At 39.8% G+C, this 1,153,433-nt stretch overlaps 1 non-coding gene across 1 annotated transcript; it reads right to left on the bottom strand.

Annotated features, from left to right (window-relative positions):
- Positions 1-537,680: 537,680 nt before the first annotated feature.
- Positions 537,681-537,835, bottom strand: LOC143432148 (5.8S ribosomal RNA). The gene has a single exon (XR_013102902.1). It is a non-coding gene; the product is annotated as a 5.8S ribosomal RNA (ribosomal RNA).
- Positions 537,836-1,153,433: the final 615,598 nt, after the last annotated feature.

Genomic DNA, 1,153,433 nt, shown 5'->3' with positions numbered 1-1,153,433 from the left:
TCGCATTTACAATCATTTGAAGTGTATGCGAGGTATACATAACACTGCACAATGAATATTACATCTTATCATGATACATAGAAATGAGATGCGATATGGCGATTTAAGAAGCATTAGAAATCTATTGCTTCGATACGAAGACATCTGCCAACGCTATTTCCTAGCAATGAAGTGTCGCATTTAAATTCGTTTGAAGTGTATGCGAGGTATACAAGACACTTCGCAATGAATATTAAATCTTATCATGAAACATAGAAATGAGATGCAATATCGCGTTTTGAGAGGCATTAGAACTCTAATGCTACGGTACGTAGACATCTGCAAACGCTGTTTCCTAGCAAGGAAGTGTCGCATTTACATTGATTTGAAGTGTATGCGTGGTATACATGACACTTCGCGATGAATATTACATCTTATCATGATACATAGAAATGAGATGCGATATCGCGAATTAAGAAGCATTAGAACTCTATTGCTTCGATACGTAGAAATCTGCAGTCGCCATTGCCTAGCAAGGAAGTGTCGCATTAACATTCATTTGAAGTGTAAGCAAGGTATACATGACACTTCGCAATGAATATTATATCTTATCATGAAACATAGATATGAGATGCGATATCCCCATTTAAGAAGCATTAGAGCTCTATTGCTTCGATAAGTAGACATCCGGAAAAAGCTATTTCCTTGCAAGGAAGTGTCGCATTTATATGCTTTTGAATTGAATACGAGGAACAGATGGCACTACGCAATGGTTATTATATCTTATCATGAACATACAAAGGAGATGCGATATCGCTTTTGAAGAAGCAATAGAAATCAATTGCTACGGTACGTACACATCTGCAAACGCTATTTCCTCGCAAAGAAGTGTCGCATTTACATTCTGTTGATGTGAATACGAGGTATACATGACACTTCGCAATGAATATTATATCTTAGTAAGAAAGGTAGATATGAAAAGCGATATCGCGTTTTAAGGAGCATTAGAAATCTATTGCTACGATACGTAGACATCTGCAAATGCTACTACCTAGCAAGGAAGTGTCGCATTTTCATGCTTTTGAAGTAAATACGAGGAATACATGATACTTCGCAATGATTATTATATCTTATCATGAAACATAAAAATGAGATGCGATATCGCGTTTTAAGAAGCATTAGAACCCTATTGCTACGATACGTAGACATCTGCAAACGCTACTTCCTAGCAAAGAAGTGTCGCATTTTGATTCTTTTGAAGTGAATACGAGGGATACATAGCACTCCCCAATCAATATTATATCTTATCATGTAACATACAAATGAGATGCGATATCGCGTTTTAGGAAGCATTAGTACCCTATTGCTACTATACGTAGATATCTGGAAACGCTACTTCCTAGCAAGGAAGTGTCGTATTTACATTGTTTTGAAGTGAATGCGAGGTATACAAGACACTTCGCAATGAATATTATATCTTATCATGAAACATAGAAATGAGATGCGATGTCGGGTTTTAAGAAGCATTAGAACTCTATTGCTACGATACGTAGACATCTGCAGACGCTATTTTCTAGCAAGGAAGTGTCGCATTTACATTCTTTTGAAGTGAAGACGAGATATACATAACACTGCACAATAAATATTATATCTTATCATGAAACATAGAAATGAGATGCAATATCGCGATTTTAGGAGCATTAGAAACCTATTGTTTCGATACGTAGACGTCTGGAAACGCTATTTCCTAGCAAGGAAGTGTCGCATTTACATTGTTTTGAAGTGAATACGAGGTATACATGGCACTTCGCAATGAATATTGTATCTTATCATGAAGCATAGAAATGTCATGCGATATCGCGATTTAAGAAGCAGTAGATCTCTATTGCTTCGATACGTGGACATCGGCCAACGCTATTTCCAAAGCAAGGAAGTGACGCATTTACATTCATTTGAAGTGTAGACGAGATATACATAACACTGCACAATGAATATTATAACTTATCATGAGACATAGAAATGAGATGCGATATCGCGATTTATGAAACATTAGAAATTTACTGCTACGATACCTAGTCATCGGCAAACGCTATTTCCTAGCAAGGAAGTGTCGCATTTACATTCTTTTGAATGGAATGCGTGGTATACATGACATTTCGCAATGAATATTATATCTTATCATGAAACATAGAAATGAGATTCGATATCGCGTTTTAAGAAGCATTGGAAGTCTATTGCTACGATACGTAGACATCTGCAAACGTTTTTTCCTAGCAAGGAAGTGTCGCATTTACATTCATTTGAAGTGAGTACGAGGTATACATGACACTTCACAATGAATATTATACCTGATCACGAAACATAGAAATGAGGTGCGATATCGCGATTTAAGAAGCGTTAGAACACTATTGCTTTGATACGTATACATCTGCAAACGCTATTTCCTAGCAAGGAAGTGTCGCATACACATTCGTTTGAAGTAAATACGAGGTATACATGACACTTCGCAATGAATATTATATCTTATCATGAAACATAGAAATGTGGTGCGATATCGCGCTTTAAGAAACATTAGAACACTAGTGCCTCGATACGTAGACATCTGCAAACGCTAGTTCCTAGCAGGGAAGAGTTGCATTTACATTCATTTGGTGTGTAGACGAGATATACATAGCACTGCACAAGGAATATTATATCTTATCATGAAACGTAGAGGTGAGTTACTATATCGCGATTTAAGAAGCATTAGAACTCTGTTGCTTCGATACGTAGACATCTGCCATCGCTATATCCTAGCAAGGAAGTGTCGCATTTACAATCATTTGAAGTGAATGCGAGGTATACATAACACTCCACAATGAATATTATATATTATCATGAAACATAGAAATGCGATGCGAAATGGCGATATAAGAAGCATTAGAACTCTATTGGTTCGATACGTAGACATCTGCCAACGCTATTTCCTAGGAAGGAAGTGTCGCATTTACATTCGTTTGAAGTGTATGCGAGGTATACAAGACACTTCCCAATGAATATTATATCTTATCATGAAACATAGAAATAAGTCGCGATATGGCGATATAAGTAGCATTAGAACTGTATTGGTTCGATACGTAGATATCTGCCATCGCTAATTCCTAGGCAGTAAGTGTCGCATTTACATTCGTTTGAAGTGTATGCGAGGTATGCATGACACTTCGCAATGAATATTATATCTTATCATGAAACATAGAAATGAGTTGCGATATCGCGTTTTAAGAAGCATTAGAAAACTATTTCTTCAACACGTAGACATCTGCAATCACTATTTCCTAGCAAGGAAGTGTCGCATTCACATTCTTTTGAAGTGAATACGAGGTATACATGACACTTCGCAATGAATATTATATCTTATCATGAAACATAGAAATGAGATGCGACATCTCATTTTAAGAAGCAATAGAACACAATTGCTTCGATACGTAGACATCTGCAAACGTAATTTCCTAGAAAGGAAGTGCCGCATTTACATTCATTTGAAGTGTACACGAGGTATACATAACACTCCATAATGAATATTAAATCTTATCACGAAACATAGAAATGAGATGCGATATCGCGTTTTAAGAAGCATCAGAACCCTATTGCTACGATACGTAGACACCTGCCGACGCTATTTCCTATCAAGGAACCGTCGCATTTACATTCTTATCAAGTGAATACGAGCTATACGTGACACTTCGCAATGAATATTATATCTTATCATGAAACATAGAAATGCGATTCGACATCGCGTTCTAAGAAGCATTAGAACTCATTTGCCTCGATACGTAGACATCTGCAAACGTTTTTTCCTAGCAAGGAAGTGTCGCATTTACATTCATTTGAAGTGAGTACGAGGTATACGTGACACTTCGCAATGAATATTAAATATTATCACGGATCATAGAAATGCGATGCGATGTCGCGTTGTAAGAAGCATTGAAACTCTATTGCTTCGATACGTAGACATCTGGAAACGCTATATCCTAGCAAGGAAGTGTCGCATTTACATTCTTCTGAGGAGGATACGAGGTATACATAACACTTCGCAATGAATATTATATCTTATCATGAGACATAGAAATGAGATGCGATATCGCGTTTTAAGAAGCATTAAAACACTATTGCTTCGATACGAAGACATCTGGAAACGCTGTATCCTCGCAAGGAAGTGTCGCATTTACATTCTTTTGAGGTGAATACGAGGTATACATATCACACCAGAATGAATATTGTATCTCATCCTGAAACATACAAATGAGATGCGACATTGCGATATAAGAAGCATTAGAACTCAATTGCTACGGTACGTAGACATCTGCAAACGCTATTTCCTAGCAAGGAAGTGTCGCATTTACATTCTTCTGAAGTGAGTACGATGCATACATAACACTCCACAATGAATATTATATCTTATCACGAAACATAGAAATGAGGTGCGATCTCGCGATTTAAGAAGCATTAGAACACTATTGCTTCGATACGTAGACATCTGGAAACGCTATTTCCTAGAAAGGATGTGTCGCTTTTACATTCATTTGAAGCGTAGATAAGGAATACATAACACTTCGCAATGAACATTATATCTTATCGTGTGACATAGAAATGAGATGCGATATCCCGTTTTAAGAAGCATTAGAACTCTATTGCTTCGATACCTAGACATCTGGAAACGCTACTTCCTAGCAAGGAAGTTTCGTATTTACATTCTTTTGATGTGAAAACGATGTATACATGACACTTCGCCATGAATATTATATCTTATCGTGAAACATAGAAATGAGATACGATTTCTAGTTTCAAGAAGCATTAGAACTCTATTGCTTCGTTACGTAGATATCTGCAAACTCTATTTCCCAGCATGGAAGTGTCGCATTTACATTCGTTTCAAGTGTATGCGAGGTATACGTGATACTTTGCAATGTATATTATATCTTATCATGAATCATAGGAATGAGATGCGATATCGCGTTTTGAGAATCATTAGAACTCTATTGCTTCGATACATAGATATCTGGAAACGCTACTTCCTAGCATGGAAGTGTCGCATTTACATTCTTTTAAGGTGGAAACGAGGTATTGTCACGTCCCAGAGTGCCGATGCACTCGATACGTTAAAACGAGTTTAAGCCGGTTCCCGAAATCAACGCGAATTGCGCGGAGCTGGGTTCGTTGGCGGTTAGGACGCGGTTTACCGAATAAAACGTACAGCACTTACCTTTTTCGATGCATAGAATTCCTATTTGCTTTCCCATTCCAGGTATCGTGGACGTCGTGGGTCGGAGACCGGGATCGCAGCGGCGTACGGCTGGAACGGCGGAACGGTTATCGGAACAAGGCGCCACGCAGGTTGATCCTGGCTGGTGCGTATCGTCGCTGAAATTTGTCGGTCCTTTGCTCGTACGGGACGTACGGCGGCGAAAACCTCCTTGACGGGAACGGAAGCTGCTCGATGGTGATCCGGATACGGGTACTCGTGTGTACCTCCCACGTATTCTCGAATAAGACGTCGAATATATTCTTTCCGTCCCGCGCGTCGTGCACGCTTTCTCGGAGGCTCAAAGTTCATCGAGAGTATTTGCGCTTTGACGGAGTACTGCTCGGCTAAGCGTTGGTTCGCTCTAGCTTGCAGGGATCCGCGTGGGCGCAAGATACTCGGTTACGGTAGCAGTGAAGTAAGAGCGGCTAAGCGTTGGTTCGCTCTAACCGTCCAGCTTCAAGACTATCGCAGACGAATTCGGAACTAGTAAGATATTCGCAAGCGTACCCACGAATTAGAATTGGGAATTGTGATTGAATATTGAATAAAGAGGAGTTGGATCTGGGAAAAGCTAATGTATATTCTATAATTTCACTACCCTAATACACTTCGACTAATTCTAAGATATTGAATAAGATTACAATAAGAGATTGAAATAGAACTAAGTTTACGTTAAGGACTCCGCTAAGGGAGATGCGATAAAAAGAGAAGCATTAGAGCTGAGAGCTCGTTGCTTGGGAGCCAAGTGCTCGATTCGGAGGCGAGATAGGAACTGACTCCGGATCAGCGCGTCCGCGACCTCCTCGGGTCGCGAGGCGCGCGAGTCGCTGGGCCCCGGAGTGGGGACGGCGCGTGGCGGAAGAGCGGGGAGGCCGCTCGTGGAGGGGACGACCGCGTTACGCGGTGAGCCGCGCGCGTCGGCCGCGCGCTCGAGCGTGAACGCGTCTTAATTCTAGCGCACTTATATTATGTACATTTCCTTAATTCTATGTGTTTGTGGTGTGTGTATGTACATGAATGTGTCGTGTGCTTATACTTAAGACCGCATGTACGCGAACAGGGAATATGGGTGCGTAATTGCGGGTGATTCCAGGAAGTAGTTGTCGTATCGCGCCTCTGGAGATGACGTGGGTGGAGACGTCCTTGTGGGGGTGGAAGGTGGTACGCCTGACGTTACAGTATACATAGCACTCCACAATAAATAATATATCTTAACATGAAACATAGAAATGAGATGCGATATCGCGTTTTAAGAAGCATTAGAACACTATTGCTTCGATACGTAGACATCTGGAAACGCTATTTCCTAGAAAGGAAGTGTCGCATTTACATTCATTTGAAGCGTAGATAAGGAATACATAACACTTCGCAATGAATATTATATCTTATCGTGTGACAGAGAAATGAGATGCGATATCCCGTTTTAAGAAGCATTATAACTCTATTGCTTCGAACTCTATTCGCTAGACATCTGGAAACGCTACTTCCTAGGAAGGAAGTGTCGTATATACATTCTTTTGATGACAATTCGAGGAATACACGGCACGTCATAATGAATATTATATCTTATCATAAAACATAGAAATGAGGAGCGATATCTCGTTCTAAGAAGCATTAGAGCTCTATTGCTTCGACACGTAGATTTCTGCCATCGCTATTCCCTAGGAAGGAACTCTCGCATTTACATTCTGTTGATGTGAATACGAGGTATACATGACACTTCGCAATGAATATTATATCTTATCGTGAAACATAGAAATGAGATTCGATTTCTAGTTTCAAGAAGCATTAGAAATCTATTGCTTCGATACGTAGACATCTGCAAACGCTACATCCTAGCAAGGAAGTGTAGCATTTACATTCTTTTGAAGTGAATACGAAGTATACATGACACTCCGCAATGAATATTATATCTTATCATAAAACATAGAAATGAGATGCGCTATTGCGTTCTAAGAGGGATTAGAACTCTAATGCTTCGATACGTAGACATCTGCCAACGCTATTTCCTAGTGTGACATCAGGCGTAGCGCCTGCCACCCATTACATACGTCAGCAACCTCGGAACCTCCAGCATCGACCCCTGGACAGAGGCAACCTGCAATACTCGCCTGAAGTATCGGCAACCAGCAGAGTTCGCGCGCGCACGACCGCACGCACTCAGTCGTACCTGCAAGGAACGCTGTCTCGCTCGCACCTACGAGCAACCCTATCGCCCTCTCATCAGGAATTCCGCCCAACAGAGAGAAGAAGCCGCAGTCCGTCGCTGCAATGGGGTCTTTTCCAGTTCAGGGAATCTACGTTGCCTGAACCTACATACTATTTCTAGAATAAGCCTATAATACTCATAGATATAAGTACTCGACACGAATTGTAACACACCACAACACACATGTAATTCTAAGTCCTCATTCTTAAGATTAGACGCTAGATGCGCCCAGGCTATCGGCACGAGCCGCTAGCCCCACCACGAGCCGCGAGTCCCCACTCGCTGGACCGCGCACACCCTACCACGAGCGCCTGCGACCGTAGCGCCCCGCGAACCGAGGAGGTCCCAGACGCGCCTCGAGAGACACATTCGAGTCCTCGGGCTTCTAGAGTTAACATCGATCTTCCATCTCAAGCCGCCTCAATGTGGGGTCTAGGCTACGCGTTGCTATTTCCATTTAATTAGTTCTAACTTAGAATAATTTCACTTTTGTACACTGTAACTTAGAATATATTTTACTTTAGTTACTAAATCCAATCTACAAGTTCTTTTACCAGTTCTACTAGTTCCTATTCCAATAATTACTATATCTAAACATAATATACTAGTTCTTACGTTAAAACATTATTCTTAAACTACAAATTCTACGACGTGTTCCTTCCAACAATTGGGTTGCGTTTGTTCACCTTGAAGGAGTATAGAACTCAGCATTGCGACGTTGCAATAGAGCGGACTGCGGCTTATCCTTCTGAACATTGCCTGAAAGTACAGAAAAACTGGGTGAATGAAACGTGGATCCGGTTCGCGAAGAACACGACGCGCGGGTCGTAAGAATTTTATTCGTTCACTTGCTCGTGAATACCTGGGAGATACACCCCGAGTCCTCGTACCGCAGCAACCTGTCGTCATCGTTCCGGTTCAGTCACAGTTTTCCGAAATGCCGATCAACGCCGATTCGCCTGCCTCTGCAGCCAACGTCTCTGCAATATCCACAGTCTCCGCTGAATCTACTCTGCATCCAGACCGCTGTTTCCCGTTTTGCTGGAAGTTAATCAAAGTCACCGTCAACATCAACCGACCGATCGCTCTATCGATACCTACCAACGACCCTCGACGCACATTGTACATGCATATCGAGACTGAAGCCAGCGAAAGGTAAGGCTTTTCCATCATATCGCGAGTGTTTTTACCGCGTCGCGTAAGCCAAAAATATCGGGCCCGGTCGTAACGCGTTCCCGCGTACCGAAATCCGTATAAATAGGCTCGTGTCGTGAAGCCTCCGGATAAACGAAAAATTCTTTCGCCGAACGTGACACTAGCAAGGAAGTGTCGCATTTACATTCTTTTGAAGTGAATACGAGGTATACATAACACTTCACAATGAATATTATATCTTACCATGAATTATAGGAATGAGGAGCGATATCGCTATTTAAGAAGCATTAGAACTTTATTGCTACGATACCTAGACACCTGCAAACGCTATTTCCTAGAAGGAAGTGTCGCATTTACATTCCTTTTAAGTGTAGACGAGATATACATAACCAATCGCAAAGAATATTATATCATATCATGAATCATAGAAATGAGATGCGATATCTCGTTTTAAGAAGCATTAGAACACTGTTGCTTCGATACGTAGACATCTGCCATCGCTATATCCTAGCAAGGAAGTGTCGCATTTACATTCTCTTGAAGGGAATCCGAAGTATACATGACACTCCGCAATGAATATTATATCTTATCATAAAACATAGAAATGAGATGCGATATCTCGTTTTAAGAAGCATTAGAACTCTGTTGCTTCGATACGTAGACATCTGCAGACGCTATTTCCTAGCAAGGAAGTGTCGCGTTTACATTCTTTTGAAGTGAATACGAGGTATACATAGCACTTCACAATGAATATTATATCTTAGCATGAAGCATATAAATGGGGAGCGATTTCGCGTTTTAAGAAGCATTAGAACTCTATTGCTTCGTTACGTAGACAACTGCCACCGCTATTTCCTAGCAAGGAAGTGTCGCATTTACATTCTTTTGAAGTGAATACGGGGTATGCATAACACTGAACAATGAATATTATACCTTATCATGAAACATAGAAATGAGATGCGATATGGCGATTTAAGAAGCATTAGAACCCTAATGCTTCAATACGTAGACATCTGCAAACGCCATTTCCAAGCAAGGAAGTGTCGCATTTACATTCTTTTGAGTGAGTACGAAGTATACATGACGCTCCGCAATGAATATTATATCTTATCATAAAACATAGAAATGAGATGCGATATCTAATTTTAAGAAGCATTAGAACTCTGTTGCTTCGATCCGTAGACATCTCCCATTGCTATTTCCTAGCGAGGAAGTGTCTCATTTACATTATTTTGAAGTGAATTCGATGTATACGAACCAGTCCACAATGAATATTATATATTATCATGAAGGATAGAAATGAGATGCGATATCGCGATTTAAGAAGCATTAGAACTCTAATGCTTCGATACGTAGATATCTGCAAATGCAATTCCGAGCAAGGAACTGTCGCATTTCCATTCGTTTGAAGTGTATGCGAGGTATACAAGACACTTCGCAATGAATATTATATCTTATCATAAAACATAGGATTGAGATGCGAAATCTCGTTATAAGAAGCATTAGAACTATATTGCTTCGATACGCAGACATCTGCAGACGCTATTCCCTAGCAAGGAACTGTCGCATTTACATTCTTTTGAAGTGAATACGTGGTATCCATGACACTTCGCAATTAATATTATATCTTATCATGAAACATAGAAATGAGATGCGATATGGCGATTTAAGAAGCATTAGAACCCTAATGCTTCAATACGTAGACATCTGCAAACGCCATTTCCAAGCAAGGAAGTGTCGCATTTACATTCTTTTGAGTGAGTACGAAGTATACATGACGCTCCGCAGTGAATATTATATCTTATCATAAAACATAGAAATGAGATGCGATATCTAGTTTTAAGAAGCATTAGAACTCTGTTGCTTCGATCCGTAGACATCTCCCATTGCTATTTCCTAGCAGGGAAGTGTCGCATATACATTCATTTGAAGTGTATGCGAGGTATAAGTGACAAATCGCAATGAATAATATATCTTATCATGAAAGATAGAAATGAGATGGGATATCGCGTTTTATGAATCATAAGAACTCTATTGCTACGATACGTAGACATCTGCAAACGCTATTTTCTAGCAAGGAAGTGTCGCAATTTTATTCTTTTGAAGTGAATACGAGGTATGCATGACAATTCGCAATGAATATTATATCTTGTCATGAAACATAGAAATGAGATGCGATATCGCGTTTTAAGAAGCATTAGAACCCTATTGCTTCGATACGTAGACATCTGCAAGCGCTATTTCCTAGCAGAGAAGTGTCGCATTTGCATTCTTTCGAAGTGAATACGAGGTATACATGAACCTTCGCAGTGAATATTATATCTAATCATGAGACATAGAAATGACATGCGATATCTCGTTTTAAGAAGCATTATATCTCTATTGCTTCGATACGTAGACATCTGCAAACAATATTTCCTAGCAAGGAAGTGTCGCATTTACATTCTTTTGATGTGAATACGAGGTATACATGACACTTCGCAATGAATATTATACCTTATCATGAAACATAGAAATGAGATGCGATAACGTTACTTAAGAAGCAGTAGATCTATACAGCTTCGATACGTAGACATCTGCCAACGCTATTTCCTAGCAAGGGAGTGTCGTATTTACATTCATTTGAAGTGTATGCGACGTATACAAGACACTTCGCAATGAATATTATATCTTATCATGAAACATAGAAATGAGATGCGATATCGCGTTTTGAGAAGCATTAGAACCCTAATGCTACGATACGTAGGCATCTGCAACCGCTATTTCCTAGCAAGGAAGTGTCGCATTTACATTCATTTGAAGTGTATGCGACGTATACAAGACACTTCGCAATGAATATTATATCTTATCATGAATCATAGAAATGTGATGCGATATCGCGTTTTAAGAAGCATTAGAACTCGATTGCTTCGATACGTAGACATCTGCAAGCGCTATTTCCTAGCAATGAAGTGCCGCATTTACAATCTTTTGAAGTGTATACGAGGTATACATAACACTTCGCAATGAATATTATATCTTATCGTGAAGCATAGAAATGAGAAGCGATATCGCGTTTTAAGTAGCATTAGAACTCTATTGCTTCGATACGTAGACATCTGCAAACGCTATTTCCTAGCAAGGAACTGCAGCATTTACGTTCATTTGAAGTGTATGCGAGGTACAAGTGACACTTCGCAATGAATATTATATCTTATCATGGAACATAGAAATGAGATGCGATATCGCGTTTTGAGAAGCAATAGAACACCATTGCTACGATACGTAGACTTCTGCAAACGCTATTTCCTAGCAAGGAAGCGTCGAATTTACATTCTTTTGAAGTGAATACGAGGTATACATGACACTTCGCAAAGAATATTTTATCTTATCATGAAACTTAGGAATGAGATGCGATATCGCGTTTTAAGAAGCATTAGAACTCTATTGCTACGATACGTAGACATCTGCAAACGCTATTTCCTAGCAACGAAGTGTCGCATTTACATTCCTTTGAAGTGAATACGAGGTATACATGACACTTCGCAAAGAATATTAGAGCTTATCATGAAACAAAGTAATGCGATGCGATATCGCGTTTTAAGAAGCATTAGAATTCTTTTGCTACGACACGTAGACATCTGTAAACGCTATTTCCTAGCAATGAAGTGTCGCATTTACATTCTTTTGAAGTGAAAACGAGGTATACATGACACTCCGCAATGAATATTATATCTTATCGTAAAACATAGGAGTGAGATAGAATATCTCGTTTTAAGAGGCATTAGTACTCTGTTGCGTCCATACGTAGACATCTGCCATTGCTATATCCTAGCAAGGAAGTGTTGCATTTACATTCATCTGAAGTGAATACGAGATGTACATAACACTCCACAATGAATATTATATCTTATCATGAACCAGAAATGAGGAGCGATATCGCGTTTTAAGAAGCTTTAGAACTCTACTGCTTCGATACGGAGACATCTGCAAACGCTATTTCCTAGCAAGGAAGTGCTGCATTTACATTCATTTGAAGTGTGGACGAGGAATACATAACACTTCGCAGTGAATATTATATCTTATCATGAAGCGTTGAAATGAGATGCTATATCTCGTTTTAAGAAGCATTACAAGTCTATTGCTTCGATACGTAGATATCTGCAAACTCTATTTCCTAGCAAGGAAGTGTCGCATTTACATTCATTTGATGTGTATGCGAGGTACACATGACACTTCGCAATGAATATTATATCTTATCATGAAACATAGAAATGAGATGCGATATCGCGTTTTGAGAAGCATTAGAACAACATTGCTACGATACGTAGACATCTGCAAACGCTATTTCCTAGCAACGAAGTGTCGCATTTACATTCCTTTGAAGTGAATACAAGGTATACATGACACTTCGCAAAGAATATTATAGCTTATGACGAAACATAGAAATGAAACGCGATATCGCGATTTAAGAAGCATTAGATCTCTATTGTTACGATACGGAGACATCTGCAAACGCAATTTCTTAGCAAGGAAGTGTCACATTTACATTCTTTTGAAGTGAATACGAGGTATGCATGACACTTCGCAATGAATATTATATCTTATCTTGAAACATAGAAATGAGATGCGATATCGCGTTTTGGGAAGCATTAGAACACCATTGCTACAATACGTAGGCTTCTGCAAACGCTATTTCCTAGGAAGGAAGCGTCGAATTTACATACTTTTGAAGTGAATACGAGGTATACATGACACTTCGCAATGAATATTATATCTTATCATGAAACATAGGAAAGGGATGCGATATCGCGTTTTAAGAAGCGTTAGAACTCTATTGCTACGATACGTAGACATCTGGAAACGGTACTTCCTAGCAAGGAAGTGTCGCATTTACATTCATCTGAAGTGAATACGAGATATACATAACGCTCCACAATGAATATTATATCTTATCATGAACCAGAAATGGAATGCGATATCGTGTTTTGAGAAGCATTAGAAATCTATTGCTACGATACGTAGACATCTGTAAACGCTACTTCCTAGCAAGGAAGTGTCGCATTTATATTCATTTCAAGTGTATGAGTGGTATACATGACACTTCGCAATGAATATTATATCTTATCATGAAACATAGAAATGAGATGCGATATCTCGTTTTAAGAAGCATTAGAAATCTATTTCTTCGATAAGTAGACCTCTACAGACGCTATTTGCAAGTCCGGAAGTGTCGCATTTACATTCATTTGAAGTGAATACGAGGCATACATGACACTTCTCGATGAACATTATATCTTGTCATAGAATATAGAAATGAGAAGCGATATCTTGTTTTAAGAAGCATTAGAACTCTATTGCTTCGATACGTAGACATCTGCCAACGCTATTTCCTAGCAAGGAAGTGCCGCACTTACATTCTTTTGAAGTATAGACGAGATATACACAACACTTCGCATTGTATATTATATTTTTTCATGAAATATAGAAATGAGATGCGATAACTCGTTTTAAGAAACAAAAGAAAGCTATTGCTTCGATACGTAGATATCTGCAAACGCTATTTCCTATCAAGGAACTGTCGCATTTGTATCCATTTAAAGTGTATGCGAGGTATACATGACACTCCATAATGAATATTATATCTTATCATGAAACATAGAAATGAGATGCGATATCGCAATTACAGAAGCGTTAGAACTCTATTGCTTCGATACGTAGACATCTGGAAACGCTATTACCTAGAAAGTAAGTGTCGCATTTACAGTCTTTTGAAGTTAATACGAGGTATACATGACACTTCGCAATGAACATTATATCTTATCATGAAACATAGAAATGGGATGCGATATCGCATTTTAAGAAGCATTAGAACTCCATTTCTTCTATATGCAGACATCTGCAAACTCTATATCCTATCAAGCAAGTGTCGCATTTACATTCATTTGAAGTGTATGCGAGGTATACATGACACTTTGCAATGAATATCATATCTTATAGTGAAACATAGAAATGAGATGCTATATCGCGTTTTAAGAAGCATTAGAACTCCATTGCTTCGATACGTAGACAACTGCAAACGCTACTTCCTAGCAAGGTAGTGTTGCACTTACATTCATTTGAAGAGTATACGAGGCACACGTAATACTTCGCAATGAGTATTATATCTTATCATGAAACATAGAAATGAGATGCGATATCGCGTTTCAAGAAGCATTAGAACTCTATTTCTTCGATGCGTAGACATCTGGAAACGCTATTTCCTAGCAGGGAACTGTGGCATTTACATTCATTTGAAGTGTAGACGAGGTATGCATAACACTTCGAAATGAGTATTATATCTTATCATGAAACATGGAAATGAGATGCGATATCTCGTTTTATGAATCATTAGAACGCTATTGCTTCGATACGTAGACATCTGCAAGTGCCACTTCCTAGAGTCGAAGTGTCGCATTTACATTCTTTTGAAGTGAATACGATGTATACATGACACTTCGCAATGAATATTCTATCTTACCATGAAACATAGAAATGTGATGCGATATCTCGTTTTAAGAAGCGTTAGAACTCTTTTGCTTCGATACGTAGACATCTGCAAACGCTATTTCCTAGCAAGGAAGTGTCGCATTTACATTAATTTGAAGTGTATGCGAGATACACATGACACATCGCAATGAATATTATGTCTTATCATGAAACATGGAAATGAGATGCGATGTCGCGATTTAAGATGCATGAGAACTCTATTGCTTCGATACGTAGACATCTGCAAACGATACTTCCTAGCAAGGAAGTGTCGCACTTACATTCTTTTGGAGTGAATACGAAGTATACATGACACATCGCAATGAATATTATATCTTATCATGAAACATAGAAATGAGATGCGATATTTGGTTTAAGAAGCATTAGAACTCTACTGCTTCGATACGTAGACATCTGCCAACGCTATTTCCTAGCAAGGAAGTGTCCCACTTACATTCATTTGAAGTGAATACGAAGTATACATGACACTCCGCAATGAATATTATATCTTATCATGAAACATAGACGTGAGATGCGATATCGCGATTTAAGATGCATGGGAACTCTATTGCTTCGATACGTAGACATCTGCCATCGCTATTTGCTAGGAAGGAAGTGTCGCATTTACATTCTTTTGAAGTGTATGCGAGCTATACATGACAATTCGTAATGAATATTATATCTTATAATGAAACATAGAAGTGTGATGCGATATCGCGTCTTAAGAAGCATTAGAACTCCATTCCTACGATACTTAGACATCTGCAAACGATATTTCTTAGCATGGGAGTGTCGCATTTACGTTCATTTGAATTGTATGCGAGATATACATAACACTCCACAATGAATATTATATCTTATCATGAAACGTGGAAGTGAGATGCAATATCGCGATTTTAGAAGCATTAGAACTCTATTGCTTCGATACATAGACATCTGCAAGCGCTATATCCTGGCAATGAAGTGTCGCAATTACATCCTTTTGAAGTGAATACGAAGTATGCTTGACACTCCGCAATGAATATTGTATCTCATCATGAAACATACAAGTGAGATGCGATATCGCGATTTTAGAAACATTAGAACTCTATTGCTACGATACGTAGATATCTGCAGATGCTATTTCCTAGGAAGGAAGTGTCGCATTTATATTCTTTCGAAGTGAATACGAGGTATATATAACACTGCACAATGAATATTATATCTTATAATGAAACATAGAAATGAGATGCGATATGACGATTTAAGAAGCATTAGAACTCTATTGCTACGATACGTAGACATCTGCAGACGCTATTTCCTAGAAAGGAAGTGTCGCATTTACATTCATTTGAAGTGTATGCGAGGTACACATGACACTTCGCAATGAATATTGTATCTCATAATGAAACATTGAAATGAGATGCGATATCGCGTTTTAAGAAGCATTAGAACTCTATTGCTACGATACGTAGTCATCTGCAGACTCTATTTCCCAGCAAGGAAGTGTCGCATTTACATTCTTTTGAAGTGAGTACGAGGTATACATAACACTCCACAATGAATATTATATCTTATCATGAAACATAGAAATGAGATGCGATATAGCGAATTAAGAAGTATTAGAACTCTATTGCTTCGATACGTAGACATCTGCAAACGCCACTTCCTTGCAAGGAAGTGTCGCATTTATAATCATTTGATGTGTATGCGAGGTATACATAACAGTCCACAATGAAAATTATATCTTATCATGAAACATAGAATTGAGATGAGATATCGCGTTTTGAGAGGCATTAAAACTCTCTTGCTACGATGCGTAAACATCTGCAAACGTTGTTTCCTAGCAAGGAAGTGTCGCTTTCACATTCTTTTGAAGTGAATACGAGGTATACATAACACTACACAATGAACATTATACCTTATCATGAAACATAGAAATGGGATGCGATATCGCGTTTTAAGAAGCATTAGAACTCTATTGCTACGATACGTAGACATCTGCAAACGCTATTTCCCAGCAAGGAAGTGTCGCCTTTACTTTCATTTGAGGTGAATACGAGGTATACATAACACTCCACAATGAAAATTATATCTTATCGTGAAACATAGAAATGAGGAGCGGTATCGCGTTTTAAGAAACATTAGAACACATTTGCTACGATACGTAGACATCTGCGAACGCTATTACCTAGCAAGGAAGTGTCGCATTTACATTCTTTTGAAGTGTAGGTGAGATATACATAACACTGCACAATGAATATTATATCTTATCATGAAACGTGGAAGTGAGATGCAATATCGCGATTTTAGAAGCATTAGAACTCTATTGCTTCGATACATACACATCTGCAAGCGCTATATCCTGGCAATGAAGTGTCGCAATTACATCCTTTGGAAGTGAATACGAAGTATACATGACACTCCGCAATGATTATTGTATCTCATCATGAAACATACAAGTGAGATGCGATATCGCGATTTAAGATGCATTGGAACTCTATTGCTTCGATACGTAGACATCTGCAAACGCTACCTCCTAGCAAGGAAGTGTCGCATTTACATTCGTTTGAAGTGAATACGAAATATATATGACACTCCGCAATGAATATTGTATCTTATGATAAAACATAGACATGAGATGCGATATCGCGTTCTAAGAAGGATTAGAACTCTAATGCTACGATACGTAGACATCTGCCATCGCTATTTCCAAGCAAGGAAGTGTCGCATTTACATTCTTTTGAAGTGAATACGAGGTATACATAACACTGTACAATGAATATTCTATCTTATCATGAAACATAGGAATGAGATGCGATATCGCGATCTAAGAAGCATTAGAACACTATTGCTTCAATACGTTGACATCTGCAAACGCTATTTCCCAGGAAGGAAGTGCGGCATTTACATTCTTTTGAAGTGAATACGAGGTATACATGACACCTCGTAATGAACATTATATCTTATCATGAAACATAGAAATGAACTGCGATATCTCGTTTCACGAAGCATTGGAACTCTATTGCTTCGATACGTAGATATCAGCAAACGCTATTTCCTAGCAAGGAAGTGTTGCATCTACATTCATTTGATGCGTGGACGAGGAATACATAACACTTCGCAATGAATATTATATCTTATCATGAAACATCGAAATGTGATGCGATATCGCGTTTTTAGAAGCATTGGAACTCTATTGCTGCGATACGTACACATCTGCAAACGCTATGTCCTACCAAGGAAGTGTCGCATTTACATTAATTTGAAGTGTGTAGGAGGTATACATGACACTCCACAATGAATATTATATCTTATCATGAAAGGTAGAAATGTAATGCGATATCGCGTTTTAAGAATCATTAGAACTCTATTGCTACGGATACGTAGACATCTGCAAACGCTATTTCCTAGCAAGGAAGTGTCGCATTTACATTCATATGAAGTGAATACGAGGTATACATGACACTCCGCAATGAATATTATATCTTATCGTAAAACATAGGAGTGAGATGCAATATCTCGTTTTAGGAGGCATTAGTACTCTGTTGCGTCCATACGTAGACATCTGCCATTGCTATATCCTAGCAAGGAAGTGTTGCATTTACATTCATCTGAAGTGAATACGAGATATACATAACACTCCACAATGTATATCATATCTTATCATGAACCAGAAATGAGGAGCGATATCGCGTTTTAAGAAGCTTTAGAACTCTACTGCTTCGATACGGAGACATCTCCAAACGCTATTTCCTAGCAAGGAAGTGCTGCATTTACATTCATTTGAAGTGTGGACGAGGAATACATAACACTTCACAGTGAATATTATATCTTATCATGAAACGTTGAAATGAGATGCTATATCTCGTTTTAAGAAGCATTACAACTCTACTGCTTCGATACGTAGATATCTGCAAACTCTATTTCCTAGCAAGGAAGTGTTGCATTTACATTCATTTGATGTGTATGCGAGGTACACATGACACTTCGCAATGAATATTATATCTTATCATGGAACATAGAAATGAGATGCGATATCGCGTTTTGAGAAGCAATAGAACACCATTGCTACGATACGTAGACTTCTGCAAACGCTATTTCCTAGCAAGGAAGCGTCGAATTTACATTCTTTTGAAGTGAATACGAGGTATACATGACACTTCGCAAAGAATATTTTATCTTATCATGAAACTTAGGAATGAGATGCGATATCGCGTTTTAAGAAGCATTAGAACTCTATTGCTACGATACGTAGACATCTGCAAACGCTATTTCCTAGCAACGAAGTGTCGCATTTACATTCCTTTGAAGTGAATACGAGGTATACATGACACTTCGCAAAGAATATTAGAGCTTATCATGAAACAAAGTAATGCGATGCGATATCGCGTTTTAAGAAGCATTAGAATTCTATTGCTACGACACGTAGACATCTGTAAACGCTATTTCCTAGCAATGAAGTGTCGCATTTACATTCTTTTGAAGTGAAAACGAGGTATACATGACACTCCGCAATGAATATTATATCTTATCGTAAAACATAGGAGTGAGATAGAATATCTCGTTTTAAGAGGCATTAGTACTCTGTTGCGTCCATACGTAGACATCTGCCATTGCTATATCCTAGCAAGGAAGTGTTGTATTTACATTCATCTGAAGTGAATACGAGATATACATAACACTCCACAATGAATATTATATCTTATCATGAACCAGAAATGAGGAGCGATATCGCGTTATAAGAAGCTTTAGAACTCTACTGCTTCGATACGGAGACATCTGCAAACGCTATTTCCTAGCAAGGAAGTGCTGCATTTACATTCATTTGAAGTGTGGACGAGGAATACATAACACTTCGCAGTGAATATTATATCTTATCATGAAGCGTTGAAATGAGATGCTATATCTCGTTTTAAGAAGCATTACAACTCTATTGCTTCGATACGTAGATATCTGCAAACTCTATTTCCTAGCAAGGAAGTGTCGCATTTACATTCATTTGATGTGTATGCGAGGTACACATGACACTTCGCAATGAATATTATATCTTATCATGAAACATAGAAATGAGATGCGATATCGCGTTTTGAGAAGCATTAGAACAACATTGCTGCGATACGTAGACATCTGGAAACGGTACTTCCTAGCAAGGAAGTGTCGCATTTACATTCTTTGTAAGTGTTAACGAGATAAACATATCCCTCCTCAGTGAATATTATAACTTATCGTGAAACAAAGGAATGCGATGCGATATCACGTTTTGAGAAGCAGTAGAACTCCAATGCTACGATACGCAGACATCTGCAAACGCTATTCCCTAGCAAGGAAGTGTCTCATTTACATTCTTTTGAAGTGAATTCGTGGTATACATGACACTGCACAATGAATATTATATCTTATAATGAAACATAGAAATGAGATGCGATATGACGATTTAAGAAGCATTAGAACTCTATTGCTACGATACGTAGACATCTGCAGACGCTATTTCCTAGAAAGGAAGTGTCGCATTTACATTCATTTGAAGTGTATGCGAGGTACACATGACACTTCGCAATGAATATTGTATCTCATAATGAAACATTGAAATGAGATGCGATATCGCGTTTTAAGAAGCATTAGAACTCTATTGCTACGATACGTAGTCATCTGCAGACTCTATTTCCCAGCAAGGAAGTGTCGCATTTACATTCTTTTGAAGTGAGTACGAGGTATACATAACACTCCACAATGAATATTATATCTTATCATGAAACATAGAAATGAGATGCGATATAGCGAATTAAGAAGTATTAGAACTCTATTGCTTCGATACGTAGACATCTGCAAACGCCACTTCCTTGCAAGGAAGTGTCGCATTTATAATCATTTGATGTGTATGCGAGGTATACATAACAGTCCACAATGAAAATTATATCTTATCATGAAACATAGAATTGAGATGAGATATCGCGTTTTGAGAGGCATTAAAACTCTCTTGCTACGATGCGTAAACATCTGCAAACGTTGTTTCCTAGCAAGGAAGTGTCGCTTTCACATTCTTTTGAAGTGAATACGAGGTATACATAACACTCCACAATGAACATTATACCTTATCATGAAACATAGAAATGGGATGCGATATCGCGTTTTAAGAAGCATTAGAACTCTATTGCTACGATACGTAGACATCTGCAAACGCTATTTCCCAGCAAGGAAGTGTCGCCTTTACTTTCATTTGAGGTGAATACGAGGTATACATAACACTCCACAATGAAAATTATATCTTATCGTGAAACATAGAAATGAGGAGCGGTATCGCGTTTTAAGAAACATTAGAACACATTTGCTACGATACGTAGACATCTGCGAACGCTATTACCTAGCAAGGAAGTGTCGCATTTACATTCTTTTGAAGTGTAGGTGAGATATACATAACACTGCACAATGAATATTATATCTTATCATGAAACGTGGAAGTGAGATGCAATATCGCGATTTTAGAAGCATTAGAACTCTATTGCTTCGATACATACACATCTGCAAGCGCTATATCCTGGCAATGAAGTGTCGCAATTACATCCTTTTGAAGTGAATACGAAGTATACATGACACTCCGCAATGATTATTGTATCTCATCATGAAACATACAAGTGAGATGCGATATCGCGATTTAAGATGCATTGGAACTCTATTGCTTCGATACGTAGACATCTGCAAACGCTACCTCCTAGCAAGGAAGTGTCGCATTTACATTCGTTTGAAGTGAATACGAAATATATATGACACTCCGCAATGAATATTGTATCTTATGATAAAACATAGACATGAGATGCGATATCGCGTTCTAAGAAGGATTAGAACTCTAATGCTACGATACGTAGACATCTGCCATCGCTATTTCCAAGCAAGGAAGTGTCGCATTTACATTCTTTTGAAGTGAATACGAGGTATACATAACACTGTACAATGAATATTCTATCTTATCATGAAACATAGGAATGAGATGCGATATCGCGATCTAAGAAGCATTAGAACACTATTGCTTCAATACGTTGACATCTGCAAACGCTATTTCCCAGGAAGGAAGTGCGGCATTTACATTCTTTTGAAGTGAATACGAGGTATACATGACACCTCGTAATGAACATTATATCTTATCATGAAACATAGAAATGAACTGCGATATCTCGTTTCACGAAGCATTGGAACTCTATTGCTTCGATACGTAGATATCAGCAAACGCTATTTCCTAGCAAGGAAGTGTTGCATCTACATTCATTTGATGCGTGGACGAGGAATACATAACACTTCGCAATGAATATTATATCTTATCATGAAACATCGAAATGTGATGCGATATCGCGTTTTTAGAAGCATTGGAACTCTATTGCTGCGATACGTACACATCTGCAAACGCTATGTCCTACCAAGGAAGTGTCGCATTTACATTAATTTGAAGTGTGTAGGAGGTATACATGACACTCCACAATGAATATTATATCTTATCATGAAAGGTAGAAATGTAATGCGATATCGCGTTTTAAGAATCATTAGAACTCTATTGCTACGGATACGTAGACATCTGCAAACGCTATTTCCTAGCAAGGAAGTGTCGCATTTACATTCATATGAAGTGAATACGAGGTATACATGACACTCCGCAATGAATATTATATCTTATCGTAAAACATAGGAGTGAGATGCAATATCTCGTTTTAGGAGGCATTAGTACTCTGTTGCGTCCATACGTAGACATCTGCCATTGCTATATCCTAGCAAGGAAGTGTTGCATTTACATTCATCTGAAGTGAATACGAGATATACATAACACTCCACAATGTATATCATATCTTATCATGAACCAGAAATGAGGAGCGATATCGCGTTTTAAGAAGCTTTAGAACTCTACTGCTTCGATACGGAGACATCTCCAAACGCTATTTCCTAGCAAGGAAGTGCTGCATTTACATTCATTTGAAGTGTGGACGAGGAATACATAACACTTCACAGTGAATATTATATCTTATCATGAAACGTTGAAATGAGATGCTATATCTCGTTTTAAGAAGCATTACAACTCTACTGCTTCGATACGTAGATATCTGCAAACTCTATTTCCTAGCAAGGAAGTGTTGCATTTACATTCATTTGATGTGTATGCGAGGTACACATGACACTTCGCAATGAATATTATATCTTATCATGGAACATAGAAATGAGATGCGATATCGCGTTTTGAGAAGCAATAGAACACCATTGCTACGATACGTAGACTTCTGCAAACGCTATTTCCTAGCAAGGAAGCGTCGAATTTACATTCTTTTGAAGTGAATACGAGGTATACATGACACTTCGCAAAGAATATTTTATCTTATCATGAAACTTAGGAATGAGATGCGATATCGCGTTTTAAGAAGCATTAGAACTCTATTGCTACGATACGTAGACATCTGCAAACGCTATTTCCTAGCAACGAAGTGTCGCATTTACATTCCTTTGAAGTGAATACGAGGTATACATGACACTTCGCAAAGAATATTAGAGCTTATCATGAAACAAAGTAATGCGATGCGATATCGCGTTTTAAGAAGCATTAGAATTCTATTGCTACGACACGTAGACATCTGTAAACGCTATTTCCTAGCAATGAAGTGTCGCATTTACATTCTTTTGAAGTGAAAACGAGGTATACATGACACTCCGCAATGAATATTATATCTTATCGTAAAACATAGGAGTGAGATAGAATATCTCGTTTTAAGAGGCATTAGTACTCTGTTGCGTCCATACGTAGACATCTGCCATTGCTATATCCTAGCAAGGAAGTGTTGTATTTACATTCATCTGAAGTGAATACGAGATATACATAACACTCCACAATGAATATTATATCTTATCATGAACCAGAAATGAGGAGCGATATCGCGTTATAAGAAGCTTTAGAACTCTACTGCTTCGATACGGAGACATCTGCAAACGCTATTTCCTAGCAAGGAAGTGCTGCATTTACATTCATTTGAAGTGTGGACGAGGAATACATAACACTTCGCAGTGAATATTATATCTTATCATGAAGCGTTGAAATGAGATGCTATATCTCGTTTTAAGAAGCATTACAACTCTATTGCTTCGATACGTAGATATCTGCAAACTCTATTTCCTAGCAAGGAAGTGTCGCATTTACATTCATTTGATGTGTATGCGAGGTACACATGACACTTCGCAATGAATATTATATCTTATCATGAAACATAGAAATGAGATGCGATATCGCGTTTTGAGAAGCATTAGAACAACATTGCTACGATACGTAGACATCTGGAAACGGTACTTCCTAGCAAGGAAGTGTCGCATTTACATTCTTTGTAAGTGTTAACGAGATAAACATATCCCTCCTCAGTGAATATTATAACTTATCGTGAAACAAAGGAATGCGATGCGATATCACGTTTTGAGAAGCAGTAGAACTCCAATGCTACGATACGCAGACATCTGCAAACGCTATTCCCTAGCAAGGAAGTGTCTCATTTACATTCTTTTGAAGTGAATTCGTGGTATACATGACACTGCACAATGAATATTATATCTTATAATGAAACATAGAAATGAGATGCGATATGACGATTTAAGAAGCATTAGAACTCTATTGCTACGATACGTAGACATCTGCAGACGCTATTTCCTAGAAAGGAAGTGTCGCATTTACATTCATTTGAAGTGTATGCGAGGTACACATGACACTTCGCAATGAATATTGTATCTCATAATGAAACATTGAAATGAGATGCGATATCGCGTTTTAAGAAGCATTAGAACTCTATTGCTACGATACGTAGTCATCTGCAGACTCTATTTCCCAGCAAGGAAGTGTCGCATTTACATTCTTTTGAAGTGAGTACGAGGTATACATAACACTCCACAATGAATATTATATCTTATCATGAAACATAGAAATGAGATGCGATATAGCGAATTAAGAAGTATTAGAACTCTATTGCTTCGATACGTAGACATCTGCAAACGCCACTTCCTTGCAAGGAAGTGTCGCATTTATAATCATTTGATGTGTATGCGAGGTATACATAACAGTCCACAATGAAAATTATATCTTATCATGAAACATAGAATTGAGATGAGATATCGCGTTTTGAGAGGCATTAAAACTCTCTTGCTACGATGCGTAAACATCTGCAAACGTTGTTTCCTAGCAAGGAAGTGTCGCTTTCACATTCTTTTGAAGTGAATACGAGGTATACATAACACTCCACAATGAACATTATACCTTATCATGAAACATAGAAATGGGATGCGATATCGCGTTTTAAGAAGCATTAGAACTCTATTGCTACGATACGTAGACATCTGCAAACGCTATTTCCCAGCAAGGAAGTGTCGCCTTTACTTTCATTTGAGGTGAATACGAGGTATACATAACACTCCACAATGAAAATTATATCTTATCGTGAAACATAGAAATGAGGAGCGGTATCGCGTTTTAAGAAACATTAGAACACATTTGCTACGATACGTAGACATCTGCGAACGCTATTACCTAGCAAGGAAGTGTCGCATTTACATTCTTTTGAAGTGTAGGTGAGATATACATAACACTGCACAATGAATATTATATCTTATCATGAAACGTGGAAGTGAGATGCAATATCGCGATTTTAGAAGCATTAGAACTCTATTGCTTCGATACATACACATCTGCAAGCGCTATATCCTGGCAATGAAGTGTCGCAATTACATCCTTTTGAAGTGAATACGAAGTATACATGACACTCCGCAATGATTATTGTATCTCATCATGAAACATACAAGTGAGATGCGATATCGCGATTTAAGATGCATTGGAACTCTATTGCTTCGATACGTAGACATCTGCAAACGCTACCTCCTAGCAAGGAAGTGTCGCATTTACATTCGTTTGAAGTGAATACGAAATATATATGACACTCCGCAATGAATATTGTATCTTATGATAAAACATAGACATGAGATGCGATATCGCGTTCTAAGAAGGATTAGAACTCTAATGCTACGATACGTAGACATCTGCCATCGCTATTTCCAAGCAAGGAAGTGTCGCATTTACATTCTTTTGAAGTGAATACGAGGTATACATAACACTGTACAATGAATATTCTATCTTATCATGAAACATAGGAATGAGATGCGATATCGCGATCTAAGAAGCATTAGAACACTATTGCTTCAATACGTTGACATCTGCAAACGCTATTTCCCAGGAAGGAAGTGCGGCATTTACATTCTTTTGAAGTGAATACGAGGTATACATGACACCTCGTAATGAACATTATATCTTATCATGAAACATAGAAATGAACTGCGATATCTCGTTTCACGAAGCATTGGAACTCTATTGCTTCGATACGTAGATATCAGCAAACGCTATTTCCTAGCAAGGAAGTGTTGCATCTACATTCATTTGATGCGTGGACGAGGAATACATAACACTTCGCAATGAATATTATATCTTATCATGAAACATCGAAATGTGATGCGATATCGCGTTTTTAGAAGCATTGGAACTCTATTGCTGCGATACGTACACATCTGCAAACGCTATGTCCTACCAAGGAAGTGTCGCATTTACATTAATTTGAAGTGTGTAGGAGGTATACATGACACTCCACAATGAATATTATATCTTATCATGAAAGGTAGAAATGTAATGCGATATCGCGTTTTAAGAATCATTAGAACTCTATTGCTACGGATACGTAGACATCTGCAAACGCTATTTCCTAGCAAGGAAGTGTCGCATTTACATTCATATGAAGTGAATACGAGGTATACATGACACTCCGCAATGAATATTATATCTTATCGTAAAACATAGGAGTGAGATGCAATATCTCGTTTTAGGAGGCATTAGTACTCTGTTGCGTCCATACGTAGACATCTGCCATTGCTATATCCTAGCAAGGAAGTGTTGCATTTACATTCATCTGAAGTGAATACGAGATATACATAACACTCCACAATGTATATCATATCTTATCATGAACCAGAAATGAGGAGCGATATCGCGTTTTAAGAAGCTTTAGAACTCTACTGCTTCGATACGGAGACATCTCCAAACGCTATTTCCTAGCAAGGAAGTGCTGCATTTACATTCATTTGAAGTGTGGACGAGGAATACATAACACTTCACAGTGAATATTATATCTTATCATGAAACGTTGAAATGAGATGCTATATCTCGTTTTAAGAAGCATTACAACTCTACTGCTTCGATACGTAGATATCTGCAAACTCTATTTCCTAGCAAGGAAGTGTTGCATTTACATTCATTTGATGTGTATGCGAGGTACACATGACACTTCGCAATGAATATTATATCTTATCATGGAACATAGAAATGAGATGCGATATCGCGTTTTGAGAAGCAATAGAACACCATTGCTACGATACGTAGACATCTGGAAACGGTACTTCCTAGCAAGGAAGTGTCGCATTTACATTCTTTGTAAGTGTTAACGAGATAAACATATCCCTCCTCAGTGAATATTATAACTTATCGTGAAACAAAGGAATGCGATGCGATATCACGTTTTGAGAAGCAGTAGAACTCCAATGCTACGATACGCAGACATCTGCAAACGCTATTCCCTAGCAAGGAAGTGTCTCATTTACATTCTTTTGAAGTGAATTCGTGGTATACATGACACTCCGCAATGAATATTTAATCTTATCATGAAACATAGAAATGAGATGCGATATCGCGATTTATAAGGCATTAGAACTCTATTGCTTCGATACGTAGACTTCTGCAAACGCTATGTCCTAGCAAGGAAGTGTCGCATTTACATTCATCTGAAGTGAATACGAGATATACATAACGCTCCACAATGAATATTATATCTTATCATGAACCAGAAATGAAATGCGATATCGTGTTATGAGAAGCATTAGAAATCTATTGCTACGATACGTAGACATCTGTAAACGCTACTTCCTAGCAAGGAAGTGTCGCATTTATATTCATTTCAAGTGTATGAGTGGTATACATGACACTTCGCAATGAATATTATATCTTATCATGAAACATAGAAATGAGATGCGATATCTCGTTTTAAGAAGCATTAGAACTCTATTGCTTCGATAAGTAGACCTCTACAGGCGCTATTTGCAAGTCCGGAAGTGTCGCATTTACATTCATTTGAAGTGAATACGAGGCATACATGACAATTCTCGATGAACATTATATCTTGTCATAAAATATAGAAATGAGAAGCGATATCTTGTTTTAAGAAGCATTAGAACTCTATTGCTTCGATACGTAGACATCTGCCAACGCTATTTCCTTGCAAGGAAGTGCCGCACTTACATTCTTTTGAAGTATAGACGAGATATACACAACACTTCGCATTGTATATTATATTTTTTCATGAAATATAGAAATGAGATGCTATAACTCGTTTTAAGAAACAAAAGAAATCCATTGCTTCGATACGTGGATATCTGCAAACGCTATTTCCTATCAAGGAACTGTCGCATTTGTATCCATTTAAAGTGTATGCGAGGTATACATGACACTCCACAATGAATATTATATCTTATCATGAAACATAGAAATGGGATGCGATATCGCGTTTTAAGAAGCATTAGAACTCCATTTCTTCTATATGCAGACATCTGCAAACTCTATATCCTATCAAGCAAGTGTCGCATTTACATTCATTTGAAGTGTATGCGAGGTATACATGACACTTTGCAATGGATATCATATCTTATAGTGAAACATAGAAATGAGATGCTATATCGCGTTTTAAGAAGCATTAGAACTCCATTGCTTCGATACGTAGACAACTGCAAACGCTACTTCCTAGCAAGGTAGTGTTGCACTTACATTCATTTGAAGAGTATACGAGGCACACGTAATACTTCGCAATGAGTATTATATCTTATCATGAAACATAGAAATGAGATGCGATATCGCGTTTCAAGAAGCATTAGAACTCTATTTCTTCGATGCGTAGACATCTGGAAACGCTATTTCCTAGCAGGGAACTGTGGCATTTACATTCATTTGAAGTGTAGACGAGGTATGCATAACACTTCGAAATGAGTATTATATCTTATCATGAAACATGGAAATGAGATGCGATATCTCGTTTTATGAATCATTAGAACGCTATTGCCTCGATACGTAGACATCTGCAAGTGCCACTTCCTAGAGTCGAAGTGTCGCATTTACATTCTTTTGAAGTGAATACGATGTATACATGACACTTCGCAATGAATATTCTATCTTACCATGAAACATAGAAATGTGATGCGATATCTCGTTTTAAGAAGCGTTAGAACTCTTTTGCTTCGATACGTAGACATCTGCAAACGCTATTTCCTAGCAAGGAAGTGTCGCATTTACATTAATTTGAAGTTGGGACGAGGAATACATAACACTTCGCAAATCATATTACATCTTACCATGAAACATAGAAATGAGATGCGATATCGCGTTTTAAGAAGAATTAGAACACTATTGCTACGATAGGTAGACATCTGCAGACGCTATTTCCTAGCAAGGAAGTGTCGCATTTACATTCATTTGAAGTGTAGACGAGGAATACATAACACTTCGCAAATCATATTATATCTTACCATAAAACATAGAAATGAGATGCGATATCGCGTTTTAAGAAGCATCAGAAATCCATTGCTACGATACGTAGACATCTGCAAACGCTATTTCCTTGCAAGGAAGTGTCGCATTTACATTCATTTGAAGTGTAGACGAGGAATACATAACACTTCGCAAATCATATTATATCTTACCATAAAACATAGAAATGAGATGCGATATCGCGTTTTAAGAAGCATCAGAAATCCATTGCTACGATACGTAGACATCTGCAAGCGCTATTTCCTTGCAAGGAAGTGTCGCATTTACATTCATTTGAAGTGTAGACGAGGAATACATAACACTTCGCAAATCATATTATACCTTACCATGAAACATAGAAATGAGATGCGATATCGCGTTTTAAGAAGAATTAGAACACTATTGCTACGATAGGTAGACATTTGCAAACGCTATTTCCTGGCAAGGAAGTGTCGCATTTACATTCATTTGAAGTCTAGACGAGGAATACATAATAATTCGCAATGAATATTATATCTTATCATGAAACATAGATATGAGATGCAATATCTCGTTTTAAGAAGCATTTGAACTCTATTGCTTCGATACGTAGACATCTGCAAACGCTATTTCCTTGCAAGAAAGTGTCGCATTTACATTCATTTGAAGTGTAGACGAGGAATACATAACACTTCGCAAATCATATTATATCTTACCATAAAACATAGAAATGAGATGCGATATCGCGTTTTAAGAAGCATCAGAAACCCATTGCTACGATACGTAGACATCTGCAAACGCTATTTCCTTGCAAGGAAGTGTCGCATTTACATTCATTTGAAGTGTAGACGAGGAATACATAACACTTCGCAAATCATATTATATCTTACCATGAATCATAGAAATGAGATGCGATATCGCGTTTTAAGTATCATAAGAACTCTATTGTTACGATACGTAGACATCTGCAAACGCTATTTCCTTGCAAGGAAGTGTCGCATTTACATTCATTTGAAGTGTAGACGAGGAATACATAACACTTCGCAAATCATATTATACCTTACCATGAAACATAGAAATGAGATGCGATATCGCGTTTTAAGAAGAATTAGAACACTATTGCTACGATAGGTAGACATTTGCAAACGCTATTTCCTTGCAAGGAAGTGTCGCATTTACATTCATTTGAACCGTAGACGAGGAAAAGCATAACACTTCGCAATGAATATTATATCTTATCATGAAACATAAATATGAGATGCAATATCTCGTTTTAAGAAGCATTTGAACTCTATTGCTTCGATACGTAGACATCTGCAAACGCTATTTCCTTGCAAGGAAGTGTCGCATTCACATTCATTTGAAGTGTAGACGAGGTATACATAACACTTCGCAAATCATGTTATATCTTACCATGAAACATAGAAATGAGATGCGATATCGCGTTGTAAGAAGCATTAGAACTCTATTGCTTCGATACGTAGACATCTGCAAACGCTATTTCCTTGCAAGGAAGTGCCGCATTTACATTCACTTGAAGTGTAGGCGAGGAATACATAACACTTCGCAATGAATATTATATCTTATCATGAAACATAGATATGAGATGCAGTATCTCGTTTTAAGAAGCATTTGAACTCTATTGCTTCGATACGTAGACATCTGCAGACGCTATTTCCTAGCAAGGAACTGTCGCATTTACATTCATTTGATGTGTAGACGAGGAATACATGACACTTCGCAAATCATATTACATCTTACCATGAAACATAGAAATGAGATGCGTTATCGCGTTTGAAGAAGCATTAGAACTCTATTGCTACGATACCTAGACATCTGCAGACGCTATTTCCTAGCAAGGAAGTGTCGCATTTACTTTCATTTGAATCGTAGACGAGGAATGCATAACACTTCGCAAATCATATTATACCTTACCATGAAACATAGAAATGAGATGCGATATCGCGTTTTAAGAAGAATTAGAACACTATTGCTACGATAGGTAGACATCTGCAGACGCTATTTCCTAGCAAGGAAGTGTCGCATTTACATTCATTTGAAGTGTAGACGAGGAATACATAACACTTCGCAAATCATATTACATCTTACCATAAAACATAGAAATGAGATGCGATATCGCGTTTTAAGAAGCATCAGAAATCCATTGCTACGATACGTAGACATCTGCAAACGCTATTTCCTTGCAAGGAAGTGTCGCATTTACATTCATTTGAAGTGTAGACGAGAAATACATAACACTTCGCAAATCATATTATATCTTACCATAAGACATAGAAATGAGATGCGATATCGCGTTTTAAGAAGCATCAGAAATCCATTGCTACGATACGTAGACATCTGCAAGCGCTATTTCCTTGCAAGGAAGTGTCGCATTTACATTCATTTGAAGTGTAGACGAGGAATACATAACACTTCGCAAATCATATTATACCTTACTACGATAGGTAGACATTTGAAAACTATTGCTACGATAGGTAGACATTTGAAAACGCTATTTCCTTGCAAGGAAGTGTCGCATTTACATTCATTTGAACCGTAGACGAGAAAAAGCATAACACTTCGCAATGAATATTATATCTTATCATGAAACATAGATATGAGATGCAATATCTCGTTTTAAGAAGCATTTGAACTCTATTGCTTCGATACGTAGACATATGCAAACGCTATTTCCTTGCAAGGAAGTGTCGCATTCACATTCATTTGAAGTGTAGACGAGGTATACATAACACTTCGCAAATCATGTTATATCTTACCATGAAACATAGAAATGAGATGCGATATCGCGTTGTAAGAAGCATTAGAACTCTATTGCTTCGATACGTAGACATCTGCAAACGCTATTTCCTTGCAAGGAAGTGTCGCATTTACATTCACTTGAAGTGTAGGCGAGGAATACATAACACTTCGCAAATCATATTATACCTTACCATGAAACATAGAAATGAGATGCGATATCGCGTTTTAAGAAGAATTAGAACACTATTGCTACGATAGGTAGACATTTGCAAACGCTATTTCCTTGCAAGGAAGTATCGCATTCACATTCATTTGAAGTGTAGACGAGGAATACATGACACTTCGCAAATCATGTTATATCTTACCATGAAACATAGAAATGAGATGCGATATCGCGTTTTAGGAAGCATTAGAAAGCTATTGCTACGTTACGTAGACATCTGCAAACGCTATTTCCTAGCGAGGAAGTATCGCATTCACATTCATTTGAAGTGTAGACGAGGAATACATAACACTTCGCAAATCATATTATATCTTACCATGAATCATAGAAATGAGATGCGATATCGCGTTTTAAGTATCATAAGAACTCTATTGTTACGATACGTAGACATCTGCAAACGCTATTTCCTTGGAAGGAGGTGTCGCATTTACGTTCATTTGAATCGTAGACGAGGAATGCATAACACTTCGCAAATCATATTATATCTTACCATGAAACATAGAAATGAGATGCGATATCGCGTTTTAAGAAGCATTTGAACTCTATTGCTTCGATACGTAGACATCTGCAAACGCTATTTCCTTGCAAGGAAGTGTCGCATTTACATACTGTTGAAGTGTAGACGAGGAATACATAACACTTCGCAAATCATATTATATCTTACCATGAAATATAGAAAGGAGATGCGATATCGCGTTTTAAGAAGCATTAGAACTCTATTGCTACGATACGTAGACATCTGCAAACGCTATTTCCTAGCGAGCGAGTGTCGCATTTACATTCATTTGAATCGTAGACGAGGAATGCATAACACTTCGCAATGAATATTATATCTTATCATGAAACATAGATATGAGATGCAATATCTCGTTTTAAGAAGCATTTGAACTCTATTGCTACGATACGTAGACATCTGCAAACGCTATTTCCTTGCAAGGAAGTGTCGCATTTACATTCATTTGAAGTGTAGACGGGGAATACGTGATACTTCGCAAATCATATTATATCTTACCATGAAACATAGAAATGAGATGCGATATCGCGATTTAAGAAGCTTTAGAACACTATTGCTTCGATACGTAGACATCTGCAAACGCTATTTCCTTGCAAGGAAGTGTCGCATTTACATTCATTTGAATCGTAGACGAGGAATGCATAACACTTCGCAATGAATATTATATCTTATCATGAAACATAGATATGAGATGCAATATCTCGTTTTAAGAAGCATTTGAACTCTATTGCTTCGATACGTAGACATCTGCAAACGCTATTTCCCTGCAAGGAAGTGTCGCATTTACATTCATTTGAGGTGTAGACGAGGAATACATAACACTTCGCAAATCATATTATATCTTACCATGAAACATAGAAATGAGGTGCGATATCGCGTTTTAAGAAGCATTAGAAATCTATTGCTACGATACGTAGACATCCGCAAACGCTATTTCCTTGCAAGGAAGTGTCGCATTTACTTTCATTTGAATCGTAGACGAGGAATGCATAACACTTCGCAATTTATATTATATCTTATCATGAAACGTAGATATGAGATGCAATATCTCGTTTTAAGAAGCATTTGAACTCTATTGCTTCGATACGTAGACATCTGCAAACGCTATTTCCCTGCAAGGAAGTGTCGCATTTACATTCATTTGAAGTGTAGACGGGGAATACGTGATACTTCGCAAATCATATTATATCTTACCATGAAACATAGAAATGAGATGCGATATCGCGTTTTAAGAAGCATTAGAAATCTATTGCTACGATACGTAGACATCTGCAAACGCTATTTCCTTGCAAGGAAGTGTCGCATTTACATTCATTTGAATCTTAGTCGAGGAATGCATAACACTTCGCTATGAATATTATATCTTATCATAAAACATAGATATGAGATGCAGTATCTCGTTTTAAGAAGCATTTAAACTCTATTGCTTCGATACGTAGACATCTGCAGACGCTATTTCCTAGCAAGGAAGTGTCGCATTTACATTCATTTGATGTGTAGACGAGGAATACATGACACTTCGCAAATCATATTACATCTTACCATGAAACATAGAAATGAGGTGCGATATCGCGTTTTAAGAAGCATTAGAACTCTATTGCTACGATACCTAGACATCTGCAGACTCTATTTCCTAGCAAGGAAGTGTCGCATTTACTTTCATTTGAATCGTAGACGAGGAATGCATAACACTTCGCAAATCATATTATACCTTACCATGAAACATAGAAATGAGATGCGATATCGCGTTTTAAGAAGCATCAGAAATCCATTGCTACGATACGTAGACATCTGCAAGCGCTATTTCCTTGCAAGGAAGTGTCGCATTTACATTCATTTGAAGTGTAGACGAGGAATACATAACACTTCGCAAATCATATTATACCTTACCATGAAACATAGAAATGAGATGCGATATCGCGTTTTAAGAAGAATTAGAACACTATTGCTACGATAGGTAGACATTTGAAAACGCTATTTCCTTGCAAGGAAGTGTCGCATTTACATTCATTTGAACCGTAGACGAGGAAAAGCATAACACTTCGCAATGAATATTATATTTTATCATGAAACATAGATATGAGATGCAATATCTCGTTTTAAGAAGCATTTGAACTCTATTGCTTCGATACGTAGACATATGCAAACGCTATTTCCTTGCAAGGAAGTGTCGCATTCACATTCATTTGAAGTGTAGACGAGGTATACATAACACTTCGCAAATCATGTTATATCTTACCATGAAACATAGAAATGAGATGCGATATCGCGTTGTAAGAAGCATTAGAACTCTATTGCTTCGATACTTAGACATCTGCAAACGATATTTCTTAGCATGGGAGTGTCGCATTTACGTTCATTTGAATTGTATGCGAGATATACATAACACTCCACAATGAATATTATATCTTATCATGAAACGTGGAAGTGAGATGCAATATCGCGATTTTAGAAGCATTAGAACTCTATTGCTTCGATACATAGACATCTGCAAGCGCTATATCCTGGCAATGAAGTGTCGCAATTACATCCTTTTGAAGTGAATACGAAGTATACTTGACACTCCGCAATGAATATTGTATCTCATCATGAAACATACCAGTGAGATGCGATATCGCGATTTTAGAAACATTAGAACTCTATTGCTACGATACGTAGATATCTGCAGATGCTATTTCCTAGGAAGGAAGTGTCGCATTTATATTCTTTCGAAGTGAATACGAGGTATATATAACACTGCACAATGAATATTATATCTTATCATGAAACATAGAAATGAGATGCGATATGACGATTTAAGAAGCATTAGAACTCTATTGCTACGATACGTAGACATCTGCAGACGCTATTTCCTAGAAAGGAAGTGTCGCATTTACATTCATTTGAAGTGTATGCGAGGTACACATGACACTTCGCAATGAATATTGTATCTCATAATGAAACATTGAATTGAGATGCGATATCGCGTTTTAAGAAGCATTAGAACTCTTTTGCTACGATACGTAGTCATCTGCAGACTCTATTTCCCAGCAAGGAAGTGTCGCATTTACATTCTTTTGAAGTGAGTACGAGGTATACATAACACTCCACAATGAATATTATATCTTATCATGAAACATAGAAATGAGATGCGATATAGCGAATTAAGAAGTATTAGAACTCTATTGCTTCGATACGTAGACATCTGCAAACGCCACTTCCTTGCAAGGAAGTGTCGCATTTATAATCATTTGATGTGTATGCGAGGTATACATAACAGTCCACAATGAAAATTATATCTTATCATGAAACATAGAATTGAGATGAGATATCGCGTTTTGAGAGGCATTAAAACTCTCTTGCTACGATGCGTAAACATCTGCAAACGTTATTTCCTAGCAAGGAAGTGTCGCTTTCACATTCTTTTGAAGTGAATACGAGGTATACATAACACTCCACAATGAACATTATACCTTATCATGAAACATAGAAATGGGATGCGATATCGCGTTTTAAGAAGCATTAGAACTCTATTGCTACGATACGTAGACATCTGCAAACGCTATTTCCCAGCAAGGAAGTGTCGCCTTTACTTTCATTTGAGGTGTAGACGAGATATACATAACACTGCACAGTGAATATTATATCTTATTATGAAGCGTAGAAGTGAGGTCCGATATGACGATTTATGAAGCATTAGAACTCTATTGCTACGATACGTAGGCATCTGCAGACGCTATTTCCTAGAAAGTAAGTGTCGCATTTACATTCATTTGAAGTGAATGCGAGGTATACATGACACTTCGCAATGACTATTATATCTTATCATGAAACATAGAAATGGGATGCGATATCGCGTTTTATGAAGCGGTAGAACTCTATTGCTACGATACGTAGACATCTGCAAACGCTATTTCCTAGGAAGGAAGTGTCTCATTTACATTCATTTGAAGTGTATGCGAAGTGTAAGGGACACTTCGCAATGAATATACCTTATCACGAAATATAGAAATTAGATGCGATATCGCGATTTTGGAAGCTTTAGAACTCTAATGCTTCGATACGTTGTCACGTCACGAGGGTGGAAAATTTTCGCTTTACTCGGACACTACACGCAGCCAGTTCGCGGAAACGGCTCGCTTAATTGCGACTAATGCCGCGTTCCTTCCGTGGGACAACGAACGCTTTTACGAACACGCTAACGCGGTAAATGTGGAAAAATCCTACCTTTGCCGTCTTGATAGCGAACAAATCAATATTCATTCCTGAGATATCTCTGCTTCCGTGGATCGTAGTCTGGTATCGATGCTGCGTAAGGACTGCGAGGCTGCATGTCCAAGGGATGAGCGCCCAGGGTTGCGGGGATTCAGCAATGTTCGGCTTCCTTGGATCGGATAAGGTTGTCGGCGTGGAACGTTGAGAAGTCACGAGGACGGTGGCGGATGCACAGATCGACGGTAAGGCTTTGGTGCCCACGTATTCACGTACGAGACGGCGTAGGAAGTTCTTCCTTCCCGCACGTCTTCGAGCCTTTCGCTTCGAATTACTGCACATTCGCATCTAACTTCAGCAGACTAGATACGACTCGGGTAAGCGGCGGTCCGCTCTAGCCTGTCGGTCCAGAGAGTGAAATGTCGACGTTATCTGCACGCAGTCTCACGTACGGGTCAGCGAAGCTAAGCGGCGGTCCGCTCTAACCAGCTGATTACGAATGATCGACTAACGATTGGTTTGAATGTAGAATGTCCACGCGTTGGCTCGTGGAAGAACTCGTAGGATAAGAATGAAGTTAATGGAAATTATCAATAACTGAACTAGTAGTTAGGTGGTAAAATCAAAGTATATTCTAAGTTAATCCTAAGCTAACACTGTACTTTCCCTAAGACTAAGTTAAAAGTAGACATAATTGTTTAGGATTGGAATTAGAACTAGACTCGATGATTGGAATTGAACTTGAATTTAGAATAGAATTACGAACACCTCTGACTAAGGTGGATAATAGCCCGTAGGCATTAGAGCTCTCTAATGATCAGCTTGGAACGCAGCTCGGAGAAAACTGCCTTTCGGATCGCGGGTCCGCGCCCTCCTTAGGTCGCGTGGCGCCCGAGTCGCTGGACCCCGGAGTGGGGTAGCCGCTCGGTCCGCGCAGTGGGGCGGCCGGTCGGAGTGGGGCGCGGCTCGCGTTACGCGTGAGCCGCGCGCGTCGGACACCCGCCAGAGCGTACCTCAACTTATAATTATGGATATTTATATTGATCTTGGAACCGATGTGTGTGTTGTTTGCGTATGTACAATGTATGTGTCGAGTACTTAGATCTAGAGTACGATTTTCGAATATATACTTTGGAAATAGGAATAACGCTGTAATGGTGTAGGTGATTCGCTGTTGTGCCCAGTGGTCCAGTCGTCTGGTTGGATGCTGCACCTTTCCTGGCTTTGGAAATGCTGCACGTTGTCACACGGTCGATCGGTCGAACTCCTAGGTCTTCGTACCTTGATAGCAGCCATGGCTCGGCGGACGAGGTGTATGTTTGGTTGTGGTGGCGCATGTCCCGTGTGCTTAGGTGCTGCTGACGGTGAGTACGTCGCTGCCGGATGCTGTGGGAGGCGCTGGGGGATGGAAGGCAGTACGCGAGACGTTACAACGTAGACATCTGGAAAGCTATTTCCTAGCAAGGAAGTGTCGCATTGACATTCTTTTGAGGTGAATACGAAGTAGACATAACACTCTACAATGAATATTATATCTTATCACGAAACATGGAAATGAGACGCGATATCGCGATTTAAGATGCATTAGAACACTATTGCTTCGATATGTAGACATCTGGAAACGCTATTTAATAGCAAGGAAGTGTCGCACTTACATTCTTTTGACGCGAATGCGGGGTATACGTAACACTACACAATGAATATTATACCTTATCACGAAACATAGAAATGGGATGCGATATCGCGTTTTGAGAAGCGTTAGAACTCTATTGCTGCGATACGTAGACACCTGCAAACGCTATTTCCTAGGAAGGAAGTGTCGCATTTACATTCATCTGAAGTGAATACGAGGTATGCATAACACTCCACAATGAATATTATATCTTATCATGAAACATAGAAATGAGATGCGATATCGCGTTTTGAGAAGCATTAGAACACCACTGCTACGATACGTAGACTTCTGCGAACGCTATTTCCTAGCATTGAAGTGTCGCATTTAAACTCGTTTGAAGTGTATGCGAGGTATACAAGACACTTCGCAATGAATATTATATCTTATCGTGAAACATAGAAATGAGATGCGATATCGCGTTTGGAGAAGCATTAGAACTCTATTGCTTCGATACGTAGACATCTGCAAACGCTACTTCCTAGCAAGGAAGTGTCGCATTTACATTCTTTTGAAGTGAATACGATGTATACATGACACTCCGCAATGAATATTATATCTTATCGTAAAACATAGGAGTGAGATGCAATATCTCGTTTTAAGAAGCATTAGTACTCTGTTGCGTCCATACGTAGACATCTGCCATTGCTATATCCTAGCAAGGAAGTGTTGCATTTACATTCATCTGAAGTGAATACGAGATATACATAACACTCCACAATGAATATTATATCTTATCATGAACCAGAAATGAGGAGCGATATCGCGTTTTAAGAAGCTTTAGAACTCTACTGCTTCGATACGGAGACATCTGCAAACGCTATTTCCTAGCAAGGAAGAGCTGCATTTACATTCATTTGAAGTGTGGACGAGGAATACATAACACTTCGCAGTGAATATTATATCTTATCATGACACGTTGAAATGAGATGCTATATCTCGTTTTAAAAAGCATTACAACTCTATTGCTTCGATACGTAGATATCTGCAAACTCTATTTCCTAGCAAGGAAGTGTCGCATTTACATTCATTTGATGTGTATCCGAGGTACACATGACACTTCGCAATGAATATTATATGGTATCATGAAACATAGAAATGAGATGCGATATCGCGTTTTGAGAAGCATTAGAACACCATTGCTACGATACGTAGACTTCTGCAAACGCTATTTCCTAGCAAGGAAGCGTCGAATTTACATTCTTTTGAAGTGAATACGAGGTATACATGACACTTCGCAAAGAATATTACATCTTATCATGAAACTTAGGAATGAGATGCGATATCGCGTTTTAAGAAGCATTAGAACTCTATTGCTACGATACGTAGACATCTGCAAACGCTATTTCCTAGCAACGATGTGTCGCATTTACATTCCTTTGAAGTGAATACAAGGTATACATGACACTTCGCAAAGAATATTATAGCTTATCATGAAACAAAGGAATGCGATGCGATATCGCGTTTTAAGAAGCATTAGAATTCTATTGCTACGACACGGAGACATCTGCAAACGCTATTTCCTAGCAAGGAAGTGCTGCATTTACATTCATTTGAAGTGTAGACGAGGAATACATAACACTTCGTAAGTATATTATATCTTATCATGAGGCACAGAAATGAGATGCGATATCGCGATTTATAAGGCATTAGAACTCTATTGCTTCGATACGTAGACTTCTGCAAACGCTACATCCTGGCAAGGAAGTGTCGCATTTACATTCATCTGAAGTATATACGAGATATACATAACACTCCACAATGAATATTATATCTTATCATGAACCAGAAATGAGGAGCGATATCGCGTTTTAAGAAGCTTTAGAACTCTATTGCTACGATACGTAGATATCTGGAAACGCTATTTCCTAGCAAGGAAGTGACGCAATTGCATTCATTTGAAGTGTGTGCGAGGTATACATGACACTTCGCAATGAATATTATATCTTATCATGAAACATAGAAATGAGATGCGATATCGCGTTTTAGGAAGTATTAGAACTCTATTACTTCGATACGTAGACATCTGCAAACGCTACTTCCTAGCGAGGAAGTCTCGCATTTACATTCTTTTGAAGTGAATACGAGGTACACATATCACTCCAGAATGAATATTATACCTTATCATGAAACATAGAAATTTGATGCGATAACCCGTTCTAAGAAGCATTAGAACTCTATTACTTCGATACGTAGACTTCTGCAAACGCTATTTAATAGCAAGGAAGTGTCGCACTTACATCCCATTGAAGTGAATGCGAGCTATACATAACACTGCACTATGAATATTATATCTTAGCAAGAAACATAGAAATGAGATGCGATATTGCGAATTAAGAAGCATTAGAACTCTATTGCCTCGATACGTAGACATCAGGAAACGATATTTCCTAGAAAGGAAGTGTCGCATTTACATTCATTTGAAGTGTAGACGAGGAATACATAACACTTCGCAATGAATATTATATCTTATGATGAAACGTAGAAATGAGATGCGATATCGCGGTTTGAGAAGCACTAGAGCTCTATTTCTACGATACGTAGACATCTGGAAACGTAGTTTGCTAGAAAGTAAGTGTCGCATTTATATTCATTTGAAGTGTAGACAAGATATACATATCCCTCCTCAACGAATATTGTATCTTATGATGAAACATAGAAATGAGATGCGATATCGCGCTTTAAGAAGCATTAGAACTCTATTGCTACAATACGTAGACATCTGCAAACGCTATTTCCTAGCATTGAAGTGTCGTATTTACATTCTTTTGATGTGAATACGAGGTATACATAACACTCCAAAATGAATTTTATATCTTATCATGAAACATAGAAATGAGATGCGATATCGTGTTTTGAGAAGCATTAGAAATCTATTGCTACGATACGTAGACATCTGGAAACGCTATTACCTAGAAAGCAAGTGTCGCATTCACATTCTTTTGAAGTGAATACGAAGTATACATGACAATCCGCAATGAATATTATATCTTATCCTAAAACATAGAAATGAGATGCGATATCTCGTTTTAAGAAATATTAGAACTCTATTGCTACGATACGTAGATATCTGCAAACGCTATTTCCTAGGAAGGAAGTGTCGCATTTACACTCCTTTGACGTGAATACGAGGTGTACATGGCACTTCGCAATGATTATTGTATCTCATCATGAAACATACAAGTGAGATGCGATATCGCGATTTAAGATGCATTGGAACTCTATTGCTTCGATACGTAGACATCTGCAAACGCTACCTCCTAGCAAGGAAGTGTCGCATTTACATTCGTTTGAAGTGAATACGAAATATATATGACACTCCGCAATGAATATTGTATCTTATGATAAAACATAGAAATGAGATGCGATATCGCGTTCTAAGAAGGATTAGAACTCTAATGCTACGATACGTAGACATCTGCCATCGCTATTTCCAAGCAAGGAAGTGTCGCATTTACATTCATTTGAAGTGTAGACGAGATATACATAACACTGCACAGTGAATATTATATCTTATTATGAAGCGTAGAAGTGAGGTCCGATATGACGATTTATGAAGCATTAGAACTCTATTGCTACGATACGTAGGCATCTGCAGACGCTATTTCCTAGAAAGTAAGTGTCGCATTTACATTCATTTGAAGTGAATGCGAGGTATACATGACACTTCGCAATGACTATTATATCTTATCATGAAACATAGAAATGGGATGCGATATCGCGTTTTATGAAGCGGTAGAACTCTATTGCTACGATACGTAGACATCTGCAAACGCTATTTCCTAGGAAGGAAGTGTCTCATTTACATTCATTTGAAGTGTATGCGAAGTGTAAGGGACACTTCGCAATGAATATACCTTATCACGAAATATAGAAATTAGATGCGATATCGCGATTTTGGAAGCTTTAGAACTCTAATGCTTCGATACGTTGTCACGTCACGAGGGTGGAAAATTTCCGCTTTACTCGGACACTACACGCAGCCAGTTCGCGGAAACGGCTCGCTTAATTGCGACTAATGCCGCGTTCCTTCCGTGGGACAACGAACGCTTTTACGAACACGCTAACGCGGTAAATGTGGAAAAATCCTACCTTTGCCGTCTTGATAGCGAACAAATCAATATTCATTCCTGAGATATCTCTGCTTCCGTGGATCGTAGTCTGGTATCGATGCTGCGTAAGGACTGCGAGGCTGCATGTCCAAGGGATGAGCGCCCAGGGTTGCGGGGTTTCAGCAATGTTCGGCTTCCTTGGATCGGATAAGGTTGTCGGCGTGGAACGTTGAGAAGTCACGAGGACGGTGGCGGATGCACAGATCGACGGTAAGGCTTTGGTGCCCACGTATTCACGTACGAGACGGCGTAGGAAGTTCTTCCTTCCCGCACGTCTTCGAGCCTTTCGCTTCGAATTACTGCACATTCGCATCTAACTTCAGCAGACTAGATACGACTCGGGTAAGCGGCGGTCCGCTCTAGCCTGTCGGTCCAGAGAGTGAAATGTCGACGTTATCTGCACGCAGTCTCACGTACGGGTCAGCGAAGCTAAGCGGCGGTCCGCTCTAACCAGCTGATTACGAATGATCGACTAACGATTGGTTTGAATGTAGAATGTCCACGCGTTGGCTCGTGGAAGAACTCGTAGGATAAGAATGAAGTTAATGGAAATTATCAATAACTGAACTAGTAGTTAGGTGGTAAAATCAAAGTATATTCTAAGTTAATCCTAAGCTAACACTGTACTTTCCCTAAGACTAAGTTAAAAGTAGACATAATTGTTTAGGATTGGAATTAGAACTAGACTCGATGATTGGAATTGAACTTGAATTTAGAATAGAATTACGAACACCTCTGACTAAGGTGGATAATAGCCCGTAGGCATTAGAGCTCTCTAATGATCAGCTTGGAACGCAGCTCGGAGAAAACTGCCTTTCGGATCGCGGGTCCGCGCCCTCCTTAGGTCGCGTGGCGCCCGAGTCGCTGGACCCCGGAGTGGGGTAGCCGCTCGGTCCGCGCAGTGGGGCGGCCGGTCGGAGTGGGGCGCGGCTCGCGTTACGCGTGAGCCGCGCGCGTCGGACACCCGCCAGAGCGTACCTCAACTTATAATTATGGATATTTATATTGATCTTGGAACCGATGTGTGTGTTGTTTGCGTATGTACAATGTATGTGTCGAGTACTTAGATCTAGAGTACGATTTTCGAATATATACTTTGGAAATAGGAATAACGCTGTAATGGTGTAGGTGATTCGCTGTTGTGCCCAGTGGTCCAGTCGTCTGGTTGGATGCTGCACCTTTCCTGGCTTTGGAAATGCTGCACGTTGTCACACGGTCGATCGGTCGAACTCCTAGGTCTTCGTACCTTGATAGCAGCCATGGCTCGGCGGACGAGGTGTATGTTTGGTTGTGGTGGCGCATGTCCCGTGTGCTTAGGTGCTGCTGACGGTGAGTACGTCGCTGCCGGATGCTGTGGGAGGCGCTGGGGGATGGAAGGCAGTACGCGAGACGTTACAACGTAGACATCTGGAAAGCTATTTCCTAGCAAGGAAGTGTCGCATTGACATTCTTTTGAGGTGAATACGAAGTAGACATAACACTCCACAATGAATATTATATCTTATCACGAAACATGGAAATGAGACGCGATATCGCGATTTAAGATGCATTAGAACACTATTGCTTCGATATGTAGACATCTGGAAACGCTATTTAATAGCAAGGAAGTGTCGCACTTACATTCTTTTGACGCGAATGCGGGGTATACGTAACACTACACAATGAATATTATACCTTATCACGAAACATAGAAATGGGATGCGATATCGCGTTTTGAGAAGCGTTAGAACTCTATTGCTGCGATACGTAGACACCTGCAAACGCTATTTCCTAGGAAGGAAGTGTCGCATTTACATTCATCTGAAGTGAATACGAGGTATGCATAACACTCCACAATGAATATTATATCTTATCATGAAACATAGAAATGAGATGCGATATCGCGTTTTGAGAAGCATTAGAACACCACTGCTACGATACGTAGACTTCTGCGAACGCTATTTCCTAGCATTGAAGTGTCGCATTTAAACTCGTTTGAAGTGTATGCGAGGTATACAAGACACTTCGCAATGAATATTATATCTTATCGTGAAACATAGAAATGAGATGCGATATCGCGTTTGGAGAAGCATTAGAACTCTATTGCTTCGATACGTAGACATCTGCAAACGCTACTTCCTAGCAAGGAAGTGTCGCATTTACATTCTTTTGAAGTGAATACGATGTATACATGACACTCCGCAATGAATATTATATCTTATCGTAAAACATAGGAGTGAGATGCAATATCTCGTTTTAAGAAGCATTAGTACTCTGTTGCGTCCATACGTAGACATCTGCCATTGCTATATCCTAGCAAGGAAGTGTTGCATTTACATTCATCTGAAGTGAATACGAGATATACATAACACTCCACAATGAATATTATATCTTATCATGAACCAGAAATGAGGAGCGATATCGCGTTTTAAGAAGCTTTAGAACTCTACTGCTTCGATACGGAGACATCTGCAAACGCTATTTCCTAGCAAGGAAGAGCTGCATTTACATTCATTTGAAGTGTGGACGAGGAATACATAACACTTCGCAGTGAATATTATATCTTATCATGACACGTTGAAATGAGATGCTATATCTCGTTTTAAAAAGCATTACAACTCTATTGCTTCGATACGTAGATATCTGCAAACTCTATTTCCTAGCAAGGAAGTGTCGCATTTACATTCATTTGATGTGTATCCGAGGTACACATGACACTTCGCAATGAATATTATATGGTATCATGAAACATAGAAATGAGATGCGATATCGCGTTTTGAGAAGCATTAGAACACCATTGCTACGATACGTAGACTTCTGCAAACGCTATTTCCTAGCAAGGAAGCGTCGAATTTACATTCTTTTGAAGTGAATACGAGGTATACATGACACTTCGCAAAGAATATTATATCTTATCATGAAACTTAGGAATGAGATGCGATATCGCGTTTTAAGAAGCATTAGAACTCTATTGCTACGATACGTAGACATCTGCAAACTCTATTTCCTAGCAACGATGTGTCGCATTTACATTCCTTTGAAGTGAATACAAGGTATACATGACACTTCGCAAAGAATATTATAGCTTATCATGAAACAAAGGAATGCGATGCGATATCGCGTTTTAAGAAGCATTAGAATTCTATTGCTACGACACGGAGACATCTGCAAACGCTATTTCCTAGCAAGGAAGTGACGCAATTACATTCATTTGAAGTGTGTGCGAGGTATACATGACACTTCGCAATGAATATTATATCTTATCATGAAACATAGAAATGAGATGCGATATCGCGTTTTAGGAAGTATTAGAACTCTATTACTTCGATACGTAGACATCTGCAAACGCTACTTCCTAGCGAGGAAGTCTCGCATTTACATTCTTTTGAAGTGAATACGAGGTACACATATCACTCCAGAATGAATATTATACCTTATCATGAAACATAGAAATTTGATGCGATAACCCGTTCTAAGAAGCATTAGAACTCTATTACTTCGATACGTAGACTTCTGCAAACGCTATTTAATAGCAAGGAAGTGTCGCACTTACATCCCATTGAAGTGAATGCGAGCTATACATAACACTGCACTATGAATATTATATCTTAGCAAGAAACATAGAAATGAGATGCGATATTGCGAATTAAGAAGCATTAGAACTCTATTGCCTCGATACGTAGACATCAGGAAACGATATTTCCTAGAAAGGAAGTGTCGCATTTACATTCATTTGAAGTGTAGACGAGGAATACATAACACTTCGCAATGAATATTATATCTTATGATGAAACGTAGAAATGAGATGCGATATCGCGGTTTGAGAAGCACTAGAGCTCTATTTCTACGATACGTAGACATCTGGAAACGTAGTTTGCTAGAAAGTAAGTGTCGCATTTATATTCATTTGAAGTGTAGACAAGATATACATATCCCTCCTCAACGAATATTGTATCTTATGATGAAACATAGAAATGAGATGCGATATCGCGCTTTAAGAAGCATTAGAACTCTATTGCTACAATACGTAGACATCTGCAAACGCTATTTCCTAGCATTGAAGTGTCGTATTTACATTCTTTTGATGTGAATACGAGGTATACATAACACTCCAAAATGAATTTTATATCTTATCATGAAACATAGAAATGAGATGCGATATCGTGTTTTGAGAAGCATTAGAAATCTATTGCTACGATACGTAGACATCTGGAAACGCTATTACCTAGAAAGCAAGTGTCGCATTCACATTCTTTTGAAGTGAATACGAAGTATACATGACAATCCGCAATGAATATTATATCTTATCCTAAAACATAGAAATGAGATGCGATATCTCGTTTTAAGAAATATTAGAACTCTATTGCTACGATACGTAGATATCTGCAAACGCTATTTCCTAGGAAGGAAGTGTCGCATTTACACTCCTTTGACGTGAATACGAGGTGTACATGGCACTTCGCAATGAATATTATATCTTCTCATGAAACATAGAAATGAGTCGCGATATCGTGTTTTAGGAAGAGTTAGAACTCTATTGCTACGATACGTAGTCATCTGCAAACAGTACTTCCTAGCAAGGAAGTTTCGCATTTACATTCTATTGATGTGAACACGAGGTATACATAACACTCCACAATGAATATTATATCTTATCATTAAACATAGAAATGAGATGCTGTATCCCGCTTTAAGATGCATCAGAATTCTATTGCTACGATACGTAGACATCTGCAAACGCTATTTCCTAGCAAGGAAGTGTCGCATTTATATTCCTTTGACGTTAATACGAGGTGTCCATGACACTCCGGAATGAATATTATATCTTCTCATGAAACATAGAAATGAGTCCCGATATCTTGTTTTAGGAAGCGTTAGAACACTATTGCTACGATACGTAGAAATCTGCAAACGCTATTTCCTAGCAAGGAAGTGTCGCATTTACTTTCATTTGAGGTTAATACGAGGTATACATAACACTCCACAATGAAAACTATATCTTATCGTGAAACATAGAAATGAGGAGCGGTATCGCGTTTTAAGAAGCATTAGAACACTTTTGCTACGATACGTAGACATCTGCGAACGCTATTCCCTAGCAAGGAAGTGTCGCATTTACATTCTTTTGAAGTGAATGCGAGGTATACATATCATTCCACAATGAATATTATATCTTATCATGAAACATAGAAATGTGATGCGATTTGGCGATTTAAGAAGCATTAGAACTCTATTGCTTCGATACGTAGACATCTGGAAACGCTAATTCCTAGCATGGAAGTCTGGCACATTCATTCAATTGAAGTGTACACGAGGTATGCGTAACACTTCGCAATGAGTATCATATCACATCATGAAACATAGAAATGAGATGTGATATCACGTTTTAAGAAGCATCAGAACTCTATTACTACGATACGTAGACATCTGCAAACGCTATTTCCTAGGAAGAATGTGTCGCATTTACATTCTTTGGAAGTGAATACGAAGTATGCATGACACTCCGCAATGAATATTATATCTTACCATAAAACGTAGAAGTGAGATGCTATATCGCGTCTTAAGAAGCATTAGAACCCTATTGCTTCGATACGCAGACATCTGCAAACGCTATTTCCTAGCAAGGAAGTGTCGCATTTACATTCCTTTGACGTGAATACGAGGTGTACATGACACTTCGCAATGAAAATTGTATCTTCTCGTGAAACATAGAAATGAGTCGCGATATCTTGTTTTAGGAAGCTTTAGAACTCTATAGCTACGATACGTAGAGTTCTGCAAACGCTATTTCCAAGGAAGGAAGTGTTGCATTTACATTCTTTTGAAGTGAGGACGAGGTATACATGACACGTCGCAATGAATATTATACCATATCATGAAACATAGAAATGTGTTGCGATACAGCGTTATGAGAAGCACTTGAACTCTAATTCTACGTTTCGATGACATCTGCAAACGCTATTTCCTAGCAAGGAAGTGTCGCTTTTACATTCATTTGAAGTGTATGCGAGGTATACATGACACTTCGCAATGAATACTATATCTTATCATGAAACATAGAAATGAGATGCGATATGCGTTTTAAGAAGAATTAGAACTCTATTACTACGATACGTAGATATCTGCAGACGCTATTTCCTAGGAAGGAAGTGTCGTATTTACATTCTTTTGAAGTGAATACGAGGCATACGTGACACTTCGCAATGAATACTATAGCTTATCATGGAACATAGAAATGAGATGCGACATAGCGTTTTATGAAGCATTAGAACTAAATTGCTACGATACGTAGACATCTGCAAACGCTACTTCCTAGCAAGGAAGTGTCGCACTTACATTCTTTTGAAGTGAATACGAGGCATACGTGACACTCCACAATGAATATTATATCTTGTCATGAAACATAGAAATGTGATGCGATATCGCGTTTTAAGAAGCATTAGAACTCTACTTCTTCGATACGTAGACATCTGGAAACGCTATTTCCTAGAAAGGATATGTCGCATTTACATTCATTTGATTTGCATGCGAGGTATACACAACACTCCACAATGAATATTATATCTTATGATGAAACACAGGAACGAGATGCGATATCGCGATTTAAGAAGTATTAGAATTCTATTGCTACGATACGTAGACATCTGCAATCGCTATCTAATAGCAAGGAAGTGTTGCACTTACATTCTTTTGAAGTGAATACGAGGGATACATAACACTGCACAGTGAATATTATATCATATTATGAGACATAGAAATGAGATGCGATATCGCTTTCTAAGAAGCGTTAGAACGCTATTGCTACGATACGTAGACATCTGCAAACGCTATTTCCTAGCATGGAAGTGTCGCATTTACATTCTTTCGAAGTGAATACGAGGTATACATAACACTGCACAGTGAATATTATATCTTATTATGAGACATAGAAATTAGATGCGTTTCGCGATTTAAGAAGCATTGGAACTCAGTTGCTTCGATACGTAGACATCTGCAAACGCTACTGCCAATCAAGGAAGTGCAGCATTTACATTCATTTGAAGTGAATACGAGGTATTCATGACACTTCGCAATGAATATTATATCTTATCATGAAACATAGAAATGAGATGCGGTATCGCGTTCCAAGAAGCATTAGAACCCTATTGCTCCGATAAGTAGACATCTGCAAACGCTACTTCCTAGCAATGAAGTGCCGCATTTACATTCTCTTGAAGTGAATACGTGGTATACATGACACTTCGCAATGAATATTATATCTTATCATGAAACATAGAAATGAGATGCGATATCGCGAATTAAGAATCGTTAGAACTCTATTGCTACGATACGTAGACGTTTGCAAACGCTATTTCCTAGCAAGGAAGTGTCGCATTTACATTCACTTGAAGTGTAGACGAGGTATACATGACACTTGGCAATGAATATTATATCCTATCATGAAACATAGAAATGAGATACGATATCGCGTTTTAAGAAGCATTAAAACTCTATTGCTTCGATACGTAGACATCTGGAAACGCTATTTCTAAGCAAGGAAGTGTCGCCTTTACATTCTTATTAAGTGTAGACGAGATATACATAATCATTCGCAATGAATATTATATCTTATCATGAAACATAGAAATGAGATGCGATATCGCGATTTAAGCAGCATTAGAACTCTATTGCCTCGATACGTACACGTCTGCCATCGCTATTTCCTAGCAAGGAAGTGTCGCATTTACATTCATTTGAAGTGTATGCGAGGTATACATAACACTCCACATTGAATGTTATATCTTATCATGAAACATAGAAATGAGATGCGATATCGCGATTTAAAAGGCATTAGAAATCTATTGCTACTATACGTAGACATCTGCAAACGCTATTTCCTAGCAAGGAAGTGTCGCATTTACTTTCTTCTGAAGTATACATGTCACTTCGCATTGAATATTATATCTTATCATGAAACATAGATATGAGATGTGATATCGCGATTTAAGGTGGATTAGAAGACTATTGCATCGATACGAAGACATCTGCAAACGCTACTTCCTAAGAAGGATGTGTCGCATTTACATTCTTCTGAAGTGAATACGAGGAATACATAACAATTCGCAATGAATATTATATCTTATCATGAAACATAGAAATGAGATGCGATATCGCGAATTAAGAATCGTTAGAACTCTATTGCTATGATACGTAGACGTTTGCAAACACTATTTAATAGCAAGGAAGTGTCGCATTTACATTCATTTGGAGTGTAGGCGAGATATACATAACACTGCACAATGAATATTATATCTTATCATGAAACGTAGAAATGAGATGCGATATTGCGTTTTAAGAAGCGTTAGAAATCTATTGCTTCGAAAAGTAGACATCTGGAAACGTAATTTCCTAGAAACGAAGAGTCGCATTTACATTCTTTTGAAGTGAATACGAGGTATACATAACACTCCACAATGAATATTATATCTTATCTTGAAACGTAGAAATGAGATGCGATATCGCGTTTTAAGAAGAATTAGAACTCTATTGCTTCGGTACGTAGACATCTGGAAACGCTATTTCCTAGCAACGAAGTCTTGCATTTACATTCTTTTGAAGTGTAGACAAGGAATACATAACACATCGCAACGAATATTATATCTTATCATCAAACATAGAAATGAGATGCGATATCGCGATAGAAGTAGCATTAGAACTCTAATGCTTCGATACGTAGACATCTGCAGACGGTTCTTCCTAGCAAGGAATTGTCGCATTTACATTAGTTTGAAGTGAATACGAGGTATACGTGACACTTCGGAATGAATATTATATCTTAACATGAAACATAGAAATGAGATGCGATATCGCAATTTAAGAAGCATTAGAAATCTATTGCTTCGATACGTAGACAACTGCAAACGCTAGTTCCTTGCAAGGGAGTGTCGCATTTACAGTCATTTGAAGTGTGGACGAGGAAAACATAACACTTCGCAATGAGTATTATATCTTATCATGAAACATAGAAATGAGATGCGATATCGCGTTTTGAGAAGCACTAGAACTCTATTGCTTCGATATGTAGATACCTGCAAACGCTATTTCCTAGCATGCAAGTGTCGCATTTACATTCATTTGAAGTGTAGACGAGATATACATAACACTGCACAATGAAAATTATATCTTATCATGAGACATAGAAATGAGTTGCGATATCGCGATTTAAGGAGCATTAGAAATGTATTGCTACAATACGTGGACATCTGCCAACGCTATTTCCTAGCAAGGACGTGTCGCATTTACATTCATTCGAAGTGTAGACGAGGAATACATAACACTTCGCAATGAATATTATATCTTATCATGAGACATAGAAGTGGTGTGCTATATCGCGTTTTAAGATGCATTAGAACTCTATCGCTTCGATACGTAGACATCTGCAAAACGCTACTTCCTAGCAAGGAAGTGTCGCATTTACATTGTTCTGATGCGAATACATGGTATACATAACACTCCACAATGAATAGTATATCTTATCATGAGACATAGGAATGAGATGCGATATCGTGTTTTAAGATGCATTAGAACTCTATTGCTTCGATACGCAGACATCTGCAAACGCTACTCCGTAGCAAGGAAGTGTCAAGCATTTACATTCTTTTGAAGTGAATACGTGGTATGCATGACACTCCGCAATGAATATTACATCTTATCATGAAACATAGAAACGAGATGCGATATCGCGTTTCAAGAGGCATTAGAACTCTATTGCTTCGATACGCAGACATCTGCAAACGCTACTCCGTAGCAAGGAAGTGTCAAGCATTTACATTCTTTTGAAGTGAATACGAGGTATACATAACACTTCGCATTGAATATTGTATCATACCATGAAACATAGAAATGAGATGCGATATCGCGTTTTAAGAAGCACTAGAACACTATTGCTTCGATACGTAGACATCTGGAAGCGCACTTCCTAGCAAGGACGTGTGACATTTACATTCGTTTGAAGTGTTGACGAGGTATACATAACACTTCGCAATGAATATTATATCTTATCATGCAACATATACCTGAGATGCGATATCGTTTTTTAAGAAGCATTACTACTATATTGCTTCGATACGTAGACATCTAGAAACGCTATTTCCTAGCAAGGAAGTGTCGCATTTACATTCTTTTGAAGTGAAAGCAGGTATACATAATACTACACAATGAATATTATATCTTATCATGAGACATAGATATGAGATGCGATATCGCGTTTTAAGATGCATTATAAAACGCTTGCTACGGTACGTAGACATCTGCAAACGCTATTTCCTAAGAAGGAAGTGTCGCATTTATATTCTTTTGAAGTGAATGCGAGGTATACATAACATTGCACAATGAATATTATATATTATCATGAAACATAGAAATGAGATGCGATATCTCGTTTTAAGAAGCATTATAAAACGCTTGCTACGGTACGTAGACATCTGCAAACGCTATTTCCTAAGAAGGAAGTGCCGCATTTACATTCGTTTGAAGTGAATACGAGGAATACGTGAAACTTCACAATGAATATTATATCTTATCATGAAACATAAAAATGGGATGCGATATCGCGTTTTAAGAAGCATTAGAACTCTGTTGCTACGATACGTAGATACCTGCAAACGCTATTTCCTGGCAAGGAAGTGTCGCATTTACATTTTTTTGAGGTGAATACTAGGTATACATAACACACCACAATGAATGTCATAGCTCATCATGAAACATAGAAATGAGGATCGATATCGCGTTTTAAGAAGCACTAGAACCCTATTGCTTCGATACGTAGGCATTTGCAAACGCTATTTCCTAGCAAGGAAGTGTCGCATTTACATTCATTTGAAGTGCATTCGAGGTATAAGTGACACTTCGCAATGAATATATCTTATCATGTAACATAGAAATGAGATGCGATATCGCGTTTTAAGAAGTATTAGAACTCTATTGCCTCGATAGATAGACATCTGCAAACGCAATTTCCTAGCAAGGAAGTGTCGCATTTATATACGTTTGAAGTGAAAATGAGGTACACATGGCACTTCGCAATTAATATTATATCCTATCATGAAACATAGAAATGAGATGCGATATCGCTTTTTAAGAAGCATTAGAACTCTATTGCTACGATACGTAGATATCTGCAGACGCAATTTCCTAGCAAGGAAGTGTCGTATTTACATTCTTTTGACGTCAATACGAGGTATACATAACACTCCACAATAAATATTATATCTTATCATGAAACATAGAAATGAGATGCGATATTGTGATTTAAGAAGCATTAGAACCCTATTGCTCGATACGTTGACATCTGCAAGCGCTACTACCTAGCATGGAAGAGTCGCATTTACATTTTTTTGAAAGGAATACTAGGTGCACATGACACTTGGCAATGAATATTATATCTTATAATGAAACATAGAAATGTGCTGCTATATCGCGATTTAAGAAGCATTAGAACTCTATTGCTTCGATACGTAGGCATCTGCAAACGCTACTTCCTAGCAAGGAAGCATCGCATTTATATTCTTTTGAAGTGTATGCGAGATATACAAGACACTACGCAATGAATATTATATCTTACCATGAAACATAGAAATGAGATGCGATATGGCGATTTAAGAAGCATAAGAACCCTATTGCTTCGATACGTAGACATCTCCATCGCTATTTCCTAGCAAGGAAGTGTCGCATTTACATTCATTTGAAGTGTATTTGAGGTATACATGTCACTACGCAATGAATATTGTATAATATCATGAAATATAGAAATGAGATGCGATATCGCGTTATAAGAGGCATTGGAACTCTAATGCTACGGTACGTAGACATCTGCACACGCTATTTCCTAGCAAGGATGTGTCGCATTTACATTCATTTGAAGTGTATGCGAGGAATACATGACACTTCGCAATGAATGTTATATCTTATTATGAAACATAGAAATGAGATGCGATATCGCGTTTTAAGAAGCATTAGAATTCTACGGCTTCGATACGTATACATCTGCAAACGCTATATCCTAGCAAGCAAGTGTCACATTTACATTCTTTTGAAGTGAATACGAGTTAAACATGACACTTCGCATTGAATATTATACCTTATCACGAAACATAGAAATGAGATGCGATATCGCGACTTAAGAGGCATTAGAAATCCATTGCTTCGATACGGAGATATCTGAAAACGCTATTCCCTAGCAAGGAAGCTTCGCCTTTACATTCTTATGAAGTGAATACGAGGTAAGCATAACACTCCACAATGAATATTATATCTTATCATGGAACATAGAAATGAGATGCGATATCGCGACTCAAGGAGCATCAGAACTCTATAGCTACGATACGTAGACATCTGCAATGGGTATTTCCTAGCAACGAAGTGTCGCCTTTACATTCCTCTGAAGAGAATACGAGGAACACATGACACTTCGCACTGATTATTATATCTTATCATGAAACATAGAAATTTGATGCCATATCGCGTTTTAAGAAGCATTAGAACTCTATTACTGCGGTACATAGACATCTGCAAACGCTATTTAATAGGAAGGAAGAGTCGCATTTACATTCTTTTGATGTAAGAACGAGGATATACATGACACTTCGCAATGAATATTATACCTTATCATGGAACATGGAAATGAGATGCGATATCGCGTTTTAAGAAGCAGTAGAACTCTATTGCTATGATACGTGGACATCTCCAAACGCTACTTCCTAGCAATAAAGTGTCGCATTTACATTCTTTTGAAGTGAATACGAGTTATACATGACACTTCGCATTGAATATTATACCTTATCATGGAACATAGAAATGAAATTCGATATCGCTATATAAGAAGCATTGGAACGCTATTGCTACGATACGTAGACATCTGCAGACGCTATTTCCTAGCTAGGAAGTGTCGCATTTACATGCATGTGAAGTGTATGCGAGATATACATAATACTTCGCAATGAATATTACATCTAATCATGAAACATAGAAGTTTGATACGATGTCGCGTTTTAAGAAGAATTAGAACTCTATTACTGCGGTACGTAGACATCTGCAAACGCTATTTCCTAGCATGGAAGTGTCGCATTTACATTCATTTGAAGTGAATGCAAGGTATACATGTCACTCCACAATGAATATTATATCTTATCATGAAACATAGAAATGAGATGCGATATCGCGTTTTAAGAAGCATTAGAACTCTATTACTGCGGTAAGTAGACATCTGCAAACGCTATTTCCTAGCATGTAAGTGTCGCATTTACATTCATTTGAGGTGAATGCAAGGTATACATATCACTCCACAATGAATATTATATCTTATCATGAAACATAGGAATGAGATGCGATTTCGCGATTTATGACGCATTAGAACTCTATTGCTACGATACGTAAACATCTGCAACCGCTACTTCCTAGCAAGGAAGTGTCGCATTTACATTCTTTTGAAGTGAATACGATGTATACATAACACTCCACAATGAATATTATATCTTATCATGAAACACAGAAACGAGATCCGATATGACTGTTTAAGAAGATTTAGAATTCTATAGCTTCGATACGTAGACATCTGCGAACGCTATTTCCGTGCAAGGAAGTGTCGCATTTACTTTCTTTTATGTTGTATGCGAGATATATGTGACATTTCGCAATGAATATTATATCTTATCATGAAACATAGACATGAGATGCGATATCGCGATATAAAAAGCATTAGAACTCTATTGCCTCGATACGTAGACATCTGCAAACGCTATTACCTAGCATGGAAGTGTCGGATTTACATTCATTTTAAGTGAATATGAGGTGTACATGACACTTCGCAATGAATATTGTACCCTATCACGAAACACAGAAATAAAATGCGATATCGGGATTTAAGAAGCGTTAGAACTCAACAGCTTCGAAGTGGAGACATCTGCAAACGCTATTTAATAGGAAGGAAGAGTCGCATTTACATTCTTTTGATGTAAGAACGAGGTATACATGACACTTCGCAATGAATATTATACCTTATCATGGAACATGGAAATGAGATGCGATATGGCGATTTAAAAAGCATTAGAACCCTATTGCTTCGATACGTAGAAATCTGCCATCGCTATATCCTAGTAAGGACGTGTCGCATTTACATTCTTTTGAAGTGAATACGAGGAATACATGACACTGCGCAATGAATATTGTACCTCATCACGAAACATAGAAATGAGATGCGATATCGCGTTCTAAGAAGCAATAGAACTCTATTGCTTCGATACCTAGACATCTGGAAACGCTATATCCTTGCAAGGAAGTGCCGCATTTACATTCGTCTGAAGTGTAGACGAGGTACACATAACACTTCGCAATGAATGTTATATCCTATCATGAAACATAGAAATGAGATGCGATATCGCGTTTTAAGAAGCGTTAGAACTCTATTGCTACGATACGTAGACATCTGCAAACGCTACTTCCTAGTAAGAAAGTGTCGCATTTACATTCATTTGAAGTGTATGCGAGGTATACATGACACTTCGCAATGTATATTATATCTTATCATGGAACATAGAAATGAGATGCGATATCGCGTTTCAAGAAGCTTTAGAACTCTATTGCTTCGATACGTAGACATCTGCAAACACTACTTTCCAGCAAGGTAGTGTCGCATTTACATTCTTTTGATGTGAATTCGAGGATCACATGACACTTCGCAATGAATATTATATCTTATCACGAAACGTAGAAATGAGATGCGATATCTTGTTTTAAGAAGATTTAGAACTCTAGTGCTTCAATACGTAGATATCTTCGAACGCTATTTCCTAGCAAGGAAGTGTTGCATTTACATTCTTTTGAAGTGAATACGAGGTATACATGACACTTCGCAATAAGTATTATATCTTATCATGAAACATAGAGATGAGATGCGATATCTCGTTTTAAGAATCATTAGAACACAATTGCTTCGATACGTAGACATCTGCAAACTCTATTTCCTAGCAATAAAGTGTCGTATTTACATTCATTTGAAGTGTATGCGAGGAATAAGTAACATTTCGCTATGAATTTTATATCTCATCATGAAACATAGAAATGGGATGCGATATCGCGTTTTAAGAAGCATTAGAACTCTTGCTTCGGAATATAGACATCTGCAAACGCTATTTCCTAGCATGCAAGTGTCGCATTTACATTCATTTGAAGTGAATTCGAGGTATACATGACACTTCGCAATGAATATTATATCTTATCGTGAAGCAAATAAATGAGATGCGACATCTCGTTTTAAGAAGCATTAGAACTCTATTGCTTCGATACGGAGATATCTGCAAACGCTATTTCCTGGCAAGGAAGTGTCGCATTTACATACTTATGAAGTGAATACGAGGTATACATGTAACTTCGCAATGAATATGTAGCGGCTAGCATCGAGGTATAATAGAAGACCTTTTTCGCTACAAGCAGCTAGCACGATTTATGGTATGCGCATAAATAAGTTACTTTTGAGAAGACGTCCTTAACGAACTTTCTCCACATGTTAGTTGTAAATCTTAGTCGACGACCTCAGTAACACACGCGGACTCCATAAACCGAGGGTTTCCAGAAAGGGTCTAGGCCTACGGTCAAGAGGCTACAGCCTTGACGTGAGAAGAACCAGACCCAGCGGAAACCCCGCTACATTGCCAAATGTTAAAATAACAAAATGCCCCCACTATACCTGCTGCCGCCCTTCCAAGCAAACGCGCTAAGGGCGCAAGAAGAGGCGGCACCTAGATAAACAAATACATGATTGGCTAAGGTCGAAGCACCGACTTAGCCAATCATGCAACGGAAAGTATATGTACAAACGCGGCTGCACACAAGAGAACCAAAAAAGACACAGTTGATCTCGAGAACTTGCCGAGTGCAGTCGCTCCAGAATAAAGAGAAAAGTGAACAACCTACGACTTAGTCAGATCATTCTAATAACGAACCCTCCTCCACAATTGGTGACCGCCCGACGTGATCCTAAGTTCGTATAAGTTCACAAAGACAAGAAGCCAACACAGAACGAGATGGCTACAGCACGCAATATCACCGCCGCAGCAACCGTACAGCAGGTAACCAGCGTGATACCGAGCAATAGTACCGAGCTTTTATTAAAGCGTTTAGAAAGCTTGCAACTCAAAATATCGTAGCTACGGAAATCTCACTCCCAAACGCGTCCAGACGCGAGATTCAGCCGCCGTCGTTCGGGTTCGAGGAGTGCTACCCGCAATAAGACACCAGCCAAACACAAACATTGCTGGTACCATTGGAAGTTCGGAGCCTCGTCCACTCGATGCCGTTCGCCGTGTAGTTTCCATTCGGGAAACGAGGAGGGACATCACTGAACGCGGCAACCAGTGAAGGTCCAGCGACTAGCCGCTTGTTCGTCACCGATCGGGTAACGAACGAAGAATACCTGATCGATACCGGTTCGGACCTCTGCGTATATCCTCGCACGCGCATCAAAGGCCGAATCCAAATGACGAAATACCAATTATGTGCGGTTAACAACACCGTAATAAATACCTACGGTGACAGGACGGTCAACCTGAACCTGGGACTCCGACGAGCATTTCCGTGGAGGTTCATCATCGCGGACGTCTCCAGGCCTATCATCGGTGCCGACTTCCTGAGCCACTACGGGCTACTGGTGGACCTACGTAACAAACGATTGCTGGACCAGACGACGTTGCTTACTACCAAGGGACGAATCACCAACGACGCAACACCATCGGTGAAGACAATCAGCGGCAACTCCCCGTACGATCAGCTGCTCGCCGAATTTCCAAGCGTCACACGTCCTACAGCGGCCACGCGTAAGTGCAAACACGACGTAGTGCACCATATACATACTACCGCCGGGCCGCCGACTTACGCGAAACCGCGCCGTCTTTCCCCGGAAATGTATAAGCTCGCGCGGACGGAATTCGAAGACTTGATGAGCCGAGGTCTCATCAGGCCTTCGAAAAGCCAATGGGCCTCAGCCTTACATATGGTCCAGAAAAAGGACAATGGCTGGAGACCCTGCGGTGATTATAGAGCGTAAAACGCACGAACGATACCTGATCGGTACCCAATACCGCACATAGAGGATTTTTTGCGGGTGTTGTTCGGGAAGACGATCTTCTCGACCATAGATTTGGTACGCGCGTACCACCAAATCCCAGTGCACCCGAACGACATCCCGAAAACCGCGATCACAACGCCATTCGGGTTATACGAGTACGTCGCGATGCCATTCGGCCTGCGAAATGCCGCGCAAACATTTCAGCGATTTATCGATACCGTTCTGCGAGGTCTCGACTTTTGTTACGCATACCTAGACGATATACTAGTCGCGTCTAGGGACGAGACTGAACATAAGGAGCACCTCCGAGAACTCTTCGCGCGATTAGAAAAATACGGGATCGTAGTAAATGCGTCAAAATGCGTATTCGCTGTACCAGAAGTAAAATTTTTAGGGTACACGGTAAACGAACGCGGCACGAAGCCGCTACCTGATAAAGTGCGCGCGATATTAGAATTCCCGAAACCAAAGACGGTAGAACAGCTTCGTAGATTCCTCGGCATGATTAATTTCTACCGCAGGTTCATACCTGACGCCGCGAATTTGCAAGCGCCGATTAATAACCTTCTAAAAGGGAAGCCGAAGAAAAACGCGACACTTCTTTGGTCATCCGAGGCCGAAGAAGCTCTTCATAAATTAAAAAACGCGTTAGCAAACGCCACATTATTAGCTCACCCGACGAGCTCGGCACGACTCGCGATTGTCGTAGATGCATCCGATTTCGCGCTTGGAGCAACGCTGCAGCAGCGAGTAGGCGAATCGTGGGAACCGCTAGCGTTCCATACGAAAACACTCTCGTCCGCACAGAAAAAGTACAGCGCTTACGACCGAGAATTGCTCGCGATATACTCAGCAATTAAACAATTTAGACACGCTGTAGAAGGTCGCTCATTCGTTGTTTACACCGACCACAAACCGTTAGTATACGCGTTTAGCCAAAAACCTGAAAAGTGTACGCCACTACAGTTTAGATATCTCGATTTTATCAGCCAATTCACGACCGACATTAGGCATATCAGCGGGAAGTATAACGAAGTCGCGGACGCATTATCACGCGTAGAAGCGATCACGCCCGCGATACGATACGAGGACCTGGCGAAGTCACAAGAAAACGCCGACGAAATACAGCACTTTTCGACCGCGTCAAACACAGCGCTACGACTAAAAAAAATAAAATTCGCGAACGAGGATATAGACATATACTGCGACATTGCTACCGACCGAGCTAAGCCGTTCGTAACTAAACCGTTCAGACGGCAGGTTTTCGAATCGATCCACGGGCTTTCGCACCCCGGAATAAAGGCTACGATAAAACTAGTCAAGGATAGATACGTTTGGCCATCCATCGCGAAAGATTGTCGCGAGTGGGCGCGATCCTGCCTAAAGTGCCAACGCACAAAAGTAACTAGGCACGTCTCATCGCCAATCGGTAGATTTGCGCCACCTTCCGCTAGATTCGAGCATATCCATATCGATCTAGTAGGCCCACTACCTACATCGCGAGGCAACAGATACTGCCTCACCTGCGTCGATCGTTTCACTCGATGGCCCGAAGCATTCGCCATCGAGAACATCGAAGCAGAGACAGTCGCGAGAGCATTCGTCGCGGGGTGGGTCGCGCGTTTTGGGACGCCGTTAAGAATAACTACGGATCGCGGTAGACAATTCGAATCGCAGCTATTCCATCGTCTAAACGCGATATTAGGGACCGAGCACATAAGAACAACCGCGTATCATCCCGCTGCAAACGGCCTGGTGGAACGCCTCCACAGGCAATTAAAAGCAGCGTTAAAGTGTCACGACGACGAGACCTGGGCCGACGCGTTACCAGTAGTCTTGCTAGGCATTCGAGCAGCGTACCGCGAAGACTTAGAGGCATCGGTCGCAGAATTAGTATACGGCGAGAACCTCCGCTTGCCGTCCGAGTTTTTCGCTGCAACGACCGGAAACGTGGTAGAGCCAGCCGAAGCAATCGAACAGTTACGGGCTCATTTTAGAAAGATTCGCCCAGTTGAAGCCTCGAGACACGGCGAAAAGAAAGTTTTTACATTTAAGGATCTAAAAACAGCTTCACACGTCTTCGTACGCGTCGACTCGGTCAAGAGACCATTGCAAAGTCCGTACGAAGGCCCATTCGAAGTAATAGCTAGAAACGATAAAACATTTACAGTAAGGATACGCGAAAAAAATATTACGGTCTCGATAGATAGGTTAAAACCAGCGTATATGTTAGACGATAAGGAAAATACGTCACTACCGAGTAAGGCACCTATTGCAAAGAAGCAAAACGAGCCAAGCAGTGAACCAGTGGTAACTCGCGCAGGTAGACGCGTACGCTTCCCAGACCGCTTACAAGTCTCGGCAGCGAATAGTAGGGTTAGAATAAGATAGCTAATAAGATAGTAGTAAGATGTGTACAGTATAGGTAAGATAGTAATAAGACAATGTACCTTCTTAATGTAAATAGATAGCTAGATAAGTTAGAAGTAAGAGCCCTACATATCGTTACACTGGAAGGGGGGTGATGTAGCGGCTAGCATCGAGGTATAATAGAAGACCTTTTTCGCTACAAGCAGCTAGCACGATTTATGGTATGCGCACAAATAAGTTACTTTTGAGAAGACGTCCTTAACGAACTTTCTCCACATGTTAGTTGTAAATCTTAGTCGACGACCTCAGTAACACACGCGGACTCCATAAACCGAGGGTTTCCAGAAAGGGTCTAGGCCTACGGTCAAGAGGCTACAGCCTTGACGTGAGAAGAACCAGACCCAGCGGAAACCCCGCTACATTGCCAAATGTTAAAATAACAAAATGCCCCCACTATACCTGCTGCCGCCCTTCCAAGCAAACGCGCTAAGGGCGCAAGAAGAGGCGGCACCTAGATAAACAAATACATGATTGGCTAAGGTCGAAGCACCGACTTAGCCAATCATGCAACGGAAAGTATTTGTACAAACGCGGCTGCACACAAGAGAACCAAAAAAGACACAGTTGATCTCGAGAACTTGCCGAGTGCAGTCGCTCCAGAATAAAGAGAAAAGTGAACAACCTACGACTTAGTCAGATCATTCTAATAACGAACCCTCCTCCACAAATATTATATCTTATCATGAAACATAGAAATGAGATGCGATACCGCGTTTTAAGAAGCATTAGAACTCTATTGCTTCGATACGTAGACTTCTGCAAACGCTATTTCCTAGCAAGGAAGTGTCGCATGTACATTCATTTGAAGTGAATACGAGGTATACATGACACTTCGCAATGAATATTATATCTTATCATAAGACATAGAAATGAGATGCGATATCTCGTTTTGAGAAGCATTAGAACTCTATTGCTACGATGCGTAGACATCTGCAAACGCTATTTCCTTGCAAGGAAGAGTCGCATTTACGTTCATGTGAAGTGTGCACGAGGAATACATGACACTTCGCAATGAATATATCTTATCATGAAACATAGAAATGAATTGCGATATCGCGCTTTAAGATGCTAGAGAATTCTATTGCTTCGATACGTAGACATCTGGAAACGTAATTTCCTAGAAAGGAAGTGTCGCATTTACATTCAATTGAAGCGCAGACGAGGAACACATGACACTTCGCAATGAATATTATATCTTATCATAAGACATAGAAATGTGATGCGATATCACGTTTTAAGGTGCACTAGAACTCTATTGCTTCGATACGTAGACATCTGCAACGCTATTTCGCAGCAAGGAACTGTCGCATTTACACTCATTTGAAGTGTATGCGAGGTATACATGACAATTCGCAATGTATATTATATCTTATCATGAAACATAGAATTGAGATGCGATATCGCTTGTTAAGAAGCATTAGAACTCTATTGATACGATACGTAGATATCTGCGGACGCTATTTCCTAGCAAGGAAGTGTTGCACTTACATTCTTTTGGAGTGAATACGAGGTATACATAACACTCCACAAAGAATATTATATATTATCATGAAACATAAAAATGAGATGCGATATGGCGATTTAAGAAGCATTAGAACCCTATTGCTTCGACACGTAGACATCAGCTATCGCTATATCCTAGGAAGGAAGTGTCGTATTTACATTCATTTGAAGTGTATGTGAGGTATACATGTCACTTCGCAATGAATATTATATCTTATCATGAAATATAGAAATAAGATACGATATCGCGATTTAAGAGGCACTAGAACCCTATTGCTACAATACGTAGATATTTACAGACGCTATTTCCTGGCAAGGAAGTGTCGCATTTACATTCAGTTGAAGTGTATGCGAGGTATACATAACACTGCACAATGAATATTATATCAAATCATGAAACACAGAAATGAGATGCGATATCTCGTTTTAAGAAGCATTAGAACTTTATTGTTTCGATACGTAAACATCTGGAAACTCTATTCCCTGGAAATTAAGTGTTGCATTTACATTCATTTGAAGTGTAAACGAAGAATACATAACACTTCGCAATGAATATTATATCTTATCATGAGACATAGGAATGAGATGCGATATCGCGTTTTAAGATGCATTAGAACTATATTGCTTCGATACGTAGTCATCTGCAAACGCTATTTCCTAGCAAGTAAGTGTCGCATATACATTCATTTGAAGCGTATGCGAGGTATAAGTGACACTTCGCAATGAATATTATATCTCATCACGAAACTTAGAAATGAGATGCGATTTCGCGTTTCTAAGAGCATTAGAACTCTATTGCTTCGATACGTAGACATCTGGAAACGTAATTTCCTAGAAAGGAAGTGTCGCACTTACATTCAATTGAAGTGCAGACGAGGAACACATAACACTTCGCAATGAATATTATATCTTATCATAAGACATAGAAATGAGATGCGATATCTCGTTTTGAGAAGCATTAGAACTCTATTGCTACGATGCGTAGACATCTGCAAACGCTATTTCCTTGCAAGGAAGTGTCGCATTTACGTTCATGTGAAGTGTGCACGAGGAATACATGACACTTCGCAATGAATATATCTTATCATGAAACATAGAAATGAATTGCGATATCGCACTTTAAGATGCTAGAGAATCCTATTGCTTCGATACGTAGACATCTGGAAACGTAATTTCCTAGAAAGGAAGTGTCGCATTTACATTCAATTGAAGCGCAGACGAGGAACACATGACACTTCGCAATGAATATTATATCTTATCATAAGACATAGAAATGTGATGCGATATCACGTTTCAAGGTGCACTAGAACTCTATTGCTTCGATACGTAGACATCTGCAACGCTATTTCGCAGCAAGGAACTGTCGCATTTACACTCATTTGAAGTGTATGCGAGGTATACATGACAATTCGCAATGTATATTATATCTTAACATGAAACATAGTAATGAGATGCGTTATCTCACTATAAGATGCATTAGAAATCTATTGCTTCGATACGTAGACATCTGGAAACGCTATTTCCTTGCAAGGAAGTGTGCCATTTACACTCTCTTGAAGTGTAGACGAGGTATACATAACACTCCACAATGAACATTATAACTTATCACGAGACATAGAAATAAGATGCGATATCGCGATTTAAGAAGCATTGGAACTCTATTGCTACGATGCGTAGACAACTGAAAACGGTACTTCCTAGCAAGGAAGTATCGCACTTACATTCATTTGATGTGTATAAGAGGAAAACATAACACTTCGTAATGAATATCGTATCTTATCATGAAACATAGAAATGAGATGCGATATCCCGATTTAACAAGCGTTAGAAATCTATTGCTACGATACATAGACATCTGCAAACGCTATATCCTAGCAAGGAAGTGCCGCATTTGCATTCTTTTGACGTGAATACCAAGTATCCATGACACTTCGCAATGAATATTGTACCTTATCGTGAAACACAGAAATTAGATGCGATATCGCGTTTTAAGAAGCATTAGAACTCTATTGCTTCGATATGTAGACATCTGCAAACGCCAATTCCTCGCAAGGAAATACCGCATTTACATTCTTTTGAAGCGTATGCGAGAATACATAACACTTCGCAATGAATATTATATCTTATCATGAGACATAGAAACGAGATGCGATATCGCGTTTTAAGACGCATTAGAACTCTATTGCTTCGATACGTAAACATCTGGAAACGCTATTTCCTAGAAAGGAAGTGTCGCATTTACATTCATTTGAAGTGTAGACGAGGAATACATAACACTTCGCAATGAATATTATATCTTATCATGAGACATAGGAATGAGATGCGATATCGCGTTTTAAGATGCATTAGAACTATATTGCTTCGATACGTAGTCATCTGCAAACGCTATTTCCTAGCAAGTAAGTGTCGCATATACATTCATTTGAAGCGTATGCGAGGTATAAGTGACACTTCGCAATGAATATTATATCTCATCACGAAACTTAGAAATGAGATGCGATTTCGCGTTTCTAAGAGCATTAGAACTCTATTGCTTCGATACGTAGACATCTGGAAACGTAATTTCCTAGAAAGGAAGTGTCGCACTTACATTCAATTGAAGTGCAGACGAGGAACACATAACACTTCGCAATGAATATTATATCTTATCATAAGACATAGAAATGAGATGCGATATCTCGTTTTGAGAAGCATTAGAACTCTATTGCTACGATGCGTAGACATCTGCAAACACTATTTCCTAGCAAGGAAGTGTCGCATTTACGTTCATGTGAAGTGTGCACGAGGAATACATGACACTTCGCAATGAATATATCTTATCATGAAACATAGAAATGAATTGCGATATCGCGCTTTAAGATGCTAGAGAATTCTATTGCTTCGATACGTAGACATCTGGAAACGTAATTTCCTAGAAAGGAAGTGTCGCATTTACATTCAATTGAAGCGCAGACGAGGAACACATGACACTTCGCAATGAATATTATATCTTATCATAAGACATAGAAATGTGATGCGATATCACGTTTTAAGGTGCACTAGAACTCTATTGCTTCGATACGTAGACATCTGCAACGCTATTTCGCAGCAAGGAACTGTCGCATTTACACTCATTTGAAGTGTATGCGAGGTATACATGACAATTCGCAATGTATATTATATCTTAACATGAAACATAGTAATGAGATGCGTTATCTCACTATAAGATGCATTAGAAATCTATTGCTTCGATACGTAGACATCTGGAAACGCTATTTCCTTGCAAGGAAGTGTGCCATTTACACTCTTTTGAAGTGTAGACGAGGTATACATAACACTCCACAATGAACATTATAACTTATCACGAGACATAGAAATAAGATGCGATATCGCGATTTAAGAAGCATTGGAACTCTATTGCTACGATGCGTAGACAACTGAAAACGGTACTTCCTAGCAAGGAAGTATCGCACTTACATTCATTTGATGTGTATAAGAGGAAAACATAACACTTCGTAATGAATATCGTATCTTATCATGAAACATAGAAATGAGATGCGATATCCCGATTTAAGAAGCGTTAGAAATCTATTGCTACGATACATAGACATCTGCAAACGCTATATCCTAGCAAGGAAGTGCCGCATTTGCATTCTTTTGAGGTGAATACCAAGTATCCATGACACTTCGCAATGAATATTGTACCTTATCGTGAAACACAGAAATTAGATGCGATATCGCGTTTTAAGAAGCATTAGAACTCTATTGCTTCGATATGTAGACATCTGCAAACGCCAATTCCTCGCAAGGAAATACCGCATTTACATTCTTTTGAAGTGAATACGAGGTATACACGGAACATCGCAATGAATATTATATCTTATCATGAAACATAGAAATGATATGCGATATCGCGTTTTTAGAAGCTGTAGAACTCTATTGCTACGATACGTAGACATCTGCAAACGCTATTTCCTAGCAAGGAAGTGTCGCATTTACATTCCTTTGAAGTGAATACGAGGTATACATGACTCTTCGCAATGAATATTATACCTTATCATGAAACATAGAAATGAGATGCGATATCGCGTTTTAAGAAGCGGTAGGGCTCGATTGCTACGAAACGTAGACTTCTGCAAAGTCTGTTTAATAGGATGGAACTGACGCACTTACATTCTTTTGAGGTGAGTACGGGGTATACATAACACACCACAATGAATATTATATCTTATCGTGAAACATAGAAATGTGATGCGATATCGCGGTTTAAGAAGCAATAGAACCCTATTGCTACGATACGTAGACATCTGCAAACGCTATATCCTAGCAAGGAAGTGTCGCATTTACATTTATTTGAAGCGAATACTATGTATACATGACACTTCGCAATGAATATTATATCTTATCATGAAACAAAGGAATGAGATGCGATACCCCGTTTTAAGAAGCATTAGAACTCTATTGCCACGATATGTAGGCTTCTGCAAACTCTATTTCCTAGCACTGAAGGGCCGCATTTACATTCTTTTGAAGTGAATACGAGGTATACATGACACTTCGCAATGAATATTATATCTTATCGTGAAACAGAAATGTGGAGCGATATCGCGTTTTACGAAGCATTCGAACTCTATTGCTACGATACGTAGACATCTGCAAACGCTACTTCCTAGCAAGAAAGTGTCGCATTTACATTCATTTGATGTGTATGCGAGGTATACATGACACTTCGCAATGAATATCATATCTTATCATGAAACATAGAAATGAGATGCGATATTTGGTATAAGAAGCATTAGAACTCTACTAATTCGATACGTAGACGTCTGCCAACGCTATTTCCTGGCAAGGAAGTGTCGCATTTACATTCATCTGAAGTGTAAACGAGGTATACGTGACACTTGGCAATGAATATTATTTCTTATCATGAAACATAGAAATGAGATGCGATATCGCGTTTGGGGAAGCATTAAAAATCTAATGCCACGATACGTAGACATCTGCAAACGCTATTTCCTAGCAAGGAAGTGTCGCATTTACATTCTTTTGAAGTGAATACGAGGTATTTATAATACTTCGCAATGAATATTATATCATATCATGAAGCATAGAAATGAGATGCAATATCGCAATTTAAGAAGCATTAGAACTCTACTGCTTCGATACGTAGACGTCTGCAAACGCTACTTCCTAGCTAGGGAGTGTCGTATTTACATTCTCTTGAAATGAATACGAGGTAAACATAACACTGCACAATGGTTATTTTATCTTATCGTGAAACATAGAAATGAGATGCGATATCGCGTTTGGAGAAGCATTAGACCTCTAATGCCACGATACGTAGACATCGGCAAACGCTACTTCCTAGCAAGGAAGTGTCGCATTTGCATTCTTTTGAAGTGAATGCGAGGTATACATGACACTTCGCTATGAATATTATATCTTATCATGAAACATTGAAATGAGATGCGATATCGCGATTTAAAAAGGATTAGAACCTTATTGCTACGATACATAGACATCTGCAAACGCTATTTCATGGCAAGGAAGTGTCGCATTTACATTCTTTTGAAGTGTATACGATGTATACATAACACTTCGCAATGAATATTATATCTTATCGTGAAGCATAGAAATGAGATGCGATATCGCGTTTGGAGAAGCATTAGAACTCTAATGCTACGATACGTAGACATCTGCAAACGCTATTTCCTAGCAAGGAGGTGTCGCATTTACATTCATTTGATGTGTATGCGAGATATACATGACACTACGCAATGAATATTATATCTTATCATGAAACATAGAAATGAAATGCGATATCGTGTCTTGAGAAGCATTAGAAATCTATGGCTTCGATACGTAGACATCTGCAAACGCTACTTCCTAGCAAGGAAGTGTCGTAATTACATTCTATTGAAAGGAATACAAGGTATACATGAGACTTCGCAATGAATATTATATCTTATCATGAAACATAGAAATGAGATGCGATATCGCTATTTAAGGAACATTAGGACTCTAGTTCCTCGATACGTAGATATCTGCAGACGCTACTTCCTAGCAAGGAAGTATCGGATTTACATTCTTTTGAAGTGAATACGAGGTATACATTACACTCCGCAATGAATATTATATCTTATAATGAAACATAGAAATGAGGTGCGATACCGCGTTTTAAGAAGAATTAGAAATCTATTTCTACGATACGTAGACATCTGCAGACGCTATTTCCTAGCAAGGAAGTGTCGCAAATACATTCTTTTGAAGTGTAGACGAGGTATACATAACACTGCGCAATGAATATTATATCTCATCACGAAACATAGAAATGTGATGCGATATCGCCTTTTTAGGAACATTAGAACACTATCGCTACGATACGTAGACATCTGCAAACGCTATTTCCAAGCAAGGAAGTGTCGCATTTACATTATTTTGAAGTGCATACGAGGTATACATAACACAGCATAAGGAATATTATATCTTATCATGAAACATAGAAATGAGATGCGATATCTCGTTTTGGAAAGCTTTAGAACTCTATTGCTAGGATGCGTAGACATCTGCAAACGCGGATTCCAAGCAAGGAAGTGTCGCATTTACATTCTTTTGAAGTGAATACGACGTATACATAACACTGCACAATGAATACATCTTATCATGAAACATAGAAACGAGAAGCGATATCGCGATTTAAGAAGCATTAGAACTCTATTGCTTCGATACGTAGACATCTACAAACACTACTTCCTAGCAAGGAAGTGTCGCATTTACATTCTTTTGAAGTGAATACGAGTTATACATGGCACTTCGCATTGAATATTATACCTTATCATGAAACATGGAAATGAGATGCGATGCGATATCATCATTTAAGACGTAGACATCTGCAGGCGCTATTTCCTAGCAAGGAAGTGTCGCACTTACATTCTTTTGAAGTGAATACGAGGTTAACATAACACTCTACAATGGTTATTATATCTTATCATGAAACATTGAAATGAGATGCGATATCGCGTTCTAAGAAGCGTTAGAATTCTATTGCTTCGGTACGTAGACATCTGCAAACGCTATTTCGTAGCAAGGAAGTGTCGCATTTACATTCTTTTGAAGCGAATGCGAGGAATACATAGCACTCCACAATGAATATTATATCTTATAACGAAACATAGAAATGAGATGCGATATCGCGTTTTAAGAAGCGTTAGAATTCTATTGCTACGATACGTAGACATCTGCAGTCGCTATTTCCTAGCAAGGAAGTGTCGCATTTACATTCTTTTGAAGTGAATACGAGTTATACATGGCACTTCGCATTGAATATTATACCTTATCATGAAACATGGAAATGAGATGCGATATCGCGATTTAAGAAGCATTAGAACTCTATTGCTTCGATACGTAGACATCTACAAACACTACTTCCTAGCAAGGAAGTGTCGCATTTACATTCTTTTGAAGTGAATACGAGTTATACATGGCACTTCGCATTGAATATTATACCTTATCATGAAACATGGAAATGAGATGCGATGCGATATCATCATTTAAGACGTAGACATCTGCAGACGCTATTTCCTAGCAAGGAAGTGTCGCACTTACATTCTTTTGAAGTGAATACGAGGTTAACATAACACTCCACAATGAATATTATATCTTATCATGAAACATTGAAATGAGATGCGATATCGCGTTCTAAGAAGCGTTAGAATTCTATTGCTTCGGTACGTAGACATCTGCAAACGCTATTTCCAAGCAAGGAAGTGTCGCATTTACATTATTTTGAAGTGCATACGAGGTATACATATCACAGCATAATGAATATTATATCTTATCATGAAACATAGAAATGAGGTGCGATATCTCGCTTTGGGAAGCTTTAGAACTCTATTGTTAGGATGCGTCGACATCTGCAAACGCTATTTCCAAGCAAGGAAGTGTCGCATTTACATTATTTTGAAGTGCATACGAGGTATACATAACACAGCATAATGAATATTATATCTTATAACGAAACATAGAAATGAGATGCGATGTCGCGTTTTAAGAAGCATTAGATATCTGTTGCTTCGATACGTAGACATCTGCAAACGCTGTTTCCTAGCAAGGAAGTGTCGCATTTACATTCATTTGATGTGTACGCGAGGTATATGTGACACTTCGCAATTAATATTATATCGTATCATGAAACACAGAAATGAGATGCGATTTCGCGTTTTAAGTATTATTAGATTTCTATTGCTACGATACGCAGACACCTGCAAACGCTATTTCGAAGCAAGAAAGTGTCGCATTTACATTCTTTTGAAGTGAATACGAGGTATACATAACACAGCACAATGAATATTATATCTTATCATGGAACATAGGAATGAAATTCGATATCGCTATTTAAGAAGCATTAGAACACTATTGCTTCGATACGTAGACACCTGTAAACGCTACTTCTTCGCTAGGAAGTGTCGTATTTACATTCTCTTGATGTGAATACGAGGTATACATGACACTTAAGCAATGAATATTATATCTCATCATGAAACATAGAAGTGAGATGCGATATCCCGTTTAGGAACCGTTAGAAATCTATTGCTACGATACGTACACATCTGCAAACGCTATTTCCTAGGAAGGAAGTGTCGTATTTACATCCTTTTGAAAAGAATACGAGGTATACATGAGCCTCCGCAATGAATATTATACCTTATCATTAAACATAGAAATGAGATGCGATATGGCGATTTAAGAAGCATTAGAATTCTATTGCTACGAAACGTAGATATCTGCAGACGCTATTTCCTAGCAAGGAAGTGTCGCATTTACATTCTTTTGAAGTGAATACGAGGTATACATGACAATTCGCAATGAATATTATATCTTATCATGAAACATGGAAATGGGATGCGATATCGCGTTATAAGAAGCATTAGAACTCTATTGCTTCGATACGTAGACATCTGGAAACGCTACTTCCTAGCATGGAAGTATCGCATTTACATTCATTTGAAGGTTAAACGAGGAATACATAACACTTCGGAATGAATATTATATATTTTCATGAAACATGGAAGTGAGATGCGATGTCGCATTTTTTGAAACATTAGAACTCTTTCGCTTCGATACGTAGACATCTGCAAACGCTATTTCCTAGGAAGGAAGTGTCGCATTTACATTCATTTGAAGTAAATACGAGGTATACATGACACTTCGCAATGAATATTATGTCTTATCAAGAAACATAGGAATGATATGCGATATCGCGTTTTGGGAAGCAGAGCACTCTATTGCTTCGGTACGTAGATATCTGCAAACGTTATTTCCTACCAAGGAAGTGTCGCATTTACATTCATTTGGTGTGAATACGAGGTATACATGACACTTCGCATTGAATATTACATCTTATCATGAAACATAGAAATGAGATGCGATATCGAGTTTGAAGAAGCATTAGAACCCTATTGCTTCGATGCGTAGGCATCTGGAAACGCTATTTCCTAGCAAGGAAGTGTCGCATTTACATTCATTCGAAGTGAATACGAGGTATACATGACACTTCGCAATGAATATTATATCTTATCATGAAACATAGAAATGAGATGCTATATCTCGTTTTAAGAAGCATTAGAACTATATTGCTTCGATACGTAGACATCTGCAAACGCTATATCCTAGGGAGGAAGTGTCGCATTTGCATTCATTTGAAGTGTATGCGAGGAATACATGACAATTTGCGATGTATATTATGTCTTATCATGAAATATACAAATGAGATGCGATATCGCGTTTTGAGAAGCATTAGAGCTCTATTGCTATGATACGTAGACATCTGCAGACGCTATTTCCTAGAAAGGAAGTGTCGCATTTACATTCTTTTGAAGTGAATACGAGGTATACATGACACTTCGCAATGAAGATTATATCCTGTCATGAAACATAGAAATGGGATGCGTCTCTCGCTTGAAGAAGCATTAGAAATCTATTGCTTCGATACGTTGACATCTGCAAACGCAATTTCCTAGCAAGGCAGTGTCGCACTTACATTCATTTGAAGTGTATGCGAGGTATACATGACACTTCGCAATGAATATTATATCTTATCATGAAACATAGAAATGAAATGCGATATCGCGATTTATGAACCATTAGGACTCTATTGCATTTATACGTAGACATCTGCAAACGCTATTTCCAAGCATGGAAGTATCGCATTTACATTCATTTGAAGTGTATGCGAGGTATAGGTGACACTTCGCAACGAATATTATATCTTATCATGAAACATAGAAATGAGATGCGATATCGCGTTGAATAATGTAATAGAACTCTATTGCATCGAACAGTATACATCTTATAATGCTATTCCTTTTTAAGGGAGAGTAGTGCTCACATTCTTTTGAAGTGTAGAAGAGATAAACTAAACGCTTTGAGTTAAATATTACATCTTACATTAAACACTGAATTGAGATGCAACATCGCGATTCAATCTCTGTTTCGCTCTGGCATCGCTGTTTCAATCTCACCGACAAGCACTACTGTCTCACTCACACTAATGAGTATATCTGCCTCGCTCGCACCAAAGACGAACACCCTTGTCTACCTCGCACGGGTGATTTCGTCTTGCTGAAAGGGACAGTCGAAGCCCATAACCTCAATGGGAACTATTCCAATTCAGGGAGACGACTTTAACAGAACCTGTGTTCTACTTTTGTGCGTATATATATATATATATATATATATATATATATATATATATATATATATATATATATATATATATATATATATATATATATATATATATACTATATCCGGACTAATGTATTCCTGCATATAAGAATTCATATATCGAAGTTACACACGTTAAGAATGCAAGACACGAACAACACACACGTAATTGTAAGTTCATGCTATACTACTTCATTATACTATTTCATAAGTTAAACGCGAAAGACGCGCCCCTAGTCCCACCGGGAGACGCGAGTCCCCACTCGCTGGGCCTCATGCTCCTCGCAACGATCCCTTAATCCCCCACTCGCTGGACCACATGCTTTCATGATTTTTCTAGTAAATATTTCAAATTGGTATAAATATTAATACATATTTTATATTTTAGTTAATTCAAAATACAATATCCCTTCAAGATACTCCATTACATCTAAAATCCTATCTAATTTCATATCATTTCATAATGTTTTAATTAAATATTTGAAATTGGTTTATATAATTACACTTATCATATATTTTAGTTACTTAAAAATAGATCATTCAATTCGCTTTTTCTCCATCGAGGCTTGCAAATCCCTCTTCGTTATTCTTATAATTCATACTTTAGAAGGTATGTAGTACGTATTGATTGTCCGACGCTGAAAATACCTCAAACACTTCTGCTTTTCGCAGCTTAGCGTACATGCAATCTCCTATCAACATTGTGTCTATATTTTATTTGCTTCGGTTCTTATACTGTGTATAGTCTTCTTTAGGATTCGTCGCGATTAGATCGTTTCTTAGAGCCATTTTGATGATCTTTTCCACTCTATGGTTGTTCTTCTTACCATCCCAGATTACCGATTTTTCGATCCTGCTTCGCTGCAGATGATACATTTCGGTTTATTCGCGATGTAACCGATCATCGTATAGATAGGGGATCCGCATCTTCTGCAGATTCCCTTATTATCTTTGAATTCTTCGCAATTTCTGCCGATATGTCACAGTTTATGGTATTTGAAGCATCTCTCTATTTTCGGTAGTACTTTGTAGGGACATGGTGTTAATGCTATTCTGAGTCGTTTGACCTTCTCCAGCTCTTTACTGTATTCCTGTACAAATTCAACTAACGCGACTCCGTTCCTCTCCACGTCTGCTTTAACAACTTGACCATTCTTTCGATTATTTTCAGTCTTCATTTTATGTACTCCTTCATTTCTTCTCTAGTCACCTAACGGGTATATGTCCCTTAGTTGGAGCATGATACTCGCACTCGTATGTGATTCTTCGAATTCTTTTTCCAGAGTTCCTTTCTTCTCCTTTATTTTGTTCTCTATACCTGTTTTCTTGTTAAGTTCCAGGATTATATCTCCCGCTCTCGATTTTCTTGCGTCATCTTTTCCTATTTCTCTCGTTTCTTCTGCTTTTCCTCATCCCATTGTTTGTCCCCGAATGCTTACTGCTTCTCTAATTGTTTCATTTTTTTCTGTACCGTTCGCAACTAGTTCGATCTCAGTTTTTTTTTATATGCCTGATGTTTCCCATTAATGATTTCTAATATGTCATTAACTTCGTCGTATCCTCGCTCATAGTATCTATCATTACGTCTGATGTGTGGCTGCCTATTCTTCTATTTGATAGTGAGGACGTTATTCTCATCAGTAGCTTTTCCATTATCCTGGTCTTTCTTTTTGGTTCCCTTACATCGGCTTTCTTTTTCTCCTTTATATATGCATTTCGTATCCATTTCTATTTTCCTATCCTTTTGTGTTATTGACTGGGGGCTACGAACCGCCTGCTCAATCTTTAATCTTCTGCCTTTACCCGATGGGGCTGATTCCATATCCCGAGCCAGCCTCACCTTTCAGCAGTATATGCACAGCAGCCTCACTCACTTCGGCAGTGGGGACTCGGGGGTAGGGGGGGCTGCAGGCCCTCCACCATCCTACTGCCTGCCCTGATACGGGCGAGGGACTCCCAGGACCACTTGAACTACAACTAGCATCTATCTTATACTATAACCGATTCGTAGTTATGCGTTTTCCATTAAGCTGGCCGGAATCAGTGATATTGATTCGTCCAGTCTAAAGTATTATTTTCTTTTTAAGTTTCTCGATTTTCTTATTTTCTCTCACGATATCGTCTATTTCGTTGTACCTTGCCCGGACGGTATGGTATATAATCTGTTGTTCGATATTTGTAGGATTTCCTCTTAATAAATGCAATGCTTCCACAGATTTTCTTTTCCTTTCTCTTTAGTTACGTTGTTGTTATTTTATCCTCTCGATCATCCACATTTCCTCTCTGCACCATCGCGGAACCGGCGTTATACGATTACATCATGATGGCGCCCCGGTCTCGCTACCTCGAGATCGAATGTTCTCCCTTGCATCCGTTGATTTGTATATGTGACATATTGGAGAATATTTCCTCTTATCCTTTGTATTTTTCGAATTACGTTTTAATTACATATATATTAGATATGCGTCAAAATATCGGACTTCCGTACGATTTTTTAGTAAAGTCTTATTCCTTTCCGACTGTTCGTTTTCATTTCACGATAGGCGCTCCTGTATTCGATGCAGACCCGCTCCGATTGAACCAGCCGATTATTATATTATATTACGTGAATAAACGTTCAATCGGAGCAGATTCCTGCCACACCGTAACTGTGGAAGGCTTACTGCATAGCCTCATCCCTGTGAAAGTTGCGGAAGTTGCTTCCGCCCCGAGATGGAAGTGTGCTTATGTTAGATTTAGTTAGGTTACGCTAGGTTATGTTAGGTTGGGTTATGTTTGGGAATGTTTGTAGGTTGCTCAGTTATGTTGGGTTAGATTTAAAAAAGCGTAGGTTTGATTTGTTTATGTTTACGAAAGGTAATGCTAGATTGTGTTAGGTTGGGTTAGATTTGAGCGAAGGCAGGTTAAGTCAGATTAGGTGTAACTGAGATTAGGTTGGTTTGAATTAAGTTTGGTGCATGTTAGATTATGTTAAGCCAAGTAAGAGATGGATTACCGATAGCTTGACAATGCCATTCGTCGATAGTTCTTGAATTCCTGGCTATTGGCAATACCAGCCGTCATTATGTCATAATTTATCGACCACAGGCATCATCTACTGTCGTTATATCGTAAGCTACCGACCGCAGCCAACACCAGTCGTTCATAAGTCTTGAGTTACCTACTATTGGCTGCACCAGCTGTATGTGAAAGCATGCGCTATCGGTTGTTGGTAACACCAGTCGTATATAATTTATGGATTATTAAGCACAAGCAGCACTACCCGTCGGTCGATTGTGAATAACCGACCACCAGCAGCACCATCCATCGGTAACTTATAAGTTATTCTTAATGGGAACATTCAACCGTAGGCATGTATTGACTCGTTTCGCCATGTCTTCAATCTGTGCTGAAACAGAATTGCGAACAGCTTGAGCAGTTTTCACAGAGATGACTCCACCGGTCTGACAACAACGAACGCCACATATAGGTTCTCACAAAACCATTTGCCACACAACTCAGTGCTGAAAGGGTTAATGCTGTTAGCGCTATTTCTTTAACCAGGCATAGAATCCATTGGTATGAAAAATTATGATCTTGTGAATAATATTAAGGTATGCTTACCATATTCAATGAAAGGCACAGATCCTCATATAGTAAATATCAGCCCATCACTAAGTGTAAAAATTAAACGAATATGGTTTCAAACTCGTGTCGATTATATAATATCCAAGTTTGGAATGTTAATGTGTGCTCTTGGAAGGACCGATGAATGATGGTATTGCTGTGAATGCACTCTTGTCAAAGACTGCAGTAACTTATATATATTTCTAATTTCATTTTTAAGAAAAATAATTCTCTCAATTTAAGATTGCCTTACGCACGTGTTGTTTCAGGTATACGCATGGCTGCGATAGAGATGTTAGTTGGTTCAGAATCACAAAATTATAGTGGGAAGCTGGAAATAATGGGTGATGCAATGTACGCATTTATTTTGCAAAGACAGTAAATCTGTTACTAATCAGTCTTTAATCGATGAGGCAATATTAAAAAACTGAAGGGATGTCTGATTTTACCCACTCTGCGGGTAATACAGGTGTGAATAATTAACTAAAGGTTTACAATTAATACATGAATGTATAATTTATATTTTAGTAAACAAATCAATTTATTTTACAGAATAAAAATATTATTGATAAGATAAATTGTTGCCAGATTCTTTCCTAGAGGAGAATTTGGAACATATAGATTTGGATAATTATGTATAACAATTGAAAAGAACGAACAAATTATACAGATAAGTCAGAGGAAAAGATCATGCAAATATTAATTGTCATCTAAACTAATTTAAACAGCCAGTTCGTTAACAAAACTGTAAGCTCAAATACTATATTGTTCATTATGTTAAAAAAAAATGTATTAGACCTCGTACATTACAGCACATCATAGATCAGTCTGATTAATTGCCCAAGCAACCATAATTCAAGAGTTAATTAACATCATATTTGCAAAAATTTACAATATGAAAATTTCGTAAATTTTAATAGTGACGAAGCTGGTACACGGTTTTTGGATCTTAAAAATGGTAAAAACCTAGTCAAACACTAGGTACAACATTAACAATGGATTCTCAAAATTTTCTCGCAATGCTTTCTCATAAAAGAAATATATTTCTTATGTTCAAATTAATTAGAAATGCAAAATAATTTTACTAATAACATAATATTATATATCTTTCGGAGAATTAAAACTTGCATCGACAATGGGAAAGTTGAAAATTAGCGGTGATCTACGAAATGCAATGAAATTAGAGAAATTAATGGTCAATTTAAAGTCGAAACTTACTTTGAAAAATGAAATACCGTCTTCTTAGAAAGAACCGACATATTAACTATGTAAGGAAAAATTATTCCTACTTCTAAAAATTTTGTTACTTTTTGTAAAATTTTAATATGATAATATAAAATATTAAAAATATTGAAAAAACTAAAGTAAAATATATTTTTATATATTATTGTAATATATTTTGTAACGCTAAATGATAAAAATTAAATACATTACGTTTGAATATATTTATTTATTATATTATTATTATGTTATTTATTATATTATGTTACTCACATTTAATATTTTCTTTGGAAACAATGAGCAAAGATATAATGTACTTTCTTATTACAGTCCTAGCTGCTTCACAAGTTCTGAAAATGACAAAATAGACCAACGCCAGCAAAAAGTATAATGTTTCATAATTATTTTATAGTTGAAAGATTATCAAGCTTTATGCCTGGATGGATGCTTATATATATACCTCTCAAAATGAAATGAGATCGCAAAGTGATATCTACACACCTGTGTGCTGCAATTTTGACACATTAAAATTTCTGATAAAAGCATATAAATGTTTATAATCTAATTATCAATTACAAACGGAATTCTACAATTTATCCACGTAATAGTCCTTTCTTTTTGTACGCATCCTCCAATACATACACAATATCTTTAGAAGTACCACCTAATAGGTTTCATAGTTTCGATTCTAGTAAATAGAGTAAAATGGCATAAGAATTTCTGCTGAATATCAAGGGGATGTGAAGCTACTATTGTACTGCATACAGAATTTTTCACTGGAATAATTATTCTTCCAATGTGTCAACTCCAGATTTGTTTGAATTGTTCTGGTTTAGAAAACTAAAACTGAATGACATATCCCTTTACACTGCACGGCGGTAACCACAAAACTTAACAGATCCAAGGTTCCTTTATCTCAGACTAAGGCCTGCTTTCTTTGTGCCCAATCTTCTTTACATTGCGTTACATTCTTAAGACTGTTCGTAAGTTACAAAGAACAGAAACGCTACATGGATTATAAAAGTGTAATATTTCAATTCATATAATCGTCAACATTTTAAATCCGTTTACGTTGCTTTGCTTGTTGTATACGTTTATCAGCTGGCGCTGAACCAACTGCTACTGCCACCATCCCTTTCTAAAACTTGGAAAATCCACCAGATCTAATGAAACCTTGCTTAGATTGCAAATGTGTTTTCCACATTATTCACAGTAATAGTTTCTTGCTACTGGATAGCGTTCCCAAATCTCTACGTATCGAAGCAATAGAGTTCTAATGCTTCATTAAACGCCATATCGCATTTCATATCAACAGATCGAAGTGTGTTAATAGATTTTAATGCTATATACATCTCATTATACTTATCTGCATCTACACTTCAGTAGAATGCCATTTTTAAATTTCCATGCATGTGGACAGTGTTTCCAGATGCCAACGTGACGAAGCAATAGACTTCTAATACTTCATTCATCACGAAAATGGAAATAGAATAAAATAAGGACTCCACTATGTTAGATGTGAATGAGTTGGATGCACTGAGCTGGGAGCTCGTATACCTGAGGTACAACTGTTCTGTTCGTGTCGGAGATCGAAACTCCTTAGAGTCAATTGCTCTGTTCGAATCGGTGAATGAGACTGAGACTGGATCGGCGCGTCCGCAACCTCCTCGGGTCGCGCGGCACACGAGTCGCTGGGCCCCAGAGTGGGGATAGCGTGTGGACCGATGAGCGGAGTACGGATACGTAACCATTGGAGATTCGAGTCCGTAGCCGTCATAGATCTCTTCGCCCTCGCAACGTGCGATGGAATCCTCCCTCTGGTGTATGTGGCGTCGCCACCTCGTTCTGTGGCAGCGAGTAGGTGGGTTGCCCGCATACAGTGGATCCGGATGCTGTAGGAGATGCAGATGCCGATCTGGGGACGCCAAGGACGGTGGTAAGCGTCTGGGCATAGCAGGCGGTACGTCTGACGCCACAGTTCACATTCTCTTGCTTTTGCAGTGTTGAAGATATAAACATAAAGCATTGCATTGAATTTTCCATCTTATCATGAAACATTGAAATAAAATGCGACATCGCGTCGATGGAAGTATTAGAACTAGTAGTGTAACACCTCTGCATTGACACGCAGAAATTATGGGGCGCCATCTCTTTGCATGGGACTGTATAATACATATTCTTTTGAACGGTAAAAGCAGATAAGCATAAGCTACAGATAGAAAATTGCATCTTACTTTTTTTGATACGTTGAAGTGAGATGCGATCGTGGAATATTCTGGATTGCGAGCGAGACCGAGAGTGCGGAATAGATGAGGTTTTCATATGAATATTTTAAAACGATGAAGCAGTTGTTCATTAGCATTCTTTCGAGTTATATCACCGTTGAGAAGAACTATATAATGATTTACAAAACCTTGTAGTTGTCTATAGTTAATAAGTTTTCTACAGTTTTTGGGCTCAGGAGTGGTAATTATCAAGAAGACATTCAAGAATTAAATTGGATACGTTCTAAAGATTGGAATATTATCGAGTATTTGAAAACAGAACGTTGGAGAAAGTTACTTGACGGTCTAGAACGTTCGAGAAGTTATTCATGCGACCCGAGTGCAGTTTTGAGAGATATTGCGAGGATGAAAAATAAACTTTCATGTAGAGACAATTCGAGTTTATACGCAAGTGTCGAGTATAAATTTTCACCATCAAAGGTTAGAGTAAAATCACAGTTACTGCGCTAAAAAAGATATTAATGGAACATAAACTATCAACTGCTAGTTCGAAAGCTAAATTAATTGGATATTGACTAGATTATTGATTAGATGGATATTGACGCAGACGGAACGAGGATAGATGGCAAGCAGAAAGAAGTTCGTGAAGATAATGAAGGGTAGTGTGCTAATATATCATCAAACGTGCAGTCAGCAATGAATCTACAGCAACGAGAAACTGATTTTTTTTTAAGGAAAAAGAATTAGCAGAAGGTGAGCTGGCCATGCTGCGTCTTGAGTTAGATGCAATACGAAGGACAATTCATTTAATTACAGGTTGAGCAAAATTTGGAAAATGAGCAACGACGATCGACGCGTAATTTTGGAAGCGTACAATATGATGTCGTTAGTGGCGGTGACAATCTCTTGGCATTGAATAATGGCAATGAATGCAATGTTTTATCTCAATTCTGTTAGCCGCGAACGAATATTTCGGCAGTTGCAAATTTAATTTTTAAATTTGTTGGAAAATCTTGTGATAGTGAAATTTGGAAGAAGTAGATCAAATTATTGAAGACGATATATAAATTGGAAGATGACGTTGCATAATTACCTATGGGTTTGCGACTGAAGGGAAAAGCACTTCAATCGTTTCATTCTAAACGAGGATATATAACTATGCCATTCAACCGACTGCTGGAACAATTAAGAGTTACGTTTTATCATCCACAAAGCAAAATTGAAATAAGGAAGAAATTTGAAGTATGATTATAGAAGAGGAACCAGACATTTCATGAATATTTGCACGAGAAGATCATTCTCGGAAATCGAGTACCAACTAACGACGATGAAATACTTGAATATCTGATTGACGGCATCCCCGATTAAATGCTCCGGAACCAGGCGCGTATTCAACAGTTTACAACAACCGATCAACTTTCGAAAGCGTTTGAAAACGTAATTCTTCGAGATCAAGGTTTATCGAGTGTGCTAATGTCAACAAAATCTGAGAAGTGTGAAGACAGTTTCGTTAGAAATGAACGAAAAGAGGTAGTCAGTGTTGGTAAGATGAAGGCGTTCACCGGTAATATTGTACGATGTTATATTTGTGGTGGGCACGATCATATTAGCGTGAATTGTCCAACGAATGATCGCGGTGTAAAATGTTTTATATGTCAAGAACCTGGACATATTGCGTCGAAATGTCCCAAGAAATTTAAAACGAGTGAAGAGAGTTGCGCGACATTAGGTGTATCGTACCGAAAGTATCTCAAAAATGATTTACTTAACGGATACGAGATCGAAGCATTAATGGATTCAGGAAGTGATTTTAGTTTAATTCACACCGACGAGTTTATTAAGTTCGGTTCTCCGCAATTACGACACGATGAATTACATTTCGATGGTATAGGTTCAAAGAATGATACAACATTTGGTGAATTTCGAGCAGAAATTACCGCAGATGGGCACTCATATCCGATTTGTATACATGTAATCTCTCATACTATTGTTCGACACAAGTTGCTGATAGCAACGAATTTCTTAAATGTAACTGATGTTAGCACTAGAGGTTGTAAAGTAAACTTTCGTCCATTACCGAAAGTAACGCGCGAAATTGTTGAAAGAGAAAATATTGTACCGGAAATATTTAAAATAGATGTAACGAGTGACGTGTTAGATGTAAATCAAGTTGGTGTGTCTCATGTATTAGTTCCTAATTAGCGAGTGGCGATAGAATATCTTGTTAGCAATTACAAGTCGAGTAAAACCTTTGAACCTTAAATTGCAATGAAATTAATATTGAAAGGCGAAGAGTCTGTATATCAATCGGCGAGACGATTGCTATCGCCGCAAAAAAGAGATTGTTAATGTGTAGATAGAACAGAGGATTGCGACAAATTAATATCGACAAATTAATAAGAAGATTATTAAATATAGATATCCGTTACAACTGATTGAAGATCAATTAGATCTGTTACAAGTCGCGTGCATTTTCAATACTCTTGACTTGAAAAACGGTTTCTTTCACGTGCGACAGGATAAATCAAGTCGAAAATATACAGCAATTGTTGTACCAGATGGTCATTATGAATTCTTACGAGTCCCTTTTGGTTTATGTAATTCTCCAGCAGTTTTTCAAAGATTTATAAATACCATATTTAGAGATCTTATTCGTGAGGAAATTGTTTTAGCATACATGAATGATTTGATTGTTTCATCAAATGATACTGAACGTGGGATCAAATTCTTGAAAGGGTTTTAATTGTAGCGTGCGGAGCCGGTTTAATATTCAGTTGAGAAGAAAGTTGTTTCGGGTAAACTTCTGTCGAGTTCCTCGGGCATATAATAAACAATGGTTGTTTTCGCCCCTCACTGAAACTGATGCAGTCAGACGATTTATAGAGTCGAAAAATGTTAAACACGTACAAAGTTTACTTGGACTCATCGGGTATTTTCGTAAATTTATCCGTGAATACCCTGTAATTGCGCGACCTTTGCCTAACCTTCTGCAAGCGAATGCTAAATTCTGCTCTGGAGCGACTTAAATGGAAGCATTCATACGACTTATACCTTTATTGAGTGAGAAACCAATGTTGAATTTGGTTCAAGTAGAAGTAGAGATGGAGTTGCATACAGATGCTTCTGCGTTAGGGTACGGAGCGATTTTATTTCAAAGAAATAACGAAGATAAATCTTTTCACCCTGTATATTATTTTCTAGTGGTAAGACAACTCCTACTGCATCTAAATACAGTAGCTATGAGTTCGAAGTTTCAGCAATGGTAAAAGCGTTGAAGAAATTAGGACTTCATTTATTAGGAATTTCGTTTGTTATTGTTTTTGATTGCCGAGCTATTACTCTTACAATAAATAAGAAAGATCTTTGTTCATCCAGAGAAGCACATGATTCAGGTTGATGCGCTTAGTAGAAAACCTCCTCCTACGAATTTCTTAATCGATGAATCTGATGCAAGTCTTACGGATCGTTTGCGGGAGGCACAGAAAAAAGATGAGACTGTAATGAAACTTCGAGATTTAGTACTTCAAAACAAGACGAATGATTATGTTCTGCGGGAAAATTTACTGTACAGAGAGTCTGCAGGTGGTATTCAACTAGTAGCACCATGTCGGATGCAGATATAAGAAATAGGGCGAGCTCATGAGTGAACATTTTTCTGTGGTCAAGACTGAAGCTATCGTACGTAAAGATTATTGGATTCCAAATCTTCGGCAGCAAATTGAAAAGGTGGTAAGAAAATGTGTTGCATGCATTTTAACCGAAAGATGCAGGGGTCGCAGGAGTATCATTTAAATCCGATTGAAAATGGGAGTATTCCTTTTGATACATTTCATATCGATCATCTTAGACCGTTACCATCAACAAATAAATCGTATCAGTACATATTTGAAGTGGTAAATGCTTTTACAAAATTTATGTGACTTTATGCTACAAAATCTACTACTACAGATGAAGTTTTGACACGCTTGAAGAAGCAAGCGACTGTTTTCTGTAATCTGCGTCGAATAATTTCTGATAGGGGAACGGCTTTCACAGCAAAGGATTTCAAGCAATATTCTCGAGAAGAAAATATAGAACATGATTCAACTACAACTGGAAATCCTAGAGCTAATGGTCAAGTTGAACGTCGTAATAGAACATTCATACTGTTGTCAGCAAAATTAGCTACACCTAAGCACTGTGAATGATGTAAGTATTTAGAAGTAGATCAACAATGTTTGAAATCAACAATACATCGAAGTATTGGTACGTCACCGTTTCATCTTCTCTTTGGGACACATGCTCGACTTAAAGGTTATCTTGACATCCGAGACATACTTGAAAAGGAATGGATCGCACCTTTTCAAGATAAACGGGATGAAGTACGACTTCAAGCAAGTAAAAATATATCCAGGATCCAATAAGAGAATAGGCGAACTTTTAACAAAAGTAGACGAAAAGCTAGAATTTATCGTGAAGGAGATCTAGTAGGAATTAAACGTATGCAACAGAGTCCTGGTCTAAATATACCTCATAAATATTTTGAACCGTATGATGTTGCACGAGTTTTACGCAATCAACGATTTGTAGTTTGAAAGGTATGGCAAGGAGAAGGACCCCTATAAACATCGACGTCAGCAGATTCTATGAAATTGTGGATCGAAGAAATCTATGATATTTATCTGAAATCGAAGACGACATGAATGAAGACATTCGGAACGATTATTCATGCAGGACGGCCGAGTGAAGAATAACGAAATTCTCTTAATTTAAAAGCTAATCAATAATTCAAGTTTTAAATATTAGGTGCGTGGAATATTAAAGAATGTGAGCGAGAGCGAATGTGCGGAATAAATGATATTTCGTGTGTATGTTTTAAAACGATGAAGCAGTTGTTTATTAGCAATCCTTGGAGTAATATATCAGTTGAAAGGAACTATTTAATGATTTACAAAACCTTGTAATTGTCTTTAATTAATGAGTTTCCTACAATATGCATAGGAGATTACAGGTTACTTAATTCGATACGTACAAATAAAATGCACAGTCGCATTGCATGGAGCATTAGAACTCCATTGTTTTTACAAGTAAACACTGTGAAACGCCACCCTGTTGCATGGAAATGTAGAATTCACAACCTTCTGAAGTGTAGAAGCAGATAAGCATAGTGCTATGCATGAAAGATTACACCAACCTTACTTTGATACGTTGAAATGAGATGCGCTAATGCATTGCATGGTGCACTCCAGATCTACTTCTTTGACACGCAGACACTATGAAGCGCCATCCTGCTGGATGGAAATGTAGCATTCACAATCTGCTGATGTGTTGAAGCAGATGAACATAATGCTATTCATAGAAGATTACAGCTAACATACTTTGAAACGCTAAACAAGATAAGCCATTGCAATGCATGCATCATTAGTACAGTAGTACTGACGCGCAGACAATGTGAAGCACCATCCCGTTGCATAAAACTATAGAACTCACATTATTGAAGATTGTAGAAGCAGATAAGTACATTGAAACGTTGATATGAGATGCGACATCGCATTGCATGGAGCATTAAGACTCTCCTCATTTGACACGCAGACACTGTGAAGCGCCATTCCGTTGCATCGAATCGTAGAATTCACTTTCTTTTAAAGTGTAAAAGCAGATGAGCATAATTCTATGCATGGAGGATTGCAGTTTACTTTGATTGAAACGTTGGAATGAGATTTGCCCCAGTATTGAATGGGGTATTAGAACTTCGTTGCTTTGACACGTAGACATTATGAAGCTCCTTCCTGTTGCATGGAACTGTAGAACTTACACTCTTTTAGAGTAGAAGCAGCCGGCATAATGCCATGCATAGTAGATTACAGATTACTTACTTCTATACGTTGAAATGAGATGCGCTATCGCATGGCATGGGGCATTAAAACCCTACTTCTTTGATACGCAGACACTATGCAGACGGACCCCGTTGCATTGAACTATAGAATTCACATTCTTGTGAAGTGTACACGCAGACAAGTATAATGCTATTCACAGAAGGTTACAGCTTACAAGGTTTGTAATGTTGAAACGGAATGGCCCATTGCATGGCATGTAGCATTAGAGCTCTATTGTTACGACACGCAGACAATGCGATGCGTAATCCTGTTTCAAGAAACTGCAGAATTCACATATCTTTGAAGTGTAAAAGCTGACAAGCGTAATCCTATGCATAGAATGTTTCAGCTTACTTACTTGGAAACATTGATGTGAGATTCGCCACTGCATGTCATGGAGCATTAGGATCCTGTTGTTCCAACAGGCAGACTGTACGAAGGGCTATCTTGTTGCATGGACATATAGAATTAACGTTCTTTTGAAGTGTAGTGGCAGATAATTATAATGCTATACATAACAGCTTACTGCTGTTGCATTATTTCAAATGTCAACGGAGAAACAAAAATGAATCTTGAGTTAGGAAATAGAATCCAGTATATAAACTGTGAAATAGTTCTGTCGGTTCGAGTAGAGTTCACGACTGTTTATACCTAGTGGCCTGAAAGGAAAACACGTGCAGACTTTGCGTCGTCTATTTCTTTAGGAGGGAGAATGCTATATTTCCTATGCGGTGTTCTCACAATTATTAGAGCGTTTAAAACGTAAAGACGTACCTTCAAACCTTAAGAATAAAGTTACAGACTATAAAGAACTTTGGACAGCTTTTCATTTATATTTACCTATAATTCAATAGGTTATGGGCACAGTTTACGTATTTTAATAGTATTGACACTTTAGTAGATATTCTTTTTAGTGATAACTTTTGTGTACGTGATTATGTGATTATAAGTGTAATATCAGAAGTATATATAAGTGTTTAAACTATTAAAGGAACATTGTTAGCGAATATAAACCTTTCCTTATGAAAAAAAAGAGAAATATGGAAAGTACGAAAACCAAGAGGAACATTAAACAATTTGATGGTGATCGCTACAGTATGTTGCAATTAAGAATTGGTGCACTGTTAAGCGAATTGGATAATTATTGATGAACCCATTCCAGTAAAAATAACTGAAAATTGGAGGAGAGCAGAGAGGATGCTGAATATTTAGCAGATTCCATTTTGAGCTTCGCAAATAATGCGAAAACTGCTGCTGAAGTTTTGCAGAAATTGGATGGCATATATGAAAGGGATAATTTAGCAACGCAATTGGCTGTTAGAAAAAAACTATTAAGTTTAAAACTACAGGGAGAGCAGCCCTTGATCAAACATTTTACACCACTCAACGACATAATCACGGAACTTTTAGTAGCGTATGTAAAATTAGAAGAAACGGATAAAGCTTTTCATTTACTACTAATCCTTCCAACGTGCTATGGCGAGTAATTACGGCAATAGAACATTTCCCGAGGACAATCTAACATTAGCATTTGTAGAAACTGGTTTATTGGTCCATGAAGTAAAATTACGAACAGGCTGCTCGACAAGCGCGAAAGTATTACATACTGAGAAGATACATACAGATAGAGATAATTTAAATGGCCAAAGAAACGATAAATATAAAATGCCATGATAGTGGGCGAAAGGGCATAAAATAAAAGAATGTTGCTATTATAAAAGAACGGTCCAGCACGCGGAAAAGAAAAAGGTGATCGCCCAAGCAGCTCAAGTAACAGAAGAATTGGATATTGCAAAGATTTGGTCATCCTCGTTTGCCTTTAAGACGGGGTACAATGAAAATGGGGAAGACGATAAAAACAAATTAAAGTTTCTGTTGGATTCCGGAGCGTTGGATCACATTGTCAAATGTGATAATGTCTTTTCGACATTCGAGAGTCTACCCTTGAAGATTTCGGTGGCAGAAAGGTGCTGTCCGATAGAGGGATGCAAGAAGCAGGAATGGACATCGTATTTGTAACAGATGGAAACAGTCAGATGAAAACTGGTCAGAAAATAATCAAAGGTAAGGAATAAAATAGCTTATCTATTACTGATTTTCAAATGAAAAATGGTGAGAAGTTGATTAATCACCAGATTCATAGTGCAATAAATAATGACTATGAACTGTCGCATCAGCATTTGGGCCACATTGGAAGATCAAAATTCGTAGAATTGAAGAATAAAAAAAATGATCAATGATGTAAATCATATTGAAATGATAGTGCCGAATGATAATTTATGTGAGGCTTGCATTAAAGGTAAGCAAGCACGGTTATCATTCGAAAAGGTAAAGAATATGGAGCATGTAAAGCGACCATTGTTTATTATTTTGTGGCGGCACTCGCCACTAGAGGGACAGTACCGTTTACACTTTCCTGCAAGTACTCGATGACCCATCCTTTCCAATATATAGAAGTTCTGAACTGTCCCTAATATCCCAGCGTCTAAGGAAGGGCCTGCTAGGTAGCCTTACTGATGAGTCCACTAGCAGGCCCGGGATGAAACGTTCTTCCCCTCTCTTTTCCTTCCTGCTTTCTTCCTCCATCTTTACAGCAAACCGAAGCAGCTCAGCTGCTTCAATTTATTCAGATGTATCTTGTTTTATTATTCTTACAACTATTAACGGAAAGAATTATTTTCTCCTGTTTGTGGACGAATATACACTTTACCGTGTAGCATACCTGATTACATATAAATCAGCAGTATTTTCTGCACTTAAAGATTTTGCAACTGGATGCGAGGCTCATTTTAATTTAAAAGTTGTTTAGTTGTATAGCGATAATGGCAGAGAATATCTGTCAAATGAGATGAAAGGTTATTGTGTAGAAAAGGGTACTAGTTACCATCTAACAGTTCCGCGAACTCCCAAATTGGTGTTTCTGAGAGAATGGTCAGAAGCGTTACAGAAAAGGTACGCACGATGATAAGTGGTGCCAGTTTAAATAAACTGTTTCGGGTGGAAGGAGCTTCAACTGTGACGTATTTAATAAACTTAAGCCCGACAAAGGCTTTAAAGTAAAGTAAAACGCCATTTGAAATGTGGCTTGATAAAAAGCCTAAAGTAAAGTATTTACGAATTTTCGGTTCCACAGCTTATATTCATGATAAGACTCTAAAAACCATGTTTGATGAAAAATCTTGAAAAAGCAATAGAAATCATGGCCAATAGATAATATTATGCCTAATGATTGTGATTTCTACTGTTTCATGCAACGGGATGGCGCTGTACAGAGTCTGCTTGTGAAAAGGGAAGAGGTCTAGTACTTCATGCAATTCAGAGGCGCATCTCATTGCAAATTTTCAAATTAAGTGAGCTAAAACTTCTAAACAAAGCAATATGCTTATTTGCTTCTACATTTCCAAAGATTGTGAATTATACATTTCCATGGAATGGAATAGCGCTTCATAGTGTCTGCGTGTCAAAGCGGTAGAGTTCTAAAGTACCATGCAATGCGACAGCGCATCCCATTTAAACGTTTCAAAGTAAGTAAGCTGCAATCTTCAATTAATAACATTATGCTTATCGGCATCTACACTTCCTATAAATATGAATTCCACAGTTCCGTGCAACGGGATGGCGCTTCAGTGTGTCTGCGTGTCAAAGCAATGGAGTTGCAGTGCTCCATGTAATGCGAATGGCTCTTGTCATTTCAAAGTTTCAAAGTTTCAAAGTAAGGATCCTGTATGTGAGTTCTACAGTTTCATGCAAGAGGAAGTGACTTCATAATGTCTACGTGTCAAAGCAATGGAGGTTTAATGTTCCATGCATTGCTATGCGGCATATCATTGCAACGTTTCAAATTAAGTACGCTGAAATATGCTAAGCATAGCATTATGCATATCTTCTTCTACATTTCCGTAGAAAGTGAATGTTACATCTCCATGCAAAGAGGTAGCGGCTCGTAGTGCCTGCGTGTGAATGGAATGGAGTTCTAATGCTCCATGCAATGCAATTGTGCATGTCATTTCATGATTTCAAATTATGTAAGCTGTAATCCTCCATGCATAGAATTATGCTTATCTGCTTCTACAGTTCAAAAGAATTTGAATTCTACAGTTCCATGCAACAAGAAGGTAGATCACAGTGTCTGCGTGTCGAAGCATTAGAGTTTACTACTCCACACAATGCGATAGCACTTTTCATTTCAACGTTACAAAGTAAGTGAGCTGTAATCTTCTACGCATAGCATTATGTTTATTTGCATCTACACCTCAGAAGAATCTGAATTCTACAGACATATGCATCGGGACGGCGTTTCATAGTGTCTTCGTGTAAAAACAATGGAGTTCCAATACTGTATGCGGTGCGGTGCAGTATCTCATTTCAACGTTCGAAAGCAAGAATGTTGTAATGTTCTATGTATCGCATTACCCTTACCTATTTCTACACTTCAAACGAATGTAAATTCGACTGATCCTTGCACCGGGCTGGGGATTCTTATTGTCTGCTTGTCAAAGCTGTTGTGATATAATTCTCCGCATTGTAAACAAACTTTCAATACTTAAAACATAACAAATCAATATTATAAACTTAACATAATTATTTAATCTTTTTATGTAATTTTTCAATACATGTTGGGTAGAGTTTCGGTTGGTCTTTACATCGGTTACAACAGGTTTTTACTTTTATCGCCTTATTTGCGGCATACTGCCTACCATTTATTCTAGACATCCGTTTATAATATTCTTTACATCCCTGTCTCGTTTTTCTCGCACGTCCTTGGAACCACCGCAGAAAATGTGTACGTTTCTTAGGCACTGCTTAAGTTTCAGATGACGTTTGTTCACCGTGATGATCCACTGTATTGAAGAGATAATCGATAACTTTTTCGCGGAAGTTTAATATTTTCATACCTTTAGTACTCCATTTTCTATATATATAACAGGCATTGACGAGAGAAGCCCCGCATACTAATTCGATAACTATTTTTCTATACCACTTTACTGTTCTGCGTAATCAACTGTGATAAGAAGACATCTGGTCAGATGATCAAACCCCTTCTTAGCTTTGTTATAAAGGAACACAATGTCCGGCTTTAACTTATTGTTACTACCCTGGACAGTAACACATTTGTGGTTTTCAGAAGTGGCTAGTATGCATACCGGCCTCTTATCCGTCCACTTTAAAAATTTAAAGCCGCTCCGATTTTGAAAATACATAAAGCCACACCGTTGCTGTTTTCGTATGGCATGCAGCTGGGGAAATTTTTTATTAATTTTTACTGTACCACAAATAAATGTTCCCTTTTGCAGAAGTTCCTCGGCCAATGGGACACTATTGTCAAAACTATCTGCGTATAATATGCGGCTTCCAAATAATAATTCAACTTCCAACGTCATAACAACAGCATGCGCATGTGCTTTAACTATTATGGTTGCATTTTTTCCGACGAAAATAAGAATGTTGTGACTGTATCCTTCCGGAAGGCACAGTTTACAAAGTCTTATACCATATTTATGCCGCTTTCCTGGGATATATTGGCAAGAACTGAGGCGTCCTCGACACGAAACCATGGTTTCGTCGATTACAATATTTTTACAAGTCTTAACAGTAATTTTGAAAGTGTCGACAATTTCGTTAACAATATTTCTAAGTTTATTTAAACGGTCCTCAGTCCAAGCCGTGAAAATGTAGGATAAGTGTAAATATCTATGTATCGATGTAAACCGGTCGCGCTTTTCATATCCACGCTTGTATACATATCCTTTTTTTGAGTTCAATATAATCTAATTTCTAGCAGTGGCGCTACAACCAATATAAGCAGGACACCAATAAAAATGTTCACTTCGTTTTCTGTCATTGGCTGCCAGGCCAGTTGGTGTCTAGAAGAAAAGAAAATTTTTAATTGTAGAAGCAAATAAGCATAATGCTATACATAGAGAATTACAAATTACTTACTCAGAACGTTGAAATGAGATGCGCCATCGCATTGCATGGAGCATTAGGACTCTACTGTATCGACACCGAGACACTGTGGAACGCTATCCAGTTGCTTGGAACTGTAGAATTCACATTTTTTAGAAATGTAGAAATAGATAAACAAAATGCTATGTATGGAGGATTGCAACTTACTTACTTTGAAACGTTGAAATGAGATGCGCGACACCATTGAATGGAGCATTAGAACTCCGTTGCTTTGACTGGCAGACATTATGAAACTCGTCCCTGTTGCTTAGAACTGTAGGATTCACTTTCTGTTGTAGTGCAAAAGCAGATGAGCACAATGCTATTCATAGAAGATTACAGCTCACTAACTTCGAATCGTTGAGATGAGGTGGGCCATTGGAATGCATGGTGTTTTTTAGAACACCATTGATTTGCCACGCAGACACTATGAAGCGCAATCCAGGTGCAAGGAGCTCTAGCATTTACTTTCTCTTGAAATGTAGAAGCAGATAAGCATAATGCCATGCATCGAAGTATACCGCTTAGTTACCTCGAAGCGATGAAATGCTATGTGCCATCGCATTAGTACTCTTCCGCTTTGACACGCAGACACTATGAAGCTCCATTCCATTGCATGGAACTGTACAATTCACATTCTTTTGAAGACCTGAAGCTGTTAACACATTGACAGCCGTCCCCGCGATAACGCAGGTTTTTGAGTATGTCACTTGAGCGCCGGCCCCGTGAAAACGCGGGTTTCTGAGTCTGACGCTTGTGCGCTGATCCCACTATGATGTGCAATTTTTTTACAGGTTTGAGTATCTTGTACATCGATTTATATGTACTTGCCATGGTTATGCCGATCTTCATTTCTTATGCCCAAGACATAAAACTTATGCGATAGTTTGGAAACAATCAAAGCAAGAATTATTCTAGAACATTGCATTTCATCTTCCGTTTCGTAGGCTTACGCTTCTAGTTTACCAGTATAACAAGGTTTATTATTTTGTAACTTTTTACCCACATAATATGAGTGATACTATTGATGAGTATATTGCTGGCTCTCTATCGGATTATTCGGTACATTCAGAAGATTTTGATATAAAAGTCGAGGACTGTTATATTGATGTGGGTCCAAGAATAAGATCAACAGCCATTCCACTACAGCATTCAAGTGATTCCGATGATTCCAGTCATTGTGTAATGTTCACAGGATTGTATAGTTACAGCGAAGAATGGTCAGATGTCGATAAAATTCCTACCACATCAGATTTTACAGGTGAGCCAAGTCCAAAAATTTTCCCTATTGATAAGAAAAGCGTAAAAGGAATCTATTCTAATGTTGCATGCAACTGGATGGCGCTTCATAGTATTTGCGTTTCAAAGCAATGGAGCTTTATTCATTTCTGTGACGATTGTCATTTTAACGTTTCAATGGAAGTAGGTTCAAATTTCCTACGCATCGCATAAAACATATCTGCTTGTACGCTTTAAATGATAGTGAATCCTCCTGCTGAATGTAAAGAGCTCTCGTTTCATAGTGTCTGCGTTTCAAAGCAATAGGGGTCTAATGCTTTATATATCGCAATGGTCGCGTTTAACTTCAGCGTTTCGAAGTGAGTAGGGTACAATCTTCTAAGCATTCCAATATGCTTAACTCCGTTTACAATTCTAAAGGATGTGGCGTCTACAGGTCCACGCAGTGAGTAGGCGCTTCATTGTGCCTACGTGTTAGAGTAATAGAGTTATAATGCTCCATGCAATGCGATGGCGTTTCTCAGTTCAGCGTTTCAATGTATGTTAGTTTTTAGTTTCTATACATATCAATTTTGCTTACTAGGTACTTCATAACAATGTATGCAATTCCTACAGATCCATGTAACTGTTGACTCTTCTAACTGTCAAATTGACATAGTAATTGACTTCCAATGGTCCATACAGCTTTTTAGTTCTACGTTTCAAAGTAAGCGAGTTGTAGGTATCTACACAACGCAATTACGTTTACCTGGTACTACGTTACAAAATGTGTAATATCTACAGTTCCGTATAACTATTCTGCACTTCTAAGTATCAGCTTGTCAAAGTAATTGACTTTCAATGCAATGCGATGGCGCTTCTTAGTTCTACAATTCAATGTTCTTTATCTGAACGTGTCTGTAGAAATAGCACTTCATGATATTCTAAGTGCATGTTTCAAGTTATTATATATGTTTACTCTTATCGTGTATTTCAGTTGATTGTCAATAGATTACCATTACTAAATACCCTATTACATCCAAAATCCTAATTAATTTTACATTATTTTATGATTTTCTAATAATAAATATTCCATATTAGTATATATATTTATTCTTATCATATATTTTAATTGATTGCTAATAGAATACCCTCTCTAAATAGTCCATTACATCTAAAATTCCATCTAATTTCGTACTATTTCATGATATTTTAAATAAATATTTCAAATTGGTACAAATATTTGCAGACATTTATTTTAATTGTAAAAAGGATTTCCCCTCGAAACGTTAAATTACAACTAAAATTGTGCCTCATTATATATAATTTCATGACGCTTTAAATAATTATTTCAAATTATTATATATGCTTCAACTTAACATATGTTTTAGTTAATCCTAAATAGAATATCCTCTAAATACTCCATTGTATCTAAAATCTTATCTAATTTTGTATTATTTCTTTACATTTTAAATATATATTTCAAATTAGTACATATATTTACACTTATCATATATGATAGTCGATTCTAAATAAAATATCCCCACTAAATATTCCATTAGATCTGCATTCCTACCTAATACTATATAATTTTACTATGTTTGAAGTAAATATTTCAAACCAATGTATATGCTTACACTTACCATGTATTTTAGTTAAATTCAAAGAGAATATCCCCTCTAAATACTCTAATGCATCCATATTCCTATGTAATTTTATATCATTTTATGATGTGTTAAATAAGTATTTCAAATTAGTATATATGTTCACATTTATCATAAATTTTATTTAAGTGTATATATAATATCCCCTCTAAATGCTCCATTACACCTAAAGTCCTATCTAGTTTTGTATCATTCCATACTGTTTTAATTAGTTACATCAAATTGGTACATATACTTACACTTATCATATATTTTATATATCATATATTACATTTAAAATCTCATCTAATTTTATATCATTTCGTGATGTTCTAACCCTTTCACTACGGACACCAACTATAGCCGGCGGCCGCGCGAAGTGCTGTGCGTACTGATGCCGGCTATAGTCGATGTTCGCCAGACCTGCTGTGCGTACGGGTGCCAACTATAGTCGGTGCCGCGTGATCACCTACGCTGACTCCGTTGCTAAAACAGAATCTACCGTATCGGTAGAATATCTTTTGAATCTAGTGGCTCGTACTGTACTAAAGCCTGCCAAACACATATTCGACATACGAAGTATTTGCAAGGCACAAAACTATAATAAAAAACAGGGATTATAATATAAGATCTTACTTGAACTAATATAAGTCGGACAACATGTAAGTTGAATAGATTATTGTCGACTTTTACAGTTGAGGTAAATTCTAAGGTTATAAATGATTATCTAAAAATTTTAGTTTTATGTTTGCGTAAAATTTGTTTTTTAATTTTTAATTGCACCCTCCTTACAATTTCTGGATGGAGTTCAAAAGGAATTCAATTCTTGATTGGATTAACTGATTACGAAAATGATACCGTGAGTGAAAACGAAGATCATTTCGCTGAGCACAAAAAAAGAAAGTATATATGTAGTACCTCAGACTCAGAAGTAGAGAACAATGAGCGAGAAAATAAGGACCATTGTGATTCCTGGACGCCAAACACATTCATCCCTAAGTTACATCCATTTACCCCAGAAAATACAGGAATTATACCAAACATTAACAGATCAGAAAAAGCAATTGATTACTTTGAACTCTTTGCTTCAGACGAGTTCGAGCAATTTATTTTAAATGAAACAAATGCCTATTGGAAAAAAATAACAATAATATGAAAGATGGTGAAGCGACAATGCTGTCCGAAATTTACTGCTTTTTTGCTGTGTCATTTCTAATGACACGCAACAAGAAGTTGTCCTTAAAGGAATACTGGAGGGTAAACAAATTCCTGCGTAGTGACATTTTTGCTGAGATTATGCATAGAGACAGCTATTTTAAATCGTTATCGTTGCTACATTTCAGTCAAGATATCACATATACCAATGATAAATTATATATAATAAGGAACGTGATTGATATGTTCCAGAAAATTTCTGCCATTCATTCTATCATTACCAAAAATTATGCATCGATGAGAGTATACATCTATATAAAGGGCGGCTTTCATTCGAACAATACATTCCTTCGAAAAGAAGTAGATTTGGGATAAAATCATGTATTCTTTGTGATTGTCGAACTGGTTCTGTACAAGAACTTATTGTTTACGCTGGGTCGTCGACTATAATCAACAGCCAAAATAAGAAAATTAGAAAATCGAGAACGATAGCAGAAGCCCTAATGGCGCCCTATCTAGGAAAGGGACATACAGTTTACCTAGATAATTGGTATTCAAGTCCAGCTTTGTTTAATTTACTATATAATAATCATACAAATGCGTGAGAGACCGTAGCAAAAAAGCGACAAGGAATACCATAGATTACTGATACACTGAGAAAAGGAGGGGCATCTTCCTGGCCAACTAAAAATTTATTAGTTGTGAAATGGCTGGATAAAAAAGAAATATATATGCTATCCACTATGATACTATATTTATATATTTATATATTTATATATTTTTTATGTCCACTATACTTCAGAGTCTGCAACGGTTGTTAGGCATGGAGGAAACAAAATTATTCAAAAACGCCTATGCGTCATTAACTGTAATACTTGCATGGGTTGTGTCGACAAAGCCGACATAGTGATAATCACTATAAATTCGACACGGAAATCACTAAAATGGTAACGTAAATATTTTTTCATTTGCTGAACATATGAGTATGGAATGCATATTGTGTTTACAAGGATAACACAAGAAAACCGAAATCTATGGCTAAATTTCACTTAAATTTAATCCGAAAAATGCTGAAAAATTATCATATGAATATTTCTTAATATCATCAGAGAGACAACAACAATCCATTACGGCCAACAGAACGGCATTTTCCTTCACTGTATGAACCACGAAGAAAAAACTGAAATAGAAGATGCATCGTCTTTACGACAAACAAGAGACGCGTGTCTCGATATGAATGTAAATATCGTAATGTTGGACTCTGCGTGGAACCTTGCTTTAGAATTTACTATACTGTGTTGCATTACTAAGAATTAACGTATAATTTGATATCTCACTAACTCAAATGTATTTTTATTTATAATAACAGTAAAATTTTTTAATATGTATATTTCTGAATACTCAAAATATACTCATTTTTATATTTTTCATATAATATGACGAAACAGTTGTTACATAACTCTCAAAAAAGTATATACACAAGAGAATTCCAAGGTGCCAATGAAAGACGTAAGTGCAAACATCGAAACCTACAGATGCGTAATATGCACACTGCACGGCGCGGTGCCCCGTTCAGTGGCGCTACTCGCGCGGAAAGGACTGCCGTAGCGAAAGGTATAAGTAAACATTTCAGGTTAGTGTATATATTTAAACACATCAAGAACTTTCTATAAACGTAAATAAAATATCCCCTCCAAATACTACAATACATCTAACACCCTACCTACCTAATTATATATCGTTTCATGATATTTTACACAAACATTTCAATTTGGTATATATATTTACACATATAATATATCTCAGCTATTTGGGAATAGAATATTCCCACTAAATACATTACATCACCCAAAATTCTATCTAATTTTGTACCATTTTATGACGTTTTAAATAAAGATTTTTAATCAGTATATATACTTAAAATATTAATATATTATAGCTAATTCTAAATACTACCGCCCCTATAAATGCTCCATTAGCTTCAATCTTCTATGCAATGCATTATGCTCATCTGCTTTTACAATTCAAATGAATGTGAATTCTACAGAGCCATGCAACGGGATGACGCTTCATAGTACCTGCGTCTCGAGGCAGTAGAGTTCTAATGCTCCATGCTATGCGGTGGCAGATCTCATTTCAACGTTCGATTAGCTTTTTTATAGACTCTGATACGTTGAAATGAGATGCGCCATATCGTTGCATGGAGCTGTAAATTTCACATTACTTTAAAGCAGAAACAGATAAGCATTTAGCTATGCATAGCAGTCTACAGATTACATCCCTTGAAACGTTCAAGTGAGATGCGCCATCGCAATGAATGGAGCATTAAAACTCCATTGCGTCGACAAGCAGACACTATGACGGGTCATACTGTTGCATGGAAATGCAGAATTTGCATTCTTGTGAAGTGTAGATGCAGATAAGCATAACGCGTTGCATTGAATATTACAACTTATCATGAAACATTGTAATGAGATGCCACATCGCGTTCAATGATGTATTAGAACTCTATTGCGTCGACACGTAGACATTTATAAACACAAATCCTTTTTAAGGAAGCGTAGGATTCACATTCTTTTGAAGTGTAGGAGCAGATAAGCATAATGCGATGCATAGAGCATTACAACCTAGTTACTTACTTTGAACTGTTGAAATGAATTGTAATATTACGACGCCTGAAGAATGCCTTATGATTACTAGCTTCAAAGAATGTGAATAACTTCACTTCAAAATAAATCACTCATAAAATGAATAAATCGCTTCAAAAAAATATGAATAATGCTCTTTCTTGCAAACGAATCGCGTTTCTTGATATCTACGTGTAGAAGCAATAGAGTACTAATACTTCATTCAACGGAATGTCGCATCTCATTTCAGACATTCATAATATCATGTAATATTCAATGCAAAGAGTTATGCTTTTCAGCTTCTACACTTCAAAAGAATGTAAATCCTGCACTTCTTTGCGAAGATATAGCGTTTCTATATGCGTGTGGGTCCAAGCAATAGATTTTTAATAGTTCATTCAACGCGATGTCGTATTTCACTTCGATGTTTCATGATAAGATGTAATATTCAATGCAACGCGTTATGTTTATCTGCCTCTACATTTCAAAAGAATGTGAATCCTACAGTTCGTTCCAACGGAATAGCGATTCTAGATATCTACGTATCGAAGCAATATAGTTCTATTACTAAATAAAACGCAATATGGCATCTCATTTCTTTGTTACACGCTAAGATGTAATATTCCATGCAACGTGTTAAGTTTATTCCGTCTACACGTCGAGAGAATGTAAATCCCACACTTACTTGCTAAGGGATAGCGTTCCTAGATGTCTACGCTTCTTAACTCATTGAGTTCTAATGCTTCCTGCATCGCGATATTCCATTTCATTTCACCCGTTGAAAGTTAGTAAGTATGTCGTAATGCTCTATGCATCGCGTCATGCTTATCTGCTTCTCCTCTTCTGAAGAATTTGAATCCCACACTTCCTTACAACGAGATAGTGTTTCCAGATTTCTAAGTGTTGAAGCATTTAATTTTGTGATGCTTCATGCATCGCGATATCGGATTTTATTTCAATATTTCAATCGGAGTAAGTTGTAATTTTTAATGCATAGCATTATTCTTATCTGATTCAAGACTTCAGAGGAATGTGAATTCTACAGTACCACGTATCGGGATGGGGCTTCGTAGTGCCTAAGTGTCAATGCAACGGAGTTCTAATACTCCATTCAATGCCATGGCACATCTCATTTCAACATTCCAAAATAAGTGAGCTGTAATCTTGTATGCATGGCACTATGCTTCTCTGCTACTACACATTATAAGATTGTGAACTATACGCTTTCTTGCAACAGGTTGGCGTTTCACAGTATCTGCCTGTCAAAATAATAGAGTTCTAATTCTCCATGCAATGCGATGACGCATTTCATTTGTTCGTATCGAATTAAGTAAGCTGTAATCTCCTATGCATAATGTAGGAAACTTATTAATGAAAGAGAATTACCAGATTTTGTAAATCATTAGATAGTTCCTTTCAACATATTACTCCAAGGACTGCTAATAAACAACTGCTGTCGCATTCTAGAATATTCCACGCACATAACATTTGAAACTTGAATGATTGATTAGCTTTTACATTAAGATAATTTCGTTATCCTTCACTCGGTCGTCCTGCATGAATATTTGCCCTGAATGTCTTCATTCATGTCGTCTTCGATTTCAAATAAATCAACATTGATTTCGTCGATCCACAATTTCATAGAATCTGCTGACATAGATGTTTGTAAGGGTCCTTCTCCTTCCCCTACCATTCGAACTACAAATCGTTGATTGCGCAAAACTCGTATAACTTCACACGGTCCAAAATATTTATGAGCTATATTTAGACCAGGACTCTGTTGCATACGTTTAATTGCTACTAGATCTCCTTCACGATAAATTCTAACTTTTCGTCTACTCTTGTTAAAAGTTTGCTTATTCTCTTGTCGGATCCGGGATATATTTTTGCTTGCTGGAAGTCGTACTTCATCTCGTTTATCATGAAAAGATGCGAGCCATTGCTTTTCAAGTATGTCTCAGATGTCAAGATAACCTTTAAGTCGTGGATGTGTCCCAAAGAGAAGATGTAACGGTGACGTGCCAATGCTTCGATGTATTGCTGATTTCAAACAATGTTGAACTACTTCCATATACTTATACCATTCACAGGACTTAGGTGTAGCTAATTTTGCTGACAATAGTATGAATGTTCTATTAAGTCGTTCAATTTGACCATTATCTTTAGGAATTTCTGTTGTAGTTGAAACATGTTCTATATTTTCTCCCTGACAATATTGCTTGAAATCATTTGCTGTGAAAGCCGTTCCCCTATCAGAAATTATTCGATGCAGATTACAGAAAATAGTCGCTTGCTTCTTCAGGCGTGTCAAAACTTCATCTGTAGTAGTAGATTTTGTAGCATAAAGCCATGTAAATTTTGTAAAAGCATTTACCACTACAAATATGTACTGATACGTTTTATTTGTTGATGGCAACGGTCTAAGATGATCGATATGAAATGTATCAAAAGGAATACTCCCATTTTCAATCGGATTTAAATGGCACTCCTGCGTCCCCTGCATCTTTTCGGCTAAGATGCATGCAACACAATTCCTTACCACCTTTTCAACTTGCTGCCGAAGATTTGGAATCCAATAATCTTTACGTTCGATAGCCTCTGTCTTGCCCACAGAAAAGTATCCACACTCATAAGCTCGCCTTATTTCTTGCTCTGTACAGAAAATTCCCCCGTAGAACATAATCATCCTTCTTGTTTTGAAGTACCAAATCTCGAAGTTTCATAACAGTCTGATCATCTTCCTGTGCTTTCCGCAAACGTGCTGTAAGGCTTGCATCAGATTCATCGATTAAGAAAATCGCAGGAGGTGCATTTCTACTAAGCGCAGCAACATGTATCATGTTCTTCTCTGGACGATGCTATATCCGGTAATCAAATTCTTCTAGGGATAATATCCATCACGCAACTCACAAACAAAGATCTTTCTTATTCGTTGTAAGAGTAAAATCTCGACAATAAGTAACAATAACAAACGAAATTCCTAATAAATAAACTCCTAATTTCTTCAAAGCTTTTACTATTCCTAAAACCTCAAACTCATAGCTACTGCATTTAGATTCAAGAGAAGCTGTCTTACCACTAAAAAATAATATTCATGGTGAAAAGGTTGATCTTTGTTATTTGTTTGAAATAAAATTGCTCCGTACCCTAACGCAGAAGCATCTGTATGCAACTCCGTCTGTACTTCTACTTGATACAAATTCACTATTCGGTTCTCACTCAGAAAAAGTTTAAGTCGTATGAATGCTTCCATTTCAGTCACTCTAAAACAAAATTTAGCATTCGCTCGCAGAAGATTAGACAAATGTCGCGCAATTACAGGGTATTCATGTATAAATTTACGAAAATTCTCGATTAGTCTAAGAAAACTTTGTATGTGTTTAACATTGGAAATCATCGGATTGCATCAGTTTTAGTGAGGGGCGAACATAACCATTGTTATATATATAACCATACATGCCCGAGAAATTTGTCTGAAGTTTGCACAAAACAACACTTTTCCCAACTGAATATTAAACCGGCTCCGCTCGCTATAATTCAAACTCTTTCAAGATTTTTGATCCTACTTTTAATATCATTTGATGAAATAATCGAATCATCTATGTATGCTAAATCTATTCTCTCTCGAATAAGATCTCTAAATATGGTATTTATAAAACTTTGAAAAACTGCTGGTGAATTACATAGACCAAAAGGGACTCGTAAGAATTCATAATGACCATCTGATACAATAAATGCTGTATACTTTTGACCTGACTTATCCTGTCACACGTGAAAGAAACCGTTTCTCAAGTCAAGAGTAATAAAATTGCGCGCGCATTGTAACAAATCTAATTGATCTTTGATCAATTGTAACGGATATCTATCTTTAATAATTTTCTTATTAATTTGTCGATTATCCACACATAATCCAAACGAATCATTCTTCTTCCGAACGAGAAAAACCGGACTCGCATAATCAGAAGTAGACAACTGAGCGACTCCAGCCACAATCCACTGTTCTATCTGCGCATTAACAATCACTTTTAGCAACGCTGACAATTATCTCGCCAATTGATATACAGACTCTTCGCCTTTCAATATTAATTTCATTGCAATTTCACGTTCAAAGGTTTTACTCGGCTTGTAATTACTAACAAGATTTTCTATCGTCACTCGCTAATTAGGATCTAATACACGAGACACATCAACTTGATTTACTTCTAACACTCGTTACATCTATTTAAAATATTTCCGGTACAATATTTTCTCTTTCAACAATTTCGCGCGTTACTTTCGATAATGGACGAATGATTACCATCTCTAATGCTGACATCGGTTACATTTAAGAAATTCGTTCCTATTAACAGCTTGTGTCGAACAATGGTATCAGAGATTACTTGTATACAAATCAGATGTGAGTGCCCATCTACGGTAATTTCTGCTTGAAACTCACCTAATGTTGTATTATTCTTTGAACCTTCGAAATGTAATTCATTGCGTCGTAATTGCGGAGAACCAAGCTTAATGTACTCGTCTGTGCGAATTAAACTAAAATCACTTCCTGAATCCATTAATGCTTTGATCTAGCATCCGTTAAGTAAAACATTTTTGAGATACTTTCGGTACGATACTCCTAATGTCGCGCAGCTCTCTTCACTAGCTTTAAATTTCTTGGAACGTATCGACGCAATATGTCCACGTTCTTGACATATAAAGCATTTTACACCGCGATCTTTCGTTGGATTTCACGCTAATATGATCATGCTCACCACAATTATAACATGGTACAATATTACCGATAAATTCTTTTATCTCACCCACATTGACCATCTCTTTTCGTTCATTTCTAACGAAACTGTCTTTACACATCTCAAACTTTGTTGATCTCTGCACACTCGACATACCTCGATCTCGAAGAATTACCTTTTCAAACGCTTTCGAAAGTTGATTGGTTGTTGTAAACTGTAGAATAAGCGCGTGGTTCCGGAGCATTTCATCGGGAATGCTGTCAATCAGATATTCAAGTATTTCATCGTCGTTGATTGGTACTCGATTTCCAAGAATGTTCTTCTCGTGCAAATATTCATGAAATGTCTCGTTCCTGTTCCATAACCGCTCTTCAAATTTCTTCTTTATTTCAATTTCGCTTTGTGGATGATAAAACACAACTCATAATTCTTCCAGCAGTTGGTTGAATGCCATAGTTATATATTCTGGTTTAGAAAGAAATCATTCAAGTGCTTTTCCCTTCAGTAGCATACCGATAAGTATTCGTGCAACGTCATCTTCCAATTTATATGTCGTCTTGAATAATTTGATCTGCTTCTCCCAAATTTTATAATCACCAGATTTGCTTTAGACTATTAAGAAATTGTCACCGCTACTAATAACATCAAATAGTTCGCCTTCAAAATTACGCGTCGATCTTCGTTGCTCATTTTCCGAAATTTACTCAACCTGTAATTTCTGTCGCACCGCATCTAACTCAAGGCGCAACACGGCTAACTCACGTTCTGCTAATACTTTTTCTTTTAAGAAAAGATCAATTTCAGATTGCTGTAGATTCATTGATGACTGCATGTTTGGTGATACACCAGCACACGACTCTTCATTATCTTCATGAACTTCACGTTCCGTCTGAGTCAACTTCCATCAACACGAGAAATTAATTCAGCTTTCGAACCAGCAGTAAGTAGTTTATGCTCTATTAATATCTCTCTTAGCGCTGTAACTGTAATTGTGAAAATTATCACTCGACAATTGCGTTTAAACTCGAATTATCTCCACACGAAAAATTAATTTTCGTTCTCGCACTATCTCTCAAAACTACATTCGCGTCGCTTGAGTATCTTCTCGAACGTTCTAGACCGTCAAGGAATTATCTTGAACGTTCTGTCTTCAAATATTCGATAATACATCAATCTTTAGAACGTATCCGATTTAATTCTTGAATATCTTCTTGATAATTACTACGCCCGAAACCCCAAAATTGTAGGAAACTTATTAATAAAAGACAATTATAAAATTTTTTATATCATTAAATAGTTCTTTTCAACTGAGATATTACTCCAAAGGCTGCTAATGAACAACTGCTGCATTATTTTAAAACATTCACACGAAAAACTCATTTGCTTTGCACATTCGCTCTCACTCGCATTCTAGAATACTCCACGTACATAACATTGACATTAAACCTGAGTTATTGATTAACTTTTAAATTAAGATTATTTCATTATCCTTCAATAACATTATGCTTGCCTGCTACTACACATTAAAGGAATGTAAACTCTGCAGTTCCTTGAAATGGGATGGTTCTTCACAGTATCTGCGTGTGAAAACCATGAAGTTTTAATGCTCCACGCAACGCGATAATACATCTCATTTCAACGTTTCAAAGTATGTAACCTGTAATCTTCTAAGCATATCATTATGCTCATCTGCTCATACACTTCTAACGAATGTGAATGCTATAGTTCCATGCATCGGGTTGCGGCATTATAGTGTTCACGTATTATAGCAGCAGAGTTCTACTGCTGCATGCAATGCGATGGCGCATCACATTTCATCATTTCGATGTAAGATGTAACTTTCTATGCTCAGGATTATGTTTGTCTGCTTCTACGCTTCAAAAGAATGTAAATTCCACAGTTTCTTGCAAGGAGATGATACTTCATAGTGTCTGTGCGTCAATGCAGTAGATTTCTAATGCTACATGCAATGCGATGGCGCATCTCATTTCAACGCTTCGATGTAATTAAGTTGTACTCCTCTATACGTAGCGTTACGCCTAGCTATCAATCAATGTGTGTCAATCAATCAACATTCAGTTGCCCATGAATCATGTCAGTGATCAAGCCAACGCTCCAGGACAAATTCAGATTCTCAGCAGCAACAAGTCGGACATACCAGGGGATCCAGACATCATGGCAGACCTTAACATACCTGTTATCTTCACATTGAAAAGGTAGACTCGTTTATTCGTCCATTCCTTTCTTATCCATGTTCCACGATGACAACCCGATCGCTCGAATAAGCTCAGTCCATTTCTCATGAAATTATTCTCAGTTCACTGCGGCGTAAACGTGGTACCACATTCGGTCTATTCACTACCTTCACGCGACTTCTTAACACATGCAAAACATCAGAACAACCGGATATACGTTTACTACAAACCCATCTTTACGCGTTAACTGAAACGTGGAAACGATTCGATGGCATCCAATTTGACCTCGAAGAATAAGACGAAACCGAAACGTCACGTCTTTACAAAATTCAGAACGACTACTTCTCTATCATAACTCGCGCCGATTCGATATCATAACTCGACGCGATTGAGTTATTGAAAGGTAAATACGACTGTATAAGTCGGGCTGCCTCTAAATATTGTGATGCAATCTGGAATATTCTTAAACCGCCAAGGAACATTGTAGAAACACTAGGCAATATCGTCGACAACGTCAACCAACTACTTCGCGCATTGAAAAATTCCAAGGAAAATATCTCGCAATTGAACACTTCTGCTTTCCATCTTTCGAGCAAAGATAAATGCTAATACGTTATTCCAATGGGAACTCATAGTAAAGACAACAAGGTGCCGCCTTACACGGATCTTCTAGAGTTTTTGGAGAAACTGGCCAACTGTGTACCAGAGATGAACGCAAGAGCAAGCTCAACCGCAATTCGGGTCGACGGGAGACTATCGGACCATTCACGTTCCACGAATCAACGTACTACGAGAAATCAGATGACATTCTGATGACGATTACACCGAAAGCGGAACAAGCAGGACAACCATAAGAACTCAAGAGTGTTCAGTATGCCACGGAGGGCACCGCATCTAGACATGTGAAGATTTTCTCTAAGTCTCAACTTATCAAAGTAATTGACATGTAATGCTCCATGCAACATTTCCTTTCAACGATACAAAGCAAGTAAGTTGTAATGTTCCATGCATAGCATAATGCTTATCCACTTCTGCACTTCAGCAGAATATGAATTCCACAATTCCTTGCTAGGGGATTGCGCTGCACAGTGTCTAGTTGTCAAGGCAATAAAGTTCTGTGGCTACTTGCAATGCGTTGGCGCATCTCCTTTTTACGTTTTAATGCATGTAAGCTGTAACGTTCTATACATTGCGTTATGCTTATCTGCCTCTGGACTTCAAAGTGATGTGAATTCTATAGTTCCTTGTAGCGTGATGGCTTCTCGTTTCAACGTAAGTAAGTAGTAATATAGCTTGTCAATGTAATTAACATCCAATGTTCTATGCAACGCGATGGAAATTCTTAGTTCTACGTATCAAAGTAAGTAAGTTGTAAGGTTCTACACAACACAATCGTGCTTATTAGTTTCTACACTACTATGTATGTTATTTCTATAGTTCCATGTTACTGTATAGAGCTTCATAGTGTCCACTTCTCAAAGTAATTGAGTTCCAAACGTCCATGCAACGCGATAGTGTTTCTCAGTTCTACAATTAATTGTCTCTGTTGAAATCACACTTCATGATATTCAAAGTAAAAATTTCAAATTAGCATATATATTCACACTCATCATATACTTTAGTCAATAGTAAATAGGTAATCCGCCCTCCAATTGCTCCACTACAATTAAATTCCATATAATTTTGTATCATTTCATGATGTTTTAAATAAACATTTCTAGTTAGTATATATACTTACACTCTCCATATATTATAGCTAAATCTAAGCAGAATAGACATTGTAAAAACTCCAGTAGCTGTAATCTTCTATGCACTGATTCATTCTTATCTGCTTCTACACATTAAACGAATCTGAGCTTCACAGTTCCTTCCAACTGGATTACGCATCATTATGCCTACGTGTCAAAGCAATAGAGTTCTAAAACTCCATTCAGTGCGGTGACACATCTCATTATAATGTTATAAAGTTAGTAAGTTCTAATGTTCTATACAATGCATTGATTTCATCTCCCTCTATACATCAAAAGTATATGAAGAACATAGTTACTTGCAACGGGATAGCGCATCATAGCGTCTGCGTGTAAAAGCAATAAATATCTAATGCTCCTTGCAATGCGGAAGCGCATCCCGTTGCAACGGTTCGAAGAAAGTAAGTTGTAATCTTCTACTCGCAGAAGTATTATTTTCTGCTTCTATACTTCAAAAGAATGTGAATTCTTCAGTTCCATGCAAAAGAATGGCACTTCGTAGTATCTACCTTTCAGAGCAATAACGTTTTCTCTCTCGTTTCACGGAACTGTATAATTCACATTCCTTTGGATTGTAGAAGCAAATAAGCATAATATGATGGATAGAATGTTACTGCTTACTTACTTTGTAACGTTGAAATGAGATGCGCCATGGCAATGCATGGAGCATAGGAACTCTATTGCTCTGAAACGTAGACACTATGAAGGGCCATTTCATTGGAGGGAATTGTAGCATTCACATTATTCTGAAATGTAGAAGCAGGTAAGCATAATGCGATGCCTAGAACATTATATACTTGCTTTGAAGCCTGAAACTGAGAAGCACCATCTTGTAACACAGAATATTTTTTTATTGCTTACTCCATCTTGTTGCAAGGAATCTTCAAAGCTACTCACACTGACATGTAGACACTCAGATGCGACATCCCTTTTCGTGGAACTTTGGGAATCACTTTGAAACGCAGGACTGTGAAGCTGCATCGCGTTGTATGAAGATATGGGAAGTGCTTACTATGAAACGTAGAAATAAGAAGCGAAATCATGTTGCATAGAACTTTGCATCTTACGTACTCTGGAACGTATAAACTGATAGGGACAATCACTTTACATAGATATATAGAACACACATAGTTTTAAGCGTTGAACTTAGAATTTGAGAACTTCCTTTGAAACGTTGATAGTGAGGAGCTCCATCGGCTTTCGTAGAACTTCAGAACTTACTTGCTATGTAACGTAGACAGATAAGGGTCATCGCGTTGCTTAAAACTTTAGAACTTGCTTACTTCAACAAAGATTTCTATTGGCTTCGTCCGTTCTTTTAGAAGAGTTCTTAATAAACCACTTACTTTTCACGTTTGCAATATTTTTATATGTATGCGAGGTGTAATCGTTTAAGTTCTAAGATGATTATTTAGTGTTGATTATTATTTAGTAACTCGGTTATAAACGTATCTGCATGAGACTTAATCAATATGTTCATAAGCCTGAAATTTATGCAGTTATTTGTTAGTCACTTAGTCTGATCATTTGAAAATGATTGACTTTCATCAATTTTCTCAAAAATTGAAATACTGTCCAACTGCTTGTATTAAAGACTATAATTAAAGTTTTGAAAATATTTTACCTTTTAATGATGTATCACGTCTCGGGTCGCGGAAAATTAACCGTATGCCGGAGCAGCACGCCGTCTCGAACGGTTCGGCTCGCACATTTGGGTCGAAGACGGGGTTCTTTTTGGATCGCGGAACACTGCGTGAAAGTCACGGACGCGAGTATATAAAAAAGGGAACTTACCTTTCGAAGTCTTAGAAACCGCTAATTCCTAACTTCGTTCCAGGTATCGTCGTCGGCAAGGATCGTCCTCTGGTATGGTCCCTCTGTACGGCTGACCTCTGGTGCGGATCGGCGACGGAGGCGCCGATGCGGAATGGCTCTCCGGTCGGCAGACAGCAGGAGATGAGACAGTGCAGTGGTGGACGATGGAGTAGCTGCTTGTACCCACGTATTCGCGCACTAGAGAACGCAGGAAGTTCTTCCTTCCCACGCGTCGAGTTCGTTTATTCGTAGTGGAACAGCGCATTCAAATCGGATTCCAAAACCGCCGCTTTGGTTTGCCGATCCAGAGATATGGAAAACGATGGATATCTTCTCCTTAGTCTAACTGTGGCTCAATGCCGCTAAGCGGAGGGCCACTCTGACTGGTCGGTAACCAAGCGTAACTAAAGTTCAGAACTCCTTGAATGATTCTGGAAGAAGCGTGAAGTCGTGGAAGACTTCGTACCATAATGAATCTAATTCTTATAAATAATTTTTTATCGTAGTGAACTATATAATTGCAATTAGAATTCTTTATGAAATAATAATAACAGAGAGGTATGTATCCATTCTTGTAATTTTGAAAAGAGTATTATATCTTACTATTTAAAATGAAATATTGAGATTTGTTTACAATCTAATGGAATTTAATTACCTTTTGATTCAATTTCACAGTGATAATCTTCCATAGTCCAACAATTTTGTGAGCTGTCCTCAGGAATCCGCAGCTCAGTACTTATAAAATGGACGACACAAAGAACAGCCTAGCCAAACGTAATCGAACCGATTTTTCAATACTAATCTTATCATGTTTAACTTATTCTGCAAACTATTAAAATGCCCTTCGGAAAGTGTTTATTCACAGTGAAGTAAACGGTAAACGTTACGCCTTCCACCACTGTTTACAATACGTATGTTGCATTTACTATAAAAACTGTAAGTATTATCACCTTTGTTTACTTTTTGTAACCTTCAATGACTTCATGTTACAGGTTGTTGAACTCGTTTCAAAATGCTCTATCGTATTACGGAAAAAAGAACACACCAATTCATTTTATAAAATGAAGGTAACCTTCAAATGTCCAACATACCTCCACTTACAAAAAAACTATTTTCATCAACGATGGGACCTTTGTCCTGTGCAATTTTATATCAGCAAAAATTTCTATGAAACTTATAGTTTCGAGGATATCTGAGGTGCTAATTATTACTGCCCCACACTGTATATTGTTATGGATGTGTCCAACAAGACAACGATGAACAAAGTTAAATTTAATATTACGATTTTTATATTCCTTATAATATATTTGTTTTTCTGTAATTTAGCCAAAAAACAGTGTTCACGATGTCGGCAGATGAATGAATTTGCCTTAGAATTACAAGAGCCGACAATATCAAAAGTAGAATATTTATTTTCTCCGCTCAACGATTCACTGGAAACGTTAAGTAAAGTGCGTGCCTTTCAAAAGAGTCAGATGCAAATTACGAACCTAAACAACCAGCGATTGGCACGCCAATGACAACGGATGAATATTTTATTTTATAAATAATATTTTTAGTTTATGACGGGTTGAAAGAAATATATATGACTCTCTCAATAACTATTAATATAGGAAAACAACTCTCAAAATGTCTATCAATACTCATATGTTGAACATCTACTGACATTTAACGGTTTTAACTTGTATGAAAGCACAGGTTCTCCGTTACCAAATATGACGTAACGTCATTGCAGAGAAGATTCATGAATTGAGCGATGACACGCGTGTCATGATGGTTCTGGTGCTACGCGACTCATACGGCGTTTTACGCTTGTTTAGGAGGTACTGGTAACACGTTCTGGCATTTTAGCTAACGAATCCGGTCACAGATGGCTACGGATCAGCTGACACTCCACGGAAGTGGCGATATAGTGCCGGTATGGTGTCGCCACCATCATGCCGTTTGTTATCTGGGATGCTTTCTAGAGCAATATTCGGATTTGAATTTGAACACATAGCTACTTGATCGCGAATTTGTATGTACATAATAATACATGACTGCATAAAAACAATATCATATACTTTTATAATCAATGCGGTATAAGAATATAAAACGAAGAACTATCCACTCTCATCGGGAGTAAAAACAAAGTCTGGAAAGCAAGGTTAGTTGTAAAATATAATCAAGCAGTTAATATATCTAATCACAGTACATAATAAATCACTGAAAGTATAATGATATGAATAGTAAGAAAAACATATTCATTTGTTAGATGCTTATAAATTGAAATTTAAAAGTCCAAGTTACATTTAATACACTATTGCTTAACATTGTGATTTAATGTTGTTTCAAATAGGCGTGGAGAACTAGCTGGTACTTCTGTCAATGTAATTTCATTTCTGCTGGATACAGTAAAAACACATTTGCAATCTAAGCAAGGTTTCACTAGATCTGGTGGATTTTCGAAATTTTAGAAATAAATGATGGCAGTAGTAGTTGGTTCAGCGCCAGGTGATAAACATATACAACAAGAAAAGCAATGTAAACGGATTTAAAATGTTCAAGATTATTTAAATTAAACTATTACACTTTTATAATGCATGTAGCGCTTCGGTTCTTTGTAACGTACAAAGAGTCTTAAGAATGTAACGCAATGTAAAGGAGTTTGGAAACAAAGAAAGCAGGCCTTAATCTCAGAAAAAGGGACCTTGGATCTGTTGTGTATCGTGGTTTCCGGCGTGCTGTGTTGAGGGATATGTCATTCGGATTTAATTATCTAAACGAGAACAATTCAAATAAATTTGGAGTCGACATATTGGAAGAAAAATTCTTCCAGTGAAAAATGCTGTATGCTGTGCAACAGCAGCTTCACATCCCCTTGATATTCTACAAAAAATTTTATGCCATTTTACTCGATTTACTAGAATCGAAACTATGAAACCTACTATGTGGTATTTCTGCAACTGCTACCACACACACCTGCGCGCGCGCACACACACAAACGCACACGCACATACGAAATCCACCAAGCTTAAAGATACTGTGTATGTATTGGAGGATGCGTACAAAAAGAAAGGACTATTACATGGATAAACTGTAGAATTCCATTTGTAATTGATAATTTGGTTATAATCATTTATATGCTTTTATCAGAAATTTGAATAAGTCAAAATTGTAGCACGCAGGTGTGTGAATATCACTTTGCAATCTCATTTCATTCTGGTAGTTATACTTATATATAAGCATCCATCCAGGCATAAAGCTTGATAATCTTTCAACTACAAAATAATGATGAAACATTAAACTTTTTGCTGATTTTGGTCTATTTTATCATTTTCGGAACTTGTGAAGCAGCCAGAACTATAATAACAAAGTACTTTATATCTTTGCTCATTGTTTCCAAAGAAAATATTAAATGTGAGTAACATAATATAATAAATAACATAATAATAATATAATAAATAAATATATTCAAACGTAATTTATTTAATTTTTATCATTTAGCGTTACAAAATATATTACAATAATATATAAAAATATATTTTACTTTAGTTTTTTCAATATTTTTAATATTTTATATTATCATATTAAAATTTTACAAAAAGTAACAAAATTTTTAGAAGTAGGAATAATTTTTCCTTAATTAGTTAATATGTTGGTTCTTTTTAAGAAGACGGTATTTAATTTTTCAAAGTAAGTTTCGACTTAAAATTGACCATTAGTTTCTCTAATTTCATTGCTTTTCGTAGAACACCGCAAATTTTCAGCTTTCCCATTACAGCTTTGTCCATGCAAGTTTTAATTCTCTGAAAGATATATATTATTATGTTATTAGTAAAATTATTTTGCATTTCTAATTAATTGAAACGTAAAAAATGTATTTTTTTTATGAGAAAGCATTGCGAGAAAATTTTGGGATTCTATTACTAATGTTGTACCTAGTGGTTGACTAGGTTGTCCTCTCGCTGCCGCACCTCTTTACTATTTTTAAGATTCAAAAACCGTGTACCAACTTTGTCACCTTTAAAATTTACGAAATTTACATATTGTGAATTTTGCAAAAGTGATGTTAATTAACTCTTGAATTATGGTTGCTTGGGCGATTAATCAGACTGGTCTATGAGAAGCTGTAATGTACGAGGACTAATAAATTTTCTTTTACCATAATGAACAATACAGTATTTGAGCTTACACTTTTGTTAACAAACTATCTGTTCAAATTAGCTTGGATGACAATTAATATTTGCATGATCTTTTCCTCTGATTTATCTGTATAATTTGTTCGTTCTTTTCAATTGTCATATATAATTATTCAAATCTATATGTTCCAAATTCTTCTCTAGGAAGGAATCAGGCAACAAGTTATCTTATCAATAATATTTATAATCTGTAAAATAAATTGATATGTTTACTAAAATATAAATTATACATTCATATATTAATTGAAACCTTTAGTTAATTATTCACACCTGGATTATACGCATAATGGGTAAAATCAGACTTTCCTTCAGTTTTTTTAATATTGCCTCATCGATTAAAGACTGATTAGTAACAGATTTACTGTCTTTGCAAAATAAAAGCGTACATTGCATCACACATTATTTCCAGCTTCCCACTATAATTTTGTTATTCTGAACCAACGAACATCTCTATTGCAGCCATATGTATACCTGAAACAACGCGTGCGTAAGGCAATCTCAAATTGAGAGAATTATTTTTCTTAACAATGAAATTAGAAATATATATAAGTTACTGCAGTCTTTGACAAGAGTGCATTCACAGCAATGCCATCATTCATCGGTCCTTCCAAGAGCACACATTAACATTCCAAACTTGGATATTATATAATCGACACGAGTTTGAAACCATATTCGTTTAATTTTTACACTTAGTGATGGGCTGATATTTACTATATGAGGATCTGTGCCTTTCATTGAATATGGTAAGCATACCTTAATATTATTCACAAGATCATAATTTTTCATACCAATGGATTCTATGCCTGGTTAAAGAAATAGCGCTAACAGCATTAACCCTTTCAGCACTGAGTTGTGTGGCAAATGGTTTTGTGAGAACCTATATGTGGCGTTCGTTGTTGTCAGACCGGTGGAGTCATCTCTGTGAAAACTGCTCAAGCTGTTCGCAATTCTGTTTCAGCACAGATTGAAGAGATGGCGAAACGAGTCAATACATGCCTACGGTTGAATGTTCCCATTAAGAATAACTTATAAGTTACCGATGGATGGTGCTGCTGGTGGTCGGTTACTCACAATCGACCGACGGGTAGTGCTGCTTGTGCTTAATGATCCATAAATTGTCGACGACTGGTGTTATCAACAGCCGATAGCGCATGCTTACACATATAGCTGGTGCAACCAATAGTAGGTAACTCAAGACTTATCAAAGATTGGTGTTGCCTGCGGTCGGAAACTTACGATATATCGATAGTAGGTAATGACTGCGGTCGATAACTTATGATATAATAAGGGCTGGTATTGCCAATAGTCGGGAATTCAAGAACTATCGAACAATGGCATTGCCAGCTATTGGTATTCCATCTCTTACTTGGCTTAACTTAATCTAACTTCCTCTAAACTTAATTTAAACCAAGCTAACCTCAGTTACACCTAATGTGACTTACCCTGCCTGCACTCAAATCTAACTCAACCTAACACAATCTAACATTACCTTCCTTGAACATAAACAAATCGAACCTACACTTTCTTAAATCTAACCCAACATAATCGAGCAACCTACAAACATTCCCAAACATATTTCAACCTAACCTAACCTAGCGTAACCTAACTAATTCTAACACAATCACAGTTCCATCTCGGGACGGAAGCAGCCTCCGCAACATTCCCAGGGAAGAGGCTATGCAGTAAGACTTCCGCAGTTACGGAGTGGTAGATCCGCTCCGATTGAACGTTTATTCACGTAATATAATATAATAATCTGCGGGTTCAATCGGAGTGGGTCCGCATTGAATACAGGAACGTCTTCGGCTAAATGAAAAAAAACAGTCCGAAAAGAATAAAACTTTTCTAACAAATCGTACGGAAATCAGACATTTCGACGCATATCCAATATACACCTAACCAAAACGTAATTCGAAAAATACAAAGAATAAGCGGAAATATTCTCCAATATGTGACATATACAAATCAGACAAGTAATCGTACAACGCCGGGTCCGGGATGGTGCAGAGAGGAAATGTGGAGGACAGAGAACATAAAATAACAACAACGTAACTAAAGAGAAAGAAAAAGAAGATCTGTGGAAACATTGCATTTACTAAGAGGAAATCCTACAAATATCAAACAACAGATTATATACCATACCGTCCGGGCAAGGTACAACGAAATAGACGATATCGTGGGAGATAATAAAAATATCGAGAAACTTAAAAGGAAAATAGTACTTTAGACTGAACGAATCAATATCATCGATTCCGGCAAGCTTAATGGAAAACGCGACTTCGAATCGGTTAGAGTATAAGATAGATGCTGGTCGCGGTTCAAGTGGCTCTGCGTTCCTTGCCCGCATCAGTGCAGGCAGTAGGATGGTGTGGGGGGGGCCTCCCCTAACCCCACCACCGGCATGAGCGAGGCTGCTGTGCATATGCTGCTGAAAGGTGCTGCTGGTTCGCGAAAATATAAAGGAGAAAAAGAAAGCCTCGGAAGACACAGGCACGAAAGGAAAATCATCAGGAGCCGAAGTAAGGGAACCAAAAAGAAAGGGCAGGATAATGGAAATGCTACCGATAAGAATTACATCCTTACTTTGAAATAGAAGAATAGGCAACCACACATCAGACGTAATGATAGATATTATGAGCGAGGATACGACGAAGGTAATGACATATTAGAAAACGTTAATGGGAAGCATCAGGTATATAAAAAAAACTGAGATCGAACACTTGATCGAACTAGTGGCGAACGGTACAGGGAAAATTGAAGCAATTAAAGGAGCGGTAAGCATTCAAGGACAAACAACGGGATGAGGAAAGCAGGAGAAACGACAGAAATATGAAAAGATGATGCAAGAAAATCGAGAGCGGAATATATAATCCTATAATTTAACAAGAAAACAGGTATAGAGAACATAATAAAGGAGATAAAAGGAACTCTAGAAGAAGAATTCGAAGAAAAACGTACGAGTGGGAGTATAATGCTCCAACTAAGGGACATATACCCGTTAGGTGACCAGAGAAGAAATTAATGATTACATAAGACGAACATTGAAAATAATCGAAGGAAAGGATAGCGGTATAAACGTCAAGTTGTTAAAACAAACGTAGAGAGTCAATCGAGTCGCGTTAGCTGAATTTGGACAGGAATATAGTAAAGAGCTGGAAAAGGTCAAACGACTCAGAATACCATTAACACCTTGTCTCTGCAAAGTGATACCGAGAATAGAGAGATACTTCAAATGCCATAAACTGGGACATATCGGCAGAAATTCCGAAGAAGTCAAAGATAATAAGGGAATCTGCAGAAGATGCGCATCTCAGATTTATACGATGATCGGTTGCATCGCGAATAAACCGAAATGTATCATCTGCAGCGAGGCAGGAAGAAGGAATCCGTACATCAGACACGTTACCGGAGTTTTAACTGTCCGGCCTACAGAAAGGCGTTGATAGAGAAGAACGAGAAACGAATATGGAATTGAAAGTCCTACAAATCTATCTGAACAGATGCCGAATCTCGCGAAATATCATGCAGCAAATGCGAATGATTCAAGAGACAGACGTGGTAATAATATTGGAAGCACACAAGATGGAAGAATACTGACTGCGTGACGAGAACGGTGACGCTGCGATATGGATAACCGGTGTTAATCGAAAATGTTTCACATATGGCACCACATATTCCTCGACCGGAATCGTTCATGCAATGGTCGAAGGAACAAAAGCTATAAGCTGCTACTTCTCGCTTAACAGGAACGGAAAGAAATCGAAGAATATATAAACAAAGCTGAGGATAACGTAGAAAAGGGAGAGAAAGCAAGCAGAATAATAATCGAGGGTGACCTGAACGAAAAATCGGTAATCTGGGGTAGTAAGACGAGCAATCATAGAGAGGAAAAGATCATCAAAATGGCTCTAAGAAACGATCTAATCGCGACCAATCCGAAAGAAGGCTATACATACTTTAAGAACCAAAACAAATAAAAAATAGACATAATGTTGATAGGAGGTTGCATATACGCTAAGTTGAGTATAGCAGAAGTGTTTGAGATATTTGCAGCGTTGGACCATCAATACGTACTACATAACTTCTAAAGTACGAATTACAAGAATAACGAAGAGGGATTTGTAAGCCTCGATGGAAAGAAAGCGAACTCGAACGATGCAAATAAATGATCGACTTATATAATATATAGATATTTATTTTTATCTAGAAGAGATGATCTAGTTCTACGTAATTAAAATATATGATAAGTGTAACTATATAAACCATTTTCAAATATTTAATTAAAACATCATGAAATGATATGAAATTAGATAGGGTTTCAGATGTAATGGAGTATCATAAGGAGATATTGTATTTAGAAATAACTAAAATATAAAATATGTATTAATATTTATACTAATTTGAAATATTTACTTGAAAAATCATCAAAGCATATGGTCCAGCGAGTGGGGGATTAACGGATCGTTGCGAGGAGCATGCGGCTTAATGTGTGTAACTTGGATTTATGAATTCTCATATACAGCAATACATTAGTCCGGATATAGTACATATATGTATGTAAGAGGCTTAAAAGTAGAATACAGGTTCTGGTAAAGTCGGATCACTGAATTGCAGGAGTCCCCATTGTGGTGATGGGCTGTTCGTTAACAAAACTGTAAGCTCAAATATTATCTATTGTTCATTATGTTAAAAGAAATTTATTGGTTTTCGCACATTACAGCACGTCATAGATCAGTCTAATTTATTGCCCAAACAACCATAATTCAGAAGTTAATTAATATTACATTTGCAAAAATTTACAATATGTAAATTTCGTAAATTTTAAAGGTGACGAAGCCGGTACACGGTTCTTGGATCTTAAAAATGGTAAAAAGGTGCGGCAGGAAGAGGAGAACCTAGTCAACCACTAGGTACAACATTAACAATGGATTTTCCAAATTTTTCCGCAATGCTTTCTCATGAAAGAAATATATTTTTTACGTTCAAATTAATTAGAAATGAAAAATAAGTTTACTAGGAATATAATATTATATATCTTTCGGAGAATTAATACTTGCATCGGCAAAGTTGTGATGGAAAAGTTGAAAATTAGCGGCGATCTACGGAAAGCAATGAAATAAGAGATATTAATGGCCAATTTAAAGTCGAAACTTACTTTGAAAAATTGAATACCGTCTTCTTAAAAGAAACCGACACATTAACTAATTAAGGAAAAATCATTCCTACTTATAAAAATTTTGTTATTTTTTGTAAAGGTTTAATATGATAATATAAAATATTTTAAATATTAAAAAAACTAAACTAAAATATATTTTTATATATTTTTCTAATATATTTCGTAACGTTAAATGATAAAAACTAAACAAATTACGTTTGAAAATATTTAATTACGTAGATTGATCTTTACTCATACATTTATAATAAAATGAACATAGTTATTCATATTTTTTTTTTTCAAACAATGAGCAAAGATATAAAGTACTTTGTTATTATAGTTCTAGATACTTCACAAGTTCCGAAAATGATGAAATAGACCAATACCTGGAAAAAGTCTAATGTTTTATAATTATTTTCTAGTTGATAGATTATCAAGCTTTATGCCTGAATGGATGCTTATATATAAGTATAACTGCCAAAATAAAATGAGATCGCAAAGTGATATATACACACCTGCGTGCTGCAATTTTGGTGTATTTAAATATCCGATAAAAGCATATAAATGTTTCTAATCTAATTATCAAATACAAATGGAATTCTACAATTTATCCATGTAATAGTCTTTCCTTATTGTACGCATCCTCCAATACATACACAGTATCTTTAATCTTGATGGATTTCGTATGGTCGCGTGTGTGTGTGCGCGCGCCCGCGCGCGTTTCTGTATGAGCGCGCGCACGTGTGTATATGGTAGCAGTTGCAGAAATATCACATAATATGTTTCATTGCTTCCATTTTTGTAAATCGAGTAAAATAGCATAAGATTTTCTGTAGAATATTAAGGAGATGTGAAGCTGCTCTTGCACTGCATACAGTATCTTTCACTGGAAGAATTTTTCTTCCAATGTGTCGACTCCAGATTTATTTGAATTGTTCTCGTTTAGAAATTTAAAACCGAATGACATATCCCTTAACACAGCACGCCGGTAACCACGATACACAACAGATCCAATGTTCCTTTATCTGAGATTAAGGCCTGCTTTCTTTGTTTCCAAACTTCTTTACATTGCGTTACATTCTTAAGACTCTTTGTAAGTTACAAAGAACAGGAACGCTACATGGATTATAAAAGTGTAACAGTCTAATTTATATAATCTTGAACATTTTAAATCCGTTTACGTTGATTTGCTTGTTGTATATGTTTATCACCTGGCGCTGAACCAACTACTACTGCCATCATTTATTTCTAAAATTTCGAAAATCCACCAGATCTAACGAAACCTTGCTTAGATTGCAAATAAGTTTTTACTGTATCCAGCCGAAATGAAATTACATTGGCAGAAGTACCAGCTAGTTCTCCAAGCCTATTTGAAACAACATTAAACCACCTTGTTAAACAATAATATATTAAATGTGAATTGGACTTTTAAATTTGAATTTATAAACAGCTAACAAATAAATATGTTTTTCTTACTATTCATATCATTATACTTTCAGTGATTTATTATGTGCTGTGATTTGATATATTAACTGCTTGATTATATTCTACAACGAACCTTGCATACCAAACACTGCTTTTACTCCTTATAAGAGTGGATAATCCTTCGTTTTATATTCTTATATCGCATTGGTTATAAAAGTATATAATATTGTATTTATGCAGTCACGTATAATTATGTACATACAAATTCGCGATTAAGTAGCTATATGTTGAAATTCAATTCCGAATAATGCTCTAAAAAGCATCCCAGATAACAAAGAACAAGATGGCGGCGACACCATACCGGCACTATATTGCCACTTCCGAGGAGTGTCAGCTGATCCGTAGCCATCTATGGCCGGATTCGTTAGCTAAAATGTCAGATTTTACCAGCACTTTCTAAACAAGCATAACACGCTGCGTGAATCACGCAGCACCAGCACTATCGTGACACGCGTGTCATCGCTCCATTCACGAATCTTTTCAGCAATGACGTAGGGTCACATTTGGTAATGGGGAACCTCTGCTTTCATACAAATTAGAACCGTTAGATGTCAGTAGATGTACAACATATGAGTATTGATATATATTTTGATAGTCGTTGTTGTATATGTACAGTTATTGAGGGAGTCGTATATATTTCTTTCAACCCGTCATAAACTAAAAATATAATTTATAAGAACAATATTACTTACAAAATACAAATTCATGCTGTTACGTCCCTAACTTCGCCTTGTGTAATTTCAAGGAAGTGTGGCATTTACATTCTTTTGAAGTATAAGCGGAATATACATAACGCATTTTATTGAATGTTATAACTTATCATGAGACACAGAAATGAGAAGAGATATCGCGTTTTTTGAAGAATTAGGAATCTATTGCTTCTCTACGTAGACACCTAGAAGCGCTATTTCATTGCAAGGAAGAGTGGGCTTTACATTCCTTTGACGTGTTTACGAGATACACATAACGAGCTGCATTGATATTACATCTTATCATGAGACACAAAAATGAAATGCGATATTGCGCTTTACGAAGCATTAGAACTCTGCAGCTTCGATACGTAGACATCTAGAAACGTTGTTCTGTAGCATAGAAGTGTGGGATTTACAATCTTTTGAACTGTAGACGAGATATACACAACGAGTTGCATTGAATATTACACATTATCATGAGACATACGAATGAGATGCGACAACGCGTTTTCTGAAGCATTAGGACTCTATAGCTTCGATACGTAGACATATAGAAACGCTATTCTGTAGCAAGGAAGAGTTGCATTATATTCTTTTGAAGTATCGATGGGATATACATAACGCGCTGCATTGAGTATTACATCTTATCATGAGACATTGAAATGAGATGCAACATCGCGTTTTATAAAGGGATAGAACTCTATTGCATCGATACGCATACATCGAGAAACGCTATTACGTCGCAAGGAAGTGTGGGATGTACATTCTTTTGGCTTGCTGACGAGATATACATAACGCGTTGCATTGTGTATTACATCTTATCGTGAGGCATAGAAATGAGATGCGATATCGCGTTCTATGAAGCAATAAAACTCTATTGCTTCGATTCATAGACATCTAGAAACGCCATTCTTTGCAAGAATGAGTGGGATTTACAATCTCTTGACGTTTTGGCAAGATGTACATAACGCGCTGCATTGATATTACATCTTATCGTGAAACATAGGAATGAGATGCCATATCGCGTTCTATAAAGTGCTAGAACTCTATTGCTTCGATACGAAGACATCTAGAAACGCTATTCTGTCATAAGAATGTGTGGGATTTATATTCTCTTGATGCCTTGACGAGGTATACATAACACGCTGCATTGATATGACATCTTATCATGAGACACAAAAATGAAATGCGACATTGCGCTTTACGAAGCATTAAAACTCTGCAGCTTCGATACGTAGACATCTAGAAACGTTCTTCTGTAGCATAGAAGTGTGGGATTTACAATCTTTTGAACTGTAGACGAGATATACACAACGAGTTGCATTGAATATTACACATTATCATGAGACATACGAATGAGATGCGACAACGCGTTTTCTGAAGCATTAGAACTCTATAGCTTCGATACGTAGACATATAGAAACGCTATTCTGTAGCAAGGAAGAGTTGCATTATATTCTTTTGAAGTATCGATGGGATATACATAACGCGCTGCATTGAGTATTACATCTTATCATGAGACATTGAAATGAGATGCAACATCGCGTTTTATAAAGGGATAGAACTCTATTGCATCGATACGCATACATCGAGAAACGCTATTACGTCGCAAGGAAGTGTGGGATGTACATTCTTTTGGCTTGCTGACGAGATATACATAACGCGTTGCATTGTGTATTACATCTTATCGTGAGGCATAGAAATGAGATGCGATATCGCGTTCTATAAAGTGCTAGAACTCTATTGCTTCGATACGAAGACATCTAGAAACGCTGTTCTGTCATAAGAATGTGTGGGATTTATATTCTCTTGATGCCTTGACGAGGTATACATAACACGCTGCATTGATATGACATCTTATCATGAGACACAAAAATGAAATGCGATATTGCGCTTTACGAAGCATTAAAACTCTGCAGCTTCGATACGTAGACATCTAGAAACGTTGTTCTGTAGCATAGAAGTGTGGGATTTACAATCTTTTGAACTGTAGACGAGATATACACAACGAGTTGCATTGAATATTACACATTATCATGAGACATACGAATGAGATGCGACAACGCGTTTTCTGAAGCATTAGAACTCTATAGCTTCGATACGTAGACATATAGAAACGCTATTCTGTAGCAAGGAAGAGTTGCATTATATTCTTTTGAAGTATCGATGGGATATACATAACGCGCTGCATTGAGTATTACATCTTATCATGAGACATTGAAATGAGATGCAACATCGCGTTTTATAAAGGGATAGAACTCTATTGCATCGATACGCATACATCGAGAAACGCTATTACGTCGCAAGGAAGTGTGGGATGTACATTCTTTTGGCTTGCTGACGAGATATACATAACGCGTTGCATTGTGTATTACATCTTATCGTGAGGCATAGAAATGAGATGCGATATCGCGTTCTATAAAGCAATAAAACTCTATTGCTTCGATTCATAGACATCTAGAAACGCCATTCTTTGCAAGAATGAGTGGGATTTACAATCTCTTGACGTGATGGCAAGATGTACATAACGCGCTGCATTGATATTACATCTTATCGTGAAACATAGGAATGAGATGCCATATCGCGTTCTATAAAGTGCTAGAACTCTATTGCTTCGATACGAAGACATCTAGAAACGCTATTCTGTCATAAGAATGTGTGGGATTTATATTCTCTTGATGCCTTGACGAGGTATACATAACACGCTGCATTGATATGACATCTTATCATGAGACATTGATGTGTGGTGCGATATCACGTTTTATGAGGCATTAGATCACTATTGCTTCGAAACGTAGACATATGGAAACGCTATTCCCTAACATGGAAGAGTGGCATTTACATTCTCTTGAAGTATTGACGAGACATACATAACGCGTTGCAATGATTTACATCTTGTCATGAAGCATAGGACTGAGATGCGATATCGCATTCTACGAAGATTTAGAACTGTACTGTTTTGTTGCATAATCATGTAGAAAAGCTATTCCGTAGCATGGAAGTGTGGCATTTACATTATATTGAAGTGTAGATGAGGTATACATAACGCGTAGCTTTGAATATTACATCTTATCATGAAACATAAAAATGAGATGCGATATAGCGTTCTATGAAGCACTAGAACTCTTTCGCTTCGATGCATAGACATCTAGAAACGCTATTCCCTCGCACGGAAGGGAAGGATTTGCATTCCCTTGAAGAATTGTCGCAATATACATAACTCGTTGCATTGAATTACATCATATCATGATACATAGAAATGAAATACGATATCGCGTATTATGAGGCACTAGAACTCTATTGCTTCGATATGTAGACATCTAGAAACGCTGTTGCATAGCAACGAAGTGTGGGCCTTACATTCCTCTGATGTGTTTCCGAGATATACATAACGCGTTGCATTGATTTTCATGTTATCATGAACCATAGAAATGGGACGCGATTTCGCGTTTTACGAAGAATTGGAACTCTACTGCTTATAATTCGCTGACATCTAGAAGCGCTATTCTGTAGAATGGTAATATGACATTTACTTTCTTTTGAAGTGTGGACGAGATACCCATAACGCGATGCTTTGATATTACATCTTATCATGAGTCATAGAAATGAGACGCGATATCCCGTTTTATGATGCATTAGAACTCTATTGCTTCGATGCGTAGTCATCTAGAAGCGCCATTCCGTTGCAAGGAAGTGTGGTACTTACATTCTTTTGAAGTGTAGACGAGATATACATTACGCTTTGCATTGAATATTACATCTTATCGTCAGACCTAGGAATGAAATGCAATATCGCGCTCTATGAAGTATTAGAAATCGATTCCTTCGATACGCAGACGTCTAGAAACTCTATTCCGCAGCAGGGAAGTGTGGTATTTACTTTCTTTAGAAGTGTTGACGAGATATACATAACGCGTTGCATTGAATGATACGTCTTATTATGAGAAATTTAAATGGCCCACAGGCCTTAGATTCTTTTGGAGTGTTGACGAGATGTACATGACGCGTTGCATTGAATTACATCTTATTATGTTACATAGAAATGAGATGCAATATCGCCTTCTATGAAGAATTATAACTCTAATGATTCGATCCGCGGACATCTAGAAACGCTATACCGTTGGAAGGATGTGTGGGATTTACATTCTTTTAACGTGGTGGCGAGATATAGTTAACGCGTTGCCATTAACTACATCTTATCATGAAACATAGAAGTGACATGCTATGTCGTGTTTTACGAAGCATTAGAACACCTTTGCTTCGACATGTAAACATCTAGAAGCGCTATTCCGTAGCATGGAAGTGTGGGATTTATATTCTTTTGAAGTGTAGACGAGATATACAAAACGCTTTGCATTGAAGATTACATCTTACCATGAGATATAGAATTAACAAGCGATATAGCTTTCTATGAGGCATTAGAACTCCATTGCTCCGATATGTAAACATCTAGAAACGCTGTTCCGTAGTAAGGAAGTGTGGCATTTACATTCTATTGAACTGTATACGTTGCAGAGCCAGAGGATGACGTGTCTGCAACCAACAAAACCATGCGAAGCTGCACGAGGACCACCAACCGGAAAATGCATGACTGCAACGGAAATTCGAAAAGCTCGTACCAAGTTTCACGGTCTTAGTCATCAACAGTCGCACAACGGAGCTGATGGCCACCGCGATCGTCCGCGGTAGCGATCGCGACCAGAAGCCAATCGAGTGTAGAACGTTGAGCGTCACCTGTTCGAGTGCAAACTTCATTACAGACGACCTGGCAATGAAGCTTGGACTTCCCACGAAAAATAACAAGACAGCTATCGAAGCGTTGAACCAATTACACGAGTTCGCGAATAAATTGCCTCAACGACGATCAAATCGCGGTTATTAGACTTCGCGCGGAAGCTCACATTCTTTACGATACCGCGAATCGCTGGACCGATACCGGAAGAGCAAATCGATCAGGCGAAGACTCCGATTCCGGCAAACGTAAAACTAGCAGATCCACAATTTCATCGACCGGCAAATGTGGATATGTTAATCGGCACCGGTCCCGCTTTATCGTCCCTTAGCATCGGCCAGTACAAACTTTCTCCTCGCAACGATCCTAAATTATTTCTCCAAAAGACGCAATTTGGATGGATCATCGGGGGGAGCGTCTCCACATCGGCGTCGTGGAGAAAACATCAAACATTCGTTACAACCCTGAATTTCGAACTTCAAAAATTCTGGGAGCTAGAAGAGGATCCACACGTACAATACCTATTTTCCGCGGATCAGGAATGCGAGCAGCATTTTCACGACCACGTTAAATGGACACGAACCGGTCGTTACATTGTCGCACTGCCGTTCAATGAAAAGAAGATGCAGTTAGGCGAAACTCGGTCGCGCGCCTTCAGCCGTCTTCTTTCGCTCGAACGAAAATTCATGAAAGATCCAGAGCTGAAACGAGAATACTCTGCCGTCATCGAGGAGTATCTCGAGATGGGACACATGAGCCAGGTAGAACCACGCGATTCGGATGGCTTCTACCACACCCACCATGCCGTCATCAAACTGTCCAGCTCAACAACGAAGGTTCGTGTCGTCTTCGATGGATCTGCAAGATTGAGCAGTGGACTGTCATTGAACGGCACGCTTTTGGCAGGACCAATGATACAGGACGACATATTCGCTCTTCTCATAAGGTTCCGTCAACACACCTATGTCTTAACCGAAGACATCGGGAAGATGTATCGGTATTTCCTCGTAAAATCGGAAGACCGCCGATACCAGCCGATATTATGGCAAGGTAACAACGGAAAGGTGAAAACGTACGAGCTGAACACGGTCACGTTCGGACTACCTTCAGCCCCTTTCTTCGCCATCAGGTGCATTCATCAGCTAGCGGACGACGAAAAAGTGAATGCTCCTTTCGCATCGACCGTACTCCAGCGAGATCTATACGTCGACAGCACAGATAATTACGAAGACGCTAGACAACTACGGGACCAGGTAATCAAGCTACTTAACCGCGGCAGCATCCACATTCAACAATGGGTCTCGAACGAAACGAAACTTTTAGCAGGACGGCGAAATTTCCGGAAAGCGAAATTCACCCAAAGTATTTTGGAGACGCCACCATGAAAACTCTCGGCGTCTCGTGGCACGCGCAGAACAACCGAATCATCTATTCCGTGGATCCAAACATCGATACGAGGATCACCAAACGCACGATCTTATCCACCATAGCAAAAATATTCGACCCGTTAGGTTTACTGGCGCCAGTAATAATAACGGGAAAAATATTTATGCAACACCTATGGAAACTACAATTGGTCTGGGACGAATCGCTACCAACAATCCTTCATACAGAATGGTCCACGTACGTGAAGGAATTCCAGTTACATAACGAAACATTCTTCGAGTGACACGTATGCCAATAGAAGGTGCGAGGAGTGGAATTACACGGTTTCTGCGACGCGAGCGAACGAGCATACGGAGCGTGCGTGTATGTACGGTCAGTCCACAATCGCGGACGAATTAAAACGGGACTATTATGCGCGAAATTTCGGTTCGCACTAGTAAAAGTTGTCAGCCTCGCACGTCTCGAACTTTGCGGGGCGGTGCTACTGACGTCATTATTTTCTAACGTCCGAGATAGTAATGCACGCCGATTCGACTCGATTAACTTCTGGACGGATTCCACGATAGTTTTAAATTGGCTGCAACGCGAACCAGCCACGCTAAGGACATTCGTGGCAAATAGAGTGGCCGAAATTCAAGCGAAGACCGATAGCGGCACGTCAGGTCAAACGACAATCCAGCGGACCTCATATAGAGAGGACAAATACTGGCGGAATTCTTGAAGCCCTCCATCTGGCGTCATGGACCATCGTGGTTTGCCGACGATAACAGGGATTGGCCGAAATCTACGTTCAACCTCGTTTCGGAAATACCCGATATTCGTGCCCATACATGCTTGGCAACGACCATCCGTAGCAACGAAATTCTCGGCCGCTATTCAGACATCGCGAAATTGAGGAGGATCGTCGCGTATTGCCTCCGATTTCGCAAGAATCATTGTAACGCAGGACCTCTAACCGTACGAGAGGTCCACGACGCTAATGATCGGATCTTGAAGCTCGTGCAGGCCTCCGCGTTCGAAAAAGAGATCCGAAATTTGAAGAACGGTACAGAGCTGCATCCAAAGAGTAACCGGCTCTCGCTGTAGCCATTCTTACACGAAACGGGAATTCTACGGGTAGGCGGTCGACTACAAAACGCAAACATTCCCTTCGGACAGAAACATCCGAATCTGCTTCCGAAATAACATCACATCACCGATCTGATCATTCGTCACACGCATTTAGATGGACATCATTCGGTTATCAATACCACGCTGGCGACACTAAAGCAGAGGTGTTGGCCCATTGATGGTAAAAAGTCCATCAGGTGCTTCCGCGTAAAACCACCGGCCGTGAATTACGTAATGGGCACTCTACCTGCGGCACGCGAATCCGAATGCCAACCCTTTTATAACTGCAGAACAGATTATTGCGGTCCTTTTTATATCAAGGAAAAACGTTTCCGACATTGTGCGCGAGTAAAAATCTATGTAGCAGTGTTTGAGTGCTTTGCAACGAGAGCGGTCCATCTTGAGGTCGTCGGTGACATGACTACCGTAGCGATCATCGCGGCATTGAAACGCTTCATCGGTCGTAGGAGCATCTGTCGGAACATTCATTCCGACAACGGGACAAAATTTCGTTGGAGTGAATAACGAATTAAGCGCACTGTACCAAAAACTGCAAACGGACGATAAGGTAACACACTTCCTCACGGGCAAGGAAATATCGTGGCATTTCATGCCAGCTCTTTCTCCCAATTTCGGCGGCCTTGGGGAGGCAGCTGTCAAATCCTTCAAACACCACGTCAAACGAGTCGTAGAGGAAGAACTGTTTACGTTCGTACAGTTCAACACGTTCGCGATCGAAATCGAAGCGATCCTAAACTCCTGCCCGCTTACTTCATTATCATCCGATCCTAATGGTCCATCAGCTCTAACTCCGGCCCACTTCCTGATCGGCACGTCGTTAACGAGTTTGCCCGAGACTGATTTCAGCGATACTCCTCGTCACCGATTGTCACACTGGCCACACATCCAGAACGTTCAGCAGGACTATCCACCATCTGAACGAGCAAAAAAAATGGACAAAGGGCTACCACGAGATCAAGAAAGGATCCCTCGTAGTCTTAAGGGATGACTACCTTCCGCCTTTGCAGTGGCACCGCGGTCGAAACGAAGAGGTGCACCCAGGTCCAGATAAGATCATCCGCGCGGTCACCGTACGGACCAGCCACGAGGTCTACAAACGCAACGTCAAGCAGCTAGCGAAGTTGCCCACATCCGAGGCGACAGTGTGAACCATCGACGTCGCGGCGATATTCAGATCAATCCGATCTAGATTGATCGACACCGTCTTTCAACCGGGGGAACGTGGTTCGACCGACTGAACCAATAAAACGTGGGATCTCCGAAGACTTCATTTATTACACGTTTGTGACGAAAAGGCTATTTTTGAGAATAAGACGTTTTAAGTAATTTCGTAAATATATATATTACTGCGATATGTAGACATCTAGAAACGCTATTCCCTAGACACGAAGTGTGAGATTCACATTCTTGCGAAGTGTAGGCGAGATATACATAACACGTTGCATTGAATATTACATCTTACCATGAGACATAGAAATGAGATACCATATCGTGTTTTATGAAGAAATAGAACTGTATTGCTCCGATACGTAGACATATCGGAACGCTATTCCGTTGCAAGAAAGTGTGGCATTTACATTCTTTTGTTGTGTAGACGAGATATACATAATGCGTTGCCATGATTTTACATCTTATCATGAAGCACAGAAATGATGCGATACACATCTAGAAACGCTGCCCCGATGCAAGAAAGTGTGGGCTTTACATTCTTTTGAAATGCTTACGAGAAATACATAACGCGACGTATTGATATTACATGTTATCATGAAACATAGAAATGGGATGCGATATCGCGATTTAAGTAACATTAGAACTCTATTGCTTCAACACGTAGACGTCCAGGAACGCTATTCTGTATCAAGGAAGTATGGCATTTACAGTCCTTTGAAGTGTAGACGAGGTACACATGACACTTCGCAATGAATATTATATCTTATCATGAAGCATAGAAATGAGATGTGATATCGCGTTTTAAGAAGCATTTGAACTCTGTTACTTCGATACGTAGACATCTGGAAACGCTATTGCCTAGCGAGAAAGTGTGGCATTTACATTCTTTTGAAGTGTAGACGAGGTACACATAACACTTCGCAATGAATATTATACCTTATCTTGAAACATAGAAATGACATGCGATATCGCGCCTTCAGAAGCTTTAGAACTCCATTGCTTCGATACGTAGACATCTGGAAACGCTATTGCCTAGCGAGGAAGTGTGGCATTTACATTCTTTTGAAGTGCAGACGAGGTACACATAACACTTCGCAATGAATATTATTTCTTATAATGTAACATAGAAATGAGATGCGATATCGCGTGTTACGAAGCATTAGAACTCTATTGCTTCGATTGTTGTACATCTGGAAACGCATTTCCTAGCAAGGATGTGTGGCATTTACATTCTTTTGAAATGCAGACGAGGTATACGTAACACTTCGCAATGAATATTGTATCTCATCATGAAACTTAGAAGTGAGATGCAATATCGTGTTTTATGAAGCATTAGAATTCCATTGCTCGATACGTAGACATCTGGAAACGCTATTACCTAGCAAGGAAGTGTAGCATTTACATTCTTTTGGAATGTAGACGAGGTATACATAACACTTAGCAATCAATATTATAACCTATCATGAAACATAGAATTGAGATGCGATATTGCGTTTTAAGAGGCATTAGAACACTATTTCTTCGATACACAGATATCTGGAGACGCTATTTCCTAGCATGGAAGTGTCGCATTTACATTCTTTTCACGTGTAGACGACGTGTACATAACACTTCGCAATGATTATAATATATTAACATGAGACATAGAAATGGGATGCGATGTCGCATTTTAAGAAGCATTAGAACTCTATTACTTCGATACGTAGACATCTTGAAACGCTATTTCCTAGAAAGGAAGTGTGACACTTACGTTCTTTTGAAGTGTAGGCGAGGCATACATAACACTCAGCAATCAATATTATAACCTATCATGAAACATAGAAGTGAGATGCGATATCGTGTTTGAAGAGGCATTAGAACTCTATTTCTTCGACACATAGATATCTGGAAACGCTGTTTCGTAGCAGGGAAGTGTGCGATTTACATTCTTCTGAAATGTAGACGAGGTATACATAACACTTCGCAGTGAATATTATATTTTACCATAAAATATAGAAATAAGATGCGATATCGCGTTCTAAGAAGTATTGGAGCTCTACTGCTTCGATACGTAGACATCTGCAAACGCTTTCTCCTAGAAAGGAAGTATGGCAATTACATTCTGTTGAAATGTCGACGAGGTATACATAACACTTCACAATGAATATTATTTCTTATCATGAATCATACAAATGAGATTGCGATATCGCGTGTTAAGAAGCATTAGAAATCTTTTGCTTCGATACGTAGACATCTGGAAACGCTATTTCCTAGAAAGGAAAAGCGGCACTTACATTCTTTAGAAGTGTAGACGCGGTATACATAACACTTCGCAATGAATATTATACCTTATCATGAAACATACAGATGAGATGCGATATCGCGTTTTAAGAAGCATTAGAACGCTATTGCTTCGAATCGTAGACATCTGCAAACGCTATTTCCTTGCAAGGAGGTGTGGCATTTACATTCTTTTGAAGTGTAGACGAGGTATACATAACACTTCGCAATGATATTATATCTTATCATGGAACATAGAACTGAGATACGATAGGAAGTAACGTTTCCAGATGTCTAAGTGTCGAAGCAATAGAGTTCTAATGCTTCTAAAAACGCGATATCGCATTTCATTTCGAAGGTTCATGATAAGATATAATATTCATTGCGAAGTGTTATGTATACCTCATCTACACTTCATAAGAATGTATACGTATCGAAGCAATAGTATTCTGATGCTTCTTAAAACGCGATATCGCATCTCAGATCTATGTTTCATGATAAGATATAATATTCATTGCGAAGTGTTATATATTCCTCGTTTTCACTTCCAAAGAATGTAAGTGCCGCACTTACTTGCTTGTAAATGCATTTACAGATGCCTACGTATCGAAGCAATATAGTTCTAATGCTTCTTAGTACGCGATATAGTATCTAATTTCTATGTTCCATGATAAGATATAATATTCATTGCGAATTGTTTTTTATACCTCGTCTACACTTCAAAAGAATATAAATGCCATACAGCCTTGCTAAGAAATGCGTTTCCAGTTGTCTACCTATCGAAGCAATAGAGTTCTGATGCTTCCTAAAACGCGATATCGCATCACAATTCCATGTTTCATGACAAGATACAACATTCATTGCGAAGTGTTATGTATGCCTCGTCTACACTTCAAAAGAATGTAAATGCGACACTTCCTTGCTAGGAAATAGCGTTTCAAAATGTCTACGTATTGAAGCGATAGTGTGCTGATGCTTCTTAAAACGGGATATCGCATCTCAGTTCTATGTTTCATCATAAGATATAATATTCATTGCGAAGTGTTATGTGTACCTCGTCTACAGTTCAAAAGAATCTAAATTCCACACTTCCTTGCTGGGAAATGTGTTTCGAGATGTCTACGTATCGAAGCAATGCATTTCTAATGCTTCTTATATCGCGATATCGAATCTCAGTATTATGTTTCATGATAAGATACAACTTTCATTGCGAAGTGTTATGTATACCTCGTCTATACTTCAAAAGAATGTAAATGTCACGCTTCCTTGCTAGGAAATAGCATTTCCATATGTCTACATATCGAAGCAATAGTGTTCTAATGCTTCTTAAAACGCGACATCACATCCTATTTCTATGTTACATGACAAGATATAATATTCATTGCGAAGTTTTATGTATACCACGTCCACACTTCAAAAGAATGTAAATACCACACATCCTTTCTAGGAAATGCGTTTCCAGATGTCTACATATCGAAGCAATATAGTTCTAATGCTTCTTGAATCGCGATATCGCATCTCATATCTATGCTTCATGATAACACATAATATTCATTGCGAAGTGTTATGTAAACCTCGTATACACTTAAAAATAATGTAAATGCCACACATCCTTTCTAGGGAATGCGTTTCCAGATGTCTACGTATCGAAGCAATAGAGCTCTAACGCTTCTTTAAACGAGATATCGCATCACAATTCCATGTTTCATGACAAGATACAATATACATTGCGAAGTGTTATGTATGCCTCATCTACACTTCAAAAGAATGTAAATGTCACAATTCCTTGCTAGGAAATAGCTCTACCAGATATCTACGTATCGAAGCAATAGAGTTCTACTGCTTCTTAAAACGCGATATCGCATCTCATTTCTATGTTCCATGATAAGATATCATATTCATTGCGAAGTGTTATGTATAACTCGTCTATGCTCTAAAACAATGTAAGTACCACACTTGTTTGCTAGGAAGTAGCGTTTCCAGATGTCTATGAATCGAAGTAATATGGTTCTAATGCTTCTCAAAACGCGATATCGCACCTCAATACTATGATTCATGATAAGATATATGATATTCATTGGGAAGTGTTATGTATACCTCGTCTACACTTCAAAAGATTGTAAATGCGACACTTCCTTGCTAGGAAATAGCATTTCCAAATGTCTACGTATCGAATCTATAGATTTCTAATGCATCTTAAAACACGATATCGCATCTCATTTCTATCTTTCATGACAAGATATAATATCCATTGCGAAGTGTTGTGTATACCTCGTCAAGACTTCAAATGAATGAAAATGGGACATTGCCTTGCTAGGAAATAGCGTTTGCAGATGTCTACGTATCGAAGCAATAGCGTTTTAATGCTTCTTAAAACGCGATATTACATTTCATATGTATGTTTCATGATAAGACATAATATTCATTGCGAAGTGTTATGTATACCTCGTCTACACTTCAAGAGAATGTAAACGCCACACATCTCTGCTTGGAAATATCGTTTCCGGAAGTCTACGTATCGCAGCAATACAGTTCTAATACTTCTTAAGACGAGATATCTCTTCTCATTTCTATGTTTCATGACAAGACATAATATTCATTACGAAGTGTTATGTAAACCTCGTCTACACTTCAATTGAATGTAAATGCGTCCCTTCCTTGCTTGGAAATAGCGTTTCCAGATTGCTACGTATCGAAGCAATAGAGTTCTAGTGCTTTGTAAGACGCGATATCTCATCTCTTTTCTATGTTTCACGATAAGATATAATATTCATTGCGATGTGATATGTATATCTCGTCTAAACTTCAAATGAATGTAAATGCCACTCTTTCTTGTTAGGAAATAGCGTTTCCAGATGTCTACGTATCGAAGCAATAGACTTCTAATGCTTCTTAAAACGCCATATCGCATCTCTTGTCTATGTTTCATGATAGGATATAATATTCATTGCAAAGTGCTATGTATTCTTCGTCTACACTTCATAAGTATGTAAACGCCACACTTCCTTGCTAGGAAATAGCGTTTCCAGATGTCTATGTATCGAAGCTATAGTGTTCTGGTGCTTCTTAAAACACGATATCGCATCTCATGTCTATGTTACATGATCAGATGTGATCTCAATGCAACGCGTTATGTATATCTCGTCTACACTTCAAATGAAAGTGGATGCATTACTTCCTTGCTACGGAACAGTGTTTCTAGATGTCTACGAATCGAGGCAAAGGAGTTCTAATGCTTCATAGAACGCGATATAGCATTTCACATCAAGAGTTCAAAGTATGTATGTAGATTTTAATGATCTATAAATCAGACTATTCTTATCTGCTTCTACACTGCAAAACAATGTGATGCTACACTTCCTCGCAAGAGAATAGCGTTTCTAGATGTCAATGTGTAAAAACAACAGGGTTCTGTTACCTGATTCCGTGCGATGTCGCATCTCATTTCGTTGTTCTGCGTTAAGATATAGTATTCAATGCAACGCGCTTTGTGTATCTGCATACAAAAAGAATATAAATCCCACACTTTCTTCCAACGGGATAGCGTTTCTAGGTATCTATGCGTAGAAGCAATAGAGTTCTCTTACTGCATTCAATTCGATTTCGCTACTCATTTCAATGCCGCATGATATGATGTAATATTCATTGTATCGCGTTATGTTTATCTGCTTCTGCACATCAATTGAATGTGAACTCTACACTTCCTTGCCGGCGATAGCGTTTCTAGATGTCCAGGTGCCGAAGCATTTAATTTCTCATGCTTCATGCTTCGCAATATCGCATTTCATATCAACAGTTCGAAGTATGTCTGTAGAATTTAATGCACTATATATATATCATTATGCTCATCTGCTTCTGCGCCCCAAAAGTGTGGTTTCCACATTTCCTGACAAAAGGATAGCGATTCTAATTGTAAATGTGTCGAAGCAATAGAGTTCTAATACATCATTTATCGCGATCTCGCATCACATTTCAATGTGTATTGTAAGATGTAATATTCAATGCAGCGCGTTACGTTTAACTCTTCAACACTTCTAGCGAATGTGAACCCTACACTCCCTTGCAGGGGGATAGCGTTTTTAGATATCTACTTGTCGAAGCAATAAAGTTCTATTACTTTATTCAGATCGATGTCGCATCTCGTTTCAATGCCGCATGTTGAGATGTAATATTCAATGAAACGCGTTACGTTTATCTGCTTCTACACGTCAACATTATAAAGATCCTACAATATCTTGCCAGGTGGTAGCGTTTCTAGATGTGCACGTATTGAAGCAATAGATTTCTAATGCTATATAAAACGCGATATCGCATTTGATATCAACAGTTCGAAGTATGTAAGTAGATAAAAATGCTCTACACATCTCGTTATGCTTGTCTGCATATACACGTCAAAAGACTGTGATTTCTACACTTCCTTGCAAGGGAATTGCGTTCTTAGATGTCTACTTTTCGAAGCAATAGAGTACTATTGCTTCATTCAACGCGATGTCGCAAGTCATTTCAATGATTCATGGTAAATTGCAATGTTCTATGCAATATGTTACATTTGTCTGCATCTAGACCTTAGAAGGATGTGAATCCTATACTAACTTGCAACAGAATATCGTTTCCAGATCTCTACGTGTCCAAGCAAGACATTTCTAATACTTCATGCAGCGCGATGTCGCATCTCATTTCAACGTTTCAAAGCAAAGAATCTGTAATCATATATCCATAACATTATGCTTAACTGTTAGATGTCTTCAATAGAATGTGAACTATATAATTCCATGCAACGGCATGGCGCTCCGTAGTGTCTGTCTGTTAAAGCAATCGAGCTCGAATTCTCCATGCAATCCGCTGGCGCATCTAATTTTATCGTTTCAAAGTAAGAATGTTGTAATCTCTTATGCATAGCTCTATGCTTATCTGCTTTAAAACTTCATAAGAATGTAAATTCTACAGCTCCATGCAACAGGATTGCCCTTCGTAGTGTCTACATGTCGAGACAATAGAGTATTAATGCATCATACAATGCCATGACTCATCTCATTTCAACGTTTCGAATTAAGTAAGCAGTAATCTTCTATGAAAAGCATTATAATTATCTGCTTCTACTCTACAAAAGAATGTGAATTCTATAGATCCAAGCAACAGGAGGGCAGGCCCTTCACCATCCTACTGCCTGCCCTGATGCGGGCAAAGGATTTCCAGGGTCACTCAAACCGCGACCAACATCTATCTTATACTCTAACCGATTCATCGTTATGCGTTTTCCATTAAGTTTGCCGTGATCAGCGATATTGATGCGCTCAATCTAAATTATTATTTTCTTTTTAAGTTTCTCGATTTTTTTAGTTTCTCTCACGATATCGTCTATTTCGTTGTACCTTACAGTATGGTATATAATCTGTTGTTTGATATTTCTAGGATTTCCTCTTAATAAATGCAATGCTTCCACATATTTTCTTTCTCTTTCTCTTTAGTTACATTGTTGTTATTTTATGCTTTTCACCCTCCACATTCCCTCTCTACACCATCTCGGAACAGACAATACGATTACTGCAGGATGACGCCCCGGTCTCGTTACACCGAGATCAAGTGTTCCCTCTTGCATCCGTTGATTTATATATGTTATATATTGGAGAATATTTCTTCCTATCCTTTGTATTTTTCGAATGAAATTACATTGACAGAAGTACGAGCTAGTTCTGCACGCCTATTTGAAACAACATTAAATCACCTTGTTAAACAATAATATATTAAATGTGACTTGGACTTTTAAATTTGAATTTATAATCATCTAACAGGTAAATATGTTTTTCTTACTATTCATATCATTATACATTCAGTGATTTATTGTGTGCTGTGATATGATATATTAACTGCTTGATTATATTTTGCAATGAACTTTGCGTACCAAACATTGTTTTCACTCCTGATGGGAGTGGATAGTTCTTCGTTTTATATTCTTATATCGCATTGATTATAAAAGTATATGATATCCTTTTTATGCAGTCATGTATAATTATGTACATACAAATTCGCGATTAAGTAGCTATGTGTTCAAATTCAATTCCGAATAATGCACTAAAAAGCATCCCAGATAACAAACGGCAAGATGGTAGCGACACCATGCCGGCACTATATTGCCACTTCCGAGGAGTGTCAACTGATTCGTAGTCATCTGTGACCGGATTCGTTAACTAAAATGCCAGAACGTGTTACCAGCACGTTCTAGACAAGCGAATCGCGCAGCACCAGCACCATGGTGACACGCGTACCATCGCACCATTCATGAATCTCCTCAGCAATGACGCAGGTTCACATTTGGCAATGGGGAACCTGTGCTTTCATACAAATTAGAACCGTTAGATGTCAGTAGATGTTCAGCATATGAGTATTGATAGACATTTTGATGGTCGTTTTCCTATATTTATAGTTATTGAGCGAGTCGTGTATATTTCTTTCAATCCATCATAGACTAAAAATATTATTTATAAAAAAAATATTACTTATAAAATAAAAATTCATGCTGTTGCGTGCCTAACTTCGCCTTGTGTAATTTTTGAAATAACATGTTCTCATCGTATTTAATGTAACCCTCAATTGCATGAATTTGTAACAATAAATTGAAGAAAATATATATAAAATAAGTGTATATATTTTTATGACAAAGTAATTATCGACTTTATGGAAAAAATCGCCCTATCGAGTTAGTTTATAGAAAATAATAAAATCGAGTTCTTATATCTTTGTTTTGTGCCGGTGTATCTATTTTGGAATCAAAATAAATAAATGTCCCAGTTTAGTCATTTTTCATATTTGCTTATAATTTTTATGGAAACAGCTTCCCCATTAGTAAATGTCAGCCTACGCTACGAAATATGAAAATCTTTTACTATTCTTCGACCCCTTTACATGTTAAATGCATGATTAGTTCTGCAAGACAAAAAGCCTGAATTAGTGAGATATCTAGGAACATAAGTAATTTGTAAGTAACACATCTTTTCTCTTTGAAATATTTGCCTTTGCATAGAATAGAACGTATAGATATAATTGCCTGTTTTGTACCCATTTCGGTCCAATTCTATTATAGCCTTTGAGCAGAAGTAATATTAATTATACTTGATTTTTGCAATAGTTCTTTGATTAACAGATTTTATTAACCTAGAATCATCATTTGACGGATGTATCAATCTACTTTGTAGCTCCATCAGTTTCTTTTTCTGCTCGCTACTTTCCATTTTCAGTTCCGTATACTTACCCTTTATCACCATCATATATGTTGCGTAAAATTACAATAACTTTTTGTCCTCAAATTTTGCGGATATTTCAATTAAATTTCCTTTGATTAAATAAACGGAAATTAAAAAACAGTGGCACGTACCATTTCTTGGAAACGTTGTATCGTAATTTGCATCTGACTGTTTTGAAAGGCACGCACTTTACTTAACGTTTGCAATTCGGTTAGCGAAGTAAAGAAATATTCTACTTTCGAAATTGTTGGCTCTTGTAATTCTAAGGCAAATATATTCATCTGTCGACATCGTGAACATTGTTTTTTGGCAAAATTCCAGAAAAACGAATATACTATAAGTAAAATAATAAACATCATAATATTAAATTTAACTCTGTTCATCGTTGCCTTGTTGGACACATCCATAACAATATACAGGGTGGGGCAGTAATAATTAGCACCTCAGATATCCACGAAACTATAAGTTTCATAGAAGTTTTTGCTAATATAAAATTGCATAGTACAAAGGGCCCATCCGTTGATGAAAATAGTTTTTTTGTAAGTGGAGTTATGTTGTACATATGAAGGTTACCTTCATTTTTTAAAATGAATTGGTATGTCCATTCTTCCGTAATACGATAGAGCATTTTAAAGCAAGTTTAACGATCTGTAACAAGAAGGCATTGAAGGTTACAAAAAATAAAGAAAGGCGATAATACTCACGGTTTTGATAGTAAATGAAACATACGTATTGTAAACAGTAGTGGAAGGCGTAATACTTACCGTTTACTTCACTGTGAATAAACACTTTTCGAAGGGCATTTCAATAGTTTGCAGCATAAGTTAAACATGATAAGATTAGTATTGAAATATCGGTTCGAATACGTTTGGTTAGGCTGTTCTTTGTGTCGTCCATTTTATAAGTACTGAGCTGCGGATTCCTGAGGACAGCTAACAAAATTGTTGAAATATGGGGGATTGTCATTGTGAACTTAAATCAAAAGTTAATTAAATTGCATTATATTGTAAACAAATCTTAATGTTTCATTTTAAATAGTAAGATTAAATACTCTTTACCAAACTATAAGAATGGATACATACCTCCCTGTTATTATTATTTCATAAAGAATTCTAATTGCAATTATATACTTCACTACGATAAAAAATATTTCTTAGGAAATTCTAAATATTAAATTAGAGAACGAAGCAAAACATTTTCAATAATTACGAATATGAAAAATACTTGAACATTCCAATAGAAAGATGTCTAAACAGGAGTTAGAAAAGTCAAACATTCAATTTCATCTATAAGAGGTAAAATGTTTTGAAAGCTTTAATTACAGTCTTTAATGCAAGCAAATGGGCAGTATTTCAATTTTTAAGAAAATTGATGAAAGTCAACCATTTTGAAGTGGTCAGAATCTTTGTCGTTTGAGCAATAAGTGAATAACAAATAACTGCATAAATTCCAGGCTTAAAAACTTATGGATTAAATCCTATGCAGACTCGTTTATGAGCGAGTTACTAAATAATAATCCACACTAAGTAATCATTTTAAAACTTAAACGATTACGTCTCGCGAACTTTCAAAGATATCAGAAGCGTGAAAAGTATGTGGTATATCAAAAACTCTTCTAAAAGAACGGACGAAGCCAATAGAAATCTTTGTTGAAGTAAGCAAGTTCTAAAGTTCTAAGCAACGCGATGGCCCTTATCTGCCTATGTTTCATAGCAAGTAAGTTCTGAATTTCTATGAAATCCGATGGAATTCCTCACTACTAACGTTTCAAAGTAAGTTCTCAAACTCTCAGTTCTACGTTTAAAACTATGTGTGTTCTATATATCTATGTAAAGTGATGGTTCCTATTAGTTGTGACGGAAACCTATATATAGTAAGTCAGGGAAGCTCGAAGGGGTTATTATCTAAATGCTTTAAGGTATAAAACGTACTTTTATACCTCACGTACAACTTTTCTTGGGCGCCAGCTGTTCAGAAAGTAGCAAAGGGATAGACTACACGACCCCGGGAATAGTGGGGCGGAACAACCCTTGAAATTTCGAAATGCTCCTCCTCTCAACTACGCCTAGCCAAGTACACACACTCAGGTCGCGAGATACTGAAGTCACGGCATGTTTATTTATGGTCTCGACGTGGGTTTAACTAACAAGGGATACGGGAAACTACGCAACACGCCGCGAATTACCGGGTATCATAACTCGCTTCACGATATAAGATACAATATACAATATGCGACAAAAGAAATGGGACGCTTTAGCGAATAGGCTCTCACGTTCTCTTCTTTAGGTTCCATGAATTCGCTGGTGGTCCTCGGGTCTCCTGGATCCTCCTCGGGGCTCCTTGGTGGAGTGGGCTGTAGGCTTCGGTATTGTTCGGGTCCATCGATCAGTGGATTTCGGCGATTTCCTCTTCTCGCCCCCTTTGGTGTCCCTGAGGGGATCCTCCTGATCATTTAAATTGCGTAGCGCCTCGCGCGCCGCGCTCCCATGGCCCACCCGCAGGGCCGCTGGACTTTTGACTTCTCTTTAGGGGGTTAAGGATGGTTGAGGACCTTCTCACATACCAGAGCATTATGAAGCACAGAAGCAGATAAGCATAATGCGATGCATAGAGCTTTACAACCTTCTAACATACTTTGAACTGTTTATATGAAATGCGATATTGCGGTGCATGAAGCATGAGAAATTAAATGCTTCGGCACCAGGACAACTAGAAACGCTATCCCCGGGCAAGAAAGTGTAGGGTTCACACTCAATTCATGTGCAGAAGCAGATAAACATAACGCAATGCTATGAACATTACATCTTACCATGAAATATAGAAGTAAGATGCGCAGCCGCGTTTTACGAAGCATTAGAATTCTATTGCTTCTAAACCTTCAGATATAGAAACGATATTCCGTAGCAAGGAAGTGATGCATTTACACTAATTTGAAGTGTAGAGGAGATATACATAACGCGTTGCATTGAAATTACATCTTATCATGTGACATAGAACTGATATGCGATATCGCGTATTATAAAGAGTTAGAAATCTATTGCTTCGATGCGTAGACACCTAGAAACACTATTCCGTCGCAAGGAAGTGTGGCATTTGCAATCTATTCAAGTGTAGACGAGGTATACATGACACTTCGCAATGAATATTATATCTTATCATGAAATATAGAAATGAGATGCGATATCGCGTTTTGAGAAGCATTAGAAGTCTATTGCTACGATACGTTGACATCTGCAAACGCTATTTCCTAGCAAGGAAGTGTCGCACTTACATTCACTTGAAGTGTATGCGAGTTATACATAACACTTCTCATGAAGTGAATATTATATCTTATCATGAAACATAGATATGTGATGCGATATCGCGATATAAGATGCATTAGAACTCTATTGCTTCGATACGTAGACATCTGCAAACGCTATTTCCTATTAAGGTAGTGTCGCCTTGACATTCATTTGAAGTGTATGCGAGGTGTACATGACACTTCGCAATGAATATTACATCTTATCATGAAACATAGAAATGAGATGCGATATCGCATTTTAAGAAGCATTAGAACTTTATTGCTTCGATACGTAGACATCTGGAAACGTAATTTCCTAGAAAGGAAGTGTCGCATTTACATTCTTTTAAAGTGTAGACGAGGAATATATAACACTTCGCAATGAATATTACAGCTTATCATCAAACATGCAAATGAGATGAGATATCGCGTTTTAGGAAGCATTACAACTCTATTGCTTCGATACGTAGACATCTGGAAACGTAATTTCCTAGGAAGGAAGTGTCGCATTTACATTCATTTGAAGTGAATACGAGGTATACATGAAACTTCGCAATGAATATTATATCTTATCATGAAACATAGAGACGATCATGCGATATCTCGTTCTAAGATGCATTAGAACTATATTGCATCGATACGTAGACATCTGCAAACGCTATTTCCTAGAAAGGAAGTGTCGCATTTACATTCTTGTGAAGTGAATACGAGGTATACATGACACTTCGCAATGAATATTGTATCTTATCATGAAACATAGAAATGAGATGCGATATCGCGGTTTAAGAAGCATTGGAACTCTATTGCTTCGATACGTAGACATCTGGAAACGTAATTTCCTAGAAAGGAAGTGTCGCATTTACATTCATTTGAAGTGAATACGAGGTATACATGACACTTCGCAATGAATATTATATCTTATCATGAAACATAGAAATGAGACGCGATATCGCGGTTTAAGAAGCATTAGATCTCTCTTGCTACGATACGTAGTCATCTGCAAACGCGATTTCCTAGCAAGGAAGAATCGCATTTACATTCTTTTGAAGTGTATATGAGGTAATCAAGATACTTCGCAATGAATATTAAATCTTATCATGAAACATAGGAATGAGATGCGATATCGCGTTTTAGGAAGCATTCGAACTCTATTGCTACGATACGTAGACAGCTGCAAACGCTATTTCCTAGACAGGAAGTGTCGCATTTACATTCTTGTGAAGTGAATACGAGGTATACATGACACTTCGCAATGAATATTGTATCTTATCATGAAACATAGAAATGAGATGCGATATCGCGTTTTAAGAAGCACTAGAACTCTATTGCTACGATACGCAGATATCTGCAAACGCTATTTCCTAGAACGGAAGTGTCGCATTTACATTCACTTGAAGTGAATACGAGGTAATCATGACACTTCGCAATGAATATTATATCTTGTCATGAAACATAGTAATGAGATGCGATATCGCGTTTTAAGAAGCATTCGAACTCCACTGCTACGATACGTAGACATCTGCAAACGCTATTTCCTAGCAAGGGAGTGTCGCATTTACATTCATTTCAAGCGTATGCAAGGTATACATGACACTTCGCAATGAATATTATATCTTACCATGAAACATAGAAATGAGATGCGATATCGAGTTTTAAGAAGCATACGAACACTATTGCTACGATACGTAGACATCTGCAAACGCTATTTCCTAGCAAGGAAGTGTCGCATTTACATTCATTTGAAGTGAATACGAGGTATACATGGCACTTCGCAATGAATATTATATCTTGTCATGAAACATAGGAATGAGATGCGATATCGCGTTTTAAGAAGCATTCGAACTCTACTGCTACGATACGTAGACATCTGCAAACGCTATTTCCTAGCAAGGAAGTGTCGCATTTACATTCATTTGAAGTGAATACGAGGTAATCATGACACTTCGCAATGAATATTATATCTTGTCATGAAACATAGAAATAAGATGCGATATCGCGTTTTAAGAAGCATACGAACCCTATTGCTACGATACGCAGAAATCTGCAAACGCTATTTCCTAGCAAGGAAGTGTCGCATTTACATTCATTTGAAGTGAATACGAGGTAATCATGATACTTCGCATTGAATATTACATCTTATCATGAAACATAGGAATGAGATGCGATATCGCGTTTTAAGAAGCATTGGAACTCTACTGCTACGATACGTAGACATCTGCAAACGCTATTTCCTAGCAAGGGAGAGTCGCATTTACATTCATTTCAAGCGTATGCAAGGTATACATGACACTTCGCAATGAATATTATATCTTACCATGAAACATAGAAATGAGATGCGATATCGAGTTTTAAGAAGCATTCGAACTCTATTGCTACGATACGCATATATCTGCAAACGCTATTTCCTAGCAAGGAAGTGTCGCATTTATATTCATTTGAAGTGAATACGAGGTAATCATGATACTTCGCATTGAATATTACATCTTATCATGAAACATAGGAATGAGATGCGATATCGCGTTTTAAGAAGCATTCAAACTCTACTGCTGCGATACGTAGACATCTGCAAACGCTATTTCCTAGCACGGAAGTGTCGCATTTACATTCATTTGAAGTGAATACGAGGTAATCATGACACTTCGCAATGAATATTATATCTTGTCATGAAACATAGAAATAAGATGCGATATCGCGTTTTAAGAAGCATTCGAACTCTATTGCTACGATACGTAGACAACTGCAAACGCTATTTCCTAGCAAGGAAGTGTCGCATTTACATTCATTTGAAGTGAATACGAGGTATACATGACACTTCGCAATGAATATTATATCTTGTCATGAAACATAGAAATAAGATGCGATATCGCGTTTTAAGAAGCATTCGAACTCTATTGCTACGATACGTAGACAACTGCAAACGCTGTTTCCTAGAAAGGAAGTGTCTCATTTACATTCATTTCAAGCGTATGCAAGGTAAACATGACACTTCGCATTGAATATTACATCTTATCATGAAACATAGGAATGAGATGCGATATCGCGTTTTAAGAAGCATTCGAACTCTACTGCTACGATACGTAGACATCTGCAAACGCTATTTCCTAGCAAGGAAGTGTCTCATTTACATTCATTTCAAGCGTATGCAAGGTATACATGACACTTCGCATTGAATATTACATCTTATCATGAAACATAGGAATGAGATGCGATATCGCGTTTTAAGAAGCATTCGAACTCTACTGCTACGATACGTAGACATCTGCAAACGCTATTTCCTAGCAAGGAAGTGTCGCATTTACATTCATTTGAAGTGAATACGAGGTAATCATGATACTTCGCATTGAATATTACATCTTATCATGAAACATAGGAATGAGATGCGATATCGTGTTTTAAGAAGCAATCGAACTCTACTGCTACGATACGTAGACAACTGCAAACGCTATTTCCTAGCAAGGAAGTGTCGCATTTACATTCATTTGAAGTGAATACGAGGTATACATGACACTTCGCAATGAATATTATATCTTGTCATGAAACATAGAAATAAGATGCGATATCGCGTTTTAAGAAGCATTCGAACTCTATTGCTACGATACGTAGACAACTGCAAACGCTATTTCCTAGAAAGGAAGTGTCTCATTTACATTCATTTCAAGCGTATGCAAGGTATACATGACACTTCGCATTGAATATTACATCTTATCATGAAACATAGGAATGAGATGCGATATCGCGTTTTAAGAAGCATTCGAACTCTACTGCTACGATACGTAGACATCTGCAAACGCTATTTCCTAGCAAGGAAGTGTCGCATTTACATTCATTTGAAGTGAATACGAGGTAATCATGATACTTCGCATTGAAATATTACATCTTATCATGAAACATAGGAATGAGATGCGATATCGTGTTTTAAGAAGCAATCGAACTCTACTGCTACGATACGTAGACATCTGCAAATCGCTATTTCCCAGCAAGGGAGAGTCGCATTTACATTCATTTCAAGCGTATGCAAGGTATACATGACACTTCACAGTGAATAATATATCTTACCATAAAACAGAAATGAGATGCGATATCGAGTTTTAGAAGCACTCGAACTCTATTGCTACGACACGTAGACATCTGCAAACGCTATTTCCTATGCAAGGGAGAGTCGCATTTACATTCATTTCAAGCGTATCCAAGGTATACATGACACTTCGCAATGAATATTATATCTTACCATGAAACATAGAAATCAGATGCCATATCGAGTTTTAAGAAGCATTCGAAAACTATTGCTACGATACGTAGACATCTGCAAACGCTATTTCCTAGCAAGGAAGTGTCGCATATACATTCATTTGAAGTGAATACGAGGTATACATGACACTTCGCAATGAATACTATATCTTGTCATGAAACATAGAAATAAGATGCCATATCGCGTTTTAAGAAGCATTCGAACTCTATTGCTTCGATACGTAGACATCTGCAAACGCTATTTCCCAGCAAGGAAGTGTCGCATTTACATTCATTTGGAGTGAATACGAGGTATACATGACACTTCGCAATGAATATTACATCTTATCATGAAACATAGTAATGTGATGCGATATCGCGTTTTAAGAAGCATTAGAACTCTAATGCTACGATACGTAGACATCCGCAAACGCTATTTCCTAGCAAGGAAGAGTCGCATTTACATTCTTTTCAAGTGGCAACGAGGTGTACACAACACTTCGCAATGAATATTATATCTTATCATGAAACATAGATATGAGATGCGATATCGCGTTTTAAGAAGCGTTGGAACTCCATTGCTGCGATACGTAGACATCTGCAAACGCTACTTCCCAGCAAGGAAGTGTCGCATTTACATTCCTTTGAAGTGAATACGAGGTATACATTACACTCCACAATGAATACTATACCTTATCACGAAACAGAATTGAGATGCGATGTCGCGATTTAAGAAGCATATGAACTCTATTGCTACGATACGTAGACATCTGAAAACGCTATTTCCTAGCAAGGAAGTGTCGCATTTACATTCATTTGAAGTGAATACGAGGTATACATGACACTTCGCAATGAATATTATATCTTATCATGAAACATAGAAATGATATGCGATATCGCGTTTTAAGAAGCATTCGAACTCTATTGCTTCGATAGGTAGACATCTGGAAACGTAATTTCCTATAAAGGAAGTGTCGCATTTACATTCTTTTAAGGTGAATACGGTGTAGACATATCGCTCCATAATGAATATTATATTTTATCACGAAGCATAGAAATTAGATGCGATATCGCGTTTTAAGAAAAACCAAGACTCTATTACTTCAATGCGTAGACATCTGGAAACGCTATTTCCTAGAAAGGAAGTGTCGTAAATACGTTCATTTGAAGTGAATACGAGGTATACGTAACACTTCGCAATGAATATTATATCTTATCATAAAACATAGAAATGAGATGCTATCTCGCGTTTTAAGAAGCATTAGAACTCCATTGCTACGTTACGTAGACATCTGCAGACGCCATTTCCTGGCATGGAAGTGCCGCATTTGCAATCTTTTGATGTAAATGCGATGTATACAAAAAGACCACAATGAATATTATATCTGATCATGAAACATAGAAATGAGATGCGATATGGCGATTTAGGAAGCACTAGAACTCTATTGCTTCGATACGTAGACATCTGCAAACGCTTCTTCCCAGCAAGGAAGTGTCGCATTTACATTCTTTTGAAGTGAATACGAGGTGTACATGACAATTCGCAATGAATTTTACATCCTATCATGAAACATAGAAATGAGATGCGATATCGCGATATGAGAAGCATTAGAACTCTAATGATACGAATCGTAGACATCTGCAAACGCTATTTCCTAGCAAGGAAGTGTAGCATTTACATTCATTTGAAGTGTATGCGAGGTATACAAGACACTTCGCAATGAATATTACATCGTATCATGAAATATACAAATGAGATTCGATATCGCGTTTTGAGAAGCATTAGGACTCTAATGCTACGATACGTAGACATCCGCAAACGCTATTTCCTAGCAAGGAAGAGTCGCATTTACATTCTTTTCAAGTGGCAACGAGGTGTACACAACACTTCGCAATGAATATTATACCTTATCATGAAACATAGATATGAGATGCGATATCGCGTTTTAAGAAGCGTTAGAGCTCCATTGCTGCGATACGTAGACATCTGCAAACGCTACTTCCCAGCAAGGAAGTGTCGCATTTACATTCCTTTGAAGTGAATACGAGGTATACATTACACTCCACAATGAATACTATACCTTATCACGAAACATAGAATTGAGATGCGATGTCGCGATTTAAGAAGCATATGAACTCTATTGCTACGATACGTAGACATCTGCAAACGCTATTTCCTAGCAAGGAAGTGTCGCATTTACATTCATTTGAAGTGAATACGAGGTACACATGACACTTCGCAATGAATATTATATCTTATCATGAAACATAGAAATGAGATGCGATATCGCGTTTTAAGAAGCATTCGAACTCTATTGCTTCGATAGGTAGACATCTGGAAACGTAACTTCCTATAAAGGAAGTGTCGCATTTACATTCTTTGAGGTGAATACGATGTAGACATATCGCTCCATAATGAATATTATATTTTATCACGAAGCATAGAAATTAGATGCGACATCGCGTTTTAAGAAGCACCAGAACTCTATTACTTCGATGCGTAGACATCTGGAAACGCTATTTCCTAGAAAGGAAGTGTCGTAAATACGTTCATTTGAAGTGAATACGAGGTATACGTAACACTTCGCAATGAATATTATATCTTATCATAAAACATAGAAATGAGATGCTATCTCGCGTTTTAAGAAGCATTAGAACTCCATTGCTACGTTACGTAGACATCTGCAGACGCCATTTCCTGGCATGGAAGTGCCGCATTTGCAATCTTTTGATGTAAATGCGATGTATACAAAAAGACCACAATGAATATTATATCTGATCCATGAAACATAGAAATGAGATGCGATATGGCGATTTAGGAAGCACTAGAACTCTATTGCTTCGATACGTAGACATCTGCAAACGCTTCTTCCCAGCAAGGAAGTGTCGCATTTACATTCTTTTGAAGTGAATACGAGGTGTACATGACAATTCGCAATGAATTTTACATCCTATCATGAAACATAGAAATGAGATGCGATATCGCGATATGAGAAGCATTAGAACTCTAATGATACGAATCGTAGACATCTGCAAACGCTATTTCCTAGCAAGGAAGTGTAGCATTTACATTCATTTGAAGTGTATGCGAGGTATACAAGACACTTCGCAATGAATATTACATCGTATCATGAAATATACAAATGAGATTCGATATCGCGTTTTGAGAAGCATTAGGACTCTAATGCTACGATACGTAGACATCCGCAAACGCTATTTCCTAGCAAGGAAGAGTCGCATTTACATTCTTTTCAAGTGGCAACGAGGTGTACACAACACTTCGCAATGAATATTATACCTTATCATGAAACATAGATATGAGATGCGATATCGCGTTTTAAGAAGCGTTAGAGCTCCATTGCTGCGATACGTAGACATCTGCAAACGCTACTTCCCAGCAAGGAAGTGTCGCATTTACATTCCTTTGAAGTGAATACGAGGTATACATTACACTCACAATGAATACTATACCTTATCACGAAACATAGAATTGAGATGCGATGTCGCGATTTAAGAAGCATATGAACTCTATTGCTACGATACGTAGACATCTGCAAACGCTATTTCCTAGCAAGGAAGTGTCGCATTTACATTCATTTGAAGTGAATACGAGGTACACATGACACTTCGCAATGAATATTATATCTTATCATGAAACATAGAAATGAGATGCGATATCGCGTTTTAAGAAGCATTCGAACTCTATTGCTTCGATAGGTAGACATCTGGAAACGTAACTTCCTATAAAGGAAGTGTCGCATTTACATTCTTTTGAGGTGAATACGATGTAGACATATCGCTCCATAATGAATATTATATTTTATCACGAAGCATAGAAATTAGATGCGACATCGCGTTTTAAGAAGCACCAGAACTCTATTACTTCGATGCGTAGACATCTGGAAACGCTATTTCCTAGAAAGGAAGTGTCGTAAATACATTCATTTGAAGTGAATACGAGGTGTACGTAACCCTTCGCAATGAATATTATATCTTATCATAAAACATAGAAATGAGATGCTATCTCGCGTTTTAAGAAGAATTAGAACTCTATTTCTACGATACGTAGACATCTGCAGACGCTATTTCGTAGCAAGGAAGTTCCGCATTTACATTCTTTTGCAGTGAACATGAGGTATACATGCCACTTCGCAATGAATATTATATCTTATCATGAGACATAGAAATGAGATGCGATATCGCGTTTTAAGAAGCATTAGAATTCTATTGCTTCGATACGTAGACATCTCGAAACGTAATTTCCTAGAAAGGTAGTGTCGCATTTACATTCATTTGAAGTGTATGCGAGGTATACAAGACACTTCGCATTGAATATTATATCTTATCATGAAACATAGAAATGAGATGCGATATCGCATTTTGAGAAGCATTAGAACTCTAATGCTACGATACGTAGACATCTGCAAACGCTATTTCCTAGAAAGGGAGAGTCGCATTTATATTCATTTGAAGCGTATGCAAGGTATACATGACACTTCACAATGAATATTATATCTTACCATGAAACATAGAAATGAGATGCGATATCGAGTTTTAAGAAGCATTTGAACTCTATTGCTACGATACGTAGACATCTGCAAACGCTATTTCCTAGCAAGGAAGTGTCGCATTTACATTCATTTGAGGTGAATACGAGGTATACATGACACTTCGCAATGAATATTATATCTTGTCATGAAACATAGAAATAAGATGCGATAGCGCGTTTTAAGAAGCATTCGAACTCTATTGCTACGATAAGTAGACATCTGCAAACGCTATTTCCTTGCAAGGACGTGTCGCATTTACTTTCTTTTGAAGTGAATACGAGGTATACATGACACTTCGCAATGAATATTATATCTTATCATGAAACAAACAAATGAGATGCGATATCGCGACTTAAGGAGCATTAAAACTCTATTGCATGGATACGTGGACATCTGCAAACGCTATTTCCTAGCATGGAAGTGTCACATTTTCATTCTTATGAAGAGAATACGAGGTTTACATTACACTTCGCAATGAATATTACATCATCATGAAACATAGAAGTGAGGTGCGGTATTGCGTTTTAAGAAGCACTTGAACTCTATTGCTACGATAAGTAGAGATCTGCAAAAGCTATTTACTAGCAAGGAAGTGTCGCATTTACATTCTTTTGAATTGAATACGAGGTATACATGATACTTCGCAATGAATATTATATCTTATCATGAAACAAACAAATGAGATGCGATATCGCGATTTAAGGAGCATTAAAACTGTATTGCTTCGATACGTGGACATCTGCAAACGCTCTTTTCTAGCAAGGGAGTGTCGCATTTACATTCTTTTGAAGTGAACACGAGTTTATAATAACACTCCACAATGAATATTATATCTTATCATGAAACATAGAAATGTGATGCGATATCGCGATTTTGGAGGCATTAGAAATATATTGCTTCGATACGTAGACATCTACAAACGCTATTTCCTAGCAAGAAAGAGTCGCATTTACATTCATTTGAAGTGTATGCGAGGGATACATGACACTTCGCAATGAATATTATATCTTATCATAAATAATAGAAATGAGATGCGATATCTCGTTTTAAGAAGCATTAGAACTCTGTTTCTTCGATACGTAGACATCTGCAGACGCTATTTCCTAGCAAGGAAGTGTCGCATTTACATTCTTTTGAGGTGAACACGAGGTATACATAACACTCCACAATGAATATTATATCTTATCATGAAACATAGAAATGAGATGCGATATCGCGTTTTAAGAAGCATTACAACTCTATTGCTACGATACGTAGACATCTGCAAACGCTATTTCCTAGCAAGGAAGTGTTGCATTTACATTCTTTTGAAGTTAATACGAGGTATACTTGACACTTCGCAATGGATATTATATCTTATCATGAAACATAGAAATGAGATGCGATATGGCGATTGAAGAAGCATTAGAACTCTATTGCTTCGATACGTAGACATCTGCAAACGCCACTTCCTAGCAAGGAAGTGTCGCATTTATATTCATTTGAATTATATGCGAGGCATACATGACAATCCACAATGAATATTATATCTTATCATGAAACATAGAAATGAGATGCGATATCGCGATTTATGAAGCATTAGAACTCTATTGCTTCGATACGTAGACATCTGCAAACGCTATTTCCTAGCAAGGAAGTGTCGCATTTACAGTCTTTTGATGTGAATGCGTGGTATACATGACACTTCGCAATGAATATTACATCTTAATATGAAACATGGAAATGTGATGCGATATCGCGTCTTATGAAGCATTAGAAATCTATTGCTTCGATCCGTAGACATCTGCGAACGCTATTTAATAGCAAGGAAGTATCGCATTTACATTCTTTTGAAGTGAATACGAGGTATACATGACAATCCACAGTGAATATTATTTCTTATCATGAAACATAGAAATGGGATGCGATATTGCGATTTAAGAAGCATTAGAACTGTATTGCTTCGATACGTAGAGATCTGGAAACACCATTTCCTAGAAAGGAGGTGTAGCATTTACATTCATTTGAAGTGAATGCGTGGTATACATGACACTTCGCAATGAATATTATATCTTAATATGAAACATAGAAATGAGATGCGATATCGCGTTTTAAGAAGCATCAGAAATCTATTGCTACGTTACGTAGATATTTCCAGACGATATTTCCTAACAAGGAAGTGTCGCATTTACATTCTTTTGTAGTGAATTCGAGGTATACATAACACTCCACAACGAATATTATATCTTATCATGAAAGATAGAAATGAGATGCGATATCGTGATTTTAAAAGCATTAGAAATCTATTGCTACGGTACGTAGACACCTGCAAACGCTATTTAATAGCAAGGAAGCGTCGCACTTTCATTCTTTTGAAGTGAATACGTGGTATACATGACACTTCGCAATGAATATTATATCTTGCCAGGAAACATAGGAATGAGATGCAATATCGCGATTTAAGAAGTATTAGAACTCTATTGCTTCGATACGCAGACGTGTGCAAACGCTATTTCGTAACAAGCAAGTGTCGCATTTACATTCTTTTGAAGTGTATGGGAGGTATACAAGACACTTCGCAATGAATATTATATCTTATCATGAAACATAGAAATGAGATGCGATATGGCGATTGAAGAAGCATTAGAACTCTATTGCTTCGATACGTAGACATCTGCAAACGCCACTTCCTAGCAAGGAAGTGTCTTATTTACATTCTTTTGAAGTGAATACGGGGTGTACATAACACTGCACAATGAATATTATATCTTAACATGAAACATAGAAATGGGATGCGATATGACGATTTAAGAAGCATTAGAACACATTTGCTTCGATACGTAGACATCTGCAAACGCTATTTCCTAGCAAGGAAGTGTCGCATTTACATTCTATTGAAGTGAATACGAGGTATACATAACACTGCATGATGAATATTATATCTTGTCAGAAAACATAGAAATGAGATGCGATGTCTCGTTTTAAGGAGCATTAGTACTCTGTTGCTTCGATACGTAGACATCTGCAAACGCTATTTCCTAGCAAGGAAGTGTCGCATTTACATTCTATTGAAGTGAATACGAGGTATACATAACACTGCATGATGAATATTATATCTTGTCAGAAAACATAGAAATGAGATGCGATGTCTCGTTTTAAGGAGCATTAGTACTCTGTTGCTTCGATACGTAGGCATCTGCAAACGCTAATTCCTAGCAAGGAAGTGTCGCATTTACATTCTATTGAAGTGAATACGAAGTATACATGTCACTCCGCAATGAATATTATATCTCATCATAAAACATAGATATGAGGTGCGATATCTCGTTTTCAGAAGCATTGGAATTCTGTTGCTTTGATACGTAGCATCTGCCATCGCTATATCCTAGCAAGGAAGTGTCGCATTTACATTCATTTGAAGTGTTGACAAGATATACATAACACTGCACAATGAATATTATATCTTATCATAAAACGTAGAAGTTAGGTGCGATATCGCGATTTAAGAAGCATTAGAAAACTATTGCTTCGATACATAGACATCTGCAAACGCTACTTCCTAGCAAGGAAGTGTCGCATTTACATTCTTTTGAAGTGAATACGAAGTATACATGACACTCCGCAATGAATATTATATCTTATCATAAAACATAGAAATAAGATGCGATATCGCGTTCTAAGAAGGATTAGAAATCTAATGCTACGATACGTAGACATCTGAACACGGTATTTCCTAGCAAGGAAGTGTCGCTTTTACATTCTATTGAAGTGAATACGCGGTATACATAACACTGCACAATGAATGTCGCGATATCCCGTTTTAAGTAGCTTTAGAACTCTATTGCTACGATACGTATTTATCTGCAGACGGTATTTCCTAGCAAGGAAGTGTCGCATTTACATTCGTTTGTAGTGAACACGAAGTATACATAACACTCCACAATGAATATTATATCTTATCATGAAACATAGAAATGAGATGCGATATCGCGTTTTACGAAACGTTAGAATCCTACTGCTTCGATACGTAGACATCTGCCAACGCTATTTCCTAGCAATGAAGTGTCGCCTTTTAATCCGGTTGAAGTGTATGCGTGGTATACAAGACACTTCGCAATGAATATCATATCATACATTATATATGTATTATATTGCTTCGATACGTAGACATCTGCAAACGCTATTTCCAAGCAAGGAAGTGTCGCATTTACATTCATTTGGAGTGTATGCGAGGTATACATGACACTTCGCAATGAATATTATATCATATAATGAGACATAGAAATGAGATGCGATATCGCGTTTTAAGAAGCATTATAACTCTATTGCTTCGAAACGCAGACATCTGCAAACGCTAATTCCTAGCAAGGAAGTGTCGCATTTACAATCTTTTGAAGTGAATACGAGGTATACATAACACTCCACAATGAATATTATATCTTATCATGAAGCATATGAATGTGGAGCGATTTCTCGTTTTAAGAAGCATTAGAACCCTATTGCTACGATACGTAGACATCTGCAAACGCTAACTCCTAGCAAGGAAGTGTCGCATTTACATTATTTTGATGTGAATACGGGGTATACATATCCCTGCACAATGAATATTATATCTCATCATGAAACATAGAAATGAGATGCGATATGACGATTTAAGAGGCATTAGAACTCTATTGCAACGATATGTAGATATCAGCAATTCCTAGCAAGGAAGTGTCGCATTTACATTAATTTGAAGTGTATGCGAGGTGTACAAGAAATTTTATAATGTATATTACATCATATCATGAAACATAGAATTGAGATGCGATATCGCGTTTTGAGAAGCATTAGAACTCCCTTTCTACGGTACGTAGACATCTGCAAACGCTATTACCAAGCAAGGAAGTGTCGTATTTACATTATTTTGATGTGAATACGGGGTATACATAACCCTGCACAATGAATATTATATCTCATCATGAAACATAGAAATGAGATACGATATGACGATTTAAGAAGCATTAGAACTCTATTGCAACGATACATAGATATCAGCAGACGCTATTTCCTAGCAAGGATGTGTCGCATTTACATTCTTTTACAGTGAATACGAGGTATACATAACACTCCACAATGAATATTATACCTTATCAAGAAACATAGAAATGAGGTACTATATCGCGAACAAAAAAGCATTAGAATTCTGTTGCTTCGACACGTAGACATATGCAAACGCTATTTAATATCAGGGAAGTGTTGCACTTACATTCTTTTGAAGTGATTACGAGGTATACATAACACTCCACAATGTATATTATATCTCATCATGAAACATAGAAATGAGAAGCATATCGCGATTTGAAAAGCTTTAGAACTCTATTGCTTCGATACGTAGACATCTGCAAGCGCTATTTCCTTTCAAGGAAGTGTCTCATTTACATTCATTTGAAGTGTATGCGAGGTATACATGACACTTCGCAATGAATATTACATCTTATCATGTAACATAGAAATGAGATGCGATATCGCGTTTTGAGAAGCATTAGAACACTAATGCTACGATACGTAGACATCTACAAAGGCTATTTTCTAGCAAGGAAGTATCGCTTTTACATTCCTTTGATGTGAATACGATGTATACATAACAATCCACAGTGAATACTATATCTTATCATGAAACATAGAAATGAGGTGCGATATGGCGATTTACGAAGCATTAGAACTCTATTGCTTCGATACGTAGATATCTGCAAACGCCACTTCCTAGCAAGGTAGTGTCGCATTTATATTCATTTGAATTATATGCGAGGCATACATGACAATCCGCAATGAATATTATATCTTATCCTAAAACATAGAAATGAGATGCGATATCTCGTTTTAAGAAACATTAGAACTCTATGGCTACGATACGTTGATATCTGCAAACGCTATTTAATATCAAGGAAGTGTTGCACTTACATTCTTTTGAAGTAATTACGAGGTATACATAACTCTCCACAATGTATATTATATCTTATCATAAAACGTAGAAGTTAGGTGCGATATCGCGATTTAAGAAGCATTAGAAAACTATTGCTTCGATACATAGACATCTGCAAACGCTACTTCCTAGCAAGGAAGTGTCGCATTTACATTCTTTTGAAATGAATACGAGGTACACATAACACTCCACAATGAATATTATACCTTACCACCAAACATAGAAATGAAATGCGATATCGCGATTTAAGAAGCATTAGCACTCTATTGCTTCGATACGTAGACATCTGCAAACGCTACTTCCTAGGAAGGAAGTGTCGCAGTTACATTCTTTTGAAGTGAAAACGAGGTATATATAATACTCCACAATGAATATTATATCTTATCATGAAACATAGAAATAAAGGGCGATTTCGCGTTTAAGAAGCATTGGAACCATATTGCTTCGATACGTAGACATCTGCAAACGCTATTTCCTTGCAAGGAAGTGTCGCATTTTATTCAATTGTAGTGAATACGAGGAATACATAACACTTCGTAATGAATACTATATCTTATCATGAAACTTAGAAATGAGATGCTATATCGCGTTCTAAGAAGCATTAGAACTCTATTGCATCGATGCGTAGACATCTGGAACCGCTATATCCTAACAAGGAAGTGGCGCATTTACATTCCTTTGAAGTGAATACGAAGTATACATAACACAACACAATGAATATTATATCTCATCATGAGACATAGAAATGGGATGCGATATCGCGATTTAAAAAACATTAGAACTCTATTGCTGCGATACGTAGACATCTGCAAACGCTACTTCCTAGCAAGGAAGTGTCGCACATACATTCATTTGAAGTGTAGACGAGGAATACATAACACTTCGTAATGAATATTATATCCTATCGTGAAACATAGAAATGAGATGCGATATCGCGTTTTAAGAAGCATTAGAATTCTATTGCTACGATACGCAGATATCTGGAAATGCTATTTCCTAGCAAGGCAGTGTCGCAGTTTCATTCTTTTAAAGTCAAAACGAGGTATACATAACACTCCACAATGAATATTATGTCTTATCATGAACATAGAAATGAGACGCGATATCGCGAAGTAAAAAGCACTAGAAATCTGTTGCTTCGATACGGAGCCATCGGCAAACGCAATTTCCTAGCAAGGAAGTGTCGCATTTATATTCTTTTGAAGTGAATACGAGGTATACATGACACTTTGCAATGAATATTATATCTTGCCATGGAACATAGGAATGAGATGCGATATCGCGTTTTAAGAAGCGTTCGAACTCTACCTTTACGATACGTAGACATCTGCAAACGCTATTTCCTAGCAAGGAAGTGTCGCATTTACATTCATTTGAAGTGAATACGAGGTAGTCATGACACTTCGCAATGAATATTATATCTTGTCATGAAACAGAGAAATATGTTGCGATATAGCGTTTTAAGAATAATTCGAACTCTATTGCTACGATACGTAGATATCTGCAAACGCTATTTCCTAGCAAAGAAGTGTCGCATTTACATTCATTTGAAGGGAATACGAGGTAATCATGACACTTCGCAACGAATATTATATCTTGTCATGAAACATAGTAATGAGATGCGATATCGCGTTTTAAGAAGCATTCGAACTCTACTGCTACGATACGTAGACATCTGCAAACGCTATTTCCTAGCAAGGGGGAGTCGCATTTACATTCATTTCAAGCGTATGCAAGGTATACATGACACTTCGCAATGAATATTGTATCTTATCATGAAACATAGGAATGAGATGCGATATCGCGTTTTAAGAAGCATTCGAACTCTACTGCTACAATGCGTAGACATCTGCAAACGCTATTTCCTAGCAAGGGAGAGTCGCATTTACATTCATTTGAAGTGAATACAAGGTATACATGACACTTCGCAATGTATATTATATCTTATCATGAAATATAGAAATGAGATGCGATATCGCGCTTTAAGAACCATTAGAACTCTATTGCTACGATACGTAGTCACCTGCAAACGCTATTTCCTAGCAAGGAAGTATCGCATTTACATTCATTTGAAGTGAATACGAGGTATACATGACACTTCGCATTGAATATTGTATCTTATCATGAAACATTGGAATGAGATGCGATATCGCGTTTTAAGAAGCTTTAGAACACTATTGCTTCGATACGTAGACATCTGGAAACGTAATTTCCTAGAAAGGAAGTGTCGCATTTACATTCATTTGAAGTGAATACGAGGTATACATGACACTTCGCAATGAATATTATATCTTATCATGAAACATAAAAATGACTTGCGATATCCAGTTTTAAGAAGCATTAGAACTCTATTGCATCGATACTTATACATCTGCAAACGCTATTTCCTAGCAAGGAAGTGTAGCATTTACATTCTTTTGAAGTGTAGACGTGGAGTACATAACACTTCGCAATGAATATTACATCTTATCATGAAACACAGAAATGAGACGCGACATCGCGTTTTAAGAAGCACTAGAACTCTACTGCTACGATACGCAGACATCTGCAAACGCTATTTCCTAGAACGGAAGTGTCGCAATTACATTCAATTGAAGCGTGGACGAGGTATACAATACCTCTCGCAATGAATATTATATCTTATCATGAAACATAGAAATGGGATGCGATATCGCGTTCTAAGAAACAATAGAATTCCATTGCATCGATACGTAGACATCTGCAAACGCTATTTCCTAGCAAGGAAGTGTCGCATTTACATTCGTTTGAAGTGAAAACGAGGTATACATGACACTTCGCAATGAATAATGTATCTTATCATGAAACATAGAAATGAGATGTTATATCTCGTTTTAAGAAGCATTAGAAATCTCTTGCTACGATACGTAGTCATCTGCAAACGCTATTTCCTAGCAAGGAAGTATCGCATTTACATTCTTTTGAAGTGAATACGAGGTATACATGACACTTCGCAATGAATATTGAATCTTATCATGAAACATAGAAATGAGATGCGATGTCGCGTTTTAAAAAGCAATAGAACTCAATTACTACGATACGTAGACACTTGCAAACGCTATTCCCTAGCAAGGAAGTGTCACATTTACATTCATTTGAAGTGAATACGAGGTAATCATGACACTTAGCAATGAGTATTATATCTTGTCATGAAACATAGAAATGAGATGCGATATCGCGTTTTAAGAAGCATTCGATCTCTATTGCTACGATACGCAGATATCTGCAAACACTATTTCCTAGCAAGGAAGTGTAGCATTTACATCCATTGGAAGTGTAGGAGCGGAATACATTACACTTCGCAATGTATATTATATCTTATCATGAAACATAGAAATGAGATGCGAAATCGCGTTTTAAGAAACAATAGAACTCTGTTGCATCGATACGTAGACAACTGCAAACGCTATTTCCTAGCGAGGAAGTGTCGCATTTACATTCTTGTGAAGTGAATACGAGGAATACATAACACTTCGCAATGAATATTACATCTTATCATGAAACATAGAAATGAGATGAGATATCGCGTTTTAAGAAGCATTCGAACACTATTGCTACGATACCTAGTCATCTGCAAACGCTATTTCCTAGCAAGGAAGTGTCGCATGTACATTCATTTGTAGTGAATACGAGGAATACATGACACTTCGCAATGAATATTATATCTTATCATGAAACGTAGAAATGAGATGCGATATCGCGTTTTCGAAACAATAGAACTCTATTGCATCGATACGTAGACATCTGTAAACGCTATTTCCGAGCAAGGAAGTGTCGCATTTACATTCTTTTGAAGTGAGTGCGAGGTAATAATGATACTTCGCAATGAATATTATATCTTATCATGAAACATAGTAATGAGATGCGATATCGCGTTTTAAGAAGCATTCGATCTCTATTGCTACGATTCGCAGATATCTGCAAACACTATTTCCTAGCAAGGAAGTGTAGCATTTACATCCATTGGAAGTGTAGGAGCGGAATACATGACACTTCGCAACGAATATTATATCTTGTCATGAAACATAGTAATGAGATGCGATATCGCGTTTTAAGAAGCATTCGAACTCTACTGCTACGATACGTAGACATCTGCAAACGCTATTTCCTAGCAAGGGGGAGTCGCATTTACATTCATTTCAAGCGTATGCAAGGTATACATGACACTTCGCAATGATTATTATATCTAATCATGAAACATAGAAATAAGATGCCATATCTCGTTCTAATAAGCATTGGAACTCTATTGTTTTGATACGTAGACATCTGGAAACGCCATTTCCTAGCAAGGAAGTGTCGCATTTCCATTCTCGTGAAGTGAGTAGGAGGTATACATGACACTTCGCATTGAATATTACATCTTATCATGAAACATTGGAATGAGATGCGATATCGCGTTTTAAGAAGCTTTAGAACACTATTGCTTCGATACGTAGACATCTGGAAACGTAATTCCCTAGAAAGGAAGTGTCGCATTTACATTCATTTGAAGTGAATACGAGGTATAAATGACACTTCGCAATGAATATTATATCTTATCATGAAACACAGAAATGAGACGCGATATCGCGTTTTAAGAAGCACTAGAACTCTATTGCATCGATACGTAGACATCTGCAAACGCTATTTCCTAGCAAGGAAGTGTCGCATATACATTCATTTGAAGTGAATACGAAGTATACATGACACTTCGCAATGAATATTATATCTAATCATGAAACATAGATATAAGTTGCCATATCTCGTTCTAATAAGCATTGGAACTCTATTGTTTTGATACGGAGACATCTGGAAAAGCCATTTCCTAGCAAGGAAGTGTCGCATTTCCATTCCTGTGAAGTGAATACGAGGAATACATAACACTTCGCAATGAATATTACATCTTATCATGAAACATAGAAATGAGATGAGATATAGCGTTTTAAGAAGCACAAGAATTCTATTGCTCCGATACGCAGACATCTGCAAACGCTATTTCCTAGAACGGAAGTGTCGCAATTACATTCATTTGAAGCGTGGACGAGGAATACATAACATTTCGCAATGAATATTATATCTTATCCTGAAACACAGAAATGAGATGCGATATCGCGTTTTAGAAGCATTGGAACTCTATTGCAACGATACGTAGACATCTGCAAACACTATTTGCTAGCAAGAAAGTGTAGCCTTTACATCCATTGGAAGTGCAGACGCGGAATACATTACACTTCGCAATGAATATTATATCTTATCATGAAACATAGAAATGACATGCGAAATCGCGTTTTAAGAAACAATAGAACTCTGTTTCATCGATACGTAGACAACTGCAAACGCTATTTCCTAGAAAGGAAGTGTCGCATTTACATTCATTTGAAGTGAATACGAGGTAATCATGACACTTCGCAATGAGTATTATATCTTGTCATGAAACATAGAAATAAGATGCGATATCGCGTTTTAAGAAGCATTCGAAATCTATTGCTACGATACGTAGACAACTGCAAACGCTATTTCCTAACAAGGAAGTGTCGCATTTACATTCATTTGAAGTGAATACGAGGTAATCATGACACTTCGCAATGAATATTATATCTTACCATGAAACATAGAAATGAGATGCGATATCGCGTTTTAAGAAGCATTCGAACTCTATTGCTACGATACGCAGATATCTGCAAACGCTATTTCCTAGCAAGGAAGTGTCGCATTTACATTCATTTGAAGTGAATACGAGGTAATCATGATACTTCGCATTGAATATTACATCTTATCATGAAACATAGGAATGAGATGCGATATCGCGTTTTAAGAAGCATTCGAACTCTACTGCTACGATACGTAGACATCTGCAAACGCTATTTCCTAGCAAGGAAGTGTGGCATTTACATCCATTGGAAGTGTAGACGCGGAATACATTACACTTCGCAATGAATATTATATCTTATCATGAAACATAGAAATGAGATGCGATATCGCGTTTTAAGAAACAATGGAATTCTATTGCATCGATACGTAGACATCTGCAAACGCTATTTCCTAGCAAGGAAGTGTCGCATTTACATTCATTTGAAGTGAATACGAGGTAATCATGACACTTAGCAATGAGTATTATATCTTGTCATGAAACATAGAAATGAGATGCGATATCGCGTTTTAAGAAGCATTCGATCTCTATTGCTACGATACGCAGATATCTGCAAACACTATTTCCTATCAAGGAAGTGTAGCATTTACATCCATTGGAAGTGTAGGAGCGGAATACATTACACTTCGCAATGTATATTATATCTTATCATGAAACATAGAAATGAGATGCGTAATCGCGTTTTAAGAAACAATAGAACTCTGTTGCATCGATACGTAGACAACTGCAAACGCTATTTCCTAGCGAGGAAGTGTCGCATTTACATTCTTGTGAAGTGAATACGAGGAATACATAACACTTCGCAATGAATATTACATCTTATCATGAAACATAGAAATGAGATGAGATATCGCGTTTTAAGAAGCATTCGAACACTATTGCTACGATACCTAGTCATCTGCAAACGCTATTTCCTAGCAAGGAAGTGTCGCATGTACATTCATTTGTAGTGAATACGAGGAATACATGACACTTCGCAATGAATATTATATCTTATCATGAAACGTAGAAATGAGATGCGATATCGCGTTTTCGAATCAATAGAACTCTATTGCATCGATACGTAGACATCTGCAAACGCTATTTCAAAGCAAGGAAGTGTCGCATTTACATTCTCGTGAAGTGAATACGAGGTATACAAGACACTTCGCATTGAATATTACATCTTATCATGAAACATATATATGAGATGCGATATTGCTTTCTAAGTAGCATTAGAACTCTATTGCTTCGATACGTAGACATCTGGAGACGTAATTTCCTAGCAAGGAAGTGTCGCATTTACATTCATTTGAAGCGTGGACGAGGAATACATAACCTTTCGCAATGAATATTATATCTTATCCTGAAACACAGAAATGAGATGCGATATCGCGTTTTAAGAAGCATTGGAACTCTATTGCAACGATACGTAGACATCTGCAAACACTATTTCCTAGCAAGGAAGTGTAGCATTTACATCCATTGGAAGTGTAGGAGCGGAATACATTACACTTCGCAATGTATATTATATCTTATCATGAAACATAGAAATGAGATGCGAAATCGCGTTTTAAGAAACAATAGAACTCTGTTGCATCGATACGTAGACAACTGCAAACGCTATTTCCCAGCAAGGAAGTATCGCATTTACATTCTTTTGAAGTGAATACGAGGTAATCATGATAATTCGCAATGAATATTATATCTTATCATGAAACATAGGAATGAGATGCTATATCGCGTTTTAAGAAGAATTCGAAATCCATTGCTACGATACGTAGACAACTGCAAACGCTATTTCCTAGAAAGGAAGTGTCGTATTTACATTCATTTGAAGTGTATACTATGTATACATGACACTTCGCAATGAATATTATATCTTATCATGAAACATAGAAATGAGATGCGATATCGCGTTTTAAGAAACAATGGAACTCTATTGCATCGATACGTAGACATCTGCAAACGTTATTTCCTAGCAAGGAGGTGTCGCATTTACATTCTTGTGAAGTGAATACGACGTATACATAACACTTCGCAATGAATATTACATCTTATCATGAAACATAGAAATGTGATGCGATATCGCGTTTTAAGAAACAATAGAACTCTATTGCATCGATACGTAGACATCTGCAAACGCTATTTCCTAGCAAGGGAGAGTCGCATTTACATTCATTTGAAGTGAATACGAGGTATACATGACACTTCGCAATGTATATTATATCTTATCATGAAATATAGAAATGAGATGCGATATCGCGCTTTAAGAACCATTAGAACTCTATTGCTACGATACGTAGTCACCTGCAAACGCTATTTCCTAGCAAGGAAGTATCGCATTTACATTCATTTGAAGTGAATACGAGGTATACATGACACTTCGCATTGAATATTGTATCTTATCATGAAACATAGGAATTATATGCGATATCGCGGTTTAAGAAGCATTAGAACTCTATTGCTTCGATACGTAGACATCTGGGAACGATATTTCCTAGAAAGGAAGTGTCGCATTTACATTCATTAGAAGTGAATACGAGGTATACATGACACTTCGCAATGAATATTATATCTTATCATGAAACATACAAATGAGAAGCGATATCGCGATTTAAGGAACATTGGAACTCAATTGCTACGATACGTAGTCACCTGCAAACGCTATTTCCTAGAAAGGAAGTGTAGCAGTTACATTCATTTGAAGTGAATACGTGGTATACATGACACTTCGCAATGAATATTATATCTTATCATGAAACATAGGAATGAGATGCGATATCGCGTTTTACGAAGCATTTGAACGTTACTGCTACGAAACGTAGACACCTGGAAACGTAATTTCCTAGCAAGGAAGTGACGCATTTACATTCATTTGAAGTGAATACGAGGTATACATGACACTTCGCAATGAATATTATATCTTATCATGAAACATAGAAATGAGATGCGATATCGCGTTTTAAGAAGCATTAGAACTCTTTTGCTTCGATACGTAGACATCTGGAAACGTAATTTCCTAGAAAGGAAGTGTCGCATTTACATTCATTTGAAGTGAATACGAGGTATAAATGACACTTCGCAATGATTATTATATCTAATCATGAAACATAGAAATAAGATGCCATATCTCGTTCTAATAAGCATTGGAACTCTATTGTTTTGATACGTAGACATCTGGAAACGCCATTTCCTAGCAAGGAAGTGTCGCATTTCCATTCTCGTGAAGTGAATACGAGGTATACATGACACTTCGCATTGAATATTACATCTTATCATGAAACATTGGAATGAGATGCGATATCGCGTTTTAAGAAGCTTTAGAACACTATTGCTTCGATACGTAGACATCTGGAAACGTAATTTCCTAGAAAGGAAGTGTCGCATTTACATACATTTGAAGTGAATACGAGGTATACATGACACTTCGCAATGAATATTATATCTTATCATGAAACATAAAAATGACTTGCGATATCTCGTTTTAAGAAGCATTAGAACTCTATTGCATCGATACTTAGACATCTGCAAACGCTATTTCCTAGCAAGGAAGTGTAGCATTTACATTCATTTGAAGTGTAGACGTGGAGTACATAACACTTCGCAATGAATATTACATCTTATCATGAAACACAGAAATGAGACGCGACATCGCGTTTTAAGAAGCACTAGAACTCTACTGCTACGATACGCAGACATCTGCAAACGCTATTTCCTAGAACGGAAGTGTCGCAATTACATTCAATTGAAGCGTGGACGAGGTATACAATACCTCTCGCAATGAATATTATATCTTATCATGAAACATAGAAATGAGATGCGATATCGCGTTCTAAGAAACAATAGAATTCCATTGCATCGATACGTAGACATCTGCAAACGCTATTTCCTAGCAAGGAAGTGTCGCATTTACATTCGTTTGAAGTGAAAACGAGGTATACATGACACTTCGCAATGAATAATGTATCTTATCATGAAACATAGAAATGAGATCTTATATCTCGTTTTAAGAAGCATTAGAAATCTCTTGCTACGATACGTAGTCATCTGCAAACGCTATTTCCTAGCAAGGAAGTATCGCATTTACATTCTTTTGAAGTGAATACGAGGTATACATGACACTTCGCAATGAATATTGTATCTTATCATGAAACATAGAAATGAGATGCGATGTCGCGTTTTAAGAAGCATTAGAACTCAATTACTACGATACGTAGACACTTGCAAACGCTATTCCCTAGCAAGGAAGTGTCGCATGTACATTCATTTGAAGTGAATTCGAGGAATACATGACACTTCGCAATGAATATTATATCTTATCATGGAACGTAGAAATGAGATGCAATATCGCGTTTTAAGAAGCATTAGAACTCAATTACTACGATACGTAGACATCTGCAAAACTATTTCCTAGCAAGGTAGTGTCGCATGTACATTCATTTGAAGTGAATACGGGGAATACATGACACTTCGCAATGAATATTATATCTTATCATGGAACGTAGAAATGAGATGCAATATCGCGTTTTAAGAAGCATTAGACCTCAATTGCTATGATACGTTGACATCTGCAAACGCTATTTCCGAGCAAGGAAGTGTCGCATTTACATTCTTTTGAAGTGAGTGCGAGGTAATAATGATACTTCGCAATGAATATTATATCTTATCATGAAACATAGTAATGAGATGCGATATCGCGTTTTAAGAAACAATAAAATTCCATTGCATCGATACGTGGACAACTGCAAACGCTATTTCCTAGAAAGGAAGTGTCGCATTTACATTCATTTGTAGTGAATACGATGTATACATGACACTTCGCAATGAATATTATATCATATCATGGAACATAGGAATGAGATACGATAACGCGTTTTAAGAAGCATTCGAACTCTATTGCTACGATACGTAGACATCTGCAAACGCTATTTCCTAGCAAGGAAGTGACGCATTTACATTCATTTGAAGTGAATGCGAGGTATACATGACACTTCGCAATGATTATTATATCTAATCATGAAACATAGAAATAAGATGCCATATCTCGTTCTAATAAGCATTGGAACTCTATTGTTTTGATACGTAGACATCTGGAAACGCCATTTCCTAGCAAGGAAGTGTCGCATTTCCATTCTCGTGAAGTGAGTAGGAGGTATACATGACACTTCGCATTGAATATTACATCTTATCATGAAACATTAGAATGAGATGCGATATCGCGTTTTAAGAAGCTTTAGAACACTATTGCTTCGATACGTAGACATCTGGAAACGTAATTTCCTAGAAAGGAAGTGTCGCATTTACATTCATTTGAAGTGAATACGAGGTATAAATGACACTTCGCAATGAATATTATATCTTATCATGAAACATGGAAGTGAAATGCGATATCGCGTTTAAGAAGCATTAGAACTCTATTGCTTCGATACGTAGACATATGGAAATGCTATTACCTAGCAAGGAAGTATCGCATTTACATCCTTTTGAAGTGTAGACGTGGAGTACATAACACTTCGCAATGAATATTATATCTTATCATGAAACACAGAAATGAGACGCGATATCGCGTTTTAAGAAGCACTAGAACTCTATTGCATCGATACGTAGACATCTGCAAACGCTATTTCCTAGCAAGGAAGTGTCGCATATACATTCATTTGAAGTGAATACGAGGTATACATGACACTTCGCAATGAATATTATATCTAATCATGAAACATAGATATAAGTTGCCATATCTCGTTCTAATAAGCATTGGAACTCTATTGTTTTGATACGGAGACATCTGGAAAAGCCATTTCCTAGCAAGGAAGTGTCGCATTTCCATTCCTGTGAAGTGAATACGAGGAATACATAACACTTCGCAATGAATATTACATCTTATCATGAAACATAGAAATGAGATGAGATATAGCGTTTTAAGAAGCACAAGAATTCTATTGCTCCGATACGCAGACATCTGCAAACGCTATTTCCTAGAACGGAAGTGTCGCAATTACATTCATTTGAAGCGTGGACGAGGAATACATAACATTTCGCAATGAATATTATATCTTATCTTGTAACATAGAAATGAGATGCGATATCGCGTTTTAAGAAGCATTCGAACTCTATTGCTACGATAAGTAGACATCCGCAAACGCTATTTCCTAGAAGGGAAGTGTCGCATTTCCATTCTCGTGCAGTGAATACGAGGTATACATGACACTTCGCATTGAATATTACGTCCTATCGTGAAACATAGAAATGAGATGCGATATTGCGTTTTAAGTAGCATTAGAACTCTATTGCTTCGTACGTAGACATCTGGAGACGTAATTTCTAAGCAAGGAAGTGTCGCATTTACATTCATTTGAAGCGTGGACGAGGAATACATAACCTTTCGCAATGAATATTATATCTTATCCTGAAACACAGAAATGAGATGCGATATCGCGTTTTAGAAGCATTGGAACTCTATTGCAACGATACGTAGACATCTGCAAGCACTATTTGCTAGCAAGAAAGTGTAGCCTTTACATCCATTGGAAGTGCAGACGCGGAATACATTACACTTCGCAATGAATATTATATCTTATCATGAAACATAGAAATGACATGCGAAATCGCATTTTAAGAAACAATAGAACTCTGTTTCATCGATACGTAGACAACTGCAAACGCTATTTCCTAGAAAGGAAGTGTCGCATTTACATTCATTTGAAGTGAATACGAGGTAATCATGACACTTCGCAATGAGTATTATATCTTGTCATGAAACATAGAAATAAGATGCGATATCGCGTTTTAAGAAGCATTCGAAATCTATTGCTACGATACGTAGACAACTGCAAACGCTACTTCCTAACAAGGAAGTGTCGCATTTACATTCATTTGAAGTGAATACGAGGTAATCATGACACTTCGCAATGAATATTATATCTTACCATGAAACATAGAAATGAGATGCGATATCGCGTTTTAAGAAGCATTCGATCTCTATTGCTACGATACGCAGATATCTGCAAACACTATTTCCTAGCAAGGAAGTGTAGCATTTACATCCATTGGAAGTGTAGGAGCGGAATACATTACACTTCGCAATGTATATTATATCTTATCATGAAACATAGAAATGAGATGCGAAATCGCGTTTTAAGAAACAATAGAACTCTGTTGCATCGATACGTAGACAACTGCAAACGCTATTTCCTAGCGAGGAAGTGTCGCATTTACATTCTTGTGAAGTGAATACGAGGAATACATAACACTTCGCAATGAATATTACATCTTATCATGAAACATAGAAATGAGATGAGATATCGCGTTTTAAGAAGCATTCGAACACTATTGCTACGATACCTAGTCATCTGCAAACGCTATTTCCTAGCAAAGAAGTGTCGCATGTACATTCATTTGTAGTGAATACGAGGAATACATGACACTTCGCAATGAATATTATATCTTATCATGAAACGTAGAAATGAGATGCGATATCGCGTTTTCGAAACAATAGAACTCTATTGCATCGATACGTAGACATCTGCAAACGCTATTTCCTAGCAAGGAAGTGTCGCATTTACATTCTCGTGAAGTGAATACGAGGAATACATAACACTTCGCAATGAATATTACATCTTATCATGAAACATAGAAATGAAATGAGATATCGCGTTTTAAGAAGCACAAGAATTCTATTGCTCCGGTACGCAGACATCTGCAAACGCTATTTCCTAGAACGGAAGTGTCGCAATTACATTCATTTGAAGCGTGGACGAGGAATACATAACATTTCGCAATGAATATTATATGTTATCTTGTAACATAGAAATGAGATGCGATATCGCGTTTTAAGAAGCATTCGAACTCTATTGCTACGATAAGCAGACATCCGCAAACGCTATTTCCTAGAAAGGAAGTGTCGCATTTCCATTCTCGTGAAGTGAATACGAGGTATACATGACACTTCGCATTGAATATTATATCTTATCATGAAACATAGAAATGAGATGCGATATCGCGTTTTAAGAAACAATGGAACACTATTGCTTCGATACGTAGACATATGGAAATGCTATTACCTAGCAAGGAAGTATCGCATTTACATTCTTTTGAAGTGTAGACGTGGAGTACATAACACTTCGCAATGAATATTACATCTTATCATGAAACACAGAAATGAGACTCGATATCGCGTTTTAAGAAGCATTAGAACTCTATTGCATCGATACGCAGACATCTGCAAACGCTATTTCCTAGCAAGGAAGTGTCGCATTTACATTCATTTGAAGTGAATACGAGGTATACATGACACTTCGCAATGAATATTATATCTAATCATGAAACATAGAAATAAGTTGCCATATCTCGTTCTAATAAGCATTGGAACTCTATTGTTTTGATACGTAGACATCTGGAAAAGCCATTTCCTAGCAAGGAAGTGTCGCATTTCCATTCTCGTGAAGTGAATACGAGGTATACATGACACTTCGCATTGAATATTATATCTTATCATGAATCATAGGAATGAGATGCGATATCGCGTTTTAAGAAGCATTCAAAATCCATTGCTACGATACGTGTACAACTGCAAACGTTATTTCCTAGAAAGGAAGTGTCGCATTTACATTCATTTGAAGTGAATACGAGATATACATGACACTTCGCAATGAATATTATATCTTATCATGGAACATAGGAATGAGGTACTATATCGCGTTTTAAGAAGCATTCGAACTCTATTGCATCGATACGTAGACATATGGAAATGCTATTACCTAGCAAGGAAGTGTCGCATTTACATTCTTTTGAAGTGTAGACGAGGAATACATAACACTTCGCAATGAATATTACATCTTATCATGAAACACAGAAATGAGACGCGATTTCGCGTTTTAAGAAGCACTAGAACTCTTTTGCTACGATACGCAGACATCTGCAAACGCTATTTCCTAGAACGGAAGTGTCGCGTTTACATTCATTTGAAGCGTGGACGAGGAATACAATACCTTTCGCAATGAATACTATATCTTATCATGAAACATAGAAATGAGATGCGATATCGCGTTTTGAGAAGCATTAGAACTCTATTGCTACGATACGTAGACATCTGCAAACGCTGTTACCTAGCAAGGAAGTGTCGCATTTACATTCTCTTGAAGTGAATACGAGGTATACATGACACTTCGCAATGAATATTACATCTTATCATGAAACATAGAAGTGAAATGCGATATCGCGTTTTAAGAAACAATGGAACTCTATTGCATCGATACGTAGACATCTGCAAACGTTATTTCCTAGCAAGGAAGTGTCACATTTACATTCATTTGAAGTGAATACGAGGAATACATGACACTTCGCAATGAATATTATATCTTATCATGGAACGTAGAAATGAGATGTAATATCGCGTTTTAAGAAGCATTAGACCTCAATTGCTACGATACGTAGACATCTGCAAACGCTATTTCCTTGCAAGGAAGTGTAGCATTTACATTCATTGGATGTGTAGACGAGGAATACATTACACGTCGCAATGAATATTATATCATATCATGAAACATAGGAATGAGATGCGATATCGCGTTTTAAGAAGCATTCGAAATCCATTGCTACGATACGTATACATCTGCAAACGCTATTTCCTAGCAAGGAAGTGTCGCATATACATTCATTTGAAGTGAATACGAGGTATACATGACACTTCGCAATGAATATTATATCTAATCATGAAACATAGATATAAGTTGCCATATCTCGTTCTAATAAGCATTGGAACTCTATTGTTTTGATACGGAGACATCTGGAAAAGCCATTTCCTAGCAAGGAAGTGTCGCATTTCCATTCCTGTGAAGTGAATACGAGGAATACATAACACTTCGCAATGAATATTACATCTTATCATGAAACATAGAAATGAGATGAGATATAGCGTTTTAAGAAGCACAAGAATTCTATTGCTCCGATACGCAGACATCTGCAAACGCTATTTCCTAGAACGGAAGTGTCGCAATTACATTCATTTGAAGCGTGGACGAGGAATACATAACATTTCGCAATGAATATTATATCTTATCTTGTAACATAGAAATGAGATGCGATATCGCGTTTTAAGAAGCATTCGAACTCTATTGCTACGATAAGTAGACATCCGCAAACGCTATTTCCTAGAAGGGAAGTGTCGCATTTCCATTCTCGTGCAGTGAATACGAGGTATACATGACACTTCGCATTGAATATTACGTCCTATCGTGAAACATAGAAATGAGATGCGATATTGCGTTTTAAGTAGCATTAGAACTCTATTGCTTCGTACGTAGACATCTGGAGACGTAATTTCTAAGCAAGGAAGTGTCGCATTTACATTCACTTGAAGCGTGGACGAGGAATACATAACCTTTCGCAATGAATATTATATCTTATCCTGAAACACAGAAATGAGATGCGATATCGCGTTTTAGAAGCATTGGAACTCTATTGCAACGATACGTAGACATCTGCAAACACTATTTGCTAGCAAGAAAGTGTAGCCTTTACATCCATTGGAAGTGCAGACGCGGAATACATTACACTTCGCAATGAATATTATATCTTATCATGAAACATAGAAATGACATGCGAAATCGCGTTTTAAGAAACAATAGAACTCTGTTGCATCGATACGTAGACAACTGCAAACGCTATTTCCTAGCGAGGATGTGTCGCATTTACATTCTTGTGAAGTGAATACGAGGAATACATAACACTTCGCAATGAATATTATATCTTATCATGAAACATAGAAATGAGATGAGATATCGCGTTTTAAGAAGCATTCGAACACTATTGCTACGATACCTAGTCATCTGCAAACGCTATTTCCTAGCAAAGAAGTGTCGCATGTACATTCATTTGTAGTGAATACGAGGAATACATGACACTTCGCAATGAATATTATATCTTATCATGAAACGTAGAAATGAGATGCGATATCGCGTTTTCGAAACAATAGAACTCTATTGCATCGATACGTAGACATCTGCAAACGCTATTTCCTAGCAAGGAAGTGTCGCATTTACATTCTCGTGAAGTGAATACGAGGTATACAAGACACTTCGCATTGAATATTACATCTTATCATGAAACATATATATGAGATGCGATATTGCGTTCTAAGTAGCATTAGAACTCTATTGCTTCGATACGTAGACATCTGGAGACGTAATTTCCTAGCAAGGAAGTGTCGCATTTACATTCATTTGAAGCGTGGACGAGGAATACATAACCTTTCGCAATGAATATTATATCTTATCCTGAAACACAGAAATGAGATGCGATATCGCGTTTTAAGAAGCATTGGAACTCTATTGCAACGATACGTAGACATCTGCAAACACTATTTCCTAGCAAGCAAGTGTAGCATTTACATCCATTGGAAGTGTAGGAGCGGAATACATTACACTTCGCAATGTATATTATATCGTATCATGAAACATAGAAATGAGATGCGAAATCGCGTTTTAAGAAACAATAGAACTCTGTTGCATCGATACGTAGACAACTGCAAACGCTATTTCCTAGCAAGGAAGTATCGCATTTACATTCTTTTGAAGTGAATACGAGGTAATCATGATAATTCGCAATGAATATTATATCTTATCATGAAACATAGGAATGAGATGCGATATCGCGTTTTAAGAAGCATTCAAAATCCATTGCTACGATACGTGTACAACTGCAAACGTTATTTCCTAGAAAGGAAGTGTCGCATTTACATTCATTTGAAGTGAATACGAGATATACATGACACTTCACAATGAATATTATATCTTATCATGGAACATAGGAATGAGGTACTATATCGCGTTTTAAGAAGCATTCGAACTCTATTGCATCGGTACGTAGACATCTGCAAACGTTATTTCCTAGCAAGGAGGTGTCGCATTTACAATCTTGTGAAGTGAATACGAGGTATACATAACACTTCGCAATGAATATTACATCTTATCATGAAACATAGAAATGTGATGCGATATCGCGTTTTAAGAAACAATGGAACTCTATTGCATCAATACGTAGACATCTGCAAACTTTATTTCCTAGCAAGGAGGTGTCGCATTTACATTCTTGTGAAGTGAATACGAGGTATACATAACACTTCGCAATGAATATTACATCTTATCATGAAACATAGAAATGAGATGCGATATCGCGTTTTACGAAACAATAGAACTCTATTGCATCGATACGTAGACATCTGCAAACGCTATTTCCTAGCAAGGAAGTGTCGCATTTACATGCATTTGAAGTGAATACGAGGTATACATGACACTTCGCAATGAATATTATATCTAATCATGAAACATAGAAATAAGATGCCATATACGTTCTAATAAGCATTGGAACTCTATTGTTTTGATACGTAGACATCTGGAAAAGCCATTTCCTAGCAAGGAAGTGTCGCATTTCCATTCTTGTGAAGTTAATACGAGGAATACATAACACTTCGCAATGAATATTACATCTTATCATGAAACATAGAAATGAAATGAGATATCGCGTTTTAAGAAGCACAAGAATTCTATTGCTCCGGTACGCAGACATCTGCAAACGCTATTTCCTAGAACGGAAGTGTCGCAATTACATTCATTTGAAGCGTGGACGAGGAATACATAACATTTCGCAATGAATATTATATGTTATCTTGTAACATAGAAATGAGATGCGATATCGCGTTTTAAGAAGCATTCGAACTCTATTTCTACGATAAGTAGACATCCGCAAACGCTATTTCCTAGAAAGGAAGTGTCGCATTTCCATTCTCGTGAAGTGAATACGAGGTATACATGACACTTCGCATTGAATATTATATCTTATCATGAAACATAGAAATGAGATGCGATATCGCGTTTTAAGAAACAATGGAACACTATTGCTTCGATACGTAGACATATGGAAATGCTATTACCTAGCAAGGAAGTATCGCATTTACATTCTTTTGAAGTGTAGACGTGGAGTACATAACACTTCGCAATGAATATTACATCTTATCATGAAACACAGAAATGAGACTCGATATCGCGTTTTAAGAAGCATTAGAACTCTATTGCATCGATACGCAGACATCTGCAAACGCTATTTCCTAGCAAGGAAGTGTCGCATTTACATTCATTTGAAGTGAATACGAGGTATACATGACACTTCGCAATGAATATTATATCTAATCATGAAACATAGAAATAAGTTGCCATATCTCGTTCTAATAAGCATTGGAACTCTATTGTTTTGATACGTAGACATCTGGAAAAGCCATTTCCTAGCAAGGAAGTGTCGCATTTCCATTCTCGTGAAGTGAATACGAGGTATACATGACACTTCGCATTGAATATTATATCTTATCATGAATCATAGGAATGAGATGCGATATCGCGTTTTAAGAAGCATTCAAAATCCATTGCTACGATACGTGTACAACTGCAAACGTTATTTCCTAGAAAGGAAGTGTCGCATTTACATTCATTTGAAGTGAATACGAGATATACATGACACTTCGCAATGAATATTATATCTTATCATGGAACATAGGAATGAGGTACTATATCGCGTTTTAAGAAGCATTCGAACTCTATTGCATCGATACGTAGACATATGGAAATGCTATTACCTAGCAAGGAAGTGTCGCATTTACATTCTTTTGAAGTGTAGACGAGGAATACATAACACTTCGCAATGAATATTACATCTTATCATGAAACACAGAAATGAGACGCGATTTCGCGTTTTAAGAAGCACTAGAACTCTTTTGCTACGATACGCAGACATCTGCAAACGCTATTTCCTAGAACGGAAGTGTCGCGTTTACATTCATTTGAAGCGTGGACGAGGAATACAATACCTTTCGCAATGAATACTATATCTTATCATGAAACATAGAAATGAGATGCGATATCGCGTTTTGAGAAGCATTAGAACTCTATTGCTACGATACGTAGACATCTGCAAACGCTGTTACCTAGCAAGGAAGTGTCGCATTTACATTCTCTTGAAGTGAATACGAGGTATACATGACACTTCGCAATGAATATTACATCTTATCATGAAACATAGAAGTGAAATGCGATATCGCGTTTTAAGAAACAATGGAACTCTATTGCATCGATACGTAGACATCTGCAAACGTTATTTCCTAGCAAGGAAGTGTCACATTTACATTCATTTGAAGTGAATACGAGGAATACATGACACTTCGCAATGAATATTATATCTTATCATGGAACGTAGAAATGAGATGTAATATCGCGTTTTAAGAAGCATTAGACCTCAATTGCTACGATACGTAGACATCTGCAAACGCTATTTCCTTGCAAGGAAGTGTAGCATTTACATTCATTGGATGTGTAGACGAGGAATACATTACACGTCGCAATGAATATTATATCATATCATGAAACATAGGAATGAGATGCGATATCGCGTTTTAAGAAGCATTCGAAATCCATTGCTACGATACGTAGACAACTGCAAACGCTATTTCCTAGAAAGGAAGTGTCGCGTTTACATTCATTTGAAGTGAAAACGATGTATACATGACACTTCGCAATGAATATTATATCTTATCATGAAACATAGAAGTGAGATGCGAAATCGCGTTTTAAGAAACAATAGAACTCTATTGCATCGATACGTAGACAACTGCAAACGCTATTTCCTAGAAAGGAAGTGTCGCATTTACATTCATTTCAAGTGAATACGAGGAATACATGACACTTCGCAATGAATATTATATCTTATCATGAAACATAGAAATGAGATGCGATATCGCGTTTTAAGAAGCATTCGAAATCCATTGCTACGATACGTAGACAACTGCAAACGCTATTTCCTAGCAAGGAAGTATCGCATTTAGATTCTTTTGAAGTGAATACGAGGTAATCATAGTACTTCGCAATGAATATTATATCTTATCATGAAACATAGGAATGAGATGCGATATCGCGTTTTAACAAGCATTCGAACTCCATTGCAACGATACGTAGACAACTGCAAATGCTATTTCCTAGAAAAGAAGTGTCGCATTTACATTCACTTGAAGTCAATACGAGGTATACATGACACTTCGCAATGAATATAATATCTCATCATGAAATATAGAAATGAGATGCGATATCGCGTTTTAAGAAGCATTAGAACTCTATTGCTACGATACGTAGACATCTGCAAACGCTATTTCCTAGCAAGGAAGTATCGCATTTACATTCTTTTGAAGTGAGGACGAGGTAATCATGATACTTCGCAATGAATATTATATCTTATCATGAAACATAGAAATGAGATGCGATATCGCGTTTTACGATGCATTAGAAGTCTATTGCTTCGATACGTTGACATCTGGAAACGTAATTTCCTAGAGAGGAAGTGTCGCGATTACATTCATTTGAAGTGAACACGAGGAATACATGACACTTCGCAATGAATATTATATCTTATCATGAAACGTAGAAATGAGATGCGATTTGTCGTTTTGAGAAGCTTTCGAACTCTAATGCTACGATACGTAGACATCTGGAAACGCAATTTCCTGGAAAGGAAGTGTCGCATTTACATTCATTTGAAGTGAATACGAGGTATACATGACACTTCGCATTGAATATTTAATCTTATCGTGAAACATAGGAATGATGCGATATCGCGTTTTAAGAAGCATTCGAACTCTCTTGCTACGATACGTAGACATCTGGAAACGTAATTTCCTAGAAAGGAAGTGTCGCATTTACATTCATTTGAAGTGAATACGAGGTAAACATGACACTTCGCAATGAATATTATATCTTAACATGAAACATAGAAATAAGATGCGATATCGCGTTTTAAGAAGCATTCGAACTCTATTGCTACGATACGCATATTTCTGCAAACGCTATTTCCTAGCAAGGAAGTGTCGCATTTACATTCATTTGAAGTGAATACGAGGTAATCATGACACTTCGCAATGAATATTATATCTTGTCATGAAACATAGTAATGAGGTGCGATATCGCGTTTTAAGAAGCATTCGAACTCTACTGCTACGATACGTAGACATCTGCAAACGCTATTTCCTAGCAAGGAAGTGTCGCATTTACATTCATTTGAAGTGAATACGAGGTAATCATGACACTTCGCAATGAGTATTATATCTTGTCATGAAACATAGAAATAAGATGCGATATCGCGTTTTAAGAAGCATTCGAAATCTATTGCTACGATACGTAGACAACTGCAAACGCTATTTCCTAACAAGGAAGTGTCGCATTTACATTCATTTGAAGTGAATACGAGGTAATCATGACACTTCGCAATGAATATTATATCTTACCATGAAACGTAGAAATGAGATGCGATATCGCGTTTTAAGAAGCATTGGAACTCTATTGCTACGATACGCAGATATGTGCAAACGCTATTTCCTAGCAAGGAAATGTCGCATTTACATTCATTTGAAGTGAATACGAGGTAATCATGACACTTCGCAATGAATATTATATCTTGTCATGAAACATAGAAATAAGATGCGATATCGCGTTCTAAAAAGCATTCGAACTCTATTGCTACGATACGCAGATATCTGCAAACGCTATTTCCTAGCAAGGAAGTGTCGCATTTACATTCATTTGAAGTGAATACGAGGTAATCATGATACTTCGCATTGAATATTACATCTTATCATGAAACATAGGAATGAGATGCGATATCGCGTTTTAAGAAGCATTCTAACTCTACTGCTACGATACGTAGACATCTGCAAACGCTATTTCCTAGCAAGGAAGTGTCGCATTTACATTCTTTTGATGTGAGTACGAGATAATCATGATACTTCGCATTGAATATTACATCTTATCATGAAACATAGGAATGAGATGCGATATCGCGTTTTAAGAAGCATTCGAACTCTACTGCTACGACACGTAGACATCTGCAAACGCTATTTCCTAGCAAGGGAGAGTCGCATTTACATTCATTTCAAGCGTATGCAAGGTATACATGACACTTCGCAATGAATATTATATCTTACCATGAAACATAGAAATGAGATGCGATATCGAGTTTTAAGAAGCATTCGAACACTATTGCTACGATACGTAGACATCTGCAAACGCTATTTCCTAGCAAGGAAGTGTCGCATTTACATTCATTTGAAGTGAATACGAGGTAATCATGACACTTCGCAATGAATATTATATCTTGTCATGAAACATAGAAATAAGATGCGATATCGCGTTTTAAAAAGCATTCGAACTCTATTGCTACGATACGCAGATATCTGCAAACGCTATTTCCTAGCAAGGAAGTGTCGCATTTACATTCATTTGAAGTGAATACGAGGTAATCATGATACTTCGCATTGAATATTACATCTTATCATGAAACATAGGAATGAGATGCGATATCGCGTTTTAAGAAGCATTCGAACTCTACTGCTACGATACGTAGACATCTGCAAACGCTATTTCCTAGCAAGGAAGTGTCGCATTTACATTCTTTTGATGTGAGTACGAGATAATCATGATACTTCGCATTGAATATTACATCCTATCATGAAACATAGGAATGAGATGCGGTATCGCGTTTTAAGAAGCATTCGAACTCTATTGCTACGATACGTAGATAACTGCAAACACTATTTCCTAGAAAGGAAGTGTCGCATTTACATTTATTTGAAGTGAATACGAGGTAATCATGACACTTCGCAATGAATATTATATCTTGTCCTGTAACATAGTAATGAGGTGCGATATCGCGTTTTAAGAAGCATTCGAACTCTATTGCAACGATACGTAGTAATCTGCCAACGCTATTTCCTAGCAAGGGAGTGTGGCATTTACATCCATTGGAAGTGTAGACGCGGAATACATTACACTTCGCAATGAATATTATATCTTATCATGAAACATAGAAATGAGATGCGATATCGCGTTTTAAGAAACAATGGAATTCTATTGCATCGATACGTAGACATCTGCAAACGCTATTTCCTAGCAAGGAAGTGTCGCATTTACATTCATTTGAAGTGAATACGAGGTAATCATGACACTTCGCAATGAGTATTATATCTTGTCATGAAACATAGAAATAAGATGCGATATCGCGTTTTAAGAAGCATTCGAAATCTATTGCTACGATACGTAGACAACTGCAAACGCTATTTCCTAACAAGGAAGTGTCGCATTTACATTCATTTGAAGTGAATACGAGGTAATCATGACACTTCGCAATGAATATTATATCTTACCATGAAACATAGAAATGAGATGCGATATCGCGTTTTAAGAAGCATTCGTACTCTATTGCTACGATACGCAGATATCTGCAAACGCTATTTCCTAGCAAGGAAGTGTCGCATTTACATTCATTTGAAGTGCATACGAGGTATTCATGATACTTCGCATTGAATATTACATCTTATCATGAAACATAGGAATGAGATGCGATATCGCGTTTTAAGAAGCATTCGAACTCTACTGCTACGATACGTAGACATCTGCAAACGCTATTTCCTAGCAAGGAAGTGTGGCATTTACATCCATTGGAAGTGTAGACGCGGAATACATTACACTTCGCAATGAATATTATATCTTATCATGAAACATAGAAATGAGATGCGATATCGCGTTTTAAGAAACAATGGAATTCTGTTGCATCGATACGTAGACATCTGCAAACGCTATTTCCTAGCAAGGAAGTGTCGCATTTACATTCATTTGAAGTGAATACGAGGTAATCATGACACTTCGTAATGAGTATTATATCTTTTCATGAAACATAGAAATAAGATGCGATATCGCGTTTTAAGAAGCATTCGAAATCTATTGCTACGATACGTAGACAACTGCAAACGCTACTTCCTAACAAGGAAGTGTCGCATTTAAATTCATTTGAAGTGAATACGAGGTAATCATGACACTTCGCAATGAATATTATATCTTGTGATGAAACATAGAAATAAGATGCGATATCGCGTTTTAAAAAGCATTCGAACTCTATTGCTACGATACGCAGATATCTGCAAACGCTATTTCCTAGCAAGGAAGTGTCGCATTTACATTCATTTGAAGTGAATACGAGGTAATCATGATACTTCGCATTGAATATTACATCTTATCATGAAACATAGGAATGAGATGCGATATCGCGTTTTAAGAAGCATTCGAACTCTACTGCTACGATACGCAGACATCTGCAAACGCTATTTCCTAGAAAGGGAGAGTCGCATTTACATTCATTTCTAGCGTATGCAAGGTATACATTACACTTCACAATGAATATTATATCTTACCATGAAACATAGAAATGAGATGCGATATCGAGTTTTAGGAAGCATTCGAACACAATTGCTACGATACGTAGACATCTGCAAGCGCTATTTCCTAGCAAGGAAGTGTCGCATTTACATTCATTTGAAGTGAGTACGAGGTATACATGACACTTCGCAATGAATATTATATCTTGTCATGAAACATAGAAATAAGATGCGATATCGCGTTTTAAGAAGCATTCGAACTCTATTGCTACGATACGCAGAAAACTGCAAACGCTATTTCCTAGCAAGGGGGAGTCGCATTTACATTCATTTCAAGCGTATGCAAGGTATACATGACACTTCGCAATGAATATTATATCTTACCATGAAACATAGAAATGAGATGCGATATCGAGTTTTAAGAAGCATTCGAACTCTATTGCTACGATACGTAGACATCTGCAAACGCTATTTCCTAACAAGGAAGTGTCGCATTTACATTCATTTGAAGTGAATACGAGGTATACATGACACTTCGCAATGAATATTATATCTTGTCATGAAACATAGAAATAAAATGCGATATCGCGTTTTGAGAAGCATTCGAACTCTATTGCTACGATACGTAGATATCTGCAAACGCTATTTCCTAGCAAGGAAGTGTGGCGTCTACATTCTGTTGATGTGTAGACGAGGTATACGTAACACTTCGCAAGGAATATTATATATTATCATGAAACATAGAACTGAGTTGCGATATCGCGTTTTATGAAGCATTAGAACTGTATTGCTTCGATACGTAGACATCTTGAAACGCTATTTCCTAGAAAGGAAGTGTCGTATTTACAATCTTTTGAAGTGAATACGATGTATACATAACACTCCACAATGAATATTATATCTTATCATGAATCAAAGAAATGAGACGCTATGTGGCGATTTAAGAAGCATTAGAACTCTCTCGCTTCGATACGTAGACATCTGCAAACGCTACTTCCTAGCAAGGAGGCGTCGCATTTACATTCTTTTGCAGTGAATACGAGGTATAACACTGCACGATGAACATTATATCTTATCATGAAACATAGAAATGAGATGCGACATCGCGATTTAAGGTGCATTAGAACCCTATTGCTTCGATACGAAGACATCTGGAAACGTATTTCCTAGCAAGGAAGTGTCGCATTTACATTCTTTTGAAGTGAATACGAGGTATACATGACACTTCGCAATGAATATTATATATTGTCATGAAAAATAGAAATGAGATGCGGTATCCCGTTTAAAGAGGCATTAGAACTCCATTGCTTCGATACGTAGACATCTGGAAGCGCTATTTCCTAGAAAGGAAGTGTCGCATTTACATTCATTTGAAGTGTAGAGGCGGAATACATAACACTTCGCAGTGAATATTATATCTTATCTTGAGAGACATAGAAATGAGATGCGATATCGCGTTTTGAGAAGCATTAGAACTCAAATGCTACGATCCGTAGACGTCTGGAAACGCTATTTCCTAGCATGGAAGTATCACATTTACATTCTTTTGAGGTGAATACGAGGTATACATAACACTCCACAATGAATATTATATCTTATCATGAAACATAGAAATGAGATGCGAAATCCCGTTTTGGGAAGCTTTAGAACTCTATTGCTAGGATGCGTAGACATACGCAAACGCTATTTCCAAGCAAGGAAGTGTCGCATTTTCATTATTTTGAAGTGCATACGAGGTATACATAACACAGCATAATGAATATTATATCTTATCATGAAAAATAGAAATGAGATGCGATATCTCGTTTTGGGAAGCTTTAGAACTCTATTGCTAGGATGCGTAAACATCTGCAAACGCTATTTCCTAGCAAGGAAGTGTCGCATTTACATTCATTTGAGTTGAATACGAGGTATACATAACACTGCACAGTGAAAATTATATCTTATCATAAAACATAGAAATGAGATGCGATATGGCGATTTAAGAAGTATTAGAACTCTATTGCTTCGATACGTAGGCGTCTGCAAACGCCACTTCCTTGCAAGGAAGTGTCGCATTTACATTCTTTTGAAGTGAATACGAGGTATACATAACAATCCGCAATGAATATTATAACCTATCATGAAACATAGAAATGAGATGCTATATCGGGATTTAAGAAGCATATAACTCTATTTCTTCGATACGTAGACATCTGGAAACGCCATTTCCTAGCAAGGAAGTGTCGCATTTACACTCATTTGAAGTGTATGCGAGGAATACATGACACTTTGCAATGTATATTATGTCTTATCATGAAACATACAAATGAGATGCGATATCGCGTTTTGAGAAGCATTAGAACTCTATTGCTATGATACGTAGACATCTGCAGACGCTATTTGCTAGCAAGGTAGTGTCGCATTACATTCTTTTGAAGTGAATACGAGGTATACATGACACTTCGCAATGAGTATTATACCTTATCATCAAACATAGAAATGAGATGCGATATCGCGTTTTGAGAAGCATTAGAACTCTATTGCTACGATACGTAGACAACTGCAAACGCTATTCAATAGCGTCGAAGTGTCGCATTTACGTTCTTTTGATGCGAATACGAGGTGTACATGACACTTCGCAATGAATATTATATCTTATCATGAAACATAGAAATGAGATGCGCCATCTCGTTTTAGGAAGCGTTAGAACTCTATTGTTTCGACACGCAGACATCTGGAAACTTTATCTCCAGGCAAGGAAGTGTCGCATTTACATTGATTTGAAGTGTATGCAAGGTATAAGTGACACTTCGCAATGAATATTATATCCTAACATGAAACATAGCAATGAGATGCGATATCGCGTTTTAAGAAGCATTAGAAATCTATTTCTACGGCACGTAGGCATCTGCAAACGCTATTTCCTAGCAAGGAAGTATCGCATTTACATTCTCTTGAAGTGAATACGAGGTATACATAACACTCCGCAATGAATATTATAACCTATCATGAAACATAGAAATGAGATGCTATATCGGGTTTTAAGAAGCATATAACTCTACTTCTTCGATGCGTATACATCTGCAAACGCTATTTCCTAGCAAGGAAGTGTCGCATTTACACTCATTTGAAGTGTATGCGAGGAATACATGACACTTTGCAATGTATATTATGTCTTATCGTGAAACATACAAATGAGATGCGATATCGCGTTTTGAGAAGCAGTAGAACTCTATTGCTATGATACGTAGACATCTGCAGACGCTATGTTCTAGTAAGGAAGTGTCGCATTTACATTCTTTTGATGTGAATGCGTGGAATACATGACACTTCGCAATGAATATTATATCTTATCATGACACATAGAAATGAGATGCGATATCGCGTTTTGAGAAGCATTAGAACTCTAATGCTACGATACGTAGACATCTGCCAAAGCTATTTCCTAGCAAGCAAGTATCGCATTTACATTGATTTGAAGTGTACGCGAGGTATACATGACACTCCGCAATGAATATTATACCTTATCATGAGACATAGCAATGAGATGCGATATCGCGTTTTAAGAAGCATTAGAACTCTTCTTCATCGATACGTAGACATCTGCAATCGCTACTTCCTAGCAAGGATGTGTCGCATTTACATTCTTTTGAAGTGTAGACGAGGTATTCACAACACCTCGCAATGAATATCTTATCCGATCATGGAACATAGAATTGAGTTGCGACATCGCGTTTTAAGAAGTATTAAAATTCTATTGCTTCGATACGTAGACATCCGGAAACGCTATTTCCTAGAAAGGAAGTGTCGCATTTACATTCATTTGAGGTATAGACGAGATATACATAACACTGCACAATGAATATTATATCTTACCATGAAACATAGAACTGAGCTGCGATATCGCGTTTTGAGAAGCATTAGAACTCTAATGCTTCGAGACGTAGACATCTGCGAACGCTATTTCCTAGCAAGGAAGTGTCGCATTTACATTCTTTTGATGTGAATACGAGGTATACGTGAAACCTCGTAATGAATGTTATATCTTATCATGAAGCATAAAAATGAGATGCGATATCTCGTTCTAAGAAGCATTAGAACTCTATTGCATAGGTACGTAGACATCTGGAAAAGCTATTTCCAAGCAAGGATGTGTCGCATTTACATTGTTTTAAAGTAAATACGAGGTATACATGACACTTCGCAATGAATATTATATCTTATTATGTGACATAGAAATGAGATGCGATATCGCGATATAAGAAGCATTAGAACTCCATTGCTCCGATACGTAGACATCTGCAAACGCTACTTCCCATCAAGGAAGTGTCGCAATTACTATCTTTTGAAGTGAATACGAGGTATACATGATACTTCGCAATGAATATTATATCTTATCATGAAGCATAGAAATTAGATGCGATACCGCGATTTAAGAAGCATTAGAACTCTTTTGCTTCGATACGTAGACATCTGCAAACGCTATATCCTAGCAATGAAGTATCGCATTTACAATCTTTTGAAGTGCATACGAGGTATGCATAACACTTCGCAATGAATATTATATCTTATCGTGAAGCATAGAAATGAGATGGGATATCACGTTTTAAGAAGCATTAGCACTCTATTGCTACGATACGTAGACATCTGGAGACGCTATTTCGTAGAAAGGAAGTGTCGCATTTACACTCATTTGAAGTGTAGATGGGGAATACATAACACTTCGCAATGAATATTATATCTTATCATGAAACATAGAAATGAGATGCCGTATCCCGTTTTAAGAAGCATTAGAATTCTATTGCTTCGATACGTAGACATCTGCTAACGCTATTTGCTAGCAAGGTAGTGTCGCATTACATTCTTTTGAAGTGAATACGAGGTATACATGACACTTCGCAATGAATATTATATCTTGTCATGAAACATAGAAATAAAATGCGATATCGCGTTTTGAGAAGCATTCGAACTCTATTGCTACGATACGTAGATATCTGCAAACGCTATTTCCTAGCAAGGAAGTGTGGCGTCTACATTCTGTTGATGTGTAGACGAGGTATACGTAACACTTCGCAAGGAATATTATATATTATCATGAAACATAGAACTGAGTTGCGATATCGCGTTTTATGAAGCATTAGAACTGTATTGCTTCGATACGTAGACATCTTGAAACGCTATTTCCTAGAAAGGAAGTGTCGTATTTACAATCTTTTGAAGTGAATACGATGTATACATAACACTCCACAATGAATATTATATCTTATCATGAATCAAAGAAATGAGACGCTATGTGGCGATTTAAGAAGCATTAGAACTCTCTCGCTTCGATACGTAGACATCTGCAAACGCTACTTCCTAGCAAGGAGGCGTCGCATTTACATTCTTTTGCAGTGAATACGAGGTATAACACTGCACGATGAACATTATATCTTATCATGAAACATAGAAATGAGATGCGACATCGCGATTTAAGGTGCATTAGAACCCTATTGCTTCGATACGAAGACATCTGGAAACGTATTTCCTAGCAAGGAAGTGTCGCATTTACATTCTTTTGAAGTGAATACGAGGTATACATGACACTTCGCAATGAATATTATATATTGTCATGAAAAATAGAAATGAGATGCGGTATCCCGTTTAAAGAGGCATTAGAAATCCATTGCTTCGATACGTAGACATCTGGAAGCGCTATTTCCTAGAAAGGAAGTGTCGCATTTACATTCATTTGAAGTGTAGAGGAGGAATACATAACACTTCGCAGTGAATATTATATCTTATCTTGAGAGACATAGAAATGAGATGCGATATCGCGTTTTAAGAAGCATTAGAAATCTATTTCTACGGCACGTAGGCATCTGCAAACGCTATTTCCTAGCAAGGAAGTATCGCATTTACATTCTCTTGAAGTGAATACGAGGTATACATAACACTCCGCAATGAATATTATAACCTATCATGAAACATAGAAATGAGATGCTATATCGGGATTTAAGAAGCATATAACTCTACTTCTTCGATGCGTATACATCTGCAAACGCTATTTCCTAGCAAGGAAGTGTCGCATTTACACTCATTTGAAGTGTATGCGAGGAATACATGACACTTTGCAATGTATATTATGTCTTATCGTGAAACATACAAATGAGATGCGATATCGCGTTTTGAGAAGCAGTAGAACTCTATTGCTATGATACGTAGACATCTGCAGACGCTATGTTCTAGTAAGGAAGTGTCGCATTTACATTCTTTTGATGTGAATGCGTGGTATACATGACACTTCGCAATGAATATTATATCTTATCATGACACATAGAAATGAGATGCGATATCGCGTTTTGAGAAGCATTAGAACTCTAATGCTACGATACGTAGACATCTGCCAAAGCTATTTCCTAGCAAGCAAGTATCGCATTTACATTGATTTGAAGTGTACGCGAGGTATACATGACACTTCGCAATGAATATTATACCTTATCATGAGACATAGCAATGAGATGCGATATCGCGTTTTAAGAAGCATTAGAACTCTTCTTCATCGATACGTAGACATCTGCAATCGCTACTTCCTAGCAAGGATGTGTCGCATTTACATTCTTTTGAAGTGTAGACGAGGTATTCACAACACCTCGCAATGAATATCTTATCTGATCATGGAACATAGAATTGAGTTGCGACATCGCGTTTTAAGAAGTATTAAAATTCTATTGCTTCGACACGTAGACATCCGGAAACGCTATTTCCTAGAAAGGAAGTGTCGCATTTACATTCATTTGAGGTATAGACGAGATATACATAACACTGCACAATGAATATTATATCTTACCATGAAACATAGAACTGAGCTGCGATATCGCGTTTTGAGAAGCATTAGAACTCTAATGCTTCGAGACGTAGACATCTGCGAACGCTATTTCCTAGCAAGGAAGTGTCGCATTTACATTCTTTTGATGTGAATACGAGGTATACGTGAAACCTCGTAATGAATGTTATATCTTATCATGAAGCATAAAAATGAGATGCGATATCTCGTTCTAAGAAGCATTAGAACTCTATTGCATAGGTACGTAGACATCTGGAAAAGCTATTTCCAAGCAAGGATGTGTCGCATTTACATTCTTTTAAAGTAAATACGAGGTATACATGACACTTCGCAATGAATATTATATCTTATTATGTGACATAGAAATGAGATGCGATATCGCGATATAAGAAGCATTAGAACTCCATTGCTTCGATACGTAGACATCTGCAAACGCTACTTCCCATCAAGGAAGTGTCGCAATTACTATCTTTTGAAGTGAATACGAGGTATACATGATACTTCGCAATGAATATTATATCTTATCATGAAGCATAGAAATTAGATGCGATACCGCGATTTAAGAAGCATTAGAACTCTTTTGCTTCGATACGTAGACATCTGCAAACGCTATATCCTAGCAATGAAGTATCGCATTTACAATCTTTTGAAGTGCATACGAGGTATGCATAACACTTCGCAATGAATATTATATCTTATCGTGAAGCATAGAAATGAGATGCGATATCACGTTTTAAGAAGCATTAGCACTCTATTGCTACGATACGTAGACATCTGGAGACGCTATTTCGTAGAAAGGAAGTGTCGCATTTACACTCATTTGAAGTGTAGATGGGGAATACATAACACTTCGCAATGAATATTATATCTTATCATGAAACATAGAAATGAGATGCCGTATCCCGTTTTAAGAAGCATTAGAATTCTATTGCTTCGATACGTAGACATCTGCTAACGCTATTTGCTAGCAAGGTAGTGTCGCATTACATTCTTTTGAAGTGAATACGAGGTATACATGACACTTCGCAATGAATATTATATCTTGTCATGAAACATAGAAATAAAATGCGATATCGCGTTTTGAGAAGCATTCGAACTCTATTGCTACGATACGTAGATATCTGCAAACGCTATTTCCTAGCAAGGAAGTGTGGCGTCTACATTCTGTTGATGTGTAGACGAGGTATACGTAACACTTCGCAAGGAATATTATATATTATCATGAAACATAGAACTGAGTTGCGATATCGCGTTTTATGAAGCATTAGAACTGTATTGCTTCGATACGTAGACATCTTGAAACGCTATTTCCTAGAAAGGAAGTGTCGTATTTACAATCTTTTGAAGTGAATACGATGTATACATAACACTCCACAATGAATATTATATCTTATCATGAATCAAAGAAATGAGACGCTATGTGGCGATTTAAGAAGCATTACAACTCTCTCGCTTCGATACGTAGACATCTGCAAACGCTACTTCCTAGCAAGGAGGCGTCGCATTTACATTCTTTTGCAGTGAATACGAGGTATAACACTGCACGATGAACATTATATCTTATCATGAAACATAGAAATGAGATGCGACATCGCGATTTAAGGTGCATTAGAACCCTATTGCTTCGATACGAAGACATCTGGAAACGTATTTCCTAGAAAGGAAGTGTCGCATTTACATTCATTTCAAGCGTATGCAAGGTATACATGACACTTCACAATGAATATTATATCTTACCATGAAACATAGAAATGAGATACGATATCGAGTTTTAAGAAGCATTCGAACACTATTGCTACGATACGTAGACATCTGCAAACGCTATTTCCTATCAAGGGAGAGTCGCATTTACATTCATTTCAAGCGTATGCAAGGTATACATGTCACTTCACAATGAATATTATATCTTGTCATGAAACATAGAAATGAGATGCGATATCGGGTTTTGAGAAGCATTCGAACTCTAATGCTGCGATACGTAGACATCTACAAACGCTATTTCCTAGCAAGGGAGAGTCGCATTTACATTCATTTGAGGTGAATACGAGGTAATCATGACACTTCGCAATGAATATTATATCTTGTCATGAAACATAGAAATGTGATGCGATATCGCGTTTTAAGAAGCATTAGAAATCTATTGCTTCGATACGTAGACATCTGCAAACGCTATTTCCTAGCAAGGAAGTGTCGCATGTACATTCATTTGTAGTGAATACGAGGTATACATGACACTTCGCAATGAATATTACATCTTATCATGAAACATAGAAATGTGATGCGATATCGCGTTTTAAGAAGCATTAGAACTCTATTGCTTCGATACGTAGACATCTGGAAACGTAATTTCCTAGAAAGCAAGTGTCGCATTTACATTCATTTGAAGTGAATACGAGGTATACATGACACTTCGCATTGAATATTGTATCTTATCATGAAACATAGAAATGTGATGCGATATCGCGTTTTAAGAAGCATTCGAACTCTATTGCTACGATACGTAGACAACTGCAAACGCTATTTCCTAGAAAGGAAGTGTCGCATTTACCTTCATTTGAAGCGTGGACGAGGAATACATAACCTTTCGCAATGAATATTATATCTTATCCTGAAACACAGAAATGAGATGCGATATCGCGTTTTAAGAAGCATTGGAACTCTATTGCAACCATACGTAGACATCTGCAAACGCTATTACCTAGCAAGGAAGTGCCGCATTTACATTCTTTTGAAGTGAATACGAGGTATACATGACACTTCGCGATGAATATTACATCTTATCATGAAACATGGAAATGAGGTACGATATCGCGTTTTATGAAGCATTCGAACTCTATTGCTACGATACGTAGACATCTGCAAACGCTATTTCCTAGCAAGAAAGTGTCGCATTTACATCCATTGGAAGTGTAGACGCGGAATACATTACACTTCGCAATGAATATTATATCTTATCATGAAACATAGAAGTGGAATGCGATATCGCGTTTTAAGAAACAATGGAACTCTATTGCATCAATACGTAGACATCTGCAAACGTTATTTCCTAGCAAGGAAGTGTCGCATTTACAATCTTGTGAAGTGAATACGAGGTATACATGACACTTCGCAATGATTATTATATCTTATCATGAAAGATGTAAATGAGATGCGATATCGCGTTTTGAGAAGCATTAGAACTCTATTTCTTCGATACGAAGACATCTGCAAACTCTATTTAACAGCAAAGAAGGTATCGCATTTACAATCATTTCAAGCATATGCGAGGTATACAAGATATTTCGCAATGAATATTACATCTTATCATGAAACATAGAAGTGAAATGCGATATCGCGTTTAAGAAGCATTAGAACTCTATTGCTTCGATACGCAGACATCTGGAAATGCTATTACCTGGCAAGGAAGTGTCGCATTTACATTCATTGGAAGTGAATACGCGGTAATCATGATACTTTGCATTGAATATTACATCTTATCATGAAACATAGGAATGAGATGCGATATCGCGTTTTACGAAACAATAGAACTCTATTGCTTCGATACGTAGACATCTGGAGACGTAATTTCCTAGAAAGGTAGTGTCGCAGTTACATTCATTTGAAGTGAATACGAGGTATACATGACACTTCGCAATGAATATTACATCTTATCATGAAACATAGAAATGTGATGCGATATCGCGTTTTGAGAAGCATTAGAACTCTATTGCTTCAATACGTAGACATCTGGAGACGTAATTTCCTAGAAAGGTAGTGTCGCATTTACATTCATTTGAAGTGAATACGAGGTACTCATGACACTTCGCAATGAATATTATATCTTATCATGAAACATAGAAATGAGGTACGATATCGCGTTTTAGAAGCATTAGAACTCTATTGCTTCGATACGTAGACATATGGAGACGTAATTTCCTAGAAAGGTAATGTCGCATTTACATTCATTTGAAGTGAATACGAGGTATACATGACACTTCGCAATGAATATTACATCTTATCATGAAACATAGAAATGAGATGCGATATCGCGTTTTAAGAAGCATTAGAAATCTATTGCTGCGATACGTAGACATCTGGAAACGTAATTTCCTAGAAAGGAAGTGTCGCAATTACATTCATTTGAAGCGTGGACGGGGAATACATGACACTTCGCAATGATTATTATATCTTATCATGAAAGATGGAAATGAGATGCGATACCGCGTTTTGAGAAGCATTAGAACTCTATTGCTTCGATACGAAGACATCTGCAAACTCTATTTAACAGCAAAGAAGGTATCGCATTTACATTCATTTCAAGCATATGCGAGGTATACAAGATATTTCACAATGAATATTATATCTTATCATGAAACATAGAAGTGAAATGCGATATCGCGTTTTAAGAAACAATGGAACTCTATTGGATCAATACGTAGACATCTGCAAACGTTATTTCCTAGCAAGGAAGTGTCGCATTTACATTCTTGTGAAGTGAATACTAGGTATACATGACACTTCGCAATGATTATTATATCTTATCATGAAAGATGGAAATGAGATGCGATACCGCGTTTTGAGTAGCATTAGAACTCTATTGCTTCGATACGAAGACATCTGCAAACTCTATTTAACAGCAAAGAAGGTATCGCATTTACATTCATTTCAAGCATATGCGAGGTATACAAGATATTTCGCAATGAATATTATATCTTATCATGAAACACAGAAGTGAAATGCGACATCGCGTTTTAAGAAACAATGGAACTCTATTGCATCAATACGTAGACATCTGCAAACGTTATTTCCTAGCAAGGAAGTGTCGTATTTACATTCTTGTGAAGTGAATACTAGGTATACATGACACTTCGCATTGATTATTATATCTTATCATGAAAGATGGAAATGAGATGCGATATCGCGTTTTGAGAAGCATTAGAACTCTATTGCCTCGATACGAAGACATCTGCAAACTCTATTTAACAGCAAAGAAGGTATCGCATTTACATTCATTTCAAGCATATGCGAGGTATACAAGATATTTCGCAATGAATATTACATCTTATCATGAAACATAGAAGTGAAATGCGATATCGCGTTTAAGAAGCATTAGAACTCTATTGCTTCGATACGCAGACATCTGGAAATGCTATTACCTGGCAAGGAAGTGTCGCATTTACATTCATTGGAAGTGAATACGCGGTAATCATGATACTTTGCATTGAATATTACATCTTATCATGAAACATAGGAATGAGATGGGATATCGCGTTTTACGAAACAATAGAACTCTATTGCATCGATACGTAGACATCTGCAAACGCTATTTCCTAGCAAGGAAGTATCGCATTTACATTCTTTTGAAGTGAATACGAGGAATACATGGCACTTCGCAATGAATATTATATCTTATCATGAAACATAGAAGTGAAATGCGACATCGCGTTTAAGAAGCATTAGAAATCTCTTGCTACAATACGTAGTCATCTGCAAACCCTATTTCCTAGCAAGGAAGTATCGCATTTACATTCTTTTGAAGTGAATACGAGGTATACATGACACTTCGCAATGATTATTATATCTTATCGTGAAAGATGTAAATGAGATGCGATATCGCGTTTTGAGAAGCATTAGAACTCTATTGCTTCGATACGAAGACATCTGCAAACTCTATTTAACAGCTAAGAAGGTATCGCATTTACAATCATTTCAAGCATATGCGAGGTATACAAGATATTTCGCAATGAATATTACATCTTATCATGAAACATAGAAATGAAATGCGATATCGCGTTTAAGAAGCATTAGAACTCTATTGCTTCGATATGCAAACATCTGGAAATGCTATTACCTGGCAAGGAAGTGTCGCATTTACATTCATTGGAAGTGAATACGCGGTAATCATGATACTTCGCATTGAATATTACATCTTAGCATGAAACATAGGAATTAGATGCGATATCGCGTTGTACGAAACAATAGAACTCTACTGCATCGATACGTAGACATCTGCAAACGCTATTTCCTAGCAAGGAAGTGTCGCATTTACATTCTTTTGAAGTGAATACGAGGTATACATGTCACTTCGCAATGAATATTACATCTTATCATGAAACATAGAAATGAGATGCGATATCGTGTTTTAAGAAACACTAGAACTCTATTGCTTCGATACGTAGACATCTGGAGACGTAATTTCCTAGAAAGGTAGTGTCGCATTTACATTCATTTGAAGTGAATACGAGGTATACATGACACTTCGCAATGAATATTACATCTTATCATGAAACATAGAAATGAGATGCGATATCGCGTTTTGAGAAGCATTAGAACCCTATTGCTTCGATACGTAGACATCTGGAAACGTAATTTCCTAGAAAGGAAGTGTCGCAATTACATTCATTTGAAGCGTGGACGAGGAATACATGACACTTCGCAATGATTATTATATCTTATCATGAAAGATGGAAATGAGATGCGATACCGCGTTTTGAGAAGCATTAGAACTCTATTGCTTCGATACGAAGACATCTGCAAACTCTATTTAACAGCAAAGAAGGTATCGCATTTACATTCATTTCAAGCATATGCGAGGTATACAAGATATTTCGCAATGAATATTATATCTTATCATGAAACATAGAAATGAGATGCGAAATCGCGTTTTAAGAAACAATAGAACTCTATTGCATCGATACGTAGACATCTGCAAACGCTATTTTCTAGCAAGGAAGTGTCGCATGTACATTCATTTGTAGTGAATACGAGGAATACATGACACTTCGCAATGAATATTATATCTTATCATGAAACGTAGAAATGAGATGCGATATCGCGTTTTACGAAACAATAGAACTCTATTGCTACGATACGTAGACATCTGCAAACGCTATTTCCTAGCAAGGAAGTGTAGCATTTACATCCATTGGAAGTGTAGACGCGGAATACATTACACTTCGCAATGAATATTATACCTTATCATGAAACATAGAAATGAGATGCGATATCGCGTTTTAAGAAACAATAGAATTCCATTGCTACGATACGCAGACATCTGGAAACGTAATTTCCTAGAAAGGAAGTGTCGCATTTACATTCATTTCAAGTGAATACGAGTTAATCATGACACTTCGCAATGAATATTATATCTTGTCATGAAACATAGAAATAAGATGCGATATCGCGTTTTAAGACGCATTCGAACTCTATTGCTACGATACGTAGACATCTGCAAACGCTATTTCCTAGCAAGGAAGTGTCGCATTTACATTCATTTGAAGTGAATACGAGGTAATCATGACACTTCGCAATGAATATTATATCTTGTCATGAAACATAGTAATGAGGTGCGATATCGCGTTTTAAGAAGCATTCGAACTCTACTGCTACGATACGTAGACATCTGCAAATGCTATTTCCTAGAAAGGGAGAGTCGCATTTACATTCATTTCAAGCGTATGCAAGGTATACATGACACTTCACAATGAATATTATATCTTACCATGAAACATAGAAATGAGATGCGATATCGAGTTTTAAGAAGCATTCGAACTCTATCGCTACGATACGTAGACATCTGCATGCGCTATTTCCTAGCAAGGAAGTGTCGCATTTACATTCATTTGAAGTGAATACGAGGTATACATGACACTTCGCAATGAATATTATATCTTGTCATGAAACATAGGAATGAGATGCGATATCGCGTTTTAAGAAGCATTCGAACTCTACTGCTACGATACGTAGACATCTGCAAACGCTATTTCCTAGCAAGGAAGTGTCGCATTTACATTCATTTCAAGCGTATGCAAGGTATACATGACACTTCACAATGAATATTATATCTTACCATGAAACATAGAAATGAGATGCGATATCGTGTTTTAAGAAGCATTCGAACTCTGTCGCTACGATACGTAGACATCTGCAAACGCTATTTCCTAGCAAGGAAGTGTCGCATTTACATTCATTCGAAGTGAATACGAGGTATACATGACACTTCGCAATGAATATTATATCTTGTCATGAAACATAGAAATAAGATGCGATATCGCGTTTTAAGAAGCATTCGAACTCTATTGCCACGATACGCAGATATCTGCAAACGCTATTTCCTAGCAAGGAAGTGTCGCACTTACATTCATTGGAAGTGAATACGAGGTAATCATGATACTTCGCATTGAATATTATATCTTATCATGAAACATAGGAATGAGATGCGATATCGCGTTTTAAGAAGCATTCGATCTCTACTCCTACGATACGCTGACATCTGCAAACGCTATTTCCTAGCAAGGGAGAGTCGCATTTACATTCATTTCAAGCGTATGCAAGGTATACATGACACTTCACAATGAATATTATATCTTACCATGAAGCATAGAAATGAGATGCGATATCGAGTTTTAAGAAGCATTCGAACTCTATTGCTACGATACGTAGACATCTGCAAACGCTATTTCCTAGCAAGGAAGTGTCGCATTTACATTCATTCGAAGTGAATACGAGGTATACATGACACTTCGCAATGAATATTATATCTTGTCATGAAACATAGAAATAAGATGCGATATCGCGTTTTAATAAGCATTCGAACTCTATTGCTACGATACGCAGATATCTGCAAACGCTATTTCCTAGCAAGGAAGTGTCGCATTTACATTCATTTGAAGCGAGTACGAGGTAATCATGACACTTCGCAATGAATATTATATCCTGTCATGAAACATAGTAATGAGATGCGATATCGCGTTTTAAGAAGCATTCAAACTCTATCGCTACGATACGTAGACATCTGCATGCGCTATTTCCTAGCAAGGAAGTGTCGCATTTACATTCATTTGAAGTGAATACGAGGTAATCATGACACTTCGCAATGAATATTATATCTTGTCATGAAACATAGAAATAAGATGCGATATCGCGTTTTAAGAAGCATTCGAACTCTATTGCTACGATACGCAGATATCTGCAAACGCTATTTCCTAGCAAGGAAGTGTCGCACTTACATTCATTTGAAGTGAATACGAGGTAATCATGATACTTCGCCTTGAATATTACGTCTTATCATGAAACATAGGAATGAGATGCGATATCGCGTTTTAAGAAGCATTCGAGCTCTACTACTACGATACGTAGACATCTGCAAACGCTATTTCCTAGCAAGGGAGAGTCGCATTTACATTCATTTCAAGCGTATGCAAGGTATACATGACACTTCGCAATGAATATTATATCTTACCATGAAACATAGAAATGAGATGCGATATCGAGTTTTAAGAAGCATTCGAACTCTACTGCTACGATACGTAGACATCTGCAAACGCTATTTCCTAGCAAGGAAGTGTCGCATTTACATTCATTTGAAGTGAATACGAGGTAATCATGACACTTCGCAATGAATATTATATCTTGTCATGAAACAGTAATGAGATGCGATATCGCGTTTTAAGAAGCATTCGAACTCTACTGCTACGATACGTAGACATCTGCAAACGCTATTTCCTAGAAAGGGAGAGTCGCATTTACATTCATTTCAAGCGTATGCAAGGTATACATGACACTTCACAATGAATATTATATCTTACCATGAAACATAGAAATGAGAATCGATATCGAGTTTTAAGAAGCATTCGGAACACTATTGCTACGATACGTAGACATCTGCAAGCGCTATTTCCTAGCAAGGAAGTGTCGCATTTACATTCATTTGAAGTGAATACGATGTATACATGACACTTCGCAATGAATATTATATCTTGTCATGAAACATAGAAATAAGATGCGATATCGCGTTTTAAGAAGCATTCGAACTCTATTGCTACGATACGCAGATATCTGCAAACGCTATTTCCATGCAAGGAAGTGTCGCATTTACATTCATTTGAAGTGAATACGAGGTAATCATGACACTTCGCAATGAATATTATATCTTGTCATGAAACATAGTAATGAGGTGCGATATCGCGTTTTAAGAAGCATTCGAACTCAACTGCTACGATACGTAGACATCTGCAAACGCTATTTCCTAGAAAGGGAGAGTCGCATTTACATTCATTTCAAGCGTATGCAAGGTATACATGACACTTCACAATGAATATTATATCTTACCATGAAACATAGAAATGAGATGCGATATCGAGTTTTAAGAAGCATTGGAACTCTACAGCTACGATAAGTAGATATCTGCAAACGCTATTTCCTAGCAAGGTGGAGTCGCATTTACATTCATTTGAAGTGAATACGATGTATACATGACACTTCGCAATGAATATTATATCTTGTCATGAAACATGGGAATGAGATGCGATATCGCGTTTTAAGAAGCATTGGAAATCTACAGCTACGATAAGTAGATATCTGCAAACGCTATTTCCTAACAAGGAAGTATCGCATATACGTTAATTTGAAGTGAATACGAGGTATACATGACACTTCGCATTGAATATTGTATCTTATCATGAAACATAAAAATGAGATGCGATATCTCGTTTTAAGAAGCATCAGAACTCACTTGCTACGATACGTAGTCATCTGCAAACGCTATTTCCTAGCAAGGAAGTATCGCATTTACATTCTTTTGAAGTGAGGACGAGGTAATCGTGACACTTCGCAATGAATATTATATCTTATCATGAAACATAGAAATGAGATGCGATATCGCGTTTTAAGAAGCATTCGAAAACAATTGCTACGATACGTAGACATCTGCAAACGCTATTTCCTAGCAAGGAAGTATCGCATTTTCATTCTTTTGAAGTGAATACGAGGTAATCATGATACTTCGCAATGAATATTATATCTTATCATGAAGCATAGAAATGAGATGCGATATCGCGTTTTAAGAAGCATTCGAACTCTATTGCTACGATACGTAGACATCTGGAAACGTAATTTCCTAGAAAGGAAGTGTTGCATTTACATTCATTTGAAGTGAATACGAGGTATACATGGCACTACGCAATGAATATTATATCTTATCTTGAAACATAGAAATAAGATGCCATATCTCGTTTTAATAAGCATTGGAACTCTATTGTTTTGATACGTAGAAATATGGAAACGCCATTTCCTAGCAAGGAAGTGTCGCATTTACATTCATTTGAAGTGAATACGAGGTATACATGACACTTCGCAATGAATATTGTATCTTATCTTGACACATAGAAATGAGATGCGATATCGCGTCTAAACAAGCATTCGATCTCTATTCCTACGATACGTAAACATCTGCAAACGCTATTTCCTAGCAAGGAAGTGTCGCATTTACATTCAGTTGAAGTGAATACGTGGTATACATGATACTTCGCAATGAATATTATATCTTATCATGAAACATAGAAATGTGATGCGATATCGCGTTTTAAGAAGCATTCGAACTCTATTGCTACGATACGTAGACATCTGCAAACGCAATTTCCTAGCAAGGAAGTACCGCATTTACGTTCTTTTGAAGTGCATACGAGGTAATCATGATTCTTCGCAATGAATATTATATCTTATCATGAAACATAGAAATGAGATGCGATATCGCATTTTAAGAAGCATTAGAACTCTATTGCTTCGATACGTAGACATCTGGAAACGTAATTTCCTAGAAAGGAAGTGTCGCATTTACATTCATTTGAAGTGAATACGAGGTATACATGACACTTCGCAATGAATATTATATCCTATCATGAAACATAAAAATGAGATGCGATATCTCGTTTTAAGAAGCATTAGAACTCTCTTGCTACGATTCGTAGCCATCTACAAACGCTATTTCCTAGCAGGGAAGTGTCGCATTTACATTCATTTGGATTGAATACGAGGTATACATGACACTTCGCAATGAATATTATATCTTATCATGAAACATAGAAATAGGATGCCATATCTCGTTTTAATAAGCATTGGAACTCTATTGTTTTGATACGTAGAAATCTGGAAACGCCATTTCCTAGCAAGGAAGTGTCGCATTTCCATTCTGGTGATGTGAATACGAGGTATACATGATACATCGCAATGAATATTATATCTTATCATGAAACATAGAAATGAGATGCGATATCGCGTTTTAAGAAGCATTCGAACTCTATTGCTACGATACGTAGACATCTGCAAACGCTATTTCCCAGGAAGGAAGTATCGCATTTACATTCATTTGAAGTGAATACGAGGTATACATGACACTTCGCAATGAATATTATATCTTATCATGAAACATAGAAATGAGATACGATATCGCGTTTTAAGAAGCATTCGAACTCCATTGCTACGATACGTAGACATCTGCAAACGCTATTTCCTAGAAAGGAAGTATCGCATTTACATTCATTTGAAGTGAATACGAGGTATACATGACACTTCGCAATGAATATTATGTCTTATCATGAAACATAGAAATGATATGCGATATCTCGTTTTAAGAAGCATTAGAACTCTCTTGTTACGATACGTAGTCATCTGCAAACGCTATTTCCTAGCAAGAAAGTGTCGCATTTACATTCATTTGAAGTGAATACGAGGTATACATGACACTTCGCAATGAACATTGTATCTTATCATGAAACATAGAAATGAGATGCGATATATCGTTTTAAGAGGCATTAGAACTCTCTTGCTACGAGATACGTAGTCATCTGCAAACGCTATTTCCTAGGAAGGATGAATCGCATTTACACTCTATTGAAGTGAATACGAGGTAATCGTGATACTTGCAATAAATATTACATCTTATCATGAAACGTAGGAATGAGATGCGATATCGCGTTTTAAGGAGCATTCGAACTCTATTGCTACGATACGTAGACAACTGCAAAAGCTAATTCCTAGAAAGGAAGTGTCGCATTTACATTCATTTGAAGTGAATACGAGGAATACATGATACTTCGCAATGAATATTATATCTTATCATGAAACATAGAAATGAGATGCGATATTGCGTTTTAAGAAGCATTGGAACTCTATTGTTTTGATACGCAGACATCTGGAAACGCCATTTCCTAGCAAGGAAGTGTCGCATTTCCATTCTTATGAAGTGAATACGAGGTATGCGTGACACTTCGCAATGAATATTATATCTTATCATGAAACATAGAAATGTGATGCGATATCGCGTTTTAAGGAGCACTAGAACTCTATTGATACGATAAGTAGACATCCGCAAACGCTATTTCCTAGAAAGGAAGAATCGCATTTACACTCTATTGAAGTGAATACGAGGTATACATGACACTTCGCAATGAATATTATATCTTATCATGAAACATAGAAATGAGATACGATATCGCGTTTTAAGTAGCATTCGAACTCTATTGCTACGATACGTAGACATCTGGAACCGTAATTTCCTAGAAAGGAAGTGTTGCATTTACATTCATTTGAAGTGAATACGAGGTATACATGACACTTCGCAATGAATATTATATCTTATCATGAAACATAGAAATAAGATGCCATATCTCGTTTTAATAAGCATTGGAACTCTCTTGTTACGATACGTAGTCATCTGCAAACGCTATTTCCTAGGAAGAAAGTGTCGCATTTACATTCATTTGAAGTGAATGCGAGGTATACATGACACTTCGCAATGAACATTGTATCTTATCATGAAACATAGAAATGAGATGCGATATCTCGTTTTAAGAGGCATTTGAACTCTCTTGCTACGAGATACATAGTCATCTGCAAACGCCATTTCCTAGGAAGGAAGAATCGCATTTACACTCTATTGAAGTGAATACGAGGTAATCGTGATACTTGCAATAAATATTACATCTTATCATGAAACGTAGGAATGAGATGCGATATCGCGATTTAAGGAGCATTCGAACTCTATTGCTACGATACGTAGACAACTGCAAAAGCTATTTCCTAGAAAGGAAGTGTCGCATTTACATTCATTTGAAGTGAATACGAGGTATACATGTACTTCGCAATGAATATTATATCTTATCATGAAACATAGATATGAGATGCGATATTGAGTTTTAAGAAGCATTGGAACCCTATTGTTTTGATACGCAGACATCTGGAAACGCCATTTCCTAGCAAGGAAGTGTCGCATTTCCATTCTTATGAAGTGAATACGAGGTATGCATGACACTTCGCAATGAATATTATATCTTATCATGAAACATAGAAATGTGATGCGATATCGCGTTTTAAGGAGCACTAGAACTCTATTGATACGATAAGTAGACATCCGCAAACGCTATTTCCCTGAAAGGAAGTGTCGCATTTACATTCATTTGAAGTGAATACGAGGTATACATGACACTTCGCAATGAATATTATATCTTATCATGAAACATAGAAATGAGATACGATATCGCGTTTTGAGAAGCATTCGAACTCTATTGCTACGATACGTAGACAACTGCAAAAGCTATTTCCTAGAAAGGAAGTGTCGCATTTACATTCATTTGAAGTGAATACGAGGTATACATGATACTTCGCAATGAATATTATATCTTATCATGAAACATAGAAATGAGATGCGATATTGCGTTTTAAGGAGCACTAGAACTCTATTGATACGATAAGTAGACATCCGCAAACGCTATTTCCTAGAAAGGAAGTGTCGCACTTACATTCATTTGAAGTGAATACGAGGTATACATGACACTTCGCAATGAATATTATATCTTATCATGAAACATAGAAATGAGATACGATATCGCGTTTTGAGAAGCATTCGAACTCTATTGCTACGATACGTAGACAACTGCGAACGCTATTTCCTAGAAAGGACGTCTCGCATTTACATTCATTTAAAGTGAATACGAGATATACATGACACTTCGCAATGAATATTATATCTTATCATGAAACATAGAAATGTGATGCGATATCGCGTTTTAGGAAACAATAGAACTCTACTGCATCGATACGTAGACATCTGCAAACGCTATTTCCTAGCAAGGAAGTGTCGCGTTTACATTCTTTTGAAGTGAGTACGAGGTAATCATGATACTTCGCAATGAATATTATATCCTATCATGAAGCATAGAAATGAGATGCGATATCGCGTTTTAAGAAGCATTCGAACTCTATTGCTACGATACGTAGACATCTGGAAACGTAATTTCCTAGAAAGGAAGTGTTGCACTTACATTCATTTGAAGTGAATACGAGGTATACATGGCACTTCGCAATGAATATTATATCTTATCATGAAACATAGAAATAAGATGCCATATCTCGTTTTAATAAGCATTGGAATTCTATTGTTTTGATACGTAGAAATATGGAAACGCCATTTCCTAGCAAGGAAGTGTCGCATTTACATTCATTTGAAGTGAATACGAGGCATACATGACACTTCGCAATGAATATTGTATCTTATCTTGACACATAGAAATGAGATGCGATATCGCGTCTAAACAAGCATTCAATCTCTATTCCTACGATACGTAAACATCTGCAAACGCTATTTCCTAGCAAGGAAGTGTCGCATTTACATTCAGTTGAAGTGAATACGAGGTATACGTGATACTTCGCAATGAATATTATATCTTATCATGAAACATAGAAATGAGATACGATATCGCGTTTTGAGAAGAATTCGAACTCTATTGCTACGATACGTAGACAACTGCGAACGCTATTTCCTAGAAAGGACGTCTCGCATTTACATTCATTTGAAGTGAATACGAGATATACATGTCACTTCGCAATGAATATTATATCTTATCATGAAACATAGAAATGTGATGCGATATCGCGTTTTAGGAAACAATAGAACTCTATTGCATCGATACGTAGACATCTGCAAACGCTATTTCCTAGCAAGGAAGTGTCGCGTTTACATTCTTTTGAAGTGAGTACGAGGTAATCATGATACTTCGCAATGAATATTATATCTTATCATGAAGCATAGAAATGAGATGCGATATCGCGTTTTAAGAAGCATTCGAACTCTATTGCTACGATACGTAGACATCTGGAAACGTAATTTCCTAGAAAGGAAGTGTTGCACTTACATTCATTTGAAGTGAATACGAGGTATACATGGCACTTCGCAATGAATATTATATCTTATCATGAAGCATAGAAATAAGATGCCATATCTCGTTTTAATAAGCATTGGAATTCTATTGTTTTGATACGTAGAAATATGGAAACGCCATTTCCTAGCAAGGAAGTGTCGCATTTACATTCATTTGAAGTGAATACGAGGCATACATGACACTTCGCAATGAATATTGTATCTTATCTTGACACATAGAAATGAGATGCGATATCGCGTCTAAACAAGCACTCGATCTCTATTCCTACGATACGTAAACATCTGCAAACGCTATTTCCTAGCAAGGAAGTGTCGCATTTACATTCAGTTGAAGTGAATACGAGGTATACATGATACTTCGCAATGAATATTATATCTTATCATGAAACATAGAAATGTGATGCGATATCGCGTTTTAAGATGCATTCGAACTCTATTGCTACGATACGCAGACATCTGCAAACGCCATTTCCTAGCAAGGAAGTGTCGCATTTCCATTCTGGTGATGTGAGTACGAGGTATACATGATACATCGCAATGAATATTATATCTTATCATGAAACATAGGAATGAGATGCGATATCGCGTTTTACGAAACAATAGAACTCTCTTGCTACGAGATACGTAGTCATCTGCAAACGCTATATCCTAGGAAGGAAGAATCGCATTTACACTCTATTGAAGTGAATACGAGGTAATCGTGATACTTGCAATAAATATTACATCTTATCATGAAACGTATGAATGAGATGCGATATCGCGTTTTAAGGAGCATTTGAACTCTATTGTTACGATACGTAGACAACTGCAAACGCTATTTCCTCGAAAGGAAGTGTCGCATTTACATTCATTTGAAGTGAATACGAGGTACACATGACACTTCGCAATGAATATTATATCTTATCATGAAACATAGAAATGAGATACGATATCGCGTTTTAAGAAGCATTCGAACTCTATTGCTACGATACGTAGACATCTGCAAACGCTATTTCCTAGAAAGGAAGTATCGCATTTACATTCATTTGAAGTGAATACGAGGTATACATGACACTTCGCAATGAATATTATATCTTATCATGAAACATAGTAATCAGATGCGATATCGCATTTTAAGAAGCATTCGAAATCCATTGCTACGATACGTAGACATCTGCAAACGCCATTTCCTACAAAGGAAGTGTCGCATTTACATTCATTTGAAGTGAATACGAGGTATACATGACACATCGCAATGAATATTATGTCTTATCATGAAACATAGAAATGATATGCGATATTGCGTTTTAAGAAGCATTGGAACCCTATTGTTTTGATACGCAGACATCTGGAAACGCCATTTCCTAGCAAGGAAGTGTCGCATTTACATTCAGTTGAAGTGAATACGAGATATACATGATACTTCGCAATGAATATTATATCCTATCATGAAACATAGAAATGTGATGCGATATCGCGTTTTAAGGAGCATTCGAACTCTATTGTTACGATACGTAGACAACTGCGAACGCTATTTCCTAGAAAGGAAGTGTCGCATTTACATTCATTTGAAGTGAATACGAGGTATACATGACACTTCGCAATGAACATTGTATCTTATCATGAAACATAGAAATGAGATGCGATATCTCGTTTTAAGAGGCATTAGAACTCTCTTGCTACGAGATACATAGTCATCTTTAAACGATATTTCCTAGGAAGGAAGAATCGCATTTACACTCTATTGAAGTGAATACGAGGTAATCGTGATACTTGCAATAAATATTACATGTTATCATGAAACGTAGGAATGAGATGCGATATCGCGTTTTAAGGAGCATTCGAACTCTATTGCTACGATACGTAGACAACTGCAAAAGCTATTTCCTAGAAAGGAAGTGTCGCATTTACATTCATTTGAAGTGAATACGAGGTATACATGATACTTCGCAATGAATATTATATCTTATCATGAAACATAGAAATGAGATGCGATGTTGCGTTTTAAGAAGCATTGGAACTCTATTGTTTTGATACGCAGACATCTGGAAACGCCATTTCCTAGCAAGGAAGTGTCGCAGTTCCATTCTTATGAAGTGAATACGAGGTATGCATGACACATCGCAATGAATATTATATCTTATCATGAAACATAGAAATGTGATGCGATATCGCGTTTTAAGGAGCACTAGAACTCTATTGATACGATAAGTAGACATCCGCAAACGCTATTTCCTAGAAAGGAAGTGTCGCATTTACATTCATTTGAAGTGAATACGAGGTATACATGACACTTCGCAATGAATATTATATCTTATCATGAAACATAGAAATGAGATACGATATCGCGTTTTGAGAAGCATTCGAACTCTATTGCTACGATACGTAGACAACTGCAAAAGCTATTTCCTAGAAAGGAAGTGTCGCATTTACATTCATTTGAAGTGAATACGAGGTATACATGACACTTCGCAATGAATATTATATCTTATCATGAAACATAGAAATAAGATGCCATATCTCGTTTTAATAAGCATTGGAACTCTATTGTTTTGATACGTAGAAATATGGAAACGCCATTTCCTAGCATGGAAGTGTCGCATTTCCATTCTCGTGTAGTGAATACGAGGTATACATGATACTTCGCAATGAATATTATATCTTATCATGAAACATAGAAATGAGATGCGATATCGCGTTTTAAGAAGCATTCGAACTCTATTGCTACGATACGTAGACATCTGCAAACGCTATTTCCCAGGAAGGAAGTATCGCATTTACATTCATTTGAAGTGAATACGAGGTATACATGACACTTCGCAATGAATATTATATCTTATCATGAAACATAGAAATGAGATACGATATCGCGTTTTAAGAAGCATTCGAACTCTATTGCTACGATACGTAGACATCTGCAAACGCTATTTCCTAGAAAGGAAGTATCGCATTTACATTCATTTGAAGTGAATACGAGGTATACATGACACTTCGCAATGAATATTATATCTTATCATGAAACATAGTAATCAGATGCGATATCGCGTTTTAAGAAGCATTCGAAATCCATTGCTACGATACGTAGACAACTGCAAACGCCATTTCCTACAAAGGAAGTGTCGCATTTACATTCATTTGATGTGAATACGAGGTATACATGACACTTCGCAATGAATATTATGTCTTATCATGAAACATAGAAATGATATGCGATATCTCGTTTTAAGAAGCATTAGAACTCTCTTGTTACGATACGTAGTCATCTGCAAACGCTATTTCCTAGCAAGAAAGTGTCGCATTTACATTCATTTGAAGTGAATGCGAGGTATACATGACACTTCGCAATGAACATTGTATCTTATCATGAAACATAGAAATGAGATGCGATATCTCGTTTTAAGAGGCATTAGAACTCTCTTGCTACGAGATACATAGTCATCTGCAAACGCTATTTCCTAGGAAGGAAGAATCGCATTTACACTCTATTGAAGTGAATACGAGGTAATCGTGATACTTGCAATAAATATTACATCTTATCATGAAACGTAGGAATGAGATGCGATATCGCGTTTTAAGGAGCATTCGAACTCTATTGCTACGATACGTAGACAACTGCAAAAGCTATTTCCTAGAAAGGAAGTGTCGCATTTACATTCATTTGAAGTGAATACGAGGTATACATGATACTTCGCAATGAATATTATATCTTATCATGACACATAGAAATGAGATGTGATATTGCGTTTTAAGAAGCATTGGAACTCTATTGTTTGATACGCAGACATCTGGAAACGCCATTTCCTAGCAAGGAAGTGTCGCAGTTCCATTCTTATGAAGTGAATACGAGGTATGCATGACACTTCGCAATGAATATTATATCTTATCATGAAACATAGAAATGTGATGCGATATCGCGTTTTAAGGAGCACTAGAACTCTATTGATACGATAAGTAGACATCCGCAAACGCTATTTCCTAGAAAGGAAGTGTCGCATTTATATTCATTTGAAGTGAATACGAGGTATACATGACACTTCGCAATGAATATTACATCTTATCATGAAACATACGAATGAGATGCGATATCGCGTTTTAAGAAGCATTCGAAATCCATTGCTACGATACGTAGACAACTGCAAACGCCATTTCCAGCAAAGGAAGTGTCGCATTTACATTCATTTGAAGTGAATACGAGGTGTCACGTCCGGCGAAATAACTTTTCGTTTATCCGGAGGCTTCACGACACTAGCCTATTTGTTCGAAATTCGGTCCGCGGAAACGCGTTACGACCGGGTTCGACTATTTCAGCTAACGCGACACGGACAAAACACTCGCGATTTGCGGATATTAGGAGTTGGAAATATTACATTTGCTGATTCCGTTCTCGATACGTTGGTAAAATTCTCGCCGTGGATCGTTGATTGGTATCGACGTAGGTGCTGGCCTGTTGATTGAGGTTGATAATTCAATGAGCTTCCAGCGAAGCGTGAAGCGGCGACTCGGATGCGAAGCGGATTCGGTAGAGACTGTAGATATCGCAGCAACCTCGGCTGCGGAAACAGGAGACTCGGCGTTGCTGGAGACTTCGGAGAGATGCTGCTGAACAGGTGCGGAGACAGGTTGCTGGTACACGGTGATCCGGGATACGTTACCCACGTATCCACGCACAAGTGAGCGAAGGAAATTCTTCCTACCCGCGCGTCGTGTTCTTCGCGAACCGGAATCACGTCCCATTCACCCAGAGTTTTCTGTACTAACAGACAATGCTCGGAAGGATAAGCGGCGGTCCGGTCTATCGCAACTCTGCAAAGCTGAGTTCTATACTCCTTCGAGGTAATGGGAAGCTACCCAGTTTTATGGAAGAGACACGTGGAAGAATTCGATGTTACTGTTTGTATTAAGCGCGAGAAGTGGTATTTAGATTTAGTAGATATAGGAATTAGTAGATATGGTATTAAACTCAAAAACTGGATGTAGTAAAATAAATGGAATATATTCTAAGTTAAAATTATACAAAGTTGAAATTATTCTAAGTTAGAACTAAGGAAATAGAAATACTAGCGCGTAGCCCAGACTCCATATTGAGGCGGCTAATGGCTCGAGTATAAGAAATGGTACTGGAGGATTCGACTCCTCGGACTGGAATCTCGAAGTAGACTGACTCTCCGGAGTCGCGTCTCGGACCTCCTTGGTTCGCGAGGCGCTTCGGTCGCGGGCGCTCGTAGTGGGGAGCGCGTGGTCCAGCGAGTGGGGACTCGCGGCTCGTGGTGGGGCTAGCTGCGCGTGTCGTTGGCGCAGGCGCGTCTTAATATATAATCATATACCTACGGACTTAGAATTACGTGTGTGTTGTGGTGTTACAATATGTGTCATGAGTACTTAGATCTAAGATTATAATACATGTACATAGATGTAATATATGAGTTAAAAATAGTATACAGATTCTGGCAATGTTGGTTCCCTAAACTGGAACAGTCCCCATTCCGGTGCCGGGCTGCGACTTCTTCCCTCTGGACGGAGTCCTCGATGCGAGGGTGGCGGGGATGTTCGTAGGTGCGAGAGAGAAAGAGGTGTTCGTACGTACGTGTGAGCGCGTGCACCTGTGCTCGCGCGAACGCTGCTGGTTGCTGAATCTGCAGGCGTGTACGGCAGGTTGCCTGTGTGCAGGGGTTGATGCTGGAGGCGGCGAGGAGGCTGATGGGTGGTAGGCGCTACGCCTGACGTTACAGAGGTATACATGACACTTCGCAATGAATATTATATCTTATCATGAAACATAGAAATGAGATACGATATCGCGTTTTAAGAAGCATTAGAACTACATTGCTACGATACGTAGATATCTGGAAACGCTAGATCCTAGCAAGGAAGGGTCGCATTTATATTCATTTGAAGTGTATGCGAGGTATAAGTGGCACTTCGCAACGAATATTATATCTTATCATGAATCTTAGAAATGAGATGCGATATCGCTTTCTAAGAAGCATTAGAACTCTATTGCTTCGATACGTAGACATCTGGAAACGCTACTTAATAGCAAGAACGTGTGACATTTACATTCTTTTGAAGTGTAGACGAGGTATACATAACACTTCATAATGAATATTATTTCTTATCATGAAACATAGAAACGAGATGCGATTGCGCCTTTTAAGGAGCATTATAACTCCACTGCTTCGATGCGAATACATATGGAAACATTATTTCCTAGCAAGAAAGTGTGGCATTAACATTCGTTTGAAGTCTAGACGAGGTATACATAACACTGCGCAATGAAAATTGTACCTTATCATGAAACATGGAAACGAGATGCGATATCGCGTTTTAAGAAGCATTGGAACTCTATTGCTTCGAATCGTAGACACCTAGAAACGCTATTCCGTAGCAAGAGAGTGTCGCATTTACAATCCTTTAAAGTGCTAACGAGATATACATAACGCGTCACATTGATAGTCCACCTTATCGTGAATCATAGAAATGAGATGTGATATCGTGATTTATAAAGAATTAGAACAGTATTGCGTCGATACGCAGACATCTAGAAACGTTATTCCGTAGCAAGGAAGTTTGGCATTTACATTCTTTTGAAATGTTGACGACTTATGCATAACGCGATTCATTGAATTACATCTTCTTATGCAACATAGAAATGAGATGCATTATCGCGTTTTAAGAAGCATTGGAGCCCTACTGATTCGATACGTAGGGATCTAGAAACACTATTCCGTAGCAATATAGCTGTTTGTCACGATAGGATGTAAATCAAAGCAACCCATAACGTCTATCTCGCCAATACCTCAAGAGAATGCTTATCACACACATACTTGCGACGGAATAGCGTTTCTAGATGTCTAAGTATCGCAGCGATGAAGTTCTAACGCTTCATAAAAGGCGTTATAGCATCTCACTTCTATGTTTCACGATAAGATATAATATTCATTGTATAGTGTTATGTATACCTCGTATTCACATCAAAGGAAAGTAAGTGCGACAGTTTCATCCCAGGAAATAGCTTGTGCAGATGTCTACTTATCGCAGCCATGGAGTTCTAATGCTTCTCAAAACGCGATACCGCATCTAATTTCTTTGTTTCATGATAAGATATAATATTCATTGCGAAGTGTCATGTATACCTCGTATTCACTTCGAATGAATGTAAATGCGACACTTCCTTACTAGGAAATAGCGCTTCCAGATGTCTACGTATCGTAGCAATAGAGTTCTAATGCCTCTTAAAACGCGATATCGCTCCCCATTTCAATGTTTTATGATAAGATATAATATTCATTGTGGAGTGTTATGTATTCTTCGTATTCACCTCAAAAGAATGTAAGTGCGACACTTCCTTGGTAGGAAATGCGTTTCCAGACTTCTACGTATCGAAGCAATAGAGTTATAATGCTTCTTAAAACGAGATGTCGCATCTCATTTCTATGTTTCACGATAGGATATAATATTCACTGCGAAGTGTCATGTACACCTCGTATTCACTCCAAAATAATGTAAATGACACACTACCTTGCTAGGAAATAGCGTTTTCAGATGTCTAAGTCTCGATGCAATATAGTTCTAATGTTTCTTAAAACGCGATATCGCTTCACATTCCTATGTTTCATGATAAGAAATAGTATTCGTTCCGAAGTGTTATGTGTATCTCGACTACACTTCAAAAGAATGTAAATGCCACACTTCCATGCTAGGAAATATCGTTTTCAGATCTCTACGTATCGAAGCAATAGAGTTCTAGTGCTTCTTAGAACGCGATATCGCATCTCATATCGATTCTTCATGAAAAGATACAATATTCATTGCGAAGTGTAATGAGTACCTCGTACACACATCAAAAGAATGTAAATGCCACACTTCCTTGCTAGGAAATAGCGTTTCCAGTTGCCTACGTATCGAAACAATTGAACTCTAATCCTTCTTAAATCGCGATATCGCATCTCATTTCTGTCTCATGATAAGATATAATATTCATTGCGAACTGTTATGTATACCTCGTCTACACTATAAAAGAATATAAATGCCACACATCCTTGCATGGAAATACGTTTCCGGATGTCTACGTATCGAAGCAATAGGATTCTAATGCTTCTTAAGACGCGATATTGCATCTCATTTCTATGTTTCATGATAAGATATAATATTCATTGCAAAGTGTTATGTATACCTTGTATGCACTTCAAAACAATGTAAATGCCGCAATTCCTTGCTTGGAAATAGCGTTTCCAGATGTCTACGTATCGACGCAATAGAGTTCTAATGCTTCTTAAAACGCGATATCGCTTCCCATTTCTGTGTTTCATGATAAGTTATTATATTCATGGCGAAGTGTCATGTATACCTCGTCTACACTTCAAAAGAATGTGAATGCCACACTTCCTTGCGAAGAATTGCGTTTCCGGACTTCTACGTATCGAAGCAATAGAGTTATAATGCATCTTAGAACGCTATAACGCACCTTAGCTCTATGTTTCATGATGAGATATACTATTCATTGCGAACCGTTATGTATACGTCGTCTAGACTTCAAAACAATGTAGATGCCACACATCCTTGCTAGGAAATAGCGTTTCCAGATGTGTACGTATCGAAGCAGTAGAGTACTAATGTATCTTAAATCGCGATATCGCATCTCATTTCTATGTTTCATGTGTGACGTCAGGCGTACCGCCTGCCACCCATCAACCTCCTCGCACCCCCCAGCATCAACCCCTGGACGCATGCAACCAGCCAAACTCGTCTGCAGAACCAGCAACTGGAAGTGTTCGCGCGCGCATACCTGCACGCGCTCACCAAGTTCCGCTGCCTCACTCGCACCGCCGAGTATACCTGTCTCGCCCGCACCAAGGGCAGGCAGCCCTATCCCCCTCGCACCGAGGATTCCGTCCTGCAGGAAGACGTAGCCCATCACCTGAATAGGGCCTATTCCAATTCCGGGAACAGGATCTGCTAGAACCTGTATACTACTTCTAAGCTAGTACATACATACTATATCATGACGCATATATCTTTATATAAGAATTCCTAGATCAAGGTTATACACGACACGAATGTAAGACACAAACAACACACACATAATTCTAAGTCCATATTGTATTAGCTCATAAGTCAAACGCGTAAGATGCGTCCGGCCAGCGACATGCGCCGCTAGCCCCACCACGAGCCGCGAGTCCCCACTCGCTGGACCGCGCGCTCCCCGCCACGAGACGCGAGTCCCCCACTCGCGGGACCGCGATCTCCCTACCACCAGCGTCCGCGACTATAGCGCCTCGCGAACCGAGGAGGTCCGAGACGCCTCTCCAGAGCGACACTCTGACTCGAGATCTCCTACCGATTAGTCGAAACCTCTAGTTCTAGATCATTAGCCGCCTCAATGTGGGGTTCAGGCATCGCGTTTCTACTTCCATTTTGACTTAGTCTTAGTCTTAGAATAATTCCAGTTCTTGTATACTTTAAACTTAGAATATATTTTATTTTACTGTTACTACATCCAAGTATAAGTTCTTTTACCAAGTCTACTATTTCCATATCCATTAATTTTATCAAGTGTTTATAATACCAGTTCTACTTTTAACATTACATTTAACTACGAATTCCTCCACGGGTTCTTCCATACAACTGGGGTTGCACTTCATCACCTTGAAGGAGTATAGAAATCGGCTTTGTGACGTTGAGGTAGAGCGGACCGCCGCTTATCCTTCAGATCTTAGTCGAAAGTACAGAAAAACCTGGTGAATGAATCGTGCTTCCGGTTTGCGAAGAACGCGACGTGCGGGTAGGAAGAATTTCTTACGATCACTTGTGCGTGAATATTTGGAGGACGTTCCGAGAGTCCTCGTATACCAGCGACCTGCCTTCGCACCAGCCCAGCCGCCGCTTTCCGAAGCGACCGTCGACGCTTCCGATCCAGGCACCACGACGCATCACGCCGATTCTGCCACATTCGCAGCTGAAGCTGCTATTATCACCGCTGGTTCCTCTGCATCACCGCTGAATTCCGACTGCCGTCCTCCTCTTCGCTGGCGACTGATCGAGATTTCCGTATCAGCCAACCGACCGAGCTCCGCTACGATCCCAGCGAACGATCCCCGACGCCGTTTCTACGTACAGATCGAGAGAGAAGTCATCGAAAGGTAGGGTCATTCCCTTATTATCGCGAGTGTTTTCGCTAGTCTCGCGTCAGCCGAAATTATCGGACCCGGTCTTAACGCGTTTCCGCGGACCGAATTACCGAAAATAGGCTCGAGTCGTAAAGCCTCCGGGGCAACGGAAAATAGTTTCGCCGGACGTGACACATGATAAGGTATAATATTCATTGCGAAGTGTCATGTATACCTCGATTTCAATACAAGAGAGTGTAAATGCGAAACTTCCTTGCTGCGAAATAACGTTTGCAGATGTCTACGAATCGTAGCAATAGAGTTCTAATGTTTCTTAAAACGCGATATCGCATCTCATTTCTATGTTTCATGATAGGATATAATATTCATTGCGAAGTGTCATGTATGCCTCGTATTCAACTCAAAAGAATGTAAATGCGACACTTCCTTGCTAGGAAATAGCGTTTGCAGATATCTATGTATCGTAGCAATAGAGTTCTAATGATTCTTAAAACGCGATATCGCATCTAATTTCTATGCTTCATGATGAAACATAATATTCATTGCGGAGTGTCATGTATACCTCGTATTCACTTCAAAAGAATGTAAATGCGAAACTTCCTTGCTAGAAAATAGCGCTTGCAGATGTCTACGCATCGAAGCAATAGAGTTCTAACGCTTCTTAAAACGCGGTGTCGCATTTAATTTCTATGTTTCATGATAAAACATAATATTCATTGCGAAGTGTTATGTATACCTCGTATTCACATCAAGAGAATGTAAATGCGGCACTTCCTTCCTAGGAAATAGCGTTTGCTGATGTCTAAGTATCGTAGCTGTGGAGTTCTAATGCGTCTCAAAACGCGATATTGCGTCCCATTTCTATGTTTCATGACGAGATATAATATTCATTGCGAAGTGTCATGTATACCTCGTATTCACTTCAAAAGAATGTAAATGCGACACTTCCTTGCTAGAAAATAGCGCTTGCAGATGTCTAAGTATCGCAGCAGTGGAGTTCTAATGCTCCTCAAAACGCGATACCACATCTCATTTCTATGTTTCATGATAAGATACAATATTCATTGCGAAGTGTCATGTATACCTAGTATTCACTTCAAAAGAATGTAAATGCGACACATCCTTGCTAGCAAATAGCGTTTGCAGATGTCTACGTATCGTAGCAATAGAGTTCTGATGCTTCTTATATCGCGATATAGCATCTCATTTATATGTTTCAGGATAAGATATAATATTCATTGCGAAGTGTCATGTATACCTCGTATTCATTTCAAAAGAATGTAAATGCGACACTTCCTTGCTAGGAAATAGCGTTTGCAGATGTCTACGTATCGAAGCAATAGAGTTCTAATGCTTCTTAAAACGCGATATCGCATCTCACACCTATGTTTCATGATAAGAAATAATATTCATTGCGAAGTGTCATGTATACCTCGTATTCACTTCAAAAGAATGTAAATGCGACTCTTCCTTGCTAGGAAATCCGCTTCCAGATGTCTACGTACCGCAGCATGATAGTACTACTGCTTCTTAAAACGCGATATCGCATCTCACTACTATGTTTCATGACAAGATATAATATTCATTGTGAAGTGTCATGTATACCTGGTATTCACTTCAAAAGAATGTAAATGCGACACTTCCTTGCGAGGAAGTAGCGTTTGCAGATGTCTACGTATCGTAGCAATAGAGTTCTAATGCTTCTTAAATCGCGATATCGCATCTCATTTCTATGTTTCGTGATAAGATATAATATTCATTGCGAAGTGTCATGTATACCTCGTATTCACTTCAAAAGAATGTAAGTGCGACACTTCCTTGCTAGCAAATAGCGTTTGCAGATGTCTACGTATCGTAGCAATAGGGTTCTAATGCTTCTTAAATCGCGATATCGCATCTCATTTCTATGTTTCTTGATAAGATATAATATTCATTGCGAAGTGTTGTGTATACCTCGTCTACACTTCCAAAGAATGTAAGTGCCACACTTCCTTGCTAGGAAATGCATTTCCAGGTGTCTACATATCAAAGCAATAGAGTTCTAATGCTTCTTAAAACGCGATATTGCATCTCATTTCTATGATTCATGATAAGATATAATATTCATCGCGAAGTGTTATGTATACCTCGTCTACACTTCAATAGAATGTAAATGCCACACTACCTTGCTAGGAAATAGCGTTTCCAGATGTCTACGTATCGAAGCAATGGATTTCTAATGCTTCTTAAAACGCGATATCGCATCTCATTTCTATGTTTCATGATAAGGTATAATATTCATAGCGAAGTGATATGTATAGCTCGTCTACTCTTCAAGTGAATGTAAGCGCCACACTCCATTGCAAAGGGATAGCGTTTTTAGATGTCTACTTTTCGAAGCAATAGAGTTCTAATGCTTCGATGCGTGTCAGTAGATTTTCTACTGACTTCAGAAGTATGTAAATTCTACTCTTCAGAAGTATGTAAATTCTACAGTTCCGTGCAACAAGGAGTGGCTACAAAGAGTCAACGGGTTAAACCGTTGGAGTTCTAATGCTCCATGCAATATGATGGCGCATCTCACTCCAGGGTTCCAAATTAAATAAGTTGTATTCTTTTATGCATAGAGTTATGGCTGGCTGCTTCTACGATCTGAAAGAATGTGAATTCTACTGTTCTATGTAACCTAAAGGCGCTTTATAGTGTCTGCTCTTCGGAGCTGTAGATTTTTAATGCTTCATGCAATGCAATGGTACAACTCATTTCAGCGTTTCAATGTAAGTAAGATGGAATCCTCTATGCATGGCACTATGCTGATCTGATATTATACTTCGTTAGCATGTGTAGTCCACAGTGCCATGCAACAGTATTGCGCTTTAATGGGGCTGTGTGTCAATGCAATAGAGTTCCAATGCTGCATGCAATGCAATGACGCAAACACTTTCAGCGTTTCATAGTAAGTAAGCTGTACTCTTCTGTACGTACCATTATGCCTATGTGATTCTGCATTTCAAGAGAATGTGGACTCGACTTATCCATGCAACATGATGACGCTTCATATTTTGTGTGTGCCAAGGAAATGCAGTTTTATTGCTGCATGCAATGCGATTGCACATCTTACTTCAACGTTTCAAATTAAGAATGCTGTAATCTTCTATGCATAGCGCTATGCGTAACTGCTTCTACACTTTAGAAGATCGTGATTTCTAAAGTTCCATGCAACGGGATGGCACTTGATTGTGTTTGCGTGTCAAGGCAATGGAGTTCCATTTAAGCAAACAATAAGTATCTCATTTCAACGTTTCAAAGTAGGTAAGCTGCAATCTTCTATGCATAACAATATTCTCATCTGTTTGTACATTTCCAAAGATTGTGAAATCTGCAGTTCCATGCAAAGGGTTGGCACTTCATAGTATCTACGTCACAGAGCAAGAACGTCCTCTCACCCGTTGTAAGGAACTGTGTAATTTACATTCCTTTGAACTGTAGAAGCAGATTAGCATAATACGATGCATAGAATGTTTCTGCTTACTCACTTTTTAACGTTGAAATGAGACGCGCCATTGCGTTGCACGGTGCATTGGAACTCTATTGCTCTGAAGCGTAGACACTATTAAGGGCCATTCCGTTGAAGGGACTGTAGCATTCACATCATTTCGAAGTGTAGAAGCAGTTAAGCATAATGCGATGCAAAGAACATTACATCATACTCGTTTTGAATCATGAAACTGAGGAACTACATCTTGTTGCACAGAATTACTTTGAAACGTAGGACTGTGAAGGTGCATCGCAATGCATAGAGATTTAGAAAGTGCTCAGTATGAAATGTAGAAATGAGAAGCGCCATCATGTTGCATAGAACTTTGCATCTTACGTACTCTGAATTGTATATACTGTTAGGGACCATCACTTTACATAAATATATGGAACACTCATAGCTTTAGACGTCGAACTGAGAATTTTAGTACTTCCTTTGAAACGTTAATAGTGAGGAGCTCCATCGGACTTTCATAGAAATTCAGGACTTACTTGCTAACTGCAACGTAGGCAGATAAGCGTCATCGCGTTGCTTAGAACTTTAGAACTTGCTTACTTCAACAAAGATTTCTATTGGCTTCGTCCGTTCTTTTAGAAGAGTTATTGATAAACCACATACTTTTCACGCTTGTGATATCCTTGAAAGTATGCGAGATGTAATCGTTTAAGTTCTAAAACGATTACTTAATGTGGATTATTATTTAGTAACTCGCTGATAAACGAGTCTGCATAGGATTTAATTCATAAGTTTTTAAGCTTGGAATTCATGCAGTTATTTGTTATTCACTTATTGCTCAAACGACAAAGATTCTGACCACTTCAAAATGGTTGACTTTCATCAATTTTCTTAAAAATTGAAATATTGCCCAACTGCTTGCATTAAAGACTGTAATTAAAGATTTCAAAACATTTTACCTTTTATAGATGAATTCTGGAATTGAAATTGAATGTTTGACTTTTCTAACTCCTGTTTAGACATCTTTCTATTGGAATGTTCAGGTATTTTTCATATTTGTAATTATTAAAAATGTTTTACTTAATTCTTTAATTTAATATATAGAATTTCCTGAGAAATATTTTCTATTGTAATGAACTATATAATTGCAATTATAATTCTTTATGAAATAATAATAACAGAGAGGTATGTATCCATTCCTGTAGTTTTGTAATGAGTATTTAATCTTACTATCTAAAATGAAACATTGAGATCTGTTTACAATCTAATGGAATTTAATTACCTTTTGATTTAAATTCACAATAATAATCTTCCATAGTTCAACAATTTTGTGAGCTGTCCTCAGGAATCCGCAGCTCAGAACTTATAAAATGGACGACACAAAGAACACCCTAACCAAACTTATTCGAACCGATTTTTCAATATTAATCTTATCATGTTTAACTTATGCTGCAAACTATTGAATTGCCCTTCGAAAAGTGTTTATTCACAGTGAAGTAAACGGTAAGTATTACGCCTTCCATCACTGTTTACAATACGTATGTTTCATTTACTATCAAAACCGTGAGTATTATCGCCTTTCTTTACTTTTTATAATCTTCAATGGCTTCATGTTGCAGATCATTGAACTTGTTTTAAAATGCTCTATGGTATTACAGAAGAATGGACATACCAATTCATTTTAAAAAATGAAGGTAACTTTCATATGTCCAACATACCTCCACTTACAAAAAAACTATTTTCATCAACGGATAGGCCCTTTGTACTATGCAGTTTTATATTAGCAAAAACTACTATGAAACTTATAGTTTCGTGGCTATCTGAGGTGCTAATTATTACTGCTCCACCCTGTATATTGTTATGGATGTGTCCAACAAGGCAACGATGAACAGAGTTAAATTTAATATTATGATGTTTATTATTTTACTTATAGTATATTTGTTTTTCTAGAATGTTGCCAAAAAACAATGTTCACGATGTCGACAGATGAATATATTTGCCTTAGAATTACAAGAGCCAACAATTTCGAAAGTAGAATATTTCTTTACTTCGCTAACCGAATCATTGCAAACGTTAAGTAAAGTGCGTGCCTTTCAAAACAGTCAAATGCAAATTACGATACAACGTTTCCAAGAAATGGTACGTGCCACTGTTTTTTAATTTCCGTTTATTTAATCAAAAGCAAAATTTGAGGACAAAAAGTTATTGTAATCTTACGCAACATATATGATGGTGATAAAGGATAAGTATACAGAACTGAAAATGGAAAGTAGCGAGCAAAAAAAGAAACTGATGGAGCTACAAAGTAGATTGATACATCCCTCAAATGATGATTCTAGGTTAATAAAATCTGTTAATCAAAGAACTATTGCAAAAATCAAGTATAATCAATATTACTTCTGCTCAAAAGCTATAATAGAATTGGACCGAAATGGGTACAAAACAGGCAATTATATCTATACGTTCTATTCTATGCAAAGGCAAATATTTCAAAGAGATAAGATGTGTTACTTACAAATTACTTATGTTCCCAGATATCTCACTAATTCAGGCTTCTTGTCTTGCAGAACTAATCATTCCTTTAACATGGAAAGGAGTCGAAGAATAGTAAAAGATTTTTATATTTTATAGCCTCACTCGATACGTCAATTGGATCACGTAAAATATCGGACATTAATTGCATCTACATCATCAGACCTTAAATATATAATTGCAACAACATATTTAATAGTGTTTTAATAACATCCTTCTAATTGTTTATATCTATGCCTAATAAATATATATTAATCGAATAAGTTGCTTTACCAAAGAATAAAAGAATCTGAGGCTTACAAATCGGAGCATTACATAACAAACGTGCATCACATATATAATATTACATGTAACAAAAGATGGAGACCAAAAAGATCGTACATAAGTTGAATCCACAATGCGGTCATAGAGATACAGAAACAGCAAAAATTCCAAACAATAATTCCAAAAATTCAAAAAGGGGGGAGTGAAAATCCATCTCCTTGGTGATGATAAGGAACAAGTCTGCCTCATCCACTACAATATCCCAAACAGCCAGCGATTGGCACGCCAATGACAACGGATGGAACGAATTCCGTGGCAGAACTGTGCTAAGCCAGTGCTCCTACTCAGCTTTTGAAATGTCATACTGATAGTGCTAGGGCGGCATTCGTATCACGGCACTATTAAAGCACGGAGATATAGCACACGGGCTACACGGCCGTGGCAATGACACTATCAGCTCACCATAGTTACACGCGTGGTTGTGGCGTAGGCTGACATTTACTAATGGGGAAGCTGTTTCCATAAAAATTATAAGCAAGTATGAAAAATGACTAAACTGCGCAATTTATTTATTTTGATTCCAAAATAGATACACCGGCACAAAACAAAGATATAAGAACTCGATTTTATTATTTTCCATAAACTAGCTCGATAGGGCGATTTTTTCCATAAAGTCGATAATTACTTTGTCATAAAAATATATACACTTATTTTACATATATTTTCTTCAATTTATCGTTACAAATTCATGCAATTGAGGGTTACATTAAATACGATGAGAGCATGTTATTTCAAAAATTACACAAGGCGAAGTTAGAGACGCAACAGCATGAATTTTTATTTTATAAGTAATATTTTTTTTATAAATAATATTTTTAATCCATGATGGAGTGAAAGAAATATATACGACTCGGTCAATAACTATAAATATAGGAAAACGACTATCAAAATGTCTATCAATACTCATATGCTGAACATCTACTGACATCTAACGGTTTTAATTTGTATGAAAGCACAGGTTCCCCATTGCAAAATGTGATCCTGCGTCATTGCTGAGGAGATTCATGAATGGAGCGATGATACGCGTGCCACCATGGTGCTGGTGCTGCGCGATTCGCTTGTCTAGAACGTGCTGGTAACACGTTCTGGCATTTTAGTTAACGAATCCGGTCACAGATGACTACGAATCAGTTGACACTCCTCGGAAGTGGCAATATAATGCCGGCATGGTGTCGCTACCATCTTGCCGTTTGTTATCTGGGATGCTTTTTAGTGCATTATTCGGAATTGAATTGGAACACATAGCTACTTAATCGCGAATTTGTATGCACATAATTATACATGACTGCATAAAAAGGATATCATATACTTTTATAATCAATGCGATATAAGAATATAAAACGAAGAACTATCCACTCCCATCAAGAGTAAAAACAATGTTTGGTACGCAAAGTTCATTGTAAAATATAATCAAGCAGTTACTATATCAAATCACAGCACACAATAAATCACTGAATGTATAATGATATGAATAGTAAGAAAAACATATTTATTTGTTAGATGTTTATAAATTCAAATTTAAAAGTCCAAGTCACATTTAATATATTATTGTTTAACAAGGTGATTTAATGATGTTTCAAATAGGCGTGCAGAACTAGCTCGTACTTCTGTCAATGTAATTTCATTCGAAGAATACAAAGAATAAGAGGAAATATTCTCCAATACATAACATATGTAAATCAACGGATGCAAGAGAGAACACTCGATCTCGGTGTAACGAGACCGGGCGCCATCATGAAGTAATCGTATAACGCCTGTTCCGAGATGGTGTAGAGAGGGAATGTGGAGGGTGAATAGCATAAAATAACAACAATGTAACTAAAGAGAAAGAGAAAGAAAATATGTGGACGCATTGCATTTATTAAGAGGAAATCCTACAAATATCAAACAACAGATTATATACCATACTGTAAGGGTAAGGTACAACGAAATAGACGATATCGTGAGAGAAACTAAAAAAATCGAGAAACTTAAAAAGAAAATAATAATTTAAATTGAGCGAATCAATATCACTGATCCCGGCAAGCTTAATGGAAAACGCATGACGATGAATCGGATAGAGTGTAAGATAGATGCTGGTCGCGGTTCGAGTGGCCCTGGGAATACTTTGCCCGCATCAGGGCAGCCAGTAGAATGGTGGAGGGCCTGTCCTCCTGTTGCTTGGATCTATAGAATTCACATTCTTTTGTAGAGTAGAAGCAGATAATTATAATAATTTTATGTTCTTTTCTTTGAAACGTTGAAATGAGATGCGACATCGCGCTGTATGAAGTATTAGAAATATGTTGCTTGGACACGTAGAGATCTGGAAACTGTGCAAGTAACTATAGGATTCACATCCTTCTAAAGTCTAAATGCAGACAAATGTAACATATTGCATAGAACATTGCAATTTACCATGAATCATTGAAATGAGTTGCGACATCGCGTTAAATGAAGCAATAGAACTCTATCGCTTCATTACGTAGACATCTGGAAACGCTATTCCCTAACAAGGAAGTGTCGCATTTACATTCACTTGAAGTGACGAAGTATGCATAACACATCGCAATGAATGTTATAACTTATCGTGAAACATAGAAATAAGATGTGATATCGCGTTTTAAGAAGCATTAGAAATCCATTGCTTCGGAACGTAGACATCTGCAAACGCTATTTCCCAGCAAGTAAGTGTCGCATTTACATTCACTGGTAGCGTAGACGAGGTATACATAACACTTCGCAGTGAATATTATATATTATCATGAAACAGAGATGAGATGAGATATCGCGTTTTAAGTAGTATTAGAACTCTATTGCTTCGATACGTAGACATCTGGAAACGCTACTTTCTAGCAAGGATGTGTGGCATTTACATTGATTTGAAGTGTATACGAGGTATGCGTAACACTTCGCATTGAGTATTATTCTTATCGTGAAACATAGAAATGAGATGCGATATCGCGTTCCAAGAAGCATTAGAACTCTATTGCTTCGATGCGTAGACATCTGCAAACGCTATTTCCTAGCGAGGAAGTGTCGCATTTACATTCTTTTGAAGTGAATACGAGGTATACATGACACTTCGCAATGAATATTGTATCTTATCGCGTGACATAGAAATGAGATGCGATATCGTGTTTTAAGAAGAATTAGGACCCTGTTGCCTCGATGCGGAGACATCTGCAAACGCTATTTCCTATCATGGAAGTGTCGCATTTACATTCTTTTGAGCGGAATACGGGGTATACGTAACTCTCCACAATGAATATTATATCTTATTACGAAACACAGAAATGAGATGCGATATTGCGTTTTAAGAAGCACTGGAACAATATTGCTTCGATATGTAGACATCTGGAAACGTAATTTACTAGAAAGGAAGTGTCGGATTTACATTCATTTGAAGTGTAGACGAGGAAAACATAACACTTCGCAATGAACATTATATCTTATCATGAGACATAGCAATGACATGCGATATCGCGTTTTAAGAAGCATTAGAAGTCTACTTCGTCGATACGTAGACATCTGCAAACGGTACTTCCCAGCAAGGAAGTGTCGCATTTACATTCTTTTGAAGTGAATACGAGGTATACATGACACGTCGCAATGAATATTATATCTTATCATGAAACATAGAAGCGAGATGCGCTATCGCGTTTTAAGAAGCATTAGAACTGTATTGCTTCGATACGTAGAGATCTGCAAACGCTATTTCCTAGGAAGGAAGTGTCGCATTTACATTCTTCTGAAGTGAATACAAGGTATACATGGCTCTTCGCAATGAACATTATATCTTATCATGAAACATACAAATGAGATGCGATATCGCGTTTTAGGAAGCATTGAACTCAATTGCTACGATACGTAGAGATCTGCAAACGCTATTTCCTAGGAAGGAAGTGTCGCATTTACATTCTTTTGAAGTGAATACGAGGTATACATGGCTCTTCACAATGAACATTATATCTTATCATGAAACATAGAAATGAGATGCGATATCGCGTTTTAAGAAGCATTGAACTCAATTGCTACGATACGTAGAGATCTGCAGACGCTAAGTCCTAGCAAGGAAGTGTCGGATTTACATTCTTTTGAAGTGAATACAAGGTACATATGACACTTCGCATTGAATATTATATCTTATCATGAAACATAGAAATGAAATGCGATATCGCTTTTGAAGAAGCGTTAGAACTCTATTGCTTCCATACGTAGAGATCTGCAAACGCTATTTCCTAGCAAGGAAGTGTCGCATTTACATTCTTTTGAAGTGAATACGAGGTATACATAACACGTCGCAATGAATATTATATCTTATCATGAAACATAGAAATGAAATGCGATATCGCATTTTTAGAAGCATTAGAACTCCATTGCTACGATACGTAGACATCTCCAAACGCTATTTCCTAGCAAGGAAGTGTCGCATTTACATTCTTTTGAAGTGAATACGAGGAATACATGACACTTCGCAATGAATATTATATCTTATCATGAAACATAGAAATGAAATGCGGTATCGCAATATAAGAAGCATTAGAACTCAATTGCTTCGATGCGTAGACATCTGTAAACGCTATTTCCTAGGAAGGAGGTGTCGCATTTACATTCTTTTGAGCGGAATACGGGGTATACGTAACACTCCACAATGAATATTATATCTTATCATGGGACTTAGAAATGAGATGCGATATCGCGGTTTAAAAGGCATTAGAATTCTATTGCTACGATACGTAGACATCTGCAAATGCTGTTTAATAGCAAGGAAGTGTCGCATTTACATTCCTTTGTAGTGAGTATGAGGTATACATAACAATCCACAATGAATATTATATCTTATCACGAAACATAGAAATGAGATGCGATATCGCGATTTAAGTAGCATTAGAACTCTATTGCTATGATACGTAGACATCTGCAAACTCCATTTCCTAGGAAGGAAGTTTCGCATTTACATTCTTTTGAAGTGAATACGAGGTATACATGACACTTCGCAATGAATATTGTATCTTATCGCGTGACATAGAAATGAGATGCGATATCGTGTTTTAAGAAGAATTAGGACCCTGTTGCCTCGATGCGGAGACATCTGCAAACGCTATTTCCTATCATGGAAGTGTCGCATTTACATTCTTTTGAGCGGAATACGGGGTATACGTAACTCTCCACAATGAATATTATATCTTATTACGAAACACAGAAATGAGATGCGATATTGCGTTTTAAGAAGCACTGGAACTATATTGCTTCGATATGTAGACATCTGGAAACGTAATTTACTAGAAAGGAAGTGTCGGATTTACATTCATTTGAAGTGTAGACGAGGAAAACATAACACTTCGCAATGAACATTATATCTTATCATGAGACATAGCAATGACATGCGATATTGCGTTTTAAGAAGCATTAGAAGTCTACTTCGTCGATACGTAGACATCTGCAAACGGTACTTCCCAGCAAGGAAGTGTCGCATTTACATTCTTTTGAAGTGAATACGAGGTATACATGACACGTCGCAATGAATATTATATCTTATCATGAAACATAGAAGTGAGATGCGCTATCGCGTTTTAAGAAGCATTAGAACTGTATTGCTTCGATACGTAGAGATCTGCAAACGCTATTTCCTAGGAAGGAAGTGTCGCAATTACATTCTTCTGAAGTGAATACAAGGTATACATGGCTCTTCGCAATGAACATTATATCTTATCATGAAATATAGAAATGAGATGCGATATCGCGTTTTAGGAAGCATTGAACTCAATTGCTACGATACGTAGAGATCTGCAAACGCTATTTCCTAGGAAGGAAGTGTCGCATTTACATTCTTTTGAAGTGAATACGAGGTATACATGGCTCTTCACAATGAACATTATATCTTATCATGAAACATAGAAATGAGATGCGATATCGCGTTTTAAGAAGCATTGAACTCAATTGCTACGATACGTAGAGATCTGCAGACGCTAAGTCCTAGCAAGGAAGTGTCGGATTTACATTCTTTTGAAGTGAATACAAGGTACATATGACACTTCGCATTGAATATTATATCTTATCATGAAACATAGAAATGAAATGCGATATCGCTTTTGAAGAAGCGTTAGAACTCTATTGCTTCCATACGTAGAGATCTGCAAACGCTATTTCCTAGCAAGGAAGTGTCGCATTTACATTCTTTTGAAGTGAATGCGAGGTATACATGACACGTCGCAATGAATATTATATCTTATCATGAAACATAGAAATGAAATGCGATATCGCATTTTTAGAAGCATTAGAACTCCATTGCTACGATACGTAGACATCTCCAAACGCTATTTCCTAGCAAGGAAGTGTCGCATTTACATTCTTTTGAAGTGAATACGAGGAATACATGACACTTCGCAATGAATATTATATCTTATCATGAAACATAGAAATGAAATGCGGTATCGCAATATAAGAAGCATTAGAACTCAATTGCTTCGATGCGTAGACATCTGTAAACGCTATTTCCTAGGAAGGAGGTGTCGCATTTACATTCTTTTGAGCGGAATACGGGGTATACGTAACACTCCACAATGAATATTATATCTTATCATGGGACTTAGAAATGAGATGCGATATCGCGGTTTAAAAGGCATTAGAATTCTATTGCTACGATACGTAGACATCTGCAAATGCTGTTTAATAGCAAGGAAGTGTCGCATTTACATTCCTTTGTAGTGAGTATGAGGTATACATAACAATCCACAATGAATATTATATCTTATCACGAAACATAGAAATGAGATGCGATATCGCGATTTAAGTAGCATTAGAACTCTATTGCTATGATACGTAGACATCTGCAAACTCCATTTCCTAGGAAGGAAGTTTCGCATTTACATTCTTTTGAAGTGAATACGAGGTATACATGACACTTCGCAATGAATATTGTATCTTATCGCGTGACATAGAAATGAGATGCGATATCGTGTTTTAAGAAGAATTAGGACCCTGTTGCCTCGATGCGGAGACATCTGCAAACGCTATTTCCTATCATGGAAGTGTCGCATTTACATTCTTTTGAGCGGAATACGGGGTATACGTAACTCTCCACAATGAATATTATATCTTATTACGAAACACAGAAATGAGATGCGATATTGCGTTTTAAGAAGCACTGGAACTATATTGCTTCGATATGTAGACATCTGGAAACGTAATTTACTAGAAAGGAAGTGTCGGATTTACATTCATTTGAAGTGTAGACGAGGAAAACATAACACTTCGCAATGAACATTATATCTTATCATGAGACATAGCAATGACATGCGATATTGCGTTTTAAGAAGCATTAGAAGTCTACTTCGTCGATACGTAGACATCTGCAAACGGTACTTCCCAGCAAGGAAGTGTCGCATTTACATTCTTTTGAAGTGAATACGAGGTATACATGACACGTCGCAATGAATATTATATCTTATCATGAAACATAGAAGTGAGATGCGCTATCGCGTTTTAAGAAGCATTAGAACTGTATTGCTTCGATACGTAGAGATCTGCAAACGCTATTTCCTAGGAAGGAAGTGTCGCATTTACATTCTTCTGAAGTGAATACAAGGTATACATGGCTCTTCGCAATGAACATTATATCTTATCATGAAATATAGAAATGAGATGCGATATCGCGTTTTAGGAAGCATTGAACTCAATTGCTACGATACGTAGAGATCTGCAAACGCTATTTCCTAGGAAGGAAGTGTCGCATTTACATTCTTTTGAAGTGAATACGAGGTATACATGGCTCTTCACAATGAACATTATATCTTATCATGAAACATAGAAATGAGATGCGATATCGCGTTTTAAGAAGCATTGAACTCAATTGCTACGATACGTAGAGATCTGCAGACGCTAAGTCCTAGCAAGGAAGTGTCGGATTTACATTCTTTTGAAGTGAATACAAGGTACATATGACACTTCGCATTGAATATTATATCTTATCATGAAACATAGAAATGAAATGCGATATCGCTTTTGAAGAAGCGTTAGAACTCTATTGCTTCCATACGTAGAGATCTGCAAACGCTATTTCCTAGCAAGGAAGTGTCGCATTTACATTCTTTTGAAGTGAATGCGAGGTATACATGACACGTCGCAATGAATATTATATCTTATCATGAAACATAGAAATGAAATGCGATATCGCATTTTTAGAAGCATTAGAACTCCATTGCTACGATACGTAGACATCTCCAAACGCTATTTCCTAGCAAGGAAGTGTCGCATTTACATTCTTTTGAAGTGAATACGAGGAATACATGACACTTCGCAATGAATATTATATCTTATCATGAAACATAGAAATGAAATGCGGTATCGCAATATAAGAAGCATTAGAACTCAATTGCTTCGATGCGTAGACATCTGTAAACGCTATTTCCTAGGAAGGAGGTGTCGCATTTACATTCTTTTGAGCGGAATACGGGGTATACGTAACACTCCACAATGAATATTATATCTTATCATGGGACTTAGAAATGAGATGCGATATCGCGGTTTAAAAGGCATTAGAATTCTATTGCTACGATACGTAGACATCTGCAAATGCTGTTTAATAGCAAGGAAGTGTCGCATTTACATTCCTTTGTAGTGAGTATGAGGTATACATAACAATCCACAATGAATATTATATCTTATCACGAAACATAGAAATGAGATGCGATATCGCGATTTAAGTAGCATTAGAACTCTATTGCTATGATACGTAGACATCTGCAAACTCCATTTCCTAGGATGGAAGTTTCGCATTTGAATTCACTTGAAGTGTAGAGGATGTATACATAACACTTCGCAATGAATATTACAACTTATCATGAAACATAGAAATGAGATGCGATATCGCGTTTTAAGAAGCATTGGAACTCTATTGTAACGATACGTAGACATCTGCAAACGCTATTTCCTAGCAAGGTAGTGTGGCACTTACATTCCTTTGAAGGGTAGACGAGGTATACATAACACCTTGCAATGAATATTACATCTGATCATGAAACATAGATATGAAATGCGATATCGCCTTTTATGAAGCAATAGAACTCTATTGCCTCGATACGTAGAGATTTCGAAACGCGATTCCTTAGGAAGTATTTGGGGCCTTTACATTCCTTCGAAGCGTCGGTGAGATATATATAACGCGTTGCATTTAATATTACATGTTATCATGAGACATAGAAATGGGATGCTTTATCTCGTTTTATGAAGCTTAAGAATGCTATTCCTTCGATCCGTAGATATCTAGAAATTCTATCCCGTAGCAAGGATATGTGGGATTTACATTCCTTCGATGTGTTGACGAGATCCATACAAGGCGATGCATTGAATATTTCATCCTATCATGAGACACAGTAATGAGAACCGATATCGCGATTTATGAAGAATTAGATGTCTATTGCTTCGATACGTCGAGATCCAGAAACGCTAATCCGTTGGAAGGATGTGTGGGATTTATATTTTTGTAATGTGGTGACGAGTTATAATTAACGCGTTGCCTTGAATTACGTCTTATCATGAAACATAGAAGTGACATGCTATATCGTGTTTTACGAAGCATTAGAACACCTTTGCTTCGACATGTAAACATCTAGAAACGCTATTCCGTAGCATATAATTGTGAGATTTATATTCTTTTGAAGTGTAGACGAGATGTACAAAACGCGTTGCATTGGAGATTACATCTTATCATAAGATATAGAATTGATAAGCAATATCGCTTTCTATGAAGCATTTGAACTCCATTGCTCCGATATGTAGACATCTAGAAACGCTATTCCGTAGTAAGGAAGTGTGGCATTTACATTCTATTGAACTGTATACGTTACAGAGCCAGAGGATGACGTGTCTGCAACCAACAACACAATGCGAAGCTGCACGAGGACCACCAACCGGAAAATGCATGGCTGCAACAGAAGGTCGAAAAGCTCGTACCATGGTTCATGGTCGTAGTCATCAACAGTCGCACAACGGATGGCCACCGCGATCGTCCGCGATATCGATCGCGACCAGAAGCCAATCGAGTGTAGAACGTTGAGCGTCACCTGTTCGAGTGCAAACTTCATTACAGACGACCTGGCAATGATGCTTGGACTTCCCACGAAAAATAACACGACAGCCAACCAAGCATTGAACCAAATACACGAGTTCGCGAATAAATTGCCTCAACGACGATCAAATCGCGGTTATTGGGCTTCGCGCGGAAGCTCACATTCTTTACGATACCGCGAATCGCTGGACCGATACCGGAAGAGCAAATCGATCGTGCGCAGATTCCGATTCCGGCAAACGTAAAACTAGCAGATCCAGAATTTCATCGACCAGCAAATGTGGTTATGTTAATCGGCACCGGTCCCTCCTTATCGTCCCTTAGCATCGGCCAGTACAAACTTTCTCCTCACAACGATCCTGAATTAATCCACCAAACGACACAATTTGAATGGATTATTGGGGGGAGCGTCTCCACATCGGCGTCGTGGAGGAAACATCAAACGTTCGTTATAACCCTGAATTTCGAACTTCAAAAATTCTGGGAGTTAGAAGAGGGTTCACACGTACGACACCTATTTTCCGCGGAGCAGGAATGCGAGCAGCATTTTCATGACCACGTTAAACGGACACGAACCGGTCGTTACATTGTTGCACTGTCGTTCAATGAAAAGAAGATGCAGTTAGGCGAAACTCGGTCGCGCGCCTTCAACCGTCTTCTTTCGCTCGAACGAAAATTCATGAAAGATCCAGAGCTGAAACGAGAATATTCCGCCGTCATCGAGGAGTATCTCGAGATGGGACACATGAGCCAGGTAGAACCACGCGATTCGGATGTCTTCTAACACACCCACCACGTCGTCATCAAACTGTCCAGCTCAACAACGAAGGTTCGTGTCGTCCTCGATGGATCTGCAAGATCGAGCAGTGGACTGTCATTGAACGACACGCTTTTGGCAGGACCAACGATACAGGACGACATATTCGCTCTTCTCATAAGGTTCCGTCAACACACCTATGTCTTAACCAGAGACATCGAGAAGATGTATCGGCAGTTCCTCGTAAGACCGGAAGACCGTCGATACCAGCCGATATTATGACGAGATAACAACAGAAAGGTGAAAGCGTACGAGCTGAATACAGTCACGTTCGGACTATCTTTAGCACCTTTCCCCGCCATCAGGTGTATTCATCAGCTAGCGGACGACGAAAAGGCGAATGCTCCTTTCGCATCGACCGTGCTCCAGGGAGATCTATACGTCGACGATTTCCTAACTGGCACAGATAATTACGAAGACGCTAGACATTTACGGGACCAGGTAATCAAGCTACTTAACCGCAGCAGCCTCCACATTCAACAATGGGTCTCGAACGAACCGAAACTTTTAGCAGGACTTCCGGAAGGCGAAATTCACCCAAAATATTTTGGAGAAGCCACCATGAAAACTCTCGGCGACCGAATCATCTATTTCGTGGATCCAAACATCGATACGAGGATCACCAAACGCACGATCTTATCCACCATAGCAAAAATATTCGACCCGTTAGGTTTACTGGCGCCAGTAATAATAATGGCAAAAATATTTATGCAACACCTTTGGAAACTGCAATTGGCCTGAGACGAATCGCTACCAACAATTCTCCATACAGAATGGTCCACGTACGTGAAGGAATTGCAGTTACATAACGAAAGTGTCATTCTTCGAGTGACACGTATGCCAATCGAAGGTGCGAAGAGTGGAATTACACAGGTTCTGCGACGCGAGCGAACGAGCATACGGATCGTGCATGTAAGTACGGTCAGTCGACAATCGCGAACAAATTAAAACGAGACTATTATGCACGAAATTTCGGTTCGTACTAGTAGAAGTTGTCAGCCTCGCACGTCTCGAACTTTGCGGTGCGGTGCTACTGACGTCATTATTTTCTAACGCCCGAGATAGTAATGCACGCCGATTCGACTGGATTAACTTCTGGACGGATTCCACGATAGTTTTAAATTGGCTGCAACGCGAACCAGCCACGCTAAGAACATTCGTGGCAAATAGAGTGGCCGAAATCCAAGCGAAGACCGATAGCGGCACGTCAGGTCAAACGACAATCCAGCGGACTTCATATAGAGAGGACAAACACCGGCGGAATTCTTGAAGCCCTCCATCTGGCGTCATGGACCATCGTGGTTTGCCGACAATAACAGGGATTAGCCGAAATATACGTTCAACCTTATTTCGGAAATACCCGATATTCGTGCCAATACATGCTTGGCAACGACCATCCGTAGCAACGAAATTCTCGGCCGCTCTTCAGACATGGCGAAATTAAGGACGATCGTCGCGTATTGTCTCCGATTTCGCAAAAATCATTGTAACGCAGGACTTCTAACCGTACGAGAGGTCCACGACGCTAATGATCGGATCTTGAGGCTCGTGCAGGCCTCCGTGTTCGAAAAGGAGATCCGAAATTTGAAGAACGGTACAGAGCTGCATCCAAAGAGTAACGGGATCTCGCTGCAGCCATTCTTAGACGAAACGGGAATTCTACGGGTAGGCGGTCGACTACAAAACGCAAACATTCCCTTCGGACAGAAACATCCGATCCTGCCTCCAAGATCGCATCACATCACCGATCTGATCATTCGTCACACGCATTTAAAGGGACATCATTCGGGTATCAATACCACGCTGCCGACACTAAGGCAGAGGTATTGGCCCATTGATGGTAAGAAGTGCATCAGGTGCTTCCGCGTAAAACCACCGGCCGTGAATTACGTAATGGGCACTCTACCCGCGGCACGCGTATCCGAATGCCGATCTTTTTATAATTGCGGAACAGATTATTGCGGTCCTTTCTATATCAAGGAAAAACGCGAGTAAAAATCTATGTAGCCGTGTTTGTGTGCTTTGCAACGAGAGCGGTCCATCTTGAGGTCGTCAGTGACATGACTACCGAAGCGTTCATCGCGGCATTGAAACGCTCCATTGGTCGTAGGAGCATCTGTCGGTACATTTATTCCGACAACGGGACAAAATTTCGTTGGAGTGAATAACGAATTAAGCGCACTGTACCAAAAACTGCAAACGGACGATAAGGTAAGACACTTCCTCACGGGCAAGGAAATATCGTGGCATTTCATGGCATTTCACCAGCTCTTTCTCCAAATTTCGGCAGCCTTTGGGAGGCAGCTGTCAAATCGTTCAAACACCACGTCAAACGAGACGTCGGGGAAGAACTGTTTACGTTCGAACAGTTCAACACGTTCGCGATCGAAATCGAAGCGATCCTAAACTCCCGCCCGCTTACTCCATTATCATCCGATCCTAATGGTCCATCGGCCCTAACTCCGGCCCACTTCCTGATCGGCACGTCCTTAACGAGTTTCCCCGAGACTGATTTCAGCGATATTCCTCGTAACCGATTCTCACACTGGCAACACATCCAGAACGTCCAGCAGGACTTTTGAACCAGGTGGCACAAGGAGTATATCGACCGTCTGAACGAGCGAAAAAAATGGACCAAGGGCTACCACGAGATCAAGAAAGGATCCCTCGTAGTCTTAAGGGATGACTACCTCCCGCCTTTGCAGTGGCACCGTGGTCGGGTCGAAGAGGTGCACCCAGGTCCAGACAAGATCATCAGAGCGGTTACCGTACGGACCAGCCAGGGGGTCGACAAACGCAACGTCAAGCAGCTAGCGGAGCTGCCCACATTCGAGGCGACAGTGTGAACCATCGACGTCGCGGAGATATTCAGATCAATCCGATCTAGATTGATCGACACGGTCACTCCACGGGGGGAACATGTTCCGACCGACGGAACAAATAAAACGTGGGGTCTTCGAAGACTTCATTTATTATACGTTTGTGACGAAAAGGCTATTTTTGAGAATAAGACGATTTAAGTAATTTCGTAAATATATCTATTGCTGCGATATGTAGACATCTAGAAACGCTATTCCCTAGACACGAAGTGTGGGACTCACATTCTTTCGAAGTGTAGGCGAGATATACATAACGCGTTGCATTGAATATTACATCTTACCATGAGACCTAGAAACGAGATGCCATATCGTGTTTTATGAAGAATTAGAACTGTATTGCTCCGATACGTAGGCATATCGGAACGCTATTCCGTCGCAAGGAAGTGTGGGACTTACATTCGTTTGAAGTGTTGTCGGGAAATACATAAAGCATTGCATAGAATTTCATCTTATCATGAAACATAGAAATGGGATGTGATATCGCGTTTTATGTTGCATTGGAAATCTATTGCTCCGATACGTAGACATTTAGAAACGCGATTCCGTCGCAAGGAAGTGCTGTATTTAGATCCCTTTGAAGTGTACACGAGATGTACATAACGCGTTGCATTGAGTACTACACCTTATCATGAGACATTGATAAGAGATGTGATGTCGCGTTTTATGAAGCATTAGAATTCTATTGCTTCGATAGGCAAACATCAAGAGACGATATTCCGTAGCAAGGAAGTGTTGGATTTGCATTCATTTGAAGTGCTGACGAGATATACTTAGCACGAGGCATTGAATTACATCTTATCGTGACACATAGAAACGAGATACGATATCGCGTTTTATGAAGCATTAGAAGTCAATTGCTTCTATGCGTAGACATCTGTAAACGCTATTACATTGCAAGGATGTTTGGGATTTACATTCATTAGAAGTGTTGAAGAGATATACATGACGCGTTGCATTGAATTACATCTTATTATGTAACATAAAAATAAGATGCGATATCGCGTTTTATGAAGAATTAGAACTCTATTGCTTAGAAACGTAGACATCTAGAATCGCTATCCGGTAGCAAGGAATTGTGGGATTTACATTGTATTGAATTGTAAAGGAGATATACATAATCCGTAGAATGCTACGGTTATTCAATGGAATACGACATTCTATCATGAGACATAGAAATAAGATGTGATATCGTGTTTTACGAAGCATTAGAAGGTTATTGTTTCGAAGCGTATACATATAGAAACGCTATCTCGTAGCAAGGAAATGTGGGATCTACATTTCTTCGAAGTTTTGACGAGATAAACGAAACGCATTGCATTGATATTACGTCTTATCATGGAACATAGAAATGAGATGCTATATCGCGTTTTATGAAGCATTAGAACTCTATTGCTTCAACACGAAGACATCTAGAAGCGCTATTCCGTGTCAAGGAAGTGTGGGCTTTACATTCATTTGTAGTACTGACGAGATATACATATCGCGTTGCAATGATATTACATCTTACCATGAGACATAGAAATGAGATGCGATATCGCGTTTTATGAAGCATTAGAAATCTATTGCTTCGAAATGTAGACATCTAGAAGTGCTATTCCGAAACAAGGCAGTGTGGGATTTACATTCTTTTGAAGTGTAGACGAGATATACATAACGTGTTGCATTGAATTACATCTTATCATGAGACACAAGATGGACGAATACTGACTGCAAGACAAGAACGGTGACGCTGCAATATGGATAACCGGCGTTAATCGAAAATCTTTCACATATGGCACCTCATACCCCTCGACTGGAATCGTTCATGCAATGGTCGAAGGATCAAAAGCTATAAGCAGCCACTTCTCGCCGAACAGGAACGGAAAGAAATCGAAGAATATATAAACTAAATTGAGGTTAACATGGAAAAGGCAGAAAAAGCAAACAGAATAATGATCGCAGGTGACCTGAACGAAACATCGGTAATCTGAAGTAGTAAGAAGAACAACCACGGAGAGGAAAATATCATCAAACTGGCTCTAAGAAACAATCTAATAGCGATGAATCCGAAAGAAGACTATACATACTTTAAGAACCGAAGCAAATCAAAAATAGACATAATGTTGATAGGAGGTTGCATATATGCTAAGTTGCGTAAAGCAGAAGAGTTTGAGATATTTTCAGCGTCGGACTGTCAATACGTAATATATACCTTCCAAAGTACGAATTACAAGAATAACGAAGAGGGATTTGCAAGCCTCGATGGAAAGAAAGCGAACTGGGGCGATACAAGTAAATGATCGACTTATACAAAATATATATATAAGCGATCGCGTTTCATATTGTCTGCGTACCAAAGCATTACAATTCTCATGCATCATAGATCGTGATAGCGCATTTCAATTCAACGTTTCAAAATAGGTAAGATGTAATATTCTATGCAATGCGTTACGTTTATCTGCTTCCACGCTTCAAAGGAATGTGAATTCTAAAGTTGCTTTCAATAGGTTAGCATTCCTAGATGTCTTCGTGTCGACGAAATAGAGATCTAATGCTTCATTCAACGCGACGTCGCAAATCATTTCAATGGTTTATGGTAAATTACAATGTTCTATGCAATATGTTATATTCATCTGCATCTAGACTTTAGGAGAATGTGAATCCTACACTTGCTTGCAACAGAATATCGTTTCCAGATCTTTACGTGCCCAAGAAACACATTTCTCATACTTCATGCAGCGCGATGTCCCATCCCATTTCAACGTTCCGAATTAAGTAAACTGTAATGTTCTATATATAGCATTACAATTATCTGCTTCTACATTTGAAAAGAATGTGATTCTATGGTTGTCCGTGTTGGATTATTTCACACGTCAACGGTGCAACAAAAGTGAATCTTGTGTTCGGAAATATAATCCAGTATATAAACTGTGGAATAGTTTTATCAGTTCGAGTAAGGTTCCCGAATGTTTATACCTAGAGGCCTGAAAGAATAACACGTGCAGACTTTGCGTCGTCAATTCTCTTTTGGTGGGGAGGATCCTAAATTTCCTATGCGAAATCCGCAAAATTAGTAGAGCTTTCAAAGCGTACGGACGTGCCTTCGAACTTTAGGTATAATGTTAAAGACTATAAAGAACTCTGGGCAGCTTTTCATTTATTATTACTACCAATAATTCAATATTAATGAACGTTTATTCTACCGACCCATGCAACGGACTGGCGCTTCATAGTGTCTGCGTGTCAAAGCATTGGAGTTCTATTGCTCCATCCAGTGCGATTGCGCAACTCATTCCAACGTTTCAAAGTATGCTGTAATCTTCTATGCATAGTATTATGTTTATCAGCTTTGGCGTTTTAAAAGGATGTGAATTCAACGCTACACGCAACAGAATGGCGCTTCATAGTATCTGCGTGTCAAAGCAGTAGAGTTCTAATGCTCCATGCAATGCGATGGCGCACCGAGTTTCAACGTATCAAAGTATACAAGCTGTAACCTTTCATGCATAGTATAATGCTTACCTGCTTCTACACCTAAAAAGAATGTGAATTCTACATATCCATGCAATGGGTATTCGCATGATAGTGTCTGTGTGTAAAAGCAGTGGAGTCCTAATGCTCTGTGTCATGCGCTAACGCATCATATTTCAACGTATCGAAGTAAGTAAGCTGTAGTTTCTATGCTCAGCATTATTCTTGGCTGCTTCTACACTTCGAAAGGACGCGAACAGTAGTAACTACTAACGTAGTAACGTGGTGGAATGATATTATAAGTTGGGGACGTGGTTAGGCACTCTCTCCGGTTACACATCCGAACCATGTTTTTTGAAGATTTAAATCTGTAGAAACGTTAGGGCGACTCAAGCGCCGAGGAGCAGGTCGACTGGCGCTGGACGATAAAAAGTTGCATCGGCTAGTTGTAGATTTCTCGGAATCTCGATAGCCGAATGATTAATGAGTTTATCGGGAATGAATGATGGGATATTTGCGACTGTAAGAAAGGTCAGATCTCGTTCATAATCTCTGACCCTTGCTTTAAAGGTTGCCGTGGTGGAGTGTTTTGCTATTGTGTACATTGTGTTTAGAACAGCGGTGGGTACGGAGCAGCGTTTTCTTGGAATGCCGAGATTCGCGTAATTAAAAGGTGAATTTGTGTGGTTACGAGTAATTCATTCGTGACTGAATAGACGACAAACACGTTTTGATGTCCCCCTCACTTCCGTGCCTCAACATCCTGAAGTCATTCGGACATTGAAGATTCTTCGTTCGTTATCGGTTCTTGTTATTCGTGTGGAGTGATGGTTGGCGGTTTAAAAGTAGTCTGTTTCCAGGTGCTTTGCGTTTGGTGAAGTATTGTGTGGTATTGCTTGTTACGTATGCGACAGGGACCCCTGTGGTACAGGCTATATTTGTGTCCCTTGCGCAAGCAATTTACGCATAGTGAAGTCTTTTCGACAGCTGCCTTGCGGTCCAGGACTGAGAGCCCGTGAAATTCTTCACATGCCCAGATGCTGATTCCTCCTTGCCATACTGAACACTTTTGGGTTCCTATGATTGTCCTGTTTGTCCAGCTTTCGGTTTAATCGCCATTACAATGTCCTTGTGACAAGAACACCTGGTTTCGCGTAGTACGTTGATTCGTGGAGCGTGAATGGTCCGATGGTTTTCCGTTGACTCGACTTGCGGTTGAACTTGCTTTTGCGTTCATCTCTAGTACACAGTTGGCTCGTTTCTCCAGAAACTCTAAAGGATCCATGTAAGGCGGCACCTTGTTGTCCTTTACCGTGAGTTTCCATTGGAACAATGTATTAGCATTTATCTTTGTTCGTATGATAGAAAGTAGAAGTGTTCCATTGCGAGATATTTTTTTGCGGAATTTTTTAGTGCGCGAAGTTGTTGGTTGATGGTGTCGACGATATTGCCTAATGTTTCTGCAGTGTCTCTTGGCAGTTTTGGGATGTGTTAGATTGTACCACAATATTTAAAGGCAGGCCGTTTTATACATTCGAATTTACCTTTCAATAACTCAATCGCGTCGGTGTAATTTGCATAGGTTGTGCTAACTATTCGATGCACACAGCGGCCGTTCCAGTTAATGTCGGCGGCAGGTATTGCAATTTTTGAACTGCAGTTAGGTTGTCCTTGCAATCGATGATCGATGAGAATACAACATATAATGATACTCAATTTTCGTATGTTCCATCGAATGTTGGAAGTTGCATTTCTGGTAATTTAATGGCATATGGGATGGTTGAGAAAGTGGCCGATGATTCGAACGTGTTTCGTCTCGTCTTCGGAAGTCTTCTCTTGATTAAGGATTCGGCACGAGTTATGCTAGAGAAGTAGTTGTTTTGAATTTTGTAGCGACGTGACGTTTCTCTTTCGTGTAATTCTTCGAAGTCAAATTGGATGTCAACGAATCTCTTCCATGTTTCAGTTAACGCGTAAAGGTGGGTTTTTGGTAAACGTATGTCCGGTTGTTCTGATCCTTTTGCATGTGTTTAGAAGTCGCAGTAGTGGAAGTGAAGGCAGTGGTGTGACCAAATATGATACCGGATTTACGCAGCAGGGAACTGAGAATAATTTCATAAGGATTGGACTGAGCTTGTTCGAGCGATCGTTTGTTGGGATCTGCCATTATGTCTGGATCCGCTGGGATGTCTGACTTGTTGCTGCTGAGAATCTCAATTTGTCCTGGAGCATTGGCCTGATCACAGGCTTGATTCTTCGGTCGCTGAGTGTTGATTGAATGACACTGCAGTTCAGGCACTCACATCACTGATTTTAACTGTTCGTTTTTATAACTCGCGGTCTGCTGGATTTTGAATCAGGCTCGAATGATCAAAATGCACGCGTTACGACGAGGCTCATTTTCGGTTGATAAACCAATGAAGGGCGTAAATTTTCGTCAAGAACCTTTTCGTCGCCGTTACAACGTGCACTCTAACACATGTTAGAGTAATAGGGAAGGAGGTAGATACAATTTGAATGGACGATTCCTTAACAAACAATTATATTTAAATGAAAATGCATTAACAAATATTTAGTGTTGTTCATGTTCTCTGACGTGTCTGAATCTGAATTCCTACTAAGTTCATCAGCCATGAAGTCCGACTCATTTAATGTGAATTCGTGTCGAGGAGTGATCAAGGGTGTCGCAATTTGATGAGACGTTATTGGTGGAAAAACTGTAAATTTGCTTCTTTCTAGGGAACTGGGAGGAGAGAAGAAGGCGCGAAGAGTGGGACCATGGTTTGTAGATCAGTTGCAACTGATGTGAGGAGCAGGAAATAAAACAATAAAACGGCCAGCTACATGGTATACACAATTTGAAGATTCACTACGAAGACTTGATTTTGAAATTTGTGATGAGACGACATCTTGTTGCTTTACAAGTTTATTTCTGCTGTGTTTAATAGGGATTTTGCAGGATTTGTGAAATGAGGGGTTTGGTAGCCAGATGTATCGTTGAGTGAATTATGACGAGTGTCCGAACAAGGATGAATGGCTTAAATATTATAGCATGAACCGCATGTTTGTCGCAAGACATAATGCATGCAACATTACGATACTACTGCTTTGACATGCAGATACTACGTATTGCCATTCGGTTGCATGAAATTGTAGAATTCGCATTATTTTGAAGTGTAGAAACAGATAAGCAATATGTTATGCAAGGAAGATTACAGCTTACTTACCCTCAAACGTTGAAGCGGTATGCTCCATCGTCTTGCATTGAGAATTAGACTACTATTGTTTTAACACGCAGATACTACGGAGCGTCATCCCCTTGCATGGAACTGTAGAATTCACAGACCTTTAAAGTGTAAAAGCTGATAAGCATGCTGCTATGCATAGAGGAATACTGGTTCCTTACTTCGGAACGTTAATATAAGATGCGTCATCGCACTGCATGTAGCATTAGATCTTTACTGTTTTTAGTCCTGGACAATATAAAATCCTATCCCGTTGCAAATAACTGTAAAATTCACATTATTTTGCAGTCTAGATAAGGATAATGCGATTCATAGAACACTACAACTTACTTGCTTTAGAACGTCGAAAAACGTTTGGTCCTGAATTGCATATGACATTAGAATTATATTGCTTGGACGCGTAGACACTACGTAGCGCTATTCTGTTCCATGGAAATGTATAATTCACAATCGCTGGAAATGTAGAAGCAGATAAGCATAATGCTTTGCTTAGAAGTTTTAACTTACTTACTCTGAAAATTTGGAGTGAGATGCGCCTTTGAATTTCATGGAGTATTAGACCTCTTCTGTTTTGACAAGCAGACTCTGTGCAGCGCAAACCCGTTGTTTGCAGCCATGATTTCTATTGCCCTTCCAAGATTTTTTATCAAACAAGGTCTCTCAGGTCTTATCATGAATATAAGCTGTGAAACCGAAAATTCGTAAATACTTTATTTGTGGCTTATTATCAAGCATCATTTCAAATGGCGTTTTACTTTGTTTTAAAACCTTTGTTGGGCTTAAGTTTATTAAATACGTCGCAGCTAAAGCTGCTTCCCCCCAAAACACTTTATTTAAACTAGTACCACTTATCATCGTGCGTGTCTTTTCTGTTATGGTTCTGACCATTCTCTCAGAAACACCAATTGGGGGGTTCGTGGAACTGTTAGATGGTAACTAGTACCTTTTTCTACATAATAATCTTTCGTCTCACTTGACAGATATTTTCTGCCATTATCGCTACACAAGTGAACAATTCTTAAATTAAAATGAGCCCCGATTTTAGTTACAAAATCTTTAAATGCAGAAAATATTTCTGATTTATATGTAATCAGATATGTTACACGGTAAAGTGTATATTTGTCCACAAACAGGAGAAAATAATTCTTTCTGTTAATAGTTGAAGGAATAATAAAACCACATACATCTGAATAAATAATAAACAATTTCTGCAAAATTTCAGCAGCAGTCTTCGCATTATTTGCGAAGCTCAAAAAGCTCCTCCAATTTTCAGTTATTTTTTATTTTTGCTGGAATGGGGTCATCAATAATTATCCAATTCGCTTAACAGTGCACAAATTCTCAATTGTCACATACTGTAGCGATGACCATCAAATTGTTTAATGTTCCTCCTGGTTTTTAATTTAGTTTAATCACTTATTTATACTTCTGATATTACACTTATAATCACATAATCAGATACACGAAAGTTATCACTAAAGAGAATATCTACTAAAATGTTAATACTATTAAAATACGTAAACTGGGTCCATAACCTATTGAATTATGGGTAAATATAAATGAAATGCTGTCAAAAGTTCTTTATAGTCTGTAACATTATTCTTAAGGTTTGAAGGTACATCTTTACGTTTTAAAAAAGCTCTAATAATTGTGAGGACTCCGCATAGGAAACATAGGGTCCTCCTTCTTAAAGAAATAGACGACGCAAACTCTGAACGTGTTCTCTTTTCAGGCCACTAGGTATAAACAGTCATGTACCCTACTCAAACCGACAGAACTATTTCACAGTTTATATACTGGATTCTATTTCCTAACTCAAGATTCATTTTTGTTTCTCCGTTGACATGTGAAATAATCAAACAGCAGTATGCTGTTATGCATAACATCATGTTTATCAGCTTCTACGCTCCAGAAGAATGTGAATTCTACAGTTTCAAGCAACGGGATGGCGCTTCACAGTGTCTGCGTGTCAAATGAGGAGAGTCCTAATGCTCCATGCAATGCGATGGCACCTCTCATATCAAAGTCTCAAAGTAAGTAAGGTGTAATCGTGTATGCGTAGCATTATGCTTATCTGCTTTTACATTCCATAATAATGTGAGTTCTACAGTTTCATGTAACGGGATGGTGCTTCATAATGTCTGCGCGTCAATACTACTGTACTAATGTTCCATGCATTGCGATGGCTAATATCGTTTCAACGTTTCAATGTATGTCATTTTGTAATCTTTTATGCATGGCGTTATACATATCTGCTTCTAAAATTTTAGAGAATGTGAACTCTACGGCTCCATGCGACTCGATGGCGCACCATACTGTCAGCGTTTCAGAACAGTAGAGTTCGAATGCTCCATGCAATGCCATGTCGCATCATATTTCAACGATTCAAAGTGAGTAAGCTGCAATCTTCTATGAATAGCATTATGCTCATCTGCTTGTATACCTCAAAAGAATGTGAATCCGGCAGTTCCGTGCACGGTATGATACTCCGTACTGTCTGCTTGTCAAAAGCAATGGAGTACTAAGGCTCCATACAATGCGATGGCGCATCTCATTTCAACGTTTCGAAGAACGTAAGCTAGAATCTTCTATGCATAGCATTATGCTTATTTGCTGAAGCTCTTGAAAAGAATGTGAATTATACAGTTTCATGCAACAGGATGGCGGTTTAAAGTGCCTGTGTGTCAAAGGAATGGTGTTCTCTTTCTCCATGCAATGCGATGGTGCAAACCATTTCAACGACTCAAAGTAAGTTAGATATAACTTCGTACGCTTTGCGTTTCGTTGATCTGTTTCTACACTTCAAAAGAATGCAAATTCTACAGATAACTGCATCGGGGTGGCGTTTCATGGTGTCTATGTGTATAAGCAATAGAGTTCTAATGCTACATGCTGTGTGGCGGAGTGTCTCATTTCAACGTTCGAAAGCAAGAATGTTGTAATGTCCTATGTATCGCATTATCCTTAAGTACTTCTTCACTTCAAACGAATGTAAATTCGAATGTTCCTTGCACCGGGCTGGGGTTTCATATTGTCTGCTTGTCAAAGCTGTAGTGATCTAATGCGCCACGCAATACGATGGTAAATCTAATTTCTACGTTTAGCACGTGGACGCCAGCGTGCATCACAGGTGGGTCACACGTGTCTATTTCGTGAGCCGGTGTGCATCACGATGAGTCGAACTTATATTTCACATAGTAGATAGTACCAAATAGGTTTATTTTTCAATTCCCAGCATTGTAAACAGACATTACAATTAATATTAATTATATAATTAATAGGAAATATTAATATTAAATTTAAAAAATAATATTAAATATTAATATTATATATAATTAATATTTAAAACATGACAAATCAATATTATAAACCTAACATAATTACTTAATTTTTATATGTAATTTTTGAAAACATGTTGGGTATAGTTCCGGTTGGCCCTTACATCGGCTACAACAGGTTTTTTCTTTTCTCGCCTTATTCGCGGCATACTGCCTACCATTTATCCTAGACATACGTTTATGACATTCTTTACATAGCTGTCTCGTATTTCTCGCGCGTCCCTGGAACGACCGCAGAAAATGTGTAAGTTTCTTAGGCACTGCTTCAGTTTCAGATGACGTATGTTCACCATGATGATCCACTGTACTGAGGAAATAGTCAATAATTTTTTTGCGGAGGTTTAATATTTTCATAACAATGATACTCCATTTTATATGTATATAAGAGGCATTGCCGAGAAAAGTCCCGCATACCAGTTCGATAAATATTGTTCTATACCATTTTACTGTTCCGCGTAATCAACTGTAATAAGAAGACATCTGATCAGATGGTCAATTCCCTTCTTAGCTTTGTTATAAAGGAACACTGTTTCCGGCTTTAACTTATTATTACTACACTGGACAATAACACATTTGTGGTTTTTAGAAGTGGCAAGAATGCATACCGGCCTCTTATCCGTCCACTTTAAAAATTTAAAGCCGCTCTGATTTTGAAAATACATAAAGCCACCCCGTTGCATTTTCCGTTTGGCCTGCAGCGGAAGAAATTTTGTATTAATTTTTACTGTACCATAAATAATTGTTATTTTTTGCAGAAGTTTCTCGGCTAAAGAGACACAAGTATATAAGCTATTTGCGTATAATACGCGACTTTCAAATAATAATTCACCCTCCAGCGTTATAACTACAGCATGCGCATGCGATTTCGCTATTCTGGTTGCATTGTTTCCGGCGTAAATAAGAATGTTATGTGTGTATCCTTCCAGAAGGCACAGTTTGTAAAGTTTTATACCATATTTATGCCGCTTTTCTGGGAAATATTGGCAAAAACTGTGGCGTCCTCGCCATGAAACCATGATTTCGTCGATTACAATATTTTTACCGGGCTTAACACGTTGAGTGCTACGTCACTTTCCGTTGACTTTCCGAGTGAACTTTCCGTTCAGGCGGCATCAGTCCCCAGGGACTGACAATCGACTTTTCGTTTGGACAACGTGGATTCTAGAGACTGACAGCGAACTTCTTGTTTTATCGTAAAGTTTGATTGTAAAGGGTTAAACTATTAATGACAATTAAAAAATTGATACTAATATTTAATGAAGTCTATTAAAACTTTTTAAGCAGAGATGTGGCTGTGATTTGCACATATTACACTATGTAGTAACTTTCTTCGTTATTTTCCTCGCTAACTGGCGTCCGAACATTTTTGTGTTTGTGTTGTAGCATTCAACATAATGTTCTCGTACTTCATGCGCTTTTCCTTCCTTCTTATGAAATTTGTGAATTCGTCTACTTGTATCGACCCTAATTGGGGTTTCTTCATGTAAATGTCGTGTGAGAGTATTTACCAATTGGTTTCGGAATGTTGTAATTGACATCTTTCTTCCTGTTACATTTTGGAACATATGTAACGCATTCACGACGGCAATATTCAAAAGAAGGTCGAATGCCAGTTTTCTATACCATTTTAATGACCTTCTAAGTGGACTACTGTAAGCACCCGCTTGATCAAACAGATCAATCGCTGTTTTACCTTTATTATAATTAATAATAATTTTTGGTTTGCAGGATACCCCTGCTCTTGTTATTACGAATTTCATTTCGTCAGAATCCTTGATCGAAAGAACTAAAACATCCCTTTTGCCTTTCCATTTCATGATTGTAATCCCTCTACTGTTTTCTTGAGCAATGACTCCTCCGCGTCGCAGTTTGGCTGTCACAACTTTACTTGGATTGCCTCTTCGATTTGGTTGAAAAGTACCAACCAAATGCGTATTTTTTGTTATGAGTTTGTTTGCTAAATCCACACTCGTATAATAATTATCCGTGTATAAAGTATAGCCTTTGTGAAACACATTTTCACATAAATTCATGACAACATTTGTGGGTGCTGTATTTTTTTTATCCAATGATTGGCCGGTGTAAATGCAGAGATTACATGTGTAATGATTATCACAGTACAATTTAAGTATTTTTATCCCATATCTATGCTTTTTTGGTTTCACGTACTGTCTAAATATGATCCGTCCACGGAATGGTATTACCGTCTCGTCAATGCATAATACTTCAACGGGATCATAATATTTTTTTAAATTTATATTTAATTCTTTTATTAAAAATTCAACCTTTGAGAGACGGTTGGAAGCATCCACTTTTGTATTGTCGGCAAAATGCAACATTCTCAACCGAATTTGAAATATGTCTCTACTCATAATTTTCCGCGGGAATGTTTGAATAAACAATGGATCCTTAGACCAATACAGATGCAAAGATGGGAGCTTTACCTATCTCACCCATAAAACCACTCCAAAAAACCTCTTTATTTCATCCTTACCTGTTGGCACCTATTTTTCAACACGTTTGGAAGCGATTGTTCTTTGTGTCGCATAAATATTTGTTCGTTCGCTTATATGTTGAAATAGTTTATACGTCACATAAAGGCCGTAAAAATCTTCCACTGTGCTGCAATTTTGCATTTTTTCATGAGCGAGTTTGGCACCATGGGGACTTGAAAAAGGTATAATGTTTGGCTGGTTGCCTCGCGGATCAAACCAATCATTTGGATCACATGTTTCAGTATTCCTTAGTGAACTACTAGATGAACTGTCACTATCTGAAAATGGTAGTGGTATTACACGCTGACATTTGCGTGGTACAAATAGCTCACTCGACGAGACACTATTTGTTCGTCCTCTCAACATTTTTAGTTGATGGATACCAAAACTTTTTCAAAATAGTCACTATAAAACTGAATTCTCTCTGCTGCAATAGGTCTTTATTCTCCCGTGGCTTTTTTTCAGAATGACTCTCCCCTTGTATTTGGTCTTTCGCCTCTCTGGCATTCCGCATCCCATTATGTTATGCTTATACATTGTAAAAAAAATGCATTGCTTATATCATTTCGACAGGCCAAACGAAACAGATACAGTGTATCAAAGTTATCGTTCGTTTATACCCATCAGTCAAGTGTTCGGCTTCAAGTGCTCACGCGCTGTCGCTTGAGCGAGAAGTATAGCAAGATCGGCGTAGCACTCAACGCGTTAACAGTATTTTCGAAAGTGTAGACAATTGCGTTCACAATAATTCTAAGTTTATACTAACGGTCGTCAGTTCTAGCCGTGGAAATGATGGTGAAATGAAAATATTTAAGTATCGATATAAACCGAGAGTTCTAATGCTTCATGCAACGCGAGAGCCCACCTCATTTCAGCGTTTCAAGGTAAGTTATTTGTAATGTTCTATGCATTGCATTATACTTAACTGCTACTAAGTGTAACGTCGTGCGTAGCGCCTGCCACTCATTCCACACATGAGCCTTTTCGCACTTCGGTCATCAATCCCTGGGCTCAGACAACCTGCCGCGCTCGCCTACAGCACCGGCAACCGGCAGCTTTTAGGCACGCACACCTGCACGCGCTCACACGCACCAAGCACTGTTGTGTTACTCGAACCGACCGGTATACATGGCTCGTTCACACCAGGCATTGCTGTTTCAATCTCACCGATGAGCACTACTGTCTCACTACCTCTAACGAGTGTATATATGCCTATAAAAGACGAACAAGTAACTCGCACAAGTAACTTCGTTCTACTAAAAGGCGGAGTCGCAGCCCATCACCTCAATGGGGACTCATCCAATTCAGGGAGCCGACTTTACCAGAACCTGTATTCTACTTTTAAACGTCTTACATGCATATATATACTACATCCGGACTAATGTATTGCTGCATATAAGAATTTATAAATCAATGTTACACACGTTAAGAATGCAAGACACGAACAGCACACACGTAATTGTAAGTTCATGCTATACTACTTTATTATACTATTTTATAAGTTAAACGCGAAAGACGCGCCGATAGTCCCACCACGAGACGCGAGTTCCCACTCGCTGGACCGCATGCACCTCGCAACGATCCGTTAATCTCCCACACGCTGGACCACATGCTTTCATGCTTTTCAAGTAAATATTTCAAATTCGTATAAATATTAATACATATTCTATATTTTAGTTAATTCTAAATATAATATCTCCTTAAGATACTCCATTACATCTAAAATCCTATCTAATTTCATATCATTTCATGATGTTTTAATTAAATATTTGAAATTGGTTTATACAATTACACTTATCATATATTTTAGTTACTTGAAAATAGATAATCCCCTCTAAATAAAAATAAATATCTATATATTATATAAGTCGATCATATATTTTCTTGGCCTTAGTTCGCTTTCTTTCCATCGAGGCTTGCAAATCCCTCTTCGTTATTCTTGTAATTCGTACTTTGGAAGGTATATATTACGTATTGACAGTCCGACGCTGAAAATATCTCAATCTCTTCTACTTTACGCAACGTTCAGGTCACCCGCGATTATTATTCTGTTTGATTTCTCTCCCTTTTCTATGTTATCCTCAGTTTGGTTTATATATTCTTCGATTTGTTTCCGTTCCTGTTCGGCGAGAAGTGGCTGCTTATAGCTTTTGTTCCTTCGACCATTGCATGAACGATTCCAGTCGAGGAGTATGAGGTGCCATATGTGAAAGATTTTCGATTAACGCCGGTTATCCATATCGCAGCGTCACCGTTCTTGTCTTGCAGTCAGTATTCGTCCATCTTGTGTGCTTCCAATATTATTACCAGGTCTGTCCCTTGAATCATTCGCATTTGCTGCATATCTCGCGTCGTTTGGCATCTGTTCAGATCGTTTTGTAGGACTTTCAGTTCCATATTCGTTTCTCGTTCTTTTCTATCAACGCTTTTCTGTAGGCCGGAGTTCCAATGCAGCACAAAACGCGATGTCGCATCTCATTGCTTATGTATATCTCGTCAACACTTCAAAAGAATGAAAAGCCCACACTTCCTTGCTACAGAATATTGTTTCTAGATATCTACTTATCGAAGTAATAGTGGTCTAACGCTTCATATAACGCGATGCCGCATCTCATTTCTGTGTCTCATGATAAGATGTAATTACGTATATCCCGTCAGCACTTCACAAGAATGTTATTCCCATACTTCCTTGCCACGCGATAGCGTATCTAAATGTCTACGCATCGAAGCAATAGAGATCTAATTTTCCATAGAAAGCAATATTGCACCTCATTTCTATGTTCCATGATAAAATGCCATATCAATGCAACGCGTTATGCATATCTCGTAAGCACCGCAAAAGAATGTAAAGCCCACACTTCCTTGCAACGGATCAGCGTTTCTAGATGTCTACATATCGAAGAAATGGAGTTCTATTAATTCGTAAAACGCGATATCGCATTTCATTTCTATGTTTCATGATAAGATATAATATTCATTGCGAAGTGTCATGTATACCTCGTATTCACTTCAAAGGAATGTAAACGCGACACTTCCTTGCAAGGAAATAGCGTTTGCAGATGTCTACTTTTCGAAGCAATAGTGTTCTAATGCTTCTTAAATCGCGATATCGCACCTCATTTCTATGTTTCGTGATAATGTATAATATTCATTGTGCTGTGTTATGTATAACTCGTATTCACTTCAAAAGAATATAAACGCGAAACTTCCTTGCTAGGACATAACGTTCCCAGATATCTACGTATCGTAGCAGTAGAGTTCTAACGCTTTTCAAAACGCGATATCGCTTCTCGGTTCTATGTTGCATGATAAAATATAATATTCATTGCTAAGTGTTATGTGTACCTCGGCCGACACTTCAAAGGAATGTAAATGCGACACTTCTGTGATAGGAAATGCGTTTCCAGATGACTACGTATCAATTACAATAGAATTCTAATGCTTCTTAGAACGGGTTGTCGCATCTCATTTCTGTGTTTCATGATAAGTTATAAAATTCATTGCGAAGTGTTTCACATACCCCGTCTACACTTCAAAAGAATCTAAATGCCATACTTCATTGCTAGGAAATGCGTTTCTAGATGTCAACCTTTCGAAGCAGTAGAGTTCTAATGCTTCTTGAAACGCGATATCGAATCGCAGTTCTATGTTTCATGATAAGATATAATATTCATTGCGAAGTGTTATATATACCTCGCATACACTTTAAAAGAATGTAAATTCCACACTTCCTTGCTAGAAAATAGCGTTTCTAAATGTCTAATTATCGAAGCAATAGAACTCTAAAGCTTCTTAAAACGCGATGTCGCATCACAATTCTATGTTTCATGACATGATATATTATTCTTTGCGATGCGTTATGTATACCTCGTCTGCACATCAAAAGAATGTAAATGCCACATTTCGTTGCTAGGATATAGCGTTTGCAGATGTCTACGTATCGAAGCAATAGAGTTGTAATGCTTCTTAAAACGCGATATCGCATTTCAATTCTATGTTTCACGATAAGATATGATATTCATTGCGAAGTGTTATGTATACCTCGTCTACACTTCTAAAGAATGTACATGCCAAACTTCCCTACAAGGAAATGCGTTTCCAGATGTCTACGTATCGAAGGAATGAAGTTCTCATGCTTCAAAAAACGCGATATAGCTTCTCATTTGTGTGTTTCATGATAAGATATAATATTCATTGCAAAGTGTTAAGTATATCTTGTCTACAATTCAAAAGAATGTGAGTGCCACACTTCCCTGCTAGGAAATAGCGTTTCCAGATGTCTACGTAACGAAGCAATAGAGCTCTAATGCGTCTTAAAACGCGATATCGAATCACATTCCTATGTTTCATGATAAGAAATAATATTCATTGGGAAATGTTACGCATAACTCGACTACACTTCAAAAGAATGTAAATTCCACACTCCCTTCCTAGGATATAGCGTTTCCAGATGTCTGCGTATCGAAGCAATAGAGTTCCAATGCTACTCAAAACACGATATCGCATCTCTTTTCTATGCTTCATGATAAAATACAATATTCATTGCGAAGTGTTATGTGTACCTCGCCTACACTTCAAAGGAATGTAAATGTCGCACTTCCTTGTTAGGAAAAGCGATTCCAGATGTCCACGTATCGAAGCAATAGAATGCTAATGCTTCTTAAAACGCGACATCGCATCTCATATCTATGTTTCATGTTAGGATATAATATCAATCGCGAAGTGTAATGTATACCTCGCATACACTTCAAATGAATGTAAATGCGACACTTTCTTGCTAGGAAATATCGTTTCCAGATATGTACGTATCGTGGCAATAGAGTGCTAATGCTTATTAAAACGCGATATCGCATCTCATTTCTATGATTCATGATCAGATATAATATTCATTGTTCAGTGTTATGTATACCTCGCATACACTTCAAATGAAATTAAATGCGACACTTCCTTGCTAGTAAATAGCGTTTGCAGATGTCTACTTTCCGAAGCAATAGAGTTCTAATGCTACTTAAAACGTGATATCCCATCTCATTTCTATGATTTACGATTAGATATAATATTCATTGCGAAATGTTATGTATTCCTCGTCTACACTTCAAATGAATGTAAATGCGGCACTTCCTTGCTAGGAAATAGCGTTGGCAGATGTCTACGTATCGAAGCAATAGAGTTCTAATGCTTCTTAAAATGTGATATCGCATCTCATTTATATGTTTCATGATAACATATAATATTCATTGGCAAGTGTTTTGTATACCTCGTCTGCAGTTCAAAAGAATGTAAATGCCACACTTCCTTGCGAGGAAATACCGTTTTCCAGATGTCAACGTGTCGGAGTAATAGAGTTGTAATGCTTCATATAACGCTATATCGCATCTCATTTCTATGTTTCATGATATGATATAATTCTCATTGCGAAGTGTTATGTATACCTCGTCTACACATCAAAAGAATGTAAATATCGCACTTCATTGCTAGGAAATAGCGTTACCAGGTGTCTGCTAATCGAAGCAATAGAGTTGTAATGCTTCTTAGAACGCGATATCGCATCTCAGTTCTATGTTTCATGATAAGATATAATATTTATTGCGAAGTGTTAAGAATACCTCATCTGCACTTCAAAGTGTTGTAAATGCCACTCTTCCTTGTATACCTCGTCTGCACTTCAACTGATTGTAAATGCCACACTTCCTTGCTAGGAATTGCGTTTCGTGATGTCTACGTATCGAAGCAATAGAGTTCTAATGCGTCTTAAAACGCGATATCGCATCTCATTCCTGTGTTTCATGGTAAGATGTAATATTAATTGCGAAGTGCTACGTATACCTCGTCTGCAGTTCAAAAGAATGTAAATGCCACACTTCTTTGCTAGGAAATGTGCTTCCAGATATCTACGTATCGAAGCAATATAGTTCTAATGCTTCTTGAAACGCGATATCGCATGTCATTTCTATGTTGCATGATAAGATATAATATTCATTGCGAAGTGTTGTGCATACCTCGTCTACACTTCAAAAGAATGTAAATGCCACACTTCCTTGCTAGGAAATAGCGTTTTCTGATGTCTACGTATCGAAGCAATATAGTTCTAGTGCCTCTTAATACGCCATATTGCATTTCATTTCTGTGTTTCATGATAAGATATTATATAATATTTATTGTGAAGTGTTATGTATTCTTCGTCTACACTTCAAATGAATGTAAATGCTACACTTCCTTTCTCGGAAATAGCGTTTGCAGATGTCTACGTATCGAAGCAATAGAGTTCTAATGCTTCTTAAAACGCGATATCGCATCTCATTTCTATGTGTCTCGATAAGATGTAATATTCAATACAACGCGTTATGTATATCTCGTCTACACATCAAAAGAATACAAATCCCACACTTCCTTGTATTTACACAAGGCGAAGTTAGGGACGTAACAGCATGAATTTGTATTTTGTAAGTAATATTGTTCTTATAAATTATATTTGTAGTTTATGACGGGTTGAAAGAAATATATACGACTCTCTCGATAACTGTACATATACTACAACGACTATCAGAATATATATCAATACTCATATGTTGTACATCTACTGACATCTAACGGTTCTAATTTGTATGAAAGCAGAGGTTCCCCATTACCAAATGTGACCCTACGTCATTGCTGAAAAGATTCGTGAATGGAGCGATGACACGCGTGTCACGATAGTGCTGGTGCTGCGTGATTCACGCAGCGTGTTATGCTTGTTTAGAAAGTGCTGGTAACACGTTCTGACATTTTAGCTAACGAATCCGGCCATAGATGGCTACGGATCAGCTGACACTCCTCGGAAGTGGCAATATAGTGCCGGTATGGTGTCGCCGCCATCTTGTCCTTTGTTATCTGGGATGCTTTTTAGAGCATTATTCGGAATTGAATTTCAACATATAGCTACTTAGTCGCGAATTTGTATGTACATAATTATACGTGACTGCATAAATACAATATTATATACTTTTATAACCAATGCGATATAAGAATATAAAACGAAGGATTATCCACTCTTATAAGGAGTAAAAGCAATGTTTGGTATGCAAGGTTCGTTGTAAAATATAATCAAGCAGTTAATGTATCAAATCACAGCACATAATAAATCACTGAAAGTATAATGATATGAATAGTAAGAAAAACATATTTATTTGTTAGCTGTTTATAAATTCAAATTTAAAAGTCCAATTCACATTTAATATATTATTGTTTAACCAGGTGGTTTAATGTTGTTTCAAATAGGCTTGGAAAACTAGCTGGTACTTCTGCCAATGTAATTTCATTTCTGCTGGATACAGTAAAAACATATTTGCAATCTGAGCAAGGTTTCGTTAGATCTGGTGGATTTTCGAAATTTTAGAAACAAATGATGGCAGTAGTAGTTGGTTCAGCGCCAGGTGATAAACATGTACAACAAGCAAATCAACGTAAACGGATTTAAAATGTTCAAGATTATATAAATTAGACTGTTACACTTTTATAATCCATGTAGCGTTCCTGTTCTTTGTAACTTACAAGGAGTCTTAAGAATGTAACGCAATGTAAAGAAGTTTGGAAACAAAGAAAGCAGGCCTTAATCTCAGATAAAGGAACATTGGATCTGTTGTGTATCGTGGTTACCGGCGTGCTGTGTTAAGGGATATGTCATTCGGTTTTAAATTTCTAAACGAGAACAATTCAAATAAATCTGGAGTCGACACATTGGAAGAAAAATTCTTCCAGTGAAAGATACTGTATGCAGTGCAAGAGCAGCTTCACATCTCCTTAATATTCTACAGAAAATCTTATGCTATTTTACTCGATTTACAAGAATCGAAACAATGAAACATATTATGTGATATTTCTGCAACTGCTACCATATCCACACGTGCGCGCGCTCATACGGAAACGCGACCATACGAAATCCATCAAGATTAAAGATACTGTGTATGTATTGGAGGATGCGTACAATAAGAAAGGACTATTACATGGATAAATTGTAGAATTCCATTTGTATTTGATAATTAGATTAGAAACATTTATATGCTTTTATCGGAAATTTAAATACACCAAAATTGCAGCACGCAGGTGTGTATATATCACTTTGCGATCTCATTTTATTTTGGCAGTTATACTTATATATAAGCATCCATTCAGGCATAAAGCTTGATAATCTATCAACTAGAAAATAATTATAAAACATTAGACTTTTTCCAGGTATTGGTCTATTTTATCGTTTTCGGAACTTGTGAAGTATCTAGAACTATAACAACAAAGTACTTTATATCTTTGCTCATTGTTTGAAAAAAAAAAATATGAATAACTATGTTCATTTTATTATAAATGTATGAGTAAAGATCAATCTACGTAATTAAATATTTTCAAACGTAATTTGTTTAATTTTTATCATTTAATGTTACGAAATATATTAGAAAAATATATAAAAATATATTTTACTTTAGTTTTTTTAATATTTAAAATATTTTATATTATCATATTAAACCTTTACAAAAAATAACAAAATTTTTATAAGTAGGAATGATTTTTCCTTAATTAGTTAATGTGTCGGTTTCTTTTAAGAAGACGGTATTCAATTTTTCAAAGTAAGTTTCGACTTTAAATTGACCATTAATATCTCTTATTTCATTGCTTCTCGTAGATCGCCGCTAATTTTCAACTTCTCCATCACAACTTTGCCGATGCAAGTATTAATTCTCCGAAAGATATATAATATTACATTCCTAGTAAACTTATTTTGCATGTCTAATTAATTTGAACGTAAAAGATATTATTATAATTTTGTACCTAGTGGTTGACTAGGTTCTCCTCTTCCTGCCGCACCTTTTTACCATTTTTAAGATCCAAGAACCGTGTACCGGCTTCGTCACCTTTAAAATTTACGAAATTTACATATTGTAAATTTTTGCAAATGTAATATTAATTAACTTCTGAATTATGGTTGCTTGGGCAATAAATTAGACTGATCTATGACGTGCTGTAATGTACGAAGACTAATAAATTTCTTTTAACATAATGAACAATAGATAATATTTGAGCTTACAGTTTTGTTAACGAACAGCCCATCACCTCAATGGGGACTCCTCCAATTCAGGGATCCGACTTTACCAGAACCTGTATTCTACTTTTAAGCCTTTTACATACATATATGTACTATATCCGGACTAATGTATTGCTGCATATGAGAATTCATAAATCCAAGTTACACACATTAAGCCGCATGCTCCTCGCAACGATCCGTTAATTTTTAGGGATGATTCTCGATGATGGACAGAGAATGATGCTCGATCGTGGAGAGATAGAATGATACGAGAGAAGAGAGACGATCGTATGGTATCTTGATGAGAGGCAACGACGACTGGCGCGTTTTGCAATTCCATTAATTACCAGAACAATGACATCGAGTCGATTACAGCGCGCGCTATCAATGCACGGGCGTAACGCGATACTTGGCCGTTACTTCACTTCCGGTTGCACAATTCGAGGACGACGCGTCGCTTCCTGCCGGCAGGAAATTGCGTTCAGCCTCGAGCAGCCTCTTGAACGAGTTTCTCTCTCGTATGAAATCTTAAATGGAATTCCAACTGCGAGGGTGGTCTCCTGTGACCGTAAGCAAACGCGAGCTTGTCGTTACCACCCCTGCGAATGCACGGAAACCACGCGTCAGAAACCGAAAAGCTAATCGACGTGAATTCTGGGTGCAAACCAGAACGAACGTGGAACAGGGTCCTTGCGGTCGGTCGAAGACACCGGATCCCGGATTGTACGCGACCGGTGAACGCGATCCGTCCCCGGAAGACAATAATTCATCGTCATTGAAAGGGTTCCGGTGCGCCCGCATGTGTTGGCCATCGGTCTATCGATTGTCAGCGGCTGGCTCACGCACCGCTGGCGGATACATCATAATTTGCCGGCGAATGTTTACCAATGCTTTGGGAAACGCGCGGTTTTCGCACGTGACGAGGCCCAGATGCTCCTCCGTCGAGGAAAAGGAGTGGCTGCGGACTGTCATTAGCCGACGGACAACGGGCACCCCGCGGAGGGCCTGGACGCGACCCTGCGTTCTCTGCGAACCCGTGCACGGGTGCATCCTGGTGTCCATTGACTTGGACGACGATAGTTTCTGTTTCGTGAATGAAACGAACGAATCGTTCGACGAATTCTCCCGCGATAATGTAATTTACATGGTGCAGAAGGAGTAGTTTGGTAGTTCGATCGGAGGTTCGTCGAGGGTGGTCAGCGGTGGAAGAAGCAGTTTAAGGACAATTCACGCGTGTGTTTACGCGTTCTTGCCTGTAATTGATTTATGTTCTACGATTGCAAACGATTAGATGTCCTGTCAGATGAATAGGAGGTTGATAGATGTTGATGAATGACGGATCACGGATCTTTTCTCAATGAATGCCTCGTGTTGAACGACGATGCGTTTGTTGATACGTAAAAGGGGTAATTTTCGGTTTCGTCGGTTTGTTTTTCACCTACCGAGTTACCGCGGAGGATCGCTCAAATTGGTATCGGACAGGCGTGATGGGCTCTGAATAGGAGTGTTGAGAATAATTAGAGCTCTTTCCCAGTCGTGGCGCAGGCCGATTCCTATAACCATTAGAGCTACGTGAAAGGGTTGTAAAATCGTGCGGTGTAGCAACGATAATCGTCCACGGATACGGCCCGCGTTAATTGACTCAAACGTTCGTCGTTTCACCCCCCACGGCGCGGGTTGAACGAAACGAACCCTTGAATTGTCCTGTGGGATCCCTCGCAATTAATAACGCGACTGAAACGACGAAGAGCAATCGAATCCCCACTTTACAACCGACCTATAATCTAACCACTGAACCTCCCGTTCTCCAAAAGAAAACTTCCGTCTTATCCACTTCAACCTCTCGTCAAGTCGCTGCCGCTTACCTTGCTGGTTGCTCTTCCTGGTGGTCTTCTTCTCCTTCATCCACGGGTACTCTGGCACGTTGACGGACGGATCTGCGACCCCGTGAGGGTCCATCATCGCGTGGTAGCCAGGATGGTGGGAACCAGGGCTGATGGATCCTCCGGTTCCCGGGGAATGCTGGAGGGCAGCGTCGCCTGCTAGTTGCGGCAACGCGGTCATGAACTCCGCCATGGAGGGCTGGCTGTTGATGAAGCCGGTCTCCGCGGAGCCGCATGTTGGGTCCATGGCTGGATGACGGGTCCCGTGCGGGGGCAGCCCGGCCGGGGCAACTGCCCCCGCGGCCACCGTGGCCAGCCAGAAGCCACCCCTTCCGTCGTTCGCCAGGACGGGTGTCGTCGGCCTCGTCTTCACGCTCGCGACCTCCTTGCCCGCGTGGACCAACGCCTCGAGGTGCCTTCCGGCTAGCTGCGACGGGGCTTCGCGGTTTTCTACCTGGTGCGACAGAGGTTGTTGCTTGCCGCGCATGGGACGATGAACGCCCTCGTTCTCGTCGCTCGTTCACGGTTGAGTCACGATCTGGTTGCGCGTGTCGTAGGTGGTAGTCAGAGTTTGGAAGCCAGCGTCATCGAGAGGGGGGTGTAGAACGCGAGAAGCAGATCTCACAGAAATTGAAAAGGATCGCGTGTCGCACCGCGTGTCGGGTGCGCACCGCGAGTCATAGTCGCGGGGTCACTCTCGAGGGAAAACGGTAGTAGCAGCAGCGGTGCACCAGCGACCGACAGCTGGACCCACTTGAGCGTATTCACCGGGTCATCTCTACGCAGTTCACTGGAGCGAAGCACGAGCGCGCACAGAAAAACACAGAGGCCCAGGGGCTACCACCGTACCACAGACGAGTCCCGCGGCCGGGCCACAACGCGGAAGCACTTTCACAGAGATCGGTGGATCGATGGACGGTCGCGCGAGATCGGCACGAGAGAGTGGCGCGCACCGGGATCGCGTACGCCGCGGCTACCAGGAGCGTTCCGATCGGCCGGAACCCAGGCAGGCAGGCTGGCTAGGCAGGCGAGCCAGCGATCGCGATGTACACTTGCCGAGTGATGTGGCAGAGGAGGAGGAGAAAGAGATGGAGGTGGAGGTGGTACGAGAAGGGCGACGTCGGAGAGGCGAGCTAACTGGGAAGAGAAACAGAGACAAGAAGAGCGAGAGAGAAAGAGAGAGACAGAGAGAGAGAGAGAGAGAGAGAGAGAGAGAGAGATAGAAAAAGACGGCGATGTGGGAAAGGGGACGAGGATCCAGCTCGATGGTGGCGGAAGCACTGGGTGCACCACGGCCGAGGGAAGGAGAAGGGGACGAGGAGGAGGAAGAGGAGGAAGAGGAGGTCGGCAGAAGACGAAGAAGAGAGAGACTCTCGAGCGGTGACTTCCACTCGAGCACTCCGGCACCCTGACGAATTCCACGCCGCGGTCTTTTTCGCTTCTCCAGTGTTCCCGGTGGCGTGTCTCTGTTGTTACTGCTATCTCGTTTCCTCCGTGGCGGTAGTGGGGCCCCGGCCCCGGCGGCGGCGTCGGGGTTCGCGTCACTCCGCGCTTCGGCGTCGCGGTTGCCTCTCGCCCTCTCCCTCTCTCTCTCTCTCTTCCTCTTCCTCGATGTGCGTGCCACTGGGAGAGTCACGTGACCAGCCGCTAGTAGAACGAGTCGACCAATGGGGCGGCGGTATCGCGGCGGCCGAGGCACAGCCCTCCGGCGTCGTAGGCGGGCTGGACGTTTCGCGTCCGTCTGAGGGCACGGTGAACCGGCAGGGTACGAAGCTGCGAGGACGAGCGGACCCGTCCGCTCTGCGCTCTCTGCTGGGCCGCGACGCGGCGCGCCACCAGTGCGCCCAGCAGACTCTCTCCTCCTGTACGGCTCGCCCCACGAGCACGAGGCCGACTTGGGCGGTCATGGATTCCGGCGCAACTGTGGGCGGGACGCGCGAGCGCGCCGCTTCCGACGACACGCCACGTGGAGGGGAAGTTCTCACGTGCTCGGCCACGCGGTTCCACTTCCCGCGGGAGGAACGCTCCCAGAGAAGGTAAAGATCTCTCGTTCTTGGATGGATGGGCATGGATGGTTCGATTGTGGTTGGTGAAGGGTTTCACTTGGACATTTTGTTCTGCTCTTCCTTCGGTGCTTTATCGTTCGCTTGGTGAAAACGAAGGGAAATCGCGATTCTCTTATGGGAGACAGATCTCGTTGTATCGTATTCTGTTTGTCGAGTTGTAAATTTTACGGGGGTAGTAAATACTGCAGCGGGTTCGGGGATGAAACATTGGATGCGAGGTAGTCGCAACGGTTTCCGGGTGCTGGATGCGCCGGCTGGTGTTACGACGACTTGCCATGGGGCAGTTTTGATGACAGATTACCCTGATCCGCTTTGTGGAGAAGCTCTCATTTAGACAGCCGGTTTGATCGAAAACTTTCCGACCGCTTTTACCACCGGGCAAAAAATTCGCATCGCTACCCTCCTTTTGCGCGGTACACCCTGAAACATAGACGAATCGCGTGCGTGTTCCTCTTTTCTTCTTTTGATGTATTTAAGATGCAGTAGAACAGTGAGCTTTTCGCTGGGCAGGTTCGATACGTATTGCACATCATTCAGGGGTGAGAACGGGATCTTTTGTTGCAGGAAATCGATAGAAAAAAAAACTGATGGATGGACAGTTGCATGGGGAATGAAATTTCGTTTTGGTTCGGTCTTGTGAAATCAATTTTCATCGTACGTTATTAATATATTTCATATCCGAGCAAGCGAGTGAAAAAATCCTTCTCAGTGTAGACACGCGATTCCGTGCACTATCGACTCGTAGCGTAGAGTTAGAATCGAAAATTTTCGAGAGGACAAATACGATAGAAAGAGAGAGACAGATTGAGAGAGAGAGAGAGAGAGAGAGAGAGAGAGGGATGGGAAGGGCGACAGGCGAGTGGCAAACGCGAACGAGGGCGCGGATGGCTCCGAGTGGAGAACGGGTGCGAGAGAGCGCGAGAGGGAGGAGGCGAGCTACCGCCACATCTGCCGCCAGATTTAACTATACATTACAGACACATGATATGTCAAAGTCCTATACTTCATATCGACTCCGCTATTTATTAAAAATTTCATCGCGCGCGCGCCACCGTGCCGCCCCGCTTCAACCCCCTTCTTTCAGCCGCGCCGCGGAGGAACATAGGAAAGATGCTCGAAATATACGAACGAAAAGTTTCTCGACGGAGGAATATGGCTGGAGATGCAAAGGGGTGGTGGATACTCGAGTCCTCTCGAGGACTCCGCAGATTTTTCTTCTTTCGATCGATAGAATTGGAATTTCCATTCTCCGCGTTGCTTTGGATGAATTGTTTCTAAGAGTGGAATGAAGTGAACGAGGTAACTTTGTCGCTGTGATTCTAATTATTAGATTAGAAACTGGAGTCAATAACTTCTTCGCAATACACTTTCTTCCTTAAGCTTGCAAGCAGACTTTTTCGTCTCTCGAATATAAGCTTCTCGAGCAATAAAAAATAACCACGAATATTGTTCATTGCTCTCGCGTTCTTCCTCAGAGGTTTCATCGACATCGTCCCGGTTCTTCTTCTCGGATCGAGGAAATTCCCCGTCCTTTTTTGCGGCAGCGCCGCGTGCTCGAATCCACGAACGTTCACGCTTATCTTATCTCGGGCAAGCTTAATACTAGAAAAATGGGAGATTCCAGCCGAGGCCCCTTTTTACGATACTGGAATTTCTGTATGTCAGTTCTCTCCGTTTCCTCCGGCTGCCACCGATTGCGAAATGAAGTTTTATATTAAGCTTCGACTTTCTTCCCTCTCTTTCTTCCACCCCTCGCCACCGCTTCTGCTCGTCCACCCCGTTTTCTCAGCTCCGCGCGAACTCCGTCCCACCGTCCCTCGCTTTCTTTTTCTCGACGCCTTCCACCTCGCCTCTCGCACCCCCTTATATATTTACGTACCGATAGATCGTTATGTCGGCGTTTGCATATTTATTGACATCGCCACCCCTTCCACGAAGATGCGGCTAATATATAGGCTACCGAGCGCCACGAAGAAAGTCGCGTATACTCCGTCTTAGCACCCTCTTTCAATATGCTTTTAGGTCGCCAGATCCTCGACAGATTTCGTCTTCGTTTCGTTCATCTTGCGATTAATACTCACGCAAGGTTACAAATTTTGTCTACTGCAAAGGGTTGAATGGTCGAAAATCGGTAATCAATTATCTACGATGTCTTTACGAGCCATCGCAACCGGAAACGGGAACGTCTTACCCGAGAGCATGGTCCCAGAAAGCAGCACACCCTACGTTGGTCGCATCCGCCATTAAAAATAAACCGTCTCTCGTCGCCATTTTAGCATGGGGCTCGATCTGTCAATCACCGGACCACCGAAACGAGCCCTCCCCGCAAGGGTGGCTTTTGTCCTTCGTTCACGAAACACGACTCCCTGCAGACCCTTCGAATTTTTTCCTTCCTCTCGTCCGAAGCGAAGGCGAACTCGTTAGAGACTCCAAATAAAGTCACTCCTTTCCCACCCTCTCGAGCGATGCTCGCACTTTACACAGTTCGACGATTATTATCGAAACAGAACGATCTTCTCGACAGTCGTACACGTTGCGTTACACATTTTTCTGTCGCTACACGGAGTTTCTGAAGCGCGCGAGACGCAAATTCCCTCGAGAGGGTACGCGGCAGACAGCAGCAGGCGTCAGGTCACGCGAAATCTCCTCGAAGGGTGGCGGCGAGTGGAAACTGCGGCGAAACTCGGCCAGAAACGTCTCGGCTGTGCCCGTATCAGCCCCGGGCCGGATATAAGCAAATTAAACATGCATAATTAAAACGAAATAGCGACGTTCCTTCCGTCGCGCGGCGGCACGGCACGGAGGACCTAAGGCGAGGTTGGTCCTCGTAGCAACATCTGGCCGCTATGAAGTATAAAGAGGCATGCGATATCATCCGCAGTGAATGCTTAATTAAAACCTCAGACTCCGGTGCCGGAGCTTCCCCCTAGTCGCTCGCTAATCGCAAGAACTGCCACTCCCGTTCAACCAGGGGCCCTGCTCTGTCTTTCTGCACCGACCGTCCTCGTTCATCCGCCACGCGGCTTCCTCTCCGTCCCGCCGCACCCTCCGTCGATTCGGTGCACGCGCTTAGAAAATATTTTAGACGATGTTTTGTCCTGCGAACGACTTGTCTCGATAGAAATCGCGCGTCTGGAAGTACTGTTTTAACTATTTAAACGTATTGGTATTGGTTCCTAGACGGGTATCCTTGTTAATTGTTTCTACCAACCTCTGAAACGAGAACGAACGATTCACAGTACTAATAAGATGGTGGATCTTCATATAAGTTTATTTTTTCTTAAGCTCATCCGTTCATTTGATTTTAATTCCACGAGAATTCAACTTATTTCGTAGTCTCGTACACATTTTCAAGCGCGCTAGATCAATGACGGATCCATCGACGGATCCAGCGAGTGTTATCGTTCCTCGTTCCGTGGGATCCCTCTCAGGGGTGGCTGCTAGAAAAGAGAGGGATCTCCCCGCGAGAACGCCGCCCTGGAACAAATCTACCCGGGAGGTATACAGGGCAGGTCTAGGGTCCGACACTTGGCGCAAATTGCCCCAGTAAGTGTAGTGCATTAATCTTTGGTTTGGTTTGCTCTCGGCCACCGCGTGCGTTGCACAAATTACCTCTTTAACGAAAGGTTACCTATTCCTCTGGCCCGGAGGATCGACCACAGGAGGAAAGATCGAGTGGCCCCCAGGGGGCGGCGGGGTGGGCGCGGGCGAGCCTCACGGTGGATAAGGCCACGTCCGTTGCCTTTCCCCGCTCCGTGACGTCCACGAGGCGGTCCGAGTGACAAATAGATGTACGCGGCGACCGCACGATTTACTCCTTGCGAAGGGATAAAAGCTTCCTGACAAAATCCTGCTGTGACAGCGGATCCAGCCGTTACGGCCGTGTTGCTTCTCTCCCGCGACTAATCGTCCCACAAAAAAACCCTGCGACTCGAACTCCCACCCGGGGCTAAAAACCACTATGACTTTCCGCCGTGAGTTTTAACCGGCGATGCTGTCCCTTTTTGCGGGTGCGCGCGAACGGAACGCCGTCGAGAGTTTCATTGTTTCGTGGAACGAAACATTTTTCTACCAGCTACCCATTTTAATAAAGTTCCGACGCGGTCGAGATTATGAGCTTTGATCTGAAATTTTTGCGTGCAAGACGAAGCCGGTTCGACGAAGTAACAACGATGGCACGGCGCGACCGCTCGATTAACGGGAACGTTTTCCATTTTCTAAATAAGTCTCACAGGGCTGGTTCGTGCGGGGCGATAAGTTCGAGACGGCTCTCTCTCTCTCTCTCTCTCTCTCTCTTCCTCTCTTTCTCTCTCTCTCGAGCTAGCACGGAGCTGCGGCGAAGGACCGGGTGCCTTCTTCCGGCACTCAAGCCGGCTGTATCTCGCCCGGCTCACCCTTCCACGCGGCCCCACTCTCATTATTCCAAGGAAATTAAATATGTCACCTGATTCTTAAAGTTAATTGAACTTCGGCCGCGTCTCGAATCGGCTCGGCCGACTTCTAATTCATTAGGATAATGTATTTGGGGCCCGCGTTTTGGCCGATCCGCCCACACTTCCGTAAGGGATGTATAGTTAAACGTAACCGGAGGATCTGCTGCGAAAGTAGCGTGCTTGCTCGAGTCTTAAAAATCGTGGTAGTAGCTTAGAATTATTCATAAACGATGCTTCTGATAATGTAATACATAAGAGCAGCGCAGAGAAGAAACTTTCATCCCCTAATTTTGATAAATGGAGCGTTTGGAATCGAGTGAATGTAAAAGCAAAATTGTCAAATTCTCTTACGAACTCAGCAACGTAGAATCGTGCAGAAAAAACACGAACAACCTTCGAAGCTATCCAGTGGCCAAACGTTGGAACGATACTCTGCTCCACCGTCCATATCGCGACTAGACTACCTACGAATCTATTCTGCCGCTGCGCCAAAAAAGAAGGAAAAAGAAAAAAAGGGAGGAAACCATCCAAACGAGCAAAAGAAGAGTGGCAGAGAACGAGCTCGATCGAAATAAATCCGAGGCACGTATCGTTGAACCCGCGGAGCGTCTGTATTTTAAAACAACCAAAAGAGGAGAGCGCGGTCGCGGGACTCGGGGTCCATTTAAATCTGTTGAATGGCTCGAAGGAGCAGAACAACGTTCTCTTTCAGCGCGGGGATCCGGCAACAAAGGCGGAGGTTTTACTTTTAAATTTAGTACACGCCCGGATTTCCATCCCCCGCCTACCCTCCTCGTTCTGTTTCCTCGCGACTGGTCGGTAAGTAAAATAGGGATTTAGACGCTGCTCGGGTTTATTGCTCGAGTCTGGTCTCCGGTGGTTACGATAAATCACCGTTCGGTAAATCGCCCGCAATGATCCGGACGTGAATCAGGATCAGCCTGGCGAGTGTTTCTAACCGGCAGATTAACGAATTAAGGAGGCGCCAAAGGGGTTCTCGACGCGATACCCTCTTACTTCTTTCTCTCATAATAATTAAAAATTCTCGCGATAAAAAGAAAACGATTGAAAGAAAAGACGTGAACGCGATGATGAAGCAAGTGGGTGAATATTAAGACTAAATATCGAAAGAACCATAACAACTCGAAGGTTTGTCACTCCGTGGAAACGTAGCTCCAGCTGGAACGATCCGTTTATGATTATAAATGTACATCCGACGCGGTGACCGGCGCGCGAGGAATTATTCAAAATTACCGGGGCCAGGCGAGAGTCGGAAGCGGCAATTTGGCCGCGTAGAAGCGCGCCAGGGTGTGCAGAGCGCGCGGCCCGCGCTGCTTTCCTCGCCCCCGTCCTCGCTCCTCAGCGGCAACAAAAGACCGGTTAATTATGATTCTTTTATGATTCGATTTAACCGATCCCCAGAGCCGCGGCTGGGATATCGCGCGCACAATGTACGCCCGGGGAATTAACGGACTATTAGCCCCGGAACAATGCCGCCTTTTTCTTCGCCCGGCCGTGCGGCCGTCTTTCGACGACAATGGGATCGATGTAACGCCCGCGGCACGCTGGAAAACCGGCGCGATTGTAGCGAACGGACTTTAACCGGCTAATTTGCCGGCTTGCTATCGTCCGTTTCGCCAATGGAACCGCGTAGAGGAGGAAAAAACGTAACTGCGAGCAGGGCTTCCCGTCGAGGGTCGCCGCGGGGATGATCGGGGCCGTAGATTGTTTTAAGGCGCTCCCGCGAAAGGGTTGTAATGAATTGAAATGGACGAGGGTGTATAATATTCCGCAGATTTCCGACGCTGCTTTTTACTCGACTACTTTGCGTCGATAAGGAGAGGAAAATGGTAGCTAAATGGAATTGCTTGCTGACCTATCTCGAGAAATTTTTTTATTTTGTATATACAGATACATGGTCCATATGAAATGTTACTTATAGGGATTGAATTGATTATTTTTTGTTAAAGAAATCAAGTTCAGTTAACTGGTTAACTAGTAATTATAGCTATGCCACTTTCAACGGTCTGCGGCGAATCACGAAACGACCATTCTCTGGTCGTGGAAACATACCCGTAAAAGGACATGCATGCTCGTAAAATGTCCGTTTCCTCCAAGAGCGGACCGCGCGAAATTAATCTCAGGAACGAGAACGGGGTCTCGAGCGTGCTCTCGGGAGAAGAGACGCGGAAGCCGCGAGTGTAGCCCGGGCAAAAAGCCGACCTCTGACCGCGAAGCACCTGCCGGAGCCATAAAGGGCAATAATATTTTTATAATTGAAATTAATTGCAAGTTGACCGCGCGCTGCCATGCGACCCGCGATAAAACCAGAATCCCGGGACAACTGGTCCCCTGAACCAACGCTAGAATCTTAAAATCCCCCGCGAATGCTCGCACTCTTCTTGGTAGCTTCTGTCGATCTCGTCTAATAATTTAAACAAATCGATCAACGAACGCTATCTCTATTGTTTACAGTTGGACGAACGACGCAGGACACAAAACGCTAGCTCATCAACCGAGGCCAGCTCGACGAGGCTCGATCCTCCACCTTCCATCGCTAACCAATGATCCAACGATATTACATCACGAAGGAAAAAAGCGGCGAGGGGAATGCCGTACCACCGGGATGGTGAAACAATTCACCGTGGGCCCTCCCACGTCCAGCGAGGAGGAATCATCATCTACGCGGAGCGGTCCAAGGAGCGTAGGTAAGAGGCGAGCGACAACACGCGAAGGAGAGGCTCGCACCCAATCATCAAAGTCGCATTTTCAGTGTAATGGGTGTGTTTAGCCGGTGGTGTACGGCTTGGAAAGGGACGATGGTAGAGGAACGATCGAGTCCGGGATATATACACGGTGCTTGCGAGTCTCGATCGTGATCGGGGCCTCAGCGCCACCAATAATCATCCGGTACGGCCGCAATTACGGGCCCGGGGCGTCCAATCGTACGGCTCTCTTCCACCACGACAACGTCGCTACCTCCGTCTTTGTCCCGCCGTTTTGGTCTTCCTCGTTTCGCGGCCACTCTATTATTAGGCTGTATTATCGTAATGCGGCGACCGTCATGTCCGGGGTCCAGCGAAATGGCCGCCGTAATAGGGACAGACGCCAGATATCCGCCGCGTTTTCCTCGCAGCGTCCTCCTCGCGCGATCAACGTGGGATCGGGAGGTGTTTCGTTGAAGTTTCTTGAGAAGAAAACTTCGTTCAGTCTCTTGGTGGTTCGCTCGCTCGACGAGAGGTTGGTTCGATAGATTTCTTCGAATGACTATTACGCTACGTTCGCCAGTGATTCAAGGCCGATACGAATAACGCTGAACGAGGAGGACTCGATTTTCGACGTTAACTTTAAGATTCCCATGATCGAATACCATAAGCTGGGTGCCATAAAAAACGAACACCAGTCTGCGTTCGACGGTGGCATCTAGATCTCCCAATAAATGGTCGCGAAGAAGTTGAAAGGGACTCCGCGCGGGATCCTTCCGCGCTTTTCAATATGGAATCGCGCGATAAACGCTCCCCAGGCAAACACGGGAGACGTATCTACGCCGGTAGATAGGGGGAAGTTTATAACTTGGCTACGAGCAACAGCGAAACAAATCGCGCGACTGGATCTCGCGAGACATCCGGTTTCCTTGGTCGACACCCTCTCCTGCTCCCTTTTGATGCTCGTCAAACGGTAGGCCATTGAATTTATGCGTTCTAGAAAGGTGGCCCGCCATATTTTTACATTCGAACGCGAAGAAAATGCTATTCGTTAGTAATACAAGATTCGCAGTGCTTCGAAATTCTGTCTGTCGCTCGTCGAAAGGTTAAATAAGGGAGAAAAAGTGGAAGGACAAGCTGAGAATCGAGGGGGTGGCCACCCGTCTGTCACGCGGTGGTAGCGCAGAGAAGCGAACGCCTGGGCAGAGGAACGTGGCCCCTCGGCGAAAGCGTGGGTGGGTTCGGGGGGTGAGTATCGAGGGCGCTAATGTTCCTCGGGCAGGAAACGCCGTCTCCATCCTGCACCCTCTATCTCTCCGCTCGCTCGCTTATTTTTATTCGTCTTTATCTGAGACTTGAGTCGGTTCCTCTCCATTTCCTCTCGAGGAGTTCTTCCTCCTCCTCTGCGCCTCTTCTTCGCCTTCCCTCCGCCGCCCTCCATCATCCCCCCAGCCGGCTGCTCTTTCTGCGCGCCGCTTCTCCGGTTGTCCCCTCCGGGTACCGATGCGGTGACAACAACATGCAAACATTCTGGTATTTGCAATTCGAATGCCGCGAAACGGGGACGGGAAACCGCCGCGGAGAAGCCTCCAGCCGGTCCTCCACGCCCGCGAGAACCCGTACCTCCACCCACCCCCTCGGAGGCGCGCCATCCGAGCTATTCTATTAGCCCGCCAGGAGAGATAACTTCCACTTTGCCCGTGCGAGAGCTCTCCTCGCGAGAAACGTATCGTTTCTCAACGGCCATGCCCGTCAGCGATCTCTCTGTTATCGTCCTCGTTGCTTCAGGTTTGCTGGATTTCGTCCTCTCCTTCTTCGGATGGTCGCCCTTTATATTCCAACTTTTGTTGTTCGACTTGGTATCGTACGTGTAAAGCCGGGACGGACATCAGCATTACGTTTAATGAAAGAATGTAGATGGTTCGAGAGAGTTCGAAATTTTTTTTCAACCCTTCAGACTCGTCGCCGTTGGTACGAGTTAAGTGCGCGCCGGGATCGTGATGATACGTGCTCCCGGCCGGTTTATAACCTGGTGATTATACAATCAAGGGGCAGATGCGCGCATTAAAAATTCGCAGTCGTTCAGCGACCAAAATCGTGATTATAACGTCGATACGAGAATAGCCTTTGGCCAGAAAAATGAAGACAACTGCCCTGATGGGAATCGTCCGTTGTAGAACCGCGTCGAGAGCATCCCAAACCTGCGCGAATCGACTGGTTCAACTTAGGTTCTTGTGATGAGCGGTTTCGAGCAGATGCTGGTCTCACGATCGAGATCTGAAACCAGTGTAGCATCTTTCGTTTTCGTGTATCGATAGAATTATTCGTAATACACAACAATTTCCTAAATAAAAATTGTGCAGGACGTTCGTTTAAATATTTGTCTACGCTGCACGTGGTATTAAGGGAATCGAGTAAATTCGAGGATGAAAGGCTAGATATACGATCGATATAAAGTCGAGCTGTCAACGGTGGTTCGCTGGTTATCTCGAATCGCGAGCCAGTCGCGCCCCTGATATCTCCCTTTCGGGATCACGCGTGTAACGCACACATCGCGTCGTCGGGGTGGTTCGTTGGTCGCTATATAATTACGCGGCTATCGTCCCGAGGCCGTCATCGAGGACCAACCAACGCGCACTCGATCACGAGATAGCGATAATAACAAGGTCCGCGGAGCAACGTTCCTGCCGTTCAACGAACGACGAGGGGGATGTCTTTGAGTCGCTCGACCTCGATCGAATGAAACTTGAAAAAACTGCTTTTCTTCGAAAGGGGTTGGCCACGACGAACTACCTCGTCGAAGCAGAGGAGCAATTCCAGCAACGGATAAGTAGAAAACCGTGTTACCCTTAAAGCATCCAGCGAATTGACCAAAAATTCGATAATCGCCAACTTGGCGGGTAAATTGATCGGGCCACCCCCCGCGTGGGTTCGTGCGGGGCGGTCGAGGGCGCGAAACTTTTTACCCCCGTTTCGAAGTTGAAACAAAGAGCACTCGCGTGACCAGAAGGCGTGCCACGTGATACGCTAGGCGAATCGCCGGGGCGACCAATCGGCTTCCAGAGGCAACCCCGATACGAACCGTACACCTCGTCCAGGTTTGATGTTTCCAGTCACGTGACCCACGACTCGATATCAATTCGTGACGCTAAGTGCGCGTTCGCGTGCACGCGCTTCCTTTCTCGCGGTGGAGCTTTAAGGACACCGCTTCCGACTCGCCTTTCCACTCCTTTCTGCCACCCTGCCCCGCATCACCTTCGCCCGCGTCGAGATCCTCGAACACGTCGCCCGCCGTGGCGTTAACGATCGCGCCTAATCGCGGAAACCGACGAATTCCCGTCTGATTTTACCTGGATAGCGAAATGGGTGTCACCCTGGTCCCCCCACGTTTTTTTTAATGTCGTTCGTTTTCGTCGATGCTTTCAATTTGATACGAGCGAGATAGTTGCGACGGTTCGCACGATGATGATCGTTAATTCGATTTGGAATTAATAACATTTCGGTTGGTTGTTTAGGTGGATTGAAAATGCTCGGTTCGTTGAAGGGAAATTAAAAAATTTTCGTTAAATTCGAGCATCGAATCTATTCTACGCCTCGTCGAGGACAAAACGAGCCATCGACGGTGCGTTATTCGCGGGGCGCAGCGTTCCGAAAAACCAGCACCGACGGAGAGTTTCCACGTTTTTATCGCGCGACGGGATATCGATTCGTACGCGTTTCTTTCACCGCGCCGGGCCGCTGTCCGTTTCCCGTGGACAATCGCGATCGGGTCGCGAGATAAATCGCGCATGATCATCTATAAGAGGTTACGCTTTCGATAGTGTCAACAGGAACAAGTTGTTAGCAGTTAGTAGTTGTGGGCAGACATCGCGCCGTCAGGCCCACCCCGGGATTCCGGAGCGTTCGTGATGGATGATCGCAGATATGCTGAAAAATGGTGATGGATGAAATCTCGCCGGCTATAAACATTGACGGAATCTGTTACGCGGATTGTAATATGTTATCCCGCTGGGCGTCTTAATAAAACGGACGTTTCGCGGCCGGTCCGCCCGCCTGATTCTGTCTTGTGCCCGCTGCGGACGATTCATTTAAAACCGATTTGTTAACGTTTCTTCCTCTCCCTCCGTGTGTTTGTCTTCGGCGCGCGAATCGTTATAATCGGTGGGCTTTGAATCTCGATCGCGCACGCATCGCGATGGACGAACCGGGGGATGCAGCGGGTCAGAGATCCACGTACAGGATCCACGTCGGATGACTGATGTCGAGAAAGAGTTTCACCTCGAAAGCTCGTAACCCTCCTCGACCTTTCTTCCAGGTTTCGCAAGCTCCTCCGTGCTCGTCGCGTTTCATAAATCATCGAAATGGCGTTCAAAGCGTAAAATTAAATCGCAACGAGATCTCCGCGCCGGCCGTCGAGCAACGAGCGTACGATTCTTCAAAGGCCTAAGCAGACGTCCGATAGGTGGTAAAGGCAACCCGTACCCAGGTGAATCCGTAGAATCACGGCGTTCACCTCTGACGTTCGCTCACGCATCCTGGTCATCATCGGCCGCCATTTCTCTCCCACCGATCAAAGGTTGCGCATCGCCATCAGCGTGCTCGGTATCAACATTCCACGCTCGGGAAAATCTATCCGGCGTTCTACCCACCGCGAGGTGGAATCGACGAGTTAATGGCGATAACGCCGCGGCCCGGTGCGTACCCGCTCTCGGTTGGTTAACGAGACGTGGCGCGAGAAGCGAGGCGAGGCGGTGGAATTCGCGTAGCGGACGCGGCGGAGAAGAAGAAGAGGTTCCCCGTTCCGCGTGCACCGGGCAAAAAATCGGGCAAGGGCGGACGAGATTTGATTCCCGGTGACGTATTAAATGTGTGGTAGCAGCCAGTGGTGTCAAGGGGGATTGCTTTAATCAGTAGATTAATTCGTCATGGCCTCCGCCGCGTAGCAACGTCCTTTGTCGGGCCGCTGGTAAAATATGAGCCAACGTACATAATCAACTATTTGTGGTAATGAATATTATGCGGCCGGCGCGCGTGTCATTAATAACGTCCGTGGCCGTGCCGCGTAATCTCCTTTTCTTTTCTTTCTTTTTTTTCCCTTCCATTCGTGGCCGAGCGTGCATTATGCGCGCGAGATACGTCTAAGCGCGACGAAACCTTAGAAAAAACAGGGAAGCGCGCTTTGCATGCGCGCTCGAGCTCGCCTCCGATAAGCTGCCACCTGAATTGATACGATTCTCTGTTCAGCATTTCTCCTCCGTATGCGAAACGTAGAGCTCGCGACAAATACCGAGCGCCCTCTCGTCCTGGCCGACCCTTGTCACGGGTTATCATAGCGACGATCATCGTCCGAACGCCTCGCGCAACGGTCGTCGTGACCGAGAAATACGGGACGCTGGGAGTCCAGTGGCCAGTTTCACTGGTATCTCATCGCGAAGAAGACCCGTGCTCTCTTTCCTGCCACGAAACTCTCACCTACCGGCTTAACCCTCCTGGACAACTCCCCGCGGCGAAAAGACAAATGAGCCTGAGGTGAGAACTTGCCCGATAAATACCAAAGGCGACACACTGTTTGACCAGGGAGCGTTACAGCCTGGACCCTGGCAAGAAATACTGCGTACTGGCCCCCTACCCTCGTTCCTAACCCCTTCGTTCCACATTCTACACGGCCCGTGACCGTTTCCGCCTCCCTCACCCGCCGCTACCGCTACCCTCCGATGCGGCTGTTCACCGAATTCTTGCTGCAGGATTTGTTGCATCGCGGAATCTTTTATTTTCGAATTTAAAAAGTGACTGCGTTAATTACAAGTATCGAGGAGCTGTACAGCTCGTTCCTGCTTCAGCTGGGCAAGTATTTTTCAATCGTATCGTACGCGTAGACAGAAAGAAGATTCATTCACCCTCACCCTGTGCGTACAGCGCGCGCCATCATAGAATTTCTTTTCTTCCAGGGCGAACCGTGTCCGGGGGCCGCATTAATTTCATGTACTTAACGGGAATGAGTTAAATGTCCATCCGGAAGGGTTCCCCGGGTGCCATTTGTGGGATGAGAAGAGCGAGGAGAAGTTTGCCTCCTTTGTTCCTCCTTCCGCCTTGCTCGAGGGTCAATTTGAAAGCTATCTAAATTGATATACTCCGAGAGACAAGACACGAGATTTCGTTTCTGCGATGGTTTTGTTAATTTTTCTGCGTGCTTTTTTTCTGTTTGAGACATATATATCTCGCGACAAGCCTGGAATGTCGAGGGAGAAAAATGAAGGAACGGTTTCAGGGTCGTCGAGGCCGACAAAAAGCCGTGTTTTTCCGAGAGCGAAAAACTATTTTGTACTTTTAGCCGAGCCACTGACGGCGCATCATTTTTCAACGGCGCTCTGTCAGACGATTGGAAAGGGAGAGGAGGACTGTCAGTGGTCGGCGGCCATGTCAAACGTCGACGCAACCTCGGCCTTGCTCCCTCGTCCTCCTTTTTATCCCGTTCTTTATTCAATTTTTGACCCTATCCAAAATATTCCGTACTCGTAAACAAGGTTCCAAACTGACTGGACATCGACACCGATATCAAACGCAAATTCTACTCCAAACTCATCCTACGTGTCCATTAGACCACGAAGTTAGCTTCTCTACTTATAAAATTTTTCTATCCGCAGAATCCCTGGCAGTTTTCGCGTGCGAACGCACGTCAATACCCAATTCGAACCACTGTCTCTCGGTCCATCGTCCCGAGAGAGGGCAGGCTCGCAAGAAGCCGCGTAGAATGGGCATCGACGCCCGCGGCGGCGACTCCTGGGTGATGGATGGGCTTCTGCTCGAGCAGTTTCGTCTATACGTGCCACGTACCGTTTCCCCAATTAAACAATTGCATTCACATCCATCCATCCGTCGCGTCGCCTCGTCTGGTCCGTGAGATCGTGGTCGAACGGGACCCTGGTGTTCTCCTCCCTCGTCCGTTTGTCGCTCGCCCCCTGCCACCTCGTTCTCCCTGTCCCGTTTCCGTGTCCCTTGCCCTCTTTTCTTTTTTCCTTCTCCGCCCAGCGTCCACTCTGTCCGCGGAAAATCCCGGCCGCGGGCCTGGCTTACAATTAAATCGCACGTTGTAATGCTACGTGACGCGAACGATCGCCTCGTAATTTCTACTTGCCGACGACGCCTCGATTTCATGCAAATCCAGCGACAGCCATTGCTTATGAGCGTGTTGGAATGTCGGTCAACGATCGCGGGGAATTTTTAACGATGCGTGTGATTTAGAGCTAGCGGAGGTTTTTTGTCGTTCCTCTTGGAAACGATTCTCTTTTTTCTTTTTAGATGTAATTGCAATTTCTTTTAATTCAATAGTATAGCTACCAAAGTAGTTCCACGACTTGAATTGCTATTAGTTGTACCTGCAACATGCGAGAGATCTCAGCTGCAACGCTTCAACCCCGAAAAGGAACATCGTTATCCAATTTTAATAGCCAGGCTATTATCTCCGAAATAAATTCGGACGTAAATCTCAGCCGCGCACGTAACGGGGGAATCATGGATTCCCGTCGAATATAGGCGGATTTGATCGCGATCGGGGCTCGAAATATCGTGGAAGCCTCGGGATCGGACGGCCGGCTCCGCGAAGGTGGCGAAGGGAAAGGAAAACGGGATAGTAGAAAGGGAGGAAAAGTGCGCTGGCGGGGTTTGGTACGTAGGGCACGTCCGTGGGACCGCGGCCAATGTATGCTGCCCGCATAAACTAACAGCCGCATCGGATTTTACATAAAATTCCGGCGGCCGCTGCGATTTCAGGCGATGGACGGGAGGGAGACGTGACACGGGGGCCGGTCGGCAGTCATCGGTTACAACGGAACCGGTAGCACGGAGCCGGCTTGAATTATGATTACGGATTACGCGTCGTTGCTCTTTCCCGTTCGTCCCCTCGTTCCATCGTTGTTGCCCCGTGCTCTTTTTTTCATCCGCGCGCCTCTGCTTCCTCCTTTTTCGGGGATCTTGCCGCAATTGCTCTGTTACGTGATTGAAGATTTGACGCACGCTGCGAATTTATATAAGCGAGATCGGCATACATCGTTCCCTCTGCGAGCAATTACTGTATCGATTACCGCGTACGCGAGCGTGTACACGCGAGTCGTCGCGACGGATGGAACGCATACGAAGCTGCCGCTAATTTCTAAATCGCTGGAGCTCGATGAGTGAAGAGGACGCGAGGGTAGAGGGTGTCGCGTGGAATTCGTTGGAGCGTTCGAACGAGGACGGGATCGGATCGTGGCGGCGTCTCGCGCAATCTTCCACCTGGAATCTTCCGGGCTTTCGTCGGTGGAAAAAGCAAAGAGAAGAACCAGAAAGAGCTCGCCGATGCGAGGAAGATAGAGGTATCCGCTCGTGCGACGAGAGGTATACAGGTTGTAGCGTGGTACCGGTTACACGCGGACCGGCTGTAATAATAGGGCGAGAGAGCCGGAGGGTGAGCAGCTCGGACTTGACTAATGAGGCGGCGCGTCCTCGACGTTATTAGATCGCCGAAAGAGTTTTTGAGGATGCCCCGGCTACGGCCAGGGACGAATCCACCGCGAAGGATGGGTAATGATACGGCTGGACCCCGTTTCTTATTTGTCAAACGTCAGCGGCAAAAGACGTTGCCCAGTTGTTTTCGGGGGCCAGAAGGAACTCTCTCTCTCTCTCTCTCTCTCTCTCTCTCTCTCTCTCTCTCTTCTTGGAATGATAATCTACTTGCAAATGCGACCAAACTCTCTTTTCGCCCCACCCCAGGCGTCACGCTCGAACGCGGTGTTTGTTCTGGGGTGCTCTTGTAACGGAATTTCCAAGGTTGAAACCGCTGCTCCGCGTTACGTAATTATCAATAATCACTGAGGGGACCGGAGGAGACGGGCGGTAGCTGATGGAAAATGGAGGGGTACAGGCCGCCGTTTTCTTTCGCGCGGCGATTTTCCATCGCGCATGGGTTTCCTATTGAAATCGCGGCCGACTGGTAATTGCGCGTGGCCAGGAAGCGAGCGATTTCCCGCGACTACGCGACCACGCTCGACACCGTCGCGATTGGGAAACTTCGATTGCGGAACGCTGGCGACGTTTACGCGGTTAATTGGAAAGTCACCGGCGACGGTAGGACGAACGGCGGGGATAAGTGAGCGTTGTAAATGCGAATGGGTAATGCTCGCTGATTATCGATTTCACGCGGCTCTAGCTGGAAAAGTTACTGGAAACGGATTTCATTCGATACCTGGTTCGTGCGAACCGGCCTCTTGCGATCTCTATGGAAATCTTTTAACGTGTACAGGGTTATACGCGCGTAAATTACTGTTTCGTATACTTTTCGATAGATTCGTATACATTTTTAATATATTTTGAACAGATAGTTACTAGTGAAAGGTTGAACTACACATTTTTCAAGGTAGTTAGGGAGAAACAATTCAGGTAGTACGTGGAAGAAAATTTCGTTCCGTCAAGCGATCAATTCTCAGCCAGCTAAATTAAGGTTAACTCTACTTTCGTGTAATAGAAGAGCAGAGCGGTGAAAAATCGTCTGGGTATATCTGCGCGTGTAAGACAGCGTGTTTCGCAGTCGGTCAGTCGTTCGTGCAGTCGTTTTCCATCAGATAGCCGCGCGGCCGGCTTGTCCGTTCAGGAACTGGAGGCGAGAACGCGGAGGGATCGCGGAAAATAGGCGGGCAGAACGCGCGTCGCGTCGCGTCGCTGCGTACTGCAACGCTAATTAACGTTCTAATTGTATCCTTCATGTATGAACAGCGGCCGTTCCACTCGGGGATGCACGTTAACAAACCTAATTTCCGCCTAAAATCCATTTAATGGAACGCGAGACCGCGGTTCTTATCTGCTAACACGCCGCTGAACATGCGTGCACCGGCGTTCACCGCTTTGTTATTTCGCCCAGAAAGCCGCTGCTGTTGCGGAAAGGGCCGATTTCTCTTTCGCGGCCGGCCATCGCGCTTCGGAACTCCGGCTAAATTGCTTCCACGGCCTTATCTTCGTCTGTGCCACCGAGCTTTTCACCCCCTCCCCTTTTCTTGTCACTCCAAAGCGTTGCATCCCCTTTTCACCCTTCAACCGATTTCCAGTCGGTTCCTAGTTACCTCTAGTCGTTCTATTCATTTTTTTCAAATCCACCAGTAACTCAGTTCACACCAGAAGAATTCGTACACCGATGAATACAATTTTCCTGTCTTATCATGGAACAATTTAGAAACTTTCACCACCTCGAGTCCTCCGTGAGTTCGTTCCGTTACTGAAAATCAGCGGCGATTCTCCGCGAAAGATCGTAATCGCACGAGGCATCGCCAACAGGACCGTGGAATCGAGGACGAAACAGGAAACGAGGGGGGAGATATTAAACGCGGACGTCGAAGGACTCCAGAGGGAGGCGAAGGAATCCGGGACGCGCGGGGGGGGGGGGGGGGGGGGGGACCAGGTTGAAGTCGTAAGAAAAAAGAGCGGAGCGAGTCCGAAGGGGCAGCAGCCGTGGCAGGGCCGCTTTCGCCTCGGCGAATGAAATTGCCCGGGCAATCGGTGGTTGCTTATTAGCGTTTGACGTTCGATTAGTCAAGTGCGCCGGGTAAGATCCGCCGTTCGAACGTTCCGTGGCTCCTCTCATCGCCGATCCCCGTGGGTCCCCGTGGGTCCCGGGCCCTCTTCGAACGCCGGGCCAACAAGCCGCGCGTCCGCACGATTCCACGCGGAGCAACAGGCACGTAGCATCATCATTCTTCTGCGGCTCGGAAGAAGAGACCGGGACGCGAGGAGCCAGGCGCTGCTCCGTTCCTCGCCGCGGTTCTACACTCGCGCGCGGAGCACACCTTGTAATTACGTTAACCGTACTACTGCCAGCCGGTAATAGCACGAATTAGTTGCACTTCAATGTTTCCCCCGATGCGTTCGAACGCGCTCCCATCCCCGTGGCCGCGCCTGGTTCCCCTCGAGACTCTCTCCGACTTTTTTCTACCCCCTCGAGCTGACATCGGAGATTAGGAGCGCTTCTTGCGTCCGCAGGTAGACACCGTTCCCTTTTTCTTCCCGTTCGAGGGAACGTTCGCGGCAGTGTCGCGCTCGGGTTGCCGCCGCGAATTTTGCGGTTGCCTCTCGCGAGGGGATGCTCTCGAGGAGGGGTGGCAGCAGTCGTGCTCGATGGCTGATAAAATCTAAACGATCTCGAGAAAAATGCTTCGAACGTCGCGCTGCTGGTATTTCGGTATTTCGTTCGGGGACTATCCGGAGTGGAGATTCCGGGGGGGAAAAGTAGGCGATCGTAATTTATAACGTTCGTCGCGAAGAAAAAGCCCGGCTAGGCAGAGGGTACAACGCGTTATTAATACGTTTTAAAGAAATGTCCGCGATTAATTTGCGAAACGAGTCGCTATTGAAGTTCTTGCCCGCGGGCTCATTAATCTTATCCAACGGCCGGTCCAAGGGCGAAGGGTGGGGCGGCCGCGGAGGGGGAGGAAAAAATTATTTTGTAGAATGTTCGGTGTAATAACAGGGAATCCTGTCGCCGGCACGCCTAGCGGGGAGGAAGAACACCGTCCTACTATTAATTCATGTCTCAAGTTTTCAAGTAAGAAATTAATGTCTCCATACGTGATTTCGTGGCTCCGCGTAGCCGGTGCTCCCGTCCCTCTCCTCGGTACGCCCTCTCCGCGAAAACTTCGCCGACCCTCCCCTGGCCCCCCTGAAACGAAATTAATAAACCGGGATTGCGTTACCGCCCGGAGACTTCTTGCGGGCTGAGAGCTTTCTTGCCGGTTCGATCCTCGAACCGTCGTGGCTCGGTGACGCTTGATGGCCCAGTGAACGTAATTTCTCTGCCGATGCTCCTCTCTCTCTCTCTCTCTCTCTCTCTCTCTCTCTCTCACCGCATCTGCGCCTCTTTTCCCCTTCGTTCCGCGTTCAATTATATTTTTTCGACCGTGTTTCCTCTCCTCTTCGTCCGCGTCGCGTCTTCTCCTTCTCGTCCGTTTTATTACACCGCGCTTCTTAATACCGCGCTGGGAATAATCGAATAAAATACCGTAGACATCCCGGTAACATGATTAATACGTGATACGAACATTTCTCTGGCTATAAATTTTTATCCAAGACAGATCGTTTTACTACAAATACGCGTAGGACAGCGCCAGTCGGGACTGGTTCTCTCTCCTGTTAAACCAGAAGCCCACCGTAGTATCAACATCGATTTCTTCCCACTTAAGAAACGGACGACCCACGAGCATCATTAATCACGCTTCGTTGTCTCCTCAAAGACGGCTCTCCATTGTCAATCGTATTTATTCCGTTCCACGCGGCTAAGCGGCGCGGTAGGTAGGCGGCGGATGGCGGTGGCCCCGCGTAGGTGGTTCGCAGGTGGAGGAACACCGCGGAGTACTCACGGGGACGCGAGGTCACGCGTAACGGAGAGGAGGTTTAATTCCACGGCAGGTCGCGTCGCGGCCGTTACGGGCTTATGCACGGTCCGCTCGGGCTGGTATTCTTTTTGAAAAAGCGAACGCCAGATAATGGAACGTAATGTAGTGTGAGCAGCCAGCTCCGCTACCTCGCTTCGGCTTCTAGTCGCGAGACGCAGCACTGTGTGTCCTTCAAATCGTCCGCCGTTTAATTGTGTCCTCGAGGAACACGTTGCGCAGGCATTATCGAGCGATTCGTTTCGATTTATTCGGTCCTCCGTTAACCGGTATCAAGTGATCGTTACGGAGTTTCGATTTTTCGATGTATTTTCTTAATGCATCCCTCGTGAAACGAAATCGCGTCTGCCCTCGGAATTCCGTCGTAGTCAAATTATTTCTTGTCAAGTTTAATTCCATCGAGCATCGCGGAACCGGTTCTTTTAGCCGGGTAATTGCAAAAAATCCCCCAGGTTCTTCGCCGTCCACCCGGTAGGAGAGTATCACGTGTGGGGTACCTTAATGATGCACCCGGTCGGATCTCACGAAAAGTCCACTCTCATCGTGCATGGTGACCAGCCATTGACCGACGTTTCTTGCCTGGCGCAAAGTAGACGAACGTACCGCGAGTACCCACGACCCTCCGATGTCTCGAACGTCTCCTCGATGAATTTCTAACCGATCGAGAACACTTTCGAATCGTTCGAAGAATCATCCGATCTTGAACATCGACGCGAGAGATAGAGAAGTAAACGCTGGAACAAAGACGGTTCTAAGCCAGTGGTAGTATTTCTCGCGGGACGAAGACACGGGCGGGCACCGAATCAAAATCGTAATTTTAATGAAACCGCTAGGCGAGCCCCGAAAATAATGGTCAACATTTCCTGCTCGTATTATTTTCCCGCGGCGGGGCACGGGGATTTACGAGAAGCGAATGGAAGCAGAAAATTAACGATTCCGTGGGGAGGGTGGCCCGGGTGGTGGAAGTTTTTCTTAGTATTTTAATATAAATGCGACTCTGAGCGGCGGCCGACTTGGCCTCGCGCGGGGTGGGCCCGGTTGTTTGCGGCAGTTTGTGCCAAGCTAAATGAAGAATGAAGCTGAAATTATTTGGTGGAAAACAGTGAAACAGGATGTGGAAACGACACCGCGTAGATTTACAGGGGCTGCTGCACGCGTCGCGCCAAACCAGGGATGCTGGGGGGCGCTGGACTACAGGGCGCTGGAACATTTTTAAACGCGTCTCCTCCCTCCTCGTCGGCAATTATAATTCTTCGCGGGCCACTGATAGATTCATGGGACTACCGCTAATTTCGAGCTTCCTCCGTGTGAGCTCGTCTTCGATCGGATTTCTGTTCACCGTGTTCTTCGTACGTCTTTGCAAGATCTATTATCCTTCGAATAGTTTAATCTAAATCGTTTGAAACTTTTAAGCAATCACTATTTATTCATCCCCAATATCTTTAAAGATAGCCCATAACCTCCCCATGGCATCTTCCACAGATATACTTCATTTGACCGAAACTCGAACGCGGTATTCGTTATCAGCGGCGATGAAAAGAATCGACGAGCCCGTTCGGGACCGTCCCCTTTCTCTTTGCTTCATATTCGCGCCGGAAGTGCTCGCCTCCACCCTCGACGGCGAGGGAGGAAGATTCCGTTACCCCCACGGTGGATCTGTGGCTTTTTACGGGGAACCAATAATGAACTTTTTTTTCCTCTCCTCCGATATAAAAGTTGATTTGTAACGACCTCTCTGTCTCGCACCCCGGAGGTCTCCGTCGATCCCACCCTTAAAGGCGGTGAGAAGCCTCTCATTCTCGGTCGCTGATATCACTCGCGGCATTGCTCATTACTCACGCCGTCTTATCATCCTTACCACCCCCGCCTCTATCGAAGCACCGTTGCCTCGGCTTTCGCTACACCCTTGCCTCGTTCGCCACCCCCTCGTGTCTCTTTGGTTCTTCCCTTTTTTTCGATCCTGGGGAAGCTCGCTTCGAATGCCAATAGAAGGGGAGTTTGAATTTGTTTTGATTGGGTTTCGTAATTGATGCGATATTTTTTCTTTATTTCCATAAGGTGAAAGAAATGGTCGAATTATAATAAGTTAAGTATTCTATGGTAATTCAAACGGACCTTGTTCACTTCGTCCGGAATCTACTCTTCGTTACCAGATTTCGTTAAGGTTTAATCGAGCCTCTCTCGCTCTCCATTCTGAATCGGTCGATAGATCAATCGACGGTGTTGGTCGAGCATTACCCGCTCTCTCGCTCGCTCCCCTTTCAACGCTGTCAGCCCTATCGGTGGCGCGCCGCGCTATAAATTTACCGTGGCCTTGATAGGAAAGTGGAGCGCACGTTCCCGCGATTATCTGCCCTGTCGAATGCTCGTCCTGCCACAACAAATTCTTTACACCTCTTCTTGCACAGGTTTCTTTCTTTTCCTTCAGAGATAGACGTTTTTCCGCGTTACCAGTGGATAGCACCTCGAGAAGTACTTTAGAGAGCAAAGTGTTTTCAAATATCCCTCCTCTCGCGTCGACTAAGCGTCCACGATCCGAGCCTGAGACAACAAGGGGTTACTTTTACCCGGCAGATTACCGTCGTTCGATTCACCATCGTCTGAAAGGCTGGTAATTCCCAGCTTTCCCATCGCTATCGGACTCGAGGGCGGTCGAGATATCAACCAATAAGTATTGACCCGGTCGAGGAGGGTGGCACCGGGGGGTGAGTCGCGCGCTGAATGTTTCTTATCAGTAAATTAGCAACGTAGCCGGCGTTGGTCGCTGACAACGCCTCCGTCGATGCTGATGAGGGAGAGCACGGCAGGAAGTGACAGGTATCAATCACCTGCGCATCCACCGCGATGCCGCGGATGAGTTTCTGATAGAGCAACTGCGCCCACCCTTTCCCCCTCGCCTCCAACCGCCGTTGCTCGATAAGCGCAATGAAGTAATTCCGAGGGGCCGATATCGGTTTCGTGGTTCGTGGCTGCTCGCCGGGGAATATTGCACTCTCGATTTTCTTCGACTTCGTTATCTCGCTCCTCGGGACGCGCTCAACGGGGAAGTCGGGGCTTCCTCCTGCGATAGATTGGACGAACTGAGTGTGATGGTGCAGAGTTTCCGAATTAAGACAGAATTTCTGCCTTCTTTAGAATATCCAAATAAATTTTCAAGAATTTTTTCGCTATTTACAAATAATGTACAAAGTGTACGAGTGTATTGGCGAGAAAACGAATGGAGTAACTGCGAATCAGCCCCTTACCTATTACTCTCAATCCAGGTTACAGCTCGAACGGTGGTAGAAAAATCAGGTCATATCGCGGATGGTCCGTGCGTCACACGTCACCGATGTCAGGCTCCATAGAATTCGGCTCCGCAGATAATCCGAAAGAAGACGTAAAGGGATGGCTTTCCGGGGCGCATCAGAGACTCGGCTGGTGAAAACGGATACGCGACGGAAGAGACAGGGGGAGGTTGGGCACCCGCTCGCCTAGCACACTCCCGTGAACAGTTCATTTATTATGCGGTTAGTTATCGGGCCTTTTCGTCTGATTTCCCTGCCAACAATGCGCCGTCACCGTCGCAGACAGGTCCTGGCGGTTCTTAGACTCCGGGCACCGTTCTCTTTCCCCGCACCCGCGACGTTTTCTCATCCGCCACTCTAAGTGACGCTCACTGACGACACACCATACGTCACACCCGCCTCCACCCTCTCTTTCGTCCCCCTTTTCCACGCGCCCATTTACCTTAACCCCTTTCCCGCGCGTCGCCCTCACCTTTTCCCTTTTTTTCCCTCCTCCTTTCCTTTTTTTCACGCCACGTTCCTCCGAGGCGTCTCCCGCCGGTTTCTTTCCTACGGTTTCTTCCTCGTCTTCTTGCCGATTCGCGCACGCTACGATGGCTCCCGGCAGCCAAGTTCGACGCAGTTGCCGAACCGAGAGCTCCGTCGCGTTTGACTTACGATCGACCCGCTGGGTCGTATATTTCACCAGGCTACCAATCGCTGGGAATCGGGCGATCCTGGATGATGCACCCTACGCTTCTCAGAGTCTGGATGATACCTCAGTCGACTTTCGAGGCCATCTCGTACGCCTCGAAGACTACTTACAAAACGTGTGTTTCGTATATTCTTAGGACACGTTCGTGGGATCTGAAACATCCCACCAAACGTCTCGAGAATCTCGATAAGACACCCTCGCGGTATCCGATACCCACAGTAACGTGCGCGTAACCAAGTTGTCTCATCCCAGAACCTAATCCCAGCTAAACTTACCAGCAATTCACGTCATCCGCGTCGCCAAACGCGATTCCCCTAAGCCGCGCTGTCTAAACTCCACGGCGAGTCCACCCACGCCACCCTCTATTCCGTTACAAGCATCCTCTGTCGTCCCCGTCGTAAGTACAGTCTCATTACGAACAACGTTATTAATCTAGCGAAATCGGAGAAATCACAACACGGTTATCAACGCTCAAGCCTCGACGATGGATATGTAGGTTACCAGCGAGGGACGGACAATGGCGAGCGCGGGGATGATCCGCGACAGACCGAGGGAGAAAGAGATAGAGAGAGGGAGGGAAAAATGGAAGGAGACGGGAACAGAGAGCGATCTTCGTAGGTGGGCGAACGCGTCACCTTTAATTAATCACGCGACTGTATTATTTCCCGCTTAAACCACCACCCACCCTCTCCGTTTCGGTGGCGCAGCGGGCGGAGGACGCAACCGTGAACCACGGTCTCTCGCGAGGCGGTTTGCTTGAGACGTACCGTACAAAAGAGGAGCGGGAAAGCAAAGGTACGGCCACCTTTACAGACAGCCTTCGTATAAACATGTCAGTCCGCCGCGGCTCGTCCGGAGAAACGGGCCCGCGTTCATCCATCACTCGGTCCCTCGACCTCCCTCTCAGCCCTAGCCTCGCCGCGTCTCTCGTTCTAACCGTACGCGTTCCACGTTGCGGCCGTTCCTCACGATTCGCGGCTATTTTTCTCGCTGGTGTGGAAAAAAATCTGTTTAAAACGCCGCAGCTCCCATCGGGCTCTGCGTAACGTGAACGATCGCGTCCCGCGGGCCGACGCGCTCGTTTCGCCGGATCGCGTGCGCGGAAATCCGCTGCGCGCGTGTACCGTTAGCGCGCGGTGAATCGAAACGGAGGTGTACCCGGCTCGAGGTTCTTCCGTTCTCGTGACCGTGGATTTAATTCGGTTGCAATCGCGCTGAGAGGAACGCGGTATTTTTTGGGGGATGAAATATTAAGGAGGATCATCGAACGACCTGATTTGTGATTGTCGTTAAGTAAGATTATGATTGCTGGGAATTCTAGAGACATAAAGTGTTCGCGTCATTTTCGAACATGGAGTATATCGTGGATCGAATTGATTTCACGTGAAATCTGCATTCGATCTGCATTACGAACGGCGCAACGCGGGGGCAAATATTTCATAGCTCCGTCACTTTTTACCGATGAGCTAACAGAGGGTAAAACGATCCCCCTGTTCCTCGAGCAAACACGAGGCTATTTGAGCATTAGTGTGTATTTACGTATTGGTGTTTGCTAAGGCGACGGATCACGAGTGCTCGACGATCGCCTCTTCAGGCTGTTCATAATACTGCGATTCGGTGTCGGATTATTGCGGTCCGCCTTTCCATGGGAATTTCCTGGCGGGGGCTGCTTTTGCAATTGAAAACGATCGGGTTTCGCTTCTCGCGAGACGAGTAATCCTTTCCGCGAAGCACGAAATAACGCACCGTAACTTCTACCGTGGGCGTGCCAGTCTACGGCATGAATAGAAAGCACCTTTAATTAAAAACGAGAACTTACGATCTTGAACAAGATTAGGGAGCTGGTCGCCCATCTGCGGTGGTCTCTCTACAAAATTTTTTCCATTCGAAGAAACCCATTTCTATCGTTCTCTGTTCGAATAATCTGGCAAGACTCTTCGGATTAAAAAAATTAACAAGAAACGCTGTTCCTTTCACCCTCGACCACTTCCACAACCACTGCAACCACCGCCGCCATTGCTTCGAGAGTGATAACTAAATAAAAAAATTGATAACTCCCTCGACTTCATGAATCTTCTCCTCGATGGAGGATAGATCTGTTTACCGGGTGTTCGAGCAGCAAAGAGGCGGCGATCAGATTTTCGAAGTTGAATCGCGGCTAAACTCGAGATCGCCGCGGGACGAAAGCTCCGCTTAGGTGACCGAGTTCCCTCGGGAGTAGCGACGAAATTTTGCCCGGAATATGAATAAATTTATCGAAAGCCCGAAGACAGTCGAGCGCTGCGGTGGGGTGGTCTCGATGGAGGGCCAAATGGTGGTCGGACGAAGGGGTTCGGAGGGGGTTGCGGGGGCCAAAAAGAGTTTGAAACTGCTCGGGCACCCCTATATTATAAATATCAGCCATGAAAGATGGCGCAGACAGCAGCAGGGAGGCAATAGGTCTGGGGGACGGCTGGGTAAAGGAGTGGAACAGAACCGGAATTAGCATAATCAGAATAATTTCCACCAGCTGACAGCGCCCTCATTCTTTTTCCTGCGACGCGATTCTTCCGCTGCTTTATTTTCCGTTGTTTTCCGCCTTCCGCTGCTTCGCTTCCCTCTCTCTCTCTCTCTCTCTCTCTCTCCCTCTCGCCCTTTCTTTTTTTCCTCTTCTTTTCTTTCGACTGGTTCTTGTTCCCCGCGTTCCTCCCGAATTCTCGCGCCGTTTCCACGGCCACTCTTCGATGCATCCTACTTCGACCGGAAGAACTAACGGCCACATTTTACTCCGCTTCCCTCTGCCAACCTTCCCCCGTCGATCCCTCTGCTGCGAGGCATTCCTGTTTTTAACCGCGCCCAAGGATCGTCCCAGCGATTTCGATAACTCATTCAATTCACCAAGAGAAAGAACTTCTCCCCACGTCATCCACCTCGACCAAAGTAGTCGGCAGTAGTTTCAATGTTGTTTCAAGCTCGTTCCAAAGTAATCCCAGGATCGCATCGATGTCGTCGCAGCCCTCGTCGACGGGATACGGGTTCGTATGAGAAAAAAGAAGGAGCACGGGACCAGCGATCGATTGGAATCGATACCTCGTTAGAAGACGACGCCACCGCGAATCACGTACGGTTCGCATACTTGCCGCGAAATGGCGTCGCCAGGCCCTGCTCCACCGCTAGCGCCCAGCGGATTCCACCCTTTGAAATATATCAAAGTTCATGCGTTCCTACCTAATATCGTTCGCGTGCACGGCCTCGCCCCCCTTTCAGGCTGGTCCCAGGGCGAACCGGGTTCCCTGTTCACGTGCCTGGAGCCCATCCCTCCCACGCAGCCAGCCGGCTCGCGTTTCCCTGATCTTTATTCATTCTTTCGCCTCGCCCATTTCAATTTTTCCACAGTTTAGCCGGCGAAATCGTGCCCAGCGCCGCAACGGTTCCGCGCCCATCCACCCACCCACCACCACCCCCGGTGTACACGCGCGCGTGCTCGATAAATTCTTCGCGGCTCCTAATGTTTAGCCTTTATGGCTCGCCAGCAGGCGGTTTAAGAATCCGTTGGAAGGGTTACGCTGCAGACTGTTCTTCAACCCCCATTTCTCGTGACGCCGTTCCCGCGGTAGTTTAGGGACGCGCGGGGGTGTGATCAGTTGCTGAATATTTTGCGGTCGACGCTCTCTTTTTCTCTCGCCTAGCAGGTTCGTTTATTATTTGCACACACGGAAGCGACTCGATAAATCCATGCCCAACGTCGCGCGAGAACGATACCCAAGTTCTCGAAGTCTACGACAAAGTGTTGGATCCATTGATTCCGAGCGTAGTCCTTCGATCATCCCCGAGGAAACTTCGCGGGGGAGAAAGGACGAGATCGTAGCCACGATGGGTGCTTGTATTATATACCATTTATACAAGTAGCAGCCGCGCGGCCCTCTATTAATATTATCCATCCATTATTCATCCCGGATCACGCTCGGAATCTTTCGAAATCGTATCCGCGGGTAGATACAGCGAGGAACGTCCGATTCAGATTCAAATGCTCATAGATCCCGCTGTACATCCGCGGCTATCGCGCGGCCCATTGTATTTATTGGCAGGCTGCGCGTTCGCGCGAGTCCACGCAACGCTTGTATCGGCTCTTCCTTTCGAATCGAGTGATCCCTTTGAATGGTTTCCGGTGAAAGTGCTCGGATAACTTCCTCTTGTCTCTCTTCGGAGACATTCGTTTCCTTTGCGTCTTGTTTTTGCGAATAAAAGTGGAATCGTTTTACATGGTTGCCCTCGAAGGATTTTTGGAAATATATTTTTTGCAGAAAGGGGAAAGACAGGTATAGATAAGTTTGAAATGTATACCTATGCGTTGCTAATCAAGCATAATTTATTACATGTCTCAGAAGTAACACTTAAAGTTCCGCGTTATCTGCTAAAAAATCAGCAAGAAAAAGGTTCCTGAATAACATAAAATGGAACTCACCGTCAGTGCAGATATTAAATCGAAAGCTTGAGAATAAAAGAGGAGCTCGTCCGCGATCTCCTTTCCCCGACGTATTTGTATTTTAAAGCAGAAAAGACGCGAAAGGGGATGATACGAGATCGAAGCGCGGAATAATGCTGCGGTGGTGGCTCACTCGGTATAAGGGTGGTCGCGAACAGAATGGTGGGGCTTCCTCCCTCTGGCATCCTCTCTCTCTCTATCTCTCTTCCTCCCCTTTCTCCGGCTAGGGAAGGATGCAAGGGTGCGAGGTTGGGTTTCAACCATGATTTCCATTCGCCAGCCATCCATCTTGTTTGAGACTGGAAACTGACAGATAGACGCGGATCCGAGTGCCGGTGACGTGGCAAGTCTTGCACGACTATGCAACGCGCTCGTGTTGGTGTAACCCGCGCGCGCGATATTGCGGTGCCGAGCGCGCGGTACACGCGCGCGAGCCACGTCGAGCAACTTCCGCGTCCGCGTGAAAAATTCATTTTCGACGACATTAGCGAGGCAAGAAATTGCTTTTCCTTTCTGCCGGACGCTCGGCCTCCTCCTGTCGATCGGCGCCGATTGACGCGCGGACCTCGCCAGGAATTTGTTGAAAGAAGCCTTCGACTCTGCGAACGACGTTCGCGATCGAGGAGTGAACTTGGACGAATTGAGTGCTAAAAATATTTTATTTCAATCAACGGTTACAGGAATTGCACTTTCGTTTATCACTCGTCATTATTCCGCGATAAAACTTAAGAATACTTTGATCTACGAGCGAGATTAATTATCAGCGCGGATGATAATTGATCCTGATGTTATATGTATAGTAGATTATATACATCGTAGACGCGTTATCAATTATTTACATGCGTGTTATATATGACTATCCTATACTGGCACTTGTGTCCACGGTTTATCAGAGCAAAATACCCTTCTATCCATGGCAAGTGTCTTAACCGGAGCACTTCCGTTCGCAATTAGCCGCGCAAATCGCTCGAAAGTGCTCTTAAGCATGGAACAATTAACGCTTACCCTCGCTTAAAGTCAGCATCGATATGCAGGTAGGATAATATCGAAAACGCGGCACTGTTCAACCATAAACCGCTTCCGTGTGCCGTTATTTCCTCCGATCCGTGACGTAAGCGCTCATTGTTCCGCGCGCAGCAATTACGGCTGGCACTTGACCGCCCCTTAACGAGTATGACTAACTGATTTTACATTTTAACTCTTACATTACGAATGATCTACAGTCTCGATTTCGGAACGCTCGATTTTGTTCCACGAGTAATTACGATGTGACATTTACATGTGACAAAATTACATCTCGTTACGATTAAATTTGATCGCAGATTCGCGTACAATGTAAATTTTTTATGCTACTCTTAGTACTCAGACGAATAATTGGCTCTATGATGTACAAACTAATATATATTGCACATACATATAACAAATAATTTAACGCCAAAGTACGATGGTGAAGAGGCAGCAGAGGATCGCTCAATCTCAAGCTTTTATAGTGACATTAAATCAGGGGTAAGTTCCTGGAACTCCAAGCACACACTGTTCCGAATAACCTCGTCGAGGCTCTTGTTCAATGCCGACGATTGGAACTCGCAAGCGTTCTCGTCCATCCACATATTCAGATCCGTGAACAGATTGTTCGAATTATCGTGCACGCCGTTCTCCAAGTTGGTCTTCAACGTCTGTTGATTGTTCGCCAGCAGCGAGCCGCAGTCCGACTGTTGATTGTAAGCGTTGTAAGCACAGTCGTTTCCTTGATAGACAGTGTGGGATTGCTCGCCCAATTGTTGCTGGAAGTAGCTGGAAGATTGGGAGTATTGATTCGCAGGCAGCTCCGCTTGTGCCTGATAAGAATGCGGATGCTGTTGATCGAGGAAGAACGACTGTCCCTGCTGCACGTAGTTCTGCTGAAATCGGTTCACCGTTGGCATCGCGAAGCTCTGTCGGCCATATTGGTGGACGTTGAAGAGGTTCGAGTGGACCTCGGGCATCGTTTGCGCGACGCTTTGGACGTTCGAGTACGAATACGAGATGCTGTTCGCATTCTGTGTGGACAGAGGGTTCTGTTGGTGGGTTCCATTTTGAATGGACCAGTTTAAGGATGGCGATTCAATAGGGGTGGCATTCCCCGATTTCTTCTCGGGGGAGTTGCCGTTACTCTTGCTACCTCCGGGCTTGCTGGACCCGGTAGCTTTCGATATCTGCTCTTTCTTGTACTTCATGCGACGGTTCTGGAACCAGATCTTAATCTGTCGCTCAGTCAGGCACAATAGCGCCGCCATTTCGATTCGACGCGGCCGACAGAGATAACGGGCACGATGGAACTCCTTCTCGAGCTCGACCAGCTGCGCGCTGGAGTACGCTGTGCGGGATCGTTTCCCGTTTTGTTGTTTCTTAGACGATCCTGAAACAGAAAATTTCATTATTGTTATTATGAGTACGATTTACGATAAATAGGAGTTACGCTGACGTGTATGTAGATAGGATAGGAAGGAGACTAAGACGCGGGAACGTTTTCCACCTGGAGAGACGAGTGGTACCGAGGACGCGTCCAGGGAAGGTGTCAAGGGTCGCCCAGTGGGAAACTTGCCCGCGCACGAGGTGGCCGCAGTACCCGCTGTGCGGCTCAAAGACGCTAAAACCGTGTTATTGGATTAAATGATCCTGGCGTGAATTTCCAAGCAAATGCGACTCGTCAGCGGTGCGGACGCGCGGCTCGCGAGCGGCTCGCGCACGGCTCGCGCCGGACAATTTGTCGATGGTTAATTGCTTTACGACGCAGCCCGCGCGACCTGACTCTGCCGGGAAAACCGTGAAAACCCGGAACGATCCAGTCGAAAATTGCACTCGTACAGTCCTGCATTTGAAATATAAATGAACAGACACCAGATCGCGCGTCACGTTTCAAAAGCCTCGACTATGCCATCGACTGTGGAATCTTTCGCGATCCTATGACTTCTCGTCTCGCTCCCTGTAACCGATTCTTCCATTGGAATTCCGCGTCAGCTGACTAACACCTGTTCGAAACGTTTCTTTCCCTCCTAACGCACTCCTAATGCGAGCGTCAATCTTAATGTCGACCTAAATAATAGCTTCTGCGCGAAACAGCTGAGAATGGAGGCCGCAAAAAGGTGGTGGTTTCGAATCATTCTCTTCCGCCGCTTCTCGAAGTTGAACGATGTTATGTGTTTTTTCTTTTATTATAGATGGAATGTGGAGCAACGAGATGGGAACAATAGATAGGAATTCGTGCTGGGACACGTGTGTCTTAGTTTCTTATTTTTCCGATAAATGGTCGCTCGTATGACGAAACGCGTCGCGACCTCTCTAATTCATTAGGCATTCGAGGACACTACGGCCTCGCCCTGGAGGCAAGAGGAATCGTTCGAGGAAATCTTATCACTGAAAATCGACCATCGATTTTCACATTCTGATCGAGGAAGGCACGCGAGTCGGTGAAACGCCTGACGAAATTCCTTTTACCTAGACCGTCCTTAGATAAGCTAATTTCACAACGAAATTCCTGAAACACGGAAGAAACGAAGGAAATCGAACGTTTTCGTAACGAGGAATGAAAACGCGACCAAAATGGAGACTCGCGAGGGAATTTCGTGGCGGTTGGTAGCGTGCCTCGCTACCAATAAACGTGTCACCACTGACCCGAGGATCCGACAGTCCATCACCTCTGGTGACTCTGTTTTATGTAAACCTATGTAGAGCACCGACGGGCAAGCGGGACGAGAGCGCCGTTTTATAATCCCTCGAGACTAAAGTCTCCTAAATGGGCAGCTCGTTAATCAAACTTGATTCAATAATGTCTACGGCAACGTCTATTTGCTTAGAATCCGTAACGGCGGCGGGACGTTCTCGTTTAACGTTGTCGCGTAATTTTAGCCATCGAGTAAAAACGTACGCGTAGCATTTTTCCCCCTCCCTGCAATTTTCTCTTAACCTTGCTCTAATTACGGTAACCTCTTAACTTTTCGATCGACTAAAATTTTCTATTTTCAAAATCGCGCGAACCATTTTTACTTCTACGCTGATTTAACTGAAGCTACACGTTCTTCAATTCGTAATAACCCTTTTCTAGAATTCGAATGAAACACTATCCTGTTATATTAATTGTAGCTCGAAAAAGATTGCAGATAAACTTCCCGCGAGTCATTATATTATAAACAAGAGGAATGTAAAATCGAGCCAGACCGATTACGGGCGAGATGTACATCGTAACAGGTACCTTGACTAGCTGGCTGGTTTTTCTCCGCGTTGGCAGCAGGTCGTTGCTCCTCCGGCTGGATCTGTTGCTGCTGCTCGGTCTTCCCGCTTTCCCCGAACAGGCAGCCACGCTGTTCCCCGCTCGTCCACTTCCCGTTCCTGTCCATGCGCCAGGAATAATTCCCCTGCCCGTTGTACGTCATAACTCGGCCGTTGCTGTACTCGCATCCGTTCCAGCTGGACGTGGACGCCGCGGAGTTGACACTGATCGGCGACGGGGGGAAACTGGTCTCCTCCATGGGCTTCGTCAACGTTCGATTATCCATGTACTTGGCGAACTGTCCAAGAGTCATATTCGATGGACGCACCACTTGGCTCCCGACCGATTTGCCGACTGTCTTCCGAAACGTACGCCGGAGAAAGCGACAGGTTCAACGTTCCACTGACTACTGACATATCGTGTGACTATTCCTTGCCAATTTGTAGGGTAGCCAGAGCGCGCAGGGCCTGGCCGAATCGCAGCGCGATCGCTTTCCCGAAAACCATAAACCCTTTTGTCCGGCTGGATTAGCCGGCCGCGGTGAGGACGATTCGACCAACCGGCGATTGGGGACCGATAACCTGGCCCACTCAGGATTTCCCTGCGCCCCCTCCACTGTGTACCCCTTGCGGAATTTCAGGAGGTCGACACGCATGATCGGTTTTGCCGTTAATCCAGCCACCGTGGAAATCTACCTCGACGGTGGTCTTCTTCCGGATAGCCACGTATCGCTATTTTTTTTGCGCTTCGTTGGCTTCCACGGAGCTAATTACTGTTACGAATTTTTGTCGAGCAGGGTTGTAGCGAGAACGTTGAAAAATATTGCTTTCTCGAGGTTCTTGTCGCAAAGAAATTTGAATTCTTAGTGTAGGTTGAAAGTACGTCCGCGAGGTTGAAGTTGATAAATAAATTCTTTAATTAATACGGAAATAGAATTTTTTAAGTATTTCCAAGTACTCGATATTCAAGAATGTCGTTCGAACTTGGTAGGAAAAAAGCACGGGAATCGTGCGAGCTGCGGTTACTAACGTTATTCAACCCTTTACCTGAAACCAGGGCGCACAATGCGGTACAGTATTCGTAGAAAGTCGACTGATCCAGCGATACGTTTGCGGCGTACAATAGCGCGATCCAGACTTCCCTAACTATTTTTCAGCCGGCTCGGGAACAGGTGACTTACCCATTCAGGGGATTTGCACGCGCTTACGGCCGCTACGGGATCATCGTTCGTTTCTAGACGCCCTGGCTCTACGGAATAAATGCAATACGCCGAATCACGAACAACCCGGCCATTGTGAACGAGAATGATCCTCGAACCTGTCGCCGGAAGCTTTGTCCCTAGCCGCCGTATCTATGGCCTTCAATTTTCTCACCTGGCTGTACTTTCCGTCAATACTACGATTTGTAACGCGATACTTTCGTTGAAATTGCAGAGTTTCTCGAACCGTCGAACACACTTGCGTACATCATGCGCTCACGGTTGCTAGAGCAACAATTGGCAGATTGCAAATCGCTCGTTAATTCGTTTGCGAAAAAAGTATGCGAATGTTCCAAAGAAAGGGGGTGTACGATAACGAATCTATATAGACTCCATCAAACCAAGGAATTGATCAGTATCATTTCTCGGCTTGCCCTTTCCCCAGCGGTCAGTAACATCCACAGCTCCCTTTTTCTCCATTTCCACCACCTCTCCGCCACTCTGTTTCTTTCTTTCTCCCCGATTTTCCCTTCTCACGGAATCAGCCATTCTTCTATCGCGTCGGGAGCTGTCTGCAATTCCGCATCGCGTTCTACCGCGAGCCACTCCTTGGCCATCGCCTTCCAACCCTTCTGCCCTCGCGTCGACGAGAGAACGTTCTCTTTTTCCACATTCTGCTATATTTGTAGACAAAAATCGTTCGAAGGGAAAGGAATATCGTGTGCTGGCCTCGAAGGCAAGGGTAAAGGGGTGGGTGAGAAAGAACGCACCCTCTCGCTATTTCTTTCTTCGTTAATTCTCTTCTTACGCGGCAATTTTTACGCTGTAAAATTACGGAACGGAGGTGTTTTCCATTCGGCTGCATCCAGCCTGGCGGCGGGATAAACGTGGCTGGAAAAGTCGGGAGGACGTTAAAGGCTTCGTTCCGCGTAAGAGCCACGGAAGACGTAAACGCCTTATCGAGGCTGCGCTCTAATCCCTGCGTTTTAACATCCCTTACGCCGCGCAGATTAGTGTGGGAAATCCTACGATGTCGATCGACGCGCGATTACGCCAGCCGCGATCCACATCGGAATGTAGGCTAACGTTGACCCGCTTACGCGTGCACCAACGCGTAGGGTCTCTCATCGAGCGCGATCGATCGTTGCGTACGTGACCGCCAGGAGTTGCGAGATTTTTCCGTTACGAATGTTGTATAAATACCGTTCGTCGGGGTTCTAACGGGGTTGCTGTCGAATATTTAGGTCGTAAAAACCACTGGTGTGAGAGATTTTGTTGGGAACTTTACGGTACGCTACTTTTGAATCAACCGATGCATAGCGAGGTATTTGTATGAAATGTTCAGCGGAACATTAACAACTATCGGTACAATTTTCATTTCAGGAACGAACGGGAACTGAAAAAGTCAAGCGGCAGACCCGTTTCGCCCAGAGCTTCATGACAAGTGGAAGAGAGCTTTGAGGTTGGAAATTATAACTACGATGGTTATCGCGTTTTGTTTCCATTAGATAATTGTGCATGGGGCATTCATGAAATGTGACGTGGCAGATGAACCGATATACCTATTCGAGCCAGTGCTCTTTTACGACTCTGAAAGTGTATACGTGTTTCTTGCTATCGAGCATATGAACGACGATCGTATTGTCCGGCCGTCCCTCGCGGTTGTAAACGATCAGAACCTCGCTACGTAAAACACGCGACGAGAAGGGACTCGTCTCATATTTTTAGCAAACGACATAAAGTAATTTCGACGGGCTCGATACGGTACGTCAAAGAAAGTTACTCTCTCGTTGCTTGGAAAACAATGCAATTTCCAGTAAATACATCCCTCCATAAATATTAAATCAGCGGCAATTTCAGGGCAGAGGGTTGCTCTCGAATGGCGTCGAATATTCCCGTGGCGGGCGGATTTCGAGATCGACGAGCCGTGCCTACGCTTTTGTATAATGTAATCTAGAAGTTTGACGGGGTCTGACGGTGGATTGCCTTCGGTCGAGGCCAGTCGGGGCGACGAAAACGGGGGAAACGGGGATACGAAGAATGTCGGTGCCGGGAGCGGGTAGGGGATGACGCGAAAGGGTCGACAGCCACCGGATGAAGGGATTATCTCGAATATAGAAAAGTAATTACGACCGAATTACCCTCGCGCCACCTTGTTTCGTATGAATTCCTCGCCTCTGAATAAAAAAAAGATGGACGCCCGGTTTATCTGGATGATAGCAGGGATTTGGATTTTACGTGGCTCCTTGAATCTCTAATGACTCCTCGATATTAATCTTCACGTTTATCCGTATTACCTGTTTTACAGCACAGGAATTACCATATTTGCATTCGACGCATTGAAATAAAAGGTAAAATAATATTACAAAAGCTTCGCTGCGAACAAAATTTCAGAAAGAAAAACGAATAAGAAACAGAAGGTGATATTTTCATCTGAAACACCTTGGCAGGCATAAAGCAACCTGTCGCAAATAACTCGCGACGAAGCTTTTAATAGAAAACCAAGGGGTGAGCCGAAGCTCGGTACGGCACGCGTCGAAAAGAATTCCCTCCGCGAGAGGGCACGCTGTTGTCTCTCGTCGAGGGGTCTGCCCGATCGCTGCGGTCCCCTCGGCCCTATCCTCCGCGCGGCTCGTCGTGTAACATATGCTTTTATCTAAATTAAACAGTGTCGGCGCGATTTTCATTTCCTGGCCTGAAGCCGCTGATGTTATCCGCAGGATAGCGCGTCGCGAGAGCGTTGCTAAGGGTCGGGAAACCTCCCTGCGCCTGGCCGCCCACCCTCTCCATCCAGAGCTGTGTTCCGTCCTCCTTCCTGTCCTTCTCCCTAACGCGGCCTCGTCGCCTTACACACCCGTGTGTCCCTCTATACCTGTGCCCTCGCCTTCCCTCGCTATCTACCCGTATTCTAACACCCATCCCCTGCACCCTTTTCCTGTCTCGCGCCCTCTCCTTCTATCGCGTGGACAAGTTACACGACCGCCACGCCGCTCAAGAATATGGTCGGGGTTATTCCGTGTACCAGGATTATGCTCGCAATTGGGTTTGTACTTGGCCGTCAGGGGTGAGGCCGGGCGGTCGGTACGGTACACTGAGTGGTACCGGATTGATGGTTTTAATGGCGAGGGATTAGGCGCAGGTACCAATGAACGACGGGATATGAATTAATTGAAAAGTGCTGCCCCAATTTCGTTTAATTATATAGAAACGGGTCGCGAGGCTAATTCCATAATAGCAGATACAGAAATTGCGGGTGCCATAAACCCTTTGACACTTCTACGGTCCAAACTTCCATTTCCGAAACAGTCTTCCCTGGAGCAATCCTCAGCGACCATCGACCCTCTGTAAGAACGGTTGGATATCAATCGCGACGAAACAGAGACGAACAGCGCTCCCCGTTTTCCTAGTCAGAGGAGAACCGATCGTTCCTCGCTGCGAGGACTTTCGTGTCGAACGCAAGAACCAGTCGCGGATATGACGCGTTTTTATCGGGGCGAGCCTTCCTTCAGCCTCGATGCCGGATGCCGAGATCCTCGCGAGCAGATAGAAAAGAAGGCACATCCCACTTTTATACTCTGGAGGTTAAAGTTTACCAAGTTATTCCGACTTTCCCTTCGTCCTCGTCGTCCTCGTTGTCGTCGTCGTCGTCGTCTGGTTTCGCGCGAGCGAAAGCTACCCCGTCAGTTTGGTTGACGTCCCGCGTCATAGTCACCCTCGTCCCGTCGATCTTCCTCCCCTTTCTCGTCCTACGCCACGGCTATCTCCTCGTACCTCCTCCCCATCAGCTATCCCGAGATTCTTACCGTTCTGTCATCCTTCGATCGACTTTTCTCGAGTTTTCCGAGTTAGAGGACTCTCCTTTTAAGGAAACCCCCGTGAACTTTCGCCAGCGGATGTTTATTGGCGACAGCGGATGAGTCGTGTTGAGTTCTTCGGATCGCGTTGATCTTGTTTTAAATGGTGGACATTTTTTTGAGAAATAAAATTCTGGCTATACTAATAAATCTTTAATTAATCTGATAACGGTCTATATTGTTAGTTATTAAAGTAGATATTAGAATACAAATTTATATGGAAAATAAAGTTCCCGTACTGTAATTCTAATAAATCAGTGATTTAATCTAGCGGAAGTCTAAGCTTTTGGTTAAATTTTCTTGCTCCGCGTGTTTTCACCCCGTTATTTCATTTTCTTTTCTATTTTTTTCATTCGTTTTTCATCGGAAGAAACCGTGTTCACGGAACCGCAAGTTTTGAATTCGCAGAATTTTTGCCGTCCGCGTCCGCTCGACCATTTTTCTTTCCCGCCTCTCGCCTCCTTCTTGCCTCGCGTCTCAGCGTCGCGCAAAAAACTTCGCAATTTTATAACGGAAGTTGGCTGAATACAAAATCAGTGGGCTGTCGCTCTTCACGGCCAACTTGTATCGTATTTTAATGGAACTGACTCGCCGTCGTCAACGCGACACCGTCGACGATTCTCCGCTGCAAATTCTTCGACAAATCTTTCCCTCTCTTTTTATCTTTCTCTCCCTACTTATAGGCACAAAGCATAAAACGTAAAACTTCATCGTACAAACAATGTTGTACAAACATTACATTTACGAAAGAAAAAAAAAAGAGACAGGAGGCATACGCTTCAATAAAAGGATTAAAATATTTCTAAATAGAAGTTAGGAAGCGTGTCAAGGGGTTTGGAAATTCCCAATAAGACGCAAGAAAAAGAGAAGTAAAAAAAAAAAAGAAGGGAGGAAAGCCGCACAATCGGTCGGTTTACAGCGGAGTGTTTTATTATAGCGGTAGAACAGGATGGAAATTTTCATAATTTACTGCTGATACCTTGGAGCCAAAATGGCAGACAGGCTGTTCCAGGGTCATTCACGGAATTTACCACACCGTCGACAAGACGACGCCTCCTTCAACCGCTGAAATCTAAACAGGCCAACACCGTGACGCAGTTCCGTTTAGACTGCGGGACCCGACATGGTCGGTTGCCCGTTTTATTGTATGCCTCCTGTAATTGATTTCGGTTATTATCTCGATGCTGCAGCGAGTCGATCGTCGTACCGTTGCAACGGCCTGCAAATTGCGCACGGGACCGATCGCCGCACTAACTTCCGCCTGATCTTTCCGCCAGACATACTCGCACGAAAGTAAAAAGTTAGTTACGAGCGCCGTAAAACAATGCTCGGTTAAGTAGCTGATGTTCAGATTAAGAGAGAGATACGACGTTACGATGGTTAAGAGCCATTTACGTTCATTACCTTAATCTAATAAATTCACATTTCACCTTCCAAATTTTTAGCCTGTCAGTTTTCCTTTCAAACATCCACTGGAGTGTCTCTCGATCATGCCCTAATTAACTTTTACAACCAGCGTTTCTATCAAGACTCCCGCAAGTGAGAGAATAAAATTACATCCACGATATAATTCCCTGACGACATCTTCCGAGACTTGATCGCAAGGTCGCATACTACCCACCAACCACCCTGTCAGCTACGTTCCGCTTCACCCCGACCGGATTCCCGGTATCAGAGATCACCTGACTGCACTCGGTGCATCCAGGATTATCAAACTTCATTATTACAGGTTGTACAAACACAACAGCCCGTCTGCTGGCCGTCGTCCACCCTTTTCTAGCCCACGGACGCGTCCTCAGCGAAGAGGCACCGTGTCTCGGCGTTGAAGGGGGTTGCTTGCGCAACGGATGATATATTATCGGGCGCTGTTTGCACTTTGACAACCTCGCGGGGCATAAAAACGCTGACTCATTTAAAGCGGCCCCCGGGATTGCGCGGTGCTCCGGGAGGATCCGCGTGCCGTCACCCTTCTCGAGCGGCACCGCGCGACCCCCTCCGCGCTCCTATCGCCGGCCAACCTCCCCTTTTCCGCTCTGGAGCGAGCAACCGACCCCTCTGGCCTCTCCTTCGCTCCCCTCCGTCTCTCTTCGTCCCTCCGCAACGAGCTGTTCCAGGCCTCGTTTTGTCCACCGGTTCCACGGCCCCTCCCGTCCCCCACCCACGATTTCCCGGTTTCATCCGGCACCGACCACCCCGTTTCTCCGACTCTCTCTCTCTCTCCCCCCAAGCCCTCCTCCCCCTCATCTGGAGGGCAGCTACGGCATCTCGTGACTCTCTTTTCTTCCACGCCACCGGCGACCGGACTCATCCTCCTCGTTTCTCGCTTCCATCCTTCCATCCCACCCCCGCCCCTCACGGCGCACCCCCAGCGAGCCAAGCGTTTTGCTTCCCGTGGCTGCGGCGCGGCTCTGCTTCTCTCTGGGTTACCCACAAACTGCCTGCCAACGTTCCCCGCGTTGCCCCTCTCCTTGGTAAATCAACCGGGTTCTCTTCTGATTCTTTCTTGCCCGCTCTTTCCCTGCCTCTCGCTCCCCCCTCAGGAGAACTCTAACCCCCGCCCCGGTTGGATACCGCGAGGATAACGGTCGCTTATAATTGCGATTCTTCGTATAATTTTTATTAAGGCTAATTAATTGCAATGGCCTGTATAATTCAGTTTAGCCGGTGTTTCCGAGCGGACTGCTTTCGCCACGGTTAAGTCGTCTCTCGAAGGAGACGGTGGTCGAGAGCGTGCTCTCGAGAGCGTTGGTGAGCGTATCGGATTCTTGCGAGTTCGCGTTGCCGATTGTTCGCTGAGGATTCGATATCTTTGACGAAAGATTGCGGAGGAACGGAACAAGAGGGGGCGCAGGAAATGTGGGTCGCAGAGCTTCCCTCGAGTGGCTACGCCGGGGTATTCAATGGGGTAAATGGGGTATTGCATATTAAATACGGCGATAGGGGGACGGCACGAAAAGAAGATCGAAGGGGGTGGACCGCGGAATGGCTCTGCGGCGCGGGAGGGGCGATGTGTGTAAGCTTGATGCGGTTATTGATTACGGGCCACTGTCATTGACGGCCCGTCATATGGAAACGGTGACCGTTTTTCGTTACGCGCGCACGGACGTGCCATCGCTGCGACGCGGCCACCGTATCCGCGCGCGGACGCCCATCAATTTCTGCCCTCCGTCCTGTTCGACTCGTTGCCTTCTCCTCCTCTCGTTTTCCGCTCTATTCCATCCTTTTTTTTTTTTAAATTCGAGTCACTCGATGGAATGTGCCTCGAATAGTTTTTTCGACGACCCCTTCTTTTTGAATAGTGGACGAGGCTGCAATGGGTGGAACTCGAATTCAGGTGAAATTGTGGAACGCGCTTGAAATCTCATAGAATTAACCTTCTGTTCTTCTATTTTCTGTACTGGTTAACATTAAGCGATTCTCGGAATAGGCTCCAGTGACTAATAGTAGATCACTATTATTATATGGAATATATTTTTACCAGAAATGGACTATGTGACTTTCCGACGAGGATTATGGCCGATTTCTAATTGCTCGCGTGGTTAGGGGCATGAAACAGAAGTCACGGTGGTAAAAGTCAAAAGCGTAGGGTTAAGGAACGCCCATGGAGGGATTAGGCATAGACATCTGCCAAGGCGGAATTGCAATTGGAATGGATCAGGTAAGCCCAGGTACGGTGGGCACCATAAACAGAGGGTCGGTTACGCGGAATTATGGTATAATTGTGACCTATGCTTTCAAAGGAGGTAATAATCTATGTTGAGGTAGACCGGAGTAACGGCCGTTTGACAAACGGCGGTTCCATAAAGTCGTGCGCAAACAAGCCTCCACATTTATTATCGAACGGCCGCAACGGATAAGCTTAGGCTCCAGAACAAGTGCTGGATAGTTATTGAAGCTAACAGGATTAGCCGAAATGTAAAATCGATTCCTGCGGGAGGTTTACTGCTAAAAAGTACAATTTAGAGTTCTCCATATGGCTACTGTGACTTTTCCTCGGTAACGGTCGAACCTTTTCTTTCAACTGAATTTTCAGCTGTATCTCTGGAACGGTTCGCCGCTCCAGAAGCTTCTTCCGTTACAAACAAACAAAATGTCGCCCTGGAAATTCTTGTATCGGTATACGATATCGATTGGAGAAGAAAATAAGGAGAATGGTCGCAGTTAGCGTGAACGTCGACAGACAGAAGGGCAGAGAGTAGCGGACAGAACGAGAGTCCCGAGGACGTGTGTCCCCAAAAGCCGTGGAGCTCAGCGTTGAGTGATGGCCGCTCAGTCGACCTCGTAACCGGCGCCATACATCATTCAAGATGGCTGGCTTCTCACGCTGCTCGGGGAGAGACAAGGGTGACAACCCTCCCGTCTCTGCTTGCTACTTTTGACTGGCTACGTCTACGCCTTCGCTGATAATCGTGTTACGGAGATATCAATCTTGGGCCGACGACCCCCTTCTCTCGCCTCGCGACGCCTCTTTCTAAACTGCATTAACGCTAAAAATGTGGACCAGCGCGGAGGGTAGTTCGAACTATACGGCTTGTTTACTTTTTTTTGCAATCTACCCCGTTTTTCTGCCGCTTAGTTCTTCTCGTAAATGTCACGGTAGATGCTCGATCGTTCGATTTTTGGGGGTGTTTCTTTTTGCCAGATCGTAGCCGAATCTTTTTCCCCTTTACTGTTTCGAGGGAAAGTGATAAGGGTGAACTTGAAGAGGTTCTGTGTGCAGGGTTTATTAGTATACATTTTCGTTTGACGAGCTTTTTGTTCTCCTTTCGTGAACCATGCGCCAGGGTGTCGTTTAACACTCGAGAAGGTATTGTTGTTCGACGTAGGTAGCTGAAGGAGTGGGTAAACTTTTCTGGTGGATCTTGTAAAAGGTTCAGTTTCACGGTCAGCTACTATACTCTACTTTCTTTGTTCCCCTTATATCGAATACCCTTTACCAATAAACTAACTTTTAATTAAATTGGAGAGGCATCGAGGACCAAATTTGCAACTAGCTCTAACGAAAAATTAAGTTGATAACCTGTTTAAGGTTAACAATATTCCAAACTTAATTGTTCAAAAAAATTAGAAAAATATTTTCAATTGCACGATAAAAATGGTAACTAAAATGGTAGTGGCAAACAAATGCATCTTATATGCCACCTATCGAGGGCAATCCAGTACTAACTCAGGCCGTTCCTTCTTAAGAGTAATCCATCGAAGAGACCTACCTTACCAACGTTAGATTCGTGGAAAAGCTCAAGTTCCTTCTAGTCTCCCCCATTGTTCCTAGATGAGCTACCCCCAGCGAGAATGTATCAACGCGAATGTTAATGGCGGCTCTGTTCTTCCCCTCGCTGTAAAAAACGAGAAAGATCCTCATTAGGTCTCCATCTCACGAGTTTTTCTCGAGATCGAAGAGGAACAACAGCGTGGCAACGCGACGAACGGTATAAAACGCACGAAAATTTAATTAAAGCGCCGAGACGCCGTCGCGTCAGTTCGAGGGATGAAAGCACGACGTTATTAATATAATTCTAGTTCCCGCGTTCATATTTTCACTCTGTCCCACGGGCACCTCGTACCCTTCATTCCAGTATTCCCCCTTTTCGACGAATTTCCGCGAACATTCGTAAGCATTTGTCCCTTGGACGAAAATTGCGTTCAGAATTGCCGCGCTCCCAGCGTACATCAAAAGGATCTTTTAATAAGACCGCAAGAGGAGGAACCTTTAAAATCTTGGCTGAGAATGACGAGATATATGGAACAGGATCGATCGAATTAATAATAAAAATTATCGTACACCCGTAACTTTTACGGAACGAGTGCAGACATAGGAGAAGATTTATTTAACGCGGGACGCGAACGGTGTAACTAAAATTCGATGGCACTATTGTGGATTTCTAAAATAAATGGTTATGTTTTTCTAAAGACAATAACGTTCGCCTATCTATCATGCGTCCGAGCGATATTGGCGTACCCATCGGATGTAATATTGAAATTGTATTCTTTCGTAATATGAGAGTTATTTATGAAACGTAGCAGGCAATATAGCGCGCGGGGATGGCGGTGAAATCTGATGGAAGCGTTACGATATGATACGAAGCGATGTGAAGAGGATCGCTGGGCCTCCTTCAAACGCGGACCGTGCCTGCGTTACCTTCCACTCGTGAAATATCCCTTCGTCCCTTATTACATAGACAAATCGACCAACTGTGCCTCCTTCCTTCTCCAAAGTCCTTTTAATTTTTAATCAAAAACGCGCTCGTTTCGAGCGAATCCATTGTGCGACGATCGAGGTGAAAGAAGCTCGCGATCGAACTCGCGATTGCTACATTGTACAGCGACCGAGGAGAAGGAAAACCGCGCGGCAGGATATTTTCCCTTTTCGGAAAACACACCGTGTAACGTGTACGGTTAGAGTTCAGCGAAGCGACAGCTGTTCGCCGGTTGGCTGCGCTATTCGATTGTCTCGCTCTTGATGATTGATGATCGTTCGGGGTAGCTGCTGCTGCTGCCGCCGCCGTCGTTGCCGCCTTGACACCGCGTCTGTCTTTTCCCTCATTTCCCGCCCGCCTTTTTTTCGTTTCCTCGACGATTCCAGTGCAACGCAGCCGGTCGATATACCAGGACGAAGTACCGTTCCTCGGAGGTACTCGCCAGCCACGATCTCGTCTCGTTTTAATCGGAACAACACTCGAGGTTCCATCGTTTCGACGTTCCATGCGAACGTTCGATCGACGATATTTAATTAAAAATCGCACGTGGAAGGAGAAACGGAGATTCGTAGTAAAAAAAAAATGAAAGCACTTTACACTCTTGTTCACGCGCGCTTCGAATCTGAATCGAGAGGCAAAAACGTTAAACACATGTTTCTTCGCGGCGGAGAACGCTGGCGACTGCAATCTCAGGTCCAATTCCCGATATCCCGGAGACTGGTTAAGGCGGTGGCAAAAGAAAAAGGCGATCCGAGCGTAGCTCGAATCTCCGCTCGATCCGCTGGACGTGCGAGGCAAAACGAGGAAGAAGAGGAGGAGGAGGACGCCGCGTTGGTTCTACCTGGCGGGCAGGGAATTAGCCTCCGGGAATCGCGGCCGCGGTGCATAATGCAGGGGTAGCGGCTGAATTTATGTAACTTAATTTGTAACACGCGACGTCCGACTGTCCCGCGCGTCTAAGAACAAATTCGTGACGGTGGGCGAAACGCCTGGGAGGGTAGAGGAGGTGACGGTCGGAGACCATCACGCGGGACCGTGTAATATAATGGTCAACCCGATGGGCAAGTTTTTCACTTTGCATGCAATAAGCGGCGAGACGCGCCTCGCTCGTTGCGACCGGGCCCGCGGTTTAATAAAATCTCGTTGCTCTAATAACGCGACCGCCGCTCAAGAGAAATCGAGGCAACGGTGACAGAGATGAAGAGGAGAACGGATATTGAGGGATAAAGGATGCTGGGCGGGAGACGACCAGACCGTTCATGATTGGACGACGATACGATTGGGGTGAATAAAGTGTCGGATGGAATGGTGGTTTCGTTTGATCAGTGGTTGAAAGGGTAGTTGGGTAGTTTCGATGGTTGTCGCGGAAATTGGATTTTTAAACCGTTCCTACCTCTCCAGACACAAAAACCATCGCTACTAGTACAAACACAGAGGTACATCTCTTGTCTAAAACAATTAACAACACTGAGACACCCTCATCCTCGTCTACCTTCTGGATCACCGAAAAAGCACAAGAAACAAGATCAAAACCTACCGCAAACGCGAACGACTCTCGAATTAACGTCCTCCAGAGGTCCATCGTCAAGTGACACCCAAGGAACCGATCACCATCGACGACTCTTCGTCTCTCGCGCGCCGTTGTTTCCAGGATCGCATAATTCCGTCGCGAACTCGTCGATAACTCGTCGCTAACTCGTCACGAGAACGGCTGGACTGGCGGATCTTACTTGTATCGCGCAAATAGGCCAACTGAAAACGCATTGACACCGTAGAAGTCGCCGGATGCTGAAAGGGGGAGAAGAGCGGCTCCAGCACAGAGAGGAAGCACGGCGTGGAAGAAGAGAACGGGGCTGATGCTGAATGGGCGCCCTACCTGGTCCCCCGAAGTCATAAATCATTTCCCCGTGATACTACCCCTCGCAGTTTCCCTGCAGCACAACCCCGAAGATAGGCGACCGGCCAACATCACCTGGAACCCGGACTCGGGATCCCGGCTGGCGACCGCGTGCAAGCACGGCCACCTCGGGGTGCACGCGTGCGCGAGCCTGAACCGCGTGTTCCTCAGTGCTGACCAAGTTTACGACGGGTTCGGTGCTGGCTACGTTGTTCGAGGATCGCCCTGCGAACGAGAACGCTCGAATTACGGACAATTCTGTTCAAGGTACTGTGTCGAGGATCATTTAGAATCATAAATGGAGGGAGTGGTAGGTTCAGCGATCCGTTGTTCGTGCCATCCTGTTCTATCGGTTTTCGTACAACCATAGAGGTTCCGTTTTGACGTTCTTATCGTTCAGGAGAGTCTTTTTTTTTATGTAAATGGTTTAAATGGATGGAATTTACGTTCACTGGAGACGTTAAATCTTTCGCCAGTTGAGTAGGAAGCGAAGTCCTTTAGAGTACGAATCGCTCGCCACGACAAACGTAAAATTAATAGCCGTCCTTTACCGCGCGGCCCTATAGTCGGGCTACGGCTGGTGGGGGACCATAAATTTCAGCACACAGATTCAAAATGATCCCCTTTATTGCACGAAACCCGGGTTAGTTCTGCCTGGACCTGGATCCCGTGCAGTTGCCTCATCGACTCTCGAGCCTCGTTCCTTTCGTCACCGTGGATTTCTTCGTTTTCTCCTAGCCGAACCACCGTCGTCGTTAAGTCGTGCGTCGTTGCTCTCCGTCGCATCGCGCGAATTGCCTTCAGACCGGTCTGTGTCCGTTGCCGGACGATACTACGCGGACGTGGGCATCCGTTGAGTTGTTCGGCTCTTTCCGTCTCTCAAAGTGCTGCAAAATAAAATTGATATTAACGTAAGTGCGTTTAAACGTTGAGATTTCATGGCTGTTAACGATTCGCCTCTGAGACTGTGCCAGGAATGCTTCGTCGGCATTGCAGTTTGTCTCGTTTCGATCGAATTTAGTGTTCTATGTAGCGAAACACGTGTTAAATAATTGCGTTCATTGACGTTGCTTGAAACGATGGATTAATTCGATAAACTTTTATATACTTGATCGATCACGATACGTATTGGCCTGGAGATATTGAAATTTTGTGCGCGATTGATTAATTTCTATAATTGACAAGTAGACGTTGTTATTTCTTCTCAAATTTTTGTTCTGTAATTGCTTAAACGTTTAATCAAGTAGTATGTGAAAATGAAGTAGAATAGTAAATCATTGCTTATGACAAACAAGGTTGAAAATTATAAAAATAGTTAAAAATTTGTTCACATTAAGATGTTTGTTACCATTCTTCAAGATGGTAAAGGGATGGAATAAAATCATTTCATTTTGAACGAGATTGAGAGGAATTTTTTCACTGTCCAAATTTGCGAAGTGGAACAAATAAATAATATGGCTGACACCACCTACCGGTGACCTCTCGAACGGCGTTGAATCGCCGTGGGTCTTCAAGGTGGAGCCACCATGACCATCCGACTCGTGCGCTTCTTTTTTCGCACACCTTTTCGTAACAAAACCCTTAATGCATGGACCTCATTTTTATCTTCATTATTTTATTGTTTTACCACGATCCTTCTTCAAACTGTCAGCTACTTTTTTTCACCATTAATTTGTTTGCTTCGCCTCCATGTAAACCGGAATTGCGACACCAATGAAAAAGGGATGCTGCCATCCCCTTTCAACGTAATCGAAATGATGTATCCCCGTACAGTTCCTCCAAAAATTCGTTTATAACCTCCGTTTTAATCTAAAAATTCCTCTACGCTTTAATTATTTCATTCGTTACATTACCACCAGCAACGATTTCTAGAAGCTTGTTCCGTTTTGTGATCACCAGAAGCCATTCATCATGATATTTGTCAAATCATTCATCATCCACGAATTAAACTTTCAACAGCTATGCTCCCACTTGCCGAGTCTCGATTTGTACGCTTTTTATCTCGCAAATTCCCGAAATTGAACCAAAGCGAAGCTCGTAATCGCATCGTTCGCCCCTTCTTCGTCGCAACCTCAAAAAGTTCGACTGAAAAAGGTCAAAATTATCAACGATTACGCGTACACTTTTCTTTTGCGGGAGAAGGAAAGAGTACGAGGACTCGTCTGACATCTTTTTTTTTTATTTCGACGACGAATCGAAGGAACGGAGAAAGGGCAATAGTAATACGAAAAATGTGTGCGAGAGATAGAGAGAGGGAGAGAGTGAGAGAGAAAGCAGCCGCGTTTTATTCACGACGCTCCAGATACTGCAGCCATTTTATATAGATTGCAATGTATTGATCGTCTCCGCCAACAGCCGACATTCTACGTAGTATCAGAATGACAGGCTGGCAGATGGAATCGCAACTTCCCCTTCCCCTTTTTCCACCAACTGCCACCACGTTCCAACCCCCTTTTCGATGCTTTGGACTGGCTGCCAACCCCTCGTCTCCGCCTATACCTATGTACACTTTCTGCTTAGCTACTTACAGAAACCTACCTCTCCCCCGTGGTCCCGTGTCCGTGCGTACGTACGCGCGCGTGTACGCGAGAGCTCGTGCACACCCACGCGCTCCGCTACGCGGCCACCGTATACGTCTGTCTGGATATATGTAAAGAATATGTAAATAACAGGGAGTGGTTAGGTATGTACGAGATGTATCGCGGTTTTTATTTATCCTTGTTATTCCAACGGACGATAAATGAATTTGTTTTGCGACAGAGAGTGCTGCGCCATGTCAGTGACGACGATGACGACGGTGGTGGTGGTTGAAAATCGAACGAGCACGATCGAGGAAGGTTACCGCGTTCCTCGGAGTGAATTAAATCAATCTGGTTCCTCGCGCGTCTGGAGCCTGAGCGTATTTGTGGCGGCCATATTTTTGGGTTTTCCGTTTTTATTTTCTTTTTTTTTTCTTCTTTTTTTTCTTTCAGTGGACGGGGGGATGTTTGACGAAGTTATTTTTAATAGGAGCGTTTTACGCGCGTGTATACATCGCGGTTTCTGTTCGCCTTGTTAACCGGTCGCCGGGCGGATAAATGAATTTGTTGGTGATGGAGCGACGTGCCAACGGGGAGGCTCGTTTTTCATTCTGGTATCTGGAGATACTAGCTACGGGGTTGATTTATAGATTGCTGTAACTGTTCTTCGATGTTTATTAATTGTTACATTTTAATATTCAATGCGGATTTTAATTGAACGAGTGCAGATGACGAATGGTACATTCTCGTCCTCCCGTTTCGAAATTCCGATAATGAATTTTGATTACGACGAAATCCACGGGACGAGTCGCCGCGATTATTTATCGTTAGAAATAATTACTCGATTTAATGCGGAACTTTCGGAGAGCGGCGAACGCGACACTGCGTGGCAGACCGCTCCCACCTACCCCGAGCCCTGCTCTTTCATCCCTGGACGAACATCCAGTTTTTTAATTAAAATCGCACGCCACCCATGCCCCCTCAAACTTTCAGCGTGAATAGGCTTTATTAAATTAGTTTCGAACTCCGGATAAACAGGCGGTAAGATCGCATCGTCTGTAAATCGCCTCGCGTTACAAAGAACCTGCGTACCGAATGGAAAAATCGTTTCAAGAATAATTAACGAGAACGAGGAAAGTTCGCCGCGCTAGAACCGAGAGAGGGACTCGAAGAGACGTATGTTGGGTAAAAAATTCATGGCCTTTCGGAAATCTTTCCCGTTCGACACACAAATTCGCGTTGTCAGCCCCGTTTCGGCAGAGATCTCTTTCTATTAAAGAACACGCGATGGATTATCCCGAGAAAGCCGTGATAACGTGTCCGTGTTCGCGTCCACTTCACCCTGACAAATGATCGCCTACTTCCGTCGCATCCCCGCCACGTATCATCGAGCCTCAATATTGTCGCTCCACTCAATGCGTTCGAACGTGTCCGTTTCGTCGACAGAGACACTCTCGTACCAGTGGAAGCGAAATCTACCGCGTATCGAATCGTCCTCGGCTATCGATCTACGCTTTGCGATTCTTTTCGATCATCTTCTCATTCAGAATTTCCCTTACACGTTGCTTTCAACGATTACAAACATCTTCGTATATCGCGTTCCATACTTTTAGACTTGCAACATTTTCAACCCCCAGAATATCAGCATTTATGCTGAAGCATTTTAATTCCCACATTTCTCACTCGCAAACGTCCAAAGATGCGCGAAAACTCTCCAGGCGAGCGTAGATTAAGAAATCCTCGAGTGGCACAGAGACGCAAATTTAGCCCTTCGTGGTCGCGTTGCGCTCGCGGATCATTTCCTACTGCGAAAATCCTCCTCTTTCTTTTCCAAAAGGAGAAAAGCCCGGCTTCGTGCGCTATCTGGAGCAGCTCGAACGTCTGCCGCGTGATATTAGTTCCTCGATTCGAGGCCACGAAATAAGGGGCGCGAGATACCGCGTCAGGGGGGTGTGAGGGCTGGCGAGCGCAGGTAGAATAAAGGACAGCGTTGGTCGCGATAGGGACGACGGAAAAGCGGAATCTCCTGTTACGTCGAGTTCGAGATAGGGCGGACCTTTCGTCCGCAAAAATGCCCCGCGGGACCCGCGTCAACGTCCTCCGAGAGGGATCCCAACTCTCGAGCGCCTCTCTCCTACCACCGTGCGGCTCGCCTCGCGTACGCTCGGACCCCGTGAACGACGACAGGGAGCCCTCTCTCTGACTAGACGTCACTCAGATTCCAACTTCCCTCCATTTTTCTACGCGGCCATGATTTATGGTCCCGCTTAATGCGAGCCGGGTACGCGCGGAAATTCGGATTAACCGGTCAGCTGTGCGCGGGAAAAATAGTCGATACTCGTGTGGGGGTCGGAGGGTGGAATTGGGTTTCGAGCTTGTTCGTTCAAATTGCTTGCGATATTTCTTTCCACGCGCGGGCAGAGGATACACGTGCGAGATGGGAATCGTACTTACCACCTTGCCATACTCTCGAAGCCAACAGTAGTTCGTGGCGGAAACTGAAACATGAAAAGTTCTAAGACGAGATGGTGCGAAGTTGGAACTGTTGGAAATGTCAGGGAAACGGTTGTCCCTTGCGAGATTTCCATCGATCAGCGTCCATTTTATACAGTCCTCGAGTGGAAACATCGACGAGGGTTAATCAAGCAGCAGTTAGTATAATCGACGCTTCGCGGGGCGCAATCGAATCCGCGACGCAGGGCATTTTTCAAGCCGGACGAACGAGCTACGCGAGGGAGGCTGAATTTCTGGCCAGGAATGGGCGGCATCGCGATTCCTTGTCGGGTGGGTCCCAGTACGCCCACCTGGCATTCGGCTTCATCTCAATAACATTAGCCTAGTCGTTTAAGCTTCCGCTGCAAACCGACTCTCCGTGTTTTATTCGAGCCTGGCCGAGCGCAATTTGTTCGCCCCGTTGAATTATCGTTCGAGCACCGCCGCGACTTCTTCCGCGTCTCATCGGGTGGGGAACGTGCTCCTCGGTTTCGAGAGGAACGGGATAACGAACGATCCGTGGCCGCCGCGCGTTTACTCAACGCTTCGAGGAGCGCCTTTTCGCATTTCGCTCCTGTTATTAAACTTCTTATTTTAAGTTTCGAGCCTCCGTCTCTTCCGCCCGGTATGAATACATTCTCCGGAATAATGAAGTTTTTATGTAAGCAATCTCTTATCCCGAAGTTGGCGCACGGTTCCCTTATTAAAATTCAGTGGGTGTAATTAGAAAATAGAAAAAAAAGTGTAGAATACGTCTGCACTATTTTCCGCTATCTCTCTGTCGATAAAGAACGCGCACAATTAAATAATTTGAACGATCGCGCACAAAGTGGAACGTAGAGAGAGGCACTCTGGTCGCTCGTAAAGATGCCGCATAAAACTTCCATTTACCGTCGCTGTTAAATGTTCACTTCGACTACCATCCTTGCTAATCTCGAGAATAATTACTGGGATACGATCAGACTCGTGCGTAGACGAGGAAAGTGTTCATTACTCGACGATTACTTCCTCCAAAAACTTTCAGACCTTTTGTCGATCGTCGACGAACAGGAAGATCCCATCGCACGTTCGAACACCGTCGATGACATAATCCATCGGACGAGCGGATCCATCGATCGCGAACAGCCGTCGCGGCCGGTGGCGACGAGAAGCGAGCCGATTCTTTTATGGCGCGGCCGACACCAGATTCGACGGAGTCATGCCGAGCGACGAATGCGAATCGCGGCGTTGCTCGTACGCTCGTATGGAAAAGGAAATCGACCAGCGATCGGGGGATTTGTTATTCAAGACACGGGGCCCGGACGTTCCTTCCTTCTGAAGCATTCCACGAGACATGACGGCCGACGCCAGTCGAAGACAAGGTCTCCGCAAAGCAGCGCGTGTCCCAACCGGTGATCGCCGGAAATCGCCGCGGACGGCGTCCACCGATTCCGTCTCCACGTAATCGTCCGACGAATTCGACGAGCTTCGTCGCGCTGGTGAACGAAGCTCGACTTGGTGCAGTGTTCGCCAGGGTCCAAGGTCCGAGGAGTTGCGAGAGAAATCGGTTTCGAGTGCATCTCGAGGAGTAGAGAACAGGTAGAGTATCTTTAGAGATTGTGCGTGCGCAGTACTATCGCAGCGTTCAATTGATTTCGAAGGTTCGCGTGAAATCGTGAAATGCACGAACTCGTTCTGATTAAAATGCAAATGTTGAACGCGCGCGTGCGCGCGTGTGTGTGTGTGTAACATCTCTTCTAAAATACGAATCGTTGTCCTTGTTTCCGGCGAGATAGGAGCAAAAACGAGTTCCATTTCCCTCGGACGGGGGCGGTCGATCCTCTGCCCCGAGCTTTTCATTTAACGAAACATCCTTCCTTATTTGTCGGCCCCGTCGAAATTGCGCTGTATGCTGACGAGCTGCCCGTGAATTGATCAATAAATATGTAGTCGGTGCGTTAACCGCGAATACGGGCTGCTCGTAAACGAGGTCCGCCAGCGGTGGAGTTCAGCCTGGCGTTCGTTCTACATATCTTTGCCGGCCGTAAACCGATCGTAATTTCAGCCGCGCCGCGTTAATGTATAATGCATCCGCCAGCCCCGACGCTAAGGTTCCTTTCTTCGTTGCCACCGTGGAAACATGGCCGCCCACTGTGCGCGCGGATACCGTGCCCGAATTTCTATCCGGAAGGTTTCAGCCTTGGTGTGCGTATTCCATGGATCTTACGGAAATCCTTCGACTCTTATTCACTTCCAAATATTCCACAGATTCCTTGAAATTGAAATCTATCGAATTCGCGACGCTGTACGATTAAAACGATTGATGGTAATCGCGGTCATCTTATTTCAGTCACGTTTCAGAAAACGCTCGTCCTGTTCATCGGGAACGGACAAAGGGAGGTTGAAAAAAATGTGCGTTCGAGGCTTCCGGCGCGCAGGAAGGAAGCGGTGGAGAGAAAGGGAGGCAGAGGCTCGTCACGGAGGCTCGCAGGCGACGATACGTGGGTAAACTCGGGGAAGACGTATTGCACGTGAGTAGAGGACGACAGGCAGAATGTTGGTTGAGTGGCGTATGATACGAGGACGGTGTTACGCCGTGGTGAAACGACGCGTCGTCGATTTATCGAGTTAAGTTGTCCCGGCCCTTATCGGCCCTCCTGTTCCCGACCGGTTGCCTCGCGTCGTTCGTCGAACATCTCGAGCGATCGTAGCCCGCCTCTGCACTCGCTGGCCACGGTTCCGTTCCGTCGTTCGTTTGAATTTTCTCGTTCATTTGAGGGGACGCGATCGGTGAAAAATGTGCTCGACGATTTTAATTGAATCGCAAGATTAATAGAGATACGGGAGATTGATAGGGTATTGATTAATGGAAATTACTTTGTCAGAGTTCAATACCCGGTCTATAAAAGTCCTCGAATCGAGCAGTTAATAACGTCTCGTTAAAGTTGCACAATATCGCGCGGGTAAACTTCCCAGGCAATTTTCCTCGATTTTCCTCGATCCTTCTGTTCCTCTTTTTCTTACCTCGAATAAATATCCGCGTGATTTTTTGCGCAAGTGAATCCTGCACGATTATCGATTCGAACGGAGATACGCGCTGGAATGCCTCCAGACGCGTCTTCAATCGGCCAAAAACCAGCCACGAGGATCGCCCCCGCGTCTCTCGCCCTCGAGTTTAATCGAACCTCAAATTCCGCCCTCCGCCCCCGGTAGCTAACCCGGCTATCCCGTTCCACGAGCCCTCGGATGTCCCACGGTACTTTTTTGTGCACGCGTATACACCACTCGACTACGTGACCGTTCCCATCCCCGTGCCCTCGCTCCTCTATTTTTCCCAGCGGCAGTTTCGCCAAGGATACCGAGATCCCGGCACGCGGACAGGCGAGCCAGTTTCGCCGGGTCACCCCCCATCACTCTCTCTCTCTCTCTCTCTCTCTCTCTCTCTCTCTCTATCTCTCTCCTGGTGGACACGTTTTCTCTCCATTCTTCGTTTTTCCTCCGCGGCGTGTGTCAGGCTCCTCCGGCACAGGCTTCAGGAGAGCGGAGAGACGATCAATACGTCGCTCCAGAACGGAGAAGGAACGAGGCTCTGGCTACGTCATTGGGAGACTTCGCGAGAGAGAGAGTGAGAGGGGGAGAAAACAGGGGGTGGCGACACGAGGGTGAGGTTCGAGGGAAAACGGAGCTTTTCCAGGCGATTCCTCGAGGAGAGGAGAGCAAAGGCCTGGCTCCGAGCAGATATGCCCGGCTATGAGCGCGAAAAGATGATGAGACGAAGGGTGGCCCCTGCCTTTTACCCTCTCCCTTTCGTCCGCGATCCGGTTGACAGGGATTCGGTGCCCGAGACTGCACGATGTCGACCGAGCTGGAACGACGTCAGGGCTGTAGCCACCGGTGTTAACGTATCGGATGAATGCCGCACGAATTTCTCTTCTGTCTCTTTGCTATCCCACATATGGTGTCGATTATTTTCGTTCACCTTGTCTCTGTTTCCTAGACTCTTTTAGTTTCCCCAGGAGAGACGTGTAACGTTAAGGATCGAAGCGACGGAGCGGTGTTCCGATCTCGCGGACAGACGAGTAAGCGCTCGAGCTGAAGGGTGCTAGATCATTCGGCAATCTCGATGACGTACGGGTGTAGTTCGACGTCGATTCGTCATGTAAACGATGAAATTGTTCATGTCGCGCTTCCTTCGAGTACAGAGCCGCGCGAACCTCCCTCTCCGTCGCACCGTCTGAATAATGCATGAATTTCTGCGCAAGAATTTCATAAGAGAAATTCCGTACACCTAATCGCTGATACACCCTGTCGCTCGATACACAACCAGGCGATACCGACTCGACTCTTAATTGCTAATTTATACATCGCTCGATCTTCATTTACATGAGACGCGGCACTCGACTGCTACGAATTCGTTTCTTTTATGCGAGCGTCGCGATAATGAAGCGGTCGATGCTACATATTATCCTCTTCGCTCTATCGTTCGCAGAACTCTACGTTACTACAACAGACAGATAACACGTAGCAGCGGTAGAAATAGTTTCTGTCCACGGGTACATAAAACGGATCGTTCTGAAAACAGTGAGCGCCTCACTTTTTACCTGACGAAAAACGCTGGCCAACATTATCCATTATATTTCAAGCCTCATTTGTCCCCTTTACTCTCGACAATCAACTCATCATCTCCCCGAACCGAACCAATTACCCCCACCCACGGATATCCCGCCTCATACCCCGGACGATCTCCACGCACCCTCGATACCCCTAGCCACTAATACAGCGACAACCCCGTCATAACCGAGGGAAGGAACGAAGAAGAAAAACGAAGAAGAAAAGGAAAAGGAACGAGCGAAGAAAATAGGGAACGCGTGCGTTGGCGCGCGTCGAATAATGCGATATCAATACTGATTTGGAGAGGGCTGGCTGCCGGTGGCACCTGGCTCGCCGACGACGGCCCTGTGCGGTGGCATCCCCCTCGACAGGAGTGGTGGGGAGGGTGCGCGCGGTCCAATCATCGCAGAATCCGGGGGATGCGCCTGGCTTCGGCCGGGCAGCCGTGGGAGAGACGCCCCGCGACTCGAGGATTCGCGCTTGTCGCCGTATGCCTTCTCCGCTCGTGGCCAAAAAGGACAGTTCGTCGTATTTGAGCTTTGTTCGACGCATGCGTCAGCTCTGCCGCACCGAGGCTTTCGCCTATATCGGCAGGTGGAAGGTTGCGTTTATCCACTGCGAAGGGTCACGCTCGTAGATGTTATGAGCGGCGGACTCGAAAAAACCCCTTCTTCACCATCTAAGGATCATCAGAAGAGTAGACTGTCCCTTTCGGGAAGCGACTACTTAGCCGTTTGGCCCGGAACGTAATGTTACGGGCGAAACGTTTCCAGCGGGGGCCACGGGGAGGCGAGTCGCTAGCTGAAGGCTCAGTCTCATACGGGCTTGCACGATGTTAGTGCAAGTAATCACGCTACCATATCGCTGTCGTGAATGAAAGCGATACCCGCGGGGTAGCTGTGAGTTGTGCGTGTTGTTCCTGTTACTTCTGCGTTGTCGTCTCTTGTCTCTCCTATGCCCTGTCTCTTCTTCTCTTCGGTCGTCGGGTCCAGTGCTTTTCTTTTTTCTTCAAGATTTCTTCTGTTGTTTGTACCAATTCCTTGTAGGTGTGCTGGTTCAAAATTCCTGATGTCTCTGGCGGCCAATTGTTCTGTTGTTCTCTGTACTTAATATGCAGTTGTTCTCTTTCTGACTCATGTAGTCTGCAGTGGAAAATGGTGTGTACCGGTGTTTCTTCTGTACCGCAGTCACAATACTTGTTTATTGATATTTTTGACTTGAACAAGTATTGCGCGAAGTCGCCGTGTCCTGATATGAATTGGACGATGTAGTGATTTAGATACAGCCAGTTCATATCCATTCTGCTCCGCACGTCAGGCAGCAGACTGTACGTGTGTCTACCTGTATCGGAATCGTCCCATCGTTGTTGCCATAATGTCAGTAGATATGTTTCTATTTTGTTTATCGTTGTTTCAGCTTCGCTGCTGCTGGTGTGTGTGTATTGTTCTATTTGGAATGATATTCCTTTCCTGATTTTGTATTTATATGTTGCGCGTTGTATCGTCAGATCTATTGGCATTTCTCCTGCTATAACGTTTAGAGCGGCTGTTGATGTTGTCCTGTATGCTTTTGTTATTCGTAGTAGGGCGTTTCTCTGGGCTGCGTGTAATTTTTCCGTGTTTCCTTTTGTTAATCTGTCGCTCCAGGCTGCAGACGCGTATGTAACTATGGGTACGAAAACTCCCCTGTATAATACTTTTAGACACTTGTAATTTAATCCCCAGTCTCTCTTTGCTATTCTGGCAAGTGCGTTGAATTTCTTCTCGCACTTACTTTTCAGCTTTTCGACGTGGGTTCGTAGATATAAGCCTCTATCAAAATGGATTCCGAGATATTTTACCGTTTCTTTGTACGTTATCTGTTTGTTTCCGATTTTTATTGTTGGTGGTCTTTTGGGGTCGAGTATACCTTTGAACAGTGTCATTTCCGTTTTAGATACTGATAATTGTAGTTTTTCGTTTTTGCACCAGTGTTCGATAAGTTCTATTGTTGCTTGTCCTTGTTTTTTTAACTCTAGTCGGCTGTTTCCGGATATTAGTACTAGGAGGTCGTCAGCGTATGCTACCGCCTCTATTCCTGAAATTCTTAGCAATCTGAGGATATCGTCAAAAACTAGTTTCCATAGGTGCGGGCCTAGGATAGATCCTTGCGGGCAGCCTTTCGTCACGTCCTTTGTTGTTTCCTGGGTTTCTCCTCGGAATTTTACACTGCGGTCTTGCAAGTAGTTTGCTATCGTCCGGTAGATGTTTTTCGGACATTGCCGCTCCTTTAGTTTGTGTAAAATACTTGGCCACCAAACGTTGTCAAAGGCACCTGCGATGTCGAATAAGATGGCCAGTACATATTTCTTGTTGCTCCTGGAAACTAGTTCTCGCATCTGTACTATTGCGTCCTCGGTTGATTTTCCTGTTGTGAATCCATATTGGCGTTCCCATGCGAAGTCTTCTTTTTGAAAAGTTGGGGTTAGCTTTCGTACTAGTAGTTTCTCTAACGCCTTGCCAATCACTGGGAGCAGACAGATCGGTCGGTACGATTTTGGGTTTGCTTCGTCCTTTTCAGGGTCCTTTAAGATAGCACGAATGTTCCCTATCTTCCAGATTTTCGGGAAGTAACCATGTTTGAGACAGGCATTGAAGAGTTCGTTGAATTCTTGTTCTAGTGAGCTGTATGAGGCTTTCAGTATTTCGACTTCTATTCTATCTATTCCTGGCGCTTTTTTGTTCCTAAGGCTTCTTATTGCGGTGGCTATTTCACAGTTTGTAAAATTCTCTGTGTTCTCGGTGTTCGGAGCTTCTTGAATTGCGGACCTTATTTCTCTTTGTGAATCTGTGGTGTCGTCGTTGTCGTCGGGTACTAAGAACTGTAGAAATTTGCTGGCTGTATCATTCCATGTTAGTGTGTGTCCAGTTCCGGTTTCGCATGTCGCCAAGGCCCGTTCCGGTGTGATTTTCTGCATGCATAATTTATAAACTGTTCCCCAGGGTTTGGCGTTTCCTTTGTTCGTGACATATTTTTCCCAGCTCTCCTTCTTAGCTTTTCGGATTTCTGTTATGTATCTATTTCTTATTGAATGGTATTCTCCTTTTGCTTTTGCTCTTTTCTCGGTGTCTTTTGTTTGTTGAAGTATTTTCCGTTTTTTGTGTGTTTGTTTCTTCAGTTCTGTTAGGGCTCCAGTCCACCATGGTACAGTTACAGTGCGTGTTTTCCTGTGTCCGAGGGTTTTATTGCAGGTATTTATAATGCAGGCATGTATTGATCGTGCGGCTTCTTCTATATCTTCTTCTATATTGTTATTCCAGTTCTGCAGAGTTTCCTGTTTTTCTACTATTAATGTTTCGTGGAACTTTCTCCAATTAACTTTGTTTATCCGGAATCTCGGTGTTCTTGTGATCGTCGCTGTGTTGTCTGTGTTTGCTTCATTTGTCAGGCTGTATATTATTGCATTGTGGTCGCTGCTTGTCCAGTTCTCCTTTACCATCCAGGTCTCCATTAGCCGTGCTGCTGGGTATGTTACTAACGTTATATCTATATTTGAGCTGCCTGTTGGTGATGAATATGTTGGTGGGTTTCTTGGTTCATTTATAACAATGAGGTTATTCCGTGCTATTAGTTGCTCGAGTTTTTCTCCTCGTTCGTCCGTTATGTTACTGTGCCAAAGTGGTGATTTGGCGTTTGCATCTGCTGCTATTATAACTTTTTCTCCTTTTAGCTGTGTAAGTATTGTTTGCAACTGCTCTAGATATATCTCGATTTCGTGGGAAAACTGAAAGTACATGTTCACGATATATATCCGTCCTAATTCACTGGTGATTTCGATACAGACACAATGTTCGTTACTTAGATGCGCAATTTTTAATACTGTAAGTCTGTTTCTTCTTACGGCTATGGATGCCTGGACGGCGTGATTTTGGTTTTCTCCAGTTATGATGGTTGTGTTACTATTGAATCCAATGTGTTTCCCTTTCGGGTTGTAGGGTTCTTGCATTAGGAGAATATCTATATTCTTTTGGTTCATGAGTTTGCTGGTTTCCAAATTTACTACTTGTGTATTCCTCATGTTTAGTTGCAATATTCTAATCCTGTTTTTGTTTTGGTTTGTTCTACTGTCCATAGTCAGTTCTTGAGAGTACTTGATTTATGGCAGTAATATGTGAGGGGCAGTCTTTGTCGGTGACGCTGTGGTTGTGTGTTTTTCCTGCCTTCTTGCAGTTCACGCATGTTACTGGCTTGTTCTTGTTCGGACAGTTTTTAAAGGTATGGCCTTCCAGTGCACAGTGACCACAGATGTCGATTTCACTTCTGCAGTGTTTGGTTGTGTGGCCGTGTCCTTGACACTTATAACACCGCGTGGCTACGACGTAGTCTTGAACTTTGCAACACTGCCACATGATATACAGTCGTTCCTTTTTTATGAGTAGTTCTCTCACTTCTTTTGATGTCTCTAATACGATGTTGCAGCTGTTTTTATTATTCTTGTTTCCTGTTTTAAACGCGACTTTGGTTTGGTGCGAGTATTTCTTCTTTTCCTGGTCGTTGAAGTTCTGGTCGATGATGGTCTGCAGCGTTTCTTTATCGTCTTCAATTCTCGGTGCGCCATATATTATGACGCGTGGACTCCTTTTTGTGGGTACGTCAACTAGTAAGCCTGCCGTTTTGAGTTTCTCGTTTTTAATTAATGTCTGCACATTACTCAATTTAGCTGTTTCGACGATTACAGCATTTCCTTGCACTTTCCTGAGGTTTTTCACGTGTAGGTTGTCTTCTTTTGGCGAGATCAGCTTTATCAAGGCCTGTTTTGTTTCTTCGCTGTTTGTGTATTTTGATGTATCCGTTGGTCGTACAAGGACGACTTTTGGAGGGTCCTGCTTGAGGTTAGAAAGTTCCGCAACTTTCGACTTAATTCCGAGTCGTTCCGCATACGTCATTTTCTGCGGCTGGGTTGCGGCTGCTGCCATCGCTTTTCTTTCGTCGGCGACGAAGTCCTTCCTTTGCTTCCTATTTTCCCACTTCAGGGCTTCTAGTTGGCCTTCAAGTCTGCTGTTCATCAGCAGTGATTCCTGCAGTAGGTTCTGTAGATTTCCTATTTTATTTAACAGGTATCTGGTGGTGCCCTGTTTGATTCCGTTGTCCGGGTTGGTGAGGTGGTTAATTATCTTCTGCTGTATTTCCTCTGCTTTGACCTTGATGCTGTGGATAGTTCCGCTGGGGGGGTTGTCCGTTTCCATTTCCCGGTCGCTTTCCTTGTTGACATCTCCGTGCAATTCCACTGCGGCTGCCTTTTTTCCTCGTTGGCCGTCCTTCTCGTTCCTCTTTTGCAGTCGTTCTATGTCCGTCTCCGTTTCCGAGGGGAGTCTTCTTTTCCGCACATGTTTTCCCTTCTTGTTATATTTTTCAATTGTTAAATCCCTTTCCGTATCTGATGTATCTCCTTCCATTGTTGATTTCCCGTGCGTGGTCACTATTTCCACACTCCGCGTGGTGGCGTTGGCGTAGTTGACGCGTCCAAGATGGCGGCCAAGATGGCGTCCAATATGGCCGCCTAACCTGTCACTTACTGGATCAGAAAAGTGAACTTACCTTTGCTGTCTTGCACTGGATCTCTGATCTGTTTACACCAAATTGTAGCCGGCGTTGTTCCGCTTCTTTTGGTATATAAATATTGGCTGGGACGTCAGGCGGTTCCGTGCTTCAGGCTGCGAAAAGTTGGCGTGGGTCGATCGACGCGCCGGGAGCGTCCGACACCGATTTTTCCACTTTTTCTATTCACAGGCACTGAATTTCACTGAAATTAATATCACTGATCGTTCACAACCACTAGATAACCACTTAGAAACACTCGTTTATAATTTCCTGACGGATTTTACACCGAAAACACGAAATTACTACGGAGCGACGTGAAGCGCGTCTGTCCTCGACCGATCCAAGATGGCGTCTCGGCCAAAAAGGACAGTCGTCCCTCGCGTTTCGTTTGAAAGGGCGTTGGCCCCCGCTTTCCACGCTTTCCGCGCGCCCTGCCGCGGTGGAGCGCGGTTCCGCCGCGCCGCAATTGTGACCGTCGTCGAGGACTCTTGGACGCGGCCACCGAGGAGGAGGACGTGCACGCGCGTCGATCCACGCGCTCGACGAACGGAGATGCATGTGCACGCGCGGCTGCCAGGGGATGTGAGTTCACCGTAGATAGTACCGTTTTTCCTTCCCGCGGGTCTTGTTCGTCGCTTCTTTTTCGGGGGACGATCGTGTGCGCGTCTACGACGCTTCGAATTCGAGGCTCGTCGCCAGCTCTACGCGGCATTCCTCCGTGTCCCCCGCATGACTTCCTGTAGTGCGATTAGTTGGTGGGTTCGTAGAGAGAGATAGAGAGAGAGAGAGAGAGAGAGAGAGAGAGAGAGAGAGAGAGAGTTTCTCGTGTGCACGTGCATGTACCAATACCGATGCGAGGGTATGGATTCCGTCGAACGTTTTCGATGGTGATCGCCGGTGGTCTTCGTTCGTTTCACTTTTCTAATCGTATTCCTGGCATGTCGATAGTTTGACCTCGATTCCGTGGACGCGGAGGCGCGCGCCCGCGCCATTCTCACCCATTGGAATTCCGTGAAATCGAGTACGTACCTCTCGTCTGGTGTACTTTCTTCGTCGATCCAGCCAAGTGTGCTCTCTGCATGGAACCACTCTTTCTTCCGCCTGTTGCACGTACGTACGTGCGATTCGCGATGGTCGATCGGTTTAAAAAGCATGCGAGATCTTGCTGTTCTTCGTGTCGCGTGAAGATTTTCCAGAAAATTGCACTCTATCCGATCTCTGTTTAACGATCTCGTAAATCTAGTGCTACTGGAATTAACAGAAGAGGACACACGACTATTGGCCCTCTATTAAACGTCCACGTTTGCAATCGCTATGTCACACTTCTCTACGATCGAACGCGGACGCGTTGAACGCAACAACGCGACGCAATGGAGTCCACGAAATTGACCGTTTAAAATCATCGAGACGCAATGGTATCGCGCGCTCAGGGAATCGTATTAATTCACGACTTCCTCCAGCCGTATTCCGGATGTGCATGCGAGATCACGTCCGGTTTTAGCGGTGGTTTTCCGGCGTCACGTACGTGGTTCACCGGACGGAATGAAATTTCTAATCCCCGTTGGCTTTATACGGTCATGCTCGTTATTCATTCGCGTTGTTCCCAGCTCGATCATTTTCCAATCGGCATCGCGCGATTAATTCGCGATTACCATCGAGCCGCTCCGTCGTTGCTCTAATTGTATTCAAATTCGGGGATAATTCTTCCCCGCCGCGTTGAACGGGATTTAATGACCGTGGTGGACGCGCGGCAGAATTTTGCAGAGCGTAATTCGACGACGAGGGAGACCACCGAGCCCGTCGACTCGTCCTTAACTCGCCCACCAGCTCCGTGGCTCGATGGAAATAAAATTGAGCTTGTGTGTTGCAGATCTCTCGCTACTGAAGATTCGACGGCTGATGCGAGTGGTTGCATAAGATAGGCACATTCGTGATCTACCCTGTAGATCCGGGCTTTTGTAGAATTGTAAATATCAGAAGCTCGTCTCTACAGGTATCTTACGGATGACATGCCACGCGACTCTAGATTGCAATGCATGGCGGCGCATTCGAGAGAATCGGCGTCCATTGGAGGGCGTTTAGTTTTAGAGCCAACCAGCTGTGTGCGTCTGCGAGCAATGTATAGCGCGTTTAAAGCGATACGATGTTTTCTGCGTTAGATTGTTGAGAATATATTGGCGATTGATGTGTTTGTCGATAGAATAGGCTGCGTTGTCGATAGGCTTCGAGCGTTTAATATAGCTGTACTTTTAAGGGTTCTGTATGTAGATAATTTATGCTGTAATTTGTTAATGAATAACACATGTTGATGTGTTTGATGTTAACGTTATATAATTAAGAATTAACACGTGTTTATGTATACGGATATAATGTAAAAATAAATCTGTATGAAATTGAAGGAGAAATTGCTTCGATTACTTTACTCACCCCATTCCTAGAGATTTTAAATCGCATAAGAAATAATTGAATAGTAAGAAATTCTGCAATAGTAATTATAATAAAAAATTATATCTTTCGCAAATTGATTAATGCGAACACGTAGTATCAAGTTAAGCGACACCATTTCATTTGGCAGTCTATCAATTTGGAACTTGTCCCCTATTGGAAATTAACGAAACTGTTACCTTATATCTCTTCGTCGATACGGAAGAGACCTGCACATCGACGTATCGATCGCAGATTCCGACTTTATCAGCTAAAGAAATGTTTCGAAAACACTTTACTACCAGAAAAATTCGCAAATTTCACCAAGCTTTTTATCATAAAAGATCTAATATCAACTCGACGAGAAATTCCATCGATTTACATTTTGCAGTATTAGAAATTAAGAAAATATACTGACTAGCAAATGTTTTTGGCAAAACAACGCAACCCATGGTCAAATCAACCAACGCAGAAGGCCACTAGATGACAGCACGATGCTAACTCGAACTTACCCCTAAGCCAAGAAACTACCACTAAAAAGCAGCCTACCAACTGTTGTAATCTTAAATCTACACAGGAACACCGAAACTCCCTTCACCCCTTAATCGTCTAACGAAATCAACATCGCTGCTCGCAGCGAACTTATCTACCCAGCCAGGCTCACCGATTCGTCGTAATTGCCAGCGTAAAAGTTCTTCCCTTTAAACACGCTTACCACTGTGGTTGGTTTCAAAATTAGCCGACCTACTTCCCATCGCATCGTCATTATCCTCGGTGCACCGGCTTATCGCGATCCGGAGCATCTGTGTCCGGCGTTCCCAAGGCGGGTGCTGGCGGCGGGCGTCGTAGACGGGCGTCAGCCCGTGGCGAACGCGTTCACGGTCGTCCTGGAAAAGAAAAGGAGAGAAAAAGAAGAGAAAAAGGACGTGGAACACGTTCACGAAAAGGCGAATGATAAGCGGATCCGGAGCGCGTGAAAGCCGGGCCAGGTTTCGATGCCGCGATAGCACGGTTTTTCAAGCGAATTTTACTGGCTCGGTTTTGCGTTCAGCCGGAAGGGAGGTGATATTGATTGCGTTGGCCCTTGCTATCTTCTGTACCGCGTGCGATGATAAAGTGGACGATGTGGACACTGTTTGTACAGCTCGGATGAGGATTAACAGCGCGGAGTTTGTGCTCTCGCAGTGTGAACTCTGCGTTTGATTTATATTTAAATGTATGTTGACGAAGGTAACAATTAACCCTTCCAGGGCCGAGTTATTAATTACCAGGCTATTCCTACCAACAATATCTTTTTCAACCCGAAGTTTATAAATTCAGGGTAATTCCTCATCAAAGAGATATCGCGTGCTTCGAAGGGAAGGTGGAAAACAGCCGATGGAAGAGTTGCACGTTAATAGCGAACGACGGAAACTATTTCTATCGGCTGTCCAGTCCCGTCACGGCAATTAGCAGAGTACCTGCACGTGCGGATAAATCCTCTCGTGGCGGGAGCGCGACTTATTTATGATCATCCTCGACCCGGAGCCGGCCGAAAGGGTTAAAGGCGAAACAATGCGCCGGTCGACATTGTTTTGATGCGGTCAGAGCTGAGGAGGATCGCTGAAAGGTTCCCCAGGCCGTTCTCTCGACGTGTGCCAGTTTCCCAAAAGGGTGGATTCGATGGGAAATCCACGCCACGGCACTTTCTCTTTGTACGTAAATTGCCGATAGAAAGACACGCCTGGCCTGTGGCCGATGTTCTTGGAACTCGAAGTGAACCGATCGAGTCGGGGAGAAGATCGACAGTTGCACTTTTCGGTAGAAATTGACGATTTTAGATAAAACAGACCCTTCTGTCGAGATTTTTTCGATTAAAAATATAACGTTGAGATGTAATTTAGTTAATTGAAGCATGAATATAATTTATGGAACATCCGGACGCGGTGATCGTCCTAACACAACAATGATAACGGTAACTGGTATGAATGGACGATCGGCTCTCACCGATTCCTCATTTCAGATCGAGGAGCCGCATGTATTTACATCGAAATACCCCGAGCGTTCCTCGTAGAAGGGTATGGTAATCTGAATCCAGTTCAAGAAGTTGTCAATCATCACCAGCGAGCGGGAACCTCTTAGGAAGAGATAGGAGCTTCCTGAACGAGGTGAGGATGGATAGTCGTATTTCCCTATCTTGATTCTTGTTAGATAACTTCCCGTTTAAGATTCGTAATATCGTCAACAATCCCTTTCAACGTCGCTGCCGAGTGCTACCAATAAATCAGCATCGTCCTCCGCCATTCTTTCGCGCCTTAATACCACCGCCATTAGAACGTTCGGAAAAACCAAGAAAGTAATCAAGACGCATCGAAGCGTATCATTGTCTCGAATATCTCTCGCTGAAATAAAGTAGCAAACTCTTGAATTTTTCTTTACAAAGTAAAACTATCGAGGTAGCTAAATATTCTTGAAATCCTCGATTGTCGACTCGTTCAGATGGTTCCTTCCATCGTGCTCATCACGATTGCAACGATAGTTGGAAGTGGATCGAAGTTCTCGGGGTGCACGATAACGGTAACCGTAACGTCGTCGTTCTGGCGGAGGAGCCCAGCCACGGTGTTCATGATCAGAAGAGCGGCAGCATCCTGGTCCTCCCTTTAGTAGTCTCATACCACTAGCGTATACCCTTACTATGGTACCCCTGCCGGCGCGGTGCTAGCCGTGACACGAGAATGTGATTAATGATCGCGACGTAGAGCCATGCACCGTACACCGCCACCCCTCACTCTTTTCCCTCTCCCGCCTCGCGTCGACTACGCTCTTCCCTGGCACGGCCACCGCGTTTTCTCTTCCCTCCGGTATCGTTTTCTGTTTCAGCAACCCCTGCTGCTGCCGCTGACGTCGCCGCCGCCGTTGCCGCCGCTGCTGCAACCGGCCCACCTCTCTCTCTCTCTCTCTCTTGCGCCCTTTGCTCGCAATCCGACTGTCTGCCACCTTTCTTCCTTCTCCCTTCCGTGGCCAACGCTGATTATCCGCCCGGTATTTTCTACACCGCCTCCATCTGGTTTTCGCTGCTTTTTAAAGAAGATTCCCTCTTGGCTGGCGAACCAACGAGGTCACCGGGTGGAAGGAAGGGGGTGAGATTTGAATAATTCTTTCGTGGGAGGCGATTCGAGTCTAATGGGCGCTGGGCGGCTTCTCGAGGACGAAGTTGACTAGCTTCCTTTCTGAAAGTTCGCGAAGTAGCTCTCGCGTGGGGGTGAATCGCGAAGGGGTTGGCAGTTTCGTTGCAGAGGAAATTCTGATCCCTTTTCTTTCGTTTATCGAACGACGTTGCTCAAGTTTTCGAATAATTTCAAGTTTCAAGTGATTCTATTTCCTACGTGTTCCTACGCTGCTCAGAAAGGATAAGGTTCTTCTTTAGAAGTTGGCGAGGCGCGGCACGTTATGAAAGGTTTCGGAATTTTCTTCGCCGGTTTATCGAATGTTACGTGTCCCTAGAGTTAAACGAACCTGTCCAAGCCAGGATTCGCTGGAAATTAAGAAGTCGCAAGAGCGAGGAAGAAATCAGTCAGTGCCTGTTCCAAGCACGATGACTTTGACTCTATCCATTCGCTTCACGCTTATCTAAATCACTTATCGATATCTTCCCGTGGTCCCGGTTTCCTTCAATATCCGATCGCCGTCGATCTTAATAATCGCAATCATATTTAACCTCGTCTCGAACTGACTTTCGCGTGTGACCCTCTGCTAACTGAACGAAATAATTTTTCTTCTGTTAGAATGTAATTAAGTATGTACGTAAATTATGTAAAATTCGGTGATCATTTAGTAAACTCAACAGAGGGACGTTTCCAAGCGAATGGCGTTTCAATATGGCTGCCAGCTTCCTCGACGTCGCCATATTATCTACTCTCTCATTCATTCCCAAAGTTTCAACTTTCATAACCAATTTTCCATCCATGTACAATCTCCATATTCCTCAGACTTACATTAAAATCATTTACACAGAGTGGACTAACAAAAATTCACGCTTACCCCTTTGAAATCTTTTCGAAAACCTCCAAAAACCCAGAAGAACAAACTACCCCTTTGATGGTTCTCATCGTAGTAACGTCACGCTGGCCAGAGCTAGCTTTCGAAAAATAATTCAACGGTTCGACAGGGTGGCCAGAGGCCGAGGCGATCATCGAGAAAGTACGCGGGAGCGGCGAGGGTGGCCAGACGGGACGGAGACAGAGCCAGGGCGAGTGCTCCCCGCGGAAATCAACGGGGTTGCGAGCGTTTCGATGAAATTTCCGGCGTATTGTCGGCGTTCGGCGGCCGTGAATGATCCGGAGCCACCATCAACCCCTTTGCGAAGAAGCGGGGACGGGGAACGAGGGCGAGCCTGATGGGATACGGGGATGGCGTCGCGTCCCTGGCGACGCCGCGACGCTGACAGCGCTGCTCGCCCCTGTTCCCGCCCTTCCTCCCGTCTCTATCTCCACGTTTTCTTCGACACACCCTGGATTAAAAGCTCCCGGCTGTTTCTGCGGGCCTGCGGACCGTAACGCTCGCGTGAGCGTTGCCCAAACGAGCGCGATCATCGCTGTTGGATACGGAGGTGGGAGACGGTGAGGAAATTGAGGACACGGGACGGAACGTGGAGGGCTGAGAGCAAAAAAGTGGAGGTACGGAAGTTCACAAGTATACGTTTTCCAATTGCGATTATTTGGAGTGGATTTTAGGTTCTTATTGTTGGTTTCTGCGTGTGCATTAAGGGTGGTAAAATTGAGAGTGATATTAATTTTTCATTCTATGGAATGGTAACACTCGAGCAATCTATTTTCGTTTAAAGAAGAAACGTTTGTGGAAGAATCAGTCCGTGTAACGCGGTGGTTTCCTTATTAGCGGCATTACATTATGGCAGTAATGTGTAGGTACGAGTAGCGAGAGGGTGATAATTAGCTGATGGCGCAGATTATCACTGTTCCCGTAACGATTGATGAAGTAGAAGGTACTAACGATTATTTAAACAGGTAATTAGGCAAATTAAGGCGGTACTACAGTTCCGAATAACACCACTTACGCGAACAGAGCGTACAATGCGCCTCTGTACACGATACTATAATTTAACCGGCGTCTAACTTAATCGTCGCTAGGTAATGTGCTTCGTATTTGTCTTCTTAATGTACCATAGTTGATTTCAGAACAGATTACGGGTTCTACGAACAGACGTTTCTCTTTCAGACCTACCACTTATCGCGCAGAGAATTTTATTACTTCTGCAAAAATATGTTCTTCGATGTTAGCGCTATATTTTCGACTGTTCGCGATATTCTCCTAGCGACAGAAGCGACCATGTTGGCGATATTAGCTTGGCCGTCAGCGATGGCTACCAGCCTTTCGTCCGAGGGGGATGAAATACTTGATGATATTAAACATGAATAATGTAACGGCACGGGGACGAGGAATAGCGGCTTCGATAACGCTCTCTGGAATATAACATACGCAAAATCACAGTGTAACAGCTGTTTGACGTGTACCAGCCTCGCATTTAACGCAACAAAAGAAAGGATTTATTAAAATTAAAAGCGTCGATAACCTGATATGTTCGTCTACGTTTTTAATATCTCGTGGGTCCAGGTTAAGATATCGAAGGGAGGAAAAGTTTTCTCGTTTGGTGGCGAAGCTTATTGGCAGGAATCGCGATACGGGAGTAAATTGGTCGAAACAAGAGGGCAAACAGGAAGAGGGGAAAAAATCAGTGCCGGATGACTCGCCGGTTTCCGAGCGAGCCGGAATGACTAAGTGTGAATTCAATTAAGGGTTTGTTTTAAGCGTCTATCAGAGCTTGTTTACGGACTCGCTCATTATTTACGTAACACGGTGAAATTGACAATTTCGCCTTGGCCAATTAACGCTTTAATCGGCGCGACCCAATCGATTCTAATTTCATCGGCCCGTCGATCAATTACGTGCCTCGTGATCGTGTCAGTTCAACTGAACTTGGCATTCTATAATATTTATCAAACTTCCAAACTATTTTTTCATCCTTTTGCGCGTCAAGACATTTTTACAAAGGATCAATTAATACTTCACCCTTTCCAGAGAAAATAAACACCCGTATAATTTCCAATTCACGCGATCCAACTCTAATATCTGTTAACTAAACATTTTCGAGACCCGAACTCGAACTTTCGAGGTCTACAAAAATATTTCTTCACCCTCCGCGCGAAGCAGCCATGAAAACCGAGACGGAGCGAGCGGAAAACAGCGGGGTGTTAATAATGGCCCTGGAATTCGGCCGTGGACCAATGTCAAAGGACCTCTCCTCGTCCAATCCCTGTCGGCGAGTGCGGCAGGATGTTGTTGTAGGCAGGACCAAATAGTCCAGGGCGGACCCTTCTTTTAATTGTATCGAAGGGTCAATCCTCCGGTCCCGGATAGACGTGGACCCGTGAGAAACAGGGATGCGTGCACCGGGGGCTCCAATTCATTTCGTCCGGGCCTTCCCGTGGAAGCGTCATTAATTTGGTGCGCGACGCTGCCCCGGAAAAATGGACAAATCGGTCGAAATGTCGCGGCGTTCTTTGAGACACGCGAAACTCTAGAAGTGACTCGAGTCGACGTCGAGAAGAGATCATTACTTAAGTCGGTCGGCTCGGATAAATCTCGTATAACACGATTTTCGTCGACAAGCTACAGTATTCGTATTACAAGTCCAGATTTCCTGTTACTTCTCCGCTGAATCGCTGCATTCTTTGGTTAATTTCGATTAGAATTGGAATTGAAGGGGACGCGATGCTGAGGACGATTTTTGTAAAGAACCAGTGGCAAGGATTTTGGTCGAGCCGATGGCGCGTCGAGATTGAGACGTTTTTTGAAATGGACCCTGTGGAGAATCGTAGCTCGTGTCCACGCGTTGCGCTCGAGTGGGGCTGTCACAATGGGAGCAGAGCAGTGGGACGGAAAAAAGAGAGCAGCTGTGAAGAGGAGCTTGAAATGGCGATTCTATGCGCGTCACGAGTTGCTCCGCTATGATCGCTCGCCGCCTCGCCGTTCGATTTCCCTCTTTACCGCCGGTGGATTATCGTTTTTGCGAACACGATCAAGGCGAACGATTTAATTCCGAGTCGTCACGGCTTATTAATTGATAAAGGAATCGCGCTGCGTGCCTTTGCTAACATTCAATCACCGCGTAAGGACCGCAAAACAGACAGGAGGAGTGAGCCGTACCTCGCGTTTCGAACTCAAAGGCTGACTTTCAAAGGCTGATGTTGTTTTTACCGATTTTTAACACGCCAAAGCGTAAGCATTATATTATAGCATTTCTTGTTTCAGAAGAACCGACGAGAGCCAGCAACTGTTTTATAAGGCGAAGACGACGTTAATCTCTCGATAGAGTGTAAAAGTTTCGCGTAAGAAAATGCCACGATTCTTGACGAACAGGATTAATACTGATCCCACTTCGTCCCGGAAACGAGTCAATGGAATTACAGGATTAATTACGCGAAGGGTGTTAATGTCGAATTCGGTCAACGTTGAAGGGGATGCTCGAGGACCAAGGGTCGCTGGTCACTCCCTGGATTTCGCGTAAACCACTGGCAAAACGTGTCGTCGAATATCACGAAAAACATGGATACCGTTCACTGCGCTGTTCATTTTTATTTTCACACCACGATCCCGAAAAAAATCAACATTTTCTCACCGATGAGAGATAAATCAGACCTCCTGGGACCTTCAGTGAAATACGAAAGTCACGCTATTTGCTGGAAGACAAAATTAATTCGTGAGAACAGGCGAAAACGAAGAAAAATCATTAATCTTGCGCACTGAACTTTGTTAAGTAACGAGTACGCCGTGTTTAACGCGCGTTGACACACACACACAGCGTACCTCGCGTGGCTCGAGCAAATAAAGGGTCAAGATCCACCGTAGTCGAGGAACTCCCGTGGTCAGTTGTTATTATATTATTCAAAGCAGGTGGAAGAGGAGAAAATATCAAGGGGGTTGTGCGGTGGTGCAAAAATTCCAATTTCCCCCGTCGCGACGTTCGGAATTCATTCGCCGCGGCCGAAAACGAGTTTCTACGCAGGAATCCCGATCGCGACTCACGCAGCCCGCCGAGGGGGCTCATTGCTATTCCGCGGGTAGCTCATGCGGGGCATTATGGTAGTCGCAGTCGGGGCTCTACTAAATTGAAAACAAGATCCGTCACGTTTCCAGGCAAGCAAAAAGAATTTTAATGAATTATAAGGAGCAGGTATGAAGGAGGATTGACAGGCGATTCTGGTGAAATTAAAGGGGCTACCCACTGGCCACCGCTGTCCGCCATTGTGCTGGCTGCCGCGGACGGTTTTTGCCCCGCCACGGTACCGCTGCGACAGGGGTACTTTTTAATATTCCAACAGAAAATTGCTTCCACTTTGCTCGCTCGCTGGAAACGACGTTTCCCCGATTGGAATCGTCGCGTTGCAATCTGTGTTGCCGATCCTCAGTCTCGAACGCCTCGATTTCGTCCCCTCGCGTTACCAACTACAATCTAGACGCTCTCGAAGTGTCCATTACAAAAATTCACCCCGGGTGTTCTAGCTAAAAATATACGCTGCGCCAAACAGAATGCCACCCCCGCGTTGCACTCGACGGAGCGACGCACACGCGAACCAGCGAGCCGCACGATCCACGGAGTTCGCGTCGAAAGGGTCGGACAACAGGAGGAAAAGGAATTTAATGAATTATAAAGGCTCTCTAGCCGGGTCAGGGGTGGCTGGTGGGACGAGCGAGGTCGAGGGAAGGGGATTGGCAGTCGATCCAGCCGGAATTAAAACGGTTGGCCGTCGTCGGCACTGCGGTGCCGATCCGTTCTGGGGGTTTTCTTGCGCCCCGAAACCCTCTGTGTGCAGACGCGGGTCCAGGAAAGAGTTCGGGTTGGCAGAAAGAAAAAGGAGCTTCGAGACGCGTCGGAGGAGGCAAAGCCGGAGTTGAAGAAGAAGAAGAAGAAGAAGAAGAAGAAGAAGAAGAAGAAGAAGAAAGGGAGGAGGAGAAGGAGAAGGTCGAGGCGATGGTACTAGGGGACTTGATGAGAACGCCTGGTGGGGGAGGGTTTCCGAAACAGCTCGCCGCTATCTCGACTGATCCGATCAAGATTAATGAACGTGCGGCTTGCGAGTCGAAGCCTTTGCGCCGTCCAGGCTGCCGTTCCGTCTCTGTCTCGTGGCTGATACTCGCGTAGCCGCGTCCTCGTCGCTCTGATTCTTTCTCTCGACCCGCTGATCCACGCAGGGGCAGCGACTAGCGACAGGTACCGTCGACGAGTTCTGGTAATAGCGCGGTTCGCGGTGGCTGATGCGTTGCCGCCGCGACCAGCTCGCGAGACGTTCCGTGGATTCGGTTTCAGAGTGTTGGACGACGGCAGGGAATGGATGGTCCGAGGAGGGCATCGTCGAATCGCGAAGGAAACGGAAGAAGTCGAGATCGATAGAAGGGAGCAGCCGGCTTGGCTGCTCCGCGATAGTTCCTCCGGTTCGAGGTTCGCTCGAGTCTTTTTGTCGACGCGTCCACGAGTTACTCCAACGGTAAGCAACCTCGGAAGATGGGGAACGACTTCGTTATCGTCCACTCGATCGCGAGTAAACGCGACGCAAGAAATATTCCGGCGAACCGGCGACAATTTGTCGAGGACAGCCGTTCGATCGAGTACCAGAGCGTCTCCCTCGACGTTTGTTCGCAGGAAAAGTTATAAGCGGACGCGTATTAGGATTGGCAGGGTAGATAAAGCTGCGGTAGCGGTAGCCGTAGCGGTAGCAGAACTCCTCTCTTTGCGCGTGGTCCGGCTGCCTCGAGATAGATGTGTCGCCGAGACCAGGGACAGATAAAAATACACGTCCCCCTCGCGACGATGGTTTTAATTAATTCCGAGGATCGACGCGACCGCCCTTGTTAACTTTCCGGCTCGGTCGCTGCGTCAACCGCGCGTGTCCCCGATCGCTACTGTGCTGCACCACAACGGATCCGTTTAACCCTGCCCCTGTCATAAGAACGCTCCTGCGGACAGTCTCCTTCCTTTTCTTTTTCGTCCCGGAGACTGTTGTCAGAGATACTTTGTGGATTAATAAGAAAACTTCGATTGGGACAAGAGAATGCAAAAGGAACATGCGACGAACGTGTAAATGTACGAACAACCTTTGAACAATCGATCAGTTTTTATGTACTATATTAATTGTGAATCGTTGGGAATAGAAAATAATAGCTTTAAGGGAATACGATCGAAACATCGATTTCACTTACCACAGCCATAGGGCTGTAGTTATTTATTCATCTCGTTCGAGCTGAAGATAATTAGTTTCCGCGCCACCCGTCCTCGCTCTTCTCGCACACCCCTACCGATCGCCAAAACCACGTTTCCATTATTTCTCTCCCGCGGAACGATCCGGGGCTCCCAGCGCGGCGTCCCGATTAGCACCCTATTGCTACGATACGTTGACATCTGCAAACTCTATTTCCTAGCAAGGAAGTGTCGCATTTACATTCTTTTGAAGAGAATACGAGGTTTACATGACACTTCGCAATGAATATTATAACATCATGAAACATAGAAGTGAGGTGCGGTTTTGCGTTTTAAGAAGCATTAGAACTCTATTGCTACGATAAGTAGACATCGGCAAACGCTATTTCCTTGCAAGGAAGTGTCGCATTTACATTCTTTTGAAGCGAATACGAGGTATACATGACACTTCGCAATGAATATTATATCTTGTCATGAGACATAGAAATGAGATGCGATATCGCGATTTAAGGAGCATTAAAATTCTATTGCGTCGATATGTAGACATCTGCAAACGCTATTTCCTAGCAAGCAAGTGTCGCATTTACATTCATTTGAAGTGAATACTAGGTTTACATGACACTTCGCAATGAATATTATATCATCATGAAACATAGAAATGAGGTGCGGTATTGCATTTTAAGAAGCATTAGAACCTTATTGTTTCTATACGTAGACATCTGGAAACGCTATTTCCTAGCAAGGAAGTGTCGCATTTCCATTCTCTTGAACTGAATACGAGTTATACATGTCACTTCGCAATGAATATTATATCTCATCATGAAACAAAGAAATGAGATGCGATATCGCGATTTAAGGAGCATTAAAACTCTATTGCTTCGATAAGTAGACATCTGCAAACGCTATTACCTAGCAAGCAGGTGTCGCATTTACATTAATTTGAAGTGAATACGAGGTATACATGACACTTCGCAATGAATATTATATCTTATCATGAAACATAGAAATGAGGAGCGAAGTCTCGTTCTAAGAAGCAGTAGTACTCCATTGTTTCTATACGTAGACATCTGCAAACTCTATTTCCTAGCAAGGAAGTGTGGCATTCACATTCTTTTGAAGAGAATACGAGGTTTACATGGCACTTCGCAATGAATATTATAACATCATGAAACATAGAAGTGAGGTGCGGTATTGCGTTTTAAGAAGCATTAGAACTCTATTGCTACGATAAGTAGACATCTGCAAACCCTATTTCCTTGCAAGGAAGTGTCGCATTTACATTCTTTTGAAGCGAATACGAGGTATACATGACACTTTCTCAATGAATATTATATCTTGTCATGAGACATAGAAATGAGTTGCGATATGGCGTTTTAAGATGCATTAGAACTCTATTTCTACGATACGTAGACATCTGCAAAGGCTATTTCCTAGGAAGGAAGTGTCGGATTTACATTCTTTTGAAGTGAATACGAGGTATACATAACACTTCGCAATGAATATTATATCTTATCATGAAACATAAAAATGAGTTGCGAAGTCTCGTTTTAAGAAGCATTAGAACTCTATTGTTTCTACACTTATACATCTAGAATCGCTATTTCCTAGCAAGGAAGTGTCGCATTTACATTCTTTTGAAGAGAATACGAGGTGTACATGACACTTCGCAATGAATATTATAACATCATGAAACATAGAAGTGAGGTGCGGTATTGCGTTTTAAGAAGCATTAGAACACTATTGCTACTATAAGTAGACATCTGCAAACGCTATTTCCTTGCAAGGAAGTGTCGCATTTACATTCTTTTGAAGCGAATACGAGGTATACATGACACTTCGCAATGAATATTATATCTTGTCATGAGACATAGAAATGAGATGCGATATGGCGTTTTAAGATGCATTAGAACTCTATTGCTACGATACGTAGACATCTGGAAACGCTATTTCCTAGCAAGGAAGTGTCGCATTTACATTCTTTTGAAGTGAATACGAGTTATACATGACACTTCGCAATGAATATTATATCTTATCATGAAACATAGAAATGGGAAGCGAAGTCTCGTTCTAAGAATCATTAGTACCCCCACTGTTTCTATACGTAGACATCTGCAAACTCTATTTCCTAGCAAGGAAGTGTCGCACTTACATTCTTTTGGAGAGAATACGAGGTTTACATGACACTTCGCAATGAATATTATAACTTCATGAAACATAGAAGTGAGGTGCGGTATTCCGTTTTAAGAAGCATTAGAACTCTATTGCTACGATATGTAGACATCTGCAAACCCTATTTCCTTGCAAGGAAGTGTCGCATTTACATTCTTTTGAAGCGAATACGAGGTATACATGACACTTTCTCAATGAATATTATATCTTGTCATGAGACATAGAAATGAGTTGCGATATGGCGTTTTAAGATGCATTAGAACTCTATTTCTACGATACGTAGACATCTGCAAAGGCTATTTCCTAGGAAGGAAGTGTCGGATTTACATTCTTTTGAAGTGAATACGAGGTATACATAACACTTCGCAATGAATATTATATCTTATCATGAAACATAAAAATGAGTTGCGAAGTCTCGTTTTAAGAAGCATTAGAACTCTATTGTTTCTACACTTATACATCTAGAATCGCTATTTCCTAGCAAGGAAGTGTCGCATTTACATTCTTTTGAAGAGAATACGAGGTGTACATGACACTTCGCAATGAATATTATAACATCATGAAACATAGAAGTGAGGTGCGGTATTGCGTTTTAAGAAGCATTAGAACACTATTGCTACTATAAGTAGACATCTGCAAACGCTATTTCCTTGCAAGGAAGTGTCGCATTTACATTCTTTTGAAGCGAATACGAGGTATACATGACACTTCGCAATGAATATTATATCTTGTCATGAGACATAGAAATGAGATGCGATATGGCGTTTTAAGATGCATTAGAACTCTATTGCTACGATACGTAGACATCTGGAAACGCTATTTCCTAGCAAGGAAGTGTCGCATTTACATTCTTTTGAAGTGAATACGAGTTATACATGACACTTCGCAATGAATATTATATCTTATCATGAAACATAGAAATGGGAAGCGAAGTCTCGTTCTAAGAATCATTAGTACCCCACTGTTTCTATACGTAGACATCTGCAAACTCTATTTCCTAGCAAGGAAGTGTCGCACTTACATTCTTTTGGAGAGAATACGAGGTTTACATGACACTTCGCAATGAATATTATAACTTCATGAAACATAGAAGTGAGGTGCGGTATTCCGTTTTAAGAAGCATTAGAACTCTATTGCTACGATATGTAGACATCTGTAAACGCTATATCCTAGCAAGAATGTGTCGCATTTACATTCTTCTGAAGTGAATACGAGGTATACATGACACTTCGCAATGAATATTATATCTCATCATGTCACAAAGAAATGAGATGCGATATCGCGTTTTAAGAAACGTTAGAACGCTTTTGCTACGATACGTAGACATCTGGAATCACTATTTTCTAGCAGGGAAGTGTCGCATTTACATTCTTTTGAAGTGAATACCAGGTATACATGACACTTCGCAATGAATATTATATCTCATCAGGACACATAGAAATGAGATGCTATATCGCATTTTAAGAAGGGTTAGAACTCTATTGCTACGATACGTTGACATCTGCAAACTCTATTTCCTAGCAAGGAAGTGTCGCACTTACATTCTTTTGAAGAGAATACGAGGTTTACATGACACTTCGCAATGAATATTATAACATCATGAAACATAGAAGTGAGGTGCGGTATTGCGTTCTAAGAAGCATTAGAACTCTATTGCTACGATAAGTAGATATCTGCGAACGCTATTTCCTTGCAAGGAAGTGCCGCATTTACATTCTTTTGAAGCGAATACGAGGTATACATGACACATCGCAATGAATATTATATCATCATGAAACATAGAAGTGACGTGCGGTATTGCGTTTTAAGAAGCATTAGAACTCTATTGCTACGATACGTAGACATCTGCAAACGCTATTTCCTAGCAAGGAAGTGTCGGATTTACATTCTGTTGAAGTGAATACGAGGTATACATGACACTCCGCAATGAATATTATATCTTATCATGAAACAAAGAAATGAGATGCGATATCGCGATTTAAGGAGCATTAAAACTCTATTGCGTCGATATGTAGACATCTGCAAACGCTATTTCCTAGCAAGCAAGTGTCGCATTTACATTCATTTGAAGTGAATACGAGGTATACATGACACTTCGCAATGAATATTATATCCCATCATGAAACATAGAACTGAGATGCGAAGTCTCGTTTTAAGAAGCATTAGAACCCTATTGTTTCTATACGTGGACATCTGGAAACGCTATTTCCTAGCAAGGAAGTGTCGCATTTACGTTCTTTTGAACTGAATACGAGTTATACATGACACTTCGCAATGAATATTATATCTCATCATGACACACAGAAATGAGATTCGATATCGCGTTTTAGGATGCTTTAGAACCCTATTGCTACGATATGTAGACATCTGCAAATTCTATTTCCTAGCAAGGAAGTGTCGCATTTACATTCTTTTGAAGCGAATACGAGGTATACATGACACATCGCAATGAATATTATATCATCATGAAACATAGAAGTGACGTGCGGTATTGCGTTTTAAGAAGCATTAGAACTCTATTGCTACGAAACGTAGACATCTGCAAACGCTATTTCCTAGGAAGGAAATGTCGGATTTACATTTTGTTGAAGTGAATACCAGGTATACATGATACTTCGCAATGAATATTATATCTTATCATGAAACAAACAATGAGATGCGATATCGCGATTTAAGGAGCATTAAAACTGTATTGCTTCGATACGTGGACATCTGCAAACGCTATTTCCTAGCATGGAAGTGTCCTATCTACATTCTTTTGAAGCGAATACGAGGTATACATGACACATCGCAATGAATATTATATCATCATGAAACATAGAAGTGACGTGCGGTATTGCGTTTTAAGAAGCATTAGAACTCTATTGCTACGATACGTAGACTTCTGCAAACGCTATGTCCTAGGAAGGAAGTGTCGAATTTACATTCTGTTGAAGTGAATACGAGGTATACATGACACTCCGCAATGAATATTATATCTTATCATGAAACAAAGAAATGAGAAGCGATATCGCGACTTAAGGAGCATTAAAACTCTATTGCTTCGATACGTAGACATCTGCAAACGCTATTTCCTAGCATGGAAGTGTCCTATTTACATTCGTTTGAAGTGAAAACGAGGCATACATAACAGTCCACAATGAATATTATATCTTACCATGAAACGTAGAAGTGAGATGCGATATCGCGATATAAGAAGCATTAAAACTCCTTTGCCTCGATATGTAGACGTCTGCAAACGCTATTTCCTAGCAAGGAAGTGTCGCATTTACATTCATTTGAAGTGTATGCGAGGTATACATAACAATCCACAATGAATATTATATCTTACCATGCAACATATAAACGAGGTGCGATATCGCGATTTACGTAGCATTAGAAATCTATTGCTTCGATACGTAGACATCTGCAAACGCTACTTCCTAGCAAGGAAGTGTCGCATTTACATTCTTTTGAATTGAATACGAGGTATACATGACACCCCGCAATGAATATTACATCTTATCATGAAACATAGAAATGAGATGCGATATCGCGTTTTAAGAAGTATTAGAACTCTATTGCTACGATACGTAGACATATGCAGACCCTATTTCCTAGCAAGGAAGTATCGCAATTAGATTCTTCTGAGCTGAATACGAGGTATACATAACACTGCACAATGAATGTTATGTCTTATCGTGAAACATAGAAATCAGATGCGATATCGGGATTTAAGAAGCATTAGAACTCTATTGCTTCGATACGTAGACATCTGGATACGTAATTTCCTAGAATGGAAGTGTCGCATTTACATTCATTTGAAGTGTAGACGAGGAATACATAACACTTCGTAATGGATATTATTTCTTATCATGCGACATAGAAATGAGATGCGATATCGCGATTTAAGAAGCATTACAACTCTATTGCTTCGATACGTAGATATCTGCAAACGCAACGTCCTAGCAAGGAAGTGTCGCATTTACATTCTTTTGAAGTGAATACGAGGTATACATAACACTGCGCAATGAGTATTATATCTTATCATGAAACATAGAAATGGCAGTCTATATCGCGTTTTAAGAAGTATTAGAACTCTATTGCTTCGATACGTAGACATCTGGAAACGTAATTTCCTTGAAAGGAATGGTCGCAGTTACATTCTTTTGAAGTGAATACGAGGTATACATAACAGTGCACAATGAATGTTATATCTTATAATGAAACATAGAAATGAGATGCGATATCGCGATATAAGAAGCATTAGAACTCTACTGCATCGATACGTAGACATCTGCAAACGCAACGTCCTAGCAAGGAAGTGTCGCATTTACATTTATTTGAAGTATGTGCAAGGTATACATGACACTTCGCAATGAATATTATATCCTATCATGAAGCATAGATATGTGATGCGATATCGCGTTCTGAGAAGCATTAGAAATATATTGTATCGATATGTAGACATCTGCAAACTTTACTTTCTAGCAAGGAAGTGCCGCATTCACCTTCTTTTGAAGTGTATGCGAGGAATACGTGACAATTCGCAATGAATATTATATCTTATAATGACACATAGAAATGAGATGCTATATCGCGCTTTGAGAAGCATTAGAACTCTACTGCCACGATACGTAGACATCTGCAAACTCTATTTCCTAGCAAGGAAGTGTCGCATTTACATTCTTTTGAAGTGAATACGAGGTTTACATGACACTTCGCAATGAATATTATATCTTATCATGATACAAAGAAATGAGATGCGACAACGCTATTTAAGGAGCATTAGAACTCTATTGCTTCGATACGTAGACATCTGCAAACGTTATTTCCTAGCAAGGAAGTGTCGCATTTATATTCATTTGAAGTGAATGCGAGGTATACATAACACTCCACGATGAATATTATACCTTAACACGAAACATAGAAATGAGATGCAATATCGCGAATTAAGAAGCATTAGAACATTATTGCTTTGATACGTAGACTTCTGCAAACGCGATTTCCTAGCAACGAAGTGTCGCATTTACATTGTTTTGAAGTGAATACGAGGTATACATGACACTTCGCAATGAATATTATATCTTATCATGAAACATAGAAATGAGAAGTGAAGTCTCGTTCTAAGAAGCATTAGTACCCTATTGCTTCTATACGTAGACATCTGGAAACGCTATTTCCTAGCAAAGAAGTGTCGCATTTACATTCTTTTGAAGTGAATACGAGGTGTACATGACACTTCGCAATGAATATTATATCTTATCATGAAACATAGATATGAGAAGCGAAGTCCCGTTCTTAGAAGCATTGGTACCCTTTTGTTTCTATATGTAGACATCTGGGAACGCTATTTCCCAGCAAGGAAGTGTCGCATTTACATTATTTTGAAGTGAATACGAGTTATACATACCACTGCGCAATGAGTATTATATCTTATCATGAAACATAGAAATGGCAGTCTATATCGCGTTTTAAGAAGTATTAGAACTCTATTGCTTCGATACGTAGACATCTGGAAACGTAATTTCCTTGAAAGGAAGGGTCGCAGTTACATTCTTTTGAAGTGAATACGAGGTATACATAACAGTGCACAATGAATGTTATATCTTATCATGAAACATAGAAATGAGATGCGATATAGCGATTTAAGAAGCACTAGAAATCTATTGCATCGATACGTAGACATCTGCAAACGCTATTTCCTAGCAAGGAAGTGTCGCATTTACATTCATCTGAAGTGAATACGAGGTACACATGACACTTCGCAATGAATATTATATGCTAACATGAAACATAAAAATGGGATGCGATATCGCGTTTTAAGAAGCATTAGTTATCTACTGCTACGATACGTAGACGTCTGCAAACGCTATTTCCTAGCATGAAACTGTGGCATTTACATTCATTTGAAGTGTAGAAGTGGAATACATAACACTTCGCAATGAATATTATATCTTATAATGAAACATAGAAATGAGATGCGATATCGTGATATAAGAAGCATTAGAACTCTACTGCATCGATACGTAGACATCTGCAAACGCAACGTCCTAGCAAGGAAGTGTCGCATTTACATTTATTTGAAGTATGTGCAAGGTATACATGACACTTCGCAATGAATATTATATCCTATCATGAAGCATAGATATGTGATGCGATATCGCGTTCTGAGAAGCATTAGAAATATATTGTATCGATATGTAGACATCTGCAAACTTTACTTTCTAGCAAGGAAGTGCCGCATTCACCTTCTTTTGAAGTGTATGCGAGGAATACGTGACACTTCGCAATGAATATTATATCTTATAATGACACATAGAAATGAGATGCTATATCGCGCTTTGAGAAGCATTAGAACTCTACTGCCACGATACGTAGACATCTGCAGGCGCTATTTCCTAGCGAGGAAGTGTCGCATTTGCATTCTTTTGATGTGAGTACGAGGTATACATGACACTTCGCAATGAATATTATACCTTATCACGAAACATAGAAATGAGATGCGATATCGCGATTTAAGGAGCATTAAAACTCTATTGCTTCGATACGTAGACATCTGCAAACGCTATTTCCTAGCAAGGAAATGTTGCATTTACATTTCTTTGAAGTGAATACGAGGTATACATGACACTTCGCAATGAATATTATATCTCATCATGACACATAGAAATGAGATGCGATATCGCGTGTTAAGAAGCGTTAGATCCCTATTGCTACGTTACGTAGACATCTGCAAACTCTATTTCCTAGCAAGGAAGTGTCGCATTTACATTCTTTTGAAGTGAATACGAGGTTTACATGACACTTCGCAATGAATATTATATCTTATCATGATACAAAGAAATGAGATGCGACAACGCTATTTAAGGAGCATTAGAACTCTATTGCTTCGATACGTAGACATCTGCAAACGTTATTTCCTAGCAAGGAAGTGTCGCATTTATATTCTTTTGAAGTGAATGCGAGGTATACATAACACTCCACGATGAATATTATACCTTAACACGAAACATAGAAATGAGATGCAATATCGCGAATTAAGAAGCATTAGAACATTATTGCTTTGATACGTAGACTTCTGCAAACGCGATTTCCTAGCAACGAAGTGTCGCATTTACATTGTTTTGAAGTGAATACGAGGTATACATGACACTTCGCAATGAATATTATATCTTATCATGAAACATAGAAATGAGAAGTGAAGTCTCGTTCTAAGAAGCATTAGTACCCTATTGCTTCTATACGTAGACATCTGGAAACGCTATTTCCTAGCAAGGAAGTGTCGCATTTACATTCTTTTGAAGTGAATACGAGGTGTACATGACACTTCGCAATGAATATTATATCTTATCATGAAACATAGATATGAGAAGCGAAGTCTCGTTCTTAGAAGCATTAGTACCCTTTTGTTTCTATATGTAGACATCTGGGAACGCTATTTCCCAGCAAGGAAGTGTCGCATTTACATTATTTTGAAGTGAATACGAGTTATACATGACACTTCGCAATGAATATTATATCTTATCATGGAACATGGAAGTGAGGTGCGGTATTGCGTTTTAAGAAGCATTAGAACTCTATTGCTACGATAAGTAGACATCTGCAATCGCTATTTCCTAGCAAGGAAGTGTCGCATTTTCATTCTTTTGAAGAGAATACGAGGTTTACATGACACTTCGCACTGAATATTATATCATCATGAAACATAGAAGAGAAGTGCGGTATTGCGTTTTAAGAAGCATTAGAACTCTATTGCTACGATAAGTAGACATCTGCAAAGCTATTTCCTTGCAAGGAAGTGTCGCATTTACATTCTTTTGAAGAGAATACGAGGTTTACATGACACTTCGCACTGAATACTATATCATCATGAAGCATAGAAGTGAGGTGCGGTATTGCGTTTTAAGAAGCATTAGAACTCAACTGCTACGATAAGTAGACATCTGCCAACGCTATTTCTATGCAAGGAAGTGTCGCATTTTCATTCTTTTGAAGAGAATACGAGGTTTACATGACACTTCGCAATGGATATTATATCATCATGAAACATAGAAGTGAGGTGCTGTATTGCGTTTTAAGAAGCATTAGAACTCTATTGCTACGATAAGTAGACATCTGCAAACGCTATTTCCTTGCAAGGACGTGGCGCATTTATTTCCTTTTGAAGTGAATACGAGGTATACATGACACTTCGCAATGAATATTATATCTTATCATGAAACATAGAACTGAGATGCGAAGTCTCGTTTTAAGAAGCATTAGAACCCCATTGTTTCTATATGTAGACATCTGGAAACGCTATTTCCTAGCAAGGAAGTATCGCATTTACATTCTTTTGAAGTGAATACGAGGTATACATGACACTTCGCAATGTATATTATATCTTATCATGAAACATAGAAATGAGAAGTGAAGTCTCGTTCTAAGAAGCGTTAGTACCCTATTGTTTCTATACGTAGACATCTGGAAACGCTATTTCCCAGCAAGGAAGTATCGCATTTACATTCTTTTGAAGTGAATACGAGGTATACATGACACTTCGCAATGTATATTATATCTTATCATGAAACATAGAAATGAGAAGTGAAGTCTCGTTCTAAGAAGCATTAGTACCCTATTGTTTCTATACGTAGACATCTGGAAACGCTATTTCCCAGCAAGGAAGTGTCGCATTTACATTATTTTGAAGTGAATACGAGTTATACATGACACTTCGCAATGAATATTATATCTTATCATGGAACATGGAAGTGAGGTGCGGTATTGCGTTTTAAGAAGCATTAGAACTCTATTGCTACGATAAGTAGACATCTGCAGTCGCTATTTCCTAGCAAGGAAGTGTCGCATTTTCATTCTTTTGAAGAGAATACGAGGTTTACATGACACTTCGCACTGAATATTATATCATCATGAAACATAGAAGAGAAGTGCTGTATTGCGTTTTAAGAAGCATTAGAACTCTATTGCTACGATAAGTAGACATCTGCAAAGCTATTTCCTTGCAAGGAAGTGTCGCATTTACATTCTTTTGAAGAGAATACGAGGTTTACATGACACTTCGCACTGAATACTATATCATCATGAAGCATAGAAGTGATGTGCGGTATTGCGTTTTAAGAAGCATTAGAACTCTATTGCTACGATAAGTAGACATCTGCAAACGCTATTTCCTAGCATGGAAGTGTCGCATTTTCATTCTTTTGAAGAGAATACGAGGTTTACATGACACTTTGCAATGAATATTATATCATCATGAAACATAGAAGTGAGGTGCTGTATTGCGTTCTAAGAAGCATTAGAACTCTATTGCTACGATAAGTAGACATCTGCAAACGCCATTTCCTTGCAGGGACGTGTCGCATTTACTTTCTTTTGAAGTGAATACGAGGTATACATGATACTTCGCAATGAATATTATATCTTATCATGAAACAAACAAATGAGATGCGATATCGCGATTTGAGGAGCATTAAAACTGTATTGCTTCGATACGTGGACATCTGCAAACGCTATTTCCTAGCATGGAAGTGTCCTATCTACATTCTTTTGAAGTGAATACGAGGTATACATGACAGTTCGCAATGAATATTATATCTCATCATGAAACATAGAACTAAGATGCGAAGTCTCGTTTTAAGGAGCATTAGAACCTCATTGTTTCTATATGTAGACATCTGGAAACGCTATTTCCTAGCAAGGAGGTGTCGCATTTACATTCTTTTGACGTGAATACGAGGTATACATGACACTTCGCAATGAATATTATATCTTATAATGAAACATAGAAATGAGATGCGATATCGTGATATAAGAAGCATTAGAACTCTACTGCATCGATACGTAGACATCTGCAAACGCAACGTCCTAGCAAGGAAGTGTCGCATTTACATTTATTTGAAGTATGTGCAAGGTATACATGACACTTCGCAATGAATATTATATCCTATCATGAAGCATAGATATGTGATGCGATATCGCGTTCTGAGAAGCATTAGAAATATATTGTATCGATATGTAGACATCTGCAAACTTTACTTTCTAGCAAGGAAGTGCCGCATTCACCTTCTTTTGAAGTGTATGCGAGGAATACGTGACACTTCGCAATGAATATTATATCTTATAATGACACATAGAAATGAGATGCTATATCGCGCTTTGAGAAGCATTAGAACTCTACTGCCACGATACGTAGACATCTGCAGGCGCTATTTCCTAGCGAGGAAGTGTCGCATTTGCATTCTTTTGAAGTGAGTACGAGGTATACATGACACTTCGCAATGAATATTATACCTTATCACGAAACATAGAAATGAGATGCGATATCGCGATTTAAGGAGCATTAAAACTCTATTGCTTCGATACGTAGACATCTGCAAACGCTATTTCCTAGCAAGGAAATGTTGCATTTACATTTCTTTGAAGTGAATACGAGGTATACATGACACTTCGCAATGAATATTATATCTCATCATGACACATAGAAATGAGATGCGATATCGCGTGTTAAGAAGCGTTAGATCCCTATTGCTACGTTACGTAGACATCTGCAAACTCTATTTCCTAGCAAGGAAGTGTCGCATTTACATTCTTTTGAAGTGAATACGAGGTTTACATGACACTTCGCAATGAATATTATATCTTATCATGATACAAAGAAATGAGATGCGACAACGCTATTTAAGGAGCATTAGAACTCTATTGCTTCGATACGTAGACATCTGCAAACGTTATTTCCTAGCAAGGAAGTGTCGCATTTATATTCTTTTGAAGTGAATGCGAGGTATACATAACACTCCACGATGAATATTATACCTTAACACGAAACATAGAAATGAGATGCAATATCGCGAATTAAGAAGCATTAGAACATTATTGCTTTGATACGTAGACTTCTGCAAACGCGATTTCCTAGCAACGAAGTGTCGCATTTACATTGTTTTGAAGTGAATACGAGGTATACATGACACTTCGCAATGAATATTATATCTTATCATGAAACATAGAAATGAGAAGTGAAGTCTCGTTCTAAGAAGCATTAGTACCCTATTGCTTCTATACGTAGACATCTGGAAACGCTATTTCCTAGCAAGGAAGTGTCGCATTTACATTCTTTTGAAGTGAATACGAGGTGTACATGACACTTCGCAATGAATATTATATCTTATCATGAAACATAGATATGAGAAGCGAAGTCTCGTTCTTAGAAGCATTAGTACCCTTTTGTTTCTATATGTAGACATCTGGGAACGCTATTTCCCAGCAAGGAAGTGTCGCATTTACATTATTTTGAAGTGAATACGAGTTATACATGACACTTCGCAATGAATATTATATCTTATCATGGAACATGGAAGTGAGGTGCGGTATTGCGTTTTAAGAAGCATTAGAACTCTATTGCTACGATAAGTAGACATCTGCAATCGCTATTTCCTAGCAAGGAAGTGTCGCATTTTCATTCTTTTGAAGAGAATACGAGGTTTACATGACACTTCGCACTGAATATTATATCATCATGAAACATAGAAGAGAAGTGCGGTATTGCGTTTTAAGAAGCATTAGAACTCTATTGCTACGATAAGTAGACATCTGCAAAGCTATTTCCTTGCAAGGAAGTGTCGCATTTACATTCTTTTGAAGAGAATACGAGGTTTACATGACACTTCGCACTGAATACTATATCATCATGAAGCATAGAAGTGAGGTGCGGTATTGCGTTTTAAGAAGCATTAGAACTCTACTGCTACGATAAGTAGACATCTGCCAACGCTATTTCTATGCAAGGAAGTGTCGCATTTTCATTCTTTTGAAGAGAATACGAGGTTTACATGACACTTCGCAATGGATATTATATCATCATGAAACATAGAAGTGAGGTGCTGTATTGCGTTTTAAGAAGCATTAGAACTCTATTGCTACGATAAGTAGACATCTGCAAACGCTATTTCCTTGCAAGGACGTGGCGCATTTATTTCCTTTTGAAGTGAATACGAGGTATACATGACACTTCGCAATGAATATTATATCTTATCATGAAACATAGAACTGAGATGCGAAGTCTCGTTTTAAGAAGCATTAGAACCCCATTGTTTCTATATGTAGACATCTGGAAACGCTATTTCCTAGCAAGGAAGTATCGCATTTACATTCTTTTGAAGTGAATACGAGGTATACATGACACTTCGCAATGTATATTATATCTTATCATGAAACATAGAAATGAGAAGTGAAGTCTCGTTCTAAGAAGCGTTAGTACCCTATTGTTTCTATACGTAGACATCTGGAAACGCTATTTCCCAGCAAGGAAGTATCGCATTTACATTCTTTTGAAGTGAATACGAGGTATACATGACACTTCGCAATGTATATTATATCTTATCATGAAACATAGAAATGAGAAGTGAAGTCTCGTTCTAAGAAGCATTAGTACCCTATTGTTTCTATACGTAGACATCTGGAAACGCTATTTCCCAGCAAGGAAGTGTCGCATTTACATTATTTTGAAGTGAATACGAGTTATACATGACACTTCGCAATGAATATTATATCTTATCATGGAACATGGAAGTGAGGTGCGGTATTGCGTTTTAAGAAGCATTAGAACTCTATTGCTACGATAAGTAGACATCTGCAGTCGCTATTTCCTAGCAAGGAAGTGTCGCATTTTCATTCTTTTGAAGAGAATACGAGGTTTACATGACACTTCGCACTGAATATTATATCATCATGAAACATAGAAGAGAAGTGCTGTATTGCGTTTTAAGAAGCATTAGAACTCTATTGCTACGATAAGTAGACATCTGCAAAGCTATTTCCTTGCAAGGAAGTGTCGCATTTACATTCTTTTGAAGAGAATACGAGGTTTACATGACACTTCGCACTGAATACTATATCATCATGAAGCATAGAAGTGATGTGCGGTATTGCGTTTTAAGAAGCATTAGAACTCTATTGCTACGATAAGTAGACATCTGCAAACGCTATTTCCTAGCATGGAAGTGTCGCATTTTCATTCTTTTGAAGAGAATACGAGGTTTACATGACACTTTGCAATGAATATTATATCATCATGAAACATAGAAGTGAGGTGCTGTATTGCGTTCTAAGAAGCATTAGAACTCTATTGCTACGATAAGTAGACATCTGCAAACGCCATTTCCTTGCAGGGACGTGTCGCATTTACTTTCTTTTGAAGTGAATACGAGGTATACATGATACTTCGCAATGAATATTATATCTTATCATGAAACAAACAAATGAGATGCGATATCGCGATTTGAGGAGCATTAAAACTGTATTGCTTCGATACGTGGACATCTGCAAACGCTATTTCCTAGCATGGAAGTGTCCTATCTACATTCTTTTGAAGTGAATACGAGGTATACATGACAGTTCGCAATGAATATTATATCTCATCATGAAACATAGAACTAAGATGCGAAGTCTCGTTTTAAGGAGCATTAGAACCTCATTGTTTCTATATGTAGACATCTGGAAACGCTATTTCCTAGCAAGGAGGTGTCGCATTTACATTCTTTTGACGTGAATACGAGGTATACATGACACTTCGCAATGAATATTATATCTTATCATGAAACATAGAAATGAGAAGCGAAGTCTGGCTCTAAGAAGCATTAGTACCCTATTGTTTCTATACGTAGACATCTGGAATCGCTATTTCCTTGCAAGGAAGTGTCGCATTTTCATTCTTTTGAAGAGAATACGAGGTTTACATGACACTTCGCAATGAATATTATATCATTATGAAACATAGAAGTGAGGTGCGGTATTGCGTTTTAAGAAGCATTAGAACTCTATTGCTACGATAAGTAGACATCTGCAAACGCTATTTCCTTGCAAGGACGTGTCGCATTTACTTTCTTTTGAAGTGAATGCGAGGAATACATGACACTTCGCAATGAATATTATATCTTATCATGAAACAAACAAATGAGATGCGATATCGCGACTTAAGGAGCATTAAAACTCTATTGCATGGATACGTGGACATCTGCAAACGCTATTTCCTAGCATGGAAGTGTCGCATTTACATTCTTTTGAAGTGAATACGAGGTGTACATGACACTTCGCAATGAATATTATATCTTATCATGAAACATAGATATGAGAAGCGAAGTCTCGTTCTTAGAAGCATTAGTACCCTTTTGTTTCTATATGTAGACATCTGGGAACGCTATTTCCCAGCAAGGAAGTGTCGCATTTACATTATTTTGAAGTGAATACGAGTTATACATGACACTTCGCAATGAATATTATATCTTATCATGGAACATGGAAGTGAGGTGCGGTATTGCGTTTTAAGAAGCATTAGAACTCTATTGCTACGATAAGTAGACATCTGCAATCGCTATTTCCTAGCAAGGAAGTGTCGCATTTTCATTCTTTTGAAGAGAATACGAGGTTTACATGACACTTCGCACTGAATATTATATCATCATGAAACATAGAAGAGAAGAGCGGTATTGCGTTTTAAGAAGCATTAGAACTCTATTGCTACGATAAGTAGACATCTGCAAAGCTATTTCCTTGCAAGGAAGTGTCGCATTTACATTCTTTTGAAGAGAATACGAGGTTTACATGACACTTCGCACTGAATACTATATCATCATGAAGCATAGAAGTGAGGTGCGGTATTGCGTTTTAAGAAGCATTAGAACTCTACTGCTACGATAAGTAGACATCTGCCAACGCTATTTCTATGCAAGGAAGTGTCGCATTTTCATTCTTTTGAAGAGAATACGAGGTTTACATGACACTTCGCAATGGATATTATATCATCATGAAACATAGAAGTGAGGTGCTGTATTGCGTTTTAAGAAGCATTAGAACACTATTGCTACGATAAGTAGACATCTGCAAACGCTATTTCCTTGCAAGGACGTGGCGCATTTATTTCCTTTTGAAGTGAATACGAGGTATACATGACACTTCGCAATGAATATTATATCTTATCATGAAACATAGAACTGAGATGCGAAGTCTCGTTTTAAGAAGCATTAGAACCCCATTGTTTCTATATGTAGACATCTGGAAACGCTATTTCCTAGCAAGGAAGTATCGCATTTACATTCTTTTGAAGTGAATACGAGGTATACATGACACTTCGCAATGTATATTATATCTTATCATGAAACATAGAAATGAGAAGTGAAGTCTCGTTCTAAGAAGCGTTAGTACCCTATTGTTTCTATACGTAGACATCTGGAAACGCTATTTCCTAGCAAGGAAGTATCGCATTTACAATCTTTTGAAGTGAATACGAGGTATACATGACACTTCGCAATGTATATTATATCTTATCATGAAACATAGAAATGAGAAGTGAAGTCTCGTTCTAAGAAGCATTAGTACCCTATTGTTTCTATACGTAGACATCTGGAAACGCTATTTCCTAGCAAGGAAGTGTCGCATTTACATTCTTTTGAAGTGAATACGAGGTGTACATGACACTTCGCAATGAATATTATATCTTATCATGAAACATAGATATGAGAAGCGAAGTCTCGTTCTTAGAAGCATTAGTACCCTTTTGTTTCTATATGTAGACATCTGGGAACGCTATTTCCCAGCAAGGAAGTGTCGCATTTACATTATTTTGAAGTGAATACGAGTTATACATGACACTTCGCAATGAATATTATATCTTATCATGGAACATGGAAGTGAGGTGCGGTATTGCGTTTTAAGAAGCATTAGAACTCTATTGCTACGATAAGTAGACATCTGCAGTCGCTATTTCCTAGCAAGGAAGTGTCGCATTTTCATTCTTTTGAAGAGAATACGAGGTTTACATGACACTTCGCACTGAATATTATATCATCATGAAACATAGAAGAGAAGTGCTGTATTGCGTTTTAAGAAGCATTAGAACTCTATTGCTACGATAAGTAGACATCAGCAAAGCTATTTCCTTGCAAGGAAGTGTCGCATTTACATTCTTTTGAAGAGAATACGAGGTTTACATGACACTTCGCAATGAATATTATATCATTATGAAACATAGAAGTGAGGTGCGGTATTGCGTTTTAAGAAGCATTAGAACTCTATTGCTACGATAAGTAGACATCTGCAAACGCTATTTCCTTGCAAGGACGTGTCGCATTTACTTTCTTTTGAAGTGAATACGAGGTATACATGACACTTCGCAATGAATATTATATCTTATCATGAAACAAACAAATGAGATGCGATATCGCGACTTAAGGAGCATTAAAACTCTATTGCATGGATACGTGGACATCTGCAAACGCTATTTCCTAGCATGGAAGTGTCGCATTTTCATTCTTATGAAGAGAATACGAGGTTTACATTACACTTCGCAATGAATATTACATCATCATGAAACATAGAAGTGAGGTGCGGTATTGCGTTTTAAGAAGCACTTGAACTCTATTGCTACGATAAGTAGAGATCTGCAAAAGCTGTTTACTAGCAAGGAAGTGTCGCATTTACATTCTTTTGAATTGAATACGAGGTATACACGATACTTCGCAATGAATATTATATCTTATCATGAAACAAACAAATGAGATGCGATATCGCGATTTAAGGAGCATTAAAACTGTATTGCTTCGATACGTGGACATCTGCAAACGCTATTTCCTAGCATGGAAGTGTCCTATCTACATTCTTTTGAAGTGAATACGAGGTATACATGACACTTCGCAATGAATATTATATCTCATCATGAAACATAGAACTAAGATGCGAAGTCTCGTTTTAAGAAGCATTAGAACCCCATTGTTTCTATATGTAGACACCTGGAAACGCTATTTCCTAGCAAGGAAGTGTCGCATTTACATTCTTTTGACGTGAATACGAGGTATACATGACACTTCGCAATGAATATTATATCTTATCATGAAACATAGAAATGAGAAGCGAAGTCTGGCTCTAAGAAGCATTAGTACCCTATTGTTTCTATACGTAGACATCTGGAATCGCTATTTCCTTGCAAGGAAGTGTCGCATTTACATTCTTTTGAAGAGAATACGAGGTTTACATGACACTTCGCAATGAATACTATATCATCATGAAGCATAGAAGTGAGGTGCGGTATTGCGTTTTAAGAAGCATTAGAACTCTATTGCTACGATAAGTAGACATCTGCAAACGCTATTTCTGTGCAAGGAAGTGTCGCATTTTCATTCTTTTGAAGAGAATACGAGGTTTACATGACACTTCGCAATGAATATTATATCATCATGAAACATAGAAGTGAGGTGCGGTATTGCGTTTTAAGAAGCATTAGAACTCTATTGCTACGATAAGTAGACATCTGCAAACGCTATTTCCTTGCAAGGACGTGTCGCATTTACTTTCTTTTGAAGTGAATACGAGGTATACATGACACTTCGCAATGAATATTATATCTTATCATGAAACAAACAAATGAGATGCGATATCGCGACTTAAGGAGCATTAAAACTGTATTGCTTCGATACGTGGACATCTGCAAACGCTATTTCCTAGCATGGAAGTGTCCTATCTACATTCTTTTGAAGTGAATACGAGGTATACATGACACTTCGCAATGAATATTACATCATCATGAAACATAGAAGTGAGGTGCGGTATTGCGTTTTAAGAAGCACTTGAACTCTATTGCTACGATAAGTAGAGATCTGCAGACTCTATTTCCTAGCAAGGAAGTGTCGCATTTACATTGTTTTGAAGATAACACGAGGAATACATGACACTTCGCACTGAATATGATATCTTATCATAAAACATTGTAGTTTGATGCGATATCGCGTTTTAAGAAGCATTAGAACTCTATTACTGCGGTACCTAGACATCTGCAAAGGCTATTTCCTAGCAAGGAAGTGTCGCATTTACATTCTTTTGAAGTGAATACGAGGTATACATGACACTTCGCAATGCATATTATATCTTATCATGAAATATAGAAATGAGAAGCGAAGTCTGGTTCTAAGAAGCATTAGTACCCTATTGTTTCTATACGTAGACATCTGGAAATGCTATTTCCTAGCAAGGAAGTGTCGCATTTACATTCTTTTGAAGTGAATACGAGGTATACATGACACTTCGCAATGAATATTATATCTCATCATGACACATAGAAATGAGATGTTATATCGCATTTTATGAAGCGTTAGAACTCTACTGCTACGATACGTAGACATCTGCAATCTCTATTTCCTAGGAAGGACGTGTCGCATTTACATTCTTTTGAAGTGAATACGAGGTATACATGACACTTCGCAATGCATATTATATCTTATCATGAAATATAGAAATGAGAAGCGAAGTCTGGTTCTAAGAAGCATTAGTACCCTATTGTTTCTATACGTAGACATCTGGAAATGCTATTTCCTAGCAAGGAAGTGTCGCATTTACATTCTTTTGAAGTGAATACGAGGTATACATGACACTTCGCAATGAATATTATATCTCATCATGACACATAGAAATGAGATGTTATATCGCATTTTATGAAGCGTTAGAACTCTACTGCTACGATACGTAGACATCTGCAAACTCTATTTCCTAGGAAGGACGTGTCGCATTTACATTATTTTGAAGATAATACGAGGAATTCATGACACTTCGCACTGAATATGATATCTTATCATGACACATTGTAGTTTGATGCGATATCGCGTTTTAAGAAGCATTAGAACTCTATTACTGCGGTACGTAGACATCTGCAACGGCTATTTCCTACCAAGGAAGTGTCGCATTTACATTCTTTTGACGTAAATACGAGGTATACATGACACTTCGCAATGAATATTATATCTTATCATGAAACATAGAAATGAGAAGCGAAGTCTGGTTCTAAGAAGCATTAGTACCCTATTGTTTCTATACGTAGACATCTGCAAACGCTATTTCCTAGCATGGAAGTGTCCTATCTACATTCTTTTGAAGTGAATACGAGGTATACATGACACTTCGCAATGAATATTATATCTCATCATGAAACATAGAACTGAGATGCGAAGTCTCGTTTTAAGAAGCATTAGAACCCCATTGTTTCTATATGTAGACATCTGGAAACGCTATTTCCTAGCAAGGAAGTATCGCATTTACATTCTTTTGAAGTGAATACGAGGTATACATGACACTTCGCAATGTATATTATATCTTATCATGAAACATAGAAATGAGAAGTGAAGTCTCGTTCTAAGAAGCATTAGTACCCTATTGTTTCTATACGTAGACATCTGGAAACGCTATTTCCTAGCAAGGAAGTGTCGCATTTACATTCTTTTGAAGTGAGTACGAGGTGTACATGACACTTCGCAATGAATATTATATCTTATCATGAAACATAAATATGAGAAGCGAAGTCTCGTTCTTAGAAGCATTAGTACCCTTTTGTTTCTATATGTAGACATCTGGGAACGCTATTTCCCAGCAAGGAAGTGTCGCATTTACATTATTTTGAAGTGAATACGAGTTATACATGACACTTCGCAATGAATATTATATCTTATCATGGAACATAGAAGTGAGGTGCGGTATTGCGTTTTAAGAAGCATTAGAACTCTACTGCTACGATAAGTAGACATCTGCCAACGCTATTTCTATGCAAGGAAGTGTCGCATTTTCATTCTTTTGAAGAGAATACGAGGTTTACATGACACTTCGCAATGGATATTATATCATCATGAAACATAGAAGTGAAGTGCTGTATTGCGTTTTAAGAAGCATTAGAACTCTATTGCTACGATAAGTAGACATCTGCAAACGCTATTTCCTTGCAAGGACGTGGCGCATTTACTTCCGCTTGAAGTGAATACGAGGTATACATGACACTTCGCAATGAATATTATATCTTATCATGAAACATAGAACTGAGATGCGAAGTCTCGTTTTAAGAAGCATTAGAACCCCATTGTTTCTATATGTAGACATCTGGAAACGCTATTTCCTAGCAAGGAAGTATCGCATTTACATTCTTTTGAAGTGAATACGAGGTATACATGACACTTCGCAATGTATATTATATCTTATCATGAAACATAGAAATGAGAAGTGAAGTCTCGTTCTAAGAAGCGTTAGTACCCTATTGTTTCTATACGTAGACATCTGCAAACTCTATTTCCTAGAAAGGAAGTGTCGCATTTACATTATTTTGAAGATAATACGAGGATTACATGACACTTCGCACTGAATATGATATCTTATCATGAAACATTGTAGAGTGATGCGATATCGCGTTTTAAGAAGCGATAGAACTCTATTACTGCGGTACGTAGACATCTGCAAAGGCTATTTCCTAGCAAGGAAGTGTCGTATTCACATTCTTTTGACGTGAATACGAGGTATACATGACACTTCGCAATGAATATTATATCTTATCATGAAACAAACAAATGAGATGCGATATCGCGATTTAAGGAGCATTAAAACTGTATTGCTTCGATACGTGGACATCTGCAAACGCTATTTCCTAGCATGGAAGTGTCCTATCTACATTCTTTTGAAGTGAATACGAGGTATACATGACACTTCGCAATGAATATTATATCTCATCATGAAACATAGAACTAAGATGCGAAGTCTCGTTTTAAGGAGCATTAGAACCCCATTGTTTCTACATGTAGACATCTGGAAACGCTATTTCCTAGCAAGGAAGTGTCGCATTTACATTCTTTTGACGTGAATACGAGGTATACATGACACTTCGCAATGAATATTATATCTTATCATGAAACATAGAAATGAGAAGCGAAGTCTGGTTCTAAGAAGCATTAGTACCCTATTGTTTCTATACGTAGACATCTGGAAACGCTATTTCCTAGCAAGGAAGTGTCGCATTTACATTCTTTTGAAGTGAATACGAGGTATACATGACACTTCGCAATGAATATTATATCTCATCATGACACATAGAAATGAGATGCTATATCGCATTTTAAGATGCGTTAGAACTCTATTGCTACGATACGTAGACATCTGCAAACTCTATTTCCTAGCAAGGAAGTGTCGCATTTACATTATTTTGAAGATAATACGAGGAATACATGACACTTCGCACTGAATATGATATCTTATCATGAAACATTGTAGTTTGATGCGATATCGCGTTTTAAGTAGCATTAGAACTCTATTACTGCGGTACGTAGACATCTGCAACGGCTATTTCCTACCAAGGAAGTGTCGCATTTACATTCTTTTGACGTGAATACGAGGTATACATGACACTTCGCAATGAATATTATATCTTATCATGAAACATAGAAATGAGAAGCGAAGTCTGGTTCTAAGAAGCATTAGTACCCTATTGTTTCTATACGTAGACATCTGGAAACGCTATTTCCTAGCAAGGAAGTGTCCTATTTACATTCTTTTGAAGTGAATACGAGGTATACATGACACTTCGCAATGAATATTATATCTTATCATGAAACAAAGAAATGAGATTCGATATCGCGATTTAAGGAGCATTAAAACTCTATTGCATGGATACGTGGACATCTGCAAACGCTATTTCCTAGCATGGAAGTGTACAATCTACATTCTTTTGAAGTGAATACGAGGTATACATGACTCTTCGCAATGAATATTATTTCTTATCATAAAACGTAGAAATGGGATGCGATATCGCGTTTTGAGAAGCATTAGAACTCTAATAATACGATACGTAGACATCTGCAACCGCTATTTCCTAGCAAGGAAGTGTAGCATATATATCCATTTGAAGTGTATGCGAGGTATACATGACACTTCGAAATTAATATTATATGTTATCACGAAACATAGAAATGACATGCGATATCTCGTTTTAAGAAACATTAGTACTCTATTGTTACGTAGATATCTGCAGACGCTATTTCCTAGCAAGAAAGTGTCGCATTTACATTCATTTGAAGTGTGGGCGAGATATACGTAACACTGCACAATGAATATTATATCTTATGATGAAACGAAGAAGTGAGATGCGATAAGGCGATTTAAGAAGCATTAGAACACTATTGCTTCGATACGTAGACATCTGTAAACGCTATTTCCTAGCAAGGAAGTGTCGCATTTACATTCGTTCGAAGTGAATCCGAAGTATACATGACATTCCGCAATGAATATTGTATCTTATCATAAAACATAGAAATGAGATGCGATATGGCGATTTAAAAAGCATTAGAACTCTATTGCTTCGATACGTAGACACCTGCAAACGCTACTTCCTAGCAAGGAAGTGCCGCATTTACATTCATCTGAAGTGTAGATGAGATATACATAGCACTGCACAATGAATATTATATCTTATCATGTAACGTAGAATTTAGGTGCGATATCGCGATTTAAGAAGCATTGGAAAACTACTGCTTCGATACACAGGCATCTGCAAACGCTACTTCCTAGCAAGGATGCGTGGCATTTACATTCTTTTGAAGTGAATACGAAGTATACATGACACTACGCAATGAATATTATAACTTATCATGAAACAGAGAAATGAGATGCGACATCGCGTTTTGAGATAATTTTGATCTATAATGCTACGATACGTAGCCATCTGCAAACGCTACTTCCTAGCAAGGAAGTGTCGCATTCACATTCTTTTGAAGTGTATGCGAGGTATATAATCCACTTCGCAGTGAATATTATATCTTATCATGAAACATAGATGTGAGAAGCTATATCTCGTTTTAAGAAGCATTAGTATTCTATTGCTACGTAGATATTTGCAGACGCTATTTCCTAGCAAGGAAGTGACGCACTTACAATCTTTTGAAGTGAATACGAGGTATACATAACACTCCGCAATGAATATTATATCTTATCATGAAACATAGAAATGAGATGCGATATGGCGATTTAAAAAGCACTAGAACTCTACTGCTTTGATACGTAGACACCTGCAAATGCTACTTCCTAGCAAGGAAGTGTCGTATTTACATTCTTTTGGTGTGAATACGGGGTATACATAACACTGCACAATGAATATTATATATTATCGTGAAACATAGAAATGAGATGCGATATGGCGATTTAAGAAGCATTAGAACTCTATTGCTACGATACGTAGACATCTGCAGACGCTATTTCGTAACAAGGAAGTGTCGCATTTACATTCCTTTGAAGTGAGTGCGAGGTATACGTAACACTCCACAATGAATATTATATCCTATCATGAAACATAGAATTGAGATGCGATATCGCGTTTTGAGAAGCATTAGAACTCTTTTGCTACGATACCTAGACATCTGCAAACGCTATTTCCTAGCCAGAAGTGTCGTATTTACATTCTTTTTATGTGAATACGGTGTATACATATCACTGCACAATGAATATTATATCTTATCATGAAACATAGAAATGAGATGCGATATCTCATTTTAAGAAGCATTAGAACTCTGTTGCTTCGATACGTAGACACGTGCAAACGCTACTTCCTAGCAAGGAAGTGTCGCTTTTACATTCATTTGAAGTGTATGCGAGGTATACATGACACTCCATAATGAATATTATATCTTATAATGAAACATAGAAATGAGATGCGATATCGCGTTTTAAGTAGCATCAGAACTCTATTGCTACGATACGTCGATATCTGTAGACGCTATTTCCTAGCAAGGAAGTGTCGCATTTACATTCATTTGAAGTGTATGCGAGGTATTCAAGACACTTCGCAATGAATATTATATCTTATCATGAAACAGAGAAATGAGATGCGACATTGCGTTTTGAGCTGATTTTGAACAATAATGCTACGATACGTAGACATCTGCTAACGCTATTTCCTAGCAAGGGAGTGTCACATTTATATTCTCTTGAAGTGAATACGAGGTATACATGACACACCACAATGAATATTATATCTTATCATGAAACATAGAAATGAAATGCGATATGACGATTTAAGAAGCATTAGAACTCTATTACTTCGATACGTAGATATCTGCAAACACTATTTCCTAGCAAGGAAGTGTCGCATGTACAATCTTTTGAAGTGAACACGAGGTATACATAACACACCACAATGAATATTATATCTTATCATGAAACATAGAAATGTGGTGCGATATGGCGCTTTAAGAAGCATTAGAACACTATTGCCTCGATACGTAGACATCTGCATACGCTATTTCCTAGCAAGGAAGTGTCGCATTTACATTCTCCTGAAGTGAATACGAGGTATACGTGACACTTCGCAATGAATATAATATCTTATCGTAAAACATAGAAATGTGATGCGATACCTCGTTTTAAGAAGCATTAGAACTCTGTTGCTTCGATACGTAGACATCTGCCATCGCTATATCCTAGCAAGGAAGTGTCGCATTTACTATCATTTGAAGTGAATGCGAGGTATACATAACACTGCACAATGAATACTATATCTTATCATGATACATAGAAATGAGATGCGATATCGCGTTTTAAGTAGCATTAGAACTCTATTGCTACGATACGTAGATATCTGCAGACGCTATTTTCAAGCAAGGAAGTGTCGCATTTACATTCCTTTGAAGTGAATAGGAGGTACATGTCAATCCACAATGAATATAATATATTATCATGAAACATAGTTATGCGATGTGATATGGCGATCTAAGAAGCATTAGAACTCTATTGCTTCGATAAGTAGACATCTGCCTACGCTATTTCCTAGGAAGGAAGTGTTGCATTTACATTCGTTTGAATTGTAAGCGAGGTATACGTGATACTTCGCAATGAATATTATATCTTATCATGAAACATCGAAATGAGGTGCGATATCTCGATTTAAGAAGCATTAGAACTCTATTGATTCGATACGTAGACATCTGAAAACGCTACTTCCTAGCAAGGAAGTGTCGCATTTACATTCTTTTGAAAGGAATACAAGGTATAAATGACACTCCACAATGAATATTATGTCTTATCGTAAAACATAGAAATGAGATGCGATATCTCGTTTTAAGAAGCATTAGAACACTATTGCTACGATAAGTAGACATCTGCAAACGCTATTTCCTAGCAAGGAAGTATCGCATTTTTATTCTTTTGAAGAGAATACGAGGTTTACATGTCACTTCGCAATGAATATTATATCATCATGAAACATAGAAGTGAGGTGCGGTATTGCGTTTTAAGAAGCATTAGAACTCTTTTGCTACGATAAGTAGACATCTGCAAACGCTATTTCCTTGCAAGGAAGTGTCACATTTACATACTTTTGAAGTGAATACGAGGTATACATGACACTTCACAATGAATATTATATCTTATCATGAAACAAAGAAATGAGATGCGAAGTCTCGTTTTAATAAGCGTTAGTACCCTATTGTTTCTATACGTAGACATCTGGAAACGCTATTTCCTAGCAAGGAAGTGTCGCATTTACATTCTTTTGAAGTGAATACGAGGTATACATGACACGTGGCAATGAATATTATATCATCATGAAACATAGAAGTGAGGTGCGGTATTGCGTTTTAAGGAGCATTAGAACTCTATTGCTACGATAAGTAGACATCTGGAAACGCTATTTCCTAGCAAGGAAGTGTCGCATTTACATTATTTTGAAGTGAATACGAGGTATACATGACACTTCGCAATTAATATTATATCTTATCATGAAACATAGAAATGAGATGCGATATCGCCGTTCTAGGAGCATTAGAACTCCATTGCTTCGATACGTAGACATCTGCAAACGCTATTTCCTATCAAGGGAGTGTCGCATTTACATTCATTTGAAGTCTTTGCGAGGTATACATGACTCTTCGCAAATAATGTTATATCTTGTCACGAAATATAGAAATGAGATGCGGTATCGCGATTTAAGGAGCATCAGAACTCTATTGCTGCGATGCGTAGACATCTGCAAAAGATATTTTATGGCAAGGAAGTGTCGCATTTAAATTCGTCTGAAGTGAATACGAGGAATACATAACACTCCACAATGAATGTTATATCTTATCATAAAACATAGAATTGAGATGCGATATATCGTTTGAAGAAGCATTAGAACTCTATTGCTTCGCTACGTAGACATCTGGAAACGCTATTTCCTAGGAAGGAAGTGACGCATTTACATTCTTTTAAGTGCAGACGAGGAATACATAACCCTTCGCAATGAATATTATATCTTATCATGAAACATATAAATGAGATGCAACATCGCGTTTTAAGAAGCATTAGAACCCTATTGCTACGACACGTAGACAACTGCAAAAGCTATTACCTAGCAAGGAAGTATCGCATTTACATTCAATTGAAGTGAATACGGGGAATTCATAACATTTCGCAATGAATATTATTTTTTATCATGAGACATAGAAATGAGATGCTATATCGCGTTTTAAGAAGCATTAGAACCCTATTGCTAGGATACCTAGACATCTGCAAACGCTATTTCCTTGCAAGGTAGTGTCGCATTTACATTCTTCTGGAGAGAATACGATGTATACATAACACTGCACAATGAATATTTTATCGTATCATGAAACATAGAAATAAGATGCGATATGGCGTTCTGAGAAGCATTAGAAGTCTAATGCTACGATACGTAGACATTAGCAAACGCTAATTCCTAGCAAGGAAGTGTGGCATTTACATTATTTTGAGGTGAATACGAGGAATACAATACACTTCACAATTAATATTATATCTTATCATGAAACATAGAAATGAGATGCGACATCTCGTTTAAGAAGCGTCAGAACTCTATTGCTTCGATACGTAGACATCTGCATACGCTATTTCCTAGCAAGGCAGTGTCGCATTTGCATTCTTTTGAAGTGAATACGAGGTACGCATAATACCCCACAATGAATATTATATCTTATAATGAAACATTGGAATGAGATGCGATATCGCCTTTTAAGAAGCATTAGTACTCTATTGCTTCGATACGTAGACATCTGCCAACGCTATTTCCTAGCAAGGGAGTGTCAGACTTACATTCTTCTGAAGTGAATACGAGTTACACTTGACACTCCGCAACGAATATTATATTTTATCATAAATCATAGAAATGAGATGCGATATGGCGTTTTAAGAAGCATTAGAACTCTATTGCTTCGATACGTAGATATCTGCAGACGCTATTTCCTAGCAAGGAAGTGTCGCAATTACATTCTTTTGAAGTGAATACGAGGTATACATGACACTTCGCAATGAATATTATATCTTATCATGAAACATGTATATGTGATGTGATATCGCGTTTTAAGAAGCATTAGAACACTATTGCTACGATACGTAGACATCTGCAAACGCTATTTCCTAGCAAGGAAGTGTCGCAGTTACATTCTTTTGAAGTGCATACGGTGTATACTTGACACTTCGCAATGAATATTATATCTTATCATGAAACATAGAAATGAGATGCGACATCTCGTTTTAAGAAGCATTAGAACTCTATTGTTTCGATACGTAGACATCTGCAAACGCCATTTCCTAGCAAGGAAGTATCGCATTTACATTCTGTTGAAGTGTATGCGAGGTATACAAGCCACATCGCAATGAATATTATATCTTATCATGAAACATAGAAATGAGATGCGATATCACGTTTTAAGAAGCATTAGAAACCTGTTGCTTCGATACGTAGACATCTGCCATCGCTATATCCTAGCAAGGAAGTGTCGCATTTACATTCATTTGAAGTGTATGCGACGTATACAAGACACTTCGCAATGAATATTACGTCTTATCATGATTCATAGAACTGAGTTGCGATATCGCGTTTTGAGAAGCATTAGAACTCTATTGCTACGATACGTAGACATCTGCAAACGCTATTTCCTAGCAAGGAAGTGTCGCATTTATATTCTTTTGAAGTGAATACGGGGTATACGTAACACTGCACAATGAATATTATATCTTATCATAAAACATAGAAATGAGATGCGATATCTCGTTTTAAGAAGCATTAGTTCCCTATTGCTTCGATACGTAGACATCTGCAAGCGCTACTTCCTAGCAAGGAAGAGTCGCATTTGCATTCTTTTGAAGTGAATACGAAGTATACATGACACTCCGCAATGAATATTATATCTTATCATAAAACATAGAAATGGGATGCGATATTTCGTTTCAAGAAGCATTAGAACACTGTTGCTTCGATACGTAGACATCTGCCATCGCCATTTCCTAGCAAGGAAGTGCTGCATTACATTCTTTTGAAGTATCGTTGAGATATACATAACGCATTGCATTGTATATTACATCTTATCATGCAACAAAGGAATGGGATGCTATATCACGATTTGTGAAGGATTAGAACTCTATTGCGTCCAACCGTAGACATCTAGAAACGCTATTCCGTCGCATGGAAGCGTGGGCTTCTCTTTCTCTTGAAGTAATGGCGAGATATACATAACGCGTTGCATTCAATTACATCTTATTATGTTACATAGAAATGTGAAGCAATATCGCGTTCTATGAAGGATTAGTACTCTATTGCTTCAATACGTGGACATCCAGAAACGCTATTCCGTACTAAGTATGTGTTGTATTTACATTCTTTTGGAGTGTAGACGAGATATACATAAAGCGTTGCACTGATGTTACATTTTATCATGAGACATAGAAATGAGGTGCGATATCGCGGTATATGAAGCATTAGAGCTCTATTGCTTCGATGCATAGACATCTAGAAACGCTATTCCGTCGCAAGGAAGTGTGGGATTTACATGCTCTTGAGGCATTGACGGGATGTACTTAACGCGTTGCATTGAATATTACATTATATCGTGAGACAAAGAAATGTGATGCGATATTGCGTTATGAAGCATTAGAACACTATTGGTTCGGTATTTAGACACATAGAAATGCTGGTCCGTAGCAAGGAAATGCGGGATTTCCATTCTTTTGGAATGTTGACGAGATAAAATTAATGCGTTGCATTGAATTACATCTTATCGTGAAACATAGAAATGTGGTGCAATATTGCTATTTGTGAAGCATTAGAACTCTATTGCTTCGATACGTAGGCATCTAGAAACGCTATTCCGTAGCAAGAATGTGTGGACTTTACATTACATTGAAGAGTTGACTAGATATACATAACGCTTTGCATTGATTTTACATCTTATCATGAAATATAGAAATGAGATGCGATATCGCGTTTTATGAATCATTAGAACACTATAGCTTCGAAACTTAGACATCTAAAAACGATATTCAGGAGCAAAGAATTGTGGCATTTACATTCTTTTGAAGTGTTGACGATGCATACATCACGCGGTGCATTGAATACTTTTAACTCGGCCCCGAGAGGAGGCTCGAGCATGCTACCTTGCCTTAATGGCATACGCCATATTATAATCACGCCCATACTAGCCCCCTAGCGGACCACTGCTTCGGCCAGGGACTATGACAATACGGCACCACTATTCTCGTCTTTTGAGCATGTTAACATACCCACCCATTTAATCAGACCGTGGCTGCACACAGCGACGCTCCATCGTCGCTATCGCTCTCTTTGACGAAAGGACCTTTTTAGTCTTGACTGATAGCCGGCGTAAGGAATTTGATTTACGAACAAAATGAATAAGTGTTAGAGTCAATATTTGAGATTCCAACTATCCCATTTATATTTGACAGGAGGGGAGGGCAGGGCTGCTATGGGGCAGGACCTGAAATATGGGCAGGGACACCCCGACCCGCATCGATCTGAATGCCGTAGGCCATCCGCCTGCGGCACATTCCGCGTGGACCACGAGGAGACCTGATGCGAGGCTAAGGTGTGAGAGGCTATGTTTTCACGTCATCCACCCTGTTACCTTATCACCGGGACCATCGCTATTCTTGCATACTAGGCTCCAACGGGTCGCCCGACACGTACGAACGCGTATGGTATTTCATGGTGCACTCCCACCCGCGTTGCATTGAATATTGTAACATCAGGCGTACCGCCTGCCACTCTCCGGCCTCCACCTCATCATACCCAGCATCCGTATCCGGAGGCCCTGTAAACGGTCCACCCGCCTACTCGCCGTGCCTACAGAAAGAGACAACGGTACGAGAGGGAAGAAGAGTGCAGCAGGCAGCGATCACGCGCGATCTCCACATACGAGGGGGAGGACTTCACCCCGTATTACGAGGACGAGCAGCTCTCCACCACATACTGGATCGAATCCCCAGTGCTAACGAAGAGGCATACGTATTTTTCTTACATACGTGACTAGAATAGGTACACTAATCACCTCAGACACCACAATAAGGACCTAGGTTTAAGTGAATACATGTACATACGTCGTTTCAACATTATGTGCCGATGCGCTCGCCCGCACACTCAACGCTCGCGGCTCACGCTTAACGCGAGCCTCATCTCACTCCGAACGGCCGTTCCACCACGAAGCTGCCACACTACTCCGACCGTCCGCCCCACTGCGAGGGCCCAGCGATTCGCCCGCCTCGCGACCCGAGGAGGTCGCGGACGCGAGATCCGAGAGTCAGTTCTAATCGTCCCAACGAAAAGAGGAGTTCCAATCCCCGACTTGAGCAATAGGCTCATCTGGAACGAGCAACTAGCTCAAATGCATCCGCCTCTGTCCATACTCCCTTAGCGGATTCCTTACGATACTTATACTATTTCCAATTCTTATTATAATCGTTAGTTAGTAACTTAGAATACAGTCAAGTGTATTTAGCATAGTGAAGTCATAGGATATAGTTTACCTTTTACCAGATTCAAAGTGTCTTTATTCCAATTCAATTACAATACCTTATCTCTAATCCACGGTACGCACACGATTATTTTATTTCTACATCTCGTCTGCGATAGTCTTGAGGCTCGACGGCTAGAGCGAAACAGCGTTTAGCTGCTCCATCCTCACATCTACCATATACCGAATATCTTACACCCAGGTGGCCCGTTAAGCTAGAGCCAACAAACGTTTAGCCCCGTCGTACTCTACCGAAGCTCAAGTATACTTGATGAGTCTTGCACCTCCGGCAAAGCGTGTACGACGCGCGGTGAGGAGAGAGTTTATTCGTCGTCTCGCTCGGGTATACGTGGGTAGTGCACCAGGATAATCAGTCTCCAGCGTTCGAGTACCGGTTACTGTGAGGGAGGTTTCCTTCGCCGCACGAACCGTGCGAGTCGCAGCCCGTCAGGGCCCAGCGCCTATGCCTGCCAGCTTGGGTCAATCCGCCTGGTCGCTCATTCCTGTAGACGTGCCACCGTTCCTGCAGTACGCCGCCGCCATCCCGGTTGCGGATCCTAGGCGCTCCAGGTACCTGGAAAGAGAAAGCAGATAGTGAAATCAAGCCTTCGCAAGGTAAGTTTTAGCGATAGCATTCGTTTTATCGAATTGGAAACGCCAACGAACGCGGTCCAGACGCACTTCGCGTTTTTACCAGGAACGGTTACGACTTTGTGCCACCGCTGCGAGAGCAATCGCATCTCGGGACGTGACAATATTATATCGTATCATGGGACATAGAAATGAAATGCGACATCGCGTTTTATAAAGCATTAGAACTCTATTGCTTCGATATCTAGACATCTAGATACGCTATTCCGCCGCACGGTGGTTCGGGATTTACATTCTTTGGAAGTGTAGGCGAGATATAGTTATCACGTTGCATTGAATAACGTCTTATCACGAAACATAGAAACGAAATGCGATATCGCATTTAATGGAGCACTAGATCTCCTTTGCTTCGACATGTGGACATCGAGAAACGCTATTCCTTCGCAAGCAAGTGTGGGATTTACATTCTTTTGAGGTATAGACGAGATATACATAATTCGCTGCATTGGATATTACATCTTGTCATGAGACATAGAAAGGAGATGCGATATCGCGTTTCATGAAGCATTAGAACTCTATTGCTTCGATACGGAGATTATTAGAAGCGCTATTCCGTAGCGAGCAAGTGCAGCACTTACATTCTTTTGATGTGCAGGCAAGAGACACATGACGCTATGCATTGTATATTACATCATATCATGAGAAATAGAAATGATGTGCAATATCGCGTATTATGAAGCATTAGAAATCGATTACTTCGTTACGTAGACACCTAGAAACGCTGTTCCGTCGCAAGAAAGAGTAGCATTTACATTCTTTTGTACTTCTGACAAGATGTACATAAAGCGCTGCATTGAATATTACATCTTACCATGGAACATGGAAATGTGATGCGATATCGCGTTTTAACAAGCATTAGACCTGTATTGCTACGATACCTAAACATCTGCAAACGCTATTTCCCAGCGAGGAAGTGTCGCATTTACATTCTTTTGAAGTGTAGACGAGGAATGCATAACTCATCACAATGAATATTATATCTTATCAAGAAACATAAAAATGAGATGCGATATCGCGTTTTAAGAAGCATTAGAACTCTATTGCTTCGTTGCGTAGACATCTGGAAACGCTATTTCCTAGCAAGGAAGTCTCGCATTTTCATTCATTTGAAGTGTAGACGAGGAATACATAACACTTCGCAATAAACATTAAATCTTATCATGAGATATAGAAATAAGATGCGATATCGCGTTTTAAGAAGCATTAGAGCTATATTGGTTCGAAACGTAGACATCTGGAAACGCTATTTCTTAGTAAGGAAGTGTGGTATTTACATTCCTTTGATGTGTGGACGAGGTACACATAACACTTCCCGATGAATATTATATTATAACATGAAACATTGAAATTAGATACGATATCGCGTTTTAAGAAGCACTTGAAGTCAATTGCTTCGATACGTAGACATGTGGAAACGCATTTCCTAGCAACGAAGTGCAGAATTTACATTCTTTTGAAGTGTAGACGAGGTAAACGTAACACTTCGCAATGAACATTATATCTTATCATGAAACATAGAACTGAGATGCGATATTGCGTTTTAAGAAGCATTACAACTCTATTGCTTCGATACGTAGACATCTGGAAACGCTATTTCCTAGCGAGGACGTGTGACATTTTCATTCATTTGAAGTGTAGACGAGGCATACATAACACTTCACAACGAATACTATATCTTATCATGAAACAGAAGTGAGATGCGTTATCCCGTTTTGAGAAGCATTATAAGTCTATTGCTTCGATATGTAGACATGTGGAAACAATATTTCCTAGCAAGGATATGTTGCATTTACATTCTTTTGAAGTGAATACGAGGTATACATAACACTTCGCAATGAATCTTATATGTTATCATAAAACATAGAACTGAGATGCGATATCGCGTTTTAAGAAGCATTAGAACTCCATTGCTTCGATACGTACACAGCTGGAAGCGCTATATCCTAGCATGGAAGTGTAGCATTTACGTTCTCTAGAAGTGTAGACGAGATATACATAACACTTCGCAAAGAATATTATATCTTATCACGAAATAGAAGTGAGATGCGATTTTGCGTTTTAAGAAGCTTTAGAACTCTACTTGCTATGATACGTAGACATCTGCAAACGCTATTTCCTAGCAAGGAAGTGTCGCATTTACATTCATTTGAAGTGTAGCGGAGGAATACATAACACATCGCAGTGAATATTATATCATATCTTGAGAGACAGAAATGAGATGCGATATCGCGTTTTAAGAAGCAATAGAACTCTATTGCTGCCATACGTAGACATCTGCAAACGCTATTTCCTAGCAAGGAAGTGTCGCATTTACATTCTTTTGAAGTGAATACGAGGTATACATGACACTTCGCAATGAATCTTATATCTTATCATGAAACATAGATTTGGGATGCGATATCGCGTTCTAAGAAGCATTAGAACTATATTGCTTCGATACGTAGACATCTGGAGACGCTATTTCCTAGAAAGGAAATGTCGCGTTTACATTCATTTGAAGTGTAGACGGGGAATACATAACACTTCGCAATGAAAATTATATCTTATCATGAAACATAGAAATGAAATGCGACATCTCGTTTTAAGAAGCATTAGAACCCTACTGTTTCGATACCTAGACATCTGGAAACGCCATTCCCTAGCAAGGATGTGTCGCATTTAAATTCTTTTGAAGTGAATGCGAGGTATACATGACACTTCGCAATGAATATTATATCTTATCATGAAACAAAGGAATGAGATGCGATATCGCGATTTAAGGAGCATTAAAACTCTAATGCTTCGATACATGGACATCTGCAAACACTAATTCCTAGCAAGGAAGTGTCGCATCTACATTCTTTTGAGGTAAATACAAGGTATACATGACTCTTCGCAATGAATATTATATCTTGTCATGAGACATAGAAATGAGATGCGATATGGCGTTTTAAGATGCATTAGAACCATATTGCTACAATACGTAGACATCTGCAAACGCTATTTCCTAGGAAGGAAGTGTCGGATTTACATTATTTTGAAGTGAATACGAGGTATACATGACACTTCGCAATGAATATTATATCTTATCACGAAACATAGAACTGATATGCGAAGTCTCGTTTTAAGAAGCATTAGAACACTATTGTTTCTATACGTAGACATCTGGGAACGCTATTACCTAGCAAGGAACTGTCGCATTTACATTCTTTTGAAGTGAATACGAGTTATACATGACACTTCGCAATGAATATTATATCTCATCATGACACATAGAAATGATATGCGATATCGCGTTTTAGGATGCGTTAGAACCCTATTGCTACGATACGTTGAAATCTGCAAACTCTATTTCCTAGCAAGGAACTGTCGCATTTTCATTCTTTTGAAGAGAATACTAGGTTTACATGACACTTCGCAATGAATATTATATCATCATTAAACATAGAAGTGAGGTGCGGTATTGCATTTTAAGAAGCATTGGATCTCTATTGCTACGATAAGTAGACATCTGGAAACGCTATTTCCTTGCAAGGACGTGTCGCATTTACATTCTTTTGAAGTGAACACGAGGTATACATGACACTTCGCAATGAATATTATATCTTATCATGAAACATAGAAATGAGAAGCGAAGTCTCGTTCTAAGAAGCATTAGTACCCTATTGTTTCTATACGTAGACATCTGGAAACGCTATTTCCTAGGAAGCAAGTGTCGCATTTACATTCTTTTGAAGAGAATACGACGTTTACATGACACTTCGCAATGAATATTATAACATCATGAAACATAGAAGTGAGGTGCGGTATTGCGTTTTAAGAAGCAATAGAACTATATTGCTACGATAAGTAGACATCTGCAAACGCTATTTCCCTGCAAGGAAGTGTCGCATTTACATTCTTTTGAAGCGAATACGAGGTATACATGACACTTCGCAATGAATATTATATCTTGTCATGAGACATAGAGATGAGATGCGATATGGCGTTTTAAGATGCATTAGAACTCTATAGCTACGATACGTAGACATCTGCAAACGCTATTTCCTAGGAAGGAAGTGTCGAATTTACATTCGTTTGAAGTGAATACGAGGTATACATGACACATCGCAATGAATATTATATCTCATCGTGAAACATAAAACTGAGATGCGAAGTCGCGTTTTGAGAAGCATTAGAACCCTATTGCTTCGATACGTTGACATCTGCAAACGCTACTTCCTAGGAAGGTAGTGTCTAATTTACATTCTTTTGAAGTGAATACGAGGTATACATGACGCTCTTAATGAATATTATATCTTATCATAAAACATAGAAATGAGGAGCGATATCGCGGTATAAGAATCGTCAGAACTATATTGCTTCGATACGTAGACATCTGCAAACGCTACTTCCTAGCAAGGAAGTGTCGTATTTATATTCCTTTGATGTCAATTCGAGGAATACACGACACATCATAATGAATATTATACCTTATCATAAAACATAGAAATGAGGAGCGATATCTCGTTTTAAGAAGCATTAGAAATCTATTGCTTCGACACGTAGACATCTGCCATCGCTATTCCCTAGGAAGGAGCTGTCGCATTTACATTCTTTTGATGTGAATACGAGGTGTACATGACACTCCGCAATGAATATTATATCTTATCATAAAACATAGAAATGAGATGCGATATGGCGATTTAAGAAGCAATAGAACTCCATTGCTTCGATACGTAGCCATCTGCAAACGCTACTTCTTAGCAAGGAAGTGTCGTATTTACATTCTTTTTATGTGAATACGGTGTATACATAACACGGCACAATGAATATTATATCTTATCATGAAACATAGAAATGAGATGCGATATCTCATTTTAAGAAGCACTAGAACTCTGTTGCTTCGATACGTAGACAACTGCAAACACTTCTTCATAGCAAGGATGTGTGGCACTTACATTCTTTTGAAGTGAATGCGAAGTATACATGACACTACGCATTGAATATTATATCTAATCCTAAAACATAGAAATGAGATGCGATATCGCGTTTTAAGTAGCATTAGAACTCTATTGCTACGATACATAGACATCTGCAGACGCTATTTCGTAACAAGGAAGTGTCGCATTTACGTTCATTTGAAGTGTATGCGAGGTATACTAGGCACTTCGCAATGAATCTTATTTCTTATCTTGAAACATAGTAATGAGATGCGATATCGCGTTTTGAGAAGCATTGGAACTCTATTGCTACGATACGTAGGCATCTGCAGACGCTATTTCCTAGGAAGGAAGTGTCGCATTTACATTCTTTTGAAGTGTATGCGAGGTATACATGACACTTCGCAATGAATATTATATCTTAGCATGAAGCATATAAATGGGGAGCGATTTCGCGTTTTAAGAAGCATTAGAACTCTATTGCTTCGTTACGAAGACAACTGCCACCGCTATTTCCTAGCAAGGAAGTGTCGCATTTACATTCATTTGAAGTGTATGCGAGGTATTCAAGACACTTCGCAATGAATATTATATCTTATCATGAAACATAGAAATAAGATGCGATATCGCGTTTTAAGAAGCATCAGAACTATATGCTACGATACGTAGATATCTGCTGACCCTATTTCCTAGCAAGGAAGTGTCGCATTTACATTCTTTTGAAGTGAACACGAAGTATACATAACACTCCACAGAGAATATTATATCTTATCATGAAATATAGAAATGAGATGCGATATCGCGTTTTGAGAAGAATTAGTACTCTACTTTTACGATTCGTAGACATCGGCAAACGCTATTTCCTAGCAAGGAAGTGTCGCATTTACATCCTTTTGAAGTGAATACGAGGTATATATAACACTCCACAACGAATATTACATCTTATCATGAAACATAGATATGAGATGCGATATGGCGATTTAAGAAGCATTAGAACACTAATCCTACGATACGTAGACATCTGCAAACGCTATTTCCCATCAAGGAAGTGTCGCATTTACATTCATTTGAAGTGTATGCGAGGTATACAAGACACTTCGCAATGAATATTATATCTTATCATGAAACATAGAAATGAGATGCGTTATCGCGATTTTAGAAGCATTAGAAATCTATTGCTTCGATACGTAGACATCTGGAAACTCTATTTCCTAGCAAGGAAGTGTCGCATTTACATTGTTTTGAAGTGAATACGAGGTATACATGACACTTCGCAATGAATATTGTATCTTATCATGAAACATAGAAATCAGATGCGATATCGCGTTTTAAGAAGCATTAGAACTCTATTGCTATGATACGTAGGCATCTGCAAACGCTTTGTCCTAGCAAGGAAGTGACGCATTTACATTCTTTTGAAGTGAATACGAAGTATACATAACACTCCACAATGAATATTATATCTTATTATGATACATAGAAATGAGATGCGGTATCGCTTTTTAAGAAGCGTTAGAACGCTACTCCTACGATACGTAGATATCTGCAAACGCTATTTCCTAGCACGGAAGCGTCGCATTCATATTCTTTTGAAGTGAATACGAGGTATACATAACACTCCACATCGAATATTATATCTTATCATGAAACATAGAAATGAGGTGCGATATGGCTATCTAAGAAGCATTAGAACTCTATTGCTTCGATACGTAGACATCTGCAAACGTAACTTCCCAGCAAGCAAGTGTCGCATTCACATTCTCTTGAAAGGAATACGAGGTATACATGACACTTCGTAATGAATATTATATCCTATCATGAAACATAGAAATGAGATGCGATATGGCGACTTAAGAAGCATTAGAACTCTATTGCTTCTATACGTAGACGTCTGCAAACGCTATTTCCTAGGAACAAAGTGTCGCATTTACATTCTTTTGAAGTTAATACGAGGTATGCATAACACACCCGAATGAAAATTATACCTTAACATGAAACATAGAAATGAGATGCGATATCGGGTTTTAACAAGCATTAGACCTGTATTGCTACGATACCTAAACATCTGCAAACGCTATTTCCTAGCGAGGAAGTGTCGCATTTACATTCTTTTGAAGTTAATACGAGGTATACATAACACTGCACAATGATTATTATATCTTATCATGAAACATAGAAATGTGATGCGATATCGCGATTTAAGAAGCATTAAAAATCTCTTGCTTCGATACGTAGACATCTGCAAACGCTACGTCCTACAATGGAAGTGTCGCATTTACATTCTTTTGAAGTGAATGCGAGGTTATGATAACACCCCACAATGAATATTATATCTTATCATGAAACATAGAAATGGGATGCGATATGGCGATTTAAGAAGCAGTAGATCCCTATTGCTTCGATACGGAGACATGTGCCAACGCCATTTCCTAACAAGGAAGTGTCGCATTTACGTTCATTTGAAGTGTATGCGAGGTATACTAGACACTTCGCAATGAATATTATTTCTTATCATGAAGCATAGAAATGAGATGCGATATCGCGTTTTGAGAAGCATTAGAACTCTATTGCTACGATACGTAGACATCTGCAGACGCTATTTCCTAGCAAGGAAGTGTCGCATTTACATTCTTTTGAAGTGTATGCGAGGTATACATGACACTTCGCAATGAATATTATATCTTAGCATGAAGCATATAAATGGGGAGCGATTTCGCGTTTTAAGAAGCATTAGAACTCCATTGCTTCGTTACGTAGACAACTGCCACCGCTATTTCCTAGCAAGGAAGTGTCGCATTTACATTCATTTGAAGTGAATACAAGGTATACATAACACTCCACAATGAACATTATATCTTATCATGAAACGTAGAATTGAGATGCGATATCGCGTTCTAAGAAGAATTAGAAACCTGTTGCTACGATACGTAGATATCTGCTGACGCTATTTCCTAGCAAGGAAGTGTCGCATTGACATTCTTTTGAAGTGAATACGGGGTATACATAACACTGCACAATGAATATTATATCTTGTCATGAAACATAGAAATGAGATGCGATATGACTATTTAAGAAGCATTAGAACTCTGTTGCTTCGATACGTAGACACTTGCAAACGCTGCTTCCTAGCGAGGAATTGTCGCATTTACATTCATTTGAAGTTTATGCGAGGTATACATGACACTTCGCAATGAATATTATATCTTATAATGAAACATAGAAATGAAATGCGATATCGCGTTTTAGGAAGCATTAGAACTCTATTGCTACGATACGTAGACATCTGCAGACGCTATGTCCTAGCAATTCATTTGAAGTGTATGCGAGGTATACATGACACTTCGCAATGAATATTATATCTTATAATGAAGCATAGAAATGAGATGCGATATGGCGTTTTTAGAAGCATTAGATCTTTATTGCTTCCATACGAAGACATCTGCAAACCCTATTTCCTAGCAAGGGAGTGACGCATTTACATTCATTTGAAGTGAATACGAGGTATACATAGCATTACACAATGAATATCATAACTTATCATGAAACATAGAAATGAGATGCGATATCGCGATTTAAGCAGCATTAGAACTCTATTGCTTCGATACCTAGACATCTGCAAACACTACTTCCTAGCAAGGAAGTGTCGCATTTACATTCTCTTGAAGTGAATACGAGGTATACATGACACTTCGCAATGAATGTTATGTCTTATAATGAAACATAGAAATGAGATGCTATATCGCGTTTTAAGAAGAATTAGAACTCTATTTCTACGATACGTACCTCTGCAAACGCTATTTCCTAGCAAGGAAGTGTCGCAATTACATTCTTTTGAAGTGCATGCGAGGTATGCAAGACACTTCGCAATGAATATTATATCTTATCATGAAACATAAAAATGGGATGCGATATCCCGATTTAAGAAGCATTAGGACATTATTGCTTCGATACCTAGACATCTGCAAATGCTATTTCCTAGCAAGGAAGTGTCGCATTTACATTCTCTTGAAGTGAATACGAGGTATACATTACATTCCGCAATGAATATTATATCTTATCATGAAACATAGAAATGGGATGCGATATCGCGTTTTATGAAGCATTAGAACCCTATTGCTTCGATACGTCGCATCGAAGTGTCGCATTTACATTAATTTGAAGTGTATGCGAGGTATACATGACACTTCGCAATGAATATTATATCTTATCATGAGACATAGAAATGCGATGCGACATCGCGTATTAAGAAGCATTAGAAATCTATTGCTTCGATACGTAGACATCTGCAAACGCTATTTCCTAGCATGGAAGTGTCGCATTTACATTCATTTGAAGTGTGGACGAGGAATACGTAACAGTTCGCAATGAATATTATATCTTATCATGAAACGTTGAAATGAGATACGATATCTCGATTTAAGAAGCATTAGAACTCTGTTGCTTCGATACGTAGACATCTGCAAACGCTATTTCTTAGCAAGGAAGTGTCGCAATTACATTCTTTTGAAGTGAATACGAGGTATACATGACACTTCGCAATGAATATTATATCTTATCATGAAATATAGTAGTGAGATGCGAAATCGCGTTTTAAGATGCATTAGAAATCTATGGCCTCGATGCGGAGAGATCTGCAAACGCTATTTCCTAGCATGCAAGTGTCGCATTTACATTCCTTTGAAGTGAATATGAGGAATACATGACACTTCGCAATGAATATTATATCTTGTCATGAAACATAGAAATGAGATGCAGTATCCCATTTTAAGAAGCATTAGAACTCTATTGCATCGATACGTAGACATCTGCAAACGCTATTTCCTAGCAAGGAAATGTCGCATTTACATTCATTTGAAGTGTATGCGAGGTATACATGACACTTCGCAATGAATATTATATCTTATCATGAAACATAGAAATGAGATGCGATATCGCGTTTTAAGAAGCATTAGAACTCCAATGCCATGATACGTAGACATCTGCAAAAGCTATTTCATAGCATGGAAGTGTCGCATTTACATTCTTTTGAAGTGATTACGAGGTATACATGACACTTCGCAATGAATAATATATCTTATTATGAAACATAGAAATGAGACGCGATATCGCGTTTTAAGAAAAATTAGAACTCTATTGCTTCGTTACGTAGACATCTGCAAACGCTATTTCGTAGCAAGGATGTGGCGCATTTACATTCTTTTGAAGTGAATACGAGGTATTCATGATACTTCGCAATGAATATTATATCCTATCATGAAACATAGAAATGAGATGCGAAATCGCGTTTTAAGTAGAATTAGAACTCTATTGCTACGATACGTAGACATCTGCAAGCGCTACTTCCTAGTAAGAAAGTGCCGCATTTACAAGCTTTTGAAGTGTATCCGAGGTATACATGACTCTTCGTTAGTGAATATTATATCTTATCATGGGACATAGAAATGAGATGCGATAACGCGTTTTAAGAAGCTTTAGAAATCTATTGCATCGATACGTAGACATCTGCAAACGCCATTTCCTAGCAAGGAAGTGTCGCATTTACATTCATTTGAAGTGAATACGAGGTATACATGACACTTCCCAATGATTATTATATCTTATCATGAAACATAGAAATGAGAAGCGATATTTGGTTTAAGAAGCATTAGAACGCTATTGCTTCGATACGTAGACATCTGCCAACGCTGTTTCCTAGCAAGGAAGCGTCGCATTGACATTCATTTGAAGAGCATGCGAGGTATACGTGACACTTCGCAATGAATATTATATCTTATCATGAAAGATGGAAATTAGATGCGATATCTCGTTCTAAGAAGCATTAGAACTCCTTTTCATTGTTACGTAGACATCTGGTAACGCTATATCCTAGCAAGGAATTGGGGCATTTACATTCTTTTGAAGTGTAGACGAGCTATACATAACACTTCGGAATGAATATTATATCTTATCATGAAACACAGAAATTAGATGCGATATGACGTTCTGAGAAGCATTATAACTATATCGCTTCGATTGGTAAACGTCTGAAACGCTATTTCCTAGCAAGGAAGTGTGGAATTTACATTCCTTAGAAGTGTAGACTGGATAAACATAACACTTCACAATAAATATTATATCTTATCGTGAAACATACATGAGATGCGATATAGCGTTTCAAGAAGCATTAGAACCCAATTGCTTCTATACGTAGAGATCTGGAATCGTTGTTTCCTAGCATGGAAGTGCGGCATTTACATTCTATTGAAGTGTGAACGCGATATACATAACAACTCGCAATGAATATTATATCTTATCATGCAACATAGAAATGAGGTGAGCTATCGCGTTCAAGAAGCATTAGAACTCTATTGCTTCGATAGGTAGACACCAAGAAATGCATTTCCTATCAAGGAAGTGTGGCATTTACATTTTATTGAAGTGCAGACGATGTATACTTAACACTTCGCAATGAATCTTATACCTTATCATGAAGCATAGAACTGAGATGCGATATCGAATTTTAAGAAGATTTAGAACTCTATTGCTTCGATACGCATACATCTGGGAACACTATTTCATGGCACAGATGTGTCGCATTTACATTCTTTTGATATGTAGACGTGGTATACATAGCTCTACGCAATGAATATTATATCTTATCATGAAACGTAGAAATGAAATGCGATATCGCGTTTTATGAAGCATTAGAATTCTTTTGTTTCGATACGTAGACATGTGGAAATGCTGTTTCCTAGCAAGGAAGTGTCGCATTTACATTCTTTTGAAGTATGGACGAGGTATACATAACACTTCGCAATGAATATTTTATCTTATCATGAGACACACAAATGAGACGCGATATCGGGTTTTAAGAAGCATTACAACATTATTGCTTAGATACATAGACATCTGGAAACGCAATTCATGGCAAGGATGTGTGGCACTTACGTTCTCTTGAAGTGTAGACGAGGTATACGTAACACTTCGTAATGAATATTATATCTTATCATGAAATATAGAAATGATTTGCGGCATCGCGTTTTACGAATCATTAGAACTCTATTGCTTCGATACGTAGACATCTGCGAACGCATTTCCTAGCAATGAAGTGTGGCATTTACATTCTTTTGAAGTGTCACGTCCTGAAGTCGCGAAAGCGCTCGTCACGTGGACCCTTATCGTAGTCGGTCCCGAAATCGATGCGAATTGCGCGGAGTTGGGTTCGTCGGTGGACAAGACTCGATTTACCGGGTACAAAGACGTGCAACTTACCTTTCGATGCTCTAGGTGTCGTAACTCTCCTCATCCTCGTAGCGTGGTGTGGAATCCTCCCTCGCGTATGTGTGGCGTCGCCTCCCCGTTCCGTGGCGGCGAGCATGCGGGTTGCCAGCGTGTAGGGGATCCGGATGCTGGAGGAGATGCAGATGCTGATCTGTGGCCGTCGAGGTTAGCGGGCGGCGTCTGAGGATGGCTGGCGGTACGCCTGACGTCACACCACCCCCCCTTGGAGAAAGAATCTCGGCAATGCCGAGATCTGTTGTCTGTTCTGGAGGCCTCGGAATGGTGGAACATCTCGCCTGGCTCATCCTGTCAAGATCGTTTGGCTGCTAGACTACGGTTGCGAGTATCATCGGTACTGGAGGAACTAGTATCACTTTCACGTTTAGCGTTCGTTTCGAATTCACTATGTTCTCTATCTCTCAGTTCAGTGCTTTTCATTTCTCTCTCACTCATACCCGCGGTATACATACTGTGCATTCTCTTACATAATTTGATTTTTTTGGTATGGACGAATTTGTGTCGGCCTTTTACATTTAATTTTACATTACTATTGCTTATAATTTCAAGGATTCTATATGGTCCGGAATATTGCGATTGAAATTTGTGTTTATTTGGTTCTTTGATAAGGTAAACCCACTGGGCCACCTCGAAATTTTTAACATTTAGGTTTCGATCGTAGTAATATTTTGACCTACGCTTCGCGTTATCTAGATTGGCTCTGGCTAATTCTTGCGATTTAGAAATTCTTTCATGTAGTTCTATGAGGTAGTCGCTATACGTCTCGTTCTTGGAATTATCTTGTAAAGGAGTGGCGGACGGTGTCCTCGCTATTCTACCGAACATTAATTCGTGTGGCGTATATAGCGTTCCCTCGTGTACGCTGGTATTGTACGACAACATTGCATACGGCAACCACTTTTCCCAATTGTTACTCGACTCGATATAATGTTTCAAATACTCGGCCAAGACTTGGTGGGATCTCTCAACAGACCCGTTCGTTTGCGGATGGAATGCGGTAGACTTATACTGTTTGATACGAAACTTGATGGCAATAGCTTTGATTAAACTGTTTATAAAATTTGAGCCCTGATCAGTGAGAATGCCTTTCGGGCATCCGAATTTGCAGATAAACTCCCTTATTAGTACGTCGGCAATGTCGACTGCGGTCGTTGATTTTAAAGGAACGGCGATGGAGTATTTGGTAAGGAGGTCCTGCATGGTTAATATATTAGTGAAACCTTCGGGTGTTTCGGGAAGAGGACCCATCACATCCATAGAAATTTTATCAAAAGCCCTGCCAGGGGTGTCTGTTAAGGTAAGAGGTTGCCTGGTTTTGATCCTGACTAATTTTTCAGTCTGGCAACTCTTACACTTGCCAATGTACTCCTGAATCTGATTCTTCATATTAGGCCAAAAATACTGTTGCCTAATGCGGGAGTAGGTTTTATTGACCCCCTTGTGACCTCCGACAGGCGAGTCGTGGTTTTCTTTGATAATTTTCAATCGATCTTCGATTGAAGGTGTTCGGATCAGTCCCTGGCAGACTGTGATGTGAACGTCTGTTTCATCGAGTAAATCTTGGAGTATTTTCTGGATTCTGGACCAGGAGATGGAGTCGATGGATGTTTGCGCTATGCTGAAGGAAGATAGTTGGAGTTCGCTCACTACATCGTAAAGTGAACGGAAGGTTTCGATGGCTATTTGAAAGTCGACTGTTCGACTAGGATGTTCGAGGATTGGTAGTTGAATTTGAAATTCCTGTTCGATTTTCACGACTTTAGCTTTGGAAAGTGTGAGGTTTTTATGAGGAATAAATTTTCCGGCTCTCTCGAGATCCTTGGCACCCGTATCGTATGGGTGCCCTGATTGTGTAACGAACACGACCAGGTTGTCTCGTCTCGTTGAAATTGAGTCTCGGCTGATTTGAAATAATGGCTCGCGCCTGACATGCTCGTATGGCGCAGGAATGTAGGTAATTGGACTGTCGTCGGTAGAGAAGGGATTACTCGAAGTTGGTAAGTTAGTTTTCGACGTTACCGGAGAAGGAGGTGGCGCTGGAGTGGAGTATTTCTTACGAATTTGAGGAGGAACGTCAAAGATGTCGTCCTCGGAGTCATGGCTATGGGAGAGCGGGAAAATTTGAACCGGGTTTCGCGACAGTGCGTCCGCATTAAGCTTAGTTTTTCCGCTCTTATAAACCATCTCGTAATCGAATTCGGCGAGTTTAAGTCTCCAACGCACGAGCCTGCTGAATGGGTCTTTGACCGAGTTCATCCACACTAACGGTCGATGATCGGTAACAAGTTTAAACTGGTTACCGTATATGTACGGCCGGAAATAGTGGACGGCGTAGACTATCGCCAGGCACTCCTTCCCGATAGTAGAATAATTCCGTTCCGCTGTGTTCAATAACCGTGACGTATACGCCATTGGCAAATCGAGGCCTATCGGCCCCTGACTTAGAATGGCGCCTATCGCTTCGGCGGACGCATCGGTAGTTATAACAAATGACTGTTTGAAATTAGGGTATTGTAGTATAGGGACCTCGCATAGGCAGTCTCTAAGTTTTACGAATGAATTTTCCTGTTCATTGCGCCATGTGAAAGGCGCGTCTTTTTTTAGTAAATTCGTTAGTGGTTTAGCTATCTGCGAAAAGTTCGCGATGAATGGCCTATAATAGCCCACGAGCCCGAGAAATTGCTTAATTTGTTTCGCGTTTTGAGGTCGTGGAAAGTTTTTTACCGCGCTTATTTTGGCGGGATCGGGTTTTACGCCGTGCTCGCTAATTATATGTCCCAGGTAAGTGACTTCTCTCCTCAGAAACTCGCATTTGTCCGGTTGTAACACTAAATTGGCATCTTTCAACCGTTGCGTTAGTTTCTCGAATTTTGCTTTATGTTCCTGAAGAGAGCTCGCATATATGGCTATATCGTCCAGATATACAAAAATTTTGTTACCCTGAAGACCCGAGAGAACGTTGTCCATTAGCCTTTGAAACGTCGCGGGCGCATTTTTCAAACCGAACGGCATCCTCTTAAACTCATAATACCCGTGAGGCGTGGAAAATGCGGTTTTTGGAATGTCAGTGGGTTCCATAGGTATTTGATGGAACCCGCTTGCGAGATCAAATGTGCTGAAATATTTCGCGCTCCCGAGCTGATCTAAGATTTCGGTGATACAGGGGAGGGGATATGCGTCGGCTATGGACTTCTCGTTCAGAGCGCGATAATCTATTACCACTCGCCACTGCTTGTTGCCCAAGGAGTCTGGCTTCTTGGGCACGACCCACAGTGGTGAATTGTACGATGATTTCGAAGGAGAGATGACCTCCTTTTGTAAAAGCTTATCGACCTGTCGCCGAATCTCCTCCTTATGCGCCGGTGGAAAGCGATATTGTTTAACATTAATCGGGCGATCGTCGATCGTCGGGATTTTGTGCGTAGTGGCCGACGTATGCCCTAGTTTATCGCCTTCGATGTGGAAAAGCTGCTGCGCGCTATGGACGAGGCGAATGACGTGATTCTTTTCTTCGGAGTTTAAATGATCGAGAAGGAGGAGTTCGAGAAATCGTTCTAGGCGAGATTGAGACAGATCGACGGATTTCGGCGATGGCGGCGTTTCCGATTTTGGAACTCGCTTTGTGCGGTTACTGACCGCTTGCGCATAGGAGATCTTTTGCACGTTGGCTATTTTGCAGTGCATAGGAGGAGTTTTGTTCGCCGAGTCTGACTCTGAATTTGATTTCGAATTTAAAATTTCCCTTTTTCGGGATGCGTCGGTCGGTACGGCGGATACAGAGGAATTAGAAACAGTGGATTCGGAGACACTGGATTTTGCGAAAACCGGAAATAGCAGCGGACTCTCCTCCCGGTGGAGGGGAGCCATGATTCGAGCTGGTTCGAGTTTTACGTCGGGTAGCGTGATTTGGACCGTGCGATCTGACGAATTAATTATTCGGGTGACGACTCTACCGCGTACGACTCTTACCAGGGCGTTTGCAAAGAAGATTCCCGGCGCTAAATCTAATCGCGGAATTATACCTTCCGGAAGGTTCGTATTGGAAACGCGAATCTTAACTACGATATTCGATCGCGGGGGAATCGCGATCCGATCCCCGGGCTTCGGAGAAGAGGCTTTCTTCGGTATTGTTTGTTTATGCTTCGCCGGAGCATTGCGTCTCGGAGAAGCTGATACTCTAGGCGAAGACTGCGGCGGCGGAGAGGGAGCGGATCTCTGGCGCGGCGCTTGTTTGTTTTCCGGCGATAACGAAGGAGTGGATTTCGGTCGCGTCGTCGTTCCTTCGAGTGATTCTACATCTTTCTCGAATGGAATTTCTTTTCCGTTCCATCTAATAAATTTTTTGAGGAACGAGATCTCCGCGTCCGCGCAGAAACCCGAACCGAGAATTCCTTCGGTCTTAAGGGGAAAGTTGTCCCCAACGACGTTAAACGGAACGACGCGGTTGAAAATTACTAGATTCACCGTCCCTAAGGTAGCGGTCTTTCCGTCTGTGACTCCCGTTATCACCACTATTTCCGCGGTATCTCTCGCTTTCGCGGAGGTGCTCGGCTGTGCGGTACACGGAATTGGCTCGCTTACGGCGCCCTCGAAATTGAGAACTTTATTTACACGTCTGTCGCGCTGTCACACACCTGTCGGCTTCCTGCATCGCGGCGGCCTTTTGCGCTTGTTGTCGCGTCTTTGTTGGTGGAGTCCTAGACGCCATGGCTAATTCGCGGTCCCTAACGGCAGAATTTCCGGAGGAAACGCGTGGCAAATCCCACCGTTGTCACCAAAAATATGTTCGTGTCACGTCCTGAAGTCGCGAAAGCGCTCGTCACGTGGACACTTATCGTAGCCGTTCCCGATATCGACGCGAACTGCGCGGAGCTGGGTCCGTCGGCGGACAAGACTCGATTTACCAGGTACAAAGACGTGCAACTTACCTTTCGATGCTCTTGATTCATTGACTTCTTTCTCGTTCCAGGTAGCGTAGGCGCCGAGGATCGATGACCCGGATAGCGGCGGCGTACGGCTGGAACGGCGGAATGGAGACTGGAATCAGGCGCCAGGTAGGTAGATCCCGGCTAACGGGTATTGAAGCTGGAATCTGGCGCTCCGAGGCTCGTACGGGACGTACGGCGGCGAAGACTTCCTTGGCAGGATACGGAAGAGCTCTGCGACGGTCCGGATATTTGGGTGCACCACCCACGTATTCACGCGCAAGCCGACGGATGAATTCCTTCCTCCCCGCGCGTCGTGTACGCTTTACCCGAGAATCGAAGCTCATCGAAAGTACTTGCACTTCGGTAAAGCACGGCACGGCTAAGCGCTGGTTCGCTCTAGCTTACCGGATACTCCTAGGCGCAAGATACCTTGACACAACAGAAATAAAGTAAGAGCGGCTAAGCGTTGGTTCGCTCTAACCGTCCAGCCTTAAAACCGCTGAGGATGATTTAATAGAAATAGTAACTAATCGCGAGCGTACCCGTGGAATGGAATGTAAAAGGAATTTGTAATTGAAACAGAATAAACACTTTGACTTGTTATAAACTAAGATATATTCTTACTTGAATACCCTAATACACTAAATCTAAGTTACTACGTAATGTACAATAAGAGAAATGGAAGTTGAATAAAATAAAGACTCCACTATGGGAGATGTGAATGAGTTCGTTGCATTGAGCTGCGAGCTCGTATGCCTGATAGCCAATTGCTCTGTTCGGATCGATGAATGATACTGATGTCGGATCGGCGCGTCCGCGACCTCCTAGGGTCGCGCGGCGCGCGAGTGGCTGGTCCCCAGAGTGGGGACGGCGCGTGGGCGGAGAGCGGGGAGACCGCTCGTGGTGGGGTCGCCCGCGTTACGCGGTGAGCCACGCGCGTTGGCCGCGCGCTCGAGCGTGAACGCGTCTTAATCTATGTCGCATTTATAAATACATATTTACAGATCTTTGCTTATTTCTATGTGTGTGTGTACATGAGTGTGTAGTGTGCTTATCCTAATATCGTCGGTACGAGAATAGCGTGCACGGATACGTGATTGCAGGAGAATCCAGTTAGTAGGCGTCGTAGCTCTCCTCATCCTCGTAGCGTGGGGTGGAATCCTCCCTCGCGTACGTGTGGCGTCGCCTCCCCGTTCCGTGGCGGCAAGTATGCAGGTTGCCAGCGTGTAGGGGATCCGGATGCTGGAGGAGATGCGGATGCTGATCTGTGGCCGTCGAGGGTGGCGGGCGGCGTCTGAGGGTGGCAGACGGTACGCCTGACGTCACAAAATGCGACACTTCTTTGCTAGGAAGTAACGTTTGCAGATGTCTACGTTTTGAAGCAATAGAGTTCTAATGCATCTTAAAACGCGATATCGCATCTCACTTCTATGTTTCATGATAAGATATAATATTCATTGTGCACTGTTATGTATACCTCGTATTCACTACAAAAGAATGTAACTGCGACCCTTCCTTGCTAGGAAATATCGTTTGCAGATGTCTAGGTATCGTAGCAATAGAGTTCTAATGCTTCTTAAAACGCGCTTTCGCACCTCATTTCTATGTTTCATGATAAGATATCATATTCATTGCGAAGTGACATGCACACCTCGTATTCACTTCAAAAGAATGTAAATGCGACACTTCCTTGCTAGGAAATAGCGTTTGCAGATGTCTACATATCGTAGCAATAGAGTTCTAATGCTTCTTAAAACGCGATATCGCTCCTCATTTCTATGTTCCATGATAAGATATAATATTCATTGCGAAGTGTCATGTATACCTTGCATACACTTCAATTGAACGTAAATGCGACACTTCCTTGCTAGGAAATAGCATTTGTAGATGTCTACGTATCGTAGCAATAGAGATCTAATGCTTCTTAGAACGCGATATCGCATCTCATTTCTATGTTTCATGATAAGATATGTTATTCATTGCGAAGTGTTATGTATTCCTCGTCCACACTTCAAATGAATGAAAATGCCACACTTTTTTGCTAGGAAATGCGTTTCCAGATGTCTACGTATCCAAGCAATGGACTTGAAATGCTGTTTAGAACGCGATATAGCATCTCAATTCTAAGCTTCATGATAAGATATAATATTCATTGCGAAGTGTTATGTATACCTCGACTACACTTCAAAGAGTGTAAATGCCACACGTCCTTGCTAGGAAATAGCGTTGGCAGATTTCTACGCATCGATGCAATAGTGTTCTAATGCTCCTTAAAACGGGATATCGCATCTCACTTCTATGTTTCATGATAAGATATAATATTCATTGCGAAGTGTCATGTATTCCTAGGATACACTTCAAACGAATGTAAATGCGACTCTTCCTTGCTAGGAAATAGCGTTTGCAGGTGTCTACGTATCGTAGCAATAGAGTTCTAATGCTTCTTAAAACTAGATGTCGCATCTCATTTCTATGTTTCATGATAAAATATAATATTCATTGCGAAGTGTTAAGCATACCTCGTTTACACTTCAAAAGAATGAAAATGCCACACTTTTTTGCTAGGAAATGCGTTTCCAGATGTCTACGTATCCAAGCAATGGAGTTGAAATGCTGTTTAGAACGCGATATAGCATCTCAATTCTAAGCTTCATGATAAGATATAATATTCATTGCGAAGTGTTATGTATACCTCGACTACACTTCAAAAGAATGTAAATGTCACACTTCCTTGCTAGGAAATAGCGTTTCCAGATGTCTACGTATCGAAGCAATAAACTGCAAATGCTTCTTAAAACGTGACATCGCATCTTATTTCTATGTTTCATGATGACATATAATATTCATTGCGATGTGTTATGTATACCTCGTATACACTTCAAATGAATGTATATGCGACACTTCCATAGCTGGGAAATAGCGTTTCCAGATGTCTACATATGGAAGCAATTGAGTTCTGACGCTTCTTAGAACGCGATATCGCATCTCATTTCTATGTTTCATGATAAGATAAAATATTTATTGCGAAGTGTTGTGTATACCTCGTCGATACTTCAAAAGAATGCAAATGCCACACTTCCTGGCTAGGAAATAGCGTTTCTAGATGTCTACGCATCGAAGCAATTGATTTCGAACTCTATATAGAACGCGATATCGCATATCGGTTCTATGTCACATGATAAGATGTAATTTGAATGCAACGCGTTATGTATATCTCCTCTACACTTCAAATAAATGTAAATGCATCTCTTCCTTGCTACGGAATATCGTTTCTATATCTGAAGGTTTAGAAGCAGTAGAGTTCTAATGCTTCGTAAAACGCGGCTGCGTATCTTACTTCTATATTTCATGATAAGATGTAATGTTCATAGCATCGCGTTATGTTTATCTGCTTCTGCACATGAATTGAGTGTGAACCCCACACTTTCTTGCCCGGGGATAGCGTTTCTAGATGTGCAGGTGCCGAAGCAATTAATTTGTCATGCTTCATGCACCGCAATATCGCATTCCATATAAACAGTTCAAAGTAAGTTAGAAGGTTGTAAAGCTCTATGCATTGCATTATGCTTATCTGCTTTCGTGCTTTATAATGCTTTGGGATGTGAGAAGGTCCTCAACCATCCTTAACCCCCTAAAGAGAAGTCAAAAGTCCAGCGGCTCTGCAGGTGGGCCATGGGAGCGCTGCGCGCGAGGCGCTACGCAATTTAAATGATCAGGAGGATCCCCTCAGGGACACCCAAGGGGACGAGAAGAGGAAATCGCCGAAATCCACTGATCGATGGACCCGAACAATACCGAAGCCTACAGCCCACTCCACCAAGGAGCCCCGAGGAGGATGCAGGTGACCCGAGGACCACCAGCGAATTCAAGGAACCTGAAGAAGAGAACGTGAGAGCTTATTCGCTAAAGCGTTCCATTTCTTGTGTCGCATATTATATATTGTATCTTATATCGTGAAGCGAGTTATGATACCCGGTAATTCGCGGCGTGTTGCGTAGTTTCCCGTAGCCCTTCTTAGTTAAACCCACGTCGAGACCGTAAATAAACATGCCGTGACTTCAGTATCTCGCGACCTGAGTGTGTGTACTTGGCTAGGCGTAGTCGAGAGGAGGAGCATTTCGAAGTTTCAAGGGTTGTTCCGCCCCAGGGTTCCCGGTGTCGTGTAGTCTATCCCTTTGCTACTTTCTGAGCAGCTGGCGCCCAAGAAAAGTTGTACGTGAGCGGATACCTTGGAACGATAGATCACTTTCGATTAAAGTACGTTTTACACCTTAAAGCATTTAGATAATTAACCCCTTCGAGCTTCCCTGACTTACTATATATAGGTTTCCGTCACAACTAATAGGAACCATCACTTTACATAGATATATAGAACACACATAGTTTTAAACGTAGAACTGAGAATTTGAGAACTTACTTTGAAACGTTAGTAGTGAGGAATTCCATCGGATTTCATAGAAATTCAGAACTTACTTGCTATGAAACATAGGCAGATAAGGGCCATCGCGTTGCTTAGAACTTTAGAACTTACTTCAACAAAGTAACTGCTTACTTCAACAAAGATTTCTATTGGCTTCGTCCGTTCTTTTAGAAGAGTTTTTGAGAAACCACATACTTTTCACGCTTCTGATATATTTGAAAGTTCGCGAGATGTAATCGTTTAAGTTTTAAAATGATTACTTAGTGTGGATTATTATTTAGTAACTCGCTCATAAACGAGTCTGCATAGGATTTAATCCATAAGTTTTTAAGCCTAGAATTTATGCAGTTATTTGTTATTCACTTATTGCTCAAACGACAAAGATTCTGACCACTTCAAAATGGTTGACTTTCATCAATTTTCTTAAAAATTGAAATACTGCCCAACTGCTTGCATTAAAGACTGTAATTAAAGCTTTCAAAACATTTTACCTCTTATAGATGAATTCTGGAATTGAAATTGAATGTTTGACTTTTCTAACTCCTGTTTAGACATCTTTCTATTGGAATGTTCAAGTATTTTTCATATTCGTAATTATTAAAAATGTTTTACCTGATTCTTTAATTTAATATTTAGAATTTTCTGAGAAATATTTTTTATCGTAATGAACTATATAATTGCAATTATAATTCTTTATGAAATAATAATAACAGAAAGGTATGTGTCCATTCTTGTAGTTTTGTAAAGAGTATTTAATCTTACTATCTAAAATGAAACATTGATATCTGTTTACAATCTAATGGAATTTAATTACCTTTTGATTCAAATTGACAATGATAATCTTCCATAGTTCAACAATTTTGTGAGCTGTCCTCAGGAATCCGCAGCTCAGTACTTATAAAATGAACGACACAAAGAACAGCCTAACCAAACGTATTCGAACCGATTTTTCAATACTAATCTTATCATGTTTAACTTATGCTGCAAACTATTGAAATGCCCTTCAAAAAGTGTTTATTCACAGTGAAGTAAACGGTAAGTATTACGCCTTCCACCACTGTTTACAATACGTATGTTTCATTTACTATTAAAACCGTGAGTATTATCGCCTTTCTTTACTTTTTGTAACCTTCAATGCCTTCATGTTACAGATCGTTAAACTTGCTTTAAAATGCTCTATTGTATTACGGAAGAATGGACATACCAATTCATTTTAAAAAATGAAGGTAACCTTCATATGTCCAACATAACTCCACTTACAAAAAAACTATTTTCATCAACGGATGGGCCCTTTGTACTATGCAATTTTATATTAGCAAAAACTTCTATGAAACTTATAGTTTCGTGGGTATCTGAGGTGCTAATTATTACTGTATATTGTTATGGATGTGTCCAACAAGGCAACGATGAACAGAGTTAAATTTAATATTATGATGTTTATTGTTTTACTTATAGTATATTTGTTTTTCTGGAATTTTGCCAAAAAACAATGTTCACGATGTCGACAGATGAATATCTTTGCCTTAGAATTACAAGAGCCAACAATTTCGAAAGTAGAATATTTCTTTACTTCGCTAACCGAATCATTGCAAACGTTAAGTAAAGTGCGTGCCCTTCAAAACAGTCAGATGCAAATTACGATACAACGTTTCCAAGAAATGGTACGTGCCACTGTTTTTTAATTTCCGTTTATTTAATCAAATGAAATTTAATTGAAATATCCGCAAAATTTGAGGACAAAAAGTTATTGTAATTTTACGCAACATATATGATGGTGATAAAGGATAAGTATACGGAACTGAAAATGGAAAGTAGCGAGCAGAAAAAGAAACTGATGGAGCTACAAAGTGGATTGATACATCCGTCAAATGATGATTCTAGGTTAATAAAATCTGTTAATCAAAGAACTATTGCAAAAATCAAGTATAATCAATATTACTCCTGCTCAAAGGCTATAATAGAATTGGACCGAAATGGGTACAAAACAAGCAATTATATCTATACGTTCTATTCTATGCAAAGGCAAATATTTCAAAGAGAAAAGATGTGTTACTTACAAATTACTTATGTTCCTAGATATCTCACTAATTCAGGCTTCTTGTCTTGCAGAACTAATCATTCATTTAACATGTAAAGCGTTCGAAGAATAGTAAAAGATTTTTATATTTCATAGCCTCACTCGATACGTCGATTGGATCACGTAAAATATCGGACATTAATTGCATCTACATCTTCAGACCTTAAATATATAATTGCAACAACATATTTAATAGCGTTTTAATAACATTTTTCTAATTGTTTATATCTATGTCTAATAAATATATATTAATCGAATAAGTTGCTTTACCAAAGAATAAAAGTATCTGGGGCTTACAAATCGGAGCATTACATAACAAACGTGCATCACATATATAATATTACATGTAACAAAAGATGAAGACCAAAAAGATCGTACATAAGTTGAATCCACAATGCGGTCATAGAGATACAGAAACGGCAAAAATTCCAAACAATAATTTAAAAAATTCAAAAAGGGGGGAGTGAAAATCCATCTACTTGACGATGATAAGGAACAAGTCTGCCTCATGCACTACAATATCCCAAACAGCCAGCGATTGGCACGCCAATGACAACGGATGGAACGAATTCCGTGACAGAACTGTGCTAACCAAGTGCTCCTACTCAGCTTTCGAAATCGCATACTGTTAGTACTGGGGCGGCATTCGTATCACGGCACTATTAAAGCACCGAGATATAGCACATGGGCTACGCGGCCGTGACAATGACACTATCAGCTCACCATAGCTACACGCGTGGTTGTGGCGTAGGCTGACATTTACTAATGGGGAAGCTGTTTCCATAAAAATTATAAGCAAGTATGAAAAATGACTAAACTGCGCAATTTATTTATTTTGATTCCAAAATAGATACACCGGCACAAAACAAAGATATAAGAACTCGACTTTATTATTTTCCATAAACTAGCTCGATAGGGCGATTTTTTCCATAAAGTCGATAATTACTTTGTCATAAAAATATATACACTTATTTTATATATATTTTCTTCAATTTATCGTTACAAATTCATGCAATTGAGGGTTACATTAAATACGATGAGAGCATGTTATTTCAAAAATTACACAAGGCGAAATTAGAGACGCAACAGCATGAATTTTTATTTTATAAGTAATATTTTTTTTATAAATAATATTTTTAGTCTATGATGGAGTGAAAGAAATATATACGACTAGCTCAATAACTATAAATATAGGAAAACGACTATCAAAATGTCTATCAATACTCATATGCTGAATATCTACTGACATCTAACGGTTTTAATTTGTATGAAAGCACAGGTTCCCCATTGCCAAATGTGATCCTGCGTCATTGCTGAGGAGATTCATGAATGGAGCGATGATACGCGTGCCACCATGGTGCTGGTGCTGCGCGATTCGCTTGTCTAGAACGTGCTGGTAACACGTTCTGGCATTTTAGTTAACGAATACGGTCACAGATGACTACGAATCAGTTGACACTCCTCGGAAGTGGCAATATAGTGCCGGCATGGTGTCGCTACCATCTTGCCGTTTGTTATCTGGGATGCTTTTTAGTGCATTATTCGGAATTGAATTTGAACACATAGCTACTTAATCGCGAATTTGTATGTACATAATTATACATGACTGCATAAAAATGATATCATATACTTTTATAATCAATGCGATATAAGAATATAAAACGAAGAACTATCCACTCCCATCAGGAGTAAAAACAATGTTTGGTACGCAAAGTTCATTGTAAAATATAATCAAGCAGTTACTATATCAAATCACAGCACACAATAAATCACTGAATGTATAATGATATGAATATTAAGAAAAACATATTTATTTGTTAGATGTTTATAGATTCAAATTTAAAAGTCCAAGTCACATTTAATATATTATTGTTTAACAAGGTGATTTAATGATGTTTCAAATAGGCGTGCAGAACTAGCTCGTACTTCTGTCAATGTAATTTCGTTCGAAAAATACAAAGAATAAGAGGAAATATTCTCCAATAAATAACATATATAAATCAACGGATGCAAGAGAGAACACTCGATCTCGGTGTAACGAGACCGGGGCGCCATCATGAAGTAATCGTATAACGCCTGTTTCGAGATGGTGTAGAGAGGGAATGTGGAGGGAGAATAGCATAAAATAACAACAATGTAACTAAAGAGAAAGAGAAAGAAAATATGTGGAAGCATTGCATTTATTAAGAGGAAATCCTAGAAATACCAAACAACAGATTATATACCATACTGTAAGGGTAAGGTACAACGAAATAGACGATATCGTGAGAGAAACTAAAAAAATCGAGAAACTTAAAAAGAAAATAATAATTTAAATTGAGCGAATCAATATCACTGATCCCGGCAAGTTTAATGGAAATCGCATGATGATGAATCGGTTAGAGTGTAAGATAGATGCTGGTCGCGGTTCGAGTGGCCCTGGGAATCCTTTGCCCGCATCAGGGCAGCCAGTAGAATGGTGGAGGGCCTGTCCTCCTGTTGCTTGGATCTATAGAATTCACATTCTTTTGTAGAGTAGAAGCAGACAATTATAATAATTTTCATAGAAGATTACAGCTTACTTAATTCGAAACGTTGAAATGAGATGAGTCATGGCATTGTATGATGCATTAGTACTCTATTGTCTCGACATGTAGACACTACGAAGGGCAATCCTGTTACATGGAGCTGCAGAATTTACATTCTTATGAAATTTTAAAGCAGGTAAGCATAGAGCTATGCACAAGAGATTACAGCATTCTTACTTTGAAACAATGAAATGGGATGCGCCAGCGCATTCCATGGAGAATTCTAGCTATATTGCTTTAACAGACAGACACTACGGAGAGCCATGCCGTTGCATGGAATTATATAGTTCACATTCTATTGAAGACCTCTAGCATTTAAGCATAATGTTATGGATAAATGGTTACAGATTCTTTGCTTTGAAACGTTGAATGAGATGCGACATCGCGCTGCATGAAGTATTAGAAATGTGTTGCTTGGACACGTAGAGATCTGGAAACGATGTTCTGTGCAAGTAAGTATAGGATTCACATCCTTCTAAAGTCTAGATGCAGACAAATGTAACATATTGCATAGAACATTGCAATTTACCATGAATCATTGAAATGAGTTGCGACATCGCGTTGAATGAAGCAATAGAACTCTATTGCTTCGTTACGTAGACATCTGGAAACGCTATTCCCTAACAAGGAAGTGTCGCAATTACATTCACTTGAAGTGTAGACGAGGTATGCATAACACTTCGCAATGAATATTATATCTTATCATGAGACAAAGGAATGAGATACGATACCGCGATTTAAGAAGTATTAGAACTCTGTTGCTTCGATACGTAGACATCTGGAAACGCTATTTCCTAGCAACGAAGTGTGGCATTTACATTCTTTTGAAGTGTAGACGAGGTTTACACAACACTTCGCAATGAATATTATATCTTATCATGAATCATAGACCTGCGATTCGATATCGCGTATTAAGATGCATTGGAAATCTATTGCTTCGATACGTGGACATCTAGTAACGCTATTTCCTAGCAAGGAAGTATGGTGTTTACATTCTTGTCGTGTGCAGACGAGGTACACATAACACTTCGCAATGAATATTATTTCTTATCATGAAGCATAGAACTGCGATGCGATATCGCGTTCTAAGAAACATTAGAACTCTATTTCTTCGATACGTAGGCATCTGGAAACGCTACTTACTAGCAAGGATGTGCGGCATTTACATTCTATTGAAGTGTAGACGAGGTATACGTAACACTTCACAACGAATATTATACTTTGTCATGAAACATAGAAATGAGATGCTATGTTGCGTTTTAGGTAGCATTAGAACTCTATTTCATCGGTACATAGACATCTGGAAACGCTATTTCCTAGCAGGGAAGTGTGTCATTTACATTCATTTGAAGTGCACACGAGGTAAACACAGCACTTCGCAATGAATATTATATCTTATCATGAAACAAAGAAATGATATGCGATATCCCGTATTAAGAGGCATTAGAACTCTATTGCTTCGGTTAGTAGACATCTGCAAACGCTATGTCCTAGCAAGGAAGAGTCGCATGTACATTCACTTGAAGTGTATGCGAGGTATAAGTGACACTTCGCAATGAATATTATATCTTATCATGAAACATGGAAATGAGATGCGATACCGCGATTTAAGAAGCATTAGAACACTTTTGCTTCGAAACGTAGACATCGGCGAATGCTACTTCCTAGCAAGGAAGTATCGCATTTACATTCTTTTGAACTGAGTACGAGGTATACATGACAATCCGCAATGAATATTATATCTTATCATGAAACATAGAAATGAGATGCGATATCGCGTTTTAAGGAGAACTAGAACTCTATTGCTACGGTACGTAGACATCCGAAAACGCTATTTCCTAGCAAGGAAGTGTCGCATTTACATCCATTTGAAGTATATGCGAGGTATAAGTGACACTTCGCAATGAACATTATATCTTATCATGAAACATAGAATTGAGATGCGATATCGCGTTCTGAGAAGCATTAGAACTCTATTGCTACGATACGTAGACATCTGCAAACGCTATTTTATAGCATGGACGTTTCGCATTTACATTATTTTGAAGTGAGGGCGAGGTATACATGACACATCGCAATGAATATTATATCTTGTCATGAAACTTAGAAATGAGATACGATATCGCCATGTAAAAAGCATTAGAACTCTTTTGCTACGATACGTAGAGATCTGCATATGCTATTTTCTACCAAGGAAGTGTCGCAGTTACATTCTTTTGTAGTGAATACGAGGTATAAATTACAGTGCACAATGAATATTATATCTTATCATGAAACATAGAACTGAGATGCGATATCTCGTTTTAAGAAGCATTAGAACTCTATTCCTTCTGTACGTAGACATCTGCAAACGCTACTTCCTAGCAAAGAAGTGTCGCATTTTGTAACGTCAGGCGTACCGCCTGCCACCCTCAGACGCCGCCCGCCACCCTCGACGACAACAGATCAGCATCCGCATCTCCTCCAGCATCCGGATCCCCTACACGCTGGCAACCCGCATACTCGCCGCCACGGAACGGGGAGGCGACGCCACACGTACGCGAGGGAGTATTCCACCCCACGCTACGAGGATGAGGAGAGCTACGACGCCTACGAACTGGATTCTCCTGCAATCACGTATCCGTACACGCTATTCTCGTACCGACGATATTAGGATAAGCACACTACACACTCATGTACATACATAAACCACACACACATAGAAATAAGCAAAGATCTGTAAATATGTATTTATAAATGCGACATAGATTAAGACGCGCTCACGCTCGAGCGCGCGGTCAACGCGCGTGGCTCACCGCGTAACGCAGGCGAACCCACCACGAGCGGTCTCCCCGCTCTCCGCCCACGCGCCGTCACCACTCTGGGGCCCAGCCACTCACGCGCCGCACGACCCTAGGAGGTCGCGGACGCGCCGATCCGACATCAGTATCACTCTTCGATGCGAACAGAGCAATTGGCTCTCAGGCATACGAGCTCGCAACTCAATGCACCGAACTCATTCGCATCTCCCATAGTGGAGTCTTTATTTTATTCATCTTCCATTTCTCTTATTATACATTACGTAGTAACTTAGATTTAGTGTATTAGGGTATTCAAGTAAGAATATATCTTAGTTCATAACAAGTCAAAGCGTTTATTCTGTCTCAATTACAAATTCCTTTTACATTCCATTCCACGGGTACGCTCGCGATTAGTTGCTATTTCTATTAAATCATCCTCAATGATTTTAAGGCTGGACGGTAAGAGCGATCCAACGCATAGCCGCTCTTACTTTATTTCTGTTGTGTCAAGGTATCCTGCGCCTAGGTGCATCCGCTAAGCTAGAGCGAACCAGCGCTAAGCCGTGCCGTGCTTTACCGAAGTGCAAGTACTTTCGATGAGCTGCGATTCTCGGGTAAAGCGTACACGACGCGCGGGGAGGAAGGAATTCATCCGTCGGCTTGTGCGTGAATACGTGGGTGGTGCACCCAAATATCCGGACCGTCGCAGAGCTCTTCCGTATCCTGCAAGGAAGTCTTCGCCGCCGTACGTCCCGTACGAGCCTCCGAGCGCCCGATTCCAACTTCAATACCCGTTAGCCGGGATCTGCCTACCTGGCGCCTGATTCCAGTCTCCATTCCGCCGTTCCAGCCGTACGCCGCCGCTATCCGGGTCACCGATCCTCGGTGCCTACGCTACCTGGAACGAGAAAGAAGTCAATGAATCAAGAGCATCGAAAGGTAAGTTGCACGTCTTTGTACCCGGTAAATCGAGTCTTGTCCGCCGAAGGACCCAGCTCCGCGCAGTTCGCGTCGATATCGGGAACGGCTACGATAAGTGTACACGTGACGAGAGCATTCGCGACTTCAGGACGTGACACTTCAAAAGAATGTAAATGCGACACTTCCTTGCTAGGAAATAGCGTTTACAAATGTCTACGTATCGTAGCTTTAGGGTTCTAATGCTTCCCAAAACGCAATACCGCACCTCACTTCTATGTTTCATGATGATATCATATTCATTGCGAAGTGTCATGTAAACCTCGTATTCTCTTCAAAAGAATGTAAATGCTACACTTCCTTGCTAGGAATTAGTCTTTGCAGATGTTCATGTGTCGAAGCAATAGGGTTTTAATGCTCCTTAAATCGCGATATCGCATCTCATTTCTTTGTTTCATGATAAGATATAATATTCATTGCGAAGTGTCATGTATACCTCGTATTCACTTCAAAAGAATGTAAATGCGACACTTCCCTGCTAGGAAATAGCGTTTCTAGATGTCTACGTATAGAAACAATAGAGTTCTAATGCTTCTTAAAATGAGACTTCGCAACTCATTTTTATGTTTCATGATAAGATATAATATTCATTGCGAAGTGTCATGTATACCTCGTATTCACTTCAAAAGAATGTAAATCCGACACTTCATTCCTAGGAAATAGCGTTTGCAGATGTCTACGTATCGTAGCAATAGAGTTCTAATGCTTCTTAAAACGCAATACCGCATCTCATTTCTATGTGTCATGATAAGATATAATATTCATTGCGAAGTGTCATGTATACCTCGTATTCACTTCAGAAGAATGTAAATGCGACACTTCCTTGCTAGGAAATAGCGTTTGCAGATGTCTACGTATCGTAGCAATAGGGTTCCAACGCTTCTTAAAACGCGATATCGCATCGCATTTCTATGTTTCACGATAAGATATAATATTCTTTGCGAAGTGTTATGTATAGCTCGGCTACACTTCAAAAGAATGTAAATGCGACACTTTCTTTCGAGGAGATACGTTTCCAGGTGTCTACGTATTGAAGCAATAGAGTTCTAATGCTTCTTATATAGCGATATCGCGTCTCATATCTATGTTTCATGATAAGATATAATATTCATTGTGAAGTGTTATGTATACCTCGCATTCACTTCAAAAGAATGTAAATGCGACACTTCCTTGCTAAGAAGTAGCGTTTGGAGATATCTACGTATCGTAGCAATAGATTTCTAATGCTTCTTAAAACGTGAAATCGCATCTCATTTCTATGTTCCTTGATAAGATATAATATTCATTGTTTAGTGTTTCATGTACCTCGTGTTCACTTCAAAAGAATGTAAATGCGACACTTCCATGCTAGGAAATAGCGTTTGCAGATGTATACGTACCGTAGCAATAGTGTTCTAACGCTTCTTAAATCGCTATATCGCATCTCATTTCTATGTTTCATGATAAGATATAATATTTATTGTGCAGTGTTATGTATACCTCGCATACACTTCAAATGAATGTAAATGCGAAACTTCCTTGCATGGAAATAGCATTTCCAGATGTCCACGTATCGTAGCAATAGAGTTCTAATGCTTCTTAAAACGTGATATCGCATCTCATTTCTATGTTTCATGATAAGATATAATATTCATTACGAAGTGTTATGTATTCCTCGTCTACACTACAAATGAATGTAAATGCGACACTTCCATGCTAGGAAATAGCGTTTCCAGATGTCTAGGCATCGAAGAAATAGTGTTCTAATGCTTCTTGAAACGCAATATCGCATCTCATTCCTAAGTTTCATGATAAGATATAATACTCATTTCGAAGTGTTACGCATACCTCGTGTACACATCAAATGAACGAAAGTGCGAGACTCCAATGCTAGGAAATAGCGTTGGCAGATGTCTACGTATCGAAGCAATAGAGTTATAATGCTCCTTAAAACGAGATAACGCATTACAATTCTATGTTTTATGATAAGATATAACATTAATTGCGAAGTGTCACTTATACCTAGTATTCACTTCAAAAGAATGCAAATGCAACAGTACCTTGCTGGGAAATAGAGTTTGCAGATGACTACGTACCGAAGCAATAGATATCTAATGCTTCTTAAAACGCGATATCGCATCTCATTTCTATGTTTCATGATAACATATAATATTCATTGCGAAGTGCTATGTATATTTCGTCTATACCTAAAAAGAATGTAATTGTGATTCTTCCTTGCTAGGAAATAGCGTTTGCAGAAGTCTACGTATCGGAGCATTAGGGTTCTAATGCTTCTTAAAACGCGATATCGCATCTCATTTCTATGTTTCATGATAACATATAACATTCGTTGTGCAGTGTTATGTATACCTCGTATTCGCTTGAAAAGAATGTCAATGCGACACTTCCTTGCTAGGAAATAGCGTTTGCAGATGTCTATGTATCGTAGTAATAGAGTTCTCTTGCTTCTTAAAACGCGATATCGTATCTCATTTCTTTGTTTCGTGATCAGGTATAATATTCATTGTGGATTGTTATGTATTCCTCGTAATCACTTCAAAAGAATGTAAATGCGACATTTTCTTGCTAGGAAATAACGTTTGCAGATGTCTACGTATCGAAGCAATAGAATTCTAACGCTTCTTAAATCGCGATATCGCATCTCATTTCAATGATTCATGATAAGATATAATATACATTGTGGAGTGTTATGTTAACCTCGTATTAACTTCAAAAGAATGTAAATGCGACACTTCCTTGCTAGGAAATTGCGTTTGCAGATGTCTACGCATCGAAGCAATAGAGTTCTAATGCTTCTCAAGACGCAATATCGCATCTCATTTCTATGTCTCATGATAAGATATAATATTCATTGTGGAGTGTTATGTATACCACGTTTTCACTTCAAAAGAATGTAAATGCGACACATCCTTGCTAGGAAATAGCGTTTGCAGATTTCTGCGTATCGTAGCATTAGATTTCTATTGCATCTCAAAACGCGGTATCGCATCTCATTTCTATGTTCCATGATAAGGTATAATATTTATTGCTAATTGTCACGTATACATCGCATACACTTCAAATGAATGTAAATGGGAGACTTCCTTGCTAGGAAATAGCATTTGCAGATGTCTACGTATCGTAGAAAAGAGTTCTAATGCTTCTTAAAACGTGGTATCGCATCTCATTCCTATGTTTCATGATAGGGTATAATATTCATTGCGAAGTGTTATGTATTCCTCGCCTACACTTCAAATGAATGTAAATGCGACACTTCCTTGCTAGGAAATAGCGTTTGCAGATATCTACGTATCGAAGCAATAAAGTTCTAATGCTTCTTGAAACGGGATATCGCATCGCATTTCTATGTTTCATGATAAGATATAATATTAATTGCGAAGTGACATGTATACCTTGTATTCACTTCAGAAGAATGTAAATGCCACACTTCCTTGCTAGGAAGTAGCGTTTGCAGATGTCTACGTATCGAAGCAATAGAGTTCTAATGCTCCTTAAGACGCGATATCGCTCCTCATTTCCAAGTTTCATGGTAAGATATAATATTCATTGTGAAGTGTTATGTATACCTCGTATTCACCTCAATGGAATATAAATGCTACACTTCCTTGCTAGGAAAAAGCGTTTGCAGATGCCTATGTATCATAGCAATAGAGTTACAATGCTTTTTAAAACGCGATATGGCTCCTCATTTCTATGTTTGATGGTAAGACGAAATATTCATTGTGCAGTGTTACGTATACCTCGTATTCAATTCAAAAGAATGTAAATGCGACACATCCTTGCTAGGAAAAAGCGTTTGCTGATGCCTATGTATCATAGCAATAAAGTTATAATGCTTTTTAAAACGCGATATGGCTCCTCATTTCTATGTTTCATGATAAGATGTAATATTCATTGTGGAGTGTTATGTATACCTCGTATTCACCTCAAGAGAATGTAAATGCCACACTTCCTTGCTAGGAAGTAGCGTTTGCAGATGTCAACTTATCGCAGCAATGGATTTCTAATGCTTCTTAAAACGCAATACTGCACCTCACTTCTATGTTTCATGATATTATAATATTCATTGCGAAGTGTCATGTATAACTCGTATTCACTTCAAAAGAATGTAAATGCGACACTTCCTTGCTAGGAAATAGCGTTTCCAGATGCCTACGTATAGAAACAATAGGGTTCTAATGCTTCTTAAAACGAGACTTCGCATCTCAGTTCTATGTTTCATGATGAGATATAATATTCATTGCGAAGTGTCATGTATACCTCGTACTCACTTCAAATGAATGTAAAAGCGACACTTGCTTGCTAGGAAATAGCGTTTTCAGATGTCTATGTATCGCAGCAATAGAGATTTAATGCTCCTTAAATCGCGATATCGCATTTCATTTCTTTGTTTCATGATAAGATATAATATTCATTGCGAAGTGTCATGTATACCTCGTATTCACTTCAAAAGAATGTAAGTGCGACACTTCCTTGCTAGGAAATAGCGTTTCCAGATGTCTACGTATAGAAACAATAGGGTACTAATGCTTCTTAGAACGAGACTTCGATTCTCATTTCTATGTTTCATGATAAGATATAATATTCATTGCGATGTGTCATGTATACCTCGTATTCACTTCAAAAGAATGTAAATGCGACACGTCCTTGCAAGGAAATAGCGTTTTTTAGATGTCTACTTATCGTAGCAATAGAGTTCTAGTGCTTCTTAAAACCCAATACCGCACCACACTTCTATGCTTCATGATGATATAATATTCATTGCGAAGTGTCATGTAAACATCGTATTCTCTTCAAAAGAATGTAAATGCGACACGTCCTTGCAAGGAAATAGCGTTTGCAGATGTCTACTTATCGTAGCAATAGAGTTCTAATACTTCTTAAAGCGCAATACCGCACCTCACTTCTATGTTTCATGATGATATAATATTCATTGCGAACTGTCATGTAATCCTCGTATTCTCTTCGAAAGAGTGAAAATGCGACACTTCCTTGCTAGGAAATAGCGTTTGCAGATGTCTACTTATCGTAGCAATAGAGTTCTAATGCTTCTTAAAACGCAATACCGCACCTCACTTCTATATTTCATAATGATATAATATTCATTGCGATGTGTCATGTATACCTCGTATTCGCATCAATGGAATGTAAACGCGACACTTCCTTGCAAGGAAATAGCGTTTGCAGATGTCTACGTAACGTAGCAGTAGAATTCTAATGCTTCTTAAAACGCGATATCGCATCTCATGTCTATATTTCATGATAAGATATAATATTCATTGCGAAGTGACATGTATTGCTCACATACACTTCAAATGAACGTAAATGCGACTCTTCCTTGCTAGGATATAGCGATTGCAGATGTCTACGTATGGAAGCAACAGAGTACTAATTCTTCTTAAAACGAGATATTGCATCTCACTCCTATGTTTAATGATAATATATGATATACATTGCGGAGTGTCATGCATACCTCGTTTTCACTTCAAAAGAATGTAAATGCGACACTTCCTTGCTAGGAAGTAGCGTTTGCAGATGTCTACGTATCGAAGCAATAGAGTTCTAATGCTCCTTAAGACGCGATATCGCTCCTCATTTCCAAGTTTCATGGTAAGATATAATGTTCATTGTGAAGTGTTATGTATACCTCGTATTCACCTCAATGGAATATAAATGCTACACTTCCTTGCTAGGAAAAAGCGTTTGCAGATGCCTATGTATCATAGCAATAGAGTTACAATGCTTTTTAAAACGCGATATGGCTCCTCATTTCTATGTTTGATGGTAAGACGAAATATTCATTGTGCAGTGTTACGTATACCTCGTATTCAATTCAAAAGAATGTAAATGCGACACATCCTTGCTAGGAAAAAGCGTTTGCTGATGCCTATGTATCATAGCAATAAAGTTATAATGCTTTTTAAAACGCGATATGGCTCCTCATTTCTATGTTTCATGATAAGATGTAATATTCATTGTGGAGTGTTATGTATACCTCGTATTCACCTCAAGAGAATGTAAATGCCACACTTCCTTGCTAGGAAGTAGCGTTTGCAGATGTCTACGTATCGCAGCAATGGATTTCTAATGCTTCTTAAAACGCAATACTGCACCTCACTTCTATGTTTCATGATATTATAATATTCATTGCGAAGTGTCATGTATAACTCGTATTCACTTCAAAAGAATGTAAATGCGACACTTCCTTGCTAGGAAATAGCGTTTCCAGATGCCTACGTATAGAAACAATAGGGTTCTAATGCTTCTTAAAACGAGACTTCGCATCTCAGTTCTATGTTTCATGATGAGATATAGTATTCATTGCGAAGTGTCATGTATACCTCGTACTCACTTCAAATGAATGTAAATGCGACACTTGCTTGCTAGGAAATAGCGTTTTCAGATGTCTATGTATCGCAGCAATAGAGATTTAATGCTCCTTAAATCGCGATATCGCATTTCATTTCTTTGTTTCATGATAAGATATAATATTCATTGCGAAGTGTCATGTATACCTCGTATTCACTTCAAAAGAATGTAAGTGCGACACTTCCTTGCTAGGAAATAGCGTTTCCAGATGTCTACGTATAGAAACAATAGGGTACTAATGCTTCTTAGAACGAGACTTCGATTCTCATTTCTATGTTCCATGATAAGATATAATATTCATTGCGATGTGTCATGTATACCTCGTATTCACTTCAAAAGAATGTAAATGCGACACGTCCTTGCAAGGAAATAGCGTTTTCAGATGCCTATGTATCATAGCAATAAAGTTATAATGCTTTTTAAAACGCGATATGGCTCCTCATTTCTATGTTTCATGATAAGATGTAATATTCATTGTGGAGTGTTATGTATACCTCGTATTCACCTCAAGAGAATGTAAATGCCACACTTCCTTGCTAGGAAGTAGCGTTTGCAGATGTGTACGTATCGCAGCAATGGATTTCTAATGCTTCTTAAAACGCAATACTGCACCTCACTTCTATGTTTCATGATATTATAATATTCATTGCGAAGTGTCATGTATAACTCGTATTCACTTCAAAAGAATGTAAATGCGACACTTCCTTGCTAGGAAATAGCGTTTCCAGATGCCCACGTATAGAAACAATAGCGTTTTAATGCTTCTTAAAACGAGACTTCGCATCTCAGTTCTATGTTTCATGATGAGATATAATATTCATTGCGAAGTGTCATGTATACCTAGTATTCACTTCAATTGAATGTAAATGCGACACTTGCTTGCTAGGAAATAGCGTTTTCAGATGTCTACGTATCGAAGCAATAGAGTTTTAATGCTCCCTAAATCGCGATATCGCATCTCATTTCTTTGTTTCATGATAAGATATAATATTCATTGCGAAGTATCATGTATACCTCGTATTCACTTCAATAGAATGTAAGTGCGACACTTCCTTGCAAGGAAATAGCGTTTGCAGATGTCTACTTATCGTAGTAATAGAGTACTAATGCTCCTTAAAACGGAATACCGCACCTCACTTCTATGTTTCATGATGTCATAATATTCATTGCGAAGTGTCATGTAAACCTCGTATTCTCTTCAAAAGGATGTAAATGCGACCCTTCCTTGCTAGGAAATAGAGTTTGCAGATGTCAACGTATCGTAGCAATTGAGTTCTAACGCTTCTTAAAATGCGATATAGCATCTCATTTCTATGTGTCATGATGAGATATAATATTCATTGCGAAGTGTCATGTAAACCTCGTATTCTCTTCAAAAGGATGTAAATGCGACACTTCCTTGCTAGGAAATAGAGTTTGCAGATGTCTACGTATCGTAGCAATAGGGTTCTAACGCTTCTTAAAACGCGATATCGCATCTTATTTCTATGTGTCATGATGAGATATAATATTCATTGCGAAGTGTCATGTATAACTCGTATTCATTTCAAAAGAATGTAAATGCGACACTTCCTTGCTAGGAAATAGCGTTTCCAGATGCCTACGTATAGAAACAATAGGGTTCTAATGCTTCTTAAAACGAGACTTCGCATCTCAGTTCTATGTTTCATGATGAGATATAATATTCATTGCGAAGTGTCATGTATACCTCGTATTCACTTCAAATGAATGTAAATGCGACACTTGCTTGCTAGGAAATAGCGTTTTCAGATGTCTACGTATCGAAGCAATAGAGATTTAATGCTCCTTAAATCGCGATATCGCATTTCATTTCTTTGTTTCATGATAAGATATAATATTCATTGCGAAGTGTCATGTATACCTCGTATTCACTTCAAAAGAATGTAAGTGCGACACTTCCTTGCTAGGAAATAGCGTTTCCAGATGCCCACGTATAGAAACAATAGCGTTTTAATGCTTCTTAAAACGAGACTTCCCATCTCAGTTCTATGTTTCATGATGAGATATAATATTCATTGCGAAGTGTCATGTATACCTAGTATTCACTTCAAATGAATGTAAATGCGACACTTGCTTGCTAGGAAATAGCGTTTTCAGATGTCTACTTATCGAAGCAATAGAGTTTTAATGCTCCCTAAATCGCGATATCGCTTCTCATTTCTTTGTTTCATGATAAGATATAATATTCATTGCGAAGTATCATGTATACCTCGTATTCACTTCAATAGAATGTAAGTGCGACACTTCCTTGCAAGGAAATAGCGTTTGCAGATGTCTACTTATCGTAGTAATAGAGTACTAATGCTCCTTAAAACGGAATACCGCACCTCACTTCTATGTTTCATAATGTCATAATATTCATTGCGAAGTGTCATGTAAACCTCGTATTCTCTTCAAAAGGATGTAAATGCGACCCTTCCTTGCTAGGAAATAGAGTTTGCAGATGTCAACGTATCGTAGCAATTGAGTTCTAACGCTTCTTAAAATGCGATATAGCATCTCATTTCTATGTGTCATGATGAGATATAATATTCATTGCGAAGTGTCATGTAAACCTCGTATTCTCTTCAAAAGGATGTAAATGCGACACTTCCTTGCTAGGAAATAGAGTTTGCAGATGTCTACGTATCGTAGCAATAGGGTTCTAACGCTTCTTAAAACGCGATATCGCATCTTATTTCTATGTGTCATGATGAGATATAATATTCATTGCGAAGTGTCATGTATAACTCGTATTCACTTCAAAAGAATGTAAATGCGACACTTCCTTGCTAGGAAATATCGTTTCCAGATGCCTACGTATAGAAACAATAGGGTTCTAATGCTTCTTAAAACGAGACTTCGCATCTCAGTTCTATGTTTCATGATGAGATATAATATTCATTGCGAAGTGTCATGTATACCTCGTATTCACTTCAAATGAATGTAAATGCGACACTTGCTTGCTAGGAAATAGCGTTTTCAGATGTCTACGTATCGAAGCAATAGAGATTTAATGCTCCTTAAATCGCGATATCGCATTTCATTTCTTTGTTTCATGATAAGATATAATATTCATTGCGAAGTGTCATGTATACCTCGTATTCACTTCAAAAGAATGTAAGTGCGACACTTCCTTGCTAGGAAATAGCGTTTCCAGATGCCCACGTATAGAAACAATAGCGTTTTAATGCTTCTTAAAACGAGACTTCGCATCTCAGTTCTATGTTTCATGATGAGATATAATATTCATTGCGAAGTGTCATGTATACCTAGTATTCACTTCAAATGAATGTAAATGCGACACTTGCTTGCTAGGAAATAGCGTTTTCAGATGTCTACGTATCGAAGCAATAGAGTTTTAATGCTCCCTAAATCGCGATATCGCATCTCATTTCTTTGTTTCATGATAAGATATAATATTCATTGCGAAGTATCATGTATACCTCGTATTCACTTCAATAGAATGTAAGTGCGACACTTCCTTGCAAGGAAATAGCGTTTGCAGATGTCTGCTTATCGTAGTAATAGAGTACTAATGCTCCTTAAAACGGAATACCGCACCTCACTTCTATGTTTCATGATGTCATAATATTCATTGCGAAGTGTCATGTAAACCTCGTATTCTCTTCAAAAGGATGTAAATGCGACCCTTCCTTGCTAGGAAATAGAGTTTGCAGATGTCAACGTATAGTAGCAATTGAGTTCTAACGCTTCTTAAAATGCGATATAGCATCTCATTGCTATGTGTCATGATGAGATATAATATTCATTGCGAAGTGTCATGTAAACCTCGTATTCTCTTCAAAAGGATGTAAATGCGACACTTCCTTGCTAGGAAATAGAGTTTGCAGATGTCTACGTATCGTAGCAATAGGGTTCTAACGCTTCTTAAAACGCGATATCGCATCTTATTTCTATGTGTCATGATGAGATATAATATTCATTGCGAAGTGTCATGTATAACTCGTATTCACTTCAAAAGAATGTAAATGCGACACTTCCTTGCTAGGAAATAGCGTTTCCAGATGCCTACGTATAGAAACAATAGGGTTCTAATGCTTCTTAAAACGAGACTTCGCATCTCAGTTCTATGTTTCATGATGAGATATAATATTCATTGCGAAGTGTCATGTATACCTCGTATTCACTTCAAATGAATGTAAATGCGACACTTGCTTGCTAGGAAATAGCGTTTTCAGATGTCTACGTATCGAAGCAATAGAGATTTAATGCTCCTTAAATCGCGATATCGCATTTCATTTCTTTGTTTCATGATAAGATATAATATTCATTGCGAAGTGTCATGTATACCTCGTATTCACTTCAAAAGAATGTAAGTGCGACACTTCCTTGCTAGGAAATAGCGTTTCCAGATGTCTACGTATAGAAACAATAGGGTACTTATGCTTCTTAGAACGAGACTTCGATTCTCATTTCTATGTTTCATGATAAGATATAATATTCATTGCGATGTGTCATGTATACCTCGTATTCACTTCAAAAGAATGTAAATGCGACACGTCCTTGCAAGGAAATAGCGTTTGCAGATGTCTACTTATCGTAGCAATAGGGTTCTAATACTTCTTAAAGCGCAATACCGCACCTCACTTCTATGTTTCATGATGATATAATATTCATTGCGAACTGTCATGTAATCCTCGTATTCTCTTCGAAAGAGTGAAAATGCGACACTCCCTTGCTAGGAAATAGCGTTTGCAGATGTCTACTTATCGTAGCAATAGAGTTCTAATGCTTCTTAAAACGCAATACCGCTCCTCACTTCTATGTTTCATGATGATATAATATTCATTGCGAAGTGTCATGTAAACCTCGTATTCTCTTCAAAAGAATGAAAATGCGACACTTCCTTGCAAGGAAATAGCGTTTGCAGATGTCTACTTATCGTAGCAATAGAGTTCTAATGCTTCTTAAAACGCAATACCGCACCTCACCTCTATGTTTCATGATGATATAATATTCATTGCGAAGTGTCACGTATACCTCGTATTCACTTCAAAAGAATGTAAATCCGACACTTCCTTCCTAGGAAATAGCGTTTGCAGATGTCTACTTATCGTAGCAGTATATTTCTAATGCTTCTTAAAACGCAATACCGCACCTCACTTCTATATTTCATAATGATATAATATTCATTGCGATGTGTCATGTATACCTCGTATTCGCATCAATGGAATGTAAATGCGACACTTCCTTGCAGGGAAATAGCGTTTGCAGATGTCTCCGTATCGAAGGAATAGACTTCTAATGCTTCTTAAATCGAGATATCGCAACACATTTTTATGTGTCATGATGAGATATAATATTCATTGCGAAGTGTCATGTATACCTCGTATTCACTTCAAATGAATGCAAACGCGACACTTCCTTGCTAGGAAATAGCGTTTGCAGATGTCTACGTATCGAAGCAATAGAGTTCTAGTGATTCTTAAAACGCTATATCGCATCTCATTTCTATGTTTCATGATAAGATATAATATTCATTGCGAAGTATCATGTATACCTTGTATTCACTTCAAAAGAATGTAAATGCGACACTTCCTTGCTAGGAAATAGCGTTTCCAGATGTCTCGTTATCGAAACTGTAGAGTTCTAATGCTTCATAAAAGAAGATGTCGCATCTCATTTCTATGATTCATGATAAGATATAGTATTCATTGCGAAGTGTCATGTATTTCTCTCATACACTTCAAATGAATGTAAATGCGACACTTCCTTGGTAGGTAATAGCGTTGGCGGATGTCTACTTATCGAAACAATTGAGTTCCAATGCTTCTTAAAACGAGATTCCGCATCTCATTTTTATGTTTCATGATAAGATATAGTATTCATTGCGAAGTGTCATGAATATCTCGCATTCACTTCAAAAGAATGTAAATGCGACACTTCCTTTCTAGGTAATTGCGTTTCCAGATGTCTACGTATCGAAGCAATATAATACATATACAATGTATTATTAGCAAGCAATATATACATTTATAATGCTTCTTAAATCGTCATATCGCATCTCATTTCTATGTTTCATTATAAGATATGATATTCACTGTGGAGTGTTGTGTATACCTCGTATTCACTTCAAATGAATGTGAATGCGACACTTCCTTGCTAGGAAATAGCGTCTGCAGATATCTACGTATCGTAGCAATTGAGTATTAACGCTTCCTAAAATGCGATATAGCATCTCATTTCTATGTGTCATGATGAGATATAATATTCATTGCGAAGTGACATGTATACCTCGTATTCACTTCAAATGAATGTAAATGCGACACTTGCTCGCTAGGAAATAGCGTTTTCAGATGTCTACGTACCGTAGCATTAGAGTTCTAATGCTTCTCAAAACGCGATATCGCATCTCATTTCTATGTTTCATGATAGGATTTAATATTCATTACGAAGTGTCTTGTATACCTCGCATACACTTCAAACGAATTTAAATGCGACACTTCATTGCTAGGAAATAGCGTTGGCAGATGTCTACGTATCGAAGCAATAGAGTTCTAATGCTCCTTAAGACGCGATATCGCTCCTCATTTCCAAGTTTCATGGTAAGATATAATATTCATTGTGAAGTGTTATGTATACCTCGTATTCACCTCAATGGAATATAAATGCTACACTTCCTTGCTAGGAAAAAGCGTTTGCAGATGCCTATGTATCATAGCAATAGAGTTACAATGCTTTTTAAAACGCGATATGGCTCCTCATTTCTATGTTTGATGGTAAGACGAAATATTCATTGTGCAGTGTTACGTATACCTCGTATTCAATTCAAAAGAATGTAAATGCGACACATCCTTGCTAGGAAAAAGCGTTTGCTGATGCCTATGTATCATAGCAATAAAGTTATAATGCTTTTTAAAACGCGATATGGCTCCTCATTTCTATGTTTCATGATAAGATGTAATATTCATTGTGGAGTGTTATGTATACCTCGTATTCACCTCAAGAGAATGTAAATGCCACACTTCCTTGCTAGGAAGTAGCGTTTGCAGATGTGTACGTATCGCAGCAATGGATTTCTAATGCTTCTTAAAACGCAATACTGCACCTCACTTCTATGTTTCATGATATTATAATATTCATTGCGAAGTGTCATGTATAACTCGTATTCACTTCAAAAAAATGTAAATGCGACACTTCCTTGCTAGGAAATAGCGTTTCCAGATGCCCACGTATAGAAACAATAGCGTTTTAATGCTTCTTAAAACGAGACTTCGCATCTCAGTTCTATGTTTCATGATGAGATATAATATTCATTGCGAAGTGTCATGTATACCTAGTATTCACTTCAAATGAATGTAAATGCGACACTTGCTTGCTAGGAAATAGCGTTTTCAGATGTCTACGTATCGAAGCAATAGAGTTTTAATGCTCCCTAAATCGCGATATCGCATCTCATTTCTTTGTTTCATGATAAGATATAATATTCATTGCGAAGTATCATGTATACCTCGTATTCACTTCAATAGAATGTAAGTGCGACACTTCCTTGCAAGGAAATAGCGTTTGCAGATGTCTACTTATCGTAGTAATAGAATACTAATGCTCCTTAAAACGGAATACCGCACCTCACTTCTATGTTTCATGATGTCATAATATTCATTGCGAAGTGTCATGTAAACCTCGTATTCTCTTCAAAAGGATGTAAATGCGACCCTTCCTTGCTAGGAAATAGAGTTTGCAGATGTCAACGTATCGTAGCAATTGAGTTCTAACGCTTCTTAAAATGCGATATAGCATCTCATTTCTATGTGTCATGATGAGATATAATATTCATTGCGAAGTGTCATGTAAACCTCGTATTCTCTTCAAAAGGATGTAAATGCGACACTTCCTTGCTAGGAAATAGAGTTTGCAGATGTCTACGTATCGTAGCAATAGGGTTCTAACGCTTCTTAAAACGCGATATCGCATCTTATTTCTATGTGTCATGATGAGATATAATATTCATTGCGAAGTGTCATGTATAACTCGTATTCACTTCAAAAGAATGTAAATGCGACACTTCCTTGCTAGGAAATAGCGTTTCCAGATGCCTACGTATAGAAACAATAGGGTTCTAATGCTTCTTAAAACGAGACTTCGCATCTCAGTTCTATGTTTCATGATGAGATATAATATTCATTGCGAAGTGTCATGTATACCTCGTATTCACTTCAAATGAATGTAAATGCGACACTTGCTTGCTAGGAAATAGCGTTTTCAGATGTCTACGTATCGAAGCAATAGAGATTTAATGCTCCTTAAATCGCGATATCGCATTTCATTTCTTTGTTTCATGATAAGATATAATATTCATTGCGAAGTGTCATGTATACCTCGTATTCACTTCAAAAGAATGTAAGTGCGACACTTCCTTGCTAGGAAATAGCGTTTCCAGATGCCCACGTATAGAAACAATAGCGTTTTAATGCTTCTTAAAACGAGACTTCGCATCTCAGTTCTATGTTACATGATGAGATATAATATTCATTGCGAAGTGTCATGTATACCTAGTATTCACTTCAAATGAATGTAAATGCGACACTTGCTTGCTAGGAAATAGCGTTTTCAGATGTCTACGTATCGAAGCAATAGAGTTTTAATGCTCCCTAAATCGCGATATCGCATCTCATTTCTTTGTTTCATGATAAGATATAATATTCATTGCGAAGTATCATGTATACCTCGTATTCACTTCAATAGAATGTAAGTGCGACACTTCCTTGCAAGGAAATAGCGTTTGCAGATGTCTACTTATCGTAGTAATAGAATACTAATGCTCCTTAAAACGGAATACCGCACCTCACTTCTATGTTTCATGATGTCATAATATTCATTGCGAAGTGTCATGTAAACCTCGTATTCTCTTCAAAAGGATGTAAATGCGACCCTTCCTTGCTAGGAAATAGAGTTTGCAGATGTCAACGTATCGTAGCAATTGAGTTCTAACGCTTCTTAAAATGCGATATAGCATCTCATTTCTATGTGTCATGATGAGATATAATATTCATTGCGAAGTGTCATGTAAACCTCGTATTCTCTTCAAAAGGATGTAAATGCGACACTTCCTTGCTAGGAAATAGAGTTTGCAGATGTCTACGTATCGTAGCAATAGGGTTCTAACGCTTCTTAAAACGCGATATCGCATCTTATTTCTATGTGTCATGATGAGATATAATATTCATTGCGAAGTGTCATGTATAACTCGTATTCACTTCAAAAGAATGTAAATGCGACACTTCCTTGCTAGGAAATAGCGTTTCCAGATGCCTACGTATAGAAACAATAGGGTTCTAATGCTTCTTAAAACGAGACTTCGCATCTCAGTTCTATGTTTCATGATGAGATATAATATTCATTGCGAAGTGTCATGTATACCTCGTATTCACTTCAAATGAATGTAAATGCGACACTTGCTTGCTAGGGAATAGCGTTTTCAGATGTCTACGTATCGAAGCAATAGAGATTTAATGCTCCTTAAATCGCGATATCGCATTTCATTTCTTTGTTTCATGATAAGATATAATATTCATTGCGAAGTGTCATGTATACCTCGTATTCACTTCAAAAGAATGTAAGTGCGACACTTCCTTGCTAGGAAATAGCGTTTCCGGATGCCCACGTATAGAAACAATAGCGTTTTAATGCTTCTTAAAACGAGACTTCGCATCTCAGTTCTATGTTTCATGATGAGATATAATATTCATTGCGAAGTGTCATGTATACCTAGTATTCACTTCAAATGAATGTAAATGCGACACTTGCTTGCTAGGAAATAGCGTTTTCAGATGTCTACGTATCGAAGCAATAGAGTTTTAATGCTCCCTAAATCGCGATATCGCTTCTCATTTCTTTGTTTCATGATAAGATAAAATATTCATTGCGAAGTATCATGTATACCTCGTATTCACTTCAATAGAATGTAAGTGCGACACTTCCTTGCAAGGAAATAGCGTTTGCAGATGTCTACTTATCGTAGTAATAGAGTACTAATGCTCCTTAAAACGGAATACCGCACCTCACTTCTATGTTTCATAATGTCATAATATTCATTGCGAAGTGTCATGTAAACCTCGTATTCTCTTCAAAAGGATGTAAATGCGACCCTTCCTTGCTAGGAAATAGAGTTTGCAGATGTCAACGTATCGTAGCAATTGAGTTCTAACGCTTCTTAAAATGCGATATAGCATCTCATTTCTATGTGTCATGATGAGATATAATATTCATTGCGAAGTGTCATGTAAACCTCGTATTCTCTTCAAAAGGATGTAAATGCGACACTTCCTTGCTAGGAAATAGAGTTTGCAGATGTCTACGTATCGTAGCAATAGGGTTCTAACGCTTCTTAAAACGCGATATCGCATCTTATTTCTATGTGTCATGATGAGATATAATATTCATTGCGAAGTGTCATGTATAACTCGTATTCACTTCAAAAGAATGTAAATGCGACACTTCCTTGCTAGGAAATATCGTTTCCAGATGCCTACGTATAGAAACAATAGGGTTCTAATGCTTCTTAAAACGAGACTTCGCATCTCAGTTCTATGTTTCATGATGAGATATAATATTCATTGCGAAGTGTCATGTATACCTCGTATTCACTTCAAATGAATGTAAATGCGACACTTGCTTGCTAGGAAATAGCGTTTTCAGATGTCTACGTATCGAAGCAATAGAGATTTAATGCTCCTTAAATCGCGATATCGCATTTCATTTCTTTGTTTCATGATAAGATATAATATTCATTGCGAAGTGTCATGTATACCTCGTATTCAATTCAAAAGAATGTAAGTGCGACACTTCCTTGCTAGGAAATAGCGTTTCCAGATGCCCACGTATAGAAACAATAGCGTTTTAATGCTTCTTAAAACGAGACTTCGCATCTCAGTTCTATGTTTCATGATGAGATATAATATTCATTGCGAAGTGTCATGTATACCTAGTATTCACTTCAAATGAATGTAAATGCGACACTTGCTTGCTAGGAAATAGCGTTTTCAGATGTCTACGTATCGAAGCAATAGAGTTTTAATGCTCCCTAAATCGCGATATCGCATCTCATTTCTTTGTTTCATGATAAGATATAATATTCATTGCGAAGTATCATGTATACCTCGTATTCACTTCAATAGAATGTAAGTGCGAAACTTCCTTGCAAGGAAATAGCGTTTGCAGATGTCTACTTATCGTAGTAATAGAGTACTAATGCTCCTTAAAACGGAATACCGCACCTCACTTCTATGTTTCATGATGTCATAATATTCATTGCGAAGTGTCATGTAAACCTCGTATTCTCTTCAAAAGGATGTAAATGCGACCCTTCCTTGCTAGGAAATAGAGTTTGCAGATGTCAACGTATCGTAGCAATTGAGTTCTAACGCTTCTTAAAATGCGATATAGCATCTCATTTCTATGTGTCATGATGAGATATAATATTCATTGCGAAGTGTCATGTAAACCTCGTATTCTCTTCAAAAGGATGTAAATGCGACACTTCCTTGCTAGGAAATAGAGTTTGCAGATGTCTACGTATCGTAGCAATAGGGTTCTAACGCTTCTTAAAACGCGATATCGCATCTTATTTCTATGTGTCATGATGAGATATAATATTCATTGCGAAGTGTCATGTATAACTCGTATTCACTTCAAAAGAATGTAAATGCGACACTTCCTTGCTAGGAAATAGCGTTTCCAGATGCCTACGTATAGAAACAATAGGGTTCTAATGCTTCTTAAAACGAGACTTCGCATCTCAGTTCTATGTTTCATGATGAGATATAATATTCATTGCGAAGTGTCATGTATACCTCGTATTCACTTCAAATGAATGTAAATGCGACACTTGCTTGCTAGGAAATAGCGTTTTCAGATGTCTACGTATCGAAGCAATAGAGATTTAATGCTCCTTAAATCGCGATATCGCATTTCATTTCTTTGTTTCATGATAAGATATAATATTCATTGCGAAGTGCCATGTATACCTCGTATTCACTTCAAAAGAATGTAAGTGCGACACTTCCTTGCTAGGAAATAGCGTTTGCAGATGTCTACTTATCGTAGCAATAGAGTTCTAATGCTTCTTAAAACGCAATACCGCTCCTCACTTCTATGTTTCATGATGATATAATATTCATTGCGAAGTGTCATGTAAACCTCGTATTCTCTTCAAAAGAATGAAAATGCGACACTTCCTTGCAAGGAAATAGCGTTTGCAGATGTCTACTTATCGTAGCAATAGAGTTCTAATGCTTCTTAAAACGCAATACCGCACCTCACCTCTATGTTTCATGATGATATAATATTCATTGCGAAGTGTCACGTATACCTCGTATTCACTTCAAAAGAATGTAAATCCGACACTTCCTTCCTAGGAAATAGCGTTTGCAGATGTCTACTTATCGTAGCAGTATATTTCTAATGCTTCTTAAAACGCAATACCGCACCTCACTTCTATATTTCATAATGATATAATATTCATTGCGATGTGTCATGTATACCTCGTATTCGCATCAATGGAATGTAAATGCGACACTTCCTTGCAAGGAAATAGCGTTTGCAGATGTCTCCGTATCGAAGGAATAGACTTCTAATGCTTCTTAAATCGAGATATCGCAACACATTTTTATGTGTCATGATGAGATATAATATTCATTGCGAAGTGTCATGTATACCTCGTATTCACTTCAAATGAATGCAAACGCGACACTTCCTTGCTAGGAAATAGCGTTTGCAGATGTCTACGTATCGAAGCAATAGAGTTCTAGTGATTCTTAAAACGCTATATCGCATCTCATTTCTATGTTTCATGATAAGATATAATATTCATTGCGAAGTATCATGTATACCTTGTATTCACTTCAAAAGAATGTAAATGCGACACTTCCTTGCTAGGAAATAGCGTTTCCAGATGTCTCGTTATCGAAACTGTAGAGTTCTAATGCTTCATAAAAGAAGATGTCGCATCTCATTTCTATGATTCATGATAAGATATAGTATTCATTGCGAAGTGTCATGTATTTCTCTCATACACTTCAAATGAATGTAAATGCGACACTTCCTTGGTAGGTAATAGCGTTGGCGGATGTCTACTTATCGAAGCAATTGAGTTCCAATGCTTCTTAAAACGAGATTTCGCATCTCATTTTTATGTTTCATGATAAGATATAGTATTCATTGCGAAGTGTCATGAATATCTCGCATTCACTTCAAAAGAATGTAAATGCGACACTTCCTTTCTAGGTAATTGCGTTTCCAGATGTCTACGTATCGAAGCAATATAATACATATACAATGTATTATTAGCAAGCAATATATACATTTATAATGCTTCTTAAATCGTCATATCGCATCTCATTTCTATGTTTCATTATAAGATATGATATTCACTGTGGAGTGTTGTGTATACCTCGTATTCACTTCAAATGAATGTGAATGCGACACTTCCTTGCTAGGAAATAGCGTCTGCAGATATCTACGTATCGTAGCAATAGATTTCTAACGCTTCTTAAAACGCGATATCGCATTGCATTTCTTTGTTTCATGATAAGATATAATATTCACTGCGAAGTACCATGTATACCTCGTATTCTCTTCAAAAGGATGTAAATGCGACACTTCGCTGCTAGGTAATAGCGTTTGCAGATGTCCACGTTTCGATGCAATAGAGTTCTAACGCTTCTCAAATCGCGATATCGCATATCATTTCTAAGTTTCATGATAAGTAATAATATTCATTGCGAAGTGGCATGTATACCACGCATACACTTCAAATGAATGTAAATGCGACACTTCCTTGCTAGGATATAGCGTTTACAGATGTCTACGAATCGAAGCAATAGAGTTCTAATGCTTCTTTAAACGCGAAATAGCGTCTCATTTCTGTTTCGTGATAAGATATAGTATTCGTTGCGAAGTGTTATGTAAACCTCGTCTACACTTCAAACGAATGTAAATGCCACACTGCCTTGCTAGGAAATGCATTTCGAGATGTCTACGTATCGAAGCAGCGGAGTTCTAATGCTTTTTAAAACGCGATATCGCATCTCATGGTAAGATATAAGATATAAGATTCATTGCGATGTGTTATGTATACGTCGTCTACACTTCAAAAGATTGTAAATGCCACTCATCCTTGCTAGGAAATAGCCTTTCCTGATGTCTACGTATCGAAGCAAGAGAGTTCTAATGCTTCTTAAAACGCGATATCGCATCTCATTTCTATGTTTCATGATATGGTATAATATTTATTGCGAAGTGTTACGTATAGCTTGTCTACACTTCAAAAGAATGTAAATGCCACACTTCCTTGCTAGGAAATAGCTTTTTCCAGATGTCTACGTATCGAAGATATAGATTTCTAATGCTTCTTAAAACGCGATAACGCAAATCATTTCTATCTTGCATGATAATATATAATATTCATTGCGAAGTGTTACGTATACCTCGCCTGCACTTCAAAAGAAAGTAAATGCCATATTTCCATGCTAGGAAATAGCGATTCCAGATCTCTACGTATCGAAGCAATAAGGTTCAAATGCTTCTGAAAATGCGATATCGCATCGCTGCTCTATGTTTCATGATAAGATATTATATTCATTGGGAAGTGTTAAGTATACATCGTCTACACTTCAAAAGAGTGTAAACGACACTCTTTCATGCTAGGAAATAGCGTTCCCAAATGTCTAGGTATCGATGCAATAGAGCTCTAATGCTTCTTAAAACGAGGTATCGCATCTCATTTCTATGTTTCATGATAAGATATAATACTCATTGTGCAGTGTTATGTATACCTCGTATTCACTTCAAATGTAGGTAAATGCGACGCGTCCTTACTAGGAAATAACGTTTGCAGATATCTACCTATCGAAGCAATAGAGTTCTAAAGCTTCTAAAAACGCGACATCGCATCTCATTTCTATGTTTCATGATAGGATATAGTATTCATTGCGAAGTGTCATATGTACCTCGTATTCACTTCAAAGAATGTAAATGCAACACTCCCTTGCTAGGATATAGCGTCTGCAGATGTCTATGTATGGTAGCAATAGAGTTCTAATGCTTCTCAAAACGCGAATCGATCCTCATTTCTATGTTTCACGATAAAATATAATATTCACTGTGCGGTGCTATGAATACCTCGTCTACACTTCCTAAGAATGTATATGCGACACTTCCTTGCTAGGAAATTGCCTCTGCAGATGTCTACGTATCGTAGCAATAGAGTTCTAATGCTTCTTAAAACGCGATATCGCATCTCAATTCTACGTTACATGATAAGATATTATATTTATTGCCCATTGCTATGTATATCTCGTCTACACTTAAAAGGAATGTAAGCGCAACACTTTCTTGCTAGGAAATAGCTTTTCCAAATGACTACGTATCGAAGCAATAGAGTACTAATGCTTCTTAAAACGAGATATCGCATCTCATTTCTATGTTTTAGGATAAGATATAATATTCATTGCGAAGTGTCTTGTATACCTCGCATACACTTCAAATGAATGTAAATGCGACACTTCCTTGCTAGGAAATAGCGTTGGCAGATGGCTACGTAACGAAGCAATAGAGATCTACTGCTTCTTAAATCGCCATATCGCATCTCATTTCTATGTTTCATGATATGATATAATATTCATTGTGGAGTGTTATCATAACCTCGTATTCACTTCATTAGAATGTAAATGCGACACTCCCTTGCTAGGAAATAGCATTTGCAGATGTCTACGTATCGTAGCATTAGTGTTCTAATGCTTCTCAAAACGCGATATCGCATCTCCTTTCTATGTTTCATGATAAAATATAATAATCATTGCGAAGTGTCATGTATACCCCGCATACACTTCAAATGAATGTAAATGCACAACTCCCTTGCTAGGAAATAGCGTTTGCAGATGTCTACGTACCGTAGCATTAGAGTTCTAATGCTTCTAAAACGCGATATCGCATCTCATTTCTATATTTCATGATAAGATATAATATTCATTGCGAAGTGTCTTGTATACGTCGCATACACTTCAAATGAATGTAAATGTGACATTTCCCTGCTAGGAAATAGCGTTGGCAGATGTCTACGTATCGAAGCAGTAGAGATCTACTGCTACTTAAATAGCGATATCGCATCTCATTTCTATGTTTCATGATAAGATATAATATTCATTGCGGAGTGTCATGTATACCTCGTATGCACTTCAACAGAATGTAAATGCGACACTTCCTTGCTTGGAAGTAGCGTTTGCACATGTCTACGTATCGAAGAAGAAGAGTTCTATTGTCCCTTAAGTCGCGAAATCGCATCTCATTTCTATGTTTCATGATAAGATATAATTTTCATTGTGCAGTGTTATGTTTATCTCGTCTACACTTCAAACGAATGTAAATGCGGCACTTCCCTGATAGGAAATAGCGTTTGCAGATGTCTACGAATCGTAGCAACGGAATTCTAATGCTTCTTAAAACGCGAAATCGATACTCATTTCTATGTTTCATGATAACATATAATATTCATTGTGGAATGTTTTGTATACCTCGTATTCACTTCAAAGGAATGTAAATGCGACACCTCCTTGGTAGAAAATAGAGTCTGCAGATGTCTATGTATCGTAGCAAAGGTGTTCTAATGCTTCTTAAAACGCGAAATCGATCCTCATTTCTTGGTTTCATGATGAGATATAATATTCATTGTGGAGTGTTAAGTATACCTCGTATTCAGTTCAGAAGAATGTAAATGCGACACTTCCTTGCTAGGAAATAGCGTTTGCAGGTGTCTACGTATCGAAGCAATAGAGCTCTAATTCTTCTTAAAACTGGATATTGCATCTCATTTCTATGTTTCATGATAAGATATGACACTAATTGCGAAGAGTCATGTATACCTCGTATTCACATCAAAAGAAGGTAAACACGACAGTTCCTTGCTAGGATATAGCGTTTGCAGTTTTCTACGTATCGAAGCAATAGAGTTCTGATGCTTCTTAAAACGCGATAACGCATCTCATTTCTATTTCTCATGATAAAATATAATATTCATTGCGTAGTGTTATGTATACATCGTCTACACTTAAAAGGAATGTAAATGTGACACTTCCTTGCTAGAAAATAGCGTTTGCAGATGTCTACGTATCAAAGCAATAGAGATATACTGCTTCTTAAATCGCCATATCGAATCTCATTTCTATGTTTCATGATGAGATATAATATTCATTGTGAAGTGTTATCATAACCTCGTATTCACTTCAATAGAATGTAAATGCGACACTCCCTTGCTAGCAAATAGCATTTGCAGATGTCTACGTATCGTAGCATTAGTGTTCTAATGCTTCTAAAATCGCGATATCGCATCTCATTTCCATGTTTCATGATAAGATATAATATTCATTGTGGAGTGTTATTATAACCTCGTATTCACTTCAAAAGAATGTAAATGCGACACTCCCTTGCTAGGAAATAGCTTTTGCAGATGTCTAGGTATCGAAGCAATAGAGTTCTAATGCTGCTTAAATCGCGATATCGCATCTCATTTCTATGTTTCATGATAAGATATAATATTCATTGTGCAATGTTATGTATACCTCGAATTCACTTCAAAAGAATGATAATGCGTCACTTCCTTGCTAGGAAATATCGTTTGCAGATGTCTATGAATCGTAGCAATAGAGTTAGAATTCTTCTTAAAACGCGATATCGCATTTCATTTCTATGTTTCATGATAAGATATAATGTTAATTGCGAAGTATCATGTATACTTCGTATTCATTTCAAAAGAATGTAAATGTGACACTTCCCTGCTATTAAATAGCGTTTGCAGATGTCTACGCACTGTAGCAATAGAGTTCAAAAGCTTCTTAAAACAAGATATCGCATCTCATTTCTATTCTTCATGATAAGATACAATATTCATTGCCAAGTGTTATGTATTCCTCGTCTACCCTTCAAACGAATGTAAATGCGATACATCCTTTCCAGGAAATAGCGTTTCCATATGTCTACGTAACGAAGCAATGGAGTTCTGATGCTTCTTTAAACGCGATATCGTATCTCATTTCTATGTTTCATGACAAGATATAATATTCATTGCGAATTATCTTGCATACCTCGCATACACTTCAAACGAATTTAAATGCGACACTAGATTGCTAGGAAATAGCGTTGGCAGATGTCTACGAATCGAAGCAATAGTGTTCTAATCCTTCTTGAATCGCGATATCGCATCTCATTTCTATGTTTCATGATCAGATAAAATATTCGTTGTGCAGTGTTATGTATTCCTCGTCTACACTTCAAATGAATGTAAATGCGACACTTCCTTGCTAGGAAATAACGCTCCCAGATATCTACGTACCGAAGGAGTAGAGTTCTAATGCTCCTTAAAACGAGATATCGCATCTCATTTCTATGTTTCAAGACAAGATAGAATATTCATTGCGAAGTGTCATGTATTCCTCGTATTCACTTCAAACGAATGTAAATGCAACACTTCCTTGCTATTAAATAGAGTTTGCAGATGTCTACCGATCGTAGCAATTGTGTTCTGTTGCTTCTTAAATCGCGATATCGCATCTCATATCTATGTTTCATTACAAGATATAATTTCCGTCGCGAAGTGTCATGTATACCTCGCATGCACTCCAAATGAATGTAAGTGCGACACTTCCTTGCTATGAAATAGCGTCTACAGATGTCTACGTATCGTAGCAATAGAGTTCTAATGCTTCTTAAAACGCGAATCGATCCTCAATTCTATGTTTCATGATAAGATATAATATTCATTGTGGAGTGTTATGTATACCTCGTCTACACTTCCTAAGAATGTCAATGCGACACTTCCTTGCATGGAAGTAGCGTTTGCAGATGTCTACGTATCGAAGCAAAAGTGTTCTAATGCTTCTTAAATCCTCATATCGCATCTCATTTGTATGTCTCATGATAAGATATAATATTCATTGTGCAGTGTTATGTACACCCCGTATTCACTTCGAAAGAATGTAAATACGACACTTCCTTGCTAGGAAATAGCGTTTGCAGATGCCTACGTATCGTAGCAATAAAGTTCTGATGCTTCTGAAAACGCGATATCGCATCTCTTTTCTATGTATAATTATAAGATATAATATTCATTGCGAAGTGTCATGTATACCTCGCATACACTTCAAATGAATGTAAATGCGACACTTCGTTGCTAGGATATAGCGATGGCATATGTCTACCTATCGAAGCAACAGAGTTCTAATCCTTCATAAATCGCGATATCGCATCTCATTTCTATGTTTTATGATAAAATATAATATTCAGTGCGAAGTGTCTTGTATACCTCGCAAACGCTTCAAATGAATTTAAATCCGACACTTCCTTGCTAGGAAATAGCGTCTGCAGATGTCTACGTATCGTAGCAATGGAGATCTAATGCTTCTTAAAACACGATATCGCATCTCATTTCTATGGTTCATTATGAGATACAATATTCATTGCGAAGTGTCATGTATACCTCGCATACACTTCAACCGAATTTAAATGCGACACTTCATTGCTAGGAAATAGCGCTGGCAGATGTCTACGTATCGAAGTAACAGAGTTTTAATGCTTCTTAAAACGAGGTATCGCATCCCATTCCTATGTCTCATGACAAGATATAATATTCATAGTGGAGTGTTATGTATACCTCGTATTCACTCCAAAAGAATTTAAATGCGGCACTTCCTCGATAGGAAGCAGCGTTTGTAGATGTCTACGTATCGAAGCAATAGAGTTCTAATGCTTCTTAAATCGCTATATCGCATCTCATTTCTGTGATTCATGATAAGATATAACATTCATTGTGCAGTGTTATGTATATCTCGTATTCACAACAAAAGAATGTAAATGCGACACTTCCTTGCTAGGAAATAACGCTTGCAGATGTCTACGTATCGAAACAATAGGGTTCTAATGCTTCTTGAATCGCGATATCGCATCTCATTTCTATGTCTTATGATAAGTTATAATATTCATTGCGAAGTGTCATGTATACCTCGCATACACTTCAAATCAATGTAAATGCGACACTTCCCTTCTAGAAAATTACGTTACCCGATGTCTACGTATCGAGGCAATAGAGTTCTAATGCTTCTTAAAACGCGATATCGCATCTCAGTTCTATGTTTCGTGATAAGATATAATATTCATTGTGGAGTGTTATGTATACCTCGTATTCACTTCAAAAGAATGTGAGGGGGACTCTTCCGTGCTAGGAAATAGCGTTTGTAGATGTCTACGTATCGAAGCAATAGAGTTCTAATCCTTCTTAAAACGCGATATCGCATCTCACTTCTATGTTTCATAATAAGTTATAATATTCATTGCGAAGTGTTTTGTACACTTCGGATTCACTTCAAATGTAGGTATATGCGCCACATCCTTGCTAGGAAATAGCGTTTCCCGATGTCTACGTATCGAAACAATAGAGTTCTAATGCTTCTAATATCGCGATATCTCAACTCATTTCTATGTTTCATGATAAGATATAATATTCATTGTGCAGTGTCATGTATACCACGGATACACTTCAGATGAATGTAAATGCGACACTTCCTGGCTATGAAGTAGCGATTGCAGATGTCTACGTATCGTAGCAATAGAGTTCTAATGCTTCCTAAAACGAGATATTGCATCTCATTTCTATGTTTCATGATAAGATATAATATTCATTGTGCAGTGTTATGTGTATCTCCTCCACACTACAAATGAATGTAAATGCGAATCTACCCTGCTAGGAAATAGCGTTTGCCGATGTCTACGAATCGTAGCAAAGGAGTTCTAATGCTTCATAAATGCGAAATCGATCCCCATTTCTATGCTTCATGATAACATATAATATTCACTGTGGAGTGTTATGTGTTCTAATGCTTCTTGAAACGCGATATCGCATCTCACTTCTATGTTTCATGATAAGATATATTCATTGTGGACTGTTATGTATTGTTACGTCCGGCGTATCGCCTTCCACCCCCCGGCGCCTCCCGCAGCACGCACCAACCAATTACCTGCGTCTACCTGCATCCTACCGCACGGGCGAATCGCCCTTTGGCCGAGCTAAGGCAGCCGATCCGCTGCATCCGCCTAGGAGGTGGACGAACCGACCGCGCTATCGCGCGTATCCAGCACCATACGAGGCACCACCAGAGCAACGACCAGAATCTCCCGCCAGTATTCGCCCGTATTCACTCTTCTCGTGCGTATACCGATAATACTCGAATCCTAGTTCTAAGTACACGACTCAAACATTGTAATACGAACAACACACACATATAATTTTAAGACCGTCGTACATATATATATTCTAATTCATAAGTAGCGACGCGCGCCCACGCGCATTCGACGCTCGCGGCTCACGCGTAACGCGAGCGCTCCCACTCCGACCGGCCGCCCCACCGCGAGGCGCGCCCCACTCGTACGTACGCCCCACCGCGAGGGCTCAGCGACTCGCGCGCCACGGGAACCGAGGAGGTCCCGTGCACGCGACAGGATCGTCAGTTCATACTCCGACACTCGTTCCGACTCGATCTCTCCGGGACTCCTTCCGAGTACCCGCGATTCCAATTACTTCTCCATGCCTTAGGGCTGTCTGCCACCTCTTCGAGGTGTTCTCTGTTTCTAGTTAATTTCAAGTTCTAGTTTATTAAGTACTTATATCTAGCTTAGGGAAAGTATCAGTGTAAGTCCGGTTTTATACTTAGAATATATCTTTATTTTTACCTACATTCAACTCTATTTTATTTCATTTATTCTCGCGTATCCATACAACCACATTCACTCTTTGAATCAGTACAGTTGCCTGGAAATTCTACTTGGTTAGAGAGGACCGCCGCTTAACCTTGTGGAACTACAGCTTCGTACTATTCGAAGTGACAGTCGATTTTCGTTCTGCTGGACCGACACGGATAGAGAGGACCGCCGCTTACCAACTCGAATCCAGTCAGTCGAAGGTCTCTTTTGAATGTGCCGCGCCGTTTCGAAACGAACGCGACGTGCGGGACGAAAGAATCAGCTTCGACGATTAGTGCGTGAATTCACCGACTCCAAGGCGAGTCAGGACTACCACTTCCGCATGACTGTTGCGCCGACAGCTCGCATCCAGTCTCTTCACCCTTCGGCCAGTTCTTCCAAGCGGGATTCCTGCCAAGGCCAGTGGAGCCTCATTCCTCTGACGTTTCCGTTCCGCAGCTTCTACGCAGCTACCATTCCGGAAGGCGATCCCAGGAAACAGCGATACCTGGAACAGAAATATTAATTCAACCGAGAGCTCAAGACGACGAAAGGTAAGAGAATCTACATACTAAATCGCGTCCGCGTGTGCTTATAGTGTTCGCGTCCCATTAAAGGAACCACGGCACCCATCACAATCGAGTGATCGGTTCCGCGTTTCGGCTACGTGTCGTCCGTCTCCCACACGAGAAATTCTCTCGGGCCAGGACGTGACAGTTTCATGATAAGATATAATATTCATTACGAAGTGACACTTATACCTCGCATACATTTCAAATGAATGTAAATGCGACACTTCATTGCTAGGAAATAGCGTTTGCAGATGTCTACGTATCGAAACAATAGAGATTTAATGCTCCTTAAATCGCGATATCGCATCTCATTTCTATGTTTCATCATAAGATATAATATTCAGTGTGGAGTGTTATGTATTCCACATATTCTCTTGAAAGGAATGTAAATACGACACTTCCTTGCTAGGAAATTGGTTCTGCAGATGTCTACGTATCGTAGCAATAGAGTTGTAATGCTTCTTAAAACGCGATATAGCATCTCATTTCTATGTTTCATGATAAGATATAATATTCAATGCGAAGTGTCATGTATTCCTCGCATACACATCAAATGAATGTTAATGCGACACTTCCTTGCTAGGAAATAGCGTTGGCAGATGTCTACGTATCGAAGCAATTGAGTTCCAATGCTTCCTAAAACGAGATATCGAATCTCATTTCAATGTTTCATGATAAGATATAATATTCAATGTGCAGTGTTATGTATACCTCGTATTCACTTGAAAAGAATGTAAATGCGAAACTTCCTTGCTATTAAATAGCGTTTGCAGATGTCTACGTATCGAAGCAATAGATTTGTAATGCCTCTTAAATCGCGATATCGCATTTCATTTCTATGTTTCGTGATAAGGTATAATATTCATCGTGGAGTGTTATGTATACCTCGTACTCACCTCAAAAGAATGTAAATGCGACACTCCCTTGCTAGGAAGTTGCGTTTGCAGGTGTCTACGTATCGAAGCAATAGAGTTCTAACGCTTCTTAAAACGCGATATCGCATCTCATTTCTATGTCTCATGATAAGATATAATATTCACTGCGAAGTGTTATGTTTTCCTTGTCTACACTTCAAATGAGTCTAAATGCGACACTTCCTTGCTAGGAAATAGCGTTGGCAGATGCCTACATATCGAAGCAATAAAGTTCTAATGCATCTTCAATCGCGATATCGCATCTCATTTCCATGTTTCATGTTAATATATAATATCCATTGTGCAATGATATGTACACCTCGCATTCACTTTAAAAGAATGTAAATGCGACAGGTCCTTGCTAGGAAATAGCGTTTGCAGATGTCTACGTATCGTAGCAATAGAGATCTAAAGCTTCTTAAAACGCGATATCACATCACATTTCTATGTTTCATGATAAGATATAATATTCATTGCGAAGTTTCACGTATTCCTCGCATACACTTCAAATGAATGTAAATGCGACACTTCCTTGCTGGGAAATGTCGTTTGCAGATGTCTCCGTATCGAAGCATTAGAGTTCTAATGCTTCCTAAATCGCGTTATCGCATATCATTTCTATGTTTCGTGATAAGGTATAATATTCATTGTGAAGTTTTATGTATACACCCTATTCACTTCAAAAGAATATAAATGCGTCACTTCCTTGCTATTATATAGCGTTTGCAGATGTCTACGTACCGTAGCAACAGTGTTCTAATGCTTTTTAAATCGCGATATCGCATCTCATTTCTATTGTTCATGATAAGATATAATATTCATTGCGAAGTGTCACGTATACCTCGAATTCACGTCAAAAGAATGTAAATGCGACACTTCCTTGCTAGGAAATGGAGTTTGCAGATGTCTACGTATCGAAGCAACTGAGTATTAATGCTTCTTAAAACGCGAAATCGCATCCCATTTCTATGTTCCGTTATAAGATATAATATTCATTGTGGAGTGCTATGTATACCTTGCATTCGCTTCAAAAGAATGTAAATGCGACACTTCCTTGCTAGGAAATAGCGTTTGCAGATGTCTACGTATCGACGCAATCGTGTTCTAATGCTTCTTAAAACGAGATATCGCATCTCATTTCTATGTTTCATAATAAGACATAATATTCATAGCGAAGTGACATGTATACCTCGCATACACATCAAATGAATGTAACAGCGACACTTCCTTGCTAGGAAATAGTGTGTTCAGATGTCTACGGATCGTGGCAATAGAGTTCTAATGCTTCTTAGATCGCGATATCGCATCTCATTTCTACGTTTCATGATAAGATATGATATTCATTGTGGAGTGTTACGTTTATCTCGTATGCACCTCAACAGAATGTAAAGGCGACACTTCCTTGCTAGGCAGTAGCGTTTGCAGATGTCTACGTATCGTAGCTATTCAGTTCTGATGCCTCTTAAATAGCGATCTCCCATCTCATTTCTATGTTTCGTGATAAGCTATAATATTCATTGCGCAGTGTCATGTATACATCGTATTTACTTCAAAAGAATGTAAATGCGACACTTCCTTGCTAGGAAATACCGATTGCAGATGTCTACGTATCGTAGCTATAGAGTTCTGATACTTCTTACATCGCGATATCGCATACCATTCCTATGTTTCGTGATAACGAATAATATTCATTGCGAAGTGTCATGGACACCTCGTATTCACTTCAAAAGAATGTAATGCGACACTTCCTTGCTAGCAAATAGCGTTAGCAGATGTCTACGTATCGAAGCATTAGAATTCTAATGCTTCTTAAAACGGGATACGGCATCTCATTTCTATGTTTCATGATAAGGTATAATATTCATTGCGAAGTGTTATGTATTCCCCATCTACACTTCAAATGAATGTAAATGCGACACATCCTTTCTACGAAATAGCGTCTCCAGATGTCTACGTATCGAAGCAATAGAGTGCTAATGCTTCTTAAAACGTGATATCGCATCTCATTTCTATGCTTCACGATAAGATATAATATTCATTGCAAAGTTTTATGTATACCTCGTATACACTTCAAAAGAATGTAAATGCGACACTTCCATGATAGGAAATAGCGTTTGCATATGTCTCCGTATAGAAGCAGTAGAGCTCTAATGCTCCTTAAATCGCGATATCGCATTTCATTTCTATATTTCGTTATAAGGTATAATATTCATTGGGGAGTGTTATGTATAACTCGTATTCACTTCAAAGGAATGTAAATGCGACACTTCCTTGCAATTAAATAGCGTCTGCACATGTCAACGTATCGTAGCAATAGAGATCTAATGCTTCTCAAAACGCGATATCGCATCTCATTTCCATGTTTCATGATAAGATATAATATTCATTGCGAAGTTACATGTATACCTCGTATTCACTTCAAAAGAATGTAAATGCGACACTTCCCTGCTATTAAATAGCGTTTGCAGGTGTCTACGTATCGTAGCAATAGAGTTCTAATGCTTCTTAAATCGCGATATCGCATCTTACTTCCACGTTTCCTGGTAAGATATAATATTCATTGTGCAGTGTTATGTATATCTCGTCTACACTTCAAATGAATGTAAATGCGACACTTCCTTCCTGGGGAATAGCGTCTGCATATATCTACGTACCGTAGCAATAGAGTTCTAATGTTTCGTAAAACGAGATATCGCACCTCATTTCTGTTCCAGGATAAGATGTAATATACATTGACGAGTGTCATGTATATTTCGTATGCACCTCAAAAGGTTGTAAGTGCGACACTTCCTTGCTAGGAAGTAGCGTCTGCAGATGTCTACGTATCGCAGCAACAGAGTTCTAATGCTTCTTATAACGCGATATCGCATCTGATTTCTATGTTTCATGATAAGATATAATACTCATTGTGGTGTGTTATGTATACCTCGTATTCACTTTAAAAGTATGTAAATGAGACACTTCTTTGCTAGGAAATAGCGTTGGCAGATGTTTACGTATCGAAGCAATAGCGTTCTAATGCTTCTTAAAATGCGATATCGCATCACATTTCTATGTTTCATGATAAGATATAATATTCATTGCGAAGTGTCATGTATACCTCGTATTCACTTCAAAAGAATGTAAATGCGACACTTCCCTGCTATTAAATACCGTTTGCAGGTGTCTACGTATCGTAGCAATAGAGTTGTAATGCTTCTTAAATCGCGATATCGCATATTACTTCCACGTTTCCTGGTAAGATATAATATTCATTGTGCAGTGTTATGTATATCTCGTCTACACTTCAAATGAATGTAAATGCGACACTTCCTTCCTGGGGAATAGCGTCTGCATATATCTACGTACCGTAGCAATAGAGTTCTAATGTTTCGTAAAACGAGATATCGCACCTCATTTCTGTTCCAGGATAAGATGTAATATACATTGACGAGTGTCATGTATATTTCGTATGCACCTCAAAAGGTTGTAAGTGCGACACTTCCTTGCTAGGAAGTAGCGTCTGCAGATGTCTACGTATCGCAGCAACAGAGTTCTAATGCTTCTTATAACGCGATATCGCATCTGATTTCTATGTTTCATGATAAGATATAATACTCATTGTGGTGTGTTATGTATACCTCGTATTCACTTTAAAAGTATGTAAATGAGACACTTCTTTGCTAGGAAATAGCGTTGGCAGATGTTTACGTATCGAAGCAATAGCGTTCTAATGCTTCTTAAAATGCGATATCGCATCACATTTCTATGTTTCATGATAAGATATAATATTCATTGCGAAGTGTCATGTATACCTCGTATTCACTTCAAAAGAATGTAAATGCGACACTTCCCTGCTATTAAATACCGTTTGCAGGTGTCTACGTATCGTAGCAATAGAGTTGTAATGCTTCTTAAATCGCGATATCGCATATTACTTCCACGTTTCCTGGTAAGATATAATATTCATTGTGCAGTGTTATGTATATCTCGTCTACACTTCAAATGAATGTAAATGCGACACTTCCTTCCTGGGGAATAGCGTCTGCATATATCTACGTACCGTAGCAATAGAGTTCTAATGTTTCGTAAAACGAGATATCGCACCTCATTTCTGTTCCAGGATAAGATGTAATATACATTGACGAGTGTCATGTATATTTCGTATGCACCTCAAAAGGTTGTAAGTGCGACACTTCCTTGCTAGGAAGTAGCGTCTGCAGATGTCTACGTATCGCAGCAACAGAGTTCTAATGCTTCTTATAACGCGATATCGCATCTGATTTCTATGCTTCATGATAAGATATAATATTCATTGTGGTGTGTTATGTATACCTCGTATTCACTTTAAAAGTATGTATATGAGACACTTCTTTGCTAGGAAATAGCGTTGGCAGATGTTTACGTATCGAAGCAATAGCGTTCTAATGCTTCTTAAAACGCGATATCGCATCACATTTCTATGTTTCATGATAAGATATAATATTCATTGCGAAGTGTCATGTATACCTCGTATTCACTTCAAAAGAATGTAAATGAGACACCTCCTTGCTAGGAAATAGCGCTTGCAGATGTCTACGTATCGTAGCAATGGGGTTCTATTGCTTCTCAAATCGCGATATCGCATCACATTTCTATGTTTCACGATAAGATATAATATTCATTGTGGTGTGTTATGTATACCACGTATTCACTTCAAAAGAATGTAAATGCGACACTTCCATGATAGGAAATAGCGTTTGCATATGTCTCCGTATAGAAGCAGTAGAGCTCTAATGCTCCTTAAATCGCGATATCGCATTTCATTTCTATATTTCGTTATAAGGTATAATATTCATTGGGGAGTGTTATGTATAACTCGTATTCACTTCAAAGGAATGTAAATGCGACACTTCCTTGCAATTAAATAGCGTCTGCACATGTCAACGTATCGTAGCAATAGAGATCTAATGCTTCTCAAAACGCGATATCGCATCTCATTTCCATGTTTCATGATAAGATATAATATTCATTGCGAAGTTACATGTATACCTCGTATTCACTTCAAAAGAATGTAAATGCGACACTTCCCTGCTATTAAATAGCGTTTGCAGGTGTCTACGTATCGTAGCAATAGAGTTCTAATGCTTCTTAAATCGCGATATCGCATCTTACTTCCACGTTTCATGGTAAGATATAATATTCATTGTGCAGTGTTATGTATATCTCGTCTACACTTCAAATGAATGTAAATGCGACACTTCCTTCCTGGGGAATAGCGTCTGCATATATCTACGTACCGTAGCAATAGAGTTCTAATGTTTCGTAAAACGAGATATCGCACCTCATTTCTGTTCCAGGATAAGATGTAATATACATTGACGAGTGTCATGTATATTTCGTATGCACCTCAAAAGGTTGTAAGTGCGACACTTCCTTGCTAGGAAGTAGCGTCTGCAGATGTCTACGTATCGCAGCAACAGAGTTCTAATGCTTCTTATAACGCGATATCGCATCTGATTTCTATGTTTCACGATAAGAGATAATATTCATTGCGAAGTGTCATGTACACCTCGCATTCACTTTAAAAGTATGTAAATGAGACACTTCCATGCTAGGAAATAGCGTTTGCAGATGTCTACGTATCGTAGCAATAGTGTTCTAATTTTTCGTAAAACGCAATATCGCATTTCATTTCTATGTTTCTTTGTAAGATAAAATAATCATTGCGAAGTGTCACTTATACCTCGCATACACTTCAAATGAATGTAAATGCGACACTTCATTGCTAGGAAATAGCTTTTGCTGATGTCTACTTATCGCAGAAACAGTGTTCTAATGCTTCTTAAATCGCGATTTCGCATCTCAGTTCTATATTTCATGATAAGATATAATATTCAATGCGGAGTGTCATGTATACCTCGTATTCACTTCAAAAGAATGTAAATGCGACACTTCCTTGCTAGGAAATAGCGCTTGCAGATGTCTACGTATCGTAGCAATAGGGTTCTACTGCTTCTTAAATCGCGATATCGCATCTTATTTCTATGTTTCATAATAAGATATAATATTCATTGTGGAGTGTTATGTACACCTCGTATTCACTTCAAAAGAATGTAAATGCGACACTTCCTTGCTAGGAAATTGCGTTTGCAGATGTCTACGTATCGTAGCAATAGTGTTCTAGTGTTTCTTAAAACGCGATATCGCATCTCATTTCTATGTTTCATGATAAGATATAATTTTCATTGCGAAGTGTCATGTATACCTCGCATACACTTCAAATGAATGCAAATGCGGCACTTCTTTGCTAGGAAATAGCGTTGGCAGATGTTTACGTATCGAAGCAATAGCGTTCTAGTGCTTCTTAAAACGCGATATCGCATCACATTTCTATGTTTCATGATAAGATATAATATTCATTGCGAAGTGTCATGTATACCTCGTATTCCGTTAAAGGAATGTAAATGCGACACTTCCTTCCTAGGAAATAGTGTTTGCAGGTGTCTACGTATCGAAGCAATAGAGTTCTAATGCTTCTTAAAACGCAATACCGCACCTCACTTCTATGTTTCATGATGATATAATATTCATTGCGAAGTGTCATGTAAACCTCGTATTCTCTTCAAAAGAATGAAAATGCGACACTTCCTAGCTAGGAATTAGTGTTTGCAGATGTCCACGTATCGAAGCAATAGAGTTTTAATGCTCCTTAAATAGCGATATCGCATCTCATTTCTTTGTTTCATGATAAGATATAATATTCATTGTGAAGTGTCATGTATACCTCGTATTCGCTTCAAAAGAATGTAAACGTGACACTTCCTTGCAAGGAAATAGCGTTTGCAGATGTCCACTTATCGCAGCAATAGTGTTCTAATGCTTCTTAAAACGCACTACCGCACCTCACTTCTATGTTTCATGATGATATAATATTCATTGCGAAGTGTCATGTAAACCTCGTATTCTCTTCAAAAGAATGTAAATGCGACACTTCCTTCCAAGGAAATAGCGTTCGCAGATGTCTACTTGTCGTAGCAATAGAGTTCTAATGCTTCCTAAAACGCAATACCGCACCTCACTTCTATATTTCATGATGATATAATATTCATTGCGAAGTGTCATGTATACTTCGTATTCACTTCAAAAGAATGTAAATAAGGACACTTCCATGCTAGTAATTAGTGTTTGCAGATGACTATTTATCGTAGCAATAGAGTTCTAATGCTTCTTAAAACGCACTACCGCACCTCACTTCTATGTTTCATGATGATATAATATTCAATTCGAAGTGTCATGTAAACTTCGTATTCTCTTCAAAAGAATGTAAATGCGACACTTCCTTGGAAGGAAATAGCGTTCGCAGAAGTCTACGAATCGTAGCAATAGATTTCTAATGCTTTTTAAATCGCGACATTGCATCCCATTTCTATGTTTCATGATAAGATATAATATGCATTGTGGAGTGATAGATATACCTCGTACTCAGTCCAAAAGAATGTAAATGCGACACTTCCTTCCTAGGAAATGGCGTTTTGCAGTTGTCTACGTATCGATGCAATAGAGTTCTAAAGCTTCTTAAAACTGGATATCGCATCTCATTTTATGTCTCATGATAAAATATAATATTCATTCCGAAGTGTTATGTATTTCTCGTCTACACTTCAAATTAATGTAAATGCGACACTTCCTTGCTAGGAAATAGCGTTTGTAGATGTCAACGCATCGTAGCAATAGAGTTTTAATGCTCCTTAAATCGCGATATCGCATCTCATTTCTATGTTTCGTGATAAGGTATATTATTCATTGCGAAGTGCCATGTATACCTCGTATTCACTTCAAAAGAATGTAAATGCGGCACTTCCTAGCTAGGAAATAGCGTTTCCAGATGTCTACGTATAGAAACTATAGGGTACTAACGCTTATTAAAACGAGACTTCGCATCTCATTTTTATGTTTCATGATGAGATATAATATTCATGCGAAGTGTCATGTATACCTCGTATTCACTTCAAAAGAATGTAAATGCGACACTTCCTTGTAAGGAAATAGCGTTTGCAGATGTCTACTTATCGTAGCAATAGAGTTCTAATGCTCCTTAAAACGCAATACCGCACCTCACTTCTACGTTTCATGATGATATAATATTCATTGCGAAGTGTCATGTAAACCTCGTACTCTCTTCAAAAGAATGAAAATGCGACACATCCTTGATAGGAAATAGCGTTTGCAGATGTCCACTTATCGCAGCAATAGTGTTCTAATGCTTCTTAAAACGCACTACCGCACCTCACTTCTATGTTTCATGATGATATAATATTCATTGCGAAGTGTCATGTAAACCTCGTATTCTCTTCAAAAGAATGTAAACGCGACACTTCCTTCCAAGGAAATAGCGTTCGCCGATGTCTACTTATCGTAGCAATAGAGTTCTAATGCTTCTTAAAACGCAATACCGCACCTCACTTCTATATTTCATGATGATATAATATTCATTGCGAAGTGTCATGTATACATCGTATTCACTTCAAAAGAATGTAAATAAGGACACTTCCATGCTAGGAATTAGTGTTTGCAGATGACTATTTATCGTAGCAATAGAGTTCTAATGCTTCTTAAAACGCAATACCGCACCTCACTTCTATGTTTCATGATGATATAATATTCATTGCGAAGTGTCATGTAAACCTCGTATTCTCTTCAAAAGAATGAAAATGCGACACTTCCTTGCTAGGAAATAGAGTTTGCAGATGTCAACGCATCGTAGCAATAGAGTTTTAATGCTCCTTAAATCGCGATATCGCACCTCATTTCTAAGTTTCGTGATAAGGTATAATATTCATTGCGAAGTGCCATGTATACCTCGTATTCCGTTAAAGGAATGTAAATGCGACACTTCCTTCCTAGGAAATAGTGTTTGCAGGTGTCTACGTATCGAAGCAATAGAGTTTTAATGCTCCTTAAATCGCGATATCGCATCTCATTTCTTTGTTTCATGATAAGATATAATATTCATTGCAAAGTGTTATGTATACCTCGACTACTCTTCAAAAGAATGTAAATACCAAACCGTTTTTCTAGGAAATAGCGTTCCCAGTTGCCTACGCATCGAAGCAATCGAGTTCTAATGCTTCTTAAAACGCGATATCGCATTTCATTTTAATGTTTCATGATATGATGTAATATTCATTGCGAATTGTTATGCATACCTAATCTACACTTCAATAGAATGTAAATGTCACATGTCCTTTCTAGGAAATAGCGTTTCCAGATGTCTACGTATCGAAGCACTGTAGTTCTAATGCGTCTTAAAACGCGATATCTTATCGCACTTGTATGTTTCATGTTGAGATATAATGTTCATCGCGAAGCGTTATGTATGCTTCGTCTACACTTCAAATGAATGTAAATGTCACACGCCCTTGCTAGGAAATAGCGTTTCCAGATGTCTACGTATCGAAGCAATAGAGTTCTAATGCATCTTAATACGCGATATCGCATCTCATTTCAATGTTTCATGATATGATATAATATTCATTGCGAAGTGATATGTATACCTCATCTACTATTCAAAAGAATATAAATGCAACACTTCCTTGCTAGGAAATAGTATTTCCAGATGCCTTCGTATCGAAGCAATAGTGTTTCAATGCATCTTGAAACGCGGTATTGCAACTCATTCCTATGCTTCATGATAAGATATAATAGTCATCGCGATGTGTTGTGCATACCTCATCAACACTTCAAAAGAATGTTAATGCCACACTTCCTTGCTAGGAAATAGTGTTTCCAGATGTCTAGGTATAGAAGCAATTGAGTTCTAATGCTTCATAAAACGCGATATAGCAACTCATTTCTATGTTTTATTATCAGATGTAATACTCATTGTGCAGTGCTATGTATACTTCGTATTCACTTCAAAAGAATGTAAATGCGGCACTTTCTTGCTAGAAAGTAGCGTTTGCAGATGTCAACATATCGATAAAATAGAGTTCTAGTGCTTCTCAAAACGCGATATCGCATCACATATCTGTGTTTCATGATAAGATATAATATTAATTGCGAAGTGTCATGTACACCTCGCATACACTTCAAATCATTGTAAATGCGACACTTCCTTGCTAGGAAGTAGCGTTTGCAGATGTCTACGTGTCGATGCAATAGAGTTCTCATCCTCCTTAAATCGCGATATCGCATCTCATTTCTATGTTTCATGATAAGAAATAATATTCATTGAGGAGGGTTATGTATATCTAGTCTACACTGAAAAGGAATGTAAACGCGACACTTCCTTGCTAGGTAATACCTTTTACAGATGTCTACGTATCGAAGCATTAGAGTTCTAATGCTTCTTAAAATGAGACATCGCATCCCATTTCTATGTTTCATGGTGAGATATAATATTCATTGCGAAGTGTCATGCATACCTCGTATTCACCTCAAAAGAATCTAAATGCGACACTTCCTTGCTAGGAAATAGCGTTGGCAGATGTCTACGTATCGAAACAATGGAGTTCTAATGCTTCTTAAAACGCGATATCGCTTCCCATTACTATGTTTCATGATAAGATATAATACACATTGCGCAGTGTTATGTATCCCTCGTATTCACATCAAATGTAGGTAAATGCGACACTTCCTTGTTAGGAAATAGCGTTTACAGATGTCTACGTATCGAAGCAATAGAGTTCTAATGCTTCTTAAATCGTCATATCGCATCTCATTTCTATGTTTCATAATAAGATATAATATTCATTGTGCAGTGTTATGTATACCCCGTATTCACTTCAAAAGAATTTAATACGACACTTCCTTGCAAGGAAATAGCGTTTGCAGATGTCTACGTATCGTAGCAATAGAGTTCTAATGCTTCTCAAAACGCGATATCGCAACCCAATTCTATTAATCATGATAAGACGTAATATTCATTGCGAAGTGTCTAGTATACCTCGCATACACTTCAAATGAATGTAAATGCGACACTTCCTTGCTAGGAAATAGCGTTTGCAGATGTCTACGTATTGTAGCAGTAGAGTTCTAATGCTTCTCAAAAGGCGATATCGCATCTCATTTCTATGTTTCACGATAAGATATAATATTCATTGTGGAGTGTTTTGTATACCTCGTATTCACTTCAAAGAATGTAAATGCGACACTTCCTTGCTAGGAAATAGCGTCTGCAGATGTCTATGTATCGTAGCAATAGAGTTCTAATGCTTCTTAAAACGCGAATCCATCCTCATTTCTATGTTTCACGATAAAATCTAATATTCATTGTGGAGTATTATGTATACCTCGTCTACACTTCCTAAGAATGTAAATGCGACACTTCCTTGCTAGGAAATAGCGTTTGCAGATGTCTACGTATCGTAGCAAGAGAGTTCTAATGCTGCTTAAAACGCGATATCGCATCACATTTCTATGTTTCATGATAAGATATAATATTCATTGCGAAGTGTCATGTATACCTCGTATTCACTTCAAAAGAATGTAAATGCGACACTTCCATGCTAGGAAATAGCGTTTGCAGATGTCTACGTGTCGTAGCAATAGAGTTGTAATGCTTCTTAGAACGCGATATCGCATCTCATTTCTATGTTCCATGATAAGATATAATATTCATTGCGATGTGTCACTTATACAGCTCATGCTCTTCGAATGAGTGTAAATGCGACACTTCCTTGCTATAGCAAATAGCGTTTGCAGATGTCTCCGTGTCGAAGCAATAGAGATCTAATGCTTCCTAAATCGCGATATCGCAACTCATTTCTATGTTTCATGATAAGATATAATATTCATTGCAAAGTGTCATGTGTACCTCGTATTCACTTCAAACGAATGTAAATGCGACACTTCCTTGCTAGGAAATAGCGTTTGCAGGTATCTACGTATCGAAGCAATAGATTTCCAACGCTTCTTAAAACGAGATATCGCATCTCATTTCTATGTTTCATGATAAGATATAATATTCATTGCGAAGTGTCATGTATACCTCGTATTCACTTCAAAAGAATGTAAATTGCGACACTTCATTGCTAGAAAGTAGCGATTGCAGATGTCTACGTATCGGAGCAATAGAGATCTAATGCTTCTTAAATCGCGATGTCGCATCTCAATTCTATGTTTCATAATAAGATATAATATTCATTGTGCCGTGTTATGTATTCCTCGTCTACACTTCAAAAGAATGTAAATGCGCCACTTCCTTGCCGGGAAATTTTGTTTGCAGATGTCTACGTATCGAAGCAACAGAGTTCTAATGCTTCTTAAAACGAGATATCGCATCTCATCTCTATGTTTCATGATAAGATATTATATGCATTGCGAAGTGTCATGTATACCTTGTATTCACTTCAAAAGAGTGAAAATGCGACACTTCCTTGCTAGGAAGTAGCGGTTGCAGATGTCTACGAATCGAAGCAATAGAGTTCTAAGGCTTCTTAAATTGCGATATCGCATCTCATTTCTATGTTTCATGATAAGATATAATATTCATTGCGAGGTGTCATGTATACCTCGTATTCGCTTCAGAAGAATGTAAATGCGACACTTCCATTCTAGGAAATAGCGTTTCCAGATGTCTACGTATCGAAGCAATAGTGTTCTAATGCTTCTTAAATCGCGATATTGCATCTCATTTCTATGTTTCAAGATAAGATATAATATTCATTGCGAAGTGTCACGCATGCCTCGCATACACTTGAAATGTATGTAAATGCGACACTTCCTTGCTAGGAAACAGTGTTTGCAGATGTTTACGTATCGTAGCAATTGAGTTCTAATGCTTCTATGACGTCAGGCGCACCGCCTTCCACCCTCTGGCGCCAACCACCATCCGCAGCATCCATAACCGGGGCACCGCTCTTCCGCCAGCACCGGTATCCGTATCCTCCGTACACGGGCCGCACGACGATTCGACGCCCCAAGACGAGGAGACAACGCCACGAGGACGAGGAGTTCCTCTTCACGTACGAATCCCAATTACCTGCGATCACACAACCATACGCTTATTTCTCATACAACGCGATTCTAGATTAAGCACTGTACACGAATCATGTACATACACAATCCAACACACACCTAGATATAAGCGTATATTTGTACAGTCATAATTTCTAAGACATATAGAATATAAGCTGCGATGCGCGCCCGCGCGCACTCGACGCTCGCGGCTCACGCTGAACGCGAGCCGCACCCCACTCCGACCGGCCGCCCCACCGCGAGGGCCGAGCGGCCGCCCCACTACGACCGTACGACCCACTCGAAGGACCCAGCGACTCGCGCGCCGCGCGACCCGAGGAAGTCGCGGACGCGCCACCGAGAGATCAATTCCATCGAGTCCCATCTCGGACACAGTTCTAATCTCAAATCCGAATCGAGCAATACGCTCCTCTGCTACGAGCTGTCAGCTCTCATGCAGCCAACTGTATCGCATCTCCATTAGCGGAGTCCTTATTGTAACTTAGTTCTATTTCTATTTCAAATTAATTCTTTAGTTGATAACTTAAACATAGTATATTGTAGGAGGATAGTGATATTATAGGATATACTCTTGTTTTACCAAATCTAAGTCTCTTTATTCGATTACAAGTTCCTTAAATTCGATTCCACGTGTACGCTTGCGATTCCTATTTAATTCACACGATTCATCTGCGACAGTTCTGTACGCTGGACGGTCTTTGAGCGCTCCAACGCTCGACTGCTCTTTCTGCATTTCTATCGTATCCAGGATATCTTGAACAAGGATCGATCTCGGTAAGCCAGAGCGCACCATCGCTTGGCCGAACCGTATTCTGTCATAGTGCAAGCGCCCTTCATAAATCTCGAGCCACCGAAAAGGCGTACACGACGCGCGGGGAGGAAAGAATATCTGCGCCGCCTCATTCGTGAATACGCGAGTTGTACATCCGGACATCCATACGTCTGCAACGCCGTTTCCGTTCCTGCGAAGGAGGTATTCGCAGCGGTACGTCCAAATCGAATCCACGATCACACGGTTCCAGCTCCAGTTTCATCCAGCCGTAGCTCGCCTGCCTGGAGACTCATTCCCGTCGACGCTCCGCTGATCCAGCAGTACGCCGCGGCTATTCCGGTCACGGATCCACGGCGCCATAGACACCTGGAACGAGATGCGAAACACCATAAAGAAGACGACGAAAGGTAAATTTTAAAGCGTAATTTTGGTTAAATCGAGTTCCGACCGCCAACGAACCCGGCCCCGTCGCAATTCGCGTAGGTTTACGGGAAATGATACGAATCGTGCCATCGGATCGAGCACAATCACACCACGGGACGTGACACATGTATACCTCGTATTCACCACAAAAGAATGTAAATGCGACACTTCCTTGCTAGGAAATAGCGTTTCCAGATATCTACGTATCGAAGCAATAGAGTTCTAATGCTTCTTAAAACGAGATATCGCATCCCATTTCAATGTTTCGTGATAAGATATAATGTTCATTGCGAAGTGTCATGTATAACTCGTATTAACATCAAAAGAATGTAAATGCGCCACTTCCTTGCCGGGAAATTTTGTTTGCAGATGTCTACGTATCGAAGCAATAGAGTTCTAATCCTACTTAAAACGCGAAATCGCAGCTCATTTCTATGTTTCATGATAAGATATAATATTCATTGCGATGTGTCATGTATACCTCGTATTCGCTTCAAAAGAATGTAAATGCGACACTTCCTTGCAAGGAAATAGCGATTGCAGGTGTCTGCGTATCGTAGCAATAGTGTTCTAATGCTTTTTAAATCGCGATATGGCATCTCATATCTATTTTTCATGATAAGATATAATATTCATTGTTTAGTGTTATGTATACCTCGTATTCACTTAAAAAGAATGTAAATGCGACACTTCCATGCTAGGAAATAGCGTTTGCAGATGTCTACGTATCGTAGCAATGGAGTTCTAATGCTTCTCAAAACGAGATATCGCATCTCATTTCTATGTTTCATGATAAGATATAATATTCATTGCGAACTGTTATGTATACCTCCTATTCACTTCAAAAAATGTAAATGCGACACTACCCTTCCAGGAAATAGCGTTTGCAAATGTCTACGCATCGAAGCAATAGTGTTCTAATGCTTCTTAAATCGCGATATCGCACCTCACTTCTACGTTTCATGATAAGATATAATATTCATTGTGCAGTGTTATGTATATCTTGTCTACACTTCAAGAGAATGTAAACGCGACACTTCCTTGCTATTAAATAGTGTTTGCAGATGTTTATGTATTGTAGCAATAGATTTCTAATGCTTCTTATGACGCGATATCGAATCGCACTTCCATGTTTCATTATAAGACATAATATTCATTGCGAAGTGTCATATATAGATCGCATACACTTCAAAAGAATGAAAATGCGATACTACCTTGCTAGGAAATAGCATTTGCAGATGTCCACGCATCGTAGCAATAGAGATCTAAAGTTTGTTAAAACGCGATATCGCATCACATTTCGATGTTTCATGATAAGATATAATATTCATTGCGAAGTGTCATGTATACCTCGTATTCACTTCAAATGAATGTAAATGCGACACTTCCTTGCTAGGAAATAGCGTTTGCAGATGTCTACGTATCGGAACAATAGAGTTCCAATGCATCTTAAATCGCGATATGGCATCTCATTTCTACGTTTCATGATAAGATACAATATTCATTGTGGAGTGTTATGTATACCTCGTCTACACTTCCTAAGAATGTAAATGCGACACTTCCTTGCTTGGAAATGGCGTTTGCAGATGGCCACGTATCGTAGCAATAGGGTTCTAATACTTCTTAAAACGCGATACCGCATTTCATTTCTATATTTCATGATAAGATATAATATTCATTGGGGAGTGTTATGTATACCTCGTATTCACTTCAAAAGTATGAAAATGCGGCACTTCCTTGCTAGGAAATAGCGTTTGCAGATGTCTACGTATCGTAGCAATAGAGTTCTAATGCTTCTCAAAACTCGATATCGCATCTCATTTCTACGTTTCATGATAAGATATAATATTCATTCTGAAGTGTCAGGTATTCCCCGTATTCACTTCAAAAGAATGTAAAAGCGACAATTCCTTGCTAGGAAATAGCGTTTGCAGATGTCTCCGTATCGAAGCAATAGAGTTCTAATGCTTCTTCTATCGCGATATCGCATCACATTACTATGTTTCATGAAAAGATATAATATTCATTGTAGACTGTTATGTATACCGCGTATTCACTTCAAAAGAATGTAAATGCGACACTTCCTTGCTAGGAAATAGCGTTTGCAGATGTCTACGTATCGTAGCAATAGATTTCTAATGCTTTTTAAATCGCGGTATCGCATCTCATTTCTACGTTTCAAGATAAGATATAATATTCATTGTGGAGTGTTATGAATACCTCGTATTCACTTCAAAGGAATGTAAACGCCACACTTCCTTTCTGGGAAATAGCTTTTCCAGATGTCTACGTATCGAAGCAATAGGGTTCTAATGCATCTTAAATCGCGATATAGCATCTCATTTCTGTGTTTCATGATAAGATATAATATTCATTCTGGAGTGTTATGTATACGTCGCATTCACTTCAAAGGAATGTAAGTGCGACACTTCATTGCTATTAAATAGCGTTTGCAGATGTCTACGAATCGTAGCAATAGAGTTATAATGCTTTTTAAATCGCGATATCGCATCTCATTACTATGTTGCATGATAAGATATAATATTCATTGCGAAGTGTCACGTATACCTCGCATACACTTCAAGTGAATGTAAATGTTACACTTCCTTGCTAGGAAATAGCGTTTGCAGATGTCTACGTATCCTAGCGTTAGATTTCTAATGCTTCTCAGAACGCGATATCGCATCTCATTTCTTATGTTTCAAGATAAGATGTAATATTCATTGCGAAGTGTCATGTATACCTCGTATTCACATCAGAAGAATGTCAGTGCGACACGCCCTTGCTTTTAAATAGCGTTTGCAGATATCTAAGTATCGTAGCAAAAGAGTACAAATGCTTTTTAAATCGCGATATCGCATCTGATTCCTATGTATCATGACAGGATATAATATTCATTGTGGTGTGTTATGTATACCTTGTATTCACTTCAAAAGAATGTAAATGCGACACTTCCTTCATAGGAAATAGCGTTTGCAGATGTCTACGTATCGTAGCAATAGAGTTCTAACGTTTCTTAAAACGCGATATCGCATCGCATTTCTATGTTTCGTGATAAGGTATAATATTTATTGTGGAATGTTATGTATTCCTCGTATTCACTTCAAAAGAATGCAAATACGACACTTCCTTGCTAGGAGAAAGCGTTTCCAGATGTCTACGTATCGAAGCAATAGTGTTCTATTGCTTCTTAGAACGCGAAAATGCATCTCATTTCCATGTTTCATGATAAGATATAGTATTCATTACGAAGTGTTATGTATTCCTCGTACTCACTACAATTGAATTTAAATACGACACTTCCTTGCTAGGAAATAGCGTCTGCGGATGTCTACGTATCGTAGCAATAGTGTTCTAATGCTTCTCAAAACGCGATATCGCATCTTATTTCTTTGTTTCATGATAAGGTACAATATTCATTGCGAAGTGTCATTTATACCTCGTATACACTTCAAATGAAGGTAAATGCGACACTTCCTTGACAGGAAATAGAGTTTGCAGATGTATACGTATAGAAACAATAGGGTACTAATGCTTCTTAAATCGCCATATCGCGTCCCATTTCTATGTTTCATGATAAGATATAGTATTCATTGTGCATTGTTATGTATACCTCGTATTCACTTCAAAAGATTAAAAATGCGATACATCCTTGCTAGGAAATAGCGTTTCCAGATGTCTACGTATAGAAACAATAGGGTACTAATGCTTCTTAGTACGAGACTTCGCTTCTCATTTCTGTGTTTCATGATAAGATATATAATTCATTGCGAAGTGTCATGTATACCTCGTATTCACTTCAAAAGAATGTAAATAGGACACTTCCATGCTAGGAAATAGCGTTTGCAGATGTCTACGTATCGTAGCAATAGAGTTCTAATGCTTCTTAAATCGCGATATCGCATCTCATATCTGTGTGTCATGATGAGATATAATATTCATTGCGAAGTGTCATGTATAACTAGTATTCACTTCAAAAGAATGTAAATGCGACACTTCCTTGCTAGGAAATAGCGTTTCCAGATGTCTACGTACAGAAACAATAGGGTTCTAGTGCTTCTTAAAACGAGACTTCGCATCTCAGTTCCATGTTTCATGATGATATAATATTCATTGCGAAGTATCATGTAAACGTCGTATTCTCTTCAATAGAATGTAAATGCGACACTTCCTTGCTAGGAAATAGAGTTTGCACATGTCAACGTATCGTGGCAATAGAGTTCTAACGCTTCTTAAAATGCGATATCGCATCTCATTTCTGTGTGTCATGATCAGATATAATATTCATTGCGAAGTGTCATGTATACCTCGTATTCACTTCAAAGGAATGTTAATGCAACACTTCCTTGCTAGGAAGTATTGTTTGCAAATGTCTACTTATCGTAGCAATAGGGCTCTGATGCTTCTTAAATCGCGATATCGCATCTCATTTCAATGTTTCATGATAACATATAATATTCATTGTGCAGTGTTATGTATACCCCGTATTCACATCAAAAGAATATAAATACGACACTTCCTTGCTAGGAAATAGCGATTGCAGATGTCTACGTATCGAAGCAATAGAGTTCTAATGCTTCTTAAATCGTCATGTAACATCTCATTTCTATGTTTCATGATAAGATATAATATTCACTGTGCAGTGTTATGTATACCCCGTGACCACTTCAAAAGAATGTAAATACGACACTTCCTTGCTAGGAAATAGCGTTTGCAGATGTCTGCGAATCGTAGCAATAGAGTTATAATGCATTTTAAATCGCGACATCGCATCTCATTTCCATGTTTCATGATAGGATATAATATTCATTGTTCAGTGTTATGTATACCCCGTATTCACTTCAACAGAATGTAAATACGACACCTCCTTTCTAGGAAGTAGCGATTGCAGATGTCTACGTATTGTAGCAATAGAGTTCTTATGCTTCTTAGAACGCGATATCGCATTCCATTTCTATGTATCATTATAAGATATAATATTCATTGTGGAGTGTTATGTATACCTCGTATTCACTTCAAAAGATTGTAAATGCGTCACTTCCTTGCTAGGAAATAGAGTCTGCAGATATCTACGTAGCAATAGAGTTCTAATGCTTCTTAAAACGAGATATCGCATCTCATTCCTATGTTTTATGATAAGATATAATATTCATTGTTCAGTGTTATGTATACCCCGTATTCACATCAACAGAATGTAAATACGACACTTCCTTGCTGGGAAATCGCGTTTGCAGATGTCTACGTATCGTAGCAATAGAGTTCTAATGCTTCTCAAAGCGCGATATCGCGTCTCAATTCTATTAATCACGATAAGACGTAATATTCATTGCGAAGTGTCTTGTACACCTCGCATAAACTTCAAATGAATGTAAATGCGACACTTCTATTGCTAGGAAATAGCGATGGCATATGTCTACGTATCGAAGCAACAGTGTTCCAATGCTTCTTAAAACGAGATATCGCATCTCATTTCCATGTTTTATGATAAGAAACAATATTCATTGCGGAATGTCATGTATACTTCGGATTCACGTCGAACGAATGTAAATGCGACACTTCCTTGCTAGGAAATAGCGTTTACAGATGTCTACGTATCGAAGCAATAGATTTCTAATGCTTCTTAAATCGTCATATCGCATCTCATTTCTATGTTTCATAATAAGATATAATATTCATTGTGCAGTGTTATGTATACCCCGTATTCACTTCAAAAGAATTTAATACGACACTTCCTTGCAAGGAAATAGCGTTTGCAGATGTCTACGAATCGTAGCAATAGAGTTCCAATGCTTCTCAAAACGCGATATCGCAACTCAATTCTATGAATCATGATAAGACGTAATATTCATTGCGAAGTGTCATGTATACCTCGTATTCACTTCAAAAGAATGTAAATGCGACACTTCCATGCTAGGATATAGCGTTTGCAGATGTCTACGTGTCGTAGCAATAGAGTTGTAATGCTTCTTAGAACGTGATATCGCATCTCATTTCTATGTTCCATGATAAGATATAATATTCATTGCGATGTGTCACTTATACAGCTCATGCTCTTCGAATGAGTGTAAATGCGACACTTCCTTGCTATAGCAAATAGCGTTTGCAGATGACTCCGTGTCGAAGCAATAGAGATCTAATGCTTCTTAAATCGCGATATCGCAACTCATTTCTATGTTTCATGATAAGATATAATATTCATTGCAAAGTGTCATGTGTACCCCGTATTCACTTCAAACGAATGTAAATGCGACACTTCCTTGCTAGGAAATAGCGTTTGCAGATATCTACGTATCGGAGCAATAGATTTCCAACGCTTCTTAAAACGAGATATCGCATCTCATTTCTATGTTCCATGATAAGATATAATATTCATTGCGATGTGTCACTTATACAGCTCATGCTCTTCGAATGAGTGTAAATGCGACACTTCCTTGCTATAGCAAATAGCGTTTGCAGATGTCTCCGTGTCGAAGCAATAGAGATCTAATGCTTCTTAAATCGCGATATCGCAACTCATTTCTATGTTTCATGATAAGATATAATATTCATTGCAAAGTGTCATGTGTACCCCGTATTCACTTCAAACGAATGTAAATGCGACACTTTCTTGCTAGGAAATAGCGTTTGCAGATATCTACGTATCGGAGCAATAGATTTCCAACGCTTCTTAAAACGAGATATCGCATCTCATTTCTATGTTTCATGATAAGATATAATATTCATTGCGAAGTGTCATGTATACCTCGTATTCACTTCAAAAGAATGTAAATTGCGACACTTCATTGCTAGAAAGTAGCGATTGCAGATGTCTACGTATCGGAGCAATAGAGATCTAATGCTTCTTAAATCGCGATGTCGCATCTCAATTCTATGTTTCACAATAAGATATAATATTCATTGTGCCGTGTTATGTACACCTCGTATTCATTTCAAATGAATGTAAATGCGACATTTCCATGCTAGGAAATAGCGTTTGCATATGTCTATATTTCGAAGCAATAGAGTTCTAATGCTTCTTAAAACGAGATATCGCATCTCATTCCTATGATTCATGATAAGATATAATATCCATTGCGAAGTGTCATGCATACCTCGTGCTCACTTCAGAGGAATGTACGTGCGACACATCATTGCTAGGTAGTAGCGTTTGCAGATGTCTACGTATCGGAGCAATAGAGTTCTAATGCTTCTTAAATCGGGATATCGCATCGCATTTCTATGTTTCATGATAAGATATAATATTCATTATTGCGAAGTGTTATGTATTCCTCGTCTACACTTCAAAAGAATGTAAATGCGCCACTTCCTTGCCGGGAAATTTTGTTTGCAGATGTCTACGTATCGAAGCAATAGTGTTCTAATGCATCTTAAAACGCCATATCGCATCTCATTTCTATGTCTCATGACAAGATATAATATTCATTGCGAAGTGTCATGTATACCTCGTATTCGCTTCAAAAGAATGTAAATGCGACACGTCCTTGCAAGGAAATAGCGTTTCCAGATGTCTACTTATCGTAGCAATAGTGTTCCAATGCTTCTTAAAATGCAATAGCGCACCTCACTTCTATGTTTCATGATGATATAATATTCATTGCGAAGTGTCATGTAAACCTAGTATTCTCTTCAAAAGAATGGAAATGCGACAATTACTTGCTAGGAAATAGCGTTTGCATATGTCTACTTATCGTGGCAATAGAGTTCTAATGCTTCTTAAGACGCAATACCGCACCTCACTTCTATGTTTCATGATGATATAATATTCATTGCGATGTGTCATGTATACCTCGTATTCGCTTCAAAAGAATGTAAATGCGACACTTCCTTGCAAGGAAATAGCGATTGCAGATGTCTACGTATCGTAGCAATAGAGTTCCAATGCTTCTTAAATCGCGATATCGCATCTCATTTCTATGTTTCATGATAAAATATAATATTCATTGCGAAGTGTTATGTATACCTCGTCTGAACTTCAATAGAATGTAAATGACACACTTCCTTGCTAGGACATAATGTTTCCAGATATCTACGTATCGAAGCAATAGAATTGCAATGTTTCTTAAAACGCGATATCTCTTCACATTTCTATGTTTCGTGACAGGATATAGTATTCGTTGCGAAGTGTATTGAATACCTGGTCTACAATTTAAAAAAATGTGAATGCCACACTTCATTTCTAGGAAATGCGTTTCCAGATCTCTACGTTTCGAAGCAATAGACATCTAACGTTCTTAAAACGCTACATCGCCTCTCATTTCTATGTTTCATGATAAGATGTAATATTTAATGGAACGCGTTATGTATATCTCGTCAACGTTTCAAAAAAGTGTAAATCCCACACTTCCTTGCGACGGAATAGCGTTCCGATATGTCTACGTATCGGAGTAATACAGTTCTATTCCTTCATAAAACACGATATGACATCTCATTTCTATGTCTCATGGTAAGATGTAATATTCAATGCAACGTGTTATGTATATCTCGCCTACACTTCGAAAGAATGTGAATCTCACACTTCGTGTCTAGGGAATAGCGTTTCTAGATGTCTACATATCGCAGTAATATGTATATTTACGAAATTACTTAAAACGTCTTATTCTCAAAAATAGCCTTTTCGTCACAAACGTGTAATAAATGAAGTCTTCGAAGATCCCACGTTTTATTGGTTCCGTCGATCGAACCATGTTCCCCCGGTTGAAAGACGGTGTCGATCAATCTAGATCGAATTGATCTGAATATCGCCGCGACGTCGATGGTTCACACTGTCGCCTCGGATGTGGGCAACTTCGCTAGCTGCTTGACGTTGCGTTTGTAGACCTCGTGACTGGTCCGTACGGTGACCGCGCGGATGATCTTATCTGGACCTGGGTGCACCTCTTCGTTTCGACCGCGGTGCCACTGCAAAGGCGGAAGGTAGTCATCCCTTAAGACTACGAGGGTTCCTTTCTTGATCTCGTGGTAGCCCTTTGTCCATTTTTTTCGCTCGTTCAGATGGTGGATAATCCTGCTGAACGTTCTGGATGTGTGGCCAGTGTGACAATCGGTTACGAGGAGTATCGCTGAAATCAGTCTCGGGCAAACTCGTTAACGACGTGCCGATCAGTGGGCCGGAGTTAGAGCTGATGGACCATTAGGATCGGATGATAATGTAGTAAGCGGGCAGGAGTTTAGGATCGCTTCGATTTCGATCGCGAACGTGTTGAACTGTACGAACGTAAAGAGTTTTTCCTCTACGACTCGTTTGACGTGGTGTTTGAAGGATTTGACAGCTGCCTCCCCAAGGCCGCCGAAATTGGGAGAAAGAGCTGGCCACGATATTTCCTTGCCCGTGAGGAAGTGTGTTACCTTATCGTCTGTTTGCAGTTTTAGGTACAGTGCGCTTAATTCGTTATTCACTCCAACGAAATTTTGTCCCGTTGTCGGAATGAATGTTCCGACAGATGCTCCTACGACCGATGAACCGTTTCAATGCCGCGATGATCGCTACGGTAGTCATGTCACCGACGACCTCAAGATGGACCGCTCTCGTTGCAAAGCACTCAAACACTGCTACATAGATTTTTACTCGCGCACAATTTCGGAAACGTTTTTCCTCGATATAAAAAGGACCGCAATAATCTGTTCTGCAGTTATAAAAGGGTTGGCATTCGGATTCGCGTGCCGCAGGTAGAGTGCTCATTACGTAATTCACGGCCGGTGGTTTTACGCGGAAGCACCTGATGGACTTTTTACCATCAATGGGCCAACACCTCTGCTTTAGTGTCGCCAGCGTGGTATTGATACCCGAATGATGTCCCTCTAAATGCGTGTGACGAATGATCAGATCGGTGATGTGATGTTATTTTGGAAGCAGATTCGGATGTTTCTGTCCGAAGGGAATGTTTGCGTTTTGTAGACGACCGCCTACCCGTAGAATTCCCGTTTCGTGTAAGAATGGCTACAGCGAGAGCCGGTTACTCTTTGGATGCAGCTCTGTACCGTTCTTCAAATTTCGGATCTCTTTTTCGAACGCGGAGGCCTGCACGAGCTTCAAGATCCGATCATTAGCGTCGTGGACCTCTCGTACGGTTAGAGGTCCTGCGTTACAATGATTCTTGCGAAATCGGAGGCAATACGCGACGATCCTCCTCAATTTCGCGATGTCTGAATAGCGGCCGAGTATTTCGTTGCTACGGATGGTCGTTGCCAAGCATGTATGGGCACGAATATCGGGTATTTCCGAAACGAGGTTGAACGTAGATTTCGGTCAATCCCTGTTATCGTCGGCAAACCACGATGGTCCATGACGCCAGATGGAGGGCTTCAAGAATTCCGCCAGTGTTTGTCCTCTCTATATGAGGTCCGCTGGATTGTCGTTTGACCTGACGTGCCGCTATCGGTCTTCGCTTGGATTTCGGCCACTCTACTTGCCACGAATGTTCTTAGCGTGGCTGGTTCGCGTTGCAGCCAATTTAAAACTATCGTGGAATCCGTCCAGAAGTTAATCGAGTCGAATCGGCGTGCATTACTATCTCGGACGTTAGAAAATATTGACGTCAGTAGCACCGCAAAGTTCGAGACGTGCGAGGCTGACAACTTTTACTAGTGCGAACCAAAATTTCGCGCATAATAGTCCCGTTTTAATTCGTCCGCGATTGTGGACTGACCGTACATACACGCACGCTCCGTATGCTCGTTCGCTCGCGTCGCAGAAACCGTGTAATTCCACTCCTCGCACCTTCTATTGGCATACGTGTCACTCGAAGAATGTTTCGTTATGTAACTGGAATTCCTTCACGTACGTGGACCATTCTGTATGGAGGATTGTTGGTAGCGATTCGTCCCAGACCAATTGTAGTTTCCATAGGTGTTGCATAAATATTTTTCCCGTTATTATTACTGGCTCCAGTAAACCTAACGGGTCGAATATTTTTGCTATGGTGGATAAGATCGTGCGTTTGGTGATCCTCGTATCGATGTTTGGATCCACGGAATAGATGATTCGGTTGTTCTGCGCGTGCCACGAGACGCCGAGAGTTTTCATGGTGGCGTCTCCAAAATACTTTGGGTGAATTTCGCTTTCCGGAAGTCCTGCTAAAAGTTTCGTTTCGTTCGAGACCCATTGTTGAATGTGGATGCTGCCGCGGTTAAGTAGCTTGATTACCTGGTCCCGTAGTTGTCTAGCGTCTTCGTAATTATCTGTGCTGTCGACGTATAGATCTCGCTGGAGCACGGTCGATGCGAAAGGAGCATTCACTTTTTCGTCGTCCGCTAGCTGATGAATGCACCTGATGGCGAAGAAAGGCGCTGAAGGTAGTCCGAACGTGACCGTGTTCAGCTCGTACGTTTTCACCTTTCCGTTGTTACTTTGCCATAATATCGGCTGGTATCGGCGGTCTTCCGATCTTACGAGGAACTACCGATACATCTTCCCGATGTCTTCGGTTAAGACATAGGTGTGTTGACGGAACCTTATGAGAAGAGCGAATATGTCGTCCTGTATCATTGGTCCTGCTAAAAGCGTGCCGTTCAATGACAGTCCACTGCTCAATCTTGCAGATCCATCGAAGACGACACGAACCTTCGTTGTTGAGCTGGATAGTTTGATGACGGCATGGTGGGTGTGGTAGAAGCCATCCGAATCGCGTGGTTCTACCTGGCTCATGTGTCCCATCCGAGATACTCCTCGATGACGGCAGAGTATTCTCGTTTCAGCTCTGGATCTTTCATGAATTTTCGTTCGAGCGAAAGAAGACGGCTGAAGGCGTGCGACCGAGTTTCGCCTCACTGCATCTTCTTTTCATTGAACGGCAGTGCGACAATGTAACGACCGGTTCGTGTCCATTTAACATGGTCGTGAAAATGCTGCTCGCATTCCTGATCCGCGGAAAATAGGTGTCGTACGTGTGAATCCTCTTCTAGCTCCCAGAATTTTTGAAGTTCGAAATTCAGGGTTGTAACGAATGTTTGATGTTTTCTCCACGACGCCGATGTGGAGACGCTCCCCCCGATGATCCATCCAAATTGCGTCTTTTGGAGAAATAACTTAGGATCGTTGCGAGGAGAAAGTTTGTACTGGCCGATGCTAAGGGACGATAAAGCGGGACCGGTGCCGATTAACATATCCACATTTGCCGGTCGATGAAATTGTGAATCTGCTAGTTTTACGTTTGCCGGAATCGGAGTCTTCGCCTGATCGATTTGCTCTTCCGGTATCGGTCCAGCGATTCGCAGTATCGTAAAGAATGTGAGCTTCCGCGCGAAGTCCTATAACCGCGATTTGATCGTCGTTGAGGCAATTTATTCGCGAACTCGTGTAATTGGTTCAACGCTTCGATAGCTGTCTTGTTATTTTTCGTGGGAAGTCCAAGCTTCATTGCCAGGTCGTCTGTAATGAAGTTTGCACTCGAACAGGTGACGCTCAACGTTCTACACTCGATTGGCTTCTGGTCGCGATCGCTATCGCGGACGATCGCGGTGGCCATCAGCTCCGTTGTATGACTGTTGATGACTAAGACCGTGAAACTTGGTACGAGCTTTTCGAATTTCCGTTGCAGTGATGCATTTTCCGGTTGGTGGTCCTCGTGCAGATTCGCATGGTGTTGTTGGTTGCAGACACGTCATCCTCTGGCCCTGCAACGTATACAGTTCAATAGAATGTAAATGCCACACTTCCTTACTACGGAACAGCGTTTCTAGATGTTTACATATCGGAGCAATCGAGTTCTAATGCCTCATAGAAAGCTATATCGCTTGTTAATACTATATCTCATGGTAAGATGTAATCTTCAATGCAACGCGTTTTGTATATCTCGTCTACACTTCAAAAGAATATAAATCCCACACTTCCATGCTACGGAATAGCGCTTCTAGATGTTTACATGTCGAAGCAAAGGTGTTCTAATGCTTCGTAAAACACGACATAGCATGTCACTTCTATGTTTCATGATAAGATGTAGTTAATGGCAACGCGTTAACTATATCTCGCCACCACGTTAAAAGAATGTAAATCCCACACATCCTTCCAACGGTATAGCGTTTCTAGATGTCCACGGATCGAATCATTAGAGTTCTAATTCTTCATAGAAGGCGATATTGCATCTCATTTCTATGTAACATAATAAGATGTAATTCAATGCAACGCGTCATGTACATCTCGTCAACACTCCAAAAGAATCTAAGGCCTGTGGGCCATTTCAATTTCTCATAATAAGACGTATCATTCAATGCAACGCGTTATGTATATCTCGTCAACACTTCTAAAGAAAGTAAATACCACACTTCCCTGCTGCGGAATAGCGTTTCTAGAAGTCTACGTATCGAAGAAGTAGGGTTCTAATCCTTCATAAAACGAGATATCGCATCTCACTTCTATGTCTCGTTATAACATGTAATAATCAGTGCAACGCGTTATGTATATCACGTCTAAACCTCAATATAATACAAACGCAATTCTTCCTTGCAACGGAACAGCGTTTCTAGATGCCCACGTATCGAGACAATAGGGTTGTAACATTTTATAAAACGCGATATCACATCTAATTTCTATGTCTGGTGATAAGATGCAACATTCAATGCAAAGCGTTATGTGTATCTCGTCTACACCTCAAAAGAATGTAAATGCCACACTTCCTTGCGACGGAATAGAGTTTCTAGATGTCTGCGTATCGAAGGAATGGATTTCTAGTGCTTCATAAAACGCGATGTCGCATTGCCTTTCTATGTTTCATGATAAGATGTAATATTCAATGCAAGGCGTTATGTATATCTCGTCCACACTTCAAAACAATGAAGATGCCACACTTCCTAGCTACGGAATAGCGTTTCTAGATGACTACGCATCGAAGCAATAGAGTTCTAATGCATCATAAAACGGGATATCGCGTCTCATTTCTATGACTCATGATAAGATGTAATATCAAAGCATCGCGTTATGTGTATCTCGTCCACACTTCAGAAGAAAGTAAATGTCATATTACCATTCTACAGAATAGCGCTTTTAGATGTCAGCGCATCGAAGCAGTAAAGTTCCAATTCTTCGTAAAACGCGAAATCGCGTCCCATTTCTATGGTTCATGATAACATGTAAATCAATGCAACGCGTTATGTATGTCTCGTCAATACTTCAAGAGAATGTAAATGCCACTCTTCCATGTTAGGGAATAGCGTTTCCATATGTCTACGTTTCGAAGCAATAGAGATCTAATGCCTCATAAAACGTGATATCGCACCACACATCAATGTCTCATGATAAGATGTCATATCAATGCAGCGTGTTATGTATACCTCGTCAAGGCATCAAGAGAATATAAATCCCACACATTCTTATGACAGAATAGCGTTTCTAGATGTCTTCGTATCGAAGCAATAGAGTTCTAGCACTTTATAGAACGCGATATGGCATCTCATTCCTATGTTTCACGATAAGATGTAATATCAATGCAGTGTGTTATGTATATCTTGCCAAAACGTCAAGAGATTGTAAATCCCACTCATTCTTGCAAAGAATGGCGTTTCTAGATGTTTAAGAATCGAAGCAATAGAGTTCTATTGCTTCATAGAACGCGATATCGCATCTCATTTCTATGCCTCACGATAAGATGTAATACACAATGCAAAGCGTTATGTATATCTCGTCAGCAAGCCAAAAGAATGTACATCCCACACTTCCTTGCGACGTAATAGCGTTTCTAGATGTATGCGTATCGATGCAATAGAGTTCTATCCCTTTATAAAACGCGATGTTGCATCTCATTTCAATGTCTCATGATAAGATGTAATACTCAATGCAGCGCGTTATGTATATCTCATCGATACTTCAAAAGAATATAATGCAACTCTTCCTTGCTACGGAATAGCGTTTCTATATGTCTACGTATCGAAGCTATAGAGTTCTAATGCTTCAGAAAACGCGTTATCGCATCTCATTCGTATGTCTCATGATAATGTGTAATATTCAATGCAACGCGTTGTGTATATCTCGTCTACAGTTCAAAAGATTGTAAATCCCACACTTCTATGCTACATAACAACGTTTCTAGATGTCTACGTATCGAAGCTGCAGAGTTCTAATGCTTCGTAAAGCGCGATATCGCATTTCATTTTTGTGTCTCATGATAAGATGTAATATCAATGCAGCTCGTTATGTGTATCTCGTAAACACGTCAAAGGAATGTAAAGCCCACTCTTCCTTGCAATGAAATAGCGCTTCTAGGTGTCTACGTAGAGAAGCAATAGATTCCTAATTCTTCAAAAAACGCGATATCTCTTCTCATTTCTGTGTCTCATGATAAGTTATAACATTCAATAAAATGCGTTATGTATATTCCGCTTATACTTCAAAAGAATGTAAATGCCACACCTCCTTGCGTCGGAATAGCGTTTCTAGATATCTACGTATCGAAGCAATAGAGCTCTAATTCTTCATAAAACGCGATATCGCATCTCATTTCTATGTGTCTCGATAAGATGTAATATTCAATGCAACGCGTTATGTATATCTCGTCTACATATCAAAAGAATACAAATCCCACACTTCCTTGAAATTACACAAGGCGAAGTTAGGGACGTAACAGCATGAATTTGTATTTTGTAAGTAATATTGTTCTTATAAATTATATTTTTAATTTATGACGGTTTGAAAGAAATATATACGACTCTCTCAATAACTGTACATATACGACAACGACTATCAAAATATATATCAATACTCATATGTTGTACATCTACTGACATCTAACGGTTCTAATTTGTATGAAAGCAGAGGTTCTCCGTTACCAAATATGGCGTAACGTCATTGCAGAGAAGATTCATGAATTGAGCGATGACACGCGTGTCATGATGGTTCTGGTGCTGCGTGATTCACGCAGCGTGTTATGCTTGTTTAGAAAATGCTGGTAACACGTTCTGACATTTTAGCTAGCGAATCCAGCCATAGATGGCTACGGATCAGCTGACACTCCTCAGAAGTGGCAATATAGTGCCGGTGTGGTGTCGCCGCCATCTTACCTTTGTTATCTGGGATGCTTTTTAGAGCATTATTCGGAATTGAATTTCAACATATAGCTACTTAATCGCGAATTTGTATGTACATAATTATACGTGACTGCATAAATACAATATTATATACTTTTATAACCAATGCGATATAAGAATATAAAACGAAGGATTATCCACTCTTATAAGGAGTAAAAGCAATGTTTGGTATGCAAGGTTCGTTGTAAAATATAATCAAGCAGTTAATATATCAAATCACAGCACATAATAAATCACTGAAAGTATAATGATATGAATAGTAAGAAAAACATATTTATTTGTTAGCTGTTTATAAATTCAAATTTAAAAGTCCAATTCACATTTAATATATTATTGTTTAACAAGGTGGTTTAATGTTGTTTCAAATAGGCTTGGAGAACTAGCTGGTACTTCTGCCAATGTAATTTCATTTCTGTTGGATACAGTAAAAACATATTTGCAATCTAAGCAAGGTTTCGTTAGATCTGGTGGATTTTCGAAATTTTAGAAATAAATGATGGCAATAGTAGTTGGTTCAGCGCCAGGTGATAAACATATACAACAAGCAAATCAACGTAAACGGATTTAAAATGTTCAAGATTATATAAATTAGACTGTTACACTTTTATAATCCATGTAGCGTTCCTGTTCTTTGTAACTTACAAAGAGTCTTAAGAATGTAACGCAATGTAAAGAAGTTTGGAAACAAAGAAAGCAGGCCTTAATCTCAGATAAAGGAACATTGGATCTGTTGTGTATCGTGGTTACCGGCGTGCTGTGTTAAGGGATATGTCATTCGGTTTTAAATTTCTAAACGAGAACAATTCAAATAAATCTGGAGTCGACACATTGGAAGAAGAATTCTTCCAGTGAAAAATGCTGTATGCTGTGCGACAGCAGCTTCACATCCCCTTGATATTCTACAAAAAATTTTATGCCATTTTACTCGATTTACTAGAATCGAAACTATGAAACCTACTATGTGGTATTTCTGCAACTGCTACCACACACACCTGCGCGCGCGCACACACACAAACGCACACGCACATACGAAATCCACCAAGCTTAAAGATACTGTGTATGTATTGGAGGATGCGTACAAAAAGAAAGGACTATTACATGGATAAACTGTAGAATTTCATTTGTAATTGATATTTTGGTTATAATCATTTATATGCTTTTATCAGAAATTTGAATAAGTCAAAATTGCAGCACGCAGGTGTGTAAATATCACTTTGCAATCCCATTTCATTCTGGTAGTTATACTTATATATAAGCATCCAACCAGGCATAAAGCTTAATAATCTTTCAACTACAAAATAATGATGAAACATTAAACTTTTTGCTGATTTTGGTCTATTTTATCATTTTCGGAACTTGTGAAGCAGCCAGAACTATAATAACAAAGTACTTTATATCTTTGCTCATTGTTTCCAAAGAAAATATTAAATGTGAGTAACATAATATAATAAATAACATAATAATAATATAATAAATAAATATATTCAAACGTAATTTATTTAATTTTTATCATTTAGCGTTACAAAATATATTACAATAATATATAAAAATATATTTTACTTTAGTTTTTTCAATATTTTTAATATTTTATATTATCATATTAAAATTTTACAAAAAGTAACAAAATTTTTAGAAGTAGGAATAATTTTTCCTTAATTAGTTAATATGTTGGTTCTTTTTAAGAAGACGGTATTTAATTTTTCAAAGTAAGTTTCGACTTTAAATTGACCATTAGTTTCTCTAGTTTCATTGCTTTTCGTAGAACACCGCAAATTTTCAACTTTCCCATTACAGCTTTGTCCATGCAAGTTTTAATTCTCCGAAAGATATATATTATTATGTTATTAGTAAAATTATTTTGCATTTCTAATTAATTGAAACGTAAAAAATGTATTTTTTTTATGAGAAAGCATTGCGAGAAAATTTTGGGAATCTATTACTAATGTTATACCTAGTGGTTGACTAGGTTGTCCTCTCGCTGCCGCACCTCTTTACTATTTTTAAAATCCAAAAACCGTGTACCAACTTTGTCACCTTTAAAATTTACGAAATTTACATATTGTGAATTTTGCAAAAGTGATGTTAATTAACTCTTGAATTATGGTTGCTTGGGCGATTAATCAGACTGGTCTATGAGAAGCTGTAATGTACGAGGACTAATAAATTTTCTTTTACCATAATGAACAATACAGTATTTGAGCTTACACTTTTGTTAACAAACTATCTGTTCAAATTAGCTTGGATGACAATTAACATTTGCATGATCTTTTCCTCTGATTTATCTGTATAATTTGTTCGTTCTTTTCAATTGTCATATATAATTATTCAAATCTATACGTTCCAAATTCTTCTCTAGGAAGGAATCAGGCAACAAGTTATCTCATCAATAATATTTATATTCTGTAAAATAAATTGATATGTTTACTAAAATATAAATTATACATTCATGTATTAATTGAAACCTTTAGTTAATTATTCACACCTGGATTATACGCATAATGGGTAAAATCAGACTTTCCTTCAGTTTTTTTAATATTGCCTCATCGATTAAAGACTGATTAGTAACAGATTTACTGTCTTTGCAAAATAAAAGCGTACATTGCATCACACATTATTTCCAGCTTCCCACTATAATTTTGTTATTCTGAACCAACGAACATCTCTATTGCAGCCATATGTATACCTGAAGCAACGCGTGCGTAAGGCAATCTCAAATTGAGAGAATTATTTTTCTTAACAATGAAATTAGAAATATATATAAGTTACTGCAGTCTTTGACAAGAGTGCATTCACAGCAATACCATGATTCATCGGTCCTTCCAAGAGCACACATTAACATTCCAAACTTGGATATTATATAATCGACACGAGTTTGAAACCATATTCGTTTAATTTTTACACTTAGTGATGGGCTGATATTTACTATATGAGGATCTGTGCCTTTCATTGAATATGGTAAGCATACCTTAATATTATTCACAAGATCATAATTTTTCATACCAATGGATTCTATGCCTGGTTAAAGAAATAGCGCTAACAGCATTAACCCTTTCAGCACTGAGTTGTGTGGCAAATGGTTTTGTGAGAACCTATATGTGGCGTTCGTTGTTGTCAGACCGGTGGAGTCATCTCTGTGAAAACTGCTCAAGCTGTTCGCAATTCTGTTTCAGCACAGATTGAAGAAATGGCGAAACGAGTCAATACATGCCTACGGTTGAATGTTCCCATTAAGAATAACTTATAAGTTACCGATGGATGGTGCTGCTGGTGGTCGGTTACTCACAATCGACCGACGGGTAGTGCTGCTTGTGCTTAATGATCCATAAATTGTCGACGACTGGTGTTACCAACAGCCGATAGCGCATGCTTACACATACAGCTGGTGCAACCAATAGTAGGTAACTCAAGACTTATCAAAGATTGGTGTTCCCTGCGGTCGGAAACTTACGATATATCGATAGTAGGTAATGACTGCGGTCGATAACTTATGATATAATAAGGGCTGGTATTGCCAATAGTCGGGAATTCAAGAACTATCGAACAATGGCATTGCCAGCTATTGGTAATCCATCTCTTACTTGGCTTAACTTAATCTAACTTCCTCTAAACTTAATTTAAACCAAGCTAACCTCAGTTACACCTAATGTGACTTACCCTGCCTGCACTAAAATACTCACATAACTCAACACATAACTCAACCTAACACAATCTAACATTACCTTCCTTAAACATAAACAAATCGAACCTACACTTTCTTAAATCTAACCCAACATAATCGAGCAACCTACAAACAGTCCCAAACATATTTCAACCTAACCTAACCTAGCGTAACCTAACTAATTCTAACACAATCACAGTTCCATCTCGGGACGGAAGCAGCCTCCGCAACATTCCCAGGGAAGAGGCTATGCAGTAAGACTTCCGCAGTTACGGAATGGCAGATCCGCTCCGATTGAACGTTTATTCACGTAATATAATATAATAATCTGCGGGTTCAATCGGAGTGGGTCCGCATTGAATACAGGAACGTCTTCGGCTAAATGAAAACAAACAGTCCGAAAAGAATAAAACTTTTCTAACAAATCGTACGGAAATCAGATATTTCGACGCATATCCAATATACACCTAACCAAAACGTAATTCGAAAAATACAAAGAATAAGCGGAAATATTCTCCAATATGTGACATATACAAATCAGACAAGTAATCGTACAACGCCGGGTCCGGGATGGTGCAGAGAGGAAATGTGGAGGAGAGAGAACATAAAATAACAACAACGTAACTAAAGAGAAAGAAAAAGAAGATCTGTGGAAACATTGCATTTACTAAGAGGAAAGCCTACAAATATCAAACAACAGATTGTATACCATACCGTCCGGGCAAGGTACAACGAAATAGACGATATCGTGGGAGAAAATAAAAATATCGAGAAACTTAAAAAGAAAATAATACTTTAGACTGAACGAATCAATATCATTGATTCCGGCAAGCTTAATGGAAAACGCGACTTCGAATCGGTTAGAGTATAAGATAGATGCTGGTCGCGGTTCAAGTGGCTCTGCATTCCTTACCCGCATCAGTGCAGGCAGTAGGATGGAGGGGGGGGGGGGCTGCAGCCCCCCCCCTAACCCCCACCACCGGCATGAGCGAGGCTGCTGTGCATATGCTACTGAAAGGTGCTGCTGGTTCGCGATTCGGAATCAGCCCCATCGGGTCCTGGCAGAAAATTAATTGTTGGGCAGGCAGTTCGGAGTTCCCTGTTGATGACACCAAAGGATAGGAAAATATAAAGGAGAAAAAGAAAGCCTCGGAAGACACAGGCACGAAAGGAAAATCATCAGGAACCGAAGTAAGGGAACCAAAAAAAAAGGGCAGGATAATGGATATGCTACCGATAAGAATTACATCCTTACTTTGAAATAGAAGAATAGGAAACCGCACATCAGACGTAATGATAGATATTATGAGCGAGGATACGACGAAGGTAATGACATATTAGAAAACGTTAATGGGAAGCATCAGGTATATAAAAAAAAAACTGAGATCGAACACTTGATCGAACTAGTGGCGAACGGTACAGGGAAAATTGAAGCAATTAAAGGAGCGGTAAGCATTCAAGGACAAACAACGGGATGAGGAAAAGCAGGAGAAACGACAGAAATACGAAAAGATGATGCAAGAAAATCGAGAGCGGAATATATAATCCTATAATTTAACAAAAAAACAGGTATAGAGAACATAATAAAGGAGATAAAAGGAACTCTAGAAGAAGAATTCGAAGAAAAACGTACGAGTGGGAGTATAATGCTCCAACTAAGGGACATATACCCGTTAGGTGACCAGAGAAGAAATTAATGATTACATAAGACGAACATTGAAAATAATCGAAGGAAAGGATAGCGGTATAAACGTCAAGTTGTTAAAACAAACGTAGAGAGTCAATCGAGTCGCGTTAGCTGAATTTGGACAGGAATATAGTAAAGAGCTGGAAAAGGTCAAACGACGCAGAATACCATTAACACCTTGTCTCTGCAAAGTGCTACCGAGAATAGAGAGATACTTCAAATGCCATAAACTGGGACATATCGGCAGAAATTCCGAAGAAGTCAAAGATAATAAGGGGATCTGCAGAAGATGCGCATCTCAGATTTATACGATGATCGGTTGCATCGTGAATAAACCGAAATGTATCATCTGCAGCGAGGCAGGAAGAAGGAATCCGTACATCAGACACGTTACCGGAGTTTTAACTGTCCGGCCTACAGAAAGGCGTTGATAGAGAAGAACGAGAAACGAATATGGAATTGAAAGTCCTACAAATCTATCTGAACAGATGCCGAATCTCGCGAAATATCATGCAGCAAATGCGAATGATTCAAGAGACAGACGTGGTAATAATATCGGAAGCACACAGGATGGAAGAATACTGACTGCGAGACGAGAACGGTGACGCTGCGATATGGATAACCGGTGTTAATCGAAAATGTTTCACATATGGCACCACATATTCCTCGACCGGAATCGTTCATGCAATGGTCGAAGGAACAAAAGCTATAAGCTGCTACTTCTCGCTTAACAGGAACGGAAAGAAATCGAAGAATATATAAACAAAGCTGAGGATAACGTAGAAAAGGGAGAGAAAGCAAGCAGAATAATAATCAAGGGTGACCTGAACGAAAAATCGGTAATCTGGGGTAGTAAGACGAGCAATCATAGAGAGGAAAAGATCATCAAAATGTCTCTAAGAAACGATCTAATCGCGACCAATCCGAAAGAAGGCTATACATACTTTAAGAACCGAAACAAATAAAAAATAGACATAATGTTGATAGGAGGTTGCATATACGCTAAGTTGAGTATAGCAGAAGTGTTTGAGATATTTTCAGCGTTGGACCATCAATACGTACTACATAACTTCTAAAGTACGAATTACAAGAATAACGAAGAGGGATTTGCAAGCCTCGATGGAAAGAAAGCGAACTCGAACGATGCAAATAAATGATCGACTTATATAATATATAGATATTTATTTTTATCTAGAAGAGATGATCTAGTTCTACGTAATTAAAATATATGATAAGTGTAACTATATAAACCATTTTCAAATATTCAATTAAAACATCATGAAATGATATGAAATTAGATAGGGTTTCAGATGTAATGGAGTATCATAAGGAGATATTGTATTTAGAAATAACTAAAATATAAAATATGTATTAATATTTATACTAATTTGAAATATTTACTTGAAAAATCATCAAAGCATATGGTCCAGCGAGTGGGGGATTAACGGATCGTTGCGAGGAGCATGCGGCTTAATGTGTGTAACTTGGATTTATGAATTCTCATATACAGCAATACATTAGTCCGGATATAGTACATATATGTATGTAAGAGGCTTAAAAGTAGAATACAGGTTCTGGTAAAGTCGGATCCCTGAATTGGAGGAGTCCCCATTGAGGTGATGGGCTGTTCGTTAACAAAACTGTAAGCTCAAATATTATCTATTGTTCATTATGTTAAAAGAAATTTATTGGTTTTCGCACATTACAGCACGTCATAGATCAGTCTAATTTATTGCCCAAACAACCATAATTCAGAAGTTAATTAACATTACATTTGCAAAAATTTACAATATGTAAATTTCGTAAATTTTAAAGGTGACGAAGCCGGTGCACGGTTCTTGGATCTTAAAAATGATAAAAAGGTGCGGCAGGAAGAGGAGAACCTAGTCAACCACTAGGTACAACATTAACAATGGATTTTCCAAATTTTTCCGCAATGCTTTCTCATGAAAGAAATATATTTTTTACGTTCAAATTAATTAGAAATGCAAAATAAGTTTACTAGGAATATAATATTATATATCTTTCGGAGAATTAATACTTGCATCGACAAAGTTGTGATGGAAAAGTTGAAAATTAGCGGCGATCTACGAAAAGCAATGAAATAAGAGATATTAATGGCCAATTTAAAGTCGAAACTTACTTTGAAAAATTGAATACCGTCTTCTTATAAGAAACCGACACATTAACTAATTAAGGAAAAATCATTCCTACTTATAAAAATTTTGTTATTTTTTGTAAAGGTTTAATATGATAATATAAAATATTTTAAATATTAAAAAAACTAAAGTAAAATATATTTTTATATATTTTTCTAATATATTTCGTAACGTTAAATGATAAAAACTAAACAAATTACGTTTGAAAATATTTAATTACGTAGATTGATCTTTACTCATTATTCTAGATACTTTACAAGTTCCGAAAATGATAAAATAGACCAATACCTGGAAAAAGTCTAATGTTTTATAATTATTTTCTAGTTGATAGATTATCAAGCTTTATGCCTGAATGGATGCTTATATATAAGTATAACTGCCAAAATAAAATGAGATCGCAAAGTGATATATACACACCTGCGTGCTGCAATTTTGGTGTATTTAAATTTTCGATAAAAGCATATAAATGTTTCTAATCTAATTATCAAATACAAATGGAATTCTACAATTTATCCATGTAATAGTCCTTTCTTATTGTACGCATCCTCCAATACATACACAGTATCTTTAATCTTGATGGATTTCGTATGGTCGCGTGTGTGTGTGTGCGCGCGCGCGCGCACGTGTGTATATGGTAGCAGTTGCAGAAATATCACATAATATGTTTCATTGTTTCGATTCTTGTAAATCGAGTAAAATAGCATAAGATTTTCTGTAGAATATTAAGGAGATGTGAAGCTGCTCTTGCACTGCATACAGTATCTTTCACTGGAAGAATTTTTCTTCCAATGTGTCGACTCCAGATTTATTTGAATTGTTCTCGTTTAGAAATTTAAAACCGAATGACATATCCCTTAACACAGCACGCCGGTAACCACGATACACAACAGATCCAATGTTCCTTTATCTGAGATTAAGGCCTGCTTTCTTTGTTTCCAAACTTCTTTACATTGCGTTACATTCTTAAGACTCTTTGTAAGTTACAAAGAACAGGAACGCTACATGGATTATAAAAGTGTAACAGTCTAATTTATATAATCTTGAACATTTTAAATCCGTTTACGTTGATTTGCTTGTTGTATATGTTTATCACCTGGCGCTGAACCAACTACTACTGCCATCATTTATTTCTAAAATTTCGAAAATCCACCAGATCTAACGAAACCTTGCTTAGATTGCAAATATGTTTTTACTGTATCCAGCAGAAATGAAATTACATTGGCAGAAGTACCAGCTAGTTCTCCAAGCCTATTTGAAACAACATTAAACCACCTTGTTAAACAATAATATATTAAATGTGAATTGGACTTTTAAATTTGAATTTATAAACAGCTAACAAATAAATATGTTTTTCTTACTATTCATATCATTATACTTTCAGTGATTTATTATGTGCTGTGATTTGATATATTAACTGCTTGATTATATTTTACAACGAACCTTGCATACCAAACATTGCTTTTACTCCTTATAAGAGTGGATAATCCTTCGTTTTATATTCTTATATCGCATTGGTTATAAAAGTATATAATATTGTATTTATGCAGTCACGTATAATTATGTACATACAAATTCGCGATTAAGTAGCTATATGTTGAAATTTAATTCCGAATAATGCTCTAGAAAGCATCCCAGATAACAAACGGCAAGATGGTGGCGACACCATACCGGCACTATATCGCCACTTCCGTGGAGTGTCAGCTGATCCGTAGCCATCTGTGACCGGATTCGTTAGCTAAAATGCCAGAACGTGTTACCAGTACCTCCTAAACAAGCGTAAAACGCCGTATGAGTCGCGCAGCACCAGAACCATCATGACACGCGTGTCATCGCTCAATTCATGAATCTTCTCTGCAATGACGTTACGCCATATTTGGTAACGGAGAACCTGTGCTTTCATACAAGTTAAAACCGTTAAATGTCAGTAGATGTTCAACATATGAGTATTGATAGACATTTTGAGAGTTGTTTTCCTATATTAATAGTTATTGAGAGAGTCATATATATTTCTTTCAACCCGTCATAAACTGAAAATATTATTTATAAAATAAAATATTCATCCATTGTCATTGGCGTGCCAATCGCTGGTTGTTTAGGTTCGTAATTTGCATCTGACTCTTTTGAAAGGCACGCACTTTACTTAACGTTTCCAGTGACTCGTTGAGCGGAGAAAATAAATATTCTACTTTTGATATTGTCGGCTCTTGTAATTCTAAGGCAAATTCATTCATCTGCCGACATCGTGAACACTGTTTTTTGGCTAAATTACAGAAAAACATATATATTATAAGGAATATAAAAATCGTAATATTAAATTTAACTTTGTTCATCGTTGCCTTGTTGGACACATCCATAACAATATACAGTGTGGGGCAGTAATAATTAGCACCTCAGATATCCTCGAAACTATAAGTTTCATAGAAATTTTTGCTGATATAAAATAGCACAGGACAAAGGTCCCATCGTTGATGAAAATAGTTTTGTTGTAAGTGGAGGTATGTTGGACATTTGAAGGTTACCTTCATTTTATAAAATGAATTGGTGTGTTCTTTTTTCCGTAATACGATAGAGCATTTTGAAACGAGTTCAACAACCTGTAACATGAAGTCATTGAAGGTTACAAAAAGTAAACAAAGGTGATAATACTTACAGTTTTTATAGTAAATGCAACATACGTATTGTAAACAGTGGTGGAAGGCGTAACGTTTACCGTTTACTTCACTGTGAATAAACACATTCCGAAGGGCATTTTAATAGTTTGCAGAATAAGTTAAACATGATAAGATTAGTATTGAAAAATCGGTTCGATTACGTTTGGTTAGGCTGTTCTTTGTGTCGTCCATTTTATAAGTACTGAGCTGCGGATTCCTGAGGACAGCTCACAAAATTGTTGGACTATGGAAGATTATCACTGTGAAATTGAATCAAAAGGTAATTAAATTCCATTAGATTGTAAACAAATCTCAATATTTCATTTTAAATAGTAAGATATAATACTCTTTTCAAAATTACAAGAATGGATACATACCTCTCTGTTATTATTATTTCATAAAGAATTCTAATTGCAATTATATAGTTCACTACGATAAAAAATTATTTATAAGAATTAGATTCATTATGGTACAAAGTCTTCCACGACTTCACGCTTCTTCCAGAATCATTCAAGGAGTTCTGAACCTTAGTTACGCTTGGTTACTGACCAGTCAGAGTGGCCCTCCGCTTAGCGGCATTGAGCCACAGTTAGACTAAGGAGAAGATATCCATCGTTTTCCATATCTCTGGATCGGCAAACCAAAGCGGCGGTTTTGGAATCCGATTTGAATGCGCTGTTCCACTACGAATAAACGAACTCGACGCGTGGGAAGGAAAAACTTCCTGCGTTCTCTAGTGCGCGAATACGTGGGTACAAGCAGCTACTCCATCGTCCACCACTGCACTGTCTCATCTCCTGCTGTCTGCCGACCGGAGAGCCATTCCGCATCGGCGCCTCCGTCGCCGATTCGCACCAGAGGTCAGCCTGCCTGGGTACTCGTTCCATTGTCAATTCCGCCTCACAGCCCGTACAGAGGGACCATACCAGAGGACGAGCCTTGCCGACAACAATACCTGGAACGAAGTTAGGAATTAGCGGTTTCTAAGACTTCGAAAGGTAAGTTCCCTTTTTTATATACTCGCGTCCGTGACTTTCACGCAGTATTCCGCGATCCAAAAAGAACCCCGTCTTCGACCCAAATGTGCGAGCCGAACCGTTCGAGACGGGGTGCTGCTCCGGCATACGGTTAATTTTCCGCGACCCGAGACGTGATACATCATTAAAAGGTAAAATATTTTCAAAACTTTAATTATAGTCTTTAATACAAGCAGTTGGACAGTATTTCAATTTTTGAGAAAATTGATGAGAGTCTATCATTTTCAAATGATCAGAATCTTTGCCGTTTGAGCAATAAGTGACTAACAAATAACTGCATAAATTTCAGGCTTATGAACATATTGATTAAGTCTCATGCAGACACGTTTATAACCGAGTTACTAAATAATAATCAACACTAAATAATCATCTTAGAACTTAAACGATTACACCTCGCATACATATAAAAATATTGCAAACGTGAAAAGTAAGTGGTTTATCAAGAACTCTTCTAAAAGAACGGACGAAGCCAATAGAAATCTTTGTTGAAGTAAGCAAGTTCTAAAGTTTTAAGCAACGCGATGACACTTATCTGTCTACGTTACATAGCAAGTAAGTTCTGAAGTTCTACGAAAGCCGATGGAGCTCCTCACTATCAACGTTTCAAAGGAAGGATATCTATGTAAAGTGATTGTCCCTATCAGTTTATACGTTCCAGAGTACGTAAGATGCAAAGTTCTATGCAACATGATTTCGCTTCTTATTTCTACGTTTCATAGTAAGCACTTCCTATATCTTCATACAACGCGATGCAGCTTCACAGTTCCGCGTTTCAAAGTGATTCCCAAAGTTCCACGAAAAGGGATGTCGCATCTGAGTGTCTACATGTCAGTGTGAATAGCTTTGAAGATTCCTTGCAACAAGATGGAGTAAGCAATAAAAAAATATTCTGTGTTACAAGATGGTGCTTCTCAGTTTCACGCTTCAAAGCAAGTATGTAATGTTCTATGCATCGCATTATGCTTACCTGCTTCTACATTTCAGAATAATGTGAATGCTACAATTCCCTCCAATGGAATGGCCCTTCATAGTGTCTACGTTTCAGAGCAATAGAGTTCCTATGCTCCATGCATTGCCATGGCGCATCTCATTTCAACGTTACAAAGTAAGTAAGCAGTAACATTCTATCCATCATATTATGCTTATTTGCTTCTACAATCCAAAGGAATGTGAATTATACAGTTCCGTGAAACGAGAGAGAAAACGTTATTGCTCTGAAAGGTAGATACTACGAAGTGCCATTCTTTTGCATGGAACTGAAGAATTCACATTCTTTTGAAGTATAGAAGCAGAAAATAATATTTCTGCGAGTAGAAGATTACAACTTACTTTCTTCGAACCGTTGCAACGGGATGCGCTTCCGCATTGCAAGGAGCATTAGATATTTATTGCTTTTACACGCAGACACTATGATGCGCTATCCCGTTGCAAGTAACTATGTTCTTCATATACTTTTGATGTATAGAGGGAGATGAAATCAATGCGTTGTATAGAACGTTAGAACTTACTAACTTTATAACATTATAATGAGATGTGTCACCGCACTGAATGGAGTGTTAGAACTCTATTGCTTTGACACGTAGGCATAATGATGCGTAATCCAGTTGGAAGGAACTGTGAAGCTCAGATTCGTTTAATGTGTAGAAGCAGATAAGAATGAATCAGTGCATAGAAGATTACAGCTACTGGAGTTTTTACAATGTCTATTCTGCTTAGATTTAGCTATAATATATGGAGAGTGTAAGTATATATACTAACTAGAAATGTTTATTTAAAACATCATGAAATGATACGAAATTATATGGAATTTAATTGTAGTGGAGCAATTGGAGGGCGGATTACCTATTTACTATTGACTAAAGTATATGATGAGTGTGAATATATATGCTAATTTGAAATTTTTACTTTGAATATCATGAAGTGTAATTTCAACAGAAACATTTAATTGTAGAACTGAGAAACACTATCGCGTTGCATGGACGTTTGGAACTCAATTACTTTGAGAAGTGGACACTATGAAGCTCTATACAGTAACATGGAACTATAGAAATAACATACATAGTAGTGTAGAAACTAATAAGCACGATTGTGTTGTGTAGAACCTTACAACTTACTTACTTTGATACGTAGAACTAAGAATTTCCATCGCGTTGCATAGAACATTGGATGTTAATTACATTGACAAGCTATATTACTACTTACTTACGTTGAAACGAGAAGCCATCACGCTACAAGGAACTGTAGAATTCACATCACTTTGAAGTCCAGAAGCAGATAAGCATAACGCAATGTATAGAACGTTACAGCTTACATGCATTAAAACGTAAAAAGGAGATGCGCCAACGCATTGCAAATGCAAGTAGCCACAGAACTTTATTGCCTTGACAACTAGACACTGTGCAGCGCAATCCCCTAGCAAGGAATTGTGGAATTCATATTCTGCTGAAGTGCAGAAGTGGATAAGCATTATGCTATGCATGGAACATTACAACTTACTTACTTTGTATCGTTGAAAGGAAATGTTGCATGGAGCATTACATGTCAATTACTTTGATAAGTTGAGACTTAGAGAAAATCTTCACATGTCTAGATGCGGTGCCCTCCGTGGCATACTGAACACTCTTGGGTTCTTATGGTTGTCCTGCTTGTTCCGCTTTCGGTGTAATCGTCATCAGAATGTCATCTGATTTCTCGTAGTACGTTGATTCGTGGAACGTGAATGGTCCGATGGTCTCCCGTCGACCCGAATTGCGGTTGAGCTTGCTCTTGCGTTCATCTCTGGTACACAGTTGGCCAGTTTCTCCAAAAACTCTAGAAGATCCGTGTAAGGCGGCACCTTGTTGTCTTTACTATGAGTTCCCATTGGAATAACGTATTAGCATTTATCTTTGCTCGAATGATGGAAAGCAGAAGTGTTCAATTGCGAGATATTTTCCTTGGAATTTTTCAATGCGCGAAGTAGTTGGTTGACGGTGTCGACGATATTGCCTAGTGTTTCTGCAATGTTCCTTGGCGGTTTAAGAATATTCCAGATTGCATCACAATATTTAGAGGCAGCCTGACTTCTACAGTCGTATTTCCCTTTCAATAACTCAATCGCGTCGAGTTATGATATCGAATCGGCGCGAGTTATGATAGAGAAGTAGTCGTTGTGAATTTTGTAAAGACGTGACGTTTCGGTTTCGTCTTATTCTTCGAGGTCAAATTGGATGCCATCGAATCGTTTCCACGTTTCAGTTAACGCGTAAAGATGGGTTTGTAGTAAACGTATATCCGGTTGTTCTGATGTTTTGCATGTGTTAAGAAGTCGCGTGAAGATAGTGAATAGACCGAATGTGGTACCACGTTTACGCCGCAGTGAACTGAGAATAATTTCATGAGGAATGGACTGAGCTTATTCGAGCGATCGGGTTGTCATCGTGGAACATGGATAAGAAAGAAATGGACGAATAAACGAGTCTACCTTTTCAATGTGAAGATATCAGGTATGTTAAGGTCTGCCATGATGTCTGGATCCCCTGGTATGTCCGACTTGTTGCTGCTGAGAATCTGAATTTGTCCTGGAGCGTTGGCTTGATCACTGGCATGATTCTTGGGCAACTGAATGTTGATTGATTGACACACATTGATTGACAGGTAGGCGTAACGCTACGTATAGAGGAGTACAACTTAATTACATCGAAGCGTTGAAATGAGATACGCCATCGCATTGCATGTAGCATTAGAAATCTACTGCATTGACGCACAGACACTATGAAGTATCATCTCCTTGCAAGAAACTGTGGAATTTACATTCTTTTGAAGCGTAGAAGCAGACAAACATAATCCTGAGCATAGAAAGTTACATCTTACATCGAAATGATGAAATGTGATGCGCCATCGCATTGCATGCAGCAGTAGAACTCTGCTGCTATAATACGTGAACACTATAATGCCGCAACCCGATGCATGGAACTATAGCATTCACATTCGTTAGAAGTGTATGAGCAGATGAGCATAATGATATGCTTAGAAGATTACAGGTTACATACTTTGAAACGTTGAAATGAGATGTATTATCGCGTTGCGTGGAGCATTAAAACTTCATGGTTTTCACACGCAGATACTGTGAAGAACCATCCCATTTCAAGGAACTGCAGTGTTTACATTCCTTTAATGTGTAGTAGCAGGCAAGCATAATGTTATTGAAGGATAATGAAATAATCTTAATTTAAAAGTTAATCAATAACTCAGGTTTAATGTCAATGTTATGTACGTGGAATATTCTAGAATGCGAGTGAGAGCGAATGTGCAAAGTAAATGAGTTTTTCGTGTGAATGTTTTAAAATAATGAAGCAGTTGTTCATTAGCAGCCTTTGGAGTAATATCTCAGTTGAAAAGTACTATTTAATGATATAAAAAATTTTATAATTGTCTTTTATTAATAAGTTTCCTACAATTTTGGGGTTTCGGACGTAGTAATTATCAAGAAGATATTCAAGAATTAAATCGGATACGTTCTAAAGATTGATGTATTATCGAATATTTGAAGACAGAACGTTCAAGATAATTCCTTGACGGTCTAGAACGTTCGAGAAGATACTCAAGCGACGCGAATGTAGTTTTGAGAGATAGTGCGAGAACGAAAATTAATTTTTCGTGTGGAGATAATTCGAGTTTAAACGCAATTGTCGAGTGATAATTTTCACAATGATCGATTTGAGTAAAATTACAGTTACAGCGCTAAGAGAGATATTAATAGAGCATAAACTACTTACTGCTGGTTCGAAAGCTGAATTAATTTCCCGTGTTGATGGAAGTTGACTCAGACGGAACGTGAATTTCATGAAGATAATGAAGAGTCGTGTGCTGGTGTATCACCAAACGTGCAGTCATCAATGAATCTACAGCAATCTGAAATTGATCTTTTCTTAAAAGAAAAAGTATTAGCAGAACGTGAGTTAGCCGTGTTGCGCCTTGAGTTAGATCCGGTGCGACAGAAATTACAGGTTGAGTAAATTTCGGAAAATGAGCAACGAAGATCGACGCGTAATTTTGAAGGCGAACTATTTGATGTTATTAGTAGCGGTGACAATTTCTTAATAGTCTAAAGCAAATCTGGTGATTATAAAATTTGGGAGAAGCAGATCAAATTATTCAAGATGACATATAAATTGGAAGATGACGTTGCACGAATACTTATCGGTATGCTACTGAAGGGAAAAGCACTTGAATGATTTCTTTCTAAACCAGAATATATAACTATGGCATTCAACCAACTGCTGGAAGAATTATGAGTTGTGTTTTATCATCCACAAAGCGAAATTGAAATGAAGAAGAAATTTGAAGAGCGGTTATGGAACAGGAACGAGACATTTCATGAATATTTGCACGAGAAGAACATTCTTGGAAATCGAGTACCAATCAACGACGATGAAATACTTGAATATCTGATTGACAGCATTCCCGATGAAATGCTCCGGAACCACAAGCTTATTCTACAGTTTACAACAACCAATCAACTTTCGAAAGCGTTTGAAAAGGTAATTCTTCGAGATCGAGGTATGTCGAGTGTGCAGAGATCAACAAAGTTTGAGATGTGTAAAGACAGTTTCGTTAGAAATGAACGAAAAGAGATGGTCAATGTAGGTGAGATAAAAGAATTTATCGGTAATATTGTACGATGTTATAATTGTGGTGAGCATGATCATATTAGCGTGAATTATCCAACGAAAGATCGCGGTGTAAAATGCTTTATATGTCAAGAACGTGGACATATTGCGTCGATACGTTCCAAGAAATTTAAAGCGAGTGAAGAGAGCTGCGCGACATTAGGAGTATCGTACCGAAAGTATCTCAAAAATGTTTTACTTAACGGATGCTAGATCAAAGCATTAATGGATTCAGGAAGTGATTTTAGTTTAATTCGCACAGACGAGTACATTAAGCTTGGTTCTCCGCAATTACGACGCAATGAATTACATTTCGAAGGTTCAAGGAATAATACAACATTAGGTGAGTTTCAAGCAGAAATTACCGTAGATGGGCACTCACATCTGATTTGTATACAAGTAATCTCTGATACCATTGTTCGACACAAGCTGTTAATAGGAACGAATTTCTTAAATGCAACCGATGTCAGCATTAGAGATAGTAATCATTCGTCCATTATCGAAAGTAACGCGCGAAATTGTTGAAAGAGAAAATATTGTACCGGAAATATTTTAAATAGATGTAACGAGTGTTAGAAGTAAATCAAGTTGATGTGTCTCGTGTATTAGATCCTAATTAGCGAGTGACGATAGAAAATCTTGTTAGTAATTACAAGCCGAGTAAAACCTTTGAACGTGAAATTGCAATGAAATTAATATTGAAAGGCGAAGAGTCTGTATATCAATTGGCGAGACAATTGTCAGCGTTGCTAAAAGTGATTGTTAATGCGCAGATAGAACAGTGGATTGTGGCTGGAGTCGCTCAGTTGTCTACTTCTGATTATGCGAGTCCGGTTTTTCTCGTTCGGAAGAAGAATGATTCGTTTGGATTATGTGTGGATAATCGACAAATTAATAAGAAAATTATTAAATATAAATATCCGTTACAATTGATCAAAGATCAATTAGATTTGTTACAAGGCGCGCGCAATTTTATTACTCTTGACTTGAGAAACGGTTTCTTTCACGTGTGACAGGATAAGTCAGGTCAAAAGTATACAGCATTTATTGTATCAGATGGTCATTATGAATTCTTACGAGTCCCTTTTGGTCTATGTAATTCACCAGCAGTTTTTCAAAGTTTTATAAATACCATATTTAGAGATCTTATTCGAGAGAGAATAGTTTTAGCATACATAGATGATTCGATTATTTCATCAAATGATATTAAAAGTAGGATCAAAAATCATGAAAAAGTTTGAATTATAGCGAGCGGAGCTGGCTTAATATTCAGTTGGGAAAAGTGTTGTTTTGTGCAAACTTCAGTCAAATTTCTTGGGCATGTATGGTTATATATATAACAATGGTTATGTTCGCCCCTCACTAAAACTGATGCAATCCGATGATTTCCAATGTTAAACACATACAAAGTTTTCTTAGACTAATCGAGAATTTTCGTAAATTTATACATGAATACCCTGTAATTTCGCGACATTTGTCTAACCTTCTGCGAGCGAATGCTAAATTTTGTTTTAGAGTGACTGAAATGGAAGCATTCATACGACTTAAACTTTTTCTGAGTGAGAACCGAATAGTGAATTTGTATCAAGTAGAAGTACAGACGGAGTTGCATACAGATGCTTCTGCGTTAGGGTACGGAGCAATTTTATTTCAAACAAATAACAAAGATCAACCTTTTCACCATGAATATTATTTTTTAGTGGTAATACAGCTTCTCTTGAATCTAAATGCAGTAGCTATGAGTTTGAGGTTTTAGCAATAGTAAAAGCTTTGAAGAAATTAGGAGTTTATTTATTAGGAATTTCGTTTGTTATTGTTACTTATTGCCGAGATTTTACTCTTACAACGAATAAGAAAGATCTTTGTTTGTGAGTTGCGTGATGGATATTATCGCTAGAAGAATTTGATTACCGAATATAGCATCGTCCAGAGAAGAACATGATACATGTTGCTGCGCTTAGTAGAAATGCACCTCCTGCGATTTTCTTAATCGATGAATCTGATACAAGCCTTACAGCACGTTTGCGGAAAGCACAGAAAGATGATCAGACTGTTATGAAACTTCGAGATTTGGTACTTCAAAACAAGAAGGATGATTATGTTCTACGGGGAAATTTTCTGTACAGAGCAAGAAATAAGGCGAGCTTATGAGTGTGGATACTTTTCTGTGGTCAAGACAGAGGCTATCGTACGTAAAGATTATTGGATTCCAAATCTTCGGCAGCAAGTTGGAAAGGTGATAAGGAATTGTGTTGCATGCATCTTAGCCGAAAAGATGCAGGGGACGCAGGAGTGCCATTTAAATCCGATTGAAAATGGGAGTATTCCTTTTGATACATTTCATATCGATCATCTTAGACCGTTGCCATCAACAAATAAACGTATCAGTACATATTTGTAGTGGTAAATGCTTTTACAAAATTTACATGGCTTTATGCTACAAAATCTACTACTACAGATGAAGTTTTGACACGCCTGAAGAAGCAAGCGACTATTTTCTGTAATCTGCATCGAATAATTTCTGATAGGGGAACGGCTTTCACAGCAAATGATTTCAAGCAATATTGTCAGGGAGAAAATATAGAACATGTTTCAACTACAACAGAAATTCCTAAAGATAATGGTCAAATTGAACGACTTAATAGAACATTCATACTATTGTCAGCAAAATTAGCTACACCTATGTCCTGTGAATGGTATAAGTATATGGAAGTAGTTCAACATTGTTTGAAATCAGCAATACATTGAAGCATTGGCACGTCACCGTTACATCTTCTCTTTGGGACACATCCACGACTTAACACGTTCCGTCCCGCGTAACCCGTACTTGGGTTACGGGCATGTTTCCGTGGGGCCCGCGTAACCCGTACTTGGGTTACGCTTTTCTTGTTCAAGTTAAATATGATTTTCTGTTGCATTTTGAAAACAAATTTATTGGAACAAGTTCTGGAGTATAAATATAGAATATACAACATGAAAATTTAAAAAATACACAAATAACACTCTATTTTTTATTAATTTATATAGGATAAGATATTACATTATACTATGTCGTATGATATTCGTTGAAACAGTCCAGGCACATCTGTGGCGATTTTGGGCAATTCAAACAATAAGTTGTCGTTTTTTTAAGGTTTTTTTTTGCTTGTTGGCGTCCTACGTTTTTCCTCTTCTTTTGGTAACACAGTACGCACATCCTTCTTACGGGCTTGCCCTGCTGATTCTTGCGAATCTCCAAGTGGTGAGACAGATTCCTTCTTTCGTGTCTATTAGTGTTGGGCACAGTATTTTTTGAGGACAACCATTCTGTCACTAAAGATTCACAGAATTTTCTTATCTCTATTTTTTTTTTTTTTGTAGCTCTCTGATATACTATATGTGCGTTTACGATCGTTGTCCCTAAAAGTAAATATATTCCTAATTTGCGATACCATTTGATGCCTTTTCGTATATTTGTTGCATATGACGCCATCTGGTCGCTTCTGTCGATGCCACTTTTACCAATATTGTATTCTATTATCGCCAAAGGCTTCATTTTCGAAGCACGACCGCGATGTGTAGAATCAGAGCTTCGAGCCATGATGGGAGGATGTTTTGTAGATAAGATTCTGACATCGCGAACATCTCTCCATTTTAGTACTACAATACCATTATGATCTTCTCGTGCCACCATTTCACCTCTTTTCAACGGATACGACATTACAAAACTTGGCATATTTTTTTTATTACACCTTACCGTTCCAACCACATGCGTCTTAGAATTTAAAAATTTAAGTGCTAGCTCATAACTAGTATAAAAATTATCAACAAATAAAGTACGTCCTTCGTTCAATAATTTGTCTGCAAGTTCAATGCAGACACTTTCTGCTATGCCAATTTTTCTTTTTCCGCTGGTATCCCGTCCAGAATATATTTTTGAAGACCATGTGTATCCTTCGGTCGAGCACAGTTTGAACATTTTTACACCGTACTTATGTGACTTTGTTGGAATATACTGCCGAAATACTAGTCGTCCCCTCCACGGAACCATTGTCTCATCGACAACAATTTCTTTGCCTGGAGAGAAAACCTTCTGATAATTAACCATCAATATGTCTACAAGTGGTAAAACTTTTCCAAGTCTGTTATTTTGTACTATCGTTTCATTGTTAGCAAAATGCAAGTTTGATAGCAGTAATTCAAAACGATTGCGGGACATTATGCTGCGCGGCAATGAAAAATTGTATATAGGATCCGTTGACCAACATTTCTTTAGCGGTGTTTGTACTAGACCCATCCAAATCATCAATCCAATAAATTTTTTAATTTCTTCGGAAGTGGTGAGATTCCATTTATTTTGTCCAGCGTGACCAGTCATTTCATGTTCAAGTAATTTCTGCTCTGCATATCTATTAGTTTCTGTGACTAAAAGACTTATTACTGTTTCATTCAAGAATAGTGAAAGAACTTCACCTGGGCTAATGTCAGACAGCAAATCCAACAAAAGCCCGCTTTTTCCAGTGAACGGAAATGATTGTTGCCTACTACCGAACTCGTTCCATTGGATATTGTCCAATGAATCAGTACCTGTGTCCAATTCCTCTTCTTCGTCTAAAACTAGTTCTGCTAATAATTCTTCAATATCTTCACTTGCATATGATTCATCAGTATCCGAGCCTGAACTTGACGAAATTCTATTTATGACTTTTCTTCTAAAATTCACAACGTTTTCATCACTACTCTCACTATCAATTGTACTTTCACGCCGTCCAGTAAACATTTCTGGGATAAAAAATCACTGATGTTCGTTTCAGAAAAAGTATGCTTCTCAACTGAATGATCTAGGATAACTGTAGTGTGATCCATTGCAGATCTCTAGTCGAAACGCTTCCCCTGGGAAGCGAAAAGTGTGGTGTAGGGTTCGTTATTAGAATGATCTGACCAAGTTAGCCAATCATGTATTTGTTTATCTAGGTGCCGCCTCTTCTTGCGCCCTTAGCGCGTTTGCTTGGAAGGGCGGCAGCAGGTATAATGGGGGTGTTTTGTTATTTTAACATTTGGCAATGTAGCGGGGTTTCCGCTGGGTCTGGTTCCTCTCACGTCAAGGGTGTAGCCTCTTGACCGTGGCCTAGACCCTTTTTGGAAACCCTCGATTTATGGAGTCCGCGTGTGTTACTGAGGTCGTTGACTAAGATTTACAACTAACATGCGGTGAAAGTTCGCTAAGGACGTCTTCTCAAAAGTAACTTATTTGTGCGCATACCATACCTCGATGCTAGCCGCTACATAAGCGTTTCAAAATCCAAAATAAACTTACACATAAGATTATTTCGGAACAAACAAATTTATAAATTTCATAGGTCGATAGTAATGTAAATAAAAATAATCGACAATGCACGGACCTACTAGAGTTACATTGTTTATATTCCCGCATATCTCTCCGCTATTGTTCTAGCGGTGAGATCGGAGTTCTAGCGCGCCGACAGTAAAACTTGGGCCGGCAGGAAACTCAACGAAATCACGCTTGGTACGGAACGTGTTAAAGGTTATCTTGACATCTGAGACATACTTGAAAAGGAATGGCTAGCACCTTTTCATGATAAACGAGATGAAGTACGACTTCCAGCAAGCAAAAATATATCCCGGATCCGACAAGAGAATAAGAAAACTTTTAACAAGAGTAGACGAAATGTTAGAATTTATCGTGAAGGAGATCTAGTAGCAATTAAACGTATGCAACAGAGTCCTGGTCTAAATATAGCTCATAAATATTTTGGACCGTGTGAAGTTATACGAGTTTTGCGCAATCAACGATTTGTAGTTCGAATGGTAGGGGAAGGAGAAGGACCCTTACAAACATCTATGTCAGCAGATTCTATGAAATTGTGGATCGACGAAATCAATGTTGATTTATTTGAAATCGAAGACGAAATGAATGAAGACATTCAGAGCAAATATTCATGCAGGACGACCGAGTGAAGGATAACGAAATTATCTTAATGTAAAAGCTAATCAATCATTCAAGTTTCAAATGTTATGTGCGTGGAATATTCTAGAATGCGACAGCAGTTGTTTATTAGCAGTCCTTGGAGTAATATGTTGAAAGGAACTATCTAATGACTTACAAAATCTGGTAATTCTCTTTCATTAATAAGTTTCCTACATTATGCATAGAAGATTACAGCTTACTTAATTCGATACGAACAAATGAAATGCGCCATCGCATTGCATGGAGAATTAGAACTCTATTGTTTTGACAGGCAGATACTGTGAAACGCCAACCTGTTGCATGAAAGCGTATAATTCACAATCTTATAATGTGTAGAAGCAGAGAAGCATAGTGCCATGCATACAAGATTACAGCTCACTTATTTTGGAATGTTGGAATGAGATGTGCCATGGCATTGCATGGAGTATTAGAACTCCGTTGCATTGACACTTAGGCACTACGAAGCCCCATCCCGATACGTGGTACTGTAGAATTCACATTCCTCTGAAGTCTTGAATCAGATAAGAATAATGCTATGCATTAAAAATTACAACTTACTCCGATTGAAATATTGAAATGAAATCCGATATCGCGATGCATGAAGCATCACAAAATTAAATGCTTCAACACTTAGAAATCTGGAAACACTATTTCGTTGTAAGGAAGTGTGGGATTCAAATTCTTCAGAAGAGGAGAAGCAGATAAGCATGACGCAATGCATAGAGCATTACAACATACTTACTAACTTTCAACGGGTGAAATGAAATGCAATAAAAATCTTTATTTAAAACGTCATAAAATGGTACAAAATTAGATAGAATTTTGGGTGATGTAATGTATTTAGTGGGAATATTCTATTCCCAAATAGGTGAGATATATTATATGTGTAAATATATATACCAAATTGAAATGTTTGTGTAAAATATCATGAAACGATATATAATTAGGTAGGTAGGGTGTTAGATGTATTGTAGTATTTGGAGGGGATATTTTATTTACGTTTATAGAACGTTCTTGATGTGTTTAAATATATACACTAACCTGAAATGTTTACTTATACCTTTCGCTACGGCAGTCCTTTCCGCGCGAGTAGCGCCACTGAACGGGGCACCGCGCCGTGCAGTGTGCATATTGCGCATCTGTAGGTTTCGATGTTTGCACTTACGTCTTTCATTGGCACCTTGGAATTCTCTTGTGTATATACTTTTTTGAGAGTTATGTAACAACTGTTTCGTCATATTATATGAAAAATATAAAAATGAAATATAAAAAATTTTATAGAAATATACATATTAAAAATACATTTGAGTTAGTGAGATATCAAATTATACGTTAATTCTTAGTAATGCAACACAGTATGGTAAATTCTAAAGCAAGGTTCCACGCAGAGTCCAACATTACGATATTTACATTCATATCGAGACACGCGTCTCTTGTTTGTCGTAAAGACGATGCATCTTCTATTTCAGTTTTTTCTTCGTGGTTCATACAGTGAAGGAAAATGCCGTTCTGTTGGCCGTAATGGATTGTTGTTGTCTCTCTGATGATATTAAGAAATATTCATATGATAATTTTTCAGCATTTTTCGGATTAAATTTAAGTGAAATTTAGCCATAGATTTCGGTTTTCTTGTGTTATCCTTGTAAACACAATATGCATTCCATACTCATATGTTCAGCAAATGAAAAAATATTTACGTTACCATTTTAGAGATTTCCGTCGAATTTATAGTGATTATCACTATGTCGGCTTTGTCGACACAACCCATGCAAGTATTACAGTTAATGACGCATAGGCGTTTTTGAATAATTTCGTTTCCTCCATGCCTAACAACCGTTGCAGACTCTGAAGTATAGTGGACATAAAAAATATATAAATATATAAATATATAAATATAGTATCATAGTGGATAGCATATATATTTCTTTTTTATCCAGCCATTTCACAACTAATAAATTTTTAGTTGGCCAGGAAGATGCCCCTCCTTTTCTCAGTGTATCAGTAATCTATGGTATTCCTTGTCGCTTTTTTGCTACGGTTTCTCACGCATTTGTATGATTATTATATAGTAAATTAAACAAAGCTGGACTTGAATACCAATTATCTAGGTAAACTGTATGTCCCTTTCCTAGATAGGGCGCCATTAGGGCTTCTGCTATCGTTCTCGATTTTCTAATTTTCTTATTTTGGCTGTTGATTATAGTCGACGACCCAGCGTAAACAATAAGTTCTTGCACAAAACCAGTTCGACAATCACAAAGAATACATGATTTTATCCCAAATCTACTTCTTTTCGAAGGAATGTATTGTTCGAATGAAAGCCGCCCTTTATATAGATGTATACTCTCATCGATGCATAATTTTTGGTAATGATAGAATGAATGGCAGAAATTTTTTGGAGCATATCAACCACGTTCCTTATTATATATAATTTATCATTGGTATATGTGATATCTTGACTGAAATGTAGCAACGATAACGATTTAAAATAGCTGTCTCTATGCATAATCTTAGCAAAAATGTCACTACGCAGGAGTTTGTTTACCCTCCAGTATTCCTTTAAGGACAACTTCTTGTTGCGTGTCATTAGAAATGACACAGCAAAAAAGCAGTAAATTTCGGACAGCATTGTCGCTTCACCATCTTTCATATTATTGTTATTTTTTTCCAATAGGCATTTGTTTCATTTAAAATAAATTGCACGAACTCGTCTGAAGCAAAGAGTTCAAAGTAATCAATTGCTTTTTCTGATCTGTTAATGTTTGGTATAATTCCTGTATTTTCTGGGGTAAATGGATGTAACTTAGGGATGAATGTGTTTGGCGTCCAGGAATCACAATGGTCCTTATTGTCTCGCTCATTGTTCTCTACTTCTGAGTCTGAGGTACTACATATATACTTTCTTTTTTTGTGCTCAGCGAAATGATCTTCGTTTTCACTCACGGTATCATTTTCGTAATCAGTTAATCCAATCAAGAATTGAATTCCTTTTGAACTCCGTCCAGAAATTGTAAGGAGGGTGCAATTAAAAATTAAAAAACAAATTTTACGCAAACATAAAACTAAAATTTTTAGATAATCATTTATAACCTTAGAATTTACCTCAACTGTAAAAGTCGACAATAATCTATTCAACTTATATGTTGTCCGACTTATATTGGTTCAAGTCAGATCTTATATTATAATCCCTGTTTTTTATTATAGTTTTGTGCCTTGCAAATACTTCGTATGTCGAATATGTGTTTGGCAGACTTTAGTACAGTACGAGCCACTAGATTCAAAAGATATTCCACCGATACGGTAGATTCTGTTTTAGCAACGGAGTCAGCGTAGGTGATCACGCGGCACCGACTATAGTTGGCACCCGTACGCACAGCAGGTCTGGCGAACATCGACTATAGCCGGCATCAGTACGCACAGCACTTCGCGCGGCCGCCGGCTATAGTTGGTGTCCGTAGTGAAAGGGTTAGAACATCACGAAATGATATAAAATTAGATGAGATTTTAAATGTAATATATGATATATAAAATATATGATAAGTGTAAGTATATGTACTGTGACGTGGTGGCGTCACAAGGCTCGCTCACCCCTCCCCTGCTTCGGTTAGACTAGCTCACAGATCACCACTCATGCGAGAAATGTGAAATACGCGATTATAGAACCTTCCCCCCCCCCCTTCCCCTCCCCGTTCTTTTCTCTCTCTCCGTTCTACGAATAAGACTGGCGAGCTAAAGAAGAAGCAACCCAGAAGACGCCCCTTCGGCGGATACGAAGACCGCAGGACCGCGGACGGGCTATGCGCCGAGGTAGCGTGACGGGCTCGACGGTGGAGGAGTCGGGAAGCGAACCAGAAGAGACCCTGAAGCCCGAAGGATAAGATCCAGAGCCCTGCACCGATAAGACCGCTGCCATAGTCCATGGAGACGGACAGGAAGGACCTCGGGTGTGAGAAGGACCTCCACCCCTCCCCTGAGCCCATGGAGAGGGAAACTCAAGATGAGCAGCGGAGCTGCAGGTGAGCCGAGGAAGCGCGGCGCGCGACACGCGCCGCAATTCAAATGATCCAGAGGACCCCCGCTGGACACACCAGAGGGAGCGATCAGGGAAGATCACCGAAATCCACCGATCGATGCCCCGAACAATCCCCACGCGCATAGCCCTACCCCACCAAGGAACCCTAGGAAGGATCCAAGGGGATCCGAGGACCCCTAGCAAAACTATATAAGAGCTAGCCAGCAGGAAGACATCCTCTTCTTCGCCTCTACTTCTTAGCGATTCTTAGCGAGCAACCGAGCCAGCGATCATACGGAGCGATTCGGAGGAGAGAGAGAGAGAGAGAGAGAGAGAGAGAGAGAGAGAGAGAGAGAGATAGACGGACTGAACGAGATCCAGACTTGCTGGAAGCGAGAACGTGAGTCCTTATACGCTAACGCGTCCCATTTTGTTCCCTGCCGCATTTGCGATATTGCGTATTGTAATTTTGTATTGTATAACGGGTGGTGATCCCCGGTCATTCGCGGCGTGTCGTATACCCTTTTGTAATACCGCGTCGAGGCAATCTAGAAAGAAGCCGTGAGTTCAGTATCCCGCGACCCTAATTTGCGCACTCGGCTAGGAGTAGTCGAGCTATAGAGTATTTCGAGATTTCGAGGGTTATCTCGCACCGGATTTCCCCGGGTTGCGTGGTCTAATAGTTTTCGCTACTCCTCGAGTAGCTGGCGCCCAAAAAGTCCCCGCCTCGCAGTTACGAAATACTCACTGGATAGAAAATTCTCTGCTTTGTATTTGGCGTTAGCGAATTCATCGACGGTCATACCACGTGGATATTTTGTGCCCCGATATTCTGTACCCCGGATCAAACTTCCGTATACCCCTTTATTATTGTGTCGATCTCCCCCCTTTCTTGCGGATTGTAACGGGAAAACCCGTCACAGTACCAATTTGATGTAACTAATTAAAACAGTATGGAATGATACAAAACTAGGTAGGACTTTAGGTGTAATGGAGCATTTAGAGGGGATATTATATATACACTTAAATAAAATTTATGATAAATGTGAACATATATACTAATTTGAAATACTTATTTAACACATCATAAAATGATATAAAATTACATGGGAATATGGATGCATTAGAGTATTTAGAGGGGATATTCTCTTTGAATTTAACTAAAATACATGGTAAGTGTAAGCATATAGATTGGTTTGAAATATTTACTTCAAACATAGTAAAATTATATAGTATTAGGTAGGAATGCAGATCTAATGGGATATTTAATGGGGATATTTTATTTAGAATCGACTATCATATATGATAAGTGTAAATATATGTACTAATTTGAAATATATATTTAAAATGTAAAGAAATAATACAAAATTAGATAAGATTTTAGATACAATGGAGTATTTAGAGGATATTCTATTTAGGATTAACTAAAACATATGTTAAGTTGAAGCATATATAATAATTTGAAATAATTATTTAAAGCGTCATGAAATTATATATAATGAGGCACAATTTTAGTTGTAATTTAATGTTTCGAGGGGAAATCCTTTTTACAATTAAAATAAATGTCTGCAAATATTTGTACCAATTTGAAATATTTATTTAAAATATCATGAAATAGTACGAAATTAGATGGAATTTTAGATGTAATGGACTATTTAGAGAGGGTATTCTATTAGCAATCAATTAAAATATATGATAAGAATAAATATATATACTAATATGGAATATTTATTATTAGAAAATCATAAAATAATGTAAAATTAATTAGGATTTTGGATGTAATAGGGTATTTAGTAATGGTAATCTATTGACAATCAACTGAAATACACGATAAGAGTAAACATATATAATAACTTGAAACATGCACTTAGAATATCATGAAGTGCTATTTCTACAGACACGTTCAGATGAAGAACTTTGAATTGTAGAACTAAGAAGCGCCATCGCATTGCATTGAAAGTCAATTACTTTGACAAGCTGATACTTAGAAGTGCAGAATAGTTATACGGAACTGTAGATATTGCACATTTTGTAACGTAGTACCAGGTAAACGTAACTGCGTTGTGTAGATACCTACAACTCGCTTACTTTGAAACGTAGAACTAAAAAGCTGTATGGACCATTGGAAGTCAATTATTATGTCAATTTGACAGTTAGAAGAGCCAACAGTTACATGGATCTGTAGGAACTGCATACATTGTTATGAAGTACCTAGTAAGCAAAATTGATATGTATAGAAACTTAGAACTAACATACATTGAAACGCTGAACTGAGAAACGCCATCGCATTGCATGGAGCATTATAACTCTATTACTCTAACACGTAGGCACAATGAAGCGCCTACTCACTGCGTGGACCTGTAGACGCCACATCCTTTAGAATTGTAAACGGAGTTAAGCATATTGGAATGCTTAGAAGATTGTACCCTACTCACTTCGAAACGCTGAAGCTAAACGCGACCATTGCGATATATAAAGCATTAGACCCCTATTGCTTTGAAACGCAGACACTATGAAACGATAGCTCTTTACATTCAGCAGGAGGATTCACTATCATTTAAAGCGTACAAGCAGATATGTTTTATGCGATGCATAGGAAATTTGAACCTACTTCCATTGAAACGTTAAAATGACAATCGTCACAGAAATGAATAAAGCTCCATTGCTTTGAAACGCAAATACTATGAAGCGCCATCCAGTTGCATGCAACATTAGAATAGATTCCTTTTACGCTTTTCTTATCAATAGGGAAAATTTTTGGACTTGGCTCACCTGTAAAATCTGATGTGGTAGGAATTTTATCGACATCTGACCATTCTTCGCTGTAACTATACAATCCTGTGAACATTACACAATGACTGGAATCATCGGAATCACTTGAATGCTGTAGTGGAATGGCTGTTGATCTTATTCTTGGACCCACATCAATATAACAGTCCTCGACTTTTATATCAAAATCTTCTGAATGTACCGAATAATCCGATAGAGAGTCAGCAATATACTCATCAATAGTATCACTCATATTATGTGGGTAAAAAGTTACAAAATAATAAACCTTGTTATACTGGTAAACTAGAAGCGTAAGCCTACGAAACGGAAGATGAAATGCAATGTTCTAGAATAATTCTTGCTTTGATTGTTTCCAAATTATCGCATAAGTTTTATGTCTTGGGCATAAGAAATGAAGATCGGCATAACCATGGCAAGTACATACAAATCGATGTACAAGATACTCAAACCTGTAAAAAAATTGCACATCATAGTGGGATCAGCGCACAAGCGTCAGACTCAGAAACCCGCGTTTTCACGGGACCGGCGCTCAAGTGACATACTCAAAAACCTGCGTTATCGCGGGGACGGCTGTCAATGTGTTAACAGCTTCAGGTTTTCAAAAGAATGTGAATTGTACAGTTCCATGCAATGGAATGAAGCTTCATAGTGTCTGCGTGTCAAAGCGGAAGAGTACTAATGCGATGGCACATAGCATTTCATCGCTTCGAGGTAACTAAGCGGTATACTTCGATGCATGGCATTATGCTTATCTGCTTCTACATTTCAAGAGAAAGTAAATGCTAGAGCTCCTTGCACCTGGATTGCGCTTCATAGTTTCTGCGTGGCAAATCAATGGTGTTCTAAAAAACACCATGCATTCCAATGGCCCACCTCATTTCAACGATTCGAAGTTAGTGAGCTGTAATCTTCTATGAATAGCATTATGCTCATCTGCTTTTGCACTACAACAGAAAGTGAATCGTACAGTTCTAAGCAACAGGGACGAGTTTCATAATGTCTGCCAGTCAAAGCAACGGAGTTCTAATGCTCCATTCAATGGTGTCGCGCATCTCATTTCAACGTTTCAAAGTAAGTAAGTTGCAATCCTCCATACATAGCATTTTGTTTATCTATTTCTACATTTCTAAAAAATGTGAATTCTACAGTTCCAAGCAACTGGATGGCGTTCCACAGTGTCTCGGTGTCGATACAGTAGAGTCCTAATGCTCCATGCAATGCGATGGCGCATCTCATTTCAACGTTCTGAGTAAGTAATTTGTAATTCTCTATGTATAGCATTATGCTTATTTGCTTCTACAATTAAAAATTTTCTTTTCTTCTAGACACCAACTGGCCTGGCAGCCAATGACAGAAAATGAAGTGAACATTTTTATTGGTGTCCTGCTTATATTGGTTGTAGCGCCACTGCTAGAAATTAGATTATATTGAACTCAAAAAAAGGATATGTATACAAGCGTGGATATGAAAAGCGCGACCGGTTTACATCGATACATAGATATTTACACTTATCCTACATTTTCACGGCTTGGACTGAGGACCGTTTAAATAAACTTAGAAATACTGTTAACGAAATTGTCGACACTTTCAAAATTACTGTTAAGACTTGTAAAAATATTGTAATCGACGAAACCATGGTTTCGTGTCGAGGACGCCTCAGTTCTTGCCAATATATCCCAAGAAAGCGGCATAAATATGGTATAAGACTTTGTAAACTGTGCCTTCCGGAAGGATACAGTCACAACATTCTTATTTTCGTCGGAAAAAATGCAACCATAATAATTAAAGCACATGCGCATGCTGTTGTTATGACGTTGGAAGTTGAATTATTATTTGGAAGCCGCATATTATACGCAGATAGTTTTGACAATAGTGTCCCATTGGCCGAGGAACTTCTGCAAAAGGGAACATTTATTTGTGGTACAGTAAAAATTAATAAAAAATTTCCCCAGCTGCATGCCATACGAAAACAGCAACGGTGTGGCTTTATGTATTTTCAAAATCGGAGCGGCTTTAAATTTTTAAAGTGGACGGATAAGAGGCCGGTATGCATACTAGCCACTTCTGAAAACCACAGATGTGTTACTGTCCAGGGTAGTAACAATAAGTTAAAGCCGGACATTGTGTTCCTTTATAATAAAGCTAAGAAGGGGTTTGATCGTCTGACCAGATGTCTTCCTATCACAGTTGATTACGCAGAACAGTAAAGTGGTATAGAAAAATAGTTATCGAATTAGTATGCGGGGCTTCTCTCGTCAATGCCTGTTATATATATAGAAAATGGAGTACTAAAGGTATGAAAATATTAAACTTCCGCGAAAAAGTTATCGATTATCTCTTCAATACAGTGGATCATCACGGTGAACAAACGTCATCTGAAACTTAAGCAGTGCCTAAGAAACGTACACATTTTCTGCGGTGGTTCCAAGGACGCGCGAGAAAAACGAGATAGGGATGTAAAGAATATTATAAACGGATGTCTAGAATAAATGGTAGGCAGTATGCCGCAAATAAGGCGATAAAAGTAAAAACCTGTTGTAACCGATGTAAGGACCAACCGAAACTCTACCCAACATGTATTGAAAAATTACATAAAAAGATTAAATAATTATGTTAGGTTTATAATATTGATTTGTTATGTTTTAAGTATTGAAAGTTTGTTTACAATGCGGAGAATTATATCACAACAGCTTTGACAAGCAGACAATAAGAATCCCCAGCCCGGTGCAAGGATCAGTCGAATTTACATTCGTTTGAAGTGTAGAAATAGGTAAGGGTAATGCGATACATAGAACATTACAACATTCTTGCTTTCGAACGTTGAAATGAGATACTGCACCGCACCGCATACAGTATTGGAACTCCATTGTTTTTACACGAAGACACTATGAAACGCCGTCCCGATGCATATGTCTGTAGAATTCAGATTCTTCTGAAGTGTAGATGCAAATAAACATAATGCTATGCGTAGAAGATTACAGCTCACTTACTTTGTAACGTTGAAATGAAAAGTGCTATCGCATTGTGTGGAGTAGTAAACTCTAATGCTTCGACACGCAGACACTGCGATCTACCTTCTTGTTGCATGGAACTGTAGAATTCACATTCTTTTGAACTGTAGAAGCAGATAAGCATAATTCTATGCATGGAGGATTCTTGCATCCCTCTATCGGACAGCACCTTTCTGCCACCGAAATCTTCAAGGGTAGACTCAACTTCTCGAATGTCGAAAAGACATTATCACATTTGACAATGTGATCCGACGCTCCGGAATCCAACAGAAACTTTAATTTGTTTTTATCGTCTTCCCCATTTTCATTGTACCCCGTCTTAAAGGCAAACGAGGATGACCAAATCTTTGCAATATCCAATTCTTCTGTTACTTGAGCTGCTTGGGCGATCACCTTTCTCTTTTCCGCGGGCTGGACCGTTCTTTTATAATTAGCAACATTCTTTTATTTTATGCCCTTTCGCCCACTATCATGGCATTTTATATTTATCGTTTCTTTGGCCATTTAAATTATCTCTATCTGTATGTATCTTCTCAGTATGTAATACTTTCGCGCTTGTCGAGCAGCCTGTTCGTAATTTTACTTCATGGACCAATAAACCAGTTTCTACAAATGCTAATGTTAGATTGTCCTCGGGAAATGTTCTATTGCCGTAATTACTCGCCATAGCACGTTGGAAGGATTAGTAGTAAATGAAAAGCTTTATCCGTTTCTTCTAATTTTACATACGCTACTAAAAGTTCCGTGATTATGTCGTTGAGTGGTGTAAAATGTTTGATCAAGGGCTGCTCTCCCTGTAGTTTTAAACTTAATAGTTTTTTTCTAACAGCCAATTGCGTTGCTAAATTATCCCTTTCATATATGCCATCCAATTTCTGCAAAACTTCAGCAGCAGTTTTCGCATTATTTGCGAAGCTCAAAATGGAATCTGCTAAATATTCAGCATCCTCTCTGCTCTCCTCCAATTTTCAGTTATTTTTACTGGAATGGGTTCATCAATAATTATCCAATTCGCTTAACAGTGCACCAATTCTTAATTGCAACGTACTGTAGCGATCACCATCAAATTGTTTAATGTTCCTCTTGGTTTTTGTACTTTCCATATTTCTCTTTTTTTTCATAAGGAAAGGTTTATATTCGCTAACAATGTTCCTTTAATAGTTTAAACACTTATATATACTTCTGATATTACACTTATAATCACATAATCACGTACACAAAAGTTATCACTAAAAAGAATATCTACTAAAGTGTCAATAGTATTAAAATACGTAAACTGTGCCCATAACCTATTGAATTATAGGTAAATATAAATGAAAAGCTGTCCAAAGTTCTTTATAGTCTGTAACTTTATTCTTAAGGTTTGAAGGTACGTCTTTACGTTTTAAACGCTCTAATAATTGTGAGAACACCGCATAGGAAATATAGCATTCTCCCTCCTAAAGAAATAGACGACGCAAAGTCTGCACGTGTTTTCCTTTCAGGCCACTAGGTATAAACAGTCGTGAACTCTACTCGAACCGACAGAACTATTTCACAGTTTATATACTGGATTCTATTTCCTAACTCAAGATTCATTTTTGTTTCTCCGTTGACATTTGAAATAATGCAACAGCAGTAAGCTGTTATGTATAGCATTATAATTATCTGCCACTACACTTCAAAAGAACGTTAATTCTATATGTCCATGCAACAAGATAGCCCTTCGTACAGTCTGCCTGTTGGAACAACAGGATCCTAATGCTCCATGACATGCAGTGGCGAATCTCACATCAATGTTTCCAAGTAAGTAAGCTGAAACATTCTATGCATAGGATTACGCTTGTCAGCTTTTACACTTCAAAGATATGTGAATTCTGCAGTTTCTTGAAACAGGATTACGCATCGCATTGTCTGCGTGTCGTAACAATAGAGCTCTAATGCTACATGCCATGCAATGGGCCATTCCGTTTCAACATTACAAACCTTGTAAGCTGTAACCTTCTGTGAATAGCATTATACTTGTCTGCGTGTACACTTCACAAGAATGTGAATTGTATAGTTCAATGCAACGGGGTCCGTCTGCATAGTGTCTGTGTATCAAAGAAGTAGGGTTTTAATGCCCCATGCCATGCGATAGCGCATCTCATTTCAACGTATAGAAGTAAGTAATCTGTAATCTACTATGCATGGCATTATGCCGGCTGCTTCTACTCTAAAAGAGTGTAAGTTCTACAGTTCCATGCAACAGGAAGGAGCTTCATAATGTCTACGTGTCAAAGCAACGAAGTTCTAATACCCCATTCAATACTGGGGCAAATCTCATTCCAACGTTTCAATCAAAGTAAACTGCAATCTATAGAATTATGCACATCTGCTTTTACACTTTAAAAGAAAGTGAATTCTACGATTCGATGCAACGGAATGGCGCTTCACAGTGTCTGCGTGTCAAATGAGGAGAGTCTTAATGCTCCATGCAATGCGATGTCGCAGCTCATATCAACGTTTCAATGTACTTATCTGCTTCTACAATCTTCAATAATGTGAGTTCTATAGTTTCATGCAACGGTATGGTGCTTCACATTGTCTGCGCGTCAGTACTACTGTACTAATGATGCATGCATTGCGATGGCTTATCTTGTTTAGCGTTTCAAAGTATGTTAGCTGTAATCTTCTATGAATAGCATTATGTTCATCTGCTTCAACACATCAGCAGATTGTGAATGCTACATTTCCATCCAGCAGGATGGCACTTCATAGTGTCTGCGTGTCAAAGAAGTAGATCTGGAGTGCACCATGCAATGCATTAGCGCATCTCATTTCAACGTATCAAAATAAGGTTGGTGTAATCTTTCATGCATAACACTATGCTTATCTGCTTCTACACTTCAGAAGGTTGTGAATTCTACATTTCCATGCAACAGGGTGGCGTTTCACAGTGTCTACTTGTCAAAACAATGGAGTTCTAATCCATGCAATGCGACTGTGCATTTTATTTGTACGTATCGAATTAAGTAACCTGTAATCTCCTATGCATATTGTAGGAAACTCATTAATTAAAGACAATTACAAGGTTTTGTAAATCATTAAATAGTTCCTTTCAACTGATATATTACTCCAAGGAGTGCTAATAAACAACTGCTTCATCGTTTTAAAACATACACACGAAATATCATTTATTCCGCACATTCGCTCTCGCTCGCATTCTTTAATATTCCACGCACCTAATATTTAAAACTTGAATTATTGATTAGCTTTTAAATTAAGATAATTTCGTTATTCTTCACTCGGCCGTCCTGCATGAATAATCGTTCCGAATGTCTTCATTCATGTCGTCTTCGATTTCAGATAAATATCATAGATTTCTTCGATCCACAATTTCATAGAATCTGCTGACGTCGATGTTTATAGGGGTCCTTCTCCTTCCCCTACCTTTCAAACTACAAATCGTTGATTGCGTAAAACTCGTGCAACTTCATACGGTTCAAAATATTTGTGAGGTATATTTGGACCAGAACTCTGTTGCATACGTTTAATTCCTACTAGATCTCCTTCACGATAAATTCTAGCTTTTCGTCTACATTTGTTAAAAGTTCGCCTATTCTCTTATTGGATCCTGGATATATTTTTACTTGCTTGAAGTCGTACTTCATCCCGTTTATCTTGAAAAGGTGCGATCCATTCCTTTTCAAGTATGTCTCGGATGTCAAGATAACCTTTAAGTCGAGGATGTGTCCCAAAGAGAAGATGAAACGGTGACGTACCAATACTTCGATGTATTGTTGATTTCAAACATTGTTGATCTACTTCTAAATACTTACATCATTCACAGTGCTTAGGTGTAGCTAATTTTGCTGACAACAGTATGAATGTTCTATTACGACGTTCAACTTGACCATTAGCTCTAGGATTTCCAGTTGCAGTTGAATCATGTTCTATATTTTCTTCTCGAGAATATTGCTTGAAATCCTTTGCTGTGAAAGCCGTTCCCCTATCAGAAATTATTCGACGCAGATTACAGAAAATAGTCGCTTGCTTCTTCAGGCGTGTCAAAACTTCATCTGTAGTAGTAGATTTTGTAGCATAAAGCCACGTAAATTTTGTAAAAGCATTTACCACTTCAAATATGTACTGATACGATTTATTTGTTGATGGTAACGGTCTAAGATGATCGATATGAAATGTATCAAAAGGAATACTCCCATTTTCAATCGGATTGAAATGATACTCCTGCGACCCCTGCATCTTTCGGTTAAAATGCATGCAACACATTTTCTTACCACCATTTCAACTTGCTGCCGAAGATTTGGAGTCCAATAATCTTTACGTACGATAGCTTCAGTCTTGACCACAGAAAAATGTTCACTCATGAGATCGCCCTATTTCTTATATCTGCATCCGACATGGTGCTACTAGTTGAATACCACCTGCAGACTCTCTGTACAGTAAATTTTCCCGCAGAACATAATCATTCGTCTTGTTTTGAAGTACTAAATCTCGAAGTTTCATTACAGTCTCATCTTCTTTCTGTGCTTTCCGCAAACGATCCGTAAGTCTTGCATCAGATTCATCGATTAAGAAATTCGTAGGAGGAGGTTTTCTACTAAGCGCATCAACCTGAATCATGTGCTTCTCTGGACGAACAAAGATCTTTCTTATTTATTGTAAGAGTAATAGCTCGGCAATCAAAAACAATAACAAACGAAATTCCTAATAAATGAAGTCCTAATTTCTTCAACGCTTTTACCATTGCTGAAACTTCGAACTCATAGCTACTGTATTTAGATGCAGTAGAAGTTGTCTTACCACTAGAAAATAATATACAGGGTGAAAAGATTTATCTTCGTTATTTCTTTGAAATAAAATCGCTCCGTACCCTAACACAGAAGCATCTGTATGCAACTCCATCTCTACTTCTACTTGAACCAAATTCAACATTGGTTTCTCACTCAATAAAGGTATAAGTCGTATGAATGCTTCCATTTAAGTCGCTCCAGAACAGAATTTAGCATTCGCTTGCAGAAGGTTAGGCAAAGGTCGCGCAATTACAGGGTATTCACGGATAAATTTACGAAAATACCCGATGAGTCCAAGTAAACTTTGTACGTGTTTAACATTTGTCGACTCTATAAATCGTCTGACTGCATCAGTTTCAGTGAGGGGCGAAAACAACCATTGTTTATTATATGCCCGAGGAACTCGACAGAAGTTTACCCGAAACAACGTTCTTCTCAACTGAATATTAAACCGGCTCCGCACGCTACAATTTAAACCCTTTCAAGAATTTGATCCCACGTTCAGTATCATTTGATGAAACAATCAAATCATTCATGTATGCTAAAACAATTTCCTCACGAATAAGATCTCTAAATATGGTATTTATAAATCTTTGAAAAACTGCTGGAGAATTACATAAACCAAAAGGGACTCGTAAGAATTCATAATGACCATCTGGTACAACAATTGCTGTATATTTTCGACTTGATTTATACTGTCGCACGTGAAAGAAACCGTTTTTCAAGTCAAGAGTATTGAAAATGCGCGCGACTTGTAACAGATCTAATTGATCTTCAATCAGTTGTAACGGATATCTATATTTAATAATCTTCTTATTAATTTGTCGATAATCTACACATAATCTAAACGAATCATTTTTCTTCCGAACGCGAACAACCGGACTCGCATAATCAGAAGTAGATAACTGAGCGACTCCAGCCGCAATCCTCTGTTCTATCTACACATTAACAATCTCTTTTTTGCGACGATAGCAATCGTCTCGCCGATTGATATACAGACTCCTCGCCTTTCAATATTAATTTCATTGCAATTTAAGGTTCAAAGGTTTTACTCGACTTGTAATTGCTAACAAGATATTCTATCGCCACTCGCTAATTAGGAACTAATACATGAGACACACCAACTTGATTTACATCTAACACGTCACTCGTTACATCTATTTTAAATATTTCCGGTACAATATTTTCTCTTTCAACAATTTCGCGCGTTACTTTCGGTAATGGACGAAAGTTTACTTTACAACCTCTAATGCTAACATCGGTTACATTTAAGAAATTCGTTGCTATCAGCAGCTTGTGTCGAACAATAGTATGAGAGATTACATGTATACAAATCGGATATGAGTGCCCATCTGCGGTAATTTCTGCTCGAAATTCACCAAATGTTGTACCATTCTTTGAACCTATACCATCGAAATGTAATTCATCGTGTCGTAATTGCGGAGAACCGAACTTAATAAACTCGTCGGTGTGAATTAAACTAAAATCACTTCCTGAATCCATTAATGCTTCGATCTCGTATCCGTTAAGTAAATCATTTTTGAGATACTTTCGGTACGATACACCTAATGTCGGGCAACTCTCTTCACTCGTTTTAAATTTCTTGGGACATTTCGACGCAATATGTCCAGGTTCTTGACATATAAAACATTTTACACCGCGATCATTCGTTGGACAATTCACGCTAATATGATCGTGCCCACCACAAATATAACATCGTACAATATTACCGGTGAACGCCTTCATCTTACCAACACTGACTACCTCTTTTCGTTCATTTCTAACGAAACTGTCTTCACACTTCTCAGATTTTGTTGACATTAGCACACTCGATAAACCTTGATCTCGAAGAATTACGTTTTCAAACGCTTTAGAAAGTTGATCGGTTGTTGTAAACTGTTGAATACGCGCCTGGTTCCGGAGCATTTAATCGGGGATGCCGTCAATCAGATATTCAAGTATTTCATCGCCGTTAGTTGGTACTCCATTTCCGAGAATGATCTTCTCGTGCAAATATTCATGAAATGTCTGGTTCCTCTTCTATAATCATACTTCAAATTTCTTCCTTATTTCAATTTTGCTTTGTGGATGATAAAACGTAACTCTTAATTGTTCCAGCAGTCGGTTGAATGGCATAGTTATATATCCTCGTTTAGAATGAAACGATTGAAGTGCTTTTCCCTTCAGTTGCAAACCCATAGGTAATTATGCAACGTCATCTTCCAATTTATATATCGTCTTGAATAATTTGATCTACTTCTTCCAAATTTCACTATCACCAGATTTTCCAACAAATTTAAAAAGTAAATTTGCAACTGCCGAAATATTCGTTCGCGGCTAACAGAATTGAGATAAAACATTGCATTCATTGCCATTATTCAATGCCAAGAGATTGTCACCGCCACTTACGACATCATATTGTACGCTTCCAAAATTACGCGTCGATCGTCGTTGCTCATTTTCCAAATTTTGCTCAACCTGTAATTAAATGAATTGTCCTTCGTATTGCATCTAACTCAAGACGCAGCATGGCCTCACCTTCTGCTAATTCTTTTTCCTTAAAAAAAAATCAGTTTCTCGTTGCTGTAGATTCATTGCTGACTGCACGTTTGATGATATATTAGCACACTACCCTTCATTATCTTCACGAACTTCTTTCTGCTTGCCATCTATCCTCGTTCCGTCTGCGTCAATATCCATCAAACGGGAAATTAATTTAGCTTTCGAACTAGCAGTTGATAGTTTATGCTCCATTAATATCTTTTTTAGCGCAGTAACTGTGATTTTACTCTAATCTTTCATGGTGAAAATTTATACTCGACACTCGCGTATAAACTCGAATTGTCTCTACATGAAAGTTTATTTTTCATCCTCGCAATATCTCTCAAAACTGCACTCGGGTCGCATGAATAACTTCTCGAACGTTCTAGACCATCAAGTAACTTTCTCCAACGTTCTGTTTTCAAATACTCGATAATATTCCAATCTTTAGAACGTGTCCAATTTAATTCTTGAATGTCTTCTTGATAATTACCACTCCTGAGCCCAAAAACTGTAGAAAACTTATTAACTATAGACAACTACAAGGTTTTGTAAATCATTATATAGTTCTTCTCAACGGTGATATAACTCGAAAGAATGCTAATGAACAACTGCTTCATCGTTTTAAAATATTTATATGAAAACCTCATCTATTCCGCACTCTCGGTCTCGCTCGCAATCCAGAATATTCCACGATCGCATCTCACTTCAACGTATCAAAAAAAGTAAGATGCAATCTTCTATCTGTAGCTTATGCTTATCTGCTTTTACCGTTCAAAAGAATATGTATTATACAGTCCCATGCAAAGAGATGGCGCCCCATAATTTCTGCGTGTCAATGCAGAGGTGTTACACTACTAGTTCTAATACTTCCATCGACGCGATGTCGCATTTCATTTCAATGTTTCATGATAAGATGGAAAATTCAATGCAATGCTTTATGTTTATATCTTCAACACTGCAAAAGCAAGAGAATGTGAACTGTGGCGTCAGACGTACCGCCTGCTATGCCCAGACGCTTGCCACCGTCCTTGGCGTCCCCAGATCGGCATCCGCATCTCCTACAGCATCCGGATCCACTGTATGCGGGCAACCCGCCTACTCGCTGCCACAGAACGAGGTGGCGACGCCACATACGAGGCGATTCGAACAGAGCAATTGACTCTAAGGAGTTTTGATCTCCGACACGAACAGAACAGTTGTACCTCAGGTATACGAGCTCCCAGCTCAGTGCATCCAACTCATTCACATCTACCATAGTGGAGTCCTTATTTTATTCTATTTCCATTTTCGTGATGAATGAAGTATTAGAAGTCTATTGCTTCGTCACGTTGGCATCTGAAAACACTGTCCACATGCATGGAAATTTAAAAATGGCATTCTACTGAAGTGTAGATGCAGATAAGTATAATGAGATGTATATAGCATTAAAATCTATTAACACACTTCGATCTGTTGACATGAAATGCGATATGGCGTTTAATGAAGCATTAGAACTCTATTGCTTCGATACGTAGAGATTTGGGAACGCTATCCAGTAGCAAGAAACTATTACTGTGAATAGTGTGGAAAACACATTTGCAATCTAAGCAAGGTTTCATTAGATCTGGTGGATTTTCCAAGTTTTAGAAAGGGATGGTGGCAGTAGCAGTTGGTTCAGCGCCAGCTGATAAACGTATACAACAAGCAAAGCAACGTAAACGGATTTAAAATGTTGACGATTATATGAATTGAAATATTACACTTTTATAATCCATGTAGCGTTTCTGTTCTTTGTAACTTACAAACAGTCTTAAGAATGTAACGCAATGTAAAGAAGTTTGGGCACAAAGAAAGCAGGCCTTAGTCTGAGATAAAGGAACCTTGGATCTGTTAAGTTTTGTGGTTACCGCCGTGCTGTGTTAAGGGATATGTCATTCAGTTTTAGTTTTCTAAACCAGAACAATTCAAACAAATCTGGAGTTGACATATTGGAAGAATAATTATTCCAGTGAAAAATGCTGTATGCAGTACAATAATAGCTTCACATCCCCTTGATATTCAGCAGAAATTCTTATGCCATTTTACTCTATTTACTAGAATCGAAACTATGAAACCTATTAGGTGGTACTTCTAAAGATATTGTGTATGTATTGGAGGATGCGTACAAAAAGAAAGGACTATTACGTGGATAAATTGTAGAATTCCGTTTGTAATTGATAATTAGATTATAAACATTTATATGCTTTTATCAGAAATTTTAATGTGTCAAAATTGCAGCACACAGGTGTGTAGATATCACTTTGCGATCTCATTTCATTTTGGCAGTTATATATATAAGCATCCATCCAGGCATAAAGCTTGATAATCTTTCAACTATAAAATAATTATGAAACATTATACTTTTTGCTGGCGTTGGTCTATTTTGTCATTTTCAGAACTTGTGAAGCAGCTAGGACTGTAATAAGAAAGTACGTTATATCTTTGCTCATTGTTTCCAAAGAAAATATTAAATGTGAGTAACATAATATAATAAATAACATAATAATAATATAATAAATAAATATATTCAAACGTAATGTATTTAATTTTTATCATTTAGCGTTACAAAATATATTACAATAATATATAAAAATATATTTTACTTTAGTTTTTTCAATATTTTTAATATTTTATATTATCATATTAAAATTTTACAAAAAGTAACAAAATTTTTAGAAGTAGGAATAATTTTTCCTTACATAGTTAATATGTCGGTTCTTTCTAAGAAGACGGTATTTCATTTTTCAAAGTAAGTTTCGTCTTTAAATTGACCATTAATTTCTCTAATTTCATTGCATTTCGTAGATCACCGCTAATTTTCAACTTTCCCATTGTCGATGCAAGTTTTAATTCTCCGAAAGATATATAATATTATGTTATTAGTAAAATTATTTTGCATTTCTAATTAATTTGAACATAAGAAATATATTTCTTTTATAAGAAAGCATTGCGAGAAAATTTTGAGAATCCATTGTTAATGTTGCACCTAGTGTTTGACTAGGTTTTTACCATTTTCAAGATCCAAAAACCGTGTACCAGCTTCGTCACCATTAAAATTTACGAAATTTTCATATTGTAAATTTTTGCAAATATGATGTTAATTAACTCTTGAATTATGGTTGCTTGGGCAATTAATCAGACTGATCTATGATGTGCTGTAATGTACGAGGTCTAATACATTTTTTTTTAACATAATGAACAATATAGTATTTGAGCTTACAGTTTTGTTAACGAACTGGCTGTTTAAATTAGTTTAGATGACAATTAATATTTGCATGATCTTTTCCTCTGACTTATCTGTATAATTTGTTCGTTCTTTTCAATTGTTATACATAATTATCCAAATCTATATGTTCCAAATTCTCCTCTAGGAAAGAATCTGGCAACAATTTATCTTGTCAATAATATTTTTATTCTGTAAAATAAATTGATTTGTTTACTAAAATATAAATTATACATTCATGTATTAATTGTAAACCTTTAGTTAATTATTCACACCTGTATTACCCGCAGAATGGGTAAAATCAGACATCCCTTCAGTTTTTTAATATTGCCTCATCGATTAAAGACTGATTAGTAACAGATTTACTGTCTTTGCAAAATAAATGCGTACATTGCATCACCCATTATTTCCAGCTTCCCACTATAATTTTGTGATTCTGAACCAACTAACATCTCTATCGCAGCCATGCGTATACCTGAAACAACACGTGCGTAAGGCAATCTTAAATTGAGAGAATTATTTTTCTTAAAAATGAAATTAGAAATATATATAATTTACTGCAGTCTTTGGCAAGTCTGCATTCACAGCAATACCATCACTTTCATATTCATCGGCCCTTCCAAGGGCACACATTAAGATTTCAAACTTGGATATTATATAATCGACACGAGTTTGAAATCATATTTGTTTAATTTTTATACTTAGTGGTAGGCTGATATTTATTATATGAGGATCTGTGCTTTTCTTTAAATATGGTAAGCATATCTTGGACCTGAAAATAATTATAGTGTCATATTAGTGAATTTTAATGCTACAACTAAAACAGAACTTTTATACTTACACTAGAAATGTACCTCTAGAATTGATATTATTCATAAGATCATAATTTTTCATATCTATGGATTCTACGCCTGGTTAAAGTAATGGCGCTAGCATTATTAACCCCTTCAGCACTGAGGTGTGTGGCAAATGGTTTTGTGAGAACCCATATGTGGCGTTCGTTGTTGTCAGACCGGTGGAGTCATCTCTGTGAAAACTGCTCAAGCTGTTCGCAATTCTGTTTCAGGAGTGATTGAAGAGATGGCGAAACGAGTCAATACATGCCTACGAATGGGTGCCCCCATTAAGAATAACTTATAAGTTACCGATGGATGGTGCTGCTGGTGGTCGGTTACTCATGATCGAACGACGGATGGTGCTGCTTGTGCTTAATAATCCATAAATTATATACGACTGGTGTTACCAACAACCGATAGCGTATGCTTTCACATACAGCTGGTGCAGCCAATAGTAGGTAACTCAAGACTTATGAACGACTGGTGTTGGCTGCGGTCGGTAGCTCACGATATAACGACAGTAGATGATGCCTGTGGTCGATAAATTATGATATAATGACGGCTGATATTGCCAATAGCCAGGAATTCAAGAACTATCGACGAATGGCATTGTCAGCTATCGGTAATCCATCTCTTACTTGGCTTAACATAATCTAACATACACCAAACTTAATTCAAACCAACCTAATCTCAGTTACACCTAATCTGACTTAACCTGCCTTCGCTCAAATCTAACCCAACCTAACACAATCTAGCATTACCTTTCGTAAACATAAACAAATCAAACCTACGCTTTTTTAAATCTAACCCAACATAACTGAGCAACCTACAAACATTCCCAAACATAACCCAACCTAACATAACCTAGCGTAACCTAACTAAATCTAACATAAGCACACTTCCATCTCGGGGCGGAAGCAACTTCCGCAACTTTCACAGGGATGAGGCTATGCAGTAAGCCTTCCACAGTTACGGTGTGGCAGAGATCCGCTCCGATTGAACGTTTGTTCACGTAATATAATATAATAATCGGCTGGTTCAATCGGAGCGGGTCTGCATCGAATACAGGAGCGCCTATCGTGAAATGAAAACGAACAGTCGGAAAGGAATAAGACTTTACTAAAAAATCGTACGGAAGTCCGATATTTTGACGCATATCTAATATATATCTAATTAAAACGTAATTCGAAAAATACAAAGGATAAGAGGAAATATTCTCCAATATGTCACATATACAAATCAACGGATGCAAGGGAGAACATTCGATCTCGGGGTAGCAAGACCGGGGCGCCATCATGATGTAATCGTATAACGCCGGTTCCGCGATGGTGCAGAGAGGAAATGTGGATGATAGAGAGGATAAAATAACAACAACGTAACTAAAGAGAAAGGAAAAGAAAATCTGTGGAAGCATTGCATTTATTAAGAGGAAATCCTACAAATATCGAACAACAGATTATATATCATACCGTCCGGGCAAGGTACAACGAAATAGACGATATCGTGAGAGAAAATAAGAAAATCGGGAAACTTAAAAAGAAAATAATACTTTAGACTGGACGAATCAATATCACTGATTCCGGCCAGCTTAATGGAAAACGCATAACTACGAATCGGTTATAGTATAAGATAGATGCTAGTTGTAGTTCAAGTGGTCCTGGGAGTCCCTCGCCCGTATCAGGGCAGGCAGTAGGATGGTGGAGGGCCTGCAGCCCCCCCCCCCCTACGCCCGAGTCCCCACTGCCGAAGTGAGTGAGGCTGCTGTGCATATACTGCTGAAAGGTGAGGCTGGCTCGGGATATGGAATCAGCCCCATCGGGTAAAGGCAGAAGATTAAAGATTGAGCAGGCGGTTCGTAGCCCCCAGTCGATAACACAAAAGGGTAGGAAAATAGAAATGGATACGAAATGCATATATAAAGGAGAAAAAGAAAGCCTCGTAAGGTACAGCCACGAAAGGAGAAGCATCAGAAGCCGATGTAAGGGAACCAAAAAGAAAGACCAGGATAATGGAAAAGCTACTGATGAGAATAACGTCCTCACTATCAAATAGAAGAATAGGCAGCCACACATCAGACGTAATGATAGATATTATGAGCGAGGATACGACGAAGTTAATGACATATTAGAAATCATTAATGGGAAACATCAGGCATATAAAAAAAACTGAGATCGAACTAGTTGCGAACGGTACAGAAAAAAATGAAACAATTAGAGAAGCAGTAAGCATTCGGGGACAAACAATGGGATGAGGAAAAGCAGAAGAAACGAGAGAAATAGGAAAAGATGCCGCAAGAAAATCGAGAGCGGGAGATATAATCCTGGAACTTAACAACAAAACAGGTATAGAGAACAAAATAAAGGAGAAGAAAGGAACTCTGGAAAAAGAATTCGAAGAATCACATACGAGTGCGAGTATCATGCTCCAACTAAGGGACATATACCCGTTAGGTGACTAGAGAAGAAATGAAGGAGTACATAAAGTGAAGACTGAAAATAATCGAAAGAATGGTCAAGTTGTTAAAACAGACGTGGAGAGGAACGGAGTCGCGTTAGTTGAATTTGGACAGGAATACAGTAAAGAGCTGGAGAAGGTCAAACGACTCAGAATAGCATTAACACCTTGTCCCTACAAAGTACTACCGAAAATAGAGAGATGCTTCAAATACCATAAACTGGGACATATCGGCAGAAATTGCGAAGAATTCAAAGATAATAAGGGAATCTGCAGAAGATGCAGATCCCCTATCTATACGATGATCGGTTACATCGCGAATAAACCGAAATGTATCATCTGCAGCGAAGCAGGATCGAAAAATCGGTAATCTGGGATGGTAAGAAGAACAACCATAGAGTGGAAAAGATCATCAAAATGGCTCTAAGAAACGATCTAATCGCGACGAATCCTAAAGAAGACTATACACAGTTTAAGAACCGAAGCAAATAAAATATAGACACAATGTTGATAGGAGATTGCATGTACGCTAAGCTGCGAAAAGCAGAAGTGTTTGAGGTATTTTCAGCGTCGGACAATCAATACGTACTACATACCTTCTAAAGTATGAATTATAAGAATAACGAAGAGGGATTTGCAAGCCTCGATGGAGAAAAAGCGAATTGAATGATCTATTTTTAAGTAACTAAAATATATGATAAGTGTAATTATATAAACCAATTTCAAATATTTAATTAAAACATTATGAAATGATATGAAATTAGATAGAATTTTAGATGTAATGGAGTATCTTAAGGGGATATTGTATTTTGAATTAACTAAAATATAAAATATGTATTAATATTTATACCAATTTGAAATATTTACTAGAAAAATCATGAAAGCATGTGGTCCAGCGAGTGGGGGATTAAGGGATCGTTGCGAGGAGCATGCGGCCCAGCGAGTGGGGACTCGCGTCTCCTGGTGGGACTAGGGGCGCGTCTTTCGCGTTTAACTTATGAAATAGTATAATGAAGTAGTATAGCATGAACTTACAATTACGTGTGTGTTGTTCGCGTCTTGCATTCTTAACGTGTGTAACTTCGATATATGAATTCTTATATGCAGGAATACATTAGTCCGGATATAGTATATATATGTATATATATACGCTCAAAAGTTGAACACAGGTTCTGTTAAAGTCGTCTCCCTGAATTGGAATAGTTTCCATTGAGGTTATGGACTTCGACTGTCCCTTTCAGCAAGACGAAATCACCCGTGCGAGGTAGACAAGGGTGTTCGTCTTTGGTGCGAGCGAGGCAGATATACTCATTAGTGGGAGTGAGACAGTAGTGCTTGTCGGTGAGATTGAAACAGCGATGCCAGAGCGAAACAGAGATTGAATCGCGATGTTGCATCTCAATTCAGTGTTTAATGTAAGATGTAATATTTAACTCAAAGCGTTATGTTTATCTCTTCTACACTTCAAAAGAATGTGAGCACTACTCTCCCTTATAAAGGAATAGCATTATAAGATGTATACTGTTCGATGCAATATAGTTCTATTACATCATTCAACGCGAAGTCGCATCTTATTTCAATGCCGCATGATAAGATGTAATATTGAATGCACCGCGTTATGTGTATCTCGTCTACACATCAAAAGAATGTGAATCATGCACTTCCTTCCTAAGGTATAGCATTTCTAAATGTGTACCTGACGAAGCAATAGGGTTCCAGTACTTCATTCATTGCGATGTCGGATCTCATTTCAAAGTTTGAAGACAAGATGTAGTATTCATCGCAACGCGTTACGATTATCTGTTTCTACACTTCAGATGCATGTGAATATCTACACTTTCTTGCTAAGTCATAGCGTTTATAGATGTCTGCGTGTCGAACCCTTGGAGATCCAATGTTTCATTCATCGCGATGTCGCATCTCATTCCAAAGCTTCGTGACAAGATATAATATTCAGTGCAACGCGTTATGTTTATCAGCCTCTATAGTTCAAATTAATGTTAGTCCTACACTTCCTTGCAAAATAATTGCGTTTCTGGATGTCAACGTGTCGAAGCAATGGTATTGTAATGTTCAATGTAACGCGTTTTGTGTATCTGCATCTACTGTCAGGTCCGGCGAAATAACTTTCCGTTTATCCGGAAGATTCACGACACTAGCCTTTTTGTTCGAGATTCGGTCTGCGGAAACGCGTTACGACCGGGTCCGACTAATTCAGCTTACGTGGCAGGGGCAAAACACCTGCGATTCGCGGATAATAGGAGTAGTAAATCCTACCTTTCGCTGGTGTCGTATTCGATACCTTGGTAGCATTTTCGCCGTGGATCGTTGACAGTTATCGAAGTAGATGTTGGCCTGTTGATGGAGGCTGATATATCAGCTTCCAGTGATGCTGGAAACGGCGGCTCGGATGCGAAGCGAATACATCAGAGACCGTGGTTAACGCAGCAATCTCTGCTGCGGAAACAGGAGACTTCGGAGAGCTGCGACTGAAGCGGTGCGAAGAAGACATGTCGGTGGTATATGGGGATCCAGGATACGTTACCCACGTACGGGAACGAAGGAAACTCTTCCTACCCGCGCGTCGTCTGCTTCGCGAACAGGGATAACGTCCCATTCACCAAGTTATTCTGTACTAACAGACAATGCTCGGAAGTATATGATGCGGTCCGCTCTATCGCAACTCTGCAAAGCAGAGTTCTATACCCATTCGAGGTGTTGGAAAGCAACCCAGCAGTATGGAAGAGACACGTGGAAGTATTCGTACTTAAGCATTTTATTAAACGCGAGAAATAGTATTTAGATATACTAGATTTAGGAACTAGTAAATATGGGAATGAACTTGTAAACATTGAGGTAGCTAATGGCTCGAGCATATGAAATGGTACTGGAGGACTCAACTCCTCGGAGTGTAATCTCGATATAATCTGACTATCTGGAGTCGCGTCTCAGACCTCCTCGGTTCGCTATGCGCTTCGGTCGCGGTCGCTCGTAGTGGGGACCGCGTGGTACAGCGAGTGGGGACTCGCGGCTCGTGGTGGTCTTAGCTGCGCATGTCGTTGGCGCAGGTGCGTCTTAATATCTAATCTTATACGTACGGACTTAGAATTACGTCTGTGTTGAAGTGTGTTGCAATATGTGTCATGAGTACTTAGATCTAGGAGTATAATAAAAGTGCATAGATATAACACTAGAAATAATATACAGGTCTTGGTAATGTAGGTTCCTTGAACTGGTACAGTTCCCATTCCAGTGACGAGCTGCGTCTTCATACATCTGAACAAAGACCTCGATGCAAGGGAGGCGGGGATACGCGTGGCGGGAGCGTGAAGGTGATGCGTATAGGAGCGAGTAGGACAGAGCTGCTCTTTGGTGCGAGCGAGACAGAGCTGCTCGTTGGAAGAAGCGAGGCAGCAATACTTATTGGCGCGAATAAGACAGAGGTGCCCGTTGGTGCGAGCGAGACAGCGGCGCGTATTAGTGCGAACGCCGCTAGTTGCTGGATCTGCAGGCGTGTGCAGCAGGTTGCCTGCATGCAGGGACTGATGCTGAAGGCGGTGAAGAGGCTGATGGGTAGCAGGCGCTACGCCTGATGTCTCATTATACTTCAAAAGAATGTAAATCCCACACTTCCTTGCTACGGCATAGCGTATCTAGATGTCTACGTATCGATGCAATAGAGTTCTAATACTTCATTTGGGGCGATGACGCATTTCATTTCAATGTTTCATGATAAGATGTAATGCTCGATGCAATGCGCATTCGTACCTACACCTACATGTCAAAAGAATGTAAATCCCACACTTGCATGCTACGGCATAGCGTTTCTAGGTGTCGACATATCGAAGCAATAGAGTTCTAATACTTCATTTGTGGCGATGTCGCATTGCATTTCAATGTTTCGTAATAAGATGTAATGCTCAATGCAACGCAATCTTTGCATCTGCATCTACACTTCAGAAAAATGTAAATCCCACACTTCCATGCTACGGAATAGCGTTTCTAGATGTCTACACGTCGAAGCAATAGAGCTCTAGTGCTACCTAAAACGCCATATTGCATCTCATTTCTATGTCCAATGACAAGATGCAATATTGAAAGCAACGCGTTATGTATATCATGTCTACACTTCAAAAGAATGTAAAGCTCACATTTTCTTAGAACGGAATAGCGTTTGTAGATTTCGACATATGGAAGCAATACAGTTCTAATTCGTGATATATCGCAATATCGCATCTCATTTCTAGGTTGCATGATAAAATGTAATATTCATTGCAAAGTGATATGTATATCTCATCTACACTTCAAAAGAACGTAAATGCCACACTTCCTCGGTACGGAACAGCGTTTCTAGATGTCTACGGTTCTAAGCAATAAATTTCTAGTGCTTCATAGAACGCGATATCGCATCTCGTTTCTATGATTCATCATAAAGTATAATATTCAGTGGGAAGGGTTATTTATACATCGTCTACGCTTCAAAAGAATGTAAATGCCACACTTCCTAGCTACGGTATTGCGTTTCTAGATGCCAACGGTTTTAAGCAATAGAGTTCTAATGCTTCATAGAACGCATTGTCGCATCTCATTTCTATGTTTCATAATAAGATATAATGTTCAATGCAACGCGTTATTTTCATCTCGTCCACCCTTCGAAAGATTGTATATCCCGCGCTTCCTTGCTACTGAATAGCGTTTCTATATGGCTACGTTTCGAAGCAATAGAGTTCCAATTCTTCACAAGACGCGATATCCTATCTCATTTCTATGGCTCATGATAAGGTGTAATATTAAATGCAACGCATTGTGTTTATGTGCTTGCACCTTTACAAGAATGTGAATCCCACACTTCCATGTTATGGGATAATGTCCCTAGGTGTCTGGATGTCGTAGCAATAGGGTTTCAATTCTTCATTCAACGCGATGTCGCATCTCATTTTAATGATGCATATTAAGATCTAATATTCAAAGCAACGCATTTTGTTTGTCTGCTTCTACATTTCAAAAGAATGTGTGTGCTACACTTTCTTGCTTAGGTATAGCTTTTCTCATGCCTCATGCATCGCGATATCGCATTTCATATCAACAGTTCAAAGGAAGTTAATATGTTGTGGAGCTTTATGCATCGCATTATGCTTGTTTGCTTCTACACCTCGAACGAATGTGAATCATAAACGTCCTTGCAATGGGATAGCGTTTCTAGATGTTTATGGGCCGAAGCAATAGAGTTATAATACTCCATTCATCGCGATGTCGATAATATTAATCGACGATAATATTCATCGCAACGCGTTATGTTCATCTGCTTCCACACTTCAAATGTATGTGGATTCTACAGTTCTATGCAACAGGGTGGGGCTTCGAAGGTTCTACGTATCAAGGCAATGGAGTTCTAATGCTCGATGCAATGCGATGGCTCATCTCACTCCAGCGTTCTAAAGTAAGTAAGTTGTATTCTTCTATGCACGGAGTTATGCCTGTCTGCTTCTACGATTTGAAAGAATGTGAATTCCACAATTCTATGCAACTAGATGGCGCTTTATTGTTTCAAGGGGGGGGAGAGGTTCTTTTCACATCCAAAAACCATCCTATGCATCTCCATGGACGATGGCAGCGGCCATATCTTCGCAGGGCCTTGGATAATATCCCTTGGATTTAAGGTTCTTCTTCTCTTCCTCACTTTCCGACTCCTCCACCGTCGAGCCCGCCCCGCTACCTTGGCGCACAGCCCTTCCGCGATCCCGCGGCCTGCTTATTCGATGAAGGGACGTCATCTTGATCGTTTCTTCCATCAGCTCGCCAGTCTAATTCTTAGGATAAAGAGAGAAGAGAAAAAGGGGGTGGGAAGGGGAAAAGGTCCTAACATCGCGTGCCTCACGCTTCTTACAAATACAGCTATCGCGATGGTCCGCGTCGCGCTTCTCGCATGGGTGGTGATCAGCGAGCTAAGCTAACCGAAGCGGGGGGGGGGGGGGGGGGATGAAGCGAGTCTTGTGACGACACCACGTCACAATATGTTCCTTATAATATATTTGGTTTTCTGTAATTTAGCCAAAAAACAGTGTTCACGATAACGGCAGATGAATGTACTTGCCTTAGAATTACAAGAGCCGACAATATCGAAAGTAGAATATTTCTTTGCTCCGCTGACTGAATCACTGGAAACGTTAAGTAAAGTGCATGCCTTTCAAAACAGTCAGATGCAAATTACGATACAACGTTTCCAAGAAATGGTACGTGTCACTTTTTTCATCTCCGTTTTTTTAATCAAAGGAAATTTAATTGAAATATCCGCAAAATTTAAAGACAAAAAGTCATTATAATCTTATGCAACATATATGATGGTGATAAAGGATAAGTATATAGAACTGAGAATAGAAAGTAGCGAGCAGAAAAAGAAACTGATAGAACTGCAAAGTAGATCGATACACCCCTCAAATGATGCCTTCTACGTCTATAAAATTTGTTAAATAAACAACTATTGTAAAAATCAGGTATAATCAATATTATTCCTACTCAAAAGCTATAAAAGAATTGGATCGAAATGGATATAAAACAGGAATTTATATCTATACATTCTATTCTATGCAAAGGCAAATATTTCAAACAGAAAAAATGTATTACTTACAAATTACTTATGTTCGTAGAGATCTTACTAATTCAGGCTTCTCGTCTTGCAGAACTAATCATTCCTTTAACATGGATAGGGGTTGTGGAATAGGAAAAGGTTTTCATATTTCATAGCTTTACTCGATATGTCGATTGGATCACATAACACGGGACACTAATTACATCTACACCTCTAGACATTAAATATATAATTGCAACAACATATTTAATACCGTTTTAATAGCATTGTCTAATTACTTCCATCTATGCCTAATGAATATATGTTAATAGAATAAGTTGCTTTACAAAAGAGTAAAAGAATCTGAGGATTACAACTTTGAGCATTACATAACAAAAGTGCATTACATATGTAATGTTACATGTAACAAAAGATGAAGACCAAAATATCATACGTAAGTAGAATCCATAATGCGGACATAGAGATACAGAAACGGCAAAAATTCCAAACAGTAGTTAACAAAATTCAAAAAGGGGGAGTGAAAATCTATCTCCTTGATGATGATAAGAAACAAGTCTGCCTCATGCACTACAATATTCCAAACAACCAGCGATTGGCACGCCAAGGACAACAGATGGAACGAATTCCGTGGCAGAATTGTGCAAAGACAATGCCCCTACTCAGTTCTCGTAACGGCATACTCTCAGTACTGTGGCGACACGCGTATCACGGCACTATTAATGTACCGCGATATAGCACACGGGCTACACGGTCGTGGCAATGATACTATCAGCTGACCATAGCTACATGCGTGGTAGTGGCGTAGGCTGACATTTACTAATGGGAAAACTGATTCCATAAAAATTATAAGCGAATATGAAAAATGACTAAACCAGGCAATTTATTTATTTTGATTCCAAAATAGATACACAGGCACGAAACAAAGATGTAAGAACTCGATTTAATTGTTTTCTATAAACTAGCTCAATACGGCGATTTTTTCGATAAAGTCGTTAATTACTTTATCATAAAAATATATACATTTATTTTATATGTATTTTTCTCAATTCATCGTTACAAATTCATGCAATTGAGGGTTATATTAAATACGATGACAGCATGTTATTTAAGAAATTATAAAAGGCGAAGTTAGGGATGCAACAGCATGAATTTTTATTTTGTAAGTAATATTTTATTTTATAAATAATATTTTTAGTTAATGATGGGTTGAAAGAAATATATATGACTCTCTCAATAACTATAAATATAGGAAAACAACTATCAAAATATCTATCAATACTCATATGTTGAACACCTACTGACATCTAACGGTTTTAATTTGTATGAAACCACAGGTTCCCCATTACCAAATGTGACCCAACGTCATTGCTGAGAAGATTCATGAATTGAGCGATGACACGTGTTTCATGATGGTGCTGGCGCTGCGCGATTCACACGGCGTTTTATGTTAATCTAGAACGTACTGGTTACACGTTCTCACATTTTAACTAACGAATCCGGTCACAGATGGCTACGGATCAACTGACACTCCTCCGAAGTGACAATATAGTGCTGGTATAGAGTCGCCAGCATTTTGCCGTTTGTTATCTTGGATGCTTCTTAGAGCATTACTCGGAATTGAATTTATGCATAACTGCATAGAAACGATATCATATACTTTCATAATCAATGCGATATAAGAATATAAAACGAAGAACTATCCACTCGTATCAGGAGTAAAAACGGTGTTTGGTACGCAAGGTTCATTATAAAATATAATCAAGCAGTTAATATATCAAATGACAGCACATAATAAATCACTGAAAGTACAATGATATGAATAGTAAAAAAAACATATTTATTTGTTAGATGTTTATAAATGCAAATATAAAGGTCCAAGTCACATTTAATAAATTATTGTTTAACAAGGTGACTTAACGTTGTTTCAAATAGGCGTGGAGAACTAGCTGGTACTTCTGTCAATGTAATTTCATTTCTGCTGGATACAGAAAAACACATTTGCAATCTAAGCAAGGTTTTATTAGATCTGGTGGATTTTCCAAATTTTAGAAAGGGATGCTGCCAAAAGTAGTTGGTTCAGCGCCAGGTGATAAATATATACAACAAGCAAAGCAACGTAAACTGATTTAAAATGTTCAAGATTATATAAATTAAACTATTACACTTTTATAATCCATGTAGCGTTTCTGTTCTTTGTAATTCACAAAGAGCCTTAAGAATATAACGCAATGTAAACAAGTTTTGAAACACAGAAAGCAGATCTTAATTTAAAATAAAGGAACCTTGGATCTGTTGTATCGTGGTTACGGGCGTGCTATGTTAAGGAATATGCCATTCAGTTTTAATTTTCTAAATGAGAATAATTAAAAAAGATCTGGAGTTGAAACATTGGAAGAAAAATTCTCCCAGTGAAAAATGCTCTATGCAATGCAATAGCAGCTTCACGTACCTTGATATTCTATAAAAAATCTTATGCCATTTTATTCGATTTACTAGAATCGAAACTATGAAACCTATTAGGTGGTATTTCGGCAACGGCTACCATACACACATACGCGCGCGCGCACACACACGCACCCGTACACACGAAATCCATCAAGATTAAAAAGACTGAGTATGTGTTGAAGGATGCGTACAATAAGAAAGGATTATTACTTATTTATTTATTATTATTTATTTATATTATTTATTTATTACTATATTTATTTATTTATTATTAATTGATAATTTGATTATAAACATTTGTATGCTTTTATTAGAAATTTAAATACGTCAAAATTGCAGCACGGAGATGTGTAAATATCACTTTGCGATTTCATTTCATTTTGGTAGTTATACTTATATATAAGCATCCATCCAAGCATAAAGCTTGATAATTTTTAAACTATAAAATAATTATGAAACATTAGACTTTTTGCTTGCGTTGGTCTAATTTATCATTTTCGGAATTTGTGAAGCAACTAGAATTATAATAACAAAGTACTTTATGTCTTTGCTCCTTGTTTCCAAAGAAAATATTAAATATGAATAACTACTGTTCATCTACCTATATTTATCTATCAATCTATCTATCTACATATTTATAACTGAATGTGTGTCTGTCTGTCTGTCTGTACTCGATAGATTCAAAAACCATACATCCAATCGCCGTGAAAATTGAAAATTTGGGAAATTATTAAGTATATCTCCGGGAAGGTTTTTGAAAATTTTTTTTAAAATCAGGTTTGGGGTTCTAGGTACTCCCGAACAAACATCCCAAAAATATCAAAATAACATTTAATTAGTAATATTATATTTGTTAAAAGTGTAACCATGAATAAATTGAAAAATTAAATTTTTACACATGAAATTTACTCATAGAATTTACTTTTTTAAGTCAAATTAAACTGTAAAAAATAACATACCCATAATAATAGTTGAAATAAAAATAAAAGTATGAGTCACAAAGTAAGTAAAATATTGAATCGTTTTATTTATATCTTTTCAATTATTGTTTAAATATTACAAATTATATTAAAATTTAAAATATTTTAAATACATAAATTGTTTCCTTTAAGATTTCAACAAATTAATTTAAATTACAAAAAACAACATTAATGCGTTTGACGTTCGATTTTCCGTCAGCAAATTCTAATAAATACAAAAATGCAGTCAAAAAACTTTTGCAATTATTAATACGAGAATAAATTATTAATACGTGAATAAATAAAAATGTTATTGATTTCCAACTGAAGAAAATAATTAGAAATACGTTTTATTTAATCCCACAATTATGCCATCAAAGCGAAGTGCCATTGGTCGATCTACAAATCAAGCAAAAAGGAAAAGAGAAGAACAAGTTTCAGAAACAAGTGAGCAGAGAAAAACTAGGCAAGAAAGAGATTGAGATCACACTGCTCTTGCTCGATCATTAGAAGCGAGTGAACAGAGACAAGCAAGGCAAGAAAGAGATCGAGTTCACACTGTTCTTGCTCGATCATTAGAAACGAGTGAACAGAGGTAAGCAAGGCAGCAAAGGAATCGCATTCGCAGGACACAGATAAGACGAATGATACATACTGATTTGAATTTATGAAGTTTCAATTACAATTCCCTTTATAATTACTGTCTTCATCCAAGTGTAATTACTGGAAAAGCGGATAAACAGTGTACGTATTATGGTGCTCAAAAATCTAAAAATGAAACACCAGGTATGTGATGTGCAGGTGGAAAAGTAAAGTTACCAGACTTGCGTTCACCACGTAAACCATTATTAACTTTAGTATCAGGTGAAACAAGTCAATCAAAAAATTTTTTGAAAAATATACGCAAGTACAATTCATGCTTCCAAATGACATCGTTCCGAACAACGAATATCGTTAGCGCAAATTATATGCCAACATTTAAAGTACAGGGGTGAATTTATCACCATGCTGGATCACTACTACCCTTGCCAAATGCTGATCACAAATATCTTCAGATATATTTTATGGGAAATACTGACGAACAAATCAACAGACGGTGTCAACTGAATATGAGTACTAAACAAAAGATTGTCGCTAAATTATTAAATTTGTTTGAACAACATAATGAATTAATTAAGTTATTTAAAACTGCCATTGAACAAATGCCATCTGACGATTACAAAGTGATAATAAAGGCAGATAAAATACCTATTGGTCAACATCGAAGACAATTCAACGCACCAACGATTGATGAAGTGGCAATTGTCATAGTTGGTGAAGAATTTAATTTTATAATTCTATAATTCTTCATCCTAGAAATGATGACGTCCAGCAAGTATCAGAAACACATCGTTCATATGATGCATTACAATATTCCATTCTATTTTGGCAAGGAGAGCATGGATATCATTTTAATGTTAATATGAGAAATCTTACGACTAATGTGGACATTAACAATAAGGTCAGTGCCATGATTTATTATGCATATCGAACGATGATTCGTGAGAATACTGATAATCATATATTGAAATATAGACAATTATTTCATCAATACATTGTTGACATGTATGCAAAAACAGAAAGTGAAAGACTTCTCTACATACGACTAACTCAAGTCAAATTGCGTTCTGAAGAGTACATCCATTTACGTGATGTAGTTGTAAATGATGGCAATCTCAGTAAACTGGGAAAAATTGTCATTTTACCATCCACATTTACAGGCAGCCCAAGACACATGCGCGAATATGCACAAGATGCAATGACGTATGTTTGAAATAATATGCGCCACTTATCGGTTTGTACGATTCAGAACAATATGAATTTTGCAGTTCTCTGTAACCGGATGGCGCTCCATAATATCTATGTCTCTTTGCAATAGAGATCTAATGCTCCACGCAATGCGAGGGCGCATTTCAACTCAACGTTTCAAAGTAAGTAAACTATAAATTTATATGTATAGCATTATGTTTATCTGCTTCGACGCATTATAAGAATGTGAATTCTTCACCTTCAAACAACGGGACGGTGGTTCGTAGTGTCTGCGTGTCAATGTTATTGATTCCTAATGCTCCATGCAATGCGATGGCGAGAACCATATCAACGTCTTAAAGTAAGTAAGTTGCAATCTACTATACACATATTATGTTTATTTTCTTCTAAACTTCAAATGAGTGTGAATTCTGTAATTCCCAGCATCGGGATGGGACTCCATAGTATCTACGTATCGAAGCAACACAGTTCCGATGTTCCTTATCACTTTCACAACCACATGTTTGCGCAGTGAAACATCGCCATGGACCGGAAATATTTTTGTAGAAACACTTTGCCGTCTGCACTATTTGTAAACATTTCTTCGCTTGAAAAAAACTTTACGTAAATTCATGAAATAATTCAACATTATTATACAACAATATTTATTCCTTTGTGTGATAAATATTAAAACGTACAAATATAAAACAAAATTCATAACAGCTTTATAAACTTAACTGCTTTTTATAAAATAACTCCATTTAATTAAATTCCGCATTCATTTAATATTTCTTTATTTGATGAGAGGTGGCAAAACAATTCCCCAAGTGTAACGTAACTTTACAAGTTTTGCATATCAATCTTGTGGTTTTTCTAATACAACGTAAATAGCTGCTACTGCTCCATGAAATGCGATATCGCATCTCATTTCAGTGTTTCAAAGAAAGTATACTGTAATCCTCTATGCATAGCAGTATGCTTATCTGTTTCTACACATAAAGAGGTTGTGAATAATACAGTTCCATGGAACGGGATGACGCTTCATAGTCGCTGCGTGTCAAAGCAGCAGAGTTCTAACGCTCCATGCAATGTGATTGCGCATCTCATTTCATTGTTTCAAATTAAGTAAGTTGTATTTTCCCATGCATAGGATTGTGATTATCTGCTTCTGCATTTCTAAAGAATGTAAATTTTACTCCTCCATACTCGAAGACGGCGCTTCACAGTGTCTGCTTGACAATTCAGTAGAGTTCTAGTGCGTCATGCAATACGATTGCGCATCTCATTCCAACGGTCCAAAGTAAGTAAACTATAATCTTCTATGCATAGCATTATGCTTATGTATTTCTACATTTCTAAAGAATGAGAGTTCTACTGTTCAATGCAACGGGATGGCGCTTCACAGTGTCTGCATATCAAAACAGTAGTGTTCTAATGCTGCATGCAATGCGATGGTGCATCCCATTTCCTCTCATTAACCTTCTATGCATTGCTTTATGCTTGTCTGCTTCCACACTTCAGAAGAACGTGAATAGTAGTAGCTATTAACGCAGTACCGTGGTAGTATGATATTATGAGTTGCTGTATTTGGGTTGGGTGGTTAGGGTACTCCCTCCGATTACCCATCCGAGCCTTGTTCTTTGAAAATATAAATCTATAACAGCGCTATGGCGACTCCAGCGTCGAGATACAGGTTAGCTGACGCTGGATAACAAAAAGTTTGTTCGGCTAGTTATCGATTTCTCGGAATCCTGAGCGGAATATCCAAGCGATCAATGGGTTGATCAGGATTGGATAATGAGATATCTGCAACTGTAAGAAAGGTCAGATCTCCTTCATAATCGTTGACCCTTGACTTAAAGGTTACTGTGATGGAGTGTCTTGCTATTGCGTACATTGTGATTAGAACACCGATGGATACAGTGCAGCATTTTCTTGGAATGCCGAGATTCTTCGTGAGGGCCTCTGACATGAAATTTATAGTTGTCGCACGTGTCGATCAACGTTCGACAGTTGACTAATTGTTGATCGTTGTCTAAAATGTGAATTTGTGTGGTTACGAATAATTCGCTCGTGACTGAATCGACGGCAAACACGTTTTGATGTCCCCCTTCCTTCGGCGCCTCAACGTCCTGAAATCATTCGGACATTGAAGATTCTCCGTTCGTTATCGGTTCCTATTCTTTGGATGGAGTGATGATTGGCGGTTTAGAAGTAGTCTGTTTCCAGGTTCTTTGCGCTTGGTGATGTATTGTGTGGTATTGCTGGTTACATACGCGATAGGAGCCGCTGTTGCACAGGTTATATTTGTGTTTCTTGCGCAAGCAGTTTATTCATAGTGAAGAATTTTCGACAGCTGCCTTGCGGTCCTGGACTGAGAGCCCGTGAAACTCTTCACATGCCCAGATGCTGCGTCCTCCGTGGCATACTAGACACTTTTGGGTTCTTATGATTCTTCTGTTTGTCATTAGAATGTCCTTGTGGCAAGAACACCTGGTTTCGCGTCCGATGTTCTTCCGTCGACCCAACTTGCGGTTGAGCTTGCTCTTGGGTTCATCTCTGGTACACAGTTGGCCCGTTTCTCCAGAATCTCTAGAAGATCCGTGTAAGGCGGCACTTTGTTGTCCTCTACCGTGAGTTCCCATTAGAACATCGTATTAGCATTTATCTTTGTTCGAATGATGGAAAGCAAAAGTGTTCCATTGCGAGATATTTCCTCTGAAATCTTTCAGTGGTGAAGAAGTTAGTTGACGGTATCGATAACATTGCCTAGTGCTTCTGCAGTGTCCCTTGGTGGACTTGGAATATTCCAGATTGCATCGCAATGGTTAGAGGCAGCCCGTCTTATACAATCGAATTTAATATCTCGATCGCGTCGGTGTAATTTGCGTCCGTTGTGCTAAGGCATCCGATGCAGACAGCGGCCATTCCGGTTAATGTCGACCGCAGGTATTGCAATTTTTGAACTGGAGTTAGGTTCTCGTTACGATCGATGATCGATGAGAATACATCATAGAACGATGCCCAAATTTCATATGTTCCGTCGAATGTTGGAAGTTGCATTTCTGGTAATTTAATGGCATATGGGATGGTTGAGGAAGTGGCCGATGATTCGAACGTGTTTCTCCTCGTGACATTCGGAACACTTCTCTCGATTAGAGATTCGGCGCGAGTTATGATAGAGAAGTAGTCGTTTTGAATTTTGTAGCGGTGTGACGTTTCTGTTTTTTCTAATTCTTCGAGGTCAAATTAGATGACATCGAATCGCTTCCATGTTTCAGTTAACGCGTATAGGTGGGTTTTTAGTAAACGTATACTCGGTTGTTCTGATGTTTCACATGTGTTAAGAAGTCGCATGAAGACAGTGATTTGACCGAACATGGTACCGCGTTTACGCCGCAGGGAACTAAGAATAATTCTAGGACAAATGGACTGAGCTTGTTTGAGAGATTGAGTTGATATCGTGGAATATGGATAAGGAAGGAATTGACGAATAAACGTCAATTCGAGTCTACTGTTTCGATGTGAAGATGTCAGATATGTTGAGATCTGCCATGATGTCTGGATCCCTGCTGGCTTGCTGCTGCTGAGGATCTCAATTTGTCCTGGAGCGTTGGCTTGATCACTGGCTTGATTCTTCGGTCGCTGAATGTTGATTGAATGACACTGTAGTTCGGGCACTCACATCACTGATTTTAACTGTTCGTTTAAATAACTCGCAGTCCACAGGATTTTGAATCAGGCTCGGACGACCAAAATGCACGCGTTACGACGAGGCTTCTTTTCGGATGATAACTCAACGATGGACGTAAATTTTCGTCACGAACCTTTTCGTCACCATTGCAACGTGCACTCTAATACGTGTTATAGTAATAGGGAAGTAGATAGATATAATTGGAATTGATACGATTCCTTAACAAAGAATTATATTTAACGTAAAATGAATTAATGAAAATTGAGTGTTTTTCATATTCTCTGATGTGTCCGAATCAGAATTTCTACTAAGCTCTTCAGCCATGAAGTGTTGTTGTTTTAAAGTGAATTTGTGGGGAGGAGTGGTCATGGGTGTGGCAATCAGATGAGACGTTATTGGTGAAAAATCTGAAAATTTGCTTCTTTTTCAGAAACTGTCAGATGACAAGAAGGCGCGAAGGGTGGGACCAAGGATTGTAGGTCGGTTGCGACCAATGAGAGGAGCAGGCAATAAAGCAGTAAAACGGCCAGCTATATGCTATATACAATTTTAAGATTCACTACGACGACTTAATTTTGAAATTTATGATGAGACGACATCCTGCTGCTTTAAGAGCTTTTTGCTGTTATGTGTTTAACAGCGATTTTGTAGTATCTGTGCATTAGGTGTTTGGTAGCCAGATATTTCGTTGAGTAAATTATGACGAGTGTCTGAACAAAGATAAATGGCTCAATTATTATAGCATAAATCGTATGTATGTCGCAAGACACATTGCATGCAACATTACAACTCTACTGCTTTGACACGCAGTGCTTTCAAACTTCATTTGAAGTGTAGAAGAAGACAAGCATAATACTATGCATAGAAGACTACAGCTTACTCACATTGAAACGCTAAAATGAAATGCGACATCGAATTGCATGGAGCACTAGATCTTTACTTTCAAGACACGCAGATACTACTATGTGTATACAGTGAAAACTGAATCACCCATACCGTGCATCGCCAAACGCTCAATCAGTTCTGAAATCGCGAAAATATACGACCCATCAGGCCTCCTTGGTCCAGTTCTAATCGTAGCCAAGAGCCTGCTGAAGAAGATTTCCACCCTGATGGTGGATTGGGAAGAATCACTACCGACGGCTATTCGTACCGAGGGGATAATGTACTGTGCTCAACTGCCACTGCACATCTTTCAGTTATCAATAAGACAAAATACATGGAGATTCATGGATTCTGTGACGCCAGCAAGGAAGCCTATGGACCTTCTATCTGCCTACAATCCGTCGATAAGTAAGGGCCAGCAAGTAATATACCAGCAGAACTCCTCATGCGAAAGCAAAAGTGGCAACCGTAAAAAGCCAATCGATTCCACGACCCGAATTGTGCGGAGCACTACTGCTTACGTTGTTAATGATCACGACTCGCCAGGTCCTACAGCTAGAGTGCAATCGCACGGTTCCCTGGACAGATTCCACCATCACTTTACATTGGCTCAAAAGATCGTCACACACCCTATAAACATTCGTAGCAAGTCGCGTATCGGAAATGCAAACAAGAATGAACATCGACGACTGGCGACACGTATCGACGGGTTTGTCACGATCACAGGTTCGACAGCAGAAAGATCTCATACCGAGAAGGGAGTTTGAACGGTAGCTGAACTCAATCACTCCAATTCTTATCCAAAGACTTTCTCGAAGGCAACATGCCGCTGACACTCGGGGTAAACCCCAGGTACCTGCGGCTATTTTTATGACCTACGAAAAACGGGACCGGTGGGGCACGGTCCCGAAGCAAATGTCTTCAAAGAGAATATTTTCGAATATTATAATATTATCCTAGGAAACATTTTGTAAATAAATATTCTCGACTGCCAAATCGCTACTGGAAATAACACCTGCCACGCGAGGTTCCGGCTCGAGTTTAGATGTCGGGGAACTAGCGGCTATCTCTCGCCGACCGGCCTACTCGCTTCCCAAGGTAAACGTGCACATATGACCTGGCTCGTATTTGGCTGAGACATAAAAAAAAGGGGTCTCGAACGAGCCAAGTGGCCGCAATACGAATCTTCCAGGTGGTTAACCACGTACTCGACCGTCGCAAGGGCCCCAATCGACCGGCCGAATATTTTCAAGTATTTTCGATAAATATTTCTCAATGTTTGACGGACGATCAGCAGACACCCAATTTCGAATACGAGACCCCAAATTCCGCCCACGGACGGCCCGCTTTCGTTAAGACCTTCGATAACTCGTCCCGATATACCACCGGAACGAGGAATCAACCGCGTATACCCTCTGCTGTGCGCACAGCAGGAACGAGGTACACTAAACACACACACTTACACACGAACACAAACATCTGTGTAACGAGGCCCCTGCGAGTGTCCTGACTCATACAGAACCGCGGCCTCCACCGGTGACTCTTGCGAGAGAGCCTAAGCATGAGCTGGACCTCTCGCGGAAGCACGGGAGGGAGCATGGCCGGACCGCGGCTCACCGGAAATAACGAGACTTGCGTGAGTTCAAATCCTCACAGGAACAGGACCGCGATCTCCTCCGAGGAGTCCTGGCGTGAGTCCTCGTCATGTATAACGTATTAATGTACAACTTCCAGAGGAGGCTCCAGCGAGTGTCCAAAAATTGCCAGACTGCGGCCACCGACGAGGCTCTTGCGTGGGTTCTATCAAACAGGACCGCGGCCTCGAAATAAAAATATACGAGTCCCAAAAAAGACATAAGTAGAAAAACTTAAGTAAAACGTAAACATACAGGTGAATAGCTCGAAGCTAGTCATCGCAAGGGTCCCAGCTACCTGCCGAACGCCGTAAAGGGTGCCGCAGGTAGACCAGGGATACCCTAGTTCGATGTTGGAACTCGAAAATCGTCGGCGGACGATCTACAACACACTAAAATACTACACACGTATATCCTCGGCAGTGTTCGCTGCAGAAAAGATATACCTCACACATACAAACAGGAACATAAAACAGAAGCGGCTCTAGCGTGCGTCTCCCTTGCGTATTAACCGGAAAATCGGAAAACCGGAGGCCGCGGCCCGGGCAGGGCAGCGCTGGTGCGCGCTGATGGGGAGCGACGACCCCCCCCCCCCCCGAAACATAAAAAAGCACCACGAGGCAGAGCGGCGTCCGACGCGCGCCGATGGGAATCGACGACCCCACCTTTACTCGAAGTAGGAAGCGTTAACCCCCCTTTTCTCGAAAAATCATGATGGCCACATCTGGTTCTAAATATTCCGGAGGTAAAATAGCCCTCCGTGCGGATCACCGGGTGAGGGCAGGACTGGGTGAGGTTATCGTGGCGATGAATAGGTCAAGGCGGGAGAAAAATCTTCGGCCCGTGACCTCGTCCCCTGGTGTTGGCCCCATTGTCGAGCAGCATAGCCGCCCGGTAACGCGCTCGATGACGGCCACCCTCAGGCTTCATCGCCATGCCGCGGCTGGGTGTACTCCTGCGAACACTTTGGCGCGGCCTCAAGGTTACAGCCTTCGCGCTGTCCAAGTCCGCCTAATTAGATGCGACAAGGAACTCAGGTCGGATTCGGAATCTCCGGCTGAGTCCAAAGTAGAAAACCGCGAAATCGAATAAATATAGGCGAATATTAGCGCCGCGATACCGCCCGGACCGCGACCCAATCCGATCCCATCGCAACCGCGACCGCGACCGCGACCGTACCGACGTCGACGCAGACGTCCGCGTCCGTAATTGCGTCCACGGGAATTAGAATCCTACAGCTGAATATGCAGCATTCAGCTACAGTATCAGGAGAGGTGCGTCAGCTCGTAATCCAGAAGCGTTTAGACGTCCTGCTATTACAGGAACCATACAATAGAACGCTGGGCTCGAGCCACACCGTGAGCGGTTTAGGAATCGGAACGAAGGTGGCGGCCATCGGCTCACAATACCCGTGGGCGGCGGTCGCCGTTTGCAACCCTCGATTCGAAATGGTTTTCGTCTCGCAGCTTAGCACCCCGCACTCTGTTTGCGCGGAGGTGTTGGCGCCCGGCTTCTCGGTATACGTCGTGTCATGCTACTTCCAGTTTAGCGACGATATCGAGGGGCACCTCAGGCACCTCGAAGTGGTGTTTCGTTCCCTGAGGGGGCAGAGGCTCTTAGTTTCGCTAGATGCCAACGCTCGGTCGTCACTCTGGGGGCCGCAGATCACAGACGATAGAGGAGCTCAATTCGAGGAGCTCATTCGAGCGTTCGGCATGGAAGTTGTGAACGATGTTGAACAGCCGCCTACCTACTGGTCGACCAGGGGTTCGTCTTTTATCGATGTTACCCTAGCGTCGCCATCCATGCTCCCCTTTGTTCGGGGCTGGAGGGTCAGGAGTGGCTGGGTAAACAGCGATCATAACGCCATAGATATCGGGCTAAGAGTGCCGAGAGCCGAAGCGGCGGGACGGGGCGAAGCGAGCACTCGGTTCGACACTCGTCGGGCCGATTGGGAGCTCTTCTCCGAACGCCTGGCCGATCAATCTAGATCGAGGCTCGAAACCTTAAGGCTCGAGTCTATGGCAGAAGTCGAAAGGATGGCAGAAACGCTCACAGAAGTCATCTCCGATGCCTGTGCCGCGTCAATACCACGGAAAAGAATTTTTAGAAAGTCCAACCCGTGGTGGACCCGCGAACTTATGAAATTAAAGAAGTCCGTGTACCGTCTACGTCGCGCCCACCAGGAGGAAAGAGAAGAAACCGCTCGCCATGAAAAACTACGAAAGTATCGCACTTCTTTGCGAGAATATAGTAGGAAGGTGAAGCGGACGAAACTCGAAAGCTGGCAGCGATTCGTAACGTCGAACGGGAACTCGGGGCCCTGGAGTATCGTATATAAACTCGAGGCGAACAAACTTCGAGTCGAGAGAGTACTCAGTACCCTCCGGCGTGGTAGTGAAACAACGCATGATAGCCGCGAAACCGCCAGCTTGCTCCTGAGGGTCCACATTCCAGACGACCGGGAAGTAGAAGACACGCCGGCGCAGCGTGAAATCAGGGAGAGTGCACGCATCGCACCCGACACTCCCGACGCCGCTCCCTTCACGGAAGCGGAAGTCGCGAGTGCAGTCAGGACATTCAATAATAAAAAAGCACCAGGACCCGACCACATCGAGGTCGGCGTGCTGAAGGCCACTGTTAGAGTCATCCCCGGTGAAATTACACGGCTTCTCAACGGATGCCAATACAAGAGGCACAACCAAATCAAGGGAAATTGACAAGATTGAATGCATTCCTTTACGAAGATGGAATCCTGAGAGAGGGTGGTCGATTGCACATTCACCACTACCATTCTCCCAGAAACTCCCCATAATTCTGCCGAAAACTCATGTAACTATACGTATCATTATAAACGAACATCTCACATATTTACACGCTGGAAACCAAACAGCATTATACAGCATAAGCTGAAAACATTGACCCATTGACAGCCAAAGCCAAGTCTGGAAAGCAATACGGGGTTGTGATCTTTACTGCCGCACCAACCCACCAGCAGTCAATTACTGTATGAGCAATCTACCGAAAGAACGCATCACCCAATCTCGACTCTTCATCAATGTAGGCATCAATTATTGCGGACCCTTTTTCATTAAAGAGCGGCAATACCATAATTATAGAAGAAAAAAGAATTATGTGGTTGTTTTCGTCTGCCTGGCAGTAAAAGCTGTTCATCTCGAAATTGTCCACGACCTCACTAGTGAAGCTTTCATCGCTGCTCTACAAATATTCATCGCAAGACGGGGATTACGCATAAATCTATACTCTGACAATATCTCAAACAAACTTAGTCGGAGCAAATAATGAGTTTCAAGAGATTAAGGAGTTACTACGTTCAGAAGAACACCACAAAGAAGTCACGTTATTTTTATCAAATCAATCAATCAACTGGCACTTCATCGCACCAAAGGCACCATATTTTGTAAGCCTCTGGGAGGCCGCAGTAAAACCCTCCCATATATCCCATTATATATAATATCCCATTATAACCCAAATCGGAGCTATCCTTAATTCCCGCCCACTCACTCCAATTTCCTCAGATCCAAATGACCTGTTAGTCCTCATCCCGGGACATTTCCTAATTGGCGGTGCTCTCACGATTCTACGGAAACACAACTATATGAAGACACGCAATCCAATTGTTCATCTAGTTGGCAACATGTCCAAAAGGTGCGATAATGCCTTTGGACTCGTTGGCATCGCGAATATTTAAACGAGCCCACTAGCCGCATCAAATGGACGATGTGTAATCATCGGATTACGTAGGGAACGATCTTCCTCCTTAGACAGAAGAAAACACGCTGTCCATGCAATGGCCACTAGGACGAGTGATCTAAACCTATCCCGGTTTTAATAGCATCAAGCACGCAGTCACCGTTAGGACGGTTTCGAACACGTTTGACCTAAGTGTCAAAAAACTTGTTCCATTGCCGATTCAAACAAAGGGAGGAGATTTCGCGGAATCCATCAAGGATGAAACTCATCCGAAGACCAAAGCAACAGTAAGTACGTAAGCACACGATCACACATACACACACTATTACCTCTTATTACATCACATATTCATTTAGTTGCTCACTAGCCTTTCAACGGGAGGAGGATGTCTTGCGGAAGACATGCTTCTCATGCTATAATAATTAAACCGTTCATCCTTATTCAGCCACTTGTCATACTTCACTCAACGAAACATCTGATTGCCAGACACTTCATTTCACAAATCCTGCAATAACACTAGCCGACACGTTGCAGTAATAAACTCGTAATGCAACAGGATGTCGCACCATCATAAATATCAAAATTAAGTATTCGTAGTGATCTTTCAAATTGAATATACCATATATCTTGCTGGCCGCACCCTTAATCACTCCTCCACACGAATTTACAATAAAACATTCTGACTTTATCGATTAAGAGCTTAGTAGAAGTTCGCATTCAGGCACATCAAAAAACATGAAAAGCACTCAACCTCTGTCAATTTATTTTAAGTTAAATATAATAGTTGATCGTTGAGATACCGAGTCAACTCCAATTGTATCTACCTACTTCCCTATTACTGTAACACAAATTAGGGCGTACTTTGCAACGGTGACGAATACGTTCGTGACGAAGATTTAAACCCATCGTTAGCTCAACCGAAAATAAGCCTCATCGTTACGTGTACTCAAACACAATGCGACAGCACAACTAGTTTCATCGCTTGAACATAAGTAAGCTGTAATATTTAATGCATAGCCATATGCATATCTACTTCTACACTTCAAAAGAATGTGAATTCTGCAGTTCCTTATAACGATGTGGGGCTTCATATGGTCTACCTGTTAAAGCAATATGGATCGAATGCTCCATGCATTGCGATGGCGCTTCTCATTTCTGTGCATCGCATAATGCTCACTTGCTTCAACAGTTCTAAAGAATGCGATATCTACAATTTTATGCAGCGTTCTTGAGTTTGACATTGACTACAATCAAAGGAGAAGAGTTCTAATGCTCCACGCATCGCCATTGCGTATCTCAGTTTAACACTACAAAGTAAATAAGCTCTAGTGTTCTATGCATTGCATTAAGCTTACCTCCTTCTACACTTCAAGAGAATGTGAATTATACGATTACATGCAACGGGTTGGCGCTTCAAACTGCCTGCCTGCCGATGCAATAGATTTCTAATACTCCATGCAATGAGATGTAACATCTTATTTCAACGATTCGAAATAAGATGCAATAGTCTATGCACAGCATTATGCCTATCTGCTTCTACGTTTCAAAGGCATGTGTATTCTACTGTTCTATGCAACAAGAATTCGCTTCATAATACCTGCGCGTCAAAGCAATGAAGTTCTAATGTTGCATGCAATTTAGAAAACGCACCACATTCCAAAGTTTCAAATTGATTAAGCTGTAATCTTGTATACATAGCATTATGCTTAGCTGCTTCTACTCTTCAAAAGAATGTGAGATCTATAGTTCCATGCGACAGGATGGAACCTCAACCTGTCCGCCTGTGGATAAATTAAGTACACTTTACAGGGATGTAAATTCTACAGTTCAATGCATCGGAATGGCGCTTCATAGTGTTTGCGTGTCAAGGCAATGGAGTTTACATTATTATATGTGAATTATCCATGCAATGCGATAGCGGATCTCAATTCAGCGTTTCAAAGTAAGGAATCTGTAATATTCTATTAGTAACATTATGATTATCTGCATCTACTCTTCAAAATAATGCGAAACATACAGTTTCATGCAAGAGAATAGCGCTTCATAATATCTGCGTGTCAAAGTCGTAGAGTTCTGATGCTCCATGCAATGCGTCTGTGCATCGGATTTCAAAATTTCGAAGTCAGTAAGCTGTAATCTTTTGTGAATATAGTTATGCTTATCTGCTTAAACACATCCAAAAAAAAGTGATTTCTACAGTTCCATAAAATGAGATGGCGTTTCATAGTGTCTGCGTGACAAAGCAATGGAGTTCTAGTGCTCCATGCAAAGCGATGGCGCATTTCATTTCAACATTTCAAAGTAAGTAAGCTGTAATCCTCTATGCATGGCCTTATGCTTGACTGTTTCTACACTTCAAAACAACGCGAATTCTATTGTGCCTGTCTGCGTGTGAAATAATTAAACTTCTACTGCTCTATGCTATGCGACGGCGCATTTTATGCTATATTTTTCTAATATTATGATATTATCTATTTACCTTGAAACGTGAACATGAGGTGCGACATTGCATTGAATGGAGCAGTAGAACTCCATTGCTTTAAGAGATAGCCACTATGAACCCCCTTCCTGTAGCACATAACTGCAGAATTCACATTCTTATGAAGTGTAAAAGCAGATAAGCGTAGCGGTATTCATAGAAGATTACAGCTCACGTACTCTGAAACGTTGGAATAAGATGCGTCATCGTATTTCATGGGGCAGTAGAACGCCATTGCTTTAGACACAGGCAATGCGAAGCGCCATCCCGTTACATGGAACTGTATGATTGACATTCTTTTGATGTTCGGAAGCAAATAAGTATAATGCTATGCATAGAAGGTTACAGATTACTTACCTCGAAACGTTATAATTAGATGCGCCATGACATTGCATTGACAATTAAAATTCCGCTGTATTAACACGCAGACATTGTGATGGCCCTTGTTGTTGTATTCTTTTGAAGTACAGAATCAGTCAAGCATAATGATATGCATACAGGTTTACGAGATGCGACATCGCATTGCATGGAGCAGTAAAGGTCTAAAGCTTTGACACGCAGACACTGTACTGTACTTTACCTATACGCGTTGCATTTAATATCTTATCTACTAACTGTATTGCTTCTGCAATACAGTATTGCAAGGAAGAGTGGGATTTACATTCTTCTGAAGTGTTGACGAGATATACATAACCGTGTGTGATAGCATACTTTATCGGTTGTTGGTAACTCCAGTCGTCGATAATTTATGGATTATTAACTACAAGCAACAACAGCCAGTATCACAAAATTATAGTAGGAAGCTGGAAATAATGGGTGATGCAATGTACACTTATATTTTTTCAAAGACAGTAAATCTGTTACTAATCAGTCTTTAATCGATGAGGCAATACTAAAAAACTAAAGGAATGTCTGATTTTACCCATTATGCATGTAATCCAGGTGTAAATAATTAACTAAAGGTTAATATGTAAATTTCGTAAATTTTAAAGGCGACGAAGTTGGTACACGGTTTTTGGATCTTAAAAATAGTAAAGGGGTGCGGCAGCTAGAGGAGAACCTAGTCAACCACTAGGTACAACATTAGCAATGGATACCCAAAATTTTTTCGCAATGCTTTCTCATAAAAAAAAATATATTTTTTACATTTCAATTAATTAGAAATGCAAAATAATTTTACTAATAACATAATATTATATATCTTTCGGAGAATTAAAACTTGCATGGACAAAGCTGTAATGGAAAAGTTGAAAATTAGCGGTGATCTACGAAAAGTAATGAAATTAGAGAAATTAATGATCAATTTAAAGTCGAAACTTTCTTTGAAAAATTAAATACCGTCTTCTTAAAAAAAACCGACATATTAACTAATTAAGGAAAAATTATTCCTACTTCTAAAAATTTTGTTATTTTTTGTAAAATTTTAATATGATAATATAAAATATTTAAAATATTAGAAAAAACTAAAGTGAAATATATTTTTATATATTTTTGTAATACATTTTGTATCGCTAAATGATAAGAATTAAATAAATTACAACAATTTGAAAACATTTATTCATGTAGATTGAACTTTACTCATACATTTATAATAAAATGAACATAGTTATTCATATCTAATATTTTCTTTGGAAACAATGTGCAAAGATATAAAGTACATTGTTATTATAGTTCTAGCTGCTTCATAAGTTCCGAAAATGATAAAATGGACCAACGCTAGCAAAAAGTCTAATGTTCCATAATTATTTTATAGTTGAAAGATTATCAAGTTTTATGCCTGGATCGATCCTCATATATAAGTATAACTGCCAAAATGAAATGAGATCGCGAAGTGATATTTACACACCTGCGTGCTGCAATTTTGACGTATTTAAATTTCTGATAAAAGCATATAAATATTTATAATCTAATTATCAATTACAAATGGAATTCTACAATTTATCCATGTAATAGCCAATAGATATACAGATCTTGATGGATTTCGTATGTACGTGCGCGTGTGTGTGTATGCGCGCGTGCGTGTGTATGGTAGCAGTTGCAGAAAAACTACATAATAGATTTCATAGTTTCGATTCTAGTAAATCGAGGAAAATGACATAAGATTTTCTGTAAAATATCAAGGGGATGTTAAGTTGCTATTGCACTGCATGCAGCGTTTTTCACTGGAAGAAATTTTTTTCCAATGTGTCGACTCCAAATTTATTTGAATTGTTCTCGTTTAGAAAATTAAAACTGAATGACACATCCCTTAACATGGCATGCCAGTAACCACGATACCCAACAGATCCAAGGTTCCTTTATCTGCGATTAAGGCCTGCTTTCTCTGTTTCCAATCTTCTTTACGTTGCGTTACATTCTTAAGACTCTTTGTAAGTTACAAAGAACAGAAACGGTACATGGATTATAAAAGTGTAATAGTTTCATTTATATAATCTTGAACATTTTAAATCCGTTTACGTTACTTTGCTTGCTGTATATGTTTATCGCCTGGCGCTGAACCAACTACTACCGCCATCATCCCATTCTAAAATTTAGAAAATCCGCCAGATCTAGTGAAACCTTGCTTAAATTGTAAATGTGTTTTTACTGTATCCTGCAGAAATGAAATTACATTGACAGAAGTACCAGCTAGTTCTCCACGCCTATTTGAATCAACATTAAATCACCTTGTTAAACAATAGTATATTAAATGCGACATGGACTTTTAAATTTGAATTTATAAACATCTAACAAATAAATATGTTTTTCTTACTATTCACTTTCTATTCTGCCACGGAATTCTTTCTATCCGTTGTCATTTGCGTGCCAACCGCTGGCTGTTGGAGATATTGTAGTGCACGAGGCAGACTTGTTTCTTATCATCGTCAAGGAGATGGATTTTCACCCCCACCCTTTTTGAATTTTGTTAATTATTGTTGGGAATTTTTGCCGTTTCTGTATCTCTGTGACCGCATTGTGGATTCAACTTATGTACGATCTTTTTGGTCTTCATCTTTTTTTACATGTAACATTATGTATGTAATGCACGTTTGTTATGTAATGCTCAGATTTATAATCCTCAGATTCTCTTATTCTTTGGTAAAACAACTTATTCGATTAATATATATTTATTAGGCATAGATATAAATAATAGGAAAGTGTTATTAAAACGGTATTAAATATGTTGTAATTATATATTTAAGGTCTGAAGGTGTAGATGCAATTAGTGTCCGATGTTTTACATGATCCAATTGACGTATCGAGCGAGACTATGAAATATGAGAATATTTTACTATCCGTCGACCCCTTCCCATGTTAAATGAATGATTAGTTCTGCAAGACAAGAAGCCTGAATTAGAGAGATCTTTGCGAACATAAGCAATTTGTAAGTAATACATTTTTTCTCTTTGAATATATAAATTCCTGTTTTATATCCACTTCGGTCCAATTCTGTTATAGCTTTTGAGCAGAAGTAATATTGATTATACCTGGTATTTGCAATAGTTCTTTATTTAACAGATTTTATGAACGTAGAAGCATCATTTGTGAGATATATCGATCTACTTTGCAGTTCTATCAGTTTCTTTTTCTGCTCAATACTTTCTAGTCTCAGGTCCATATACTTATCGTTTATCACCATCATATATGTTGCGTAAGATTATAATAAATTTCTTGTCCATAAATTTTGCGGATATTTCAATTAAATTTCCTTTGCTTGAAAAAACGGAAATTAAAAACGAGTGACACGTACCATTTTTTGGAAACGTTGTATCGTAATTTGCATCTGACTGTTTTGAAAGGCACGCACTTTACTTAAAGTTTGGAATGATTCGGTTAGCGGAGTAAAAAAATATTCTACTTTCGAAATTGTCGGCTCTTGTAATTCTAAGTCAAATATATTCATCTGCCGACATCGTGAACACTGTTTTTTGGCTAAATTCCAGAAAAACAAATATATTATAAGTAATATAATAAACATCGTAATATTAAATTTAATTTTGTTCATCGTTTCCTTGTTGGACACATCCATAACAATATACAGGGTGGGGTAGTAATAATTAGCACCTCAGGTATCCTCGAAACTATAAATTTCATAGAAATTTTTGCTGATATAAAATTGCACAGTACAAAGGTACCATCCGTTGATGAAAATAGTTTTTTTGTAAGTGGAGGTATGTTGGACATTTGAAGGTCACCTTCATTTTTTAAAATGAATTGGTATGTTTATTCTTCCGTAATACGATCGAGCATTTTAAAACGAGTTCAACGACCTGTTAAAACTTAAACCATTTTAAAACTTAAACGATTACACCTCGCATACATTTAAAAGTATTGCAAACGTGAAAAGTAAGTGGTTTATGAAAAACTCTTCTAAAAGAACGGACGAAGGCAATAGAAATCTTTGCTGGAGTAAACAAGTTCTAAAATTCTAAGTAACGCGATGGCCCTTATCTGCCTACGATTCATAGCAAGTAAGTTCTGAAATTCTATGAAATCCGATGGAGCTCATCACTATCAACGTTTCGAAGGAAGTTCTCAAACTCTCAGTTCTGCGTTTAAGGCTATGTATGTTCTATATATCTATGTAAAGTAATGGTCCCTATCAGTTGTGACGGAAACCTATCTACAGTAAGTCAGGGAAGCTCGAAGGGGTTAATTATTCAAATACTTTAAGGTGTAAAACGTACTTTAATCTAAAGCGATCTGTCGTTACAATGTATCCACTTACGTACAACATTTCGCGGGCTCGCGAACGCAAAAATAATCACCGAAACGGGAGGGTATTTCGAAACTGCGAGACTATAGTTTCTTGGGCGCCAGCTGCTCAGAAAGCACCAAAGAAATAGACTACACGACCCCGGGAAACTTGGGGCGGAACAATGCTCGAAACCTCGAAATGCTGCTCCTCTCGACTACGCCTAGCCGAGTACATACACTCGGGTCGCGGGATACTGAAGTCACGGCTTTTTTATTTATGGCCTCGAGGTGGGTTTAACTAACAAGGGCTATAGAAAACTACGCAACACGCCGCGAATGACCGGGGATCACCACCCGCTTCACGATATAAGATATAATATACAATATGCGATACATGAAATGCGGCATGAAAATAGGACGCTTTAGTGAATAAGCTCTCACGTTCTCTTCTTCAGATTCCTTGAATTCGCTGGTGATCCTCGGATCTCCTGAATCCTCTTCGGGGCTCCTTGGTGGGACGAGCTGTACGCTTCGGTATTGTTCGGGGCCATCGATCAGTGGATTTCGGCGATCACCTCTTCTCGCCCCCTCGGGTGTCTCACCTGCAGGACCGCTAGATTTTCAACTTCTCTTTAGGCAGTTAAGGGGGGGGGGGGGGGTTGAGGTTATTCTCGCATCCCAAAGCATTATAAAGCATAGAAGCAGATAAGTATAATGCCATGCATAATTGCTTACAGCTTATTTAATTTGCATCGTTGAAATGAGATGTGCAATCGCATGGTGTAATGCTTTAGGTATCTATTGCTTTGAGACGCTGACAATATGAAACCCCATTCCGCTGGAAGAAACAGCAGAATTCACAATCGGTTGCTGTGTAGGAGCAAACAAGTATAATAACATGAATAGAAGATAACATGTTACATACTTTACCATCTTCGGAATACGGAATACCACCAAGGAAATACGTTTGTTTGACACGTAGAAACTGTGAAGCGCGATCCCGCTTTATGGATCCCTTCTATTGACATTCATTAAAAGTGTAGAAGCATATAAGCATATTGCTATGCATAGAAGGTTACAGGTTACTTACCTTGAAACGTTGAAAAGAGATGCGATATCGCATTGCATGCAGGCTACGAACTCTAGTGCATTGACAAGTAGACCCATTAAAGCGCAATTCTGTTGCATGGACTGCGGACTTCACATTCTAATGAAGTATAATATATCTGATATTATCTTATCTAAGCATAGTGCATGCATATAGGATTCCATCTTACTTACATTGAAACGCTGAAATGAGATGTGCTATTGCATTGCATGGAGCATTAGAAATATACTGCTTTGACGCGCAGACACTATAAAGCGCCATCTAGTTGCATAGAACTGTAGAATTCACATTCTTTCAAATCGTAGAAGCAGGCAGACATAACTCTATGCATAGAAGAATATAACTTACTTACTTTGGAACGTTGGAGTTATACAGCATTAGAACTATATTACTTCGATACGTAGACTTTTAGAAACGCTATCTCGTATCAAGGAAGTGTGGGATCTATATTATTTTGAAGTGTAGGTGCAGATAAACATACCGCGTTGCATTGAATATTACAACCTATCATGAAACATTGAAATGAGATGCGACATCGCGTTGAATGAAGTAACAGAACTCTATTGCTTCGACAAGTAGATATCTAAAAGCGCTATCCCTCTGCAAGGGAGTGTAGTGTTCACATTCTTTTGAAGGGTAGAAGCAGATAAGCATAATGCGATGCATAGAGCTTTACAACCTACTTACTTACTTTGAACCGTTGATACGAAATGCGATATCACGTTTTATGAAGCATTAGTACTGTATTGCATCGATTTGTAAACATTTAGATACGCTATCTCGTAGGAAGGAAGTGTAGGATTTATATTCTTTTAGAGTGTAGTGTGACGTCAGGCGTAGCGCCTGCCACCCATCAGCCTCTTTGCCGCCTCCAGCATCAATCCCTGCACGCAGGCAACCTGCCGTACACGCCTGCAGATCCAGCAACCAGCAGCGTTCGCGTGCGTGCTAGTGCACGCGCTCACTCGCACTTTTACGCATCGCCTTCTCGTTTCCATCTACGAGTATCCGCGCCTCCCTCGCATCGATGACTTCGTCTAGAAGGAAGAAGTCGTAGCCCGTCACCAGAATGGGGACTGTTCCCCATTTTAAGGAACCTCGAGACCAAGGCAGTCGAGGAACCACCTGCTAACAGCTGGCCAGGCCCGGCGCCGACGCAAAGTCTGTTCCACCGGGTAGTTTGACCGAGCTTGCGGCGGGCTAGACGCACGTACATTCGAGAATGGACTGGTTGCGGCCCGATACCGTACGTGTACCGTCGCGCAGCCGGCCGGGCGACCGAGGGTCTGCCACGTGCGCAAGATTGCGACGCCACAGGCGCCCACTCGGGCCGTAGACCGACGCGCAACGGGTCACGACGTTCTACTAGGGGAGAAGTGCACGACTACATCACCGGAACGTTCGCCGACGACGGCGTGCCGCTCGCTGTGGAACCGTGATGGTACCACCGGGGCATCGCGCGCCATCGGGAGCCAGTATCGTCGTCGATGAATCTCTCCATTTGATCATTTGGGTTTCTCAGGTTTACCCCTGAACGGTTTCACGTACTCTTGAACTCTCTCTTCAAAGTTCTTTTCAACTTTCCTTCACGGTACTTGTTCGCTATCGGTCTCGTGGTCGTATTTAGTCTTAGATGGAGTTTACCACCCACTTAGGGCTGCACTCTCAAGCAACCCGACTCTAAGGAGAGATCCTCCCGAAACGCGTACCGGTCGGTACGGGCCTGGCACCCTCTGTGGATAAATGGCCCCATCCAAGATGGACTTGGACGCGGTTCGTTGTCTCAGGATAAACGGATCCTCCCGAACACTAGATTTCCCAGCGGCGGAACCGCCGGATTCAGTGTTGGGCTCATTCCTGTTCGCTCGCAGCTACTAAGGAAATCCTGGTTAGTTTCTTTTCCTCCGCTTAGTAATATGCTTAAATTCAGCGGGTAATCTCTCCTAATTTGAAGTCGTCTCTACGTGACGCACGAAATTCATTCGTGCCATCGAACTCGGTTACGGAGAGAAGGTAAAGAGATTCGTATGTATAATATATACAAGATGAGGAGAGAGCATCGGCGAACGGGGACGGCAGACGACGAAAAGAACTTTCGTCCATCTCCGACACAGCGATCCTTTGATTTACCGCTCGAGAAACCGGCTGAGAACTACACGCACTCTTCGTTGTTGTTCTCGTCGAGGCGTTTTGTGCACCTCGCCAATGTCTTTCGTGTGTCGGTATTTCTTTTATATAAGATTCGTAAAAAATATAAAAAAAATGTGAGACTCTCGCTAGACGACCAAGCTACTGGCGTTTCTTTAACATCCGTCCTCTTTATCATCGTAGCTGCGAACGATCAACACCGTTTATACTCTCCAGCGGTTCCAACATCTGCGCGTAACACGCAGACATCGAAACGGAGCGGCTCCTTTTCCCCCGATTTTATTACCCTGATCCTTCAAAACGAAGGACACGCCGAGTTGGAGCGCCCTCACGAATAACGTTACGACATTACAGCGCAACGACGGCCTATGTTCGAGTGACATTCCGCGCGAGAGATCTTTTTTTTCCCTCGCGGAACATGTTATACACACGCGGAGAAAACAGAGAGAACGGGTTATTTTCATCGAACACCCTGGGGCTGTACGAGGAGAACTTCGAACGATCGGATGCGCATCATCGTCCCTCGCGTTACGACGATGTCGCTCTCTCTCTTGTATATCTCTTCTCCCTCGACCGAGTATTCTTCCTCGGTCTTGCGGCATGAAAAAAATTCATTTTAAGCGATGTCGGGCGCGCGCATGTTCGTATCGTGCGCTAAAGGCAGGCGAAGGCGATGCGTGTGGCGGGTGCGCGAATTCGGAACGCGGAACAAAATCGGCGATCGAAACACGAAGCGGTTCTCCGTGGGCGATCGTCTGTTTAATGGACGACTCACGACGCCACGAAGAACTCACGCGAGTTCGTGATCGACACACCGTCGAGTTCCATGAACACGATTACGCACGTCGCACGCGCACACACGTTGCCAATCGCAGATTGCCTCAGCACGGCCACAGACGACTCGGACGAACGTCCAACGATCGCTTGTACGTCGCGTATCGCTTCTCTTCTTCCCTTTTTCGGTGCCGCCCGAACTCAGAAACGTTCGTAATTTAATTCGAGAATGAACGACGGCGGGCAGATTCGAGCACCGTGGGGAAAGAAGATTCGACGAAACGCAACGCAAGCAGTATTTTGGTTACGTGAACGACCCTCAGCTAGGCGTGGTTCAGGAATTGTATCCGTGGACCGCAATGTGTGTTCAAAATGTCGATGTTCATGTGTCCTGCAGTTCACACGTTGACGCGCAATTAGCTGCGTTCTTCATCGACCCACGAGCCAAGTGATCCACCGTTCAGGGTAATCGTACATGTATATTTTATTGATCTTTAAGTCTCTTGGTACTAAAGTTCGAACAAGTCGATACCCAATCGTCTCCAGTGAAAGAGACGCGGGCTTCGCCGAACCGTGGCGACTTTCACCGCTCGACGGAGGTCGAGGCAACACGATATATCGGTCCTACGGATGAAACGCATACGCCGATGGTTGGCGCGTAATGTCTCCCTCAAAGTTACGAAAAATGCACACGCGCGTCCAGGTATGAAGAAAAAAAAATCTTTCAAAAATTCGTTAGGACTCCTCCGCGTACCAGCAGCCTCGAGGCGGTCTTTTTCCTCCCGACAAAGCGAAGCGAGCATAAATTGTTCGAGCTCGCAACGGCGGGATTACAGACTCTCGACAACGAGGACAACGGGCAACGCGGAATCGTCCCCCCTGGAATAAACGTGCGCGTCAAACTAAGAAGAAAAAAATCAAACACCCAGCGGCGTATTGCTTTCGAGATCGGCAAGACGCTCTCATTCGAGTGAACATAATAATGTTATCATCGATGGGACACTCGTCGCCTTCGTGCACAGTCTCGAGGCGGTCTATAAAAGCTTTCCTCGGCAACGCGAAGCGAGTATAAAATTATTCGATCTCGCAACGGCAGGTTTTTCTCAGAGTCTCGACAATGAGGCTTAGCGCGAGCGACGATTCGTCCCCTCCGAACAAACGACGACGACGACGGTCTCTTCAAAATTCCAATACCATCTAGTCGTGTGGATTCCAACCAGGCTGAGATAAACGAAAAAAATTCATACATTCGTTAGGACACTCTACCGTTCACCCCACACAGCCTCGAGCGGTCTATATTTTTCCCGACAACGCAAAGCAAGCAAGTAAAGTTCGATCTCGCAGCGGCGGGTTTCAAGACTCTCGACAACGAGGTTATGGGTGAACGGCACGGAACGGATCCCCTCTGAGCTCAACGGAACAATTCTGCGAGTGGAAAAACGGCAAAGTGCCAGCGGCGTATTACTTTTTGAAAAAATGGCATAAAAAAGCGGACCCGACGAGTTCTCGATTACGAGAACTCGAGGGGTCCGCTAATGTACCGTAAACAACGACCGGGTAAATGGAAAAAAAATTCGTTGGGACGTTCGCTGGTTGTACAAGCCTCGAGAAGCGGTCTATATATTCACCCGACGACACGAAGCGAGCATAAATGATTCGAAAGCTCGCAACGATCGCTGGGTGTCTTAGACTCTCGACAACCGAGGCTATTGCCGACGAATCGTCTCCTCCGAAAGGAACAGTACGATCGACCATCTTCAACAGGTTACGCGCGACGACACCACGCACGCTCCTAGCACGAATTCAAACCCCGTACAACGTGAAACTTAAACTCAAATCCTGTATAACTTGAACCTTAAAATCGAACCCCGTATAATTTGAACCTTAAAATCAAACTCCGTATAACATGAACCTTAAACTCGATACCCGTATAACTTGAACCCAGAATAACTTGAACCTAATATAACTTGAACCTCATCTAATAAAACCAAACCTAAAACTAGCCTCTTTTTAACGTGGGGAAATCCTCATGGATCTCCCGGAGCTGGAGAACTGCGGGGGTATGTCAGACTCTTACCGGCTAAAACCCCACGGTGACCGTCCTCGGCGCTGCTGGGAGGGGACCGGGAAATCTGGACGAAGACGTCCGGTCCCCTCCCGCGCCGGGATCCTCCATGGTGACTGGGAGGACCCCCTTCCCGGAGAGGAGTGTGGTCGAAGAGACATACTCCCCCGTCCGAGGAATGAGCGATGGCTGGATCACGCAGCCACCACTCCCGTCCCGGGGGACGCGTGCAATGGTTGGTACAATCCCCCAATCGCACCGACCGCGCCTCCCGGACGACACCCGTGCAAAGATGTGGGGCACGACCTAAGTGGTCCACCCCGCACGGGCGCCGTCGATTCCTCGGGCCAGGCGTGGCCCGGACGCACTAGGTGCCCCTGGTGCGTCAGACTCGATATCATGGCCCGACAAATGCCGAATCGTGGCCCCTGAGGCGTAATGGCTACCATCACGGCCCGTAGGCGCGGCGATGGTGGCGAAGTCCCGCCCCCCGAAGGGTTCTTGGGAGCGACCTCCACCCGAAGGTGGAAGACTCTAACCCCCCCCCCCCCCTTCCGTGAGGCGGAACGGGGCAAACGTCTACGACGCCGACCCCGCAGGCGATGTCGAGCTGGCAGGGATTGCTCCCTAACCCGCTCGGCGGCTTCCTTCGCGACGATGACCTCCTCGCAAAAGGAGATCATGGCCTGCCAGACGCTCCCGCGACCAAGCATCCCCGATAGAATGCTCGCCAACGAGAGGTCCGGACCCACCTCCGCCGCTAACACCCAACGCGGCACCCCCAGGCTGGACACTCCTGAAGAGTGTGCCGCGCCGAGTCCTCCGCGGCGCCACGATGGTGGCGGAACGTCAGCCGCTCGTTGCTACGACCTACCCATCTATCTAAGATGGGCAGGATCGCCTCGACGGTCCAATGGGTTCCGTGACGAGACAGATCGTCTCGCCACTTTGACATGGTGGACCGCCGGGCCTGGAGCCTAAGCTCGTCCCGACTTAATGTCTCCCCTGGCGGGGTGGAGTCCTGACGCTCAGGATGAAGACGCCCATAAAGGTAGGCGTCTTCGAGCGCCAGGAACTCTAAAGGTGGCAAACCCGCCAGGGTGGTGGCCGCCTCATAGGACACTGTACGGTAGCCACTTATGACGCGAATGGCTGCCGACAATGCGTCGGCTTAAATGGGGGTACCGTACAGTGCCACACTCCTCATTACACCACAGTAGAGGCAGCGCACCCGCTCGTCTGGACCGCCAAGGTTGGGCATCATGCTACTCAAATGAGTCGTGAGTTGGCCCAATCTGACGGTCAGACGAGCGAAGTGCGGGACGAAACTGCAGGAGCCGACCAGGTAGACACCAAGATATTTAATATCCTGGACCACCCGGACGTCGGACGACCCGATCCTCACCAGACATGGAGCTGAAGTGCCCCTCCTACGAGGATGGAAACAGACTATTTCCGTCTTCTGAGGGGACAACTCCAACCCCATGCCCCGAATCCGCGAGGCGATGGACGCAACAGCGACCTCCGCTCGACAGATGGTCCTCCCCAAGTCCCTGCCGGTGGCTAACACCATAGTATCGTCGGAGTAACACGTTAAGTGTACGCCTGCCAACAGGGAGACCCGCAGAGCCGTGTCCGTACCTCAGGTTCCACAATAAAGGGCCCAAGACGGACCCCTGGGGTACTCCACGGCTGATGTCACGCCTGACAAACCCATTGCGACCACCGTAAATGATGGCCCTGTCCCGGAGGTAATCACCGACCACCATCCGCAGGTGAAGGGGCACCTCGTGACTATCCAGGGCCCCGCGGATGGTCACCCACGAAAGGGAGTTAAAGGCATTCTGAATATCTAAGGATACTGTCAAAGCAACTCCCCCCCGGGACGTAGCCGAGTCCGAGAGGGACTTGACGCGCGAAATCGCGTCGATGGTCGACCGTCCCTCCCGGACGCCGAACTGGCACTCGGCCAAGTTGGGTCCTACACGAGACAGGTGCTGGACAAGGCGACGCTGTACGATGCGCTCAAAGAGCTTACCGACCTCGTCCAGCAACACGATGGGCTTGTAGGCGGAGGGCGACTGCGCGACCCTGTTGTCCTTCTTGAGGAGAACCATCCGTTCACACTTCCACCGAAGTGGAATCGTCCCCGTCTGGAGGCAGGCGTTAAACAGCCTGTACAGACGGGGATCGAGGACGCTGAGTGCCATGACCCAGGCACCGCCAGGTATGCCATCAGGGCCGGGGGCGATGTTACGCTCGCTCATGCGTCTGACGGCATAGGCCAGCTCCTCCCCGGACACCTCCAGCTCCTGTGACCATAAGGCACGGTCGATGGTGTAAACGAGGGCCAACACCTCTCCAGAAGGGAACAGGGTGCCGACCACCAGCTCCAGGAGCGGAGGGTCCATCGTCTCCGCGAGTAGAGACGCCCATGGACGTAACTTGTCCATGACAATTTTATACGGGCGCCCCCACGGATCTTCACGGAGCTTCGAGAGAAGTCCGTCCCAGGCCTGAGCCTTGGTACTCCTGATGACCAGCTGCAGCTGTTTCGTAAGCGTACGATATGATTATACAGCTGTGCCGTTCTCGTCGCGTCGGTTGTGCGTCGACGCCTCGCCCGGGTGTACTGGCGGCGAGCGACCCCGCAATCAGTGTGAAGGCGCTGTATAGTGTCATTCCACCAGTACACCGGGCGGCGGGGCGGATTGGAGCGGACACGTTGCATCCCCACGTCGCAAACAGATGACATGATGTCCGCGAACCAATCCGCCTCCGCGTTCACATCCACTGGCTCAGCCGGAACGCCCGGCCAGGCCACTGCGAGAACGGCCGCCATCAGGGCGTCCTCATCCAAGCCCCTAGGGGCCCACCTCTTCTGGTGGTGTGCTGATGGGCGGGTCGGGGGAGGCGTGGAGACCTATATGCGTATGTACGCATGATCAGAGAGAGTCTGCACGTCGTCGACCGCCCACACCGATACACGGCGCGCGGCCAGGGCGTTGACGAAAGATAGATCGACGATGCTTTCGTCCTGGTACCGTACGCACGTGCTGGCTGAGTCCTGATTTAATAACCAGAGACCCAGGCCAGCCGCCCAGTCCAATACCGAGTGACCCCTCTGGTCCGTCCTCGGGGATTGCCACGCGGATGCGTGAGCATTAAAGTCCCCGAGGGCGAACACTGGCCGATCTGCGTGCGAAGAAACAATATTCTGCAGCTCGTCCAGTAAGATGTCGAAACGACTGAGGGGCCATCTCGGTGGCGCGTACACGCCCACTATCAGACAATCGGCCCAGTCGACCGCCACGAACCCGTGGCCGCGCGCAACGAGCGCTATCGGCTGGATCCGTGACGGGACCGACTGGGCGACCACCACGGAGTCCTCCAGGTCCCCAGCCCAGGACGGGCGCTGGAGAACTCGGCACGGCTCCGCAGCGACGACCAACTCAACCATGCCACCGCAGAGAGCCTGAACCATTAGGCCCTGTGCTGCAATGGCAAGGTTGAGATTGGTCTGGATGATGTGACCGTGAGGAGGCGTGAACGTTAGGCCGTGTCCATGGCGTCCCCCCGGCCAACATCATACATTTGAGCGGGATTTGCGGCCCGCTCGACCTCGTCCCCAGTGTCCACAAGTCTGGAACATCCCACGGTGGAGGATGATGCGGACGCACCACCCCCGCTGGAACGTCCCACGTTATGGACTTTATGGACACTGGGGATCTTGGTCCTCTTATCACTTTCCTTCATGCCCTTCTGCGCAGCCGGCGACGGCTGTGCCCCCTTGCCGCTTCGGCGGGCCTTAGGCGGGGAGCAAGCTTTACCCCCCGTTTTGTGATCCGCGGGCCGCTCTGCCTCTTTGCAGATGAGGCAAACAGAGACGGAAGCGGTACAGAGGCCCGCCTGGTGGTCGGTCTCACTGCATCTGTAACATAGGTGAGACCGATCCACCATCGCAGTGCATCGCTGCTGGACATGACTCAGCTCCCAGCAGCGGTAGCACTGCTCCGTGCGGGGTTTCAACACCACTACGCGGGCATCTGCCCACCCCACCCGGATGCGGCCAGCAGCGACCACTTTCTTGGCCGCTGCCAGGGGGCACTGCACCCAAAGGGTGCCGAGCCCTCTTGGTGAAGACCGGGTTGATCCTCTTCTACCCGACACCCTCCCGTGCCGGCTATGACCTCGGCCACCTCAGACGAGGTGACCGAGTCGTCCAGGCCGAGGACGCGAAGGTCAGCCTTTTTACTCAGCCTGGCCACAGTTACACCGTCGCCGGCCAACGTCACACTCAATTTTTCGGCCAAGGCTAACGCCTTGGCTTCCTTATCAGGACCGGCAATCTCCAACAGGAGACAGCTGGTCCTGGAATTCTTGGGGCGGACAGAGTCCACCCCAACCTCAGAGAGTTTTACCCTCTGCCTGGCAGCCACCATAACATCCCGGTAGGTGGTTTTGCTCCCAGGCAGAAGGGTTAACGCGACTGCCGCTGTGCGTGGTAGCCGCCCAAGCTTCGGCTTCTCATCCTTTTTGGCGACCTGGGCCTTAGGTGGTGGGACAGGGGCGGTTTGGGCCTTTTTGGCTGCCCTAGCCGCCGTCCTGCCCACTACCTGGGCCCAGGTGCCTTCCTGTGCAGCACCAGATGCGGAAATGCATGGTGCTGGTGCGGCTGTTGCCTGGCTCTTCACTGCCTGGCGGGCCATCTGCAGCCTTCTTGCTGCCCCAGATGGGGCTTGTTTGGCTTTGGAAGGTGCTTTAGCATTCGTGGCATTTGAAGGTACCACACTGCGTGCACTCTTCTCCTTCTTTGTCTTATTTGATATCTTACCCTCGGTGGCCTTCGCTATATTGCCATCCGGGGGCAAGACAACTTACTCCTTCGATTGAAGGATCTCCTTACGGAAATCCCCCATCATTTTGATGATAATATCCACCACCTGCTGTAAAGTGACGGGTCCTATCGCCTCCTGTGCCGGGGCACCACTGTCTGAGGATGAGTTCCTCATATCCTTCCTTGTCGGGGCCGGTGTTGGCTCCGCGCGGCTCTCGTTCTCCAAGTCCGCCATAATAGCTGTTGACGGGCATGGAGATCGTCTCTCCAATGCACTTAGTCTTAGTAGCAGGCGCTTGTTTTCCGCCTGCAATTCTTCCACTAGCGCTTTCAGCGTATAAATATCGCTAACCGGCGGTGTTGCTGCCGGGCGCTCCACCTTTTGCGCCAGCTCTATGGTGGCTGCTCTGAGGCTCCTAGCTCCCATCCGTAAATCTCGCTGGATAATCCCTTTAAGATTTCGGGATTTGGCGGCGGCCAACTCAATCCGGTCCGCCTCCTCCAGCGCCCATGCTCCTAGGTCTGCTAGGGGCTTATTTTTTGCTTCTTTCAGGAAATCCTCCATTTCCGGCACCGGCTTGGTCGATTTGCTGGGTGGAAGTGGTACACCAGAGCCATGATGGATCTCTGACTCTAAGTCCACCAGCTCGGCCTCACGTTTCGCCTCGATGTAGGCCCTCTTGGCCTCCCCGAGGCCTACATATTCCCCAGTTGTTGGGGGTCTCCCTCGCTTCTTAGATAGGGAACACGGCCGCTGGATGGAAAAGTTGGATCGCACTGATCCAACGGACGTGTCAGAGTCGTAAGACGCGTCTTCCGACTCTACCACATGAGTTGGGGTTCCTCAGCCCGGGCGCAGGGAATCCACCTCGCGGCATAGCATCCTGCAACCCGGCTAGGGTGGCCGGTGGGGGGAATTTTTAAGATTAGCTTAGGTTAGGCCCCTCTATGTTTCTCAACCGGGCTTGGGACCGACTATGGCCATACCCCACTGGTCGGCACGCCGCTCCCTGTGGGAACGCAGGGTAGTCACCTTCCAGGGGGTGTTAGGTTCAATTAGACCCTGTCACACTCATTCATCCTTCCTCACATCATTCCACATTTCCTTTACCCTTCCCATACACACACATTCCGCTGACCACTTATACATTCTTCAATAACTAATAATAAATAATAGTAAATTATAACTAATAAATAATAATAAATAAGTAAATAAATAAAACTATCTGTACAATTAAGTTTACCTAAACATATACAATATATATATAATTCTGATTGATTTACACATATGTATATTAACTATAACCCTCTATTTTAATGAGATTACTAGGCTAAAAACCCATCGCCTCAGGGGCCACGACTCGGCATTTGTCGGGTCGTGGTATCGGGTCTGACGTACCCGGGGCACCCAGTCACTCCGGGCTAAGCCTGGCCCGAGGCGTCGACGACGCCCGTGCGGGGTGGACCATTTGGTCGTGCCCCACGTCTTTGCACGGGCGTCGTCCGGGGGGCGCGGTCGGTACGATTGGGGGATCGTACCGATCATTGCACGCGTTCCCCGGGGCGGGAGCGGTGGCTGCGTGACCCAGCCATCGCTCGTTCTTGGGACGGGTGAGTGTCTCGTCGACCACACTCCCTTCCGGGAAGGGGGTCCTCCCAGTTATCATGGAGGACCCCGGCGGGGGAGGGGACCGGACGTCTTCGTCCAGAGTTCCCGGTCCCCTCCCAACAGCGCCGAGGAAGGTCACCGTGAGGTTTTAGCCGGCAAGAGTCCGGCATACCCCCGGAGTTCCCCAGCTCCGAGGGATCCATGAGGATTTCCCCACGTTAAAAAAAAAGGCTAAAAACCCATAACTCTATCATCCTCTTCTTTCCTTTTTATAATCTTAGTTATAATATCCGTGATGGCGCTCCACCTTTCCTCACTACTGAGCATATCATCTGAGAGCGTCTCTGGCCTGATATTTAACCCATCCTTACCTCTCCATCCTTCACCCCTAAGGCAATCAAATCCAACACATTCAAACACACAGTGTTCTACGTCATCTTTCACACAGGTACGGTATCTATACTACGGATTTCTCCTCTTCCTGAACTTAAACAAGTACTCATTAAATGCACTATGGCCCGTAAACACCTGCGTGAGGTAGTAGTCCATCTGTCCATGTAGTCTTTCAGTCCATCTTACTACGTCCGGGATAATCGTCCTCCTAACCCAAACCATTAGAGTTTCCTTCTGTTATCTTCCATCTCTCCCTCCATTCTTCCATCATTTTCTTATGCTTTCTTTTTTTAATCCCTTTAACCACTTTCTCCACCACTTTGTTTCCTTTTTCAACATATCCCAGGCTCTTCTTTACTTCTTCAAAAACTCTAGTCTTGCATTCTGCCACTAAATCTAATGATGGTATACCCACCAGCACTCCAATCCCTTCGGTAGGCACTGTTCTGTATGCTGCAGCTACCCTAATCCCACATATCCGCCTTACCCTCTCCAACACCCTTTTACTCATGTTTAGCCTTCCTGCCTTATTCCAGCATGGTGCAGCATATAGAATAATGGACTGTGCCACGGTCCCCAGCACCATCCTCTTCTTTTGTTTCGGGCCGTTCACGTTGGGCATAATTCGTCCTATGGAGTTCATCGTGGTAATAGCTTTTTCTGCAGCTTTCTTCATATGCACATCCATACTGACCCTATCATCAATCGTAACCCCCAAGTATTGCACACTACTTTTGTTCTTTACCTCACAATTACCAACTCTAAAAGTAACTTCTTTAAACTTGATAGTTCTACTTCTAAATATTATTAATTCCGTTTTCTCTTCCGCCACTTCCAGCCCCATCCTCTTTATATCACAGATAAACACCCTCACGACCTCTTCTACATCCTTTACCACCTCCTCCATATTGCAGCCACTCACTAAAAACACTGTATCATCCGCATAGCAGATCGTATTCACTTTGCCCTGGTACATCTTCATCTTCTTGATCACTTCGTCGAATACAACGTTCCACAATAGTGGTCCTAATACCGAACCTTGGGGTACCCCTCTAGTCAGTCCAATTTCTCTTATTCCATCCCTACCGACTATTATACCTACTCTGTTTTTAAGGTAACTTCTAATAATCTCCACAAGATATTGTGGGACCACCTTCCTTTCTAGGGCTTCCAATACGGCCGACCATTTCACCGTATTGAAGGCGTTTTTAACGTCCATAAAAACGCCTACTATTTTCTTTTTTTCCCCTATGGCTTTCCTAACCACAGTCTGTACCTTATGAATAGCATCAATTGTTGACCTACCCTCTCTAAAACCATATGGCTCCTCTTCCATTTTATCCTCCGTCTCTATATACTCATTAACTCTCCTTGCTATTACTTTTTCCCATATTTTGCCCATAATATCTGTAAGAGAGATTGCCCTGTACTTTACCACCTTCCAATCCGTACCTATCTTCGGTATTAATACTATCTTCGCTATCTTCCAACGGTCCGGGACCTCTAATCTATCCATACACACTTGTATTACCTCCTTGAGTTCTTCGGTTTTCCTAGTTCCGATCCACTTAATAATCCTTCCCGGTATCCCGTCTGGCCCCGGGGCTTTCCTAATGTTAATTCTCTTCACAGCATCCTTCACTTCCTCTATCCTAATCCTCATATCCTCCCTATAACTTTCCTTCATTTTTCTTAGCATCTCTGTTTTATTTCCAGATTCTACAGCGTATGCCTCACAGTCCACAGGGAACAGTTCCATCACTATTTTCATCGTATCGTCCATACTCATCGTAGGTAAGTACCTTCTCTTAAATTTGCCCATTACTATTTGGTATGCCATCCCCCATGTCTTATCTTCAACTTCTTTTACCAGCCTTCTCCAACACTCCGCCTTATTCCCCTTAATAATAATGTTCTTAAACTTTTCCTTAGCGGTCCTATACCTATCCCAAATCCCCATTAATTCCTTTTCAGTCCTTCCCTTCTTATTGGCTCTTATCCACATCCGTCTTTCCCTTACACACTCCTTTCTGGCCATACTAGCTCTATTATCCCACCAGTATGCACACTTACGTTTCCCTCCTTCCTACTTGCTCTTCTTCATAGTCCTATTGCAAATATCCCTAAATTTCTCCATAATCTTTCCAATAATCACATTTACGTCCTGGTCATCCATTGATCCCGTGTCCTGCACCAGCATGCTCCAGTCACTCATCAACCTCTCCAATTTATGGACTTTAAGGGTTCTGTCTTTCCATCCATCTCCTACAATGTTTCTCTAACGCTACTAGCGCCTATATTACTATCATATCTATTTCTGTTCACCTCCTTTTCACCGATAACACTAAACTCGATGTACACGTGGTCACTCAGTGTCTCTTCTTCCAAAACCCTCCAATTCTCGATTTTGTTCTTTATCCCTTCTGAACACAGTGTGATATCAATCACTGATGACCCGTTCCACCTCCTACATGTCGGCTTGTCCCATTCGTTCATACATACTAAGCTACATTCACTCATTATCTCTGTAATTATCCTGCCTCTTACATCTGATTTACTTGACCACGCGTAGTCCGTTGCGTTAAAGTCACCCAAAATAATTATGTTCCTCCTACCTCTAGATATTAGGCTCCTTACCTTACGCCTTGCCCTATGCCAGTACCCCATAAACTCCTTTCTGCTGCAGTTTGGCGAGCAATACCCTACCAAATAAACCATATCTTCCACCTGTACCACTATTATTCCCTTTTCTTGCTCTAGCACCTTAACCTTTAACCCAACTTCCTTATTAACTAACACTGCCGCTTTATTTTCTACGCTCCTAAATCATATCCCCGCTCCTTCAGTTGCTGGTTCTGTTATGCACACAATCCCTATCTTCTTGTGTACCGCATGGGCCATTAATATGTCCTGTGCTGCCCTGCTGTTATTTACATTCGTCAGGATGACTTTATATCTCTCTGTCTCCATAATTGTCACTTCCCATGATTTCTTCCATGATACTCCTTATCTCCCGCAGGTTCCTTAGCGCTCCTACGGATTCCCTATCAATGTCTATATCATTGTTTGAGTCATTCATTTCCCCTGTTCTTTTCTCTTTCGTGGTTCCCTTCTTTTCTTCTTTGTCCTCTATGATTTTCTTTTCATCATTCCTTTTGTTAATGTGAATTTCCTTCCTGCATTGTGTATTGATGTGACCCCACATCCCACATCTCCCACATCTGTATATTGAATTGGGCAATATCCTAACCCTATTCTTCGTCCAACCTATCCTTATGCCTTCTCCTTCTTGCAGTATCGTCGCTATCCTATCTGGAAGCCTGACGAACGCTACTTTTTCCTGCCATGGCTCAATTATGATTCTTTGCACGACTATCTGTTCCTCCTCCTCATCTTCACATTCCACGCTCTTCCTTATTGCTTCCACTGTCATTCTTCTCAATTAAGGGATCTGAACCTCTTATTTTGGCCGTCACCCTATTCCCTAGGACCACTATGGTCTTGCTGTCCTCCCCATCCATGGATCCTATAATCCTTTCTTTCCATTCCTTCACGTCTGAGTCCCTTTCCACCTCAACAAGTACTCCACCAAACCTCGTACCTCTGATCCTTTTAACCCCAGTTCTCTCCGTGGGGCAGGAAATCTTGCTTTTCATTGCGGCTATTATGTCCGTGGGTTTTTCCCTGGTATCTCCATACATATAGCCTTTCCTCTTGGCCTCGTTCCTCTTGTGTCCTGTATTCCCTTACTTCCCTCATCACGTTTCCTCTGCCTCTCCATTCCCTTAATATCTTTACCACTTTTGACTTTTCTCTTTACCACCTCACTCCATGTGGTCATATCTCGCGTCTCCTTAACTCCTTGTCCCTCTTCTTTCTGTTCATTGTTGTCGTCTCCTATATTTACTTGAACTCCTATTGTTCTATATCTCTTTCCATCTTTTACCGTCCCTACTACTTCGAATCCCTCATTTCTCGACTCTTTTATGCTTCTTACCTGTTTAGAGATGCCTGCTTTTACTATTTCCTCGTTCCTCTCCCTTTCTGTTCCTCTTCCTACCCTGTTAAGCTCCTTATTTACCCTGTTCTCACCCCTCACTCCTACTCGTCTTCCCTCCCTGTCTACCTTACTAAAACACTGGGCTGCCAGGTGGTCTGCACCGCCACATTTGTAGCACAACTTTTCCCGCACGCTGGGACAGCTAACCGCCATATGCCCCATCGTATTACACCTAAAGCACCTGTTATTTATCACAAATTCCCTAATTCTATATATATTCCACCTTATTCTTATCCTCTCATTTTCCTTTAAAAATCTATCCACTTGTAACCCTGTCACCTCCACGCACGCCGTTTGGGTCCCTCTCCCACCTTCTCTTCTGAAGATCACCTTCACTTCCCTCGTATCAATATTAAAACACTTCCCTACCGCTCTCTTGATCTCCTCATCCTCAGCCGTTATGTATAGACATAACATATATAGATCCTGGATATAGATCCTGAATGTATATCCTCTTTTTTCTTCCTGTAAGGATGTTCGCTTCCTCCCCCATCTCTTTCAATTTCCTTACCAGACTGTTCGCTCCTGCACCCCCTCGAACTCTAATTAATATATCTTCTGTGTTAAAGCTCTTTCTTACCCCTATAATGTCCTCCGCTTCAAACCTAATTTTACTCTTAATATCTCTTAACTTATTCCTAAAATTTATCCGCGCTTGCCTATTATTCCCGCTAACATTCGTATCCACCTTAACTTTTATTACTGGTATGTTATTCCCATCGAACTGTGATTTCCCGTTAATTTCCTCCCTATCTACTCCCCCGCTCTCGTCGACAACGAGTCTTTTACTTGGTGGGGTTCTCTCCGATAACGATATCGACGTTACCTCACTCTCCCTCCTATCTACCCTTTTTCTTTTATTATTTACCCCTTCCTTCCCACTCATCACATCACCTATTTTTTCATTTGTCTCCCCTGTCGTTTCCCTCCATCTCTCTTCTATCGAGCTTGCCTCCAGCTCTGCATCCTTTATCTCCTTACCATATCCTCTCACCCTTCCTATACTCTGTCCTTCTTTCTTATTCCTATTTCCTTCTCCTATACTTCCCTTTCTCGCTAGATCACTCTTTCCTCTCGTTCTCTTTTCTCTTATGTCTTCGTCCTCCTCCTCTTCACTTGTGGACCCTTCCTCCACTCTCCTCCTATCTTCTGTTCCATCCTCTTTACCCTTTGTTATCGTCTTCCTCAGGTACGCCGCTATCACGTTACTGCCTATTTTAATATATCTACTCATCTCCTTATTAATTTCCTCACTGAATCTCCTGCTGCTTGCAATCATATTGCAGGTTAGCGTGAGTTTCCCCACCCATGACTCTATTGTCTCAGTTGCCCCGGTCCCTCTGGTAACTTCATACAACTCCCTACCTATTTTTGACAGCTTCTTATCAGCCTCATTTCTTATTTCTTTATTCAAATTTCTGCTGGCACTGTATGATCCCTTGATATCCAGGGTAGTTCTCATTAACTCCTGGGCTATCGCTTTGATTTCCTTCGTATCTTGTCCCTTAGTTCCCTCATCTCCTCCTGTGCTTCTCCTATTTATTTCCTCATCCCTTTCCACTCTCTCCCTTGGTATGTAATATCCTTTTCCACTCTTTAATGGTGTTGGTATCTTCGCTAATTCCTTCCCTCTTCTCTCTTTGACCATCCTGTCCTCCTCACTATCGTCCCATTCCCTCGGTGCCCTATTCCTTTCCTCCCCTTCTTCTTCCCATCCTTCTTTCCCGGTTGCACTACTTGACCCCGAAACCCGGTGAGCCATTTCAGGGGTCGCACGGTAACCGGATGACGATCCGAAGAGGCCCGCTTGACCACCCTCATTCGGACCGGTACTGGGGGATCCGACGCCCCCTGCACCGTAAATTTTTTACTTTTACTTGTGTCTGTCATGATTGTTTTAGTTTTTCTTTCGTAATCCAGCTTCATAGCTAGGTCGTCAACATTTAGATCCGTCCGTGTTTTCTAGTTTTAGCAACATTTGATTCCTCCTAATATATATTTATTAGTATATTTTAGTTCCTATTTATTTCATTTCATATTATTATATTATTTTCTATCTGTTGCTCTTCATTACATCACGTAAGACGTGTTTTTTCCATAATATTCTATTTTATTTTATTTTATTCTATTGTCGTATAATTATTTATTATTTTGCCGATATTGTTATTATTTTATTATTTTATATTATTTTATTATCATATCTTGTTCATTTCATATTATTTTATCTATTTTATTATCTAGACTTATTCATTTTACACAAGGTATAATATTTTTATTCTATCTATATTTTATGTCTTGTATCCTATATTATTATTATTTAATTATTTTTACTCTATTTACCTATCTTATCTAATTCCTATTGTTTTATTTTGTCTAATTTTTATTTAATATTAAGTTATACCTTATACATATGTTTTATTTTATCTAATTTCATCTTTTTATTTATATGTTTATATATTATTTGTATATTATTTATATTTATCTTTATTATGTATATTATTTATATTTATGTTATTTGTATATTATTTATACTCTCTGATGTTAATTATATTAAATATGTTCCTATTATTATTTTATATATCTTCTTTTATCAAATATATGCTATTTATAAATGCTATAATAAACATTTGTAACCTTTGCTACCATCATATCCACTTTATCCAACTACAGTCGGTATCATCTCATGACTACTGTCGGTAACTTGTAATTTTCCACATTGTCACATCTTCACTTCTTCCTTTAGTCGATAACTTCCTGCATTACCATATCCCTACCGTCGATAACTAGCATTACCTACAGTTGATAAGGTCACTTCCTGTCATGGAATCGTCCCCCCCCCCCCGGGCTTCCCCCCTCCCCCATACTCCGACCCTTTCAAAGTGTAGTCGGTCCCTCCACTCTTGTTCCCTAACAGATATAAATTTTTCTAAGTCCCGCTCTCTAATATCCTTATTATAATCTGAGTGCATTTTACATCTTTAAATTTTCGCGCACAAAGTTCCCTCACATAGTTCACATATGTTCCTAATACAGTTTCACCCTCTTGATAGTATTGCGCCCTCTGTGGTTCATATTTGACGCTAATTTCCTATAGATCCTTACTAGCCAATCAGAGACCTCAACACGGCCACTGTATGTAAATCTTATGATTTCACACAACATGTTTCGCCCTCTATTGTTCTCATTTGGTATCAGATTCATGCCAAACCTTCTTAGCCAATCAGAGGCCACAACACACCACATGTGTACGCGTCTTACAACTAGCATGGCTTCCGTCAAAACTAGACATTCTTTTGATCTAATATTACGCCATCTATCGTTCTAATTTGGTACCAAATACCCATACGTCCTTCTTAGCCAATCAGAAGTCGCAACACACCGCGTATATATAATTCCTATAACTAATATGTCTTCCAACAAGCCAAATATGGCCGCCACTTCCGTCATTGCCACGTGTTTACAGTATTATTCTAAATTATTCTCTTTTACTCACTTTTATCATTTTCCCAGTATCATAAATTGATCGAATTACGCATGAAAACGTGCAACTCACCATTTTACGTTAGTTTATCATCCCTTTTCACCTTTTATCGCCTCTTTCATCGTGTCTAATCCATCGTCTTGTCATGTACTTTGCACGTGCACGTGTTTCACAATTAAAACTATTATTTCTGCCCATATTACCCTCACTGCGCTTGAAAAATATTAATTTAATGCACTCTTATGCACTCATTTAATAAACTTATACACCACTTATCACCACAAACGGACTATTTGCTCTCTCATTGACATATATGAGTAGAGCTCTCGCACACGCGTCCGCTCACTGTGGTGTCCCGGGGCCGACTAACCTAACCTAACCTAACCTTCTACTTATTCCTGTAATTAACCTAGGTAGCTATATTTGTTATTTCCTAATTGTTTATGTTATTTGTTAATTTGTTTAGGTTTATTTATTTATTGATGTTGTTTTAGGTTAGGTTTCTTTTAATTACCTGTCATCCGGATTGGTGAATTTTGCTTCCACGCCTGGTATGTATTCTTAGATTATTTTTTTTATTTCGGTTATTTATCATTATTTTATTTATTTTAAGTGATTTGCTTGATCATTATTTTATTTATTTTAAGTGATTTGCTTGAGTTTAATTAATTTTTTTCTTTTCAGGTTTCCTTTTCGGCGTTCTTTCTTTACATCCATCGTTGGTTGCCGTATATATTATGGTTTGTTTTATTTAATTTGCTGATATTCGTGTCCATTATCATCCCACTTCTTCACTTCTTTTCGCTCATTCAGTTCTTCTTGTCCTATCCCTTTCATCATTTTGCCTCTCTTCTTCTCTTTCTTTCCTCATCTTTTCTTCCATTACTGATTTCGCAAATTTACTAAACGTTTCCCATGCTTTCTTGTTTGCGGTTGTTAGTTTTATCAAATTATTTTTCGTTATTTCCGTATTAGGTGCTACTGTTCGTTTCATTTCTTCTCTTTCGGTGCTCCAAGCAGTGCATTCGAATATTGTATGTTCCGGATCATCTACTTCTGCTTCGCAGTGTCCACATTTTTGGTGGCTTATTTTATTTATTCTATATCTATAGGAGTTGAAACATCCATGCCCCGTTAGTAGTTGCGTTGTATAATAATTCATTGTTGCTATATTTTCTTTTTCGAGCCATTCTTTTAGTGTTGGAATCAGTATTCTGGTCCATTCTGCTTTCTTTGATTCCATCCATTCTTTCTGCCATTTTTCCGTTATTTCTATTTTTGCCATCTTCTTACTTTCTTCGATTCCTTTCTTCATTTCTTCTTTTGTTATTTCTTCCGCTATTAACTTTTTTCTTAACTTTTCCTTTTCTTCATATACTCTCTCTCTACGTTGTATAATGAAATTTATTGGTGGTTGTCTTGATATTACGTTGGCAGCTTCTACCGAAATCGTCCTGTATGCACATATTGTGCGAATTAGTACATTTTGTTGAGATCTTCAGAATTTTTTTAATTCCTTTGTATTCGCATGCTTTACACCACGTTGGTGCAGCATATAGCACTATCGACTTCCAGACTTTATAATATAATTTTCTAGGAAGTTGCCCTGGTCCTCTTAAATTCGGTAGAAGCCACGCCATCGACATGGCTGTTTTATTTGCTTCACTTAATGCTACTTCTACGTGCTTGTATTTTATGCGTGTATCTAGTGTGACGCCTAAGTATTTGATATTATAGCTACTCTTGATTTTTAAATTTTCTTTTAACTCAAATTCTACTTCCCTTGGACCCTTCTTCTTTGATAATATGATGATTTCAGTTTTTTGTTCGGCTATATCTAATTGATTTTTTTCTAACCATTTTTCTGTTTGTTTCCAACACAATTTTATTTGTTGCTTTATTATATTTATATTATAATGTTTAACTATTATGGCCGTGTCATCTGCATATCCTATTATTGTTATGTTATTATTAGTTTTAATTTCCCTGAAGATATTGTTGTATGCTAGATTCCACATCAGTGGTCCTAAGATCGACCCCTGCGGTATTCCGCCATATATGTTCGTCTCAGTCGTTTCTTTGTTGCTAAAATATTTTATACTTCTTTCGCTTAAATAGCTACTTATGGCGTCCTGTAAGCTTTTGTTAATTTTATGACTTCTTAACGCGATTAATATATTTCTCCATCTGATAGTGTTAAACGCGTTTTTAATGTCGATGGTCATTAGTGCGCACCATTGTCCTTTTTTCTTTGCTAACATTATTTCTTTTTGTATTTTTTTGACTGCATCTATTGTTGAATAGTATTTCCTGAAGCCGAACTGATTAGGGTGTATTCCCTTTGTCCCTAGTTGTTTCTCAATGCGATTTTTTATCATGGTTTCCCAAATTTTGCTAATACCGCCTATTATGTAGAGCGGTCTATAATCGTTGGCCTTGTTTCCTTCCTTGCCACGTTTCTTTAAGAGTACAAGCCTTGCGATCTTCTAGGCTCGTGGAATTTTTTTTGCTTTAAGCGTTGCGTTATCTATTTCTTGCAGATCATCTATTTTGCTGTCAACTAGCCATTTCGTAAACATCTGTGGAATTCCGTCTACTCCGGGCGCTTTGTTAAAATTTATCTCTTTTGCAGTTTTCCTAATTTCTTCCGCGCTGAATTTCTCAATAGCGTCGTCAATTATATTTGCGTCTTTTATTTCAATTCTCGGGTGTCGTTCCGGATCGTTAGTAATAAATAGTGTCTTGATTATTTGTTTAATCTCGTCATTCTGAATTTCTCCATAATTATTGCTATTACCTTTTCTTTTGTTAATTACGTTCTTATAGGGTTTCCCCCACGGGTCGTTGTCAAGTGTTTGAATATAGTTTACAAGGCAGTTAGCTTTGCTGGTTTTTATTAATTTCTTGAGCTCTTTTTTCTTCATTTTTAACGCTTCTTGCAATTCTTTATTTATTTGCTCGTTTTTCCTTTTATTTCTCACCAATTTTCTTCTTATTTTATTGGATTCTTTTATTTTCTTTGCAATATTTTCATTCCACCAATACTTGGCTACTTTATTTCCTTTATAGCGTTTTTTTAATGGGAATACCCTTTGTGGTACCTTATTAATTACTTCATCGTATCTTTCGATCCATACATCTTCGTTTTTCGTTCTTAAATTTAGTTTTCCGATTTCTTCTTCATACCATTTATCCGTGTTTTCCCACTTCGCTCTCTTTCCATCAAGGCTTACAAATCCTTCGTTACGCTTATCGATAATATTTTGGAAAGTATGTAGCACATATAGGTGGTCTGATGCTGAAAATGTCTCCAGAACCTCTGCTTTTCGTAATTTGTCATATATGCTTCCGCCTACTAGCATTATGTCAATTTTTGATTTGTTAAAGTTTTTAAAATATGTAAAGCCTCCTTTCGGATTTGTCGCAATTAGGTCATTTCTTAAAATCAAATCAAATTCTAGTATTATATCGCCTGTTCTAGACTTCCTCACCTTGTTCACTTCTTCTAAATCTTTTCTCGCTCTTTTCAGTACATCTCTATATGTTTCCTCGTATGATTTTCCTTCTTTCACTTTGATTATCATTGCCTCACTTCTGTTCCTTTTTCCGATTTTTTTTAGATTTCCCGGTTTCTTTCTGGCTACCGCTCCCGCAAAGGTTTTCTTCTCCTTTTCCATTTCTTGTCAATATTCTGCAGGTTTTCTTCTTCTTCTCCATTCCATCATCTTGCCTTTTCTTTTTATTTTTATTTCCCTCTATCGGTGTGATTCCTGAAGTAATCCCCTGAAGTAATTCCTGAAGTAACCTAACCTAACCTAACCACTTCCGGTGGAAAATAAATAGGAATGACGTCACTTCCGGTGGACAATCAATTAATGGGAATGACGTCATTTCCAATTGGTCCCCCAGGTAGAATGACGTCACTTCCGTTTGGCGTGCTAAAGATATAACGTCATTTCCAGTTTCAATCAGAGGGAGGTTACAGTAGTATCGGGAATAATCGAACAGAGATTAGATTAGGTTAGGTTATTTTTTTAAATTTGTGGAATGTTGTTTTAAACACTTTGACGGAGCTCAAATGATGTGATGTCAGTTTGGATTATGATACGAAAGATGCCATGTTACTAAGAGAGATTAGGTTAGGTTAGGTTATTTTTTTAAAATTTGACGTAAATGACGTCTATAGCTGTCAGATTCTTGGCGATAAGCGTACGCAAATGACGGTTATAGCCGTCCGACCCTCAATGATGTGTATTACACAAATGACGGTTATAGACGTCATGAATACTTAACTACAGATGAATGAATGACGTCTATAGCCGTCCGATACTTGGGGATGTATCCACAAATGACGGTTACAGCCGTCGTATATATTTTAACGAATTAAAAAAAAGAAGAGCTTTAGTACGAAGTGTACAAACTCATGCACTTGTAAAATTGTCGAGTAGCACGTCTAGAAAAAAAGGAAAAAAAAATAGTGCTACCATGCCAGACACTATATTAGTTGTTTTTTTCGCTTTGTAAAACAAAACATTAGAGTATCTAGAGAGAAATTACTGTTACAATAGTCAATCTCAGTTGATGCAGTCGAAAGATGATGTATTTTGTAAGTATTTTTTCATGAATGAAGTAAGTACGATGAATTAGTAAAGTAAATGCCTGCCATTTGCATCAGGAATGGAAAATTAAATGGTGAGGAAGTATAGTCCTCGAAAGGGGACTTCAATGCTCACGCATCTGCGTGGCACTCCCCGAGGACGGACCAGAGGGGTTACTCGGTGTTGGACTGGGCGGCTGGACTGGGTCTCCGGCTGGAGTATTCTGAACCCGGCCCCGGGAGGGGGCGCGAGCCTGCTACCATGCCACAAGTGCATACGCTAATATGCTTCCCATCCACTTGTCAACGAATACCCGTCCTCTGGATCGGGGGAGGAAAAACCCAGCAGTGCCGCGGTGTGAGCCCTTCAGTTACCCCTGTGCTCGATCGAAACCATGGTCTCGATCGGCCGCCGGGGCATCTGTGGGGACCTCGGGGAGGCGGACTCACTGCGTGCTCGCGTGCACGCACACCCTGACCCTGTCTAATTCCCTACCTGATGAACGAATTTAATGTCGCGAGGGAAGGAAAGCGCTCGACAGGGACGGTTGACTGCGAAGGTTACAGCGCCGCTCCGCCTTGCCCTGGCGCTCCGACAACGCCAGGGTGAACGGTTTCCAAGTTTGGTGGGGGGGGGGGGAGGGGGTTACGGAGGTACGGTCTCCGATTTTTATTTACATCTATGATGGAGTAAGCCTACTCCAAGAACCTCTTCAGCCAGAACGAGTCCTGGCAGAAGTCGGCGAGCGCGGAGGAGGCCTCTGGCAACGACACCAAATATGGTGCCGCTTCCGGCAAATTCCACTTATCCCCCGGGACAAAAGAATGCAGAGATTCCCTCTGCGGATCGAAAATCGGACATTCCAGGAGGAAATAGTCGACTGTGTCCACCGCGCCACCACAGATACATGTCGGGTCATCGACAACGGTGTACGCCGAGAGGCGAGCCATAAAATTGCCGTGCCTCGACAATACCTGCGTGGTGTTATGATTCGGCTTCAGCCAGCCAGCGGCCAACCTCTCCCGGACGTCTTGAAAGAAGGCGAACGTTGTGCGGCCCTTGTGGGAATTCACCCACTAAGTTTGCCACATGTTCGTCGCCTCTTCCTTTACTCTTTTGACACCGTCATCCAGTCCGCTTTGAATGACGGTGTCCCCGATCTTGGCGTTTTTCCCTCTACGAAGATTGTAGAGGGCCCTATGCTGCTGGACGACGATGTCGATGGGGGCCACGCCGACCACCACGCACGCACCCTCCCACGATATCCGGCGATAAGCGCCGGTAACTGCGATCAGAGCGCGACGCTGCGCGGACCTTAGCACACTCAACTCCCTCTCCGTACACAGGTCGGCCCATCCCGCGGAAGCATATGCCACCATGGGGATGAACACTCCCTTGTAAATGCCGGAGAGCGAGCCGAAGCGGAGCCCCCACGAACACCTCGCCAGCCTACTCATTTTCGCGAATAGCGACTCGACTTTGTCGCTTAGGTATTTACAGTGGGTTCTTACGCCCATTCCTGCATCTAAGTATACGCCAAGATATCGTACCGCGAGTTTAAATTTTATATTTTTATCGCCTATTCGAATGGTCGGCGGTCTACCGGCAAGGTCGGTCTTGGAAGACCGAACGGCCTTGCGTTTTGGAACGGGTCGGGCACCTCCTCTTCGACCTAATATTGGCCTCTCGATCCAGCCACTCCTGAGTACGATTGCCTCAGTCTTTGTTGCCGAGATTTCGAGCTTAGCCGAGCTATACCATTGGAGAATCTGTTCAACGACTTGTTGGCCTTGATTCTCAATTTCTCGTCTACTATTTCCGCCCACGAGAACGATGAGATCGTCCGCGTAGGCGACAAACCTATTCTCAACTATGGTCTCGAGTGACCGCAGGAGATCGTCGAACATAAGGTTCCAGCAAGCAGGGTCGAGTGCGGAGCCTTGTGGGCACCCCCTCGTCGCCTGCTTCGAAACCCGTTCGGAACCTATGGCGATGCTGACCCGTCGGCCGTCGAAGTAATTTGACATCACCCCGAAAACGTTCCGAGGGCAGTTGCGTTTCTTTAGAGATTCTAAGACTAGTGGCTACCAGACGTTGTCGAAAGCTCCAGAGATGTTGAAGAGCAACGCCACGACATGTCGATGCTCAAAGGCATCGACCATGCGGCGCAGCTCCACGACCGCGTCCTCCGTCGACTTCCCGGGCGTGAACCCGTACTGCCGATCGGAGATCCCCCCGGGAGCCAACAACGTCTGGTATAAACGCTTCTTGAGAAGATTTTCGTAAAGTTTCCCTATAACCGGGAGGAGGCAAATCAGGCGGTAGAATTTTGGATCCTTCTCGTCGTTCTCTTCACCCTTCAGGAGAACTCGAAGGGAGCCCTCTTTCCAGGAGGAGGGAAAGACGCCCCATCGAAGGCATCCGTTGAGAAGTCGTGTAATTTCACCGGGGATGACTCTAACAGTGGCCTTTAGCACGCCGACCTCGATGTGGTCGGGTCCTGGTGCCTTTTTATTATTGAATGTCCTAACTGCACTCGCGACTTCCGCTTCCGTGAAGGGAGCGGCGTCGGGAGTGTCGGGTGCGATGCGTGCACCCTCCCTGATTTCACGCTGCGCCGGCGTGTCTTCTACTTCCCGGTCGTCTGGAATGTGGGCCCTCAGGAGCAAGCTGGCGGTTTCGCGGCTATCATGCGTTGTTTCACTACCACGCCGGAGGGTACTGAGTACTCTCTCGACTCGAAGTTTGTTCGCCTGGAGTTTATATACGATACTCCAGGGCCCCGAGTTCCCGATCGACGTTACGAATCGCTGCCAGCTTTCGAGTTTCGTCCGCTTCACCTTCCTACTATATTCTCGCAAAGAAGTGCGATACTTTCGTAGTTTTTCATGGCGAGCGGTTTCTTCTAGATTGATCGGCCAGGCATTCGGAGAAGAGCTCCCAATCGGCCCGACGAGTGTCGAACCGAGTGCTCGCTTCGCCCCGTCCCGCCACTTCGGCTCTCGGCACTCTTAGCCCGATATCTATGGCGTTATGATCGCTGTTTACTCAGCCACTCCTGACCCTCCAGCCCCGAACAAAGGGGAGCATGGATGGCGACGCTAGGGTAACATCGATAAAAGACGAACCCCTGGTCGACCAGTAGGTAGGCGGCTGTTCAACATCGTTCACAACTTCCATGCCGAACGCTCGAATGAGCTCCTTAAATTGAGCTCCTCTATCGTCTGTGCTCTGCGGCCCCCAGAGTGACGACCGAGCGTTGGCATCTAGCGAAACTAAAAGCCTCTTCCCTCTCAGGGAACGAAACACCACTTCGAGGTGCCTGAGGTGCCCCTCGATATCGTCGCTAAACTGGAAGTAGCATGACACGACGTATACCGAGAAGCCGGGCGCCAACACCTCCGCGCAAACAGAGTGCGGGGTGCTAAGCTGCGAGAAGAAAACCATTTCGAATCGAGGGTTGCAAACGGCGACCTCCGCCCACGGGTATTGTGAGCCGACGGCCACCACCTTCGTTCCGATTCCTAAACCGCTCATGGTGTGGCTCGAGCCCAGCGTTCTATTGTATGGTTCCTGCAATAGCAGGACGTCTAAACGCTTCTGGGCTACGAGCTGACGCACCTCTCCTGATACGCTTGCTGAATGCTGCATATGTAGGATTCTAATTCCCGTGGACGCAATTACGGACGCGGACGTCTGCGTCGACGTCGGTACGGTCGCGGTCGCGGTCGCGGTTGCGATGGGGTTGGATTGGGTCGCGGTCCGGGGGGTATCGCGGGGCTAATATTCGCGTATATTTCTTGGATTTCCCGGTTTTCTACTTTGGACTCAGCCGGAGATTCCGAATCCGACCTGAGTCCCTCGTCGCATCTAATTAGGCGGATTTGAACAGCGCGAAGGCTGTAACCTTGAGGCCGCGCCAAAGTCGTGTTCGCAGGAGCACACCCGGCCGCGGCATGGCGATGAAGCCTGAGGGTGGCCATCATCGAGCGCGTTACCGGGCGGCTATGCTGCTCGACAATGGGGCCAACACTAGGGGACGAGGTCACGGGCCGAAGATTTTTCGCCCGCCTTGACCTATTCATGACCACGATGACCTCACCCAGTCCTGCCCTCTCCCGGAGATCCGAACGGAAGGCTATTTTACCTCCGGAATATTTAAAACCAGATGTGGCCATCATGATTTTTCGAGAAAAGGGGGGTTAACGCTTCGTACTTCGAGTAAAGGTGGGGTCGTCGATTCCCATCGGCGCGCGTCGGACGCCACTCTGCCTCGTGGTGCTTTTTTACGTTTCGGAGGGGTGGGGTCGTCGCTCCCCATCAGCGCGCACCGGCGCTGCCCTGCCCGGGCCGCGATTTCCGGTTTTCCGATTTTCCGATTTTCCGGTTAATACGCAAGGGAGACGCACGCTAGAGCCGCTTCTGTTTTATGTTCCTGTTTGCATGTGTGAGGTATATCTTTTCTGCAGCGAACGCTGCCAAGGATATACGTGTGTAGTATTTTAGTGTGTTGTAGATCGTCCGCCGACGATTTTCGAGTCCCAACATCGAACTAGGGTATCCCTGGTCTACCTGCAGCACCCTTTACGGCGATCGGCAGGTAGCTGGGACCCTTGCGATGACTAGCTTCGAGCTATTCACCTGTATGTTACGTTTTACTGTTACGTTTTACTTAAGTTTTTCTACTTAAGTCTTTTTTGGGACTCGTATATTTTTATTTCTAGAGCGCGGTTCTGTTTGACAGAACCTACGCAAGAGCCTCGTCGGTGGCCGCGGTCTGGCAATTTTTGGACACTCGCTGGAGCCTCCTCTGGAAGTTGTACATTAATGCGTTATACATGACGAGGACTCACGCGAGGGCTCCTCGGAGGAAATCCGACCGGCCATGCTCCCTTCCGTGCTTCCGCGGGAGACCGCGGTCCAGCTCATGCTTAGACTCTCTCGGAAGAGTCATAGGTGGAGGCCGCGGTTCTGTATGAGTCAGGACACTCGCAGGGGCCTCGTTACACAGATGTTTGTGTTCGTGTGTAAGTTTGTGTGTTTAGTGTACCTCGTTCCTACTGTATGCCCAGCAGAGAGTACACGTGGTTGATTCCTCGTTCCGATGGTTTTTCGGGACGAGTTATCGAGAGTCTTGGACTCTTCTCTCTTATCGAGAGAAAGTGGGCCGTCCGTGGACGGGAATTCGGGGTCTCGTATTCGAAATTGGGTATCCGCTGGTCGTCCGGCAAACATTGAAAAATATCTATGGAAACTACTTAAACATATTCGGCCGGTCGATTGGGGCCCTTGCGACGGTCAAGTGCGTGGTTAACCGCCTGTAGGATACGTATTACGGCCGCTTGGCTCGTTCGATATCCCTTTATTTCCTATACCTCAGCCAAATACGAGCCAGGTCATATGTACACGTTTACCTTGGGAAGCGAGTAGGCAGATCGGCGAGAGATCGCCTGTAGTTCCCCGACATCTAATTTCGAGCCGGGATCTCGCGTGACTGGTGTTATTTCCAGTAGCGATTTGGCCGTCGAGAATATTTACTTGCAAGATATTTACTTGGATAATATTTGTATGTTCCAGAATATTACCTTCGAAAATATTTGCTTCGGGACCCTCCACTACTGGTCCCTTTTTTTGCAGGTCATAAAAATAGCCGCAGATACCTGGGGTTCTCCCCAAGTGCCAACGGCATGTTGCCTTCCAGAAAGTCTTTGGATAAGAATTAAATAATTTTATTCTAGACTTTCGACCTCTAATTTCTATCTATTTCTAGATTCTCGATTTTTGAACTTCGATCCTTCGTTTCTTCGTTCTATCCGTATCGCTCGAGGTCCCATTAGCCGCCCGGATTTTGGATGCCGGGGATATTTTATCAGGGCACCAAGTGCCCATTACTACAGAAATTTTCACCACTACCCACCAGTCGGGAGTCCCGTGCGCCGACCTGGCTGATCGCTTCTCAGCTCGGAACGTGGGGTCGCCGCTCCCCAGCGGCATGCACAGTCACCTCTCCATGCTAATCTGGGTCTCCGGCTGTTAAACCGAGGCTCGGCCAGCACGTGCGTGCGGCTCCAGGGCGAAAGTATCGTGGATATATCTTTCGCAAATGCCCTGCCCGCGCGTCGTGTGTCGAGATGGAGGGTCGACGACGTGGAGACCCTCTCAGACCGCGCGTATATACGCATAGAGGTCTCCACGCCTCCCCCGACGCGTCCATCAGCCCACCACCAGAAGAGGTGGGCCCTGAGGGGCATGGATGAGGACGCCCTGATGGCGGCCGTTCTCGCAATGGCCTGGCCAGACGTTCCGGCTGGGCCAGTGGAGGTTAACGAGGAGACGGATTGGTTCGCGGACATTATGACGTAGATCTTCAACGTTGCGATGCCACGTGTCCGCGCCAATCCGTCCCGCCGCCCGGTATACTGATGGAGCGACGCAATACAGCGTCTCCGCGCTGATTGCGGGGTCGCTCGCCGCCAGTACACCCGGGCGAGGCGTCGACGCTCAACCGACGCGGCGAGAACGGCACAGCTGTATGCTGATTATCGTGCACTCACGAAGCAGCTGCAGCTGGCCATCAGGAGTGCCAAGGCTCAGGCCTGGGACGGACTCCTCTCTAAGCTCCGTGAGGATCCATGGGGGCGCCCCTACAAGCTTGTGATGGACAAGTTACGTCCATGGGGGCCTCCACTCACGGAGACGATGGACCCTCCGCTCCTGGAGCGGGTGGTCGGCACCCTGTTCCCTTCTGGGGAGGTGTCGGCCCCCGCTCACACCACCGACCATGTCTTATGGTCACAGGAGCTGGAGGTGTCCGGGGAGGAGCTAGCCTATGCCGTCAGACGCATGGGGGAGCGTAACACCGCCCCCGGCCCTGACGGCATACCTGGCCGCGCCTGGATCATGGCACTCAGCGTCCTCGGTCCCCGTCTGTGCAGGCTGTTTAACGCCTGCCTCCAGACGGGGACGATTCCACTTCGGTGGAAGTGTGGACGGATGGTTCTCCTCAAGAAGGACAACAGGCCCGCGGAGTCGCCCTCCGCTTACAGGCCCATCGTGTTGCTGCACGAGGTTGGCAAACTCTTCAAACGCATCGTTCAGCGTCGCCTCGTCCAGCACCTGTCTCGTGTAGGACCCGACCTGGCCGAGTGCCAGTTCGGCTTCCGGGAGGGACGATCGACCATCGACGCAATTTCGCACGTCAAGTCCCTCACGGACTCGGTCACGTCCCGGGGGGGGGGGGGGGGGTAGCTCTGGCGGTATCATTGGATATCCAGAACGCCTTTAACTCCCTCTCGTGGGCGACCATCCGCGGAGCCCTCGAACATTACGAGGTGCCCTTTTACCTGCGGATGGTGGTCGGAGCGATCCCTCCGGGACAGGGCCATCGTTTACGGTGGCCGCGATGGGTTTGTACGGCGAGATATAAGCCGTGGCGTACCCCAGGGGTCCGTATTGGGCCCCTTGTTGTGGAATCTGGGGTACGACGCGGCTCTGCGGGTCTCCCTGCCGGCCGGCGTGCACCTAACGTGCTAGGCCGACGACACCATGGTGTTAGCCACCGGCAGGGACTTGGGGTGAACCATCCGTCGAGCAGAGGTCGCGGTTGCGGCCATCGCCTCGCGGATTCGGGGCATGGGGTTGGAGTTGTCCCCTCAGAAGACGGAAATAGTTTGTTTCCGTCCTCGTAAGAGGGGCACTCCAGCTCCATGTCTGCTAAGGATCGGGTCATCCGACGTCCAGGTGGCCCAAGATATTAAATATCTTGGTGTCTGCCTGGACGGCTCCTGGAGTTTCGTCCCGCACTTCGTCCGTTTGGCCGCCAGATTGGGTAGGTTAACGACTCATTTGAGTGGCATCATGCCCAACCTTGGCGGTCCGGACGAGCGGGTGCGCCGCCTCTATTGTGGGGTTATCAAGAGCGTGGCACTGTACGGTGCCCCTGTTTGGGCTGAGGCATTGGTAGTTAGTCGGAGAAGTCTCACTCTCCTCCGACGAGAATGGAGACGCGCAGCTATTCGCGTCATAAGGGGCTACCGTACAGTGTCCTACGAGGCGGCCACCACCCTGGCGGGTTTACTACCCCTGGAGTACCTGGCGCTCGAAGACGCCTACGTTTATGGGCGTCTTCGTTTCGAGCGTCAAGACTCTACCCCGCCAGGGGAGACGATAAGTCGGGACGAGCTTAGGCTCCAGGCCCGGCGGTCCACCATGTTAAAGTGGCGAAACGACCTATCTCGTCACGGAGACCATTGGACCGTCGGGGCGATCCTACCCATCCTGGATAGATGGGTGGGTCGTAGCAGCGGACGGCTCACATTCCGAGCCACACAGGTGCTGACCGGACATGGTTGTTTCGGTCAGTACCTGTGCCAAATCGGACGCGAGGCGACCGCGCGGTGCCACCATTGTGGCGCCGCGGAGGACTCGGCGCGGCACACTCTCCAGGAGTGTCCAGCCTGGGAGGTGCCGCGTCGGGTGTTAGCGGCGGAGGTGTGTCCGGACCTCTCGTTGCCGAGCATCCTTTCGGGGATGCTTGGTCGCAGGAGCGTCTGGCAGGCCATGATCTCCTTTTGCGAGGAGGTCATGGTCGCTAAGGAGGTCGCCGAGCGGGTTAGGGAGCAATTCCTGCCAGCTCAACGTCGCCTGCGGGGTCAGCGTCGAAGACCTTTGCCCCGTTCCTCCTCACGGGGGGGGCTTCCACTTTCAGTTGGAAGTACTTCTAAGAACCCTTTGGGGGGAGGGACTTCGCCACCTTCGCTGCGCCTGCGGGCCACGATGGTGGCCGTTACGCATCAGGGGCCACGACTCGGCATTTGTCGGGTCGTAGTAATGGGTCTGACGCACCCGGGGCACCCAGTCATACCAGGCCAAGCCTGACCCGAGGCGTCGACGACGCCCGTGCGGGGTGGACCATTTGGACGTGCCCCACGTCTTTGCACGGGCGTCGTCCGGGGAGCGCGGTAGATACATTTGGGAGAATGTGCCGACCATTGCATGCGTTCCCCGGGACGGGAGCGGTGGCTGAGTGACCCAGCCATCGCTCATTCCTCGGTTGGGGGAGTGTGTATCGTCGACCACACTCCCTTCCGGGAAGGGGGTCCTCCCAGTCACCATGGAGGACCCCGGCGCGGGAGGGGACCGGACGTGTTCGTCCAGAGTTCCCGGTCCCCTCCCAGCAGCGCCGAGGAAGGTCACCCTGGGGTTTTAGCCGGTAAGAGTCCGGCATACCCCCGGAGTTTCCCAGCTCCGGGGGATCCATGAGGATTTCCACACGATAAAAAAAAAGGTACTGAAGAGCCCGGCAACAGCGGCACGGGCATCAAATACAACAGTATCTGGCGCTGCCAAAGAAGGAACCTGGGCCCAGGTGGTGGGCAGGAAGGCGGCTAGGGCAGCCAAAAAGTCCCAACCCGCCCCTGTCCCGCCACCTAAGGCCCAGGCGGCTAAGGAGGCTGACAAGCCGAAGTTGGGGAGGCTGCCGCGCACCGCGGCAGTCGCGTTGACCCTCTCGCCTGGCAGCAAAGCCACCTACAGAGACGTTATGGTTGCTGCCAGGCAGAGGGTCAGGCTATCTGACGTTGGGGTGGAAGCTGTCCGCCCCAAAAAGTCCAGGAGCGGCGGACTCTTGTTAGAGATAGCCGGTCCTGAGAAGGAAGCCAAGGCTACAGCCTTGGCTGATAAATTGAGAGAGACGTCGGCCGGCGACGGCGTGGTGGTGGCCAGGCCGATCAAAAAGGCTGATCTGCGAGTGATCGGCCTGGACGACTCGGTCACCTCGCCTGAGGTGTACACGAGGTATACATGACACATCGCAATGAAATTTATATCCTATCATGAAACATAGAAATGAGACGCGATATCGCGTTCTATAAAGCATTAGAACTCTATTGCTTCCATACGTAGGCATCTGGAAACGCTATTTCCTAGCAAGCAAGTGTGTCATTTGCGTTCTTTTGAGGTGCAGACGAGGTATACATGACACATCGCAATGAATATTATACCTTATCCTGAGACATAGAAATGAGATGCGATATCGCGTTTTAAGAAGCATGAGAACTCTATTGCTTAGTTACGCAGACATCTGCGAACGCTATTTGCCAGCATGGAAGTGTCGCATTTACATTCTTTTGAAGAGTGGACGAGGCATACATAACACTACTCAATGAATATTCTATCTTATCCTGAAACATAGAAATGAGATGCGTTATCGCTATTTAAGAAGCATTAGAACTCTATTGCTTCGATACGTAGACATCTGGAAACGCTATTTCTTAGTAAGGGAGTGTGGTATTTACATTCTATTGAAGTGTAGACGAGGTATACATAATACTTCGCAATTAATATTATATCACATCATGAAACATAGAAATGAGATGCGATATCGCGCTTTAACAAGCATTAGAAATCAATTGCTTCGATACGTAGACATCTGGAAACACTATTTCTTAGTAAGGAAGTGTGGTGCTTACATTCTTTTGAAGTGTAGACGAGGTATACATACTGCTTCGCAATGAATATAATATCTTATCATGAAATATAGAACTGCGATGCCATATCGCGGTTTAAGAAGCATTAGAACTCCAGTGCTTCGATACGTAGACATCTGGAAACGCATTTGCTGGCAAGGAATTGTGGCATTTACATTCTTTTGAAGTGTTGACGAGCTATACATAACACTTCGCAATGAATATTATATCATATCATGAAACATAGATATGAGATGCGATATCGCGTTTTAAGAAGCATTAGAACTCTGTTGCTTCGATACGTAAACATCTGGACACGCATTTCCTACAAAGGGTGTGTGGCATTTACATTCTTTGGAAGTGTAGACGAGGTATACATAACACTTTGCAATGAATATTATATCTTATCATGAAACATAGGAATAAGATGCGATATCACGTTTTAAGAAGCATTAGAACTCCACTGCTTCGATACATAGACATCTGGAAACGCAATTCCTAGCAAAGAAGTGTGGCACTTACATTCTGTTAATGTGTAGGCGAAGTATACATAATATTTCGCATTGAATATTATATAATACCGTGAAACGTAGAAATGAAGTGCGATATCGCGTTTTAAGGAGCATCACAACTATATTTCTTCGATACGTAGTCATCTGGATACGCTGTTTCGTAGCAAGGAATTGTGACATTTACATTCTTTTGGAGTGTAGACGAAGTATACATACCACTTCGCAATGAATATTATATCATATCATGAAACATAGAAATGAGATGCGATACCCCGTTTGAAGAAGCACTAGAACTCTATTACTTCGATACGTAGACATCTGGAAACGCATTTCCTAGCAAGGAAGTGTGGCAATTACATTCTTTTGAAGTGTAGATAAGGTATACATAACACTTCGCAGTGAATATTACATCATATCATGAAACATAGAAATGAGATGCGATATCGCGTTTTGAGAAGCTTTAGAACTCTACTGCTTCGATACGTAGACATCTGGAAACGCTATTTCCTAGCAAGGAACTGTGGCATTTATATTCTTCTGAAGTGTAGACGAGGTATACATATCGCGTCGCAATTAATAATATATCATATCGTGAAACATAGAAATGAGATGCGGTGTCGTGTTTTAAGAAGCATTGGAACTCTATTGCTTTCGATACGTAAACATGTGGAAACGCATTTCCTGGCAAGGAAGTGCGGCATTTATTTTCCTTTCAAGTGTAGACGATGTATTCATTACATTTCGCAATGTATATTATGTTTTATCATGAAACACTGAAATGAGATGCGATATCGCGTTTTTAGAAGCATTGGAAATCTACTGCTTCAATACGTAGACATCTGGAAACGCTATTTCCTAGCAAACAAGTGTGGCATTTGCATTCTTTTGAGGCGTACACGAGGTATACATAACACTTCGCAATGAATATTATATCTTATCATGAAGCATAGAAATCAGTTACGATATCGCGTTTTATGAATCATTAGAACTCTATTGCTTCGATATATAGACATCTGGAAACTCATTTCCTGGCAAGGCAGTGTGGCATTTACATTCTTTTGAAGTGTAGACGAGGTATACATAACACTTCGCAATGAATATTGTACCTTATCATGAAACATAGAACTGAGATGCGATCTCGCGTTTAAGGAAGCATTAGAACTCCATTGCTTCGATACGTAGACATCTGGCTAAACGCATTTCCTAGGAAGGAACTGTCGCATTTACATTCATTTGAAGTGTATGCGAGGTATAAGTGGCACTTCGCAATGAATATTATATCTCATCATGAAGCATAGAAATGTGATGTGATATCGTGATTTGTAAAGAATTAAAACAGTATTGCATCGATACGCAGACATCTAGAAACGCAATTCCGTAGCAAGGAAGTTTGGCATTTACATTCTTTTGTAATGTTGACGAGATATGCATAACGCGATGCATTGAATTACATCTTATTATGTAACATAGAAATGAGATGCATTATCGCGTTTTAAGAAGCATTGGAGCCCTACTGATTCGATACGTAGGGGTCTAGAAACACTATTCTGTAGCAATGTAGTTGTTTGTCATGATAGGTTGTAAAACAAAGCAACCCGTAACGTATATCGCGCCAATACGTCAACAGAATGTTAATCACACACATACTTGCGACGGAATAGCGTTTCTAGATGTCTAGGTTTCGCAGAAATTGAGTTCCAATGCTTCATGAAACGCGATATCACATCTCATTCCTATATCCCATGATAAGATGTAATTACCAATGCAACGCGATATGTATATCTCGTCAATACTTGATGAGAATGTAAACCCCACACTTCCTCCCGACGGAATAGCGTTTCTAGATGTCTACGTATCGAGGCAATAGAGTTGTAACTCTTCATAAAAGGTGACATCGCACCACATTCCTGTGTTTCATGATAAGATGCTATACCAATCCAAGGCGTAATGTATATCTCGTCAACACTTTAAAAGAATGTAAATCCCGCACATATTTGGAACGGAATAGCGTCCTTCGATGTCTACTGTGACGGGTTTTCCCGTAAAATTCCGCAAGAAAGGGGGTATATAGAACCAATAATAAAGGGGTATACAGGAGTTTAATCCGGGGTACAAAATATCCGCGCGATGCGACCGTCCGCGAATTCGCCAGCGCCAAGTACAGAACAAAGAATTTCCTATCCAGCGAGTATTTCGAAGCTGCGAGGCTGGGACTCTTTGGGCGCCAGCTACTCAAGAAGTAGCAAAACTAGTAGACCACGCAACCCGGGGAAACCCGGTGCAAGATAACCCTTGAATTTCGAAATACTCCTTCGCTCGACTACTTCTAGCCGAGTGCGCAAAGTCGGGTCGCGGGATACTGAACTCACGGCTTCTTTCTATATTGCATCGACGCGGGATTACTAAATGTTATACGACACGTCGCGAATGATCGGGGATCACCACCCGTTATACGATACAAAATACAATACGCGATATCAGAAATGCGTCAGGAAAAAATGGGACACTTTAGCGAATAAGGACTCACGCTCTCGTTTCCAACAATTCTGGATCTCGCTCTGTCCTTCTCTCTCTTTCTCTCTCTCTCTCGTCCAAATCGCTCCGTACAATCGTTTGCTAGGTTGCTCGCTAAGTCTTCGCTAAGTCTTGGCTAAGTCGTCGCTAAGTAGTCGCTAAGAAGTCGCTAAAAGTAGAGGCTGTCTTCATGCTAGCTAGCTCGTTATATAGGTTTGCTGGGGGTCTTCGGATCCCCTTAGATCCTCCATAGGGCTCCTTGGTGGGGTAAGGCTATATGCTTCGGTATTGTTCGGGGCATCGATCGGTGGATTTCGGCGATTCGTCCCTGATCGCCGCCTCTGGTGTGTCTAGAAGGGGTCCGCTGGATTATTTGTACTGCGGCGCGTGTCGCACGCCGCGCTTACCTCGGCTCACCTGCAGTTCCGGTGCGCATCTTGCATTTTCCTCTTCATGGGCTCAGGGGAGGGGTGGAGGTTCTTCTCACACCCGGAGTACATCCCTGTTTCGTCTCCATGGGCTATGGCAGCGGTCGTATCGTTGCAGGGCCTTGGATCATATCCCTCGGGCTTCAGGGTCTCTTCTTGCTCACTTCCCGACTCCTCCACCGTCGAGCCCGTCACGCTACCTCGGCCCACAGCCCTCCGCGAACCTGCGGTCTTCTTATCCGCCGAAGGGGTGTCCTCCTGGGTCGCTTTCTTCAATCAGCTCGCCAGTCTAATCCGTAGAACGGAGAGAGAGAAAAGAACGGGGGGGAGGGGGAGGGGGGAAAGGTTCTACCAACGCGTATTCCCACGCTCCTCGTAAGTACAGCTATCGCGATTGTCCGTGTCGCGCTTCTTGCATGGGTGGTGATCTGCGAGCTAGTCTAACCGAAGCGGGGGGGGGGGGGGGGGGGTGAGCAAGCCTTGTGACGTCACCACGTCACACTACATATCGAAGTAATAGTGTTCTAATGGGTCTTAAAACGCGATATCGAATCTCATTTCTATGTTTCACGATAAGATATAATATTCATTGCGAAGAGTCATGTATACCTCGTACTCACTTCAAAAGAATGTAAATGCGACACTTCCATGCTAGGAAATAGCGTTTGCACATGCCTACGTATCGGGGCAATAGAGTTCTAATGCTTCTCAAAACGCGATGTCGCATCTCATTTCTATGTTTTCGTGATAAGATATAATATTCATTGCGAAGTGTCATGTATACCTCGTACTCACTTCAAAAGAATGTAAATGCGACACTCCCTTGCTAGGAAGTAGCGTTAGCAGATGCCTACGTATCGTAGCAATAGTGTTCTAACGCTACTTACAAAACGCCATATCGCATTTCATTTCTATGTTTCATGATAAGATATAATATTCCATTGCGAAGTTTCATGTATACCTCGTATTCACTTCAAAAAGTATGTAAGTGCGACACTTCCTTGCTAGGAAATAGCGTTTGCCGATATCTACGTATCGAAGCGGTAGAGTTTCTAATGCTTTGTAAAACGTGATATCGCATCTCACTTCTATGTTTCATGATAAGATATAATGTTCATTGCGAAGTGGCATGTATACATCGTATTGACTTCAAAAGAATGTAAATGCGACACTTCCTTGCTAGGGAATAGCGTTTCCAGATGTCTACGTACCGAAACAATAGAGCTCTAATGCTTCTTAAAACGACATGTTGCATCTCATTTCTATGTTTCATGATAAGATATAATATTCATTGCGATGTGTCATGTATATCTCGCATTCACTATAAAAGAATGTAAATGCGACTATTCCTTGCTAGAAAATAGCGTTTTGCAGATGTCTACGTATCGAAGCATTAGAGTGCTACTCCTTCTTAAAACGGGATATTGCATCCCATTTATAAGTTTTCGTGATAAGATATAATATTCATTGCGAAGTGTCATGTATACCTCGTATTCACTTCAAAAGAATGTAAATGCGACACACCCTTCCTATTAAATAGCGTTTGCAGATGTCTCCGTATCGGCGCACTAGAGTTCTAATGCTTCTTAAATCCGATATCGCATTTCATTCCAGTGTTTCGTGATAGGGTATAATATTAATTGCGAAGTGTCACTTATATCTCGTATTCACTTAAAAAGAATGTAAATGCGACACCTTCCTTGCTAGGAAATCGCGTTTGCAGATGTCTACGTATCGAAGCAATAGAGTTTCTAATGCTTCTCAAACACGATATCGCATCACATATCTATGTTTCGTGATAAGATGTAACATTCTTTGCGAAGTGTCATGTATACCTCGTATTCACTTCAGAAGAACGTAAATGCGACACTTCCTTTCTAGAAAATGGCGTTTGCAGATGTCTTCGTATCGAAGCAATAGAGTTCTAATGCTTCTTAAAACGAGATATCGCATCTCATTTCTATGTTTCATGATTGGATATAATATTCATTGTGGAGAGTTATGTATACCTCGCATACACTTCAAACGAATGTAAATGCGACACTTCCTTGCTAGGAAATAGCGTTGGCAGATGTCTACGTATCGAAGCAGTAGAACTCTAATGCTTCTTAAATCGCCATATCGCATCTCATTTCTATGTTTCAGGATAAGATATAATATTCATTGTTTAGTGTTTCATATACGTCGTGCTCACTTCAAAAGAATCTAAATGCGACACTTCCTTGCTAGGAAATAGCGTTTGCAGATGTCTACGTATCGAAAACAATAGAGTTCTAGTGCTTCTTAAATCGGGGACGTCGCATTTCATTTCTATGTTTCATGATAAGATATAATATTCATTGCGAAGTGTCATGTATACCTCGCGTTCTCTTCAGAATAATGTACATGCGACACATCATTGCTAGGAAGTAGCGTTTGGAGATGTCCTACGTATCGGAGCAATAGAGTTCTAGTGCTTCTTAAATCGGGATAACGCATCTAGTTTCTATGTTCATGATAAGATATAATGTTTCATTGCGAAGTGTTTATGTATTCCTCGTCTGCACTTCAAATGAATATAAATGCGACACTTCCTTTCTAGTAAATAGCGTTTCCAGATGTCTACGTATCGAAGCAATAGAGTTCTAATGCTTATTAAAACGGGATGCCGCATCTCATTTCAATGTTTCATGATAAGAAATAATAATCTTTGTGAAGTGTCATGAGTACCTCGTATTCACATCAAAGGAATGTAAATGCGACACTTCCTTGCTGGGAAATAGCGTTTGCAGATGCCTACGTATCGTAGCAAAAGTGTTCTAATGCTTCTTAAAACGCGATATCACACCTCACTTCTATGTTTCTTTATAAGATATAATATTCATTGCGAGAAGTCATGTATAGCTCGCATACAATTCGAATGAATGTAAAGGCGGCACTTCCTTGCTAGGTTATTGCGTTTGCAGATGCCTACGTTTCGAAGCTATAGAGTTCAAATGCTCCTTAAGACGGGATATCGCATCTCAATTCTATGTTTCAAGAAAAGGTATAATATTCATTGCGAATTGTCATGTATACCTCGTATTCGCTACAAAAGAATGTAAATGCGACTCTTCCTTGCTATTACATAATGTTAGCAGATGTCTACGTATCGTAGCAAAGAGTTCTAATGCTTCTTCAAACGCAATATCGCATTTCATGTCTATGATTCCTGATAAGATGTAATATTCATTGCGACGTTTAATGTACACCTCGCATACACTTCAAATGAATTTAAATGCGAAACTTCCTTGCTAGGAAATAGCGGTTGCAGATGTCTACGTATCGTAGCAATAGAGTTCTAATGCTTCTTGTAACGCGATATCGCATCTCATTTCTATGTTTCATGACAAGATATAATACTTATTGCGAAGTGTTACGCATACCTCGTATACACTTCAAATGAATGAAAGTGCGAGACTTCCTTGCTAGGAAGTTGCGTTTGCAGATGTCTACGAATCGAAAAAATAGAGTTCTAATGCTTCTTAAATCGCCATATCGCATCTCATTTCTACGTTTCATGATAAGATATAATATTCATTGTGCAGTATTATGTATATCTCGTCTACGCTCCAAATGAATGTAAATGCGACACTTCCTTGCTAGGAAATAGCGTTTGCAGACGTCTACATATCGAGGCAATAGAGTTCTAATGCTTCTTTAATCGCGATATCGCATCTCAATTCTATGTTTCATGATAAGATATAATATGCATTGCGTAATGTCATGTATACTTCGTATTCACTTCAAAAGAATGTAAATGCGACACTTCCTTGCTAGGAAATAACGTACGCTGATATCTACGTATCGTAGCAATAGATTTCTAATGCTTCTTAAATCGCGATATCGCATCTCACTTCTACGTTTCATGATAAGATATAATATTCATTATGCAGTGTTACGTATATCTCGCTTACACTTCAAATGAATGTAAATGCGACACTTCCTTGCTAGGAAATAGCGTCTGCAGATATCTACGTATCGTAGCAATACAGTTCTAATGCTTCTTAAAACACGATATCGCATCTCATTTCTATGTTTCATGATAAGATATAATAATCATTGCGAATTGTCATGTATACCTCGCATACACTTCAAATGAATGTAAATGCGACACTTCCTTGCTAGGAAATAACGTATGCTGATATCTACGTATCGTAGCAATAGATTTCTAATGCTTCTTAAATCGCGATATCGCATCTCACTTCTACGTTTCATGATAAGATATAATATTCATTATGCAGTGTTACGTATATCTCGCTTACACTTCAAATGAATGTAAATGCGACACTTCCTTGCTAGGAAATAGCGTCTGCAGATATCTACGTATCGTAGCAATACAGTTCTAATGCTTCTTAAAACACGATATCGCATCTCATTTCTATGTTTCATGATAAGATATAATAATCATTGCGAATTGTCATGTATACCTCGCATACACTTCAAATGAATGTAAATGCGACACCTCCTTGTTAGGATATAGCGATGGCAGATGCCTGCGTATGGAAGCAATAGGGTTCTAATGCTTCTTAAAACGCGATATCGTATCTCATTTCTATGTTTCATGATAAAATATAATATTCATTGTGCAATGTTATGTATACATCGCATTCACTTCAAGAGAATGTAAATGCGACATTACCTTGCTAGGAAATTGCGTTTGCAGATGTCTACGTATCCTAGCAATAGAGTTCTAATGCTTCCTAAAACAAGATATCGCGACTCATTTCTATGTTTCATGAGAAGATATAATATTCATTGCGAAGTGTCAAGTACACCTCGTATTCACTTCCAAAGAATGTAAATGCGACACTTCCTTCCTAGGAAATAGCGTTTGCAGATATCTACGTATCGTAGCAATAGAGTTCTAATGCTTCTCAAAACGCGATATCGCATCTCATTTCTATGTTTCATGATAAGACATAATATTCATTGCGAAGTGTCACTTATATCTCGCATATACTTCAAAAGAATGTAAATGCGACACTTCATTGCTAGGAAATAGCGTTTGCAGATGTCTACGTATCGTAGCAATAGAGTTCTAATGCTCCCTAAATCGCGATATCGCATCTCGTTTCTATGTTTCATGATAAGATACAATATTCATTGCGAAGTGTCACTTATACCTCACATACACTTCAAATGAATATAAATGCTACACATCATTGATAGGAAATAGCGTTTGCAGATGTATACGTATCGTAGCATTAGAGTTCTAATGCTTCTCTAAACGCCATATCGCATCTCATTTCTATGTTTCATGATAAGATATAATATTCATTGCGAAGTGTCATGAGTACCTCGTATTCACTTCAAAGGAGTGTAAGTGCGACACTTCCTTGCTGGGAAATAGCGTTTGCAGATGCCTACGTATCGTAGCAAAAGTGTTCTAATGCTTCTTAAAACGCGATATCACACCTCACTTCTATGTTTCTTTATAAGATATAATATTCATTGCGAGAAGTCATGTATAGCTCGCATACAATTCGAATGAATGTAAAGGCGGCACTTCCTTGCTAGGTTATTGCGTTTGCAGATGCCTACGTTTCGAAGCTATAGAGTTCAAATGCTTCTTAAAACGGGATATCGCATCTCAATTCTATCTTTCAAGAAAAGGTATAATATTCATTGCGAATTGTCATGTATACTTCGTATTCACTTCAAAAGAATGTAAATGCGACACTTCCTTGCTAGGAAATAGCGTATGCTGATATCTACGTATCGTAGCAATAGATTTCTAATGCTTCTTAAATCGCGATATCGCATCTCACTTCTACGTTTCATGATAAGATATAATATTCATTATGCAGTGTTACGTATATCTCGCTTACACTTCAAATGAATGTAAATGCGACACTTCCTTGCTAGGGAATAGCGTCTGCAGATATCTATGTATCGTAGCAATACAGTTCTAATGCTTCTTAAAACACGATATCGCATCTCATTTCTATGTTTCATGATAAGATATAATAATCATTGCGAATTGTCATGTATACCTCGCATACACTTCAAATGAATGTAAATGCGACACCTCCTTGTTAGGATATAGCGATGGCAGATGCCTGCGTATGGAAGCAATAGGGTTCTAATGCTTCTTAAAACGCGATATCGTATCTCATTTCTATGTTTCATGATAAAATATAATATTCATTGTGCAATGTTATGTATACATCGCATTCACTTCAAAAGAATGTAAATGCGACATTACCTTGCTAGGAAATGGCGTTTGCAGATGTCTACGTATCGTAGCAATAGAGTTCTAATGCTTCCTAAAACAAGATATCGCGACTCATTTCTATGTTTCATGAGAAGATATAATATTCATTGCGAAGTGTCATGTACACCTCGTATTCACGTCAAAGGAATGTAAATGCGACACTTCCTTGCTAGGAAGTAGCGTTTGCAGATGTCTACGTATCGCAGCAATAGATTTCTAATGCTACTTAAAACTCGATATCGCGTCTCACTCCTATGTTTCATGACAGGATATAGTATTCATTGCGAAGTGTCATGTGTACCTCCTATTCATTTCAAAGGAATGTAAATGCGACACTACATTGCGAGGCAATAGCGTTTGCAGATGTCTACGTATCGTAGCAATAGAGTTCCAATGCTTCTTAAAACGCGATATCGCATCTCATTTCTATGTTTCATGATAAGATATAATATTCACTGTGCAATGTTATGTATACATCGCATTCATTTCAAAAGAATGTAAATGCGACATTTCCTTCCTAGCAAATGGCATTTGCAGATGTCTACGTACCGTAGTAATTGAGTTCGAATGCTTCTTAATACGAGATATCGCATTTCATTCCTATGTTTCCTGACAAGATGTAATATTCATTGCGAAGTGTCATGTATACCTCGTATTCACATCAAAAGAATGTAAATGCGACACTTCCTTGCTAGGAAATAGCGGTTGCAGCTGTCTACGTATCGAAGCAATAGTGTTCTAATGCGTCTTAAAACGGGATATCGCATATCACTTATATGTTTCATGATAAGATATAGTATTCATTATGGAGTGTTATGTATACCCCCTGTTCACTTCAAAAGAATGTAAATGCGACATTTCCTTGCTAGGAAGTAGCGTTTGCAGATGATTACGTATCGTAGCAATAGAGTCCTAATGCTTCTTAAAACGCGATATCGCATCTCATTTCTATGTTTCATGATGAGATATAATATTCATTGCGAAGTGTCATGTATACCTCGTATTCACGTCAAAGGAATGTAAATGCGACACTTCCTTGCTAGGAAGTAGCGTTTGCAGATGTCTACGTATCGAAACAATAGAGTTCTAATGCTTCCTAGAACGCGATATCGCATCTCATTTCTATGTTTCATGACAAGATATAATATTCATTGCGAAGTGTCATGTATACCCGTATTCACTTCAAAAGAATGTAAATGCGACACTTCCTTGCTAGGAAATAGCGTTTGCAGATATCTACGCATCGAAGCAATGGAGTTCTAATGCTGCTTAAAACGCGATATCGCATCTCTTTTCTATGTTTCATGATGAGATATAAAATTCATGGTGCAGTGTTATGTATACCTCGTATTCACTTCAAAAGAAGGTAAATGCGACACTTACTTGCTAGGAAACAATGTTTGCAGATGTCTACGTATCGTATCATTAGAGTTCTAATGCTTCTCAAAACGCGATATCGCATCTCATTTCTATGTTCATGATAAGATATAATATTCATTGTGGAGTGTTTGTATACGTCGTATTCACCTCAACAGAATGTAAATGCGACAGTTCCTTGCTAGGAAATAGCGTTTGCAGATATCTACGTATCGTAGCAATAGTGTTCTAATGCTTCTTAAAACACGATATCGCATCTCATTTCTATGTTTCACGATAAGACATAATATTCATTGCGAAGTGTCATGTATACCTCGCATACACTTCAAATGATTGTAAATGCGACACTTCCTTGCTGGGAAATAGCGTTTGCAGATGTCTACGTATCGTAGCATTAGAGTTCTAATGCTTCTCAAAACGCGATATCGCATCTCATTTCTATGTTTCATGATAAGATATAATATTCATTGCGATGTTTCATGTATACCTCGCATACACTTCAAATGATTGTAAATGCGACACTTCCTTGCTGGGAAATAGCGTTTGCAGATGTCTACGTATCGTATCATTAGAGTTCTATTGCTTCGCAAAACGCGAAATCGCATCTCATTTCTATGTTTCATGATAAGATATAATATTCATTGTGGAGTGTTTGTATGCGTCGTATTCACCTCAACAGAATGTAAATGCGACACTTCCTTGCTAGGAAATAGCGTCTGCAGATATCTACGTATCGTAGCAATAGTGTTCTAATGCTTCTTAAAACGCGATATCGCATCTCATTTCTATGTTTCACGATAAGACATAATATTCATTGCGAAGTGTCATGTATACCTCGCATACACTTCAAATGATTGTAAATGCGACACTTCCTTGCAGGGAAATAGCGTTTGCAGATGTCTACGTATCGTAGCATTAGAGTTCTAATGCTTCGCAAAACGCGAAATCGCATCTCATTTCTATGTTTCATGATAAGGTATAATATTCATTGTGGAGTGTTTGTATGCGTCGTATTCACCTCAACAGAATGTAAATGCGACACTTCCTTGCTAGGAAATAGCGTCTGCAGATATCTACGTATCGTAGCAATAGTGTTCTAATGCTTCTTAAAACGCGATATCGCATCTCATTTCTATGTTTCACGATAAGACATAATATTCATTGCGAAGTGTCATGTATACCTCGCATACACTTCAAATGATTGTAAATGCGACACTTCCTTGCTGGGAAATAGCGTTTGCAGATGTCTACGTATCGTAGCATTAGAGTTCTAATGCTTCTCAAAACGCGATATCGCATCTCATTTCTATGTTTCACGATAAGACATAATATTCATTGCGAAGTGTCATGTATACCTCGCATACACTTCAAATGATTGTAAATGCGACACTTCCTTGCTGGGAAATAGCGTTTGCAGATGTCTACGTATCGTATCATTAGAGTTCTATTGCTTCTCAAAACGCGAAATCGCATCTCATTTCTATGTTTCATGATACGATATAATATTCATTGTGAAGTGCCACGTATACCTCGCATATACTTCAAATGAAAGTAAATGCGACACTTCTTTGCTAGGAAATAGCGTCTGCAGATATCTACGTATCGTAGCAATAGAGTTCTAATGCTTCTTAAAACGCGATATCGCATCTCATTTCTATGTTTTATGATAAGATATAATATTCATTGCAAAGGGCCACGTATACCTCGCATACATTTCAAATGATAGTAAATGCGACACTTCCTTGCTAGGAAATAGCGTTTGCAGATGTCTACGTATCGTAGCGTTGGAGTTCTAATGCTTCTCAAAACGCGATATCGCATCTCATTTCTATGTTTCATGAAAAGATATAATATTCATTGTGGAGTGTTTATATACGTCGTATTCGCCTCAACAGAATGTAAATGCGACACTTCCTTGCCAGGAAATAGCGTCTGCAGATATCTACGTATCGTAGCAATAGTGTTCTAATGCTTCTTAAAACGCGATATCGCATCTCATTTCTATGTTTCGTGATAAGATATAATATTCATTGTGGAGTGTTTGTATGCGTCGTATTCACCTCAACAGAATGTAAATGCGACACTTCCTTGCTAGGAAATAGCGTCTGCAGATATCTACGTATCGTAGCAATAGTGTTCTAATGCTTCTTAAAACGCGATATCGCATCTCATTTCTATGTTTCACGATAAGACATAATATTCATCGCGAAGTGTCATGTATACCTCGCATACACTTCAAATGATTGTAAATGCGACACTTCCGTGCTGGGAAATAGCGTTTGCAGATGTCTACGTATCGTAGCATTAGAGTTCTAATGCTTCTCAAAACGCGATATCGCATCTCATTTCTATGTTTCACGATAAGACATAATATTCATTGCGAAGTGTCATGTATACCTCGCATACACTTCAAATGATTGTAAATGCGACACTTCCTTGCTGGGAAATAGCGTTTGCGGATGTCTACGTATCGTATCATTAGAGTTCTATTGCTTCTCAAAACGCGAAATCGCATCTCATTTCTATGTTTCATGATAGGATATAATATTCATTGTGGAGTGATATGTATACATCGCATTCACTTCAAAAGAATGTAAATGCGACATTTCGTTGCTAGGATATAGCGTTTGCAGATGTTTACGCATCGTAGCAATAGAGTTCTAATGCTTCGTAAATCGCGAGATCGCATCTCATTTCTATGTTTCATGATAAAATATAATATTCATTGCGGAGTGTCATGTATACCTCGTATTCACTTCAAAAGAATGTAAATGCGACACTTCCTTGCTAGAAAGTAGCGTTTGCACATGTCTACGTATCGAAGAAATAAAGTTCTAATGCCCCTTAGATCGCGATATCGCATCTCATTTCTATGTTTCATGATAAGATACAATATTCATTGCGAAGTGTCATGTATACCTCGTACTCACTTCAAAACAATGTATGTGCGACACTTCCTTGCTAGGTAATAGTGTTTGCAGATGTCTACGTATTGACGCAATAGATTTCTGATGCTACTAAAATCGCGATATCGCATCTCATTTCTATGTTTCATGGTAAGATATAATATTCATTGTGCAGTGATATGTATATCCCGTCTACACTTCAAAAGAATGTAAATGTGACACTTCCTTGCTAGGAAATAGCGTCTGCAGATGTCTACGTATCGTAGAAATAGAGTTCTAATTCTTCTTAAAACGCGATATCGCACCTCAATTCTATGTTTCATTATAAGATATAATATTCATTGCGGAGTGTAATGTATACCTCGTATTCACTTCAAAAGAATGTAAATCCGACACTTCCTTGCTAGGAAATAGCGTTTGCAGATATCTACGTATCGAAGAAATAGAGTTCTAGTGTTCCTTAAATAGCGATATCGCATCTCATTTCTATGTTTCATGATAAGATATAATATTCATTGCGAAGTCTCATGTATACCTTGTATTCCTTTCAATAGAATGTAATTACGACACTTCATTGCTAGGAAATAGCGTTGACAGATATCTACGTATCGAAGCAATAGGGTTATAACGCTTCTCAAAATCGCCATATCACATCCCATTTCTATGTTTCATGATAAGATATAGTATTCATTGCGGAGTGTCATGTATACCTCGTATTCACTTCAAAAGAATGTAAATGCGACACTTCCTTGCTAGAAAGTAGCGTTTGCACATGTCTACGTATTGACGCAATAGATTTCTGATGCTACTAAAATCGCGATATTGCATCTCATTTCTATGTTTCATGGTAAGATATAATATTCATTGTGCAGTGGTATGTATATCCCGTCTACACTTCAAAAGAATGTAAATGTGACACTTCCTTGCTAGGAAATAGCGTCTGCAGATGTCTACGTATCGTAGAAATAGAGTTCTAATTCTTCTTAAAACGCGATATCGCATCTCATTTCTATGTTTCACGATAAGATACAATATTAATTGCCAAGTGTCATTTATACCTCGTATTCACTTCAAAAGAATGTAATTGCGACACATCCTTGCTAGGAAATAGCGGTTGCAGATGCCTACGTATCGTAGCAATAGATTTCTAGTGCTTCTTAAAACGCGACATCGCATTTCATTTCTACGTTTCATGATGAGATATAACATTCTTTGCGAAGTATAATGTATACCTCGTAATCACTTCAAAAGAATGTAAATGCGACACGTTCATGCTAGGAAATAGCGCTTGCAGATGTCTGCGTATCGAAGCAATATAGTCCTAATGCTTCTTAAAACGGGACACCGCATCACATTTCTATGTTTCATGATAAGATATAATATTCATTGCGTAGTATAATGTATACCTCGCATACACTTCAAATGAATGTTAATGCGACACTTGCTTGCTGGGCAATAGCGACTGCAGATTTCTACGTATCGAAGCAATAGAGTTCTAATGCTTCTTAATTCGCGATATCGCATCCCATTTCTATGTCTCATGATTAGATATAATATTCACTGCGAAAGTTCATGTATACCTCGTATTCACTTCAAAAGAATGCAAATGCGACACTTTCCTGCCATTAAATAGCGTTTGCAGATGTCTACGTATCGTAGCTTTTGATATCTTACGCTTTTTAAATCGCGATATCGCACATCATTTCTATGTTTCACGATAAGATGTAATATTCATTGCGAAGTGTCATGTATACCTCGTATTCACTTCAAAAGAATGTAAATGCGACACTTCCTTGCTAGGAAATAGCGTTTCCAGATATCTACGTATCGTAGCAATAGAGTTCTAATGCTTCTTAAAACGCGGTATCGTATATCACTTCTATGTTTCATGACAAGATATAATATTCATTGCGAAGTGTCATGTATACCCGTATTCACTTCAAAAGAATGTAAATGCGACACTTCCTTGCTAGGAAATAGCGTTTGCAGATATCTACGCATCGAAGCAATGGAGTTCTAATGCTGCTTAAAACGCGATATCGCATCTCTTTTCTATGTTTCATGATGAGATATAAAATTCATGGTGCAGTGTTATGTATACCTCGTATTCACTTCAAAAGAAGGTAAATGCGACACTTACTTGCTAGGAAACAATGTTTGCAGATGTCTACGTATCGTAGCAATAGAGTTCTAATGCTTATAGAAACGCGATATCGCATCCCATTTCTATGTTTCATGATAAGATATAATATTCACCGCGAAGTGTTATGTATACCTCGTATACACTTCAAATGAATGTTAATGCGACACTTCCTTGCTGGGCAATAGCGACTGCAGATTTCTACGTATCGAAGCAATAGGGTTCTAATGCTTCTTAATTCGCGATTTCGCATCTCATTTCTATGTCTCATGATGAGATATAATATTCACTGCGAAGGTTAATGTATACCTCGTATTCACTTCAAAAGAATGCAAATGCGACACTTCCATGCTAGGAAATAGAAATGGCAGATGTCTACGTATCGAAGCAGTACAGTTCTAATGCTTCTTAAACTAAATATCGCATCTCATTTCTATGTTTCATGATAGGATATAATATTCATTGCGATGTGTCATGTATACCTGGAATACACTTCAAATGAATGTGAATGCGACACTTCCTTGCTAGGAAATAGCGTTAGCAGATGTCTGCGTATCGAAGCAGTAGAGTTCTAATGCTTCTTAAACCAAATATCGCATCTCATTTCTATGTTTCATGATAAGATATAATATTCATTGCGGAGTGTAATGTATACCTCGTATTCACTTCAAATGAATGCAAATGCAACACATCCTTGCTAGGAAATGGCGTTTGTAGATGTCTACGTATCGAAGCAATAGATTTCTAATGCTTCTTAAATAGCTATATCGCATATCATTTCTATGTTTCAAGATAAGATATGATATTCATTGCGAAGTGTCTTGTATACCTCGCATACGCTTCAAATGAATGCAAATGCAACACTTCCTTGGTAGGAAATGGCGTTTGCAGATGTCTACGTATCGAAGCAATAGAGTTCCTATGCTTCTTGAATCGCATCTCATTTCTATGTTTCATGATAATTTATATTATTCAATGCGAAGTGTGATGTATACCTCGTATTCACTTCAGATGAATGTAAATGCGACACGTCCTTGCTAGGAAATAGCGTTTGCAGATGTCTACGTATCGTAGCAATAGAGTTCTAATGCTTCTTAATACGCGGTATCGCATCTCACTTCTATGTTTCATGATAAGATACAATATTCATTGCGAAGTGTTGTGTATACCTCGTATTCACTTAAAAGCGATATAAATGCGACACGTCCTTGCTAGGAAACAGCAGATGTCTACGATGTTTGCAGATGTCTACGTATTTTAGGAATAGAGTTCAAACGCTTCTTTAAACGCGATATCGCATCTCACTTCTATGTTTCACTATAAGATATAATATTCATTGCGAAGTGTCGTGTATACCTCGTATTCACTTAAGAAGAATGTAAATGCGACACTTCTTTGCTATTAAATAGCGTTTGCAGATGTCTACGTATCGTAGCATTGGAGTTATAATGCTTCTTTAAACGCAGTATCGCATCTCATTCCTATGTTTCATGATAAGATATAATATTCCTTGTGCAGTGTTATATATACCTTGTTTTAACTTCAAGAGAATGTAAATGCGACACTTCCTTGCTAGCAAATAGCGTTTCCAGATGTCTACGTGTCGAAGTAATAGTGTTCTAATGTTTCTTAAAACGCGATATCGCACCTCATTTCTATGTTTCATGATAAAATATAATATTTATTGCGAAGTGTAATGTATAGCTCATCTATACTTCAGAGGAATGTAAATGCCAAACATCCTTGCTAGGAAATGCGTTTCCAGATGTCTACGTATTGAAGGGATAGAGTTCTAGTGCTTCCTAAAACGCGATATTGCATCACATTTCTATGTTTTATGATATGATATAATGTTCATTGCGAAGTGTTATGTATACCTCGTCTACACTTCAAAGGAATGTAAATTCTACACATCCTTGCTAGGACATGCGTTTCCAGATGTCTACGTATCGAAGCAATAGAGTTCTAATGCTTCTTTAAACGCTATGTCGCATCTCATTTCTATGTTTCATGATAAAATGTAATTCAATGCAACACGTTATATATATCTCGTCTACACTTCAATAGAGTGTAAATGCCACACTTGCTTACTACGGAACAACGTTTCTAGATGTCTACATATCGAAGCAATAGAGTTCTATAGCTGCATAAAACGCGATATTGCACCTCATTTAAATGTTTCAAGATAACATGTTATTCATTTCAACGCGTTAATTATATCTCGACTACACATCAAAAGAATGTAAATCCCACACGTACTTGCTGCGTAATAATCTTTCTACTTTTCTACATATCGATGCAATAGCGTTCCAACGCTTTATAAAATGCGATATCGCAACTCATTTCTATGCTACATGATAAGATGTAATACAATGCAACGCGTAAATCTTATATCGTCAACAGTTCAATGGAATGTAAATCCCACACTTCCTTGCGGCGGAATCACATTTCTAGATGTCTACAGATCGATGCACTAGAGATCTAATTCTTGATAAAACGCGATATCGCATCTCATTCCAATGTTTCATGATAAGATGTAATTCAATGCAACGCGTAAATTATATCACGTCATCACTTCAAAACAATGTAAATTCCACACTTCCTTGCAACGGAATAGCGTGTCTAGATGTCTACATATCGAAGCAATAATGTTCTAATGCATCCTGAATCGCGATATCGCATCTAATTTCTATGACTCATGATAAGATGTAATATTCATCGCAACGCGATATGTATACCTCGTATGAACTTCAAAGGAATGTAAATGCCACACTTCTTTGCTACGGAATAGCGCCTCTGGATAACTAGGTATCGAAGCAATAGTGCTCTATTGCTTCATAAAATGCGATATCGGATCTTATTTCTATGTTTCATGATTAAATGTAATAATCAATGCAACGCGTCATGTATACCACGTCAACACTTCTAAATAAGATAAGTCCCACACATCCTTGCTGGAGAATAGCGTCTCTAGATGTCTACGTATCGAAGCAATACAGTCTTTCAAACACATCTTATCACTAAACATAGAAATGAGATGCGATATCGCGTATTATGAACCATTTGAACTCTGTTGCTAGGATATGAAGATATCCAGAAACGTTATTCCGTAGCATGGAAGTGTGGGCTTTACATTCTGTTGTTGTGTAGACGAGATATACATAACGCGTTGCATTGGATATTACGCCTTATCGTGAGACATAGAAATAAGATGCGATACCGCGTTTTAAGATATTTTAGAACTCTATTGCTTCGATACATAGACATCTTGAAACGCTGTTCCGTCGCAAAGAATTGTAGCATATACATTCTTTTGAAGTGTAGCCGCGATATTCATAATGCATTAAATTGAATGTTACATCTTATCATGAGACATAGAAATGAGATGCGATATCGCGCTTTAAGAAGCATTAGAACTATATTGCAACGATACGTACGCATCTCGAAACGCATTTCCTAGCAAGAAAGTGTGGCACTTACATTCTTTTGATGTGCAGACGAGGTATCCATAACACTTCGCAATGAATATTATATCTTATCATGAAGCATAGAACTGCGATGCGATATCGCGTTATAAGAAGCATTAGAACTCTACTGCTTCGATGCGTAGACATCTCGAAACGCATTTCCTACCAAACAAGTGTGGGATTTACATTCTTTTGAAGTGTAGACGACGCATACGAAACACTTTGCAATGAATATTATATCTTATCGTGAAACATAGAACTGAGATGCGATATCGCGTTTTAAGAAGCATTAGAATTCTATTGCTACGAAACGTAGACATCTGCGAAAGCTATTTCCTAGCAAGGAAGTATCGCATTTGCATTCATTTGAAGTGAATACGGTGTACACATGACACTTCGCATTGAATGTTTAATCTTAACACGGAGCACAGAAAAGAGATGCGATATCGCGTTTTAAGGAGCATTAGAACTCTATTACTACGATACGTAGATATCTGGAGTCGCCATTTCCTAGCAAGGAAGTGTCGCATTTACATGCTTTTGAAGTGAATACGAGGTATACATGACACTTCGCAATGAATATTATACCTTATCATGAAACATAGATACGAGATGCGACATCTCGTTTTAAGAAGCATTAGAACTCTATTGTTTCGATACGGAGACATCTGCAAACGCTATTTCCTAGCAAGGAAGTGTCGCATTTGCATTCTTTTGAAGTGAATTGGAGGTATACATGGCACTTCGCAATGAATATTATACCTTGTCATGAAACATAGAAGCGAGAAGCGATATCGCGTATTAAGAGGCATTAGAACTCTATTGCTACGATACGTAGATATCTGGAGACGCTATTTCCTAGCAAGGATGTGTCGCATTTACATTCTATTGAAGTGAATACGAGGTATACATTACACTCCGCAATGAATATTATATCTTATCATGAAACATAGAAATGAGATGCGATATTTGGTTTAAGAAGCATTAGAACTCTACTGCTTCGATACGCAGACATCTGCCAACGCTATTTCCTAGCAAGGGAGTGTCGCATTTACATTCTTTTGAAGTGAATACGAGGTACACATGACACTTCGCAATTAGTATTATAACTTTTCATGAAACATAGAAATGAGATACGGTATCCCGTTTTAAGAAGCGTTAGAACTCTATTGCTACGATACGTAGACATCTGCAAACGCTATTTCCTAGCAAGGTAGTGTTGCATTTACATTCATTTGATGTGTAGACGAGGAATACATAAGACCTCGCAATGAATAATATATCTTATCATGAGACATAGAAATGAGATGCGATATCGCGATTTATGAAGCATTAGAACTCTTCTGTTGCGATACCTAGACATCTGCGAATGCTATTTCCCAGCAAGGAAGTGTCGCATTTACATGCTTTTGAAGTGAATACGAGGTATACATGACACTTCGCAATGAATATTATATCTTATCATGAAACATAGAAATGAAATGCGATATCGCGATTTAAGAAGCATTAGAACCCTATTGCTTCGATACGTAGACATCGGCAAACGCTACTTCCAAGCAAGGAAGTGTCGCATTTACATTCTTTTGAAAGGAATACGTGGTATGCATGACCCTTCGCAATGAATATCATATCTTATCACAAAACATAGAATTGAGGTGCGATATCTCGATATAAGAAGCATTAGAACTCTATTGCTTCGATACGTAGACAGCTGCAAACCCTATTTCGTAGCAAGGAAGTGTCGAATTTACATTCATTTGAAGTTTATGCGAGGTATAAGTGACACTTCGCAATGAATATTGTATCATATCATGAAACATAGAAATGAGATGCGATATCGCATTTTGATAAGCATTAGAAATCTATTTCTACGATACGTAGACATCTGCAAACGCTATTTAATAGCAAGGATGTGTCGCATTTACATTATCTTGAAGTGAAAACGAGGTATACATGACATTTCGCAACGAATATTACATCTTATCATGAAACATAGAAATGAGATGCGATATCCCGTTTTAAGAAGCATTGGAACTCTATTGCTTCGAGACGTAGACATCTGGAAACGCTACTTCCTAGCAAAGAAGTGTCGCATTTACATTCTTTTGAAGTGAATACGAGTTACACATGACACTTCGCAATGAATAATGTATCTTATCATGAAACATTGAAGGGGAATGCGATATCGCGTTTGAAGAAGCGTTAGAACCCTATTGCTACGATACGTAGACTTCTGCAAACGCTATTTCCTAGGAAGAAAGTGTCGCATTTACATTCCTCTGAAGTGAATACGAGGTATACATGTCGCTTCGGAATGAGTACTATATCTTATCATGAATCATAGAAATGAGATGCGATATCGCGATTAAGCAGCATTAGAAATCTATTGCTTCGATACCTAGACATCTGCAAACGCTACTTCCTAGCAAGAAAGTGTCGCATTTACATTCTTTTGAAGTGAATACGAGGTATGCATAACACTGCACAATGAATATTATATCTTATCATGAAACATAGAAATGAGATGCGATATCGCGTTTGGAGTAGCATTATAACTCCATTGCTACGATACGTAGACTTCTGCAAACGCAATTTCCTGGGAAGGAAGTGTCGCATTTACATTCTTTTGAAGTGAATACGAGGTATACATGTAACTTCGCAATGAATATTATATCTTATCATGAAACATAGAAATGAAATACGATATCGCGTTTTGAGAAGCATTAGAACTCTATTGCTACTATACGTAGACTTCTGCAAACGCTATTTCCTAGCAAGGAAGTGTCGCATTTACTTTCGTTCTTAGTGTATGCGAGATATAAGTGACACTTCGCTATGAATATTATGTCTTATCATGAAATATAGGAATGAGATGCGATATCGCGATTTGGGAAGCATTAGAACTCTACGGCTACGATGCGTAGACATCTGCAAACGCTATTTCCTAGCAAGGAAGTGTCGCATTTACATTCATTTCAAGTGTATGCGAGGTATAAGTGACATTTCGCAATGAATATTATATCTTATCATGAAACATAGAAATGAGATGCGATGTCGCGTTTTAAGAAGCGTTAGAAGTCTATTTCTACGATACGTGGACATCTGCAAACGCTATATCCTAGCAAGGAAGTGTCGCATTTACATTCATTTGAAGTGAATACGAGGTATACATGTAACTTCGCAATGAATATTATATCTTATCATGAAACATAGAAATGAGATGCGATATCGCGTTTTGAGAAGCATTAGAACTCTATTGCTACGGTACGTAGACATCTGCAGACGTTATTTATTAGCAGGGAAGTGTCGCACTTACATACTTTTGAAGTGAATACGAGGTATACATGACACTTCGCATTGAATATTATATCTTATCATGAAACATAGAAATGAGATGCGGAATCGCGTTCTAAGAAGCATTAGAACTCTATTGTTTCGATATCATGAAACATAGAAATGTGATGCGGTTTCCCGTTTTAAGAAGCATTAGAACTCTATTAGTTCGATACGTCGACATCTGCAACCGCTATTTCCTAGCAATGAAGTGCCGCATTTACAATCTTTTGAAATGCATATGAGGTATACGTAACTCTTCGCAATGAAAATTATATCTTATCGTGAAGCATAGAAATGAGATGCGATATCGCGTTTTAAGTAGCATTATATCTCTGTTGCTACGATACGTAGACATCTGCAAACGCTATTTCCTAGCAAGGAAATGTCGCATTTACAGTCCTTTGAAGTGAATACGAGGTATACATAACACTCCACAATGAATATTGTACCTTATAGCGAAACATAGAAATGAAATGCGATATCGCGATTTAAGAAGCATTAGAACTCTATCGCTGCGATACGTAGATATCGGCAAACGATATTTCCTAGGAAGGAACTGCCGCATTTACATTTATTTGAAGTGTATGCGATGTATAAGTGACACTTCGCAATGAATATTATATCTTATCATGAAACATAGAAACGAGTTGCGATATCATGTTTTAAGAAACATTAGAACTCTGTTGCTACGATACGTAGACATCTGCAAACGCTATTTCCTAGCAAGGAAGTGTCACATTTGCGTTCTTTTGAAGTGAATACGAGGAATACATGACACTTCGCAGTGAATATTATATCTTATCATGGAACAGAGAAATGAGATGCGGTATCCCGTTATAAGAAGCATTAGAAATCTATGGCTTCGATGCGTAGACATCTGCAAACGCTATTTCCTAGCAAGGAAGTGTCGCATTTACAATCCTTTGAAGTGAATACGAGGAACTCATGACACTTCGCAATGGATATTATATCTTATCATGAAACATAGAAATGTGATGCGGTGTCCCGTTCTAAGAAGCATTAGAACTCTATTGCTTCGATACGTAGACATCTGCAAACGCTATTTCCTAGCAAGGAACTGCAGCATTTACATTCATTTGAAGTCTATGCGAGGTATAAGTGACACTTCGCAATGAACATTATATCTTATCATGAAACATAGAAATGATATGCGATAGGGCGTTATAAGAAGCATTAGAACTGCATTGCTTCGATACGTAGACATCAGCAAACGCTATTTCCTAGCAAGGAAGTGTCGCATTTACATACCTTTGAGGTGAGTACGAGGTATACATGACACTTCGCAATGAATATTATATCTTAACGTGAAACATTGAAATGAGATACGATATCCCGTTTTAAGAAGCATTAGAACCCTATTGCTACGATACGTAGATATCTGGAAACGCTATTTCCTAGCAAGGAAGAGTCGCATTTACATTCTTTTGAAGTGAATACGAGGTATACATAGCAATCCACAATGAATATTATATCTTATCATGAAACATAGAAATGAGATGCGATCTCGCGATTGAAAACGCATTAGAACTCTATTGCTACGATACGTGGACAACCGCAAACGCTATTTAATGGCAAGGAAGTGTCCCATTTACATTACTTTGAATACGAGGAATACAAAACATTCAACAATGAATATTATACCTTATCTCGAAACACAGAAATGAGCATTAGAACTCTATTGCTTCGGTACGTAGGCATCTGCAAATGCTATTTAATAGCAAGGAAGTGTCGCACTTTCATTTTTATGAAGTGAATACGAGGTATACATAACACTCCACAATGTATGTTATATCTTATCACGAAACATAGAAATGAGATGCGATATCGCGATTTAAGAAGCATTAGAACTCTATTGCTTCGAAACGGAGACATCTGCAAACCCTTGGTCCTAGCAAGGAAGTGTCGCATTTACATTCTTTTGAAGAGAATGCGAGGTATACATAACACTCCATAATGAATATTATATCTTATCATGAAACATAGAAATGAGATGCGATATCGCGTTTTAAGAAGCATTTGAACTCTATTGCTTCGATAAGTAGACATTTGGAAACGTAATTTCCTAGAAAGGAAGAGTCGCATTTACATTCATTTGAAGTGTAGACGAGGAATACTTAACCCTTCGCAATGAATATTATATCTTATAATGAGACATAATAATGAGATGCGATATCGCGTTTTGGATTTATTAGACCTCTATTGCTACGATACGTAGACATATGGAAACGCTACTTCCTTGAAAGTAATTGTCGCATTTACACTCATTTAAAGTGAATACGAGGTATACATGACACTTCGCATTGAATATTATGTCTTATCATGAAACATAGAAATGAGATGAGATATCTCGTTTTATGAAGCATTAGTATTCTATTGATACGATACGGAGACATCTGCAAACGCTATTTCCTAGCAAGGAAGTGTCGCATTTACATTCTCTTGAAGTGAATACGAGGTATACATAACCCTTCGCAATGAATATTATATCTTATCATGAAACATAGAAATGACATGCGATATCGCGATTTAAGAAGCATTAGAACCCTATTGCTTCGATACCTGGACATCTGGAAAGGCTATTTCTTAGAAAGGAAGTGTCGCATTGACATTCTTTTGAAGTGAATACGAGGAATACATGACACTTCGCAATGAATATTATATCTTATCATGACACGTAGAAATGAGATAAGACATCTCGTTTTAAGAAGCAATAGAACTGTATTGCTTCGATACGTAGACATCTGCAAACGCTATTTCCTAGCATGGAAGTGTCGCATTTACACTCTTTTGAAGTGAATACGAGGTATACATGACACTTGGCAATGAATATTAGATCCTATCATGAAACATAGAAATGAGATGCGATATCTCGTATTAAGAAGCGTTAGAACACTTTTGCTACGATACGTAGACATCAGCAAACGATATTTCCTAGCATGGTAGTGTCGCATTTGCATTCTTTTGAAGTGAATACGAGGTATACATGACACTCCAAATGATTATTATATCTTATTACGAAACATAGAAGTGAGATTCGATGTCGCGTTTTAAGAAGCATTAAAACTCTATTGCTTCGATACGTAGACGTCTGCAAACGCTACTTCCTAGCAAGGAAGTTCCGCATTTACATTCTTTTGCAGTGAATATGAGGTATACATGACAATTCGCAATGAATATTATATCTTATCATGAGACATAGAAATAAGATGCGATATCGCGTTTTAAGAAGCATTAGACCTATATTGCTACGATACGTAGATATCTGCAAACGCTATTTCCTAGCAAGGAAGCGTCGCATTCACATTCTTTTGAAGTGAATACGAGGTATACGTGACACACCACATCGAATATTATATCTTATTATGAAACATAGAAATGAGACGCGATATGGCGATTTAAGAAGTAGTAGATCTCTATTGCTTCGATACGTAGACATCTGCAAACGCCATTTCCTAGCTAGGAAGTGTCGCATTTACACTCTTTTGAAGTGTAGGCGAGATATACATAACACTGCACAATAAATATTATATCTTATCATGAAACATAGAAATGAGATGCGATATCGCGACTTTAGAAGCATTAGAAATATATTGCTTCGATACGTAAACATCTGCAAACGCTATTTCCTAGCAAGGAAGTGTCGCATTTACATTGTTTTGAAGTGAAAGCGAGGTATACATGACACTTCGCAATGAATATTGTATCTTATCATGAAACTTAGAAATGAGATGCGATATCGCGTTTTAAGAAGAATTAGAACTCCATTGCTACGATACATAGACATCTGCAAACGCTATTTCCTAGCAAGGAAGTGACGCATTATCAATCTCTTGAAGTGAATAGGAGGTATACATAGCACTCCACAATGGATATTACACCTTATCACGAAACATAAATGAGATGCGATATCGCGTTTTAAGGAGCGTTAGAACACTATTGTTTCGATACGAAGACATCTGCAAACGCTATTTCCAATTAAGGAAGTGAGGCATTTACCTTCATTTGAAGTGTATGCGAGGTATACATGACACTTCGCAAAGAATATTAAATCTTACCATGAAACATAGAATTGAGATGCAATATCGCGTTTTGAGAAGCATCAAAACTCTGTTGCTACGATACGTAGACATCTGCAAACGCTATTTAATAGCAGGGAAGTGTCGCATTTACATTCTATTGAAGTGAATACGAGGTATAAGTGACACTTCGCAATGATTATTTTATCTTACAATGAAACATAGAATTGAAGTGCGATATTGCGTTTTACGAAAAATTAGAACCCTATTGCTAGGATACATATGCTTCTGCAAGCGCTATTTCCTAGCCAGGAGGTGTCGCATTTACATTCTTATGAAGTGAATACGAGGTGCTCATGACACTTCGCAATAAATATTATCTCTTATCATGAAACATAGAAGTGCGATGCGATATCACGTTTTAAGTAGCATTAGAACTCTATTGCTACGATACGTAGACACCTGCAGTCGCTATTTCCTAGCATGGAAGTGTCGCATTTACATTCTTTTGAAGTGAATTCGAGGTACACATGACACTTCGCAATGAATATTATATCTTATGGTGAAACACAGAAATTAGATGCGATATCGCGTTTTGAGAAGCACTCGAAATCTATTGCTTCTTTACGTAGACTTCTGCAAACGCTACTTCCTAGCAAGGAAGTGTCACATTTACATTCATTTGTAGTGTGCGCGAGGTATACATATCACTTCGCAATGAATGTTATATCTTATCATGAAACATCGAAATGAGTTGCGACATCTCGTTTTAAGAAGCATTAGAACTCTATTGCTACGATTTGTAGACATCTGCAAACGCTATTTCCTAGCAAGGAAGTGTCGCATTTACATACATTTGAAGTGTATGCGAGGTATACATAACACTGCACATTGAATATTATATCTTATCATGAAACATAGAAATGAGATGCGATATCGCGTTCTAAGAAGGATTAGAACACCATTGCTACGATACGTAGATATCTGCATTCGCTATTACCTAGCAAGGAAGTGTCGCATTTACATTCTTTTGAAGTGAATACGAGGTATACATAACACTCCACCATGAATATTATATCTTATCATGAGACATAGAAATGAGATGCGATATCTCGGTTTAAGAAGCATTACAACTCTATTGCTTCGATACGTAGACATCTGCCAACGCTATTTCCTAGCAAGGAAGTGCCGCATTTACATACATTTGAAGTGTATGCGATGTATACATAACACTTCGCAATGAATATTATATCTTATCATGATACATTGAGATGAAATGCGATATCGCGATTTAAGAAGCATTAGAAACCTATTGCTGCGATACGGAGACATCTGGAGACGCTATTTCCTAGCAATGAAGTGTCGCACTTACATTCATTTTAAGTGCATGGGAGGTATAAGTGGCACTTCTTAATGAATATTATATCTTATCATGAAACATAGAAATGATATGCGATATCATGTTTTAAGAAGCATTAGAACTCTATTACTTCGATACGTAGACATCTGCAAACGCTATTTAATAGCAAGGAAGTGTCCCATTTACATTCCCTTGAATACGAGGTATACATGACATTTCGCAATGAATATTATATCTTATCATGAATCATAGAAGTGAGAGACGTACTCTCGTTCTAAGGAGCATTATAACTCTGTCGTTTCGATACGTAGACATCTGCAAACGCTATTTAATATCCTGAGAGTGTCGCATTTACATTCTTTTGAAGTGTATATGGGGCATACATAACACTCCACAATGAATATTATACCTTATCACGAAACATAGAGATGAAATGCGATATCTCGTTTTAAGAAGCATTAGAACTCTATTGCTACGATACGTAGATATGTGGAAACGCTATTTCCTTGCAAGGAAGAGTCGCACTTACCATCGTGAAGTGAATACGAGGTATACAATACACTTCGCAATGAATATTATATCTTATCATGAGACATAGAAATGAGGTGCTATATCGCGTTTTAAGATGCATTAGAACTCTATCGCTTCGATACGTAGACATCTGCAAACGCTCATTCCTTGCAAGAAAGTGTCGCATTTACATTCTTCTGAAGTGTGAATACATGACACTTTGCAGTGAATATTATATCTTATCATGAAACATAGAAATGAGATGCGATATCTCGTATTAAGAAGCATTAGAACCCTATTGCTTCGATACGTAGACATCTGGAAACGCTACTACCTAGAAGGGATGTGTCGCATTTACATACAATTGAAGTGAATACGAGGTATACATGACACTTCGCAAAGAAGTTTATATCTTATCATGAAACATAGAAATGAGATGCGATATCTCGTTTTTAGAAGCATTAGAACTTCATTGCTACGATACGTATACTTGGGCAAACGCTATTTCCTGGAAAGGAAGTGTCGCATATACATTCTTTTAAAGTGAATACGAGATATACAATACACTTCGCAATGAATATTATATCTTATCACGAAACTTAGAAATGAGATGCGACATCTCGTTTTACGAAGCATGAGAACTGTATTGTTTCGATACGTAGACATCTAGAAACGCTATTTCCTAGCAAGGAAGTGTCGCATTTACATTCTTTAGAAGTGAATACGAGGTATACATGACACTTCGCAATGAATATTATACCTTATCATGAAGCATAGAAATGTGATGCGATATCGCGTTTCAAGAAGCATAAGAACACTATGGCACCGATAAGTAGACATCTGCAAACGCTACCTCCTAGCAATGAAGTGTCGCATTTACATTCTTTTGAAGTGAATACGTGGTATACATGACACTTCGCAATGACTATTATATCTTATCATGAAACATAGAAATGGGATGCGATATAGCGAATTTAGAATCGTTAGAACTCTATTGCTACGATACGTAGACATTTGCAAACGCTATTTCCTAGCAAGGAAGTGTCGCATTTACATTCTTTTGAATTGAATACGAGGTGTACATGTAACTTCGCAGTGAATATTATATCTTATCATGAAACATGTATATGAGATGCGATATCGCTTTAGAACTATATTTTTTCGATACGTAGACATCTGGAAACGCTATTTCCTAGCAAAGAAGTGTCGCGTTTACATTCCTTTGAAGTGAGTACGAGGTATTCATGACACTTCGCAATGAATATTATATCTTATCATGAAACATAGAAATGAGATGCGATATCGCGATTTAAGACGCAATAGAACTCTATTGCTTAGATACGTAGACATCTGCAAACGCTATCTCCTAGCAAGGAAGTGTCGCATTTACATTCATTTGAAGTGTACGCGAGGTATACATGACACCTCGCAATGAATATTATATCTTATAATGAAACATAGAAATGGCATGCGATATCGCGTTTTAAGTAGCATCAGAACTCTATTGCTTCGATACGTAGACATATGCAAACGCTATTTCCTAGCAAGGATGTGTCGCATTTACATTCTTTTGAAGTGTAGACAAGGAACACATAACACTCCACAATGAATATTATTTCTTATCATGAAACATAGAAATGTGATGCGATATTGCATTTTGGGAAGCTTTAGATCTCTATTGCTTCGATACGTAGACATATGCAAACGCTATTTCCTAACAGGGATGTGTCGCATTTACAATCTTTTGAAGTGTAGACGAGGAACACATAACACTCCACAATGAGTATTATTTCTTATAATGAAACATAGAAATGAGATGCGATATCGTGTTTCAAGAAGCATTAGGACTCTATTGCTACGATATGTAGACATCTGCAAACGCTATTTCCTAGCAAGGATGTGTCGTATTTACATTCTATTGATGTGAATACTGGGTATACATAACACTGCACAATGAATATTATATCTTATCATGAAACATAGAAATGAGATGCCATATGACGATTTAAGAAGCATTAGAACATTATTGCTTCGATACGTAGACATCTGCAAACGCTATTTCCTAGCAAGGAAGTATCGTATTTACATTCTTTTGAAGTGAATACGGGGTATAGATAACACTGCACAATGAATATTATATCTTATCATGAACCATAGAAACGAGATGCGTTATGACGATTTATGAAGCATTAGAACACTATTGCTTCGATACGTAGACATCTGCCATCGCTATTTCCTAGCAAGGAAGTGTCGCATTTATATTCTATTGAGGTGAATACGAGGTATACATAACACTGCACGATGAATATTCTATTTTATCATGAAACATAGAAATGGGATGCGATATCTCGTTTTAAGAAGCATTAGAACTCTGCTGCTTCGATACGTAGATATCTGCAAACGCTATTTCCTCGCACGGAAGTATCGCATTTACATTCATTTGAAGTGTATGCGAGGTATACATGACACTTCCTAATGAATATTATATCTTATCATGAAACATAGAAATGAGATGCGATATCGCGATTTAAGACGCAATAGAACTCTATTGCTTAGATACGTAGACATCTGCAAACGCTATTTCCTAGCAAGGAAGTGTCGCATTTACATTCATTTGAAGTGTATGCGAGGTATAAGTGACATTTCGGAATGAATATTATATCTCATCATGAAACATAGAAATGTGAAGCGATATCGCGTTTTAAGAAGCATTAGAACTCTATTGCTACGATACGTAGACATCTGCAAACGCCATTCAATAGTAAGGAAGTGTCGCATTTACATTCTCTTGAAATAAATACGAGGTATACATGACAGTTCGTAATGAATATTGTATCTTATCATGAAGCGTAGAAATGAGATGCGATATCCCGTTTGAAGAAGCATTAGAACTCTATTGCTTCGGTACGTAGACATCTACAAACGCTATTTCCTAGGAAGGAACAGTCGCATTTACATTCATTTGAAGTGTATGCGAGGTATAAGTGACATTTCGCAATGAATATTATATCTCATCATGAAACATAGAAATGAGATGCGATATCGCGTTTTAAGAATGATTAGAAGTCTATTGCTACGATATGTAGACATCTGCAAACACTATTTCCTAGCAAGGAAGTGTCGCACTTACATTCAATTGATGTGTAGACGAGGAACACATAACACTTCGCAATGAATATTATATCATATCATGATACATAGATATGAGATGCGATATCGCGTTTTAAGCAGCATTAGAACTCTATTGCTACGATACGTAGATATCTGCAGACGCTATTTCCTAGCAAGGAAGTGTCGCATTTACATTCCTCTGAAGTGAATAGGAGGTATACATAACACTCCACAATGAATATTAAATCTTATCATGAAACATAGAAATGAGTTGCGATATCGCGTTCTAAGAAGGATTAGAACTCTAATGCTACGATACGTAGACATCTGCAGACGCTATTTCCTAGCAAGGAAGTGTCGCATTTACATTCATTTGAAGTGTATGCGAGGTATTCAAGACACTTCGCAATGAATATTATATCTTATCATGAAACATAGAAATGAGTTGCGATATCGCGTTCTAAGAAGGATTAGAACTCTAATGCTACGATACGTAGATATCTGCAGACGCTATTTCCTAGCAAGGAAGTGTCGCATTTACATTCTTTTGAAGTGAATACGAGGTATACATGACACTCCGCAATGAGTATTATATCTTACCATAAATCATAGAAATGAGATGCGACATGGCGATTTAAGAAGCACTAGAACTCCAGTGCTACGATACGTAGACATCTACAAACGCTATTTCCTAGCAATGAAGTGTCGCATTTAAATTCGTCTGAAGTGTATGCTAGGTATACATGACACTTCGCAATGAATATTATATATTATCATGAAACATAGAAATGAGATGCGATATCGCGTTTTGAGAAAGATTAGAAGTCTATTGCTACGATATGTAGACATCTGCAAACACTATTTCCTAGCAAGGAAGTGTCGCACTTACATTCAATTGATGTGTAGACGAGGAACACATAACACTTCGCAATGAATATTATATCATATCATGATACATAGATATGAGATGCGATATCGCGTTTTAAGCAGCATTAGAACTCTATTGCTACGATACGTAGATATCTGCAGACGCTATTTCCTAGCAAGGAAGTGTCGCATTTACATTCCTCTGAAGTGAATAGGAGGTATACATAACACTCCACAATGAATATTAAATCTTATCATGAAACATAGAAATGAGTTGCGATATCGCGTTCTAAGAAGGATTAGAACTCTAATGCTACGATACGTAGACATCTGCAGACGCTATTTCCTAGCAAGGAAGTGTCGCATTTACATTCATTTGAAGTGTATGCGAGGTATTCAAGACACTTCGCAATGAATATTATATCTTATCATGAAACATAGAAATGAGTTGCGATATCGCGTTCTAAGAAGGATTAGAACTCTAATGCTACGATACGTAGATATCTGCAGACGCTATTTCCTAGCAAGGAAGTGTCGCATTTACATTCTTTTGAAGTGAATACGAGGTATACATGACACTCCGCAATGAGTATTATATCTTACCATAAATCATAGAAATGAGATGCGACATGGCGATTTAAGAAGCACTAGAACTCCAGTGCTACGATACGTAGACATCTACAAACGCTATTTCCTAGCAATGAAGTGTCGCATTTAAATTCGTCTGAAGTGTATGCTAGGTATACATGACACTTCGCAATGAATATTATATATTATCATGAAACATAGAAATGAGATGCGATATCGCGTTTTGAGAAGCACTAGAACACTAATGCTACGATACGTAGACATCTGCAGAAATTATTTCCTAGCAAGGAAGTGTCCTATTTACATTCTTTTGTAGTGAATACGAGGTCTACATAACACTGCAGAATGAATATTATATCTTATCGTGAAACATAGAAATGAGATGCATTATCGCGATTTAAGATGCATTAGAAATCTAATGCTTCGATACGTAGATATCTGCAAACGCTACTTCCTAGCAAAGAAGTGTCGCATTTACATTCTTTTGAAGTGAATACGAGGTATTCATGACGCTTCGCAATGAATATTATATCTTATCATGAAACATAGAAATGGGATGCGATATCGCGTTTTGAGAAGCATTAGAACTCTATTGCCTCGATACGTAGGCATCCGCAAACGCTATTTCCTGGGAAGGAAGTGTCGCATCTACATTCATTTGTAGTGTAGACGAGATATACATAACACTGCATAATGAATATTATATCTTTTCATGAGGGATAGAAATGAAATGCGATATCGCGATTTAAGATGCATTAGAACTCTAATGCTTCGTTACGTAGACATCTGCCAACGCTATTTCCTAGTGTGACGTCAGGCGTAGCGCCTGCCACCCATTACATACGTCAGCATCCTCGGAACCTCCAGTATCGACCCCTGGACACAGGCAACCTGCAATACTCGCCTGAAGTATCGGCAACCAGCAGAGTTTGCGCGCGCACGACCGCACGCACTCAGTCGTACCTGCAAGGACCGCTGTCTCGCTCGCACCTACGAGCAACCCTATCGCCCTCTCATCAGGAATTCCGCCCAACAGAGAGAAGAAGCCGCAGTCCGTCGCCGCAATGGGTACTCTTCCAGTTCAGGGAATCTACGTTGCCTGAATCTACATACTATTTCTAGAATAAGTCTATAACGCTCATAGATATAAGTACTCGACACGAATTGTAACACACCACAACACACATGTAATTCTAAGTCCTTATTCTTAAGATTAGACGCTAGATGCGCCCAGGCTATCGGCACGCGCCGCTAGCCCCACCACGAGCCGCGAGTCCCCACTCGCTGGACCGCGCGCACCCTACCACGAGCGGCTGCGACCGTAGCGCCTCGCGAACTGAGGAGGTCCCAGACGCGCCTCGAGAGACACATTCGAGTCCTCGGGCTTCTAGAGTTAACATCGATCTTCCATCTCAAGCCGCCTCAATGTGGGGTCTAGGCTACGCGTTGCTATTTCCATTTTACTAGTTCTAACTTAGAATAATTTCACTTTTGTACACTTTAACTTACAATATACTTTACTTTAGTTACTAAATCCAATCTACAAGTTCTTTTACCAGCTCTACTAGTTCCTATTCCAATAATTACTAAATCTAAACATAATATACTAGTTCTTACGTTAAAACATTATTCTTAAACTACAAATTCTACGACGTGTTCCTTCCAACAATTGGGTTGCGTTTTTTCACCTTGAAGGAGTATAGAACTCAGCTTTGCGACGTTGCTATAGAGCGGACCGCCGCTTATCCTTCTGAACATTGCCTGAAGGTACAGAAATCTGGGTGAATGAAATGTGGATCCGGTTCGCGAGGAACACGACGCGCGGGTCGTAAGAATTTTATTCGTTCACTTGCTCGTGAATACCTGGGAGATACACCCCGGGTCCTCGTACCGCAGCAACCTGTCGTCATCGTTCCGGTTCAGTCACAGTTTTCCGAAACGCCGAACAACGCCGATTCGCCTGCCTCTGCAGCCAACGTCTCTGCAATATCCACAGTCTTCGCTGAATCTACTCTGCATCCAGACCGCTGTTTCCCGTTTTGCTGGAAGTTAATCAAAGTCACCGTCAACATTAACCGACCGATCGCTGTATCGATACCTACCAACGACCGTCGAGGCACATTCTACCTGCGTATCGAGACTGAAGCCAGCGAAAGGTAAGGCTTTTCCATCATATCGCGAGTGTTTTTACCGCGTCGCGTAAGCCAAAAATATCGGACCCGGTCGTAACGCGTTCCCGCGGACCGAAAACCGTATAAATAGGCTCGTGTCGTGAAGCCTCCGGATAAACGAAAAATTATTTCGCCGGACGTGACACTATCAAGGAAGTGCCGCATTTACATTCTTTTGAAGTGAATACGAGGTATACGTAACACTTCACAATGAATATTATATCTTACCATGAATTATAGAAATGAGGAGCGATATCGCTTTTTAAGAAGCATTAGAACTCTATTGCTACGATACCTAGACATGTGCAAACGCTATTTCCTAGAAGGAAGTGTCGCATTTACATTCTTTTTAAGTGTAGACGAGATATACATAACCAATCGCAAAGAATATTATATCATATCATGAAACATAGGAAAGAGATGCGATATCTCGTTTTAAGAAGCACTAGAACTCTATTGCTTCGATACGTAGACATCTGCCAACGCTATTTCCTAGCAAGGAAGTGTCGCATTTACATTCATTTGAAGTGTATGCGAGGTATACAAGACATTTCGCAATGAATATTACATCCTACCATGAAACATAGAAATGAGATGCAATATCGCGTTTTGAGAAGCATTAGAACTCCAATGCTACGATACGTAGATATCTGCAAATGCCACTTCCTAGCAAGGGAGTGTCGCATATACATCCTTTTGAAGTGAATACGAGGTATACATGACACTACGTAATGTTAATTATATCTTATCAAGCAACATAGAATTGAGATGCGATATCTCGTTTTAAGAAGCATTAGAATTCTATTCCCCCGATACGTAGACATCTGCCAACGCTATTTCCTAGCAAGGAAGTGTCGCATTTACATTCATTTTAAGTGTATGCGAGGTACACATGACACTTCGCAATGACTACTATATCTTGTCATGAGACATAGAAATGAGATGCGATATCGAGATTTAAGAAGCATTAGAACCCTATTGCTACGATACGTAGACATCTGCAAAAGCTATTTCCTAGCAAGGAAGTGTCGCATTTACATTCTTTTGAAATGAATACGAGGTATACATAACACTTCACAATGAATATTATATCTTATCATGAAACATAGAAAAGAGATGCGATATCGCGTTTTGTGAAGCATTAGAACACTAATGCTACGATACGTAGACATCTGCAAACGCTATTTCCTAGCAAGGAAGTGTCGCATTTACATTCTTTTTAAGTGTAGACGAGATATACATAACCAATCGCATGGAATATTATATCATATCATGAAACATAGGAATGAGATGCGATATCTCGTTTTAAGAAGAATTAGAACTCTATTGTTTCGATACGTAGACATCTGGAAACGCTATTTCCTAGCAGGGAAGTGTCGCATTTACATTCTTTTGACGTGCATACGAGGTATACATAACACTCCGCAATGAGTATTATACCTTATCACGAAACATAGAAATGGGATGCGATATCGAATTTTTACAAGCATTAGAACTATATTGCTACGATATGTAGACATCTGCAAACGCTATTTCCTAGCAACGAAGCGTCGCATTCGCATTGTTTTGAAGTGAATACGAGGTATACATATCACACCACAATGAATATTAAATCTTATCATGAAACATAGAATTGTGATGCGTTATCTCTTTTTAAGAAGCATTAGAACTCTGTTGCTTCGATATTTAGACATCCGCAAACGCTATTTCCTAGGAGGGAAGTGTCGCATTTACACTCTTTTGTAGTGAATACGAGGTGTACATGACACTTCGCAATGAATATTATATTTTATCATGAAGCAGAGAAATGAGATGCCTTATCCCGATTTAAGAAGCATTAGAACTCTATTGTTTCGATACGTAGACATCTGGAAACGCTATTTCCTAGGAAGGAAGTGTCGCATTTACATTCATTTGAAGTGTATGCGAGGTATACAAGACATTTCGCAATGAATATAACATCTTACCATGAAACATAGAAATGAGATGCAATATCCCGCTTTGAGAAGCATTAGAACTCCAATGCTACGATACGTAGAGATCTGCGAACGCTATTTCCCAGCAAGGAAGTGTCGCATTTACATTCTTTTGAAGTGAATACGAGGTATGCATGTCACTTCGCAATGAATATTATATCTTATCATGAAACATAGAAATGAAATGCGACATCTTGGTTTAAGAAGCAATAGTACTCTATTGCTTCGATACGTAGACATCTGGAAACGCTATTTCCTAGGAAAGAAGTGTGGCATTTACATTCATTTGAAGTGTATGCGTGGTATAAGTGACACTTCGCAATGAATATTATATCTTATCATGTAACATAGAAATAAGATTCGATATCGCGTTTCAAGAACTATTAGAATTCTATTGCTACGATTCGTAGACATCTGCAAACGCTATTTCCTAGGCCGGTAGTGTCGCATTTACATTCATTTGAAGTATATGCAAGGTATAAGTGACTCTCCGCAATGAAAATTACATCTCATCATGACTCATAGAAATGAGATGCGGTATCCCGTTTTAAGAAGCATTAGAACTCTATTGCTACGATACATAGACATCTGTAATCGCTATTTCCTAGCAAGGAAGTGTCGCATTTACATTCTTTTGAAGTGAATACGAGGTATACATGACACTTAGCAATGAATATTATATCTTATCATGAAACATAGAAATGAGATGCGACGTCTCGTTTCAAGAAGTATTATAACTCTATTGCTTCGATACGTAGACATCTGCAGACGCTATTTCCTAGCAAGGAAGTGTCGCATTTACATTCTTTTGTAGTGTAGACGAGATATACATATCACTGCACAATGAATATTATATCTTATCATGCAACATAGAAATGAGATGCGATATCGCGATTTAAGCAGCATTAGAACTCTATTGCTTCGATACCTAGACATCTCCAAACGCTATTTCCTAACAGGGAAGTGCCGCATTTACATTCGCTTGAAGTGTAGACGAGATAAACATGACACTGCACAATGAATATTATATGTTATCATGAAATATAGAAATGAGATGCGATATCGCGACTTAAGGGACAATAGAACTCTACTTCTTCGATACGTAGACATGTGCAAACGCTACTTCCTAGCAAGGAAGTGTCGCATTTACATTCACTTGAAGTGTATGCGAGGCATAAGTGGCACTTCGCAATGAATATTACATCCTAACATGAAACATAGAAATGTGATGCGATATCGCGTTTTAAGATGCACTTGAACTCTATTGCTTCGATACGTAGATATCTGCAAACGCTATTTCCTAGCAAGGAAGTGTCGCATATTACATTCATTTGACGTGTATGCGAGGAATACATAACAATTCGCAATGAATATTATATCTTATCATGAAAGATAGAAATGAGATACGATATAGCGATTTAAAAAGCATTAGAACTCTATTGCTTCGATACGTAGACATCTGCAAACGCTACTTCCTAGCAAGGAAGTGTCGCATTTACATTCTTTTGAAGTGAATACGAGGTATACATAACACTCCACGATGAATATTATACCTTATCACGAAACATAGAAATCAGATGCGATATCGCGATGTAAGAAGCATTAGAACTCTATTGCATCTATACGCAGATATCTGGAAACGCAATTTCCTAGCAAGGTAGTGTCGCATTTACATTCATTTGAAGTGTATGCGAGGAATACGTGACACTTCGCATTGAATATTATATCTTATCAGCAAACATAGAAATGAGATGCCATATCCCGTTTTAAGAAGCATTAGAACCCTATTGCTTCGATACGTAGACATCTGCAAACGCTATTTCCAAGCCATGAAGTGTCGCATTTGCATTCATTTGAAGTGTATGCGAGGTATAAGTGACACTTCGCAATTAATATTATATCTTATCATGAAACATAGAAATGAGGTGCGATATCGCGTTTTAAGTATTATTAAAACTATATTGCTGCGATACGTAGACACCTGCAGTGCTATTTCCTAGGAATGAAGTTTCGCATTTACATTCATTTGATGTGTTGAACAGGAATACATAAAACTTCGCATTGAATATTATATCTTATCATGAAACATAGAAATCAGATGCGATATCGCGTTTCGAGAAGCATTAGAACACTGTTTCTGCTATACGTAGACATCTGCAAACGCTATTTCCTAGCAAGGAAGTGTCGCATTTACATTCATTTGAAGGGAATACGAGGTATACATAACACTCCACAATGAATATTATATCTTATCATGAGACATAGGAATGAGATGCGATATCGTGTTTTAAGATGCATTTGAACTCTATTGGATCGATACGCAGACATCTGCAAACGCTACTTCCTAGCAAGGAAGTGTCGCATTTACATTCTTCTGAAGTGAATACGAGGTATACATGACACTTCGCAATGAATATTATATCTTATCATGAAACATAGAAATGCGATGCGATATCGCGCTTTGATAAGCACTAGAACTGTATTGCATCTTACATAGACATCTGCAAACGCTATTTCCTAGCAAGGAAGTGTCGCATTTACATTCTTTTGAGGTGAATACGAGGTATGCATAACACTCCACAATGATTATTGTATCTTCTCATGAAACACAGAAATGAGATGCGATATCGCGATTTAAGAAGCATTAGAACTCTATTGCTACGATACGTAGACAACTGCAAACGCTATTTCCTAGAAAGGAAGTGCGCATTTACATTCATTTGAAAGTGTAGACGAGGAATACATAACATTTCGTAATGAATATCATATCTTACCATGAAACATAGAAATGAGTTGCGATGTCTCGTTTTAAGAAGAATTAGAACTCTACTGCTTCGATACGTAGACATCTGTCAACGCTACTTCCTAGCAAGGAAGTGTCGCACTTACATTCATTTGAAGTGTATGCGAGGTATATATGACATTTCGAAATGAATATTATATCTTTTCATGAAACATAGAAATGAGATGCGATATTGCGTTTTGAGAAGCCTTTGAACACTATCGCTTCGATACGTACACATCTGGAAAAGTAATTTCCTAGAAAGCAAGTGACGCATTTACATTCATTTGAAGTGTAGACGAGGAATACATAACACTTCGCAATAAATAATATATCTCATCATGAGACATAGAACTGAGATGCGATATCGCTTTTTAAGATGGGTTAGAACTCTATTGCTACGATACTCAGACATCTAGGAACGCGATTTCCATGAAAGGAAGTGTCGCATTTACATTCAATTGATGTGCAGGCGAGGAGTACATAACACTCCACAATGAATATTATATCTTGTCACGAAACATAGGAATGAGTTGCGATATCGCGATTTAAGAAGCATTAGAACGGTATGGCTTCGACACGTAGACATCTGCGAGCGCTATTTCCTAGTAAGGAAGTGTCGCTTTTACATTCTTTTGAAGTTAATACGAAATATACATGACACTTCGCAATGAATATTATATCTTATCATGAAACATAGATATGAGATGCGATATCGCGTTTTAAGAAGCATTAGTACACTATTGTTACGATACGTAGATTTCTGCAAACGCTATTTCACAGCAAGGAAGTGTCGCATTTACATCCTTTTGAAGTGAATACGAAGTATACTTGTAACTTCGCAATGATTATTATATCTTATCATGATACATAGAAATGAGATGCGGTATCCCGTTCTAAGAAGCATTAGAACACTATTGCTACGATACGTAGGCTTCTGCAAACGCTATTTCCTAGCAAGGAAGTGTCGCATTTACATTCTTTTGAATTGAATACGGGGTATACATAGCAACCCACAATGAATAATATACCTTATCACGAAACATAGAGATGAAATGCGATATCGCGATTTAAGAAGCATTAGAACCCTATTGCTTCGATACGGAGACATCTGCAAACTCTATTTCCTAGCAATGAAGTGTTGCATTTACATTCATTTGAAGTGCATGCGAGGTATAAGTGGCACTTCGCATTGAATATTATATCTTATCATGAAACATAGAAATGAGATGCGATATGGCGTTTTAAGAAGCATTAGGGCCCCATTGCTGCGATACGTAGACATCTGAAAACGCTATTTCCTAGCATGGAAGTGTCGAATTTACATTCTTTTGAAGCGAATACAAGGTATGCATGACACTTCGCAATGAACATTATATCTTATCGTTATACATAGAAATGAGATGCGACATCTTGTTTTAAGAAGCTTTAGAACTCTATTGCTACGATACGTAGACATCTACAGATGCTATTTATTAGCAGGGAAGTTTCGCATTTACATTCTTTTGAAGTGTATGCGTGATATAAGTGGCACTTCGCAATGAATATTATACGTTATCATGAAGCATAGAAATGAGATGCGATATCCCGTTTTAAGAAGAATTAGAACTCTATTGCTTCGATACGTAGACATCTGCAAACGCTATATCCTAGCAATGAAGTGTCGCATTTACATTCTTTTGAAGTGAATACGAGGAATGCGTGACACTTCGCAATTAATATTATATCATATCATGAAACACAGAAGTGAGATGCGATATCGTGTTTAGAGTAGCATTAGATCTCCATTGCTACGATACGTAGACTTCTGCAAACGCTATTTCCTATCAAGGAAATGTCGCATTTACATTCATTTGAAGTGTAGACGGGGAATACATAACACTTCGAAATGAATATTATATCTGATCGTGAAACATAGAAATGAGATGCAACATCTCGTGCTAAGAAGCATTAGAACTCTATTGCTTCGATACGGAGACATCTGCAAACGCTATTTCCTGGCAAGGAAGTGTCGTATTTACATCCTTTTGAAGGTAATACGAAGTATACATGTAACTTCGCAATGAATATTATATCTGATCATGAAACATGGAAATGAGATGCGATATCGCGTTTTGTGAAGCATTAGAACCCTATAGCCACGATACGTAGACATCTGCAAACGCTATTTCCTAGCAAGGAAGAGTCGCAATTACATTCATTTGAAGCGTATGCGAGGTATACGTGATACTTCGCAATGAATAATATATCGTACCATGAAACATAGGAATGAGATGCGGTATCTCGTTTTAAGAAGCATTAGAACTCTTTTGCTTCGATACGTAGACATCTGCAAACGCTATTTCCTAGCAAGGAAGTGTCGCATTTACTTTCATTTGAAGTGTAAGCGATGTATACGTGACACTTCGCAATAAATATTATATCTTATCATGAAACAAAGAAATGAGATGCGATATCGCGTTTTGAGATGCAACAGAAATCTAATGCTACGATACGCAGAAATCTGCAAACGCTATTTCCTAGCAAGGAAGTGTCGCATTTACATTCTTTTGAGGTGAGTACGAGGTATACATAACACTCCACAATGAATATTATATCTTATCGTGAAACATAGATGTGAGATGCGATCTTGCGGTATATGAAGCATTAGAACTCTATTGCTACGATACGTAGACATCTGCAAACGTTATTTCCTAGCAATGAAGTGTCGCATTTTCATTCTTTTGAAGTGAATGCGAGGTATACATGACACTTGGCAATAAATATTATATCTTATCATGAAACATAGAAATAAGATGCGAAGTGACGTTCTCAGAAGCACTAGAAGCCTAATGCTACGATACGTAGACATTTGCAAACGCTATTTCCTAGCAAGGAAGTGTCGCGTTTACATTCCTTTGAGGTGAATACCAGGAATACAATACACTCCACAATGAATATTATATCTCATCGTGAAGCATAGAAATGCGGGGCGATATCGCGTTTTAAGGAGCATTAGAACACTATTGCTACGACACGTAGACATCTGCGAACGCTATTTCCTAGCAAGGAAGTGTCGCATTTACATTCTTTTTAAGTGTAGACGAGACATACATAACACTCCACAATGAATTTTATATCTTATCATGAAACATAGAAATGAGATGCGATATCTCGTTTTAAGAAGCATCAGAGATCTATTGTTTCTATACGTAGATATCTGGAAACGCTATTTCCTAGGAACGAAGTATCGCATTTACATTCTTTTGATGTGTATGCGCGGTATACATAACAATTCGCAATGAATATTATATCTTATCATGAAACATCGAAATGAGATGCGATATCGCGTTTTAAGAAGCAGTAGAACTCTATTGCTTTGATACGTAGACATCTGCAAACGCTATTTCCTAGCAAGGAAATGTCGCATTTATGTTCATTTGAAGTGTAGACGAGGAATACATAACACTTCGCAATGAATATTATATCTTATCATGAAACATAGAAATGCGTTGCGATATCCCGATTTAAGGAGCATTAAAACCCTATTGCTTCGATACGTAGACATATGCAAACGCTATTTCCTAGCAAGGAAGTGTCGCGTTTACATTCTTTTGAAGTGAATACGAGGTATACATAACACTTCACAATGAATATTATATCTTATCATGAAACATAGAAATGAGATGCGATATCAAGATTTAAGCATTAGAACTCTATTGCTTCGATACGTAGACATCTGCAAACGCTATTTCCTAGCAAGGAAGTGTCGCATTTACATTCATTTGATGTGTAGACGAGATATACATAACACTGCACAATGAATATTATATCTTTTCGTGAAACGTACAATTGAATTGCGATATTGCGATTTAAGTAGCATTGGAACAATATTGCTTCGATACGTAGACATCTGCAGACGCTACTTCCTAGCAAGGAAGTGTCGCATTTACATTCTTTTGAAGTGAATACGAGATATACATAACACTCCACAATGAATATTATATCTAATCTTGAAACATAGAAATGAGGAGAGATTTCGCGTTTTAAGAGGCATTAGAACCCCGTTGCTTCGATACGTAGACATCTGCCATCGCTATATCCTAGCAAGGAAGTGTCGCATTTACATTCTTTTGAAGTGAATACGAGGTATACATAACAATCCACAATGAAAATTATATCTTATCATGAAGCATATAAATGAGGATCGATTTCGCGTTTTAAGAAGCATTAGAACTCTATTGCAACGATACGTAGACATCTGCAAACGCTAATTCCTAGCAAGCAAGAGTCGCATTTTCAATCTTTTGAAGTGAGTACGAGGTATACATAACAATCCACAATGAATATTATATCTTATCATGTAACGTAGAATTGAGGTGCAATATCGCGATTTAAGAAGCATTGGAATACTATTGCTTCGATACGTAGACATCTGCAAACGCTACTTCCTTGCAAGGATGTGTCGCATTTACATTCTTTTGAAGTGAATACGAAGTATACATAACACTCCACAATGAATATTATATCTTATCATGAAACATAGAAATGAGGAGCGATTTCGCGTTTTAAGAAGCATTAGAACTCTATTGCTTCGATACGTAAGCATCTGCAGACGCTATTACCTAGGAAGGAAGTGTCGCATTTTCAATCTGTTGAAGTGAATACGAGGTATACATAACACTCCAGAATGAATATTATATCTTATACGTAGACATCTGCAATCTATTGAAGTGAATACGAGGTATACATGACACTTCGCAATGAATATTATATCTTATCATGAAACATTGAAATGAGATGCGATATCGGCTATTAAGAAGCATTAGGACTCTATTGCTACGACACGTATACATCTGCAAACGCTTTTTCCTAGCACGGAAGTGTCGCAATTGTATTCTTTTGAAGTGAATACGAGGTATAAATGACACTTCGCAATGAATATTTTATCTTATCATGAAACATAGAAATGAGATGCGATATAGTGTTTTAAGAAGCATCAGAACACTATTTCTACGATACGTAGATAACTGCAGACGCAACTTCCTAGCAAGGAAGTGTCGCATTTACATTCTTTTGAGGTGAATACGAGGTATACATAACACTTCACAATGAATATCATATTTTATCGTGAAACATAGAAAAGAGATGCGATATCGCGTTTTGTGAAGCATCAGAACACTAATGCAACGAAACGTAGATATCTGCAAACGCTATTTCCTAGCAAGGAAGTGTCGCATTTACATTTTTTGAAGTGAATACGAGGTATACATAACACTGCAGAATGAATATTATATCTGATCGTGAAACATAGAAATGAGATGCAACATCTCGTGCTAAGAAGCATTAGAACTCTATTGCTACGATACGTAGACATCTGCAAACGTTATTTCCTAGCAATGAAGTGTCGCATTTTCATTCTTTTGAAGTGAATGCGAGGTATACATGACACTTCGCAATGAATATTATATCTTATCATGATACATAGAAATGAGACGCGGTATCCCGTTCCAAGAAGCATTAGAACACTATTGCTACGATACGTAGGCTTCTGCAAACGCTATTTCCTAGCAAGGAAGTGTCGCATTTACATACTTTTGAATTGAATACGGGGTATACATAGCAACCCACAATGAATAATATACCTTATCACGAAACATAGAGATGAAATGCGATATCCCGTTTTAAGAAGAATTAGAACTCTATTGCTTCGATACGTAGACATCTGCAAACGCTATATCCTAGCAATGAAGTGTCGCATTTACACTCTTTTGAAGTGAATACGAGGTATGCGTGACACTTCGCAATTAATATTATATCATATCATGAAACATAGAAGTGAGATGCGATATCGTGTTTAGAGTAGCATTAGATCTCCATTGCTACGATACGTAGACTTCTGCAAACGCTATTTCCTATCAAGGAAATGTTGCATTTACATTCATTTGAAGTGTAGACGGGGAATACATAACACTTCGAAATGAATATTATATCTGATCGTGAAACATAGAAATGAGATGCAACATCTCGTGTTAAGAAGCATTAGAACTCTATTGCTTCGATACGGAGACATCTGCAAACGCTATTTCCTGGCAAGGAAGTGTCGTATTTACATCCTTTTGATGGTAATACGAAGTATACATGTAACTTCGCAATGAATATTATATCTGATCATGAAACATGGAAATGAGATGCGATATCGCGTTTCGTGAAGCATTAGAACTCTATAGCCACGATACGTAGACATCTGCAAACGCTATTTCCTAGCAAGGAAGAGTCGCAATTACATTCATTTGAAGTGTATGCGAGGTATACGTGATACTTCGCAATGAATAATATATCGTACCATGAAACATAGGAATGAGATGCGGTATCTCGTTTTAAGAAGCATTAGAACTCTTTTGCTTCGATACGTAGACATCTGCAAACGCTATTTCCTAGCAAGGAAGTGTCGCATTTACTTTCATTTGAAGTGTAAGCGATGTATACGTGACACTTCGCAATAAATATTATATCTTATCATGAAACATAGAAATGAGATGCGATATCGCGTTTTGAGATGCAACAGAAATCTAATGCTACGATACGCAGAAATCTGCAAACGCTATTTCCTAGCAAGGAAGTGTCGCATTTACATTCTTTTGATGTGAGTACGAGGTATACATAACACTCCACAATGAATATTATATCTTATCGTGAAACATAGATGTGAGATGCGATCTTGCGGTATAAGAAGCATTAGAACTCTAATGCTACGATACGTAGACATCTGCAAACGCTATTTCCTAGCAATGAAGTGTCGCATTTTCATTCTTTTGAAGTGAATGCGAGGTATACATGACACTTCGCAATGAATATTATATCTTATCATGAAACATAGAAATAAGATGCGAAGTGACGTTCTCAGAAGCACTAGAAGCCTAATGCTACGATACGTAGACATTTGCAAACCCTATTTCCTAGCAAGGAAGTGTCGCGTTTACATTTCTTTGAGGTGAATACCAGGAATACAATACACTCCACAATGAATATTATATCTCATCGTGAAGCATAGAAATGCGGGGCGATATCGCGTTTTAAGGAGCATTAGAACACTATTGCTACGATACGTAGACATCTGCGAACGCTATTTCCTAGCAAGGAAGTGTCGCATTTACATTCTTTTTAAGTGTAGGCGAGACATACATAACACTCCACAATGAATTTTATATCTTATCATGAAACATAGAAATGAGATGCGATATCTCGTTTTAAGAAGCATCAGAGATCTATTGTTTCTATACGTAGATATCTGGAAACGCTATTTCCTAGGAACGAAGTATCGCATTACATTCTTTTGAAGTGTATGCACGGTATACATAACAATTCGCAATGAATATTATATCTTATCATGAAACATCGAAATGAGATGCGATATCGCGTTTTAAGAAGCAGTAGAACTCTATTGCTTCGATACGTAGACATCTGCAAACGCTATTTCCTAGCAAGGAAATGTCGCATTTATATTCATTTGAAGTGTAGACGAGGAATACATAACACTCCGCAATGAATATTATATCTTATCATGAGACATAGAAATGAGATGCGATATTGCCTTTTATGAAGCGCTAGGAAAATATTGCTACGATACGGAGACATCTACAAACGCCATTTCCTAGCAAGGAAGAGTCGCGTTTACATTCTTTTGAAGTGAATACGAGGTATACATGACACTTCGCAATGAATATTATATCTTATCATGAAACATTGAAATGAATTGCGGTATCCCGTTTGAAGAAACATTAGAACTCTATTGCTACGACACGTAGACATCTGGAAACGCTATTTACTAGAAAGGAAGTGTCGCATTTATATTCATTTGAAGTGTAGACGAGGAATACATAACACTTCGCAATGAATATTATATCTTATCATGAAACATAGAAATGCGTTGCGATATCCCGATTTAAGGAGCATTAAAACCCTATTGCTTCGATACGTAGACATATGCAAACGCTATTTCCTAGCAAGGAAGTGTCGCGTTTACATTCTTTTGAAGTGAATACGAGGTATACATAACACTTCACAATGAATATTATATCTTATCATGAAACATAGAAATGAGATGCGATATCAAGATTTAAGCATTAGAACTCTATTGCTTCGATACGTAGACATCTGCAAACGCTATTTCCTAGCAAGGAAGTGTCGCATTTACATTCATTTGATGTGTAGACGAGATATACATAACACTGCACAATGAATATTATATCTTTTCGTGAAACGTACAATTGAATTGCGATATTGCGATTTAAGTAGCATTGGAACAATATTGCTTCGATACGTAGACATCTGCAGACGCTACTTCCTAGCAAGGAAGTGTCGCATTTACATTCTTTTGAAGTGAATACGAGGTATACATAGCACTCCACAATGAATATTATATCTTATCATGAAACATAGAAATGTGGAGCGATTTCGCGTCTTAAGAAGCATTAGAAATCTATTGCTTTGATACGTAGACATCTGCAGAAGCTATTACCTAGCAAGGAAGTGTCGCATTTACTATCTTTTGAAGTGAATACGAGGTATACATAACAATCCACAATGAAAATTATATCTTATCATGAAGCATAAAGATGAGGATCGATTTCGCGTTTTAAGAAGCATTAGAACTCTATTGCTACGATACGTAGACATCTGCAAACGCTAATTCCTAGCAAGCAAGAGTCGCATTTTCAATCTTTTGAAGTGAATACGAGGTATACATAACAATCCACAATGAATATTATATCTTATCATGTAACGTAGAATTGAGGTGCAATATCGCGATTTAAGAAGCATTGGAATACTATTGCTTCTATACGTAGACATCTGCAAACGCTACTTCCTTGCAAGGATGTGTCGCATTTACATTCTTTTGAAGTGAATACGAAGTATACATGACACTACGCAATGAACAATAAATCTTATAATGAATCATAGAAATGAGATGCGTTGTGGCGTTTTAAGAAGCATTAGAACACTATTGCTACGATACGTAGACATCTGCAGACGCTATTTCCTAGCAAGGAAGTGTCGCATTTACATTATTTTCAAGTGAATACGAGGTATACATAACAATCCACAATGAATATTATATCTTATCATGTAACGTAGAATTGAGGTGCAATATCGCGATTTAAGGAGCATTGGAATACTATTGCTTCGATACATAGACATCTGCAAACGCTACTTCCTTGCAAGGATGTGTCGCATTTACATTCTTTTGAAGTGAATACGAAGTATACATGACACTACGCAATGAACAATATATCTTATAATGAATCATAGAAATGAGATGCGTTTGTGGCGTTTTAAGAAGCATTAGAACACTATTGCTACGATACGTAGACATCTGCAGACGCTATTTCCTAGCAAGGAAGTGTCGCATTTACATTATTTTGAAGTGAATACGAGGTATACATAACACTTCACAATGAATATTATATCTTATCATGAAGCACATAAATGACAAGCGGTATCGCGTTTTAAGAAGCATTAGAACTCTATTGCTACGATACGTAGACATCTGCAAACGCTATTTCCAAGCAAGGAAATGTCGCATTTACATTCACTTGAAGTGAAGACGAGATATACATAACACTGCACAATGAATATTATATCTTATCATGAAACGTAGAAGTGAGATGCGATATCGCGATCTATAATGCATTGGAACTCTATTGCTTCGATACGTAGACATCTACAAACTCTATTTCCTAGCAAGGAAGTGTCGCATTTACATTCATTTGAATTGTAGACGAGATATACAGAACACTGCACAACGAATATTATATCTTATCATGAAACATCGAAATGAGATGCGATATCGCGTTTTAAGAAGCAGTAGAACTCTATTGCTTCGATACGTAGACATCTGCAAACACTATTTCCTAGCAAGGAAATGTCGCATTTATATTCATTTGAAGTGTAGACGAGGAATACATAACACTCCGCAATGAATATTATATCTTATCATGAGACATAGAAATGAGATGCGATATTGCCTTTTATGAAGCGCTAGGAAAATATTGCTACGATACGGAGACATCTACAAACGCCATTTCCTAGCAAGGAAGAGTCGCGTTTACATTCTTTTGAAGTGAATACGAGGTATACATGACACTTCGCAATGAATATTATATCTTATCATGAACATTGAAATGAATTGCGGTATCCCGTTTGAAGAAACATTAGAACTCTATTGCTACGACACGTAGACATCTGGAAACGCTATTTACTAGAAAGGAAGTGTCGCATTTATATTCATTTGAAGTGTAGACGAGGAATACATAACACTTCGCAATGAATATTATATCTTATCATGAAACATAGAAATGCGTTGCGATATCCCGATTTAAGGAGCATTAAAACCCTATTGCTTCGATACGTAGACATATGCAAACGCTATTTCCTAGCAAGGAAGTGTCGCGTTTACATTCTTTTGAAGTGAATACGAGGTATACATAACACTTCACAATGAATATTATATCTTATCATGAAACATAGAAATGGGATGCGATATCAAGATTTAAGCATTAGAACTCTATTGCTTCGATACGTAGACATCTGCAAACGCTATTTCCTAGCAAGGAAGTGTCGCATTTACATTCATTCGATGTGTAGACGAGATATACATAACACTGCACAATGAATATTATATCTTTTCGTGAAACGTACAATTGAGTTGCGATATTGCGATTTAAGTAGCATTGGAACAATATTGCTTCGATACGTAGACATCTGCAGACGCTACTTCCTAGCAAGGAAGTGTCGCATTTACATTCTTTTGAAGTGAATACGAGGTATACATAGCACTCCACAATGAATATTATATCTTATCATGAAACATAGAAATGTGGAGCGATTTCGCGTCTTAAGAAGCATTAGAAATCTATTGCTTTGATACGTAGACATCTGCAGAAGCTATTACCTAGCAAGGAAGTGTCGCATTTACTATCTTTTGAAGTGAATACGAGGTATACATAACAATCCACAATGAAAATTATATCTTATCATGAAGCATAAAGATGAGGATCGATTTCGCGTTTTAAGAAGCATTAGAACTCTATTGCTACGATACGTAGACATCTGCAAACGCTAATTCCTAGCAAGCAAGAGTCGCATTTTCAATCTTTTGAAGTGAATACGAGGTATACATAACAATCCACAATGAATATTATATCTTATCATGTAACGTAGAATTGAGGTGCAATATCGCGATTTAAGAAGCATTGGAATACTATTGCTTCTATACGTAGACATCTGCAAACGCTACTTCCTTGCAAGGATGTGTCGCATTTACATTCTTTTGAAGTGAATACGAAGTATACATGACACTACGCAATGAACAATAAATCTTATAATGAATCATAGAAATGAGATGCGTTGTGGCGTTTTAAGAAGCATTAGAACACTATTGCTACGATACGTAGACATCTGCAGACGCTATTTCCTAGCAAGGAAGTGTCGCATTTACATTATTTTGAAGTGAATACGAGGTATACATAACACTTCACAATGAATATTATATCTTATCATGAAGCACATAAATGACAAGCGGTATCGCGTTTTAAGAAGCATTAGAACTCTATTGCTACGATACGTAGACATCTGCAAACGCTATTTCCAAGCAAGGAAATGTCGCATTTACATTCACTTGAAGTGTAGACGAGATATACATAACACTGCACAATGAATATTATATCTTATCATGAAACGTAGAAGTGAGATGCGATATCGCGATTTATAATGCATTGGAACTCTATTGCTTCGATACGTAGACATCTACAAACTCTATTTCCTAGCAAGGAAGTGTCGCATTTACATTCATTTGAATTGTAGACGTGATATACAGAACACTGCACAACGAATATTATATCTTATCATGAAACGTACAATTGAGGTGCGATATTGCGATTTAAATAGCATTGGAACACTATTTCTTCGATACGTAGACATCTGCAGACGCTATTTCCTAGCAAGTAAGTGTCGCACTTACATTCTTTTGAAGTGAATACGAGTTATATATAACACTACACAATGAATATTATATTTTATCGTGAAACATAGAAATGAGGATCGATTCGCGTTTTAAGAAGCATTACAAGTCTATTGCTACGATACATTGACATCTGCAGTCGCTATTTCCTAGCAAGGAAGTGTCGCATTTACATTCTTCTGAAGTGAATATGAGGTATGCATAACACTGCACAATGAATATTATATCTTACCTTGAAACATAGAAATGAGGAGAGATTTCGCGTTTTAAAAGGCATTAGAACCCCGTTGCTTCGATACGTAGACATCTGCCATCGCTATATCCTAGCAAGGAAGTGTCGCATTTACATTCATTTGAAGTGTAGACGAGATATACATAGCACTGCGCAATGAATATTATATCTTATCATGCAACGTAGAACTGAGGTGCGATATCGCGATTTAAGAAGCATTGGAATACTATTGCTTCGATACGTAAACATCTGCAGACGCTATTACCTAGGAAGGAAGTGTCGCACTTTCAATCTGTTGAAGTGAATACGAGGTATACATAACACTCCAGAATGAATATTATATCTTATCATGAAACATAGAAATGAGATGCGATATGGTGTTTTCAGAAGCATTAGAACTCTATTGCTACGATACATTGACATCTGCAGTCGCTATTTCCTAGCAAGGAAGTGTCGCATTTACATTCTTCTGAAGTGAATACGAGGTATGCATAACACTGCACAATGAATATTATATCTTATCATGAAACGTACAATTGATGTGCGATATTGCGATTTAAGTAGCATTGGAACTCTATTGCTTCGATACGTAGACATCTGCAGACGCTATTTCCTAGCAAGGAAGTGTTGCATTTACATTCTTTTGAAGTGAATACGAGATATACATAACACTCCACAATGAATATTATATCTAATCTTGAAACATAGAAATGAGGAGAGATTTCGCGTTTTAAGAGGCATTAGAACCCCGTTGCTTCGATACGTAGACATCTGCCATCGCTATATCCTAGCAAGGAAGTGTCGCATTTACATTCTTTTGAAGTGAATACGAGGTATACATAACAATCCACAATGAAAATTATATCTTATCATGAAGCATATAAATGAGGATCGATTTCGCGTTTTAAGAAGCATTAGAACTCTATTGCAACGATACGTAGACATCTGCAAACGCTAATTCCTAGCAAGCAAGAGTCGCATTTTCAATCTTTTGAAGTGAGTACGAGGTATACATAACAATCCACAATGAATATTATATCTTATCATGTAACGTAGAATTGAGGTGCAATATCGCGATTTAAGAAGCATTGGAATACTATTGCTTCGATACGTAGACATCTGCAAACGCTACTTCCTTGCAAGGATGTGTCGCATTTACATTCTTTTGAAGTGAATACGAAGTATACATGACACAACGCAATGAACAATATATCTTATAATGAATCATAGAAATGAGATGCGTTGTGGCGTTTTAAGAAGCATTAGAACACTATTGCTACGACACGTAGACATCTGCAGACGCTATTTCCTAGCAAGGAAGTGTCGCACTTACATTCTTTTGAAGTGAATACGAGTTATATATAACACTCCACAATGAATATTATATTTTATCGTGAAATATAGAAATGAGGATCGATTCGCGTTTTAAGAAGCATTAGAAGTCTATTGCTACGATACATTGACATCTGCAGACGCTATTTCCTAGCAAGGAAATGTCGCATTTACATTCTTCTGAAGTGGATACGAGGTATGCATAACACTGCACAATGAATATTATATCTTATCATGAAACGTACAATTGAGGTGCGATATTGCGATTTAAGTAGCATTGGAACTCTAATGATTCGATACGTAGACATTTGCAGACGCTATTTCCTAGCAAGGAAGTGTTGCATTTACATTCTTTTGAAGTGAATACGAGGTATACATAACACTCCACAATGAATATTATATCTTATCTTGAAACATAGAAATGAGGAGAGATTTCGCGTTTTAAGAGGCATTAGAACCCATTGCTTCGATACGTAGACATCTGCCATCGCTATATCCTAGCAAGGAAGTGTCGCATTTACATTCATTTGAAGTGTAGACGAGATATACATAGCACTGCGCAATGAATATTATAACTTATCATGTAACGTAGAACTGAGGTGCGATATCGCGATTTAAGAAGCATTGGAATACTATTGCTTCGATACGTAGAGATCTGCAAACGCTACTTCTTTGCAAGGATGTGTCGCATTTACATACATTTGAAGTGTATGCGAGGTATACATGACACTTCGCAATGAATATTATATCTTATAATGAAACATAGAAATGACATGCGATATCGCGTTTTAAGAAGCATTAGAACACTATTGCTACGAAACGTAGACATCTGCAGACGCTATTTCCAAGCAAGGAACGGACGCATTTACATTCTTTTGAAGTGAATACGAGGTATACATAACACTCCACAATCAATATTATATCTTATCATGAAGCATATAATTGAGAAGCGGTTTCGCGTTTGAAGAAGCATTATAACTGTACAGCTACGGTACGTAGACATCTGCAAACGCTAATTCCTTGCAAGGAAGTGTCGTATTTACATTCCTTTGGTGTGAATACGGGGTATACTTAACACTGCACAATGAATACTATATCTTATCATGAAACATAGAAATGAGATGCGATATGGCGATTTAAGAAGCATTAGAAATCTATTGCTACGATACGAAGACATCTGCAAACGCTACCTCCTAACAAGGAAGTGTCGCATTTACATTCTTTTGAAGTGAGTACGAAGTATACATGACACTCAGCAATGAATATTAAATCTTATCATCAAACATAGAAATGAGATGCGATATCTCGTTTTAAGAAGCATAAGTACTCTGTTGCTACGATACGTAGACATCTGCAAACGCTACCTCCTAACAAGGAAGTGTCGCATTTACATTCTTTTGAAGTGAGTACGAAGTATACATGATACTCAGCAATGAATATTATATCTTATCATCAAACATAGAAATGAGATGCGATATCTCGTTTTAAGAAGCATAAGTACTCTGTTGCTTCGATACGTAGACATCTGCCATCGCTATTTCCTAGCAAGCAAGTGTCGCATTTACATTCATTTGAAGTGTATGCGAGGTATAAGTGACACTTCGCAATGAATAATATATCTTATCATGAATCATAGAAATGAGATGCGATATCGCGTTTTAAGAAGCATTAGGAATCTATTGCTACGATACGTGGACATCTGCCACTGCTACTTTCTAGCAAGGAAGTGTCGCATTTACATTCATTTGAAGTGTATGCGAGGTATATATGACAATTCGCAATGAATATTATATCTTATTATGAAACATAGAAATGAGATGGTATATCGCGTTTTAAGAAGCATTAGAACACCATTGCTACGATACGTAGACATCTGCGGACGCTATTTCCTAGCAAGGAAGTGTCGCATTTACATTCATTTCAAGTGTATGCGGGGTATACATGACACTTCGCAATGAATACTGTATCTTATCATGAAACATAGAAAAGAGATGCGATATCCTGTTCTAAGAAACGTTAGATCTCTATTGCTTCGATACGTAGACATCTACAAACGCTATTTCCTAGCAAGGAAGTGTCGCATTTACATTCTTTTGAAGTGAATACGAGGTATACATGACATTTCGCAATGAATATTATATCTTGTCATGAAACATAGAAATGAGATACGATATCGCTTTTTAAGAAGCATTAGAACTCCATTGCTACGTTACGTAGCCATCTGCAGACGCTATTTCCTAGCATGGAAGTGTCGCATTTACAATCTTTTGATGTAAACAAGATGTATACATAAAACTCCACAATGAATATTATATCTGATCATGAAACATAGAAATGAGATGCGATATGGCGACTTAAGAAGCATTAGAACTCTATTGCTTCGATACGTAGACTTCTGCAAACGCTATTTCCTAGCAAGGAAGTGTCGCATTTACATTCTTTTGAAGTGAATGCGAGGTATACATGACAATTCGCAATGAATATTATATCTTATCATGAAACATAGAAATGAGATGCGATATACCGTTTTAAGAAGCACTAGAACTCTACTTCTTCGATACGTAGACATCTGCAAACGCTATTTCCTAGCAAGGAAGTGTCGCATTTACATTGCTTTGAAGTGAATACGAGGTATACATGACACTTCGCAATGAATATTATATCTTGTCATGAAACATAGAAATGAGATGCGAAAGCGCGTTTTAAGAAGCATTAGAACTCTATTGGTTCGACACGTAGACATCTGCAAACGCTATTTCCTAGCAAGGAAGTGTCGCATTTACATTCATTTGAAGTGTATGCGAGGTATACATGCCACTCCGCACTGAATATTGTTTCTTACCATGAAACATAGAAATGAGATGCAAAAGCGCGTTTAAGAAGCATTAGAACTCTATTGCTTCGATACCTAGATATCTGCAAACTCTATTTCCTAGCAAGGAAGTGTCGCATTTACACTCTTTTGAAGTGAATACGAGGTATGCATGTCACTTCGCAATGAATATTATATCTTATCATGAAACATAGAAATGAGATGCAACATCTCGTGTTAAGAAGCATTAGAACTCTATTGCTTCGATACGGAGACATCTGCAAACGCTATTTCCTGGCAAGGAAGTGTCGTATTTACATCCTTTTGAAGGTAATACGAAGTATACATGTAACTTCGCATGAATATTATATCTGATCATGAAACAAGGAAATGAGATGCGATATCGCGTTTTGAGATGCAACAGAAATCTAATGCTACGATACGCAGAAATCTGCAAACGCTATTTCCTAGCAAGGAAGTGTCGCATTTACATTCTTTTGAGGTGAGTACGAGGCATACATAACACTCCACAATGAATATTATATCTTATCGTGAAACATAGATGTGAGATGCGATCTTGTGGTATAAGAAGCATTAGAACTCTATTACTACGATACGTAGACATCTGCAAACGTTATTTCCTAGCAATGAAGTGTCGCATTTTCATTCTTTTGAAGTGAATGCGAGGTATACATGACACTTCGCAATGAATATTATATCTTATCATGATACATAGAAATGAGACGCGGTATCCCGTTCTAAGAAGCATTAGAACACTATTGCTACGATACGTAGGCTTCTGCAAACGCTATTTCCTAGCAAGGAAGTGTCGCATTTACAATCTTTTGAATTGAATACGGGGTACACATAGCAACCCACAATGAATAATATACCTTATCACGAAACATAGAGATGAAATGCGATATCCCGTTTTAAGAAGAATTAGAACTCTATTGCTTCGATACGTAGACATCTGCAAACGCTATATCCTAGCAATGAAGTGTCGCATTTACACTCTTTTGAAGTGAATACGAGGTATGCGTGACACTTCGCAATTAATATTATATCATATCATGAAACATAGAAGTGAGATGCGATATCGTGTTTAGAGTAGCATTAGATCTCCATTGCTACGATACGTAGACTTCTGCAAACGCTATTTCTTATCAAGGAAATGTCGCATTTACATTCATTTGAAGTGTAGACGGGGAATACATAACACTTCGAAATGAATATTATATCTGATCGTGAAACATAGAAATGTGATGCAACATCTCGTGTTAAGATGCATTAGAACTCTATTGCATCGATACGGAGACATCTGCAAACGCTATTTCCTGGCAAGGAAGTGTCGCATTTTCATTCTTTTGAAGTGAATGCGAGGTATACATGACACTTCGCAATGAATATTATATCTTATCATGAAACATAGAAATGTGATGCGATATCCCGTTTCAAGAAGCATTAGAACTCTATTGCTTCGATACGTAGACATCTGCAAACGCTATATCCTAGCAATGAAGTGTCGCATTTACACTCTTTTGAAGTGAATACGAGGTATGCGTGACACTTCGCAATTAATATTATATCATATCATGAAACATAGAAGTGAGATGCGATATCGTGTTTAGAGTAGCATTAGATCTCCATTGCTACGATACGTAGACTTCTGCAAACGCTATTTCTTATCAAGGAAATGTCGCATTTACATTCATTTGAAGTGTAGACGGGGAATACATAACACTTCGAAATGAATATTATATCTGATCGTGAAACATAGAAATGTGATGCAACATCTCGTGTTAAGATGCATTAGAACTCTATTGCATCGATACGGAGACATCTGCAAACGCTATTTCCTGGCAAGGAAGTGTCGCATTTTCATTCTTTTGAAGTGAATGCGAGGTATACATGACACTTCGCAATGAATATTATATCTTATCATGAAACATAGAAATGTGATGCGATATCCCGTTTCAAGAAGCATTAGAACTCTATTGCTTCGATACGTAGACATCTGCAATCGCTATTTCCTAGCAAGGAAGTGTCGCATTTACATACATTTGAAGTGTGGACGAGGTGTTCAAACCATTTAGCAGTGAATATTATATCTTATCATGAAACATAGAAATTGAGATGCGATATCGCGTTTTAAGAAGCATTAGAACTCTAGTGTATCGATATATTGACATCTGGAAACGCATTTCCTAGCAGGGATGTGTGGCATTTACAATCTTTTGTGTTGTAGACGAGGCATACATAACTCTTTGCAACGGATATTATATCTTATCATAAAACGTAGAAATGAGATGCGATATCGCGTTATAAGAAGCATTAGAGCTGTATTGCCTCGATACGGAGACATCTGGAAACGCATTTCCTAGCTAGTATGTGTGGCATTTACATTCTTTTGTAGTGTAGACGAAGTATACATAACGCTTCGCAATGAATATTATATCTGGTCGTGAGACATAGAAATGAGATGCGATATCGCGTCTTAAGAAGCATTAGAAATCTATGGCTGCGATACGTAAACATCTGGAAACGCATTTCCTAGCATGTAGGTGCGACACTTACATTCTTTTGAAGTGAATACGAGGTATAAATGACACTTCGCAATGAATATTTTATCTTATCATGAAACATAGGAATGAGATGCCATATCGTGTTTTAAGAAGCATCAGAACACTATTTCTACGACACGTAGATGTCTGCAGACGCAACTTCCTAGCAAGGAAGTGTCGCATTTACATTCTTTTGAGGTGTATACGAGGTATACATAACCCTCCACAATGAATATTATATCTTATCATGAAACGTAGAAATGATATGCGATATCGCGATTTAAGCATTAGAATTCTATTGCTTCGATACGTAGACATCTGCAATCGCTATTTCCTAGCAAGGAAGTGTCGCATTAACATTCGTTTGAAGTGTAGACCAGATATACATAGCACTGCGCAATGAACATTATATCTTATCATGTAACGTAGAATTGAGGTGCGATATCGCGATTTAAGAAGCATTGGTATACTATTGCTTCGATACGTAGACATCTGCAAACGCTACTTCGTTGCAAAGATGTGTCGCATTTACATTCTTTTGAAGTGAATACGAAGTATACATGACACTACGCAATGAATATTATAACTTATCCTATAACATAGAAATGAGATGCGATATCTCGTTTTAAGAGGCATTAGAATTCTATTGCTTCGATACGTAGACATCTGCAAACGCTATTTCCTAGCACGGAAGTGTCGCATTAACATTCATTTGAAGTGTAGACGAGATATACATAGCACTGCGCAATGAACATTATATCTTATCATGTAACGTAGAATTGAGGTGCGATATCGCGATTTAAGAAGCATTGGTATACTATTGCTTCGATACGTAGACATCTGCAAACGCTATTTCCTAGCACGGAAGTGTCGTATTTACATTCTTTTGACGTGAATACGGGGTATACATAACACTGCACAATGAATATTATATCTTATCATGAAACATAGACATGAGAAGCGACATCTCGTTTTAGAAGCATTAGAACTCTGTTGTCTCGATACGTATACATCTGGAGACGCTACTTCCTGGAAAGGAAGTTTCACATTTATATTCATTTGAAGTGTAGACGGGGAATACATAACACTTCGCAATGAATATTATATCTTACCATGAAACATAGAAATGTGATGCGGTATCCCGTTTTAAGAAGCATTAGAACTCTATTGCTTCGATACGTAAACATCTGCAAACGCTATTTCCTAGCAATGGAGTTTCGCATTTACATTCTTTTGAAGTGAATGCGAGGTATACATATCACTCCACAATGAATATTATCTCTTATCATGAAACATAGGAATGAGATGCGATATCGCGATTTAGGATGCATTAGAACTCTATTGCTTCGATACGTAGTCATCTGCAAACGCTACTTCCTAGCAAGGAAGTGTCCCGTTTACATTCTTTTGAATTGAATACGAGGTGTACATAACACTCCACAATGAATATTATACCTTATCATGAAACATAGAAATGAGGTGCTATATCGCGATCTAAAAAGCATTAGAACTCTGCTGCTACGACACTTAGACATCTGCAAAAGCTATTTAATAGGAAGGAAGAGTCGCACTTACATTCTTTGGATGTGAAGACGAGGAATACATAACACTCCACATTGAATGTTATATCTCATCATGAAACATAGAAATGGGATGCGATATTGCGATTTAAAAGGCATTAGAAATCTATTGCTACTATACGTAGACATCTGCAAACGCTATTTAATAGCAAGGAAGTGTTGCACTTACATTCCTTTGAAGTGAATACGAGGTATACATGATACTTCGCAATGAATATTACATCTTATCATGGAACATAGAAATGAGGAGCGATATAACGTTTTAAGAAGCATGAGAAACCTACTGCTACGATACGTAGACATCTGCAAACGCTATTTCCTAGAAAGGAAGTGTCGCATTTACATTCTTTTGAAGTAAATACGAACAATACATGACACTTCGCAATGAATATTACATCTAATCATGAAACATAGAAATGAGATGGGATATCGCGGTTTGAGAAGGATTAGAACACTAATGCTACGATACGTAGACATCTACAAACGCTACTTCCGAGCAAGGAAGTGTCGCATTTACAATCATTTGAAGTGTATGCGAGGTATTCACAACAGTCCACAATGAATATTATATCATATCAGGAAGCATAGGAATGTGATGCGATATCGCGATTTAAGAGGCACTAGAACTCTATTGCTTCGATACGTAGACACATGCAAACGCTATTTCCTAGCAAGGAAGTGTCGCATTTACATTCTTTTGAAGTGAACACGAGGTATATGAAACACTAAACAATGAATATTATATCTTATCCTGAAACATAGAAATGAGATGCGATATCGCGATTTAAAAAGCATTAGAACACTATTGCTACGATACGTAGACATCTGCGAACGCTATTTCCTAGCAAGGAAGTGTCGCATTTACATTCTTTTTAAGTGTAGACGAGACATACATAACACTCCACAATGAATTTTATATCTTATCATGAAACATAGAAATGAGATGCGATATCTCGTTTTAAGAAGCATCAGAGATCTATTGTTTCTATACGTAGATATCTGGAAACGCTATTTCCTAGGAACGAAGTATCGCATTTACATTCTTTTGAAGTGTATGCGCGGTATACATAACAATTCGCAATGAATATTATATCTTATCATGAAACATCGAAATGAGATGCGATAACGCGTTTTAAGAAGCAGTAGAACTCTATTGCTTCGATACGTAGACATCTGGAGACGCTATTTACTAGAAAGGAAGTGTCGCATTTATATTCATTTGAAGTGTAGACGAGGAATACATAACACTTCGCAATGAATATTATATCTTATCATGAAACATAGAAATGCGTTGCGATATCAAGATTTAAGCATTAGAACTCTATTGCTTCGATACGTAGACATCTGCAAACGCTATTTCCTAGCAAGTAAGTGTCGCATTTACATTCGTTTGATGTGTAGACGAGATATACATAACACTGCACAGTGAATATTATATCTTTTCGTGAAACGTACAATTGAGTTGCGATATTGCGATTCAAGTAGCATTGGAACAATATTGCTTCGATACGTAGACATCTGCAGACGCTACTTCCTAGCAAGGAAGTGTCGCATTTACATTCTTTTGAAGTGAATACGAGGTATACATAGCACTCCACAATGAATATTATATCTTATCATGAAACATAGAAATGTGGAGCGATTTCGCGTCTTAAGAAGCATTAGAAATCTATAGCTTTGATACGTAGACATCTGCAGAAGCTATTACCTAGCAAGGAAGTGTCGCATTTACTATCTTTTGAAGTGAATACAAGGTATACATAACAATCCACAATGAAAATTATATCTTATCATGAAGCATAAAGATGAGGATCGATTTCGCGTATTAAGAAGCATTAGAACTCTATTGCTACGATACGTAGACATCTGCAAACGCTAATTCCTAGCAAGCAAGAGTCGCATTTTCAATCTTTTGAAGTGAATACGAGGTATACATAACAATCCACAATGAATATTATATCTTATCATGTAACGTAGAATTGAGGTGTAATATCGCGATTTAAGAAGCATTGGAATACTATTGCTTCGATACGTAGACATCTGCAAACGCTACTTCCTTGCAAGGATGTGTCGCATTTACATTCTTTTGAAGTGAATACGAAGTATACATGACACTACGCAATGAACAATATATCTTATAATGAATCATAGAAATGAGATGCGTTGTGGCGTTTTAAGAAGCATTAGAACACCATTGCTACGATACGTAGACATCTGCAGACGCTATTTCCTAGCAAGGAAGTGTCGCATTTACATTATTTTGAAGTGAATACGAGGTATACACAACAACTCCACAATGAATATTATATCTTATCATGAAGCATAGGAATGAGGAGCGATTTCGCGTTTTAAGAAGCATTAGAACTCTATTGCTTCGATACGTAAACATCTGCAGACGCTATTACCTAGGAAGGAAGTGTCGCTTTTACATTATTTTGAAGTGAATACGAGGTATACATAACAGTCCACAATGAATATTATATCTTATCATAAAACATAGAAATGAGATGCGGTATCTCGTTTTAAGAAGCACTAGAACTCTATTGCTTCGATACGTAGACATCTGCAAACGCTATTTCCAAGCAAGGAAATGTCGCATTTACATTCACTTGAAGTGTAGACGAGATATACATAACACTGCACAATGAATATTATATCTTATCATGAAACGTAGAAGTGAGATGCGATATCGCGATTTATAATGCATTGGAACTCTATTGCTTCGATACGTAGACATCTACAAACTCTATTTCCTAGCAAGGAAGTGTCGCATTTACATTCATTTGAATTGTAGACGAGATATACAAAACACTGCACAACGAATATTTTATCTTATCATGAAACGTACAATTGAGGTGGGATATTGCGATTTAAATAGCATTGGAACACTATTTCTTCGATACGTAGACATCTGCAGACGCTATATCCTAGCAAGTAAGTGTCGCACTTACATTCTTTTGAAGTGAATACGAGTTATATATAACACTACACAATGAATATTATATTTTATCGTGAAACATAGAAAGGAGGATCGATTCGCGTTTTAAGAAGCATTAGAAGTCTATTGCTACGATACATTGACATCTGCAGTCGCTATTTCCTAGCAAGGAAGTGTCGCATTTACATTCTTCTGAAGTGAATACGAGGTATGCATAACACTGCACAATGAATATTATATCTTATCTTGAAACATGGAAATGAGGAGAGATTTCGCGTTTTAAGAGGCATTAGAACCCCGTTGCTTCGATACGTAGACATCTGCCATCGCTATATCCTAGCAAGGAAGTGTCGCATTTACATTCATTTGAAGTGTAGACGAGATATACATAGCACTGCGCAATGAATATTATATCTTATCATGCAACGTAGAACTGAGGTGCGATATCGCGATTTAAGAAGCATTGGAATACTACTGCTACGATACGTAGAGATCTGCAAACGCTACTTCCTTGCAAGGATGCGTCGCATTTATATTCTTTTGAAGTGAATACGAAGTATACATGACACTACGCAATGAATATTATAACTTATCCTAAAACATAGAAATGAGATGCGATATCTCGTTTTAAGAAGCATTAGAACTCTATTGCTTCGATACGTAGACATCTGCAAACGCTATTTCCTAGCAAGGAAGTGTCGCATTTACATTCATTTGAAGTGTATGCGAGGTATACATGACACTTCGCCATGAATATTATATCTTATCATGAAAAACAAATATGAGATACGATATCTATTGCTACGATACGTAAACATCTGCAGACGCTATTACCTAGGAAGGAAGTGTCGCATTTTCAACCTGTTGAAGTGAATACGAGGTATACATAACACTCCAGAATGAATATTATATCTTATCATGAAACATCTGCATCATGAAACGTACAATTGATGTGCGATATTGCGATTTAAGTAGCATTGGAACTCTATTGCTTCGATACGTAGACATCTGCAGACGCTATTTCCTAGCAAGTAAGCGTTGCATTTACATTCTTTTGAAGTGAATACGAGATATACATAACACTCCACAATGAATATTATATCTTATCTTGAAACATAGAAATGAGGAGAGATTTCGCGTTTTAAGAGGCATTAGAACCCCGTTGCTTCGATACGTAGACATCTGCCATCGATATATCCTAGCAAGGAAGTGTCGCATTTACATTTTTTGAAGTGAATACGAGGTATACATAACACTGCAGAATGAATATTATATCTTATCATGAAACATAGAAATGGGATGCGATATTGCGATTTAAGAAGCATTAGAACTCTATTGCTTCGATACCTAGACATCTGGAAACACTATTTCCTAGCAAGGAATTGTCGCATTTACATTCATTTGAAGTGTAGGCGAGGAATACATAGCACTTCGCAATGTATATTATATCTTGTCTTGAAACATAGAAATGAGATGCGATACCGCGTTTTAAGGAGCATTAGAACCCTATCTCTGAACCCTATCTGTGAGATGCGATATGGGGTTTTAAGAAGCATTATAACTCCATTGCTTCGATACCTAGACATCTGAAAACGCTATTTCGTAGCAAGGTCGAGTGACATTTGCATTCTGTTCTAGTGTAGACTAGGTATACATAAAACTCCGCATTGAATATTATATGATATCATGAAACATAGAAGTGTGATGCGATATCGCGTTTTGGGAAGCATTAGAACTCTATTGCTTCGATACGTAGGTATCTGGAAACGCTATTTCTTTGAAAGGATGTGTGGCATTTACATTCTTCTGAAGTATAGACGAGGTATACATAACACTTCGCAATGAATATTATATCTTATCATGAAACATACAAATGAGATGCGATATCGCGTTTTAAGAAGCATTTGAACTCTATTGCTTCGATACGTAAACATCTGCAAACGCTATTTCCTAGCAAGGGAGAGTCGCATTTACATTCTTCTGAAGTGAGTACGAGGTATACATGACATTACGCAAAGAATATTACATCTTATCATGAATCATAGATGTGAGATGCGACATCTCGTTCTAAGAAGCATTAGAATTCAATTGCCTCGATACGTGGACATTTGCATACGTTATTTCCTAGCACGGAAGTATCGCATTTACATTCATTTGAAGTGTAGACAAGAAATACATAATACTTCCCAATGAATATTGTAACTCATCATGAGACATATAAATGAGATGCGATATCCCGTTTTAAGAAGCTTTGGAACTCTATTGCTTCGATACGTAGACATATACAAACGCTACGTCCTAGCAAGGAAGTGTCGCACTTACATTCTCTTCAAGTGTAGACGAGGTACACACAACACTCCGCAATGGGTATTATATCTTATCATGAAACACAGGAATGAGATGCGATATCGCGATTTAAGAAGGATTAGAATTCTATTGCTTCGATATGTAGAAGTCTGGAAGCGCTATTTGCTAGCAAGAAAGTGTCCAATTTACATTCATTTGATGTGTAGACGAGGAATGCATAACACTTCGCAACGAATATTATATCTTATCATGAAATATAAAAATGAGGTGCGATATCGCGTTTTAAGAAGCATTAGAACACTATTGCTTCGATACATAGACATCTGGAAACGCTACATCCTGGCAAGGAAGTGTTGCATTTACATTCCTTTCAAGTGGCGACGAATTGTACATATCACTCCACAATGAACATTATATCTTATCGTGGAACATAGAAATGAGATGCGATATAGCGACTTAAAAAGCATTGGAACTCTATTGCTTCGATACGTAGACATCTGCCAACGCTATTTCCTAGCAAGGAAGTGTCGCATTTACATTCAGTTGAAGTGTATGCGTGGTATACATAACACTTCGCAATGAATATTATATCTTATCATGAAACATAGAAATGTGATGCGACATCGTGTTTTAAGAAGCATTAGAACACTATTGCTACGATACGTAGATATCTGCATTCGCTATTTCCTAGCAAGGAAGTGTCGCATTCACATTCTTTTGAAGTGAATACGAGGTATACATAACACTCCACAATGAATATTATATCTTATCATGAAACATAGGAATGAGATACGATTTCGCGATTTAAGAAGCATTAGAACTCTATTGCTTCGATAGGTAGACATCTGCAAACGCTATTTCCCAGGAAGGATGTGTCGCATTTACATTCTTTTGAAGTGAATACGAGGTATACATAACAATTCACAATGAAAATTATATCTCATCATGAAGCATATGAATGAGGATCGATTTCGCGTTTTAAGAAGCATTAGAACTCTATTGCTACGATTCGTAGACATCTGCAAACGCTAATTCCTAGCAAGCAAGAGTCGCATTTTCAATCTTTTGAAGTGAATACGAGGTATACATAACAATCCACAATGAATATTATATCTTATCATGTAACGTAGAATTGAGGTGCAATATCGCGATTTAAGAAGCATTGGAATACTATTGCTTCGATACGTAGACATCTGCAAACGCTACTTCCTTGCAAGGATGTGTCGCATTTACATTCTTTTGAAGTGAATACGAAGTATACATGACACTACGCAATGAACAATATATCTTATAATGAATCATAGAAATGAGATGCGTTGTGGCGTTTTAAGAAGCATTAGAACACTATTGCTACGATACGTAGACATCTGCAAACGCTATTTCCTAGCAAGGACGTGTCGCTCTTACATTCTTTTGAAGTGAATACGAGTTATATATAACACTCCAAAATGAATATTATATTTTATCGTGAAATATAGAAATGAGGATTGATTCGCGTTTTAAGAAGCATTAGAAGTCTATTGCTACGATACATTGACATCTGCAGTCGCTATTTCCTAGCAAGGAAGTGTTGCATTTACATTCTTCTGAAGTGGATACGAGGTATGCATAACACTGCACAATGAATATTATATCTTATCATGAAACGTACAATTGAGGTGCGATATTGCGATTTAAGTAGCATTGGTACTCTATTGATTCGATACGTAGACATTTGCAGACGCTATTTCCTAGCAAGGAAGTGTTGCATTTACATTCTTTTGAAGTGAATACGAGGTATACATAACACTCCACAAAGAATATTATATCTTATCTTGAAACATAGAAATGAGGAGAGATTTCGCGTTTTAAGGGGCATTAGAAACCCATTGCTTCGATACGTAGTCATCTGCCATCGCTATATCCTAGCAAGGAAGTGTCGCATTTACATTCATTTGAAGTGTATGCGAGGTATACATGACACTTCGCCATGAATATTATATCTTATCATGAAACATAGATATGAGATGCGATATCGCGAATTAAGAAGCATTAGAACTCTATTGCTTCGATACGTAGACATCTGCCATCGCTATATCCTAGCAAGGAAGTGTCGCATTTACATTCATTTGGAGTGTAGACGAGATATACATAGCACTGCGCAATGAATATTATATCTTATCATGTAACGTAGAACTGAGGTGCGATATCGCGATTTAAGAAGCATTGGAATACTATTGCTTCGATACGTAGAGATCTGCAAACGCTACTTCCTTGCAAGGATGTGTCGCATTTACATTCTTTTGAAGTGAATACGAAGTATACATGACACTACGCAATGAATATTATAACTTATCCTAAAACATAGAAATGAGATGCGATACCTCGTTTTAAGAAGCATTAGAACTCTATTGCTTCGATACGTAGACATCTGCAAACGCTATTTCCAAGCAAGGAACGGACGCATTTACATTCTTTTGAAGTGAATACGAGGTATACATAACACTCCACAATCAATACTGTATCTTATCATGAAGCATATAATTGAGAAGCGGTTTCGCGTTTGAAGAAGCATTACAACTGTATTGCTACGGTACGTAGACATCTGCAAACGCTAATTCCTTGCAAGGAAGTGTCGTATTTACATTCCTTTGGTGTGAATACGGGGTATACTTAACACTGCACAATGAATATTATATCTTATCATGAAACATAGAAATGAGATGCGATTTGACGATTTAAGAAGCATTAGAACTCTATTGCTACGATACGCAGACATCTGCAAACGCTATTTCCAAGCAAGGAAGTGTCGCATTTACATTCCTTCGAAGTAAATATGAAGTATACATGACACTCTGCAATGAAAATTATATCTTATCATAAAACATAGAAATGAGATGCGACATCGCCTTCTACGGAGGATTACATCTCTAATGCTACGATACGTAGACATTTGCAAATGCTATTTCCTAGCAAGGAAGTGTCGCATTTACATTCTTTTGAAGTGAATACGATGTATACATAACACTCCACAATGAATATTATATCTTATCATGAAGCATATATATGAGGAGCGATTTCGCGTTTTAAGAAGCATTAGAACTCTATTGCTACGATACGTAGACATCTGCAAACGCTACCTCCTAACAAGGAAGTGTCGCATTTACATTCTTTTGAAGTGAGTACGAAGTATACATGACACTCAGCAATGAATATTATATCTTATCATCAAACATAGAAATGAGATGCGATATATCGTTTTAAGAAGCATAAGTACTCTGTTGCTTCGATACGTAGGCATCTGCAAATGCTATTTCCTAGCAAGGCAGTGTCGCATTTACATTCTTTTGAGGTGCATACGAGGTATACATAACACTCCACAATGAATGTTATATCTTATCATGAAACATAGAAATGAGATGCGATATCGCGATTTAAGAAGCATTAGAACTCTATTGCTTCGATACGTAGACGTCTGCAAACGCTATTTCCTAGTAAGGAAGTGTCGCATTTACATTCTTCTGAAGTGAATGCGAGGTATACATGACACTTCGCAATGAATATTATATCTTATCATGAAACATAGAAATGAGATGCGATATACCGTTTTAAGAAGCACTAGAACTCTACTTCTTCGATACGTAGACATCTGCAAACGCTATTTCCTAGCAAGGAAGTGTCGCATTTACATTGCTTTGAAGTGAATACGAGGTATACATGACACTTCGCAATGAATATTATATCTTGTCATGAAACATAGAAATGAGATGCGAAAGCGCGTTTTAAGAAGTATTAGAACTCTATTGGTTCGACACGTAGACATCTGCAAACGCTATTTCCTAGCAAGGAAGTGTCGCATTTACATTCATTTGAAGTGTATGCGAGGTATACATGCTACTCCGCACTGAATATTGTTTCTTACCATGAAACATAGAAATGAGATGCAAAAGCGCGTTTAAGAAGCATTAGAACTCTATTGCTTCGATACCTAGATATCTGCAAACTCTATTTCCTAGCAAGGAAGTGTCGCATTTACACTCTTTTGAAGTGAATACGAGGTATGCATGTCACTTCGCAATGAATATTATATCTTATCATGAAACATAGAAATGTGATGCTAAAGCGCGTTTTAAGAAGCATTAGAATTCTATTGCTTCGATGCGTAGACATCTGCAAACGCTATTTCCTAGCAAGGAAGTGTCGCATTTACATTCATTTGAAGTGAATACGAGGTATGCATGTTACTTCGCAATGAATATTATATCTTATTATGAAACATAGAAATGAGATGCGAAAGCGCGTTTTAAGAAGCATTAGAATTCTATTGCTTCGATACGTAGACATCTGCAAATGCTATTTCCTAGGAAGGAAGTGCGCATTTTCATTCATTTGAAGTGTATGCGGGGTATACATGCCACTTCGCAATGAATATTATATCTTATCATGAAACATAGAAATGAGATGCGATATCGTGATTTAAGTATGCATTAGTACTCTACTGCATCGATTCGTAGACATCTGCAAACGCAACGTCCTAGCAAGGTAGTGTCGCATTTACATTCATTTGAAGTGAATACGAGGTATGCATGTCACTTCGCAATGAATATTATATTTTATCATGAAACATAGAAATGAGATGCGATATCGCGTTTTAAGAAGCATTAGATCTCTATTGCTTCCACACGTAGCCATCTAGATGCGTAATTTTCTAGGAAGGAAGTGTCGGATTTACATTCATTTGAAGTGTGTGCGAGGTATACATGACACTTCGCAATGAATACTGTATCTTATCATGAAACATAGAAATGAGATGCGATATCGCGATTTAGGAAGCATTAGAACTCTCTTGTTTCGATACGTAGATATCTTCAAACGCATCTTCCTAGTACGGAAGTGTCGCATTTACATTCATTTGATGTGTATCCGAGGTACTCATGACAATTCGCAATGAATATTATATCTCATCATGAGACATAGAAATGAGATGCGATATCGCGTTTTGGGAAGCATTAGAACTCTACTGCTTCTATACGTAGATATCTGCAAACGCTACTGTGACGTCAGGCGTGCCGCCTGCCACTCTCTCAACGCACCACAGCTACCACCCTCACGCGCCTGCACCACAGGCAACACCCAGGCGCAACTCGCCGTCTCACTCAGGCCAAAGGCTACGACCATCGTCTCACTCGCACCCGGTGCTCGCCGTCTCTCTCACTCCAAGGGATATACCCTCCGACTCACTCGCACCCGCAGAGGTGCTCGCCGTCTCTCTCACTCCAAGGGACCTACCCTCCACTCAAGGAGCCATCCACCGTCTCACTCTTACCTGCAGGGAAACTCGCCCTCTCGCTCACTCCAGGGACATACCAGGAGAATCAGCCTCCACGAGATCCGACGACGGGAACCCTCACCGTACAAAGGACTCTACGATTTCACCATCCCAGATCTGCCATGCCCAAAATACTATTTCTAAGATTATTAATTAACATTATATATATACTCCTACATTCTAAGCTCTGTATTCCTAGCTCATAGAATTTACACGACACTACTTTATAACGACACAAACAACACACATTTTACATTTAAGGCGTAATTTTTAATTTCATACTTGTATCTCTATATTCATAAGTTTCGCTAATTAAGTAACCCGCGACGCGCGAGATCGCGACCGCCTCAGCGGCACGCGCCGCTAACCTCACCACGCAACGCCGAGACCCCACTCGGGCGTCCACATACTCCCACCTACGTTCGTACGCGACCGAAGCGCTCCGAGAGTCGAGGAGGTCGCAGACGCATCTTGGGAAACACAGTCAGTCAGTACCGTCAGTACGGTACAGTTCTATCTCGCCTTCGGGCACTTCCAATTCCAAGTCTCTTCCAAGTCGCGCCTTAGGGCCGTCGCGCAGCCTCGATGAGGTTCCTAGTTCTAAAGTCCTTGTTCTTATTCCTAATTCATAGTTAACCTAGTCTTAATACTTAGAAATAATTGTTCTTGTACTCTTTGATTTAGAATATACTTTATTATTTTTCTACCACATCAAGTTCTAGTTCATTCCAACTCCATTTCTAAATTCAATTATATTTTAATACAAATTCTTCCAAGTTCGCAACAACTTGAGTGTTTATAAACGAACTCTTCGCGCCGGGAGGAAGAATTTAATCCATTATCTCGTGCGGAATACGTTGGTGAAACGCCAGAATTCTTCGTTCATCGACGGACGGCGACATTCATCGCAGCTCCACCGTTACAACGCCGATTTCAGCCAGCCGTACGCCGACTCCTCCCCCGAGAACGACCCTCGACGATCGCCACATCTGAAAGCAGAAGAGGGAAATCAGCGAAAGGTAAGTAAAATCCCTCCTTACACGCGTTCGCGATTGTTTACGGTGGCCGCGTCTTGCCAGAATCGACGAACCCGGTCATACGCGTTTTATACCGGACCGAATTCTCGACTAAAAGGCTTGTGTCGTTCAGCCTCCTGGGATACGAATAATTTGTTCGCCAGGACGTGACATAATTTCTGGTGACAGCGGTGGGATATTCGCTTATAACTTATCGGAAATTCTGCTGAATAAGTGTACGAACAGCCATGGCGACGCGCACGCCGACAAAGCGAACGCGGCTTCAGGTACAAAAGGACGCCGCCGCAACCGAATCCGATACTCACCGAACGTTAGATTTTCACGATGCTCTCGCAATCGACGCCGCCGGACCTTCAAACGATAATACGGATAAAGAACAAGCGATCGCTACGTTAAATCGCCAAATAGATTTCATGCGTTGGGAATTGGAATCCTTACGCGCGGCACAATCCGCAAACGCCGACACTATCTCTTTCGGAACTCCGCACCTGCAACCGACACGTAGCTCAGGGTCCGATTTGCCAAACTCTCAAACAGATAGGTTTATTTTTCGCGAAGCAATAGATAGCATCCCTATATTCGATGGCAAAAACTTGCCAATATTACAGTTCGTGCGGGCCTGTAAATGGGCAAGGGAGTTGATTTCGCCCGAAGGAGAACCCTCGTTCACCAAACTCATTGTCAATCGTTTACGCGGCTGTGCATACCTGGCCGTAGAGGACGAGCAATGCTCTTCGGTCGGACAACTGACCGATATTCTACGAGCCGCATTCGGAAATACAAAGTCAACCGACCATTACAGGGGCGAACTAACTAATACTTTCATGCGCCCAGGAGAACATATCCTCGATTTCATAGGTAGAATTAAAGACCTACGTAACGCAGCAATCGACTGCGAACGGTTCGATTCCGCCGAATTAGTAAATTCACGTTCCGGAATAGACGCGCTTACGCTTAGGTGTTTTTGCGACGAGCTTATCCCGGAAATTCGACATTCGATGAACACGCGATTGTACGAAACATACGCGGACGCGTTCGCTCACGCTAAGGAGTTGTACAGGCGACACGAATTAGACAAAGAGAGACTCTCCTCGTCGCGTCCCCGTACAGAAAATTTTCACTTCGAGCTCCGGCAAGAAACGGTTTGCGCTCGTTGTAATAGTCGCGGTCATGTCACCCGTGATTGCAGGTACCCAAATCATAGACCGTCAGTCACGTAACCACGGGAAGAAACCCCGAGGTATCCTCGACAGGAACGACCGCCTGTAACGGGACCTCCGCGCGGTCAGTACGCACCGCCCGATCGACGGGATCTCGTTTGTAGGTACTGCCGAAACCTGGGACATAGCATAGACGAATGTCGAAAGCGACAATTTAATAATGTCGGAAATAACGTTTCGCGCCCGAATCCGGGAAACGCGAACGGCCTCCCGACCCGCCGCGAGACGGTACGCTAGGCCGGCTACGATCGCCGAGTTCTCGCCTTAACGAACGACGAGTCAATCTCGATAATAGAAGAGCAGCAGTAAACATAACGGGTAAAACTAGCGTCCCCACGGTTGTCATAAATTCTAACGCGTTAATTGAACCCGTAGTAATGATGATCGGCACCGGAGCCGAGATCAACGTGATCAAGGAAAACGCGCTAAAACCTAAAACTCTAATTAACACTGCAGAACGCCTAACTATTACCGGTGTAACTCAGGGAACCGTAGCCACCTTAGGGACGGTTACGTTACCGATATTTTCTCGTGACGTTCCGTTTAATGTTGTCAGTTCCGACTTCCCAATTAAAACCGCCGGGATCCTGGGATCCGGGTTTTGTGCAGACGCGGATATATCTTTTAGAAATAAATATATTCTGTGGCACGGGAATAGGATCCTATTTGCACGTCGCGAAGACGTTTTAAATAAAATAATACTTCCTCCGCGGACTAACTCGGGCATACGCGTCGGAATAATTAATTCAGGCGTAGGCGAAGGAATAATCCCCCGAACACAGATCGCGAAGAGAGTATATTTCGGTCATGCTATCGTTAAAGTGCGAAACGGCCATGCGATAGCACGCATAATTAATGCGACCGATACCGAGATCGAGATCGCGGTGCCCAGAATTCATCTGGACCCGCTTTCCGTTCTCGAATCGCTGAAACGCGAACCAGCGTTATATTCGTTATTTACGAATACTTCTAAATCCACTGTTTCTAATACAAAAATCAATACTAAATCCACTGTTTCAAGCATGCGTACTAATTCTACTAATACTAAATCCACTGTTTCCAGCATGCCTACTAATCCAATTAATACTAAATCCACTGTCTCAAGCATGCGTACTAATTCGACTAATTCCAAATCCACTGTATCCACTCTAAAACGAGTATTCCCAAATCCCACTGTATCTTATGCTAACATTGTTTCAAAATCCACTTCAAATTCTATGAATTCCAACGAAAATCTCTTACCATCGTCACGCGATATTCAACACAAAGTTTTCTACCATGATAAATCTTCCAATAACAACCTCAAAAAATCCACAAAAATTTTTTCAAGTGCCATCGAAGGTACGCAACGTAACTTAAACATCCGCGCGAAAGATACACAAAATAAATCTCTTCTCAAAAGCGATAGCGAACGACACTTGAAACGCGACACTCCGCGCGCCACTCAAAATGTAACGCGACCTCAAAGCCGATTCGACGAAATAGTCGCGTCACTCCGTCTAGATCATCTAAACAGCGAAGAAAGAAATAATATATACAAACTGATTTCTAACAATCAAGATTTATTCCATCTCCCAGGCGATAAATTAGGATTTACCAATGTAACCGAGCTCCGTATTCCAACGATAAATGATCAGCCAATAAACGTGAAACAATACCGCTTCCCGCCGATACACAAGGAAGAAATACAACGTCAAATAGATCAATTAATAGAAAACGAAATTATTAAACCGTCAAAATCTCCATATAATTCACCGCTCTGGGTTGTACCCAAGAAAACGGATTCTTTAGGAAATAAAAGATGGAGAGTTGTAATAGACTATCGAAGCCTGAACGAAAAATCCATCGCCGATGCGTACCCGCTCCCGTGTATAACGGAGATACTAGATAAGTTAGGAAGCGCAAAGTACTTCAGTACCTTTGATTTAGCAAGTGGATTCCATCAAATCCCAAAGTCAGGATTTATTGTCTGCCCTACACCAGGACGGTGATCAGGCGTGCTTCCTCACCCAGACTGGTATACGCGACGTAATCTAGCCTCTACCTCCTAGGGTACTCCCACCTCGCTGAAAGGGGCGATGGAAAAATCCAGATGTGCCGGGGCGCCTTTCCCACCGGGCAAGTCCTTCAGCTACTCCGTCGGAGAGGACGAATCCTAACCGCCGGAGTACCCACGGGGAACCTCGGGGAGGTGAACTCGCTACGTGTACGCGAACACGCTCGCTCTGACCCTTTTTGAATTATTAAGCATCAGTTTGGCCAAATTTATAGATGCTCCAGACTGCCTGCTCAGTCTATTCATTTTTGCTCTACGAAAAGGATTCGGACTATTTTGGGCAATCGTTGATGCACCAAACCTCCGAGTCTTAAATTAATTCGATTTGGATATGGTAGCCCCAGAGCCCCGTTAGCCACCGGGCAAGCCCGGCGCCCAGGTTCCACCACGAGGAGGTGGGGATGGGTACTTCCTGGACACCCAGGTTCTGAAACCCCCAGGTTCTGGAACCCATCCCAATGTCAGCATCAGATTCCGCTAAAACCGCATTTTCGACCCCTCACGGCCACTACGAATTTCAAAGAATGCCGTTAGAACCGTTAAGAATGCCGATATTGCAGGGCCCCATCGGTAGGGACCTTCCAATCGCCTACACGTCGCGCTTGCTGAATAATGCAGAGAAAAATTATTCAACTATAGAAAAGGAGTGTTTGGGCATCATTTACGCCGTTCATTATTTTTAGACCATATATCTACGGTCGATCTTTCAAACTCGTGACAGACCACAGACCGTTGGTCTGGATGAACTCCGTCAAAGATCCGTCCAGTAGATTAGTCCGTTGGCGCCTTAAACTGGCCGAATACGAATATGAAATCGTATACAAGCCAGGAAAGGTGAACATGAACGCAGATGCTTTGTCAAGAAACCCTGTCAGCGTAAAGCCAATTACACACTCCAGCGACTCCGACGAAAACATTTTCGAGTTTCCAGTTCCTAAATCATCCAAACCTCCACCTCCGCCGCCTTCTACACCAGCATCCTCGACAGAAAATGTCGACAGATCGCAATTACCGACAGAAAATCCTAGTTCCTCCTTACCGACAACGGTACCGACAGACTTACCGTCAGTGGACTACCCACCCGAAGTCAGGCAACGCCCCCTGTTCGTTACTACAAGAGACTCGTTATCCGCAAGGCACGATAATTTAGTCGTCTTTATCACGAGAGGAGGCCGCCCGTACGACACAGGCGCACGCGAACTTCAGAATGTAGCAAAATTCCATCAACATAAAGATAACGTTAACTTAGGAAGAGCCAAAGTAAGTTCTCACGGAAATTATATCCAAACTTCATTACCAGTTACGGAACACGAAAAGAAACAAGTCGACAATCAAATCCTTCTAGAATGTTTACAATCTCTATATGACGTAACACGCGAGCTTCAATTAACCGCAATTAATCAATTTACTCTTTCACAAATCAAACGAATCCTAGTAGATCTCTTTCTCGACACCAATATTCAAATTACGTTCTGCCAAGGTATCGTTCGAACTCCGCGAGAAGAACTTCGAAACAATATAATCCGCGAGAATCACGATACCCCAGTAGCAGAACACAAAGGAGTTAACAAAACTTACAGTAGAATCCGTGAAAAGTACTACTGGCCGAACATGAAATAAGAAATCCAAAAATACATAGAAAAATGCGAAATGTGCCAAAAATTAAAACTAACTAGAGTCAAAACGCGTCAACCTCTAACTCTCACCGATACCCCAGGCACAGCATTCGACAAGATATCCATGGGCGTTATGGGACCATTACCCCCCACTCCAGACGGATATACGAACATACCCACGATATAAGATCTCCTGACAAAGTATTCCCTAGCAATTCCTTTAAAAAGAACCACGGCGGTTGACATAGCCGACGCGTTCATTACGCATTTTATTTGTAAATTCGGATGCCCTAAGGGCATATTAACAGATCAAGGTTCCAATTTTATAAACTCATTGATGAAAACCATCGCCGCTAGATTCAGAATTCAACAATATAAAACAACGGCTTTCCACCCCCAGACCAACGGTTCTGTGGAAAGATCACATCACGTGTTAGCGGAATATTTAAAACAATTCATAGGCAATCGGAACAATTGGGAAAAATGGCTGCCATACGCTATGTTTTCCTACAATACCAGTACACACGAAGGAACACGTTACACGCCATACGAACTGGTTTTTGGGAAAATAGCACGAACTCCCTCTGCCATACCTTTCAGAGACACTTCGGAAAACGAATCGTACGCCGCGTATTTAGATGAACTCAACGATAGAATACGTACTTCACAAGAAATAGCGAAAACAAACTTAGACGGTGCAAAAACACGCGCTAAATTCTATTACGATAAGAAGCTTAATGTAAAGGATTTCCAAGTCGGACAATGGGTTTATTTGCTCCGCGAACCACTTAGACATAAATTCGATTCTCAATACACAGGCCCATATAAGATCTTGGAGATTCTGCCTAATAATAATGTAAAAATTAATGTTAAGGGGAGGCACAAGATTGTGCATTCAAATAAATTAAAAAATTGTAAGCGCCTACAAACGATGAGTGCACGTACGAGAGTTCGATCGAATGTAGGAGACAGTGAAAAGTGTAAGTCAAAATCAAAAACTGAAAATCTTAATGAACAAAGAGTAAAAGAATCGGTGACAGTGACAAACGAACAAAGTGCACCACAGAAGAAAAGTGCAACCAAACAGAGTGCAGCCGTAGCAGCACAACATACGCAGAGACCACAGCATCCACGAGACGAGAGCCCACAGCATCCACGAGATGAGAGACCACAGCATCCACGAGATGAGAGACCACAGCATCCACGAGATGAGAGCAGCATACACGCCAAGGAGGACCAATCTCCTCCACAGCACACGAGACGAGTAGCATCCCACATCGAGCCCACATCAGTCCAGAGATTTCGCTATAGGCGAAATTCTTTCTCTAAGGGGGAAGGTGTGACGTCAGGCGTGCCGCCTGCCACACTCTCAACGCACCACAGCAACCACCCTCACGCGCCTGCACCACAGGCAACACCCAGGCGCAACTCGCCGTCTCACTCAGGCCAAAGGCTACGACCATCGTCTCACTCGCACCCGCAAAGGTGCTCGCCGTCTCTCTCACTCCAAGGGATATACCCTCCGACTCACTCGCACCCGCAGAGGTGCTCGCCGTCTCTCTCACTCCAAGGGACCTACCCTCCACTCAAGGAGCCATCCACCGTCTCACTCTTACCTGCAGGGAAACTCGCCCTCTCGCTCACTCCAGGGACATACCAGGAGAATCAACCTCCACGAGATCCGACGACGGGAACCCTCACCGTACAAAGGACTCTACGATTTCACCATCCCAGATCTGCCATGCCCAAAATACTATTTCTAAGATTATTAATTAACATTATATATATACTCTTACATTCTAAGCTCTGTATTCCTAGCTCATAGAATTTACACGACACTACTTTATAACGACACAAACAACACACATTTTACATTTAAGGCGTAATTTCTAATTTCATACTTGTATCTCTATATTCATAAGTTGCGCTAATTAAGTAACCCGCGACGCGCCAGATCGCGACCGCCTCAGCGGCACGCGCCGCTAACCCCACCACGCAACGCCGAGAACCCACTCGGGCGTCCACATACTCCCACCTACGTTCGCACGCGACCGAAGCGCTCCGAGAGTCGAGGAGGTCGCAGACGCATCTTGGGAGACACAGTCAGTCAGTACCGTCAGTACGGTACAGTTCTATCTCGCCTTCGGGCACTTCCAATTCCAAGTCTCTTCCAAGTCGCGCCTTAGGGCCGTCGCGCAGCCTCGATGAGGTTCCTAGTTCTAAAGTCTTTGTTCTAATTCCTAATTCATAGTTAACCTAGTCTTAATACTTAGAAATAATTGTTCTTGTACTCTTTGATTTAGAATATACTTTATTATTTTTCTACCACATCAAGTTCTAGTTCATTCCAACTCCATTTCTAAATTCAATTATATTTTAATACAAATTCCTCCAAGTTCGCAACAACTTGAGTGTTTATAAACGAACTCTTCGCGCCGGGAGGAAGAATTTAATCTATTATCTCGTGCGGAATACGTTGGTGAAACGCCAGAATTCTTCGTTCATCGACGGACGGCGACATACATCGCAGCTCCACCGTCACAACGCCGATTTCAGCCAGCCGTACGCCGACTCCTCCCCCGAGAACGACACTCGACGATCGCCACATCTGAAAGCAGAAGAGGGAAATCAGCGAAAGGTAAGTAAAATCCCTCCTTACACGCGTTCGCGATTGTTTACTGTGCCCGCGTCTTGCCAGAATCGACGAACCCGGTCATACGCGTTTTATACCGGACCAAATTCTCGACTAAAAGGCTTGTGTCATACAGCCTCCTGGGATACGAATAATTTGTTCGCCAGGACGTGACACTACTTCCTAGCAAGGAAGTGTCGCAATTACATGCAATTGAAGTGTTTGCGAGGTATACATGACACTTCGCAATGAATATTATATCTTATCATGAAACATAGAAATGAGATGCGATATCGCGTTTTGAGAAGCATTAGAACTCTAATGCTACGATACGTAGACATCTGCAAACGCTATTTCCTAGCAAGGCAGTGTCGCATTTACATTCATTTGAAGTGTATGCGAGGTATACATGACACTTCGCAATGATTATTATATATTATCATGAAACATACAAATGAGAAGCGATATCGCGTTTTGAGAAGCATTAGAACACTAATGCTACGATACGTAGACATCTGCAAACGCTACTTCCTAGCAAGGGAGTGCCGCATTTACATTCTTTTGAAGCGAATACGAGGTTATGATAACACTCCACAATGTATATTATATCTTATCATGAAACATAGAAATGAGATGCGATATGAAGATATAAGAAGCAATAGATCCCTATTGCTTCGATACGTAGGCATCTGCAAACGCTATTTCCTAGCAAGTAAGTGTCGCATTTACATTCTCTTGAAGTGAATACGAGATAAACATAACACTGCATAATGAATATTATATCTTATCATGAAACATAGAAATGAGATGCGATATCGCGTTTTGAGAAGCATTAGAACTCTAATGCTACGATACGTAGACATCTGCAAACGCTATTTCCTAGCAAGGCAGTGTCGCATTTACATTCATTTGAAGTGTATGCGAGGTATACATGACACTTCGCAATGATTATTATATATTATCATGAAACATAGAAATGAGAAGCGATATCGCGTTTTGAGAAGCATTAGAACACTAATGCTACGATACGTAGACATCTGCAAACGCTATTTCCTAGCAAGGGAGTGTCGCATTTACATTCTATTGAAGTGAATACGAGGTTATGATAACACTCCACAATGAATATTATATCTTATCATGAAACATAGAAATGCGATGCGATATGGCGATTTAAGAAGCAGTAGATCTCTATTGCTTCGATACGTAGACATCTGCCAACGCTATTTCCAGGCAAGGAAGTGTCGCATTTACATTCATTTGAAGTGTATGCGAGGTATACAAGATACTTCGCAATGAATATTTTACCTTATCATGAAACATAGAAATAAAATGCGATATTGCGTTTTAAGAAGCATTAGAACTCAATTGCTACGATGCGTAGACATCTGCAAACGCTATTTCCTATAGAAATTAAGTGACACATTTACATTCATTTGAAGTGTATGCGAGTTGTATGTGACAGTTCGCAATGAATATCATATCTTATCATGAACCATAGAAATGAGTATCGATATCGCGTTTTAAGAAGCATTCTAACTCTATTGCTACGATATGTATATATCTGGAAACGCTAATTCCTAGCAAGGAAGTGTCGCATTTACATTCATTCGAAGTGTATGCGAGTTATACATGACACTTCGCAATGAATATTATATCTCATCATGAAACATAGAAATGAGGTGCGACATCTCGTTTTAAGTAGCATTAGAACTCTACTGCTACAATACGTAGACATCTGCAAACGCTATTTCCTAGCCAGGAAGTGTCGCATTTACATTCTTTTGAAGTGCATACGAAGTATACATATCACTCCACAATGAATATTATATCTTATCATGAAACATAGAAAGGAGTTGCGATATCGCGCTTTGCGAAGCATTAGAACTCTACTGCTACAATACGTAGACATCTGCAAACGCTATTTCCTAGAAAGGAAGTGTCGTATTTACATTCTTTTGAAGAGAAAACGTGGTATACATGATACACCGCAATGAATATTATGTCTCATAATGAAACATAGAAATGAAATGCAATATCGCGTTTTAAGAAGCATTAGAACTCTATTGCTTCGATACCTAGACATCTGCCATTGCTATATCCCAGCAACGAAGTGTCGCACTTACATTCATTTGAAGTGTATGCCAGGTATACATGACATTTCCCACTGGATATTATATCTTATCATGAAACATAGAAATGAGATGCGATATGGCGATTTAAAAAGCATTAGAACTCTATTGCTTCGATACGTAGACACCTGCAAGCGCTAGTTCCTAGCAAGGAAGTGTCGCATTTACATTCATTTGAAGTGTATGGAGGTATACATGACACTTCGCAATGATTATTATATATTATCATGAAACATAGAAATGAGAAGCGATATCGCGTTTTGAGAAGCATTAGAACACTAATGCTACGATACGTAGACATCTGCAAACGCTACTTCCTAGCAAGGGAGTGCCGCATTTACATTCTTTTGAAGCGAATACGAGGTTATGATAACACTCCACAATGTATATTATATCTTATCATGAAACATAGAAATGAGATGCGATATGAAGATATAAGAAGCAATAGATCCCTATTGCTTCGATACGTAGGCATCTGCAAACGCTATTTCCTAGCAAGTAAGTGTCGCATTTACATTCTCTTGAAGTGAATACGAGATAAACATAACACTGCATAATGAATATTATATCTTATCATGAAACATAGAAATGAGATGCGATATCGCGTTTTGAGAAGCATTAGAACTCTAATGCTACGATACGTAGACATCTGCAAACGCTATTTCCTAGCAAGGCAGTGTCGCATTTACATTCATTTGAAGTGTATGCGAGGTATACATGACACTTCGCAATGATTATTATATATTATCATGAAACATAGAAATGAGAAGCGATATCGCGTTTTGAGAAGCATTAGAACACTAATGCTACGATACGTAGACATCTGCAAACGCTATTTCCTAGCAAGGGAGTGTCGCATTTACATTCTATTGAAGTGAATACGAGGTTATGATAACACTCCACAATGAATATTATATCTTATCATGAAACATAGAAATGCGATGCGATATGGCGATTTAAGAAGCAGTAGATCTCTATTGCTTCGATACGTAGACATCTGCCAACGCTATTTCCAGGCAAGGAAGTGTCGCATTTACATTCATTTGAAGTGTATGCGAGGTATACAAGATACTTCGCAATGAATATTTTACCTTATCATGAAACATAGAAATAAAATGCGATATTGCGTTTTAAGAAGCATTAGAACTCAATTGCTACGATGCGTAGACATCTGCAAACGCTATTTCCTATAGAAATTAAGTGACACATTTACATTCATTTGAAGTGTATGCGAGTTGTATGTGACAGTTCGCAATGAATATCATATCTTATCATGAACCATAGAAATGAGTATCGATATCGCGTTTTAAGAAGCATTCTAACTCTATTGCTACGATATGTATATATCTGGAAACGCTAATTCCTAGCAAGGAAGTGTCGCATTTACATTCATTCGAAGTGTATGCGAGTTATACATGACACTTCGCAATGAATATTATATCTCATCATGAAACATAGAAATGAGGTGCGACATCTCGTTTTAAGTAGCATTAGAACTCTACTGCTACAATACGTAGACATCTGCAAACGCTATTTCCTAGCCAGGAAGTGTCGCATTTACATTCTTTTGAAGTGCATACGAAGTATACATATCACTCCACAATGAATATTATATCTTATCATGAAACATAGAAAGGAGTTGCGATATCGCGCTTTGCGAAGCATTAGAACTCTATTGCTTCGATACCTAGACATCTGCCATTGCTATATCCCAGCAACGAAGTGTCGCACTTACATTCATTTGAAGTGTATGCCAGGTATACATGACATTTCGCAATGAATATTATATCTTATAATGAAACATAGAAAGGTGATGCAATATCGCGTTTTGAGATGATTTAGAACTCTAATGCTACGATACGTAGACATCTGCAAACGCTATTTCCTAGCAAGGATGTGTCGCATTTACATTCTTTTGAAGTGTATGCCAGGTATACATGACACTTCCCACTGGATATTATATCTTATCATGAAACATAGAAATGAGATGCGATATGGCGATTTAAAAAGCATTAGAACTCTATTGCTTCGATACGTAGACACCTGCAAGCGCTAGTTCCTAGCAAGGAAGTGTCGCATTTACATTCATTTGAAGTGTATGGAGGTATACATGACACTTCGCAATGATTATTATATATTATCATGAAACATAGAAATGAGAAGCGATATCGCGTTTTGAGAAGCATTAGAACACTAATGCTACGATACGTAGACATCTGCAAACGCTACTTCCTAGCAAGGGAGTGCCGCATTTACATTCTTTTGAAGCGAATACGAGGTTATGATAACACTCCACAATGTATATTATATCTTATCATGAAACATAGAAATGAGATGCGATATGAAGATATAAGAAGCAATAGATCCCTATTGCTTCGATACGTAGGCATCTGCAAACGCTATTTCCTAGCAAGTAAGTGTCGCATTTACATTCTCTTGAAGTGAATACGAGATAAACATAACACTGCATAATGAATATTATATCTTATCATGAAACATAGAAATGAGATGCGATATCGCGTTTTGAGAAGCATTAGAACTCTAATGCTACGATACGTAGACATCTGCAAACGCTATTTCCTAGCAAGGCAGTGTCGCATTTACATTCATTTGAAGTGTATGCGAGGTATACATGACACTTCGCAATGATTATTATATATTATCATGAAACATAGAAATGAGAAGCGATATCGCGTTTTGAGAAGCATTAGAACACTAATGCTACGATACGTAGACATCTGCAAACGCTATTTCCTAGCAAGGGAGTGTCGCATTTACATTCTATTGAAGTGAATACGAGGTTATGATAACACTCCACAATGAATATTATATCTTATCATGAAACATAGAAATGCGATGCGATATGGCGATTTAAGAAGCAGTAGATCTCTATTGCTTCGATACGTAGACATCTGCCAACGCTATTTCCAGGCAAGGAAGTGTCGCATTTACATTCATTTGAAGTGTATGCGAGGTATACAAGATACTTCGCAATGAATATTTTACCTTATCATGAAACATAGAAATAAAATGCGATATTGCGTTTTAAGAAGCATTAGAACTCAATTGCTACGATGCGTAGACATCTGCAAACGCTATTTCCTATAGAAATTAAGTGACACATTTACATTCATTTGAAGTGTATGCGAGTTGTATGTGACAGTTCGCAATGAATATCATATCTTATCATGAACCATAGAAATGAGTATCGATATCGCGTTTTAAGAAGCATTCTAACTCTATTGCTACGATATGTATATATCTGGAAACGCTAATTCCTAGCAAGGAAGTGTCGCATTTACATTCATTCGAAGTGTATGCGAGTTATACATGACACTTCGCAATGAATATTATATCTCATCATGAAACATAGAAATGAGGTGCGACATCTCGTTTTAAGTAGCATTAGAACTCTACTGCTACAATACGTAGACATCTGCAAACGCTATTTCCTAGCCAGGAAGTGTCGCATTTACATTCTTTTGAAGTGCATACGAAGTATACATATCACTCCACAATGAATATTATATCTTATCATGAAACATAGAAAGGAGTTGCGATATCGCGCTTTGCGAAGCATTAGAACTCTACTGCTACAATACGTAGACATCTGCAAACGCTATTTCCTAGAAAGGAAGTGTCGTATTTACATTCTTTTGAAGAGAAAACGTGGTATACATGATACACCGCAATGAATATTATGTCTCATAATGAAACATAGAAATGAAATGCAATATCGCGTTTTAAGAAGCATTAGAACTCTATTGCTTCGATACCTAGACATCTGCCATTGCTATATCCCAGCAACGAAGTGTCGCACTTACATTCATTTGAAGTGTATGCCAGGTATACATGACATTTCGCAATGAATATTATATCTTATAATGAAACATAGAAAGGTGATGCAATATCGCGTTTTGAGATGATTTAGAACTCTAATGCTACGATACGTAGACATCTGCAAACGCTATTTCCTAGCAAGGATGTGTCGCATTTACATTCTTTTGAAGTGTATGCCAGGTATACATGACACTTCCCACTGGATATTATATCTTATCATGAAACATAGAAATGAGATGCGATATGGCGATTTAAAAAGCATTAGAACTCTATTGCTTCGATACGTAGACACCTGCAAGCGCTAGTTCCTAGCAAGGAAGTGTCGCATTTACATTCATTTGAAGTGTATGGAGGTATACATGACACTTCGCAATGATTATTATATATTATCATGAAACATAGAAATGAGAAGCGATATCGCGTTTTGAGAAGCATTAGAACACTAATGCTACGATACGTAGACATCTGCAAACGCTACTTCCTAGCAAGGGAGTGCCGCATTTACATTCTTTTGAAGCGAATACGAGGTTATGATAACACTCCACAATGTATATTATATCTTATCATGAAACATAGAAATGAGATGCGATATGAAGATATAAGAAGCAATAGATCCCTATTGCTTCGATACGTAGGCATCTGCAAACGCTATTTCCTAGCAAGTAAGTGTCGCATTTACATTCTCTTGAAGTGAATACGAGATAAACATAACACTGCATAATGAATATTATATCTTATCATGAAACATAGAAATGAGATGCGATATCGCGTTTTGAGAAGCATTAGAACTCTAATGCTACGATACGTAGACATCTGCAAACGCTATTTCCTAGCAAGGCAGTGTCGCATTTACATTCATTTGAAGTGTATGCGAGGTATACATGACACTTCGCAATGATTATTATATATTATCATGAAACATAGAAATGAGAAGCGATATCGCGTTTTGAGAAGCATTAGAACACTAATGCTACGATACGTAGACATCTGCAAACGCTATTTCCTAGCAAGGGAGTGTCGCATTTACATTCTATTGAAGTGAATACGAGGTTATGATAACACTCCACAATGAATATTATATCTTATCATGAAACATAGAAATGCGATGCGATATGGCGATTTAAGAAGCAGTAGATCTCTATTGCTTCGATACGTAGACATCTGCCAACGCTATTTCCAGGCAAGGAAGTGTCGCATTTACATTCATTTGAAGTGTATGCGAGGTATACAAGATACTTCGCAATGAATATTTTACCTTATCATGAAACATAGAAATAAAATGCGATATTGCGTTTTAAGAAGCATTAGAACTCAATTGCTACGATGCGTAGACATCTGCAAACGCTATTTCCTATAGAAATTAAGTGACACATTTACATTCATTTGAAGTGTATGCGAGTTGTATGTGAAAGTTCGCAATGAATATCATATCTTATCATGAACCATAGAAATGAGTATCGATATCGCGTTTTAAGAAGCATTCTAACTCTATTGCTACGATATGTATATATCTGGAAACGCTAATTCCTAGCAAGGAAGTGTCGCATTTACATTCATTCGAAGTGTATGCGAGTTATACATGACACTTCGCAATGAATATTATATCTCATCATGAAACATAGAAATGAGGTGCGACATCTCGTTTTAAGTAGCATTAGAACTCTACTGCTACAATACGTAGACATCTGCAAACGCTATTTCCTAGCCAGGAAGTGTCGCATTTACATTCTTTTGAAGTGCATACGAAGTATACATATCACTCCACAATGAATATTATATCTTATCATGAAACATAGAAAGGAGTTGCGATATCGCGCTTTGCGAAGCATTAGAACTCTACTGCTACAATACGTAGACATCTGCAAACGCTATTTCCTAGAAAGGAAGTGTCGTATTTACATTCTTTTGAAGAGAAAACGTGGTATACATGATACACCGCAATGAATATTATGTCTCATAATGAAACATAGAAATGAAATGCAATATCGCGTTTTAAGAAGCATTAGAACTCTATTGCTTCGATACCTAGACATCTGCCATTGCTATATCCCAGCAACGAAGTGTCGCACTTACATTCATTTGAAGTGTATGCCAGGTATACATGACATTTCGCAATGAATATTATATCTTATAATGAAACATAGAAAGGTGATGCAATATCGCGTTTTGAGATGATTTAGAACTCTAATGCTACGATACGTAGACATCTGCAAACGCTATTTCATAGCAAGGATGTGTCGCATTTAAATTCTTTTGAAGTGTATGCCAGGTATACATGACACTTCCCACTGGATATTATATCTTATCATGAAACATAGAAATGAGATGCGATATGGCGATTTAAAAAGCATTAGAACTCTATTGCTTCGATACGTAGACACCTGCAAGCGCTAGTTCCTAGCAAGGAAGTGTCGCATTTACATTCATTTGAAGTGTATGGAGGTATACATGACACTTCGCAATGATTATTATATATTATCATGAAACATAGAAATGAGAAGCGATATCGCGTTTTGAGAAGCATTAGAACACTAATGCTACGATACGTAGACATCTGCAAACGCTACTTCCTAGCAAGGGAGTGCCGCATTTACATTCTTTTGAAGCGAATACGAGGTTATGATAACACTCCACAATGTATATTATATCTTATCATGAAACATAGAAATGAGATGCGATATGAAGATATAAGAAGCAATAGATCCCTATTGCTTCGATACGTAGGCATCTGCAAACGCTATTTCCTAGCAAGTAAGTGTCGCATTTACATTCTCTTGAAGTGAATACGAGATAAACATAACACTGCATAATGAATATTATATCTTATCATGAAACATAGAAATGAGAAGCGATATCGCGTTTTGAGAAGCATTAGAACACTAATGCTACGATACGTAGACATCTGCAAACGCTATTTCCTAGCAAGGGAGTGTCGCATTTACATTCTATTGAAGTGAATACGAGGTTATGATAACACTCCACAATGAATATTATATCTTATCATGAAACATAGAAATGCGATGCGATATGGCGATTTAAGAAGCAGTAGATCTCTATTGCTTCGATACGTAGACATCTGCCAACGCTATTTCCAGGCAAGGAAGTGTCGCATTTACATTCATTTGAAGTGTATGCGAGGTATACAAGATACTTCGCAATGAATATTTTACCTTATCATGAAACATAGAAATAAAATGCGATATTGCGTTTTAAGAAGCATTAGAACTCAATTGCTACGATGCGTAGATATCTGCAAACGCTATTTCCTATAGAAATTAAGTGACACATTTACATTCATTTGAAGTGTATGCGAGTTGTATGTGACAGTTCGCAATGAATATCATATCTTATCATGAACCATAGAAATGAGTATCGATATCGCGTTTTAAGAAGCATTCTAACTCTATTGCTACGATATGTATATATCTGGAAACGCTAATTCCTAGCAAGGAAGTGTCGCATTTACATTCATTCGAAGTGTATGCGAGTTATACATGACACTTCGCAATGAATATTATATCTCATCATGAAACATAGAAATGAGGTGCGACATCTCGTTTTAAGTAGCATTAGAACTCTACTGCTACAATACGTAGACATCTGCAAACGCTATTTCCTAGCCAGGAAGTGTCGCATTTACATTCTTTTGAAGTGCATACGAAGTATACATATCACTCCACAATGAATATTATATCTTATCATGAAACATAGAAAGGAGTTGCGATATCGCGCTTTGCGAAGCATTAGAACTCTACTGCTACAATACGTAGACATCTGCAAACGCTATTTCCTAGAAAGGAAGTGTCGTATTTACATTCTTTTGAAGAGAAAACGTGGTATACATGATACACCGCAATGAATATTATGTCTCATAATGAAACATAGAAATGAAATGCAATATCGCGTTTTAAGAAGCATTAGAACTCTATTGCTTCGATACCTAGACATCTGCCATTGCTATATCCCAGCAACGAAGTGTCGCACTTACATTCATTTGAAGTGTATGCCAGGTATACATGACATTTCGCAATGAATATTATATCTTATAATGAAACATAGAAAGGTGATGCAATATCGCGTTTTGAGATGATTTAGAACTCTATTGCTTCGATACGTAGACACCTGCAAGCGCTAGTTCCTAGCAAGGAAGTGTCGCATTTACATTCATTTGAAGTGTATGGAGGTATACATGACACTTCGCAATGAACATTATATCTTATAATGAAACATAGAAATGAAATGCAATATCGCGTTTTAAGAAGCATTAGAACACTATTGCTTCGATACCTAGACATCTGCCATCGCTACTTCCCAGCAACGAAGTGTCGCATTTACATTCTTTTGAAGTGAATTCGAAGTATATATAACACCCCACAATGAATATTATATCTAATCATGAAGCATAGATATGAGATGCGATATCGCGTTTTGAGAAGCATTAGAACTCTACTGCTACGATACGTAGACACCTGCAAACGCTAGCTCCTAGCAAGAAAGTGTCGCATTTGCATTCATTTGAAGTGTATGGAGGCATACATGACACTTCGCAATGAACATTATATCTTATAATGAAACAAAGAAATGAAATGCAATATCGCGTTTTAAGAAGCATTAGAACTCTATTTCTTCGATACCTAGACATCTGCCATCGCTACTTCCTAGCAACGAAGTGTCGCATTTACATTCATTTGAAGTGTAGACGAGATATACATAGCACTGCACAATTAATATTATATCTTATCATGTAACGTAGAATTGAGGTGCGATATCGCGATTTAAGAAGCATTGGAATACTATTGCTTCGATACGTAGACATCTGCAAACGCTACTTCCTAGCAAGGATGTGTCGCATTTACATTCTTTTGAAGTGAATACGAAGTATACATGACACTACGCAATGAATATTATATCTTATCCTTAAACATAGAAATGAGATGCGATATCGCGTTTTGAGAAGCATTAGAACACTAATGCTACGATACGTAGACATCTGCAAACGCTATTTCCTAGCAAGGGAGTGTCGCATTTACATTCTATTGAAGTGAATACGAGGTTATGATAACACTCCACAATGTATATTATATCTTATCATGAAACATAGAAATGAGATGCGATATGAAGATATAAGAAGCAATAGATCCCTATTGCTTCGATACGTAGGCATCTGCAAACGCTATTTCCTAGCAAGTAAGTGTCGCATTTACATTCTCTTGAAGTGAATACGAGATAAACATAACACTGCATAATGAATATTATATCTTATCATGAAACATAGAAATGAGAAGCGATATCGCGTTTTGAGAAGCATTAGAACACTAATGCTACGATACGTAGACATCTGCAAACGCTATTTCCTAGCAAGGGAGTGTCGCATTTACATTCTATTGAAGTGAATACGAGGTTATGATAACACTCCACAATGAATATTATATCTTATCATGAAACATAGAAATGCGATGCGATATGGCGATTTAAGAAGCAGTAGATCTCTATTGCTTCGATACGTAGACATCTGCCAACGCTATTTCCAGGCAAGGAAGTGTCGCATTTACATTCATTTGAAGTGTATGCGAGGTATACAAGATACTTCGCAATGAATATTTTACCTTATCATGAAACATAGAAATAAAATGCGATATTGCGTTTTAAGAAGCATTAGAACTCAATTGCTACGATGCGTAGACATCTGCAAACGCTATTTCCTATAGAAATTAAGTGACACATTTACATTCATTTGAAGTGTATGCGAGTTGTATGTGACAGTTCGCAATGAATATCATATCTTATCATGAACCATAGAAATGAGTATCGATATCGCGTTTTAAGAAGCATTCTAACTCTATTGCTACGATATGTATATATCTGGAAACGCTAATTCCTAGCAAGGAAGTGTCGCATTTACATTCATTCGAAGTGTATGCGAGTTATACATGACACTTCGCAATGAATATTATATCTCATCATGAAACATAGAAATGAGGTGCGACATCTCGTTTTAAGTAGCATTAGAACTCTACTGCTACAATACGTAGACATCTGCAAACGCTATTTCCTAGCCAGGAAGTGTCGCATTTACATTCTTTTGAAGTGCATACGAAGTATACATAACACTCCACAATGAATATTATATCTTATCATGAAACATAGAAAGGAGTTGCGATATCGCGCTTTGCGAAGCATTAGAACTCTACTGCTACAATACGTAGACATCTGCAAACGCTATTTCCTAGAAAGGAAGTGTCGTATTTACATTCTTTTGAAGAGAAAACGTGGTATACATGATACACCGCAATGAATATTATGTCTCATAATGAAACATAGAAATGAAATGCAATATCGCGTTTTAAGAAGCATTAGAACTCTATTGCTTCGATACCTAGACATCTGCCATTGCTATATCCCAGCAACGAAGTGTCGCACTTACATTCATTTGAAGTGTATGCCAGGTATACATGACATTTCGCAATGAATATTATATCTTATAATGAAACATAGAAAGGTGATGCAATATCGCGTTTTGAGATGATTTAGAACTCTATTGCTTCGATACGTAGACACCTGCAAGCGCTAGTTCCTAGCAAGGAAGTGTCGCATTTACATTCATTTGAAGTGTATGGAGGTATACATGACACTTCGCAATGAACATTATATCTTATAATGAAACATAGAAATGAAATGCAATATCGCGTTTTAAGAAGCATTAGAACACTATTGCTTCGATACCTAGACATCTGCCATCGCTACTTCCCAGCAACGAAGTGTCGCATTTACATTCTTTTGAAGTGAATTCGAAGTATATATAACACCCCACAATGAATATTATATCTAATCATGAAGCATAGATATGAGATGCGATATCGCGTTTTGAGAAGCATTAGAACTCTACTGCTACGATACGTAGACACCTGCAAACGCTAGCTCCTAGCAAGGAAGTGTCGCATTTGCATTCATTTGAAGTGTATGGAGGCATACATGACACTTCGCAATGAACATTATATCTTATAATGAAACAAAGAAATGAAATGCAATATCGCGTTTTAAGAAGCATTAGAACTCTATTTCTTCGATACCTAGACATCTGCCATCGCTACTTCCTAGCAACGAAGTGTCGCATTTACATTCATTTGAAGTGTAGACGAGATATACATAGCACTGCACAATTAATATTATATCTTATCATGTAACGTAGAATTGAGGTGCGATATCGCGATTTAAGAAGCATTGGAATACTATTGCTTCGATACGTAGACATCTGCAAACGCTACTTCCTAGCAAGGATGTGTCGCATTTACATTCTTTTGAAGTGAATACGAAGTATACATGACACTACGCAATGAATATTATATCTTATCCTTAAACATAGAAATGAGATGCGATATCGCGTTTTAAGAAGCATTAGAACTCTATCTCTACGATACGTAGACATCTGCAGACGCTATTTCCTAGCAAGGAAGTGTCGCATTTACATTCTTTTGAAGTGAATACGAGGTATACATAACACTCCACAATGAATATTATATCTTATCAGGAAACATAGAAATGAGGATCGATTTCGCGTTTTAAGAAGCATTAGAACTCCATTGCTTCGATACGTAGACATCTACAGACGCTATTTCCTAGCAAGGAAGTGTCGCATTTACAATCTTTTGAAGTGAATACCAGGAATACATAATACTCCACAACGAATATTATATCTTTCCATAAAACATAGAAATGAGATGCGATATCGCGTTGTAAGTAGCATTAGAATTCTATTGCAACGATACGTAGACATCTGGAAACCCTACTTACTAGCAGGCAAGTGTCGCATTTGCATTCTTTTGAAGTGAATACGAGGTATACATGAACCTTCGCAGTGAATATTATACCTTAGAATGAAACATAGAAATTAGATGCGATCTCGCGATTTAAGAGGCACTAGAACTCTATTGCTACGATACGTAGATAGCTGCAAATGCTATATGCTAGCAAGGAAGTGTCGCACTTCCATTCATTTGGAGTGTAGACGAAAAATACATAACACTCCACAATGAATATTATATCTTATCATGAAACATAGAAGTGAGATGCGATATCGCTATTTAAGAAGCAGTTGATCTCTACAGCTTCGATACATAGACATCTGCCAACGCTATTCCCTAGCAAGGAAGTGTCGCATTTACATTCATTTGAAGTGTATGCGACGTATACATGACACTTCGCAATGAATATTGTATCTTATCATGAAACACACAAATGAGATGCGATATCGCGTTTTAAGAAGAATTAGAACTCTATTGCTAAGATACGTACACATCTGCAAACGCTAATTCCTAGCAAGGAAGTGTCGCATTTTCAATCTTTAGAAGTGAACACGAGGTATACATAACACTCCAGAATGAATATTATATCTTATCATGAAACATAGAAATGAGATGCGATATGGCGATTTAAGAAGCATTAGAACTCTATAGCTTCGATACGTAGACATCTGCAAACGCTACTTCCTAGCAAGGAAGTGTAGCATTTACTTTCATTTGAAGTGTATGCGAGGTATACATGACACTTCGCAATGAATATTATATCTTATAATGAAACATAGAAATGAGACGCGATATCGCGTCTTAAGAAGCATTAGAACTCTATTGCTACGATACGTAGACATCTGCAGACGCTATTTCCTAGCAAGGAAGTGTCGCATTTACATTCTTTTAAAGTGAATACGAGGTATACATAACATTTCACAATGAATATTGTATCTTATCATGAACCATAGAAAAGAGATGCGATATGGCGATTTAAGAAGCATTAGAATTCTATTGTTTCGATACGTAGACATCTGCCAACGCTATTTCCTAGCATGGAAGTGTCGTATTTACATTCATTGGAAGTGAATAAGAGGTATACATGACACTTCGCAATGAATATTATAACTTATCATGAAACATGGAAATGAGATGCGATATCGCGTTTTAAGAAGCATTAGAAATCTGTTGCTTCGATACGTAGACATCTGCCAACGCTACTTCCTAGCAAGGAAGTGTCGCATTTACAATCATTTGAAGTGTATGCGAGGTACACATGACACTTCGCAATGAATATTATATCTTATACTGATACATAGAAATGTAATGCTACATCTCGTTTTAAGAAGCATTAGAAATCTATTGCTACGATACGTAGACATCTGCAAACGCTATTTCCTAGAAAGGATATCTCGCATTTACATTCATTTGATGTGTATGCGAGGTATGCACAACACTCCACAATGAATATTATATCTTGTCACGAAACACAGGAACGAGATGCGATATTGCGATTTAAGAAGTATTAGAATTCTATTGCTACGACACGTAGACATCTGCAAACACTATTTCCTAGCGAGGAAGTGTCGCATTTACATTCTGTTGAGGTGAATACGAGGTATACATGACACTTCGCAATGAATATTATCTCTTATCACGAAACATAGAAGTGAGATGCGATATCACGTTTTAGGAAGCATTAGAACTCTATTGCTACGACACGCAGACATCTGCAAACTATTTCCTAGCATGGAAGTGTCGCATTTACATTCTTTTGTAGTCAATACGAGGTATACATGACACTTCGCAATGAAAATTATATCTTATCATGAAACATGGAAATGAGATGCGATCTCGCGTTTTAAGAAGCATTTGAGCTCTACTTCGTCGATACGTAGACATCTGCAAACGCTACTTCCTAGCAAGGAAGTGTCGCATTTACATTCTTTTGAAGTGAATACCTGGCATACGTGACACTTCGCAATGAATACTATATCTTATCATGAAACATAGAAATGAGATGCGACATCGCTCTTTAAGAAGCATTAGAACTAATTTGCTACTATACGTAGACATCTGCAAACGCTATTTCCTAGCAAGGAAGTGTCGCATTTACATTCTTTTGAAGTGAATACGAGGTATACATAACACTCCACAATGAATATTATATCTTATCATGAAACCAAGAAGTGAGGATCGATTTCGGGTTTTAAGAAGCGTTAGAATTCCTTTGCTACCAATCGTAGACATCTGCAGACGCTATTTCCTAGCAAGGAAGTTTCGCATTTACATTCCTTTGAAGTGAATACGAGGTATTCATAACACTCCACAATGAATATTATATGTTATCATGAAACATAGAAATGAGGATCGATTTCGTGTTTTAAGCAGCATTAGAATTCCTTTGCTACGATTCGTAGACATCTGCAAACGCTATTACCGAGGAAGGAATTTTCGCATTTACATTCATTTGAAGTGTATACGAGGTACACATAACACTCCGCAATGGATATTATATCTTATCATGAAACATAGAATTGAAATGCGATATCGCGTTTCAAGAAGCATTGGAGCTCTATTGCTTCGATACGTAGACATATGGAAACGTAATTTTCTAGAAAGGAAGTGTCGCATTTACATTCATTTGAAGTGTAGACGAGATATACATAACACCTCGCAATGAATATTATATCTTATCATGAAACATAGAAATGAGATGCGACTTCTAGCTTTAAGAAGCATTAGAACTCTATTGTTTCTATACGCAGACATCTGGAAACGCTATTTCCTAGCAAGGAAGTGTCGCATTTACATTCATTTGAAGTGTACGCGAGGTATACATGACACTTCGCAATGAATATTATATCTTATCATGAAACATATAAATGAAATGCGATATCGCGTTTTGCGAAACATTAGTACTTTATTGCTACGATACGTAGGCTTCTGCAAACGCTATTTCCTAGACAGGAAGTGTCGCATTTACATTCTTTTGATGTCAGTTCGAGGAATACATGACACATCATAATGAATATTATATCTTATCATAAAACATGGAAATGAGGAGCAGTATCTCGTTTTAAGAAGCATTAGAACTCTATTGCTTCGACACGTAGACTTCTGCAATCGCTATTCCCTAGGAAGGAACTGTCGCATTTACACTCTTTTGATGTGAATACGAGGTACACATGACACTTCGCAATGAATATTATATCTTATCGTGAAACGTAGGAATGAAATACGATTTCTAGTTTCAAGAAGCATTAGAACTCTATTGCTTCGATACCTAGTCATCTGCAAATGCTACTTCCAATCAAGAAAGTGTCGCATTTACATTTATGTGAGGTGTATCCGAGGTATACATGACACTTCGCAATGAATATTATATCTTATCATGAAACATAGATATGAGATGCGATATCGCGTTTTGAGAAGCATTAGAACTCCAATGCTACGATACGTAGACACCTGCAAACGCTATTTCCTAGCAAGGAAGGGTTGCATTTACATTCATCTGAAGTGTAGACGAGATATACATAACATTGCACAATGAATATTATATCTTATCGTGAAACGTTGAATTGAGGTGCGATATCGCGATTTAAGATGCTTTAGAACTCTATTGCTTCGATACGTAGACATCTGCAGACCCTACTTCCCAGGAAGGAAGTGTCGCATTTACATTCTTCTGAAGTGAATACGTGGTATAACTAACACTCCACAATGAATATTATATCTTCTCATGAAACTAAGAAATGTGGATCGATTTCGCGTTTTAAGAAACATTAGAACTCCTTTGCTACGATACGTACACATCTGCAAACGCTATTTCCTAGCAGGGAAGTGTCTCATTTACATTCATTTGAAGTGTGTGCCAAGTACACATGACACTTCGCAATGAATATTATATCTTATCATGAAACATAGAAATGAGATGCGATAACGCGTTTTAAGAGGCATTAGAATTCTATTGCCTCTATATGTAGACATCTGCAGACGCTATTCCCTAGCAAGGAAGTGTAGCATTTACATTCATTCGAAGTGAATACGAGGTATTAGTGACACTTCGCAATGAATATTATAACTTATCATGAAACATAGAAATGAGATGCGATATCGCGTTTTAAGACGCGTAGGATCCCTACTGCTACGATACGTAGACATCTGCAATCGCTATTTCCTAGCAAGGAAGTGTCGCATTTACATTCTTTTGAAGTGAATACGAAGTATACACAACACTCCACAATGAATATTATATCATATCATGAAACATAGGAATTAGATGCGATATTTGGTTTAAGAAGCATTAGAACTCTACTGCATCGATACGTAGACATCTGCCAACGCTATTTCCTAGCAAGGAAGTGTCGCATCTACATTCATTTGAAGTGTTTTGCAGGTATACATGACACTTCGTAATGAATATTATATCCTACCATGAAGCATAGAAATGAGATGCGATATCGCGTACTAAGAAGCACTAGAACTCTACTGCTTCGTTACGGAGACATCTGCAAACGCTATTTTCTAGCAAGGAAGTGTTGCATTTACATTCTTATGAAGTGAATACGAGGTATACGTAACACCCCACAATGAATATTATATCGTATCACGAGACATAGGAATGAGATGCGATATCGCGTTTTAAGCAGCATTAGAACTCTGTTGCTTCGATACGTAGACATCTGCAAATACAATTTCCTAGCAAGGAAATGTCGCATTTACATTCATTTGAAGTGTATGCGAGGTATACATGACACTTCGCAATGAATATTATATCTTATCATGGAACATAGAAATGAGATGCGATATTGCGTTTTTAGAAGCATTAGAACTCTAGTACTACGACACGTATACATCTGCAAGCGCTATTTTCTAGCGAGGACGTGTCGCATGTACATTCTTTTGAAGTGAATGCGAGGTATACATATCACACCACAATGAATATTATATCTTATTATGAAACATAGAGATGAGATGCGATATCGCGTTTTGAGAAGCATTAGAACTCTATTGCAACGATTTGTAGACATCTGCATATGCTATTTCCAAGCAAGGAAGTGTCGCATTTACATTATTTTGAAGTGAATACGACGTATGCATAACACTGCACAATGAATATTATATCTCATTATGAAACGTAGAAATGGGATGCGATATCCCGTTTTAAGAAGCATTAGAACTCTATTGCTTCGATACGTAGACATCTGGCGACGCTATTACCTAGCAAGGAAGTGTTGCATTTACATTCTTTCGATGTGAATACGAAGTATACATGACACTTCGCAATGAATATTATATCTTATAATGAAACATAGAAGTGAGATGCGATATCGCGATATAAGAAGCATTAGAACACTATTGCTACGATACGTAGACATCTGCAGACGCTATATCGTAGCAAGGAAGTGTCGCATTTACATTCCTTTGAAGTGAATGCGAGGTATACATAACACTGTACAAAGAATATTGTATCTTATCATGATACATAGAAGTGAGATGCGATATGGCGATTTAAGATGCATTTGAACTCTATTGCTTCGATACGTATACATCTGCAGACGCTACTTCCTAGCAAGGAAGTGTCGCACTTACATTCATTAGAAGTGTATGCGAGGTATACGTGACCCTTCGAAATGAATATTATATCTTATCATGAAACATAGAAATGGGATGCGATGTGACGACATATGAAGCATTAGAACTCTATTCCTTCGATACGTAGACACCTGCAAACGCTATTTCCTAGCAAGGAAGTGTCGCATTTACATTCTTTTGAAGTGAATACGAGGTGTACATAACACTGCACAATGAATATTATATCTTATCATGAAACATAGAAATGAGATGCGATTTCGCGTTTTAAGAAGCATGGGAAGTCTATTGCTTCGATACGTAGACATCTGCAAACGCTATTTAATAGCAAGGAAGTGTCGCAGTTACATACTTTTGAAGTGAATACGAAGTATACATGACTCTTCGGAATGAACATTATATCTTATCATGAAACATAGAAAAGAGATGCGATACCGAGAATTAAGAAACATTAGAACTCTATTGCTTCGATACGTAGACATCTGCAAACGCTATTTAATAGCAAGGAAGTGTCGCATTTACATTCAGTTGAAGTGCAGACGAGATATACATAACACTGCACAGTGAACACTATATCTTATCATGAAACTTAGAAATGAGATGCGATATGACGATTTAAGGAGCATTAGAACTCTATTGCTTCGATACGGAGACATCTGCAAACGCTATTTAATTGCAGGGAAGTGTAGCATTTACATTCTTTAGAGGTGAATACGAGGTATACATAACACTGCACAATGAATATTGTACCTTATCATGAAACATAGGAATGAGATGCGATATCGCAATTTAAGAAGCATTAGAACTCTATTGTTTCGATACGTAGACATCTGCAAACCCTACTTGCTAGCAAGGAAGTGTCGCATGTACACTTTTTTGAAAGTAATGCGAGGTATACATGACACTTCGCAATCAATATTATATCTTATCATGAAACTTAGAAATGACATGCGATATGACGATTTAAGAAGCATTAGAATTCTATTGCTTCGATACGTAGACATCCGCAAACGCTATTTCCAAGCAAGGAAGTGTCGCATTTACATTCAATCGAAGTGTAGACGTGGAATACGTAACACTTCGCAATGAATATTATATCTTATCACAAATCATAGAAATGAAAATCGATATCGCGTTTTAAGAAGCATTAGAATTCTATTGCTTCGATACGTAGACATCTAGAAACGCTATTTCCTAGCAAGCAAGTTTCGCATTTACATTCATTTGAAGTGTATGCGTGGTATACATGACACTACGCAATGAATATAATGTCTTATCATGAAACCTAGAAATGAGATGCGATATCGTGATTTAAGAAGCATAAAACTCTATTTCTTCGATACGTAGACATCTGCAAACGCTGTTTCCTAGGACGGAAATGTAGCGTTTGAAGTGTAGACGAGGAATACATAACAGGTCGTAATGAATATTATATCTTATCATGGAACATCGAAATGAGATGCAATATCGCGGTTTAAGAAGCATAAGAACTCTATTGCTTCGATACGTAGACATCTGCAAACGCTCCTTCCTAGCAAGGAGGTTACGCATTTACATTCTTTTGATGCGAATACGGGGTATACATGACACTTCGCAATGAATATTATATCTTATCATGAAACATAGGAATGAGATGCGATATCTCGTATTAAGAAGCATTAGAACTCTATTGCTACGATACGTAGACATCTGCAAACGCTATTTCCCAGCAAGGAAGAGCGGCATTTACATTCTTTTGATGTGAATACGAGGTATACATGACACTTCGCAATGAATATTACATCTTATCATGAAACATAGGAATGAGATGCGATATCTCGTATTAAGAAGCATTAGAACTCTATTGCTACGATACGTAGACATCTGCAAACGCCATTTCCTAGCAAGGAAATGTCGCATTTACATTCTTTTGAAGTGAATACGAGGTATACATAGCACTACACATTGAATATTATATCTTATCATGAAACAAGGAAATGAGATGCGATATGACGATTTAAGAAGCATTAGAATTCTAATGCCACGATACGTAGACATCTGCAAACGCTATTTTCTTGCAAGGGAGTGTCGCATTTACATTCATTTGAAGCGTATGCGAGGTATACATGACACTTCGCAATGATTATTATATATTATCATGAAACATAGAGACAAGATGCGATATCGCGTTTTGAGAAGCATTAGAACACTAATGCTACGATACGTAGAGATCTGCAAACGCTAATTCCTAGCAAGGGAGTGTCGCATTTACATTCTTTCGAAGTGAATACGAGGTTATGATAACACTCCACAATGAATATTATATCTCATCGTGAAACATAGAAATGAGATGCGATATGGCGTTTCAAGAAGCATTTGAACTCTATTGCTACGATACGTAGACATCTACAAATGATATATCCTAGCAAGGAAGTGTCGCATTCACATTCACTTGAAGTGTATGCGAGGCATATGTGACACTTCGCAATTAATATTATTTCTTATCATGAAACATAGAAATGAGATGCGGTGTCCCGTCTTAAGAAGCATTAGAACTCTATTGCTACGATACGTAGATATCTGGAAACGCTATTTCCTAGAAAGGAAGTGTCGCATTTACATTCATTTGAAGAGTAGCGGAGGAATACATAACACTTCGCAGTGAATGCTATATCTTATCTTGAGAGACATAGAAATGAGATGCGATATCGCGTTTTGAGATGCATTAGAACGATATTGCTACGATTCGTAGACGTCTGGAAACGCTATTTCCTAGCATGGAAGTATCGCATTTACATTCTTGTGAATGGAATACGAGGTATACATGACACTTCGCAGTGAATATTACATCTTATCATGAAACAAGGAAATGAGATGCGATATGACGATTTAAGAAGCATTAGAACTCCCATATCTATATAATTCATCGTGACCAGTTCCGAGATCGGCTTGCGCGCTCTGTGGCGTAGTGTAATTTAATCGCGGTAATTCGAGAGGAGCGGTATCGTTACGCGTTATGGTTTGAGATCGGCGGACGGCGTCTAACTCGCGGCGAAGTTCGTCGATCTGTTGCATTAACAAAAGGGTGTTATCGGCGGATTTATCACCTACATTAGCGTCGGCGGTTCTTGGAAGCGGTTCGGCGAGCGCGTCTTGGAAATCGATAGCGCGTGAGACAGGATGATTCTTTTCGGCGTCGGTATTCGCGGCTGTACCGCGCGGCGGCTGGTGGCGTGTCTTAACTGGCGTTCGCGTCGCCATAGCTGGTCGCGTATTCGAACTAGCAGAATTTCTAGAGAATCGCGAATCAATCCCACCGCTGTCACCAAATTCGTGTCACGTCCTGGCCCGAGAGAATTTTTCGTGTGGGAGACGGACGACACGTAGCCGAAACGCGGAACCGATCACTCGATTGTGATGGGTGCCGTGGTTCCTTTAATGGGACGCGAACACTATAAGCACACGCGGACGCGATTTAGTATGTAGATTCTCTTACCTTTCGTCGTCTTGAGCTCTCGGTTGAATTAATATTTCTGTTCCAGGTATCGCTGTTTCCTGGGATCGCCTTCCGGAATGGTAGCTGCGTAGAAGCTGCGGAACGGAAACGTCAGAGGAATGAGGCTCCACTGGCCTTGGCAGGAATCCCGCTTGGAAGAACTGGCCGAAGGGTGAAGAGACTGGATGCGAGCTGTCGGCGCAACAGTCATGCGGAAGTGGTAGTCCTGACTCGCCTTGGAGTCGGTGAATTCACGCACTAATCGTCGAAGCTGATTCTTTCGTCCCGCACGTCGCGTTCGTTTCGAAACGGCGCGGCACATTCAAAAGAGACCTTCGACTGACTGGATTCGAGTTGGTAAGCGGCGGTCCTCTCTATCCGTGTCGGTCCAGCAGAACGAAAATCGACTGTCACTTCGAATAGTACGAAGCTGTAGTTCCACAAGGTTAAGCGGCGGTCCTCTCTCACCAAGTAGAATTTCCAGGCAACTGTACTGATTCAAAGAGTGAATGTGGTTGTATGGATACGCGAGAATAAATGAAATAAAATAGAGTTGAATGTAGGTAAAAATAAAGATATATTCTAAGTATAAAACCGGACTTACACTGATACTTTCCCTAAGCTAGATATAAGTACTTAATAAACTAGAACTTGAAATTAACTAGAAACAGAGAACACCTCGAAGAGGTGGCAGACAGCCCTAAGGCATGGAGAAGTAATTGGAATCGCGGGTACTCGGAAGGAGTCCCGGAGAGATCGAGTCGGAACGAGTGTCGGAGTATGAACTGACGATCCTGTCGCGTGCACGGGACCTCCTCGGTTCCCGTGGCGCGCGAGTCGCTGAGCCCTCGCGGTGGGGCGTACGTACGAGTGGGGCGCGCCTCGCGGTGGGGCGGCCGGTCGGAGTGGGAGCGCTCGCGTTACGCGTGAGCCGCGAGCGTCGAATGCGCGTGGGCGCGCGTCGCTACTTATGAATTAGAATATATATATGTACGACGGTCTTAAAATTATATGTGTGTGTTGTTCGTATTACAATGTTTGAGTCGTGTACTTAGAACTAGGATTCGAGTATTATCGGTATACGCACGAGAAGAGTGAATACGGGCGAATACTGGCGGGAGATTCTGGTCGTTGCTCTGGTGGTGCCTCGTATGGTGCTGGATACGCGCGATAGCGCGGTCGGTTCGTCCACCTCCTAGGCGGATGCAGCGGATCGGCTGCCTTAGCTCGGCCAAAGGGCGATTCGCCCGTGCGGTAGGATGCAGGTAGACGCAGGTAATTGGTTGGTGCGTGCTGCGGGAGGCGCCGGGGGGTGGAAGGCGATACGCCGGACGTAACAATACATAACAGTCCACAATGAATATATCTTATCATGAAACATAGAAGTGAGATGCGATATCGCGTTTCAAGAAGCATTAGAACACATAACACTCCACAGTGAATATTATATGTTATCATGAAGCATAGAAATGGGGATCGATTTCGCATTTATGAAGCATTAGAACTCCTTTGCTACGATTCGTAGACATCGGCAAACGCTATTTCCTAGCAGGGTAGATTCGCATTTACATTCATTTGTAGTGTGGAGGAGATACACATAACACTGCACAATGAATATTATATCTTATCATGAAACATAGAAATGAGATGCAATATCTCGTTTTAGGAAGCATTAGAACTCTATTGCTACGATACGTAGACATCTGCAATCGCTACTTCATAGCCAGGAAGTGTCGCATTTACATTCATCTGAAGTGTATCCGTGGTATACATGACACTGCACAATGAATATTATATCTTATCATGAAACATAGAAATGAGTTGAGATATCGCGATATTAGAAGCATTAGAACTCTATTGTTTCGATACGTAGACATCGGGAAACGCTATTTCCTAGCAAGGATGTGGCGCATATACCTACATTTGAAGTGAATCCGAAGTGTACAAAACACTTCGCAATGAATATTATAACTTATTATGAAACATAGAAGTGAGATGCGATATCGCGTTTTAAGAAGGATTAGAACTCTATTGCTTCGATACGTAGACATCTACAAACGCTATTTCCTAGCACGGAAGAGTCCCAATCACATTCTTTTGAAGTGAATACGAGGTATACATAACACTCCACTATGAATATTATATCTTGTCATGAGACATAGGAATGGGATGCGATACCTCGTTTTAAGAAGCATTAAAACTCTGTTACTTCGATACGTAGACATCTGCCAGCGCTATTTCCTAGCAATGAAGTGTCGCATTTAAATTCGGTTGAAGTGTATGCGAGGTATACATGACACTTCGCAATGAATATTGTATCTCATAATGAACCATAGAAATGAGATGCGATATCGTGTTTTAAGAAGCATTAGATCTCCATTGCTACGATACGTAGACATCTGCAGACGCTATTTCCTAGCAAGGAAGTGTCGGATTTAAATTCATTTGAAGCGTTTGCGAGGTATACAAGACACTTCGCACTGAATATTATATTTTATCATAAAACATAGAAATGAGATGCGATATCGCGATTTAAGAAGGATTAGAACTCTGTTGCTTCGAAAGGTAGACATATGCCATCGCTATATCCTAGCAACGAAGTGTCGCATTTACATTCATTTGAAGTGTATGCGAGGTATACATGACACTTCGCAATGAATATTATATCTTATAATTATACATAGAAAAGAGATGCGATATCGCGTTTTCAGAAGCATCAGAACTTTATTGCTACGATACGTAGGCATCTGCAAACGCTATTTCCTAGCAAGGAAGTGTCGTATTTACATTCTTTCGAAGTGAATACGGGGTGTACATAACACTGCACAATGAATATTATATCTTATCATGAGACATACAAATGAGATGCGATATGAGGATTCAAGAAGCATTAGAACACATTTGCTTCGATACGTAGACATCTGCAAACGCTATTTCCATGCAAGGAAGTGTCGCATTGACATTCTTAGGAAGTGTAGACGAGGTATACATAACACTCCACAATGAATATTATATCTTATCATGAAACATAGAATTGAGGATCGATTCGCGTTTTAAGAAGCATTAGAACTCTATTGCTACGATACGTGGACATCTGTAGACGCTATTTCATAGCAAGGAAGTGTCGCACTTACATTCATTTGGAGTGCATGCGAGGTATACATGACACTTCGCGACGGAAATTATATCTTATAATGAAACATAGATATGAGATGCGATATCGCGATTTAAGAAGCAACAGAACTCTATTGCTTCGATACTTAGATATCTGCAAACGCTGTTTAATAGCAAGGAAGTGTCGCATTTACATTCTTTTGAAGTGAATACGAGGTATGCTTAACACAACACAATGAATATTGTACCTTGTCACGAAACATAGAAATGAAATGCGATATCGCGATTTAAGAAGCATTAGAACACAATTGCTACGATCGGTAGACATCTGCAAACTCTATTTAATAGCAAGGAAGTGTTGCATTTACATTCGTTTGAAGTGAATACGAGGAATACATGACACTTCGCAATGAATATTCTATCTTGTCTTGAAACATAGAAATGAGATGCGATATCTCGTTTTAAGAAGCATTAGAACTCTACTCCTTCGGTACGTAGATATCTGGGAGCGTTATTTCCTAGCAAGGAAGTGTCGCATTTACATTCATTTGAAGTGTAGACGAGGAATACATAACACTGCACAACGAATATTTTATCTGATCATGAAACATAGAAATGAGATGCGATATCGCGATTCAAGAAGCATTAGAACACTATTGCTTCGATTCGTAGACATCTGCCAACGCTATTTCCTAGCAATCTAGTGTCGCATTTAAATTCGTTTGAAGTGTATGCGAGGTATGCAAGATAATTCGCAATGAATATTATATCTTGTCATGAAACATAGAAATGAGATACGATATCGCGTTTAAAGAAGCATCAGAACTCCATTGCTTCGTTACGTAGACATATGGAAACGCTATTTCCTGGAAAGGATGTATCGCATTTACATTCGTTTGAAGGGTAGACGAGGAATACATAACACTTGGCAATGAATATTGTATCTTATCATGAAGAATAGAAATGAGATGCGATATCTTGTTTTAAGAAGCTTTTGAACTCTATTGCTACAGTGCGTAGACATCTGCAAACGCTATTTAATAGCAGGGAAGTGTCACATTTACATTCTTTTGAAATGAATACGAAGTATACATGATACTTCGCAATTAACATTATATCTTATCATGAAACATAGAAATGAAATGCGATATCGCGTTTTAAGAAGAATTCTAACTCTATTGCTACGATTCATAGACATCTGCAAACGATATTTCCTAGCAAGGAAGTGACGCATTATCATTCTTTTGAAGTGAATTCGAGGTATACATAACATTGCACAATGAATATTATATCTTATCATGAAACATAGAAATGAGATGCGATATCGCGATTTAAGCAGCATTAGAACTCTATTGCTTCGATACCTAGACATCTGCAAAAGCTATTTCCTAGAAAGGGAGTGTCGCATTTACATTCTTTTGAAGTGAATACGAGGTTATAATAACACTCCACAATGATTATTATATCTTATCATGAAACATAGAAATGAGATGCGATATCGCGATTTTAGAAGCATTAGAACACTAATGCTACGATACGTAGACATCTGCAAATGCTATTTGCTAGCAAGGGAGTGTCGCATTTACATTCTATTGAAGTGAATACGAGGTTATGATAACACTCCACAATGAATATTATATCTCATCATGAAACATAGAAATGAGATTCGATATGGCGATTTAAGAAGCAGTATATCTCTATTGCTTTGATACGTAGAAAACTGCAAACGCTATATCCTAGCAAGGAACTGTCGTGTTTACCTTCTTTTGATGTGAATACGAGGTATACATGACTCTTCGCAATTAGTGTCATATCTTATCATGAAACATAGAAATGAGATGCAATATCCAGTTTTAAGAAGAATTAGAGCTCTATTGCTTCGATACGTAAACACCTGCAAACGCTATTTCCTAGCAAGGAAGTGTCGCATTTACATTCTTCTGAACTGAATACGAGGTATACTTAACACTCCACAATGAATATTATATCTCATCATGAAACCAAGAAATGAGGATCGATTTCGCGTTTTAAGAAGCATTAGAACACCTTTGCTACGATACATAGACATCTGCAGACTCTATTTTCTACCAAGGAGGTGTCGCATTTACATTCCTTTGAAGTGAATACGAGGTATACAAAACATTCCACAATGAATATTATATGTTATCATGAAACATAGAAATGAGTATCGATTTCGCGTTTTAAGAAGCATTAGAATTCCGTTGCTACGATTCGTAGACATCTGCAAACGCTATTTCCTATCAGGGAAGTGCCGCATTTACATTCGTTTGAAGTGTAGACGATATAAACATAACACTGCACAATGAAAATTATATCTTATCATGAAACATAGAAATGAGATGCGATATCGCGACTTAAGGGACAATAGAACTCTTCTTCTTCGATACGTAGACATGTGCAAACGCTACTTCCAAGCAAGGAAGTGTCGCATTTACATTCTGTTGAAGTGCATACGAGGTATACATGACACTCCGCAATGAATATTATATCTTATCATGAAACATAGAAATGAGATGCGATATCGCTATTTAAGTAGCAGTAGATCTCTACTGCTTCGATACGTAGACATCTGCCAACGCTATTTCCTAGCAGGGAAATGTCACATTTACATTCATTTGAAGTGTATGCGACGTATACAAGACACTTCGCAATGAATATTATATCTTATCATGAAATATAGAAATGAGATGCGATATCGCGTTTTAGAAGCATTAGAACTCTAATGCTACGGTACGTAGACATCTGCAAACGCTATTTCCTAGCAAGGGAGTTGTGCATTTACATTCGTTTGAAGTGTATGCGGGGTATACATGACACTTCGCAATGATTATTATATTTTATCATGAAACATAGAAAGGAGATGCGATATCGCGTTTTGAGAAGCATTAGAACACTAATGCTACGATACATAGACATCTGCAAATGCTATTTCCTAGCAAGGGAGTGTCGCATTTACATTCTAATGAAGTGAATACGAGGTTATGATAACACTCCACAATGAATATTATATCATATCATGAAACATAGAAATGAGATGCGATATGGCGATTTAAGAAGCAGTAGATCTCTATTGCTTCGTTACGTAGCCATCTGCCAACGCTATTTCCTAGCAAGGAAGTGTCGCATTTACATTCATTTGAAGTGTATGCGAGGTATACAAGACACTTCGCAATGAATATTATATCTTATCATGAAACATAGAAATGAGATTCGATATCGCGATTTAGGAAGCATTAGAATTCTATTGCTTCGATACGTAGACATCTGCCAACGCTATTTCCTAGCAGGGAAGTGTCGCATTTACATTCATTTGAAGTGTATGCGACGTATACAAGACACATCGCAATGAATATTATATCTTATCATGAAACATAGAAATGAGATGCGATATCGCGTTTTAGAAGCATTAGAACTCTAATGCTACAATACGTAGACATTTGCAAACGCTATTTCCTAGCAAGTGAGATGTGCATTTACATTCATTTGAAGTGTATGCGGGGTATACATGACACTTCGCAATGGTTATAATATATTATCATGAAACATAGAAGTGAGATGCGATATCGCGTTTTGAGAAGCATTAGAACACTAATGCTACGATACGTAGACATCTGCAAATGCTATTTCCTAGCAAGGGAGTGTCGCATTTACATTCATTTGAAGTGAATACGAAGTATACATGACACTACGCAATGAATATTATATCTTATCCTAAAACATAGAAATGAGATGCGATATCTCGTTTTAAGAAGCATTAGTACTCTATTGCTTCGATACGTAGTCATTTGGAAAAGCTATTTCCTAGCAAGAAAGTGTTGCGTTTACATTCCTTTTAAGTGTAGACGAGATATACATAGCAATGGGCAATAAATATAATATCTTATCATGTAACGTAGAATTGAGATGCGATATCGCGTTTTAAGAAGCATTAGAACTCTATTGCTACGATACGTAGACATCTGCAGAGGCAATTTCCTAGCAAGGAAGTGTCGCATATACATTCTTAGGAAGTGTAGACGAGGTATACATAGCACCGCACAGTGAATATTATATTTTATCGTGAAACATAGAAATGAGGATCGATTCGCGTTTTGAGAAGCATTAGAACTCTATTGCTACCATACATAGACATCTGCAGACGCTATTTCCTAGCAAGGGAGTGTTGCATTTACATTCTTTGAAGTGAATACGAGGTACACATGACACTTCGCAATGAATACTATATCCTATCATGAAACATAGAAATGAGATGCGATGTCGCGTTTTTAGAAGCTTTAGAACTCTATTGCTTCGATAGGTAGATATCTGCAAACGTTATTTCCTAGTAAGGACGTGTCGCATTTACCTACATTTGAAGTGAATACGAGGTATACATAACACTGCACAATGAGTATTATATCTTATCATGAAACATAGAAATGAGATGCGATACCTCGTTTTAAGAAGCATTAGAGCTCTATTGCATCGATACCTAGACATTTGGGAACGCTATTTCCTAGCATGAAAGAGTGTCGTTTACACTCTTTTGAAGTGTAGACGATGTATACTTAACACTTACCAATGAATATAATATCTTATCATGAAACATAGAGCAGCGATGCGATATCGCATTTTCAGAAGCATTTGAACCTTATTGCTTCGATACGTAGAGATCTGGAATCGCTATTTCCTAGCATGGAAATATGGCATTTACTTTCTTTTGAAGTGCAGGCGAGGTATACGTAACACTTCGCAATGAATATTATATATTATCATGCAAGATAGAAATGATTTGCGTTATCGCGTTTTAAGAAGCATTAGAAATCTATATCTTCGATACGTAGACATCTGGAAAAAGTTATTTCCTAGCAAGGAAGTGTGGCATTTACATTCTTTTGAAGTGTAGACAAGCTATACGTAACACTTCGCAATAAATATTATACCATATCATGAAACATAGAAATGAGATGCGATATCGCGTTTTAAGAAGCATTAGAACTCTCTTGCTTCGATACGTAGACATCTGGAAACGCTATTTCCTAGCAAGGAAGTGTCGCACTTACATTCTTTTGAAGTGAATACGAGGTATACATGACACTTCGCAATGAATATTATATCTTATCATGAAACAAAGAAATGAAATGCGATATCGCGATTTAAGGAGCATTAAATCTCTATTGCTGCGATACATAGACATCTGAAAACGCTATTTCCTAGCAAGCAAGTGTCGCATTTACATTCATTTGAAGTGAGTACGAGCTATACATGACACTTCGCGATGAATATTATATCTCATCATGAAACATAGAACTGAGATGCGAAGTCTCGTTTTAAGAAGCATTAGAACCCTATTGTTTCTATACGTAGGCATCTGGAAACGCTATTTCCTAGCAAGGAAATGTCGTATTTACATTCTTTTGAAGTGAATACGAGTTATACATGACACTTCGCAATGAATATTATAATATCATGAAACATAGAAGTGAGGTGCAGTATTGCGTTTTAAGAAGCATTAGAAATCCATTGCTGCGATACGTAGACATCTGCAAACGCTACTTCCTAGCAAGGAAGTGTGGCATTTACATTCTCTTGAGGTGAATACGAGGTATACATAACACTCCACAATGAATATTACATCTTATCATGAAACATAGAAATGAGGAGCCATATCGCGTTTAAAGAAGCATTAGAACTCTATTGCTTCGATTCGTAGACATCTGTAAACGCTATATCCTAGCAAGGAAGTGTCGCATTTACATTCATTTGAAGTGTATGCGTGGTATACATGCCACTTCGCAATGAATATTATTACTTATCATGAAACTTAGAAATGATATGCGATATCGCGATTTGAGAAGCGTTAGAACTCTATTGCATCGAAACGTGGACATCTGCAAACGCTACTACCTAGCAGCGAAGTGTCGCATTTACATCCTTTTGAAGAGAATACGAGGTATACATGACACTTCGCAGTGAATATTATATCTTATCATGAAACAAAGAAATGCAATGCGATATCGCGTTTTAAGAAGCGTTAGAAATCTATTGCTACGATACGTAGATATCTGCAGACGCTATTTCCTAGCAAGGAAGTGTCGCATTCACATTCATTTGAAGTGAATACGAGGTATACACAACACTCCACAGTGAATATCATATCTTATAATGAAACATAGAAATGAGATGCGATATGACGATTTAAGAAGCATTATAAATGTATATATTGCTTGCTAATAATACATTGTATATGTATTATATTGCTTCGATACGTAGACATCTGGAAACGCAATTACCTAGAAAGGAAGTGTCGCATTTACATTCTTTTGAAGTGAATGCGAGATATTCATGACACTTCGCAATGAATACTATATCTTATCATGAAACATAAAAATGAGATGCGAAATCTCGTTTTAAGAAGCATTGGAACTCAATTGCTTCGATAAGTAGACATCCGCCAACGCTATTACCTACCAAGGAAGTGTCGCATTTACATTCATTTGAAGTGTATGAGAGAAATACATGACACTTCGCAATGAATACTATATCTTATCATGAATCATAGAAATGAGATGCGACATCTTCTTTTATGAAGCATTAGAACTCTACAGTTTCGATAACGAGACATCTGGAAACGCTATTTCCTAGCAAGTTAGTGTCGCATTTACATTCTTTTGAAGTGAATACAAGGTATACATGATACTTCGCAATGAATATTATATCTTATCATGAAACATAGAAATGAGATGCGATATAGCGTTTTAAGAATCACTAGAACTCTATTGCTTCGATACGTAGACATCTGCAAACGCTATTTCCTAGCAAGGAAGTGTCGCGTTTGCATTCATTTGAAGTGAATACGAGGTATACATGACACTTCGCAATGAATATTATATCTCATCATGACACATAAAAATGTGTTGCGATATCTCGATTTAAGAAGCATTAGAAGTCTATTCCTTCGATACGGAGACATCTGCAAACGCTATTTCCTTGCAAGGAAGTGTCGCATTTACATTCCATTGATGCGAATACGAGGTATACATGACACATCGCAATGAATATTATATCATTATGAAATATAGAAGTGAGGTGCGGTATTGCGTTTTAAGAAGCATTAGAAATATACTGCTACGATAAGTAGACATCTGCAAACGCTATTTCCTAGGAAGGAAGTGTCGGATTTACATTCTTTTGAAGTGAATACGAGGTATACGTGACACTTCGCAATGAATATTATATCATCATGAAACATAGAGGTGAGGTGCGGTATTGCGTTTTAAGAAGCATTAGAACTCTATTGCTACGATAAGTAGACATCTGCAAACGCTATTTCCTTGCAAGGAAGTGTCGCATTTTCATTCTTTTGAAGAGAATACGAGGTTTACATGACACTTCGCAATGAATATTATATCATCATGAAACATAGAAATGAGGAGCGGTATTGCGTTTTAAGAAGCATTAGAACTCTATTGCTACGATAAGTAGACATCTGCAAGCGCTATTTCCTAGCAAGGGAGTGTCGCATTTTCACTTTTTCGAAGAGAATACGAGGATTACATGACAGTTCGCAATGAATATTATATCATCATGAAACATAGAAGTGAGGTGCGTTATTGCGCTTTAAGAAGTATTAGAACCCTATTGCTACGATAAGTAGACATCTGCAAACGCTATTTCCTTGCAAGGACGTGTCGCATTTACATTCTTTTGAAGTGAATACGAGGTATACATGACACATCGCAATGAATATTATATCTTATCATGAAACATAGAAATGAGAATCGAAGTCTCGTTCTAAGAAGCATTAGTACCCTATTGTTTCTATACGTAGACATCTGGAAACGCTATTTCCTAGCAAGGAAGTGTCGCACTTACATTCTTTTGAAGTGAATACGAGGTATACATGACACTTCGCAATGAATATTATATCTTATCATGAAACAAAGAAATGAAATGCGATATCGCGATTTAAGGAGCATTAAATCTCTATTGCTTCGATACGTAGACATCTGAAAACGCTATTTCCTAGCAAGCAAGTGTCGCATTTACATTCATTTGAAGTGAATACGAGGTATACATGACACTTCGCAATGAATATTATATCTCATCATGAAACATAGAACTGAGATGCGAAGTCTCGTTTTAAGAAGCATTAGAACCCTATTGTTTCTATACGTAGGCATCTGGAAACGCTATTTCCTAGCAAGGAAGTGTCGCATTTACATTCTTTTGAAGTGAATACGGGTTATACATGACACTTCGCAATGAATATTATATCTCATCATGACACATCGAAATAAGATGCGATATCGCGTTTTAAGAAGCGTTAGAACCCTATTGCTACGATACGTAGACATCTGCAAACTCTATTTCCTAGCAAGGAAGTGTCGCATTTACATCCTTTTGAAGAGAATACGAGGTTTACATGACACTTCGCAATGAATATTATATCTCATCATGACACATAGAAATGAGATGCTATATCGCATTTTAAGAAGCGTTAGAACTCAATTGCTACGATACGTTGACATCTGCAAACTCTATTTCCTAGCAAGGAAGGGTCGCATTTACATCCTTTTGAAGAGAATACGAGGTTTACATGACACTTCGCAATGAATATTATGACATCATGAAACATAGAAGTGAGGTGCGGTATTCCGTTTTAAGGAGCATTAGTACTCTGTTACTACGATAAGCAGACATCTGCAAACGCTATTTCCTTGCAAGGATGTGTCGCACTTACATTCTATTGAAGTGAATACGAGGTATACATGATACTTCGCAATGAATATTATATCTTATCATGAAACAAAGAAATGAGATGCGATATCGCGATTTAGGGAGCATTAAAACTCTATTGCTTCGATACGTAGACATCTGAAAACGCTATTTCCTAGCAAGCAAGTGTCGCATTTACATTCATTTGAAGTGAATACTAGGTATACATGACACTTCGCAATGAATATTATATCTCATCATGAAACATAGAACTGAGATGCGAAGTCTCGTTTTAAGAAGCATTAAAACGCTATTGTTTCTATACGTGGGCATCTGGAAACGCTATTTCCTAGCAAGGAAGTGTCGCACTTACATTCTTTTGAAGTGAATACGAGGTATACATGACACTTCGCAATGAATATTATATCTTATCATGAAACAAAGAAATGAAATGCGATATCGCGATTTAAGGAGCATTAAATCTCTATTGCTTCGATACGTAGACATCTGAAAACGCTATTTCCTAGCAAGCAAGTGTCGCATTTACATTCATTTGAAGTGAATACGAGGTATACATGACACTTCGCAATGAATATTATATCTCATCATGAAACATAGAACTGAGATGCGAAGTCTCGTTTTAAGAAGCATTAGAACCCTATTGTTTCTATACGTAGGCATCTGGAAACGATATTTCCTAGCAAGGAAGTGTCGCATTTACATTCTTTTGAAGTGAATACGAGTTATACATGACACTTCGCAATGAATATTATATCTCATCATGACACATAGAAATAAGATGCGATATCGCGTTTTAAGAAGCGTTAGAACCCTATTGCTACGATAAGTAGACATCTGCAAACTCTATTTCCTAGCAAGGAAGTGTCGCATTTACATCCTTTTGAAGAGAATACGAGGTTTACATGACACTTCGCAATGAATATTATATCTCATCATGACACATAGAAATGAGATGCTATATCGCATTTTAAGAAGCGTTAGAACTCAATTGCTACGATACGTTGACATCTGCAAACTCTATTTCCTAGCAAGGAAGGGTCGCATTTACATCCTTTTGAAGAGAATACGAGGTTTACATGACACTTCGCAATGAATATTATGACATTATGAAACATAGAAGTGAGGTGCGGTATTCCGTTTTAAGGAGCATTAGTACTCTATTACTACGATAAGTAGACATCTGCAAACGCTATTTCCTTGCAAGGAAGTGTCGCACTTACATTCTATTGAAGTGAATACGAGGTATACATGATACTTCGCAATGAATATTATATCTTATCATGAAACAAAGAAATGAGAAGCGATATCGCGATTTAGGGAGCATTAAAACTCTATTGCTTCGATACGTAGACATCTGAAAACGCTATTTCCTAGCAAGCAAGTGTCGCATTTACATTCATTTGAAGTGAATACTAGGTATACATGACACTTCGCAATGAATATTATATCTCATCATGAAACATAGAACTGAGATGCGAAGTCTCGTTTTAAGAAGCATTAAAACGCTATTGTTTCTATACGTGGGCATCTGGAAACGCTATTTCCTAGCAAGGAAGTGTCGCACTTACATTCTTTTGAAGTGAATACGAGGTATACATGACACTTCGCAATGAATATTATATCTTATCATGAAACAAAGAAATGAAATGCGATATCGCGATTTAAGGAGCATTAAATCTCTATTGCTTCGATACGTAGACATCTGAAAACGCTATTTCCTAGCAAGCAAGTGTCGCATTTACATTCATTTGAAGTGAATACGAGGTATACATGACACTTCGCAATGAATATTATATCTCATCATGAAACATAGAACTGAGATGCGAAGTCTCGTTTTAAGAAGCATTAGAACCCTATTGTTTCTATACGTAGGCATCTGGAAACGCTATTTCCTAGCAAGGAAGTGTCGCATTTACATTCTTTTGAAGTGAATACGAGTTATACATGACACTTCGCAATGAATATTATATCTCATCATGACACATAGAAATAAGATGCGATATCGCGTTTTAAGAAGCGTTAGAACCCTATTGCTACGATACGTAGACATCTGCAAACTCTATTTCCTAGCAAGGAAGTGTCGCATTTACATCCTTTTGAAGAGAATACGAGGTTTACATGACACTTCGCAATGAATATTATATCTCATCATGACACATAGAAATGAGATGCTATATCGCATTTTAAGAAGCGTTAGAACTCAATTGCTACGATACGTTGACATCTGCAAACTCTATTTCCTAGCAAGGAAGGGTCGCATTTACATCCTTTTGAAGAGAATACGAGGTTTACATGACACTTCGCAATGAATATTATGACATCATGAAACATAGAAGTGAGGTGCGGTATTCCGTTTTAAGGAGCATTAGTACTCTATTACTACGATAAGTAGACATCTGCAAACGCTATTTCCTTGCAAGGAAGTGTCGCACTTACATTCTATTGAAGTGAATACGAGGTATACATGATACTTCGCAATGAATATTATATCTTATCATGAAACAAAGAAATGAGATGCGATATCGCGATTTAGGGAGCATTAAAACTCTATTGCTTCGATACGTAGACATCTGAAAACGCTATTTCCTAGCAAGCAAGTGTCGCATTTACATTCATTTGAAGTGAATACTAGGTATACATGACACTTCGCAATGAATATTATATCTCATCATGAAACATAGAACTGAGATGCGAAGTCTCGTTTTAAGAAGCATTAAAACGCTATTGTTTCTATACGTGGGCATCTGGAAACGCTATTTCCTAGCAAGGAAGTGTCGCATTTACATTCTTTTGAAGTGAATACGAGTTATACATGACACTTCGCAATGAATATTATAATATCATGAAACATAGAAGTGAGGTGCAGTATTGCGTTTTAAGAAGCATTAGAAATCCATTGCTGCGATACGTACACATCTGCAAACGCTACTTCCTAGCAAGGAAGTGTGGCATTTACATTCTCTTGAGGTGAATACGAGGTATACATAACACTCCACAATGAATATTACATCTTATCATGAAACATAGAAATGAGGAGCCATATCGCGTTTTAAAAAGCATTATAACTTTATTGCTATGATACATAGGCATCTGAAAACGCTATTTCCTTGCAAGGACGTGTCGCATTTACATTCTTTTGAAGTGAATACGAGGTATACATGACACATCGCAATGAATATTATATCTTATCATGAAACATAGAAATGAGAATCGAAGTCTCGTTCTAAGAAGCATTAGTACCCTATTGTTTCTATACGTAGACATCTGGAAACGCTATTTCCTAGCAAGGAAGTGTCGCACTTACATTCTTTTGAAGTGAATACGAGGTATACATGACACTTCGCAATGAATATTATATCTTATCATGAAACAAAGAAATGAAATGCGATATCGCGATTTAAGGAGCATTAAATCTCTATTGCTGCGATACATAGACATCTGAAAACGCTATTTCCTAGCAAGCAAGTGTCGCATTTACATTCATTTGAAGTGAGTACGAGGTATACATGACACTTCGCAATGAATATTATATCTCATCATGAAACATAGAACTGAGATGCGAAGTCTCGTTTTAAGAAGCATTAGAACCCTATTGTTTCTATACGTAGGCATCTGGAAACGCTATTTCCTAGCAAGGAAGTGTCGCATTTACATTCTTTTGAAGTGAATACGAGTTATACATGACACTTCGCAATGAATATTATAATATCATGAAACATAGAAGTGAGGTGCAGTATTGCGTTTTAAGAAGCATTAGAAATCCATTGCTGCGATACGTAGACATCTGCAAACGCTACTTCCTAGCAAGGAAGTGTGGCATTTACATTCTCTTGAGGTGAATACGAGGTATACATAACACTCCACAATGAATATTACATCTTATCATGAAACATAGAAATGAGGAGCCATATCGCGTTTTAAAAAGCATTATAACTTTATTGCTATGATACATAGGCATCAGCAAACGCTTTTTCCTAGCAAGGATGTGTCGCATTTACATTCTTTTGAGTTGAATACGAGGTATACGTAACACTGCACAATGAATATTTCGTCTTACCATCAAACATAGAAATGAGGAGCCATATCGCGTTTTAAAAAGCATTGTAACTCTATTGCTATGATACATAGGCATCTGCAAACGCTTTTTCCTAGCAAGGAAGTGTAGCATTTATATTCCATTGAGGTGAATACGAGGTATACATAACACTTCACAATGAATATTATATCTTACCATGAAACTTGGAAATGAGGAGCGATATCGCGTCTTAAGGAGCATTAGAACTCTATTGCTTCGATACGTAGACATCTGCAAACGCTACTTCCTAGCAAGGAAGTGTCGCATTTACATTCTTTTGAAGTGAAAACGAGGTATGCATGACACTCCGCAATGTATATCATATATTATCATTAAACATAGGAGTGAGATGCAATATCTCGTTTTAAGAAGAATTAGTACTCTGTTGCTTCCATACGTAGACATCTGCAATCGCTATATCCTAGCAAGGAAGAGTCGCATTTACGTTCATTTGAAGTGTATGTGAGCAATACATGTCACTTCGCAATGAATATTATATCTTATCATGAAATATAGACATGAGATGCGATATCGCGTTTTAAGAAGCATTAGAATTCTACTGCTACGTTACGTAGACATCTGCAAACGCTATTTCCTTGCAAGGAAGTGTCGCATTTACATTCCATTGATGCGAATACGAGGTATACATGACACATCGCAATGAATATTATATCATTATGAAATATAGAAGTGAGGTGCGGTATTGCGTTTTAAGAAGCATTAGAACTCTATTGCTACGATAAGTAGACATCTGCAAACGCTATTTCCTAGCAAGGAAGTGTCGCATTTTCACTCTTTCGAAGAGAATACGAGGATTACATGACAGTTCGCAATGAATATTATATCATCATGAAACATAGAAGTGAGGTGCGGTATTGCGCTTTAAGAAGTATTAGAACTCTATTGCTACGACAAGTAGACATCTGCAAACGCTATTTCCTTGCAAGGACGTGTCGCATTTACATTCTTTTGAAGAGAATACGATGTTTACATGACACTTCGCAATGAATATTATATCATCATGAAGCATAGAAGTGTGGTGCGGTATTGGGTTTTAAGAAGCACTAGAACTCTATTGCTACGATAAGTAGACATCTGAAAACGCTATTTCCTTGCAAGGACGTGTCGCATTTACATTCTTTTGAAGTGAATACGAGGTATACATGACACATCGCAATGAATATTATATCTTATCATGAAACATAGAAATGAGAATCGAAGTCTCGTTCTAAGAAGCATTAGTACCCTATTGTTTCTATACGTAGACATCTGGAAACGCTATTTCCTAGCAAGGAAGTGTCGCACTTACATTCTTTTGAAGTGAATACGAGGTATACATGACACTTCGCAATGAATATTATATCTTATCATGAAACAAAGAAATGAAATGCGATATCGCGATTTAAGGAGCATTAAATCTCTATTGCTGCGATACATAGACATCTGAAAACGCTATTTCCTAGCAAGCAAGTGTCGCATTTACATTCATTTGAAGTGAGTACGAGGTATACATGACACTTCGCAATGAATATTATATCTCATCATGAAACATAGAACTGAGATGCGAAGTCTCGTTTTAAGAAGCATTAGAACCCTATTGTTTCTATACGTAGGCATCTGGAAACGCTATTTCCTAGCAAGGAAGTGTCGCATTTACATTCTTTTGAAGTGAATACGAGTTATACATGACACTTCGCAATGAATATTATAATATCATGAAACATAGAAGTGAGGTGCAGTATTGCGTTTTAAGAAGCATTAGAAATCCATTGCTGCGATAAGTAGACATCTGCAAACGCTACTTCCTAGCAAGGAAGTGTGGCATTTACATTCTCTTGAGGTGAATACGAGGTATACATAACACTCCACAATGAATATTACATCTTATCATGAAACATAGAAATGAGGAGCCATATCGCGTTTTAAAAAGCATTATAACTTTATTGCTATGATACATAGGCATCAGCAAACGCTTTTTCCTAGCAAGGATGTGTCGCATTTACATTCTTTTGAATTGAATACGAGGTATACGTAACACTGCACAATGAATATTTCGTCTTACCATCAAACATAGAAATGAGGAGCCATATCGCGTTTTAAAAAGCATTGTAACTCTATTGCTATGATACATAGGCATCTGCAAACGCTTTTTCCTAGCAAGGAAGTGTAGCATTTATATTCCATTGAGGTGAATACGAGGTATACATAACACTTCACAATGAATATTATATCTTACCATGAAACTTGGAAATGAGGAGCGATATCGCGTCTTAAGGAGCATTAGAACTCTATTGCTTCGATACGTAGACATCTGCAAACGCTACTTCCTAGCAAGGAAGTGTCGCATTTACATTCTTTTGAAGTGAAAACGAGGTATGCATGACACTCCGCAATGTATATCATATATTATCATTAAACATAGGAGTGAGATGCAATATCTCGTTTTAAGAAGAATTAGAACTCTGTTGCTTCCATACGTAGACATCTGCAATCGCTATATCCTAGCAAGGAAGGGTCGCATTTACGTTCATTTGAAGTGTATGTGAGCAATACATGTCACTTCGCAATGAATATTATATCTTATCATGAAATATAGACATGAGATGCGATATCGCGTTTTAAGAAGCATTAGAATTCTACTGCTACGTTACGTAGACATCTGCAAACGCTATTTCCTAGCCAGGAAGTGTTGCACTTACATTCTTTTGAAGTGAATAGGAGGTATGCATAACACTCCACGATGAATATTATATATTATCACGAAACATAGAAATGTGACGCGATTTGGCGATTTAAGAAGCATTAGAACTCTGTTGCTTCGATACGTAGACATCTGCCATCGCTATATATTAGCAAGGAAGTGTCGCATTTACAATCATTTGAAGTGTATGCGAGGTATACATAACACTGCACCATGAATATTACATCTTATCATGATACATAGAAGTGAGATGCGATATGGCGATTTAAGAAGCATTAGAACTCTATTGCTTCGATACGTAGACATCTGCCAACGCTATTTCCCAGGGAGGAAGTGTCGGATTTACATTCTTTTGAAGTGAATACGAGGTATACATGACACTTCGCAATGAATATTATATCTTATCATGAAACATAGAAATGAGAAGCGAAGTCTCGTTCTAAGAAGCATAAGTACCCTATTGTTTCTATACGTAGACATCTGGAAACGCTATTTCCTAGGAAGGAAGTGTAGCATTTACATTGTTTTGAAGTGAATACGAGGTATACATGGCACTTCGCAACGAATATTATATCTCATCATGACACATAGAAATGTGTTGCGATATCTCGATTTAAGAAGCATTAGAAGTCTATTCCTTCGATACGGAGACATCTGCAAACGCTATTTCCTTGCAAGGAAGTGTCGCATTCACATTCCTTTGATGCGAATACGAGGTATACATGACACATCGCAATGAATATTATATCATTATGAAATATAGAAGTGAGGTGCGGTATTGCGTTTTAAGAAGCACTAGAACTCTATTGCTACGATAAGTAGACATCTGAAAACGCTATTTCCTTGCAAGGACGTGTCGCATTTACATTCTTTTGAAGTGAATACGAGGTGTACATGACACATCGCAATGAATATTATATCTTATCATGAAACATAGAAATGAGAATCGAAGTCTCGTTCTAAGAAGCATTAGTACCCTATTGTTTCTATACGTAGACATCTGGAAACGCTATTTCCTAGCAAGGAAGTGTCGCACTTACATTCTTTTGAAGTGAATACGAGGTATACATGACACTTCGCAATGAATATTATATATTATCACGAAACAACGAAATGAAATGCGATATCGCGATTTAAGGAGCATTAAATCTCTATTGCTTCGATACGTAGACATCTGAAAACGCTATTTCCTAGCAAGCAAGTGTCGCATTTACGTTCATTTCAAGTGAATACGAGGTATACATGACACTTCGCAATGAATATTATATCTCATCATGAAACATAGAACTGAGATGCGAAGTCTCGTTTTAAGAAGCATTAGAACCCTATTGTTTCTATACGTAGGCATCTGGAAACGCTATTTCCTAGCAAGGAAGTGTCGCATTTACATTCTTTTGTAGTGAATACGAGTTATACATGACACTTCGCAATGAATATTATATCTCATCATGACACATAGAAATAAGATGCGATATCGCGTTTTAAGAAGCGTTAGAACCCTATTGCTACGATACGTAGACGTCTGCAAACTCTATTTCCTAGCAAGGAAGTGTCGCATTTACATCCTTATGAAGAGAATACGAGGTTTACATGACACTTCGCAATGAATATTATATCTCATCATGACACATAGAAATGAGATGCTATATGGCATTTTAAGAAGCGTTAGAACTCAATTGCTACGATACGTTGACATCTGCAAACTCTATTTCCTAGCAAGGAAGTGTCGCATTTTCAGTCTTTTGAAGAGAATACGAAGTTTACATGACACTTCGCAATGAATATTATATCATCATGAAACATAGAAGTGAGGTGCGGTATTGCGTTTTAAGAAGCATTAGAGCTCTATTGCTACGATAAGTAGACATCTGCAAACGCTATCTCCCAGGAAGGAAGTGTCGGATTTACATTCTTTTGAAGTGAATACGAGGTATACATGACACTTCGCAATGAATATTATATCTTATCATGAAACATAGAAATGAGAAGCGAAGTCTCGTTCTAAGAAGCATTAGCACTCTATTGCTTCGATACGTAGACATCTGGAGACGCTATTTCCTAGCACGGAAGTGTCGCATTTACATTCATTTGAAGTGTATGCGAGGTATAAGTGACACTTCGCAATGAATATTATATATTATAATGAAACATAGAAATGAGATGCGATATCGCGATTTAAGAAGCATTAGAACTCTATTGCTTCGATACGTAGATATCTGGAAACGCTACTTCCTAGCAAGGATGTGTCGCATTTACATTCTTTTGAAGTGAATACGACGAATACATAACACTGCACAATGAGTATTATATCTTATCATGAAACATAGAAATGAGATGCGATATCTCGTTTTAAGAAGCATTAGAACTCTTTTGCTTCGTTATGTAGACATCTGCCATCGCTATTTCCTAGCAAGGAAGTGTCGCATTTACATTCTATTGAAGTGAATTCGAGGTATACATAACACTGCACAATGAATATTATATCTTATCTTGAAACGTAGAAGTGAGATGCGATATTTCGTTTTAAGAAGCATTAGTACTCTGTTGCATCGATACGTAGACATCTGCCATTGCTATTTCCTAGCAAGGAAGTGTCGTATTTACATTCATTTGATGTGTATGCGTGGTATACATGACACTCCACAATGAATATTATATCTTATCGTGAAACATAGATATGAGATGCGATATCGCTAAATAAGAAGCATTAGAACTCTATTGCTTCGATACGGAGACATCTGCAAACGCTAATTTCTAGCAAGGAAGTGTCGCGTTTACATACATTTGAAGTGAATGCGCGGTATTCATAAGACTTCGCAATAAATATTATATCTTAACATGAAACATAGAAATGAGATGCGATATAGCGATTTAAAAAGCGTTAGAACACTATTGCTACGGTACATATACATCTGCAAACGCTATTTCCTAGCATGGAATTGTCGCATTTACATTCTTTTGAAGTGAACACGAGGTATATGAAACACTAAACAGTGAATATTATATCTTATCCTGATACATAGAAAGGAGATGCAATATCGCGATTTAAAAAGCATTAGAAATCTATTGGTACGATACCTAGCCATCTGCAATCGCTATTTCCTAGCAAGGAAGTGTCGCACTCACATTCTTTTGAAGTGAATGCAAGGTATACATAACTCTCCACAATGAATAGTATATCCAATCATGAAACATAGAAATGAGATGCGATATCTCGTTTCAACAAGCATTAGAACTCTATTGCTGCGATACGGAGACATCTGCAAACGCCACTTTCTAGAGAGGAAGTGTAGCGTTTACATTCTTTTGAAGTGAATGTGAGGTATACATAACACTTCACAATGAATATTATATCTTATCATGAAACATAGAAATGAGATGCAATATCGCGATTTAAGATGCATTAGAACTCTATTGCTTCGATACGCAGACATTTGCCAACGATATTTCCTAGCAAGGAAGTGTTGCATTTACATTCATTTGAGTAGTATGCGAGGTATACATGACACTTCGCAGTGAATATTATATCTTATCATGAAACATAGAACTGAGATGCGATATCGCGTTTTAAGAAGCGTTAGAACCCTATTGCTACGATACGTAGACATCTGCAAACTCTATTTCCTAGCAAGGAAGTGTCGCATTTATATTCTTTTGAAGTGAATACGAGGTATACATAATACTCCAGAATGAATATAATATCATGTCATGAAATATAGGAATGAGATGCGATATCACGATATAAGAAGCATTAGAAAACTATTGCTTCGATACGGAGACATCTGCAAACGCTATTTCCAAGGAAGGATATGTCGCATTTACATTCTTTTGAAGTGAAAACGAGGTATACATAACACACCACATTGAATGTTATATCTCATCATGAAACATAGAAATGGGGTGCGATTTCGCGATTTAAAAGGCATCTTCCTAGCAAGGAAGTGTCGCATTTACATTCATTTGAATTGTATGCGAGGTATACATGACACTTCACAATGAATATTATATCTTATAATGAAACATAGAAATAAGATGCGATATCGCGTTTTAAGTAGCATTAGTACTCTGTTGCTACGATACGTAGACATCTGTAAACGCTACATCCTAGTAAGGAAGTGTCGCATTTACATTCTATTGAAGTGTATGCGAGGTATACATGACTCTTCGCAATGAATATTATATCTTATAATGACACATAGAAATGAGATGCGATATCGCGTTTTTAGAAGCATTAGGACTCTATTGCTACGATACGTAGACATCTGCAGACGCTATTTCCTAGCATGGAAGTGTCGCTTTTACATTCTTAGGAAGTGTAGACGAGGTATACATATCACTCCACGATGAATATTATATCTTATCATGAAACATAGAAATGAGGATCGATTCGCGTTTTACGAAGCATTAGACCTCTATTGCTACGATACCTAGACATCTGCAGACGCTATTTCCTAGCAAGGAAGTGTCGCATTTACATTCTTTTGAAGTGAATACGACGTATACATAACACTCGACAATGAATATTATATCTTATCATGAAACATAGAAATAAGGAGCGATTTCGCGTTTTAAGAAGCATTAGTACTCTATTGCTTCGATACGTGGACATCTGCAAACGCTATTACCTAGCAAGGAAGTGTCGCATTTACAACCTTTTGAAGTGAATACGAGGTATACACAACACTCCAGAATGAATATTATATCTTATCATGAAACATAGAAATGAGATGCGATATCGCGATTTTAGAAGCATTAGAAATCTATTGCTTCGATACGTAGACATCTGCAAACGCTATTTCCTAGCAAGGAAGTGTCGCATTTACATCCTTTTGAAGAGAATACGAGGTTTACATGACACTTCGCAATGAATATTATATCTCATCATGACACATAGAAATGAGATGCTATATCGCATTTTAAGAAGCGTTAGAACTCAATTGCTACGATACGTTGACATCTGCAAACTCTATTTCCTAGCAAGGAAGTGTCGTATTACATTCATTTGAAGTGTATGCGAGGTATACATGACACTTCGCAATGAATATTATATCTTATCATAGAACATAGGATTGAGATGCGATATCTCGTTATAAGAAGCATTAGAACTATATTGCTTCGATACGCAGACATCTGCAGACGCTATTTCCTAGCAAGGAACTGTCGCATTTACATTCTTTTGAAGAGAAGACGAGGTATACATGACACTTCGCAACGAATATTTTATCGTGTCATGAAACATAGAAGTGAGATGCGATATCGCGTTTTAAGAAACACTAGAACTCTATTGCTACGATACGTGGATATCTGGAAACGCTATATCCTAGCAAGGAAGTGTCGCATTTACACTCTTTTGTAGTGAATACGAGGTATACATAACAATCCACAATGGATATTATATCTTAACATGAAACATAGGAATGAGGAGCGATATCGCGTTTTAAGATGCATTAGAATCCTATTGCTTCGATACGTAGACATCTGCAAACGCTATTTCCTAGCAACGAAGTGTCGTATTACATTCATTTGAAGTGTATGCGAGGTATACATGACACTTCGCAATGAATATTATACCTTATCACGAAACATAGAAATGAGATGCAATATCGCGATTTAAGAAGCAACAGAACTCTACTGCTTCGATACGGAGAAATCGGCAAACGCAATTTCCTAGCATGGAAGTGTGGCATTTACATTCTTATGAATTGAATACAAGGTATACATGACACTTCGCAATGAATATTATATCTTATCATGAAACATAGAAATGAGATGCGTTATCGCGATTTAAGAAGTATTAGAACTCTATTGCTCCGATACGTAGACATCTGCAAACACTACTTCCTAGCAATGAAATGTCGCATATACATTCTTTTGAAGTATATGCAAGGTATACACGACACTTCGCAATGAATATTATGTCTTATCATGAGACATAGAAATGAGATACGATATCGCGTTTTAAGATCCACTAGAACTCTATTGCTCCGATACGTAGACATCTGCAAACGCTATTTTCTAGCAATGAAGTGTCGCATTTACATTCCTCTGAAGTGAATACAAGGCATACATGACACTTCGCTATCAATATTATATCTTATCATGAAACATAGAAATGAGATGCGATATCCCCTTTCAAGAAGCGTTAGAACTCTATTGCTACGATATGTAGACATCAGCAATCGCTATTTAATAGCAAGGAACTGTCGCGCTTACATTCTATTGAAGTGAATGCGTGGTAGACATAACACTCCACAATGTATATTATATCTTATCACGAAACATAGAAATGGGATGCGATTTCGCGATTTAAGAAGCATTAGAACTCTATTGCTTCGATACGGAGACATCTGCATACGCTATTTCCTAGACAGGAAGTGTCGCATTTACATTCTTTTGAAGTGAAAGCGAGGTAGACATAACACTCCACAATGATTATTATATCTTATCACGAAACATAGAAATGGGATGCGATTTCGCGATTTAAGAAGCATTAGAACTCTATTGCTTCGATACGGAGACATCTGCAAACGCTATTTCCTAGCAAGGAAGCGTCGCATTTACATTCTTTTGAAGTGAATACGAGATATACATGACACTCCACAATGAATATTATATCTTATCATGAGACATAGAAATGAGGTGCGATATCTCGTTTCAAGAAGCATTAGAACTCTATTGCTTCGACACGTAGACATCTGGAAGCGTAGTTTCCTAGAAAGGAAGTGTCTCATTTACATTCATTTAACGTGTAGAACAGGAATACATAACACTTCGCAGTGAATATTATGTCTTATCATGAGACATAGACATGAGATGCGATATCGCGATTTAAGAAGCATTAGAACTCGCTGCTCCGATACGTAGACATCTGCAAACACTACTTCCTAGCAAGGAAGCGTGGCATTTACATTCTTATGAATTGAATACAAGGTTTACATGACACTTCGCAATGAATATTATATCTTATCATGAAACATAGAAATGAGATGCGATATCGCGACTTAAGAAGCATTAGAACTCTATTGCTTCGATACGTAGACATCTGGAAACGCTACTTCCTAGCAGGGATGTGTCGCATTTACATTCTTTTGAAGTGAATACGACGAATACATAACACTGCACAATGAGTATTATATCTTATCATGAAACATAGAAATGAGATGCGATATCTCGTTTTAAGATGCATTAGAACACTATTGCTTCTATACGTAGACATCTGCAAATGCTATTTCCTAGCAAGGGAGTGTCGTATTTACATTCATTTGAAGTGTATGCGAGGTATACATGACACTTCGCAATGAATATTATATCTTATCATGGAACATAGAAATGAGATGCGATATGGCGATTTAAGAAGCATTAGAACTCCGTTCCTTCGATACGTAGACATCTGCAGATGCTATTTCCTAGCAAGGAAGTGTCGCATTTACATTCTTTTGAAGTGAATATGAGGTATACATAACAATGCACAATGAATATTATATCTTAACATGAAACATAGAAATGAGGAACAACATCGCAGTTTAAGGAGCATTAGAACCCTAGTGCTTCGATACGTAGACATCTGCAAACTCTATTTCCTAGCTAGGAAGTGTCGCATTTACATTCGTTAGAAGTGTATGCGAGGTATACAAGACACATCGCAATGAATATTATATCTTATCATAAAACATAGGATTGAGAGACGTATCTCGTTATAAGAAGCATTAGGACCCTATTGCTTCGATACGTAGACATCTGCAAACGCTATTTCCTAGCAAGGAAGTGTCGCATTTACATTGTTTTGAAGTGAATACGAGGTACACATAACACTCCACAATGAATATTATACCTTATCTAGAAACATAGAAATGAGGCGCTATATCGCGATCTAAAAAGCATTATAATTCTGTTGCTACGACACGTCGACATCTGATAAAGCTATCTAATAGCAAGGAAGAGTAGCACCTACATTCTTTTGAAGTGAATACGGGGTATACATAATACTCCACAATGAATGTTATATCTCATCATGAAACATAGAAATGAGATGCGATATCGCGATTTAAAAAGTATTAGAAATCTATTGCTACGATACGTAGACATCTGCAAACGCTATTTCCCAGGAAGGAAGTGTCGTATTTACATTCTTTTGATGTGAATACGAGGTACACATAACAATCCACAGAGAATACTATATCGAATTATGAAACATAGAAATGATATGCGATATGGCGATTTAAGAAGCATTAGAACTCAATTGCTACGATACGTAGATATCAGCAGACGCTATTTCCTAGCAAGGATGTGTCGCATTTACTTTCTTTTACAGTGAATACGAGGTATACATAACACTCCACAATGAATATTATATCTTGTCATGAAATATAGGAATGCGATGCGATATCACGATATGAGAAGCATTGGAACGCTATTGCTTCGATACGGAGACATCTGCAAACGCTATTTCCTAGGAAGGATGTGTCGCATTTACATTCTTTTGAAGTGAATACGAGGTATACATAACACTCCACAATGAATGTTATATCTTATCATGAAACATAGAAGTGAGATGCGGTATCGCGATTTAAAAAGCATTAGAAACCTATTGCTACGGTACGTGGACATCTGCAAACGCTATTTAAAGGCAAGGAAGCGTTGCACTTACATTCTTTTGAAGTGAATACGAGGTATACATGACACTTCGCAATGAATATTATATCTTTCCAGGAAACATAGAAATGAGATGCGATATTGCGATTTAAGAAGCATTAGAACACAATTGCTTCGATACGGCGACATCAGCAAACGCTATTTCCTAGCAAGGAAGTGCAGCATTTACATTCTATTGAAGTGAATACGAGGTATACATAACACTACACAATGAATATTATATCTTATCACGAAACACAGAAATGAGGTGCAATATCGCGATTTAAGAAGCATTAGAACCCTATTGCTTCGATACGCAGACATCTGCAAACGCTAATTCCTAGCAAGGATGTGTCGCATTTACATTCTTTTGAAGTGAATACGAGGTATACATAACACTCCACAATGAATATTATACCTTATCATGAAACACAGAAATGAGGCGCTATATCGCGATCTAAAAAGCATTAGAATTCTGTTGCTACGACACGTCGACATCTGATAAAGCTATTTAATAGCAAGGAAGAGTCGCACTTACATTCTTTTGAAGTGAATACGAGGTATACATAACACTCCACAATGAATGTTATATCTCATCATGAAACATAGAAATGACATGCGATGTCGCGATTTAAAAAGTATTAGAAACCTATTGCTACGATACGTAGACATTTGCAAACGCTATTTAATATCAAGGAAGTGTTGCACTTACATTCTTTTGATGTGATTACGAGGTATACATAACACTCCACAATGTATATTATATCTCATCATGAAACATAGAAATGAGAAGCATATCGCAATTTGAGAAGGATTAGAACTCTATTGCTTCGATACGTAGACATCTGCAAACGCTATTTCCCAGCAAGGAAGTGTCGCATTTACATTCATTTGATGTGTAGACGAGATATACATAACACTGCACAATGAATATTATATCTTATCATGAAACGTCGAAGTGAGATGCGATATCGCGAATTAAGAAACATTAGAACTCTATTGCTACGATACGTAGACATCTGCAGACGCTATTTCCTAGCAAGGAAGTGTCGCATTTACATTCTTAGGAAGTGTAGACGAGGTATACATAACACTCCACAATGAATACTACATTTTATCGTGAAATATAGAAATGAGGATCGATTCGCGCTTTAAGAAGCATTAGAAATCTATTGCTACGATACGTAGACATCTGCAAACGCCATTTCCAAGCAAGGCAGTTTCGCATTCACATTCTTTTGAAGTGAATACGATGTATACATAACACTCCACAATGAATACTATATCTTATCATGAAACATAGAAATGAGTTGTGATATCGCGTTCTAAGAAGGATTAGAACTCTAATGCTACGACACGTAGACATCTGCAAACGATATTTCCTAGCAAGGAAGTGTCGCATTTACATTCTATTGAAGTGAATACGAGGTATACATAACACTGCACAATGAATATTATATCTTATCATAAAGCATAGATATGAGATGCGATATCGCTATTTAAGAAGCATTGGAACACTATTGCAACGATACGTAGACATCTGCAAACGCTATTCCCTATCAAGGAAGTGTCGCATTTACATTCTTTTGAAGTGAATACGAGGTATACATGACACTCCGAAATGAATATTATATCTTCTCATGAAACATAGAAATGAGGAGCGATATCGCGTTTTAAGGAGCATTAGATCTCTATTGCTACGATACGTAGATATCTGGAAACGCTATTTCCTAGCAAGGAAGTGCCACATTTACATTCTTTTCCAGTGAATACGAGGTATACATGACACTCCGAAATGAATATTATATCTTATCATGAAACATAGAAATGAGATGCGATATGACGATTTCAGAAGCATTAGAACTCTATTGCTTCGATACGTAGACATCTGCAAACGCTATTTCCAAGCAAGGAAGTGTCGCATTTACATTCTTTTGAAGTGAATGCGATGTATACATAACACTCCACAATGAATATTATATCTTATCATGAAACATAGAATTGTGATGCGATATCGCGTTTTGAGAAGCATTAGAACTCTCTTGCTACGATACGTAGACATCTGCAAACGCTATTTCCTAGCAAGGAAGTGTCGCATTTACATTCTTTTGAAGTGAGTACGAGGAATACATGAATCTTCGCAACGAATATTATATCTTATCATGAAACATAGAAATGTGACGTGATATCGCGTTTTAAGAAGCATCAGATCTCTATTGCTACGATACGTAGACATCTGCAAACGTTATTTCCTAGCAGGGAAGTGTGGCATTTACATTCTTCTGAAGTGAATACAAGGTATACATGTCACTTCGCAATTAATATTATATCTTATCATGAAACATAGAAATGCGATGCGATATCCCGTTTCAAGAAGCATTAGAACTTTATTGCTTCGATACGTAGATATCTGCAAACGCTATTTCCTAGCAAGGAAGTGTCGCATTTACATTCATTTGAAGTGTAGGCGAGGAATACATAACACTTCGCAATGAATATTATACCCTATCATGAAACATAGGAATGAGATGCGATACCACGTTTTAAGAAGCATTAGAACTCTTTTCTACGATACGTAGACATCTGCAAATGCTATTTCCTAGCAAGGAAGTCTCCCATTTACATTCATTTGAAGTGTATGCGATGTATACGTGACAATTAGCAATAAATATTATACCTTATCATGGAACATAGAAATGAGATGCGATACCGCGTTTTGAGAAGCATTAGAACACTAATGCTACGATACATAGACATCTGCAAATGCTATTTCCTAGCAAGGGAGTGTCGCATTTACATTCTAATGAAGTGAATACGAGGTTATGATAACACTCCACAATGAATATTATATCATATCATGAAACATAGAAATGAGATGCGATATGGCGATTTAAGAAGCAGTAGATCTCTATTGCTTCGTTACGTAGCCATCTGCCAACGCTATTTCCTAGCAAGGAAGTGTCGCATTTACATTCATTTGAAGTGTATGCGAGGTATACAAGACACTTCGCAATGAATATTATATCTTATCATGAAACATAGAAATGAGATTCGATATCGCGATTTAGGAAGCATTAGAATTCTATTGCTTCGATACGTAGACATCTGCCAACGCTATTTCCTAGCAGGGAAGTGTCGCATTTACATTCATTTGAAGTGTATGCGACGTATACAAGACACATCGCAATGAATATTATATCTTATCATGAAACATAGAAATGAGATGCGATATCGCGTTTTAGAAGCATTAGAACTCTAATGCTACAATACGTAGACATTTGCAAACGCTATTTCCTAGCAAGTGAGATGTGCATTTACATTCATTTGAAGTGTATGCGGGGTATACATGACACTTCGCAATGGTTATAATATATTATCATGAAACATAGAAGTGAGATGCGATATCGCGTTTTGAGAAGCATTAGAACACTAATGCTACGATACGTAGACATCTGCAAATGCTATTTCCTAGCAAGGGAGTGTCGCATTTACATTCATTTGAAGTGAATACGAAGTATACATGACACTACGCAATGAATATTATATCTTATCCTAAAACATAGAAATGAGATGCGATATCTCGTTTTAAGAAGCATTAGTACTCTATTGCTTCGATACGTAGTCATTTGGAAAAGCTATTTCCTAGCAAGAAAGTGTTGCGTTTACATTCCTTTTAAGTGTAGACGAGATATACATAGCAATGGGCAATAAATATAATATCTTATCATGTAACGTAGAATTGAGATGCGATATCGCGTTTTAAGAAGCATTAGAACTCTATTGCTACGATACGTAGACATCTGCAGAGGCAATTTCCTAGCAAGGAAGTGTCGCATATACATTCTTAGGAAGTGTAGACGAGGTATACATAGCACCGCACAGTGAATATTATATTTTATCGTGAAACATAGAAATGAGGATCGATTCGCGTTTTGAGAAGCATTAGAACTCTATTGCTACCATACATAGACATCTGCAGACGCTATTTCCTAGCAAGGGAGTGTTGCATTTACATTCTTTGAAGTGAATACGAGGTACACATGACACTTCGCAATGAATACTATATCCTATCATGAAACATAGAAATGAGATGCGATGTCGCGTTTTTAGAAGCTTTAGAACTCTATTGCTTCGATAGGTAGATATCTGCAAACGTTATTTCCTAGTAAGGACGTGTCGCATTTACCTACATTTGAAGTGAATACGAGGTATACATAACACTGCACAATGAGTATTATATCTTATCATGAAACATAGAAATGAGATGCGATACCTCGTTTTAAGAAGCATTAGAGCTCTATTGCATCGATACCTAGACATTTGGGAACGCTATTTCCTAGCATGAAAGAGTGTCGTTTACACTCTTTTGAAGTGTAGACGATGTATACTTAACACTTACCAATGAATATAATATCTTATCATGAAACATAGAGCAGCGATGCGATATCGCATTTTCAGAAGCATTTGAACCTTATTGCTTCGATACGTAGAGATCTGGAATCGCTATTTCCTAGCATGGAAATATGGCATTTACTTTCTTTTGAAGTGCAGGCGAGGTATACGTAACACTTCGCAATGAATATTATATATTATCATGCAAGATAGAAATGATTTGCGTTATCGCGTTTTAAGAAGCATTAGAAATCTATATCTTCGATACGTAGACATCTGGAAAAAGTTATTTCCTAGCAAGGAAGTGTGGCATTTACATTCTTTTGAAGTGTAGACAAGCTATACGTAACACTTCGCAATAAATATTATACCATATCATGAAACATAGAAATGAGATGCGATATCGCGTTTTAAGAAGCATTAGAACTCTCTTGCTTCGATACGTAGACATCTGGAAACGCTATTTCCTAGCAAGGAAGTGTCGCACTTACATTCTTTTGAAGTGAATACGAGGTATACATGACACTTCGCAATGAATATTATATCTTATCATGAAACAAAGAAATGAAATGCGATATCGCGATTTAAGGAGCATTAAATCTCTATTGCTGCGATACATAGACATCTGAAAACGCTATTTCCTAGCAAGCAAGTGTCGCATTTACATTCATTTGAAGTGAGTACGAGCTATACATGACACTTCGCGATGAATATTATATCTCATCATGAAACATAGAACTGAGATGCGAAGTCTCGTTTTAAGAAGCATTAGAACCCTATTGTTTCTATACGTAGGCATCTGGAAACGCTATTTCCTAGCAAGGAAATGTCGTATTTACATTCTTTTGAAGTGAATACGAGTTATACATGACACTTCGCAATGAATATTATAATATCATGAAACATAGAAGTGAGGTGCAGTATTGCGTTTTAAGAAGCATTAGAAATCCATTGCTGCGATACGTAGACATCTGCAAACGCTACTTCCTAGCAAGGAAGTGTGGCATTTACATTCTCTTGAGGTGAATACGAGGTATACATAACACTCCACAATGAATATTACATCTTATCATGAAACATAGAAATGAGGAGCCATATCGCGTTTAAAGAAGCATTAGAACTCTATTGCTTCGATTCGTAGACATCTGTAAACGCTATATCCTAGCAAGGAAGTGTCGCATTTACATTCATTTGAAGTGTATGCGTGGTATACATGCCACTTCGCAATGAATATTATTACTTATCATGAAACTTAGAAATGATATGCGATATCGCGATTTGAGAAGCGTTAGAACTCTATTGCATCGAAACGTGGACATCTGCAAACGCTACTACCTAGCAGCGAAGTGTCGCATTTACATCCTTTTGAAGAGAATACGAGGTATACATGACACTTCGCAGTGAATATTATATCTTATCATGAAACAAAGAAATGCAATGCGATATCGCGTTTTAAGAAGCGTTAGAAATCTATTGCTACGATACGTAGATATCTGCAGACGCTATTTCCTAGCAAGGAAGTGTCGCATTCACATTCATTTGAAGTGAATACGAGGTATACACAACACTCCACAGTGAATATCATATCTTATAATGAAACATAGAAATGAGATGCGATATGACGATTTAAGAAGCATTATAAATGTATATATTGCTTGCTAATAATACATTGTATATGTATTATATTGCTTCGATACGTAGACATCTGGAAACGCAATTACCTAGAAAGGAAGTGTCGCATTTACATTCTTTTGAAGTGAATGCGAGATATTCATGACACTTCGCAATGAATACTATATCTTATCATGAAACATAAAAATGAGATGCGAAATCTCGTTTTAAGAAGCATTGGAACTCAATTGCTTCGATAAGTAGACATCCGCCAACGCTATTACCTACCAAGGAAGTGTCGCATTTACATTCATTTGAAGTGTATGAGAGAAATACATGACACTTCGCAATGAATACTATATCTTATCATGAATCATAGAAATGAGATGCGACATCTTCTTTTATGAAGCATTAGAACTCTACAGTTTCGATAACGAGACATCTGGAAACGCTATTTCCTAGCAAGTTAGTGTCGCATTTACATTCTTTTGAAGTGAATACAAGGTATACATGATACTTCGCAATGAATATTATATCTTATCATGAAACATAGAAATGAGATGCGATATAGCGTTTTAAGAATCACTAGAACTCTATTGCTTCGATACGTAGACATCTGCAAACGCTATTTCCTAGCAAGGAAGTGTCGCGTTTGCATTCATTTGAAGTGAATACGAGGTATACATGACACTTCGCAATGAATATTATATCTCATCATGACACATAAAAATGTGTTGCGATATCTCGATTTAAGAAGCATTAGAAGTCTATTCCTTCGATACGGAGACATCTGCAAACGCTATTTCCTTGCAAGGAAGTGTCGCATTTACATTCCATTGATGCGAATACGAGGTATACATGACACATCGCAATGAATATTATATCATTATGAAATATAGAAGTGAGGTGCGGTATTGCGTTTTAAGAAGCATTAGAAATATACTGCTACGATAAGTAGACATCTGCAAACGCTATTTCCTAGGAAGGAAGTGTCGGATTTACATTCTTTTGAAGTGAATACGAGGTATACGTGACACTTCGCAATGAATATTATATCATCATGAAACATAGAGGTGAGGTGCGGTATTGCGTTTTAAGAAGCATTAGAACTCTATTGCTACGATAAGTAGACATCTGCAAACGCTATTTCCTTGCAAGGAAGTGTCGCATTTTCATTCTTTTGAAGAGAATACGAGGTTTACATGACACTTCGCAATGAATATTATATCATCATGAAACATAGAAATGAGGAGCGGTATTGCGTTTTAAGAAGCATTAGAACTCTATTGCTACGATAAGTAGACATCTGCAAGCGCTATTTCCTAGCAAGGGAGTGTCGCATTTTCACTTTTTCGAAGAGAATACGAGGATTACATGACAGTTCGCAATGAATATTATATCATCATGAAACATAGAAGTGAGGTGCGGTATTGCGCTTTAAGAAGTATTAGAACCCTATTGCTACGATAAGTAGACATCTGCAAACGCTATTTCCTTGCAAGGACGTGTCGCATTTACATTCTTTTGAAGTGAATACGAGGTATACATGACACATCGCAATGAATATTATATCTTATCATGAAACATAGAAATGAGAATCGAAGTCTCGTTCTAAGAAGCATTAGTACCCTATTGTTTCTATACGTAGACATCTGGAAACGCTATTTCCTAGCAAGGAAGTGTCGCACTTACATTCTTTTGAAGTGAATACGAGGTATACATGACACTTCGCAATGAATATTATATCTTATCATGAAACAAAGAAATGAAATGCGATATCGCGATTTAAGGAGCATTAAATCTCTATTGCTTCGATACGTAGACATCTGAAAACGCTATTTCCTAGCAAGCAAGTGTCGCATTTACATTCATTTGAAGTGAATACTAGGTATACATGACACTTCGCAATGAATATTATATCTCATCATGAAACATAGAACTGAGATGCGAAGTCTCGTTTTAAGAAGCATTAAAACGCTATTGTTTCTATACGTGGGCATCTGGAAACGCTATTTCCTAGCAAGGAAGTGTCGCATTTACATTCTTTTGAAGTGAATACGAGTTATACATGACACTTCGCAATGAATATTATAATATCATGAAACATAGAAGTGAGGTGCAGTATTGCGTTTTAAGAAGCATTAGAAATCCATTGCTGCGATACGTACACATCTGCAAACGCTACTTCCTAGCAAGGAAGTGTGGCATTTACATTCTCTTGAGGTGAATACGAGGTATACATAACACTCCACAATGAATATTACATCTTATCATGAAACATAGAAATGAGGAGCCATATCGCGTTTTAAAAAGCATTATAACTTTATTGCTATGATACATAGGCATCTGAAAACGCTATTTCCTTGCAAGGACGTGTCGCATTTACATTCTTTTGAAGTGAATACGAGGTATACATGACACATCGCAATGAATATTATATCTTATCATGAAACATAGAAATGAGAATCGAAGTCTCGTTCTAAGAAGCATTAGTACCCTATTGTTTCTATACGTAGACATCTGGAAACGCTATTTCCTAGCAAGGAAGTGTCGCACTTACATTCTTTTGAAGTGAATACGAGGTATACATGACACTTCGCAATGAATATTATATCTTATCATGAAACAAAGAAATGAAATGCGATATCGCGATTTAAGGAGCATTAAATCTCTATTGCTGCGATACATAGACATCTGAAAACGCTATTTCCTAGCAAGCAAGTGTCGCATTTACATTCATTTGAAGTGAGTACGAGGTATACATGACACTTCGCAATGAATATTATATCTCATCATGAAACATAGAACTGAGATGCGAAGTCTCGTTTTAAGAAGCATTAGAACCCTATTGTTTCTATACGTAGGCATCTGGAAACGCTATTTCCTAGCAAGGAAGTGTCGCATTTACATTCTTTTGAAGTGAATACGAGTTATACATGACACTTCGCAATGAATATTATAATATCATGAAACATAGAAGTGAGGTGCAGTATTGCGTTTTAAGAAGCATTAGAAATCCATTGCTGCGATACGTAGACATCTGCAAACGCTACTTCCTAGCAAGGAAGTGTGGCATTTACATTCTCTTGAGGTGAATACGAGGTATACATAACACTCCACAATGAATATTACATCTTATCATGAAACATAGAAATGAGGAGCCATATCGCGTTTTAAAAAGCATTATAACTTTATTGCTATGATACATAGGCATCAGCAAACGCTTTTTCCTAGCAAGGATGTGTCGCATTTACATTCTTTTGAGTTGAATACGAGGTATACGTAACACTGCACAATGAATATTTCGTCTTACCATCAAACATAGAAATGAGGAGCCATATCGCGTTTTAAAAAGCATTGTAACTCTATTGCTATGATACATAGGCATCTGCAAACGCTTTTTCCTAGCAAGGAAGTGTAGCATTTATATTCCATTGAGGTGAATACGAGGTATACATAACACTTCACAATGAATATTATATCTTACCATGAAACTTGGAAATGAGGAGCGATATCGCGTCTTAAGGAGCATTAGAACTCTATTGCTTCGATACGTAGACATCTGCAAACGCTACTTCCTAGCAAGGAAGTGTCGCATTTACATTCTTTTGAAGTGAAAACGAGGTATGCATGACACTCCGCAATGTATATCATATATTATCATTAAACATAGGAGTGAGATGCAATATCTCGTTTTAAGAAGAATTAGTACTCTGTTGCTTCCATACGTAGACATCTGCAATCGCTATATCCTAGCAAGGAAGAGTCGCATTTACGTTCATTTGAAGTGTATGTGAGCAATACATGTCACTTCGCAATGAATATTATATCTTATCATGAAATATAGACATGAGATGCGATATCGCGTTTTAAGAAGCATTAGAATTCTACTGCTACGTTACGTAGACATCTGCAAACGCTATTTCCTTGCAAGGAAGTGTCGCATTTACATTCCATTGATGCGAATACGAGGTATACATGACACATCGCAATGAATATTATATCATTATGAAATATAGAAGTGAGGTGCGGTATTGCGTTTTAAGAAGCATTAGAACTCTATTGCTACGATAAGTAGACATCTGCAAACGCTATTTCCTAGCAAGGAAGTGTCGCATTTTCACTCTTTCGAAGAGAATACGAGGATTACATGACAGTTCGCAATGAATATTATATCATCATGAAACATAGAAGTGAGGTGCGGTATTGCGCTTTAAGAAGTATTAGAACTCTATTGCTACGACAAGTAGACATCTGCAAACGCTATTTCCTTGCAAGGACGTGTCGCATTTACATTCTTTTGAAGAGAATACGATGTTTACATGACACTTCGCAATGAATATTATATCATCATGAAGCATAGAAGTGTGGTGCGGTATTGGGTTTTAAGAAGCACTAGAACTCTATTGCTACGATAAGTAGACATCTGAAAACGCTATTTCCTTGCAAGGACGTGTCGCATTTACATTCTTTTGAAGTGAATACGAGGTATACATGACACATCGCAATGAATATTATATCTTATCATGAAACATAGAAATGAGAATCGAAGTCTCGTTCTAAGAAGCATTAGTACCCTATTGTTTCTATACGTAGACATCTGGAAACGCTATTTCCTAGCAAGGAAGTGTCGCACTTACATTCTTTTGAAGTGAATACGAGGTATACATGACACTTCGCAATGAATATTATATCTTATCATGAAACAAAGAAATGAAATGCGATATCGCGATTTAAGGAGCATTAAATCTCTATTGCTGCGATACATAGACATCTGAAAACGCTATTTCCTAGCAAGCAAGTGTCGCATTTACATTCATTTGAAGTGAGTACGAGGTATACATGACACTTCGCAATGAATATTATATCTCATCATGAAACATAGAACTGAGATGCGAAGTCTCGTTTTAAGAAGCATTAGAACCCTATTGTTTCTATACGTAGGCATCTGGAAACGCTATTTCCTAGCAAGGAAGTGTCGCATTTACATTCTTTTGAAGTGAATACGAGTTATACATGACACTTCGCAATGAATATTATAATATCATGAAACATAGAAGTGAGGTGCAGTATTGCGTTTTAAGAAGCATTAGAAATCCATTGCTGCGATAAGTAGACATCTGCAAACGCTACTTCCTAGCAAGGAAGTGTGGCATTTACATTCTCTTGAGGTGAATACGAGGTATACATAACACTCCACAATGAATATTACATCTTATCATGAAACATAGAAATGAGGAGCCATATCGCGTTTTAAAAAGCATTATAACTTTATTGCTATGATACATAGGCATCAGCAAACGCTTTTTCCTAGCAAGGATGTGTCGCATTTACATTCTTTTGAATTGAATACGAGGTATACGTAACACTGCACAATGAATATTTCGTCTTACCATCAAACATAGAAATGAGGAGCCATATCGCGTTTTAAAAAGCATTGTAACTCTATTGCTATGATACATAGGCATCTGCAAACGCTTTTTCCTAGCAAGGAAGTGTAGCATTTATATTCCATTGAGGTGAATACGAGGTATACATAACACTTCACAATGAATATTATATCTTACCATGAAACTTGGAAATGAGGAGCGATATCGCGTCTTAAGGAGCATTAGAACTCTATTGCTTCGATACGTAGACATCTGCAAACGCTACTTCCTAGCAAGGAAGTGTCGCGTTTACATTCTTTTGAAGTGAAAACGAGGTATGCATGACACTCCGCAATGTATATCATATATTATCATTAAACATAGGAGTGAGATGCAATATCTCGTTTTAAGAAGAATTAGAACTCTGTTGCTTCCATACGTAGACATCTGCAATCGCTATATCCTAGCAAGGAAGGGTCGCATTTACGTTCATTTGAAGTGTATGTGAGCAATACATGTCACTTCGCAATGAATATTATATCTTATCATGAAATATAGACATGAGATGCGATATCGCGTTTTAAGAAGCATTAGAATTCTACTGCTACGTTACGTAGACATCTGCAAACGCTATTTCCTAGCCAGGAAGTGTTGCACTTACATTCTTTTGAAGTGAATAGGAGGTATGCATAACACTCCACGATGAATATTATATATTATCACGAAACATAGAAATGTGACGCGATTTGGCGATTTAAGAAGCATTAGAACTCTGTTGCTTCGATACGTAGACATCTGCCATCGCTATATATTAGCAAGGAAGTGTCGCATTTACAATCATTTGAAGTGTATGCGAGGTATACATAACACTGCACCATGAATATTACATCTTATCATGATACATAGAAGTGAGATGCGATATGGCGATTTAAGAAGCATTAGAACTCTATTGCTTCGATACGTAGACATCTGCCAACGCTATTTCCCAGGGAGGAAGTGTCGGATTTACATTCTTTTGAAGTGAATACGAGGTATACATGACACTTCGCAATGAATATTATATCTTATCATGAAACATAGAAATGAGAAGCGAAGTCTCGTTCTAAGAAGCATAAGTACCCTATTGTTTCTATACGTAGACATCTGGAAACGCTATTTCCTAGGAAGGAAGTGTAGCATTTACATTGTTTTGAAGTGAATACGAGGTATACATGGCACTTCGCAACGAATATTATATCTCATCATGACACATAGAAATGTGTTGCGATATCTCGATTTAAGAAGCATTAGAAGTCTATTCCTTCGATACGGAGACATCTGCAAACGCTATTTCCTTGCAAGGAAGTGTCGCATTCACATTCCTTTGATGCGAATACGAGGTATACATGACACATCGCAATGAATATTATATCATTATGAAATATAGAAGTGAGGTGCGGTATTGCGTTTTAAGAAGCACTAGAACTCTATTGCTACGATAAGTAGACATCTGAAAACGCTATTTCCTTGCAAGGACGTGTCGCATTTACATTCTTTTGAAGTGAATACGAGGTGTACATGACACATCGCAATGAATATTATATCTTATCATGAAACATAGAAATGAGAATCGAAGTCTCGTTCTAAGAAGCATTAGTACCCTATTGTTTCTATACGTAGACATCTGGAAACGCTATTTCCTAGCAAGGAAGTGTCGCACTTACATTCTTTTGAAGTGAATACGAGGTATACATGACACTTCGCAATGAATATTATATATTATCACGAAACAAAGAAATGAAATGCGATATCGCGATTTAAGAAGCATTAGAACCCTATTGTTTCTATACGTAGGCATCTGGAAACGCTATTTCCTAGCAAGGAAGTGTCGCATTTACATTCTTTTGTAGTGAATACGAGTTATACATGACACTTCGCAATGAATATTATATCTCATCATGACACATAGAAATAAGATGCGATATCGCGTTTTAAGAAGCGTTAGAACCCTATTGCTACGATACGTAGACGTCTGCAAACTCTATTTCCTAGCAAGGAAGTGTCGCATTTACATCCTTATGAAGAGAATACGAGGTTTACATGACACTTCGCAATGAATATTATATCTCATCATGACACATAGAAATGAGATGCTATATGGCATTTTAAGAAGCGTTAGAACTCAATTGCTACGATACGTTGACATCTGCAAACTCTATTTCCTAGCAAGGAAGTGTCGCATTTTCAGTCTTTTGAAGAGAATACGAAGTTTACATGACACTTCGCAATGAATATTATATCATCATGAAACATAGAAGTGAGGTGCGGTATTGCGTTTTAAGAAGCATTAGAGCTCTATTGCTACGATAAGTAGACATCTGCAAACGCTATCTCCCAGGAAGGAAGTGTCGGATTTACATTCTTTTGAAGTGAATACGAGGTATACATGACACTTCGCAATGAATATTATATCTTATCATGAAACATAGAAATGAGAAGCGAAGTCTCGTTCTAAGAAGCATTAGCACTCTATTGCTTCGATACGTAGACATCTGGAGACGCTATTTCCTAGCACGGAAGTGTCGCATTTACATTCATTTGAAGTGTATGCGAGGTATAAGTGACACTTCGCAATGAATATTATATATTATAATGAAACATAGAAATGAGATGCGATATCGCGATTTAAGAATCATTAGAACTCTATTGCTTCGATACGTAGACATCTGGAAACGCTACTTCCTAGCAAGGATGTGTCGCATTTACATTCTTTTGAAGTGAATACGACGAATACATAACACTGCACAATGAGTATTATATCTTATCATGAAACATAGAAATGAGATGCGATATCTCGTTTTAAGAAGCATTAGAACTCTTTTGCTTCGTTATGTAGACATCTGCCATCGCTATTTCCTAGCAAGGAAGTGTCGCATTTACATTCTATTGAAGTGAATTCGAGGTATACATAACACTGCACAATGAATATTATATCTTATCTTGAAACGTAGAAGTGAGATGCGATATTTCGTTTTAAGAAGCATTAGTACTCTGTTGCATCGATACGTAGACATCTGCCATTGCTATTTCCTAGCAAGGAAGTGTCGTATTTACATTCATTTGATGTGTATGCGTGGTATACATGACACTCCACAATGAATATTATATCTTATCGTGAAACATAGATATGAGATGCGATATCGCTAAATAAGAAGCATTAGAACTCTATTGCTTCGATACGGAGACATCTGCAAACGCTAATTTCTAGCAAGGAAGTGTCGCGTTTACATACATTTGAAGTGAATGCGCGGTATTCATAAGACTTCGCAATAAATATTATATCTTAACATGAAACATAGAAATGAGATGCGATATAGCGATTTAAAAAGCGTTAGAACACTATTGCTACGGTACATATACATCTGCAAACGCTATTTCCTAGCATGGAATTGTCGCATTTACATTCTTTTGAAGTGAACACGAGGTATATGAAACACTAAACAGTGAATATTATATCTTATCCTGATACATAGAAAGGAGATGCAATATCGCGATTTAAAAAGCATTAGAAATCTATTGGTACGATACCTAGCCATCTGCAATCGCTATTTCCTAGCAAGGAAGTGTCGCACTCACATTCTTTTGAAGTGAATGCAAGGTATACATAACTCTCCACAATGAATAGTATATCCAATCATGAAACATAGAAATGAGATGCGATATCTCGTTTCAACAAGCATTAGAACTCTATTGCTGCGATACGGAGACATCTGCAAACGCCACTTTCTAGAGAGGAAGTGTAGCGTTTACATTCTTTTGAAGTGAATGTGAGGTATACATAACACTTCACAATGAATATTATATCTTATCATGAAACATAGAAATGAGATGCAATATCGCGATTTAAGATGCATTAGAACTCTATTGCTTCGATACGCAGACATTTGCCAACGATATTTCCTAGCAAGGAAGTGTTGCATTTACATTCATTTGAGTAGTATGCGAGGTATACATGACACTTCGCAGTGAATATTATATCTTATCATGAAACATAGAACTGAGATGCGATATCGCGTTTTAAGAAGCGTTAGAACCCTATTGCTACGATACGTAGACATCTGCAAACTCTATTTCCTAGCAAGGAAGTGTCGCATTTATATTCTTTTGAAGTGAATACGAGGTATACATAATACTCCAGAATGAATATAATATCATGTCATGAAATATAGGAATGAGATGCGATATCACGATATAAGAAGCATTAGAAAACTATTGCTTCGATACGGAGACATCTGCAAACGCTATTTCCAAGGAAGGATATGTCGCATTTACATTCTTTTGAAGTGAAAACGAGGTATACATAACACACCACATTGAATGTTATATCTCATCATGAAACATAGAAATGGGGTGCGATTTCGCGATTTAAAAGGCATCTTCCTAGCAAGGAAGTGTCGCATTTACATTCATTTGAATTGTATGCGAGGTATACATGACACTTCACAATGAATATTATATCTTATAATGAAACATAGAAATAAGATGCGATATCGCGTTTTAAGTAGCATTAGTACTCTGTTGCTACGATACGTAGACATCTGTAAACGCTACATCCTAGTAAGGAAGTGTCGCATTTACATTCTATTGAAGTGTATGCGAGGTATACATGACACTTCGCAATGAATATTATATCTTATAATGACACATAGAAATGAGATGCGATATCGCGTTTTTAGAAGCATTAGGACTCTATTGCTACGATACGTAGACATCTGCAGACGCTATTTCCTAGCATGGAAGTGTCGCTTTTACATTCTTAGGAAGTGTAGACGAGGTATACATATCACTCCACGATGAATATTATATCTTATCATGAAACATAGAAATGAGGATCGATTCGCGTTTTACGAAGCATTAGACCTCTATTGCTACGATACCTAGACATCTGCAGACGCTATTTCCTAGCAAGGAAGTGTCGCATTTACATTCTTTTGAAGTGAATACGACGTATACATAACACTCGACAATGAATATTATATCTTATCATGAAACATAGAAATAAGGAGCGATTTCGCGTTTTAAGAAGCATTAGTACTCTATTGCTTCGATACGTGGACATCTGCAAACGCTATTACCTAGCAAGGAAGTGTCGCATTTACAACCTTTTGAAGTGAATACGAGGTATACACAACACTCCAGAATGAATATTATATCTTATCATGAAACATAGAAATGAGATGCGATATCGCGATTTTAGAAGCATTAGAAATCTATTGCTTCGATACGTAGACATCTGCAAACGCTATTTCCTAGCAAGGAAGTGTCGCATTTACATCCTTTTGAAGAGAATACGAGGTTTACATGACACTTCGCAATGAATATTATATCTCATCATGACACATAGAAATGAGATGCTATATCGCATTTTAAGAAGCGTTAGAACTCAATTGCTACGATACGTTGACATCTGCAAACTCTATTTCCTAGCAAGGAAGTGTCGTATTACATTCATTTGAAGTGTATGCGAGGTATACATGACACTTCGCAATGAATATTATATCTTATCATAGAACATAGGATTGAGATGCGATATCTCGTTATAAGAAGCATTAGAACTATATTGCTTCGATACGCAGACATCTGCAGACGCTATTTCCTAGCAAGGAACTGTCGCATTTACATTCTTTTGAAGAGAAGACGAGGTATACATGACACTTCGCAACGAATATTTTATCGTGTCATGAAACATAGAAGTGAGATGCGATATCGCGTTTTAAGAAACACTAGAACTCTATTGCTACGATACGTGGATATCTGGAAACGCTATATCCTAGCAAGGAAGTGTCGCATTTACACTCTTTTGTAGTGAATACGAGGTATACATAACAATCCACAATGGATATTATATCTTAACATGAAACATAGGAATGAGGAGCGATATCGCGTTTTAAGATGCATTAGAATCCTATTGCTTCGATACGTAGACATCTGCAAACGCTATTTCCTAGCAACGAAGTGTCGTATTACATTCATTTGAAGTGTATGCGAGGTATACATGACACTTCGCAATGAATATTATACCTTATCACGAAACATAGAAATGAGATGCAATATCGCGATTTAAGAAGCAACAGAACTCTACTGCTTCGATACGGAGAAATCGGCAAACGCAATTTCCTAGCATGGAAGTGTGGCATTTACATTCTTATGAATTGAATACAAGGTATACATGACACTTCGCAATGAATATTATATCTTATCATGAAACATAGAAATGAGATGCGTTATCGCGATTTAAGAAGTATTAGAACTCTATTGCTCCGATACGTAGACATCTGCAAACACTACTTCCTAGCAATGAAATGTCGCATATACATTCTTTTGAAGTATATGCAAGGTATACACGACACTTCGCAATGAATATTATGTCTTATCATGAGACATAGAAATGAGATACGATATCGCGTTTTAAGATCCACTAGAACTCTATTGCTCCGATACGTAGACATCTGCAAACGCTATTTTCTAGCAATGAAGTGTCGCATTTACATTCCTCTGAAGTGAATACAAGGCATACATGACACTTCGCTATCAATATTATATCTTATCATGAAACATAGAAATGAGATGCGATATCCCCTTTCAAGAAGCGTTAGAACTCTATTGCTACGATATGTAGACATCAGCAATCGCTATTTAATAGCAAGGAACTGTCGCGCTTACATTCTATTGAAGTGAATGCGTGGTAGACATAACACTCCACAATGTATATTATATCTTATCACGAAACATAGAAATGGGATGCGATTTCGCGATTTAAGAAGCATTAGAACTCTATTGCTTCGATACGGAGACATCTGCATACGCTATTTCCTAGACAGGAAGTGTCGCATTTACATTCTTTTGAAGTGAAAGCGAGGTAGACATAACACTCCACAATGATTATTATATCTTATCACGAAACATAGAAATGGGATGCGATTTCGCGATTTAAGAAGCATTAGAACTCTATTGCTTCGATACGGAGACATCTGCAAACGCTATTTCCTAGCAAGGAAGCGTCGCATTTACATTCTTTTGAAGTGAATACGAGATATACATGACACTCCACAATGAATATTATATCTTATCATGAGACATAGAAATGAGGTGCGATATCTCGTTTCAAGAAGCATTAGAACTCTATTGCTTCGACACGTAGACATCTGGAAGCGTAGTTTCCTAGAAAGGAAGTGTCTCATTTACATTCATTTAACGTGTAGAACAGGAATACATAACACTTCGCAGTGAATATTATGTCTTATCATGAGACATAGACATGAGATGCGATATCGCGATTTAAGAAGCATTAGAACTCGCTGCTCCGATACGTAGACATCTGCAAACACTACTTCCTAGCAAGGAAGCGTGGCATTTACATTCTTATGAATTGAATACAAGGTTTACATGACACTTCGCAATGAATATTATATCTTATCATGAAACATAGAAATGAGATGCGATATCGCGACTTAAGAAGCATTAGAACTCTATTGCTTCGATACGTAGACATCTGGAAACGCTACTTCCTAGCAGGGATGTGTCGCATTTACATTCTTTTGAAGTGAATACGACGAATACATAACACTGCACAATGAGTATTATATCTTATCATGAAACATAGAAATGAGATGCGATATCTCGTTTTAAGATGCATTAGAACACTATTGCTTCTATACGTAGACATCTGCAAATGCTATTTCCTAGCAAGGGAGTGTCGTATTTACATTCATTTGAAGTGTATGCGAGGTATACATGACACTTCGCAATGAATATTATATCTTATCATGGAACATAGAAATGAGATGCGATATGGCGATTTAAGAAGCATTAGAACTCCGTTCCTTCGATACGTAGACATCTGCAGATGCTATTTCCTAGCAAGGAAGTGTCGCATTTACATTCTTTTGAAGTGAATATGAGGTATACATAACAATGCACAATGAATATTATATCTTAACATGAAACATAGAAATGAGGAACAACATCGCAGTTTAAGGAGCATTAGAACCCTAGTGCTTCGATACGTAGACATCTGCAAACTCTATTTCCTAGCTAGGAAGTGTCGCATTTACATTCGTTAGAAGTGTATGCGAGGTATACAAGACACATCGCAATGAATATTATATCTTATCATAAAACATAGGATTGAGAGACGTATCTCGTTATAAGAAGCATTAGGACCCTATTGCTTCGATACGTAGACATCTGCAAACGCTATTTCCTAGCAAGGAAGTGTCGCATTTACATTGTTTTGAAGTGAATACGAGGTACACATAACACTCCACAATGAATATTATACCTTATCTAGAAACATAGAAATGAGGCGCTATATCGCGATCTAAAAAGCATTATAATTCTGTTGCTACGACACGTCGACATCTGATAAAGCTATCTAATAGCAAGGAAGAGTAGCACCTACATTCTTTTGAAGTGAATACGGGGTATACATAATACTCCACAATGAATGTTATATCTCATCATGAAACATAGAAATGAGATGCGATATCGCGATTTAAAAAGTATTAGAAATCTATTGCTACGATACGTAGACATCTGCAAACGCTATTTCCCAGGAAGGAAGTGTCGTATTTACATTCTTTTGATGTGAATACGAGGTACACATAACAATCCACAGAGAATACTATATCGAATTATGAAACATAGAAATGATATGCGATATGGCGATTTAAGAAGCATTAGAACTCAATTGCTACGATACGTAGATATCAGCAGACGCTATTTCCTAGCAAGGATGTGTCGCATTTACTTTCTTTTACAGTGAATACGAGGTATACATAACACTCCACAATGAATATTATATCTTGTCATGAAATATAGGAATGCGATGCGATATCACGATATGAGAAGCATTGGAACGCTATTGCTTCGATACGGAGACATCTGCAAACGCTATTTCCTAGGAAGGATGTGTCGCATTTACATTCTTTTGAAGTGAATACGAGGTATACATAACACTCCACAATGAATGTTATATCTTATCATGAAACATAGAAGTGAGATGCGGTATCGCGATTTAAAAAGCATTAGAAACCTATTGCTACGGTACGTGGACATCTGCAAACGCTATTTAAAGGCAAGGAAGCGTTGCACTTACATTCTTTTGAAGTGAATACGAGGTATACATGACACTTCGCAATGAATATTATATCTTTCCAGGAAACATAGAAATGAGATGCGATATTGCGATTTAAGAAGCATTAGAACACAATTGCTTCGATACGGCGACATCAGCAAACGCTATTTCCTAGCAAGGAAGTGCAGCATTTACATTCTATTGAAGTGAATACGAGGTATACATAACACTACACAATGAATATTATATCTTATCACGAAACACAGAAATGAGGTGCAATATCGCGATTTAAGAAGCATTAGAACCCTATTGCTTCGATACGCAGACATCTGCAAACGCTAATTCCTAGCAAGGATGTGTCGCATTTACATTCTTTTGAAGTGAATACGAGGTATACATAACACTCCACAATGAATATTATACCTTATCATGAAACACAGAAATGAGGCGCTATATCGCGATCTAAAAAGCATTAGAATTCTGTTGCTACGACACGTCGACATCTGATAAAGCTATTTAATAGCAAGGAAGAGTCGCACTTACATTCTTTTGAAGTGAATACGAGGTATACATAACACTCCACAATGAATGTTATATCTCATCATGAAACATAGAAATGACATGCGATGTCGCGATTTAAAAAGTATTAGAAATCTATTGCTACGATACGTAGAAATTTGCAAACGCTATTTAATATCAAGGAAGTGTTGCACTTACATTCTTTTGATGTGATTACGAGGTATACATAACACTCCACAATGTATATTATATCTCATCATGAAACATAGAAATGAGAAGCATATCGCAATTTGAGAAGGATTAGAACTCTATTGCTTCGATACGTAGACATCTGCAAACGCTATTTCCCAGCAAGGAAGTGTCGCATTTACATTCATTTGATGTGTAGACGAGATATACATAACACTGCACAATGAATATTATATCTTATCATGAAACGTCGAAGTGAGATGCGATATCGCGAATTAAGAAACATTAGAACTCTATTGCTACGATACGTAGACATCTGCAGACGCTATTTCCTAGCAAGGAAGTGTCGCATTTACATTCTTAGGAAGTGTAGACGAGGTATACATAACACTCCACAATGAATACTACATTTTATCGTGAAATATAGAAATGAGGATCGATTCGCGCTTTAAGAAGCATTAGAAATCTATTGCTACGATACGTAGACATCTGCAAACGCCATTTCCAAGCAAGGCAGTTTCGCATTCACATTCTTTTGAAGTGAATACGATGTATACATAACACTCCACAATGAATACTATATCTTATCATGAAACATAGAAATGAGTTGTGATATCGCGTTCTAAGAAGGATTAGAACTCTAATGCTACGACACGTAGACATCTGCAAACGATATTTCCTAGCAAGGAAGTGTCGCATTTACATTCTATTGAAGTGAATACGAGGTATACATAACACTGCACAATGAATATTATATCTTATCATAAAGCATAGATATGAGATGCGATATCGCTATTTAAGAAGCATTGGAACACTATTGCAACGATACGTAGACATCTGCAAACGCTATTCCCTATCAAGGAAGTGTCGCATTTACATTCTTTTGAAGTGAATACGAGGTATACATGACACTCCGAAATGAATATTATATCTTCTCATGAAACATAGAAATGAGGAGCGATATCGCGTTTTAAGGAGCATTAGATCTCTATTGCTACGATACGTAGATATCTGGAAACGCTATTTCCTAGCAAGGAAGTGCCACATTTACATTCTTTTCCAGTGAATACGAGGTATACATGACACTCCGAAATGAATATTATATCTTATCATGAAACATAGAAATGAGATGCGATATGACGATTTCAGAAGCATTAGAACTCTATTGCTTCGATACGTAGACATCTGCAAACGCTATTTCCAAGCAAGGAAGTGTCGCATTTACATTCTTTTGAAGTGAATGCGATGTATACATAACACTCCACAATGAATATTATATCTTATCATGAAACATAGAATTGTGATGCGATATCGCGTTTTGAGAAGCATTAGAACTCTCTTGCTACGATACGTAGACATCTGCAAACGCTATTTCCTAGCAAGGAAGTGTCGCATTTACATTCTTTTGAAGTGAGTACGAGGAATACATGAATCTTCGCAACGAATATTATATCTTATCATGAAACATAGAAATGTGACGTGATATCGCGTTTTAAGAAGCATCAGATCTCTATTGCTACGATACGTAGACATCTGCAAACGTTATTTCCTAGCAGGGAAGTGTGGCATTTACATTCTTCTGAAGTGAATACAAGGTATACATGTCACTTCGCAATTAATATTATATCTTATCATGAAACATAGAAATGCGATGCGATATCCCGTTTCAAGAAGCATTAGAACTTTATTGCTTCGATACGTAGATATCTGCAAACGCTATTTCCTAGCAAGGAAGTGTCGCATTTACATTCATTTGAAGTGTAGGCGAGGAATACATAACACTTCGCAATGAATATTATACCCTATCATGAAACATAGGAATGAGATGCGATACCACGTTTTAAGAAGCATTAGAACTCTTTTCTACGATACGTAGACATCTGCAAATGCTATTTCCTAGCAAGGAAGTCTCCCATTTACATTCATTTGAAGTGTATGCGATGTATACGTGACAATTAGCAATAAATATTATACCTTATCATGGAACATAGAAATGAGATGCGATACCGCGTTTTGAGATGCAATAGAAATCTAATGCTACGATACGCAGAAATCTGCAAACGCTATTTCCTAGCAAGGATGTGTCGCATTTACATTCTTTTGAAGTGAAAACGTGGTATACATAACACTCCACAATGAATATTATATCTTATCATGAGACATAGAAATGAGATGCGATATTGCGTCTTGAGAAGCATTAGAACTCTATTGCTTCGATGCGTAGACATCTGCAAACGCAATTTCCTAGCAAGGAAGTGTCGCATTTACATTCTTTTGAAGTTAATACGAGGTTAACATAACACTCCACAATGTATATTATATCTTATCATGAATCATTGAAATGAGATGCGATATCGCGATTTAAGAAGCGTTAGAATTCTATTGCTTCGATACGTAGACATCTGCAAACGTTATTTCCTAGCAAGAAAATGTCGCATTTACATTCTTTTGAAGTAATTACGAGGAATACATAACAATCCACAATGAATATTATACCTGATCACGAAACAAAGAAATGAGATACGATATCGCGTTTTAAGAAGCAAGAGAACTCTATTGCTACGATACATAGACATCTGCAAACGCTATTTCCTAGCAAGGAAGTGTCGCATTGACATTCTTTTCAAGCGAATACGAGGTATACATAACACTGCACAACGAATGTTATATGTTATCATGAAACATAGAAATGAGATGCGATATCGCGTTTTAAGAAGCATTAGAACCCTAATGCTCCGATACGTAGACTTCTGCAAACGCTATTTCCTAGCAAGGAAGAATCACAATTACATTCTTTTTAGGTATAGACGAAATATACATAGCACTTCGCAATGAATATTATATGTTATCATGAAACATAGAAATGAGATGCGATATCGCGTTTTAAGAAGCATTAGATATCTATTGCTTCGGTACGTAGTCATCTGCAAACTCTATTTCCCAGCAAGGTACTGTTGCATTTGCATTCTTTTGAAGTGAATACTAGGTATAAGTGACACTTCGCAATTAATGTTATATCTTATCATAAAACATAGAATTGTAATGCGTTATCTCGTTTTAAGGAGCATTATAACTCTATTGCTTCGATACGTAGACATCTGCCAACGCTATTTCCTAGCATTGGAGTCTCGCACTTTCGTTCATTTGATGTGTACACGAGGTATGCGTAACACTTCGAAATGAGTATTATATCTTATCATGAAACTTAGGAATTAGATGCGATATTGCGTTTCAAGAAGCATTAGAACACTATTTCTTCGATGCCTAGACATCTGGAAACGCTATTTCCTAGCATGGAAGTGTCGCATTTACATTCATTTGTAGTGTAGACGAGGAATACATAACACTTCGTAATGAATATTATATCTTATCATGAAACATAGAAATGAGATGCGATATCACGTTTTAAGAAGCATTAGAACTCTATTGCTACGATACGTGGACATCTGGAAATGCTATTTCCATGCAAGGAAGTTTCGCATTTACATTCATTTGAAGTGTATGCGAGGTATACATAACACTGCACAATAAATATTATATCTTATCATGAAACATAGAAATGAGATGCGATATAGCGATTTAAGAAGCGTTAGAACACTATTGCTACGGTACGTATACATCTGCAAACGCTATTTCCTAGCATGGAAGTGTCGCATTTACATTCTTTTGAAGTGAACACGAGGTACATGAAACACTAAACAATGAATATTATATCTTATCAAGGAACATAGAAATGAGATGCGATTTCACGTTTTAAGAAGCATTAGAAATCTATTGCTACGATACGTAGATATCTCCAAACGCTACTTCTTAGCAAGGAAGTGTCGAATTTACATTCTTTTGAAGTGAATGCGAGGTATACATAACACTTCACAATGAATATTATATCTTATCATGAAACATAGATATGAGACGCGATATCGCTATATAAGAAGCATTAGAACTCTATTGCTTCAATACGTAGACACCTGGAAACGTATCTCCTCGAAAGAAAGTGTCGCATTTACATTCTTTTGAAGTGTAGCCGAGCTATACATAACACTTCGCAAAGAATATTATATCTTATCGTGAAACATAGAAATGCGATGCGATATCGCGTTTTAAGAAGCGTTGGAACCCTATTGCTACGATACGTAGACATCTGCAAACGCTATTTCCTAGCAAGGAAGTGTCGCATTTACATTCTTCTGAAGTGAATACGAGGTATACATGACACTTCGCAATGAATATTATATCTTATCATGACACATAGAAATGAGATGCGGTATTGCGTTTTAAGAAGCATTAGAACTCTATTGCTACGATACGTAGACATCTGCAAACGCTATTTCCTAGGAATGAAGTGTCGGATTTACATTCTTTTGAAGTGAATACGAGGTATACATGACACTTCGCAATGAATATTATATCTTATCATGAAACATAAAAATGAGTTGCGAAGTCTCATTTTAAGAAGCATTAGAACTCTATTGTTTCTATACGTAGACATCTAGAGACGCTATTTCCTAGCAGGGAAGTGTCGCATTTACATTCTTTTGAAGTGAATACGAGGTATACATGACATTTCGCAATGAATATTATATCTTATCATGAAACAAAGAAATGAGATGCGATATCGCGATTTAAGGAGCATTAAAACCCTATTGCTTCGATACATGAACATCTGCAAACACTAATTCCTAGCAAGGAAGTGTAGCATTTACATTCTTTTGAAGAGAATACGAGGTTTACATGACACTTCGCAATGAATATGATATCATCATGAAACATAGAAGTGAGGTGCGGTATTGCGTTTTGGGAAGCATTAGAACCCTAAAGCTACGATACGTAGACATTTGTAAACGCTATTTCCTAGCAAGGAAGTGTCGCATTTACATTCTTTTGAAGTGTCACGTCCTGAAGTCGCGAATGCTCTCGTCACGTGTACACTTATCGTAGCCGTTCCCGATATCGACGCGAACTGCGCGGAGCTGGGTCCTTCGGCGGACAAGACTCGATTTACCGGGTACAAAGACGTGCAACTTACCTTTCGATGCTCTTGATTCATTGACTTCTTTCTCGTTCCAGGTAGCGTAGGCACCGAGGATCGGTGACCCGGATAGCGGCGGCGTACGGCTGGAACGGCGGAATGGAGACTGGAATCAGGCGCCACGTAGGCAGATCCCGGCTAACGGGTATTGAAGTTGGAATCGGGCGCTCGGAGGCTCGTACGGGACGTACGGCGGCGAAGACTTCCTTGCAGGATACGGAAGAGCTCTGCGACGGTCCGGATATTTGGGTGCACCACCCACGTATTCACGCACAAGCCGACGGATGAATTCCTTCCTCCCCGCGCGTCGTGTACGCTTTACCCGAGAATCGCAGCTCATCGAAAGTACTTGCACTTCGGTAAAGCACGGCACGGCTTAGCGCTGGTTCGCTCTAGCTTAGCGGATGCACCTAGGCGCAGGATACCTTGACACAACAGAAATAAAGTAAGAGCGGCTATGCGTTGGATCGCTCTTACCGTCCAGCCTTAAAATCATTGAGGATGATTTAATAGAAATAGCAACTAATCGCGAGCGTACCCGTGGAATGGAATGTAAAAGGAATTTGTAATTGAGACAGAATAAACACTTTGACTTGTTATGAACTAAGATATATTCTTACTTGAATACCCTAATACACTAAATCTAAGTTACTACGTAATGTATAATAAGAGAAATGGAAGATGAATAAAATAAAGACTCCACTATGGGAGATGCGAATGAGTTCGGTGCATTGAGTTGCGAGCTCGTATGCCTGAGAGCCAATTGCTCTGTTCGCATCGAAGAGTGATACTGATGTCGGATCGGCGCGTCCGCGACCTCCTAGGGTCGTGCGGCGCGTGAGTGGCTGGGCCCCAGAGTGGTGACGGCGCGTGGGCGGAGAGCGGGGAGACCGCTCGTGGTGGGTTCGCCCGCGTTACGCGGTGAGCCACGCGCGTTGACCGCGCGCTCGAGCGTGAGCGCGTCTTAATCTATGTCGCATTTATAAATACATATTTACAGATCTTTGCTTATTTCTATGTGTGTGTGGTTTATGTATGTACATGAGTGTGTAGTGTGCTTATCCTAATATCGTCGGTACGAGAATAGCGTGTACGGATACGTGATTGCAGGAGAATCCAGTTCGTAGGCGTCGTAGCTCTCCTCATCCTCGTAGCGTGGGGTGGAATACTCCCTCGCGTACGTGTGGCGTCGCCTCCCCGTTCCGTGGCGGCGAGTATGCGGGTTGCCAGCGTGTAGGGGATCCGGATGCTGGAGGAGATGCGGATGCTGATCTGTTGTCGTCGAGGGTGGCGGGCGGCGTCTGAGGGTGGCAGGCGGTACGCCTGACGTTACAAAATGCGACACTTCTTTGCTAGGAAGTAGCGTTTGCAGATGTCTACGTACAGAAGGAATAGAGTTCTAATGCTTCTTAAAACGAGATATCGCATCTCAGTTCTATGTTTCATGATAAGATATAATATTCATTGTGCACTGTAATTTATACCTCGTATTCACTACAAAAGAATGTAACTGCGACACTTCCTTGGTAGAAAATAGCATATGCAGATCTCTACGTATCGTAGCAAAAGAGTTCTAATGCTTTTTACATGGCGATATCGTATCTCATTTCTAAGTTTCATGACAAGATATAATATTCATTGTGGAGTGTTATTTGTACCTCGTATTCACTTCCAAAGAATGTAAATGCGACACTTCCTTCCTAGGAAATAGCTTTTGCAGATGTCTACGTATCGAAGCAATAGGGTTCCAATGCTTCTTAAATCGCGATATCTCATTTCATATCTATGTTCCGTGATAAGGTATTATATTCATTGTGGAGTGTTAAGTATAACTCGTACTCACTTCAAAGGAAGGTAAATGCGACACTTCTTTGCAATTAAATAGCGTTTGCAGATGTCTACGTATCGCAGCAATATGGTTCTATTGCTTTTTAAATCGCGAAATCGCATCTCAGTTTTATGCTTCATGATAAGATATAGTATTCATTGCAAACTGTTATGTGTACCTCGTCAACACTTCAAAAGAATGTAAATGCCACACTTTCTTGCCAGGAAATGCGTTTCCATATGTCTACGCATCGAAGCAATATAGTTGTAATGCTTTTTAAATCGCGATATCGCATCTCATTTCTATGTTTCATGATATGATATAATACTCATTGCTAAGTATTATGTATACCTCGTCTTCACTTCAAAAGAATGTAAATGCTACACTTGCTTGCTAGGAAACAGCGTTTCCAGATGTCTATGTATCTAGGCAATAGCCTTCTAGTGCTTCTGAAAATGCGACATCGCATCTCCTTTCTATTATTCATAACAAGATATAATATTCATTGCGAAGTGTTATGTATACCTCGCCCACACTACAAAAGAATGTAAGTACCACTCTTCCTTGCTAGGAATTGGCGATTCCGGATGTCTACGTTTCGAAGCAATAGAGTTCTAATGCTTCTTATAACGCGATATCGCATCTCATTTCTATGTTTCATGATAAGATATAATATTCATTGCGGATTGTCATGTATACCTCGTACTCAGTTCAAAAGAATGTAAATGCGATACTTCCTTGCTAGGAAGTAGCATTCGCCTATGTCTACGTGTCGTAGCAGTAGAGTTCTAACGCTTCTTAAAACGCGGTATCGCATCTAATTTCTATGTTTCATGATAAAACATGATATTCATTGCGAAGTGTCATGTATATCTCTCCCTCACTTCTAAAGAATGTAAATGCGACACTTCCTTGCTAGGAAATAGCGTATTCAGATGTCTACGTGTCGTAGCAATAGAGTTCTAATGCTTCTCAGAACGAGATATCGCATCTCATTTCTATGTTTCATGATAAGATGTAATATTCATTGCGAAGTGTCATGTATACATCGCATACACTTCAAATGGATGTACATGCGACACTTCCTTCCTAGGAAATAGCGTTTGCAGATGTCTACGTGTCGTAGCAATGGAGTTCTAACGCTTCTTAGAAAGCGGGATCGCTTCTAATTTCTATGTTTCATGATAAAACGTAATATTCAGTGCGAAGTGTCATGTATACATCGCCCTCACTTCAAAAGAATGTAAATGCAACACTTCCCTGCTAGGAAATAGCGTTTGCAGATGTATACGTATCGTAACAATAGAGTTCTAATGCTTCTCAGAACGCGATATCGCAACTCATTGCTATGTTTCATGATAAGATATAATATTCATTGCGATGTGTCATGTATACCTCGCCCTCACTTCAAAATAATGTAAATGCGAAACGTCCATGCTATAAAATAGCGTTTGCAGATGTCTACGTATCGTAGCAATAGAGTTCTAATGCTTCTCAGAACGCGATATCGCATCTCAATTCTATGTTTCATGATAAGATATAATGTTCATTGCGAAGTGTCACTTATACCTCGCATATACTTCAAATGGATGTAAATGCGACACTTCCTTGCTAGGAAATAGCGTTTTCGGATGTCTACGTACCGTAGCAATAGAGTTCTAGTTCTCCTTAAAACGCGATATCGCATCTCATTTCTATGTTTCATGATAAGATATAATATTCATTGCGGATTGTCATGTATACCTCGTACTCAGTTCAAAAGAATGTAAATGCGATACTTCCTTGCTAGGAAGTAGCATTCGCCGATGTCTACGTTTCGAAGCAAATGTGTTCTAATGCTTCTTAAATCGCGGTATCGCATCTCATTTCCATGTTTCATGATAAGATATAATATTCATTGCGAAGTGTCACTTATACCTCGCATACACTTCAAGTGAATGTACATGCGACTCTTCCTTGCTAGGACATAGCGTTTGCAGATGTCTACTAACCGAAGCAATAGAGTTCTAATGCCTCTTAATACGGGATATCGCATATCATTTCTTTGTTTCATGATAAGATATAATATTCATTGCGAAGTGCTGTGTTTACCTCGTGTGCACTTCAAATGAATGTAAATGACACACTTCCCTGCTAGGAAATAGCGTTTCCAGATGTCTATGTACCGATGAAATAGAGTTCTAATGCTACCTAAAACGCAACATAGCATCTCATTTCTATGTTTCATGACAAAGTATAATATTCGTTGTGAAGTGTTACGTATACCTCGTCTACACTTCAATAGAATGTAAATGCCGCACATCCTTGCTAGTAAGTAGCGTTTCCAGATGCCTACGTATCGAAGAAATAGAGTTCTAATGTTTCTTAGAACGCGATATCGCATCGCAGTTCTATGCTTCATGATAAGAAATAATATTCATTGCGAAGTGTTATGTGTACCTCGTCTGCACACGACAAGAATGTAAACACCATACTTCCTTGCTAGGAAATAGCGTTACTAGATGTCCACGTATCGAAGCAATAGATTTCCAATGCATCTTAATACGCGATATCGAATCGCAGGTCTATGATTCATGATAAGATATAATATTCATTGCGAAGTGTTGTGTAAACCTCGTCTACACTTCAAAAGAATGTAAATGCCACACTTCCTTGCTAGGAAATAGCGTTTCCAGATGTCTACGTATCGAAGCAACAGAGTTCTAATACTTCTTAAATCGCGATATCGTATCTCATTCCTTTGTCTCATGATAAGATATAATATTCATTGCGAAGTGTTATGCATACCTCGTCTACACTTCAAGTGAATGTAATTGCGACACTTCCTTGTTAGGGAATAGCGTTTCCAGATGTCTACGTAACGAAGCAATAGAGTTCTATTGCTTCATTCAACGCGATGTCGCAACTCATTTCAATGATTCATGGTAAATTGCAATGTTCTATGCAATATGTTACATTTGTCTGCATCTAGACTTTAGAAGGATGTGAATCCTATACTTACTTGCACAGAACATCGTTTCCAGATCTCTACGTGTCCAAGCAACACATTTCTAATACTTCATGCAGCGCGATGTCGCATCTCATTCAACGTTTCAAAGCAAAGAATCTGTAACCATTTATCCATAACATTATGCTTAAATGCTAGAGGTCTTCAATAGAATGTGAACTATATAATTCCATGCAACGGCATGGCTCTCCGTAGTGTCTGTCTGTTAAAGCAATATAGCTAGAATTCTCCATGGAATGCGCTGGCGCATCCCATTTCATTGTTTCAAAGTAAGAATGCTGTAATCTCTTGTGCATAGCTCTATGCTTACCTGCTTTAAAATTTCATAAGAATGTAAATTCTGCAGCTCCATGTAACAGGATTGCCCTTCGTAGTGTCTACATGTCGAGACAATAGAGTACTAATGCATCATACAATGCCATGACTCATCTCATTTCAACGTTTCGAATTAAGTAAGCTGTAATCTTCTATGAAAATTATTATAATTGTCTGCTTCTACTCTACAAAAGAATGTGAATTCTATAGATCCAAGCAACAGGAGGACAGGCCCTCCACCATTCTACTGGCTGCCCTGATGCGGGCAAAGGATTCCCAGGGCCACTCGAACCGCGACCAGCATCTATCTTACACTCTAACCGATTCATCATCATGCGATTTCCATTAAACTTGCCGGGATCAGTGATATTGATTCGCTCAATTTAAATTATTATTTTCTTTTTAAGTTTCTCGATTTTTTTAGTTTCTCTCACGATATCGTCTATTTCGTTGTACCTTACCCTTACAGTATGGTATATAATCTGTTGTTTGGTATTTCTAGGATTTCCTCTTAATAAATGCAATGCTTCCACATATTTTCTTTCTCTTTCTCTTTAGTTACATTGTTGTTATTTTATGCTATTCTCCCTCCACATTCCCTCTCTACACCATCTCGAAACAGGCGTTATACGATTACTTCATGATGGCGCCCCGGTCTCGTTACACCGAGATCGAGTGTTCTCTCTTGCATCCGTTGATTTATATATGTTATTTATTGGAGAATATTTCCTCTTATTCTTTGTATTTTTCGAACGAAATTACATTGACAGAAGTACGAGCTAGTTCTGCACGCCTATTTGAAACATCATTAAATCACCTTGTTAAACAATAATATATTAAATGTGACTTGGACTTTTAAATTTGAATCTATAAACATCTAACAAATAAATATGTTTTTCTTAATATTCATATCATTATACATTCAGTGATTTATTGTGTGCTGTGATTTGATATAGTAACTGCTTGATTATATTTTACAATGAACTTTGCGTACCAAATATTGTTTTTACTCCTGATGGGAGTGGATAGTTCTTCGTTTTATATTCTTATATCGCATTGATTATAAAAGTATATGATATCATTTTTATGCAGTCATGTATAATTATGTACATACAAATTCGCGATTAAGTAGCTATGTGTTCAAATTCAATTCCGAATAATGCACTAAAAAGCATCCCAGATAACAAACGGCAAGATGGTAGCGACACCATGCCGGCACTATATTGCCACTTCCGAGGAGTGTCAACTGATTCGTAGTCATCTGTGACCGTATTCGTTAACTAAAATGCCAGAACGTGTTACCAGCACGTTCTAGACAAGCGAATCGCGCAGCACCAGCACCATGGTGGCACGCGTATCATCGCTCCATTCATGAATCTCCTCAGCAATGACGCAGGATCACATTTGGCAATGGGGAACCTGTGCTTTCATACAAATTAAAACCGTTAGATGTCAGTAGATATTCAGCATATGAGTATTGATAGACATTTTGATAGTCGTTTTCCTATATTTATAGTTATTGAGCTAGTCGTATATATTTCTTTCACTCCATCATAGACTAAAAATATTATTTATAAAAAAAATATTACTTATAAAATAAAAATTCATGCTGTTGCGTCTCTAATTTCGCCTTGTGTAATTTTTGAAATAACATGCTCTCATCGTATTTAATGTAACCCTCAATTGCATGAATTTGTAACGATAAATTGAAGAAAATATATATAAAATAAGTGTATATATTTTTATGACAAAGTAATTATCGACTTTATGGAAAAAATCGCCCTATCGAGCTAGTTTATGGAAAATAATAAAGTCGAGTTCTTATATCTTTGTTTTGTGCCGGTGTATCTATTTTGGAATCAAAATAAATAAATTGCGCAGTTTAGTCATTTTTCATACTTGCTTATAATTTTTATGGAAACAGCTTCCCCATTAGTAAATGTCAGCCTACGCCACAACCACGCGTGTAGCTATGGTGAGCTGATAGTGTCATTGTCACGGCCGCGTAGCCCATGTGCTATATCTCGGTGCTTTAATAGTGCCGTGATACGAATGCCGCCCCAGTACTAACAGTATGCGATTTCGAAAGCTGAGTAGGAGCACTTGGTTAGCACAGTTCTGTCACGGAATTCGTTCCATCCGTTGTCATTGGCGTGCCAATCGCTGGCTGTTTGGGATATTGTAGTGCATGAGGCAGACTTGTTCCTTATCATCGTCAAGTAGATGGATTTTCACTCCCCCCTTTTTGAATTTTTTAAATTATTGTTTGGAATTTTTGCCGTTTCTGTATCTCTATGACCGCATTGTGGATTCAACTTATGTACGATCTTTTTGGTCTTCATCTTTTGTTACATGTAATATTATATATGTGATGCACGTTTGTTATGTAATGCTCCGATTTGTAAACCCCAGATACTTTTATTCTTTGGTAAAGCAACTTATTCGATTAATATATATTTATTAGACATAGATATAAACAATTAGAAAAATGTTATTAAAACGCTATTAAATATGTTGTTGCAATTATATATTTAAGGTCTGAAGATGTAGATGCAATTAATGTCCGATATTTTACGTGATCCAATCGACGTATCGAGTGAGGCTATGAAATATAAAAATCTTTTACTATTCTTCGAACGCTTTACATGTTAAATGAATGATTAGTTCTGCAAGACAAGAAGCCTGAATTAGTGAGATATCTAGGAACATAAGTAATTTGTAAGTAACACATCTTTTCTCTTTGAAATATTTGCCTTTGCATAGAATAGAACGTATAGATATAATTGCTTGTTTTGTACCCATTTCGGTCCAATTCTATTATAGCCTTTGAGCAGGAGTAATATTGATTATACTTGATTTTTGCAATAGTTCTTTGATTAACAGATTTTATTAACCTAGAATCATCATTTGACGGATGTATCAATCCACTTTGTAGCTCCATCAGTTTCTTTTTCTGCTCGCTACTTTCCATTTTCAGTTCCGTATACTTATCCTTTATCACCATCATATATGTTGCGTAAAATTACAATAACTTTTTGTCCTCAAATTTTGCGGATATTTCAATTAAATTTCATTTGATTAAATAAACGGAAATTAAAAAACAGTGGCACGTACCATTTCTTGGAAACGTTGTATCGTAATTTGCATCTGACTGTTTTGAAGGGCACGCACTTTACTTAACGTTTGCAATGATTCGGTTAGCGAAGTAAAGAAATATTCTACTTTCGAAATTGTTGGCTCTTGTAATTCTAAGGCAAAGATATTCATCTGTCGACATCGTGAACATTGTTTTTTGGCAAAATTCCAGAAAAACAAATATACTATAAGTAAAACAATAAACATCATAATATTAAATTTAACTCTGTTCATCGTTGCCTTGTTGGACACATCCATAACAATATACAGTAATAATTAGCACCTCAGATACCCACGAAACTATAAGTTTCATAGAAGTTTTTGCTAATATAAAATTGCATAGTACAAAGGGCCCATCCGTTGATGAAAATAGTTTTTTTGTAAGTGGAGTTATGTTGGACATATGAAGGTTACCTTCATTTTTTAAAATGAATTGGTATGTCCATTCTTCCGTAATACAATAGAGCATTTTAAAGCAAGTTTAACGATCTGTAACATGAAGGCATTGAAGGTTACAAAAAGTAAAGAAAGGCGATAATACTCACGGTTTTAATAGTAAATGAAACATACGTATTGTAAACAGTGGTGGAAGGCGTAATACTTACCGTTTACTTCACTGTGAATAAACACTTTTTGAAGGGCATTTCAATAGTTTGCAGCATAAGTTAAACATGATAAGATTAGTATTGAAAAATCGGTTCGAATACGTTTGGTTAGGCTGTTCTTTGTGTCGTTCATTTTATAAGTACTGAGCTGCGGATTCCTGAGGACAGCTCACAAAATTGTTGAACTATGGAAGATTATCATTGTCAATTTGAATCAAAAGGTAATTAAATTCCATTAGATTGTAAACAGATATCAATGTTTCATTTTAGATAGTAAGATTAAATACTCTTTACAAAACTACAAGAATGGATACATACCTTTCTGTTATTATTATTTCATAAAGAATTATAATTGCAATTATATAGTTCATTACGATAAAAAATATTTCTCAGAAAATTCTAAATATTAAATTAAAGAATCAGGTAAAACATTTTTAATAATTACGAATATGAAAAATACTTGAACATTCCAATAGAAAGATGTCTAAACAGGAGTTAGAAAAGTCAAACATTCAATTTCAATTCCAGAATTCATCTATAAGAGGTAAAATGTTTTGAAAGCTTTAATTACAGTCTTTAATGCAAGCAGTTGGGCAGTATTTCAATTTTTAAGAAAATTGATGAAAGTCAACCATTTTGAAGTGGTCAGAATCTTTGTCGTTTGAGCAATAAGTGAATAACAAATAACTGCATAAATTCTAGGCTTAAAAACTTATGGATTAAATCCTATGCAGACTCGTTTATGAGCGAGTTACTAAATAATAATCCACACTAAGTAATCATTTTAAAACTTAAACGATTACATCTCGCGAACTTTCAAATATATCAGAAGCGTGAAAAGTATGTGGTTTCTCAAAAACTCTTCTAAAAGAACGGACGAAGCCAATAGAAATCTTTGTTGAAGTAAGCAGTTACTTTGTTGAAGTAAGTTCTAAAGTTCTAAGCAACGCGATGGCCCTTATCTGCCTATGTTTCATAGCAAGTAAGTTCTGAATTTCTATGAAATCCGATGGAATTCCTCACTACTAACGTTTCAAAGTAAGTTCTCAAATTCTCAGTTCTACGTTTAAAACTATGTGTGTTCTATATATCTATGTAAAGTGATGGTTCCTATTAGTTGTGACGGAAACCTATATATAGTAAGTCAGGGAAGCTCGAAGGGGTTAATTATCTAAATGCTTTAAGGTGTAAAACGTACTTTAATCGAAAGTGATCTATCGTTCCAAGGTATCCGCTCACGTACAACTTTTCTTGGGCGCCAGCTGCTCAGAAAGTAGCAAAGGGATAGACTACACGACACCGGGAACCCTGGGGCGGAACAACCCTTGAAACTTCGAAATGCTCCTCCTCTCGACTACGCCTAGCCAAGTACACACACTCAGGTCGCGAGATACTGAAGTCACGGCATGTTTATTTACGGTCTCGACGTGGGTTTAACTAAGAAGGGCTACGGGAAACTACGCAACACGCCGCGAATTACCGGGTATCATAACTCGCTTCACGATATAAGATACAATATATAATATGCGACACAAGAAATGGAACGCTTTAGCGAATAAGCTCTCACGTTCTCTTCTTCAGGTTCCTTGAATTCGCTGGTGGTCCTCGGGTCACCTGCATCCTCCTCGGGGCTCCTTGGTGGAGTGGGCTGTAGGCTTCGGTATTGTTCGGGTCCATCGATCAGTGGATTTCGGCGATTTCCTCTTCTCGTCCCCTTGGGTGTCCCTGAGGGGATCCTCCTGATCATTTAAATTGCGTAGCGCCTCGCGCGCAGCGCTCCCATGGCCCACCTGCAGAGCCGCTGGACTTTTGACTTCTCTTTAGGGGGTTAAGGATGGTTGAGGACCTTCTCACATCCCAAAGCATTATAAAGCACGAAAGCAGATAAGCATAATGCAATGCATAGAGCTTTACAACCTTCTAACTTACTTTGAACTGTTTATATGGAATGCGATATTGCGGTGCATGAAGCATGACAAATTAATTGCTTCGGCACCTGCACATCTAGAAACGCTATCCCCGGGCAAGAAAGTGTGGGGTTCACACTCAATTCATGTGCAGAAGCAGATAAACATAACGCGATGCTATGAACATTACATCTTATCATGAAATATAGAAGTAAGATACGCAGCCGCGTTTTACGAAGCATTAGAACTCTACTGCTTCTAAACCTTCAGATATAGAAACGATATTCCGTAGCAAGGAAGAGATGCATTTACATTTATTTGAAGTGTAGAGGAGATATACATAACGCGTTGCATTCAAATTACATCTTATCATGTGACATAGAACCGATATGCGATATCGCGTTCTATATAGAGTTCGAAATCAATTGCTTCGATGCGTAGACATCTAGAAACGCTATTTCCTAGCCAGGAAGTGTGGCATTTGCATTCTTTTGAAGTATCGACGAGGTATACACAACACTTCGCAATAAATATTTTATCTTATCATGAAACATAGAAATGAGATGCGATATCGCGTTCTAAGAAGCGTCAGAACTCAATTGCTTCCATATGTAGACATCTGGAAACGCTATTTCCCAGCTATGGAAGTGTCGCATTTACATTCATTTGAAGTGTATACGAGGTATACATAACACATCGCAATGAATATTATATGTCATCATGAAACATAGAAATAAGATGCGATGTCACGTTTTAAGAAGCATTTGCAGTTTATTGCTTCGATACGTAGACATCTGGAAACGCTATTTCCTAGCAAGGAAGTGTGACATTTACATTCTTTTGAAGTGTAGTCGAGGTATACATAACACTTCGCAATGAATATTATATCTTATCATGAAGCTTAGAATTGAGATGCTATATCGCGTTCTAAACAGCATTTCAACTCCATTGCTTGGATACGTAGACATCTGGAAACGCATTTCCTAGCAAAAAAGTGTGGCATTTTCATTCTTTTGAAGTGTAAACGAGGTATGCTTAACACTTCGCAATGAATATTATATTTTATCATGAAACATAGAAATGAGATGCGACATCTAGTTTTAAGAAGCATTAGAACTCTATTGCTACGATACGTAGACACCTGCAAACGCTATTTCCTAGCAAGGAAGAGTCGCATTTACATTCGTTTGAAGTGTATCCTAGGAATACATGACACTTCGCAATGAATATTATATCTTATCATGAAACATAGAAGTGAGATGCGATATCCCGTTTTAAGGAGCATTAGAACACTATTGCATCGATGCGTAGAAATCTGCCAACGCTATTTCCTAGCAAGGACGTGTGGCATTTACACTCTTTGAAGTGTAGTCGAGGTATACATAACACTTCGCAATGAATATTATATCTTATCATGAAGCTTAGAATTGAGATGCTATATCGCGTTCTAAACAGCATTTCAAGTCCATTGCTTGGATACGTAGACATCTGGAAACGCATTTCCTAGCAAAAAAGTGTGGCATTTTCATTCATTTGAAGTGTATGCGAGGTATACATAACACTTCGCAATGAATGTTATATTTTATCATGATACATAGAAATGAGATGCGACATCTAGTTTTAAGAAGCATTAGAACTCTATTGCTACGATACGTAGGCACCTGCAAACGCTATTTCCTAGCAAGGAAGAGTCGCATTTACATTCGTTTGAAGCGTATGCTAGGTATACATGACACTTCGCAATGAATATTATATCTTATCATGAAACATAGAAGTGAGATGCGATATCCCGTTTTAAGGAGCATTAGATCACTATTGCGTCGATGCGTAGAAATCTGCCAACGCTATTTCCTAGCAAGGAAGTGTCGCATTTACATTCTTTTGAAGTGAATACGAGGAATACATGACACTTGGCAATGAATATTATAACTTATCATGAAATATAGAAATGAGATGCGATATCTTGTTTTAAGAAGCATTAGAATTCTACTGCTACGATACGTTGAAATCTGCCAACGGTATTTCCTAGCAAGGATGTGTCGCATTTACAATCTTTTGAAGTGAATACGAGGTATACATAACACTGCACAATGAATATTATATTTTACCATGAATCATAGAAATGAGATGCGATATCTCGTTTTAAGAAGCATTAGAACTCTATTGCTTCGATACGTAGACATCTGCTAACGCTATTTCCTATCAAGGAAGTGTCGCATTTACATTCATTTGAAGTGTATGCGGGGTATACATGACACTTCGCAATGAATATTACGTCTTATCATGAAACATAGAAGTACGATGCGATGTCGCGTTTTAAGAAGCATTAGAAATCTATTGCTACGATACGTAGACATCTGCAAACGCCATTTCCTAGCATGGATGTGTCTCATTTGCATACTTTTGAAGTGAATACGAGGTATACATATCCCTTCACAATGAATATTATATCTTATCATCAAACATAGAACTGCGATGCGATATCGCGTTTTAAGAAGCATTAGAAATCTATTACAACGATACGTAGATATTTGGAAACGCTATTTCCTAGCAACGAGGTGTGGCATTTACATTCTTTTGAAGGGTATACGAGGTATACGTAACACTTCGCAATAAATATTAAATCATATCATGAAACATAGAACTGAGATGCGATATCGCGTTTTAAGAAGCATTGCATCTCTAATGTATCGATACGTAGACATCTGGAAACGTTATTTCCTACCGGGGGTGTGTGGCATTTACATTCTTTAGATGTGTAGAAATGTGTACATAACGCTTCGCAATGAATATTATATCTTATCATGAAACATAGAGATGAGATGCGATATCGCGTTTTAAGAAGCATTAGAACTCCATTGCTTCGAAACGTAGACATCTGGAAACGCTATTTCCTAGAAAGGAAGTGTCGCATTTACATTCATTTGAAGTGTGGACGAGGAATACATAACACTTCGCAATGAATAACATATCTTATCATGAAACATAGAAATGAGATGCGATATCGCGTTCTAAGAAGCATTAGATCTCTATTGCTACGATACGTAGACATCTACAAATGCTATTTCCTAGCAAGGAAGTGTCGCATTTACGTTCAATTGAAGTGTATGCAAGGTATACATGACACTTCGCAATGAATATTATATCTTATCATGGAACATAGAAATGAGGAGCGATATCGCGTTTTAAGAAGCATTAGAACTCTATTGCTACGATATGTAGACATCTGCAAACGCTATTTCCTAGCAAGGAAGTGTCGCATTTACATTCTTTTGAAGTGAATACGAGGTGTGCATGTCACTTCGCAATGAATATGATATCTTATCATGAAACATAGAAATGAGGTGCGAAAGCGCGTTTTAAGAAGCATTAGAACTCTATTGCTACGATACCTAGACATCTGCAAACGATATTTCCTAGCAAGGAAGGGTCGCAGTTACATTCTTTTGTAGTGAATACGAGGTATACATAACAGTGCACAATGAATATTATATCTTATCATGAAACATAGAAGTGAGATGCGATATCGCGTTTTAAGATGCATTAGAACTCTATTGCTTCAAAACGTAGACATCTGCAAACGTTACTTCCTAGCAAAGAAGTGTCGCATTTTGTGACGTCAGGCGTACCGTCTGCCACCCTCAGACGCCGCCCGCCACCCTCGACGGCCACAGATCAGCATCCGCATCTCCTCCAGCATCCGGATCCCCTACACGCTGGCAACCTGCATACTTGCCGCCACGGAACGGGGAGGCGACGCCACACGTACGCGAGGGAGGATTCCACCTCACGCTACGAGGATGAGGAGAGCTACGACGCCTACGAACTGGATTCTCCTGCAATCACGTATCCGTGCACGCTATTCTCGTACCGACGATATTAGGATAAGCACACTACACACTCATGTACACACACACATAGAAATAAGCAAAGATCTGTAAATATGTATTTATAAATGCGACATAGATTAAGACGCGTTCACGCTCGAGCGCGCGGCCAACGCGCGTGGCTCACCGCGTAACGCGGGCGACCCCACCACGAGCGGTCTCCCCGCTCTCCGCCCACGCGCCGTCCCCACTCTGGGGACCAGCCACTCGCGCGCCGCGCGACCCTAGGAGGTCGCGGACGCGCCGATCCGACATCAGTATCATTCATCGATCCGAACAGAGCAATTGGCTATCAGGCATACGAGCTCGCAGCTCAATGCAACGAACTCATTCACATCTCCCATAGTGGAGTCTTTATTTTATTCAACTTCCATTTCTCTTATTGTACATTACGTAGTAACTTAGATTTAGTGTATTAGGGTATTCAAGTAAGAATATATCTTAGTTTATAACAAGTCAAAGTGTTTATTCTGTTTCAATTACAAGTTCCTTTTACATTCCATTCCACGGGTACGCTCGCGATTAGTTACTATTTCTATTAAATCATCCTCAGCGGTTTTAAGGCTGGACGGTTAGAGCGAACCAACGCTTAGCCGCTCTTACTTTATTTCTGTTGTGTCAAGGTATCTTGCGCCTAGGAGTATCCGGTAAGCTAGAGCGAACCAGCGCTTAGCCGTGCCGTGCTTTACCGAAGTGCAAGTACTTTCGATGAGCTTCGATTCTCGGGTAAAGCGTACACGACGCGCGGGGAGGAAGGAATTCATCCGTCGGCTTGCGCGTGAATACGTGGGTGGTGCACCCAAATATCCGGACCGTCGCAGAGCTCTTCCGTATCCTGCCAAGGAAGTCTTCGCCGCCGTACGTCCCGTACGAGCCTCGGAGCGCCAGATTCCAGCTTCAATACCCGTTAGCCGGGATCTACCTACCTGGCGCCTGATTCCAGTCTCCATTCCGCCGTTCCAGCCGTACGCCGCCGCTATCCGGGTCATCGATCCTCGGCGCCTACGCTACCTGGAACGAGAAAGAAGTCAATGAATCAAGAGCATCGAAAGGTAAGTTGCACGTCTTTGTACCTGGTAAATCGAGTCTTGTCCGCCGACGGACCCAGCTCCGCGCAGTTCGCGTCGATATCGGGAACGGCTACGATAAGTGTCCACGTGACGAGCGCTTTCGCGACTTCAGGACGTGACACGAACATATTTTTGGTGACAACGGTGGGATTTGCCACGCGTTTCCTCCGGAAATTCTGCCGTTAGGGACCGCGAATTAGCCATGGCGTCTAGGACTCCACCAACAAAGACGCGACAACAAGCGCAAAAGGCCGCCGCGATGCAGGAAGCCGACAGATGTGTGACAGCGCGACAGACGTGTAAATAAAGTTCTCAATTTCGAGGGCGCCGTAAGCGAGCCAATTCCGTGTACCGCACAGCCGAGCACCTCCGCGAAAGCGATAGATACCGCGGAAATAGTGGTGATAACGGGAGTCACAGACGGAAAGACCGCTACCTTAGGGACGGTGAATCTAGTAATTTTCAACCGCGTCGTTCCGTTTAACGTCGTTGGGGACAACTTTCCCCTTAAGACCGAAGGAATTCTCGGTTCGGGTTTCTGCGCGGACGCGGAGATCTCGTTCCTCAAAAAATTTATTAGATGGAACGGAAAAGAAATTCCATTCGAGAAAGATGTAGAATCACTCGAAGGAACGACGACGCGACCGAAATCCACTCCTTCGTTATCGCCGGAAAACAAACAAGCGCCGCGCCAGAGATCCGCTCCCTCTCCGCCGCCGCAGTCTTCGCCTAGAGTATCAGCTTCTCCGAGACGCAATGCTCCGGCGAAGCATAAACAAACAATACCGAAGAAAGCCTCTTCTCCGAAGCCCGGGGATCGGATCGCGATTCCCCCGCGATCGAATATCGTAGTTAAGATTCGCGTTTCCAATACGAACCTTCCGGAAGGTATAATTCCGCGATTAGATTTAGCGCCGGGAATCTTCTTTGCAAACGCCCTGGTAAGAGTCGTACGCGGTAGAGTCGTCACCCGAATAATTAATTCGTCAGATCGCACGGTCCAAATCACGCTACCCGACGTAAAACTCGAACCAGCTCGAATCATGGCTCCCCTCCACCGGGAGGAGAGTCCGCTGCTATTTCCGGTTTTCGCAAAATCCAGTGTCTCCGAATCCACTGTTTCTAATTCCTCTGTATCCGCCGTACCGACCGACGCATCCCGAAAAAGGGAAATTTTAAATTCGAAATCAAATTCAGAGTCAGACTCGGCGAACAAAACTCCTCCTATGCACTGCAAAATAGCCAACGTGCAAAAGATCTCCTATGCGCAAACGGTCAGTAACCGCACAAAGCGAGTTCCAAAATCGGAAACGCCGCCATCGCGGAAATCCGTCGATCTGTCTCAATCTCGCCTAGAACGATTTCTCGAACTCCTCCTTCTCGATCATTTAAACTCCGAAGAAAAGAATCACGTCATTCGCCTCGTCCATAGCGCGCAGCAGCTTTTCCACATCGAAGGCGATAAACTAGGGCATACGTCGGCCACTACGCACAAAATCCCGACGATCGACGATCGCCCGATTAATGTTAAACAATATCGCTTTCCACCGGCGCATAAGGAGGAGATTCGGCGACAGGTCGATAAGCTTTTACAAAAGGAGGTTATCTCTCCTTCGAAATCATCGTACAATTCACCACTGTGGGTCGTGCCCAAGAAGCCAGACTCCTTGGGCAACAAGCAGTGGCGAGTGGTAATAGATTATCGCGCTCTGAACGAGAAGTCCATAGCCGACGCATATCCCCTCCCCTGTATCACCGAAATCTTAGATCAGCTCGGGAGCGCGAAATATTTCAGCACATTTGATCTCGCGAGCGGGTTCCATCAAATACCTATGGAACCCACTGACATTCCAAAAACCGCATTTTCCACGCCTCACGGGTATTATGAGTTTAAGAGGATGCCGTTCGGTTTGAAAAATGCGCCCGCGACGTTTCAAAGGCTAATGGACAACGTTCTCTCGGGTCTTCAGGGTAACAAAATTTTTGTATATCTGGACGATATAGCCATATATGCGAGCTCTCTTCAGGAACATAAAGCAAAATTCGAGAAACTAACGCAACGGTTGAAAGATGCCAATTTAGTGTTACAACCGGACAAATGCGAGTTTCTGAGGAGAGAAGTCACTTACCTGGGACATATAATTAGCGAGCACGGCGTAAAACCCGATCCCGCCAAAATAAGCGCGGTAAAAAACTTTCCACGACCTCAAAACGCGAAACAAATTAAGCAATTTCTCGGGCTCGTGGGCTATTATAGGCCATTCATCGCGAACTTTTCGCAGATAGCTAAACCACTAACGAATTTACTAAAAAAAGACGCGCCTTTCACATGGCGCAATGAACAGGAAAATTCATTCGTAAAACTTAGAGACTGCCTATGCGAGGTCCCTATACTACAATACCCTAATTTCAAACAGTCATTTGTTATAACTACCGATGCGTCCGCCGAAGCGATAGGCGCCATTCTAAGTCAGGGGCCGATAGGCCTCGATTTGCCAATGGCGTATACGTCACGGTTATTGAACACAGCGGAACGGAATTATTCTACTATCGGGAAGGAGTGCCTGGCGATAGTCTACGCCGTCCACTATTTCCGGCCGTACATATACGGTAACCAGTTTAAACTTGTTACCGATCATCGACCGTTAGTGTGGATGAACTCGGTCAAAGACCCATTCAGCAGGCTCGTGCGTTGGAGACTTAAACTCGCCGAATTCGATTACGAGATGGTTTATAAGAGCGGAAAAACTAAGCTTAATGCGGACGCACTGTCGCGAAACCCGGTTCAAATTTTCCCGCTCTCCCATAGCCATGACTCCGAGGACGACATCTTTGACGTTCCTCCTCAAATTCGTAAGAAATACTCCACTCCAGCGCCACCTCCTTCTCCGGTAACGTCGAAAACTAACTTACCAACTTCGAGTAATCCCTTCTCTACCGACGACAGTCCAATTACCTACATTCCTGCGCCATACGAGCATGTCAGGCGCGAGCCATTATTTCAAATCAGCCGAGACTCAATTTCAACGAGACGAGACAACCTGGTCGTGTTCGTTACACAATCAGGGCACCCATACGATACGGGTGCCAAGGATCTCGAGAGAGCCGGAAAATTTATTCCTCATAAAAACCTCACACTTTCCAAAGCTAAAGTCGTGAAAATCGAACAGGAATTTCAAATTCAACTACCAATCCTCGAACATCCTAGTCGAACAGTCGACTTTCAAATAGCCATCGAAACCTTCCGTTCACTTTACGATGTAGTGAGCGAACTCCAACTATCTTCCTTCAGCATAGCGCAAACATCCATCGACTCCATCTCCTGGTCCAGAATCCAGAAAATACTCCAAGATTTACTCGATGAAACAGACGTTCACATCACAGTCTGCCAGGGACTGATCCGAACACCTTCAATCGAAGATCGATTGAAAATTATCAAAGAAAACCACGACTCGCCTGTCGGAGGTCACAAGGGGGTCAATAAAACCTACTCCCGCATTAGGCAACAGTATTTTTGGCCTAATATGAAGAATCAGATTCAGGAGTACATTGGCAAGTGTAAGAGTTGCCAGACTGAAAAATTAGTCAGGATCAAAACCAGGCAACCTCTTACCTTAACAGACACCCCTGGCAGGGCTTTTGATAAAATTTCTATGGATGTGATGGGTCCTCTTCCCGAAACACCCGAAGGTTTCACTAATATATTAACCATGCAGGACCTCCTTACCAAATACTCCATCGCCGTTCCTTTAAAATCAACGACCGCAGTCGACATTGCCGACGTACTAATAAGGGAGTTTATCTGCAAATTCGGATGCCCGAAAGGCATTCTCACTGATCAGGGCTCAAATTTTATAAACAGTTTAATCAAAGCTATTGCCATCAAGTTTCGTATCAAACAGTATAAGTCTACCGCATTCCATCCGCAAACGAACGGGTCTGTTGAGAGATCCCACCAAGTCTTGGCCGAGTATTTGAAACATTATATCGAGTCGAGTAACAATTGGGAAAAGTGGTTGCCGTATGCAATGTTGTCGTACAATACCAGCGTACACGAGGGAACGCTATATACGCCACACGAATTAATGTTCGGTAGAATAGCGAGGACACCGTCCGCCACTCCTTTACAAGATAATTCCAAGAACGAGACGTATAGCGACTACCTCATAGAACTACATGAAAGAATTTCTAAATCGCAAGAATTAGCCAGAGCCAATCTAGATAACGCGAAGCGTAGGTCAAAATATTACTACGATCGAAACCTAAATGTTAAAAATTTCGAGGTGGCCCAGTGGGTTTACCTTATCAAAGAACCAAATAAACACAAATTTCAATCGCAATATTCCGGACCATATAGAATCCTTGAAATTATAAGCAATAGTAATGTAAAATTAAATGTAAAAGGCCGACACAAATTCGTCCATACCAAAAAAATCAAATTATGTAAGAGAATGCACAGTATGTATACCGCGGGTATGAGTGAGAGAGAAATGAAAAGCACTGAACTGAGAGATAGAGAACATAGTGAATTCGAAACGAACGCTAAACGTGAAAGTGATACTAGTTCCTCCAGTACCGATGATACTCGCAACCGTAGTCTAGCAGCCAAACGATCTTGACAGGATGAGCCAGGCGAGATGTTCCACCATTCCGAGGCCTCCAGAACAGACAACAGATCTCGGCATTGCCGAGATTCTTTCTCCAAGGGGGGGTGGTGTGACGTCAGGCGTACCGCCAGCCATCCTCAGACGCCGCCCGCTAACCTCGACGGCCACAGATCAGCATCTGCATCTCCTCCAGCATCCGGATCCCCTACACGCTGGCAACCCGCATGCTCGCCGCCACGGAACGGGGAGGCGACGCCACACATACGCGAGGGAGGATTCCACACCACGCTACGAGGATGAGGAGAGTTACGACACCTAGAGCATCGAAAGGTAAGTTGCACGTCTTTGTACCCGGTAAATCGAGTCTTGTCCACCGACGAACCCAACTCCGCGCAATTCGCATCGATTTCGGGACCGACTACGATAAGGGTCCACGTGACGAGCGCTTTCGCGACTTCAGGACGTGACACTTCAAAAGAATGTAAATGCCACACTTCATTGCTAGGAAATGCGTTCGCAGATGTCTACGTATCGAAGCAATAGAGTTCTAATGATTCGTAAAACGCGATGCCGCAAATCATTTCTATATTTCATGATAAGATATAATATTCATTACGAAGTGTTACGTATACCTCGTCTACACTTCAAGAGAACGTAAGTGCCACACATCCTTGCCATGAATTGCGTTTCCAGATGTCTATGTATCTAAGCAATAATGTTGTAATGCTTCTTAAAACCCGATATCGCGTCTCATTTGTGTGTCTCATGATAAGATAAAATATTCATTGCGAAGTGTTATGTATACCTCGTCCATACTTCAAAAGAATGTAAATGCGACACTTCCTTGCTAGGAAACAGCATTTCCACATGTCTACGTATCGAAACAAAAGAATTCTAATGCTTCATAAAACGCGATATCGCATTTCATTTCTACGTTTCATGATAAGATATAATATTCATTGCGTAGAGCTATGTATACCACGTCTACATATCAAAAGAATGTAAATGCGACACATCTGTGCCATGAAATAGTGTTCCCAAATGTATGCGTATCGAAGCAATAGAGTTCTAAATCTTCTTAAAATTCGATATCGCATCTCAGTTCTATGCTTCATGATAAGGTATAAGATTCATTGCGAAGTGTTAAGTATACATCGTCTGCACTTCAATAAAATGTAAATGCCACACTTCCTTGATAGGAAATGCATTTCTTGGTGTCTACCTATCGAAGCAATAGAGTTCTAATGCTTCTTGAACGCGATAGCTCACCTCATTTCTATGTTGCATGATAAGATATAATATTCATTGCGAGTTGTTATGTATATCTCGTTCACACTTCAATAGAATGTAAATGCCGCACTTCCATGCTAGGAAACAACGATTCCAGATCTCTACGTATAGAAGCAATTGGGTTCTAATGCTTCTTGAAACGCTATATCGCATCTCATGTATGTTTCACGATAAGATATAATATTTATTGTGAAGTGTTATGTTTATCCAGTCTACACTTCTAAGGAATGTAAATTCCACACTTCCTTGCTAGGAAATAGCGTTTCAGACGTTTACCAATCGAAGCGATATAGTTATAATGCTTCTCAGAACGTCATATCGCATCTAATTTCTGTGTTTCATGATAAGATATAATATTCATTCCGAAGTGTTATGTATAGCTCGTCTACACTTCAAAAGAATGTAAATGCCCCAATTCCTTGCTAGGATATAGCGTTACCAGATGTCTACGTAACAATGAAAAGGAGTTCTAATGCTTCTTAGAACGAGATATCGCATCTAATTTCCATCTTTCATGATAAGATATAATATTCATTGCGAAGTGTCACGTATACCTCGCATGCTCTTCAAATGAATGTCAATGCGACGCTTCCTTGCTAGGAAACAGCGTTGGCAGATGTCTACGTATCGAAGCAATAGCGTTCTAATGCTTCTTAAACCAAATATCGCTTCTCATTTCTATGTTTCATGATAAGATATAATAATCATTGGGAAGTGTCATGTATACCTCGTATTCACTTCAAATGAATGTAAATGCGACACTTCCTTGCTAGGAAATGGCGTTTGCAGATGTCTACGTATCGATGCAATAGATTTCTAAAGCTTCTTAAAACGCGTTATCGCATCTCATTTCTATGTCCCATGATAAGATATAATATTCACTAACGAAGAGTCATGTATACCTCGGATACACTTCAAAAGCTTGTAAATGCGGCACTTTCTTACTAGGAAGTAGCGCTTGCAGATGTCTACGTATCGTAGCAATAGAGTTCTAATTCTACTTAAAACGCGATTTCGCATCTCATTTCTATGTTTCATGATAGGATATAATATTCATTGCGAAGTATCATGAATACCTCGTATTCACTTCAAAAGAATGTAAATGCGCCACATCCTTGCTACGAAATAGCGTTTGCAGATGTCTACGTAACGAAGCAATAGAGTTCTAATTTTTCTTAAAACGCGATATCGCGTCTCATTTCTATGTTTCATAATAAGATATATTATTCATTGCGAAGTGTCATGTATACCTCGTAATCACTTCAAAAGAATGTAAATGCGACACTTCCATGCTATGAAATAGCTTTTGCAGATGTCTACGTATCATGGCATTGGAGTTCTAATGCTTCTTAAAACGCGATATCGCATCTCATTTCTATGTTTCATGATAAGATATAATATTCATTGCGAAGTGTCATGTATACCTCGCATACACTTCAAATGAATGTAAATGCGACATTTCCTTGCTAGGAAATAGCGTTTGCAGATGTCTACGTATCGATGCAATAGAGTTCTAATGCTTCTTAAAATGGGATACTGCATCTCATTTCTATGTTTCATGACAAGATATAATATTCATTGCGAAGTGTCATGTATTCCTCATATTCACTTCAAAGGAATGTAAATGCGACACTTGCATGCTAGGAAATAGCGTTTGCAGATCTCTCCGCATCGAGGCCATAGATTTCTAATGCATCTTAAAACGCGATTTCGCATCTCACTTCTATATTTCATGATAAGATATAATATTCATTGCGAAGTGTCATGTATACCTCGTATTCACTTCAAAAGAATGTAATTGCGACACTTCCTTGCTAAGAAATAGCGTTTGCAGATGTCTACGTATCGAAGCAACAGAGTTCTAATGCTTCTTAAATCGAGATATCGTATCTCATTTCAACGTTTCATGATAAGATATAATATTCATTGCGAACTGTTACGTATTCCTCGTCCACACTTCAAATGAATGTAAATGCGACACTTCCATGCTAGGAAATAGCGTTTGCAGATGTCTACGTATCGAAGCAATAGATTTCTAATGCTTCTTAATACGCGATGTCGCATCGCATTTCTATGTTTCATGTTAAGATATAATATTCATTGCGAAGTGTCATGTATACCTCGCATACACTTCAAATTAATGTAAATGCGACACTTCGATGCGACGTATCGAAGCAATAGGGTTCTAATGCTTCATAAAACGCGATATCGCATCCCATTTCTATGTTTCATGATAAGATATAATATTCATTGCGGAATGTAATGTATACCTCGTATTCACTTCAAGAGAATGTAAATGCGACACTTCCTTGCTAGGAAATAGCATTTGCAGATGTCTAGGTATCGAAGCAATAATGTCCTAATGCTTCTTAAATCGGGATATCGCATCCCATTTTATGTTTCATGATAAGATATAATATTCATTGCGAAGTGTCTTGCATACCTCGCATGCACTTCAAAAGAATGTAATTGCGACACTTCCTTGCTAGGAAATAGCGTTTGCAGAGGTACGTATCGTAGAAATAGAGTTCTAATTCTTCTTAAAACGCGATATAGCATCTCATTTCTATGTTTCATTATAAGACATAACATTCATTGCGAAGTGTCATGTATACCTCGTATTCACTTCAAGAGAATGTAAATGCGACACTTCCTTGCTAGGAAGTAGTGTTTGCAGATGTCTAGGTATCGAAGCAATAGAGTTCTAATGCTGCTTAAATCGCGATATCGCATCTCATTTCTATGTTTCATGATAAGATATGATATTCATTGTGTAATGCTATGTATACCTCGTATTCACTTCAAATGAATGTAAATGCGTCACTCCCTTGCTAGGAAATAGGGTTTGCAGATGTCTTCGTATGGAAGCAATAAAGATCTAATGCTTCTAAAAACGCCATATCGCATCTCATTTCTATGTTTCATTATAAGATATAATATTCATTGCGAAGTGTCATGTATACCTCGCATACACTTCAAATGATTTGCTAGGACATAGCGTCTGCAGATGTCTACGTATCGTAGCAATAGAGTTCTAATGCTTCCTAAAACGCGATATCGCATTTCATTTCTATGTTTCATTATAAGATATAATATTCATTGCGAAGTGTCATGTATACCTCGCATAAACTTCAAATGAATGTAAATGCGACAATTCCTCGCTAGGAAGCAGCGTTTGCAGGTGTCTACGTATCGAAGCAACAGAGTTCTAATGCTTCTTAAATAGTCATATCGCATCTCATTTCTATGTTTCATGACAAGATATAATATTCATTGTGCAGTGTTATGTATACCCCGTATTCACTTCAAAAGAATGTCAATGCGACACTTCCTTGCTAGGAAATAGCGTCAGCAGATATCTACGTATCGTAGCAATAGGTTTCTAATTCTTCTTAGAACGCGATATCGCATCTCAATTCTACGTTTCATGATAAGATATAATGTTCATTGTGGAGTGTTATGTATACCTTGTATTCACTTCAAATGAATGTAAATGCGACACTTCCTTGCTAGGAAATAGCGGTGGCAGTTGTCTACGTAACGAAGCAATGGAGTTCTAATGCTTCTTAAAACGCGAAATCGCTCCCCATTTATATGCTTCATGCTAAGATATAATATTCATTGCGAAGTGTCATGTATACCTCGCATACACTTCAAAAGAATGTAAATGCGACACTTCCTTGCTAGGAAATAGCGTCTGCAGATGTCTACGTATCGTAGCAATAGAGTTCTAATGCTTCTCAAAACGCGATATCGCATCTCATTTCTATGCTTCATGATAAGAAATAATATTCATTGCGAAGTGTCTAGTATACCTCGCATACACTTCAAATGAACGTAAATGCGACACTTCCTTGTTAGGAAATGGCGTTGGCACATGTCTCCGTATCGAAGCAATAGGGATCAACTGCTTCTTAAATCGCCATATCGCATCCCATTTCTATGTTTCATGATAAGATATAATATTCATTGTGGGGTGTTATCATAACCTCGCATTCACTTCAAAAGAATGTAAATGCGACACTTCCATTGTAGGACGTAGCGTTTGCAGATGTCTACGTATCGAAGCAAGAGATTTTTAATGCTTCTTAAATCGCGATATCGCATCACATTTCTATGTTTCATGATAAGATATAATAATCATTGTGCAGTGTTATGTATACCTCGTATTAACTTCAAAAGAATGTAAATGCGACACTTCCTCGCTAGGAAATAGCGTTTGCAGATGTTTAGGTATCGTAGCAATACAGGTCTAATGCTTGTTAAAACCCGATATCGCATCTCATTTCTATGTTTCATGTTAAGGTATAATTTTCATTCGGGTGTGTTATGCATACCTCGTATTAACTTCAAAAGAATGTAAATGCGACACTTTGTTCCTAGGAAATAGCGTTTGCAGACGTCTACGTATAGAAGCAATAGAGTTCTAATGCTTCTTAAGTCGCCATATCGCATCTCATTTCTATGTTTCATGATAGGATATAATATTCATTACGAAGTGTCATGTATACCTCGTATTCCTTTCAAGAGAATGTGAATGCGACACTTGCTTGCTGGGAAGTTACGTTTGCAGATGTCTACGTATCGAAGCAATAGAGTTCTAATGCTTCTTAGATAGCCATATCGCACCTCATTTCTATGTTTCATGATAAGATATAATATTCGATGTGGAGTGTTATGTATACCTCGTATTCACTTCAAAAGAATATGAATGCGACGCTTCCGTGCTAGGAAATAGCGTTTGCAGATATCTACGTATCGTAGGAGTAGCGTTCTAACGCTTCTTAAAAAGCGATATCGCATCTCATTTCTATGTATCATAATAAGATATAATATTCATTGTGGAGTGTTATGTATACTTCGTATTCACTTCAAAAGAATGTAAATGCGTCACTTCCTTGCTAGGACAAAGCGTTTGCAGATGCCTACGTATCATAGCAATAGAGTTCTAATGCTTCTTAAAACGCGATATCGCATCTGATTTCTATGTTTCATGATAAGATACAATATTCATTGCGAAGTGTCATGTATACCTCGTATTCACTTCAAAACAATGTAAATGCGACACTTCCTTGCTAGGAAATAGAGTTTCCAGATGTCTACGTATCGAAGCAATAGATTTCTAATGCTTCTAAAATCGCGATAACGCATCTCATTTCTATGTTTCATGATAAGATATAATATTCATTGCGAAGTGTCTTGTATACCTCGCATACACTTCAAATGAATGTAAATGCGACACTTCCTTGATGGGAAATAGCGTTTGCAGATGTCTACGTATCGTAGGATTAGTGTTCTAATGCTTCTTAAAACGCGATATCGCATCTCATATCTATGTTTCATGATAAGATGTAATATTCATTGTGCTGTGTTACGTATATCTGATCTACACTTCAAATGAATGTAAATGCGACACTTCCTTGCTAGGAAATAGCGTTTGCAAATGTCTACGTATCGAAGCAATTGAGTTCTAGTGCTTCTTAAATCGCGATATCGCTTCACATTCCTATGCTTAATGATAAGATATAATATTCATTGTGCAGTGTTATGTACACCCCGTATTCACTTAAAAAGAATGTAAATGCGACTCTTCCTTCCTAGAAAATAACGTTTGTAGATGTCTACGTATCGTAGCATTAGGGTTCTAATGCTTCTCAAAACGCGGTATCGCATCTCATTTCTATGTTTCATGATGATATATAACATTCATTGTGGAGTATTATGTATACCTCGTATTCACTTCAAAAGAATGTAAATGCGACCCTTCGTTGCTAGGATGTAGCGTTTGCAGGTGTTTACGTATCGAAGCAATAGAGTTCTAATGCTTTTTAAATCGCCATATCGCATCTCATTTCTATGTTTCATGATAAGATATAATATTCATTGTGGAGTGTTATGTATACCTCGCATTCACTTCAAAAGAATGTAAATGCGACACTTCCTTGTTACGAAATAGCGTCTGCAGATGTCTATGTATCGTAGCAATAGAGTTCTAATGCTACTTAAAACGCGATATCGCATCTCATTTCTATGTTTTAGGATTAGATATAATATTCAATGCGTAGTGTCATGTATACTTCGCATTCACTTCAAAAGAATGTAAGTGCCATACATCCTTGCTATGAAGAAGCGTTTGCAGTTGTCTACGTATCGAAGCAACAGAGTTCTAATGCTTCTTAAAATGAGATATCGCATCTCATTTCTATGTTTCATGATAAGATATAATATTCATTGTGCAGTGTTATGTATACACCGTATTCACATAAAAAGAATGTAAATACGACACTTCCTTGCTAAGAAGTAGCGTTTGCAGATGGCTACGTATCGAAGCAATGGAGTTCTATTGCTTCTTAAATCGCCATATCGCATCTCATTTCTATGTTTTATGATAAGATATAATATTCATTGCGGAGTGTCATGTACACCTCGTATTCACATCAAAAGAATGTAAATGCGACAGCTCCTTCCTAGGGAATAGCGATGGCAGATGTCTACGTGTCGAAGCAATAGATTTCTAATGCTTCTTAAAACGAGATATCGCTCCTCATTTCTATGTTTTATGATAAGGTATAATATTCATTATGATGTGTCGTGTATTCCTCGAATTGACATCAAAGGAATATAAATACGACACTTCCTTGCTAGGAAGTAGCGTTTGCAGATGTCTACGTATCGAAGCAATATAGTTCTGACGATTCTTATACCGCGATATCGCTCCTCATTTCTATGTTTTATGATAAGATATAATATTCATTAAGAGCGTCATGTATACCTCGTATTCACTTCAAAAGAATGTAAATTAGACACTACCTTCCTAGGAAGTAGCGTTTGCAGATGTCAACGTATCGAAGCAATAGGGTTCTAATGCTTCTCAAAATGCGATATCGCTGCTCATTTCTATGTTAACATGATAAGATATAATATTCATTGCGAAGTGTTATGTGCTCCTCGTCTACACCTCAAATGAATGTTAATGCGACACTTCCTTTCTGGGAAATTACGTTTCCAGATGTCTAAGTATAGAAGCAATCGAGTTCTAGTGCTTCTTAAAACGCGACGTCGCATCTCATTTCTATGTTTCATGATAAGATATAATATTCATTGCGAAGTGTTGTGTACTCCTCGACTACACTTCAAATGAATGTAAATGCGACACTTCCTTGCTAGGAAATAGCGTTTCCAGATGTCTACGTATAGAAACAATAGGGTTCTAATGCTTCTTAAAACGAGACTTCGCATCTCAGTTTTATGTTTCACGATGAGATATAATATTCATTGCGATGTGTCATGTATACCTCGTATTCACTTCAAACGAATGTAAATTCGACACTTCCTTCCTAGGAAATAGCGTTTGCAGATGTCTACGTATCGTAGCTATAGAGTTCTAATGCATCTTAAAACGCCATATCGCATCTCATCTCTATGTCTCATGACAAGATATAACACTCATTGCGAAGTGTCATGTATACCTCGTATTCGCTTCAAAAGAATGTAAATGCGACACTTCCTTGCAGGGAAATAGCGTTTGCAGATGTCTACTTATCGTAGCAATATAGTTCTATTGCTTCTTAAAACGCAATACCGCACCTCACTTCTATGTTTCATGATGTTATAATATTCATTGCGAAGTGTCATGTAAACGTCGTATTCTCTTCAAAAGAATGTAAATGCGACACTTGCTTCCTAGGAAATAGCGTTTCCAGATGTCTACGTATAGAAACAATAGGGTACTAATGCTTCTTAGAACGAGACTTCGCTTCTCATTTCTATGTTTCATGATAAGATATAATATTCATTGCGAAGTGTCATGTATACCTCGTGTTCACTTCAAAAGAATGTAAATGCGACACGTCCTTGCAAGGAAATAGCGTTTCCAGATGTCTACTTATCGTAGCAATAGAGATCCAATGCTTCTTAAAATGCAATACCGCACCTCACTTCTATGTTTCATGATGATATAATATTCATTGCGAAGTGTCATGTAAACCTAGTATTCTCTTCAAAAGAATGAAAATGCGACAGTTCCTTGCTAGGAAATAGAGTTTGCAGATTTCAACGTATCGTAGCAATAGGGTTCTAACGCATCCTAAAACGCGATATCGCATATCATTTCTATGTGTCATGATGAGATATAATATTCATTGCGAAGTGTCATGTATAACTCGTATTCACTTCAAAAGAATGTAAATGCGACAGTTCCTTGCTAGGTAATAGCGTTCCCAGATGTCTACGTATAGAAACAATAGTGTTCTAATGCTTCTTAAAACGAGACTTCGCATATCAGTTCTATGTTTCGTGATAAGATATAATATTCATTGCGAAGTGTCATGTATACCTCGTATTCACTTCAAAATAATGTAAATCCGACACTTCCTTCCTAGGAAATAGCGTTTGCAGATGTCTACGTATCGAAGCAATAGAGTTGTAATGCTTCTTAAAACGCAATATCGCATCTCAGTTCTATGTTTCATGACAAGATATAATATTCATTGCGAAGAGTCATGTATACCTTGTATTTACCTCAAAAGAATGTAGATGCGACACTTCCTTGCTAGGAATTAGTGTTTGCAGATGTCCATGTATCGAAGCATTAGAGTTTTAATGCTCCTTAAATCGCGATATCGCATCTCATTCCTTTGTTCCATGATAAGATATAATATTCATTGCGAAGTGTCATGTATACCTCGCATTCACTTCAAAAGAATGTAAATGCGACACATCCTTGCTAGGGAATGGCGTTTCCAGATGTCTAGGTATCGAAACAGTAGGGTTCTAATGCTTCTTAAAACGAGATGTCGCATTTCATTTCTATGTTTCATGATAAGATATAATTTTCATTGCGAAGTGTTATGTATTCCCCGTCTACACTTCAAATGAATGTAAACGCGACATTTCCTTTCTAGGAAATAGCGTCTCCAGATGTCTACGTATCGAAGCAATATAGTTCTAATGCTTCTTAGAACGCGATATCGCATCCCAAATCTATGTTTCATGATAAGATATAAGATTCATTGCGAAGTGTCATGTATACCTCGTATTCACTTCAAAAGAATGTAAATGCGACACTTCCTTGCTAGGAAATAGCGTTTGCAGATGTCTACGTATGGCAGCAATAGAGTTCTATTGCTTCTTAAAACGCGATATCGCATCTCATTTCTGTCTCTCAAGATATGATATAATATTCACTGCGATGTGTTATGTATTCCTCCGCTACACTTCAAATGAATGTAAATGCGACACTTCCTTGCTAGGAAATAGCGTTTGCAGATGTCTACGTATCATAGCAAGTAGAGTTCTAAAGCTTCTTAAAACGCAAAATCGCATCTCACTTCTATTTCGTGATAAGATATAATATTCTTTGCGAAGTGTTATGTATATCTCGTCTACACTTCTAGAGAACGTAAATGCTACACTTCCATGCTAGGATATAGCGCTTCCAGCTGTGTACGTATCGAAGCAATGGAGTTCTAATGCTTCTTAAAACGCGATATCGCATCTCAGTTCTATGTTTTATGATAACATATAAGATTCATTGCGAAGTGTTATGTATACCTCGTATTCACTTCAAAAGAATGTAAATGCAACATATCCTTGCTAGGAAATATTGTTTCCACATGTCTACATATCGAAGCAATAGACTTATAATGCTTCTCAAAACGGGATAACGCATCTCACTTCTGTTTCATGATAAGATATAGTATTCGTTGTGAAGTGTTATGTATGCCTCGTCTACACTTCAAATGAATGAAAATGTCACACGTCCTCGCTAGGAAATAGCGTTTCCAGATGTCTACGTATCGAAGCAATAGAGTTGTAATGCTTCTTAAAACGCAATATCGCATCTCAGTTCTATGTTTCATGATAAGATATAATGTTCATTGCGAAGTGTTACGTTTACCTCGTCTACACTTCAAAAGAATGTAAATTCTGCACTTCGTTGCTAGGAAATGCGTTTCCACATGTCTACGTATCGAAGCAATTGACTTCAAGTGCTTCTTAAAACGCGATATCGTATCTAATTTCAATGTTTCATGTTATAATATAATATTCATCGCGAAGTGTTATGTGTACCTCGTCCACACATCAAAGGAATGTAAATACCACACTTCCTTACTAAGAAATAGCGTTTCCAGATGTCTACGTTTCGAACCAATATAGCTCTAATGCTTCTTAAAACGCGATATCGCATCTTATTTCTATATCTCATGATAAGATTTAATGTTTATTGCGAAGTGTTATGTATTCCTCGTCTACACTTCAAATGAATGAAAATGCGAGACTTCCTTGCTAGGAAATAGCGTTTCCAGATGTCTACGCAACGAAGCAATAGAGTTCTAATGCTTCTTAAAACGCGATATCGCATCTCATTTTTATGTTTCTTGATAAGATATAATATTCATTGTGATGAGTTATGCATTCCTCGTCTACACTTCAAAAGAATGTAAATGCGACACTTCCTCGCTGGGAAATAGCGTTTGCAGATGTTTAGGTATCGTAGCAATACAGGTCTAATGCTTGTTAAAACGCGATATCGCATCACATTTCCATGTTCCATGGTAAGATGTAATATTCAATGCAGCGCTTTATGTACATCTTGTCAGAAGTACAAAAGAATGTAAATGCTACTCTTTCTTGCGACGGAACAGCGTTTCTAGGTGTCTACGTAACGAAGTAATCGATTTCTAATGCTTCATAATACGCGATATTGCACATCATTTCTATTTCTCATGATATGATGTAATATACAATGCATAGCGTCATGTGTCTCTTGCCTGCACATCAAAAGAATGTAAGTGCTGCACTTGCTCGCTACGGAATAGCGCTTCTAATAATCTCCGTATCGAAGCAATAGAGTTCTAATGCTTCATGAAACGCGATATCGCATCTCCTTTCTATGTCTCATGACAAGATGTAATATCCAATGCAGCGAATTATGTATATCTCGTCTATACCTCAAAAGAATGTAAATCCCACACTTGCTTGCGAAGGAATAGCGTTTCTCGATGTCCACATGTCGAAGCAAAGGAGATCTAGTGCTCCATTAAATGCGATATCGCATTTCGTTTCTATGTTTCGTGATAAGACGTTATTCAATGCAACGTGATAACTATATCTCGCCTACACTTCCAAAGAATGTAAATCCCGAACCACCGTGCGGCGGAATAGCGTATCTAGATGTCTAGATATCGAAGCAATAGAGTTCTAATGCTTTATAAAACGCGATGTCGCATTTCATTTCTATGTCCCATGATACGATATAATATTGTCACGTCCCGAGATGCGATTGCTCTCGCAGCGGTGGCACAAAGTCGTAACCGTTCCTGGTAAAAACGCGAAGTGCGTCTGGACCGCGTTCGTTGGCGTTTCCAATTCGATAAAACGAATGCTATCGCTAAAACTTACCTTGCGAAGGCTTGATTTCACTATCTGCTTTCTCTTTCCAGGTACCTGGAGCGCCTAGGATCCGCAACCGGGATGGCGGCGGCGTACTGCAGGAACGGTGGCACGTCTACAGGAATGAGCGACCAGGCGGATTGACCCAAGCTGGCAGGCATAGGCGCTGGGCCCTGACGGGCTGCGACTCGCACGGTTCGTGCGGCGAAGGAAACCTCCCTCACAGTAACCGGTACTCGAACGCTGGAGACTGATTATCCTGGTGCACTACCCACGTATACCCGAGCGAGACGACGAATAAACTCTCTCCTCACCGCGCGTCGTACACGCTTTGCCGGAGGTGCAAGACTCATCAAGTATACTTGAGCTTCGGTAGAGTACGACGGGGCTAAACGTTTGTTGGCTCTAGCTTAACGGGCCACCTGGGTGTAAGATATTCGGTATATGGTAGATGTGAGGATGGAGCAGCTAAACGCTGTTTCGCTCTAGCCGTCGAGCCTCAAGACTATCGCAGACGAGATGTAGAAATAAAATAATCGTGTGCGTACCGTGGATTAGAGATAAGGTATTGTAATTGAATTGGAATAAAGACACTTTGAATCTGGTAAAAGGTAAAATATATCCTATGACTTCACTATGCTAAATACACTTGACTGTATTCTAAGTTACTAACTAACGATTATAATAAGAATTGGAAATAGTATAAGTATCGTAAGGAATCCGCTAAGGGAGTATGGACAGAGGCGGATGCATTTGAGCTAGTTGCTCGTTCCAGATGAGCCTATTGCTCAAGTCGGGGATTGGAACTCCTCTTTTCGTTGGGACGATTAGAACTGACTCTCGGATCTCGCGTCCGCGACCTCCTCGGGTCGCGAGGCGGGCGAATCGCTGGGCCCTCGCAGTGGGGCGGACGGTCGGAGTAGTGTGGCAGCTTCGTGGTGGAACGGCCGTTCGGAGTGAGATGAGGCTCGCGTTAAGCGTGAGCCGCGAGCGTTGAGTGTGCGGGCGAGCGCATCGGCACATAATGTTGAAACGACGTATGTACATGTATTCACTTAAACCTAGGTCCTTATTGTGGTGTCTGAGGTGATTAGTGTACCTATTCTAGTCACGTATGTAAGAAAAATACGTATGCCTCTTCGTTAGCACTGGGGATTCGATCCAGTATGTGGTGGAGAGCTGCTCGTCCTCGTAATACGGGGTGAAGTCCTCCCCCTCGTATGTGGAGATCGCGCGTGATCGCTGCCTGCTGCACTCTTCTTCCCTCTCGTACCGTTGTCTCTTTCTGTAGGCACGGCGAGTAGGCGGGTGGACCGTTTACAGGGCCTCCGGATACGGATGCTGGGTATGATGAGGTGGAGGCCGGAGAGTGGCAGGCGGTACGCCTGATGTTACAATATTCAATGCAACGCGGGTGGGAGTGCACCATGAAATACCATACGCGTTCGTACGTGTCGGGCGACCCGTTGGAGCCTAATATGCAAGAATAGCGATGGTCCCGGTGATAAGGTAACAGGGTGGATGACGTGAAAACATAGCCTCTCACACCTTAGCCTCGCATCAGGTCTCCTCGTGGTCCACGCGGAATGTGCCGCAGGCGGATGGCCTACGGCATTCAGATCGATGCGGGTCGGGGTGTCCCTGCCCATATTTCAGGTCCTGCCCCATAGCAGCCCTGCCCTCCCCTCCTGTCAAATATAAATGGGATAGTTGGAATCTCAAATATTGACTCTAACACTTATTCATTTTGTTCGTAAATCAAATTCCTTACGCCGGCTATCAGTCAAGACTAAAAAGGTCCTTTCGTCAAAGAGAGCGATAGCGACGATGGAGCGTCGCTGTGTGCAGCCACGGTCTGATTAAATGGGTGGGTATGTTAACATGCTCAAAAGACGAGAATAGTGGTGCCGTATTGTCATAGTCCCTGGCCGAAGCAGTGGTCCGCTAGGGGGCTAGTATGGGCGTGATTATAATATGGCGTATGCCATTAAGGCAAGGTAGCATGCTCGAGCCTCCTCTCGGGGCCGAGTTAAAAGTATTCAATGCACCGCGTGATGTATGCATCGTCAACACTTCAAAAGAATGTAAATGCCACAATTCTTTGCTCCTGAATATCGTTTTTAGATGTCTAAGTTTCGAAGCTATAGTGTTCTAATGATTCATAAAACGCGATATCGCATCTCATTTCTATATTTCATGATAAGATGTAAAATCAATGCAAAGCGTTATGTATATCTAGTCAACTCTTCAATGTAATGTAAAGTCCACACATTCTTGCTACGGAATAGCGTTTCTAGATGCCTACGTATCGAAGCAATAGAGTTCTAATGCTTCACAAATAGCAATATTGCACCACATTTCTATGTTTCACGATAAGATGTAATTCAATGCAACGCATTAATTTTATCTCGTCAACATTCCAAAAGAATGGAAATCCCGCATTTCCTTGCTACGGACCAGCATTTCTATGTGTCTAAATACCGAACCAATAGTGTTCTAATGCTTCATAACGCAATATCGCATCACATTTCTTTGTCCCACGATATAATGTAATATTCAATGCAACGCGTTAAGTACATCCCGTCAATGCCTCAAGAGCATGTAAATCCCACACTTCCTTGCGACGGAATAGCGTTTCTAGATGTCTATGCATCGAAGCAATAGAGCTCTAATGCTTCATATACCGCGATATCGCACCTCATTTCTATGTCTCATGATAAAATGTAACATCAGTGCAACGCTTTATGTATATCTCGTCTACACTCCAAAAGAATGTAAATACAACACATACTTAGTACGGAATAGCGTTTCTGGATGTCCACGTATTGAAGCAATAGAGTACTAATCCTTCATAGAACGCGATATTGCTTCACATTTCTATGTAACATAATAAGATGTAATTGAATGCAACGCGTTATGTATATCTCGCCATTACTTCAAGAGAAAGAGAAGCCCACGCTTCCATGCGACGGAATAGCGTTTCTAGATGTCTACGGTTGGACGCAATAGAGTTCTAATCCTTCACAAATCGTGATATAGCATCCCATTCCTTTGTTGCATGATAAGATGTAATATACAATGCAATGCGTTATGTATATCTCAACGATACTTCAAAAGAATGTAATGCAGCACTTCCTTGCTAGGAAATGGCGATGGCAGATGTCTACGTATCGAAGCAACAGTGTTCTAATGCTTCTTGAAACGAAATATCGCATCCCATTTCTATGTTTTATGATAAGATATAATATTCATTGCGGAGTGTCATGTATACTTCGTATTCACTTCAAAAGAATGCAAATGCGACTCTTCCTTGCTAGGAAGTAGCGCTTGCAGATGTCTACGTATCGAAGCAATAGGGAACTAATGCTTCTTAAAACGAGATATCGCATCTCATTTCTATGTTTTATGATAAGATATAATATTCATTGTGCAGTGTTACGTATACCCCGTATTCACTTCAAAAGAATATAAATGCGACACTTCCTTGCTAGGAAATAGCGTTTGCAGATGTCTACGTATCGTAGCAATAGAGTTCTAATGCTTCTCAAAACGCGATATCGCAACTCAGTTCTATGAATCATGATAAGACGTAATATTCATTGCGAAGTGTCTTGTATACGTCGCATACACTTCAAATGAATGTAAATGCGACACTTCCTTGCTAGGATATAGCGATGGCAGATGTCTACGTATCGAAGCAACAGGTTTCTAATGCTTCTTAAAACGTGATATCGCATCTCATTTCTATGTTTCATGATAAGATATAATATTCATTGCGATGTGGCTTGTATACCTCGCATACACTTCAACAGAATGTAAATGCGATACTTCCTTGCTAGGAAATGGCGTTTGCAGATGTCTCCGTATTCAAGCAATAGAGATCTAATTCTTCTTAAATCGCGATATCGCATTTCATTCCTATGATTCGTTATATGGTATAATATTCATTGTGGAGTGTTACGTATACCTCGTATTCACTTTAAAAGAATGTAAATGCGACACTCCCTTGAGATTAAATAGCGTTTGCAGATGTCTACGTATCGTAGCAATATAGTTCTGATGCTTCTTAAATTACGATAACGCATCTCCTTTCTATGTTTCATGATAAGATATAATATTCATTGTGGAGTGTTATGTATACCTCGTATTCACTTCAAAAAAATGTAAATGCGACACATCCTAGCTAGGAAATAGCGTTTGCAGATGTCTACGTATCGTAGGAATAGAGTTCTAATGCTTCTCAAAACGCGACAGCGCATCTCATTTCTATGTTTCATGAAAAGGTATAATATTCATAGCGACGTGTCATGTATACCTCATATTAACTTCAAAAGAATGTGAATGCGACACATCCCTGCAAGGAAATAGCGTTTGCTGATGTCTACGTATCGAAGCAATAGAGTTCTAATGCTTCTTAAATCGCGGTATCGCATCTCATTTCTATGTTTCATGTTAAGATATAATATTCATTGTGCAGTGTTATGTATACCTCGCATACACTTCAAATGAATGTAACTGCGACACTTCCTTGCTGGGAAATAGCGTTTCCAGATGTCTACGTATCGAAACAATAGAGTTCTAATGCTTCTTAAAACGAGATGTCGCATCTCATTTCTATGTTTCATGATAAGATATAATATTCATTGCGAAGTGTCAAGTATACACCGTATGCGCTTCAAAAGAATGTAACTGCGACACTTCCTTGCTAGGAAATAGCGTTTGCAGATGTCTACGTATCGTAGCAATAGTGTTCTAATGCTTCTTAAAACGCGATATCACATCACATATACATGTTTCATGATAAGATATAATATTCATTGCGAAGTGTCATGTATACCTCGTATTCACTTCAAAAGAATGTAATTGCGACACTTCCTTGCTAGGAAATAGCGTCTGCAGATATCTACGTATCGAAGCAATAGAGTTCTAATGCTTCTTAAAACGCCATATCGCATCTCATTTCTATGATTTATGATAAAATATAATATTCGTTGCGGAGTGTCAAGTGTAACTCGTATTCACTTCAGAAGAATGTAAGTCTGACACTCCCTTGCTAGGAAATAGCGTTGGCAGATGTCTACGTATCGAAGCAATAGAGTACTAATGCTTCTTAAAAGGCGATATCGCATCTCATTCCAATGTTTCATTATAAGATATAATATTCATTGTGGGGTATTATGCGTACCTCGTATTCACTTCAAAAGAATGCAAATGCGACACTGCCTTGCTAGGAAATAGCGTATGCAGATGTCTACGTATCGAAGCAATAGAGTTCTGACGCTTCTTAAATGAGATGTCGCATCTCATTTCTATGTTTCATGATAAGATATAATATTAATTGTGAAGTGTATTGTATTCCTCGTATTCACCTCAAAATAATGTAAATGCGACACTTCCTTGCTAGGAATTAGCGTTTGCTAATGTCTACGTATCGTAGCATTAGACTTCTAATGCTTCTCAGAACGCCATATCGCATCTTATTTCTATGTTTCATGATACGATAAAATATTCATTGTGCAGTGTTATGTATACATCGTATTCTCTCCAGAAGAATGTAAATGCGACACTACCTTGCAAGGAAATAGCGTTTGCAGATGTCTAGGTATCCTAGCAATAGGGTTCTAATGCTTCTTAAAACGCGATATAGCATCTCATTTCTATGTCTCATGATAAAATATAATATTCATTGCGAAATGTTATGAATTCCCCGTATTCACTTCAATTGAATGTAAATGCGATACTTCCTTGCTAGGTAATAGCTTTTGCAGTTGTCTACGTGTCGTAGCAATAGGGTTCTAATGCTTCTTAAAACGCGATGTTGCATCTCATTTATATGTTTCATGATAAGATATAATATTCATTGCGAAGGGTTATGTATTCCTCGTCTGCACTTAAAAGAATGTAAATGCGTCACTTCCTTCCTAGGAAATAGCGTTTCCAGATGTCTACGTAGCGAAGCAATAGAGTTCTAATGCTTCTTCAAACGATATATCGCATCTCAATTCTATGTTTTATGATAAGATATAACATTCATTGTGGAGTGTTATGTATTCCTCGTATTCACTTCAGACGAATTTAAATGCGACACTTCCTTGCCATAAAATATCTTTTGCAGATGTCTACGCATCGCAGCAATAGAGTTCTGATGCTTCTTAAATCGCGATACCGCATCTCATTTCTATATTTCGTGACAAGATATAACATTATTTGCGAAGAGTCATGTATACCTCGCAAAGACTTCAAATGAATGTAAATGCGACACTCCCTTGATAGGAAATAGCGTTTGCAGATGTCTACGTATCGAAGCAATGGAGTTCTAATGCTCCTAGAACGGCGATATCGCATCTCATTTCTATGTTTCATGATAAGATATAATATTAATTGCGAAGTGTCATGTATACCTCGTATTCACTTCAAAATAATGTAAATGCGACACTTCCTTGCTAGGAAATAGCGTTTCCAGATGTCTACTTATCGTAGCAATAGAGCTCTAATGCTTCTTAAAACGCAATACCGCACCTCACTTCTATGTTTCATGATGATATAATATTCATTGCCACGTGTCATGTATACCTCGCATTCACTTCAAAAGAATGTAAATGCGACACTTCCTTGCTAGGAAATAGCGTTTCCAGATGTCTACGTATAGAAACAATAGGGTACTAACGCTTATTAAAACGAGACTTCGCATCTCATTTCTTTGTTTCATGATAAGATATAATATTCATTGTGAAGTGTCATGTATACCTCGTATTCACTTCAAAAGTATGTAAATGTGACACTTCCTTGCAAGGAAATAGCGTTTGCAGATGTCTACTTATCGTAGCAAAAGAGTTCTAATGCTTCTTAAAGCGCCATATCGCACCACATTTCTATGTTTCATGATAAGATATAATATTCATTGTGGTGTGTTATGTATACCTCGTGTTCACTTCAAAAGATTGTACATGCGACACTTCCTTGCTAGGAAATAGTGTTTGCAGATATCTACGTATCGAAGTAATAGAGTTCTAATGCTTCTTAAATCGTCATATCGCATTTCATTTCTATGTTTCATGATAAGATATAATATTCATTGTGGTGTGTCATGTATACCTCGTATTCACTTCAAGAGAATATAAATGTGACACTCCCTTGCTAGGAAATAGCGTTAGCAGATGTCTACGTATCGTAGCATTATTGTTCAAAATCAGCTCAAAACGCGATGTCGCATCTCATTTCTCTGTTTCATGATAAGATATAATATTCATTGCGAAGTGTCTTGAATACCTCGCATACACTTCAAATGAATATAAATGCGACACTTCCTTGCTAGGAAATAGCGTCTACAGATATCGACGTATCGTAGCAACAGAGTTCTGATGCTACTTAAAACGCGATATCGCATCTCATTTCTATGTTTCATTATAAGATATAATATTCATTATGGAGTGTCATGTATACCTCGCATACACTTCAAATGAATGTAAAAGCGACACTTCCTTGCTAGGAAGTAGCGTTTGCACGTGTCTACGTATCGAAGCAACAGAGTTCCAATGCTTCTTAAAATGAGATATCGCATCTCATTTCTATGTTTCATGATAAGATATAATATTCATTGTGCAGTGATATGTATACACCGTATTCACATAAAAAGAATGTAAATACGACACTTCTGGCTAGGAAATAGCGTTTGCAGATGTCTAGGTATCGTAGCAAAAGAGTTCTAATGCTTCTCAAAACGCGATATCGCATCTCAATTCTATGTTTCATGATAGGATATAATATTCATTGTGGAGTGTTACGTATACCTCGCACTCACTTCAAAGGAATGTAAATGCGACACTTCCTTGTTACGAAATAGCGTCTGCAGATGTCTACGTATCGTAGCAATAGAGTTCTAATGCTTCTTAAATCGCCATATCGCATCTCATTTCTATGTTTCACGATAATATATAATATTCATTGTGCAGTGTTATGTATACCCCGTATTCACACCAAAAGAATGTAAATACGACACTTCCTTGCTAGGAAGTAGCATTTGCAGGTGTCTACGTATCGAAGCAGTAGAGTTATAGTGCTTTTTAAATCGCCATATCGCATCTCATTTCTATGTTTCATGATAAGATATAATATTTATTGCGGAGTGTTATGTATACCTCGTATTCACTTCAAAAGGTTGTAAGTGCGTCACTTCCTTGCTAGGAAATAGCGTCTGCAAATATCTACGTAGCAATAGAATACTAATGCTTCTTAAAACGAGATATAGCTTCTCATATCTATGTTTCATGATAAGATATAATATTCATTGCGAAGTGGATTATATACCTCGCATACACTTCAAAAGAATGTGAATGCGACACTTCCTTGCTAGGAAGTAGCGTTTGCAGATGGCTACGTATCGTAGCATTATAGATCAAAATTATCTCAAAACGCGATGTCGCATCTCATTTCTCTGTTTCATGATAAGTTATAATATTCATTGCGTAGTGTCATGTATACTTCGTATTCACTTCAAAAGAATGTAAATGCCACGCATCCTTGCTAGGAAGTAGCGTTTGCAGATGCCTGTGTATCGAAGCAGTAGTTTTCCAATGCTTCTTAAATCGCGATATCGCACCTAAATTCTACGTTACATGATAAGATATAATATTCATTGTGCAGTGCTATGTATATCTCATCTACACTTCAAATGAATGTAAATGCGGCACTTCCTTGCTAGGAAGTAGCGTTTGCAGGTGTCTACGTATCGAAGCAATAGAGTTCTAACGCTTTTTAAATCGCCATATCGCATCTCATTTCTATGTTTTATGATAAGATACAATATTCATTGCGGAATGTCATGTATACTTCGGATTCACTTCGAACGAATGTAAATGCGACACTTCCTTGCTAGGAAATAGCGTTTACAGATGTCTACGTATCGAAGCAATAGTGTTCTAATGCTTCTTAAATCGCCTTATCGCATCTCACTTCTTCGTTTCATCATAAGATATAATATTCATTGTGCAGTGTTACGTATATCTCGCCTACACTTCAAATGAATGTAAATGCGACACGTCCTTGCTAGGAAGTGGCGTTTGCAGATGTCTACGTATCGAAGCAATAGTGTTCTAATGCTTCTTAAATCGCCATATCGCATCTCACTTCTTCGGTTCATGATAAGATATAATATTCATTGTGCTGTGCTACGTATATCTCGCCTACACTTCAAATGAATGTAAATGCGACACTTTCTTGCTAGGAAATAGCGTCTGCAGATATCTACGTAACAATAGAGTACTAATGTTTCTTAAAACGAGATATCGCATGTCATTTCTATGTTTCGTGATAACATATAATATTAATTTCGAAGTGTCATGTATACCTCGCATACACTTCAAATGGATATATATGCTACACTTCCTTGCTAGGAAATAGCGGTTGCAGATGTCTACGTATCGTATTATTAGAGTTCTAATGCTTCTCAAAACGCGATATCGCATCCCATTTCTATGTTTTATGATAAGAAATAATATTCATTGCGAAGAGTCATGTATACCTCGTATTCACTTCAAAAGAATGTAGATTGTACACTTCCATGCTAGGAAATAGCGTTTGCAGATGTCCACGTATCCATGCAATAGAGTTTTAATGCTCCTTAAATCGCGATATCGAATCTCATTTCTTTGTTTCATGATAAGATATAATATTCATTGCGAAGTGTCATGTATACCTCGTATTCACTTCAAAAGAATGTAAATAGGACACTTCCTTGCTAGGAAATAGCGTTTCCAGATGTCTACGTATAGAAACAATAGGGTACTAATGCTTCTTAGAACCAGACTTAGCTTCTCATTTCTATGTTTCATGATAAGATATAATATTCATTGCGAAGTGTCATGTATACCTCGTATTCACTTCAAAAGGAAATAAATGCGCCACGTCCTTGCAAGGAAATAGCGTTTGCAGATGTCTACTTATCGTAGCAATAGAGTTCTAATGCTTCTTAAAACGCAATACAGCACCTCACTTCTATGTTTCATGATGATATAATATCCATTGCGAAGTGTCATGTAAACCTCGTATTCTCTTCAAAAGAATGAAAATGCGACACTTCCTTGCATAGAAATAGCGTTGGCAGATGTCTACTTATCGTAGCAGTAGAGTTCTAATGCTTCTTAAAACGCAATACCGCACCTCACTTCTATGCTTCATGATGATATAGTATTCAGTGCGAAGTGTCATGTAAACCTCGTATTCTCTTCAAAAGAATGTAAATGCGACACTTCCTTGCAAGGAAATAGCTTTGCAGATGTCTACTTATCGTAGCAATAGAGTTCTAATGCTTCTTAAAACGCAATACCGCTCTTCTCTTCTATGTTTCATGATGATATAATATTCAGTGCGAAGTGTCATGTAAACCTCGTATTCTCTTCAAAAGAATGAAAATGCGACACTTCGTTGCTAGGAAATAGCGATTGCAGATGTCTACTTATCGTAGCAATAGAGTTCTAATGCTTCTTAAAACGCAATACCGCACCTCACTTCCATGTTCCATGATAAGATATAATATTCATTGCGAAGTGTCATGTATAACTCGTATTCACTTCAAAATAATGTATATGCGACACTTCCTTGCTGGGAAATAGCGTTCCCAGATGTCTACATATAGAAACAAAAGGGTACTAATGCTTCTAAGAACGAGACTTCGCTTCTCATATCTATGTTTCATGATAATATATAATATTCATTGCGAAGTGTCATGTACACCTCGTATTCACTTCAAAAGAATGTAAATGCGACACTTCCATGCTAGGAAATAGCGTTTGCAGATGTCCACGTATCCATGCAATAGAGTTTTAATGCTCCTTAAGTCGCGATATCGCATCTCATTTGTTTGTTTCATGATAAGATATAATATTCATTGCGAAGTGTCATGTATTCCTCGCATTCACTTCAAAAGAAAGTAAATGCGACACGTCCTTGCAAGGAAATAGCGTTTGCAGATGTCTACTTATCGTAGCAATAGAGTTCTAATGCTTCTTAAAACGCAATACAGCACCTCACTTCTATGTTTCATGATGATATAATATCCATTGCGAAGTGTCATGTAAACATCGTATTCTCTTCAAAAGAATGAAAATGCGACACTTCCTTGCAAGGAAATAGCGATTCCAGATGTCTACGTATAGAAACAATAGGGTACTAATGCTTCTTAGAGCCAGACTTCGCTTCTCATTTCTATGTTTCATGATAAGATATAATATTCATTGCGAAGTGTCATGTATACCTCGTATTCACGTCAAAAGAATGTAAATGCGACACCTCCTTGCTAGGAAATAGCGTTTCCAGATGTCTACATATAGAAACAATGAGGTTCTAATGCTCCTTAAAACGAGACTTCGCATCTTAGTTCTATGTTTCATGATGAGATATAATATTCATTGTGAACTGTCATGTATACCTCGTATTCACTTCAAAAGAATGTAGATAGGACACTTCCATGCTAGGAAATAGCGTTTGCAGATGTCCACGTATCGAAGCAATACAGTTTTAATGCTCCTCAAATCGCGATATCGCATCTCATTTGTTTGTTTCATGATAAGATATAATATTCATTGCGAAGTATCATGTATACCTCGTATTCACTTCAAAAGAAAGTAAATGCGACACGTCCCTGCAAGGAAATGGCGTTTGCAGATGTCTACTTATCGTAGCAATAGAGTTCTAATGCTTCTTAGAACGCAATACAGCACCTCACTTCTATGTTTCATGATGATATAATATTCATTGCAAAGTGTCATGTAAACCTCGTATTCTCTTCAAAAGAATGAAAATGCGACACTTCCATGCTAGGAAATAGCGTTTGCAGATGTCTACTTATCGTAGCAATAGAGTTCTAATGCTTCTTAAAACGCAATACCGCACCTCACTTCTATGCTTCATGATGATATAATATTCAGTGCGAAGTGTCATGTAAACCTCGTATTCTCTTCAAAAGAATGTAAATGCGACACATCCTTGCTAGGAAATAGCGACTGCAGATGTCTACTTATCGTAGCAATAGAGTTCTAATGCTTCTTAAAACGCAATACCGCACCTCACTTCCATGTTCCATGATAAGATATAATATTCATTGCGAAGTGTCATGTATAACTCGTATTCACTTCAAAATAATGTAAATGCGACACTTCCTTGCTGGGAAATAGCGTTTCCAGATGTCTACGTATAGAAACAATAGGGTACTAATGCTTCTTAGAACGAGACTTCACTTCTCATTTCTATGTTTCATGATAAGATATAATATACATTGCGAAGTGTCATGTATACCTCGTATTCACTTCAAAAGAATGTAAATGCGATACTTCCTTGCTAGGAAATAGCGTTTCCAGATGTCTACATATAGAAACAATGGGGTTCTAATGCTTCTTAAAACGAGACTTCGCATCTCAGTTCTATGTTTCATGATAAGATATAATATTCATTGCGAAGTGTCATGTATACCTCGTATTCACTTCAAAAGGAAATAAATGCGCCACATCCTTGCAAGGAAATAGCGTTTGCAGATGTCTACTTATCGTAGCAATAGAGTTCTAATGCTTCTTAAAACGCAATACAGCACCTCACTTCTATGTTTCATGATGATATAATATCCATTGCGAAGTGTCATGTAAACCTCGTATTCTCTTCAAAAGAATGAAAATGCGACACTTCCTTGCATAGAAATAGCGTTGGCAGATGTCTACTTATCGTAGCAGTAGAGTTCTAATGCTTCTTAAAACGCAATACCGCACCTCACTTCTATGCTTCATGATGATATAGTATTCAGTGCGAAGTGTCATGTAAACCTCGTATTCTCTTCAAAAGAATGTAAATGCGACACTTCCTTGCAAGGAAATAGCTTTGCAGATGTCTACTTATCGTAGCAATAGAGTTCTAATGCTTCTTAAAACGCAATACCGCACTTCTCTTCTATGTTTCATGATGATATAATATTCAGTGCGAAGTGTCATGTAAACCTCGTATTCTCTTCAAAAGAATGAAAATGCGACACTTCCTTGCTAGGAAATAGCGATTGCAGATGTCTACTTATCGTAGCAATAGAGTTCTAATGCTTCTTAAAACGCAATACCGCACCTCACTTCCATGTTCCATGATAAGATATAATATTCATTGCGAAGTGTCATGTATAACTCGTATTCACTTCAAAATAATGTAAATGCGACACTTCCTTGCTGGGAAATAGCGTTCCCAGATGTCTACATATAGAAACAAAAGGGTACTAATGCTTCTAAGAACGAGACTTCGCTTCTCATATCTATGTTTCATGATAAGATATAATATTCATTGCGAAGTGTCATGTACACCTCGTATTCACTTCAAAAGAATGTAAATGCGACACTTCCTTGCTAGGAAATAGCGTTTCCAGATGTCTACGTATAGAAGCAATAGGGTACTAATGCTTCTTAGAACGAGACTTCACTTCTCATTTCTATGTTTCATGATAAGATATAATATTCATTGCGAAGTGTCATGTATACCTCGTATTCACTTCAAAACAATGTAAATGCGACACTTCGTTGCTAGGAAATCGCGTTTGCAGAAGTCTACGTATCAAAGCAATAATGTTCTAATGCTTCTTAATTCGCGATATTGCATCTCATTTCTATGTTTCGTGTTAAGGTATAATATTCATCGTGGAGTGTTATGTATACCTCGCATTCACTTCAAAAGAATATAAATGCGACACTTCCTTGCTAGGAAATAACGTTTGCAGATGTCTACGTATCGAAGCAATAGAGTTCTAATGCTCCTTAAATAGCGTTGTCGCATCTCATTTCTTTGTATCATGATAAGATATAATATTCATTGCGAAGTGTCATGTAAACCTCGTATTCACTTCAAAAGAATGTAAATGCGACACTTCCTTGCTAGGAAATAGAGTTTGCAGATGTCTACGTAACGTAGCAATAGGGATCTAACGCTTCTTAACACGCGATATCGCATCTCATTTCTATGTGTCATGATGAGATATAATATTCATTGCGAAGTGTCATGTATACCTCGTATTCACTTCAAAGAAATGTAAATGCAACATTTCCTTGCTAGGAAATAGCGTTTGCAGATGTCTACGTATCGAAGCAATAGAGTTTTAATGCTCCTTAAATCGCGATATCGCATCTCATTTCTATGTTTCGTGATAAGGTATAATATTCATTGCGAAGTGTCATGTATACCTCGTACTCACTTCAAAAGAATGCAAATGCGACACTTCCTCGCTAGGAAATAGCGCCTGCAGATGTCTACGTATCGTGGCAGTAGAGTTCTAATGCTTCTCAAAGCGCGATATAGCATCTCATTTCTATGTGTCATTATAAGATATAATATTCATTGCGAAGTGTCACGTATACCTCGCATACACTTCAAAAGAAGGTGAATGCGGCACTTCCTTGCTAGAAAGTAAAGTTTGCAGATGTCTACATATCGATACAATATATTTCTAATGCTTCTCAGAACGCGATATCGCATCACATATCTATGCTTCATGATAGGATATAATATTCATTGCGAAGTGTCATGTATACCTTGCACATACTTCAAATAAATGTAAATGCGACACTTCCTTGCTAGGACGTTGCGTTTGCAGATGTCTACGTATCGATGCAGTAGAGTTCTAATGCTTCTTATATCGCGATATCGCATCTCATTTCTATGTTTCATTATAAGATATAATATTCATTGCGAAGTGTTATGTATTCCACTTCTACACTTCAAATGAATGTAAATGCCACAGTTTCATGCTAGGAAATAGAGTTTGCAGACGTCTACGTATCGTAGCAGTAGATAACTAATGCTTCTTAAAACGCGATATCGCATCCCATTTTTATGTTTCATGTTAGCATATAATATTCATTGCGAAGTGTCATGTGTACCTCGTATTCACTTCAGATGAATGTAAATGCGACACTTCCTTGCTAGGAAATAGCGTTTGCAGATGTCTACGTATCGATGCAATAGATTTCTAGTGCTTCTTAAATCGCTATATCGCATCTCATTTCTATGTTTCATGATAAGATATAACATTCATTGTGCACTGTTATGTATACCTCGTATTCACTTCAAAAGAATGTAACTGCGACCCTTCCTTTCAAGGAAATTACGTTTCCAGATGTCTACGTATCGAAGCAATAGAGTTCTAATACTTCTTAAAACGCGATATAGACTGCCATTTCTATGTTTCATGATAAGATATAATACTCATTGCGCAGTGGTATGTATAACTCGTATTCACTTCAAAATAATGTAAATGCGACACTTCCTTGCTGGGAAATAGCGTTCCCAGATGTCTACATATAGAAACAAAAGGGTACCAATGCTTCTAAGAACGAGACTTCGCTTCTCATATCTATGTTTCATGATAAGATATAATATTCATTGCGAAGTGTCATGTACACCTCGTATTCACTTCAAAAGAATGTAAATGCGACACTTCCTTGCTAGGAAATAGCGTTTCCCGATGTCTACGTATAGAAGCAATAGGGTACTAATGCTTCTTAGAACGAGACTTCACTTCTCACTTCTATGTTTCATGATAAGATATAATATTCATTGCGAAGTGTCATGTATACCTCGTATTCACTTCAAAACAATGTAAATGCGACACTTCGTTGCTAGGAAATCGCGTTTGCAGAAGTCTACGTATCAAAGCAATAATGTTCTAATGCTTCTTAATTCGCGATATTGCATCTCATTTCTATGTTTCGTGTTAAGGTATAATATTCATCGTGGAGTGTTATGTATACCTCGCATTCACTTCAAAAGAATATAAATGCGACACTTCCTTGCTAGGAAATAACGTTTGCAGATGTCTACGTATCGAAGCAATAGAGTTCTAATGCTCCTTAAATAGCGTTGTCGCATCTCATTTCTTTGTATCATGATAAGATATAATATTCATTGCGAAGTGTCATGTAAGCCTCGTATTCACTTCAAAAGAATGTAAATGCGACACTTCCTTGCTAGGAAATAGAGTTTGCAGATGTCTACGTATCGTGGCAGTAGAGTTCTAATGCTTCTCAAAGCGCGATATAGCATCTCATTTCTATGTGTCATTATAAGATATAATATTCATTGCGAATTGTCACGTATTCCTCGCATACACTTCAAAAGAAGGTGAATGCGGCACTTCCTTGCTAGAAAGTAAAGTTTGCAGATGTCTACATATCGATACAATATATTTCTAATGCTTCTCAGAACGCGATATCGCATCACATATCTATGCTTCATGATAGGATATAATATTCATTGCGAAGTGTCATGTATACCTTGCACATACTTCAAATAAATGTAAATGCGAGACTTCCTTGCTAGGACGTTGCGTTTGCAGATGTCTACGTATCGATGCAGTAGAGTTCTAATGCTTCTTATATCGCGATATCGCATCTCATTTCTATGTTTCATTATAAGATATAACATTCATTGTGCACTGTTATGTATACCTCGTATTCACTTCAAAAGAATGTAACTGCGACCCTTCCTTTCAAGGAAATTACGTTTCCAGATGTCTACGTATCGAAGCAATAGAGTTCTAATACTTCTTAAAACGCGATATAGACTGCCATTTCTATGTTTCATGATAAGATATAATACTCATTGCGCAGTGTTATGTATACCTCGTATTCACTTCAAAAGAATGTAAATGCGACACTTCCTTGCTAGGACGTTGCGTTTGCAGATATCTACGTATCGAAGCAATAGAGTTGTAATGCTTCTTAAATCGCGATATCGCATCTCATTTCTATGTCGCATGATAAGAAATAATATCCATTACGAAGTGTTATGTATTCCTCGTCTACACTTCAAATGAATGTAAATGCGACACTTCCATTCTAGGAAATTACGTATCCAGATGTCTACGTATCGAAGCAATAGTGTTCTAATGCTTCTTAAAACGCAATACCGCTCTTCTCTTCTATGTTTCATGATGATATAATATTCAGTGCGAAGTGTCATGTAAACCTCGTATTCTCTTCAAAAGAATGAAAATGCGACACTTCGTTGCTAGGAAATAGCGATTGCAGATGTCTACTTATCGTAGCAATAGAGTTCTAATGCTTCTTAAAACGCAATACCGCACCTCACTTCCATGTTCCATGATAAGATATAATATTCATTGCGAAGTGTCATGTATAACTCGTATTCACTTCAAAATAATGTATATGCGACACTTCCTTGCTGGGAAATAGCGTTCCCAGATGTCTACATATAGAAACAAAAGGGTACTAATGCTTCTAAGAACGAGACTTCGCTTCTCATATCTATGTTTCATGATAATATATAATATTCATTGCGAAGTGTCATGTACACCTCGTATTCACTTCAAAAGAATGTAAATGCGACACTTCCATGCTAGGAAATAGCGTTTGCAGATGTCCACGTATCCATGCAATAGAGTTTTAATGCTCCTTAAGTCGCGATATCGCATCTCATTTGTTTGTTTCATGATAAGATATAATATTCATTGCGAAGTGTCATGTATTCCTCGCATTCACTTCAAAAGAAAGTAAATGCGACACGTCCTTGCAAGGAAATAGCGTTTGCAGATGTCTACTTATCGTAGCAATAGAGTTCTAATGCTTCTTAAAACGCAATACAGCACCTCACTTCTATGTTTCATGATGATATAATATCCATTGCGAAGTGTCATGTAAACCTCGTATTCTCTTCAAAAGAATGAAAATGCGACACTTCCTTGCAAGGAAATAGCGATTCCAGATGTCTACGTATAGAAACAATAGGGTACTAATGCTTCTTAGAGCCAGACTTCGCTTCTCATTTCTATGTTTCATGATAAGATATAATATTCATTGCGAAGTGTCATGTATACCTCGTATTCACGTCAAAAGAATGTAAATGCGACACCTCCTTGCTAGGAAATAGCGTTTCCAGATGTCTACATATAGAAACAATGAGGTTCTAATGCTCCTTAAAACGAGACTTCGCATCTTAGTTCTATGTTTCATGATGAGATATAATATTCATTGTGAACTGTCATGTATACCTCGTATTCACTTCAAAAGAATGTAGATAGGACACTTCCATGCTAGGAAATAGCGTTTGCAGATGTCCACGTATCGAAGCAATACAGTTTTAATGCTCCTCAAATCGCGATATCGCATCTCATTTGTTTGTTTCATGATAAGATATAATATTCATTGCGAAGTATCATGTATACCTCGTATTCACTTCAAAAGAAAGTAAATGCGACACGTCCCTGCAAGGAAATGGCGTTTGCAGATGTCTACTTATCGTAGCAATAGAGTTCTAATGCTTCTTAGAACGCAATACAGCACCTCACTTCTATGTTTCATGATGATATAATATTCATTGCAAAGTGTCATGTAAACCTCGTATTCTCTTCAAAAGAATGAAAATGCGACACTTCCATGCTAGGAAATAGCGTTTGCAGATGTCTACTTATCGTAGCAATAGAGTTCTAATGCTTCTTAAAACGCAATACCGCACCTCACTTCTATGCTTCATGATGATATAGTATTCAGTGCGAAGTGTCATGTAAACCTCGTATTCTCTTCAAAAGAATGTAAATGCGACACTTCCTTGCAAGGAAATAGCTTTGCAGATGTCTACTTATCGTAGCAATAGAGTTCTAATGCTTCTTAAAACGCAATACAGCACTTCTCTTCTATGTTTCATGATGATATAATATTCAGTGCGAAGTGTCATGTAAACCTCGTATTCTCTTCAAAAGAATGAAAATGCGACACATCCTTGCTAGGAAATAGCGACTGCAGATGTCTACTTATCGTAGCAATAGAGTTCTAATGCTTCTTAAAACGCAATACCGCACCTCACTTCCATGTTCCATGATAAGATATAATATTCATTGCGAAGTGTCATGTATAACTCGTATTCACTTCAAAATAATGTAAATGCGACACTTCCTTGCTGGGAAATAGCGTTTCCAGATGTCTACGTATAGAAACAATAGGGTACTAATGCTTCTTAGAACGAGACTTCACTTCTCATTTCTATGTTTCATGATAAGATATAATATACATTGCGAAGTGTCATGTATACCTCGTATTCACTTCAAAAGAATGTAAATGCGATACTTCCTTGCTGGGAAATAGCGTTTCCAGATGTCTACGTATAGAAACAATAGGGTACTAACGCTTCTTAGAACGAGACTTCACTTCTCATTTCTATGTTTCATGATAAGATATAATATACATTGCGAAGTGTCATGTATACCTCGTATTCACTTCAAAAGAATGTAAATGCGATACTTCCTTGCTAGGAAATAGCGTTTCCAGATGTCTACATATAGAAACAATGGGGTTCTAATGCTTCTTAAAACGAGACTTCGCATCTCAGTTCTATGTTTCATGATAAGATATAATATTCATTGCGAAGTGTCATGTATACCTCGTATTCACTTCAAAAGGAAATAAATGCGCCACGTCCTTGCAAGGAAATAGCGTTTGCAGATGTCTACTTATCGTACCAATAGAGTTCTAATGCTTCTTAAAACGCAATACAGCACCTCACTTCTATGTTTCATGATGATATAATATCCATTGCGAAGTGTCATGTAAACCTCGTATTCTCTTCAAAAGAATGAAAATGCGACACTTCCTTGCATAGAAATAGCGTTGGCAGATGTCTACTTATCGTAGCAGTAGAGTTCTAATGCTTCTTAAAACGCAATACCGCACCTCACTTCTATGCTTCATGATGATATAGTATTCAGTGCGAAGTGTCATGTAAACCTCGTATTCTCTTCAAAAGAATGTAAATGCGACACTTCCTTGCAAGGAAATAGCTTTGCAGATGTCTACTTATCGTAGCAATAGAGTTCTAATGCTTCTTAAAACGCAATACCGCACTTCTCTTCTATGTTTCATGATGATATAATATTCAGTGCGAAGTGTCATGTAAACCTCGTATTCTCTTCAAAAGAATGAAAATGCGACACTTCCTTGCTAGGAAATAGCGATTGCAGATGTCTACTTATCGTAGCAATAGAGTTCTAATGCTTCTTAAAACGCAATACCGCACCTCACTTCCATGTTCCATGATAAGATATAATATTCATTGCGAAGTGTCATGTATAACTCGTATTCACTTCAAAATAATGTAAATGCGACACTTCCTTGCTGGGAAATAGCGTTCCCAGATGTCTACATATAGAAACAAAAGGGTACTAATGCTTCTAAGAACGAGACTTCGCTTCTCATATCTATGTTTCATGATAAGATATAATATTCATTGCGAAGTGTCATGTACACCTCGTATTCACTTCAAAAGAATGTAAATGCGACACTTCCTTGCTAGGAAATAGCGTTTCCAGATGTCTACGTATAGAAGCAATAGGGTACTAATGCTTCTTAGAACGAGACTTCACTTCTCATTTCTATGTTTCATGATAAGATATAATATTCATTGCGAAGTGTCATGTATACCTCGTATTCACTTCAAAACAATGTAAATGCGACACTTCGTTGCTAGGAAATCGCGTTTGCAGAAGTCTACGTATCAAAGCAATAATGTTCTAATGCTTCTTAATTCGCGATATTGCATCTCATTTCTATGTTTCGTGTTAAGGTATAATATTCATCGTGGAGTGTTATGTATACCTCGCATTCACTTCAAAAGAATATAAATGCGACACTTCCTTGCTAGGAAATAACGTTTGCAGATGTCTACGTATCGAAGCAATAGAGTTCTAATGCTCCTTAAATAGCGTTGTCGCATCTCATTTCTTTGTATCATGATAAGATATAATATTCATTGCGAAGTGTCATGTAAACCTCGTATTCACTTCAAAAGAATGTAAATGCGACACTTCCTTGCTAGGAAATAGAGTTTGCAGATGTCTACGTAACGTAGCAATAGGGATCTAACGCTTCTTAACACGCGATATCGCATCTCATTTCTATGTGTCATGATGAGATATAATATTCATTGCGAAGTGTCATGTATACCTCGTATTCACTTCAAAGAAATGTAAATGCAACATTTCCTTGCTAGGAAATAGCGTTTGCAGATGTCTACGTATCGAAGCAATAGAGTTTTAATGCTCCTTAAATCGCGATATCGCATCTCATTTCTATGTTTCGTGATAAGGTATAATATTCATTGCGAAGTGTCATGTATACCTCGTACTCACTTCAAAAGAATGCAAATGCGACACTTCCTCGCTAGGAAATAGCGCCTGCAGATGTCTACGTATCGTGGCAGTAGAGTTCTAATGCTTCTCAAAGCGCGATATAGCATCTCATTTCTATGTGTCATTATAAGATATAATATTCATTGCGAAGTGTCACGTATACCTCGCATACACTTCAAAAGAAGGTGAATGCGGCACTTCCTTGCTAGAAAGTAAAGTTTGCAGATGTCTACATATCGATACAATATATTTCTAATGCTTCTCAGAACGCGATATCGCATCACATATCTATGCTTCATGATAGGATATAATATTCATTGCGAAGTGTCATGTATACCTTGCACATACTTCAAATAAATGTAAATGCGACACTTCCTTGCTAGGACGTTGCGTTTGCAGATGTCTACGTATCGATGCAGTAGAGTTCTAATGCTTCTTATATCGCGATATCGCATCTCATTTCTATGTTTCATTATAAGATATAATATTCATTGCGAAGTGTTATGTATTCCACTTCTACACTTCAAATGAATGTAAATGCCACAGTTTCATGCTAGGAAATAGCGTTTGCAGACGTCTACGTATCGTAGCAGTAGATAACTAATGCTTCTTAAAACGCGATATCGCATCCCATTTTTATGTTTCATGTTAGCATATAATATTCATTGCGAAGTGTCATGTGTACCTCGTATTCACTTCAGATGAATGTAAATGCGACACTTCCTTGCTAGGAAATAGCGTTTGCAGATGTCTACGTATCGATGCAATAGATTTCTAGTGCTTCTTAAATCGCTATATCGCATCTCATTTCTATGTTTCATGATAAGATATAACATTCATTGTGCACTGTTATGTATACCTCGTATTCACTTCAAAAGAATGTAACTGCGACCCTTCCTTTCAAGGAAATTACGTTTCCAGATGTCTACGTATCGAAGCAATAGAGTTCTAATACTTCTTAAAACGCGATATAGACTGCCATTTCTATGTTTCATGATAAGATATAATACTCATTGCGCAGTGGTATGTATAACTCGTATTCACTTCAAAATAATGTAAATGCGACACTTCCTTGCTGGGAAATAGCGTTCCCAGATGTCTACATATAGAAACAAAAGGGTACCAATGCTTCTAAGAACGAGACTTCGCTTCTCATATCTATGTTTCATGATAAGATATAATATTCATTGCGAAGTGTCATGTACACCTCGTATTCACTTCAAAAGAATGTAAATGCGACACTTCCTTGCTAGGAAATAGCGTTTCCCGATGTCTACGTATAGAAGCAATAGGGTACTAATGCTTCTTAGAACGAGACTTCACTTCTCACTTCTATGTTTCATGATAAGATATAATATTCATTGCGAAGTGTCATGTATACCTCGTATTCACTTCAAAACAATGTAAATGCGACACTTCGTTGCTAGGAAATCGCGTTTGCAGAAGTCTACGTATCAAAGCAATAATGTTCTAATGCTTCTTAATTCGCGATATTGCATCTCATTTCTATGTTTCGTGTTAAGGTATAATATTCATCGTGGAGTGTTATGTATACCTCGCATTCACTTCAAAAGAATATAAATGCGACACTTCCTTGCTAGGAAATAACGTTTGCAGATGTCTACGTATCGAAGCAATAGAGTTCTAATGCTCCTTAAATAGCGTTGTCGCATCTCATTTCTTTGTATCATGATAAGATATAATATTCATTGCGAAGTGTCATGTAAACCTCGTATTCACTTCAAAAGAATGTAAATGCGACACTTCCTTGCTAGGAAATAGAGTTTGCAGATGTCTACGTATCGTGGCAGTAGAGTTCTAATGCTTCTCAAAGCGCGATATAGCATCTCATTTCTATGTGTCATTATAAGATATAATATTCATTGCGAATTGTCACGTATTCCTCGCATACACTTCAAAAGAAGGTGAATGCGGCACTTCCTTGCTAGAAAGTAAAGTTTGCAGATGTCTACATATCGATACAATATATTTCTAATGCTTCTCAGAACGCGATATCGCATCACATATCTATGCTTCATGATAGGATATAATATTCATTGCGAAGTGTCATGTATACCTTGCACATACTTCAAATAAATGTAAATGCGAGACTTCCTTGCTAGGACGTTGCGTTTGCAGATGTCTACGTATCGATGCAGTAGAGTTCTAATGCTTCTTATATCGCGATATCGCATCTCATTTCTATGTTTCATTATAAGATATAACATTCATTGTGCACTGTTATGTATACCTCGTATTCACTTCAAAAGAATGTAACTGCGACCCTTCCTTTCAAGGAAATTACGTTTCCAGATGTCTACGTATCGAAGCAATAGAGTTCTAATACTTCTTAAAACGCGATATAGACTGCCATTTCTATGTTTCATGATAAGATATAACACTCATTGCGCAGTGTTATGTATACCTCGTATTCACTTCAAAAGAATGTAAATGCGACACTTCCTTGCTAGGACGTTGCGTTTGCAGATATCTACGTATCGAAGCAATAGAGTTGTAATGCTTCTTAAATCGCGATATCGCATCTCATTTCTATGTCGCATGATAAGAAATAATATCCATTACGAAGTGTTATGTATTCCTCGTCTACACTTCAAATGAATGTAAATGCGACACTTCCATTCTAGGAAATTACGTATCCAGATGTCTACGTATCGAAGCAATAGTGTTCTAATGCTTCTTAAATCCCGATATCGCATCTGATTTCTATGTTTCACGATAAGACATAACATTCATTGTGCAGTGTTATGTATACCTCGTATTCAGCTCAGAAGAATCTAATTGCGATACTTCCTTGCTAGGAAATAGGGTCTGCATATGTCTACGCATCGTAGCAATAGAGTTCTAATACTTCTTAAAACGCGATATCGCATCTCATTTCTATGTTTCATGATAAGATGTAATATTCATTGCGGGGTGTCATGTATACCTCGTATTCAATTCAAAAGAATGTAAATGCGACACTTCCTTGCTAGGAAGTAGCGTTTGCAGATGTCTACGTATCGAAGCAATAGATTTCTAATGCTACGTAAATCGCGATATCGCACCTCGTTTCTATGTTGCATGGTAAGATATAATATTCATTGTGGATTGTTATGTATACCTCGCATACACTTCAAATGAATGTAAATGCGACACTTCCTTGCTAGGAAATAGCGTTTGCAGACGTCTACATATCGAGGCAAAGGAGTTTTAATGCTTCTTATATCGCGATATCGCATCTCACTTCTACGTTTCATGGTAAGATATAATATTCATTGTGGACTGTTATGTATGCCTCGTTTTCACTTCAAACGAATGTAAATAGGACACTTCCATGCTAGGAAATAGCGTTTGCAGATGTCTACGTATCGAAGCAATAGAGTTTTAATGCTCCTTAAGTCGCGATATCGCTTCTCATTTCTTTGTTTCATGATAAGATATAATATTCATTGCGAAGTATCATGTATACCTCGTATTCACTTCAACAAAATGTAAATCCGACATTTCCTTCCTAGGAAATAGCGTTTGCAGATGTCTACGTTTCGTAGCAATAGAGTTCTAATGCTTCTTAAAACGCAATACCGCACGTCACTTCTATGTTTCATGATGATATAATATTCATTGCGATGTGTCATGTATACCTCGTATTCGCTTCAAAAGAATGTAAATGCGACACTTCCTTGCTAGGAAATAGAATTTGCAGATGTCTACATATCGTAGCAATAGGGTTCTAAAGCATCCTAAAACGCGATATCGAATCTCATTTCTGTGTGTCATGATGAGATATAATATTCATTGCGAAGTGTCATGTATAACTCGTATTCAGTTCAAAAGAACGTAAATGCGACACTTCCTTGCTAGGAAATAGCGTTTCCAGATGTCCACGTATAGAAACAATAGGGTTCTAATGCTTCTTAAAACGAGACTTCGCATCTCAGTTCTATGTTTCATGATGGGATATAATATTCATTGCGAAGTGTCATGTATACCTCGTATTCACTTCAAATGAATGTAAATGCGACACTTGCTTGCTAGGAAATAGCGTTTGCAGATGTCTACATATCGACGCAATAGAGTTTTAATGCTCCTTAAATCGCGATATCGCATCTCATTTCTTTGTTTCATGATAAGATATAATATTCATTGCGGAGTGTCATGTATACCTCGTATTCACTTCAACAGAATGTAAATCCGACACTTCCTTGCTAGGAAATAGCGTTTGCAGATGTCTACGTATCGTAGCAATAGAGTTCTAATGCTTCTTAAAACGCAATACCGCACGTCACTTCTATGTTTCATGATGATATAATATTCATTGCGATGTGTCATGTATACCTCGTATTCGCTTCAAAAGAATGTAAATGCGGCACTTCCTTGCAAGGAAATAGCGTTCGCAGATATCTACTTATCGTAGCAATAGAGTTCTAATGCTTCTTAGAACGCAATACCGCACCTCACTTCTATGTTTCACGATGTTATAATATTCATTGCGAAGTGTCATGTAAACCTCGTATTCTCTTCAAAAGAATGTAAGTGCGACACTTCCTTGCTAGGAAATAGAGTTTGCAGATGTCAACGTATCGTAGCAATAGAGTTCTAACCCTTCTTAAAATGCGATATAGCATCTCATTTCTATGTGTCCTGATGAGATATAATATTCATTGCGAAGTGTCATGTATACCTGGTATTCACTTCAAAAGAATGTAAATGCGACACTTCCCTGCTAGAAAATAGTGATTCCAGATGTCTACGTATCGTAGCAAAAGGGTTCTAACGTTTCTTAAAACGCGATATCGCATCTCATTTCTTTGTGACATGATGAGATATAATATTCATTGCGAAGTGTCATGTATACCTCGTATTCACTTCAGAAGAATGTAAATGCGACACATTCTTGCTAGGATATAGCGTTTACAGATGTCTACATATCGTAGCAATAGAGTTCTAATGCTTCTTAAAACGGAATACCGCACCTCACTTCTATGTTTCATGAAGTTATAATATTCATTGCGAAGTGTCATGTAAACCTCGTATTCTCTCCAAAAGAATGTAAGTGCGACACTTCCTTGCTAGGAAATAGAGTTTGCAGATGTCTACGTATAGAAACAGTGGGGTACTAATGATTCTTAGAACGAGACTTCGCTTCCCATTTCTATGTTTCATGATAAGATATAATATTCATTGCGAAGTGTCATGTATAACTCGTATTCACTTCAAAAGAATGTAAATGCGACACTTCCTTGCTAGGAAATAGCGTTTCCAGATGTCTACGTATCGTAGCAATAGAGTTCTAATGCATCTTAAAACGCCATATCGCATCTCATTTCTATGTCTCATGACAAGATATAATATTCATTGCGAAGTGTCATGTATACCTCGTATTCGCTTCAAAAGAATGTAAATGCGACACTTCCTTGCAAGGAAATAGCGTTTGCAGATGTCTACTTATAGTAGCAATAGTGTTCTAATGCTTCTTAAAACGCAATACCGCACCTCACTTCTATGTTTCATGATGTTATAATATTCATTGCGAAGTGTCATGTACACCTCGTATTCTCTTCAAAAGAATGTAAATGCGACACTTCCTTGCTAGGAAATAGCGATTCTAGATGTATAAGTGTAGAAACAATAGAGTTCTAATGCTTCTTAAAACGAGACTTCGCAACTCATTTTTATGTTTCATGATAAGATATAATATTCATTGCGAAGTGTTATGTATACCTCGTATTCACTTCAAAAGAATGTAAATCCGACACTTTCTTCCTAGGAAATAGCCTTTGCAGATGTCTACGTATCGTAGAAATAGAGTTCTAATGCATCTTAAAACGCCATATCGCAACTCATTTCTATGTCTCATGACAAGATATAATATTCATTGAGAAAGTGTCATGTATACCTCGTATTCGCTTCAAAAGAATGTAAATGCGACACTTCCTTGCAAGGAAATAGGGTTTGCAGATGTCTACTTATCGTAGCAATAGAGTTCTAATGCTTCTTAAAACGCAATACCGCACCTCACTTCTATGTTTCATGATGTTATAATATTCATTGCGAAGTGCCATGTAAACCTCGTATTCTCTTCAAAAGAATGTGAATGCCACACTTCCTTGCTAGGAAATAGAGTTTGCAGATGTCTACGTATAGAAACAATGGAGTACTACTGCTTCTTAGAACGAGACTTCGCTCCTCATTTCTATGTTTCATGATAAGATATAATATTCATTGCGAAGTGTCATGTATACCTCGTATTCACTTCAAATTAATGTAAATGCGACACCTGCTTGCTAGGTAATAGCGTTTGCGGATGTCTACTTATCGAAGCAATAGAGTTTTAATGCTCCTTAAATCGCGATATCGCATCTCATTTCTTTGTTTCATGATGAGATATAATATTCATTGCGAAGTGACATGTATAACTCGTATTCAGTTCAAGAGAATGGAAATGCGACACTTCCTTGCTAGGAAATAGCGTTTCCAGATGTCTACGTATAGAAACAATAAGGTTCTAATGCTTCTTAAAATGCAATACCGCACCTCATTTCTATGTTTCATGATGATATAATATTCATTGCGAAGTGTCATGTAAACCTAGTATTCACTTCAAATGAATGTAAATGCGACCCTTGCTTGCTAGGAAATAGCGTTTGCAGATGTCTACATATCGACGCAATAGAATTTTAATGCTCCTTAAATCGCGATATCGCATCTCATTTCTATGTCTCATGACAAGATATAATATTCATTGCGAAGTGTCATGTATACCTCGTATTCGCTTCAAAAGAATGTAAATGCGACACTTCCTTGCAAGGAAATAGCGTTTGCCGATGTCTACTTATCGTAGCAATAGAGTTCTAATGCTTCTTAAAACGCAAAACCGCACCTCACTTCTATGTTTCATGATGTTATAATATTCATTGCGAAGTGTCATGTAAACCTCGTATTCTCTTCAAAAGAATGTAAATGCGACACTTCCTTGCTAGGAAATAGAGTTTGCAGATGTCAACGTATCGTAGCAATAGGGTGCTAATCGGGACGCCGCGCTGGGAGCCCCGAATCGTTCCGCGGGAGAGAAATAATGGAAACGTGGTTTTGGCGATCGGTAGGGGTGTGCGAGAAGAGCGAGGACGGGTGGCGCGGAAACTAATTATCTTCAGCTCGAACGAGATGAATAAATAACTACAGCCCTATGGCTGTGGTAAGTGAAATCGATGTTTCGATCGTATTCCCTTAAAGCTATTATTTTCTATTCCCAACGATTCACAATTAATATAGTACATAAAAACTGATCGATTGTTCAAAGGTTGTTCGTACATTTACACGTTCGTCGCATGTTCCTTTTGCATTCTCTTGTCCCAATCGAAGTTTTCTTATTAATCCACAAAGTATCTCTGACAACAGTCTCCGGGACGAAAAAGAAAAGGAACGAGACTGTCCGCAGGAGCGTTCTTATGACAGGGGCAGGGTTAAACGGATCCGTTGTGGTGCAGCACAGTAGCGATCGGGGACACGCGCGGTTGACGCAGCGACCGAGCCGGAAAGTTAACAAGGGCGGTCGCGTCGATCCTCGGAATTAATTAAAACCATCGTCGCGAGGGGGACGTGTATTTTTATCTGTCCCTGGTCTCGGCGACACATCTATCTCGAGGCAGCCGGACCACGCGCAAAGAGAGGAGTTCTGCTACCGCTACGGCTACCGCTACCGCAGCTTTATCTACCCTGCCAATCCTAATACGCGTCCGCTTATAACTTTTCCTGCGAACAAACGTCGAGGGAGACGCTCTGGTACTCGATCGAACGGCTGTCCTCGACAAATTGTCGCCGGTTCGCCGGAATATTTCTTGCGTCGCGTTTACTCGCGATCGAGTGGACGATAACGAAGTCGTTCCCCATCTTCCGAGGTTGCTTACCGTTGGAGTAACTCGTGGACGCGTCGACAAAAAGACTCGAGCGAACCTCGAACCGGAGGAACTATCGCGGAGCAGCCAAGCCGGCTGCTCCCTTCTATCGATCTCGACTTCTTCCGTTTCCTTCGCGATTCGACGATGCCCTCCTCGGACCATCCATTCCCTGCCGTCGTCCAACACTCTGAAACCGAATCCACGGAACGTCTCGCGAGCTGGTCGCGGCGGCAACGCATCAGCCACCGCGAACCGCGCTATTACCAGAACTCGTCGACGGTACCTGTCGCTAGTCGCTGCCCCTGCGTGGATCAGCGGGTCGAGAGAAAGAATCAGAGCGACGAGGACGCGGCTACGCGAGTATCAGCCACGAGACAGAGACGGAACGGCAGCCTGGACGGCGCAAAGGCTTCGACTCGCAAGCCGCACGTTCATTAATCTTGATCGGATCAGTCGAGATAGCGGCGAGCTGTTTCGGAAACCCTCCCCCACCAGGCGTTCTCATCAAGTCCCCTAGTACCATCGCCTCGACCTTCTCCTTCTCCTCCTCCCTTTCTTCTTCTTCTTCTTCTTCTTCTTCTTCTTCTTCTTCTTCTTCTTCAACTCCGGCTTTGCCTCCTCCGACGCGTCTCGAAGCTCCTTTTTCTTTCTGCCAACCCGAACTCTTTCCTGGACCCGCGTCTGCACACAGAGGGTTTCGGGGCGCAAGAAAACCCCCAGAACGGATCGGCACCGCAGTGCCGACGACGGCCAACCGTTTTAATTCCGGCTGGATCGACTGCCAATCCCCTTCCCTCGACCTCGCTCGTCCCACCAGCCACCCCTGACCCGGCTAGAGAGCCTTTATAATTCATTAAATTCCTTTTCCTCCTGTTGTCCGACCCTTTCGACGCGAACTCCGTGGATCGTGCGGCTCGCTGGTTCGCGTGTGCGTCGCTCCGTCGAGTGCAACGCGGGGGTGGCATTCTGTTTGGCGCAGCGTATATTTTTAGCGAGAACACCCGGGGTGAATTTTTGTAATGGACACTTCGAGAGCGTCTAGATTGTAGTTGGTAACGCGAGGGGACGAAATCGAGGCGTTCGAGACTGAGGATCGGCAACACAGATTGCAACGCGACGATTCCAATCGGGGAAACGTCGTTTCCAGCGAGCGAGCAAAGTGGAAGCAATTTTCTGTTGGAATATTAAAAAGTACCCCTGTCGCAGCGGTACCGTGGCGGGGCAAAAACCGTCCGCGGCAGCCAGCACAATGGCGGACAGCGGTGGCCAGTGGGTAGCCCCTTTAATTTCACCAGAATCGCCTGTCAATCCTCCTTCATACCTGCTCCTTATAATTCATTAAAATTCTTTTTGCTTGCCTGGAAACGTGACGGATCTTGTTTTCAATTTAGTAGAGCCCCGACTGCGACTACCATAATGCCCCGCATGAGCTACCCGCGGAATAGCAATGAGCCCCCTCGGCGGGCTGCGTGAGTCGCGATCGGGATTCCTGCGTAGAAACTCGTTTTCGGCCGCGGCGAATGAATTCCGAACGTCGCGACGGGGGAAACTGGAATTTTTGCACCACCGCACAACCCCCTTGATATTTTCTCCTCTTCCACCTGCTTTGAATAATATAATAACAACTGACCACGGGAGTTCCTCGACTACGGTGGATCTTGACCCTTTATTTGCTCGAGCCACGCGAGGTACGCTGTGTGTGTGTGTCAACGCGCGTTAAACACGGTGTACTCGTTACTTAACAAAGTTCAGTGCGCAAGATTAATGATTTTTCTTCGTTTTCGCCTGTTCTCACGAATTAATTTTGTCTTCCAGCAAATAGCGTGACTTTCGTATTTCACTGAAGGTCCCAGGAGGTCTGATTTATCTCTCATCGGTGAGAAAATGTTGATTTTTTTCGGGATCGTGGTGTGAAAATAAAAATGAACAGCGCAGTGAACGGTATCCATGTTTTTCGTGATATTCGACGACACGTTTTGCCAGTGGTTTACGCGAAATCCAGGGAGTGACCAGCGACCCTTGGTCCTCGAGCATCCCCTTCAACGTTGACCGAATTCGACATTAACACCCTTCGCGTAATTAATCCTGTAATTCCATTGACTCGTTTCCGGGACGAAGTGGGATCAGTATTAATCCTGTTCGTCAAGAATCGTGGCATTTTCTTACGCGAAACTTTTACACTCTATCGAGAGATTAACGTCGTCTTCGCCTTATAAAACAGTTGCTGGCTCTCGTCGGTTCTTCTGAAACAAGAAATGCTATAATATAATGCTTACGCTTTGGCGTGTTAAAAATCGGTAAAAACAACATCAGCCTTTGAAAGTCAGCCTTTGAGTTCGAAACGCGAGGTACGGCTCACTCCTCCTGTCTGTTTTGCGGTCCTTACGCGGTGATTGAATGTTAGCAAAGGCACGCAGCGCGATTCCTTTATCAATTAATAAGCCGTGACGACTCGGAATTAAATCGTTCGCCTTGATCGTGTTCGCAAAAACGATAATCCACCGGCGGTAAAGAGGGAAATCGAACGGCGAGGCGGCGAGCGATCATAGCGGAGCAACTCGTGACGCGCATAGAATCGCCATTTCAAGCTCCTCTTCACAGCTGCTCTCTTTTTTCCGTCCCACTGCTCTGCTCCCATTGTGACAGCCCCACTCGAGCGCAACGCGTGGACACGAGCTACGATTCTCCACAGGGTCCATTTCAAAAAACGTCTCAATCTCGACGCGCCATCGGCTCGACCAAAATCCTTGCCACTGGTTCTTTACAAAAATCGTCCTCAGCATCGCGTCCCCTTCAATTCCAATTCTAATCGAAATTAACCAAAGAATGCAGCGATTCAGCGGAGAAGTAACAGGAAATCTGGACTTGTAATACGAATACTGTAGCTTGTCGACGAAAATCGTGTTATACGAGATTTATCCGAGCCGACCGACTTAAGTAATGATCTCTTCTCGACGTCGACTCGAGTCACTTCTAGAGTTTCGCGTGTCTCAAAGAACGCCGCGACATTTCGACCGATTTGTCCATTTTTCCGGGGCAGCGTCGCGCACCAAATTAATGACGCTTCCACGGGAAGGCCCGGACGAAATGAATTGGAGCCCCCGGTGCACGCATCCCTGTTTCTCACGGGTCCACGTCTATCCGGGACCGGAGGATTGACCCTTCGATACAATTAAAAGAAGGGTCCGCCCTGGACTATTTGGTCCTGCCTACAACAACATCCTGCCGCACTCGCCGACAGGGATTGGACGAGGAGAGGTCCTTTGACATTGGTCCACGGCCGAATTCCAGGGCCATTATTAACACCCCGCTGTTTTCCGCTCGCTCCGTCTCGGTTTTCATGGCTGCTTCGCGCGGAGGGTGAAGAAATATTTTTGTAGACCTCGAAAGTTCGAGTTCGGGTCTCGAAAATGTTTAGTTAACAGATATTAGAGTTGGATCGCGTGAATTGGAAATTATACGGGTGTTTATTTTCTCTGGAAAGGGTGAAGTATTAATTGATCCTTTGTAAAAATGTCTTGACGCGCAAAAGGATGAAAAAATAGTTTGGAAGTTTGATAAATATTATAGAATGCCAAGTTCAGTTGAACTGACACGATCACGAGGCACGTAATTGATCGACGGGCCGATGAAATTAGAATCGATTGGGTCGCGCCGATTAAAGCGTTAATTGGCCAAGGCGAAATTGTCAATTTCACCGTGTTACGTAAATAATGAGCGAGTCCGTAAACAAGCTCTGATAGACGCTTAAAACAAACCCTTAATTGAATTCACACTTAGTCATTCCGGCTCGCTCGGAAACCGGCGAGTCATCCGGCACTGATTTTTTCCCCTCTTCCTGTTTGCCCTCTTGTTTCGACCAATTTACTCCCGTATCGCGATTCCTGCCAATAAGCTTCGCCACCAAACGAGAAAACTTTTCCTCCCTTCGATATCTTAACCTGGACCCACGAGATATTAAAAACGTAGACGAACATATCAGGTTATCGACGCTTTTAATTTTAATAAATCCTTTCTTTTGTTGCGTTAAATGCGAGGCTGGTACACGTCAAACAGCTGTTACACTGTGATTTTGCGTATGTTATATTCCAGAGAGCGTTATCGAAGCCGCTATTCCTCGTCCCCGTGCCGTTACATTATTCATGTTTAATATCATCAAGTATTTCATCCCCCTCGGACGAAAGGCTGGTAGCCATCGCTGACGGCCAAGCTAATATCGCCAACATGGTCGCTTCTGTCGCTAGGAGAATATCGCGAACAGTCGAAAATATAGCGCTAACATCGAAGAACATATTTTTGCAGAAGTAATAAAATTCTCTGCGCGATAAGTGGTAGGTCTGAAAGAGAAACGTCTGTTCGTAGAACCCGTAATCTGTTCTGAAATCAACTATGGTACATTAAGAAGACAAATACGAAGCACATTACCTAGCGACGATTAAGTTAGACGCCGGTTAAATTATAGTATCGTGTACAGAGGCGCATTGTACGCTCTGTTCGCGTAAGTGGTGTTATTCGGAACTGTAGTACCGCCTTAATTTGCCTAATTACCTGTTTAAATAATCGTTAGCACCTTCTACTTCATCAATCGTTACGGGAACAGTGATAATCTGCGCCATCAGCTAATTATCACCCTCTCGCTACTCGTACCTACACATTACTGCCATAATGTAATGCCGCTAATAAGGAAACCACCGCGTTACACGGACTGATTCTTCCACAAACGTTTCTTCTTTAAACGAAAATAGATTGCTCGAGTGTTACCATTCCATAGAATGAAAAATTAATATCACTCTCAATTTTACCACCCTTAATGCACACGCAGAAACCAACAATAAGAACCTAAAATCCACTCCAAATAATCGCAATTGGAAAACGTATACTTGTGAACTTCCGTACCTCCACTTTTTTGCTCTCAGCCCTCCACGTTCCGTCCCGTGTCCTCAATTTCCTCACCGTCTCCCACCTCCGTATCCAACAGCGATGATCGCGCTCGTTTGGGCAACGCTCACGCGAGCGTTACGGTCCGCAGGCCCGCAGAAACAGCCGGGAGCTTTTAATCCAGGGTGTGTCGAAGAAAACGTGGAGATAGAGACGGGAGGAAGGGCGGGAACAGGGGCGAGCAGCGCTGTCAGCGTCGCGGCGTCGCCAGGGACGCGACGCCATCCCCGTATCCCATCAGGCTCGCCCTCGTTCCCCGTCCCCGCTTCTTCGCAAAGGGGTTGATGGTGGCTCCGGATCATTCACGGCCGCCGAACGCCGACAATACGCCGGAAATTTCATCGAAACGCTCGCAACCCCGTTGATTTCCGCGGGGAGCACTCGCCCTGGCTCTGTCTCCGTCCCGTCTGGCCACCCTCGCCGCTCCCGCGTACTTTCTCGATGATCGCCTCGGCCTCTGGCCACCCTGTCGAACCGTTGAATTATTTTTCGAAAGCTAGCTCTGGCCAGCGTGACGTTACTACGATGAGAACCATCAAAGGGGTAGTTTGTTCTTCTGGGTTTTTGGAGGTTTTCGAAAAGATTTCAAAGGGGTAAGCGTGAATTTTTGTTAGTCCACTCTGTGTAAATGATTTTAATGTAAGTCTGAGGAATATGGAGATTGTACATGGATGGAAAATTGGTTATGAAAGTTGAAACTTTGGGAATGAATGAGAGAGTAGATAATATGGCGACGTCGAGGAAGCTGGCAGCCATATTGAAACGCCATTCGCTTGGAAACGTCCCTCTGTTGAGTTTACTAAATGATCACCGAATTTTACATAATTTACGTACATACTTAATTACATTCTAACAGAAGAAAAATTATTTCGTTCAGTTAGCAGAGGGTCACACGCGAAAGTCAGTTCGAGACGAGGTTAAATATGATTGCGATTATTAAGATCGACGGCGATCGGATATTGAAGGAAACCGGGACCACGGGAAGATATCGATAAGTGATTTAGATAAGCGTGAAGCGAATGGATAGAGTCAAAGTCATCGTGCTTGGAACAGGCACTGACTGATTTCTTCCTCGCTCTTGCGACTTCTTAATTTCCAGCGAATCCTGGCTTGGACAGGTTCGTTTAACTCTAGGGACACGTAACATTCGATAAACCGGCGAAGAAAATTCCGAAACCTTTCATAACGTGCCGCGCCTCGCCAACTTCTAAAGAAGAACCTTATCCTTTCTGAGCAGCGTAGGAACACGTAGGAAATAGAATCACTTGAAACTTGAAATTATTCGAAAACTTGAGCAACGTCGTTCGATAAACGAAAGAAAAGGGATCAGAATTTCCTCTGCAACGAAACTGCCAACCCCTTCGCGATTCACCCCCACGCGAGAGCTACTTCGCGAACTTTCAGAAAGGAAGCTAGTCAACTTCGTCCTCGAGAAGCCGCCCAGCGCCCATTAGACTCGAATCGCCTCCCACGAAAGAATTATTCAAATCTCACCCCCTTCCTTCCACCCGGTGACCTCGTTGGTTCGCCAGCCAAGAGGGAATCTTCTTTAAAAAGCAGCGAAAACCAGATGGAGGCGGTGTAGAAAATACCGGGTGGATAATCAGCGTTGGCCACGGAAGGGAGAAGGAAGAAAGGTGGCAGACAGTCGGATTGCGAGCAAAGGGCGCAAGAGAGAGAGAGAGAGAGAGGTGGGCCGGTTGCAGCAGCGGCGGCAACGGCGGCGGCGACGTCAGCGGCAGCAGCAGGGGTTGCTGAAACAGAAAACGATACCGGAGGGAAGAGAAAACGCGGTGGCCGTGCCAGGGAAGAGCGTAGTCGACGCGAGGCGGGAGAGGGAAAAGAGTGAGGGGTGGCGGTGTACGGTGCATGGCTCTACGTCGCGATCATTAATCACATTCTCGTGTCACGGCTAGCACCGCGCCGGCAGGGGTACCATAGTAAGGGTATACGCTAGTGGTATGAGACTACTAAAGGGAGGACCAGGATGCTGCCGCTCTTCTGATCATGAACACCGTGGCTGGGCTCCTCCGCCAGAACGACGACGTTACGGTTACCGTTATCGTGCACCCCGAGAATTTCGATCCACTTCCAACTATCGTTGCAATCGTGATGAGCACGATGGAAGGAACCATCTGAACGAGTCGACAATCGAGGATTTCAAGAATATTTAGCTACCTCGATAGTTTTACTTTGTAAAGAAAAATTCAAGAGTTTGCTACTTTATTTCAGCGAGAGATATTCGAGACAATGATACGCTTCGATGCGTCTTGATTACTTTCTTGGTTTTTCCGAACGTTCTAATGGCGGTGGTATTAAGGCGCGAAAGAATGGCGGAGGACGATGCTGATTTATTGGTAGCACTCGGCAGCGACGTTGAAAGGGATTGTTGACGATATTACGAATCTTAAACGGGAAGTTATCTAACAAGAATCAAGATAGGGAAATACGACTATCCATCCTCACCTCGTTCAGGAAGCTCCTATCTCTTCCTAAGAGGTTCCCGCTCGCTGGTGATGATTGACAACTTCTTGAACTGGATTCAGATTACCATACCCTTCTACGAGGAACGCTCGGGGTATTTCGATGTAAATACATGCGGCTCCTCGATCTGAAATGAGGAATCGGTGAGAGCCGATCGTCCATTCATACCAGTTACCGTTATCATTGTTGTGTTAGGGCGATCACCGCGTCCGGATGTTCCATAAATTATATTCATGCTTCAATTAACTAAATTACATCTCAACGTTATATTTTTAATCGAAAAAATCTCGACAGAAGGGTCTGTTTTATCTAAAATCGTCAATTTCTACCGAAAAGTGCAACTGTCGATCTTCTCCCCGACTCGATCGGTTCACTTCGAGTTCCAAGAACATCGGCCACAGGCCAGGCGTGTCTTTCTATCGGCAATTTACGTACAAAGAGAAAGTGCCGTGGCGTGGATTTCCCATCGAATCCACCCTTTTGGGAAACTGGCACACGTCGAGAGAACGGCCTGGGGAACCTTTCAGCGATCCTCCTCAGCTCTGACCGCATCAAAACAATGTCGACCGGCGCATTGTTTCGCCTTTAACCCTTTCGGCCGGCTCCGGGTCGAGGATGATCATAAATAAGTCGCGCTCCCGCCACGAGAGGATTTATCCGCACGTGCAGGTACTCTGCTAATTGCCGTGACGGGACTGGACAGCCGATAGAAATAGTTTCCGTCGTTCGCTATTAACGTGCAACTCTTCCATCGGCTGTTTTCCACCTTCCCTTCGAAGCACGCGATATCTCTTTGATGAGGAATTACCCTGAATTTATAAACTTCGGGTTGAAAAAGATATTGTTGGTAGGAATAGCCTGGTAATTAATAACTCGGCCCTGGAAGGGTTAATTGTTACCTTCGTCAACATACATTTAAATATAAATCAAACGCAGAGTTCACACTGCGAGAGCACAAACTCCGCGCTGTTAATCCTCATCCGAGCTGTACAAACAGTGTCCACATCGTCCACTTTATCATCGCACGCGGTACAGAAGATAGCAAGGGCCAACGCAATCAATATCACCTCCCTTCCGGCTGAACGCAAAACCGAGCCAGTAAAATTCGCTTGAAAAACCGTGCTATCGCGGCATCGAAACCTGGCCCGGCTTTCACGCGCTCCGGATCCGCTTATCATTCGCCTTTTCGTGAACGTGTTCCACGTCCTTTTTCTCTTCTTTTTCTCTCCTTTTCTTTTCCAGGACGACCGTGAACGCGTTCGCCACGGGCTGACGCCCGTCTACGACGCCCGCCGCCAGCACCCGCCTTGGGAACGCCGGACACAGATGCTCCGGATCGCGATAAGCCGGTGCACCGAGGATAATGACGACGCGATGGGAAGTAGGTCGGCTAATTTTGAAACCAACCACAGTGGTAAGCGTGTTTAAAGGGAAGAACTTTTACGCTGGCAATTACGACGAATCGGTGAGCCTGGCTGGGTAGATAAGTTCGCTGCGAGCAGCGATGTTGATTTCGTTAGACGATTAAGGGGTGAAGGGAGTTTCGGTGTTCCTGTGTAGATTTAAGATTACAACAGTTGGTAGGCTGCTTTTTAGTGGTAGTTTCTTGGCTTAGGGGTAAGTTCGAGTTAGCATCGTGCTGTCATCTAGTGGCCTTCTGCGTTGGTTGATTTGACCATGGGTTGCGTTGTTTTGCCAAAAACATTTGCTAGTCAGTATATTTTCTTAATTTCTAATACTGCAAAATGTAAATCGATGGAATTTCTCGTCGAGTTGATATTAGATCTTTTATGATAAAAAGCTTGGTGAAATTTGCGAATTTTTCTGGTAGTAAAGTGTTTTCGAAACATTTCTTTAGCTGATAAAGTCGGAATCTGCGATCGATACGTCGATGTGCAGGTCTCTTCCGTATCGACGAAGAGATATAAGGTAACAGTTTCGTTAATTTCCAATAGGGGACAAGTTCCAAATTGATAGACTGCCAAATGAAATGGTGTCGCTTAACTTGATACTACGTGTTCGCATTAATCAATTTGCGAAAGATATAATTTTTTATTATAATTACTATTGCAGAATTTCTTACTATTCAATTATTTCTTATGCGATTTAAAATCTCTAGGAATGGGGTGAGTAAAGTAATCGAAGCAATTTCTCCTTCAATTTCATACAGATTTATTTTTACATTATATCCGTATACATAAACACGTGTTAATTCTTAATTATATAACGTTAACATCAAACACATCAACATGTGTTATTCATTAACAAATTACAGCATAAATTATCTACATACAGAACCCTTAAAAGTACAGCTATATTAAACGCTCGAAGCCTATCGACAACGCAGCCTATTCTATCGACAAACACATCAATCGCCAATATATTCTCAACAATCTAACGCAGAAAACATCGTATCGCTTTAAACGCGCTATACATTGCTCGCAGACGCACACAGCTGGTTGGCTCTAAAACTAAACGCCCTCCAATGGACGCCGATTCCCTCGAATGCGCCGCCATGCATTGCAATCTAGAGTCGCGTGGCATGTCATCCGTAAGATACCTGTAGAGACGAGCTTCTGATATTTACAATTCTACAAAAGCCCGGATCTACAGGGTAGATCACGAATGTGCCTATCTTATGCAACCACTCGCATCAGCCGTCGAATCTTCAGTAGCGAGAGATCTGCAACACACAAGCTCAATTTTATTTCCATCGAGCCACGGAGCTGGTGGGCGAGTTAAGGACGAGTCGACGGGCTCGGTGGTCTCCCTCGTCGTCGAATTACGCTCTGCAAAATTCTGCCGCGCGTCCACCACGGTCATTAAATCCCGTTCAACGCGGCGGGGAAGAATTATCCCCGAATTTGAATACAATTAGAGCAACGACGGAGCGGCTCGATGGTAATCGCGAATTAATCGCGCGATGCCGATTGGAAAATGATCGAGCTGGGAACAACGCGAATGAATAACGAGCATGACCGTATAAAGCCAACGGGGATTAGAAATTTCATTCCGTCCGGTGAACCACGTACGTGACGCCGGAAAACCACCGCTAAAACCGGACGTGATCTGGCATGCACATCCGGAATACGGCTGGAGGAAGTCGTGAATTAATACGATTCCCTGAGCGCGCGATACCATTGCGTCTCGATGATTTTAAACGGTCAATTTCGTGGACTCCATTGCGTCGCGTTGTTGCGTTCAACGCGTCCGCGTTCGATCGTAGAGAAGTGTGACATAGCGATTGCAAACGTGGACGTTTAATAGAGGGCCAATAGTCGTGTGTCCTCTTCTGTTAATTCCAGTAGCACTAGATTTACGAGATCGTTAAACAGAGATCGGATAGAGTGCAATTTTCTGGAAAATCTTCACGCGACACGAAGAACAGCAAGATCTCGCATGCTTTTTAAACCGATCGACCATCGCGAATCGCACGTACGTACGTGCAACAGGCGGAAGAAAGAGTGGTTCCATGCAGAGAGCACACTTGGCTGGATCGACGAAGAAAGTACACCAGACGAGAGGTACGTACTCGATTTCACGGAATTCCAATGGGTGAGAATGGCGCGGGCGCGCGCCTCCGCGTCCACGGAATCGAGGTCAAACTATCGACATGCCAGGAATACGATTAGAAAAGTGAAACGAACGAAGACCACCGGCGATCACCATCGAAAACGTTCGACGGAATCCATACCCTCGCATCGGTATTGGTACATGCACGTGCACACGAGAAACTCTCTCTCTCTCTCTCTCTCTCTCTCTCTCTATCTCTCTCTACGAACCCACCAACTAATCGCACTACAGGAAGTCATGCGGGGGACACGGAGGAATGCCGCGTAGAGCTGGCGACGAGCCTCGAATTCGAAGCGTCGTAGACGCGCACACGATCGTCCCCCGAAAAAGAAGCGACGAACAAGACCCGCGGGAAGGAAAAACGGTACTATCTACGGTGAACTCACATCCCCTGGCAGCCGCGCGTGCACATGCATCTCCGTTCGTCGAGCGCGTGGATCGACGCGCGTGCACGTCCTCCTCCTCGGTGGCCGCGTCCAAGAGTCCTCGACGACGGTCACAATTGCGGCGCGGCGGAACCGCGCTCCACCGCGGCAGGGCGCGCGGAAAGCGTGGAAAGCGCGGGCCAACGCCCTTTCAAACGAAACGCGAGGGACGACTGTCCTTTTTGGCCGAGACGCCATCTTGGATCGGTCGAGGACAGACGCGCTTCACGTCGCTCCGTAGTAATTTCGTGTTTTCGGTGTAAAATCCGTCAGGAAATTATAAACGAGTGTTTCTAAGTGGTTATCTAGTGGTTGTGAACGATCAGTGATATTAATTTCAGTGAAATTCAGTGCCTGTGAATAGAAAAAGTGGAAAAATCGGTGTCGGACGCTCCCGGCGCGTCGATCGACCCACGCCAACTTTTCGCAGCCTGAAGCACGGAACCGCCTGACGTCCCAGCCAATATTTATATACCAAAAGAAGCGGAACAACGCCGGCTACAATTTGGTGTAAACAGATCAGAGATCCAGTGCAAGACAGCAAAGGTAAGTTCACTTTTCTGATCCAGTAAGTGACAGGTTAGGCGGCCATATTGGACGCCATCTTGGCCGCCATCTTGGACGCGTCAACTACGCCAACGCCACCACGCGGAGTGTGGAAATAGTGACCACGCACGGGAAATCAACAATGGAAGGAGATACATCAGATACGGAAAGGGATTTAACAATTGAAAAATATAACAAGAAGGGAAAACATGTGCGGAAAAGAAGACTCCCCTCGGAAACGGAGACGGACATAGAACGACTGCAAAAGAGGAACGAGAAGGACGGCCAACGAGGAAAAAAGGCAGCCGCAGTGGAATTGCACGGAGATGTCAACAAGGAAAGCGACCGGGAAATGGAAACGGACAACCCCCCCAGCGGAACTATCCACAGCATCAAGGTCAAAGCAGAGGAAATACAGCAGAAGATAATTAACCACCTCACCAACCCGGACAACGGAATCAAACAGGGCACCACCAGATACCTGTTAAATAAAATAGGAAATCTACAGAACCTACTGCAGGAATCACTGCTGATGAACAGCAGACTTGAAGGCCAACTAGAAGCCCTGAAGTGGGAAAATAGGAAGCAAAGGAAGGACTTCGTCGCCGACGAAAGAAAAGCGATGGCAGCAGCCGCAACCCAGCCGCAGAAAATGACGTATGCGGAACGACTCGGAATTAAGTCGAAAGTTGCGGAACTTTCTAACCTCAAGCAGGACCCTCCAAAAGTCGTCCTTGTACGACCAACGGATACATCAAAATACACAAACAGCGAAGAAACAAAACAGGCCTTGATAAAGCTGATCTCGCCAAAAGAAGACAACCTACACGTGAAAAACCTCAGGAAAGTGCAAGGAAATGCTGTAATCGTCGAAACAGCTAAATTGAGTAATGTGCAGACATTAATTAAAAACGAGAAACTCAAAACGGCAGGCTTACTAGTTGACGTACCCACAAAAAGGAGTCCACGCGTCATAATATATGGCGCACCGAGAATTGAAGACGATAAAGAAACGCTGCAGACCATCATCGACCAGAACTTCAACGACCAGGAAAAGAAGAAATACTCGCACCAAACCAAAGTCGCGTTTAAAACAGGAAACAAGAATAATAAAAACAGCTGCAACATCGTATTAGAGACATCAAAAGAAGTGAGAGAACTACTCATAAAAAAGGAACGACTGTATATCATGTGGCAGTGTTGCAAAGTTCAAGACTACGTCGTAGCCACGCGGTGTTATAAGTGTCAAGGACACGGCCACACAACCAAACACTGCAGAAGTGAAATCGACATCTGTGGTCACTGTGCACTGGCAGGCCATACCTTTAAAAACTGTCCGAACAAGAACAAGCCAGTAACATGCGTGAACTGCAAGAAGGCAGGAAAAACACACAACCACAGCGTCACCGACAAAGACTGCCCCTCACATATTACTGCCATAAATCAAGTACTCTCAAGAACTGACTATGGACAGTAGAACAAACCAAAACAAAAACAGGATTAGAATATTGCAACTAAACATGAGGAATACACAAGTAGTAAATTTGGAAACCAGCAAACTCATGAACCAAAAGAATATAGATATTCTCCTAATGCAAGAACCCTACAACCCGAAAGGGAAACACATTGGATTCAATAGTAACACAACCATCATAACTGGAGAAAACCAAAATCACGCCGTCCAGGCATCCATAGCCGTAAGAAGAAACAGACTTACAGTATTAAAAATTGCGCATCTAAGTAACGAACATTGTGTCTGTATCGAAATCACCAGTGAATTAGGACGGATATATATCGTGAACATGTACTTTCAGTTTTCCCACGAAATCGAGATATATCTAGAGCAGTTGCAAACAATACTTACACAGCTAAAAGGAGAAAAAGTTATAATAGCAGCAGATGCAAACGCCAAATCACCACTTTGGCACAGTAACATAACGGACGAACGAGGAGAAAAACTCGAGCAACTAATAGCACGGAATAACCTCATTGTTATAAATGAACCAAGAAACCCACCAACATATTCATCACCAACAGGCAGCTCAAATATAGATATAACGTTAGTAACATACCCAGCAGCACGGCTAATGGAGACCTGGATGGTAAAGGAGAACTGGACAAGCAGCGACCACAATGCAATAATATACAGTCTGACAAATGAAGCAAACACAGACAACACAGCGACGATCACAAGAACACCGAGATTCCGGATAAACAAAGTTAATTGGAGAAAGTTCCACGAAACATTAATAGTAGAAAAACAGGAAACTCTGCAGAACTGGAATAACAATATAGAAGAAGATATAGAAGAAGCCGCACGATCAATACATGCCTGCATTATAAATACCTGCAATAAAACCCTCGGACACAGGAAAACACGCACTGTAACTGTACCATGGTGGACTGGAGCCCTAACAGAACTGAAGAAACAAACACACAAAAAACGGAAAATACTTCAACAAACAAAAGACACCGAGAAAAGAGCAAAAGCAAAAGGAGAATACCATTCAATAAGAAATAGATACATAACAGAAATCCGAAAAGCTAAGAAGGAGAGCTGGGAAAAATATGTCACGAACAAAGGAAACGCCAAACCCTGGGGAACAGTTTATAAATTATGCATGCAGAAAATCACACCGGAACGGGCCTTGGCGACATGCGAAACCGGAACTGGACACACACTAACATGGAATGATACAGCCAGCAAATTTCTACAGTTCTTAGTACCCGACGACAACGACGACACCACAGATTCACAAAGAGAAATAAGGTCCGCAATTCAAGAAGCTCCGAACACCGAGAACACAGAGAATTTTACAAACTGTGAAATAGCCACCGCAATAAGAAGCCTTAGGAACAAAAAAGCGCCAGGAATAGATAGAATAGAAGTCGAAATACTGAAAGCCTCATACAGCTCACTAGAACAAGAATTCAACGAACTCTTCAATGCCTGTCTCAAACATGGTTACTTCCCGAAAATCTGGAAGATAGGGAACATTCGTGCTATCTTAAAGGACCCTGAAAAGGACGAAGCAAACCCAAAATCGTACCGACCGATCTGTCTGCTCCCAGTGATTGGCAAGGCGTTAGAGAAACTACTAGTACGAAAGCTAACCCCAACTTTTCAAAAAGAAGACTTCGCATGGGAACGCCAATATGGATTCACAACAGGAAAATCAACCGAGGACGCAATAGTACAGATGCGAGAACTAGTTTCCAGGAGCAACAAGAAATATGTACTGGCCATCTTATTCGACATCGCAGGTGCCTTTGACAACGTTTGGTGGCCAAGTATTTTACACAAACTAAAGGAGCGGCAATGTCCGAAAAACATCTACCGGACGATAGCAAACTACTTGCAAGACCGCAGTGTAAAATTCCGAGGAGAAACCCAGGAAACAACAAAGGACGTGACGAAAGGCTGCCCGCAAGGATCTATCCTAGGCCCGCACCTATGGAAACTAGTTTTTGACGATATCCTCAGATTGCTAAGAATTTCAGGAATAGAGGCGGTAGCATACGCTGACGACCTCCTAGTACTAATATCCGGAAACAGCCGACTAGAGTTAAAAAAACAAGGACAAGCAACAATAGAACTTATCGAACACTGGTGCAAAAACGAAAAACTACAATTATCAGTATCTAAAACGGAAATGACACTGTTCAAAGGTATACTCGACCCCAAAAGACCACCAACAATAAAAATCGGAAACAAACAGATAACGTACAAAGAAACGGTAAAATATCTCGGAATCCATTTTGATAGAGGCTTATATCTACGAACCCACGTCGAAAAGCTGAAAAGTAAGTGCGAGAAGAAATTCAACGCACTTGCCAGAATAGCAAAGAGAGACTGGGGATTAAATTACAAGTGTCTAAAAGTATTATACAGGGGAGTTTTCGTACCCATAGTTACATACGCGTCTGCAGCCTGGAGCGACAGATTAACAAAAGGAAACACGGAAAAATTACACGCAGCCCAGAGAAACGCCCTACTACGAATAACAAAAGCATACAGGACAACATCAACAGCCGCTCTAAACGTTATAGCAGGAGAAATGCCAATAGATCTGACGATACAACGCGCAACATATAAATACAAAATCAGGAAAGGAATATCATTCCAAATAGAACAATACACACACACCAGCAGCAGCGAAGCTGAAACAACGATAAACAAAATAGAAACATATCTACTGACATTATGGCAACAACGATGGGACGATTCCGATACAGGTAGACACACGTACAGTCTGCTGCCTGACGTGCGGAGCAGAATGGATATGAACTGGCTGTATCTAAATCACTACATCGTCCAATTCATATCAGGACACGGCGACTTCGCGCAATACTTGTTCAAGTCAAAAATATCAACAAACAAGTATTGTGACTGCGGTACAGAAGAAACACCGGTACACACCATTTTCCACTGCAGACTACATGAGTCAGAAAGAGAACAACTGCATATTAAGTACAGAGAACAACAGAACAATTGGCCGCCAGAGACATCAGGAATTTTGAACCAGCACACCTACAAGGAATTGGTACAAACAACAGAAGAAATCTTGAAGAAAAAAGAAAAGCACTGGACCCGACGACCGAAGAGAAGAAGAGACAGGGCATAGGAGAGACAAGAGACGACAACGCAGAAGTAACAGGAACAACACGCACAACTCACAGCTACCCCGCGGGTATCGCTTTCATTCACGACAGCGATATGGTAGCGTGATTACTTGCACTAACATCGTGCAAGCCCGTATGAGACTGAGCCTTCAGCTAGCGACTCGCCTCCCCGTGGCCCCCGCTGGAAACGTTTCGCCCGTAACATTACGTTCCGGGCCAAACGGCTAAGTAGTCGCTTCCCGAAAGGGACAGTCTACTCTTCTGATGATCCTTAGATGGTGAAGAAGGGGTTTTTTCGAGTCCGCCGCTCATAACATCTACGAGCGTGACCCTTCGCAGTGGATAAACGCAACCTTCCACCTGCCGATATAGGCGAAAGCCTCGGTGCGGCAGAGCTGACGCATGCGTCGAACAAAGCTCAAATACGACGAACTGTCCTTTTTGGCCACGAGCGGAGAAGGCATACGGCGACAAGCGCGAATCCTCGAGTCGCGGGGCGTCTCTCCCACGGCTGCCCGGCCGAAGCCAGGCGCATCCCCCGGATTCTGCGATGATTGGACCGCGCGCACCCTCCCCACCACTCCTGTCGAGGGGGATGCCACCGCACAGGGCCGTCGTCGGCGAGCCAGGTGCCACCGGCAGCCAGCCCTCTCCAAATCAGTATTGATATCGCATTATTCGACGCGCGCCAACGCACGCGTTCCCTATTTTCTTCGCTCGTTCCTTTTCCTTTTCTTCTTCGTTTTTCTTCTTCGTTCCTTCCCTCGGTTATGACGGGGTTGTCGCTGTATTAGTGGCTAGGGGTATCGAGGGTGCGTGGAGATCGTCCGGGGTATGAGGCGGGATATCCGTGGGTGGGGGTAATTGGTTCGGTTCGGGGAGATGATGAGTTGATTGTCGAGAGTAAAGGGGACAAATGAGGCTTGAAATATAATGGATAATGTTGGCCAGCGTTTTTCGTCAGGTAAAAAGTGAGGCGCTCACTGTTTTCAGAACGATCCGTTTTATGTACCCGTGGACAGAAACTATTTCTACCGCTGCTACGTGTTATCTGTCTGTTGTAGTAACGTAGAGTTCTGCGAACGATAGAGCGAAGAGGATAATATGTAGCATCGACCGCTTCATTATCGCGACGCTCGCATAAAAGAAACGAATTCGTAGCAGTCGAGTGCCGCGTCTCATGTAAATGAAGATCGAGCGATGTATAAATTAGCAATTAAGAGTCGAGTCGGTATCGCCTGGTTGTGTATCGAGCGACAGGGTGTATCAGCGATTAGGTGTACGGAATTTCTCTTATGAAATTCTTGCGCAGAAATTCATGCATTATTCAGACGGTGCGACGGAGAGGGAGGTTCGCGCGGCTCTGTACTCGAAGGAAGCGCGACACGAACAATTTCATCGTTTACATGACGAATCGACGTCGAACTACACCCGTACGTCATCGAGATTGCCGAATGATCTAGCACCCTTCAGCTCGAGCGCTTACTCGTCTGTCCGCGAGATCGGAACACCGCTCCGTCGCTTCGATCCTTAACGTTACACGTCTCTCCTGGGGAAACTAAAAGAGTCTAGGAAACAGAGACAAGGTGAACGAAAATAATCGACACCATATGTGGGATAGCAAAGAGACAGAAGAGAAATTCGTGCGGCATTCATCCGATACGTTAACACCGGTGGCTACAGCCCTGACGTCGTTCCAGCTCGGTCGACATCGTGCAGTCTCGGGCACCGAATCCCTGTCAACCGGATCGCGGACGAAAGGGAGAGGGTAAAAGGCAGGGGCCACCCTTCGTCTCATCATCTTTTCGCGCTCATAGCCGGGCATATCTGCTCGGAGCCAGGCCTTTGCTCTCCTCTCCTCGAGGAATCGCCTGGAAAAGCTCCGTTTTCCCTCGAACCTCACCCTCGTGTCGCCACCCCCTGTTTTCTCCCCCTCTCACTCTCTCTCTCGCGAAGTCTCCCAATGACGTAGCCAGAGCCTCGTTCCTTCTCCGTTCTGGAGCGACGTATTGATCGTCTCTCCGCTCTCCTGAAGCCTGTGCCGGAGGAGCCTGACACACGCCGCGGAGGAAAAACGAAGAATGGAGAGAAAACGTGTCCACCAGGAGAGAGATAGAGAGAGAGAGAGAGAGAGAGAGAGAGAGAGAGAGAGTGATGGGGGGTGACCCGGCGAAACTGGCTCGCCTGTCCGCGTGCCGGGATCTCGGTATCCTTGGCGAAACTGCCGCTGGGAAAAATAGAGGAGCGAGGGCACGGGGATGGGAACGGTCACGTAGTCGAGTGGTGTATACGCGTGCACAAAAAAGTACCGTGGGACATCCGAGGGCTCGTGGAACGGGATAGCCGGGTTAGCTACCGGGGGCGGAGGGCGGAATTTGAGGTTCGATTAAACTCGAGGGCGAGAGACGCGGGGGCGATCCTCGTGGCTGGTTTTTGGCCGATTGAAGACGCGTCTGGAGGCATTCCAGCGCGTATCTCCGTTCGAATCGATAATCGTGCAGGATTCACTTGCGCAAAAAATCACGCGGATATTTATTCGAGGTAAGAAAAAGAGGAACAGAAGGATCGAGGAAAATCGAGGAAAATTGCCTGGGAAGTTTACCCGCGCGATATTGTGCAACTTTAACGAGACGTTATTAACTGCTCGATTCGAGGACTTTTATAGACCGGGTATTGAACTCTGACAAAGTAATTTCCATTAATCAATACCCTATCAATCTCCCGTATCTCTATTAATCTTGCGATTCAATTAAAATCGTCGAGCACATTTTTCACCGATCGCGTCCCCTCAAATGAACGAGAAAATTCAAACGAACGACGGAACGGAACCGTGGCCAGCGAGTGCAGAGGCGGGCTACGATCGCTCGAGATGTTCGACGAACGACGCGAGGCAACCGGTCGGGAACAGGAGGGCCGATAAGGGCCGGGACAACTTAACTCGATAAATCGACGACGCGTCGTTTCACCACGGCGTAACACCGTCCTCGTATCATACGCCACTCAACCAACATTCTGCCTGTCGTCCTCTACTCACGTGCAATACGTCTTCCCCGAGTTTACCCACGTATCGTCGCCTGCGAGCCTCCGTGACGAGCCTCTGCCTCCCTTTCTCTCCACCGCTTCCTTCCTGCGCGCCGGAAGCCTCGAACGCACATTTTTTTCAACCTCCCTTTGTCCGTTCCCGATGAACAGGACGAGCGTTTTCTGAAACGTGACTGAAATAAGATGACCGCGATTACCATCAATCGTTTTAATCGTACAGCGTCGCGAATTCGATAGATTTCAATTTCAAGGAATCTGTGGAATATTTGGAAGTGAATAAGAGTCGAAGGATTTCCGTAAGATCCATGGAATACGCACACCAAGGCTGAAACCTTCCGGATAGAAATTCGGGCACGGTATCCGCGCGCACAGTGGGCGGCCATGTTTCCACGGTGGCAACGAAGAAAGGAACCTTAGCGTCGGGGCTGGCGGATGCATTATACATTAACGCGGCGCGGCTGAAATTACGATCGGTTTACGGCCGGCAAAGATATGTAGAACGAACGCCAGGCTGAACTCCACCGCTGGCGGACCTCGTTTACGAGCAGCCCGTATTCGCGGTTAACGCACCGACTACATATTTATTGATCAATTCACGGGCAGCTCGTCAGCATACAGCGCAATTTCGACGGGGCCGACAAATAAGGAAGGATGTTTCGTTAAATGAAAAGCTCGGGGCAGAGGATCGACCGCCCCCGTCCGAGGGAAATGGAACTCGTTTTTGCTCCTATCTCGCCGGAAACAAGGACAACGATTCGTATTTTAGAAGAGATGTTACACACACACACACACGCGCACGCGCGCGTTCAACATTTGCATTTTAATCAGAACGAGTTCGTGCATTTCACGATTTCACGCGAACCTTCGAAATCAATTGAACGCTGCGATAGTACTGCGCACGCACAATCTCTAAAGATACTCTACCTGTTCTCTACTCCTCGAGATGCACTCGAAACCGATTTCTCTCGCAACTCCTCGGACCTTGGACCCTGGCGAACACTGCACCAAGTCGAGCTTCGTTCACCAGCGCGACGAAGCTCGTCGAATTCGTCGGACGATTACGTGGAGACGGAATCGGTGGACGCCGTCCGCGGCGATTTCCGGCGATCACCGGTTGGGACACGCGCTGCTTTGCGGAGACCTTGTCTTCGACTGGCGTCGGCCGTCATGTCTCGTGGAATGCTTCAGAAGGAAGGAACGTCCGGGCCCCGTGTCTTGAATAACAAATCCCCCGATCGCTGGTCGATTTCCTTTTCCATACGAGCGTACGAGCAACGCCGCGATTCGCATTCGTCGCTCGGCATGACTCCGTCGAATCTGGTGTCGGCCGCGCCATAAAAGAATCGGCTCGCTTCTCGTCGCCACCGGCCGCGACGGCTGTTCGCGATCGATGGATCCGCTCGTCCGATGGATTATGTCATCGACGGTGTTCGAACGTGCGATGGGATCTTCCTGTTCGTCGACGATCGACAAAAGGTCTGAAAGTTTTTGGAGGAAGTAATCGTCGAGTAATGAACACTTTCCTCGTCTACGCACGAGTCTGATCGTATCCCAGTAATTATTCTCGAGATTAGCAAGGATGGTAGTCGAAGTGAACATTTAACAGCGACGGTAAATGGAAGTTTTATGCGGCATCTTTACGAGCGACCAGAGTGCCTCTCTCTACGTTCCACTTTGTGCGCGATCGTTCAAATTATTTAATTGTGCGCGTTCTTTATCGACAGAGAGATAGCGGAAAATAGTGCAGACGTATTCTACACTTTTTTTTCTATTTTCTAATTACACCCACTGAATTTTAATAAGGGAACCGTGCGCCAACTTCGGGATAAGAGATTGCTTACATAAAAACTTCATTATTCCGGAGAATGTATTCATACCGGGCGGAAGAGACGGAGGCTCGAAACTTAAAATAAGAAGTTTAATAACAGGAGCGAAATGCGAAAAGGCGCTCCTCGAAGCGTTGAGTAAACGCGCGGCGGCCACGGATCGTTCGTTATCCCGTTCCTCTCGAAACCGAGGAGCACGTTCCCCACCCGATGAGACGCGGAAGAAGTCGCGGCGGTGCTCGAACGATAATTCAACGGGGCGAACAAATTGCGCTCGGCCAGGCTCGAATAAAACACGGAGAGTCGGTTTGCAGCGGAAGCTTAAACGACTAGGCTAATGTTATTGAGATGAAGCCGAATGCCAGGTGGGCCTACTGGGACCCACCCGACAAGGAATCGCGATGCCGCCCATTCCTGGCCAGAAATTCAGCCTCCCTCGCGTAGCTCGTTCGTCCGGCTTGAAAAATGCCCTGCGTCGCGGATTCGATTGCGCCCCGCGAAGCGTCGATTATACTAACTGCTGCTTGATTAACCCTCGTCGATGTTTCCACTCGAGGACTGTATAAAATGGACGCTGATCGATGGAAATCTCGCAAGGGACAACCGTTTCCCTGACATTTCCAACAATTCCAACTTCGCACCATCTCGTCTTAGAACTTTTCATGTTTCAGTTTCCGCCACGAACTACTGTTGGCTTCGAGAGTATGGCAAGGTGGTAAGTACGATTCCCATCTCGCACGTGTATCCTCTGCCCGCGCGTGGAAAGAAATATCGCAAGCAATTTGAACGAACAAGCTCGAAACCCAATTCCACCCTCCGACCCCCACACGAGTATCGACTATTTTTCCCGCGCACAGCTGACCGGTTAATCCGAATTTCCGCGCGTACCCGGCTCGCATTAAGCGGGACCATAAATCATGGCCGCGTAGAAAAATGGAGGGAAGTTGGAATCTGAGTGACGTCTAGTCAGAGAGAGGGCTCCCTGTCGTCGTTCACGGGGTCCGAGCGTACGCGAGGCGAGCCGCACGGTGGTAGGAGAGAGGCGCTCGAGAGTTGGGATCCCTCTCGGAGGACGTTGACGCGGGTCCCGCGGGGCATTTTTGCGGACGAAAGGTCCGCCCTATCTCGAACTCGACGTAACAGGAGATTCCGCTTTTCCGTCGTCCCTATCGCGACCAACGCTGTCCTTTATTCTACCTGCGCTCGCCAGCCCTCACACCCCCCTGACGCGGTATCTCGCGCCCCTTATTTCGTGGCCTCGAATCGAGGAACTAATATCACGCGGCAGACGTTCGAGCTGCTCCAGATAGCGCACGAAGCCGGGCTTTTCTCCTTTTGGAAAAGAAAGAGGAGGATTTTCGCAGTAGGAAATGATCCGCGAGCGCAACGCGACCACGAAGGGCTAAATTTGCGTCTCTGTGCCACTCGAGGATTTCTTAATCTACGCTCGCCTGGAGAGTTTTCGCGCATCTTTGGACGTTTGCGAGTGAGAAATGTGGGAATTAAAATGCTTCAGCATAAATGCTGATATTCTGGGGGTTGAAAATGTTGCAAGTCTAAAAGTATGGAACGCGATATACGAAGATGTTTGTAATCGTTGAAAGCAACGTGTAAGGGAAATTCTGAATGAGAAGATGATCGAAAAGAATCGCAAAGCGTAGATCGATAGCCGAGGACGATTCGATACGCGGTAGATTTCGCTTCCACTGGTACGAGAGTGTCTCTGTCGACGAAACGGACACGTTCGAACGCATTGAGTGGAGCGACAATATTGAGGCTCGATGATACGTGGCGGGGATGCGACGGAAGTAGGCGATCATTTGTCAGGGTGAAGTGGACGCGAACACGGACACGTTATCACGGCTTTCTCGGGATAATCCATCGCGTGTTCTTTAATAGAAAGAGATCTCTGCCGAAACGGGGCTGACAACGCGAATGTGTGTCGAACGGGAAAGATTTCCGAAAGGCCATGAATTTTTTACCCAACATACGTCTCTTCGAGTCCCTCTCTCGGTTCTAGCGCGGCGAACTTTCCTCGTTCTCGTTAATTATTCTTGAAACGATTTTTCCATTCGGTACGCAGGTTCTTTGTAACGCGAGGCGATTTACAGACGATGCGATCTTACCGCCTGTTTATCCGGAGTTCGAAACTAATTTAATAAAGCCTATTCACGCTGAAAGTTTGAGGGGGCATGGGTGGCGTGCGATTTTAATTAAAAAACTGGATGTTCGTCCAGGGATGAAAGAGCAGGGCTCGGGGTAGGTGGGAGCGGTCTGCCACGCAGTGTCGCGTTCGCCGCTCTCCGAAAGTTCCGCATTAAATCGAGTAATTATTTCTAACGATAAATAATCGCGGCGACTCGTCCCGTGGATTTCGTCGTAATCAAAATTCATTATCGGAATTTCGAAACGGGAGGACGAGAATGTACCATTCGTCATCTGCACTCGTTCAATTAAAATCCGCATTGAATATTAAAATGTAACAATTAATAAACATCGAAGAACAGTTACAGCAATCTATAAATCAACCCCGTAGCTAGTATCTCCAGATACCAGAATGAAAAACGAGCCTCCCCGTTGGCACGTCGCTCCATCACCAACAAATTCATTTATCCGCCCGGCGACCGGTTAACAAGGCGAACAGAAACCGCGATGTATACACGCGCGTAAAACGCTCCTATTAAAAATAACTTCGTCAAACATCCCCCCGTCCACTGAAAGAAAAAAAAGAAGAAAAAAAAAAGAAAATAAAAACGGAAAACCCAAAAATATGGCCGCCACAAATACGCTCAGGCTCCAGACGCGCGAGGAACCAGATTGATTTAATTCACTCCGAGGAACGCGGTAACCTTCCTCGATCGTGCTCGTTCGATTTTCAACCACCACCACCGTCGTCATCGTCGTCACTGACATGGCGCAGCACTCTCTGTCGCAAAACAAATTCATTTATCGTCCGTTGGAATAACAAGGATAAATAAAAACCGCGATACATCTCGTACATACCTAACCACTCCCTGTTATTTACATATTCTTTACATATATCCAGACAGACGTATACGGTGGCCGCGTAGCGGAGCGCGTGGGTGTGCACGAGCTCTCGCGTACACGCGCGCGTACGTACGCACGGACACGGGACCACGGGGGAGAGGTAGGTTTCTGTAAGTAGCTAAGCAGAAAGTGTACATAGGTATAGGCGGAGACGAGGGGTTGGCAGCCAGTCCAAAGCATCGAAAAGGGGGTTGGAACGTGGTGGCAGTTGGTGGAAAAAGGGGAAGGGGAAGTTGCGATTCCATCTGCCAGCCTGTCATTCTGATACTACGTAGAATGTCGGCTGTTGGCGGAGACGATCAATACATTGCAATCTATATAAAATGGCTGCAGTATCTGGAGCGTCGTGAATAAAACGCGGCTGCTTTCTCTCTCACTCTCTCCCTCTCTCTATCTCTCGCACACATTTTTCGTATTACTATTGCCCTTTCTCCGTTCCTTCGATTCGTCGTCGAAATAAAAAAAAAAGATGTCAGACGAGTCCTCGTACTCTTTCCTTCTCCCGCAAAAGAAAAGTGTACGCGTAATCGTTGATAATTTTGACCTTTTTCAGTCGAACTTTTTGAGGTTGCGACGAAGAAGGGGCGAACGATGCGATTACGAGCTTCGCTTTGGTTCAATTTCGGGAATTTGCGAGATAAAAAGCGTACAAATCGAGACTCGGCAAGTGGGAGCATAGCTGTTGAAAGTTTAATTCGTGGATGATGAATGATTTGACAAATATCATGATGAATGGCTTCTGGTGATCACAAAACGGAACAAGCTTCTAGAAATCGTTGCTGGTGGTAATGTAACGAATGAAATAATTAAAGCGTAGAGGAATTTTTAGATTAAAACGGAGGTTATAAACGAATTTTTGGAGGAACTGTACGGGGATACAACATTTCGATTACGTTGAAAGGGGATGGCAGCATCCCTTTTTCATTGGTGTCGCAATTCCGGTTTACATGGAGGCGAAGCAAACAAATTAATGGTGAAAAAAAGTAGCTGACAGTTTGAAGAAGGATCGTGGTAAAACAATAAAATAATGAAGATAAAAATGAGGTCCATGCATTAAGGGTTTTGTTACGAAAAGGTGTGCGAAAAAAGAAGCGCACGAGTCGGATGGTCATGGTGGCTCCACCTTGAAGACCCACGGCGATTCAACGCCGTTCGAGAGGTCACCGGTAGGTGGTGTCAGCCATATTATTTATTTGTTCCACTTCGCAAATTTGGACAGTGAAAAAATTCCTCTCAATCTCGTTCAAAATGAAATGATTTTATTCCATCCCTTTACCATCTTGAAGAATGGTAACAAACATCTTAATGTGAACAAATTTTTAACTATTTTTATAATTTTCAACCTTGTTTGTCATAAGCAATGATTTACTATTCTACTTCATTTTCACATACTACTTGATTAAACGTTTAAGCAATTACAGAACAAAAATTTGAGAAGAAATAACAACGTCTACTTGTCAATTATAGAAATTAATCAATCGCGCACAAAATTTCAATATCTCCAGGCCAATACGTATCGTGATCGATCAAGTATATAAAAGTTTATCGAATTAATCCATCGTTTCAAGCAACGTCAATGAACGCAATTATTTAACACGTGTTTCGCTACATAGAACACTAAATTCGATCGAAACGAGACAAACTGCAATGCCGACGAAGCATTCCTGGCACAGTCTCAGAGGCGAATCGTTAACAGCCATGAAATCTCAACGTTTAAACGCACTTACGTTAATATCAATTTTATTTTGCAGCACTTTGAGAGACGGAAAGAGCCGAACAACTCAACGGACGCCCACGTCCGCGTAGTATCGTCCGGCAACGGACACAGACCGGTCTGAAGGCAATTCGCGCGATGCGACAGAGAGCAACGACGCACGACTTAACGACGACGGTGGTTCGGCTAGGAGAAAACGAAGAAATCCACGGTGACGAAAGGAACGAGGCTCGAGAGTCGATGAGGCAACTGCACGGGATCCAGGTCCAGGCAGAACTAACCCGGGTTTCGTGCAATAAAGGGGATCATTTTGAATCTGTGTGCTGAAATTTATGGTCCCCCACCAGCCGTAGCCCGACTATAGGGCCGCGCGGTAAAGGACGGCTATTAATTTTACGTTTGTCGTGGCGAGCGATTCGTACTCTAAAGGACTTCGCTTCCTACTCAACTGGCGAAAGATTTAACGTCTCCAGTGAACGTAAATTCCATCCATTTAAACCATTTACATAAAAAAAAAGACTCTCCTGAACGATAAGAACGTCAAAACGGAACCTCTATGGTTGTACGAAAACCGATAGAACAGGATGGCACGAACAACGGATCGCTGAACCTACCACTCCCTCCATTTATGATTCTAAATGATCCTCGACACAGTACCTTGAACAGAATTGTCCGTAATTCGAGCGTTCTCGTTCGCAGGGCGATCCTCGAACAACGTAGCCAGCACCGAACCCGTCGTAAACTTGGTCAGCACTGAGGAACACGCGGTTCAGGCTCGCGCACGCGTGCACCCCGAGGTGGCCGTGCTTGCACGCGGTCGCCAGCCGGGATCCCGAGTCCGGGTTCCAGGTGATGTTGGCCGGTCGCCTATCTTCGGGGTTGTGCTGCAGGGAAACTGCGAGGGGTAGTATCACAGGGAAATGATTTATGACTTCGGGGGACCAGGTAGGGCGCCCATTCAGCATCAGCCCCGTTCTCTTCTTCCACGCCGTGCTTCCTCTCTGTGCTGGAGCCGCTCTTCTCCCCCTTTCAGCATCCGGCGACTTCTACGGTGTCAATGCGTTTTCAGTTGGCCTATTTGCGCGATACAAGTAAGATCCGCCAGTCCAGCCGTTCTCGTGACGAGTTAGCGACGAGTTATCGACGAGTTCGCGACGGAATTATGCGATCCTGGAAACAACGGCGCGCGAGAGACGAAGAGTCGTCGATGGTGATCGGTTCCTTGGGTGTCACTTGACGATGGACCTCTGGAGGACGTTAATTCGAGAGTCGTTCGCGTTTGCGGTAGGTTTTGATCTTGTTTCTTGTGCTTTTTCGGTGATCCAGAAGGTAGACGAGGATGAGGGTGTCTCAGTGTTGTTAATTGTTTTAGACAAGAGATGTACCTCTGTGTTTGTACTAGTAGCGATGGTTTTTGTGTCTGGAGAGGTAGGAACGGTTTAAAAATCCAATTTCCGCGACAACCATCGAAACTACCCAACTACCCTTTCAACCACTGATCAAACGAAACCACCATTCCATCCGACACTTTATTCACCCCAATCGTATCGTCGTCCAATCATGAACGGTCTGGTCGTCTCCCGCCCAGCATCCTTTATCCCTCAATATCCGTTCTCCTCTTCATCTCTGTCACCGTTGCCTCGATTTCTCTTGAGCGGCGGTCGCGTTATTAGAGCAACGAGATTTTATTAAACCGCGGGCCCGGTCGCAACGAGCGAGGCGCGTCTCGCCGCTTATTGCATGCAAAGTGAAAAACTTGCCCATCGGGTTGACCATTATATTACACGGTCCCGCGTGATGGTCTCCGACCGTCACCTCCTCTACCCTCCCAGGCGTTTCGCCCACCGTCACGAATTTGTTCTTAGACGCGCGGGACAGTCGGACGTCGCGTGTTACAAATTAAGTTACATAAATTCAGCCGCTACCCCTGCATTATGCACCGCGGCCGCGATTCCCGGAGGCTAATTCCCTGCCCGCCAGGTAGAACCAACGCGGCGTCCTCCTCCTCCTCTTCTTCCTCGTTTTGCCTCGCACGTCCAGCGGATCGAGCGGAGATTCGAGCTACGCTCGGATCGCCTTTTTCTTTTGCCACCGCCTTAACCAGTCTCCGGGATATCGGGAATTGGACCTGAGATTGCAGTCGCCAGCGTTCTCCGCCGCGAAGAAACATGTGTTTAACGTTTTTGCCTCTCGATTCAGATTCGAAGCGCGCGTGAACAAGAGTGTAAAGTGCTTTCATTTTTTTTTTTACTACGAATCTCCGTTTCTCCTTCCACGTGCGATTTTTAATTAAATATCGTCGATCGAACGTTCGCATGGAACGTCGAAACGATGGAACCTCGAGTGTTGTTCCGATTAAAACGAGACGAGATCGTGGCTGGCGAGTACCTCCGAGGAACGGTACTTCGTCCTGGTATATCGACCGGCTGCGTTGCACTGGAATCGTCGAGGAAACGAAAAAAAGGCGGGCGGGAAATGAGGGAAAAGACAGACGCGGTGTCAAGGCGGCAACGACGGCGGCGGCAGCAGCAGCAGCTACCCCGAACGATCATCAATCATCAAGAGCGAGACAATCGAATAGCGCAGCCAACCGGCGAACAGCTGTCGCTTCGCTGAACTCTAACCGTACACGTTACACGGTGTGTTTTCCGAAAAGGGAAAATATCCTGCCGCGCGGTTTTCCTTCTCCTCGGTCGCTGTACAATGTAGCAATCGCGAGTTCGATCGCGAGCTTCTTTCACCTCGATCGTCGCACAATGGATTCGCTCGAAACGAGCGCGTTTTTGATTAAAAATTAAAAGGACTTTGGAGAAGGAAGGAGGCACAGTTGGTCGATTTGTCTATGTAATAAGGGACGAAGGGATATTTCACGAGTGGAAGGTAACGCAGGCACGGTCCGCGTTTGAAGGAGGCCCAGCGATCCTCTTCACATCGCTTCGTATCATATCGTAACGCTTCCATCAGATTTCACCGCCATCCCCGCGCGCTATATTGCCTGCTACGTTTCATAAATAACTCTCATATTACGAAAGAATACAATTTCAATATTACATCCGATGGGTACGCCAATATCGCTCGGACGCATGATAGATAGGCGAACGTTATTGTCTTTAGAAAAACATAACCATTTATTTTAGAAATCCACAATAGTGCCATCGAATTTTAGTTACACCGTTCGCGTCCCGCGTTAAATAAATCTTCTCCTATGTCTGCACTCGTTCCGTAAAAGTTACGGGTGTACGATAATTTTTATTATTAATTCGATCGATCCTGTTCCATATATCTCGTCATTCTCAGCCAAGATTTTAAAGGTTCCTCCTCTTGCGGTCTTATTAAAAGATCCTTTTGATGTACGCTGGGAGCGCGGCAATTCTGAACGCAATTTTCGTCCAAGGGACAAATGCTTACGAATGTTCGCGGAAATTCGTCGAAAAGGGGGAATACTGGAATGAAGGGTACGAAGTGCCCGTGGGACAGAGTGAAAATATGAACGCGGGAACTAGAATTATATTAATAACGTCGTGCTTTCATCCCTCGAACTGACGCGACGGCGTCTCGGCGCTTTAATTAAATTTTCGTGCGTTTTATACCGTTCGTCGCGTTGCCACGCTGTTGTTCCTCTTCGATCTCGAGAAAAACTCGTGAGATGGAGACCTAATGAGGATCTTTCTCGTTTTTTACAGCGAGGGGAAGAACAGAGCCGCCATTAACATTCGCGTTGATACATTCTCGCTGGGGGTAGCTCATCTAGGAACAATGGGGGAGACTAGAAGGAACTTGAGCTTTTCCACGAATCTAACGTTGGTAAGGTAGGTCTCTTCGATGGATTACTCTTAAGAAGGAACGGCCTGAGTTAGTACTGGATTGCCCTCGATAGGTGGCATATAAGATGCATTTGTTTGCCACTACCATTTTAGTTACCATTTTTATCGTGCAATTGAAAATATTTTTCTAATTTTTTTGAACAATTAAGTTTGGAATATTGTTAACCTTAAACAGGTTATCAACTTAATTTTTCGTTAGAGCTAGTTGCAAATTTGGTCCTCGATGCCTCTCCAATTTAATTAAAAGTTAGTTTATTGGTAAAGGGTATTCGATATAAGGGGAACAAAGAAAGTAGAGTATAGTAGCTGACCGTGAAACTGAACCTTTTACAAGATCCACCAGAAAAGTTTACCCACTCCTTCAGCTACCTACGTCGAACAACAATACCTTCTCGAGTGTTAAACGACACCCTGGCGCATGGTTCACGAAAGGAGAACAAAAAGCTCGTCAAACGAAAATGTATACTAATAAACCCTGCACACAGAACCTCTTCAAGTTCACCCTTATCACTTTCCCTCGAAACAGTAAAGGGGAAAAAGATTCGGCTACGATCTGGCAAAAAGAAACACCCCCAAAAATCGAACGATCGAGCATCTACCGTGACATTTACGAGAAGAACTAAGCGGCAGAAAAACGGGGTAGATTGCAAAAAAAAGTAAACAAGCCGTATAGTTCGAACTACCCTCCGCGCTGGTCCACATTTTTAGCGTTAATGCAGTTTAGAAAGAGGCGTCGCGAGGCGAGAGAAGGGGGTCGTCGGCCCAAGATTGATATCTCCGTAACACGATTATCAGCGAAGGCGTAGACGTAGCCAGTCAAAAGTAGCAAGCAGAGACGGGAGGGTTGTCACCCTTGTCTCTCCCCGAGCAGCGTGAGAAGCCAGCCATCTTGAATGATGTATGGCGCCGGTTACGAGGTCGACTGAGCGGCCATCACTCAACGCTGAGCTCCACGGCTTTTGGGGACACACGTCCTCGGGACTCTCGTTCTGTCCGCTACTCTCTGCCCTTCTGTCTGTCGACGTTCACGCTAACTGCGACCATTCTCCTTATTTTCTTCTCCAATCGATATCGTATACCGATACAAGAATTTCCAGGGCGACATTTTGTTTGTTTGTAACGGAAGAAGCTTCTGGAGCGGCGAACCGTTCCAGAGATACAGCTGAAAATTCAGTTGAAAGAAAAGGTTCGACCGTTACCGAGGAAAAGTCACAGTAGCCATATGGAGAACTCTAAATTGTACTTTTTAGCAGTAAACCTCCCGCAGGAATCGATTTTACATTTCGGCTAATCCTGTTAGCTTCAATAACTATCCAGCACTTGTTCTGGAGCCTAAGCTTATCCGTTGCGGCCGTTCGATAATAAATGTGGAGGCTTGTTTGCGCACGACTTTATGGAACCGCCGTTTGTCAAACGGCCGTTACTCCGGTCTACCTCAACATAGATTATTACCTCCTTTGAAAGCATAGGTCACAATTATACCATAATTCCGCGTAACCGACCCTCTGTTTATGGTGCCCACCGTACCTGGGCTTACCTGATCCATTCCAATTGCAATTCCGCCTTGGCAGATGTCTATGCCTAATCCCTCCATGGGCGTTCCTTAACCCTACGCTTTTGACTTTTACCACCGTGACTTCTGTTTCATGCCCCTAACCACGCGAGCAATTAGAAATCGGCCATAATCCTCGTCGGAAAGTCACGTAGTCCATTTCTGGTAAAAATATATTCCATATAATAATAGTGATCTACTATTAGTCACTGGAGCCTATTCCGAGAATCGCTTAATGTTAACCAGTACAGAAAATAGAAGAACAGAAGGTTAATTCTATGAGATTTCAAGCGCGTTCCACAATTTCACCTGAATTCGAGTTCCACCCATTGCAGCCTCGTCCACTATTCAAAAAGAAGGGGTCGTCGAAAAAACTATTCGAGGCACATTCCATCGAGTGACTCGAATTTAAAAAAAAAAAAGGATGGAATAGAGCGGAAAACGAGAGGAGGAGAAGGCAACGAGTCGAACAGGACGGAGGGCAGAAATTGATGGGCGTCCGCGCGCGGATACGGTGGCCGCGTCGCAGCGATGGCACGTCCGTGCGCGCGTAACGAAAAACGGTCACCGTTTCCATATGACGGGCCGTCAATGACAGTGGCCCGTAATCAATAACCGCATCAAGCTTACACACATCGCCCCTCCCGCGCCGCAGAGCCATTCCGCGGTCCACCCCCTTCGATCTTCTTTTCGTGCCGTCCCCCTATCGCCGTATTTAATATGCAATACCCCATTTACCCCATTGAATACCCCGGCGTAGCCACTCGAGGGAAGCTCTGCGACCCACATTTCCTGCGCCCCCTCTTGTTCCGTTCCTCCGCAATCTTTCGTCAAAGATATCGAATCCTCAGCGAACAATCGGCAACGCGAACTCGCAAGAATCCGATACGCTCACCAACGCTCTCGAGAGCACGCTCTCGACCACCGTCTCCTTCGAGAGACGACTTAACCGTGGCGAAAGCAGTCCGCTCGGAAACACCGGCTAAACTGAATTATACAGGCCATTGCAATTAATTAGCCTTAATAAAAATTATACGAAGAATCGCAATTATAAGCGACCGTTATCCTCGCGGTATCCAACCGGGGCGGGGGTTAGAGTTCTCCTGAGGGGGGAGCGAGAGGCAGGGAAAGAGCGGGCAAGAAAGAATCAGAAGAGAACCCGGTTGATTTACCAAGGAGAGGGGCAACGCGGGGAACGTTGGCAGGCAGTTTGTGGGTAACCCAGAGAGAAGCAGAGCCGCGCCGCAGCCACGGGAAGCAAAACGCTTGGCTCGCTGGGGGTGCGCCGTGAGGGGCGGGGGTGGGATGGAAGGATGGAAGCGAGAAACGAGGAGGATGAGTCCGGTCGCCGGTGGCGTGGAAGAAAAGAGAGTCACGAGATGCCGTAGCTGCCCTCCAGATGAGGGGGAGGAGGGCTTGGGGGGAGAGAGAGAGAGAGTCGGAGAAACGGGGTGGTCGGTGCCGGATGAAACCGGGAAATCGTGGGTGGGGGACGGGAGGGGCCGTGGAACCGGTGGACAAAACGAGGCCTGGAACAGCTCGTTGCGGAGGGACGAAGAGAGACGGAGGGGAGCGAAGGAGAGGCCAGAGGGGTCGGTTGCTCGCTCCAGAGCGGAAAAGGGGAGGTTGGCCGGCGATAGGAGCGCGGAGGGGGTCGCGCGGTGCCGCTCGAGAAGGGTGACGGCACGCGGATCCTCCCGGAGCACCGCGCAATCCCGGGGGCCGCTTTAAATGAGTCAGCGTTTTTATGCCCCGCGAGGTTGTCAAAGTGCAAACAGCGCCCGATAATATATCATCCGTTGCGCAAGCAACCCCCTTCAACGCCGAGACACGGTGCCTCTTCGCTGAGGACGCGTCCGTGGGCTAGAAAAGGGTGGACGACGGCCAGCAGACGGGCTGTTGTGTTTGTACAACCTGTAATAATGAAGTTTGATAATCCTGGGTGCACCGAGTGCAGTCAGGTGATCTCTGATACCGGGAATCCGGTCGGGGTGAAGCGGAACGTAGCTGACAGGGTGGTTGGTGGGTAGTATGCGACCTTGCGATCAAGTCTCGGAAGATGTCGTCAGGGAATTATATCGTGGATGTAATTTTATTCTCTCACTTGCGGGAGTCTTGATAGAAACGCTGGTTGTAAAAGTTAATTAGGGCATGATCGAGAGACACTCCAGTGGATGTTTGAAAGGAAAACTGACAGGCTAAAAATTTGGAAGGTGAAATGTGAATTTATTAGATTAAGGTAATGAACGTAAATGGCTCGTAACCGTCGTAACGTCGTATCTCTCTCTTAATCTGAACATCAGCTACTTAACCGAGCATTGTTTTACGGCGCTCGTAACTAACTTTTTACTTTCGTGCGAGTATGTCTGGCGGAAAGATCAGGCGGAAGTTAGTGCGGCGATCGGTCCCGTGCGCAATTTGCAGGCCGTTGCAACGGTACGACGATCGACTCGCTGCAGCATCGAGATAATAACCGAAATCAATTACAGGAGGCATACAATAAAACGGGCAACCGACCATGTCGGGTCCCGCAGTCTAAACGGAACTGCGTCACGGTGTTGGCCTGTTTAGATTTCAGCGGTTGAAGGAGGCGTCGTCTTGTCGACGGTGTGGTAAATTCCGTGAATGACCCTGGAACAGCCTGTCTGCCATTTTGGCTCCAAGGTATCAGCAGTAAATTATGAAAATTTCCATCCTGTTCTACCGCTATAATAAAACACTCCGCTGTAAACCGACCGATTGTGCGGCTTTCCTCCCTTCTTTTTTTTTTTTACTTCTCTTTTTCTTGCGTCTTATTGGGAATTTCCAAACCCCTTGACACGCTTCCTAACTTCTATTTAGAAATATTTTAATCCTTTTATTGAAGCGTATGCCTCCTGTCTCTTTTTTTTTTCTTTCGTAAATGTAATGTTTGTACAACATTGTTTGTACGATGAAGTTTTACGTTTTATGCTTTGTGCCTATAAGTAGGGAGAGAAAGATAAAAAGAGAGGGAAAGATTTGTCGAAGAATTTGCAGCGGAGAATCGTCGACGGTGTCGCGTTGACGACGGCGAGTCAGTTCCATTAAAATACGATACAAGTTGGCCGTGAAGAGCGACAGCCCACTGATTTTGTATTCAGCCAACTTCCGTTATAAAATTGCGAAGTTTTTTGCGCGACGCTGAGACGCGAGGCAAGAAGGAGGCGAGAGGCGGGAAAGAAAAATGGTCGAGCGGACGCGGACGGCAAAAATTCTGCGAATTCAAAACTTGCGGTTCCGTGAACACGGTTTCTTCCGATGAAAAACGAATGAAAAAAATAGAAAAGAAAATGAAATAACGGGGTGAAAACACGCGGAGCAAGAAAATTTAACCAAAAGCTTAGACTTCCGCTAGATTAAATCACTGATTTATTAGAATTACAGTACGGGAACTTTATTTTCCATATAAATTTGTATTCTAATATCTACTTTAATAACTAACAATATAGACCGTTATCAGATTAATTAAAGATTTATTAGTATAGCCAGAATTTTATTTCTCAAAAAAATGTCCACCATTTAAAACAAGATCAACGCGATCCGAAGAACTCAACACGACTCATCCGCTGTCGCCAATAAACATCCGCTGGCGAAAGTTCACGGGGGTTTCCTTAAAAGGAGAGTCCTCTAACTCGGAAAACTCGAGAAAAGTCGATCGAAGGATGACAGAACGGTAAGAATCTCGGGATAGCTGATGGGGAGGAGGTACGAGGAGATAGCCGTGGCGTAGGACGAGAAAGGGGAGGAAGATCGACGGGACGAGGGTGACTATGACGCGGGACGTCAACCAAACTGACGGGGTAGCTTTCGCTCGCGCGAAACCAGACGACGACGACGACGACAACGAGGACGACGAGGACGAAGGGAAAGTCGGAATAACTTGGTAAACTTTAACCTCCAGAGTATAAAAGTGGGATGTGCCTTCTTTTCTATCTGCTCGCGAGGATCTCGGCATCCGGCATCGAGGCTGAAGGAAGGCTCGCCCCGATAAAAACGCGTCATATCCGCGACTGGTTCTTGCGTTCGACACGAAAGTCCTCGCAGCGAGGAACGATCGGTTCTCCTCTGACTAGGAAAACGGGGAGCGCTGTTCGTCTCTGTTTCGTCGCGATTGATATCCAACCGTTCTTATAGAGGGTCGATGGTCGCTGAGGATTGCTCCAGGGAAGACTGTTTCGGAAATGGAAGTTTGGACCGTAGAAGTGTCAAAGGGTTTATGGCACCCGCAATTTCTGTATCTGCTATTATGGAATTAGCCTCGCGACCCGTTTCTATATAATTAAACGAAATTGGGGCAGCACTTTTCAATTAATTCATATCCCGTCGTTCATTGGTACCTGCGCCTAATCCCTCGCCATTAAAACCATCAATCCGGTACCACTCAGTGTACCGTACCGACCGCCCGGCCTCACCCCTGACGGCCAAGTACAAACCCAATTGCGAGCATAATCCTGGTACACGGAATAACCCCGACCATATTCTTGAGCGGCGTGGCGGTCGTGTAACTTGTCCACGCGATAGAAGGAGAGGGCGCGAGACAGGAAAAGGGTGCAGGGGATGGGTGTTAGAATACGGGTAGATAGCGAGGGAAGGCGAGGGCACAGGTATAGAGGGACACACGGGTGTGTAAGGCGACGAGGCCGCGTTAGGGAGAAGGACAGGAAGGAGGACGGAACACAGCTCTGGATGGAGAGGGTGGGCGGCCAGGCGCAGGGAGGTTTCCCGACCCTTAGCAACGCTCTCGCGACGCGCTATCCTGCGGATAACATCAGCGGCTTCAGGCCAGGAAATGAAAATCGCGCCGACACTGTTTAATTTAGATAAAAGCATATGTTACACGACGAGCCGCGCGGAGGATAGGGCCGAGGGGACCGCAGCGATCGGGCAGACCCCTCGACGAGAGACAACAGCGTGCCCTCTCGCGGAGGGAATTCTTTTCGACGCGTGCCGTACCGAGCTTCGGCTCACCCCTTGGTTTTCTATTAAAAGCTTCGTCGCGAGTTATTTGCGACAGGTTGCTTTATGCCTGCCAAGGTGTTTCAGATGAAAATATCACCTTCTGTTTCTTATTCGTTTTTCTTTCTGAAATTTTGTTCGCAGCGAAGCTTTTGTAATATTATTTTACCTTTTATTTCAATGCGTCGAATGCAAATATGGTAATTCCTGTGCTGTAAAACAGGTAATACGGATAAACGTGAAGATTAATATCGAGGAGTCATTAGAGATTCAAGGAGCCACGTAAAATCCAAATCCCTGCTATCATCCAGATAAACCGGGCGTCCATCTTTTTTTTATTCAGAGGCGAGGAATTCATACGAAACAAGGTGGCGCGAGGGTAATTCGGTCGTAATTACTTTTCTATATTCGAGATAATCCCTTCATCCGGTGGCTGTCGACCCTTTCGCGTCATCCCCTACCCGCTCCCGGCACCGACATTCTTCGTATCCCCGTTTCCCCCGTTTTCGTCGCCCCGACTGGCCTCGACCGAAGGCAATCCACCGTCAGACCCCGTCAAACTTCTAGATTACATTATACAAAAGCGTAGGCACGGCTCGTCGATCTCGAAATCCGCCCGCCACGGGAATATTCGACGCCATTCGAGAGCAACCCTCTGCCCTGAAATTGCCGCTGATTTAATATTTATGGAGGGATGTATTTACTGGAAATTGCATTGTTTTCCAAGCAACGAGAGAGTAACTTTCTTTGACGTACCGTATCGAGCCCGTCGAAATTACTTTATGTCGTTTGCTAAAAATATGAGACGAGTCCCTTCTCGTCGCGTGTTTTACGTAGCGAGGTTCTGATCGTTTACAACCGCGAGGGACGGCCGGACAATACGATCGTCGTTCATATGCTCGATAGCAAGAAACACGTATACACTTTCAGAGTCGTAAAAGAGCACTGGCTCGAATAGGTATATCGGTTCATCTGCCACGTCACATTTCATGAATGCCCCATGCACAATTATCTAATGGAAACAAAACGCGATAACCATCGTAGTTATAATTTCCAACCTCAAAGCTCTCTTCCACTTGTCATGAAGCTCTGGGCGAAACGGGTCTGCCGCTTGACTTTTTCAGTTCCCGTTCGTTCCTGAAATGAAAATTGTACCGATAGTTGTTAATGTTCCGCTGAACATTTCATACAAATACCTCGCTATGCATCGGTTGATTCAAAAGTAGCGTACCGTAAAGTTCCCAACAAAATCTCTCACACCAGTGGTTTTTACGACCTAAATATTCGACAGCAACCCCGTTAGAACCCCGACGAACGGTATTTATACAACATTCGTAACGGAAAAATCTCGCAACTCCTGGCGGTCACGTACGCAACGATCGATCGCGCTCGATGAGAGACCCTACGCGTTGGTGCACGCGTAAGCGGGTCAACGTTAGCCTACATTCCGATGTGGATCGCGGCTGGCGTAATCGCGCGTCGATCGACATCGTAGGATTTCCCACACTAATCTGCGCGGCGTAAGGGATGTTAAAACGCAGGGATTAGAGCGCAGCCTCGATAAGGCGTTTACGTCTTCCGTGGCTCTTACGCGGAACGAAGCCTTTAACGTCCTCCCGACTTTTCCAGCCACGTTTATCCCGCCGCCAGGCTGGATGCAGCCGAATGGAAAACACCTCCGTTCCGTAATTTTACAGCGTAAAAATTGCCGCGTAAGAAGAGAATTAACGAAGAAAGAAATAGCGAGAGGGTGCGTTCTTTCTCACCCACCCCTTTACCCTTGCCTTCGAGGCCAGCACACGATATTCCTTTCCCTTCGAACGATTTTTGTCTACAAATATAGCAGAATGTGGAAAAAGAGAACGTTCTCTCGTCGACGCGAGGGCAGAAGGGTTGGAAGGCGATGGCCAAGGAGTGGCTCGCGGTAGAACGCGATGCGGAATTGCAGACAGCTCCCGACGCGATAGAAGAATGGCTGATTCCGTGAGAAGGGAAAATCGGGGAGAAAGAAAGAAACAGAGTGGCGGAGAGGTGGTGGAAATGGAGAAAAAGGGAGCTGTGGATGTTACTGACCGCTGGGGAAAGGGCAAGCCGAGAAATGATACTGATCAATTCCTTGGTTTGATGGAGTCTATATAGATTCGTTATCGTACACCCCCTTTCTTTGGAACATTCGCATACTTTTTTCGCAAACGAATTAACGAGCGATTTGCAATCTGCCAATTGTTGCTCTAGCAACCGTGAGCGCATGATGTACGCAAGTGTGTTCGACGGTTCGAGAAACTCTGCAATTTCAACGAAAGTATCGCGTTACAAATCGTAGTATTGACGGAAAGTACAGCCAGGTGAGAAAATTGAAGGCCATAGATACGGCGGCTAGGGACAAAGCTTCCGGCGACAGGTTCGAGGATCATTCTCGTTCACAATGGCCGGGTTGTTCGTGATTCGGCGTATTGCATTTATTCCGTAGAGCCAGGGCGTCTAGAAACGAACGATGATCCCGTAGCGGCCGTAAGCGCGTGCAAATCCCCTGAATGGGTAAGTCACCTGTTCCCGAGCCGGCTGAAAAATAGTTAGGGAAGTCTGGATCGCGCTATTGTACGCCGCAAACGTATCGCTGGATCAGTCGACTTTCTACGAATACTGTACCGCATTGTGCGCCCTGGTTTCAGGTAAAGGGTTGAATAACGTTAGTAACCGCAGCTCGCACGATTCCCGTGCTTTTTTCCTACCAAGTTCGAACGACATTCTTGAATATCGAGTACTTGGAAATACTTAAAAAATTCTATTTCCGTATTAATTAAAGAATTTATTTATCAACTTCAACCTCGCGGACGTACTTTCAACCTACACTAAGAATTCAAATTTCTTTGCGACAAGAACCTCGAGAAAGCAATATTTTTCAACGTTCTCGCTACAACCCTGCTCGACAAAAATTCGTAACAGTAATTAGCTCCGTGGAAGCCAACGAAGCGCAAAAAAAATAGCGATACGTGGCTATCCGGAAGAAGACCACCGTCGAGGTAGATTTCCACGGTGGCTGGATTAACGGCAAAACCGATCATGCGTGTCGACCTCCTGAAATTCCGCAAGGGGTACACAGTGGAGGGGGCGCAGGGAAATCCTGAGTGGGCCAGGTTATCGGTCCCCAATCGCCGGTTGGTCGAATCGTCCTCACCGCGGCCGGCTAATCCAGCCGGACAAAAGGGTTTATGGTTTTCGGGAAAGCGATCGCGCTGCGATTCGGCCAGGCCCTGCGCGCTCTGGCTACCCTACAAATTGGCAAGGAATAGTCACACGATATGTCAGTAGTCAGTGGAACGTTGAACCTGTCGCTTTCTCCGGCGTACGTTTCGGAAGACAGTCGGCAAATCGGTCGGGAGCCAAGTGGTGCGTCCATCGAATATGACTCTTGGACAGTTCGCCAAGTACATGGATAATCGAACGTTGACGAAGCCCATGGAGGAGACCAGTTTCCCCCCGTCGCCGATCAGTGTCAACTCCGCGGCGTCCACGTCCAGCTGGAACGGATGCGAGTACAGCAACGGCCGAGTTATGACGTACAACGGGCAGGGGAATTATTCCTGGCGCATGGACAGGAACGGGAAGTGGACGAGCGGGGAACAGCGTGGCTGCCTGTTCGGGGAAAGCGGGAAGACCGAGCAGCAGCAACAGATCCAGCCGGAGGAGCAACGACCTGCTGCCAACGCGGAGAAAAACCAGCCAGCTAGTCAAGGTACCTGTTACGATGTACATCTCGCCCGTAATCGGTCTGGCTCGATTTTACATTCCTCTTGTTTATAATATAATGACTCGCGGGAAGTTTATCTGCAATCTTTTTCGAGCTACAATTAATATAACAGGATAGTGTTTCATTCGAATTCTAGAAAAGGGTTATTACGAATTGAAGAACGTGTAGCTTCAGTTAAATCAGCGTAGAAGTAAAAATGGTTCGCGCGATTTTGAAAATAGAAAATTTTAGTCGATCGAAAAGTTAAGAGGTTACCGTAATTAGAGCAAGGTTAAGAGAAAATTGCAGGGAGGGGGAAAAATGCTACGCGTACGTTTTTACTCGATGGCTAAAATTACGCGACAACGTTAAACGAGAACGTCCCGCCGCCGTTACGGATTCTAAGCAAATAGACGTTGCCGTAGACATTATTGAATCAAGTTTGATTAACGAGCTGCCCATTTAGGAGACTTTAGTCTCGAGGGATTATAAAACGGCGCTCTCGTCCCGCTTGCCCGTCGGTGCTCTACATAGGTTTACATAAAACAGAGTCACCAGAGGTGATGGACTGTCGGATCCTCGGGTCAGTGGTGACACGTTTATTGGTAGCGAGGCACGCTACCAACCGCCACGAAATTCCCTCGCGAGTCTCCATTTTGGTCGCGTTTTCATTCCTCGTTACGAAAACGTTCGATTTCCTTCGTTTCTTCCGTGTTTCAGGAATTTCGTTGTGAAATTAGCTTATCTAAGGACGGTCTAGGTAAAAGGAATTTCGTCAGGCGTTTCACCGACTAGCGTGCCTTCCTCGATCAGAATGTGAAAATCGATGGTCGATTTTCAGTGATAAGATTTCCTCGAACGATTCCTCTTGCCTCCAGGGCGAGGCCGTAGTGTCCTCGAATGCCTAATGAATTAGAGAGGTCGCGACGCGTTTCGTCATACGAGCGACCATTTATCGGAAAAATAAGAAACTAAGACACACGTGTCCCAGCACGAATTCCTATCTATTGTTCCCATCTCGTTGCTCCACATTCCATCTATAATAAAAGAAAAAACACATAACATCGTTCAACTTCGAGAAGCGGCGGAAGAGAATGATTCGAAACCACCACCTTTTTGCGGCCTCCATTCTCAGCTGTTTCGCGCAGAAGCTATTATTTAGGTCGACATTAAGATTGACGCTCGCATTAGGAGTGCGTTAGGAGGGAAAGAAACGTTTCGAACAGGTGTTAGTCAGCTGACGCGGAATTCCAATGGAAGAATCGGTTACAGGGAGCGAGACGAGAAGTCATAGGATCGCGAAAGATTCCACAGTCGATGGCATAGTCGAGGCTTTTGAAACGTGACGCGCGATCTGGTGTCTGTTCATTTATATTTCAAATGCAGGACTGTACGAGTGCAATTTTCGACTGGATCGTTCCGGGTTTTCACGGTTTTCCCGGCAGAGTCAGGTCGCGCGGGCTGCGTCGTAAAGCAATTAACCATCGACAAATTGTCCGGCGCGAGCCGTGCGCGAGCCGCTCGCGAGCCGCGCGTCCGCACCGCTGACGAGTCGCATTTGCTTGGAAATTCACGCCAGGATCATTTAATCCAATAACACGGTTTTAGCGTCTTTGAGCCGCACAGCGGGTACTGCGGCCACCTCGTGCGCGGGCAAGTTTCCCACTGGGCGACCCTTGACACCTTCCCTGGACGCGTCCTCGGTACCACTCGTCTCTCCAGGTGGAAAACGTTCCCGCGTCTTAGTCTCCTTCCTATCCTATCTACATACACGTCAGCGTAACTCCTATTTATCGTAAATCGTACTCATAATAACAATAATGAAATTTTCTGTTTCAGGATCGTCTAAGAAACAACAAAACGGGAAACGATCCCGCACAGCGTACTCCAGCGCGCAGCTGGTCGAGCTCGAGAAGGAGTTCCATCGTGCCCGTTATCTCTGTCGGCCGCGTCGAATCGAAATGGCGGCGCTATTGTGCCTGACTGAGCGACAGATTAAGATCTGGTTCCAGAACCGTCGCATGAAGTACAAGAAAGAGCAGATATCGAAAGCTACCGGGTCCAGCAAGCCCGGAGGTAGCAAGAGTAACGGCAACTCCCCCGAGAAGAAATCGGGGAATGCCACCCCTATTGAATCGCCATCCTTAAACTGGTCCATTCAAAATGGAACCCACCAACAGAACCCTCTGTCCACACAGAATGCGAACAGCATCTCGTATTCGTACTCGAACGTCCAAAGCGTCGCGCAAACGATGCCCGAGGTCCACTCGAACCTCTTCAACGTCCACCAATATGGCCGACAGAGCTTCGCGATGCCAACGGTGAACCGATTTCAGCAGAACTACGTGCAGCAGGGACAGTCGTTCTTCCTCGATCAACAGCATCCGCATTCTTATCAGGCACAAGCGGAGCTGCCTGCGAATCAATACTCCCAATCTTCCAGCTACTTCCAGCAACAATTGGGCGAGCAATCCCACACTGTCTATCAAGGAAACGACTGTGCTTACAACGCTTACAATCAACAGTCGGACTGCGGCTCGCTGCTGGCGAACAATCAACAGACGTTGAAGACCAACTTGGAGAACGGCGTGCACGATAATTCGAACAATCTGTTCACGGATCTGAATATGTGGATGGACGAGAACGCTTGCGAGTTCCAATCGTCGGCATTGAACAAGAGCCTCGACGAGGTTATTCGGAACAGTGTGTGCTTGGAGTTCCAGGAACTTACCCCTGATTTAATGTCACTATAAAAGCTTGAGATTGAGCGATCCTCTGCTGCCTCTTCACCATCGTACTTTGGCGTTAAATTATTTGTTATATGTATGTGCAATATATATTAGTTTGTACATCATAGAGCCAATTATTCGTCTGAGTACTAAGAGTAGCATAAAAAATTTACATTGTACGCGAATCTGCGATCAAATTTAATCGTAACGAGATGTAATTTTGTCACATGTAAATGTCACATCGTAATTACTCGTGGAACAAAATCGAGCGTTCCGAAATCGAGACTGTAGATCATTCGTAATGTAAGAGTTAAAATGTAAAATCAGTTAGTCATACTCGTTAAGGGGCGGTCAAGTGCCAGCCGTAATTGCTGCGCGCGGAACAATGAGCGCTTACGTCACGGATCGGAGGAAATAACGGCACACGGAAGCGGTTTATGGTTGAACAGTGCCGCGTTTTCGATATTATCCTACCTGCATACCGATGCTGACTTTAAGCGAGGGTAAGCGTTAATTGTTCCATGCTTAAGAGCACTTTCGAGCGATTTGCGCGGCTAATTGCGAACGGAAGTGCTCCGGTTAAGACACTTGCCATGGATAGAAGGGTATTTTGCTCTGATAAACCGTGGACACAAGTGCCAGTATAGGATAGTCATATATAACACGCATGTAAATAATTGATAACGCGTCTACGATGTATATAATCTACTATACATATAACATCAGGATCAATTATCATCCGCGCTGATAATTAATCTCGCTCGTAGATCAAAGTATTCTTAAGTTTTATCGCGGAATAATGACGAGTGATAAACGAAAGTGCAATTCCTGTAACCGTTGATTGAAATAAAATATTTTTAGCACTCAATTCGTCCAAGTTCACTCCTCGATCGCGAACGTCGTTCGCAGAGTCGAAGGCTTCTTTCAACAAATTCCTGGCGAGGTCCGCGCGTCAATCGGCGCCGATCGACAGGAGGAGGCCGAGCGTCCAGCAGAAAGGAAAAGCAATTTCTTGCCTCGCTAATGTCGTCGAAAATGAATTTTTCACGCGGACGCGGAAGTTGCTCGACGTGGCTCGCGCGCGTGTACCGCGCGCTCGGCACCGCAATATCGCGCGCGCGGGTTACACCAACACGAGCGCGTTGCATAGTCGTGCAAGACTTGCCACGTCACCGGCACTCGGATCCGCGTCTATCTGTCAGTTTCCAGTCTCAAACAAGATGGATGGCTGGCGAATGGAAATCATGGTTGAAACCCAACCTCGAACCCTTGCATCCTTCCCTAGCCGGAGAAAGGGGAGGAAGAGAGATAGAGAGAGAGAGGATGCCAGAGGGAGGAAGCCCCACCATTCTGTTCGCGACCACCCTTATACCGAGTGAGCCACCACCGCAGCATTATTCCGCGCTTCGATCTCGTATCATCCCCTTTCGCGTCTTTTCTGCTTTAAAATACAAATACGTCGGGGAAAGGAGATCGCGGACGAGCTCCTCTTTTATTCTCAAGCTTTCGATTTAATATCTGCACTGACGGTGAGTTCCATTTTATGTTATTCAGGAACCTTTTTCTTGCTGATTTTTTAGCAGATAACGCGGAACTTTAAGTGTTACTTCTGAGACATGTAATAAATTATGCTTGATTAGCAACGCATAGGTATACATTTCAAACTTATCTATACCTGTCTTTCCCCTTTCTGCAAAAAATATATTTCCAAAAATCCTTCGAGGGCAACCATGTAAAACGATGCCACTTTTATTCGCAAAAACAAGACGCAAAGGAAACGAATGTCTCCGAAGAGAGACAAGAGGAAGTTATCCGAGCACTTTCACCGGAAACCATTCAAAGGGATCACTCGATTCGAAAGGAAGAGCCGATACAAGCGTTGCGTGGACTCGCGCGAACGCGCAGCCTGCCAATAAATACAATGGGCCGCGCGATAGCCGCGGATGTACAGCGGGATCTATGAGCATTTGAATCTGAATCGGACGTTCCTCGCTGTATCTACCCGCGGATACGATTTCGAAAGATTCCGAGCGTGATCCGGGATGAATAATGGATGGATAATATTAATAGAGGGCCGCGCGGCTGCTACTTGTATAAATGGTATATAATACAAGCACCCATCGTGGCTACGATCTCGTCCTTTCTCCCCCGCGAAGTTTCCTCGGGGATGATCGAAGGACTACGCTCGGAATCAATGGATCCAACACTTTGTCGTAGACTTCGAGAACTTGGGTATCGTTCTCGCGCGACGTTGGGCATGGATTTATCGAGTCGCTTCCGTGTGTGCAAATAATAAACGAACCTGCTAGGCGAGAGAAAAAGAGAGCGTCGACCGCAAAATATTCAGCAACTGATCACACCCCCGCGCGTCCCTAAACTACCGCGGGAACGGCGTCACGAGAAATGGGGGTTGAAGAACAGTCTGCAGCGTAACCCTTCCAACGGATTCTTAAACCGCCTGCTGGCGAGCCATAAAGGCTAAACATTAGGAGCCGCGAAGAATTTATCGAGCACGCGCGCGTGTACACCGGGGGTGGTGGTGGGTGGGTGGATGGGCGCGGAACCGTTGCGGCGCTGGGCACGATTTCGCCGGCTAAACTGTGGAAAAATTGAAATGGGCGAGGCGAAAGAATGAATAAAGATGAGGGAAACGCGAGCCGGCTGGCTGCGTGGGAGGGATGGGCTCCAGGCACGTGAACAGGGAACCCGGTTCGCCCTGGGACCAGCCTGAAAGGGGGGCGAGGCCGTGCACGCGAACGATATTAGGTAGGAACGCATGAACTTTGATATATTTCAAAGGGTGGAATCCGCTGGGCGCTAGCGGTGGAGCAGGGCCTGGCGACGCCATTTCGCGGCAAGTATGCGAACCGTACGTGATTCGCGGTGGCGTCGTCTTCTAACGAGGTATCGATTCCAATCGATCGCTGGTCCCGTGCTCCTTCTTTTTTCTCATACGAACCCGTATCCCGTCGACGAGGGCTGCGACGACATCGATGCGATCCTGGGATTACTTTGGAACGAGCTTGAAACAACATTGAAACTACTGCCGACTACTTTGGTCGAGGTGGATGACGTGGGGAGAAGTTCTTTCTCTTGGTGAATTGAATGAGTTATCGAAATCGCTGGGACGATCCTTGGGCGCGGTTAAAAACAGGAATGCCTCGCAGCAGAGGGATCGACGGGGGAAGGTTGGCAGAGGGAAGCGGAGTAAAATGTGGCCGTTAGTTCTTCCGGTCGAAGTAGGATGCATCGAAGAGTGGCCGTGGAAACGGCGCGAGAATTCGGGAGGAACGCGGGGAACAAGAACCAGTCGAAAGAAAAGAAGAGGAAAAAAAGAAAGGGCGAGAGGGAGAGAGAGAGAGAGAGAGAGAGGGAAGCGAAGCAGCGGAAGGCGGAAAACAACGGAAAATAAAGCAGCGGAAGAATCGCGTCGCAGGAAAAAGAATGAGGGCGCTGTCAGCTGGTGGAAATTATTCTGATTATGCTAATTCCGGTTCTGTTCCACTCCTTTACCCAGCCGTCCCCCAGACCTATTGCCTCCCTGCTGCTGTCTGCGCCATCTTTCATGGCTGATATTTATAATATAGGGGTGCCCGAGCAGTTTCAAACTCTTTTTGGCCCCCGCAACCCCCTCCGAACCCCTTCGTCCGACCACCATTTGGCCCTCCATCGAGACCACCCCACCGCAGCGCTCGACTGTCTTCGGGCTTTCGATAAATTTATTCATATTCCGGGCAAAATTTCGTCGCTACTCCCGAGGGAACTCGGTCACCTAAGCGGAGCTTTCGTCCCGCGGCGATCTCGAGTTTAGCCGCGATTCAACTTCGAAAATCTGATCGCCGCCTCTTTGCTGCTCGAACACCCGGTAAACAGATCTATCCTCCATCGAGGAGAAGATTCATGAAGTCGAGGGAGTTATCAATTTTTTTATTTAGTTATCACTCTCGAAGCAATGGCGGCGGTGGTTGCAGTGGTTGTGGAAGTGGTCGAGGGTGAAAGGAACAGCGTTTCTTGTTAATTTTTTTAATCCGAAGAGTCTTGCCAGATTATTCGAACAGAGAACGATAGAAATGGGTTTCTTCGAATGGAAAAAATTTTGTAGAGAGACCACCGCAGATGGGCGACCAGCTCCCTAATCTTGTTCAAGATCGTAAGTTCTCGTTTTTAATTAAAGGTGCTTTCTATTCATGCCGTAGACTGGCACGCCCACGGTAGAAGTTACGGTGCGTTATTTCGTGCTTCGCGGAAAGGATTACTCGTCTCGCGAGAAGCGAAACCCGATCGTTTTCAATTGCAAAAGCAGCCCCCGCCAGGAAATTCCCATGGAAAGGCGGACCGCAATAATCCGACACCGAATCGCAGTATTATGAACAGCCTGAAGAGGCGATCGTCGAGCACTCGTGATCCGTCGTCTTAGCAAACACCAATACGTAAATACACACTAATGCTCAAATAGCCTCGTGTTTGCTCGAGGAACAGGGGGATCGTTTTACCCTCTGTTAGCTCATCGGTAAAAAGTGACGGAGCTATGAAATATTTGCCCCCGCGTTGCGCCGTTCGTAATGCAGATCGAATGCAGATTTCACGTGAAATCAATTCGATCCACGATATACTCCATGTTCGAAAATGACGCGAACACTTTATGTCTCTAGAATTCCCAGCAATCATAATCTTACTTAACGACAATCACAAATCAGGTCGTTCGATGATCCTCCTTAATATTTCATCCCCCAAAAAATACCGCGTTCCTCTCAGCGCGATTGCAACCGAATTAAATCCACGGTCACGAGAACGGAAGAACCTCGAGCCGGGTACACCTCCGTTTCGATTCACCGCGCGCTAACGGTACACGCGCGCAGCGGATTTCCGCGCACGCGATCCGGCGAAACGAGCGCGTCGGCCCGCGGGACGCGATCGTTCACGTTACGCAGAGCCCGATGGGAGCTGCGGCGTTTTAAACAGATTTTTTTCCACACCAGCGAGAAAAATAGCCGCGAATCGTGAGGAACGGCCGCAACGTGGAACGCGTACGGTTAGAACGAGAGACGCGGCGAGGCTAGGGCTGAGAGGGAGGTCGAGGGACCGAGTGATGGATGAACGCGGGCCCGTTTCTCCGGACGAGCCGCGGCGGACTGACATGTTTATACGAAGGCTGTCTGTAAAGGTGGCCGTACCTTTGCTTTCCCGCTCCTCTTTTGTACGGTACGTCTCAAGCAAACCGCCTCGCGAGAGACCGTGGTTCACGGTTGCGTCCTCCGCCCGCTGCGCCACCGAAACGGAGAGGGTGGGTGGTGGTTTAAGCGGGAAATAATACAGTCGCGTGATTAATTAAAGGTGACGCGTTCGCCCACCTACGAAGATCGCTCTCTGTTCCCGTCTCCTTCCATTTTTCCCTCCCTCTCTCTATCTCTTTCTCCCTCGGTCTGTCGCGGATCATCCCCGCGCTCGCCATTGTCCGTCCCTCGCTGGTAACCTACATATCCATCGTCGAGGCTTGAGCGTTGATAACCGTGTTGTGATTTCTCCGATTTCGCTAGATTAATAACGTTGTTCGTAATGAGACTGTACTTACGACGGGGACGACAGAGGATGCTTGTAACGGAATAGAGGGTGGCGTGGGTGGACTCGCCGTGGAGTTTAGACAGCGCGGCTTAGGGGAATCGCGTTTGGCGACGCGGATGACGTGAATTGCTGGTAAGTTTAGCTGGGATTAGGTTCTGGGATGAGACAACTTGGTTACGCGCACGTTACTGTGGGTATCGGATACCGCGAGGGTGTCTTATCGAGATTCTCGAGACGTTTGGTGGGATGTTTCAGATCCCACGAACGTGTCCTAAGAATATACGAAACACACGTTTTGTAAGTAGTCTTCGAGGCGTACGAGATGGCCTCGAAAGTCGACTGAGGTATCATCCAGACTCTGAGAAGCGTAGGGTGCATCATCCAGGATCGCCCGATTCCCAGCGATTGGTAGCCTGGTGAAATATACGACCCAGCGGGTCGATCGTAAGTCAAACGCGACGGAGCTCTCGGTTCGGCAACTGCGTCGAACTTGGCTGCCGGGAGCCATCGTAGCGTGCGCGAATCGGCAAGAAGACGAGGAAGAAACCGTAGGAAAGAAACCGGCGGGAGACGCCTCGGAGGAACGTGGCGTGAAAAAAAGGAAAGGAGGAGGGAAAAAAAGGGAAAAGGTGAGGGCGACGCGCGGGAAAGGGGTTAAGGTAAATGGGCGCGTGGAAAAGGGGGACGAAAGAGAGGGTGGAGGCGGGTGTGACGTATGGCGTGTCGTCAGTGAGCGTCACTTAGAGTGGCGGATGAGAAAACGTCGCGGGTGCGGGGAAAGAGAACGGTGCCCGGAGTCTAAGAACCGCCAGGACCTGTCTGCGACGGTGACGGCGCATTGTTGGCAGGGAAATCAGACGAAAAGGCCCGATAACTAACCGCATAATAAATGAACTGTTCACGGGAGTGTGCTAGGCGAGCGGGTGCCCAACCTCCCCCTGTCTCTTCCGTCGCGTATCCGTTTTCACCAGTCGAGTCTCTGATGCGCCCCGGAAAGCCATCCCTTTACGTCTTCTTTCGGATTATCTGCGGAGCCGAATTCTATGGAGCCTGACATCGGTGACGTGTGACGCACGGACCATCCGCGATATGACCTGATTTTTCTACCACCGTTCGAGCTGTAACCTGGATTGAGAGTAATAGGTAAGGGGCTGATTCGCAGTTACTCCATTCGTTTTCTCGCCAATACACTCGTACACTTTGTACATTATTTGTAAATAGCGAAAAAATTCTTGAAAATTTATTTGGATATTCTAAAGAAGGCAGAAATTCTGTCTTAATTCGGAAACTCTGCACCATCACACTCAGTTCGTCCAATCTATCGCAGGAGGAAGCCCCGACTTCCCCGTTGAGCGCGTCCCGAGGAGCGAGATAACGAAGTCGAAGAAAATCGAGAGTGCAATATTCCCCGGCGAGCAGCCACGAACCACGAAACCGATATCGGCCCCTCGGAATTACTTCATTGCGCTTATCGAGCAACGGCGGTTGGAGGCGAGGGGGAAAGGGTGGGCGCAGTTGCTCTATCAGAAACTCATCCGCGGCATCGCGGTGGATGCGCAGGTGATTGATACCTGTCACTTTCTGCCGTGCTCTCCCTCATCAGCATCGACGGAGGCGTTGTCAGCGACCAACGCCGGCTACGTTGCTAATTTACTGATAAGAAACATTCAGCGCGCGACTCACCCCCCGGTGCCACCCTCCTCGACCGGGTCAATACTTATTGGTTGATATCTCGACCGCCCTCGAGTCCGATAGCGATGGGAAAGCTGGGAATTACCAGCCTTTCAGACGATGGTGAATCGAACGACGGTAATCTGCCGGGTAAAAGTAACCCCTTGTTGTCTCAGGATCGGATCGTGGACGCTTAGTCGACGCGAGAGGAGGGATATTTGAAAACACTTTGCTCTCTAAAGTACTTCTCGAGGTGCTATCCACTGGTAACGCGGAAAAACGTCTATCTATGAAGGAAAAGAAAGAAACCTGTGCAAGAAGAGGTGTAAAGAATTTGTTGTGGCAGGACGAGCATTCGACAGGGCAGATAATCGCGGGAACGTGCGCTCCACTTTCCTATCAAGGCCACGGTAAATTTATAGCGCGGCGCGCCACCGATAGGGCTGACAGCGTTGAAAGGGGAGCGAGCGAGAGAGCGGGTAATGCTCGACCAACACCGTCGATTGATCTATCGACCGATTCAGAATGGAGAGCGAGAGAGGCTCGATTAAACCTTAACGAAATCTGGTAACGAAGAGTAGATTCCGGACGAAGTGAACAAGGTCCGTTTGAATTACCATAGAATACTTAACTTATTATAATTCGACCATTTCTTTCACCTTATGGAAATAAAGAAAAAATATCGCATCAATTACGAAACCCAATCAAAACAAATTCAAACTCCCCTTCTATTGGCATTCGAAGCGAGCTTCCCCAGGATCGAAAAAAAGGGAAGAACCAAAGAGACACGAGGGGGTGGCGAACGAGGCAAGGGTGTAGCGAAAGCCGAGGCAACGGTGCTTCGATAGAGGCGGGGGTGGTAAGGACGATAAGACGGCGTGAGTAATGAGCAATGCCGCGAGTGATATCAGCGACCGAGAATGAGAGGCTTCTCACCGCCTTTAAGGGTGGGATCGACGGAGACCTCCGGGGTGCGAGACAGAGAGGTCGTTACAAATCAACTTTTATATCGGAGGAGAGGAAAAAAAAGTTCATTATTGGTTCCCCGTAAAAAGCCACAGATCCACCGTGGGGGTAACGGAATCTTCCTCCCTCGCCGTCGAGGGTGGAGGCGAGCACTTCCGGCGCGAATATGAAGCAAAGAGAAAGGGGACGGTCCCGAACGGGCTCGTCGATTCTTTTCATCGCCGCTGATAACGAATACCGCTTTCGAGTTTCGGTCAAATGAAGTATATCTGTGGAAGATGCCATGGGGAGGTTATGGGCTATCTTTAAAGATATTGGGGATGAATAAATAGTGATTGCTTAAAAGTTTCAAACGATTTAGATTAAACTATTCGAAGGATAATAGATCTTGCAAAGACGTACGAAGAACACGGTGAACAGAAATCCGATCGAAGACGAGCTCACACGGAGGAAGCTCGAAATTAGCGGTAGTCCCATGAATCTATCAGTGGCCCGCGAAGAATTATAATTGCCGACGAGGAGGGAGGAGACGCGTTTAAAAATGTTCCAGCGCCCTGTAGTCCAGCGCCCCCCAGCATCCCTGGTTTGGCGCGACGCGTGCAGCAGCCCCTGTAAATCTACGCGGTGTCGTTTCCACATCCTGTTTCACTGTTTTCCACCAAATAATTTCAGCTTCATTCTTCATTTAGCTTGGCACAAACTGCCGCAAACAACCGGGCCCACCCCGCGCGAGGCCAAGTCGGCCGCCGCTCAGAGCCGCATTTATATTAAAATACTAAGAAAAACTTCCACCACCCGGGCCACCCTCCCCACGGAATCGTTAATTTTCTGCTTCCATTCGCTTCTCGTAAATCCCCGTGCCCCGCCGCGGGAAAATAATACGAGCAGGAAATGTTGACCATTATTTTCGGGGCTCGCCTAGCGGTTTCATTAAAATTACGATTTCGATTCGGTGCCCGCCCGTGTCTTCGTCCCGCGAGAAATACTACCACTGGCTTAGAACCGTCTTTGTTCCAGCGTTTACTTCTCTATCTCTCGCGTCGATGTTCAAGATCGGATGATTCTTCGAACGATTCGAAAGTGTTCTCGATCGGTTAGAAATTCATCGAGGAGACGTTCGAGACATCGGAGGGTCGTGGGTACTCGCGGTACGTTCGTCTACTTTGCGCCAGGCAAGAAACGTCGGTCAATGGCTGGTCACCATGCACGATGAGAGTGGACTTTTCGTGAGATCCGACCGGGTGCATCATTAAGGTACCCCACACGTGATACTCTCCTACCGGGTGGACGGCGAAGAACCTGGGGGATTTTTTGCAATTACCCGGCTAAAAGAACCGGTTCCGCGATGCTCGATGGAATTAAACTTGACAAGAAATAATTTGACTACGACGGAATTCCGAGGGCAGACGCGATTTCGTTTCACGAGGGATGCATTAAGAAAATACATCGAAAAATCGAAACTCCGTAACGATCACTTGATACCGGTTAACGGAGGACCGAATAAATCGAAACGAATCGCTCGATAATGCCTGCGCAACGTGTTCCTCGAGGACACAATTAAACGGCGGACGATTTGAAGGACACACAGTGCTGCGTCTCGCGACTAGAAGCCGAAGCGAGGTAGCGGAGCTGGCTGCTCACACTACATTACGTTCCATTATCTGGCGTTCGCTTTTTCAAAAAGAATACCAGCCCGAGCGGACCGTGCATAAGCCCGTAACGGCCGCGACGCGACCTGCCGTGGAATTAAACCTCCTCTCCGTTACGCGTGACCTCGCGTCCCCGTGAGTACTCCGCGGTGTTCCTCCACCTGCGAACCACCTACGCGGGGCCACCGCCATCCGCCGCCTACCTACCGCGCCGCTTAGCCGCGTGGAACGGAATAAATACGATTGACAATGGAGAGCCGTCTTTGAGGAGACAACGAAGCGTGATTAATGATGCTCGTGGGTCGTCCGTTTCTTAAATGGGAAGAAATCGATGTTGATACTACGGTGGGCTTCTGGTTTAACAGGAGAGAGAACCAGTCCCGACTGGCGCTGTCCTACGCGTATTTGTAGTAAAACGATCTGTCTTGGATAAAAATTTATAGCCAGAGAAATGTTCGTATCACGTATTAATCATGTTACCGGGATGTCTACGGTATTTTATTCGATTATTCCCAGCGCGGTATTAAGAAGCGCGGTGTAATAAAACGGACGAGAAGGAGAAGACGCGACGCGGACGAAGAGGAGAGGAAACACGGTCGAAAAAATATAATTGAACGCGGAACGAAGGGGAAAAGAGGCGCAGATGCGGTGAGAGAGAGAGAGAGAGAGAGAGAGAGAGAGAGAGAGAGAGGAGCATCGGCAGAGAAATTACGTTCACTGGGCCATCAAGCGTCACCGAGCCACGACGGTTCGAGGATCGAACCGGCAAGAAAGCTCTCAGCCCGCAAGAAGTCTCCGGGCGGTAACGCAATCCCGGTTTATTAATTTCGTTTCAGGGGGGCCAGGGGAGGGTCGGCGAAGTTTTCGCGGAGAGGGCGTACCGAGGAGAGGGACGGGAGCACCGGCTACGCGGAGCCACGAAATCACGTATGGAGACATTAATTTCTTACTTGAAAACTTGAGACATGAATTAATAGTAGGACGGTGTTCTTCCTCCCCGCTAGGCGTGCCGGCGACAGGATTCCCTGTTATTACACCGAACATTCTACAAAATAATTTTTTCCTCCCCCTCCGCGGCCGCCCCACCCTTCGCCCTTGGACCGGCCGTTGGATAAGATTAATGAGCCCGCGGGCAAGAACTTCAATAGCGACTCGTTTCGCAAATTAATCGCGGACATTTCTTTAAAACGTATTAATAACGCGTTGTACCCTCTGCCTAGCCGGGCTTTTTCTTCGCGACGAACGTTATAAATTACGATCGCCTACTTTTCCCCCCCGGAATCTCCACTCCGGATAGTCCCCGAACGAAATACCGAAATACCAGCAGCGCGACGTTCGAAGCATTTTTCTCGAGATCGTTTAGATTTTATCAGCCATCGAGCACGACTGCTGCCACCCCTCCTCGAGAGCATCCCCTCGCGAGAGGCAACCGCAAAATTCGCGGCGGCAACCCGAGCGCGACACTGCCGCGAACGTTCCCTCGAACGGGAAGAAAAAGGGAACGGTGTCTACCTGCGGACGCAAGAAGCGCTCCTAATCTCCGATGTCAGCTCGAGGGGGTAGAAAAAAGTCGGAGAGAGTCTCGAGGGGAACCAGGCGCGGCCACGGGGATGGGAGCGCGTTCGAACGCATCGGGGGAAACATTGAAGTGCAACTAATTCGTGCTATTACCGGCTGGCAGTAGTACGGTTAACGTAATTACAAGGTGTGCTCCGCGCGCGAGTGTAGAACCGCGGCGAGGAACGGAGCAGCGCCTGGCTCCTCGCGTCCCGGTCTCTTCTTCCGAGCCGCAGAAGAATGATGATGCTACGTGCCTGTTGCTCCGCGTGGAATCGTGCGGACGCGCGGCTTGTTGGCCCGGCGTTCGAAGAGGGCCCGGGACCCACGGGGACCCACGGGGATCGGCGATGAGAGGAGCCACGGAACGTTCGAACGGCGGATCTTACCCGGCGCACTTGACTAATCGAACGTCAAACGCTAATAAGCAACCACCGATTGCCCGGGCAATTTCATTCGCCGAGGCGAAAGCGGCCCTGCCACGGCTGCTGCCCCTTCGGACTCGCTCCGCTCTTTTTTCTTACGACTTCAACCTGGTCCCCCCCCCCCCCCCCCCCCCCCGCGCGTCCCGGATTCCTTCGCCTCCCTCTGGAGTCCTTCGACGTCCGCGTTTAATATCTCCCCCCTCGTTTCCTGTTTCGTCCTCGATTCCACGGTCCTGTTGGCGATGCCTCGTGCGATTACGATCTTTCGCGGAGAATCGCCGCTGATTTTTAGTAACGGAACGAACTCACGGAGGACTCGAGGTGGTGAAAGTTTCTAAATTGTTCCATGATAAGACAGGAAAATTGTATTCATCGGTGTACGAATTCTTCTGGTGTGAACTGAGTTACTGGTGGATTTGAAAAAAATGAATAGAACGACTAGAGGTAACTAGGAACCGACTGGAAATCGGTTGAAGGGTGAAAAGGGGATGCAACGCTTTGGAGTGACAAGAAAAGGGGAGGGGGTGAAAAGCTCGGTGGCACAGACGAAGATAAGGCCGTGGAAGCAATTTAGCCGGAGTTCCGAAGCGCGATGGCCGGCCGCGAAAGAGAAATCGGCCCTTTCCGCAACAGCAGCGGCTTTCTGGGCGAAATAACAAAGCGGTGAACGCCGGTGCACGCATGTTCAGCGGCGTGTTAGCAGATAAGAACCGCGGTCTCGCGTTCCATTAAATGGATTTTAGGCGGAAATTAGGTTTGTTAACGTGCATCCCCGAGTGGAACGGCCGCTGTTCATACATGAAGGATACAATTAGAACGTTAATTAGCGTTGCAGTACGCAGCGACGCGACGCGACGCGCGTTCTGCCCGCCTATTTTCCGCGATCCCTCCGCGTTCTCGCCTCCAGTTCCTGAACGGACGAGCCGGCCGCGCGGCTATCTGATGGAAAACGACTGCACGAACGACTGACCGACTGCGAAACACGCTGTCTTACACGCGCAGATATACCCAGACGATTTTTCACCGCTCTGCTCTTCTATTACACGAAAGTAGAGTTAACCTTAATTTAGCTGGCTGAGAATTGATCGCTTGACGGAACGAAATTTTCTTCCACGTACTACCTGAATTGTTTCTCCCTAACTACCTTGAAAAATGTGTAGTTCAACCTTTCACTAGTAACTATCTGTTCAAAATATATTAAAAATGTATACGAATCTATCGAAAAGTATACGAAACAGTAATTTACGCGCGTATAACCCTGTACACGTTAAAAGATTTCCATAGAGATCGCAAGAGGCCGGTTCGCACGAACCAGGTATCGAATGAAATCCGTTTCCAGTAACTTTTCCAGCTAGAGCCGCGTGAAATCGATAATCAGCGAGCATTACCCATTCGCATTTACAACGCTCACTTATCCCCGCCGTTCGTCCTACCGTCGCCGGTGACTTTCCAATTAACCGCGTAAACGTCGCCAGCGTTCCGCAATCGAAGTTTCCCAATCGCGACGGTGTCGAGCGTGGTCGCGTAGTCGCGGGAAATCGCTCGCTTCCTGGCCACGCGCAATTACCAGTCGGCCGCGATTTCAACAGGAAACCCATGCGCGATGGAAAATCGCCGCGCGAAAGAAAACGGCGGCCTGTACCCCTCCATTTTCCATCAGCTACCGCCCGTCTCCTCCGGTCCCCTCAGTGATTATTGATAATTACGTAACGCGGAGCAGCGGTTTCAACCTTGGAAATTCCGTTACAAGAGCACCCCAGAACAAACACCGCGTTCGAGCGTGACGCCTGGGGTGGGGCGAAAAGAGAGTTTGGTCGCATTTGCAAGTAGATTATCATTCCAAGAAGAGAGAGAGAGAGAGAGAGAGAGAGAGAGAGAGAAAGAGAGAGTTCCTTCTGGCCCCCGAAAACAACTGGGCAACGTCTTTTGCCGCTGACGTTTGACAAATAAGAAACGGGGTCCAGCCGTATCATTACCCATCCTTCGCGGTGGATTCGTCCCTGGCCGTAGCCGGGGCATCCTCAAAAACTCTTTCGGCGATCTAATAACGTCGAGGACGCGCCGCCTCATTAGTCAAGTCCGAGCTGCTCACCCTCCGGCTCTCTCGCCCTATTATTACAGCCGGTCCGCGTGTAACCGGTACCACGCTACAACCTGTATACCTCTCGTCGCACGAGCGGATACCTCTATCTTCCTCGCATCGGCGAGCTCTTTCTGGTTCTTCTCTTTGCTTTTTCCACCGACGAAAGCCCGGAAGATTCCAGGTGGAAGATTGCGCGAGACGCCGCCACGATCCGATCCCGTCCTCGTTCGAACGCTCCAACGAATTCCACGCGACACCCTCTACCCTCGCGTCCTCTTCACTCATCGAGCTCCAGCGATTTAGAAATTAGCGGCAGCTTCGTATGCGTTCCATCCGTCGCGACGACTCGCGTGTACACGCTCGCGTACGCGGTAATCGATACAGTAATTGCTCGCAGAGGGAACGATGTATGCCGATCTCGCTTATATAAATTCGCAGCGTGCGTCAAATCTTCAATCACGTAACAGAGCAATTGCGGCAAGATCCCCGAAAAAGGAGGAAGCAGAGGCGCGCGGATGAAAAAAAGAGCACGGGGCAACAACGATGGAACGAGGGGACGAACGGGAAAGAGCAACGACGCGTAATCCGTAATCATAATTCAAGCCGGCTCCGTGCTACCGGTTCCGTTGTAACCGATGACTGCCGACCGGCCCCCGTGTCACGTCTCCCTCCCGTCCATCGCCTGAAATCGCAGCGGCCGCCGGAATTTTATGTAAAATCCGATGCGGCTGTTAGTTTATGCGGGCAGCATACATTGGCCGCGGTCCCACGGACGTGCCCTACGTACCAAACCCCGCCAGCGCACTTTTCCTCCCTTTCTACTATCCCGTTTTCCTTTCCCTTCGCCACCTTCGCGGAGCCGGCCGTCCGATCCCGAGGCTTCCACGATATTTCGAGCCCCGATCGCGATCAAATCCGCCTATATTCGACGGGAATCCATGATTCCCCCGTTACGTGCGCGGCTGAGATTTACGTCCGAATTTATTTCGGAGATAATAGCCTGGCTATTAAAATTGGATAACGATGTTCCTTTTCGGGGTTGAAGCGTTGCAGCTGAGATCTCTCGCATGTTGCAGGTACAACTAATAGCAATTCAAGTCGTGGAACTACTTTGGTAGCTATACTATTGAATTAAAAGAAATTGCAATTACATCTAAAAAGAAAAAAGAGAATCGTTTCCAAGAGGAACGACAAAAAACCTCCGCTAGCTCTAAATCACACGCATCGTTAAAAATTCCCCGCGATCGTTGACCGACATTCCAACACGCTCATAAGCAATGGCTGTCGCTGGATTTGCATGAAATCGAGGCGTCGTCGGCAAGTAGAAATTACGAGGCGATCGTTCGCGTCACGTAGCATTACAACGTGCGATTTAATTGTAAGCCAGGCCCGCGGCCGGGATTTTCCGCGGACAGAGTGGACGCTGGGCGGAGAAGGAAAAAAGAAAAGAGGGCAAGGGACACGGAAACGGGACAGGGAGAACGAGGTGGCAGGGGGCGAGCGACAAACGGACGAGGGAGGAGAACACCAGGGTCCCGTTCGACCACGATCTCACGGACCAGACGAGGCGACGTGACGGATGGATGGATGTGAATGCAATTGTTTAATTGGGGAAACGGTACGTGGCACGTATAGACGAAACTGCTCGAGCAGAAGCCCATCCATCACCCAGGAGTCGCCGCCGCGGGCGTCGATGCCCATTCTACGCGGCTTCTTGCGAGCCTGCCCTCTCTCGGGACGATGGACCGAGAGACAGTGGTTCGAATTGGGTATTGACGTGCGTTCGCACGCGAAAACTGCCAGGGATTCTGCGGATAGAAAAATTTTATAAGTAGAGAAGCTAACTTCGTGGTCTAATGGACACGTAGGATGAGTTTGGAGTAGAATTTGCGTTTGATATCGGTGTCGATGTCCAGTCAGTTTGGAACCTTGTTTACGAGTACGGAATATTTTGGATAGGGTCAAAAATTGAATAAAGAACGGGATAAAAAGGAGGACGAGGGAGCAAGGCCGAGGTTGCGTCGACGTTTGACATGGCCGCCGGCCACTGACAGTCCTCCTCTCCCTTTCCAATCGTCTGACAGAGCGCCGTTGAAAAATGATGCGCCGTCAGTGGCTCGGCTAAAAGTACAAAATAGTTTTTCGCTCTCGGAAAAACACGGCTTTTTGTCGGCCTCGACGACCCTGAAACCGTTCCTTCATTTTTCTCCCTCGACATTCCAGGCTTGTCGCGAGATATATATGTCTCAAACAGAAAAAAAGCACGCAGAAAAATTAACAAAACCATCGCAGAAACGAAATCTCGTGTCTTGTCTCTCGGAGTATATCAATTTAGATAGCTTTCAAATTGACCCTCGAGCAAGGCGGAAGGAGGAACAAAGGAGGCAAACTTCTCCTCGCTCTTCTCATCCCACAAATGGCACCCGGGGAACCTTTCCGGATGGACATTTAACTCATTCCCGTTAAGTACATGAAATTAATGCGGCCCCCGGACACGGTTCGCCCTGGAAGAAAAGAAATTCTATGATGGCGCGCGCTGTACGCACAGGGTGAGGGTGAATGAATCTTCTTTCTGTCTACGCGTACGATACGATTGAAAAATACTTGCCCAGCTGAAGCAGGAACGAGCTGTACAGCTCCTCGATACTTGTAATTAACGCAGTCACTTTTTAAATTCGAAAATAAAAGATTCCGCGATGCAACAAATCCTGCAGCAAGAATTCGGTGAACAGCCGCATCGGAGGGTAGCGGTAGCGGCGGGTGAGGGAGGCGGAAACGGTCACGGGCCGTGTAGAATGTGGAACGAAGGGGTTAGGAACGAGGGTAGGGGGCCAGTACGCAGTATTTCTTGCCAGGGTCCAGGCTGTAACGCTCCCTGGTCAAACAGTGTGTCGCCTTTGGTATTTATCGGGCAAGTTCTCACCTCAGGCTCATTTGTCTTTTCGCCGCGGGGAGTTGTCCAGGAGGGTTAAGCCGGTAGGTGAGAGTTTCGTAGCAGGAAAGAGAGCACGGGTCTCCTTCGCGATGAGATACCAGTGAAACTGGCCACTGGACTCCCAGCGTCCCGTATTTCTCGGTCACGACGACCGTTGCGCGAGGCGTTCGGACGATGATCGTCGCTATGATAACCCGTGACAAGGGTCGGCCAGGACGAGAGGGCGCTCGGTATTTGTCGCGAGCTCTACGTTTCGCATACGGAGGAGAAATGCTGAACAGAGAATCGTATCAATTCAGGTGGCAGCTTATCGGAGGCGAGCTCGAGCGCGCATGCAAAGCGCGCTTCCCTGTTTTTTCTAAGGTTTCGTCGCGCTTAGACGTATCTCGCGCGCATAATGCACGCTCGGCCACGAATGGAAGGGAAAAAAAAGAAAGAAAAGAAAAGGAGATTACGCGGCACGGCCACGGACGTTATTAATGACACGCGCACCGGCCGCATAATATTCATTACCACAAATAGTTGATTATGTACGTTGGCTCATATTTTACCAGCGGCCCGACAAAGGACGTTGCTACGCGGCGGAGGCCATGACGAATTAATCTACTGATTAAAGCAATCCCCCTTGACACCACTGGCTGCTACCACACATTTAATACGTCACCGGGAATCAAATCTCGTCCGCCCTTGCCCGATTTTTTGCCCGGTGCACGCGGAACGGGGAACCTCTTCTTCTTCTCCGCCGCGTCCGCTACGCGAATTCCACCGCCTCGCCTCGCTTCTCGCGCCACGTCTCGTTAACCAACCGAGAGCGGGTACGCACCGGGCCGCGGCGTTATCGCCATTAACTCGTCGATTCCACCTCGCGGTGGGTAGAACGCCGGATAGATTTTCCCGAGCGTGGAATGTTGATACCGAGCACGCTGATGGCGATGCGCAACCTTTGATCGGTGGGAGAGAAATGGCGGCCGATGATGACCAGGATGCGTGAGCGAACGTCAGAGGTGAACGCCGTGATTCTACGGATTCACCTGGGTACGGGTTGCCTTTACCACCTATCGGACGTCTGCTTAGGCCTTTGAAGAATCGTACGCTCGTTGCTCGACGGCCGGCGCGGAGATCTCGTTGCGATTTAATTTTACGCTTTGAACGCCGTTTCGATGATTTATGAAACGCGACGAGCACGGAGGAGCTTGCGAAACCTGGAAGAAAGGTCGAGGAGGGTTACGAGCTTTCGAGGTGAAACTCTTTCTCGACATCAGTCATCCGACGTGGATCCTGTACGTGGATCTCTGACCCGCTGCATCCCCCGGTTCGTCCATCGCGATGCGTGCGCGATCGAGATTCAAAGCCCACCGATTATAACGATTCGCGCGCCGAAGACAAACACACGGAGGGAGAGGAAGAAACGTTAACAAATCGGTTTTAAATGAATCGTCCGCAGCGGGCACAAGACAGAATCAGGCGGGCGGACCGGCCGCGAAACGTCCGTTTTATTAAGACGCCCAGCGGGATAACATATTACAATCCGCGTAACAGATTCCGTCAATGTTTATAGCCGGCGAGATTTCATCCATCACCATTTTTCAGCATATCTGCGATCATCCATCACGAACGCTCCGGAATCCCGGGGTGGGCCTGACGGCGCGATGTCTGCCCACAACTACTAACTGCTAACAACTTGTTCCTGTTGACACTATCGAAAGCGTAACCTCTTATAGATGATCATGCGCGATTTATCTCGCGACCCGATCGCGATTGTCCACGGGAAACGGACAACGGCCCGGCGCGGTGAAAGAAACGCGTACGAATCGGTATCCCGTCGCGCGATAAAAACGTGGAAACTCTCCGTCGGTGCTGGTTTTTCGGAACGCTGCGCCCCGCGAATAACGCACCGTCGATGGCTCGTTTTGTCCTCGACGAGGCGTAGAATAGATTCGATGCTCGAATTTAACGAAAATTTTTTAATTTCCCTTCAACGAACCGAGCATTTTCAATCCACCTAAACAACCAACCGAAATGTTATTAATTCCAAATCGAATTAACGATCATCATCGTGCGAACCGTCGCAACTATCTCGCTCGTATCAAATTGAAAGCATCGACGAAAACGAACGACATTAAAAAAAACGTGGGGGGACCAGGGTGACACCCATTTCGCTATCCAGGTGAAATCAGACGGGAATTCGTCGGTTTCCGCGATTAGGCGCGATCGTTAACGCCACGGCGGGCGACGTGTTCGAGGATCTCGACGCGGGCGAAGGTGATGCGGGGCAGGGTGGCCAGAAAGGAGTGGAAAGGCGAGTCGGAAGCGGTGTCCTTAAAGCTCCACCGCGAGAAAGGAAGCGCGTGCACGCGAACGCGCACTTAGCGTCACGAATTGATATCGAGTCGTGGGTCACGTGACTGGAAACATCAAACCTGGACGAGGTGTACGGTTCGTATCGGGGTTGCCTCTGGAAGCCGATTGGTCGCCCCGGCGATTCGCCTAGCGTATCACGTGGCACGCCTTCTGGTCACGCGAGTGCTCTTTGTTTCAACTTCGAAACGGGGGTAAAAAGTTTCGCGCCCTCGACCGCCCCGCACGAACCCACGCGGGGGGTGGCCCGATCAATTTACCCGCCAAGTTGGCGATTATCGAATTTTTGGTCAATTCGCTGGATGCTTTAAGGGTAACACGGTTTTCTACTTATCCGTTGCTGGAATTGCTCCTCTGCTTCGACGAGGTAGTTCGTCGTGGCCAACCCCTTTCGAAGAAAAGCAGTTTTTTCAAGTTTCATTCGATCGAGGTCGAGCGACTCAAAGACATCCCCCTCGTCGTTCGTTGAACGGCAGGAACGTTGCTCCGCGGACCTTGTTATTATCGCTATCTCGTGATCGAGTGCGCGTTGGTTGGTCCTCGATGGGCTAAAATTGCTCGAATAACAAGCAGCGTGGCTCGTTTCCGTGGCCCAATAGGTTTCGACGTACGCAACAACCTCGGGACGATAGCCGCGTAATTATATAGCGACCAACGAACCACCCCGACGACGCGATGTGTGCGTTACACGCGTGATCCCGAAAGGGAGATATCAGGGACGCGACTGGCTCGCGATTCGAGATAACCAGCGAACCACCGTTGACAGCTCGACTTTATATCGATCGTATATCTAGCCTTTCATCCTCGAATTTACTCGATTCCCTTAATACCACGTGCAGCGTAGACAAATATTTAAACGAACGTCCTGCACAATTTTTATTTAGGAAATTGTTGTGTATTACGAATAATTCTATCGATACACGAAAACGAAAGATGCTACACTGGTTTCAGATCTCGATCGTGAGACCAGCATCTGCTCGAAACCGCTCATCACAAGAACCTAAGTTGAACCAGTCGATTCGCGCAGGTTTGGGATGCTCTCGACGCGGTTCTACAACGGACGATTCCCATCAGGGCAGATGTCTTCATTTTTCTGGCCAAAGGCTATTCTCGTATCGACGTTATAATCACGATTTTGGTCGCTGAACGACTGCGAATTTTTAATGCGCGCATCTGCCCCTTGATTGTATAATCACCAGGTTATAAACCGGCCGGGAGCACGTATCATCACGATCCCGGCGCGCACTTAACTCGTACCAACGGCGACGAGTCTGAAGGGTTGAAAAAAAATTTCGAACTCTCTCGAACCATCTACATTCTTTCATTAAACGTAATGCTGATGTCCGTCCCGGCTTTACACGTACGATACCAAGTCGAACAACAAAAGTTGAAATATAAAGGGCGACCATCCGAAGAAGGAGAGGACGAAATCCAGCAAACCTGAAGCAACGAGGACGATAACAGAGAGATCGCTGACGGGCATGGCCGTTGAGAAACGATACGTTTCTCGCGAGGAGAGCTCTCGCACGGGCAAAGTGGAAGTTATCTCTCCTGGCGGGCTAATAGAATAGCTCGGATGGCGCGCCTCCGAGGGGGTGGGTGGAGGTACGGGTTCTCGCGGGCGTGGAGGACCGGCTGGAGGCTTCTCCGCGGCGGTTTCCCGTCCCCGTTTCGCGGCATTCGAATTGCAAATACCAGAATGTTTGCATGTTATTGTCACCGCATCGGTACCCGGAGGGGACAACCGGAGAAGCGGCGCGCAGAAAGAGCAGCCGGCTGGGGGGATGATGGAGGGCGGCGGAGGGAAGGCGAAGAAGAGGCGCAGAGGAGGAGGAAGAACTCCTCGAGAGGAAATGGAGAGGAACCGACTCAAGTCTCAGATAAAGACGAATAAAAATAAGCGAGCGAGCGGAGAGATAGAGGGTGCAGGATGGAGACGGCGTTTCCTGCCCGAGGAACATTAGCGCCCTCGATACTCACCCCCCGAACCCACCCACGCTTTCGCCGAGGGGCCACGTTCCTCTGCCCAGGCGTTCGCTTCTCTGCGCTACCACCGCGTGACAGACGGGTGGCCACCCCCTCGATTCTCAGCTTGTCCTTCCACTTTTTCTCCCTTATTTAACCTTTCGACGAGCGACAGACAGAATTTCGAAGCACTGCGAATCTTGTATTACTAACGAATAGCATTTTCTTCGCGTTCGAATGTAAAAATATGGCGGGCCACCTTTCTAGAACGCATAAATTCAATGGCCTACCGTTTGACGAGCATCAAAAGGGAGCAGGAGAGGGTGTCGACCAAGGAAACCGGATGTCTCGCGAGATCCAGTCGCGCGATTTGTTTCGCTGTTGCTCGTAGCCAAGTTATAAACTTCCCCCTATCTACCGGCGTAGATACGTCTCCCGTGTTTGCCTGGGGAGCGTTTATCGCGCGATTCCATATTGAAAAGCGCGGAAGGATCCCGCGCGGAGTCCCTTTCAACTTCTTCGCGACCATTTATTGGGAGATCTAGATGCCACCGTCGAACGCAGACTGGTGTTCGTTTTTTATGGCACCCAGCTTATGGTATTCGATCATGGGAATCTTAAAGTTAACGTCGAAAATCGAGTCCTCCTCGTTCAGCGTTATTCGTATCGGCCTTGAATCACTGGCGAACGTAGCGTAATAGTCATTCGAAGAAATCTATCGAACCAACCTCTCGTCGAGCGAGCGAACCACCAAGAGACTGAACGAAGTTTTCTTCTCAAGAAACTTCAACGAAACACCTCCCGATCCCACGTTGATCGCGCGAGGAGGACGCTGCGAGGAAAACGCGGCGGATATCTGGCGTCTGTCCCTATTACGGCGGCCATTTCGCTGGACCCCGGACATGACGGTCGCCGCATTACGATAATACAGCCTAATAATAGAGTGGCCGCGAAACGAGGAAGACCAAAACGGCGGGACAAAGACGGAGGTAGCGACGTTGTCGTGGTGGAAGAGAGCCGTACGATTGGACGCCCCGGGCCCGTAATTGCGGCCGTACCGGATGATTATTGGTGGCGCTGAGGCCCCGATCACGATCGAGACTCGCAAGCACCGTGTATATATCCCGGACTCGATCGTTCCTCTACCATCGTCCCTTTCCAAGCCGTACACCACCGGCTAAACACACCCATTACACTGAAAATGCGACTTTGATGATTGGGTGCGAGCCTCTCCTTCGCGTGTTGTCGCTCGCCTCTTACCTACGCTCCTTGGACCGCTCCGCGTAGATGATGATTCCTCCTCGCTGGACGTGGGAGGGCCCACGGTGAATTGTTTCACCATCCCGGTGGTACGGCATTCCCCTCGCCGCTTTTTTCCTTCGTGATGTAATATCGTTGGATCATTGGTTAGCGATGGAAGGTGGAGGATCGAGCCTCGTCGAGCTGGCCTCGGTTGATGAGCTAGCGTTTTGTGTCCTGCGTCGTTCGTCCAGCTGTAAACAATAGAGATAGCGTTCGTTGATCGATTTGTTTAAATTATTAGACGAGATCGACAGAAGCTACCAAGAAGAGTGCGAGCATTCGCGGGGGATTTTAAGATTCTAGCGTTGGTTCAGGGGACCAGTTGTCCCGGGATTCTGGTTTTATCGCGGGTCGCATGGCAGCGCGCGGTCAACTTGCAATTAATTTCAATTATAAAAATATTATTGCCCTTTATGGCTCCGGCAGGTGCTTCGCGGTCAGAGGTCGGCTTTTTGCCCGGGCTACACTCGCGGCTTCCGCGTCTCTTCTCCCGAGAGCACGCTCGAGACCCCGTTCTCGTTCCTGAGATTAATTTCGCGCGGTCCGCTCTTGGAGGAAACGGACATTTTATGAGCATGCATGTCCTTTTACGGGTATGTTTCCACGACCAGAGAATGGTCGTTTCGTGATTCGCCGCAGACCGTTGAAAGTGGCATAGCTATAATTACTAGTTAACCAGTTAACTGAACTTGATTTCTTTAACAAAAAATAATCAATTCAATCCCTATAAGTAACATTTCATATGGACCATGTATCTGTATATACAAAATAAAAAAATTTCTCGAGATAGGTCAGCAAGCAATTCCATTTAGCTACCATTTTCCTCTCCTTATCGACGCAAAGTAGTCGAGTAAAAAGCAGCGTCGGAAATCTGCGGAATATTATACACCCTCGTCCATTTCAATTCATTACAACCCTTTCGCGGGAGCGCCTTAAAACAATCTACGGCCCCGATCATCCCCGCGGCGACCCTCGACGGGAAGCCCTGCTCGCAGTTACGTTTTTTCCTCCTCTACGCGGTTCCATTGGCGAAACGGACGATAGCAAGCCGGCAAATTAGCCGGTTAAAGTCCGTTCGCTACAATCGCGCCGGTTTTCCAGCGTGCCGCGGGCGTTACATCGATCCCATTGTCGTCGAAAGACGGCCGCACGGCCGGGCGAAGAAAAAGGCGGCATTGTTCCGGGGCTAATAGTCCGTTAATTCCCCGGGCGTACATTGTGCGCGCGATATCCCAGCCGCGGCTCTGGGGATCGGTTAAATCGAATCATAAAAGAATCATAATTAACCGGTCTTTTGTTGCCGCTGAGGAGCGAGGACGGGGGCGAGGAAAGCAGCGCGGGCCGCGCGCTCTGCACACCCTCGCGCGCTTCTACGCGGCCAAATTGCCGCTTCCGACTCTCGCCTGGCCCCGGTAATTTTGAATAATTCCTCGCGCGCCGGTCACCGCGTCGGATGTACATTTATAATCATAAACGGATCGTTCCAGCTGGAGCTACGTTTCCACGGAGTGACAAACCTTCGAGTTGTTATGGTTCTTTCGATATTTAGTCTTAATATTCACCCACTTGCTTCATCATCGCGTTCACGTCTTTTCTTTCAATCGTTTTCTTTTTATCGCGAGAATTTTTAATTATTATGAGAGAAAGAAGTAAGAGGGTATCGCGTCGAGAACCCCTTTGGCGCCTCCTTAATTCGTTAATCTGCCGGTTAGAAACACTCGCCAGGCTGATCCTGATTCACGTCCGGATCATTGCGGGCGATTTACCGAACGGTGATTTATCGTAACCACCGGAGACCAGACTCGAGCAATAAACCCGAGCAGCGTCTAAATCCCTATTTTACTTACCGACCAGTCGCGAGGAAACAGAACGAGGAGGGTAGGCGGGGGATGGAAATCCGGGCGTGTACTAAATTTAAAAGTAAAACCTCCGCCTTTGTTGCCGGATCCCCGCGCTGAAAGAGAACGTTGTTCTGCTCCTTCGAGCCATTCAACAGATTTAAATGGACCCCGAGTCCCGCGACCGCGCTCTCCTCTTTTGGTTGTTTTAAAATACAGACGCTCCGCGGGTTCAACGATACGTACCTCGGATTTATTTCGATCGAGCTCGTTCTCTGCCACTCTTCTTTTGCTCGTTTGGATGGTTTCCTCCCTTTTTTTCTTTTTCCTTCTTTTTTGGCGCAGCGGCAGAATAGATTCGTAGGTAGTCTAGTCGCGATATGGACGGTGGAGCAGAGTATCGTTCCAACGTTTGGCCACTGGATAGCTTCGAAGGTTGTTCGTGTTTTTTCTGCACGATTCTACGTTGCTGAGTTCGTAAGAGAATTTGACAATTTTGCTTTTACATTCACTCGATTCCAAACGCTCCATTTATCAAAATTAGGGGATGAAAGTTTCTTCTCTGCGCTGCTCTTATGTATTACATTATCAGAAGCATCGTTTATGAATAATTCTAAGCTACTACCACGATTTTTAAGACTCGAGCAAGCACGCTACTTTCGCAGCAGATCCTCCGGTTACGTTTAACTATACATCCCTTACGGAAGTGTGGGCGGATCGGCCAAAACGCGGGCCCCAAATACATTATCCTAATGAATTAGAAGTCGGCCGAGCCGATTCGAGACGCGGCCGAAGTTCAATTAACTTTAAGAATCAGGTGACATATTTAATTTCCTTGGAATAATGAGAGTGGGGCCGCGTGGAAGGGTGAGCCGGGCGAGATACAGCCGGCTTGAGTGCCGGAAGAAGGCACCCGGTCCTTCGCCGCAGCTCCGTGCTAGCTCGAGAGAGAGAGAAAGAGAGGAATAGAGAGAGAGAGAGAGAGAGAGAGAGAGCCGTCTCGAACTTATCGCCCCGCACGAACCAGCCCTGTGAGACTTATTTAGAAAATGGAAAACGTTCCCGTTAATCGAGCGGTCGCGCCGTGCCATCGTTGTTACTTCGTCGAACCGGCTTCGTCTTGCACGCAAAAATTTCAGATCAAAGCTCATAATCTCGACCGCGTCGGAACTTTATTAAAATGGGTAGCTGGTAGAAAAATGTTTCGTTCCACGAAACAATGAAACTCTCGACGGCGTTCCGTTCGCGCGCACCCGCAAAAAGGGACAGCATCGCCGGTTAAAACTCACGGCGGAAAGTCATAGTGGTTTTTAGCCCCGGGTGGGAGTTCGAGTCGCAGGGTTTTTTTGTGGGACGATTAGTCGCGGGAGAGAAGCAACACGGCCGTAACGGCTGGATCCGCTGTCACAGCAGGATTTTGTCAGGAAGCTTTTATCCCTTCGCAAGGAGTAAATCGTGCGGTCGCCGCGTACATCTATTTGTCACTCGGACCGCCTCGTGGACGTCACGGAGCGGGGAAAGGCAACGGACGTGGCCTTATCCACCGTGAGGCTCGCCCGCGCCCACCCCGCCGCCCCCTGGGGGCCACTCGATCTTTCCTCCTGTGGTCGATCCTCCGGGCCAGAGGAATAGGTAACCTTTCGTTAAAGAGGTAATTTGTGCAACGCACGCGGTGGCCGAGAGCAAACCAAACCAAAGATTAATGCACTACACTTACTGGGGCAATTTGCGCCAAGTGTCGGACCCTAGACCTGCCCTGTATACCTCCCGGGTAGATTTGTTCCAGGGCGGCGTTCTCGCGGGGAGATCCCTCTCTTTTCTAGCAGCCACCCCTGAGAGGGATCCCACGGAACGAGGAACGATAACACTCGCTGGATCCGTCGATGGATCCGTCATTGATCTAGCGCGCTTGAAAATGTGTACGAGACTACGAAATAAGTTGAATTCTCGTGGAATTAAAATCAAATGAACGGATGAGCTTAAGAAAAAATAAACTTATATGAAGATCCACCATCTTATTAGTACTGTGAATCGTTCGTTCTCGTTTCAGAGGTTGGTAGAAACAATTAACAAGGATACCCGTCTAGGAACCAATACCAATACGTTTAAATAGTTAAAACAGTACTTCCAGACGCGCGATTTCTATCGAGACAAGTCGTTCGCAGGACAAAACATCGTCTAAAATATTTTCTAAGCGCGTGCACCGAATCGACGGAGGGTGCGGCGGGACGGAGAGGAAGCCGCGTGGCGGATGAACGAGGACGGTCGGTGCAGAAAGACAGAGCAGGGCCCCTGGTTGAACGGGAGTGGCAGTTCTTGCGATTAGCGAGCGACTAGGGGGAAGCTCCGGCACCGGAGTCTGAGGTTTTAATTAAGCATTCACTGCGGATGATATCGCATGCCTCTTTATACTTCATAGCGGCCAGATGTTGCTACGAGGACCAACCTCGCCTTAGGTCCTCCGTGCCGTGCCGCCGCGCGACGGAAGGAACGTCGCTATTTCGTTTTAATTATGCATGTTTAATTTGCTTATATCCGGCCCGGGGCTGATACGGGCACAGCCGAGACGTTTCTGGCCGAGTTTCGCCGCAGTTTCCACTCGCCGCCACCCTTCGAGGAGATTTCGCGTGACCTGACGCCTGCTGCTGTCTGCCGCGTACCCTCTCGAGGGAATTTGCGTCTCGCGCGCTTCAGAAACTCCGTGTAGCGACAGAAAAATGTGTAACGCAACGTGTACGACTGTCGAGAAGATCGTTCTGTTTCGATAATAATCGTCGAACTGTGTAAAGTGCGAGCATCGCTCGAGAGGGTGGGAAAGGAGTGACTTTATTTGGAGTCTCTAACGAGTTCGCCTTCGCTTCGGACGAGAGGAAGGAAAAAATTCGAAGGGTCTGCAGGGAGTCGTGTTTCGTGAACGAAGGACAAAAGCCACCCTTGCGGGGAGGGCTCGTTTCGGTGGTCCGGTGATTGACAGATCGAGCCCCATGCTAAAATGGCGACGAGAGACGGTTTATTTTTAATGGCGGATGCGACCAACGTAGGGTGTGCTGCTTTCTGGGACCATGCTCTCGGGTAAGACGAAACGAAGTTCCCGTTTCCGGTTGCGATGGCTCGTAAAGACATCGTAGATAATTGATTACCGATTTTCGACCATTCAACCCTTTCCAGTAGACAAAATTTGTAACCTTGCGTGAGTATTAATCGCAAGATGAACGAAACGAAGACGAAATCTGTCGAGGATCTGGCGACCTAAAAGCATATTGAAAGAGGGTGCTAAGACGGAGTATACGCGACTTTCTTCGTGGCGCTCGGTAGCCTATATATTAGCCGCATCTTCGTGGAAGGGGTGGCGATGTCAATATATATGCAAACGCCGACATAACGATCTATCGGTACGTAAATATATAAGGGGGTGCGAGAGGCGAGGTGGAAGGCGTCGAGAAAAAGAAAGCGAGGGACGGTGGGACGGAGTTCGCGCGGAGCTGAGAAAACGGGGTGGACGAGCAGAAGCGGTGGCGAGGGGTGGAAGAAAGAGAGGGAAGAAAGTCGAAGCTTAATATAAAACTTCATTTCGCAATCGGTGGCAGCCGGAGGAAACGGAGAGAACTGACATACAGAAATTCCAGTATCGTAAAAAGGGGCCTCGGCTGGAATCTCCCATTTTTCTAGTATTAAGCTTGCCCGAGATAAGATAAGCGTGAACGTTCGTGGATTCGAGCACGCGGCGCTGCCGCAAAAAAGGACGGGGAATTTCCTCGATCCGAGAAGAAGAACCGGGACGATGTCGATGAAACCTCTGAGGAAGAACGCGAGAGCAATGAACAATATTCGTGGTTATTTTTTATTGCTCGAGAAGCTTATATTCGAGAGACGAAAAAGTCTGCTTGCAAGCTTAAGGAAGAAAGTGTATTGCGAAGAAGTTATTGACTCCAGTTTCTAATCTAATAATTAGAATCACAGCGACAAAGTTACCTCGTTCACTTCATTCCACTCTTAGAAACAATTCATCCAAAGCAACGCGGAGAATGGAAATTCCAATTCTATCGATCGAAAGAAGAAAAATCTGCGGAGTCCTCGAGAGGACTCGAGTATCCACCACCCCTTTGCATCTCCAGCCATATTCCTCCGTCGAGAAACTTTTCGTTCGTATATTTCGAGCATCTTTCCTATGTTCCTCCGCGGCGCGGCTGAAAGAAGGGGGTTGAAGCGGGGCGGCACGGTGGCGCGCGCGCGATGAAATTTTTAATAAATAGCGGAGTCGATATGAAGTATAGGACTTTGACATATCATGTGTCTGTAATGTATAGTTAAATCTGGCGGCAGATGTGGCGGTAGCTCGCCTCCTCCCTCTCGCGCTCTCTCGCACCCGTTCTCCACTCGGAGCCATCCGCGCCCTCGTTTGCGTTTGCCACTCGCCTGTCGCCCTTCCCATCCCTCTCTCTCTCTCTCTCTCTCTCTCTCAATCTGTCTCTCTCTTTCTATCGTATTTGTCCTCTCGAAAATTTTCGATTCTAACTCTACGCTACGAGTCGATAGTGCACGGAATCGCGTGTCTACACTGAGAAGGATTTTTTCACTCGCTTGCTCGGATATGAAATATATTAATAACGTACGATGAAAATTGATTTCACAAGACCGAACCAAAACGAAATTTCATTCCCCATGCAACTGTCCATCCATCAGTTTTTTTTTCTATCGATTTCCTGCAACAAAAGATCCCGTTCTCACCCCTGAATGATGTGCAATACGTATCGAACCTGCCCAGCGAAAAGCTCACTGTTCTACTGCATCTTAAATACATCAAAAGAAGAAAAGAGGAACACGCACGCGATTCGTCTATGTTTCAGGGTGTACCGCGCAAAAGGAGGGTAGCGATGCGAATTTTTTGCCCGGTGGTAAAAGCGGTCGGAAAGTTTTCGATCAAACCGGCTGTCTAAATGAGAGCTTCTCCACAAAGCGGATCAGGGTAATCTGTCATCAAAACTGCCCCATGGCAAGTCGTCGTAACACCAGCCGGCGCATCCAGCACCCGGAAACCGTTGCGACTACCTCGCATCCAATGTTTCATCCCCGAACCCGCTGCAGTATTTACTACCCCCGTAAAATTTACAACTCGACAAACAGAATACGATACAACGAGATCTGTCTCCCATAAGAGAATCGCGATTTCCCTTCGTTTTCACCAAGCGAACGATAAAGCACCGAAGGAAGAGCAGAACAAAATGTCCAAGTGAAACCCTTCACCAACCACAATCGAACCATCCATGCCCATCCATCCAAGAACGAGAGATCTTTACCTTCTCTGGGAGCGTTCCTCCCGCGGGAAGTGGAACCGCGTAGCCGAGCACGTGAGAACTTCCCCTCCACGTGGCGTGTCGTCGGAAGCGGCGCGCTCGCGCGTCCCGCCCACAGTTGCGCCGGAATCCATGACCGCCCAAGTCGGCCTCGTGCTCGTGGGGCGAGCCGTACAGGAGGAGAGAGTCTGCTGGGCGCACTGGTGGCGCGCCGCGTCGCGGCCCAGCAGAGAGCGCAGAGCGGACGGGTCCGCTCGTCCTCGCAGCTTCGTACCCTGCCGGTTCACCGTGCCCTCAGACGGACGCGAAACGTCCAGCCCGCCTACGACGCCGGAGGGCTGTGCCTCGGCCGCCGCGATACCGCCGCCCCATTGGTCGACTCGTTCTACTAGCGGCTGGTCACGTGACTCTCCCAGTGGCACGCACATCGAGGAAGAGGAAGAGAGAGAGAGAGAGGGAGAGGGCGAGAGGCAACCGCGACGCCGAAGCGCGGAGTGACGCGAACCCCGACGCCGCCGCCGGGGCCGGGGCCCCACTACCGCCACGGAGGAAACGAGATAGCAGTAACAACAGAGACACGCCACCGGGAACACTGGAGAAGCGAAAAAGACCGCGGCGTGGAATTCGTCAGGGTGCCGGAGTGCTCGAGTGGAAGTCACCGCTCGAGAGTCTCTCTCTTCTTCGTCTTCTGCCGACCTCCTCTTCTTCCTCTTCCTCCTCCTCGTCCCCTTCTCCTTCCCTCGGCCGTGGTGCACCCAGTGCTTCCGCCACCATCGAGCTGGGTCCTCGTCCCCTTTCCCACATCGCCGTCTTTTTCTATCTCTCTCTCTCTCTCTCTCTCTCTCTCTCTCTCTCTCTCTCTCTCTCTCTCTGTCTCTCTCTTTCTCTCTCGCTCTTCTTGTCTCTGTTTCTCTTCCCAGTTAGCTCGCCTCTCCGACGTCGCCCTTCTCGTACCACCTCCACCTCCATCTCTTTCTCCTCCTCCTCTGCCACATCACTCGGCAAGTGTACATCGCGATCGCTGGCTCGCCTGCCTAGCCAGCCTGCCTGCCTGGGTTCCGGCCGATCGGAACGCTCCTGGTAGCCGCGGCGTACGCGATCCCGGTGCGCGCCACTCTCTCGTGCCGATCTCGCGCGACCGTCCATCGATCCACCGATCTCTGTGAAAGTGCTTCCGCGTTGTGGCCCGGCCGCGGGACTCGTCTGTGGTACGGTGGTAGCCCCTGGGCCTCTGTGTTTTTCTGTGCGCGCTCGTGCTTCGCTCCAGTGAACTGCGTAGAGATGACCCGGTGAATACGCTCAAGTGGGTCCAGCTGTCGGTCGCTGGTGCACCGCTGCTGCTACTACCGTTTTCCCTCGAGAGTGACCCCGCGACTATGACTCGCGGTGCGCACCCGACACGCGGTGCGACACGCGATCCTTTTCAATTTCTGTGAGATCTGCTTCTCGCGTTCTACACCCCCCTCTCGATGACGCTGGCTTCCAAACTCTGACTACCACCTACGACACGCGCAACCAGATCGTGACTCAACCGTGAACGAGCGACGAGAACGAGGGCGTTCATCGTCCCATGCGCGGCAAGCAACAACCTCTGTCGCACCAGGTAGAAAACCGCGAAGCCCCGTCGCAGCTAGCCGGAAGGCACCTCGAGGCGTTGGTCCACGCGGGCAAGGAGGTCGCGAGCGTGAAGACGAGGCCGACGACACCCGTCCTGGCGAACGACGGAGGGGGTGGCTTCTGGCTGGCCACGGTGGCCGCGGGGGCAGGTGCCCCGGCCGGGCTGCCCCCGCACGGGACCCGTCATCCAGCCATGGACCCAACATGCGGCTCCGCGGAGACCGGCTTCATCAACAGCCAGCCCTCCATGGCGGAGTTCATGACCGCGTTGCCGCAACTAGCAGGCGACGCTGCCCTCCAGCATTCCCCGGGAACCGGAGGATCCATCAGCCCTGGTTCCCACCATCCTGGCTACCACGCGATGATGGACCCTCACGGGGTCGCAGATCCGTCCGTCAACGTGCCAGAGTACCCGTGGATGAAGGAGAAGAAGACCACCAGGAAGAGCAACCAGCAAGGTAAGCGGCAGCGACTTGACGAGAGGTTGAAGTGGATAAGACGGAAGTTTTCTTTTGGAGAACGGGAGGTTCAGTGGTTAGATTATAGGTCGGTTGTAAAGTGGGGATTCGATTGCTCTTCGTCGTTTCAGTCGCGTTATTAATTGCGAGGGACCCCACAGGACAATTCAAGGGTTCGTTTCGTTCAACCCGCGCCGTGGGGGGTGAAACGACGAACGTTTGAGTCAATTAACGCGGGCCGTATCCGTGGACGATTATCGTTGCTACACCGCACGATTTTACAACCCTTTCACGTAGCTCTAATGGTTATAGGAATCGGCCTGCGCCACGACTGGGAAAGAGCTCTAATTATTCTCAACACTCCTATTCAGAGCCCATCACGCCTGTCCGATACCAATTTGAGCGATCCTCCGCGGTAACTCGGTAGGTGAAAAACAAACCGACGAAACCGAAAATTACCCCTTTTACGTATCAACAAACGCATCGTTGTTCAACACGAGGCATTCATTGAGAAAAGATCCGTGATCCGTCATTCATCAACATCTATCAACCTCCTATTCATCTGACAGGACATCTAATCGTTTGCAATCGTAGAACATAAATCAATTACAGGCAAGAACGCGTAAACACACGCGTGAATTGTCCTTAAACTGCTTCTTCCACCGCTGACCACCCTCGACGAACCTCCGATCGAACTACCAAACTACCCCTTCTGCACCATGTAAATTACATTATCGCGGGAGAATTCGTCGAACGATTCGTTCGTTTCATTCACGAAACAGAAACTATCGTCGTCCAAGTCAATGGACACCAGGATGCACCCGTGCACGGGTTCGCAGAGAACGCAGGGTCGCGTCCAGGCCCTCCGCAGGGTGCCCGTTGTCCGTCGGCTAATGACAGTCCGCAGCCACTCCTTTTCCTCGACGGAGGAGCATCTGGGCCTCGTCACGTGCGAAAACCGCGCGTTTCCCAAAGCATTGGTAAACATTCGCCGGCAAATTATGATGTTTCCGCCAGCGGTGCGTGAGCCAGCCGCTGACAATCGATAGACCGATGGCCAACACATGCGGGCGCACCGGAACCCTTTCAATGACGATGAATTATTGTCTTCCGGGGACGGATCGCGTTCACCGGTCGCGTACAATCCGGGATCCGGTGTCTTCGACCGACCGCAAGGACCCTGTTCCACGTTCGTTCTGGTTTGCACCCAGAATTCACGTCGATTAGCTTTTCGGTTTCTGACGCGTGGTTTCCGTGCATTCGCAGGGGTGGTAACGACAAGCTCGCGTTTGCTTACGGTCACAGGAGACCACCCTCGCAGTTGGAATTCCATTTAAGATTTCATACGAGAGAGAAACTCGTTCAAGAGGCTGCTCGAGGCTGAACGCAATTTCCTGCCGGCAGGAAGCGACGCGTCGTCCTCGAATTGTGCAACCGGAAGTGAAGTAACGGCCAAGTATCGCGTTACGCCCGTGCATTGATAGCGCGCGCTGTAATCGACTCGATGTCATTGTTCTGGTAATTAATGGAATTGCAAAACGCGCCAGTCGTCGTTGCCTCTCATCAAGATACCATACGATCGTCTCTCTTCTCTCGTATCATTCTATCTCTCCACGATCGAGCATCATTCTCTGTCCATCATCGAGAATCATCCCTAAAAATTAACGGATCGTTGCGAGGAGCATGCGGCTTAATGTGTGTAACTTGGATTTATGAATTCTCATATGCAGCAATACATTAGTCCGGATATAGTACATATATGTATGTAAAAGGCTTAAAAGTAGAATACAGGTTCTGGTAAAGTCGGATCCCTGAATTGGAGGAGTCCCCATTGAGGTGATGGGCTGTTCGTTAACAAAACTGTAAGCTCAAATATTATCTATTGTTCATTATGTTAAAAGAAATTTATTAGTCTTCGTACATTACAGCACGTCATAGATCAGTCTAATTTATTGCCCAAGCAACCATAATTCAGAAGTTAATTAATATTACATTTGCAAAAATTTACAATATGTAAATTTCGTAAATTTTAAAGGTGACGAAGCCGGTACACGGTTCTTGGATCTTAAAAATGGTAAAAAGGTGCGGCAGGAAGAGGAGAACCTAGTCAACCACTAGGTACAAAATTATAATAATATCTTTTACGTTCAAATTAATTAGACATGCAAAATAAGTTTACTAGGAATGTAATATTATATATCTTTCGGAGAATTAATACTTGCATCGGCAAAGTTGTGATGGAGAAGTTGAAAATTAGCGGCGATCTACGAGAAGCAATGAAATAAGAGATATTAATGGTCAATTTAAAGTCGAAACTTACTTTGAAAAATTGAATACCGTCTTCTTAAAAGAAACCGACACATTAACTAATTAAGGAAAAATCATTCCTACTTATAAAAATTTTGTTATTTTTTGTAAAGGTTTAATATGATAATATAAAATATTTTAAATATTAAAAAAACTAAAGTAAAATATATTTTTATATATTTTTCTAATATATTTCGTAACATTAAATGATAAAAATTAAACAAATTACGTTTGAAAATATTTAATTACGTAGATTGATCTTTACTCATACATTTATAATAAAATGAACATAGTTATTCATATTTTTTTTTTCAAACAATGAGCAAAGATATAAAGTACTTTGTTGTTATAGTTCTAGATACTTCACAAGTTCCGAAAACGATAAAATAGACCAATACCTGGAAAAAGTCTAATGTTTTATAATTATTTTCTAGTTGATAGATTATCAAGCTTTATGCCTGAATGGATGCTTATATATAAGTATAACTGCCAAAATAAAATGAGATCGCAAAGTGATATATACACACCTGCGTGCTGCAATTTTGGTGTATTTAAATTTCCGATAAAAGCATATAAATGTTTCTAATCTAATTATCAAATACAAATGGAATTCTACAATTTATCCATGTAATAGTCCTTTCTTATTGTACGCATCCTCCAATACATACACAGTATCTTTAATCTTGATGGATTTCGTATGGTCGCGTTTCCGTATGAGCGCGCGCACGTGTGGATATGGTAGCAGTTGCAGAAATATCACATAATATGTTTCATTGTTTCGATTCTTGTAAATCGAGTAAAATAGCATAAGATTTTCTGTAGAATATTAAGGAGATGTGAAGCTGCTCTTGCACTGCATACAGTATCTTTCACTGGAAGAATTTTTCTTCCAATGTGTCGACTCCAGATTTATTTGAATTGTTCTCGTTTAGAAATTTAAAACCGAATGACATATCCCTTAACACAGCACGCCGGTAACCACGATACACAACAGATCCAATGTTCCTTTATCTGAGATTAAGGCCTGCTTTCTTTGTTTCCAAACTTCTTTACATTGCGTTACATTCTTAAGACTCCTTGTAAGTTACAAAGAACAGGAACGCTACATGGATTATAAAAGTGTAACAGTCTAATTTATATAATCTTGAACATTTTAAATCCGTTTACGTTGATTTGCTTGTTGTACATGTTTATCACCTGGCGCTGAACCAACTACTACTGCCATCATTTGTTTCTAAAATTTCGAAAATCCACCAGATCTAACGAAACCTTGCTCAGATTGCAAATATGTTTTTACTGTATCCAGCAGAAATGAAATTACATTGGCAGAAGTACCAGCTAGTTTTCCAAGCCTATTTGAAACAACATTAAACCACCTGGTTAAACAATAATATATTAAATGTGAATTGGACTTTTAAATTTGAATTTATAAACAGCTAACAAATAAATATGTTTTTCTTACTATTCATATCATTATACTTTCAGTGATTTATTATGTGCTGTGATTTGATACATTAACTGCTTGATTATATTTTACAACGAACCTTGCATACCAAACATTGCTTTTACTCCTTATAAGAGTGGATAATCCTTCGTTTTATATTCTTATATCGCATTGGTTATAAAAGTATATAATATTGTATTTATGCAGTCACGTATAATTATGTACATACAAATTCGCGACTAAGTAGCTATATGTTGAAATTCAATTCCGAATAATGCTCTAAAAAGCATCCCAGATAACAAAGGACAAGATGGCGGCGACACCATACCGGCACTATATTGCCACTTCCGAGGAGTGTCAGCTGATCCGTAGCCATCTATGGCCGGATTCGTTAGCTAAAATGTCAGAACGTGTTACCAGCACTTTCTAAACAAGCATAACACGCTGCGTGAATCACGCAGCACCAGCACTATCGTGACACGCGTGTCATCGCTCCATTCACGAATCTTTTCAGCAATGACGTAGGGTCACATTTGGTAATGGGGAACCTCTGCTTTCATACAAATTAGAACCGTTAGATGTCAGTAGATGTACAACATATGAGTATTGATATATATTCTGATAGTCGTTGTAGTATATGTACAGTTATCGAGAGAGTCGTATATATTTCTTTCAACCCGTCATAAACTACAAATATAATTTATAAGAACAATATTACTTACAAAATACAAATTCATGCTGTTACGTCCCTAACTTCGCCTTGTGTAAATACAAGGAAGTGTGGGATTTGTATTCTTTTGATGTGTAGACGAGATATACATAACGCGTTGTATTGAATATTACATCTTATCGAGACACATAGAAATGAGATGCGATATCGCGTTTTAAGAAGCATTAGAACTCTATTGCTTCGATACGTAGACATCTGCAAACGCTATTTCCGAGAAAGGAAGTGTAGCATTTACATTCATTTGAAGTGTAGACGAAGAATACATAACACTTCACAATAAATATTATATAATATCTTATCATGAAACACAGAAATGAAATGCAATATGGCGTATTAAGAGGCACTAGAACTATATTGCTTCGATACGTAGACATCAGAAAACGCTATTTCCTAGCAAGGAAGTGTGGCATTTACATTCTTTTGAAGTGTAGACGAGGTATGCACAACACTTCGCAATGAATATTATATCTTATCATGCAACATAGAAATGACATGCGATATCGCGTTTCAAGAAGCATTAGAACTATATTGCTTCGATACGTAGATATCTGGAAGCACATTTCCTAGCAAAGAAGTGTGGCATTTACATTCTTTTGAACTGCAGACGAGGTATACGTAGCACTTCGCAATTAATATTACATCTTACCATGAAACACAGGAATGAGATGCGATATCGCGTTTTAAGACGCATTAGAACTCTATTGCTTCGATACGTAGACATCACGAAACGCAATTCCTAGCAAGGAAGTGTGGCATTTACAATCAGTTGAAGTGCAGACGAGATATACAAGGAAGAGTGGCATTTACAACACTTTGAAGTGCAGATGAGGTATTCTTAACACTTCGCAATAAATATTATATCTTATCATGAAACATAGAACTGAGATGCGATATCGCGTTCTAAGAAGCATTACAACTCTATTGCTTCGATTAGCAGACACCTGGTAACGCTATTTCCTAGCAATGAAGTGCGATATTTACATTCTTTTGATGTGTAGACGAGGTATACATAACACTTCGCAATGAGAATTATATCATATCATGAAACATAGAAATGAGATGCGATATAGCGTTATATGAAGCATTACAACTCTATTACTCCGACACGTTGACATCTGGAAAACGGTATTTCCTCGCAAGGAAGTGTGGCATTTACATTCTTTTGAACTGCAGACGAGGTATACAAAACACTTGCCAATGAATATTATATGTTATCATGAAACATATAAATGAGATGCGATATCACATTTTAAGAAGCATTAGAACTCTATTGCTTCGATACGTAGACATCTGCCAACGCTATTTCCTAGCAAGGAAGTGCCGCATTTACATTCATTTGAAGTGTAGACGAGGAATACATAACATTTCGCAATGAATATTATATCTAATCGTAAATCATAGAAATGAGATGGGATATCACGTTTTAAGTAGCATTAGAACTCTATTGCTTCGGAAAGTAGACATCTGCAAACGCTATTTACTAGCAAGGAAGTGTCGCATTTAATTTCATTTGAAGTGTATGCGAGGTATACATAACACTGAACAATGAATATTATATCTGATCATGAATCATAGAAATGAGATGCGATATCGCGTTTTAATAAGCATTAGCACTCTATTGCCACGATACGTACATATCTGGAAACGATATTTCCTAGCAAGAAAGTGTCGCATTTACATTCATTTGAAGTGTATGCGAGGTATACATTACACTTCGCGATTGATATTATATCCTAACATGAAACATAGATATGAGATGCGATGTCGCGTTTTAAGAAGCATTAGCATTCTATTGCTTCGATACGTGGACATCTGGAATCGCTTTTCCTAACAAGGAAGTGCGACATTTACATTCCTTTGAAGTGTAGGCGAGGTACACATAACACTTCGCAATGAATATTGTATTTTATCATGAAGCATAGAAAAGAGATGCGATATCGTGTTTTGAGTAGCATTGGAACTCTATTGCTTCGATACGCAGACATCTGGAAACGCTATATCCTAGGAAGGGAGTGTGGAATTTACATTCTTTTGAAGTGTAGTCGAGTTATGCGTAACATTTCCCAATGAATATTATTTCTTATCATGAAACATAGGAATGTGATTCGATATCGCGTTTTAAGACGCATTAGAGCTCTATTGCTTCGTTACGTAGACATCTGGAAACGCTATTTCCTAGCAGGGAAGTGTGGCACTCACATTCTTTTGAATTGTAGACAAGATATACTTAACACTTTGCAATGAATATTATATCTTATCATGAAACACACAAATGAGAAGCTATATCGCGTTTTTAGAAGCATGAGAACTTCATTCCTTCGATACGTAGACATCTGGAAACGCATTTCCTTGTAGGGAAGTTTGGCATGTACATTCTTTAGAAGTGTAGGCGAGGTATACATAACACTTCGCAATGAATATCATATCTTATCGTGAAACATAGAATTGAAATGCGATATCGCGTTTTAAGAAGCATTACAACTCTATTGCTTCGATACGTAGACATCTGCAAACGCTATATCCTAGCAACGAAATGTGGCATTTACATTCTTTTGATGTGCAGACGAGGTATACATAACGCATCGCAAAGAATAATATATCATGTCATGAAACATAGAATTGTGATGCGACATCGCGTTTTAAGAAGCTTTAGAGTTCTATTGCTTCGATAATTAGACATTTAGAAACGCTATTTTCTAGCAAGGAAGTGTGGAATTTACATTCTTTTAAAGTGTATGCGAGGTATATATAACACTTCGCAATGAATATTATATCTTATCATGAAACATAGAACTGCGATTCGATATCGCGTTTCAAGAAGCATTAGAACTCTACTGCTTCGAAAGGTTGACATCTAGAAACGCATTTCCTAGCAATGAAGTATGGCATTTAGATTCTTTTGAAGTGTAGACGGGGTATGTGAAACACTTCGCAATGAATTTTATAACTTATCATGAAACACAGAAATGAGATGCGACAACCCGTTCTAAGAAGCATTAGAATTCTATTGTAATTGATACGTAGTCATCTGGAAACGCATTTCCTATCACAGAAGTGTCGCATTTACATTCCTTTGAAGTGTCGGCCGAGGTACACATAACACTTAGCAATGAATATTATATTTTATCATGCAACATAGAACCGAGAAGCGATATCGCGTTTTGAAAAGCGTTAGAACTCTACTGCTACGATACGTAGATATCTGGGAACGTTATGTCCTAGCAAGGAAGTTTCGCGTTTATATTCTTTTGAAGTGAATACGAGTTATACATAACACAGCACAATGAATATTATACATTATCACGAAACATAGAAATGAGGTGCGATATCGCGATTTAAGAAGCATTAGAACACTATTGCTTCGAAAAGTAGACATCTGCAAACGCTATTTCCTTGCAAGGAAGTGTCGCGTTTACATTCCTTTGAAGTGAATACGAGGTATACATGACACTTCGCAATGAATATTATATCTTATCATGAAACATAGAAATGAAATGCGATATCGCGTTTTACGAATTAATAGAACTCCATTTCTTCGATATGTAGACATCTAGAAACGCTGATCCGTTGCAAGGAAGTGTGGGCTTTACATTCTTTTGCGGTGCTTACGAGATATGCATAACGCGTTGCATTGATATGGCATTTTATCATGGAACATAGAAATGAGGTGCAATATTGCTTTCTATGGAAAATTAGATCTCTATTGCTTCGATGCGTAGACATTTAGATACGCTATCCCGTGGCAAGGAAGTATGGGAATAACATTCTTGTGAAGTGCTGACGGGATATACGTAATTACATCTTATCATGAGACACAGAAATGAGATGCGGCATCGCGTTATATGAAGCGTTAGACCACTATTACTTCGATAAGTAGATATCTAGAAACAATATTCTGTAGCAAGGAAGTGTGGGCTTTTCATTCTTTTGAAGTGTTGACGAGATATACATAAGCAATGAGATGCGACATCGCGTTTTGTGCTGCATTGGAACTCCGGCCTACAGAAAAGCGTTGATAGAAAAGAACGAGAAACGAATATGGAACTGAAAGTCCTACAAAACGATCTGAACAGATGCCAAACGACGCGAGATATGCAGCAAATGCGAATGATTCAAGGGACAGACCTGGTAATAATATTGGAAGCACACAAGATGGACGAATACTGACTGCAAGACAAGAACGGTGACGCTGCGATATGGATAACCGGCGTTAATCGAAAATCTTTCACATATGGCACCTCATACTCCTCGACTGGAATCGTTCATGCAATGGTCGAAGGAACAAAAGCTATAAGCAGCCACTTCTCGCCGAACAGGAACGGAAACAAATCGAAGAATATATAAACCAAACTGAGGATAACATAGAAAAGGGAGAGAAATCAAACAGAATAATAATCGCGGGTGACCTGAACGTTGCGTAAAGTAGAAGAGATTGAGATATTTTCAGCGTCGGACTGTCAATACGTACTATATACCTTCCAAAGTACGATTTACAAGAATAACGAAGAGGGATTTGCAAGCCTCGATGGAAAGAAAGCGAACTAAGGCCAAGAAAATATATGATCGACTTATATAATATATAGATATTTATTTTTATTTAGAGGGGATTATCTATTTTCAAGTAACTAAAATATATGATAAGTGTAATTATATAAATCAATTTCAAATATTTAATTAAAACATCATGAAATGATATGAAATTAGATAGGATTTTAGATGTAATGGAGTATCTTAAGGAGATATTATATTTAGAATTAACTAAAATATAGAATATGTATTAATATTTATACGAATTTGAAATATTTACTTGAAAAGCATGAAAGCATGTGGTCCAGCGTGTGGGAGATTAACGGATCGTTGCGAGGTGCATGCGGTCCAGCGAGTGGGAACTCGCGTCTCGTGGTGGGACTATCGGCGCGTCTTTCGCGTTTAACTTATAAAATAGTATAATAAAGTAGTATAGCATGAACTTACAATTACGTGTGTGCTGTTCGTGTCTTGCATTCTTAACGTGTGTAACATTGATTTATAAATTCTTATATGCAGCAATACATTAGTCCGGATGTAGTATATATATGCATGTAAGACGTTTAAAAGTAGAATACAGGTTCTGGTAAAGTCGGCTCCCTGAATTGGATGAGTCCCCATTGAGGTGATGGGCTGCGACTCCGCCTTTTAGTAGAACGAAGTTACTTGTGCGAGTTACTTGTTCGTCTTTTATAGGCATATATACACTCGTTAGAGGTAGTGAGACAGTAGTGCTCATCGGTGAGATTGAAACAGCAATGCCTGGTGTGAACGAGCCATGTATACCGGTCGGTTCGAGTAACACAACAGTGCTTGGTGCGTGTGAGCGCGTGCAGGTGTGCGTGCCTAAAAGCTGCCGGTTGCCGGTGCTGTAGGCGAGCGCGGCAGGTTGCCTGAGCCCAGGGATTGATGACCGAAGTGCGAAAAGGCTCATGTGTGGAATGAGTGGCAGGCGCTACGCACGACGTTACACTTAGTAGCAGTTAAGTATAATGCAATGCATAGAACATTACAAATAACTTACCTTGAAACGCTGAAATGAGGTGGGCTCTCGCGTTGCATGAAGCATTAGAACTCTCGGTTTATATCGATACTTAAATATTTTCATTTCACCATCATTTCCACGGCTAGAACTGACGACCGTTAGTATAAACTTAGAATTATTGTGAACGCAATTGTCTACACTTTCGAAAATACTGTTAACGCGTTGAGTGCTACGCCGATCTTGCTATACTTCTCGCTCAAGCGACAGCGCGTGAGCACTTGAAGCCGAACACTTGACTGATGGGTATAAACGAACGATAACTTTGATACACTGTATCTGTTTCGTTTGGCCTGTCGAAATGATATAAGCAATGCATTTTTTTTACAATGTATAAGCATAACATAATGGGATGCGGAATGCCAGAGAGGCGAAAGACCAAATACAAGGGGAGAGTCATTCTGAAAAAAAGCCACGGGAGAATAAAGACCTATTGCAGCAGAGAGAATTCAGTTTTATAGTGACTATTTTGAAAAAGTTTTGGTATCCATCAACTAAAAATGTTGAGAGGACGAACAAATAGTGTCTCGTCGAGTGAGCTATTTGTACCACGCAAATGTCAGCGTGTAATACCACTACCATTTTCAGATAGTGACAGTTCATCTAGTAGTTCACTAAGGAATACTGAAACATGTGATCCAAATGATTGGTTTGATCCGCGAGGCAACCAGCCAAACATTATACCTTTTTCAAGTCCCCATGGTGCCAAACTCGCTCATGAAAAAATGCAAAATTGCAGCACAGTGGAAGATTTTTACGGCCTTTATGTGACGTATAAACTATTTCAACATATAAGCGAACGAACAAATATTTATGCGACACAAAGAACAATCGCTTCCAAACGTGTTGAAAAATAGGTGCCAACAGGTAAGGATGAAATAAAGAGGTTTTTTGGAGTGGTTTTATGGGTGAGATAGGTAAAGCTCCCATCTTTGCATCTGTATTGGTCTAAGGATCCATTGTTTATTCAAACATTCCCGCGGAAAATTATGAGTAGAGACATATTTCAAATTCGGTTGAGAATGTTGCATTTTGCCGACAATACAAAAGTGGATGCTTCCAACCGTCTCTCAAAGGTTGAATTTTTAATAAAAGAATTAAATATAAATTTAAAAAAATATTATGATCCCGTTGAAGTATTATGCATTGACGAGACGGTAATACCATTCCGTGGACGGATCATATTTAGACAGTACGTGAAACCAAAAAAGCATAGATATGGGATAAAAATACTTAAATTGTACTGTGATAATCATTACACATGTAATCTCTGCATTTACACCGGCCAATCATTGGATAAAAAAAATACAGCACCCATAAATGTTGTCATGAATTTATGTGAAAATGTGTTTCACAAAGGCTATACTTTATACACGGATAATTATTATACGAGTGTGGATTTAGCAAACAAACTCATAACAAAAAATACGCATTTGGTTGGTACTTTTCAACCAAATCGAAGAGGCAATCCAAGTAAAGTTGTGACAGCCAAACTGCGACGCGGAGGAGTCATTGCTCAAGAAAACAGTAGAGGGATTACAATCATGAAATGGAAAGGCAAAAGGGATGTTTTAGTTCTTTCGATCAAGGATTCTGACGAAATGAAATTCGTAATAACAAGAGCAGGGGTATCCTGCAAACCAAAAATTATTATTAATTATAATAAAGGTAAAACAGCGATTGATCTGTTTGATCAAGCGGGTGCTTACAGTAGTCCACTTAGAAGGTCATTAAAATGGTATAGAAAACTGGCATTCGACCTTCTTTTGAATATTGCCGTCGTGAATGCGTTACATATGTTCCAAAATGTAACAGGAAGAAAGATGTCAATTACAACATTCCGAAACCAATTGGTAAATACTCTCACACGACATTTACATGAAGAAACCCCAATTAGGGTCGATACAAGTAGACGAATTCACAAATTTCATAAGAAGGAAGGAAAAGCGCATGAAGTACGAGAACATTATGTTGAATGCTACAACACAAACACAAAAATGTTCGGACGCCAGTTAGCGAGGAAAATAACGAAGAAAGTTACTACATAGTGTAATATGTGCAAATCACAGCCACATCTCTGCTTAAAAAGTTTTAATAGACTTCATTAAATATTAGTATCAATTTTTTAATTGTCATTAATAGTTTAACCCTTTACAATCAAACTTTACGATAAAACAAGAAGTTCGCTGTCAGTCTCTAGAATCCACGTTGTCCAAACGAAAAGTCGATTGTCAGTCCCTGGGGACTGATGCCGCCTGAACGGAAAGTTCACTCGGAAAGTCAACGGAAAGTGACGTAGCACTCAACGTGTTAAGCCCGGTAAAAATATTGTAATCGACGAAATCATGGTTTCATGGCGAGGACGCCACAGTTTTTGCCAATATTTCCCAGAAAAGCGGCATAAATATGGTATAAAACTTTACAAACTGTGCCTTCTGGAAGGATACACACATAACATTCTTATTTACGCCGGAAACAATGCAACCAGAATAGCGAAATCGCATGCGCATGCTGTAGTTATAACGCTGGAGGGTGAATTATTATTTGAAAGTCGCGTATTATACGCAAATAGCTTATATACTTGTGTCTCTTTAGCCGAGAAACTTCTGCAAAAAATAACAATTATTTATGGTACAGTAAAAATTAATACAAAATTTCTTCCGCTGCAGGCCAAACGGAAAATGCAACGGGGTGGCTTTATGTATTTTCAAAATCAGAGCGGCTTTAAATTTTTAAAGTGGACGGATAAGAGGCCGGTATGCATTCTTGCCACTTCTAAAAACCACAAATGTGTTATTGTCCAGTGTAGTAATAATAAGTTAAAGCCGGAAACAGTGTTCCTTTATAACAAAGCTAAGAAGGGAATTGACCATCTGATCAGATGTCTTCTTATTACAGTTGATTACGCGGAACAGTAAAATGGTATAGAACAATATTTATCGAACTGGTATGCGGGACTTTTCTCGGCAATGCCTCTTATATACATATAAAATGGAGTATCATTGTTATGAAAATATTAAACCTCCGCAAAAAAATTATTGACTATTTCCTCAGTACAGTGGATCATCATGGTGAACATACGTCATCTGAAACTGAAGCAGTGCCTAAGAAACTTACACATTTTCTGCGGTCGTTCCAGGGACGCGCGAGAAATACGAGACAGCTATGTAAAGAATGTCATAAACGTATGTCTAGGATAAATGGTAGGCAGTATGCCGCGAATAAGGCGAGAAAAGAAAAAACCTGTTGTAGCCGATGTAAGGGCCAACCGGAACTATACCCAACATGTTTTCAAAAATTACATATAAAAATTAAGTAATTATGTTAGGTTTATAATATTGATTTGTCATGTTTTAAATATTAATTATATATAATATTAATATTTAATATTATTTTTTAAATTTAATATTAATATTTCCTATTAATTATATAATTAATATTAATTGTAATGTCTGTTTACAATGCTGGGAATTGAAAAATAAACCTATTTGGTACTATCTACTATGTGAAATATAAGTTCGACTCATCGTGATGCACACCGGCTCACGAAATAGACACGTGTGACCCACCTGTGATGCACGCTGGCGTCCACGTGCTAAACGTAGAAATTAGATTTACCATCGTATTGCGTGGCGCATTAGATCACTACAGCTTTGACAAGCAGACAATATGAAACCCCAGCCCGGTGCAAGGAACATTCGAATTTACATTCGTTTGAAGTGAAGAAGTACTTAAGGATAATGCGATACATAGGACATTACAACATTCTTGCTTTCGAACGTTGAAATGAGACACTCCGCCACACAGCATGTAGCATTAGAACTCTATTGCTTATACACATAGACACCATGAAACGCCACCCCGATGCAGTTATCTGTAGAATTTGCATTCTTTTGAAGTGTAGAAACAGATCAACGAAACGCAAAGCGTACGAAGTTATATCTAACTTACTTTGAGTCGTTGAAATGGTTTGCACCATCGCATTGCATGGAGAAAGAGAACACCATTCCTTTGACACACAGGCACTTTAAACCGCCATCCTGTTGCATGAAACTGTATAATTCACATTCTTTTCAAGAGCTTCAGCAAATAAGCATAATGCTATGCATAGAAGATTCTAGCTTACGTTCTTCGAAACGTTGAAATGAGATGCGCCATCGCATTGTATGGAGCCTTAGTACTCCATTGCTTTTGACAAGCAGACACTACGAAGTATCATACCGTGCACGGAACTGCCGGATTCACATTCTTTTGAGGTATACAAGCAGATGAGCATAATGCTATTCATAGAAGATTGCAGCTTACTCACTTTGAATCGTTGAAATATGATGCGACATGGCATTGCATGGAGCATTCGAACTCTACTGTTCTGAAACGCTGACAGTATGGTGCGCCATCCAGTCGCATGGAGCCGTAGAGTTCACATTCTCTAAAATTTTAGAAGCAGATATGTATAACGCCATGCATAAAAGATTACAAAATGACATACATTGAAACGTTGAAACGATATTAGCCATCGCAATGCATGGAACATTAGTACAGTAGTATTGACGCGCAGACATTATGAAGCACCATCCCGTTACATGAAACTGTAGAACTCACATTATTATGGAATGTAAAAGCAGATAAGCATAATGCTACGCATACACGATTACACCTTACTTACTTTGAGACTTTGATATGAGAGGTGCCATCGCATTGCATGGAGCATTAGGACTCTCCTCATTTGACACGCAGACACTGTGAAGCGCCATCCCGTTGCTTGAAACTGTAGAATTCACATTCTTCTGGAGCGTAGAAGCTGATAAACATGATGTTATGCATAACAGCATACTGCTGTTTGATTATTTCACATGTCAACGGAGAAACAAAAATGAATCTTGAGTTAGGAAATAGAATCCAGTATATAAACTGTGAAATAGTTCTGTCGGTTTGAGTAGGGTACATGACTGTTTATACCTAGTGGCCTGAAAAGAGAACACGTTCAGAGTTTGCGTCGTCTATTTCTTTAAGAAGGAGGACCCTATGTTTCCTATGCGGAGTCCTCACAATTATTAGAGCTTTTTTAAAACGTAAAGATGTACCTTCAAACCTTAAGAATAATGTTACAGACTATAAAGAACTTTTGACAGCATTTCATTTATATTTACCCATAATTCAATAGGTTATGGACCCAGTTTACGTATTTTAATAGTATTAACATTTTAGTAGATATTCTCTTTAGTGATAACTTTCGTGTATCTGATTATGTGATTATAAGTGTAATATCAGAAGTATAAATAAGTGATTAAACTAAATTAAAAACCAGGAGGAACATTAAACAATTTGATGGTCATCGCTACAGTATGTGACAATTGAGAATTTGTGCACTGTTAAGCGAATTGGATAATTATTGATGACTCCATTCCAGCAAAAATAAAAAATAACTGAAAATTGGAGGAGCTTTTTGAGCTTCGCAAATAATGCGAAGACTGCTGCTGAAATTTTGCAGAAATTGTTTATTATTTATTCAGATGTATGTGGTTTTATTATTCCTTCAACTATTAACAGAAAGAATTATTTTCTCCTGTTTGTGGACAAATATACACTTTACCGTGTAACATATCTGATTACATATAAATCAGAAATATTTTCTGCATTTAAAGATTTTGTAACTAAAATCGGGGCTCATTTTAATTTAAGAATTGTTCACTTGTGTAGCGATAATGGCAGAAAATATCTGTCAAGTGAGACGAAAGATTATTATGTAGAAAAAGGTACTAGTTACCATCTAACAGTTCCACGAACCCCCCAATTGGTGTTTCTGAGAGAATGGTCAGAACCATAACAGAAAAGACACGCACGATGATAAGTGGTACTAGTTTAAATAAAGTGTTTTGGGGGGAAGCAGCTTTAGCTGCGACGTATTTAATAAACTTAAGCCCAACAAAGGTTTTAAAACAAAGTAAAACGCCATTTGAAATGATGCTTGATAATAAGCCACAAATAAAGTATTTACGAATTTTCGGTTTCACAGCTTATATTCATGATAAGACCTGAGAGACCTTGTTTGATAAAAAATCTTGGAAGGGCAATAGAAATCATGGCTGCAAACAACGGGTTTGCGCTGCACAGAGTCTGCTTGTCAAAACAGAAGAGGTCTAATACTCCATGAAATTCAAAGGCGCATCTCACTCCAAATTTTCAGAGTAAGTAAGTTAAAACTTCTAAGCAAAGCATTATGCTTATCTGCTTCTACATTTCCAGCGATTGTGAATTATACATTTCCATGGAACAGAATAGCGCTACGTAGTGTCTACGCGTCCAAGCAATATAATTCTAATGTCATATGCAATTCAGGACCAAACGTTTTTCGACGTTCTAAAGCAAGTAAGTTGTAGTGTTCTATGAATCGCATTATCCTTATCTAGACTGCAAAATAATGTGAATTTTACAGTTATTTGCAACGGGATAGGATTTTATATTGTCCAGGACTAAAAACAGTAAAGATCTAATGCTACATGCAGTGCGATGACGCATCTTATATTAACGTTCCGAAGTAAGGAACCAGTATTCCTCTATGCATAGCAGCATGCTTATCAGCTTTTACACTTTAAAGGTCTGTGAATTCTACAGTTCCATGCAAGGGGATGACGCTCCGTAGTATCTGCGTGTTAAAACAATAGTAGTCTAATTCTCAATGCAAGACGATGGAGCATACCGCTTCAACGTTTGAGGGTAAGTAAGCTGTAATCTTCCTTGCATAACATATTGCTTATCTGTTTCTACACTTCAAAATAATGCGAATTCTACAATTTCATGCAACCGAATGGCAATACGTAGTATCTGCATGTCAAAGCAGTAGTATCGTAATGTTGCATGCATTATGTCTTGCGACAAACATGCGGTTCATGCTATAATATTTAAGCCATTCATCCTTGTTCGGACACTCGTCATAATTCACTTAACGATACATCTGGCTACCAAACCCCTCATTTCACAAATCCTGCAAAATCCCTATTAAACACAGCAGAAATAAACTTGTAAAGCAACAAGATGTCGTCTCATCACAAATTTCAAAATCAAGTCTTCGTAGTGAATCTTCAAATTGTGTATACCATGTAGCTGGCCGTTTTATTGTTTTATTTCCTGCTCCTCACATCAGTTGCAACTGATCTACAAACCATGGTCCCACTCTTCGCGCCTTCTTCTCTCCTCCCAGTTCCCTAGAAAGAAGCAAATTTACAGTTTTTCCACCAATAACGTCTCATCAAATTGCGACACCCTTGATCACTCCTCGACACGAATTCACATTAAATGAGTCGGACTTCATGGCTGATGAACTTAGTAGGAATTCAGATTCAGACACGTCAGAGAACATGAACAACACTAAATATTTGTTAATGCATTTTCATTTAAATATAATTGTTTGTTAAGGAATCGTCCATTCAAATTGTATCTACCTCCTTCCCTATTACTGTAACATGTGTTAGAGTGCACGTTGTAACGGCGACGAAAAGGTTCTTGACGAAAATTTACGCCCTTCATTGGTTTATCAACCGAAAATGAGCCTCGTCGTAACGCGTGCATTTTGATCATTCGAGCCTGATTCAAAATCCAGCAGACCGCGAGTTATAAAAACGAACAGTTAAAATCAGTGATGTGAGTGCCTGAACTGCAGTGTCATTCAATCAACACTCAGCGACCGAAGAATCAAGCCTGTGATCAGGCCAATGCTCCAGGACAAATTGAGATTCTCAGCAGCAACAAGTCAGACATCCCAGCGGATCCAGACATAATGGCAGATCCCAACAAACGATCGCTCGAACAAGCTCAGTCCAATCCTTATGAAATTATTCTCAGTTCCCTGCTGCGTAAATCCGGTATCATATTTGGTCACACCACTGCCTTCACTTCCACTACTGCGACTTCTAAACACATGCAAAAGGATCAGAACAACCGGACATACGTTTACCAAAAACCCACCTTTACGCGTTAACTGAAACATGGAAGAGATTCGTTGACATCCAATTTGACTTCGAAGAATTACACGAAAGAGAAACGTCACGTCGCTACAAAATTCAAAACAACTACTTCTCTAGCATAACTCGTGCCGAATCCTTAATCAAGAGAAGACTTCCGAAGACGAGACGAAACACGTTCGAATCATCGGCCACTTTCTCAACCATCCCATATGCCATTAAATTACCAGAAATGCAACTTCCAACATTCGATGGAACATACGAAAATTGAGTATCATTATATGTTGTATTCTCATCGATCATCGATTGCAAGGACAACCTAACTGCAGTTCAAAAATTGCAATACCTGCCGCCGACATTAACTGGAACGGCCGCTGTGTGCATCGAATAGTTAGCACAACCTATGCAAATTACACCGACGCGATTGAGTTATTGAAAGGTAAATTCGAATGTATAAAACGGCCTGCCTTTAAATATTGTGGTACAATCTAACACATCCCAAAACTGCCAAGAGACACTGCAGAAACATTAGGCAATATCGTCGACACCATCAACCAACAACTTCGCGCACTAAAAAATTCCGCAAAAAAATATCTCGCAATGGAACACTTCTACTTTCTATCATACGAACAAAGATAAATGCTAATACATTGTTCCAATGGAAACTCACGGTAAAGGACAACAAGGTGCCGCCTTACATGGATCCTTTAGAGTTTCTGGAGAAACGAGCCAACTGTGTACTAGAGATGAACGCAAAAGCAAGTTCAACCGCAAGTCGAGTCAACGGAAAACCATCGGACCATTCACGCTCCACGAATCAACGTACTACGCGAAACCAGGTGTTCTTGTCACAAGGACATTGTAATGGCGATTAAACCGAAAGCTGGACAAACAGGACAATCATAGGAACCCAAAAGTGTTCAGTATGGCACGGAGGAATCAGCATCTGGGCATGTGAAGAATTTCACGGGCTCTCAGTCCTGGACCGCAAGGCAGCTGTCGAAAAGACTTCACTATGCGTAAATTGCTTGCGCAAGGGACACAAATATAGCCTGTACCACAGGGGTCCCTGTCGCATACGTAACAAGCAATACCACACAATACTTCACCAAACGCAAAGCACCTGGAAACAGACTACTTTTAAACCGCCAACCATCACTCCACACGAATAACAAGAACCGATAACGAACGAAGAATCTTCAATGTCCGAATGACTTCAGGATGTTGAGGCACGGAAGTGAGGGGGACATCAAAACGTGTTTGTCGTCTATTCAGTCACGAATGAATTACTCGTAACCACACAAATTCACCTTTTAATTACGCGAATCTCGGCATTCCAAGAAAACGCTGCTCCGTACCCACCGCTGTTCTAAACACAATGTACACAATAGCAAAACACTCCACCACGGCAACCTTTAAAGCAAGGGTCAGAGATTATGAACGAGATCTGACCTTTCTTACAGTCGCAAATATCCCATCATTCATTCCCGATAAACTCATTAATCATTCGGCTATCGAGATTCCGAGAAATCTACAACTAGCCGATGCAACTTTTTATCGTCCAGCGCCAGTCGACCTGCTCCTCGGCGCTTGAGTCGCCCTAACGTTTCTACAGATTTAAATCTTCAAAAAACATGGTTCGGATGTGTAACCGGAGAGAGTGCCTAACCACGTCCCCAACTTATAATATCATTCCACCACGTTACTACGTTAGTAGTTACTACTGTTCGCGTCCTTTCGAAGTGTAGAAGCAGCCAAGAATAATGCTGAGCATAGAAACTACAGCTTACTTACTTCGATACGTTGAAATATGATGCGTTAGCGCATGACACAGAGCATTAGGACTCCACTGCTTTTACACACAGACACTATCATGCGAATACCCATTGCATGGATATGTAGAATTCACATTCTTTTTAGGTGTAGAAGCAGGTAAGCATTATACTATGCATGAAAGGTTACAGCTTGTATACTTTGATACGTTGAAACTCGGTGCGCCATCGCATTGCATGGAGCATTAGAACTCTACTGCTTTGACACGCAGATACTATGAAGCGCCATTCTGTTGCGTGTAGCGTTGAATTCACATCCTTTTAAAACGCCAAAGCTGATAAACATAATACTATGCATAGAAGATTACAGCATACTTTGAAACGTTGGAATGAGTTGCGCAATCGCACTGGATGGAGCAATAGAACTCCAATGCTTTGACACGCAGACACTATGAAGCGCCAGTCCGTTGCATGGGTCGGTAGAATAAACGTTCATTAATATTGAATTATTGGTAGTAATAATAAATGAAAAGCTGCCCAGAGTTCTTTATAGTCTTTAACATTATACCTAAAGTTCGAAGGCACGTCCGTACGCTTTGAAAGCTCTACTAATTTTGCGGATTTCGCATAGGAAATTTAGGATCCTCCCCACCAAAAGAGAATTGACGACGCAAAGTCTGCACGTGTTATTCTTTCAGGCCTCTAGGTATAAACATTCGGGAACCTTACTCGAACTGATAAAACTATTCCACAGTTTATATACTGGATTATATTTCCGAACACAAGATTCACTTTTGTTGCACCGTTGACGTGTGAAATAATCCAACACGGACAACCATAGAATCACATTCTTTTCAAATGTAGAAGCAGATAATTGTAATGCTATATATAGAACATTACAGTTTACTTAATTCGGAACGTTGAAATGGGATGGGACATCGCGCTGCATGAAGTATGAGAAATGTGTTTCTTGGACACGTAAAGATCTGGAAACGATATTCTGTTGCAAGCAAGTGTAGGATTCACATTCTCCTAAAGTCTAGATGCAGATGAATATAACATATTGCATAGAACATTGTAATTTACCATAAACCATTGAAATGATTTGCGACGTCGCGTTGAATGAAGCATTAGATCTCTATTTCGTCGACACGAAGACATCTAGGAATGCTAACCTATTGAAAGCAACTTTAGAATTCACATTCCTTTGAAGCGTGGAAGCAGATAAACGTAACGCATTGCATAGAATATTACATCTTACCTATTTTGAAACGTTGAATTGAAATGCGCTATCACGATCTATGATGCATGAGAATTGTAATGCTTTGGTACGCAGACAATATGAAACGCGATCGCTTATATATATATTTTGTATAAGTCGATCATTTACTTGTATCGCCCCAGTTCGCTTTCTTTCCATCGAGGCTTGCAAATCCCTCTTCGTTATTCTTGTAATTCGTACTTTGGAAGGTATATATTACGTATTGACAGTCCGACGCTGAAAATATCTCAAACTCTTCTGCTTTACGCAACTTAGCATATATGCAACCTCCTATCAACATTATGTCTATTTTTGATTTGCTTCGGTTCTTAAAGTATGTATAGTCTTCTTTCGGATTCATCGCTATTAGATTGTTTCTTAGAGCCAGTTTGATGATATTTTCCTCTCCGTGGTTGTTCTTCTTACTACTTCAGATTACCGATGTTTCGTTCAGGTCACCTGCGATCATTATTCTGTTTGCTTTTTCTGCCTTTTCCATGTTAACCTCAATTTAGTTTATATATTCTTCGATTTCTTTCCGTTCCTGTTCGGCGAGAAGTGGCTGCTTATAGCTTTTGATCCTTCGACCATTGCATGAACGATTCCAGTCGAGGGGTATGAGGTGCCATATGTGAAAGATTTTCGATTAACGCCGGTTATCCATATTGCAGCGTCACCGTTCTTGTCTTGCAGTCAGTATTCGTCCATCTTGTGTCTCATGATAAGATGTAATTCAATGCAACACGTTATGTATATCTCGTCTACACTTCAAAAGAATGTAAATCCCACACTGCCTTGTTTCGGAATAGCACTTCTAGATGTCTACATTTCGAAGCAATAGATTTCTAATGCTTCATAAAACGCGATATCGCATCTCATTTCTATGTCTCATGGTAAGATGTAATATCATTGCAACGCGATATGTATATCTCGTCAGTACTACAAATGAATGTAAAGCCCACACTTCCTTGACACGGAATAGCGCTTCTAGATGTCTTCGTGTTGAAGCAATAGAGTTCTAATGCTTCATAAAACGCGATATAGCATCTCATTTCTATGTTCCATGATAAGACGTAATATCAATGCAATGCGTTTCGTTTATCTCGTCAAAACTTCGAAGAAATGTAGATCCCACATTTCCTTGCTACGAGATAGCGTTTCTATATGTATACGCTTCGAAACAATAACGTTCTAATGCTTCGTAAAACACGATATCACATCTTATTTCTATGTCTCATGATAGAATGTCGTATTCCATTGAATAACCGTAGCATTCTACGGATTATGTATATCTCCTTTACAATTCAATACAATGTAAATCCCACAATTCCTTGCTACCGGATAGCGATTCTAGATGTCTACGTTTCTAAGCAATAGAGTTCTAATTCTTCATAAAACGCGATATCGCATCTTATTTTTATGTTACATAATAAGATGTAATTCAATGCAACGCGTCATGTATATCTCTTCAACACTTCTAATGAATGTAAATCCCAAACATCCTTGCAATGTAATAGCGTTTACAGATGTCTACGCATAGAAGCAATTGACTTCTAATGCTTCATAAAACGCGATATCGTATCTCGTTTCTATGTGTCACGATAAGATGTAATTCAATGCCTCGTGCTAAGTATATCTCGTCAGCACTTCAAATGAATGCAAATCCAACACTTCCTTGCTACGGAATATCGTCTCTTGATGTTTGCCTATCGAAGCAATAGAATTCTAATGCTTCATAAAACGCGACATCACATCTCTTATCAATGTCTCATGATAAGGTGTAGTACTCAATGCAACGCGTTATGTACATCTCGTGTACACTTCAAAGGGATCTAAATACAGCACTTCCTTGCGACGGAATCGCGTTTCTAAATGTCTACGTATCGGAGTAATAGATTTCCAATGCAACATAAAACGCGATATCACATCCCATTTCTATGTTTCATGATAAGATGAAATTCTATGCAATGCTTTATGTATTTCCCGACAACACTTCAAACGAATGTAAGTCCCACACTTCCTTGCGACGGAATAGCGTTCCGATATGCCTACGTATCGGAGCAATACAGTTCTAATTCTTCATAAAACACGATATGGCATCTCGTTTCTAGGTCTCATGGTAAGATGTAATATTCAATGCAACGCGTTATGTATATCTCGCCTACACTTCGAAAGAATGTGAGTCCCACACTTCGTGTCTAGGGAATAGCGTTTCTAGATGTCTACATATCGCAGCAATAGATATATTTACGAAATTACTTAAATCGTCTTATTCTCAAAAATAGCCTTTTCGTCACAAACGTATAATAAATGAAGTCTTCGAAGACCCCACGTTTTATTTGTTCCGTCGGTCGGAACATGTTCCCCCCGTGGAGTGACCGTGTCGATCAATCTAGATCGGATTGATCTGAATATCTCCGCGACGTCGATGGTTCAAACTGTCGCCTCGAATGTGGGCAGCTCCGCTAGCTGCTTGACGTTGCGTTTGTCGCCCCCTGGCTGGTCCGTACGGTGACCGCTCTGATGATCTTGTCTGGACCTGGGTGCACCTCTTCGACCCGACCACGGTGCCACTGCAAAGGCGGGAGGTAGTCATCCCTTAAGACTACGAGGGATCCTTTCTTGATCTCGTGGTAGCCCTTGGTCCATTTTTTTCGCTCGTTCAGACGGTCAATATACTCCTTGTGCCACCTGGTTCAAAAGTCCTGCTGGACGTTCTGGATGTGTTGCCAGTGTGAGAATCGGTTACGAGGAATATCGCTGAAATCAGTCTCGGGGAAACTCGTTAAGGACGTGCCGATCAGGAAGTGGGCCGGAGTTAGGGCCGATGGACCATTAGGATCGGATGATAATGGAGTAAGCGGGCGGGAGTTTAGGATCGCTTCGATTTCGATCGCGAACGTGTTGAACTGTTCGAACGTAAACAGTTCTTCCCCGACGTCTCGTTTGACGTGGTGTTTGAACGATTTGACAGCTGCCTCCCAAAGGCTGCCGAAATTTGGAGAAAGAGCTGGTGAAATGCCATGAAATGCCACGATATTTCCTTGCCCGTGAGGAAGTGTCTTACCTTATCGTCCGTTTGCAGTTTTTGGTACAGTGCGCTTAATTCGTTATTCACTCCAACGAAATTTTGTCCCGTTGTCGGAATAAATGTACCGACAGATGCTCCTACGACCAATGGAGCGTTTCAATGCCGCGATGAACGCTTCGGTAGTCATGTCACTGACGACCTCAAGATGGACCGCTCTCGTTGCAAAGCACACAAACACGGCTACATAGATTTTTACTCGCGTTTTTCCTTGATATAGAAAGGACCGCAATAATCTGTTCCGCAATTATAAAAAGATCGGCATTCGGATACGCGTGCCGCGGGTAGAGTGCCCATTACGTAATTCACGGCCGGTGGTTTTACGCGGAAGCACCTGATGCACTTCTTACCATCAATGGGCCAATACCTCTGCCTTAGTGTCGGCAGCGTGGTATTGATACCCGAATGATGTCCCTTTAAATGCGTGTGACGAATGATCAGATCGGTGATGTGATGCGATCTTGGAGGCAGGATCGGATGTTTCTGTCCGAAGGGAATGTTTGCGTTTTGTAGTCGACCGCCTACCCGTAGAATTCCCGTTTCGTCTAAGAATGGCTGCAGCGAGATCCCGTTACTCTTTGGATGCAGCTCTGTACCGTTCTTCAAATTTCGGATCTCCTTTTCGAACACGGAGGCCTGCACGAGCCTCAAGATCCGATCATTAGCGTCGTGGACCTCTCGTACGGTTAGAAGTCCTGCGTTACAATGATTTTTGCGAAATCGGAGACAATACGCGACGATCGTCCTTAATTTCGCCATGGCTGAAGAGCGGCCGAGAATTTCGTTGCTACGGATGGTCGTTGCCAAGCATGTATTGGCACGAATATCGGGTATTTCCGAAATAAGGTTGAACGTATATTTCGGCTAATCCCTGTTATTGTCGGCAAACCACGATGGTCCATGACGCCAGATGGAGGGCTTCAAGAATTCCGCCGGTGTTTGTCCTCTCTATATGAAGTCCGCTGGATTGTCGTTTGACCTGACGTGCCGCTATCGGTCTTCGCTTGGATTTCGGCCACTCTATTTGCCACGAATGTTCTTAGCGTGGCTGGTTCGCGTTGCAGCCAATTTAAAACTATCGTGGAATCCGTCCAGAAGTTAATCCAGTCGAATCGGCGTGCATTACTATCTCGGGCGTTAGAAAATAATGACGTCAGTAGCACCGCACCGCAAAGTTCGAGACGTGCGAGGCTGACAACTTCTACTAGTACGAACCGAAATTTCGTGCATAATAGTCTCGTTTTAATTCGTTCGCGATTGTCGACTGACCGTACATACACGCACGATCCGTATGCTCGTTCGCTCGCGTCGCAGAACCTGTGTAATTCCACTCTTCGCACCTTCGATTGGCATACGTGTCACTCGAAGAATGACACTTTCGTTATGTAACTGCAATTCCTTCACGTACGTGGACCATTCTGTATGGAGAATTGTTGGTAGCGATTCGTCTCAGGCCAATTGCAGTTTCCAAAGGTGTTGCATAAATATTTTTGCCATTATTATTACTGGCGCCAGTAAACCTAACGGGTCGAATATTTTTGCTATGGTGGATAAGATCGTGCGTTTGGTGATCCTCGTATCGATGTTTGGATCCACGAAATAGATGATTCGGTCGCCGAGAGTTTTCATGGTGGCTTCTCCAAAATATTTTGGGTGAATTTCGCCTTCCGGAAGTCCTGCTAAAAGTTTCGGTTCGTTCGAGACCCATTGTTGAATGTGGAGGCTGCTGCGGTTAAGTAGCTTGATTACCTGGTCCCGTAAATGTCTAGCGTCTTCGTAATTATCTGTGCCAGTTAGGAAATCGTCGACGTATAGATCTCCCTGGAGCACGGTCGATGCGAAAGGAGCATTCGCCTTTTCGTCGTCCGCTAGCTGATGAATACACCTGATGGCGGGGAAAGGTGCTAAAGATAGTCCGAACGTGACTGTATTCAGCTCGTACGCTTTCACCTTTCTGTTGTTATCTCGTCATAATATCGGCTGGTATCGACGGTCTTCCGGTCTTACGAGGAACTGCCGATACATCTTCTCGATGTCTCTGGTTAAGACATAGGTGTGTTGACGGAACCTTATGAGAAGAGCGAATATGTCGTCCTGTATCGTTGGTCCTGCCAAAAGCGTGTCGTTCAATGACAGTCCACTGCTCGATCTTGCAGATCCATCGAGGACGACACGAACCTTCGTTGTTGAGCTGGACAGTTTGATGACGACGTGGTGGGTGTGTTAGAAGACATCCGAATCGCGTGGTTCTACCTGGCTCATGTGTCCCATCTCGAGATACTCCTCGATGACGGCGGAATATTCTCGTTTCAGCTCTGGATCTTTCATGAATTTTCGTTCGAGCGAAAGAAGACGGTTGAAGGCGCGCGACCGAGTTTCGCCTAACTGCATCTTCTTTTCATTGAACGACAGTGCAACAATGTAACGACCGGTTCGTGTCCGTTTAACGTGGTCATGAAAATGCTGCTCGCATTCCTGCTCCGCGGAAAATAGGTGTCGTACGTGTGAACCCTCTTCTAACTCCCAGAATTTTTGAAGTTCGAAATTCAGGGTTATAACGAACGTTTGATGTTTCCTCCACGACGCCGATGTGGAGACGCTCCCCCCAATAATCCATTCAAATTGTGTCGTTTGGTGGATTAATTCAGGATCGTTGTGAGGAGAAAGTTTGTACTGGCCGATGCTAAGGGACGATAAGGAGGGACCGGTGCCGATTAACATAACCACATTTGCTGGTCGATGAAATTCTGGATCTGCTAGTTTTACGTTTGCCGGAATCGGAATCTGCGCACGATCGATTTGCTCTTCCGGTATCGGTCCAGCGATTCGCGGTATCGTAAAGAATGTGAGCTTCCGCGCGAAGCCCAATAACCGCGATTTGATCGTCGTTGAGGCAATTTATTCGCGAACTCGTGTATTTGGTTCAATGCTTGGTTGGCTGTCGTGTTATTTTTCGTGGGAAGTCCAAGCATCATTGCCAGGTCGTCTGTAATGAAGTTTGCACTCGAACAGGAGACGCTCAACGTTCTACACTCGATTGGCTTCTGGTCGCGATCGATATCGCGGACGATCGCGGTGGCCATCCGTTGTGCGACTGTTGATGACTACGACCATGAACCATGGTACGAGCTTTTCGACCTTCTGTTGCAGCCATGCATTTTCCGGTTGGTGGTCCTCGTGCAGCTTCGCATTGTGTTGTTGGTTGCAGACACGTCATCCTCTGGCTCTGTAACGTATACAGTTCAATAGAATGTAAATGCCACACTTCCTTACTACGGAATAGCGTTTCTAGATGTCTACATATCGGAGCAATGGAGTTCAAATGCTTCATAGAAAGCGATATTGCTTATCAATTCTATATCTTATGATAAGATGTAATCTCCAATGCAACGCGTTTTGTACATCTCGTCTACACTTCAAAAGAATATAAATCTCACAATTATATGCTACGGAATAGCGTTTCTAGATGTTTACATGTCGAAGCAAAGGTGTTCTAATGCTTCGTAAAACACGATATAGCATGTCACTTCTATGTTTCATGATAAGACGTAATTCAAGGCAACGCGTTAATTATAACTCGTCACCACATTACAAAAATATAAATCCCACACATCCTTCCAACGGATTAGCGTTTCTGGATCTCGACGTATCGAAGCAATAGACATCTAATTCTTCATAAATCGCGATATCGGTTCTCATTACTGTGTCTCATGATAGGATGAAATATTCAATGCATCGCCTTGTATGGATCTCGTCAACACATCGAAGGAATGTAAATCCCACATATCCTTGCTACGGGATAGAATTTCTAGATATCTACGGATCGAAGGAATAGCATTCTTAAGCTTCATAAAACGAGATAAAGCATCCCATTTCTATGTCTCATGATAACATGTAATATTAAATGCAACGCGTTATATATATCTCACCGACGCTTCGAAGGAATGTAAAGGCCCCAAATACTTCCTAAGGAATCGCGTTTCGAAATCTCTACGTATCGAGGCAATAGAGTTCTATTGCTTCATAAAAGGCGATATCGCATTTCATATCTATGTTTCATGATCAGATGTAATATTCATTGCAAGGTGTTATGTATACCTCGTCTACCCTTCAAAGGAATGTAAGTGCCACACTACCTTGCTAGGAAATAGCGTTTGCAGATGTCTACGTATCGTTACAATAGAGTTCCAATGCTTCTTAAAACGCGATATCGCATCTCATTTCTATGTTTCATGATAAGTTGTAATATTCATTGCGAAGTGTTATGTATACATCCTCTACACTTCAAGTGAATTCAAATGCGAAACTTCCTTCCTAGGAAATGGAGTTTGCAGATGTCTACGTATCATAGCAATAGAGTTCTAATGCTACTTAAATCGCGATATCGCATCTCATTTCTATGTTTCGTGATAAGATATAATATTCATTGTGGATTGTTATGTATACCTCATACTCACTACAAAGGAATGTAAATGCGACACTTCCTTGCTATTAAACAGCATTTGCAGATGTCTACGTATCGTAGCAATAGAATTCTAATGCCTTTTAAACCGCGATATCGCATCTCATTTCTAAGTCCCATGATAAGATATAATATTCATTGTGGAGTGTTACGTATACCCCGTATTCCGCTCAAAAGAATGTAAATGCGACACCTCCTTCCTAGGAAATAGCGTTTACAGATGTCTACGCATCGAAGCAATTGAGTTCTAATGCTTCTTATATTGCGATACCGCATTTCATTTCTATGTTTCATGATAAGATATAATATTCATTGCGAAGTGTCATGTATTCCTCGTATTCACTTCAAAAGAATGTAAATGCGACACTTCCTTGCTAGGAAATAGCGTTTGGAGATGTCTACGTATCGTAGCAATGGAGTTCTAATGCTTCTAAAAATGCGATATCGCATTTCATTTCTATGTTTCATGATAAGATATAATATTCATTGCGACGTGTTATGTATACCTCGTATTCACTTCAAAAGAATGTAAATGCGACACTTCCTTGCTAGGAAATAGCGTTTGCAGATCTCTACGTATGGAAGCAATAGAGTTCTAACGCTTCTTCAAAAGCGATATCGCATTTCATTTCTATGTTTCATGATAAGATATAATATTCAATGCGAAGTGTCATATGTACCTTGTATTCACTTCAAAAGAATGTAAATCCGACACTTCCTTGCTAGGACTTAGCGTCTGCAGATCTCTACGTATCGTAGCAATTGAGTTCAATGCTTCTTAAAACGCGATATCGCATCTCATTTCTATGTTTCATGATAAGATATAATGTTCATTGTGAAGAGCCATGTATACCTCGTATTCACTTCAAAAGAATGTAAATGCGACACTTCCTTCCTAGGAAATAGCGTTTGCAGATCTCTACGTATCGTAGCAATTGAGTTCAATGCTTCCTAAAACGCGATATCGCATCTCATTTGTATGTTTCATGATAAGATATAATGTTCATTGCGAAGAGCCATGTATACCTTGTATTCACTTCAGAAGAATGTAAATGCGACACTTCCTTCCTAGGAAATAGCGTTTGCAGATCTCTACGTATCGAAGCAATACAGTTCTAATGCTTCTTAAAACGCGATAGCGCATCTCACTTCTATGTTTCATGATAAGATATAATATTCATTGCGACGTGTCATGTATACCTCGTATTCACTTCAAAAGAATGTAAATGCGACACTTCCTTGCTGGGAAGTACCGTTTGCAGATGTCTACGTATCGACGAAGTAGACTTCTAATGCTTCTTAAAACGCGATATCGCATGTCATTGCTATGTCTCATGATAAGATATAATGTTCATTGCGAAGTGTTATGTTTTCCTCGTCTACACTTCAAATGAATGTAAATCCGACACTTCCTTTCTAGTAAATTACGTTTCCAGATGTCTACATATCGAAGCAATATAGTTCCAGTGCTTCTTAAAACGCAATATCGCATCTCATTTCTGTGTTTCGTAATAAGATATAATATTCATTGTGGAGAGTTACGTATACCCCGTATTCCGCTCAAAAGAATGTAAATGCGACACTTCCATGATAGGAAATAGCGTTTGCAGATGTCTCCGCATCGAGGCAACAGGGTCCTAATTCTTCTTAAAACACGATATCGCATCTCATTTCTATGTCACGCGATAAGATACAATATTCATTGCGAAGTGTCATGTATACCTCGTATTCACTTCAAAAGAATGTAAATGCGACACTTCCTCGCTAGGAAATAGCGTTTGCAGATGTCTACGCATCGAAGCAATAGAGTTCTAATGCTTCTTGGAACGCGATATCGCATCTCATTTCTATGTTTCACGATAAGAATAATACTCAATGCGAAGTGTTACGCATACCTCGTATACACTTCAAATCAATGTAAATGCCACACATCCTTGCTAGAAAGTAGCGTTTCCAGATGTCTACGTATCGAAGCAATAGAGTTCTAATACTACTTAAAACGCGATATCTCATCTCATCTCTGTTTCATGATAATATATAATATTCACTGCGAAGTGTTATGTATACCTCGTCTACGCTACCAGTGAATGTAAATGCGACACTTACTTGCTGGGAAATAGCGTTTGCAGATGTCTACGTTCCGAAGCAATGGATTTCTAATGCTTCTTAAAACGCGATATCACATCTTATTTCTATGTTTCACGATAAGTTATAACATTCATTGCGATGTGTTATGCATACTTCGTCGACACTTCAAGTGAATGTAAATGCGACACTTCCTTGTTAGGGAATAGCGTTTCCAGATGTCTACGTAATGAAGCGATAGAGTTCTATTGCTTCATTTAACGCGATGTCGCAACTCATTTCAATGATTCATGGTAAATTGCAATGTTCTATGCAATATGTTACATTTGTCTGCATCTAGACTTTAGAAGGATGTGAATCCTATAGTTACTTGCACAGTTTCCAGATCTCTACGTGTCCAAGCAACATATTTCTAATACTTCATACAGCGCGATGTCGCATCTCATTTCAACGTTTCAAAGAAAAGAACATAAAATTATTATAATTATCTGCTTCTACTCTACAAAAGAATGTGAATTCTATAGATCCAAGCAACAGGAGGACAGGTCCTCCACCATTCTACTGGCTGCCCTGATGCGGGCAAAGTATTCCCAGGGCCACTCGAACCGCGACCAGCATCTATCTTACACTCTATCCGATTCATCGTCATGCGTTTTCCATTAAGCTTGCCGGGATCAGTGATATTGATTCGCTCAATTTAAATTATTATTTTCTTTTTAAGTTTCTCGATTTTTTTAGTTTCTCTCACGATATCGTCTATTTCGTTGTACCTTACCCTTACAGTATGGTATATAATCTGTTGTTTGATATTTGTAGGATTTCCTCTTAATAAATGCAATGCGTCCACATATTTTCTTTCTCTTTCTCTTTAGTTACATTGTTGTTATTTTATGCTATTCACCCTCCACATTCCCTCTCTACACCATCTCGGAACAGGCGTTATACGATTACTTCATGATGGCGCCCGGTCTCGTTACACCGAGATCGAGTGTTCTCTCTTGCATCCGTTGATTTACATATGTTATGTATTGGAGAATATTTCCTCTTATTCTTTGTATTCTTCGAATGAAATTACATTGACAGAAGTACGAGCTAGTTCTGCACGCCTATTTGAAACATCATTAAATCACCTTGTTAAACAATAATATATTAAATGTGACTTGGACTTTTAAATTTGAATTTATAAACATCTAACAAATAAATATGTTTTTCTTACTATTCATATCATTATACATTCAGTGATTTATTGTGTGCTGTGATTTGATATAGTAACTGCTTGATTATATTTTACAATGAACTTTGCGTACCAAACATTGTTTTTACTCTTGATGGGAGTGGATAGTTCTTCGTTTTATATTCTTATATCGCATTGATTATAAAAGTATATGATATCCTTTTTATGCAGTCATGTATAATTATGTGCATACAAATTCGCGATTAAGTAGCTATGTGTTCCAATTCAATTCCGAATAATGCACTAAAAAGCATCCCAGATAACAAACGGCAAGATGGTAGCGACACCATGCCGGCACTATATTGCCACTTCCGAGGAGTGTCAACTGATTCGTAGTCATCTGTGACCGGATTCGTTAACTAAAATGCCAGAACGTGTTACCAGCACGTTCTAGACAAGCGAATCGCGCAGCACCAGCACCATGGTGGCACGCGTATCATCGCTCCATTCATGAATCTCCTCAGCAATGACGCAGGATCACATTTTGCAATGGGGAACCTGTGCTTTCATACAAATTAAAACCGTTAGATGTCAGTAGATGTTCAGCATATGAGTATTGATAGACATTTTGATAGTCGTTTTCCTATATTTATAGTTATTGACCGAGTCGTATATATTTCTTTCACTCCATCATGGATTAAAAACATTATTTATAAAAAAAATATTACTTATAAAATAAAAATTCATGCTGTTGCGTCTCTAACTTCGCCTTGTGTAATTTTTGAAATAACATGCTCTCATCGTATTTAATGTAACCCTCAATTGCATGAATTTGTAACGATAAATTGAAGAAAATATATGTAAAATAAGTGTATATATTTTTATGACAAAGTAATTATCGACTTTATGGAAAAAATCGCCCTATCGAGCTAGTTTATGGAAAATAATAAAATCGAGTTCTTATATCTTTGTTTTGTGCCGGTGTATCTATTTTGGAATCAAAATAAATAAATTGCGCAGTTTAGTCATTTTTCATACTTGCTTATAATTTTTATGGAAACAGCTTCCCCATTAGTAAATGTCAGCCTACGCCACAACCACGCGTGTAACTATGGTGAGCTGATAGTGTCATTGCCACGGCCGTGTAGCCCGTGTGCTATATCTCCGTGCTTTAATAGTGCCGTGATACGAATGCCGCCCTAGCACTATCAGTATGACATTTCAAAAGCTGAGTAGGAGCACTGGCTTAGCACAGTTCTGCCACGGAATTCGTTCCATCCGTTGTCATTGGCGTGCCAATCGCTGGCTGTTTGGGATATTGTAGTGGATGAGGCAGACTTGTTCCTTATCATCACCAAGGAGATGGATTTTCACTCCCCCCTTTTTGAATTTTTGGAATTATTGTTTGGAATTTTTGCTGTTTCTGTATCTCTATGACCGCATTGTGGATTCAACTTATGTACGATCTTTTTGGTCTCCATCTTTTGTTACATGTAATATTATATATGTGATGCACGTTTGTTATGTAATGCTCCGATTTGTAAGCCTCAGATTCTTTTATTCTTTGGTAAAGCAACTTATTCGATTAATATATATTTATTAGGCATAGATATAAACAATTAGAAGGATGTTATTAAAACACTATTAAATATGTTGTTGCAATTATATATTTAAGGTCTGATGATGTAGATGCAATTAATGTCCGATATTTTACGTGATCCAATTGACGTATCGAGTGAGGCTATAAAATATAAAAATCTTTTACTATTCTTCGACTCCTTTCCATGTTAAAGGAATGATTAGTTCTGCAAGACAAGAAGCCTGAATTAGTGAGATATCTGGGAACATAAGTAATTTGTAAGTAACACATCTTATCTCTTTGAAATATTTGCCTTTGCATAGAATAGAACGTATAGATATAATTGCCTGTTTTGTACCCATTTCGGTCCAATTCTATTATAGCTTTTGAGCAGAAGTAATATTGATTATACTTGATTTTTGCAATAGTTCTTTGATTAACAGATTTTATTAACCTAGAATCATCATTTGAGGGATGTATCAATCTACTTTGTAGCTCCATCAGTTTCTTTTTTTGCTCGCTACTTTCCATTTTCAGTTCTGTATACTTATCCTTTATCACCATCATATATGTTGCGTAAGATTACAATAACTTTTTGTCCTCAAATTTTGCTTTTGATTAAATAAACGGAAATTAAAAAACAGTGGCACGTACCATTTCTTGGAAACGTTGTATCGTAATTTGCATTTGACTGTTTTGAAAGGCACGCACTTTACTTAACGTTTGCAATGATTCGGTTAGCGAAGTAAAGAAATATTCTACTTTCGAAATTGTTGGCTCTTGTAATTCTAAGGCAAATATATTCATCTGTCGACATCGTGAACATTGTTTTTTGGCAACATTCTAGAAAAACAAATATACTATAAGTAAAATAATAAACATCATAATATTAAATTTAACTCTGTTCATCGTTGCCTTGTTGGACACATCCATAACAATATACAGGGTGGAGCAGTAATAATTAGCACCTCAGATAGCCACGAAACTATAAGTTTCATAGTAGTTTTTGCTAATATAAAACTGCATAGTACAAAGGGCCTATCCGTTGATGAAAATAGTTTTTTTGTAAGTGGAGGTATGTTGGACATATGAAAGTTACCTTCATTTTTTAAAATGAATTGGTATGTCCATTCTTCTGTAATACCATAGAGCATTTTAAAACAAGTTCAACGATCTGCAACATGAAGCCATTGAAGATTATAAAAAGTAAAGAAAGGCGATAATACTCACGGTTTTGATAGTAAATGAAACATACGTATTGTAAACAGTGATGGAAGGCGTAATACTTACCGTTTACTTCACTGTGAATAAACACTTTTCGAAGGGCAATTCAATAGTTTGCAGCATAAGTTAAACATGATAAGATTAATATTGAAAAATCGGTTCGAATAAGTTTGGTTAGGGTGTTCTTTGTGTCGTCCATTTTATAAGTTCTGAGCTGCGGATTCCTGAGGACAGCTCACAAAATTGTTGAACTATGGAAGATTATTATTGTGAATTTAAATCAAAAGGTAATTAAATTCCATTAGATTGTAAACAGATCTCAATGTTTCATTTTAGATAGTAAGATTAAATACTCATTACAAAACTACAGGAATGGATACATACCTCTCTGTTATTATTATTTCATAAAGAATTATAATTGCAATTATATAGTTCATTACAATAGAAAATATTTCTCAGGAAATTCTATATATTAAATTAAAGAATTAAGTAAAACATTTTTAATAATTACAAATATGAAAAATACCTGAACATTCCAATAGAAAGATGTCTAAACAGGAGTTAGAAAAGTCAAACATTCAATTTCAATTCCAGAATTCATCTATAAAAGGTAAAATGTTTTGAAATCTTTAATTACAGTCTTTAATGCAAGCAGTTGGGCAATATTTCAATTTTTAAGAAAATTGATGAAAGTCAACCATTTTGAAGTGGTCAGAATCTTTGTCGTTTGAGCAATAAGTGAATAACAAATAACTGCATGAATTCCAAGCTTAAAAACTTATGAATTAAATCCTATGCAGACTCGTTTATCAGCGAGTTACTAAATAATAATCCACATTAAGTAATCGTTTTAGAACTTAAGCGATTACATCTCGCATACTTTCAAGGATATCACAAGCGTGAAAAGTATGTGGTTTATCAATAACTCTTCTAAAAGAACGGACGAAGCCAATAGAAATCTTTGTTGAAGTAAGCAAGTTCTAAAGTTCTAAGCAACGCGATGACGCTTATCTGCCTACGTTTCATAGCAAGTAAGTCCTGAATTTCTATGAAAGTCCGATGGAGCTCCTCACTATTAACGTTTCAAAGGAAGTACTAAAATTCTCAGTTCGACGTCTAAAGCTATGAGTGTTCCATATATTTATGTAAAGTGATGGTCCCTAACAGTATATACAATTCAGAGTACGTAAGATGCAAAGTTCTATGCAACATGATGGCGCTTCTCATTTCTACATTTCATACTGAGCACTTTCTAAATCTCTATGCATTGCGATGCACCTTCACAGTCCTACGTTTCAAAGTAATTCTGTGCAACAAGATGTAGTTCCTCAGTTTCATGATTCAAAACGAGTATGATGTAATGTTCTTTGTATCGCATTATGCTTAACTGCTTCTACACTTCGAAATGATGTGAATGCTACAGTCCCTTCAACGGAATGGCCCTTAATAGTGTCTACGCTTCAGAGCAATAGAGTTCCAATGCACCGTGCAACGCAATGGCGCGTCTCATTTCAACGTTAAAAAGTGAGTAAGCAGAAACATTCTATGCATCGTATTATGCTAATCTGCTTCTACAGTTCAAAGGAATGTAAATTACACAGTTCCTTACAACGGGTGAGAGGACGTTCTTGCTCTGTGACGTAGATACTATGAAGTGCCAACCCTTTGCATGGAACTGCAGATTTCACAATCTTTGGAAATGTACAAACAGATGAGAATATTGTTATGCATAGAAGATTGCAGCTTACCTACTTTGAAACGTTGAAATGAGATACTTATTGTTTGCTTAAATGGAACTCCATTGCCTTGACACGCAAACACAATCAAGTGCCATCCCGTTGCATGGAACTTTAGAAATCACGATCTTCTAAAGTGTAGAAGCAGTTACGCATAGCGCTATGCATAGAAGATTACAGCATTCTTAATTTGAAACGTTGAAGTAAGATGTGCAATCGCATTGCATGCAGCAATAAAACTGCATTTCCTTGGCACACACAAAATATGAAGCGTCATCATGTTGCATGGATAAGTCGAGTCCACATTCTCTTGAAATGCAGAATCACATAGGCATAATGGTACGTACAGAAGAGTACAGCTTACTTACTATGAAACGCTGAAAGTGTTTGCGTCATTGCATTGCATGCAGCATTGGAACTCTATTGCATTGACACACAGCCCCATTAAAGCGCAATACTGTTGCATGGCACTGTGGACTACACATGCTAACGAAGTATAATATCAGATCAGCATAGTGCCATGCATAGAGGATTCCATCTTACTTACATTGAAACGCTGAAATGAGTTGTACCATTGCATTGCATGAAGCATTAAAAATCTACAGCTCTGAAGAGCAGACACTATAAAGCGCCTTTAGGTTACATAGAACAGTAGAATTCACATTCTTTCAGATCGTAGAAGCAGCCAGCCATAACTCTATGCATAAAAGAATACAACTTATTTAATTTGGAACCCTGGAGTGAGATGCGCCATCATATTGCATGGAGCATTAGAACTCCAACGGTTTAACCCGTTGACTCTTTGTAGCCACTCCTTGTTGCACGAAACTGTAGAATTTACATACTTCTGAAGAGTAGAATTTACATACTTCTGAAGTCAGTAGAAAATCTACTGACACGCATCGAAGCATTAGAACTCTATTGCTTCGAAAAGTAGACATCTAAAAACGCTATCCCTTTGCAAGGGAGTGTGGCGCTTACATTCACTTGAAGAGTAGACGAGCTATACATATCACTTCGCTATGAATATTATACCTTATCATGAAACATAGAAATGAGATGCGATATCGCGTTTTAAGAAGCATTAGAAATCCATTGCTTCGATACGTAGACATCTGGAAACGCTATTTCCTAGCAAGGTAGTGTGGCATTTACATTCTATTGAAGTGTAGACGAGGTATACATAACACTTCGCGATGAATATTATATCTTATCATGAATCATAGAAATGAGATGCAATATCGCGTTTCAAGAAGCATTAGAACTCTATTGCTTCGATATGTAGACACCTGGAAATGCATTTCCTAGCAAGGAAGTGTGGCACTTACATTCTTTGGAAGTGTAGACGAGGTATACACAACACTTCGCAATGAATATTATATCTTATCAAGAAACATAGAAATGAGATGCGATATCGCGATTTAAGAAGCATTAGAACCCTATTGCTACGATACGTAGACATCTGCAAACGCTATTTGCTAGCAAGGAAGTGTCGCATTTACATTCTTTTGAAATGAATACGAGGTATACATGACACTTCGCAATGAATATTATATCTTATCCTGAAACATATAAATGAGATGCTATATCGCGATATAAGAAGCATCAGAACTCTATTGCTACGATACGTAGACATCTGCAAACGCTATTTGCTAGCAAGGATGTGTCGCATTTACATTCTTTTGAAGTGAATACTAGGTATACATGACACTTCGCAATGAATATTGTATCTTATCATGAAACATAGAAATGAGATGTGGTATCGCGTTTTGAGGAGCATTAGAACTCCACTGCTGCGATACTTAGACATCTGCAAGCGCTATTTTCTAGCAAGGAAGTGTCGCATTTACATTCTTTTGAAGTGAATACGAGGTATACATGACACTTCGCAATGAATATTATATCTCGTCATGAAACATAGAAATGGGACGCAATATCGCGTTTTGAGACGCATTAGAACTCCACAGCTACGATACTTAGACATCAGCAAACGCTATTTCCTAGGAAGGAAGTGCCGCATTTACATTCTCTTGATGTGAATACGAGGTATACATAACACTTCGCAATGAATATTATGTTTTATCATGAAACATAGAAATTAAATGCGACACCGCGTTTTAAGAAGCGTTAGAACTCTATTGCTTCGATGCGTAGACATCTGCAAGCGCTATTTTCTAGCAAGGAAGTTTCGCATTTACATTCTTTTGAAGTGAATACGAGGTATACATGACACTCCGCAATGAATATTATGTTTCATCATGAAGCATAGAAATTAGATGCGATATCGCGTTTTAAGAATCATTAGAACTCTATTGCTACGATACATAGATATCTGCAAACGCTATTTCCTAGCAAGGAAGTGTCGCATTTACATTCTTTTGAAGTGAGTGCGAGGTATGCATGAAACTTCGCAATGAATATTATATCTTATCACGAAACATAGAAATGAGATGCGATATCGCGATTTAAGAAGCATTAGAACCCTATTGCTACGATACGTAGACATCTGCAAACGTTATTTGCTAGCAAGGAAGTGTCGCACTTACATTCTTTTGAAGTGAATACGAGGTATACATGACACTTCGCAATGAATATTATATCTTATCACGAAACATAGAAATGAGATGCGATATCGCGATTTAAGAAGCATTAGAACTCTATTGCTACGATACGTAGACATCTGCAAACGCTACTTCCTCGCAAGGAAGTGTCGCATTTACATTCTTTTGAAGTGAATACCAGTTATACATGACACTTCACAATGAATATTATATCTTGTCATGAAACATAGTAGTGAGATGCGATATCGCGTTTTAAGAAGCATTCGAACTCTATTGCTACGATACGTAGACATCTGCAAACGCTATTTCCTAGCAAGGGGAGTCGCATTTACATTCATTTCAAGCGTATGCAAGGTATACATGACACTTCACAATGAATATTATATCCTACCATGAAACATAGAAATGAGATGCGATATCGAGTTTTAAGAAGCATTCGAACTCTATTGCTACGATACGTAGACATCTGCAAACGCTATTTCCTAGCAAGGAAGTGTCGCATTTACATTCTTTTGAGTTGAATACGAGGCATACATGACACTTCGCAATGAATAGTATATCCTATCATGAAACATAGAAATGAGATGCGATATCGCGTTTTAAGAAACATTAGAACTCTATTGCTACGATTCGTAGACATCTGCAAACGCTATTTCGCAGCAAGGAAGTTTCGCATTTACACTCTCTTGTATTGAAATCGAGGTATACATGACACTTCGCAATGAATATTATACCTTATCATGTGTCACGTCCGGCGAAACTATTTTCCGTTGCCCCGGAGGCTTTACGACTCGAGCCTATTTTCGGTAATTCGGTCCGCGGAAACGCGTTAAGACCGGGTCCGATAATTTCGGCTGACGCGAGACTAGCGAAAACACTCGCGATAATAAGGGAATGACCCTACCTTTCGATGACTTCTCTCTCGATCTGTACGTAGAAACGGCGTCGGGGATCGTTCGCTGGGATCGTAGCGGAGCTCGGTCGGTTGGCTGCTACGGAAATCTCGATCAGTCGCCAGCGAAGAGGAGGACGGCAGTCGGAATTCAGCGGTGATGCAGAGGAACCAGCGGTGATAATAGCAGCTTCAGCTGCGAATGTGGCAGAATCGGCGTGATGCGTCGTGGTGCCTGGATCGGAAGCGTCGGCGGTCGCTTCGGAAAGCGGCGGCTGGGCTGGTGCGAAGGCAGGTCGCTGGTATACGAGGACTCTCGGAACGTCCTCCAAATATTCACGCACAAGTGATCGTAAGAAATTCTTCCTACCCGCACGTCGCGTTCTTCGCAAACCGGAAGCACGATTCATTCACCAGGTTTTTCTGTACTTTCGACTAAGATCTGAAGGATAAGCGGCGGTCCGCTCTACCTCAACGTCACAAAGCCGATTTCTATACTCCTGCAAGGTGATGAAGTGCAACCCCAGTTGTATGGAAGAACCCGTGGAGGAATTCGTAGTTAAATGTAATGTTAAAAGTAGAACTGGTATTATAAACACTTGATAAAATTAATGGATATGGAAATAGTAGACTTGGTAAAAGAACTTATACTTGGATGTAGTAACAGTAAAATAAAATATATTCTAAGTTTAAAGTATACAAGAACTGGAATTATTCTAAGACTAAGACTAAGTCAAAATGGAAGTAGAAACGCGATGCCTGAACCCCACATTGAGGCGGCTAATGATCTAGAACTAGAGGTTTCGACTAATCGGTAGGAGATCTCGAGTCAGAGTGTCGCTCTGGAGAGGCGTCTCGGACCTCCTCGGTTCGCGAGGCGCTATAGTCGCGGACGCTGGTGGTAGGGAGATCGCGGTCCCGCGAGTGGGGGACTCGCGTCTCGTGGCGGGGAGCGCGCGGTCCAGCGAGTGGGGACTCGCGGCTCGTGGTGGGGCTAGCGGCGCATGTCGCTGGCCGGACGCATCTTACGCGTTTGACTTATGAGCTAATACAATATGGACTTAGAATTATGTGTGTGTTGTTTGTGTCTTACATTCGTGTCGTGTATAACCTTGATCTAGGAATTCTTATATAAAGATATATGCGTCATGATATAGTATGTATGTACTAGCTTAGAAGTAATATACAGGTTCTAGCAGATCCTGTTCCAGGAATTGGAATAGGCCCTATTCAGGTGATGGGCTACGTCTTCCTGCAGGACGGAATCCTCGGTGCGAGGGGGATAGGGCTGCCTGCCCTTGGTGCGGGCGAGACAGGTATACTCGGCGGTGCGAGTGAGGCAGCGGAACTTGGTGAGCGCGTGCAGGTATGCGCGCGCGAACACTTCCAGTTGCTGGTTCTGCAGACGAGTTTGGCTGGTTGCATGCGTCCAGGGGTTGATGCTGGGGGGTGCGAGGAGGTTGATGGGTGGCAGGCGGTACGCCTGACGTCACACATGAAACATAGAAATGAGATGCGATATCGCGATTTAAGATACATTAGTACTCTACTGCTTCGATACGTACACATCTGGAAACGCTATTTCCTAGCAAGGATGTGTGGCATCTACATTGGTTTGAAGTCTAGACGACGTATACATAACGGTTCGCAATGAATAGTATATCTCATCATGAAACATAGAGCTAAGGTGCGTTATAGCGTTCTAAGATGCATTATAACTCTATTGCTTCGATACGTAGAAGTCCGGAAACGCAATTCTTCGCAAGGAAGTGTGGCATTCACATTCTTTTGAAGTGTAGACGAGGTATACATGACACTTCGCCATGAATATAATAACTTATCATGAAACACAGAAATGGGAAGCGATATCGCGTTTTAAGAAGCATTAGAACTCTATTGCGTCGATACGTAGACATCTGGAAACGCTATTTCCAAGCAAGGAATTGCGGCATTTACATTGTTTTGAAGTGCATACAAGGTATACATAACACTTTGCAATGAATATTATATCTTATCATGAAACATAGAAATGAGATGCAATATCGCGTCTTAAGAAGCATTAGAATCCTATTGCTTCGATACGTAGACATCCGGAAACCTATTTCCATGCAAGGATGTGTGGCATTTATATTCTTTTATAGTGTAGACGAGGTATACATAACAGTTCGCAATGAATATTATATCTTATCATGAGACAGAAATGAGATGCGATATCGCGATTTAAGAAGGATTAGAGTTCAATTGTTTCGATACGTAGGCAACTGGAAACGCTATTTCCTAGCAAGGAAGTGTGGCATTTACATTCTTTTGATGTGTGTACGAGGTACTCATTACACTTCGCAATGAATATTGTATCTTTTCATGAAGAATCGATACGAGATGCGATATCGCGTTCTAAGAAGCACTAGAACTCTATTGCTTCGATACGTAGAGATCTGAAAACGATATTTCCTAGCATGGAAGTGTGGCATTTACATTCTTTTGAAGTGTAGTCGAGATACACATAACACTTCGGAACGAATACTATTTCTTATCATGAAACATAGGAATGTGAAGCGATATCGCGTTTTAAGAAACATTAGAACTATATTGCATCGAGACTTAGACATCTGAAAACGCTATTTCCTAGAAAGGAAGTGTGGCCTTTACATTCTGTTGAAGTGTAGACGAGGTATACATAACACTTCGCCATGAATATTATATCTTATCATGAAATATAGAAATGAGATGCGATATCGCGTTTTAAGAAGCATTAGAACTCTATTGCTTCGTTACGTGGACATCTGGAAACGCATTTCCTAGCAAGGTAGTGTGTCATTTACATTATTTTGGAGTGAATACGAGGTGTACATGACACTTCGCAGTGAATATTATATCCTATCGTGAAACATAGAAATGAGATGCGACATCTCGTTTTAAGAAGCATTATAACTCTATTGCTTCGATACGTAGAAGTCTGGAAACGCATTTCCTACCAAGGAAGTGTCGCACTTACATTCTTTTGAGGTGAATACGAAGAATACATAACACTCCACAATGAATATTATATCTTATCATAAAACATTGAAATGGGGAGCGATATCGCGTTTTAAGAGGCATTAGAACTCTATTGCTACGATACGTAGACATCTGGAAGCGCTATTTCCTAGTAAGGGAGTGTCGCATTTACATTCATTCGAAGTGAATACGAGGTATACATGACACTTCGCAATGAATATTATATCTTATCATGAAACAAAGAAATTAGATGCGGTATCGCGTTTTGAGAAGCATTAGAACTCCATGGCTGCGATAAGTAGACATCTGCACAAGCTATTTCCTGGGATGAAACTGTCGCACTTACTTTCCTTTGATGTAAATACGAGGTATACATAACACTATACAATGAATATTATATCTTATCGTGAAACATAGAAGTGAGATGCTATAACGCGTTTTATGAAGCGTTAGAACTTCATCGCTGCGATACTTAGACATCTAGAAACGCTATTCCGTCGCAAGTATGTGTGTGATAAGCATTCTCTTGAGGTATTGGCGAGATAGACGTTATGGGTTGCTTTGATTGACATCCTATCATGACAAACAGCTATATTGCTACGGAATAGTGTTTCTAGATCCCTACGTATCGAATCAGTAGGGCTCCAATGCTTCTTAAAACGCGATAATGCATCTCATTTCTATGTTGCATAAGAAGATGTAATTCAATGAATCGCGTTATGCATAAGTCGTCAACATTTCAAAAGAATGTAAATGCCAAACTTCCTTGCTACGGAATAACGTTTCTAGATGTCTGCGTATCGACGCAATACTGTTCTAATTCTTTATAAATCACGATATCACATCTCATTTCTATGATTCACGATAAGGTGGACTATCAATGTGACGCGTTATGTATATCTCGTTAGCACTTTAAAGGATTGTAAATGCGACACTCTCTTGCTACGGAATAGCGTTTCTAGGTGTCTACGATTCGAAGCAATAGAGTTCCAATGCTTCTTAAAACGCGATATCGCATCTCGTTTCCATGTTTCATGATAAGGTACAATTTTCATTGCGCAGTGTTATGTATACCTCGTCTAGACTTCAAACGAATGTTAATGCCACACTTTCTTGCTAGGAAATAATGTTTCCATATGTATTCGCATCGAAGCAGTGGAGTTATAATGCTCCTTAAAAGGCGCAATCGCATCTCGTTTCTATGTTTCATGATAAGAAATAATATTCATTATGAAGTGTTATGTATACCTCGTCTACACCTCAAAAGAATGTAAATGTCACACGTTCTTGCTATTAAGTAGCGTTTCCAGATGTCTACGTATCGAAGCAATAGAGTTCTAATGCTTCTTAGAAAGCGATATCGCATCTCATTTCTAAGATTCATGATAAGATATAATATTCGTTGCGAAGTGCCACTTATACCTCGCATACACTTCAAATGAATATAAATGCGACCCTTCCTTGCTAGGATCTAGCGTTTGCAGATGTCTACGTATCGAAGCAATAGAGTTCTAATGCTTCTTAAAACGCGATATCGTATCTCATTTCTATGTTTCATGATAAGATATAATATTCATTGCGAAGTGTCATGTATACCTCTGTAACGTCAGGCGTAGCGCCTACCACCCATCAGCCTCCTCGCCGCCTCCAGAATCAACCCCTGCACACAGGCAACCTGCCGTACACGCCTGCAGATTCAGCAACCAGCAGCGTTCGCGCGAGCACAGGTGCACGCGCTCACACGCACGTACGAACACCTCTTTCTCTCTCGCACCTACGAGCATCCCCGCCACCCTCGCATCGAGGACTCCGTCCAGAGGGAAGAAGTCGCAGCCCGGCACCGGAATGGGGACTGTTCCAGTTTAGGGAACCAACATTGCCAGAATCTGTATACTATTTTTAACTCATATATTACATCTATGTACATGTATTATAATCTTAGATCTAAGAACTCATGACACATATTGTAACACCACAACACACACGTAATTCTAAGTCCGTAGGTATATGATTATATATTAAGACGCGCCTGCGCCAACGACACGCGCAGCTAGCCCCACCACGAGCCGCGAGTCCCCACTCGCTGGACCACGCGCTCCCCACTACGAGCGCCCGCGACCGAAGCGCCTCGCGAACCAAGGAGGTCCGAGACGCGACTCCGGAGAGTCAGTCTACTTCGAGATTCCAGTCCGAGGAGTCGAATCCTCCAGTACCATTTCTTATACTCGAGCCATTAGCCGCCTCAATATGGAGTCTGGGCTACGCGCTAGTATTTCTATTTCCTTAGTTCTAACTTAGAATAATTTCAACTTTGTATAATTTTAACTTAGAATATATTCCATTTATTTTACTACATCCAGTTTTTGAGTTTAATACCATATCTACTAATTCCTATATCTACTAAATCTAAATACCACTTCTCGCGCTTGATACAAACAGTAACATCGAATTCTTCCACGTGTCTCTTCCATAAAACTGGGTAGCTTCCCATTACCTCGAAGGAGTATAGAACTCAGCTTTGCAGAGTTGCGATAGACCGGACCGCCGCTTATCCTTCCGAGCATTGTCTGTTAGTACAGAAAACTCTGGGTGAATGGGACGTGATTCCGGTTCGCGAAGAACACGACGCGCGGGTAGGAAGAATTTCCTTCGCTCACTTGTGCGTGGATACGTGGGTAACGTATCCCGGATCCCCGTGTACCAGCAACCTGTCTCCGCACCTGTTCAGCAGCATCTCTCCGAAGTCTCCAGCAACGCCGAGTCTCCTGTTTCCGCAGCCGAGGTTGCTGCGATATCTACAGTCTCTACCGAATCCGCTTCGCATCCGAGTCGCCGCTTCCCGCTTCGCTGGAAGCTCATTGAATTATCAACCTCAATCAACAGGCCAGCACCTACGTCGATACCAATCAACGATCCACGGCGAGAATTTTACCAACGTATCGAGAACGGAATCAGCAAATGTAATATTTCCAACTCCTAATATCCGCAAATCGCGAGTGTTTTGTCCGTGTCGCGTTAGCTGAAATAGTCGAACCCGGTCGTAACGCGTTTCCGCGGACCGAATTTCGAACAAATAGGCTAGTGTCGTGAAGCCTCCGGATAAACGAAAAGTTATTTCGCCGGACGTGACACCTCGTATTCACTTCAAATGAATGTAAATGCGACACTTCCTTTGCTGGAAATGGCGTTTGCAGTTGTCTACGTATCGTAGCAATGGATTTCGAATGCTTCTTAAAACGCGATATCGCATCTCATTCGTATGTTTCATGATAAGATGTAATATTCATTGCGAAGTGTCATGTATACCTCGTATTCACTTCAAATGAATATAAATGCGACACTTCCTTTCTAGGAAATAGCGTTTGCGGATGTCTACTTATCGTATCAATAGAGTTCTAGTGCTCCTTAAAACGCGATATCGCATCACATTTCTATGTTTCATGATAAGATATAATATTCATTGCGAAGTGTCATGCATACCTCGTATTCACTTCATAAGAATGGAACTGCGACACTTCCTTGCTAGGAAATGGCGTTTCCAGATGTCTGCGTATCAAACAATAGAGTTCCAATGCTTCTTAAAACGCAATATCACATCTCATTTCTATGTTTCATGATAAGATATAATATTCATTGCGAAGTATCATGTATACCTCGTATTCACTTCAAATGAATGTAAATGCGACACTTCCTTTCTAGGAAATAGCTTTTGCAGTTGTCTACGTATCGTAGCAATAGAGTTCGAATGCTCCTTAAAACGCGATATCGCATCTCATTCCTACGTTTCATGATAAGATGTAATATTTATTGCAAGTATCACGATTACCTCGTATTCACTTCAATAGAGTGTAAATGCGATTCTTCCTTCCTAGGAAATAGCGTTTGCAGATGACTATGTATCTCGTAGCAAGAGAGTTCTAATGCCTCTTAAAACGAGATATCGCATCTCATTTCTATGTTTCATGATAAGATACAATGTTCATTGCGAAGTGTCATGTATACCTCGCATTCACTTCAAATGAATGTAAATGCGACACTTTCTTGCTAGGAAATAGCGTTTGCAGATGACTACGTATCGTAACAAGAGAGTTCTAATGCTTCTTAAAACGAGATATCGCATATCATTTCTATGTTTCATGATAAGACATAATATTCATTGCGAAGTGTCATGTATACCTCGTATTCACATCAAATGAATGTAAATGCGACACTTCCTTTGTAGGAAATGGCGTTTGCAGTTGTCTACGTATCGTAGCAATGGATTTCGAATGCTTCTTAAAACGCGATATCGCATCTGATTACTATGTTTCATGATAAGATATAATATTCATTGCGAAGTGTCATGTATACCTCGTATTCACTTCAAATGAATGTAAATGCGATACTTCCTTTCTAGGAAATAGCGTTTGCAGATGTCTACGTATCGTAGCAATAGAGTTCGAATGCTTCTTAAAACGCGATATCGTATGTCATTTCTATGTTTCATGATAAGATATAATATTCATTGCGAAGTGTCATGTATACCTCGTATTCACTTCAAATGAATGTAAATGCGATACTTCCTTCCTGGGAAATAGCGTTTGCAGATGTCTACGTATCGTAGCAATAGAGTTCGAATGCTTCTTAAAACGCGATATCGCATCTCATTTCTATGTTTCATGATAAGATATAATATTCATTGCGAAGTATCATGTATACCTCGTATTCACTACACGAGAATGGAAATGCGACACTTCCATGCTAGGAAATGGCGTTTCCATATTTCTACGTATCAAAACAATAGAGTTCCAATGCTTATTAAAACGAGATATGGCATCTTATTTCTATGTTTCATGATAAGATATAATATTCATTGCGAAGTGTCATGTATACCTCGTATTCACTTCAAATGAATGTAAATGCAACACTTCCTTTCTAGGAAATTACGTTTCCAGATGTCTACGTATCGTAGCAATAGAGTTCGAATGCTACGTAAAACGCGATATCGTATCTCATTCCTATGTTTCATGATAAGATATAATATTCATTGCGAAGTATCATGTATACCTCGTATTCACTTCAAATGAATGTAAATGCGACACTTCCTTTCTAGGAAATAGCTTTTGCAGTTGTCTACGTATCGTAGCAATAGAGTTCGAATGCTTCTCAAAACGCGATATCGTATCTCATTTCTATGTTTCATGATAAGATATAATATTCATTGCGAAGTGTCATGTATACCTCGTATTCACTTCAAATGAATGTAAATGCGACACTTCCTTTCTAGGAAATAGCTTTTGCAGTTGTCTACGTATCGTAGCAATAGAGTTCGAATGCTTCTCAAAACGCGATATCGTATCTCATTTCTATGTTTCATGATAAGATATAATATTCATTGCGAAGTGTCATGTATACCTCGTATTCACTTCAAATGAATGTAAATGCGACACTTCCTTTCTAGGAAATAGCGTTTGCGTATGTCTACTTATCGTATCAATAGAGTTCTAGTGCTCCTTAAAACGCGATATCGCATCACATTTCTATGTTTCATGATAAGATATAATATTCATTGCGATGTGTCATGCATACCTCGTATTCACTTCATAAGAATGGAACTGCGACACTTCCTTGCTAGGAAATGGCGTTTCCAGATGTCTGCGTATCAAAACAATAGAGTTCCAACGCTTCTTAAAACGCAACATCGCATCTCATTTCTATGTTTCATGATAAGATATAATATTCATTGCGAAGTATCATGTATACCTCGTATTCACTTCAAATGAATGTAAATGCGACACTTCCTTTCTAGGAAATAGCTTTTGCAGTTGTCTACGTATCGTAGCAATAGAGTTCGAATGCTCCTTAAAACGCGATATCGCATCTCATTCCTACGTTTCATGATAAGATGTAATATTTATTGCAAGTATCACGATTACCTCGTATTCACTTCAATAGAGTGTAAGTGCGATTCTTCCTTCCTAGGAAATAACGGTTAAAGATGACTATGTATCTCGTAGCAAGAGAGTTCTAATGCCTCTTAAAACGAGATATCGCATCTCATTTCTATGTTTCATGATAAGATACAATGTTCATTGCGAAGTGTCATGTATACCTCGTATTCACTTCAAATGAATGTAAATGCGACACTTCCTTTCTAGGAAATAGCGTTTGCAGTTGTCTACGTATCGTAACAATAGAGTTCGAATGCTCCTTAAAACGCGATATCGCATCACATTTCTATGTTTCATGATAGGATATAATATTCATTGCGAAGTATCATGTATATCTCGTATTCACTTCAACTGAATGTAAATGCGACACTTCCTTGCTAGGAAATAGCGTTTGCAGATGTTTACGTATCGTAGGAATAGAGATCGAACGCTTGATTGGACGCGATATCGCATCTCATTTCTATGCGTCAAGATAAGATACAATATTCATTACGAAGTGTCATGTATACCTCGTATTCACTTCAAATGAATGTAAATGCGACACTTCCTTGCTAGGAAATGGCGTTTCCATATTTCTACGTATCAAAACAATAGAGTTCCAATGCTTATTAAAACGAGATATGGCATCTTATTTCTATGTTTCATGATAAGATATAATATTAATTGCGAAGTGCCATGTATACCTCGTATTCACTTCAAATGAATGTAAATGCAACACTTCCTTTCTAGGAAATTACGTTTCCAGATGTCTACGTATCGTAGCAATAGAGTTCGAATGCTTCTTAAAACGCGATATCGCATCTCATTTCTATGCTTCATGATAAGATATAATATTCATTACGAAGTATCATGATTACCTCGTACTCACTTCAAAAGAATGTAAACACGACACTTCCTTGCTAGGAAATAGCGTTTGCAGATGTCTACGTATCGATGCAATAGATTTCTATTGTTTCCTAAAACGCGATATCGCATCACATTTCTATGTTTCATGATAAGATATAATATTCATTGCGAAGTGTCATGTATATCTCGTATTCACTTCAAATGAATGTAAATGCGAGACGTCCTTTCTAGGAAATAGCGTTCGCAGTTGTCTACGTATCGTAGCAATAGAGTTCGAATGCTTCTCAAAACGCGATATCGTATCTCATTTCTATGTTTCATGATAAGATATAATATTCATTGCGAAGTGTCATGTATACCTCGTATTCACTTCAAATGAATGTAAATGCGACACTTCCTTTCTAGGAAATAGCGTTTGCGGATGTCTACTTATCGTATCAATAGAGTTCTAGTGCTCCTTAAAACGCGATATCGCATCACATTTCTATGTTTCATGATAAGATATAATATTCATTGCGAAGTGTCATGCATACCTCGTATTCACTTCATAAGAATGGAAATGCGACACTTCCTTGCTAGGAAATGGCGTTTCCAGATGTCTGCGTATCAAAACAATAGGGTTCCAATGCTTCTTAAAACGCAATATCGCATCTCATATCTATGTTTCATGATAAGATATAATATTCATTGCGAAGTATCATGTATACCTCGTATTCACTTCAAATGAATGTAAATGCGACACTTCCTTTCTAGGAAATAGCTTTTGCAGTTGTCTACGTATCGTAGCAATAGAGTTCGAATGCTCCTTAAAACGCGATATCGCATCTCATTCCTACGTTTCATGATAAGATGTAATATTTATTGCTAGTATCACGATTACCTCGTATTCACTTCAATAGAGTGTAAATGCGATTCTTCCTTCCTAGGAAATAGCGTTTGCAGATGACTATGTATCTCGTAGCAAGAGAGTTCTAATGCCTCTTAAAACGAGATATCGCATCTCATTTCTATGTTTCATGATAAGATACAATGTTCATTGCGAAGTGTCATGTATACCTCGCATTCACTTCAAATGAATGTAAAAGCGACACTTTCTTGCTAGGAAATAGCGTTTGCAGATGACTACGTATCGTAACAAGAGAGTTCTAATGCTTCTTAAAACGAGATATCGCATATCATTTCTATGTTTCATGATAAGACATAATATTCATTGCGAAGTGTCATGTATACCTCGTATTCACTTCAAATGAATGTAAATGCGACACTTCCTTTGTAGGAAATGGCGTTTGCAGATGTCTACGTATCGTAGCAATGGATTTCGAATGCTTCTTAAAATGCGATATCGCATCTGATTACTATGTTTCATGATAAGATATAATATTCATTGCGAAGTGTCATGTATACCTCGTATTCACTTCAAATGAATGTAAATGCGATACTTCCTTTCTAGGAAATAGCGTTTGCAGATGTCTACGTATCGTAGCAATAGAGTTCGAATGCTTCTTAAAACGCGATATCGTATCTCATTTCTATGTTTCATGATAAGATATAATATTCATTGCGAAGTGTCATGTGTACCTCGTATTCACTTCAAATGAATGTAAATGCGACACTTCCTTTCTAGGAAGTAGCGTTTGCAGTTGTCTACGTATCGTAACAATACAGTTCGAATGCTCCTTAAAACGCGATATCGCATCTCATTCATACGTTTCATGATAAGATGTAATATTTATTGCAAGTATCACGATTACCTCGTATTCACTTCAATAGAGTGTAAATGCGATTCTTCCTTCCTAGGATATAGCGTTTGCAGATGACTACGTATCTCGTAGCAAGAGAGTTCTATTGTTTCGTAAAACGCGATATCGCATCTCATTCCTATGTTTCATGATAAGATATAATATTCATTGCGATGTATCATGTATACCTCGTATTCACATCACCAGAATGGAAATGCGACACTTCCTTGCTAGGAAATGGCGTTTGCAGATGTCTGCGTATCGTAGCAATAGAGTTCGAATGCATCTTAAAACGCGATATCGCATCACATTTCTATGTTTCATGATAAGATATAATATTCATTGCGAAGTATCATGTATACCTCGTATTCACTTCAACTGAATGTAAATGCGACACTTCCTTGCTAGGAAATAGCGTTTGCAGATGTTTACGTATCGTAGGAATAGAGATCGAATGCTTGTTTAGACGCGATATCGCATCTCATTTCTATGTGTCAAGATAAGATACAATATTCATTGCGAAGTGTCATGTATGCCTCGTATTCACTTCAAATGAATGTAAATGCGACACTTCCTTGCTAGGAAATGGCGTTTCCATATTTCTACGTATCAAAACAATAGAATTCCAATGCTTATTAAAACGAGATATGGCATCTTATTTCTATGCTTCATGATAAGATATAATATTCATTGCGAAGTGCCATGTATACCTCGTATTCACTTCAAATGAATGTAAGTGCAACACTTCCTTTCTAGGAAATTACGTTTCCAGATGTCTACGTATCGTAGCAATAGAGTTCGAATGCTTCTTAAAACGCGATATCGCATCTCATTTCTATGCTTCATGATAAGATATAATATTCATTGCGAAGTATCATGATTACCTCGTACTCACTTCAAAAGAATGTAAACGCGACACTTCCTTGCTAGGAAATAGCGTTTGCAGATGTCTACGTATCGATGCAATAGAGTTCTATTGTTTCCTAAAACGCGATATCGCATCACATTTCTATGTTTCATGATAAGATATAATATTCATTGCGAAGTGACATGTATATCTCGTATTCACTTCAAATGAATGTAAATGCGAGACGTCCTTTCTAGGAAATAGCGTTCGCAGTTGTCTACGTATCGTAGCAATAGAGTTCGAATACTTCTCAAAACGCGATATCGTATCTCATTTCTATGTTTCATGATAAGATATAATATTCATTGCGAAGTATCATGTATACCTCGTATTCACTTCAACTGAATGTAAATGCGACACTTCCTTGCTAGGAAATAGCGTTTGCAGATGTTTACGTATCGTAGGAATAGAGATCGAATGCTTGTTTAGACGCGATATCGCATCTCATTTCTATGTGTCAAGATAAGATACAATATTCATTGCGAAGTGTCATGTATGCCTCGTATTCACTTCAAATGAATGTAAATGCGACACTTCCTTGCTAGGAAATGGCGTTTCCATATTTCTACGTATCAAAACAATAGAATTCCAATGCTTATTAAAACGAGATATGGCATCTTATTTCTATGTTTCATGATAAGATATAATATTCATTGCGAAGTGCCATGTATACCTCGTATTCACTTCAAATGAATGTAAGTGCAACACTTCCTTTCTAGGAAATTACGTTTCCAGATGTCTACGTATCGTAGCAATAGAGTTCGAATGCTTCTTAAAACGCGATATCGCATCTCATTTCTATGCTTCATGATAAGATATAATATTCATTGCGAAGTATCATGATTACCTCGTACTCACTTCAAAAGAATGTAAACGCGACACTTCCTTGCTAGGAAATAGCGTTTGCAGATGTCTACGTATCGATGCAATAGAGTTCTATTGTTTCCTAAAACGCGATATCGCATCACATTTCTATGTTTCATGATAAGATATAATATTCATTGCGAAGTGTCATGTATATCTCGTATTCACTTCAAATGAATGTAAATGCGAGACGTCCTTTCTAGGAAATAGCGTTCGCAGATGTCTACGTATCGTAGCAATAGAGTTCGAATGCTTCTCAAAACGCGATATCGTATCTCATTTCTATGTTTCATGATAAGATATAATATTCATTGCGAAGTGTCATGTATACCTCGTATTCACTTCAAATGAATGTAAGTGCGACACTTCCTTTCTAGGAAATAGCGTTTGCGGATGTCTACTTATCGTATCAATAGAGTTCTAGTGCTCCTTAAAACGCAATATCGCATCTCATTTCTATGTTTCATGATAAGATATAATATTCATTGCGAAGTATCATGTATACCTCGTATTCACTTCAAATGAATGTAAATGCGACACTTCCTTTCTAGGAAATAGCTTTTGCAGTTGTCTACGTATCGTAGCAATAGAGTTCGAATGCTTCTCAAAACGCGATATCGTATCTCATTTCTATGTTTCATGATAAGATATAATATTCATTGCGAAGTGTCATGTATACCTCGTATTCACTTCAAATGAATGTAAATGCGACACTTCCTTTCTAGGAAATAGCGTTTGCGGATGTCTACTTATCGTATCAATAGAGTTCTAGTGCTCCTTAAAACGCGATATCGCATCACATTTCTATGTTTCATGATAAGATATAATATTCATTGCGAAGTGTCATGCATACCTCGTATTCACTTCATAAGAATGGAAATGCGACACTTCCTTGCTAGGAAATGGCGTTTCCAGATGTCTGCGTATCAAAACAATAGGGTTCCAATGCTTCTTAAAACTCAATATCGCATCTCATATCTATGTTTCATGATAAGATATAATATTCATTGCGAAGTACATGTATACCTCGTATTCACTTCAAATGAATGTAAATGCGACACTTCCTTTCTAGGAAATAGCTTTTGCAGTTGTCTACGTATCGTAGCAATAGAGTTCGAATGCTCCTTAAATCGCGATATCGCATCTCATTCCTACGTTTCATGATAAGATGTAATATTTATTGCAAGTATCACGATTACCTCGTATTCACTTCAATAGAGTGTAAATGCGATTCTTCCTTCCTAGGAAATGGCGTTTGCAGATGACTATGTATCTCGTAGCAAGAGAGTTCAAATGCCTCTTAAAACGAGATATCGCATCTCATTTCTATGTTTCATGATAAGATACAATGTTCATTGCGAAGTGTCATGTATACCTCGCATTCACTTCAAATGAATGTAAATGCAACACTTCCTTTCTAGGAAATTACGGTTCCAGATGTCTACGTATCGTAGCAATAGAGTTCGAATGCTACTTAAAACGCGATATCGTATCTCATTTCTATGTTTCATGATAAGATATAATATTCATTGCGAAGTTTCATGTATACCTCGTATTCACTTCAAATGAATGTAAATGCGACACTTCCTTTCTAGGAAATAGCTTTTGCAGTTGTCTACGTATCGTAGCAATAGAGTTCGAATGCTTCTCAAAACGCGATATCGTATCTCATTTCTATGTTTCATGATAAGATATAATATTCATTGCGAAGTGTCATGTGTACCTCGTATTCACTTCAATAGAGTGTAAATGCGATTCTTCCTTTCTAGGAAATAGCGTTTGCGGATGTCTACTTATCGTATCAATAGAGTTCTAGTGCTCCTTAAAACGCGATATCGCATCACATTTCTATGTTTCATGATAAGATATAATATTCATTGCGAAGTGTCACGCATACCTCGTATTCACTTCATAAGAATGGAAATGCGACACTTCCTTGCTAGGAAATGGCGTTTCCAGATGTCTGCGTATCAAAACAATAGAGTTCCAATGCTTCTTAAAACGCAATATCGCATCTCATTTCTATGTTTCATGATAAGATATAATATTCATTGCGAAGTATCATGTATTCCTCGTATTCACTTCAAATGAATGTAAATGCGACACTTCCTTTCTAGGAAATAGCTTTTGCAGTTGTCTACGTATCGTAGCAATAGAGTTCGAATGCTCCTTAAAACGCGATATCGCATCTCATTCCTACGTTTCATGATAAGATGTAATATTTATTGCAAGTATCACGATTACCTCGTATTCACTTCAATAGAGTGTAAATGCGATTCATCCTTCCTAGGAAATAGCGTTTGCAGATGACTACGTATCTCGTAGCAAGAGAGTTCTAATGCCTCTTAAAACGATATATCGCATCTCATTTCTATGTTTCATGATAAGATACAATGTTCATTGCGAAGTGTCATGTATACCTCGTATTCACTTCAAATGAATGTAAATGCGACACTTTCTTGCTAGGAAATAGCGTTTGCAGATGACTACGTATCGTAACAAGAGAGTTCTAATGCTTCTTAAAACGAGATATCGCATATCATTTCTATGTTTCATGATAAGACATAATATTCATTGCGAAGTGTCATGTATACCTCGTATTCACTTCAAATGAATGTAAATGCGATACTTCCTTTCTAGGAAATAGCGTTTGCAGATGTCTACGTATCGTAGCAATAGAGTTCGAATGCTTCTTAAAACGCGATATCGTATCTCATTTCTATGTTTCATGATAAGATATAATATTCATTGCGAATTGTCATGTATACCTCGTATTCACTTCAAATGATTGTAAATGCGACACTTCCTTTCTAGGAAATAGCGTTTGCAGATGTCTGCGTATCGTAGCAATAGAGTTCGAATGCATCTTAAAACGCGATATCGCATCACATTTCTATGTTTCATGATAAGATATAATATTCATTGCGAAGTATCATGTATACCACGTATTCACTTCAAAAGAATGTAAACGCGACACTTCCTTGCTAGGAAATAGCGTTTGCAGATGTCTACGTATCGATGCAATAGAGTTCTATTGTTTCCTAAAACGCGATATCGCATCACATTTCTATGTTTCATGATAAGATATAATATTCATTGCGAAGTGTCATGTATATCTCGTATTCACTTCAAATGAATGTAAATGCGAGACGTCCTTTCTAGGAAATAGCGTTCGCAGTTGTCTACGTATCGTAGCAATAGAGTTCGAATGCTTCTCAAAACGCGATATCGTATCTCATTTCTATGTTTCATGATAAGATATAATATTCATTGCGAAGTGTCATGTATACCTCGTATTCACTTCAAATGAATGTAAGTGCGACACTTCCTTTCTAGGAAATAGCGTTTGCGGATGTCTACTTATCGTATCAATAGAGTTCTAGTGCTCCTTAAAACGCAATATCGCATCTCATTTCTATGTTTCATGATAAGATATAATATTCATTGCGAAGTGTCATGATTACCTCGTATTCACTTCAAATGAATGTAAATGCGACACTTCCTTGCTAGGAAATAGCGCATGCAGATGTCTACGTATCGTAGCGATAGAGTTTGAATGCTTCTTAAAACGCGATATCGCATCTCATTACTATGTTTCATGACAGGATATAATATTCATTGCGAAGTGTCATGATTACCTCGTACTCGCTTCAAATGAATGTAAATGCGACACTTCCTTGCTAGGAAATAGCGTTTGCAGATATCTGCGTATCGTAGCAATAGAGTTCGAATGCTTCTTAAAACGCGATATCGCATCTTATTTCTATGTTTCATGACAAGATATAATATTCATTGCGAAGTGTCATGTATACCTCGTATTCACTTCGAATGAATGTAAATGCGACACTTCCTTGCTAGGAAATAGCGTTTGCAGATGTCTACGTATCGTAGCAATAGAGTTCGAATGCTTCTTAAAACTCGATATCGCATCTCATTTCTATGCTTCATGGTAAGATATAATATTCATTGTGAAGTGTCATGTATACCTTGCATACGCTTGAAATGAATGTAAATGCGACTCTCCCTTGCTAGGAAATAGCGTTTGCAGATGTCAGCGTATCGTAGGAGTAGAGATCGAATGCTTCTTAAAACGCGATATCGCATCTCATTCCTATGTTTCATAATAAGATATAATATTCAATGCGAAGTATCATGATTACCTCGTATTCACTTCCAATGAATGTAAATGCGACACTTCCTTGCTAGGAAATAGCGTTTGCAGATATCTGCGTATCGTGGCAATAGAGTTCGAATGCTTCTTAAAACGCGATATCGCATCTTATTTCTATGTTTCATGACAAGATATAATATTCATTGCGAAGTGTCATGTATACCTCGTATTCACTTCGAATGAATGTAAATGCGACACTTCCTTGCTAGGAAATAGCGTTTGCAGATATCTGCGTATCTTAGCAATAGAGTTCGAATGCTTCTTAAAACGCGATATCGCATCTTATTTCTATGTTTCATGACAAGATATAATATTCATTGCGAAGTGTCATGATTACCTCGTATTCACTTCAAATGAATGTAAATGCGACACTTCCTTGCAAGGAAATAGCGTTTGCAGATGTCTACGTATCGTAGCAGTAGAGTTCGAATGCTTCTTAAAACGCGATATCGCATCTCATTACTATGTTTCATGACAAGATATAATATTCATTGCGAAGTGTCACGATTACCTCGTATTCACTTCAAATGAATGTAAATGCGACACTTCCTTGCTAGGAAATAGCGTTTGCAGATGTCTACGTATCGTAGCAGTAGAGTTCGAATGCTTCTTAAAACGCGATATCGCATCTCATTCCTATGTTTCATGGTAAGATTTAATATTCATTGTGAAGTGTCATGTATACCTCGTATTCACTTCGAATGAATGTAAATGCGACACTTCCTTGCTAGGAAATAGCGTTTGCAGATGTCTACGTATCGTAGCAATAGAGTTCGAATGCTTCTTAAAACTCGATATCGCATCTCATTTCTATGCTTCATGGTAAGATATAATATTCATTGTGAAGTGTCATGTATACCTTGCATACGCTTGAAATGAATGTAAATGCGACTCTCCCTTTCTAGGAAATAGCTTTTGCAGTTGTCTACGTATCGTAGCAATAGAGTTCGAATGCTCCTTAAAACGCGATATCGCATCTCATTCCTACGTTTCATGATAAGATGTAATATTTATTGCAAGTATCACGATTACCTCGTATTCACTTCAATAGAGTGTAAATGCGATTCATCCTTCCTAGGAAATAGCGTTTGCAGATGACTACGTATCTCGTAGCAAGAGAGTTCTAATGCCTCTTAAAACGATATATCGCATCTCATTTCTATGTTTCATGATAAGATACAATGTTCATTGCGAAGTGTCATGTATACCTCGTATTCACTTCAAATGAATGTAAATGCGACACTTTCTTGCTAGGAAATAGCGTTTGCAGATGACTACGTATCGTAACAAGAGAGTTCTAATGCTTCTTAAAACGAGATATCGCATATCATTTCTATGTTTCATGATAAGACATAATATTCATTGCGAAGTGTCATGTATACCTCGTATTCACTTCAAATGAATGTAAATGCGATACTTCCTTTCTAGGAAATAGCGTTTGCAGATGTCTACGTATCGTAGCAATAGAGTTCGAATGCTTCTTAAAACGCGATATCGTATCTCATTTCTATGTTTCATGATAAGATATAATATTCATTGCGAATTGTCATGTATACCTCGTATTCACTTCAAATGATTGTAAATGCGACACTTCCTTTCTAGGAAATAGCGTTTGCAGATGTCTGCGTATCGTAGCAATAGATTTCGAATGCATCTTAAAACGCGATATCGCATCACATTTCTATGTTTCATGATAAGATATAATATTCATTGCGAAGTATCATGTATACCACGTATTCACTACAAAAGAATGTAAACGCGACACTTCCTTGCTAGGAAATAGCGTTTGCAGATGTCTACGTATCGATGCAATAGAGTTCTATTGTTTCCTAAAACGCGATATCGCATCACATTTCTATGTTTCATGATAAGATATAATATTCATTGCGAAGTGTCATGTATATCTCGTATTCACTTCAAATGAATGTAAATGCGAGACGTCCTTTCTAGGAAATAGCGTTCGCAGTTGTCTACGTATCGTAGCAATAGAGTTCGAATGCTTCTCAAAACGCGATATCGTATCTCATTTCTATGTTTCATGATAAGATATAATATTCATTGCGAAGTGTCATGTATACCTCGTATTCACTTCAAATGAATGTAAGTGCGACACTTCCTTTCTAGGAAATAGCGTTTGCGGATGTCTACTTATCGTATCAATAGAGTTCTAGTGCTCCTTAAAACGCAATATCGCATCTCATTTCTATGTTTCATGATAAGATATAATATTCATTGCGAAGTGTCATGATTACCTCGTATTCACTTCAAATGAATGTAAATGCGACACTTCCTTGCTAGGAAATAGCGCATGCAGATGTCTACGTATCGTAGCGATAGAGTTTGAATGCTTCTTAAAACGCGATATCGCATCTCATTACTATGTTTCATGACAGGATATAATATTCATTGCGAAGTGTCATGATTACCTCGTACTCGCTTCAAATGAATGTAAATGCGACACTTCCTTGCTAGGAAATAGCGTTTGCAGATATCTGCGTATCGTAGCAATAGAGTTCGAATGCTTCTTAAAACGCGATATCGTATCTTATTTCTATGTTTCATGACAAGATATAATATTCATTGCGAAGTGTCATGTATACCTCGTATTCACTTCGAATGAATGTAAATGCGACACTTCCTTGCTAGGAAATAGCGTTTGCAGATGTCTACGTATCGTAGCAATAGAGTTCGAATGCTTCTTAAAACTCGATATCGCATCTCATTTCTATGCTTCATGGTAAGATATAATATTCATTGTGAAGTGTCATGTATACCTTGCATACGCTTGAAATGAATGTAAATGCGACTCTCCCTTGCTAGGAAATAGCGTTTGCAGATGTCAGCGTATCGTAGGAGTAGAGATCGAATGCTTCTTAAAACGCGATATCGCATCTCATTCCTATGTTTCATAATAAGATATAATATTCAATGCGAAGTATCATGATTACCTCGTATTCACTTCCAATGAATGTAAATGCGACACTTCCTTGCTAGGAAATAGCGTTTGCAGATATCTGCGTATCGTGGCAATAGAGTTCGAATGCTTCTTAAAACGCGATATCGCATCTTATTTCTATGTTTCATGACAAGATATAATATTCATTGCGAAGTGTCATGTATACCTCGTATTCACTTCGAATGAATGTAAATGCGACACTTCCTTGCTAGGAAATAGCGTTTGCAGATATCTGCGTATCTTAGCAATAGAGTTCGAATGCTTCTTAAAACGCGATATCGCATCTTATTTCTATGTTTCATGACAAGATATAATATTCATTGCGAAGTGTCATGATTACCTCGTATTCACTTCAAATGAATGTAAATGCGACACTTCCTTGCAAGGAAATAGCGTTTGCAGATGTCTACGTATCGTAGCAGTAGAGTTCGAATGCTTCTTAAAACGCGATATCGCATCTCATTACTATGTTTCATGACAAGATATAATATTCATTGCGAAGTGTCACGATTACCTCGTATTCACTTCAAATGAATGTAAATGCGACACTTCCTTGCTAGGAAATAGCGTTTGCAGATGTCTACGTATCGTAGCAGTAGAGTTCGAATGCTTCTTAAAACGCGATATCGCATCTCATTCCTATGTTTCATGACAAGATATAATATTCATTGCGAAGTGTCATGTATACCTCGTATTCACTTCAAATGAATGTAAATGCGACACTTCCTTGCTAGGAAATAGCGCATGCAGATGTCTACGTATCGTAGCGATAGAGTTCGAATGCTTCTTAAAACTCGATATCGCATCTCATTTCTATGTTTCATGGTAAGATATAATATTCATTGTGAAGTGTCATGTATACCTTGCATACGCTTGAAATGAATGTAAATGCGACTCTCCCTTTCTAGGAAATAGCATTTGCAGATGTCTACGTATCGTAGCAGTAGAGTTCGAATGCTTCTTAAAACGCGATATCGCACCTCATTACTATGTTTCATGACAAGATATAATATTCATTGCGAAGTGTCATGATTACCTCGTATTCACTTCAAATGAATGTAAATGCGGCACTTCCTTGCTAGGAAATAGCGTTTGCAAATGTCTACGTATCGTAGCAATAGAGTTCGAATGCGTCTTAAAACGCGATATCGCATCTTATTTCTATGTTTCATGACAAGATATAATATTCATTGCGAAGTGTCATGATTAACTCGTATTCACTTCAAATGAATGTAAATGCGACACTTCCTTGCTAGGAAATAGCGTTTGCAGATGTCTACGTATCGTAGCAGTAGAGTTCGAATGCTTCTTAAAACGCGATATCGCACCTCATTCCTATGTTTCATGACAAGATATAATATTCATTGCGAAGTGTCATGTATATCTCGTATTCAGTTCAAATGAATGTAAATGCGACCCTTCCTTGCTAGGAAATAGCGCTTGCAGATGTCTACGTATCGTAACAATAGAGTTCGAATGCTTCTTAAAACTCGATATCGCATCTCATTTCTATGTTTCATGGTAAGATATAATATTCATTGTGAAGTGTCATGTATACCTTGCATACGCTTGAAATGAATGTAAATGCGACACTCCCTTTCTAGGAAATAGCGTTTGCAGATGTCTACGTATCGTAGCAGTAGAGTTCGAATGCTTCTTAAAACGCGATATCGCATCTCATTACTATGTTTCATGACAAGATATAATATTCATTGCGAAGTGTCACGATTACCTCGTATTCACTTCAAATGAATGTAAATGCGACACTTCCTTGCTAGGAAATAGCGTTTGCAGATGTCTACGTATCGTAGCAGTAGAGTTCGAATGCTTCTTAAAACGCGATATCGCATCTCATTCTTATGTTTCATGACAAGATATAATATTCATTGCGAAGTGTCATGTATACCTCGTATTCACTTCAAGTGAATGTAAATGCGACACTTCCTTGCTAGGAAATAGCGCATGCAGATGTCTACGTATCGTAGCGATAGAGTTCGAATGCTTCTTAAAACTCGAAATCGCATCTCATTTCTATGTTTCATGGTAAGATATAATATTCATTGTGAAGTGTCATGTATACCTTGCATACGCTTGAAATGAATGTAAATGCGACTCTCCCTTTCTAGGAAATAGCGTTTGCAGATGTCTACGTATCGTAGCAGTAGAGTTCGAATGCTTCTTAAAACGCGATATCGCATCTCATTCCTATGTTTCATGACAAGATATAATATTCATTGCGAAGTGTCATGTATATCTCGTATTCAGTTCAAATGAATGTAAATGCGACTCTCCCTTGCTAGGAAATAGCGTTTGCAGATGTCAGCGTATCGTAGGAGTAGAGTTCGAATGCTTCTTAAAACGCGATATCGCATCTTATTTCTATGTTTCATGACAAGATATAATATTCATTGCGAAGTGTCATGTATACCTCGTATTCACTTCGAATGAATGTAAATGCGACACTTCCTTGCTAGGAAATAGCGTTTGCAAATGTCTACGTATCGTAGCAATAGAGTTCGAATGCTTCTTAAAACTCGATATCGCATCTCATTTCTATGTTTCATGGTAAGATATAATATTCATTGTGAAGTGTCATGTATACCTTGCATACGCTTGAAAGGAATGTAAATGCGACACTCCCTTTCTAGGAAATAGCGTTTGCAGATGTCTACGTATCGTACCAGTAGAGTTCGAATGCTTCTTAAAACGCGATATCGCATCTCATTCCTATGTTTCATGATAAGATATAATATTCATTGCGAAGTATCATGATTACCTCGTACTCACTTCAAAAGAATGGAAACGCGACACTTCCATGCTAGGAAATGGCGTTTCCAGATGTCTACGTGTCAAAACAACAGAGCTCCAATGCTTATTAAAACGAGAAATCGCATCTCATTTCAATGTTTCATGACAAGATATAACATTCATTGCGAAGTGACATGTATACCTCGTATTCACTTGAAATGAATGTAAATGCGACACTTCCTTTCTAGGAAATTACGTTTCCAGATGTCTGCGTATCGTAGCAATGGAATTCTATTGTTTCTTAATACGCGATATCGCATCTCATTTCTATGTTTCATGATAAGGTATAATATTCATTGCGAAGTGTAATGTATTCCGCGTCTACACTTCCAATGGATGTAAATGCTACACTTCCTTGCTAGGAAATAGCGTTTGCAGATGTCTACGTATCGTAGCAATAGAGTTCTATTGTTTCGTAAAACGCGATATCGCATCTCATTTCTACGTTTCATGATAAGATATAATATTCATTGCGAAGTGTCATGTATTCCTCGTATTCACTACAAATGAATGTACATGCGACACTTCCTTGCTAGAAAATAGCGTTTGCAGATGTCTACGTATCGATGCAATAGAGTTCTATTGTTTCTTAAAACGCGATTTCGCATCTCATTTCTATGTTTCATGATAAGATATAATATTCATTGCGAAATATCTTGTATACCTCGCATATGCTTGAAATGAATGTAAATGCGATACCTTCTTTGCTGTTAAATAGAGTTTGCAGATGTCTTCGTATCGAAGCAATAGAGTTCTAATGCTTCTCAAAACGCGGTATCGCATCTCATTTCCATCTTTCATGATAAGATATAATAATCATTGCGAAGTGTCATGTATTCCTCGTCCACGCTTCAAGTGAATGTAATTGCGACACTTCCTTTCTAGGAAATTACGTTTCCAGATGTCTACGTATCGAAGCAATAGGTTTCTAATGCTTCTCAAAACGCGATATCGCATCTCATTTCTATGTTTCATGATAAGATGTAATATTCATTGCGAAGTGTCATGTATACCTCGTATTCACTTCAAATGAATGTAAATGCGACACTACCTTTCTAGGAAATTACGTCTCCAGATGTCTACGTATCGATGCAATAGAGTTCTAGTGTTTCTTAAAACACGATATCGCATCTCATTTCTATGTTTCATGATAAGATGTAATATTCATTGCGAAGTGACATGTATACCTCGTATTCACTTCAAAAGAATGTAAATGCGACACTTCCTTGCTAGGAAATAGCGTTTGCAGATGTCTACGTATCGATGCAGTAGAGTTCTATTGTTTCGTACAACGCGATATCGCATCTAATTCCTATGTTTCATGCTAAGATATAATATTCATTGCGAAGTGTAATGTATTCCGCGTCTACACTTCCAATGGATGTAAATGCGACACTTCCTTGCTAGGAAATAGCGTTTGCAGATGTCTACGTATTGATGCAATAGAGTTCCATTGTTTCTTAAAACGCGATATCGCATTTCACTTCTATGTTTCATGATAAGATGTAATATTCATTGCGAAATATCTTGTATACCTCGCATATGCTTGAAATGATTGTAAATGCGATACCTTCTTTGCTGTTAAATAGAGTTTGCAGATGTCTTCGTATCGAAGAAATAGAGTTCTAATGCTTCTCAAAACGCGATATCGCATCTCATTTACATCTTTCATGATAAGATATAATAATCATTGCGAAGTGTCATGTATACCTCGTATTCACTTCACAAGATTGTAAATGCGACACTTCCTTGCTAGGAACTAACGTTTGCAGATGTCTACGTATTGATGCAATAGAGTTCCATTGTTTCTTAAAACGCGATATCGCATTTCGCTTCTATGTTTCATGATAAGATATAATATTCATTGCGAAGTGTAATGTATTCCGCGTCTACACTTCCAATGGATGTAAATGCGACACTTCCTTGCTAGGAAATAGCGTTTGCAGATGTCTACGTATCGTAGCAATAGAGTTCGAATGCTTCATAAAACGCGATATCGTACCTCATTTCCATGTTTCATGATAAGATGTAATATTCACTGCGAAGTGTCATGTATACCTCGTATTCACTTCAAAAGAATGTAAATGCGGCACTTCCTTGCTAGGTAATAGCGTTTGCAGATGTCTACGTATGGTTGTAATAGAGTTCCAATGCTTCTTAAAACGCGATATCGCATCTCATTTCTGTGTTTCAGGATAAGATATAATATTCATTGCGAAAGGTTATGTATTCCTCGTCCACGCTTCAAATGAAGGTAAATGCGACACTTCCTTTCTAGGAAATTACGTTTCCAGATGTCTACGTATCGAAGCAATAGGGTTCTAATGCTTCTCAAAACGCGATATCGCATCTCATTTCTATGTTTCATGATAAGATGTAATATTCATTGCGAAGTGTCATGTATACCTCGTATTCACTTCAAATGAATGTAAATGCGACACTACCTTTCTAGGAAATTACGTCTTCAGATGTCTACGTATCGATGCAATAGAGTTCTAGTGTTTCTTAAAACACGATATCGCATCTCATTTCTATGTTTCATGATAAGATGTAATATTCATTGCGAAGTGACATGTATACCTCGTATTCAATTCAAAAGAATGTAAATGCGACACTTCCTTGCTAGGACATAGCGTTTGCAGATGTCTACGTATCGATGCAGTAGAGTTCTATTGTTTCGTACAACGCGATATCGCATCTAATTCCTATGTTTCATGCTAAGATGTAATATTCAATGCGAAGTATCATGATTACCGCGTATTCACTTCCAATGAATGTAAATGCGACACTTCCTTGCCAGGTAATAGCATTTCCAGATGTTTGCATATCGAAGCAATAGAGTTCTAATGCTTCTTAAACGCGATATCGCATTTCATTTCTATGTTTCATGATAAGATGTAATATTCATTGCGAAATATCTTGTATACCTCGCATAAGCTTGAAATGATTGTAAATGCGATACCTTCTTAGCTGTTAAATAGAGTTTGCAGATGTCTTCGTATCGAAGCAATAGATTTCTAATGCTTCTCAAAACGCGATATCGCATCTCATTTACATCTTTCACGATAAGATATAATAATCATTGCGAAGTGTCATGTATACCTCGTATTCACTTCAAAAGAATGTAAATGCGATACTTCCTTGCTAGGAAATAGGGTTTGCAGATGACTACGTATCGTAGCAAGAGATTTCTAATGCTTCTTAGACGCGATATCGCATTTCACTTCTATGTTTCATGATAAGATATAATATTCATTGCGAAGTGCCATGTATTCCTCGTATTCACTTCAAAAGGATGTAAATGCGATACTTCCTTGCTAGGAAATAGCGTTTGCAGATGTCTACGTATCGATGCAATAGAGTTCTATTGTTTCGTAAAACGCGATATCCCATCTCATTCCTATGTTTCATGATAAGATGTAATATTCAATGCAAAGTATCATGATTACCGCGTATTCACTTCCAATGAATGTAAATGCGACACTTCCTTGCCAGGTAATAGCATTTCCAGATGTCTGCGTATCGAAGCAATAGAGTTCTAATGCTTCTTAAACGCGATATCGCACTTCACTTCTATGTTTCATGATAAGATGTAATATTCATTGCGAAATATCTTGTATACCTCGCATATGCTTGAAATGAATGTAAATGCGATACCTTCTTTGCTGTTAAATAGAGATTGCAGATGTCTTCGTATCGAGGCAATAGAGTTCTAATGCTTCTCAAAACGCGATATCGCATCTCATTTCCATCTTTCATGATAAGATATAATAATCAATGCGAAGTGTCATGTATACCTAGTATTCACTTCACAAGAATGTAAATACGACACTTCCTTGCTAGGAAATAACGTTTGCAGATGTCTACGTATTGATGCAATAGAGTTCCATTGTTTCTTAAAACGCGATATCGCATTTCACTTCTATGTTTCATGATAAGATATAATATTCATTGCGAAATATCTTGTATACCTCGCATATGCTTGAAATGAATGTAAATGCGATACCTTCTTTGCTGTTAAATAGAGTTTGCAGATGTCTTCGTATCGAAGCAATAGAGTTCTAATGCTACTCAAAACGCGGTATCGCATCTCATTTCCATCTTTCATGATAAGATATAATAATCATTGCGAAGTGTCATGTATACCTAGTATTCACTTCACAAGAATGTAAATGCGACACTTCCTTGCTAGGAAATAACGTTTGCAGATGTCTACGTATTGATGCAATAGAGTTCCATTGTTTCTTAAAACGCGATATCGCATTTCACTTCTATGTTTCATGATAAGATATAATATTCATTGTGAAATATCTTGTATACCTCGCATATGCTTGAAATGAATGTAAATGCGATACCTTCTTTGCTGTTAAATAGAGTTTGCAGATGTCTTCGTATCGAAGCAATAGAGTTCTAATGCTTCTCAAAACGCGGTATCGCATTTCATTTCCATCTTTCATGATAAGATATAATAATCATTGCGAAGTGTCATGTATTCCCCGTCCACGCTTCAAATGAATGTAATTGCGACACTTCCTTTCTAGGAAATTACGTTTCCAGATGTCTACGTATCGCAGCAATAGATTTCTAATGCTTCTTAAAACGCGATATCGCATCTCATTTCTATGTTTCATGATAAGATGTAATATTCATTGCGAAGTGTCATGTATACCTCGTATTCACTTCAAATGAATGTAAATGCGACATTACCTTTCTAGGAAATTACGTCTCCATATGTCTACGCATCGAAGCAATAGAGTTCTAATGCTTCTAAAACGCGATATCGTACCTCATTTCTATGTTTCATGATAAGATATAATATTCATTGCGAAGTGTCATGAGTACCTCGTATTCACTTCAAATGAATGTAAATGCGACACTACCTTTCTAGGAAATTACGTCTCCAGATGTCTACGTATTGAAGCAATAGAGTTCTAATGCTTCTCAAAACGCGATATCGCATCACATTTCTATGTTTCATGATAAGATGTAATATTCATTGCGAAGTGTCATGTATACCTCGTATTCACTTCAAATGAATGTAATTGCGACACTACCTTTCTAGGAAATTACGTCTCCAGATGTCTACGTATCGAAGCAATAGAGTTCTATTTTTTCGTAAAACGCGATATCGCATCTCATTCCTATGTTTCATGATAAGATGTAATATTCAATGCAAAGTATCATGATTACCGCGTATTCACTTCCAATGAATGTAAATGCGACACTTCCTTGCCAGGTAATAGCATTTCCAGATGTCTGCGTATCGAAGCAATAGAGTTCTAATGCTTCTTAAACGCGATATCGCATTTCACTTCTATGTTTCATGATAAGATATAATATTCATTGCGAAGTGTAATGTATTCCGCGTCTACACTTCCAATGGATGTAAATGCGACACTTCCTTGCTAGGAAATAGCGTTTGCAGTTGTCTACGTATCGTAGCAATAGAGTTCGAATGCTTCTTAAAACGCGATATCGCATCACATTTCTATGTTTCATGATAAGATACAATATTCAATGCGAAGTGTCATGTATGCCTCGTATTCACTTCAAATGAATGTAAATGCGACACTTGCTTTCTTGGAAATTACGTTTCCAGATGTCTACGTATCGAAGCAATAGAGTTCTAATGCTTCTTAAAACGCGATATCGCATCACATTTCTATGTTTCATGATAAGATGTAATATTCATTGCGAAGTGTCATGTATACCTCGTATTCACTACAAATGAATGTACATGCGACACTTCCTTGCTAGGAAATAGCGTTTGCAGATGTCTGCGTATCGAAGCAATAGAGTTCTAATGCTTCTTAAACGCGATATCGCATTTCACTTCTATGTTTCATGATAAGATGTAATATTCATTGCGAAATATCTTGTATACCTCGCATATGCTTGAAATGAATGTAAATGCGATACCTTCTTTGCTGTTAAATAGAGTTTGCAGATGTCTTCGTATCGAGGCAATAGAGTTCTAATGCTTCTCAAAACGCGATATCGCATCTCATTTCCATCTTTCATGATAAGATATAATAATCAATGCGAAGTGTCATGTATACCTAGTATTCACTTCACAAGAATGTAAATGCGACACTTCCTTGCTAGGAAATAACGTTTGCAGATGTCTACGTATTGATGCAATAGAGTTCCATTGTTTCTTAAAACGCGATATCGCATTTCACTTCTATGTTTCATGATAAGATATAATATTCATTGTGAAATATCTTGTATACCTCGCATATGCTTGAAATGAATGTAAATGCGATACCTTCTTTGCTGTTAAATAGAGTTTGCAGATGTCTTCGTATCGAAGCAATAGAGTTCTAATGCTTCTCAAAACGCGGTATCGCATCTCATTCCCATCTTTCATGATAAGATATAATAATCATTGCGAAGTGTCATGTATTCCCCGTCCACGCTTCAAATGAATGTAATTGCGACACTTCCTTTCTAGGAAATTACGTCTCCAGATGTCTACGTATTGAAGCAATAGAGTTCTAATGCTTCTCAAAACGCGATATCGCATCACATTTCTATGTTTCATGATAAGATGTAATATTCATTGCGAAGTGTCATGTATACCTCGTATTCACTTCAAATGAATGTAATTGCGACACTACCTTTCTAGGAAATTACGTCTCCAGATGTCTACGTATCGAAGCAATAGAGTTCTATTGTTTCGTAAAACGCGATATCGCATCTCATTCCTATGTTTCATGATAAGATGTAATATTCAATGCAAAGTATCATGATTACCGCGTATTCACTTCCAATGAATGTAAATGCGACACTTCCTTGCCAGGTAATAGCATTTCCAGATGTCTGCGTATCGAAGCAATAGAGTTCTAATGCTTCTTAAACGCGATATCGCATTTCACTTCTATGTTTCATGATAAGATGCAATATTCATTGCGAAATATCTTGTATACCTCGCATATGCTTGAAATGAATGTAAATGCGATACCTTCATTGCTGTTAAATAGAGTTTGCAGATGTCTTCGTATCGAAGCAATAGAGTTCTAATGCTTCTCAAAACGCGATATCGCATCTCATTTCCATCTTTCATGATAAGATATAATAATCATTGCGAAGTGTCATGTATACCTAGTATTCACTTCACAAGAATGTAAATGCGACACTTCCTTGCTAGGAAATAACGTTTGCAGATGTCTACGTATTGATGCAATAGAGTTCCATTGTTTCTTAAAACGCGATATCGCATTTCACTTCTATGTTTCATGATAAGATGTAATATTCATTGCGAAATATCTTGTATACCTCGCATATGCTTGAAATGATTGTAAATGCGATACCTTCTTTGCTGTTAAATAGAGTTTGCAGATGTCTTCGTATCGAAGAAATAGAGTTCTAATGCTTCTCAAAACGCGATATCGCATCTCATTTACATCTTTCATGATAAGATATAATAATCATTGCGAAGTGTCATGTATACCTCGTATTCACTTCACAAGATTGTAAATGCGACACTTCCTTGCTAGGAAATAACGTTTGCAGATGTCTACGTATTGATGCAATAGAGTTCCATTGTTTCTTAAAACGCGATATCGCATTTCGCTTCTATGTTTCATGATAAGATATAATATTCATTGCGAGGTGTAATGTATTCCGCGTCTACACTTCCAATGGATGTAAATGCGACACTTCCTTGCTAGGAAATAGCGTTTGCAGATGTCTACGTATCGTAGCAATAGAGTTCGAATGCTTCATAAAACGCGATATCGTACCTCATTTCCATGTTTCATGATAAGATGTAATATTCACTGCGAAGTGTCATGTATACCTCGTATTCACTTCAAAAGAATGTAAATGCGGCACTTCCTTGCTAGGTAATAGCGTTTGCATATGTCTACGTATGGTTGCAATAGAGTTCCAATGCTTCTTAAAACGCGATATCGCATCTCATTTCTGTGTTTCAGGATAAGATATAATATTCATTGCGAAAGGTTATGTATTCCTCGTCCACGCTTCAAATGAAGGTAAATGCGACACTTCCTTTCTAGGAAATAGCGTTTGCAGTTGTCTACGTATCGTAGCAATAGAGTTCGAATGCTTCTTAAAACGCGATATCGCATCACATTTCTATGTTTCATGATAAGATACAATATTCAATGCGAAGTGTCATGTATACCTCGTATTCACTTCAAATGAATGTAAATGCGACACTTGCTTTCTAGGAAATTACGTTTCCAGATGTCTACGTATCGAAGCAATAGAGTTCTAATGCTTCTTAAAACGCGATATCGCATCACATTTCTATGTTTCATGATAAGATGTAATATTCATTGCGAAGTGTCATGTATACCTCGTATTCACTACAAATGAATGTACATGCGACACTTCCTTGCTAGGAAATAGCGTTTGCAGATGTCTACGTATCGATGCAATAGAGTTCTATTGTTTCGTAAAACGCGATATCCCATCTCATTCCTATGTTTCATGATAAGATGTAATATTCAATGCAAAGTATCATGATTACCGCGTATTCACTTCCAATGAATGTAAATGCGACACTTCCTTGCCAGGTAATAGCATTTCCAGATGTCTGCGTATCGAAGCAATAGAGTTCTAATGCTTCTTAAACGCGATATCGCATTTCACTTCTATGTTTCATGATAAGATGTAATATTCATTGCGAAATATCTTGTATACCTCGCATATGCTTGAAATGAATGTAAATGCGATACCTTCTTTGCTGTTAAATAGAGTTTGCAGATGTCTTCGTATCGAGGCAATAGAGTTCTAATGCTTCTCAAAACGCGATATCGCATCTCATTTCCATCTTTCATGATAAGATATAATAATCAATGCGAAGTGTCATGTATACCTAGTATTCACTTCACAAGAATGTAAATACGACACTTCCTTGCTAGGAAATAACGTTTGCAGATGTCTACGTATTGATGCAATAGAGTTCCATTGTTTCTTAAAACGCGATATCGCATTTCACTTCTATGTTTCATGATAAGATATAATATTCATTGCGAAATATCTTGTATACCTCGCATATGCTTGAAATGAATGTAAATGCGATACCTTCTTTGCTGTTAAATAGAGTTTGCAGATGTCTTCGTATCGAAGCAATAGAGTTCTAATGCTACTCAAAAAGCGGTATCGCATCTCATTTCCATCTTTCATGATAAGATATAATAATCATTGCGAAGTGTCATGTATACCTAGTATTCACTTCACAAGAATGTAAATGCGACACTTCCTTGCTAGGAAGTAACGTTTGCAGATGTCTACGTATTGATGCAATAGAGTTCCATTGTTTCTTAAAACGCGATATCGCATTTCACTTCTATGTTTCATGATAAGATATAATATTCATTGTGAAATATCTTGTATACCTCGCATATGCTTGAAATGAATGTAAATGCGATACCTTCTTTGCTGTTAAATAGAGTTTGCAGATGTCTTCGTATCGAAGCAATAGAGTTCTAATGCTTCTCAAAACGCGGTATCGCATCTCATTCCCATCTTTCATGATAAGATATAATAATCATTGCGAAGTGTCATGTATTCCCCGTCCACGCTTCAAATGAATGTAATTGCGACACTTCCTTTCTAGGAAATTACGTCTCCAGATGTCTACGTATTGAAGCAATAGAGTTCTAATGCTTCTCAAAACGCGATATCGCATCACATTTCTATGTTTCATGATAAGATGTAATATTCAATGCAAAGTATCATGATTACCGCGTATTCACTTCCAATGAATGTAAATGCGACACTTCCTTGCCAGGTAATAGCATTTCCAGATGTCTGCGTATCGAAGCAATAGAGTTCTAATGCTTCTTAAACGCGATATCGCATTTCACTTCTATGTTTCATGATAAGATGTAATATTCATTGCGAAATATCTTGTATACCTCGCATATGCTTGAAATGAATGTAAATGCGATACCTTCATTGCTGTTAAATAGAGTTTGCAGATGTCTTCGTATCGAAGCAATAGAGTTCTAATGCTTCTCAAAACGCGATATCGCATCTCATTTCCATCTTTCATGATAAGATATAATAATCATTGCGAAGTGTCATGTATACCTAGTATTCACTTCACAAGAATGTAAATGCGACACTTCCTTGCTAGGAAATAACGTTTGCAGATGTCTACGTATTGATGCAATAGAGTTCCATTGTTTCTTAAAACGCGATATCGCATTTCACTTCTATGTTTCATGATAAGATGTAATATTCATTGCGAAATATCTTGTATACCTCGCATATGCTTGAAATGATTGTAAATGCGATACCTTCTTTGCTGTTAAATAGAGTTTGCAGATGTCTTCGTATCGAAGAAATAGAGTTCTAATGCTTCTCAAAACGCGATATCGCATCTCATTTACATCTTTCATGATAAGATATAATAATCATTGCGAAGTGTCATGTATACCTCGTATTCACTTCACAAGATTGTAAATGCGACACTTCCTTGCTAGGAAATAACGTTTGCAGATGTCTACGTATTGATGCAATAGAGTTCCATTGTTTCTTAAAACGCGATATCGCATTTCGCTTCTATGTTTCATGATAAGATATAATATTCATTGCGAGGTGTAATGTATTCCGCGTCTACACTTCCAATGGATGTAAATGCGACACTTCCTTGCTAGGAAATAGCGTTTGCAGATGTCTACGTATCGTAGCAATAGAGTTCGAATGCTTCATAAAACGCGATATCGTACCTCATTTCCATGTTTCATGATAAGATGTAATATTCACTGCGAAGTGTCATGTATACCTCGTATTCACTTCAAAAGAATGTAAATGCGGCACTTCCTTGCTAGGTAATAGCGTTTGCAGATGTCTACGTATGGTTGCAATAGAGTTCCAATGCTTCTTAAAACGCGATATCGCATCTCATTTCTGTGTTTCAGGATAAGATATAATATTCATTGCGAAAGGTTATGTATTCCTCGTCCACGCTTCAAATGAAGGTAAATGCGACACTTCCTTTCTAGGAAATAGCGTTTGCAGTTGTCTACGTATCGTAGCAATAGAGTTCGAATGCTTCTTAAAACGCGATATCGCATCACATTTCTATGTTTCATGATAAGATACAATATTCAATGCGAAGTGTCATGTATACCTCGTATTCACTTCAAATGAATGTAAATGCGACACTTGCTTTCTAGGAAATTACGTTTCCAGATGTCTACGTATCGAAGCAATAGAGTTCTAATGCTTCTTAAAACGCGATATCGCATCACATTTCTATGTTTCATGATAAGATGTAATATTCATTGCGAAGTGTCATGTATACCTCGTATTCACTACAAATGAATGTACATGCGACACTTCCTTGCTAGGAAATAGCGTTTGCAGATGTCTACGTATCGATGCAATAGAGTTCTATTGTTTCGTAAAACGCGATATCCCATCTCATTCCTATGTTTCATGATAAGATGTAATATTCAATGCAAAGTATCATGATTACCGCGTATTCACTTCCAATGAATGTAAATGCGACACTTCCTTGCCAGGTAATAGCATTTCCAGATGTCTGCGTATCGAAGCAATAGAGTTCTAATGCTTCTTAAACGCGATATCGCATTTCACTTCTATGTTTCATGATAGGATGTAATATTCATTGCGAAATATCTTGTATACCTCGCATATGCTTGAAATGAATGTAAATGCGATACCTTCTTTGCTGTTAAATAGAGTTTGCAGATGTCTTCGTATCGAGGCAATAGAGTTCTAATGCTTCTCAAAACGCGATATCGCATCTCATTTCCATCTTTCATGATAAGATATAATAATCAATGCGAAGTGTCATGTATACCTAGTATTCACTTCACAAGAATGTAAATACGACACTTCCTTGCTAGGAAATAACGTTTGCAGATGTCTACGTATTGATGCAATAGAGTTCCATTGTTTCTTAAAACGCAATATCGCATTTCACTTCTATGTTTCATGATAAGATATAATATTCATTGCGAAATATCTTGTATACCTCGCATATGCTTGAAATGAATGTAAATGCGATACCTTCTTTGCTGTTAAATAGAGTTTGCAGATGTCTTCGTATCGAAGCAATAGAGTTCTAATGCTACTCAAAACGCGGTATCGCATCTCATTTCCATCTTTCATGATAAGATATAATAATCATTGCGAAGTGTCATGTATACCTAGTATTCACTTCACAAGAATGTAAATGCGACACTTCCTTGCTAGGAAATAACGTTTGCAGATGTCTACGTATTGATGCAATAGAGTTCCATTGTTTCTTAAAACGCGATATCGCATTTCACTTCTATGTTTCATGATAAGATATAATATTCATTGTGAAATATCTTGTATACCTCGCATATGCTTGAAATGAATGTAAATGCGATACCTTCTTTGCTGTTAAATAGAGTTTGCAGATGTCTTCGTATCGAAGCAATAGAGTTCTAATGCTTCTCAAAACGCGGTATCGCATCTCATTCCCATCTTTCATGATAAGATATAATAATCATTGCGAAGTGTCATGTATTCCCCGTCCACGCTTCAAATGAATGTAATTGCGACACTACCTTTCTAGGAAATTACGTCTCCAGATGTCTACGTATCGAAGCAATAGAGTTCTATTGTTTCGTAAAACGCGATATCGCATCTCATTCCTATGTTTCATGATAAGATGTAATATTCAATGCAAAGTATCATGATTACCGCGTATTCACTTCCAATGAATGTAAATGCGACACTTCCTTGCCAGGTAATAGCATTTCCAGATGTCTGCGTATCGAAGCAATAGAGTTCTAATGCTTCTTAAACGCGATATCGCATTTCACTTCTATGTTTCATGATAAGATGTAATATTCATTGCGAAATATCTTGTATACCTCGCATATGCTTGAAATGAATGTAAATGCGATACCTTCTTTGCTGTTAAATAGAGTTTGCAGATGTCTTCGTATCGAAGCAATAGAGTTCTAATGCTACTCAAAACGCGGTATCGCATCTCATTTCCATCTTTCATGATAAGATATAATAATCATTGCGAAGTGTCATGTATACCTAGTATTCACTTCACAAGAATGTAAATGCGACACTTCCTTGCTAGGAAATAACGTTTGCAGATGTCTACGTATTGATGCAATTGAGTTCCATTGTTTCTTAAAACGCGATATCGCATTTCACTTCTATGTTTCATGATAAGATGTAATATTCATTGCGAAATATCTTGTATACCTCGCATATGCTTGAAATGATTGTAAATGCGATACCTTCTTTGCTGTTAAATAGAGTTTGCAGATGTCTTCGTATCGAAGAAATAGAGTTCTAATGCTTCTCAAAACGCGATATCGCATCTCATTTACATCTTTCATGATAAGATATAATAATCATTGCGAAGTGTCATGTATACCTCGTATTCACTTCACAAGATTGTAAATGCGACACTTCCTTGCTAGGAAATAACGTTTGCAGATGTCTACGTATTGATGCAATAGAGTTCCATTGTTTCTTAAAACGCGATATCGCATTTCGCTTCTATGTTTCATGATAAGATATAATATTCATTGCGAAGTGTAATGTATTCCGCGTCTACACTTCCAATGGATGTAAATGCGACACTTCCTTGCTAGGAAATAGCGTTTGCAGATGTCTACGTATCGTAGCAATAGAGTTCGAATGCTTCATAAAACGCGATATCGTACCTCATTTCCATGTTTCATGATAAGATGTAATATTCACTGCGAAGTGTCATGTATACCTCGTATTCACTTCAAAAGAATGTAAATGCGGCACTTCCTTGCTAGGTAATAGCGTTTGCAGATGTCTACGTATGGTTGCAATAGAGTTCCAATGCTTCTTAAAACGCGATATCGCATCTCATTTCTGTGTTTCAGGATAAGATATAATATTCATTGCGAAAGGTTATGTATTCCTCGTCCACGCTTCAAATGAAGGTAAATGCGACACTTCCTTTCTAGGAAATAGCGTTTGCAGTTGTCTACGTATCGTAGCAATAGAGTTCGAATGCTTCTTAAAACGCGATATCGCATCACATTTCTATGTTTCATGATAAGATACAATATTCAATGCGAAGTGTCATGTATACCTCGTATTCACTTCAAATGAATGTAAATGCGACACTTGCTTTCTAGGAAATTACGTTTCCAGATGTCTACGTATCGAAGCAATAGAGTTCTATTGTTTCGTAAAACGCGATATCCCATCTCATTCCTATGTTTCATGATAAGATGTAATATTCAATGCAAAGTATCATGATTACCGCGTATTCACTTCCAATGAATGTAAATGCGACACTTCCTTGCCAGGTAATAGCATTTCCAGATGTCTGCGTATCGAAGCAATAGAGTTCTAATGCTTCTCAAAACGCGGTATCGCATCTCATTCCCATCTTTCATGATAAGATATAATAATCATTGCGAAGTGTCATGTATTCCCCGTCCACGCTTCAAATGAATGTAATTGCGACACTTCCTTTCTAGGAAATTACGTCTCCAGATGTCTACGTATTGAAGCAATAGAGTTCTAATGCTTCTCAAAACGCGATATCGCATCACATTTCTATGTTTCATGATAAGATGTAATATTCATTGCGAAGTGTCATGTATACCTCGTATTCACTTCAAATGAATGTAATTGCGACACTACCTTTCTAGGAAATTACGTCTCCAGATGTCTACGTATCGAAGCAATAGAGTTCTATTGTTTCGTAAAACGCGATATCGCATCTCATTCCTATGTTTCATGATAAGATGTAATATTCAATGCAAAGTATCATGATTACCGCGTATTCACTTCCAATGAATGTAAATGCGACACTTCCTTGCCAGGTAATAGCATTTCCAGATGTCTGCGTATCGAAGCAATAGAGTTCTAATGCTTCTTAAACGCGATATCGCATTTCACTTCTATGTTTCATGATAAGATGTAATATTCATTGCGAAATATCTTGTATACCTCGCATATGCTTGAAATGAATGTAAATGCGATACCTTCATTGCTGTTAAATAGAGTTTGCAGATGTCTTCGTATCGAAGCAATAGAGTTCTAATGCTCCTCAAAACGCGATATCGCATCTCATTTCCATCTTTCATGATAAGATATAATAATCATTGCGAAGTGTCATGTATACCTAGTATTCACTTCACAAGAATGTAAATGCGACACTTCCTTGCTAGGAAATAACGTTTGCAGATGTCTACGTATTGATGCAATAGAGTTCCATTGTTTCTTAAAACGCGATATAGCATTTCACTTCTATGTTTCATGATAAGATGTAATATTCATTGCGAAATATCTTGTATACCTCGCATATGCTTGAAATGATTGTAAATGCGATACCTTCTTTGCTGTTAAATAGAGTTTGCAGATGTCTTCGTATCGAAGAAATAGAGTTCTAATGCTTCTCAAAACGCGATATCGCATCTCATTTACATCTTTCATGATAAGATATAATAATCATTGCGAAGTGTCATGTATACCTCGTATTCACTTCACAAGATTGTAAATGCGACACTTCCTTGCTAGGAAATAACGTTTGCAGATGTCTACGTATTGATGCAATAGAGTTCCATTGTTTCTTAAAACGCGATATCGCATTTCAATTCTATGTTTCATGATAAGATATAATATTCATTGCGAAGTGTAATGTATTCCGCGTCTACACTTCCAATGGATGTAAATGCGACACTTCCTTGCTAGGAAATAGCGTTTGCAGATGTCTACGTATCGTAGCAATAGAGTTCGAATGCTTCATAAAACGCGATATCGTACCTCATTTCCATGTTTCATGATAAGATGTAATATTCATTGCGAAGTGTCATGTATACCTCGTATTCACTTCAAAAGAATGTAAATGCGGCACTTCCTTGCTAGGTAATAGCGTTTGCAGATGTCTACGTATGGTTGCAATAGAGTTCCAATGCTTCTTAAAACGCGATATCGCATCTCATTTCTGTGTTTCAGGATAAGATATAATATTCATTGCGAAAGGTTATGTATTCCTCGTCCACGCTTCAAATGAAGGTAAATGCGACACTTCCTTTCTAGGAAATAGCGTTTGCAGTTGTCTACGTATCGTAGCAATAGAGTTCGAATGCTTCTTAAAACGCGATATCGCATCTCATTCCTGTGTTTCATGATAAGATATTATATTCAATGCGAAGTATCATGATTACCTCGTACTCACATCAAAAGAATGTAAATGCGACACTTCCTTGCTAGGAAATAGCGTTTGCAGTTGTCTACGTATCGTAGCAATAGAGTTCGAATGCTTCTTAAAACGCGATATCGCATCTCATTTCTATGTTTCATGGTAAGATATAATATTCAATGAAAAGTGTCATGTATACCTTGCATACGCTTGAAATGAATGTAAATGCGACACTTCCCTTCTAGGAAATAGCGTTTGCAGTTGTCTACGTATCGTAGCAATAGAGTTCGAAAGCTTCTTAAAACGCGATTTCGCAACTCATTTCTATGTTTCATGTTAAGATATAATATTCATTGTGAAGTGTCATGTATACCTTGCATACGCTTGAAATGAATGTAAATGCGACTCTCCCTTGCTAGGAAATAGCGTTTGCAGATGTCTGCGTATCGTAGCAGTAGAGTTCGAATGCTTCTTAAAACGCGATATCGCATCTCATTCCTATGTTTCATGATATGATATAATATTCAATGCGAAGTATCATGATTACCTCGTATTCACTTCCAATGAATGTAAATGCGACACTTCCTTGCTAGGAAATAGCGTTTGCAGGTATCTGCGTATCGTAGCAATAGAGTTCGAATGCTTCTTAAAACGCGATATCGCATCTTATTTCTATGTTTCATGACAAGATATAATATTCATTGCGAAGTGTCATGTATACCTCATATTCACTTCAACTGAATGTAAATGCGACACTTCCCTGCTAGGAAATAGCGTTTGCAGATTTCTACGTATCGTAGCTATAGATTTCGAATGCTTCTCAAAACGTGATATCGCATCTCATTTCTATGTTTCATGGTAAGATATAATATTCAATGCGAAGTGTCATGTATACCTTGCATACGCTTGAAATGAATGTAAATGCGACACTTCCTTTCTAGGAAATAGCGTTTGCAGTTGTCTACGTATCGTAGCAATAGAGTTCGAATGCTTCTCAAAACGTGATATCGCATCTCATTTCTATGTTTCATGGTAAGATATAATATTCAATGCGAAGTGTCATGTATACCTCGCATATGCTTGAAATGAATGTAAATGCGATACCTTCTTTGTTGTTAAATAGAGTTTGCAGATGTCTTCGTATCGAAGCAATAGAGTTCTAATGCTTCTCAAAACGCGGTATCGCATCTCATTCCCATCTTTCATGATAAGATATAATAATCATTGCGAAGTGTCATGTATTCCCCGTCCACGCTTCAAATGAATGTAATTGCGACACTACCTTTCTAGGAAATTACGTCTCCAGATGTCTACGTATCGAAGCAATAGAGTTCTATTGTTTCGTAAAACGCGATATCGCATCTCATTCCTATGTTTCATGATAAGATGTAATATTCAATGCAAAGTATCATGATTACCGCGTATTCACTTCCAATGAATGTAAATGCGACACTTCCTTGCCAGGTAATAGCATTTCCAGATGTCTGCGTATCGAAGCAATAGAGTTCTAATGCTTCTTAAACGCGATATCGCATTTCACTTCTATGTTTCTTGATAAGATGTAATATTCATTGCGAAATATCTTGTATACCTCGCATATGCTTGAAATGAATGTAAATGCGATACCTTCATTGCTGTTAAATAGAGTTTGCAGATGTCTTCGTATCGAAGCAATAGAGTTCTAATGCTCCTCAAAACGCGATATCGCATCTCATTTCCATCTTTCATGATAAGATATAATAATCATTGCGAAGTGTCATGTATACCTAGTATTCACGTCACAAGAATGTAAATGCGACACTTCCTTGCTAGGAAATAACGTTTGCAGATGTCTACGTATTGATGCAATAGAGTTCCATTGTTTCTTAAAACGCGATATCGCATTTCACTTCTATGTTTCATGATAAGATGTAATATTCATTGCGAAATATCTTGTATACCTCGCATATGCTTGAAATGATTGTAAATGCGATACCTTCTTTGCTGTTAAATAGAGTTTGCAGATGTCTTCGTATCGAAGAAATAGAGTTCTAATGCTTCTCAAAACGCGATATCGCATCTCATTTACATCTTTCATGATAAGATATAATAATCATTGCGAAGTGTCATGTATACCTCGTATTCACTTCACAAGATTGTAAATGCGACACTTCCTTGCTAGGAAATAACGTTTGCAGATGTCTACGTATTGATGCAATAGAGTTCCATTGTTTCTTAAAACGCGATATCGCATTTCAATTCTATGTTTCATGATAAGATATAATATTCATTGCGAAGTGTAATGTATTCCGCGTCTACACTTCCAATGGATGTAAATGCGACACTTCCTTGCTAGGAAATAGCGTTTGCAGATGTCTACGTATCGTAGCAATAGAGTTCGAATGCTTCATAAAACGCGATATCGTACCTCATTTCCATGTTTCATGATAAGATGTAATATTCATTGCGAAGTGTCATGTATACCTCGTATTCACTTCAAAAGAATGTAAATGCGGCACTTCCTTGCTAGGTAATAGCGTTTGCAGATGTCTACGTATGGTTGCAATAGAGTTCCAATGCTTCTTAAAACGCGATATCGCATCTCATTTCTGTGTTTCAGGATAAGATATAATATTCATTGCGAAAGGTTATGTATTCCTCGTCCACGCTTCAAATGAAGGTAAATGCGACACTTCCTTTCTAGGAAATAGCGTTTGCAGTTGTCTACGTATCGTAGCAATAGAGTTCGAATGCTTCTTAAAACGCGATATCGCATCTCATTCCTGTGTTTCATGATAAGATATTATATTCAATGCGAAGTATCATAATTACCTCGTACTCACATCAAAAGAATGTAAATGCGACACTTCCTTGCTAGGAAATAGCGTTTGCAGTTGTCTACGTATCGTAGCAATAGAGTTCGAATGCTTCTTAAAACGCGATATCGCATCTCATTTCTATGTTTCATGGTAAGATATAATATTCAATGAAAAGTGTCATGTATACCTTGCATACGCTTGAAATGAATGTAAATGCGACACTTCCCTTCTAGGAAATAGCGTTTGCAGTTGTCTACGTATCGTAGCAATAGAGTTCGAAAGCTTCTTAAAACGCGATTTCGCAACTCATTTCTATGTTTCATGTTAAGATATAATATTCATTGTGAAGTGTCATGTATACCTTGCATACGCTTGAAATGAATGTAAATGCGACTCTCCCTTGCTAGGAAATAGCGTTTGCAGATGTCTGCGTATCGTAGCAGTAGAGTTCGAATGCTTCTTAAAACGCGATATCGCATCTCATTCCTATGTTTCATGATATGATATAATATTCAATGCGAAGTATCATGATTACCTCGTATTCACTTCCAATGAATGTAAATGCGACACTTCCTTGCTAGGAAATAGCGTTTGCAGGTATCTGCGTATCGTAGCAATAGAGTTCGAATGCTTCTTAAAACGCGATATCGCATCTTATTTCTATGTTTCATGACAAGATATAATATTCATTGTGCAGTGTCATGTATACCTTGCATACGCTTGAAATGAATGTAAATGCGACTCTCCCATGATAGGAAATAGCGTTTGCAGATGTCTACGTATCGTAGCAATGGTGTTCGAATGCTTCTTAAAACTCGATATCGCATCCCATTTCTATGTTTCATGGTAAGATATAATATTCATTGTGAAGTGTCATGTATACCTTGCATACGCTTGAAATGAATGTAAATGCGACTCTCCCTTGCTAGGAAATAGCGTTTGCAGATGTCTACGTATCGTAGCAGTAGTGTTCGAATGCTTCTTAAAACGCGATATCGCATCTCATTACTATGTTTCATGACAAGATATAATATTCATTGCGAAGTGTCATGTGTACCTCGTATTCACTTCAAATGAATGTAAATGCGACTCCACTTTGCTAGGAAATAGCGTTTGCAGATATCTACGTATCGTAGCAGTTGAGTTCCAATGCTTCTTAAAACGCGATATCGCATCTCATTCCTATGTTTCATGATAAGATGTAATATTCATTGCGAAGTATCTTGATTACCTCGTATACACTTCAAAAGAATGTAAATGCGACTCTCCCTTGCTAGGAAATAGCGTTTGCAGATGTCTGCGTATCGTAGCAGTAGAGTTCGAATGCTTCTTAAAACGCGATATCGCATCCCATTTCTATGTTTCATGACAAGATATAATATTCATTGCGAAGTGTCATGATTACCTCGTATTCACTTCAAATGAATGTAAATGCGACTCTCCCTTGCTAGGAAAAAGCGTTTGCAGATGTCTACGTATCGCAGCATTAGAGTTCGAATGCTTCTCAAAACCCGATATCGCATCTCATTTCTATGTTTCATGACAAGATATAATATTCATTGTGAAGTGTCATGTATACCTTGCATACGCTTGAAATGAATGTAAATGCGACTCTCCCTTGATAGGAAATAGCGTTTGCAGATGTCTACGTATCGTAGCAATAGTGTTCGAATGCTTCTTAAAACTCGATATCGCATCTCATTTCTATGTTTCATGGTAAGATATAATATTCATTGTGAAGTGTCATGTATACCTTGCATACGCTTGAAATGAATGTAAATGCAAATCTCCCTTGCTAGGAAATAGCGTTTGCAGATGTCTACGTGTCGTAGCAGTAGAGTTCGAATGCTTCTTAAAACGCGCTATCGCATTTCATTTCTGTGTTTCATGATAAGATATTATATTCAATGCGAAGTATCATGATTACCTCGTACTCACATCAAAAGAATGTAAATGCGACACTTCCTTGCTAGGAAATAGCGTTTGCAGATGTCTACGTATCGTAGCAATAGAGTTCGAATGCTTCTCAAAACTCGATATCGCATCTCATTTCTATGTTTCATGGTAAGATGTAATATTCATTGCGAAGTGTCATGATTACCTCGTATTCACTTCAAATGAATGTAAATGCGACACTTCCTTGCTAGGAAATAGCGTTTGCAGATGTCTGCGTATCGTAGCAGTAGAGTTCGAGTGCTTCTTAAAACGCGATATCGCATCTCATTTCTATGTTTCATGACAAGATATAATATTCATTGCGAAGTGTCATGATTACCTCGTATTCACCTCAAATGAATGTAAATGCGACTCTCCCTTGCTAGGAAATAGCGTTTGCAGATGTCTACGTATCGCTGCATTAGAGTTCGAATGCTTCTCAAAACCCGATATCGCATCTCATTTCTATGTTTCATGACAAGATATAATATTCATTGTGCAGTGTCATGTATACCTTGCATACGCTTGAAATGAATGTAAATGCGACTCTCCCATGATAGGAAATAGCGTTTGCAGATGTCTACGTATCGTAGCAATGGTGTTCGAATGCTTCTTAAAACTCGATATCGCATCCCATTTCTATGTTTCATGGTAAGATATAATATTCATTGTGAAGTGTCATGTATACCTTGCATACGCTTGAAATGAATGTAAATGCGACTCTCCCTTGCTAGGAAATAGCGTTTGCAGATGTCTACGTATCGTAGCAGTAGTGTTCGAATGCTTCTTAAAACGCGATATCGCATCTCATTACTATGTTTCATGACAAGATATAATATTCATTGCGAAGTGTCATGTGTACCTCGTATTCACTTCAAATGAATGTAAATGCGACTCCACTTTGCTAGGAAATAGCGTTTGCAGATATCTACGTATCGTAGCAGTTGAGTTCCAATGCTTCTTAAAACGCGATATCGCATCTCATTCCTATGTTTCATGATAAGATGTAATATTCATTGCGAAGTATCTTGATTACCTCGTATACACTTCAAAAGAATGTAAATGCGACTCTCCCTTGCTAGGAAATAGCGTTTGCAGATGTCTGCGTATCGTAGCAGTAGAGTTCGAATGCTTCTTAAAACGCGATATCGCATCCCATTTCTATGTTTCATGACAAGATATAATATTCATTGCGAAGTGTCATGATTACCTCGTATTCACTTCAAATGAATGTAAATGCGACTCTCCCTTGCTAGGAAAAAGCGTTTGCAGATGTCTACGTATCGCAGCATTAGAGTTCGAATGCTTCTCAAAACCCGATATCGCATCTCATTTCTATGTTTCATGACAAGATATAATATTCATTGTGAAGTGTCATGTATACCTTGCATACGCTTGAAATGAATGTAAATGCGACTCTCCCTTGATAGGAAATAGCGTTTGCAGATGTCTACGTATCGTAGCAATAGTGTTCGAATGCTTCTTAAAACTCGATATCGCATCTCATTTCTATGTTTCATGGTAAGATATAATATTCATTGTGAAGTGTCATGTATACCTTGCATACGCTTGAAATGAATGTAAATGCAAATCTCCCTTGCTAGGAAATAGCGTTTGCAGATGTCTACGTGTCGTAGCAGTAGAGTTCGAATGCTTCTTAAAACGCGCTATCGCATTTCATTTCTGTGTTTCATGATAAGATATTATATTCAATGCGAAGTATCATGATTACCTCGTACTCACATCAAAAGAATGTAAATGCGACACTTCCTTGCTAGGAAATAGCGTTTGCAGATGTCTACGTATCGTAGCAATAGAGTTCGAATGCTTCTCAAAACTCGATATCGCATCTCATTTCTATGTTTCATGGTAAGATGTAATATTCATTGCGAAGTGTCATGATTACCTCGTATTCACTTCAAATGAATGTAAATGCGACACTTCCTTGCTAGGAAATAGCGTTTGCAGATGTCTGCGTATCGTAGCAGTAGAGTTCGAGTGCTTCTTAAAACGCGATATCGCATCTCATTTCTATGTTTCATGACAAGATATAATATTCATTGCGAAGTGTCATGATTACCTCGTATTCACCTCAAATGAATGTAAATGCGACTCTCCCTTGCTAGGAAATAGCGTTTGCAGATGTCTACGTATCGCTGCATTAGAGTTCGAATGCTTCTCAAAACCCGATATCGCATCTCATTTCTATGTTTCATGACAAGATATAATATTCATTGTGCAGTGTCATGTATACCTTGCATACGCTTGAAATGAATGTAAATGCGACTCTCCCATGATAGGAAATAGCGTTTGCAGATGTCTACGTATCGTAGCAATGGTGTTCGAATGCTTCTTAAAACTCGATATCGCATCCCATTTCTATGTTTCATGGTAAGATATAATATTCATTGTGAAGTGTCATGTATACCTTGCATACGCTTGAAATGAATGTAAATGCGACTCTCCCATGATAGGAAATAGCGTTTGCAGATGTCTACGTATCGTAGCAATGGTGTTCGAATGCTTCTTAAAACTCGATATCGCATCTCATTTCTATGTTTCATGGTAAGATATAATATTCATTGTGAAGTGTCATGTATACCTTGCATACGCTTGAAATGAATGTAAATGCGACTCTCCCTTGCTAGGAAATAGCGTTTGCAGATGTCTACGTGTCGTAGCAGTAGAGTTCGAATGCTTCTTAAAACGCGATATCGCATCTCATTTCTGTGTTTCATGATAAGATATTATATTCAATGCGAAGTATCATGATTACCTCGTACTCACATCAAAAGAATGTAAATGCGACACTTCCTTGCTAGGAAATAGCGTTTGCAGATGTCTACGTATCGTAGCAATAGAGTTCGAATGCTTCTCAAAACTCGATATCGCATCTCATTTCTGTGTTTCATGATAAGATATTATATTCAATGCGAAGTATCATGATTACCTCGTACTCACATCAAAAGAATGTAAATGCGACTCTCCCTTGCTAGGAAATAGCGTTTGCAGATGTCTACGTATCGTAGCAATAGAGTTCGAATGCTCCTTAAAACTCGATATCGCATCTCATTTCTATGTTTCATGGTAAGATATAATATTCATTCTGAAGTGTCATGTATACCTTGCATACGCTTGAAATGAATGTAAATGCGACTCTCCCTTGCTAGGGAATAGCGTTTGCAGATGTCTGCGTATCGTAGCAGTAGAGTTCGAATGCTTCTTAAAACGCGATATCGCATCTCATTCCTATGTTTCATGATAAGATATAATATTCATTGCGAAGTGTCATGATTACCTCGTATTCACTTCAAATGAATGTAAATGCGACACTTCCTTGCTAGGAAATAGCGTTTGCAGATGTCTGCGTATCGTAGCAGTAGAGTTCGAATGCTTCTTAAAACGCGATATCGCATCTCATTTCTATGTTTCATGACAAGATATAATATTCATTGCGAAGTGTCATGATTACCTCGTATTCACTTCAAATGAATGTAAATGCGACTCTCCCTTGCTAGGAAATAGCGTTTGCAGATGTCTACGTATCGCAGCATTAGAGTTCGAATGCTTCTCAGAACCCGATATCGCATCTCATTTCTATGTTTCATGACAAGATATAATATTCATTGTGAAGTGTCATGTATACCTTGCATACGCTTGAAATGAATGTAAATGCGACTCTCCCTTGATAGGAAATAGCGTTTGCAGATGTCTACGTATCGTAGCAATAGTGTTCGAATGCTTCTTAAAACTCGATATCGCATCTCATTTCTATGTTTCATGGTAAGATATAATATTCATTGTGAAGTGTCATGTATACCTTGCATACGCTTGAAATGAATGTAAATGCGACTCTCCCTTGCTAGGAAATAGCGTTTGCAGTTGTCTACGTATCGTAGCAATAGAGTTCGAATGCTTCTTAAGACGCGATATCGCATCTTATTTCTATGTTTCATGACAAGATATAATATTCATTGCGAAGTGTCATGTATACCTCGTATTCACTTCAAATGAATGTAAATGCGACACTTCCTTGCTAGGAAATAGCGTTTGCAGATGTCTACGTATCGGAGCAATAGAGTTCGAATGCTTCTTAAAACTCGATATCGCATCTCATTTCTATGTTTCATGGTAAGATATAATATTCATTGTGAAGTGTCATGTATACCTTGCATACGCTTGAAATGAATGTAAATGCGAATCTCCCTTGCTAGGAAATAGCGTTTGCAGATGTCTACGTGTCGTAGCCGTAGAGTTCGAATGCTTCTTAAAACGCGATATCGCATCTCATTTCTGTGTTTCATGATATGATATTATATTCAATGCGAAGTATCATGATTACCTCGTACTCACATCAAAAGAATGTAAATGCGACACTTCCTTGCTAGGAAATAGCGTTTGCAGATGTCTACGTATCGTAGCAATAGAGTTCGAATGCTTCTCAAAACTCGATATCGCATCTCATTTCTATGTTTCATGGTAAGATATAATATTCATTGCGAAGTGTCATGATTACCACGTATTCACTTCAAATGAATGTAAATGCGACACTTCCTTGCTAGGAAATAGCGTTTGCAGATGTCTGCGTATCGTAGCAGTAGAGTTCGAGTGCTTCTTAAAACGCGATATCGCATCTCATTACTATGTTTCATGACAAGATATAATATTCATTGCGAAGTGTCATGATTACCTCGTATTCACCTCAAATGAATGTAAATGCGACTCTCCCTTGCTAGGAAATAGCGTTTGCAGATGTCTACGTATCGCTGCATTAGAGTTCGAATGCTTCTCAAAACCCGATATCGCATCTCATTCCTATGTTTCATGACAAGATGTAATATTCATTGTGCAGTGTCATGTATACCTTGCATACGCTTGAAATGAATGTAAATGCGACTCTCCCTTGCTAGGAAATAGCGTTTGCAGATGTCTACGTATCGTAGCAGTAGTGTTCGAATGCTTCTTAAAACGCGATATCGCATCCTATTTCTATGTTTCATGACAAGATATAGTATTCATTGCAAAGTGTCATGTATACCTCGTATTCACTTCAAATGAATGTAAATGAGACACTTCCTTGCTAGGAAATAGCCTTTGCAGATGTCTACGTATCGAAGCAATAGAGTTCTAATGCTTCTCAAAACGGGATATCGCATCTCATTTCTATGTTTCATGATAAGTTATAATATTCATTGCGAAGTGTTATGTATACCTCGCATACACTTCAAATGAATGTAAATGCGACACCTCCTTGCTAGGAAATAGCGTTTCCAGATGTCTACGTATCGAAGCATTAGAGTTCTATTACTTCTCAAAACGCGATATCGCACATAATTTCTATGATCTATGATAAGATATAATATTCATTGCGAAGTGTTATGTATACCTCGTCTACACTTCAAAAGAATGTGAATGCCACACATCCCTGCTAGGGAATAGCGTTTCCAGATGACCACGTTTCGAAGTAGTAGATCTCTAATGCTTCTTAAAACGCGATATCGCATCTCATTTCTATGTTTCGCGATAAGATACAGTATTCGTTGCGAAGTGTTATGTACACCTCGTCCGCACTTCAAACGAATGAAAATGCCACACTTCCTTGCCTGGAAATAACGCTTCCAGATATCTACGTATCGAAGCAATAGGGTTCTAATGCTTCTTAAAACGCGATATCGCACATAATTTCTATGTTCTATGATAAGATATAATATTCACTGCGAAGTGTTATGTATACCACGTCTACATTTCAAAAGAATGTAAATACCACACTTCCTTGCTAGGAAAACCGTTTCCAGGTGTCTACGTATCGATGCAATAGAGTTCTAATGCCTCTTTAAGCCTTTAATGTCTCTCGTACCTCAATTCTATGTTTCATGATAAGATATAATATTCATTGCGAAGTGTCATTAATACCTCGTATTCACTTCAAGTGAATGTACACTTCCTTGCTAGGAAATAGCGTTTGCAGATGTCTACATATCGAGGCAATAGAGTTCTAATGCTTCTTAAAACGTGTTATCGCGTCACATTTCTATGTTTCATGATTAGATATAATATTCATTGCGAAGTGTCATGTGTACTTGTCATAAATTTCAAATGAATGTAAATGCGACACTTCCTTGCTAGGAAATAGCGTTTGCAGATGTCTACGTATCGAAGCGATATGGTTCTAATGCTTCTTAAATCGAGATATCGCATCTCATTTCTATGTCTCATGATGAGATATAATATTCATTGCGAAGTGTTATGTATTCCCCGTTTATACTTCAATTGAATGTAAATGCGACACTTCCTTGCTTGGAAATAGCATTTGCAGATGTCTACGTATCGTAACAGTAGGCTTCTAATGCTTCTTAATACGCGATATCGCACCTCATTTCTATGTCTCATGATAAGATATAATATTCACTGCGAAGTGTTATGTATTCCTCGTCTACACTCCAAATGAATGTAAAAGCAACACTTCCTTTCCAGGAAATTACGCTTCCAGATGTCTAGGTATCGAAGCAATAGAGATCTAACGCTTCTTTAAACGCGATATCGCATCCCATTTCTATATTTCATGATAAGATGTAATATTCATTGCGAAGTGTCATGTATACCTCGTATTCACTTCAAAAGAATGTAAATGCGACACTTCCTTCCTAGGAAATAGCGTTTGCATATGTCTACGTATCGTAGCAATAGAGTTCGAATGCTTCTTAAAACGCGATGTCGCATTACATTTCTATGCTTCATGATAAGATATAATATTCATTGCGAAGTGTCACTTATAACTCGCATACACTTCAAAAGAATGTAAATCCGACACTTCCTTTCTAGGAAATTACGTTTCCAGATGTTTACGTATCGAAGCAGTAGAGTTCTAATGCTTCTTAAAACGCGATATCGCATCTCATTTCTATTTTTCGTGATAAGATATAATATTCATTGTGGAGTGTTATGTATACCTCGTATTCGCTTCAAAAGAATGTAAATGCGACACTTCCTTGCTAGGAAATAGCGTCTGCAGATGTTTACGTATCGTAGCAATGGAGATCTAATGCTTCTTAAAACACGATATCGCATCTCATTTCTATGTTTCATTATGAGATACAATATTCATTGCGAAGTGTCATGCATACCTCGTATTCACTTCAAATGAATGTAAATGCTACGCTTCCTTACTAGGAAATGGCCTTTGCAGATGTCTAAGAATTGTAGCAATAGGATTCTTATGCTTCTTAAAACGCGATATCGCATATCACTTCTATGGTTCGTGCTAAGGTATAATATTTATTGTGGAATGTCATGTATACCTCGTATTCACTTCAAATGAATGTAAATGCGACACTTCATTGCTAGGAGATAGCGCTTGCAGATGTCTACCTATCGAAACAATAGAAGTCTAATGCTTCTTAAAACGGTACACCGCATGTCATTTCTATGTTTCATGATAAGATATAATATTAATTGCGATGTGTCATGGAAAGCTCGTATTCGCTTAAAAGGAATGTAAATGCGACACTTCCTTACTAGGAAATACCGTTTGCGTATGTCTACGTATCGTAGTGATAGAGTTCTAACGCTTCTTAGAACGCGATTTCGCATCTCTTTTCAATGATTCATGATAAGATATAATATTCATTGCAAAGTGTCATGTATACCTCGTATTCACTTAAAAAGAATGTAAATGCGACACTTCCTAACTAGAAAATAGCGTCTGCAGATGTCTACGTATCATAGCAATAGAGTTCTAATGCTCCTCAAAACGCGATATCGCATCTCATTTGTATGTTTCATGATAAGACATAATATACATTGCAAAGTGTCATGTATTCCTCGCATACACTTCAAATGAATGCAAATGCGACACTTCCTCTCTAAGAAATAGCGTTTGCAGATGTCTACGTATCGAAGCCATATAGTTCTAATGCTTCTTCAATCGAGATATCGCATCTCATTTCGATGTTTCACGATAAGATATAATATACATTGCAAAGTGTCATGTATTCCTCGCATACACTTCAAATGAATGCAAATGCGACACTTCCTCTCTAGGAAATAGCGTTTGCAGATGTCTACGTATCGAAGCAATATAGTTCTAATGCTTCTTCAAACGAGATATCGCATCTCATTTCGATGTTTCATGATAAGATATAATATTCATTGCGAAGTGTCATGTATACCTCGTATTCGCTTCAAGAGAATGTAAATGCGATACTTCCTTGCTAGGAAATAGCGTTTGCAGATGCCTACGTACCGTAGCAATAGATTTCTAATGCTTCTTAAAACGCGATATCGCATCTCATTGCTATGTTTCATGTTAGGATATAATATTCATTGCGAAGTGTCATGTATACCTCGTATTCACTTCAAGAGAATGCAAATGCGACACTTCCTCTCTAGGAAATAGCGTTTGCAGATGTCTACGTACCGTAGCAATAGAGATCTAATGCTTCTTAAAACGCGATATCGCATCTCATTTCTATGTTTGATGATAAGGTATAATACTCATTGCGAAGTGTCATGTATACCTCGTATTCACTTCAAAAGAATGTAATGCGACACTTCCTGGCTAGCAAATAGCGTTAGCAGATGTCTACGTATCGAAGCAATAGAATTCTAATGCTTCTTAAGACGGGATACGGCACCTCATTTCTATGTTTCATGATAAGATATAATATTCATTGCGAAGTGTTATGTATTCCCCATTTACACTTCAAATGAATGTAAATGCGACACTTCCCTTCTACGAAATAGCGTCTCCAGATGTCTACGTATCGAAGCAGTAGAGTGCTAATGCTTCTTAAAACGTGATACCGCATCTCATTTCTATGTTTAATGATAAGATATAATATTAATTGCGAAGTGTCATGTATACCTCGTATTCACTTAAAGAGAATGTAAATGCGACACTTCCTTTCTAGGAAATAGCGTTTCCGGATGTCTACGTATCGAAGCAATAGAATTTTAATACTTCTTAAAACGCGATGTCGCAACTCAATTATATGTTCCATGATCAGATAAGATATTCATTGCGAGGTGTTGTGAATACCTGGTCTACACTTCAAAAGAATGTAAATGCGACACATCCTTGCTAGGAAGTAGCGTTTGCAGATGTCTACGTATCGATGAAGAAGAGTTCTAATGCTTCTTAAAACGCGATATCGCGTCTCATTGCTATGTCTCATGATAAGGTATAATATTCATTGCGAAGTGTCATGTATACCTCGCGTACACTTCAAATCAATGTAAATGCGATACTTGCTTGCTAGGAAATGGCGTTTGCAGATGTCTACGTATCGAAGAAGTAGAGTTATATGCTTCTTAAATCCCGATATAGCATCTCATTTCTATGTTTCATGATAGGATATAATATTCATTGCGGAGTGTTATGTATACCTCGTATTCACTTCAAGAGAATGTAAATGCGACACTTCCTTGCTAGGAAATAGCGTTTGCAGAAGTCTACGTATCGAAGAATTAGAGTTTTATGCTTCTTAAATCCCGATATAGCATCTCATTTCTATGTTTCATGATAGGATATAATATTCATTGCGGAGTGTTATGTATACCTCGTATTCGCTTCAAGAGAATGTAAATGCGATACTTCCTTGCTAGGAAATAGCGTTTGCAGATGCCTACGTACCGTAGCAATAGATTTCTAATGCTTCTTAAAACGCGATATCGCATCTCATTCCTATGTTTCATGTTAGGATATAATATTCATTGCGAAGTGTCATGTATACCTCGTATTCACTTCAAGAGAATGTAAATACGACACTTCCTTGCTAGGAAATAGAGTTTGCAGATGTCTACGTATCGTACCAATAGACTTCTAATGCTTCTTAAATTTCGATATCGTATCTCATTTCTATGTATCATGATAAGATATAATATTCTTTGCGAAGTGTCATGTATAGCACGCATTCACATCAAAAGAATGTAAATGCGACACTTCCTTACTAGAAAATAGCGTCTGCAGATGTCTACGTATCATAGCAATAGAGTTCTGATGCTTCTCAAAACGCGATATCGCATCTCATTTGTATGTTTCATGATAAGACATAATATACATTGCAAAGTGTCATGTATTCCTCGCATACACTTCAAATGAATGCAAATGCGACACTTCCTCTCTAGGAAATAGCGTTTGCAGATGTCTACGTACCGTAGCAATAGAGATCTAATGCTTCTTAAAACGCGATATCGCATCTCATTTCTATGTTTGATGATAAGGTATAATACTCATTGCGAAGTGTCATGTATACCTCGTATTCACTTCAAAAGAATGTAATGCGACACTTCCTGGCTAGCAAATAGCGTTAGCAGATGTCTACGTATCCAAGCAATAGAATTCTAATGCTTCTTAAAACGGGATACGGCATCTCATTTCTATGTTTCATGATAAGATATAATATTCATTGCGAAGTGTTATGTATTCCCCATCTACACTTCAAATGAATGTAAATGCGACACTTCCCTTCTACGAAATAGCGTCTCCAGATGTCTACGTATCGAAGCAATAGAGTGCTAATGCTTCTTAAAACGTGATACCGCATCTCATTTCTATGATTAATGATAAGATATAATATTAATTGCGAAGTGTCATGTATACCTCGTATTCACTTAAAGAGAATGTAAATGCGACACTTCCTTTCTAGGAAATAGCGTTTCCGGATGTCTACGTATCGAAGCAATAGAATTTTAATACTTCTTAAAACGCGATGTCGCAACTCAATTATATGTTCCATGATCAGATAAGATATTCATTGCGAGGTGTTGTGAATACCTCGTCTACACTTCAAAAGAATGTAAATGCAACACATCCTTGCTAGGAAGTAGCGTTTGCAGATGTCTACGTATCGATGAAGAAGAGTTCTAATGCTTCTTAAAACGCGATATCGCATCTCATTGCTATGTCTCATGATAAGGTATAATATTCATTGCGAAGTGTCATGTATACCTCGCGTACACTTCAAATCAATGTAAATGCGATACTTGCTTGCTAGGAAATAGCGTTTGCAGAGGCCTACGTGCCGTAGAAATAGATTTCTAATGCTTCTTAAAACGCGATATCGCATCTCATTCCTATGTTTCATGTTAGGATATAATATTCATTGCGAAGTGTCACTTATACCTTGCATACACTTCAAATCAATGTAAATGCGACACTTCCTTGCCTGGAAATAGAGTTTCCAGATGTCTATGTGTCGAAACAATAGAGTTCTAACGCTTCCTAAAACGAGATGGCGCATCACATTTCTATGTTTCATGATAAGATATAATATTCATTGCGAAGTGTCATGTACACCTCGTATTCGCATCAAAAGAACGTAAATGCGACACTTCCACGCTATTGAATAGCGTTTGCAGTTGTCTACGTATCGTAGCAATAGAGTTCTAATGCTTCTCAAAACGCGATATCGCATCTCATTTCTATGTTTGATGATAAGGTATAATACTCATTGCGAAGTGTCATGTATACCTCGTATTCACTTCAAGAGAATGTAATGCGACACTACCTTGCTAGCAAATAGCGTTAGCAGATGTCTACGTATCGAAGCAATAGAATTCTAATGCTTCTTAAAACGGGATACGGCATCTCATTTCTATGTTTCATGATAAGATATAATATTCATTGCGAAGTGTTATGTATTCCCCATCTACACTTCAACTGAGTGTAAATGCGACACTTCCTTTCTACGAAATAGCGTCTCCAGATGTCTACGTATCGTAGCAATAGAGTGCTAATGCTTCTTAAAACGTGATATCGCATCTCATTTCTATGCTTCACGATAAGATATAATATTCATTGCGAAGTATCATGTATACCTCGTATTCACTTCAAAAGATAGTAATTGCGACACTTCCTTGATGGGAAGTAGCGTTTGCAGATGTCTACGTATCGAAGCAATGGAGTTCTAATGCTTCTTATATCGCGATATCGCATCTCACTTCTATGTCACATAATAAGATATAATATTCATTGCGAAGTGTCATGTATACCTCGTATTTACTTTAAAAGAATGTAAATGCGACACATCCTTGCTTGGAAATAGCTTTTCCAGATGTCTACGTACCTATGCAATAGAGTTCTAATGCTTCTTAGAACGAGATATCGCATCTCATTTTTATGCTTCATGATAAGATATAACATTCATTACGAGGTTTCACGTATACCTCGTATTCACATCAAAAGAATGTAAATGCGACACTTCCTTGCTAGGAAATAGCGTTCGCAGATGTCTACGTCTCGAAGCATTAGAGTTCTAATGCTTCTCAAAACGCGATATCGCAGCTCATTTCTATGTTTCATGGTAAGTTATAATATTCATTATGGAGTGTTATGTATACCTCGTGTTCAATTCAAACGAATGTAAATGCGACATTTCCTTGCTAGGAAGTAGCGTTTGCAGATGTCTACGTATCGTAGCAATAGAGTTCTAGTTCTTCCTAAAACGCGAAACCGCTCTTCATTTATATGCTTCACGATTAGATGTAATATTCATTGTGGAGTGTTATGTATACCTCGTATTCAATTCAAAAGTATGTAAATGCGGCACTTCCTTGCTAGGCAGTAGCGTTTGCAGATGGCTACGTATCGAAGCTTTAAAGTTCTAAAGCATCCTAAATCGCGACATCGCATCTCATTTCTATGTTCCATGATAAGATATAGTATTCATTGTGCAGTGTTATGTATATCTCGTATTCGCTTCACAAGAATGTAAATGCAACACATCCTTGCTAGGAAGTAGCGTTTGCAGATGTCTACGCATCGAAGCAACAGAGTTCTAATGCTTCTTAAAACGAGATATTGCATCTCATTTTAATGTTTTATGATATGATATAATATTCATTGCGAAGTGTCATGTATACTTCGTATTCACTTCAAAAGAATGTAAATGCGACACTTCCTAGCCAGGAGGTAGCGTTTACAGACGTCTACGTATCGAAGCAGTAGAGTTCTAATGCTTCTTAAATCGCGATATCGCATCTCATTTCTATGTTTCTTGATAAGATGTAATATTCATTGCGAAATGTCATGTATACCTCGTATTCACATCAATAGAATGTAAATGCCACTCTTCCTTGCTGGGAAATAGCGTTTGCTGAAGTCTACGTATCGAAGCAACAGTTTTCTAATGCGTCTTAAAGCGGGATATCGCATATCATTACTATGATTCACGATAAGATATAATATTCATTATGGAGTGTTATGTATACCTCGTGTTCACTTCAAACGAATGTAAATGCGACATTTCCTTGCTAGGAAGTAGCGTTTGCAGATGTCTACGTATCGAAGCAATAGATTTCTAATGCTTTTTAAATTGCGATATCGCACCTCACTTCTACGTTTCATGATAAGATATAATATTCATTGTGTAGTGTTATGTATATCTCGTCTACAATTCGAATGAATGTAGATGCGACACTTCCTTGCTAGGAAATAGCGTTTGCAGATGTCTACGTATCGTATCATTAGATTTCTAATGCTTCTCAAAACGCGATATCGCATTTCATTTCTATGTTTCATGATAAGATATAATATTCATTGTGGAGTGCTATGTATAACTCGTGTTCACTTCAAACGAATGTAAATGCGACACTTCCTTGCTAGGAAATAGCGTTTGCAGATGTTTACGCATCCTAGCAATAGAGTTCTAAAGCTTCCCAAAACGAGATTTCGCATCTCATTTCTATGTTTCATGATAATATATAATATTCATTGCGGAGTGTTATGTCAACATCGTATTCACCTCAAAAGAATGTAAATGCGACACTTCCTTGCTCGGAAATGGCGTCTGCAGATGTCTACGTATCGTAGCAATAGAGTTCTAATGCTTCTTAAATCGTCATATAGCATCTCATTTCTATGTTTCATGATAAGATATAATATTCAATGCGAAGTATCATGATTACCTCGTATTCACTTCAAATGAATGTAAATGCGAAACTTCCTTGCTAGGAAGTAGCGTTTGCAGATATCTACGTATCGTAGCAATAGAGTTCGAAGGCATCTCAAAACGCGATATCGCATTTTATTTCTATGTTTCATGACAAGATATAATATTCATTGCGAAGTGTCATGTATACCTCGTATTCACTTCAAATGAATGTAAATGCGACACTTCCTTGCTAGGAAATAGCGTTTGCAGATGTCTACGTATCGTAGCAATTGTGTTCGAATGCTTCCTAAAACTCGATATCGCATCTCATTTCTATGTTTCATGGTAAGATATAATATTCATTGTGAAGTGTAATGTATACCTTGCATACGCTAGAAATGAATGTAAATGCGACTCTCCCTTTCTAGGAAATAGCGTTTGCAGATGTCTACGTATCGTAGCAGTAGAGTTCGAATGCTTCTTAAAACGCGATATCGCACCTCATTACTATGTTACAGGACAAGATATAATATTCATTGCGAAGTGTCATGATTACCTCGTATTCACTTCAAATGAATGTAAATGCGACACTTCGTTTCTAGGAAATAGTGTTTGCAGTTGTCTACGTATCGTAGCAATAGAGTTCGGATGCTTCTTAAAACGCGATATCGCATCTTATTTCTATGTTTCATGACAAGATATAATATTCATTGCGAAGTGTCATGTATACCTCGTATTCACTTCAAATGAATGTAAATGCGACACTTCCTTGCTAGGAAATAGCGTTTGCAGATGTCTACGTATCGTAGCAATAGTGTTCGAATGCTTCTTAAAACTCGATATCGCATCTCATTTCTATGTTTCATGGTAAGATATAATATTCATTGCGAAGTGTCATGTATACCTTGCATACGCTTGAAATGAATGTAAATGCGACTCTCCCTTGCTAGGAAATAGCGTTTGCAGATGTCTACGTGTCGTAGCAGTAGAGTTCGAATGCTTCTTAAAACGCGATATCGCATCTCATTCCTATGTTTCATGATAAGATGTAATATTCAATGCGAAGTATCATGATTATCTCGTACTCACATCAAAAGAATGTAAATGCGACACTTCCTTGCTAGGAAATAGCGTTTGCAGATGTCTACGTATCGTAGCAGTAGAGTTCGAATGCTTCTTAAAACGCGATATCGCATCTCATTCCTATGTTTCATGATAAGATGTAATATTCAAAGCGAAATATCATGATTACCTCGTATTCACTTCAAATGAATGTAAATGCGACACTTCCTTGCTAGGAAATAGCGTTTGCAGATATCTGCGTATCGTAGCAATAGAGTTCGAATGCTTTTTAAAACGCGATATCGCATCTTATTTCTATGTTTCATGACAAGATATAATATTCATTGCGAAGTGTCATGATTACCTCGTATTCACTTCAAATGAATGTAAATGCGACACTTCCTTGCTAGGAAATAGCGTTTGCAGATATCTGCGTATCGTAGCAATAGAGATCGAATGCTTCTTAAAACGCGATATCGCATCTCATTTCTATGTTTCATGGTTAGATATAATATTCATTGCGAAGTGTCATGATTACCTCGTATTCACTTCAAATGAATTTAAATGCGACACTTCCTTGTTAGGAAGTAGCGTTTGCAGTTGTCTACGTATCGTAGCAATAGATTTCGAATGCTTCTTAAAACGCGATATCGCATCTTATTTCTATGTTTCATGATAAGATATAATATTCATTGCGAAGTGTAATGTATTCCGCGTCTACACTTCCAATGGATGTAAATGCCACACTTCCTTGCTAGGAAATAGCGTTTGCAGATGTCTACGTATCGTAGCAGTAGAGTTCGAATGCTTCTAAAACGCGATATCGCATCTCATTTCTATGTTTCATGGTTAGATATAATATTCATTGCGAAGTGTCATGATTACCTCGTATTCACTTCAAATGAATTTAAATGCGACACTTCCTTGCTAGGAAATAGCGTTTGCAGATATCTGCGTATCGTAGCAATAGAGTACGAATGCTTCTTAAAACGCGATATCGCATCTCATTTCTATGTTTCATGGTAAGATATAATATTCATTGCGAAGTGTCATGATTACCTCGTATTCACTTCAAATGAATGCAAATGCGACACTTCCTTGTTAGGAAATAGCGTTTGCAGTTGTCTACGTATCGTAGCAATAGATTTCGAATGCTTCTTAAAACGCGATATCGCATCTTATTTCTATGTTTCATGACAAGATATAATACTCATTGCGAAGTGTCATGATTACCTCGTATTCACTTCAAATGAATGTAAATGCGACACTTCCTTGCTAGGAAATAGCGTTTGCAGATGTCTACGTATCGATGCAATAGAATTCCATTGTTTCTTAAAACGCGATATCGCATCTCATTTCTATGTTTCATGATAAGATATAATATTCATTGCGAAGTGTAATGTATTCCGCGTCTACACTTCCAATGGATGTAAATGCCACACTTCCTTGCTAGGAAATAGCGTTTGCAGATTACTACGTATCGTTGCAATAGAGTTCGAATGCTTCTTAAAACGCGATATCGCACCTCATTACTATGTTACAGGACAAGATATAATATTCATTGCGAAGTGTCATGATTACCTCGTATTCACTTCAAATAAATGTAAATGCGACACTTCCTTTCTAGGAAATAGTGTTTGCAGTTGTCTACGTATCGTAGCAATAGAGTTCGAATGCTTCTTAAAACGCGATACCGCATCTCATTCCTATGTTTCATGATAGGATGTAATATTCAATGCGAAGTATCATGATTATCTCGTACTCACATCGAAAGAATGTAAATGCGACACTTCCTTGCTAGGAAATAGCGTTTGCAGATGTCTACGTATCGTAGCAGTAGAGTTCGAATGCTTCTTAAAACGCGATATCGCATCTCATTCCTATGTTTCATGATAAGATGTAATATTCAATGCGAAGTATCATGATTACCTCGTATTCACTTCAAATGAATGTAAATGCGACACTTCCTTGCTAGGAAATAGCGTTTGCAGATATCTGCGTATCGTAGCAATAGAGTTCGAATGCTTTTTAAAACGCGATATCGCATCTTATTTCTATGTTTCATGACAAGATATAATATTCATTGCGAAGTGTCATGATTACCTCGTATTCACTTCAAATGAATGTAAATGCGACACTTCCTTGCTAGGAAATAGCGCTTGCAGATGTCTACGTATCGTAGCAATAGTGTTCGAATGCTTCTTAAAACTCGATATCGCATCTCATTTCTATGTTTCATGGTAAGATATAATATTCATTGCGAAGTGTCATGTATACCTTGCATACGCTTGAAATGAATGTAAATGCGACTCTCCCTTGCTAGGAAATAGCGTTTGCAGATGTCTACGTGTCGTAGCAGTAGAGTTCGAATGCTTCTTAAAACGCGATATCGCATCTCATTCCTATGTTTCATGATAAGATGTAATATTCAATGCGAAGTATCATGATTATCTCGTACTCACATCAAAAGAATGTAAATGCGACACTTCCTTGCTAGGAAATAGCGTTTGCAGATGTCTACGTATCGTAGCAGTAGAGTTAGAATGCTTCCTAAAACGCGATATCGCATCTCATTCCTATGTTTCATGACAAGATATAATATTCATTGCGAAGTGTCATGATTACCTCGTATTCACTTCAAATGAATGTAAATGCGACACTTCCTTGCTAGGAAATAGCGTTTGCAGATATCTGCGTATCGTAGCAATAGAGTTCGAATGCTTCTTAAAACGCGATATCGCATCTCATTTCTACGTTTCATGGTAAGATATAATATTCATTGCGAAGTGTCATGATTACCTCGTATTCACTTCAAATGAATGTAAATGCGACACTTCCTTGTTAGGAAATAGCGTTTGCAGTTGTCTACGTATCGTAGCAATAGATTTCGAATGCTTCTTAAAATGCGATATCGCATCTTATTTCTATGTTTCATGACAATATATAATATTCATTGCGAAGTGTCATGTATACCTTGCATACGCTTGAAATGAATGTAAATGCGACACTTCCTTGCTAGGAAATAGCGTTTGCAGATGTCTACGTGTCGTAGCAGTAGAGTTCGAATGCTTCTTAAAACGCGATATCGCATCTCATTCCTATGTTTCATGATAAGATGTAATATTCAATGCGAAGTATCATGATTATCTCGTACTCACATCAAAAGAATGTAAATGCGACACTTCCTTGCTAGGAAATAGCGTTTGCAGATGTCTACGTATCGTAGCAGTAGAGTTCGAATGCTTCTTAAAACGCGATATCGCACCTCATTACTATGTTTCATGACAAGATATAATATTCATTGCGAAGTCTCATGATTACCTCGTATTCACTTCAAATGAATGTAAATGCGACACTTCCTTGCTAGGAAATAGCGTTTGCAGAAATATGCGTATCGTAGCAATAGAGTTCGAATGCTTCTTAAAACGCGATATCGCATCTCATTTCTATGTTTCATTATAAGATATAATATTCATTGCGAAGTGTAATGTATTCCTCGTCTACACATCCAATGAATGTAAATGCTACACTTCCTTGCTAGGAAACAGCGTTTGCAGGTGACTACGTATCGTAGCAATAGAGTTCGAATGCTTCTTAAAACGCGATATCGCATCTTATTTCTATGTTTCATGTTAAGATATAATATTCATTGCGAAGTGTCATGTATACCTCGTATTCACTTCAAATGAATGTAAATGCGACACTTCCTTTCTAGGAAATTACGTTTCCAGATGTCTACGTATCGTAGCAAGAGAGTTCGAATGCTTCTTAAAACGCGATATCGCATCATTCCTATGTTTCACGATAAGATTAAATATTCAATGCGAAGTGTCATGTATACCTCGTATTCACTTCAAATGAATGTAAATGCGACACTTCCTTTCCAGGAAATTGCGTTTCCAGATGTCTACGTATCGTAGCATTAGAGTTCGAAAGCTTCTCAAAACGACAAATCGCATCTCATTTCTACGTTTCATGATAAGATATAATATTCATTGCGAAGTGTCATGTATTCCTCGTGTTCACTTCAAATGAATGTAATCGCGACACTTCCTCTCTAGGAAATTACGTTTCCAGATGTCAACGTATCGAAGCAATAGACTTCTAATGCATCGTAAAACGCGATATCGCATCTCATTTCTATGTTTCATGATAAGATATAATATTCATTGCGAAGTATCATGATTACCTCGTATTCACTTCAAATGAATGTAAATGCGACTCTACCTTTCTAGGAAATTACGTCTCCAGATGTCTTCGTATCGAAGCAATAGAGTTCTAATGTATCTCAAAACGCCATATCGCATCTCATATCCATCTTTCATGATAAGATATAATAATCATTGCGAAGTATCATGATTACCTCGTATTCACTTCATAAGAATGTAAATGCGATACTTCCTTTCTAGAAAATTACGTTTCCAGATGTCTACGCATCGTAGCAATAGAGTTCTAAAGCTTCCTAAAACGCGATATCGCATCTCATTTCTATGTTTCATGATAAGATATAATATTCATTGCGAAGTGACATGTATACCTCGTCCTCACTTCAAAAGAATGTAAATGCGATACTTCCTTGCTAGGAAATAGCGTTTGCAGATGTCTACGTATCGTAGCAATAGAGTTCTAATGCTTCTTAAAACACGATATCGCATCTCATTTCCATATTTCATGATGAGATATTATATTCATTGCGAAGTGTCATGTATACCTCGTATTGACTTCAAATGAATGTAAATGCGACACTTCTTTTCTAGGAAATAGCATTTGCAGTTGTCTACGTATCGTTGCAATGGAGTTCGAATGCTTGTTAAAACGCGATATCGCATCTCATTCCTATGTTTCATGATAAGATATAATATTCATTGCGAAGTATTATGATTACCTCGTATTCACTTCAAAAGAATCTAAATGCGATACTTCCTTGCTAGGAAATAGCGTTTGCAGTTGTCTACGTATCGTAGCAATGGATTTCGAATGCTTCTTAAAACGCGATATCGCATCTCATTTCTATGTTTCATGATAAGATATAATATTCATTGCGAAGTGTCATGTATTCCTCGTATTCACTTGAAATGAATGTAAATGCGACACTTCCTTTCTAGGAAATAGCGTTTGCAGTTGTCTACGTATCGATGCAATAGAGTTCTATTGTTTCTTAAAACGCGATTTCGCATCTCACTTCTATGTTTCATGATAAGATATAATATTCATTGCGAAGTGTCATGTATACATCGTTTTCACTTCAAATGAATGTAAATGCGACACTTCCTTTCTAGGAAATAGCGTTTGCAGTTGTCTACGTATCGTAGCAATGGATTTCGAATGCTTCTTAAAACGCGATATCGCATCTCATTCCTATGTTTCATGATATGATATAATATTCATTGCGAAGTGTAATGTATTCCTCGTCTACACATCCAATGAATGTAAATGCTACACTTCCTTGCAAGGAAATAGCGTTTGCAGATGTCTACGTATCGTAGCAATAGAGATCGAATGCTTCATAAAACTCGATATCGCATTTCACTTCTATGTTTCATGACAAGATATAATATTCATTGCGAAGTGTCATGTATACCTCCTATTCTCTTCAAAAGAATGTAAATGCTATACTTCCTTGCTAGGAAATAGGGTTTGCAGATGACTACGTATCGTAGCAAGAGATTTCTAATGCTTCTTAAACGCGATATCTTCATTTCACTTCTATGATTCATGATAAGATATAATATTCATTGCGAAGTGTCATGTATACATCGTATTCACTTCAAGTGAATGTAAATGCGACACTTCCTTTCTAGGAAATAGCGTTTGCAGTTGTCTACGTATCGTAGCAATGGATTTCGAATGCTTCTTAAAACGCGATATCGCATCTCATTCCTATGTTTCATGATAAGATATAATATTCATTGCGAAGTATCATGATTACCTCGTATTCACTTCAAATGAATGTAAATGCGACTCTACCTTTCTAGGAAATTACGTCTCCAGATGTCTTCGTATCGAAGCAATAGAGTTCTAATGTATCTCAAAACGCCATATCGCATCTCATATCCATCTTTCATGATAAGATATAATAATCATTGCGAAGTATCATGATTACCTCGTATTCACTTCATAAGAATGTAAATGCGATACTTCCTTTCTAGAAAATTACGTTTCCAGATGTCTACGCATCGTAGCAATAGAGTTCTAAAGCTTCCTAAAACGCGATATCGCATCTCATTTCTATGTTTCATGATAAGATATAATATTCATTGCGAAGTGACATGTATACCTCGTATTCACTTGAAATGAATGTAAATGCGACACTTCCTTTCTAGGAAATTACGTTTCCAGATGTCTGCGTATCGTAGCAATTGAGGTCTAATGCTTCTTAAAACGCGATATTGCATCTCATTTCTACGTTCCATGATAAGATATAATATTCATTGCAAAGTGTCATGTATTCCTCGTATTCACTTCAAATGAATGTAAATGCGACACTTCCTTTCTAGGAAATTACGTTTCCAGATGTCTACGTACCGTAGCAATAGAGTTCTAAAGCTTCTTAAAACGCGATATCGTATCTCATTTCTATGTTTCATGATAAGATATAATATTCATTGCGAAGTGTCATGTATACCTCGTATTCACTTCAAATGAATGTAAATGCGACACTTCCTTGCTCGGACATAGCGTTTGCAGATGTCTACGTATCGTAGCAATTGAGGTCTAATGCTTCTTAAAACGCGATATTGCATCTCATTTCTACGTTCCATGATAAGATATAATATTCATTGCGAAGTGTCATGTATTCCTCGTATTCACTTCAAATGAATGTAAATGTGACACTTCCTTGCTAGGAAATAACGTTTGCAGATGTCTACGTATCGATGCAATAGAGTTCCAATGTTTCTTAAAACGCGATATCGCATTTCACTTCTATGTTTCATGATAAGATGTAATATTCATTGCGAAGTGTCATGTATACCTCGTATTCACTTCAAAAGAATGTAAATGCGACACTTCCTTGCTAGGTAACAGCGTTTGCAGATGTCTACGTATCGTAGCAATAGAGTTCTAATGCTTCTCAAAACGCGATATCGCATCTCATATCTATGTTTCATGATAAGATATAGTATTCATTGCGAAAGGTATTGTATTCTTCGTCCACGCTTCAAATGAATGTAAATGCGACACTTCCGTTCTAGGAAATAGCGTTTGCAGATGTCTGCGTATCGTAGCAAAAGAGTTCTAGTGCTTCTTAAAACGCGAAATCGCGTCTCATTTCTGTGTTTCATGATAAGATGTAATATTCATTGCGAAGTGTTATGTATTCCTCGTCTACACTTCAAAAGAATGTAAATGCGACACTTCCTTGCTAGGTAATAGCATTTCCATATGTCTACGTATCGATGCAATAGAGTTCGAATGCTTCTTAAAACGCGATATAGTACCTCATTCCTATGTTCCATGGTAAGATATAATATTCATTGCGAAGTGTCATGTATATCTCGTATTCACTTCAAATGAATGTAAATGCGACACTTCCTTTCTAGGAAATAACGTTTGCAGTTGTACACGTATCGTAGCAATGGATTTTGAATGCTTCTTAAAACGCGATATCGCATCTCATTCCTATGATTCATGATAAGATATAATATTCAATGCGAAGTGTCATGTATACCTCGTATTCACTTCACGAGAATGGAAATGCGACACTTCCTTGCTAGGAAATGGCTTTTCCAGATGTCTACGTATCAAAACAATAGAGTTCCAATGCTTATTAGAACGAGATATGGCAACTTATTTCTATGTTTCATGATTAGATATAATATTCATTGCGAAGTGTCATGTATACCTCGTATTCACTTCAAATGAATGTAAATGCGACACTTCCTTGCTAGGAAATAGCGTTTGCAGATGTCTACGTATCGATGCAATAGAGTTCTAATGCTTCTTAAAACGCGATATCGAGTCTCATTTCTGTGTTTCATGATAAGATGTAATATTCATTGCGAAGTGTTATGTACTCCACGTCTACACTTCAAAAGAATGTAAATGCGATACTTCCTTGCTAGGTAATAGCATTTCCATATGTCTACGTATCGAAGCAATAGAGTTCCATTGTTTCTTAAAACGCGATATCGCATCTCATTTCTATTTTTCATGATAAGATATAATATTCATTATGCTGTGTTATGTATACCTCGTATGCACTTCAAAATAATGAAAATGCGACACTTCCTTGCTTGGAAATAGCGTTTGCGTATGTCTACGCATCCTAGCAATAGAGTTCTAAAGCTTCCCAAAACGGGATTTCGCATCTCATTTCTATGTTTCATGATAAGATATAATATTCATTGTGGAGTGTTGTGTATACCTCGTATTCACCTCAAAAGAATGTAAATGTGATACTTCCATGCTAGGAAATAGCGTTTCCAGACGTCTACGGATCGTAGCATTTGAGTTCTAATGCTTCTCAAAACGCGATATCGCATCTCATTTCTATGTCTCTCAAGATAAGATATAATATTCACTGCGAAGTGTTATGTATTCCTCCTCTACACTTCAAATGAATGTAAATGCGACACTTCCTTTCTAGGAAATAGCGCTTCCAGATGTCTACGTATCGAAGCAATGGAGTTCTAATGCCTCTTTAAACGGGATACCGCATCTCATTTCTATTTTTCATGACAATATATAATATTCATTGCGAAGTGTCATGTATACCTCGTATTCACTTCAAAAGAATGTAAATGCGACACTTCCTTGCTCGGAAATAGCGTTTGCAGATGTCAACGTATCCTAGCAATTGAGGTCTAATGCTTCTTAAAACGCGATATTGCATCTCATTTCTACGTTCCATGATAAGATATAATATTCATTGCGAAGTGTCATGTATTCCCCGTATTCACTTCAAATGAATGTACATGCGACACTACCTTGCTAGGAAATAGCGTTTGCAGATGTCTACGTATCGTAGTAATTGAGTTCTAATGCTTCTTAAAACGCGACATCGCATCTCATTTCTATGTTTCATGATAAGATACAATATTCATTGCGAAGTGTCATGTATACCTCGTATTCACTTCAAAAGAATGTAAATGCGATACTTCCTTGCTAGGAAATAGCGTTTGCAGATGACTACGTATCGTAGCAAGAGATTTCTAATGCTTCTTAAAACGAGATATAACATCTCATTTCTATGTTTCATGATAAGATACATTACTCATTGCGAAGTGTCATGTATACCTCGTTTTCACTTCAAACGAATGTAAATGCGACACTTCCTTGCTAGGAAATAGCGTTTGCAGATGTCTACGTATCGATGCAATGGAATTCTATTGTTTCTTAGAACGCGATATCGCATCTCATTTCTATGTTTCATGATAAGATATAATATTCATTGCGAGAGGTATTGTATACCTCGTCCACGCTTCAATTGAATGTAATTGCGACACTTCCGTTCTAGGAAATAGCGTTTGCAGATGTCTGCGTATCGTAGCAGTAGAGTTCTAGTGCTTCTTAAAACGCGATGTCGCGTCTCATTTCTGTGTTTCATGATAAGATGTAATATTCATTGCGAAGTGTTATGTACTCCACGTCTACACTTCAAAAGAATGTAAATGCTACACTTCCTTGCTAGGAAATAGCGTTTGCAGATGTCTAAGTATCGATGCAATAGAGTTCTAATGCTTCTTAAAACGAGATATCGCAAGTCATTTTTATGTTTCATGATAAGATATAATATTCATTGCGAAGTGTCATGTATACCTCGTATTCACTTCAAATGAATGTAAATGCGACACTTCCTTTCTAGGAAATTACGTTTCCAGATGTCTACGTATCGAAGCAATAGTGTTCTAAAGCTTCTTAAAACGCGATATCGCATCTCATTCCAATGTTTCATGATAAGATGTAATATTCAATGCGAAGTGTCATGTATACCTCGTATTCACTTCACGAGAATGGAAATGCGACACTTCCTTGCTAGGAAATGGCGTTTCCAGATGTCTACGTATCAAACCAATAGAGTTCCAATGCTTATTAGAACGAGATATGGCATCTTATTTCTATGTTTCATGATTAGATATAATAATCATTGCGAAATGTCATGTATACCTCGTATTCACTTCAAATGAATGTAAATGCGTCACTTCCTTGCTAGGAAATAGCGTTTGCAGATGTCTACGTATCGTAGCAATAGAGTTCTAATGCTTCTTAAACCGCGATATCGCATATAATTCCTATGTTTCATGATAAGATACAATATTCAATGCGAAGTGTCATGTATACCTCGTATTCACTTCAAATGAATGTAAATGCGATACTTCCTTGCTAGGAAATAGCGTTTGCAGGTGACTACGTATCGTAGCAATAGAGTTCTAATGGTTCTTAAAGCGCGATATCGCATCTCATTTCTATATTTCATGATAAGATATAATATACATTGCGAAGTGTCATGTATACCTCGTATTCACTTCAAATGAATGTATATGCGACTCTCCCTTGCTAGGAAATAGCGTTTGCAGATGTCTACGCATTGTAGCAGTAGAGTTCGAATGCTTCTTAAAACGCGATATCGCATCTCATTCCTATGTTTCATGATAAGTTACAATATTCATTGCGAAGTGTCATGTATACCTTGCGTACGCTTGAAATGAATGTAAATGCGACTCCCCCTTGCTAGGAAATAGCGTTTGCAGATGTCTACGTATCGTAGCAGTAGAGTTCGAATGCTTCTTAAAACGCGATATCGCATCTCATTACTATGTTTCATGATAAGATGTAATATTCATTGCGAAGTGTTATGTATACCTCGTATTCACTTCACAAGATTGTAAATGCGACACCTCCTTGATAGGAAATAACGTTTGCAATTGTCTACGTATCGATGCAACAGAGTTCTATTGTTTCTTAAAACGCGATTTCGCATCTCATTTCTATGTTTCATGATAAGATATAATATACATTGCGAAGTGTAATGTATTCCGCTCCTACACTTCCAATGGATGTAAATGCTACACTTCCTTGCTAGGAAATAGTGTTTGCAGATGTCTACGTATCGTTGCAATAGAGTTCCAATGCTTCTTAAAACGCGATATCGCATCTCATTTCTGTGTTTCAGGATAAGATATAATATTCATTGCGAAAGGTTATGTATTCCTCGTCCACGCTTCAAATGAATGTAAATGCGACACTTCCTTGCTTAGAAATTACGTCTCCAGATGTCTACGTACGAAGCAATAGAGTTCTAATGCTACTTAAAACGCAATATCGCATCTCATTTCTATGTTTCACGATAGGACGTAATATTCAATGCGAAGTGTCATGTATACCTCGTATTCACTGCACGAGAATGGAAATGCGACACTTCCCTTCTAGGAAATAGCGTTTGCGGATGTCTACTTATCGTAGCAATAGAGTTCGAATGCTTCTTAAAACGCGATATCGCATCTCATTTCTATGTTACAAGATAAGATATAATATTCATTGCGAAATGTTATGTATTCCTCGTCCACGCTTCAAATGAATGTAATTGCGACACTTCCGTTCTAGGAAATAGCGTTTGCAGATGTCTGCGTATCGGAGCAATAGAATTCTTCTGCTTCTTAAAACGCTATATCTCATCTCATTTCTATGTTTCATGATAAGATGTAATATTCATTGCGAAGTGTTATGTATTCCTCGTATTCACTTCACAGGAATGGAAATGCGACACTTCCTTGCTAGGAAATGGCTTTTCCAGATGTCTCCGTATCAAAACAATAGAGTTCCAGTGCTTATTAGAACGAGATATGGCAACTTATATCTATGTTTCATGATTAGATATAATATTCATTGCGAAGTGTCATGTATACTTCGTATTCACTTCAAATGAATGGAAATGCGACACTTCCTTGCTAGGAAATGGCGTTTCCAGATGTCTACGTATCAAAACAATAGAGTTCCAATGCTTATTAGAACGAGATATGGCATCTTATTTCTATGTTTCATGATTAGATATAATAATCATTGCGAAGTGTCATGTATACCTCGCATTCACTTCAAATGAATGTAAATGCGTCACTTCCTTGCTAGGAAATAGCGTTTGCAGATGTCTACGTATCGTAGCAATAGAGTTCGAATGCTTCTTAAAACGCGTTATCGTATCTCATTCCTATGTTCCATGATATGATATAATATTCATTGCGAAGTGTCATGTATACATCGTATTCACTACAAATGAATGTAAATGCGACACTTCCTTTCTAGGAAATAGCGTTCGCAGTTGTCCACGTATCAATGCAATGGAATTCTATTGTTTCTTAAAACGCGATATCGCATCTCATTACTATGTTTCATGATAAGATATAATATTCATTGCGAAGTATCATTATTACCTCGCACTCACTTCAAAAGAATGTAAATGCGACACTTCCTTGCTCGGAAATAGCGTTTGCAGATGTCAACGTATCCTAGCAATTGAGGTCTAATGCTTCTTAAAACGCGATATTGCATCTCATTTCTACGTTCCATGATAAGATATAATATTCATTGCGAAGTGTCATGTATTCCCCGTATTCACTTCAAATGAATGTACATGCGACACTACCTTGCTAGGAAATAGCGTTTGCAGATGTCTACGTATCGTAGTAATTGAGTTCTAATGCTTCTTAAAACGCGATATTGCATCTCATTTCTACGTTCCATGATAAGATATAATATTCATTGCGAAGTGTCATGTATTCCTCGAATTCACTTCAAATGAATGTACATGCGACACTTCCTTGCTAGGGAATAGCGTTTGCAAGTGTCTACGTATCGTAGTAATTGAGTTCTAATGCTTTTTAAAACGCGACATCGCATCTCATTTCTATGTTTCATGATAAGATTCAATATTCATTGCGAAGTGTCATGTATACCTCGTATTCACTTCAAAAGAATGTAAATGCGATACTTCCTTGCTAGGAAATAGCGTTTGCAGATGACTACGTATCGTAGCAAGAGATTTCTAATGCTTCTTAAAACGAGATATAACATCTCATTTCTATGTTTCATGATAAGATACATTATTCATTGCGAAGTGTCATGTATACCTCGTTTTCACTTCAAACGAATGTAAATGCGACACTTCCTTTCTAGGAAATTACGTTTCCAGATGTCTACGTATCGAAGCAATAGTGTTCTAAAGCTTCTTAAAACGCGATATCGCATCTCATTCCAATGTTTCATGATAAGATGTAATATTCAATGCGAAGTGTCATGTATACCTCCTACTCACTTCACGAGAATGGAAATGCGACACTTCCTTGCTAGGAAATGGCGTTTCCAGATGTCTACGTATCAAAACAATAGAGTTCCAATGCTTATTAGAACGAGATATGGCATCTTATTTCTATGTTTCATGATTAGATATAATAATCATTGCGAAGTGTCATGTATACCTCGCATTCACTTCAAATGAATGTAAATGCGTCACTTCCTTGCTAGGAAATAGCGTTTGCAGATGTCTACGTATCGTAGCAATAGAGTTCGAATGCTTCTTAAAACGCGTTATCGTATCTCATTCCTATGTTCCATGATATGATATAATATTCATTGCGAAGTGTCATGTATACATCGTATTCACTACAAATGAATGTAAATGCGACACTTCCTTTCTAGGAAATAGCGTTTGCAGTTGTCCACGATTCGATGCAATGGAATTTTATTGTTTCTTAAAACGCGATATCGCTTCTCATTACTATGTTTCATGATAAGATATAATATTCATTGCGAAGTATCATTATTACCTCGCACTCACTTCAAAAGAATGTAAATGCGACACTTCCTTGCTCGGAAATAGCGTTTGCAGATGTCAACGTATCCTAGCAATTGAGGTCTAATGCTTCTTAAAACGCGATATTGCATCTCATTTCTACGTTCCATGATAAGATATAATATTCATTGCGAAGTGTCATGTATTCCCCGTATTCACTTCAAATGAATGTACATGCGACACTACCTTGCTAGGAAATAGCGTTTGCAGATGTCTACGTATCGTAGTAATTGAGTTCTAATGCTTCTTAAAACGCGACATCGCATCTCATTTCTATGTTTCATGATAAGATACAATATTCATTGCGAAGTGTCATGTATACCTCGTATTCACTTCAAAAGAATGTAAATGCGATACTTCCTTGCTAGGAAATAGCGTTTGCAGATGACTACGTATCGTAGCAAGAGATTTCTAATGCTTCTTAAAACGAGATATAACATCTCATTTCTATGTTTCATGATAAGATACATTACTCATTGCGAAGTGTCATGTATACCTCGTTTTCACTTCAAACGAATGTAAATGCGACACTTCCTTGCTAGGAAATAGCGTTTGCAGATGTCTACGTATCGATGCAATGGAATTCTATTGTTTCTTAGAACGCGATATCGCATCTCATTTCTATGTTTCATGATAAGATATAATATTCATTGCGAGAGGTATTGTATACCTCGTCCACGCTTCAATTGAATGTAATTGCGACACTTCCGTTCTAGGAAATAGCGTTTGCAGATGTCTGCGTATCGTAGCAGTAGAGTTCTAGTGCTTCTTAAAACGCGATGTCGCGTCTCATTTCTGTGTTTCATGATAAGATGTAATATTCATTGCGAAGTGTTATGTACTCCACGTCTACACTTCAAAAGAATGTAAATGCTACACTTCCTTGCTAGGAAATAGCGTTTGCAGATGTCTAAGTATCGATGCAATAGAGTTCTAATGCTTCTTAAAACGAGATATCGCAAGTCATTTTTATGTTTCATGATAAGATATAATATTCATTGCGAAGTGTCATGTATACCTCGTATTCACTTCAAATGAATGTAAATGCGACACTTCCTTTCTAGGAAATTACGTTTCCAGATGTCTACGTATCGAAGCAATAGTGTTCTAAAGCTTCTTAAAACGCGATATCGCATCTCATTCCAATGTTTCATGATAAGATGTAATATTCAATGCGAAGTGTCATGTATACCTCGTATTCACTTCACGAGAATGGAAATGCGACACTTCCTTGCTAGGAAATGGCGTTTCCAGATGTCTACGTATCAAACCAATAGAGTTCCAATGCTTATTAGAACGAGATATGGCATCTTATTTCTATGTTTCATGATTAGATATAATAATCATTGCGAAATGTCATGTATACCTCGTATTCACTTCAAATGAATGTAAATGCGTCACTTCCTTGCTAGGAAATAGCGTTTGCAGATGTCTACGTATCGTAGCAATAGAGTTCTAATGCTTCTTAAACCGCGATATCGCATATAATTCCTATGTTTCATGATAAGATACAATATTCAATGCGAAGTGTCATGTATACCTCGTATTCACTTCAAATGAATGTAAATGCGATACTTCCTTGCTAGGAAATAGCGTTTGCAGGTGACTACGTATCGTAGCAATAGAGTTCTAATGGTTCTTAAAGCGCGATATCGCATCTCATTTCTATATTTCATGATAAGATATAATATACATTGCGAAGTGTCATGTATACCTCGTATTCACTTCAAATGAATGTATATGCGACTCTCCCTTGCTAGGAAATAGCGTTTGCAGATGTCTACGCATTGTAGCAGTAGAGTTCGAATGCTTCTTAAAACGCGATATCGCATCTCATTCCTATGTTTCATGATAAGTTACAATATTCATTGCGAAGTGTCATGTATACCTTGCGTACGCTTGAAATGAATGTAAATGCGACTCCCCCTTGCTAGGAAATAGCGTTTGCAGATGTCTACGTATCGTAGCAGTAGAGTTCGAATGCTTCTTAAAACGCGATATCGCATCTCATTACTATGTTTCATGATAAGATGTAATATTCATTGCGAAGTGTTATGTATACCTCGTATTCACTTCACAAGATTGTAAATGCGACACCTCCTTGATAGGAAATAACGTTTGCAGTTGTCTACGTATCGATGCAACAGAGTTCTATTGTTTCTTAAAACGCGATTTCGCATCTCATTTCTATGTTTCATGATAAGATATAATATACATTGCGAAGTGTAATGTATTCCGCTCCTACACTTCCAATGGATGTAAATGCTACACTTCCTTGCTAGGAAATAGTGTTTGCAGATGTCTACGTATCGTTGCAATAGAGTTCCAATGCTTCTTAAAACGCGATATCGCATCTCATTTCTGTGTTTCAGGATAAGATATAATATTCATTGCGAAAGGTTATGTATTCCTCGTCCACGCTTCAAATGAATGTAAATGCGACACTTCCTTGCTTAGAAATTACGTCTCCAGATGTCTACGTACGAAGCAATAGAGTTCTAATGCTACTTAAAACGCAATATCGCATCTCATTTCTATGTTTCACGATAGGACGTAATATTCAATGCGAAGTGTCATGTATACCTCGTATTCACTGCACGAGAATGGAAATGCGACACTTCCCTTCTAGGAAATAGCGTTTGCGGATGTCTACTTATCGTAGCAATAGAGTTCGAATGCTTCTTAAAACGCGATATCGCACCTCATTTCTATGTTACAAGATAAGATATAATATTCATTGCGAAATGTTATGTATTCCTCGTCCACGCTTCAAATGAATGTAATTGCGACACTTCCGTTCTAGGAAATAGCGTTTGCAGATGTCTGCGTATCGGAGCAATAGAATTCTTGTGCTTCTTAAAACGCTATATCTCATCTCATTTCTATGTTTCATGATAAGATGTAATATTCATTGCGAAGTGTTATGTATTCCTCGTATTCACTTCACAGGAATGGAAATGCGACACTTCCTTGCTAGGAAATGGCTTTTCCAGATGTCTCCGTATCAAAACAATAGAGTTCCAGTGCTTATTAGAACGAGATATGGCAACTTATATCTATGTTTCATGATTAGATATAATATTCATTGCGAAGTGTCATGTATACTTCGTATTCACTTCAAATGAATGTATATGCGACACTTCCTTGCTAGGAAATAGCGTTTGCAGATGTCTACGTATCGATGCAATAGAGTTCTAGTGCTTCTTAAAACGCGATATCGCGTCTCATTTCTGTGTTCCATGATAAGATATAATATTCATTGCGAAGTGTCATTTATACCTCGTATTCACTTCAAATGAATGTAAATGCGACACTTCCTTTCTAGGAAATTACGTTTCCAGATGTCTACGTATCGAAGCAATAGTGTTCTAAAGCTTCTTAAAACGCGATATCGCATCTCATTCCAATGTATCATGATAAGATGTAATATTCAATGCGAAGTGTCATGTATACCTCCTACTCACTTCACGAGAATGGAAATGCGACACTTCCTTGCTAGGAAATGGCGTTTCCAGATGTCTACGTATCAAAACAATAGAGTTCCAATGCTTATTAGAACGAGATATGGCATCTTATTTCTATGTTTCATGATTAGATATAATAATCATTGCGAAGTGTCATGTATACCTCGCATTCACTTCAAATGAATGTAAATGCGTCACTTCCTTGCTAGGAAATAGCGTTTGCAGATGTCTACGTATCGTAGCAATAGAGTTCGAATGCTTCTTAAAACGCGTTATCGTATCTCATTCCTATGTTCCATGATATGATATAATATTCATTGCGAAGTGTCATGTATACATCGTATTCACTACAAATGAATGTAAATGCGACACTTCCTTTCTAGGAAATAGCGTTCGCAGTTGTCCACGTATCAATGCAATGGAATTCTATTGTTTCTTAAAACGCGATATCGCATCTCATTACTATGTTTCATGATAAGATATAATATTCATTGCGAAGTATCATTATTACCTCGCACTCACTTCAAAAGAATGTAAATGCGACACTTCCTTGCTCGGAAATAGCGTTTGCAGATGTCAACGTATCCTAGCAATTGAGGTCTAATGCTTCTTAAAACGCGATATTGCCTCTCATTTCTACGTTCCATGATAAGATATAATATTCATTGCGAAGTGTCATGTATTCCCCGTATTCACTTCAAATGAATGTACATGCGACACTACCTTGCTAGGAAATAGCGTTTGCAGATGTCTACGTATCGTAGTAATTGAGTTCTAATGCTTCTTAAAACGCGATATTGCATCTCATTTCTACGTTCCATGATAAGATATAATATTCATTGCGAAGTGTCATGTATTCCTCGAATTCACTTCAAATGAATGTACATGCGACACTTCCTTGCTAGGGAATAGCGTTTGCAAGTGTCTACGTATCGTAGTAATTGAGTTCTAATGCTTTTTAAAACGCGACATCGCATCTCATTTCTATGTTTCATGATAAGATTCAATATTCATTGCGAAGTGTCATGTATACCTCGTATTCACTTCAAAAGAATGTAAATGCGATACTTCCTTGCTAGGAAATAGCGTTTGCAGATGACTACGTATCGTAGCAAGAGATTTCTAATGCTTCTTAAAACGAGATATAACATCTCATTTCTATGTTTCATGATAAGATACATTATTCATTGCGAAGTGTCATGTATACCTCGTTTTCACTTCAAACGAATGTAAATGCGACACTTCCTTGCTAGGAAATAGCGTTTGCAGATGTCTACGTATCGATGCAATGGAATTCTATTGTTTCTTAGAACGCGATATCGCATCCCATTTCTATGTTTCATGATAAGATATAATATTCATTGCGAGAGGTATTGTATACCTCGTCCACGCTTCAATTGAATGTAATTGCGACACTTCCGTTCTAGGAAATAGCGTTTGCAGATGTCTGCGTATCGTAGCAGTAGAGTTCTAGTGCTTCTTAAAACGCGATGTCGCGACTCATTTCTGTGTTTCATGATAAGATGTAATATTCATTGCGAAGTGTTATGTACTCCACGTCTACACTTCAAAAGAATGTAAATGCTACACTTCCTTGCTAGGAAATAGCGTTTGCAGATGTATAAGTATCGATGCAATAGAGTTCTAATGCTTCTTAAAACTGGATATCGCAAGTCATTTTTATGTTTCATGATAAGATATAATATTCATTGCGAAGTGTCATGTATACCTCGTATTCACTTCAAATGAATGTAAATGCGACACTTCCTTTCTAGGAAATTACGTTTCCAGATGTCTACGTATCGAAGCAATAGTGTTCTAAAGCTTCTTAAAACGCGATATCGCATCTCATTACTATGTTTCATGACAAGATATAATATTCGTTGCGAAGTGTCATGATTACCTCGTATTCCCTTCAAATGAATGTAAATGCGACACTTCTTTGCTAGGAAATAGCGTTTGCAGATATCTACGTATCGTAGCAATAGAGTTCGAATTATTCTTAAAACGCGATATCGCAACATATTTCTCTGTTTCATGACAAGATATAATATTCATTGCGAAGTGTCATGACTACCTCGTATTCACTTCAAATGAATGTAAATGCGACACTTCCTTGCTAGGAAATAGCGTTTGCAGATGTCTACGTATCGTAAAGGTAGAGTTCGAATGCTTCTTAAAACGCGATATCGCATCTCATTCCTATGTTCCATGGCAAGATATAATATTCATTGCAAAGTGTCATGTATACCTCGTATTCACTTCAAATGAATGTGAATGCGACACTTCCTTGCTAGGAAATAGCGCTTGCAGATGTCTACGTATCGTAGCAATAGAGTTCGAATGCTTCTTAAAACTCGATATCGCATCTCATTTCTATGTTTCATGGTAAGATATAATATTCTTTGCGAAGTGTCATGTATACCTCGTATTCACTTCAAATGAATGTAAATGCTACACTTCCTTGATGGGAAATAGCGTTTGCAGATGTCTACGTATCGTAGCAATAGAGTTATGATGGTTCTTAAAGCGCGATATCGCATCTCATTCCTATGTTTCATGATAAGATGTAATATTCATTGCGAACTATCTTGATTACCTCGTATACACTTCAAAAGAATGTAAATGCGATTCTTCCTTCCTAGGAAATAGCGCTTGCAGATGACTACGTATCGTAGCAATAGAGTTCGAATGCTTCTTAAAACGCGATATCGCATCTCATTCCTATGTCTCATGAGAAGATATAATATTCATTGCGAAGTGTCATGTATACCTCGTATTCACTTCAAATGAATGTAAATGCGACACTTCCTTTCTACGGAATTACGTTTCCAGATGTCTCGCTATAGAAGCAATAGATTTCTAATGCTTCTTAAAACGCGATATCGCATCTCATTTCTGTGTTTCATGATAAGATATAGTATTCATTGCGAAGGGTTATGTATTCCTCGTCCACGCATCAAATGAATGTAAATGCGACACTTCCGTCCTAGGAAATAGCGTTTGCAGATACCTGCGTATCGTAGCAGTAGAGTTCTAGTGCTTCTTAAGACGCGATATCGCATCTCATTCCTATGTTTCATGATAAGATACAATACTCATTGCGAAGTGTCATCTATACCTCGTATTCACTTCACAAGAATGAAAATGCGACACTTCCTTGCTAGGAAATAGCGTTTGCAGATGTCTACGTATCGATGCAATAGAGTTATAATGCTTGTTAAAACGCGATATCGCATTTCATTTCTATGTTTCATGATACGATATAATATACATTGCGAAGTGTAATGTATTCCTCGTCTACACTTCCAATGAATGTAAATGCTACACTTCCTTGCTAGGAAATAGCGCTTGCAGATATCTACGTATCGTTGCACTAGAGTTCCAATGCTTCTTAAAACGCGATATCGCATCTCATTTCTATGTTTCATGATAAGATATAGTATTCATTGCGAAGCATCATGATTACCTCGTACTCACTTCAAAAGAATGTAAATGCGATACTTCCTTGCTAGGAAATAGCGTTTGCAGATGTCTACGTATCGTAGCAATAGAGTTCGAATGCTTCTTAAAACTCGATATCGCATCTTATTTCTATGTTTCATGGTAAGATATAATATTCATTGTGAAGTGTCATGTATACCTTGCATACGCTTCAAATGAATGTAAATGCGACTCTCCCTTTCTAGGAAATAGCGTTTGCAGATGTCTACGTATTGTAGCAATAGAGTTCGAATGCTTCTTAAAACTCGATATCGCATCTGATTTCTATGTTTCATGACAAGATATAATATTCATTGCGAAGTGTTATGTATACCTCATATTCACTTTAAAAGAATATAAATGCGACACTTCCTTGCTAGGAAATTGCGTTTGCAGATGGCTCCGTATCGAAGCAACAGATTTCTAGTGCTTTTTACTTCGCGATATCGCGTCTCATTTCTATGTTCATGATAAGATATAATATTCATTGTGGAGTGTTATGTATACCTCGTTTTGACTTCAAAAGAGTGAAACTGCGACACTGCCTTGCTAGGAAATAGCATTTCCAGATATCTACGTATCGTAGCAATAGAGTTCGAATGCTTCTTAAAACGCGATATCGCATCTCATTACTATGTTTCATGACAAGATATAATATTCATTGCGAAGTGTCATGATTACCTCGTATTCACTTCAAATGAATGTAAATGCGACACTTCCTTGCTAGGAAATAGCGTTTGCAGATGTCTACGTATCGTAGCAATAGTGTTCGAATGCTTCTTAAAACTCGATATCGCATCTCATTTCTATGTTTCATGGTAAGATACAATATTCATTGCGAAGTGTCATGTATACCTTGCATACGCTTGAAATGAATGTAAATGCGACTCTCCCTTGCTAGGAAATAGCGTTTGCAGATGTCTACGTATCGTAGCAGTAGAGTTCGAACGCTTCTTAAAACGCGATATCGCATCTCATTCCTGTGTTTCATGATAAGATCTAATATTCAATGCGAAGTATCATGATTACCTCGTATTCACTTCAAATGAATGTAAATGCGACACTTCCTTGCTAGGAAATAGCGTTTGCAGATATCTGCGTATCGTAGCAATAAAGTTCGAATGCTTCTTAAAACGCGATATCGCATCTTATTTCTATGTTTCATGACAAGATATAATATTCATTGCGAAGTGTCATGTATACCTCGTATTCACCTCAAATGAATGTAAATGCGACACTTCCTTGCTAGGAAATAGCGTTTGCAGATGTCTACGTATCGTAGCAATAGAGTTCGAATGCTTCTTAAAACGCGATATCGCATCTCATTCCTATGTCTCATGAGAAGATATAATATTCATTGCGAAGTGTCATGTATACCTCGTATTCACTTCAAATGAATGTAAATGCGACACTTCCTTTCTACGGAATTACGTTTCCAGATGTCTCGCTATAGAAGCAATAGATTTCTAATGCTTCTTAAAACGCGATATCGCATCTCATTTCTGTGTTTCATGATAAGATATAGTATTCATTGCGAAGGGTTATGTATTCCTCGTCCACGCATCAAATGAATGTAAATGCGACACTTCCGTCCTAGGAAATAGCGTTTGCAGATACCTGCGTATCGTAGCAGTAGAGTTCTAGTGCTTCTTAAGACGCGATATCGCATCTCATTCCTATGTTTCATGATAAGATACAATACTCATTGCGAAGTGTCATCTATACCTCGTATTCACTTCACAAGAATGAAAATGCGACACTTCCTTGCTAGGAAATAGCGTTTGCAGATGTCTACGTATCGATGCAATAGAGTTATAATGCTTGTTAAAACGCGATATCGCATTTCATTTCTATGTTTCATGATACGATATAATATACATTGCGAAGTGTAATGTATTCCTCGTCTACACTTCCAATGAAAGTAAATGCTACACTTCCTTGCTAGGAAATAGCGCTTGCAGATATCTACGTATCGTTGCACTAGAGTTCCAATGCTTCTTAAAACGCGATATCGCATCTCATTTCTATGTTTCATGATAAGATATAGTATTCATTGCGAAGCATCATGATTACCTCGTACTCACTTCAAAAGAATGTAAATGCGATACTTCCTTGCTAGGAAATAGCGTTTGCAGATGTCTACGTATCGTAGCAATAGAGTTCGAATGCTTCTTAAAACTCGATATCGCATCTTATTTCTATGTTTCATGGTAAGATATAATATTCATTGTGAAGTGTCATGTATACCTTGCATACGCTTCAAATGAATGTAAATGCGACTCTCCCTTTCTAGGAAATAGCGTTTGCAGATGTCTACGTATTGTAGCAATAGAGTTCGAATGCTTCTTAAAACTCGATATCGCATCTGATTTCTATGTTTCATGACAAGATATAATATTCATTGCGATGTGTTATGTATACCTCATATTCACTTTAAAAGAATATAAATGCGACACTTCCTTGCTAGGAAATTGCGTTTGCAGATGGCTCCGTATCGAAGCAACAGATTTCTAGTGCTTTTTACTTCGCGATATCGCGTCTCATTTCTATGTTCATGATAAGATATAATATTCATTGTGGAGTGTTATGTATACCTCGTTTTGACTTCAAAAGAGTGAAACTGCGACACTGCCTTGCTAGGAAATAGCATTTCCAGATATCTACGTATCGTAGCAATAGAGTTCGAATGCTTCTTAAAACGCGATATCGCATCTCATTACTATGTTTCATGACAAGATATAATATTCATTGCGAAGTGTCATGATTACCTCGTATTCACTTCAAATGAATGTAAATGCGACACTTCCTTGCTAGGAAATAGCGTTTGCAGATGTCTACGTATCGTAGCAATAGTGTTCGAATGCTTCTTAAAACTCGATATCGCATCTCATTTCTATGTTTCATGGTAAGATACAATATTCATTGCGAAGTGTCATGTATACCTTGCATACGCTTGAAATGAATGTAAATGCGACTCTCCCTTGCTAGGAAATAGCGTTTGCAGATGTCTACGTATCGTAGCAGTAGAGTTCGAACACTTCTTAAAACGCGATATCGCATCTCATTCCTGTGTTTCATGATAAGATCTAATATTCAATGCGAAGTATCATGATTACCTCGTATTCACTTCAAATGAATGTAAATGCGACACTTCCTTGCTAGGAAATAGCGTTTGCAGATATCTGCGTATCGTAGCAATAAAGTTCGAATGCTTCTTAAAACGCGATATCGCATCTTATTTCTATGTTTCATGACAAGATATAATATTCATTGCGAAGTGTCATGTATACCTCGTATTCACCTCAAATGAATGTAAATGCGACACTTCCTTGCTAGGAAATAGCGTTTGCAGATGTCTACGTATCGTAGCAATAGAGTTCGAATGCTTCTTAAAACTCGATATCGCATCTGATTTCTATGTTTCATGACAAGATATAATATTCATTGCGAAGTGTTATGTATACCTCATATTCACTTTAAAAGAATATAAATGCGACACTTCCTTGCTAGGAAATTGCGTTTGCAGATGGCTCCGTATCGAAGCAACAGATTTCTAGTGCTTTTTACTTCGCGATATCGCGTCTCATTTCTATGTTCATGATAAGATATAATATTCATTGTGGAGTGTTATGTATACCTCGTTTTGACTTCAAAAGAGTGAAACTGCGACACTGCCTTGCTAGGAAATAGCATTTCCAGATATCTACGTATCGTAGCAATAGAGTTCGAATGCTTCTTAAAACGCGATATCGCATCTCATTACTATGTTTCATGACAAGATATAATATTCATTGCGAAGTGTCATGATTACCTCGTATTCACTTCAAATGAATGTAAATGCGACACTTCCTTGCTAGGAAATAGCGTTTGCAGATGTCTACGTATCGTAGCAATAGTGTTCGAATACTTCTTAAAACGCGATAACGCATCTCATTTCTATGTTTCATGGTAAGATATAATATTCATTGTGAAGTGTCATGTATACCTTGCATACGCTTCAAATGAATGTAAATGCGACTCTCCCTTTCTAGGAAATAGCGTTTGCAGATGTATACGTATCGTAGCAGTAGAGTTCGAATGCTTCTTAAAACGCGATATCGCATCTCATTACTATGTTTCATGATAAGATATAATATTCATTGCGAAGTGTAATGATTACCTCGTATTCACTTCAAATGAATGTAAATGCGACACTTCCTTGCTAGGAAATGGCGTTTGCAGATGTCTGCGTATCGTAGCAATAGAGTTCGAATGCTTCTTAAAACGCGATATCGCATCTTAATTCTATGTTTCATAATATTCATTGCGAAGTGTCATGTATACCTTGCATACGCTTCAAATGAATATAAATGCGACTCTCCCTTTCTAGGAAATAGCGTTTGCAGATGTCTACGTATCGTAGCAATAGAGTTCGAATGCTTCTTAAATCTCGATATCGCATCTCATTCCTATGTTTCATGATAAGATATAATATTCAATGCGAAGTATCATGATTACCTCGTACTCACTTCCAATGAATGTAAATACGACACTTCCTTGCTAGGAAATAGCGTTTGCAGATGTCTACGTATCGTAAAAGTAGAGTTCGAATGCTTCTTAAAACGCGATATCGCATCTCATTCCTATGTTTCATGGGAAGATATAATATTCATTGCGAAGTGTCATGTACACCTCGTATTCACTTCAAATGAATGTGAATGCGACACTTCCTTGCTAGGAAATAGCGCTTGCAGATGTCTGCGTATCGTAGCAATAGAGTTCGAATGCTTCTTAAAACTTGATATCGCATCTCATTTCTATGTTTCATGGTAAGATATAACATTCATTGTGAAGTGTCATGTATACCTTGCATACGCTTGAAATGAATGTAAATGCGACACTTCCTTTCTAGGAAATAGCGTTTGCAGTTGTCTACGTATCGTAGCAATAGAGTTCGAATGCTTCTTAAAACGCGCTATCGCATCCTATTTCTATGTTTCATGACAAGATATAATATTCATTGCGAAGTGTCATGTATACCTCATATTCACTTCAAAAGAATATAAATGCGACACTTCCTTGCTAGGAAATAGCGTTTGCAGATGTCTACGTATCGTAGCAGTAGAGTCCGAATGCTTCTTAAAACGCGATATCGCATCTCATTCCTATGTTTCATGATAAGATATAATTTTCAATGCGAAGTATCATGATTACCTCGTACTCACTTCCAATGAATGTAAATACGACACTTCCTTGCTAGGAAATAGCGTTTGCAGATGTCTACGTATCGTAAAAGTAGAGTTCGAATGCTTCTTAAAACGCGATATCGCATCTCATTCCTATGTTTCATGGGAAGATATAATATTCATTGCGAAGTGTCATGTACACCTCGTATTCACTTCAAATGAATGTGAATGCGACACTTCCTTGCTAGGAAATAGCGCTTGCAGATGTCTGCGTATCGTAGCAATAGAGTTCGAATGCTTCTTAAAACTTGATATCGCATCTCATTTCTATGTTTCATGGTAAGATATAATATTCATTGTGAAGTGTCATGTATACCTTGCATACGCTTGAAATGAATGTAAATGCGACACTTCCTTTCTAGGAAATAGCGTTTGCAGTTGTCTACGTATCGTAGCAATAGAGTTCGAATGCTTCTTAAAACGCGCTATCGCATCCTATTTCTATGTTTCATGACAAGATATAATATTCATTGCGAAGTGTCATGTATACCTCATATTCACTTCAAAAGAATATAAATGCGACACTTCCTTGCTAGGAAATAGCGTTTGCAGATGTCTACGTATCGTAGCAGTAGAGTCCGAATGCTTCTTAAAACGCGATATCGCATCTCATTCCTATGTTTCATGATAAGATATAATTTTCAATGCGAAGTATCATGATTACCTCGTACTCACTTCCAATGAATGTAAATACGACACTTCCTTGCTAGGAAATAGCGTTTGCAGATGTCTACGTATCGTAAAAGTAGAGTTCGAATGCTTCTTAAAACGCGATATCGCATCTCATTCCTATGTTTCATGGGAAGATATAATATTCATTGCGAAGTGTCATGTACACCTCGTATTCACTTCAAATGAATGTGAATGCGACACTTCCTTGCTAGGAAATAGCGCTTGCAGATGTCTACGTATCGTAGCAATAGAGTTCGAATGCTTCTTAAAACTCGATATCGCATCTCATTTCTATGTTTCATGATAAGATATAATATTCATTGTGGAGTGTTATGTATACCTCGTTTTGACTTTAAAAGAATGAAACTGCGACTCTGCCTTGCTAGGAAATAGCATTTCCAGATATCTACGTATCGTAGCAGTAGAGTTCGAATGCTTCTTAAAACGCGATATCGCATCTCATTCCTATGTTTCATGATAAGATATAATATTCAATGCGAAGTATCATGATTACCTCGTACTCACTTCCAATGAATGTAAATACGACTCTTCCTTGCTAGGAAATAGCGTTTGCAGATGTCTACGTATCGTAAAAGTAGAGTTCGAATGCCTCTTGAAACGCGATATCGCATCTCATTCCTATGTTTCATGGGAAGATATAATATTCATTGCGAAGTGTCATGTATACCTCGTATTCACTTCAAATGAATGTGAATGCGACACTTCCTTGCTAGGAAATAGCGCTTGCAGATGTCTACGTATCGTAGCAATAGAGTTCGAATGCTTCTTAAAACTCGATATCGCATCTCATTTCTATGTTTCATGGTAAGATATAATATTCATTGCGAAATGTCATGTATACCTTGCATACGCTTGAAATGAATGTAAATGCGACACTTCCTTTCTAGGAAATAGCGTTTGCAGATGTCTACGTATCGTAGCAATAGAGTTCGAATGCTTCTTAAAACGCGATATCGCATCTTATTTCTATGTTTCATGACAAGATATAATATTCATTGCGAAGTGTCATGCATACCTCGTATTCACCTCAAATGAATGTAAATGCGACACTTCCTTGCTAGGAAATAGCGTTTGCAGATGTCTACGTATCGTAGCAATAGAGTTCGAATGCTTCTTAAAACTCGATATCGCATCTGATTTCTATGTTTCATGACAAGATATAATATTCATTGCGAAATGTCATGTATACCTTGCATACGCTTGAAATGAATGTAAATGCGACACTTCCTTTCTAGGAAATAGCGTTTGCAGATGTCTACGTATCGTAGCAATAGAGTTCGAATGCTTCTTAAAACTCGATATCGCATCTCATTTCTATGTTTCATGGTAAGATATAATATTCATTGTGAAGTGTCATGTATACCTTGCATACGCTTCAAATGAATATAAATGCGACTCTCCCTTTCTAGGAAATAGCGTTTGCAGATGTCTACGTATCGTAGCAATAGAGTTCGAATGCTTCTTAAAACTCGATATCGCATCTCATTTCTATGTTTCATGGTAAGATATAATATTCATTGTGAAGTGTCATGTATACCTTGCATACGCTTGAAATGAATGTAAATGCGACACTTCCTTTCTAGGAAATAGCGTTTGCAGTTGTCTACGTATCGTAGCAATAGAGTTCGAATGCTTCTTAAAACGCGATATCGCATCTTATTTCTATGTTTCATGACAAGATATAATATTCATTGCGAAGTGTCATGCATACCTCGTATTCACCTCAAATGAATGTAAATGCGACACTTCCTTGCTAGGAAATAGCGTTTGCAGATGTCTACGTATCGTAGCAATAGAGTTCGAATGCTTCTTAAAACTCGATATCGCATCTGATTTCTATGTTTCATGACAAGATATAATATTCATTGCGAAATGTCATGTATACCTTGCATACGCTTGAAATGAATGTAAATGCGACACTTCCTTTCTAGGAAATAGCGTTTGCAGATGTCTACGTATCGTAGCAATAGAGTTCGAATGCTTCTTAAAACTCGATATCGCATCTCATTTCTATGTTTCATGGTAAGATATAATATTCATTGTGAAGTGTCATGTATACCTTGCATACGCTTCAAATGAATATAAATGCGACTCTCCCTTTCTAGGAAATAGCGTTTGCAGATGTCTACGTATCGTAGCAATAGAGTTCGAATGCTCCTTAAAACTCGATATCGCATCTCATTTCTATGTTTCATGGTAAGATATAATATTCATTGTGAAGTGTAATGTATACCTTGCATACGCTTGAAATGAATGTAAATGCGACACTTCCTTTCTAGGAAATAGCGTTTGCAGTTGTCTACGTATCGTAGCAATAGAGTTCGAATGCTTCTTAAAACGCGATGTCGCATCTTATTTCTATGTTTCATGACAAGATATAATATTCATTGCGAAGTGTTATGTATACCTCATATTCACTTCAAAAGAATATAAATGCGACACTTCCTTGCTAGGAAATAGCGTTTGCAGATGTCTACGTATCGTAGCAGTAGAGTTCGAATGCTTCTTAAAACGCGATATCGCATCTCATTCCTATGTTTCATGATAAGATATAATATTCAATGCGAAGTATCATGATTACCTCGTACTCACTTCCAATGAATGTAAATACGACACTTCCTTGCTAGGAAATAGCGCTTGCAGATGTCTACGTATCGCAGCAATAGAGTTCTAATGTTTTTTAAATCGCGATATCGCATCCCATTTCTATGTCTCATGATGAGATATAATATTCATTGTGTTGTGTTATGTATATCTCGTATTCACTTCAAAGTAATATAAATGCGCCACTTCCTTGCTAGGATATAGCGATTCCAGATGTCTACGCATCGATGCAATAGAGTTCTAATGCTTCTTAAAACGGGATATCGCATCTGATCCCTATGTTTCATGATAAGATATAATATTCATTGCGATGTGTCATGTATACCTCGTATTCACTTCAAATGAATGTAAATGCGACTCTCCCTTGCTAGGAAATAGCGTTTGCAGATGTCTACGTATCGTAGCAGTAGATTTCGAATGCTTCTTAAAACGCGATATCGCATCTCATTCCTATGTTTCATGATAAGATATAATATTCAATGCGAAGTATCATGATTACCTCGTACTCACTTCCAATGAATGTAAATACGACACTTCCTTGCTAGGAAATAGCGCTTGCAGATGTCTACGTATCGTAGCAATAGAGTTCGAATGCTCCTTAAAACTCGATATCGCATCTCATTTCTATGTTTCATGGTAAGATATAATATTCATTGTGAAGTGTAATGTATACCTTGCATACGCTTGAAATGAATGTAAATGCGACACTTCCTTTCTAGGAAATAGCGTTTGCAGTTGTCTACGTATCGTAGCAATAGAGTTCGAATGCTTCTTAAAACGCGATGTCGCATCTTATTTCTATGTTTCATGACAAGATATAATATTCATTGCGAAGTGTTATGTATACCTCATATTCACTTCAAAAGAATATAAATGCGACACTTCCTTGCTAGGAAATAGCGTTTGCAGATGTCTACGTATCGTAGCAGTAGAGTTCGAATGCTTCTTAAAACGCGATATCGCATCTCATTCCTATGTTTCATGATAAGATATAATATTCAATGCGAAGTATCATGATTACCTCGTACTCACTTCTAATGAATGTAAATACGACACTTCCTTGCTAGGAAGTAGCGTTTGCAGATGTCTACGTATCGCAGCAATAGAGTTCTAATGTTTTTTAAATCGCGATATCGCATCCCATTTCTATGTCTCATGATGAGATATAATATTCATTGTGTTGTGTTATGTATATCTCGTATTCACTTCAAAGTAATATAAATGCGCCACTTCCTTGCTAGGATATAGCGATTCCAGATGTCTACGCATCGATGCAATAGAGTTCTAATGCTTCTTAAAACGGGATATCGCATCTGATCCCTATGTTTCATGATAAGATATAATATTCATTGCGATGTGTCATGTATACCTCGTATTCACTTCAAATGAATGTAAATGCGACTCTCCCTTGCTAGGAAATAGCGTTTGCAGATGTCTACGTATCGTAGCAGTAGAGTTCGAATGCTTCTTAAAACGCGATATCGCATCTCATTCCTATGTTTCATGATAAGATATAATATTCAATGCGAAGTATCATGATTACCTCGTACTCACTTCCAATGAATGTAAATACGACACTTCCTTGCTAGGAAATAGCGCTTGCAGATGTCTACGTATCGTAGCAATAGAGTTCGAATGCTTCTTAAAACTCGATATCGCATCTCATTTCTATGTTTCATGGTAAGATATAATATTCATTGTGAAGTGTCATGTATACCTTGCATACGCTTGAAATGAATGTAAATGCGACACTTCCTTGCTAGGAAATAGCGTTTGCAGTTGTCTACGTATCGTAGCAATAGAGTTCGAATGCTTCTTAAAACGCGATATCGCATCTTATTTCTATGTTTCATGACAAGATATAATATTCATTGCGATGTGTCATGTATACCTCGTATTCACCTCAAATGAATGTAAATGCGACACTTCATTGCTAGGAAATAGCGTTTGCAGATGTCTACGTATCGTAGCATTAGAGTTCGAATGCTTCTTAAAACTCGATATCGCATCTGATCCCTATGTTTCATGATAAGATATAATATTCATTGCGATGTGTCATGTATACCTCGTAGTCACTTCAATAGAATGTGAATGCTATACTTCCTTGCATTAAATAGCGTTTGCAGATGTCTACGTAACGAAGTAATAGAGTTCTAATGCTTTTTAAATCTTGATATCGCATCTCATTTCTATGTTTCATGAAAAGATATAATATTCATGGCGGAGTGTCACGCATACCTCGTATTCACTTCAAAAGAATGTAAATGCGACACTTCCTTGCTAGGAAATAGCGTTTGCAGATGTCTACGCATCGAAGCATTAGAGTTCTAATGCTTCTCGAAACGCGATATCGCATCTTATTTCTATGTTTCATGATAAGGTACAATATTCATTGCGAAGTGTCATGTATACCTCGTATACACTTCAATGAATGTAAATGCGACACTTCCTTGCTAGGATATAGCGTTTGCAGATGTGTGCTTATCGAGGCAATAGAGTTCTAATGCTCTTAACACATTGAGGACGGGGCGCTGCGCGTTCAACACGCCCTCACGAATCGCAGATTTTCGAACGCTCCAAAAACATGCTTGGTATGTGACAGGAATTGGATACGCATTTTACTTAATTTGCATTTAGTATTTTTAAATAATAGTATGCTTCATATATCTGTATATCTGTTTTCATTACATCTATGCGTCATTTCGCTGCTTTTATAGAGGGCTAATTCATAAAATAAATTTTTGTTATCAATTATCAGTAACAGGTTGATTGAAAATATAGATAGTACTCAAAAACTGTTACCTTCCAATTTTAAAACACGAAGTTTGAAATTCTAAAATGCAGATCAATGAAACACTTTATAAGATACGGTACGTACGACGATCCGCACAGATCAGCCGGCAATGGCTATTATCACGTCACGGGTCGTGAAAACTTATCGTTTACCGAGAGCGACACGCAGCCTCGAACGGTTCGGCTCGCGGAATTGCGACGAAGACCGGGTTCTTTCTGGCTCGCGAAACAGGTATCAAAAGGCACGAACGCGGATAAGAAAATATGACCTTACCTTTGATGTCTTGACAGCTGCTAATATTTAGTACCCTTGTTGCAGGTATCGTCGTCGGCACGGATCGCCCTCAGGTATAATCCCTGCGTACGGTCGGTGAGGCGTGATTGTCAGCGGGCCGAGTACCCAGGTGGGCTGACCTCAGGGATGGATCGGCTCGGTCAAGCGGATCGGCGATGGATGCGGCGGTGCGGGACGGCTGTCCGATCGGCGTGCGGCGGAAGATGAGACGTTGCAGTGGTATATGCGCACGGCTGTACCAACGTATCCGCGCACAAGTGAACGCAAGAAGTTCTTCCTTCCCGCGCGACGAGTTCGTTTAGTTGTACCGGAATGACGCATTCGAGTCGGTTTCCAAAAGTCCAGATACGGGTTCACTAAGCGGCGGTCCGCTCTAGTTTACCGGTCCAGAAATATGGAAAATCGACGAGCGTCCTTGCTCTAGCCTCGCTGTGGGTCGATGCAGCTAAGCGGCGGTCGGCTATAACTGATCGATTACCAAGTTTGACTAAAGTTCGGAGCTTGTGAATATTCTTGAAGACGCGTGAACTCGTGGAGGACTTCGCAATGAATGGATTTATAATAATAATAAGGCAAGGAATATTTAGAATGATGAGAATTGTAGTACTGGTAAAAATAAAGTATATTCTAAATAAAACTAAGCTTACACTGATACTTCCCTATGCCAAAGTTGACTAAGTACTAGGATACGATAATTAGAGTTTAGAATAAGGACTTGAATTGAATTAGAGTTTAAGTTGAAATAGTAAGATTGGATTATGATAAAGGAGTGCTCGCTTGGACCGAATGGCTCGAACTAGAGATTGGATTTGAGGGAGGTCCGCTCGTTTGGAGCGGATGACTCGTACTGACTATCATCTCGCGGGACCGCGACCTCCTCGGATCGCGGGGCGCGCGAGTCGCAGGTCCCCAGAGTGGGGCGGACGCTCGGCCCACGGAGTGGGGTGGACGGTCGTGGTAGGGCGCCCGCGTTCGGCGTGAGCCGCGCGCGTCGGGCTCTTTGCTTACTTCTTATTACGATTAATTATGATCTTAAAAATTAGAATAACACATGAAACGCATTATGCTAGGTTGTGTGTGTTGTGTCGTGTGCGTACATGGAGTGTCGTGTGCTTAAGTTCTAGGATTCGCTTAATTATAATTATAATGGTATGCAAAGTATGGGTACGGGTGCGTAACGGCGGGCGACTCTTCCTGATACGTGGAATGGTCCTCGTGCGGAGGCTGTGGCTCGGTTGTGCTCCAGCTGTCTGGAAGGCAAGCGTCGTAGCGCTGTCGTGTGGTCCAACTCCTGGTTGCGGGGGTGGCTGCCTTAGCTCGGCGATCGTATACTCGGTAAGCTCGTCTTTGTGGTGGCGACAGGCGATGCGTGTGGCTCTGCCGGGGGGTGAAGGAGGTACCGCGAGGTTCAGCGGACGTTACGCTATAATGACTGTTTTTTCCCAAATTTAAGGAATGATTCATTTGTTTCGCTTTGGTTTCGGAATGCGAGAGACTTCGATACCATCGTAACGTAACACAAACATTTGCAGCTCCTTGCTAAGTTACCGACTGAATAAAAAAAACGTGAAAACGAGATATATCGTGACCCGTTCGCAACGTTTAGTTTTCTAAAAACGAGATATCTCGTCACCCGTCCGCAATGTGTTAAAACGCGATATCGCATCTCATTTCTATGTTTCATGTTAAGATATAATATTCATTGCGTAGTGTCATGTATATCTCGCATACAATTCAAAAGAACGTAAATGCGACACTTCCTTGCTAGGAAGTAGCGTTTTCAGATGTCTACGTATCGAAGCAATAGAGTTCTAATGCTTCTTAGAACGCGATATAGCATCTCATTTCTAAGTTTCATGATAAGATATAGTATTCATTACGAAGTGTTATGTATTCCTCGTATTCACTACAATTGAATATAAATGCGACACTTCCTTGCTAGGAAATAGCGTTTGCAGATGTCTACGTATCGAAGCAATATGGTTCCAATGCTTCTTAAACGCGAAATCGCCCTTTATTTCTATGTTTCATGATAAGATATAATATTCATTGTGGAGTATTATATATACCTCGTTTTCACTTCAAAAGAATGTAACTGCGACACTTCCTTCCTAGGAAGTAGCGTTTGCAGATGTCTACGTATCGAAGCAATAGAGTGCTAATGCTTCTTAAATCGCGATATCGCATTTCATTTCTATGTTTGGTGGTAAGGTATAATATTCATTGTGGAGTGTTATGTGTACCTCGTATTCATTTCAAAAGAATGTAAATGCGACACTTCCTTGCTAGGAAATAGCGTCTCCAGATGTCTACGCATCGTAGCAATAGTGTTCTAATAATACTTAAATCGCGTTATTGCATCTCATTTCTATGTTTCATGATGAGATATAATATACATTGTGGAGAGTTATGTATACCTCGTAATTACTTCAAAAGAATGTAAGTGCAACACTTCCTTGATATTAAATAGCGTTTGCAGATATCAACGTATCGTAGCCATAGAGTTCTAATGTTTCTTAAAACGAGATATCGCATCTCATTTCTATGTTTTAGGATAAGATATAATATTCATTGCGGATTGTCATGTATGCCTCGCATATAATTCAAATGAATATAAATGCGACACTACCTTGCTAGGAAGTGGCGTTTGCAGATGTCTACGTATCGAAGCAATAGAGTTCTAATGCTTCGTAAATCGCCATATCGCACCTCATTTCTATGTTTCATGATAAGATATAGTATTCACTGTGGATTGTTATGTATACATCGTATTCACATCAAAGGAATGTAAAAGCGATACTTCCTTGCTAGAAAATAGCCTTTGTAGATGTCTACGTATCGTAGCATTAGTGTTCTAATGCTTCTCAAAACGCGATATCGCATCTCATTTCTATGTTACATGATAAGATGTAATATTCATTGCGAAGTGTCATGTATACCTCGCATACACTTCAAATGAATGTAAATGAGACACTTCCTTGAAAGGAAATAGCGCTTGCAGATGTCTACGTATCGAAGCAATAGAGTTCTAAAGCTTTTCAAATCGCGATATGCTTCTCATTTCTATGTTTCATGATGAGATATAATATACATTGTGGAGTGTTATGTATACCTCGTAATCACTTCAAAAGAATGTAAGTGCAACACTTCCCTGATATTAAATAGCGTTTGCATATGTCTACGTGTCGAAGCAACAGAATTCTAATGCTTTCTTGTTCGCGATATAGTACCTCATTTCTATGTTTCTTGATAAGGTATAATATTCATTGTGGAGTGTTATGTATACCTCGTATTCACTGTAAAAGAATGTAAATGCGACACATCCTTGCTAGGAAATAGCGTCTGCTGATATCTACGTATCGTAGCAATAGGGTTCTAATGCTTCTTAAAACGAGAAATCGCTCCACATTCATATGCTTCATGATAAGATATAATATTCATTGTGGAGTGTTATGTATACCTCGTATTCACTTCAAAAGATTGTAAATGCGACACTTCCTTGCTAGGAATTAGCGTTTGCAGATGTCTGCGTTTCGAAGCAATAGAGTTATAATGCTTCTTAAAACGCGATATCGCATCTCATTTCTATGTCTCATTATATGATATAATATTCATTGCGAAGTGTCATGTATACCTCGCATACACTCCAAATGAATGTAAATGCGACACTTCCTTGCTTGGAAATAGCGTTTGCAGATGTCTACGTATCGAAGCAATATAATACATATATAATGTATGATATGATATTCATTGCGAAGTGTCTTGTATACCACGCATACACTTCAACCGGATTAAAAGGCGACACTTCATTGCTAGGAAATAGCGTTGGCAGATGTCTACGTATCGAAGCAGTAGGATTCTAACGTTTCGTAAAACGCGATATCGCATCTCATTTCTATGTTTCATGATAAGATATAATATTCATTGTGGAGTGTTATGTATACTTCGTGTTCACTACAAACGAATGTAAATGCGACACTTCCTTGCTAGGAAATACCGTCTGCAGATAAATACGTATCGTAGCAATAGAGTTCTAATGCTACTTAAAACGGGATATCGCGACATTCATTGTGCAGTGTTATGTATACCGCGTATTCACTTCAATAGAATGTAAAAGCGACACTTCCTTGCTAGGAAATACCGTGTTCAGATGTCTACGTATCGTAGCATTAGATTTCTAATCCTTCTTAGAACGCGGTATCGCATCTTATTTCTATGTTTTATGATAAGATATAATATTCATTGCGGAGTGTCATGTATACTTCGTATTCACTTCAAAAGAATGTAAATGCGACACTTCCTTGCTAGGAAGTAGCGTTTGCAGATGTCTATGTATCGAAGCAATAGTTTTCTAATGCTTCTTAAATCGCGATATCGCACCTAACTTCTACGTTTTATGATAAGATATAATATTCATTGTGCAGTGTTATGTGTACCTCGTCAACACTTCAAATGAATGTAAATGCGACACTTCCTTGCTAGGATATAGCGATGGCAGATGCTACGTATCAAAGCAACAGAGTTCCAATGCTCCTTAAAACGAGACATCGCATCTCATTTCTATGTTTTCTGACAAGATATAATATTCATCATGCAGTGTTATGTATACCTCGTATTCACTTCAAAAGAATGTAAATGCGATACTTCCTTGCTATTAAATAGCGTTCGCAGATGTCTACGGATCGAAGCAATAGATTTCTAATGCTTCATAAGACGCGATATCGCATCATATTTCCATGTTTCATATTAAGATGTAATATTCATTGCGAAGTGTCATGTATACCACGCATTCACATCAAAAGACTGTAAATGCGACACTTCCTTGCTAGGAAATAGCGTTTGCAGATGTCTACGTATCGAAGCAATAGAGTTCTAATGCTTCATAAATCGCGATATCGCATCTCATTTCTATGTTTCATGATAAGATATAATATTCATTGTGGATTGTCATGTATGCCTCGCATATAATTCAAATGAATATAAATGCGACACTTCCTTGCTAGGAAGTGGCGTTTGCAGATGTCTACGTATCGAAGCAATAGAGTTCTAATGCTTCTTCAATCGCCATATCGCATCTCATTTCTATGTTTCATGATAAGATATAATATCCATTGCGAAGTGTCAAGTATACCTCGTATTAACTTCAAAAGAATGTAAATGCAACACTTCCTTGCTAGGAAATAGCGTTTGCAGATGTCTACGTATCGTAGCAATAGAGTTGTAATGCTTCTTAAAACGCGATATCGCATCTCATTTCTATGTTTCATGATAAGATATAATATTCATTGTGGAGTGTTATGTATACCTCGTGTTCACCTCAAAAGAATGTAAATGCGACACTTTCTTGCTAGGAAATAGCGTCTGCAGATGTCTACGTATCGAAGAAACAGAGTTCTAATGCTTCTTAAAACGAGATATCGCATCTCATTTCTATTATTTATGATAAGATATAATATTCATTGCGAAGTGTCATGTATCCCTCGCATACACTTCAAATGAATGTAAATGCGACTCTTTCTTGCTAGGAAATAGCGTTTGTAGATGTCTACGTATCGAAGCAATATATTTCTAATGCCTCCAAAATCGCGATATCGCATCACATTTCTATGTTTCATGATAAGATATAATATTCATTGTGGAGTGTTATTATAAACTCGTGTTCACTAAAAAAGAATGTAAATGCGACACTCCCTTGCTAGAAAAGAGCGTTTGCAGATGTCCACGTATCGAAGCAATACAGTTTTAATGCTCCTTAAATCGCGATATCGCATCTCATTTGTTTGTTTCATGATAAGATATAATATTCATTGCGAAGTATCATGTATACCTCGTATTCAATTCAAAAGAATGTAAATGCGACACTTCCTTGCTAGTAAATAGCTTTTGCAGATCTCTACTTATCGTAGCAATAGAGTTCAAGTGCTTCTTAAAACGCAATACCGCACCTCACTTCTATGTTTCATGATGATGTAATATTCATTGCGAAGTGTAATGTAAACCTCGTATTCTCTTCATAAGAATGAAAATGCGACACTTCCATGCTAGGAAATAGCGTTTGCAGATGTCCACGTATCCATGCAATAGAGTTTTAATGCTCCTTAAGTCGCGATATCGCATCTCATTTGTTTGTTTCATGATAAGATATAATATTCATTGCGAAGTGTCATGTATACCTCGTATTCACTTCAAAAGAAAGTAAATGCGACACGTCCTTGCAAGGAAATAGCGTTTGCAGATGTCTACGTATCGTAGCAATAGAGTTCAAATGCTTCTTAAAACTCGATATCGCATCTCATTTCTATGTTTCATGGTAAGATATAATATTCATTGTGAAGTGTCATGTATACCTTGCATACGCTTCAAATGAATATAAATGCGACTCTCCCTTTCTAGGAAATAGCGTTTGCAGATGTCTACGTATCGTAGCATTAGAGTTCTAATGCTTCTCAAAATGCGATATCGCATCTCATTTCTATGTTTCATGATAAGATATAATATTCAATGCGAAGTGTCTTGTATACCTCGCATACACTTCAAATGAATGTAAATGCGACACTTCCTTGCTAGGAAATAGCGTTGGCAGATGTCTACGTATCGCAGCAATAGAATTCTAATGCTTCTTAAATCGTCATATCGCATCTCATTTCTATGTTTCATGATAAGATATAACATTCATTACGAAGTGTCATGTATACCTCGTATTCCTTTCAAGAGAATGTAAATGCGACACTTCCTTGCTGGGAAGTTACGTTTGCAGATGTCTACGTATCGAAGCAATAGAGTTCTAATGCTTCTTAAATCGCCATATCGCATCTCATTTCTATGTTTCATAATAGGATATAATACTCGATGTGGAGTGTTATGTATACCTCGTATTCACTTCAAAAGAATATGAATGCGACGCATCCTTGCTAGGAAATAGCGTTTCCAGATATCTACGTATCGTAGCAATATAGGTCTAATGCTTCTTAAAACGCGATACCGCATCTCATTTCTATGTCTCATGATAAGATATAATATTCATTGCGAATTGCCATGTATACCTCATATTCACTGCAAAAGAATGTAAATTCGGTACTTCCTTGCAAGGAAGTAGCGTTTGCAGATGTCTACGTATCGAAGCACTGGATTTCTAATGCTTCTTATAACGCGATATCGCACCTCATTTCTATGTCTCATGATAAGATATAATATTCATTGCGAAGTGTTATGTATTCACCGTCTGCACTTGCGATGTATGTAAATGCGACACTACCTTTCTAGGAAATTACGTTTCGAGATGTCTACGTATCGAAGCAATAGAATTCTAATGCTTCCTATAACGCGACATCGCACCTCATTTCTATGTCTCATGATAAGATATAATATTCATTGCGAAGTGTTATGTATTCACCGTCTACACTTGAAATGTATGTAAATGCGACGCCACCTTTCTAGGAAATTACGTTTCGAGATGTCTACGTATCGAAGCAATAGAATTCTAATGCTTCTTAAAACGCGATATCGCATCTCATTTCTATGTCTCATGATAAGATATAATATTCATTGCGAAGTGGCATGTATACCTCATGTTCACTGCAAAAGAATGTAAATGCGGAACTTCCTTGCTACGAAATAGCGTCTGCAGATGTCTACGTATCGTAGAAATAGAGTTCTAATTCTTCTTAAAACGCGAGATAGCATCTCATTTCTATGTTTTATGATAAGATATAATATTCATTGCGAAGGGTTACGTACACCTCGTATTCACTTCAAATGAATGTATTTACGACACTTCCTTTCTAGGAAATAGCGTTTCCAGATGTCTACGCAACGAAGTAATAGAGTTCTGGTGCTTCTTAAAACGCGATGTCGCATCTAATTTCTATGCTTCGTGATAAAATATAATATTCATTACGGAGCGATATGTCTACATCGTATTCACCTCAAAAGAATGTAAATGCGACACTTCCTTTATAGGAAATTACGTTTCCAGATGTCTACCTATCGAAGCAATAGAGTTCGAATGCTTCTTAAAACGCGATATCGCATCTCATTTCTATGTTTCATGATAAGATATAATATTCATTGCGAAGTGTCATGTGTACCTCGTATTCACTTCAAATGAATGTAAATGCGACACTTCCTTGCTAGGAAATAGCGTTTGCAGATGTCTACGTATCGTAGCAATAGAGTTCATATGCTTCTTAAATCGCGACATCGCATCTCAATTCTATGTTTCGTGATAAGGTATAGTATTCATTGTGGAGTGTAATGTATACCTCGTATTCACTTCAAAGGAATGTAAATGCGACACTTCCTTGCTGGGAAGTAGCGTTTGCAGATGTCTACGTATCGCAGCAATGGAGCTCTAACGCTTCTTAAAACGCGATATCGCATCTCATATCTATGTTTCATGATAAGATATAATATTCATTGCGAAGTGTTGTGTACACCTCGTTGCCACTTGAAAAGAATGTAAATGCGACTCTTCCTTGCTAGGAAATAGCGTTTGCGGATGTCTACGTATCGTAGCATTAGAGTCCTAATGCTTCTCAAAACGCGATATCGAATCTCATTTGTATATTTCATGATACGATGTAATATTCATTGCGAAGTGTCTTGTATACCTCGCATACACTTCAAATGAATGTAAATGCTACACTTCCTTGCTAGGAAATAGCGTTTGCAGATGTCTACGATTCGTATCATTAGAGTTCTAATGCTTCTCATATCGCGATATCGCATCTCATTTCTATGTTTCATGATAGGATGTAAAATTCATTGCGAATTGTCATGTACACCTCGTATTCACTTCAAAAGAATGTAAATGCGACACTTCCTTGCTGGGAAGAAGCGTTTGCAGATGTCTACGTATCGAAGCAATGGAGTTCCAACGCTTCTTAAAACGCGATATCGCGTCTCATATCTATGTTGCATGATAAGATATAATATTCATTGCGAAGTGTTGTGTACACCTCGTTGCCACTTGAAAAGAATGTAAATGCGACTCTTCCTTGCTAGGAAATAGCGTTTGCGGATGTCTACGTATCGTAGCATTAGAGTTCTAATGCTTCTTAAAACGCGATATCGCATCACATTACTATGTTTCATGATAAGATGTAATATTCATTGCGAAGTGTCATGTATACCTCGTATTCACTCCAAATGAATGTAAATGCGACACTTCCTTGCTGGGAAATAGCGTTTGCAGATGTCTACGTATCGAAGCAATAGAGTTCGAATGCTTCTTAAAACGCGATATGGCATCTTATTTCTATGTTTCATGACAAGATATAGTATTCATTGCGAAATGTCATGTATACCTCGTATTCACTTCAAATGAATGTAAATGCGACACTTCCTTGCTAGGAAATAGCGTTTGCAGATGTCTACGTATCGTAGCAATAGTTTTCGAATGCTTCTTAAAACTCGATATGGCACCTGATTTCTATGTTTCATGGTAAGATATAATATTCATTGCGAAGTGTCATGTATACCTTGGATACGCTTGAAATGAATGTAAATGCGACTCTCCCTTGCTAGGAAATAGCGTTTGCAGATGTCTACGTATCGTAGCAATAGAGTTCAAATGCTTCTTAAAACTCGATATCGCATCTCATTTCTATGTTTCATGGTAAGATATAATATTCATTGTGAAGTGTCATGTATACCTTGCATACGCTTCAAATGAATATAAATGCGACTCTCCCTTTCTAGGAAATAGCGTTTGCAGATGTCTACGTATCGTAGCATTAGAGTTCTAATGCTTCTCAAAATGCGATATCGCATCTCATTTCTATGTTTCATGATAAGATATAATATTCAATGCGAAGTGTCTTGTATACCTCGCATACACTTCAAATGAATGTAAATGCGACACTTCCTTGCTAGGAAATAGCGTTGGCAGATGTCTACGTATCGCAGCAATAGAATTCTAATGCTTCTTAAATCGTCATATCGCATCTCATTTCTATGTTTCATGATAAGATATAACATTCATTACGAAGTGTCATGTATACCTCGTATTCCTTTCAAGAGAATGTAAATGCGACACTTCCTTGCTGGGAAGTTACGTTTGCAGATGTCTACGTATCGAAGCAATAGAGTTCTAATGCTTCTTAAATCGCCATATCGCATCTCATTTCTATGTTTCATAATAGGATATAATACTCGATGTGGAGTGTTATGTATACCTCGTATTCACTTCAAAAGAATATGAATGCGACGCATCCTTGCTAGGAAGTAGCGTTTCCAGATATCTACGTATCGTAGCAATATAGGTCTAATGCTTCTTAAAACGCGATACCGCATCTCATTTCTATGTCTCATGATAAGATATAATATTCATTGCGAATTGCCATGTATACCTCATATTCACTGCAAAAGAATGTAAATTCGGTACTTCCTTGCAAGGAAGTAGCGTTTGCAGATGTCTACGTATCGAAGCACTGGATTTCTAATGCTTCTTATAACGCGATATCGCACCTCATTTCTATGTCTCATGATAAGATATAATATTCATTGCGAAGTGTTATGTATTCACCGTCTGCACTTGCGATGTATGTAAATGCGACACTACCTTTCTAGGAAATTACGTTTCGAGATGTCTACGTATCGAAGCAATAGAATTCTAATGCTTCCTATAACGCGACATCGCACCTCATTTCTATGTCTCATGATAAGATATAATATTCATTGCGAAGTGTTATGTATTCACCGTCTACACTTGAAATGTATGTAAATGCGACGCCTCCTTTCTAGGAAATTACGTTTCGAGATGTCTACGTATCGAAGCAATAGAATTCTAATGCTTCTTAAAACGCGATATCGCATCTCATTTCTATGTCTCATGATAAGATATAATATTCATTGCGAAGTGGCATGTATACCTCATGTTCACTGCAAAAGAATGAAAATGCGGAACTTCCTTGCTACGAAATAGCGTCTGCAGATGTCTACGTATCGTAGAAATAGAGTTCTAATTCTTCTTAAAACGCGAGATAGCATCTCATTTCTATGTTTTATGATAAGATATAATATTCATTGCGAAGGGTTACGTACACCTCGTATTCACTTCAAATGAATGTATTTACGACACTTCCTTTCTAGGAAATAGCGTTTCCAGATGTCTACGCAACGAAGTAATAGAGTTCTGGTGCTTCTTAAAACGCGATGTCGCATCTAATTTCTATGCTTCGTGATAAAATATAATATTCATTATGGAGCGATATGTCTACATCGTATTCACCTCAAAAGAATGTAAATGCGACACTTCCTTTATAGGAAATTACGTTTCCAGATGTCTACCTATCGAAGCAATAGAGTTCGAATGCTTCTTAAAACGCGATATCGCATCTCATTTCTATGTTTCATGATAAGATATAATATTCATTGCGAAGTGTCATGTGTACCTCGTATTCACTTCAAATGAATGTAAATGCGACACTTCCTTGCTAGGAAATAGCGTTTGCAGATGTCTACGTATCGTAGCAATAGAGTTCATATGCTTCTTAAATCGCGACATCGCATCTCAATTCTATGTTTCGTGATAAGGTATAGTATTCATTGTGGAGTGTAATGTATACCTCGTATTCACTTCAAAGGAATGTAAATGCGACACTTCCTTGCTGGGAAGTAGCGTTTGCAGATGTCTACGTATCGCAGCAATGGAGCTCTAACGCTTCTTAAAACGCGATATCGCATCTCATATCTATGTTTCATGATAAGATATAATATTCATTGCGAAGTGTTGTGTACACCTCGTTGCCACTTGAAAAGAATGTAAATGCGACTCTTCCTTGCTAGGAAATAGCGTTTGCGGATGTCTACGTATCGTAGCATTAGAGTCCTAATGCTTCTCAAAACGCGATATCGAATCTCATTTGTATATTTCATGATACGATGTAATATTCATTGCGAAGTGTCTTGTATACCTCGCATACACTTCAAATGAATGTAAATGCTACACTTCCTTGCTAGGAAATAGCGTTTGCAGATGTCTACGATTCGTATCATTAGAGTTCTAATGCTTCTCATATCGCGATATCGCATCTCATTTCTATGTTTCATGATAGGATGTAAAATTCATTGCGAATTGTCATGTACACCTCGTATTCACTTCAAAAGAATGTAAATGCGACACTTCCTTGCTGGGAAGAAGCGTTTGCAGATGTCTACGTATCGAAGCAATAGAGTTCTAGTGCTTCTTAAATCGCCATATCGCATCTCATTTCTATGTTTCATGATCAGATATAATATTCATTGTGGTCTTTTTGTATACATCGCATTTACATCAAAAGATTGCAAATGCGACACTTCCATGCCAGGAAATGGCGTCTGCAGATGTCTACGTAACGTAGCAATGGAGTTCTAATGCTTCTTAAAACGCGAGATAGCATCTCATTTCTATGTTTTATGATAAGATATAATATTCATTGCGAAGTGTTACGTATACCTCGTATTCACTTCAAATGAACGTATTTACGACACTTCCTTTCTAGGAAATAGCGTTTCCAGATGTCTACGCATTGAAGTAATAGAGTCTTGGTTTTTCTTAAAACGCGATATCGCATCTAATTTCTATGCTTCGTGATAAAATATAATATTCATTATGGAGCGATATGTCTACATCGTATTCACCTTAAAAGAATGTAAATGCGACACTTCCTTTATAGGAAATTACGTTTCCAGATGTCTACCTATCGAAGCAATAGAGTTCGAATGCTTCTTAAAACGCGATATCGCATCTCATTTCTATGTTTCATGATAAGATATAATATTCATTGCGAAGTGTCATGTATACCTCGTATTCACTTCAAATGAATGTAAATGCGACACTTCCTTGCTAGGAAATAGCGTTTTCAGATGTCTACGTATCGTAGCAATAGAGTTCATATGCTTCTTAAATCGCGACATCGCATCTCAATTCTGTTTCGTGATAAGGTATAGTATTCATTGTGGAGTGTAATGTATACCTCGTATTCACTTCAAAGGAATGTAAATGCGACACTTCCTTGCTGGGAAGTAGCGTTTGCAGATGTCTACGTATCGCAGCAATGGAGTTCCAACGCTTCTTAAAACGCGATATCGCGTCTCATATCTATGTTGCATGATAAGATATAATATTCATTGCGAAGTGTTGTGTACACCTCGTTGCCACTTGAAAAGAATGTAAATGCGACTCTTCCTTGCTAGGAAATAGCGTTTGCGGATGTCTACGTATCGTAGCATTAGAGTTCTAATGCTTCTTAAAACGCGATATCGCATCACATTACTATGTTTCATGATAAGATGTAATATTCATTGCGAAGTGTCATGTATACCTCGTATTCACTCCAAATGAATGTAAATGCGACACTTCCTTGCTGGGAAATAGCGTTTGCAGATGTCTACGTATCGAAGCAATAGAGTTCGAATGCTTCTTAAAACGCGATATGGCATCTTATTTCTATGTTTCATGACAAGATATAGTATTCATTGCGAAATGTCATGTATACCTCGTATTCACTTCAAATGAATGTAAATGCGACACTTCCTTGCTAGGAAATAGCGTTTGCAGATGTCTACGTATCGTAGCAATAGTTTTCGAATGCTTCTTAAAACTCGATATGGCATCTGATTTCTATGTTTCATGGTAAGATATAATATTCATTGCGAAGTGTCATGTATACCTTGGATACGCTTGAAATGAATGTAAATGCGACTCTCCCTTGCTAGGAAATAGCGTTTGCAGATGTCTACGTGTCGTAGCAATAGAGTTCGAATGCTTCTTAAAACTCGATATCGCATCTCATTTCTGTTTTATTGTAAGATATATTATTCACTGTGAAGTGTCATGTATACCTTGCATACGCTTGAAATGAATGTAAATGCGACTCTCCCTTGCTGGGAAATAGCGTTTGCAGATGTCTACGTATCGTAGCAGTAGAGTTCGATTGCTTCTTAAAACACGATATCGCATCTCATTCCTATGTTTCATGATAAGATGTAATATTCAATGCGAAGTATCATGATTACCTCGTATTCACTTCAAATGAATGTAAATGCGACACTTCCTTGCTAGGAAATAGCGTTTGCAGATGTCTACGTATCGTAGCAGTAGAGTTCGAATGCTTCTTAAAACGCGATATCGCATCTCATTCCTATGTTTCATGATAAGATGTAATATTCAATGCGAAGTGTCATGTATACCTTGCATACGCTTGAAATGAATGTAAATGAGACACTTCCTTTCTAGGAAATAGCGTTTGCAGTTGTCTACGTATCGTAGCAATATTCATTGCGAATTGTCATGTACACCTCGTATTCACTTCAAAAGAATGTAAATGCGACACTTCCTTGCTAGGAAATAGCGTTTGCAGTTGTCTACGTATCGTAGCAATAGAGTTCGAATGCTTCTTAAAACGCGATATCGCATCTTATTTCTATGTTTCATGACAAGATATAATATTCGTTGCGAAGTGTCATGATTACCTCGTATTCACTTCAAATGAATGTAAATGCGACACTTCCGTGCTAGGAAATAGCGTTTGCAGATGTCTACGTATCGCAGCAGTAGAGTTTGAATGCTTCTTAAAACGCGATATCGCATCTCATTCCTATGTTTCATGATAAGATGTAATATTCAATGCGAAGTATCATGATTACCTCGTATTCACTTCAAATGAATATAAATGCGACACTTCCTTGCTAGGAAATAGCGTTTGCAGATATATGCGTATCGTAGCAATAGAGTTCGAATGCTTCTTAAAACTCGATATCGCATCTCATTTCTATGTTTCATGATAAGATATAATATTCATTGCGAAGTGTCATGTATACCTTGCATACGCTTGAAATGAATGTAAATGCGACTCTCCCTTGCTAGGAAATAGCGTTTGCAGATGTCTACGTATCGTAGCAGTAGAGTTCCAATGCTTCTTAAAACGCGATATCGCATCTCATTCCTATGTTTCATGATAAGATGTAATATTCAATGCGAAGTATCATGATTACCTCGTATTCACTTCAAATGAATGTAAATGCGACACTTCCTTGCTAGGAAATAGCGTTTGCAGATTTCTGCGTATCGTAGCAATAGGGTTCGAATGCTTCTTAAAACGCGATATCGCATCTTATTTCTATGTTTCATGACAAGATATAATATTCATTGCGAAGTGTCATGATTACCTCGTATTCACTTCAAATGAATGTAAATGCGACACTTCCTTGCTAGGAAATAGCGTTTGCAGATGTCTACGTATCGTAGCAGTAGAGTTCGAATGCTTCTTAAAACGCGATATCGCATCTCATTCCTATGTTTCATGACAAGATATAATATTCATTGCGAAGTGCCATGTATACCTCGTATTCACTTCAAATGAATGTAAATGCGACACTTCCTTGCTAGGAAATAGCGTTTGCAGATGTCTACGTATCGTAGCAATAGTGTTCGTATGCTTCTTAAAACTCGATATCGCATCTCATTTCTATGTTTCATGGTAAGATATAATATTCATTGCGAAGTGTCATGTATACCTTGCATACGCTTGAAATGAATGTAAATGCGACACTCCCTTGCTAGGAAATAGCGTTTGCAGATGTCTACGTATCGTAGCAGTGGAGTTCGAATGCTTCTTAAAACGCGATATCGCACCTTATTTCTATGTTTCATGAAAAGATATAATATTCATTGCGAAGTGTCATGTATACCTCGTATTCACTTCAAACGAATGTAAATGCAATACTTCCTTGCAAGGAAGTAGCGTTTGCAGATGGCTACGTATCGTAGCAAGAGAATTCTAATGCTTCTTAAAACGCGATGTCGCATCTCATTTCTATGTTCCATGATAAGATATAATATTCATTGCAATGTGTCGTGTATATCTCGTATTCACTTCACAGGATTGTAAATGCGACACTTCCTTGCTAGGAAATGGCTTTCCCAGATGTGTACGTATCGAAGAAATAGAGTTCTAATACTTCTTAAAACGCGATATCGCATCTCATTTCTATGACTCATGATAAGATGTAATATTCATTGCGAAGTATCTTGATTACCTCGCATACACTTCGAAAGAATGTAAATGCGATTCTTCCTTGCTAGGAAATAGCGTTTGCAGATGACTACGTATCGTAGCAAGAGAGTTCTAATGCTTCTGAAAACAAGATATCGCATCACATTTCTATGTTTCATGACAAGATATAATATTCATTGCGAAGTGTCATGATTACCTCGTATTCACTTCAAATGAATGTAAATGCGACACTTCCTTGCTAGGAAATAGCGTTTGCAGATGTCTACGTATCGTAGCAGTAGAGTTCGAATGCTTCTTAAAACGCGATATCGCATCTCATTCCTATGTTTCATGACAAGATATAATATTCATTGCGAAGTGCCATGTATACCTCGTATTCACTTCAAATGAATGTAAATGCGACACTTCCTTGCTAGGAAATAGCGCTTGCAGATGTCTACGTATCGTAGCAATAGAGTTCGAATGCTTCTTAAAACTCGATATCGCATCTCATTTCTATGTTTCATGGTAATATATAATATTCATTGTGAAGAGTCATGTATACCTTGCATACGCTTGAAATGAATGCAATTGCGACTCTCTCTTTCTAGGAAATAGCGTTTGCAGATGTCTACGTATCGTAGCAGTGGAGTTCGAATGCTTCTTAAAACGCGATATCGCATCTCATTACTATGTTTCATGACAAGATATGATATTCATTGCGAAGTGTCATGATTACCTCGTATTCACTTCAAGTGAATGTAAATGCGACACTTCCGTTCTAGGAAATAGCGTTTGCAGATATCTGCGTATCGTAGCAATAGAGTTCTAGTGCTTCTTAAAACGCGATATCGCATCTCATTTCTATGTTTCATGATAAGATACAATATTCATTGCGAAGTGTCATGTATACCTCGTATTCACTTCACAAGAATGTAAATGCGACACTTCCTGTCTAGGAAATAGCGTTTGCAGCTGTCTACGTATCGTAGCAATAGAGTTCGAATGCTTCCTAAAACGCGATATCGCATCTCATTCCTATGTTTCATGATAAGATTTAATATTCATTGCGAAGTATCTTGATTACCTCATATACACTTCAAAAGAATGTAAATGCGATTCTTCCTTGCTAGGAAATAGCGTTTGCAGATGACTACGTATCGTAGCAAGAGAGATCTAATGCTTCTTAAACCGCGATATCGCGTCTCATTTCTATGTTTCATGATAAGATATAATATTCATTGCGAAGTGTCATGTATACCTCGTATTCACTTCAAATGAATGTAAATGCGACACTTCCTTTCTAGGAAATTACGTTTCCAGATGTCTACGTATCGAAGCAATAGAGTTCCAATGCTTCTTAAACCGCGATATCGCATCTCATTTCTATGTTTCATGATAAGATACAATATTCATTGCGAAGTGTCATGTATACCTCGTATTCACTTCACAAGAATGTAAATGCGACACTTCCTTTCTAGGAAATAGCGTTTGCAGATGTCTACGTATCGATGCAATAGAGTTCTAATGCATCTTAGAACGAGATATCGCATGATCGTCTCTATGTTTCATGATAAGATATAATATTCATTGCGAAGTTTCATGTATACCTCGTCTACACTTTAAAAGAATGTAAATGCGACACTTCCTTTCTAGGAAATTACGTTTCCAGATGTCTACGTATCGAAGCAATAAAGTTCTAATGCTTCTTAAAATGCGATATCGCATCTCATTTCTATGTTTCATGATAAGATGTAATATTCATTGCGAAGTGTCATGTACACCTCGCATACACTTCAAATGAATGTCAAGGCGACACTACCTTAATAGGAAATAGCGTTTGCAGATGTCTACGTATCGAAGCAATAGAGTTCTAATGCATCTTATATCGCGATATCGCATCACATATCTATGTTTCATGATAAGATATAATATTCACTTCATGAGAAGTGTTATGTATAACTCGCATACACTTCAAGTGAATGTAAGTGCGACACTTCCTTGCTAGGAAATAGCGTTTGCAGATGTCAACGTATCGTAGCAATAGACTTCTAATGCTTCTCAAAACGCGATATCGCATCTCATTTCTATATTTCATGATAAGATATAATATTCATTGCGAAGTGTCATGTATACCTCGTCTACACTTGAATAGATTGCAAATGCCACACTTCCTTGCGACGGAATAGTGTTTCTAGGTGTCTACGCATCGAAGCAATAGATTTCTAACTCTTTATAATACGCGATATCGCATATCAGTTCTATGTCACATGATAAGATGTAATTTCAATGCAACGCGTTATGTATATCTCCTCTACACTTCAAATTAGTGTAAATGCATCACTTCCTTGCTACGGAATATCGTTTCTATATCTGAAGGTTTAGAAGCAATAGAATTCTAATGCTTCGTAAAACGCGGCTGCGCATCTTACTTCTATATTTCATGGTAAGATGTAATGTTCATAGCATTGCGTTATGTTTATCTGCTTCTGCACATGAATTGAGTGTGAACCCTACACTTTCTTGCCCGGGGATAGCGTTTCTAGTTGTCCTGGTGCCGAAGCATTTAATTTCTCATGCTTCATGCACCGCAATATCGCATTTCATATAAACAGTTCAAAGTATGTTAGAAGGTTGTAAAGCTCTATGCATCGCATTATGCTTATCTGCTTCTGTGCTTCATAATGCTCTGGTATGTGAGAAGGTCCTCAACCATCCTTAACCCCCTAAAGAGAAGTCAAAAGTCCAGCGGCCCTGCGGGTGGGCCATGGGAGCGCGGCGCGCGAGGCGCTACGCAATTTAAATGATCAGGAGGATCCCCTCAGGGACACCAAAGGGGGCGAGAAGAGGAAATCGCCGAAATCCACTGATCGATGGACCCGAACAATACCGAAGCCTACAGCCCACTCCACCAAGGAGCCCCGAGGAGGATCCAGGAGACCCGAGGACCACCAGCGAATTCATGGAACCTAAAGAAGAGAACGTGAGAGCCTATTCGCTAAAGCGTCCCATTTCTTTTGTCGCATATTGTATATTGTATCTTATATCGTGAAGCGAGTTATGATACCCGGTAATTCGCGGCGTGTTGCGTAGTTTCCCGTATCCCTTGTTAGTTAAACCCACGTCGAGACCATAAATAAACATGCCGTGACTTCAGTATCTCGCGACCTGAGTGTGTGTACTTGGCTAGGCGTAGTTGAGAGGAGGAGCATTTCGAAGTTTCAAGGGTTGTTCCGCCCCACTATTCCCGGGGTCGTGTAGTCTATCCCTTTGCTACTTTCTGAACAGCTGGCGCCCAAGAAAAGTTGTACGTGAGGTATAAAAGTACGTTTTATACCTTAAAGCATTTAGATAATAACCCCTTCGAGCTTCCCTGACTTACTATATATAGGTTTCCGTCACAACTAATAGGAACCATCACTTTACATAGATATATAGAACACACATAGTTTTAAACGTAGAACTGAGAGTTTGAGAACTTACTTTGAAACGTTAGTAGTGAGGAATTCCATCGGATTTCATAGAAATTCAGAACTTACTTGCTATGAAACATAGGCAGATAAGGGCCATCGCGTTGCTTAGAACTTTAGAACTTGCTTACTTCAACAAAGATTTCTATTGGCTTCGTCCGTTCTTTTAGAAGAGTTTTTGATATACCACATACTTTTCACGCTTCTGATATCTTTGAAAGTTCGCGAGACGTAATCGTTTAAGTTTTAAAATGATTACTTAGTGTGGATTATTATTTAGTAACTCGCTCATAAACGAGTCTGCATAGGATTTAATCCATAAGTTTTTAAGCCTGGAATTTATGCAGTTATTTGTTATTCACTTATTGCTCAAACGACAAAGATTCTGACCACTTCAAAATGGTTGACTTTCATCAATTTTCTTAAAAATTGAAATACTGCCCATTTGCTTGCATTAAAGACTGTAATTAAAGCTTTCAAAACATTTTACCTCTTATAGATGAAATTGAATGTTTGACTTTTCTAACTCCTGTTTAGACATCTTTCTATTGGAATGTTCAAGTATTTTTCATATTCGTAATTATTGAAAATGTTTTGCTTCGTTCTCTAATTTAATATTTAGAATTTCCTAAGAAATATTTTTTATCGTAGTGAAGTATATAATTGCAATTAGAATTCTTTATGAAATAATAATAACAGGGAGGTATGTATCCATTCTTATAGTTTGGTAAAGAGTATTTAATCTTACTATTTAAAATGAAACATTAAGATTTGTTTACAATATAATGCAATTTAATTAACTTTTGATTTAAGTTCACAATGACAATCCCCCATATTTCAACAATTTTGTTAGCTGTCCTCAGGAATCCGCAGCTCAGTACTTATAAAATGGACGACACAAAGAACAGCCTAACCAAACGTATTCGAACCGATATTTCAATACTAATCTTATCATGTTTAACTTATGCTGCAAACTATTGAAATGCCCTTCGAAAAGTGTTTATTCACAGTGAAGTAAACGGTAAGTATTACGCCTTCCACTACTGTTTACAATACGTATGTTTCATTTACTATCAAAACCGTGAGTATTATCGCCTTTCTTTATTTTTTGTAACCTTCAATGCCTTCTTGTTACAGATCGTTAAACTTGCTTTAAAATGCTCTATCGTATTACGGAAGAATGGACATACCAATTCATTTTAAAAAATGAAGGTAACCTTCATATGTACAACATAACTCCACTTACAAAAAAACTATTTTCATCAACGGATGGGCCCTTTGTACTATGCAATTTTATATTAGCAAAAACTTCTATGAAACTTATAGTTTCGTGGATATCTGAGGTGCTAATTATTACTGCCCCACCCTGTATATTGTTATGGATGTGTCCAACAAGGCAACGATGAACAGAGTTAAATTTAATATTATGATGTTTATTATTTTACTTATAGTATATTCGTTTTTCTGGAATTTTGCCAAAAAACAATGTTCACGATGTCGACAGATGAATATATTTGCCTTAGAATTACAAGAGCCAACAATTTCGAAAGTAGAATATTTCTTTACTTCGCTAACCGAATTGCAAACGTTAAGTAAAGTGCGTGCCTTTCAAAACAGTCAGATGCAAATTACGATACAACGTTTCCAAGAAATGGTACGTGCCACTGTTTTTTAATTTCCGTTTATTTAATCAAAGGAAATTTAATTGAAATATCCGCAAAATTTGAGGACAAAAAGTTATTGTAATTTTACGCAACATATATGATGGTGATAAAGGGTAAGTATACGGAACTGAAAGTGGAAAGTAGCGAGCAGAAAAAGAAACTGATGGAGCTACAAAGTAGATTGATACATCCGTCAAATGATGATTCTAGGTTAATAAAATCTGTTAATCAAAGAACTATTGCAAAAATCAAGTATAATTAATATTACTTCTGCTCAAAGGCTATAATAGAATTGGACCGAAATGGGTACAAAACAGGCAATTATATCTATACGTTCTATTCTATGCAAAGGCAAATATTTCAAAGAGAAAAGATGTGTTACTTACAAATTACTTATGTTCCTAGATATCTCACTAATTCAGGCTTTTTGTCTTGCAGAACTAATCATGCATTTAACATGTAAAGGGGTCGAAGAATAGTAAAAGATTTTCATATTTCGTAGCGTAGGCTGACATTTACTAATGGGGAAGCTGTTTCCATAAAAATTATAAGCAAATATGAAAAATGACTAAACTGGGACATTTATTTATTTTGATTCCAAAATAGATACACCGGCACAAAACAAAGATATAAGAACTCGATTTTATTATTTTCTATAAACTAACTCGATATGGCGATTTTTTCCATAAAGTCGATAATTACTTTGTCATAAAAATATATACACTTATTTTATATATATTTTCTTCAATTTATTGTTACAAATTCATGCAATTGAGGGTTACATTAAATACGATGAGAACATGTTATTTCAAAAATTACACAAGGCGAAGTTAGGCACGCAACAGCATGAATTTTTATTTTATAAGTAATATTTTTTTTATAAATAATATTTTTAGTCTATGATGGATTGAAAGAAATATACACGACTCGCTCAATAACTATAAATATAGGAAAACGACCATCAAAATGTCTATCAATACTCATATGCTGAACATCTACTGACATCTAACGGTTCTAATTTGTATGAAAGCACAGGTTCCCCATTGCCAAATGTGAACCTGCGTCATTGCTGAGGAGATTCATGAATGGTGCGATGGTACGCGTGTCACCATGGTGCTGGTGCTGCGCGATTCGCTTGTCTAGAACGTGCTGGTAACACGTTCTGGCATTTTAGTTAACGAATCCGGTCACAGATGACTACGAATCAGTTGACACTCCTCGGAAGTGGCAATATAGTGCCGGCATGGTGTCGCTACCATCTTGCCGTTTGTTATCTGGGATGCTTTTTAGTGCATTATTCGGAATTGAATTTGAACACATAGCTACTTAATCGCGAATTTGTATGTACATAATTATACATGACTGCATAAAAAGGATATCATATACTTTTATAATCAATGCGATATAAGAATATAAAACGAAGAACTATCCACTCCCATCAGGAGTGAAAACAATGTTTGGTACGCAAAGTTCATTGCAAAATATAATCAAGCAGTTAATATATCATATCACAGCACACAATAAATCACTGAATGTATAATGATATGAATAGTAAGAAAAACATATTTACCTGTTAGATGATTATAAATTCAAATTTAAAAGTCCAAGTCACATTTAATATATTATTGTTCAACAAGGTGATTTAATGTTGTTTCAAATAGGCGTGCAGAACTAGCTCGTACTTCTGTCAATGTAATTTCATTCGAAAAATACAAAGGATAGGAAGAAATATTCTCCAATATATAACATATATAAATCAACGGATGCAAGAGGGAACACTTGATCTCGGTGTAACGAGACCGGGGCGTCATCCTGCAGTAATCGTATTGTCTGTTCCGAGATGGTGTAGAGAGGGAATGTGGAGGGTGAAAAGCATAAAATAACAACAATGTAACTAAAGAGAAAGAGAAAGAAAATATGTGGAAGCATTGCATTTATTAAGAGGAAATCCTAGAAATATCAAACAACAGATTATATACCATACTGTAAGGTACAACGAAATAGACGATATCGTGAGAGAAACTAAAAAAATCGAGAAACTTAAAAAGAAAATAATAATTTAGATTGAGCGCATCAATATCGCTGATCACGGCAAACTTAATGGAAAACGCATAACGATGAATCGGTTAGAGTATAAGATAGATGTTGGTCGCGGTTTGAGTGACCCTGGAAATCCTTTGCCCGCATCAGGGCAGGCAGTAGGATGGTGAAGGGCCTGCCCTCCTGTTGCTTGGATCTATAGAATTCACATTCTTTTGTAGAGTAGAAGCAGATAATTATAATGCTTTTCATAGAAGATTACTGCTTACTTAATTCGAAACGTTGAAATGAGATGAGTCATGGCATTGTATGATGCATTAATACTCTATTGTCTCGACATGTAGACACTACGAAGGGCAATCCTGTTGCATGGAGCTGTAGAATTTACATTCTTATGAAGTTTTAAAGCAGATAAGCATAGAGCTATGCATAAGAGATTACAGCATTCTTACTTTGAAACGATAAAATTAGATGCGCCAGCGGATTGCATGGAGAATTCGAGCTCGATTGCTTTAACAGACAGACACTACGGAGCGCCATGCCGTTGCATGGAATTATATAGTTCACATTCTATTGAAGACATCTAACAGTTAAGCATAATGTTATGGATATATGATTACAGATTCTTTGCTTTGAAACGTTGAAATGAGATGCGACATCGCGCTGCATGAAGTATTAGAAATGTCTTGCTTGGACACGTAGAGATCTGGAAACGATATTCTGTTGCAAGTTAGTATAGGATTCACATCCTTATAAGGTCTAGATGCAGACAAATGTAACATATTGCATAGAACATTGCAATTTACCATGAATCATTGAAATGACTTGCGACATCGCGTTGAATGAAGCAATAGTACTCTATTGCTTCGAAAAGTAGACATCTAAGAACGCAATTCCCTTGCAAGGAAGTGTAGAAATCACAGTCTTTTGACGTGTATATGCAGACAAGCATAACGAGATGTGTAGAGCATTTTTATCTACTTACATACTTCGAACTGTTGATATCAAATGCGATATCGCGTTTTATATAGCATTAGAAATCTATTGCTTCAATACGTGCACATCTAGAAACGCTACCACCTGGCAAGATATTGTAGGATCTTTATAATGTTGACGTGTAGAAGCAGATAAACGTAACGCGTTTCATTGAATATTACATCTCAACATGCGGCATTGAAACGAGATGCGACATCGATCTGAATAAAGTAATAGAACTTTATTGCTTCGACAAGTAGATATCTAAAAACGCTATCCCCCTGCAAGGGAGTGTAGGGTTCACATTCGCTAGAAGTGTTGAAGAGTTAAACGTAACGCGCTGCATTGAATATTACATCTTACAATACACATTGAAATGTGATGCGAGATCGCGATAAATGATGTATTAGAACTCTATTGCTTCGACACATTTACAATTAGAATCGCTATCCTTTTGTCAGGAAATGTGGAAACCACACTTTTGGGGCGCAGAAGCAGATGAGCATAATGATATATATATAGTGCATTAAATTCTACAGACATACTTCGAACTGTTGATATGAAATGCGATATTGCGAAGCATGAAGCATGAGAAATTAAATGCTTCGGCACCTGGACATCTAGAAACGCTATCGCCGGCAAGGAAGTGTAGAGTTCACATTCAATTGATGTGCAGAAGCAGATAAACATAACGCGATACAATGAATATTACATCATATCATGCGGCATTGAAATGAGTAGCGAAATCGAATTGAATGCAGTAAGAGAACTCTATTGCTTCTACGCATAGATACCTAGAAACGCTATCCCGTTGGAAGAAAGTGTGGGATTTATATTCTTTTTGTATGCAGATACACAAAGCGCGTTGCATTGAATACTATATCTTAACGCAGAACAACGAAATGAGATGCGACATCGCACGGAATCAGGTAACAGAACCCTGTTGTTTTTACACATTGACATCTAGAAACGCTATTCTCTTGCGAGGAAGTGTAGCATCACATTGTTTTGCAGTGTAGAAGCAGATAAGAATAGTCTGATTTATAGATCATTAAAATCTACATACATACTTTGAACTCTTGATGTGAAATGCTATATCGCGTTCTATGAAGCATTAGAACTCCTTTGCCTCGATTCGTAGACATCTAGAAACACTGTTCCGTAGCAAGGAAGTAATGCATCCACTTTCATTTGAAGTGTAGACGAGATATACATAACGCGTTGCATTGAGATCACATCTGATCATGTAACATAGACATGAGATGCGATATCGTGTTTTAAGAAGCACCAGAACACTATAGCTTCGATACATAGACATCTGGAAACGCTATTTCCTAGCAAGGAAGTGTGGCGTTTACATACTTATGAAGTGTAGACGAAGAATACATAGCACTTTGCAATGAATATTATATCCTATCATGAAACATAGACATGAGATGCGATATGGCGTTTTAAGAAGCATTAGAAGTCTATTGCTTCGATACGTAGACATCTGGAAACGCTATTTCCTAACAAGAAAGAGTGGCATTTACATTCATTTGAAGTTTAGACGAGATATACATATCACATCGCAATGAATATTATATCTTATCGTGAAACATAGAAAAGAGATGAGATATCGCGTCTTACAAAGCACTAGAACTCTATTGCTTCGATACGTAGCAATCTGGAAACGCTATTTCCAAGCAAGGAAGGGACGCATTTACATTCAATTGAAGTGTAGACGAGGTTTACATAACACTTCGTAATGAATATTATGTCTTGTCATGAAACATAGAAATGAGAAGAGATATCTCGTCTTAAGAAGTATTAGAACTGTATTGCTGCGATACGTAGACTTCCGGAAACGATATTTCCTAGCAGAGATGTGTGGCGTTTACATTCTCTTGAAGTGTAGACGAGGTATACATAACACTTCGCAATGAATATTATGTCCTATCATGAAACATACATATGAAATGTAATATCGCGTTTTAAGAAGCATTAAAACGCTATTGCTTCGATACGTAGACATCTGCAAACGCTATTTCCTAGCAAGGCAATGTCCCATTTTCATTCATTTGAAGTCTTGACGAGGTATACACAACACTTCGCAATGGATATTATATCTTGTCATGAAAGATAGAAATGAGATGCGATATCGTGTTTTAAGATGCATTAGAAATCTATAGATTCGATACGTAGACATTTGGAAATGCTATTTCCTAGCAAGGAAGTGTCGCATTTACAATCTTTTGAAGTGTAGACGAGGTATACATAACACTTCCCAATGAATATCATATATCTTATCATGAATCATAGTATTGAGGTGCGATATCGCGTTTTGAGAAGCATTAGAACCATATTACTTCGATTCATAGACATCTGGAAACGCTACTTCCTAGCAAACAAGTGTGGTACTTACATTGTTTTAGAGTATAGACGAGTTATACATAACACTTCGCAATGAAAATGATATCTTATCATGGAACATAGAAATGAGATGCGATATCGCGTTTTAAGAAGCAGTAGAACTCTATTGCTTCGATACGTAGATATCTGGTAGAGCTATTTCCTAGCAAGGAATTGTGACATTTACATTCTTTTGAAGTGTAGATGAGGCATACATAACACTTCGCAATGTATATTGTATCTTGTCATGAAACATGGAATTGTGATGCGATATCTCGTTTAAAGAAGCGTTAGAGCTCTATTGCTTCGATACGTAGACATCTGGAAACGCATTCCCTAGAAAGGATGTGTGGCATTTACATTATTTTTAAGTGTATACGAGGTTTACATAACACTTCGCAATGAATATTATGTGTTATCATGAAGCATAGATATGAGATGCGATATCGCGATTCAAGAAGCATTAGAACTATATTGCTTCGATATGTAGACATCTGGAAACGCATTTCCTAGAAAGGATGTGTGGTATTTACATTCTTTTGAAGTGTGGACGTGGTATACATAAAACTTCGCAATGAATATTATATCTTGTCATGTAACATAGAAATGGGATGTGATGTCGCGTTTTAAGAAGCATTAGAATACTATTGCTTCGATATGTAGACATATGGAAATGCTATTTCCTAGCAAGGAAGCGTGACATTTACATTCTTTTGAAGTATAGACGAGGTATACATAACACTTCGCAATGAAAGTTGTATCTTATCATGAAACATAATACTGAGATTCGATATCGCGATATAAGAAGCATTAGAAATGCATTGCTTCGATACGTAGACATCTCGAAACACATTTCCCAGCAAGGAAGTGTGGAATTTAGATTCTTTTGAACTGTAGACGGGGTACACATAACACTTCGCAATGAATATTATATCTTATGATGAAACATAGAACTGAGATGCGATATCCCGTTTTAAGAAGCATCAGCACACTATCGCTTCAATACGTAGACATTTTGAAACGCTATTTCCTAGCAAGGAAGTGTCGCATTTACATTCTTTTGAAGTGTAGACGAGGCATACATAACACTTCGCAATGAATGTTGTATCTTGTCATGAAACATGGAATTGTGATGCGATATCGCGTTTTAGGAAGCATCAGAACTCTATTGCTTCGATAGGTAGACAACTGGAAACGCATTTCTTAGCAAGGCTGTATGGCATTTATATTCTTTTGAAGTGTAGACGAGGTATAAAAAACAATTCGCAATGAATATTATATCTTATCATGAAACATAGATCTGAGATGCGATATCGCGTTTTAAGAAGCATCAGAATACTATTGCTTCGATACGTATACATTCTTATGAAGTGTAGATGAGGTATACATAACACTTCGCAATGAATATTATATCTTATCATGAACCTTCGAAATGAAATGCGATATCGCGTTTTTAGAAGCATTAGAACTCTATTGCTTCGACACTTAGACATCTGGAAACGTTACTTCCTATCGTATCTCAGTTCTATGTTCCATGATAAGATATAATATCATTGCGAAGTGTTATGTATACCTCGTCGACATTTCAACAGAATGTAATTGCCATACTTCCTTTCTAGGAGAAAGCGTTTGCAGATGTCTACGTATCGAAGCAGTAGAGCTCCAATACTTCTTAGAACGCGATATCGCATCTTATTTCTATATTTTATGGTAAAATATAATATTCACTGCGAAGTGTTATGTATACCTCGTCTACATTTCAGAAGAATGTAAATCGCACACTTCCCTGCTACGAAACAGCGTTTCCAGATATCTATGTGTCGAAGAAATAGAGTTCTAATGCCTCTTCAAACACGATATCGCATCTAACTTCTATGTTTCATGATAGGTTATAATATTGATTGCTGAGTGTTATGTATGCCTCGCCTACACTTCAAAAGAACGTAAGTGTCACACTTCCTTTCTAGGAAATAGCGTTTCAAGATGTCTACGTATCGAAGTAATAGAGTTCTAATGCTTCTTAAAATGCGACATCGCATCCCATTTCTATGTCTCATGTTAATATATTATAATCATTGCGAAGTGTTATGTACACGTCGTCTACACGTGAAAAGAATGTAAATGCGACACTTCCATGCTAGGAAATAGCGTCTCCAGATATCTGTGTATCGAAGAAATAGTGTTCTAATGCCTCTTAAAACGCAATATCGCATCTCAATTCTATGTTTCATGATAGGTTATAATATTGATTGCTAAGTGTTATGTATACCTCGTCTACATTCCAAAAGAATGTAAATGCTACACTTCCTTGCTAGGTAATAGCGTTTCCAGATGTCTACGTATCGAGCAATGGAATTCTAATGCTTCATAAAACACGATATTGCATCTCACTTCTAAGTTTCATGATGAGATACAATATTCATTGCGAAGTGTTACGTATACCTCGTCTGCATTTCAAAAGAATGTAAATGCCACACATCCTTGCTAGGAAATGCGTTTCCAGATGTACAACAATCGAAGCAATAGAGTTCTAATGCTTCGTAACACGCGATATCGCATCTCATTTCTATGTTACATTATAAGAAATAATATTCATTGCGAAGTGTTATGTGTACCTCGTCTGCACTTCAAAAGAATGTAAATGCCACACTTCCTCGCTAGGCAATAGCGTTTCCAGATGTCTACGTATCGAAGCAATGGAGTTCTAAAGCTTCTGAAGGCGCGATATCGCATGTCATTTCTATGTTTCAAGATAAGGTATAATATTCATTGCGAAGTGTTATGTGTACCTCGTCTACACTTCAAAAGAATGTAAATGCCACACTTTCTCGCTAGGCAATAGCGTTTCCAGATGTCTACGTATCGAAGTAACAGAGTTCAAATGCTTCTTAAAACGCGATATCACATCTCATTTCTATGCTTCATGATAAGATATAATATTCATTGCGAAGTGTCATGTGTACCTCGTCTACACTTCAAAGGACTGTAAATGCCATACTTCCTTGATACAGAATAGCGTTCCTGGACGTCTACGTGTTGAAGCAATAGAGTTCTAATGTTACTTAAATCGCGATATCGCATCCCATTTCTATGTTTCATGATAACATGTAATATCAATACGTCGCGTTATGTATTTCTCGTAAGCATTTCAAAAGAATGTAAAGCCCACACTTTCTTGCATCGGGGCAGCGTTTCTAGATGTGTATCGCATCATTTCTGTGCTTCATGATAAGATGTAAAATCATGGCAACGCATTATGTATATCTCGTCTACACAACAAAAGAATGTAAATGCCACACTTTCTTGCAACGGAATAGCGTTCCGATATGTCTACGTATCGGAGCAATACAGTTCTATTTCTTCATAAAACACGATATGGTATCTCATTTCTATGTCTCATGGTAAGATGTAATATTCAATGCAACGTGTTATGTATATCTCGCCTACACTTCGCAAGAATGTGAATCTCACACTTCGTGTCTAGGGAATAGCGTTTCTAGATGTCTACATATCGCAGTAATATATATATTTACGAAATTACTTAAAACGTCTTATTCTCAAAAATAGCCTTTTCGTCACAAACGTGTAATAAATGAAGTCTTCGGAGATCCCACGTTTTATTGGTTCAGTCGGTCGAACCACGTTCCCCCGGTTGAAAGACGGTGTCGATCAATCTAGATCGGATTGATCTGAATATCGCCGCGACGTCGATGGTTCACACTGTCGCCTCGGATGTGGGCAACTTCGCTAGCTGCTTGACGTTGCGTTTGTAGACCTCGTGGCTGGTCCGTACGGTGACCGCGCGGATGATCTTATCTGGACCTGGGTGCACCTCTTCGTTTCGACCGCGGTGCCACTGCAAAGGCGGAAGGTAGTCATCCCTTAAGACTACGAGGGATCCTTTCTTGATCTCGTGGTAGCCCTTTGTCCATTTTTTTTGCTCGTTCAGATGGTGGATAGTCCTGCTGAACGTTCTGGATGTGTGGCCAGTGTGACAATCGGTGACGAGGAGTATCGCTGAAATCAGTCTCGGGCAAACTCGTTAACGACGTGCCGATCAGGAAGTGGGCCGGAGTTAGAGCTGATGGACCATTAGGATCGGATGATAATGAAGTAAGCGGGCAGGAGTTTAGGATCGCTTCGATTTCGATCGCGAACGTGTTGAACTGTACGAACGTAAACAGTTCTTCCTCTACGACTCGTTTGACGTGGTGTTTGAAGGATTTGACAGCTGCCTCCCCAAGGCCGCCGAAATTGGGAGAAAGAGCTGGCATGAAATGCCACGATATTTCCTTGCCCGTGAGGAAGTGTGTTACCTTATCGTCCGTTTGCAGTTTTTGGTACAGTGCGCTTAATTCGTTATTCACTCCAACGAAATTTTGTCCCGTTGTCGGAATGAATGTTCCGACAGATGCTCCTACGACCGATGAAGCGTTTCAATGCCGCGATGATCGCTACGGTAGTCATGTCACCGACGACCTCAAGATGGACCGCTCTCGTTGCAAAGCACTCAAACACTGCTACATAGATTTTTACTCGCGCACAATGTCGGAAACGTTTTTCCTTGATATAAAAAGGACCGCAATAATCTGTTCTGCAGTTATAAAAGGGTTGGCATTCGGATTCGCGTGCCGCAGGTAGAGTGCCCATTACGTAATTCACGGCCGGTGGTTTTACGCGGAAGCACCTGATGGACTTTTTACCATCAATGGGCCAACACCTCTGCTTTAGTGTCGCCAGCGTGGTATTGATAACCGAATGATGTCCATCTAAATGCGTGTGACGAATGATCAGATCGGTGATGTGATGTTATTTCGGAAGCAGATTCGGATGTTTCTGTCCGAAGGGAATGTTTGCGTTTTGTAGTCGACCGCCTACCCGTAGAATTCCCGTTTCGTGTAAGAATGGCTACAGCGAGAGCCGGTTACTCTTTGGATGCAGCTCTGTACCGTTCTTCAAATTTCGGATCTCTTTTTCGAACGCGGAGGCCTGCACGAGCTTCAAGATCCGATCATTAGCGTCGTGGACCTCTCGTACGGTTAGAGGTCCTGCGTTACAATGATTCTTGCGAAATCGGAGGCAATACGCGACGATCCTCCTCAATTTCGCGATGTCTGAATAGCGGCCGAGAATTTCGTTGCTACGGATGGTCGTTGCCAAGCATGTATGGGCACGAATATCGGGTATTTCCGAAACGAGGTTGAACGTAGATTTCGGCCAATCCCTGTTATCGTCGGCAAACCACGATGGTCCATGACGCCAGATGGAGGGCTTCAAGAATTCCGCCAGTATTTGTCCTCTCTATATGAGGTCCGCTGGATTGTCGTTTGACCTGACGTGCCGCTATCGGTCTTCGCTTGAATTTCGGCCACTCTATTTGCCACGAATGTCCTTAGCGTGGCTGGTTCGCGTTGCAGCCAATTTAAAACTATCGTGGAATCCGTCCAGAAGTTAATCGAGTCGAATCGGCGTGCATTACTATCTCGGACGTTAGAAAATAATGACGTCAGTAGCACCGCCCCGCAAAGTTCGAGACGTGCGAGGCTGACAACTTTTACTAGTGCGAACCGAAATTTCGCGCATAATAGTCCCGTTTTAATTCGTCCGCGATTGTGGACTGACCGTACATACACGCACGCTCCGTATGCTCGTTCGCTCGCGTCGCAGAAACCGTGTAATTCCACTCCTCGCACCTTCTATTGGCATACGTGTCACTCGAAGAATGTTTCGTTATGTAACTGGAATTCCTTCACGTACGTGGACCATTCTGTATGAAGGATTGTTGGTAGCGATTCGTCCCAGACCAATTGTAGTTTCCATAGGTGTTGCATAAATATTTTTCCCGTTATTATTACTGGCGCCAGTAAACCTAACGGGTCGAATATTTTTGCTATGGTGGATAAGATCGTGCGTTTGGTGATCCTCGTATCGATGTTTGGATCCACGGAATAGATGATTCGGTTGTTCTGCGCGTGCCACGAGACGCCGAGAGTTTTCATGGTGGCGTCTCCAAAATACTTTGGGTGAATTTCGCTTTCCGGAAATTTCGCCGTCCTGCTAAAAGTTTCGTTTCGTTCGAGACCCATTGTTGAATGTGGATGCTGCCGCGGTTAAGTAGCTTGATTACCTGGTCCCGTAGTTGTCTAGCGTCTTCGTAATTATCTGTGCTGTCGACGTATAGATCTCGCTGGAGTACGGTCGATGCGAAAGGAGCATTCACTTTTTCGTCGTCCGCTAGCTGATGAATGCACCTGATGGCGAAGAAAGGGGCTGAAGGTAGTCCGAACGTGACCGTGTTCAGCTCGTACGTTTTCACCTTTCCGTTGTTACCTTGCCATAATATCGGCTGGTATCGGCGGTCTTCCGATTTTACGAGGAAATACCGATACATCTTCCCGATGTCTTCGGTTAAGACATAGGTGTGTTGACGGAACCTTATGAGAAGAGCGAATATGTCGTCCTGTATCATTGGTCCTGCCAAAAGCGTGCCGTTCAATGACAGTCCACTGCTCAATCTTGCAGATCCATCGAAGACGACACGAACCTTCGTTGTTGAGCTGGACAGTTTGATGACGGCATGGTGGGTGTGGTAGAAGCCATCCGAATCGCGTGGTTCTACCTGGCTCATGTGTCCCATCTCGAGATACTCCTCGATGACGGCAGAGTATTCTCGTTTCAGCTCTGGATCTTTCATGAATTTTCGTTCGAGCGAAAGAAGACGGCTGAAGGCGCGCGACCGAGTTTCGCCTAACTGCATCTTCTTTTCATTGAACGGCAGTGCGACAATGTAACGACCGGTTCGTGTCCATTTAACGTGGTCGTGAAAATGCTGCTCGCATTCCTGATCCGCGGAAAATAGGTATTGTACGTGTGGATCCTCTTCTAGCTCCCAGAATTTTTGAAGTTCGAAATTCAGGGTTGTAACGAATGTTTGATGTTTTCTCCACGACGCCGATGTGGAGACGCTCCCCCCGATGATCCATCCAAATTGCGTCTTTTGGAGAAATAATTTAGGATCGTTGCGAGGAGAAAGTTTGTACTGGCCGATGCTAAGGGACGATAAAGCGGGATCGGTGCCGATTAACATATCCACATTTGCCGGTCGATGAAATTGTGGATCTGCTAGTTTTACGTTTGCCGGAATCGGAGTCTTCGCCTGATCGATTTGCTCTTCCGGTATCGGTCCAGCGATTCGCGGTATCGTAAAGAATGTGAGCTTCCGCGCGAAGTCTAATAACCGCGATTTGATCGTCGTTGAGGCAATTTATTCGCGAACTCGTGTAATTGGTTCAACGCTTCGATAGCTGTCTTGTTATTTTTCGTGGGAAGTCCAAGCTTCATTGCCAGGTCGTCTGTAATGAAGTTTGCACTCGAACAGGTGACGCTCAACGTTCTACACTCGATTGGCTTCTGGTCGCGATCGCTACCGCGGACGATCGCGGTGGCCATCAGCTCCGTTGTGCGACTGTTGATGACTAAGACCGTGAAACTTGGTACGAGCTTTTCGAATTTCCGTTGCAGTCATGCATTTTCCGGTTGGTGGTCCTCGTGCAGCTTCGCATGGTGTTGTTGGTTGCAGACACGTCATCCTCTGGCTCTGCAACGTATACAGTTCAATAGAATGTAAATGCCACACTTCCTTACTACGGAACAGCGTTTCTAGATGTTTACATATCGGAGCAATGGAGTTCATGTAATGCCTCATAGAAAGCTATATCGCTTGTTAATTCTATATCTCATGGTAAGATGTAATCTTCAATGCAAAGCGTTTTGTATATCTCGTCTACACTTCAAAAGAATATAAATCCCACACTTCCATGCTACGGAATAGCGCTTCTAGATGTTTACATGTCGAAGCAAAGGTGTTCTAATGCTTCGTAAAACACGACATAGCATGTCACTTCTATGTTTCATGATAAGATGTAGTTAATGGCAACGCGTTAACTATATCTCGCCACCACGTTAAAAGAATGTAAATCCCACACATCCTTCCAACGGTATAGCGTTTCTAGATGTCCGCGGATCGAATCATTAGAGTTATAATTCTTCATAGAAGGCGATATTGCATCTCATTTCTATGTAACATAATAAGATGTAATTCAATGCAACGCGTCATGTACATCTCCTCAACACTCCAAAAGAATCTAAGGCCTGTGGGCCATTTAAATTTCTCATAATAAGACGTATCATTCAATGCAACGCGTTATGTATATCTCGTCAACACTTCTAAAGAAAGTAAATACCACACTTCCCTGCTGCGGAATAGAGTTTCTAGACGTCTGCGTATCGAAGGAATCGATTTCTAATACTTCATAGAGCGCGATATTGCATTTCATTCCTAGGTCTGACGATAAGATGTAATATTCAATGCAAAGCGTAACGTATATCTCGTCTACACTTCAAAAGAATGTAAGTACCACACTTCCTTGCAACGGAATGGCGCTTCTAGATGACTACGCATCGAAGCAATAGAGTTCTAATGCATCATAAAACGGGATATCGCGTCTCATTTCTATGACTCATGATAAGATGTAATATCAAAGCATCGCGTTATGGGTATCTCGTCCACACTTCAAAAGAAAGTAAATGTCATATTACCATTCTACAGAATAGCGCTTCTAGATGTCAGCGAATTATAAGCAGTAGAGTTCCAATTCTTCGTAAAACGCGAAATCGCGTCCCATTTCTATGGTTCATGATAACATGAAAATCAATGCAACGCGTTATGTATATCTCGGAAACACATCAGAGGAATGTAAGGCCCACACTTCGTTGCTATGCAACAGCGTTTCTAGATGTCTACATATCGAAGCAATAGAGTTCTAGTGCCTCATAATACGCGATATCGTATTTCATTTCTATGTATCATGATATGATGTAATTCAATGCAACGAGTTATGTATATTGCGACAATTCTTCAAGGGAATGCAAATCCTTCCCTTCCGTGCGAGGGAATAGCGTTTCTAGATGTCTATGCATCGAAGCGAAAGAGTTCTAGTGCTTCATAGAACGCTATATCGCATCTCATTTTTATGTTTCATGATAAGATGTAATATTCAAAGCTACGCGTTATGTATACCTCATCTACACTTCAATATAATGTAAATGCCACACTTCCATGCTACGGAATAGCTTTTCTACATGATTATGCAACAAAACAGTACAGTTCTAAATCTTCGTAGAATGCGATATCGCATCTCAGTCCTATGCTTCATGACAAGATGTAAATCATTGCAACGCGTTATGTATGTCTCGTCAATACTTCAAGAGAATGTAAATGCCACTCTTCCATGTTAGGGAATAGCGTTTCCATATGTCTATGTTTCGAAGCAATAGTGATCTAATGCCTCATAAAACGTGATATCGCACCACACATCAATGTCTCATGATAAGATGTCATATCAATGCAGCGTGTTATGTATACCTCGTCAAGGCATCAAGAGAATATAAATCCCACACATTCTTATGACAGAATAGCGTTTCTAGATGTCTTCGTATCGAAGCAATAGAGTTCTAGCACTTTATAGAACGCGATATGGCATCTCATTCCTATGTTTCACGATAAGATGTAATATCAATGCAGCGCGTTATGTACATCTTGCCATCACGTCAAGAGATTGTAAATCCCACTCATTCTTGCAAAGAATGGCGTTTCTAGATGTCTATGAATCGAAGCAATAGAGTTTTATTGCTTTATAGAACGCGATATCGCATCTCATTTCTATGCCTCACGATAAGATGTAATACACAATGCAACGCGTTATGTATATCTCGTCAGCAAGCCAAAAGAATGTACATCCCACACTTCCTTGCGACGTAATAGCGTTTCTCGATGTATGCGTATCGATGCAATAGAGTTCTATCCCTTTATAAAACGCGATGTTGCATCTCATTTCAATGTCTCATGATAAGATGTAATACTCAATGCAGCGCGTTATGTATATCCCATCGATACTTCAAAAGAATATAATGCAACTCTTCCTTGCTACAGAATAGCGTTTCTATATGTCTACGTATCGAAGCTATAGAGTCCTAATGCTTCAGAAAACGCGTTGTCGCATCTCATTCGTATGTCTCATGATAATGTGTAATATTCAATGCAACTCGTTGTGTATATCTCGTCTACAGTTCAAAAGATTGTAAATCCCACACTTCTATGCTACAGAACAACGTTTCTAGATGTCTACGTATCGAAGCTGCAGAGTTCTAATGCTTCGTAAAGCGCAATATCGCATTTCATTTTTGTGTCTCATGATAAGATGTAATATCAATGCAGCTCGTTATGTGTATCTCGTAAACACGTCAAAGGAATGTAAAGCCCACTCTTCCTTGCAATGAAATAGCGCTTCTAGGTGTCTACGTAGAGAAGCAATAGATTCCTAATTCTTCAAAAAACGCGATATCTCTTCTCATTTCTGTGTCTCATGATAAGTTATAACATTCAATAAAATGCGTTATGTATATTCCGCTTATACTTCAAAAGAATGTAAATGCCACACTTCCTTGAAATTACACAAGGCGAAGTTAGGGACGTAACAGCATGAATTTGTATTTTGTAAGTAATATTGTTCTTATAAATTATATTTTTAGTTTATGACGGGTTGAAAGAAATATATACGACTCCCTCAATAACTGTACATATACAACAACGACTATCAAAATATATATCAATACTCATATGTTGTACATCTACTGACATCTAACGGTTCTAATTTGTATGAAAGCAGAGGTTCCCCATTACCAAATGTGACCCTACGTCATTGCTGAAAAGATTCGTGAATGGAGCGATGACACGCGTGTCACGATAGTGCTGGTGCTGCGTGATTCACGCAGCGTGTTATGCTTGTTTAGAAAGTGCTGGTAAAATCTGACATTTTAGCTAACGAATCCGGCCATAGATGGCTACGGATCAGCTGACACTCCTCGGAAGTGGCAATATAGTGCCGGTATGGTGTCGCCGCCATCTTGTTCTTTGTTATCTGGGATGCTTTTTAGAGCATTATTCGGAATTGAATTTCAACATATAGCTACTTAATCGCGAATTTGTATGTACATAATTATACGTGACTGCATAAATACAATATTATATACTTTTATAACCAATGCGATATAAGAATATAAAACGAAGGATTATCCACTCTTATAAGGAGTAAAAGCAGTGTTTGGTATGCAAGGTTCGTTGTAGAATATAATCAAGCAGTTAATATATCAAATCACAGCACATAATAAATCACTGAAAGTATAATGATATGAATAGTAAGAAAAACATATTTATTTGTTAGCTGTTTATAAATTCAAATTTAAAAGTCCAATTCACATTTAATATATTATTGTTTAACAAGGTGGTTTAATGTTGTTTCAAATAGGCTTGGAGAACTAGCTGGTACTTCTGCCAATGTAATTTCATTTCTGCTGGATACAGTAAAAACATATTTGCAATCTAAGCAAGGTTTCGTTAGATCTGGTGGATTTTCGAAATTTTAGAAATAAATGATGGCAGTAGTAGTTGGTTCAGCGCCAGGTGATAAACATATACAACAAGCAAATCAACGTAAACGGATTTAAAATGTTCAAGATTATATAAATTAGACTGTTACACTTTTATAATCCATGTAGCGTTCCTGTTCTTTGTAACTTACAAAGAGTCTTAAGAATGTAACGCAATGTAAAGAAGTTTGGAAACAAAGAAAGCAGGCCTTAATCTCAGATAAAGGAACATTGGATCTGTTGTGTATCGTGGTTACCGGCGTGCTGTGTTAAGGGATATGTCATTCGGTTTTAAATTTCTAAACGAGAACAATTCAAATAAATCTGGAGTCGACACATTGGAAGAAAAATTCTTCCAGTGAAAGATACTGTATGCAGTGCAAGAGCAGCTTCACATCTCCTTAATATTCTACAGAAAATCTTATGCTATTTTACTCGATTTACAAAAATGGAAGCAATGAAACATATTATGTGATATTTCTGCAACTGCTACCATATACACACGTGCGCGCGCTCATACAGAAACGCGCGCGGGCGCGCGCACACACACACGCGACCATACGAAATCCATCAAGATTAAAGATACTGTGTATGTATTGGAGGATGCGTACAATAAGGAAAGACTATTACATGGATAAGTTGTAGAATTCCATTTGTATTTGATAATTAGATTAGAAACATTTATATGCTTTTATCGGATATTTAAATACACCAAAATTGCAGCACGCAGGTGTGTATATATCACTTTGCGATCTCATTTTATTTTGGCAGTTATACTTATATATAAGCATCCATTCAGGCATAAAGCTTGATAATCTATCAACTAGAAAATAATTATAAAACATTAGACTTTTTCCAGGTATTGGTCTATTTCATCATTTTCGGAACTTGTGAAGTATCTAGAACTATAACAACAAAGTACTTTATATCTTTGCTCATTGTTTGAAAAAAAAAAAAATGAATAACTATGTTCATTTTATTATAAATGTATGAGTAAAGATCAATCTACGTAATTAAATATTTTCAAACGTAATTTGTTTAGTTTTTATCATTTAACGTTACGAAATATATTAGAAAAATATATAAAAATATATTTTAGTTTAGTTTTTTTAATATTTAAAATATTTTATATTATCATATTAAACCTTTACAAAAAATAACAAAATTTTTATAAGTAGGAATGATTTTTCCTTAATTAGTTAATGTGTCGGTTTCTTTTAAGAAGACGGTATTCAATTTTTCAAAGTAAGTTTCGACTTTAAATTGGCCATTAATATCTCTTATTTCATTGCTTTTCGTAGATCGCCGCTAATTTTCAACTTTTCCATCACAACTTTGCCGATGCAAGTATTAATTCTCCGAAAGATATATAATATTATATTCCTAGTAAACTTATTTTTCATTTCTAATTAATTTGAACGTAAAAAATATATTTCTTTCATGAGAAAGCATTGCGGAAAAATTTGGAAAATCCATTGTTAATGTTGTACCTAGTGGTTGACTAGGTTCTCCTCTTCCTGCCGCACCTTTTTACCATTTTTAAGATCCAAGAACCGTGTACCGGCTTCGTCACCTTTAAAACTTACGAAATTTACATATTGTAAATTTTTGCAAATGTAATATTAATTAACTTCTGAATTATGGTTGTTTGGGCAATAAATTAGACTGATCTATGACGTGCTGTAATGTGCGAAAACCAATAAATTTCTTTTAACATAATGAACAATAGATAATATTTGAGCTTACAGTTTTGTTAACGAACAGCCCATCACCACAATGGGGACTCCTCCAATTCAGTGATCCGACTTTACCAGAACCTGTATTCTACTTTTAAGCCTCTTACATACATATATGTACTATATCCGGACTAATGTATTGCTGTATATGAGAATTCATAAATCCAAGTTACACACATTAAGCCGCATGCTCCTCGCAACGATCCGTTAATCCCCCACTCGCTGGACCATATGCTTTGATGATTTTTCAAGTAAATATTTCAAATTAGTATAAATATTAATACATATTTTATATTTTAGTTATTTCTAAATACAATATCTCCTTATGATACTCCATTACATCTGAAACCCTATCTAATTTCATATCATTTCATGATGTTTTAATTAAATATTTGAAAATGGTTTATATAGTTACACTTATCATATATTTTAATTACGTAGAACTAGATCATCTCTTCTAGATAAAAATAAATATCTATATATTATATAAGTCGATCATTTATTTGCATCGTTCGAGTTCGCTTTCTTTCCATCGAGGCTTACAAATCCCTCTTCGTTATTCTTGTAATTCGTACTTTAGAAGTTATGTAGTACGTATTGATGGTCCAACGCTGCAAATATCTCAAACACTTCTGCTATACTCAACTTAGCGTATATGCAACCTCCTATCAACATTATGTCTATTTTTTATTTGTTTCGGTTCTTAAAGTATGTATAGCCTTCTTTCGGATTGGTCGCGATTAGATCGTTTCTTAGAGCCATTTTGATGATCTTTTCCTCTCTATGATTGCTCGTCTTACTACCCCAGATTACCGATTTTTCGTTCAGGTCACCCTCGATTATTATTCTGCTTGCTTTCTCTCCCTTTTCTACGTTATCCTCAGCTTTGTTTATATATTCTTCGATTTCTTTCCGTTCCTGTTAAGCGAGAAGTAGCAGCTTATAGCTTTTGTTCCTTCGACCATTGCATGAACGATTCCGGTCGAGGAATATGTGGTGCCATATGTGAAACATTTTCGATTAACACCGGTTATCCATATCGCAGCGTCACCGTTCTCGTCTCGCAGTCAGTATTCTTCCATCTTGTGTGCTTCCAATATTATTACCACGTCTGTCTCTTGAATCATTCGCATTTGCTGCATGATATTTCGCGAGATTCGGCATCTGTTCAGATAGATTTGTAGGACTTTCAATTCCATATTCGTTTCTCGTTCTTCTCTATCAACGCCTTTCTGTAGGCCGGACAGTTAAAACTCCGGTAACGTGTCTGATGTACGGATTCCTTCTTCCTGCCTCGCTGCAGATGATACATTTCGGTTTATTCGCGATGCAACCGATCATCGTATAAATCTGAGATGCGCATCTTCTGCAGATTCCCTTATTATCTTTGACTTCTTCGGAATTTCTGCCGATATGTCCCAGTTTATGGCATTTGAAGTATCTCTCTATTCTCGGTATCACTTTGCAGAGACAAGGTGTTAATGGTATTCTGAGTCGTTTGACCTTTTCCAGCTCTTTACTATATTCCTGTCCAAATTCAGCTAACGCGACTCGATTGACTCTCTACGTTTGTTTTAACAACTTGACGTTTATACCGCTATCCTTTCCTTCGATTATTTTCAATGTTCGTCTTATGTAATCATTAATTTCTTCTCTGGTCACCTAACGGGTATATGTCCCTTAGTTGGAGCATTATACTCCCACTCGTACGTTTTTCTTCGAATTCTTCTTCTAGAGTTCCTTTTATCTCCTTTATTATGTTCTCTATACCTGTTTTCTTGTTAAATTATAGGATTATATATTCCGCTCTCGATTTTCTTGCATCATCTTTTCATATTTCTGTCGTTTCTCCTGCTTTCCTCATCCCGTTGTTTGTCCTTGAATGCTTACCGCTCCTTTAATTGCTTCAATTTTCCCTGTACCGTTCGCCACTAGTTCGATCAAGTGTTCGATCTCAGTTTTTTTTATATACCTGATGCTTCCCATTAACGTTTTCTAATATGTCATTACCTTCGTCGTATCCTCGCTCATAATATCTATCATTACGTCTGATGTGTGGTTGCCTATTCTTCTATTTCAAAGTAAGGATGTAATTCTTATCGGTAGCATTTCCATTATCCTGCCCTTCCTTTTTGGTTCCCTTACTTCGGCTCCTGATGATTTTCCTTTCGTGCCTGTGTCTTCCGAGGCTTTCTTTTTCTCCTTTATATTTTCGCGAACCAGCAGCACCTTTCAGCAGCATATGCACAGCAGCCTCGCTCATGCCGGTGGTGGGGTTAGGGGAGGCCCCCCCCACACCATCCTACTGCCTGCACTGATGCGGGCAAGGAACGCAGAGCCACTTGAACCGCGACCAGCATCTATCTTATACTCTAACCGATTCGAAGTCGCGTTTTCCATTAAGCTTGCCGGAATCGATGATATTGATTCGTTCAGTCTAAAGTACTATTTTCCTTTTAAGTTTCTCGATATTTTTATTATCTCCCACGATATCGTCTATTTCGTTGTACCTTGCCCGGACGGTATGGTATATAATCTGTTGTTTGATATTTGTAGGATTTCCTCTTAGTAAATGCAATGTTTCCACAGATCTTCTTTTTCTTTCTCTTTAGTTACGTTGTTGTTATTTTATGTTCTCTGTCCTCCACATTTCCTCTCTGCACCATCCCGGACCCGGCGTTGTACGATTACTTGTCTGATTTGTATATGTCACATATTGGAGAATATTTCCGCTTATTCTTTGTATTTTTCGAATTACGTTTTGGTTAGGTGTATATTGGATATGCGTCGAAATGTCTGATTTCCGTACGATTTGTTAGAAAAGTTTTATTCTTTTCGGACTGTTTTTTTTCATTTAGCCGAAGACGTTCCTGTATTCAATGCGGACCCACTCCGATTGAACCCGCAGATTATTATATTATATTACGTGAATAAACGTTCAATCGGAGCGGATCTACCACTCCGTAACTGCGGAAGTCTTACTGCATAGCCTCTTCCCTGGGAATGTTGCGGAGGCTGCTTCCGTCCCGAGATGGAACTGTGATTGTGTTAGAATTAGTTAGGTTACGCTAGGTTAGGTTAGGTTGAAATATGTTTGGGAATGTTTGTAGGTTGCTCGATTATGTTGGGTTAGATTTAAGAAAGTGTAGGTTCGATTTGTTTATGTTCAAGGAAGGTAATGTTAGATTGTGTTAGGTTGAGTTAGATTTGAGTGCAGGCAGGGTAAGTCACATTAGGTGTAACTGAGGTTAGCTTGGTTTAAATTAAGTTTAGAGGAAGTTAGATTAAGTTAAGCCAAGTAAGAGATGGATTACCAATAGCTGGCAATGCCATTGTTCGATAGTTCTTGAATTCCCGACTATTGGCAATACCAGCCCTTATTATATCATAAGTTATCGACCGCAGTCATTACCTACTATCGATATATCGTAAGTTTCCGACCGCAGGCAACACCAATCTTTGATAAGTCTTGAGTTACCTACTATTGGTTGCACCAGCTATATGTGTAAGCATGCGCTATCGGCTGTTGATAACACCAGTCGTCGACAATTTATGGATCATTAAGCACAAGCAGCACTACCCGTCGGTCGATTGTGAGTAACCGACCACCAGCAGCACCATCCATCGGTAACTTATAAGTTATTCTTAATGGGAACATTCAACCGTAGGCATGTATTGACTCGTTTCGCCATCTCTTCAATCTGTGCTGAAACAGAATTGCGAACAGCTTGAGCAGTTTTCACAGAGATGACTCCACCGGTCTGACAACAACGAACGCCACATATAGGTTCTCACAAAACCATTTGCCACACAACTCAGTGCTGAAAGGGTTAATGCTGTTAGCGCTATTTCTTTAACCAGGCATAGAATCCATTGGTATGAAAAATTATGATCTTGTGAATAATATTAAGGTATGCTTACCATATTCAATGAAAGGCACAGATCCTCATATAGTAAATATCAGCCCATCACTAAGTGTAAAAATTAAACGAATATGGTTTCAAACTCGTGTCGATTATATAATATCCAAGTTTGGAATGTTAATGTGTGCTCTTGGAAGGACCGATGAATGATGGCATTGCTGTGAATGCACTCTTGTCAAAGACTGCAGTAACTTATATATATTTCTAATTTCATTGTTAAGAAAAATAATTCTCTCAATTTGAGATTGCCTTACGCACGCGTTGTTTCAGGTATACATATGGCTGCAATAGAGATGTTCGTTGGTTCAGAATAACAAAATTATAGTGGGAAGCTGGAAATAATGTGTGATGCAATGTACGCTTTTATTTTGCAAAGACAGTAAATCTGTTACTAATCAGTCTTTAATCGATGAGGCAATATTAAAAAAACTGAAGGAAAGTCTGATTTTACCCATTATGCGTATAATCCAGGTGTGAATAATTAACTAAAGGTTTCAATTAATATATGAATGTATAATTTATATTTTAGTAAACATATCAATTTATTTTACAGATTATAAATATTATTGATAAGATAACTTGTTGCCTGATTCCTTCCTAGAGAAGAATTTGGAACATATAGATTTGAATAATTATATATGACAATTGAAAATAACGAACAAATTATACAGATAAATCAGAGGAAAAGATCATGCATCCAAGCTAATTTGAACAGATAGTTTGTTAACAAAAGTGTAAGCTCAAATACTGTATTGTTCATTATGGTAAAAGAAAATTTATTAGTCCTCGTACATTACAGCTTCTCATAGACCAGTCTGATTAATCGCCCAAGCAACCATAATTCAAGAGTTAATTAACATCACTTTTGCAAAATTCACAATATGTAAATTTCGTAAATTTTAAAGGTGACAAAGTTGGTACACGGTTTTTGAATCTTAAAAATAGTAAAGAGGTGCGGCAGCGAGAGGACAACCTAGTCAACCACTAGGTACAACATTAGTAATAGAATCCCAAAATTTTCTCGCAATGCTTTCTCATAAAAAAAATACATTTTTTACGTTTCAATTAATTAGAAATGCAAAATAATTTTACTAATAACATAATAATATATATCTTTCAGAGAATTAAAACTTGCATGGACAAAGCTGTAATGGGAAAGCTGAAAATTTGCGGTGTTCTACGAAAAGCAATGAAATTAGAGAAACTAATGGTCAATTTTAAGTCGAAACTTACTTTGAAAAATTAAATACCGTCTTCTTAAAAAGAACCAACATATTAACTAATTAAGGAAAAATTATTCCTACTTCTAAAAATTTTGTTACTTTTTGTAAAATTTTAATATGATAATATAAAATATTAAAAATATTGAAAAAACTAAAGTAAAATATATTTTTATATATTATTGTAATATATTTTGTAACGCTAAATGATAAAAATTAAATAAATTACGTTTGAATATATTTATTTATTATATTATTATTATGTTATTTATTATATTATGTTACTCACATTTAATATTTTCTTTGGAAACAATGAGCAAAGATATAAAGTACTTTGTTATTATAGTTCTGGCTGCTTCACAAGTTCCGAAAATGATAAAATAGACCAAAATCAGCAAAAAGTTTAATGTTTCATCATTATTTTGTAGTTGAAAGATTATCAAGCTTTATGCCTGGATGGATGCTTATATATAAGTATAACGACCAGAATGAAATGAGATTGCAAAGTGATATTCACACACCTGCGTGCTACAATTTTGACTTATTCAAATTTCTGATAAAAGCATATAAATGATTATAACCAAATTATCAATTACAAATGGAATTCTACAGTTTATCCATGTAATAGTCCTTTCTTTTTGTACGCATCCTCCAATACATACACAGTATCTTTAAGCTTGGTGGATTTCGTATGTGCGTGTGCGTTTGTGTGTGTGCGCGCGCGCAGGTGTGTGTGGTAGCAGTTGCAGAAATACCACATAGTAGGTTTCATAGTTTCGATTCTAGTAAATCGAGTAAAATGGCATAAAATTTTTTGTAGAATATCAAGGGGATGTGAAGCTGCTGTTGCACAGCATACAGCATTTTTCACTGGAAGAATTTTTCTTCCAATATGTCGACTCCAAATTTATTTGAATTGTTCTCGTTTAGATAATTAAATCCGAATGACATATCCCTCAACACAGCACGCCGGAAACCACGATACACAACAGATCCAAGGTCCCTTTTTCTGAGATTAAGGCCTGCTTTCTTTGTTTCCAAACTCCTTTACATTGCGTTACATTCTTAAGACTCTTTGTACGTTACAAAGAACCGAAGCGCTACATGCATTATAAAAGTGTAATAGTTTAATTTAAATAATCTTGAACATTTTAAATCCGTTTACATTGCTTTTCTTGTTGTATATGTTTATCACCTGGCGCTGAACCAACTACTACTGCCATCATTTATTTCTAAAATTTCGAAAATCCACCAGATCTAGTGAAACCTTGCTTAGATTGCAAATGTGTTTTTACTGTATCCAGCAGAAATGAAATTACATTGACAGAAGTACCAGCTAGTTCTCCACGCCTATTTGAAACAACATTAAATCACAATGTTAAGCAATAGTGTATTAAATGTAACTTGGACTTTTAAATTTCAATTTATAAGCATCTAACAAATGAATATGTTTTTCTTACTATTCATATCATTATACTTTCAGTGATTTATTATGTACTGTGATTAGATATATTAACTGCTTGATTATATTTTACAACTAACCTTGCTTTCCAGACTTTGTTTTTACTCCCGATGAGAGTGGATAGTTCTTCGTTTTATATTCTTATACCGCATTGATTATAAAAGTATATGATATTGTTTTTATGCAGTCATGTATTATTATGTACATACAAATTCGCGATCAAGTAGCTATGTGTTCAAATTCAAATCCGAATATTGCTCTAGAAAGCATCCCAGATAACAAACGGCATGATGGTGGCGACACCATACCGGCACTATATCGCCACTTCCGTGGAGTGTCAGCTGATCCGTAGCCATCTGTGACCGGATTCGTTAGCTAAAATGCCAGAACGTGTTACCAGTACCTCCTAAACAAGCGTAAAACGCCGTATGAGTCGCGTAGCACCAGAACCATCATGACACGCGTGTCATCGCTCAATTCATGAATCTTCTCTGCAATGACGTTACGTCATATTTGGTAACGGAGAACCTGTGCTTTCATACAAGTTAAAACCGTTAAATGTCAGTAGATGTTCAACATATGAGTATTGATAGACATTTTGAGAGTTGTTTTCCTATATTAATAGTTATTGAGAGAGTCATATATATTTCTTTCAACCCGTCATAAACTAAAAATATTATTTATAAAATAAAATATTCATCCGTTGTCATTGGCGTGCCAATCGCTGGTTGTTTAGGTTCGTAATTTGCATCTGACTCTTTTGAAAGGCACGCACTTTACTTAACGTTTCCAGTGAATCGTTGAGCGGAGAAAATAAATATTCTACTTTTGATATTGTCGGCTCTTGTAATTCTAAGGCAAATTCATTCATCTGCCGACATCGTGAACACTGTTTTTTGGCTAAATTACAGAAAAACAAATATATTATAAGGAATATAAAAATCGTAATATTAAATTTAACTTTGTTCATCGTTGTCTTGTTGGACACATCCATAACAATATACAGTGTGGGGCAGTAATAATTAGCACCTCAGATATCCTCGAAACTATAAGTTTCATAGAAATTTTTGCTGATATAAAATTGCACAGGACAAAGGTCCCATCGTTGATGAAAATAGTTTTTTTGTAAGTGGAGGTATGTTGGACATTTGAAGGTTACCTTCATTTTATAAAATGAATTGGTGTGTTCTTTTTTCCGTAATACGATAGAGCATTTTGAAACGAGTTCAACAACCTGTAACATGAAGTCATTGAAGGTTACAAAAAGTAAACAAAGGTGATAATACTTACAGTTTTTATAGTAAATGCAACATACGTATTGTAAACAGTGGTGGAAGGCGTAACGTTTACCGTTTACTTCACTGTGAATAAACACTTTCCGAAGGGCATTTTAATAGTTTGCAGAATAAGTTAAACATGATAAGATTAGTATTGAAAAATCGGTTCGATTACGTTTGGCTAGGCTGTTCTTTGTGTCGTCCATTTTATAAGTACTGAGCTGCGGATTCCTGAGGACAGCTCACAAAATTGTTGGACTATGGAAGATTATCACTGTGAAATTGAATCAAAAGGTAATTAAATTCCATTAGATTGTAAACAAATCTCAATATTTCATTTTAAATAGTAAGATATAATACTCTTTTCAAAATTACAAGAATGGATACATACCTCTCTGTTATTATTATTTCATAAAGAATTCTAATTGCAATTATATAGTTCACTACGATAAAAAATTATTTATAAGAATTAGATTCATTATGGTACGAAGTCTTCCACGACTTCACGCTTCTTCCAGAATCATTCAAAGAGTTCTGAACTTTAGTTACGCTTGGTTACCGACCAGTCAGAGTGGCCCTCCGCTTAGCGGCATTGAGCCACAGTTAGACTAAGGAGAAGATATCCATCGTTTTCCATATCTCTGGATCGGCAAACCAAAGCGGCGGTTTTGGAATCCGATTTGAATGCGCTGTTCCACTACGAATAAACGAACTCGACGCGTGGGAAGGAAGAACTTCCTGCGTTCTCTAGTGCGCGAATACGTGGGTACAAGCAGCTACTCCATCGTCCACCACTGCACTGTCTCATCTCCTGCTGTCTGCCGACCGGAGAGCCATTCCGCATCGGCGCCTCCGTCGCCGATCCGCACCAGAGGTCAGCCGTACAGAGGGACCATACCAGAGGACGATCCTTGCCGACGACGATACCTGGAACGAAGTTAGGAATTAGCGGTTTCTAAGACTTCGAAAGGTAAGTTCCCTTTTTTATATACTCGCGTCCGTGACTTTCACGCAGTGTTCCGCGATCCAAAAAGAACCCCGTCTTCGACCCAAATGTGCGAGCCGAACCGTTCGAGACGGCGTGCTGCTCCGGCATACGGTTAATTTTCCGCGACCCGAGACGTGATACATCATTAAAAGGTAAAATATTTTCAAAACTTTAATTATAGTCTTTAATACAAGCAGTTGGACAGTATTTCAATTTTTGAGAAAATTGATGAAAGTCAATCATTTTCAAATGATCAGACTAAGTGACTAACAAATAACTGCATAAATTTCAGGCTTATGAACATATTGATTAAGTCTCATGCAGATACGTTTATAACCGAGTTACTAAATAATAACACTAAATAATCATCTTAGAACTTAAACGATTACACCTCGCATACATATAAAAATATTGCAAACGTGAAAAGTAAGTGGTTTATCAAGAACTCTTCTAAAAGAACGGACGAAGCCAATAGAAATCTTTGTTGAAGTAAGCAAGTTCTAAAGTTTTAAGCAACGCGATGACCCTTATCTGTCTACGTTACATAGCAAGTAAGTTCTGAAGTTCTACGAAAGCCGATGGAGCTCCTCACTATCAACGTTTCAAAGGAAGTTCTCAAATTCTAAGTTCAACGCTTAAAACTATGTGTGTTCTATATATCTATGTAAAGTGATTGTCCCTATCAGTTTATACGTTCCAGAGTACGTAAGATGCAAAGTTCTATGCAACATGATTTCGCTTCTTATTTCTACGTTTCATAGTAAGCACTTCCCATATCTTCATACAACGCGATGCAGCTTCACAGTCCTGCGTTTCAAAGTGATTCCCAAAGTTCCACGAAAAGGGATGTCGCATCTGAGTGTCTACATGTCAGTGTGAGTAGCTTTGAAGATTCCTTGCAACAAGATGGAGTAAGCAATAAAAAAATATTCTGTGTTACAAGATGGTGCTTCTCAGTTTCACGCTTCAAAGCAAGTATATAATGTTCTAGGCATCGCATTATGCTTACCTGCTTCTACATTTCAGAATAATGTGAATGCTACAATTCCCTCCAATGAAATGGCCCTTCATAGTGTCTACGTTTCAGAGCAATAGAGTTCCTATGCTCCATGCATTGCCATGGCGCATCTCATTTCAACGTTACAAAGTAAGTAAGCAGTAACATTCTATCCATCATATTATGCTTATTTGCTTCTACAATCCAAAGGAATGTGAATTATACAGTTCCGTGAAACGAGAGAGAAAACGTTATTGCTCTGAAAGGTAGATACTACGAAGTGCCATTCTTTTGCATGGAACTGAAGAATTCACATTCTTTTGAAGTATAGAAGCAGAAAATAATACTTCTGCGAGTAGAAGATTACAACTTACTTTCTTCGAACCGTTGCAACGGGATGCGCTTCCGCATTGCAAGGAGCATTAGATATTTATTGCTTTTACACGCAGACGCTATGATGCGCTATCCCGTTGCAAGTAACTATGTTCTTCATATACTTTTGATGTATAGAGGGAGATGAAATCAATGCATTGTATAGAACATTAGAACTTACTAACTTTATAACATTATAATGAGATGTGTCACCGCACTGAATGGAGTGTTAGAACTCTATTGCTTTGACACGTAGGCATAATGATGCGTAATCCAGTTGGAAGGAACTGTGAAGCTCAGATTCGTTTAATGTGTAGAAGCAGATAAGAATGAATCAGTGCATAGAAGATTACAGCTACTGGAGTTTTTACAATGTCTATTCTGCTTAGATTTAGCTATAATATATGGAGAGTGTAAGTATATATACTAACTAGAAATGTTTATTTAAAACATCATGAAATGATACAAAATTATATGGAATTTAATTGTAGTGGAGCAATTGGAGGGCGGATTACCTATTTACTATTGACTAAAGTATATGATGAGTGTGAATATATATGCTAATTTGAAATTTTTACTTTGAATATCATGAAGTGTGATTTCAACAGAGACAATTAATTGTAGAACTGAGAAACACTATCGCGTTGCATGGACGTTTGGAACTCAATTACTTTGAGAAGTGGACACTATGAAGCTCTATACAGTAACATGGAACTATAGAAATAACATACATAGTAGTGTAGAAACTAATAAGCACGATTGTGTTGTGTAGAACCTTACAACTTACTTACTTTGATACGTAGAACTAAGAATTTCCATCGCGTTGCATAGAACATTGGATGTTAATTACATTGACAAGCTATATTACTACTTACTTACGTTGAAACGAGAAGCCATCACGCTACAAGGAACTATAGAATTCACATCACTTTGAAGTCCAGAGGCAGATAAGCATAACGCAATGTATAGAACGTTACAGCTTACATGCATTAAAACGTAAAAAGGAGATGCGCCAACGCATTGCAAGTAGCCACAGAACTTTATTGCCTTGACAACTAGACACTGTGCAGCGCAATCCCCTAGCAAGGAATTGTGGAATTCATATTCTGCTGAAGTGCAGAAGTGGATAAGCATTATGCTATGCATAAGCATTACAACTTACTTGCTTTGTATCGTTGAAAGGAAATGTTGCATGGAGCATTACATGTCAATTACTTTGATAAGTTGAGACTTAGAGAAAATCTTCACATGTCTAGATGCGGTGCCCTCCGTGGCATACTGAACACTCTTGAGTTCTTATGGTTGTCCTGCTTGTTCCGCTTTCGGTGTAATCGTCATCAGAATGTCATCTGATTTCTCGTAGTACGTTGATTCGTGGAACGTGAATGGTCCGATAGTCTCCCGTCGACCCGAATTGCGGTTGAGCTTGCTCTTGCGTTCATCTCTGGTACACAGTTGGCCAGTTTCTCCAAAAACTCTAGAAGATCCGTGTAAGGCGGCACCTTGTTGTCTTTACTATGAGTTCCCATTGGAATAACGTATTAGCATTTATCTTTGCTCGAAAGATGGAAAGCAGAAGTGTTCAATTGCGAGATATTTTCCTTGGAATTTTTCAATGCGCGAAGTAGTTGGTTGACGTTGTCGACGATATTGCCTAGTGTTTCTACAATGTTCCTTGGCGGTTTAAGAATATTCCAGATTGCATCACAATATTTAGAGGCAGCCCGACTTATACAGTCGTATTTACCTTTCAATAACTCAATCGCGTCGAGTTATGATATCGAATCGGCGCGAGTTATGATAGAGAAGTAGTCGTTCTGAATTTTGTAAAGACGTGACGTTTCGGTTTCGTCTTATTCTTCGAGGTCAAATTTCCACGTTTCAGTTAACGCGTAAAGATGGGTTTGTAGTAAACGTATATCCGGTTGTTCTGATGTTTTGCATGTGTTAAGAAGTCGCGTGAAGGTAGTGAATAGACCGAATGTGGTACCACGTTTACGCCGCAGTGAACTGAGAATAATTTCATGAGAAATGGACTGAGCTTATTCGAGCGATCGGGTTGTCATCGTGGAACATGGATAAGAAAGGAATGGACGAATAAACGAGTCTACCTTTTCAATGTGAAGATAACAGGTATGTTAAGGTCTGCCATGATGTCTGGATCCCCTGGTATGTCCGACTTGTTGCTGCTGAGAATCTGAATTTGTTCTGGAGCGTTGGCTTGATCACTGACATGATTCATGGGCAACTGAATGTTGATTGATTGACACACATTGATTGATAGCTAGGCGTAACGCTACGTATAGAGGAGTACAACTTAATTACATCGAAGCGTTGAAATGAGATGCGCCATCGCATTGCATGTAGCATTAGAAATCTACTGCATTGACGCACAGACACTATGAAGTATCATCTCCTTGCAAGAAACTGTGGAATTTACATTCTTTTGAAGCGTAGAAGCAGACAAACATAATCCTGAGCATAGAAAGTTACATCTTACATCGAAATGATGAAATGTGATGCGCCATCGCATTGCATGCAGCAGTAGAACTCTGCTGCTATAATACGTGAACACTATAATGCCGCAACCCGATGCATGGAACTATAGCATTCACATTCGTTAGAAGTGTATGAGCAGATGAGCATAATGATATGCTTAGAAGATTACAGGTTACATACTTTGAAACGTTGAAATGAGATGTATTATCGCGTTGCGTGGAGCATTAAAACTTCATGGTTTTCACACGCAGATACTGTGAAGAACCATCCCATTTCAAGGAACTGCAGAGTTTACATTCCTTTAATGTGTAGTAGCAGGCAAGCATAATGTTATTGAAGGATAATGAAATAATCTTAATTTAAAAGTTAATCAATAACTCAGGTTTAATGTCAATGTTATGTACGTGGAGTATTCTAGAATGCGAGTGAGAGCGAATGTGCAAAGCAAATGAGTTTTTCGTGTGAATGTTTTAAAATAATGCAGCAGTTGTTCATTAGCAGCCTTTGGAGTAATATCTCAGTTGAAAAGAACTATTTAATGATATAAAAAATTTTATAATTGTCTTTTATTAATAAGTTTCCTACAATTTTGGGGTTTCGGGCGTAGTAATTATCAAGAAGATATTCAAGAATTAAATCGGATACGTTCTAAAGATTGATGTATTATCGAATATTTGAAGACAGAACGTTCAAGATAATTCCTTGACGGTCTAGAACGTTCGAGAAGATACTCAAGCGACGCGAATGTAGTTTTGAGAGATAGTGCGAGAACGAAAATTAATTTTTCGTGTGGAGATAATTCGAGTTTAAACGCAATTGTCGAGTGATAATTTTCACAATGATCGATTTGAGTAAAATTACAGTTACAGCGCTAAGAGAGATATTAATAGAGGATAAACTACTTACTGCTGGTTCGAAAGCTGAATTAATTTCTCGTGTTGATGGAAGTTGACTCAGACGGAACGTGAAGTTCATGAAGATAATGAAGAGTCGTGTGCTGGTGTATCACCAAACATGCAGTCATCAATGAATCTACAGCAATCTGAAATTGATCTTTTCTTAAAAGAAAAAGTATTAGCAGAACGTGAGTTAGCCGTGTTGCGCCTTGAGTTAGATGCGGTGCGACAGAAATTACAGGTTGAGTAAATTTCGGAAAATGAGCAACGAAGATCGACGCGTAATTTTGAAGGCGAACTATTTGATGTTATTAGTAGCGGTGACAATTTCTTAATAGTCTAAAGCAAATCTGGTGATTATAAAATTTGGGAGAAGCAGATCAAATTATTCAAGACGACATATAAATTGGAAGATGACGTTGCACGAATACTTATCGGTATGCTACTGAAGGGAAAAGCACTTGAATGATTTCTTTCTAAACCAGAATATATAACTATGGCATTCAACCAACTGCTGGAAGAATTATGAGTTGTGTTTTATCATCCACAAAGCGAAATTGAAATAAAGAAGAAATTTGAAGAGCGGTTATGGAACAGGAACGAGACATTTCATGAATATTTGCACGAGAAGAACATTCTTGGAAATCGAGTACCAATCAACGACGATGAAATACTTGAATATCTGATTGACAGCATTCCCGATGAAATGCTCCGGAACCACGCGCTTATTCTACAGTTTACAACAACCAATCAACTTTCGAAAGCGTTTGAAAAGGTAATTCTTCGAGATCGAGGTATGTCGAGTGTGCAGAGATCAACAAAGTTTGAGATGTGTAAAGACAGTTTCGTTAGAAATGAACGAAAAGAGATGGTCAATGTGGGTGAGATAAAAGAATTTATCGGTAATATTGTACCATGTTATAATTGTGGTGAGCATGATCATATTAGCGTGAAATCCAACGAAAGATCGCGGTGTAAAATGCTTTATATGTCAAGAACGTGGACATATTGCGTCGATACGTTCCAAGAAATTTAAAGCTAGTGAAGAGAGCTGCGCGACATTAGGAGTATCGTACCGAAAGTATCTCAAAAATGTTTTACTTAACGGATGCTAGATCAAAGCATTAATGGATTCAGGAAGTGATTTTAGTTTAATTCGCACAGACGAGTACATTAAGCTTGGTTCTCCGCAATTACGACGCAATGAATTACATTTCGAAGGTTCAAAGAATAATACAACATTAGGTGAGTTTCAAGCAGAAATTACCGTAGATGGGCACTCACATCTGATTTGTATACAAGTAATCTCTGATACCATTGTTCGACACAAGCTGTTAATAGGAACGAATTTCTTAAATGTAACCGATGTCAGCATTAGAGATGGTAATCATTCGTCCATTATCGAAAGTAATGCGCGAAATTGTTGAAAGAGAAAATATTGTACCGGAAATATTTTAAATAGATGTAACGAGTGTTAGAAGTAAATCAAGTTGATGTGTCTCGTGTATTAGATCCTAATTAGCGAGTGACGATAGAAAATCTTGTTAGTAATTACAAGCCGAGTAAAACCTTTGAACGTGAAATTGCAATGAAATTAATATTGAAAGGCGAAGAGTCTGTATATCAATTGGCGAGATAATTGTCAGCGTTGCTAAAAGTGATTGTTAATGCGCAGATAGAACAGTGGATTGTGGCTGGAGTCGCTCAGTTGTCTACTTCTGATTATGCGAGTCCGGTTTTTCTCGTTCGGAAGAAGAATGATTCGTTCGGATTATGTGTGGATAATCGACAAATTAATAAGAAAATTATTAAAGATAGATATCCGTTACAATTGATCAAAGATCAATTAGATTTGTTACAATGCGCGCGCAATTTTATTACTCTTGACTTGCGAAACGGTTTCTTTCACGTGTGACAGGATAAGTCAGGTCAAAAGTATACAGCATTTATTGTATCAGATGGTCATTATGAATTCTTACGAGTCCCTTTTGGTCTATGTAATTCACCAGCAGTTTTTCAAAGTTTTATAAATACCATATTTAGAGATCTTATTCGAGAGAGAATAGATTTAGCATACATAGATGATTCGATTATTTCATCAAATGATATTAAAAGTAGGATCAAAAATCTTGAAAGAGTTTGAATTATAGCGAGCGGAGCCGGTTTAATATTCAGTTGGGAAAAGTGTTGTTTTGTGCAAACTTCAGACAAATTTCTCGGGCATGTATGGTTATATATATAACAATGGTTATGTTCGCCCCTCACTAAAACTGATGCAATCCGATGATTTCCAATGTTAAACACATACAAAGTTTTCTTAGACTAATCGAGAATTTTCGTAAATTTATACATGAATACCCTGTAATTGCGCGACATTTGTCTAATCTTCTGCGAGCGAATACTAAATTTTGTTTTAGAGTGACTGAAATGGAAGCATTCATACGACTTAAACTTTTTCTGAGTGAGAACCGAATAGTGAATTTGTATCAAGTAGAAGTACAGACGGAGTTGCATACAGATGCTTCTGCGTTAGGGTACGGAGCAATTTTATTTCAAACAAATAACAAAGATCAACCTTTTCACCATGAATATTATTTTTTAGTGGTAAGACAGCTTCTCTTGAATCTAAATGCAGTAGCTATGAGTTTGAGGTTTTAGGAATAGTAAAAGCTTTGAAGAAATTAGGAGTTTATTTATTAGGAATTTCGTTTGTTATTGTTACTTATTGTCGAGATTTTACTCTTACAACGAATAAGAAAGATCTTTGTTTGTGAGTTGCGTGATGGATATTATCCCTAGAAGAATTTGATTACCGGATATAGCATCGTCCAGAGAAGAACATGATACATGTTGCTGCGCTTAGTAGAAATGCACCTCCTGCGATTTTCTTAATCGATGAATCTGATGCAAGCCTTACAGCACGTTTGCGGAAAGCACAGGAAGATGATCAGACTGTTATGAAACTTCGAGATTTGGTACTTCAAAACAAGAAGGATGATTATGTTCTACGGGGGAATTTTCTGTACAGAGCAAGAAATAAGGCGAGCTTATGAGTGTGGATACTTTTCTGTGGGCAAGACAGAGGCTATCGAACGTAAAGATTATTGGATTCCAAATCTTCGGCAGCAAGTTGAAAAGGTGGTAAGGAATTGTGTTGCATGCATCTTAGCCGAAAAGATGCAGGGGACGCAGGAGTGCCATTTAAATCCGATTGAAAATGGGAGTATTCCTTTTGATACATTTCATATCGATCATCTTAGACCGTTGCCATCAACAAATAAAACGTATCAGTACATATTTGTAGTGGTAAATGCTTTTACAAAATTTACATGGCTTTATGCTACAAAATCTACTACTACAGATGAAGTTTTGACACGCCTGAAGAAGCAAGCGACTATTTTCTGTAATCTGCATCGAATAATTTCTGATAGGGGAACGGCTTTCACAGCAAATGATTTCAAGCAATATTGTCAGGGAGAAAATATAGAACATGTTTCAACTACAACAGAAATTCCTAAAGATAATGGTCAAATTGAACGACTTAATAGAACATTCATACTATTGTCAGCAAAATTAGCTACACCTAAGTCCTGTGAATGGTATAAGTATATGGAAGTAGTTCAACATTGTTTGAAATCAGCAATACATCGAAGCATTGGCACGTCACCGTTACATCTTCTCTTTGGGACACATCCACGACTTAAAGGTTATCTTGACATCTGAGACATACTTGAAAAGCAATGGCTCGCATCTTTTCATGATAAACGAGATGAAGTACGACTTCCAGCAAGCAAAAATATATCCCGGATCCGACAAGAGAATAAGCAAACTTTTAACAAGAGTAGACGAAAAGTTAGAATTTATCGTGAAGGAGATCTAGTAGCAATTAAACGTATGCAACAGAGTCCTGGTCTAAATATAGCTCATAAATATTTTGGACCGTGTGAAGTTATACGAGTTTTGCGCAATCAACGATTTGTAGTTCGAATGGTAGGGGAAGGAGAAGGACCCTTACAAACATCTATGTCAGCAGATTCTATGAAATTGTGGATCGACGAAATCAATGTTGATTTATTTGAAATCGAAGACGACATGAATGAAGACATTCAGGGCAAATATTCATGCAGGACGACCGAGTGAAGGATAACGAAATTATCTTAATGTAAAAGCTAATCAATCATTCAAGTTTCAAATGTTATGTGCGTGGAATATTCTAGAATGCGACAGCAGTTGTTTATTAGCAGTCCTTGGAGTAATATGTTGAAAGGAACTATCTAATGATTTACAAAATCTGGTAATTCTCTTTCATTAATAAGTTTCCTACATTATGCATAGGAGATTACAGCTTACTTAATTCGATACGAACAAATGAAATGCGTCATCGCATTGCATGGAGAATTAGAACTCTATTATTTTGACAGGCAGATACTGTGAAACGCCAACCTGTTGCAAGAAAGCGTATAGTTCACAATCTTATAATGTGTAGTAGCAGAGAAGCATAGTGCCATGCATACAAGATTACAGCTCACTTATTTTGGAATGTTGAAATGAGATGTGCCATGGCATTGAATGGAGTATTAGAACTCCGTTGCATTGACACTTAGGCACTACGAAGCCCCATCCCGATACGTGGTACTGTAGAATTCACATTCCTCTGAAGTCTTGAATCAGATAAGAATAATGCTATGCATTAAAAATTACAACTTACTCCGATTGAAATATTGAAATGAAATCCGATATCGCGATGCATGAAGCATCACAAAATTAAATGCTTCAACACTTAGAAATCTGGAAACACTATCTCGTTGTAAGGAAGTGTGGGATTCAAATTCTTCAGAAGAGGAGAAGCAGATAAGCATGACGCGATGCATAGAGCATTACGACATACTTACTAACTTTCAACGGGTGAAATGAAATGGAATATCGCGATGCAGGAAGCATTAGAACTCAATGAGTTAAGAAGCGTAGACATCTAGGAACGCTATCCCTTAGCAAGTAAGTGTGGGATTTACATTCTCTCGACGTGTAGACGGAATAAACTTAACACGTTGCATGGAATATTACATCTTAGCGTGTAACAAAGAAATGAGATGCCATATTGCGTTTTATTTAGTAATAGAACTATATTGCTTCGATACGTAGATATCTAGAATCGCTATTCCGTTGGAACGAACTGTAGGATTCACATTCTTTTGAAATGTAGAGGCAGATAAACATAACGCGTTGCATTGAATATTACATCTTATCATGAAACATCGAAGTGAAATACGACATCGCGTTGAATGAACTATTAAAAATCTATTGCTTGGACCCACACGCATATAGAAACGCTATATCTTCGCAAAGAAGTGCAGGATTTACATTCTTTTGAAGTGTAGAAGCTGAAAAGCATAACTCTTTGCATTGAATATTACATGATATTATGACTGTCTGAAATGAGATGCGACATTCCGTTGAATGAAGTATTAGTACTCTATTGCTTCTACACGTAGATATCAAGAAACGCGATTCGTTTGCAAGAAAGAGCATTATTCATATTTTTTTGAAGCGATTTATTCATTTTATGAGTGATTTATTTTGAAGTGAAGTTATTCACATTCTTTGAAGCTAGTAATCATAAGGCATTCTTCAGGCGTCGTAATATTACAATTCATTTCAACAGTTCAAAGTAAGTAACTAGGTTGTAATGCTCTATGCATCGCATTATGCTTATCTGCTCCTACACTTCAAAAGAATGTGAATCCTACGCTTCCTTAAAAAGGATTTGTGTTTATAAATGTCTACGTGTCGACGCAATAGAGTTCTAATACATCATTGAACGCGATGTGGCATCTCATTACAATGTTTCATGATAAGTTGTAATATTCAATGCAACGCGTTATGCTTATCTGCATCTACACTTCACAAGAATGCAAATTCTGCATTTCCATGCAACAGTATGACCCGTCATAGTGTCTGCTTGTCGACGCAATGGAGTTTTAATGCTCCATTCATTGCGATGGCGCATCTCACTTGAACGTTTCAAGGGATGTAATCTGTAGACTGCTATGCATAGCTAAATGCTTATCTGTTTCTGCTTTAAAGTAATGTGAAATTTACAGCTCCATGCAACGATATGGCGCATCTCATTTCAACGTATCAGAGTCTATAAAAAAGCTAATCGAACGTTGAAATGAGATCTGCCACCGCATAGCATGGAGCATTAGAACTCTACTGCCTCGAGACGCAGGTACTATGAAGCGTCATCCCGTTGCATGGCTCTGTAGAATTCACATTCATTTGAATTGTAAAAGCAGATGAGCATAATGCATTGCATAGAAGATTGAAGCTAATGGAGCATTTATAGGGGCGGTAGTATTTAGAATTAGCTATAATATATTAATATTTTAAGTATATATACTGATTAAAAATCTTTATTTAAAACGTCATAAAATGGTACAAAATTAGATAGAATTTTGGGTGATGTAATGTATTTAGTGGGAATATTCTATTCCCAAATAGCTGAGATATATTATATGTGTAAATATATATACCAAATTGAAATGTTTGTGTAAAATATCATGAAACGATATATAATTAGGTAGGTAGGGTGTTAGATGTATTGTAGTATTTGGAGGGGATATTTTATTTACGTTTATAGAAAGTTCTTGATGTGTTTAAATATATACACTAACCTGAAATGTTTACTTATACCTTTCGCTACGGCAGTCCTTTCCGCGCGAGTAGCGCCACTGAACGGGGCACCGCGCCGTGCAGTGTGCATATTACGCATCTGTAGGTTTCGATGTTTGCACTTACGTCTTTCATTGGCACCTTGGAATTCTCTTGTGTATATACTTTTTTGAGAGTTATGTAACAACTGTTTCGTCATATTATATGAAAAATATAAAAATGAGTATATTTTGAGTATTCAGAAATATACATATTAAAAAATTTTACTGTTATTATAAATAAAAATACATTTGAGTTAGTGAGATATCAAATTATACGTTAATTCTTAGTAATGCAACACAGTATAGTAAATTCTAAAGCAAGGTTCCACGCAGAGTCCAACATTACGATATTTACATTCATATCGAGACACGCGTCTCTTGTTTGTCGTAAAGACGATGCATCTTCTATTTCAGTTTTTTCTTCGTGGTTCATACAGTGAAGGAAAATGCCGTTCTGTTGGCCGTAATGGATTGTTGTTGTCTCTCTGATGATATTAAGAAATATTCATATGATAATTTTTCAGCATTTTTCGGATTAAATTTAAGTGAAATTTAGCCATAGATTTCGGTTTTCTTGTGTTATCCTTGTAAACACAATATGCATTCCATACTCATATGTTCAGCAAATGAAAAAATATTTACGTTACCATTTTAGTGATTTCCGTGTCGAATTTATAGTGATTATCACTATGTCGGCTTTGTCGACACAACCCATGCAAGTATTACAGTTAATGACGCATAGGCGTTTTTGAATAATTTTGTTTCCTCCATGCCTAACAACCGTTGCAGACTCTGAAGTATAGTGGACATAAAAAATATATAAATATATAAATATATAAATATAGTATCATAGTGGATAGCATATATATTTCTTTTTTATCCAGCCATTTCACAACTAATAAATTTTTAGTTGGCCAGGTAGATGCCCCTCCTTTTCTCAGTGTATCAGTAATCTATGGTATTCCTTGTCGCTTTTTTGCTACGGTCTCTCACGCATTTGTATGATTATTATATAGTAAATTAAACAAAGCTGGACTTGAATACCAATTATCTAGGTAAACTGTATGTCCCTTTCCTAGATAGGGCGCCATTAGGGCTTCTGCTATCGTTCTCGATTTTCTAATTTTCTTATTTTGGCTGTTGATTATAGTCGACGACCCAGCGTAAACAATAAGTTCTTGTACAGAACCAGTTCGACAATCACAAAGAATACATGATTTTATCCCAAATCTACCTCTTTTCGAAGGAATGTATTGTTCGAATGAAAGCCGCCCTTTATATAGATGTATACTCTCATCGATGCATAATTTTTGGTAATGATAGAATGAATGGCAGAAATTTTCTGGAACATATCAATCACGTTCCTTATTATATATAATTTATCATTGGTATATGTGATATCTTGACTGAAATGTAGCAACGATAACGATTTAAAATAGCTGTCTCTATGCATAATCTCAGCAAAAATGTCACTACGCAGGAATTTGTTTACCCTCCAGTATTCCTTTAAGGACAACTTCTTGTTGCGTGTCATTAGAAATGACACAGCAAAAAAGCAGTAAATTTCGGACAGCATTGTCGCTTCACCATCTTTCATATTATTGTTATTTTTTTCCAATAGGCATTTGTTTCATTTAAAATAAATTGCTCGAACTCGTCTGAAGCAAAGAGTTCAAAGTTATCAATTGCTTTTTCTGATCTGTTAATGTTTGGTATAATTCCTGTATTTTCTGGGGTAAATGGATGTAACTTAGGGATGAATGTGTTTGGCGTCCAGGAATCACAATGGTCCTTATTTTCTCGCTCATTGTTCTCTACTTCTGAGTCTGAGGTACTACATATATACTTTCTTTTTTTGTGCTCAGCGAAATGATCTTCGTTTTCACTCACGGTATCATTTTCGTAATCAGTTAATCCAATCAAGAATTGAATTCCTTTTGAACTCCATCCAGAAATTGTAAGGAGGGTGCAATTAAAAATTAAAAAACAAATTTTACGCAAACATAAAACTAAAATTTTTAGATAATCATTTATAACCTTAGAATTTACCTCAACTGTAAAAGTCGACAATAATCTATTCAACTTACATGTTGTCCGACTTATATTAGTTCAAGTAAGATCTTATATTATAATCCCTGTTTTTTATTATAGTTTTGTGCCTTGCAAATACTTCGTATGTCGAATATGTGTTTGGCAGGCTTTAGTACAGTACGAGCCACTAGATTCAAAAGATATTCTACCGATACGGTAGATTCTGTTTTAGCAACGGAGTCAGCGTAGGTGATCACGCGGCACCGACTATAGTTGGCACCCGTACGCACAGCAGGTCTGGCGAACATCGACTATAGCCGGCATCAGTACGCACAGCACTTCGCGCGGCCGCCGGCTATAGTTGGTGTCCGTAGTGAAAGGGTTAGAACATCACGAAATGATATAAAATTAGATGAGATTTTAAATGTAATATATGATATATAAAATATATGATAAGTGTAAGTATATGTACCAATTTGATGTAACTAATTAAAACAGTATGGAATGATACAAAACTAGATAGGACTTTAGGTGTAATGGAGCATTTAGAGGGGATATTATATATACACTTAAATAAAATTTATGATAAATGTGAACATATATACTAATTTGAAATACTTATTTAACACATCATAAAATGATATAAAATTACATAGGAATATGGATGCATTAGAGTATTTAGAGGGGATATTCTCTTTGAATTTAACTAAAATACATGGTAAGTGTAAGCATATACATTGGTTTGAAATATTTACTTCAAACATAGTAAAATTATATAGTATTAGGTAGGAATGCAGATCTAATGGAATATTTAGTGGGGATATTTTATTTAGAATCGACTATCATATATGATAAGTGTAAATATATGTACTAATTTGAAATATATATTTAAAATGTAAAGAAATAATACAAAATTAGATAAGATTTTAGATACAATGGAGTATTTAGAGGATATTCTATTTAGGATTAACTAAAACATATGTTAAGTTGAAGCATATATAATAATTTGAAATAATTATTTAAAGCGTCATGAAATTATATATAATGAGGCACAATTTTAGTTGTAATTTAACGTTTCGAGGGGAAATCCTTTTTACAATTAAAATAAATGTCTGCAAATATTTGTACCAATTTGAAATATTTATTTAAAATATCATGAAATAGTACGAAATTAGATGAAATTTTAGATGTAATGGACTATTTAGAGAGGGTATTCTATTAGCAATCAATTAAAATATATGATAAGAATAAATATATATACTAATATGGAATATTTATTATTAGAAAATCATAAAATAATGTAAAATTAATTAGGATTTTGGATGTAATAGGGTATTTAGTAATGGTAATCTATTGACAATCAACTGAAATACACGATAAGAGTAAACATATATAATAACTTGAAACATGCACTTAGAATATCATGAAGTGCTATTTCTACAGACACGTTCAGATAAAGAACATTGAATTGTAGAACTAAGAAGCGCCATCGCATTGCATTGAAAGTCAATTACTTTGACAAGCTGATACTTAGAAGTGCAGAATAGTTATACGGAACTGTAGATATTACACATTTTGTAACGTAGTACCAGGTAAACGTAACTGCGTTGTGTAGATACCTACAACTCGCTTACTTTGAAACGTAGAACTAAAAAGCTGTATGGACCATTGGAAGTCAATTACTATGTCAATTTGACAGTTAGAAGAGCCAACAGTTACATGGATCTGTAGGAATTGCATACATTGTTATGAAGTACCTAGTAAGCAAAATTGATATGTATAGAAACTAAAAACTAACATACATTGAAACGCTGAACTGAGAAACGCCATCGCATTGCATGGAGCATTATAACTCTATTACTCTAACACGTAGGCACAATGAAGCGCCTACTCACTGCGTGGACCTGTAGACGCCACATCCTTTAGAATTGTAAACGGAGTTAAGCATATTGGAATGCTTAGAAGATTGTACCCTACTCACTTCGAAACGCTGAAGTTAAACGCGACCATTGCGATATATAAAGCATTAGACCCCTATTGCTTTGAAACGCAGACACTATGAAACGACAGCTCTTTACATTCAGCAGGAGGATTCACTATCATTTAAAGCGTACAAGCAGATATGTTTTATGCGATGCGTAGGAAATTTGAACCTACTTCCATTGAAACGTTAAAATGACAATCGTCACAGAAATGAATAAAGCTCCATTGCTTTGAAACGCAAATACTATGAAGCGCCATCCAGTTGCATGCAACATTAGAATAGATTCCTTTTACGCTTTTCTTATCAATAGGGAAAATTTTTGGACTTGGCTCACCTGTAAAATCTGATGTGGTAGGAATTTTATCGACGTCTGACCATTCTTCGCTGTAACTATACAATCCTGTGAACATTACACAATGACTGGAATCATCGGAATCACTTGAATGCTGTAGTGGAATGGCTGTTGATCTTATTCTTGGACCCACATCAATATAACAGTCCTCGACTTTTATATCAAAATCTTCTGAATGTACCGAATAATCCGATAGAGAGTCAGCAATATACTCATCAATAGTATCACTCATATTATGTGGGTAAAAAGTTACAAAATAATAAACCTTGTTATACTGGTAAACTAGAAGCGTAAGCCTACGAAACGGAAGATGAAATGCAATGTTCTAGAATAATTCTTGCTTTGATTGTTTCCAAACTATCGCATAAGTTTTATGTCTTGGGCATAAGAAATGAAGATCGGCATAACCATGGCAAGTACATATAAATCGATGTACAAGATACTCAAACCTGTAAAAAAATTGCACATCATAGTGGGATCAGCGCACAAGCGTCAGACTCAGAAACCCGCGTTTTCACGGGGCCGGCGCTCAAGTGACATACTCAAAAACCTGCGTTATCGCGGGGACGGCTGTCAATGTGTTAACAGCTTCAGGTCTTCAAAAGAATGTGAATTGTACAGTTCCATGCAATGGAATGGAGCTTCATAGTGTCTGCGTGTCAAAGCGGAAGAGTACTAATGCGATGGCACATAGCATTTCATCGCTTCGAGGTAACTAAGCGGTATACTTCGATGCATGGCATTATGCTTATCTGCTTCTACATTTCAAGAGAAAGTAAATGCTAGAGCTCCTTGCACCTGGATTGCGCTTCATAGTGTCTGCGTGGCAAATCAATGGTGTTCTAAAAAACACCATGCATTCCAATGGCCCACCTCATCTCAACGATTCGAAGTTAGTGAGCTGTAATCTTCTATGAATAGCATTGTGCTCATCTGCTTTTGCACTACAACAGAAAGTGAATCCTACAGTTCTAAGCAACAGGGACGAGTTTCATAATGTCTGCCAGTCAAAGCAACGGAGTTCTAATGCTCCATTCAATGGTGTCGCGCATCTCATTTCAACGTTTCAAAGTAAGTAAGTTGCAATCCTCCATACATAGCATTTTGTTTATCTATTTCTACATTTCTAAAAAATGTGAATTCTACAGTTCCAAGCAACTGGATAGCGTTCCACAGTGTCTCGGTGTCGATACAGTAGAGTCCTAATGCTCCATGCAATGCGATGGCGCATCTCATTTCAACGTTCTGAGTAAGTAATTTGTAATTCTCTATGTATAGCATTATGCTTATTTGCTTCTACAATTAAAAATTTTCTTTTCTTCTAGACACCAACTGGCCTGGCAGCCAATGACAGAAAACGAAGTGAACATTTTTATTGGTGTCCTGCTTATATTGGTTGTAGCGCCACTGCTAGAAATTAGATTATATTGAACTCAAAAAAAGGATATGTATACAAGCGTGGATATGAAAAGCGCGACCGGTTTACATCGATACACAGATATTTACACTTATCCTACATTTTCACGGCTTGGACTGAGGACCGTTTAAATAAACTTAGAAATATTGTTAACGAAATTGTCGACACTTTCAAAATTACTGTTAAGACTTGTAAAAATATTGTAATCGACGAAACCATGGTTTCGTGTCGAGGACGCCTCAGTTCTTGCCAATATATCCCAGGAAAGCGGCATAAATATGGTATAAGACTTTGTAAACTGTGCCTTCCGGAAGGATACAGTCACAACATTCTTATTTTCGTCGGAAAAAATGCAACCATAATAGTTAAAGCACATGCGCATGCTGTTGTTATGACGTTGGAAGTTGAATTATTATTTGGAAGCCGCATATTATACGCAGATAGTTTTGACAATGGTGTCCCATTGGCCGAGGAACTTCTGCAAAAGGGAACATTTATTTGTGGTACAGTAAAAATTAATAAAAAATTTCCCTAGCTGCATGCCATACGAAAACAGCAACGGTGTGGCTTTATGTATTTTCAAAATCGGAGCGGCTTTAAATTTTTAAAGTGGACGGATAAGAGGCCGGTATGCATACTAGCCACTTCTGAAAACCACAAATGTGTTACTGTCCAGGGTAGTAACAATAAGTTAAAGCCGGACATTGTGTTCCTTTATAACAAAGCTAAGAAGGGGTTTGATCATCTGACCAGATGTCTTCTTATCACAGTTGATTACGCAGAACAGTAAAGTGGTATAGAAAAATAGTTATCGAATTAGTATGCGGGGCTTCTCTCGTCAATGCCTGTTATATATATAGAAAATGGAGTACTAAAGGTATGAAAATATTAAACTTCCGCGAAAAAGTTATCGATTATCTCTTCAATACAGTGGATCATCACGGTGAACAAACGTCATCTGAAACTTAAGCAGTGCCTAAGAAACGTACACATTTTCTGCGGTGGTTCCAAGGACGTGCGAGAAAAACGAGACAGGGATGTAAAGAATATTATAAACGGATGTCTAGAATAAATGGTAGGCAGTATGCCGCAAATAAGGCGATAAAAGTAAAAACCTGTTGTAACCGATGTAAAGACCAACCGAAACTCTACCCAACATGTATTGAAAAATTACATAAAAAGATTAAATAATTATGTTAAGTTTATAATATTGATTTGTTATGTTTTAAGTATTGAAAGTTTGTTTACAATGCGGAGAATTATATCACAACAGCTTTGACAAGCAGACAATAAGAATCCCCAGCCCGGTGCAAGGATCAGTCGAATTTACATTCGTTTGAAGTGTAGAAATAGGTAAGGGTAATGCGATACATAGAACATTACAACATTCTTGCTTTCGAACGTTGAAATGAGATACTGCACCGCACCGCATACAGTATTGGAACTCCATTGTTTTTACACGAAGACACTATGAAACGCCGTCCCGATGCATATGTCTGTAGAATTCAGATTCTTCTGAGGTGTAGATGCAAATAAACATAATGCTATGCGTAGAAGATTACAGCTCACTTACTTTGTAACGTTGAAATGAAAAGTGCTATCGCATTGTGTGGAGTAGTAAACTCTAATGCTTCGACACGCAGACACTGTGATCTACCTTCTTGTTGCATGGAACTGTAGAATTCAAATTCTTTTGAACTGTAGAAGCAGATAAGCATAATTCTATGCATGGAGGATTACAGCTTACATAATTTGAAATCATGAAATGACATGCACAATTGCATTGCATGGAGCATTAGAACTCCATTCCATTCACACGCAGGCACTACGAGCCGCTACCTCTTTGCATGGAGATGTAACATTCACTTTCTACGGAAATGTAGAAGAAGATATGCATAATGCTATGCTTAGCATATTTCAGCGTACTTAATTTGAAACGTTGCAATGATATGCCGCATAGCAATGCATGGAACATTAAACCTCCATTGCTTTGACACGTAGACATTATGAAGTCACTTCCTCTTGCATGAAACTGTAGAACTCACATACAGGATCCTTACTTTGAAACTTTGAAACTTTGAAATGACAAGAGCCATTCGCATTACATGGAGCACTGCAACTCCATTGCTTTGACACGCAGACACACTGAAGCGCCATCCCGTTGCACGGAACTGTGGAATTCATATTTATAGGAAGTGTAGATGCCGATAAGCATAATGTTATTAATTGAAGATTGCAGCTTACTTACTTTGAAACGTTTAAATGGGATGCGCTGTCGCATTGCATGGTACTTTAGAACTCTACCGCTTTGACACGCAGACACTATGAAGTGCTATTCCATTCCATGGAAATGTATAATTCACAATCTTTGGAAATGTAGAAGCAAATAAGCATATTGCTTTGTTTAGAAGTTTTAGCTCACTTAATTTGAAAATTTGCAATGAGATGCGCCTCTGAATTGCATGAAGTACTAGACCTCTTCCCTTTTCACAAGCAGACTCTGTACAGCGCCATCCCGTTGCATGAAACAGTAGAAATCACAATCATTAGGCATAATATTATCTATTGGCCATGATTTCTATTGCTTTTTCAAGATTTTTCATCAAACATGGTTTTTAGAGTCTTATCATGAATATAAGCTGTGGAACCGAAAATTCGTAAATACTTTACTTTAGGCTTTTTATCAAGCCACATTTCAAATGGCGTTTTACTTTACTTTAAAGCCTTTGTCGGGCTTAAGTTTATTAAATACGTCACAGTTGAAGCTCCTTCCACCCGAAACAGTTTATTTAAACTGGCACCACTTATCATCGTGCGTACCTTTTCTGTAACGCTTCTGACCATTCTCTATACAAGTATTATCGCTATACAACTAAACAACTTTTAAATTAAAATGAGCCTCGCATCCAGTTGCAAAATCTTTAAGTGCAGAAAATACTGCTGATTTATATGTAATCAGGTATGCTACACGGTAAAGTGTATATTCGTCCACAAACAGGAGAAAATAATTCTTTCCGTTAATAGTTGTAAGAATAATAAAACAAGATACATCTGAATAAATTGAAGCAGCTGAGCTGCTTCGGTTTGCTGTAAAGATGGAGGAAGAAAGCAGGAAGGAAAAGAGAGGGGAAGAACGTTTCATCCCGGGCCTGCTAGTGGACTCATCAGTAAGGCTACCTAGCAGGCCCTTCCTTAGACGCTGGGATATTAGGGACAGTTCAGAACTTCTATATATTGGAAAGGATGGGTCATCGAGTACTTGCAGGAAAGTGTAAACGGTACTGTCCCTCTAGTGGCGAGTGCCGCCACAAAATAATAAACAATGGTCGCTTTACATGCTCCATATTCTTTACCTTTTCGAATGATAACCGTGCTTGCTTACCTTTAATGCAAGCCTCACATAAATTATCATTCGGCACTATCATTTCAATATGATTTACATCATTGATCATTTTTTTTATTCTTCAATTCTACGAATTTTGATCTTCCAATGTGGCCCAAATGCTGATGCGACAGTTCATAGTCATTATTTATTGCACTATGAATCTGGTGATTAATCAACTTCTCACCATTTTTCATTTGAAAATCAGTAATAGATAAGCTATTTTATTCCTTACCTTTGATTATTTTCTGACCAGTTTTCATCTGACTGTTTCCATCTGTTACAAATACGATGTCCATTCCTGCTTCTTGCATCCCTCTATCGGACAGCACCTTTCTGCCACCGAAATCTTCAAGGGTAGACTCTCGAATGTCGAAAAGACATTATCACATTTGACAATGTGATCCAACGCTCCGGAATCCAACAGAAACTTTAATTTGTTTTTATCGTCTTCCCCATTTTCATTGTACCCCGTCTTAAAGGCAAACGAGGATGACCAAATCTTTGCAATATCCAATTCTTCTGTTACTTGAGCTGCTTGGGCGATCACCTTTTTCTTTTCCGCGTGCTGGACCGTTCTTTTATAATAGCAACATTCTTTTATTTTATGCCCTTTCGCCCACTATCATGGCATTTTATATTTATCGTTTCTTTGGCCATTTAAATTATCTCTATCTGTATGTATCTTCTCAGTATGTAATACTTTCGCGCTTGTCGAGCAGCCTGTTCGTAATTTTACTTCATGGACCAATAAACCAGTTTCTACAAATGCTAATGTTAGATTGTCCTCGGGAAATGTTCTATTGCCGTAATTACTCGCCATAGCACGTTGGAAGGATTAGTAGTAAATGAAAAGCTTTATCCGTTTCTTCTAATTTTACATACGCTACTAAAAGTTCCGTGATTATGTCGTTGAGTGGTGTAAAATGTTTGATCAAGGGCTGCTCTCCCTGTAGTTTTAAACTTAATAGTTTTTTTCTAACAGCCAATTGCGTTGCTAAATTATCCCTTTCATATATGCCATCCAATTTCTGCAAAACTTCAGCAGCAGTTTTCGCATTATTTGCGAAGCTCAAAATGGAATCTGCTAAATATTCAGCATCCTCTCTGCTCTCCTCCAATTTTCAGTTATTTTTACTGGAATGGGTTCATCAATAATTATCCAATTCGCTTAACAGTGCACCAATTCTTAATTGCAACATACTGTAGCGATCACCATCAAATTGTTTAATGTTCCTCTTGGTTTTCGTACTTTCCATATTTCTCTTTTTTTTCATAAGGAAAGGTTTATATTCGCTAACAATGTTCCTTTAATAGTTTAAACACTTATATATACTTCTGATATTACACTTATAATCACATAATCACGTACACAAAAGTTATCACTAAAAAGAATATCTACTAAAGTGTCAATACTATTAAAATACGTAAACTGTGCCCATAACCTATTGAATTATAGGTAAATATAAATGAAAAGCTGTCCAAAGTTCTTTATAGTCTGTAACTTTATTCTTAAGGTTTGAAGGTACGTCTTTACGTTTTAAACGCTCTAATAATTGTGAGAACACCGCATAGGAAATATAGCATTCTCCCTCCTAAAGAAATAGACGACGCAAAGTCTGCACGTGTTTTCCTTTCAGGCCACTAGGTATAAACAGTCGTGAACTCTACTCGAACCGACAGAACTATTTCACAGTTTATATACTGGATTCTATTTCCTAACTCAAGATTCATTTTTGTTTCTCCGTTGACATTTGAAATAATGCAACAGCAGTAAGCTGTTATGTATAGCATTATAATTATCTGCCACTACACTTCAAAAGAACGTTAATTCTATATGTCCATGCAACAAGATAGCCCTTCGTACAGTCTGCCTGTTGGAACAACAGGATCCTAATGCTCCATGACATGCAGTGGCGAATCTCACATCAATGTTTCCAAGTAAGTAAGCTGAAACATTCTATGCATAGGATTACGCTTGTCAGCTTTTACACTTCAAAGATATGTGAATTCTGCAGTTTCTTGAAACAGGATTACGCATCGCATTGTCTGCGTGTCGTAACAATAGAGCTCTAATGCTACATGCCATGCAATGGGCCATTCCGTTTCAACATTACAAACCTTGTAAGCTGTAACCTTCTGTGAATAGCATTATACTTGTCTGCGTGTACACTTCACAAGAATGTGAATTCTATAGTTCAATGCAACGGGGTCCGTCTGCATAGTGTCTGCGTATCAAAGAAGTAGGGTTTTAATGCCCCATGCCATGCGATAGCGCATCTCATTTCAACGTATAGAAGTAAGTAATCTGTAATCTACTATGCATGGCATTATGCCGGCTGCTTCTACTCTAAAAGAGTGTAAGTTCTACAGTTCCATGCAACAGGAAGGAGCTTCATAATGTCTACGTGTCAAAGCAACGAAGTTCTAATACCCCATTCAATACTGGGGCAAATCTCATTCCAACGTTTCAATCAAAGTAAACTGCAATCCTCCATGCATAGAATTATGCTCATCTGCTTTTACACTTTAAAAGAAAGTGAATTCTACGATTCGATGCAACGGAATGGCGCTTCACAGTGTCTGCGTGTCAAATGAGGAGAGTCTTAATGCTCCATGCAATGCGATGTCGCATCTCATATCAACGTTTCAATGTACTTATCTGCTTCTACAATCTTCAATAATGTGAGTTCTATAGTTTCATGCAACGGGATGGTGCTTCACATTGTCTGCGCGTCAGTACTACTGTACTAATGATGCATGCATTGCAATGGCTTATCTTGTTTAGCGTTTCAAAGTATGTTAGCTGTAATCTTCTATGAATAGCATTATGTTCATCTGCTTCAACACATCAGCAGATTGTGAATGCTACATTTCCATCCAGCAGGATGGCGCTTCATAGTGTCTGCGTGTCAAAGAAGTAGATCTGGAGTGCACCATGCAATGCATTAGCGCATCTCATTTCAACGTATCAAAGTAAGGTTGGTGTAATCTTTCATGCATAGCACTATGCTTATCTGCTTCTACACTTCAGAAGGTTGTGAATTCTACATTTCCATGCAACAGGGTGGCGTTTCACAGTGTTTACTTGTAAAAACAATGGAGTTCTAATGCTCCATGCAATGCGACTGTGCATTTTATTTGTACGTATCGAATTAAGTAACCTGTAATCTCCTATGCATATTGTAGGAAACTCATTAATTAAAGACAATTACAAGGTTTTGTAAATCATTAAATAGTTCCTTTCAACTGATATATTACTCCAAGGATTGCTAATAAACAACTGCTTCATCGTTTTAAAACATACACACGAAATATCATTTATTCCGCACATTCGCTCTCGCTCACATTCTTTAATATTCCACGCACCTAATATTTAAAACTTGAATTATTGATTAGCTTTTAAATTAAGAGAATTTCGTTATTCTTCACTCGGCCGTCCTGCATGAATAATCGTTCCGAATGTCTTCATTCATGTCGTCTTCGATTTCAGATAAATATCATAGATTTCTTCGATCCACAATTTCATAGAATCTGCTGACGTCGATGTTTATAGGGGTCCTTCTCCTTGCCATACCTTTCAAACTACAAATCGTTGATTGCGTAAAACTCGTGCAACATCATACGGTTCAAAATATTTATGAGGTATATTTAGACCAGGACTCTGTTGCATACGTTTAATTCCTACTAGATCTCCTTCACGATAAATTCTAGCTTTTCGTCTACTTTTGTTAAAAGTTCGCCTATTCTCTTATTGGATCCTGGATATATTTTTACTTGCTTGAAGTCGTACTTCGTCCCGTTTATCTTGAAAAGGTGCGATCCATTCCTTTTCAAGTATGTCTCGGATGTCAAGATAACCTTTAAGTCGAGCATGTGTCCCAAAGAGAAGATGAAACGGTGACGTACCAATACTTCGATGTATTGTTGATTTCAAACATTGTTGATCTACTTCTAAATACTTACATCATTCACAGTGCTTAGGTGTAGCTAATTTTGCTGACAACAGTATGAATGTTCTATTACGACGTTCAACTTGACCATTAGCTCTAGGATTTCCAGTTGTAGTTGAATCATGTTCTATATTTTCTTCTCGAGAATATTGCTTGAAATCCTTTGCTGTGAAAGCCGTTCCCCTATCAGAAATTATTCGACGCAGATTACAGAAAACAGTCGCTTGCTTCTTCAAGCGTGTCAAAACTTCATCTGTAGTAGTAGATTTTGTAGCATAAAGTCACATAAATTTTGTAAAAGCATTTACCACTTCAAATATGTACTGATACGATTTATTTGTTGATGGTAACGGTCTAAGATGATCGATATGAAATGTATCAAAAGGAATACTCCCATTTTCAATCGGATTGAAATGATACTCCTGCGACCCCTGCATCTTTCGGTTAAAATGCATGCAACACATTTTCTTACCACCATTTCAACTTGCTGCCGAAGATTTGGAGTCCAATAATCTTTACGTACGATAGCTTCAGTCTTGACCACAGAAAAATGTTCACTCATGAGCTCGCCCTATTTCTTATATCTGCATCCGACATGGTGCTACTAGTTGAATACCACCTGCAGACTCTCTGTACAGTAAATTTTCCCGCAGAACATAATCATTCGTCTTATTTTGAAGTACTAAATCTCGAAGTTTCATTACAGTCTCATCTTCTTTCTGTGCTTTCCGCAAACGATCCGTAAGTCTTGCATCAGATTCATCGATTAAGAAATTCGTAGGAGGAGGTTTTCTACTAAGCGCATCAACCTGAATCATGTGCTTCTCTGGACGAACAAAGATCTTTCTTATTTATTGTAAGAGTAATAGCTCGGCAATCAAAAACAATAACAAACGAAATTCCTAATAAATGAAGTCCTAATTTCTTCAACGCTTTTACCATTGCTGAAACTTCGAACTCATAGCTACTGTATTTAGATGCAGTAGAAGTTGTCTTACCACTAGAAAATAATATACAGGGTGAAAAGATTTATCTTCGTTATTTCTTTGAAATAAAATCGCTCCGTACCCTAACACAGAAGCATCTGTATGCAACTCCATCTCTACTTCTACTTGAACCAAATTCAACATTGGTTTCTCACTCAATAAAGGTATAAGTCGTATGAATGCTTCCATTTAAGTCGCTCCAGAACAGAATTTAGCATTCGCTTGCAGAAGGTTAGGCAAAGGTCGCGCAATTACAGGGTATTCACGGATAAATTTACGAAAATACCCGATGAGTCCAAGTAAACTTTGTACGTGTTTAACATTTTTCGACTCTATAAATCGTCTGACTGCATCAGTTTCAGTGAGGGGCGAAAACAACCATTGTTTATTATATGCCCGAGGAACTCGACAGAAGTTTACCCGAAACAACTTTCTTCTCAACTGAATATTAAACCGGCTCCGCACGCTACAATTTTCAAGAATTTGATCCCACGTTCAGTATCATTTGATGAAACAATCAAATCATTCATGTATGCTAAAACAATTTCCTCACGAATAAGATCTCTAAATATGGTATTTATAAATCTTTGAAAAACTGCTGGAGAATTACATAAACCAAAAGGGACTCGTAAGAATTCATAATGACCATCTGGTACAACAATTGCTGTATATTTTCGACTTGATTTATCCTGTCGCACGTGAAAGAAACCGTTTTTCAAGTCAAGAGTATTGAAAATGCACGCGACTTGTAACAGATCTAATTGATCTTCAATCAGTTGTAACGGATATCTATATTTAATAATCTTCTTATTAATTTGTCGATATTAATTTGTCGCAATCCTCTGTTCTATCTACACATTAACAATCTCTTTTTTGCGGCGATAGCAATCGTCTCGCCGATTGATATACAGACTCTTCGCCTTTCAATATTAATTTCATTGCAATTTAAGGTTCAAAGGTTTTACTCGACTTGTAATTGCTAACAAGATATTCTATCGCCACTCGCTAATTAGGAACTAATACATGAGACACACCAACTTGATTTACATCTAACACGTCACTCGTTACATCTATTTTAAATATTTCCGGTACAATATTTTCTCTTTCAACAATTTCGCGCGTTACTTTCGGTAATGGACGAAAGTTTACTTTACAACCTCTAGTGCTAACATCAGTTACATTTAAGAAATTCGTTGCTATCAGCAACTTGTGTCGAACAATAGTATGAGAGATTACATGTATACAAATCGGATATGAGTGCCCATCTGCGGTAATTTCTGCTCGAAATTCACCAAATGTTGTATCATTCTTTGAACCTATACCATCGAAATGTAATTCATCGTGTCGTAATTGCGGAGAACCGAACTTAATAAACTCGTCGGTGTGAATTAAACTAAAATCACTTCCTGAATCCATTAATGCTTCGATCTCGTATCCGTTAAGTAAATCATTTTTGAGATACTTTCGGTACGATACACCTAATGTCGCGCAACTCTCTTCACTCGTTTTAAATTTCTTGGGACATTTCGACGCAATATGTCCAGGTTCTTGACATATAAAACATTTTACACCGCGATCATTCGTTGGACAATTCACGCTAATATGATCGTGCCCACCACAAATATAACGTCGTACAATATTACCGGTGAACGCCTTCATCTTACCAACACTGACTACCTCTTTTCGTTCATTTCTAACGAAACTGTCTTCACACTTCTCAGATTTTGTTGACATTAGCACACTCGATAAACCTTGATCTCGAAGAATTACGTTTTCAAACGCTTTCGAAAGTTGATCGGTTGTTGTAAACTGTTGAATACGCGCCTGGTTCCGGAGCATTTAATCGGGGATGCCGTCAATCAGATATTCAAGTATTTCATCGTCGTTAGTTGGTACTCGATTTCCGAGAATGATCTTCTCGTGCAAATATTCATGAAATGTCTGGTTCCTCTTCTATAATCATACTTCAAATTTCTTCCTTATTTCAATTTTGCTTTGTGGATGATAAAACGTAACTCTTAATTGTTCCAGCAGTCGGTTGAATGGCATAGTTATATATCCTCGTTTAGAATGAAACGATTGAAGTGCTTTTCCCTTCAGTCGCAAACCCATAGGTAATTATGCAACGTCATCTTCCAATTTATATATCGTCTTCAATAATTTGATCTACTTCTTCCAAATTTCACTATCACAAGATTTTCCAACAAATTTAAAAATTAAATTTGCAACTGCCGAAATATTCGTTCGCGGCTAACAGAATTGAGATAAAACATTGCATTCATTGCCATTATTCAATGCCAAGAGATTGTCACCGCCACTAACGACATCATATTGTACGCTTCCAAAATTACGCGTCGATCGTCGTTGCTCATTTTCCAAATTTTGCTCAACCTGTAATTAAATGAATTGTCCTTCGTATTGCATCTAACTCAAGACGCAGCATGGCCAGCTCACCTTCTGCTAATTCTTTTTCCTTAAAAAAAAATCAGTTTCTCGTTGCTGTAGATTCATTGCTGACTGCACGTTTGATGATATATTAGCACACTACCCTTCATTATCTTCACGAACTTCTTTCTGCTTGCCATCTATCCTCGTTCCGTCTGCGTCAATATCCATCTAATCAATAATCTAGTCAATATCCAATTAATTTAGCTTTCGAACTAGCAGTTGATAGTTTATGTTCCATTAATATCTTTTTTAGCGCAGTAACTGTGATTTTACTCTAACCTTTGATGGTGAAAATTTATACTCGACACTTGCGTATAAACTCGAATTGTCTCTACATGAAAGTTTATTTTTCATCCTCGCAATATCTCTCAAAACTGCACTCGGGTCGCATGAATAACTTCTCGAACGTTCTAGACCGTCAAGTAACTTTCTCCAACGTTCTGTTTTCAAATACTCGATAATATTCCAATCTTTAGAACGTATCCAATTTAATTCTTGAATGTCTTCTTGATAATTACCACTCCTGAGCCCAAAAACTGTAGAAAACTTATTAACTATAGACAACTACAAGGTTTTGTAAATCATTATATAGTTCTTCTCAACGGTGATATAACTCGAAAGAATGCTAATGAACAACTGCTTCATCGTTTTAAAATATTCATATGAAAACCTCATCTATTCCGCACTCTCGGTCTCGCTCGCAATCCAGAATATTCCACGATCGCATCTCACTTCAACGTATCAAAAAAAGTAAGATGCAATTTTCTATCTGTAGCTTATGCTTATCTGCTTTTACCGTTCAAAAGAATATGTATTATACAGTCCCATGCAAAGAGATGGCGCCCCATAATTTCTGCGTGTCAATGCAGAGGTGTTACACTACTAGTTCTAATACTTCCATCGACGCGATGTCGCATTTTATTTCAATGTTTCATGATAAGATGGAAAATTCAATGCAATGCTTTATGTTTATATCTTCAACACTGCAAAAGCAAGAGAATGTGAACTGTGGCGTCAGACGTACCGCCTGCTATGCCCAGACGCTTACCACCGTCCTTGGCGTCCCCAGATCGGCATCTGCATCTCCTACAGCATCCGGATCCACTGTATGCGGGCAACCCACCTACTCGCTGCCACAGAACGAGGTGGCGACGCCACATACACCAGAGGGAGGATTCCATCGCACGTTGCGAGGGCGAAGAGATCTATGACGGCTACGGACTCGAATCTCCAATGGTTACGTATCCGTACTCCGCTCATCGGTCCACACGCTATCCCCACTCTGGGGCCCAGCGACTCGTGTGCCGCGCGACCCGAGGAGGTTGCGGACGCGCCGATCCAGTCTCAGTCTCATTCACCGATTCGAACAGAGCAATTGACTCTAAGGAGTTTCGATCTCCGACACGAACAGAACAGTTGTACCTCAGGTATACGAGCTCCCAGCTCAGTGCATCCAACTCATTCACATCTAACATAGTGGAGTCCTTATTTTATTCTATTTCCATTTTCGTGATGAATGAAGTATTAGAAGTCTATTGCTTCGTCACGTTGGCATCTGGAAACACTGTCCACATGCATGGAAATTTAAAAATGGCATTCTACTGAAGTGTAGATGCAGATAAGTATAATGAGATGTATATAGCATTAAAATCTATTAACACACTTCGATCTGTTGATATGAAATGCGATATGGCGTTTAATGAAGCATTAGAACTCTATTGCTTCGATACGTAGAGATTTGGGAACGCTATCCAGTAGCAAGAAACTATTACTGTGAATAATGTGGAAAACACATTTGCAATCTAAGCAAGGTTTCATTAGATCTGGTGGATTTTCCAAGTTTTAGAAAGGGATGGTGGCAGTAGCAGTTGGTTCAGCGCCAGCTGATAAACGTATACAACAAGCAAAGCAACGTAAACGGATTTAAAATGTTGACGATTATATGAATTGAAATATTACACTTTTATAATCCATGTAGCGTTTCTGTTCTTTGTAACTTACGAACAGTCTTAAGAATGTAACGCAATGTAAAGAAGATTGGGCACAAAGAAAGCAGGCCTTAGTCTGAGATAAAGGAACCTTGGATCTGTTAAGTTTTGTGGTTACCGCCGTGCAGTGTAAAGGGATATGTCATTCAGTTTTAGTTTTCTAAACCAGAACAATTCAAACAAATCTGGAGTTGACACATTGGAAGAATAATTATTCCAGTGAAAAATTCTGTATGCAGTACAATAGTAGCTTCACATCCCCTTGATATTCAGCAGAAATTCTTATGCCATTTTACTCTATTTACTAGAATCGAAACTATGAAACCTATTAGGTGGTACTTCTAAAGATATTGTGTATGTATTGGAGGATGCGTACAAAAAGAAAGGACTATTACGTGGATAAATTGTAGAATTCCGTTTGTAATTGATAATTAGATTATAAACATTTATATGCTTTTATCAGAAATTTTAATGTGTCAAAATTGCAGCACACAGGTGTGTAGATATCACTTTGCGATCTCATTTCATTTTGAGAGGTATATATATAAGCATCCATCCAGGCATAAAGCTTGATAATCTTTCAACTATAAAATAATTATGAAACATTATACTTTTTGCTGGCGTTGGTCTATTTTGTCATTTTCAGAACTTGTGAAGCAGCTAGGACTGTAATAAGAAAGTACGTTATATCTTTGCTCATTGTTTCCAAAGAAAATATTAAATGTGAGTAACATAATATAATAAATAACATAATAATAATATAATAAATAAATATATTCAAACGTAATGTATTTAATTTTTATCATTTAGCGTTACAAAATATATTACAATAATATATAAAAATATATTTTACTTTAGTTTTTTCAATATTTTTAATATTTTATATTATCATATTAAAATTTTACAAAAAGTAACAAAATTTTTAGAAGTAGGAATAATTTTTCCTTACATAGTTAATATGTCGGTTCTTTCTAAGAAGACGGTATTTCATTTTTCAAAGTAAGTTTCGACTTTAAATTGACCATTAATTTCTCTAATTTCATTGCATTTCGTAGATCACCGCTAATTTTCAACTTTCCCATTGTCGATGCAAGTTTTAATTCTCCGAAAGATATATAATATTATGTTATTAGTAAAATTATTTTGCATTTCTAATTAATTTGAACATAAGAAATATATTTCTTTTATGAGAAAGCATTGCGAGAAAATTTTGAGAATCCATTGTTAATGTTGTACCTAGTGTTTGACTAGGTTTTTACCATTTTTAAGATCCAAAAACCGTGTACCAGCTTCGTCACTATTAAAATTTACGAAATTTTCATATTGTAAATTTTTGCAAATATGATGTTAATTAACTCTTGAATTATGGTTGCTTGGGCAATTAATCAGACTGATCTATGATGTGCTGTAATGTACGAGGTCTAATACATTTTTTTTTAACATAATGAACAATATAGTATTTGAGCTTACAGTTTTGTTAACGAACTGGCTGTTTAAATTAGTTTAGATGACAATTAATATTTGCATGATCTTTTCCTCTGACTTATCTGTATAATTTGTTCGTTCTTTTCAATTGTTATACATAATTATCCAAATCTATATGTTCCAAATTCTCCTCTAGGAAAGAATCTGGCAACAATTTATCTTATCAATAATATTTTTATTCTGTAAAATAAATTGATTTGTTTACTAAAATATAAATTATACATTCATGTATTAATTGTAAACCTTTAGTTAATTATTCACACCTGTATTACCCGCAGAGTGGGTAAAATCAGACATCCCTTCAGTTTTTTAATATTGCCTCATCGATTAAAGACTGATTAGTAACAGATTTACTGTCTTTGCAAAATAAATGCGTACATTGCATCACCCATTATTTCCAGCTTCCCACTATAATTTTGTGATTCTGAACCAACTAACATCTCTATCGCAGCCATGCGTATACCTGAAACAACACGTGCGTAAGGCAATCTTAAATTGAGAGAATTATTTTTCTTAAAAATGAAATTAGAAATATATATAAGTTACTGCAGTCTTTGACAAGAGTGCATTCACAGCAATACCATCATTCATCGGTCCTTCCAAGAGCACACATTAACATTCCAAACTTGGATATTATATAATCGACACGAGTTTGAAACCATATTCGTTTAATTTTTACACTTAGTGATGGGCTGATATTTACTATATGAGGATCTGTGCCTTTCATTGAATATGGTAAGCATACCTTAATATTATTCACAAGATCATAATTTTTCATACCAATGGATTCTATGCCTGGTTAAAGAAATAGCGCTAACAGCATTAACCCTTTCAGCACTGAGTTGTGTGGCAAATGGTTTTGTGAGAACCTATATGTGGCGTTCGTTGTTGTCAGACCGGTGGAGTCATCTCTGTGAAAACTGCTCAAGCTGTTCGCAATTCTGTTTCAGCACAGATTGAAGACATGGCGAAACGAGTCAATACATGCCTACGGTTGAATGTTCCCATTAAGAATAACTTATAAGTTACCGATGGATGGTGCTGCTGGTGGTCGGTTATTCACAATCGACCGACGGGTAGTGCTGCTTGTGCTTAATAATCCATAAATTATATACGACTGGTGTTACCAACAACCGATAGCGCATGCTTTCACATACAGCTGGTGCAGCCAATAGTAGGTAACTCAAGACTTATGAACGACTGGTGTTGGCTGCGGTCGGTAGCTTACGATATAACGACAGTAGATGATGCCTGTGGTCGATAAATTATGACATAATGACGGCTGGTATTGCCAATAGCCAGGAATTCAAGAACTATCGACGAATGGCATTGTCAAGCTATCGGTAATCCATCTCTTACTTGGCTTAACATAATCTAACATGCACCAAACTTAATTCAAACCAACCTAATCTCAGTTACACCTAATCTGACTTAACCTGCCTTCGCTCAAATCTAACCCAACCTAACACAATCTAGCATTACCTTTCGTAAACATAAACAAATCAAACCTACGCTTTTTTAAATCTAACCCAACATAACTGAGCAACCTACAAACATTCCCAAACATAACCCAACCTAACATAACCTAGCGTAACCTAACTAAATCTAACATAAGCACACTTCCATCTCGGGGCGGAAGCAACTTCCGCAACTTTCACAGGGATGAGGCTATGCAGTAAGCCTTCCACAGTTACGGTGTGGCAGAAATCTGCTCCGATTGAACGTTTATTCACGTAATATAATATAATAATCGGCTGGTTCAATCGGAGCGGGTCTGCATCGAATACAGGAGCGCCTATCGTGAAATGAAAACGAACAGTCGGAAAGGAATAAGACTTTACTAAAAAATCGTACGGAAGTCCGATATTTTGACGCATATCTAATATATATGTAATTAAAACGTAATTCGAAAAATACAAAGGATAAGAGGAAATATTCTCCAATATGTCACATATACAAATCAACGGATGCAAGGGAGAACATTCGATCTCGGGGTAGCGAAACCGGGGCGCCATCATGATGTAATCGTATAACGCCGGTTCCGCGATGGTGCAGAGAGGAAATGTGGATGATCGAGAGGATAAAATAACAACAACGTAACTAAAGAGAAAGGAAAAGAAAATCTGTGGAAGCATTGCATTTATTAAGAGGAAATCCTACAAATATCGAACAACAGATTATATACCATACCGTCCGGGCAAGGTACAACGAAACAGACGATATCGTGAGAGAAAATAAGAAAATCGAGAAACTTAAAAAGAAAATAATACTTTAGACTGGACGAATCAATATCACTGATTCCGGCCAGCTTAATGGAAAACGCATAACTACGAATCGGTTATAGTATAAGATAGATGCTAGTTGTAGTTCAAGTGGTCCTGGGAGTCCCTCGCCCGTATCAGGGCAGGCAGTAGGATGGTGGAGGGCCTGCAGCCCCCCCTACCCCCGAGTCCCCACTGCCGAAGTGAGTGAGGCTGCTGTGCATATACTGCTGAAAGGTGAGGCTGGCTCGGGATATGGAATCAGCCCCATCGGGTAAAGGCAGAAGATTAAAGATTGAGCAGGCGGTTCGTAGCCCCCAGTCAATAACACAAAAGGATAGGAAAATAGAAATGGATACGAAATGCATATATAAAGGAGAAAAAGAAAGCCGATGTAAGGGAACCAAAAAGAAAGACCAGGATAATGGAAAAGCTACTGATGAGAATAACGTCCTCACTATCAAATAGAAGAATAGGCAGCCACACATCAGACGTAATGATAGATATTATGAGCGAGGATACGACGAAGTTAATGACATATTAGAAATCATTAATGGGAAACATCAGGCATATAAAAAAAAACTGAGATCGAACTAGTTGCGAACGGTACAGAAAAAAATGAAACAATTAGAGAAGCAGTAAGCATTCGGGGACAAACAATGGGATGAGGAAAAGCAGAAGAAACGAGAGAAATAGGAAAAGATGACGCAAGAAAATCGAGAGCGGGAGATATAATCCTGGAACTTAACAAAAAAACAGGTATAGAGAACAAAATAAAGGAGAAGAAAGGAACTCTGGAAAAAGAATTCGAAGAATCACATACGAGTGCGAGTATCATGCTCCAACTAAGGGACATATACCCGTTAGGTGACTAGAGAAGAAATGAAGGAGTACATAAAATGAAGACTGAAAATAATCGAAAGAATGGTCAAGTTGTTAAAGCAGACGTGGAGAGGAACGGAGTCGCGTTAGTTGAATTTGTACAGGAATACAGTAAAGAGCTGGAGAAGGTCAAACGACTCAGAATAGCATTAACACCTTGTCCCTACAAAGTACTACCGAAAATAGAGAGATGCTTCAAATACCATAAACTGTGACATATCGGCAGAAATTGCGAAGAATTCAAAGATAATAAGGGAATCTGCAGAAGATGCGGATCCCCTATCTATACGATGATCGGTTACATCGCGAATAAACCGAAATGTATCATCTGCAGCGAAGCAGGATCGAAAAATCGGTAATCTGGGATGGTAAGAAGAACAACCATAGAGTGGAAAAGATCATCAAAATGGCTCTAAGAAACGATCTAATCGCGACGAATCCTAAAGAAGACTATACACAGTATAAGAACCGAAGCAAATAAAATATAGACACAATGTTGATAGGAGATTGCATGTACGCTAAGCTGCGAAAAGCAGAAGTGTTTGAGGTATTTTCAGCGTCGGACAATCAATACGTACTACATACCTTCTAAAGTATGAATTATAAGAATAACGAAGAGGGATTTGCAAGCCTCGATGGAGAAAAAGCGAATTGAATGATCTATTTTTAAGTAACTAAAATATATGATAAGTGTAATTATATAAACCAATTTCAAATATTTAATTAAAACATTATGAAATGATATGAAATTAGATAGGATTTTAGATGTAATGGAGTATCTTGAAGGGATATTGTATTTTGAATTAACTAAAATATAAAATATGTATTAATATTTATACCAATTTGAAATATTTACTAGAAAAATCATGAAAGCATGTGGTCCAGCGAGTGGGGGATTAAGGGATCGTTGCGAGGAGCATGAGGCCCAGCGAGTGGGGACTCGCGTCTCCCGGTGGGACTAGGGGCGCGTCTTTCGCGTTTAACTTATGAAATAGTATAATGAAGTAGTATAGCATGAACTTACAATTACGTGTGTGTTGTTCGTGTCTTGCATTCTTAACGTGTGTAACTTCGATATATGAATTCTTATATGCAGGAATACATTAGTCCGGATATAGTATATATATATATATATATATATATATATATATATATATATATATATATATATATATATATACGCACAAAAGTAGAACACAGGTTCTGTTAAAGTCGTCTCCCTGAATTGGAATAGTTCCCATTGAGGTTATGGGCTTCGACTGTCCCTTTCAGCAAGACGAAATCACCCGTGCGAGGTAGACAAGGGTGTTCGTCTTTGGTGCGAGCGAGGCAGATATACTCATTAGTGGGAGTGAGACAGTAGTGCTTGTCGGTGAGATTGAAACAGCGATGCCAGAGCGAAACAGAGATTGAATCGCGATGTTGCATCTCAATTCAGTGTTTAATGTAAGATGTAATATTTAACTCAAAGCGTTATGTTTATCTCTTCTACACTTCAAAAGAATGTGAGCACTACTCTCCCTTAAAAAGGAATAGCATTATAAGATGTATACTGTTCGATGCAATAGAGTTCTATTACATTATTCAACGCGATATCGCATCTCATTTCTATGTTTCATGATAAGATATAATATTCGTTGCGAAGTGTCACCTATACCTCGCATACACTTCAAATGAATGTAAATGCGATACTTCCATGCTTGGAAATAGCGTTTGCAGATGTCTACGTATCATAGCAATAGAGCTCTAATGCTTCTCAAAACGCGATATCGCATCTCATTTGTATATTTCATGATAAGACATAATATACATCGCAAATTGTCATGTATTCCTCGCATACACTTCAAATGAATGCAAATGCGACACTTCCTCCCTAGGATATAGCGTTTGCAGATGTCTACGTATCGAAGCAATATAGTTCTAATGCTTCTTAAAACGAGATATCGCATCTCATTTCTATGTTTCATGATAAGATATAATATTCATTGCGAAGTGTCATGTATACCTCGTATTCACTTCGAATGAATGTAAATGCGACACTTCCTTGCTAGGAAATAGCGTTTCCAGATGCCTACGCATCGAAGCAATAGGGTTCTAATGCTTCTTGAAACTCGATATCGCATCTCATTTCTATGTTTCATGATAAGATGTAATATTCAATGCGAAGTGTCATGTATACCTCGTATTCACACCAAATGAATGTAAATGCGACACTTCCTTGGTAGGAAATAACGTTTGCAGATATCTACGTACCGAAGCAATAGAGTGCTCTGCTTCCCAAAACGCGATATCGCATATCATTCCTATGTTTCTTGATAAGACATAATATTCATTGCGATGTGTCATGTATACCTCGTATTTACTTCAAATGAATGTAAATGCGACACTTCCTTCCTAGGAAATAGCGTTTGCAGATGTCTACGTATCGAAGCGAAAGAGTTCTAATGTTTCAAAAAATGCGACATCGCATCTCACTTCCATGTTTCATGAAAATATATAATATTCATTCCGAAGTGTTATGTATTCCTCGTTTAACCTTCAAATGAATGTAAATGCGACACTTCCATGCTAGGAAGTAGCGTTTCCAGATGTCTACGTATCGAAGCAATAGAGTTCTAATGCTTCTTATAACGCGATATCGCATCCCATTTCCATGTTTCATGATAAGATATAATATTCATTGCGAATTGTCATGTATACCTCGTATTCACTTCAAAAGAATGTAAATGCGACACTTCCTTGCTAGGAAATAGCGTCTGCAGATATCTACGTTTCGTAGCAATAGAATTCTAATGCTTCTTAAATCGCCATATCGCATCTCATTTCTATGTTTAATGATAAGGTATAATATTCATTGCGGAGGCTCATGTATACCTCGTATTCTTTTCAAAAGGATGTAAATACGACACTTCCTTCCTAGGAAATAGCGTTTGCAGATGTGTACGTATCGTAGCAATAGATTTCTAACGGTTCCTAATCGGGATATCGCATCTCACTTCTATGTTTCATGATGAGATATAATATTCATTGCTTAAGTGTCATGTATACCTCGTATTCACATCAAGAGAATGTAAATACGACACTTCCTAGCGAAGAAGTAGCGTTTACAGGTGTCTACGTATCGAAGCAATAGTGTTCTAATGCTTCTTAAATAGCGATATCGAATTTCATTCCTATGTTCCATGATAAGATATAATATTCATTGTGCTGTGTTATGTATACCTCGTATTCACTTCAAAAGAATGTAAATGCGACACTTTCTTGCTTCGAAATAGCGTTTGCAGGTGTCTACGTATCGTAGCAATAGAAATCTAATAATACTTAAAACGCGAAATCGCATCTCATTTCTGTGTTTCATGATACGATATAATATTAATTGCGAAGTGTCACATATACCTCGCGTACACATCAAATGAATGTAAATGCGACACTTCCTTGCTAGGAAACAGCGTTTGCAGATGTCTACGTATCGAAGCAACAGATATCTAATGCTTCTTAAAACGCGACATCGCATCTCATTTCTATGTTTCGTTATAAGATATAATATTCATTATGCTGTGTTATGTATACCTCGTATGCACTTCAAAATAATGTAAATGCGACACTTCCTTGCTTGGAAATAGCGTTTGCAGATGTCGACGCATCCTAACAATAGAGTTCTAAAGCTTCCCAAAGCGAGATATCGCGCCTCATTTCTATGTTTCATGATAAGATATAATATTCATTATGCTGTGATATGTATACCTCGTATGCACTTCAAAATAATGTAAATGCGACACTTCCTTGCTTGGAAATAGCGTTTGCAGATGTCTACGTACCGAAGCAATAGAATTCTAACGCTTCTTAGAACGCGATATCGCATCTCATTTCAATGTTTCATGATAAGATATAATATTCATTGTGGAGTGTTATGTTAACCTCGTATTCACTTCAAAAGGATGTAAGTGCGACACTTCCTTGCTAGGAAGTAGCGTCTGCAGATGTCTACGTCTTAAATGATGATATCGCATCGCATCTCATTTCCATGTTTCATGATAAGGTATAATATTCAATGCGAAGTGCCATGTATAACTCGTATTCACTTCAAAAGAATGTAAATGCGACACTTCCTTGCTAGGAAGTAGTGTTTGTAGATGTCTACGTATCGAAGCAATAGAGTTCTAATGCTTCTTAAATCGCGATATCGCTTCTCGTTTCTATGTTTCATGATAAGATGTATTCATTGTGCAGTGGTATGTATACGTCGTATTCACTTCAAAAGAATGTAAATGCGACACTTCCTTGCTTGGAATCCGCGTTTGCAGATGTCTACGCATCCTAGCAATAGAGTTCTAAAGCTTTCCAAAACGAGATATCGCATCTCATTTCTATGTTTCATGATAAGATATAATATTCCTTATGCTGTGTTATGTATACCTCGTATGCACTTCAAAATAATGTAAATGCGACACTTCCTTGCTTGGAAATAGCGTTTGCAGATGTCTACGTATCGTAGCGATAGTGTTCTAATGTTCCTAAAAAGGCGATATCGCATCACATTTCTATGTTTCGTGATGAGATATAATATTCATTGCGCAGTGTTATGTATACCTCGTCTACACTTCAAAAGAATGTATTTGCGACACTTCCTTGCTAGGAAATAGCGTCTGCAGATGTCTACGTATCGTAGAAATAGATTTCTAATTCTTCTTAAAACGCGGTATCGCACCTCATTTCTATGTTTCATTATAAGATATAATATTCATTGCGGAGTGTAATGTATACCTCGTATTCACTTCAAAAGAATGTAAATCCGATACTTCCTTGCTAGGAAGTAGCGTCTGCAGATATCTACGTATCGAGGAACTAGAGTCCTAATGTTCCTTAAATAGCGATATAGCATCTCATTTCTATGTTTCATGATAAGATATAATATTCATTGCGAAGTCTCATGTATACCTTGTATTCCTTTCAATAGAATGTAATTACGACACTTCCTTGCTAGGAAGTAGCGTTTGCAGATGTCTACGTATCGAAGCCATAGATTTCTAATGCTTCTCAAGACACGATATCGCATTTCATTTCTATGTTTCATGATAAGATATAATATTCATTGCGTAGTGTCATGTATATCTCGCATACACATCAAATGAATGTAAATGCGACACCTCCTTGCTAGGAAATAGCGTTTGCAGATGTCTACGTATCGTAGCATTAGAGTTCTAATGCTTCTCCAAACGCGATATCGCATCTCATTTCTATGCTTCACGATAAGATATAATATTCATTGCGAAGTGTTATGTATACATCGTATACACTTCAAAAGAATGTAAATGCGACACTTCCTTGCCATGAAATAGCGTTTGCAGATGTCTATGTATCGTAGCAATAAGGTTCTAATCCTTTTTAAATCGCGATATCGCATCTCATTTCAATGTTTCATGATAAGATATAATATTCATAGCGAAGTGTCATGTATACCTCGCATTCACTTCAAAAGAATGCAAATGCGACACTTCCTTGCTAGGAAGTAGCGTTTGCAGATGTCTACGTATCGTGGCATTAGAGTTCTAATGCTTCTCCAAACGCGATATCGCATCTCATTTCTATGTTTCACGATAAGATAAAATAACCATTGTGCAGTGTTATGTTTACCTCGTATTCATTTCAAGAGAATGTAAATACGACACTCCCTAGCTAGGAAGTAGCGTTTGCAGACGTCTACGTATCGAAGCAGTAGAGTTCTAATGCTTCTTAAATTGCGATATTGCATCTCATTTCTATGCTTCATGATAAGATATAATATTCATTGCGAAGTATTATAAATACCTCGTATTCACTTCAAAAGAATGTAAATGCGACACTTCCTTGCTAGGAAATAGCGTTTGCAGATGTCTACGTATCGTGGCATTAGATTTTTAATGCTTCCCCAAACGCGATATCGCATCTCATTTCTATGTTTCATGATAAGAAATAATATTCATTGCCAAGTGTCACGTATACCTCGTTTACACTTCAGATGAATGTAAATGCGACACTTCCTTGCCAGGAAATAGCGTTGGCAGACGTCTACGTATCGAATTAGTAGAGTTCTAATGCTTCTTATACCAAATATCGCATCTCATTTCTATGTTTCATGATAAGATATGATATTCATTGCGAAGTGTCATGTATACCTCGCATACACATCAAATGAATGTAAATGCGACACTTTCTTGCTAGGAAGTAGCGTTTGCAGATGTCTACGTATCGTAGCAATAGAGTTCGAATGCTTCGTAAAACGCGATATCGCTCCTCATTTCTGTTTCACGATAAGATATAATATTCATTGCGAAGTGTCATGTATACCTCGTATTCACTTCAAAAGAATGTAAATGCGGCCCTTCAGTGCTAGGAAATAGAGTTTGCAGAAGCCTACATATCGTGGCAATAGAGTTCTAATGCTTCTTAAAACGGGGTATCGCATCTCATTCCTTTGTTTCATGATAAGATATAATATTCATTGCGAAGTGTCATGTATACATAGTATTCGCTTCAAATAAATGTAAATGCGACACTTCGTTGCTAGGATATAGCGTTTGCAGATGTCTACGTATCGTAGCAATAGGGTTCTATTGCTTCTTAAACCGCGATATCGCATCACATTTCTATGTTTCACGATAAGATATAATATTCATTGTGGTGTGTTATGTATACCCCGTACTCACCTCAAAAGAATGTAAGTGCGTCAGTTCCATCCTATTAAACAGACTTTGCAGAAGTCTACGTTTCGTAGCAATCGAGCCCTACCGCTTCTTAAAACGCGATATCGCATCTCATTTCTATGTTTCATGATAAGGTATAATATTCATTGCGAAGAGTCATGTATACCTCGTATTCACTTCAAAGGAATGTAAATGCGACACTTCCTTGCTAGGAAATAGCGTTTGCAGATGTCTACGTATCGTAGCAATAGAGTTCTACAGCTTCTTAAAACGCGATATCGCATATCATTTCTATGTTTCATGATAAGATATAATATTCATTGCGATGTGCCGCGTATACCTCGTATTCACTTCAAAAGAATGTAAATGCGGTATTTCCTTGCGAGGAATTGGCGTTTGCAGATGTCTACATATCGAAGCAATAGAGTTCTAATGCTTCTTAAAACGCGATATCGCATCTAATTTCTGTGTTTCACGATAAGGTACAATATTCATTGCGAAGTGTCATGGATACTTGGTATTCACCTCAAAAGAATGCAAATGCGGCACTTCCTTGCTAGGATATAGCGTTTGCAGATGTCTATGTATCGTAGCAATAGATTTCTAACGCTTCTTAAATCGGGATATCGCATCTCATTTCTATGTTTCATGATAAGATACGATATTCATTACGAAGTGTTATGTTTTCCTCTTATACACATCAAATGAATGTAAGTGCGATACTTCCTTGCTAGGAAGTACCGTTTTCAGTTGTCTACGCATCGTAGCAATAGAGTTCCAATGCTTCTTAAATCGCGATATCGCATCTTATTTCTATGTCTCGTGATAAGTTATAATGTTCATTGTGGAGTGTTATGTATACCTCGTCTACACTTCAAGAGAGTGTAAATGGCACACTTCCTTGCAAGGAAATAGCGTTTCCAGATGTCTACGTATCGAAGCAATAGATTTCTAATGCATCTTATAGTGAGATAACGCATCTCATTACTATGTTTCATGTTAAGATATAATATACATTGCGAATTGTCATGTATACCTCGCATACACTTCAAATGAGTGTAAATGCGACAGTTCCTTGCTGCGAAATAGCGTTGCAGATGTCTACGTATCGAAGCAATAGAGTTCTAGTGCACCTTAAAACGTGATATCGCATCACATTTCTATGTCTTATGATAAGATATAATATTCATTGCGAAGTGTCATGTGTTCCTCGTCTGCGCTTCAATTGAATGTAAATGCGACACTTCCTTTCTAGGAAATTACGTTTCCAGATGTCTACGTATCGAAGCAATAGAATTCTCTAGCATCTTAAAGCGCGATATCGCATTTCATTTCTATGTTTGATGATAAGATATATTCATTGCGAAGTGTCATGTATTCCTCGTGCACACTTCACATGAACGTAAATGCGACACTTCCTTGCTAGGAAATAGCGTTTGCAGATGTCTACGGATCGTAGCAATAGAGTTCTAATGCTTCTCAAAACGAGATATCGCATCTCATTTCTATGTCTTATGATAAGATATAATATTCATTGCGAAGTGTTATGTGTTCCTCGTCTGCACTTCAATTGAATGTAAATGCGACACTTCCTTTCTAGGAAATTACGTTTCCAGATGTCTACGTATCGAAGCAATAGAATTCTCTAGCATCTTAAAGCGCGATATCGCATTTCATTTCTATGTTTGATGATAAGATATATTCATTGCGAAGTGTCATGTATTCCTCGTGCACACTTCACATGAACGTAAATGCGACACTTCCTTGCTAGGAAATAGCGTTTGCAGATGTCTACGGATCGTAGCAATAGAGTTCTAATGCTTCTCAAAACGAGATATCGCATCTCATTTCTATGTCTTATGATAAGATATAATATTCATTGCGAAGTGTTATGTGTTCCTCGTCTGCACTTCAATTGAATGTAAGTGCGACACTTCCTTTCTAGGAAATTACGTTTCCAGATGTCTACGTATCGAAGCAATAGAGTTCTAATGCTCTTAGAAACGCGAAATCGCATCTCATTTCTAAGTTTCGTGATGAAATATAATATTCATTGCGAAGTGTCACTTATACCTCGCATACGCTTCAAATGAATGTATATGCGACACTTCCTTGCTTGGAAATAGCGTTTGCAGATGTCTACGTATCGTAGCGATAGTGTTCTAATGTTCCTAAAAAGGCGATATCGCATCACATTTCTATGTTTCGTGATGAGATATAATATTCATTGCGCAGTGTTATGTATACCTCGTCTACACTTCAAAAGAATGTATTTGCGACACTTCCTTGCTAGGAAATAGCGTCTGCAGATGTCTACGTATCGTAGAAATAGATTTCTAATTCTTCTTAAAACGCGGTATCGCACCTCATTTCTATGTTTCATTATAAGATATAATATTCATTGCGGAGTGTAATGTATACCTCGTATTCACTTCAAAAGAATGTAAATCCGATACTTCCTTGCTAGGAAGTAGCGTCTGCAGATATCTACGTATCGAGGAACTAGAGTCCTAATGTTCCTTAAATAGCGATATAGCATCTCATTTCTATGTTTCATGATAAGATATAATATTCATTGCGAAGTCTCATGTATACCTTGTATTCCTTTCAATAGAATGTAATTACGACACTTCCTTGCTAGGAAGTAGCGTTTGCAGATGTCTACGTATCGAAGCCATAGATTTCTAATGCTTCTCAAGACACGATATCGCATTTCATTTCTATGTTTCATGATAAGATATAATATTCATTGCGTAGTGTCATGTATATCTCGCATACACATCAAATGAATGTAAATGCGACACCTCCTTGCTAGGAAATAGCGTTTGCAGATGTCTACGTATCGTAGCATTAGAGTTCTAATGCTTCTCCAAACGCGATATCGCATCTCATTTCTATGCTTCACGATAAGATATAATATTCATTGCGAAGTGTTATGTATACATCGTATACACTTCAAAAGAATGTAAATGCGACACTTCCTTGCCATGAAATAGCGTTTGCAGATGTCTATGTATCGTAGCAATAAGGTTCTAATCCTTTTTAAATCGCGATATCGCATCTCATTTCAATGTTTCATGATAAGATATAATATTCATAGCGAAGTGTCATGTATACCTCGCATTCACTTCAAAAGAATGCAAATGCGACACTTCCTTGCTAGGAAGTAGCGTTTGCAGATGTCTACGTATCGTGGCATTAGAGTTCTAATGCTTCTCCAAACGCGATATCGCATCTCATTTCTATGTTTCACGATAAGATATAATATTCATTGCGATGTGCCGCGTATACCTCGTATTCACTTCAAAAGAATGTAAATGCGGTATTTCCTTGCGAGGAATTGGCGTTTGCAGATGTCTACATATCGAAGCAATAGAGTTCTAATGCTTCTTAAAACGCGATATCGCATCTAATTTCTGTGTTTCACGATAAGGTACAATATTCATTGCGAAGTGTCATGGATACTTGGTATTCACCTCAAAAGAATGCAAATGCGGCACTTCCTTGCTAGGATATAGCGTTTGCAGATGTCTATGTATCGTAGCAATAGATTTCTAACGCTTCTTAAATCGGGATATCGCATCTCATTTCTATGTTTCATGATAAGATACGATATTCATTACGAAGTGTTATGTTTTCCTCTTATACACATCAAATGAATGTAAGTGCGATACTTCCTTGCTAGGAAGTACCGTTTTCAGTTGTCTACGCATCGTAGCAATAGAGTTCCAATGCTTCTTAAATCGCGATATCGCATCTTATTTCTATGTCTCGTGATAAGTTATAATGTTCATTGTGGAGTGTTATGTATACCTCGTCTACACTTCAAGAGAGTGTAAATGGCACACTTCCTTGCAAGGAAATAGCGTTTCCAGATGTCTACGTATCGAAGCAATAGATTTCTAATGCATCTTATAGTGAGATAACGCATCTCATTACTATGTTTCATGTTAAGATATAATATACATTGCGAATTGTCATGTATACCTCGCATACACTTCAAATGAGTGTAAATGCGACAGTTCCTTGCTGCGAAATAGCGTTGCAGATGTCTACGTATCGAAGCAATAGAGTTCTAGTGCACCTTAAAACGTGATATCGCATCACATTTCTATGTCTTATGATAAGATATAATATTCATTGCGAAGTGTCATGTGTTCCTCGTCTGCGCTTCAATTGAATGTAAATGCGACACTTCCTTTCTAGGAAATTACGTTTCCAGATGTCTACGTATCGAAGCAATAGAATTCTCTAGCATCTTAAAGCGCGATATCGCATTTCATTTCTATGTTTGATGATAAGATATATTCATTGCGAAGTGTCATGTATTCCTCGTGCACACTTCACATGAACGTAAATGCGACACTTCCTTGCTAGGAAATAGCGTTTGCAGATGTCTACGGATCGTAGCAATAGAGTTCTAATGCTTCTCAAAACGAGATATCGCATCTCATTTCTATGTCTTATGATAAGATATAATATTCATTGCGAAGTGTTATGTGTTCCTCGTCTGCACTTCAATTGAATGTAAGTGCGACACTTCCTTTCTAGGAAATTACGTTTCCAGATGTCTACGTATCGAAGCAATAGAGTTCTAATGCTCTTAGAAACGCGAAATCGCATCTCATTTCTAAGTTTCGTGATGAAATATAATATTCATTGCGAAGTGTCACTTATACCTCGCATACGCTTCAAATGAATGTATATGCGACACTTACTTGCTAGGAAATAGCGTTTGCAGATGACTACGTATCGAAGCAATATAGTTCTAATGCATCTTAAAACGCGATATCGCATCTCATTCCTATGTCTCATGATAAGATATAATATTCATTGCGAAGTGTTATGTTTTCCTCGTCTACACTTCAAATGAATGTAAATGCGACACTTCCTTTCTAGGAAATAGCGTTTCCAGATGTGTACGTATCGAAGCAATAGAGTTCTAATGCGTCTTAAAACGCGATATCGCATCTCGTTTCTATGTCTCATGATAAGATATAATATTCATTGCGAAGTGTTATGTATTCTCGCATACGCTTCAAAAGAATGTAAATGCGGTATTTCCTTGCGAGGAATTGGCGTTTGCAGATGTCTACATATCGAAGCAATAGAGTTCTAATGCTTCTTAAAACGCGATATCGCATCTAATTTCTGTGTTTCACGATAAGGTACAATATTCTTTGCGAAGTGTCATGGATACTTGGTATTCACGTCAAAAGAATGCAAATGCGGCACTTCCTTGCTAGGATATAGCGTTTGCAGATGTCTACGCATCGTAGCAATAGAGTTCTAATGCTTCTCAAAACGAAATATCGCATCTCATTTCTATGTCTTATGATAAGATATAATATTCATTGCGAAGTGTTATGTGTTCCTCGTCTGCACTTCAATTGAATGTAAGTGCGACACTTCCTTTCTAGGAAATTACGTTTCCAGATGTCTACGTATCGAAGCAATAGAGTTCTAATGCTCTTAGAAACGCGAAATCGCATCTCATTTCTAAGTTTCGTGATGAGATAGAATATTCATTGCGAAGTGTCATGTATACCTCGCATACACATCGAATGAATGTAAATGCGACACTTCCTTGCTAGGAAATAGCGTTTGCAGATGTCTACGTATCGAAGCAATAGAGTTCTAATGCTTCATAAATCGCCATATCGCATCTCATTTCTATGTTTCATGATAAGATATAATATTCATTGCGTAGTGCCATGTATACTTCGTATTCACTTCAAAAGAATGTAAATGCGACACATCCTTGCTAGGAAGTAGGGTTTGCAGATGTCTACGCATCGAAGCAATAGTGTTCCAATGCTTCTTAAATCTCGTTATCGCACCTCAATTCTACGTTTCACGATAAGATATAATATTCATTGTGCAGTGTTATGTATATCTCGTCCACACTTCAAATGAATGTAAGTGCGACACTTCCTTGCTAGGAAATAGCGTTCGCAGATGTCTACGTATCGAAGCAATAGAGTTATAATGCTTGTTAAATCGCCATATCGCATCTCACTTCTATGTTTCATGATAAGATATAATATTCATTGTGAAGTGTTATGTATACCTCGTATTCACTTCAAAAGAATGTAAATGCGACACTTCCATGCTAGAATATAGCGTTTCCAGATGTCTACGTATTCAAGCTATAGAGTTCTAATGCTTCTTAAAACGCGATACCGCATCTCATTTCTATGTTTCATGGTAAGATATAATATTCATTGCGAAGTGTCATGTATACCTCGCATACGCTTCAGCTGAATGTAAATGCGACACTTCCATGCCAGGAAATAGCGTTTGCAGATGTCTACGTATCGTAGCAAGAGTTCTAATGCTTCTTAAAACGTGATACCGCATTTGACTTCTATGTTTCATGATAATAGATAATATCCATTGCAAAGTGCTATGTATACCTCGCATACACTTCAAATGAATGTAAATACGACACTTCATCGCTAGGAAATAGCGTTTGCAGATGTCTACGTATCGCAGAAGCAGTGTTCTAATGATTCTTAAAACGCGATATCGCATCTCATTTCTATGTTTCATGATAAGATATAATATTCATTGCGAAGTGTCATGTGTACATCGTATTCACTTCAAAAGAATGTAAATGCGACACTTCTCTGCTAGGAAATAGTGTTACCACATGTGTACGTATCGAAACAATAGTGTTCTAATGCTTCTTAAAACGTGATATCGCACCTCACTTCTGTGTTTCATGATAAGAGATAATATTCATTGCGAAGTTTCATGTATACCTTGTATTCACTTCAAAAGAATGTAAATGCGACACTTCCTTGCTAGGAAATAGCGTTTGCAGATGTCTACGTGTCGAAGGAATAGGGTTCTAATGCTTCTTAAAACAAGATATCGCATCTCACTTCTGTTTCACGATAAGATATAATATTCATTGTGAAGTGTTATGTATACCTCGTATTCACTTCAAAGGAATGTAAATGCGACACTTCCATGCTAGAAAATAGCGTTTGCAGATGTCTACGTATCGTAGCAATAGAGTTCTAATGCTACTTTAAACGGGATACCGCATCTCATTTCTATGTTTCATGACAAGATGTGATATTTATAGTGGAGTGTTGTGTATACCTCGTATTCACTTCAAAAGAATGTAAATGCGACACTTCCTTGCTAGGAAATAGCGTTTTCAGATGTCTACGTATCGTAGCAATAGAGTTCTAATGCTACTTTAAACGGGATACCGCATCTCATTTCTATGTTTCATGACAAGATGTGATATTTATAGTGGAGTGTTGTGTATACCTCGTATTCACTTCAAAAGAATGTAAATGCGACACTTCCTTGCTAGGAAATAGCGTTTTCAGATGTCTACGTATCGTAGCAATAGAGTTCTACCGCTTCTTAAAACGCCATAGCGTTTCTCATTTCTATGTTTCATGATAAGATATAATATTCATTGTGGAGTCTTAGGTATACCTCGTGTTCACTTCAAAAGAATGTAAATGCGATACTTCCTTTCTAGGAAATAGCGTTTGCAGATGTCATCGTATGGAAACAATAGGGTTCTAATGCTTCTTAAATCGCGATATCTCATTTCATTTCTATGTTCCGTGATAAGGTACAATATTCGTCGTGGAGTGTTATGTATACCTCGTATTCACTTCAAAAGAATGTAATAGCGACACACCGTAGCTAAGAAATAGCGTTTCCAGATGTCTACGTATCGCAACAATAGATTTCTAATGATTAGATATAATACTCATTGTGGAGTGTCATGTATACCTCGTATTCACTTCAAAAGAATGTAAGTGCGACACTTCCTTGCTAAGAAATAGCGTTTCCAGATGTCTACGTATAGAAACAATAGAGTTCCTATGCTTCCTAATGCGAGTAATCGCATCTCATGTCTATGTTTCACGATAAGATATAATATTCATTGCGATGTGTCATGTATACCTCGCATACACTTCAAATGAATGAAAATGCGACACTTCCTTGCTAGGAAATAGCGTTTGCAGATGTCTACGTATCGTATCATTAGAGTTCTAATGCTTCTCAAAACGCGATATCGCATCTCACTTCTATGTTTCATGATAAGATATAATATTCATTGCGATATGTCATGTATACCTCGCACACACTTCAAATGAATGTAAATGCGACACTTCCTTGCTAGGAAAAAGCGTTTCCAGATGTCTACGTATCGTAGCAATAGAGTTCTAATGCTTCTTAAAACGCGATATCGCATCTTACTTCTATGTTTCATTGTAAGATAAAATAATCATTGCGAAGTGTCACTTATACCTTGAATTCACTTCAAAGGAATGTAAATGCGACACTTCCATGCTAGGAAATAGCGTTTGCAGAAGCCTACGTATCGTAGCAATAGAGATCTTATGTTTCGTAAAACGCAATATCGCATCTCATTTCTATGTTTCAAGGTAAGATAAAATAATCATTGCGAAGTGTCACTTATACCTCGCATACACTTCAAATGAATGTAAATGCGACGCTCCATTGCTAGGAAATAGCGTTTGCAGATGTCTATGTATCGCAGAAATAGTGTTCTAATGCTTCTTGAAACGCGATATCGCATCCCATGACTATGTTTCATGATAACATATAATATTCAATGCGAAGTGTCATGTACACCGCGAATTCACTTCAAAAGAATGTAAATGCGACACTTCCTTGCTAGGAAAAAGCGTTTCCAGATGTCTACGTATCGTAGCAATGGAGTTCTAATGCTTCTTAAAACGCGATATCGCATCTCACTTCTATGTTTCATTGTAAGATAAAATAATCATTGCGAAGTGTCACTTCTACCTCGCATACACTTCAAATGAATGTAAATGCTACACTTAATTGCTACGAAATAGCGTTTGCAGATGTCTCCGTATCGAAGCAATAGAGTTCTAATGCTTCTTAAAACGAGATGTCGCATCTCACTTCTGTTTCACGATAAGATATAATATTCATTGCGAAGTGTCATGTGTACCTCGTATTCACTTTAAAGGAATGTAAATGCGACACTTCCATGCTAGAAAATAACGTTTGCAGATGTCTACATATCGTAGCAATAGAGTTCTAATGCTTCTCAAAACGCTATATCGCATCTCATTTATATGATTCATGATAAGAGATAATATTCATAGCGAAATGTCATGTATACCTGGAATTCACTTCAAAGTAATGTAAATGCGACGCTTCCTTGCTAGGAAATAGCGTCTGCAGATGTCTACGTATCGTAGCAAAGGAGTTCTAATGCTTCGGAAAACGCGAAATCGATCCTAATTTCTTGGTTTCATGATATGATACAATATTCATTGTGGAGTGTTAAGTATACCTCGTATTCAGTTCAGAAGATTGTAAATGCGACACTTCCTTGCTAGGAAATGGGGTCTGCATATGTCTACGTATCGTAGCAACAGATTTCTAATGCTTCTTAAAACGCGATATCGCTTCTTATTTCTATGTTTTATGATAAGATATAATATTCATTGTGCAATGTTATGTATACCTCGCATACACTTCAAATGAATGTAACTGTATCGAAGCAACAGAGTTCTAAGGCTTCTCTAAACGAGATATCGCATCGCATTTCTATCATTCACGATAAGATATAATATTCATTGCGGAGTGTCGTATATACCCCGTATTTCTTTCAAATGATTGTAAATGCGACACTTCCTTGCTAGGAAGTAGCGTTTGCGGATGTCCACGTATCGAAGCAATAGAGTTCTAATGCTTCTTAAAACGAGATGTCGCATTTCATTTCTATGTTTCGTGATAAGTATTAATATTCAGTGCGAAGTGTCATGTATACCTGCTATTTCCTTCAAAGGAATGTAATGGCGACACTTCCTTGCTAGGAAATAGCGATAGCAGATGTCTACGTATCGTAGCAATAGAGTTCTAGTGCTTTTTAAATCGCGATTTCGCATCTCATTTCTGTGTTTCATAAGATATAATATTCATTGCGAAGTGTCACTTATACCTTGCGTACACTGCAAATGAATGTAAATGCGACACTTCGTTCCTAGGAAATAGCGTTCGCAGATGTCTACGTAACGAAGCAATAGATTTCTAATGCTTCTTAAAATGCAATATCGCATTTCATTTCTGTTTCATGATAAGATATAATATTCATTGCGAAATGTCACTTATACCTCGCATACACTTGAAATGAATGTAAATGCGACACTTCCTTGCCAGGAAATAGCGTTTGCAGATTTCTCCGTATCGAAGGAATAGTGTTCTAATGCTTCGTAAATCGCGATATCGCATTTCATTTCTATGTTTCATGTCCAGGTATAATATTCATTGTGGAGTGTTATGTATACCTCGTATTCACTTCAAACGAATCCATATGCGACACATCCTTGCTAGGAAGTAGCGTTTGCAGATGTCTGCATATCGTAGCAATAGAGTTTTAATGCTTTTTGAATCGCAATGTCGCATCTCATTCCTATGTCTCATGATAAGAGATAATATTCATTGCGAAGTGTTATGTATTCCTCGTCTACACTTCAAATGAATCTAAATGCGACACTTGCTTTCTAGGAAATAGCGTTTCCAGATGTCTACGTATCGAAGCCATAGTGTTCTCATGCTTCTCAAAGGTCGATGCCGCATCTCATTTCTATGTTTGTGATAAGATATACTATACATCGTGCAGTGTTATGTATACTTCGCATACACTTCAAAAGAATGTAAATGCGATACTTCCATGCTAGGAAGAAGCGTTTTCAGATGTCTACGTATCGTAGCAATAGGGTTCTAATGCTTCGTCAAACACGATATCGCATCTTATTTCTATGTTTCGTGATAAGATATAATATTCATCGTGGAGTGTTATGTCTACTTCGTATTCACCTCAAAAGAATGTAAATGCGACACTTCCTTCCTATTAAATAGCGTTTGCAGATGTCTACGTATCGAAGCAATAGTGCTCTAATGCTTCTTAAAACGGGATACCGCATTTCATTTCTATGTTTCATGATAAGATATAATATTAATTGCGAAGTGTCATGTAGACTTCGTATTCACTTAAAAAGAATGTAAATGCGACACATCTTTGCCAGGAAATAGCGTTTGCAGATGTCTCCGTATCGAAACAATGGAGTTCTAATGCTTCTTTAAACGCGATGTCGCACCTCACTTCCATGCTTCATGATAAGATATAATATTCATTGCAAAGTGCCATGCATATCTAGTATTCACTTCAAATGAATGTAAATGCGACAGTTCCTTACTGGGAAATAGCGTTTAAGAGATGTCTACGTATCGCAGCAATATAGTTCTAATGCTTCTTAAAACGCGATATCGCATCTCATTTCTATGTTCCATGATAAGATATAATATTCATTGCGAAGTGTCATGTATACCTCGCATACACTTCAAACGAATGTAAATGCGACACGTCCTTGCTAGGAAATAGCGTTTGCAGATGTCTATATTTCGAAGCAATAGAATTCTAATGCTTCTTAAAACGCGATATCGCATCTCATTCCTACATTTCATGATAAGATATAATATTCATTGCGAAGTGTCATGTATACCTCGTATTCACTTCAAGTGAATGTACATGCGACACTTCCTTGCTAGGAAATAGCGTTTGCAGAAGTCTACGTATCGTGGCAATAGAGTTCTAATGCTTCTCAAAACGCGATATCGCATCTCATTTCTATGTTTCATGATAAGATATAATATTCATTGCGAAGTGTCATGTATACCTCGTATTCACTTCAAATGAATGTACATGCGACACTTCCTTGCTAGGAAATAGCGTTTGCAGAAGTCTACGTATCGAAGCAATAGGGTTCTAATGCTTCTTAAAACGCGGTATCGCATCTCATTTCTATGTTTCATGATAAGATATAATATTTGTGGAGGAGGGTTCGTTATTAGAATGATCTGACTAAGTCGTAGGTTGTTCACTTTTCTCTTTATTCTGGAGCGACTGCACTCGGCAAGTTCTCGAGATCAACTGTGTCTTTTTTGGTTCTCTTGTGTGCAGCCGCGTTTGTACATATACTTTCCGTTGCATGATTGGCTAAGTCGGTGCTTCGACCTTAGCCAATCATGTATTTGTTTATCTAGGTGCCGCCTCTTCTTGCGCCCTTAGCGCGTTTGCTTGGAAGGGCGGCAGCAGGTATAGTGGGGGCATTTTGTTATTTTAACATTTGGCAATGTAGCGGGGTTTCCGCTGGGTCTGGTTCTTCTCACGTCAAGGCTGTAGCCTCTTGACCGTAGGCCTAGACCCTTTCTGGAAACCCTCGGTTTATGGAGTCCGCGTGTGTTACTGAGGTCGTCGACTAAGATTTACAACTAACATGTGGAGAAAGTTCGTTAAGGACGTCTTCTCAAAAGTAACTTATTTGTGCGCATACCATAAATCGTGCTAGCTGCTTGTAGCGAAAAAGGTCTTCTATTATACCTCGATGCTAGCCGCTACATCACCCCCCTTCCAGTGTAACGATATGTAGGGCTCTTACTTCTAACTTATCTAGCTATCTATTTACATTAAGAAGGTACATTGTCTTATTACTATCTTACCTATACTGTACACATCTTACTACTATCTTATTAGCTATCTTATTCTAACCCTACTATTCGCTGCCGAGACTTGTAAGCGGTCTGGGAAGCGTACGCGTCTACCTGCGCGAGTTACCACTGGTTCACTGCTTGGCTCGTTTTGCTTCTTTGCAATAGGTGCCTTACTCGGTAGTGACGTATTTTCCTTATCGTCTAACATATACGCTGGTTTTAACCTATCTGTCGAGACCGTAATATTTTTTTCGCGTATCCTTACTGTAAATGTTTTATCGTTTCTAGCTATTACTTCGAATGGGCCTTCGTACGGACTTTGCAATGGTCTCTTGACCGAGTCGACGCGTACGAAGACGTGTGAAGCTGTTTTTAGATCCTTAAATGTAAAAACTTTCTTTTCGCCGTGTCTCGAGGCTTCAACTGGGCGAATCTTTCTAAAATGAGCCCGTAACTGTTCGATTGCTTCGGCTGGCTCTACCACGTTTCCGGTCGTTGCAGCGAAAAACTCGGACGGCAAGCGGAGGTTCTCGCCGTATACTAATTCTGCGACCGATGCCTCTAAGTCTTCGCGGTACGCTGCTCGAATGCCTAGCAAGACTACTGGTAACGCGTCGGCCCAGGTCTCGTCGTCGTGACACTTTAACGCTGCTTTTAATTGCCTGTGGAGGCGTTCCACCAGGCCGTTTGCAGCGGGATGATACGCGGTTGTTCTTATGTGCTCGGTCCCTAATATCGCGTTTAGACGATGGAATAGCTGCGATTCGAATTGTCTACCGCGATCCGTAGTTATTCTTAACGGCGTCCCAAAACGCGCGACCCACCCCGCGACGAATGCTCTCGCGACTGTCTCTGCTTCGATGTTCTCGATGGCGAATGCTTCGGGCCATCGAGTGAAACGATCGACGCAGGTGAGGCAGTATCTGTTGCCTCGCGATGTAGGTAGTGGGCCTACTAGATCGATATGGATATGCTCGAATCTAGCGGAAGGTGGCGCAAATCTACCGATTGGCGATGAGACGTGCCTAGTTACTTTTGTGCGTTAGCACTTTAGGCAGGATCGCGCCCACTCGCGACAATCTTTCGCGATGGATGGCCAAACGTATCTATCCTTGACTAGTTTTATCGTAGCCTTTATTCCGGGGTGCGAAAGCCCGTGGATCGATTCGAAAACCTGCCGTCTGAACGGTTTAGTTACGAACGGCTTAGCTCGGTCGGTAGCAATGTCGCAGTATATGTCTATATCCTCGTTCGCGAATTTTATTTTTTTTAGTCGTAGCGCTGTGTTTGACGCGGTCGAAAAGTGCTGTATTTCGTCGGCGTTTTCTTGTGACTTCGCCAGGTCCTCGTATCGTATCGCGGGCGTGATCGCTTCTACGCGTGATAATGCGTCCGCGACTTCGTTATACTTCCCGCTGATATGCCTAATGTCGGTCGTGAATTGGCTGATAAAATCGAGATATCTAAACTGTAGTGGCGTACACTTTTCAGGTTTTTGGCTAAACGCGTATACTAACGGTTTGTGGTCGGTGTAAACAACGAATGAGCGACCTTCTACAGCGTGTCTAAATTGTTTAATTGCTGAGTATATCGCGAGCAATTCTCGGTCGTAAGCGCTGTACTTTTTCTGTGCGGACGAGAGTGTTTTCGTATGGAACGCTAGCGGTTCCCACGATTCGCCTACTCGCTGCTGCAGCGTTGCTCCAAGCGCGAAATCGGATGCATCTACGACAATCGCGAGTCGTGCCGAGCTCGTCGGGTGAGCTAATAATGTGGCGTTTGCTAACGCGTTTTTTAATTTATGAAGAGCTTCTTCGGCCTCGGATGACCAAAGAAGTGTCGCGTTTTTCTTCGGCTTCCCTTTTAGAAGGTTATTAATCGGCGCTTGCAAATTCGCGGCGTCAGGTATGAACCTGCGGTAGAAATTAATCATGCCGAGGAATCTACGAAGCTGTTCTACCGTCTTTGGTTTCGGGAATTCTAATATCGCGCGCACTTTATCAGGTAGCGGCTTCGTGCCGCGTTCGTTTACCGTGTACCCTAAAAATTTTACTTCTGGTACAGCGAATACGCATTTTGACGCATTTACTACGATCCCGTATTTTTCTAATCGCGCGAAGAGTTCTCGGAGGTGCTCCTTATGTTCAGTCTCGTCCCTAGACGCGACTAGTATATCGTCTAGGTATGCGTAACAAAAGTCGAGACCTCGCAGAACGGTATCGATAAATCGCTGAAATGTTTGCGCGGCATTTCGCAGGCCGAATGGCATCGCGACGTACTCGTATAACCCGAATGGCGTTGTGATCGCGGTTTTCGGGATGTCGTTCGGGTGCACTGGGATTTGGTGGTACGCGCGTACCAAATCTATGGTCGAGAAGATCGTCTTCCCGAACAACACCCGCAAAAAATCCTCTATGTGCGGTATTGGGTACCGATCAGGTATCGTTCGTGCGTTTTACGCTCTATAATCACCGCAGGGTCTCCAGCCATTGTCCTTTTTCTGGACCATATGTAAGGCTGAGGCCCATTGGCTTTTCGAAGGCCTGATGAGACCTCGGCTCATCAAGTCTTCGAATTCCGTCCGCGCGAGCTTATACATTTCCGGGGAAAGACGGCGCGGTTTCGCGTAAGTCGGCGGCCCGGCGGTAGTATGTATATGGTGCACTACGTCGTGTTTGCACTTACGCGTGGCCGCTGTAGGACGTGTGACGCTTGGAAATTCGGCGAGCAGCTGATCGTACGGGGAGTTGCCGCTGATTGTCTTCACCGATGGTGTTGCGTCGTTGGTGATTCGTCCCTTGGTAGTAAGCGACGTCGTCTGGTCCAGCAATCGTTTGTTACGTAGGTCCACCAGTAGCCCGTAGTGGCTCAGGAAGTCGGCACCGATGATAGGCCTGGAGACGTCCGCGATGATGAACCTCCACGGAAATGCTCGTCGGAGTCCCAGGTTCAGGTTGACCGTCCTGTCACCGTAGGTATTTATTACGGTGTTGTTAACCGCACATAATTGGTATTTCGTCATTTGGATTCGGCCTTTGATGCGCGTGCGAGGATATACGCAGAGGTCCGAACCGGTATCGATCAGGTATTCTTCGTTCGTTACCCGATCGGTGACGAACAAGCGGCTAGTCGCTGGACCTTCACTGGTTGCCGCGTTCAGTGATGTCCCTCCTCGTTTCCCGAATGGAAACTACACGGCGAACGGCATCGAGTGGACGAGGCTCCGAACTTCCAATGGTACCAGCAATGTTTGTGTTTGGCTGGTGTCTTATTGCGGGTAGCACTCCTCGAACCCGAACGACGGCGGCTGAATCTCGCGTCTGGACGCGTTTGGGAGTGAGATTTCCGTAGCTACGATATTTTGAGTTGCAAGCTTTCTAAACGCTTTAATAAAAGCTCGGTACTATTGCTCGGTATCACGCTGGTTACCTGCTGTACGGTTGCTGCGGCGGTGATATTGCGTGCTGTAGCCATCTCGTTCTGTGTTGGCTTCTTGTCTTTGTGAACTTATACGAACTTAGGATCACGTCGGGCGGTCACCAATTGTGGAGGAGGGTTCGTTATTAGAATGATCTGACTAAGTCGTAGGTTGTTCACTTTTCTCTTTATTCTGGAGCGACTGCACTCGGCAAGTTCTCGAGATCAACTGTGTCTTTTTTGGTTCTCTTGTGTGCAGCCGCGTTTGTACATATACTTTCCGTTGCATGATTGGCTAAGTCGGTGCTTCGACCTTAGCCAATCATGTATTTGTTTATCTAGGTGCCGCCTCTTCTTGCGCCCTTAGCGCGTTTGCTTGGAAGGGCGGCAGCAGGTATAGTGGGGGCATTTTGTTATTTTAACATTTGGCAATGTAGCGGGGTTTCCGCTGGGTCTGGTTCTTCTCACGTCAAGGCTGTAGCCTCTTGACCGTAGGCCTAGACCCTTTCTGGAAACCCTCGGTTTATGGAGTCCGCGTGTGTTACTGAGGTCGTCGACTAAGATTTACAACTAACATGTGGAGAAAGTTCGTTAAGGACGTCTTCTCAAAAGTAACTTATTTGTGCGCATACCATAAATCGTGCTAGCTGCTTGTAGCGAAAAAGGTCTTCTATTATACCTCGATGCTAGCCGCTACATATTCATTGCGAAGTTACATGTATACCTCGTATTCACTTCATAAGTATGTAAATGCGACACTTCCTTGCCAGGAAATAGCGTTTGCAGATATCTCCGTATCGAAGCAATAGAGTTCTAATGCTTCTTAAAACGAGATGTCGCATCTCATTTATTTGCTTCACGATAAGATATAATATTCATTGCGAAGTGTCATGTATACCTCGAATTCACTTCAAAAGAATGTAAATGCGACACTTGCATGCTAGGAAATAGCGTTTGCAGATGTCTATATTCCGAAGCAAGAGTTCTAATGCTTCTTAAAACGCGATATCGCATCCCATTTCTATGTTTCATGATGAGATATAAAATTCATAGCGAAATGTTACTTATTCCTCGCATACACTTCAAATGAATGTAAATACGACACTTTATTGCTAGGAAATAGCGTTTGCAGATGTCTACGTATCGAAGCAATTGTGTTCTAATGATTCTTAAAACGCGATATCGCATCTCATTTCTATGTTTCATGATAAGATATAATATTCATTGTGGAGTGCCATGCATACCTCGTTTTCACTTCAAAAGAATGTAAATGCGACACTTCCTTGCTAGGAAGTAGCCTTTGCAGATGTCTACGTATCGAAGCAATAGAGTTCTAAAGCTTCTTGAAACGCGATATCGCATCTCATTTCTATGTTTCATGATAAGATATAATATACATTGCGAAGTGTCATGTATACCTCGCATACACTTCAAATGAATGTAAATGCGACACTACCTTGCTAGGAAATAGCGTTGGCAGATGTCTACATATCGTAGCAATAGGGTTCCAATGCTTCTTAAAACGAGATATCGCATCTCATCTCTATGTTTCATGATAAGATATAATACTTATTGCGAAGTGTCATGTATACCTCGTATTCACTTCAAAAGAATGTAAATGCAACACTTCCTTGCTAGGAAATAGCGTTCGAAGATATCTACGTATTGAAGCACTAGAGTTCTAAATCTTCTTAAAACAAGATATCGCATCTCATTTCTACGTTTCGTGATAAGATATAATATTCATTGCGAAGTGTCATGTGATCCTCGAATTCACATCAAAAGAATGTAAATGCGACACTACCTTGCTGGAAAGTAGTGTTTGCAGATGTCTACGTATCGAAGCAATAGAGTTCTAAAGCTTCTTGAAACGCGATATCGCATCTCATTTCTATGTTTCATGATAAGATATAATATACATTGCGAAGTGTCATGTATACCTCGCATACACTTCAAATGAATGTAAATGCGACACTTTCTTGCTAGGAAGTAGCGTTTGCAGATGTCTACGTATCGTAGCAATAGAGTTCTAACGCTTCTTAAAACGCGATATCGCATCTCATTTCTATGAATCATGATAAGATATAATATTCATTACGAAGTGTCATGTATACCTCGTATTCACTTAAAAGGGATGTCAATGAGACACTTCCTTGCTGGGAAATAGCGTTTGCAGATGTCTACATATCGTAGCAATAGAGTTCTAAAGCTTCTTAAAACGGGATATCGCATCTGATTTCTATGTTTCATGAAAGGATACAATATTCATTGCGAAGTGTCATGTATACCTCGTATTCGCTTGAAAAGAATGTAAATGCAACACTTCCTTGCTAGGAAATAGCGTTCGAAGATATCTACGCATTGAAGCACTAGAGTTCTAAATCTTCTTAAAACAAGATATCGCATCTCATTTCTACGTTTCGTGATAAGATATAATATTCATTGCGAAGTGTCATGTGATCCTCGAATTCACATCAAAAGAATGTAAATGCGACACTACCTTGCTGGAAAGTAGTGTTTGCAGATGTCTACGTATCGAAGCAATAGAGTTCTAAAGCTTCTTGAAACGCGATATCGCATCTCATTTCTATGTTTCATGATAAGATATAATATACATTGCGAAGTGTCATGTATACCTCGCATACACTTCAAATGAATGTAAATGCGACACTTTCTTACTAGGAAGTAGCGTTTGCAGATGTCTACGTATCGTAGCAATAGAGTTCTAACGCTTCTTAGAACGCGATATCGCATCTCATTTCTATGTTTCGTGATAAGGTACAATATTCATTGCGCAGTGTCATGTATTCCTCGTATTCACTTCAAAAGAATGTAAATGCGACACGTCCTTGCTAGGATATAGCGATGGCAGATTTCTACGTATCGAAGCAATAGGGTTCTAATGCTTTTTAAATCGCCATATCGCATCTCATTTCCATGTTCCATGATAAGGTATAATATTCATTGCGAAGTGTCATGTATACCTCGTTCTTACATCAAAAGAATGTAAATGCGACTCTTCCTTCCTATTAAATAGCGTTTGCAGATGTCTCCACTTCGAAGCTGTTGAGTTCTAACGCTTCTTAAATCCCGATATCGCATTTTATTTCTGTGTTTCGTGATAGGGTACAATATTCATTGCGAAGTGTCATGTACACCTCATATTCACTTAAAATGAATGTAAATCCGACACTTCCATGCTAGGTAATAGCGTTTGCAGATGTCTACGTATCGAGGCAATAGAGTTCTAATGCTTTTTATATCGCGATATCGCATCTCATGTCTATGTTTCATGATAAGATATAATATTCATTGCGAAATGTCACATATATCTCGCATACAACATAAAAGAAAGTAAATGCGACACTTCCTTGCACGGAAATAGCGTTCGCAGATGTCTACGTATCGAAGCTATAGAATTCTAAATCTTCTTAAACAGTCATATCGGATCTCGTTTCTGTGTTTCATGATAAGATATAATATTCATTGTGGAGTGTTATGTATACATCGTATTCACTTCAAAAGAATGTAAATGCGACACTTCCTTGCTAGGAAGTAGCGGTTGCAGATGTTTACGTATCGTAGCAATAGAGTTCTAATGCTTCATAAATCGCGAAATCGCATCTCATTCCTATGTTTCATGATAAGATATAATATTCATTGTGGAGTGATATGTATACCTTGCATTCACTTCAAATGAATGTAAATGCGACACTTACATGCTAGGAAATAGCGTTTGCAGATGTCTACTTACCGCAGTAATAGAGTTCTAATGCTTCTTAAAACGCGATATCGCATCTCATTTCTATGTTTCATGATAAGATATAATATTCATTGTGGAGTGACATGTATACCTTGCATTCACTTCAAATGAATGTAAATGCGACACTTCCATGCTAGGAAATAGCGCTTGCAGATGACTACGTATCGAAGCAGTAGAGTTCTAATGCTTCTTAAATCGCGATATCGCATCTCATTTCTATGTTCCGTGATAAGACATAATATTCTATGCGCAGTGATATGTATACCTCGTATTCACTTCAAAAGAATATAAATGCGACACTTCCTTCCTAGGAAATAGCGTTTGCAGATGTCTACTTACCGCAGTAATAGAGTTCTAATGCTTCCAAAATCGCCATATCGCATCTCATTTCTATGTTTCATGATAAGATACAATATTCATTGTACAGTGTTGTGTATACCTCGTATTCACTTCAAAAGAATGTAAATGTGACACTTCCTTGCTAGGAAATAGCGTTTGCAGATATCTACGTATCGAAGCTATAGAATTCTAAATCTTCTTAAACAGTCATATCGGATCTCGTTTCTGTGTTTCATGATAAGATATAATATTCATTGTGGAGTGTTATGTATACATCGTATTCACTTCAAAAGAATGTAAATGCGACACTTCCTTGCTAGGAAGTAGCGGTTGCAGATGTTTACGTATCGTAGCAATAGAGTTCTAATGCTTCATAAATCGCGAAATCGCATCTCATTCCTACGTTTCATGATAAGATATAATATTCATTGTGGAGTGATATGTATACCTTGCATTCACTTCAAATGAATGTAAATGCGACACTTACATGCTAGGAAATAGCGTTTGCAGATGTCTACTTACCGCAGTAATAGAGTTCTAATGCTTCTTAAAACGCGATATCGCATCTCATTTCTATGTTTCATGATAAGATATAATATTCATTGTGGAGTGACATGTATACCTTGCATTGACTTCAAATGAATGTAAATGCGACACTTCCATGCAAGGAAATAGCGTTTGCAGATGTCTACGTACCGCAGTAATAGAGTTCTAATTCTTCTTAAAACGCGACATCGTATCAAACTTCTATGTTTCATGATTAGATGTAATATTCATTGCGAAGTATTATGTATATCTCGCATACACTTCACATGCATGTAAATGCGACACTTCCTAGCTAGGATATAGCGTCTGCAGATGTCTACGTATCGTAGCAATAGCGTTCCAATGCTTCTTATATAGCGATATCGAATTTCATTTCTATGTTCCATGATAAGGTATAATATTCAATGCGAAGTGTCATGTATAACTCGTATTCACTTCAAAAGAATGTAAATGCGACACTTTATTGCTAGGAAGTAGCGTTTGGAGATGTCCACGTATCATAGCAATAGAGTTCTACTGCTTCTTAAAACGCGATATCGCATCTCACTTCTATGTCTCATGATAAGATGTGATATTCATTGTGGAGTGTTATGTATACCACGAATTCACGTCAAAAGAATGTAAATGCGACACATCATTGTTAGGAAATAGCGTCTGCAGATGTCTACCTATCGTTGCAATAGATCTCTAATGGTTATTAAAACGCGATATCGCATCTCATTTCTATGTTCCATGATAAGATATAATATTCATTGCGAAGTGTCATGTATACCTCGCATACACTTCAAATGAATGTAAATGCGAAACATCCTTGCTACGATATAGCGATGGCAGATGTCTACGTATCGAAGCAATAGGGTTCTAATGCTTCTTAAAGCGCCATATCGCATCTCATTTCCATGTTCCATGATAAGGTATAATATTCATTGCGAAGTGTCATGTATACCTCGTTCTTACATCAAAAGAATGTAAATGCGACTCTTCCTGCCTATTAAATAGCGTTTGCAGATGTCTATGTACCGCAGTAATAGAGTTCTAATGCTTCTTAAAACGCGATATGGCATCAAATTTCTATGTTTCATGATAAGATATAATAATCAGTGCGAAGTGTCATGTGTTCCTCGTATTCTCTTCAGAGGAATGTAAAGGCGACACTTCGTTGCTAGGAAATACCCATTGCAGATGTCTACGTATCGTAGCTATAGAGTTCTGATGCTCCTTGAGTCGCGATATCGCATCTCATTTCTATGTTCCATGATAAGATATAATATTCATTGTGGAGTGTTATGCTTACCTCGTATTCACTTCATAAGAATGTAAAGGCGAAGCTTCCTTGCTAGGGAATAGCGTTTTCAGATATCTCCGTATCGAAGCAATGGATTTCTAATGCCTCTTAAGTCGCGATATCGCATCTCATTTCTATGTTTCGTGATAAGGTATAATATTCAATGCGAAGTGTCATGTTTAACTCGTATTCACTTCAAAAGTATGTAAATGTGACACTTGCTTGCTAGGATATAGCGTTTGCAGATGTATACGTATCGAAGCCGTAGAATTCTAATGCTTCTTAAAACGCGATATCGCATCTCATTTCTATGTTTCATAATAAGATATAACATTCATTGCGAAGTGTCATGTATTCCTCGCATACACTTCAAATGAATGTAAATGCGACACATCCTTGCTAGGAAATAGCGTGTGCAGATGTCTACGTACCGTAGCATTAGAGTTCCAATGCCTCTTATAACGCGATATCGCATCTCATTTCTATATTTCATGATATTATACAATATTCATTGCGTAGTGACATGTATACCTCAAATACACTTCAAATGAATGTAAATGTGACACTTCCTTGCTAGGAAATAGCGATGGAGATGTCTACGTATCGAAGCAATAGGGTTCTTATGCTTCTTAAATCGCCATATCGCATCTCATTTCTATGTTTCATGGTAAGATATAATATTCATTGCGTAGTGTCTTGTATATCTCGCATACACTTCAAAAGAATATAAATGCGATGCTTCCTTGCTAGGAAGTAGCGTTTGCAGATGCCTACGTATCGAAGCAATAGAGTTCTAATGCTTCTTAAATCGCGATATAGCAGCACATTTCTATGTTTCATTATAAGATATAATATTCATTGCCAAGTGTCATGTGCACCTAGTATTCCTTTCAAAAAAATGTAAATGCGACTCTTCCATGCTAGGTAGTAGCGCTTGCAGATGTCAACGTATCGAGCAATAGGGTTCTAATGCTTCTTAAATCACAATATCGCATCTCATTTCTATGTTTCATGATAAGATATAATATTTATTGTGGAGTGTTATGTATACCTCGTATTGACGTCAAAAGAATGTAAATACGACACTTCCTTGCTAGGAAATTGCGTCTGCAGATATCTACGTATCGTAGCAATAGAGTTCTAATGCTTCTTAAAAAGCGATATCGCATCTCATTTCTGTGTTTCATGATAGGATATAATATTAATTGCGAAGTGCCATGTGTACCTCATTTTCACTTCAAACGTATATAAATGCGACACTTCCTTGCTAGGAAATTGCGTTTGCAGATGTCTATCTATCGAGGCAATAGAGTTCTAATACTTCTTAAAACGCGATATCGCATCTCATTTCTATGTTTCATGATAAGATATATTCATTGCGAAGTGTTATGTATACCTCGTCAACACTTCAAACGAATGTAAATGTCACACGTCCTTGCTAGGAAGTGCGCTTCCAGATGTCTACGTATCGAAGCAATAGTGTTCTAATGCTTCTTAAAACGCGATATCGCATCTCATTTCTATGTTTCATGGTATGATACAATATTCAATGCGAAGTGTTATGTATACCTCGTATTCACTTCAAAAGAATGTAAATGCTTGACACTTCCTTGCTACGGAGTAGCGTTTGCAGATGTCTGCGTATCGAAGCAATAGAGTTCTAATGCCTCTTGAAACGCGATATCGCATCTCGTTTCTATGTTTCATGATAAGATGTAATATTCATTGCGGAGTGTCATGCATACCACGTATTCACTTCAAAAGAATGTAAATGCTTGACACTTCCTTGCTACGGAGTAGCGTTTGCAGATGTCTGCGTATCGAAGCAATAGAGTTCTAATGCATCTTAAAACACGATATCGCATCTCATTCCTATGTCTCATGATAAGATATACTATTCATTGTGGAGTGTTATGTATACCATGTATTCGCTTCAGAACAATGTAAATGCGACACTTCCTTGCTAGGAAGTAGCGTTTTGCAGATGTCTACGTATCGAAGCGATAGAGTTCTAATGCATCTTAAAACGCGATATAGCACACCACTTCTATGTCTCATGATAAGATATAATATTCATTGCGAAGTGTTATGTATTCCTCGTCTACACTTCGAATGAATGTAAATGCGACACGTCCTTGCTAGGAAATAGCGTTGGCAGATGTCCACGTATTGTAGCAATACATTTCTAATGCTCCTTAAATCGCGATATCGCAACTCATTTCTATGTCTCATGATAAGATATAATTTTCATTGTGCAGTGTTATGTATATCTCGTCTACACTTCAAATGAATGTAAATGCGACACTTGCATGCTAGGAAATAGCGTTTGCAAACGTCTACGTATCGTAGCAATAGAGTTCTAACGATTCTTAATTCGCGATATCGCATCTCATTTCTATGTTTCATGATAAGATATAATATTCATTGCGAATTGTTATGTATTCCTCGTATTCACTTCAGAAGAATGTAAATGCGACACATCCTTCTTAGGAAGTAGCGTTTGCAGATGTCTACGTATCGATGCAATAGTCTTCTAATCCACCTTAAATCGCGATATCACATCTCATATCTATGTTTCATGATAAGATATAATATTCAATGCGAAGTGACATGTATACTTCAAAAGAATGTAAATGCGACACTTCCTTGCTAGTGTCACGTTCGGCGAAAGAATTTTTCGTTTATCCGGAGGCTTCACGACACGAGCCTATTTATACGGATTTCGGTACGCGGGAACGCGTTACGACCGGGCCCGATATTTTTGGCTTACGCGACGCGGTAAAAACACTCGCGATATGATGGAAAAGCCTTACCTTTCGCTGGCTTCAGTCTCGATACGCAGGTAGAATATGCGTCGAGGTTCGTTGGTAGGTATCGATACAGCGATCGGTCGGTTGATGTTGTCGGTGACTTTGATTAACTTCCAGCAAAACGGGAAACAGCGGTCTGGATGCAGAGTAGATTCAGCGGAGACTGTGGATATTGCAGAGACGTTGGCTGCAGAGGCAGGCGAATCGGCGTTGATCGGCGTTTCGGAAAACTGTGACTGAACCGGAACGATAACGACAGGTTGCTGCGGTACGAGGACCCGGGGTGTATCTCCCAGGTATTCACGAGCAAGTGAACCAACAAAATTCTTACGACCCGCGCGTCGTGTTCTTCGCGAACCGGATCCACGTTTCATTCACCCAGTTTTTCTGTACTTTCAGGCAATGTTCAGAAGGATAAGCGGCGGTCCGCTCTATCGCAACGTCGCAAAGCTGAGTTCTATACTCCTTCAAGGTGAACAAACGCAACCCAATTGTTGGAAGGAACACGTCGTAGAATTTGTAGTTTAAGAATAATGTTTTAACGTAAGAACTAGTATATTATGTTTAGATTTAGTAATTATTGGAATAGGAACTAGTAGAACTGGTAAAAGAACTTGTAGATAGGATTTAGTAACTAAAGTAAAATATATTCTAAGTTACAGTGTACAAAAGTGAAATTATTCTAAGTTAGAACTAGTAAAATGGAAATAGCAACGCGTAGCCTAGACCCCACATTGAGGCGGCTTGAGATGGAAGATCGATGTTAACTCTAGAAGCCCGAGGACTCGAATGTGTCTCTCGAGGCGCGTCTGGGACCTCCTTGGTTTGCGGGGCGCTACGGTCGCAGGCGCTCGTGGTAGGGTGCGCGCGGTCCAGCGAGTGGGGACTCGCGGATCGTGGTGGGGCTAGCGGCTCGTGTCGATAGCCTGGGCGCATCTAGCGTCTAATCTTAAGAATAAGGACTTAGAATTACATGTGTGTTGTGGTGTGTTACAATTCGTGTCGAGTACTTATATCTATGAGTATTATAGACTTATTCTAGAAATAGTATGTAGGTTCAGGCAACGTAGATTCTCTGAACTGGAAAAGTCCCCATTGCGGCGACGGACTGCGGCTTCTTCTCTCTGTTGGGCGGAATTCCTGATGAGAGGGCGATAGGGTTGCTCGTAGGTGCGAGCGAGACAGCGTTCCTTGCAGGTACGACTGAGTACGTGCGGTCGTGCGCGCGCGAACTCTGCTGCTTGCCGATATTTCAGGCGAGTATTGCAGGTTGTCTCTGTCCAGGGGTCGATGCTGGAGGTTCCGAGGATGCTGACGTATGTAATGGGTGGCAGGCGCTACGCCTGATGTCACACTAGGAAATAGCGTTGGCAGATGTCTACGTATCGAAGCATTAGAGTTCTAATGCATCTTAAATCGCGATATGGCATCTCATTTCTATCCTTCATGACAAGATATAATTTTCATTATGCAGTGTTATTTATACCTCGTATTAACTTCAAAAGAATATAAATGCGACACTTCCTTGCTAGGAAATAGCGTTTGCAAATGTCTACGTATCGTAACAATAACGTTCTAATGCTTCTCAAAACGCGATATCGCATCCCATTTCGATGTTTCATGATAAGATATAATATTCATTGTGGAGTGATAAGTATACCACGTATTCTCTTCAAAAGAATGTAAATGCGACACTTCCTTGCTAGAATATAGCGATGGCAGATGTCTACGTATGGACGCAATTGAGTTCTAATGCTTCTTAAAACGAGATATTGCATCTCATTTCTATGCTTTATGATAAGATATAATATTCATTGCGGAGTGCCTTGCATTCCTCGCATACACTTCAAATGAATGTAAATGCGACACTTCCTTGCTAGGAACTAGCGCCTGCAGATGTCTACGTATCGAAGCAATAGAGTTCTAATGCTTCTTAAATCGCGATATCGCATCTCACTTCTACGTTTCATGATAAGATATAATATTCATTGTGCAGTGTTATGTAAATCTCGTTCTACACTTCAAATGAATGTAAATGCGACACTTCCTTGCTAGGAACTAGCGCCTGCAGATGTCTACGTATCGAAGCAATAGAGTTCTAACGCTTCTTAAATCGCGATATTGCATCTCATTTCTATGTTTCATGATAAGATATAATATTCATTGCGAAATGTCATGTATACCTCGTATCCACTTCAAATGGATATACATGCGACAATTCCTTGCTAGGAAATAGCGTTTGCAGATGTCTACGTTTCGAAAGCAATAGAGTTCTAATGCTTCTTAAAACGCGATATCGCATCTCATTCCTATGTCTCATGATAAGAGATAATATTTATTGCGAAGTGTCATGTGTACCTCGCATTCACTTCAGAAGAATGTAAATGCGACACTTCCTTGCTACGGAGTAGCGTTTGCAGATGTCTGCGTATCGAAGCAATAGAGTCCTAATGCTGCTTACATCGCGATATCGCATCTCATTTCCATGTTTCATGATAAGATACAATATTCATTGCGAAGTGTCTTGTATACCTCGCATACACTTCAAATGAATGTAAATGCGACACTTCCTTGCTAGGAAATAGCGTTGGCAGATGTCTACGTATCGAAGCAATAGAGATCTACTGCATCTTAAATCGCGATAACGCATCTCATTTCTTTGTTTCATGATAAGATATAATATTCATTGTGCAGTGTTATTTATACCTCCTATTCGCTTCAAAAGAATGTAAATGCGACACTTCCTTGCTAGGAAATAGCGTTTGCAGATTCTACGTATCGTAGCAATAGAGTTCTAATTCTTCTTAAAACGCGATATCGCATCTCATTTCTATGTTTCATGATAAGATACAATATTAATTGCCAAGTGTCATGTATACCTCGTATTCACTTCGAAAGAATGTAAATGCTACACTTCCTTGCTAGGAAATAGCGTTGGCAGATGTCTACGTATCGAAGCAATAGAGATCTACTGCTTCTTAAATCTCCATATCGCATCTCATTTCTATGTTTCATGATAAGGTAAAATATTCATTATGAAGTGTCATGTATGCCACGTATACACTTCAAAAGAATGATAATGCGTCACTTGCTTGCTAGGAAATAGCGTTTGCAGATGTCTACGTATCGAAGCAATAGTGTTCTAATGCTTCTTAAATTGCGATATCGCATCTCATTTCTATGTTTCATGTTAAGATATAATATTCATTCCGAAGTGTCACGTATACCTCGTATTCACTTCAAACTAATGTAAATGCGACATTTCCTTGCTAGGAAGAACCGTCTGCAGATGTCTACGTATCGAAGCATTAGAGTTCTAATGCTACTTCTATCGCGATATCGCATCTCATTTCTATGTTTGATGATAAGATATAATTTTCGTTGCGATGTGTTATGTATTCCTTGTCTACACTTCAAAAGAATGTAAATGCAAGACTTCGTTGCTAGGAAATAGCGTTTCCAGATGTCTACGTACCGAAGCAATAGAGTTCTAATTCTTCTTAAAACGCGATATCGCATCTCATTTCTACGTTTCAAGATAAGATATAATATTCATTGTGGAGTGTTATGTATACCTCGTATTCACTTCAAAAGAATGTAAATGCGACTCTTCGTTTCTAGGAAATTACGTTTCCAGATGTCTACTTTTCGAAGCAATAGATTTCTAACGCTTCTTAAAACGCAATATCGCATCTCATTTCTACGTTTCATGATAAGATATAATATTCATTGTGCAGTGTTATGTATATCTCGCCTACACTCCAAATGAATGCAAATGCGACACTTCCTTGCTATTAAATAGCGTTTGCAAACGTCTACGTATCGTAGCAATAGAGTTCTAACGATTCTTAATTCGCGATATCGCATCTCATTTCTATGTTTCATGATAAGATATAATATTCATTGCGAATTGTTATGTATTCCTCGTATTCACTTCAGAAGAATGTAAATGCGACACATCCTTCTTAGGAAGTAGCGTTTGCAGATGTCTACGTATCGATGCAATAGTCTTCTAATCCACCTTAAATCGCGATATCACATCTCATATCTATGTTTCATGATAAGATATAATATTCATTGCGAAGTGTCATGTATAGCTCGTATTCACTTCAAAAGTATGTAAATGCGACACTTCCCTGCTAGGAAATAGCGCTTGCAGATGACTACGTATCGAAGCAGTAGAGTTCTAATGCTTCTTAAATCGCGATATCGCATCTCATTTCTATGTTCCGTGATAAGACATAATATTCTATGCGCAGTGATATGTATACCTCGTATTCACTTCAAAAGAATATAAATGCGACACTTCCTTCCTAGGAAATAGCGTTTGCAGATGTCTACTTACCGCAGTAATAGAGTTCTAATGCTTCCAAAATCGCCATATCGCATCTCATTTCTATGTTTCATGATAAGATACAATATTCATTGTACAGTGTTGTGTATACCTCGTATTCACTTCAAAAGAATGTAAATGTGACACTTCCTTGCTAGGAAATAGCGTTTGCAGATATCTACGTATCGAAGCTATAGAATTCTAAATCTTCTTAAACAGTCATATCGGATCTCGTTTCTGTGTTTCATGATAAGATATAATATTCATTGTGGAGTGTTATGTATACATCGTATTCACTTCAAAAGAATGTAAATGCGACACTTCCTTGCTAGGAAGTAGCGGTTGCAGATGTTTACGTATCGTAGCAATAGAGTTCTAATGCTTCATAAATCGCGAAATCGCATCTCATTCCTACGTTTCATGATAAGATATAATATTCATTGTGGAGTGATATGTATACCTTGCATTCACTTCAAATGAATGTAAATGCGACACTTACATGCTAGGAAATAGCGTTTGCAGATGTCTACTTACCGCAGTAATAGAGTTCTAATGCTTCTTAAAACGCGATATCGCATCTCATTTCTATGTTTCATGATAAGATATAATATTCATTGTGGAGTGACATGTATACCTTGCATTGACTTCAAATGAATGTAAATGCGACACTTCCATGCAAGGAAATAGCGTTTGCAGATGTCTACGTACCGCAGTAATAGAGTTCTAATTCTTCTTAAAACGCGACATCGTATCAAACTTCTATGTTTCATGATTAGATGTAATATTCATTGCGAAGTATTATGTATATCTCGCATACACTTCACATGCATGTAAATGCGACACTTCCTAGCTAGGATATAGCGTCTGCAGATGTCTACGTATCGTAGCAATAGCGTTCCAATGCTTCTTATATAGCGATATCGAATTTCATTTCTATGTTCCATGATAAGGTATAATATTCAATGCGAAGTGTCATGTATAACTCGTATTCACTTCAAAAGAATGTAAATGCGACACTTTATTGCTAGGAAGTAGCGTTTGGAGATGTCCACGTATCATAGCAATAGAGTTCTACTGCTTCTTAAAACGCGATATCGCATCTCACTTCTATGTCTCATGATAAGATGTGATATTCATTGTGGAGTGTTATGTATACCACGAATTCACGTCAAAAGAATGTAAATGCGACACATCATTGTTAGGAAATAGCGTCTGCAGATGTCTACCTATCGTTGCAATAGATCTCTAATGGTTATTAAAACGCGATATCGCATCTCATTTCTATGTTCCATGATAAGATATAATATTCATTGCGAAGTGTCATGTATACCTCGCATACACTTCAAATGAATGTAAATGCGAAACATCCTTGCTACGATATAGCGATGGCAGATGTCTACGTATCGAAGCAATAGGGTTCTAATGCTTCTTAAAGCGCCATATCGCATCTCATTTCCATGTTCCATGATAAGGTATAATATTCATTGCGAAGTGTCATGTATACCTCGTTCTTACATCAAAAGAATGTAAATGCGACTCTTCCTGCCTATTAAATAGCGTTTGCAGATGTCTATGTACCGCAGTAATAGAGTTCTAATGCTTCTTAAAACGCGATATGGCATCAAATTTCTATGTTTCATGATAAGATATAATAATCAGTGCGAAGTGTCATGTGTTCCTCGTATTCTCTTCAGAGGAATGTAAAGGCGACACTTCGTTGCTAGGAAATACCCATTGCAGATGTCTACGTATCGTAGCTATAGAGTTCTGATGCTCCTTGAGTCGCGATATCGCATCTCATTCCTATGTTCCATGATAAGATATAATATTCATTGTGGAGTGTTATGCTTACCTCGTATTCACTTCATAAGAATGTAAAGGCGAAGCTTCCTTGCTAGGGAATAGCGTTTTCAGATATCTCCGTATCGAAGCAATGGATTTCTAATGCCTCTTAAGTCGCGATATCGCATCTCATTTCTATGTTTCGTGATAAGGTATAATATTCAATGCGAAGTGTCATGTTTAACTCGTATTCACTTCAAAAGTATGTAAATGTGACACTTGCTTGCTAGGATATAGCGTTTGCAGATGTATACGTATCGAAGCCGTAGAATTCTAATGCTTCTTAAAACGCGATATCGCATCTCATTTCTATGTTTCATAATAAGATATAACATTCATTGCGAAGTGTCATGTATTCCTCGCATACACTTCAAATGAATGTAAATGCGACACATCCTTGCTAGGAAATAGCGTGTGCAGATGTCTACGTACCGTAGCATTAGAGTTCCAATGCCTCTTATAACGCGATATCGCATCTCATTTCTATATTTCATGATATTATACAATATTCATTGCGTAGTGACATGTATACCTCAAATACACTTCAAATGAATGTAAATGCGACACTTCCTTGCTAGGAAATAGCGATGGAGATGTCTACGTATCGAAGCAATAGGGTTCTTATGCTTCTTAAATCGCCATATCGCATCTCATTTCTATGTTTCATGGTAAGATATAATATTCATTGCGTAGTGTCTTGTATATCTCGCATACACTTCAAAAGAATATAAATGCGATGCTTCCTTGCTAGGAAGTAGCGTTTGCAGATGCCTACGTATCGAAGCAATAGAGTTCTAATGCTTCTTAAATCGCGATATAGCAGCACATTTCTATGTTTCATTATAAGATATAATATTCATTGCCAAGTGTCATGTGCACCTAGTATTCCTTTCAAAAAAATGTAAATGCGACTCTTCCATGCTAGGTAGTAGCGCTTGCAGATGTCAACGTATCGAGCAATAGGGTTCTAATGCTTCTTAAATCACAATATCGCATCTCATTTCTATGTTTCATGATAAGATATAATATTTATTGTGGAGTGTTATGTATACCTCGTATTGACGTCAAAAGAATGTAAATACGACACTTCCTTGCTAGGAAATTGCGTCTGCAGATATCTACGTATCGTAGCAATAGAGTTCTAATGCTTCTTAAAAAGCGATATCGCATCTCATTTCTATGTTTCATGATAGGATATAATATTAATTGCGAAGTGCCATGTGTACCTCATTTTCACTTCAAACGTATATAAATGCGACACTTCCTTGCTAGGAAATTGCGTTTGCAGATGTCTATCTATCGAGGCAATAGAGTTCTAATACTTCTTAAAACGCGATATCGCATCTCATTTCTATGTTTCATGATAAGATATATTCATTGCGAAGTGTTATGTATACCTCGTCAACACTTCAAACGAATGTAAATGTCACACGTCCTTGCTAGGAAGTGCGCTTCCAGATGTCTACGTATCGAAGCAATAGTGTTCTAATGCTTCTTAAAACGCGATATCGCATCTCATTTCTATGTTTCATGGTATGATACAATATTCAATGCGAAGTGTTATGTATACCTCGTATTCACTTCAAAAGAATGTAAATGCTTGACACTTCCTTGCTACGGAGTAGCGTTTGCAGATGTCTGCGTATCGAAGCAATAGAGTTCTAATGCCTCTTGAAACGCGATATCGCATCTCGTTTCTATGTTTCATGATAAGATGTAATATTCATTGCGGAGTGTCATGCATACCACGTATTCACTTCAAAAGAATGTAAATGCTTGACACTTCCTTGCTACGGAGTAGCGTTTGCAGATGTCTGCGTATCGAAGCAATAGAGTTCTAATGCATCTTAAAACACGATATCGCATCTCATTCCTATGTCTCATGATAAGATATACTATTCATTGTGGAGTGTTATGTATACCATGTATTCGCTTCAGAACAATGTAAATGCGACACTTCCTTGCTAGGAAGTAGCGTTTTGCAGATGTCTACGTATCGAAGCGATAGAGTTCTAATGCATCTTAAAACGCGATATAGCACACCACTTCTATGTCTCATGATAAGATATAATATTCATTGCGAAGTGTTATGTATTCCTCGTCTACACTTCGAATGAATGTAAATGCGACACGTCCTTGCTAGGAAATAGCGTTGGCAGATGTCCACGTATTGTAGCAATACATTTCTAATGCTCCTTAAATCGCGATATCGCAACTCATTTCTATGTCTCATGATAAGATATAATTTTCATTGTGCAGTGTTATGTATATCTCGTCTACACTTCAAATGAATGTAAATGCGACACTTGCATGCTAGGAAATAGCGTTTGCAAACGTCTACGTATCGTAGCAATAGAGTTCTAACGATTCTTAATTCGCGATATCGCATCTCATTTCTATGTTTCATGATAAGATATAATATTCATTGCGAATTGTTATGTATTCCTCGTATTCACTTCAGAAGAATGTAAATGCGACACATCCTTCTTAGGAAGTAGCGTTTGCAGATGTCTACGTATCGATGCAATAGTCTTCTAATCCACCTTAAATCGCGATATCACATCTCATATCTATGTTTCATGATAAGATATAATATTCAATGCGAAGTGACATGTATACTTCAAAAGAATGTAAATGCGACACTTCCTTGCTAGTGTCACGTTCGGCGAAAGAATTTTTCGTTTATCCGGAGGCTTCACGACACGAGCCTATTTATACGGATTTCGGTACGCGGGAACGCGTTACGACCGGGCCCGATATTTTTGGCTTACGCGACGCGGTAAAAACACTCGCGATATGATGGAAAAGCCTTACCTTTCGCTGGCTTCAGTCTCGATACGCAGGTAGAATATGCGTCGAGGTTCGTTGGTAGGTATCGATACAGCGATCGGTCGGTTGATGTTGTCGGTGACTTTGATTAACTTCCAGCAAAACGGGAAACAGCGGTCTGGATGCAGAGTAGATTCAGCGGAGACTGTGGATATTGCAGAGACGTTGGCTGCAGAGGCAGGCGAATCGGCGTTGATCGGCGTTTCGGAAAACTGTGACTGAACCGGAACGATGACGACAGGTTGCTGCGGTACGAGGACCCGGGGTGTATCTCCCAGGTATTCACGAGCAAGTGAACCAACAAAATTCTTACGACCCGCGCGTCGTGTTCTTCGCGAACCGGATCCACGTTTCATTCACCCAGTTTTTCTGTACTTTCAGGCAATGTTCAGAAGGATAAGCGGCGGTCCGCTCTATCGCAACGTCGCAAAGCTGAGTTCAATACTCCTTCAAGGTGAACAAACGCAACCCAATTGTTGGAAGGAACACGTCGTAGAATTTGTAGTTTAAGAATAATGTTTTAACGTAAGAACTAGTATATTATGTTTAGATTTAGTAATTATTGGAATAGGAACTAGTAGAACTGGTAAAAGAACTTGTAGATAGGATTTAGTAACTAAAGTAAAATATATTCTAAGTTACAGTGTACAAAAGTGAAATTATTCTAAGTTAGAACTAGTAAAATGGAAATAGCAACGCGTAGCCTAGACCCCACATTGAGGCGGCTTGAGATGGAAGATCGATGTTAACTCTAGAAGCCCGAGGACTCGAATGTGTCTCTCGAGGCGCGTCTGGGACCTCCTTGGTTTGCGGGGCGCTACGGTCGCAGGCGCTCGTGGTAGGGTGCGCGCGGTCCAGCGAGTGGGGACTCGCGGATCGTGGTGGGGCTAGCGGCTCGTGTCGATAGCCTGGGCGCATCTAGCGTCTAATCTTAAGAATAAGGACTTAGAATTACATGTGTGTTGTGGTGTGTTACAATTCGTGTCGAGTACTTATATCTATGAGTATTATAGACTTATTCTAGAAATAGTATGTAGGTTCAGGCAACGTAGATTCTCTGAACTGGAAAAGTCCCCATTGCGGCGACGGACTGCGGCTTCTTCTCTCTGTTGGGCGGAATTCCTGATGAGAGGGCGATAGGGTTGCTCGTAGGTGCGAGCGAGACAGCGTTCCTTGCAGGTACGACTGAGTACGTGCGGTCGTGCGCGCGCGAACTCTGCTGCTTGCCGATATTTCAGGCGAGTATTGCAGGTTGTCTCTGTCCAGGGGTCGATGCTGGAGGTTCCGAGGATGCTGACGTATGTAATGGGTGGCAGGCGCTACGCCTGATGTCACACTAGGAAATAGCGTTGGCAGATGTCTACGTATCGAAGCATTAGAGTTCTAATGCATCTTAAATCGCGATATGGCATCTCATTTCTATCCTTCATGACAAGATATAATTTTCATTATGCAGTGTTATTTATACCTCGTATTAACTTCAAAAGAATATAAATGCGACACTTCCTTGCTAGGAAATAGCGTTTGCAAATGTCTACGTATCGTAACAATAACGTTCTAATGCTTCTCAAAACGCGATATCGCATCCCATTTCGATGTTTCATGATAAGATATAATATTCATTGTGGAGTGATAAGTATACCACGTATTCTCTTCAAAAGAATGTAAATGCGACACTTCCTTGCTAGAATATAGCGATGGCAGATGTCTACGTATGGACGCAATTGAGTTCTAATGCTTCTTAAAACGAGATATTGCATCTCATTTCTATGCTTTATGATAAGATATAATATTCATTGCGGAGTGCCTTGCATTCCTCGCATACACTTCAAATGAATGTAAATGCGACACTTCCTTGCTAGGAACTAGCGCCTGCAGATGTCTACGTATCGAAGCAATAGAGTTCTAATGCTTCTTAAATCGCGATATCGCATCTCATTTCTACGTTTCATGATAAGATATAATATTCATTGTGCAGTGTTATGTAAATCTCGTTCTACACTTCAAATGAATGTAAATGCGACACTTCCTTGCTAGGAACTAGCGCCTGCAGATGTCTACGTATCGAAGCAATAGAGTTCTAACGCTTCTTAAATCGCGATATTGCATCTCATTTCTATGTTTCATGATAAGATATAATATTCATTGCGAAATGTCATGTATACCTCGTATCCACTTCAAATGGATATACATGCGACAATTCCTTGCTAGGAAATAGCGTTTGCAGATGTCTACGTTTCGAAAGCAATAGAGTTCTAATGCTTCTTAAAACGCGATATCGCATCTCATTCCTATGTCTCATGATAAGAGATAATATTTATTGCGAAGTGTCATGTGTACCTCGCATTCACTTCAGAAGAATGTAAATGCGACACTTCCTTGCTACGGAGTAGCGTTTGCAGATGTCTGCGTATCGAAGCAATAGAGTCCTAATGCTGCTTACATCGCGATATCGCATCTCATTTCCATGTTTCATGATAAGATACAATATTCATTGCGAAGTGTCTTGTATACCTCGCATACACTTCAAATGAATGTAAATGCGACACTTCCTTGCTAGGAAATAGCGTTGGCAGATGTCTACGTATCGAAGCAATAGAGATCTACTGCATCTTAAATCGCGATAACGCATCTCATTTCTTTGTTTCATGATAAGATATAATATTCATTGTGCAGTGTTATTTATACCTCCTATTCGCTTCAAAAGAATGTAAATGCGACACTTCCTTGCTAGGAAATAGCGTTTGCAGATTCTACGTATCGTAGCAATAGAGTTCTAATTCTTCTTAAAACGCGATATCGCATCTCATTTCTATGTTTCATGATAAGATACAATATTAATTGCCAAGTGTCATGTATACCTCGTATTCACTTCGAAAGAATGTAAATGCTACACTTCCTTGCTAGGAAATAGCGTTGGCAGATGTCTACGTATCGAAGCAATAGAGATCTACTGCTTCTTAAATCTCCATATCGCATCTCATTTCTATGTTTCATGATAAGGTAAAATATTCATTATGAAGTGTCATGTATGCCACGTATACACTTCAAAAGAATGATAATGCGTCACTTGCTTGCTAGGAAATAGCGTTTGCAGATGTCTACGTATCGAAGCAATAGTGTTCTAATGCTTCTTAAATTGCGATATCGCATCTCATTTCTATGTTTCATGTTAAGATATAATATTCATTCCGAAGTGTCACGTATACCTCGTATTCACTTCAAACTAATGTAAATGCGACAATTCCTTGCTAGGAAGAACCGTCTGCAGATGTCTACGTATCGAAGCATTAGAGTTCTAATACTACTTCTATCGCGATATCGCATCTCATTTCTATGTTTGATGATAAGATATAATTTTCGTTGCGATGTGTTATGTATTCCTTGTCTACACTTCAAAAGAATGTAAATGCAAGACTTCGTTGCTAGGAAATAGCGTTTCCAGATGTCTACGTACCGAAGCAATAGAGTTCTAATTCTTCTTAAAACGCGATATCGCATCTCATTTCTACGTTTCAAGATAAGATATAATATTCATTGTGGAGTGTTATGTATACCTCGTATTCACTTCAAAAGAATGTAAATGCGACTCTTCGTTTCTAGGAAATTACGTTTCCAGATGTCTACTTTTCGAAGCAATAGATTTCTAACGCTTCTTAAAACGCAATATCGCATCTCATTTCTACGTTTCATGATAAGATATAATATTCATTGTGCAGTGTTATGTATATCTCGCCTACACTCCAAATGAATGCAAATGCGACACTTCCTTGCTATTAAATAGCGTTTGCAAACGTCTACGTATCGTAGCAATAGAGTTCTAACGATTCTTAATTCGCGATATCGCATCTCATTTCTATGTTTCATGATAAGATATAATATTCATTGCGAATTGTCATGTATACCTCGTATCCACTTCAAATGGATATACATGCGACAATTCCTTGCTAGGAAGTAGCGTTTGCAGATGTCTACGTATCGATGCAATAGTCTTCTAATCCACCTTAAATCGCGATATCACATCTCATATCTATGTTTCATGATAAGATATAATATTCAATGCGAAGTGACATGTATACTTCAGAAGAAAGTAAATGCGACACTTCCTTGCTAGGAAATAGCGTTTGCAGATGTCTACGTATAGTAGCAATAGATTTCTAATGCCATTTAAATCGCGATATCGCATCTCATTTCTATGTTTCATGATAAGATATAACATTCAATGTGGAGTGTTATGTATACCTCGCATACACTTCAAATGAATGTAAATGCGACACTTCCTTGCTAGGAAATAGCGATGGCAGACGTGTACGTATCGAGGCAATAGAGTTCTAATGCTGCTTAAATCGCGATATCGCATCTCATTTCTATGTTTCATGATAAGATATAATATTCATTGCGAATGATTATGTATATCTCGTCTACACTTAATAAGAATGTAAAGGCGACACTTCCTTGCTTAGAAATAGCGTTTCCAGATGTCTACGTATCGAAGCAATAGAGTTTTAATGCTTCTTAAAACGCGATATCGTATCTCATTTCTATGTTTCATGATAGGATATAATATTCATTGCCAAGTGTCATGTATACCTCGTCTACACTTCAAGTGAATGTAAATGCGACACTTCCTTGCTAGGAAATAGCGTTTGCAAACGTCTACGTATCGTAGCAATAGAGTTCTAACGATTCTTAATTCGCGATATCGCATCTCATTTCTATGTTTCATGATAAGATATAATATTCATTGCGAAGTGTCATGTATACCACGTATTCACTTCAAGAGAATGTAAATGCGGCACTTCATTGCTAGGAAGTAGCGTTTGCAGATGTCTACTTATCGGAGCAATAGGGTTCTAATGCTTCTTGAAACGCGATACCGCATCTCATTTCTATGTTTCATGATAAGATATAATATTCATTGCGAAGTGTCATGAATACCTCGTATTCACTTCAAATGAATGTAAATGCTGCACTTCCTTGATTGGCAGTAGCGTTTGCAGATGTCTACGTATCGAAGCAACTGAGTTCCAATGCTTCATAAATCGCGAAACGCATCTAATTTCTATGTCTCATAATAAGATATAATATTCACTGTGCAGTGTTATGTATACCTCGTATTCACTTCGAAAGAATGTAAATGCGACACTTCCATGCTAGGAAATAGCGTTTGCAGATGTCTACGTATCGTAGCAATAGCGTTCTAACGCTTCTTAGAAAGCGATATCGCATCTCATTTCTATGTCTCATAATATGATATAATATTCACTGTGCAGTGTTATGTATCCCTCGTATTCACTTCAAAAGAATGTAAGTGCAACACTTCCTTGCTATTAGATAGCGATTGCAGATGTCTACGTATCGTAGCAATAGAATTCTAATACTTCTTAAATCGCGATATCGCATCTCGTTCCTGTGTTTCATCATAAGATATAATATTCATTGTGGAGTGTTGTGTATACCTCGCATGCAAATCAAATGAATGTAAATGCGACATATCCTTTCTAGGAAATAGCGTTTCCAGATGTCTACGTATCGAAGAAGTAGAGTTCTAATGCTTCTTAAAACGCGATATCGCATCACATTTCTATGTTTCATGGTATGATACAATATTCAATGCGAAGTGTTATGTATACCTCGTCTGCACATCAAAAGAGTTTAAATGCCACACTTCCTTGCTAGCAAATAGCGTTTCCAGATCTCTGCGTATCCAAGCAATAGAGTTCTATCGCTTCTTAAAACGCGATATCGCATCGCAGTTCTATGTTTCATGATATGATGTAATATACATTGCGAAGTGTTACGTAAACCTCTTCAACACTTCAAAAAAATGCAAATGGCACACGTCCTTGCATAGGAAATGCGTTTCGAGATGTCTACGTATTGAAGCAATGGAGATCTAATGCTTCCTAGTACGCGATATCGCACCTAATTTCCATGTTCTATGATAAGATATAATATTCATTGCTAAGTGTTATGTATACCCAGTCTACACTTCAAAGGAATGTAAATGCCACACTTCCGTGCTAGGAAATGCGTTTCCAGATCTCTACGTATCGAAGCAATGGAGTTCTAATGCCTCTTGAAACGCGATATCGCATCTCGTTTCTATGTTTCATGATAAGATGTAATATTCATTGCGGAGTGTCATGTATACCACGTATTCACTTCGAAAGAATGTAAATGCTTGACACTTCCTTGCTACTGAGTAGCGTTTGCAGATGTCTGCGTATCGAAGCAATAGAGTTCTAATGCCTCTTGAAACGCGATATCGCATCTCGTTTCTATGTTTCATGATAAGATGTAATATTCATTGCGGAGTGTTCATGCATACCACGTATTCACTTCAAAAGAATGTAAATGCTTGACACTTCCTTGCTACGGAGTAGCGTTTGCAGATGTCTGCGTATCGAAGCAATAGAGTTCTAATGCATCTTAAAACACGATATCGCATCTCATTCCTATGTCTCATGATAAGATATACTATTCATTGTGGAGTGTTATGTATACCATGTATTCGCTTCAGAACAATGTAAATGCGACACTTCCTTGCTAGGAAGTAGCGTTTTGCAGATGTCTACGTATCGAAGCGATAGAGTTCTAATGCATCTTAAAACGCGATATAGCACACCACTTCTATGTCTCATGATAAGATATAATATTCATTGCGAAGTGTTATGTATTCCTCGTCTACACTTCGAATGAATGTAAATGCGACACGTCCTTGCTAGGAAATAGCGTTGGCAGATGTCCACGTATTGTAGCAATACATTTCTAATGCTCCTTAAATCGCGATATCGCAACTCATTTCTATGTCTCATGATAAGATATAATTTTCATTGTGCAGTGTTATGTATATCTCGTCTACACTTCAAATGAATGTAAATGCGACACTTGCATGCTAGGAAATAGCGTTTGCAGGTATCTACATATCGAAGCAATAGAGTTCTAGTGCTTCTCAAAACGCGATATCGCATCTCATTTCTATGTTTCATGATAAGATATAATACTCATTGCGAAGTGTTATGTTTTCCTCGTCCACACTTCAAATGACTGTAAATGCGACACTCCCTTGCAAGGAACTAGCGTTTGCAGTTGTCTACGTATCGAAGCAATAGATTTCTAATGCTTCTTCAAACGAGATATCGCATCCCATTTCTATGTTTCAAGATAGGATATAATATTCATTGCGAAGTGTTATGTATACCTCGTATTCACTTCAAAAGAATGTAAATGCGACACTTCCTTGCTAGTGTCACGTTCGGCGAAAGAATTTTTCGTTTATCCGGAGGCTTCACGACACGAGCCTATTTATACGGATTTCGGTACGCGGGAACGCGTTACGACCGGGCCCGATATTTTTGGCTTACGCGACGCGGTAAAAACACTCGCGATATGATGGAAAAGCCTTACCTTTCGCTGGCTTCAGTCTCGATACGCAGGTAGAATATGCGTCGAGGTTCGTTGGTAGGTATCGATACAGCGATCGGTCGGTTGATGTTGTCGGTGACTTTGATTAACTTCCAGCAAAACGGGAAACAGCGGTCTGGATGCAGAGTAGATTCAGCGGAGACTGTGGATATTGCAGAGACGTTGGCTGCAGAGGCAGGCGAATCGGCGTTGATCGGCGTTTCGGAAAACTGTGACTGAACCGGAACGATGACGACAGGTTGCTGCGGTACGAGGACCCGGGGTGTATCTCCCAGGTATTCACGAGCAAGTGAACCAACAAAATTCTTACGACCCGCGCGTCGTGTTCTTCGCGAACCGGATCCACGTTTCATTCACCCAGTTTTTCTGTACTTTCAGGCAATGTTCAGAAGGATAAGCGGCGGTCCGCTCTATCGCAACGTCGCAAAGCTGAGTTCTATACTCCTTCAAGGTGAACAAACGCAACCCAATTGTTGGAAGGAACACGTCGTAGAATTTGTAGTTTAAGAATAATGTTTTAACGTAAGAACTAGTATATTATGTTTAGATTTAGTAATTATTGGAATAGGAACTAGTAGAACTGGTAAAAGAACTTGTAGATAGGATTTAGTAACTAAAGTAAAATATATTCTAAGTTACAGTGTACAAAAGTGAAATTATTCTAAGTTAGAACTAGTAAAATGGAAATAGCAACGCGTAGCCTAGACCCCACATTGAGGCGGCTTGAGATGGAAGATCGATGTTAACTCTAGAAGCCCGAGGACTCGAATGTGTCTCTCGAGGCGCGTCTGGGACCTCCTTGGTTTGCGGGGCGCTACGGTCGCAGGCGCTCGTGGTAGGGTGCGCGCGGTTCAGCGAGTGGGGACTCGCGGATCGTGGTGGGGCTAGCGGCTCGTGTCGATAGCCTGGGCGCATCTAGCGTCTAATCTTAAGAATAAGGACTTAGAATTACATGTGTGTTGTGGTGTGTTACAATTCGTGTCGAGTACTTATATCTATGAGTATTATAGACTTATTCTAGAAATAGTATGTAGGTTCAGGCAACGTAGATTCTCTGAACTGGAAAAGTCCCCATTGCGGCGACGGACTGCGGCTTCTTCTCTCTGTTGGGCGGAATTCCTGATGAGAGGGCGATAGGGTTGCTCGTAGGTGCGAGCGAGACAGCGTTCCTTGCAGGTACGACTGAGTACGTGCGGTCGTGCGCGCGCGAACTTTGCTGCTTGCCGATATTTCAGGCGAGTATTGCAGGTTGTCTCTGTCCAGGGGTCGATGCTGGAGGTTCCGAGGATGCTGACGTATGTAATGGGTGGCAGGCGCTACGCCTGATGTCACACTAGGAAATAGCGTTGGCAGATGTCTACGTATCGAAGCATTAGAGTTCTAATGCATCTTAAATCGCGATATGGCATCTCATTTCTATCCTTCATGACAAGATATAATTTTCATTATGCAGTGTTATTTATACCTCGTATTAACTTCAAAAGAATATAAATGCGACACTTCCTTGCTAGGAAATAGCGTTTGCAAATGTCTACGTATCGTAACAATAACGTTCTAATGCTTCTCAAAACGCGATATCGCATCCCATTTCGATGTTTCATGATAAGATATAATATTCATTGTGGAGTGATAAGTATACCACGTATTCTCTTCAAAAGAATGTAAATGCGACACTTCCTTGCTAGAATATAGCGATGGCAGATGTCTACGTATGGACGCAATTGAGTTCTAATGCTTCTTAAAACGAGATATTGCATCTCATTTCTATGCTTTATGATAAGATATAATATTCATTGCGGAGTGCCTTGCATTCCTCGCATACACTTCAAATGAATGTAAATGCGACACTTCCTTGCTAGGAACTAGCGCCTGCAGATGTCTACGTATCGAAGCAATAGAGTTCTAATGCTTCTTAAATCGCGATATCGCATCTCACTTCTACGTTTCATGATAAGATATAATATTCATTGTGCAGTGTTATGTAAATCTCGTTCTACACTTCAAATGAATGTAAATGCGACACTTCCTTGCTAGGAACTAGCGCCTGCAGATGTCTACGTATCGAAGCAATAGAGTTCTAACGCTTCTTAAATCGCGATATTGCATCTCATTTCTATGTTTCATGATAAGATATAATATTCATTGCGAAATGTCATGTATACCTCGTATCCACTTCAAATGGATACACATGCGACAATTCCTTGCTAGGAAATAGTGTTTGCAGATGTCTACGTTTCGAAAGCAATAGAGTTCTAATGCTTCTTAAAACGCGATATCGCATCTCATTCCTATGTCTCATGATAAGAGATAATAATTATTGCGAAGTGTCATGTGTACCTCGTATTCACTTCAGAAGAATGTAAATGCGACACTTCCTTGCTACGGAGTAGCGTTTGCAGATGTCTGCGTATCGAAGCAATAGAGTCCTAATGCTGCTTACATCGCGATATCGCATCTCATTTCCATGTTTCATGATAAGATACAATATTCATTGCGAAGTGTCTTGTATACCTCGCATACACTTCAAATGAATGTAAATGCGACACTTCCTTGCTAGGAAATAGCGTTGGCAGATGTCTACGTATCGAAGCAATAGAGATCTACTGCATCTTAAATCGCGATAACGCATCTCATTTCTTTGTTTCATGATAAGATATAATATTCATTGTGCAGTGTTATTTATACCTCCTATTCGCTTCAAAAGAATGTAAATGCGACACTTCCTTGCTAGGAAATAGCGTTTGCAGATTCTACGTATCGTAGCAATGGATTTCTGATGCTTCTTAAAACGCGATATCGCATCTCATTTCTATGTTTTATGGTAAGATATAATATGATTTGCGAAGTGTTATGTATTCCTCGTCTACACTTCAAATGAATGTAAATGCGACACTTCCTTGCTAGGAAATAGCGTCTGCAGATGTCTACCTATCGTAGCAATGGTGTTCTAATTCTTCTTAAAACGCGATATCGCATTTCATTTCTATGTTTCATGGTAAGGTATAATATGATTTGCGAAGTGTTATGCATTCCTCGTCTACGATTCAAATGAAAGTAAATGCGACACTTCCTTGCTAGGAAATAGCGTCTGCAGATGTCTAGGTATCGTAGCAATAGAGTTCTAATGCTTCTTAAAACGCGATATCGCATCTCATTTCTATGTTTCATGGTAAGATGTAATATGATTTGCGAAGTGTCATGTATTCCTCGTCTACACATCAAATGAATGTAAATGCGACACTTCCTTGCTAGGAAATAGCGTCTGCAGATGTCTACGTATCGAAGCAATAGAGTTTAAATGCTTCTTAAAACGAGATACTGCATCTCATATCTATGTTTTATGATAAGATATAATATTCATAGCGAAGTATTATGCATTCCTCGACTAAGATTCAAATGAATGTAAATGCGACACTTCCTTGCAAGGAAATAGCGTTTGCAGATGTCTACGTATCGTAGCAATAGATTACTAATGCTTCTTAAATCGCGATATCGCATCTCATTTCTATGTTTCATGGTAAGATATAATATGATTTGCGAAGTATCACGTATTCCCCGTCTACACTTCAAATGAATGTAAATGCGACACTTCCTTGCAAGGAAATAGCGTTTGCAGATGTCTACGTATCGTAGCAATAGAGTTCTAATGCTTCTTAAAACGCGATATCGCATCTCATTTCTATGTTTCATGGTAAGATATAATATGATTTGCGAAGTGTTATGTATTCCTCGTCTACACTTCAAATGAATGTAAATGCGACACTCGCTCGCTAGGAAATAGCGTTTGCAGATGTCTACGTATCGTAGCAATAGAGTTCTAATGCTTCTTAAAACGCGATATCGCATCTCCTTTCTATATTTCATGGTAAGATATAATATGATTTGCGAAGTGTTATGTATTCCTCGTCTACACTTCAACAGTATGTAAATGCGACACTTCCTTGCAAGGAAATAGCGTTTGCAGATGTCTACGTATCGAAGCAATAGAGTTCAAATGCTTCTTAAAACGCGATATCGCATCTCATTTCTATGTTTCATGGTAAGATATAATATGATTTGCGAAGTGTTATGCATTCCTCGTCTACGATTCAAATGAACGTAAATGCGACACCTCCTTCCAAGGAAATAGCGTTTGCAGATGTCAACGTATCGTAACAATAGAGTTCTTATGATACTTAAAACGCGATATCGCATCTCATTTCTATGATTCATGGTAAGATATAATATGATTTGCGAAGTGTTATGTATTCCTCGTCTACACTTCAAATGAATGTGAAAGCGATACTTCCTCGCTAGGAAATAGCGTTTGCAGATGTCTACGTAACGTAGCAATAGCTTTCTAATTCTTCTTAAAACGCGATATCGCATCTCATTTCTATGTTTCATGGTAAGGTATAATATGATTTGCGAAGTGTTATGTATTCCTCGTCTACACTTCAAATGAATGTAAATGCGACACTTCCTTGCTGGGTAATAGCGTCTGCAGATGTCTAGGTATCATAGCAATAGAGTTCTAATGCTTCTTAAAACGCGATATCGCATCTCATTTCTATGTTTCATGGTAAGATATAATATGATTTGCAAAGTGTTATGTATTCCTTGTCTCAACTTCAAATTAATGTAAATGCGACACTTCCTTGCTAGGAAATAGCGTTTGCAGATGTCTACGTATCGAAGCAAAAGAGTTCTAACGCTTCTTAAAACGAGATATCGCATCACATTTCTATGTTTCATGGTAAGATAGAATATTCATTGCGAAGTGTCATGTATACATCGTATTCACTTCAAAAGAATGTAAATGCGACACTTCGACTCTAGGAAGTGCTATAGCTCGCATACACTTCAAAAGAATGTAAATGCGACACTTCCTTCCTAGCAAATAGCGATGGCTGATGTCTACGTATCGAAGCATCAGGGTTCTAATGCTTCTTAGAACGCGAAAACACTCCCCGTTTATATGCTTCATGATAAGATATAATATTCATTGCGAACTGTCTTGTATACCTCGCATACTCACCAAATCAATGTAAATGCGACACTTCCTTGCTAGGAAGTAGCGTTTGCAGATGTCTACGTATCGAAGCAATAGAGTTCCCATGCATCTTAAATCGCGATATCGCATCTCACGTCTATGTTTCATGATAAGATATAATATTCATTGCGGAGTGTCATGTATACTTCGTATTCACTTCAAATGAATGTAAATGGGACACTTCCTTGCTAGGAAATAGCGTTGGCAGATGTCTACGTATCGAAGCAGTAGAGTTCTAATGCTTCTTAAACCAAATATCGCATCTCATTTCTATGTTTCATGATAAGATATAATATTCATTGCGATGTGTCATGTATACTTCGTATTCACTCCAAAAGAATGTAAGTGCGACACTTCCTTGCTAGGAAGTATCGTTTGCAGATGTCTACGTATCGAAGCAAAAGAGTTCTAACGCTTCTTAAAACGAGATATCGCATCACATTTCTATGTTTCATGGTAAGATAGAATATTCATTGCGAAGTGTCATGTATACATCGTATTCACTTCAAAAGAATGTAAATGCGACACTTCGACTCTAGGAAGTGGCACTTGCAGATGTCTACGTATCGAAGCAATAGCGTTCTAATGATTCATAAAACGAGATATCGCATCTCATTTCCATGTTTCATGATAAGATATAATACTCATTTCGAAGTGTTATGCATACCTCGTCTACACTTCAAATGAATGTAAATGCCACAGTTCCCTGCTAGGAAATAGCGTTTGCAGTTGTCTACGTATCGAAGCAATGGAGTTCTAATGCTTCTTAAAACGCGATATAGCATCTCATTTCTATGTTTCACTATAAGATATGATATTCATTGCAAAGTGTCATGTATACCTCGCATACACTTCAAATGAATGTAAATGCGACACTTGCTTGATAGGATATAGAGTTTGCAGATGTCTGCATATAGAAGAAATGGAGTTCTAATGCTTCTTAAAATGCGATATCGCATCCCATTTCTATGTTTCATGATAAGATATAATGTTCATTGCGAAGTGTCATGTATACCTCGTATTAACTTCAAAAGACTGTAAATGCGACACTTGCTTTCTAGGTAATAGCGTTTCCAGATGTCTACGTATCGAAGCAATAGAGTTCTAACGCTTCTGTAATTGCGATATCGCATCTCATTTCTATGTTTCATGATAAGATATAATATGATTTGCGAAGTGTTATGTATACCTCGCATACACTTTAAATGGATACAAATGCGACAGTTCCTTGATAGGAAATAGCGTTTGCAGATATCTACGTATCGAAGCAATAGATTTCTTTTGTTTCTTAAAACGAGTTATCGCATCTCATTTCTATATTTCATGAAAAAATATAATATACAATGCGAAGTGTTGTGTATATCTCGTCTATACTTCAAAAGAATGTAAGTGCGGCACTTCCTTGCTAGGAAATAGCGTTGGCAGATGTCTACGTATCGAAGCAATAGAGTTCTAATGCTTCTTAAAACAAGATATCGCTTCTCATTTCTATATTTTATGACAAGATATAATGTTCATCGAGAAGTGTCATGTATGCCTCGTATTCACTTCAAATGAATGTAAATGCGACACTTCCGGACTTGCAAATAGCGTCTGTAGAGGTCTACTTATCGAAGAAATAGATTTCTAATGCTTCTTAAAACGAGATATCGCATCTCATTTCTATGTTTCATGATAAGATATAATATTCATTGCGAAGTGTCATGTATACCACTCATACACTTGAAATGAATATAAATGCGACACTTCCTTGCTAGGAAGTAGCGTGTACAGATGTCTACGTATCGTAGCAATAGATTTCTAATGCTTCTCAAAACACGATATCGCATTCCATTTCTGGTTCATGATAAGATATAATATTCATTGTGGAGCGTTATGTATATCTCGTATTCACTTCAGATGAATGTAAATGCGACACTTCCTTGCTAGGAAGTACCGTTTCCAGATGTCTACGTATCGTAGCAATAGAGTTCTAACGCTTCTTAAAACGCGATATCGCATCCCTTTCCTATGTTTCATGATAAGATATAATATTCATTGCGAAGTGTCATGTATACCTCGTATTCACTTCAAAAGAATGTAAATTCGACGCTTCCTTCCTAGGAAATAGCGTTTGCAGAAGCCTACGTATTGTAGCAATGGTGTTCTAATGCTTCCCAAAACGCGATATCGCATCTCATTTCTATGTTTCAAGATAAGATATAATATTCATTGCGAAGTGTCATGTGTACCTCGCATACACATCAAATGAATGTAAATGCGACACTTCCTTGCTAGGAAATTGCGTTTGCAGATGTCTCCGTATCGTAACAATAGAGATCTAATGCTTCTTAAATCGCGATATCGCGTTTCATTTCTATGTTTCGTCATAAGCTATAATATTCTTTGCGAAGTGTCATGTATACCTTGTATTCACTTCAAAGGAATGTAAATGCGACACTTCGTTGCTAGGAAATAGCGTTTGCAGATGTCTACGTATCGTAGCAATGTTGTTCTAATGCTTCTCAAAACGCGATATCGCATCCCATTTCTATGTTTCATGATAAGATATAATATTCATTGCGAAGTGTCATGTGTACCTCGCATACACATCAAATGAATGTAAATGCGACACTTCCTTGCTAGGAAATAGAGTTTGCAGATATCTACGTATCGAAGCAATAGAGTTGTAATGCTTCTTAAAACGAGATATAGCATCTCATTTCAACGCTTCATGATAAGATATAATATTCACTGCGAAGTGTTATGTATTCCTCGTCCACACTTCAAATGAATGTAAATGCAGCACTTCCTTGCTAGGAAATAGCGTTTGCAGATGTCTCCGTATCGAAGCAGTAGAGTTCTAAAGCTTCTTAAAACGCGATATCGCTCCTCATTTCTGGTTCATGATAAGATATAATATTCATTGTGGAGTGTTATGTATATCTCGTATTCACTTCAGATGAATGCAAATGCAACACTTCCTTGCTAGGATATAGCAATGGCAGATGTCTACGTATGGACGCAACAGAGTACTAATGCCTCTTAAAACGAGATATTCTATCTCACTCCTATGTTTTACGATAAGATATAATATTCATTGCGGAATGTCATGTATACCTCGTTTTCACTTCAAAAGAATGTAAATGCGACACTTCGTTGCTAGGAAATAGCGTTTACAGATGTCTACGTGTCGTAGCAATAGAATTCTAATGCTTCTTAAAACGCGATATCGCCTCGCATTACTTTGTTTCATGATAAGCTCTAATATTCTTTGCGAAGTGTCATGTACACCTCGTATTCACTTCAAAGGAATGTAAATGCGACACTTCGTTGCTAGGAAATAGCGTTTGCAGATGTCTACGTATCGTAGCAATAGAGTTCTAATGCTTCTTAAAACGCGATATCGCATCTCATTCCTAAGTTTCATGATAAGATAAAATATTCTTTGCGAAGTGTCATGTATACCTCGTATTCACTTCAAAAGAATGTAAATTCGACGCTTCCTTGCTAGGAAATAGCGTTTGCAGAAGTCTACGTATCGTAGCAATGGTGTTCTATTGCTTCTCAAAACGCGATATCGCATCTCATTTCTATGTTCCATGATAAGATATAATATTCATTGCGAAGTGTCTTGTATACGTCGCATACACTTCAAATGAATGTAAATGCGACACTTCCTTGCTAGGAAATAGCGGTTGCAGATGCCTACGTATCGTAGCATTAGGGTTCTAATGCTTCTCAAAACGCGATATCGCATCTCATTTCTATGTTTCATGATAAGTTATAATATTCATTGCGAAGTGTCTTGTATACGTCGCATACACTTCAAATGAATGTAAATACGACACTCCCTTGCTAGGAAATAGCGTTGGCAGATGTCTACGTATCGAAGCTGTATAGATCTACTGCTTCTTAAGTAACGTTATCGCATCTCATTTCTATGTTTCATGATAAGGTATAATATTCATTGCGAAGTGTCATGTATACCTCGTATTCACATCAAAAGAATGTAAATGCGACACTTCCTTGCTAGGAAATAGCGTTTGCAGATGACTACGTATCGTAGCATTAGATTTCTAATACTTTTCAAGACGCGATATCGCATCTCATTTCTATGTTTCATGATAAGATATAATATTCATTGTGGATTGTTATGTATACCCCGTATTCACTTCAAAAGAATGTAAATGCGACACTTCCTTGCTAGGAAATAGCGCCTGCTGATATCTACGTATCGTAGCAATAGAGTTCTAATCCTTCTTAGAACGCGATATCGCATCTTATCACTATGTTTCATGATAAGATATAAGATTCACTGCAAAGTGTCTTGTATACCTCGCATACACTTCAAATGGATGTAAATGAGACACTTCCTTGCTAGGAAATAGCGTTAGCAGATGTCTACGTATCGAAGCAATAGATTTCTAATGCTTCTTATATAGCGATATCGCATCTCATATCTATGTTTCATGATAAGATGTAATATTCATCGCGAAGTGTCATGTATACCTCGCATACACTTCAACTGAATGTAAATGCGACACTTCCGTGCTAGGAGATATCGATGGCAGATGTCTTCGTTTCGAAGCAAGAGAGATCTAATGCTTCTTAAAACGAGATATCGCATCTCATTTCTATGTTTCATGATAAGATATAATATTCATTGCGGAGTTTCTTGTATACGTCTCATACACTTCAAATGATTGTAAATACGGCACTTTCTTGCTAGGAAATAGCGTTTGCAGATGTCTACGTATCGAAGCAACAGATTTCTAAATCTTCCTAAATTGCCATATCGCGTCTCATTTCTATGTTTCATGATAAGATATAATACACATTGCGAAGTGTCATGTATACATCGTATTCACTTCAAAAGTATGTAAATGGGACACTTCGATGCTAGGAAATAGCGTTTACATTTGTCTACGTATCGCAGCAATAGTGTTCTAAAGCTTTTTAAAACAAGATATCGCTTCTCATTTCTATGTTTCATGATAAGATTTAATATTCATTGCGAAGTGCCACTTCTAGCTCGCTTACACTTCAAATGAATGTAAATGTAGCTATAGAGATCGTATCGTAGCTATAGAGATCAAGTGCTTCTTAAAACGCGATATCGCATCTCACTTCTATGTTTCATGATGTGATATAATATTCATTGCGAAGTGTCACTTATACATCGTGTTCACTTCAAAAGAATGTAAATGCGACCCTTCCTGGCTAGGAAATAGCGTTTGCAGATGTGTTCGTATCGTAGCAATAGAGCTGTAATGCTTCCTAAAACGCGATATCGCATCTCATTTGTATGTTTCATGATAAGATATAATATTCATTGCGAAGTGTCATGTATACCTCGTATTCACATCAAAAGAATGTAAATGCGACTCTTCCTTTCTGGGAAATAGCGTTTCCAGATATCCACGTATAGTAGCAATAGGGTACTAATGCTTCCTAAAACGCGATATCGCATCTCATTTGTATGTTACATGATAAGATATAATATTGATTGGGGAGTGCTATGTATCCCTCGTATTCACTTCAAAAGAATCAAAATGCGACACTTCTTTGCTAGGAAATAGCGTTTGCAGATGTCTACGTATCGTAGCAATAGGGTTCTAATGCTTCTTAAAACGCGATATCGCATCTCATTTTTATGTTTCATGATAAGATTTAATATTCATTGCGAAGTGTCATGTATACCTTGCTTACACTTCAAATGAATGTTAATGCGACACTTCCTTGCTAGGCAATGGCGACTGCAGATTTCTACGTATCGAAGCAATAGAGTTCTAATGCTTCTTAATTCGCGATATCGCATCTCATTTCTATGTATCATGATAAGATGTAATATTCATCGCGAAGTGTCATGTATACCACGCATACACTTCAAATCAATGTAAATGCGACACTTCCTTGCTAGGAAACAGCGTTTGCAGATGTCTACGTACCGTAGCATTAGAGTTCTAATGCCTCTCAAAACGCGATATTGCATCTCATTTCTATGTTTCATGATAAGATTTAATATTCATTGCGAAGTGTCTTGTATACCTCGCATACACTTCAAACGAATTTAAATGCGACACTTCATTGCTAGGAAATAGCGTTGGCAGATGTCTACGTATCGAAGCAATAGATTTCTAATGCTTCTTAAATCGCCATATCGCATCTCATTTCTATGTATCATGATAAGATGTAATATTCATTGTGCAGTGTTATGTATACCTCGCATACACTTCAAATGATTGTAAATGCGACACTTCCTTGCTAGGATTTAGCGATGGCAGATGTCTACGTATCGATGCAACAGAGTTCTAATGCTCCTTAAAACGAGGTATCGCATCTCATTTCTATGTTTTACGATAAGGTATAATATACATTGCGGAGTGTCACGTATACCTCGTATTCACGTCAAAAGAATGTAAATTCGACAGTTCCCTGCTAGGAAATGGCGTTTGCAGATGTCTACGTATCGAAGCAACAGTGTTCTAATGTTTCTTAAAACGGGACACCGCATCTTATTTCTATGTTTCGTGATAAGGTATATTATTCATTGTGTAGTGTTACGTATATCCCGCAATCACTTCAAAATAATGTAACAGCGACACTTCCTTGCTATTAAATAGCGTTTGCAGATGTCCCCGTATCGAAGGAATAGGGTTCTAATGCTTCGCGAATCCCGATATCGCATCTCATTTCTATGTTTTATGATAAGATATAATATTCATTGCGAAGTGTTATGTATACTTCGTATTCACTTCAAAAGAATGTAAATGCTACACTTCATTGCTAGGGAATAGCGTTTGCAGATGTCTACGTATCAAAGCAATATAGTTCTAATGCCTCTTATATCGTGATATCGCATCTCATTTCGATGTTTCACGATAAGATATAATATTCATTGCGAAGTGTTATGTATATCTCGTACTCACTTGAGAAGAATGTATTTCTGACACTTCCTTGCTAGGAAATAGCGTGTCCAGATGGCTACGTATCGTAGCAAGAGTGTTCTAATGCTTTTTAAATTGCGATATCGCATCTCATTTCTATGTTTCATATTAAGATATAATATTCATTGTGGAGTGTTATGTATACCTCGTATTCACATCAAAGGAATGTAAATGCGACACTTCCTTGCTGGGAAATTGCGTTTGCAGATGTCTCAGTATCGAAGCAATAGAGATCTAATGCTTCATAAAGCGCGATATCGCGTCTCGCGTCTATGTTTCATGATAAGATATAATATTTATTGCGAAGTGTCTCTTATACCTCGCATAAACTTCAAATGAATGTAAATGCGACACTTCATTGCTAGGAAGTAGCGTTTGCAGATGTCTACGTATCGAAACAATAGAGTTCTAATGCTTCTTAAAACGGGACACCGCATCTTATTTCTATGTTTCGTGATAAGGTATATTATTCATTGTGTAGTGTTACGTATATCCCGCAATCACTTCAAGAGAATGTACCTGCGACACTTCCTTGCTATTAAATAGCGTTTGCAGATATCCCCGTATCGAAGGAATAGGGTTCTAATGCTTCGCGAATCCCGATATCGCATCTCATTTCTATGTTTTATGATAAGATATAATATTCATTGCGAAGTGGCACGTATACCTCGCATACACTTGAAATGAATGTAAATACGACACTTGCTTGCTGGGAAATAGCGTTTGCAGATATCTACATATCGTAGCAGTAGAATTTTAATGCTTCTGTGACGTCAGGCGCACCGCCTTCCATCCTCTGGCGCCAACCACCATCCGCAGCATCCACAACCGGGACACCGCTCTTCCGCCAGCATCGGTATCCGTATCCTCCGTACACGGGTCGCTCGACGATTCGACTCCCCAAGACGAGGAGACAACGCAACGAGGGCGAGGAATACCTCTCCACGTACGAATCCCAATCACCTGCGATCATACAACCATACGCTTATTTCTCATACACGCGATTCTAGATTAAGCACTGTACACAAATCATGCACATACACAATCCAACACACACCTAGATATAAGTGAATATTTGTACAGTCATAATTTCTAAGACATATAGAATATAAGCTGGGATGCGCGCCCGCGCGCACTCGACTATCGCGGCTCACGCTGAACGCGAGCCGCACCCCACTCCGACCGGCCGCCCCACCGCGAGGGCCGAGCGGCCGCCCCGCTACGACCGTACGCCCCACTCGAAGGGCCTAGCGACTCGCGCGCCACGCGACCCGAGGAGGTCGCGGACGCGCCACCGAGAGATCAATTCCCTCGAGTCCCATCTCGGACACAGTTCTAATCTCAACTCCGAATCGAGCAATACGCTCCTCCGCTACGAGCTGTCAGCTCTCATGCAGCCGACTGTATCGCATCTCCTTTAGCGGAGTCCTTATCGTAACTTAGTTCTATTTCTATTTCAAGTTATATCTATAGTTGCTAACTTAAACATAGTATATTGTAGTAGGATAGTGATATTATAGAATATACTCTTGTTTTACCAAATCGAAGTCTCTTTATTCTATTACAAGTTCCTTAAATTCTATTCCTCGTGTACGCTTGCGATTCTTATTCAATTCACACGATTCATCTGCGACAGTTCTGTACGCTGGACGGTCCTTGAGCACTCCAACACTCGACTGCTCTTGCTGCATTTCTATCGTATCCAGGGTATCTTGAACAAGGATCGACCTCGGTAAGCCAGAGCGCACCATCGCTTGGCCGAGCCGTATTCGGTCCTAGTGCAAGCGCCCTTGATGAATCTCGAGCCACCGAAAAGGCGTACACGACGCGCGGGGAGGAAAGAATATCTGCGCCGACTCATTCGTGAATACGCGAGTTGTACATCCGGACATCCATACGTCTGCAAGGCCGTTTCCGTTCCCGCGAAGGAGGTCTTCGCAGCCGTACGTCCAAATCGAATCCACGATCGCCCGGTACCAGCACCAGTTTCCTCCAGCCGTAGCTCGCCTGCCTGGAAACTCATTCCCGTCGACCCTCCGCTGATCCAGCAGTACGCCGCTGCTATTCCGGTCTCGGATACACGGCGCCATAGACACCTGGAACGAGAGGCGAAACAGCATTAAGAGGACGACGAAAAGTAAGTTTTAAGGTGTAATTTTGGTTAAATCGAGTTCCGACCGCCAACGAACCCGGCCGCGTCGCAATTCGCGTAGGATTACGGGAAAGGATACGAATCGTGCCATCGAATCGAGCGCAATCGCACCACGGGACATGACACATGTATACCTCGTATTTACTTCAAAAGAATGTAAATGCGACACTTCCATGCTAGGAAATAGCGTTTGCAGATGCCTACGTATCGAAACAATTGAATTCAAGTTCTTCTTAAATCGCGACATAGCACCTCATGACTGTGTTTCATGATAAGATATGATATTCATTGTGGAGTGCTATGTATACCTCGTATTCACTTCAAAAGAATGTAAACGCGACACTTCCTTGCAAGGAATTAGCGTTTGCAGATGTCTGCGTATCGAAGCAATAGAGTTCTAATGCTTCTTAAATCGAGATATCGCATCTCATTTCTATGTTTCGTGATAAGATATAATATTCATTGTGTAGTGTTATGTATACCTCGTATTCACTTCAAAAGAATGTAAGTGCGATGCTTCGTTGCTATTAAATAGCGTTTGCAGATGTCTACGTATCGTAGCAATAGATTTCTAATACTTTTTAAATCGCGATATTGCATTTCATTTCTATGTTTCATGATAAGATATAACATCCATTGTGTAGTGTTATGTATACCTTGTGTTCACTTCAAAGGAATGTAAGTGCGACACTTCCTTGATATTAAACAGCGTTTGCAGATGTCTACGCATCGTAGCAATAGAGATCTAATGCTTCTTAAAACGAGATATCGCATCTCATTTCTATGTTCATGATAAGATATAATATTCATTGCGAAGTGTCATGTATACCTTGCATTCACTTCAAAGGAATGTAAATGCGACACTTCCTTGCTAGGAAATAGCGTTTTCAGATGTCCAGGTATCGTAGCAATAGGATTCTAGTGCTTCTTAAAGCACGATATCGCATCTCATGCCTATGTTTCATGATAAGATATAATATTAATTGCGAAGTGTTGTGTATTCTTCGTCTACGCTTCAAATAAATGTAAATGCGACACTTCCTTTCTAGGAAATATCGTTTCCAGATGTCTACGTACCGCAGCAATAGAGTTCTAATGCTTCTTAAAACGAGATATCGCATCTCATTTCTATGTTTCATGATAACATATAATGTTAATTGCGAAGTGTTATGTATACCACGTATTCACTTCAAAAGAATGTAAAGGCGACACTTCCTTGCTAGGAAATAGCGTTTACAGATGTCTACGTGTCGTAGTACTAGAGTTCTAATGCTTCTTAAAACGCGAAAACGCTCCTCATTTCTATGCTTCATGATAAGATATAGTATTCATTGTGGAGTGTTATGTATACCTCGTCTACACTTCAAATGAATGTAAATGTGGCACTTCCCATTCTAGGAAATAGGGTTTGCAGATGTCTAGGTATCGAAGCAATAGAGATCTAATGCTGCTTAAATCGCGATATCGCTTCTCATTTCTATGTTTCATGATAAGATATAATATTCATAGTGCAGTGTTATATATTCCTCGTACTCACTTCAAAAGAATGATAATGCGTCACTTCCTTGCTAGGAAATAGCGTTTCCAGGTGTCTACGTATCGAAGCAATAGAGTTCCAGAGCTTCTTAAAACGCGACATCGCATCTCATTTCTATGTTTCATGATAAGGTATAATATTAATTGCGAAGTCTCATGTATACCTCGCACACACTTCAAATGAATGTAAATGCGATACTTCCTTGCTAGGAAATTACGTTTCCAGATGTATACGCATCGAAGCAATAGAGTTCTAATGCTTCTTAAAACGGGATACCGCATCTCATCTCTATGAGTCATGATAAGATATAATATTCATTGCGGAGAGTCACTTATAGCTCGCATACACTACAAACGAATGTAAATGCGACACTTCCGATCTAGGAAATAGCGTTTGCAGATGTCTAAGATTCGTAGATATAGATTTCTAATCCTTCTTGAAACGCGATATCGAATCTCATTTCTATGTTTCATGATAAGATGTAATATTCATAGCGAAGTGTCACTTATGCCACGCATACACGTCAAATGAATGTAAATGCCACACTTCCTTCCTAGGAAATAGCGTTTCCAGATGTCTACGTACCGAAGCAATAGAGTTCTACTGCTTCTTAAAATGAGATGTCGCATCTCATTTCTATGTTTCATCATAAGATATAATATTCATTGCGAAATGTCATGTATACCTCGTATTCACTTCAAAGGAATGTGAATGCGACACTTCCTTGCTAGGAAATAGCGATTACAGATGTCTATGTATCGTAGCAATAAAGTTCTAATGCTTCTTAAATCGCGATATCGCATCTCATTTCTATGTTTCGTGATAAGGTATAATATTCACTGTGGAGTGTTATGTATACCACGTATTCACTTCAAAAGAATGTAAATGCGACACTTCCTTGCTATAAAATAGCGTTTCCAGATATCTACGTATCGTAGCAATAGAGTTCTAATGTTTCTTAAAATGCGAAATCGCTCCACATTTATATGCTTCATGATAAGATATAATATTCATTGTGGAGTGTTATGTATACACCGTATTCACATCAAAAGTATGAAAATACGACACTTCCTTGCTAGGAAATAGGGTTTGCAGATGTCTACGTATCGTAGCAATAGAGTTCTAATGCTTCTTACAACGCGAAAACGCTCCTCATTTCTATGCTTCATGATAAGATATAGTATTCATTGTGGAGTGTTATGTATACCTCGTCTACACTTCCTAAGAATGTAAATGCGACACTTCCTTGCTTGGAAATAGCGTTTGCAGATATCTACGTATCGTAGCAATAGAGTTCTAATGCTTCTTAAAACGAGATATCGCATCTCATTTCTATGATTTTATGATAAGATATAATATTCATTGCGGAGTGTCATGTATACTTCGTATTCACTTCAGAAGAATGTAAATGCGACACTTCCTGGCTTGGAAATAGCGTTTGCAGATGTCTACGTATCGAAGCAGTAGAGTTCTAATGCTCCTTAAATCGTCATATCGCATCGCATTTCTATGTTTCATGATAAGATATATTATTCATTGTGCAGTGTTATGTATACCCCGTATTCACATCAAAAGTATGAAAATACGACACTTCCTTGCTAGGAAATATGGTTTGCAGATGTCTACGTATCGTAGCAAGAGAGTTCTAGTGCCTTCTTAAATCGCGAAATCGCATCTCATTTCTATGATTCATGATAAGATATAATATTCATTGTGGCGTGTTATGTATACATCATATTCACTGTAAAAGAATGTAAATGCGACACATCCTTGCTAGGAAATAGCGTCTGCTGATATCTACTTATCGTAGCAATAGAGTTCTAATGCTTCCTAAATCGTCATATCGCATCTCATTTCTATGTTTCATGATAAGATATAATATTCATTGTGCAGTGTTATGAATACCCTGTATTCACATGAAAAGAATGTAAATACGACACTTCCTTGCTAGGAAATAGCGTCTGCAGATATCTACGTATCGTAGCAATAGAGTTCTAATGCTTCTTAACACGCGATATCGCATCTCATTTCTATGTTTCATGCTAAGATATAATATTCGTTGCGAAGTGTCATGTATATCTGGCATATACTTCAAATGAATGTAAATGCGACACTTCCTTGCAAGGAAATAGCGTTTGCAGATGTCTACGTATCGAAGCAATAGAGTTCCAGTGCATCATATATCGCGATATCGCATCTCACTTCTACGTTTCATGATAAGATATAATATTCATTGTGCAGTGTTATGTATATCTCGTCTACACTTCAAAAGAATGTAAATGCGACACTCCCTTGCTAGGAAATAGCGTCTGCAGATGTCCACGTATCGTAGCATTAGAGATCTAATGCTTCTCAAAACGCGATATCGCATCTCATTTCTATGTTTCATGATAAGATATAATATTCATTGTGGATTGTTATGTATACCCCGTATTCACTTCAAAAGAATGTAAATACGACACTTCCTTGCTAGGAAATAGCGTTTGCAGATGTCTACGTATCGTAGCAGTAGAGTTCTAATGCTTCTCAGAACGCGATATCGCATCTCATTTCTATGTTTCATGATAAGATATAATATTCATTGCGGAGTATCATGTATACTACGTTTTCTCTTCAAGAGAATGTAAATGCGACACTTCCTTGCTAGGAAGTAGCGTTTGCAGATGTCTACGTATGGAAGCAATAGGGTACTAATGCTTCTTAAATCGCCATATGGTATCTCATTTCCATGTTTGATGATAAGATATAATATTCATTGCGGAGTATCATGTATACTACGTTTTCTCTTCAAAAGAATGTAAATGCGACACTTCCTTGCTAGGAAATAACGTTTGCAGATGTCTACGTATCGTAGCAGTAAAGTTCTAATGCTTCTTAAAACGTGATATCGCACCTCACTTCTATGTTTCATGATACGATATAATATTCATTGCGAAGTGTTACGCAAACGTCGTATACATCTCAAAGGAATGTAAGGGCGACACTTCCTTGCAAGAAAATAGCGTTTGCAGATGTCTACGTATCGAAGCAATAGAGTTCTAATGCTTCTTGAAACGGGATATCGCATCTCATTTCTATGTTTCATGATAAGATATAATATTAATTGCGAAGTGTCATGTATACCTCGCATTCACTTCAAAAGAATGTAAATGCGACACTTCCTTGCTAGGAAATAGCGTTTGCAGATGTCTACTTATCGTAGCAATAGATTTCTAATGCTTCTTATATCGCGAGATCGCATCTCATATCTATGTTTCACGATTAGATATAATATTCATTGTGCAGTGTTATGTATACCTCGTATTCACTTCAATATAATGTAAATTCAACACTTCCTTGCTGGGAAATAGAGTTTGCAGATGTCTATGTATCGTAGCATTAGAGTTCTAATCCTTCTTAGAACGCGATATCTCATCTCATTTCTATGAATCATGATAAAATATAATATTCATTGCGAAGTGTCTTGTATACCTCCCATACACATCAAATGAATGTAAATGCGACACTTCCTTGCTAGGAAATGGCGATGGCAGATGTCTACGTATCCAAGCAATAGTGTTTTAATGCTCCTTAAAACGCGATATCGCATCTCATTTCTATGTTTCGTAATAAGATATAATATTCATTGTGGAGTGTTACGTAGACCTCGTATGCACCTCAAAAGAATGTTAATGCCACAGGTCCTTGCTAAGAAATAGCGTTTGCAGATATCTACGTATCGAAGCAATTGAGTTCTAATGCTTCTTAAAACGAGGTATCGCATCTCATTTCTATGTTTCATGATAAGATATAATATTCATTGTGCAGTGTTATGTATACCCCGTATTCACATCAAAAGAATGTAAATACGACACTTCCTTGCTTGGAAATAGCGTTTGCAGGTGTCAACGTATCGTAGCAAGAGTATTCTAATGCTTCTAAAAACGCGAAATCGCTCCTCATTTATATGCTTCATGATAAGATATAATATTCATTGCGGAGTGTTATGTATACCTCGTATTCACTTCAAAAGAATGTAAGTGCGACACTTCCTTCCTAGGAAATGGCATCTGCAGATGTCTACGTATCGAAGCAATAGAGTTCTAATGCTCCTTTAATCGTCATATCGCATCTCATTTCTATGTTTCATGATAAGATATAATGTTCATTGTGCCGTGTTATGTATACCACGTATTCACATCAAAAGTATGAAAATACGACACTTCCTTGCTAGGAAATAGCGTTTGCAGATATCTACGTATCGCAGCAAGAGAGTTCTAATGCTTCTAAAAACGTGATATCGCATCTCAGCTCTATGTTTCATGATAAGATATAATATTCATTGTGGAGTGTTATGTATACCTCATATTCACTGTAAAGGAATGTAAATGCGACACATCTTTGCTAGGAAATAGAGTCTGCTGATATCTACGTATCGTCGCAATAGAGTTCTAATGCTTCTGAAATCGTCATATCGCATCTCATTTCTATGTTTCATGATAAGATATAATATTTATTGTGCAGTGTTATGTATACCACGTATTCACTTCAATAGAATGTAAATGCGACACTTCCTTGCTAGGAAGTAGCGTTTGCAGATGTCTACGTATCGTAGAAATAGAGTTCTAATTCTTGTTAAAACGCGAGATAGCATCTCATTTCTATGTTTCATGATAAGATATAATATTCACTGCAAAGTGTCATGTATACCTCGTATTCACTTCAGAAGAATGTAAATGCGACACTTCCTTGCTAGGAAGTAGCGTTTCCAGATGTCTACGTATCGTAGCAATAGAGTTCTAATGCTTCTCAAAACGCGATATCGCATCTCATTTCTATGTTTCATGATAAGATGTAATATTCATTGCGAAGGGTTATGTATACATCGTATTCACTTCTAATGAATGTAAATGCGACACTTCCTTTCTAGGAAATTACGTTTCCAGATCTCTAGGTATCGAAGCAATAGAATACTAATGCTTCCTAAAACGCGATACCGCATCCCATTTCTATGATTCATGATAGGAAATAATATTCATTGCGAAGGGTTATGTATACCTCGTACTCACTTCAATAGAATGCAAATGCGACACTTCCATGCTAGGAAATACCGTTTGCAGATGTCTAAGTATCGTAGCAATAGAGATCTAATGCTTCTTAAGACGCGATATCGCATCTCACTTCTATGTTTCACTATAAGATATAATATTCATTGCGAAGGGTCATGTACAGCTCGGATACACTTCAAATGAATGTAAATGCGACACTTCCTTGCTAGGAAATAGCGTTTCCAGATTTCTACGTATCGGAGCAGTAGAGTTCTTATGCTTCTTAAATCGCGATATCGCATCTCATTTCTATGTTCCATGATAGGATATAATATTCTTTGCGAAGTGTCATGTATACCTCGAATTCACTTTAGAAGAATGTAAATGCGACACTTCCCTGCTAGGAAATAGCGTTTGCAGATGTCTACGTATCGTAGCAGTAGAGTTCTAATGCTTCTCAATGCGCGATATCGCATCGCAGCTCTATGATTCAGGATAAAATATGATATTCATTGCGATATGTTATGTATACATCGTCTACACTTCAAAAGAATGTAAATGCCACATTTCCTTTTCTAGGATATAGCGCTTCCAGATATCTACGTACCGAAGCATGAGGGTTCTAATGCTTCTTAAAACGCGATATCGCATCGCAGTTCTATGTTTCATGATAAGATATAATATTCATTGCGAAGTGTTACGCACACCTCGTCTACACTCCAAAAGAATGTAAATGCCACACTTCCATGCTAGGAAATGCCTTTCCAGTTGTCTACGTATCGAAGCAATATAGTTCTAATGCTTCTTAAAACGCGATATCGTTTCTCATTTCTATGCTTCATGATAAGATGTAATATTCATTGCAAAGTGTTATGTATACTTCGTCTACACTTCAAAGGAATGTAATTGCCACACTTCCTTGCAAGGAAATAGCGTTTCCAGATCTCTACGTATCGAAGCATCAGAGTTCTAAAGCTTCTTAAAACGCGATATCGTTTCTCATTTCTATGCTTCATGATAAGATATAATATTCATTGCAAAGTGTTATGTATACCTCGTCTACACTTCAAACGAATGTAAATGCGACACTTCCTTGCTAGGAAGTAGCGTTTGCAGATGCCTACTTATAGAAGCAATAGAGTTCTAATGCTTTTTAAAACGCGATATCGCATCTCATTTGTATGTTTCATGATAAGATATAATATTCATTGCGAAGTGTCACTTATACCTCGCATACACTTCAAATGGATGTAAATGCGACACTTCCTTGGTAGGAAATAGCGTTTGCAGATGTCTACGAATCGAAGCAATTGTGTTCTGATGTTTCTTAAAACGAGATGTCGCATCTCATTTCTATGTTCCATGATAAGATATAATATTAATTGCGAAGTGTCACCTATACCTCGCATACACTTCAAATGAATGTAAATGCGACACTTCATAGCTAGGAAATAGCGTTTGCAGATGTCTACGTATCGAAACAATAGAATTCTAATGCTTCTTAAAACGGGACACCTCATGTCATTTCTATGTTTCATGATAAGATATAATATTAATTGCGAAGTGTCATGGATACCTCGTATTCACTTAAAGAGAATGTAAATGCAACACTTCCTTACTAGGAAATAGCGTTTTCAGATGTCTACGTATCGAAGCAATAGAGTTCTAATGCTTCTTATAACGGGATGTCGCATCTCATTTATATGTTTCATGATAAGTTATAATATTCATTGCCGAGTGTCATGTATACCTCGTATTCACTTCAAAAGAATGTAAATGCGACTCTTCTTTGCTAGGAAATAGCGATTGCAGATCTCTACGTATCGAAGCAGTAGAGATCTAATGCTTCTTAAACCGCGATATCGCATCTCATTTCTATGTTTCGTGATAAGATTTAATATTCATTATGGAGTGTTATGTATACCTCGTGTACACTTCAAATGAATGTAAATGCGGCACTTCCTTTCTAGGAAATTACGTTTGCAGATGTCTACGTATCGAAGCAATTGTGTTCTATTGCTTCTTAAAATGAGATATCGCATCTCATTTCTATGTTTCATGATAAGATATAATATTCATTGCGAAGTGTCATGTATACCTCGTATTCACTTCAAAAGAATGTGAATGCGACGCTTCCTTGCTAGGAAATAGTGATTGCAGATGTCTACGTGTTGAAGAAATAGTTTTCTAATGCTTCTTAAAACGCGATATCGCAACTCATTTCTATGTTTCATGATAAGATATAATATTCATTGCGAAGTGTCATGCATACCTCGCATACACTTCAAACAAATGTAAATGCGACACTTACTGCCTAGGAATTAGCGATGGCAGATATCTACGTATCGAACCAATACAGTTCTAATGCTACTTATATCGCCATATCGCAACTTATTTCTATGTTTCATGATAAGATATAATATTCATTGCGAAGTGTCTTGTATACCTCGCATACACTTCAAACGAATGTAAATGCGACACTTCCTTCCTAGGAAATAGCGTTGGCAGATGTCTACGTATCGAACCAATAGAGTTCTAATGCTTCTTATATCGCCATTTCGCATCGCATTTCTATGTTTCATGATAATATATAATATTCATTGTGGAGTGTTATGTATACCTCGCATTCACTTCAAATGATTGTAAATGCGACACTTCCTTGCTAGGATATAGCGATGGCAGATGTCTACGTATCGAAGCAACAGAGTTCTAATGCTTCTTAAATCGCGATATAGTAACTCACCTCTACGTTTCATGATAAGATATAATATTCCTTGTGCAGTGCTATGTATATCTCGTCTACACACCAAATGAATGTAAATGCGACTCTTCCCTGCTAGGAACTAGCGTTTGCAGATGTCTACGTATCGAGGCACTAGTGTTCTAATGTTTTTTAAAGCGCGATATCGCACCACATTTCTACGTTTCATGATAAGATATAATATTCATTGCGAAGTGTCATGTATACCTCGTATTTACTTCAAACGAATGTGTATGCGACACTTCCTTGCTAGGAAATAGCGTTTGCAGATGTATACGTATCAAAGCAATAGTGTTCTAACGCTTCTTAAATCGCGATATCGCACCTCATTTCTATGTTTCGTGATCAGGTATAATATTCATTGTGAAGTGTCATGTATACCTCGTACTCACTTCAAATGAATGTAAATGCGACACTTCCTTGCTAGGAAAAAACGTTTGCAGATGTCTACGTATCGTAGCAATAGACTTCCAATGCTTCTTAAAACGCGATATCGAATCTCATTTCTATGTTTCATGATAAGATATAATATTCATTGCGAAATGTCATGTATACCACGCATTCCATTCAAAAGAATGTAAATGCGACACTTCCTTGCTAGGAAATAGCGTTTGCCGATGACTAGGTATCGTAGCAGTAAATTTCTAATGTTTCATAAATCGCGATATCGCATCTCATTTCTATGTCTCATGATAAGTTATAATATTCATTGTGCAGTGTTATGTATATCTCGTCTACACTTCAAATGAATGTAAATGCGTCACTTCCTTGCTTTGGAAATAGCGTTGGCCGATGTCCACGTATCGAAGCAATAGAGATCTACTGCTTCTTAAATCGCGATATCGCATGACATTTCTATGCTTCATGATAAGATACAATATTCATTGCGAAGTGCCATGTATACCTCGTATTCACTTCAAAACAATGTAAATGCGACACTTCCTTGCTAGGAAATAGCGTTTCCAGACGTCTACGTATCGAAACAATAGGTTTCTAATGCTCCGAAAATCGCGATATTGCATCTCATTTCTATGTTTCATGATAAGATATAATATTTATTGTGCAGTGTTATGTATATCTCGTCTTCACTTCAAAAGAATGTAAATGCGACACTTCCTTGCTAGGAAATAGCGTTGGCAGATGTCTACGTATCGAAGCAATAGAGTTCAAATGCTTCTTAAAACGAGATGTCGCATCTCATTTCTATGATTCACGATAAGATATAATATTCATTGCGAAGTATTACGTGTGCCTCGTATTCACTTCAAAAGAATGTAAGTGCGACACTTTCTTGCTATTAAATAGCGTTTGCACATGTCTACGTATCGTAGCAATAAAGTTCTGATGCTTTTTATATCGCGATATCGCATCTCATTTCTATGTTTCATGATAAGATACAATATTCATTGCGAAGTGTCATGTATACCTGGTATACACTTCAAATGAATGTAAATGCGACACTTCCTTGCTATGAAATAGCGTTTGCAGATGTCTACGTATCGTAGCATTAGAGTTCTAAATCATCTCAAATCGCTATATCGCATCTCATTTCTATGTTTCATGATAAGATATAAAGTTCATTGCGAAGTGTCTTGTATACCACGCATACACTTCAAACTAATTAAAAGGCGACACTTCATTCCTAGGAAATAGCGTTGGCAGATGTCTAAGTATCGAAGCAATAGGTTTATAATGTTTCTTAAAACGAGATATCGCACCTCATTTCTGTATTAGGATAAGATATAATATTCATTGCGGAGTGTCATGTATACCTCGTATTCTCTCCAAAAGAATGTAAATGCGACACTTCCTTGCTAGGAAGTAGCGTTTGCAGATGTCTACGTATCGAAGCAATAGAATTCTAATCCTTCTTAAATCGCGATATCGCATCTCATTTCTATGTTTCATGATAAGATATCATATTCATTGCGAAGTGTTATGTATAGCTCGCCTACACTTCAAAAGAATGTAAACGCGACACTTCCTTGCTAGGAAATATCGTTTCCAGATGTCTACGTATCGAAGCAATAGAGTTCTAATGCTTCTCAATGCGCGATATCGCATCGCAGCTCTATGATTCAGGATAAAATATGATATTCATTGCGATATGTTATGTATACATCGTCTACACTTCAAAAGAATGTAAATGCCACATTTCCTTTTCTAGGATATAGCGCTTCCAGATATCTACGTACCGAAGCATGAGGGTTCTAATGCTTCTTAAAACGCGATATCGCATCGCAGTTCTATGTTTCATGATAAGATATAATATTCATTGCGAAGTGTTACGCACACCTCGTCTACACTCCAAAAGAATGTAAATGCCACACTTCCATGCTAGGAAATGCCTTTCCAGTTGTCTACGTATCGAAGCAATATAGTTCTAATGCTTCTTAAAACGCGATATCGTTTCTCATTTCTATGCTTCATGATAAGATGTAATATTCATTGCAAAGTGTTATGTATACTTCGTCTACACTTCAAAGGAATGTAATTGCCACACTTCCTTGCAAGGAAATAGCGTTTCCAGATCTCTACGTATCGAAGCATCAGAGTTCTAAAGCTTCTTAAAACGCGATATCGTTTCTCATTTCTATGCTTCATGATAAGATATAATATTCATTGCAAAGTGTTATGTATACCTCGTCTACACTTCAAACGAATGTAAATGCGACACTTCCTTGCTAGGAAGTAGCGTTTGCAGATGCCTACTTATAGAAGCAATAGAGTTCTAATGCTTTTTAAAACGCGATATCGCATCTCATTTGTATGTTTCATGATAAGATATAATATTCATTGCGAAGTGTCACTTATACCTCGCATACACTTCAAATGGATGTAAATGCGACACTTCCTTGGTAGGAAATAGCGTTTGCAGATGTCTACGAATCGAAGCAATTGTGTTCTGATGTTTCTTAAAACGAGATGTCGCATCTCATTTCTATGTTCCATGATAAGATATAATATTAATTGCGAAGTGTCACCTATACCTCGCATACACTTCAAATGAATGTAAATGCGACACTTCATAGCTAGGAAATAGCGTTTGCAGATGTCTACGTATCGAAACAATAGAATTCTAATGCTTCTTAAAACGGGACACCTCATGTCATTTCTATGTTTCATGATAAGATATAATATTAATTGCGAAGTGTCATGGATACCTCGTATTCACTTAAAGAGAATGTAAATGCAACACTTCCTTACTAGGAAATAGCGTTTTCAGATGTCTACGTATCGAAGCAATAGAGTTCTAATGCTTCTTATAACGGGATGTCGCATCTCATTTATATGTTTCATGATAAGTTATAATATTCATTGCCGAGTGTCATGTATACCTCGTATTCACTTCAAAAGAATGTAAATGCGAATCTTCTTTGCTAGGAAATAGCGATTGCAGATCTCTACGTATCGAAGCAGTAGAGATCTAATGCTTCTTAAACCGCGATATCGCATCTCATTTCTATGTTTCGTGATAAGATTTAATATTCATTATGGAGTGTTATGTATACCTCGTGTACACTTCAAATGAATGTAAATGCGGCACTTCCTTTCTAGGAAATTACGTTTGCAGATGTCTACGTATCGAAGCAATTGTGTTCTATTGCTTCTTAAAATGAGATGTCGCATCTCATTTCTATGTTTCATGATAAGATATAATATTCATTGCGAAGTGTCATGTATACCTCGTATTCACTTCAAAAGAATGTGAATGCGACACTTCCTTGCTAGGAAATAGTGATTGCAGATGTCTACGTGTTGAAGAAATAGTTTTCTAATGCTTCTTAAAACGCGATATCGCAACTCATTTCTATGTTTCATGATAAGATATAATATTCATTGCGAAGTGTCATGCATACCTCGCATACACTTCAAACGAATGTAAATGCGACACTTACTGCCTAGGAATTAGCGATGGCAGATATCTACGTATCGAACCAATACAGTTCTAATGCTACTTATATCGCCATATCGCAACTTATTTCTATGTTTCATGATAAGATATAATATTCATTGCGAAGTGTCTTGTATACCTCGCATACACTTCAAACGAATGTAAATGCGACACTTCCTTCCTAGGAAATAGCGTTGGCAGATGTCTACGTATCGAACCAATAGAGTTCTAATGCTTCTTATATCGCCATTTCGCATCGCATTTCTATGTTTCATGATAATATATAATATTCATTGTGGAGTGTTATGTGTACCTCGCATTCACTTCAAATGATTGTAAATGCGACACTTCCTTGCTAGGATATAGCGATGGCAGATGTCTACGTATCGAAGCAACAGAGTTCTAACGCTTCTTAAATCGCGATATAGTAACTCACCTCTACGTTTCATGATAAGATATAATATTCCTTGTGCAGTGCTATGTATATCTCGTCTACACACCAAATGAATGTAAATGCGACTCTTCCCTGCTAGGAACTAGCGTTTCCAGATGTCTACGTATCGAGGCACTAGTGTTCTAATGTTTCTTAAAGCGCGATATCGCACCACATTTCTATGTTTCATGATAAGATATAATATTCATTGCGAAGTGTCATGTATACCTCGTATTTACTTCAAACGAATGTGTATGCGACACTTCCTTGCTAGGAAATAGCGTTTGCAGATGTATACGTATCAAAGCAATAGTGTTCTAACGCTTCTTAAATCGCGATATCGCACCTCATTTCTATGTTTCGTGATCAGGTATAATATTCATTGTGAAGTGTCATGTATACCTCGTACTCACTTCAAATGAATGTAAATGCGACACTTCCTTGCTAGGAAAAAACGTTTGCAGATGTCTACGTATCGTAACAATAGACTTCCAATGCTTCTTAAAACGCGATATCGAATCTCATTTCTATGTTTCATGATAAGATATAATATTCATTGCGAAATGTCATGTATACCACGCATTCCATTCAAAAGAATGTAAATGCGACACTTCCTTGCTAGGAAATAGCGTTTGCCGATGACTAGGTATCGTAGCAGTAAATTTCTAATGTTTCATAAATCGCGATATCGCATCTCATTTCTATGTCTCATGATAAGTTATAATATTCATTGTGCAGTGTTATGTATATCTCGTCTACACTTCAAATGAATGTAAATGCGTCACTTCCTTGCTTTGGAAATAGCGTTGGCCGATGTCCACGTATCGAAGCAATAGAGATCTACTGCTTCTTAAATCGCGATATCGCATGTCATTTCTATGTTTCATGATAAGATACAATATTCATTGCGAAGTGTCATGTATACCTCGTATTCACTTCAAAACAATGTAAATGCGACACTTCCTTGCTAGGAAATAGCGTTTCCAGACGTCTACGTATCGAAACAATAGGTTTCTAATGCTCCTAAAATCGCGATATTGCATCTCATTTCTATGTTTCATGATAAGATATAATATTTATTGTGCAGTGTTATGTATATCTCGTCTTCACTTCAAAAGAATGTAAATGCGACACTTCCTTGCTAGAAAATAGCGTCTGCAGATGTCTACGTATCGTAGCAATAGAGTTCTAATGCTTCTTAAAACCCGACATCGCATCTCATTTCTATGTTTCATGATAAGATATAATATTCATTGCGAAGTGTCTTGTATACCTCGCATTCACTTCAAAACAATGTAAATACGACACTTCCTTGCTAGGAAGTAGCGTTTGCACATGTCTACGTATCGAAGCAATAGAGTTCCAATGCTTCTTAAATCGCGATATCGCATCTCATTTCTATGTTTCATGATGAGATATAATATTCATTGTGCAGTGTTATGTATACCTCGCATACAC

Source organism: Xylocopa sonorina, unplaced genomic scaffold (assembly GCF_050948175.1).
Source record: "Xylocopa sonorina isolate GNS202 unplaced genomic scaffold, iyXylSono1_principal scaffold0031, whole genome shotgun sequence".
Taxonomy (NCBI): Eukaryota; Metazoa; Arthropoda; class Insecta; order Hymenoptera; family Apidae; genus Xylocopa; species Xylocopa sonorina.
The sequence above is the reverse complement of the archived record's forward strand: the minus strand, read 5'-3'. Positions and strand labels throughout refer to the sequence as shown.